The sequence below is a fragment of the Bombus vosnesenskii genome, unplaced genomic scaffold, assembly GCF_011952255.1.
Source record: "Bombus vosnesenskii isolate JDL3184/JDL3185 unplaced genomic scaffold, Bvos_JDL3184-5_v1.1 scf7180000013299, whole genome shotgun sequence".
Taxonomy (NCBI): Eukaryota; Metazoa; Arthropoda; class Insecta; order Hymenoptera; family Apidae; genus Bombus; species Bombus vosnesenskii.
This window is the reverse complement of record NW_022882949.1, coordinates 31,511-988,254: the sequence shown is the minus strand read 5'-3', so window position 1 is coordinate 988,254 and position 956,744 is coordinate 31,511. Positions and strand designations below refer to the sequence as shown.

General features: G+C 33.2%; 74 protein-coding genes, 18 long non-coding RNA genes and 2 pseudogenes across 206 annotated transcripts; 47 read left to right on the top strand and 47 right to left on the bottom strand.

Moving 5' to 3' along the window:
- Positions 1 to 5,205: 5,205 nt before the first annotated feature.
- On the bottom strand, positions 5,206 to 6,758 carry LOC117233839 (thioredoxin domain-containing protein 12-like). Its single transcript, XM_033494458.1, has 3 exons — positions 6,245 to 6,758; positions 5,362 to 5,712; positions 5,206 to 5,225 (listed from the first exon to the last, which is right to left on the bottom strand). Exons 1-2 carry the CDS (start codon positions 6,514 to 6,516, stop codon positions 5,388 to 5,390), a joined length of 597 nt encoding a protein of 198 aa, XP_033350349.1. The 5' UTR covers positions 6,517 to 6,758; the 3' UTR covers positions 5,206 to 5,225; positions 5,362 to 5,387.
- Positions 6,759 to 7,140: 382 nt separating this feature from the next.
- On the top strand, positions 7,141 to 11,011 carry LOC117233920 (GPI ethanolamine phosphate transferase 3). The gene is made up of 4 exons (XM_033494656.1): positions 7,141 to 10,022; positions 10,103 to 10,273; positions 10,337 to 10,557; positions 10,701 to 11,011. The coding sequence occupies exons 1-4, from the start codon at positions 7,442 to 7,444 to the stop codon at positions 10,893 to 10,895; spliced, it is 3,168 nt and encodes a 1,055-aa protein (XP_033350547.1). The 5' UTR covers positions 7,141 to 7,441; the 3' UTR covers positions 10,896 to 11,011.
- Positions 11,012 to 11,879: 868 nt separating this feature from the next.
- On the bottom strand, positions 11,880 to 14,428 carry LOC117233921. 2 transcript variants are annotated; one of them, XM_033494658.1, is made up of 3 exons: positions 14,283 to 14,428; positions 12,412 to 14,126; positions 11,880 to 12,229 (listed from the first exon to the last, which is right to left on the bottom strand). In XM_033494658.1, the coding sequence occupies exons 1-3, from the start codon at positions 14,392 to 14,394 to the stop codon at positions 12,164 to 12,166; spliced, it is 1,893 nt and encodes a 630-aa protein (XP_033350549.1). In that variant the 5' UTR covers positions 14,395 to 14,428; the 3' UTR covers positions 11,880 to 12,163. The 2 variants fall into 2 exon arrangements, with proteins under 2 accessions (XP_033350549.1, XP_033350548.1); XM_033494657.1 differs by having other exon boundaries at positions 11,880 to 12,111.
- Positions 14,429 to 14,843: 415 nt separating this feature from the next.
- Positions 14,844 to 18,189, top strand: LOC117233924. Its single transcript, XM_033494663.1, is given in 9 exon segments — positions 14,844 to 15,000; positions 15,161 to 15,494; positions 15,563 to 16,049; positions 16,127 to 16,447; positions 16,508 to 16,610; positions 17,300 to 17,547; positions 17,643 to 17,669; positions 17,745 to 17,774; positions 17,776 to 18,189. Coding segments are annotated over 9 exon segments (1,737 nt in total). The 5' UTR covers positions 14,844 to 14,975; the 3' UTR covers positions 17,938 to 18,189.
- LOC117233923 lies at positions 16,575 to 17,259 on the top strand. The gene has a single exon (XM_033494662.1). The coding sequence runs from the start codon at positions 16,735 to 16,737 to the stop codon at positions 17,035 to 17,037; it is 303 nt and encodes a 100-aa protein (XP_033350553.1). The 5' UTR covers positions 16,575 to 16,734; the 3' UTR covers positions 17,038 to 17,259.
- Positions 18,190 to 20,042: 1,853 nt separating the features above from the next.
- LOC117233922 lies at positions 20,043 to 25,576 on the bottom strand. 2 transcript variants are annotated; one of them, XM_033494661.1, is made up of 6 exons: positions 25,402 to 25,576; positions 23,929 to 24,267; positions 23,606 to 23,844; positions 23,333 to 23,527; positions 22,917 to 23,192; positions 20,043 to 22,837 (listed from the first exon to the last, which is right to left on the bottom strand). In XM_033494661.1, exons 2-6 carry the CDS (start codon positions 24,074 to 24,076, stop codon positions 22,148 to 22,150), a joined length of 1,548 nt encoding a protein of 515 aa, XP_033350552.1. In that variant the 5' UTR covers positions 24,077 to 24,267; positions 25,402 to 25,576; the 3' UTR covers positions 20,043 to 22,147. The 2 variants fall into 2 exon arrangements, with proteins under 2 accessions (XP_033350552.1, XP_033350551.1); XM_033494660.1 differs by having other exon boundaries at positions 23,606 to 23,847; positions 25,402 to 25,574.
- A 995-nt stretch (positions 25,577 to 26,571) lies between these two features.
- Positions 26,572 to 29,755, top strand: LOC117233776 (islet cell autoantigen 1-like protein). Of its 2 annotated transcripts, none has more exons than XM_033494345.1 (6): positions 26,572 to 26,726; positions 27,072 to 27,340; positions 27,444 to 27,786; positions 27,870 to 28,145; positions 28,212 to 28,821; positions 28,909 to 29,047. In XM_033494345.1, the coding sequence occupies exons 2-6, from the start codon at positions 27,124 to 27,126 to the stop codon at positions 29,023 to 29,025; spliced, it is 1,563 nt and encodes a 520-aa protein (XP_033350236.1). In that variant the 5' UTR covers positions 26,572 to 26,726; positions 27,072 to 27,123; the 3' UTR covers positions 29,026 to 29,047. The 2 variants fall into 2 exon arrangements, with proteins under 2 accessions (XP_033350236.1, XP_033350235.1); XM_033494344.1 differs by having other exon boundaries at positions 26,575 to 26,851; positions 28,909 to 29,755.
- LOC117233775 (armadillo repeat-containing protein 8-like) lies at positions 29,627 to 33,174 on the bottom strand. 4 transcript variants are annotated; one of them, XM_033494342.1, is made up of 8 exons: positions 32,984 to 33,173; positions 32,791 to 32,864; positions 32,127 to 32,577; positions 31,557 to 32,051; positions 31,154 to 31,445; positions 30,370 to 30,893; positions 30,006 to 30,172; positions 29,627 to 29,835 (listed from the first exon to the last, which is right to left on the bottom strand). In XM_033494342.1, the coding sequence occupies exons 1-8, from the start codon at positions 33,008 to 33,010 to the stop codon at positions 29,799 to 29,801; spliced, it is 2,067 nt and encodes a 688-aa protein (XP_033350233.1). In that variant the 5' UTR covers positions 33,011 to 33,173; the 3' UTR covers positions 29,627 to 29,798. The 4 variants fall into 4 exon arrangements, with proteins under 4 accessions (XP_033350233.1, XP_033350232.1, XP_033350231.1 ...); XM_033494341.1 differs by having other exon boundaries at positions 31,154 to 31,472; positions 32,984 to 33,172; XM_033494340.1 differs by having other exon boundaries at positions 29,627 to 30,172; positions 32,984 to 33,174.
- A 1,086-nt stretch (positions 33,175 to 34,260) lies between these two features.
- On the top strand, positions 34,261 to 36,200 carry LOC117233758 (DNA polymerase delta subunit 3-like). The gene is made up of 2 exons (XM_033494319.1): positions 34,261 to 34,479; positions 34,608 to 36,200. The coding sequence occupies exons 1-2, from the start codon at positions 34,411 to 34,413 to the stop codon at positions 35,844 to 35,846; spliced, it is 1,308 nt and encodes a 435-aa protein (XP_033350210.1). The 5' UTR covers positions 34,261 to 34,410; the 3' UTR covers positions 35,847 to 36,200.
- On the top strand, positions 35,939 to 38,484 carry LOC117233757 (toll-like receptor Tollo). Its single transcript, XM_033494318.1, has 4 exons — positions 35,939 to 36,301; positions 36,426 to 37,513; positions 37,591 to 37,778; positions 37,886 to 38,484. The coding sequence occupies exons 1-4, from the start codon at positions 36,205 to 36,207 to the stop codon at positions 38,160 to 38,162; spliced, it is 1,650 nt and encodes a 549-aa protein (XP_033350209.1). The 5' UTR covers positions 35,939 to 36,204; the 3' UTR covers positions 38,163 to 38,484.
- Positions 38,485 to 39,035: 551 nt separating this feature from the next.
- On the bottom strand, positions 39,036 to 41,189 carry LOC117233759 (protein ABHD13). 3 transcript variants are annotated; one of them, XM_033494322.1, is made up of 6 exons: positions 41,061 to 41,189; positions 40,293 to 40,604; positions 39,981 to 40,212; positions 39,712 to 39,905; positions 39,476 to 39,636; positions 39,036 to 39,403 (listed from the first exon to the last, which is right to left on the bottom strand). In XM_033494322.1, the coding sequence occupies exons 2-6, from the start codon at positions 40,456 to 40,458 to the stop codon at positions 39,131 to 39,133; spliced, it is 1,026 nt and encodes a 341-aa protein (XP_033350213.1). In that variant the 5' UTR covers positions 40,459 to 40,604; positions 41,061 to 41,189; the 3' UTR covers positions 39,036 to 39,130. The 3 variants fall into 3 exon arrangements, with proteins under 3 accessions (XP_033350213.1, XP_033350212.1, XP_033350211.1); XM_033494321.1 differs by lacking the exon at positions 41,061 to 41,189 and adding an exon at positions 40,919 to 41,020; XM_033494320.1 differs by lacking the exon at positions 41,061 to 41,189 and adding an exon at positions 40,872 to 40,965.
- On the top strand, positions 40,965 to 42,670 carry LOC117233760 (6-phosphogluconolactonase). The gene is made up of 4 exons (XM_033494323.1): positions 40,965 to 41,282; positions 41,672 to 41,872; positions 41,961 to 42,244; positions 42,335 to 42,670. The coding sequence occupies exons 1-4, from the start codon at positions 41,162 to 41,164 to the stop codon at positions 42,443 to 42,445; spliced, it is 717 nt and encodes a 238-aa protein (XP_033350214.1). The 5' UTR covers positions 40,965 to 41,161; the 3' UTR covers positions 42,446 to 42,670.
- A 1,463-nt stretch (positions 42,671 to 44,133) lies between these two features.
- On the bottom strand, positions 44,134 to 58,900 carry LOC117233843 (calcium-binding mitochondrial carrier protein SCaMC-2). Of its 5 annotated transcripts, XM_033494465.1 has the most exons (9): positions 58,251 to 58,900; positions 56,422 to 56,548; positions 55,660 to 55,747; positions 55,435 to 55,546; positions 46,847 to 47,005; positions 46,055 to 46,312; positions 45,805 to 45,972; positions 45,483 to 45,734; positions 44,134 to 45,398 (listed from the first exon to the last, which is right to left on the bottom strand). In XM_033494465.1, the coding sequence occupies exons 1-9, from the start codon at positions 58,440 to 58,442 to the stop codon at positions 45,324 to 45,326; spliced, it is 1,431 nt and encodes a 476-aa protein (XP_033350356.1). In that variant the 5' UTR covers positions 58,443 to 58,900; the 3' UTR covers positions 44,134 to 45,323. The 5 variants fall into 5 exon arrangements, with proteins under 5 accessions (XP_033350356.1, XP_033350359.1, XP_033350357.1 ...); XM_033494468.1 differs by lacking the exon at positions 56,422 to 56,548 and having other exon boundaries at positions 58,251 to 58,382; XM_033494466.1 differs by lacking the exon at positions 58,251 to 58,900 and having other exon boundaries at positions 56,412 to 56,543.
- A 5,973-nt stretch (positions 58,901 to 64,873) lies between these two features.
- On the bottom strand, positions 64,874 to 69,857 carry LOC117233841 (roquin-2). The gene is made up of 16 exons (XM_033494460.1): positions 69,681 to 69,857; positions 68,861 to 69,023; positions 68,521 to 68,728; positions 68,218 to 68,436; positions 67,964 to 68,139; positions 67,556 to 67,889; positions 67,226 to 67,466; positions 66,968 to 67,137; positions 66,637 to 66,899; positions 66,439 to 66,543; positions 66,146 to 66,357; positions 65,928 to 66,049; positions 65,717 to 65,858; positions 65,566 to 65,635; positions 65,305 to 65,496; positions 64,874 to 65,190 (listed from the first exon to the last, which is right to left on the bottom strand). The coding sequence occupies exons 2-16, from the start codon at positions 69,020 to 69,022 to the stop codon at positions 65,071 to 65,073; spliced, it is 2,736 nt and encodes a 911-aa protein (XP_033350351.1). The 5' UTR covers position 69,023; positions 69,681 to 69,857; the 3' UTR covers positions 64,874 to 65,070.
- A 325-nt stretch (positions 69,858 to 70,182) lies between these two features.
- On the top strand, positions 70,183 to 72,636 carry LOC117233844 (mitochondrial carrier homolog 2-like). The gene is made up of 8 exons (XM_033494470.1): positions 70,183 to 70,314; positions 70,510 to 70,881; positions 70,966 to 71,050; positions 71,194 to 71,359; positions 71,446 to 71,583; positions 71,684 to 71,870; positions 71,938 to 72,005; positions 72,092 to 72,636. Exons 2-8 carry the CDS (start codon positions 70,780 to 70,782, stop codon positions 72,285 to 72,287), a joined length of 942 nt encoding a protein of 313 aa, XP_033350361.1. The 5' UTR covers positions 70,183 to 70,314; positions 70,510 to 70,779; the 3' UTR covers positions 72,288 to 72,636.
- A 422-nt stretch (positions 72,637 to 73,058) lies between these two features.
- On the bottom strand, positions 73,059 to 79,936 carry LOC117233842 (USP6 N-terminal-like protein). Of its 3 annotated transcripts, none has more exons than XM_033494462.1 (8): positions 79,791 to 79,936; positions 79,193 to 79,425; positions 78,798 to 79,121; positions 78,517 to 78,704; positions 78,282 to 78,442; positions 77,671 to 77,991; positions 77,471 to 77,609; positions 76,287 to 76,714 (listed from the first exon to the last, which is right to left on the bottom strand). In XM_033494462.1, the coding sequence occupies exons 2-8, from the start codon at positions 79,345 to 79,347 to the stop codon at positions 76,287 to 76,289; spliced, it is 1,716 nt and encodes a 571-aa protein (XP_033350353.1). In that variant the 5' UTR covers positions 79,348 to 79,425; positions 79,791 to 79,936. The 3 variants fall into 3 exon arrangements, with proteins under 3 accessions (XP_033350355.1, XP_033350353.1, XP_033350354.1); XM_033494463.1 differs by having other exon boundaries at positions 79,869 to 79,936; XM_033494464.1 differs by lacking the exon at positions 79,791 to 79,936 and having other exon boundaries at positions 73,059 to 76,714; positions 79,193 to 79,347.
- A 1,196-nt stretch (positions 79,937 to 81,132) lies between these two features.
- LOC117233846 (histone H2A-like) lies at positions 81,133 to 81,987 on the bottom strand. Its single transcript, XM_033494471.1, has one exon. The coding sequence runs from the start codon at positions 81,886 to 81,888 to the stop codon at positions 81,514 to 81,516; it is 375 nt and encodes a 124-aa protein (XP_033350362.1). The 5' UTR covers positions 81,889 to 81,987; the 3' UTR covers positions 81,133 to 81,513.
- A 1,756-nt stretch (positions 81,988 to 83,743) lies between these two features.
- LOC117233847 (histone H2B-like) lies at positions 83,744 to 84,807 on the top strand. Its single transcript, XM_033494472.1, has one exon. The coding sequence runs from the start codon at positions 83,828 to 83,830 to the stop codon at positions 84,197 to 84,199; it is 372 nt and encodes a 123-aa protein (XP_033350363.1). The 5' UTR covers positions 83,744 to 83,827; the 3' UTR covers positions 84,200 to 84,807.
- Positions 84,684 to 91,301, bottom strand: LOC117233840 (nuclear pore complex protein Nup154). The gene is made up of 27 exons (XM_033494459.1): positions 91,213 to 91,301; positions 90,745 to 90,925; positions 90,529 to 90,666; positions 90,334 to 90,430; positions 90,087 to 90,250; positions 89,840 to 89,985; positions 89,489 to 89,754; positions 89,166 to 89,416; positions 88,837 to 89,090; positions 88,589 to 88,762; positions 88,386 to 88,494; positions 88,099 to 88,310; positions 87,925 to 88,022; positions 87,662 to 87,851; positions 87,472 to 87,566; positions 87,318 to 87,414; positions 87,170 to 87,247; positions 86,901 to 87,097; positions 86,669 to 86,816; positions 86,356 to 86,588; positions 86,107 to 86,254; positions 85,945 to 86,037; positions 85,742 to 85,862; positions 85,559 to 85,663; positions 85,355 to 85,472; positions 85,154 to 85,276; positions 84,684 to 85,032 (listed from the first exon to the last, which is right to left on the bottom strand). The coding sequence occupies exons 2-27, from the start codon at positions 90,878 to 90,880 to the stop codon at positions 84,906 to 84,908; spliced, it is 3,918 nt and encodes a 1,305-aa protein (XP_033350350.1). The 5' UTR covers positions 90,881 to 90,925; positions 91,213 to 91,301; the 3' UTR covers positions 84,684 to 84,905.
- A 220-nt stretch (positions 91,302 to 91,521) lies between these two features.
- On the top strand, positions 91,522 to 95,445 carry LOC117233926. Of its 2 annotated transcripts, XM_033494666.1 has the most exons (15): positions 91,522 to 91,612; positions 91,678 to 91,911; positions 91,981 to 92,147; positions 92,221 to 92,272; positions 92,347 to 92,541; positions 92,607 to 92,771; positions 92,870 to 93,300; positions 93,361 to 93,564; positions 93,635 to 93,781; positions 93,865 to 94,188; positions 94,254 to 94,404; positions 94,478 to 94,631; positions 94,698 to 94,882; positions 94,947 to 95,061; positions 95,135 to 95,445. In XM_033494666.1, the coding sequence occupies exons 1-15, from the start codon at positions 91,543 to 91,545 to the stop codon at positions 95,277 to 95,279; spliced, it is 2,739 nt and encodes a 912-aa protein (XP_033350557.1). In that variant the 5' UTR covers positions 91,522 to 91,542; the 3' UTR covers positions 95,280 to 95,445. The 2 variants fall into 2 exon arrangements, with proteins under 2 accessions (XP_033350557.1, XP_033350556.1); XM_033494665.1 differs by having other exon boundaries at positions 92,347 to 92,526; positions 94,478 to 95,239.
- A 127-nt stretch (positions 95,446 to 95,572) lies between these two features.
- Positions 95,573 to 100,509, bottom strand: LOC117233925 (eukaryotic translation initiation factor 2-alpha kinase). Of its 2 annotated transcripts, XR_004493450.1 has the most exons (14): positions 100,202 to 100,509; positions 99,529 to 99,652; positions 99,283 to 99,457; positions 99,039 to 99,195; positions 98,786 to 98,960; positions 98,453 to 98,714; positions 98,245 to 98,349; positions 97,963 to 98,146; positions 97,794 to 97,899; positions 97,493 to 97,698; positions 96,664 to 97,396; positions 96,253 to 96,597; positions 95,979 to 96,169; positions 95,573 to 95,825 (listed from the first exon to the last, which is right to left on the bottom strand). XR_004493450.1 is itself a non-coding variant. In XM_033494664.1 (13 exons), the coding sequence occupies exons 1-13, from the start codon at positions 100,324 to 100,326 to the stop codon at positions 96,062 to 96,064; spliced, it is 2,805 nt and encodes a 934-aa protein (XP_033350555.1). In that variant the 5' UTR covers positions 100,327 to 100,509; the 3' UTR covers positions 95,573 to 96,061. The 2 variants fall into 2 exon arrangements, 1 of the variants encoding a protein (XP_033350555.1); XM_033494664.1 differs by having other exon boundaries at positions 95,573 to 96,169.
- Positions 100,510 to 101,564: 1,055 nt separating this feature from the next.
- Positions 101,565 to 105,696, top strand: LOC117233928 (zinc finger and BTB domain-containing protein 24). The gene is made up of 4 exons (XM_033494670.1): positions 101,565 to 101,684; positions 102,577 to 102,769; positions 102,869 to 103,045; positions 104,918 to 105,696. The coding sequence occupies exons 2-4, from the start codon at positions 102,587 to 102,589 to the stop codon at positions 105,584 to 105,586; spliced, it is 1,029 nt and encodes a 342-aa protein (XP_033350561.1). The 5' UTR covers positions 101,565 to 101,684; positions 102,577 to 102,586; the 3' UTR covers positions 105,587 to 105,696.
- A 144-nt stretch (positions 105,697 to 105,840) lies between these two features.
- LOC117233927 (actin-interacting protein 1) lies at positions 105,841 to 110,904 on the bottom strand. 2 transcript variants are annotated; one of them, XM_033494668.1, is made up of 14 exons: positions 110,747 to 110,894; positions 109,720 to 109,841; positions 109,544 to 109,634; positions 109,305 to 109,452; positions 109,069 to 109,236; positions 108,689 to 108,857; positions 108,477 to 108,605; positions 108,277 to 108,381; positions 107,890 to 108,210; positions 107,702 to 107,821; positions 107,454 to 107,612; positions 107,176 to 107,178; positions 106,942 to 107,092; positions 106,225 to 106,824 (listed from the first exon to the last, which is right to left on the bottom strand). In XM_033494668.1, exons 1-14 carry the CDS (start codon positions 110,760 to 110,762, stop codon positions 106,715 to 106,717), a joined length of 1,812 nt encoding a protein of 603 aa, XP_033350559.1. In that variant the 5' UTR covers positions 110,763 to 110,894; the 3' UTR covers positions 106,225 to 106,714. The 2 variants fall into 2 exon arrangements, with proteins under 2 accessions (XP_033350560.1, XP_033350559.1); XM_033494669.1 differs by lacking the exon at positions 107,176 to 107,178 and having other exon boundaries at positions 105,841 to 106,824; positions 110,747 to 110,904.
- Positions 110,905 to 112,776: 1,872 nt separating this feature from the next.
- On the bottom strand, positions 112,777 to 119,315 carry LOC117233821 (rhythmically expressed gene 5 protein). 2 transcript variants are annotated; one of them, XM_033494429.1, is made up of 4 exons: positions 116,405 to 116,591; positions 115,609 to 115,780; positions 115,428 to 115,517; positions 112,777 to 113,374 (listed from the first exon to the last, which is right to left on the bottom strand). In XM_033494429.1, exons 1-4 carry the CDS (start codon positions 116,552 to 116,554, stop codon positions 112,980 to 112,982), a joined length of 807 nt encoding a protein of 268 aa, XP_033350320.1. In that variant the 5' UTR covers positions 116,555 to 116,591; the 3' UTR covers positions 112,777 to 112,979. The 2 variants fall into 2 exon arrangements, with proteins under 2 accessions (XP_033350320.1, XP_033350321.1); XM_033494430.1 differs by lacking the exon at positions 116,405 to 116,591 and adding an exon at positions 118,911 to 119,315 and having other exon boundaries at positions 112,980 to 113,374.
- Positions 119,316 to 121,734: 2,419 nt separating this feature from the next.
- Positions 121,735 to 122,488, top strand: LOC117233777. Its single transcript, XR_004493398.1, has 2 exons — positions 121,735 to 122,267; positions 122,367 to 122,488. It is a non-coding gene; the product is annotated as an uncharacterized LOC117233777 (long non-coding RNA).
- Positions 122,489 to 122,494: 6 nt separating this feature from the next.
- Positions 122,495 to 122,768, bottom strand: LOC117233848. The gene is made up of 2 exons (XR_004493424.1): positions 122,614 to 122,768; positions 122,495 to 122,547 (listed from the first exon to the last, which is right to left on the bottom strand). It is a non-coding gene; the product is annotated as an uncharacterized LOC117233848 (long non-coding RNA).
- Positions 122,769 to 126,623: 3,855 nt separating this feature from the next.
- Positions 126,624 to 128,464, bottom strand: LOC117233820 (eukaryotic translation initiation factor 4E type 3-like). Of its 3 annotated transcripts, XM_033494427.1 has the most exons (6): positions 128,289 to 128,463; positions 127,522 to 127,642; positions 127,348 to 127,455; positions 127,166 to 127,288; positions 126,982 to 127,078; positions 126,624 to 126,909 (listed from the first exon to the last, which is right to left on the bottom strand). In XM_033494427.1, the coding sequence occupies exons 1-6, from the start codon at positions 128,456 to 128,458 to the stop codon at positions 126,875 to 126,877; spliced, it is 654 nt and encodes a 217-aa protein (XP_033350318.1). In that variant the 5' UTR covers positions 128,459 to 128,463; the 3' UTR covers positions 126,624 to 126,874. The 3 variants fall into 3 exon arrangements, with proteins under 3 accessions (XP_033350318.1, XP_033350317.1, XP_033350319.1); XM_033494426.1 differs by having other exon boundaries at positions 126,624 to 127,078; positions 128,289 to 128,464; XM_033494428.1 differs by lacking the exon at positions 126,624 to 126,909 and having other exon boundaries at positions 126,962 to 127,078; positions 127,149 to 127,288.
- Positions 128,465 to 130,415: 1,951 nt separating this feature from the next.
- On the top strand, positions 130,416 to 165,971 carry LOC117233742 (ATP-binding cassette sub-family G member 1). The gene is made up of 10 exons (XM_033494303.1): positions 130,416 to 130,597; positions 146,099 to 146,515; positions 153,403 to 153,520; positions 156,473 to 156,668; positions 157,086 to 157,233; positions 160,106 to 160,345; positions 160,751 to 160,870; positions 161,354 to 161,614; positions 163,571 to 163,827; positions 164,292 to 165,971. Exons 2-10 carry the CDS (start codon positions 146,296 to 146,298, stop codon positions 164,628 to 164,630), a joined length of 1,899 nt encoding a protein of 632 aa, XP_033350194.1. The 5' UTR covers positions 130,416 to 130,597; positions 146,099 to 146,295; the 3' UTR covers positions 164,631 to 165,971.
- On the bottom strand, positions 159,023 to 159,815 carry LOC117233743 (annotated as a pseudogene).
- Positions 165,972 to 166,333: 362 nt separating the features above from the next.
- Positions 166,334 to 175,354, bottom strand: LOC117233741 (lysine-specific demethylase 4C-like). 2 transcript variants are annotated; one of them, XM_033494301.1, is made up of 11 exons: positions 175,240 to 175,354; positions 173,694 to 174,490; positions 173,394 to 173,599; positions 172,940 to 173,295; positions 170,378 to 172,764; positions 170,118 to 170,300; positions 169,467 to 169,766; positions 168,945 to 169,136; positions 168,753 to 168,866; positions 168,556 to 168,648; positions 166,334 to 168,365 (listed from the first exon to the last, which is right to left on the bottom strand). In XM_033494301.1, exons 2-11 carry the CDS (start codon positions 174,468 to 174,470, stop codon positions 168,267 to 168,269), a joined length of 4,707 nt encoding a protein of 1,568 aa, XP_033350192.1. In that variant the 5' UTR covers positions 174,471 to 174,490; positions 175,240 to 175,354; the 3' UTR covers positions 166,334 to 168,266. The 2 variants fall into 2 exon arrangements, with proteins under 2 accessions (XP_033350192.1, XP_033350193.1); XM_033494302.1 differs by having other exon boundaries at positions 173,694 to 174,487.
- Positions 175,355 to 183,123: 7,769 nt separating this feature from the next.
- On the top strand, positions 183,124 to 195,679 carry LOC117233864 (ATP-binding cassette sub-family G member 1-like). 4 transcript variants are annotated; one of them, XM_033494516.1, is made up of 11 exons: positions 183,124 to 183,277; positions 184,959 to 185,229; positions 188,613 to 188,730; positions 191,047 to 191,230; positions 191,872 to 192,017; positions 192,134 to 192,372; positions 192,809 to 193,104; positions 194,570 to 194,738; positions 194,819 to 195,075; positions 195,145 to 195,299; positions 195,383 to 195,679. In XM_033494516.1, the coding sequence occupies exons 2-11, from the start codon at positions 185,055 to 185,057 to the stop codon at positions 195,570 to 195,572; spliced, it is 1,929 nt and encodes a 642-aa protein (XP_033350407.1). In that variant the 5' UTR covers positions 183,124 to 183,277; positions 184,959 to 185,054; the 3' UTR covers positions 195,573 to 195,679. The 4 variants fall into 4 exon arrangements, with proteins under 4 accessions (XP_033350407.1, XP_033350405.1, XP_033350404.1 ...); XM_033494514.1 differs by having other exon boundaries at positions 183,126 to 183,293; XM_033494513.1 differs by having other exon boundaries at positions 183,126 to 183,392.
- A 2,138-nt stretch (positions 195,680 to 197,817) lies between these two features.
- On the top strand, positions 197,818 to 206,302 carry LOC117233865 (ATP-binding cassette sub-family G member 4-like). 3 transcript variants are annotated; one of them, XM_033494518.1, is made up of 11 exons: positions 197,820 to 198,231; positions 201,351 to 201,661; positions 202,199 to 202,372; positions 202,457 to 202,667; positions 203,884 to 203,991; positions 204,147 to 204,268; positions 204,353 to 204,521; positions 204,622 to 204,722; positions 205,037 to 205,192; positions 205,350 to 205,468; positions 205,559 to 206,302. In XM_033494518.1, exons 1-11 carry the CDS (start codon positions 198,051 to 198,053, stop codon positions 205,785 to 205,787), a joined length of 1,881 nt encoding a protein of 626 aa, XP_033350409.1. In that variant the 5' UTR covers positions 197,820 to 198,050; the 3' UTR covers positions 205,788 to 206,302. The 3 variants fall into 3 exon arrangements, with proteins under 3 accessions (XP_033350411.1, XP_033350409.1, XP_033350410.1); XM_033494519.1 differs by having other exon boundaries at positions 197,821 to 198,231; positions 204,162 to 204,268; XM_033494520.1 differs by lacking the exons at positions 204,147 to 204,268; positions 204,353 to 204,521 and having other exon boundaries at positions 197,818 to 198,231.
- A 1,061-nt stretch (positions 206,303 to 207,363) lies between these two features.
- Positions 207,364 to 233,361, bottom strand: LOC117233863 (ATP-binding cassette sub-family G member 4-like). Of its 4 annotated transcripts, none has more exons than XM_033494510.1 (12): positions 233,079 to 233,361; positions 212,173 to 212,356; positions 211,476 to 211,599; positions 210,981 to 211,126; positions 210,511 to 210,634; positions 210,217 to 210,331; positions 209,425 to 209,553; positions 209,196 to 209,317; positions 208,763 to 208,931; positions 208,413 to 208,669; positions 208,034 to 208,167; positions 207,364 to 207,797 (listed from the first exon to the last, which is right to left on the bottom strand). In XM_033494510.1, exons 2-12 carry the CDS (start codon positions 212,292 to 212,294, stop codon positions 207,578 to 207,580), a joined length of 1,662 nt encoding a protein of 553 aa, XP_033350401.1. In that variant the 5' UTR covers positions 212,295 to 212,356; positions 233,079 to 233,361; the 3' UTR covers positions 207,364 to 207,577. The 4 variants fall into 4 exon arrangements, with proteins under 4 accessions (XP_033350401.1, XP_033350400.1, XP_033350402.1 ...); XM_033494509.1 differs by lacking the exon at positions 233,079 to 233,361 and adding an exon at positions 217,348 to 217,590; XM_033494511.1 differs by lacking the exon at positions 233,079 to 233,361 and adding an exon at positions 213,090 to 213,109.
- Positions 213,243 to 216,313, top strand: LOC117233877. 3 transcript variants are annotated; one of them, XM_033494545.1, is made up of 3 exons: positions 213,388 to 213,660; positions 214,968 to 215,087; positions 215,158 to 216,313. In XM_033494545.1, the coding sequence occupies exon 3, from the start codon at positions 215,513 to 215,515 to the stop codon at positions 215,963 to 215,965; it is 453 nt and encodes a 150-aa protein (XP_033350436.1). In that variant the 5' UTR covers positions 213,388 to 213,660; positions 214,968 to 215,087; positions 215,158 to 215,512; the 3' UTR covers positions 215,966 to 216,313. The 3 variants fall into 3 exon arrangements, 1 of the variants encoding a protein (XP_033350436.1); XR_004493429.1 differs by lacking the exons at positions 214,968 to 215,087; positions 215,158 to 216,313 and adding an exon at positions 213,988 to 214,958 and having other exon boundaries at positions 213,243 to 213,660; XR_004493430.1 differs by lacking the exons at positions 214,968 to 215,087; positions 215,158 to 216,313 and adding an exon at positions 213,929 to 214,958 and having other exon boundaries at positions 213,243 to 213,660.
- Positions 216,863 to 217,833, top strand: LOC117233880. Its single transcript, XR_004493433.1, has 2 exons — positions 216,863 to 217,403; positions 217,483 to 217,833. It is a non-coding gene; the product is annotated as an uncharacterized LOC117233880 (long non-coding RNA).
- On the bottom strand, positions 220,626 to 223,393 carry LOC117233745. The gene is made up of 2 exons (XM_033494304.1): positions 223,370 to 223,393; positions 220,626 to 221,551 (listed from the first exon to the last, which is right to left on the bottom strand). The coding sequence occupies exons 1-2, from the start codon at positions 223,391 to 223,393 to the stop codon at positions 220,994 to 220,996; spliced, it is 582 nt and encodes a 193-aa protein (XP_033350195.1). The 3' UTR covers positions 220,626 to 220,993.
- A 3,311-nt stretch (positions 233,362 to 236,672) lies between the features above and the next one.
- LOC117233874 (60S ribosomal protein L9) lies at positions 236,673 to 238,297 on the bottom strand. Of its 2 annotated transcripts, XM_033494539.1 has the most exons (4): positions 238,213 to 238,297; positions 237,407 to 237,545; positions 236,885 to 237,212; positions 236,673 to 236,798 (listed from the first exon to the last, which is right to left on the bottom strand). In XM_033494539.1, exons 2-4 carry the CDS (start codon positions 237,542 to 237,544, stop codon positions 236,692 to 236,694), a joined length of 573 nt encoding a protein of 190 aa, XP_033350430.1. In that variant the 5' UTR covers position 237,545; positions 238,213 to 238,297; the 3' UTR covers positions 236,673 to 236,691. The 2 variants fall into 2 exon arrangements, with proteins under 2 accessions (XP_033350430.1, XP_033350429.1); XM_033494538.1 differs by lacking the exon at positions 238,213 to 238,297 and having other exon boundaries at positions 237,407 to 237,568.
- A 952-nt stretch (positions 238,298 to 239,249) lies between these two features.
- LOC117233879 lies at positions 239,250 to 239,873 on the top strand. Its single transcript, XR_004493432.1, has 2 exons — positions 239,250 to 239,348; positions 239,486 to 239,873. It is a non-coding gene; the product is annotated as an uncharacterized LOC117233879 (long non-coding RNA).
- A 418-nt stretch (positions 239,874 to 240,291) lies between these two features.
- LOC117233861 (inner nuclear membrane protein Man1) lies at positions 240,292 to 247,047 on the bottom strand. 2 transcript variants are annotated; one of them, XM_033494507.1, is made up of 12 exons: positions 246,492 to 247,047; positions 245,857 to 246,197; positions 245,485 to 245,817; positions 245,295 to 245,397; positions 244,809 to 245,020; positions 243,867 to 244,081; positions 243,660 to 243,788; positions 243,435 to 243,564; positions 242,812 to 243,088; positions 242,405 to 242,626; positions 242,158 to 242,342; positions 240,292 to 241,855 (listed from the first exon to the last, which is right to left on the bottom strand). In XM_033494507.1, exons 1-12 carry the CDS (start codon positions 246,656 to 246,658, stop codon positions 241,728 to 241,730), a joined length of 2,442 nt encoding a protein of 813 aa, XP_033350398.1. In that variant the 5' UTR covers positions 246,659 to 247,047; the 3' UTR covers positions 240,292 to 241,727. The 2 variants fall into 2 exon arrangements, with proteins under 2 accessions (XP_033350398.1, XP_033350396.1); XM_033494505.1 differs by having other exon boundaries at positions 245,485 to 246,197.
- Positions 247,048 to 247,405: 358 nt separating this feature from the next.
- Positions 247,406 to 250,171, bottom strand: LOC117233868 (mitochondrial-processing peptidase subunit beta-like). The gene is made up of 8 exons (XM_033494525.1): positions 249,679 to 250,171; positions 249,446 to 249,617; positions 249,218 to 249,374; positions 248,909 to 249,120; positions 248,693 to 248,836; positions 248,465 to 248,610; positions 248,192 to 248,395; positions 247,406 to 248,129 (listed from the first exon to the last, which is right to left on the bottom strand). Exons 1-8 carry the CDS (start codon positions 249,874 to 249,876, stop codon positions 247,989 to 247,991), a joined length of 1,374 nt encoding a protein of 457 aa, XP_033350416.1. The 5' UTR covers positions 249,877 to 250,171; the 3' UTR covers positions 247,406 to 247,988.
- Positions 250,172 to 250,612: 441 nt separating this feature from the next.
- On the bottom strand, positions 250,613 to 254,331 carry LOC117233867. Of its 2 annotated transcripts, none has more exons than XM_033494523.1 (8): positions 254,256 to 254,331; positions 253,107 to 253,313; positions 252,764 to 253,025; positions 252,557 to 252,679; positions 252,004 to 252,165; positions 251,731 to 251,925; positions 251,454 to 251,644; positions 250,613 to 251,382 (listed from the first exon to the last, which is right to left on the bottom strand). In XM_033494523.1, exons 2-8 carry the CDS (start codon positions 253,298 to 253,300, stop codon positions 251,205 to 251,207), a joined length of 1,305 nt encoding a protein of 434 aa, XP_033350414.1. In that variant the 5' UTR covers positions 253,301 to 253,313; positions 254,256 to 254,331; the 3' UTR covers positions 250,613 to 251,204. The 2 variants fall into 2 exon arrangements, with proteins under 2 accessions (XP_033350414.1, XP_033350413.1); XM_033494522.1 differs by lacking the exon at positions 254,256 to 254,331 and adding an exon at positions 253,553 to 253,620.
- Positions 254,332 to 255,286: 955 nt separating this feature from the next.
- Positions 255,287 to 259,896, bottom strand: LOC117233862 (zinc finger protein 853-like). Its single transcript, XM_033494508.1, has 3 exons — positions 259,565 to 259,896; positions 258,991 to 259,374; positions 255,287 to 258,915 (listed from the first exon to the last, which is right to left on the bottom strand). The coding sequence occupies exons 1-3, from the start codon at positions 259,703 to 259,705 to the stop codon at positions 257,272 to 257,274; spliced, it is 2,169 nt and encodes a 722-aa protein (XP_033350399.1). The 5' UTR covers positions 259,706 to 259,896; the 3' UTR covers positions 255,287 to 257,271.
- Positions 259,897 to 260,852: 956 nt separating this feature from the next.
- LOC117233866 (neural Wiskott-Aldrich syndrome protein-like) lies at positions 260,853 to 266,920 on the top strand. 2 transcript variants are annotated; one of them, XR_004493425.1, is made up of 8 exons: positions 260,853 to 261,209; positions 261,774 to 262,054; positions 262,146 to 262,439; positions 262,548 to 262,863; positions 262,947 to 263,378; positions 263,465 to 263,730; positions 263,812 to 264,024; positions 265,450 to 266,920. XR_004493425.1 is itself a non-coding variant. In XM_033494521.1 (7 exons), the coding sequence occupies exons 1-6, from the start codon at positions 261,114 to 261,116 to the stop codon at positions 263,723 to 263,725; spliced, it is 1,680 nt and encodes a 559-aa protein (XP_033350412.1). In that variant the 5' UTR covers positions 260,853 to 261,113; the 3' UTR covers positions 263,726 to 263,730; positions 263,812 to 266,913. The 2 variants fall into 2 exon arrangements, 1 of the variants encoding a protein (XP_033350412.1); XM_033494521.1 differs by having other exon boundaries at positions 263,812 to 266,913.
- A 294-nt stretch (positions 266,921 to 267,214) lies between these two features.
- LOC117233876 (ninjurin-1-like) lies at positions 267,215 to 268,704 on the bottom strand. 2 transcript variants are annotated; one of them, XM_033494543.1, is made up of 3 exons: positions 268,647 to 268,704; positions 267,781 to 268,187; positions 267,410 to 267,607 (listed from the first exon to the last, which is right to left on the bottom strand). In XM_033494543.1, exons 2-3 carry the CDS (start codon positions 268,048 to 268,050, stop codon positions 267,410 to 267,412), a joined length of 468 nt encoding a protein of 155 aa, XP_033350434.1. In that variant the 5' UTR covers positions 268,051 to 268,187; positions 268,647 to 268,704. The 2 variants fall into 2 exon arrangements, with proteins under 2 accessions (XP_033350435.1, XP_033350434.1); XM_033494544.1 differs by lacking the exon at positions 268,647 to 268,704 and having other exon boundaries at positions 267,215 to 267,607; positions 267,781 to 268,050.
- Positions 268,705 to 270,432: 1,728 nt separating this feature from the next.
- On the top strand, positions 270,433 to 272,041 carry LOC117233744 (annotated as a pseudogene).
- Positions 272,042 to 272,361: 320 nt separating this feature from the next.
- Positions 272,362 to 273,718, top strand: LOC117233872 (very-long-chain 3-oxoacyl-CoA reductase-like). The gene has a single exon (XM_033494535.1). The coding sequence runs from the start codon at positions 272,765 to 272,767 to the stop codon at positions 273,686 to 273,688; it is 924 nt and encodes a 307-aa protein (XP_033350426.1). The 5' UTR covers positions 272,362 to 272,764; the 3' UTR covers positions 273,689 to 273,718.
- A 506-nt stretch (positions 273,719 to 274,224) lies between these two features.
- On the top strand, positions 274,225 to 277,335 carry LOC117233869 (lanC-like protein 2). 3 transcript variants are annotated; one of them, XM_033494526.1, is made up of 10 exons: positions 274,225 to 274,422; positions 274,722 to 274,898; positions 275,027 to 275,206; positions 275,279 to 275,430; positions 275,518 to 275,665; positions 275,750 to 275,890; positions 276,570 to 276,752; positions 276,828 to 276,974; positions 277,034 to 277,136; positions 277,211 to 277,335. In XM_033494526.1, the coding sequence occupies exons 1-10, from the start codon at positions 274,381 to 274,383 to the stop codon at positions 277,285 to 277,287; spliced, it is 1,350 nt and encodes a 449-aa protein (XP_033350417.1). In that variant the 5' UTR covers positions 274,225 to 274,380; the 3' UTR covers positions 277,288 to 277,335. The 3 variants fall into 3 exon arrangements, with proteins under 3 accessions (XP_033350417.1, XP_033350419.1, XP_033350418.1); XM_033494528.1 differs by having other exon boundaries at positions 274,234 to 274,361; positions 274,726 to 274,898; XM_033494527.1 differs by having other exon boundaries at positions 274,234 to 274,361.
- An 807-nt stretch (positions 277,336 to 278,142) lies between these two features.
- LOC117233878 lies at positions 278,143 to 280,392 on the top strand. 3 transcript variants are annotated; one of them, XM_033494547.1, is made up of 2 exons: positions 278,143 to 278,353; positions 279,932 to 280,392. In XM_033494547.1, the coding sequence occupies exon 2, from the start codon at positions 279,932 to 279,934 to the stop codon at positions 280,223 to 280,225; it is 294 nt and encodes a 97-aa protein (XP_033350438.1). In that variant the 5' UTR covers positions 278,143 to 278,353; the 3' UTR covers positions 280,226 to 280,392. The 3 variants fall into 3 exon arrangements, 2 of the variants coding, with proteins under 2 accessions (XP_033350438.1, XP_033350437.1); XR_004493431.1 differs by lacking the exon at positions 278,143 to 278,353 and adding an exon at positions 278,360 to 278,516; XM_033494546.1 differs by lacking the exon at positions 278,143 to 278,353 and adding an exon at positions 278,366 to 278,721.
- An 836-nt stretch (positions 280,393 to 281,228) lies between these two features.
- Positions 281,229 to 287,428, bottom strand: LOC117233858 (FACT complex subunit spt16). Of its 2 annotated transcripts, XM_033494495.1 has the most exons (20): positions 287,171 to 287,428; positions 286,981 to 287,085; positions 286,520 to 286,684; positions 286,279 to 286,431; positions 286,055 to 286,201; positions 285,711 to 285,977; positions 285,292 to 285,627; positions 284,842 to 285,211; positions 284,568 to 284,766; positions 284,072 to 284,453; positions 283,820 to 284,002; positions 283,612 to 283,743; positions 283,362 to 283,531; positions 283,098 to 283,281; positions 282,911 to 282,989; positions 282,651 to 282,819; positions 282,467 to 282,559; positions 282,293 to 282,358; positions 282,111 to 282,230; positions 281,229 to 282,032 (listed from the first exon to the last, which is right to left on the bottom strand). In XM_033494495.1, exons 1-20 carry the CDS (start codon positions 287,237 to 287,239, stop codon positions 282,026 to 282,028), a joined length of 3,396 nt encoding a protein of 1,131 aa, XP_033350386.1. In that variant the 5' UTR covers positions 287,240 to 287,428; the 3' UTR covers positions 281,229 to 282,025. The 2 variants fall into 2 exon arrangements, with proteins under 2 accessions (XP_033350386.1, XP_033350388.1); XM_033494497.1 differs by lacking the exon at positions 282,293 to 282,358 and having other exon boundaries at positions 287,171 to 287,239.
- Positions 287,429 to 288,288: 860 nt separating this feature from the next.
- On the top strand, positions 288,289 to 294,100 carry LOC117233859 (tyrosine-protein phosphatase non-receptor type 4). 4 transcript variants are annotated; one of them, XM_033494501.1, is made up of 17 exons: positions 288,289 to 288,896; positions 289,930 to 290,141; positions 290,230 to 290,358; positions 290,443 to 290,491; positions 290,573 to 290,740; positions 290,822 to 290,942; positions 291,020 to 291,107; positions 291,182 to 291,334; positions 291,411 to 291,643; positions 291,716 to 291,886; positions 291,963 to 292,140; positions 292,203 to 292,370; positions 292,470 to 292,645; positions 292,721 to 292,920; positions 293,022 to 293,365; positions 293,447 to 293,731; positions 293,825 to 294,100. In XM_033494501.1, exons 2-17 carry the CDS (start codon positions 289,992 to 289,994, stop codon positions 293,906 to 293,908), a joined length of 2,697 nt encoding a protein of 898 aa, XP_033350392.1. In that variant the 5' UTR covers positions 288,289 to 288,896; positions 289,930 to 289,991; the 3' UTR covers positions 293,909 to 294,100. The 4 variants fall into 4 exon arrangements, with proteins under 4 accessions (XP_033350392.1, XP_033350391.1, XP_033350390.1 ...); XM_033494500.1 differs by lacking the exon at positions 288,289 to 288,896 and adding an exon at positions 289,238 to 289,378; XM_033494499.1 differs by lacking the exon at positions 288,289 to 288,896 and adding an exon at positions 289,409 to 289,563 and having other exon boundaries at positions 290,443 to 290,485.
- A 4,504-nt stretch (positions 294,101 to 298,604) lies between these two features.
- LOC117233860 (calpain-7-like) lies at positions 298,605 to 303,351 on the bottom strand. 3 transcript variants are annotated; one of them, XM_033494502.1, is made up of 13 exons: positions 303,234 to 303,351; positions 302,417 to 303,096; positions 302,193 to 302,356; positions 301,864 to 302,083; positions 301,469 to 301,791; positions 301,262 to 301,394; positions 300,949 to 301,139; positions 300,628 to 300,855; positions 300,282 to 300,526; positions 299,990 to 300,198; positions 299,682 to 299,890; positions 299,381 to 299,610; positions 299,168 to 299,312 (listed from the first exon to the last, which is right to left on the bottom strand). In XM_033494502.1, exons 2-13 carry the CDS (start codon positions 302,598 to 302,600, stop codon positions 299,168 to 299,170), a joined length of 2,481 nt encoding a protein of 826 aa, XP_033350393.1. In that variant the 5' UTR covers positions 302,601 to 303,096; positions 303,234 to 303,351. The 3 variants fall into 3 exon arrangements, with proteins under 3 accessions (XP_033350395.1, XP_033350394.1, XP_033350393.1); XM_033494504.1 differs by lacking the exon at positions 303,234 to 303,351 and having other exon boundaries at positions 298,605 to 299,312; positions 300,643 to 300,855; positions 302,417 to 303,214; XM_033494503.1 differs by lacking the exon at positions 303,234 to 303,351 and having other exon boundaries at positions 298,605 to 299,312; positions 302,417 to 302,600.
- A 303-nt stretch (positions 303,352 to 303,654) lies between these two features.
- On the top strand, positions 303,655 to 306,034 carry LOC117233870 (transcription initiation factor IIB). Of its 2 annotated transcripts, none has more exons than XM_033494529.1 (5): positions 303,655 to 303,789; positions 304,255 to 304,378; positions 304,469 to 304,655; positions 304,720 to 305,190; positions 305,270 to 306,034. In XM_033494529.1, exons 1-5 carry the CDS (start codon positions 303,702 to 303,704, stop codon positions 305,429 to 305,431), a joined length of 1,032 nt encoding a protein of 343 aa, XP_033350420.1. In that variant the 5' UTR covers positions 303,655 to 303,701; the 3' UTR covers positions 305,432 to 306,034. The 2 variants fall into 2 exon arrangements, with proteins under 2 accessions (XP_033350420.1, XP_033350421.1); XM_033494530.1 differs by having other exon boundaries at positions 303,669 to 303,789; positions 304,268 to 304,378.
- Positions 306,035 to 306,770: 736 nt separating this feature from the next.
- On the top strand, positions 306,771 to 307,893 carry LOC117233875 (exocyst complex component 4). The gene is made up of 4 exons (XM_033494540.1): positions 306,771 to 307,129; positions 307,200 to 307,361; positions 307,445 to 307,614; positions 307,696 to 307,893. The coding sequence occupies exons 1-4, from the start codon at positions 307,073 to 307,075 to the stop codon at positions 307,781 to 307,783; spliced, it is 477 nt and encodes a 158-aa protein (XP_033350431.1). The 5' UTR covers positions 306,771 to 307,072; the 3' UTR covers positions 307,784 to 307,893.
- Positions 307,894 to 308,330: 437 nt separating this feature from the next.
- LOC117233871 (probable cytosolic iron-sulfur protein assembly protein Ciao1) lies at positions 308,331 to 311,336 on the top strand. 3 transcript variants are annotated; one of them, XM_033494534.1, is made up of 5 exons: positions 308,331 to 308,512; positions 310,115 to 310,484; positions 310,560 to 310,674; positions 310,750 to 310,911; positions 310,983 to 311,336. In XM_033494534.1, the coding sequence occupies exons 2-5, from the start codon at positions 310,125 to 310,127 to the stop codon at positions 311,249 to 311,251; spliced, it is 906 nt and encodes a 301-aa protein (XP_033350425.1). In that variant the 5' UTR covers positions 308,331 to 308,512; positions 310,115 to 310,124; the 3' UTR covers positions 311,252 to 311,336. The 3 variants fall into 3 exon arrangements, with proteins under 3 accessions (XP_033350425.1, XP_033350423.1, XP_033350422.1); XM_033494532.1 differs by lacking the exons at positions 310,115 to 310,484; positions 310,560 to 310,674; positions 310,750 to 310,911; positions 310,983 to 311,336 and adding exons at positions 308,996 to 309,285; positions 309,412 to 310,013 and having other exon boundaries at positions 308,344 to 308,512; XM_033494531.1 differs by lacking the exons at positions 310,115 to 310,484; positions 310,560 to 310,674; positions 310,750 to 310,911; positions 310,983 to 311,336 and adding exons at positions 308,824 to 309,285; positions 309,412 to 310,013 and having other exon boundaries at positions 308,354 to 308,512.
- A 2,112-nt stretch (positions 311,337 to 313,448) lies between these two features.
- Positions 313,449 to 373,346, bottom strand: LOC117233873 (lachesin-like). Of its 5 annotated transcripts, none has more exons than XR_004493427.1 (8): positions 372,217 to 373,346; positions 370,831 to 371,000; positions 368,184 to 368,394; positions 367,585 to 367,712; positions 324,577 to 324,745; positions 316,749 to 316,956; positions 316,501 to 316,662; positions 315,149 to 315,634 (listed from the first exon to the last, which is right to left on the bottom strand). XR_004493427.1 is itself a non-coding variant. In XM_033494537.1 (6 exons), exons 1-6 carry the CDS (start codon positions 372,254 to 372,256, stop codon positions 314,295 to 314,297), a joined length of 723 nt encoding a protein of 240 aa, XP_033350428.1. In that variant the 5' UTR covers positions 372,257 to 373,344; the 3' UTR covers positions 313,449 to 314,294. The 5 variants fall into 5 exon arrangements, 2 of the variants coding, with proteins under 2 accessions (XP_033350428.1, XP_033350427.1); XR_004493428.1 differs by lacking the exon at positions 315,149 to 315,634 and adding an exon at positions 316,194 to 316,344; XR_004493426.1 differs by lacking the exons at positions 316,501 to 316,662; positions 316,749 to 316,956 and adding an exon at positions 313,449 to 314,299 and having other exon boundaries at positions 315,478 to 315,634; positions 372,217 to 373,341.
- LOC117233881 lies at positions 321,474 to 323,196 on the bottom strand. Its single transcript, XR_004493434.1, has 2 exons — positions 323,021 to 323,196; positions 321,474 to 322,897 (listed from the first exon to the last, which is right to left on the bottom strand). It is a non-coding gene; the product is annotated as an uncharacterized LOC117233881 (long non-coding RNA).
- A 1,828-nt stretch (positions 373,347 to 375,174) lies between the features above and the next one.
- Positions 375,175 to 376,815, top strand: LOC117233815 (CDK-activating kinase assembly factor MAT1). The gene is made up of 2 exons (XM_033494418.1): positions 375,175 to 375,590; positions 375,648 to 376,815. Exons 1-2 carry the CDS (start codon positions 375,467 to 375,469, stop codon positions 376,484 to 376,486), a joined length of 963 nt encoding a protein of 320 aa, XP_033350309.1. The 5' UTR covers positions 375,175 to 375,466; the 3' UTR covers positions 376,487 to 376,815.
- A 4,607-nt stretch (positions 376,816 to 381,422) lies between these two features.
- Positions 381,423 to 458,949, top strand: LOC117233803 (protein Wnt-1-like). Its single transcript, XM_033494406.1, has 7 exons — positions 381,423 to 382,150; positions 442,341 to 442,521; positions 448,743 to 448,866; positions 449,501 to 449,658; positions 455,548 to 455,725; positions 456,524 to 456,755; positions 457,137 to 458,949. Exons 1-7 carry the CDS (start codon positions 382,071 to 382,073, stop codon positions 457,336 to 457,338), a joined length of 1,155 nt encoding a protein of 384 aa, XP_033350297.1. The 5' UTR covers positions 381,423 to 382,070; the 3' UTR covers positions 457,339 to 458,949.
- Positions 412,608 to 413,098, top strand: LOC117233811. The gene is made up of 2 exons (XR_004493420.1): positions 412,608 to 412,913; positions 413,056 to 413,098. It is a non-coding gene; the product is annotated as an uncharacterized LOC117233811 (long non-coding RNA).
- On the bottom strand, positions 446,477 to 448,446 carry LOC117233809. Its single transcript, XR_004493418.1, has 3 exons — positions 448,105 to 448,446; positions 447,620 to 447,830; positions 446,477 to 447,533 (listed from the first exon to the last, which is right to left on the bottom strand). It is a non-coding gene; the product is annotated as an uncharacterized LOC117233809 (long non-coding RNA).
- A 994-nt stretch (positions 458,950 to 459,943) lies between the features above and the next one.
- Positions 459,944 to 465,208, bottom strand: LOC117233801 (UDP-glucuronosyltransferase 3A1-like). The gene is made up of 4 exons (XM_033494400.1): positions 464,130 to 465,208; positions 463,229 to 463,574; positions 462,460 to 462,718; positions 459,944 to 462,042 (listed from the first exon to the last, which is right to left on the bottom strand). The coding sequence occupies exons 1-4, from the start codon at positions 464,537 to 464,539 to the stop codon at positions 461,531 to 461,533; spliced, it is 1,527 nt and encodes a 508-aa protein (XP_033350291.1). The 5' UTR covers positions 464,540 to 465,208; the 3' UTR covers positions 459,944 to 461,530.
- A 10-nt stretch (positions 465,209 to 465,218) lies between these two features.
- Positions 465,219 to 468,507, top strand: LOC117233802 (nuclear pore glycoprotein p62). Of its 4 annotated transcripts, none has more exons than XM_033494405.1 (6): positions 465,219 to 465,311; positions 466,254 to 466,349; positions 466,427 to 466,966; positions 467,055 to 467,211; positions 467,290 to 467,527; positions 467,611 to 468,507. In XM_033494405.1, the coding sequence occupies exons 2-6, from the start codon at positions 466,277 to 466,279 to the stop codon at positions 467,971 to 467,973; spliced, it is 1,371 nt and encodes a 456-aa protein (XP_033350296.1). In that variant the 5' UTR covers positions 465,219 to 465,311; positions 466,254 to 466,276; the 3' UTR covers positions 467,974 to 468,507. The 4 variants fall into 4 exon arrangements, with proteins under 4 accessions (XP_033350296.1, XP_033350293.1, XP_033350294.1 ...); XM_033494402.1 differs by having other exon boundaries at positions 465,239 to 465,402; XM_033494403.1 differs by lacking the exon at positions 465,219 to 465,311 and adding an exon at positions 465,917 to 466,007.
- LOC117233806 (checkpoint protein HUS1) lies at positions 468,039 to 469,830 on the bottom strand. Of its 2 annotated transcripts, none has more exons than XM_033494411.1 (3): positions 469,630 to 469,830; positions 468,946 to 469,352; positions 468,039 to 468,458 (listed from the first exon to the last, which is right to left on the bottom strand). In XM_033494411.1, exons 1-3 carry the CDS (start codon positions 469,679 to 469,681, stop codon positions 468,093 to 468,095), a joined length of 825 nt encoding a protein of 274 aa, XP_033350302.1. In that variant the 5' UTR covers positions 469,682 to 469,830; the 3' UTR covers positions 468,039 to 468,092. The 2 variants fall into 2 exon arrangements, with proteins under 2 accessions (XP_033350302.1, XP_033350303.1); XM_033494412.1 differs by lacking the exon at positions 469,630 to 469,830 and adding an exon at positions 469,451 to 469,576.
- Positions 469,831 to 470,520: 690 nt separating this feature from the next.
- Positions 470,521 to 511,749, top strand: LOC117233799 (transcriptional activator Myb). 4 transcript variants are annotated; one of them, XM_033494389.1, is made up of 10 exons: positions 470,521 to 470,761; positions 501,162 to 501,327; positions 502,826 to 502,990; positions 504,711 to 505,032; positions 505,443 to 505,755; positions 505,840 to 506,249; positions 506,347 to 506,663; positions 506,952 to 507,041; positions 509,159 to 509,284; positions 510,446 to 511,749. In XM_033494389.1, the coding sequence occupies exons 1-10, from the start codon at positions 470,742 to 470,744 to the stop codon at positions 510,578 to 510,580; spliced, it is 2,064 nt and encodes a 687-aa protein (XP_033350280.1). In that variant the 5' UTR covers positions 470,521 to 470,741; the 3' UTR covers positions 510,581 to 511,749. The 4 variants fall into 4 exon arrangements, with proteins under 4 accessions (XP_033350280.1, XP_033350281.1, XP_033350279.1 ...); XM_033494388.1 differs by lacking the exon at positions 470,521 to 470,761 and adding an exon at positions 484,211 to 484,538; XM_033494390.1 differs by lacking the exons at positions 470,521 to 470,761; positions 509,159 to 509,284 and adding an exon at positions 484,203 to 484,538.
- LOC117233807 lies at positions 473,650 to 475,312 on the bottom strand. Its single transcript, XM_033494413.1, has 2 exons — positions 474,743 to 475,312; positions 473,650 to 473,966 (listed from the first exon to the last, which is right to left on the bottom strand). The coding sequence occupies exons 1-2, from the start codon at positions 474,850 to 474,852 to the stop codon at positions 473,714 to 473,716; spliced, it is 363 nt and encodes a 120-aa protein (XP_033350304.1). The 5' UTR covers positions 474,853 to 475,312; the 3' UTR covers positions 473,650 to 473,713.
- Positions 501,994 to 503,806, bottom strand: LOC117233808. Of its 6 annotated transcripts, none has more exons than XR_004493414.1 (5): positions 503,671 to 503,806; positions 503,524 to 503,600; positions 503,294 to 503,462; positions 502,789 to 502,895; positions 501,994 to 502,698 (listed from the first exon to the last, which is right to left on the bottom strand). It is a non-coding gene; the product is annotated as an uncharacterized LOC117233808 (long non-coding RNA). The 6 variants fall into 6 exon arrangements; XR_004493416.1 differs by having other exon boundaries at positions 503,246 to 503,448; XR_004493415.1 differs by having other exon boundaries at positions 502,789 to 502,902; positions 503,294 to 503,448.
- Positions 511,750 to 514,209: 2,460 nt separating the features above from the next.
- LOC117233804 (RING finger and CHY zinc finger domain-containing protein 1) lies at positions 514,210 to 520,741 on the bottom strand. 2 transcript variants are annotated; one of them, XM_033494408.1, is made up of 5 exons: positions 519,960 to 520,741; positions 515,506 to 515,823; positions 514,797 to 515,075; positions 514,598 to 514,688; positions 514,210 to 514,507 (listed from the first exon to the last, which is right to left on the bottom strand). In XM_033494408.1, the coding sequence occupies exons 1-5, from the start codon at positions 520,083 to 520,085 to the stop codon at positions 514,485 to 514,487; spliced, it is 837 nt and encodes a 278-aa protein (XP_033350299.1). In that variant the 5' UTR covers positions 520,086 to 520,741; the 3' UTR covers positions 514,210 to 514,484. The 2 variants fall into 2 exon arrangements, with proteins under 2 accessions (XP_033350299.1, XP_033350298.1); XM_033494407.1 differs by lacking the exon at positions 519,960 to 520,741 and adding an exon at positions 517,643 to 517,843.
- On the top strand, positions 517,882 to 520,053 carry LOC117233810. Its single transcript, XR_004493419.1, has 2 exons — positions 517,882 to 517,972; positions 518,981 to 520,053. It is a non-coding gene; the product is annotated as an uncharacterized LOC117233810 (long non-coding RNA).
- A 976-nt stretch (positions 520,742 to 521,717) lies between the features above and the next one.
- On the top strand, positions 521,718 to 526,762 carry LOC117233800 (PX domain-containing protein kinase-like protein). Of its 7 annotated transcripts, none has more exons than XM_033494397.1 (9): positions 521,719 to 522,119; positions 522,766 to 522,954; positions 523,024 to 523,120; positions 523,290 to 523,714; positions 523,795 to 523,971; positions 524,053 to 524,463; positions 524,543 to 524,699; positions 524,776 to 524,820; positions 525,100 to 525,241. In XM_033494397.1, exons 1-8 carry the CDS (start codon positions 522,018 to 522,020, stop codon positions 524,790 to 524,792), a joined length of 1,575 nt encoding a protein of 524 aa, XP_033350288.1. In that variant the 5' UTR covers positions 521,719 to 522,017; the 3' UTR covers positions 524,793 to 524,820; positions 525,100 to 525,241. The 7 variants fall into 7 exon arrangements, with proteins under 7 accessions (XP_033350284.1, XP_033350288.1, XP_033350287.1 ...); XM_033494396.1 differs by having other exon boundaries at positions 525,091 to 525,226; XM_033494393.1 differs by lacking the exon at positions 524,776 to 524,820 and having other exon boundaries at positions 521,718 to 522,119; positions 524,546 to 524,699; positions 525,091 to 526,762.
- On the bottom strand, positions 526,596 to 532,848 carry LOC117233805 (tafazzin homolog). Of its 2 annotated transcripts, XM_033494409.1 has the most exons (6): positions 532,572 to 532,686; positions 531,152 to 531,223; positions 529,442 to 529,570; positions 528,229 to 528,472; positions 527,835 to 528,089; positions 526,596 to 527,740 (listed from the first exon to the last, which is right to left on the bottom strand). In XM_033494409.1, the coding sequence occupies exons 1-6, from the start codon at positions 532,684 to 532,686 to the stop codon at positions 527,701 to 527,703; spliced, it is 855 nt and encodes a 284-aa protein (XP_033350300.1). In that variant the 3' UTR covers positions 526,596 to 527,700. The 2 variants fall into 2 exon arrangements, with proteins under 2 accessions (XP_033350300.1, XP_033350301.1); XM_033494410.1 differs by lacking the exon at positions 531,152 to 531,223 and having other exon boundaries at positions 527,701 to 527,740; positions 532,572 to 532,848.
- Positions 532,849 to 534,492: 1,644 nt separating this feature from the next.
- LOC117233761 (prickle planar cell polarity protein 3-like) lies at positions 534,493 to 650,107 on the top strand. Of its 2 annotated transcripts, XM_033494326.1 has the most exons (8): positions 534,493 to 535,775; positions 539,621 to 539,749; positions 640,755 to 641,058; positions 643,605 to 644,141; positions 646,629 to 646,945; positions 647,421 to 647,744; positions 648,241 to 648,674; positions 649,215 to 650,107. In XM_033494326.1, exons 2-8 carry the CDS (start codon positions 539,622 to 539,624, stop codon positions 649,463 to 649,465), a joined length of 2,295 nt encoding a protein of 764 aa, XP_033350217.1. In that variant the 5' UTR covers positions 534,493 to 535,775; position 539,621; the 3' UTR covers positions 649,466 to 650,107. The 2 variants fall into 2 exon arrangements, with proteins under 2 accessions (XP_033350217.1, XP_033350216.1); XM_033494325.1 differs by lacking the exons at positions 534,493 to 535,775; positions 539,621 to 539,749 and adding an exon at positions 637,103 to 637,608.
- LOC117233766 lies at positions 589,744 to 590,646 on the bottom strand. The gene is made up of 2 exons (XR_004493395.1): positions 590,585 to 590,646; positions 589,744 to 590,512 (listed from the first exon to the last, which is right to left on the bottom strand). It is a non-coding gene; the product is annotated as an uncharacterized LOC117233766 (long non-coding RNA).
- LOC117233765 lies at positions 620,673 to 622,310 on the top strand. Of its 2 annotated transcripts, XR_004493394.1 has the most exons (4): positions 620,673 to 621,204; positions 621,313 to 621,537; positions 621,632 to 621,776; positions 621,860 to 622,310. It is a non-coding gene; the product is annotated as an uncharacterized LOC117233765 (long non-coding RNA). The 2 variants fall into 2 exon arrangements; XR_004493393.1 differs by having other exon boundaries at positions 621,313 to 621,776.
- On the top strand, positions 630,899 to 632,646 carry LOC117233764. Of its 2 annotated transcripts, none has more exons than XR_004493392.1 (3): positions 630,899 to 631,460; positions 631,532 to 631,714; positions 631,853 to 632,646. It is a non-coding gene; the product is annotated as an uncharacterized LOC117233764 (long non-coding RNA). The 2 variants fall into 2 exon arrangements; XR_004493391.1 differs by having other exon boundaries at positions 630,901 to 631,460; positions 631,556 to 631,714.
- LOC117233763 lies at positions 634,434 to 638,922 on the bottom strand. Of its 4 annotated transcripts, XR_004493390.1 has the most exons (6): positions 638,516 to 638,922; positions 637,560 to 637,750; positions 637,238 to 637,469; positions 637,018 to 637,147; positions 636,318 to 636,581; positions 634,434 to 634,726 (listed from the first exon to the last, which is right to left on the bottom strand). It is a non-coding gene; the product is annotated as an uncharacterized LOC117233763 (long non-coding RNA). The 4 variants fall into 4 exon arrangements; XR_004493388.1 differs by lacking the exon at positions 638,516 to 638,922 and having other exon boundaries at positions 637,560 to 638,118; XR_004493389.1 differs by lacking the exons at positions 637,560 to 637,750; positions 638,516 to 638,922 and having other exon boundaries at positions 636,672 to 637,147; positions 637,238 to 637,353.
- On the bottom strand, positions 641,081 to 643,608 carry LOC117233762. Of its 2 annotated transcripts, XR_004493386.1 has the most exons (4): positions 643,269 to 643,608; positions 642,279 to 643,202; positions 642,010 to 642,114; positions 641,081 to 641,299 (listed from the first exon to the last, which is right to left on the bottom strand). It is a non-coding gene; the product is annotated as an uncharacterized LOC117233762 (long non-coding RNA). The 2 variants fall into 2 exon arrangements; XR_004493385.1 differs by having other exon boundaries at positions 642,279 to 643,608.
- Positions 650,108 to 654,950: 4,843 nt separating the features above from the next.
- LOC117233791 lies at positions 654,951 to 658,417 on the top strand. Its single transcript, XR_004493407.1, has 3 exons — positions 654,951 to 655,135; positions 655,223 to 656,594; positions 658,198 to 658,417. It is a non-coding gene; the product is annotated as an uncharacterized LOC117233791 (long non-coding RNA).
- A 444-nt stretch (positions 658,418 to 658,861) lies between these two features.
- LOC117233784 lies at positions 658,862 to 681,011 on the top strand. 5 transcript variants are annotated; one of them, XR_004493403.1, is made up of 18 exons: positions 658,862 to 659,380; positions 664,970 to 665,323; positions 668,310 to 668,380; positions 672,804 to 672,901; positions 672,985 to 673,108; positions 673,229 to 673,460; positions 673,674 to 674,156; positions 674,247 to 674,291; positions 674,496 to 675,167; positions 675,845 to 676,285; positions 676,411 to 676,559; positions 676,634 to 676,711; positions 676,883 to 677,225; positions 677,409 to 677,613; positions 677,688 to 677,878; positions 678,279 to 678,451; positions 679,115 to 679,362; positions 679,680 to 679,928. XR_004493403.1 is itself a non-coding variant. In XM_033494355.1 (17 exons), the coding sequence occupies exons 2-17, from the start codon at positions 665,149 to 665,151 to the stop codon at positions 679,289 to 679,291; spliced, it is 3,657 nt and encodes a 1,218-aa protein (XP_033350246.1). In that variant the 5' UTR covers positions 658,862 to 659,380; positions 664,970 to 665,148; the 3' UTR covers positions 679,292 to 679,371. The 5 variants fall into 5 exon arrangements, 4 of the variants coding, with proteins under 4 accessions (XP_033350246.1, XP_033350244.1, XP_033350247.1 ...); XM_033494355.1 differs by lacking the exon at positions 679,680 to 679,928 and having other exon boundaries at positions 679,115 to 679,371; XM_033494353.1 differs by lacking the exon at positions 679,115 to 679,362 and having other exon boundaries at positions 658,864 to 659,380; positions 679,680 to 681,011.
- Positions 668,039 to 671,156, bottom strand: LOC117233789. Of its 2 annotated transcripts, XR_004493404.1 has the most exons (5): positions 671,017 to 671,156; positions 670,701 to 670,871; positions 670,471 to 670,605; positions 668,722 to 668,920; positions 668,039 to 668,635 (listed from the first exon to the last, which is right to left on the bottom strand). It is a non-coding gene; the product is annotated as an uncharacterized LOC117233789 (long non-coding RNA). The 2 variants fall into 2 exon arrangements; XR_004493405.1 differs by lacking the exon at positions 670,471 to 670,605.
- A 326-nt stretch (positions 681,012 to 681,337) lies between the features above and the next one.
- Positions 681,338 to 698,888, bottom strand: LOC117233787 (basigin). The gene is made up of 5 exons (XM_033494360.1): positions 698,142 to 698,888; positions 688,698 to 688,961; positions 684,688 to 684,936; positions 683,968 to 684,412; positions 681,338 to 682,982 (listed from the first exon to the last, which is right to left on the bottom strand). The coding sequence occupies exons 1-5, from the start codon at positions 698,212 to 698,214 to the stop codon at positions 682,937 to 682,939; spliced, it is 1,077 nt and encodes a 358-aa protein (XP_033350251.1). The 5' UTR covers positions 698,215 to 698,888; the 3' UTR covers positions 681,338 to 682,936.
- On the top strand, positions 690,988 to 693,935 carry LOC117233790. The gene is made up of 4 exons (XR_004493406.1): positions 690,988 to 691,111; positions 691,339 to 692,623; positions 692,701 to 693,516; positions 693,626 to 693,935. It is a non-coding gene; the product is annotated as an uncharacterized LOC117233790 (long non-coding RNA).
- Positions 698,889 to 698,948: 60 nt separating the features above from the next.
- Positions 698,949 to 701,953, top strand: LOC117233786. The gene is made up of 6 exons (XM_033494359.1): positions 698,949 to 699,181; positions 700,109 to 700,220; positions 700,313 to 700,722; positions 700,781 to 701,104; positions 701,178 to 701,591; positions 701,663 to 701,953. The coding sequence occupies exons 3-6, from the start codon at positions 700,411 to 700,413 to the stop codon at positions 701,876 to 701,878; spliced, it is 1,266 nt and encodes a 421-aa protein (XP_033350250.1). The 5' UTR covers positions 698,949 to 699,181; positions 700,109 to 700,220; positions 700,313 to 700,410; the 3' UTR covers positions 701,879 to 701,953.
- On the bottom strand, positions 701,893 to 703,630 carry LOC117233788. The gene is made up of 3 exons (XM_033494361.1): positions 702,979 to 703,630; positions 702,666 to 702,781; positions 701,893 to 702,525 (listed from the first exon to the last, which is right to left on the bottom strand). Exons 1-3 carry the CDS (start codon positions 703,288 to 703,290, stop codon positions 702,360 to 702,362), a joined length of 594 nt encoding a protein of 197 aa, XP_033350252.1. The 5' UTR covers positions 703,291 to 703,630; the 3' UTR covers positions 701,893 to 702,359.
- Positions 703,631 to 705,179: 1,549 nt separating this feature from the next.
- On the top strand, positions 705,180 to 709,376 carry LOC117233785 (F-box only protein 33). Its single transcript, XM_033494358.1, has 6 exons — positions 705,180 to 705,631; positions 706,132 to 706,226; positions 706,302 to 706,877; positions 706,953 to 707,204; positions 707,282 to 707,477; positions 707,589 to 709,376. The coding sequence occupies exons 1-6, from the start codon at positions 705,362 to 705,364 to the stop codon at positions 707,718 to 707,720; spliced, it is 1,521 nt and encodes a 506-aa protein (XP_033350249.1). The 5' UTR covers positions 705,180 to 705,361; the 3' UTR covers positions 707,721 to 709,376.
- Positions 709,377 to 712,703: 3,327 nt separating this feature from the next.
- LOC117233792 lies at positions 712,704 to 713,855 on the bottom strand. The gene is made up of 2 exons (XR_004493408.1): positions 713,384 to 713,855; positions 712,704 to 712,884 (listed from the first exon to the last, which is right to left on the bottom strand). It is a non-coding gene; the product is annotated as an uncharacterized LOC117233792 (long non-coding RNA).
- Positions 713,856 to 721,704: 7,849 nt separating this feature from the next.
- On the top strand, positions 721,705 to 731,825 carry LOC117233916 (transcriptional repressor p66-beta). Of its 20 annotated transcripts, none has more exons than XM_033494630.1 (10): positions 721,706 to 722,656; positions 724,433 to 724,910; positions 725,171 to 725,239; positions 725,651 to 725,934; positions 726,042 to 726,267; positions 726,337 to 726,643; positions 726,804 to 726,869; positions 727,146 to 727,579; positions 727,661 to 727,962; positions 728,042 to 731,825. In XM_033494630.1, exons 3-10 carry the CDS (start codon positions 725,190 to 725,192, stop codon positions 728,296 to 728,298), a joined length of 1,926 nt encoding a protein of 641 aa, XP_033350521.1. In that variant the 5' UTR covers positions 721,706 to 722,656; positions 724,433 to 724,910; positions 725,171 to 725,189; the 3' UTR covers positions 728,299 to 731,825. The 20 variants fall into 20 exon arrangements, with proteins under 20 accessions (XP_033350524.1, XP_033350514.1, XP_033350532.1 ...); XM_033494628.1 differs by having other exon boundaries at positions 724,384 to 724,910; XM_033494635.1 differs by having other exon boundaries at positions 721,707 to 722,656; positions 724,384 to 724,910; positions 725,654 to 725,934.
- Positions 731,826 to 731,998: 173 nt separating this feature from the next.
- Positions 731,999 to 740,899, bottom strand: LOC117233919. The gene is made up of 3 exons (XM_033494655.1): positions 740,608 to 740,899; positions 739,734 to 739,851; positions 731,999 to 734,065 (listed from the first exon to the last, which is right to left on the bottom strand). The coding sequence occupies exons 1-3, from the start codon at positions 740,755 to 740,757 to the stop codon at positions 733,875 to 733,877; spliced, it is 459 nt and encodes a 152-aa protein (XP_033350546.1). The 5' UTR covers positions 740,758 to 740,899; the 3' UTR covers positions 731,999 to 733,874.
- A 3,148-nt stretch (positions 740,900 to 744,047) lies between these two features.
- On the top strand, positions 744,048 to 746,963 carry LOC117233917 (probable ATP-dependent RNA helicase DDX52). 3 transcript variants are annotated; one of them, XM_033494646.1, is made up of 13 exons: positions 744,048 to 744,084; positions 744,198 to 744,316; positions 744,389 to 744,625; positions 744,701 to 744,886; positions 744,981 to 745,236; positions 745,309 to 745,381; positions 745,460 to 745,663; positions 745,747 to 745,837; positions 745,915 to 746,037; positions 746,108 to 746,258; positions 746,328 to 746,403; positions 746,493 to 746,657; positions 746,751 to 746,850. In XM_033494646.1, the coding sequence occupies exons 2-13, from the start codon at positions 744,230 to 744,232 to the stop codon at positions 746,848 to 746,850; spliced, it is 1,749 nt and encodes a 582-aa protein (XP_033350537.1). In that variant the 5' UTR covers positions 744,048 to 744,084; positions 744,198 to 744,229. The 3 variants fall into 3 exon arrangements, with proteins under 3 accessions (XP_033350537.1, XP_033350536.1, XP_033350538.1); XM_033494645.1 differs by lacking the exon at positions 744,048 to 744,084 and having other exon boundaries at positions 744,113 to 744,316; positions 746,751 to 746,963; XM_033494647.1 differs by lacking the exons at positions 744,048 to 744,084; positions 746,751 to 746,850 and having other exon boundaries at positions 744,114 to 744,316; positions 746,478 to 746,606.
- Positions 746,964 to 747,553: 590 nt separating this feature from the next.
- LOC117233918 (protein halfway) lies at positions 747,554 to 751,781 on the bottom strand. 6 transcript variants are annotated; one of them, XM_033494648.1, is made up of 9 exons: positions 751,379 to 751,781; positions 751,205 to 751,241; positions 749,777 to 750,071; positions 749,335 to 749,649; positions 749,087 to 749,256; positions 748,785 to 748,967; positions 748,427 to 748,585; positions 748,232 to 748,348; positions 747,554 to 748,159 (listed from the first exon to the last, which is right to left on the bottom strand). In XM_033494648.1, exons 2-9 carry the CDS (start codon positions 751,223 to 751,225, stop codon positions 747,887 to 747,889), a joined length of 1,533 nt encoding a protein of 510 aa, XP_033350539.1. In that variant the 5' UTR covers positions 751,226 to 751,241; positions 751,379 to 751,781; the 3' UTR covers positions 747,554 to 747,886. The 6 variants fall into 6 exon arrangements, with proteins under 6 accessions (XP_033350539.1, XP_033350542.1, XP_033350540.1 ...); XM_033494651.1 differs by having other exon boundaries at positions 749,777 to 750,053; positions 751,379 to 751,780; XM_033494649.1 differs by lacking the exon at positions 751,205 to 751,241 and having other exon boundaries at positions 751,379 to 751,780.
- Positions 751,782 to 753,060: 1,279 nt separating this feature from the next.
- Positions 753,061 to 756,536, top strand: LOC117233753 (arf-GAP with dual PH domain-containing protein 1-like). Its single transcript, XM_033494312.1, has 7 exons — positions 753,061 to 753,257; positions 753,325 to 753,415; positions 754,188 to 754,413; positions 754,491 to 754,689; positions 754,772 to 755,131; positions 755,216 to 755,438; positions 755,526 to 756,536. The coding sequence occupies exons 2-7, from the start codon at positions 753,334 to 753,336 to the stop codon at positions 755,591 to 755,593; spliced, it is 1,158 nt and encodes a 385-aa protein (XP_033350203.1). The 5' UTR covers positions 753,061 to 753,257; positions 753,325 to 753,333; the 3' UTR covers positions 755,594 to 756,536.
- A 1,151-nt stretch (positions 756,537 to 757,687) lies between these two features.
- LOC117233754 lies at positions 757,688 to 762,586 on the bottom strand. Its single transcript, XM_033494313.1, has 10 exons — positions 762,453 to 762,586; positions 762,168 to 762,277; positions 762,046 to 762,102; positions 761,835 to 761,975; positions 761,654 to 761,748; positions 759,602 to 759,677; positions 759,083 to 759,269; positions 758,148 to 758,260; positions 757,946 to 758,016; positions 757,688 to 757,868 (listed from the first exon to the last, which is right to left on the bottom strand). The coding sequence occupies exons 1-10, from the start codon at positions 762,527 to 762,529 to the stop codon at positions 757,701 to 757,703; spliced, it is 1,095 nt and encodes a 364-aa protein (XP_033350204.1). The 5' UTR covers positions 762,530 to 762,586; the 3' UTR covers positions 757,688 to 757,700.
- LOC117233752 (ecto-NOX disulfide-thiol exchanger 2) lies at positions 762,412 to 768,541 on the top strand. Of its 2 annotated transcripts, none has more exons than XM_033494311.1 (10): positions 762,412 to 762,795; positions 762,946 to 763,207; positions 763,321 to 763,910; positions 763,998 to 764,215; positions 764,311 to 764,505; positions 764,644 to 764,827; positions 766,302 to 766,408; positions 767,440 to 767,634; positions 767,742 to 768,051; positions 768,133 to 768,541. In XM_033494311.1, exons 1-10 carry the CDS (start codon positions 762,747 to 762,749, stop codon positions 768,348 to 768,350), a joined length of 2,328 nt encoding a protein of 775 aa, XP_033350202.1. In that variant the 5' UTR covers positions 762,412 to 762,746; the 3' UTR covers positions 768,351 to 768,541. The 2 variants fall into 2 exon arrangements, with proteins under 2 accessions (XP_033350202.1, XP_033350201.1); XM_033494310.1 differs by having other exon boundaries at positions 764,596 to 764,827.
- Positions 768,542 to 813,414: 44,873 nt separating this feature from the next.
- On the top strand, positions 813,415 to 864,017 carry LOC117233814 (aminopeptidase N). 2 transcript variants are annotated; one of them, XM_033494416.1, is made up of 15 exons: positions 813,415 to 813,707; positions 825,158 to 825,527; positions 833,014 to 833,312; positions 837,834 to 837,992; positions 841,047 to 841,346; positions 841,898 to 842,081; positions 842,747 to 842,903; positions 842,980 to 843,061; positions 844,642 to 844,825; positions 848,205 to 848,412; positions 849,642 to 849,919; positions 850,655 to 850,854; positions 853,289 to 853,600; positions 855,654 to 855,735; positions 863,138 to 863,287. In XM_033494416.1, the coding sequence occupies exons 2-15, from the start codon at positions 825,171 to 825,173 to the stop codon at positions 863,285 to 863,287; spliced, it is 2,952 nt and encodes a 983-aa protein (XP_033350307.1). In that variant the 5' UTR covers positions 813,415 to 813,707; positions 825,158 to 825,170. The 2 variants fall into 2 exon arrangements, with proteins under 2 accessions (XP_033350307.1, XP_033350308.1); XM_033494417.1 differs by lacking the exon at positions 813,415 to 813,707 and having other exon boundaries at positions 825,171 to 825,527; positions 863,138 to 864,017.
- Positions 864,018 to 881,211: 17,194 nt separating this feature from the next.
- Positions 881,212 to 956,104, bottom strand: LOC117233796 (putative aminopeptidase-2). 2 transcript variants are annotated; one of them, XM_033494382.1, is made up of 32 exons: positions 955,792 to 956,104; positions 952,239 to 952,357; positions 951,404 to 951,812; positions 950,971 to 951,126; positions 949,359 to 949,827; positions 947,609 to 947,844; positions 945,696 to 946,069; positions 942,422 to 942,702; positions 933,590 to 933,774; positions 932,770 to 932,937; positions 932,240 to 932,392; positions 930,887 to 931,510; positions 927,915 to 928,073; positions 925,516 to 925,990; positions 924,056 to 924,297; positions 923,111 to 923,463; positions 922,072 to 922,349; positions 916,884 to 917,077; positions 915,685 to 915,852; positions 913,542 to 913,685; positions 913,379 to 913,457; positions 909,634 to 910,163; positions 908,221 to 908,379; positions 906,563 to 906,856; positions 906,181 to 906,364; positions 905,244 to 905,400; positions 895,754 to 896,013; positions 886,967 to 887,610; positions 885,111 to 885,278; positions 883,465 to 883,617; positions 883,302 to 883,380; positions 881,212 to 881,504 (listed from the first exon to the last, which is right to left on the bottom strand). In XM_033494382.1, exons 2-32 carry the CDS (start codon positions 952,321 to 952,323, stop codon positions 881,259 to 881,261), a joined length of 8,106 nt encoding a protein of 2,701 aa, XP_033350273.1. In that variant the 5' UTR covers positions 952,324 to 952,357; positions 955,792 to 956,104; the 3' UTR covers positions 881,212 to 881,258. The 2 variants fall into 2 exon arrangements, with proteins under 2 accessions (XP_033350273.1, XP_033350274.1); XM_033494383.1 differs by having other exon boundaries at positions 951,404 to 951,809.
- Between the last annotated feature and the right edge of the window lie 640 nt (positions 956,105 to 956,744).

The following is a 956,744-nucleotide window of genomic DNA, read 5'->3' as shown; positions in this document are numbered from 1 at the left end:
TATTCTAACTATACCAATTGTAAGTAAGTATACTGTTCTCATAAGGTAAGTTTTTATAATGTATACAAGTGATCCTAACCTAAAAGTAAACAATGTAACTTTCATCGTAGCGCCTTTATACGCATACGGTCCAGAAATACATAGCAAGAAAAAGAGATGCAATGCAACCTAAAATTTTACTTATTTGTGGCAGCTCGTTACAAAGATATTGTGTTATGATAATTATAAATTATTTAGAAGAAGTAGTTTACGATACGTACCTATAAACTAGTAAGCGCGATAGATATGCATATCTAGTTATTTTATAAATTAATATTTAATATCTATATTTAAGGTCTATTTGATGTATTTTTTTCTTTTTTCAATAATTATATCAACGCGTAGTACAATGTGTTGCATGTAAAACAGTGACATAATGATAAATAGCGTAAAGACATAAACATACGTTTATTTTCAAGTATACGTCATCGTTGGATTGTTGGCAGAATAGAAAATTGATAAAACGAAAGTAATGCGTTTGACCGTGCGCTCTCCAGTGAATGGCACGTTTCAGCGCGGTTACGAACCGATTAATCCATGCTCGTGCATCATTAGTGAGAACGCAATGATGGTTTGAGCAACATTAAAAGCCCGCAACGCGAAACGGTATTCGTCGATGCCGTCGATCTACACCAACACGGACCATTTTTTACTCTGGCATATCAGCCACTCAAAGCGTACGTACGCGCCGATGGATAAATCAATAAACCAATAGCTATGGTAATGCACACCTGCTTTTAAAGTATCAGCCAACCCCTCCTCGTGCACTCCCGTTTACGCGATCCATGCAATTATAAGCCGAGTACACGATTTTCTGCATCCCCGAATTATTACAAATTGCAGCCTAATAAAAACATCCTAAGTATTGATTAATTTCCCTCGCGAATATTAAATGCAGGTACTCAATATTCAACCATATTTAAATGTAGATAATTAACAAATATTTAATAATGCATAGAGATTAAGTAACTCTGAAAGTATATTTATCGAGTTTCAAGAATTTTATTTGTTCAATCGAAATTTGTTATTTAAACATTTTAACAAACTTTATCGATACCTTGAATCTTTCGATAATAGGAAGAATCTAGTATTCTAAGTGTTTTATATCATTTCATTGTCATTTACTATTTACCTGGGATATACATATTTTTTAAATCTAAGATTGCTTTCTGTACGAAGTATAAGGGAAGAAAACACGGGATCTCGCAAAAGCTTTTAAATTCTCTTTATATTTTAATGTTGAAATCGCCAACTTTTTCCCCTTACTCCCCGTATGAACAAATATATAGAATGGTTGGTAACTAGTAGTACAAGCGGAAAGGGGGTGATTCTACACGAAAAAAGAAGTCGAAAATATAAAATAAAAATTTTTCGTTTGAGGCTTTGTTCTCGAGAAAATCGACTTTGAATCTTCGCTCGGTACGCGTGCGGTACGATATAACGGATCTCACTGTAGATCGTTGTCTCGATGGAAAAATTAAAAAAAAAAATTTTTATTTTATATTTTCGACTTCTTTTTTCGCGTGGAATCACCCCCTTTCCGCTTGTACCACCAGTTACCAACCTTGAAACATATCTAAAATTATGGCAACAAAAAATGAAAAAAAATATCAAAAGATACAGTATATAAAGTATACTCTCAGGCATCTAGACCAAGAATAACAGCTCCTCGAAGGATTCTCCCACGATTCTTACCCTAGGATCTTAGAATGTTTCCAGATGTAACTGATTTATCGATGGTTGCAGGTATCACGAGTAAGAACGTATTTTGTACACTACCCACTGCTCCCTCCGGCTGTTTACACTGGGGAAAGCAGCAGATTAAGATCAAAATCGCGTCTGTATCGAGTTACAGTGTTTGCCAACATCACACAGATCAACAAGACGAAAGAAACAGCTGATCAAATCGTTTCTGATCGGATAAGAGAGATTAGACCATAGGTCGCTATGTCAAACGAGTAAAGAAGAACAGGTACAAAACCAGGTTGATCTTAATCTCCGATACTTGCGTGGGTGAATTCTCTGCGATCTGTCGACGAGGAAGCCATCAACAAACAAACAAATCGTATTATTTCAATTGCAGCACTATATCTGCGTTAGGTAAAAGAAAGGATTCTATGTTTTTATCAACATTTTTTTCACTTTTACAAATTTCAAGCAATTTAAATCGCTCAAATAATTACCGATATATGGTTTTTAGAGTCACGATCTACCTTGCAATACCTCGGATACAACTTTTCACATATGTGAACACATAGGATGAACATACATAGGAGGATTTAAAAATACGAGGAAGACAAGGTTTGAACATCTAAATGAAATCCTACCTACTGAAGAGTTAACAAACACGCGTTAGTAGACATTAGACCTGCATCATTTTGCTGGTGAGATGTGAGGACACAATTTCGATTTAAACCTTACACCAGGAAGTCTCAAATTGTAATAACGAAAGAATCTAAAATTCTGAATTCCTACTAAAAAAAAAAAACGTGGCCCTCGTGACACGAGAAATACATTAATGACCGATACGATAAAAAGTAGCCACGTTTAAACGACAAAAGCTTAACGTTAAAGACAAAGGCAAGAGAATATCTAGAGGGACGAAGAATCAATAAGAACTTATACCCTCAGCATTCATAGAACCATGGCTGGTGTTTGTATTAAAGATAGGAAAATAGTATATACATATAGAGAGAACGGTGTCAGATGGAGAGCGGCGTATGCAGAGGCATATATTTCGACAGATCCATAGGGCACGGGTGGCATTCACCGCGGCACCGTCGCCGGATGAAGCCTGCGGTCTCGCCGCGATCTACCGCGCCGGTGAAATACCGTATGACTTTTTGACGTGCTTTTAACAGATTGAATTGAAAATGGCTTCCACGGCGCCGATATATCCGCGAGGCCACATCCATACCCTGAAAACGACTGTACGAACGGACGGACGTGAGAGACGAGAGATATATAATCTTTTTCCTTCCCTCTCTCGCTCCCTCCACCACTCTTCCCCTTTTTCTCTCACTTTCACACCTCGCCGCAACTTTTTCTCCTCCCCCTCTTCTATCTCTCTCACTTTCTCCCATTTTCGTCTTTCGCGGAAACGGTTTTCCTCGTTTCCCCACCCTTCGCCAGCCTCGAATCCTCCCCTAACGCCACCTCTATTTCTCTCCCTTGAATTTTTGCACATTCGCTGATGCGGCACATTGCAAGCTGCGCCGGCGGAAACGACGACGACGAGGACTGGACCCCGGTCACTCGAATCACGGCTGAACCGGAAGGGAGGAGGAGGAGGCGGAGGCGGAGGGTCGCGTAAAAATAATGTCCTGGCTCATTTTTTAAAACCCCGACCGCAGAGAGAGCGAGAAACATGGGGCCACAGGACTGCAAACGAATCCGAGGTCTGTCGCCCGTGCCAAAGGAAGGAAGAGGATGGTGAAAGGGAAAGAGAGGAAAAAAAATAAACGTGACGGACCGTGGATATAGGCATCGTCGATATTACGGGGCGCAATAGCACACGGGGCCGACCGACGCCGGATGAAACGGTCAAAGCTAAAAAGCTCTCTCCGCCGAAACGGGCTATATATTATCTGCAACCCTTCAAACACAGAACACACCGAGATCCATACATAACCCATATGCGTGCACGTTTCTCTACGTGCCGTTTCTCTGCCCCAGGAATCGCGCTCGTGCAACCGCGAGTACATCTAACGTCTGTTTCCAATAGACGTTGGTCATGGGAATAATGGTAATGTGGATACTTTACACCCTTTACGATCCTCCACTTGCACTTAATATTGGGTCTTTGATTTTAATCCTCAACTGGTATCGTTGCAGTAAAGTAGAAACTTACTTTCTAGGTATTTTATCTTGTTTAGCATGTTATATTTAGTACAATGAAAATGATTAATCATGAAATATGCAATATTGAATAAAAGTAAAATATATGTACATTTTAATATTAGATATTTTAATGTACATTATTGTGGTCACTTATAAGCCAGATATCCTTCAGTAATTTTGATTCAAACAGAAAGACAAGATTGTTTTATTTTCAACTTTCTTGCATTTCTCAGTAATAAAATGTCTAACTAATGAAGTTACCAAACTTTATGCAAACCGTATTATAATATTAGCGCAGGCGCTCCAAAAAATTTCATAATTGTGTCAGATCTTTGCAAACTGAAATATTGCTCCAATTTGTTATAGTTTCCAAGATATACATATCTAGGTAGTACGCAATTTCTCCGGAAATCTCCTGTCGATCGATCTATTGCAAACAAAAATTATATAATGTATAAGTAATATGCTTGAAGTTATTTTTCACACTTGTTATCGACTCAAACATTTTTCAGTTAATCACCGATAATAATACATCGTTTATACCTGATGTAATTGAAATGAAAACCAGTTGTTTTTAAGAAAGTCACGTGTACGATAAACGCATGTATCAACGCGCTATGTTTCTAGAGGGTAAAATGGGCGTGGTTAGCAACCCTTAGTGAGACAGTGTCGACCAATACGGCAGCATTACACGATATGGAAACAGTTGCAAACGCAAGCGCCGTTAGGGTTGCTGGTACGAGCTGGTGATAGGTTGATGTGCATGGGTGTTTAATGTATGGGCGCAGACTCGAACATTGGGAACAGTGTTGAAAAGGTTACGCCTGCTGCAGGCTCGCATTCAGATTGGTTACATATTAAATCCATTCAGAGAAAAGTTTCACGATATCTATTTTGGTTGTTTATCTTCTTTCTTTTCATTGTTTCCTTATTTTGAAAATCTGTATAAATTCATTTATTTATTTTGTATATTTATAAAAAATTGAATTAGAATAATGATTTTTAATTTCATTTAGTCAAGTTAAATTAATTCGACTCACTTGTAATGTTCTCTAAAAGAAAATTTCTGTAGTTGGAGAAATAAATGTAGTATATAAATATATGTAGTAGTAGTAATCATATAATATATGTAGTAGTGTAATATATATGTAGTAGTATATGTAGTAGTATATGTATCGTATTTATTATCTACTTGCGTTCTTTAAAGAACATTCCTCTCGTTAGTTTAATTATACCTTTCCTTACTGTTTAATTCGTCTTTTTAAGTAATAAAAAGGAACAGTGGAAAACGTGAATGGGAAAGAAAAATTTCATTTTTCTTTCTTTCTTCCCAGTTCCAATATTATCTACAAGTACAGAATTAAATTAAGTCATATTAATTTTTTTAGTATTTTTAGTGAGAAAAAAATCATCTAATGTTTTCTATTATAAGTTAAGATTGTTATAAACCTAATAGATTACATATATAGCTCCATATCATACATGTTTCAAAGGTTAATGTTACATTATTAATGTAAGAGAGTCGGAACAATAATATCATCTTCCATATCGCAAGTTTCTAGATGCGACAATTCCTCATATTGAAATATTACTCGCAATGGCTCTTTAGAATGTTTTTTCAAAACCAATAGCATGGTATTTATAATTTCCGAGGGATTCTTGTAAAAAAATCTATATTCCTTATCCGCATTTGCATGATTGTTATATGCCTCCTCGATAAAGTCACCGTTAGATGTGAAGAATAATATTCTAGGCACATACTTCCCATCTGGTTGAAATTTTTCATCATCTAAAGCTGCATCATATCCCATTTCCGCTTTTATCATCACAAATCTGTAATTCGTTAAAAATATAATTAAATCAACTACAGGGCTGATTATTTTAAGAATATATTTGCTAAAGTATTATAAACACTTACACTATACGATACTAATATATAATAATATATAATAAATATTGTGCAATAAGTATTATTGTTAGTTTTCATATGCTAGATAAAAATAAAAAATTAGCTGTGTTAACTGACCAATGATAAATTTTCCTATTTATAATTTTTTACAATTGTTCATTTTTCCCTATTAAGTTTTCTATTTTAATTTTTTTTATAAAACTTCGATAATAATAACTTTCATTGTTCCAAACTTAACTAAAAAAGTCGCATTGCTTACGGGATGAATAAAATTCATATTAATTAATGGTCGACGAAAGATCGTGATTAGTTGTGTAAAAAATATTTGACGCCACTGTAGCGTCATCTAATGGTAGTAAAACTAATATTAACCAGTTCCAGACATGGTTGTAGCACAGGCTTCGGTAATGATGTATATTTATGTTCATACACGTATGTACATATTTCGATACATACCGATCGCTAAGATCCATCAATCGTACGGAGTTAGAAAATTTCTGTTTTAATTTTTGACAAGAAGGGCATTGCATTTTATGGATGAGTAGAAAAATCGGTTTGTTCACGACTTTAGCCTCTTGAAAGCCGTACGTAACAGACCTCCATTTAAATAATCGTTCGAAACTCTTGTCACAATTCGAATCTCCAATATTAAGAAGGTTATTTCCGACTATTTGATTTGCCAAAGCGATTAGATTTATAGTACTGAAGAATTTGATCCATTTGTTCATAACTTTAACTGAAATTTCTCATGATATCGTCAAATAATGTGAATATAACCAAGTTTGAATATCTTTAATGATAAGGTTTCGATATACATATAATGACTTGTGTGACTTATTTTAGACTGGTTAACTGTATATGTAGAACCCTCATTTAGTGTTATAAATCTAGTATAGAATAAAATTACGATAGTTGCGGTTACAATCATAAATACCAAATTTTAGTAAAACAGTAGAAAATAATGAGAAATGTAAGAAATTACTATTATTAAATAATATAATACTTCTATTGTAAATAAAAGGTATATTTAAGTGGTAATATAATATTATTAACAGATTATTAATAATAACAAATACAAAATTATATGTATAATAAAATTTAATTTGTTGTTTTCATTTGCTTCATATGTATTTTATTGTTTCGGAAATCGCACATTCAATAAAGTTTGATTCACGAATAATAAAAATCTAATAACAACTGATTAAATTTGAATGCAATATTGACTTTGAGAAATTTGTTGAAAACCGAAACAATAATTTTATCATACCACGATACAATACTGTTTTATCAGCATTGCATAAAAACAGATCTTCGAAGTAAAGTGTTTACAAATCGTGTTATAGTCGCGCCACAATAGCATACTTGAAATTTAGCGCCATATAAGCACAGAGTTACATATTTCAACTCGTTTTATCAATATGTTATAGTTTACATACTTTTTCCAAAAATATGACTCGTCGACTTACCGTTTCTTGCGTTTAATATTCTTTATCCAACATTTCTTCTAAACAAATGTTCACTAGTTATTGTGACAACAATGTGACAATGGTGAAAAACAAATTTACATTGAGAAATAGGTTAAGATTATGTTGGAATTTCTCTAGTATCAAATTTTTCTCGGAGAACGCAAGCAAATAACGGATCGACGGAAAAATGAGCAAGCTATGGAATTATTTGATATTTCAAGGATGGATGTCATATTTGATGGCAGCTGGTTTGTTGGTTTTCACGAGCGGCTTTTTGCTCAATCGCGTTGCAAGACCGGAACGAGCTGAGTGTAAAGATTGCACGGATTCTGATTGTAACGTCAAGCAACTTCTTCAGAATCCCGATGCCGCTGCAACCATATGTCTCAAAAGAAAGTCACGTGTTGTATTATTAGTCGTAGATGCTTTAAAATATGATTTTGCATATTGGTATAATGATAATAATTCTACCTCATCTTATTATCGCAATAAGTTACCTATAATTCACGAATTGTTGCAAAATCAACCTATGAATTCACGCTTGTATAAGTTCATAGCAGATCCTCCGACAACAACTATGCAACGATTAAAAGGTCTTACCACAGGATCGTTGCCAACCTTCATTGACATTGGGTCTAATTTTGCCTCTGAAAGCATCAACGAAGATAATATTGTAGATCAAAGCACTGCCGAAGGTATAGTTTTCATGGGTGATGATACCTGGACTAATTTATTTCCTGGCAAATTTAAACGTCAATTTCCATCACCATCTTTTAATGTTTGGGATCTGGACAGTGTTGATAAAGATGTTAGATACCGTATATTTTTCGAGATGAAGAAGAAAGATTGGTCTCTCCTGATAGCACACGTTCTTGGAATTGATCATTGCGGACATAAACATGGTGCTAATCATCCTGAGATGGCTAGAAAGTTAAATGATACAAATAGTCTTATAAGAGATATCATCGAGTCCTTAGAAGAGGATACAGTACTTTTTGTTGTTGGTGATCATGGAATGACAGAAAGTGGTGATCATGGTGGTGATAGCAGGAATGAAATTGAGGCTGCCATGTTTGTTTATTCTATGGTTCCTTTGATAAAATATGATTCATCTAACAATACTGTGAACCAAATCGATCTTGTTCCAACATTGGCATCTATTCTTGGTACTCCTATACCATTTTCAAACTTGGGATCTATCATACTTGATTCAATTCCAAGTTCATCAAGAAATGGGGAATTAAAAGATGAGTTATGGTATTTGTTGCATTCAGTGTGGAGAAATATTGCACAGACAAAAAGATATATAAGTGTATATTCTGAAGATACTTACTTATTTTCTAAAGAACAGCTTCAAAATTTGGAAAATATGTATAACTACCTATTTAACCAAATTAAGAGTATTAATACTATTGAAGAATTTGACTCTTTTATTGTGAATAGTCGGAACTACTTTAAATTGCTCAAAGATACATGTTCTGAAGTTTGGGTTCAATTTGATTCTAGTCTAATGTCAAAAGGCCTGCTTTTGATGTTTTGTGCTTTGTTTTTCTTTTATCTATTTATCACAGGCATTCCAGAAGATCGTATGTATAAGATATTTGAGTCTTCATTTCTACAATGTTCTATTTTAGCAAATTTAATTACTGCATTGATAATGTGCCTTTTGTTTTTCTTTAATATTTTAGAAGAATTCAAAAACACAACATTGTTTGCCACTGGTACAGTATCTATAATATTATTAATAATATTAATTACTAAGAATTGGGATGTTATTTCATTGAATTGGTATGATTATAGAAAAATAAAAAAATTGATCTATATTACAAGATTAGTATTTTTTTTAACAATATGCAGTCTCTTTTCTAACAGCTATATTGTTGAAGAAAATAATGTATTATCTTTTTTAATTGTTACTCTTCTTTGGCTTATCATGTTTAATCTAACGAAAAAAGATGCTAGTGAAAATCCAGAAAGAAAAACAAAACCATTTTTAAAACAACAAACAAAATCAAACTTGAAGATAATTATAATAGCCAGTAGCCTAATAGCATGTATTTCCATAAGATTATCTTACTACTTCTGGCGTTGTAGAGAGGAGCAACAACAAAGTGTATGTTCTATGTTTATATTTGGTAAAACAAGTTCTATAACATCGGACAATTTAGAACGTATTTTACTTGCCATCACATTAATTATACTTGCATTACACATTACGATAATAAGACTATGGTTGCAAAATTGTGGAAACCTTTCTGGTTTCTCTCCTAGTGTTTTAGTAGGACAATACTGTCCTGTTGTGATAGGTGTTTGTATGGGTTGTTATTGGGTCCTTCAAAGGTTACCAAAATTTGTAAAAGTAAAATTTGCACTATCTTGGCAAGTAAGCACATTGCCTAACATAGTATATGCATTGAGTCTGTTTGCAATCTTTATATTATACTATCGTCCGCTCAGTATATTTTTACTACCAAAGAAAAAGGAATTAATTAACATATACCAAGATGAAAATGTAGTACCTCGATTATTTGAGAAAATAAAGGAGTCAATTTATCGAAAAAATATAGACGTAGATCAAACGCCAGTTGTATATGGCTTGGGTACTGCGTATAGTGCCACATTTGTCTCATTAAGTGTATTTCTTATGTTGTTATATTCTTTATTGTTAGGGGATATATTATCACCTAGTACTTTCTTAATGTTTATATGTTGTACCTCTGTTTTGGGCTTATCAGCGATAGAAAGATACAAGAATGCTAATAGTATATGTAAGTACTTTAACCTATAGATAATATGTAAATGATTTAGATACAAAACTGCATTCTTATTGTTATAATTTTATAAACAGCTGAACTGGTAGAAGTACCTACTCCCATACTATTGTGTTGGTTCTTAATAGCAGAATATTTCTTTTATGGAACTGGGCATCAACCAACTTTCCCTACAATTCATTGGGATGCTGCTTTTGTAGGAACAGGTGGACATTTCTATGGAAATTTATTACCAGCAATCTTAATAGGTATCTATATATAATCTTGTTTGTATTAACTTTAAATCTCTTTCTACAAGTAATAATTTGTAGGAATAAACACATTCGGATCACACATTATACTAGGTGCAACATTACCACTATTAGTTATTGTACCATTTACTTTTTATCTTGTATTTCCAAAGTTAGCTAAAATAAAATTTTCGGAAGACAACATGAAAAGAGGAGAACTGCATCTGTTTGAACAAGATTCTGTGTTTCATGCTGCAATTTTCTCAGTTGCAGGAAAATATATATTACTTCATGGAATCAGAGTAAGCAACATTTTTAATATTTTAGATCTGCTAATGTTTTAACAATATAAACTAAGTATAAACTAAATAAATAATCACTGTTAAAGAAATAATTTGAAGTTTAAAAACTATTTTTATTGATGAGTTTTTATAACTTCATATAGACATTTGGTAGCATGCTTGCTACGACGATTCACTGTCGACATTTAATGGTTTGGAAGATCTTCGCGCCGAAGTTAATATTCGAAGGCTTGGGATTATTGGTAACATTAAGCAGTGTACTGGCGTCCTTTTATATGGTGTTCAGAATCGATCAGCAAATGGAACATCTTATATCCAGAGTGACAAAAGGCAGATGATAAAATTTTTCTTGATATAAGATGTAATCAACACAGTAAAATATCAAAGTTTGAAATGTAATATTAAGTGAAAAATGCGTGCAATGACTTGTTACTGCTATCATTAAAATTGGAAGTCTCTACCAAAAAGAAGTAAATTAGGTGTCCAACGTCGACACTTACCAGTACTGCCGTTTTCATAATTTTATATGACTTTATATAAGAAATAGCGAAAGCATAGTTATACAAGGTGGTTGGTAACTGGTGGTACAAGCGGAAAGGGGATGATTCTACGCGAAAAAAGAAGTAGAAAATATAGAATAAAAATTTAAGAATTAAAAAAATTAAAAAAATAATGTCAATCGAGACAACGATCTACAGTGAGATCCGTTGTAACGAGACGTGATAAAGTGCATGCGTACCAAGCGGAAATTCAAAGTCAATTTTCTCGAAAACAAAGCCTCAAACGAAAAATTTTTATTCTATATTTTCGACTTCTTTTTTCGCGTAAGATCACCCCCTTTCCGCTTGTACCACTAGTTACCAACCACCCTGTATATGAACTATTAGTCCAAATAGGAAAATTGAACTGAAACATTTAGGACATGAGAATGATATGTCTTTTCTTTTGTTTTTCCAAAGACCAAAGCATGTTATTAATTCTGGTGCTTCCTAACACACTAACGCTACCCTGCGTGCAATGCATTGCTGATTACAGAGAAACAAAGCAACGCACTTGATGCAGGATTGCGTCCATGTGCGCAGATGATTGCTTGATCAATGTACGTATTTTTTTCACCATTTTAAGTTCATCACTGTTAACCGTATATTTTTCATTTCATTTACCGCATACGAAATTGTATATATAGCGTATATTATAAACATAATAGTAAATTTAATAAAACGTTATATATCTTTAAGTTTGTAACTCTTCTTATATATTTTAAAATAGTAAAATTCTTTGAACTTGTGCCTTTCCCAGTACATGGTTTTATGTTCTCTATGTATTTTGCAAAATATACTTTATTGAAAGGTATCATCAAACGTACACGTTATATATAGTATGCGAAAAAAATGATCAGTTAAAAGATAGAGAGTTTGTAATTACAAGTGATAGAAATATTCCTGCTAGGTCGGTAATCTAATGATGATTGTGATGTCTGTATCCTCTATTGTCATTTCTCAGGTATTCCATCCAGTTGGCCCACTTATAATAGTCCTCGTAATCGCTGGGATCCTGTGACAGATGAACATGTTCACAATATTCACAGTATTCAAATTACACATACCTAGTTTTGGTAATTATTATTTTGAAAGACAGGCACCTGCATATTAGGCAATACAGGCATTTGTATCTGGAAACAAATGAAGTTATGATGTTGTATAAGATATCTTGTCAACCCATCATTTGTTTTACAATGATACAAATTGTTGTTAACTATCATATTTAGCTTTCATTATATACAATATAGAATACAAATATATAGATTCAAAAAGATATTTAATCTGAAAGTGTTATTTCGATTTAAATGCTTACATATAACTTGATTCTTCCACCTTGGTGTTCAGGTGTAGATCCCCCACCTGCCTGTACAGACTCTATAGAACCAGCTGGCAAACTCTGATATCCCTGATGCATTTGCATCTTAACTGAACGTACTTGTTGTTTTTGACTGCTTCCATCATTCAGAAAAGATTCAGCACCACTGACAATTTCGCGCTTTATACCTCCTGCATCTTCGGGATAAGAAACCCAAACTGAGCCAGGACCTTTTGGCAGTGATCGAGCCATCTGTAGCCCGAATTTACTATAACTCGGATTGTATGCAAGAGGCACTCCATAATCTAATGTATCTAATTTATGTTTAATAGCATCCAATAGACTCATGTTAATGGGCAAACCACTAGGGGAAGAAAGAATGTCATTAGTCATTGGATAATTGGCATTAAATGCTCCTCCGGGAGCAGCTGTAGATGCCATTCTTGCTTTTGTTATATTTTGGACTGCCAAAGTAATATTCTTCTGTAAATCAGTTAACATATCAAACACTTGACTCAAAACACCCATCTTTTGCTGAAAAGAAAACATTCCATCGATTGTTGGTTTTGCCCATGGACCAGGACTAAAAGGTTTAAATGGTTTCTTTGATGATAGTGATGTTGCAGACTTTTCGTAAGAAATCAAATCGTTCATTGTTGTAACCATGTTGCTTTTTAAATCACCCAATTCAGATAATATGTTGCTAACAATCAAATCTTTAGCGGCATTGATTGATGAGAGGTCTTCAATGGATCTTGCTATTTTTACTTGTGCATGACTTCCATCAGATACAATAGATCTCACCAAATCGTTTTTAAAATTTGCACTATCGTCATCGCTAGTTAGTGCAGTTTTATTCAGTTTTAAAGTGTCAAACAATTTATCCAGGAACTCTGATACTTTATCATTGTACTCTGTTGGATTAGGGATTACAGATGATGGTAACCAAAAATCAGGTGGTACAATGGTACTTTTCGTTGTTGGAACTTCGATCGGACCTGGTGCTGGAGTAGAAGTGACAATATTTTTAAACAAATTATCCAAAAAGGTAGTTTTCTTTGCTATAAACATAGATGGATCCACCACAGGTCCAAAAGGTCCAAACATTCCTGGTAAATATTGTTTTGGTGCTGTCGGACCTCCCATCTTTTTAAGCAGTACATTCACATCTTCTTCTGGTTCTTCAGAAATTGGAGCAAGAGTGGGATATGGAGGTGAAGGTCCCAAATCTTTTGTTTCTGGCTTACCAGTGCCCATAATTGAACGGAGTTTTGTTACAGTAGACTCATCTATGCTTCTTTTTCTGCGGGAAATCTCATCCTTCATACTATAGTCAGGTATGGTATTTAAGCTTGAAAATGGAGGCATGGGCCCAAACTTAGAAGCCATAGGACCAAAAGGTTTCGAACCGAAAGGTCCGAAAATTCCACGTTTGTACTGGCCAGCTTCATCATCCATGTTACTTTTACTTAATAATGGTGTTTTGTCAACAGTATTGTACAAAGATGGACTTACTATATATGGCATAAATGGTTTGAAGCTCATGGGATAAGCAGGTCCCAAGCCACCAAACAAGTTGCTCAGCATATCTGTCTTCTTCGAAATCATCATTTTAGGATCAACAAATTTTGGGAAGGAGGGAGATTTTGGTATATAAGGTACTGTTATGGTGTCCATTCCTGTTACTGGTAGTCCGAGAGCTCTTGCATAAGCTAGAAGAACATTTTTCATATAAGGAAGGATATATAAAATATATACATATATACTTTGTACATTTATGTGAAATATTAAAGCCTCTACCCCAAAATTTTAATTTTAACATTATTTTATTAAAATTATGTTTTCAAAAATTAAGTGTTTTATATTACCAGATTTTGAAGCATAGCTTGCCCATGGTGCTGCTCCTGAAGGGTCTTTAAAAGATGCTCTAGTTAATACTATCAAATAAGAGAAAAGTACCAGATCTTTTGGGAGAATCATCTTACACCAACTTATTGAACTCTGTGTTGTTACTGCTTTTATAGCAGCAGTCAAATAATAATAGTTGCAAAGCTCTTAAGCTTATTAGCATAGGACTAATATTCTCATTAAAATAATCCATGGCATACAGGAGGTGCACTTGTGTTTTATAATTAACCAATACAATTTCTTCATGCTACTTGGGAAAGTAATTTCTTTCATACTTGTGCCATTATGCTTCTGTAAATATTTTAATTACTCTGCTTAAACATTATCTTTTACAACAAATACATTTATATTTATTCATTTCATTATTTTAGTTCATTGTTATAATCTATTTTTTATCTTTTTATTTTTATTATCTATAAATCAGAAATTCAGCATGTATCATTTTTCATTTACTGAATATAAGAACAGAACACCTTCCCACTTCGAATTGTAATCCGATTTCAATCGACTTGCAAACGAACTTGCGAGAAACGCGTTGTTCATTTGTCGACAATAATATATCAAAGCAGCTGTTTTCATTATTTGGTAATTACCAATTGATTGTATTAATATCGAAGAAAGCTGTCACTTTATAGAAAGACGTTTATGTCGAAATGGAGATAAAAAGCTCTTCTAATAGTAAGTAACAACGTTATTTGATGTATAATAATAGTATTTATAATAGTAGTAATAGATATATTTTATATGTAATCCTGTAATAAAAATGGCATAAAATAAACCGAAAACCCATTGAGATTTGTAAAACAACTACCTAAAAAAGGTTCATTCTTTGTTTTAGCAATTACGGAAAATAGGAATGCCATGATAAATATTACTTCCACATTTGAAAATTTTCCATGGACTGCTTTACAGCAAAGTTCAAAAGGCACGAATATTATTAAAACAATAAATCAATTGCTAAGTATGTACCATCCTAATGATGGTATAATTGCATATGAACGTGTATTAAAAGCTTTACTTATATTATCTGAAAATTTGGATAGCGACTTACAACAACAGATAATTTCTATGGTACCGTTACCAAAAGGTGTCTCAAATGATAAAATAAGAAATCTGATATTTAAAATTACTGAATTAATTAAAGCACCCAATAACAAGTCATTGTGTCAAAAGTATGACTTTTATTAAATTAATTTTTATTATTTTTTTTATAATGTTTAATTACAAGTTTATTTTTTAGAATTACCATGACACCTGAAGAATCTAATACAGAAATATTAAATGAAGACTCAGAAATTCATCTAAACCAAAATATTTTACTTGACACATCTCAAAATCTTGAATTGCATGAAAAATTTGCATCTTCAGTACCTGAAGTGTTCAAAGGTTTTCCTCCTAATGAAATTTCAACAATTCATAATCATGTGAATTATATGTATGATACATTGAACTACAATATTCCATATATAAAACCTCACGTTAATAGCAAACAAAGTTTTTCATTAAATACTAATGAAGAAGAAGAATCATTAAAACTTCAGTCAACATTGAAATGGTTCCATACTCCTCATCTTTTGTATAAAACTAATCTTTATCGAAATTCTGCATCTGGTTACCAACAAAGATTTTTTAAATCAATGGATGATAAGTACTTCCAGTTGTCCATTGATAGATTCAATAACTGGAATCAGTGCAATATAGCTAACATGCCTTATGCACTCCATCAGGTTTGTAACAATTAATTTGTTAAAAATATTGTTAATTTAGCTATCCTGGAATAGAGATTGTAAAAATGATATTACAGGATACTACATGTTTAAAAGAATTATATAAAAATGGCATAATTTCAAATAAACAGAATAAGAATGAGATCTTCAATTTGAAAATAACATATGATGATAGATTTGTAGAATCAGAAACAAATTGTGAGATTTTACATAATAGTGATGTAAATAAAAACTTCAAAAAGTATAGTAATTTGAACAAAAATAAAATTTTTGACATGGAAATTCAAAAACATTTTAAACAAGAATTAAAGAATGAACAAGCAATTCAACAAGATATATATAAAATGGATGTTGTATATTGTGAAGAAGAAAGAAAAGATACAATAATAAACATACAGGTAAAGGAAATTTTTAGTCATAGCAATTATTTAAATAATTTATGGCAATTCTTGTAAAAGATGACACTACAAACATTAGAAGAAGAGAATTTAATGGTGCATAAGAAACTTAAAACAAGCTTGCAGAACTTTTTAAAACGTGTAGAACAGGAAACTTTAATCAGTAATAAAACTCTTTATATTCATCAATCATTAACATATTTCAATTCAATGTATACAAATATTAAAAGCATTTCTTCTTTTATAATGCAGAATTTCCAACATTGCCTAGGACCAAACCTTTGTATATGGTTCCTCCTACATCCAAACATCGCAAGTTTGTAGATCAAAGAAACCTGGAAAAGAATAATCAATTAGATATTTCGAGTAATAACACAAATAATTCTAAAAATATTAATACACTAGAGGATACAACAAAATTCATTGAAAAGAAATGCTTGGAAACATTTCATATTTGTCCAAAACCAACTCAGTTAAAAATGCTTCATAAGAGCTTAAATGCTGTAGTTAGTAAAACACAAACAATAGAATGTGAGAAAAAGGACTACATAGAAAATTTACTATACAAGTACCATATAGTTGTTGTGTAAATTTAATATCTTTCATGATCAGCAAACTTATTTAACAAAATTATTTATATACAGATCTGCAGTGAAGCAAACAAAATCAAAAAGCTTGAATACTTTACAACAAACTGCATCTATTACAGAGTTGGTTACATTTAAAAAACAGTACTATGATACTTTACTCAATATTCAGAAAGCCAAGAGTTTGTTATAATTGTTATAATCTTTTTAACATTTTTTATAAGCATATGAGATTATATGTATGTATATATTTATTATTTCTTAGTGGCAGTGGCAAATTCCTTGGGAATATCATCTGTAGAAAATTTCACAAAATATGATCCATATTATTCCAATCATTCCTATCAGGAGCAGCAATTATTACAACGTGGACCATTAATTGTTAATCCACAATTTGCAGTACATACTATGACACAATCAAAATTATCAAATATACATAACACTCCATATGCTTGGATGAAATACAACAGTTGGAAACATCCAACCATGAAACAATTAAGACTTCCACAGCAGGTAAGATACAATTAAATATTGAATACTATATATTCAAATATATAAATATTCCTAATTATTTATTTAATTGCTTTATTCATTTTATCTTCTTCTAGTTCCCATTTCAAGTTTCAAGGAATAAAGAGTAAGTTTTCTAATCATATATATCTTCTACTGCAATCTTATTTTCCGTTCCTTTTTGTATACTTTTTTTAATTAAATGCTATATTTTCTTATTTTTTCATTCTTGTGTTGGAAAGGAATTCTGTACTACATTATGTAAAGACAATGGATATTCAATGTTTTGCGCAAGATGAAAGTAAACGAATGAAGCAAAGTGTACAACGTAAAAAGTTAGAAGACATAGTTGGGAAATTGAAAGAGATAGAAAACAGCAATATGAATAATTAAAAAATTATTACTGACCTCTATAAGGTTCTTAGTTCTTGAAAATATGTTAATCTATAAACTCTTTGCATACATATCGAGACAAATAATTATAGAAAATAGTCAGAGCATAGCAGCATATATGCAGATATTCCATAAAGTTATATGTACTAAAGGAAAGTTCCTTAAAGAATACAAATAATATAATAAAATATTGATGGAGACTGTTGATTTAAGAGAATACATATCAAATAAAGTTTTTCATTCTTTCATTTATCTCGCACCAGTCTCAACAATTAATGGAACATTGATACGTTTACATGTGCACACGTGTATATATATATATATATATATATATATATATATATATATATATATATATACATGCATATACATACACATATTCTATAATTTTTTTGGCACTGGCAAAAGATAATAATTGAGTATTAGATTATTAATCGCGAATATTTTTAATAACTTCGTTTGTATTTCGGACGATTGCGTAATAGTTTTCTTTGTTTAATTATTGTTGCATGTTTGTGATGTTGACGTCAATCGAGCCTTAATACTTACAACATAGTAACTAATAAATGTACACATATTCTTTAGTATTAACATAGAACAAAATTGCTGCTAATTACTAACATTTCGTAGTATATTTTATAATTAACATATAATATACGCACTTATGACTTTTGTATAGTCTACAGTATAGACTCTATACTACACAACAGTCATTCATTTCATTATTTCTAAATGTACAAAATAACTTTTAAAAGAATAAACGGTAATAATAACTTAGGTGTTATATCGTTCATTCGATCATTAATCGTTATTGTCCAGAACAATCGCAATGAAGTATGACAAATTACCAACAGGTCAATATATAATGTAACTCTTGGTAATTTACTCAATCACATATGACAACTCACAATAATATTTTCTTGTTTCAGAAAACATTTTACCTTCACAATGAGTCTATAATAGAAACATTATTATATACCCATATTTATCATTAACAGTATTGACAGCATCATCCTAATAGAAATGGATTTTCATACAAATGATGCTTTCAATACTTAATATTAATATCTATTTATGAATCGAAATACATCCAAAGGATCTACAGCAATTGATTTTTTTGGTTGTAAGGACTCTTACATTTTATTTTTGGTAATATCCAATGAATCAAAGTTAGGCCAAAGATCTCTTGTGTCATGTAGTTCATGTATCTCTTTTGGATTGTCATTATTTAGTATTATAGGTGTTCAAAACAAAATAATGTGTATAAGCAAATCTTATTAAACTGTTCCATTCCAAATATTGTTTGAATGCAATATAACTCAATAAATCTATTCTAATTTCCTACATCACATTATAATCCTATAAATATTTAATTGAAAGTATCATTTTATAAGCGAATAAGATATATCAAATTGAAAATATATTTTAATCTTATTAAGGCTATATAGTATTTGCAAAAGAGACTAATATGAAACTTCAATAATAATTATTGTATATTTCAAGTTAAATAATAAACCATTCATGGAATTAAATCATATATGCAAAAAATAAAACAATAGCAGTTGTCTAGCTCTAGACAATCTTTTGTGCGTACAGTGTGTGCTATTGTTCAACGTAATTTAATTAAATTCAGTGGTAAAAATAACACGAATTTCAGATCAGATAATTGTCATGCTACTTTTTAATGCAAATACCTCTCTGGATTTTAAATTGATTTCATAATAAAATAAAAAAATATTTATAAATACCTAAAAGAAATATTGTATAAATATATCATAATACAAGAAATAAAAACTTGTGATACCAAGATTAGAAGGAAGAATAAGTAGTAGAAGAAAGTTTTAGACAATTTATACGAATTTTAATAACTGGTTCCATAATTAATCAAAGAATCATTTTTCAATCAATGTCATTTATAAAATGTAAAGAAAGGGTATGTTTATCAGAAAACTAACAATCTTGTTACAATGGTGAAATAGATTTGCACTTTGTTTAAACAGTAATATTTAGTTACTTCTTTACTTTCTAGAATAAATTGCGATGGATTGAAGTTCAAACCTAATGTTAATCTTTGTTATTTGTGCCATAATCTGAAGCGTTTTCGATTAAAGTTCATACAGAAATACATTAAACACTGTTATAGATTCACATACTAAATATAAGTCTAATGATTTATTTATTGAGGTATTGCAAATCGTAGCGAGGTAAAGCCTCTGATACTAAGTTATTGAAAAGTAACAAAGTTATTCGACATACATGACACTCAAAGAGCGTTATATTTCTTCTGGCAGTGTCCGTACATTTTTTTTTAATTATTTTACTTAAACTTTTAAGCTAAATATCTTGCACCATGTAACATTTCCACCCAACATTTTTATCATGAAATCTATCCATATTTTTTTTAAACACTTTATCAGTACACCAGTAATGTACCATGTATAAGAAAAATTACATTTATTTCTTCGTTGTGTTCAAGAAAACCAAATTACAACATCATCAATATTTTGACACAACGAAGCTACCATAATATATACTATTCTCTTTTTTTCTTTATGATCCTATATGAACACGCATTTTTTCCTTATGCTAATCAATTAATTAGATAACTGACGCGTTATACACGCCAACATATAATTAGATGTCTGATCCAGATGTATATATTCTAATATTGTATCAAAAGACAAAGTAGCTGTCACTTATGATTCTAGTCGAAATTAATTACTTCTTTGTGTTTATATGATTATAATAATCTTAATCAAGTGAAACAAAACAGAGGTCCCAATATAATCGATTCTATGTACCACTTGTTGTATGATAAAAAGAGATTTCAAGGACCAAACGGTCAAGAAACACAATCTTCTGATAATTTTCAAGATGAATTGTACCTCTAATACGATATGTATGTACTAAAAATTACTTTGCTCTTTAATTTGATGAATCAGTAGAGACAAGGTTGTACAAGAGTACTGGACTAGAAATGGTTTGAGATTTTCATTAAAGTAAATAAGTAATGCAATACCATTACTGATCGTTATATTCCCTTCTTGCAAATAGTGCGTATACCTTTTACAAAAATAGAGATGGACTTTTTCTAAGCTACATAATTGTATAAAACTCAACCGTTTACGTATAAAATACTAATAAAAAACTAGATTTCGTTATGGTATAATTACAGAAAATAACTTGTGTTTATCAATTCTTGTCTAAATTTGTGAAACACATTTCTACGTCCATCTCCGTGCAACAAGAATATCATTTTGAACAATAATCGAAGTAGTATAATTTAAACACTTGTTCCATGCATACTAATTCTCTGTATAATTTACTTATAACAAGAAATGCTAAACTGATATTAGTTTTTCAATCTTAATATAAATACTTGTTGCCTGTTTAAAAAACAATTTTCATAAATTTACAGTTGTAATAAAACAGAAAATTAATACATTTGCCTGATTATTAACTATTGAGTATGCATGGAAACGGAATATATTGACACTAAAGTATAACAAAATAATAAATAAATATTTTAATCTTTAATTATTAATATAAGTTATACTTACAAATAATCCCGTTAATACTTAGGTTTATTATTTGATATATAATTGGAATGAAATGACATTATCTGTATGTCAAAGACGGGCAGTCTGGTTGTATAATGCAGAATGTCAAAAATCGACAACTAAAAAGAAATTATTTTCTTGGCAGCATAATATACAAGGCAACAATAATTTTATATAGGATTCTTAAATGTTTGGACATAAGACATTATTCCATGGTCTTGATTGCAATATAGAGCTTTTCTGGAATTTATCTACACCTGCATAAGTAACTGATTAACAACTTAATTCCAAACTTAATCTCATTTTATGCACAGAGAAGAAAAATATAGACTTAAAAGATGATAACAAAGACGTTATGGTCACTGTGCACTACTTTAACATTAAAGTGACTTTTACATATGTAAGTTTAAACACATTCAATTTGGACAAATTCGTTTAGAAACGATATAAATATTTCATTGGTAAGACAATAAAATATTTTCGTTCTTTTTTATCCTTTCCTTAATACAAACAGTGAAAGAAGGTTCAATATGATATTACGAAACTATCGTTTCAAGGGAAACTTCTGTATTACATAGCTGTTCCCAAAAGTCATTCACTGCAATGAGTCCAACATTTTCTAACACATGTATACGCGTTTTTATATTCAATCAGGCAAAGCTGTAAGGATCAATAGTTTTGCTAGAACAAGGTTGGACGTCATCAGGTGGTGGATGCCATTGTCCAGTCCACATGGCAGTACGATCCATAGCTATTTCTGCTGCTTTCTCCATACTGTTGCTAGATGTACATTCCATTTCCCAGTGGAAACCATTTTGAGTCACTTGCATTGAACTAGATTCATCTATGCCACAATAGTCCTGTGCTTTATTGTTCACTGGCATTTGTAAAGTTTTATTTCTAATTTGTATAGAACCACTGCCTCTATGTTCAGCACCAGGCCAAGGTCGGGATTGTTCTACCGACTGTAGAGGTAATTTCCGCGGCACCCGTCTAGATTTATTATCCTCCAGAATATGACCACTATTGGTTTTGGTACTTATTAGATTTCCATCGCCTGAACTACTATCACCATCTCTTCTTCGCCTTCTCCTTCTCCTTTCAATATCGACATCACTTCTTTGAATATCTTCGTTAGTTTCTTGGGTATGTAAGAAGTGTTCCCTTGCAGAAGCCCAGTGATCTTTTCTATTGGCATCTTGCTTGTATTTTGCATGATTATCATTGCTGTGATGGCCATTATTTGTGTTTGTATCACTGTCTATATTTTGTTTCCTTGACTGTTGATTTTTGACAGCCCATGAAGCAGGCCTCTTAGGGCTCCGCTCTTTGAGAGTAACCTAAAAAGATAAAAATTGGAATTATTGAGAATAGTTTAAATATAGTTATAAAATAATGATAAGAAATAAAATTACTTACTCCCGAAGAGGAAGAATTGTCAACAGGCTTATAAAGTTGTGTTGGTGTATGATTGCGACTATCTGAACTCCTACAACTTGATCCACTGCGACCATGTATCCATGAAAGTAAGAAGGCTAAAATAGCACATGACAATCCAAGCGCTGCCGCTGCAGACAACTGAGACCGAGTGCGTTTTGGCACCCAGCCACCACTGTGATATTCCCATATAGAGCATGCTAATAATGCACTACTCAAGGCATAAGATAAGCCTATACCAGTGAATATCCAAGCATTCTATAAGAGGTGGATTCTATCAGATATATCAGTGTCAAAATATTAAATCATTAATAAATACACATATAAAAATTTATATTTTTAATTATGATGGTAACATTAACTAAAAATAGAATATTGATAAATCATTGACTACTTACCAATTTTGCCCAATTGAAAGGAAAAACATATATAACATGCGAAATATCAAGGAAGAGGAGCAATGCAGTGACCAAAAAACAGAAAACTGCTACAAAGATCATGAAACGCAGCCGCCCGATTAAAGGCAACATAAATAAGCTGACCTTGGCAGTGCCGGAGCTGCATAATGTTGCCAAACACGCTGCAGATGATATCTATGTAAACAATTTAAGGTAACTTATTGTTTTAGGAATAAATAAATGAAATAATAATCTAAATGTTATAGTACTTACAAGTAGTAAAAGTCTAATAACACCAATAGCAGTTTTAAGATGCCCCTGTATGTCACAATAAAGTACCAAATGACTTGCTCTTGGCCAAGCCAAAGCATTTGAGGAAGAGCCATGGTGATCACCATAGCCATAATGACCATGATAATTAGCATGTGAGTCCCATGAATGGACTGTTGAATGGACCCCTGGTGAATCCAGCTCCAAAGGTTGGGAGCTAATTTGCCCCCCTGTTCTACTGCCTGCTATTAATATAATATCAAATAATGTATATGTTGATACTCTATTTTTTCTAAATATTTGCAGTTTACAAATTATTTTCTTACCAATATCAAAGTCCTGAATGTCCTCAGGTCTAGAATATGCAGAGGCTGGTAGTTCCAGGTCACGAATCTCTTCTAAGAGAAGTACTTCTATCTCGTCGGCTGCATACAAGTCCGAAACCGAGTGAAGATGATGCCGAGTCTCGCTCATTACTTAGGCACACTCGAGTGTTTACTCCTTCCTGCCTGCCGACGATCTTTCCTATTTGATCCACTATTAACCACCATTCGTTACTCATTGAATTAAGCAACTGCTTTATACGTTTGCCAGCCATTGTCTACGCATACTGTGTGCCATCTCTTTTCTGCATGCAATACCATCCCTTGGCCTTCAGGCCACACCTACAGAAATTAATTAACATTGCACACCAACAACAACAAGATACCAAGTATTAACAGAAAATATTCATTATTTAACAATCCAATGTGGATAAGGAGACAAAACTTTGAAATAAAAGAAATAAACACAATTGTAAATAAAAATAATTTATTCTATATATAAAAACATAATAAAAGAGCAATAAATAAAAATGTATAAAGTAAGAACTAATATAATCAATACAATTTTAATACATCATTCCAATTCAATAATAGATAACAAAAGATCTATTTTAATATAGCACTAGTTTTATATTAAAACTTAAAAATATAAAAAATATAGACTAGATTATTATAAAATATTATAAATTATAAATCCAATTCAATGGTATAACAAAAGATCTATTTCAGTGCTATCAAATTAATACTTAAAAATATAAAAAATATAAATTACCAATTATAATTATATATTTAAATAACAACTTATACAATAACAACACAATATATACAGTGGTTACAAAAACTACTTGCACACCATTATATTTACTATAACATTACATACTAATTAATTAAATCCAAATATGACTACAAAAATTTCATACAATGAAAATGAAATGTAAAACCTAATTCATTGAAAAATACAATTACGTACATGAAAAAACTCTTGGTAGCGACTGTATTTTTAAACATTCGAGTCTGTTTCATAATAGGTTGGAACTTCCTATCATTTTATTATTAATATACATCATATTTCACATATTTCAATATACTTAATATTATTTACATTATTATCTTAAAACATAAATGCACACATAAATGAAAAATCAAAATTAACATATTATCTATATTATAAATAAAATACGCTTTAACTGATTGTGTGTAAATTATTATTTTTTCGATTCGTAAAGTTACAGTATAAAAACGCGGTGGACATAGGAGAAAAATTGTTTAACTTGTCTTTTATGATATTCATCGTATTTAACGTCAAATGTTTGAAATATATATAAAAATACCTGGATTTCATGGTTAGTTGTTTTTATAAAAAAGTATCTATTAATTTCAAATCCACATGTGGTTGCATGTGACATCTCATCAGAATGTACCAAGTATGATGATCATCGACATTGTAAGTTCGACGATAAAAATGTGAAAACGTACCTCGATTTTGTTCGCGATGAACCGACACGGAGATCACATTTTTCCGAAATTTTTCATAATAAATTCGGTGACTGTCTGAAGAATAGCCGCCATTGCCTTTTTGCTGTTTTTACTCATAATCTATGCTCGTCACGACGACCTAGAAATAGCAGATGGAACAACTTGACCCTTTTTAACATTCTCTGTCTAATAAAAGAAAAAAAGAAAAATAGGACAAATACATAAATTATTTGCACACGAATAAATACAAACTTTTTTCTATTATAATTATTCATTTAAATTATGAATTTAAGAAATAATATGTAAATTGTTATATTTTGCATAACTATATTATTTGTATAACATATTAGTTAACTTATTAGTTACGTGTTATTTACGTATCTTATTAGTTACATCTTACTAACTAATAAAAAGAAAAATAGGCCAAATATATAAATTATTCGCCCACAACGATACAAAACTTTTTTCTATTACATTTATTTAAATTATAGAATTAAGAAATGATATACAAGTTATGATTGTAAAATTCGAAAATTTAATTTACTTCACGCGTTTTTGTAGAATATATCAAATTTATAAAAAATATAATAATTAAAAAATTGCATTTTCTAAAAATATGTTAGTATAATAAGATAAATCAGTTATGAAAATGGTAATATATTAAAAAAATAATTCCAGCTTTGTTTTAGTACAATATACATATATGATCAATGTTAAATTATTTATTGTAATTCTTTAAATTATATTTAAAGTAATTATAATTTAATATCATAATTTGTTTGAATGAGAGGAATGTATTCATTCGATGAAATACTCATAATTATGTAAAAAATATTGTAAATCAAATCCTTTCTTGGCTGTAAAAGCGCAATAAAGAAATAATATAGTGATTTTTCTAAGAAATTAATAAAATTTCTAAAATTTGATATTTTATTAATAATATTTGTGATCGCATATATTTTGAATAAATTATTTTTGAAAAATCTGTCTCAGATTAGTTCTATAGCAAATAACTGTTTCTTTATTTAATGAAACTAATAATCTTTTCTTTTATTACAAGTTTGTAAAATAATAATGAAATTGTTTTTTGTTAATGTGTTTTTAAGAAATTTTGTTTTCATTGGTAATACGCCTTGTTATGTCGCATCCATTAAAATCTCACTTTAAGCAGTTCTTAGGTGGACAATTAACTATAGTAAACTGTATACTCAGTCTGTCAAATTGACAGGAAAGAGTGTGTTTGCTTTTTTATCAGTATTAAAGTACAAACGCCTATTTTAATTAATTGAAAAAAAGAGCACTTTTTAATCATACGTGTTAAAAAAGTATGATATTTATAAAGTAATTTGTTATTTTAAATCATACCTAGAAATCATTTGTGTCCTTTTAGTTGTAAAAGCGTTAATCATATTTCGTATTTTTAACCATCGTCTTCCATTATGAACACATAGTAAGTGTTTTGATATTAATTTCTATAGAATTATTGTCGTTTAACCAATTTTACATTAAACAAAGTATCATTTATCATATACGTAATATAGAATATCATTCACGTAACTGATAAGATAGCTAGCCACGCATTTAAAATAATATTATGTTGTTTATTTTATATTTATTTATTATCCATTGTAACGTTTTCTACAATAATATTTATCTGGTATAATTTTTAGTAACAGAAACGGACCAGGTATATCAGGAAATACTTTTGATCGTTGGGTACAGATGACCAATATGCACGACGATTCTACTATCACAAAAATGCAACATCAGTTTTGGGTTACGAAACAAACTTTATCACGAAAGTTAGGTAAAAAGGAAGATGAATGTATAGTAGCATCCGATGCAGAATTGGATGCCAAATTAGAACTGTTTCGTAGCATTCAGGAATCTTGTTCTTATTTACAAAGAATTATTGACAAATATCAGGAGCGATTGTGCAGTAAGTTATTACTATTTAAGTCTCTATAAAATAGGATTAGCTAAGGTAAAAAAAATTTTTAAATAATAAAAATGACTGTACAATGACATTAAATGTTATATAGATCTTGCACAAGAAGAAAATGCAATGGGACGGTTCCTTAAAGATGCTGGTAAACAAGATAAAACTAGAGCTGGCAAGATGATGACAGCAGTTGGAAAATCTTTATCATATTCTGGTCAACAAAGACTTGCATTAAGAGCACCATTAGGACGTTTATATCAGGAAGTAGAAACATTTAGACAAAGAGCTATTGAAGACACACTGCAAAAGGTCCAAGCAATGGAAAAAGCTCGTACAGAGTACAGAGCTGCTCTGTCATGGATGAAAAATATTTCTCAGGAATTAGATCCTGATACATCAAAACAATTAGAAAGATTTCGTAAAGTTCAAACATGTGTAAGACAGTATGTATTGTTAATTATTGTTAACATCTAAATTCTATAGACATTTAGATAGCTTTGAATTTATATTTTCTTTATTCATACAGAGGTAAAATAGCCTTTGATAATCTGGCTTTAGATTGCCTTCAAAAGGTAGATCTATTAGCAGCAGCAAGATGTAATATGTTTAGCCATGCTTTAGTTTTATATCAGAGTACACTTCTAAATTTTACTGAAAAATCTGCACAAGCATATTCTACAATAGCAAGCAGTTTTAAAGGCTATCAACGATATGATTTTATGGTAGTGAGAGAACTAGCTGAACCCTCAAGTAAATTAGCTCAAGAAACTGGAGGTGACGATGATCTCGATGAAAAAGAGAAGTAAGTTATAAATTTTAAAGTGTTAATAACAGAATTTTTAGATAAAATATATTTCTTTTATCATAGGTTATCAATTTTTGACATGGATTATCATGACAGTGTTGAAGAAGCTGAAGAAGTACAACCAGCCAAACAAAATACAGTTGAAATTGATAAACAAGATGAAAAATTATTGGATATTGATTATGAGACAAAAGACATTAAAGGGTTGGAAGAATTAGACATGAATTCCAGTTCCTCGAATAATGAAATTACTTCACAGTCTACGTCTAATATAGAACATAAGGAGAATCTCGATCAACTTTTTGAAAATTTAATTCTAGATAACGCCACTCATAGTAATATGCAAGAAGGAAATCAATCTGAACTTGATAGAAAGTTTGGTGAACAAAGTTTAACGATGGATATATTTAACAAATCTGATACAAATCTTAATCTGGCTGATTTCTCTTCCTTAGAAGAACAAAATTCAAGAGAGCAATCTTTACAGTTCCTCACATCCGAGAATATGGTACTTTTGAATGATATTCTCACTGATAAACAGAATGCTGATAACGAATGGGATGCGATATCGCATGATACATTTTTGCCACCGAATATATTGAAACAAAGTTTGGGCGATGCAGCGCTTGGCATTGGGCAAAAGAGCATGCCGACTATCAACATGGGTGACAAGGTAAGTAAAAACTAAATTTGTTTTTACTAAAATCAAATTAAAAATATCTGAAACACTATTATTGAATTTTTCCTATATTTTTCTTAGAAAAAAAATAAGACTGGCAAAAAAGGTAATTCCTGGTTGGATTTATTTGCTGAACTGGACCCTTTGGCTAACAATCCCATGGAAAATCTTTCTGATAACAGTAATGCATCTGCTTAATTTTTTAAAGTATTTAAAACTATATTATCATGACATATGATTAGTTGCAGTTTATAGCAACAGCCAGAAGAGATATTTTTATTTTCTCCAAATAGGATAATGCTACGAGTATTATCTATTTCTTACATTTGCACTGATATTTCATACTTATTAGTTGAATTTTAACATTCCAGATTCTTTAGATTTAATGAAAATAGCAAGATGATCGTAAGAATCAAAAATTCTTAAATTTTCGTAAATAACTTTTCAAGCTCCATACCAAAGATTTAAAATCGATGATAGTTTATAAGAGATACTAGTCATATACTTCTTTTAAGTACACTAAAAATATTTTTTTCGTGATAATAAATAATTATCAACTTTTCTAATCATGTTTATAGCAAAATATGTTTAATATGAAGTATATCATACGGATACCTGTATATAATTTGTTGACATTCCACAATGTAAAACTTTGCAATCAATTACTTTTGACATTATCATTGTATCAAACAATTCATATTTTAAAAATGTATGATACAATTATTACATCGTTTCTTTTTTTAATATACTGAAATATTGCATATTGTTTTCTTTTTTTAAATAAAATAAATACAACATAAACAGATTACATCGTCAGGGATATTGTTTTTGTATCTTTTCTATATAAATATAAAATGCTTATGCATCAACGAAATACAGAATCACAGTGTTAACACCAAAATATAATTGTATTTCGCATATAAAAGAACTCTAAATCAAAATCTAACTTTCATCAATAACACATCCGGAATTTAGGCATCATAAAATTGTGCCATAGCCGTTCTGACCCTGAAATGAGACAAATGTATATTAAAAATCAGAAATATTTGAGAGAAAATATTTTTATATTAATCATACTAAGATTTAATATCTTATTGAATTATTATAATTTACAAGGACATTTAAAGATCATTTTCAAACACAAATAGAAAGGAAGGTTTAAAGATTGTTTGACATACTTATCAAACAATTGGAGATCCTTGCTATGACGTAATTGTTGTAAAATACGATAAAAGCCCAGTTCTTTTAAACGTGCTTGCCGTTGTGCAGCACCAGGTTCTTCCCTCCAGACTAGGTTGCACACACAAAAAACTGCAGCAATTTGCAGTTTTACATTGCTATGCATCTAGATTTATAACATAAATGTTAGAAATTTCTGCTAGAACTTCAATAACATATTACTGAAGCATAAATTATATAAGAATCATAAAATAACACGGGGAGATATTTGTTGTATTATTCAAATAAATTAAAAGAAGGCGATAAATAAAGAATGAAATATTAAAGAAAGAAAAACAAAAAGACAAAATATTTTTTACAGACCATATAATCCATAAGTTTTTTAAGCACATCTTCGTTAGCCATAATATGATCTTTTGCTCGATTTCCATCAGCTACATTCGCTAAAATACAGAGAGCCTGCTCCTTTACGTCTGCTGGATGCCTTGGGTCTTCTAAAACTAATATAACAGCTTGCATAACGTGAGCAGCGTGTTCTCCCATTATACGATCTATGTGTGCTTTTGTAGAGAGCAAGTTTCGTAATAAACCTAATGTTTTCATCAAAACTGGTATATCTTGATCTGCCAGAAGACAAAAGATTTGATCTGTTCCCAGACATTGTAAAATTTGTAATTTTACTTGCTGTTCGGCTTGGAAAGCCACGTTCATCAATGCCCAAATTCCATTTAATCGCAATGCCGGTGTACATCGTTTTGTAAGCGAGCACAATAACTCTATTCCTCCAGATTCAAGAATTGGTTCTTTGCTTGGACTAAATTCCAACAATAAGTTACATAAAGTACTCGAGGCAACAGTTAATAAGTCAACTTCACTTTCGCCTCTACCTAGATAATACAATTGTACTAATTAATAATAATAGATACTAATAGCATGATCTAATTTTGAAAAATTTTCGTTTTAGATTTATATAACTGGTATTACAAAAAATATGCAAAAAGATCTTCAATGTTCTTCAGTAATCTTGTATGATTTCATTGAATGAGTTATGTGTAATTAAAACATTTTAAAGGAAATGTGTCGTAATTTTGTATAAATCATATTATTTCAATAATAATCCATCAAGTCTAAAAATATTATATCTTACCCTCCAATCCCTTATCTGCACCATGTAACAATTGCATAAGGGGCCTCCAAACAGCATGATCTTGAAACGTTGTTCGGAGTTGCTGAACACTTCTAGAAAGAGAATGAAGACATCTAACTGCTGCTAAACGTACGTGAGAACCTCCTGGATCCTGAAGTCCTGCCACTACTTGTTCCATAAGGCTTTCTGTCTCGATGATACGTTTCCTAATATCTTCATCATTAGCACCAAGGGATGCGAATGCCCTGAATGCAGCTTGTCGCATATCTTGTGTTAATGTTGCATCCTGTAGCTGCGCCATTGCAAGTACAATCTTGCACTTGTACAATTCATTAACATGAAATATTAACAATAGTAAACATACAAAATAGATATGTAAATCTATAATGTATAATATACTTACATGTGGATGACATCGTAATAATTCTGCAAGAGTAGGAATTAAATGATTACTAATGGAAGCTAGACGTTGCAATTCGGTATTAACTTCGGTAAGGAAAGCCAAAGTTTCAGCCGCCGCTACTCTTTCACGAGGCGGATGATCTCGATGACAAAGTCGTACCAAACAAGGTAAAGCACGGTATATAATTCTAGGATCTTTGTGTACTAGAACTCCAGTTCTATGCATATATGTAACACACCTTGCAGCTTCAAGTTGAATTAAGGAGCTTTTCTCACGGCCCATTAATTGTCCTAATGCTACAGGTACAAGCCTACCCTGTGGTGTGTTACTGGTAGTTGCCGATGCAACTGTGACACATACCCCATAATTCTTATAACACATATTTGCCAAGCATGCTAGAGCTGATGATTGAACATCAGGTAATGGAGAATCCAACTGCATTGCTAATGTTTCTACCGCACCACCTTTGGCTAAAGCACTTTGCTCTTCTGTTGTCTAACAAGAAATTATTAAAAATATAATTTTAAGGATTACATAGCAAAGTTAGATTTGATTTTATCATTTCTATACCTTGCATGCTGTTGTTAAAATTGTTGCTACACAAATTTGACAAGTGACTGATTGATTTGCTAACGATACCAATCTTGGCACTAGTGCAGGATCCTGATATATTGAATGAACCGGTGCTGATGGATGTTGAAATACTGTTCTCAAACAACGTAAACATGCCTCGTTTAATAAATCTGTTATTTTTGGCTTTCCTTCTAATGGCGTTTCTGTGATAGGTGTAGATAATATAACCTGAAAAAGCAACGGCACTACACCGAGATCTATAAGTGCTAGCACATGTTGATCAGTTCCTTTAGCTAAAGAACCCAAAGTTACTGCAGCCTCTAGCCTTATATTATCTCCAATTCTATCTGATGTATCTCCAAGAAGTTGCAATAAACGAGGTACTACACCTTGTGCTATTACAGATCCTTTTTGTCTATTACTACCAATTACAGAATTTTTTAGGCATCTAGAAACGAAAAAAAAAGAGATCAATTATAGTTAACATAAATGTTCAATTAAATAAACATTGACAAAGTAATGGTGGAAAGTAAGAAAAACTATAAGATTGTTTTAATAATATTACCTTTTTAACGCTTCTTTACACCATATGTTATAATAATTTTAATAAATAATGACCTTTAATAAACAAGTTTAGAGGTTAAGTACGATTTGTACTCACATAATAGCTTCTAAGCATTTTTGAGGATCCAACGAGTATAATTCATCGATGTAACTTCTCGAACTCTCAACATCCTGTGACACAATTGAGAAGTCATTTAATTTTCAAACTTTTCGAACGATTGTACGAAAAATGATATCTTTCAAAGCAGAAGAAAACCGGTAACTTGTTTCACCTTTACGAATTCACTCACCATGAATGGTTGCATCACCGAGACCATAATTCTTTTCTCTCGGTTTTACATAAAGATATTACAAATGTTCACTCAAAATAATTCTGCAGTATATAGTCAACTACCACGAGGAATAGTTAATTTAACAATCGACTTTGTTTGTTATGTGAACACTCACTGTTTCATTTGGTAAAACTCGCGTTCTGAAATAATTCCCAATAGAACAGTATTGGTATTATCATATAATTATCACTAGACTATAGATACTTATGCAAATTCATATTTTTATAAATATAATTTAAAAAATGAAACTTAGATATACATAATTTTTCATATTATCTGCATTTTTAAATTTCTCATAGATGTTGTTACGTTTTCATTTTGGAGTTTTAGGACGGAGATACGTAGGTTGGTATCAACCTCACATAGAGCGCTGAACCACTTTGCTCGTGGAAGTGCGCGAAGATTAAAAAAAAATTTGTTCTTTTTATAAACGATCGTTTATTTCAACTTGTACTTTTTAATTACAATAGCAAGAAGTTAGCACTCGAGAGTCAAAATTTGAATTGATTAAAAACTCACTTCTTTCACTTTTGATCTTTGATTCCTGCCTAGATCCAGGATCCCCTCCCCTAGGTTTTGTCTTCCTGAGTAAGTGGAGGTAGGAGCATTGCCTCTCACAGAAGACCATACCTACATGTGCGGCGATGGAGAAGGGAGTAGTATAAAAGAGAAACAGCAAACTTCCTAAAAAAGTTTACATAGTCGTCAAAGATAAGATATAGAGAAATCATATCGAGAAATTCGGACTCTTAATTTATGCGGCACATAATAGATAATCTAAGGTTACAGCTCAAGTTCTAGGAAAGTCTACACGAAAGTTGCCGGGATAAAATACCAAGAGATTGCATTAAAAAATTTGAACTATTAATTTGGCATCATAATAAATAATTTGAAGCCAGTTCATAGAAAACTGTTTGTCTTCTGAGCCATTTCCTCTCCTTATCTAGCTGCTTTCGGTGAATAATTAGACAATTTTCAATCTACGTATATAGTCGGTCAGTTTAAATTTCGTTCATAGTTTATGCCGAATGTTTCCAGATACAGTCATTGAAACCAACTTCACGCAATTATACTAAGAGCAAATTCAAGCGATAGCGTAACAATGCATAAAAATCAGCAATTTATTTATCGCGTTATAATATTTAACAAAATTTAATCTTTCAAATTTTTCTATATGAATAAAAATTATTAATACATTAAATATAATTATTTACAAATATTGGATTAGAAATTTAGAATTTATTATAAAAATATAGAAACTTTTGTACAATTTGTCATTTTGAAGTATGTAAGCGATTTCGCGCATTTATTAAGAAATATACGTAACATTAAATTGTCTAATTGTTATAAAAGTATTTTTTGTCAATTAAAAGCTTTTATTAAATATGTTTGCGGAATCTCTGTCCGAATATTTAGAAACTGTAACAGAATATATATTTGATAATGATAAACTGGTGAGTATTCTTTTAAATTTCTCGATTTCTCATAATACAACTTTCAAATTTACGTTACACTAATCGCTTACAATATTATTTTATAAAAATGACTTTTAAATTGTCTTAAATGCATAAAATGACTATAGGTAACCTATAAATGGTTAAGCAAAGAACTGGAAGTTCACGTCAATGTAGCAAAACAAATTCTATGGGAATTTTGGCAAAGATACAAAAAGGAGAAAGATTTTAATTGCACTTTTTTGCTAATCGGAATTTTGCATGATGGTGGTATGCGAGTTGAAATTGTCAGAGAAAAAGATCTATTAACAGCAAAAGAAAAATATAGTAAAATTATTTCCGAGCATATTTATAGCCTTCAAAAAGTTCTTCCTGAGATACAACTGCTTGGGTTAACTGAAAATGGAGATATTAAATTCAGTGCCATTAAATGTATTCAGAACAATGATCGTAATGATGAAGAGATGCATATGTTCCGTTGGGGTATCATGTCAAGAGAAGTTGAATCTGATCCTCAAGAAAAAACACAATCAATATCTGAACCAGTCAAAGAAAAAAAGGTATTGAGCCCAGAAGAGAAGCAAATTGCTAAAAAGAAAAATGCTGACAGAAAAGGTTTTGATAGTTTGTTTGGGAAAGTCAATAATAAACAAAAAAGTCCACCTGTATCATCTAATATAGAAACAATGGGAGTGGATGCTTCTAGTCATACAAAAGAAATATCTAAAAATATTGGTGCTGGAAAAAAGAAAAATGTAAAAAAGGGAGAATCAAGTGGATTTTTTCAACCAAATAAGAATCATACAAAAACTACAGATTTTTCAGATAAAGATAAAAGTTCAAATTCTTCAGATAAAGACAAAAGCACAAATTCCTTATCAGAAAAAATTGTAGAAGAGAAAGTTATTTCAAAAAGTAATTCTAAACAAAAGCAGAATGTAAGAGGGAAAAAACGTAATCGTAGCAAAGACACCAAGAATACTGTTAAAAAGAGAAAACGTATTACAATTCAGAGTGATTCTAGTGGTTCAGAATCTTCTGATAATGAACAAGGATCAGAACTAGATTTACCATCTTCGCCTGAAAATCCTCCTGCTTTTGTAAAGAAATGTTCTGTTTCTCCACCACAAGTCAAACTTGAAAATGGAAAACGTAAGGTTTTAAAAACAGTAGATAAAACATTTGAAGAAGATGGTTTTCTTGTCACAAAAAAGGTACATGTTTATGAGAGTTGTTCTGAAGAAGAACCAGAAATTGTAGAAGCAAAAAACCAAAAGAAGATAGTGGCACCTGAATCACTTTCAGAAATCAAAAGAAAGAAAAACACTAAACAAACTACATTGATGAATTTCTTTAAAAAGTCATAGCATACTTTATTATATTGCATGTTTTATAATTATTATACTTAGAATACTTACTTTAGGTTATTAGGATATTAACTAGAGTAAAATAATATTTTATGATTCTGTTATGATATACAGAATACAAATAAAATTTTATATTTTATAAATAATTAATATAAAATTTATTAAACGAAAGGAGTTTGAATTTTATCTTGAAATTATAATTATCTTCTAAGTCAGATGAAATAGATATACGTTCTCTTATTAAGCACTGCTATCAGATATGTTATCAAAGAGATGCCAAGTGCATGTTACACCCTAAGTATGAGTAATGCTATATTGGTTGTTGAAATATAAGGTCTCTAAATAACAATTTAACACAATGATTATTTATTTAAATTTAATTGGGTTGTGTTTCTCATTGATAATACAAAGTTCTATATGTGATATATGTTCAACATGTTCGTGTACAATCCTAAGTAAGCAAAATTATTTTAATTTGGTGAGATATAATTTAAAAACAAATTCTTTAAAATTATTTATTGATTACATATATTAATTATTAATAAATTTAGCTAATAATATGTACTTTATTTATTACAGTGAATAAAGAACAGGAAATTAACTGTCATGGAAAATATTTAGGAAATAATGACATGTTTAATTTTGATTTGTTAACATTAGACAATTATCAAGTATTGAACAAACTTGTTTTATCTAAAAACAATATAGTTAATTTACCTACAAATCTATTGAAGAAGTTACAATCTTTAAGAAGTTTAGATTTATCTGAAAATATTATAAAAGAAATATATACAACAATGTTTATAGACTTGAACAATCTCGAAGATCTAAACCTTTCTAAAAATGCATTAAGAATTTTCGATGATTCGTTGTTGGAAGTACTTCCTGCATTGTTATCATTAGACCTTAGTTATAATCATATAAATTCAATAGAATATTTAATGAACAAAACTACAACAAAGATTAATACACTCGATCTTTCTCATAACAATATATCCAGTTTATCTAAAACATTTCTAGAATCATTAATAAATTTACAATATTTAGATCTGTCATTTAATAGAATCCATTCTTTAGAAGATTGTAGTCTAACAGTTTTAAATTCTTTGAAAGCAATTCATATAAATAACAATTTTATTGTTACACTAAATATGCAAGCATTACCAAAGACATTGATTGAATTACATTCTGGATATAATCAAATTTCGGAAATACTATACAATTTGGATTATACTGAAGTATTAAATCTACAGCACAACAATATTTCTGAATTACATGCAAACATAATAACAGATAATTTACAACATCTGAATATTAGTGGAAATATGTTATCAAGTTTTCCAAATGTTATATCTGAAAATTTGAAAGTGTTAGACATATCTAACAATAAATTAACTTATATTCCTGAAGTAATATCTATTAAAAATTTCCCATTACTGTTCCAATTTGATGTTAGCCAAAACCCTATTGAAAATTTGACAATTAGCTCTGATTTAAAGTTAAATTCATTTATTGCAAGTAAAATGAGTATGTTGAAAGCTATTGATGAAGGTACATTAGCAAATTTGAGACCACCATCGAATGGTTGCATTCATCTTACTATATCCAATAACAAAATGTTGTCTTTTATTCATAAAGATGCTTTGAGACACATGACTCTCTGTTCAGTAAGTTTCAAGCTATTATTTTAGAATATTGTCCAAATAAGTTTAAGTTACCTAAGTAAATAATTTTTTGTTATTAGTTAGATTTGAGTAATAATCAACTTTCCTATGTCGCAAAAGAGCTGGTTGTACGTAACAATAATTCTATGATATATAGTGTTAATCTACAAAGAAATCCATTTAAATGTGATTGTACACTACAATGGATGTTAAGTGATTTGGTTCCACAACTTTATTCCATCCAGCCCCATCTTTTAGATGATTTAAGGTATATAACCCATAAAATTATTATTAGAAATCATTTTAATGCTTTGAATTAAAATGACAAAAAATAGTATACTAATTATTTTATTGTGTTTCTTTACATTACATAAGGTGTGCTTCACCTCCAGAAATATCAAACATAAGAATGGTACATTGGTACGGATGGAAAGACAAAATTTTTTGTGTTGATACATCAGTTTTTAAAGAAAATCTTGCAATGAATGTTGCCAATGTAATGTCTAATGAAGTAGTACATTTTGATTCTAGTACTGGTTTGCTAGTTGTTGTAGGAATAGCTACAACTGTATTAACACTTTTAATAGTAGGAGGCATTCTATGGACACAAAGAATAGCCATAAGAAGAAGGAGAGTCAATAGGAAATTTTAAAGTTTATCATTATTTAGTGTATAAATTTATTTGTCTTGTATATTTTTAACACATTTCTTTTTTAATTAATAAAATTTTCTTAAATTTTCAATATATTGATATTATACTCAAGATGTACTTTTATTTTCAAAGTGACTTATGTAATAACATACAAATTATATTATCTCTTAAATTGATTAAAGTTAAATAATGAATGGAAATAAATTTATTTTCTGAATTAATTTATACTTCAAGAATTATCATTCATTTGAATACTAAACATTGTATAAGACTGACAAAGTTATTAGTGAACACACAATCAAATGTTAATATTCACACAAAAATTAAATTTGTTGGTAAAATGATTTTCAATTAAATGGTTTTCAATTAAATTTAAATGTTATTGAAAAAAAAATGAATAAATAAAATGTTATCTTGAACATATAATGTGTGTATAAATACATGTATAAGAATATATATATATAATAATATATTTATCAAAACATTAAAATAAATATATATTTCTAATTCACACATATAAATACATTAGTATTCGTATAATTGTATATATTTTTTTTTATACAAAAACAGCCCATTTTCGATGAAAATAGTTAACTAAGACTATCTAAACATTTCCTAAAAATACCCTACGTATTGGAAGGATTTAAGGTCTTATTTAGTTATTCACAAATTTCAAGTGCATGACAGACACTTAACTAAATTTAAATCATGATATTTCGATGATCTCAAACATTGCATCACTTCCAATATTGCAATCTTAATATATGTTTTAATAAAATATTCTCATAGAAGATTGATCCGCATTAATTATGAGCTAAATTGTGTTTGTAATTAAATTGTTTGATCACAATAAAGATTAATAACTTATCCTGATACATTAATCTATCTTTTTTTTTTATTTGTTAAGATGGACAATTTTTAAAATGTAATCATCGCTTTGGACGTAAAGTGAGCTTTGCAATTTGTCTTTATATATCGTCTATTTGCCAGTGACTAGACGTCACTTGGACTGGAGGATTTTCCCTCAATTCATTTAAAAAATTACATATATTTTTGTAATATCGAGGTTGACACCACGTTTCATTGTGTGTACCTCCTGAAATCGAAAGTATTTTTTTACACGGACTTTTACAGTTCTTGTAAAGTTCTTGCATCATACGTGGAGGCACTAATGTATCCGCTAAACCAGAAATAAATAATGTAGGTACCGTTACTGACCGCACTTTGAGGATGGACAGATACTACAATACAAAATGACTCAACTAGAAATGATTCAACTGAAAGAAACTAACTTATAAGAGAAATTATCTTACCTTATTTTTATATAAAAAAAGGGGTAAATATTGTAAACATCTCAATCCAAAAAGTAGTGCAGCTATATCAGGAATGCTAGTAAAAGTGTTCTCAAGAATAAGACACCAAATTCTTTGTGAATTTTCTGGCTTTGTAGCTAAATTGACAGCTACAGCACCACCTATAGAAATATTAGAGCATATTAAACATACACTATAAAACTCATAAAAATGACTCATTTAAAAAATATAAGTACCTAATGATCTACCAAATACGATTATTTCATTAGTATTTATATCAGTTCTACTAGATAAATAATCAATTCCTGCACGAGCATCCATGTATAAACCTTCTTCAGATGGTGATCCTTGTGATAAACCATAGCCTCTATACTCCAACATTAAAATGTTACATTGGATAGTATGGTATAATCCAACTGCATTTTTTAGTCTGAAATATAGTTCTAGAATTATTATCTCATATTACAAAATAAAATTATATGATAAAGTGGCAAAAGTCACTGACCTATGTCCTACATTACCAGCATTTCCATGAAGAAATAACAAAGTAGGCACCTTTTTTATTCTATCCTCTGGTTGAGAAATAAAAAACATGTGTAATATGGTACCATCCCCTGATCTAGTATAAATGCTTTGATAAGGTAAATTAAATATCGAAGGTGCAGGAACATATATCCGAGAATTAGCTGGTGACTCTGGACGATAAACAAGTTGATCTTCTCTATGATACAATATACCTACAATATATATTGATTAAGATACACACCTACCATTGTTAGAAACATAAAAATTTGATAGAAGACATTAATAGATATACCTGTAGTAGCAAAACAAAGTAGAAAGAAAGCAGAAATCCCACCGTACAACCAATATAGAAGGAAACAGGCAAGTATATAAGTTCCAGAGAAAGCCCAACATTTGATAGCTATACTCCCTAATAAACGGATGGGTTTGCTTCGAGCAAGTCTCATACAAAATGACATGATTGTTACGTAGTATTTTCAAAAAAATGACTAATAATCATCTAAATCACTCTTATATTCAGTAAGTGTACAACATTGCACATCTTGACTTGATCATACTGCTTCACTGAGTCAAATATTCCAGTTATCATTGAAGACTTTATAACCTAAAATTCGTATCAAAATTTTATTTTATAAATATGATCCATTTCATAAAAACTTTGGATTTGTATTGATAAATAAATGCATTTCGCTTTTCAAAGAAATTTATTAGATCAGAGATTACATAGTATAAAATGAAATAGTTTCAATTTTTGAAGAATTATGAAACATGGATTAAAATAAATATTGCTGTTACATGCTCAAATATAAATCGATAAAATAGTATAAATACTGAAATATAAATAATAAATTTTTTATAATAAGCGATGTACTTCATAGCGTAATTTCATGTTGGACAAAGATACGTTCATACACAAACACAAAACAAATTGGCGGCGCGATCATAGTGTTACATTTAGAAGATAGCATTGCGAGTTTATCACGTGTCATCGTGAATGTCCAATGCTGTATTCTGATTTCTGATTACTGTTAACCGATTCTATATGTATATCTAATACTACCTTACGTCTTTATACTCAAGACGAGTCTCACTGTTCACGTAGAGTTCTTCGTTTATTTACGATTAGAAATTTAAGTGTTATTTTAAAATTACTTATAAATAATGGAGAAAATACTAGTCGAGCCTCGGGATGGAACCGTAGTGTCATGTTTGTCTAACCTTCTTCAAACGAGTGCTGAAGAAGCACTTACTATTGGTGATACGTTTAAAGTCGGACTATCAGGTGATATACTTCTCACATAAACACTATAAATACAAAAATGATAAAAACAGATGATTAATCATGTCCATTGAGTGTTCCATCCTTATAAGATATATTTTAAAGAAAATCTGAAAGTAATATCTGCATTTAAAATACGTACATTTATAGGTTATACATGCTGTAAAAAATTATGCAATTGACGAGATTTTATATTTATTTCTTTTTTCATTTGATTCCAATTTAAGCGAGCAGGTTATTGTTCTTACAATAATATCTTTTTTCATTTTTTTTATTTCCAATATTTAATTTATACCTCTTACATATACCATTTATATCTCTTACAAGAACAAAAGTTATTTTTTTACATTAAAATATTAAACTAATAATAAAATTTTGAAATTATTTGTCAGGGGGGTCTTTGGTACAATTATTGGTTGACAGTTTACCTAATGTTACAACTGATTGGAGTAAATGGTATTTCTTCTTCTGTGATGAAAGAGTTGTTCCTTTCGATAGCAATGATTCTACTTATGGAGTATATAAATCAAAGTTGATTGGAAAAATACCAATAACTGAAGAACAATTTATAAAAATTAATCCTGATCTGTCTGGTAAAATAATATCTTTCAATCTATAATCTCTTTCTTCTTTTTTTTCCCATAAAATAGCAGTTATATAATTACATTATTATACTTATAGCCGAAGATGTTGCAAAAGATTACATTAAGAAGATGTCTGTATTTTTCCCTCCTGACCGTGTTCCATGTTTTGATGTGCTTCTTTTGGGATTGGGTCTAGATGGACATATATGCTCTCTTTTCCCTGGTCACAAACTTTTAAACGAAGCAAGCTTGTGGGTTTGTCCTATTAATGATTCTCCTAAGCCACCTCTATCTCGTATTACTCTCACTCTTCCTGTGATAAATAATGCAAAAAGATGCATATTTGCTATTACCGGATATGGTAAAGCTGGAATTGTTAAGGTGATTATTTCATTGAAGGTTAAAGGAAACTAATTTTTAAGTTATAATTCATGTAAAGTATTTTTATTCTTAATATTTAATATCTAACAGCGAGTTTTGCAAGATAGAGAAAATTTGCCAGCTGCTCGTGTTCAACCCCACAATGGAGAATTGTATTGGGTCCTAGATGAAGATGCTGCAAAATTTCTAGAAACAGCCTAAACCACATTCCATTAAATTGACTATGACATTCCATGTTAATATCTTGTCCTAATGCTCAGCAAATTTTTTGAGCTTACTTTTATATACGTATGTGCATCTTACTTAAGATACCTAATAATAGAAAAGTAACTAAATGACATTTTTTGTAATTTATTGCTCAAAGATTGATATTTGTTTATTGTGATGTTAATATCATTTGAAATATATTAGGTTCTGTTACATATTTTAATATTAGTTTCCAATATTTTATTTTTTCATCTCAATTTGTAAACATTTAATTATAATGGGTATAAAGTATAATAAGGTAAAGCATTTTTATACCACATTACTCATTCATTATTATTATCATCAAACTGCGGTTTATGCTTATTATATCATCTTAATAAATTTAGAAAATCATATAAAACAAAAATGGCTTAAAAAATTTTTAAGTAGCAAATATCTTGGATGCTAAAATAAGACAGTATACGTTTCAAAAACGTACAAATATTTAGCAATATTTATTTTTATCTAGATATAATAAATATAAAAAATTAAAATATTATGTAATTACAAATATATTTAACATTACGTAATTCGATTTGTCATAAATTATGTTTTTCATAAAAATAAATAATTCAAGAAATCCAAGCAAAAATACAAATATTTACTAAATAAAACATTAAAATAAAATCCTTATGGTAAAAAAATATATATATAAAAATGTGAATATATTTTTATTGTTTATATCATACCATCAATAGAACAATATATAATAGTATGTAATTCTCATAGCAATTTCTATCTAATTCTGTATTGAAATATTTATCATGGGATCGAAAAACAGTAAGCAAAGTAATTATTTAAAATCTTTATTCAGTATTTTATTTGCACGAGAAAATATCATAATCATTGTCATTTTGTATACAGAAGTAAATAGATATATCTAGTATAAATATTATATCTTCGTTTAGTAGATCGTAAAAGACATTCTCTATCTTTGGTAGTTTATATAAAATTAATAAGTATTGATATATATAAATAAGTATGCAGCAAAAAGTGACTATTTTTATACGATGCATATTTTTGTATATCATAATATGGAATTAATATCATTAATGTATGTATATTGTTCGAGGCAGGAATATCGTTTGTAATATGCACTTAACAGATAACATCCGCTATCAGTCAAATTCAGTAATCAGTGCTAATTACTTAGGAACTAAAATTTTTACAATATTTAATAAATTATCTTTATTTTTTTACAAAAATTTTATGTGTACAATAGATATCAAGCCATAAAAAGAACTAAAAAACTATTAATTTACATCTTTTTCACATGACAATCGTCACTTCCGTTATAATTTGTATTAACTGCGTAATGCTGTAAAACGTTTTAATTTTAAACGACACGTCAAATTACTTTTTTACGGTTCTTCCAAATTCGTATGGATTATTTATAAAATTCTACTCCAAAGCACAACGAACATTCTATAGACTTAAAAAAGTAATCGAAAATGTTGATTCAGTTAAATGTTTCTATACAGTACGTACATCTAATATAAATGCTAGAAGTACCCAGAAAAAATGGGTTTTGTAATTTGTAGCTACTTTATTTAAATTATAGTTCGTTTATGTTAAAAACGTGATGGAAAAAATAAGAGGACATCTTTGATTTTAAAGATATACGTGAAAATAATACCTGATACTTGTCCAAAGATAAATTGTGAAACTATTATTTTTTTATCGTCATCACTCAACACTCGTGATTATTTTGAAGAAAGAAGTAAACAGGCACGAATATAATGCTATATCGTGATGTACTTCTTTGGAGTTTAAATATACATATTTATAATACATAGAATATACATAACATGCCTACAAGATTCATTTAATCAGAGAATTATGTTAAAACAATGCGTGTAATAAATGTAATATCGCGGATAGAGTACTCGTTCATGGAACAAGTTTAACACATAAATTATAGATGTGCAGTGTTTGCAATAACTCATAGCATAACACCTTGATAATAGCGGATTTGTTATTATTATTACTATTGATATTATTATTTTCGTTATTATCATTAAATACTGGAAGAAATTTACAATAAAAATAAAACGCATTTACAAAATTGATAGGATGTTATGCACTGAATTATGTTTTCAATTTAGCTTATAACCATACATATCACAGCAATAATATAACTCGATCCTCCTATTTTCAGAATTTGCAACATTATCTAATGTATTTTCTAAACAATACATTCGTTTACATTTTCATAAAATTACATTTCCATCTGTAGATTACTTGACTTGCAAATCGTACGTGGATCGTACAGGAATTCCTTTTTTCTTTAATATTACAACTATCAACCACATCCTTATTTCCTCTCCATAAAAAACGATCAAAATAAAATTATAAGACATAATACTATTTTCTTTTCTTCTACTGGTCTTTATACTATCATTTCTATTTCGAAATTATAAATTTACACTTTTGTTCTTCTTCATAGAAGCGAAATATAAGTGTAAGTCATAACAATGAATACGTTTAAACTAGTTAGCATGATGTATACACGGAGTGTATAAATGTGAACTCATTGGAAATTAATTAAAATTCTTTATGCTGGCCACTTTTGTTATACTTATCTCCTTATGTGAAATTTGTTATAAATATGTTCTATGAGTTTAATAGTGTGATATACAATTGGAAAATAGAATGGCAAATGCTTAAATAATCGTAGAAGCTTCGAGTTAACAATAAATAAGCGATATTACATATAACAAAAGGCAGAACATGCCGAATTGTTTGTTCAACCAACGACTGGCTTGCTTGTATACATTATGATGTAATTAAAGAATAATTTAGTTAAATTAATATCACCTAAAATAAATAATCATCACGTCATATTAACACCCAAGAAATCCCTGACGGTTTCATACACCATGTAACTAATCGACACAGCTGGTGCAACCTAAAAAAAAACAAATAAAAAATATATGAATAATTTATGATCTCCATTTATCAAAAATTAATCGTTATGTAAATTATTCCATACCTTTAAAAAGTTTGGGGTTAAACCTCTATACAAACCGCGAATACCTTCATTTTTAATAATTTCCTTAAAAACAGCAACCATAGTATTAGGCTTCCCTGGAGACATATCTGCTTGCAACCGCGTTCTGACTAGCGCTAGTGGATACGAGCACACTTGACCGGCTGTGCTTGAAGCTGTTCCGCATAATAACAATATCCAGAAAGGTGGTTGTTCATTTTTGTCGTGTGTTTGTAAATACCTGTTTTTCAAAGTCTATACAAAAAAAAAAGAATAATATTTCAACTAAAGATTACTAACTATCAATCATTTTTTATATACTTACCTCGTACACAGCCAAGTCAATACCAGCATATGGAATTATTCCCATTAAATTAGGAATATAGCCTCTATAAAAAGATTTCAAACCACCTTGTCTATATATCTTTTTTGTTGCATCTACTAAACCCGAATACTCTCCTGTTTTTCTAAGAGCAAATCTAGTTTTGAGCACCTGCAATATATCACGAACAATATCACTAAAAAATAATGAAAATATTACATTGGTGTTATGGTATGTTACGTGAATTTCATACCTCAAGTGGATATATGGCTGACTGACTAATCCCACCAGCTAAAGATCCAGCCATTAATCGTTCATAAAGTCCGAGCTCTCTAACGTCATCTCCTTTAATCGTTCTCTTAATTTGCTCATAAGCCATGAATTTCAGCGCACTCTCTGGTCCAATTTTAAGTACATTTATACCATTTCCTCTCCACAGACTGATAGAGCCACCTTCGCGCAGCATGTACCTGAAGCAACTCCTGATTTTGCAGTGTCGTGTTCCATGTACCTGAAAGCATTTTTCTTTAAAATAAAGTAAAGTAGAGAGCTATTCATTTAACTGTGATTTTAATTTTTAATATGTATCTAATATTTTGATTCTATATTTTATTAAACTATGCCTACAATAGCTCAATGGAAATATTTGCACATTTACCATAGAAAACTTCCATGTTATACATCATATTTGTTGTATAGAACATCTTGAAATTTCATGAGTGATATAATGAGACATGACTGTCACAATTATAAACATGATAAAATTTGAATCAAACTTGGTAGTTAATAGTTGAGTCTATTTTAGATAATACATATAATGTATCCATAAAAGTTTGCATAGGTATTCAAATACTGTTCTGAGCCATTGTATACATTTGAGCTTTAGTTTCTCTTTTCCTTATTTTTTCAATCCACTAAGATAATCAATCGTTTTCTGACTTTTCAGAAATTTTAATAAATTACATTACATGAAGTTAAATAGTTTGAATTTTTTTATTTCACTTTATAAAACAAATTTATTGGGATTTTTCTATTGCAAACCCACCTGCAAGTAAACTTTAATACGATCCAAAGGCGCCGTACATGTGCGTGATACACCACCTGCTACACCACCGGACACCAAATGTCGCCACCACATTCCAGAGACCATTTCACCAGTTGTGAAATCCTCAGGGACACCAATGTCCTCCCCAATGTCCATATACTGAAAAAAAGCAATAACCAATATAATTATTAGATCTTATCTCTACAAACAAGTACCCTAGCTAATGAACGCACCAAAAACGAACCTCCACTTTGCATTTAAAAGGAACCGTACCGCGAAAATATAGTTTTAACTTTGATAAGTCGTGCATGATTACTTCATTAACGATTAACCTTTTACCTGGCATATTTTGTGATTTTGACATTTAGCTGTTATGCATAAATACATGTGACTCTCATTATTGTCAAAATACTAAAAAAAAAATTGACAACTTGTACGACTCAAACACATATATACAGGGTGTTTTTATTGTATACAATCGTGGATTTAAAATTATAGAAGATAAACAAGAATTTCAAGAATATTACATGATACATGATATGCTCCAAAAGTGCAGGAAGAATCTCGGAAATTTTTAAGACATTTCTACACTTTTAAATATCTTTTTTATACACCAATCGATATGTTCCTTTGTTTTCACTTTAAATTATTTAATTTTTCCTAATAATATTCTTTTTTTATTTCCTATCTTCATTTCCAACTGATGATTTGACCTAATTACAAGAAATATCTTATATTAGTCATTGATTTGGATATTTAAATGGATTATTCGATAATATGAATACTTAGATAATATCAAATTTTATTAGGACGTCGTTGATTTTCACTGAAAAATTTAAAAGCAATAATTTTAACGTTCGTCTGAAAAATAAACGTTTCAACGACCGCTTATCTTCCAATACATTTTGAACCAGTGTTCACTGGTTAACACCAGTCTCATTATAATACATATTCAGCTACGCTTTGTCGGTAGTTCGCGTACCACGTGTCAGATAATTCTTGAACTCCGATCAACTATATGCTTCTCAAATTATTCAAACACAGTTTCAACTTTCTTATCAGTTCCAGACATTACATCATATTTTGCGATTAAGTTTTCTTCATTTTTCTTATAATTCAACACGATTTCTCTCATCAAATAATCGAACTTTTTAAAACGCTATTTCAAACAATTATGAAACTCCATATATATACATCGACGCTATCTACATCTAGAAAGCAGCTGGACGTTTCGAGTCAATTAAGTTTTGGATAATTTTGTAGTGAAAGTTATGCGAATTAATGACAATCCTTTATATAATTTTCAAAAATGTAATTTCTAGAAATATTTCGTTCGTCGGGTTTGCCTGAAATAAATATTCTAACACGTATGTAAACGAAACGAAGGGGAAACGTTTAGCGGTTTTGCAGACATATTAATAACTTAGGTAATTAGCTTTAAATCTATTTTATCACGAAAAAATAATTGTACGATAAGCTTAATATTAGCAGATCGCTTGAAAATGCAAATATTTGTTATTAACTTGACATCTATATATGTTTGTTTTTTTAATGTCCTAAACATCATTATTATGTCATTAACATGAGGCCATTAACATGATATGTACTAGTCGCGATCCTACAATAAAAATACACGTTATTTATTTACGCGTACTTGTATTTTAAGTTCTATAAGCGAGACTTTGGACGAGGAAGGTAAATGGTTGATCAAAAATATGCGGCAAAGTTGTTCTCCTTGATACAATGAGCGGCAAAAGTACCTGAATAACAATAAGAAAAAAAAACGGATTTTATTTCCGCTTCGGTAAATTAGGTATAAAAAAAGGATAGAAACTGCTACCAAAGAACTTTGACGCAGTTAGGTTTCACTGAATTAGATTTTGACCTTGCACGCCTTTGATTGATTATACAAGCAGCTATTATCGATATCTTTGTGTAAAAAGGCAATCGATAGCAGCATACGCCTATTAATTGTGAACATATTCGCAAGGAATCAAGTGGACGATCTTAATGTTGTAAACGTTATAGTTAATTTCCCAACTAGCACAATTCATGTGAAAAAATGTATTTCTACTGAATCTCAAGTAACACTCTAGATGTATTTATTAAGAAAGATGATATGACCTTAAAGGAAGATATGTCGATATCCGTACAAGATGTTTGAACTGAAATGTAAGTAAACTGTGAATGTTTAAAAAATCTACAGAATGCAAAAGTACATAAAATATCTAAAATAGAATACTTATTATAATATTTAGTAAATGAAACAAATTTTTATTTAGATTCCATTTCTTTAATTATGCTCATAAAAATATAAAATTGCATCAACATCCGCAGTTTAGTAATAAGACCCGATGAAAACGAATAGAGAAGCAAACTTATCTATTGCGAGAGTTTTTCTCGGAAACGTCATATCGCTTGGGAAACAAAGAACCGAGTAAAATAAATAAAAGAAATACCGATCGTAGATACTTAACTTTACGTTAAACTAAAGAATAATATCTGTATCTATATCCACGCTATCCATCATGGAACAGTTTTTTGTGCTTGTTCGAAGGATAAGGATGAAAAACTCGATTTAAAACTGAATAAATCCAAAGAACGACTGAGAGAAACGAAGTATGCAGGTTTCTGCAGTTAAGTCTGGCCAGAAGCCAACAAAGCAATTTGGTACCTTGCCCAAACCTAACTTTAAAATTTTCTTCAATTCGCGTATTATTTCTTTTACATGTGAGAACACCTTAATCACGTGACAGATCGCTAATTCTGAATCTAGCTAAATACCTAGAAGGCGCACAATTCCGGTAGCTGAAGAAGAGTAAACTATAGTTAATTAAGCGTAATGCTTTTGACTCACAACAATCATTTTTATTGCGAGAAAAACCTGACATGTAAAATGGTAGTGACTTTAGAAAACATTAATGTTAACTAGTACACCGTTTGTTTTTTCTTATAGTTAGCTTTAACTATTTAAAGCAGTGTTAAATATGTTTTTTCGGAATAGAGGTCATTTAACATACTACATAACGTGTAAGGTTTTGTGTACCAAAATTTATAATGATTGAAGTACAAATATTTTTAATACGCATGTATTTACATACAAATAGAGACCTCTACTTTCGATTAATTAAAAGTAATTTGTGACGTTTTCGTTCACGAAACAATTCACTTATTCTGTTTGCAGAGAATTCTTAAATTAAAATTATTGTACATAAGATATGAGTAACATGCGTTTCGCGTTAATCTAGACACACTGAGATGTTTTGATTAAAATGATACTCTGATAAATCTAATCAAAGACAGACGTTTATCAACCGCGATTAAATATTTAAAGTTTCCATCTTTTGACTTTCGGAACTATTCAGTTGTTCTCGTGAATAGTTCAATTGTTAGTATTTATTGGCATTATTTAAATGGTTCTATATTTACAAAATATATATTTAAAATGGTTTTTACCTTTTAATATTAACAGTAAAAGAAGAATATGTATGATACTTTTGCTAATTTATTTTTATTATGATTTATGATATAGTAAAAGAGTGATAAAATAATGCAGAATTATTGGTCAGTAGAGTTATATTATTATGTCTTAAGTCATAAAACACAAATGAAACTTAAGGGAAACCGATATCAAGACTTAAGTGTCAAATAACAATCGCCTGGTTACAAGCTACAGCACTTACTTTATATTGCATATTATACATATTTGTTTCAGAAATGTATGCCAATTATTTTGCAATATCTTTACAATTTTTATATTCCAAGGGATAAAATAATTTAAAGAATAGTAATCTTTCCTTCTACTTATATAAAAACTTTCATTCTACATATATAAAAATCTAAAATGCACAAGGGATAGTAATTCTAGAAATAGACTGTCTATTGTATACTTCTACATGCATGAACATTATGCAATTCTGTTGACATTATACAATACTCCTACCCAAGCATCCCACAAACGTCACTTCTGACAATAGTCATAAATAAATTTCCATAGATGACAATAATATAATTTCATTTTTAATTTTTTATTGTATATATTTTTTGATACTCATACAATACTCCTACCCAGGCTTCTTCCAAATGGTATTTCTGATAATAATTGGTACTCTACATGCAGTAAATAAATCTTCATAGATAGCAACAGGATAATTTCATTTTAAATTTCTGAATTTCATTCGCATATTTCCCTACTCACTAGTAAATAAATTTTTATTTTTTAAATAATTCAATGATTTATATAACAATTCAATTACCCACTTATTTTCCTATTTGTTTAAAAGCTATTATAAAATTTCAGTTTTGATGTGCTTTGCTTAACTAGAACCAATTGTAAAAGCAATTGTAAAATTTCCCGCGTAAAGTTCAGCTAGCAATGACAGACTTTTGTGCAGAACAATCTGGAACGAACTAGAGAAGAAAAAGGTTTGCATTCACGATGAATCATCGTTTGATGCTTCGCGATTGCCGGGTACACATTCCTTGTTAAAACATAACTTCATTTAATCTTGCGTACGAGTTATTCGTTTGTCCGTTCTGACAGCTGTCATCATTTATCGTAAATCCAATGTTAATTATGTTACCAAATTTCTAGATACATCATATATACATGATTAATAAAATTAATGAAATTTCTATAGTATCATAAAATAATTATATATTTTGATACTTCTAAGTTATGAATAAATTTTCATATTAAACCACGCTTATTGAAATTCAATAAATTTCTCAAGAAATTTATTCGAAAGATACGTTGAAGGAAAGTTTAGCGATATGTTTAAACCTCTGCTTTCTCCATTGTCCACCACGTGATATTTTCAGCCATAACCTCTACGCGGCCTTATAACCTCTCACAAATATCCATATCAATACAAAATATTCTTACTATCTTATTATAATCCTTAAGACTAAAATTTTATAAAAATTCATACAGAATAATAATAATTAAAACAATCTTAAACTCTTCTTTTCCCTTCCTTCCTTATGAGAGTATTATATTTAAAGTTTGAAAAAAATTAAAATCACAATGAAATTCTTAATCACATTTAAACTTGTCATCTTTTTCGGTGTCTATAGATAATTGCGTTATTACATCGGAGAAGGAATCGCTTACCCTTTGCAATAATTCATGGTAATTCTGAAGAAATTCCTCGCACACCATACAAGTGGACGAAACACAATCATGTTTCAGAAATCCTGGATTTTTTAACGTGTACATTATTTGAAGAATATAATTGAAGTCGTATTCACTAAATAATCTTTTCTTGTTGATATTAAAAAATCAAATTGAACTTCAATCGAACAATTTATACGTGTACCTAACACATTATAGAGGACACAGGGCGAAGATATGAATAATATTAAGCGAATCTTGTTGAACGAAATACAGAGGGGAACTAGATAAAACGAGCCTCGCCATTAGTCAGCGATTTGAGAGCTCGGAGTCCGATCTCAAGACTGAAGAGTGTCCAAGAACAGTACGGATATACGGATATGAGTATTGAAACAAAGATATGACATATGGCCGTCTAGACGGGGAAGCCCCCACTACTTTCTTGCCTACTACGTCACGTTACTCAAAGTACTTTGTATACCTGTCGTAAACTGATTTTAACTTTCCATATTTGCAACGTGGTTAATTTTCAGTTTGTTAAAAAATTTGCTATACCAATTGATATTTTATTAAGTCGTTAAATATGTTAAAATACAAAGACCATAGGGCAATGATAATTATAAGTAGATGTTTTCGCATTTATGAAAAATTCCAAGACCCAGAAATTTACAGAATGCACGTAATATTCAACAATACATAAAATATGTAAAATAAACTGCGCATCATAATTTTGTTCTAAACATTTTTTAACGATGTCACGTTTTTAGCTTCTCATTTGAAAGCAATTTTAAAGTTCAATATTTTGTCAGCGATATACATCTATTAGCAAAACTGTCTTTTTTAATAAACTTAGTTATGGGATTTCTTTGAAAAATATTTATATGAAAAATATTGATTCCGAAAGTATTGGTTATCGTATTTTAAATATTAAGTATGAAATTAGCTTTGCCAGAAATCATAGGTTGTTAGAATAGGTTGTTTTTCTTTTTAAGTACATTATATCAAAGTACACCCCCTTATCTATTAATAACATTAAAAATTAATTCAGAAGCTAAGATAATTTGTGGAATACTGACTACTGTTCTATAATCATTGTCAATTCAATATAATTTACATTTTCTCACATTAAGGAGAATTTATTTTTACAATAGTGATGAATAACAGATAGCATCATTGTAATAATCCAAACTCCTATTAATGTTCCAATTTAGAACGCTTGTGTATATTAACTGGCGCGTTAGTGCATTTGAGAAGGACGTGTAGCCACGTGGCCTCTTTTCACGTGAAAGTCAACTATTCCGGCACAGAAAACTGAATACCATAAGAAGCAAGCTAACTCATTGTTAGTCACACGCGGCGGTCGTACTTAATCAGTCGGTGAAAGAAATATTTTAACAATTTTCTTTATACAGTGGCTACAAAAAGTATTCACGTATAGCTTTGTTTTTTTATAAAGTGTTTTTCTTCGTCAGATTCTATACATTTGGTTTTTATACTGACAAATTTGTAGTAATCATATGAAAATATCTATTAAGTCATATGAAATTTAATATGTTTTAATCTGATTGATTAATTAAATACAATGGTGTTAAATACAATTAAATAGTAATACACTGTTTGTAACCATTGAATGTGCGGCGAAAAGGCTGCGTAGGTAAAAAGAGCATGAAAAAGTGAAATTTTGTTCACGCCATGTTGATTCCTAGGTAGAATTTGTATGCATTATGTATGTGAGTCATATATAGACTGAGACTGTTGCAGCCATAATATGCACGCACGTGAATAATTAAATGCGTCATCACGTGAGAAAACTAATAGAGACCTGAATGATAGATCTTCGATCATCAGTATTATTTCACTTCCGCCCTTAAAATATTTGAAATTTTTATATATTTAGTATATGGTAAAAATTAATTTTTGAAAAATTATATATATATACCACAACGTATTTTGCAATTATAAACAAAAAATAAAATTGTTTTATGGTATTTTAAAATTTTAGCTTTTCACATGATTCGTGTTTAATTATAAACTATGATTCAGATTTGAAATATTTTTAATTTGAATATTTCAGATTTCAAATTAAGAAATATTAGTGTTGGAATTATTCAGTTGCAAATTTGTAGTACAGCACTTTCTGTCTCCTGAATACGATGACCTCGCACAGTAAGTGAGTGCACGGCTGACGAAACATTGCGAAATATTTCACTATGCTGAAAAATTCCGCGGTATACGGTTAAATCTAAACTACAACATGATGAAAAAACAGAGATATTTTCCGTTAAATATCATCGATAGTCTTTAAATTAATTTACTGTCTATAGACAATAACAAAATATTGATTCCAATCCGTAATTGTTTTTTGTTCTTTACCCACATATTATCTAACATATATATGCACGTTTTAGTAAACAATATTTACGCTATTCTTTTAAATAATAATCATAACAGTTATGGAAAGTTAAGTTGTTATTTCAAGTTTATCACTAATAGACGTCGAAATGACCAAAAGTCTCTGATAAAAGTCTGACAATGCCAAATAATTGCAAAATAAAATTAAGAGATGTTAATATTCGAACCGAACTTAAAAGTTAAATGCTACTACATTACATTACTTTAATGGTTTCTCTTCTATTAAATGAAAGTATGAAGAAAGATAGAAAAATCGATACAAAACTCCATTTATAAGATTGTTTTGTTCGATCACCCTTGCTTCAACTAACGTCTTTTTCACTGTTGTAGGTATTCTCTGTTATACCGAAGAAAACGATCACAATTTAAAGATTTCAAATTCATCTTCACGAAACATCGTTGGTCGTTAGATTTCTTACTTTTCTCTTCTTTGCTCTAGCAATAAAATACTATACTCGTACAAAATGAAGGCGCATGTGCAAGAAAATTGTTTGTCCGAACAGCGCATGCGTGGCGAAATCAAGTCAAAGAAGGAAGGGGATGCGTTTTAGCGGGGAAAAGTGGTAGAAACAGCTGGAAGACTATCAAGGTCATTTTGAATGACAATCGCTACGTCACACCTCCGGTCAAGCCTTCTCTGTCAACGAATCAGAGGTTTAAATCGACTCGATCATTTTTCCGTATACATACACGAACTACACCCATGAGTTCATCGTACAATTAGTATATAGAGTAGTAGATGGTCCCAGATTTATTTGTTTTATGATACTACCGTCGACATTTCATCAAATATCATATAATGATAGGTAAAACACATATTAGAAATCAATAAAAACAGTCGTGATATTCTGTATAAAATAATGTGTAGCAATTATTAGACTACAGATTTTTATATAATTTTATGATGGAACGAAATAGAATCTATATAGTCTACTAAAAATTATAACGTGTATTTTATATATTTTTATGTATTCTCTGAATATTTGCACTCATAAATATATAAGAATATCGAGTGATTATTAATGTAGATCATAATGTAATGTACATCATAATAATTACTTACGTTTGTATGATGCCAGTATTCAATAAGACCTAGAAGATCGGTACTCGGTGCATACAGCAGAAAATCTCGCCATTCGTTAAAGCTTATAGTAAGACTTCCATCTTTGTCCATCCTACAAATCGATATTATAAACTGTATTTTATTTTGTTGTTTACATAAATAAAAAATCTTTATATCAGACTAAAAAATAAAATATTAAAATACGTTGTTGTGCATTGTACTAACCGCTGCAATAACTTCTTCGCTTCATTATAATCCATTTTTATTCCCAATTCTTCGAATGCTTTTATCAATTCCTCTAAATCGATTTTACCTGCGGAAATGAATTTCAATTACAATATGACGAATATTATGTTACCGTTTGTTTATTACATTAACAAGTTAAGTACTAACAGGTAAACGAAGAAAAGAACAACGATTATGAACTTATAGATTGCGGTTTATTTCCTCGACACTGAGTAAACTTAAGATTGTCATCCGTGTATAAAATGATACATAAAAAGTACTATTTATGGAAAGCGACTCTTTAACCATTTAATTTTAAATCAAATGTAGAATTCTATTTTTTGCTAAAATTTCGAAATAATTTTAACCAATTTCACTTACTTCTTTAATGAAATTTATAATTTAAAACTTTTACAACAGTTATATACAGTAAATTTCGAACTTTAGGGAAACTAGTTCTCTTTTTTCGAAAGTTTATAATAAAATTTTTAATAATAATTAAGAAATTTTATCAAAAATAGAATATTATGCAAAAAAATTTGTAATTATTTTTATGTTGTAATGTGTAAGAGAAAAATAGGTATTTAATAACAATAGAATATATTTCAGTCAATTAATGTCCATGAAATAGTGTGCATCAAAAATCAATGCATAAAAAATTACTTTAAATAAAAGTGTCTAGGGAAGTCGCTAACAGAGGTAGACATCAAGTTCTCTGTTATGTACATTGCACAATAGTCATTTTTTCGTACATCTACTGACCATCCTTGTTCTTGTCAAGATGAGAGAATTGCAGACGCAGATTTTTTTCATGTTCGCGAACGTAGTGTATAAATTCTGCTAGTGTAATATCACCGCTTTTAGTACTATCCGAACTGGCCAAAAATTGCTGAAAAAAAGCAAAACGCTCAAATTGTATAACAATTATTCAAGAAATTAACGTATACATATGTGTATTTCTGAGAGAAATAAAAATTTATCCAGATCGATCTCGATAAATTTTTGATAAATGAAAAATGTTTACTTCCAATAATTTTGATACATAAATAAATAAAAATTTGCTTTGAATTTGTATATTAGAACGCGTTTTTCCGTTGAAGCTTTAAAAAATAGTATAACACTGGGTATTAGCCTTGATGAAATTACGTAAATTGTATTAACTACAAACTGCAGCGACAACCTTCCTTAAATTAAATGAAATCTTTTGAATATCTTAAATCGGACTAGCTTACAGTATATTCAAGGTCGTTACTACATTAGTTATATAAAAATGTAAGATAAAATAAAATTTGTAATGCGAGTATCTCAGAAATATAAATAAATTGGAATGTGAGTTAGAGAAAAAATATCTACTGTTTAATAAAGCGTTAAACAACCGGATTCACGATTTTTAAATTAAACTTTATCGATATTATATAATAATTAAAATGTCCCATATAAATTATTTTATAACTAATAAATATACAGTATTTATGGCTCATATTTTTATTGTTAACTATCATTTTTTATACAATTTATTTAATTATTACTTTTTATGAATTGATAAACATTCAATTAATAAGAAATTTTTGTTGCAATTTTTCAAAGTTATTAGAAATTAAAATGGAATAGTCAAAATATGCATTCCATTATTAGAGAACAATGGAGATTTCTAATAAAGGTTAGTGTCAAGCTTTTTATGCGATATCTGCAGTCAAATTTACTGCATAGCGCGCAATGCGTGCGTACGCATTCGATGAAGTCATATATATAAAATATATTTTAAAAACATTTATAATGCATTTAAATAATGTCTGAAAAATTTAAAGAATATCGTATATGTAGAAAGTAACTTTTATTTAACATTGGACAGTTGTATGCATCCGCATTATACAATTCGACCGTACAGTATGAATATTCACTAACAATAAGTGAAGTACATATTTCATTACATATATTGCCTTGCTAATTGACCAGGAATTAGAACCGAATCTGATTTTTTAACAAAGAGTGATCTATACCAAAAATTTTAAATTAATAGAAAGTTAGAGTGAGATAAGAAATAATAATACTTCTATGGAAAAACAAATGAATATCGCAATTTCGAATGTACAAAGTGTCATGTAGATGTAGAACTGACTTCGCAAGTGTTATATTTATAAAACAAATAAATATGTGCCAGCTGACAGTATCTCACTCACATTTAACAGAGGAGAGAGATGTTTGGAATTTGCTACAAATATATATATTGCTCAATGGCTGGCCAGATAAAATTCTGACCCATGGTCAGGTAGAAAAGCATTACTATAATGCCGGAGTACCGATCTATGAAGCAATGGTAGGGATAGCGACAACCAGTTAACAAGACATTAACAAAACAACTGTCCCAGCTACTTAACAAAACAGTACTCTATCTATATGAAATATATGTATGTATTTTATAAATTCCTAATCGTTCCAAAACTATCTTAAAAAAAGTAATAAAGCGTTATACATGTAAATATTAATTTCTATTCAATACTCAAAAATTGCATGCATCTACGTTATGCACTTCGATCGTATACAGTGTGTTTACGAACATCTACCAAATAAAATATGAATTATAGAATTACCTCCGCGTAGTATTTATCGACTCCAACATTACGAAGCGCTTTAGACAGATCTTTCACATCGATTCGCCCGTTTCCATCGAGATCTAGTTTTTGAAATATCTTTTCGAACCTCTTCTCATCCTCTGCCGGCAACTCATGCAAATAATGCGGTGGCATTACGCCATGCACCGCGCTCCCTCGACCATCGGGCATTATTCTTTGTATACTTTCTATATTACGAAGTATCAAATTTCTTCCCAGTATATACCTGCGTTACTGTTGCACGATCTCCCTGTTTTCCTTATTTTTTATGCGTGCTTGTTTCCCGAACCACTTGCAGATTCTCAATACGATTACTGCACGGAATGTTTCGATCGTTATACACGCCTAGTACGATTGAACTCATAGCTGCACACACGTGGTGGTTATTAAACTGTGGACATCGATTTTCCAACCATTCGTGCACTTTCTACCATTAACAGAATGTGATCTTGCGTGTCTGTTTAACTGTCAAGCTTTTACGAATACTTTATAATGTAAAAGTGAAAACATGCGTAAACAGAAAAATCTCGGGTTTTCAAACGCTTGTCTTTCAAACGAATACGCCTAGATCGTATATTTACCATACAAGGTGGAACTATACCACTTTCCCCCACGTCCGTAACATAACTGACTAATTGTCTATGCACAACTAAGTCCAATTCCGGTGCCACTAGAACATCCTGCGTCGTGCCCTGTGTTCTGTACTCAGAGACACCATCTAATGGTAGGTTTCTGAATCATCTTTACGCGGCATCGATCGACAAAAGTGATTCTTCTAACGCGCGGATTTTCAAATTTTTCTTTGCGAGATTGCATTAATTTCATAATATTGTTGATTTTAATGGACAGGAATTAATTTTGTAGCGATAAATGAACAAAAAATTCATATTTGTGTTGAATAGATAAATATATTACACTCTCACTTACAGCACACTTTTTTTAGAAAATACATCAAACTTTTATGAATGTTTATAGACGATACAAAACGTTTGAAGAATCTTACCTCGATGCAACGATATTATATTGTCAAAATATTCGTACTTCAAATTTTTTGTATTTACATGCACCGATGAACGAAAAAATTAATAGAATTGTAATATTCTTCTAAGCATTTCTTAAAGTATTTCTCAACGAAACGGACGAATCAAATCAATAATTTATAACTATATGAATATGAGACGAGATGTATTGAACAGTGTAAATATTTTTATTTATTTCTCTAGATTCTAGAGTAGTGAACGAAATAGGGTAGTAAGTACTACTGTGAATCTATCACATGTGTATATTATAGTAAGACTTTTTCCATAGTTATTTATTTTAGAAAAATACATTAAAAATGCCAGACTAACAATTATGTTAAACGCAATAGGCAATACTAATATGTAATGTTATTTAGAAATATATATTAACAATTTCTATGTAATAAAAACATACGCTATAAGATTTTTTATTTTACATACAAAACGATTTCAAGTAATTCCTTAATGTAATAATTCAGAAATGTACATACATGCATTGCCCATTATGTTTACAGCTAATGTAACAAAAAATCTTACAATCAAGAATTAATTTAACGTAAGTGTCACAAAAGTACTATTAGTACTGCTAAGTGCCAAGTGCTCACTGACTATATGCATTATATACCGATATGTATATAATTATTATTGTTTCATTATGTTCAAACAAAGAACGTTAATATAGATTGTATGTGGTTTCATACCATTAACATAGGTACGCGTGTATTATTATACACATAGTGACATGTTTAACATGCAATTAATCTGAAGCTTGCACAAACAGTATTGTTGCGCTTATTACTTCCCAGTGTACACAGCCCTCTTCGCTTTTTATTCTCTACATTTATTAATGAGTCATACTACGAATAAAAACAAAATAAGCAAAGAAAGAAGAAACAGAAATCAAAGGGCAACATCTTTTGTGAAAAGCAGATCAGTACCTAGTCAATCATAATTTCTTTAAACAACAGAAATATTCAAGGATTTTTCAAAGCTTTTTAGTTGTCTTTATAAAGGAATTATATAAAATATTAGATAGTAATTTGAAACAAAACTTTATGAAATTAATAATCTTAGAAGCTTTTGTTTCTGAACAAACTGTGAATATGGTGTTCATTTACAGAAAGGAACATTTGATCTTTTACATTCATTCTTATTTTTATTTTACAGAATATTCAAATGACTCACTTTGATCAGAATTGTAAAATCAACAAAATTTGATATTTATAACTATATCATTTGATGTAAAACGAATGTTGAATCTTGATTTAAAATGTAAGAACTACTTTCACATAAAAAGTATTTGTTAGATTTATGTCAAGAAATTAAATAGTGATCCCTTTCTGCAATATTGTCACACATTTTCTTCAGTACAATCGCCAATTATGTGTTGTGATATCTGAATATAATATTGTGATGAATGTATAGTGATTGCAAACGAAGTTCTCATAGACATAATAAAAAATTTGTACTACATAAACTTTTCTTTAAGATCTCATAATTGTATCTGTGAAATCAGTAACAAAATAAATAATAAAGTTTCTAACATATTTTTCAAACATATATAAATATAGTTTCAAATCTAAACATAATCAATACCAATGATACCTTCAATGTAAAACAAACATATAATTTAATATTTTGTATATTATATATCTTCGAATCTGCAATGGAAATATATTTTTTTATAAAAATATAAGAAAGTATTTAATTTTTTCATGTGAAAGTTTTCAATTACTCCATCTAATTAAAAGTAAAATAGATGTAGTTTGAATGGAGAAAAATGTAATTCTATACACTGGAGTAGAACAAGTTAATTTTTTCTATAATTTTAACGATAAACGAAAGAAAGTTGCTACTATAAGTTAATAAAACAAATAAAATTGCACCATTATTCATAATTTTTTTTATAAGAAACTAGTTATGTTCTGAGATTACATTTCTTTCCATGGTTCAGAGTAATGTGCCTCTGCAGGATTCAAAAATACTGAACTCAATATGTGCAACTGTACAAAATGTTTTATATGGTCTTGTATGTGTTGCTATGTATGATTCAAAAGGCACATTTTAGTTCGAAAGAAATAATATTCTACATGAACATATCTAGTTTTGTGTAGCAAGGCAAAAGAATAGTTTTAATGAAAAAGATCAATTTTCCTTTGATCTCTACATTTCATAAAAAGTCTATGTCATTTCCACTAAAACTGGAATTATGAATATCTATACTACACATTATTTCATAAAAAAGAGAAGAACCCAAAGACTATTGTAATGCATAAATCACTATACTGTAAAGAGATTACAACTTGATCAATGCTTGATCAATACTCAGCTTGATCAAATTTTTTTATCACATGTACAAAACATTATTAATATTAAGTGAGTAAATTTTTTTTTAACAAAGAAACAAAAACTTTCCACTAACAGATGTTATATCAAATGCAGCAAATAGCTATATCAAGAATATAAATTTTCGTCCATAAAATAAAATACATATCTCACTCACATCCTGCTGTGAAAAATATTAATTTCATCTTCCTTTTTTTTTGTTTTTTCAGTACAGAAATAAGAACAGTATGCCAATAATACATACGTTAATTTGTGTCTAGCATAGGAAATTAAGATAATAGTTAAGAGGAAGCCAATGTGACTGTTTCTATTTCTCGTAAGTCCGTAAATCGAACATGTTTACAAATGTGAGAGCTGCAGCTCGCATAACAGTCTGTTTACATTATTTTGTTCACTTTCTAGTAACAAATAATTTTAAATCAGTGGCTCTCAGACTCTGTTGCACTAGATAAACATAAATTTACAAAAAAGGAAACTAAAAAATAAAAAATCATAAAAATTCCTTAAACCTTTCAAACATATTAACTGCTACAAACATACCAATAGTTTGAAAACCACTGTTTCGAACGAGTCAATTAGTCACAGCAAATAAATTAAAATGCAATGGTTCTTTTACCAGGCACAAATGGAATCTATAGTTAATTTTCCACTACATATTGTCAAATAAAGGAAAATTTTATACATTATTAAATTTTCCTCATTTTACCTTTTCTCTCTTTTTTTTTTAATTTTTCAAGTATTCAAAACTGTAACATTTTGTACTTAAAATGTGAAATAGGACTCTTAGTACTGATTTAAAAAAAGATAGAAAAATAAAATAATTTTTTTAACTTTACAAAAAAAGGGAGAAAGTTAACAGTCATGAGAAAAATAAATTTCTCAATTACTTTTGCTCATAATCTCATTAATGTATCAATTTTGTACAAATTGTATTAATTTGAGAACCAATTATAAATGATTATTCAAAAAAATAAATTTAAAAAAGGAAAAAAAAAAGAAATCCAAAACTGGAATTTGTATTTTAAGACTTGGAACCAAACTTGACATCGTATTAATATTATGATATAACAAAGTGTGATATGATGTACAAGTAACTGTGTTTTATTTAGAAACATATTTTCAAATATGAAAACATGAATCGCAAACGGAAGTACAGTAAGAAAGCTAAGTATTTAAAAAAAATTTTGTTTTATCAGCTAAAAATCAATTATTATGTATATATATATATTTATTTATATTTATAATTAAGATATATATATTTATTTTAGAAGCAATATATATCTTAATTATGCAATATTTTAACAGAATATGTTAATTTTATGTATGCATAACACCTATATGTATCCGTATATTTTCATCATGTAACCTTGTTGCAGGTTAAATAGCATTCTTTCCGAATGTATCAATAATATAATATTCTTTGCTTCATTGTGCAAACATATAAACAAAATATACTACATCCTGTCATGTTTATAAAACACTGACATTAATTTCTGTTAAATTTTAACAAATCTACTCTCGTTCGTCTAATTTGTTCTTGTCAATGAATGTCCCCATTATGATATCTATAACGGAACATCGATCAACCTTCCACTGGTTTTATAAATGTAATTTCAATGCGGCAGCTAACTCTCACTTCTTCCATTGATTTTTCTTTATGATAGACTCCCTACTGCAGCTAGTAAAAAATTAAAACGATGCGACTTCCTGCATAACTAAACATGAATTGCTACATCATTATGAAGATTTCTTTGAAATCTTACATTACCAGGTATGTAAATATGAAACCGGAATTTTTGTAAATTCGAAGTATTGCCCATCGCTAGCTATACATTTTTCCCACCTGTCTGGCAATTGGTGGATGCCACGCCAAAAAAACTGTCGCTCTTTTGAGGCAAACCAGTCATCGAGCCATTTTCGTACATTTTCGTAAGAAGTGAAGTGCTGGTCAGAAAGTGCGTGTCCCATCGATGCAAATAAATAGTAATCGGACGGAGCCAAGTCTGGTGAGTAAGCCGCGTGCGAAAGTATTTCCCAACTGAACGCTTCAATCGTTTCCTTGACCGGTTTTGCTGTATGTGATGGTGCATTATCATGAAGCAAAATTACCTTGTGTTGCCTTTTTTGATATTCTGGTCGTTTTTCACGCAAAGCTTGATTCAAATTGATCATTTGTTGTCGGTAGAGCTCAGTATTAACGGTTTCGCCAGGTTTTAACAGCTCATAATAGATCACATCCTTCTGATTCCACCAAACACAAAGCATTGTCTTCCGTCCATAGCAATTTGGTCTTGTAATCGATGTCGGTGGTTCACCTGGAGCTACCCATGATCTTCTACGCTTAGGATTCTCAAAATATATCCACTTCTCATCGCCAGTCACAATTCGGTGGAGAGATGACTTTCTTTTATATCTGGCGAGCAGCATTTCGCAAGTGGTTTTTCGGTTTTCCTGTTGTCTTTCATTCAGTTCATGTGGAACCCATTTTCTCACCTTCTGGATCCTTCCCATGGCTTTCAAATGTATGGAGACGGCTTCTTGTGTCACGTTTAATTGATCAGCGAGTTGTTGTTGCGTTTGAGCGGCATCCTCATCCAACAATGCTTGCAATTCGCTGTCTTGAAACTTTTTCGGTGGTCTTCCACGTTCTTCGTTCCTCACGTCAAAATTGCCACTTCTGAATTTTTTAAACCACTCAAAGCACTGTGATTTACCAAGAGCATGCTCACCGTAAACTTCGACAAACATTCGATGCGATTCTGTAGCAGTTTTCTTCAAATGGTAACAGAAAATCAATGCTGTCCGTAAATCGTAGTTTCCAGGCACAAAATTTGACATGTTCAACGCTATTACAAACTATGCTGTTGTATGAAACTTGTATTGTTCTGAGTCGAAAATGTTTGTGAGATGTCAACAAAGACTTTTGGCATCAATGACGCAGTTTAGTGATAACTACATTATCAGCAAATTCCGGTTTCATATTTACAGGCCTGATATTTACAACTAGTTTTTTACCTCCACGTTAATAATAATTTCAGGAAAAAATACATTCCCATAGTTAAAGAATTAATATTAAGTATGAAGACGTTTTAAAGACATAGTACATGAGGAAGTAGTAAATCCACTTTTACATTAATACCATACCAATAGGAGAATCTTTCATGTTAATTAGGGACGATAAATTTCTCAATCTATTCATTCGATAATGCATGTTGTTTTCTTTTGATTTCGTTTCGCAAGAGCGATAAAATGTTTTTTAGGCAAATAGTAGAAATTTCACGTACTTTCATTCATTTTGTTGACAAAATTTAAACATGCTGATGCATGGAAGTTCGCACGAAAAATTATTTGCACATGTTAAAAAGAACATGTTCCGACAAATAATGGTCAGATCTAAGAAGTACATAACTTAGTAAGAATCACTTATCTTACTATTATTTCTTAGAATTATCCTCTTCACTTGACCAATGTTTTTCCTGTTCTTGCAGTTCGAATTCCCATCGTAATTCTAATTCCCGCATATCATTTGCGATACCTGCTTCGTAGGTATCTTCCTAAGAACCAATTTTAAGTTTTATATAAATTTTTAATCGATTATTTTTACAATAAGCAGATTTGATATACTTAATTTCTTTCTTCCAATGCAGTACCACAACACCATAACTTACTTCTTCGGGCTTATAATCTTGACTGAAATTTTGAGAACTAAGTAAATTGTTCGACGATTGAATCCAAGGTACGGTACCGTATGGACTCCAATTTCGTACGTCTTTTTCTTTTTCTCTGATGCCAGCTTCAATCATTTGTAATTCTTGTGCTAACCTTTCCCCGGCCGTAAAAGTTGCACCTTGTGTGGCAAGCTAAAAATGTTTTTACATATTAATGTTATTAAATATTTTATTTGAAAGCAAACAGTAAATGAATAATACCTTCAAGTCATTAATCTTCTTCTCAAGATGTTTTAATTGTTGTTTTACCTTTTGCGACTCAAGAATTAAGCTGGAATAAATTTAATTATAATAAGATTAAATGTTCCAAATAATTAACAAGAAAATAATAGTGTATTAAATATTAGCTTACTCTTTAGACATACTATCTGGTCGAGGAAGTTGTGTGTGCGTTGACGTATCGGATATATTACGACCAAATGTAATGTAACTATCTTCAAAATTACTGTTATTGATAGCCTGTATTCCTCCATTTGCACCAATTGTAGCATAAGCTGTAATAGAATCTTATATTTTCTAGTGCTCTTTCTCTTGCTCCCAAAAACATTTTTCATTACACTTACGTTGATTTCCATAATACCAAGACGTAATAGAATTTGTAGTTGGCATAGATCGATAAGCAGATATTGTAGGAGATGTTCCTCCATCTGCATAGAAATTAGTAGACTGTACGCCATTAGTAGATCTAAAAGAAAATTATTTTGTTATGACTTAATATCATGTATTTATTTTTCGTAAACAATATTTCTTTACTTGATAAAGTTATAAAAAGAATTATTACCTGATTAAGTTTTTGGATAGTTTAGAAATTGGTCCATATTTACTATTCGATGATGCATCAAATGGCACAAATTCATCATCGAATAGAATGGGATCTGCACAACGGAAATTATTGTTGCAATTTATATTTGTTGAAGAAACCATTGGATTGTTTGGTGTGTTTGTCCATATAGAGAAATTCGATGATATTGTGTCTCCTTGTATGTCGTAATTCTGTAAATAGAAAAAGAGAATAATAAAATATATGTTCCAAACTTTCATTGTAATTTCAGCACTGAAATATTACAATTGTACCGTTTTCATCTGTGGCCCTTGTTTGTTGACAATCGTTCCAAGTTGGTTTAATATTTCCACCTTGCGTTGCAGTAACATCGCCAATGTTTTTGCAACAGTTCGCTGCTATAGTATACGAGAACATTTTAACATGCAATATGCAGAAATATTTCAATATATACAGTAGAAGTTACTAACATATAAGAATAATCATATTACCTTTTTAGTATTAGATATTCCATTAGTCATATTAGATGAAAGCTGCGACGAATCCCAAATATTAAGATTAGGTGCAGTGTAATCAACAGGTGTATTAGGCATAATATAATGAGAACAATGTACGTCAATATTTTTCGTTGGTACCACAGGTAACATTCCTTGAGGAGATGGTAGCATATAATTCGTTAATGATCCGATAAAATTGTTTTCATTTGTTGGGTTGTGATGTTGTATTGGATTAACTTTATTCATAGAATTAAAGCCTGAAAATGATATAATTGTAATTTTTCCAATCAATGTTTTGTATTATTTATTTTATACAAACACTTACTTTCCCTATGAGTATTATCATGCGACTTTATGGAATGATAAGATAAATCGTCATTTTGTTTAAATGTCTTATTATTTGATCCAGTAACTGATTTGTCTGTTTTTGCATCCGAATGGTTGATTCCAGGTAAACTTGATCTGAGACTCAATTTCCGACTTTTTGATCTATATCTAATAAGAGAATAGATGTACATACATAAGAGATACATTTATACAGAATTTTCTTAGAATTTTCTTGAACACGTACATGTATACTTACTTATCTAGTTCCATGTCACTATGAGCAAATGTACAATTAGTAGACCTAGGACAAGAGCCTCTAAGTGCGAGATCTCGACACATGCTCACTTTATATTTTGGTTGTCCAGGACCTACATTGTGGGTACCATCTTGTGTTTTCCGATTACCGTGTTGTTGAATGAACTCTACTAACGCTGCGACTACAGTTCTAACAGCTTCTAATGCTGCTCGACATTCTGCTAATGTAGGAGGTTCAGTTTCTATAACAAAATTAATCAGTTAAATGAATCCGAAGTTAATCCAAATATTTAATTTGTTTAATATAATGTTGCAATGTAATGGATCATACCTGGGCTAGGATCTATTGCAGCTAGCAATTCTAGTTGAGGTCTTAGACTACTTAATTGTCCAGGATCAGGAGTACGTTGAAGAGCAATAACCAATTCTTGTACACTTTGAGCAAAAGATTGTGGAGTTTGAAGTTTATCTATAATACTTTGCATATGAGATTTATGGCTTGTATCTCCATATAACAATGCAGACCATTGATCAGGTGCTATTCTTAAACCAGCTTCAGTCGCAATTTGCACTATTTGAGCATCATGCTCCCTCCTCAAAGCTTCATATGTTCTAAACTCTTCTTTTAATTGCATTAATGATGAATCTCCTTCTCGTTTAGATACCTATTCAAACATTCTATTTAAGTATTGTTCTTAATAACAAATATTCATTATTGCAATTGAAGAATAATTCTTACCTTAAAACAACTTGCTCTATACAACAATTGTACAACATGTCCTATGCTAGTTTTAGAAGCTTGAGGAAAATGTGATTCTAGACGTTGAACTACAAACATAACTAATACTTTCCTAGAAAGAGCAGATCCATCTTCCAAAGCCAATAAAACAAGTTTTAGTACTTCTTCTTGCATTGCTGCAAAGAAATGTTTATTAGTATATATTACTTTATTCATATTTTTCATTGCTATTGAGTTATTTGATAGCAACATACCTGGCCCAAGAAATTGACATCCACGAGCTCTTACAGCAGCCCATAGATTAGCATTAAGTTGTTGTGGATTTTGATGTTGTAGTATCAACTCTGTAACTGATCTTTCACCCAAACTTCTAGCTGCCCTTACTGCACGCGCTCTTCCTTCTGGTTCAACCAACTGGCAACCAACTAAAGTTACCAATTTCCTTTGCATAGGTCGAGAAACAAGTCCAACACCTGTTGTTTAGTTAAACATAGGCTCAGATTATGTAATGTTATTATAGAATTATCTACACAAATAACCATTAATATTAATATTACCTGTAGCTAAAGAAGGATTTGTCTGACATGGTTTGAGATATAGAGCAAGTTCCTCAATACAACGTTTTGCAACCAAATAATTAGCATGGTCTTCAGGTGGTAGCAATTTTTGATAAGCTGTTGCAACATTTGTGGGAACAGGATTTCCCACCAATTGTAATAAAGCTTCATTTACTGGTAATCTTTCTATTTCTGTATTAATAATACTCTAAAATATGTAATATAAATAAATTATAGTTCATAACAAGAGGTAATTTTATATTAAATATTTTAAATAACAGAAGTCAAATATATAAATATACAAGTTTATTTGTATGATAATAATAATAAAACTATTTACTTGATCAAAAGGGCATTGTTTACGATGTAAATTTGCAAGGCACGTACGACATATGGTATGACCACATCCTAACGATATTGGACCACGTATGGCCACATCAAAGTCATGACAGCAAACTGGACACGAAAGAAATTCAGTCCACTGTGGTGCCTGTATTGGCATTCTATAACAAGATCATATTAAAATATTCCTTTCATTGTTTAGTTTCACAACTTTCTGCAATACCATTACTTCTTAAGAATAATTAAAACAAATTTCACATCTATAATTAAAACATTTAATTTAATTCCTATATAATAATTCATTTACATTTATTTAAAGAAATCGTAGAAACAAGAAATTACGGAATACATCTCGCAATAAGATGAACTAATTTCGTGGAAACCTATAAATTTAGCAAATTATTAGAAGTAAATTTTATTCATTAAATTTTATTTTACAAGTTTCTAAAACCAATAATAAATCTAAAACAAAACTTGGTTTTGATTGCAAAACATTTTTCTATAGCTATAAATCTCTTCGAAACAATAACGTTTTCCTATTAATTGTTTTTTATACGATGATTATAGTTTTCCTTTGATCCCATAAAGCATGAAATCAACTTTTGTCTCTAGAAAATAATACGAAGAAATTATTTCGTATATAATTTTAATCACGCAATTAGATGAAAAATTTTTTAATCGTTGTCGCTATTACTCGTGTCCGTCGAATGTCTGCTCTACATAGAATAAGAAAAAAAGAAATGATATCCGCTTATGCCACGAGGAAATATGTCGATGTATTGTTGTTAAAATAACGAATAATTAATAGAAAAATTCACCTCGTTTTTGCCTTTACAAAACATCACATTAACTACTCCGTTACTTCGCATACAGTTCTGCCATCGAAGCAGGAACAGATGAACCAGAAATCGTAAGATGAGCTCAGCACGATATTCCTCACGTATACTTTTTTACCTCACTAGCACCCATGACGAAAACAATCTAGAAAAATAACGTCCCAACTCCTCTCGACAGAGAGCGCTATAAACAACATAATACCAAATTTTCAAAATTTTACGAATTGCAAATTTAATATAATTAAAATATAATATACATATTATATGTTTATTATAATATAACTAGTTATAGTTATACTAGTTATAACTAGTTTGCGAATTTGTATGAAAATTCAGATAGAAATTGTTTTACCTGTGCAATTCTGTGCAATTTTACACTTTTACGTTTCCTATAAATGCATAAAAATCTGCAGTCTATTCATAATTAACATCTCTTTAAAATAGTTTCAATAAACATTGATATATTTTTTAACATTGAAAGATTCGAGATTTAGTTCAATTCATTGGTATTTGTAATATATTTATAAACTGAAAATTTAAATGAATTTTCTAAATAACGATATATTAAAGATAAAAAAGTATCCAAGTCACTGACTGATTATCGTATTTGAATTAGGTTTGCGTTAAATTTTCTAAACAACGATGCACCAAAGATACAGGTCACCGAATGGTTATTGCGTTTATATTAGGTTTAGGATAAGTTCCCTAAACTACGATTTATGTAAAGTAAAAAAAGTATCCAAGTCACTGATTGGTTATTGTATTAGTATTTTTATTCATTTTATTAATGCAATATATTTATCTGTTTCAGATAATCATAATCGAGTTTCACATCTAGGAAAATTCTAAATATACGATTTGTTTCCCTTGGTTCTCTGTCTCGGAATATATTGTATTACTGACATTACCTAGTTTCTGAATGGGAAAGACGGTGAATATGCGTTCTCTTCACACAAGATTCGTATGAGCTTCAATATACTGAGCGAAGTTTGACTTCAATTTGACTGTGATTATTGATCAAAATCATCAAATAAATAGATACTTTGCCCTGACACGCTGGCAAGATAAATTCTAAATAAACATGATATCGCCAATAGATGAACCTTTATTCTCTGATATTGCACTTCGTATGCTAATGAATACCGTTTCGCATCCTATCGAATACGCTAAAGTTTTAATACAGGTAACAAATATACTTAGTGGATAATTGACGCAGAAACTAAAATTGTTCAAAGGAAACTTATAATTTTTATTTATAACAAAATAGATCGGATATGAACCGATTCCACCACGACCTACAACTACTTTATTTGGACAACCGGCTTTAGCTTTACCTAACGTTTTTCAGTACGGTAAACAATTTTATTTATAGTCATTCTTTAGTGTCATAAATAAATTAAACTATGAGATTTTGAAATTACTTTGTCATTTTGATTGATGCAAACTGCTGTTTCTTTCTCTTTCTTTCTTTTTTTTTTAAATTATTACTTTACAGTTAGATACATAAAGAATGTAGATGGATTCACTGGTTGCTACCGTGGTCTTATTCCAAAATTATGTGCCTACACTGTGAGTGCTGTAGCTTTTGAAAAAGCTTCTAAATGCATTAAATTTAATGATGAACCGAGTAAAGAAATTTATGATTGCGATTTAGAAGAAAGGTAAATGTATAGATATGTATATCTGTATGTGTAACATAAAGTTTTCAAATGATAGTTATAAAAATGCACATTACATTTTTTTATAGTCAGAATCATAAAAAATGTATATATGAATTCATACGAGACCTAATTAGTAGAATGATTGGAATTATAGTTAGCCATCCGTTAGATGTTATTGCGTTAAGGATGATGGCACAATTTGTTGGTGGAGAAACAAAATACAAGTATGTAGATACCACAATATAGATAATAGAACTCAAAATACATGTATAATATATTTTGCTATTAATCATAGATGCATTATTTCTTTGTTTACGTTAACAGCGGATTGTTTAGATCGTTTGTAGAAGTATACAAAGAGAATGGAATCATGGGATACTATGCAGGATTATTACCTCGGCTCATTGGAAATGCTGCTGTATTAATGCTAGTCAGTTCATCTACTTATGTTATTGATAAATACATTATAAGTGATAGAGAATTGAAACCATATGCAGTTTCTGTCATAAGGGTAAACAGATTAATTATTTAATTATAATATACATATCATGACAAATATTACAACTTATTCTTTACAGTTTATAGTAACAACAATTACATATCCATTTTTAGTGGTATCACACTGTATGGCAGTTAATAATTGTGGGTAAGTTGATTTGAAATAAAGATAATTTTGTATTTATTTTAGAAGAGTTAAAATACACATTAATTTAATAAATTTTATTCATCAAGATTAATTGCCGGTCTTCCTCCACAAATGCCAATTTACAATAGCTGGTTAGATTGCTGGTCTCACCTTTCAGCTACCAACCAGTTAAAAAGAGGAAACAGTCTCTTATGGCGTTATTATATGGGGCCACAAGTGATAATTAATGGAAAGCCAATACCCATTAACAAATACAATTTCCACTTGCAAAGTACAACATAGTAATAAGACATTGCATTTATTTGTATTTGAAAAACTAATAGTAAAATCACTTCTGTGCTATATACTTTTTTTTTAAATTTGCTATTACAGTACATTGTTACATTTATATATTCCTTTAAATCAATCCTACTTGTTATTACACCAAATATTGATTAAAAATATTTTTCTTTGGTATATATATTTTATCAGAAAATATAATTCATATTGAAAACTGAACCATAAGTATTTTAAACATGTACAAGTATTAAAGAGTATTAATGAGTACAGTTACTATTACTAGCTTGGTAACTGACATTCCCTTTGGCGTGCAATAATTACATTTAAATTACCATTTAAATAAAGTAATATCTTTAAAAAAAAAGAACATAATATAGAAGTAGTTACCCTAATTAATTTTTTTGTATCTGTATCGCATTCGACAATAACTGCTCGAACATTATTGAATTTTACAATATGTCTTATGTATAAAGTGTATAAATTGGTATTGTACCACTTTAAAAAGTTCTAATCTTATATGAAAAAACTATTTCCTACAAAAATTATCTTTTATAGTATCTGTATATATACTATGAAAATAGATAAATATAACAAAAAGTAAAATTAAGTTATGCAATCAAAATTCGTTTTATATACACTTTCATTTGTTTAAGATTTATAAATATACATCTGCTTGCTACAATAGCCATTCCATAATTCTTTTATGCAAAATGTGGAGATTAAAAAGAATATTTGATAAAAAGTAAAATTCTTGAAAATAAATAAGTATTCAAGTATGTACGATTTTCATTATTTATTATTTTGATAATTTCAATCAATTTACAACGTGATTATGTCATCAGGCATCAAGAAGTTTGCATATTGGATTATCGAATTGTATTTGCTTTTTTAAACATCCTACAAATACTATACTGAAGCCTACATTATTATATAGTACGCCTTTTCGACTCTTGTATAAAAAAAATATCGACTCGGAGTACAACTTTAAATACATACACATGTTTCATCAAATATCTCATTTGAACTTTAATCTATCTCTGTAATGCATTAATATGAATGTGAATATTGAACAAAGCCATGAATACATCTTTTTAATGTATATTTGTCCATTTTAAGTTCTACTTAATTAAAACAAACTTGTATTGAAACTTTGTGTTATTGAATAATAAGGGCATTGTAATTTTTACTCTAATAGTAATGTGAAATCAGTTATCCACAATTCATGTTCCAGTCTACAGATATTGTTTCAATAGTAGAAGAAACATCACTTACTGAGCTTAATACTTGATACATATTATAGTTATAATCTCTAGGCATTATAAGATTCTTGTCTCAAATTTCTACTCTAATTCCTTTATATTAAATATCATTTTTGGTTTAAACATGTTATTTATACATTTACTTGCGAATAAAATTATATAATATACTTCATTGTTTTTTGTTATACAAATCTGTTTGATTATTAAATTGATTCGTTTCTAAAATACTTTAATGAATACATCCATAAAAAAATAAATCTGAGAAAATTAATTTGGTCAATCTGAAATGATACATTGCATATCTAAAACCTTCATGAAGGTAAAATATTCAAGTTTGAACAATTTATTAATGTTACATTTCGCATTATTAACATCAAAGAATAAAAGGCATTTGTGACGTTTCTCGATCGGCGAATATATTTATTACTTATTTTCAACTTAATGTATAAGGATATTTATGTATAAGCATAGCAATTTAAGTATGAATAAGCCTAAAAATTGACGAAGAACTGTATTTCTTAATTTTAATGCAAGTTAAAGGAATGTATTTTTCCAAGGTAAATTTACGTAACTTCTTTTCTTTTTTTTTTATTTTATTTATCGCTAGATCTTTCTGCATCTATGCAATTCCATGTCTTTTAATATTTTGTATATAAGGTAATCGTTCTGTTTTACTTCAATTTTCCTGAAAATTTAATGTTATGCAACCACAAGACAGTATCACTATAGATGTACATCATTTGGTTGATCTTTTTTTACAATGCAATAAAGATTCGAACCATTAACATTTAATATTTATTTAACAAATATTACCTTATGCTAGTAAATATAACAAGTGATTGCTATCAGGTTTATATTATCACGACAATATTTAATAAGTTTCATACTCTATATACATGGTGAAATACTGTATGTCCAGGAATGTTTTACAGAACCAATTAGTATGAAGCATGTTTTTCGATTGTAGTTACTTTAATCTAAATTATGTCTTTGTACATTTAAACAATAAATATGTAGCATATCAGAAAAACTGTTCAGTATTCACATTCCTTGGCAAAAGTTCTAACAAATACCTTGCAAGTTTTTTCATTCAGGAATCTATTTCAAGTACTGCGTAATGAAAGATTCCTCTTTTTCCATCTTTAAATACTACGTATGTACAACAATACATATATCATTGATCGTTATAAAAGAACGGAACTTAAAATAAATAAAGTACTAATATTACTGTGGCAGTATAGTACTTAACTCATTAATAGAATGTATCTTCTTTGAGAAGATATGATCATTATCTTATGATAATCTATTAACTAAAATTTTGTTGTTTCTATGTTGACATTGAACAAATAATATGTTACCAACTTATAATTGTTCCCAAAATAACTAATTAACAATGATTTAAACTATACAGTTTGTCTTAGAATGATACATAATATAAAAATTCAAATTTATTAACAATACCTGACAACTTTAGTTGATTTTATGCTAAATAATATTAAATATTTTGAGATATAAAACATAAATTTCTGTTGTATGATTTCATCATCTAATAATAAACTAGAATATACAACGTTTAAAGATTTGCGTGAAAATAAAATTCTAAAACAATGTCCTTGTAATGTTAATCTATCTGTAATTACTAAAAGAATAAATATCCATCAATATCTATAATGTAAAATTATTTGCTTGTTAAATACTTCTAGAGTATGGAACTTTATGTATATTCTTTTCATACCATACCAATGTAATGTACATAATGTATCAATAGTTCTAGAAATTTTCCGAGAAATATACGCAATATTGAAAATATAATAATCGTTATTCAACGGATTTTATATGTTCATAGTAACAAAAATATCTTTTTTTCTAGTATTACATTTACTATGGAAAATTGACTCATATTTTTATACATATGTATGATGGCCAATTTTTTATTATACCCCAAAATATCTTGTATATCCTGTTCGTCAGAGGGAGGGATTTAAAAACATATACTTTAAAAATTATCTATACATTACGCTAAAAGTTTACATACCTATTCGTTATGCTGTTGTAATGTCTTACATTCATATTAATCTTCATATAATAGTTCAAAATTTTCTTTCAAATATCTACCAAATATTACAAATAATGTTAGTATATAATTCGTTATCCTTCTGCATAAAGTTCCATCATCTTATTGTTCTTTGAAGTATAACTTGAATTTATGACGAATATTATGCAGTTATCTTTAGAATTATGCGATAAGTTATATAGATATAATTTCATTATTTAAAATATCGTTGATCGTTTGATTAGGAATAATATACATGTATTGAAAATGATAATTCTCTATTATACATTTTAAATAATTCGTGTTTGACTATAAACGTAAATTAGGCCATCGCAACAGTGCAATAAGTTTCGTTCGATGCGAATGGTTACAATTATTCGTAATTAGTGCATATAACATACACAGATTTCTATCTGGATGAAGACATTTACTTTAAATCCTTTCGCCTATTTCAAGGAAATAAGATAATAGTACGTATATGCACGTTTCAACATTCATTATTCATCTCTCGTTCCTATTGTAATTAACATTTGTTTTTACTACTACTTCTTTATGTATATTACAATGTAGATATAGATAAAACAAATGATAAAACTTTTGTTTATCTAAATCCTCGTTTAATACTCATTGCAATGTCATGAATCATTTTCTGCATCATGAAATACTATAACTATCAAATGAATAGATTAATTATTTCAAGTCTAGTTCGACTTCTGGACTCTCTAATGAAAAAGGTTTTAAATTTTCCACTATTGGTGTTTGATCAGGATCGACACGTATGCGGATTCTATTTGTTTCTAAAGACCGCGGAAGTGTACGCGGAAGATCATCTTTGTATGAGCCAGACATAGGCGATGTATATGGTACATAAATTCGTACAACATCTGGACTTGGTTGATGAGGCGTTGCCCTAGGTGTGGGTAAACCACCACTGCCAGAGCTAGCATTAGAAATATTACTTTGAGTATCAAGACTATTGTCTAACGCTTGAGACCGTGTCGCCGAACTAAATACAGAAAGGTCAGCTGTCGAGGTAACAGATGTATCTGCCAATGACCGGCGTGAGCCATTGGGAGAGGCCCCATCATCAAGACTTGGATCAAATGAGAATTTGCTTCCTGCACATATATGTAATTTTTATTATACTGCAACAGGATATCCGAACAATCGTGTTTTCACAAAATACTTTCACATAGTAAGTGTAATACATTTGATTTAAAATCTGTATTAATTAAAGCTTGTCTCTAAAATCACACGCCTCACGCTTTTCTTTATGAATGAAATACTAATTAATTGACAATTAAGTTTAACGTGATTCTCATAATTTAATATTACTGTTACGTAACAAGAATATTTTAAAACGTGCACTGATATTTTAGCCTTTTTTCTTTTAATACTTTTTTGTATGAAATTTCCTGAGTATTCTAAAATAATCACAGTCTATTACTCCTTACTTTTTATTTCATAAAAAAATTATCAATGAAAATTTCTGATACAATCTTAAAGGCAAGTGTAGTTTCATTTTAAATGATGCTAAATCTATATAAAAAAATTTACTTACGATTATATAGCAATAATTATAATACTTCAAAATATGGCTTATATAATATTTCTGTAAAGTTCTATTTATATATGTATACGTTTACGAGCATATATATATATACGTAATTGAGCAATATCATACTTTTTAATCTCAGAACCTTATCTTTGAAAAGTACCTTACAGTCTAGTATTATATATAACCATTATATCAATCTCATCTGTATCTGTACTTTTATCTTTCTCCTCATCCTTAATAATACTCTCTTGTTTAGAATGTAGAAGGCAAGTATCTGTGTTACCATGTACTATGTTTTCACTATATCGTAACTCACCGCCAAGACCACAACTGGTTTGTTCAACCGGTGTTGTACTTTCTCTACCATCATCAGCGAGTACAAGATCTCTACGTTGTGTTATAGATTCTCGCATTACGTGTTGTGCTTCGCTAAATTCTTCAGTACGTCTCCCAACCTAAACATATTAAAATATGTATTAAACACGAGGTTATTTTTATTAGTTATTTCTAGATTACCTTGCTTGCAAAAGTAGGTTCCTTAAATGTGCCAAATGGGAATCGTGGTAATTCGTGTGGTAAGGGAGGGCCAGGATAATCCAACTTGGCACGTTTTAGTTCTTCCATACTACGTTCCATAGTACTTATTACTGTATCATCATCAAAGCAAAAATCTTTTTCTAATTTAATTTGCAAATAATTACAAAATTCATCTAAACTTTCCATCGGCATAAGAAAACGTTTATGCATTTTCATGACCGTGTATGCCATAGCAGGTAAAATGCGATCCCCATCTAATAAAAATATATCCCAAATTCGAAGTCCGAGGCTCACAGGTGTCTGTTATAAATAAATAATTGTATTTAGATACCGTATGGTATGTATTAGGTTGTCCTAAAAGTCTCTTTTGTTTTATAAGGAAATAATAGATGCACGACATTTTTTGTTTTATTGGAACAAACTTTTGTCCAACAGAACAAAATGGATCATACATAATTCAATAAAATAATATAAAAAAAAAAATGTTGTGTATCTATTACTTGCTTATAAAACGAAAGAGACTTTTAGGACAACCTAATAGAATAGATTTTATAACGATTTAGAAAACAAAGTATAAAATATTTTCTTACCCTCTCTTGGAAAACAACAAAAAACCATTTTAGCGCATAAAGAATAGAATCACAACCACATTTATCGAGTTTCCGTTTTAATTTTGGTAAAAATTTATTCATAATTTTATCATGATGCTCTATGAAACGATTTAATTTTGGAAATCCGTCAACATAAAATCCTATAAATATAAATATTTGTTTAATATTAAGCCAAAACATTTTTTAATATTGAATTTATGATACAAGTTCAGACCATGCATAGTATATTTTTTATCAGCAAGCAACACAGAAAGACCCCAAAATGCATCTTCTTCATCCATATACAATAAAAGTAATCCAGCTAATACAGACATCCCTTGACAATAACCCACTTCCATATTGTACATACTATAGGCAGCCAATACATAAAACATAGATCGTTGTTTTATGCTATACCTTTCTCTGTAGAAAATAATTAAAAAATTAATATAACTTTCAATAAATGTATACTAAGTTTTTATGCATTTTTAGAAATCTTTTATATAATTCACACACCTATAATTGATATGATCTCTATATTGTCTAGCTACATCAGCATCGATTTGTCTTATTTCTGTAGACCATTTACGTGCAAGTTGTAACATCTCTTCATATTTACCAGCTTGTTCTTTCTTTAAATTTTTAATACCCAATAACAATGCCCACACTTGACCACGAAATCTATTAGGAATTCCTTTATATACTCTGCGCCTTAATTTTTCCTTAGTTGAAGAACTATCCCATTGTTTTGTCATTTTCTCCCATTTCTTTAGTCTTTCCATTTCCACCCGGTGAGTCTTAATCTCATTAGGATCTGGTTTTTGTGGCAAACGTTTGTCACTAAAATATAAATGTTACATGTTAATGACAAGATAACAATAATAATTACTGTATATTATTATAATAATTACTGTATGAATCCATATCTGTCTGTGGTATGATATACTTCAAAGGTAGGATCTTCCCAAGGATCGATTTCTGCTCCATTTTCTCTACCACGGTCGTAGCAGCTAAATATTCTATCTCGCTCTGCAGCAGACCGTTTCAATAATTCTTCCTCATTCATCCCCCGTGAGAATTCGCAACCAGATTCTTACAAACATGCCGTCTTGTTAAGAGGATTCTATTCACCCTAGGCTGTTATCTACAATAAAAATTTTTATATTATAAACAATCTTGATAACCTTTAAAATTTTTATATACAGTTTCATATACCAACATAAACTCTAACAATACGTACATTTTTGAACTGTTAGTAATATATCACTGATAAATTAAATACAAAATAATCGCAATTTCGATCTTATAAAGAAAGAAGTACTAAATATATCCTAGGTTATTGTTGAAATAAATAATGCACTGTTATTTTTATACATATACGAGAAGGTGAACCGCAATTTTATTTTATAAATTTCGACGTTCTAAACTTAACGTACTACATATTGACAAGAAGCAAGGTTATATACATAGAAAATAAGTGATACTCTTAGTAATCAATCTGGATCTTACCGCTAAGAAACTGATTATATTAATATAAACACTGCATACTTAAGAATTAACTAGTTTTCTTCGTTTCATATTACATACATATAAGAAATCATTTCTTCGGAAGTCACTCGTTCAGCAAAACTACCGTACATACATACATACATACATACACACATACATACATACATACATGCAACTTCAAGTCGGATTTAGATGTTTCCATTCTCTTTTACGTATAAGTGTTGCCAACGCATTTACTCTAAACAAAGGCTTTTGCCAAGTTATCATCTGAATTATGTTGGAAATACCTTTATCACACAATATTTTTATTTATTATTATTATTATTACTATCATTATTTTAGTATCACTAAGGTGTGTCGTCGAGTATAATCTTTATGTTTGTATGGCAAAACATATAACTCAACTAATTTATGTTCTATCGACTTATAATTAACGCTGTTTACATATACATAAAGCTATTTTACAATGTCCACTTATTTTTTACTAAAATAAAAATACTGCAATTATTCTACCTATAAATGAACAGTCTTGTACACTTAAATAAAAATTCTATTTATAGTTTTGAAATGTAGACAAATTTTCTTCTTAATATCCTTATAGACACTCTGTTTATCTCTACTCCTTATCAGATTCCTTCAGAAATCACAATGTAATATTGTGAACCTCATGTATAATCAATTTATTTTTATTTATTTATAAATGCTATTTATAAATACTTAAGCCATAGATCTACTTGTGACAAAGCTTATAATATGTATTAGAAATTTATATAAGAGCAATTTTATATATATTTAATTAGATATTTAAAATGTAAGATAAGTCAGGTCGCAAATTAAAACTTTAAATTTCAGTTGTAATAAAGAAAAAGAAGTGAAGGATGACGAAAATGAATGAATTCCTCTCTTTCATTATTAACATGGTTGTAGAACTTGTTATAGACTCATAATTTATTTAATTTTAATTAAGTAATTCATCGTATTAGTAATAGGTTCATATAGCAAAAAACCAATGGCGCATAGGTTAGTGTATTATCAACATTTAAGTTATATTGTAATCTCAATTTCCCTTTGTTAAAATTGCTAGAACTAAATAATACTAGATAATATCTTTAAATATATTGTAAATTGATGTATAAGAAATTAATCCTAAAGTTCTTAGAAAACCTACTTTAAAGCAAAGAAACTTCAGTATAAAAATAAATTCTAAGTTCATAATAATATGAATGAATACAAAGGCATTAAAGTTAGAGAAGCTTTATCATTAACATTAGCTACCAAAGATTATAAGATAAAAATTATACTAAACAGGTGTATTTAAAAATGGAATATATATATGAAAAAATACAATTCAAAGAAAAGGAACCAATTCTCCTTCCCACATACATTTATTTTGCAATATTCAAAATTCCTAATGTAGCGTTACAGACGTAATTTCGATTACTCAATAGTTTTCAAAAATAAAAAATTCACGTGTTGTATAAACCTATAAAATTCTTATAGAAAATAACAAATTTGTTATTTTAACTATTCAAATACTTTTAGTATAAAAAATTCACATATCAAATCTATAGAATTCCTATACAAAATAAATATTACTTCATTTAATCAAATACTTTTAGTATCAAAAATTTACGTTAAAATACAAATTTTCAAACAGATATGTTCCCCTGTATAAAAGTATTTGTGGCCCTGAAAAGGGCCATTTATGTTATTAGTCTGAAGTCTAAGCCTTTTTTTCGGTTTTCTTTGGCAGAAGTACAGCCTGAATATTTGGAAGAACACCTCCTTGCGCAATGGTAACACCAGACAGAAGTTTATTTAATTCCTCATCGTTGCGGATGGCAAGTTGCAAATGTCTCGGAATAATTCTAGTTTTCTTGTTATCTCGTGCGGCGTTTCCCGCCAATTCGAGAACTTCAGCAGCCAGGTACTCCATAACTGCAGCCAAATAAACTGGAGCTCCAGCACCGACTCTTTCAGCGTAATTTCCTTTTCTCAAAAGTCTGTGGATACGACCAACTGGAAATTGCAGTCCAGCTCTGTTCGAACGAGACTTCGCCTTAGCTTTAGCTTTTCCTCCTTTCCCACGACCAGACATTATCGGTTAACTTTTGGATATAAACAAACAGATCACTAACGTTACAACTGTTCGCTGCAACAAGCAGGAAACTACTGTTTTCGACTTTACCATTTCAGCTATTTATAGGCGCAGCGATACCTACTCCCGGACCAATCACTAACAAGTTCTATTGTGATTGGTGACAAGAAACAGATGTTTCGTACAACCGCTTTATGTCCTCTCTCTCTCTCTCTTTTTGCGCTCTTTCTCTTTCAGCATATGTAATTATTTTATTCTATAACCTGCAAAAAATATTAGGGTAAATAGTTTAATATATCTACATAAACTATCTTTGTTCGAAATTTCTATTTAAAAATAATTTCCATAAAAATTTCGTAAATATGAAAGTACGTACATATATCTCATAACTTTCTTTTCTTTTCTTCCTTTTCACTTTTTCAACAACATTATTTCTTAGGATTTGGCATTTTTGAAAATTACAAAGCCATTTTAATTATTTTTTTATAGTAGCAAGTAATAGTTAAATAATACTGTAGTATAACTGTATTTAAATAATATTTTGTCATAGATCCTCGAGAATCATAAACTATTCATTACGAGAAATTATTAAATAGCTGATATAAGAAAGTTAAATAAACTATAATTCTTTACTTCAAACAACCTATTTCTAATCAATTTTTTGAAAAATTTACTTTTCTTGGTTGTGTTACTCTTTCAGTAAACCGGCGATAGCTTGAATGTTAGAACGCTTGTAATACGAACATCTGTGGCTCTCTAAGAAACTCACAAAATGTATAATCGTCTGACATAACAAAGAACAATTCTTTACAATGAAAAATTTATATAAGAGAAAAAGAAACTGAATATTATATTCGTATATATAATATTTTTATATATTACATATATAGTAATATATACAACGTATAGCTATAAATAAAAGTATGGCAACAATACTTATTTTGTACAGTATTGTAATAAAAGTATACGTACAATTTTGTAAAAAATACAAACTTTGATTTAATTTCGTCGTTTCTTAATAAAATTACATATGTAATACCTTTGTTCGGAATAATATCGACTCTAGAATCAAAATATTTTCATTTGGTATTATTACTATTACAAAGTTTAATATCATTACTTGTGATATGTTTTGAAAATTCATTGATAAAAGTACTTACAAAGTTCACAATGGTTATATATTTAGAATAGTTCTAAAATCGATTCCTTTATCGACTTTATGATACTGAAAACTTACGTTTTATTAAAAAGTTCATTATCTACTTTTTAATATTTATTTCTATCGTACAACTATTTAATGATAATTCATTATCATTAAATAATCCATATATTTAAACTTTGGACCTGGAGGTAATATTTTACCAAAAACGATTGCATAACAAATCCCAATTTCTACAGATTCACCCAAAATTCTATAAGAAAATCTATTTTATGCTAATTCAGCCTCTTCATTCATCATATAAGGCAAGTAAGATCACTATTTTTCAATTATTATATCATATTATAATATTCGATTAATTAATCTCATACTATAATATACATAATATTCTTTGTAAAATAGTTCAAAATTATAATCATATTCATATTATCATTTAAATATAATGAATTAATTTAGTCATATCAAATGTTTATAGAATGTAAAAAATACACTTTTATAAAAAAATGAGTATAACTCAACGTTTGAAGCACATAAAAACGCACGTAACCATGTGTGGAATACATTCTATGAAATCAATTTCCAGGTAACAACAACAGCAGCGCGCCAATCGCGTGGCGAGGAATTCCATCTAGCGAGCATGAAGTGCCCTGATTGGCGCGCTGCTGTTACGTGATTTGGCTATATAAAGGAAGGGTTGGCATTGGATGAGCAATCTACAACCGACTCTTGTAACGGTTATATCGTTAGAAGTATTGAATTTTGAAGCGTTCTGTATTCAACATGCCGCCAAAAGTAAGTGGAAAAGCTGTGAAGAAAGCCGGTAAGGCTCAGAAAAACATAAGCAAAGCCGATAAAAAGAAGAAGAGGAGAAGGAAGGAAAGTTACGCTATCTATATCTACAAAGTGCTGAAACAGGTGCATCCTGATACTGGTATTTCTAGCAAGGCAATGAGCATCATGAACAGTTTTGTTAATGATGTTTTTGAACGTATTGCTGCTGAAGCATCAAGATTGGCGCATTATAATAAACGTTCTACAATTACCTCTCGGGAGATCCAAACTGCTGTGAGGCTACTGTTACCTGGTGAATTGGCTAAGCATGCAGTAAGCGAAGGTACTAAAGCAGTCACCAAGTATACCAGCTCCAAATAAGAAGATATATCTAAATTGATACAATAAACTGGCATTGAATTTTAAGATTGATAAGCAAAAGAAATGGTCCTTTTCAGGGCCACCAAATTATATTAATGTTGGAACATTGTTCGCATATAGTTAACCTAAGTTACACATATTTGTATATCCTTTGCAAAAAGTTTTTAAAATTCATTATGACTGTTTTGTAGTATGAAATAGGATGATGTCTTGAAAATGGCTTGAGAATGTTTCCATTCATACATACCTTAATTAATACCAAAAACTTAATACTTGTTATCGATGCAATAAGAATTTTTTATTATACGATGTTAGTTTATCATTCTAAAAATGCATAACTGAAATCTTACATAAATATGTTTTTAGTAAGCATAAAATATAGGAAACTGAAAAGACAAAAGCCTCAGAGACTATTAGATGTAAAATAAGTAAAATTTTTTTATTATCACATAATGTAATAAAAAATGAGGTGATCTGCATCATAAATATCAATACACGTAACTTTTATTAATGGAAAGAGACGTTATAATATTTATGACAACATTTGAGCACTTGTGGTTTCTTCGTATTTACACTTTATATTGTGTCTTAATAAAATCCTTTTCTCACGGAACAAAGTATTTCAGTCATTTTATATTTTAATTTTCCACGATTTATACGAATTTATGAAACGTTAGTTTATTATAAAAACAGTAGAAATTCTTTCTTACATACGAATTAAAACGTTTTGAATCGATCTAAGTTTCGTTATTAATTCTTGTCCATGAGGCTTGCTATACAATGTAGTTAAACACTTTGAAATTACGTCTTGGCACTTCGTTATTATTTTTCGTCTGCAATTCAATCAATTATTTTAACATTAATCGAATAGAAATTAAGTAACTGTCACATTTTGTCATAATTATTTTTATGATTATCTATTGATTTATTTTCATGACGCAGTAATGTACTTACTTAACGAAAGTATTGGTAATGTTCGAATGAGATATAAAGTAATTAACTAAATTTGCAGTCGATTCGATAAGGTGAAAATCATTTCCCTCGTTGAACCAAGTTCGAGTATCTTTGCCAATCATTCTGAAAACAAACATTATGCATTTATTTATTAAGTAAAATATAAAGAAATGGATTTATCAATAAACATATTCTACTTACTTGTAAATATCTAAGAGATCCTCCATTGATACTCCTAACTGTAAAAACCCAGATATAATTCCATTATTTGATACATTTAACTTACATGCTTTTATTTCTAACTGTTTTACTAGGAAGTCTGAAAAAATATAATACATCTTATAGTTTCATTTCATATTATATTTTCATTATATCATAATGGTGATAAAAGAGTTTTGTTATTACCAACTGGAAAACAGTGTGGTGATCCTGAATACTCCTGTCCCAAGGATATAATTTTGCTCATTAAAATAGTCATTTTATCTTCTGCTGTTGACGCATCTTTTAATTCTGTAAATATGTATTATCAAAACGTAAATACGAGATATTTTTTCATTCATATAAATGTATAAGGTAGAATGTTAATACCATTATTTATAATATTAGTCCAAATTTCCTGGATTAACATTGCATCTTGATGACCAGAACAATGAATTATAGATAATTTGCACTCCCACAATTGTAAAGGGTCCGCATATTCTTGGTACAACTACAATGAATGATTAACAGATATGAATCCTAAAAGTTCCATACAAATATCTTAATTCATAACATACATGGTTGGATCATACCTTTGTTATATCAAGTAACGAAAACTTTAATGCTCTAGATGCTTCATCGCTGAGTCTACCGCTTAAATGTTGGTTACAAATTGTATCTAATATCTACAATATGATGACAACATACAAATCATATTCTAAATAGATTTTGCCATAATATTTATAATCGCTTACCTGTTGTTGTATTCTAGCAACTTCTACTTTGTCTTCTAATTCACGTAAAAAAATGCCAAGGTATGGAGCGTATCCAGCCTGGTCACTTCTCATACAAACCACTGCTCGAGCTAAATATTCAACTCTCTGTGATAATGTTACATTTGATCTATATTTAAAGAAAAGAAAAGAAAATGAAAATAAAAAGTAGTTTCCTGAAATCAGGAAAAGAGGTGTAAATTTAATCAAAGTTATGTGCGTTATACGTACTCTTTAGTTGCTAAAGCATCCAATATTTTAGCTGCAGCAGCATGATTTTTATTTTTTTCATAAAATTGCCACAGCAAGTCTGGCGCATTGACTCGGGTAAGATAAGCTTCTAAAGAAGGTACTGCTAGAGCAACGAGTTCTCCATGAAGCCTTCTTTCTATCATCCAAGCATACACTGAAGCGTGGAGAATTTCACACTTAGAATGTAATGCGTCAGTTATGATGTCATGCAACTAAAAGATATAAATATTTATGTAAAAGATCCAGTAAATTTATTGGAAATAATATAATTTAAAAGGAAAGTATATTTTACTATTTCTTTTGCTGGTGTAACAGGCATAGTTGAGCCATTTTGTTGTGGAGGACCAGGTTTACTGGGTATGGTAGGTGTCAATGGATTAGAAATGCTTTGATTATAAAGATGATCCAATAACGTGGTGAATTCTTTATAAATCTCCAATCTATATACAAAAAATTATCTGAATAATTAGAATATGTGATATATTAAACATACAATTATTAAAATGTTATTTTATAATCAGTACCTTTTTATGTAAGCAAATCTTCCTTCTTGATCTTCGATTGGTTCATTATTTTTATAATAATGTAAGGCAGCATTATTAGGGTCTACTCTTTCTGCACAACAGAGACATAACTCGAGTACACCCGAATAAAATTGACAAGCGATAAATTGTTGGCATACTGCACTTAAATTTAGTCTGGGAGCAACTTCTTTGCAAAGCTAAGGATGTGAATGTAAACAGAGAGCATAAAATTGTACAAATAATGTTATACATAATATTAGAATGTTTACCTTTAAAGCAGATTGTAAATAGCATTCCTTCTCTTCTGGATTTGTACAACTTTTTGCTTTCAAAATTATTTCATTAGCCTACGATTTATAAAAATGTTAGCAATATATAAAAATAAAATCATGATTCTTTTAATTTTACTTCTTGTACCTTAGAACAAACAGCATCCTCACTTCTATATAAATTTGGACAAACTTCTCGTAATCTTTGACTAACAGCATCAACAGATGCATTATCTCCAAGATAACTGTAGATTTGTAAAAATTAGTACACTGGATTTTTATTATTTATTTAGTTCACTTACCTATCTATAAGATGAATGATCAATAATGAAGAAATTTCATGTCCAATTAAAATTAAATCTCGAAATGTAGCTGTAGAAAATTGATTAATTTGGTCCTATAAATTATTATAAATATTAATATAAAATTTTCAACTTAAAGAAAATTGTAATATTTGTAATATTTGTAATTGTAAAATTGTAATTGACTAACCTTTGATAAACAATTTACAATATTATTTAAATGGTTTTCACATAAAATTTTCCAAAGTTCTAACACTTCACAAGCATGAGTAATGAAAATTTTTAATGCAGCTAAAGAATTCCTTTCTTCGACTATTGGTTCTTGGTAATGACTAGGTATAGTTGTTTCAAATCCATCAGTTATTCTAGTAGTACCGTGTCTAAAAATCGATAAGTAGTTCAAATAAAATTTAATCATTTGTAAAGCTGTTGAAATAGTATATAGATACACACTGCTTAGTAATGTGGGTATTTTTATTGAGAAACGATCTTAATGCTTGCAGAAGACTTAGAATCCAGCTAACTTGTCTTGTTGAAATTGTACTAGAGATCTGAAATTATAATATGAGTAAAGATTAATATACAGAAACAAAAACAATGAAAAAAATTTATACCAATTTAAGTCACCTGAGTTTTGTTGTTTATAATTTCTTGTTTAATACAACGCATGTTCCATATTGGTCGAAGTATTCTTCCTACATACAGATATAAACCATTATGTTTTGCAGAAAATTGTTGCAGAGAAATGTCTGTATTAAGTCCAACTGGTGCATGAGGTCGAAATCCTTGAAGCCTTAAATCATAGTTTGGAACTCTTGGTGTCGATGTGCGCATATCTCCTATGACATTCATAAACTATATACAGAAAAACTTATAAAGAAAAATAAAACTTTCATATAAAATTAATGTAATACCTGTATTTATATTAGTAAAGTTAGTACCATGTACATCAATTGCAGGTCCAATGCTTGTCGTTCGTTGACTACCATATAAAAAGAATGCTCTTGTTGCCCATTCTGCCAACTATACAAATTATAATTAAATATTACTTTCTAATTTTACAAAACTTAATTTTTATAATTAAATTTTGATCTTAATTTTTAATCTGAATCAGGACCTCAGCATTTTGAGAACTTTCAAGCGTGGCTAAAATAAGACAAGTCGCACATGCTTGTTCCAATGATTGCGACTGAAAATATGCGCGAACGGCTTCTGTATCAGGACCACGTTGTTCTAATAGAAGCTGCTTTAAGATATCCATTGGACGAACTTGAACATAAATAATGGCACCCTGTAAGTAAAGAAATAAACAACTTGTAAATAACTATATCTAATAGATTTACAGACCTTTAATTAATTATATACCTGAGAAGTCAAAAAGATAAATTTTCGTGGTGCTTCCATGTGCTGCCTTACAAGAAGAGGAGGTTCTTCTTGTGTAATACTTTGTTTTTCAATACATATAGCTGGTTCCACAAGAATTTCTGCCATTGCCCATACGGGACTATCGAGGGATAAAGGACTTTGAGTTTCAGCTAAATAATTTGTGAATGGATAAGCATCATTACTTAAACATAAAGCAGTTTCTGTATCTCCACCGCAAACAAGAATTAATGTTCCTATAACAGATATATACTGCATAGTATATAAATTTTAATATTATGTCCTTAACAAAAAAATATTGAAATGTATACCTTTCCTATAATGTGCCATTTGTACTTTCCTTGGCCTCATTACTGTAGCATTAGCAGCATAACCTGGTGGCAATCTAACATGTATTAACTGCAGACCTTGAGGTCTTATTGTCGGATTAGCAACTGCAGTGCAACTGAAGTAAAAGCGTGTTCCAGTAGCTGCAACTACAACTAAGTTTAAATGTACTGATTCTGACTCTGTAATAGCTGATATGCTCACCAATGGTCGAAAATTATTACTATCCAGTGTTCTAAAAATGATAAATGTAATATGAATTATAATTTCAATTATTTAAAAATAGGTTTTGTATAAATATACATACTTAACAACATGAACAGCGTTTTGTACTAAGGAAGCTTGTGACAAAGACGCGACTTTGGACGCACCATTATTATCAATATCCCAAACTGTAATTGTTCCCTTATCACCGAGTGTGTATAAAATATTTCGTGAATCATCAACGGAAATTTGTATTATTGCTTCTTCTTCTGATAAAGCTATAGTGACAAATGATGGAACTAAAAATGATAATGGACCTTCAGAATGATTTATTTTTTTACAACGTTTCCCAAACCAGCTACTTTCTGCCTACATAACGAACAGATATTAAAGTGATTAATTATGATTTTTATATTGATTATTTTTATATACATATTTGTGTAGCAAAGTTTACCTGATAATATATTTCATAAAGGGATCCATTTCTACCACCAAGGAAAATTCTCCCACTATTAGTGTTAGCTATTGTTGTAATGCCAATCCCATCCGTAGCAACTGTGAAAATTGGTTCAGGAACTAGTTGCATTTCTGGTGAAGTGCCTAAATTGAAAATTGAAACAGTAAATAAGGTTTAGTAAATAAGGTAACAATAAGATTTAGAAAAGATGTAATCTTCAAGTAAAACTGAAACTGTAATATACCATCACTGGTTTCTGTTAATGTAACTCCAAGAATAGTTATTTCCACTGTAGTTGTAAGAATCAACAAATATTTTACATAAGATTGAAACACCCCTGCTTTGGGTTTTACTAAACCTACACTTATAATAGTTTCATTTAACCCATCAAAATATGCAACATCAGACCTAAAAACATATCATTATAAATATTAATTACTTAATTATGATACCTTGAGAAAATATTTTATAAACTTTAAATAAATTTTTACTCATTTTCATATGACCAAACATATATATCACTATCAATTGTAAGCCAAGCTTTTGAAATTTCTGTAAAAAGACCCATCATACAATGACATTGCATATCTAATCAAATATTAAGAAATTATATTTTTTATATAAGGAAGCAAACAAAACATGCATATTACGAATATTAAAGAATGATCAATTATATAAAAGGATACGATGAAAATGTTCCATTATCTCAGATGGCAAAGAAATTTTACTATATGCTTTCATTTGATTTATATTAGGAAAACATAATGACATCCCATTTAAATTTGGATAATCATGATCATCAAGACCACTAACAGTTGGTCCACCTAAAACAAAAAAGAGTTTCTTTATAGAACATAGAATAATAAAAAAATATGCAAGAGACAAGAGAACAACAAATTTACCTTGTACGTTATATCTCATAAGATTAATTAAGGATGGAAAGTTGCTATCAGCTGTAATGTGTATATCAACCACTTTCCCTGCCATTTCTAAGGCATCTAAGTGTATTTTAAGCGGTTCCATTTCAGTGAGGGTCATGTTTGTACGGTACAGGGAAAAATTAAATATTAAATACACACAGAACTAAATTCAAACAAAAAGATAGAAATAAGATAATAGTAAGGGTATTAACAAGTTTTAACGTGAATTATTATTATATAATTATTATCAACTAATATCATTATCCTTATGTACTTATAAATAATTATCTGACTTTTTCGTCTAAACATCCTGTGATTAAAGGTTAGACTTATTTATTTATCTAAACATTGAATAATATTGAAAATAATAGGATCTACTGTATTGTTTTTTAAAAACATAATTGCATCTTAAAAATAAAAACGTATTCATTTTACTTAAGAAACACTTACTACAATTTATTAGAACTATTTTTATATTTTTAATGACATTCACGAGGCTTATGCCGCTCGCGCCACACAGGTAAATTTTAAGTTGTATTATCATACAAACTATATACGCATACGCGAAACTAATGAATCTTATTGGCTTGAATTTATCTGGTACATAGGAGATAAATATGTTTGAATTCAAATTGAATCTCTTTATGCATTAAACAATTTACGCTTAAAATAGGAATATACTAAATATAAAATATAACTTATCTTTTTTTATGATTCAGTACTTTTAGTACATAATACAATAATAATAATTATATTTTATTTTCTAAATTATTACATATAATGAAAATCTTGCCATCTACAATCTTTTTCCTAATATTTCTCATTTCACCGATTTTTCTTGGTGCCACTGGTAAAAGATTTATCAGATATGTTTCATATTAATAATTTAATATATTGTTAATACTTTTATTGCAGATAATGTAATGAATGCAATGCAAAACCTTTACTGCAATCTTGGATTAAAACTTGATAATTCATGTCCCATTGATGGTGGCTGGACATTTTGGAGTCCATGGGGTTCTTGTTCTGGGAAATGTGGATTTAAAGGAAAAAGAATGAGACGACGTACTTGTGATAATCCTGTGCCTTCAAATAATGGAGCCCCTTGTATTGGTCCTAGTTATCAAATTGAAAATTGTCAAATTACTGGTACAACCTAAAGTAATAGAATATCAATATAATTTTACATGTAATTTAATGTAATAAATATTTTTTTAGGATGCATGATGAATGATTACGAAACAGTTGTAAATGCTCATCCTATACGTAAAGGAGAATTGAAAATTGTAAAGAAATTTCATAAAAAATTACCAGCTTTAATAGAATTATGTTTTCTTGTCGATTGTACATTTTCTGTTGTAGAAAAGATTCTTGGAAAAAATGTGGTAATAAACAATAGAATTTGTAGTTATTTAAAGAACAATCTAAAAATAATATTTTTATATACCTTCTATAAAGATGCTTTACTGGAATGCTATGAATTGTGTTAAATATGATATTGGATGTCCAAGTAAATAAATAATTAAATACATATGAATATTTACATAAATGTATGAATGCATGTGAATAATAAAACATTTTCAGACTCTGGTGGTTGGAGTGTTTGGGGAGTTTGGTCGGTATGTACTGCAACTTGTGGCAAAGGACAAAAATATCGTACAAGAATTTGTAATAGTCCAACTCCTTCAAATTTTAAATTAATGTGTAGTGGTTTGGCATTTGAAATGAAAAGCTGTGTGGGGATTAACTGCAGGAAACTCTCAGGTATAAATTCCCAAGGTCTGAGTGTTAATTTATATGGAATATAATTTCTAAATTATATATTATCTCATTGTTTTCAATAGGGAGTACTTGGAGTAATTGGAATGAATGGAGCACATGTAGTGTAAAATGTGGTAGTGGAGTTCAAACCAGAAAACGCTTATGTTCAGAAACGCAAAATTTGCAAGGAACTTCATGTAAAGGTCCATCCAAAGATATAAAAGGCTGTATAATTAATAATTGTTCTAGTAAGAATGTTATTTTATATAAATACAATATTGTACATTTTCTAGAAATAACTTGTACAATCTGTAAAAATGATTTTATAATTATCAATTTTTATTAGTAAATGGAATGTGGTCAACATGGATGGTTTGGTCACCTTGTACTTCAAGTTGTGGGATTGGTACACAATTGAGAAATCGAATGTGTACCAATCCTTCTCCGAGTGGTAATGGTACATCTTGTGTTGGTTCAGCTTCTGAAGTTCGCCAGTGTTTTACTAAACCATGTATAAATAAATTACATGAAGTAGTACACTTTACTGAAAGGAGTAGTCTTCAGTATGACAAAACTGGAAGACCTTCACGGTTGCTTCATATGTATCTAAGGTTTTTACCACTGTCTCCTTTTGGTATGATTATTTATCGTTTTGAAAAGGATTGTAAAGGATCGATGTGTGACTTCGTAAAATTGTTTCTTCAAAATGGGAAGATAGTACTTTTATCTCAAATTGCTGACTGTACATTAGCTTTAATTCATGAGACCAAATTGGAAGTAAGAAATGTTCTATTTTATACATTAATTGTTTTGTATTTGATTTATGTTGTTTTTTAGATTGGACAATGGCATGTAATATTAATTGCAATATATGGGACACATGGAGTATTACGTATTGATGATGGTTTTCATAAAGTTACTTCTTTTTCATGCATTCCAATTTCATATGACTTGGATCATGCAATGGAAGTCGGAGGATTTCAAGGACAAATTCAAGAACTAACAATTAATTTTGCACTTGTTCAACTCCATATATCAAAAGTTATTCATATTTATTCAGTTCTGCAATATTAAGTGAATAAATATATTTTAAATATAAAATATCATTTAGGATAATCACAGTACAAAATATGTAAATCTTTTATCCAGTAGTAACAATGTTCGATATTTGATGGGAGATGACAATGAAGGTTTTATTAACATTGGTTTAACAGATTCAGTTGCAGTATCATGTCCAGAAAGTATAGAATATTGGCAAGTAAGAAATTAACAATTGCTATTTAATCAATAATATTTTCAAAGCTATTATTTAATAATAATTTTATAATCATTATAATTTAGATTATAATTGCTATAAAAATAGAGAGCCTGAATGGACTTATAGCAACAATACCAGGTGATTTCTTCAATAAATATATCTTATTATTGTTAGAAGAGGGAAAAGTAAAGCTGAAATTTTATCAAGGAGAAACTTCTACTGCAATTGAAAGTATGGAACATATTTTAATAGGAGAATGGTTTGAAATAGTAATAGCTCATGATGGTAAAAACATATATATGCAAATTAATGGAAATGAAAAGAGATATGTACCTTTAACTTTGTCAAAGACAATAATTACATCAAGAACTGACATATTCTTAGGAGCTATACGTGATGATATGAGAGTAAATAACTTTATTTAAAAGAAAAAATCTGTTTCATATATGAAATTCACAATTTTTTATAATAGGGGAAGATATGTTCTAACTGTGTAGACATACCACAAATAAGTTTTACTCTTGGATATCTCAACATAAATGGAAAAGAAATAGATCTTATATCATTACCAGTTCTAGAAATAAGTAGCAACCGATTTTCTAGCCGTACTATTAGTATATCTGGTAATAATTCTTAATATAGTATTATAAAGATATCTAAAACTCAATAATATAATTCCACATAATAATATTTTAGATTATTATGAAGAAATACCATTACTCTTAGGTCAAGAACTTAAATTATCATGTGTCTATAATACAATTCCTCTTGAAAAAGAACACACATTTTCTAAACAGACATATGTTCTATGGTTGATAATGGATAAATTATTAAAATCTTATGGAAACAAGTAAATATGTCAAATTCACTATTGTACTTTTTATATTCATTTTGTAATATTTAATTTTCCATCAAGCAATGATTTTTTCAATCTGAAAGATGATGGACGAGTTAGTACCGTTAGTATTGCAAGCTATATAACTCGTGATACAATAGAAAACTTTTATTCGTGTCATATTTATCATCATAGAAATAAATCAAATAAAGATTTAGGTCCAACTCTCTTTACATTTGGTATTACTGTGATGAACAAAAGTGAAGGTAATACAGTCGTTTTTAAATAAAATAATTTATTTATGTTTTGTAAAAAACTTTGATCTCTTAGAATTTGAAAGTACAATTTGGAAACAATGGAGTCTTATCTGTAAAGTTGTGATCATGTGTTTCATATTCTTGATAATTTGGTGTTTATTAGAAATATTTCAGGATGCTCGAAATGGGTAATTAATTAATGAACTATTTTACAAAACTAGAAGTTAGAACTGAAATAAAATAAAGCATATGATATTTTAGGCATGGTTTTTATAGACTTCCACAAATGCTTAACATCAATCCCACATCCACTATAAATTTCATCTTATCTAAGAATGGTGTAACATTACTTGGTAGTCAGCAAGCTGCAAATGAAGTTGTATCAAGAATTTTAGAAGATAACTGAGCTTTTTAATTAGACAAAGGACAAGAAGTAATATTAATAATATAATTAACATATTAGTACACTAATAACTTATTTTGTAATACAGAATTTATAAAAAACAGAAGTATTAATTAGTGGATTAATAAAATTCCCATATTCTTTTAATGTTATTACAAAACACATTTATATAAATCTCTAATTGTAACAGTAGACATAACTACTTTCAACAATATTGAAGGTAATATCAATATTCTCTAAGTCACAGTAGTATGAAATAATACGACTTTTGTAGGAAAATATTTAGATGCTACAAATTAATATAAAAAATATATTTATACAAGTATTGTCTTACAGTGATGGCAGCTTATATTTACAGTTTAAAGACAATATAGCAAAAAATGTTGCAAGTGTCAATTATTTAATATAAGACAAAACAGCCAATATATGAATCTTTACCAAAAAATCATAAATTTATTTCACGCTTTGTATTGTTTACGTGAATTGATGTTCGTTCAGGTAATTCCGAATAAATGCTGTTTTATAATAAAATAAGGCAAGCAAGTACCCCTGTTAACATAACGTTAAAACTTACAATAATATTAAAAAATATAAGATAATATATAAATACATTACACAGGACGTATAGCTACATCTTTTTTTATATTTCAACTAATTATGAGAATATAATTATTCAATTTGTTTCTCAGGATTCACTATTACCATTACTAATCACAGAAGAATGTTGTGTTAATTGAGACAATTCAAAATGCAATTTTGTATCTTCATCTATACTGAGTCCTCAGTTAGTTATTAGCTATTTCATAATTTAGTAATGGTGGCTTTGCTTTAATGCCTAATGTTGTAGGTCTTTTACTAGGATTTTCATCTAACATCATGTTCAACAAATTGTACTAAAAATAAGATGTTTGCAATTGATATTTTAGCCAAAACAGAAATTAAGATTATTTAAGGATACACTATATGATTTCCTTACCTCGGCCGGATAATCGTTACTGAAATCTTTTGGAAACACTGACTTTCTTAAGTTTATAAGGGCAACAATTCTTTCCATTTCAGTAACAAATGGAATGAGGAGTTCAAATAAAATAATTCCTAAAGAATAGATATCGACCTTATAATTATAGCCCTGACCATTTATTTGTTCAGGAGACATATAAAGATGAGTACCGACATATGCGGTATGTAAATTATTTCTAAATGTAACGTCTTCGTTCTCTGAAGGAGTATGAGCTTCATTGTAACCTTCTGTTATTGCAGTTACAAGGCCAAAATCTCCAACTTTTATTTTATTATCGAAAGAGAAAAATATATTTGAAGGCTGAAATTCATTTCGTTTAAGACAACAATTTTTACTTTCGCGGAATAAAATATTATTTCAGATTACCTTCAAATCACGATGAATAAGTCCTTGTAAGTGAACATATTCCACAGCATCAACTATTTGCTGAAATATGTTTAATACACGACGATAATCTCGTATTGACTGCATTTTTAGCCATTCTCTGAGACTTAACCTTTGGCACAATTGCATTTGTATGTAAAGGAACATTTTTGGAGATTTACGTGTATTCGACTTATTATTCAGATCTAAAGAAAATGATCTTTGGCGTTTTTTCTTCTCTTCTTTTCCTGGCACTCTACTGCCAGTGTCTTTGAATATAATGCTTTCAGAATATGAACGATTAGTAGCTTTTGACTTTACTTTTTCAACTCTGTTACTGGAATGAGATGAACTAGAACTCTTAGTAGTAGAGTTACTGATACTAACAAGATTTTCATCCTGACTTTCTGATTGGGATTTTACAAACACAATAAAGGAATCGTCATTCGAATCATTATTCAATTCATAGGCCTCACAAGCACTATCTATCGATGATTGATCAGTCTGATTGACATTAATGCAAACAGAATTATTCATTTTTGTTTCCATATGAATTTCTTCTGAAGTAAAATCTAAGTTTGGCGATGTAATCTTGTTTATCCACTGAGGATCATGTTTTTCTTGCCATCCTAAGGGTGGGCACTCGAGCCATGCATTAAAGTACCTTACAATATTTTGATGATCCAATTTAGCCAATGCTTTTACTTCTCGCATTACACGTTCTCTTGAATATGTACTGTTGAACAAAACAAAGGAAGAGCTTGTAAATTTGGTTGTACTTATTTTTCATGTTTGACTGTACTGTATCAAATCACACTGTAGAATTTTATACCTGTTTGGTAGAGCAATCCTTTTAATAGCATAATTGCAATCATCTATTTTATTTTTTGCCTCAAAAACAACACCATAACCACCTTTTCCCAAACAATCCACTGGTTCAAAATCTGTGAGATAACGTGATTTAAAATTATCGATTTCCTTTTCATCAGTAGGTTGGTTATTTTTATTTGTCTCTATATGTCTTTCAACTATTAAAGGCTAAAATTCCATATAAATATAAATATTTTTAATTCATGTTCAAGATTAATATTTTTAAACTTTATAATATTAAAAAGATTTATAATATTCTTTACCGGAAACGCTGCATCTTTAGCAACTGTTGTAGCATTTAATAGACGTTGTGTCAACATAAAATTTAATAAAATCGCAGTAGTAATAGATATTATTAAAACTTCCTTCCTATTGAAAAGATTTTAGGTTAAGAATTAATATTTTATACCTTTTTTATTTCATTTTACATACCACCAATACCATAATGATACAATAATAATTTGAACAGGAGTATCCTCATCCTCTCCTTGAGTATTATTTTCCTTAAACGATTTCCGTTCTTCTTTGATAACCATCAAATTTGAAGTAGTATGATTACATTGTTTGTTATTGTCCAATTCTAACTGATCTGTTGAATACAAATAAAATCCATTTCCTAAAAAAAATTTGTATCAAAGAAATTAATGCCAAATATTGAAAGTATGAGTCTGTTTTTTACTATTAACAAAATCTTAATATTTTATATGTATATACCATTTACATATTCCGAATTATATAAAACTGATAATGCAGTGATGCTTTGGGCATCAGTTATTTCAAATAATACATCATCTTCCTTATTATTGTTTATTGAATGATCTGAAAGAGCTTGTTTAATTACATTATCTGAGATATATTATGTTCTACCATAATATTATACTTGTAGACATATTTAATGAAAGATAAAACCAAGCTCTCATACCAATAGCAGGGTGAGGTTGCCATGGATATTTCGTATGCTGCATATACCTTGGTGATGCATCTAATGATTTATAGAGTTCTGTATTTTCTTGTACATATAACTGCCTGTTGTGCATGCCCAAATAAAGTGCTGGACTAGCTGAAAAATCTGTACTCCAAAACCGTTGTGTACTATCAAATAAATTAATTTCCTTTAAATTTTTATACCCATTGCCTTTTGTACTTGCATCTTCACGCCATATAGTAACAACTGGAGAATCAAACTAACAATACCAATATATGTAATCAGTACAGCTTAGCAAATATATTTTATTCCTATAATTAATTAAATTACCTTATATTGCCACAATTTCACGGTAGGGTCATTCTTATTAACAGCCCAAACCAAACCATCAGGTACAGTAACTTTAATTTCAATATCTAAACTATGAGGTGTTACTTTATTTTGGCAATACATATCAGAATAAGGAACAAGTACTAAGTCATGTTGCCCTACACTGAAGTTCCATCTATTCCAATGTAAATTCATTTAATATAATATTTTTCATTAACAACATTTGATGAATTTTATATTTTATGAAATTTACCTCTCAATACCAGTACGAGGTTCAACTGCTCTTACAGTTTGTTGAAATCTTTGAACAATGATCACTTCTTGTTTGATATATGTTTCTCCATCTGTGATGTTAATACAACCACTGATACCACATTCATATAAAATTTTCCCTGTTATGCTTGAAACACCTAGTAAGAATACATATTTCATTTTTCTCTTCTATGTTTTATATATTACTAATTATTTATTTATAGATACATATTAGCAATATTTACCATATGATTTTACTTCTCTACCACCCGAGAATATTAGATCATCAGAGTAACGGAAAGATGAATGCAACAACTGGCTTGCAGATACTGGTACTGCTTCTAAACTTTCTTCATCAAATTGATACAATCCACCGCTTAAAGATGGAATTAGACGAACCCATTTTCCATTATTATTAAGCTATAACAAAAAGAAAGTTTAATATTTCTCCATAATATTAAAAATGTAAAATATATTCAATATTTATTTACTTCTCTATGATGAATATTTGATGATAGCATAGGTTCATTAAATTCTAATGTCCATTGTTTCTCCCCAAGATTGTTAGCATCTAAGGCAGATATCTTCCCATCCAACGTACTTACAAATAACAAACTGCAAAAAAAATATAAAAAATTATATTTTATTACATTGAATACATAATATGATGCTTTATCTACAAATATAATAAAATAAAATAAAAATAAAATTATGTAATAGAATGTAGTACAATATTCAGAATATAATTCTCCTTTATATAACATAAAATTCTCTTTTTTGATTGATTGTGTTTATTTTACATGACATATTTTACAAAGTTTCAATAATTAATAAAAATAATAATTTATTCTATAAATAAAGTATTTTTAAAAGTGATACAGTAAAGTATAATAAAGCTTCTACGTCTTCTTACAAGTGTAAAAAGTAATTCGCAGTAAAATTTCATGGTACCTAATAAGCATATACATTTTTTAATCATTTCAGGTATTTGTTCATACAAACACTCCATAATATAATAAATACCTTAATGGGCTGGTGTACAACAATTAAACGGTGTTATCATTCATTTTGATTCAAGTAATGTTGGTCAAATTACAAATATGCGTAACAGGTACATTGAATTCAACATTAAATATGTGCACAAAGCAATTTGTATTTATTTACCTGCGAGATGATTTCTGCTCACAAAACGTTAACTGTTTGATATCGCCGCTATCGATGAATGGAAATCTGAATGAAATTATACATAACAAATGAAGTGTTAGTCTCCATAAGTGTGTAAAAGACATCTTTTAAGTTCGAAGCGATTGATTAACTAAACACATTTTGCTCTGACATTTACGCTAAAATATAATACGTATAATATTTTTATCGAATATTACGATAAAAATAAGCCAGATATTGCTCGTTCAACATACAACAACGAATCATGGTAAACTGATAAATCGCAAAAAACATAAGTTCTAGCGCCATCTCACCTGTGCATACGTGCAAAATAACATACAAGAGAAATAGCATATGATTAAATATTTTAAAATATTGTTTACATCTTCAATTACGTTATTTATAAGTAATAATAATGATATAAATGAAGGAATTAAAGAGTGATATGAATTCAAAGAAAAAGAGACTGGAAGAGATTTAAAGAGATTAACAGAGAAGAATATGTATATTTAGAAATACCTTACATCAATCAGCAAAACATATAATGTACAAATGCATTTGCAAAACTATTAATCAGTCAATAATATAATTTATAACGATATAAAATAATCTTTCTTATTAAACAACATGAATTTAAGGGATTTAAAAGGTACATAATATGAATTGTATTACAAATGTTCTATAAAGATTACAATTTAATAAAATTAAGAGATTAAAAAAAATTTTCTCTAAAACGCAATTATATACATGTTGCATAAAGAAAATTGTATAGTATTTTAAGATATAAAAATATAGAGTACAGAATATTTTTTTATTAATTTTTTTCTTTTTTTAAATATAACATTTTCAATTTAATAATTTAAGTTCCATTTATTTAAAAATTTTCTAGATTTCATATAATATAAGAATAGTTAGTTCTTCTTTCATAAAAAAAATTTAAAAAGGCTATGGAGATAACAAAAACGAATAGTTTTTTTAATATAATATTTTTAATTTAATAATTCAAAATCCATTTATTCCAAAATTTTCTACACTTCATATAACGTAGTATAACAATACCTTTTAATTAATTATTTACATATGTAAATAATTTTCTGTAAGTTTATCAGATATCAAATCCCGTATTTATAATTAAATAGTTTGTAATGTCCATTACTGGCAAAATTTAAAAAAGCCATATCTATAAAGGAGACTAGAAATCAATATTCATAATGAATAAAAGAAGATGATCCACTAAAGCGAATAATAAAAAGAAATAATAATTAAAAAGAAATAATCAAATAAATCATTTTCTTGCTCGTGTTTTTCAGCGATGATTTCGAATACTTCTGTAATATGTCGATAGGTGACAGTGTATGTCGACGTTGAATAAGCTACTGTACTTTTTCTACGTTACTGGTGATTATGGCGAAGTTTGCCAAATGGATGTGAAGTGTCTCGTAAAGAATATCATTGGCGATTTTATCAAATAATCTTTATCGAGGTAAGAACAAGTGACGCGTAGAATTCTAATTCTAATTCGGTGACGTTGACGAATTATTATAAGAATGATAAGTGGTAAAAATGTTTGATTGTTTCATATGAATTGCGAGTCAATATTTGTTCTTTCCTCCAGCCATACCTGAAAGTACAATAATAGACTTGGCTGGAACCTGCAGCCTGATTAAATAAATAGTATTGTCTGTCTCTTGAACTGCTCTACCAGCAGTAACCCAACTACCATCCCGTCCGGCGCAAATAGATCAAATCAGATTTACAACCAAATTTTTTTCATCTTTTATTAACAGTTTTGGACACATAACCTTCTTAAGGCGGTGCATTGTGCATTTGAAGGTTCAATTTTCTTATATTCTAATTTAATTATTTTCTTTTTCTTTCAGTAAAGATATATGTATATGATTAGAAGATGGTATAGAAAAATATAGTATTCTTGTACCTACTTTATGTAACTTTTTGTTCATAGTTATGGATGTTTATTTTATTTTAAGATAACTTTGTTTGTGTAATTTATGGTCTTATGATTATATCATAAATAGAGAGCGGATTTTTATGCATTTATGTATATTGAAATTTGAAGATGCAAAAATATACAGAATATATAATATATCTACAGTAAAATACTTGTTATAGCTTTAAATAAAGAAAATAAACCTTTATTAATTGTGTTCATAAAAATATAAATTTGCATAGAAATCCACAGTCTAATTATAAATTTCATTTTCTGCTTAATCGTTATGTTTGGAAATTTTGGAATTTTGCAAATTATGTTGAACAAATAATAATTATTAAATTTGTTTAATTCTATATGTATGATAATGTAACCATTGTAAAATATGAAATGTTATTTTAAAAGATTGTGCAATTTTGGTTTACAGTATATAAAACATGGAGGGCCAACAATTTTGTTTACGATGGCACAATTTTCAAAATACATTGTTGAGTTCTCTTCCTAAACTGCTTGATGGTGGTTATTTAACAGATGTCACATTAAGTGCTGGTGGTAGACACATACATGCACATAAAATTATCCTTTCTGCTTGTAGTTACTACTTTAAAGAATTATTTAAGGTATTAGATGCATTTTTTAAATTGCTAAACATTTTCTTTTTTTACCTTTTGTTTTTTTGTTAAACTTAATCAACAAAAATTATATGAATCAACTTTTAGGATTTAAGTTCTTTGCAACATCCTGTAATTGTATTACCAGGAATGGAATATGCAAATTTATGTGCACTTGTCACATTTATGTATAATGGTGAAGTAAATATTTATCAAGAGCAATTACCTGCACTTTTGGCTATGGCAGATACTTTACATATTCGTGGATTAGCTGATATAGCTGGGGTAAGGAAATTCATCTACGTTTTTGATTAATATAGTAAAAATACAAAGCAATGGTTACACAAAACATTTTGGATTGGTAAGTTTGTACTGTAGTTAATATTGCGCTGTAAGAATTTCTTAATGTACACATATAAATTTTTTTTCTGAATGCATATTTTGAACTTCGAAAATTTATATTCTTCTCTATTTTTCTTTCACGACTGTTCTACCAAACCTCTTATATTAATGCTTTATACATCAAGTAGCATGACTGCATTTTAAATGTAATTTTTATGCAATTAACTGTTCTTAAAGTGTAGAAAAATGTGGTAATATATGAATAGTAAAATTTGATGATTAATTTTCAGTTGGATACAAAATTCTTATCTTAAAATTTAAAACTGTGAATAGAATTTAGCTTTTGTCAAATTATTTTAGAAATGTTAATAGCACTATGTGCAGCTGGTTCTTAAACAAATGTTACTCACTAATTGTTATTAAATTTTATTAAATTAATTATTGTTTATTAATTACATAATAGGGACAGGTAATAGTATTATTTGATAAATCATTATTCCTTATCTGGTGAAGCTTGTCTCAGTGTGAATTGTAAAAAACATACATAACAAAGCATGTATCTTCTTCAGTGCCTTAAACATTAGCAATTCCTTGCTGATAATTGTAATTTCCTTGTAACCTGTTTTCCAAAAACATGTAGACTTGTTTATATATTGACAAAATTACACTTTCACTTATAATAATTATGTCAATATTAATGACTTGTTGATTGAATTTGTTCAAATATTCAGTAAGTGCAATTATTTAATACTTGTTAATTTAATATAATGCTCAACAAAATAATTTTTATGCTCATTGGTATTTTTCAAAGATCATATTATTTTATAAAGCAAAAATTTTTGTTCAAAGGATGTCTATCATTTCTATTTAATTTAATTAAAGTTGATTATTTCATCATTTACTATATAATATGGTACATTCACACATATAATAAACATAAACAACTAAACATTGCAAAAATAATACATAGACATTAATAAAATACCTCTTCCTTTATACAGAATTGCAACAGAATAATTTCTAAAGCTAGTTGCATATTCGCTTTTCCCTTCTTTAATCTTTATATTACCCTCTGATCGTGTTGTTTTGTTCAGGTCACTTAAATACATTCACTGTCGTTCCTCAAGAAGTATCACACGAAGGAATTACCTACTACACATATTATGTTCATGCGTGCATCGAAGGAACGATAATGAATATAAACGATATCCACGAGATCAAGATCGTTGTGTGTGTTGCAACTAAATGCAAGTGGATGCATCCCATGGAACCTTTCCCCATAGAATGAGTTTACAGGTATAAAATAGCTTTATCCAAAAATCTCTCTACATGACTAAAACTTTCAGTAGATATATTAGAACAGTTAAATCTCTTTTCTACATATTGTGTATCTTTTTTTGCATTAAAATAATGCTTCATATTTTAGTCAAGGGTGATTATAACAAAAATTTAGAATTAATAAATTTAGAATTAATGTATAAATACTTAACAGTCCTATTTTCTATACAAGAAAAAAAAAATACAAGCGAATAAAGGAAGCAGTGCATGAAAATTGTTCTACAGAATAACTTACTGCAAAAATAAAATTGTAAAGATGTGTTTGAAAAATTAAAAAATTAAATTTCAATTCTTTCTTATAATTAAAAGATCTTTAATCTTAGAGGCTAGGTAGAACAGGAATATTTCGGAATACTTGATAAAACGTAAAAGTGTAATTATATGAAAGATAAAGGGAATTTAAATATATTAATTCAATTTTAATATTCCAATTTTTTTACAATTACGATACATTCTTCCCCTGGCTTTTTTTTACAGAAAAATTCAAGACACGATAATGGTTTATACGTTCAACCTTCACCAACGCAACTGCAGGAGAAAACATTAGCCGAAACGCCGATAAAAAAAGAAAATAAAGACAGTGTCATAAGCGGTGGAGAACCTTTAGAAACGGTTCTAGATACAGATGTAGCTGAGAACATGGAAGAACCCTTCAATGATCAAGAAAGTATATCTTATTGTGTGAAGACTAAGCCTTACTACTCCATTAATGCGAAGTTAAATCAAAGAGAAAAAGTCAGTATTCCTTCCATTAATGCTTCTACCAACAAATATGCTGAGAAAGCATATTCGGAAGCTGGAATAGATGAGAGCACACCTGTTTTAGAAGATCAAATTACTCCTGTGGAAGATATAAAGCCTCCTCCTGTTTGGGATGCGAATTTCAAGTTTTTGACAACGTCTGTGGGCAGTAGAACTTCTCAGAATTATAATAAATCTAGTGTCACTTGTCTTATTTGTGGAAAACAATTAAGTAATCAATATAATTTGCGGGTACATATGGAGACACACAGTAACAGTTCGTACAGCTGTACAGCTTGTTCACACGTATCAAGATCACGAGACGCGCTTAGAAAACATGTTTCTTATAGACATCCAGTTGCGTCGTCACAAAAACGTTCACGATATAGTACACCGAAATCATAGAAACTAGATACCTTGGTTTATATTATACCCTTTGTTTTAGACACATCTTATTTAAAACATAAATTTTGTGCTATTTAATTTGACTTAAATACTTTATTGACTAAAAAACTAAAAAAAAAGGGGGGAGAAGAAAATGGTTATAAATCAAAAGTTGAAGATTTAGTTACACATTTCTTGATTTTTTTTGTTATTTATTGTTAGATATGTTTATATCTTTTAATAGATTTATAATTTGAAAGAAGGTTGAATCAATATGAAAGTATTGATTTTTATTGTAAAATTATTAAAATGCTTCCTTGTTTAAGTGGTACATACTCTGTACAATTATTTATTTAGTTGAAAGGAGTCCATTATAGCGTGTAATGGATTAAAATGAAGATACATAAAGACTACTTTCCAACTTATATGATCCCTTTTAACTATTTCTTTCTTTTTTTTTGGATTTAATACTTAAATGTTGCAATTGAATATAAGAATTGAATATTTTATTATATGAAAATACATTAGGAAAGGATTTAATATGAGAAACTTACGTACCTCATCTTTTTAAGAAATATTCAGTACTAGACTGATTAAGAATAAGGCAAGTAAGATCTTGATTATGTTGTTTTTAAATGTACAAATAACTTAAAGCGTGATGACGTTCCTCGAAACCCTTAGTGTTCGAATTGTTACTGTTTTCTTGTTATCGTTACACTGTTTTAATAAAGACAAAGTAGATGTTAGACAGACATTTTCTGTTTTGATGATTTTTTTTCATAATTAATACTTTTTACAAATCATCCAGTAAAAATCGATGAATCAGAAAAAAGGGCATGTTTCCTTCATTACATTGTAAATATTTAAAAAATACCTGTCGTATAAAAAACTGTTGTTTATATTTCACACTGGCGCAAAAATGTAAAGAGATATTGTTGCAATTTCGTTTGTATATAGTATGTACTTGTTTTGATTATTTCAATATACCGAATGTAAATGATTGTAATATAGACTAATCAATCTTATTCGAAAAATCGTATTCAAAAATAATATACAATATTATTCAATGACTACAAAATAAATAAAATGCATTCAAAAAATTAAGCTCTTTTAGAAAGGAAAAACAACATATCTTCAGAAAAACATTAATTAAATCTTTTCTATACGCCATATTTTAGTATTACAGTCCTGCCCAACTGAAATCAATGTTTCCTCATCTAACCAAACTAAACGTGTTATTTGACTTTGAGGATGAGCATCTGAAACAAAATTGTTTTTTACAATCGCATACATTTTCTTCCATTGAGATAAAGTATGACAAGTGTAAAAATAAAATAACATTACAAAAAAAACGGAGATTATATATGTATACTTACTTTTAATAATAGTATGTTTCGCTGGATTTGTTACGCTCCAAATGATGATCGTCGTATCAAGACTACCGCTTGCAACCATAGCTGAATTAGGACACCATGCTACAGAATTCACTCTTGCGTTATGGAAACCCCACTCCCTATTGTGCGCAAGCTGTAAAGTTATATTTCGTTAATAATTTTTTAATTAAATTACGATCAGACAACATTTATTTCCAAGCGAAAAGCTTTACTCACCCTCTAAAAATCCAACAAGCGTTTAGGAGGAGCAATTGTTATAAAAAAATTAATGTAAATACATACAATATAGCAATCACAATATTTTGCTAATGGTAAATATTAATTACAATATATGCGTTCAAAGCGTGAGATATATTAATAATCTACTAAGTGATGAAGGTTAAATGGGAAAACAGGTAACACCTTTTCTGCAACTTTGTACAAGCGACATGTATGAATTTCAAAGATATTTGAGGTTTGTATAAATTATATAAAACAAACACTTCTTTTTTTACCTTGTATTCTGGTACAGTATAAAGAACCACCTTTCGGTTTGTGTCACAAGCAACCAAGTATTTGCTATCAGGACTATAAGCAGCGTCTGTAACTGTACCTAAATGTTCTAATTCCATTTTCGGAGTTAGATTCGTACCTGATAAGGTATATATACGAATCTGAAAATTACATAAGAAATCAATGCACTATATTTTCTACTATTTTACTAACTTTTACGAAATTATATATAAATTAAAAAAAAATATACCATATTGTCTGATGTCGCTCCTATAGCTACATCACCATTTTCTTGATTAATTGACACACAAGATGGTTCGTAATCGATTGATGTATTTGATACCTTTCGTCCATCTTGTGTAACTGTTATCTAGAATATACACCTACTGTTAATTTAACTAGTTTTTAAATTAAAATAAAATGAAATGATAATCTTACCTGGCGAACGGTTGCAATTACAGCTAGATCTGTGTAAATATCTAGACCCCGCGGCTGCGAGTCCAGTTTAACTATAGCTGTATCTGTATACGTGTTTGTATCAATATCAACCGATCTTAAAGTATCGTCGATACCAGCGGTATAGAGCAAATTTTTTGTAGCTTTCATTCCATTAATTTGATTTCCATGTCCGTGACCTTGGACACGGTCATTATCTCCCGTTTTTGCATTCCAGTTGGTAATATACCCATCATGAGATCCAGTATAAATTGTACCTCTATCAGGACTCAAAGTTAATACTGTTATTGGTTTATTATGGCCCTAGAAGTGTCCAAAAATTAAAAATTTATCCTATAAAAGCATCCTTACTATGGGTACTATTGTTACCTTTATTATTCTAAGAGGTTTCGTAGGATTAGCAACATCCAGATAATTAATAAAGCCACTTAGAGATACAGATAGTAAATGTTTGTCTTGCCAAAGGCAACTGACCTAAAAGAAAATTGATCTTATTACCGATTTTACTTTTATTTTTTCAAAATCGCTATCGATTGTTTGTTGTATCGCAAAATTAAAGGATTACATACTTGTTGATCATCGACTGTCGATCCCATATTGAATTCACTAACCAATGAGCGAGTTTCTACGTCCCAAAGTTTACACGTTTTATCACCAGATGCAGTTAATAACTGCGTTCCATCTGGCTTCCAAGCCACCTGTGAGATTATGAAGAAATGTTAAAAATGAGTACATCATTATCTTTAGAATAATTTGGCATTAAATGATTTCATTTATTTACTCCGTATACTCCGCCTTGGTGAGCTGGAGATCCTACTTCTCCAACTAAATCGGAGCTTGTACCATCATAAATAAATACTTTCCCGTCAAATCCTGCAGATGCAAATAAATTACCACTAGGCGAATAACGTACAGCTTGAACGAATCGAGTATGCTCCTGCTTGGTCATTCTGCATATATCATAAATTTATTATTTAAATAAAAATTTCAAAATTTTCATATCTCAAATACATAAAGTTTTTATTTAAGATTTGCGGGTGACGAAGCTAATTGTTAATAAAATGTCTCTTTTTACAAAGACGTTGCTTATACTCGGAAATCTTACATACAAAACTTACTATTACCAATTTATATTAAACCATTTAACTTTCATATACATACTTAAATTTAAATGGCGGTCCTTCAAAAACAGCAATAGTATTGTCCTCACTTCCTGTGATTAATCTAAATGGTCTAGCAGGTCTGAAGTCACATGAATTAATAGGCTTACTCTGGCCCGAGATTTCACCTACAGATGTACCGGTTTCCGCCATAAATACATGACCAAATCTAAATTTATATATAAAAATAAAGTTGTTACTAAAATTAAAACCATACTAGAGCTATAAATTATTTACCTTTCTCTTCCTTCTCCAACAACTACCATACGCTGATTATCAGGTGACCATGCTATGTCTTTAATAGGCCCTCCAATAGGATGGAATTCATTTTTTAAAATATGTTCTTTATTGACAGTGTCCCAAATACGTACTTTGCCTGATTGATCTATTATAAAAAATCATATAAATTTTTAAGTCTATATTGGGTTCTTATATATATTATCTTTTTATAAATAGTTATCTATGATTGTACATACCACCTGATGCTATATAAAACCCACTTGGGGAATATTTTGCAACATTGACTGGACATGAATGTTCTGTATAAATATCTGCAATAGCTGGATTCTAAAAATAAAAAATGAATAAGATAACATTGCATTTTAGTATTTCATATAGGACTTGAATATATTATTTTATATATTATACTTACATCAATATTTCTAATGATTACACTGTTACCATTAGTATACAAAAAATTTTTCCCTTTAGGATCACCTCCTAATACAAGAGGCTGTCCCCTTTGTGTCCTGGGTAGTGTAGCAAATATGTATTCTGCAAACATATGAAATTAAGACTAATATTTTAATATGAGACTAATATAAAAAAGGTCTTATAGCATGTTATTTGTAATAAGATCTGAAAATTGTATAATAGAATGCATTTTCTCATGAGAACTAAAATATACTTCCTTGATTCATTGGCATAAGTCCAATATGCAATATTTCAAATTATTTTAGGTATGAAAACTGTATCTTGGCCTAAAGTTATTGCTTGCTTTCTATATTCCCAAAAAAATCTACTTTTGGTCAAAAGTTAATTAATACAACCAAACATAATTAAAAAAGTTACATTAAAAATAATATAAAAATATAATTCAAATGCTTAAAACTATCCTCAAAATATTAAAATATATTTGTAGTCTTTGTTTAAAAATTACAACTTATAGTATTTCCTTTTGGAAATTTAATTATGTGTACAATTTATAAATAAGTTTCAATGTCAACATTTATTTTCATATTATAACCATTCATTTTTTCGTTCTATTTCATACTTATACACCACAGTAAATTGAACTCGATCTTATAAGCTACAGTTATCGTAAGCATAATTACGCCAATTTAGATAGAAAAGCAAATATATTTAAAGCAAGAAATGCAAAACAATTACTTCATGATACGGTACAGTAAAACTGTACAAAATAAAAAATGAAAAATCTGATGATTTAATGAATAATCAGTTCTGTATATATGGTTGTATCTGAAAAAAATTGATAATTAATTTAATTGCAATCAATCGTGACATTACATACATATGTGAATCATTGATGCACTTCAAGTGTTATGATTTGGCTCGAGATAAGACCGGAAAATTGGATAGCTCGATATTCACACAAAATACAGGGTAATAAGTTGTCGGTGATACACGAAAAATAGGTAAAATCTGTAGGTGTCACTTACTTGTTTCATAGGACATTTTTATTCCGTTTCTTTCTTTTAAATAATACTTGAAAAAACTCAACAATGGGAATTGGTTCAATGCCTCCCTCGTATCTTTCTCTGTCTCCCCCCCCACACACTTTCCATCGAAATGCTTGTTCCGCCCTTGCCTTATTTAGCTGAAGCATTGATAATACTGAAACAAGATCGGCGAATAACTATACAGCTGACGTCGCTAAAGCCCCGTTTCCATATTGATAAAAAATTCTGTCGTCAACAAAATAGTTGTTATCAATAGGTAAAAAATCAACAGAAACAATTTAAATTTCATTTAATCATTTATTATAAGAAATAAAATGTTTTAAAATGACGATGAAGGAAATGAACTTTTCTCAAATTAAATATCACATTTTATTTTAAATCATCTGTAGCTTAAAAATATTTATAATGACAAACTATCTCTCTCACTTTAATATTAATCTTACCACATCTTACAAATATTTATGAGCAGTTTTATACAAAATCTAGACTACATATTTGTATAACATATGGGCTCATCATCCTAAAATAAATTCTAATATTGTGCTCTATGCAAATATAAATCTCGAAATTGCACATTATGTACAAAATTTTCATAAAATATAAAATACCAAAACTCAAATTATATATTTACAAATCGCCACTTTCACCGTTTTCGAAATTTATTACACGACTGCAATAAATATAATATTTTAACGAACGCAAATATTATTGTATACACAAAAATATATTTCATTATATTATGACTTTTGTACGTATATTCACTCAGCATGAAAAATAATAAATTTTCAGCGAGGTAAGTTCCCTTATGCCACAAAGATATGTACCTTAAAAGCAAACAAAACAACTGAAAATCTAATTGAGACTTGGAAATATCTCAAATAACAAAAAGAACTGGTCTATTTTCATGCTTATTTGAATAGTGTGTGAAATTATAAATGAAATCAATGTAAAAATAAATGATACTTTTATAGATGATGAAATAAATAATAAATTAATGGAAAACTGTGTGATTAACAACATTCATGGTCGACATTATTTACGTATAAAAGAGTGTGCAGAAATATAAAAAAAGAGGAGTACATATACTAATTTGAAGTACTTATTAATATACTTATTTAAGGTTGAAAACTACAAACGATTCAACCGTCGACCAATCGTCAATTAACTTAATCCTAATTAATTAATCCTAAATATTACATTCTGTAGTAAATGTTTTTAGAAGTTGGTATGATCATTAACACGAAACATATGAATACCATTATCAAAAGCAGTCTTTTCAAACTCATCGCTATTAAGCTTTACGAGATTATTATCTAAGAATGTGCACATAAACAATTAAAATTATCGAAAAGTATCACTCTCCATTCATTCTCTTACATGCAATAAATTGTTCAAAACGACTAAATGATTGAAATATTAACTCTTCATCAAGAAATAATCTTCAACTATAATCTATAACAAACAGCTATCTCTTTTATGAAAGACCAGTTTTTCACAACTACAAGAAATAACCACGACAGTTCTGAATATAGAAACTGAATAGAATATAAATTGACCCAAATTCTTGCAAATGTGTCTTCATTATACCTACCGAAGATATTATTTTCCATATAAGACTTTCAACATCTCAAAGTAAATTTCATTCTGAGACTACAGATTTTTATGCAAATTCATATTTTTGAGAATATAATTAAAAACGAAAACTTCAATGAAAATATCGTTTTATCTGCCAAGTATTAGGTCGTCCGAAAAGTTCCTTTTGTTTTATAAGGAAATAATGGATGCACAACATTTTCCGTTTTATATTATTTTATCGAATTACGTATGATCTATTTTGTTCTATCAAAATAAAGATCACAACGTTCGACAGATTAGGTTTCATGTTTGTATAAAGTTGCATCGTTGTAAAAGACGTGTCTGTAAAAGAAAGACACTTTTCTGACAATCTAATATTATAGAGAGCACTACTATACTTTGTATATTTTATATATTTTTTCATATTTTGAGTGCATTCTGTGCAATTTCCTATAAATGCATAAAAATCTGCAGTTTATTCATTACCTCTTCCTATACCTTCCAATAGTTTTAACTTTCTGAAGAACAAACATAATTTCTTATTCTGTCATTACTTCTAACAACATTCAACAAATTTTATAGCCGCCTACATGACGAGGCTCTTCGACTCTTTATCGCCAGTCCAAACTCTTCTTGTTCAATGGTGCCGTATCTTACGCTTTGCAGTTACTTCTTGAAGTAATCGTCTCTTAAATGGTGAATGACTACTTCGGAATCGAGTAGATTCCTCTTGAGACTGTCGATGACTATTGGCTTCCGCGAATGAGTTTCCTTTCAATTGTTTCTCATAGAATTCACTATCAGTTTTAATTTCCTCGACTGAAGGTACTCTGGAGCGCCTGAATTCTTCCATATCTTCATCGCGAGGTAGAGGACGCGTTGTGTCTTCCGGAACTGGTCGACCATCCGGATACACTCTAATCACCATTGGTCCAACTAGATATGGACCAGTGTGCTCAGAGGATGGTTGTATATAATCGTGTGTTGCCATTGTTTCTTCTCCTATGCCGTTTACATCGCTATCACCGACAGCTGAAAGATAAGAACAATAAATATATGATTTCTTTAAAATTAGGAACCGATTACAAATGGTTCTATGAAAAAAGTAAGAATAATGAATACGTTTAGAATAGCAAAATTATTTTAGATAATTCATTTTCGCTTGATATGAATCAGGATTCTCAAATTGCTTAAAAAGATCAGTTATGTGTCTTCTGCGATTATACTTTTAAATTTCTCTTCGTAATTTCTCTATATGATTCGATATGAAGAAAGAGATTCCCATAATGGCCTTTAGTAACCTTTCAACTTGTATATTCTAACGATTTTTATAATTGTAAGCTATTTCTTAAAAGATTCGAGAGGAACTTATTGATCTTCTAAATAGTTCTATTAACAAAATTGATTAACTATTCTGTTTGTCTAAAAACTGCGTCAAAATTTTTTTAACATAATCAATAATCTTAAAGAAGAGAACGAATCTATCAATAATTTAAATAATCGAATTAATATTATTATAATATCAAATAATTAGTTAATATTAAATAATTGCTTAATCCGAATGAACATTGTGACTGAAGTAATTCATGTTCTTGTTGGTCACGTTAATAAATGAATGTAATCACGTAATAATACGTGACTAAAAAGTCATTCCTTTTTTCGCGTGTATGACCTCCGCATTATGATAATTGAACGTCTAATATTTTTATGTCAGTATCCCATGATACTACTTCCTACTTCCGTCAGATCGTTGTCGAATGTTTCTTCTCCGCAAGGACTTTCGGAAGAGACGTGCAAGAATTTAAACGACTAAGAATTCCATCTCTCTCTGACATATTCAACTTAAACAGGCTTTAGGCGAATATTTCGTACATTCTTTTTCATAGAAAAATTATGATTTATGTTAAAACTTGTAATTTCCTACTATATTAACTATTAAATTTAATTCAATAGATATATAAAATAAGACATAATTCGCAACATAATTGAAAAGAAAAATTATTTTAATAAAAAGTACTGACACATCCCTTATTTTCCTATGAAATGTTTTTCTTATTAGGTCCCACATGATATTATCATAGCATAACATTTTTATAAACGTGTAAAATTTAATATACTTGGATTTAATTAATTAGTTTGAAAATTATAATAAATACAATGATGTGCTACTACTTCTTGTAGCCATTGTAATATTATCTTTTTTACAATTATACTATCATTTTCAAAAAATTTACATCATAAACCTATATACACAATGATCTGGGCAATAGAAATTCAATAAAATCAATTAAAATATCAGTCTGAAGTAGAAGGTCTTAAAGATCAATTAAAATAAATTTCCATCTAACATCTCTTCTAATTTCTTTTCTTTTATTCTTCTCTAAAATCTACGGGGGAAACTAGAACATCGAATGAGATTTCTCAGATCCTCGCAGTAAATAAACATTTTTCATAGCATTCAAAAAGCCTCCCCGAACTTCGGTTGACTCGTTCAGATGATCAGGTGAAAGTGCAGTTAAAAGAAGCTGGTCCAATTGAAAACAACCGTTCTGCTATCAAACGCGATCTCGTTCGGTTAAAGAAAAAAAAAACTTTCTATAGTGGAACGTGCGCGATTGAGACTTGGAACTTTCTCACAACAGTATTTGTTCTCCTTCATTTCGGATCGTGCAGATAATAATCTCTTTCAACGCTTACATTTCTTTTTAATCATTAACAAACGTCATGCGAACTTGATTTTCACGGTTAACATTTTTCTCGACTATTATGTAGTCGGTTCGAGTACAGGTTTTTTTCGTTCTTTTCTTTTTCCTTGTCAATTAGTACTTTCACCTGTATTAATGAACTTCATAAGGTAATTAGAAAATTAACAGGGGTCAAGAAAATGATTCTAGAATGTAATTGTGGAATGTTTTTCTACATGTCTTTAGACATCTTGTTATAATTGAAAATATTAGTATTAATTAACTTTATGAGGCAATAAGAAAATTACAAAGGTCAAGAAAGTGATCCTAGAATGCAATTTTAAACTATTTTTACCTTTCAATCATCTTTACAAGATTTTATTTCTATCGTAAATACATACCTAATGAATCTGTTCCGATGGAGAAATAGAATTCATCTGGCTTAGGAGCAAGTCTCGGAAAATATGCGTTTTTTATCATGGCCCGCCAAACTATAAACAAGAAATAGTAAGTTAACGTAAATAGAATTAATTTTTAATATTATGTTCGGTTTATTCCATGTAGTGAAACTGGAAATCTTACTAAGTCCTTTTGCATCACGTTGATATGGATCCAATTGATCGAGTATGTTATTGTCCATGTTAGCTAAGTTCCTCATCCCGGCAACCAATAAATTTTTGTTGCAATCCGGCATGGATGAATCCGCACAATACTTGGCTACTTGCATGCTGAATACTCTTAACAAGTAACTCGCCTGAAATTAAACATTGTATAGGTTATCTTTAAAAAGAAATTTAAATAATCTCTTTCAATATTATATATATATATTCGATGCAATATATATCGTTACTGACCAAATAAATATTATGTGACAAGAAGTAATTCTTCAGTAATGACTGCAAATATTTCTTTCAATTATTTTTAAATATTATTTCCCGCCGAGTAATATCCTTAAATCCGATCTTTAAAATTTTCCCTTTCATTTCTAAGATATTATTATTAAGATATGGTTCAAATATAAAGCACTACGCATAATATAATATATACAATGAACAAATTCAAATATTGTATTATTAAAATATATAAGTCCTTAAGAATATATCTTTGCAACATCGATTTTCAATATTCTATTCTTTAGTGCCAATAAAACCCTTTTTTCCTCCTTTTATTTCACTACGTTATCAATCAGAATATAATTCTGCGAGCTAATTTGCTTGGGTACTATCTACAGCATCATTTATGTCAAATCAAATATCAAATGAAACTATGAAGATCAATATATGAGCTGTTTATTTGCCAAAAAACAAATTATATAATATAAACATCAATCAAGTGCTTTAGTACTAAAATTTTAGGAAAGGGAGTTAATAACTTTGACCTGTGAATAGCTCATACATATCGTATACAGAAGATGGATACATTTTTCTCTGAGTAAATCATCACGACGATCATCGCGAAAGCTATTTTCCATTCCGTCGGAGCAAATGCATTCTACACGCGTCCGGTGAAACTCGGCAATGTGTAACATACAGGATATCGAACACTACAGTTATAACAAACAAATATATATGCGTGTCGCAGCCTGTACCGTACATCACGTATCGGGCTTTGATTGCGATACACACGTTTTTTTATTTTTCGTCACGAGAAATTCTGTCTGCCACGTGAAACATGCCCCCGTTCGTGGTGCGTCTACGTAAAGCACAATGATCGATGTCCACATACTTTTAGCTCTATCTATGGCTCAACGATTACGCGAATATTCAACCTTAGAATTTCTAATGACATTTCTGTAACGTCTTTTGGACAACAACAAAATATTTCGAAATTTAATAATAATGACAATCGATAAGTGTTGCCAATCAAACAGTGTTGGCAAGCTCACTTGCGTAACGATACAATTTCTTTCGTAAACATTTTTTGTAGTAATATTTTTGATGAATCAATCTTTTATAATTTTTGTCATTCATTATTTATACAATTATATTGGACGAATTATTTTATTTTTGGAATGTTATTTCTATATTTCAGAATTCGTATGTCTAGATTTTGAAATATTTAATTCTATGATTTGGAATACTTATTTCTGTTTCTTTTTTTTTCATTTTTATTTTTATTTCATATATTCATATAAAGATAAATTCTGAAAATGAGAAATTTGTCTTAAAATAAAGTAATAATTTTTAACAATAATTACTTTTTCAATGAAATGTTTAAAAATATACTAATTTTGTGTTTGAGTTTATTTATTCATGCACATAGAAAAATGATACTTATAAAGAAGAAAATATTTTTATGTACGATATAGAACGTGATAAGTTTCAATCTCGACAAGTTGTGCTCGTTCGTACATCCATGTATTCCGATGCTGACCTACATAAATTTGCTGCGTGATCGATGGTGGATCATTGTGTTATTTTTTAAAAGATCTCGAAAATAAGAGAGTCTAAATGGACAGAGAATCGTTCGATAAAAAATTCCCGTGAACAGAAAATGAATACAGATGGTAATCTTTCTATATAAACATAAAGATTAGCAAATTTTCAGATTTTAAAAATGTTACATATATTGAAATATCTTAAGTTACAAGTATGAGTTACAAGTTCAATCTCTCCATAGATAGAGAGCACGTACTTGAACTTCAACTTACGTACAATCAGTTTTACCAACATATATTACGAACATATTACAGATATTGCGCATAAGGCTATTTTCACGCCTTTTTCTTTTACCAAGATTATCGCGTGTTTGGATGATTACAGCTTTATTAAATTATTATATTAAATTACTCCAATAGGAAATTTAATATTAGTTAATATTGTTAAGTATTTCTTAAAATAAGAAATACTTAATTTGTATATACATATATGTATATATATAAAATGTACAATAATTTTTATACCGAGTTTAATGAACTGTATATATATATATATATATTAGGGTGTGCAATGCGAGAATGTTGAAGAATAATGTAACATATTTTTCTTGCTCTCTTGCTACCGTATTTGATTACCACATTCTTTCTTCACTGATAAACAGTAACCCGTTTAGCGACTGTAAGAAATATAGAAATGTACTCAGAATAATGAATTATCGTACTTATATGCTACTTGAAGATTCAAATAATCTTAAAAAGAATAAGTAAAAATAAAAAAAACATATTAACGAATAATCATGATTGACTAATTTTGCTTCCACATATTTGACATCCATAAACAGTATTGTTATGAGATTAACAATCTCCATCAGTCTTATGAATTAAAAATTCTAACTTTTATAATTAACGTTGTATTGTAAAAAGATTATTGAAAAAATTAATGAATTAAATTTTTCCAAATATTCTATGGCTATTGTTGACAGCAAAGCTACTATCAACAGATGGCAAAATCATTGATCGCAAACTGTTGCGTTTGAGACCGTTTCTATGAAAAAAAGAAGTATTACGAGAAGAAGGGCACAATGTCATGAGAAAAGTCAACGTCCGATGCGCACTCACGCAATTACACTCGACCGGTCTGCACAAGTGCACGAGCAGAGCATTTTCAGCGAATGCACTCGATCGTGTTCGGTGAAAGTCTGCTGTTGTTATCATCCACAAACTACTGTGGTGCGAAGTTTATTTTATGTAAAAGAAAAAACTTAATTTTCGTACAAAATACATCAGTCATATATTTTTTAAGATTCAAGTGAAATAGAAATAAACAATAAGTTTATCTATGAAAGATTAAATAATGCAAATCCAAGTTCCATATATATAAGTAGTGTTTGTCCCAATAAATGATTATTAAAATAACAATTAAAAATCAAATTTTATTCAAATATAATTTTTTTGAGAAAGATTTACTCTATAACGTCTTCAATTTAGAAATGAAAATAATCCTTACTTTCTCACCCCTGGAGAGGAATTCCCACATGGGAATCGCAGAAGCAGTGACACTCAAGGTATAGCATCCCAGAACAAAGGTGAACAGCATAGCAGTTCTCAGAATCTTCATATTTGCTATTTCACTTATCTTTAGTAGCTTTCACGAACACACTTTTTATACGTATTGTTAATCTAGGGAATTCGATCTATCACAAATATACTACCAACGAAAACACTTGTTTTATGATTCAGAATATATATACAAATGATATGATAACGAGTCTCAAAATTAAGAATTATTTACTAACTAACCAAATATTAGTAGTAATATTGGATAAAATTCACGTGGACTCGAATGGACGCAAATGATGAAACGACTTTATCACGTTCAATGGTCTTTGCAAACTGGCTGAATTTCCTTCAAACCCCGGTTATATGTATGTTGTGTATGCCAGTGACGTCCATGAAACACCAGGTCCCCCACTCCTACTTTCAGGAACAGAGTCCACTGCTTATTCCATAATGTTTACTTCTTTCCAGGATGTCACCTAATTAATAGATACTTCTGTGTAGCAAAAAATATATTCATTACTTTTATGTTCTCTGAATCAAAATCTTTAATTCATATTTTTTAAGATTCATTGGATTATATATGTAATACAATATCAAAAATACAATGCCTACAAAAGGTATTGGCACACTGTTGTATTTTTTACAGCATTTACATAATAATTAATTAGGTTCAAGTATATTAAATTTTGTATTATGTAATAGTAATTTCATATAACTACAAAAATTTAATATTTTAAAAATGAGGTGACAATCCTGATAGAAAAAGAGGTTTCATTGTATATCAACTTTTTTGTTTATTTGGGACATTAAATAATGAGAGTTTTACAATAGGATTAAAAATTGTAGACACAGAGAAAATCAATTGAAAACGAGTTTAAATGTAAGAGGAAGTCCGTGGTGCTCACTGTCATGAAAGGATCCACTCTTGTTTATCAGGTTCCTCCAGCTACTTTAACAATAAGCCCTTAGAATCACATTCTTCAGGATCCTAACTCTATTCGCCAAAAATTACTATTATTGAATTTCCACATATAAAAGAATGAAAGTACAATACAAATATTAAAAGATAAATATTGTTCAAAATGAAATATAATTGTAAATACGTGATTTTCTGTATCGTATTCATGGTGTGTTTTTCAAAATATTTACTATGATTTATTTCAGTGTGAATACATATACGTATATGATTTATTTTCGTATAAAAGTTTATGACTGCTTAAAGATGTACGTGACGTAGGTCAATAATCGAACTATGAATTAATATTCGCCTGGAAATGTTTCCAGTCACTCACATCGCAATTTTTTGAAATTTCCACACAAAAAGAAGTGTAATTTAAATAAAATGATTTTTCATTTACATCATAGAAATATATTCTATTACTAGAGGGCAATAATATAGAACAATAACATTTCAGCTTATGACGTTCCGTCACTTAATTAACAATTTGCGAATCTGGAAGTACAAATTGATTTTCTATGTAGGACAGATGATGTATGAAATATTAAAAATGATTATACTATTTGTATCTACTCGAGCACGTTGGGAAGACACGTGGATGGAATATTAAGAGTACCAATTATAACCTTTTAATAGCAATAAGAAAGATATATGAGTTTTTGATACTCTTTAGCTATATTTTCTTACAGGTATAGTATATATTAGTATGCTTTTTATAGTAATATTTAGATTGCGAATATACATGCATTTATAAGATCTTTAAAAGTATAAAAATGTACAAAATGCACATAATATCTAAAAACATAAGAAATATTTAAAATGAAGTACATAGCTGTTACATGTATCCCTGAATGGATAACTTATGTTAATAAAGATGTATATAAAAGTGTATAAAAATCCATAATCTAGTATATTGTTCAAGTCTGTACAATTACGCTATTAATGCTGAAAATGATTTCTATAAGCTTTCATTTAAGATGATGAGAAATTTAGATATCTTTATGAAAACTTCAAAAGAAAAATTGGCGATGAATCTTTTTTATGATAATAGCGAATGTGAGAATTGAAATATGTACCACAAACATACTTTCACGCACGTATTGTCGATGCAAGCGTACGTTGACGAATAAGGGGCCCTGTACGTATTTTGTATTATTCGTGCAGCTAAATACAGACAATGCGAATGGTCGTCTGTTTAAGTCAATTACTATAACCAGCGTCATTCCAGGTAATCTCGACTATCTCGTAGGTTTGCTGCACATTTAACAGTCAGCATGCAGTCATCCAACTATTATGTCATTCGGAACCTATAAGAATAGATCTACAACAGTGGTTCTCAAATTATTCTTTATGAATTTGGGAGATGAAAATTATAACACAAATCAGTCCACTATTAATTTTTATAAAACGACATTCTGCATTTATTGTTATAAAAATTTATATTTTTACAACTCATGAAAACTCGTCGTAACAGTAAATAAAATTATAACATAATTTAATTAAGTACAAAACTAAAGATATAATACGTTTAAAAATTAACATATATATAGAATTGTGTGAATTCAAATTCTCAAAATTTTAATCTTAATTTATATTACCATGATTTTGAGTTTGTCAATTTTATTAAGAATCGATTTCGATCATTTTCCTATATATCGAAAAACATAACCTATAATATAGATGATACTCTAAAGTTTAACAACCAAATTTTCTAATTATACTCCATGACTATGATTAATAAAAGAATATTATATAAACACAAAATATTGAATTTATTATTCTATGAAGCTCATTCTTGTTTTATTTAATAAATTTTGTTTTATTTAATAAAATTATGCACGTACAAAAGTTCAATGGTTTATTCTTTATGGTTGAAAATCACTGCTGTACAATTTCATGAATGTAATTGTAATATATTTTCGATCGATAAATCAGCGTAAAAACAATTGATTGTGAAAAACAATTTACTTGAAAATGAATGACCTTAGAAAAATCGTATATGGAGATTCGTTGACTGAATGAGTCATTCTACTTTCCAAATCTATTGATTGTGGCATTCATGACATATGATCCAAAATGATTGCACGTGCACAGTTTGTCTATGATTTTCATCCATGAAAATCTCGTGAACCTAAGAAACTTCCTTACTACGTTATATAGAGTAAGGGAGTAAAAGAAGTCCATGATAAATTCTGATTAATTTTTAATTGATCAACTGTATTCTTATCAATTACGGTCTCCTAAGGTTATGTTTCTCTTAGCTATATGAAAAATGCATTAAGATGCTAAAAACGAAAATCTAATGAAGGTAAATCTAGAACATGTACGTTGCATGATGATGAGAAGGTAAGATAAGATAAGAGAATTAGAAGTTACAAAGTTATTTTACTCAACATAACTAATATACATATATTCTTTATTTTTGTTTGCCTTTCAACTTTGCAGTGATCTCCTACTCCACATAATCAACATGTTTTGCTTATTACTATTTTACGTTAGCAAGAAAATTCATTAATTAAGTTATTATAATGTAACATTTGTAATTAAAAGGTGGTATGATGAAAACATTTTGAGCATTACTATGTAAAAAGTAGTTAATTTATATTCATTATTTGATTTATTTAAACTTATGAAACTTACATTACTATGTAAAAAGCAGTTAATTTATATTCATTGTTTGATTTATTTAAACTTATGAAACTTCATACTCGTTTATATAAATGTGTGTTTTAGTATTTTTAATATGTAAATATATGTATAGTATGTTAGATAAAAATGTTGCCCCTCCAACAATTTAACTTTTTCACAAAACTGAGCAGTGAAGCTTGACAACCGTTTTTCTTGGTTCGCGAACTATGAATTACTTGTAGTTGTTACAAGTGCATCTCGCTTTTATTTCCCATTTAGATGTTAAATTGATCGAATAAAAATGTATACTTCACTTGTTTTGTTATAGAAAAGAAGAAAACAGTGAATCCGCTTTGTACAATGAATATTTTATCTGTTATTCTAAAACAATTTTGTAAATATTAATAAATAAATTAACACAAAAAATATCATTTTATTTTTATTGTTTGTTTTTATTATTTATTGTCAGTTGTGTCAAAATGGAATGTAGGACGATTGTCAATCGTGAAATGAATATCGTAATGCAAGATTATGGAAATCGCTTCCGCTTTTCATCACAACGATCGTCATCCGAGATAGCGAGGTGCAGAATTTGTTCCGGTTGACATAATAGTTACAGGATGTTTCACTCTTTTTAAAAATTTCTGGTGTGAATTTCAAGTATTTGTATTAATGTAAAATAAAATTACGTTTTTCCAAACCGAGGTAGATGAAACATAAAATACCTAAAAAATCACGTATTTAACAAATCATTTTTATATTAAAGTTATTTTAATATTATATTAAAGTATTAAATTGAATCCTTTAAATAATCTAAAATTGTATTTATAATAATTGTAGAATTATTAAATATTAAGAGATTATTTCAACCAGGATGCAAGGAAAAATTTCCCATTTTTTTAATCCTATAAAAAATATTCCATAAACAAAAAGAACTAATAAACATTGATATTTCGACTAACGTAGCCTCATGGGTTAATAATGTGGCGCCACGAAAATATTTGCCGCGTCTTACAAATGTATAAAAACAATATTAATTCATAAGAAAAAAAGATGAGTATGCAACGATTTAATGGCGCAGTATATCGAAATGAAGCCGGAGAGAGTTAAATGAGTTACGATTTGTTGCCGGTAACGGTGTCAGCGAGTTGAAATGATTATGCGTGAATTTTTTGGCGCGCTGAGTGATGCGAGAATGTGGCGCCTCTAAGGAATGCAGAATTACTACTACTACTACTATATATGGAACAATATTAGGATTGATTAATGAGTGTAGAAGCCTTATAGCTGAAAATTCTTGAGGATTGCCACGTCTTTTCGATATGGCGATTTGTTAGAGAATGAGTTAAATTTATCATGCTAAGATCTGCAGGCTCATCATTGGGATACAATTACATTTTTTTATGAGAATTCCTTCTTCGGCCTCTAAAGGTTGTCGCAGATACCTGGCCAATAATTTATCTTGAAATAAAATTACTATTATATACACACAGAAATAATTTATCTATCGTCATTTCGTGTATGAGAAAAATCTAGTTCTCCCCAATTTGAATTGGATAATGTATTCTTTATTTACGAATAGTCTAACCTTTTTCATAATACAAAATACCTTATGCTAATGTGTAGATGCGTATGATAATCTGTTGAATAAAGTTAATTTAACTATTTGTAAATTAACTATGTACGTTATTTCTACGTCGTTTCGTGAAGGATAATTTATTACTGGCTGATTATAATGAAATATCAATTTTAATCAACTATTATAACGAAATGTAGTGTATTGTATATTGGTTTATAGCAATGAAGTTAAAGATTAAATTAGATAAAATAACGCATAAAATATATATAAATATCTTACGAAAATATTACCTTTCCAAGATAGAAAAAATGCATTAGAATAATAGACACTTTACAAAATTCCACTACATAAATCAGAGGTGCAAAAGAATTTCTATGATTAAGTAAGAAGAAAGATAGGTTATCAAAGGAATTTCTTGAAACCATCGACTAATTTTATAAAATTCTAGGACCCAGATGAAAGAAGAAATTATGACGTAAAAGGTCATAATTAAATTCTTGGAATTTCCTTTCATAATCACACTGTGTAAAAGTCAAAATTCAACAATGTAAATTGGCTGAAAAAAGATTGTAAATGAAACGAGTTAATATAATGTTAATATAATTTTTAGAGGAAAATCAACATCGATTAAGAACTTTATATGAAACAAATTTTCTTACTCTGTCATCTTTATCTATATGAGATAATTAATTCTCCCATTGTATTAACTTTTAAATAGTATTGAATTATTTATGACTATAATAATTTAGATCACTACTCTATTGAATATTTAATTTTATTTTGTATTGTACATTTCTAACGATAGAGATTAGTAATTAAAATAGATTAAATTAAAAATTAAAAATTAAGTAATCTGATTCTAAATTGTCATGATCTCCATTGGCCCAATATCAATAATGCCAATGAAGAGTTACTGATAGCGCGAAAATAAATGCCGGATCTACCTATCGAACGGTTTTGCATATGAGTGCAATAAATTTCACAAGTTTTGAATTCCAAAGACATATAACAGTACGTCTGGTCACGTGTACAAACCTACGCAAATCTTATTGACAGTGTTATTCCGAATTCAGGAAATTCCAAGTTTTCGTTTTAACCTGAGATTTTACTGACTGATGCCAAATAGCATTTTAGTCGAACGAGAGATACCGAATAAAAGTAATATAATAATTTTATTCACATTTTCAATTTCGAAAGGTGAAATGTACAAGATTGAAAGAATTTTTTGTTACGGAATTCGTATTTTGCAAATAATTGCATATGATGACTTATGTTTTTGATAACACACGTCTAAGTTCAGTGGTTTTTATTTTCGTCTTCCTGACATTAACGCAACCTTATTAATCTTGGCTATGTACATACATGCATTATACTACTTACTTGAATGTATCCGTAAAGCTATTTACAAGGACGTGTTGGTGCTGTTGCATTTTTTGTGAATAAATTACTATAAAAAGTTATTGATAAAGTTTAAACAAATATTGTATCGTAACGCATTTCTCTTAATATTTAGTTTAAAAATTGTATTAGTTTAATAATTAAATTTAAAAGCTATGTTAGTTCAAAAATCAAATTAAAAAATTTTAAACATACTAGTCTATTAATTAAATAATTAGAAATTTAAAAACTATATTAGTTTAAAAATTATGTTAAAAGTTTAAATATTTTATATAGAATATTATTTTAAATTTAAAAATTAAAACTGGTCCAATACTTAAATTCAAAAATTTAAAAATTATATTAGAGTTTAGTTTAATAGTTAAATTTAAAAATTTATAGTTTAAAAATGATAGAAAGTTTACGTAAAAAAATGGAGAAAGACTCGTATTACATAATTTTGAAAAAATACGAAGTAAAATTTTTGACAGAGAATACAGAAGCCTATAATTGATTTGCATATTTTTTGAAGATTGGGGAATACATGGGTGATGTAAACGGTGAAACATCTTCGTGTGGGACATAATTTAAATGCAATTTAAAACTAGTTTAATGGAGTTTCGTATACGAATAAACTTCTTAATTTTCGAGGTATTCGTTCACTGACGTCAATACGAGGAATATTGAAAAGCAGTAAAAAGTTAAACTGGCGCCGTTTTGCCGGGCAACGAATCGTCTTTATAGACGTATAATTAGAGATTCAAATATCTGCTTTTAAAAGTATGTGAAAGAAGTTGCTTGTCACCATCTCTTCTTTTTGTCGGTATAGCGGAATACGAAAAGGGTCGCATACCTACACCTATTTTATTGAAATACTATAAATGCGGTTGTTTTTATACTGTGTCATTATTATTAAATTAATATTTATTACTATAAATTATCTTCATATGTCAGTGATGAATATTTCAAGATGAATCAAATAAATCGTACAAAAATTTATTATAGATAATGAAATAAAGGCATTTTATACAAGGCAAATGAAAAAAGATACTTAATGGAAAATTTTTGGATAATACAAAATAATTTGCATTATTATATAAATATAAAGCAGTCAGAAATATATTTCTAAATATAAAAATATATTTGACAATTTAATGTTACAATTTCAGCGATATTTGTACGCTTATAAATGATTTACATACTTAACTAACGTTAATAAACAATTCAATATCAACAAATTAAAAATCTATATAACTTTTATAGTAAAGTAAACGTATAGAAATTTTCTTATATAATTAGAATCTGCATTCGCATTCCTATATTAACATTTATTATTACATATTAACATTTTAATAACACTAACACTTCTTCAACGACGGCCATAGGCATGATGTGATTGATGTGCTATAAAATACAAATATCACAGAACAGAATAAAAAACAAAGACATATAAAAATATAATCCTAGCAAGCTTACGTTTATAAAATTCAGAGAAGTTTACATTAGGTAAGAGAGAATGAACTTTGTTTAAAACTGTAGCTTTTGATGCTAATTTAGCATTTGCATTCCATATCTGGAAAGAAGGGAGGAAAATTTTGTAGCATAGTGTTGTAGCATATGACTTTAGTTCAACTAGTTTTTACTTTGTCTAAGTCATTACTTGGACAAGATCTTCTCTCTCCCTAATAGATACAGTTACTCCACAAACTTCATCACCTTCTGCAACGCAATCAGTAAATTGTTCTCCAATAGCTGCAAGCACTATTTCTTTCCATATTTTTTCCTGAAATTATTGTTATTAATATACATGTGTTAAATAACAATGACAATTCGAATACCTACAGTATCAGATTTATGGCACTTTAATCTCCATGTTCCACCATTTTGATTGACTGGTTCCTCCCATAATGGATATCTTTCATCTCTCATTAAATGGTAACTATATCTGACCTATTGTAGAAACAATTTATTCATGTTTATATCAATATTAACCAACATATTATAAAATATACTTACTTGTACAGCACTAGCATTTGGTATATTGTTGAAAACAGCCCAAAAACTTTGCACAGTGTTCACAGTATAAATCTTCGTTAAATTTTCTTTATATTCTTCGACAGTTGTGCCAGAAATAGCTCTGTCAATTTTACCAACTCTTTAGAACTTTCTATATACACTATGAGCAAACAATGATTCAATTTTTTCAGGATTATGTTTTATTACATTTCTTTTTGTAATATAACAAAAGACCAAAGAAAATATTATTTAAAATATACATACAATAAAGGAAGATATATAAGGAAATTATTCATTTAAATATATCATATTGTACATTACATACACTTTATACAATACAAACAATTCCATCTTCCTAACCAAATATCTACAAAACAACAAAAACTGTTTCCTGAATTAATATAATATAACACTAACATAAGATACAATTATTGTTGAATATATATTAAATCACATTAAACTGCAGTTTTATCATAAAAATCCTATATAGATTGACGTATAGTGATATAGGTTATAAATAAAGATGAAACGATACTAATACCACCTAATACTATTTCACATCGTTACATTGTTTTCTTGTACGTCTAACTAGTTTTTCCATCATCTATAATAATTTTACGATATTAAAAAAAGTAAACATTACTCCGATATATTTTCTTAATGTCTCATAAAAATGAAACCAAAAAGAAATTATATACGCACTGCAATAATATACTCTACATTGGATCAGTAAATTTACAAAATTGTAAGTAATTTAGTCTTCTTACTTGTCCAACCAAAATGTCCAAGACGATTGCAAGGGTATTCCCGACGTTTTATGTTTCTCGATCGTTTTCACCGTTTCATCCGACAATACCGATGTGTCCGACAAGTCGGTCGAAGTATTATCTTTCGTTTCGTACTCTACCGCGGCCATGTTCGAAATAATGATGCGCATACATAAGTATAGGTTGCGTTGTAACGTCAAAAATCATGTGACCAAACGAAAATGATAACAAAAACAAACGATTTTGTTGCTTGAAAAATGTTCAGCGATATAGATAATCCATCTTTAAGAGAAAATGTATGTAACGCGAATTGTATAGTTTAGGGAACTTATCAAGTAGCTTTGCGAATTTATCAACAGTTTCGAAAATTAGCAATAGTACAGATGTGGATACAAAGAGATATTAATGACATATTATTATGAGTTAACAGTAGAATTGTTTTCAATTAGTGGTTTACATGTTTTATATTAACGGTATATATTTTTTTCGATCCGCACTGTACAAAGGCCCAATTTTATTTCAGTTCGCTCCCAAGTTTAATGCTCCTTAAATACAAGGTGACATACCCTTGGCAAGGTTGTCCGATAATCAACGGTCTTTGCCGATGTTATAAAAAATGATTTTTCCATTATAACGCAATCAAATTTAATAATTTTCCAATTTTCATTGTAAATTTATGCCTGCAATTTATTATAATCATCGTTGTTATAATTTTCTATTTTTTATAAGCTAAAACAAAATTTACATTTCTGTGGTATTGGATTGTAACTTATAGCGGTAGAATTCCATTTATTTGAATTTACCGTGGGACAAATACTTATGTCCTTACTACTTACGATTTCTCATCCACATAATAGTATTTCATGCCCAGATAAATCAACTCAATGGCCAGAAGTTTATTTAATCGAGCATTAATTAAAATTTTGTTTAAATAAACAGAGTGCATTCAAAAGGACTAATTACACTCGCGCCATGTTATAAATTGTAGGGGGCGTAATAAAAACCCTGATTAATCGATATTACAGAGCATGCAGGATATTCTGTTAAATGCCAAATCCATTTTTATCGATATCAAGAATCGAATCACTCAAGTTGAATATAATTTTTACATATATTCGCCATAGCAAATCGCAGATATAATGTGAAATTCACAATCGTGGTGAGATCTATCTTACAGTGAGTTATCTAATTAATGACTTTAGAGTATAACATAGCATGGTATATCAGATTTCTGCTATGTCTTGCCTGCAATCTTAGAGGTAGAGAAATTATATCACTGAATTATATAGTGCTGCTGTAGACGGATATATTAGGAAATAAATTGAAACTTTTCTTTAATACCGAATTTAAATAATTCATAATCTTTCACATCAAAAACTATCACTTATCATTATTATCATATATCCAATATTAGTTTCTCACTAATATTCAATTGTTCTTTTTAATTTTAATTTATGTACATACCTATACAATTTAGTTAATTTTTCCAGAATTGTAAATATTTATTTACAATATATAATAATGGATAATTACGAATTTTTTCTTTAGTTTATATATGTTAGTCTAATTAATGTATATTGCTTTACTGTTAAAAATATAATTTTACGAGTAATTATATTTATTAGCAAGAATTACAAATTTTTGCCAATTTATTCACCTGTCAGAATGGTTTGAATGGTCTTTCTAGTGTTAATATTTAACATGAACAATTTTATAGTATATAATATAAAAAGATTATAAATAAAATTAACATATATATATATATATTTTTTTTTTTTCATAGAAAAGTTATCAAACTGCGGCTCATATAGAATTATGGGGGTACATTGCGGATTTTTATGCATTTATAGGAAATTTGATAGGACATAAATATAAACGCATATAATATACAAAAATATGTAAAATATCCAAAATAAAGTATTTACTACAATATTTGGTAGATTAAACAAATTTCTATTTAAATTCCATTTCTTTAATTATGTTCATAAAAATATAAAAATTCATAAAAGTTGTGGTCTAATTATAAGGCATTCAAATAACATGCGCCAATCGACGATTTGTAAGTCGTGCGGTGCTGTACGCTTGCGTGCAGAAGGGACAGAGAAAGAAATAAATTGAGAGAGCACATCGTAACATAACGGCAACGACATAGTCAGTCTTCTGCGAACGTTCGGGTGTTTTGGTTGTTTTGTTTGTTCATTGTCAGCCAAATTTCATGTTATTCGTTCTCAACATACATCATACATAGTTCATCCCAAAATCAATTTTATATTTCAATCCTACGCTTCGACGATTCCTATAACAATACGGTAAGATTAATTAATAATCAATCTTAACAATATAAATGTGTCAACATTCATTTTTGGTTGTCGTTGCTTGTTGTCGTTGCACGAAATTGTGACTTAACATTATTTCTTTAATAAAATCTAAGCTGTGAAAATAGACTGATGTGCGCATGTGAATCTGTCATTCGTTTTAAAAGCGGATCGAAGTGTTAGGGATCTGTTTTCTCTTAGCTTTTACAATAACGTTTTCTCTTCCTCCTTAATATCTTTTCTTTCAGTTTTACTGTATGTATATATATCATGTTGCTTATCTAGGAATATAGAGATGTAGTGTAATTATACCCAAATTTGATTGGTCGCGTTTTCACGCATGCGTTTATTATCTATTATGAAATTGTTTTATCACAAATTAATATAGATGTCTAATATTCTTTATCTTAGAAAAATATAATTATTTATGAATTTTATCAATTAGTAGAATTTATATTAGAAATTAGGAAAAGGATTTATACGAATCTATACGAAATATTTTATTATAAAGAGTGTGACTAAAGAGTGTGACAGATTTGAAGACGTAAATATCTAACTTCATATTGAGAAAATGATTATTTGTGGGAACTAGGAAAACGATAATTTGATAAGAAATAATTTATATAATAAACAGTATGTAACACATACATACACTTTGCAATTGCTGTTGAGATGATAGTTAATCAAATGCTTGACAAAGCAATGAATTTAAATAAAGCTTATAATTAATATTGACTGTCACTGTCTTATGACAAGTATATATACATATAACAATATATACATACTGTAACAAGTAATATATACAATTATGTATGTATTATTGTAAATTCTAAATAATCCCGAATAAAAATTAAAAACAATTTACTTCAGTTAATCGAAATGAGCGTCCAACATGGCTTCTCCTCACGTTATGTTACATCTCTATGTTTCCTACATTCCTAAGCATATAATATAGTTGATAGATCTAAAATTCTTGATAGCTTGATAGCTTGAAACATTTCTGTAAAAATTCACTAGTAATCGAAATCAGGTTAAATTGTGTAGTATATGTACACTCATACTTCGAGTTGTATATTCATACAAGTAGGTGGTTTTATTTATAGGCTTGATCGATCAATGCAACGTTGGTAATTTTTGAAGTAAATGAGCTCGCTCTTATAGTGGTTATTGTCTAGAAGCGTGTTTATGAGACGATATTCAATAAAATGTGAATAGAATATACATGCATGGCGTCGAGTATATATACATATATATGTATTCCATTAATCTTCGCAATTGAAAATCTTGAATAGTGATTGACATACAGTAGGATGCAAAAATAAGTGGACGAAGGAAATAGGAATCGATAAAGTTCTGTTAAATACCGCTTATTTATACAAAATGTAAAGGTTAATTTCAATTATTTATTAAATAATCTATGTAATATAACGGTATACATAAAACTTAAAGATGTAATGCTAGTATTGGTTAGATTAAAATTCACTGATATCTAAGTATACACATATATACTTACTTCCATTACTTGTTTAGTTATTTTTGTTTCCGACAGTATATATATTGTAAGTATATTCTTGTAGAAACGTAGTGCAGAGGCTCATATTTGTATGTGTAAACACTGATAGGTAAAGTATATATACTAAAAAGACAGTTACGAGTGCACCTTGGCAGTTTCTACGACCGCGTTTCACCAATTACGTGATAAACCGTGGCAAAGTCACGGTTTTCAGGTCTAGACCTGTTAGTATCGATTTTATTGAATCGTTAAGACAAAACTGAACTATTCAAAAACCATACTAATGAGCTCTTCTTTGTACATTATATGATTGCATTTAACAACAATATTATTCTAACGACATTAAAAATATTATTAATGACAAAATATTTTTTCATAAAATAATTATAAATTAGGATCAAGAGAATTAAGTTATGAAATACAATTTTAAATTGAAATTTTGTGACAAATATATCTTACTCTAATATATCTTACTATATTCAATTATTTGAATTATGATTTTTGTATTTAGCTTGTATTGTTGGCACTATTGGTTGTACCAACATATACCAACATATGAAATTTTTAATAATCGATATTGTTCTTCATAAGATATCTTTATTTACTTTTCCTACTAATGCAATAAAAATCTTTATCCGAGTTCAACTCTTATTAAATTCAATATTGATCTTGGACGTGACCTGAGTTAATCATCGTAATAATCATGTATGGAATATATATTTACATTATATATAGTATACATGTAGTAGTATACGTGTAGTATACATTATATAGTAGTATACATAGAGTATATTATAAAGTATAGTATAGTAGTAGTATACATAGAGTATACATTATGTACTGTATACTTAAAGCCTTCTTTGCATTTGACATAGGTATTTCTCTTGTCTTGTCTTGTTCTTCGTTACCATGATTATTGCTGATTTTATGAACAATGACAGTGTGTATATATACACATATTATATATCATCGTCTGATACAATTGCAATATAACCATCTGATACAATTTATAATTAATGAAAAATGATGGAAACAATTAACTTAGAATAATCAAGCTGAGCTTTCAGAAATAGAAATAGATTTGAAATATCACTATAGTTTCCTCTGAAACGGACATGAAATAATTTTAAAGAAAGTAATACGAAAAATGCACATATGTATGCAGTGGCTATAAAGTGTGCATATTCTTATTTTCCAAAAAAGCGTTTTTCTATTTTGTACTACATTTAATTCCCAAAATATCAAATTTTTGTAAGTATTACTAAATGATACAGAGATTATAGTTGGATCTAATTAGATAGTACATAAATATAATAAATGCAGTGGCGCAGAAATACTTTTGTAGCTACTTTATATAATATAATAGTGTACAGTGTGAAAATGATGTTACAAAATGCCGTGAAACTATCTTTACGAAATTTAAGTTACCTAATATATAAATTTTTAAGATTGGTTAATACAATTTTTCTTTTCCCCAAATGTGAAATTCGAAACGTTTCATTTTAATTTTTATTATTGAAACCATGACCATATTATTTTTGTGCGATTGAAATAAAGAAATCAGAAAAATCGTGAAAATTTTCTTGCGCCACGGTGCATGAGACGCGCATGCGCATATCATATATATGTCGGATCTTCATGAAAATTAAATTTTTCGCCACTTATGAAATTTTATGTCAAACGGTCAAACGTGTGTCCATCGCGAATTATATACATGAAAACATAAATCTTTATAAGGAAAGCTCATTACTATTTCATAAGTTAGTCGAAATGAAATCCTGCAAATTCTACGAATCTAAGGTATCCTAATTGTCTTTCCAGTAATAATAAAGTACAATGTAGATAATAAATAGATTCATATTGAGACAAAATATTTTGCAATTTCAGATATAAATTTTTCAAATTTTTAGTTTTCAAACATCTTTATCCCGAAATTATATTTTAAACTATATAGTGATCAGTTGTTTATTATAATCTTTCTGCTTGTTAATTCTAGGTTACCTACTGAATCTCATAACTCCTATGAAAAATGGTTCATTGCCCTTCCGGTGTCGTATTATTGATAGTTGATTAGGAATGAAAGGATAACATTTAACACGTTCCGTTCCGCATGGAGCGTATCCTCCCCACGCTGAACTTTCCATTTAAGCCATTTGGAATTTTGGTAGAGCAAATGTTCAACCATGTGTTTGTTAAAACAATTCCTTAAAAATTAAGTTTGTTGCTTTGATGTCTAATACATTTTAGACAATACACTTTTTTCTTGATAATTATGTTGTTTGCACTATTAAAAAAATTGTGTGGCATAAGCAAAACTATTATTCGTAGTAACGTGTAGTATATATGCCCAACGTCTGAACGGAAAATAACCAAAGATCGGTCTGGCAAGTAACGTGTTAATGAGACCGGAATCTTAGAAGGTCGAATTTAGAAGAAACTTAATTGCGTACTGGTTTATTAATTAATTAAAGAAGATGCAGAATTATGCGAAACATTGAAGTTAGTAGCCGATTTAATTTTCGCTTAATATCGTTTTAAGTAATTTTAGTTACAAATCTACGATATCTTAATGAATATACGTATAAATTACGTTTGAGCTGTTGAAAACTATAGGTATTTTATTTAATATCTTTTAATCTTGTAAATTTAGAGATTTATGTGTCTATATGAATTCTAATTACACTTCTAAAAGTGACTATTTAAACGTGAATAACTTCCTCCTCAAATATACCATTCATTTAAGGACACCATTTATAATGCACTGATAATGTGTATGGAATTGTACTAATTAATAAAATTGCTTTAAAAATCGCTCAATAACCATTTTAATGCATAAAACAATTGTTGTGATGTAATTCGCAACGTTTGTTGCGAAAAAATGCGACTAAAAAATTCAAGATAATCTTAAAATTTCGAAATATACGAGTGATAGGAAAGATCGTTGTGTCGTTAAATCATCAAATTTCCATGAGAAATATGTACCCAGATTATCTTTGTTGTTTACCAACATAACTGTTTTTTATCGCTCATACGTATAACGTAATATTTAACGATAACAGGAAGATATGTTTTGTTATTGAAATATTAACTAAAAGTGGGTGTCTAGCAGCTTTTGTAGCACATTCTAGTATAGCGTTTTCTAACCTTTTTTGAATCAGGAAACCTTCTATAATATTCACCTGATCTGGAATTCTCATAGGTTAGGAATGTGTATTCTATTACATTGCATATAGTAATAGTTTTACTGCATCCTGTTTCGCTATTTAATATTATTTATCTTATAGCAATAGTTAATAGCATATAGTAATAGTTTTACTGCATCCTATTTCACTATTTAATATTAGTTATCTTGACAACATATATTACCACAAACATTTCATAAAATCGTAAAATACTTGTCAAGGTATCATACTACCTAGGTTATGTTTACATGGTGGTGACAGACCTGGCACTGTTGCCATATCTACTCTTACTATGGCGCGTACCGTATGTATTTAAAGTAGACTATGACGAGGTTAGGGTTGTAACACAAGGCCGTGATCCAATGTGTGACAACACTGGAAGGATAGGAAAACGTAGGCGAACTTATACCCGAAGGTTATAAAGGTTATAAGGTGTGTGAGATCGATGTGCACGGTTATATGTACATGGATTTTAAATATGCTTCTGACAATTTACGAACAACGCATAACGCACGAAAAATACCAGTCGCGAACGAAATAAAAATTCACGTGAAAGTTGATGCAATGCAGTACAACAAATTAAAATAAAGCTATGCTATTTTTGAAAAAAATAAAGCTAGGAGATTGTTATATGAGCCCCTTTCTTTGTTATTAATCTCTTAGTTTGATTTCATAATTAAGTACAAGATTAATGTTTAATTTTTTAAAAACAAATTACTTCCGTAAGTTCATTTATTACCAAATAAAAAATATTAATAGCAAATTCCAAGGTAAATTTAACAAATAGCGTGTGCAACATCATCACTTTTTTCTACTTTTCAATTTATAGAGTTAATCAAGTACCTTCTGTGAGGTTTATATGTATATTTTCTTAATCCTTCTTCGATTTTCCTATTCTTTTATTTCTGGAATCTAAAGAACGTGAATATTTCGTTCCTGAAATTAGCAAGTATGTAAATAAAACTTGTGATACTTATTTTCAATTATTTTGAACAATCATATGGCATTAACAATATGAAACTAAAATGAAACGAAGATTAAACTAAACTGAATGTTTGAAACGTGAACAATAAAGGAGACGAATAATATTAAAATAATAAAAATTCATAGGACAAAATAAGAAAAAACAAATACGAGTACAATACATACTTTTATTTGTTAAATACTGTTTTTTGTTAAATAGAAGCACGACTGTCTATAATTGTAGCACATGTGTTTTTTTACGCCGACATAGTTGCCAACGTGACAACTATACTCCCACGTGAAACAGACTATCAAAATAGGGGAATCGGTTTGATAATTATAACATAAAAACACTATCAACTCGAGATTATTACTTTGCACTGTGAGATTCGTAGAATATAATAATAGGTAAATGACTCAAGGTTTTTTTTGTGACAAACATATTATTGGAATTGTAATTTAAGTTCCAATGTGAAACTATAATACGTATATTTATTTTCTAATATATAAAGTAATAACCGAAAGCTCTCAGGCGTCTTAACATAATTTGTGTTAACTTTACAGTGAAATTTTGCACGATTTTATTTCTATAAAAAGTGTCTTTTTAGGTATACGAATATTTTTGTATTTTCTACGTTATATTTCTACTAATATATATTTTATTTTTTAATCTTTCTTTAATATATACTTTATTAATTCTATATTTCTAATATTTCTACGTTAACATGTATATTGAGTGGATTTATATAGAGTACGTGGCATTAGAAACTGTTGATTCGCTACTGTTGTAGATTAGAAATCAAAATAATAAATATTTTTTAAAATAATTTTCTAGATACGAGTCTATAATCTCATATAAAGTATGTTCAATATGTAACATGATCTGAAACTTTTGCAAGATTATATTATATTACTATCGATAAAAAGATTCCATGAACTTTCCTGTGAATTAACAAAAATATTGCCATCTCACAATGTTTAGAAATGTTTGCGTAACTTCGTATTGGTCTCGCTTCCGTACGCAAAGGAGGACGGGAGAAGAAAAGCGTAATAGCGCATGTCACATAACATTGCGCAGACTAAGGAATATTAACGAAATCGCGCTCGATTATTCGATGTTGACGAAATCGCATATAGTAGGCGAATTAAAATAGCTTATTGCCACTGAATTACATTAGAATAATTAAACATGGACTATCTATCGTGGGATCGATAACGCCTGAAGTAAATATTTCACATGGCCTGTTGCTTTCACGATTTCCAATTCAATGAAGAAACGCGTGAGTGATATATAGCTTGAAACTATAATGACTCTGCAAGAATTATTACTTATGACTATAACTGGTAAATAAACAAAAGTCAAAAATTCGATTTGTTCAAAGTGCGCTTTCGACTGGCTGTTTTATGATGTTTGACTCATTTCCAGGAGAAAAAATAGAATGTTATAAAAGATACGGGATATCAATATCTTTTATAGTTGTATGATTTCACTGTAATGCTATTCGGTTAGAATGTAAGAAACTTGTCAGTAAATTTTACTAGAAGCAAGTTCGTCGATCATAAGGCGTCATTCATCTTCTTTTTGACATACAGCGACCTTAATCTAAATCGTATTCTTGATAAGCAACTTCTTAACTTTAAGATTAAAAACTGATAACTAACATTCATTATGGCATGTTCAATTATTTTCATATAGATGTGATTACAATCCACTTGAAATGGAAAGAAATTGTAATTACATTCGAATATATTAAAAATTTCACAAAAATATAAAAATTAAAGCACATTAGAAAAAGAAAAATATTACGTAAATATTAAAAAGTCTTAGAGAATGATGTTTTCTCTAATTTACTAGCATATATACAGATATCTCTTTTATCTACATATATTAAGAAACATTGAATACTAATAGGTTGATATCTTTCTCCTTTATAATTACATTCCTAATGTTCTTGTAACCAACTCATAGATACTAATTTGTATACCAAGAAAAAAAATAATAAATGTTAATAAAAAGAAGAATCCTGTTAAATTCTAGTACTTACGTAATATAATATTTTCACTATCAATTAATTGATATGACATTACTCGTTACCGTGGTACGCGACGCGTCATTCTATTTGTCATTACCAATTTACCATACGTCGAATACAACCATGATATTAATTGCACTCTTTAAAGTGAAAACACGGGGCATTCAGGGGACAACGAAGAACGTCGTCGACGTCTCAAACATTTTACCGAGAACAACCGTGCACCGCCGTAAAACTTTCTAAAAATATGATGTGAAATAGGATTTGCTTTCTTCTCCGGAAACAGAGTGAAAGCGATTCTTCTTTTTAACTCTATTCATTTCTAGTCAGAGTTCAAACAAATAGAAAATGACAAGCTTTCTATGAAAAAAGTTCATGAAACAAAATGTAAGCGCATTGTAAGTTGTATTGTTTTTATAGTAAAGATTGTAATTTTAGTTCTAGTTTTTTATTATTTACATGTTACAATCATAGCTTTTAAAGAACTTTGTTATTTTTATATTTGAAAACTAAATGAAAATTCCACAATAATTTTACCATTTGATTAAAAAACAGACTTGGCACCTATAATGGTATTTAAAAGTTTCAGGTTAGATATATTTCTCACCTTACATCTCAAAAGCTATATTGTAAAGAATCTTAACTAACATTATATAAATTTAAAACACCGTTTATTTGTCGTACTGTCTTTTTCTATTCGATATCAGTTAAAATTCTTTTAAATATCATTTTTTAGAATACAAAGAGAAAAATCCATCTTAAATTTATGTATAGTACTGTGTATGTATGTAAGTACATTTATTATTGATTTATAAATCCTCTTTTTTAGAAAGTCCCTCAACTTGTTCAATCAGTGTCTAATAGTTTGATGAGAGAAATTCAATAGTGTAACATTAGAAGCTATATAAGAAATTTATGTTTATTACGATAGTACGTGCAATAGAATGACGTTAGGACCATTATCACAACGAGTATATTTACCAGATAAGTTTTCGTAATTTTTGAAGGGGAGTTGCTAAGTTGATTGCAAAACCTCGACCAGAATGTTATTTTGCGCAAGCATCTGTTCACGGATGAGATAGATACTTTCCATCCTTTTCACGGAATATCGAAATCCTTTTCGTAATTTTCAATCGTCTCTACTTCTTAAAACAATTGCATCAATCGAATGTGCGCATTAAAGCGGCCGTTCACCGGAATGACCTCGATTTAAGCTTCAATGCTGATTCTACGTATAGTTCAGTGATGTAGCGATTTCGAAGTTCCTATTATGCTTAATCTTTACTATCACAGCACTAAAGTATTATAACATATAGACCTGGGTTAAATGTTTGTTAATTTTATTCATACATAAAGAAAAGATTTTTGTGTGAGCAGATCATTAAAAAATGTTGGACCGTAACTTTTCAGTTAACTTTTCAGAATTATAAATGTTTCAACAAGGGTATAAAGCATAGCGAACGCTCGGTGATTAAGTGATTCATAGTCAGCACAATTCAATGATTATAGTCACACGTAGTAACATATATAGTGGACGTTTACTCTTGGACGTTTATAGTCAGGTACAGCATACAGTGAATATGATACATTCAACGGTAACACAGTTCAATATCAGTACATAGTTATAGTCACGTATAGTCAACCCTCATCGTCAAGTGTTGAACAAATATAGTTGTAGTCACGCGTAATTTATAGCGAACGCTCAATATTGAACAACTGAAGTAGCTATAGTCATCCATAGAGAACAATGGACATTTAGCGATGAAGTGTTTGAGAGTACAGTTGTCGTTCAGTGACTATAACGAAGCATAGTATTCGTTAAACGCTTAACGCGGGATGTTTATACATTGCCAGGCACAGACAATATTCTATGTTAGATATTTATAGCTATGCATAGTATACTCATAACGCTCAACACTGAGAGATTATTGTCACGTATAATATTCGTTAAACGCTCAGCATTGAATAACTATAGTCACGATAAGATTCCTTGAACATTCACCATTGGATAATTATAGTCACATATAGTATACAATAAATATTCAACACTGAGTAGTTATGGTCATGCAGAGTATGCAGTGAATGTCCATCCTTGGCCTTTTATAGACAGGACAATGAAAATATTTGAATCCATTTCCTTTCAAATAATTGTTTAATAAAACAAATAATTTTTTATTATTTCGAATGACAGAATACTATCTTTGTTAGGAGAGGATTGTAATCGTAAAGGAGGAGGGTACATTGAAAGATGGAGAAGTAATTTGTTTCGGCTGTATTCATTCAGGATACGATACGAGCAAGATAAGCGTGATACGAAGTTATAGATAAATGACCTCGGCTCCGGGTGCTTTTATATGTACATATGAATCAGAGAACTTGTAGTTCAAGATCATTATGCTTCTGTGATTAATCTGTTTTCCCCAGGATACATAACCGTGAAGTCTTCTATCAATTACAGGGTTATCAATAATTGATACATCCTTGACAAATCTCTTTAGCAATATCTTCAATACTATTCGTTAATTTGTTACTTACTTATTATTCATTTCCTTTGTTCATTCTCTTACAATGTTTTTAATACTCCGATATCTTTTTTGCTCCACCTGTAGATGTATTTAACAAAATTCTGAAATTTTTACTGTCGTATCGTAACTAAGATCTTTTTTTTTCCGAATACTAAAATTTTCTAGTATTTGTTCATCGCGTGAAGATCGCTATAAAATTCATTTTTATTTCATTTTTGTTGTTGTGCACGTTTCTTATGACACATATTATGAATTCAAATTGTTCTGGACGGTTATGTTTGATATAAACTGATTGTACGGCAATTATTATATAAAAACATCATGAATCATAATTTATGAATCATAATTTATGAATCATACGTTGCTGTAAACAGAATACAAATCATATAAAGATATGTAACATATCTATTTATATATAAAACATGGAAGACATGTAACATAAAAAATAAGTACAATTTGCGTCAAATTCTGCAGTCTGTTAATATTTCAATGAATTTGTAGAATCGTTCCCTTCTCCTCGATTTCAATAATTTTTTGATATGTTATAGAAATCAAGGTTTGAATAATTTTTTTCTATACGTGTAATTGTCGGTCTCGTTTAGTTTTCGAGATATTTGCAAAAAATTGTAGGTACTATTACAGTGTGTGTGTATATATATACTGTATATAATCAGTTCCATATATATATATGTATATATAACATATATATAATAGTATATATATACTGTATATAATCAGTTTCAATAAATTAAACTTATATTATATAATAAGATATATATATATATTTTTTATTTATATAATTTTATATACAGCGAAGAACTAAAAGCTTATTGGTTTTTATATTAATCATATGATCATTTAATATAACTTGTTCTTTTAACTCTCTTTTGTTGCTAGATTAGATTATTTGATATAGATTATTAGATTATTTGAAGTTACAATTTCTTAATTTTGAAATATATAATTCTAAATAATTTCTACAATAATTATTTAATAATTTTCGAATATTGCAATTTATATATTTTCCCTAATGCAATTGATAATATTAATCGCTTAAAATACGTGTTCGGTTAAACAAACTGAGAGTAGTGTAGGATATCCGAGACGTGGTAACTTTTGCTATCTGTGAATTTTTAAGTTTCTTATCGCATGCTTTTCGTGTTTCGTGTTTCATGACTTCTTCGCTCAGGATTATCTTTCAGTCTTCGTTGCTTTTTAGTTACTCGCAATAAGGAATGTTTCGTTCGCAAAGAAATCAAAGACGCAAAATGTTAAGGCATCCATGTTAATCTGTTAAAAATAAAGTAATGAAATAATGTGTAAAAATTGCGCAAATGCAACATTATCAAACAAACTTATTATATATGTAAATATATTAAAATTATTATTAAACCAATGATAAAGTAAGCTGTAAAATGTATGCAAGAAAAGAAGTTTTACAATTTGAGAAAAAAGTAATTTGTCATAGTCATTGTCAAAATATTGCAATTTCTTCAAACTTCATAAAATTACTAAATCTAGATGAAAGAAGAAATAGTAAATACGAAACGAAGAAAACATGTTTAGTAAATTTTTGGAATTTCTTTTCGTAATCACAATGTGAATACGATAGAGTTAAATGATGTGAATTGACTATAAAAAAAATTATAAATCAAATGTCCTGAATAGATTAACAGAGTTGAGCTATGGATAGTCGATGAGGTTCAGGTTGCTGAATAAAAGTAACATTTCGCTGCGTCACTACAACGTCAACTCGTTCATTGTCAAGACAACATTAGCGGAAGTTATGTAGAAATAATTCATGAATTCTGATGCTATTCGTGTTACTTCTCGAATATTGTTTTATTTTTATATTTCATAAAAAATTCGAAAGAGGAGATTACTATGGTATAAAGGTGAAATTACTTATTGTTTATTAAATTTTCAAAATTTTATTATAAGCTTTGTATTGTTTATATAAAATTGGAAATTGGGACAAGAACTGACACTTGACTTAACACTGATGTATAATACAAATCGTTAAAAACGAAAGAAAGAAGGAAAAAGGATGAAAGTATCAGCTTTTCAATAATTGCAATACAACAAACCTTAACGCTTAATCAGCGACGTTTGTCATTTATTCTTCTCGTTACTGGACAATCAATATACGTATTCTATTCGAGACATTTATCCGCAACTACAAGTAATAAATCATCGTAATCAGTTTCTCCCATTTTCTCTCTATCTCCTTGAATTTATAATCTGAAAAAATTGCAATTAATTCACTTATTAAATCCCGCTTTTCAGCCTTGATTTGTATTATAATAAACATATATTTTAATAAATATATTATAATAAAAATTATAATACAATTACTACACAAAGATATATAATATATATCTTTAATAATAATAATAGTAATTGTTAAGATTTCATTAACCCTGTGACAATAAATTACGTTATATCTATAAAAATCATTTGGAAAATTAAAAATACAAGACCAACGGATGGTACAAAATATATATATATATATATATATATATATATATATATATATATATATATATATTATATTGTTATACTCATTTATAGATAAATCTACAAATAAACTTAAATTGTAGATTTGTATTAAGTATGTTGTCTTCGAAGGTTTCTTTTAACGACTGAGTATCCGCACTCGTTTCAGCTGCTCGCTCCCACCATAAGCACTTCTTTTGTGTGTAGGCTGGAGCGTGTATGGAAGATGAAACCGATAATGACGTGTCTCGATCGCGTATAATCTCGTGAAAAAGCTTTCTGTTGATGACTAAACTATTTCTGTAACTTCATGTTTTTATAAATAAAATTAATAAAATAGAATTTTGGATTAGATTATTTTATTCTTAGCGAGTATTATACTTTACATATTTTATATGTGAAGCATATGGCTAAAGCATAAGTTGTTTTTATCTTTTATAGAAGAACACAATTTCATATTTTCATAAATTAAAGAATAAAATTAAACAAATGATATTTTAATGGAGATTTTTTTCATACTGTAAATATCACACCAGGTATTATATTTCAGGTGTTCTATATATATTGCTGCACATTATGTACATTCTATACATTTCTTAAGTTTTCAATTTCCTATAAAACGAAGTTAAAATATTCATTTGTAAAAATAAAATTTTCGTCGAGCGAATAATCAAGAACATTTTTATGGTACTGTAGTTGGATTTTCCGTTGTATTGTGTCTAAGTTTCAACGTAATCTTAATCTTAAGTATCAACGTATCCGTTGAAGATATCTCAAGCGATTTGCATATGTATTTGATTTATTTACGCTGGTTCTATATTTTCTTCTAATGTCTTTTTTTACTTTTCTTAATGTCCAGCTTGCTAATCGTGGGGAAACCACGCAAAGATAAATATTTATTACCTTAACTATGATTGACAAGCATTTTATTGTAATTTGCTAAAAAACTTATTACATGTCAACATTGGAAATGTTAATAATCAATGTTATAAAGATTATTTCTATTATTAATTTTACCTTTACTATGTTTATATTTTATATTGTAGTTTTTATTACTATTTCTATTGTTTTATTACTTAACGAAAAAAGATGATATATATAGTTCGTTTTAGCAACATTAAGCGTGTTACAAGTTTATGGTTAGAATTTCAATTGCAAGGATACGTTGTGCACCTTACAAACATTTTCTCAACCTTCTTATGATTTCAAGTCTGCTTATTATACACATAGTATACATTTACATACGTATATACAAGTATTATGCCACCAATACCAGCGACCTCCAGTCTTACGATACTTTCATTACTACATCAGATGAAATCATATTAATCCCTTAAAGCTGAATCGGTGACGTATCTTCTATAACGTTACGTAACCTCAAAGTGTAATAATATTTTCAAGGTAATATAAGCAAATAAATTAAGTTGGGATAGAAAATTAAAATATTTGTATAGTCATATATATTAGTAATCAAAACTATCGACCTTTAGTATATATTTCACCTAAAGAGTTCCAGTAAACAGTAAATCAAGATTAAAAAGATACGACAAAAATAATTATATGCATAGAAATACGAAGGTGCGTAAACATAAGCAGTTTGATTATTATCTTTTTTATATTATTATAATAAATTAATATAGCCCAAAGGTTAAATTTTCATATTGGTTCTCTTACGTTTGTTTACGTTATTATGTACCTATATATAGAAAATCTAAGTATACGAAAATGTGCAGAATGCACATAACGTAGAAAAATACCTAAACTAAACCATTCATTATTACATTTAATAGACAAAACAAATGTTTACTTAGGTACTATGTAAAGAACGAAAGTGTCACAAAACCCTATTTACCGTATAAACCCTTTGTTATAGTACCAGGACTGCGACATATTCGACTAGAATGATACTTTTTAGTTGTTTTTTCGTTCGTTGAATTAAAAAATGAGGGTCTTTTTTCACATAAATAAGGCGCAAAAAATTTTAATCAGCCTACTGATGTATGACGTTCTTATGGATTTTACCGACTCTTTTTTTACAATTTAATATCCTTAACCTGTTTTATAGTGTACTCTGTAGTGGATTAAATTTAGATTATCCTTTATTTTCTGGAATTTTTATGGCATTGGCTGTGCCATAACTTTGCCGCTTACCGCTTACCGCTCGATATGAACATGATATTATGCAGATTTTTATAATTAATACTTAAGACCGCGGTTAACCAAATGTTTATAAAGCCGAATTTTCAAAATTGCTCATTGCCATGAAAAATGTCCTCACTTTCGGTTGTAGCATTCTAAAGTATCTCTCAGAGCATATATTCAGCATCAAAAATTTTGTAATCCGGATACTATACTTTATCAAAAATATGGATAATTTACAATGGATAATCACATGGATGGATAAACATCCGCAGTCTAATTATTATTGTCTGTATAATATAGTGACTATAAAAAATATTTGCACACTGTTGAATTTACTATATCATTTACATACTGATTAATAAGGTCAAAGTACATTATAATTGTCATATCGTTTGATAATACGTACTTTCGTATAACTACAACAATTTGATACTAAAATAAATTGTTTAAAAAATGTTACTCCGTTAGAAATCGGTAGTTGTAGTGATCAAAGAAAAAGATAAGGATTATGAATTATTAAATTTATTTGCATGTTTAGATTGGTTTTCCTATATCTGTTCACGTTATCATTTAAAAGAATGTCATTATAAGTATGATGCGAATGTATTAATTATACCTATGTATGTTTTACCTTATTGCAGAAGAGCACGTGGCTTAATAATGTGCGAACAGTAATCGGTTGGAAATCAAAACCATCGGGACTCGACCAATCGAAAGGGAGGGAAGAAGGACAGAATCATTGGTGCTGTGTTAGACATGCGATTACAGACGTGAATTGTGGTCAGAACGAACGCAGCGACACTCGTGGAAAGAAACCCCAAACGTAGTTTATCGAACGATGACCACTTCTGCCCACTGTTCTCCATCCCGATCGTCGTTAAGCTGCTGTCAGGTCGAACACAACAGCCGCGATGACGTACACGGAGTGACAGTTGCCGCGAAAGACAGTTATTTCGTAGAAGATAAATACTCTTTCCCCAGAAAGCCCGAGGTGGACCTCGCTTTTTATGACGTCCGATATAGAGTAAAAGAATGGACCTTTCGACAGTTAAGACCCAGTAAGTTCACGTTATTTTTTCTATTTTATTGTGAAAAACTTAGTAGATTAGATAAAATGTCTAATACGAATAGACGTGTTTTGGACATTTTAAAATTGATGCGAATTCATACATATATAGAAAAATGAATTAGATTTTGAAAGTATGTATAAAGGGATCATTCAGTATTTTAGAGTTGTTTGAGGCTATTTGTTTCGTTTTATTATAAGAAACTTAATGCATAAGTTATGTATAGCCATGTATTCCGAGAAGCGAAACAATATTATTGTCAAATAAAAAAGAAATCATAAAATAAAGAGATTAATTGGAATAGATAATTTGATAGATTCAATGAGATAACGTAATTTTTTCCATTTTATTATAAAAAATTTAATAGATTAGGTCAGTGGTTCTCAATCTGTACTCCTGAGGATACACCGAAACACTTTTATGGGTACACTACAGCCATTAATTACTTACTAAAATTATTATAATTTTACAAGATTTTCTAAATGTCTATGTCATTTTTTCTATGTTTATCGATATATGTAATTTATACAAAATTTAATGCGTCCTCAAATATTTTATTTTATCCCGGTTGAGAACCACTACCCTAAAGCATTATTTTTCCCGAAAGAATTCTCCCCGAAAGAATACAAAGCCATGGACGAAAGTAGGTTAGTTGAGGTACGTCAAACGCGCATAGATCTCAGCATCATGGTGATGCATGCTGCATGACTACCGAAACTCCTTGACCGGATGATTTTGTTACATTTCATTAAAATTATATCATACAAAGAGCTTCGTAATTCGAATATCGAAAGGAAATAAAATTCAGAATACGAAATATCTATATAAATCGAATCTCTTATCGTTTATTCAAGATCTAATGTTAGAATTCTAATATAATGTCTATTGTATTCAATCCGAATACAGTGATTTGTGTTGCCTTTCATATAAAGTGAGAATAAAAACTTCTGTTTTCTTCTACTGTGATGGTAACTTTATTGCAACGATGTCTTAATGTTCAGAATCATCCTTTATGAATATGGTAATATTAATAGATCTCTTTTTTCCCATTTATGCTTTTCTTTACTTCGGAGCGACAATAGCAACATAGATGAATATCATATTGCAGTATAGTATTATATTTATAAGATGTTAAACATTAAGAAATGATGTACATAAGCTTCCTCCGTTGTTCTTATGTCTAGATTCACATCTTTTGAATATCGCCCAACTTTTTTAATACCTTGTATGGTAATTATAATAATGATATTTTAATCTCTTCATGAATAAATTCGCTTTCCGATAGAATTATTATACATATATTAAAGGCGATCATATTTGTTTCTGAAAATGCAACGTACAAAAACTTTTATTTTATCGGTTATTTTTGGAATAGTTCACCTCGTAGGTTAGTGCTTGATAATAGTTTATCCGATTGGATCGCGTTTCTCCGCTTTTTAGCGTAATAAATGTCGTCGTGACTCTGAGAGAAAGCGATGTTGAAGTGGTCCTGAGAGTAGCAAAGAAAGTTTTGAGCGGAGAAAGTTAATGTTGGGCATTTTGGAAACATTTCGCCATTATTAGATGTTGGCAGAAAACGTTATAATCGATCGAAAAGGAGATTCAGGTGTCAAGAGGTCGCCACCATAGACGTCAGTACATGTGTAGGAAATTATGATTGACTACAATAATTTTTAATTAATTACAATAAACGTGTAGTTGACGTTCTATGCTTATAAACAAACATTTTTTATTGTTAAATGGGCCAAGAGTATGTATTTAGACAAGAACAGTAAATGTAAGAGTGCATATATGACATCACCTAATTCTAATTTGTTTTATTAAAAGTCGATTCAGGCTTTTGACCGCAAATATTTATCTATGTTCCAGATTTTAACTAATTTGAATCTTAATCGATTTTGACTATTTTATTATTCTATTCGATTGTGCATCTTTAAAATTATTTCAATCCTTTTTTTAATGTTATATTTATATTTTTGTGTGTTATATTTTTCTAGTTTTACCATTTACTACACGTGTTATACAAATCATATACTAGAATTGTTATTCATAAAAATTCAAAGGAATAAGGAAGACTCATAGCATGTATAGTTAAATATAACCATAAATTCGTTTTTATTGCACACTACTCGATGGCATGCAGGCATGTATATACGTACATACGTAATATATATAGTTTGCGACGCTTGGGATGATTTCTTGGATCGTCCATCGCTTGACAAAGGAAAAGATGCGTCATCACTGCTAGAGCAGAACAGTTGACGGCTTGAAGTTGCAAATTTTTATCAAGTGATTTCTATGTGCGACTAATACTTGACCTTAATATTCAATCATTGAACCAGTTCTATATAGATTTGCGTATTGAATTATTCCTACGTTGTATTGTCAGGATTAAATATTCTCTAAATATCGAAAATCACTATTGTAAAATTCGATATAACGAACTCCAGGACAACACCAACAAAAATAAAATAATAGTATTCTGCAAATCCGGCAAACTAAAGAGGAAAATGAAGCTAAAATATAATGAGAACGAATTAGAAGTGTTAAAATACTACATCTACTGCATCTAGATGTTACTTTTACGTCCTTAGGGGCATTCAATAAGGCCTGCGAACAGTTCCTAGCAAAAGTTAAACTGCTCTGTGGGAGTACTTTGGAAACCACTCATGAAGATAAAAATATACAACTGGAAAGCAAAAATGAAAATATTCAAACTAGACGGCGCTGAGAAAGGTGAAAATGTAAGAAATTGGTATACACAAATGAAAAATTTATTTAATAAAATGGGTTATAGTAAATTATACAACCCATCAGCAAAGAGGGAACTTACCAAACATCCTAAAGAAGATCAGGGAGAAATATATTCTAGAGGACAAACATAGTATCTTAAATTCCAGTTATAATCCGATGTACAAAAGTATCAAGGATTTGCAGGCATATAAATGTGAAGACTACATATATTCAATTTCAACTGCCAATAAACATAATAAGAAACATAACGCAGCTCAGACTAGCTGGAAATGAAGAAGCTCATTTAAGTAACAAAAACGACGACATATTCAATAATTATGAACTTGAAACCAAAGAACATATACTGTACAAATGTCCAAGGAATCAGCGAGCAGATTGCATATTACAATGGAATACTCTGAGACACCGTGAATAGCAAAAAAAAAAAAAGCGGAAACAGTATATTATTTTAAACAAACAATATTGAAAATAGAAGTCTTTTATTTAAACTATTAATTTTAAGGATGCTTAAAATATAAGAGTAACAAATAAGAACAATCTCTGTACCTACCGAGACAGAATCGTAATAAACGACTATTATTATTATTTATTATTATTAAATTCGATATAATATATATGCGAAATATGCGGTTGATGTGGCATTAAATAATAGAAATAAGATAGCATAATACAGAATGAATGATAATAAATATTTTAAATATTACAATTCTTTATTATACGCTTGCCCGTGCTAGGAATAATGAATTCGACTTCCGTTTGAAAATTGATAAATGCGAAACGACATAATATAGATGACAACAGCGCATGCATTTCATATGACGATGTTCCGAGAAAAACCTGTTCAATAGAGTATTGTTTTTTTCTTTTTTTTGTGTGTGCACATCTCATCAATATGAATGTTTGCGATGAACACTTTATTTACGCGTGTTTTTACTAATTTTATGATTTATGTATGCATATAAATGACAAAATATATAATGAAAAAATATTAGATTATATAATATAATATGTAGTAAAAATATATTTAGCATAGTAAACTATAGTAGTTATTATAGCAATAATTATTAGTAGACATAGCATAACTATATAGGCTTTATAATAATGTGAACTTTTTATTTATAAACAATTTATAATTTAAATCTTCAAATATTCGTTCGCTTTAATGAACTGAATTTTCGTTAATAAATGAAACTGAAGGAACGTTTATTTTGAAATTAATGTAAGCCGTTTTTCTGTAATCTGTACTCTGACCAAACAGTCGATGTACCTAATCAAAAGCGAATGATAGCGAATATAATTCTAATCTCTGTATCCAACATAATATTCCATGTACGGATGTGAACAACTTGTTTAAATGCGATTAGGCAGTATACTCGTAAATAATTATTATATTTATTAATTTATTATTATCATTAAATTAAATTGTTATAGTTAAATATATGTATTATTACGCTTAAAGCATTATTAAATTAATAATAGCTTTATATTTATATCGGGTCGTATCGAAGTGTAAATTTCAAATTCGAGAAAGTATTACGTATTCTTGTTATCTTGCTTTCTTATCTCAATGGATAAGTTCGCGTTAACGTTAGAATCTGATAATGATACAGGCATATTTACCGTAGCCCAATATAATAATATTATGTTAATTTCAATTTATTTACAGTTACATTCTATTTATCTTCAAATATCAAACATAAATTTTAAATAATCAAAATTTATTCAATTCTACAATTCTCTAATTTTGAAAATAGAGTAAGCTCACTGATGACCCTGAAAAGAGGTATTAGGCTAGGTAATTCTCAAAAAAACTATTTGTGTAATGAATTCACATCTATTTAAACATCTAGAGACATGGACGAATTAAGTAGACCTTATTAGGATTTTTCAGTTGATGGAAACGCAAACACTTTAATACTTCAAAACGAAAGAAGACAGATTTATACCACTTTCAAAATAAGCCATCGATATTATAACTATATCTATATATACGGAATGAGTCAGTAATAATGTCCACCTGAAAAAATTCGTTTATCTATTGACTTCATCAAAAAATGATTGAAATAAGATTTATTGTCTTCGAAAGACCTGATCAAGTGAATATAATTCCATTTTTTTGTTATACTATATATATTTTGATATCTTAAGGTGGTTCTGAGACTTTTAAATGGCACCGTATATTTTTTCATACACATTTATAATTTGTCAAATTTAACGCATGATAGATAAAAACAATATAAATGCAAGAATATCGCTTCGCGTCTTTTCGTGTCTTACTTTCTTGTAGAGAATATTCATTTAGATTGACTAATGTTATAAAAAATATATGGTGCTATGTAAAAAACTTAAGGTCACCTTAATATCTCAAAATTATAAGGTATGTATTAAAAGTCGAACTATATTCACTTGATCATCCCCCTCAAATGCAATAAATTTTATTTCAAATATCTTTTGATGTAGTTAATAATGAGTTATCTCAGGTGGTGATTCTTACTGTCTCACCCTGTATATACGACTATAATATACTATAATAATATATATCATAGAAATATATACTATATACTATATATATATATATATATATATATAGTATATAGTATATAGTATATATATATAGTATATAGTATATAGTATATAGTATATAGTATATATATATATACTATATATACTAGAAATATATATATAATACAGTAACTTTATACTTATACTTTAATACCATGTTGTTATTACAAGAGCTTACAATTATTTACATTACTAAAAAAGCAAATATGTGCATATTTGTCTTGGACAAAAATGCACTCTGTTATGGAAATGTACGACTTAGTGCAAAGTCATCGATTGTTTGTGTCGTTAATTTCATTTTCATTATTATCTTCTTTTGTCCTTCGTTTCGACGTGGCATTTATATTTGTTTATACGGATAAATATTCCACGTAGATAAATACAAGAACAAAATTTTTCTCATGAATTAATGCAACGCAAATTAAATGACATAGAAAGTTCCATCTTAAATGTTATGCATTAATAGAGTCTACTATAAGATCATTTTATAAATCTGATAGATTAATACAATTCATAAAAGACTAATTAATATTGCATTTCAACCAATTTTGACAAAAAATTGGTACGATGAATCAAACAGGATTAAAATATGACAAATTTGAGTATATTGATTAACGAAGAATCGTTTTCTGCATCACTGAACCATGTCGTTGATTACTATGGTTTCTCAGAATGTGCGAACCAATTTTTTTGTGAAGTTGGAGTCTCTTAAAAGAGCGAATATTTTTCAAGGAGAAATTCTACTAAAAATATTGGCACAAAAAGACCGTGTTAAATAATTTAAGTACAATTGCTTCTGTTAATAAAGCGAGGATTAATGAGACGAAATGCTTCGAATAGATATTATAGATAAATGATCTGAAGATAAATCGTAATATCAGTTCATTGGTGTCTCCGTGTTTTAGTTCGTTAATTTAACATTTGATGGAAGCCATTGAAGCTCATCCTATTTTTCCGTTCATTGACTCTTCTTCAGCAAAAATTTAAAAAATTTATTTGGTAGAACTAATTTGAATCTTTCTAAAATAAAACAATTTAAGATTTATTATTTGTTGCTAAGAATTGAACATTGCACAATTGTTATAATACAACTATTTAAATCCAAGGATAGTATAGAGATATCTGTTTTTCATGTATGTTTAAGAAAATTAATCATATTTTAAGAAACAAAGATTAAGGAATATAAAGAATAGAAACAATTTTTCCATCTTCTTATTGAAAAAATCCTATTAATCATCGTTATAATTACTAATTTGTGGTCTATCTTTAAAGCAGAATGCGACAAAATTTTACTTTGGAAATAGAGATTATAGAATGTAGGCAATATAATGCAGAGAATAAAGAAAAATGTTCTTTTTCCTCAGTATAGAATGCGAAGAAATTTTATCTTACAAATAGAGATTAGGAAATATAGAAAACATAATTATAGGGAATAAAACTAGTTTTTCCTTTCTCTTATAGCAGGAAGCAAAGAAATTCTACTTTAACAAATACAGACTACATGTACAATGTAGACAGTATAGTATAGAGAGTGAAAACAATTTTTCCTTTCCTAATTGCAGAATCCAAAGAAATTCTTCATGGTATCAGTGGGGAATTCAAAGCTGGCGAACTAGTCGCCATAATGGGGCCTTCTGGGGCCGGGAAGTCGACTTTGTTGAACGTCTTAGCCGGCTATACGTGAGTATTTATTAGCCTAAGCCAAGGACGCTAAGAACATGATTTAGCGGCTTCTAGTTATCGGTACACTTGAACGTGAACGTACTGCGTACATACTGTTCTTTACTACATTAATATTCGTATCACGAGTTTCAATATTCATGCACATTGCTTTTTATGCTTTAATGATTATTGAATTTTTGCATGCAAAAAAGATTTTTAATGTTTCAAAAAGATATTTAATTTTATTATTATTATTTATTTATCCTATTTAATTTCAGTTTCATCAGTCTAGAGATAAATTTCGCTTACAAGTTTGTTCATTCATTCTTCCATACTTATAATATCTGCCTTATTATCGTTTCTTAGTTAACTGATTACTTCCTTACTTAACCAAGAGGATGTTTCATATACGATTGAAATCATGCATACCAGTCAGAATCTTCTCACATTCTGTCCAAACTTGAAATATTTTTTAAAGCTAGAAAATTGGGTCGAAACTGACTGAAAGAACGCAGCACGATCAAAAAGATCGTTATGTCTTATACTATAAGGAATCTATTAATGAAACATATTGTATATTATATTATTATTATATTATTATTTATCTATTGATAAAATATATTATATTAAATTATCATAATATGATAATGAAGTACAATTACAATTTAACTCACATATTGCATTCGCTTTTTAGATGATTCATTCATTCGAACACGAATCCACTATATATCATAGCACACGTAGTTACTCATGGAGGTATTTAAACACCTGTTACACAAACTTATGTATTATGTGTTGCATTGAATTCTCTTTTTTTTAAGTTATGATTCAGATATTTAAACTAACTCATCTAGACGACATAAGTATATAAAAGAGAGTAAATATTTACAAAAAAGGAGGTACCTTTGTTTTCGTTGATTTTGAAATGTGTTGTAAAGCTCAATATTTCAAATAACTTTCCTATATATCTAACCTATACATATAATCGGCCGTCGGCATTAGTTTTCCAGCTATACGCAAAAATATCCCTCTGGTAGGTTTCAGTTTTCAAGCTGAATTGGGTTAGTATGGTTACTGGCTGCAACAGCAGCAATGTTTTGTTATGTCTACCCTTTCGTTTCGTTGGACAGACCATATTAACATTAACCCGGTCTGCGCGCCGTGAGGTAACCGGCCAGCATTGTTATATATTCATTATATGTTATATATTCATATTATATATTCATGTTTACATAAACAAGTCTCGACACTAATATGTTGAAAGCATAGAAGAAATCGTTCGAAAATTAAGTCGTGAAAAATCAACATGGAAGAGTAGAAAGGTCTCGTTACGCATGCGCAACATGCTATAAATGCTAAGACAAGAAACACTCTACTCATCTTTGTCTGTCTCACAGAGCGTGAACTTTGTTATCTTCCTTGTTGGTTTTTTCATGATCCAATTTTCAGATGATTTTCCATAGTGAGTATCGAGATCTCTTTATATAACTAAGTGCGGCGAGATATTTTTATGTGCAATTCAAAAATCAAGGTTGGCTGCTGGTTATATGTATAGAAAAAAGTTGTTCAAAATGTTGAACCCTACAATATATTTCAAAATCGAAATCGAAGATGACCTTTTTAGTGAATATTTATCCCCAAAAGTACAAAATATACATTAACTAATTGTAAGTAAAGCGTATGCTTTTAGAAATCATTCTGTCAGCATATTTCTCTGTATAAGTACTTACATATTTAAAGATGTCAATAATAGTGAGAATTACATTATGATTTCTGCGAGTAATTGCTAATACGTTTCTCTAGAATCTGATTCTACTAGAATAAATACTAGGAAGTTGCAATTATATGTTAAATTGTACTTTGTACAACGTCATGAACTATACGTGACGATCATTGAAATCGACGATGACTATCTTAATTAATTTCTGGAACAAGAGGAAGTATCGGCTTAGAAATTTACTTTCCAGAAAGCCGTTTGTATTAATGATTATTATATAACGCATTAAGGGTAATTCATGAGTCATGGATAATTACAAATAGATTGAGCTAATATAGAATCAAATAGAAAAGAAAATTGAAAAATTGATTTGGATGAGGAATTAGTTATGAAAGTGAAATAATAACAGATAAAAAATCAATGAACTAGCTAATCATAAAGTTAAGTAACATAATTTATATATTAATCATTGTTTTTATTATTAATTAAGATTAATGTAAAGAAAATAATCTAAACTAAAATTAATCTAAAACAAATCTTAAAATTAAAACTTATTAATTACCCATTAAGAAAATATTTATTTTAAGAATAATTAATAGTAATAGAAACAGATTTGCCGCTTCTTTATTCAGTCTATCAATTACTATAAATGTGTAAATTTACCATTCCGTTTTCTTTAGATGTTTTAAATAAACATTTATCCCGAGGAAAGTATCGATCGTTTATGCATCTCATAAACAAATGGAAAATTAAATAAAAGGTAATTTTCAACGGAAGAACGGGATTTTTCAGTATATATTTTGAAATATTAACATTTTCACATAAAAAAGAAACATGGTCTAAAGAACAGTAAATATTATCTGAATACAGTTAGATTGCGCAGCACGTGATCCGGAATGAGATTAAATGTTGGTCGATTCAATAATTTATTATACGAAGAAAATCTTGGCAATGAGCTGAAAACGATTATTGAATATTTTACACATGAATGCAATATTATGAGCTTTTTTACCAAAATTAATATTTGAATTTATAATTAAATAAATGTCAATTTTATTCAGTTTATAAATTTTTATTTATTATATATTTCAAGAATATTGATCATACTAAAATATTCAATACTATTCTAGGGTATTCTCTTAAAAATTAAATAATCATATATAATTAAATAATTATATTATCATAAAAATTAAAATCATAAAAATAATCTTAACAATGCGATTGAATTAATTAGGAACAAAACGGTGTTTCAGAGTGAAAGGCGTTCGGGGAAAGATTCTAGTGAATGGAAAAGTTAGGGTTCCGTACAGTGAGAGATGGAAGAGAACATCATGCTACATACAACAGGAATCCTTAATGAGAACAAGAATCACCGTGGGAGAAGCCATGACATTAGCTGCACACTTAAAACTTGGCTACAGTATAAATTCAGCCTATAAACACACTCAAGTTTGTAACCTGCTATACAATTCTAAACTACATATTCAAAATCAATTTCAAATGTTCTCCATTATTTAACAACAAAGTAATTTATTTGAAAATTGTATAAAAGAAAAATGTAAAAATCCTACAAAATTATGAATGATTAAAAACACATCATAATGTCTTACAATTGCTACAAGCATTTCTAGAAATTTTTTAAATTACATTTTTGAATAAAAATGTCTAATTTAACAATGTAAAAGTCTACAAAATACTGATACTGTTTCACATTATTAAAGCTTTAAAAATCTGAAAAAATTTTCAAGTAGTTGAAAGAATTAATGATATAAAAATATCTAATTTAATATTAAATTCAATTTATGCAATGTGGATTAATATGACGATAATACATTTAATAAAGGGTAATGTATTTTTTGTTATCAGGTTTTGGAACTCTTAGAAATGTTAGGATTAAGCCATTGCTATGACACCCTTTGTGGAAAGTTGTCCGGCGGACAGAAAAAGCGACTTGACGTCGCTCTGGAGCTTTTAAGTAATCCTTCAGTATTATTCCTCGACGAACCAACAACCGGTAATTACGAAATACTCCTGTACGGACACTAAGCACTAGACGTTGCGTTTAAGATGTTTTTCGAATTTTGCTTTTTACGTAATGCTATCAAGATTATGGTTATAGATATGAAAGAAGAATGGTGCTATTAAGAAATAAATTGGAACTAGACACATATAAATTTATTTTACAATTTCTTAATTCTACATCATCGTGTATTACAAGAATTTCGAAAAACTTTTAATATTAATTGCATAAAAATTTCTAATTTAAAATTACAGAAGTTTACAAAATATGATATTAAGAACAATATTGTTTAATCGAAGTTTCTTTATGTAACCAAACATCTTTATCTATCAATAGCTTTTTAATGGATCTTTAACTATAGATTCGAATTTGCGTTGTTTTAATGGATTTAATATCAGTCGCACATGGCAAATTTACGATAGAAAAAAACCGGTAACGACGAACGTGTTTGTTTGAGACAACACTGATAGTCAATTGCTACTAGTTGAATCCATTATAGGTCGTATCATAGAATGCTTGGAACGTTTCATCCTACAAGGTCTTTACTGGTGCGATACAGACGCTTTGCAATAACAAATACAATTTACTATACACGATTCTCATCCATCATTCTATTCTAATTCTACATAAATATTGATATATCAATTGTTAGTTTTAAGATAATTCTAATAAAGAAATATAGATTAAAAAGTTGAGTAACTTTAATTATAGAAAGTATAAGTAAACTAATAATTTGTATATATATATTGTGCAATAGTATGATAGATCTTTTATGTTGTGGATACAAAATATAAAAATCTCCTATCGGAGTAGGCGGTGCAGCATTTTGTAATGACTAATTTCAGTTTAGTTGCATCATTGCCGCTGATGCATGTTACAAAGCACAACAGCATTTCCGGGTATCGCCAGTTCATGTATCTTAGAAACATGTAAAAATTATTTTTATAATTTAGCGATGTCTTGACAACATATTAGTGACATACTAACTTTTATTGAACATAATTATTTAGATGTTATAATAATAATCCATAATATACATAACTAGATTTCGGATTTATGCAACTATGCATATAAATATATAAAAATACACAGAATGTGTATACGAAAATATATAAAATATACAAAATAGAATATTCGTTATAGTTATATACAATGGATGGAACAAATCTCTATGTAAATTCTATTTTTTTTAGTTATGATCATAAAAACACAAAACTGCATAAATATCCGCAGTCTATACACAACGATAATTTGAAATCTCAAATTATCTTTAAGTCCTAGTGTTTTAATACTGAATTATGAAAGAAGACAGATACGTAACATGTTTCAGGAATCATTATTCTTAATACTTATATCTTCAGCATTTCAATTAGTTTTACAATTTTTATCAGTAGACAATGCACATGTTTATGTTATATATAATATATATATTATATTTTATTTATTAATTTATGGATGTATTCAAAGTACTGTATTTCCCAAGTTGTACTCACAAAGATATATTATTTATTTATTATTGTTTAGTCCGTGCCTTTCGGCTTTGGACGAACTTTTGGTTTTACATCTCTTATATTTATTTCTCTTCTTATATGTCTACCCCCCCCCCCTCTTTTCCATTCTATTCTATTGCACTCCCTTAATTATTCTATCTCTAAAAACTAAAACTAGAAACTACAAATTAGCAACTAATGACTAAAAACTATTGCAACTTTGGTCTGTAGCCTCCTTGCCGTGCATCCTTCCTGTCGTTTCCCCTTCTCTTCTCTATTATTGCCTTCAGTTCTGTTAAACCTTCTACAGTCTCATTTAGCGTTTTTCCTATGTCCTTTGGTCCTCGCGTTATTTCACATTCTTCTATTACATGTCTCAGATCTTCTTCTTTCCTTCTACATAGTCTGCATCTTTTTTCTCCCTCTTCTTTCCAGTATTCCTTGCTTTGGTCTCGTTTCCACATCTGAATCTTGCCAGTATTCTGTCCTTCCACTTCATCCTCCCTTCTAAGTACTTTGGTAATTTTTCTTTGGCTATATTTCTGTGGCATATATTATATTTGGATTCCCTTATCCTTTTCCCCCCTCTCTTCTGCTCCTCTCTTTCTTTTTTCTTCTATAATTTGGTCTGCTGTCATCCTTTCTTGCTCCTCTCCTGCTTCTATCTGCGTCCCTCCCTTTCTCACCTCTTCTAGTTCCTTCTTTCTCTTTCTTGCTCTTTTCTCTTCATGGCCATTTCTCCAGTTTCTCTCTCTTTCCTTTATACACTTCTTTACTAATTCCATTTTTGATTCTAGGGCTTTCTCTTCATACCTTGCTGCTCTTTTTAATGCTTTTTCTTTTATTTCTATTATCTTGCATTCTTCCATCAATATATAATTTGGTGTTGTCATATCTAAGCCTAATATCCATTTCGCATATCTCCTTTGTACCTCTATCCAGTCTTTCTTGCATGTTCCAGCCCCATACCTCTGCTCCAAACAACACCACACTCTCTACCAGTGCTCCAAACTTCTTCATTCTCCTTTTGTAGTCCTATTTGAATATTCTTTCTCCCACGCTGCATGTTTTCTTCATTGCTATTGTTCTCTCTTTATCCTGTTTCTTATCCTTATTGCTCTCTTTTTCCTGTCTTGTATGTGCTTCTTATCATTGCCGTTTTTCTGTAGTATATACCCTAGGTATCTTATCTAGTCCACCTCTTCTAATTCTTGCTCTCCCCATTTCCATTTTCTCACAAAGATATAAAATTGCACAAACGTTAGCAGTCTACTTATAACATAAAAATTATTTAAAGATTTTATACAAATAATCCTTAAATTTTTAAAAATCTTGAAATCCTAAAAAAAATTCATAAGTTTTTTTTGTAATTTTAGGTTTGGATTCGTCTTCGTGCAGCCAGTGCGTCGCGTTGCTGAAGCGTCTTGCTAAAATAGAAAGGCGTACGATAATATGCACGATACACCAACCAAGTGCGTTGCTCTTAGAGATGTTTGATGCCATTTACGCGGTTGCCGGTGGATATTGCATATATAGGGGGTCGGTTAAATCTCTGTTGCCTCATATGTCCTCGATCGGTATTGATTGCCCGCCTTACCACAACCCAGCTGACTTTCGTACGTACAGCGACATTCCTTTCGGGTCATTTTCATGTTTACAGTCGAACCACGCTGTATGAAATGTGCACTCTGTTCAAGGTCATCAAAGAAAAATCTATCACTGCATTGTAAAACTACATATATCAAAAGATGGCATTATGGACCTCATTTTTATTAATTATTGATTTTATTATCGTGTTTATTTCTCTTTTTACAATTTTGATATTTTATTATTTACTTTATTTTTCACCTTTTTAAATAATATTTATCTGTTATTTCTGTAATATTTCTAATATTTTACATAATGAATTCTGATAATATATGCACTGAGAATCCTATTGGCCTTGAATAGACGTTATTCATTCACAATTTTACAATGATAATAAAATTGTAATACAACTGTGCACACGTTTATTGTTACAGTCTTAGAAGTAGCGATCGGAGATTACGGTGTTACTGTGGACAAATTAGCAGCTGCTGTGGAAACAGTGTCTAAAGATGACAATAAGGCCGTTACTTACGCGATGAAATCACAGTTAGAAGGTAGTTGTAACATCTCCTTACTCACCTATATCTTTTTATATTCTCATATTTTCCACTTACTATAACTGTACATATCTATGAAGTTTCTTCTACTATAACTGTACATATGTATGAAAGTTAACTCACTCAGAGCAAACACTGGGTTAACACAATATTGTGTTTAAGTACTTTTCAGTCAATTTACATTACATATCTAATTCTTTTTTCTTTACATTGTGGCTATGAAAGAGAATTCTAAAAATTCGTGTGATAGTTTTTCATCGATATATATTTCTTCCAAGAAACCTAGATTCTATAATAGTATGGAATTATTTAAATATTTATAACATTAGAATCACAAGAAATTGAATTATAATATTTATAATATTATGATAAACTACGTATTGTTTGGTCCTTAATCAATGTCCATTCGTAACCCCATAATTCGTTTAATTTTACAGCCCCGCCGATTTATTACGTTATTACTTCGTTTTGTTAACATAGAAAGCGCAAATGAACCACCAACACCTGCAGGATTCATCGCACAATGTTACCTACTTTATAAGAGACAATTACTTTGCCTCAAAAGAGACTACACATTATTGGTAGTACGATTGTTGTGTCACCTGTTAATTGGAATAATCTTCGGCTATCTGTACATGGGAAGCGGTTACAGAGCGAACGGTGTCCTTGCTAATTACGTTTACCTGTATGGATCGTTACTACTACTCGTTTACACGGGTAAAATGGCCGTCACACTTGCCTGTGAGTATTCACTACATTGAATTACTATCCTAAACTTTTATTATTATTAAAATCTTAAATTTGACAGAGAAGCTTTAAGTGTTTCATTCTTTTTACTGAAATAAAGCCTGGGTTTCAGTCCTAAAGTCAAATTTCTTCAGTTGTGCATAAACATATGAATTTGCATATGAACATTTTACTTATAAAATTTATACTAAGTAAGTACATGATACACTAAAATGTATACACATATATGTATAATATAATAGTGGGATTAAGAACTAGGAAACTTTCTCCCCTAAACTACTTACCAATCTCTTTCTCAAGAGCCGTTTCTCTGTATTTCTTTTTTTTTTAAATCAATGATCAATAGCTATACTAATTTGTATATATTAAGTACTTTGTTTCTTTCCTTTTTCTCAAAGTACCTGTAATTTCATTTCCATATATATAACAGGTTTTTTTTAAACTTGCCCTCTGCATATTTAACGGTTAGGCGATATACTTTATGAACGCCGACATCGTAAAAAATTTAATACTAATCGTTCTTTTCTTGGAAGATTAGTATAGTATGTATAACCGAACTTTATAAAATTGGAACTTCACCTTTCTCATTAACCAAAATATTTAGAGGAACCAAATTCTGAAATTACTCAATTTTTTCCTAATATTAACTATGACTTTTTGGAGAATTTAAAAATTATATTTAACTCAGCTACTTATTAAGAATTATCTATTAACATTTCAGTTATGAACGAGAGAGTATAATTTAATTATTGTTAAATATATTATTAGATTACTAAATAATATAATAATATTAACCCTTTGCACTTCTATGTCGAATGTGACTCTACATCAGTTTTTATCTCAGGAGTTCCTTTGTCGAGTCCCACTCGACATTCTTTCAGTCCCACCTTTTTTTGTGAAACGTGCGAAAGAAAAGTAGGATTGCATCCTGGAAATTGTTTCAAGATATATCATACACTTAAAAATTACAAAATACAACAATAGTGTAAATAAAACTGCTATTAAGTGAATTTGTTTCTTCCTTTATTTATTTAAATTGTCTTATTTTTTAGTTAAAATAAATTTCAAATAAAACACTTAAAAGCGTTGGGAGCTGCTGGTAACGAAATTGAAATAAAATTCAGAGTGCAAAGGGTTAAATAATTATTAAAAGGGAGTTACATAGTAACGAAGAAGAAGGAATAGCGCAGTTCAGTTTTCACGGTTTGATCCTTCCTTTACATTGCTATAATTTCGCGCCATTAATAGTGGAAATGTAGGTCAAGGAAGCATGGTGTATGATCATATCTTAGGCTAAGTCGCAAGTCGTAATGCACAGGAGAGTTAACAGTATCTCTAGTGGCCATTCACTCCCATCGGCTATATGTATCTTTTTTGCTTGTGAAGTTACCCGGTCGTGTCGACACTCCTGTTTTACCTACATATACTATATTCTTGCTTATTTAAATTGTAGCCATAAATGGTTGCCATTGCCCTAGTCTATTCAATTTATATGCTTCCTTCTTCTTCGCTTATTTTTTCTTTGCCTTTTTTTTAGAAAGCGTTTCAATAGATTCGATCTAAACTACTATAATCTCTATAACGATAAAAAAATATCCAAAAACGATGCAATAAAAGCATCAAAATAAATTGTTCTCTGATTTGAATTTTGAGGTTCAAAGACTATTTTGTTTCAATCTTGATTAGAGACTAATTCAATTTAGAATAATCATAACAAGTATCATACATAAAATATAACATCATAACATGTACATAATGTACAAAATTACACAAACTAGAATACTCGTTATAATATCTAGCATGTGAAACAAATCTCTGCATAGATCCAATTTTTTTAATTGCGTTTGTAAAAAATATAATCAAAGTAATTATAATTTCAATTTGTATTTAAGACTTGCATATATGTACTCAAAATATGATATGAATTTATAGTGTTTGAATTACTTTTAGTTCCACAAGAAATGCGGATACTCAGCAGGGAACACTTTAATCGGTGGTATGGGCTAGCACCGTACTATATCAGTCTACTGCTCGTCGAAATACCGTTTCAAGCAGCTTGTGCAGCGACCTATTTAACTGTGAGTTACTGGTTAACAGGACAACCCATAGAAACTCCTCGCATAATTTCTTTCATGGTTGTCAGCATAGCCGCTAGTTTAACAGCTCAAGCATGGGGTTTCTTTATTGGCGCGACCACGCCAGTGAAGGTGTGTATTATTATAGCGGCCATATGAAATATTTTAATAATATGACAATAGCCATATAAGATGTTCCAAAATATTTAATTGATTGTGCTAATGTCTTTTGTTTGGAACTACATTACACATAAATAATCCATGAGGAATAAAAATATATGGATGTTATGCGAACATAGATGCGCAAAATCTAGACTATCGATTTTTCAAAGCTTGTTAAAATATAGTTCCTAAAATTTACGATGTATTGAGTTTGATTAATTCGTTACGCAATATTAATCTTTACAATAATATCTTGAAATATTTAAGAGTGCTATTGTTGAATAAATATTAAGAGAAAGGGAAATCTTTATTGATAGCTTATGCATCGTTTTATTATGCAAATTTCTCAATATTTCTGAAAACCAAAGTAAAAGATATAAGAGGTATTCTTTTTAAAAAGAGGATTTTAATATTCAATCTTTTTCTGTTCCTAGATCGCGGTATTCGCAGGACCCATAATTGCAGTGTTATTTTCCGTATTCGGGTTCTGTATTCGATACATGGATACGCCACAGATGTTCCGATGGATGTTTCATATATCATACTTTCGCGCTAGTTTCCACAGCCTGTTACACACTGTCTACGGTTTCGATCGGATGGACTTGAAATGTGACGACTTCTATTGTCATTATAAGAAACCAACACAATTCCTTAAAGAAATGGAGATAGTCAACATAAGCGTCGCGAACAATCTCATTTTAATTATTGGTATCGGCGTCTTAATGCATTTATTAACTGCCAGTGCTCTCTGGTGCAAGCTTAACAGAAGATAAGAACTACTTATTTTCTATCTTTGATATTTCAATATCGTTATCAGCCAATTATATGCGATCTTCTTTACCATAGAAGATAGCGCTGAAAGACTTCCTTCAAGGCCTTGTAGGAACGGATCGAAAAACGTTGAATTTTTTGTATCAAGAACTATAGAAATTATCTATTAAACGTTTATGAAGTAAATTCTTTTGTACTGTACTTATGAATTGTACAAAAATTGTGTTGATATCTTAACATTTGAAAACGTGTAAAAATTATGGATTAGTTGTCGATGGCAATGTATGAACTTAATCGTACTATTAGCAAGTAGAGTTTCTGAATATAGATGTATCGCTACACGTTATTCAATAATTATCACATTACTCCGTGATTGCCGGGATTATTACCTTATTGTACGTCTTTTTTATCGGATCTCTTATATCAGAGACTTTCGTAGGAAATGAGTCACGAAAGCTTTAAAATGTACTGTAGTCTCGAATACCTTTAAGAGTTACATAAATGTAATGTAGGATGCACATAATAGCTAAGAAAAAAATTCTATTTTTTTATCACGTTTTCATATATTACAATGTTATTGATAGTCTAATGGTATTGATAATTAGATTGCAGATTTTTATGCGTTCATACAGAACTTAAAAATGCGAAATGTATACATAATATACAAAAATACATAAATATTTAAAATATAGTACTCATCGTAATCTTCAGTTGATGAAATAAATTATATTAGATTTTATTTCTTGTATTCATAAAAGTATAAATTTGCATAAAAACTCGAGATCTATTGATGATAGTATATTAAATCATTCAATATACTACTTATATGCTACGATTAAAAATAAAATCGACGGTCTATGTTAGGTGTAATTATTGCACTGTTTACGATACGATTAATTTGAAAAATTAATCGAGAATCAAGCAAGTTATCAATTTAAAACATTGAAAGTGATATTGGAACATTAACAAAAATTAAGCACTTGGTTATACTAAAAGTATATGACATTATAGAAATTATAATATTAAGATCAGGGCATTGTTTATATCATTTTCCAGTCAGTAGGCGATGGTTTCAAAAAGTTATCGTGTGCTTATTTTGCTTACAGCGGACTAGAAAAATTGTTGGATTAATTCCTCAGAAAACGTCACGTCTTTTTTTCTATTTTTATTATAACAGATGTAACTATTCTCTGTGATATATTTGTTAGACATTTCCATAACTTTACATAAATAGCAGTGTGTAAATGTAATTTTATGTAAATTAAAAATCTAGAATTAATTCGTAAGAATAAACCGTGACAATTTTAGATGTTTATTGAAAAATATATTCCTATTACAAAATATTTGATCTGTATCAATATTGAAATCGGAAGTTTCAATTATATTTTTCACTATTTCAACACTCCTATACTGTATTTATTATTTGTATAAATATCTTTACTTGCGGAAGGATAAGTTATTAATTTATATATGATATTATACAATAAGAAATAAAACTGTTTATGAATAGGTTCTGTCTACTATTCATTAACTTCTACAACAATACTTATCTTACTTATTTACAATTACATTACAATAAAAAAATGTCTGAACTTTTCCTCATAGCAAGTGGAGATAAACAGAATTAAACAAAATGTTACAATCGAAATCTGCATTTTTTTTATGTTAAAAAGAAAAACTAATAGTGATGTAGAAAGAAAAAGGGTTATTTTATATATTTAGTTTTTATTTTACGTTGTGTATCCAATCTGTTTCTATACTCGGATACATTATTAATTTTTTTTCTTGCATTAATATCATATACAGATAAAACACTAATACATTTCCCCTAATCTATCTTAATTGATATCATAAAGTGATCAGGGGAAAAGTGATGATTTCCTTTCGCATAAATTACGTAAGTTTAAGACAAAACTATAGCTCGTCTCACGCAGGCGCACGCACATATCTTTGTTTTCAGAGTTAAATGAAATCTCTACAGGAAACGAATTTCAAGAGATCATATGAATACCAACAACTCCATAACAAATTTCTTCTACAAATATACATACAGATATATCTTACGATTACTGTTGTGTGTAGTGTTCACTATATTAAGAACATGATACAATCAAACAAAACATACAAGAAAAACATAAAAAAAACATACCGTCATAAGAAACCATACTAAAACGATGCAAGAGTATCGATAGCATGCTTTTAACGTGAATAAAAAATAAGAATAGATTTTCATGGCGATAATACACTCTTCCGTGTTATAAATGTTTATTGAACAATCTTATAATGAACACACACAATCAAGTACTGTGATTTATTAATGATACTCTTCTAAAGCAAAAAAGATAATTAACATGACTTGCCACGTTAAAGGGATCAATAGTCGTCACAGAAAAATTTAAAAAATTTTTAGTTATATTTTTAATTCGCTAAACATTTCTGTAATCAACAGAAATACATTATTAATTTCTATAACGTGAATGAATCAAGGATTATGTATTTGTAAACATCTTATGTAAAAATTGTACTTTAAGGAAATACATCGCACACTGAATTTTTAGGGATAATTTGTTATATTTTTCAGTATGATAATTTATATATCATATATCATACACATTTGTTATTTATAAAAATTTTACAGAATAAATATGACATGACAAAATACAAAAGGAACCATACATTAAACATATATTCGCAAATAACTACTGAACCCTTCTAACAGTGGTTTATTATAATGAACGCCTTCACATACAGTTCTACACACGCATTTAGTGACGCATTACAATTTAACATGATCTTTACCAAGATATATGCAATGCAAATCTCTGAAATATTCAATTTTCGATTACTTCTATCCATAAAACAAAGTAAAAAATTCTTTTTCAATTACGAGATTTTATACGAGACTCGCCGCTTAAAAACTTTTCAATCCTATTCATATTCTGCAAATATATACAGAAGTATATAGCATAAAATTTATTATTTCTTCTTTAATCCTTAAGAATTCGCTGAATGACATCATCCTGTCTTTAATAATCTGTCGAATACAATAAATCATTCTAACTGCGTGTAAATACAAGAGAACAAGAAAAACACTATGCTTTCTTTTCATTTTGCGTAACAAATTCTGAATTTGTATTAGTTCGTTACTAGTTAGTTATACTAGTTACGTGATAAATAGTTAAAAACGAAGCTGCTTTAATTATAGCCATGAATGAATGAAACGTGTCGAAGGGAGGTGTAATTTGTAACACTGTGGTTTCCTTAATATCTTTCTTTTCTCGAAGAGATATTGTAACATCAATATTGAACTTCTTTTTCATTCGACAATATTGGAGTATAATTTATTAATCTTTATTACAACGAATCCAATCAATAAACTATGGCATACTTAAAAATAAGGGAGACATTAAAAAAACAGTGAAACGAAACAGAAAGAAAGAATAAAACGAAGAGAAATGAGATAACGAGACGAAAATGAAGAAAAGTAAAAATTTATCAAATTTGGTCTGTTCTTAACAACGTATACGTTTAGAAAAGACCAAATGATTAGGTACAATTGTTTCATATATGGTATGTACAATAAATTGATTATTTGTCTCTATTGATTATTTACAACGAATCGTATATAATTTTTCGTTCTAATCACAATGTTTCGACTGTTTCACCTTTCTTTGCGCCTCCGATTCATCCTCCGTGCCATACAGATGATACCGGTGCTTCATTTCGGTCGCAACAGACTTCAATAAAAATCAATCGAAACAATAAAAAGTCAACATAAGTTTGTGATAAAGGAATAAAATTATAGATAAAACATAAAACGACAGAAATAAAAAAAAGTCAGGTGAATCGTATAAAAAAAGAATCCTATTTCTAAAAATCCTACCAGAGTATTCACGGCGGAATAAATTAGTTTGTCACTAAACTCACCAAACGTGACCGAACTCTTTTTGGCATATCTTCCTGTAAGCTGTATATGTCATTTCGCTTCAATGGAAGTTGGGAACCATCCTCAAAAATTACCTAAAATTAAAAACGTTAATAATATCATATAATGATAAGATTTAAAAATGTTACTAATAAAAATTAATATTACAATACTTTTTTTAGAATTATGAATTACTTACAGTATACATGATCCGGTGATTTGTACCTTCGAAAATACCATTATACATGTTGCCATCTGTCCACTTCACAACAACTGCAGCTCCTTGTTGTGGTGGATTTCCAGGATCGTAATTCTGTTAAGAAGAATAAAATTCTACTTTAAGATAAAATTCATATAGAAAATGAAATTAGAGTGTACAATAAGAACTTACCATAATATCCGATGGATATAAATCATCGCTGAAACTGTCATCATTGAACGTCACCATATAAAATAAAGTATCGTGTATGGAATCTACTTTGGCCTTATAATATCGTGTATTTCGATGCTTTGCCCAAACAGTTTCTCCTTGTCGAAGCGGTGGTATCTTTTCTTTTCCATCGTCATGTCCGTCACACGTTACCTATACATAACCCCCGTTATAATTTCAACATAGTTTCACATATATTTGATTTTTACACATATATACTAGTAGAACTCTATTTATTGGAACGAAATTTTATGTAATGACCGATTAACTGAACTTTTGGTAGTTGAATTTACTTATGTAAACGTGAGCTTCTATTATGTAAACGAAAAATTATAGATCGTGAGGAAAATTGATGAGCTCATATTATATGAACTCTAATTATATAAATTATTTGTCCCCCAACAAATTCAAATAAATATAGTTCTACTGTATATTGTTTATATATTATATATATTATACCCTTATTCTCTGTGATGTATATACCTGAAGTTCAGGTGAATTGTATACGGGAATCGTAAACGTAGCGCCAGAGACGAGACCACAAGACGGATGAAACAGATTGCTACAGTGACTACATTTAAGACATGCGCCATCCTTCTGCCCACAATAACAACATTGTTGTTTAACATTATCTGGTTTGATAGTCAATACGTTAATGGGGTCCTTATTTATAGCATCCTTAAAAGTGACTCCAGGTAATAAAAGAGCGCATAGTATGTGTGCCCAATTACCATCGCTGGTTCGCTTAAGAGCTCCTCCCCGCATAGGACACAAACAACACATCTACGTAATGGTGAAAAGTAATTAGAAAGTTTGTTAAGAACAGAAACAAGACTATGGTTATCCCCAGCGATTTTCAACATTTTTTATCATACATAAATTAATTACTAAAATTTTGCGGTATATATTTGCAGATTGAAGACAGAGCATTCATGCCGGACAGCTATTGTTTTAGTCAGTTTTTTATTTGACAATCTAAGGGAAATGAGGTCAGTGATTCTAGCCAAATAGTAAGGCATTGCATGTTTTAAAAATTCATGGCATACCTATGGACACCGCATGGAACACTAATTAAAAATCGTTGACTGCAACCATAGTCTACCTATACAAAATGGAAATTCCACAGATACGCACCACTTGTGTTTTACCAGCCTTGCACTTATCGCAAGCCCAATTTCGTAAATCTGTAGGTAATACAGTGATTCCATAACAGGAGGCATGAACCGTGACATGACACTCTCTACAACGTAAAATCTTATCATTTTCCGGTTCAACCATTTGTTCTTTTGAGTTGGCAACGAATATATTCGCAGATACCTAAAAAAAAAAAAAAACGTTTCTATAATATTTCTTCTAGGTATTTGTATTGTCAAATGAAGAGAAACTCTACTTACCCATATCGGTGAACTCTCTGGTAAAACGGTGGGCTTACAATATTTCCAGTCTGGTGGCATTAACCTGCCGTGTCCATTACAACTTGAGGTAAACGGTGCGCAAATGGCACAGTGAGATATTTGAGCACTCCAATAATCATTGAATGCTTTTAGTAAATCATTATTTGGAACGGTAGGATACAACATGTCCGATATATGTCCTGGTACCATTGATACACGATGAGACACCAAAGGTGATTGATCCACAGAGCACGCAACTATATTTGACTCCTCCAAATTCGACGTTGCTGCAACCATTTTCATCTCAGTGGATTCTTTTTTTCTAGTGGTTGCTTTCTTCAATTTTTCTTTTAATTTCCGTCTCGAACTCGTTAACTGCTTCAATGGTAGTGAATTGGTACTCTCCAAACTCTTTTCTATATTCTGAGGTTGCAGTTGATCATCGACTACTTTTACGTTTGAAAATTGTTCCTCCTGTTGCGAGGGTGAAACAGTAATTGATTTTTGAGAATCTTGTAAGTCCGTGCTGGAATGATTTGTAGTGTACTGTGTACCAGTATCTAATGTCGTGATATTTATATTTTTGCTAATAACTTCCAATGAACTGTCCACCTGCGTTGATACGGTCTTTACATTGCTAACGATCGTACCTGTGCCCTTAAAGATCTTGTTACAGATTTCTTCCTTTTGATTAATTGGCTTTTTTATAAATAACTGATCTTGCGATTTTGGTATAATCTTCACGAAGGAACTAGCCGTACTTGGAACGGAAGTAGAGGTCTGTAAATATTTTTTGTTAAAATCGATCATCATCGAGGGCTGAGAATTTAATGCAATGTTTGTGCATTTTGAAGTTGTGGTCAAAAAGAATGTATTGTTGCCCGATAAATTTAACGGGGAAGACGAAACAGAGACTTCAGGTATTTCTGCGTTCGTAACTGTTGAAGGAACTTGCTTGTCGTCTCTTATATCCTTCAAGAAGAACACGCTGTTATTACTAGTAGACGGTTGCCAAAATTTGGTTGCTATCATCTTCGATGTATCCGTAGAAGATCTTTTTCCTAATGGTTGTGCCAAAATTGTATTTTTAGTAAAAATACCTTCCAATCGTGGTATCTGAATAGCGCATGGAGTTACAGATTTTGAAACTTTCACGCGTTTCGTTCCGTTCCCTACTTCTTGAGATGTTTCCTTCTGTAAAATCGGTGGCTTAGAGAAATTAGTGTTTAAAAACATTATGCTTGGTCCCGAGAGTTTAGGTTCTTGTGATTTGGCGATAGGCCAACTCTTTGGTGAAATTACTATGCTTTTGGGTGATACATGAGTATCGCTCTCTGCTCCAATAGATTTCTCAGTGCTAATCTTTGGAGATACTTCGGTCGCTGGTATATTATATGCTGATTTCAGCACACTCAACCTAGGAGCTTTTATGATGTCTTTTTTCGAGTAATTAAGTATCGACCTCTCACTTATAATCGTTCCTACACTTTTACAGCTGGTGTAAATGCCAGGTTTCGTTTCTTGTATAGTGATTTGAGTATCCCCACTGATGAATTCAGATTCCACAGCTTTGTCAATTTTGTTAGCAGCTTTCACTTGATCCAAAGAAATATTCTTCAATGGAATTTGCTTAGAAAATGATGGCTTTATTGTAAGTATGCTATCTTTTTTTGTACTCTTCGCATACAAATTTACTTGCTGTTCCACATCATCTTCTAAAATCTCCATTTCTTTTGTATCTCTATATGTAGAAATTGCAACTTGACTGCTATTTGTAATATTTATAACATTCTTCTCTTTGATGGGACTCATGTTAGTATCGTTATCAGCAAAAGTCGTCGTTCCTGATATATGGTTAGTGGTTTCCTTATTAATTGTTGAGGATTTGTGTAAATTAAGACTTGGCATAGCCATAAGTTTCCGTTGTACGTCGGCGTCAGACACATCCAAAGGCTCGTTGGTATCGAAAATAGACACATTCAAACTTTTACGTTTAGTTTTATTTATGTTCTTTGATTTAATCTTCTTTGGCTCTCCACACTTCGAATGTTTTTTCTTCTTTTTCACTGGTTTATCAGTGGTGTCCGAAAAGTCAGATTCTTCTTCTACTTTTATGCTTCCAACGATATCGTCACTTGTTATAATGACGTTAGAACTACCTGGAACTACGTCGCTTTCTAATTGAGCACTTTGCTCCGCAGGAGGCAAGAAGTTATAGCTTTCGTCTACTTCCTCTTTTATTTCAGTCTTTACTGTAACTTCATTAGTAATACTTTTGTTGTAATCTTTCTTGGACTTTGATTTATTTTTATCCGCATTTCTCTTCTTCCTTTTTCTACTCTTTTTACGATTGTAACCGTCATCGTATACAGAAGCCTCATCTACATCTACCAAAGAAGTTATTTATTAAATTAAGTAAAAGGATGAGATCAGAAGAAAATTAAAATAGATTAAAAGAAAATAATCAATATTTTCTATATATACATAAGAATTTAATAGACAAACATGAACATATATTGAGACCAAAAGACTCGATCATAATAAATAGGATAGGTCTTTTACCCATTTCTCCTGCTTTCAGCCATATATCTTCTAAAACTTCCAACTGTTGTTCATCTGGTTGATCATATGCTTCTTCCAATTCTAAATCTTGTAACACTTTCTTCACATCTGGTGGAATATCAGAACGGTTTACTAATTCTTCCATGTCAACATCCGGATTTGTTGCCATTATATTCTTCTTTTTATGTATAGTGTGTCGTTTATTTTTTGGAGCAGCGTTCAAGTAACTTTGTGGTAATTGACCATTGCTACTATTACTACATAGAAGATCCATTTGAGAAGGCATAGGTGCGGCTGTTTGTTTAGGATCTTCAGGATGAGGACCTATATCTTCTCCGCGTAACCATAATTCATACCTATAATATATCATACCAAATTAATTTTCTTAATCTCTCTTAAAGATGGCAAAATCTATAGATTTTACTTGACTTTTTTTGTAAAAACTTGTTCCTACCTTTCTGGTTGAAAACGTTTCACGAATGTGTCCATAGATATCTTAACCATATCTTTACTACAGGTACATTGTATAGCCCTTTTACCATATTCTACCCATCGTGGTGCAGCGAAATTCGTGGATTCAGCGCAGTTGAATCCATGATTGAAACCCGCATGGTATCCATAAGGGAAAGTGATCATAATTTCTCCAGCTTCTTGCGTTATCTAAAAGATGAAAAGAAAGATGTTAAGTCTAATTTTTATCTCTATACTAACTATTCTAAACAATTTTTAGGGTACATAAATAATTAAAACTTACTTTATTGTATGGAATAGAATGTTGCTTCAATATTTGAGGAGAAATGAGAGACATTTTATGACGTAGAAAAGCCCGACAACTTTGATAACTTGATGGGAAGTAAAAACTAGCTAGTCTCTCTAATCGTCTGCCATGTTCTGGTGGTATAGCATACCATGTTTTTGGAGCTCCAAAATGTAAATAATTTATCGAATACAAATCCATATCCTCTGTATGCCAGGCAAACGTAGTTTTCCACATCCCAAAATACAAGTATGCTGTATTAACACCATCGATAGATATACCATAATCTTTATTCACATAATCAAGTATTGTTCCCAAATGATTAATATTCCACTCTTTCACATCTGGATCGGTTAACGAGCCAGATACATCTGCCCCATATATAGGTGCAACATATGTTATATTCTTCCAGTACTTCCTCTCTAAATCTTCGTAATCAAAGTGACGAGGAGTATTATACCGTTCAGAGTTAGCCAATTTCCTATATTCTTTAACAGTCATTGATTTCTTCTGTATGTTAATTTGCTGATAAAGGCCTTGTTTGCCAGTTACTACCTGGCAAATTGGTGCAGGAATTGTGAGATCCATATCATCCAAGTTATAGCCTTTTTTTCTTGGGATCCACTCAACCGGTGGAATTACTTTCGCTAAGCCAGCCTTATGAGCTCCTTTGCTTTCCATGTATTCCACATACTTGGTAAAATCTTTGAACTCTTCGTATGTGGGTCTAAAGACCTGGATACGGGGAGTTCCCCGTGAGTTGTTGCTAACCATTTTTTCCTCAATTTATTCTACTGAAAAGGAAAAAAATGTGAATCTTTTATATTTTATGACATTTTTCGAATTAGTTGATTCAATTAAAGCTTTTATATTAGTATTAAATATTAAACTAAAACATACGAATGTATTATGGCTACTCATAAATATGTATTATTATAGACAAAATATATGATGTAATCTTCCAAATAATTCATTCAGAAATTTGCAAAAACCTGAATCATAAATGTATTGTATAAATAAAACTGTAAGAATCATGACATATAAACATAAAACCAAAACACAGTTTCGGGACGTACGTTCCGGTTATTTAACAATAAACAAACATTTACAAAACAGACTAACATAGTACTACAAGTACGGGAAAATGTTATGAATCTTTTCTGTTCATTGATGTTTTCGCAAACAACAACATTCAAAAACGGGAAGTAAAAAACGAAGTACTATATTTTTGAGACGATACGTGCCGGAGATGCATAAACAAAATGGATGGTATCTATTGTCAAGAAATTCTTCTTAAAATAACTTCTCTACGACTTTCTGTTAGTTTTCAGGAAATGGATTGATACATCATTAAACACCAAAAAGTAACTTATGTTAATGATTTGTATTATATGTTTGATTCTTAAAAAGGGATTTTCACCTAAGGATAGCTGTGTTCACGAAATCTCGTGTTGGCAGATATGTATATTGACCGACACAAATCAACGTGTTTCTAGGTTGTACGATCTTTTTACAGCGTCGTTAAACACGATGTGCTACTTACATCAAAATTGGACGTTAAAAATCATCTTTTCTGTATAAACACCATGTTCATCCAAATATTGTGGTGGATTTCACTATTTGACACATCAACCGCTATGCCCCGCGCGTCTCATGCAACTAATAAAGATGGCATTCACTGCTCTATAAGTTTGGGACGCTAGAACAACAGCGCATGCGCGCCAAGCGGGAAATTTGAATTTTTGCATTTTGTCACGTACGTAAAGCTTTATCGAAATTTTCACACAAATTTTGTATTAAATACATTCAAAACGATATATTTATTCTTTCTGTGGATGTTTTTAAATTATAGATATAAATGACAGCGTTAGAAATGTTGGAAATTAATAAATGTATTATACTTTGTAATAATGGAAACGAAATATCTCATTAAAACATATTGCTTTATTAATGTTTATAATTGTAGAAGTAGAAAAAAGGTAATTTTCAATGTTTATCACAATTTATTGAATATGTACAGTTACAAATTTTATGTACATTTACAATAAAATTATAGTTCTGTTTCATATCTTTGACATGTGTATATAGTGTTTAGATGTTTAGATACATTTATATGTTTATATTTTATGTAATTTATTTCATTAATTTCATTAATGTAACATTAATCGATACACAAAATAAACGTTCTGAATAAATTTAAATACGTTCATCTAAATAAATGTTTTGATGTTAGTAAATCGCACTCCTATTAAGAAGTTAAAAATTAAAAAAAAAGTTTTATAAGAAAATAATAAATACATAACATGTTTTGTTTTATATTCTTTTATTGATCCATTTTGTTCTACTACTACGAAATTCTATTACTATCCATTCTATTCTATTGCTCTGACAAAATAATATAAAACAAAGAATATTGTTACGTCCTGTAACTCAAACAAGACCAAGATGGTCAACAGGAACAACAATAATCCCAAGGAACCATTAATTGCTTTTTCGCCTGTCGAGGCCCTTAATTTATACAGTACATTCTTCAAGTCGAGACGTTCCTTAGGGTTATGACTCATCATTGTAAACACGGGAAAAGCAGGTTTTCCGTTACTCGAAGGCCACTTCCACCCGAGAGCGACCGTTGGTAGGTGATGGCCAGTATCCGTCATTAGTTTCCCTTCTCGACATTATCTTCGCCGATCGTCACTTGCTATCAACACACTTTAACTTGCTATTCACTCTTCGGTAAGAACATTATGAATCTCTTCGGTCGTAACACTCATAAACACGTACATCATTCAAAAGTTGTTGGAAATAAATAGTGATATTTAAACTGTGAACCCAGTGTTAAAATCATTCAAACTATCTCTATTATGTTAACCGAAATAAGGGATCGGCTGATTTATGGTGGTGACGTATCGAGACGAGAACTTACGATTCTCGTTGACGCATTATACTGCGAACGCGTCTCTCCGTGAATACGGTCGAACAGTTGTGTATCTATTATTTCCTTATAAAACGAAATAAACTTTTGGGACAATCTGATATTGTTCTATATTTACTATATTTATTACAACATTTGTGTTTTTATAGAGTGTAGTATTTTTCTACTACGTTACTACATTATGATTTATTTGTAGATTAATGATATCAAATCTTGTTTATTACTTCTACAATCAATACGTATCGTTTATTAATAGAGTAGACATGATTTTTAAATGTTATATCTAATCGTCAAATTTTTTACTATGATCATACATGTCGTTGTTTTGAAACATTTTTATCACAGTCATATAAACGGTCTGGACTTGTCTTCTGCATCTTCCTACAATTATAATATAATAAGTACAATAGGAGCATAGTGTTCTAACAAACAGAATACTTTTTAATAATATTACCTATTTTAAAACTAGTTCTTTGATTGGCTTAAAGACAATGGAATGGATTGATAGTCTTGATGGTGAATCTAATAATACGCTTTGTATTTCAATATTTCTTTTACTTTAAACATTTTGATTTTTAAGTTTACTATTTAAAACTGTATAGTCCTTCACTATTATATCCAGTAGCCATCTATATAATGTATTTATCTTTAATAAAAAATAATTTCTTACAATCTACATAGAATAAAAAGCTAACTACATACTTGCATTCATTTTTAATACCTATTGTATTATCTTTTACCTGATCTCCTTTCCAAATACATGAACATATTTCCACTCTAATAACATGTTCTATGTCTAAGTTTCCAACTAAGTTTTGCAATTCATCAATAGGCCGTTTTATATCCGGTTTGCTTGAAAGCCTATTATCAAATATAATAAAGTATATACATGAAAGTACTATTAAGTTAAATGTATTACATTATATCTACAATCGGTAATCTGTGCATGAACAACAATGCAAGCTTAAGCAATATTTAACTTTCTTACAACAACAATGGCTTTTCTGAAATATATTGATGTGAAATTAATTCACCAAATGGAACTTTATTTTTTGTTAGGTGGAAAATATTACTAGCAACCACCATGTGTTGCAACAGGTGATCGACTACTAGTGTCAGGAAATTTAAGAGGTGATTCTTGAAGTCGAACTAAGACGGAAATCAAGAATAAAAAAATTGTGTTTCCGGCTTTAGTTTTTAATTATTGACAATTAAAAATCGGTCAAAATACCCCTGCACGCGAGCAAACCTCCTTACACGAACGAAAGGAGGTCGACACATGAGCGGTAGTTTAACTTGTACAAATCGTAGACAAGAATACCATGATATTCAGAGCTTTTATTTATTTGTTGAAATTACAATCAATTCTCGCGTTGAGAATTTTCAGTAATTTTTCTGGCGTGGCGCAGTGACATGGCTGTTTATTTAGAATAAGTTAATACTTATTATAGATAGGTATAATTTATAAGTATTATAAGTAAGTGCATATGCTTAATTTGGATAATTAAATGAATCTAACGTTTAGGTCTAGCGGGTAGTGCCTCTTCAGCCTGCGAATCTGGTCCGTCGTATCGAGTAGTCCAGTGATTAGGGGGTTTCGGTGTTTGTTGATTCTTTTGCTATATCTGTCGCTATATTTTGCTATTTCCTCTTTGACGGTGGGTATCTTGAGGTCGCGGTGTATTGTTTCATTGGTTACATACCAAGGTGCGTCAATTAGGGATCGCAGCGTTTTCGATTGAAAGCGTTGGAGTATTTCAATGTTGAAGTTACTTGCTGTTCCCCATAGTTGGATTCCGTAGGTCCAGACAGCTTTTATTACGGTCTTGTAGAGGGTAATTTTATTCTGTATGTTTAGTTTGGAGCGTCGGCCCGTGAGCCAATAGAGTTTTTTTAGTTTGTCCTTTAGTTGCTTCCTTTTATTTGAGATGTGTCTCCTGTCCAGGGTCATGCCCAGGTATCGGACTGTGTCCCTGCTAGGAACTGTTGCATTGTTGATGGTGACCTGGGGGCAGGTTTGTTTTCGGAGCGTGAAGGTTACATGTGAGGATTTCTTTTCGTTGACTTTGAAGCCCCATTTGTGAAACCACTTTTCCATGGAGTCGAGACTTCGCTGGAGAGTGGATGAGGCTATTACCGGGTCTGCGTGGGTAGCTAATAGCGCTGTGTCGTCTGCAAATGTCGCTATTGTTATATCGTTTGATATAGGTAGGTCGGCAGTGTAGATGGAGTACAGTAGGGGTCCGAGGACACTACCTTGGGGTATGCCGGCTTCTATTGGGAATGTTGCGGAAGTGGCGTCTAGGCATTTAACCATGAATTGTCTATTGGTTAGGTAAGATTTTAGGATGGAGTAGTAGGGGTGAGGTAGGATCTTTTTAAGCTTGTATAGTAGCCCTTCATGCCATACTTTGTCGAATGCCTGTTGGATGTCTAGGAAAACCGCTGAGCAATATTTTTTCTTTTCGAGTGTTTGGCTGATCGTATGAGTTAAGCGGTGGATTTGCTCTACTGTAGAATGATGTTTTCGGAAGCCGAATTGGTGATCTGGGAGTGTTTTCAAGTTCTCTAGGATTGGAAGGAGTCGGTTCGTGAGCATCTTCTCGAATAGTTTGGACAAGGTAGGTAAAAGACTGATTGGGCGATAGGAGCAGGTTTCGTATATCGGTTTACCGGGTTTAGGGATGAGGGTAATCAATGAGATTTTCCAGGCCTTAGGATAGTGTTCCAGGCGAAGGATAGCATTAAAAATCGATGTGATGAGTGCTATCCCTTTTGTGGGAAGTTCCTTGATTGCTTTATTGCCTATTAGGTCGTGTCCTGCTGCTTTCTTGGGGTTTAGGCGACTGATTGTTTCTATAGTCTCTGCAGAGGAGAAGGGTTCGATAGGAGGGGACATTTGGAAGGGGGTGTGCAGGTATTCAGTAACGTCCGCAGCGGTTTGGGGGGAATGGGGTTTAAATACTTTTGACAAGTGTTTAGCAAACAGGTCGGCTTTTTCTATAGGGCTTCGCGCCCATCCACCTTGCGGACGGCGGATAGGTGGGATTATTTGTGGGGGGCGCGTGAGTTTCCTGGAGGCCTTCCATAGTGAGTAGTTGGAGTCGGCTGTGGGGGATAAGCTGGCGAGATATTTATGGAAACAGTCGTTTTTATAGTTTTTTAAGGTTCTGGATAGCTTTCTAGTTGCGTTGTTAAGTTTGCGTTTGTCCTCCGGTGTTCTATGGGTCTGCCATACTCTTCTTAGTCTACGTTTTTCTGCTATTTTTTTTAGTATGTATTGGGGATATTCTTGTTTGCTGTTAGATGGCTTTGTTGGTGTGGAGAGGCGGATTGCGTTTATTATGCTCGTGTTTAAGTATTCCGTGGCTGCTTCGATTTCTTCCTTTGTTTTTAGTGGGGTGAAGGCTGAGGTTGAGTGTGTAAAGACTTCTCTGAAGAGCTGCCAGTTGGTGTGTTGGTTGTGAATGGAGCCATTAGGTGTGTTCTCGATGATTGTTGAACTGACTGTTGCTATCACGGGAGAATGATCAGAGGAGAGATCAGCCGAGGAGTTGATCTGGACGTGTCTTGATGGGATATTTTTTGTTATGAAGAAGTCGAGAAGGTCGGGTATTTTGTTGGTGTCAGTGGGCCAGTATGTGGGTTCGTATGTGGTGAGGTTGTTGTTTATTATACTGTTTAAGAGGTTTTTGCCTCTTGCTGTAACCAGTCTGCTGCCCCATTGGATGTGCTTGGCGTTATAGTCTCCTCCAACTATGAATCTATTGCCCAGGGTGTCCAGGAAGTTATCAAAGTCTTCTTTGGCGATGGAGTGTCTGGGAGGGCAGTATACTGCTGAGGTGGTGATTGAGCCATGACAGTCTTCTATTGCTACGTTTGTTGCTTGGAGGTAGTCTTTCTGGAATGATGGAAGTTCGTAGTGCTTAATACTTGCTTTGATTATTATTCCGGTGCCACCGTGGGCCTTTCCGCTGGGGTGTTGGGTATGGTAGAATTTGTAACCATTTACTTTCAGGTAGCTCTTGTCGGTAAAGTGGGTTTCCGATACGAGCATTACGTCGATTTGCTGGTGTTTTAAGAAGAGTTCTAGTTCAAGTTTGTGTTGCGCTAGACCGTTGGCGTTCCAGAGATATTCAGAGCTGAAAACGAAACAATTTTACAAAAGAAATGGTAAATTGAACATTAAACCTGTTTACTCATGGAAATACATAAGAGCATATCGGAAACTATAATATAAATGGCCCTGTAAAATTTCCAAGTAGAGGTGATTAATGTTCCCACTAATCCTTTACATAGTTCTTTCCTAATCCTTTCATAAAAAGATTGTACACGCACCGTGATTGTCTCGACTGCGAGCGTCCACAAGAAATGGAAAATGGCACTTAGTTTAATGGAAGGGAATATATCCGCTCTTCCCGCTTGAGGGGTTAATGTACATAAGAGTCTGTTACTACAGGTACTATCTAGATACTACATTATATAAGACAGACCTTAATATGAAGCAATTTAGAACTATATATCTAAATTTTGACAGTCAAAAGATATTAACATTCCAGGTGTCAGCTGAAGGGCAACAATAGAAAGAGATAAAAACAACAACAGAAAAAACAATCTTGAGTTCTGGTTCTGAGCATAGTTTCTTTTCTTTTTATTTTTCTTTAGTATCTTTCTTTTATCATAAACATTGTCCATAGTTTTATATTCCAACTAATGTTTGCATTGTAGTATTTTGATATAATGTTTTAATGTGATTCAGGAATTTGTTGCAATAATAACCACTTATGAAGGGAATCCCTTTATATAAATATATTTCTACATACAATATGTTTGTGCGAGATAATGCACGAATTAAAAAGGTAAATGTATTTTAAAAAAAGTATATAAGTGTATGTATAATATAAATGCAAGAATATTATAGTGATAAGTCCTTGAATGACTGCGTTTAATCACGTTTTCTGACATTCAGACTGCACACCTGTTATTTATCACAGAATGGATTTTCAAACAGGTAGATATTTTAGAGACTGATAGCAAGTGATAAACAATCATTTCTCGGAAACATAAATTCTTCGTCTTGATCGGTGTCTGCTTTATATTGTATTATTGTTGTTAATTACTTAAAAATAATTAACTAGTCTGTAGCTAATCAAAGTCTTAGAAATTCTGTGTAAATGTTTCTATATTACATACACGTTTCATAACGTTTTTTAAGAAAAACAAATGAAATATGGATATTCGACTTAATATGTTTATTCTGTGTGTAGCGAGTATTTTTTAGTTATTATTTTTAAACTAGATATTTTTCCAACTTTATCTTTATTATAGTTTTTAAGTTTTTCAAGCTTTTCTGTTTTCGATCATTTAAAGATGATATCTAATGACTCAAAATACATAGTGATTCGCTTAAAGTACATATTAAGTGTCTAGAAGAAAATCTATATATGCCTTTCTTGTGTAAATTTTTATCTAATTTTTTGTTATTGTTAAAAAGGAGAAATTTAATATCAAAATACAAATCAGTTTTATATTCAAGATCGAAATCTTGTGTTAACAAAAATAATTTCTTTTGTAGATGCATGAATCATGTTTTACAACGATAATAATTAATGCAAAATGTCAATGTCCAAATCTCGTCGACAAACATTTATTCTACGATACGTATTCGGGGAAATTCGATTGGCTATAAATAATTTATATCTCTAAAATTAACTTCAGGAATAAATCTATGGCATATTTAACAACTAATAATATTAGTAATATAATCGCAAACTAAGAATAAAAGCAAGAGTCCGTTACAAATTACAATTAAGTATATTAATTGTAAATATTATACAAACATTGATTGTGATATTAATGCATGCAGTAAAATGAGATAAACCTCATGAAATTCAATAAATTGACCACTTGAAATTGAATAAATATAATACAATATAAATTACAACTTGTAATAATTAAATTGTGGATTTTTATATATTTACAGAAAATTTACAGAATGTGCATAAAATGTAAAAATATTAAAAATATCTAAAACAGGTTACTCGTTATAATATTCAATAGATAAAACAAGTGTCTGACAAGTGTCAAACAATAGATAAAACAAGTCTGCTTAAATTATTCAATTTCTTAAGTGTTTATAAGTATCCGCAGTTAGTAATAAGAAAGTTAGTAATATTGACGATAACCTACAATTTGTTTAATTTGTAATATAAATTTGTAAATATTTTTAAAGTAAATAACTTGTAATTTGTAGCTCATAAATTATAAAATTTTACCATAATGTCATTATGTACATACATATGAATATATAAACTTTAATTGAATTGACGAAAAGGTGTGCTAGGCGACGCAATCGGTAAATAGGGAAACTGTGTGACCAGTAATTGGAAGAAGAGAAGGTGAGACTTTGTCACTTAAAAATTTCATCACGTTTAAACGTGCGCGATTATTAAACGACGAGGAGGAGGGAGTAGTATGAAGTTTTATTTCGCCTTCACCGCTGAGTTGTAGCTCGTGGCCAGTCGTGGCAGTACAGCAGCGCGCCTCCTCTAACAAGGAGTTCGTTCAACACGTCTTCTACTTTTGCATTTATGGTGTTGTCCTCGTGTGGTGAACTTTGTATGCGTTTCACATGTCACCTCCGATAGCAGTACGAGAGCTGTATCGTACAGTATAAAACATCTAGATAAAACATTTCTATCAAAGAAATTTTATTTTTATTTACAATTAAATGCACAGTGTTTATTCTAGTGAATATTTCGTCGACATGTGTTTCTTCACAAATTACTAGATTGTGGATATTTATGCATTTAAGGGAAATTTAACGGTGATATACTGTATAGCATAACAAATTATCAATTATACTACGTACTTATTATAGTTATTGTATAGTATTGTACTTATTAATATTATACTACATATCATATATTATTATACTGTTATAGCTTACTTATAGTATCTAGTAAGTAAAATGAATTTCTATTTGACTTCCACTTTTTTAACATTGTAACTACCATAAATAATAACCAATTTATGACTTTTTATAGAAACCTTATAAACTGATAACAGATTTTTTAAGATTTCAATGACTCATTATGATGTATATAGATAAAGCTTTTTCTTTTGCATTATGTATTTATTCATGTACTTCATTTTACGAGTTACATGTTACGAGTTTCACACTTTAGTCATCGAGTCTGTTAATTATATTTATCAAAGATATGAATTTGTACAAACATCCGCGATCTACAAATTAAGTTACGATATAAACAAAACAAAATTTTTCGGTTAGCGAGATTAAAACATTATTAAACATAGAATATAGAAAGTTATATAAGTTTGTGTGAATTTGTTGTTTGAATACGATTTGGATGAAAGCGATTAATTTGTATTTTGCTCTCTAATCTTAGAGACATGCAGCAATAGCGCATCATAGGCTGATAATAGAACCAGTCTAGCGATACGAATGTATTGAGAGGACTTTAGATTCCAAATTTTAGCACGTGGAATTTATTTGAAACAATAATACTTCAATGTCATAAATGGTTCAAATACATATATAAAACACCAAATTTATTATATTATACCATTATTATTTACTATATTTATTATCATTATTAAAGTTAAAATTTTTGATGCATCTTATCTATATTTTTCGCTTTCTACAATGGAACTTTTTGACAGCGTTTCAACGTAGACTCATGTTACGTACATCGATATTTACAATTCAAATCGGCAAGAATACGGATAAAATAAGTGTTGCCAACAGTTTTCTTAATCGTCCGTGACTACTAGATTGTAAATCTGTATGTACTTGTAGGAAATAAAAAAGTACTAGTTTATGAATATATTATAGAATGGATGAAGTATGACAACATATATATGTACATGTAAAATACCAACAGTATAATGCTTTATGTAATGTGTGGTATTAATATTAATAATGGTATATTTAGGTAAAATTTTCTACTGAAATTTTCTTATTCAAATTATATTCTCAAAAATATAAATTCACATAAAAATCCACAATCTAATAACTACTATGTTACGTGAGGCTAAACCAATATAGATATTAGTGAATATTGAAAACATGATCTTTTTTAAATTAAATGAAGAAAATATGGAATAAAGTAAATGCATGAGAGCGTTCGAAGCTCTGGTTGCTTTGTATAAAATTCCATAAACGTCCACCCACGGTATGACGGTTACGAAATGCGACAATCAATTCCTTGAGACTTGCTATACCAACTCGGTCTTTCTTTACTTCTCTTTTAGTTCTCGTTTCGCATATTGTTTATCGCGGTCTCATGTGTGTGTTTCGTTGTGTCTAGTGTTGATAACTCACATCGGCCATTAAGAAAAGAAGGAATTAGCAGCACATAGTGAAAAGTCGGATGTGAGGAACCGACGAAGATCGAAGAAAGGAAATGAGCACGAAGGTACTCATCGAGATGCAACAGCAGCTGAGGCATATTGTGACCACCTCTGAAAATGCTCCGACCAGTACTAAGAAGCTAGAGGACTTAATGGATATCCAGAAATCGATTTTTTTAGTTTTCGAGGATATTACCTACTGCGCCAGGCCGTGGATACTTTCTGGAAGTAAGTTTTTCACTACAATCCAATTTTTACTAAGTCATTGTTATAAGCAAAATTGTTTGCTATAATAAATTCCGTAAAAAACTTGTTACATGGAAGTTATATAAATAATTTCTTGTTATGTAAAAACTTTCATAAAAAAATTTTTGCTTTTAATGTACATAAATAATTCCTTAATGTAATAAATTTTTTGTTCGTGCTTTTTTATTCGCATTCACATAAAGTTTCTTTAATATTGCAAATTTCATATAAAGCTTTTTGTATTGGAAGTAAAGTATGAAATGCATTGATTGAATATGTTTGAATAAAGTGACATATTTCACGAAACTTTATTTATAGAAATCTTTACCTGATTTTTCTTATCGTGTAACGTATAACATAATAGGTTTGGCGTCTTGTTTACTCAATCCAAAATGTGTGGTGCATGATGAATTATCTTTTTTTCTTTCAAAAGAGTCATATTAATATCTAATTAGTACACAAGTGTATTGCGACCAACAAAGTCAATATGATGTTTATTCATGAGATAAGATCTTTACGAGTTAACGGAACTGAATGTGATAGCGTCCTAACGGATAACGGTTTTCGAAGTTGGCTAATTTTGTGGCAAACGGGGACGAAAATTTTCGCGTTCCATGTGAGTCAAAGTAGTAAAATAATCGCTTTTAATTAGCATGAATAAACTATATTAACTTTTCTAAGGCACATTCAAGCTGCTAGTAATTATGGAAATTTCACTTTTTTGTATTATTATATGTAAATGTTATATGCATTGTTGTTTATTACCAATGATATTTATTAGTGTTATTATATTTACAAGCGCATATACAAGTGTAGTATTATAACGTGCATTAATTGAATTATAGTAATTATAATAAATTTTTATTTTTTTCTAGATTTCCGAAAAAAATATTTTATAAATCATATTTTATATAATTAATATTTTATTGTATGGTTAGTTTTAAAACCAAAGATAATTGTTGATATCAATTCCAACCAATTTCTATTTATTATCACTTTTAGTTATGTTACCTAACCTAACTGATAGCGATAGGAAATTTAAAAAAGAATCAACTGTGATGTAGTCTAATGTAAGTAAAGTGAAACGTTAATTTCAATTAGCTTACTTACACGGTAATTATAATACATAAAGGATCATTTCTTGTATTTTTTTAGACTTTAAAATGTGTATAATGATTATCTAGACAACCAATGACCATACTAGAAAATAATCATTTTCTTATCTATCACTTTTTTTATGATAGTTTAGTAAGTATTCGTGGTAGATAACATTCATGTTAAAACAGTGTAGAATTAAATGTACCTAAAATAAAATATTCTTACTATATTTTAGTGCAAATATATCGTGGTAAATAAATTGTTTAGATGATAATACAATAGGAGTTGTTCTTGCTCTCCGAATCGGAATGCTTGAGAATTCCCTTGAGAGAGTACAAATATAGACTGTATCGTCTGTATCTGACTGTATGCACACTCGGACCCTCCCCTACCTCATCTCTCTGTGTTGTATGCGTGCGCCAATGTGTGCCGCCATATGAGTTTATTAACCCTGAAACGGTTAATAAACAGAAACGACAGAGAAGATGACAGAATAATAAACATCGTTGATACTGTCTTTAAAAAACATAATAGAGTCAAATCGTCCTTTACAAATTCAATAAGACCTTCATTATGCTACGGTCAACGATATAAGAAGCATCTTTTATCTTCATCTTTCTCTTTCCACGTAACTTTCTATGTATATATGTGATAAAAGTCCTTTTTTTATTAAAGATATATATTATTATGTATTTCAAATATATAAATATGGTACATAACCTCAATGAGGGTTTAACATATCGCATTAATTAAAAGATGAAATAATAATATCATACTGTTGGTTAGAAAATTATTCTTCCTTTATTTTTATTAGAGATATCGAGTACTTAAGATGATACGTAAATCCAACAGGGACCTAACATAGTATTAATTAAAGAAATAATATTGTAATAAGAAAAGTATGCTTTCCCCCACCACTACTCCCACCTTTGCCATTTTCCGTTCTCTCCTTTAAGTTCTTTTCCGTTGATTTTGCTTTCTAGTTTTACCGAACAGTGAAAACGATCGGTTTTAAGCGAGTCTTGTGAGCTTGTTTACAAACATCGGGGAATGTAATATGATGCAGATCTCATGATCAGATGAAAACAGGACGAGGTAAACAGGTAAACCATAAGTAGGAATTATCACGTGTCTTTATTATCGGCAATTAATAATATACTTACGTAATTAGCAGTTTGGTGCTTTACATTTATCGACACGCAATGTAGCATGCACTGAATTGGTGTTTTTCACTTTTAGTCGATAATTGACGGGAAGAATTCAAGACGAACAATTTCGAAATTCTTGCAGCGATGCGAGAGAAATGCGTCGGTATTACAGAGTGAAAGTATGGACCGTTTAGTGTTTGCAAAAATTTCATAACATATAGCAGCTGCAGATTCTACTAATATACATATGTATATCTTTTATCGTTTATCTTTCATTAATATTTAGTCTCTCTATTACTTAGCCTCTGTCTTTTTCCTTCTCTCCTATTGAAAGTTTTTCGTTTCGCCCTTTTTCCTTCCTCTACTTTTTTTTCTTAAGACATTCTATTTACGGTATACGTTGCACGATGAGACACAAAAGTTGAAATTTCGCCCTTCGGCTGTAATTCTTTCCTTCTGAAGCCCTTCAGGTTCATCACGGATTTCCAAACATAGGGTATTAAGCCTAAAAACTTGTAACTTCAAACAAATTTGGGAATTTACTATTTTTATAATTTATCTAGAAAACATTTTAAATTCGTTTATTTTCTATCGCTACTACTTCATTACTTCATTATATAGACTGCCGATTTTTGTGCAAATTCACATTTTTATGTACACGACCAAAGAAATAGAACTTGAATTTGTTTTACCTATTAAAAAATTATAACGAGTACTCTACTTTCATTTAAATATTTTATATATTTTTGTATATTATACACATCCTATACAGTTGTGTACATCTTTAAATTTCGCATAAATATATAAAAATCTAGTTGTTATATAGACTTTGAAGTTCATGCATATCTGTAATTAAAGTTAAGTTAAGTTTGCCATATAGAATACCATTTTTATTAGTGTTATAAATCAACTCACATGCGCGAGCCTTTATAAACTTTATACAGTTTACATTGAAAAGACAGCGTGTTATCGCTATAAAAACGAAGTTCAACAATGCATAATATCTATCCAATACTCCAACTTTCGTTGATAATTCAGCGGGCGTTATTTTTTTTAAGCCAGATATCGCTTAATAATATGCATGTCTGCAGAAAATATGTACATAAATGTTTGTTTCAGAAAAGACTGAACTATTAAAAAATTTGAGCGGCGAATTCAGAGCCGGCGAACTTACGGCAATTATGGGATTGTCCGGTGCTGGAAAGTCCACATTGATGGATGTTCTAACTGGCTTTACGTTAGTAGATCTCTTATCTGTATTTTCTTCTGTCTATAATCTCTTTTTATCATTTACATGATACAGAGTAAATAATTTCGATGAAATTTTATATGAATCATCGATAACAATCTGTTGAATTTGGGACAGGAAATAGTAGATAACCACTAATGCTAAACAAGACACATTTGTATGAAGTTCCTGGATAAATCGGGCTCAATAGATTCACGTTGATAATAATTATCACTGATGATATTGTGCTACAATGTTGATTAATGATATAATATTATATAACTAGAAAATCAACCATAGAGAACTAAACTTTTTAACGTTTGATGAAGTCTTACACTCTTTCATATTAATATATCATATAATGTGTCTTATTTTTATTTAATCTCAGAAATATTATAACTATTATTGATATAAAAATTTCAGGCAAATAATAGTTTGACAAATCTTTTCTATGCACAATAATTTTGAGATGTGATTAAAGTGGAGAAACCCAGTAAAGAAATAGAAGATTTCAAATAAATACAAGAAATCAAATGATTTCGCTACAAGTATTCCTCTTTTCAATAATTTTATACCATTGATATTACATATTAGACTGAACGCTAGAAATATTTGTGGTTATAAAGTAACGTTGGCACGACTGCTATATTATAAGCAATTATTACATTACAGTAATCATAGTAGCATGTAGTGTGAAATTGTAAGTATCAAGTGCGGTCACATGTTCTGTTGCAAACGGTCAATTTCCGGTTGATCTCAAAATATGAGATATCATTGACCTACGGGGACTATGTCGCGATCTTTGTCATTTTTGACAACCATACGATTGACTTTATCAACCACTGATGACGCTATTAACGCTACATCAAATTGAAATTTTCAATGATTTGATATATCTTCGCTGACCTAAAATACATACCAAATACATACTAACTAGAAATTTTTAATCAAAACGAAATTCTCGCTCTACTTTAATAGAATAATGCTGGCAAATGAGTATATAAATGCTCACACATTTGCCACATGCCATATAAATTAGATGACAGTTTAACGGTCACAGCAGAAGGGGGAGTTGTACAAAGTTGATACGAGAAACACGTGTTTTTGAAACGAGTGTCTGGCTTGAAAGATGCTAGTATGAAAACTGAATATGTGATACACATGATATGAAGCATAATACAGTTAATATTTTTGTTGATTACTGTTGATATAATTCTATCATTTTATTACTATATTCATTTTATGTATTTTTAGCTGCCTCAAAATTTATTTTTAATAGTAATTTCTATATTGTTTGTTTTAGACAATGAACACATGAATGTTTCAAAACATTACTTCTAAACTATTAATCACAAAGTATTATTAAATGCTCAATTGTGGGAGATTGTAGTAATGAACACATAGTATCCTTTCATTGCACGATCAAACAGACACGACCTGTATTTCCATTGAGTACGCATCGAAGTATAATTCGATGTTCATTGGATGAAATAGAATTATCACCGATAAACTTGCGTGACCAAAGAAATCTTGTATTTTATAAAAGAACGATAAACTACTATTTGCAACGCGAGTAGTTTCATGCTCTCATGAACGTTTGTTATAAGAAATTCCGTTAACATATTATTTATTCATTAATTAAATTTATATTCCACAATCATTGTTTATTGTCTGTATATTTTTATACTTCATATTCTAATTTTTAACATCATATCCATTTTTTACATATAAGAAATCATTGTGCAAATTACCACTAGAAGGTTTAGAAAATGATATATTTAAAGATTCTAAATAACAAATTAGATTTATATAGGTTCATCTTTTTTTAACTAAAGATGATAACGTTGCTGAGTAATTTCTTTCTTACAATTTTATTTTTATCTCAATTATTGTTATCCAATATTTTTTTCTTTTATGGTAGTGAATTAAAAATATCAAATTGTGTCCAATGATTCATTATGAAAATTACAAACATACTAAGATCATCTGATTAGTTTATGCGATATTTTAAGTAGGTTAGCTGAAGGCATTTTAAATCGACCATTGTGTGTTATCACGATGCATTTAACTGCATCGTGTAACTGATGAAAATTGGCACATTTACATAATTTGAATATCGATCCATTGTTTTCGGCACATGGACTGTATATAACACAGTTCCTCTGTAAATTAATCTTTCTATCTTCCATAAAATAAGAAAATTAACAAAGGAAATCGAAAAAATGGAAAAGAAATCTAAAAAATGATGAAGAAAGTAAGAAAATTGGAAACGCGCTACAAATCGTAGGATTAAAAATGTATTTCATTACTTTGGGCCGTTTTCAGAACGACTGGCGTAACCGGGAATATAATGGTCAATTCAAAAGCTAGGAATCTCAATGAATTTCGAAGATTGTTAGCGTATATAATGCAAAACGACAATTTGCAGCCACTGTTGACCGTGCAGGAAGCAATGAACGTTGCTGCTGACCTAAAACTTACCACAAGTCCTCAACAAAAGAAACAAAAGGTATATTACATTTTATTCGTCAATCTGTAATATAATCGCAGAGTTGTTTGTTCTAAGCCACAACGCTCAAAGTAATTGAAAAATTACTCGTCGAAGACTTTGTTGTCTATAGCTTGTTTATAGTCATTTAGGAGCTCAAGGTCAGAGATGCAGCTCCCCATCATTAAAAATATCTCATTATTCATTCTTTAGGGTTAATTTTACTTTGTTTATTAGTAATTAATTTTTTCTTTGGTTTGAATAAGGTTGATCTAAGTTAAATTAGATATACTCAAATGAAAAATTGTATAATTTCTCTTTAACTTAAGAAAATTCATCATTCAAGAGGTCAAATACAACAGAAATTTTATGATGTTTACAGTATTGGACAAAAGCATAGATCAATGATATAATTATGTTATTATACCAATTACAATTAATGCCGTTAATATACCAATTAATACATATAAATATTATTAATATAATATAATATAATTGTTATGCGTATAATTGTTAAAGAAGTTGAATTAATTGCCCCATTAATTGCTTTATAGTTTCATAGTTTTATATTCTAGCTTATTATACAACATAACAAAAGTATCTCTTTTGGCATTTCATATTACTTAATTTAAAAGAAAACTAATTTTGAATCATGTTTTCAGATTGATCAGATTTTGGTCACAATGAGCCTGGATACATGTCGCCACACACGAACGGGAAAACTTAGCGGTGGAGAAAGGAAAAGACTGGCCATTGCATTGGAATTAATCAACAGTCCTCCGATTCTATTTCTCGATGAACCCACTAGGTATATACTTGTACTTTGATACCTGTATGCTTTATTCATATCAAACTATAAATTATTCACTATATTCCTAGAAAACTAATAATAACAATAAAGGTATAATTTGATATTAATTGCAGCGGACTAGACAGTGTGACCTCAAAATATTGTATAACGTTGCTAAAGCAGTTGGCAAAGGCGGGACAAACGGTGATTTGTTCTATTCATCAGCCCAGTGCTTCCTTGTTGAATATGATCGATCATCTTTACGTGGTGGCAGACGGAAATTGTGTGTACAGCGGTAGCACACAGAATTTAGTGCCTTATTTGAGCAGCCTCGGTTTGCAATGTCCAACTCACTATAATCCAGCTGATTATCGTAAGTAAATACTCGTAAGTAAATGGAAATCGGACATATTTCATATCATTTCCTTGATCATATTGCTAATTTACATTATATCCTATCTATAGTGATATCTCTGAATAAAGAATCACCAAAAGAGATATTGTACGAGCGTTTTGCATACACATTTAAGAAAGAAAAAGAGAGTATATGATTTATGGAAACGTTAACTATTGCTCCTTGCCTATTTTATTATGTAAAATTGTCGTGATGTACAAGACATTTGATGTACAAGACACAAAGCGCCTTTAATCATTCGTATCATAAGTATCACGCAAAACATTCGTGAATTAGCAAGAAAATTTTATTAAAATATCCACTAACATTTCTTATTTGCTTCTTCAAATCAGTTTAAAAAGTTAAGGGTAACCAAGTTTAAATGATGTTTGAGAAAAAGTCTTTCTTTTTATAGTGATGGAAATCTGCAATGGAGATTACGGCAGATATCTGCCGCAGATGGTGAATGCCATCGAGAATGGAAAAAATAATGCATGGAGGTCAATCAGTAATGTAACCAACGTCAATCACCAAGAGGAAGTGATCGCTTTGAATGTGACAGCTTCGTTCCAAGCACTTCGACAACGGTCTCCGATGGAGATACAGCACGTTTATGGTAAACATAAAGCTGGTGCTGGGTGTGCCATTGGCTTCTGGAAACAGCTGTTCATTTTACTTAAAAGAAACGCTATCAGACTCTCGAGAGATAAGGTAATGAATAATTCGATCTTGGAATGAAAAATTTATCTAAAATGTAAATACAATGTAAATAAAAAAATATTTGCACTTGTTTATATTTTCCAATAAAGTATTTTTCTATCAGGTGCTACATTTCAATTATACGGTACTTTTTGTAATTTTATGAAAGTACTACTAAATGATACGAAAATTAATATACCTGAATCTAATTAATTAGTATGTAATGTGCAAATATTTTTTGCAGCCGCTATATATTATTTACAAAATAGGTTCGTTGTAACAGACAAAGCGTAGAAGAAAGTTATAGTATAACTCAGCCGCCAATTGTAAAATTACTCGCTAGTTGTAAGAAGAGCCAACACAATAGTATTAATAGATTCATTTGGATTTGTTAGTCTTCTCTATTTGTTGTACTTGTGACACGTGTACAGACTAGTCGCGTAAGAATAAAAATAGATATGCGACTGGCCCGTATCTTTTATATATAGATGTCTTCATATTTAGAACGCGAAAATGTACAATAATAATAATGCGAGTCCCATCTGTGAGATCATTGATTACTGAATCAACGTCTATTAAATGATAAGAGCTGTGAAAGAGTTCTTTGTAATATTACCTTTCTTAAATTCGATTGTATGAGCTGAATTTAATAGTATAATTTGATTAGAATGTCTCGACTAAATTTGAAAATTGATACTAAAATGTTAAAAAAATTTTTTAGTAAATTTCACTGAATAACTCGGAGAAATAGAAATGAATATGAAGATACAAAGTTCGTAACATTTCTAGAGAAATCTGACACTTGGAAAACATGTAATAAATAACATTAGTGATATAACCGCAGAAGTAATTGACCTTGGTTAAAGTATGATATTTCAGATACTTCTACCAATTTCAATGAATATATTTATAATAAAATTATATAGAAATTTAAACATCAAAGAAATATTAACTTTTTCAAATATTTTTCATACATAATTTCGATGAACTTATCGAAGTGTGATGCCTTTTTCGATTTCGATGATTTTAAAATATATTGTAAAATTCAACATTTTGAACAATTTTTTCCTATTCGTATAACTGGCGATAAGCGTTAGTTTTAGAGTTATACGCAAAAATACCCTGCCGCTCGGCCTTAATTTTCAAGCTGGTTTGGGTTAGTAGTAATATGCGTGAATCCGACCGTCGCATGAGGCGGTTGACCAGTATTGTTTACACTTTACATTAATACCGATAAGGGGATTCGCAAATTGAGATTACTATTAACCCAACCTAGTTTGAAAAGTAATAGCGAACGGCGGGGTACTGTTGCGTCTAACTGGGAAACTAAGGACGAGTGTTGAATTTTACAACATATTTAAAAAATATCAAAATCGGAGAGAGCGTCACATTTCGATAGATTGACCAGAATTTCTTATATATATTTTTTCTTAACAAAGTAAGAAAACTTTCAAATTGCCTCCTGTCCTTTTCACAGGTATTAACATTTACACGACTTTCAATGCATTTTGTAATTGCCTTGATCGTTGGCGTGATCTATTTCAAAATAGGCCAAGATGCTGTCTACGTGTTGGATAACTTCAATCTTCTGTTTTTCAATATAATGTTTCTTATGTTCAGTGCCTTCAGCGCAACAGTAACAACATGTAAGCCGAAAACATTTTACCTTGTTTTCTTGAATAAAAATTGTTTATGTTAATCAATAAAAATTGTTATTACATCACAGTTCCCTCGGAGTTACCAATCACCATGCGGGAGCATTTCAATCGCTGGTACAAGTTACACTCTTTTTACCTTGCTAACAAGTTAGCTGACATTCCCATTCAATTCACAGCCATTTCTTTGTATATTCTCATTGTATATTATATGAGTGATCAATTATTAGAACTTCAACGATTTTGTCTCTACACGCTGATGTGTTTTGCCGTCAGTATGGTTGCTCAAACGTTTGGCCTTTTAGTTGGAACAGGAATGAAAGTACAGGTTTGTATGAACGTATATTTTTAAAAATATTTACCATATATTGCATTCTTATTTTATTATTTGTTTTAGCACGGTATGATCTTTGGACCACTCATGATTCTTCCATTTTTGATATTCAGTGGATTTTTCGTTCAATTCAGGGACGCTCATCCGTACTTACGATGGTTATTCCATTTATCGTTTCTTAAATATGGTTTCGAGGGTGTAATGATCGCCATTTATGGGTAAAGTGTACAGCATAAAATTTATTTTATAAAATTTGTTCCTTTCACATAATTGTTAACATAATATTCTTCTGTGATTTCAGGTATGATAGACCAAAGCTTTCTTGTTCAGACGTCTATTGCCATTTTGCTATACCGGAGACGTTGTTAAACGCTGTAGACATGAAGCAAGCTAACTATTGGTTCTGTTTGATTGTATTGGTCGCTCTATATATCGCACTGGATATTGGAACGTACACATTACTGAAATATAAGTTAGAGAAACGTGTATAAAAAGAAACACAAAATCGAAAATATGTGTGAGATGTCGGCGAAACATTTTTTCTACGATCGTGTTGTGTTCAGTGTAAATAGAACAATATAAATGAATTATTGTTAAAGACTGATTTTCTTTTAAAACTTCTGTATAAAAAGAAAGAAAGACAAGAATTTATAAGAAAATTTTATTGAAAAAAGAAAAAGAATATATATTTGCATTTAATTGTAGTTTTGTTATGGCAAAAAGAAACGACGAATAATTATTTGCACAATACGATGTTGTTTGTCGAAACAGAAATAGAAATTCTTATCTTGAGATAGTAAATATCACGAACCAATGTCTTTTGATACTGTGTTTCGTATCGATTGATAACAGCAAATTTTTTGTATAAATTATGTTCGTTTGGAACATATTAAGGTATAATTCTATGTATTATTCGTAGATTCTACGCCTATTTCCATAAATTTACGGTATATACGCCTACATTAAAGATACTATACAACATTGTTCTAAATTTAAAATATTAGCAGCCGATATTTTATAATTACAGTCGATTTATATTAGAAAAAACGTAACATTATAAAAAATTAAATATATTCATTTATTTTCAATTTATTTCTAGCTTCGCATTTTCATTTTCAACATTTCGCGGAGAACATTTCTTTTGATTGAAAATGTTAAAGATGCTATCCAAAAATTATTAACAATATACATAACATTTTGATCGTACTAATTTTACGGAAATATTTCAAAATGTGATATATTCATACTGTTTAGATTTTTTATAATGAATTATTTAAATATCAAACGTTAACAATAATTTTTTTATTCTGTATTCTTAAAGGTTCAGATAAATAATTAGTTGTCCCAAAAGCTTCTTTCGCTTTGTAAGTAAATAATGGATGCATAATATTTTATATTTTATATCATGTCATTGAGCTATGTACAATTCATTCTTCACATAATATCATTTTCCCAGAATTTTTGGGATTCGCTAGCAAAATATCGTTCTAGATGCTATTTTAGGTCATTTATTGAACTGAATCTTTTACCGTGAAAACAATTTTTTTAATGGAAGGAATGAATAATAATAATCACGTGGAACCACATCCGGAGATTATGGAAAATGAGGTAGAACAACCCAATCAAATGATAATAATTTGTTTCTAACGACTAAAGATATATGGGTCCTGATTAGAAACAGCTTATTAAATTTGATTGCGATGTCTTACCTCCTCCGTACTTCCCGGATATTCTACCGTGATTATTATTTATTCTTCTTATTACAAAATTCTCTCCACTGTAAAAGAATCAGTTCAATAGATGATATTAAAATAACTAAAACGATATTTTTTTAGCAAATCCTGGAAGTTTTGGAAAAATAGTATTATGTCGTTTCTGGAGAGATGGAGGAAAGTAATGGATCATAATATGTCGTACATAACTCAATAATTTGACATAAAACAAAATATTGTACATCTATTATTTATTAATAAAAAGAGAGAATCTTTTGGAACAACCTAATGTAATATTGATAGTGATAACATTTATTAATAATTAGCGGGAAGAAACTCTTTGTTAGATACAGTAATTAATAAAAACAGTAAAAAAATATAAAGAATTGTCGATTTATAAAAGTGATCGTGATAGAAATGTTTTAAATGAAAGTACGCATGTAGCACTTCAGATGCAATGAACTCCAGAATGCAAGGTCAAACGGGACTGGATACGTTTCCCGTAGCAAGAAAGTTATACGGCCCTGTAATAAAGAGTTAATCGGCAGTCGCCGTCACGAATTCGTTGGGATCGCATATCGTTTCTATTGCGTTCGCCATTAGATAAAGCGTGCTTTGGAAACATAATGCTTCTTCTGCTAAATAAAGTGAATTCAACGAACTACGTGAAAAATTCTTTTTTCATCGCGACATCTAACTATATGCAACTATTGAATCATAGTGAATGATCTTCTTTGTTAGCTTCTTGATGTATTCTCCATCAACTAGTGCAATCTCCTTGTTGCGTATAAAATTCTCATATTTGATGAATCTAAAATTGTGAAAAATTACAGTCAGCTGAACGTGTCCTAAAAATTATTTACTAATTAGTAATAATTGCTAAAAATTTTTAATTAGTATTTACTCACAATAACATTGTGTCTTAAAAATCTATTATTACAAAATATTTTGAAGTTTTAATTTTTGAAAGTGTGAACATATGTATATATATTGTGATATAACATTGCTGGAAGTATATATATATGTATATATTTAGTATTCCTCTCGGTGAAGTTTTGATTATATGAAACTAAATGATCATTTATATTTATTTTGTGGAGGAAAACATCCATTTCATAAGCAGCAAACAGCTGAAACATTTTGAGCTGTAATCATCGTTTGTGATTGTGGGTCATTTTCGTGGGTCAAATTCCAGTGGTTTATCTGGACGATTAGTTTAAATACATATTTAACAGTCGTCGGATGTAAGAAATCAAGATGGAAACGCATCATAATAATGCAATTGTTAATCCATCAGCGAGAATGATCGACGAAGAAGAATGCACCGTCCAATTGACAATAGGAGAGGATCAGAAATTTTTGAATCCAGATTCTCAGTCGGTTACCAAGATGCACATCGAGTTTGACAATCTCTCGTATTCCATCTGCTCTGGTAAAGGCAAGTATACTTAATGCCAGAGATATAGTGTGGTCGTAATGTAAAACCTAACCAGTGGTGATCATATGTATGTGTATCCAGAGGTGTATGCATTTTGTGGAAGCAGTTTAAATCTGTACAAATTGTTAAAATTACTTGTTAATTTTAATATATAAAATTTCTTTAGAATAATTGTGCATTATAGAAGTAAGAAATAATAAATTGTGTATTGCTTGGACTTGTTTTCCAACGCAATGCTGTTTATAATTTGTTGAAATATTAATAATACGGAGAAAGAAAGATTTCAAACCATGGTTTGCAAACTTACTTGTGAATTAATTATATTAAATTCCTTTAAAATATATATGTGAACTAGAAAATTAAAAATAGTAAATTGTGTATTACTTAACTCTGCTTCCAGATTCTATGCTATATATAATTTTTTAAAGTATACTTGCGAAGACAGAAGTAACTCTGAAGATCTCAAGTTCTAAAAATTACAGTTCTGAAAATATGCCAACTTTAATACTTGATCAATTTTATGATTTTATTGTACTATACCTATTCCGTCAATTATACATTCATTCTTAGTTACTTCGTGTGTATGAAGAAAATAAAACAACTGCATTACTTAAAGCATGACTACTTATCATTTTATCTATTAGTTAATTGAGGAGAATAATTTTTAAGTGGCATTTAACATTTACATAGTTGTCGATTAATCACTTCAGGTTTAAAAACAGAAATCAATTTTTTTGTTTATTTTTTGCATTATTTCTTATCATTATATTTTGCTGCTGAGCTAAGATACCTGATAGTCTTTATGTATTCTGTGACTATGTACAGTTACTTACAAAAGCCTGTATGAATCAATGTTTGAAATATAACAAATTACTTTTTATTATAAACAAAAATAATACAAATTACTACATTTATAAAAAAAAGGAGAAGTAAAAAGATACAAAATATAATTTTGCAAAATTATACATACTGCTATTGTACATAGCAATGTAGTTGGCAATTAAGTGATTGCGGATTTTGTCAATACCACCTAATGGTTATGAATATATTATTACGAATACATTAAAAGGAACAAAGGACTCTTGTGTGTCCACTCTGTAGATATCAATAACTATTTACGATCTTCTTAGAATTAATAAAATTAAAGATTTCGTTATTTCTGATGTTTAATCTTTTATGACATAGATGTTTAGATTTTTTAAACTTATTCCGAAAATAAATGAATATCAGTTAATATGAAAGTATACAAAATTTTATAACGAATTTTAGTGTCTTTCGATAAGTTGGATGCATCAAATTCGATGTACGCATGGAAACTTTTTTAATTGACTGTACCAATGATTATTAGTAGGTAAGAATGTTTTATTTATGCGACAAATATATGTTATGTATGTAATTTATGCATAAATGTATGTAATCAAATCAGTAATATGCGACCTATAATTTTAGTATTTAAACGCAGTATGTTTTTAAATCCAGCGATAACTATAAATATGAATGATCTGCAGGAACAAAAATGAGAAGACCTTATACCTTATTTGTATTTACTCCCGTAATGCTTTGTGATGATCTTTGTTTATCTTAGCCAATTATTTAAACAATTTAGTATAAGTTGCAAGTATGTATTTTGCATTAACCCGTTGCTTGTTAATGATGCGTGAATAATAGATTAACTTGTGTAATCGCAACCGCAATATTGACCACATTAAAATAGGAAATAGCATTAATGAAAACTGAAGCCAAGGTCGAAGGTCATTTACGTAAGAATTAGAGAAAGAAGATAAAGTGTATATGTGAATTTACCGTTTTAATTAAAAGACAAATTATTTTCATTCCCCTTCTATAAATGTATAAAATCATTGTAAAATTAAAAAAATGTCGTAACTAACAATAACAAAAAACATTTGTGCGTTTGCATATAGATGGTATTTCTGATAATATTTATTCAAATTTAACATAATATGAAGATAAGTATGTGCATTCATAATGTCACAAGTGGCAGACAACAAATGTAAATTATAAGTAGGTTACGGATTTTTATAATATATAATTACATTATATTATATTTCTATCACATTTGTTAGCTAAAATAATTTTCTACCGAGCTCCTGCTTTTTTAATTATATTCCCAACATTATGAATTTGTATAAAAGTCCGCAGTTTAATTATTCGATTTTACAATGATTTTTAATTTTACAATGATTTTATACATTTATAGAAAAAGAATGAAAATAATTTGTCCCTTAATTAAAACGGTAAATTCACATATACACTTTATCTTCTTTCCTTAATTCTTATGTAAATGACCTTTGACCTTGACTTCAGTTTTCATTAATGCTATTCTCTATTTCAACGTGATTGCGGATTTTGCCTATACCATCTAATGACAAAATCTGCAATCACTTAGTTGCCAACCCAATATCAGTAAACGTTTGTTCATCAAATATTTCTAACATTCTGTTTGCAAGTATTTTTCAAGCATTTAACATTATAAAACTATGGTTCTATTATAGTATCTGGACTGCAAAATATTCAGGTAGAATAGCACTTTTTAGGGATTTTGAAGATCACTGAAACCGAAAATGAGGATCGTTTTTCATGGAAATATGGTGTAAACAATTTCAGTCAATTTGTTGATGTGCGACATACTTGTAGATTTTGACGATATCTTTCTTAAAGTTTGGTACTTAACCTATTGTATGGCTTACCCTATACGCATTTGAATCATGAGTATTGGATTAGATTATTTTTTAACCCAAGAGGTATTTCTTATTTTCCCGCTTCCGTGAGACGATCGGTTACGCCATATAGATGAGTATATAGAGAGCAGTGAGCGGTAAGCGGTAACATTGGCATTTGCTGTACTATCAGTAGTTTTGCTGTTCACCGCTTACCGCTCTATAATATCACGGTCTTATGCGAATTTCTACAGTTAAAACATGGTTAGGACCTTTCTGGATCAAATGTTCATAAGGCCGAATTTTCAAAACTATATATTTTCGTGAAAAAGATTTAAAATACTCTTGAAATAACACATAAAGATAAAAATTTTTGCAGTCTGGATAGTATACTTTATGCAAATTTATCATAGAGAAAATCAAATCTTTATATTCTTACAGAAAAATCAAAAAGAATATTAGAGGATGTAACAGGATGTTTCCGTCCTGAGAGATTAACTGCGATTATCGGTCCTTCCGGTGCTGGGAAAACGACGCTACTTCGTATTATATGTAACCTGAAAAGTACAAATGTTAAAGGATCGATCACAGTTAACGGCAAAGAATGGAATGGCAAAGCTTTCCGAAAACAAACATGTTTCTTACCACAAGAATTTCCTTTACAACCTCTTCTTACTGCCAGAGAAACGCTCTACATTGCAGCACGTTTAAAGGTTCAGGGTATTCGTGAATTGCGCTCCTTCAATTTGATTGTACGTTTTACATGCACATCATTTGCTGTAGAAAGTAATATGTATTAATTTGTGGTTATTCGTTTAAGATCCATGTAGCGAAATGTCATAAAAGAACTTTTCTTTAAGAATTTCGAAATTTCAAATCACTCAAATTTGAAAATTTGAAAATTGAAAGTTTAAGAATTTAGAAGTTCGAAAATTTGAAAATTGAAAGATTTGAAAATTCGAAGGTCTGAAAAATTACAATTCTCGATGTTCAAATACTCGGAAATTCGGAATTTTTGAAATTTCAAAATTCAAAGTTTTGAAAATTTGAAAGTTCAGCAATTTGCAAGTTTGAAAGCTCGAAAATGTAAGAGCTTCGATACTGGGAAATTCAAAAGTTTCAAAACTCGTAAGTTTGAAAAATCAAAAGTTGAGAGTTTAAAAATCGACAAGTATAGAAGTTCGAAAATTTGGAAACTTTGAAATATTAAATTTCGAAAATTTTCATCAAAACACAATTATACATTTACAAGTGAAATATTCCATATACATGTATATCTAACCTTACAGGTGACGGACATAGCAAGAAATTTAAATTTGACAAGCTGCTTAGACACTTTAGTAGAGAATCTAAGTGGTGGAGAAAGGAAAAGATTATCGATTGGTGTAGAAATAATCACAAAACCATCTGTCTTATTACTCGACGAACCAACCAGTGGGCTTGATAGCACATCTTCGAATCAGGTCTATAACGCTAATTCTATAATATGTAACATTAAAAAGTGATCTAGAAAATGATATTATTTCGAATAAAAATATTTCGGATAGGTAATTGGACTGTTGCATAAAATAGCAAAAGGAGGTTGCACAGTCGTTTGTGCGATTCATCAGCCCAGTAGTCGTATGATATCGCAATTTGACGATTTACTGGTTATACATAATGGGACATCGTTTTATTGCGGAGCTTGGAACGATGTTCTCTGCACGTTCAGTGAAGCAGAATATGTGTGTCCTCAGTTTTATAACATATCCGAATTTGGTAATATACGTATATGTTACTATTTGAAGAATGCAAAGGAGAAACAGGGAATGACAATTTTAACGAATTTTTTACTTTCTTCGTACACTCCTGTGAATTTTATTTTTTTTTTTTTAATTTTTTATCACTAGCTATGTCGTATTAATTTGAATTAAAATTTTCTGCGTTTCACAGTAGTTATAACAAATTGAGGTATAGCGACAACATATTTTTCATTTTTTACAATTTAATGTACTAATTTACTCTTGCTTATATTGCTCACTTACTATATATATACATACGCACACACATATATACTATATATATGTCGGAGAAGGAAAGACAGCGGGATTTCTCGTCCGGAATGTTGGGACAAACCCAAATACACTAGTCCAAACTTTCACCATAGCCACCCTTAAGTAATAAAAATAAGAAATAGTCTTAATGTTCCAATCTGACTTTATGACGATGGGTTTGGGCTCGAAGTGACATGGCAGGTCACCGGACGTAGCCACGGTCACGGGAGGGACATGTACCTGACAGAGGTATGAAATGATTATATGGCTCTCCTTAAAACAAAGATTAACCCGAGAAACGGGGACAGGAGTTTATAAGGGTAGCCTCTTTTGGATTGACAGAGTCAGAGTGAGAGTTAGAGTTAGTCAGTTAGTTAGCGAGTCGTTGGACGATTGAGTTATCGGGAAGTTACCCGAATCGAGTAGCACGTTGATACGAGTCCTCCCGTGGACCGTGGATTCGTTGTCGAACCTGAATTCGCTGTCACCATCATCTCGACCATCCTATTACTATTACTCGTAGCCTCTGGTAGTGTCCACATTCGTACTGATAGAGATTGGCTACATTCGCGACGGTAAAGTAAGTAAAGGTTCATCGAACGCCCAAGTGCCAACCTGCCTCCGACATATATTTATGTATAATACTTACAGTATATTACTTAAAATCATGAGTGAAATTTGAGATTGATATAGAACAAAATGAAGAGTAAAATGTTTTATTTTTATATAATATCTATAAGAATATATGATGTTGCGATATTATACATGTATATTGTGTATATTACATGTGTATATTAAAAAATAAATTTTCGTTTCCTTAGATATGTTAGAATTTGACATTCCCCCTTTTTCCCGTGGAACCTTCATTTGATAATAAATGCTACTATTAATAATATGAATCTGGTAATTACTTAATATATTCATTGTTAATTTTGTTGTAGTTGTAGAAGTTGTAACTGGGGAACGAAGTGGTGATTTAAATAATCTACAGAAACTTAGTCGAGATAAGTACTTAAAATGGAAGAAACACTTCCAACATCCTATTAGGGGTAATTATATTATGTTGAAATATTTACATAGAAATTCACTATTTGTAAAGATAACATTAGAATAATTTTTTACCAGAATAGTTTACCAGAATGAATAGAGTAAATAATAGTCTAATGTTAAAATAATATTGAATAATCTAGTACAAGTATTTTAGGAACATATGTTACAGTTGCTGCAAAATTGGATAATAGTACCGAAATATCGAAGCTATCCTCTATATGGCAAGAACACAAGATTTTATTATTAAAAGCACTAATTTGTATTAAACGAGACAATGTTAGTAATTACATCAGGAGTTAATAATTTGTAGTAATTCGCTTCATTTAAAAATTTCATTTTTATACAAATTGTTTTTTGTAGACTTTGACAAAACTGAGATTCGCAGCTCACGTTGTAGTAGCTTTTCTACTAGGCATAGTATTTTACGATTCAGGAACTAATGCTAGTAGGATTCACAGCAATATAGCTTGTGTATTTTTTATTCTGCTGTTTTTATATTTCGCGAATTCCATGCCGGCTGTGCAAATGTGTAAGTTAAGTATTTGTTAGCATTATTTTTACAATATTAGAAGTCTAAGCATCAAATTAATTATTACAAAGTTTACGTTAAATTTTTGCTTTACTTACAGTTCCTACAGAAGCTGCAGTTTTTATACGAGAGTACTTAAATAATTGGTATCATTTAAGGTCTTATTTTTCTGTAAAAGTATTGTCAGATTTGCCAGTACAAGTAAGTGTAATAGTAGCATTTGTATATTACATATATGTTTGTTACTCTAATATGATAATTAGACTGCGGATGTTTATGCATTTATGGGGAATTTAGAAGCACAAAAATATTTAGAATGCTTGCAATATGAAAGAATATATAAAATATTAAAAGTAAAATACTCATTACAACGTTCAGTAGGGTAAATCTTTATTTAGATTCCATTGTTTTATTTAATTATGTTTGTAAAAGTATAAATTTGCATAAACATCCTCAATGTAGTGACAGTATATTGATTAAAAATATTATTTTTAATATAATAGTTATCTTTGTAGATTCTTACACCTTCGGTATTTATTTCAATTGCATACTATATGACTGGTCAACCGATGCAATGCGATAGATTTTTACGTACGTGGTTGATTTGTATTTTAACAACAATTCTTGGACAATCATCAGGAATGCTTGTTGGGGCTGCATTCGATACACATGTAATGTATGATTTGAGATAATTACAACGTCACTTATAACATTTGTATCATTGTAATTTTATGTAATTTCATAATTTAACACATATTAATTTGATATAAAAGCAATCCAATTATGTAAAATTAAAATAATACTAACAAAATTAATTAATATTTTCAGATGGGAATTTTCTTGATTCCTGCACTCAATATGCCAATGATATTATTTGCCGGATTTTTCCAAAAATTTAGGGAAGTGCGATCATTTCTTCAACCTTTATGTTCCATTAGTTTCTTTAGGTAATTAATACTTTTCATAATTGATAAAGATTTATTTTTTTTTTTTGTAAAATTAATTGTGGAAAGAAAATTATTTTTGATTTTCTGTAGGTATGGATTTGAAGGTATTTTGCAAGCAATTTACGATGGAGACAGAGAAAATTTACGGTGTGATGAAATCTATTGTCCATTACGTTCACCTAAAAAGATCTTAGAAGAAATAGATATGCCCGCAATTTCCTACTACATGACTGTATTAGGTTTATCTGTTTGGATAGTGTGTTTACAACTCTTGACATACTTGGTACTTAAATGGAAAGCACATAAAGCCAAAAGATGATGTGCTTAAATGTATCTATACATACTTTTCATGTGATATCGAATTAATTAATTTTTATATCACAAAATATTATTAATACTTATATTGATATTTTTGTAAACTTTATCATTGTGATATTTGTATACAACTAATAATACTATATAACTGGTTATATAATTATATTATAATTATTATGTAACTATTATATTATATAAATGGTAATACTTATTCTTTATTTAAGGCATATTTACATACGTTCCATTACAGCTCGTAAGCCAAGCAATTTATGAAAATTTTCGAATATTACACGTGCTGCGATAACATTTGTCTGATTTTATATAAATATATTATACTTTCAAGATCTAAAATACGGATTTTCTTATCAAGATAAATATTTTTCATTATCTATGTATGTTCATATTGCAAATATCGAACACTTTTATACTCGTTCAAGAAATATTCATTCGTAGAAGTACTATATCTGAGGATTATCGAAAGGTTATCATAAGTTTAATAAACGTACTCTTTTAGAAATATTTTTCAAATGTTTTACTGTTCCTTTAATCGTAATCACAAGTCCAAAGTATTTCCGCAAATACTCACATAACGTAGCTCACTGACGATGGAAACAAGAATGCTTTGAATAGGATTGTTTCAAAGTTGCAATTGATTAACTACGATTTCTTCGTCCCACCAAATATAAATATATTAATAAAATAATTGTATAAAAATACTTTACATGTACAATTGATAATTTCAAGTACAAAAAGGGCAAGAAATTTCTAACATCACATGTTACAGAATAATGAACTTAACAATATCATTTTATACAGAAGTATGAGCAGTATTCAATTGTATAACTAATTGTATAGATGTACAATTAGTTGTATCATGAACAATTTCAAGTAGGAGAAGTTAAAAGGTTTCTCACATTATAAATTATAGAAATATGAACATATAAAATATACTTATAAAATAAAAGTTTGCGTACGTACAATTGGAGAGCCAAATTTCTCATTTTTTTTCGTAAACTGATATGTAAAAAAATATACTTGCATTGATAATTGACATTCGTTGAGCAATTTTAAAATATCACGTTCAACTTCCGAAAATATCGTTTCGGAAAAATATATCAGCTTAAATATATACTTAATTTACAATATAACAGCGCGTTTCTTCTCGTCTATTAATCTTTAGTGATGGAATTATTAAGGATATTGAAAAAAATTATTCTATCGTAACGTAATTCGACCACGAAAGATTAATTTACAATTTAGACATTCAAATGTCTAAAATTCTTATCATTATTGAATATGAGAAATAAAAATAACGAATAAGTTAGAATTGATTCCAGAATAATCCTAAATTGTATTATGTTATTACGAACGAGTAGATATCGCCGACATCATTCTCGTTTAAAAAAAGAAAATCTGGTATTTACAAATTAGAGATATCACCAGATCATTAATTAAACGAGATTAATTAAACCGATAATTAAACCAGTTTAATAAAAATAATGTCTTTGGCTTAGTCAGAATTATACACATTTTTCAAGAATTCATAACCACCATATAAATGTATTTGTTTTTTAGAAACCGTATCAAAATTACTTAAGAACCAATTTTATATCTCTATAAAAATTACCCTGTATTGAGCAAAAAGTATTTGCAAAACTAGAGAAATAGTATAAATACATTCTTCGATTAACTTGCATATAACGTTCTATACAGTTAAATAGCGATCGTTTATCGCTTACGATACGAAACAAAATCGAAACAACAAGTTCGAAGATCACTTTGAACTTAATCGGTTTATCGTACAGACATGATCTTCCACTTAAGAAGAAAATACGCGGCACATCGCGTTAGTATAAGTATTATTATAAGCGCCACAATATCATTCCAAAACTGATTACCTTCCATCGCAATATCAGAAAGGAATTTTGCTGGATATCTGTAATGGCAGTACAAATTTTCGTTACTTTCGCAGAATAACACTGGTCTATCGAATCCATAAATTGCACCGATATATCTGTAAATTCACAAAGAAAATTAATTTAAACATTATGGAATAAATTAATATTTTTATAGAAAAGTTAATTTTTTCCAATTATTTCATAAAAAAACTTTTATGTTAAAAGATTTTAATAAAATATTAATATACAATAATGCAAAAGTAATGTTTTAGACCATTGGAACAAGGCTGCATTACTTTTGTTATCTTTAAAATTTGTGACATATTTAAAAATATAAAAAAAGGAATATTACCCTTCCAAACCATATCGCAAGAAACTTATATATGTACCCCACTTAAGGTAATTTGGTATATCACGTAATGTAACACCAAACCCAGCGAACATCATCAATGGCACGGTCAAAGTTGGTCCCACGAATGTTCCATTCTAAGATTTTAAGGAAATATGTTAAATATCTTCTAATTATGAAATGTCATTGGTACCATGAATGGCAAATTCATATTGTGAATTATACGACTATGAATATAACTATGAATATAATAGATAGAAAAAAGAAATAAATATTGTTTTACAGCACTTTATGCTTTGGGTATATTACATATTTTTGTATATTATTTTCTATAAATACATAAAAATCGGCAATTTAATTATAATTATTATGATATACTTACAATTACATTGCACACTGCCCCAATCATGAGACCAGCTCCCTGTGATATTAGAACGACTAACAAGCTAATCGCGAAAAACATGAAAAATCGTGACATTTCTAATGGTTGACACGTGAACAAATACGTTATCACCGTAAAAAGTAGACAACATATTATCGAAATCGGTAATTCGATGACAGTAATGGCCGTATAAAATGCTTTTAAACTGTACCATCTATTGAAATGTTCTTTTAATAGAATGCTCATTTGCACAGGAACTGAAAAAATATCAAAACCCTATTAAAAATCATATTTAAAAATTATCAAAAATTATAACAATTAATCGCTAAATTACGGACAGCTTTACGTACAAGTAACTACGGTAAGCATCATTGTGGTCATCAAATGATGTATAAGAATGGAAAACAAAAGATTATAATTATCTAACACTCTGGCACCGTCGGTTCCAGCTCCAACGAAGACCATACCAAGCATTAAACCAACGGCTATATTGACTATGATTCGTAAATATGTTAATGTCTGTAATAGAAAGATATCAATTTATTCGAAGAATAGTATTTATTCATCTATGATATTTCATTCAGTATAAGCTTATGAAAAATCATTCATCATAAAGAGAGAGATTATATGACTACATAATGAAATATTAATTACTACTACTTGTAGATTACTAAGGATAATCAGAAATAAACATCACATCCTAACAAATTATATTAATTAATGCATAATTAATAATTGTTTAAATTGATAATTTTATAGATTTTGCACTTTTATAATACTTACAGTATCTCTTTTAGACTTTATAAAACCTCTTTCAATCAGAATTTTAATCTGATGTATTAAAGAAGTCGCATGAAGACTACTTTTTCCATTTAAATTCACATGTTTCTTAATCGGATGCAACGCTGCAAAATGAAGAAATGAATGTCATTAAAAAAATCATTCTCGGCTTTGATTTAATTTATATATAATCTTATTAAAATAATGCAAATTTAACTCGTAATAGATATACCTCTCAAATTATTTGCAGTTACAAGACTATCAGCATTTTGGAACCATTGCGTACTCTTGCCGTTCTTTGAGCCCGATATTAACATCGCTATTTTGTCATCTCCATATTCACCGCAAGCCAACTCAATTACTAAAATAAAAAGCAATAAATGAAGTATATTGGTCAAAATATCTAATTTTCGAAAAATGAAACATTCTCATTTAGCGCGAAAACAATTTTCAAAAAACACCCAAAACGCAATATTTTATATCAGAAAATTAAACACTATATCTGATTAAATAAATAAAAAAATTATTTGCATAAAAAAATACAAATGTGTGTGTGTGACAGGAACTTACAGTCTAGGCAATTGCGACAGTACGAATATACATGATATTAGGTTGTCCGAAAAGTGTCTTTTACAGATACGTCTTTTACAACGACGCATCTTTATACAAACATGAAACCTAATCTGTCGAACGTTGTGATCTTTATTTTGATAGAACAAAATGAATCATACGTAATTCGATAAAATAATATAAAACGGAAAATGTTGTGCGTCCATTATTTCCTTATAAAACGAAAGAAACTTTTTGGACGATCTAATATAAATTCTAATAAAACGTAACAAGAATTGTTGGTCTATGTGAGACCATACTGGGAACCAGTGTACCGCTTTGTAACTGCCTATCTATATTAGTCTTCCATAAATATCTTAAACGAACGTTTCGACAATCTGAACATTTGTTATTTTTGGTCCAACTGATTTACAATCTCGCTATATCTCTCTATCCAACTATACGTCGTTCATACCGTAATCAGCTGGATTGTAGTATACAGGACATGGCAGTTTAACGTTTTCCAAATAGGAAACCAACTGGGTGGTTGCACCATGAAATAAACATTCTCCATTCGCCAGTACATAAACCTGCGATCATAAATACGAAAATAAAAATGAAGTCGACAGCCAGGCATACAAAACATAAAAGTCTACATCTTGAATGAAACATAAGAGATACGATCAAAATGCAGACATTCAAACTATGATTCAACACAGGCAACGAATAAATTGTACAAAAAAAACCTACGGCAAAAAGTACCTCGTACCAGATCAAACAACTGAAAAAGCGAGGCGCTAGGTTGATGTATCGTGCAGACGATCGTCCTTCCTTGCCGTGCGAGTAATTTCAACAAATTTACCACATGCATACACGATGAACTGTCCAGACCCCTGAAACGTTCACCATACTATATGACTACTGTTATCTCTATATATTATTATCATTAGATTGCATATGTTTATGCAATTATATAAGTGAAACTTAAACAGAGATTTGATTTAACTCATTAAGGACCAAATAACAATTTATCACAATGCTGTAAATATTTGAATAGCTTGTAGATGCGTTATAGTATATTATTATAAACAGAATTTAATAAAGTAAGGTTTTGATTTTGAAATTTTACAAATGACATGTTGCTGCAAGCGTTTGTTTTGAATATTTTATATATTTTTGCATATTACATGCATTCAGTACATTCGCATATTCAAATTTCCTATAAATACATATACTTACGTAGTCGGTTCATCGAGAAACATAACAGTCGGATTATTAACCAACTCCAAAGCGATGGATAGCCTCTTTCTTTGCCCGCCACTTAATTTTTCCGTTAGAGTATTCATATGCTCATATAGACCCAAGGTATTCAGGATGTCTTTAATCTAAAATATAATATATTACTTAAATACATAACTGTTATTGCATGACTTTATGAAGATGTTGACTATATTCATAACATTATAGTAAAAATTCATTAACTCATATTATATGCTTATAAGAAAACTTCTTAGATACTATAGATATAAAAACAGTTAAAGTTTAAAAAGCCAGGACTCGATATAAAAATCACCAATTTTTTCCAAATAAGTATACTACTATAATTTGAATGAATAATCGATCAAATGTATACTAGAAGCTTCTTGTTATATTTCCATAAGAAAATTTGCCAATGATACAAATATTTAAGAAATTTTAGCAATTGACCTCGAGTATAAGCATCTACATACGTACTATCGTTTCCTTCTCGTATCTAGGGGTACTAGTGGGCAGCTTGAGGTCAGCTGCGACAGTCATGTTCTCAGCGACTGTCAACAGAGCTTCTAAACGGTCATCTTGCGTGATGTATGTGCTACATCTATGGCGATCGCATGAAACATAACAAAACAGCGGTCAAAGATAAGAATACATAATACGAGCATAGAATTTAATTACAAGCCACATCGTTTGAATTCATTACCTACTGTCTATTCCATGTGTGACAAATATCTGATTAGTGACAAATGTACAAAATACTTCTGAATGATTATGAATCTTCTATTTGTAAATATAACGGAAATATAATAGAATATAATAAAAATAAGGAAAAGTAATGACAATTTATTTTATGAAATATTAGGGAACAGTAAACAAATTTTAAATAGTTAAAAAGTAATTTAAAGAAATAGGCTTCTAGATGTATAAAAGGATTTAAAAGTAAGAAGAAAGTGAGAATAATTTCAAAAGAATTATTATAATGAAAAACGTAATCTCAATTTATATACGTATACATTTTATGCATTGTTATATATTTATTATATAGTTATTATATACCAGACGATTTTTAAACGAATTCCATTAATTACCATAATGGTATTTAAGATAATCTATTCTTCGGTCACGTAGAGCGTTGTATTAGCATATTCATGATTTTGGACGACACAATGCTTACTTTCGAAAAGAATTCAAGTGTCGGACATGACCGTTGATGTAAATGTTTCCATCCATGCCAGTCGTCCTGAATCCCGACAGGATATCCAGCAAGGTCGACTTCCCTGCTCCGGATGGGCCCATTAAGGCGATTAAATGTTTCGCTGGAAGTCTTCCATTGATTCCGTGTAATATCTCCTTTTGGCCTGCAATATGTGTGTGATTAAAGTGATCACATATGTATGGATATAGATATATTGTGAATATAGGATACAATCGTTTGTTATTAATATTAAGAGATGCTGTTGTTTATAAGAGTCAAGAAATATATTTTCTTGAACTATATTTTTATTAAATTTTTTAATATTCATAATATTACAATACTAATTCTATAAAATATGATTATCAACGATTGACATTAAGCGATTATTTGCGAAGGTTATTTTTCCAATTTCGAAAAATCGATCTAATTTACATTTTCTGAAAATTTGTATTGTATTTTTTTAAGGATTTTTACAGACTTTGTAAATTTTTAAGAATCTCAATTATGCGGACTTTAAGGACTTTCCGATTAATTAATGCAATACTACTATATTGGTTATTAACTATAAACAACGAGTTACATATTTGCATACTGTACAAATAAAAAGATCTGTCAGCGCACTGATTTCCATGTGTATCTCTATAAAGATGAATGTGACAAAGTTCACATACGCGTAGTTTTTCTCTAGTTAAATATGCATGTCACTTGGCATGTGCGACCCTATATCATTAAACGTTGAATGTCTTGTTGATTATTCAATACAAACAAGTAATAAGGTCATAGCATTATCATCAAAATAGAGATTGGGAAAGACCTAAGAGGAGGTAAGATGATCGACTATTGACAGAAATGTGAGATATCAATTTACTCTCAGAATTAGAAGATGATTATCTTACTAGATGGTGGCCAGTGGCTCGATCATTGCGTGTTTATATGTAAGAACTAGAAATAGGAGTGTGAAGATAATACCGGGTATTCACCAGAAAACTAAGTTATGTTTCCACTGAAGCAAAGAGGAACCTTTTGCCATTTTACGCTGCTGCATGTTCCAAAATATTTACAAGCAATGCTTATAGATATATTTTATCCATGTTAAAACAACATAGTCTGAGGAGCCTTCGGGTCTTACTTCGATTTAAAGGTTATTTGTTGTTAACAACACTTATATATTGAATACACTTATACGTTTATTTTGTTGCTACGAAACAGGCAACAAGCGACGACTTTTTTAAGAAACATGCAACAGCAATAAAAACTTTCTTGGCGTTGCTTCAGTGGAAACAGGGCTTAAGCTATGCTATGTTATGGAAACCTTCAATAATTACCAGAATTTCAGGACCCAGGTTCTGCAATTATGGAGGAGCAGAAATGATTCTATTCCAGAAAACTGAGATCTTAGACGAGCGGAACGTAGAAAAGGACAACACGAGTGAAAGAGAAAAAGGGACTGAGAGTTTGAAGTGTTTGGTAACGTATAAAAACTTTCTTACCGTTGATTGTTGATCAAGGAAGCTTCTACCAATATGTTTGTTACATTTTGCTGATTAAAATGACACCAAACACGATATTTTCGAATTTGGAGCATATTTACTTATTTAATAAATGATAACCATATTAATTCGTAAATATAATTCATGTGTTTGGTCTCGTTTTAATCAGAAAGATGTCATAAATATGTTAGTAAAAGTTTGATTTTAAAAAAGTCAAAAATAAAACAGTTTCACTGCTGAATTAGTACCTATATACATCGCCTGAGCGATATATGATATTGGATCATATTACACTACTCGACAGGGCCGGCGCAAAGCAGGTTCAGCGCGTTCGTCGGAACACGGCCCCACGTTTTGAGAGGTCCCGCGGTCTACGAAAATTACCCAATTAAAAAACACCGATTTTGATTAACTTTTTACAGAATAATGATACCATTAAGATGCAAGACATTTTTTTAGTAGCAATGATTCAGTTTAATGGAGTGACGAAAATTATTAAAGTTCAGTGTAACTCCATAAAGTCCTCATATCCTGGAAACTACTTTAGATAAAAAAATCTAGGCGCTTTCAGAGAAATGTACTTTTTAGAGAAATTAAACTACATGAATAGTTTTTTGCAAAAGTCATACATGATTACAAATTTTGTACTTTCATTGAATCTTTTGCCCCTTAAAAGCGAATTATGGATTGGAAAAAAAAATTACTTGGATTTGTTTAAAAAACTGCTTAAAGAAATAGAGATAACGCTCCCCAATTTTTGGAAGTCTGTCGACGAGTCGCAGCTCCTACGAACTTGCATAGAAATTGGGCATAGTAACGCCTAACATTTATTAGTGGTTGTGTGTCACTCGCCGTGTTGCGGTTCATATGTTTTACACAAAAATGCATCAGGCCATTGCATTGCTTCGATACTGAGCATTGGTCAATCTCACGACACGTAGCAAGGATTGTGATCGTTACGTTTTGGTAAATTTAAGACGACGAATATTTTCAAAGTTACATTGTGGTATAATACATTTTCAAAACGTTTGATTTCTGGTAAGTACTTTTTTTCAATTATTTCCCCTCTTTTAAGTTAAAATCAACCCTAACTGAAATCGCGTCGCAAAAAAACTTATGGCAGTCATACAAATGAAATCCAATACATATAACTAGTTGAGAATTTGTATTCGTTATTATTAAATATATAGTTCATTCTATCTTGCAGTAAATGTTTTTTGGCACACGATTTTATTCACTTTTGTAGCAGACAAAATTTTATACACGGAAATATGTTCTTTTAAGAACCGCTATGGCTAGCAGGGCTAGAGATCGTGGACGGAAATACTTAAGTGGGGCTGAAAAACTGAAACGGAAGAAGCAGCGAGACGAGTATATCAAACAGCAAACAAACAACATCTTGAGGTATGTAATTGAAACCACTAGTCATTCAAGACAGCCAAATGAAGGTAAAAAACATACGGCAATGAATTAGATCCCTTTGGAAGAGGAAGATCAAGAGTTGAATACACCTGTGAAGGAAAATAAAGAATACATCAACGAAACTAAATTGGACGAAAATGAAAACAATAGAAAAACGAGCGATTGTGAAACTCATCAAGAAAAAGATATTGAAAATATGGAAATTGAAGCACAAAAAGAAGAAAACAGAAATTTCGATGCAATAAGAAGAGCAAAATATTATTCCATTTATATAGCCATGGAGAGCAATATTATCGGCTGTTCTTCGTTATGTCAATATAACAGACGAGGAGGTTGAAATCAAGGAACATTTTATCAAATTTGAAATAGTTCACGATACAAGAGGAAAAGGACTATCTGAAACTATCATGCTCATTCTGGATCAGTTGGGAATAAAAATATCCGACTGTCGCAGACAAGGATATGATAACGGTGCCGATATGAGGGGAATATATCAAGGAGTACAAGCAAATATATTACGTGTAAATCCTAAAGCGTTTTACGTACCATGCGGTAGTCACAACTTGAATTTGTTATTGGGAGATATAGCAAAATCATCAACCCAAGCACTACATTTTTTTGGTGCTTTACAAAAGATTTACACGATATTTGCAGCATTGACATCGCGTTGGGATGTTGTAAAAAGACACGTTGAAAAAGTTACGCCTAAACCATTATCAGAAACTAGGTGGGAATGTCGTTTTGATAGTGTAAAGGCTATTCGATTTCATGTTCGCCTGAACAATAAATTGACAATTGAGATTTTGTATATGGTGCGCAAGATAAATGAATTTGAATTTATTGCCAGTCTTATCACTTGATACGAAATATTATTAAACGTATTCTTTTTAACGTCTTAACGTATTCTTTGCGGAATACTGAAATGAAAGATTTAGCAAAACAAATGATCGCAGCAAATATGAAGTTGCAAAGGAAATGGACATAACACCAGATTTCAAATCATCATACAGGGGTAAAAAACAAAAATTATTCGATTATGAATCAACGACAAAGAATACTTCCGTGTACATTACTTTTTAAAAATAATAAATACGCGCTAGTATCCTTTAAAAGTAGATTCGAATTATATACAGATCACCAAAATATTTCTGGTTTTCTATACATGAATGAGATTGGAAATTTAGATAATAAATATTTATTAAAGTGTTGTCAAGACCTTTATTTATATTTGGAAGAAGATTTCGACGGAACTGAAATATTGGAAAAAATTAAGATGTTCCGGTCAATAACACAAACCAATTATTCGGCTTTAGATTCGATGAATTATATCGTAAAGAACCATCTCTCGGAAGCATACCCAAATTTATTAATCGCATTACAAATTATGTTAACGACGCCGTGGTTTCCGTGGTAACCGTGGTTTCAGCAGAACGTAGTTTCTCGCAATTGAAACTAATAAAAACCAAGTTGAAACTAATAAAAACCAAACCAAGAGAGATTTTTATCTCTGGCTATTCTATTAATAGAAAATGAAGTAGCAAATTCAATCGATGATGTTATCAAAGATTTGGCGTCGAAAAAAGCGAGAAAAATTATTTAATATTATTATTGGATTGTATTATTATTTAATATTCATCTTACAAAAAATATATAATATGTAACAGCATTTGTAAACAAAATTGTAAAATTTAAGTGTAGGATTTGAATGTGTATTCAGGCCCCGTAAAATTTTTGAACCGGCCCGGCAAAATGTCACGCCGGCCCTGCTACTCGATCGCGGCGAGCCATCGAAGCTTCACGGTGCGTCAAGAGGAACCTCCCCCCGTGGTGGAGATGACGACCATGCAATTAGAGAACAAGAAGTTTATGTCTGCGGTTATCAAAGGTTTCTTCTACTACGATTAACAATATTTTTCGAAAGATATATATATGTGAAATCGTTTCCACCACAGCTAAACTAAACTGTACTATTAGCTGTGCTATTAGTTTAGCTTTTGGTAGATACATATATACATATATTGAAACAAATATTTTTAAACATAACACATCATAGCATAATTAAACTTAGCTTTCCAATGAATCTTCGGCTTTAAAGGAACCAAAACAATCTGTGTATCCTCTTAATACTTCAATTTATGATTTCACTATATTCCACCAATCAAGAATACATGACGTCAAGGAAGTGACACAGATAAATCAAAAATGGAACAAGGAAATATCGAAACACTGAGGCTATTCTAACCTTTCTTACAACCCAGTGACACGGTATACTTGATGTTCTCGAACATAATATCGACGGTATCCACTGCGTTGCTTTCCATGAAACATCTTCCATCCTCAACATGTGCATTTTCTACCTTTTTCTCTGTCTGCTTAGGCATAGTGTAAACCTTCGTGTCGACTGCATTCGTCTCCTGGCCATTGCTCATCTCGTGCATCAGTACTTCCATCGTCGAGTATTTTGAGCGAGCTAATTGCTCGCCGATTAGTTGAACATAGACAAGCAAACACCATAAAACTGCAGTCAGAAAAATGGGATATGATCAATACAGAAAGGAACATAAACAAACAGAAAGATATTTATCATCAATTATTTCTATATCTAGCGTTCCAATTAAAAAATTTGAAATTTACCGCCATCTTAATATTATGATAACCGATGACAACATTTGTACTTAATATACATTTCTGCGCAAAATTGTTAGAATATATTGTATTTTTAATACAGTTTCGATATTTAATTTAATGTATCTTAATCATGAACTTAAAATATTATAATATATTATAATTTATATTTTATAGCATAAATTTTATAAATTTTAATATACTGCTACCTTATTTCCCCTGTCAAATAAAATATCTAATTAAATAGTAATCCTTTGCATGCTTTAATAATTACATAGTTAACCTTTATATACCGACTTTGAAAAATAAGCAAGTATCAATGTTCGACGTGTATTTTTCTTTTTTCTTTTATGTATGTTTACCAATTACTTCAGAACGATGGCTGGACCAATCGGGATAATTCTTTGTGCATCTTATAGGATATGTTAGAGGGTATGCAGTATGGGATTCAGCTATCGGAATCAAACATTTTGCATGTTCTAGAGATTGTCCAAAGAATTTGTTGTTCCAATGTACCATTGTTCCAATATTCTAGTCTACCAATTTCATTTTGAAGTTGCGTTGATAAATTTTATTGATATATTCCGTTGCAATATATTTAGTATGCTGTTTAATAAGTAAATGGATAACGTAATCGTTGTTGCATATATATCTAAATCAAATATAAATAAAATAGAAATTACTTTATACCTTTAGCGGTTTTTAAAATCGGTAATATCTTTTAACAACAAATTTTTTATTTCAGTTTACAGTTAAACAAATGTTATAACTGTATTAAGACTTTTGACCAGGACTCTATACATACATACATATATGCATATATACATGTATATATTCGTTTATCTACTTACGTATTTCTGTAATTATTTATAACTTCTATTTTTTTTATTTTTACAACACATATTCAGAATTCAGAAATTTTTCGACAAATGTAACAAAAACTAAGTAGTTTGCTAATTGACATGAAAGTTATGCTCGAAACTAATTGATCGCCATAGTTTTAATTAGGAACGAAAACATGTCTATATATCTAACTAAGATGTATACAATATTCTAATAATATCCTTCAAATTACGTGATATGACTCAATCCATGGAGTCTTTTATTCATTCCAGGAAATGTCTATTACACACATCTTGCTGTTCTGAATTTAAAAATGTAATATTTTAACATAAGAATTCCCTCCTACTTGGAATTAATTAACTGTATCCCCAATGCCTTCCTACTTCCTCATCCCCTCTCTGATCCTTGTACACACCCATATTCTTTTCTTTCTGTCTGTTCTTTATTTCTCATTTTTTAAATCTTTTTTCTATGCAAACTGCAGAAGCGATATTTTTTTGCATAAGACAAATTTAAATTGTAAAAGATTGTAATAAAATATCGTTGTACAAGACACAAAGTGAGGGTATAAAAAATGATGATTGAAACCCAAACGAACGATTATCATGAAAACAGGTTATCTTGTACAATAATCTTATATGACTTATATGACTTGTGAAATAATCATACAAGTGCCATCCAAATATATTATCTCTGCTATTTCTTAAACAATGTGTAAATTAACACGCAACAGGCACAGATATCATGAGATTTTGGGTCGCAGTTAAGATAGTTTGGATTAAATATCCGAATTCCAAGATTATAATTCATATTATGGATCTGCTCTCTGTAGCTCTCGATCTATGGAAAAAAAGCTGAAGAATACCCTAAGAATATCAAAGACCCTTATAATGATTAAAGCACCAAACAACTATCTTGCAATTAATCGAATCGTCACTTTATCTAAAATGATGAGCGTCATAGGAAAATATCGATTCCGAAACGAACTATAGTACAATTCAAAATTATATTAACTGCTTGATTAACACTATGTTTACGGGCGTTTCTTATATACCTATCCCTACGAGCACCCGTCAAATTGACGGATAAACGAAAATACGCATTTTCTTTAAAAAAATCAATTTGTTCAAATTAAGTCTTAATTGAACAATATTAGGCTCCACGTTTAAATAAATTGTTAATAAGTAAAAAGTCTTTTTTGAAAAATTATCACGGAAATGATAACAATAATATTAACGATATAGGGTAATCATATTTATTGAGTACGTTTTTTACAAACATACTGAATTTTGTTTGTGCATTTTCCGCATACGATCTTTTTGCAATATACAGGGTGGTTGGTAACTGGTGGTACGCGAAAAAACAAGTCGAAAATATAGAATAAAATTTTTTTTAATTTTTTTTAATTTTTTTAAAAATCTACAGTGAGATCCGTTATAACGAGACGTGATAAAGTGCACGCGTACCGAGCGAAAATTCAAAATCGATTTTCTTGAAAACAAAGCCTCGAACGAAAAATTTTTATTCTACATTTTCGACTTCTTTTTTCGTGTAGAATCACCCCCTTTCCGTTTGTACCACCAGTTACTAACCACCCTGTATACAACAATTATTGCTTCTATTTTTTTTTGCAATAGGCTACTTGGCAACTTTTTCGCACTTCTGACGTTAAAGGTGACAGAAATGAAGCGTCTGATCTTTGACAAAATATGAACTCCTTTCTGGATATTTTCGATCCGGTGCATTCTTCACATAATATCCACGCGTTTATCGCTGCCAAATCTAAAATATTGAAAGGAGGGACCATCGGAAACTCCCTGCTTTCACACCATATTTGCGTGCCATTTGGTCAATGACGTCCTCATCAAACTTTGTTTTATTATAAAAAGCAATGGTTTCTGGAACACGTTTATAATTGTCTTCTACTTGTATACCTGTATGTTTGGTGCTTAGAAGGACTTTTACGTTAGGTTTACTTTTATACACAGTAAGCGTGCAGTTTTCTGATTTATATAAATTCGTGGAAAACGATGTCATCTTGTCCTTTTTCCCCTTGAGCATCGAGTTTCACATTTCCCCATATAAGGGAAACCATTCGAAATATATTTTGTTTGGACGTCAACTGCTAACCAAAACTTAATGCCAAATTTATGAGGCTTATTCGGTATATATTGCGTAAACCTGCATCGGGCTTTCGTTGGAAATAATTGTTCATCTATTAAGATATTTTCATATGGCTTGTAACAAGCCTGGCTATTACTTATAAATCTGTTCCGTATTTCGGATATCAGCGCAAATTTATCTGTTTGTAATCTTTAGGAGGCTCTCAATGATCTTGCTTCATATGCGCCTCGGGCATATGGAATTCCTAGAAAATTACGCAACTCAGCAACTGTGATTGTCCAGTCTTTTTTCAAAACTCAATGCGCCTCGGTTACAGTGCAATCTTTTATGTGTTCCATTATGTGTCTGCCAGTTATCAATTCGAAAGCACTAGTTACACAACCCGACATAATACTTCTCTTAGCATAGCCAGTAGGCCCTGCGATATCCTTGAATATCATACGAACGGGCGTCCTACCCCTAGATCCGCCTGCTTTCAGTTTTATGCACTGTGTTCCGTCAATTGCAATTTCAGTTTCACCTGTTACATTTTGGGATGTGCTTGGAATGCTCGTCCTTTCATCCTCGGAGTCAGAACTAGAAAGAATGCGCATCCTTTTCTTGTTACGACACATTTTCAAGAAATGTTCCTCTTTACTATCCGAAGATCCTTCTATCTCTCCACTTTCAATGTATTTAGAACTTTCACTGTCAGCTTCGCTTTGGCCTAATTCATACTGATCTTCTTTGGAGGTATCCTCAGAACAATCTTCATTGATGTTGACAATTTTGTTCATTATCTTACTATATCTGTTGGATCTACTCGCGATTGCTAGAAAAGGGGAATTGGTGAAAATAAGAAAATACAGAAATGTCTACAATAACTGAAACTTTTGCACACTGTCTTTGAAAAACGGATCGTTTATGAAATCAGCTAACCCGTCAATTTCACGAGTTTCGTAGAGATAGGTATACTACGTATAGATTTCAAAAATAAGAAAGCCTAGGAAAAAATAATTATGCGCATAAATTCTTTAGATGAAATGATTAATTTACGACGCAAAATGGATAAAATTAATTACTTCATTTCGAAGTTCGAAATCCGTCAAATTGACGGGTCCCGTATACCTAGTGTTAAATGAATTCAATGATTTATTATAGATATAAGGTACTTAATTTGCATTTAACATGGGTCACCTGATTCTAAGAACTTCCCAAAAAGAGAAACATGCTTTCTTTAATGAAAGTAACATTAAAATATAACTAAATTAATGGATATTTATATGTATATGTATGTCATTATAATAGTTGCACAAAAAAGTTTGTATTTTAATATCATGCAGAAATAATACTTTTTAACTTGCCTTCACTAAAAAATTTTACTTTACTTAACTCACCTCTCGAAACCTGTTATATGCTTTCAAACATGATAATCAACTGCATTTGATAACAAATTTCTAATTGAATCTCAAGTGTAAACATACTTGTTTTTAGCTTCGGAAGAGATATATTATACTGCAGCCGATTAATTTCATAATATTCAACAGAAATAGAGAATGAAATAATAAAACAAACGTATTGTAATAATTTAAAAAATTAACATTTTTTAATATATAAAATATGCAACAGTTTCATATTATTTTGGATATACAGCTCTGCTTTTGAAAACGTGACTTTAAATTGAAGAATGTAACTTGCAGTTTATATAAACATATAAGTTATATATACATATGTTATACGCACATACATAGATTATTTAAACGTCAGATAGCAAATCTTCAAATAAAAAAGACATTTATATGCTGTTACGTACAGTTTGGTCTAAAACACAAAGACCAGTAATAGACGACTACTTCCGGAAGCCACAGGAAGTTACCACGGATATCTACTTGAATTTATTATTCTCACGATAAAAGATATAACCGGTTTTTATCACACAAGTATTTAATATTTATCATCGAAAGAGTGACGTTTTTTTGTATACATTACCATTCACTTTGCTTGTAATTAATTTCATTTCCAAAGATAAAATTATAAAAGTATTATAAAGATATTAAAAATTGTATTAAAAAGCAATTTAAGTATGCGTGGATCACGATAATGCTCATCGATCAGTCAGCATTTTAAATAATATTAATAAGGCGGCGAACATATATGGACATTCATATTCTTATAAAGATAAGTAAGGAAATGGAATTTATGTAGAAAAGTTTAGATACCAAATATTACAGCATGTACTATTAAACAAGTACTTTGGAAATTTTATATAATTCTGCATATTAGACGCATTCTATACGTTTTTTTATCTTCAAATATTACCTAAACGCATAAAAATCCGCAGACCATTAACTACTCTGCCTAAACACAAATTGATCTTTGTTACGAGTATAGGTTAAATCGCGCGGAACATTTGCTAGTGAAGTTTGACATGATTTAACGAAAACCAAACGGAAAGTCGACGTTGATCCCAGATTAGATTAGATTAATCGTTCTATGACTACAAAGTGATTCAGAAATAAGTGATAAAACTTAGTATTCTAATACTATCTCTAAGAATAAAATAAGTGATATGAACATGAATTACTATTGCAAATACTTCAGCATCCAGTTTTAGCTGACTCACTCAATTCTGTTCGAGTGTACAAGAAATTCCGGCATTTGCATTGCATCACATAGTCGTGATTAACATATACAGACAAAGATTCTGTCACAACCATATTTTTTAATTTCCGCGAATTATTTAATTACATTAGCAACAGTGTATTATGGTTACCTTACAATTATAAGCAACGCCTCGTCGATACATTTCATGTGAAATAAGTCTATAGTATCGTAAGTAAAGGAAATGGTTTTGAAGGAATAGACAATTTTCTTGAAAAAAAAGCAAAGTTAGAAAACCTTTAATTTCGATAAAATAACGGTTATTTATGGATTGTTAATAACACACGTTGAATGATCAAATGTCGGTCTAAAGGACAGAAAAACAGAATATTCTGCATTATGACGCGTATTCATTTAAAAAAATAATAAAAATAGACACAGCTTATTGAGAAGTGCTTATTAAAAATAATTGAAGTTTAAATTCCAATAATGACCATTACAAGTTCGATACGTGAACTTCGATTAGTCATTAAATTTATTGCAGAAAATAAGCACATTGATTAAAACAATTTATTCGTTTCTTTATATCGGTTGTATATCTTTCTAATCTTGTTTTTATCTCTTTATTAATTATTTTCAAATTGATTTATTTCTGATAATAGTATTTGTCTGATAATAGTATTAATAATAGTATTATGTCTGATAATAGTACTTCAGACTGTCCATAAACAATCATTACTTACATACATATAAATATTATACAAAATATATACATGACGAACAAGAAAGCAATTCATATGCACGTATACATATGACATCGTTAAGAAGGAATCGACGACATTGAAACATTTGATCGCTAAGCAAACTTCCTCAAAGAGAACAAAGTGGTTTATCTCTTCTGGCGATAACTCTAATCTTGTTTATAGTATTAACAACAATCATTGTTTCAGAAGTTAAAGCTGAACTCTGGTAACGTCTACTTATCTGTTTTACTTGGAGCTCTAATGATTTTAAAAGCTAACCAATCAGAATGTAAAATTACCTAACCTATATCGTTAGTAATTGATAATTGAAAACGAGAGAAAAGAGGTTTAACAAAGGTTATCTTAGGATTATAAATTTTCCTACAATTACAATGCAGATACTTTTTACTATAAGTTTAACATATTAAAAATGTAACAATAAAAGTAATAAATTAACTCCTTCTGCACAGAAAGTTTATCATTTGTATGCAAACGATGCATTTCCGAGACAATAGTCATAAATTATAATGATTGGTCGAAGTACATCGCAAATCTAATCGCACAAAATGAATCAACAATGAAAGTCCAGTGGAGAGATCGTTAAAGATCCAAGCCGGTCGTTGTTTACGTGGAATGGCATAAATTCAAGTTCACATTTATTATTCCTGAGACGATATCAATATACAGCGATCTATCTTGCATATTGATTTCTTTGTCAATCAGTTTCCTTGATAACCTGTGTACACGTTTCGAATGTTCTTAGAAATTGCTCTTAGTTAATGTCAGTGATCAACGATGATGTAAATTGCAAACAAGTCACTCTATTTACACACGTATCGATATACGTCATAAAGAGTCATACATAAAGCTATAAAACTCTAACCTCCAAATGTAAAACTTTATAGATAGTCGTATATTAACACTACATTTATCAAAAAGTTACAATTATGCAATTTTTAATATATTTTTCTTTTTTCGATTATGGCTATTTCTAATTGTAATTACATTACATCGAACAATAACCTATAAAAAAATATAATCATATATTTACAAATTTAAAACGTATATAAAGCATTTAAAAGTAACGTAAAGAAACAAATTTGTATGAACGTTTTCGTTATACAATTTGAATTGGCATCCCAGTTTCCCTTCTTACGAGAATTTATCGACCGCGCTGTGAAATGATCATTATTTATGATTGCTTTCTACAAAGATTTACACAATGTTATATTTATTACATGTATTGTACTTTCGTTGGGGTTATCAAAACGTTAAGGAAGACTCTGAAGCTATCCATCTAATAATGTACCTATCTTTGTGCTGACTTTCTTTGTAATTGCAAAACAACATTGCAGTGTTTATTAGATCATCATATTGATTATTTACATGACTCCTGCGACAAAATTTTGTGCAAACTTAATAGAAAAGATAATGATTGTAGAGCAAAGATCAATTCAACGTAAGAAAACAAAAGTTGCCTGCTCGCGTTCCTCGAAAGAAAGAAAGATGACTAACATAGAATATCTACAAACATATGTGTATAATCATGCGATGAGTAAGTTTGATAGTATTACTTCGGACTTTGTACGCGGATGTCAAATTTGCCGATAAATCGTATAATTAATCATGTAACTTTGGATAATTCAGATTTTAAATAGAAATAAATACATTAGATACTTTAATTTTACATACGTTACGTTAGAGAGTTATAATTAAATCTAACAAGAATTTATGAACTTGTTAACGCCTCTACATATATAAGTATACATATATAGCATGAACAATCAGAGCTCTTGTGCAATGATTTACTAACTATTAATATTAATAAATTAAGAAGTTACAAGTAGATCTTTTATAAACTTCGTAAAATGACTAGATAATTTATAATTTCTAAATTTACTTGTAAAATTTAATTCCATTATTCAATTAATTGATATCATGCAAGAACATTTATTGACAGTTTGGAATAAACATCTTGTAACTTCTAGGTATCTTTTACGTTTTCAGAATGGTTCAAATTTCACCAATATAATTACATATAACGTTCATCTCAGTACAGTATTAATAAAATTCAAAATATTTTATATCGTATATATTAAACAATACATATACAGTGTATGTATATGAATATATATAAAAATGTTCTATATATGTTCAAAAGCATTTTTGCGTCACTGTGCATACTTTTATCTTCCATTTATCTCTGACCTTTTTTTTAACTTATTATATAATGTGTATTATAAGAAGACCTATTTATTTACATATGGCCTATATTATAAGAAAAATTATCATAGAAATCTAAAACGAAGGGCGAACAACAAACAAACCGCGATCTCCCTCATTTTGGATGGATCATGAGTCAAGGTTCATTAAAGAATGTACAATTTAGAAATAAATGAATATTCATGTTGCTATCAATCAGTTTAGCATCAACGATGTTAACTATGATTGTTTCAAAAACAACCTTTGAAGTTTCCATTAACTATTCATTGAGAGATTGATTAATTGGCAACCAGTGATATCGTATTATGTAAGCATAAACAGGTACGTGTAATTTTTCTCACCGGTCGATAAAAAAACTGTAATTGATATTGAAAAAATATACATTGGTCATATACTTATGTAAAGTGTAAATTATTTTATAAGATAAGCATTCTCTTTCTCTTCAGTCACATGATTGGACGATATCGAAAGTTAAAGATAACGTGATATAGAGATTGGAATTTTAAGTTTAGAAATACTTCAAACCTAATCCAGACTAAAAAAAGCAGCTTCAAATATCCTTTTATGGATACTCAAATTTATTATATAAAAAAAAGCAACGAAACCAGCAATAGGGAAAATTTATTTCAAATGATTCATTTGAAATTTGTGTTTCAGTGGGAATGAAATTCCAAAATATTTTATATAACACATACAGTACACAATAATGTATAATGTTATCATCAATGTATAAGACAAGTATAAGTCAGTGTTTTTGGCTACGAAATATGCTTCTTAACTTTCTTAAGTTTTATCTATACGAGGTATCTATACTAACAAAATTGGCCTTAGTTTCTCTTTTAGAGAAGCTTCAGTCATCCTGTTTTCAAGGACACCAGATACATAAATACCAAAATGCTACAATAACTCACGAAAAATGTTCTTTCACTTTTTTTGTAGCTTAAATACATATACAATTTATTTAACCAAATTGTTTAACAGAAGATTCCTTTAGAAGATACTCACGCTTATAAATCTTTAATGATATTGTAAATAATTATACCAAACTACTAATATTTTATTCCTTCGAATAAATATCTCTCTGTTAACTTTATCAAGCAAGGAAATAAACTTCATACTTCCATTATTTTATCTCTGCAACATATTCTTGTAGGAAACGTCATCGACACGATAAAGCTTGACAATTACGAAAAATATATGATTTTCCAGAATTCATTTAGATTGTATGCCACTTATAAATGCTTCTTCACTGATAATACCGAGTGATTAATAACATCGTAACAGCATGCGTGCACTACGCACAAAGTTCAATCGGTCATTTTACGCAAATTGCTATGGCATATAAATATCAATACATATTCTTTAATTAATTTCGACTTTGATACGTGATTCAACAATCACCTGACTTGTTTGAAATGTTTTTAAAAAGAGCGCGGATTTTTATGCATTTATAATAAATTTAAAGCTTTAAAAATCCGCAAATTGTATATACGAATAAGTACACAAAAATATATAAAATATTGAAAGCAAAGTACTTTTATAATCGTTAATGGATGAAAGAAATTTTTATGTAGGTTCCATTTCTTTAATTTTATTCGCAGAAATATGAAATTGCATAAAAATACGAAATCTACTTAGAAGAAATCGACTCGAATGAAGTTACATTAGAACTTAAAGATTTGCTATTCTTTGGTACCTCCCACAGTCAAAGAAGAAACATCCAAATTCAGTAATAAGTTAACAATCACAAAAACCCTGCTAGTTACTCAATTACTTGACACGACGGATCAGATCCGCAGGGTAAACATTACCCTTTAGATTTAAGCACTAGATTCAACTAGAATGAAACACACGATAAACACTTATTAAACACGACATAGTACCACGCCATAGTAATACGCCAGAAACATTTACTTATAATTCTCAATGAGAATTGATTGTAAAATTCATGCAAATAAAAAAAAATTCTTTGGTACCTATTTCTTTATTCTTCTAAACATCAGGATAATGAAGAAAGGTTAACGTAGAAAAATTTCATTTAAGATTTATTTCTCAAGTTACGAAACAATTTTATTAAAATCACATTTTATTAATATCGCCTATATCTTTTAACATTCTGTAGATAAAAAGTGAGGTTAACTTCATTTCAAAAAATTACTAGAATAAAAATGTAAGTTAATTTACAAAGAAGTGTAGCCAATTATTTTAAAAAGTAAGCAATATTAAATATAATAAGAGGTTATAATCGTTAATGGATGAAAGAAATTTCTATGTAGATTCCATTTCTTTAATTTTATTCACAGAAATATGAAATTGCATAAAAATACGAGATCTACTTAGAAGAAGTCGACTCAAATAAAGTTACATTGTAACTTAAAGATTTGCTATTCTTTGGTACCTCCCACAGTCAAAGAAGAAACATCCAAATTCAGTAATAAGTTAACAACCACAAAAACCCTGCTAGTTACTCAATTACTTGACACGACGGATCAGATCCGCAGGGTAAACATTACCCTTTAGATTTAAGCACTAGATTCAACTAGAATGAAACACACGATAAACACTTATTAAACACGACTTAGTACCACGCCATAGTAATACGCCAGAAACATTTACTTATAATTCTCAATGAGAATTGATTGTAAAATTCATGCAAATAAAAAAAAAATTCTTTGGTACCTATTTCTTTATTCTCTTAAACATCAGGATAATGAAGAAAGGTTAACGTAGAAAAATTTCATTTAAGATTTATTTCTCAAGTTACGAAACAATTTTATTAGAATCACATTTTATTCGATAACGCCTATATCTTTTAACATCCTGTAGATAAAAAGTGAGGTTAACTTCATTTCAAAAAATTACTAAACTAAAAATGTAAGTTAATTTACAAAGAAGTTTGGCCAATTATTTTAAAAAGTAAGCAATATTAAATCGGAAAGGGAGTGATTCTATGCGAAAAAAGAAGTCGAAAATATAGAATAAAAATTTTTCGTTTGAGGCTTTGTTTTCGAGAAAATCGACTTTGAATTTTCGCTCGGTACGCGTGCACTTTATCACGTCTCGTTATAACGGATCTCACTGTAGATTTTTAAAAAAATTAAAAAAAAAAATTTTTTTTTAAATTTGTGTTCTATATTTTCGACTTCTTTTTTTTTGCGTAGAATCACCCCCTTTCCGCTTGTACCACCAGTTACCAACCACCCTGTATATTAATGAATTCTTTGATATCTCTTAGACCGGGTTAGATTTCAACTTAGGTTTAATTTAGAAACGATACCCAAACAAGTGTGTAGAACATAATTCAGGATATTATCATACTCAATCTCTAAAGGAGCGAATTTAAATTTGAACATGAATAATATAACCGTTCTTGTTAAGTTGCAATATTTCTTTTTGACACAGTTGTCCTTTAAAAATCCGTAGAAGTATTTTAACGATTTTTTGTTTAATTTTTCCCTCAAAGGGATAAAAGAGAAAAGAGATTTTTCACTCGATAGAGTATGCTTCCCCTGTGGTCCCTTAATGAAGGGCTTTTTAAAAGCCAATCCATATATTCATAAACATTAAGCTAAGAAACTCAAAAATGTTAAATATAATAAGAAAGCAGGCTTTAAAGAAACAGAAGGGAGAAGACCAACTAGGTAGAGAAGAATAATCCTTTCTAAAATATGCAAATTTCAATTTCTTGCCGTCGTTGCTAAATTTAAAGCAGACAAATTAACTTCGTACGAAGTTACGTGTTAAATGTCGATACTTAATACATACATCAACAAAGAAAATGTTTATTCTCGATGAAAGTACATGTACGTTCTTTCATGTAGTTATACAATTTTCACTAGAGAAGTTTTGACTTCTATTAACAAGTACGACTGGCTGTGCGTCCAAATGTATGGATAAATATGAGTATTCTGTGAATAATTCTTTGTTCTTAGATTCTTTCATATTTTAATTATTTTTCCATGCTTCAGAGCGAGATCTTTCAAGAACATTTAAAAATAGTCGACAACTTTTAAGAATATTACATTCCATTAAATAGATCGTCGTGTAATTGAAAATTTATATAATTTATTTACGTTGAATTTGGCGCCAACTGCAAAAGATTTAAATTCATATATATATTTAAGAAAAAATTATTTTCCATTTTTAAGTGCCTTCAGTCCCTTCTCGTTTCCTTTAGAAGTCGGTTTTATTCTTTTTTTTTTCAATTTTAAGAAATACCAGATTTGATTTGAATACTTACATTGATTTGGATTGTAATACCGTGTTTGACTTGATTTTCAATTTGGATTTTTTTTCTATTTCTTCAATAAATATTATATTTCAAATTTTACTTTGTCGTTCTTTGCATGAATACGTTTTGGTTTATTGAAGCTGTACATACAATATGTCCATTTTATTTGGCAACATATAAATATTTCGAAAACTATGGACGATACAAAAAATATTTAAAACAAATGTTCGCTTTCGAGAGGAACATGTCATGCTAATATTTATTTTACCTTGCATCTGTCTTGAAAAGTGAAGGCCACGGTTAAAATGGGAATTATATTTTTTTATTCCATATTCTTGTATTCAATGTATGTATACTCTTATATTTTATGGACTACGTAAATTAAGGAATTTTTAAATTTCAAGTAAGTATAAGTATACTAGTATAAGAAAAGTTTCTATGACGACAAAAATGAATATGTCGATCACTGCACGCGCTGGATGCAGTTTCGTCGTTCGAAATCTGAGATCGAGACGATTTCGTGCAATTTCTAACTTCCTCGAAAGGTGCGAAGAAGTAGGACAAAACCGACAAGTCAGGAAGAGTTTGACTCACTTTGCCTTCTACGAGCCTCTGATGAATAGTTTGTTTCGCTTTGAACAGTATTTAACTATATCAATATTTCTGCATATTTCTAGCAATTTAATATAGCTATAAAAACAATTTTCTTAACTGATGAAAATACTGAATTAATTTCGTAAATGAATAGTTTTCAAATTTACTAACTTGTACAATAGCTTCTTTTCTTACAATAAACAAGAATATGTATGTACTTATGAGGAAGAGAAAGAACTATCAAATTGAGTACCTACTATTATATAAGATTTTACAGTGAAAGTTCCGAATCTCAACTCATGATATACAATCGTCTTTGCCTTCAAATAAACCAAATAAGTATTTCCTTATATCTCTTATCCTATCTAATAAATATTTATAAACATTTTCTTAAACAAAATACAATATTGAAGAATATAAATGATACGAATAACATACATGTATAGCAAAAATAAAACGTCAAATGAATCAAATATATCCTTATATATATAATAAATATTTATAAATGCTCCCTTTACTTTCCAGATAATTGTCAATCTTTCTCACTTCTTCCGTTAATCAAACAAGATACAAAAAGTATATACATAACAAAGACAAAACTCCAAATGAGTCAAATGTTTCTTGATATTTCACTTTCCAAATAAATTTCAATCACACCTTCTCCTCACACTACTCGTAATTAAATGAAGTACAAAAAAATTGAAGATCTTAGAAAAAGATCTCCTTTAGTAAATATGTTTTCAAACAAATTTTTCATAATGAATCGTGAGTCATATAGACAACAGCATATTTCTAAAAAAAAAAAAAATGTTCATATTACTTTTCTAATTAACACATTGGCACTGGCACTATGAATTATATATTGTACTTTGTCCTGGGTGCTGCAATAAAAATACACTACTATCAACATACCATACATACATTGATAGATAAATAACATTTAATTTTTGCAAAATATTACATTTAACCCTCTTATAATACGGTATTCTGAAATATACATGATTCTTCTATACATACATATATATATATATACGGTATATACGGTACGTTATGCAGCATAGTATGCTATGATACTGCGTTATACGAAAGTTGACTGTATATTGTATTTGCGCACTTTTTCTCTGACAATGTTATCCAAGCCACTCATACCGTTGAACATATTTTAGTCCGTGCTACTTATCATTTTATTGTAAAAAGTTTAGTAAAACATGAAACATAATCATTATGATCGTCAACGAGTTATTAACTTTTTCAAGTTCCAGTAATATGCAAATAACACTAACTTTACATAACGCACACTCTTATAAAAGTTTCTGGTCAGATAAATTTTTCATTTTATATCTCCAACACGCTATTTTAATAATTTTAAGTAATAATTTACAATTATGTAGCACTGTTTATGTATTATACTGTTTTCTTTTACTTATCATACTTTTTTACCAATATTATTTTAATGTTACTTATATATTTACTTTTATAATATTATACTTTTATACTCATAGTATACTTTTATAATATTAATACTTTTTACTTATATTTATAATTCGCTTTTTATCTAAACTTGTAATAGGCGAAAGTCTAACATAAGAATGATAATAACAAATAATAACAATATCGATATTATTTCAAATTCATCTAGATTTCACTTTAAGAATACAAAGTTGAAAATTTATCTGGAAATTTTTGTACGCCACAAGATTATTAATTTATAGATTATGTATGACATCGGCTTAAATATGGCACGTGAACTATAAAAATTCCAAAATTATAAAAAGTATTTCATAATAATTCATATTTCACAATGTAAATACAGGTATTGTACGAACATTGCTTGTTAATATACATTATTGTAGAAAATAGAAATCAGATACGTAACAATCATGTTAACTGTGATAATCGATTAAATGAGAAAAACAATATAAGACATGCTTTATCAGGTTCAAATCATATATTGTCATCTTATAAGAAATGCTTTACAAAACTGATAATAAAATAAAGATATGCACTTACAGGAATGAGAGTATGAAAGATACACGAATTTCTTGCTTGTCAGCTTTCACTGAGTAACTTTAGTACACCAGCTTCATTTCACGTGTAATTTGGTGGTCAGCTTGAAACACGTGGGTTTAAGAAGACGGGTATAACACAAACTTATGACTATAAGAACCGAAACAAATGTGTCAGAGACAAAACCATTATAGGACATTCGTTACAACAGCGTAGAGCACATACATGAAAATGCAAGCGCGTACTGCTTGCTTACTGCTTACTACCGCCGAATGCCGCTGATCGACTCTCATGTTCTCCCTTTACTGCCTTCCCCTATCATGTTTTTATTCCCCTCTACATATTCGCCCGCCGATCAGGAGTCTATCACGCCCCCTCTCTTTTTCTATTTCACGCAACGATTCTCAAGTAGGTACTTCATGTTCGTTTACTCAATACTTGTTTTTTACCAGCGCTTTGTTTTATAGAAAACGAAGATGAATATTTGCGTTTTAATTAATTATTGATTATTTAGTATAAATTATTTATTCACTTTATTAAAAATTTTTAATAGACAAGTTTTTGTATTATTTATTTATTAATTAAAAGTAAATTTATATATATATATATAAAATAAAATATATAGTTGTAAAAAGCGGAGAGAGTATAGTTTGTATATTGTAAATGTATATAGAATAAGGTAGTTTAAGTCAACGTAAAGAAATGACAGTTGATGTAGTTTGTAAGGAAAGATATGTAATCGGATGTCTTGTAACCTCATTGAGGAATCGACAAATGTAAAGAAAACTATACTGTAGAAGACTATAAAGAAGACATATATAGATGTCTATTAAAATTAAATAATCTGTGAAACTAATACAAATTGTCTATTCACTGCCCCTAAAATTTGATCGTGAAATGCTCAACATTTTCTATGAGACAGAGAAAATTTTATTAATTTTTTATTATTGTTTCTTATTTTTTTATTTATATTATACATGCCAGAAATATATTTTCTATAAACGTATTTCACAATTAATATAAATTTTTTGTTCTTTGTATCTATGATCAAATCATGAGCTAATATCCATTCTTATATATTAATTAATAGGATTAAATGTTTTAATTTGTATAATTTTATCATAATGCCACTTTTACGAGATCATGATGTTTTAACTGTTTTCTTCTGCTTCTTTCTCACATAAATTAATACAATGACTATAGTATAAAATCTATAATATAAAACCTAGTAAACAACGGAATTTATATTATAAACTTGCATTATCATACTACAAATATATAATTACTCAATAATATTGACAATAATATAGACAATAGAATAGTTGTTTATAATAAACTTTCGTTTATTTTTTTATGATTTTCTTTGTCAATAGTGTGTATGCTATCTATAAAACACTCTAACTTTAATGTAAATAGTAATTATACAATGGATTTAATGAATTTAAGATTGTATGGATACAATAGATATATTGATAAGTCCATTGAAATTAATATTTAAAAAATAAAGTTTAATTTCACTAACTTTTTTACTGATTAGTTACTTACATTAACTATTTCTTACTAATATTGAATTATACAATTTTAAAAACATAAATTAAAATGGCGCCAAGAATAAACGCGCGCATTCATACATACACAAAAATGTGTATACATTTCTTTTGTACCACCTATTTATTATCCATAAACACTTCAAAGTTTCGACTAACGTAGACATTTGTTTCAAACAAATTCAAAATTATGTCAAACAAGAAATTATTGATTATTAAAAACATCAAGGATTTCATAAATATTTATAAATTGATCAACAATTGTATTTAACATTTTTAAATTATAATTTTTTGTTGACTATTCCTGAAAAGGAATTTAGAATACGGCATGTCTAGTATTCGCATAATAATAACTTTCTAAAAAATAATCGTATAGTTATTGTTTTGATCATTTATTCAAAAAGATTTCAGATCACACAACCATTGAGAGGCCGTGCATGATGTTTCGGTTATATTACCAATTCAGATCGTGCAAATTTTTATCTCACAACAGAAATTTTAGCATTCACCATCAAATATCAGATATACAACAAAAATTTCTATTATTTCTCACATATTTTACAATTAATTATTTATATAATTGTAATATAGTTACAATTTCTGTTATTATATCAAAAATATTAAAAGATTATAATGTATGAACATAATTTTCATGAACATAATAATATCTCTGATAATTTTTTTCGATTATCTAATTTCCCGCTATTTTCAACCTTCTCGATGGTTTCCTTGAAAAAGATATTCAATGCACGACTTTCTTTAATCTCCATATTACTAATAGCAGTATAGTACAATAGTAGTGTGAGATAATAATATTTGGTGTATAAGATTCACGTAATATCTTCACTAAATATCATTTTCATGATTCTTTTGATTTGTTCGTTAAAGGTTAAAGAGTCCTACCATATATAAATATTAAATAAATTAATTTTTGGATTTAACAATAACAGAGATATATGTATATGAATTTACTTTTTAAATATAACTCAAATCGGTTATATGTAAATGATCTAAGAACGTTAGTATCCGAGTCTTAACATATAAAGTAGGTTTATCATCAATTTCTAGATATTTAGGAGATTACATAAAAAATTGGTATGTATGAGGAAACTATTTCGTTTCATTCGAATAACTATAATTAGAAAATGGAAAAGACAAACTTTCTCTTAATTGTCAGAAAATATAATATTTACGAGTATATAATCGTTTATTAATTACTCTGACACTGTAAGAAAAAAGGGACAAAGTAATGTACCATCAGTATAAAGTTTTCTCACGTCACAAAGAATAGATTTTAAATAATCTCATCAAAGAAAAATACAAAGATAATTTCTTGATTAAAAAGTATCATTGCAATGTGCTTTTTTTTTAATTACAATGGTATTCGAAGATAGTAATAATTGAAAGACATATTTTATCATAAATTTTGATATCTTCATATTTAAGAATTGATAAATTATACTCTATTTATCAATGACTATCATTTTTAGCTTCTATCTAAAATTATTTGTTATATAGATCATTACGACAATAATATCCAAAGAGATTTATCTAATTTTTTTTATAAATGATTGCATTACTTAATCGCTATATTGTATATTAAATTGTTATATCATTCATTATGATGTCAAATTTAATATGTATGTATACAATCAAATAACCATTAATAGACCTCTATTATCAGGATGCTATACTACACTATCACAATGAGATTTGATTCAGAATGGTCATTGACTTCCTAACCTTAGAATTTTTACCAAGCTTACCTACGTGCCATTAGCTTCCCTCTCCTTAATTACTTAAAATTATTGCTTTACATATCTATCTACATACTATTTTCTCAAACATATATCTAATTACACAAAATATACACGAAATATCCTGTAAATACTTTTTGATCTTGTCTACAGTCGGTCTGCAAATATATTTTATTATGAAAAATATAACTTTATTACAGCGCATTAACAAAATTTCTATATTCCATAAAAAATAGTATGTTTATTCTATGAACAAAAGGTCATTAACAAAATACATATTAATAAAAACTGCATTCACATTGTGAATAACGTTTATTCATCATCTTGTACAACTGTTGTTTTTTCTGACACATAAAGACCATCCAAGAACTTCCTGATGTCCTTGTTCTTTACTGTCGTTGATTGCTGTATAAGAGCAGCTGAAATAAAAATAATCATTAATTATAATTTTCTCATAACAAGGATTTCTTTCTGTATAAATGTATTAATTCAAATGGCTATTTACCAGATCGGGAAACATCTTCTAAAGAATTTCCTTCTATTATTAATTCGTCTTTCTGTTTAGCTGAATTTGCAACAGTCACCCCAGGTGCCATCTTTACACGACGAATATATTTTTCACCCAGGAAGTTACGGATTTCAATGACAGTATTATTCTCTGTAATAACACAGTTAATGGGGAAATGAGCATATACAGCTCTCATTTTGTATTGGTATCCTTTAGTCACTCCCTTTAGCATGTTTTCAATGTGAGAACAGACTGTACGGACAGCAGCTAGTTCCTTTTTTGTTCCAAACCATTTTTCAACTTTCAGTAACCTTGGACTTACCATCTGCAAAAGAAATAATATACTGAATAACAGTTCTAAGTTATATTATAACTTATTTAATATACTGTGTTCATCAGATACAGATATATCATTTATTAAAGAAATGAAGGGGAATCCAAAAATATCATCAGATATAATCTAAGTTTAAATATTTTTGTATTACCAATTATTTAAACTAGTTAGGTCTCTTTACTTACACGAATGTCAAGTGCAAGGTGTTTAAAAGAACGTTTAAGAACACCCCTTGGTCCTTTTACAGTAACCAAGCGGGACTTGACTGTAACAGTCAGTCCCTCAGGTATCTTCACTGTCTGATTGGTCACAATTTGCTTCATCCTGAAATGCATAAATATATAACTACAATACATAGAACTTTCTAACATGTTTAAAAATTTTTATACAAAACTTTTATTTAACATAATTTTTAACCACAGAATAACGTTTACTACAATTTGAGTAAGCAAGTTTCATTTCCATGTAACGTGGAAATTATGTATAATGTTCACTTCAATTTAATGCGTTCCATATTTTGCTTGGTAAGATAATATAAAAGCAAAAACAGAATCAAATACATATAATACATATGCTTTATTATTGATATTTATACTTCCTAGTATTTGTTTTATAATATATACAAAATTTGTAGATTATGTATTGGAACATCAAGTCAAATTGTCAAAAGACTTAAATATTATATAGATAAAAAATAATATATGACTATCTCCATTTTTAAAATTACAATACTAAACAATTTAAATGCATAAGTATATCATAACATATTTACAGGAAAGTTTTGCTAATAAAGCAGATATGTTTAAGAAAACTGAAAAGTAGGGTTATACGCAATTGTGATCAAAACGATCATTTTCCAAAAATATTACTTAGCCTTGCACAAACATGACAAACGATATCGAATAACACGTATAATATGTCACAACATTGATTGCATTGCTAGATTGTTTCGGATTTCGTGAAAAATGTTTTCTAACTAAGATTTTATTACCTCGCACACGCTACAGTATAACCGGAAAGGACTGAAGCGTTGAGAAAGCATGTCTGTTGTGTTCTTGAATAAGTAAAATATATAGATAAACATATATATAGTGTTTTATTCTAACCATTTATCCCAATTCACCCTGCAGGTGGCGTATTTCAGATTTTTCGAAATATCCTTTATTATGCAAAATTGCAATTTTACATGCAAACTATCAAATTGAGAAATATGAAATGTTTTTTAATTTAATATAAAAATAACTATTGTGCTATGATAAAAAAATAATTTAATGCTGTCAAATATTTTTTTCACGTGTAATATATCTTTTTATAAAATAACTATTCTTGGATATGATATCGTTCGTTACTTCTTCATTTATAAATAGTAATTATTATAAATTTTTAACAAAATTCTCGAATAACATTTTAAGAGGAAACAATCTATGATCTACCTTTTTCGTGGTCAAAACTTAAAGCTAAATTTTTGACTGTGAAATAGCCGACTATGTTACTGTAGAAGATGGTCCCAGTATTAATTCATTTTGTGCGTGATTTTAGTTTCGCGTCTTATTTTGCATTATACGTAAAGCATGAAATATGTATCACATTCAAAAATTGAAAGTGAAAAAATTAGCCAAACATTGTAAAAAATATACGATACTTTTGTTTAAGAAATAAAATGTAGTTCTTTGGTTATTTCTAGGAACCAATAAATATTTTGAGTAAATCTTAACATACGTAAACATTTTAAATTCTTTTAAGTAAATTCATTATGTATGATATATATTTGTTGTATACATATATATGTATTACGCTATATTTCTCACTATTAGTTTTCACCACACATTATTTTATTACAAATCTAACAAATGAAACAATTCTTTTCATATAAAAAATTAGTGATATTAGTATCTTGTTTTTCTTCCTTAATCAAATAATATGTGATGTCATGTTTGGATGCAAAAAATACATCATGAAGTATTTTTATTTATTTATTTATTTACATTTTATTTATTTTATTTACAAGTATTTATATTTATTTAAAAGGAGTAAGTTTGAAACAATCGATGCAAAAGGGGATTACAATATATGAAAATAAATATGAAGATCTTCCCATATTCAGTACACTGAATACTGAAGTAAATGGTATATTGGTAGAAATATTCATAAATTATTTTTGTTCAAACATATAAGTAATTTTAGTTGTACAACAGTAGACTTTAATTTTTAGACTATTGAATATTTTTAATTGAAAATTTTATTGGTATAATTTCTTCCACTAGAAAACATTGAAATTTTTAACAAGATACCAAAATATGGATAATGAGCTCCAAATAAATTTTGTTATAAAGGAATGTATAACAGATATAGATATTAAACAAGAACAGCCAAACACGTATGTCTCTAGTAAAGATAACAAAACATCTGTACAATCAAATGAAACATTAGATAAGAAAGATTTGTTGATAGCAAGATTACAAGGCAAATTGCTAAACGGAAAGAATGTATATTGTATTATGAAAGTATAGTACAGCTTATGAATTGTAAACTCATGAAATTGAAGAAAGTTCGGAAAACTCATTAATTGTTGAAAGAACTTGATTTGTAACTTTGGTAAACAGAATATAGTTGTTCCTTAAAATATTAAATATAAATAAATAAAATTTATATTAAAAATATGCATATTTTTTATATTTGTACTGACAAACATATGTATATATAATAAATCCAATGTTTCAATAATAAACATTATAATATTAAGATGTAAATGTATGTAACAATCAATATATGTATCATGTAGAATTTCATGTTTATTAAAATTTTTTTAAATTCCTCTTAATACATAAAAATTTAAGGCGAGCTACGTTTTTCTTAAAGGTAAAACTTATTCAACTTGTATGTATAACTAAGAGGTAATACTATTATTACACAGTGAATATACAGAAATTAAATTATATAAAATATAAACACACATCAGATAATCTTGAAATCATTATGAATAGAAATTGTTTATTGTTACTACAATGTAACTATTATTAAATGTATTGTGTTGTATTATAGTTATCAAAAACTATTTTTCTTTTAAGAATTTTGTGCACTTTAGAATTGTAGATGTCTCATTAAAGATACTACTTCTTATGTGCTGTTTTATTTTGTTTTATCTTTAAATATTCTGTATATCTCATTTGTTAAAATCACATTAATTGAATAAAGTTGTACATATATTTTGCTCATTAGTATTATTGTGATTTGTATACATTATAAAATGTTGATATAACTAAGTTTCTTTATATATCAAACATTGTTAAATTTAACATGTCAAAATATAATGCATGATTAAAAAAAGAGATTTGTGAAATGTTTTCAATAGATAAATTATGTTGAATATTTAAAAAAAAATATTGATTTCTATTGACCTTAGTTTGTACTGTAGTACTATTTTCGACAGTATATTATTTTCATTAAATCTTTTAGTTAAAAAACTAAATAAATTTATATCTCTGTGATATTATTTATTCTGAAAAAAATGTAACGGTAAATAATTTAAAGAAGTCTGATATTGTACACAGACTTCACTTCTAAGAAACATATATAGATATCAAAAATCGTTAGAAAGTACACAAAATACAAAAATTTAATTTATTCATTATTTTAAGTAGCAATATACGTCGTCATGCGATATCGTGCGTAAAAGAAAGTACTAAAAATAATATTACAAAATTTAAAATAAACTGTATTTTACAATACTCGTCTACTAAAATAAAATAAATAAATTTATTAATAAGAGTAACAGAAAACAACTCTTTAAAAATTCAAAATCAGTTGTTTCCTGTATCATTTGTCTAAAAAGTATATGCTATTTAATTAATTCATATCTGTCAAGTTCAACTATAAACTAATGTTGTGAATGAATATAATGTATTATTGTTCTAATTCATTGAATGTTAATAAGGTGCAAGCATCGTTAATAATTTGGAGAAAAACTATTGCCATATGTGGGAGGATTAAATATTATGCGACAAATTAATGTTTCTTTAACGCACAAGGAAAGTATATCACATAGCACAGAAATTTAGATATACATATTATCAACATTGTATATTGCTACTTGAAAAACTTTTACAAAATGCAGCGCTGAAAATTACGTCTCCACACTTACTTTACAGCAGTATTATAAATAGTATAATCGTTGAGTCTCGTATTCTTTTTCGACTTTCTTACCTTAAAAAAGGTGATAGAACATAATAATATACACGTTACAAAATCAAAATGAAAATGCTTATAAAAAAGTCTTTGCTTATTCGATTCTTAGAATTCTATCACACAATTGCGAGTTCTTCACAGACTCTATATTTCTGCGCGATAGTATGAAGTTCTATACTCTTATAGAGCAAAAAATAGAAGTCTCACGAATTCTGGTCCGCAAACAATCATTTCAGCGGCGAAAATTCAAATTCTGCTTGTTATTCATATGTATACAAGCAAAGAGGTATTTTGTCATTTTACATCCACATGGCATTTCTACTAGTAATCAGCTTGCATAGATAATCGTTGATTATTACTTGGCTTCAACGGCGTTGTACAACGACGTGCGTCTGGGAATCTTTCGTAATATCTCTCCAATCTCAGGTACTTCACAGTTACTAAATGACCTGGAAGAGATAATATTTATATATATGTATAATATTCATATAAAATAATATAATATATATACACACACACAGATATAAATATATATAGGGTGTCATAAAAAATCTTAATGTCAGATGAAGAGAAAGGATTAGCTGATTCATTGATACCAATATATTTATTGTTTTTGTACATTTTTGTACAGGAACATTTTACGTCATTTTGATATCTAGAATCGACCCTATAAATATTCCTCTCATATTTTGCAATACTCTATATAGATATATTAAGAAACATTATATTAAAAAATTGTGTAAATACTTACCATCAAACCAACATCCATGTAAAGCCCTATAAGCTTTCCCTGCATCTTCTTGTGACATGCACTTCATGTATACACAACCTTCTCGACTACCACGATCTATACGGATATGAAGAATTTTCACGCCCTCTCCGCATTTCTCTAAAATAGCATCTTGTACCTTTGTTTCCCAATCATCTTCAAACTCTCTAAAAAAATATATGTTTTCATACATACGAGAAATATGAAGAAATATTATTAAAATACTTACACATCAGCATCAAACATATGCCTTATCTTCAAGCAGGGTGTCGGCGAACAAGTCAAACTATTGACAGAACCTTCCATTGTTTCAAATGCTTGACCTTGCCATACTTTAGACTTTTTATTTAGAACAAAATTCTGGCTATTTGATTTGTTAAGACTGTTGTTAGGTAACCAACGCCACACATGAAATTCTTCCCCCGAAACTTGTTGTACTTCTCTTCGAATTCTGAAATCATGTAGTTTTATTTAAAACATAGAAATGCATGTTAACTAATATAAATAATAAAAATAATAAGGAGACTACGGATTTTTACGCATTTATAGGAAATTTGATGTATTCATAGAAATATAAATTTATATGAATATCCGTAATATACTAATCAAATTTATAATGTTTCACTAGATTTGTACCTGGATTCATTTTCGTCCAAAAATTTAACTGCTTTTTCCCAAAGTCCAGCCATCTTTTTTCGATCTTTCGGGGGTATAAGATTATCACGTACATGATTTATGGCAAGAAAACTTTCTTGCGTAGTGCCGCCAGATGATGCAACTGCCGCATTTTGATGGTGCATCTCGACCATGTTAATAATGTCACTAACAAGTTTAAACACTTCTCTCTCGGTACTTTTCTTATACCTTATATACCAAACGAATAATTTCTGCATCCCTATAGCTGCTAGGACGCCTGAGAATATATTGCAATATTATTCATATATAGCACTGAATTATTATAATATATAATAATTGAATTACTATAATATATATAAAGTACAATATATTTCCAGTCTATCATTATCACACACATGCATATTAAGCTTCGTGATGTAGCATGCACAATAGAATTGCAAAACCAACATTATTAGTAATAACAAAGAGAAAATTTACTAATACGACGTAGTTACAGCATTAAAATACTAAACTTGTAACAAAATATAATACTTTAGAACATAACATTATCACGTTATTATAGAACCTTATAGAGCTATATTTTCAACAAGTTTCTTCCCATAATAAGTCGGTCAAAAATTTACCAAGTGACACAATTAGAAGGGAGGAGAATATGGTGAAAAGCTTATTCTTGATAAGACATTGCATCGGCAACTCAGGATTCATAATCACCATTCCGACTTTCCCACTTAGACGAGTAGAAAATAATTTATCCTGTAACAAAAGGGTGCCTTTTTCTTTAATTTATATACATTAGAAAACGCGGAAGTAGAAAGATAAAGAATGATCGATAAACTGTTTTACAATACCAAAGAATCCAAAATGTCACCAGAGTTTCCACTATCGTCACTTATATCTATGAGAGAAATGCCCCATTTAGGATTCTTTATGACGAGTAATTGTGCGTTTTGCAAATCTTCTTTTACCTCTAAACTCCTCTGTATAGAAAATTGTTTTATGTATATACAATATAACAATGTAATACTTGATGTTCCATTTGAATCAATTCAACATACCACTTTATTATTTGTAAACATTTGCATGATCTCTGAATCGGTCAAATAAGGAGTTTCACTGGAATTGTCGCATATCATGGACACAGCCTTTTTCGTTAAAATCGGTTGAAGTCGCTTCAACAATTGTAATACAGAATCTACATTTTCTTTCATTACACAGCTAGCTCCAGGCGCTTCACGGTCATCTCCAACAAAACATAATGGTATGTTGCTATCTACAAATTGAAATATAAGACTAAAAACAAAATTATCAAGAATTATAATATATATATTCTACAATATTCTTTTTATTTTTGTAAAAGAGATATCGTATATATCTTGTATCTATTTCATGCATATTAAAAGAGAGAAGAATTTTTTGAACAATTTAATCAAATGATAATAATATAAAAGAAATAGGATAAAATCATTATAATGGGAAAGGAAATAAAATATCAAAATTAATACATTGGTAATACTTATTATTTTATTATACATGTTAAAAAAAACAATACATATCTTAAACAGACTATTACGAAACTGATTATACATTATTCAATGTTAAAGATGAAATTTGTGTAAAACGATTAAAATCCACAAATTATTAGAATTAATTGTAATACTCATGAAATTATGAATAAATTGTATAACAAATTAATGAAATGTATTTGAATAGAATTGTATGTTCAGATCTTGTCTTTAGAACTCGCAATTGTTATACAATACAAATTTATATATAGTACTCTTTAAAATGTTAATAATTATTTTATTCACATACATTGACAAATTTTCATTTATAATAAAAACATCGCGTATATTGCAACATTCTTGTTATTAATAATAAAATTTATTTAAAAAACTTTCCCACAAGCTGTTAGTTGAAATATATAATTTGCATTGTATATTTCTTTTCAAGTATTTCTCCATATGTATTACTTAATTGTTACGATTCTGAATACCTACCCGTTGAAAGTGATGGAAAGGTCTCTGCTTTTCCACCAAGTCCCATGTATATAACAGCAAGAATCCCGAAAAATAAAGCAAGTACCACTACCAAAATTACAGACACCATATTGTGGTTATTTCGTATATCTTCCCTATTTGTAGATGATGGTTTAAACATTCTATTCACTGTATCTCGAGATCTGTCGGCGAATGATGTTGTATGCCTGGAACTGAAGAAGATACATTTATTTAGCGCTATAATATAAATATAGCTTAATACAAATTGTATTTACAATACAATTACAGTTGATGAAACCAATATAACGAGGTCGTAAATTAAAGCATTAAGTGGCAACAGTCATTAATATAATTATACTTCGGACTTTTTGATATCTCATAGAAGCATTTTAAACAACAAATCATTAATAAATTGATACATAATATTTTTGCCTACAGTTTTCTATTCTGATCTCAATATATCAATTCCATCAAGTATCTACATACCTTGAACTGGATGTTGGATATAACGATCTTAGGGAAGAAAAATGACCATTTGAATCTTTTTCTTTTAGATCTGGTAAATTTGATGTAAAACGCGATGATGGACCTAAACAATAATATGTAAAATAATGAAATAGAAACTCTCTAATATATACATATTGTATACTGATTATTTCAATTTAAAAGGACTTACTTTTTAAGCTAGATAAAGAAGAAGATGGTAAATTAGTAGACCTTGAACTAAGTCTCCTTGTAAATTCTGATAGGAATGGTGTTTCATAATTTGCCAAAATATCTCTTTGATTTGTGTCTGATTTCGTACACACATCTTCATTGATCGAGTGTATTGGAGAAATATTAGAATCAAAGAGTGGTTCACTATACTTATTATCTTTTATCGTATGAATAGATCTCGATTTTGAATCATAAGGTTTTAAACCTTGATCTTGATCAGAAACATTATGTTCATATGTTCTAGGCTCATTAAATTTTCCACTACTTGACAAATATTTAGGTGGAGAATATGATTTAGGTGGGGAGTATGACTTAATTAATGGGGAATATGGTTTAATTACTTCTTCAACAACATCTGAATCTGAACCAGTCTCCAAACCATCTGTTACACTTGATGTCTTACTAGTTTTCATATATTTTTTTGTAGTTTTTGTTATCGTACGAGTTGTGAATTGCGAAGAACTATCATAATCTGGCACTGTAGGATCCTTAAATTCAGGATGTGTTATTTTATCTTTAACTGGATTTTTTGATATGTTTACACCTGAGGATGCTGCTACTGCTGGTGGTGGCATAGGATTTGCTAAAGTTTGCCTTCTACTACTCACTGTAGTCTTCTTCTTTTTGCTAGTCGTTGTACTTGTGTCATCATCTGTATCCTCACTGCTGTACCTAAAATTTTATTATAAAACCCATAAGCTTAACCATTATCTCAAATAATGCATAACTATATAAGAATGCATGAACCTTTCATTGGAAAAATAATTGAGTAAAGGTAAACAAAAGTAATTACAAACTGAAAATATTCCATGTTTACTGACATTATTACATTACGACATTTAAATCAAAGATAATAGAAAAATTTAATGAAACAAATGATTTAAAGAAACATTGAGATATTGCAAAGATACTAAATAATAATAATAAATGGTAAATAATTGCAAGAATACAATAAACTAAAAGTACCTGGCAGCCAATGAATGTCGTGACCCTGTGCCGCCTCGAGTTTCCATGAGATTTTTTAGCTTCTTTAAGAGAATCTTTCTAGTGGTTTGTGTTACCGGGCCCACTGGATACCCGTACTCCATCAGTTTGCTACGCAATTCCGCATCGCTCAGGGCATCCACCGACATTTTGTTTACAGTCAAAAAGCGGCTTTTCTCAAATGAACCCGGTAGAAAATGTTGCCTCGTGCGCGAAGCTTTTGCTAGCTACTTCTATGAAGCGTAGTGACGAGTTTTGTCCAAGGGCAGTCGTGCAATTGGAAAATTCACACTATCACTAAACCACACGTGTCCCACTTCTCAGGATATCATGAATATTTCACCATGATACCAAAAAATGTTAGAAAATGATCTTAGTTACAACTAAAAAATGGCGCAATTTTCTAACGGTCGTGATCACGCGCATACTCGTTCAACACCATTTCACGCTACTCAACTCTGTCATCCATAGTCATAGAATAAAATTTATCAAGATAACCTTACTCGAAACTCACGGTTTGGTATAATTTTTTTCATTCAAATTTCTCTCGTTGAAAATCAATTTAACGTTAAAGCTGTTTTCTTTTTGCAATTTATTGTATAATTATTTTAAATAATAATGTAATGATTGAGTTTTCTATTCATATGATTAATGGACAAAATATTGAAAATTTATTAATTCAGGAAAATTTTTCAATGATTTACATACACATCATTGATTTGTGATTTTTGGAACAGCATATTTCGAAATGTCAATGCTCATACGCTAATTATAGAACGCACATGTAATCGCGAATTACGCATAGGCTTTATTATGACAAAAGAAAAATAATACTATAAATAAATATTAATTGATGTTTATGGAATGTCATACTTTTAGAAATGTAACCAGAGAAGTGAAACTTAAATGGAGATCTTTATTCCACCTAATAAATATGTCGTCGGCGAGCGTTAGAATATAAGTCAGAATCATTAGTTTTGTAAAAGTGTACTTATATATCTAAAGTGCGATGTAAGATCAACTGTTGGATTTTGGATATATTATTAGAACCATATTATTAACTGTATTATTAGAACCGCAAGCAAAAGAAAACAATGTAGAATATATAAGTCTACATTGACAAAAATTTGACTTCTACTTTTTTGTGAGAAATATTATAACAAGTATTTTCTTTGGATATTTCGTATACTTTTGTATCTTTAATATATTATTTTATGTAATTCGTCATCTAAGTTAGAATTCAAGTTTGGATCATCAATGATTCATGCGCACATGCATTAATTTTGTTATATTTCTTAAATAGTTACAAAATTACAAAAATTATTGAAAATATACATCGTAACTGGTATTTCGTGATTTTGGTTTTATTTCTAGCAAAAATGGAACGTCTAGCTTGGGTCACCAGAAACTCACATGATACAAAATACTTGTAGATTATAAATATTTTTTCAAAGGATAATTAGTATATTACTTTATCACTTAATATCGTAGTAAATACAAACCATTTTTTACATGAGTATAATCGGGAAAACCTTCAATACGGCCAAGAGCTATAACAATTGGGCTCTGATCATAGATGTATTTATGAGAAACTTCCCTTATTTTATCTGCTGTTACTTTCTGCAATATAAAGATATTATTCTGCAATAAAAATATAAATTATTTAGTACAATGTGTTCTACCTCGTATTCCACAACCCTATGTTCAACAGGTTCATAACATCCATGTCTATACACGTTTTCAACAATGTCAAAGAAACGATTTACTGGATCATTTAGTATTAGTAAATCTTTTGTAATGCATTGATGAACAGCTCGAGATACTTCTTTCTGGGTTATTGTTGTGCATAATTTCATCCACTCCTTTTGTAATGCACGAACCATATACTATATAAATGTTACAAATATATAAATTGTTAAAGATAAAGCTTTTTTTTCGCAATATTTAGGATATACCAAAAGAGTTGAATAGTCACAAACGAAATAACAGCCCCAAATACTAGTACTCTGTGCCCAATGATGAAAAAAGGATTTATACATATAACATAAGTCTGTATTGTATGCATAGTGGGCAATAAATGGTGCATTATGATTTGCTCCACCTAAAAATATTATTATGAATATTACAATATTATGAATATTTAATAAAACTGTACAATAGTTAAATATAGATTATTAACTTACCATCTGACTTGTCCCAAGAACCTACAATTTCTTTAGCTACAGTAAGGGCAATGCAATCTTCACGTTCTCTATAACTTGATCCTTCAAATCCTATTACTGCATATCCCATTTCATTATCATCATCTCTTAATCGCATTTCAGCAGCTAAATTACACATGAAATATTTATATAAAAATATAATGAAGTAATCAGAGAGAGTAGTAAAGTTTTTTTTACCTGTGAATCGATATTCAATTGGATCTTTACAAAATCGTTGTTTGTTAGAAACTCCAAATGATGATTTATAATCCTCAATATTACATCCAAAATGTTTACAAACAATTCTTTGTAATTCTTTTAAATAAATAGATCCAGTGCAGACCATCGTCATATAACATGTTTGAAATAAACGATTACGAAATTTAATTAAATTTTTTGTAGAAAATTTTCTGCAAATGTAACATTACGATTAATGATTAAAAATATATACGACATCTATTACATAACTTTTATAATTAAATATTGTTTTTGAATTTTCATACTTACTTTACTATGTTAGTTGCAGGGTATACACTAATACCAAGAGCAGTATCCTGATATGCAATAGTTGGTAAATAATCCATTATAATTTTTTCTCGATCTGATTCCATCTCAGAAAGTTTTTCTAAAATTACAATTTTTTCTTGTGTAACATCTTTATCACCTAAAATATCAAGATATAACATATTATTATATATTTTATAAAGTTCTTCCTCTTATATGTTACTAACTTACATATTACTCCATCCAAAATTACATTCGCAAATAACTGAATGAGTTTATCTATTTTACATGAAAGCACTGTTCCATAAAAAAGAAATATATCTCTCATAGCAAGAGCTGTAACTTTTCCACCAATTTCTTCTATCATGCATTCTATTTCTTCTTTGTTACTGCATTTTGTCCTCTGTGTTAAGTGTAGGAATTTAATATTAATTTTAATAAATTTTATAATATTTTTTACTTACTCTGAAAAATAAATGTTCTAGAAATATAGCGCTACCACGTTCTTCCAGTGTTTCATACATTGCACCAGCTGGAATGAAACATCCTATGGTGGTAGTGAAAGATTTTTTATGTTCACATATAAGACGCATGCCATTATTCAAATAACAAGATTCTGTTGAGCTTTCTATATCAAAATGTGTATTTAAAGCTTTAGACATTTTTCTAGAAATGCCTTTAAAGTCCTGTGTCTTATAACATTTACTTGAAATAGAAACAAATTCCTTAAAAATGAATTTGACATAGCATTATCTTTGTCAATATTTGTAAATGACTTAAAAAAGTTAATGTAACACATACTCTTTTTATATATTTATACATAGTATTGTCTTGAATCTGGAATAAATATTTTAAAAATGCTATTATTTTTACTTTGAATTGTCCATGCAAAACAATTCGCGTTATTATATTAAACAGAAACTGCAGTTTTACGCAGATAACAATTGAAGATATACATAAATATCTTATTTTTTTACTGTTCTTTATAATTTATAAGAAAACAAATAATTTATAAATTTGATGAAATAGAAATTTTATTACATGCAATGACATCGTTAACAATATGAAAAAGAAATGGAATGATGTTGTACGATATAAAAATCAATAACACAACAGTTTTTTGTATATGGCTCTAATGCTTACATAATTTCAAATATAAAATAATACAACATACATATATAAAATAATAACAAGAAATGTATGTTTCATAAATGATGATCAATATACAAAATTTTGATTATGTTCATAAATAATTGTTAATGAATCAATTTGTACACATGTACATACGAGAATTACTTAATCAATAATTTTTTAAAATATTACCATCACATACCTGTAGTCTATAACTTTTATTTATTTTTTTGTAATAAATAATCTTTATAATAAAAAATCGTTTTCTCAATAGTTTTTAAATATCCTAAATATATGATCTTTTTAAATTGAACAAACTCGATGTATGAATTTAAAAAGATGTATTAAAGTAAAAACTTATTTGGTTTCTACCATTTGTTCTTTTGCATTATCAGTACGGCACATAACTCTCTCTCGCTTTCTCTCTCTCTCTCTCTCTCTCTCTCTCTCTCATTGAATAATGTATTTAAAATACTTCATACATATATAGTGCCTTCATTTGATAATGAAATTTTATTACCATCAACGCAAAGCAATGTATCCGATTTGTTACATTAAAGATAGAAAATGCAATAATATTAGATTGCACACAAATATTTATATACAATATAATGGAATTGTAACACATGCGCGAATAAATATATTGAACACACATGGAAGTTGTAAAATTAAAATATAAACTTGAGATACTATTCTATGCTCCGCATCATAGAATTTATGTTTATTATTGAAATTAATGAAAAATAAAAAATTGTTTATACTCCTAATCCTTACAATTATATTCATTTTTGCGGAAAATAGATTTATACAACAATAAAAGTATCGTGTTATCAAAGCCTCCAGAATGACTCTGTACTTCTCAAATGCTTGTGTGTGTTTCATCAAAAGAGGTAACTATTTTAACGTTCGGTCTTTGTGTCTTAAAAGTTTCAACACCTTGTCTTGTAACAGATGTGCCACTTACATCCAGATGTTCAAGACTCGATGCATTTAAAGCTAAATGTACGAGACTTGAGTTTGTAACATGTGGATAATTTCTGAAATACATAAAAAATTGTCATTTATTACTGTTAAAATTTGAATCAGAAGTTTTCTAATCTAATAGTACCTAACAACCAATGTTTTTAAATGAGGATTATTAAATATTCGTTTGTCTCCTTCTACAACTATAACTTCTTCTGCCAAATTATTGATTATACGATCACAAGTATCACTTCCAAGAGCACAAATTGCTCTGTCTGTTATTAGGCATCGTCCAAACATATAATTCTCCCAACGAAATCCATCTTCGACCAGGAACTAAAAGCGGAAAAAGATGCAAATTATAACAATTGTATATATGTCATTTAATTCTATTACTTTTTGCACGTTGTCATTATACCTACTTGTGCAAGATTTCTATCTTCATATACAGGATGTTGATTCAAAGGTTCTCTCTGCAAAGGTCGAGATTCTGAATCAGGCGAATCCGTGTTTCTTAAAGTGGAAGGACATTCCAGATAAAGATGTGTCAAAGTTTTAGTACAACTAAAGCATCCAACTTCACTATCACCAAGTGCTGTATCTCGCAAATCAAGAATCTGAAATATATAATCAATTAATCATTTAATTTATTGATTTATTAAACATTAATAATAACAATACATAAGATTATTTACTTCTAATGTTTTGAATCCAAATCTTGTAGCTAAACTAGTGTAAGCAACACATTCGCCTAAGCGATGGCACGAGTTTAGCCTTAATTCCTTTAACTTTGGCATCTTACTAATGACCAACAATGAATGTGGAGTAAACCATTCGCAATTACTTAAAATTAAACACTGAAAAATATGCAAATATTATAAAATGAATAATAATAAATTGTGTACAAATTAGTAAGAGCTCAAACAATGTAAAGCAGGAAAAAATAACAAAAATAATACACAAAATTATATGTAATCCACACCTGTGTTTGTATTGTTAGAATACTGATACCTAGGATAGAAGATTAGACTGATAGTTAGAATAGAAGATTGTGAAGAGTTATTTAAAAATTAATTCATCAAATAATTAGTAAGTAAAAGAATTTCTCAATTTTCAATTAATGTAAGCAGTTATTTTGTAACTTATAGTTATTCATTTGTAATAAAAATCTATACAATAAAAGTAATTAAGTACATAAATGCTAAAAAGTTTTCGAAAATACGTGCAATTGAAAAGTGAGATTCTTACTGTTAAATTAGGCATATGGAAATTCATTTTGAAAAAATATGATTTATTACTACGCAAATGTTCCATTTTGCAGCCTTCTAATGAAAGTTTTTCTATGGTACTTGGAAAATCTGTAATTTGAATCTGTAAATAGAGAAAATATGTAATTTACAAAAGAATTTTTTAATTTCATCTGCCAAGATAAATAATAAAAATAGTTAAACTTACCTTGTCTGCATTAATACAATATTCCTCTATAATTAATTCTTTAAGTTGAGTACAAGTAGCTTTAACTGAGTTGAGAAAGTAAGGACTAAGTCCTGCATCATTTTCACAATATAAATCACCACGCATAGCAAGACTTGTTGTTATAGGCTGTAGAAATTTTATATATTCTTTTAAATCATCTAATAATATAGGTGTTGCTCGAAAATCTACCCTTCTCCATAAAGTTTTATCTTGTGCTATTTGAGCTAGTCGTTGACAAGATCTAGAAACAGTAATAACATGTAATAAAAGAAGAAATATATATACATATATATATTTCTTTATTTAGTTTAATAAAACTTACAAACTTATTGCCATGAGATCTTTAGGATTCAAATATTTAAATATGTTCAATAGAACATCATCAGAGAAGTCTAATATATGTGGATGTATTATTATATCATTTGCCTTTTCATTTTCTTCAAATTTGATGCGTTTCATATCTTCTTCACTACTTGATGCTTTAGGAGATAAAGATCTGCTGCGTTTCATTTTCATTTTCTTTTTACACCTGTATAACATAGTAAGTAGAATATTAAAATAAAATTTGAACATACCTTAACTTGAAGTAATGAAAATTTAAAATTTTTAAATATTCTATATAACTACTATTAATTTATAGTAAATCTAATCTAAAACAAATAAAGAAGATTTGTATTTTTCGCATAGTCATCATATAATCCAAATTGGTCAAGCTGTATATACGTTTTATTCAAAATAATTTATAAATATAAATAAATATATATGTACATAAAACAAATTGAACGATTATGTATCGGAAACACTTGATCTTCTAATGGTTCTAATTCTTCTTGCATCTTTTTAACAATTTTAAAAAATTGAAATTGTTTTCTGTTTTCAAATTGAAATTGACGTAAAAACACAAAGAAAGTTTTGTTCACAAAACAGTCTAATTCTGACTGCTGAATAAGCTCTGTTTCTTTGGCTGAAACCCAGAAATAGTGATAAAATTTCTGCCAACCATACGCCACTATGATCAGTGATCCTACATGACTTTTTTACATATTTTATAAATAAAAGTTAATATATTCAAAAACTTAAAACAATTTTTTATTACAAAAAAAATTATGAATAATTACAGAAATATGTTATTTTATAACAGTATATAGAATTTTATTTGTTAAAACAAAATGTTGCCAAATTGCATATTGGATATACAATATGAAAAATATTCATTTTAGATCAAAAACATTTTGTAAACATCAAATCAGAGTAAATGATGCTTAATCAAATTGAGAAATTCGTTCACCAGAATGTTATAACAAAACTTTACATATGCTACGAAATTTTACTTTCAGGACTTTAATTCGTATCAATGGAATACTTTCTTTTTATAAACAAATCACACAAATTGTTGTACTATTGTCAAAAATCAACAAGTAACAACATAACCTTACGTTTGAAATACTGTCACTATATTATTGATACTTACCAGATTATTACATGCAATTTTAAATAAAAATGATTATACTTGAAAAGATATCGTCATAAAAACTAATTGTCTTAACATAATGCACTTAATTTGTTTAATTTGTTGAAAAGTATATGTATATACAAAATGATGACTGCACACACACACTTTTCTGATCAAACTAAACAACTTCTTATAAACTTGACCTTAGTTTATTATAAAGATGTTTTTTTATGTAAGAACAAATTGAAAACAAATTTGCAAAAAAATATATGATGAAATATTAAAACGTATAATTGAAATTTTATATGCAATTCATACGGATCGGAAAAATTATAGAAAGCATTTAGTATGACTTAAAATGCTTTTTCCAAATCCTACGTTACGAATGAAAAAAAAGCGACTTTCTTAAATATCGAATTAATATTTTTTTTAACTTATTCCATATTTTTCAGTGTTACTTAACATCTTCTAATGCTCTTTTGTTTGAACTAGTTCTAGAACAGATAATATACAGCATTCTTATTATTTCCTTAAATAATGAAATCTTAAAAATAATTATTTAATAAATAGCGCTTTTTCTTTATTGTTTCTGTGTTTTATATACATAACTTAGACTATACTTTGTAGATCTATGTATTAATTTACATAACTTAAAATAGCGCGCAGGATTAAAATTACATTATGCATATTCAACGTTTTAATTTATTAACTTAAAAATCGTAATGTCCCTGTAAATAGAAATAAAAATCACGAAATTTAATTTAAATTTATATGGGAAGACTGGAGTGAATAATATACTAGTATCTTTTTAATATATTATAATATATTTAAATATAATATTAGTTTGAAAATATATACAATGTAAAATATAAAAATTAACAGTATAAATTTCAAAAATAATCATATCTGAACAAGTAATGTCATTTTGTTGCAAGTTGCACATAGAGCAGGGGGCTACTTAAAATCAAAGATTATCAATTTTATTTGTTTTTATAAATAGATCTCCAAAACAAATGATTCTCATGACTTTAATAATTAGGCACAAAGTATGCAATTAATAAAAGCACTGTATCTCTTTTTCTTTGGATTTAATATCTACTTTACAATACTTCAGTATGAATAAAGAGGTATTTTCTGCTTTGTGGAAAATACCATTTTCCTTAGGAACAGTGCACTAACAATTTTTCGTCTTACTCACTGGACCATGTTATATACAATATCATTACTATAAATCTATGTACTTTGAATGTACATCTAGCACTAGCTGATATAGAAACACAGTCTTAAATTCATTACTTCTGCTTTGATATACATATATATATATACAAGACTTTATAATAAAATAAAGTCTGACCAGTAATTAAAATAAATCTTTTGTACTGTAGAAAGTTCATTTGTATCTTAAGACGTTTATTATGCAACAACAAAATTCTGTTATTGTTATGTTCAATCACGAATTCTGTGCTCACATTTAAATGAAGATTTTTGTTTATTTTCAGTAAATAATACGCATCAATATACTCTGTAAAAAATATGGTAGAAAATTGTGCGATCAAATCTTCTTCACTAATACTTGTTACATCAAACAGAGTGAAGAAAATGGTGCAGATAAATTAAATATCACTATAAACAACGATTTGGAGCAAATTATACATTTTTGGTAACCCACTATTATTGTGCAAAAGCACAAAATTTAATAAGTATATGGATGAAATATTAATAATATATACTGGGAACTTTTATTTGAAGATATAGTTGCCCCCTGTTTGATCTTATTATGTAAGAGACAAATTATAAGAAAGAAAAAAGAAAGAAATGGAAAGGTAACATAAATTAAGTAATAATGTATGCTAATTATATAGACAGATACAATGGAAGTAATGTGGCTTAAGAAATATAAATTCTCTTCATTCTTCTTGATTTTGGTCAATATATGCTGGAAATTTAGCAAGAATTTTAGACAATTATAATTTCCAATATACTTATTTCCAAAGTTTACTGTATGGCACGCTCTCATTTGTTAGAAAACAACGACTTTAAGGTCGTTGTATGTATTATAGTGCTATACAATATATGTATATATTGTATGCATACTTAACCAAAATCTTAACTGTAACAGAGCTAATCAGGTAGATCATACCTGAATTTACCTTACATTTATTTTCCTATTATTTATCCAATTTATATGTATATAATATAAATTTCTTTGGTCTTAGATTTTGTTTTGCATTCTAAGTTTACATACAAATCATATGATCCTAAAATACTTTGCAAAATGGTCATAGATTGTTGCAATCACTGGTTAACAAAATTATTTCATTGATTCTAATAATTATGTATATAACATATATATAACTAGAAAAGATATTGCACAAAGCAAAATATAAACAATAATATTTTTATAAAATTGATTTGATTGTTTATAATAAAAAAATCTAAATATTGATTACATCATTAACTATCGATGAGAAATTATATAACAAAAATGTTATACATATTTCTATGCTAATTCTATTAGTATAAGCAACTAAAATTCTGATTAGATATTGATTTAATATCTTCATTTCAAGCTAATGGAATTGAAAATATATCTCTAATCAGGTATTGGAACAACCTCATGACTATCTACGCACACATAAATTTTTTAACACACGATTTTTTCGAACATTAAATAACAGTGTGCATTCATACAAAACATAGCATGCATTTCATACATGTAATACTTTACTGGCAAAATATATACAATGTACTTTAAGTTAAGCTCATAAGCCACTGAAGATTCTACTTTCTGACCGACTGATTATTAGTATAATATAAATGATAAGTTATTTAACTTTTAATATGTTTAAAATAATAGTATTTAAATCCATCTTCTTGCCTTATTAAAGTACAAAAAATTTTCTTCTCGAGTAACAGCAGGTATAGTTTAAGAAAATATTTTAGCGCGTCATAAAAGTTCTCTTGCTCACATAACAACAATCTTGTGATTGTTACCATTTGGCAAGAGAACATAATAGACACGCTTCCCCTTATCTCATTGAAACTCTTGTACATTATTATGATACTGGTTATTGAATGAACCATTTGGTTGCTCATTTCTTTCAATGACACTCTGCATTTCAACTGTTGATCCATTATTAGACTGACCATTGCTATTATTTAGATTCCCAGAGTTAGTAACATTACTTGTTACCATATTTATATTACTGGTAGCATTTGACTGTTGTGTTTGTTGCTGTTGTTGCTGTTGCTGCTGTTGATGACCATTTGCAGTATTCTGAGAAGAATTATTATTATACTTTGATCTATGCCTAAGTTTGTGAGTTGTAAGATATTGTTTTACAGAGAATGCTTTGTGACAAATATCACATTTGTATGGTAAAGGATCCTGACAATTTACACCATCTCCAATAGTTGAAGCATGAGTTGTTAAATGCATTAAATAATAATGCTTCACCACAAATGACTTCCCACAGGTTTCACAAATATATGGACCCGATACACCATGCGTTTTACGATGTTTGTGAAGATTGTCTTTTCTAGAAAAGCTTTTACCACACATTTCACATTCGTGCATTTTTTCACCTGTGTGAGATACAGAGTGTCTAACTAAATGTTCTTTGCGACTAAATGCCTTTGAACACGTAGTGCACACATAAGGACGTTCACCGGTATGTAGTTTCCTGTGTTGATAAAGATGTTCTTTTCGTTTGAATGGCTTACCACAAACATCACAACTAAATGAATTACTATTACTTTGTAAAGGATCTTCTTTGTTACTACTATTATCAGAAGTTTCATTCAAAAGGCTCTGAACAGAGCAACTATGAGTGTTCAATTGATTTATGGTAGTGAAAATTTTGCCACACTCTTTGCAAATGGCATTCCTATGAGTTTGTGAAATAACTTGAGGATTTACAGTAATTAAAGATGTTGGTTCAGGCCCTGATTTGATTCTTAAGAATTCAGAAATTTGTCCGATCGAGTTGCGAGATATTGTATCTTCTGACTTTGTATAATCTTTAAATTCTTTTGGCTCATCCCGTACAGTTTGTGCAACCAAAGGTGTTTCTTTAAATCCCAAATTTAAAAATACTTCTGGTGTAGCTTGTACAGTATAACCCTGTACATTTTGTGTTCCACTTTCATCTTTTTGAGTTTCAGACTGTACTTTCTGAATGATTTGTTGATTTTGCTTAGATTCAGGTTCTGCCTTCAAAATGATATTATTATTTTGATGTACTACCTGTCCTTGAGGTTCCTGCTTAATTGGAAACTCCTGTTGTGTAGCAATTTGCACCTGTTTTTCAATTTGTTGAAGCTGTCTATGTTGTTTTTCAAACTCTCTTTGTTGTCTTTGTAACTGCTGAATCTGTTGTGTTATTTGTGTCTGATTTTGTTGTTGTTGTTGCTGCTGCTGCTGCTGACCAACTTGTGGTTGATTTTGTGACTGAGAAATTTGTCTTTGAGATTGTATTTGTTGATTTATTTGACCATGATTTTGAATTTGATTTTGCACTTGTTGAATTTGTGAGGTTGTAGTTTGTTGATCGTTAATTTGATTGTGTGCTTCATTTGATTGTTGAGGAGATACTTGCTGCGAAGTTTGTTGCTGATAGCTATAATGGGTTTCTGCTGTTGCTTCTACAACAGCAGCTGCCATACCTCCTGCTTGCATCTAAGATAAATATTAATATAAATTAGTAATAGTATCACATAAAAATAATTTTTAATATTTTCTCTGTTAACAAACCTGCATGGCACATTTGTATTGTTGAACTCTTGCTTGGACTCCACTGATAATTTGAATATTCGAGGCATTTATATTACTAACAACAACAGGTTGTTGATGCTGCATTTGCTGCTCATTATTAACTATTTGATTTCCAGTTGTTGTTGTTACTTTCTCTATTCCCTTTAACACTTCATTCTCAGGGGTTGTAGGTCTGTCCTTTTCTGTGCTTTTCACATAAACCTTACCCTCCTTTAGAAAATCTTCTGAGAACCGCAGTGAAGTAAAATAAGATTCTAACATACCCTCTGCGCTCACAACTGTTTCTCTGAATTCAATAAAATTTTCTAATTTCTTTACACATTCGTGGCAAACAATTTTTGGCAAGGAATCTTCCTCCAAAACCTTAAAGTTCAAATTAAATACTAATTATATAAACCATCCATATCCTTTCATACCTAATCAGATTATATTATTAAATAAAGAAAGAATTACAATGACCATATAGATATATCAATAAGAAATTATCTGTTTTATCAATTGAAATTTTTCAAAACCATGTCTGGGTCAAAATGAAAGTGTACAAAAATCTCACTTGTATAGGCAAGTACGTCTGAATCTTTGTTTGAAGTTGCAATCTACGTCCTTCTTCCCGGAAAATATTCATTTTGGTTCCTTCGCTGCTAGTACACAATCTGCACAGTTCGTAATAATTCACTCTTCGATATCCAGACATTGTTTTCCCGCGGAAAACTAAATAACGCGACCTTAAAAAAATCGCGGACAGCTTTATTTCCGAAGGAATACACACGTAACAATGATCACTGTTCCCCTATCATCATTGACGATCCTATTTTGCATATAAAATACGATTCTATTTGATATCGCATTTCTGAGACTACGTGAATTGTACCCGTGGCCATTTGCAGCTTGTGTGATTATAGCGACAACGAAGTATAATAAAACGCGCTAAAAATTTAAATTCCTAACTAAAACGTGTATAAACATACACAAATTTAAAAACATATGATAATTTTTAATTATAATGTATATCATTACAAATTGTCTTGCGTGTGATTTTATGATGGCTGTACAATAAAATACAATAAATGTTCATTTTAGAGTGCTCGTATTTATATTTATCATAGACTCGTAGTCTTAAATTGTTTGAAATTTGAGTGTTAATATAATACATGAAATGATAAAGAAAAGTTAAGAATATAAATACAACACAAATATGATATGGATATGTATTATTTATATAAAAAATATAACATAAATACGATATGTAAGAAATAAAATGAAACAATAAGTAAAGAGTATTTTTTTATATTTTAGCAATAAAATATTATGACTATATATCCATATATATTTTTACTTACAATTTGACACATGATTTGACACAATAATTCATCTGAAATACAAAATAAGTAGAAAATAAAGGATATTGTGTATAAAATAATAAGTAAAGAATGTTTACCATCTCGTATGAAGTAGAATATTATAACTATATACCTATATGTTTGTGCTTTGTTTACTTGATGCAATAGTTCATCTAAAATACAAAATAATAAATATTGAAAAAAGCTTGTTTGTTAAAATATAATATTTTAAAATCTTTTTATCGTTATATATAGTTAAAAAGATAATGATTTCCCTAAATGCTCGCACGAAATATAATCTTCTGTTAAAAAATATAATCTTTATTATAAAAAGTATAATCTTTATAATCCTTTTGATTGCCATATGTGATTAAAAAATGTTATGATTTCGCCAAATATTCGTACCAAATACACATATAACGATGCGTGTAACAATAGTTGGTGATTTGCGAGGTCCAATCTGATTTAAGAGCGAGAATATATCGAATGAGGAAACGTGGAACATTGAACCGGATAGATAAAAATGTCATCACCAACTGGTGGAGTTTCCTGTGTAGGATAGTATCAGGAATAGCTTTTGGAAGGTGATGATTGATCAATTATAATTCCACGGATTTCACGTCATTGTGTGCATTCAATTTGTAAAAAGAATGTTTGAAAGTGAGATACATTGAAGGTAAATTATGAAAGAGAAACTATCGATCGAGAAAGAACGTGGTAAGAAATTAGTACGATAGTACGAGGATCCTAACCTTGTTGAAAATGAAGTCTGGCACTGTGAACAAACATAGAGGTTCTACGCTTTTAAAAACGGAAGAAAACGAACAAGTCTATCAATTGATAGGAAATCGGTGTCAGGTAAAAACTACTTTAACGAAAATTTGCACCTGCGAACATCATAACTGTCATTATAGTACTATGATTATGACCTAAATTTTATCTGTCGATCGACAGATATAGATAAACGCGTTCTGTCAACTTCATTTTTATGGTATTTGTAAATAATCTCGTCATCGCTGATATTCGAATTAAACATTACTTCCGTTTGTGATATATTTAACAGTGCAGAAAAGAATGTTCAATGTTAAAGATATTTTATTAATTGTTTTGTGTGAAAGCAGCACTGGTTTTATATATTTTTTGCTTAAACTTGCTGTGAGAATAAACTCATATGCTTAAAATTACGTATTAGTCATGAATGAGTCAAATGATGCATCGAAAGAATAGTAATTATGCAAAAATTTTCCACAATATAATTATATACTTGTTTTCCGGTTGTTGTTGCAATCTTTGTGCTTTCTCATATTGTTTATGAATATTTTATGTTATTTATATTTAATTAATATAATGTTAACATAAGAATTAATTGTTCAATGAGTAATATAATACTAGAAGAAATAAATAATTTTTTATGCCTTGCAGTGTTTAGCAGCTGGAGTTATTCAATTATATTTGACTGAACCACCTTTACACAAAGAATGGATAAAGAAAACTACAGGTATTATAACATTGATAAGGGATAATCCTAGACGTAGTTTTTTCCTTCGTTTATATTGCTTACAAAGGAAAGCAATGTTATGGGAGCATGAAGTATATAATGCAATGGACTATAAAGCACCAATGAGTTACTTCCATACATTTGAAGCAGAGGATTGTATGACTGCTTTTAATTTTGCAAGTGAAACAGATGCTGTTACATTAAGGTAAGTTGTATTAGGATATGAAATAAAAATATCAAATAAAGTGTTATATATTCTTTTCTGAATTTAATTTTGAAAAATTACTTGGTTTTAGAAACATTCTTCTTGATAAGTTGAATGCCAAACGTCAGAAAAGGCAACAAAGACGCTCTAAGGTAGAAGGAGAAACTCAGCATGGTGCAACATTGCCATGGAGAAATCAAAGCAACGCATCACCTGTTGCATTTAGTACAGGATCAACTTCTAATTTATTAAATGGAACCCCAACTACAATTGGTGTCAATAGGAGTGCTTCTAGTAGTTCTATGTACAAAAGTAAAAAGAAAAAACGAGAAAAAACCAAGAAAAGATTAACGAAAGATGACATTGGTCCTCCATCCAATTTTAGGTTGGGAGTTTACTAATTTGTCCCATTTATGCTTGTGCCTATTGTGCCCACTTATAATTTTGGTTACATTTTACAAATATATGTTTATATTTATTTTAATATTTTTAGACACGTTACACACTTGTCATGGAATACTAGTAGCAAAGAATTGGAATTAGACAAAGTCGATCCACATTTAAAAATATTTCTTGATATAGTTGGTGTGTCGGAACATCAATTCAGAAATCAAGACACGCGTGATTTTATTTACGATTTTATTGAAAAAAATGGTGGGATGAATGCCATTAGGGAAGATATATCTTCATCTGCCCCGAAAACTAATGCACTACAACAATTGCAACAACAACAACAACATCAGCAACAATCTCCAGCTGCGCCTCAAAGACAGGAATATCCCCCTCCAGTTCCAGCAAGAACAATAACAGTTTGTTTATTTTTCTCTATAATATTACATGTCTATATAAAATAAGCAGTCTTTATGAAGTACGTTTTCGAACATTTTTGCAGCATCAAACACGAAGTGCTCCACCACTACCTCCAAATCGAATTAATGCACCTTCAACACCGCCAAGTGTACCACCTAGTGCACCACCTAGTGCACCACCTAGTGCACCACCAGTTCATAGAACATTACCATCTCGACCGCCACCACCTTCTTTAACTTTCGCACCATCACTACCACCACCTCCACCTCCGCCTCCTCCTCCTCCACCACCTCCACCAGCTCCAACTCCTGCTCCAGCTCCAGCTCCGCGTTCTAGAAGTAATTTAACTACACCTGTTCCACCTCCTCCACCATTACCAAGTACTGATGATGGAACAGTCAACGCAAGTGCTATCAATAATAATAATACTACTAGTAATGACAATAATAATGGGGATATCGCTGATCTAAGGTCAACGCTTATGGAATCCATAAGGAGTGGTACTAGACTTCGAGTTAGTATTAAAATGAAAAATTTATAATCACGAAGTCGAAATTGTATAACTGATTTTGATGATTATATATTATCTTTCTGTTACAGAAAATTGATAAATCTGAAGTAAAACAAAGTCCCCCTCCTCCGGATTCAAGGAATGCTTTGTTAGAAGAAATTCGTCGTCAAGAATTTGTGTTAAGGCCCGTTTCGAACGAAGTAAAAAATGAACGAAGTAAACCAGCATTTCAAGGAGGATTAGCTAGTGCTTTATCAAGAGCTCTTGCCGAGCGATCAAGTGCAATCCATAGTGAAAGTGATGATTCGACTAGTGAAACCAGTGATGATGATGATGACTGGGATGATTAACTCAGGTCAGAAAGAATTAACACATAGGATTATGAGATGTAATCTGAATGATACCTTGTTAATAAAGATATGAAATATTGTTTCAGATGAAGCATATGACTCGAGGAATAAAATAATGTATCACTGTGATAAATCTGCTATCAATAAACATGTAAACAGATTAGCTACTTTAAATGTATAATATAATGATTTTGAATTTGATATCCAAAGAAGAATGAAAATCACATGTAAATGTTCCGAAAAAGGAAATCACATAATGTGTTATCAGGAAGTAAGGCATATTTACATGGATAGGGCAGGTAAGGGCAGAATAAAGGTTCTGGTATAATTTCAAAAGAATTGTGACATGCAATTATCTGGTCTGAAGGAGAAAAGAAGATATTATATAAAGCAAATACGATGTTATATAACACAACAGGCATAAAAATATCAATTTTTCGTTTACTAGTATTTATTCGTTTAACTGAGGATCAGCATTTGCCAAATAAAATGAATACCATGGAAACGATTACACCTATTCAAGCTGTTTCAATAAATATTATAAGAAATATAATAATAATACAGTTAAGTAAAAACTAGCGTAATTCTGTAGTGCAGTTAACAATATTACAAATTCCATGTAAATTTGTACTATTACTTCAAAAGTTAGTACACTTCCTGTATGATGATTACGAAATTTGCCTTAGTTTGTCCTGCCCAATTCGTGTAACTCAAAATACATATAATTTTAAGTTAGCGACCGATAGTCCAAGATGCACATTTACGGTGGAACAAAACTGTAAACGTAAAATAGATTTTCAAATTAATTGGAGTTGATCTATCAATCAGAATAGAACAAGGAAATAAAAGTATTAAACACATTACAATTTTTCTAACTTAATACTCGAAGAGATTGCAATAATTTCGATACTAAACTGTATACAAAAGATACATCGAAACTATGTTAATTCATAGGAACTTCACCTAAAATCTAAAAAAAAAAAAAAAAAGAAAGAAAAAAAAGAAACGTATAGTTAATGTATCTATATGTATTATTGTACAGATCGACTTTTAAGAATTTAAGCTTTTATCTATTATAAAATTAATCGTATTACGCATGTCAAGGTCGACTTATATACCTGACGTTTCAAAACTGGAAATCGAGCCTTGTAAAAGTATACATAAGTTACATTTAAATTCATCAGTATGCTAAATCTTTGTTAAAGAAACGATCTTCTCTTTTTTTACTGTTTTGTTTATAGACTTGGAAACTCGTTTGAGGTATTTAAATAACGGCCTTGTATCTAGTCGCCTACGATGCTAAAACAGGTGCCCTGAACTGATGTAAATTATAATATCTTAATGGAGTTTCTAGAGTCTTTAAATATCCCGATAGATTAAGGGATGATAATTTTTTTAATACTTTATTACACTAATTTTTTTAACGTTTTTTTTTATCCATTAACTTATTATGTCAGTTCTAATATCTGTCGGCCTCTGTATTAAGAGAGGAAGTCATGAGAATGGTGTTTTACAATATACAAACGAATTAAATGAACTTCCTTACTTCATCATGAAGTATGAGCAGTCCTGTATTGTTGGACAATATAATTCATTCGTTCAATTAAAAAAAGAAAGCAGCGCATCAAACGACTCTTCTTAGATTTATCCTATTAAAGTACGTAGACGTAAGGTTACGATTAACGATGTAGTAAGAATTGTATATTTTCACGTGTGTGATATAGGTGTCGAGACCACAGGATTGAAGCGGAAACAGAGAAATTGTCTATGGGAGTGTATGAAGCACAAGATAAAAAGTTTTATGCCACTATGGAGAAATCCTAGTCACACAGAAATGAGAAAAAAGGAATATGTTAATTATTAGTTATTGTATTTTATTATATTCTATGCAATATTATTGTAACGTAAACGCTGTTCGACGTCCGAACTTCTCTTTCGATTGACTAGAAAAATCATAGTTGCAGGATTTTTTGCTTCGATTACTGTCGAATATATGAAAATACCGACACGAGAGCGTAATTAAGAGAAAGAGGGGATCTACGCTATATTTGTTAACTAGGATAAAGGGAAAGTAGCGAGAGATGTTAAAACAAAAGACTTGTTACATATGATAAGCTAATAAGATTGTATGAAGAATGGGAGAATTACAAAATTTTACTTTGAACGCATTATATAGAAGTATTGTTGCATTTAAGAAGAAAAAGAAAAGAGAAAAAGAGCTATTAATGGGCATGTATCTTTGTCCAGTTTTAAGAAGTAAATTGTTCTTCTATTGAATGTACATATAACATAGTACATGTTACAAATCGTATTCGGTTTGTGTTGTGACTACCAAATATCAAAAACTATAAAAAAACGAACATATAACAAATATTAATTTACTTTAACATGCAACTTCCTCTTCTACTGTATTATTTTTTGTATTAACTAAAGAAGAAATAGACTCATATAATTTATAGCGCAAATTTTATGAACTAATGCAGAATGAATGTTTCTTCTTTGTTATTGTGGAAGAACAAAAAAGAAAAAAGATTCATCTACAGAGATGATAGGGTTCGTGATAGCAGAAACCTAAATCTGTTATGTGTACATAGTTTTAAAAGGAACGTTGAATATACGTTAAAATAATGTTTATACTATTTATTTAACAGTCAGCTTTTATATATACTGGAAATTAGGTTTAAGTAGATCAGATATGTATATCGGTCTAACTAAATATTTTTGCTATGAATATGATGAGATAAATAAAATATGCGTGTGGAATTTGCGATTAAAAAAGAACAGGAAGTAAATATTCAAATTTTTTCGTTAAATTTGTAACGATAATTACCCATTATTAATTACTTCGTTTGTGAGATTCGAATGTTATAACTGTATTCAAATATACAAGAAAACATATCAAAATTTTGAAAAATATTAAATGATGATTTTGTATAGAAGCAAATATTTTGTAAAAAAAGAAAGAAAGAAATACCTTTGATATGGGACTAAAATTATATCCGAATTGATTGCATTAAACTAATAAAAGACCAACTTTCCAAATCTTAGAAGAAAGTAGCTTCTTCGTAAAATTGTAATTTCTAAAAAAAAGATATGTATCATGCCATTTATGTAACTGAAATTGTTGACTTTATCGATAAATGTTTAAATACAAATATATCAATAGACACGAAAGAGAAAGGAATAGACGTAGAATGTTGTAACTTATTCGTTAATAACTTAGTCGTTTACGAAAGATGTTGAAGCAAAAGACTGTTAGATAAAGTAATTTCCTGAAAATTTGCACGTTGCATCACTTGTTAACTAGATACTTTTAACATAAACGTTAACGCAATCCACAGCTCTTACCTACTAAAATAGACAATCATGCATCATGAAGTAAAAGATAACATCTTATTCTTTCTTTTTAAAAAAATATCAAATTATTTATTTATCAATTACTTATTTATAACATGATTACACAATATATTTAAATAGAAACAAAAAGTATATTTTAATAGAGGATAGAACATTCGAATATAGAAGAAATTTATCTCTAACAATAATATTATAAATTAATACATTTGATACATCAATTTCAGATATCTTATTATCAGTTATTCATATACAAAGATAAAAGAATAAGAGAGAGCTATCTGTTTTCACAAAGATCAATATAAAATACTTCTTTACATTACATTACTGTTAATTATCATTTCTTAACAGCGGTAATGTGGTAGGAACAGGAACAGATATACTAAACGCGGCAATAAATACGTTGATGATAGTTATTAGAAAAACTCCAACTACCACGTAATTATTAATTTTTCGTGCCTGTCGTGATTTCGATTGTCCTTTTATGTCAAATCGACCTTTGAAAATCAAACTGACGCCTACGGCCACCTAAAATTTGATAGCATCTTTCTCATCAAACATACTCTTCTATAAAACAGAAAAAATAATATTCTATACTCGTTCGTATCTGTATCATATTAGTTTGTTGCAATTCGTTATCCATTAAAATTTAGAGAAGGTAGTAGAAAGAAACATTGCGTTAATCTGATGGAGTATTATACCTGGAGAAGGAGACTGATAATGATTAAACTCAGAATCAGAAAAAAAGTGGGGCTCTCTCGCTGATATTCAATCAGGTATCTTAATTGATTTGCATTGGCGGTGATTAGGGCAACATCCATCATACCTTGTGCTACAGTCTTTTTCGCGGCATATGTATTTGATTGTTTGTATGCTTGAGACTTTTTGTCCGTCGTGTCGATGGAGATAACATCTTTCACTACCACTTCTTCCACCACCTCCAATTTATTTTCTTTCTCTTTTTCATCCATACCTTCTCTTTTACATTAATTCCACCTTTCTCTTCTTTCTTCGCTCGAACACACAATGCCTTTGTTATTTTCAATCTTTGGTCCGAGATAACTCATCGATACATAAATAACGTTTATTTCTTAAATCCAATAGATATCTGAGGATCAATTACACATTTATCACTATATCTTGTCTTTTATTCTTAATATTATCAGTTATTGAACCAAATTAGTGTTATTTCGTTACTGGGTCAAAATTGGACACTTTATCAAGGAGAATATAAACGTGACAAAGTGTTCTATTACAGTACTGGAACTAAAATTCTGTTCTTCTATGATTCAAATAGTCGTCAACAAATGATTGTCATCCGGAGCTAGCAACGTCGCATGTACATTGTGATCGCTTAATCATCAATGCCGAGAATGAAGAATGCTTTGTTCAAACAGGCTCTTGTGAGAAATATCTTACAATGTAAGTTTCTCCTTATACGAATTTCTTTTCTACATTTTAATGAAATTTTGACAGAATTATAGGATTATCGATCCTATCGGTATACAACAATATCAACATACATCAACAACGGTAATAAAGAAAACTTGGAGATTTGTGTACTTACCCGGAAAGGTGATCAAAAAGTTGCTGATAGCATTGAATAGGTTCTAATTTATCGGAGGTGTCGTTGGGAGTGAAGCCAGTGCAAGAATAACGATAACCATTATCGTGTTGTATATTAAACTCGACGTGAAGCTCGACGCGGTTTTAATGAAACCACATGTGACGCTTGTCAGAAGAGAAATGTTTAAGGACAATGGTTGTATATACTCAATGGGTTTATCAATCGAGGCATCGTAATTATGTTAGCTGTTCTATCACGAGCTTATCATCGAAGACTTATTCGAAGGAGAAAAAAAGATAGGTAGGAATAATCACAAAGAATTTCTGTTATTATTTCCATGTTGATTGTTGTGTGACTGATTAATTTATATTCAAGAGATTTTATAATTACGAAAACATTTCATCAAATGCTATAAATAGAGGAGTTGTAGTAAGTTCATTTAACTAGGTATTTAGGTGTAATTAGCAGGAAGTTTCTTTTCGACTTTCAATTGCATTGTTTGGCCGATTGCAACTCCTTTAATTGATTGCATTTTAACTCTAATAGAGAATGAGTCATCAATTACGATTAAGTTTTTTTTATGTGAAGCGAAAAGAAAATATAGAAATTAGAGATAATACTGATTAACTTTAATAATAAACACAAGAACTACAAGGCGAAATATCGTTGCCATTACTAATGACAGAAACATATCATGCCTTTGCTATTGTTTTATTCAATATTTACTTCATGCAATCTATTTCTGTGCATATATATATATTATTTAAGAACGATTATGTGAGTGATCTTCCTCGTAAGTATAATCGATAAACTTTCAGACATTTCTCGACGAGGATTTCGAAGTTTCACATTTTTTTCGAGACAACAATTTGTACAAGGGGAACGTGTTGTAATTGTTTGAATAAGCCACTATGCAGCTGACTCCCGCGTTATTTGTAACGTGTACACAATTGATTAGCACGAAGATTAAATAAATCTTGATTTTATCGATGACACAGTGACTGCAGTATTTCATTTATATTTAATATACAAAAAGTGAAGATTGACAATTGACAGTGACGATCATTAGCTGTATTTATATGGACAAGATTGTGTATCGATCCAGGGTTTCATGATTTAGGTGTATCGATACAATCGGTCAGTATTGATAAATGAATGTATGCAAAGAACATAGAAGTTTGTAACTAAAAAAAAGGAAGAATGTTTATTATATGTTAAATATTTAATTGATAAATGTTGATTTTTTAATAAAATATTTGTTATACCAAATAGATATGTTACATAGACGCAGTCTATGTAAAACCATTACAATCAGCCGAACTCTTCTTGGGTAAAGGATCGCAATCTATAGCAAATAGCCTTGAATAAGTATTGAAAAAAAATTATTATAAAAAAACAAAGAACAATATGTCGATTTCGTGAGAAAAAGTAATAATCAAACTTATATAATGTAAGAGCACTTGGTGCAGGTGAAAGCTGGATGGGAAAAGAGTAAATTCGCCATGTACGCCGGAGATGAGGACATCCACACTGCGAACGAGCGTCGACTTTCGGTACATGCACAGTGTCGGTGCATGTTTTTTTCAAACATTTTTATCAAACGGAAGTGGTTATGTACAACTATGCACCTATCTATATAATAATCGTGGAATTAATTCTGACATACTTATCTGTTCTACTTATTAAAAATTCGTCAAGGATATTTATAACAACAGAATTTTTCCTTCTTACTCTTTATAACGACAATTTTGGTGAAATATCAATTTCATCATAATGACAGTCCTAAAATAAAATTATAATTAGAAATGTTGCGAAGAAATTACATACTGGAAAGGGCCGAAATGATCAGACGGTAACGGACACGAAATTATAGCTTCGGAAGTCCATAGACATACTTATAAAGACAGTGACGAAACTCGTTCAGGTATGAAAGTTCAAATTACGTCGTCAGAAGGGAAACTGTAATTCGAGCTTATGACGTGTACAGTTTCTCGTCGATCGAATCGAGAATGTCACGGAGATTATTATTCCCGCACTCACTTGTAACGTGCCCAGCCAGTAAAATGGAGTCAGTGGTAAATGTAGTGGTTGCAAAAAGCACACACCATTGTATTTATTATAGCATTTATACTAATTAAGACCAAATATATTAAATTTCCTAGTACTAATATCTAGTAGTAGTTTCATATGACTTGAAAATGTGATACTATGAAAATGAAATATGTATAGAACTTAATAAAAAAACTTTATGGGAAAAAAAGAGTATTATATAGCCACTATATGTTATGCTTAACTTGAAAACTGATATTAAATTTGCAATTAGAAATAAATTGAAATTAATTTGAAATAAACATAAATATAGGAATGAAATAAAAATATATCTTTGTTAATAGAAGTTGATGGAAGCATGGTACGCGAAAGCGGGACATGGAGAGGTTGCAAGAAATACGAAGTCAAGCGTGCCTTAGGGCAATGATGCAATAACGGCGAATCCCTTCCAAATTGATCGACGTTCTTTGACCAACAAACTGGATTTTCCTGAAATAATAGAGAACGGCATGTACGCGACAGAGACCTTGTCGGTGAGCTGTAAACATATTTTCAACACTATTGTTTTAATGCTTGTCGAAGTGAATAACATGCAAATATAAAAAACAAATTTAGTTGAAATATCAGAAAAATGTCAGAAGAGAAAAGAATTTTTCTCTCAATTTACATATTCGATACTTGCATGTTGTAATTCTTCATTTCAAGCTAAGTTTCTCTTTTGGTCTTCATTAACAGCGATTCAATTGAGTCGCCTTTGCGATGATTTGACCATTTATAGCAGCGAGGAATTCGGTTTCGTGAATATGTTTGGTGCCTCGGTAACACAATCATGATTGTATTTATTTTCACGAATGAAAAATTGGTATTCTACTTGGAAATATTTGTAATTCTACTAATTTTGCTGGTTAAGTTACTCGGTTATACGGTGACGTCCAAAAGTTTTAGATCAGATAGATTTCCCACGGTATCTTAACGAATTTTAAAGAATATTATGCAACTATGTAATAGTTTTGTATATGTATTATACTACATATTTTCTTTTACTTATCATACTATTATACTCAATACTGCTTAAAATTCTTTTATTTTTCGTTTCTCGAATATAAAGTAACAAATTTTCCTGGCTGGAAATTTTGGCACACTACCATATATCCATGATATTCCATATTTAATGAGTTTCATGACTACTTTTTGAGAGGAATTCCGTGTACCTATAACAAGGACCTCCAGGAAGATAAAAAAAGCTTGTTTTCCTCGGACAATGTTTTAAATACTAACTTTGTTGAGTGCTAAACATGCTTGAGATGAATAACAGGAAATATGCAAACGCTTTAACATCTGTTGGCAGCGGATATGGTTTACTATCTCGTACGGAAAAGACTTGATAGTCAAAATATAAAAAACAAATTATTAGATAATATTCTCGATTTTCCATTTATATAATCAATTTTTACTAAATTTCATTTAGAGAAACTTATCGCTTTACCGTAAAAGTCGTTGCTCTGTCATAATCATTGTGAGTGTCTCTTTACGAATTGATATTTAGACAATTACAAATCGTAAAATAGGAAATTTCATTCACTGAAGTATTCAATTTCTCATTCTATATATATTTTTCAGTGAAAAGTTTGAGGAAGACATGGTACAAGTTTAGAATTTCAGCAGCAGCGCTGAATAGTACAAAGTAAGAGATGTGACCAGTACATCGGCACTGACAGAACAAATTAGCGATCTTCGAACTTAGTTACAACAAACTAATTCTATCGAAAAAATGAAAGTGAAGGGAAGACTATACACCATTTAATAGATAAAAAATAATTCAAAAATAGAACACGGGAAATATTGAAAAGCTGTCTGCTTTTTTCAAATTCTGCTAATTTCCGTTCGACTGTTTCAGGACCTCACAATATGTCACCGCTACGCCAGCATTGAGTATTGCGCAAAGAACTCCTTTTCCAATCCATTAGTGACGAATTACTCGAGACGATAAATGAAGTCAGCCAACTTATCGGTTGTCCTGTGACACTGATCAGAAACTAGACCGGAAGCACGTGTTACAATCGCAAATAATGTTGGTCGAGAAGATAGGTTATGCGGCGATTATATATTGGGGCTACAGACTTTCCCGTGATGTAATATACCGAATATACAAGAACTTTTTCTCAGTATCTGTAGTTGATTTATGTTCAATGGGTAAGTGGGCAGTAGTCACAGGATGTTCTCATGGAATTGGAAGAGCGTACGCGGAGGCATTAGCGAGGATGGGTTTGAACGTGATCCTGGTCAGTCCTGATACGGAGAATTTAAAATCTATCGCGAGTAATATCGAGGCGATGTACAATGTGAAGACAAAAGTAATTAAGCTGGATCTGTCGGAAGGTCTGGAGACGTACAACGTGATAGAAAAAGAAATGTTCGGCTTGGAGATCGGCGTGTTGATAAATAATCTCGGCATGTCATATCCGCATCCGGAATATTTCCTGGATCTTCCTCACAAAGAGAAGATCTACATGAGTATCGTTCATTGTAACATAGTCGTTGTAACGAATATGTGTCGAATCCTATTACCACAAATGGTTGTTAGAGGAAAAGGAGTCATAGTGAACGTAGCCTCAATGGTGGCTGTGTTGCCGAGTCCTTTATTGACAGTGTTCGCTGCAACAAAGGCATACATTGTCAAATTTAGCAGAGACTTACAGATAGAATATGGAAAACAAGGTGTAATCGTGCAGTGCTTGTTACCAGGCACGGTGACAAATCATACGACAGAGTCACCGCGATCAGGATGGCTAGTTCCTACACCTGAAAAATACGTTCAGAGTGCGATCAGGACTATAGGCAAAGAAAATGTAACCACCGGATTCCTGCAACATTCTATTTTGATTGGAATAATCAAATTTATTTACCGAATATCGCCGAGTTCCATCATCGTTTGGATGATCAATATTATGGAAGGAAATCGGAATAACGCGCTTCGACGATATGTCGGATGACTTTGTAGAAATATACGGAGTTTTATTTAAGGGAAATGTTTCCTTATTTTCCTTTCTTTTATATTATAGAATAATGGTAAATTCTAGATATTATTAAACCTTACAGTTAGTGTGGAAGAAGATATTGTTCCTTTCAAAACTTTTTAAGATAACTTGAATTTAAATTTAAATAAGAAACCGGAAATGGACAGTGCGCTTCGGTACATGATCGAGACCAAAATTGGATTCTTAGCATGATTATATATTTATGTGTGGCATATAAAATGTTAGAAACTAGTAGTTATTCACCTGAAAAATAACGAAAAATTGTAAAAGTGCGTTTAAATTTAAAAATATGAGTGTGGTTATGACTCACTTGTTGATATGCTTTGATTTTATGACTTGGAGAAAAAATGGATAAAACGTATATTGTAATTATTTTAAAAATTTCTTTGAACCATATTATACATTATGCATATTATGGAACTATTCACCCTGAATATTTTTAATCTATACTCAGTCGGTAACGTTGACACGAAAGTAAATAGTTTTATTTTCATGTTTCGATATCTCGAATGCTACATTACGATTATAGTTGTAAACATAATTGTGTCCTAAACTTTTCTCTTTCTTTGTGCATTACAAATAATATTTTACTGGAAAATCTAATTCTTAAAAACAATTTGAGAGGCAGGTTTGTTGATAAGTGATATATGTATATTTTTAGAATGATGCATCAAATACTTACGTTTTCAGTATGTTTCTAAAAAATCTTTCTCCATTATGATTATATAGAATGTAGTATTTATAAAAGATATTTATTTGGATTTTTTTATGTAATAAACATATTAATCTGTATTTAAGAAGTATTACTCTCATTTAACAAAAAATATATTTTTTAACCTTGTTACTAGGTACACCGGTAATTTTTTTAATATGATATTCAATAAACAATATTTATTTTATACATGTAAAAAATCTTCTTTCTCGCGAGCTAACTTAAAAAATTAAAATTATTGATTGGTAAAATATTGGACTACAAAATTTTTCCTAGGCAGGTGTCACATATAAAATAAGCAGAGAAAAATCGCTTGGCACAACATATATTAATATAATTAATCGATTTAAGCACTTAATTTGTGCCAAAATGGATAATCGACATTATGATAATCCATTTGATGATTATCCTAATGTACTTTCAGCAAATGTTGTGAACGCAACTACTAATGAGGTAATTATTGTTCAATATATATATACATTATTCAATAATTAGATAGTAAATTATTATAAGCATATAAATATAAATTATTTACAAGCATATGTGTATGTATGGAACTTAAAGAGATTGATGCTTGTTAGATCAATGAAGACTATAAAGAAACAGTAAAAATATATATAAAAAGATTAATAGATCGATTGAAAGAAAAGAAAAACCATTGGACTTATAACGATGATTATTCCATATATACTGGATCAGCAGGGATTGCGTACATGTTTTACAAATATGGAAAGTGCTTTAATGAACCAGCTTACATTGATGTATGAATCCTTCAATATTCTTATTCCTTTAAAAGATGAATTATTTCTTAAATGCACATTTTTTCTGAGCAGGAAGCAATGGAATTATTAAGGATATGTATAGACAAATTCAGGGGTAAAAGAGAAATTACATTTTTGACTGGTATTGTAGGTCCACTAGCCTTAGGTGCAGTTGTTTTTCATTCCAAAGGCTATTCTGATGTAGCACAAAATATGATTTCAAAGTATATAGTTTAATAATATTTCACACTTATACATGTACAGAATTTGAAATAATATTTTTAAGTTTTATAATTTGGATTATCTTTCAGAGTAAAATCACTGCAATCAGTTGTTTTAAATGAAAGTAGTGATTTGCCTGATGAGTTACTTTATGGAAGAGCTGGTTATCTGTTTTCCCTCCTCTTCTTAAATTCAAATATATCTCCTGCTCCCATAGAAAATGATCTTATTAAACAGGTACTATCAGAGCAATGAAAGTTAAATTTAAAGTAAAGGTAATCAGTGCTTTAATACACAATAATTAAAAAAATATCATATCAGGTCATAGCACTCATAATTAAATCTGGAAATCTGTATTCTGCTTCAAGAAAGTACAAAACACCTTTAATGTATGTTTGGCATGGGTCAGAGTATATTGGTGGTGCACATGGACTGGGTGGAATACTTTATATACTATTACAGGTATGGTATAAATGAAAGATGCATTATGTTTTTGGTCGACTAACCGACTAACTGATTAATCGGCTTCCAAGAAGCCAACTAGCCATCTCTGGGGATCATTTTTAGACATTGCTACAAAATGTGTTGAATTTAGGATTGTTTAATATTACGAATCCAAAGAAAAAATTTGTTGACATTGTTTGTTATTTATATATTTATTTTATTATGTCTTGTTTCTTCGTTTTAACAAGCTTTTGATTATGATAAAATTAAGAAATAGTGGCCAAAATTCCTAGTCAATTGGTACTTATTTAGGATATTTCAATAAGTACTAACTATTATTTTAAAATTTTTATGTAATAATCATGTTGCACATAAATACATTCCTACAAGTAATAATATGTACATATTAAAAAATATTAAAATTATACTAATGACAGTCAAGAAAGAACATTGAATTTTTATTTCTATATCAAGTTATCGATAATACTAAAAATTTAAGGTCGGTCAATTGGCTTTTTTTGCCGACCAGTTGTCGATTTATCACCGATTACAAAAATGGGCCGATAATCGGCTGAACCAGCTAGGCTATTAATCGATACATCTGTAGTATAAATACAAATTTTTGTTATGCTATTTTAATAGCAATACTTGTATGAAAAATTTTTTGTAATCTTCAAATATTTAAATCTATTTATAGGCACAGCAGTATTTGACACAAACTCAATTACAAAAGGATATAAAGCCTGCATTAGACTTCCTTCAGAATATACGATATCCTTCTGGAAACTTTCCATCCTCTATTGGAAGTCACACTGATAAATTGATCCATTGGTGCCATGGAGCACCTGGAATGACTATGTTATTTTGTTTAGCTTATGAGGTTGTTATTGTTTAAATCATATAACCTTTAGTAATTTTAAATTTCTAATACATAATGAAATGTATGTGTATATAGATATACAAAGATAAAAATTATTTAACAACTGCTGTACAATGTGGAGAAGTGATTTGGTCAAGAGGATTACTTAAAAAAGGATATGGAATATGTCATGGTGTAGCTGGAAATGCATACACGTTTTTAAGTCTTTTCCAGCAAACAAAGGTTGTATTGAATTTACAATAAAGATATAAATCAGAATAAAATATTGATTTTTTTTGCAGGATATAAAATATCTTTACAGAGCTTGCAAGTTTGCAGAGTGGTGCATGGATTATGGAACACATCAAAGCAGGTCACCTGACAGACCATTTTCATTATTTGAAGGTATTTTCTTATAAATAATAATCATCTTTTCTTATCTTTTATGGAACTAATAATATCTATATATATTATTTTAGGTCTTGCTGGTACAATCTATTTCTTGATTGATCTTCAACATCCACTTTCAGCAAAATTCCCAGCATACTCCACTTAAGTTCGATATACTTCAATTCTAATTATTTATTCCTCATAAAATTTCGTTTAAAAATGACACTTTAAAATCAATTATCGCAATTTAATTCACACTATCCATACTATTTGGGTTTGAATTATATATACTTATATTTCGAATATGTAAATCTATGTGTACTTTACTGATACATAATAAATCTTATACACTACAAAATAAAATAATTCTACAAGTGTTAATCCTAATTTTCTGATTTATCTTACTTTCATAGGGATGAAAATTTTTTCTAAATTCATTTCGAAATTTTTACTTAAAGCTGAATACATTAAAAAAAGTCACGGATTATGCGAGAAATCTATTGACCATTTTGTATTGAAATATCGTGCCATAATCGATATATTTTTATATTATTTTATAAAAAAATTCGGTAAATAAATATCTAAGTTTTATATAAAGTTTTATAATAACAACGGCAGTATTGCTTCTTCGATAGTTCGAGAAAAACAATGGTAAAAGTGAAACGTGGATAAGGTGCAGCGGTAGACTCAACGGCTCGCTACATATTGGTTAACAGGCCACTAATATTCATGGCGGGTCGTGCAATGGTATTTGTAAAAGCGTAAAGAGAAAAGCTTTAAAAGAGTTGCTTCGTTGAATTCAAATGTATGTGCTACTACATACTTGTATATATCTAACTATAATACTTACTAACAATCTAAATCAATTAATGCAACATTACACGTATCTTACGTTTACAATAAATTAATAGTACTCATAATTCCTCAATTAATTCCTTAGCAGCACTCATATTCATTCTCTGTATTATGCACATCTATTTAACTATTTACCAAAACCATTTACCGAGATTCTAAATTACCTGTTCATACATGCAACATTTGTCCTATATTTACTGCAAATTAATAATACTCATAATACTTTCCTTACTTGTTAATCAATAAGCAAACATTGTATGAAGTAACAAGTGAGCTGTGACATCACAATAACACCGATGTTAGTAGGGACCCGCTTGAATCTTCCACCTGGGAAGTCACATCAGGAGAGAGAACGATGATCGCATCCGTTTCTTCCTGTAAGTATTAACTAATTGGAAGATGGATCTTCTCCTGGATACAAGAGTGGTGTGGTACCGCCGCGCCGCTCGTAAGCATCTCGAGTGTATAAAAGCCGCTTCCGCCGATCGCGCGCTTAGTTTCGCTCGACGGTGACCGATTGTGAAACGACGCACTCTCAACGTGAGTACCATTCACGAGATCGTTGTTACGATTGCTGCCAAGCCTCAACTTCCTTTTACCGTTAACCCTGCGGCGCTTACGACTTGCACGGACATCAGAGAGTTATACTTTTTACTTAACTATCGTTGATCAGTTTCAAACGTTCCTACTGGACTCTCGTAGTAATATCGGTGTGTTTGTTTCTGTGGTTTAACGTTCTGTCAATGTAAGTCGAAGTTTTTCGTTCGAAAATTTAGTTATTAGGCTTTTTCTCTCATTTAGGATGAAACAAGTGAGAAAGTTGATCCACCTGGCAGAAAGTTCTATTTCGCGCTGATTTATCGCTGACGAGAGTGAAAGTGTGAACCCATCTCTAGGGAAACTAATGAGCATCTGATAAATCTGATAAAACATAAAGTTGTTTGATTTATGGATTAATGTACATAAAAGTGTAGAATAGATTTACGTAATTTGCAATTAGGAAACTGTTAGAGTATTTTGTTTCATAATTATGGAACGTGAAATGTAATAAAAGATCATTGTTAACGAAGACGTTTTGTACAAGTTATATTTATTCTATTCTTTATTAAGTTTCATAAAAGGAAGTACATGTATAAATTATCCTTGCCTATATCATAATTATTAAAATAATATTGCAGGATCATCCTAAAAAAGTGATGATTTTCACCTAATCTTTCCATAATGTTTTCATTCATCAACATTTTTTTTCAAGATTAGTATCATTACTTTCGTAAATATAAATATCAATTTCACCAGAATATATTGCAATTCCATATGCACCAATTCATACGCTAAAATACTATAAATCTCTCGTTCTTTCATTTATTTTGTAACAGTATAATGATTTAAAATTTTGTAATATAGTTTATTATAACATAGTTTCATGAATATATATATATATATATATCATATCATTAATTACGTTTTTATATTATTATTTGTTCATTTTTGCGATTTAGGTTTACAGCGTATGCAATACAATGTTTTTAGTAATTGAACAAATTGGTGCTACGAATTTTTATATTACGAATATTTGTCGTTAATAATTAACCGTCTTGCTTTTGATGTTCATTTTCTTACGCGCGTTCTTCGTTGCATCAGAAGAGCGATTGCAAAAATCGGCTCAACCATTCTTCTCACAGCATGACAAAATACAAGATAAATATCTTTTCAAATCCCAATCTTCTTCATTAAAGGGAAAAGCAGGGCATTCTTTATTTTAATGCATCTTTTTTAGTAAAACAGAGTTATAATATTTAATCCAATAATTTCTTTAATCTAATAAATCTCCAATAATAATACTATTATATAATTTATAATAGAATGAAAAATTGTTATTTAAAAATACATAAAATCAAAAATATAGAATATAAAATATAGAATAAATACTAAAACTTTGTCTTTTTTTATTTTAGATGAAAGTCCATTTTACGTTATTAGCAACAATATTGATTGTGGGAGTAACTATGGCATTTCCACAAAAGGATGGTCAAATTTTCAGTAATGAGGCTATAAAACAGGCACAGAATACCTATCTTATTCCGAAAGATGCGACAATACAAAAGGTTCAAGAAGGCATCGAATTGGCAGCGTACGAATCGATTCCTGGCGATCAGAAGATTAATCTTTTCGAAATTCTGGGAGCGCACGTTCCATCGGAAGTGGTGAACAATCTCCAAGCTCAAATCGATCAGATAGGACGGAATTAGACTCGCTTGCTTTTCTTCTCCATCATCATCGTCATCGTTCTCTTGTAAAAAATGTTTTGAATCTAAGTTTTATAACAATTATTTATAGAATGTAATAAGTCTTTTTTTATAATGATGTACTTAGGCTTCTTCATTTTTTCGTAAATAAATGTCTGAAAATGAGGCAATTCGCTTGTACGATTTTTTTCGTTTAGAAACTGTAATATAAATTCATCTCAACAATAAGGGTACATATATCTAAATGTTTAATTAAAAAAGTAATCATTTGAAAAAGGATGATGATTTATTTTACTTGACTTTATAAAATTTGGTACATACTTAAAATACTTTAAACTGGCCGTCCGCCAACATCATTCGTAGAAAGAGTATTACAACACACATTCCAAGTAACATCATTCATTGTAAAAAAAAAGGAATCATTCGCAACTTGTGAAATGTCGAACTAAGTCACCTGCCAGAATTATATATATATATATATATATATATATATATATATATATCGTAGTGATGTTATGGAGAAAGCTGCAGAACCACTAACCAGAGGTACACTTTCACTTCACCTACATTTATGTTACTATTGAAACGGTTCTTCTTTGGCATCTATTATATGGCATTGCCAAGGAATTCAAAACATAATAAGTCAGTAAACGTTCCTCCATGTCTATTATCAAACACAATATTGAAAGGAAAAAAGAAGTCAAGGATACAATAAAATTTAGTGGAGCTGTTTACTTTCATTCTACTTTCACCTTTGTACAAATCTATGAATTCAATATCCCGTTCTTTCTCGCGAAGTTAAGAAAGTAATTATGTAAGATCTGAAGGACGAATGAATTTTCATTTGATTTTTATGCTACTGTAAAATGAAACAAAAATTTTAACTCAAACAAAAGCAAGAAATGTTAAGTAATTGTGCCATCTTTAAAAATGTACCATGAGCGTGATATATTACAGTAGCAACGATTCTATTTCTGTGGACACTCTGTCAATAAGTGACAATATCTCGTACATTAATGATAAATAACTTAAAAAGTATTTATTTTGTTTACCAAGGTACAAATTTCAGAGCCGTGCGAACAAAATTATCAACGATTTTGATCCATTTCAGCTTTCTTTGCTTAGTAAATTAATATCTATTTTCTGGGTGTCTTACGTACGACAGTTAACACTAGTGCATTGTCTTGCATTGAGAGTGTGTTACAATTATATACCTGTAAGTTTTCCTATTGTTTATTATAATTAAGAATTAATTTTTGTATTCATTTAATAAAAAAACAATATTCATAACAGACAAGACGTTGTTTTCTTTTTATATATACTATCTGTACAATGGATACCGTTTCAATACTTCAATACATTTTTAATTCACAAACTTAATAAGTTATTACAAATACATTTGAATACTACCAGCAAACGAACAATGGAATGAAATGATACGTGTTAGTAGTTATATTATATAATTAAGATCGACATTTTTTTTTACTTAAAAAAGAGTTTTATGTACAAGTGATAAAAAATGTGTTCATTCGTAAATTTATGTTAAATTACCCGTACAAGTTCATACACATTACATCGCTATCACCAAGCAGATACTGATAAGTATCCAAGCCTTAGCAGCACACTATCGAACTTTTAAATAATATCAATAACAAATCGTTTGCTAAGAGTTTAAATGAATCAATGCAAGAAAATGTACTATCCTTCTAACTTAATCGACGTACCATAAGAAAGTTTAATATAGAACCAACATTCGGTGTTTGTGTTTTCATATGTGATTCCTCCAATGTGTAGATATCTCCCTTATTTCCTATAATATATATAAGTAATTTATAAAAAAAATATTACAAATCGTTACAAATTAATATTATAGAATATTTATACATACTTAGATTTCTTCGATCCCCTATCATTTCTTTCTGCACTATCTTCACGAGTTCGTTTCTTACTGCTAGACGAAGAGTGATTTGACGACTTGTGTTTATCATGTTTATCGCTCTTCTTGGGACTAAACAAAAACAGAACATGAAATGTAACATCGCCAAGCACACACGTACTTGTGCTAATCACCTGTGTTTGGATGATTTGGAAGGAGACACTTTCTTGTGTGATCCCCCACTCCGCGATCGATCCGATCTTTAATTATTGAAATATATACTTAACACAATTTTATCACAAAATCACGTCTTTCTATGTCTAAAATAGTTAAAATCCTACGTCCTAGAGAAACGTGTAATTTCTTACCTATGTTTATCCGACGACGATGATTTTTTATCTTTACTACTGGACGAACTTTTACTTTTTGAACTTGAAGAACTCTTGTGCTTCGAATTATGCCTATGAGTTATATATTTGAGTTAGTGACAAATTTAGAAATATGTAAGATTAAGTAATATACCTTAGAAATATGTAAAATCAAGTAATATACCTGTCTTTTGATGGTGATGGTGAATGTTTTCGACTTCCTTTTTTCTTTTTACTTGAATTATAATCATCATGGAATCTATCTTCTCCTCTTTCTTTGTCTTCTTCAGCTGCTTCCCGTTCTAAGTCAGACCAGTCTTTACCAGATTCTTCAGAGCTACCCAACTCCTCTTCTAAAATGTAAATTTAAAGAAAAAGAATGCTAAATAATAAACAAGATACATTTTTTTAGTATTTAAATAAAATGAAGTTTGCAAATATTACCTTCGCTATCTGAATCTTCTGAAGCTTCAGAGTATTCAGAATCATCATCAGATTCCTCTTCAGTGTCAAAGTCAGATGGCTACAAATAAAGAATAAAAATTGTTAATATCTATATAATTGTTAATATTAAATCTTATAATATGCAAATTTATCTTATTGTTTATAATTATTTCACTAAATTCCATACCTCATAAGCATCGTCTTCTTCTTCCTCCTCGTCTTCTACTTCATCATTTTCTGCATCACTCTCTGGGTCCAAGAAACTCCAACCACCACTGTCAAAGAATCCTACAGGATCATCTGTGATAGTTTTCATAATCTTTGTCCAATTCAAAGATTGTACACCTTCTGTATATCTGATGTCACACGAGCTAAAAAGAAAAGTAGCATGTTTATATTTTATTCTCAAGAAATTAAATCCATAGAAAATAGAGAAACGCAAAGAACTTACTTTAGCCACTCCTTTACATGATCTAACATGTTCATGGGAATGGCATTTAACATAGCGACTTTTCTATGATAGTCTTTGAAAACGAAAATCATATCAAAATTCTTAAGGTGAAATTGTACTCTTTCAAAGTGAACAAGTTCAACATCTTCTAAAGTTATAACAAATGGAGGCTAAAATACGAAAGAAATATGATTAACGAATTGGTACTTATAGTTCATATGAAAGTAATTATATATACAGTAAAATTTACCCATTCTGTGAGATTTACTAAACAACCACTAGTGGGTTGCAGAAGAACAGTACTCCTGAATGGTGCTCCAGGGAATCCCAGATCTCGGAACGGTGTATCAAATTCAATTTCTTGTTTCGTCATGCTTTCGACCTGAATAATATTTATTATTTCTTAGAATTTATTTATTAGTCTTGTAAAATAAAATGTTTCAATCATTAAACATTACTTTTTCACAAAAACTCTTAAAGGCAGTTTTCAATTTGTGCCTAAGTTCTCGTTCTGATTGTTCAGCAGCAAGATCGTCACGATCGTGCATGTGTTGATGTTTCCCTAAATCTGTCGTGATTTCACCAACTTCTGTATAAAACTGCACGTCCACGTGCTTCTTTTTACCAAACATTATTGCATGCTGAAAATAGTCTGTATTTAGTAAATGATCGCTAGTAAAAGTAATTAAAACTAAAATAAAGATATATACTTTTAAATGAAAATGAAGTAATATGATCATTTCGCCGTCACATGGTTGGAAAAAGGCATTTTTAATATTATTGTAAAGAATATCAACTTTATCTCCTCTAACCGAAGTGTAACGGAATCCATTCACATGTGCTTCTAAACCTCCTGTCATTCTCTTCGAAACGATATTTGGTCGAATGTACAAGTCTTTTAGTTTTGGATTACCCTTATTTTGAGAGAGTATTAGAGTGTCCTGTTTTACAAGATCCTCCTTCTCCCTTTCTTCTGCTTCTCTATTTTTGAATTTCTTTTGAACTTCTTTAATTAATCTAAAGGCTGTGTTTAAATTAGAAGATGGTGCTGAAATTTCACCAGGCTCTTTGGTGTTTGTACTTCGATATGTTCTAGATGATAAAAATAAAAATTTTATTAACATATATTTACACAATTCATCTTAACATTGATACAACTTGTAATTATCATAAGGAATAAGAAATGAAATAAAATTGTACACTAACACTTCTTTGACGAATGTAGCATCGGGTTGTGGATATGATCCACCTTCGTTCCGACCCATTGTGGCACCAGGATGAAAAAAATTTATTCGGAGGTACGTGTAATCTCCTTCTACTGACTGAGAAATATTTTTAATTGTGGATATATGGAAGGGTACAGGAATCCCAAAAATGGGCAAAATTACAGTTTCATATTTTTTGTCTGAAATATAGATATATAACGTATAATAAATAACATATCAAATTTATTTTATAAACAAAATACAAATACACTTACCAACGTATAACTTCAATTCCTTTACTTCTGGTTCTCGTGGCATATGACTCAGACTTTTGTACGATATTGTTGACTTCCGTATCTTTTCTTGTTCCTTCCCACCAGATTGTTGAGCTAACCGAGCTTTTGCAACTTCATTTAGCTGTTGTGCCAGTTCTTTTTGATGTTGTTTTCTCTTTTCCTCAGAACTATGTTCTGTTCTCAATTTAGATTCTATTACAGCTGTTCTCTTTCCACGACCAAGGATCTCAGGTTTAGGTTCATTTTCCTTTCCACTTCCTTCTTCTTCTTCTTCCTCTTCATCCTTAACAAATATTCCAATATTTTTTACCTTTTTTTTCGAAGGTGTTAAATTCGTAGCAGGTTGTGCCTGAAATAAATAATTTTATTCTAATTTCTATTTTTCGATATATTAAAAAAATTACATGTTTTTAAAGCAAAGATTAGTACCTCATTAATCATAACTGTGTCACCAATGAAAAGTGCATAGATTTTTCCTTCTTTATCAGTAGCTTCTGAGTTTGTAAGATTCGCCAATCCAACATTTACATTGAATACCATGCCTTTCTTTAGTACTGCATGAGTTTTTGGACCAATAAGTAAAGAACTTTCTCTAAATTCAATACCCATCGCAAATCCAAAGTGTTTGGTTAAATGATCAATCATCTCCGGTTTTTCATCCTTTACATACTTTACCCCTGTTTCATATACTTCGCTTATTTTCACTCCAGCTACTAATTTCTTTAGAATCTCCTCTTCTAATTGTAAAAGGAAGTTATAATTATCCTACAATAAACGTACATAATTATTAAACATATTTAATTTGTTATTAAAGCATGTTATTACTTAATATTTTGTTTAAAACTTACCTCAATGGTTTTAGTAGGATTTACCAACAATGTTCGAACTATATTGGAACAATAAGATTTGTAACGAGCTCCAAGAGAGCAAACAATGACACCGAAATGTAAAGTGTTTTTATCACTAACAACACTAAACTTCAAAGAGTAATTTCCACCACTTTGTATTATCGCAGGATAACACATATCTACTTGAGTAACATCAACACTAGTTACATACTTCTTATTTGTTATAGCAGCATCTACACCTTCTGCAAGCTTTGAATGCTTAACTTTCTAAAATAAAGATGTATAGATATTAGAACTAGAGTGCTTAGATATTAAATATTTTTAAATGAATAAAAACCAAATACCTTATCAGAATCTATAATTTCCATAATTTGATCCTTAAGATACTTTGTGAAGACATCCACAGATACTAAACACGCCTTTTTTATGGTATGAATTTCAGCATCTTCTTTTGGACACATTACATATGCAGCTGCAGCACTTACATCAATCTAACACATTAATGTATATCATGAAATAACCAAAATGTTTGGTATTATATATTATATGATAAGAAAAAATTGCACACCGTATCAAAAGATTCTGGCTTTAATGCAGCTCTCCACGCGTCCATAAAGGCACCTGGATAATTTTCTTTAGAAAAAACACCCAATGTTTTACCCTTTTTACTTTGTTTTATGATCTCAATAAGTTTAGCAAAATTGGCTTTATCTTCATCATTCTTTAAAAAATAAAAGAGTTTAATACCAACATTAGAAACAAAATTCAATGATTATTAAATCAAAATATAAATTATAGAAAATACATACTCTATCCCTCACAAGTAATTTTACAGAAGGTACACCAGTGTCTTCCTTTTTCTGATTTTCAAGTTTTCTGACAAATTCAATTTTTTTCTTACTAGCCAAGAAACAGATACACTCTTCTGCTAAGATCATTATAGTATCTGTAAGTTCATAACTGAGAAACCATGTCTGAAACAATATGTTTATAATAATTTTATCTTTTACATTTAACAAAATGATAAAAGAAACTACAACACTTTAGTTACATAATTGAAATTTATTCTGATAATATTAACTCTACAAATTGTTCTTTTTTCATCGTGACAAACTAAGAATATGTATAATATACATGAAAAACTTGTAACATTCTATGAAAACCATATTTTTCAGAATTACAGGGATAAGGTTATGCTATTGTTTACAAGTGCACACGCAAAATATAAGATGCAAAAACGCATTAGAGCAATACAAAAAGTATAACTTACCTGCAACGCTGTCGATTTGCTGTACACGATATCCTCGTCCGTGCCCACGGCGGAAACGAGACAATCCATTTTACTAAAACTATCGTCTGTACCAACTTCTCCATCCTATTTAATAAAAATGATCATACGTTGTTTGTCAAACGATTACATTTATTTTTAACAGCGGAACGAAACATTTCAAATATCTTACCTTCCATGCGGTATAAAGCCGCTTCATACGCCGAAAAAACGTCTCTTTATCAACGGATACGTTTGCCATAACTTCTTGTTTTTCACCTCGTGGTTCTGTGAAATCAACTCGGCATAATTATAATACACCAAAAATCGTCGCTCGTGTTGCGGAGATGGCGGGATTTATAACCAAACCGCAACCGTAATCCGCAAACTATATCCCACGCGGCGGGAATGGTTTCATGCAGCGTAATTTGAGAAATTAACGACACCTCAAGCGGCCGCTTGTTTAACTAACGTTCACACCACAATGTGTATTGATGATTAATTTTTTTTCATATGCAAAGTATTGAAAGAGAATTAGTCACTAAATACTGATAAACAAATGTTGCAATATTTATACCGTTGCGTACTTGTCTTGATATGTCATGAATACGGTTGCGAATCTGTGCTAATATATCTGGCGCGACTTTGTGTGAAATCTTACTGTGTAAATCTTAAACCATGGTTTGTCAAATAATTTCATATTTTTTACATTTTGGAATATTAACCAATTATTACCCTTGTTAAGGGTTTAGAAAAATTTTTTGTTTAAAATTGATCTTTGTCTTAAAAAAATGTCAGCATAAAAAATTTTTAATAACAGACAGATATCGTTGAATCGAAAATGAATAAAAAAAATGGGTTATGATTAAGATTAAAGTATGTATTAAATACGGACTGAGAAAGAGGAAAAAAGTATAGACTAATAAAACAATATAAAAATACTTTAATATTGATTATTCCTATGTCCTGTAAAAGTATTAAAACATCTTTTCGTTAATTTTATCATACGCCATTTATGATCCATATTATGTATATAATAAATATACAAGGTGTCCCAGTACTAATGATATCACGTTGGTAATTAAGCAAATTTATATATACCAAACTAATTTTTTAATTCAATTTTCTCGAAAACAAATTCTTAAATGTACAGAATTTATTCTATATTTTCATTTCAAATATATTTTTGACCTATTTTTTGTTTAGGTACAATCACTTCCACCTCATCTATACTATCAATATTGGGATACCTTATATATACCGATCATACTTGGAAAAACAACATTGAATAACGAATCGTAAGACTATTCACTCTATGGTTAATGTTAATGCATGCACACATGTGTGCATTAAATACATATACATACACTGTTAAGTTTTGTATCAGGGCGTCAAACAATTTTACTGTAAATAAAACTTTCAATCTTTATGGTAAATCATTATAAAAAATAATTATCTTGAAACAATGATATAATTATTTATGATCATATATACATTATATTCTGGTAATTTCTAAAAGAATTATGAGCATAATTCATTGACATTATTGCTCGCTCATGCCGATTTATTAGTGTTATCTTATATGTTGTTGAGTGAGTGAAAGACACACAGTTTTTATACTATTTAACATGTTTTTTACCATATACTATGGCAAAACGATCCCGTGAATAATGTCAACTGGTTTGTAGATTAGAATTACATTTGCGCGTTAATATGTCGCTATAAAAAATAATGAAAAGAGTTGCAAGAAAGAAAAAGTTTTTTAAAAAATTTCGTCTCGACTGGGGCGAATTATATTTTTCTTAATGGTTCGTCGAATCTAATCTGCAAAAATATTAACGATCGTGGACCATTTTCCGTTTTGTTAAAAAAAAACACCTGTGAAAGCCTTATCAAAGGTAGTGCAACGGATCATGAATGTAAGTGGAGATTTTACATTGTTCGTTTAGTGTAATTATGAGACTGTCACTTCGATGCATATAAATATCTATTTCATTCACTATATTCATGATACATATGTATTAATTAATGTATCAAACTTGCTGAGTAAATTTCTGTATCTTTTTAGAGAACAATTTTTACTTTAAATACTTTGAATTTTTATATTTTATTTATAATATATAATATAATATTTATTTTGTATTTTAATATAATATATTAATATAATGTATTATAAATTAATCTCTTAATATTTTATTTATAATATATAGAAAATAGTATTTTTATGAACTAACTTTTGCGAATATAAATCTATGCTTTATTGTCACAATGCAAATTGTTTAGAAATATATTTGAATATTTTTTCCAGTTTTAGTTAATAGTGATGAATTGAATGTATTTTTATATGTTTTACTTGATTTAAAGAAAAAGAAATAATGCTTTAGTGACTACTTAATGAGAGGTTAATGCTAGAAGGCACTTAGATGTATTTGTATTTAAAGAGTTTTACTTTGCTTCTTTTATGTAAACTATTTTCAGAATGCCTTGTTCTACATTATTTTGGCACCTAGTACATATGAACTTGCTTATGTAACTGACGTTAGATTACTGACTCTATGAATTTATTTTCAATGACATCTTCTGAATGTAATTATTTTCAATAGTGATATATGATTGATCAGTCTGTGACAATGCATAGAACTGGTTCATTCAATATGCTTATTTATTACAATTGACAACATAATTGTTGCCTTAACCTTACAGTTGCAGTACTCAAAGCAATGTTTTCTAAGCTCTTTTAATGATATGTACTAATGCTTAAAAACATGAATAAACTTTTGCATAAACAAAAACATACTTATTGCTTTTTATAATTGACAATTGGCTCATTGAATTATTAGACAGTTAGAATTAGATTTATGTTTGTTTGATTTACCTATATATAACAATTTTCTTTAGCTATTTATATTTGCAGTTAATATATTTTGAATAATTTTCTAACTCTTCATTTAGGTGGTCAGCATAGCAGAGAGGTGGTGTCGGGAAGGTGGTTGACACGCCTTCGTATCTTTGAAATGATTGAAAGTGTATCACGTAGAGCGTTGAGTGGCTCCAGTGGGAGCTACCACGTTCGTGGTGCTGAACTAGCAAGAAATCGTAGATTGAAATCTCTTTCTGCTGCTGTTGTCTTCCTTGATGACACGCAACACACATTTCAACTAGATGTGAGTTTATATAGTGATTCTAAATAGTATTTCTTGTGTTGCATTTATGATATGATAGATATGATATGAATATTTCAAAATGTTTTAGAAAAGAGCAAAAGGTCAAACATTATTAGATTTAGTATTCCAACATTTAGAACTTGTTGAAAAAGATTATTTTGGTTTGCAATATGCTGAAAATGGAGCCACAACGTGTACATATTCACCAGATGAAATGGTAAACTTGTCTATTCAATTTATTAAAATCTATTTACAAAATTTATATTAATTGAATAGCGTTATAATTGAATTTGTGTTTTAGAGATGGTTAGATCCTAGTAAACCAGTGAAGAAGCAGATAAGAAGTAAGGGTAAAGATCGTATTCAGATGCTTGTTCACACTACTAAATACAAAAAGATGAAAGATAATTTAATATAATGTATTGTTTCAGGTGGACAATTCTATTTCAAAGTGAAATTTTATGTATCTGATCCTAGTAAACTACAAGAAGAATATACTAGATATCAGTTTTATTTACAAGTTAGAAGAGATATTCTTCATGGAAAACTTCAATTATCGCCAAGTACAGCATGCCTTATTGCTAGTTATACTGTTCAATGTATGTATTAGATACATTGTAACATCTGTTTCATTGTAAAATTTATTCATAATACATCATTATATTTTTATGTAATTATAGCTGAGTTGGGTGACTATCATCCTGAAGAACATGGACCAGGATATCTTTCTAGATTGCAATTAATACCAGGTCAAACTGAAGAAATGGAAAAGAAAATAGCTGAGCTGCATAAACTTCATAAGTATGTTGAAGTTATATATATAATATTAATAACCCAAAGTTTATAAAACTTTATAGAATATTTATACTATTTTACAGGGGTCAATTACCAGCAGATGCAGAATTCAATTTTCTAGACCATGCAAAAAGGTTAGATATGTATGGAGTAGAATTACATAAAGCTAGGGTATGTATTTATCCTATAACCTCCGTTGCAGATTTTCAAAACACGCATTCTTTTAATTTAAATATTTTTTTTAGGATTCAACAAATAAAGAAATACAATTAGGTGTAACATCTATAGGTTTAGTAGTGTTTCAAAATGGAATAAAAATTAACGTGTTCTCATGGTCAAAAATAGTTAAAATATCATTTAAGCGGAAACAATTTTTCATTCAACTGAGAAGGGAACAGGTTCGTTAAACATTCAGTTCACAATTTAGAAGTCAATTTACATATTGTTATATTATACAAATTAATTTTATTATAGTCAGAGAACTATGATACTCTCCTTGGCTTCAACATGCAAACATATCGGAGTTCGAAAAATTTATGGAAAGCGTGTGTAGAGCACCATACATTTTTCCGACTTCACAGTCCTAAAACGAGGCCAAGGCGGTTTCCACTTACTTTAAGCAGTAGGTTTACATATTCAGGACGTACAGAATTTCAAACAGTTGAGGATGGGAAGCATAGAGCAAGAGTAGAAAGAACGTTTATACGGTAACATTAATTTATTCAATATTAATAACATAATATTAGTTCAATATTAACTTAATGATTTAAATTATTTAGATCTCCAAGTAAAAGATTAGTACATGGAGTAACATCAGCTCCAATTATCGAAGAGAAAGGAAAATTATCTATGCCCCCTGGAAGACCGCCTAGACCATATGATAATAAAGTTCAGTCTCTTGGTGCTCGTGAACCTCGTCGAGCGTGGGGTGAAGGAAATCCTAGCGATGAGTTCGTTGAAACTTATATTTAATATTTGTAACTTTTTTATATTTATATTAATTTTTGTTCCTTTTATGTACCATAGTGAAGGTGGCTTTTTGTCCCTTCGTGAAGAAATAACGAGCTCGCATACACAAGGCAATGCATTTTCGCCTGTATTAGGTTCTAGAGTTTTAAGTTATGCTGATGATGATACAACTGCTGAAAGGAACATTTATGATCTTCCTGATTATAGTGAACCTACAAGTTCGCCTGCTCCTCAGGTATTTATTAATATTTTAATAAACAGTTTCTATGTGCACAAAATAAAATTGAGTATTTGTAGATAGTAGAAGATGGATTAGTTACAATATCTCTGACTCCAGATGAACAAGGTCGATTTGGATTTAATGTGAAAGGTGGTTTAGATCTTGATATGCCTATTTTAGTATCAAGAGTAGCTCCAAATACTCCTGCTGATCGCTGTTATCCGAAATTAAACGAAGGGGATCAGGTTAGTTGTTATATCTTAATGAAATTAAATTGAACTTATTTTCAAGTTATCTAGATTAACTTTTGCAAACTATTTATTACGAATATATTGGATAAATAGGTAGTGTATATAAATGGAATTGATGTCAGTGGATTGTTACATGAACATGTAGTAAATCTAATTCGTCAATCTCGTGATTCGGGCTCTGGTGAACTGACCTTAACTGTTCGACCGAATGCTTTATATAATGCACTAGCTGGTACTGATGAAACATCTGAAGAAGAACCTCCATATAGGTATTACAGATAATAAAACTAAATTTGTTATACTAAAGCAATGATTAATGTTTATTTTTATGTTGAAATAATCAGGTACGTTCCGGATGCACCTCATGCAGCTATTGGATCAGACGCATTAGCACAGTCGATGTTGCTTCTTGCTGATGGTCTTGCGAGCGGTGCTTTAATCGCGCAGTATGAACAGCTATATAGAAAGAATCCTGAACTTACATCTCTTGAATCAAAAAAACCTGAAAATCAGAGTAAAAATCGTTATCGAGATATTTCACCTTGTAAGCATAAAGAAAAATACAAGAATTTATATCAGTATCTTAGTACTATATTAATACGATTCGAAACATGTGCTTCACAAAATAAATTATAATTTGTGTAGATGATGTTACTCGAGTGATACTTATGGGCTCTGCAAGTGGAGATTATATCAATGCTAACTATGTAAATATGGAAATACCAGGATCTGGTATTATCAACAGATATATAGCTACTCAAGGACCTTTGTCTTCGACTGTCGCTGATTTTTGGCAGATGGTTCTCGAAGCGGGTAGTACCCTTGTTGTAATGCTCACAACTTTGGTCGAACGTGGCCGAGCAAAATGCCATCAATACTGGCCTGCGCTCAATGAAACTCTAACGTTACGAAATCTCACTCTCACGTCTACAGCTGAAAATGTTGAAGATACTTTTATATTTAGAGAATTCATACTCCGTGATATTAATGTAAGAAAATAAAGTAATATTTATAATTTATATTATTATAAATATATTAGAAAAATTCTAAGTCATTTCTGTGCATTTTAGACTGGAGAAGAAAGAGATATAACACACATGCAATATTGTAGTTGGCCAGATCATGGAGTTCCTAGCGATTGGAGACAATTCACAACGTTTACTGAAAGGGTACGGGCAGCTCGAACGGGAATAGTGGAACCCGCAGTTGTTCATTGTTCTGCAGGAATTGGTAGAACAGGTGTCTTAGTCTTAATGGAAACAGCACTGTGTCTTATCGAAGCGAATCAACCGGTGTATCCATTAGACATCGTACGATCTATGAGAGATCAAAGAGCAATGATGATACAAAATGCTGTAAGTTAAAATTTACAAGTTAAGTTATTAAATTGAAATTTATATATAAAAAGATTATCTTTTATATGTAATGAAAAAAAATGATTTTTCTAGAGTCAATATAGATTCGTATGTGAGGCAGTCCATAAAGCTTACAGTGAAGGAATAGCTAAGCCGCTTCCTGAATTCAGTAGGTGAAAACAACACAAATTTGGAATGCATTGTAATTATCATTCTTCTTACATTTTATCGAAATATCACATCACTAGAAGATAATTTTATACTCTGACAATAATATACACATATATTATTCATTAATAGGAGAGATATACACTGTTTCAAATAAGTATTTTCTATCCGTTACGAATATATTTTTATCTAGAAATTTAATTACTCGAAAGATATAACTTTTCACGCCTTAGAGCTTACCCCCCCCCCCTTTTTAATTTATGTACCAATATTTTGTAAATAATGAAATTTCGATAAAATTAAGTTCACTAAATTATGTTTAAGCTAAAGTATAAATCTCGAAGCATTATTTGGAATAATTGTCCGTTATGGCTTACCTCTGTCATCATTATTACTACTACCAATCTTTATTTCTATATGTTAACACTAAACCTACCGACACTTTGTGTATACCTATTCCTACCGTGTGCGGTCAAAATGACCGATGATTAAAGAAGTAATAATTTTCATGATTTAACTTGGATAATGGTTAATTTATAACTAAATGTATATAAAATGATGAACTTTCATAAAATTTCATCCAAATTTACTTTTGTTTAATTTCAATTATTTATATAGAGATATATCTTATTCAACTTCGCTGCATCTTTTACAAATTATCTTATTATCAAATGTACATTTGCCGCATACATATTTCCCGCATCTTAAACAAATTTTCATAATTTTGTAACCTTTACAATTTTTTATTTGACAAGTTTTTTGTAGTAATGAATCTGAACTTGTTGATAGTTTTATTGCATGGTTTTTTCCCGCGATTCTTTATATAAAAGTAATGTATGCACTAGGTTTATAACAATTTTGTGAATTCTCGGTAAATTGGCCCCATACTGTAGATACCATTGCAAATTTATTGGTTCGTAAACGTTGGCTTTTTTCGCTCTTCTTATCAAATCATATAAACTTCATAATTTCAGCAAAGTAATTTCTGCTCATTATTTTGAAAAAAATGCAGATCTCCAAATTTTATTCCACAAATATGAGACATCTAAATTTTTTGCCTGATGTGCACCTAGTTTTGTTGCATCTAGCTCCCTCTTAGTCCCCAATACTCTAAATGCTTCTTCTTCCATACATTTTATTATATGATTCCTTATACAGTGATCAATGATAAGATAAAATGCCGTTTTTACTTGTCCTTTCATTATATGTCGTTTAGCATATCCCTAAAAATATCATGAACTGATGTCCTGCCAGGTTTGGGACTTGCATCTATTTCTTTCCAAACTGTTCCATCGGGCCCAGTTTCACTCTCTGCTGTCAACGATAATCTCTTTCCTTTTTGCCATTACGTAAACATTTATTTATAATATTCAACTCTGATTCGGTTGTAAATAGCTTTTCATGTGTTTCCATGCCGTTTTCAGTTGCTGCAGTTTCTTGTTCATCGCACACTGAACAGTCTTTTTCTATGTCCGTTATTCTTTTTATAATTTTTTTTTTTTTTTTTTTTGAAGTCTTGACATTTCTAGGGTAAATATTTATCACAGAATAATACCATGTACGGAATACAAAATTATTGTCAAATTTGATATGCTTTACCTTTCCTTTTATAACAACTTTACACAAAATGCTCTGAAATGCTTTCTGTCTGAGTTTTAGAGATAACAAGTTTAGATGTCGACTAATTGGCTAACAAACTGAGATGTATTCTAGTCGAAAGGACAATAGCAAGTAAGAATATGGTTTGTGACGGTGATATTTATACGAAAATATTGATGAGTATTGACCGTTCTCCATCAACGGTTATTCGAGGGTGGAGTTGGGAAAGTTTTTCCCGTGTTTTATCGCAATGAGCAATAATCCTAAGAAACTTCTCGACTTTTAAAATGTTTGTAACAATGGACTGTAAAAAATGCTCAATTTTGTGGCGGTTTCTTAGGATTATTATGGGCCTAAGTTGATATGTCTTGACAGCTGGTGGCTATCTTGATCGAGGGGTGGATTATGTTTTATGACAAGATTATGGGTATAACAGCTGTTATTATTTGTTATTATTGATTTTGTTTGTCATTTGACGTTGAGATAACCTTTTCTTTATACTGATTGCATTTATTTTAAGAATAACTAAAATACTTTGTCGGTCAAAATGACCGCTCACGGTAGGCGAGGCAGAGTACAAATTTTTCTCAGAAAATAAAAGAGCAAACTAGAAGTAAATACCGAAAAATATATTGTATGCATGTTTTAGAAAAGTTCGGAAATTATGAAGCGATATGATAAAGTTTAAATATGGTTAAATTTGTGTAGAAGTTCGAGAGCGGTCAATTTAATCGCCGCTGGTAGATTTAGTGTTAAATAAAAGCGAAGGTATGGAAAGTTAAATTTCAATCAATACTGCTAATATACTACGAAAACTGCGAAAATGAACTTTCGTTACACACAATTAATATCTTGTTTAATTTTATAGATTAAAATTTTTTTAATTATTGCTCATATAGTAAACTAATAGCAGAGATATCTTTATAAAATAAAATTAACATAACGAATTAAAGTCTATAAATGTTATCGGTATATTAGCAGAAAATTTAGAAATACATGGGGTGCCAATATAAAAAAATTGCCTTGAAGAAAAACCATAAACCATTAAAAATATTGAGAAATATCGAATGTGTAATCAATCCCAGTGAGCTGCAGAATGTGATTGCATAAAGTAAAGCTGCAAAGCAATTTACAAATCATTGAATATTTTGAACGATTTTCTGATGAGAAATTTACTACTATACTATTTATTTATTTTATTATACTGAAAATAATAACATATTTAAATTGACAAAAAAATGTTGTCTTCTGGCAATTTATCATTATTTTAATCATTAATTAAAAATATTTATTTTATAACGACTAACGTCTAATGCCATTTATATCATGTATAGTCTAATTTGTATTTAAAAGAATAGTGCATGCTACTTGAAGCATAAAAATCCATTTACTCGTCCAACGAGTATGAAAAATATGTAAATTCAAATTTGCACGATAAAAAAATACAATAATATCCTAATGTTAAGTAAGCTTATTTTAAAATACAATTGAGAACTGCAGAGAGTTTAATGTTCTTGCTTTAGCAGCTAATTTAATATAATTCGATATGAAACAAAAGATAAATCAAACAAAGTAATATATAATATACTGAAAAATATTTCGTCCCAAATATAATCTCATCCAGAACTTTCAATACTCTTTAAATTTTCTAATAATACTAACAAAAATGTACTATTTTTTATAACCGTATCATGTGTTCTACTTTCCGCCCATTTTTATAATGTTAAAATACTTTTATGTTTTATATATATATATAACGTACATTAACGAAATTATTTTTTATGCACAAAAGCATGACCTTTAACTGACCTAAGTAAAATCATGTAATAAACTATAAGTTAATAATTAATTGTATGTACAATCATAAAGCAGTATATGCATAAAAAAAACAAGGTCATAAAAATTAAGTAAAAGGTCCTATTTACATTATATATTATATAATGTTGTATATTCGGTATAAAATATTTGTACAGATACAAAATAGATTGAACTTAATGATGCAAAGCATTCATTGTTTATGTGTACAGCAAAACATTATACATATTAAGAACAGATTACCATAATATGTACATTATAATCATTTGCTGTATTTTTTTTTGTTCATTTTGTTGATGTAACTTTCTCCAAAATTACCTATGATTAGGATTGAGTACTGGCTGTAATTGAAATGTATGTTCTCATATTTTTAATTTATACAGTAGGCTAATTAAATGAGGCTATTAATTAGCATAAAACATAATATTGTTTTATAAGCAAAGCTGGCTTGCAAAGGATCATACTTTGATTAAGAATTGGGTGAATCTGTTATGAATATGATAATAGTAAACACAGCATTGAAAACATAATATCATTTTAATATTTTCGAATTAATAATAATGATTATCTGTATTATTGACAATAGTGCCTTGTATATGTGTATCCACATCATACTTATAAAGCAGGAATGGATATTATTAATGATTATTATATTACAACAGCTTCACTCGATAAATTTTCATATTAATTCCATTTTAAATTAGTAATATTACTATTTCTTTGTAACGTGTATATTTCTTTGTATAATTGTCCATAATTCTTTTTATAATTTATCTGTCGTTAATTATGTAAATCAACTTCTGTTTCATAAATCATGACTTTATATAAATTGTTAATTATTTATTTTGTAGTTATCATTATGTTAATAAAATAATACTACAATTAATGGTAATTATAAGCTGTTCATACAGATGTTAGAGTGCTATATGATTTTGACTGCAATTTAAGTCAGTATAAAAAATAAAATACAAACATTAATCGTAAATTAATTGAACAGCATTTTTGTTATTAAGTTACAGTATCCTTATACTATCAAATATTACTGTATTTGGAAAAATAGAGAAACATGTAAGATAATATAGAAAAATTATAGTAAACTGTAAGCTATATTGAAAAAGTTAAAAAATAATATTTTAGAATTAATTTTTACTAGATAGATAAAAAATACGAATACAAAAAATTCTGATGCGTTTCTTTGTGTTACTTGATATGTAGATGAAACATCAACATACTTTGTATAAAAATAATTATTGTATGTATAAATGCATTTTTAGTGAATACTTTACATAAATGCTGTTTAGTATTCACTTGACTTATTGATTAAAAAGTAATACTTCCTAGTATTTATATAAGAACAGTACAAAGAATATTAAGTAGCTAATTAAAGTGTTTGGGAGCTATATGCGTCGAAATTTATCTACGTATGTGCCAAATCATAACACATCAAACAAATATTAATTATGGATAAAGTGCCACAAATTTTCATAATTCAGTCAGCAGTTGTCTAGTCTGATTACTAATTTGTATTTTCAAAATATAAAATAAAAACATTTTGTAATTCATCATCTAATGATTGACTCACTATCCTCGACGCAATTTCTTTATCTTATATTTTGTCGACAGCATTTTGTTTTGTTAACATTAATTTTAGCATTAATGATCTTTGTACAATATGCAATAATCATAAGAATATTCATCAACGATTTTATAACAGCAAATATAAATATTTTATATTCCTCTTTCATATGTTACAATTAGAGCATATAAATTAATACCTATGTATTATGTTTCATAATTGTACAATATATTATTAAAATCCTCCTTTATATAGAGCTTATATAGACGATAATTTCGTTACTGAATATATTGAAGTTGTAATTTACAAAACGATTTACAAATTAAAAAGAAATGTCCTTCTTGTCCAGGGATATATGTCGATGGAATAATGTGATATGTACCTGCTGGTACATCCTCTAATTCCAGGTAAACAAATCCTGATCTACATTAAATTAAATTATTAATAAATACTCTATACAATTATATAAAATGTATTACTTTATATAATACCTGAATGGGCCAGAGTTTTTCACTTTGAATGCGGTAGGTGCGTCCGAATCATTTAATACAACTGTTAAAATATCAAATCCTATTTGATATTGTTTAGGTCCCTTCAGTATAATCAGCAAATAGTTATTATTACTTGAACTTTCCAAGATTAACTGGTATCGCGGATTATTCTGATATGTTGGATGATTGCTACATCCACCAGCTGTAATATCTTTCCATTGACCAGTAAGCTGTAAACAAATTATTATTATTATAGTATTAACTTTTAAGTGTATTTATACAAAAAATAAGAAAGATATACCTCTTTTTCATATTTATAAAAATTTGGTATTTTCCTTAATGAGAATTCGCAAGATCCGTAGGCGCGTAAAGTGTAATATATTGTATTTGTTTTTTCATACTGCGATATGACTAGAGTATATCGAGTATCACTTTGAGGATCTAGTTTTATTTTACAAAGATAGTGTGGGCTGTTTATTCTTACCCCATCGATATATGGTGGTGGTTCATCTATATAATTTTTACAAAAATTTATGATTAATACATAGTTACAACATTTATAATTAAATTTGATACAAACGGAATAAAACCATAAATTATTTTGCTCACGAGGATAATATACTCTTTTTCCATCATTTCGATAAACTAATACTGTGATATATTCTTGATTTTGCCTAAAATCTGCTATGTCTGTAATGTGTCTGGTAAGAAGAATCCATATAGCTCCATTAACGTGGTTTTTCACTTCTAGTAAAAATTGAGGATTATCGCCGATATTATATGCATCTTTCGCTGGTCCTATTCCTGAGTTCCACATTCTACAACATATTTTCATAAAAAATTTCTGCAATCATTTTTAATTATTTAAACAATATTATTTATAAAACCACTAATAACTTACTGATGAATGCAATAAGTATAATTAAATAAACCTGGATTCCAGTTTAAATAAAAGACATCGAAAAATCGGCATATGCTAAAATAATCAATCCAGAAAACTCCGTTATCAAATTGGGACGCAGAATCTGGATCATAATTTAGTGCTTTCTTTAATTCATTTGTCCAATGTACTCTATCAAGTTCAGAATAATTTCCTTTCCATCGTAAATGTGACCAAGGGTTTTTAAGTTGTAATAATCTTTCATCCTATACAAATATATCTATGGTTATAGACTATACTAATCATAAACTTATTTTTAAAATATGCTTTAATAATAAAAAATAATAAAAAGAGTAATCAATTATACATTTATTCTTCTAACATCGAGAACAGCATAAGCGTGGGTTGGTACAAGACCCGTTCTATCAGCTTCCAAATCAGATAATTCTCCAGTAGCAACTGTTACTAATACATCTCCTTTGTGCAAACGTGTTAATAATACATTAAATAGATTGTCTTCATTAAAATCTGGTTCGCCAGGCCTTATAGCCCATCTCTCTGGTATCCAGCCAGTTAAAGCATGTAAATCTATATTCTGAACAATAATATTTCATTGTTAAAAAAATAATTTATATTCTATGATTGTTATCTTTGTAGCAGAATTACATATATATTGAAATAAACTTACACTATTTGATCCAGGAAAATCATAACCACCCATTACTTTCATATATGCCTTCTCGAGCAACGAGATCCACAGCTCACCATGATTGCTAGAGTAGGAACAAAGTAATTGGTTGTATCGGCTTACAGGCAATAAGTCATCTATTATAACTTTGCGTGACACACCGTTAATGTGTAGTTTCACCATGTATTTTCCTAATACAAAATACTCCCAATTTAATTTTCATTGAAATAATATTCTAGGAGAATTACAGACCACTGACCCTTGATGTTAAAAAAAAATTTCATGATTTGTACAGTAATACATAAGTTCTTACCAAATGGATTATATATTGGTTCTTTGTTTCTATTTTTTGGATAAATAATGGAGGTGATAAGTCTGCGTCCAAATCTTTTTTCATACTGAGCACTAACTGCAAGAGAAGCAACAAAGGAACAATCAGAAACAACCTACAATTAAAATTTAATTACACTTTAGTATGAAAAAATCATTAATTTAGAAATTAGCTTTATTTTTTACTAACTGTCTGTTTTATACTGTAGTAATCAACATGAGATGTTTTAAGCATTTTTGGGTCAGAGAATAATTCTTCTGGTCGGCACCATTTTGCAAAATCAGACTTCTGTTTTGGTGCTAATGTTAATAAACCATCTTCATCAGTAAATGGAATAGCATACTGAAATTTCTCTGTAAGATCAGTAATCATGAAAGGTACAAACTTATGATCATTGATATGAGAACTATGAAGCAAAACACTTTTCTCTTCTTCTGTGTAATTAGTACTACCACCACTCACTTTCAAATGTGCACTACTTTCTCGAAGAAGTGGCGGTCGAGATGGTTTCCCTAAACATTAATAAAAAATGAAATTGAACAGAAAGCATTTCTCATTACAATAACGTGACAAGAGAAAAGTACCAGTGTTATTAGAGCTTGTAGTAGTTGTTGTTGTAGTTGTACATGATGTTTTGTCTATATCCTCATCCAGACTTGTTTCGGGTACAGGAGGTAATTTAGAAAGGGTTTTAAGAATATCATTACTATTTACTGTTTTTAAACCTTTTAAAGATTCTGCCCTATCAAGTGCAAGCTTTATAAGAGCAGTTAATTTAGCCTTTGCCTCTATATCGGTAATTTTCTATAATTATAATAATATTATTAATATTATTCATAAGTTTAGGATTCAACAGAATTATTAAAATATTTTTAATAGAATTGGAAAATTTGACAATTAGAATTTTATGTACCATGCTAAGCCCCAATTCAGCAGCGTCTGTATATAATTTCACAGCGATATCTTTCAAACCAGCTTCATCAGCATCTTGTGCTTGGTTCATAAGAAACTTACATTTTTGTAACTTAGATTGATCGGTAGTTTGTGCCTTATGATGTTTCTGTTCTTCTTCACTAACTGTAATGTATTATTTTTTATTTATGAAAACATATATCATGAATTAATTTGAATACTCACTAAGATTATGTATAATTGATACCCTCTCCTGATATTCAGAAACTTTTTGATCATATACAGGATTTTGCAATTCTACAAGAAACTTTATAGCTACATTATAATAATATAAAGCTTGTCTGTATTGACACTGACTATCAAATTGTACTGCTTTCCTCGCTGCATTTTGTGCATCTTCCAATGTCATTTTTTATAATTTTTTTATGGTTATTATGTCAATTACTATATAATTCCTTTATACAATAAATTTGTAATAAATTTGTTTGTATGTAATATTCATTTCTTCATACAGTTTTTAATTATTATTAAATATCATTTTAATTGTACTTTATTTACTTAATACGTTAAATATATTTCTTCCCTGTGCATATTAACAATTGTGTATATAGATTTCTTTAAATTAAGTAGAATTAAGAAACAATTTCAAATTTGTCAAAATGATTTCACAACCATTATTTTCATTCTTAAGTCCAACATTATGGGTTAGAAGTTACTACATTAAAGTAAGTTTTTTAATTAGTCATTCATTAGCACTAGTACACGGTCGTACACAGGTATGAAAACCCCAATGGAAGGGGGTAAGACCGTGGATAAGATTACGGTAATAAGATCCTTACGGATCAAAAAATGTTTCTCAAGTAAAGCATTTCAATCAATTTCTGCAATATGCAACACGACCGTATCTGCAATTGAAATTTACTTCATTATATAAATTTATATTTATTTAAACAACATTCTTCTGTACTACATGAAATACTATATGCCTATCTTAAATAAATTGAAAAAGGTTATGAAAAGCAGTTTAAGTTATATCGTTTACCTTCAGTGGTAAGGATGGCACAGATGGCGTTAAATGTAAAAGTCTAACATATCAATCGCAGCACTATAACTGACGGCAAATTTATAAAGCACACCTCTGGAAATTAAAAACCTTATCCCCTCCATTGGAATTTTCAACCCTGCAACCGTAGTTTAGTGTCAAGTACATCGACTACAAGTTAGTATAGATAACGATTTGATATCTTTGTTCATGTTTATGACATATAGATAGGAGTAATATTATTAATATCATAAATAATGATAAACATTTTGTCTCAACTTTCTTTTATTTGATATGTGAATTTATATTTTATTTATTTATATATAATACTCTAAATTTTCTTAATTTATTATTAATATATTTATGTCATCAATCCCAGATATAATTGATTTAATATAATTAATTGTTACAATAGTTTGTATTGAATACTGAGCTTCATATCTAATTCATATAGCTTGATACGCATGTATGAATACCGCAGGTGCATTAAGTATCTGCATTAACTTAGGCGGCATAGTGGAAAAACACGAATCCAAAATATGGCAAGTTCGTCAAGGTAAATTTTGAGAAAATTTTGTCTTTACGATTGATATCGGTAGCAATTATTACAGAATTTTGTTTTATCAATTATTATTATTTACGATCAAACTTAGTCACTTTAGAAATAACATAATGTTATAGACTATGGTTATGTGATCTGACAGAAACATCGTTTGTTTATTCTTGACGTGTTTTTGATAATAGATCATTCTATCAACTTTATATTTTCATTTTAGTTTCTTTTTTAAATAAGTATCTTAACCTTCAATTGTTTATTAGCAATTGTACATAAGTATATATCAAATGAAAATGAAATACATTTATTTTTTAAAAACTTTTTTTAACATAAGCAACTGTAAATGAACATTAAATTGCTGACGTATTATTAACATGATAACTAATCTTTGTTAGCATAATACTAATTGATATATTTGCATGTAAGCGCGTGTATACATTAATATGTGGTACACATTTTCTTAGTTTTTTTTTTGCAGACATGAAACAAACAAAGTTTGTTGTTATGCACATCCAGATGCTTCTCTTATCGAAGATTACAGAGCTGGAGATCAAATTTGCTCAGAATGTGGACTAGTTGTAGGAGATAGGTAAATATATCTATGTAATTTGAGAATGATATATATATAAATTGAAATTAAGCTTATTTTCCTTTTCTCTTACTCTTTTTTCTCAAATAGGGTAATAGATGTTGGTTCAGAATGGAGAACATTCAGCAATGAAAAAGCTGGAGTCGATCCGTCACGTGTTGGCGGCCCAGAAAATCCACTCCTTAATGGTTCAGATCTATCCACCATGATTGGCCCTGGAACTGGTGCTGCATCGTTTGATGCTTTTGGTGCTTCAAAATATCAAAACAGGCGTACAGTAAGTATCATTTTATTATTCTACTATGAGTTTCCTTGTTAATTAATAAATTATGTCATTTCAGATGAGCAGTTCTGACAGAGCATTGATTAATGCATTTCGTGAAATTAATGGCATGGCTGATCGTATTAATTTGCCTAAGACTATTGTCGATAGAGCAAATAATTTATTTAAACAAGTACATGATGGTAAAAACTTGAAAGGTCGTGCAAATGATGCTATTGCTTCAGCTTGTTTATACATTGCCTGCAGACAGGAAGGTGTACCACGTACTTTCAAAGAAATTTGTGCAGTTAGCAAGATCAGCAAAAAGGAAATAGGAAGATGTTTCAAATTGATATTGAAAGCGCTTGAAACTAGTGTTGATCTCATCACGACAGGAGATTTTATGTCTAGGTTTTGTTCTAATCTTGGACTTCCTAATATGGTACAAAGGGCTGCCACACATATTGCGAGAAAAGCAGTGGAGATTGATATAGTACCTGGAAGATCGCCGATTTCGGTGGCAGCAGCTGCAATCTATATGGCTTCACAAGTATGTATTTATTGGGATCAAGAGAAATATTCTTTTATGTTATATTCTTATAACTTTTACACATTCTTTGATTATTCAGGCATCAGAAGATAAACGATCACAAAAAGAAATTGGTGACATTGCTGGTGTAGCCGATGTCACAATCAGACAGTCTTATAAGCTAATGTATCCTCATGCAGGGAAACTATTTCCAGAAGATTTCAGATTCGCAACTCCTATTGATCAGTTACCACAAATGTAAATTTAACGCGAAGCTTTATATTTCTATACATATTTTATCATGTTGAAACAATAGTTATGTATTTTAAATAACCATTTCTAAATAATTTAACCTTTATTTACAGTATACATTCCTTGATAATCTATAAATTTTGGTATTACATTGGTATTATCTAATTTGTTACATTTCTTGTTTTCTCTGTTGTACTTGGTTCTTACTGTGTTGTGTAAATTTGCAACAATAGTATTTTAATAATTTGTCTGGTGTGAATAAAATAAAATGTTTATGCTTTAATTGGTGCGTTTCAACATGTTAAAATTGAAAAGGTCGATAAATTTTGTTGTAAATTTTATGTTTGATACCAAAAAATATATTGAGTTTTGAAGCTTTGTACAAGCAGACTTACAAATTAAGTTTACATTAAACATCTTTACATTGATATTTTGTTTAAAACGCTGTAGCACAATCTTTTTTTTTTATTTTTATGTTTGCAATAAGAAAATAACGGAAACCAATTATAAAATACAATAAATCACTTGAAAGTACCATGCTATATAATTATACGATAAATTCTGTGATACTTTTACTAAATAATGTAAGTCAAAAATTTGCAACTAGCGAAGCCGACTAAAGTCGAAAGACAATAGCCTTTTCTCACTACAAACGTGTATATACATATTTTATTTTTGACTCAAAATTTATATAAAATATATAAGAACATTCACACAGAAAATTTCACTGTTCAAATTAAAACATCACAATTTTATAATATTTGTTTCCTAACGTTTCACTAATATTTTGTAATCTACATATTACATATTTATCAAAGTAGTAATCTATATAATTCAATATTGATATTATATATATTATATGTATTTTTTAGAAAATGATATCAAAACACTTTTAATGTTGACTATATTTGTTCATCTTTATATTTGATAATCAAAAATCAATTATGTTCTATTTTTTAAGATATTTAGAGAGATATGCGATATCACAAAAATTTGTATTGTATTACATAGTAAATGTAAAATGTATGTTGGATATCTTAATTTGTATGTTAAGTTATGTAATAAAGAGAATTGTTATCATTAGGCTGCTGATTTTTATGTAATTTTCATTTTTACATTCATTACACAGAAATTTGTTTCATCTACTAAAAATTATAGGAAGTACTCTGCTTTCAATATTTTATATATTTTTGTGTACTATATGCAATCTATGGATTTTTACACTCTTAAATTTATTATAAATGCTTAAAAATCCGCAGTCTAACTATCATTATTAAAACGAATTGTTTTATTGATACCTATATATATATAATCCAAATATGACTTAAAAATATGTGAGTATATATCTGTGTGTTGTCAGAAATGGTTTGTCAGCCATCATGTGACCTACTGTCACTCTCAAAACTTCAATTTTTACTATATAATACAATACGTAATAATTAATTTTTTAATTTTGTTATACATAACCTTGGTAAACATCTTAGCAAAAATGATATTTAAAGTATTGTAAATTTACATAACGCAGTGTAAAATAACATAACCTATATAGTGTTTAAATTTGTTATAAATTTCAGTTCTATGATAGAAGAAGATTTAATTAGAAGATTTGACATTACATTTTTCATCCTTGTTAGTAAAAAAATAACAAAATATGAATTCAATGCCTCCCACTAAACCTCCGAGAGGTATTAAACCAACCAAAGAAACGGTAAAAATATCAGCTTTCTTTCATTCTTTACTTAATAGTTCTTTAACTTATAATCGTACATCTTTTGCAGAGTGGTTTATTGATCTCTGTAATTCGAGCTTTGTCAGCAAGTGAAACTAACGAACAACGAGAGATAGAAAAAGCCAAGCTTGAAAAAGAATACAAGAAGAGTGATCAGAGGCTTGATGAATTGGTATCATTACATGATCAGGACCTTACAGAAGTTATGCAAGTAAATATAATTTAATATATAATTTAATAATAATGATTATACATATATGTTGTTAATAACATTTTCATTATTTCTTACTGTAGATATTCAGTGCTTTATCAGAGAAGGTAACAGTATCTCGAGAAAAGATTCATGCAGTTAAAGAAAATTTGAATGCTTGCAAACAATTATTAAGGTGTAAACGAGAGGAACTGTTAAACCTATGGCTTGAAGGAATTGAACACAAACATGTACTGCATCTCTTAAAGGATGTGTAAGTTATTCAGATTTCTATAAAGAATAGAAGAGAGAATATAGTTTCTGAGCTTGATTCATCTTTTTTTCAAATTTTTAGGACTCCTGATTCTTGCACCAGAATGTTACCTTTACCAGAATTAGATACGTTATCGGCATCTACATCGTATAATACAGCATCGGACTGATAGTCACTAGATTTATTTGTAATTAGTTGTAATTTAATCACTTTCTGTTTATAAGAATGAACAAAATATGAGATTTAGTAAATGAATACATGGATTTGCACTATTGAAAATTGTAGTATCCATTCATTTGTTATAATATTTCTATTCTTCATAATAATATAAATAATAAAGATAGTCACTAGATTTATTTATAATTAGTTGTAATTTAATCACTTTCTGTTTATAAGAATGAATAAAATATGAGATTTAGTAAATGAATACATGGATTTGCACTATTGAAAATTGTAGTATTCATTCATTTGTTATAATATTTCTATTCTTCATAATAATATAAATAATAAAGAACGAGTACATTGTAAAGTATAATTTTATATTTTCCCGCCAAAACGTTTGTTCTATACACAATTATTCAATTCTTGGCTGATAAATAATACTACTCTATTTATTCGATAAGTGGCAAATAAAGATTTTAATCTTAAGTGTTTTTTTAAATAATTTGATTTAAATATACATCAGTAGTATTTAAAATAATTCATCATCTTATCAGCCAATGATTTATGGCGATTCATGGTTACACGTAATATTTCCATTACTGTGTGCTACGATCATTTAAGCTTATCTAATCGTGTTGTGTACATATTCTACATCATAATTTCATGCCAGCGATAGCGTTTGGTGATATTTTTTGCTTTTATACTGCAAAATTAACAAACCGTCAAAACGTACATCGTAAGTATTCGAACATAATACATCGTATTGTATTGAACATTCTTTTTTCACTCGCATAATTTCTCAAACCTTTAATATAATTCTCAAATCTTCATCTAGAAGAAACTTCTTTTAAAAACTTGAATAATTGTTTTATTCTTCAACATTTTTATATACTTAACACTTATAAAAACTAAAAAATTTGTCTATTTAAATACGATGCGCAAACATTTCTCACCCATATTCCCCAGACAGTAATATTTTGTAATATTATTTACGAATATACATGCTCGGTTGAACTAAGTTTAAAAAGAAAGCATTTATTGTTGCAGGTAGAGATGGGAACATTGGAATTAAAACAAACTTTGACTGGTCATAGGGGAAGGGTGTGGAATGTTTGCTGGCATCCAAATGGTACTTGTCTTGCATCTTGCGGTGAAGACAAAACAATTATAATATGGGGACAACAAGATTCAAAATGGGTTGTGAAAACCATCCTTACAGAAGGTCACACTAGAACTATTAGGGAGATAGCATGGTCCCCTTGTGGAAATTACATAGCTTCTGCTAGTTTTGATTCAACCACTGCTGTGTGGGACAATAAGTCGGGTCAGTTTGAATGTAATGCAACATTAGAGGGACATGAGAACGAAGTGAAGAGTGTTAGTTGGTCTTGTAGTGGTCATTTATTAGCTACTTGTAGTCGTGATAAATCTGTTTGGATATGGGAGATAAATGATGATGAATATGAATGTGCTGCTGTTATTAATGCTCATACTCAAGATGTGAAGAAGGTACGTAATTATTTTATGTTATTAATTATATTACTATTTTATGTTAAATATAAATGTATATTATTATTATTATATTATCAAAATGCATTATGTAAGTACCATAAATATATGTTTAAATCATTCTAGATAAGGTGGCATCCTAATGAAGAAGTTGTCGCATCTGCTAGTTATGACAATACGGTAAGGATATTCAAAGAAGATGCAGGGGATAATGACTGGTCGTGCATAGATATATTATCATCCCATACATCAACAGTTTGGAGTCTTGCATGGAACAAGGAGGGCAATCGAATTGCAACCTGTAGTGATGATCAAACAGTGAAAATATGGCAAGAGTACAAACCTGATAATGAACCAGGAATTGTTACACACAACAATGAATCAGTTTGGAAATGTGTGTGTACTATAACTGGTTATCATACAAGGACAATTTATGACATTGATTGGTGCAAAACAACTGGCTTGTTAGTGACTGCATGTGGTGATGACATTATTAGAATATTTAAAGAGGATAGTGACTCTGATCCTCATCAGCCAAGTTTTACTATGGTTTGTTCTATGGACACTGCTCATATCCAAGATGTAAATTGTGTGCAGTGGCATCCTACTGTTTCTGGACAACTTGCATCAGCAAGCGATGATGGTTTAGTGAAAATTTGGTTTTATAACGAATAATTGTTGCTTTATGTAATGTTATCTTTTCGTAATAAATAATAATGAATTATTTATTTATTTTATTCATTATTTATTCCTTCCTTTATTGTTAACTAAATATCCTTACTATATTTTGTGATAATCTGATTGTGATTTGTTTCTGTTTCTGTTTTAGGTTATTGGGAATGTCAAGGCATTTTAGTGGGCTGAGGAAAACCTATGAAGTTCTAATCTCTGATATAACGCTCAACTATAATACATTCTGTACAATGAGTGACATAAAATCGAATGTTACTGGGGTGCCTTTAAATCAAGTTATAGATACTTTGAAGCAGTTTGCAGATCTATCACTTGCAGGTTCCTGGGATAACGTAGGCTTACTTGTTGAACCTACGGAAACCAAACTGGTTTCACACATTCTTCTAACAAATGACCTGACTGAAACTGTGATGCAAGAAGCTTTACACTTGAAAACAGACATGATTATTACTTATCATCCTTTAATATTTGACCCCATAAAGTCTATAACAACTTGTTCATGGAAGGTAGTGAAAACATTACTGCTTTTTTACACTAAATTGAGATTTTATATAAATTATCATTTAAATGAGAATTTTTAGGGGAAGATTATTGCAAAATGTTTAGAAAATAGAATAGCTGTGTACTCTCCACATACTAGTCTTGATTCAATAAGAGGAGGAGTAAATGATTGGTTGGCGTCAGCATTTGAAAAGGGTATAAATTTAAAATATAATATTTTTTAAATATTCTATAATTACCTTGTACTTGAACGTATTTTATATGTTTAAGTGCTTGAAAGTAGCATACCAATTCAACCAAATGACAAAAATAATAATGGCTATGGAAGAATGTGCACTTTAAAAAATGAAATTTCTATTGAAAAAGCTGTGCAATTAGTGAAACAACGTACTGGTTTGAAATACGTTAGATTAGCTCGCACACATTTAAAAGGTATCAATTTTTTGTTCATTTCCTAATTAATTTGTAAATTTGATATACTGCAATTCCATTTTATCTCTCAGATGGTTCGATTAAAACTGTCGCACTTTGTGCTGGGGCTGGAATATCCGTTTTAAAAAACGTATCTGCAGATCTATATCTTACAGGGGAAATGTTGCACCATGACGTTCTTGACGCAACGCACAAAGGAATTAATGTGATTCTAACAAATCATTCTGATTCCGAACGTGGTTTTCTAAAAACATTTGCGCCTATTTTAAATAAACTATTGAACAAGTCTGTGTATGTACAAGTATCAAAAAATGATGCTGATCCTCTAAAAACTGTATAATTTGAGAAAAACGAAGAGAATAAAAGACAATTAATATGACATGAACATTGGGATGGAAATATACGTTACATATGATAAAATTTTATTATTAATATTATAAATTACCTGTCCTATTTTGGGATTGACAATTTTTTATTTCAATCTGGTAAAGTTAGTCAGAGTGATATCAGAGAAGATAAGTACATAAACGAATCATAGTATATTGCGGATTCAACAGAAACCATTTACAGCTATAACAGAAACTGCGTTTAAATTTTCGCGTGTAACGCGCTTAAACTACTTTTGCAATTAATCTTTGAACATGTGTAACCGTTATAGAATCAATTTTCCCTTAATCTGATTACTGAAATATTTCTTTTGCACATAATATATCATTCGTTCGTTTATCATTTTCATAATGTCATTCACGCTCATTCAAATACACGCACATGATGGTTATGAGAAAAAACTTTATTTTAACAATGTACGTACGTAACCGACGTTTATTGAAAACTTATAACTAAATAAAATATTAACAGTCGTTATTCTGGTCCAATTAGAACGATTTTAATTTTGGGCCCACGCATCCAATTCTTTTTCTCCTTTTTTTATCGATATTGTGCCATTTCTGGCTTCATAGGTCGATAGATGAAAAGTATTTAGTTACTTCATAACGGAGAGTTCCTTAAGTACAACTTGACCCTCGTGACTCAACGAACTTACGATCCTAACAACTGATTTCTTACTTTTGTTCACTATTACGATGCTGTTTTTTCTTTTTGTATGTATATGTGTGTATACACCAACGACGAGATGCGTTAATACACAATGAACACATTATAAATTGCAATTTTTCTACGTCACCGAAAACGGTGTGGAAGTATACCCTGAGCTCGGATGCCCAAAAAATATGGATCGTGTGTAACATTTATCGAGAGTATTTGCAGGACAGACAACGTGAAACTGAAAACTGAATAGGTGTATGATTTTTTTATTAGATTAATAGTATCCGTCGTTCCTAGTCGGTTATCTTTTTTCAGTTTTACGTTTTGAGTTTAACGTTTTCTATACTGCGATAACGGATTATGGTTTGCCGCTAATATCACGATTCAACCACCTAAATCAGAACTATATTCTTATTAGAAATCCCGTTCGGTTCCCATAGGAGACTTTCTACAATCGATACAATTGTTTATTAGTTTATTCCAAAAAATATTAATTTAAGTTCAAGCGATCTCTACTATTATATTTTAGCATATTAATTTTCAAACCGATCAATATTTTCGATTGAATTTCGGTTTTCGATATACATAGCGACAATTTCCTAAGTATACTCTTGTTAGCCACGACTAACCTTTTACAGTGATTCTAATATGAACATAGTCTGATGTTTGTTTTGAATCTTCATCGAAAAACCGCTTATTTATTTTTTTATTCAGACACTCGTGTAATTATCAACAAAATAATAAAATACAATAAACAAAACGAAAAAAATGATTGCGCTGTTTTTTTGTTTCGTAACAAACATCATTGTCAGTTTGTTATCACTGTCTTTTCTAGCGTGAAACGCTTATTTTCTTCTCTGATCGAAACGAATCGAATCGAATCAAATTCGAAGATAATCCAGATTTATTTCGTGTCTCTAATCCGGACTCTCAATTTACACGGTCAAAAACGATTTTCACGATTCCTCCTCTCCCGTTTTGTCATCTCACAGAACAAACAAATTTTCTCCAGTATTTCCTCGTGCTTTAGAAATTGTAACATAGTCTATATTCCATATATACAGTGAGACAAATAAAGCGTTACAAGTTATTTTCTCAGAAATCATTGTACATATTGACATTTTTTAAAAATTAAATAACACATATCGACAATCATTGTAAATAAGTTTTTGTAGGACAATATCCAAGAATATAGAGTGATACTTTCTCATTTATTTTAGATGGAGTTAGATATTAGATTCTTTATTTATAATAATTCTTACCAAACTGTATAATATGTATTTGAAATATTTTTTAAAATTCCTTAGTCATTTAAAACAAATTATTGTAAGTGATTAGCCTATTTGATCTATTTAATTAAAAATATGGTCAATATGTTTAGTGATTTATGAAAAATCAACTTACAACTTTTATACTTAACCCACTCTGTATAATAAATCGTTTATGACGAAACGGTTAAAAATCTTAATTGCATTTCAACAGTAATTCTTACATTTCCTTTGGCAAGTACAATGTATTGTCTCATAACTGTAACACAGCAAATAAAATCGTAGTTTGTTCAGCAGTAAACGGTTCGTCTTCAACGAACTATTATTACCATCGACAGTTTACTTTTTATTCATTTTTTATCTTACTTTTTTAAATATAGGATGTCTCAAGATTGAAAAATTATATTGAAGGAATAGAAATTTATTTTATTACTAATAGTTATTAATGGTCCAAATACATATACTATAGTATCTTTTCAAATGAAAGCGAAATTGAGATAAAAAAGAGGAAAGACTGTACATAAATTATAGTATCCATATTTTAAATCAATATTCTTTCACGTCAAATTTCAGATATGGATATAGTGATCTAAATCAATTGAAACTTGATCTAACTTCCATTACCTAAAATGGTGGTCGTTCTAAAAAAAGATTCCTCTCATATTTTATAAGTTTATCTTATAACTTATTTTATCAACTTCTTTCGTAACGTTCATTTATAAAATAAAAAAGCATCATTTTATTATTCAATTCTGAAACACCCTATAATAGATTAAGTCTTATATTATTTCGTTACAACAGACTACTTTTCTTATAATACATTCAGCATCCGTTGTGCCGCAATATGGTCCGATTCCACCTTCACCTTTTTCTATTCTTCCTTCACAGATCTTTCTCCTCGTGTTCTTGATCCAATAATATCACTTTACGGTTTCCATTTCTCATCGATATCTTTTTAACGTGGTTCGTATACTTTCAAGATGGTTGTCACTTCCTTCTCGTAGCAGCCATTTTTCTGCGTGGCCAGAAGTTCTCCAATTTTCAGAAAGCGACTACTAGTGACGTATTAATTTAATCTAAAAATGATAGAAAATTACATTAATAAAATATGATATTTGTCTTTGTCTATTAAAGTCAGTTATCCAAGACTTAATATATAATAATAATATCTTTTAAGCTAGATTACTTAATTGTTTATGTGAACAGTTCATAGAGGGATCTTACAAGAATAGGTGACAAAGTATGAATATCACCTTTTAATGAACTTTCGTTCGCTCGTAATGGCGCTTTAAATATGAATAATCTATGAAGCCAACAGGTTAATGGTTTAGAGGGTATTTAATGTTACAAAGTTTTCAAGAGATTTCGTTAGACCAACCCTGTCCGGGTTAAGTTCCGCCGTTTAGGGACTTCCTTCTTCACTGTCTACGTTATTATAAATGAGGGTGGGACGTTATCCGAAGTACGTGCTCGTAAATTATTTCTTCGAAAATTCATCAACGTAAATGTCTAAATAAAGCTTTATTGCTCTTAAATCTCTCACTACAAATCAGATTAATTAACTAAAAATTATTTTGATATTTTCTTTATTACTGTTTTTAAAGGTACTCTAGTTAATTATGTTTTTTACATTACATTATGTTATTTACATTAAAAAGAAAAAATTAAGAATTAGAAAAAATTTAAAAGATCAAACAAATAAAGCTATCAAAAAGAGCTACCACTTGTTCAATTTTGTACAGCTTTGTATCTATTATAAAATTTACATATTAATCTATTAGATTCAATTATATTAAACTTCATATCATTTAATAGTACTATAGTATGACTACAAGAATTTGATACTATGAAAATGAGGCTAATTAGAATTTAATAAAGGAATGTTTCATTAAAAAATACAGGTATGTAAAAATACATTTTGTAGCTACTGCATGATAAAAGAAGTACTATAATTTTACAATGAATATATCACAGCTGAACACAGAAATGAATATTTACAAATAATATTAACAGAAATAAATGTATTCCACTTTGATGAAAATTTCCTTTAGATATTACGTTGTTGCAATCAGGAATTCCCTGTTCGCTCGTACTTCCCGATTAAATTACGAACAACTCGACTCGAAGATTTGATTCAAAAGCGCAGCTGCTCAGCACGTATTCATGCAAAAATCAAATTTCCAGCGTAACACCGTGACAGTCTCTCCTTTAAATGTTTCCACGACGAGCCGTTAGAGGGAGGAGAGAGATTTACCGATGAATATCTGAAATGAGTATTTCGTGATCCCACGACGGTAGCTGGGTTCAATAACGATGATTCAGGAAGGCCAGCAGAGTCGTTGAGATCATTACGAATGGCAGATTTGCCAGCCTCAGTTGGCCACCGTGTTGCATCGCTGCTGGATGTTCCCCTGTCGAACAATGATTAAAATTCAAATTGAATTCCGTTCTACCATCCGTCGTCTTATTGGAATTGTTTCTCCTCTACGCCACGCTATGTGTGTGTGTGCCACGCGCGCGCACATACACACATAGAGGATGCTCTAGTAAATATTTGCAATGTTAATTCCATCAAACAAATGTTACAAAGAGCACTAGAAATTCTTTCACTGTGATGACGTTATATTCTTTTAAATTCAAAAATTAAATTTTTGTATTTTCCGTGAATTTCTCTTCAAATTGGATTTTAATAACTTTTGAAGATGAAATAATTTGGCGTTTGTTCAGTTTCGGTTTTAGGTTTATAACCTTTTAGTAAATATGTTATATTATATTTAATCTTAGGAGAAATGATATATATTGTATTTATTTGAAGATATTTGAAATTATGAATACTTGAGAATTAGGTTAGATAAGATACTAATTTGCGTTACAATCCTGATAATTTTAAGTAATACGATAATTCTCCTCTAAAGTTTACAGAAAATTTCCTGAATTCAGATATTTGTACATTTAGATTTTTCCTTCTACTTTGTATTTTCTACGGACACAACGGCCATCTTGAATATAAGATTCTGCAAGATGAAAGCGCCTGTAGTAAACAGGAGACTCGAATTCAAAATTCGGTTCGGTCGGTCGATTCTGCTTCCTTCTTACGTTTCTCTCTTTGTTGGTACACCCACTAGACGAAAATAGGGAAATGTGCGTTACAAAATTTTAATCAAAACTCGATAATCCCAAAATGGATTTTACTACAGCGATTACGTGTTAACCGTGAAAGCACGAAAGATTGTAATTTGCTCCTGAATATTCACGAGATTATCAAAAAGGAAAGTACCCTTTGAAAGAAAACTTGAGTTTTTTCCCTTTCTAACACCCTGCATATGGATAATTTCCGCCATCAGTATGTATATTGTTGCCGGAATTTTTAACGGTCTTCAACAGTCTTCTTCCACACCCATGGATCCTTGTGCTTGTCTGAAGAATCTTCCAACCACACCTTTAAAAAAAAAGCATATCATCCCTTTGCAAGGGGAGTGATCTTCATACCTTGAAAGCTTTTTCTGTTTAGATAGACATTTTTACTACCATACGATGGCCTCTTCTGTATCCTGTGACTCTAACATCAAGTGTTTCTCTGATTTCTCCGAGTGTAGACGCATTAACGCGGCACAATAGCTATTATAGTCTGTGACGAGGAGTCGCTTGCTTAAGGAAGCCAGTCTGCATTCTATCACGGGGTATTTCCTCACTGTACATATTTCTCATCAATGTTCTTGTGCGTCGTTAAGGTCTGAGGAATGATGAATTAAAGGAATAAAATGATAATGAAATATAAGAAAAATTATTAAATAAGAAAATTGGAAAATTAGAAGATAAAAGAGGTTATGTAAATAATATAAGGTGTCCCAGTATTAATGTTACAAATGAGGAGGCGAAAATAAGCTGAAATTATAGAATAAATTTTTTTGCTGATTGTACCCAGCTCGTGCTCAGTTGGTAATTAACCAAATTCACATTTGTTAGGCAAATTTCCAAATTTGATTTTCTCGAAAACGAAACCTCACCGTGAAACAAATTTATTCTATATTTTCGATTTGCTCTTTTCATGTAGAATCTCCTCTATTTCGTTTATACCATTAATATTGGAACACCTTGTATTTCAAATAGAATGTCTGTAAATGAAAAAGAAGTACAACAAATGAAACATGATAAATAACGATAAACGATAGAAAAATTTATAGGATGTCATATACAAATGGATTCTCTCCCGAAGGAGAACTTCGAAGCTCCCGGAGATTAGGTTAGAAAACGATCTATATGGAGAGCCATGTATGATGTATGCGACATTTACGTGACAAAAAGCCACGTGACAAGATTGTAAAAGTAAGACAGGAAGTGAGGAGGAAGGGAGGGGAGAGCATTACTAATACGATCCTTAGAGAGATGGTCTTGCCAGTCTTGTCTTGAACGAGCAAAATCTTTGCTAGAGACTATAGACAATGGTCTGTATATCGATTTTATGATAAACCGGCGTGGGCTGGTCGTCGATAGACGTTTATCTTTCTCTGTCAGACATATCCTGCCCGACTCCCTAATCCGGAATTCCAGTTCCTGAAGGCTATCTCTACGGCAGTATGGTTTTGCTAGGAAAAGGGGTGGTGGTGACTACAACAATAGCTGAGCTCAGCTCGACGCGCCCCGTGCACTCTGAGAAATCTCTTTAATTACTCTTCTCACTCAACCGAATGCTTTTTGCTAAGACCGTTATCTTCTGGCGAGAACGATCGGATTCATTCGTTTTGTAAACGTGGTCAAAGCCCAGTGAGAAACGACGAACCTTCTCCTATATAGTATACCGTGTTATGAAATACTGCACCGTTTCTTTTTCTCTTTTTCCTTCCACCATCTCTGCCGCTCTTCCTCCGCCACACGCCATCCTTTTCCTCTTTTTCTGTTTTAAAGGGAGAGGAAGAGGAGAGGGAGAGTTCAGAGTTTTGCAACAGAAACGCGATTACGACAACGGAGTAGTTTTTAACGAGAATTCATTAACGGACCAGTTAATGGAAAGTCGTGTTAATGGAAATATCTCTTTCACTGTTCCTTCGTTTTTAGCTAAAAATTTTTCCCTTTGCTTTCGTCGTGTCGCTACTGTCGGCTGGTGTGTTTGGTAATCCGATCTTTACTGCCTCGAAATATCCTGCAAATATTGGTAAAGATCGCCTCTACCATTGAAAGCCATATTTTCGAAGATACGTATAATTATGTATGAAAATTACGGGGAAAAATACGTATAGATAAGCACATTTTCGATAATTTTCTTCTTTTCTTGTTTTATAATTAAACAGGAGGATTTTAACCATTAAATGACGCACTCAATATCTTCCATGATCTAGGCAGAATATTGATTTTCATTTTGCAAAATAATCACAAGGAAGGAAAGATTTTTAACTGTTTTAACTGTTGTAACTTTAAACTACATACCTAGAAGTATTTTAGTAACTTCTTATAGAATTTTTTACATATTTAAAATATACAAGAATCGCGCAAAACCTGGAAGACCCTACTGAAAAGAAAGTTTATAAAATGACTAATATAAAAAGGCACCATATTTTTACAAAATGGATTTATATTTAAATACGAGCAATTAACAAATATTATATACACCACAGAACAGATAGCTATTATCAATATGGTAAACAATTAGTACAATGTTACTAAAATTCATAGCGTAGGTAACAATTTTAGTCTTTCTTTTACCCGCCACAATGGTGGGTCGATAGATGTAAATTTTTAAAAAATAGTTGATAAATTGGTACAGTTTTATAAAAGCCACAGCACAATTATTAAGATAAGTAATATTTTAAAGAATATGAAAAAACAAATTTTTAGCTGTAAATTCAAATAAAAAGACAATTTTTGTGGTATAAGATTAATTAGTGACGTATTAAATTTTAAAACTGCTTCTCCTTAAAAAGACAAGGAATTTGATTTATCGTGTATCGTGTTTTGTAGTCTTCATATAGTAAATTGATGGGTCGTGGTTAGTAGCTAGAACGAGAAATCGAGAAACTGAACATACAGAAAAATCGAATATCCAGGCGAGTTATCAATTACGATGTAAAACTGTGTCGAGTGTATTCAAGCAATCACACGGGGGGAAAGAGCTGCAATCTATCGGGCAGCTCAGATAAAATCTTCCAACAGATAGGGTGATTCAGGATGGCGATTTATATTTCTTATCCCTTTTATGGTAAGACGAAGATGAACGCAATATAACAGGTAACATTCAACACGGTCAAAAAAGATTGCATGTGACTAACATTAGATTTAGGAGAGTCTCTAATTAAAACAGTTTTAACTTCATTAATTTTGAACTAATTTATGCAAATGTAGAAGAGTTGGTGGAAAACATAAAAATGGATATAACATACATTAATAACACATTTTGAATAATACATTTTAAAAACTGCCAAAATTCTTCTGTATGTATATTATTCTGCATTTTAATTCGCCAAATAACTACAATACGCAAACTTCTAGGTAATTGTAATAATTAATAAAATATCACATTATTATACGAGATATGGTAAAAGGTTGTTTTACATTCAACAATATATTAAAAAATGTAGTGATAAAATTTGTTCATTTTCATGAGAATCGGATTTGACTAATTAATGTACCCCAGGAAATTTCAAATGCGATCTTTTGCAAAATACTGGCTTTAAATGAAACAATTTTATTCTACATTTTCGCATGTAAAATACCCACTTTACCATCGTCCACTTTCATTTAATAAGAAATCGGTCAAGTTGACGCGTACTTATAAAATTTTCAAATTCTATTTTCTTGAAAACCTTCCCACCTATTTTTGCATGTAGAATAACCTATCTGATTATGTGTTTCTAAAAAATCAGACAAGTCAGCGTGTATCTGACAATTTTTCATATATTTTTAATTTATCTTCGCATGTAGTACAATGCTCCGTTCAATTGTACTGTGTATTCTATCACTTTGCAAAACAAATGCTACGTTTCTAGAAGATTTTCAAATCATCGTACATTGTGGGTTAATGAAAAGGCGAGGAGGTAAGGAGGGACGTTTTAGATGGTAAACTTAGTAGCGTCTCCTCGACATTATATTATATTATATAAAGTGGAAGCATCTAAATAACTCCGTTGTTTTTATGGCCATAGGAGGAGAGTCTTCGGGGCGAAATTGCATTGTCCGAAAGTATAGCTCATTTTTATACTTGTTTCTCCTCATCATGAAAAATGAAGGGAAAGAGAAGGAATGAGCAAAAAGAACCACTGTTTTTCAATGGCAGGTTTAAGAACCTGCTGCTGTGTCTCTTCACCTTCAATTGTCCCTTCTATTCTTGGTCATACGACTCAAAATGATCAAGCAGTCTAGAATGGCAAGTAAATCAATTTCATCTCATCTTGTGAAATTCATACTTAAAGCTTGCTATTCAATTTCAGTGGAACAGCAGCGTCGAGCTAACTCGATTTTCCGACTCTTTTGACTTGACCCTCTCTCGTCCTAGACGGCTCAATTAAGGGGCCAGCCATACTTGGAGAAATTTTCTTCGTTTCTTGAGATATGAAATATCCCCCAAGTTTCACTGTATTAGGTAAGTTGAAGGTTAATTCGTAATACTCGAATTTCATTTTCTATCCTCGTGCTCAACTTCAAATGGCTCGCAGAATTATTTGTTCAGCAAAATTCACCTTTTCTTCGAGCGTCAAATACCATACATGTGTACTCTGATCGCAATATATGTATTGTTTGAAGAGTTTCGATCATATCATAGCAGTTTTTACGATATGACACGATCGTAAAATCGACAAGTGGCAAAGTTTACACGACGAGGTGTTTCCACGAACAAATTGACTGAATCCTAAAACGATAAGAAACCAAAACTTGTACAGCAATCATGTTGCGTAGCAAACATAACCCCAGTTTTCATTCAGTCCCCAATATGTATGTATTGCTTTTATTACTGATGTATATACCTTTAACTGCTACAATTTTTCTTGAATGTTCTTTCCATGGTGTCTTTATTCTGCCATTTTTATTTCTCGTTTCATCGTACTTTTTATTGTTGAAATTCTGTTCTGCAATTCAGCACTATCTATTAGATTGGCAACTAAGTGATTGCGGATTTTGTCCATACCACCTAATGGCAAAATTTGCAATCACTTAGTTGCCAACCCAATTGCACACTACTGCTACTACCTTTTTTATTTATTACTCTTCAATTCTTTCTATTCTTGTAATTTCTTTATGCATATTTCTGCGCTTCTTTTTCTTCTTCTTCTTCTTTTTTTTTTTTTTGTTAAAATTCCTGCTTCGTTGGAAGATTGGATCCTCCCGTAAAGAACGCTGTAAGAAATGCTGCACCAAATGTGGAAACTTTTTCAAAGTTCCAATTTCATCATGGAGGATTGTGCCGTGTGAAAGTATTGCCGAAGGGAAGCCAGCCGAGTAATAGATTATTTTGCACAAAGTGATTTGAGTTGGACGCTGTTCACGGAATTAGTCGGACGAGCAGAAGTCTTCAGGAGCGTTCACGGTGGTTAGGTAGATGGCGGGAATGGTTTTGAGAAAATGACCGTTGGTGACCTTTGATTGACCACAAGATGGACGTCGTCCATTACAGCTAGGTTCTTGACCAAGGATTAGATTTTGGTGTAAATGTAGCTTTGGATAAAGCGCTTGATTCAAATATTCTCGTAGAAATTGAAGAAGTAGGAATTAATTAAAAATTCTGTGAAAAATGCATTGTACTTCGCTTCTTCCCCGTAACCTTTTAACCGATCGATGCTTAACCTGGAATAGCACCTTGCTTCCAGCAAATGGTTGCCATTAGTGTAGCACATAAGTACGTGCAATCCTTATTGATTTCAAATCCTTAACTGTATTCGCATGTACTAATCGTCGTGAATGTTGCATCACGCAACCTCACTGATAACATGAAGATAGTTAATAAATGAGTTATTATACTTAGTCAAGCATATAAAATAATCTTCTTGCAGGATAATTAATGAACTAATAATACACAGTTAATTGGCCAGTGACAGCTTCTAAGATTATAAGTTTCTGTTAAAAAGCTTTTTACGTGGCTTATACTTTATAAAATTGTTTCGTGGAACTCTGTCTGTTGTATTACCAAGCTTGTTACTGTTCTGCAAAACAATTAATTATCATTCGTAATTTGTAACTTGGGACTTGGAGAATTAACTAATAATGTTACGTTCAATTATATACAGCAGGGTTCTGATAATAAATCAATCAGATACGAAGAGCTTATACATTAATAAGCTGTTCATAAAAGCAAACGTAAGAAATTTGTGAAATCACAATCATGAAATTATTTCCGATCTCGCATTTACTTTAATTATGTTTCAATTAGAGAAGCATCCATTTAAACAGCTTTGTGATCTCACCGGATATATGAAATGTTTTAAACGTTTCTGCATATTATACAAATTAAATGTTAATTTATAATGAATTTCAGATACTTGATATCTAGAACATTTGCAATTTCAATTTCAACTTGTGGAGAGCCATTTTATACTGGAAACTTCATGGTTCTAAAAGTTTCGACACATTATACAATTAAAACGTTAATTGTGTTGGTTTCAGGTACCTCGGCCATTTTACAGTTTCCACAAAACGTAATTCTCCGATTGTTTCGAATAAATATACAACGTATTTCGTTCATCGTGTACCTACAAAGAACAGAAACCTATGTACAATGTACATTCATGCGTAACAAATGAGCAACAACTGAAACATCAAAAGCCACTTTCCGAAGAATACAGACAATTACTATAATTCAGCTAGTTAATTACCGTCAAACGTCAAGCCATTCATTTCTTCTCTCTTCTTTATACTAATTATCCCTCTAATTTTAGCTTAACTAAATCACAACAGTATCAATCTCGTGTAAAACTTTGGCCTCTAAACGCTTGATTAACACAATAACTACCACATAGGATGAGCCATCCAAAACAAAACTCTGAAATTTTATAACTTTTTTAATGACACAAAAATGTAAAAAAAGGAAAAGAAGTTACGAGGAAAAGAAGTATCAAAGAGATAAATATTATGATTAATGCCTGTATACAGAACACTGTAGTTTTGTAAGTTATTTAATAACTAAGAGATCAATATATTTGCATCTGGTAAAATTGTCTTTATAATTTATAGTACATACGTTATATCGTCATCACAAAATCATCGAAAAAGATGTTTTCAATAAAGGATCATTTTTCTTACGAGTTAAAAAAGAAACTCCTGGAAGGGTCAAATGGAACGATGAATTTTTATTGCTGTAACATATTGTATAAAAAGGAATATTGTTATCCGTATACAGTATACATCGATTTTCAGATGATCTTTGGTGAAGTAATTTTTGTCAAAGAAAATAACATAATCTATAAAAACGAATGTTTACCAGTTACTTTATTTACAGCCTTTGCCTGTTTTAAGTCCCAACATGAACCCAATGAATATTCATTCTTCTTATAATTGACGCTGCCATAATAACTGATAATATAAGCAAACAACTAGAATTTATGAATACCGGTATGTTATTTATTGTCGCTAAAATATTAATAAAGCTCCGACACGTACCAGTATGTCATCCGTTGCAAATAGATTAAGCAAGCCACTGAACTGCAAATATACCGTCGATATCTCTTTTTTGAACGTAGAATCAAAATTCAAGCTATTTCAATGTCAAAGGAAAACAAAAAGGAAAACTTGAACGCTACAGATTCCAAACTTTTTCCAAGCCATTAAACATGCGCGTTAAAATAATTATTACTTTTGAATTATTCGTTTATTAAGCATGGAAAGCAATTAAGCCGGATGGTTGATTAATTTCTTCCCTTCTAAATGGAAAAGTAAGAAGGGAAAAAGAGGAATGTTCATTTTTAGCGATTTTCCATTTCATAATACATTTTGCTGATGAGAAGTAGAATTGCAGAAATATCAAATCACAATGACATGAAATAATGTTCAAAATGTTTCCATAAGATAGCGTTAAAGATTCGGTGAACTGGTTAAAAACAAGAAATGCTAATTCTATAGTGGGGTATAAATTTCATTTGACAAACAATACAGTCAAAGTCTTTTGAATATCGCTGCCCCTCTAGTGGCCTAAGATATTAAAACTTAATTTTCTCAACAAAGCTATTTTCCTCAGTATCTTCCCTTTCTACTTTTTAATTATAAATCAAATTACATTTTCTTCTAGACACAGTCGCAAAGCCAAGAATTCCACGTGAAGTATCATTTCTTTAAAGCACCACAAAACCGAAAAGTAGAGAGAAACGAGCAACTTTAACGAAGAACCCGAAAAACCGCGGAACTTCCAACTTCTTCTGTAAATGTATGTACATACCATTAAGTACGTGCACGAGGATTGTCTTTGTATTAGCGTTACTGGGATGGCAGGTATACTGGCCGCTATCTGCACGCTGGGCACGCTGCACCAAAAGATACGACGTTGTAACTTCTCCCTTCTCGGTGATCACCGATACGCCTCCCCTAGGACTATCGTAGTTGATCACCTATATTGGGCACAGATAAAGAAAAAACCGAATGAAAGATGAAAAAGAGGAACAAAGGAAAGAGAAGAGAAAGAAGTTGGACGAAAAGTTATATCGTAATTTCTGTCGGACGAAATTTTACCGATGGATCTCGTTAGGCGAAAAAAAAAACAGGCGCAGAGAGAGGCCACACTTTCTATCTGTTTTTAGTATCTTCCTTTATTTCGTTCCTTTGTCATCGTCTTTCCTTCTTTTTTTTTTTTTTTTTTTTTTTTTACAGTCTTCTCCAACGAACGAATTTATTTCGGCCAGAAACCGAATTGTCCGGAATTTGCTTATCCGTGGTTAATGGAATCTCCGGTTTTTCTCAAGCTAGAAAAGCCGGAAAAAGAATTAGGAGAGAAATGGGAGGACACACGGACGAAGAACATGAAATTCGTCGAGGGAGCCACAGTAAATAGTCGTAGAAAAGAGAAAATGAAGAAGGAAAGCGAAGAGAAGATGTGTGTATGCACATGGTGGTCCGTAATTCATGGTACAAAAGCGGTCAGCGAGATTCCATTGCTTAAAATAAAATGAAAATTAAGAAAAACAAAATTATTGTGTTCAAGGCTTTCGTCCTTGAGACGATCGAGTTTGAAAATTTGCTTATATTCAAATTCTATTTTCCCCGAACCAGGCTATAAACAGCAAAATTTTATTCTTCATTTCCAACCTACTTTCACATGTAGAGTAACGTTCTGGCAATTGTCCATTGCTGTCCAAATTAGAATTGGTTAAATTCACGTATATCTCACAAATTTTCAAACTCGATTTCCTTGAAAACGAAACCTCCAACGCAATTTTATTATTCTTCATTTTTGTCTTATTTTGAGCCATACAGTTTCCTTAATCCGGTTTGTACCATGAATCGCGCAACACCCTGTATACTTTATGTATATATGGGCGTCCGTATTAAGATCCAGTGGAATTGCATTTTAGACGACGAAAACGAACGATTACGTTTCGTAGCGGTTCTACTCGCTAGTTTTCCCCGCCTGTCCCTTTGAGAGTAGATATTTATTTTCTCTATCTCTATCTTCCTCGTTTTTGGCACGTCACAATGGCGCGAAAATAAAATTAAAGGTCCGCGTCGAATTCGAGGCGGTTTAATGAAATCGTTGCCCACATGCACACGTATGCATATACACAGGCGCACACCAGGCCATCTCTGGAATTTAAATGGAATTGTTAACAAGCCGGCGGTCTCATTAGCATAAACTTTCCGCAACTATCATACAAACGTTTCGGTCGCGATTTATGATCCTACAATATCGAAACATTTATTGGCACGTTTATGGTTACCTTTTGTCGCTACGTTCACTCATATGCACGTTCTATGGTTAATTATGTAAGTATTCATGTTGCTTCGTTGCGTACGTCTTCATCATGTCAATATTTTCCAAACACGAATTCAAATATTCTTTGTTTCAAAATTCATATTGGTTTATTTAAATTTAAATAATTGGAATTTGTATTCCACTGATGTAAGTATAAAAAAGGAGTTCAAAATATATTTAACGATTCAAATTCAAAAGGACAACTTCAAGTTTTATTTATTAACTTATAGTAATGGTGGGAACTAGAGCGGAGTGAGGTTATAAATTAAAACATTAGGTGGCGACATTGAATGATGTAGCCACACCCACAGCTGGACATGTCTAAAAGCATCTTGAATCTCATTGTCTGGCTACAAAAGTGACACGTGTGAATAGTTATTGATGCAATTTCCGTGTTATGTGGCTACGTTGTGTTATTGAAAAATAACATTTTCTAAGTTACGTGTTGTAGAAAACTTGTTTTAATTATGCTACAAAGGAAGAAAGAATTCTGAACTGAGCTCAACTAATTGTATAACATTTCTACATTTCTACAATCAACTACATATACATATGTATAATTATTTAATGTATTTTGAAGAGATACTACATATCTCCAATTTTATGTTTTTTCTATCAATTTGAAAAATCAACATTAAAAATCGAAGTCATATAAAACATTCTCATTATACTATGTATGTAGTACGTTTTTATTTTGCTATGTTATATTAACCTTAAAAATCACGTTTATTTTGTTCGATGTAATTAAAAAATTAAACGTTGAGAACAAGTATTTTAATTATCTTAACAAACAAGTTACTTAGTTAACTTAGTTAACAAGTATAATATAAGCCTGACAAATAGGAGCATACTTTTCTGCATGTAAAATGTATCCCCCCCATAGGAATGTAAATTTTCAACCTCAGTTCTCCCGTTCCGCGCAATTTATCCGATTATGGAACAATGAAAAGTGGACTTATTATCAATTTATTAAACAAATTAGCGTTACAAAAGGGGCGTATCCAGTAGTTTCATTAGTTTCAAGTAGACTTCTCGAGAGCGTTTTGCTCTGAATATTTTTCGGTGAATTTACGCGTCTCGATAACGAACGATGTAGCCACGTCCTTTCGAAAACAACAAAACCGACATAAAACGCGATTCTCGCACGATTCGTAACGTTTCCAGATCAAATATGGCGCGGGGTTGACCTCCATTTTCATATACGTATCGCTTATAAATCGTCACGGAAACGAACCGTGTCTTTCATGAAAATTCACAAAATGTTCTCGGTTGAATTTTTGTTAGAACGTTCCCCGTTTCGCTCATAAATTGACGAGTGCACGCGTGTGTTTTGTCTCGAAATTCGTCGAATTCGTGTTTTAATCTCGTGGTTGAAATCAGATAAATGAATAGATAGACGTGATTGAGTTGTCATGAAGAAGTGATCTAGTCTTTGATGACAAGATTTACTTTGGAATTTCATTTAAATGAGAAAAAGTGGTAAAAAGAAAGTTAGAAGGGTTTGAACGTAAATAGGATAGGTTAAGCCAGCTTTGAAGTTGGATTACAAACTTTCATGAAGGTTTAAAGTTGAAGGTGATGACTTGAAGTTTAATGCATGCTTCGAAGTTATTATTTTCACTTTTTCATTGTATACACAATTTGTTCTGTAAATTTGAATTATGTACTTCGTTTCATTTTAAAACATTGGTTAGGCGAATATTCTAATTGTAAGATTCGGAATAATATTTCGTGAGAGAAACTTTTTCTGTGAATTTTAGTTATTTTGTTTTGTAACATAATAATAAAATGATTATTAATAAGAATTATATTTCTTAAATTCTGTTAAGTTCTTAAGAAGGATAGTCTTAACAAATTCTTTACATGAATGTTTTAATTTTATGTTAAGAGTAATATTTTGTAGGAGATATGACTGAACGTACTACCAACAATAGGCATCGATGACTTACGGCGATGGTACGTTGACTCGTGCCATTTTTCCCGTTTCTAACTATCCGACTGCGGAAGTTTGTCCATTAAAACCGGAAGTGGTCGTTATAAACAAGCGATTTTAAATGGTGCCGCGAGTTCGGTGAGCAGGTCAAGCAACACAGACCATTCATGACCTCTATCCATTTACGTGGAAACTCGTCGTTTAAGGATGATTTAGCTGCACCGTTAAAACAAGCCACGTAAGTGGCTGAACTAAAGATGGTAAAGTTTAAGGTTAAGATAATGAACTTTAATTGTAGTTGGTCGAAACAATGTGGATAAAAATGATATTGTTCAGAATTTTAAATAGCATAAGTTATATTAAATCAGAATAATTTTAAATTAATATAAAAAAACATTTGTAATAAGGAAAGACAATTTTTACATCAAATACTTCATGTTTGTGTTCATATTCATGTTTCATGTTCATGTTCTAACTATATTGTTATTTATAACTAGACTGCAGACTTTTATGTATTTAGAGAAAATTTCAAAGTAGAAAGATGTACAAAACACACGTAATATGCAAAGATGTAAAAAATATTCAAAGTAAAATAGTTGTTATAATCTTCAATGGATAAAATAAATCCTTATGCAGGTTCCACTTCCTTAGTTATGTTAATAAAAATATGAAATTGTGTAAAGGTCCGCAGTCTATTCATATATAAATTTCAATTTTTAATCCCAAATTCCAAATAAATAATTTTTACCGATTTTTAAGGCAAAATATTTCTACAAAAAGACCTAACCTAAAAAAGGTACTATGCAAAACCACAAACTTCTATTCCACTCAATATATTCATCCTTTTTCTCTTTCTTCGTTCTCATCAATGGAAAATCTCCTTATTTTCCGTTCTAATCACGTTTAAGCTTTTGCCAATAAAATCTGCTCATCTTGTCACGCAACAACGGCAGCATTATCATAACAGTTGCCACGTTCAGTAGGGGCACTCATATACCGGACGGCAAGTCAGAAACTCAAAAGGTATGTATGTACATAGTTGTCGTCAAGTGTTCGGAGGATGATCCAGATTTTGCGTATAAAGCAGCCAACACAGAAATGGAGGGGTATCGGGTATCCATTATCATTGCTATTGCTACACAGCTTAGAGAAGTTGGTTCAGGTTTCATGGTTTCGTATGATTACTGCTGCAGAATGCAGGCTCTCCTTCCCCTCTCTTCACCTGTTCTCTCTCAATTTCCTAAACTGGTATGTACTATTCGGCTGCCTCAGCACACACACCACGCAAACATTACGCAAATGTTATTATTCAACTATGTTCCACGGGTTCCAGTTTGCCGATTAACGCCGCCCTAGTGACGTCGATGGTACTTCCCATCCCCCCTACCGATCCACTAGCTAATTCGCGAGGAAGTCGTAAGAGGCCCTAGCAGGCCACTTCCTTACGTATGCCAGTAATTTTCGAGGCAAGTTCCTTGCTAGAAAATATTAAAATTCGAGGAGCAGATCGAGTAACCTGCAGACTAGTTTTCATGAACTGAATGGAACGGCGAGGCGTATGGTCGATGTTATTCAGCAATTAGCTACGTTTCATGCAAATGAGCTCGGCTCACAGCGAACATTTTCCTTGTGTCTTTTGCGAATTATTTTCTTATCGAAGAATTTTTGGATTGGAAAACTCGATAATGTTTTCATTGGAATTCTACGTTTCTCTTTTTTTGAGGAGTTAGAACGGATCGTTTGGTAGCTGATTTTGTTTCTTCTGCTCGAAGGATGATTCTCGCGCATTTGGTCTGTTCGTAATACGCGGGAAATTTGCAGAGGAAATTTATGAGAGAGTTATTGCCGCTTTTTGCAATGTGCCGCTATTCCTTGTTGGAAATCGCCTTTTGTTTTATGCTTCGGTCTGCTTTGTTTCTGTGTCGAGCTTCTTTGTGCGATTACAGGGAATGGAGGGTGGGTACAGTATTGGAAAAAAGTTTGGCCGATTGTAGCAGTTTTGAATCCTCTGATTTCACTATTGACCCGGAAGTCATTTTTTCCACGGATAAATTCGTTTAATATGAAAAGAAATTAATTTTAATTTTTCGTATTTGCAATAACTTAATTTAATCATATTTTATGTGGAATTTATTCTGCTTTATGATCATCGTGATGAAAAGTTCAATTCGTATTAAATTGCTTTCCGCATTTCAATTTATTCCATCCTCTTCTACCTTTACTTTTTAAGTACATGCATATAAAAGCCATATAAAACGCTCGCAACGTTGCAAAATCATCATCATTAATAAAACTAATTCATATATGATATATAAATCACTAACAATCACTAAAAAAAAACATCAAATATGCTACTATGAAATAAACCTACAATTTCAAAGGAACACTAATTCCTTTTAAAAGCCCCTATCTTTAAAACTAGGTTCACGCGACGCTTCATTTTGACGTATTTCGAATTTCATGAGGAAAATTACACGAGCCGTTTACATTTTTCTTCTACGATTTGTACTGATTTTTATCCATTTAACGAGACAAATATATATCGAAATTTATTTATTCTCTTCAAAGCTTTTAGTTATAATAATATTTGTAGTTATAAAAACATTTATAGTTTTGAAGTTCTCTACATGTTATACCTATTTCTACGGATACGCGTCAATTTGACGCAATCGAAGTGTCCATGAACCTAATATCAAAACAAAACAAACCTAACCTTAAACTCTTGGCAGATAGTGTATCTCGTTGCCCGTCAAATAAACGTGACTGGAACGATTGATGATTCAATATGCCTGCAAGCAGCTTCGAATAAAAGGATCAGGGATAGTTTCAATGTATGGGAAGAATTATTTACGCAAGAGACTCTTAGATAGGATTTTCATCGAATTCGAAAGAAATCACCAACACATACGCATATATTCTGTTTCAAAAAAGAAAGATTTCATTGGCCATAAATTATGCATAGAGATGCCTAGGACATTCCTCATCCACATGGTGGAGGTGGGAGGAGAAGAGGACGGGAGAGGCAAAGCATGAAAATCAGAGAAATGATACTTCCAACGGATAAGAAGTTATGATATATATATATACATATATATGTAACCGAACAGCATTTAAACCAGGTGAACCCGATTCCGCGAGAAATTCTGTATTTGAAACCCATAAGTAAATGTTATCAAGGCAACTATAAATTTTATCCAGAATCGATACAATCCCATACCCTCATCTCACCCGCTCTTCCTTCCTCTCTGTATCATCTTTCCGGCCATGTCCTATATTCCATCCATGCGCATCTACAGTGACTCACTATAGGCTTTAACTACTTGACTTCGATGCTTTTTAACACTAGGTTTACGGGACACATCATTTGGACGCATTTCGAATTTCTCGAGGAAAATTACACGAGCCGTTTACAGTTTTTTACTGACTTTTATCCATTTAACGAGACGAATATATGTCGAAATTCATTTTCTTCAAAACTGTCTATGCGATAGACGTATCTCTACCGTAAAGTAAGCATTAATGCTAGTAAATTGACTTCACTCATCTAAGTATTACTGCAGTAATAAATATAAACGCGCAAAAAGAGTTAATTCTTCAAAAAAGTGAACGTTAAAAGTAAACATAAATAATTCAGCAACGATACTTCCCGTTTTCTCAAGTAAGTGAGACTGCGCCACACGTTGCGTTTTAAAAAGTGATTTGATAATTTCAATTACTAAGTTACTTGGCTTTTATTGCAATTTTGTATGCTCGGGGAGCATATGAAGTAAAAGCTTTTTATTTATGGCCCAACATGACCCTGGACAGGAGACTAACGTGGAAGACACACATCTCAGATAAAAGGAAGCAACTAAAGGACAAACTAAAAAAACTCTATTGGCTCACGGGCCGACGCTCCAAACTAAATATACAGAATAAAATTACCCTCTACAAGACCGTAATAAAACCTGTCTGGACCTACGGAATCCAACTATGGGGAACAGCAAGTAACTCCAACATTGAAATACTCCAACGCTTTCAATCGAAAACGCTAAGATCCCTAATTGACGCACCTTGGTATGTAACCAATGAAACAATACACCGCGACCTCAAGATACCCACCGTCAAAGAGGAAATAGCAAAATATAGCAACAGATACAGCAAAAGAATCAACAAACACCGAAACCCCCTAATCACTGGACTACTCGATACGACGGACCAGACTCGCAGGCTGAAGAGGCACTACCCGCTAGATCTAAACGTCAGATTCATTTAATTATCCAAACTAAGCATATGCACTTACTTATAATACTTTAAATTATACCTATCTATAATAGTATTAACTTATTGTAAATAAACAGCCATGTCACTGCGCCACGCCAGAAAAATTACTGAAAATTCTCAACGCGAGAATTGATTGTAATTTCAACAAATAAATAAATAAAAATTTATGGCCCAAGAAATGGGGACCCACTTTCTTCTAGACCACGATGCCTACAGATCAATTTATGCAAATTCTTCGATTCATACGATTTAATAAAAGAACAAAACGATCCGAACGTTTACGTACAGACAAAATTGAGTATACGTGTAAAAATGCATGGAATATGTGTAATGTTATATAACGTTGAATATTATAAATTTTATATAAATATATTTCTCATAGTTTGATTTATAAATTAATAGTGTACAATTGTTGGTTTCTAAGTTGCTTTATTTAAAGGAAATGCATGATATTGTTCATGTGTCAAATTGACACGTGCCTTAGAGATACGTATAAGACATGTCTGTAAGTCGAGTGTTAAAAGCTTTATTTCATCACTCAAATAATAAATTAAATGGGGGAACATGAGAAATGAAGTAAAAGTATAAAAATTCATTCCATTTAATTGATTTAATACTCAAAATTTATCTGAAAAGATTAAAGATTCAGATCAGGTTTTAATAAATTTATTTGAATATATTTGAATCGATGAAAGTATTTCCATTGGTTAGAAGGCTGTTTGTCCAAACATAACCTTATCTTTTTGGTAATTTTTCGATCGATCTGGGTGGATTAGATTAAAAAGATAAAGTTAAATAGTCAAAATTTGAAAAAATTATTGAACTGCATAATTACCCACACAGCAATATAATTATAATAGTGTTTTATTACAGAGCTAATGAACTTTTAAAAAGTTACGTATAATATGTGCATATATCTACAAAAATTTTCTACGATACGTATTGAAATATTCTGGTGAGGCACTGTATATTTCCAGAGATTGCCTGTTCAGCGTTTCGAAGCGATTAGTCCGTGTAATTTTTGCAAACCAGAAAGCTTACAGAGATGATAGCCCGGGGCAACATTTTACCGACTGGTACCATGAATGCGCATAAATTTTCCGGGGAGAATAACATTACTACGCTGTGAGGGGACGTCGTAGAAGGAAATTTCTTGAGAGGTAAGCAAGAAGCTGGAGACGATACGTTCCAGAGCGTCACCGAGAGTTGGAACCGACACAAGTAAGTTATGTTTTCTGTTCATGCCTGTGTCCAGGTATAGTGGCTGGTGATGGGTGTTTGCGTTTTAAGATGAATTGCTTAGGTGATCTGAATTCTAAAATTATGTTTGATATATTTATATATTATTAATCGTAAGTTACTAGATGTAAGATAATTACTAGACTATGAGCATTTATTCGAATTCATCCTTTTACGAATATAATTAACGTGATCTAGATAGAAAACTTGTTTCATCTAATAATATATTTGAATGGACTCTGTAATTGTGGTTGATCGTATTTTATGAGAATTTGTAGAGATCTAATTGTAGGAACAGATTTGTAGTAGTACAGTGTACTTTATTAGACTCATTATGTTATTAATACTAAATAGTAATTAATAATGCAGAATTATTGTATAGTATGTATAAAATCTTACAAATGATTTATTTTTGACACTCACGTTATTTGTTGATTAATCGATATGTATCGCTTTACGATAATTTATAATCGGCTATTGTAACTTACTGTGTTTCGAGTTATTTTACGATAATTGTTCATCGCATGACATACATAATTTACATTGTTCAATAATATATTCTAAATAATACCACAATAGTATGTTGTTAATAATGAATAGCAGTGAATAAAAGAGAGGAGGTAAATAACAATATATACGATGAATAATTAAGGTCGACATGATTACAATACTAGATATTGTTAAACATATTCACTTTGCAACCAAAGGTATTAACTGTAATCTGCTAGAATTCACTAGCTCATCATGTCGCGTAATATCCTATGACAGCTGACATCTACAATTCACCAATGACTCGATTAATTTTACACAAATTCACACTTAAACCCGTGTAATAAATTCCACTTGGAAATTCTGCAAACCTAACCTAATAACTCAGTATCGGAGTTCAAATTCAGCTGACTCGTTCGAAATCGAACGACCTATCCATCGATAACCTCAAATTGCCTAGAAGTTGCTGAAAAATTTTTTTCACTGAGTAAAAACCACACGTTGAATCATAAAAGAAAGAGCAGATTTAAGAAGAAAAAGGAGATGATGCCATAATGAAAAGCACGTAACGGAATTTCTTTTCGTCACGAAGCTAACCTATCCGAAAAGCTGGTGTTAATTCACAAGAAGTGACGAACCCTTTCCGCTTAACGTGCCGCCATTACATCAAGACACTTCTAATGAACCGGATTGAAGATCTACAACGAGCCATAAACTCCTCCGTGAGATTTGTCGCCGACGTAAAAAGAGCCTTGAGCTTTCCTCTGACACTGTAATTACGATCTGTACGAACATCATTCTGTCCCTTTTCGTTTCTTTGTCCCTCTACGACTCTACAATAGGATTCTCGAGTTTCTGGCGTGTCATTACCGTCGACAATTCGTTTTCGATATCTACCGGATGTTTTAAAGATATTGATTAAAATAGATTTGCTTTTGTATTTTTATAACAAAATAGTTTTTGTTTAGACATTTATTATTAGAAAATTACGTAGTATTTAATTCTACATTTTATTTAACCTCTTAAACAGTCATCTATTGACCATATCCATGATATTGTAATTAAAAATTACTAAACAACAAACCAAATTAACTTTTTCAAATATAAATGTTGTAGAACATTATCTTCAGTAGAAATGAATCGATGCATCAAGATATAGAGGACTTAAATAACAAAATTATTACATCAAAAAAATTAAGTATCCGAATGAGACAAGTTAACAGGTTAGGTTAAAATCCTTAAAACGTCAAAATAAGAGCAGTCATGGTCACAACTCTATATTAAATCACTGTTTAAAGCACTATTTTATCGTAAAAATGAAAGATCAATCTTTCTTTCGCTTCATAAAAATGTAGTATAATTATGGTACGATGAAATAATATTTCGTTACAAAAATTCGTACACCAACTTAACCTATGCAATTAGTTATTAAATTCAGCGCAACGTTTTCAAACACGCTGTACTAGATAACTCGGCCACATATCTTCATTCACTGACTGGGAACATTTTCCGAGAGTTCCCCACATGGTATTGTTGTTCACGCTTTTAAACGAATGTTTTCTATTCACCGACCTTTTCGCTACGGTCATAATCGTTTCCAGTCCGGTTGTCCGGTCTGGTTTTTCACATGCCACGCCAATTGAACGTTTAAACGTGAAACACCACCCCCACCATTTGTCATTAACATCTGCCATTCGTGGTAATTTATGTACAGCCATGTTGGCAGTATGGCACAGCTTGATTTATTTTTCGAAAATATGACGGACAGTCGAATATCACCGAGGGGACCGTGTCGATTCCCTTATCATTCATAATTTGCCCTGGTTCAAACACATCATGTCATATATTAGGGTTCTTCTTAAGTCTCTTATCAGATTTATGCAAAAGATTGCTAAAGCAAATTTTGGTTTTAAATAACGACGAATATAATATACAAGTTAAATGATAGCCGCCTTATATTGAAATAGTTAGTACATTTATAAATTCTTTGGCTTTTGGCAGTTTTCATTAAAACTAATTTTTAGGTTAATTACAGAAAGAAGAAATAGCTAAAATTAATGATACTCTGTACTGAAATAATTGTTACATTTATACATTTTTCTCATGATATTAGACAGTTTTCATTAAAACTGAGTTTTAGATTAATTACAGAGAAAAAAATTGTTAAAACTACTGATACCCTGAACTGAAATAATTTTTACATTTACAAATTTATCTTATGACTTTTGATACGTTTCATTGAAACTGATTCTTATATTCTTATGATTAATTATAGAGATAAGCAGAAAGTTCTTATATTTTCTCGGAAAAATGTAATTATTGGATCATTGTTATTTCATTATTAATTAGTTATATCTGTATTTACTAATGCAAATTAAATAATGAAATAACGTATTCAATTTATACTTCATATTATTTAACACGAATAATAATCAATAAGAAAGTAGCAAGATTGTAGTGATGATATTGGATATAAATACATATTAAGTAGAAAGTAGTCGGGATCTAGCATAAGTCAGTCATAGAATCCACAGTATAGTATAACATGCATTCTTATTCTACATTGACATACATATATTAAATTGTAATTTCATAGTTATATTTTTTCAGAACCAAATAATCAAAAAAATAGCTTAATGGTTGTTAAAGGCAAATTTGCCTGATACTATTTTGCTTTCACACGATTTACGGCAGATACATACCTGTGAATAGGCAAATCAGTATTTATCAGAATTAGCAATCCAAATGTTCAAGGATGATTAGCGGTTCACAAGTATTAGAATACTTGTAATCACTTTTTACGAATATGTATACCACTTCTTTTACCTATATATTATTATGATTAAAATGATTGTTTATACCGTATACTAATTTTTTACCGAATATATGTTTCCAAATATATTGTATATTATTGTATATACAGGATGGTTAGTAACTGGTGGTACAAGCGGAAAGGGGGTGATTCTACGCGAAAAAAGAAGTCGAAAATATAGAATAAAAATTTTTTCAAAATTTTTTTTTTTTAATTTTTCCATCGAGACAACGATCTACAGTGAGATCCGTTATAACGTACCACACGCGTACCGAGCGAAAATTCAAAGTCGATTTTCTCGAAAACAAAGCCTCGAACGAAAAATTTGTATTCTATATTTTCGACTTCTTTTTTCGCGTAGAATCACCTCCTTCCCGCTTGTACCACCAGTTACCAATCACCCTGTATATTGTAACTTATTTTTAGATTTGTTCCAAATATGACTAATATAGTCATGACAATCTCTCTCATTATAGAGCTAATAAAATCTAAAAACGTTTTATACAATACAAATAATACATAGATAAAAATTTTCTATACTAACTTTTTAAATACTTTCCTCAGCTACTGTATATAATAAAGCAAACAATTAAAGTATATGATTTAACAATAAAGAAATGAAGTAATTCAACAATACATTGATCTAAAGAAATTAAGATTTAAAATGTCAAAAGTGCTCCCTGGTAAGGAGAGTATGAAGTACGTGACACTTATTCCAGAAATTAAATACACCTTGAATAATTTTAGTCATTTTTTACTATAAAAGACCTTTATCTAGATCTGTATATACTTTATGATGTACATCCTAGATGAAAAACCGTTGAAGAGGAGAAGGAAATGTTTTCGATGCGCGTTGAATTTTCTATTCAATCCACTAAAATTTTCAGCGCGTCTAAAACGAATCTGGCGCGCACCATCAACTGACATACGTGACTTGAACGAAACGCCGCGCGAAAATAATGTGGTATGGAACGAGTTAAGCAGTACAGTTAAACCTGCCTTTCTCGATTTCTTTCCTTTCCGTATGATTGTTTTTATTTTGTTCCTATAGAGGCATCTCCGTCTCATTTGTACCATCAATATTGAGACATTCTATATGTATCAATGGAGTTTTCGTTAAAGTCCTATCGCGTGGAAATTCGTGTTTTTCTTGTTGCTGAAATCCTTTTTTCCTCGATGCTTGGTTAAGCCGTTATTATTTCGTAAGCCGGAAACGCGCACGCTGACAATCGAAGGATGGCTCAAAAGTCAAAGAAAAGGTAAGTTTCAGGAGCAAAGCAAACAGCGCGGTTCGTCAAACCTAACCCCAAAGTTTGAGGTCTGAAAACAGCGCGATAGCTGGTACAGAGAGTCTCGTTTTACGATGGCGAAAAATGTTTAATACCACACAGGATTGAGGAGCGTTTCGTGGTACTGTCGGTAAAGCGACAAAAAAACATGCCCGCGGTTTTCATGAAACAAAAATGACCGTCGCTTGCCTCAGTAAAAAAGAAATATCGAGGGGAGGGATTTTTGGGCACCCTGTTCTTTTGTATGCTTCGATGAGACCAATCGTCTATGTAATTGTTGTACATTTCATGTCGATAATTCTGAGTGTTTTCCGAAACCCTTTTCCCTACAGCAAACATAACCTACAAAGTATTATGTACTACTTAACTACAACCGCACACTTTCTTCCTGTATCTTTTTCTATTTTGTATTATTTTGTATTATTTTTGGCAATGTTCAAAAAATACAGAAAAAAGAAACGGAAGAATCTTCTCTGAATCTTTTGACTGAAATGAGTCTAAACCTATGAAAATATTATACCACCTAAATATTAACGTGTACTTTCTACCTGTATTTTTCTCTATTTTGTATTATTTTGTTTTATTACTGGTAACATAAATAAAAATTTTAAAGAATCTTCTTTAAACCTTTACTTTACAGGAATTTTAACCTATGAGAATACTATATTACTTAAATGCACTCGTATGTTTACTACTCGTATTTTGTACTGTTTTTTTATCGTCTCTAGTTAGATCAATAAAAATTGTATAACATGAAAAATTTTATCGTTTACTTAAAATATTACGAGAAGCCATTCATAACCTTACTACTAAAGTTTATCTACAAGCTATATATGAGAGCAATAAAACATTTTAATACTGAATTGACTGTTCGTGCGAGTTTTACTTTAGTGGCCATTTGTATAAAGGAATAGCCCAACCCACAATAATGGTCTTTCGTAACAAAAAATTTAATCAGATAAAACTGGTTATTTCTGATTCTGTCAAATTGTGAATCATCGTATCATCGTATATATTGACGTTGACATTTTCAATCAAAAGGCTTGTCGACGATTGATTTGTCTCATATATGTACTTTCTATATAAATAGTAAACGGTAAAAGAGGACCCTACTTCTGATTGATATCACGCGAGCAGGTGAATTACAAAATACAGTGTAGTAATACTCTTACCCTTATTGCTAGATGAATATACATCTTCCAGAATTCTTTCAAATTCTTGATTATTTCATTCATCATATAAATGAGTCCTCTGACATAACCTCTGCCTACTGGGAAGTCTTCTTCTTGACGAGACTTAGAAATACATACTATTTTTCTCCTGTCCTCTTTCTATCTCTCTCTCTCTGCCCCCTCTCTTTCTCCCTGTCCCTTATTACAGCGCCACACTATAACTTTCTAACCAATGTCTATCGAACCAGACCTTTGTAAGGAAAAATTTGTATTCTTGTTTACATAATATTCAATATTACAATGTTTTTAATTTTTTCTTAAATAATCACTATACGAAATTTTTTGCAAGATGCAATAAAGGTCGCAATTATGTTTGAATTTCATAAATACTATATATAGTTCTATTCTATGCTATTTCATAAATACTAGCCAAAACATACTCTAGTTATTTTCATTATACACCATCGGAACTTATTGTTTTACGATTTACTTGATAATACTTGATGTTAGTTAATAATATCGAAACCCTATATTTCGAACTTATATCAGCTATTATAAATTCGTGAAATTTAATTAGGTTAGGCATCTCCGATAAAGAATAGTTTTATTGAAATCACACCAGTGGATCCTAATCCTCTAACCTAGAAATTGATTCCAGATACCTCTGTCCACATCAATCCTGTGAACTCGCAGCCAGGACGCTGTACTAGTTTAATATATAGGTCAATCAAGCTCGGAATAGCAGAAAATATGAAAAAATCCTTTTTTTTTGTTCAACGAACGTATATCCAATTTCTCTTTATTTTTTTAGTTTTTAAAGTTGCAGATATTTGGTTTCGCGACGAACAACCCACCCACCCTCCAATTCTCGTAGGATTTCAGTGAAGCATTGAATACTAAACTGTATATCATAGTTGTTTTTAAAACAATTTTTTATAACGACCCGTTACTTTTACTCGTTCGAAAGATGAGAAATGGCGCTTTTAAAATGTTTCTGATAATTACGAAAAACCCTGTATAATTATTAACTGAATTTAACGATAAAAACTTGAATTATGAATTATGAATTTATACACTATGAATTTAACGTAAGAATGAAATAACATTTATTGTAAACGATGCAGTGGTTATCAATATTTATAAAAATATATATAAGAATATATTCTACAAAACTAATATGTACTGAGAAATATTTGAAAATAAAATACACGCATGCAATAGCATTGTTGAGGAAGATTTTCTAATTAAATACCATAAAATATTATTCATCACAGTCAAGGTAAGAAATAATAAATCTTGTAAAATCATTGACAATCTGTTAATACAGAACTCTTTGCGAGTTGTAGGCGTATATACTTGGAAGAAACTTGGGGGAACATGAAGTGGTACCTGAAAAGTTTCTTCTATTTACTGAAACGACCCTCGAAGCGTCATATACATTGGAGAACGAAGAAGCAGCTGAAGAACCGTGGTAAAAGAAAAAAGAAGGAAGAATAACTAAAAATGGAGCTTTCAGAGGTGTCAAATAAGACGCTCGTTTTACAAAGGTTAAGAAAAAAAAAGAAAATGAAAAACTTAAGGGAAACAGAATGGAAAGAAAAAAAAAGCAAGAAGTTTCAGTGGGATCAATATGCCTACATACATATGTATGTATACAGAATGCTTTAAAACATGTCGGGCATGATAGTGAACAAAGAAAAGCATAAACACTGGATATAGTTTATACAAACATGGAGTTTGTTTGATTTTCCTCGACCGTTTTAGTCATTTTTTTCATTCTAGTAATTATTATTGTGTTAAACTGAGACACAATCATAGTAAACAAGGTATAACGAAAACGTAGATTAACAGCATTTTTTCAGTCATTTTACGACCCAACCGATTTTTTGAAACTTAAAAAAGTATCTCTAGAGGTTGATTAAAATACGAAAGAACTCTTACTGGCGTGCTTATTTCTTATTTCAATTTTATGCTAAAGATTTTCTTACAATATCGAAAACACATTATGACACAACATTACCATATATACAACAGCCTTTTCTGTTTGCTAAGGTGAAAGCAAAATTAAAATATAAAAATTCGAGTAATCCAGCGACATTAGTCGATGTTTAAAATTGTGTTACATTTTTGATAAAAGATAGATAAAAGGAAAAGAATAGATAGAAAATGAGATGTATGATTAAAGATGTTTGATTTAAAAGTAAAGAAACTGTAAATGTATGATTAATATTTTAATAATTTGAAGGAGAAGTTGAACGAGCGGATTGTAATGCGAATGTAAATTTTTGTTTCCATATATTGTGTGAAGTTTCCATTTGTATGGAATATTTCTTTTCATATTTCAGCTCCATATCTATTTATATTTCTACTAATTTAACTGTGTCAACATACAAATACGGTCGCCTTCGCGCGCCAGTGATTTTACGACTTCGTTACACTGTTGCAGCTACTATTGTTCCACTGGATTATTTGTCTACAAAATTACATATACAATATATTTGGAATATTTGCAAAACAGAAAAGCTTTTGATATACATACTGTACAGTATTATCAAATATATATTGATACGAGCATCAATTAGGATATAATAATATAGAATGTGAAACATCAGAATATATTTAAAGAAAATGAAAGTTAATTTGAGGAAAATATTTATATATACAGGGTGGTTGGTAACTGGTGGTACAAGCGGAAAGGGAGTGATTCTACGCGAAAAAAGAAGTCGAAAATATAGAATAAAAATTTTTCGTTCGAGGCTTTGTTTCCGAGAAAATCGACTTTGAATTTTCGTTCGGTACGCGTGCACTTTATCGCGTCTCGTTATAAGGGATCTCACTGTAGATCGTTGTCTCGATGGAAAAATTAAAAAAAAAAAATTTTTATTCTATATTTTCGACTTCTTTTTTCGCGTAGAATCACCCCCTTTCGGCTTGTACCACCAGTTACTAACCACCCTGTATATTTATATTTATTTAATAGGAATTATTATGCTTTACAAAAGCTCCATATAGCCAGACAACGGAATATAAAGCTAAGCTAAAACTATAACACAAATTTAACAACGAACTTCAATTTAATGCGAATAAGCTTATATCAAATAAATAGTTATATTTATATTATTTTACTAAAACGAATAGGTATACGCGTAGAACAAGGTCAAACAAGACACATGCCTTTCATTGTTTTTGTGTCCTTTGTTCAGAGATGAAATGGGTCCGACGTGTTATGAAACACCCTATATAGTTCTAGTTGGTCGACGTCAACAGAATCTCTGATATGTGAAAGGACCAACGTTCGAGCATGTCGAGAGCTCTCAGATTTCGCGAGTGGCTGAGAGTTCCGCGTATTGACAGTTACATTTCCTCCAGGCCGTTCCTTTAACGTGTTCCACGCTATATAACAATTGTTTCCCCTGGCTCGACTATCAACGTCCATTGAAATCAGCATTTAAGTCCTGCTTTGTGTGCGTATCTTGGATGGAAGATGGTTTTGGCAGATTGATCGTAGTGAGAAAATGACATATAGGTTAGACTTACGTCTAGATATCGGTTCTTAATCTTCCATCACAAATGGAGTTGAAAATTTCCACTCGGAATTATTAGGAATTATGAATTTTAATCTTATTACTTTTTGTCTTCTTATCTTCCTACTTTAAGCCGTCAATCTTGAATAAAAGATGTTAATTCAAGATAATATTAGTATGGAAATAGAGTCTAAATTGGATTTAGGAGATTATGATACCGTTTAGATTATGATTCTTATCTATTTGTTATACGCAGAATTAAAAATTTCGACTCAAAATCTTTTAGGAAGATTTCATTTTAGATAAAAGGTGATAGGCGGTTTGAACGGAAATATGATACCTAGATTAGATTTCTAATAACACAGATTTCAATTTTTACTTATGTACGTATTATGTTTGCGCAATGTATAAAACATTCTGATTCAGAATTTCTAACTTTTTTTCTTTAATACTACTTCTATAATAGTCTTATACGTAATCTAAATATAAATTTATGCAATTCTATTTATCCAACTTCCATAAAAGACAATAGAAGAGAAACGGAGGAAGCAAATTAATAAATTCCGTCAATAATGGTAAAAATTAATTAACGACCAAATAAGCAATATTGTAATTAAATTAACAAACAGATAAATTGTTGCAAACAATTTAATCTATGATCAGCATTGCACAAACGCTGAAAAGCGAGTTTAAAAAGGCGCCAGGAAAAGAACGGCATAGCATAGGGAAGTACTCGATAATGGAAGTATCAACAGAGTTGGGTTCCATCTTGTTACACATTCCGGTGACTGCTCAAGGAGTACGGTAGAACTGGCTTTTCACACCAGGGAACTCGCATCTCCTGCAATCTTTATTGAAACTTCCATAAAAGACGAACTAAGCAGGGTCTGAACTATAGCGATATAAATAACAGGCTGTCCAAGTTCTAGATGCGCCTTTCTTAACCGTCCAACTCGCTATCAGCAAGTCTGCTACAAGGAAACAACGAACAAAACGCTTAAATCTTTGTTTCATGAACGATTAAGGGGAATGGAAGCGCGCGTAATTCAAATCCTTTTGCATGAACGTAGAAAGAATATGTAAATAGAATTTTATATTATCGAAATTCAAACAACTCTACTGTAAAATATTTAAATGATTTCACTGTACAATATTAAAATCTAAAAATGTCATATTGTCAGAAGTTAAAATATTGAAAGCAATCTATAGGAAAAATTTACACACTTTCTGTACGATAAAATATGAAAGTTTAAAAGATTTCTGATCAATAAATAACTGTATCGAATATTTGTATAGCTTGATGAAATATAGGAAAGTATTCAGGAAGAAATTTAGCAAATAGCAATAAATTTGTTTTAGAAGTATTTCCCTTTCATCGTAAAATATACTAACAACTCTATTCACAGCAGGATAAAACTGTTGTAAACAATAAAAAAATGTCCAATACTAATGATTTACATTAATCACATTACTGTAAATTAAAAACATAAAAATATTTAAAATGTATCTTCTTTATCGGGCAATTTATAATGCAAATTATTCAAAAACTAAAAAATTCCAAACAATGAAGGCACACATCAAGGTAAACACCATTATCAAGCGTAACAATAAGAAGAACACAGAAGAGAATATCTAACAAATTACACTCAATTTACCTCTAAAATGTTTTGTCTTCGTCGTGAAATTTATACGGCGGAATTATTCATAACAAAGTAAAAAATTCTCAATAATAAAAATTCCCATTAAAATCAGACCTTCTAGAATCGCAAATAAAAAGGAAATACACTAGTAAGAACATCAAACAAATCATACGAAATTTATTATGCAAGTAATTCATGATAATAAACATTCACACTGAAACTTGATCTAATAAATGGTGCTGGATTCACTCTGTAACAAGTTCACGTCACACCGTTAAGCCTTCGAAATTCTCGACAAGGGACCAGGCCCATAGATCGTAAGTCTGTGTTCTCTTCCAACCTCTTTAGAAAAGTCCGTAAAACTGCCATTTAACAAAACGTAACATAAAACTCAGCCCCAACCGACATCCTTCTCGATATCAGAAACGTTTAGACCGCACCGCCCTCTCGCTGTCTTGCAGAATCAACTTGTAATCCCCCAACTCGATCCCCGTAGGACAGAGAGTAGCTACGGTAACTTTGATAACCCGCATCAATCTTGATAAACTTATCGATACCAACGATACCTCGTGTTGATGGCGGAAGGCGCGAAAAGGCGCGTACCAACGGCTGAAACGGGCCACGACAAAAGCCCTTTCCTACTTCCCAACATCCCCACTCCTTTGGTCGTGTCTCTATGTGACGCGCGACGCGCCGGTTGTTCATGACTATTCAGATATCCGCGTGCATTGTGCCTCGTTCGCTCGAGAGTCCCTGGATTTTCCTCTTTTCTTGTTTGTAAGTTAATTGACCGACGGTTGCTCGTCGTCATTTTCTATACGATGAACCAGTGGAGTAATTAGAAAAGCATGAAAAGGATCGGTGAGGGAAAACGAAGGGAGGAGTGGAGGGGGCGAGTAGAGAAATAGGACCGCACAAAGAACCGGAAACGCACAAAGCTGCCAAGATAGAAAGAGGAGATAGTCGGAGGGAAAAACAGATGAAAATTTCATTTTCTTGGAGCTAGCAACGCCATTCGCTCCGTTTATATAGGGGATACCAATCGTTCCAAGTGTTACCAGGGAATTTGGACGTTAGGAAAGTAGGATAGGGACGCCTTTGAAAATTTGTACTATAACTGGAGAGAGAGAGAGAGAGAGAAAGAGAGAGCGCGAGAGAAAGAGAGAGAGAGAGGCGTGGGAAGATCGTGGGTTGTGAGAGTAGGGATATCGTGAATCGTGAGTCAAGTGCGAAACAGGATACCTCGGCTAATGCCTTTCCGCTGGTTCCAGGGAATTCCCCGTGCCGGGATGCGCGAATTTATGGAATATTTATTTTGAATATAAGATAAAGCGAAGAGAAAGGGGGCTCAGAGTGGAAACGGAGTGGAATTGTTTGAATTGCTGGAACTCGTACCTTTGTAAATTTTATTATTGTATACGGGAATACGAAGCTATAATCTCGAGCTAATTCTTTTATAACGTTAATTAAACTTTATACTTCGGTAATAGCGAATGTTGCGATTTTAATAGAGTAAAGTGGCTTTAACAAGAGCTACTAGAAAATTAATAAGAATTATTACTACACGTGGAAATTAATATGTATATATAAATAGAAAAATGATTAGTAGAACGAAATTTCTACGATTAATTCAAAATAATTTAACAACACCAATGATCTAATAATCTAAAAACACAATATATAAAAAAGAACTATCAATTAAAAACGAACATGTTGTCTGTAAATGGATTACAGAAAGAGGTGGAATAGAATTACAAAGTATCGCAACCGAGATTTTAAAAAGTCATTCTTAACTTAATCATTTTAAAAAAAAAAAAATATAACAGTTCCTCGGTTAAATGAAAAAATGAAAAAAAGAGAAAAAAGGAAAATAAATCAACGTTGAATGACGTGCCTGGGAGTTACTCATAAAAGAGCCCCGTAATTACACTTTGAGCCCGCACGGTGTGTGAGAACATAGCGCCACAGACAGCATTAAAACCGCCTAAATCTCTCTGATTTAACCTCACACCCACGCTCAATATCCAAAGTCCGTTAGAAACAAAAAAGAAAAAAAGAATTTTAGAGAAGCAACAAAAAGCATAAAAAAGAATTAAAAAAGATAAAAAGCGTGGGGTGTTAGTAAATCGCTCTGAACGTATCAACTTCTTCTTTTGGACCGTAGAGATTCGTTATTTAACTTCCACCCGCGTATAAGCGATTGGGATCTTTCCAAATTTACCTTGGTCAATTAATTATTTGCCATGCTCTCTCGATCGCTCAATTAACGAATTCTGGACCTACATTGGAAAAACTCGAGGCTCTTGGAAATTTCATTTTAAATATAGTGGTGAACAAAAGTATTGGTACAGATTACCTTCGTACTTTAATACTGCGTAAATTTATAAAAAATACGATTGTTTATTTAACTGTTGCATAAAGCGTAGCTTTCAAGGGTTGAAAAATTGTTATGATGTCGATTCCAGTTCTTAAAAATAGAGGTTATGATGTAAAGCAAATATACGAACAACAAGTATACGTTAGCTTTCTCTGTAAAATATACAGATTTGTAAAACATTTATAAAAAATATGATTCTTTATTTTTGAGAGTTGATAGTAGCTATGGTTCAATTTCAGTTCTTAAGAATGCAGGTTATATAAAGCACGTATAATACTGTGTACGTTTGGAAAAGAATATATTTTATTTAATTCCTTTGTAAAATGTTACCTTCAAAGGAGAACAGTTATTTTATTGATTTCTGTTCTATTGTGAATACCTTCTTTCTGATTATTTTTTCTACATCGATTCTTACATTGTTCTTAATTTATTTTCTGGACTTATATCGGTTCTAAAACGGTACTAAAATCAATTTTTATCAAAAGGGTAGAAACAGAAATAAAACTGCGGAGATGAGGATACCTGAAATAGGAAATGGATAAATGGAAAATGTACAAAAGTATGCCGTAGCCGGTGGACAATTAAATATTGATTACGCTTTTTAAACTCTAGTTTTCCGATCGCATAAAAATTTTTCTTCCCTTGCTTTTTCCTATAATATTTTTCCTATATGAAAAGTTTGTTGAAATTTTTATCAGTGCGGTTTTTGTGGTAGAGAAAGAAAGCAAAGAGGAAAAAAGAAAATTGGTTTGCAATCATAAAGAATATTTTCCCTTTGGTAAAAGTGCTTCCAAAAGTTCGTTATTTCTGTTATTAAAGGAATACAAAAATTTGAATTTCAATCTCTGAAGATTTCTTTTTTTTTTTTTCATAAAAATTGTAAAAAATATTTTGAGGATTTATATATATATATATATAATAGAAGTGAAAACAATCTGTTTTTTAATATTTTTGAAGGAGAGTAAGCAGTCACGTTTCAAACTAATAAAAGAATTTTTTTCCTTTTCATAAACACTCAAGAAAAGCAAATAGTAACAGTTTCCCGGTTTTTCTTAACGTTTAATATCAAATATTTGAGAATTTATCTTTTTTCTGAAATTTCACAAAATTTTTTCTAAAATAAAAAATATCTCATATTCGCAAACAAGAGGAAAGTAACTAGACAAATTGTTAACAGAATTTTTCCTTTAAAATTACAAAAATTTAAGAAATTATTCTTGAAAAAGGGGACAAAACCAGACATACTCCGAATAGCTAACAGTTTCTTTTTTTAAAGAATTTCCAAAAAGAATTTACTTTTATGTAATGTAGAAACTTCACATTTTCAACTGAGATCTCTAAAGAACTCACATCAGAGAGATTTGAACAAATTTTACTTCTCGAAACAGAGGAAACAAGTAACTAGAACACATTTCAAACAGCCAATAGAATCTCTTTCCTCAAGATTCCAAAAAACGCTTATAGAAAATTCTTGCTTTCAACTAAAATCCCAAAAAGTCTCTCGTTAAAAGAATTCAAAGAAATTCTAATTCCCAAAACAGAAGAAAGTAAAGTAACTAGACCACACTTTAAACAGCTAACAAAATTTTTGTTCAAAAAGATCGCAAAATAGGGCTATCGAAAACGTCTATGCTCTTAGTTGACAATAATTTCTCTGGTTTTCCTAACGCAGCATTGAAAAGCTTTTTGAAAAGTTAGGTTAGGATACACGGTGCTTAAGGTGGAAAAGAAGAAATAAACGCGCGAGGTGTTGAGCTAGGTAAAGGGAAAGAGAGAAGCAGGGAGGGAAAGGGGAGGAAAAAACGGAACAGAGGGACGCAGCAGTGTGTCTTCGGCTTAAATATTCACGGGAAACGGGAATGGTGAAACGCGACGGTGAGTAGATAAATCAAAAAGAGAGCACACGGAAAGTCGTAGTAAATAACGGGGCGACGAAGCGCGGGATGCCGCCGAGGAAAAGAAAAATGCGCGCTGTGTGGAATGAGGCCGTGGCCGTTGAAAGAAACAGACACACACGCTATGAAAATACCGGGAGAAAGCTGCTGGCTGCACACGGCATATAATTACGTTTCGAGAGAAGCCTTACCCTTTACCGACCGAGGGTTCTGGCCTGGCTTCATCCTCGGTCAATTCGAACCTATACTTCCGTTCAAAAGTCTGAGGACACTCGGCTGCTTTTAATGAAATTCCACTATTCGACGTGCACTATGATCTTTGAACCATGCATTTGTTTTTTCTTCAATAGCATGAACATAGGAGTAAAGAATTTGTAATTGAAAATTTATTATTAATAATATATTTCATCAATTATCATTTTAATATTAACCTTAAAATATATAGCACAAAGATAAGAAGACGATCTTTGAACCACACATTTGTTTTTCCAATAGAATTGTGTATTTCGAATTTTGTATGACTGTAAGACAGGGAGAATCTATAATTGAAAATTTACTATTAATAATAAATTTTATTTAAATCATTGCTTTAATATTAATTTGAAAATGTATAATATAAGGAAAACAAGATGAACTTTGAACCATACATTTGCTATTCCGGTAGAAGTGCGCATTCAGAATTTACAATTTTGTATGACTGTACAGGCGAACAGTAGAAAAATATAATATACATTTGTATTGAACAAGCTTGTATAACTACATAATCTATGTGTATAGTTAGACTTGTGTAAAGAACAATAACCTGAAAAGGCATTTTTTTCTTTATATTATTCATCTTTTCCCTCTAATATGGTTTTTAATTGCAAAAATTCTAATTGGTGAAATGCGTGGTTTGTTCTGATTACATGAATCATCCTGTATAGTATACGCGTATATTTGTGCAATTAACGCTAAATTCCACAACAATTTCTTTGTTGTATTTTCCAATTAACGTCCTATGATACAAAGTGACTTAAAAGTTACTGACATACCCATCTATTTAACTATTTTTTATTTACTGCATGGCTGCTGTACCGCTTCATCATTGTACCATTGCATTTACGTCAAACAGTCCATTTATAGTAGTATATTTAGTTTCTAGACTTTCCATCATAATGACAAACTATAATCAATCAAAATAATTTTTTCTCCCATCAGTGAAAATCGTAAAATATAAATAATATTTAATGTCAAACGGTTTTTGTTTATTATTATGTTGCTGAGTTTTCAGTCACTAATTTAAATTCTAAAACGTTAACTTACACACACACAAAATATATAATCAAAAATTTGAAAATCGCGTGAGTGTAATTTTTGATTAATTACTCGCGTAGATGGGACATTACAAAATGTAAAACTTTTAATATAATTTTCTCGGGGAAATTTCAAGTAACGTAACCTATGTATACCGGAAATCATTGCCCACGACTGCGCGCTAATTACACGCAAAATTCCACTTCCACTCTCGTTAAAGCCAAATTGTTTATACACTTGCGTTTATTCCAATTTGCAGTAAATTATGCAATTATACGTCCTAGAATTAATATAACTGCAACGGCAAATATACTATAATAAACTTTAATAAACAAAACATAAATAAAACAAAAATAAAAGTCTATAAAACTTGAAACTTCTACGTATAGTACAGAAAAAAGAAATTTAATTTTAATTAACAATTAAATTGATGTCACATTATCAAACTAATATAATTAATTTTACGCTATCGAAATGAATATTATTTCTCTATAAGAAAAATTAGGAAAATTACGTTTTATATTAAACCAATTTTTATTAATAATTATATTAACTTTTTATAGTACTACATCGTTATCATGCATTTTACGCGATTAAAATATACATTATTTCCTCATATAGTTTTTCTTAATTCCTTTGTGCATACTGAGATATAACGTCTGAAATGAAAATGGCGCTCCGTCTAATTGACCTAACCTCAGATAATAACAGCTTGAAATAATAGCTTGAGTATACACGGTATAATTAATTGATATATCGTTCATACGGAGATTTTTAGTCTACTGTATCTAGATTTAATTTTTCCTTATGTATTTATTTTTACTTTTCTAGCAGTTAATACATAACGTGTATATATATATATATATATGCACATACAATATAGTGTGTAACACGATATAAAAAGATCGTAAAATCGGTCAGGCTAGGCAAGCGAATGGTCAGTAACCTGAAGATAAGAATCAGCAACCTCAGTTGCAGCTATATGAAGCAATCGTCTTCAATGCTGCTATTTCTTTAGTGTTTTTGTGTTGTTTCTTTTTTTAATTGTTGGAATTTAATGTTAATTTTAATGTTGTTACACAGATTTTTTCCTGTTATTGGAAACGCTTTTTCATATCTTTGTAATATTTGGTTTTTTAATTACTACAACTCTACTTTCCCTTGAGATTATCGTAACAAAAATGTTTACTCTTGTTATAACTAACTAACTATTATAATCGTTTCAGGTATGCCTATTAGTGTTCCAAAAGAATAATGGCAGGATAATTTTGTTGTTTTTTGAAATATTTTTTGAAATAAGCACCATTCTCTGAAAAGTATATATATTTAACACAATTATCAATACATCTATTTTTGACTGCAAAATAATGAAAAAGTGATATTATTACAGCTGAAAGATTAACGTAGCATTGACTTTATTATTACTGTCATTATATTTATCCTTCCAAAAAAAAAAAAACGATTTCCCTACACAATTTTATTATATTTTGCAATTCCTATAGCATTACTCACACTATCCAATATCTTTTCGAATGAACAACCGATTTTAAAAACCATATGTATATCTAATGTAGCAATATTACTTATACCCGTTTTTTCCAATGTTTCCCAGAACAATATCAGTTTATTTAGGATTTAATGAAATTTAAATTAATCAAATTCCTTAATGTATCTCGTTTCAATTTGCTTAGCTAAAATCATACGATTATAACCTGGATGCTAAATTCGAAGGCGTGGATAATTGCGGACTCGTCGACACGCAACTTCGTTTCTCGTTGCCTTTGCAAACAGCGCTCTTTGACGGTCGTTAATAAGCTGTTTATATTTAAAGACGCGCGACTGACTGTTTACCTTCGTTGAAAGGGACGACGTATCTCATTCGAATTCGAGGAAATTGCTCATGACATGTATGTATCTATATCGGGTGCAGTTTCCTATTTCTTCACCCGGGGGAAAAATAGCTAGCCTGGACGTTAATATGCCAGTGGCATAGATTTTTTTAATTATTAGCAGTGTGAAGGGAACTGATTCCGCGGTAGGATAAATTTGCGCTCATCGCCACCATTGCCTTTTCGACTCGGTCGGTAAACAAAAGCGCAAATTAAAAAGTGACTAGCATCGCGGAACGCGAGAGCATAAAGAAATTTTTATTCGCCCGCAGAGATTTTTCCTCAAATATTAATCGAATTCTCGATTGCTGTTTGCATTAACCTCGAGTAAAATGTATGGGAATTGAAAAAAAGAGGAAAGAAATATACGTGCTGGCACGTTTAAGAGAGAAAGAGGAAGAGGAATTAATATTTTCAATGAGAATAGCAATGGTTTCTGGTGAGATCCTCCATGAGAGCTGCCATGATAATACTAAAGTGTTATTTCGACGTCGTTTCACAACGTATGATTGTAATGAACATTTATGAAGCTGTATGACGCATTTGATTAACCTTGTCTGATTACTAAGACTTGGAATTTATACAGTTACTCGTAAAAGTATTTGAAATTTAGATACCATTGAAAAGTTATATGTATATATTATATGTATTACATAAACGTTTTTTAATTTCATGATTGATTTTTTTTTTTTTTTTTTTTTTTTTTGATGTCATAATTATATTGGTAAAACTTGAAATCGGGCTGAAAATGTATATATGTATTTGAAAGTTAAAAGATATTTATTACAAACATTTAACTAATAAAAAATTGTTATTAATATGAACAGTGGTCTTAAACATATATTATATAGTTCTAAAGATGGATCTCTTAAATATTATGGCTCATTAATACAACAAATAACTGGCTTTTCGAATACTTCGTAAAATGTATGTTTGCAATAAATATCTTGTGATTTCTATATTTTCAGATTAGTAAGGTATTCATAAAAAGTTTCTATGAGCTCTCGCAAGAGTTGCTATATGAGATAAAATAAATAAAGATAAAAGAATAGTATAGTAACGTTGACTATGCAAGAGCCACCATATTAGATACATTATGCATAAATTATCATCATTATGCATCAAGCATAAATTATGTCTGTATAAGTTATCAAGTCTAAATTATACACATAGTTAACTTCACGCTTTAGTTCTATAAATTATTTAATTATCCATTTTCTGCTTATCTGACGAAACTTTTTGAAAAAAAGTTGTTCTCTGTTATTCTAGCTAATTTTCATTGCTACAAGATAACGAATTATGAAATGACATAAATCCAACAACGTTGAAAATGTCAACAGCAACTGTCGGTGCATCGTTCTGGTAAATATAAAGTAGCATGACTCGGTGATGGGTCAGACCAATGGTCGGTATGAAGCCATTGTTAAACAGCGACGATCTATATCGTACTATGTCAATACCCATTTGCGATATACGTGATACTGTAGTCTACTAGTATCAAGACTCACGATGGGACATGTCTCTCTGTGCCAATTCACTATTGCGATCCATTAGAGGAAATCTGCAGTATTTTGTCGCACGAATGATATGGTGATTCACGCAAATCTTGTTCAATAATAATATACATGCTATCATTTATGGACGATTAGTATAATTTCGGAAAAATTGTCATTCCATGAAAGATTGATATCAGGTAGTAAAAAGTTCATTTTTCTAAATCTTTGTATAATATCATTCTCCCCGTTACTACGTATAGGTTATGTTATCATCATGTCACTATGTCCAGATTATTTATTTTATTCTACATTATGCCTGTATATCTTTTATCCAATATTCATATAACTCTTTAAATATTCTTTTAAACTATTTTTTATCCCTTTTGATATTTTAGGATCACAACTCATAATGATGCGTAGAAGGAACATTTTCAAACACAGATTAAAATCAAGATTGCGTTCTCAAGATAAAAGACACGTACGAAAATTTGATACCATACACGATAGCTAACACTGAAACTCACATATCAATCTACTTTTCCAACTTAATACTATGCAAACTAAATAATACATCATTTAGGAAACTGATAATAATCTGCAGAAAACCTATCGTCGACTACAAAATATCCAACAGCAATTTTTTTTTTTTTTTTTTTTTTTTTGAAAATTCAGCAGAACAATTTACAATAGTTTCATACAGAACAATCCATCTTCTGTAGACTTAAAAATTCCATCACGATAATCCTGGTTACTACTCTCTGCCTCACATCACATGACCTGTTTTAAACTATCATTAGAATCCAGCGATATCTACACAACTTTAAACTACTCACCAATTCCAACCACCCCTTGCACGTTCATCATGCTCGAACATTCCACACCCCACCCATCATCCTACTTCGCACTGAAACTCAATCACCCTAACCGCGCTCTTTTACCGTATCTCCCTACAAAAAATTGCCATTCATCAACGGTCCACGTTTTTCCAGCCGTCCTGGCACGCGCGACGTAATACATCGATGAACCGAACCGTTTTGTGGCTCTCGCCACTTCATCTTACCGTCGCTTGTATTGCGATTTAAGGCTTCGACGCTATCCTGAAAGCACCTAACCTCAAACCCTGATAATTCCGTGACACTTAAGGCGGTATTATATGCGCACGCACGCACGCACGCACGCACGCACACCTTTTACTTAACCTCTTTTATTGTTAAAATGATCAAAAATGAAATATACATTTCAATACATAAAATAGAAATATTGTTGTTCAGTTTTAGTACTCGATATATTTGAATTTCACTTTCTTTAAAATAGCAGAAACTTTTAGATCAATATATTTTGATTAAAAAGAAATAAATAAACATTTTTATAAGTAAAGTGTAAATAGTTCTTAAATATTTGGTTTTAGTGTATTTTCTTGTTTAATTTTTAGTATTAGTAATTACATATGAATTCATTTGATCCATTTTTATATATTCTGGTGAAATGAGATTCTGAAAATTTAAAACTACTTCTTGGATTTATATTTTGGATTTTCAAGAAGTTATTCAACGTACCTTATAGTAATGAAAGCAAAGCCGAAAAAACACCTCCTTCAAAAGATAAAACCTTTCAAAAATCTTTCACAACTGAATAGTAAAAACACGGCCGAAAAGACTATTCTTATAATAATACATATATAATAAGCAATCAAAACAAGGCGAATGTATTAAAAGAAAATTCTTCCGAAATTCTCAGCACTTCAGAAAATGTCTCGAACGTCAAGTATGTGAATCAACATCGACCTACTGCTCTCTACATTCTACGTAGTATCTTATCTGGCTTGCACCACTTTATAGGTGCTCGCGATCGTGAGCATCCCTGGCGTCTCGTCGGTGACCTCGGCTCTGGATCGAACGTGTTAATCTCTCTTCAGAAAGAGGTTTTCGGCAGAAGAGGGATTTGGGGAGGGGATGGTCGGAGGGTGGGCAGAATAGAGATGGTGGAGATGAAGAGTGAAATTTTGAACGCGGGGCGTGCACACGTATGCGCGCGGGCCACTTTTGATCGTAATCGTGGCACATTGATCAGATTCCCCGCAGGCCTACGCGCGTTCGTACCGCGCGATCCACGGATTCTCTGGATGTTTATAAACGCCAATAACACCGGAGAATTTAATGGAACCGCTTGAACAATTTCGACCGTGGACTCGATTCGTTTGCATCGGTTTGAGTCAAGTAAAAGGGTGTGGTTAAGAGAATATATCAAGCGTAGAGAAATTGCATGCGCTGCGGGGAGAAAGTTTCGGAGCTCTGTCGGTAATACAATAGGATACTATTGAGTGCTGTGAAATAGGTCCATACGAAGGATCAAACTTCATAGGAATGATTAGGATGATTTTCGATAAGAGTACAGTATTGTAATGTATTATAATGTTACGAATATATTAGAGTTATAGTGTATTGTACGTAGAAGTTTTTGGAACTTCGAGAACAATATAATATTACAACTTTGCTAACTCTGTAAAGAGAGGAGACTGTAAGTGTGTATACTGTTAACATAATAAGCTTTGTTGATAATATAACGGGGCGTTATTGAATGCTACGAAATGAATCCATATGCAAAAACGATAATGGTTAGAGTAATTATAACAATGCTAGAGATATAAAAATATATCGTTTATGTTGTGCAAAATTTTTTGAAACTTCAATAACACTGCAGCAAGACACGACTATAACGATCATATTGTTAATGGTTTCTATTGCCAATACAATAGGATTCTACTAAATCTTATGTAATCGCGATGAAATAATTGCAACAATTATAAAAATGTTTTAGAAATACACATATTTGCATGCTGTACAAAAGTTTGTGAAACTTCGTTAAGACTGTAATAGACATATTATTAATACACTTTGTACTGTTAATATAACAATAAAATGTTATTGAATATATGGAATGAACATTAAGCTGTGCTGAATTGCTTATCGCGACTACGAAAACATCGTATGAATAAAATTATACATTATGCTAACTATCTGAGACTTCATTAGCACGGTAATGAAACACAACTGTAATGGTTATTGTTAAAGCTTGAAACAAGTTGGAAAATGTATACAAAAGTTGCAAGACATTTGTATTAACTGTACGCTTCGAAAACGTCACAAAAGTACTATAAAGTCTGCTATCTGTTATATCAACAAGCCTCGATAAATTTAATAAGACAACTTTTCGTAATAATTATATATTTAAAACAGTCATTCATACTGTATTAAATACTTTTGTGGTCCCGACAAAATTTATACATATTTACAGTAAACATATAACCTCCATACATTTATTGCATTTTTCAATTCATTTTATACGTTATCGACATAACCTCAAATATTACAACGCAAATGAAGCTTCAAAACTTTTCATATAACACATAATGTATCTATTGTTATTCCAAATGTTTCTTTCGTTTTATAAGAGAAATATGTTTTACATTATTTTATTGAATTACGTATGATTCGTTTCATGCAATTCCAATTCTCCATTCGATCCAATAAAATAATATAAAACAAAGAATGTTGTGCATCTATTACTTCTTTATAAAAGGAAAGAAACTTTTGGGACAATCGAACATAAATGTTTTCTAATGTTTCACACACTTTCATAAGTCACTATATTAACTATACATATTACATTGATAGATATTATTAAATTTTATTTTATCGTCAGTATTATTCTTATCAATAATGTCGACCTTTCATAACGCCGTGTTCATAACTTTGGGATTACATAACCTACATATCTACGTATTGCATATTTGATTTTATGGTTCATCATTATGTTATCGTATTTCATTAGTACTACTATGTATACTGAAGCCAAATAATTGCTTTATTATAACTATTATTTTATTATCAGTTACTAACTTTCGTATTAAGGTAAAAGGTCTCTCAGAGATAAACAGAATTTTACTTATCAAGAGTTAAGAGAAGAAATTCACGTATAAAATAAAAGATTTTATTTTTTGAGTGATGAATATATTAAAGACAGAGAAAAATGATTCTTTTGTATCTTTCGCTATTTTTTATGTATTAAAAATATCTACTTATGAATATTAAACAACAGGAAAATATTATGCGTTTACTAGGAAGTATGTCGAAATATCTAAGAAAAGTTACCACATAATATGATTCTCTGAAATCATGCTTCGATTGAAAGAGAAAGAATAATCTAAAAAGAAGCAAAAACATGTAATATCAGTGAAGTATAAACAAGAATAATAAAAATATTAAAAAATAGTCATATTCGTGTGGTATTTGCATTGAAACATAAACTTGATGAAGAAGAAATAAAAGTTTGTGGAAACAGAAATTTAGCATTTGTCAAAAAGTTGTGTAAACGTCAGTCGAATATTTGGACTGAGATTCGAGATTGGTGATTTTTCATTAGGAAATGAAACGAGAGGAAAGGTTGGGAAATACCAGCAACGATAACATTTTAAGAGATATTACTGAAAATAATCTACGACAAACAACAAGAGAAATAGGATTTTGAGCGAGAGGAAGTCATTCTACCATTATTCGTCGCTTGGCACGAATAGGAAAAGTAAAGAAAATGGGTGAAATGAGTTGCGCGTGAGTTAACCGATATATCCAAGCTTAGACCAACAGATATAACCATCTGGTTATTTCACAGAAATAAATAGAATTCATTCTTCGAAACGTTTCTCGCATTTTCGACGAGAAGTTGATTTTACACGAAAAGTGGAGAATTTTGTAGATACGTTGATATTATGTGTGGCGGATCGGTATCAATAGGACGCCGACAGGTCGAGGCATCAACGCGGCGCAACACTTCCCGCGTCCGCGGGATCCATTGGATCCGCGGGTACCAACCGTCAACATCAGAGGGCTACGACGACAACGAGTCTATCTCGCTAGCGGTCGAATATACAAGCGAATGATACAAATACCGCACCTAGCGAGACCCCCTCTACGTCTACGGCAGGGACTACCGAACATAACCTTACTGACGACTCCACCGGTAGTCCCGGGACGAAACGCAAAACTCTCTTTTCATCCGCCACAGATGTAAAACGGGGATGCTATATCGTAGGAAGATTACTTTCACGTTTGAAGAAACAAATGAAGAGATCACTTGTGCCGCTGATTATATAGAAATCAATCAATCCTGTTACACAACCATTAACATGTGACACGAGCAAAAATTTATCAAAGTCATACAACGATTTGAGGAATAAAATATAAAGTTTTAATAAATAAACTGTAAGCTTTGGAACTTTTGCAAAGGATGTAAAAAAATGGCCATTTTACGACCTTCTTGCGAACGATAAATTTGGGAAGGAAGGGAAACCGTTATAGCATTTATGTGAAATGTGAAAGTGAAACGTAAACTAACTGGGAAAGTTGAAAAAGATGAGCGCAAAGATGAAAAAATGGCAGTCAAACTTACCTACGCGTTATACTTAATCTTCATCTTCTTCGGATTCTGATCCACCTAATAATTCTTTAGAAATTCTGCTGGTAAGTGAATTGAAGTTTGGAATCTAACAAATCATAACAGTATCATAAAATCGTTGGCTATTGTTCTCACGTAACAACAATCTGGTACTACATTTGAAAAAAATGAAGATTAAGTGTGTATGTAACGCACGGGTAAATTTGACCCACTACCACTTTTTCATCTGTACGTTCATCTTTTTTCAACTCGCCCATCACGTTTCGGATAAACGCTAATAACAATTTTCGTTCTTCGAGGGAGATGCTCTTAAATGAACCGCGGTGCAAAAAAATAGCCATTTTTTAACATTCTCCTTTGATTTTTAAATTAGAATATGAAACATTGAACACTTATCGATGGATAAATTGTGAATTTGAAAATGTTTGAAATATGAACTTTTTGATAATTCCTTAACGAATAAATTACTTGGAAATTTGCAAAGCCGTCTGGCAGAAAAAATAAATTAATATGTTATACCATATAACAATACAATATTTATATAAAATTGGTTTTATATCTCTTATAAGACCATTAGTTGGAGGAATTACATTTTCGAGTAACGGAGATGCAACTTGATACTTGCTGTTGAAACAGAATCCGACAAATAATTCATTATTTGCTTCATTAAACTAGGGCAAAAAGTAACAGACGAACAATTTTATACCTTCCATAATTAACAGGACAGTTGGATGTTGTAAACTTGAATTAGCGAATAGCTACTGTAGAAACGAAGTTACAAGGATATCAGTACAATGTAATAATACCGATTCACGAAAATGCAGCGACTACTTCATTTACAGCTGTCAAGTATGAAGATTCCTGTTTTATTAAACGTACTACGTTTCATTATAATCTTTCGTTTGTTTGGAAAACAAACGTACTGTAACAAATATCTGCATTTATATGTTTCAATAATCCTCTAATCCACTTTAAATATAATATTCTTCCAATTAAAATTCGCCAATATAATTAACTTAACACTAACCTTACCAGACCTGGTCAAATGACCAGTTTCAAAATTTCATTTTAAGTTGTACATTCATTGTTATTTCTTTGTGTTATTCATTGTGTTAACAAAAATTGAGAAATTGATTGTTCAAATAATATAAGGGTTTACATAAAGTCAGATGAACAAAAGGGATAATAATGAATGTACAATTTTAAATTAAAGTTTGAAACCGAGCCTGGTAAGGTTAGAGTTAAAGAAGAAAAAAGTAAAATAAACGATGAAATAAAAGGCAAATAAAATATAAAAGCGTAGGAAGTGAAATTTAGTGTGAGTATTTATCGCGGAAAGCAATGAATAAATACGATGTAAATATATAGGTATATACGTATAACACGGCGTGAAATACGAAAATTACTGGAAATTCATACGTATATAGATATGGGCATCAATTTTAAATTTCCTTTTGTCTGCTACTGCATATCTATTTTTAAATGTCCAATACTATCGAACTGTAGTTTTGTATCGGATGGCAGAGTTTCGAATTATTTAGCACAGCGATTCTCAAACCAACGCTCTACGTCGCACGTGCACGATGTACATTATGAAATATTTATCGTCGATGTCAGATTAAATGATTTTGTTAAATAATTTTATTAAAACCGAAATAAAGACATATTTCATTTGTTTTTAGTATCGTAAATAACCAATCAAGGACCAAGCAGTAAAATAGCGCATAGAATTTGAGTAAACATGATACCATTGCACGATGAATTTTAGAAGTATGAGAATTTGAAATTTTGAAAATGTTGAAGAATTAAAATTTGAAAATTTCGTACAATCAAAAATGCGAATGGTGGTACTGAAATTGTTCAATCTCGATATCGATATCTATCTATTTTTACATTTTACTCTACTTAACCTCACTTTTCGCATCGTTCCATAAATATTATTTTGAAAAATTACTAAAAAAGTAACGAAGCCTAAAGTGTATCAAACCAATCCCAACCTCAAATCTCTCTCTCTTTCTCTCTCTCTCTTAAAGAACAAACAAACAGTGACCCAACAAAAGAAGAAGAACACAACTCCAACAATGAAGGAAACGACAACCTAACCCTCACAACTCACAGCAAAGTTATGTTTAACTAACGAAAGATGTTCTTACTTAGACAGGCGAATGTAGTGAAGCTGTGTGCGTGAATGAGAGAAAGATCGTGTTAGATGGAGTAGTTGGCGTGGAAGTTTAACGAAGTATTCGAAAAAGGTAATCGTAATAAGCAGCGAAAGGAGAAAAAGAACCTGTCTTTACCGGAAACGGAACTGGCAACTGATGTAATCGGGCGATTAAATAATTAATTCATAATCCTCATAGATTTTAATGACGAAAAAAAAAAAAGAAGAAGAAATCAAACAAAAAATAGAAAAAGAGAAAGAGGTAGAGGGAGAAGAAAAAGAGCAACCATGTCTGTATCGGGGACGAAACTGATGGCTGATGTAATCGAATGATTAAGATATTGATTCATAAGCTTCATAGATTTCAACGACGGAAAAAAAAACGAGAGAAATCAAGCAAAAAATAGAGAAAGAAAAAGAAATAAAATGCAGCAGTACCTGTATTGGAAACTAAACTGATGGCTGATGTAATCGAGTGATTAAAATATTGATACAGAGGCCTCGTGGATTATAACGACAAAGAAAAGGAAGAAGTCAAAGAAAAAATAGAGAAAGAAAAAGAAAAAGGAAAAGCAGCTATGTCTATATCGGAAACGGAACTGATGGTTGATGTAATCGAGTGATTAAAAAATTGATTCATAAGCCTCATGGATTTCAACGACAAAAAAGAGAAAAGAAAGAAGAAGAAGAAGAAAGGGGAAGAAGAAGAAGGAAAATGGGAAGAAAAAAAAAATTAATCCGATCGTTCTGCACGGTCACCTCGTCCACGGTGGGCGTCGAGTGAATCGTGAAAGAGAAACTCCCCGGTGGAAACCCGCCTAAAAGGTGGTCGGAGGAAAAATAACAAAAGGAAGAGTTTGAGCAAGAAGTAAAAATGGACGCTGCTGAAGTTGGAACAGACGAAAAAAGAATAGGTGGAGCACTTTGGTCGAAGGAGGAAAGGAGGGGAAAGAGAGGAAAGAGTAGTGGTGGGGGAAGTTGGAGATCGAAAAAGTTTTTTTTATCGACTAATTGGTTCATTGCCTTATTGAATATAGTAGAAATGGTATTGGGCAGGAAAATAATAACGGAAAAGAAATCGGTCTCGTTGGAATTAGGAGAATCGGAAGGGTAGCAATAGGATGAATGTGAAACATGAAATATACAATACATATATCTAATTCATAAATCGATGGATACTCACATCAGTTGCATGTGTTAATTTAAATGATCTTTAAATGTGCATACAAGTCGCTAATAGGATTGACTAATTATAGAAGCAAAGCGGTAGTCTAATTGCAATAACAAGATAGGTTAGGTTCAATCATACAAACTTGATAAAATGAAAGTACGCAGTGAAGATGGCGAATGTTTCTCAAGATTAACGGTAGTCGTGACGTAAGAAAAATATACTATCATTCAGAAATCAGATATATCACTACCATGCGTTAATTTGTATATTTTTAAAACACGGTAACATAAGTTGTTGTTATTATTAGTAGGATTAGCTAATTATGAGAGTAACGGAATTAACTCGTCCTGTAGACCCTACATATAGAAAGCACGATATACAGTAACACAGTGGATATTTATAATAGTTCGTCAAATTATTCAACAATTATTATTTGTCTTTTCGAAATAGATTCGTTTTTTAGCAATAAATACTATAACAATACGAACTATAATGCACTTAGATCTAGGAAAAGAATAGAGGATTATATAACTTTTTTTAATGAGATATGTAGTCCATTAATCTTTTTCTTGGGTCCGCCGATTAATACCTTAATTTACGACCTCGCTATATCTCTTCCACCAACTATACATTCAGGCTAGGGATAAATGACCGTTATAATTACAAGATGAAGCTGACACTTATTAACCGGGTGTAATAGAAGGAAAACTAAATTATATTATATCTCAAAAATCTTATCATAGACCTGTTTTAAGAAAAATTATATAACTTGTAATAAAAAATTATATACTTGTTCAAGAAAAAATTCATATACATCAAAAATAGATAATTATTTTTTATCTTTCTTAGATATGCAATATACACTTTAAGGTTAAGTTTAACTATTCATTCGAAAATTGTGTACATTCAATCATATTTATTTACAATAAAATTCACTATATCTTTTGAAATCATGCTTGAATTAACGAAAAAAGGTAACGAATGGAAAATTATATATCCTTCATATTTTATTTCGCTTCTACCATGAAAATTAAATAGGAGTTCTTTTACTATTGCTAACACTCCTCTATTCAAGCAAAGGTCACTATCATATTATGTCGTGTATTGTGTCTTCTTACAATGCTAATAAAATTTTAAAATGTTTTATACAGTAAATACAATATGGACATAAAAGTTTTTATGATAAACATCCAAATACTTTTATAAGCCAGTCCATGTCAATAGATATGTCTTAAAAGATTAAACCTGGTAAATGTTTGGCGACTTATGAAAAGCGTTGTACTTCTGTGACCTTCGATAAAGGATATAATTAGAGAAATCGTTTTGAAGGGATTTTCCTCCCAAGGGATATACTTATACTTCCGGTGAAGAGTTTGGAAGGAATGTAATAACTCTAGGAACATTAAATCTTCCGCTAACTTTCTCATCGATCGGAAATTAATTACGCCGGAAGTCTGGTTAACGCCCGCGGGACTGATTCTTCGTGACTTCCCGTTTTCGCCACACAGCTCCACGTTTTTTCCTATTTTCATGCTACTTTTAAATGCTTCAAAGAGAAAACATCTCCTACAAATTCGTATACACATATTTTACGATTCGATCAAAATATCTTTGCAACTGTGAAAATAGTAAATAAAAAATAACTGTTTTAATGAAAATTTAGTGATTCTTGTGGCACATAAATCTGTACAGCGAAATTATTAAAAAATTTGACCGTTTAAATAAAGAAATATCTCACCTGTTACGTTTATTTTTAAAAATTGGATACTGCCTTCTCGCCAGGTCGAAAAATATGCGATATCTCATTGTAAATATAGATGTATATGTCACAAAATATTACTATTGCAGTTAAAAGTATAAAAAATATGAAAACTCAAGATATTAAAACATTAACCAAAAATAATATCGTAATATTTGAAAGTCTTTAATTTTCGTGACCTTTGTATATTTAACTGCTATAGTAATAATATTTTCACATGTATAGATACGATATACAAAAGTTAATTATTATAATTGTTGAAGAATAGAATTTTATTTGCGTGTGTTTGACTGCTACATTGAACGCTACTTTTTAATAATTATAACTGATTTTTTTACATTTCTACCAAACGATACAATACAATGACGTGAATAGTATCTGTTTCATTGTTGCTAACGATAAATTTATGTCCACCAGAATCTTAGTATAGAATAACCTTTATGAATAAGAGAAAGATACCTAATCGCCAAGTCCCTATATAAATCAACAATTCTTAATATCTCTATAGCAATGCGCCATTTTGCAAAAGATTTTAAATCCAGATATCCATCCACGCTCTGCCGTGGTGCATGTACGACTGGTACGGCCCACGCGACAGAAACAGCGTCGACACAATCATGCAGTTAATCCCATCGCAAACTTCTCCAAACCGAACTTGCAAAACTCACAATCCCTCCTCAAACAATGCTACCTCCCTTGAAACACCTACAACGACCACGAATATTCATCACTAGTGTACTCTATTGACAATTCAAGAAGTAACAACGTAAAATACTAAAACAAATATACAATCAAAAGAGTCGCAAGATAGATGAAAAAAACCTTTATTTATTTGAAGGAAATTTTAATAATTAACCTATTAATCAGAGAAGATAATTTAATTCGTGAAACGGATTCCTAACCTCTCATACGTAATAACTGCCTTACATACGATATAGTATATTTGTATACTATACTGCGTTGAGATTCCAGCTGAAAATTTGAAAAATAGATTTACAAAGATGAAACTCGATCCATTTGATTCATTCTTAATGTTTTGATTACAGCCATTTCTCATTGAACTCAGCTAATAGGTTAAGCTAACTGCTGGCAGTTGAACTCGTGCACACTAACGTGAACGTCTGTTATACGAACTTCAATTATGTTGGTTAATAACATAAATTCGTCTCGTTTCTATATTTACAACAATACATGTAATAACAACAGGGCTAATTTGCCACACAATATAATCTAAGTTCACATATGTTACAATACATCACATATGTACAAATTATTTACCCACCAACAGAGTCACGTGAATAGAAATCTACTCTAACGAAATAAATAAAACAAATAAAACATCAAATTACAAGGGAGGGATAAACCTAATCCAAATCGAAGAGTTAAAAGAAGAAGGAAATTGAAAAAAAAAAAAGCGAAGAAGAAAGCAAGGGGAAGAAAAAAGGGAAGAAAGGCAACACGAAGACCATAGTGTGTGTAGTGCAGGTGTTGACACACTGTCTGGCGTTGAACGAGAGGGATATGCGTGGAAGAGGGACGAGAACTGATACACCAGAAGCAGCCTGTTTGAAGGGGGAATAGGCGAGATAAATAACGGTGAAGAGGAGTGGTGGCGTGTAGGGGAGGGACGAGTTGGTAGAATGACGAAGAAAGGACAGCATATGAGAGAAAAAGGGAGACATCGAGCACTGTAAAGTCGATAGGGTAGGTAGAGAACGCTAGAGTAGTAATGGTGGGGATAAAGAGTGAGAACACGGATGAAGAGCGTGGACGCGAATGAACAGAGGAGAAGGGGAGGAGAACGATGGGATAGAAAAGATGAAAACGAGAGGACAGGAGGTAAGTGGGGTAGGGGGTAGGGGACAGCAGTTGGAGGGACGATGGAAAATTGCGTATACCGGGCCGAAGGATAGAGCGGGAAAGTGGGCGTGCTCTGTTGCATGGAAGGTGACAGAGATAATGGGCATGAGGAAGAGGAACGAGAGTAAAAATGAGTGAAAGACAGTGGAAAAGCCTGCGAATTGTAAAGACAGACGCGGTGGTACACAAAGAGCCAGCTGCCAGAGAGAACTGACACTCTTAAGAAGGATGGACGGAAAAGACAATGCTTGGTTGGGTGGGAAAAGGATGGACGAGGCAGATGTGTATAGGAGGGGAAACAGGAGGAAGTTCAAGAGATAGAGGAAGAGAGGAAGAGAAGAAGAAAAGAGAGGAACGAGGTGGAATTGTAAAAAGGAATGTAGAAAAGGTTGGAAACAAAGAGGGCTGTATGTGCAAAAGGATTTGAGGGAAAAAGAAGAAAAAAGTGAAAATGAAGAGAAAGAGAGAAACGAACGAAAAGTATTGAGACGGAGGAATTAGGTAGACGAATTGGTGAGATAGTTTTATTCATTGCCTTCAAGCGAAGAATCCACTCTAAGATACCGGAGTTGTTAGAGATAAGGGTGTAGAAGTTGATTAAGAGGCTAGACCTGGTAATGAAATGAATAATAAAACGGGCTACCGCTAATTGAATATCAATGATACATACAAGATACCGGGGGACTGCAAAAGAGAAAGAATCGTTTCGTAATTGAATACTATTTGATTCGGAATACAGTTCCAGAACAGGGTGAGGAAACTTTCCCGTAAAAATGAACGAGGACGACGATAGTAGCGAGGAAAAGGAGTTTTCGGGAATTCCAACGCGATCAAAATTCAGTGAGAGCGTAAATTTGTAAAGACACGGACGAAAGCCGCGGTTCTCGTTCCGTATGCCGTGGAGCGTGGCGACCGCTTCTTCGGGAAATAATTGAATAATTCATTTCGTAAACTACAATTTGAATAATTTCGAGTCTATTCGCGGGAATTCGCTCGCCTCGTTGGTAATACGTGTATAAAAGGATACTCGTTAGCAGGGAGGAAATTAAAAAAACGAGAACAGAGAGAGAAACGAGTATGAAAGAAAGTGGGGGGGAGGGGGGGGGAGAGGAAAAAGAAAGGAAAAGAAAAAAATGGAAACGTGGCGGTTGGGAAAATTAACCTTGCTTCTGGAGGCAGGTGGTTCCCTCAAATATTCCTTTAACCTAGTTAGAAAAAATTACATAATTAAGTGGCCGATATGACCACTTCTGACTCCGATCTTGCGTCGTGCGAACAATGTTTCGTAATTCACTGTACCTAGCGTAGAAAATTCTGTTTTCGTCCTCTTCTCCCGTCATCGCACCCTATATTTTATCCCGTTATCGTTTCGTAGTTTCTATATAACTTGGGAATTTTTCTGCTAATATGAAATTGAATTTATTAAAATTACACGTTGAACGTCGTTCCCATTAATTGATCTGATTTTAACAGGATTCCCCTGTTATTGTTATCGGATACTACTATACCGGTATAGGTAACAGAAAATATGAAAAAAGACACGACTCCGTGTTCTTGCGATCGGGATTAAAGTTATATACGTTTATCCGTGTCTCACGTTAATGGTGATCAATAACGTTCTGCTCGCCCTACTTTCGGTTCTTTCTTTTTCTGCGATAATTTATACGAACGGGCATAAAATGATTTGCGCAACACACACACGCGCGCGCGCACACACACACACAATGTATACACACGTATATACAGTCATATATCAAAAATGCAATACCTCGTGGTCATGGGTCCAATAAATGGCGGTCGGTGGTTCGGGGCTGTGACGTACCACGCAAGTGAGATTCATGGTGCTGTCCTTGTTTATGAACATCTCTGGTTCTCCAACGATCGACGTGACAGGTTCTGGACAATAGAAAATAAAGGAAAATATGACTCACCATACGTAATAATTTCTCTTCGAATCGAACAAAAATAAAGAAGAAAAGAACGATGTGAAACTAAACCGGCCAATGAGGAAGGGAATATATAAAACATACACCATGTTCCTCTTTCATAAGGTGAAATTCACGCGGCGATGCTGTGCACACAAATTGGCTGCACGTACAATTGACGAGGAAAAAGACAACTGTTTAATTGAAATTCACAGTAAAGTCAAAATTGCGAAAAAATTCTCTATAGCTACGCTTGATTGCACGCGGCAAATTGTACAATTGCTTATGGACACGTTGGTCGTCCATTCGATAGCCGTTCGACTGAAATGAAATTAACGAGTATCCGGTGACGAAACAAGAGAGACAGGCTGATGCGACGGGAAGATTGCGAAACACAAAACACACGAATGAAGAGTAAAGAACAGCATAGATGTGAACTTACCGACGACGGAGAGATGCATCGAATGGCCGATTGGTGGTGTCGTTGACACTTGACACTCGTAGATCCCGGAATCACGACGCTGAGGATATTTCACTTGAAGCGTCCAGTCTTCGGTTCTGGGAAAGTGTGATGCCACGAATCTTTGGTCGGATGTATACGTTTCAACGCCAACAGTTAAAAGATGGATATCCCTGTGCCTTACCCAGGAAACCTACATACAGGATATATACAGGTATATGCCATATATATATATATATATATATATACACGTATACACGTGTTGTAGCATAGAAGGGATCAAAACACGTAGTAAGCACAAATCTCATAAGGTGAACATAAAGCAGACTTGAAAGCGGATCAATGGTGGCCAGCGGTGCTATCACGTGTAAGTAGATGCCGTTGAATAATAAAACGACCATCGACGTGTAATTTTGCGTGTGAAACTATTTAAAGTTGAAATCGAACACTTGCGTTTAACTATCAATTCGCATGAATAACTGCTGGAAATTGATTCCATCTCTGATATCCGATAAGCGGCGGTCCGTTTAAATAATATTCTCTATCGGCTACCGAGAGATAGTCGTATATACCGATTATTTGTTGACTTTTCCATCGAATAACCGAGGAATGTTTTTTTAAGCCGTGACTAATACGCGTATCGATGTTAATTCGAACAATAGAGTTTTCCTCCAACCAGGGGTGAGGAAAGAGAAAAAAAAGGAAACGCGGACAATCATAGAGATTTACTGTACCGTATTTTTCAGGGAATGTTCAAAAAACTGTGTAACGTATCCCTCTGATTCTCATATTATCTGACGCGTAAAAACCGCTCGATGGGAATCCCGCGCCGATGACACGTATCACAGGTGTGTGTACACGTGCGCACCGTAAGAAATGTGATGTTGCCAGGACAACAACGACAGCGTAGATAACTGTAATTAATGCTCCTGTAACGCGTCCTGATATATTCACAAACATCAATTTGCATCAGTTGGACACACCGATTGTTGTCGACTAAATAATTATTAACGTTATCCGCTACATGACAAACTTTTTGTCTGTGTGGGTCTCACGTATACGACGCACATACCGGAACAAAATGCGATCCGATATGCATGTGTATATATATGTACATGAAAATCGTTGAATATGCATCATTCGATGTATAGACTCTCTGTCTGTCTGTCTCTCCCTGTCTCTCTCTGTCCCTCTCTCCCTCTTTCTCTCTCTCCCTCTCTCTCTCTCTCCCTCTCTCTCACACTCATAGAGTCAGAGTAAAACGTTCGTACTTCACGCCTTCAGCGATCGTCATTGATTGCACGCTGATGGTTTAATGCCATTTGTTGTTCTGGCTCGTTAAACCACGTTTCCCTGGCATGCGCGCGCGCTCTTGTGTGCTTCTAAATAGACTACAAATTAGTATTTAGGACATACCGATAATCGGTACATCGCGTCGTCATCGCACAAAAGAATATTAACGAAAAAGTGGTGACGGATAACCGTGGGTCCTGGCTATATATACGGAGACGGATGAAACGCCATCTTGTTAGGCTTTTATAAAACGCACTTACTCAAGACCTTGCCCATAGTATTCTGACCGATTGTGATTAACCAGTAGCTATTTAAAATTCAAGTAGAGCTTAAAACGTTACTTGCAATTAAAGCTGACTGAAGATGGGCTGGCTGGGTTTGCATGAGAATTATAGCGTTCGCTTGAAACGGCAGACTGAGCAGTAGACTTTCGAAAAGGACACGCGCGTGTACCGCGATGAATTATGCACCGGATCCCATAAGTAGCTTGATGGAACCCTGATATGTGCATTTACCGCACGACACGTGATCTCTTCGCGTGCTCTCGCTATGCCTGTTAAGTCGACAGTGCTTTTTTCGGTATACCATAATATCCTTTCTTCTCTAATGAGAGATTTCTGACTTGCGTGACCCCAGCAACAGCATAGAAAGAAGAAAAGGTAGAACGAAAAAAAAAAAAGAGACGAAGAGAGAGAGAAAAAAAAACTTTTTTGAAAACAAAGTGCACTTTGTACAGCGTTATCGGTGCTTCGCGAAAGAAAGGTTGAAGAGCAAGCACGGACAGGGATTAAAGGAGACGGGATAGGTGGAAGGAGTGGAGGGTGCGCGAAATAAAAACTGCTCGGCCGTGCATATTATGAAAAAGCAAAAGCTTTCTGTTTTACTTAAATTTCTCCGGTAAATAGGGGAATTATAGGTAACAGAAAAACGAACGATAGAAAAGAAATAGGAAACTTCGTTCTTGTACCTATCTGTATCGCGATAGCTAACTTCGACTCCGTTATGCCGTAACCGTCTAATGGCCGAACTTAAATTGTACATATTTCGCCACATTATGCAGTATATACCAGACCGATTCTTTCGCTTTTTTCTCTCTTTCAGAAACACAACCGCATTATACTCTCTTTGAAAATCGTCATTAACTCCATCGAACACATATACCTGAGCTTGAAAGGCGCTGCTGTTGCCATCCCATTAACGTTTCCAAGCGAAAGTAATTACGAAGAGAAAAATCTCCGCGAATTATCGAATTTCTATCCGTTGCTGACAGCCGATAATCTCGTTCGCGGACAGAGACCACGTGACTCGCATCTTTAATAGAGGAGAGATTACCTACCGTACGATCGCCCAGATTCCGTACTCGACAGGTGAGGGTGGCCGTTTTGCCAACCAACGCGGTGACATTCCGTGACGCTGAGATGTCAAAGTAAGGTCCACGGTCGAGTGGTTCCAGTGCCCGATTCTCGTGCATCTCGGAATCGGATGTGCTCCGGGCAAGTCTTTGCACTTTAAGAAGAAACATACACGGAACAAAACCAAAACAACCTCGCGCGCGTACATGTAAAGATTATATATATAGACACACACACACACACACAAACACACAAACACACACACACACACACACACACACACACACACACACAAACACACACACACACACACACACACACACACACACACACACACACACACACACACACACACACACACACACACACACACACACACACACACACAAACACATACATAGAAACAAACACATATAAATGCAGAGAAAAGCAGCTTTCAATGGGCTCGCTTCAATCTCCAGATTGCGGTGGATTGTTCTTTGACCCGAAAGATTATTTCCCGTGCTTCGCTGCACCGCGAACCGCTATAAGGCCGGAAATCGCGAGTAGAATAGAGAAAAGAGGGAATGTTCGCCACGTTTCGTCATTCGTTATCGGAATTTTGTTAACTCCTCGTGTTTACCGCGGAACTCTCGTACGCGCCAGAGGAGGCGTGTACGATATACGGGCCAGAAGTGGCAAGAAATCATTTTAACGTGTCCCGAAGTGGTACGCGGTAAAAGGCCACGTATATAATACATACGTACATATGTATATCTGCACGTACACATATACGTGCATCTCCTATTTTCGGTTTCGGACATAGACCTTGCCTACGTTTCGTCATAAAGTATTAAAGTAACTCGGTAAAGTTTCAACGCAGCAGTTTCAGAAACTACTTTATCTCATAATACGTGGCAGTGAACTATCGCTGGCAACCCGTTCTGTCACTTTTCTCTCTTTTGTGCGTATCCCCGTGGAAAAATATATCGCACCCCGAGTAGCAGCAGCAGCCGTCGCGTTATTATAACGAATGTTCCCAATATTTTCATCGCGGTACCCGTCGTTGCTCGTGTAACCGCGATTATATTCGTATTCGTTGTACTTGAAACGGCGTGCTTTATCCGCCCCGTTTCATACCGCTTGCAATCAGCAGGGTATACACACGAGAAATTACCTCTTTTTCTCATTACCCATTATTTTCAATCTAAACAATTTTTCAAAGAGAAATTCTTTTCAAAGCACGGCGGCGAGGTTGAGTGGCGGGGTGAAAATTCAGTTAAATCGTTTTAAAAAGCATCATTGTTCGGGCAAACTACGATTACGCAAACCGATTCAAAAAACAATCCGCCTTGAACAGTTAAACACGTGGCTGATGAATTTCCACTTACCCGAAAACAATAGACCCAGAGTAAAAAATAAACTCTTCATTTTTTGTTTCTCTCTCTCATATTCGATCCACGATGTCGCTTGATAGAACCGTCGCGTTTTTCAAAAAAATCCACCACAATCTTTGTTTCAACCGGCGAGATGTATGGGAAAAAGGAAAAGGAATGGAATAGTAATACGAGATTTATACGAGACGAGATAGTGGGAGATAAAGGAGTTTTCGCGTTCTCCGCGATCACTCTTCCTCGAGACCAGACTTTCACTTATCAATTATTTCCATCGAACCGATCCATCCCATCCGCGATGCTTTAATCTTCTCCCTGGTATGGTGCAATAATCCAAAGTAGAGCGTTCGATACAGCATTTCGCGATACAAAGACTAGCGTAGAGATCAAACTCGTGAAAAGAGATACGAATCGATAAGCATCCGATTTTCCTTTAGTTTTTCACTGAATGTCGCCATTATGTCTCCGCTATTCGAGATCTACGCGTTGGCATGCATAGAAATCGCCCCCGATACTTCTTCCCCATAATAGTCCGTCTCACTCCCACTTACGTGACACTAGTGCTTCTCTCTTCCCGCTGGAACGTGTCTTTATCCGTGAACTACTTAATTGACCAACGGTACATAGATGAACAAAACCTCTCTTTTTTACTTCTTCGCGTTCTTTGAAATTGACGAACAAAAACAACTAAAAGAAAGGGATATTCATTCGACGACTTGTACACCGTGTTCTTATAATATATATTCTACTATGCAAATCGAACGATCTCAACTGATTTTCATTCTTCTGTACGTAGCAACGGGCGGTGGAAAAAACAGAGAAGTCTAGGTGTAATCTCACGTTCTACTCGTATTTCGTTATTAAACGAAGCGAACGATTAACGTAAAGTAGATGATCTAATTCTTCTGATTCATGGACCGTGTTGTCGAACGAATTGGAAAAAGAGGAGTATGCGTCTGAAGCGTGTGCGCGGATGGATCTTCTCTCCTTAGTGAGTTTGGTACGTTGAACGAGGAGCGCGGCGAGCGTAGACAGAGCACGATAAAACTCGTGTACGAGTATCCGAGCGAAACTGACAGTGCATGCGACACGGCCCGGGAGAGACGCCCTGCCATCTGTCCTTGCACACGCCCCGCTTTCCCTCACCCGAAGTCAACGGGAAGATGGGGTAGACATCGTCCGGCGCAAGCGTATCCCTTTAGTTCTATTACAGGCACGCACACAACGATGCATAACGGGGTGAGCGTGCAGCATCCCTAGTCAAGAATCGAATTCCATACTGGACCGATCGTCGTCCTCGTCGTCGTCATTGTCGTACACGTGTCACACGCACCAACACACGTTATGCACCGTAACAAATTTCATGCAGCGCAACGCAAAGTAAGAGTAAAAGAGAGAAAGGTAAAAGAGAGAGAGAGAGAGAGAGAGAGAGAGAAGAGTCAGTCTTTTGCATCGTTTTCCACGTAAACGGGCTGGATCGAGCTTATCGCTTCGATCGCGGTCCGTATGAAAGACAGTAAACAAAACGAGGCTGTTTCCTCGAATGTTTTTGACCGTTGAAATTGCTCGGACCTGGCTATCGAATATCGTACTATACTCATCGTAATGCTCGCTTTAAAAATGCCAAAATATTTGTCGTTTATGCGGTGTTTGCGACTATCAATGTATTACCATGACCTCCTCTTTGAACGTACGTTTGATAAATAAATTTTCAAAAGAAATCGAAATCACTTTTCGTCATTTTCGGATTTTTGAATTTTGTCATTTATTACATTTAATAAACAATTAATGAAAACCTATGAATTATATTTCTGTTGTATTTATTCAAATTTAATAATTGAAACGTCAATCCTTTAAATATGTAAATATCATATAGCGTGTTATAGATACAACTATGTTGGATACAATTATGTTAGATACATGATATACAGATATATATACGTATAGATACAAACGATACGCGTAAATCTCGAGAAAATTTGCCGTTCAAAAAAGACATTATGTGAATCTGCTTGGGACGAGAAAAGACTGAGATAGGGTGCTCACTTTAGGAAATCTTCCATGGAACAAGATTCTGGCTAATCTCGGATATTTCGTGTTAGCGGGACAGATGTTGGGTATATCTACGTTTACTTAAGGAACGTCGTTGCACATTTTTCACTGAACGTCAAGATGGTTTTACAAGAAGAGGTTGAATAATGGGCGTTTGTAGTATCAGTCGTTGGAAAGAAGAAACAAGGAGAAGCTTTAGGAAGTACCAAAGCACACCACCCCCTTTTGTTCTGTCGAGTATAATGGACATGCATCGCGTCCCTTTTCTGCTGCTTTTTAATGTATAATTTACACGATGGAATTGAAAGAGAAATCGATGCCCTAAATCGTTAGAAGTGAAACGCACAAAAGACGTACAGCTTTGGTATCAAGGGATTCGACTTGAGTTTTCTCTCTTCGTGAGAGATTTCTTTCCCTCTTTTCTTTCTTCTTTTTGCCTCGGTAATCACGTAACAGTACGCGATGATCGAAAGTAGTGGAAAAAGCGCAGATTCAGTCGATGATAAAACATGCAGTGCACGTTTTTCCGATAAGTTTATCTTCTAATTTATTTACGGTTTAGGCGCTTAAGAGCAAAGAATAAAAACGGAGAAATACAGCTATAATTCCTCGAATTACATTGAAATTATTCTTCGATCTGATACAAACATTTCTTTAAAAATGATGATATAAACAATTATTTAGCGCTATAATAGAATTTGTATTTTACATTTGTAACATTATAGACTCGTTACTAAATCGTAACGTTGCATTGTAATCAGTTAATTGATGAATTATATATGACAATTAATTTATGGAAATACTATATATTATGCTTAATAAGCATTTAGTTTGTGTGGTTATGAACATTTTCGATATCAATGATTTCGATAGTAGAAGCTTCATTATTCGATGTTACAATATCGATTGTGGTTCGAGTTTCAAATTTCAAGATGGTAGTAATGTGAAATTTCAAGTTTTATAGGTTAAGTCACGGAATGACAATATTACGAATCCTTTGCCAGGACATCCAAATATAAAAATGTTATCGTATTTTGGATGTTTAGCTATACGGAGTGATTCAATTGATTAGAATTTAAAAATTATGTCATACGTCGGAATGTGAATTTTTTTACTCTTTAACCGATCGATCAGTCTGCGAAAGCAAACTGTGGTTCCTATAAGTTTACGTACTTGTTTTTCGTACCTCGTAAGAATGGATGATCAAGCTTGCCCAAGATGCAAAACTACCAAATATCGAAATCCATCATTAAAAATGATGGTGAACGTTTGCGGTCACACGTTGTGTGAAAGCTGCGTGGATTTGTTATTTCTGAAAGGTTAGTATCTTTGAGGTTAGTAATCGTTAAGAGAATCTTATCATATAATCTTTGTAGGTTCTGGCTCATGTCCTGAATGTAAAATTCCTCTGAGAAGAGCGAATTTCCGTGTCCAATTATTCGAGGACCCTATGGTAGAAAAGGAAGTAAACATCAGGAAAAGAATTCTTAGAGACTTTAACAAGAAGGAGGAGGACTTTGCAACGTTAAGAGAATACAATGATTACTTAGAAGAAATTGAGACATTAATATATAACTTGGCTAATAATATTGACGTAGTAGAAACAAATAAGAAAATAGAACAGTACAAAAGAGACAACAAAGATCAAATAACAAAAAGTAAATCTAAGATTGGTAGAAACGAATATGAACTGGAAGAGATGATCGAGTTAGAGAAGCAGAAAGAGGAAGAAAGAAGGTTGGAAATAGCTAAAGAAGAAATTGAAGCTAAAAAGAAAAAGATCCGTGAGAAGGAAGCATTAATAGATGAGCTTACATTTTCGGAAGGAAATGCAAAGAGCATTGTAGAGACATTTGCCTCTGTCATACAAGCATCTAAGAAGGAACAGAAAGCAGCACCTGCTAAAGTCACTCAATTTAGTACAGGAATTAAATTTACTAATCAGGGAGGTCAGAGTTACATGCCCATACCAAAGATCGAAGAAGGTCCTCTGTATTGTTATACTCCTATTAGACAAGGGACAGATGGCCCAACACCTCCTAGTTGGAGAGAATTGCAAGCTCGTGGATACGTCTCTCATGTACGCGTTGAATCCTCAGCAGAAAGGGCAGGTGGATTTAAAGCACATGTTGCATGCTTAAGAGCCTTGCAAGAATCCATGGCTGGTTTATATCACAATCCTTCGCAGAGCCAAACAGAATTCACAACTGTATAATTGTACAAACTGTTTTAATACCAAGAAAATCATATCTCTAGTTTTATATATAGGATACCATTAATGATCGTCTAATTGTCGCATACAATCCAAAATCTCTGATAAATCGTTACTCAATAAGTAATACATGTCAAGTTAATTAAGTACATGTGATATAATCAGAAGTTGCAGGTATATGTGCCTTGTATATTTATGTAATTTTAGTATTATATATTGTATATTACAATTATAACATGAACACTACATGACTGTAGTACCTGTGCGTAGATTAAGAAACAATCATTTTTTGTTTCCGTGCAAAATAAAATTCATTTTGTTAAAAATAATAATACATGTTAATAATTTTCTCTTTTTCCTTACCATCGTCGAAAGATAAATTTTTGTTTGTGTTGCAACATTAATAGCGGTGTTGGTTAAGATTAAATATGTACATATTATAACTATTGCTAACTGTGTAATGTGTAATCATCAATCACAAACACATGGCATTCAATGCTCTTTTGAGTTTCACATCTTGATAGTCGCTTGATTCCATACGCATTTTTATGTCGCATGCGACGTTATCGGTTTAGTACAGTACTAGTTTGAATTAGAATTAAAGTCTTGTATGAAATTATAAATAAAATATAGAACAGGATATGCTGTAATCGCAACAAAAGTTATTATTAATTATAAGTTAATATCTAATTTGTTAAAGGGTATAGGATATAGCCCTTAGAAAATTGTTAAGAATATTTAACCGTATTATATTTGTTTCTCCAGTAATTTTACGAATAATTGTTTTCGAAACCAGAGAATGCTATAAGTCATGACAATAAATTTAGATTCATTAAAACAAAAATAAAATCCTAAAATAGATCTCGGAAAAAATATTTTGAAATAATTTTGAAATATTATTGAAATGTGCACGAATGTGATAGAACTCCAGGGAGTTAACTCGTATGTGGACTCAAATAATCATATTTGAACATTGAGCTCGACTTACCAAATGTAATACGCATGAATGGATGACAAAATCTCATTGCATTACATTCGATTTGATTGCATTTGCTTCCTCAAACCTATGAATATGGTTTGATTCCTTGGTTTTGTGCGGGCATGGAGAGTTACATTCCATTCATAGACACTTAATAGTTACATTTTGTATTGGCTCTGACTTTATATGAATTAATTAAATGAAAAATTAAGTATTGTATTGAAAATTAAAAAATGAATTTAAAAATAAAGGGTTATTTAAAAGGTTTCAAAGGTTTGGTTCATGTTAAATAAAATAAAATAAATCATTAATTCATTTGTTACAAATCGATGGTAAATTAATAGTGGGATTCTTAACAATGAATGGGCAATTGTTGTAAATTAATATTAAATTATCATAATGTAATTAAATAATTGTTATAAATTGATAGTTAACATGTTATAAATTAACGACTTTAATGTTATAAATTAATAGCTTAATTTTTATAAATTATCAATTTAATGTCATATATTAATAGTTTAGTTGTTATAAATTAATAAGTTTAATGTTATGAATTAATAGCTTAAGTATGATAAAATAATAGTGTAAATATTAGAAATTAATAATTAAACCATTAATAAGTAAGCAAAAGCTCTGTTTCGAACTTCACAATGCGAAAGTTCAAGGAAAAATGAGTTCGCGCGCAAATCGAATATGCCGTATATACTCGATAACATACCGTTAACGGTGTTCCGAAAGGTTAGTCGCCTCTTGACTATGCGCGGTGTTTACTAATGTCATGAAGAGAGGTTTTTTCATTATAACACAATGAAATTAAATAACTTGTTAGTTTTTATTCTAACTTACTACCTTTAACAATTTGTTACAATAACCACGTTTATTACTTTTATATTTTTTACGAGCTAGAACTAAATTTACACTTCTTTGGTACTTAGGATTGTGTTAACCTATTGTTGACTTATTAAATGCTATTTTGTGACACAAATAGTTGTATTGCAATATATAAACATTAAATTGACCACTTGTAAAGAATGTACACCCATCCCGAAGAGAACAGAATTTACTTATACATATATATATATATATATAATGTTTGAATTTATAATGGTTACAGATTTCTCGAAATTTTTTTACTAGATCTGTGATTTTTGCCACCCGTGGTAATATATTTTAACAAATTATAAGTCTGTTTAATTTAATTTTAAATATATACTATTGCTCAACAATTAATTATTAAAACATGTTTTCTAATGCACAACTCTGTTTTACTTTCTAGTATAAGAATAATATAATATAAGAATATAAGAATCTAATATAATAGATTTCACGGTCAGATAAATGAGTTTAATGATCATAAGTTTATTTAATCCAGTGCTGAACTGAAGTTTTGTGTGAATAAACGGAGCGTGTTCAAGCATATAGTTCAAACGGACTTATAATTACAAGTATCGCGGCGTGAAGTTACTCTGATTTTTTTTTTAAGGTCTGTATATCAGAATGTGAATTATGGAGTCCCATTTAACGTCAGGTCTATCTTGTCCTTAGTTAATGAATGGAACTTCGTATCTCACGTTCTTAAATGCCAACCTCAGAAGAAATAAGAGTGTTTCTTACACCCTCTAAGATTTATTATGGCGAACTTTTCAACAATATCTGGTATTAGTACTGATGATAACAGAACTATTGATCGACTGTAGGTATTTTCCAACATCGATGATAAATGGAACAAAAATCGAGATAATCGAAGCGTATATAATTTAATTCCATATTGTAACATTCTTTGTAAACGATATTTTGTATTAAAACATACCACAGTAACATTATTAAAAATAAAAATTTTAATGAAAGATTGACAGTGATCGACAGAGCAAGCAAAAGGTACATGAGCAATTATCTAGACAGTGGAGACCTATCTAGAAGAAAACACTGCCCCTTCCAATGTTCTTTTTGCATTTAAATTAATCATAAAGGATCCATTAAAAGGAAAACATTATAAAAGCATATTTTAAATTTTATATAACTTTACATTTAACATCTTAAAAAGTACTGATATTAATCAACACGTTTTACGTATAATATGCTGTTATCGCGATAGTTATAGTTATTTTATATATGTAGTTGTAAAATGTCGTTCAAGAGAAACACACGAGAAAGGTTAACTAAAATGCATAGTTCTCAAAAATTCTTTTTCTTGAAAAAATTATAATAAGTTACCATTATGTTGAAATCCGAAACTTCCACTTAATTAGTTCACTTCATTTCATTCAACTATAATTAGATAATTGTGTAATAATAGTGTACAACTGTCCATTTTATTTTACAAATGACAGTAATAAAACGTACATCAAATTAATAGCAAATATATTTCGTGATAATGTATTACAGTACTTGACTTATTCCAAATAGAATTCACAGATTTCCAATATAAATACGATCCTCGAATAAAAACAAGTTTCAATAGTAGTTATTTAGATTCTAAATAGAAACAAATACGACGTTTATTTCATCGATCAATATTTACGTATCGAATTGGCAGCCGATTCAAATAAATCAATAGTTGAAAAGTAGATAAAAGGATACGTGTAGCCCAAACAATAAAGAAGTGACAAGTGACACCATTTTACTTTAGTTGACTTTTCGTGAATGTGAGGTTAATAGAATGTTTTCGTTAAGACATCTGTTTGATGACTGAAATATTTATTTTCACATGAAGTTTACGTTTATTATAAACAAGTGAATGATACAGAATGTAAAATAAAGTTCTAAAAACATAAACCAAACAGTATATTAATAACATGCATTAACTTCGACACGTAATTTTTTAAGCCTGCAATATTATAGGTCACGGTATAGATGTACATATTTTCATTACACATAACTGTATAACATGATAGTATATATATATATATACATATACACATATTGGATACATTCTAAGAATTCCACGGATCGTAAATGTCTAACAACTCTAACATAACAAACATAACACGGCACGACACGAAACGATGTAAAATACACGCAACATATGTAGGTAAGCATGTGTAGTATTTGCTTGAAAATTCTCGATTTCAGTTATTTGTTTTATACATATGTATATCTTATGTTAGAAGAAGTGATTTCTTTTGAAAGCTATTTAACAATTATTCAGCAATTAACAATATTAATGAATCTACAAATATCAAGTTGTAGGTTATAAATTCTTTTTTGGAATTTTACATTGGACAGGATAACCAAATGAATTGTAATTTATATTCTACTACATTCTATCTACTTTGGAAATTACATTTAATTGCTATACAAAAGAGTTTATAAATATTAATGACTATATTGCAGGTTTATCGTATACATATTTACAACGGAGCAGTCATTCGAGGCTGCAAAAATGTATATTTTACTTAAAGAATAAGACAAAGTTTTATATATTTAAGTTATAATTTTTTAATTCCGATTATCAAAATATGAATTTGTATAAATATTCCAACAATTTATAATTTATGACTCGTAAGATTTCACAATAACATTAACTAACTTACGTGTGTAAGTTAACTTTCCTTATTACTATATATACATACAAAATACAGTTCGATTATCGCAACGAAATCAAATCGATTTTCATCGATCAATTCGTACCGCAGTTTACACTCTGAGATCTAGAAGAATCGCGATAACATAAAATTACTCACGCCGCTGTCCCAACGTTTCATTTTTCTATTATGAAAATATTTTAGTGGCTGTGTTTCCGGAGTTTCCGAGTAAAGTCACGGAAACAGACGGGGTTGGCGAACGAATCGCGAGCGAGCGAGCTTACGCGCGAACCTCGGAGTCGGGACGGAGTGCCGAAATGCTTAATTAACGCGAGTGGAGCCTCGGTGGGGGGACTTCCGCGATACAGCCAATCGCGCGGCAGCAAGTGACCGGAGGTTCCGCCCATCGAGAGAGCCCCGTTGCCCTTTTCCTCGTGACTAGCAGCCACAGTACGTACGCGAACGTGCATGGAGTGTCATCGCGTTCGTCTTCGCTTCGCATTTCCAAGAGGAGCCTCTTATATTCTTCGCGCAGCACGATTCGCGAATTTTTAACTTTTACTTCAGTTACATTAACATTTATATACGACATAATACAAATTCTCGCATTATTCGTGCTCTCTTACCATCTGTAAAATATTTCGCGCGCTGCGAAACTCAACTTAATTCAAAATTCGCGGTTCGTCTCGCGGTATTGTGTGGTCAAAGAGTGCTTGTCGGGACATAAAAAGTAGTATATTTTTTGATCATTTATCGTATTTGTCACGAGATCAGTGATATATACGAGCCGGGAAACATGTAAGAAACACAGTTAAAAGGAAGAGAAAAGAAAGAAATAAAGAGAAAGCCGTCGCGTTCTCGAACTACGTCTGGAACAACGATCGAATCGGATCACGGACGACGTTCGATCTCGATCTGTCAGCCTCGGGATCGACTGCCGATGCGAATCCTCGATCGATATCGACGCTCGTAAGAATGCGTGGCTGAAACGACGGACGACCTTGTCTTTTCTTTTTTTTACCATTGAACCAACGAACGAACCAGCCAGTGTCCACCACGCTTTAACTTCGAATCGAAATTGAAGATGCGGCCCGTCGTCACGACCTTCTTACTCGTACCATTGCTGTTCATCGCGTGGCAAAACGGCGCGCAGGCCAACTGGTGGTGAGTTTGTACAACACGATTGTTTATGTCCACTGTGCAGATAACATCTAGTCCGTGTCATTAAGAGGCTGGATCTTCCCTCCAATACACACTCGTATTATTCCCTTCGAGGGGCACGCCTTGTGTCGCGAATAATTTAAATACATCTCCATACGACTCACTGCTGACTGTATAAAGATTACGTCTTTTTGTTTTTCTTTTTTTTTTTTCGTTCTTTAACGTGTTGACTGCCACACGAATTACATATATTTTGTCTTGGAAGCCACAATAAATTGAAATACCATATACTGTAAGATTTAATTTCTGCAAAACATTGTATTATATTTGCCCACTTTTTATCTTTCATTTATGTAACTCATAAAAATTTTTTAGTCACTGCATGACTATCGTGGAAGTCAACATGACAAAGATTTGACGTTACGTCGAACACCTTTTCAGTTGATAAAAATACTTCGTGGAAAACGCGAACGTGTTTTGTCATACAATATCTCAACTTAACCTATAACACTGGTTTTTGACTTGATAAGCAACTTGTGCGATCTGATCTGTTTAAAATGCAACGAGTATAGCGAGTCACGGAATTATTCATAGCTATATGTATGTGTATACGAAGATAACGTAATTGTGAAGAGAAGAAACAACTAGATCTTGCTAAAAAATAAGTATGTATTGAAACTTATTGGATTTTGGCATAATGGTATCCTCTGTGATGAAAAGAAATTTAATATGCAGTACTAGGATCGGATGATTCTTAAGAAGTATGGAAAAAACCAAATAGGTATAATCATACTACTAGACTAAATATTTATGCTGTATAGCCGTTACTAAGGTAACAGCAAAAGGTTTGCAAACATACATCAACTACTTAAACATGGCGCTAGTCCCACAAAAAATAATACAATTTTCCATACTATCACTCAATTCTTTATTTATTATTTGTTTATTTTATATAACATTCTTGTATTTTTTTTCTAAATTACTATAACTGGAAAAATACTTAACACCAGCAGTAAAAAGATATAGATACTTTTATACTATTTGGCGATTAAGGAACAACCTGAGAAAGCCGCATTTTAATGCGAACGACATGACAGGTGTAAATTAAGAAATATTATCAGATATTAGATCAAATCTTATACATGTTGCAGTGTTCGATTTTTACTCATTGGCAATGTAGAAATACCATTATTAAGAAAAAAAAGTAGAAACAAGTTTATCAGCGATATGTTCCATAAAACCCAACGTCAAACATAATAAACGATCAATCTGCTGCGCGAAAAGTGTGCGACAGTAATTCGTGATAGTCAGCGTAAACGAGACGGCCGGCGGCCGGTCGCGCGCCGCCCGGTTATCTACGATCTACATTTATCCGATCGGTATATCCGTTCGCATAGAACTCTCTACTTTCCGATCATGATAGTTTTCTTTGGGAGACGCATGGCCAGTCAATCGCTAGTTCCCTGAAACTTACTATTTATGAACTGAGTGAAGTTGGCACCTCCAAGTGCCCAGTTCTACACAAACCAAATAGTGATCGTTTGTCTACGGTTTGTCCACATTTGTCCAATTATATTTTTCGTTTTTCTACCCATGAAAAAAAGGTTACTATTAAATGAAAATTAAAAAATACAGTGGACAATTACATCCCAATTTAAAAATCAACGAAAATGTTCGAGGAGCGCCGATGTAAAATATTTTAAAATCTTCATTTGATGATAACCTTCTTATGAAAGGTGGACAAACGAAAATTTTGGACAATGTGGAAACATTGTGGGTAAACGAATACTGTTCGTTTTTTTGTAAAAATTCTTGTAAAAATTGTATGGGGAATATCAACTAACTATATTTATGAATTATTCTATTTGCGAATCGTCGAAATTGCGATCGCGGTGCCGATATATACGGTGATCTAGCATTAAATTTAGCAATGTACAGTTGGTAAATATTATTGATTTGTTTTCATTCGATTACTTTTGATAGAACTCATTAGGTTTAGGTTAGATTTGCATATGAAGAGTTAGATTTGTCAAATCTTATTTATGTATGTGGGTTAACGAATGCAATTCCTCCGTGAATTAGTGCACTTTTTGAACTAGTAATAATTTTCATTATAATAGTTTTACAGAGATTACAAATTTCTAAGGTTCGATAATCTTTTGCTTAACTTATGCGCAGTGAGACAATGCGCAATGACAAAATGTTTCACAGAAAATGTTTTATATATCGTATAAATGTTTTTATACAGTTCCCTTAAACACACTGTAAACAAAAAACAAATTTGATGTGACAATAGAAAATAAAAACTCTGAAATAGATTACGTGAACTACTTAACAGATATAATAATCGAATTATGTTCTTTCTACCTTCCTTCTATACAATTTCTCCCATACGAAGAGATATAGTAAAAAGCACAAATCTAAATTGGCTACCATTTCCTACGTGCATATCCTAACCTAATCCTTTCTCAGCGATATCTCTACATAACCTAAGAAAAATATTCCAATGATTACATCACAGACTTTGATTTACTCGATTAAAGTTCCTCACATATAGGTATTCCACGGTTTTACTTCTAATTTCATTTGATGCAATTGCCAATTAATTATCGTCGCTGTAGCGTGACTATCGCGACTATTCTTATGAAACTTATTACCGTAATGAAAAATTTTTTTCATCTCCAATAGAGGTCCAATGTTTCGTATGATTAACGATCCGGTATATGTATGTACTTCTATACAAGTTAGTTAGCACGATTATTTATCTCGTGAGACTGTTTTCGCAAGATCCTTCGAGAGAGTACAGTCGAAAGAATGAGCTACTGCGAAAGTCGTGCGTGTAACCGATCGAGTTTAGCGTGAGACGCATGTTCGATAGGAGGCCGGACTCTCGCGAGATTATGGTGGCATTTTTATAGGAGCAACGATATGTTTCCGCGGCGTAAGCGTTTATTTTAGCGTTTGAAATACACCAACGACAAAGCGCACCCAGATATGTATATTCGCGAACGTAAAGGTACGCGTTTCACGTTTCCGTACATAGAAAGGCACGTACATATGAAGGAGACGATGACGAAACGTCTGCTTCGAAGGACAATTTTCTACAGATCGTTTCACCTATTGTTTGTAGATATCGCCCGATTGCTGTTTACCTATATGTATTTGTCTCGCTGTAATCTCAAACGTGTCTCACCAATCGTCAGTATCCGCGTTTTCCTTCGTTTTAGTAACATGATTTGAAATCACTTTTTAGTAATATTTATATATCAATTCCATTATCTTTATTGGTTGTGTTGAAAAATTGCAAAATAACCTACAATAGTACTCAGTGTCTCTATTTTTCACAGTTTTACCGCTAACAATAGAGATTACTGAGGACAAATAGCGTGAATACTACGTATATAGAAGATACAAATTATTTCTATAAAAATATACAATTTTGCAATAATATGCATTATTACTTTCATAAAAACATACGCAAAAATAAAAAGTTTAGTTGATATTTTAAAATGGAAATCAAATATTCTTTTTGCAAATTGCCAAAAAAAGATATAAGAGAAATAAAAAGAACACAGTTTGACGTGCCTATTTATCAGTTACGAAAGTGAGCAAGTCACGAGAGTAGCGAATAGTTGAACGTAAAATTGGCCGGTCTAAAGTGCCTTATAGACGACGAATCCCTTTCGATCGGACACGCGAGTGGCATGCACGATCGGGGGAAGCCCCGATGATAGCGATGATACGCCAGCATAGTGGATGCACCGGGCGAAGCGCGTCGATGGTGTCGACGCGCCCCTGCAGGGCACACTTTTAAAACAAGAAGGCCGGCACGTTGACGTCTTATGGTCAAGCAACGATTCCACCGGGCAGATTTTATTTCCGACAAACTGGTTCCTCGAGGCGATTAATCGGCTTCGCTGGCGGCACCAAGCCTTCCGGTATATACTTACATATACATAATACATATACTGATTCGCGTCTCTTCGCCTGTCGCTTTATCTTGCTCAGTCAGTCTGGGCGAACACGCGACGCGTGAACTGCAAACGCTTAATAATTCACGTTAAGTCGCGCCTGTTAGCCTTGCTTTAACGGACAAATAGTCGTTGGCTTTTCTTGCTTCACCGCCTCCTCCCCCTCCCCTCGACCACTTTGTCGTTCGCACGGTCGTACCATCTTTAGGAGATTTCTCGAAGCGAATCCTCCTTAACACTCGCGCGATAGTGAATTTTTAGATCCAGAAACCAATTTTGTTTCACTCATCTTTTTAATGAATTTTTTACAAGACTAATATTTCTTGTCTTACCTATCCATATACTTTATGATTGGTCATTAGATTACGTACTTGTGTACGTATTGTATTTGCTGTACATTTATACATACAGTAGTAATAAATCTATGTACGTAACGTAAATAGAGATTTATTTTATTTCTATATATTATAATGAGTATTTAATTTAGATAGTTTATTTATTTTGCATTTTGTGTATAAGGAATACATAATCTATTAAACATATAGATACCATTGATATCTCTAAAAAATTGAGATAATTCTGTTTTCTAAATTTTCATTCAAAATTATTATATGATATACATATGTCCAATACATAGTTGTATGAACGTTATATGTAGTTATAAGATTTGTGTCTAAAGAAACGTAATGGCGGCTCTCTATGTATGTATTATTTCGGCTTCAGTGTTAATGTATTTTGTTAACCGCTCGATTATTTCAATAAACTTCGTCTAACTGTCGGTTACCATCGTCGCGAATGCTGCGTTGGAGTAGTGTACTTGTTATTGAAAGATGCTCCTCATAGTGGAATATCATTAGTATTGTTCGAAAGTTCATCGCTGTCAGTTATCCTAACCTCTCCCTTTGTGGAGCGTATTGTGTTTGGTGATTCTGAATATGAAATATAAGAGGAGGACAAACGTCGAGTGATTATCATTAGCCGAAGCTCTCTAAAATAGGGTAAGTGAATTTAATTTTATTGATCGAAGTCCAAGTCGTTTTCGAGTGAAGAGTATCAACCTTTTTGTATCTGTATAGTTCCAAGCAATATATGATAGGTTACAGTCATTGAAACACGAAGATTACACAAATAACAGCACGAAAGCCAAAAATTATCATAAGCAAAGAATATGTAGGTAACTATATCTAATAAGATTCTTGCGAACATGTGATCCGTCGATAACTGTCACGTTAGCACGACACGTACAAGGGAACCAGCCAGTAAGACAAGATTTTCATTGAAACGCTTGTCAAGTTGAAATAATATTTCCGCGGTGAAACGAGTGACACCTCGCCTTGCCGTCGTTTTACAATACTATGTACTGTTACGATCGCGTCGGTGCCGCATAACGGTATGGTAAAAAAGAAGTAAGTACAGGGTCATTAAACAAACCAGTTTGATATTAAAGAACGTCCGTTCACGTCTAAATCCGCCGGCGGGTGAGTACGCGTCATACGACGGAAACGATTTCACCGGGCATAGGATACATTGGCACTGTCCTTTCAGTCGTCACGAATAGTCACGATCACCATAAAGGGACAGAGGACGAACAGTATGTCGTAAAGTAAACCATCGAGGTTTTTAGTGCGGCGTAGGAACAAAAGCGGGGGAGGCAGATAAGACGGGACGGAGTATCGACCATGAACAGAGAACAAGATTTAATAAAAGCATCTTTATTGCCCGAACGCGCGAATGTCCCCTTCTACCTTTGAAAACGTTCGAACGCGTTATAGTTGCACGCGCGATCTCTTTACGACGAGCGATTAAAATTCGTATTAACGACCGAGCGAGAGTGGCGACCTTCCTTTCCACGACCATGTTTCGCCGTTAAATTGCTCGGTCATCTCTGGAACGTCGATTTGCCCTTCTTTTTCTCTTTCAATCTTCTTCCCTCTCAGAGGTCGTTGCTTTATTTCGCGAGCTTTAATCCGGCCATATTCCGGCCGCCTTGACCGTCGTATAAGTCCTTCGCCTATGGAAAAGAAGAGCTTCCATCAGTTTAACGCACGCTCGTAACTCGAGCAAATGGGCTACCTTTCTATAGATCCGATTGACGTTTGCAGCGTGTGCGAGGCAGAGAGGGAGTAGGTTTACGAACAGGGCGCGCTCTTACGTCGACGAATTGCCTCGCAACGCGTCGGTAGGAGCCCGTCGAACCCCAAATTGCGCCTACTTGCGAGATTCAATGGCAGGATAAAGTCAAGACGACCCCTATAGTCGTTGTTTTTCGCGGCGGTAGCGTCGCTTTATTGAAAGCCCAAGCACTCATTCTGTAAGTAACAGGAAGTTATGGTTACAGTGGATATGTGTTCTGACAAATACTTCAAAGCAATTAAATATACAGGGTATTTTGCAGTATGAGGGAATCATTTCAAGAATTGATTGTATAGCTGAAAATAGTGAAAAAGTTCATATAAATGTATATTCTATTTGGTCTTATTTATGAAATACAACGAGTTTCTGTCATTTTTTATTCACTTTATAGAAGATACACACATTTCTATGAACATTTTTTTATTGTTTTCTGGTGTACCAGCAATTCCTAAAGTGAATCCCGTATTTTGTGGACCACCCTATATAAATTCTTACGAGTATATGCATTTGTTCAGATGTTACATTCGCCAGAACACGTATCCAGTGTAACCATAACCTAATAGTTCCAATATGAGATATGGTTAAAACGGTGTCTTCGTGTGTCATACTACTTCCTCTCATTTATCGTAATACTTTTTATAAGACTAGTATAAAAAGTTACAAAAACATATATACGTACCAGTTTCGTGTCTCATAAAAGCGGACAACATTGCCGATAACAGGTTCCCGCGAGGGCACCGTTCTCCTCAGCCCTTACCGGAAAAGTAATGGAATTAGACGCAATGGTCGTCTGGCGAATATGGCTGACCATTTGCTTCCACACGATCCGATAAGGAGTGTTTGGATTCGTTGTTTTTGATTAATAAGTTCTAAGAGAACCGAAAATAAGCTTCCATAGACAAAATTACAGTCGTTGATTCGTTTATTTGACGTCAAATAGGTTTTCAGCCATACCACTAATGGTTAGCCGCCATATTGGATTATTTAAATTGTCGGTTTTTATGACGCCATTTTGGTTATCTGTTTCCATTAAACACTTATCTTTAGATTTTTTCAATACAGAAGAATCTGTCTTTCAGTATTCTGAACTTTCTTGTCAACTTAATTTATGTATAAATTGTTTTAAATTATTCATCCATAAATTATTTTACATAAGAATGAAAAATTTGGGGATAAAATACACGAAACTGTCTTTAGTCAGATTGTCTTGCGTAGTATAAAATTGTAAAGTTAAAAGCAGGACAACACACAAGTTTACAGCCTACAATTTTCAACTTTTCGATTCATTAACATCATTAATTAGTAGTTTATTGCGCGAAAGAAGCTAATAATAACGCCATTAGCAACAAAGCGGAATCACAGTACAAACAAGCAATAAATCACGGTCTCATGAAGTCGCTTATTTTGAATTACAGCTGACACTTTGACCGACCTAAGATCCACTCCTTACTATGTCCTCCTAGTCCTAATTAAACCTGGCGTTGGGCGAGTCCGTTGATAGAAAACAAATACTATCGGCAGTCACAAGGAAAAAGTTGTACTGCTCCCTCCGTAGCTTTCTTTTCGCGACCGTAAATCACCGCAAAAATCACATATACCAGTTAAGGTAATGCTCAGAGGGAATAATATATGTGAGACCTTTAACATCACTTCGCAAAAAGTGGCGGAGAGCCTCAAAAGGCTCTGGGTGTCTTCATTTTCTACGGATCGCGTGATCGAGATAACGGTCTTCTGTTTTTTTATCTGGCCACCTATAATCGTTCGATCGAATATACCAGTGGTAGAATTCTCGTTCGAAACAGTTTGCCCGGTGAGGGCAATTAAGATCGCGACGTCGATTCGTGTTGTCTTATCATCTAGATAAGTCGTTTGAAGACCGTGGCGTATTCCAGCATCCTTATATCGCCGTCGATATCGAATCGAACCAATCGAAACGAATTAAAGATACAGGGCGGATTTTCAAGTTGCATCCTGGTACGTAGATAGGTCAGTTTATATATATTATTTATTTAAAAACAAATAATGAGGCGATTCATCTTATATCGTTGTATCGTTAACTTAAAAGTTTGAACGATTCATTAACAATTCCTTTTATTATTTTCCACTAATTATTTCTATTTAAGATTAGTTTATTTGCCGACTTCAAGTAATTGAAGGTAAGAAATTCCGAACTTTTTTTTTCAGCCTGTATAATTAAAACAACGAAAACATATAATAAAATTAAAATCAGAAACAATGAAATGTGGATCTTTGTATAGAAATAATATAGAAATTCCTACAAATTCGGAATTGATATGCAGTGATGAAAAATTGAATTTTATAATCTATCGAAAGATATAAACATAATTTTATCTGAACAGAACCGTTCTGTTACTGTTTCGTGTCTGACCGGATAATATAAATTATAAACCAACCAGAACGCAGCAAAAACCTAATAGCGTCCTGTTTTGTTTAGCGTGTCTATACTTCTCGTTTTACGTGGCGCAGCTCGGTGATGTTGATGGGTGTGGGGGTAGGCTGTGATCTCTTCTACGCGCGGCTTCCTCCTCTCGCTCGAAGAATCTCCGACAAAGGATGCCGCCGCAAGCTTTCGGAGCATACCTTCAGGACTTCTCGGCCAATGTTTCCTTCGGGGCCCAGATATATTGTCATAACGAAGAGGCTATCTCTGGGGGATGGCTACGACATACTCTGTCTCTCCTGTTTTCTTTCCTTCTCCCATCTTCTATCTTTCTTTTCTTTTTACTTCCCTCTCGTTCTTTTTTTTAGTGGAATATCGCCGCCACGATTCGTTTCTTCATAGTCTTCTTCTTCTTCTTCTTCTTCAAGTTTTCGTTCGATGACCTGTCCTTTCCTTAGTTTACTTCACTTCTTTACGTTTACTTTCCCTTGTCATCAGCGCCACTCTTCTTAAGTACTGAAACTTGGTACTATTCTCATTATATATAAACCATTGTTTTTAAAGTTTCGTTTTTCCTCTTTGGGACACAGGTTTTGGTGGATATTTGTATAGGTTAAGTAGTTACATGTTAGCTAATGATTTTATAAAAAATTAAAGTTTCCTATATAGAAAACCAGGATTCTTTGATTATGAAAGATTCAATATTTCATGATTAAAGTTGAAATTAGGTTAAAATCTTTCATTTAGAAAATGTATGATTTTGTCGCCATCGAATGATCGCCTAGAATTCGTCCTATTTACATATTTGCGACAGAATTTTTCTGCTTGATATAAAATATAATAAAATAATATTTTAGAATGTATAGTTTGTGTTTAAAATTCAAATTAGAATTTAAATATTTAAATCTGAAAGGATAGCAATTTCTTCAACTGATTACACTTTGCTTTAATAGTGCTGCAAGGAACATTTACACATATTAAATATTTAAGACCAAAGATTAAGCGTTGAAAATCAACCATAACCAAGAAATGAAAAATTCTCAAGAAATTGAAAGGAATTAAAGGAAAGAAATTATGGAAAAATCGACGTTCTACGACCATAACGATTATGACGAGAACGTTAACTGTCGGATTTCAATGAAGCCTCTAGGAAACACGTTCCGCATCAAAGCCGTTTGCGTTTGCACACCGTCGAACGGCTGAGAAAAGGGAGTCCATTAGGCGTGCGTATATACGCGACGGCACGTCGCCGTCACACGCGACGCCATACGTCGTTTCAGCGATTCGTAATTTCCTTTGGCACGCCGCGGTTACCGCCATGGGATCCATTCTCTTAACGACACCGCAGGACTCGTTCGCCAGCGCAAAAAATCCGCGAAAATTACGGTACTACCCGATCACCTTTGCGGTTTCTTGCGAATTTTTTATAAGTTTTGTACAGTGTCGACAAAAAATATTTATGTAAAAGACTTCTACATAATTTAACTAATTTGCTCTAAGTATATTAAATTTAGTAGTTTCATATATGACTATAAAAATTGGATACTATGAGAATGAAATGTAGATCTTAATAAAAAAAAAAAAACATCATTGGAAAATAAGAGTTTATACGAATACTTTTTGTGAACACTGTACATACAGGGTGGTTGGTAACTGATGGTACAAGCGGAAAGGGGGTGATTCTACGCGAAAAAGAAAGTCGAAAATATAAAATAAAAATTTTTTTTAAATTTTTTCTTTTAATTTTTCCATCGAGACAACGATCTACAGTGAGATCCGTTATAACGAGACGCGATAAAGTGCACGCGTACCGAGCGAACATTCAAAGTCGATTTTCTCGAAAACAAAGCCTCGAACGAAAAATTTTTATTCTATATTTTCGACTTCTTTTTTCGCGTAGAATCGCCCCCTTTCCGCTTGTACCACCAGTTACCAACCACCCTGTATATACGCATAACCTCTTACGAAGTTGGCCTTTTATGATATAAGCAGATTTCTCTTCGTTTCATTCATTACAGTGTTGAATTACAATAGAGTAGCTAACAATTTTTAATTGCGATACTATAGCTAAGAATTAGTGATTGATGTGAATAAACTATTTACGTTATAATCATTATCCGAAAAGTGTCTTTCTTTTACAGACACGTCTTTATACAAACATGAAACCTAATCTTTCGAACGTTGTAATCTTTATCTTGATAAAACAAAATGGATCATAGGTAATTCGATAAAATAATATAACACGGAAAATGTTGTTTCCTTATAAAACGAAAAAGACTTTTCGAACGACCTAATAATTAACGTTTTAAGATGCGAATAATGTCTAAACAAATAGGAGGAAAATAAATGGATGTGTCGTTTTCCGTAAGTTTGTGGTGACAGGGTGACATACAATATTTTAGGTTAAGACGCTATCCTTTGATACTCTTTGATGGCCTAATTGGTTGAGATTGCAGAGGTCTCACTTTACCGATATAGTAACAGTTGAAAATTTTTTACAACTGCTTTATCTTATACTTTTTTAATTTTAACTTCTATTAGGAATTTTGCTTTTGCTCAGTAATAACTCAATAGTTATCCTGACATTATGATACATACAAAATAATATTTAAGAAATGTAAAAGGGTAGATAAGTAACTTTTAAGTCACGTGATACTTCAGAGAAACAAATAATTATTTTGCTGTAATGGCATTTTAGCTTCTTACTTTTCAAATCCAGTTGAGAAAAGGCAATTAATTGCAATTTCTATTCGCATAGGTAAACAAAAGAATAGCAACAAAATATTAAATTATTCAAAAACAGCTTTTACCTGTTTCTCCATAATAAATGATGCTTCTTATACTTCATTGAAAATCTACATTGTAGCTAATGACTCAATATCTGCTAGTAAGTAATATTATAATATTTTAAAAATGTAAATGGATGGGTATCCAATTTTTAGGTTATATGCTATTTCTTAAATAATAATTTTGCTGTAATGGCATCTTAGCTTCTTATTTTTCAAATCCAGTTGAGAAAAGGCAATTAATTGCAATTTCTATTCGCATAGGTAAACAAAAGAATAGCAACAAAATATTAAATTATTCAAAAACAGCTTTTACCTGTTTCTCCATAATAAATGATGCTTCTTATACTTCATTGAAAATCTACATTGTAGCTAATGACTCAATATCTGCTAGTAAGTAATATTATAATATTTTAAAAATGTAAATGGATGGGTATCCAATTTTTAGGTTATATGCTATTTCTTAAATAATAATTTTGCTGTAATGGCATCTTAGCTTCTTATTTTTCAAATCCAGTTGAGAAAAGGCAATTAATTGCAATTTCTATTCGCATAGGTAAACAAAAGAATAGCAACAAAATATTAAATTATTCAAAAACAGCTTTTACCTGTTTCTCCATAATAAATGATGCTTCTTATACTTCATTGAAAATCTACATTGTAGCTAATGACTCAATATCTGCTAGTAAGTAATATTATAATATTTTAAAAATGTAAATGGATGGGTATCCAATTTTTAGGTTATATGCTATTTCTTAAATAATAATTTTGCTGTAATGGCATCTTAGCTTCTTATTTTTCAAATCCAGTTGAGAAAAGGCAATTAATTGCAATTTCTATTCGCATAGGTAAACAAAAGAATAGCAACAAAATATTAAATTATTCAAAAACAGCTTTTACCTGTTTCTCCATAATAAATGATGCTTCTTATACTTCATTGAAAATCTACATTGTAGCTAATAACTCAATATCTGCTAGTAAGTAATATTATAATATTTTAAAAATGTAAATGGATGGGTATCCAATTTTTAGGTTATATGCTATTTCTTAAATAATAATTTTGCTGTAATGGCATCTTAGCTTCTTATTTTTCAAATCCAGTTGAGAAAAGGCAATTAATTGCAATTTCTATTCGCATAGGTAAACAAAAGAATAGCAACAAAATATTAAATTATTCAAAAACAGCTTTTACCTGTTTCTCCATAATAAATGATGCTTCTTATACTTCATTGAAAATCTACATTGTAGCTAATAACTCAATATCTGCTAGTAAGTAATATTATAATATTTTAAAAATGTAAATGGATGGGTATCCAATTTTTAGGTTATGTGTTATTTCTTAAGTAATCATTTTGCTATGATGGCACCTTAGATGTTATCAGTTCAAAGTTCCAAAATCCAAAACTTCAAAATTTTAGTTCTGAATTTCAAATTGCAAAATCCAAATGTTTCGAAATTGCTTATGATACTTCATACTTATACTTCGTACTTTATAACACTTTTCAAGTTGGTCTGAGAAAATATAATAAATTATAATATGCACTTACTTATTCGTACAAAGAAATGGAAAGTTAACAACAAAATATATCTACACCATCCGCTTTCATTAAAAATTTTCAAAAACAGGTTCTGCATGTTCATTTATAATGAACAATGGTTTTTATATTTCATTCGAAATCTCACGTTTCAGTCATGAAGTAAGCAATTTCGACGGAAGCGTATAAAGCGAACGCATTAATTTCTAACGGCTTCAATTTTGCCGGTTGGGTTCGGTAGAGTCATCGCAGCGGGAAATATCGGGTCCGCGGAGAGCTGAAGCCAGCACGCGTCCAAACAACGTAATTAAAAGTTTCGTGTGCCACTAGCCTCGATAAACCACGACCGTTCCAAAGTAAATAGACGCAGCCCCTGGCTGGTTAATTACGCGCCGAAATGCGTCCTTATAGAAATAATTAGCCGTAGCGTGTGCGCGTGCAAACAATCAAGGGAATGGGGAAAACATCGCGTTGAACCTGCGGCCATTGTTGCGTTATAATAACTCGCAGGAAAAATTCGAGCGAATAATAGGTCGACGACCACAGCCGGCTCGTTTCTTCGATAATTTTCATCCCCTCGTTGCAAACTCAATCGATACATCGATGTTTCATGTATTTTTTATATGTGCTATTAGATTCTACTTAAAGTCAGACTCGTTTTATTCGTGTTATTCTATTTGTAGGTTAGGATACTGTTTCGCGCAGTTATACTTGAAAATATATAATTGAAAAATCAACGATTTTAGCGGCAATTAAATAATATCCTTTAGGGAATTTATTCGGTGAAAAATTCAACTTTAGGAATTTCTAATTTTCGAGATTCCAGACTTTTGGAATTTGAATTTCAATATTTCACACACATGATGTACAAATTTTGATGCAAAAATTTCGTAATTCTAAATTTCAAAATTTTAGAGTTCCGCAATTCCAAATTTCGAAATCTTAAAGTTTCTAGATATCAAGTTTCAAAATTCAAATTTCTAAATTTCAAAGCATCGAAGTTGCAAAATTCAAATTTAATAATTTCCGGAAACGGCCACTTGCACTTCGCGTATATCATTTTATTTGCGTTGTATATTTTTATTTTATATATTTGTCATTAAATATTATCTACTATATTTCATAAAATACAAGGGAATTGATGAAACATACAAACAAGTTAATATTTATTTTTAATTAAACGTTTTTCCTGTAGTACAGTTTCCGAAGAAAAGAAAGAAAAATTGGTGCAGTCAGTGCGAATAGCGGAAGCAACAGCAAAAGACTATCGACGAGACATACTTGTTGAACGTGTGGTTTATCTTGGGCCATAGATCACTCAGAGTCTAACGTATATGCGCTTTCCTTTTCTCAGCTATCTCCCGTTCTGCTACGACTAACCTGTCCTATAGCTTGCGAAGGCACGCCTTCGGAAGACACACGTGCCAATATCCGTTGTTTACGATGAGGAACACAACTCGAGAATATTCTTCAAATGGAATTTATCCAGTTATCCTTTTATCCACTTGCGCTTGTTCAGCTAGCTATGCAATTATTCATGTCTCGTTCGGTTTTCGTGTTTTTATTATTTAGTTGAATTTCAGTGAAATGAAAAATATAGTAATTCAATGGAGGAAACTATCGTAATTGTCATTCGTGATAATACAAATAGCTGGAATGAAAAGTTAAGTAATAAATAAGAATAAAACAAGTAAGAGGCAAAGATTCAGCATTAAGAAAATGTTTTAATTATTGAATGGACTTGAAGAAGATGCATTCAGTTTTAATACTGAGAAATAATCTATAAATGCTACAAAGGTATTGCAATTATGAAAGAATACAATATTTTCTTATATAATGCACTCAAATATTGCAATTACAGGAGTTTCTACTTCAAGATGCAATTATACTTAATGATAAAAAATTGAGCGCAACAAAGGTATTACAATAACGTGGATAACTCTTCAAAGAGATAGAATTACATTTCCAATACTAAAAAAACTAACAATTGAATGCAACAAAAGTATTTCAATCGCAGACCAATCGAAGCAGTAAAATTACATCTGCTTCTAGAAAATAATAACACAGTGCAATAAAGTCATTACAATTATGAGAATTGGTTTTCAAAGAGATATAATTATTTTTTAAACTAAAAAATAATAGCTGCACAATTATTACGATCACAAAAATCACTCTTTAGAAGCAGAAGATTATCTTTAATAATGAAAAAATAACAATTGTGCATGACAAAAACATTGCCATCACAAGATACGCTCTTCAAAGGGATATCATTATTTTTCACGCTAGAAAGTAGTAATTTAGCACAATAAAAGTACATTCTAAACATAGATTGCAGAAAATAATGCAACAAGACTATTACAATCGTAAGTAGTAATCTTCGAAGAGATATGATTACCTTTAATATTAAAAAATAGCAATCACAAGAATTGTTCTGTAGAGGGTGTAATTATTTTTAGTACCTACAAAAAGTAACACCAACTGACCGTTACAAAAACATTGTATTTCCAAAAATTCCCTATTTCAGGAAACATTTATATTATTTATATTATGTCGTATATTATTTCCTAACCTAAACAAATAACAATTGAGAAACTTAGAATAATAGGACGTAGGGTGAGCTCCAATATTTAAATTTTATTTATTGGAAGAGCAAGAAAGAAATAGATTTCATATTGAAAAATGCGAAGGATTATTCCTGCGAATATTAATTTATAACGCTTTTAAAACAACGACTTGATTTTGTTCGACTTTACTTAAACCAGATCCCTGGAAAGTGGAGCTGTTTCTTTCTGGCAGCTTCAATTGGCAGTACAAGAAAAAGTAAAACACATCGCAATCGCAATAGTCACGATCGACTACTTCGGTCTACTTCCGTGGCCCCACTTCTTCCCCTTGCCCTCACCACGGCACACCGCTTTCCTTCTTCTTCCCTTAGCAGAGCATCTCATTTTTATTCCGTCTTCTCCTGTGCTTTCTCACCCTCTTGGACGTTATCCACGCTGGCCATAAATTACACGCTCTCTCCTTTTATCCGCGGCGAACTTAAGTAACTAGATCCGTAGCGGGGCTTGCGAGGGTTTAAACGGCCGATCCGTGTTCCTCCTTCCTTATACGGGTCTCTGTGTGCCCGTGTGGCCAGCCACCAACTCCCCTCCACTTCAACCACTACGTTCTGTTTCGCTCGCTCAGTCGCTATATCTCTGTCTGTACGGCTACTCTCATTCCGAGCAGATGCAATTGCGTTGTCCCGCGGGGGCGAGAGCGTGTCGCGCAGCCGGACCAAGGGGTCCAATAATGGCAGCCTGAATAATACAAGGGACGCACAGGGCGGGGAAGGGTGCAGAGTCAAGTCGTTGTCGCCGCCATGCTCCTTCTCTATTCATGTTAAATTTCATACCCGATCCGGACGGTCCGTGGAAAGGCCAGACGGACCTAGCAAGGAAGAAACGCGGTTCCGTTTGGACCACAGAAACAGGTTGCTGGCGGGATTACGAAAACCGGATTTTGCGATGGTTAAACTACTATTAGCCTAACTATTAATGGCGAGTTTTTCCTTTATTTAATTTTCACAGCTGTTCAAATGTAATTAATGAAAAATGATTTTTCAGTGTACAATATATAGGGTGAGATTAGTATCTGGGTCAGGTTATATTTGTTGGAGAGGGTTAACCTATTAAATGACAAGTATTAAGTATCCTTTTATTGGTATTATTATTTTGATTTGTGCATGTTATTATTATATTGGTTATTATATTTGATTTTATTGATTTTTATTAATCTTCGAGTAGATTTAATGGCAATTTATCTTGATTTTATTAAATACACAGGCTGTTTGGATTCATAGTTAGATGTGAGTAACTGAGTTAGGTTATGTCCTTTCTTCTATTGAGAAAACTGTTTTAATACTATTGTTCGATAACTGACGGACAACGTACTGAATTTTCAATTTGCTGTCCTGTGAAAAGCAAGGTACGTGATTTACTGTATTCTCATCCTTCTTTCAGTTATTAATCTTAAAATATTAGTCCATTCAAATAACTTCGTATAATTTAACATATTTTTGCATAATTTAAATGATGACCAGAAAAGCACATTTCTATAGAAATAATATCAACTCGTCTATAACATAACCTAATCTAGTAAAAGTCACAGGTTTAAAAGTAAATCTGTTATAAAACTATTTTATTCCCTGTTTAATTTCGAAGATTTGGCTGCGTTTGAGGTTAGAACAGCTCGGTCGGCTTACCGGTCGGTTTAGATACTTCACGGTGGTGAGTTTATACACTCTCATTCGTTCCCGGTGGATAGTGTGATGGGAGGCAGAGGGGAGAGAAGATCGTCGAGAGTCGACAATCCCGTGGCCTGACATAAATTAGTCGTGGCTTAAATCCTGGCCTAATCCATCATAAATAACTCCGTGCAGATGCGTGTATATACGGGGAGATTCCGTCCCCTAAATTATTTCGAAAAGATCGCGGCCCACGTGCTGCATCATCCGTTTCAGTCTATCTGTGTGTAAGCGTATAAGTGTGTATTCTCGCGTGTTTGTATGAGTATGTCCGGGTCTGTATTCGCTAGTGTATATGGTCGCCGGTAATACGCGGCCGTATATGCCTCGTCGAGTGCTTAACCACCTGCCAAATGCACGAGGATTCTTTAATCCCCCATTGACAATTTGTCTGTCTCTTTGTCGCTTAAACGGCCACGCTTACACACGTTGAAAAATTCTTACCTTCGTTGGTGGTACTTACGTTTCATATCGTTCTCGTTATCTTTTTTATTCAGGTAGAATTCTTGACTTTTAAGGAGAGACAGCCATTTGTTTATGTTGTTAGGTTAGGTTTTTGGAGAATGGGTGCTAGGTCGTTTAGAGGATGTAATAAATTTTTATTGAGTTTCATAATGGAATAAAGATTCACGAGATTGTCCTTGGCTTTTGAAAAAAGGGTTCACAGACTGTTTAAAGAAAATGACGTATTTTTATTATATTTAATATTTGAACAAACTCTTGAACGAAGAGTTATATGCCTTTGATCATTAACTGTATTCATTATCTATATGATCGTTATTACTTATGTAACTAACATCTCCTTTATAGACCAAGACACAGATAATCATTAATACGTATATGCAAAAAGACTTCGACAACAATCAACTCATAATTAACGAATAAAATATGAAACAGTCAACAAAATGGATAAAATGCATCAAAAAGCAAGACATACAAGCTTCACTCCCATCACAAAAATTCATCTAACAGATCACCACGCGCGTATGTATACATATACTTAGATATTTACTAGGCATGTACAACTATTCTTTTAATAATTCAGTCGTCGATAAACTATCCTCACTACAGCCCCATTATTGTCATCATATTTCCTTCACAAGCGGACTCATATATACGGTAATCCTTACTATTAACGTGGTGAAAACCTGATCGTATTCTCGGAGGGATACGATTCATAAAACGCGTGCGTGCGTCGCGTCAAAATCAACCCCCGTTGACTAGTAACTTTCGGAAAACGCCGCTCCTTTATTTACGATTTAAACGGGGACACGGCCGCGTTTACGTTGGATGGTTATTATACGTGTAGGCGAACGTGTGCTTAACACGCGTTTCGCGATGCTAAATCTATCCTCGTGCATTCTGGCCGCGTTCTGTAACCCCTCGCGTGGCTGCACCTCGCTTCTTTAATATTAATGGACAAGTTAGTGGACATTCTCCTTCGTCGGGTGTAGTGATGCCGCTCGTGATTCCGCGTACGCATTTATTTGGCCACGCGGAACCCTCTTCTGATGGTTTTTTCTTCTCCTGATTTCTTCTTTTTTCTTTTTTTCTTTTTCTTTTTCTTTTTTCTTTCCTTTTTTTTTTTTTGTTTTTGCTCAAAGGAGCATTATAGTAGACAGAGTAGACTTATTCTTGCGGCTCTTTTGTTTATTTTGGATTATGTGAATTCTATTTCTTCTTAACAGATAACATTAAGATAATCTTTAATTCTATATTTTTCTCTCCCAGGGTGAGTAGGTTTCTACCTATAGATTTGGATGCGTTCCGTAACTTTTGTGAAGGGAATGATTTGTTTTATTTTTTATTCCTGCGAATGCCGAATTTGATGAATTCTACTTTTAATGAACATTCGATGAACCCTCGCCTGCAAATTACGTAAATAGATTTAACCCAATATGTTTCATTTTATTTTGCACTTTTGTAAAAAAGTGAATTTATTTAATTCTTGCTTTTATGAAGCATGACTGTTATAAATTCTATTTTTAGCGGATATTTGCCGAATATTTACCTGTAATTTGTGCGTTTTTTTTTTCTTCTGCCTGTTTTCAAGGGGTGGGCAGATTTCCTCGCCAGACTATCGTTACTTTTTGTATTTTTATAAGAGAGCGCTGGTGATTAATTAGATTCTCTAAAATATTGCTTTAAGAATGTTAAGATTTGTTTTTTGTAATTTTATTTTTTCTCTATTTTTTAACGAAGCGCAGGTGGATTTCTTATGATAAACTTGTTTTATTTCCGTCGAGGAATGATAGATTTTTCTCCCATGAGCAAGCAAAATTCTGATTATCGATGGTTAAAGCCTAAAGCAACATCGTCAAAAGCAGAGTGTGCGTCGAACGCAATTTGTAGCCCAGAAACATCAATTTGTATTCATCCATAGCGAGCAGTAGTTGGCTAATACACACTTATAAGTATAATTGCGTTATACATCAACGGGGAAAGGAATCACGTGAAAGGCTCGCACGTCCAACGCGGAATGGCGCGCATTAATTATTACCAATGCGATACACCTTTCGTCGAAATAAAACAAAGGGACGAAAAAGAAGAAAGTGAAACAAGATAAGAGAAAAAAAGGAACAATAAAAATAAGAATATATTTTAGCATTACTGAAATACTTTTTTCAATACTGATGATTACCCACCGTCAAAGAGGAAATAGCAAAATATAGCAACAGATACAGCAAAAGAATCAACAAACACCGAAACCCCCTAATCACTGGACTACTCGATACGACGGACTAGACTCGCAGGCTGAAGAGGCACTACCCGCTAGACCTAAACGTCAGATTCATTTAATTATCCAAATTAAGTATATGCACTTACTTATAATACTTATAAATTATACCTATCTATAATAAGTATTAACTTATTGTAAATAAACAGCCATGTCACTGCGCCACGCCAGAAAAATTACTGAAAATTCTCAACGCGAGAATTGATTGTAATTTCAACAAATAAATAAAAAAAAAAAAGAAAATACTGATGATAATCTTTTTTACGTCTCTCATTCGTATAATGAGCAGCTTTTATTTTAATAGAATTTTTTTAATAGAATTTTATAACGTTACTTTATCTATGACACTTTCCAATATTGTTACGTTTCAATACAACTTTTACATACCTCACCACTGAATCCTCGATGGATTAAAACCATCCTCTTGTTCCGATCTAAATCCTCTATCTCTTATTACATCCACGTCTCAACCTGTCTGCCTTATTCAAAACCATTTTTCCACTTCGGTCTCCATAAGTTTAAGGATGATTTTCTTAGACAAGCTTAACGATTCCCACTTCATTGTTCGAGAGTTTGATGAATCAGATTCTTATAGACGAACGACTCAAAGGTATTTTGTTGGAAGCTTCTTCAACTACTCGAGGGTTTTTCCACCCTCCGTTTGACCTAACTCGATTGCGATAGAGGAAAACCAAGATCAAACTGGTTGTTCGGTCTTTCTGTTGAAGCATTGTGAGAAGGCTGCCAGCCAGGTAGAAGTTAGGCTCTCTTTTTTCCCTGACCTCCCACCCTTTTCGGGTATTGCTTGCTCACGCCGTAAGTAAATATGGATTTTGGTCTTGGACGATAGGCGGTTATGGTTTTTTTAGCTTTCTTCTCAAAAGTGTTCATGAGATTGGCTCATGATTTTTGCTTAGTAGCTGGATTTGTTGAAGTGTTTCAAAGTTTGGTTATTGGGAACTGAAAAGAAAATTGGAAGTTTTCTCATTTAGATTAGGGAATGAGATATTGGTTGGAAAATCTAGCTGAATTTTTATTTTGTTATCGTTGGAAGATTATTTAACTTGATAGATAAATAGATTTCAATAGTGAGCTTGAGTTAATTTGAATCAAGCGTAACTTAAATCCTAATTTATCTATTTTATTAAAATCTTTAAGTTTAATAACAGAGATCGTTTATCTCGAAATGCTGAAAAATGTTAATCTGACGTAAGTAAACAAAAGATTGTTCAATTACATTGTTCGGTAGTAATTCTTCCAGAAAATTCATTCCAATTATCCAGACTAATTTCATGTAAAAAGAAGAAAAAGCTATGGAATAAAATTTGTCCACTTTCGGCTGAATCTTCGAGAAAATCGAATTTGGAAATTTATCAGTATACTTGAACATGGTTAAATAATCGATAAGAGGTAATTCTACGTGTGAAAATAAGACGAAAATGTAGAATGAAATTTGTTTACAAGATGCTTTGTTTGCGAGAAAAAAAAATTGAAAATTTATCGTACGCGTCTATTAGATCAATTAACGTAACTAAACATGTTCAAAGTCTATGTTCTGGAAAATGAAAGCTTGAACAGAAAGATATTTTCGATTTATTTTCACACGTAGAATGGCCTTCTGCCGATTATTAAGTTCCATGTTCAAATATACTTGATAAATTTTCAAATTCGATCTTCTCGAAAACTAAGTCGAGAATGACAAAATTTTCTTCTATACTTCTTTCTTATTTCCGCATAAACAATCACATCGTTCTCTCTTTTATACGTCACCCGATTGGACTCTACAGATCACCAGTCCAATTTAATATACACTTAGCTATCCACCTTAATTTAATCTAAATCTTCCCATCTAATCCAAGTTAAGTTACTAGTCTAATCCAAGTTAAGTAGCCTACACTTAAATCTGAACATTCTCCCCTGAAAATTCTGAAACATAACCAGAACTCATTCGGTAAAATTCATCACCTAAATCTAGTTACCCATCCTAGTTTAATCTAAATCCACCAATCGAGTCTAATCTAATTTAAATCTAAGCAAACTAAACCGCCATTTTTCTCCCAAAAAATTCTTAAAGCTCGTTCCCTAAAATTCACCATAAATTCCCCCAGCGCAAAGATCCTCAAACTATACCAATTACGCGAAACCCTATCTAACCCCTCTCATAAAACCCCCTAAACCTACAATAAAAGTCATTCACCCGCATGCACCACCAACTCCTGCACGATCCTGCAATAAAAAAAAAATCCCTAGACAACTCAAACAATTTTTCCATCCACCCATCTGCTGTTCACGGTGATCGACTGACATATTACTCGAAGAGCATGCACAAAGGCCTCGGCGGAAGAATAGCGTGGCAGAAGAAGCGGGGCACATTCGTCAGACAAATTGACCATTTCCATGTCAGACTGACCCTATATAACATATGTATGTATATAGATAGATATGCGGCTGGCCGAGTATGTATGTAGGTATATAGGTAGTTTGAGGCCCGAGGCGCTGTCGGAGGAGGTCATTACTCGGTTGCGTATACGCGGCCCTCCGTGGGGTAGCCTTCTTTTTTTCTTCTTCTCTTTTTCATGGCAAGGTGATTTCCGTTCGGTTGGTGACTCACGGTCCAACAACAGCGAACGAGCTTGGAAAAGAAGAAAAATACGACGAACGAAGGAACGTTCAATCAGTGGTTGCTCCGCGTTCCTCTTTGTTTGGTCCACCTATACCACTTGGCTGGAGTACGAGAAAACCGCGAAAGGAGCGGCGGAGAGAGGAAAAAAAAGAAGAAAGAACCTAGAATCTAGAGTCCTAGCGTGTTCCTCCAGTTCCCCATTTTTTTCCTACTTCTTCTTCCCTCTTTTTCTTGCTTACTCTCCCTCGATGAACTTTCTAACCCTCTCGCGTTCCATTTCTGGCTGCTTTTTCGCTGGGTCGTCGCGTCGCTCCTTTCTCCGGAATATTATTCGAATGGTTGGAGAACTCGAGCCTGCAAGCAGAAGAAGAGTATAAGGACGGGGGAAATCGCGGTAACTGGGGCGTAATGCGTAGGGATGAAATCGAGTGGGCAGCATATATACATAGGGGTGGAAGGTACCTTGGTGGAGATGCCAGGGTGAAGTACCGAAAAAAATCATACGTAAGAAGGAGATGAAAGATGAGGAGAAGCAAGAAGAGGAGAGAAAAAAAAATAGCTGATAGGGAGGGTACTCTTGATTTGCCCGGTAGCTCGATTTTTCGTGGTCGACCTTTTGTCGAGGCAGAGGCCGATCTTTTCTGTTCTCCTCTGGTTTATAGCAAGAGAGAGAAAAAAGGGGGCCATGACATGGAGGCGGTGTACAAGAGGTGTACGTGCCCATGGAGAAGTAGGGGCGAAGGAGGGTGCCTGTATGCTCGAGGGAGGAGTGAAGGGGTGGTGGGAGGGGTTGGGAAAAATGGCGAATCTCACTAACAAGCTTTCGAGCTCGAAGCTTGTGGGAAACAAGCTTCAGGCTTGTACGTTCGTCGTTGGGTCTCGTCTCCTCTCCTAGTCGAGAGTAGAGGAGGAGAAGGGGAGAAAAGAGCAGAGGAAAGGAAGAGAAAAGAAGAGGAGAAAGAAGTACACTCGAGCGGAAAAAAGCCGAGCGTGCGGTGCTAGTCGTGTGCTTACACCGCTTCATCCCTTGGCTTCCTCCACTCTCTTCCGTTCTATTTTTCTATTCTTCCCTCTCTTTCTCTCGTTTGCTCTTCTTACCCCTTCTTCGTAGCCCCTCCTCGCACCCTCAATGGTTTGGTCCCAGGAACGCGTACATCGCGTACCACATACGCTGTTACACCGCTTCTCCAGCAGTCTCGAGCGTCCTCGAGCGCTCCACCCTTTACGCCGCGCTGCCCTCTCGAAAATCCAACCCTTTTTGGGTCGTTCGACCAATCGTCGCCAGCTAACTAAGGCTAGTTACGTATCGGTCTCTTCTACCACTCGATGCAGTCCACCTTTTTTCTGTGTCGCCTCGCGTGTGCGTGGCCTCTTCTTTATTTCTTCCTCCTCTTTCCTTCCTTCTTTTTAATTTTTCATCAGCCCCGTCTCTTATTAGGTGGAAAGTGCGTGACTGTACTGATTGTCGTTACAGTATACCGTATATGTTTACACGATTGCCATTTTCATCCCGAAATTCTATTTCGTTTACAAGTGTGTGCAGTGTACCGGAGTGCCTTCTTCGTTTTCTTCCTGCCTCGCTATATGGCCGCTCTATTGCTCGTACACGCTGGTTGGTGTGTTCCACTCGGTCGAGAGGCTTTCCACGTTCGTATGCTTGTCCGTTCTCTCTCGCTTTTGGTGCACACGATTGCTCTTCTCTCAACCCGCTACACTTCCGCCTCCTCTTTGCACCCTCCACTTCGACAGCTTCCTCGTGGAGGATCCAGCCAAGTGCTGCCAACTCCCCACCCCACACGCACGAGCTTTTGTCTCTCCGTTTCACTTAGGATCTGTACCGATCGTTGTTCACGTGTCTCTTCGTCGGACACTCTTCGCTCCCCCTGGCTTTTGCCCCTTCGAGAGCATTCTACTTGGTTTCTTACTCGGTTTTTCGAGTTCCTCCGAGTTTAATAGCCTCTTTAGCCTCTTTTCTACTCTAGAACCCGACTCTCCGTGGCCCTATCTGTTGCGTTTCCTTGAGGGTTTGCTTGATTTCTTAGTCGGTACTTTAACGTAAGAGTCTCGTGTCTCTTGCTGTCTCCTGTTCTTGATGGAATATGTGAGCTTGTAATCTTTTACACTTCATAATTTTATAGAAATTTTGTATCAATTAATCTTTCCTAACCGTTGGTTGTTCGTAGCACTGTTCCTTGTATTCTTTTAATAGCTTGTTTCATTTCTTCATTGAACCCTAAATAACATATTTTGTGTCTTTTATTTTATTCTAATTCTTTACCGATTTTTCTTTTGATGATTGCTATCGCTTGCTTAAGTTCTTATTCAGACTATAGATACAAGACTATGTCCACTACAACTGTGTCCTACTTTATCCATTTTATAATTTCATGGTCCCATAGTCACCTTTCTTCTTAAGAGAAATCTACAACGTTTCTTTATAACCTAACTTATTTACCGTCCTTTTTGTGGAATTCATATAAACATCGCGTCGCCGATACTTCGAATCGCCGATACGTGAAATCATTTCTAACATGTGTTAACGACCCGAACAAAGGATGCACGCAATAATATTTTATAGTATTCGTGAAACGCATTCCAACGAATAAAAGCAACAATGTCCGAGGAATTCGAGAAAGGGCAAAACAACCAGGCAACCAGGTCGGCCGTTTCGCACGGGTTTGTCGAGTCAGTGACGGAAAAACTGTACCACTGTTGAACAAAAAGAGAAGAAACTGATCAAGAGTCGACCTGTTCCACGATTTTCCACCAGTCGAACGAATCGGGGAACCAGTAACGCGACAAAAAGAGAACAGCATGGTCGGTGTGTTTCCAGCATTCTACTTGTGGATGTCAATGGCGAGACCAAAGGGGAAGAGGCTGCAGGCGGATGAAAGTAAAGAAACAAATCGCAGGAAAGAATTCGTTAGGGGAGAAGGTTGGAGTTCCTCCCGCGGGAACGTGGCATCTCCACGCCTGGTCGCGTGCTTTCTCGTCCGCGAATCCATCTTCTGCGTTTTCTCTTTTTCGTCTGGATTATTATGTGACGTTGCATCTGGCGAAGATGATTTTATTAATGGCGCTTTAAAATTCGTTGGTGTGCGAACTGTAATGTTATTGTAGTACTGTATAGCAGAAAATGGTATTAAATATTTAGATTCTGAATTAATTTCTAAAATCTTTTTAGGTTGGGGTTAGGTTCGGAATTAATTTCAAAAATCTTTTTAGGTTGAGTTTAGGTTCGGAATTAGTTTCTAAAATCTTTTCAGGTTGTTAATTTATAACGCAGATTAACTGGCGTAGGAAATATAACGTTATTATTATAATACTTTACGGAAGAAAATATCGTTCAATATTTAGATTCCGAATCAACTTCTAAAATTCTCCTTTTAGGTTAGAAATTTTATAAAGAACATTTAAGGTTTAATATTGTGGCGATTAGATTGGGGTTAGGTTATAAATAGGTTATATTTATATTAATTGCAGCATACCAGCATTAGAGAGATTAGAGATAATAAAGTTGACAAAGAAACCGGCAGTATTTAATATGACCTTTTCCACTTTCTATCTTTCCTACAAAACAACACAACACATAAGCGTAGAGTAAACCTATACCTAACCTCTAACTCTCGACTTTGCCTCCAACCTACCAAATCTTCCATTCTAACCAATCAACTACCTTTTCCTTCACACGGTCGGAATCTCCATATATGAAGATCCTTAGACCGAAACGTGATCCAGTCACATTCGTCGAGTGGCCAAACGCTATGTGTTCATTGGCCACGCTGGACAGCAATGTGCGTGCATATAGATGAGAGCGGAAATAGGCGCGCAAACAAACAGACAAACAAGTCGCATTCAGCGACCCGCGGATTGTTCCGTGAATTTTGCAGAAGTCATATTCATTTCTGAGATTGGCTTCTTCCAACTTCTCTCGTTGCTTCCTCTCTTTTGCCGCTGTTTTTCCGCCTCTTGGACCCGGTCCTCTTGTTCAGCATCAGCGGCCAGAGTGAACGAAACGAAACGATTCCATCTATCGGAGATGCTGGAGATAGCGGAACTCGGAATAAAGCGGCGCAAGATAAAAGGAGGAGCACAGATCCTCTCTGTTAAGAGAAACAGGGAATTCAGATTGAGGAGGGAGAGAACGAAGGAGGATGGGGAGAAGGAAAGAAAGAAAGTGAGCGACCGGACGGAGCCGATCGATCGATTCTTCTTGCCAGAAAAGTTGCGGGCTCGCTTCGACTACGTCCTCCTCTTAGGCTTTGCCTACCTACTCCACAATTTTTCGTGCAGCCGTTTACCGATAAAGCAGCGCGCCGCGACGCGTGTCCGCGGAATCTTATCTAGCGGGTGTACACTGTGAAATTGACTTTTCCGTGGTTGGAAATGAGGTTAGTTTCTTTGCATCGAAAGTTACGTTATCCTTCTGTGGAGTGGCAATGATACTTTCGCGATACCGGAAAGTTTCTTATAAATGAAATCTTGTTGGCACTTGATTCTCATGACCTTTTATTTTATATGGGGTTTTCTTTCTAATTGTTGAAATTCGTTTCACAGTTATGTGGTACAGAAGAGGAATTCTGTTATATTTTTGTGAAATAATAACGAAATAGCGACGAAGCGAAAATTAGATGCATGTATACCACATAGTACTTTAAGGTTAGAATCAGGATCATAAACAATCTTATAGTCGCTCCTGACTTGTATAACCTTCAAAATAAATTGCGCAGGTATTTTTCAATAAGTTTGAAGGCTCAATTAATGACACACAGATTGCAGTGTTTAAGGTTACGCAATCACGCTACAAGCCTAATCTAAACTTATCATGAACTTTCCAGTTCAACAACCATCCAATTTCAAGTCCAAACATCGGCTACCATACACAAATCAATCCCTAACCTCATCAGCTCAAGATTATACCCAAGGGCAAGATCAATTTGGTATACACATGGTCATAATCCGGGTAACACGGTTTCCATCGAAAAGCCGATCACCGGAGGTAATATTCGGCGTAATAAGATAAAAGAAAAGGCGGTCTGGTTCTCTCTGAGGAGAAGAGTTCCGGCGTAGATTGCACCGAAGTGGTCTTCCTTGGAATCCTAGCCGTTCGCGTGGCCGTGCATCCTTGACTCCTCCCCACCCTCTTATCCCCACTCCACTTTCGTCGCGGAACGCAACAATCGAGGCCAGATCGCAAGAGGAGACGCGGAATCGTCCACTTCCTCCGTGCATGCACCAAATATTTCCACGAGAAAGAAATTCTATGAATGGGAACTCGTGAGATTGTTTGTCGACCAAATTCGATATTCTTACAAGACACGGAATGCAAATCTGAATAATATTTATGGGACGAGAATCGAGAGCTAGAGTCAACGGTGGATAGCTCTTGAACAGAGAATCGTGTGGACAGTATTGCAGGAGTAAAGGTAGGCTCCTCAACTGTACGCAGATAAGCGATTTTACGAGCAGTCTTGGAATTTCAACTCGCTAAAAGTGACACAGCCTTCCCGGGCGCTTTTACGCGGCCTTTGAGTTTCATTTCTCTAACCTTTCTTTCGTCGTTTATTTTTGCCATAGGGTGGTCTGAGATTTCGATGGTATTGGTAGTAGGATCTTTTGTAAAACATTCTGTAATTCAGTTTCACATTGAATGTTTAAATAATTCACGTGTTCAAATTCGACTATAATACGAAGTAATTTTTTTTTTTTTTTTTTATTTATTTGTTGAAATTACAATCAATTCTCGCGTTGAGAATTTTCAGTAATTTTTCTGGCGTGGCGCAGTGACATGGCTGTTTATTTACAATAAGTTAATACTATTATAGATAGGTATAATTTAAAGTATTATAAGTAAGTGCATATGCTTAGTTTGGATAATTAAATGAATCTGACGTTTAGATCTAGCGGGTAGTGCCTCTTCAGCCTGCGAGTCTGGTCCGTCGTATCGAGTAGTCCAGTGATTAGGGGGATAATACAAAGTAATGGCAATACAGTATTCTTCCTATTGTAGTTCCCATCGAAGCAACAGTCTTTCGCCGCCTCTTGTCATCTTTTGTTACTGTATGTTGCAAAACATTTCCAACAATCAGAAGTTCCTTAATGTTGCTTTACTCGAAATCACTGAATCGATCTTTGTTCTTTTCGCTTCCACGTATCGTCTACTATAATGGAAACCATATTTTTACCAAGCCCAGAACCCCATCAACATATTATCTCCATAAAACCATACTGATCCCTATTTGTGGTTAGTTCGACAATTTCCCGTAAATTTGTCAAGCCAAAACTACTACTACCTATCCAAAGAAACATCAAATTGCCATCGACGAAGCTTCTACCCGAAACCGATACATCGTTTGGATCACCGCTTACTACCTGGCCAAGCAACACCTCCCTGTAAAACACTTAAGGGCCGCTCTCGCGAGTCGAAATTAGAAGTCGATAAAATCCTCATTGGCGTGTGTATCGGTTGCACGGAGGTCGATGTTTGCGATATACTGGTGGCGAATGGTCGTCGGGATACCGGGCCAGTAGAGAAGTGGATTTAAATATCCTTCTTCCGAGCTGTCCAGCATCTCGATAATTCTCGTGATCCGACGGCCTGCTGGACAACCTAACGAACGTAGCTCGATCGAGAATCGTTAATGGCGGATGGAGTTAGGTTAGGGTGGGGATCAAGCAGTCGCCAAATTCACAACGCTAATGCCTGCCGGCCGGTTCTCTGAGCCTATTTCCGATATCGGACAGGGCCGGTTTATAAAGTTCACCCGGCAAAACGACGCACTTGAGTGACGTGCGGTCGGATCGTACTCGTTAATAAGTACCGCGGGAATGCTCCTGAAGCAGAAAGCCGCTTCCATGATCCTTCTCTCTCTCTCTCTCTTTCTAACCTATGGATAATATTCTTGAAAGCCTTTTCTCCAGTAAAGATCTCTCTTTACGTAGAGATTTATGGTTTTAATATATCTTTAATATATGGTGCTTGTTTTGTTCTTTATTTGATGGTTTAAAATTGTGAATTCGTGTTGGTGGTTTTTAAGCTCTCTTTCTCTGCCCAATCCGTGGATAATATTTCAGAAGGTATTTTGCATGAATTTATGATTTCAATGCTACTTTTTCTTTTTTCTTGGTTTTTTTATCTTGATGATTTAAAAAGTGTAGTTTTATATTTGTGGTCTTTTTGATAGATTTTTTGCTGAGATGTACTTGTATAGGTATTTTTAGAAAAGATGTTGCAGTCTTGTTTAAATTTAATCAACCTTAAAGGTTTCTTTGACCTGATAACTGGGTCATCTCTGAACCATAAACTGTTTTGATGCATGGGGTTAAAGATTAGGCATATATACTCACAATATAATATATGTATATTATAAAAGGTGATACTGATACTATCGCTGTTTAGTCAACTCAAAGGCAATGCCGCCAGCGATAACGCCCTGTCGGTATATTCTTTGCTGTGATTGGCGGCACTGTTTCGTGTTAACTACATACACATATATATTGGAAGGAAACACCGTGTGTATTTTTAATTATTTTATTAGCACAAATTTCATGATATGACATAACCCAAAAATGATGCATAAATAAATTTCTAAATCCAAAATATGAATAAATAGTTTGATTCACGCTTATATCTATAACATATATTTTATTGTGAATGTCTTAACACGTCTTTTTATATTATGTCCTTTCTGCAAATTCTTGCACCTTAACATTTTCCATATATGTACATACCTGTACATAAACATCCACGATCTATTTATTAAAACTTAGAAATTTATTTATGCCTAGACTTTCATATCTTGTTATGTCATTAAGTTTATCTAAAGAGGATTCTCGATAAGAAATTCCTCATTTTTTCTCAATTACGTTTGCATCACGTCGAGACCACTCTGTAAATCCTTGAGGCTATTTCTCGCGTTCCTGAATGCATCGAGAGTCGCGGTTAAATCGCGTCTATTCTCGGAAGGTGGAAGTCCGCCACGGGCGACGAAACGGAGGCGGCGGATCGTGCCAAGGTATCCGCGACATTTCATAAACACGAAATCAATTTTAATCCTCGCCGAGTGAGGCTGTCCTCTTCGCCTGGTCTGAACGGTGCTTATTTATAAGCACAACCGGGCCACTTCCTGCACGGGATCATGCCGCGAATCTCGCATCCTTGTGATCGCTTTGTAACCGGGGAACATTGCACGTTAATAGACTCTGTGTTGTATATTTGTCTTTCTGTACATTCATCGCAAGATTATCACGGGAAATGGCAAACTTTGTGACGATACTGGAGTGCAATTCAAGGTCAGTTGGTGAGGATAAATCTTTATAGGTTATGACGTTCAGGTTAGATAACTTTTATATTATCTCTGTTTTATAATTATATTATATAGTGAAATGCCAATGTAAATATTATAAATATGAGTATTTGAAACCTCTTAACCAGGTCATCTATTAACCAGAAATTTCTATAATCATGAAATTGGAGGTTAGTATTGATACAGCAATTTCAAATAGGTTAAATATAATTCTTGAAAATGTAAGTATTGTATAATAAAGAAATTTTTCAAATAACTTTAAAAAATAAAAAATCCATAAGTAAAAAAATTATTATTAAGTAATTGTAGCAGTAAATCCGTTTTTTGTCTTAATCGTTAAAAGTGTAAAATACAAGATTTGAGAAAGACAATTTTAGTACTATTAGTATTAAAAAATTTCTTAGCTTCCATATTTGAAAGAGGTAAGGGTAAAGGGGGATAAACTGTATTAATTAATATAGAATTATGGCATTCTTTGTTTTTCTTGTGTGATACTTTTGTCGTCGGTGTTACCGTTTCCTTGTTTTTTAATATAGCTTATGTTACACAGAGGGAGGTGTAATCTTATAGGTTATGTTTGATAATTAAAGGAGAATTGACGAGTAAGTATTGAGTAGTGGAATCTAATGTTATAATTATTAAGCACTGAAAAGTTAAAATTATTAAGTTCTTGAAGAATCGGATTACCTTCCTACAGATGCGTGTGAGTATACTGAATAACGAATCTTTTATTCTTTCTATTGATATTTCCATATTTTCTCTAATAAAGTTTAAACTTCTATTAGCTAATAATAAAAAATTATGTATTTAAAAACTAGTTTTGCATAAACATTAAAGTGGTAAATTAATACAAAGCGATCAGTGGATGTTGTAAGATCGTTGAACTTGAACTTGCTGGCGGGTAAAAGCAGATGGCAGATAAAAGGTGTGATTTTGATTAGAAAAATTAAGTTCACCAAGGTATCAATCTTTATGAGAAGCAAAAATGACTTCGAAATTAGGTTTAATGCTAGTGTTTCTCTCTATATTATTAACGTTAATTCTCTGTTCATAAAACGTGTAATACGCCTTTCTGAAGTCCATGACTTTATTGCTCCCTTACGTTCACTTTACCATAATCTCACTAATCCATCATCAATCTTTTCACTGCAAAAATGCATAGTTATTTTTTATATACGTTCAAAAGATTTTTAATATTTACAAAAAATGTTTATAAATCATGGATATGTTAAAAATAAAAAATTAGTGAAATAGTTATGAGAACTTTATCAAATTTGTATACAAAATTGTCAATATAAAAGAAAGAATTTATTTTACTAATAAATATAAATCTTTTTTGAAAATTCGCTATCACGTTTCGAACGACAATAGAACACCTCAATTTCGCCCAACAATTTATTTCCACCAATCCACTGAATGGCTCTCGCATACGTCTTCGTTCCGGTACTTCCGTTGCCGCATTCGTCGAAGACCAGTGCCACTGTCACTCACCTGCCGAGCTCGGTGTAGCTAGAAAATTTAATTAAAGCCGCACGTGGCCGTAAATTATCCTGCTATCGACAGGGATACCGGATCGTGGTGGCGGCTGTAACTTCCACAACAAGAAAAAGAAAAGAACGGAGAATAAGTGTGGAAAAGAAACAAACGAAATGTGCCTATACGTTTGCTGTGTTTGTGTATGGGCACATTGTGCCTGTCGTGTACATTGTATGGTTGTATATACTTGCATATGTTATAAATGCTTGTGTATATTTGTGTATGCTGTGTGTGGCTTCCTGTACGCGTGTATTTGTCCTATATATGTACAGATGTCATAGATGCTTATGTATAGTAACCATACTACATACATGATACTATCGTTATTGTATATGCTTGTAATACTTGTGTTACATGTATTTGTATATTCTTCTTTGTAATATCAAAAATTATCCACGATGTCATGTGTTTGTGCATATTTCTATACATCACAAATATTTGTATTTTGTTATCAATGTTTATGTACACATGTTCATATGTTTCATATTTGTATGTTTATATTTGTCTCACATATTTTTCTCCTACTTATATTTGTACATACTAGTTTAGTTTAGATTTGTTCTTACGTACATATTATATCGGTATATAGTTCGATGTGTTGAATATTTGTCTATATCTTCGTACGTATTTTATACGTATTATGTGGAATATGGACGCGTATGGGTGTACGCGTGAAACGAATGGACTGAAGAAAAGTAGTGGGCTCAAGAGGTATAGTAATATTAGTAATACATTCGGCGTGTTGCGGCCGCTGTTAGCACCGTTAAACTAGCTTTTACTGTTCCGGTCGGTCCTTTGAACCTCACCGCCTATGCGGCAGCCACGGGCAATAAAATGCGTTCACCATAAAATACCGAGTCTCTCTAGCCTCGCCACGGCCTCGACCATGCTCTCGTCAATGCTCACGCAACCTACCTAGCCCATTGCACATCCGGTTGCGCCCGTTTTCCCCGACCCGCAGATTTTTCACGGGAACCTTTAATTATTCCACGAACGGGATACTCCTTAATGTCGTACGTTTTTTGGGATTCTAATCTAATTCATACTAATCGTATAAGAAAATTAGACTGTAGTTGAAAATATTCAGGAAAAAAATCTAAATCATATTTATCGTTAATACAGATTTGCTGAGTAAGAGCGCGGATCTTATAAATAATTAGTCAATGGTAAAAGTAAAATTCCTGAAAGGAAAGAAAACAACATTTTGGCAGATAAAGAAATTTGTAGATACCGTCAATTATTTATTTTTAATCCTATTAATCGATCAAACTTAAATTAAAACATACGTTTAAAGTGTTTTAAGGTAGTATGAGATAGACTAGATTAGTAGATGTTTGAAATTGTAGATTAGTGGTGATCGACGCATGCGTCCTCTGTTTCCTGTTTGTTTGGACATGCGTGTTAGAAGCTTCGCGATATGTTTTCAGTGCAATTAAGTAGTCTTGTCAAGTGCTATCCTTCTTAAGTCTTAGTTCTTTTTTTAAGAACTTTTAAAGTGCGTTTTAGTTATTTTGGTTGATAAAAGAGAAATGGTCTTTGGTTTGATGAATGGAGATCTGTCAATGGATACTTTCGTTGAAACATTAAAATATGAGTATCTACAATCAGTTATGTGTATCAAGGAGCTTCTGTTTTCCTGATTCTACCTTTATGGAATCTTTCACACTGATCATGTTACTGTTAGAGAAGCATTCGTATGTGAAGTAAGAAAATACTAATACTTTAATTTGTATTAAAGCAATTTATCTGCGTAAATTATCTTGTTCTTACATCATCTCTTTCATTTTCACTTATGTCTACTACATACAAGTGATGACGGATTCCACTGGTTAACAGGTTAACACATTTACTGTCACGACAATCACCGATAGCTGGCGCAGAACTTGACATTTACACCTCGTCAGTCACCAATGACCGTTATGTGGTGGATGTGTCAACATCGTACCATACATAATCACCTTACGTTTTTAAGGTTATGGTAAGATTTAGTCATAACTTAAAATGCATAAAATTCATTATATTATACATTACATTTTGTGTAGCATAGCATCATGCATTCTATAATGTATTTTAGTACTTATGTTTTACTGATGTACTTATGTTTTATGACGTTTTTACTGTATATCACAATACAGTACGATTAATATGGAATAAGCTGTAATCTTTCAATTGCAGAATAGTATTTCTTATTGTATACATTTTCAAGTAATTGAAAAATATCCCCCTTAACCTTTCAGCCCAAAGTCCTTATACTTTCTTCGATGACAATTTACTTAGATAAATCACCTTAAGCGGCCTAAATCAACAGATACCGAGTCACCAGAAAAATCCCAATACGAAGAGAGATAACCAAAAAGTATCAGACAGACGGAGAGCGAGTTTAGCGGGTAAACATCTGGGGTAATTGGTAGGAAGTATAAGGAATTTTCTGGTAAATTGAGCCGGTCACGGAACGAGATGGAATTTTCTCCCTTCTTGTTGTGGCGCAATGAAAGTTTTCCAATAAGAAACGAAAGAGCTAATCAGAGTTTCCAAGGACTCAATGGCCCGTGAACCAACGTGTCTACGCCTCCCTGCTTGGCCGCTTCTCTGTGTCGGTTACCTTTCCTCTGCCTTCTCCTTTTTCCAAAAAGTCGGCAAGCATGTCGAGAACAGTCTGATCTTGCCAGTTTTCTGTATATTCGACTCTGTTCGTGGAGAAAAGGGCCTGCGTAAAGAAGAAGAAACGACTATAGAACCGTGTCGCCTAGAGATTTTAAGTTTCTCCCTAGTCGAAGGCGGAGAGTCGAGACTTGTTTGTTGTGGTAAATTGGGCAAAGTTTGGTCTGACTTAAATTTGGAAATATAGGAATTATGAAGTTTTTGATTATGTACATTTTAGAAAATTGGATTTTATTGTAAAAATTTAGTTTATGTATCTGTTGTGAATATTAGATTAAAGTAGTTTATAGATATAAAATACAGAAAGTTAAATCTCTAAGAAAATGTAGAAAATGTAAGAAAATGTCTCTAAGAAAATGATTTTACAGTTCGGAATGCTGTGAACTTTAGAAAATTATCTTCAAAAGTATTTGTTAAGGTTAATTTAAGTTAAACAAAAAGTATGCTATATTTAATTTTTTGACACTGTAGCCCATCAAGTATAGTATCAGGTTGTCCGAAAAGTGTCTTTCTTTTACAGACACGTCTTTTACAACTACGCATCTTTATACAAACATAAAACCTAATCTGTCGATCGTTGTGATCTTTATTTTGATAGAACAAAATGGATCACACGTAATTCGATAAAATAATATAAAACAGAAAATGTTGTGCGTCCATTATTTCCTTATAAAACGAAAGAAATTTTTCGGACCACCTAATATTTTAAATTTCTACATTCGATAATAGAAATGCAAAATAATAACAAAGACACGATTATTTTCTCAATTGTCCATCCTGAATTCCCCATTTTATTATGTTGAAAAAGGATTAAATGTCAATAACAAACATACGTAACATCACGATACACCGCTGTCAAAGAGCACCGGTAATACGATAAGAAGGCATAGAGAGAAATATCTCGGTGTATAAACGAAAAACGATACCCGTATCACCGTAACAAAACAACTACGTACAGTATCATTTGATCATGACATTAAAATTCGTCATCTCAATTTTCGTTCCATCTAAAAAAAAAAAAAATTATTAAAAAAACAAAAGAGTCACTAGTTACACCATTAGTGAAAAGTACATCATGCGATCCATGAAACATTTTCTATCAGATCACAGACGTGGTCGGTGCTTAATGGACAGAATTATTACTCTCTCGTGCAGTCCAAATCGAATGGTTTCGCCCAAAGGGGTTAGCGGAGGGAGGGAAACAGCATACTGTGAGGATAATTTGCGGAAATATCGTCCGTGTAAAATGATCCGCGGCAAGTAAAGCTCTCCGCGTCGAGATACATCTGTTTGTATATTACGCCGAGGTAAACATCGTTGTTGATGCAGCGCGCTATTATGCACCGCGGTGCATGATGCAGCATCGTGTGCCACGCACACAAACACGAATTAACTCCACGCGATTGGTGAGGCTTCGATAGCCACCCCATCTCGTATCGCTTCACGATAGATATCCAATTAGCTATTCAATATTGAAAAGTGTTATTCGATTCGCAATTGTTTACAATTATTTCGCAGACCCGTTTTTGTTTTGTTCTAGCGGAACTTAATACTTTTGTTAGGATTGATACCAAGATATGTTTTACAGTGGCGAACGTTCGAATAGGGGAAATCTTTATACTAAACTTAAATTAATTTCATTTGTATTTAATACTCATAATAATATTTTAGGGAGTGTAATGTAAAAAATTAAGATATAGATTTATAAGCAAAATATAAAAAAGGAAGAATTTTTAAGTCTCATATTACGGAAAAGAAAATACACATTTTTGTTATGTTCTATATTATTATGAAAAAATTGAAACTAAAATATTTCACAATGTAATTAGCTAAATTTTTATAAATTCGTATAAATTGTTGTCTGTTTGTACAGTCATCTCCATTGTATGTTTGGATCAATATTTACGTTAGATCCTTTTAATATTGTTGATTTAAAATTAATAGAAAATTCTCTTTAGGAAGAGGAAAGTTGTGTACCTGGACGTTGTACACTCGACCACTTAGTACTTTGAGCACTTAAACATGTTGAGTGCTTCGATCGAAGTAGTTTGGAGTATTGGCACAATATTGATACATATTTGCAGTCTGTGGTACTTGTATACCTAATTAGTTAAATAATATGAGTACTCGAATATATTAAATAGGGTAATTTAGTAATTAGGACAAGGTTCGGATTCTGAAATGTGTTGAAGAATTAGATGTGTAATTCTAGCAAACATCGTCTTGTTTTAGAAACTGCCGTTATTTAAAAACACACATAACAGAACGTTTAGCGAACTCGTACGGAAATAGTGAAGTTAATGTGAGTATAGGCGCATGTACACAACTAGAAAACCGTACTTTCAATTTTCGTTCGCACCACGCAAAAATCACAAGCCTGTCAGACTTGAATCTCAAGGATAACAAGTCCGTCTGATAAATTAGGGACAGATAACATTCTTCTTCCTAGTTTTTGTACCCCAGTTGGTTAATTCGCTTTTTCAAAGTTTTAAACTCAACTATTTAATCAAGATTATATGATTGTCGATCTCGAATTAAAAGAAGATGCTGGTACTATAAAGCGTTTCAGAATAAGAATTTATTGTAATTAATGATAATTAATTAAAAAACGTACGGAAAGAATTTACGTATAGAAGAAGAAATAAAATAAATAAATTTCAATAATAAAATTATATTTCATCTTTCCGATCTACTGAAAAAAAAAACAAATCAATACGTACAGACTATCTGCTTTTTAAAACTCAGGTTTTATTAGGGTAAGTCTTCTTTAAGTTAAAAAAGAATTGCTCGTTCGAATATCATAAATATTCGGCGGTGTGTGTTCTTTCCGATTTATATGTCACGAAGGATCAAAGAGAGATGTGGCACGTTATGCTGAGAATAATCATGAAAAGAAGTTGTACAGCCGCGCTCGATAAATTTTCGACGGGTTCTACGGTCTGTGCTGGGGATCGAAGAGAAAAATAGACACGTGCCGCTTCGAACAAACTTTCTAACCTCAACAATCATCTTTATATAATGTTCTGTTTATTACTTACATTGCAATTTTTTTTATATCTGTATAGTAGGTTATATAATTTTCTCTAAATCTCTATGATATTTCATGTCATCTTTAAGTACTTAAAATAGTATGTTTTACTTATAATGACTCAAAAGTTTCTCTTTATTATTAGTAGTAATTTTATCCATAGAGAGGAGCTATAAACATTCTTTCCGTCCACCATAACCTATAATTCCTATATCGAGGATCGATGATCGCGATCGAGAGAAATGTTCCAGCAGACCGTATCCAGGAAACGAAAAGTCGGTAACAGACCGGGCCATGGTATTTATTCTCCGTCCCGTGAGAACGCTATACGTAAGCCAGCCTCTCGGTGTGTATTTACTCGCGGAATACGTGCGCTCTCGTGCGGCCAAGAAGACAATTACCTCCGCGGGGCAAACGGGCCCGGTCGTGTCGGCACGCTTTGTGCCGCGGCCACTTCTTTCCAGCCGTTCCTCGAATTTACGAAACGTTTCTGCAAGCGGCGCGTGCACCGCTGCTCTCACCGGCCGCTTGGAAAACCACAGGTATACTTTGTTTCCTTGTTGAGAATCGCTTTGGTATATTACCTGTTTTCATAGAAACTGCAATACAAAATGGAAGGTTTTTGTGGGAAAGAATTGTATTCGAAAGTGTAGATTGTGTAACTATCACATATACTATTGAATTTTGTGTACTTTTTCTACAAGTTTTTCTACAAGTCGTGTTTCTATGAAATTAGATATATCAGGATTTGTGAGTTTCGGGGATAAAACACGGTTTTGGGAATTGGATTATTTTATGATATTTGATCAAGTTCGGTTTCCGGTAATCGAATCTCATTTCTCTGAAACGTTTCTATCGAAAGTTTACAATTTGCTTTCGAATAAAGTCTCTGCAGGTGTGACTCTAACACGATATTTGTAATCTGTCTTATCTACTGTAATTTACTCTTCAAACTTAAACAGCGTTTTCGATAATGGAATCTGTTATCCCTTCCAGCATTTAATTCCCAAACATACATGTACATGTAAAACTCAATTCTTTCTTTATCTTAAATTTCTTTATGAAAACAATCTTAATATACCAACTAATCACATTAACAAGTACATCGACCTCGAATTGCTTTAAAATAAGCTCATTTTTCTATACATACTCTACACTTACAATAGCATGACGAATTAGGATTTATTTACCATAACTCTTTTTCTAATCTCAAACTATATCGAACTTGCTGCAGCAACGTAAAATGTAATATTCCTCCCATTTATTATGCCAAACCCTGCTCTCCATTCAAGCCTTCATTCTAATCACCTCTATAAAAATCCATCTTTATACTGGAACCAGCCATCAAAGCGATTCAGCGTATTCATTCGGTGCCCCCTCCCTGAAACGAATCTACGTGTCGAAGAGGATCTGCGACAAGAAGTCAAGACAACCCGATTATCCCATGCACGCTTCTCGGCGTGTAGTCTCGGTGTCTGGAGACCGGAGCTCGCGCATGTGCCAACAGAGTGTACATGCCGGTGGAGAGCGGCAAACCCATCCACTCGACCAAGTCAAAGTCTCTTCTCTTCCTCTAATTTTTCTTCTTCCTTTTCCTCTTTGCAGTACCTCGATCTTCTTTTCCGCCCTTCATCCTCTTCTTCTTCCTCTTCTTCCTGTTGGTTCTCTGCAATGTCCCATGCCTTGGCGGCGAGTGGGCGTCGGACGGCAATTAGCATACTCGCGTGATCAAAGCAGTGGGACACGTGCGACAAGAATTAACGACCACCAGCAGAACGACTCTTTCTTCACGGAGTGCGCGCGCGATAAATCGCGCTTCCGATGCCTTCGTCGACACCCGCCATGCCGCCCACACGCGTGGCCCCTCCCGTCGTGGTTTGTCCACGAGCACGCGGCGCCCTCTGCCCACTGTTTTCTCATCCATTTCGCCAACGGACCCAACGATCCGCCTTTGGCTTTCGGTGATCGTTTCGCACAGGTTATATATAGGCGGGCGCATTCTTTATCAGGCCATTGCCGGATGAATTTATACGGGATAATCCAGTGCTCGTTTCCGCTTCAACCACTTATGAATTATGTCTTCTCAGAAAGTAATACGTATTTGGCTCTTTTTGGAGGTGTATAGGTAGATTAGAAGTGAAGGATGTGTTTGGTGAGTAGAACTTGCGAACGACTGGTTTCGATTGCTCAATATAGTCTTATAGATTGTTGAATATGTATTATAGACACTTGTTTTAGGATAAATCCAAATATTATTAATTACGTATCGTATAATTTGGAAATTGGATACGTTTTTTTATTAGTACTAATACTGTAAATTAATAGTGTGATTCGTAGAAGGTAAGATTAGGATCAGATCTAGAATCTGTTATTATATCAGGACTGTAGCAATAAATTAATATAACGTAAAACTCATTATTATTACTTAATATTGCTTACAAGCAAGAATTTCTGCTATCTAATAATTCCAAGATGTAAAATGTAATCGGACTTAAACATTATAACCTCAAAATTAAAAGAGACAAAACTACATATATTTCAGATAGCAGTAGATATAAGACAAGCATGCCACTTCACACGAAGGTTCTAAGTGCCATACAAAGAGAAAGAAACCATCGTAGAAAGTAATTCCCCTCGAGGAAATTCGACTATTGACCCCGAAACACTCGAGTGGCCTTTAGCCGGCAGGAAGTCTAACGGAATCGCGATCCCTAAAGCGAATCGAACGGAAGGTACACAGGCGCAAGATGGATTCGCAGCACGATTTTAATATTGCCACTTATCTCGAATTCCCTGTTACACGGGAGTAGCATTTTCTGGTATCTCTAATACATACTTGTTTCGTTGGTACGGGATTCACGGTAATTCTTATGGCCTCTTCTGTAACCACCTACTCACGGAAAAGAATGCCATTGACAGAGTGTATAGAGAGTGTAGAAGCGTGATTTGCTGTGCAGACACGCGTGGTTGCTCGTAATCAGCTGCAACATTGTATGATGATCAGCCAACGGGTGTTTGTATTACGATAGTTTCCGGATCCTCCTTTCATGAGTTCTATTCTTTCACGATTGAGGGCGCGACAGTTTTACTGTTCGTTTTTATTGACAAAATTTTCTTGCTTGCTGATATGGTCTAATAATTAATAAATTACGATTTGATTATTGAATTGTAAGAAGTGAAGTGAGAGTGAAGAAAGTGAAATTTTCAATTTCATTGTAAACTATTAATTAAGAAATTAGAAGTCGATTAGTAAATATGTATAGGGTCTAACGTGACGAAAGAATAAGTGAAGTAGAATTTCAAAGTCTAATAAGAAATCAATGATGAGTGTTATTTCCAATTTCATCAATTCAGTTAAATCATTTATCAAACTCATTGGCACAGACTCCTACCTTATATACTGTCAATTTTGTGGAATATAACTTCTAATTTGTAAAATTTGCATATATTATTTCATTTGTTTTATTGCCAAACTTGCTATTATTATGCATTGTCAGTACCTCATTAGTACTCTTACCTTGTAAAGTTTCATTGATAATATTAGCTCAGTTCTGCAAGTTGCGGCTCAGTTGAGCGACAACGAATAAAAGGAAAGCAAATAAAATCTTAACACCATATCAATAATCTCAATTTTCTTCAATTTTCCAAACACTGACTTCTCCTGATTTCTCCATCGATAACTCTTCAAATGGTTCTCTCCGTAATATTCAGCCTTTCCCCTGGCCATAGATTAACCATAAATCGATTCAGTTAAATTGAATCAGGTTATGGATAGACGGTCATAGACATTCGGTATCGTTTGCGTCGCATGCCTCTTCTTCCATCAACTCGGTGTTATACCAAGATCATAACGTCCTTTATTTCACGCAATTCGTCTATTCTTATTTGCTTTAGGCGAAATACACGAAATTCAAAGCAGGAGAGAAAGGGGGGGCAGAGTGAAACGGATAGATACAGAGGCTGAACAAAACAACGTGAATGGTTAGGGGTCGATAATACAGGGAAATGTAAATCGCAATATGCTAATGCAAGCAACGAGAACGTTTGTCAAACCGAGCGTTAAGATCCCAGGCCAGGACTCCTTGTTTCACGCGTGAACGAGCCTTAACCCACCGCAAAACCAACGCCTGAACCAACACTGACTGTTTTCGCGTACCACCGTGCTGTCTATACCGATGAGTGGGTCCTAGCGAGGAGAGGGTGGACATGATGGTACATGAGGAAATATGGAATCTCCAATTTACACGAGTTATTAGTATTATTATTACTGTTTTGGTTACCAGTGATATCAGTGAGATTTTTGAATTGGATTAAGAAATAGAAGTAAAGATTAGTAATATTATTTACCTGTAACATATATTTAGAATTACTGATGGGAAATTGACGTATAAAATGGTAGTCCTTGAATTTATGAATTGTTATCGTTATTTTTATTTTTTTTCAAGTAATATTAGTTACCAGAGATTTTGAAAGGGAGCTTAGTGTTTAGAATGCAAAATAGTAGTAGATTAATAGCAATAGTAGTAGAAGTAGTAGATTTTTGATATTATCTATGTTTACAAGATTACTAATATAAAATAGTAATCATTTTAGGTTTGTGCAACCGTGAACAAGATTGTTTTTGTAGTCTCAAACAGCAAATAATTTTCCAATATCTAAATATAAAATAACTATATTTTTGTTAATGATAAAATTTATTTTATTTTTATTTTAGAAATTGGTTATAGAATATAAATTTAAATAAGCTAAGGGAAAGTTGTACAAAATTTAAAAAGGAAATATGAAATACTTCATATTGTTGCCTTCATCACTGAATTTGTGAGTTAGTAGAGTATAATTTCCCATTGCTGTTTATTACGATTCATTGGCGCCATTTAACTGGTGGAATTGTTTGACTGAGTTGAGAGAGGGGCGGGGGCGGGTGGAAGGTGGAGAAAATGGTATTGATATGTAGTTATATTGGCAGGTTTTCGTGCTGTTGTCCCAGATAGTTTTAATTTGGATTGTACGATGAGGGATAGAGATAGGCAGGCTTTTAAGAAATGAAAAATCCGGCCAGGGGCGGGACAGTAGGAAGGTACGGTGAAGAAAATGAAGCGTGTAGTGAATGCTTTTGTTCTTTGGCCGCCTTTGAAATGAAATCACTGATTTAAAATGTTGCTGACTACGAATCTTTTTGTTTCATCGAGCATTTAGATATTCTTGCTTTCTTGCACAGATCTATTTATTTTGTTATTTAAAAGCAAACATTTAGTACAACAGATTAAACAATCTACTAACGTTCCTACATATTAAAAATAAATCCATGAAGAAATTTTAAAGAATCCTACCTTCTAATAAATTAATGGAAAGTCTAGTGATTTTATTTGTTACCTCGAGATTTACTATAATTATTTTCGCTATAATATATATTTCCCTATTGTAGTTACAGCATTATAATAATAATTACTTAAAACTTCGTCGAAAAATATTACAGTAAAAATACCTTTTTATTGAACGCACCATACTTAATTTTTACTATCAATAACCTCCTGGAACTCAATTAAATAGTCTCCATCATAAAACAAAGTCCTACAATAACAAGCATCAGAATTACTTCAACTTCGATGGAACAATATTCACAATATTTATATAGTTCCACAAACAAGCCCATATGAATGCCGAAAAAGAGTGAAGTTCATTGTTTCAACTGGTCATCATCGTTCCACCGTGTTGAATATCACGTTACACAACGTGTTTGCCAATCACGCACGCGGATATATTTAATCTGGCCGGGTTTCATGTTTGCGTAGCCACTCCATGATCGCTAGGAACATGTAATTAAATTATCCATCGTTGTTTATTTCCACTGTTTTCTGAGAAAACAAGCACGCGCTGATTTCGCCGGTGTTGACGACAAACGAATCATCAGTGGTGTTACAACAGGTCTGTGCATTCATTTGATGCGCGTATTGGGGCTTTCCCCACTCAATCTCCGTTGCTATAACATGTTAGCTATATGCATCATGTCTTGATGCATCAAAATACTACATAACCTATGAAGAATACGACCCTTCTATATCGGCATTGATATCTTAGCTCGTTTTCAATTTTAAGTCAATCTGTTCGGTCGGTAAGGTTTGGTCAGCGCTGCTAGAACTGATGGAGTATAGCAATCAGATAAAAACACAGTGAGTTGTTGGTTCAGGTTATCGGGCTGTTAAGCAGCGCTCACGCGTGAAACGCGTAGTCGTCAAATTAATACTATATCACTTGGAAATTATAGGCGTTATTTATCATGCTAGATTGTAATTTATTTTAATTGCTAGTTAATATATAACGAATAATAAGTATGTATCACTTGGAAATTGTAGCATTTATTTTTATTTATCAAAAAACGTATGAGTTATCAAGCTAGATTGTAATCTATGTTATTTACAAGTCCATACACAATGAATAATGAGTATCTTTTCACTGTGACACTCAATGTAATGCTAGAACTGCCGGTGACAAGTTAGGTATCAATCCTTTCATTAACATTTCCTCTGGATTGATTCGTAATCAATAACTTACTTTCAAAAACTTTCGGGATTCAAATTCAGTTAAAACTTCAGACTACATTGTCATATTTCTATGAAATTAAGATATAACGTTAAAGTATATTAATCCAAAAAATGAAATACAATGGAGTGTTAGATTCATTTCTAAGCCTGCAAAGAATTAAGGCTAACTAAATGTGATTATGTCAAACTTTACCATAATAGTAAACAGGATAACTTTCATTATCACGTGAAAACATATTAATGTCACTCGCCCACGCGCATGCGCGTTGCGCACATACGGGATCCACCGTCGATTCAAGGAATTCTGTTCCATGGTAAACGCCGGAGGAGACCGGTAGTACTCTACTTGATATCCCAGGGGCACGGGGGCGTGCACCTTTAGACGCACCACATCCGCGTAGACGGTGTTCTCTCTCTGGCGTGCACCGTACCGCAGAACGGTGCAAAAAGGGAGGGAACAATGGGGATCCCATGGGAATGTATCCGCCGGTGCATCCCCTAATTAAGATTGGCCTTGTTTTAAGCAGCCCGGTAAATGATTCGCCGATCCCCTCGAGAAGAGTCGATACATCGGTTCGCGTACCAACTACGTACGATCGACGAGTATACAGAAGAGTTCGTGACGTAATCCACCATTCTCTTTCTTCTTGCACTTCTCCCCACTCTTTCACCATCAACCCCTACTCCCTCCCCCTAACCTATCCGTTTTGTTGCGTAATCTTTCTGGAACGTTAAATTCTTGAAAGCACCGGTTGAAAGCCGGATTATTCCCTTCTCCGCTTCACCATCGTCTCTCTTATATTCTGGCTCTTTCTCCACAGTTTTCTTCTTCCTCCTCTTTCTTTTTTCACTCTATCGACCTCTGGTCTCGTTACGCGGGAAACGTTTTTAACCGTTCGACCGCGACAATAGGAACGACGGAGGATCACGTGTCGTTATGGTTTATGGCAGTGGTTCTTAACCTGTCATCCGCGAAGCATCTCCGGGGCGCTGCGAGTTCCTCACTCGCGGAACTAGTTATTTTTCGAATAAGGAATAATTATTTGCGTTTTTATTTATTTATAATTAGACTGTGCATTTTTATGCATTTATGAGATGCTTGACGGTACAAAAATGCGCACAGCGCATATAATATGCAAAAGTATATAAAATATTTAAGGTAGAATATTTATTATGATATTTAAACATGAAACATTTGCATTTACGTTCCATTCCTTTAGTTATGCTCATAAAGATATAAAAATGCATAAAATCTGCAGTCTATTTATAATAAATCACTTCTCTCCAAATTTGAAGTTTGTTGATCAGCAGTCGATAAATGTTTTAGATATAAACGTTTGAGGCGCATTACGGATCTAAGCGTTGATTTTAGTCATGGGGATTCGCGAAAACGAAAAATTAGTTAAAGATCCGTGGTACACAAAAGATTAAGAACCGCTGGTTTATGCCGTAGAAAAGACGTGTAGGAAGTTGAAAGATGAGAGACAGGGGAAACGTCCGTGGAATGAGGGAATGTAATGAGTAACGCTGGTGAGAGGTTATCGATTATCGAGCGCAACTTACGATTCGTTAGGCTCGCGTGTGCTGTCTTGAGGAGGAGTGGGGAGGATTTAGCGAAGACGCACCGTGCTTGTGAAGTGGGAGGAGATGTGTTGCGTTCCGTGTGGATCTAATAAACGCGAGCAAATTGGTAGCTGATGGGGCATAGCAAAGAGGGATGGCCAAGTGTTTCATTTTTGAAGCAATGGAATTCTTTGCGCTGCTATTTCTTTTTGGGGTTTTCAACGCGTTGATTCCTCAAATACGTATTGTGCATCACGTTGCACTTTTCACAGCAGGCAACGTACTAAAGGCTATTTGTAGAAATTAGAACACAGTATAATGCGTAGATTATGTATGAACGTATTAACGTATTTATCGTGCAATTTTGTATACAGGGTGGTTGGTAACTGGTGGTACAAGCGGAAAGGGGGTGATTCTAGGCGAAAAAAGAAGTCGAAAATATAGAATAAAAATTTTTCGTTCGAGGCTTTGTTTTCGAGAAAATTGACTTTGAATTTTCGCTCGGTACGCGTGCACTTTATCGCGTCTCGTTATAACGGATCTCACTGTAGATCGTTGTCTCGATGGAAAAATTAAAAAAAAAAAAAAGAAAATTAAAAAAAAATTTTTATTCTATATTTTCGACTTCTTTTTCAACCACCCTGTATATAGATTTACTTAAAAAAATTTTCACATAACCTACATAAAGGGAATATTAGTCTGTTCCAAGATGAATGAACTTCGATGATCGTGACATCTAGCATGACCTTGAGGAAACATTTTTTCATCATCAATCAATGTTTTGAACACATCTTGAAACTATATAAACTTCTAGTCATTCTTTTTTATCTTCAACAGCAATAAAGATAATTTAGATATTCGATTTGAGCGAGACGTGTTTTATATTTAATGCAAGATTTTATCTAACGTAAAAAGGTAGTCGTTTAAAAAGACAAATATTATGGCAAAGATAGGAGAGGGTACCGAATGCAATATCTATAACTCTCGGCCTACTCTTTCGCGGTTAATCTTGTGCGGAGCTACGGCGCGCGTTCCGTTTAAAAGCTTTAATCTTGTTAGAGCTAATTCCTCCGCCTATATCTTGTTAGATTCCGCGTGCTCAAACTATCAAGCTGACTTGTTTTCCTTCTGAAAGAAAATTAGCTGACCGGAAATCGAATGACGAGCCCGCGATATCCGGAATGTTTTACCCGCTGAAACACGTTGAAGTCACTCGCTGAATTCCTCGTAACTCACCTTCTCTTCCTTATACATACACATGTACATGCGTAGAACGATTTTTGAATGTTACCTTTGCAAATTTGAATTTCATGGACCGATACTGTACGTTCGATTTTGTTCAATCATTTTGCAATTGCAAATTTCCTGTAGCAGTTTACTTTTTTAATTTCCAGCACAAGAATTGAAATTAAAAAGACAGAAAAGTAGAAATTAAAATTAAGAATTCAATACAATTAAAATTCAATACAATTAAGAATTCTCTGTTCGACAGATTTGTTCAATCATTTTGCAATTGCAAATTTCCTGCAGCAGTTTACTTTTTTAATTTCCAGCACAAGAATTGAAATTAAAAAGACAGAAAAGTAGAAATTAAAATTAAGAATTCAATACATTCTCTGTTCGATAGATTTGTTCAATCATTTTGCAATTGCAAATTTCCTGCAGCAGTTTACTTTTTTAATTTCCAGCACAAGAATTGAAATTAAAAAGACAGAAAACTAAAAATTAAAATTAAGAATTCGATACAATTAAGAATTCTCTGTTCGACAGATTTGTTCAATTATTTTGCAATTGCAAATTTCCTGCAGCAGTTTACTTTTTTAATTTCCAGCACAAGAATTGAAATTAAAAAGACAGAAAAGTAGAAATTAAAATTAAGAATTCAATACATTCTCTGTTCGATAGATTTGTTCAATTATTTTGCAATTGCAAATTTCCTGCAGCAGTTTACTTTTTTAATTTCCAGCACAAGAATTGAAATTAAAAAGACAGAAAAGTAGAAATTAAAATTAAGAATTCAATACATTCTCTGTTCGATAGATTTGTTCAATTATTTTGCAATTGCAAATTTCCTGTAGCAGTTTACTTTTTTAATTTCCAGCACAAGAATTGAAATTAAAAAGACAGAAAAGAAAAAATTAAAATTAAGAATTCGATACAATTAAGAATTCTCTGTTCGACAGATTTGTTCAATCATTTTGCAATTGCAAATTTCCTGCAGCAGTTTACTTTTTTAATTTCCAGCACAAGAATTGAAATTAAAAAGACAGAAAAGTAGAAATTAAAATTAAGAATTCGATACAATTAAGAATTCTCTGTTCGACAGATTTGTTCAATCATTTTGCAATTGCAAATTTCCTGCAGCAGTTTACTTTTTTAATTTCCAGCACAAGAATTGAAATTAAAAAGACAGAAAAGTAGAAATTAAAATTAAGAATTCAATACATTCTCTGTTCGATAGATTTGTTCAATTATTTTGCAATTGCAAATTTCCTGTAGCAGTTTACTTTTTTAATTTCCAGCACAAGAATTGAAATTAAAAAGACAGAAAAGAAAAAATTAAAATTAAGAATTCGATACAATTAAGAATTCTCTGTTCGACAGATTTGTTCAATCATTTTGCAATTGCAAATTTCCTGCACCAGTTTACTTTTTTAATTTCCAGCACAAGAATTGAAATTAAAAAGACAGAAAAGTAGAAATTAAAATTAAGAATTCGATACAATTAAGAATTCTCTGTTCGATAGACAGATTATAATTAATTTTCCTTTTCAAGGAAATAATCTAAATCATTCTAGAATTTCAAGGTAATATATTTTTTTACTAAAGGTTATCGCGACGAAAGGTGAAAAATTATGAAATGGAATTTTCATGGAAAAGGTACGAGGGAAGGAGGACAAGAGTTAAACGATAAGCTGTTCATATCCATGGTTAGGTGAGATAAGTTTTATGACGTCCCCATTATTTCGAGAACCCTTTTCGTCGAAACATTGTAAGCAGACCCTCGGGACACCTATTCGGTGATAATTTTTATTGTCTCGAATGATTTATGTGCAACCCATTAGAGTACACGCTCTAGAAGCTTAACCTATCGATACCTCTAGATATGGTTAAAGAGAATAGAAGAATTCTTGTTCTATTCTTTTTTTTCTTCCCCCCCCCCCCCCTTATTCTTCTTCTCCTTTTCCTTTTTTTATTAAGTTGTCCGAAAAGTGTCTTTGTTTTACAGACACGTCCTTTACAGCGACGTATCTTTATACAAACATGAAACCTAATCTGTCGAGCGTTGTGATCTTTATTTTGATAGAGCAAAATGAATGATAATTAATTCGATAAAATAATATAAAACGGAAAATGTTGTGTATCCATTATTTCCTTATAAAACGAAAGAAACTTTTCGGACGTGCTAATTAATATTTTGGCTATCAGGAATGTATCATCTTTCTTGTAATTTCTTGTAGGTACCATTCTACTCTTTGTAGAGTGAAATATTAATACATACTAGAGATAGATTATAAATGTTCCTACAATTTTATACTTCTCTGGATACAATTAAAGAAGTGAAACTTAAATAGGAATTTCTTTTACCCTTTATATATTATAATAAATACTCAATTTTACATATATTCTGTACTTTTACATATTGCATATATCTTGTGGATTTTTACATATTTAATTTGCATATTTAAATACATAAACCTCAGTTATTTAATACTTAAGTATACAAGTCCTCAGTTTAACAATGAATATGTCTTTCAATCTTTAAGAATTCAAACAATAATTCTAGAAATAATATTGATGAACTCTTAAGGGATGAAAATTATTATCACAAATTATTGTTACACATTATATTACATATATTATACAGGGTGGTTGGTAACTGGTGGTAAAAGCGGAAAAGGGGGTGATTCTACGCGAAAAAAGAAGTCGAAAATATAGAACAAAAATTTTCTTTTTTAATTCTTTTTTCATTTTTCCATCGAGACAACGATCTACAGTGAGACCCGTTATAACGAGACGTGATAAAGTGCACGCGTACCGAGCGAAAATTCAAAGTCGATTTTCTCGAAAACAAAGTTTCGAACGAAAAAATTTTATTCTATATTTTCGACTTCTTTTTACGCGTAGAATCACCCCCTTTCCGCTTGTACCACCAAATTCCTAAAATAATATTCTTTAAGGACCGTTATCTCACGTACTAATGAACAACATATTAATAGAAAATCAAGAGAATCTTTTCAGTGGATAATAATTAGCCACTGTGTATAATTATGCGTACATATATGCGTGTATATGTGCTCTAACAAATACTATAGGAGAGCCGCTGTTCCTCTCACAACCGAAACTTTACCTCGTCCTAATTAGTATCGATTACCGAACATCCCCCTTTTCTCTGCCAGCATTATACTTATGCAACGTTCCTCGTTCGTATCTCATTCTGTCCAAAGTGGCCCCCTCGTGACTTTCACGGCGAAAAAAGGGGATGACCCCCGGGCCAAAACTCTGCCCGAAGGGTGACCATTAGATCGCGGCGGGAACATCGAGGTGAAGTTTCCTCTCGTTGAATGTGCACGAGCACCGTGCTCTATGTTCATAGAGGAATCACGATCCGTGTCTTTCCTTCCGGCTAATTAATCCTGATCGACGATGACACGTACAGTAGGAGATGGGATGAAATGATTGGGGGACGAAGCATTTAGAAAGTCGCAAAAGTTCCTGGATCTGTTACGTCTAGACGTTTTATAGGAGAATTAAATATGAAAGTAGAAGTTGTGCAGGAATTTTTCAGTTTGTCTTGATGGAAAAGTCGTTTAAAAATATCTATTGATTAAAAAATTCTATGTTGCTTTCAATTCTGTCCAGAAGTTTCATTTAAAATAAAAAGTTCCCCGGAAGTCTTTTTGAAAAATAATATTTAAAATTTCCTTTGACAATCTTGAAAATACAACTCAAGATATCGATAAGGAAAGATTCTATATTTTAATTCTATTCAAAGCTTTCAGTGAACGCTTCTAAAGCATGGCTTAATAAAAATGTCTCATTTGTTACGCTCAGAAATGTCCATTTGTCTGGATTGTTTTAAACAGCCCACCCACAAAATTTCACCCGTCTAGTTTACATAGTTTAAGAAATCAACAAGGAGAAAATAACAAAAAGTAAAGAAAAACCATATTTCTCCTAATTCTTCCACAAGTTTTTTTTTCAAAATTCTTTAAATACTTAAGCTTAAAACATTAATTAAAAATCTCCTGTATTCGAATTCTAAAATTTTATTCGAATATTCCTAAAACATACGATCCAAGACATTGAAAAACAAGGGATTCTGTATTCTAATTTCACCGAACAATTTTCTTTGGAGATTCCTGCAACACTGCATCGCGTACTAAAACTAACATATCCGAATTTCTATAAATACAAAATTGCGTAATCCTGTGTAGTACTTGTTGTACACCATCAATAAAACGGCCAAAAGACACGCGGAAGCGTTGCCAAGCGCATTCCACGCGCGATTCACCAGATGCCACGAGAAATCTCAGAGGGCGATAAGGATAGTTTCGGTTTGAGAAAATGCAGATCAGAATTGTCGTTAGCCAAATAGAGCGAGCAAACGTAGAACCGTGGCACGGTCGTAAAACTGTAAGAGCCGCCCATGAGTATTTATCTACGTTCCTTTCTGTGGGTTCGTAAACGGAACCACGGCAGCGAATCTTAGCCAGACAACCTGACGAACGGTCGACTTTTCGTCTGGTATCGTCGGTTTACGACCGCGTCGACGATAGATGTTGTCTGATCATCGTCGGTAGCGGTTCTAGTTCTCTTTGCGACGTCTTTTCGAAACTCTTCTCGGTGTTTCCTGCTCCTTCTGCTTGAAACGGATCCGATTACAGTTTTTCCGTCTAGCAGTAGCAGCCTATCGAAGAGTGAGGTTGTTGTCTCTTTGAAGATGAAGTAGACGAGGTTGTTCGTCAGCGTCGAGTGAAGGAGAGGGTTGTATAGGTATGGCGAGAGGAGCTGGGTTAGGTTATCGAACTGGTTCGAGTGGTGTAGAGTGTTTCTTCATGTAGGAATGGTTTCTAGAAGGCTGATTTTCTCGGAATTTTTAGAATAGGATTTTTAACCCCTCTATACACTCACGCTTGGTAGTTTGGTGCGTCCTTCGCCTTTTAGACGAAACAGAGATTTTTGTAGGATTTTGCTGGAAAATAAGAATATTATAATTGTAGCTTCTATCTTTGATGAGATACGAATTTGGAATAGATGTTATTAGTTTCATTATTTTTTAAGCAGTATCTGGATTTTCTAGAAATTTTCTAGAAAGAGTCTTGAACAAAGCTAGTTGAAGTTTGAATTTCTTGCGAATGCACCGATGTCTTAAGAATCTTCAACAGAATTAAATATTTCTTTGGTAAAAAGGAATCGATTAATACTTTAAGAATTTGAAAGAAGGAATTCCCAACTAGGATGTCTAAAAAATACAGTAAAAATGACGTGTAAACACAAAACAAAAGTTGTCAATGAAAATATTAAAGGCGTAAAATAAAAATGAAAATACCAAGTAGAACAGCTAACCTAAAACTTTTCTTCCATCACGCCATGCTAAAAATATTACATTCCCTATACTATACAATTTACGTTATATACATACACATCCAAACGTACGTACAGAAATATATAAAACCATCCACATAGAACCGATAATATCCGGTAGCTTACCGGTTAATGCTACGACAGAACGATGTATGTATTGTGGTCTTTTCGGCTGGATTTATCCTCCATTATAACGTCGGCGTGGAGTGTGTGTTCTCGACATAAATGGGCCCTATCGCTGTCACGTGGACAAAGCATGGGTCGACGTGCCCGTGACGGCAACGCGATACCTCCACCTAACAATAATCATAATAATCATAATCATAATCATAATCATAATAATCGGAATCATAATCGTGGCGCGGCTAAGGGTTTGCCGCCGCCGCCGATGATAAAGGCAAAACGCGGCATATACTCTCTGTACGAACAGAGAAAGATAGAAAAAGAGAAGAAAGATGTGAAAAGGGTGAGGTGAGTATAGTAGTGGTGGGACCTAGTACACGTTCACGCGGCTTCCTCCTTCCTTTCCTCTTCCACAGGCTTGCTTCCCTTTACCTCCTCCCCTTTGAATGGGGAGCAGCCCTCTCGCGGCCCCGGATACATCATCGGATCTGAATATGGATTTCTTTCTTTCCGACCGCCGCTTTGTCGAATTATTATTCTCCTTCCTCCTATATGTACTTACCTTAACCCCACCTCCACCCTTTCTTTGTACTCTGGGTGAATCACCTAATCTTGTGCACCTGAACAATTGATAATTTAGATTAGATTGAGATTGGTTACTTTATTTAGAATTAGACTGCAAATTTTTATACAGTTTTATGCTTTTATGAACAGGATTAAAGAAATGAAACTTACATAGAAATTTGTTTCATCCAATAAAAATTATAAAGAATACTTTGGACAGAGCATTGGATATCTTATTATTTTTCTAGATCATATACGGTCTGTAGATTTTTGTGCCTCTAAATTTAGTCTAAAAATCCGTAGTTTATCTGTAATGTACCTATTATGGTATGAAATGGTATTGTAATTAATTGTGTTATAAGATTTGTTGTGTGACTTTTTGAAGAGGTTAGGATGTAAAATATTATTGATGGGCGGTAGATGTTATTGTATTTACAGGAAAATTAAATGCGTAAAGATGTACAAAAGATATTCAATGTAAAGTATTTGGTGTAATATTCAGAGAGTGAAACAGATCTCCAATTAGCGTTCACTTCTCTTATTGAGATCAGAAAAACTTGAGTTTGCCTGAACGTTCATAATTTATTCCTAGATAACCACCATACAACAAATTTATGTTATGATTTAGTATATAATATGTGTACTGTACATCTACATATCATCAAAATTGCCATGTTAATCTCCTTCCTAAAAGATATTCAATGTAAAGTATTTAGTATAATATTCAGAGAGTGAAACAAATCTCCAATTAGCGTTCAACATATTTAGTTAGCATACAACAAATTTATGTTGTGATATAGTATATAATATGTGTGCTGTACATCTATATATCATCAAAATTGCCATGTTAATCCTCTTCCTAAAATATGGACTGTAGACAATGTAGACAAAACTAATAGAGAATGAAAAATGAATGTCAGTATGTATGTATGTGGTTCCAATTCAAACAAATTGCAAGTGCAGATTGCAGTCCATATATATGTTGCATTATAAGTTATAATATAATATAACCAAACTTGCTTATTTTGTCCCATGTACCTCTTTTTCACATTTTAGTTTCATCTTTTCCAACATATCCTTACATGATTTCAATTCAATTGATTCACTTCGTTGATGGCAAAATCAGATTGCACCTTGATTGCAGCTCATACATGTTGCATCTAACCTATCTGTTATTCATACATGTTAATCTGTTTGCCTTGCCCTGTTCATTTTTCAATTATAGTTTCATTCTTTTCCATTACTTTTTTCCTTTGGTCGGTTCTTTATTCTCTAACCATCTCGAATATCCGTAGCTCACCGCGAGACCTTATCCCGAACAGAGTGTGCACTCGACTGTTGCATCCTTTTCTCCATTCGTTCACTTTGCCTCCTTCCCCACCGCTCGACGCTGGTTATCTAGCGCGACGGGGACATCCTGCGCGGTATCGTTTGCCCATGATTCCATTTCGAACGATTTGTCTGGGTAAACGGTGTCCTCTCGCGGGATCAAGTTTTTGCGGTTTTTTGATCGTCTTCAGCGGCCAACTGCGATTGGTTGTGCGGAAAGGGATCCTTTTTAAACTTGTGGCTTTGTTTCTGTGGAATTCGATTAAACGGAATACGTGTTCAGCTTTGTTATTGGTTTTCGATATTATTGTTTGTGACAACAATTGAGTTTTCTGTGAAATTTTAAAATGAGAATAATTAATAAAACTGTATCAAACTGTTCTGCCAAATAATATATAACGAAAATTATTTAATGTTTTATAAAGTAATGACAATTTTTTCTGAATCTGAGAATTCGAAAAAAAAAATTCCCTAGACCCTAAACTGATAACTTTTCAAATCTTTTATCTAATATATTGTAAATTCCATGCATGTACTTATACATTATAATCATAGTTGCACTAGAATTTCTTCTTTAAAATATTCCTTAAATTTTAGATCTTTGTTTCAGTATATTGTAAATTCCATGTATCACGCTATGTAAATTACATCGTAATGTACACACTGCATCGTAAATTCGTTCCACGAATTCATTCTAAGAATTCTTTAGATCGAGGATTCTTGCAAAATCTCTATCTACATTCCTACAACCATTTATGTATATATATATATGTGTGTATTTATCTTCCTCCGTCTCTCGTCTATCTAACCTTGACCGCGTTAGTCGATGAACCGTCGATACCTTTTCCCCATAAGAGCCGGCCACCCGAACCATATCGCCAACCGCCTATTGATTGCAATATTGCGCGACTAACACGTATTTAAGGGTAGCCGACCAACAAAATCTTCTATTTAACCATCGGCTTAGCCTTTTCATAAACATCGATACTCCAAATGACTGGGATGATCTTCTCGTCGATGATGCCAGTACACTATACGTACATGTAGGACACTTCCTTCGTCCCTATAATTTCGTGTTTTATGATCTTTCGTAACATTGTATAACATACAATAGTACTTGGACTTTGGCTCACTCTATTTCAGATCTTGTTAAATAAAAATATTTATATCGATGACAATTATCGATAATTATGGCTACAGATATTTTTCCATTTCCATAAACTTTAAATATTAAATAGCGTGATTTCGTTGTGGGGGTGGAAGGGTGGTGGGAAGAGGTCAGTGAAAGAGAGCCGTAAACCGTGGTCAAACAAATCCGAAATAGGTATGGAAGCTAGTCGAGGAGTTTGGCGCGCAAACAAATAATAAACGCTCCTACGCCGTTGCAGCGGTCAGCCTCGTTAGATGACTCATGTGATTTCCGCGCTAGAGATTGAAATTGCTGGCGGAGGATACGGTGGTGATTAGAAAGAGGTTTCGTGGTGATGGAACGTGGTACTGGTTTTTTTGAGAGCATAAATTCTTATAAGGAATTAATATCAGTGGTAGGAAGAGATTCGAGAAATGCTGTGATTGTTTCATTCGAAATGGTAGTAGTAGGAAATTCGAGGAAGTCAAAGGAAGAAATTTTGTTTATGATTAATCGACTTAGTATAATTTTTGGTGACTTAAAAGAGAAGGTGAACATTGCTAGCGGATCAAAAAATGTGTATTTAGGAAATGTGGTTGCTTAATTTGAAACGAGTTTTTAAACATTCTACGAAGTTAAAACAGGGAAGTAGAATCGGGAAAAGTAAAATTTAAATATTGACTGAATTTCTCAATAAATATTTCTTTTTATCTGCAGTGAAAAATATCATTTTACATATTTGTAGCGGCACATGAGTCAGAAGACGATGCGAATCGAGAGCGACTCATGTTGTTTTGCCTCGGGACATTGACACCGTCTTGACGTACGAAACGTAACGATAAACAAACTCCGGACAAAACAATATCGCCGCTACGTGCAACCGTCAACCGAAGTCGAATTTAAACTTCCCGGTACTCCCCAGACCAATATAAATAAACGAACACGATCTTTAGGACAATTAGTATCGAGCGAACGTAAGCGTTACCTAGCGTACGAATATTGAACATTCTTCTACCGAGTGACTTTGAGCGAACGACAATTGACTCTGTATTCTGTACTATACAGGGTGGTTGGTAACTGGTGGTACAAGCGGAAACGGGGTGATTCTACGCGAAAAAGGAAGTATCGAAAATATAGAATAAAAATTCTTTTTTAATTTTTTTTTTTTTAATTTTTCCATGGAGACAACGATGTACAGTGAGATCCGTTATAACGTACCGCACGCGTACCGAGCGAAAATTCAAAGTCGATTTTCTCGAAAACAAAGCCTCAAACGAAAAAATTTTACTTTATATTTTCGACTTCTTTTTTCGCGTAGAATCACCTCCTTCCGCTTGTACCACCAGTTACCAACCACCCTGTATATTTAAAAATACATTTAACGGCACAAGTATCAACTCGTCTCGTTATTGTATAAACCAGCTCGTAAAGTCCACCACGTATTCCACTTAGCCCAAGAAGCAAAAGAGGGAAAGATACGCAGCATTGCAAAAATATCAAAGACATGAATGTAAATATCAGTATGAAAAGTATGAGAGAAAGAGGTTAACTTAAATAAGAGATAAATTATCCCAAAGGATTAATAGCAACACTGACTTATCTTCCCTTTAGACCGCATCTGTAATTCCGAGTAGCCAGGCGCTTCGGGAGTAATCGAGTTCGTGGGCAGATTAAAATCTTCTCAAACTCGCATTAAGGAAGCTCGAAGGCGCGTCCGCACGAGAATTGGTCACTCCCTCGGCGTGTGTCGTACGTGTAGAAGTTGACGCGACGACCCGTTCCCTTAAACGTTGCCCACGGGGTTGCAATCATCGTTCCCGGGCCCGGCCAAGGCCACACCCTCGATTCTCATTAAGATTTACCGCCTAAACGACCGCTACCTATGCTCCGAAGGGGGGCAACCTTTGAAAAATAATAGAAAATGACAGGACCACTTCTATTCTTTCTTTTTTTTCCTATATTTCCTGTTTTTTTCTTCTTACAACGCCGCGATTAACGAGAGGCAGGGAACGTTTCCGAACTTCTAGACTCTTTTTTATTTACTTTTATTTACTTTTTTTTTGTAACTAATCCTTCCTCTGCTGTTATTTAGGATTATACTGGATTAGTATATATAAAGTCTAAAATTTATCTGTATTTTTTAAATTTACTTAAATTCGATACTGAAGTAAGTACGAAGCTTTCTTGTATAATATTTTATTAACTCATACTATTACATTATAATAATTTATCAACTAATAATATTACATCATAGGTATATTGACAAGTTACAAGCAAAATAGGTTAGGAATCTCTTTTCTACAGTCTCTTACAATTTTCAAATAATTTGTGATTTTTACAATTCCCTTGAAAAATTTCACTTGTTTATCATCAAACCTGTTACTATTATGCAAAGATATTGCATTGTTCGTGAATATGTTTGCTGGTAGGTACGCTCCTTAAAACGTCGAACTGATCTTTCTCAGTAAAGTTAATTGCAAGCGAGAAGTCAACCAATCGTTCTCCCTACATGTGGTATATATTGAGTATAGGGATAGGGAAGACAGGATATTTTCGCGCGTCTGCACCAGAATATAGGTCTTTGCACGCAGGTACTCATTACGAGTGGCCGGCATTAAATAAATTCGATAATTGAGCCGGATGATCGGACATGTTGGATCTCTTTGCGGCCACCCGTAAATTAATGGAGCTTTACGAGGAATTAAATTCGACACGCTTTCTCTGAGATATACCGTGTACACGCCTCTTTGATTCCTTGTACGCTTTCACCCAGGTGCCGTGAACTTTTCGGGAGATGAACGCCGCAGAAAAAAATGCCGCCGGTTCATGTAGCATTTTATCCCTAACCAAACCCTTTGTAGCAAGTAAATATATCGCCGTTCGTAAGTATAATAGTTAAATAGTTAATAGGACATTTATGGAGAAATATAAACTTGGAAAATCATATTGGAGAATTATTAAAATACTTCTTTCGATATAAATTCGGATCAAAAGATCGAAAGCTTTAGGTCATTATAGCGAATATGTATACATGATTACTGATATAAATTTGTATCGAAGTATTCTTTCAATAATGAACTGAGGTAATATATTTTTTAACGAAATGTAATGTTTAAAGTCGCTACTATGAATTTGAGGTTATGAAACATATTATATCGAAATGTTTTCCTCGCAATGAACCGAAATACATGCATTCAATTTATTTTGACAAAAAAATATTTAATACTAATATGGAAATATAATGTTCAATAAAATTCTATATTTTACGTCGCTACTTCAAATTTGTAATTACCAATATAAATATTATATAATATTAATATTAAAAAATTTCATTTACATTGAAAACAATTAATAACTTTTACTAGCAAGATTCTTGAACATTCATGTGATTCACGTGATAGGAAAGTTAAGTCTTCTTGTCTCATGTTACGACGTAGACAATCCCTGTTGTCGGTTCTTGCGGATCCTCTTATATCGTCGGGCATCGGTTACCCTTAGCTGTTGCCCTTCGTCCTTTTCCCCTCTATAATTTTCACTCGAATACCTGCTCTAATTATAGGTGGTTCGTCACGGCGAGAGTTCCTTTGTGGGTAGCCTCGGTACGAGCGAGGCTACCGAGTAGCTGTCCTCTATGCTTCGTGAAAATACAGGGTGGGCAAGTAATATATGACATGAGAGTGGGGAGAAGGAAATTCCGTGATTCGAGAATGATAGAGGAACAATATTAATCTATATAGATATACTGGATTTTTTAAATGATAATTTTCAAAATAATATTTTCCTTTTACTCGAAGCTTGCATTGACTGCCTGAATTAATTTTTTGTAAATGCAAAAAGTATATAAAACCCGTTACATTAACATACGTTGATAATTCTAACGTTAACTTCATTAAATCTGTAACTCATCCTCACATCTCATCTTCCATTCCAACTAATATAAATATTTTCGTGAAGCTGCGACTAATACGATAATTTTGATTAAGATTTTATGACAATTATCATCTATTTGATAGTCCTAATATTAAACTTACTAAATCTGTACCTAACCCCAACCTAACCCTATTCTAACCTCACATTCCATCTTCTCTTTCAACTTACATAAATATCTTCATAAACCTATACGTATAATAAATTAGTTAGTATTTTATTCGACTTTTATATCAAGCAATTTGGTAATTTTAATATTACGTTTATGAAACTTCAACCTAACCTCACTTCTGATCAATTCCAACTTACATAAGTATTTCCGTAAATCTATCACTATAAGTTGATTGAGATTTCGTAAGAAGGTTCGCGTAAGAAATCGAAGGATAATAACAATAATGGTTGCTGCTTCCGGGATTGTTTCAGGTATCTGGGTGTTGAGCCACGGCTGAATAGCGGATCAAGTTCTGGAAGCGGTGGCGATGGTCAAGCGCAGATCGTTGGCGCGGGTGTGATCGGGCCGGCAAGTGCCGAAAAGAACTGCAAGAGTGTGCACCTGACCGCGAAGCAGCAGGCGATATGCTCCCGCTCGCCTCCAGTCCTGCAGGTATTTACCTCACGGCAGGGGCAACCTCTCTCCTTCACCGTTCGGATTAATGGCCGGGGAAGCACGCGGCTAATTCGATTCGCCGGCCCTCCGTGCGGCCTGTTGGCCGAACGTTTACGACATTGTCCGCACGATCTTTACACTTTGTCGATTTTTCAAAGGAGGACCGATGAGAAATCAATATTCCATTTTTTCCCCATACTTATCTTATTTTTATTTTTTTTAAACGTTCTTTTTTTTAGGTTAGTTTCTTAATTGATCAAACACTTTTGATATTGTTCGTACAATCTTTACACATCTTTTTACCAATTTTCCAGTGGAGAATCAACGAGAAATCAGGCTTTTGATCGTTTTTCGTTCTTTTTTTTCAATTTCATTTTTTTGCGTAGATCAGAATTTTATTGGCCAAGCATTTGTGATATTGACCGTATGATCTTTACGCTCTGCGAATTTTTCAACAGAGAACTAGTGAGAAATCAATTTTAGATTCTTTTTTTGTCACTTTTATGTTTTCTAAGGGGGTATTCTGGTCTAGAAATTTAAAAAAATCGAAAATTCTTTTTCATATTTACAAAGTTTAGACATTCAAGAATATGCCCTTAAAAGGATTTTTCAAAATTTCAACTATTTTATGAGTTACAGCCATTTTTGTGACGCAGCATCTGCTTCGGTCCGACCGGAACAAATGAACAGTAGACGGTAGACGTTGTCCGAGTAAACTTGTCTCAAAACTTTAAACGCGTTTTTCTCGAAACTACTTTTTTCGAGTTGGCGTGCACGATATCTCAAGTTCTAACGAACCGATTTATTTAAAATTTGGTCTGAATATTCCTTATATACTCCTCTATCGTCCGGACCACGCTCAGCTCAAAATCTTTAATATTACTATTTTTTTAAACGTTCGGAATTGTCAAAGAAACGTGCGAAATAAGAAATTTTTTTTCAAACGGCCGTCATTTTGTGAAAAAATGTTGCATTGACTTTTCCAAGATTCAGACGATAGCGGCATCCATACTAATTAAGAATCTGTTCGCTTTCTTTGTTTCAAATGACCAGAAGGGTTGATATCATGCACGCCACGACACCCCATTTTCTTGGCAGCACCCACTTTGCCAGCTCGTAACTTTTTAAATATTGAGCTTTTTTTTCAGTGAATTTTTTACGTAATCTCGAAATATCAATAAACAAACGCTAAAAAGAAGGATAGCAAAAATATTTTTTGTTTCGCTTGTACAGAGCTTCAAAAATCGCCCGAGATTCATGCCTCTAGACCAGAATACCCCCTTAATTCTCTTTTTTTTAATTTAATACGCTGTTGGTTAATCGTTTGTGATATTGTCTATACGATTTTTACACTCTGCTCCTTTGTTTAACAGGATACTAGTGGAAAATCAATTTTAGATTCTTTTCCTCTTTTTTCCTTAAAAGTCGAACTATTGGCAGCTATAGCGTAAAACTTATACCGAAGACACTAAAATGGAGGGGATTTGCATGAAGAAGTTAAAGTTTAGATAATATTGCCATAAGTGAATCAGTGGCAGAGTGAGCATTTTGCTGCACATATTTTTCGTTCCAGCAAATTTTTCTTTACGTTATCTAACGCTAATTAGGTGATGAATTAAACATTCTCGATATAATAGCGTATAAGGATGAATTTTTCAAGGATTTCTTTACTTTCCAAAATTGATTCCCGAGAGACATAAAAACCATAAGATTTTAGTAATAATAACAGTTTCTCTGTGTTACCGCCATCGAATTTTGTCGTTAAGGTGAACCGAAAGTATAATTTTGTGTGAAACCTAAATACACGTGCGAAGCATTTAATTTTCGAAGATGGAAAAATCAAAAACGAAAAAATGTACAGCATCGTTAAGGGGCGAATAGCATAATTTCGCATTGAACCGTGTCATTAAATATGCATACGTAAAAGGGAGGTCATGGACAATTAAATGTTACAGGGACGTTCGACCTTTTCCTCGGACGCTTTCTTTTTCAATTTCTATGATGATAGCTATTCCATACATTTATTTTCTCGAATTCTTTTGGTATTCTGTTATTATATTATGTTTTTCTATTAATTCTTCATCTTCTAACACATTCAAATTAAACTTTCTTCAGATGAAGAAATAATAAATAAATATGGTAATAAATAATAATAATTCTAGTATCGTAACTACTATAGTTAGTTTGTTAATGATAAGTGGATTGAACGGGTGTTAATTGAACAGAAAATAATGTTCGTTAAACATGAACTAATCGCAGCAAACGTATAATAATCAACACAACTAAATAATTAATCAACGACTCTTATCAACGCAATCCACACTCTTTGACATCTCAACTCGTACTGCTGTTAATTCGTTTATTGTCCTCTTCCCCTCATCCCCTTTAGCCCCCTCATCCATGATACTACATAATAATAATACAATAATTTATTGTATATCAGATCTTACGTTTATTGGAAAAAGCTTCCTTAGCGTACCGGATTAGTTTCCTTAATATACATTTTCTTATTTTAAAAATAATTATTCTAGCATTTCTTCGCGACTGTTTCTTATAGCTTACATTAGACACAAATGTAGTATACGTAATAATAATAATACAACATAATATAATAACGTTTAATTGCGTTTGAAAACAAATATAATATATATAACGTAACATAACATATAACACAATAATATACAGGGTGGTTGGTAACTGGTGGTACAAGCGGAAAGGGGGTGATTCTACGCGAAAAAAGAAGTCGAAAATATAGAATACAAATTTTTCGTTCGAGGCTTTGTTTTCGAGAAAATCGACTTTGAATTTTCGCTCGGTACGCGTGCACTTTATCGCGTCTCGTTACAACGGATCTCACTGTAGATCGTTGTCTCGATGGAAAAATTTAAAAGAAAAAAATAAAAAAAATTTTTATTCTATATTTTCGACTTCTTTTTTCGCCTAGAATCACCCCCTTTCCGTTTGTACCAACCACCAGTTACCAACCACCCTGTATAACACAATACTCGCTTAAAACAAAATATGGAAAGATATAAACACACGCATCAAAAGAAATGAAAACAAAATGTAAAGAGATATAGATTAGAAGAATATAGATAGAAGAAATAAATTGAAATAAAATTTAGAAAGGTGTAAACACACATGTGGATACATGTGTTTCAAGTTCTACGGTGATGTAGAGGGATAAAAAAATGATCCGGGATCGCGAAGGGGAAAATTGAGCGTCGGTGGAAAATGGCGCGAGCGCACCGGTGAATTCGCACGATTCTAAAGAACTCCCGGAATGCAGCGGTCGAGTTGTAGCTTTCGTTTGCCGCGCCTGCAATATTTAATACTCGAGCTCTGGAACAGTCAGGGTCTTCAGTGAACCCTACACGACCTCCTTTCGAGACGCCTCGCAGTCGGTAAATGAAGTCGCGAATTCTCTGATCTTGGATCGAGCCTTGGATCTCCGTGAAACTCTGTTTCTGCCGTTGTAAATTAGTTTGAAACAGCCGAATATTCCAAATGTTTGCGAAAGTTACGTCTACGAGATGGTATTTCAGTTATTTCAAACAAATTTAGTGGAAGATTTGTTTGAGATACCGAGTAGAAACATTATTCAGAGCGTTTAGGCCAAGAATAATTCGTACATTATGTTTTAGTTCAAGAATTATTGCCTGGAAATGTAGCATGATTTTAAGAGAAGTGTAACGTGATGCATGGTAATGCTTTTAGAAATGAAGATGTTTTGGAAGATTTAGTTTTTCAAATAAATATATTTCTTATGAGAAAATATTAAACACCGTGAAATTTTGAGCAAATATTTAGCTGAAATTTTGAAACGAGCACGTTTAAATTTCTACTATGTGAAGATATTCTACAATTTTAACGAATACTCAGATTTTTAATAATCACGAAATACGTCCATTTTAATAAATGACCAAATTATTTAAATTATTTCATTGTTCCTCCAAAAAGAAAAATTCCCTTTAACAGGAATCAGAAATTTGCGTGTCCTAAAAAATTGAAATTGTACAATTACAAACTCCTTAATTGCTACTAAAAGTACTTAATTATACATATATTACTTCAAATGCTATAAAGTGAAACACACTCATTTAAAAATTCCAACCAACAACGTCAAACCTTATCCGACCATTTGCTTCGACTTTCTCCTTGTACCATTTAATTCTACGTTCATTAAAAACCAACACCGAGCACAAGAATTCACTAAAAACAAGAAAAGTAACATTTTATTAGGGATACTTTAACATAACCACATCAACATGAAAAAAATATCAATACACGAGTATTAAAGCGCTCACAGCATTCAACGGTACAGAATTTACGCTATAATCTCAAAAAGTAATAAAATTCTAAATAATACCTGCATACTAAAATTAACTCCCCATACCAAGGGTCTTTAACCTTTATTCCAAGAAGAGCACCTGCACCGGTACATTTATGACAAAAAGCATCTTGCGTGTTAGGTTTACAGAACTGAGAGATGTGAGTTTAGTTGTTATGCTATGTACCCAATTTAATTTTTAAGTGACGTATTTTTGAGTAGTTTCTATTTTATAAGTTGAAAGCATTTGCAAGCTAAACTTTACACTGTGTAATTAATTTAATGTGCAAGTAATTTGCTTTTGTATAGTTTAGATTTTAAGAGAAAAGGTTTTTCATTTGCATTTTCTACTTTACTATACTGTAGTGAAAGAAAATAAATTTTGAACAAGTGGATTAAAACTGTATGCTTTAGAACTGGTCTAATTTATAGATTAATGTATCAACATCAATGTGATATAATCTAAGAAATTAAGATCAAATACAAAAAATCAAATCCATGTTATTATGCTACTATAAATAAATTCCAATTACATAAAGTCTTTGGCAATCTGTCGCAGCCTGCGACGGTTGGATGGCATGGCCGGTAAAAAAGCGGTCAAATGTTGCCCAAAATCGCGTTTACCTCTGCCTAATGCACAAATCTTGTCGTGGTGGGGCAGGGCAGAAGCAGTGTTCGTCTAGAAACCGGTGTCTAGGTAAACTCGTGCCTCGATATATCTCTTTGAACGACGCCGACTACCTTGCTTTTCCAAATCTTGCTTACCGACAAAAGACCACTCTATGAATATTCATAACGACACCGCGACGGACGTTTAATCCTCGGACGATTAACCAGATACACGTCGAACGATCCTCGATTTGTTTCGTGTCGAAATTTCGGCCATCAAGCTGTACGTGTTTTCTTTTTATCTTTCTCCATCTCTATGGTCTTTATTCTGACCATGAGTTGACTTGGTTTCAGGTTACGAGTTTCGCTGGAAGTATATATGAGGATACTGTTTGTTGATTCAATCATTGTCCAAAAGAATTGTTTAAAATTTCTGTGTAATAAATGAAATTGAAAATGAAGTTGATATTGATTTATATTCGTCGTGACTGTTTGAAATGTGATTGGTGTTATGAGTGGAATTTGGTACTTTGAGGTTAGAAATTGATGAAGCTTATTAAACTCCGTTTTCAAGTTTTATTATAAAACAACTATTTGTAATTGTTTTAATTATAAGCCTCTTTTTCAAATTTTACACTTACCACTTACAAAGCGTTCTCTAATTCTCCCAAACACGTAACCTAAATTAACATCGTCCAACGACGACAACAATTTCCGCAAACAACTTCTAATCAGCATTAATCCCAGTGATCGAAGCCGTATTAATTTCAACCACTTGCTATTACAGATAGTGATTACTAATTGCACGTCAACAGATTCTCAATAGATCCTAATATAGAACATGTCCACCCACTGACACCAGTTCAATTACATTCTAATATTAGAATCAACATTAAACGAATCTAATTACAAGCTTACTATACTAGTTACGTAACATATTTGTACATCCTCAACCAATTAATGAGAAACGATATATTGTACTTTCAGAAATCAAACTGATCTCTATTTTTTAAGAGTTCTCAATTTCACCAAAACAAACATATAATTAGAGTTTAACACATTTTCATAAATCTATTTATTACAGAGATATATAAAATATCACAAGCTCCAAGATAAATTTTCGAAAATTTATTTATCTTTGTAATTTGTAATTATCATTTTTCTCTGCATTTTAATTTATCAAGTTGATCAGCATGGTTTTTGGGAGACTCGTATGTATGCATATTCATGTGAAATTGTTTTCTTTTCCATTCGTGGTTTTCACAGTTTTTACTTTCAGGCAGTCAGCGCGGGCGCGAGGTTGGCCATTGAGGAATGTCAGCACCAGTTTCGGTCGGCCAGATGGAATTGCTCCATCAGCCCGGAAAATCCGGACAACATTTTCGGCGGTGTGATGCTAGTCAGTAAGTAAAATCTTCGTCTTGAAGGGAATAGAGCTTAAGACGCATGCGCAGTAAGAGGAGATCCTCGCAAAGTGGTAGCTTAAGATGAAGAGAAGTTTTAGTTCGACGTGAAAATGGATGTATTCAGAGGTTATGGTTGGCGTATTTGAAGCAGGATGGAAATTTGATTTGACAGTAGGTTTTTGGTAACTGAGGATAAAAGTAGTAACTATAATAACACTATATATTCAATTTATATTTATATAAGCATATACTGTAATACACATAAATTCGTATGTAGATACAGACACAGACGTAAACATAGATATAGCCATGATTATAAAGGTAATTAAAGTATTTCTCCGAGAAAATGAGATTCTTAGGAATTTTGTTTAAACTTTAACTACGTGTTAAGAAGCGTACAATACGGAACACGTAGCCCCAAAGCTATTTCATATTTAACACATAATGCAATCCAAAACAATTAAAAGATATCTTTTCCCCGTGAGCGAGAAATAATTTTTTTTAATTAAACCTCCCACGGTGCAGGTGTAGCGGTATAATTTTGTTTTTTATTAGAGTAAAATACGCTAGCAGCTTGCAGAAAATGGAAAAACTTGTGCTACAACGGAGAAATTCCGGTGCATCTTTGCAGACAGTCGCGAGGCAGCGTTCGTGTACGCAATATCGGCGGCGGGAGTTGCTTACAGTGTCACCAGAGCCTGTTCCAGGGGCGAACTCACCGATTGCTCGTGCGACAACCGAGTCAGAACACGCCACCCGAATAATTGGCAATGGGGCGGCTGCAGCGAGGTAATTTCCCCTCTATTTGTATTCCCTTTTCCTTTGAAAAATAACGTGCGGGCAAATGATACCATAAATTCGACTCGTCTTATCCTTTAACCTTCCTTAGGCTTGTTCCTTATAAAGAAATCTTTAATAATATTACTTGCTGTTAAACTAACCTTACCAGGGCCGGTCAAACGACCGGTTTTAAAATTTAATTTAAGATTGTACATCCATTGTTATTTCTTTTGCTCATCTAACTTTATGTTATATTAATTCTTATATTATCTGATTAATCAATTTGTCGATTTTTGTTAATATAAGAGTTTACATAAAGTTAGATGAACAATAGAGGTAACAATGAATGCACAATTTTAAATTAAATTTTGAAACCAGTCATTTAACCAAGCCTGATAAAATTAGTATTAAAGTACATGATGATATATATATGAAGTGGAAATATTTTACATGTAAGCTTTGATGAGTTGGTAATTAAATTTTTAATTTAAAAATTGGAGATGATACAATGTTCTTTTTATTCTTGTAGGTTATTGGTTGATTTATTGAGACTTCATTTATATGATACAGGATAGAGAATGGTTTAGTTTGAATAAGTCATGATATTTAAAAAGATAAGAGACAAATAGTATAGAAGAGAATTCAGTGATTATATGATAGCAATTCTGTACTGCTTGAGAATATAGTATATAAACGATACAATATCTTTTTAGAGAATTGAAGTCTTTAATACTACGTGTATTTTGTGTCGTGAAAACTACCATTTTGTTTATTAAATTTTTTGTATTACAAACGATACAACCACTCTTTCTTACAAAAATTACAAGGTACTTAAAACTATATGAAAATACATTTATTACATTGCATTTACTGTATGTATAAAAACATACTATTATATCTTGCAAAAAACAATTGCATCCTAATAATATATCAGAATATTATTCTAGGGTTTAATTTCATAACTTGAAGCAACATTTATTCGGGAGTATTTCCACCCTTCTAAAAACCTTGGCAACTTAATTAATTTCGATTCACTTTAACGAATTCCTCTCTTGGTTCTTACGCAACAACGTCCGTTAATTAAGCGAGGCAACGCGCGCAGACGGTCGAATTACATCGCGAGCGGCGAGCTTAAGGCGGCGTTTTCAATTTCGTGGAAACACGAAACCGGAGTCGCTCGCGAGTTCTTGATCAATTTTCTTCTTTTCACTTTATCGTGTATCGATCGTAAATCAATCTAAACGGCTGCCGTGGAACTTAATGAAATTCCGTTCCGCCGACAAACGACGATTATTTTCCACCCTTTTCAGGACTGAGGAGAACAGACCGGTGTATACGTAACAGTATCCTTTTCTTCGTGTTCCGCGTGCAGGGGGCAAGGGACAAACCCCTCACCGATACAGAGAACAACAGTGGTTAGCTTTTTCTCGGGAACTGCTGATACACTAGAGTCGACAACGCTTTCAACGCTTTTTTTATGCTTTCTTCTCGAGACAAATAGATTTCAAATATATAGCTTAATTACTTAATGGAAATTTTAATAATGTTGGAAATAGAACTTTGAAAAATATTTTACAATTTCTTTGTACGTTGAAATTAGTTTGAGGTTATGAATCTTTTTCCTCCTTAAGAAGAATTTTGGAAACTTATTAAAATTGAAATATTGACACTTTCTGTTGAGATTTAGTGAGATTTTTCTTTTAATGAAATCTTTAGATATTTTTCATTAAATTTTAGGAAATATCTTAGAATTCTTTTATCGACTGGAATTTTATTTGAATGCATAGACTATTTTTTAATAGAGATGTTAAATGGAATAATTTTGTAAATTAGAAATTTATGTAGAAAGTTAAATATATTTCTATTATATACTGAAAAAAATATTCCATCTCTGAAGCATAATATGAATTATTTGATAAAGTGGTCGGCCGAAATCAGTGGAAATTAGTTAATTTGGTGAAAGAGGCTTGACTAGGGTAGGAAAACGCTGTTTCATTCTGAAGTATATTAACTTCGAATCAGTGTTGTTAGTAGTTTATGGGCGGGAAACGTGGGAATGATGTACAGGGTGAATCTCCGTTATCTTGAGCGTTTTCGTCGTTAATGAGCCGATCAAAATGCGTTTTATCCAGAATAAATTGGACTACGGGTTGTATTATATATTCATGATTTCACTACGTTTTTTATTTTGTTTTCTAGAGACCTTAAGACTGCTATCATTTTTTACGCTAGATATTCTTTCTAAGATATTCTTTCATGTGAAGCAAATTAAAAAATTATTATTTCATAAGAAAACATGTAGAGGGTGCTACAAAGATATGGATCTGAAACTGAAAAGAATTTTTGTAAGCTATCAGAAGTGAAATAGAAAAAAGTTGTCCAACTTTGTAAAAAAATACATAAATTTCTAAACTTTTATAGCCATACATAATATATATTTTAATATTTAAAAGTATATAGATTTCTCTACAATAAACATTGATAAAATAATCTTTCTTAAAATTCACCTTCACCCACAATTTTATCAAATTATAATAAAATAACCTTTAATAAAATGATTTTTAGTGATTTCTTCTGAAGTAACTTTTAACGCGGTTGAACATTCTCTGAACTAACGTCTGTATAATTTTCATCTATCAAAATGAAAATTAAATTGATTAAAAATTAAATGTAAATTTTCATTTATCAAAATAACTCTAGCTTTCTAACTAAAATAATCTTTTCCAAAATTTACCTTTATCAACAGTATCCTCAGATTAAACACTTGTGTCATTTGTATTATTTTATCTTTAAATGCTTTGTATAATAGTTATAAATAGACACCCTAAAAAGAAAAAATAGAAATGACAAATAAAAAAGGAGTAATCTAAGAATCTAGTTATTTTGTTGACCCTGTAGAACGGAGAGGCCACCCCTGAAGCGCACGGGCGAAGCACTGCCCCGCACAGGCATCCCCAATTTGTCGTCTCGATCTCAGCACGGTCGGTCGACGTAAACCTTAACCCTGGAACGAAGACAAAGCTCGTCCTGTAAACGGATGCATTTCATGCGTACGGCTGACCCCTTGTAGACATTGCTAGCTTACAAGGGGATTAAGGGGGCTAAGCTTGTTAAGTTGCAACAACCCGCCACCTCCTGCCCCCGCACACAGCCCGGACATATCGGCCACGTAACTCGGAACGTGAGCGATGCACATGAGAACGTAAATACGTGCAGAGAGAAAAAGAGAAAGAGAGAGGGTAAGATAGAGGATAAATAGAGAGATGGGTGGAGAAAGGGGTGGAAGAAGTGGAGGGCAATTGGAGACACGATGCTCGAGGACAAATCGTGGACGAAAAAAATTGATGGGAGCGGGGTGGAGGAGCTAGAAAAAGGAAATAAATGGCGATAGAGAAAAAGAAGAGGTAAGAAAGTAAGTGAGGATAGAATTGTACCAAAGGGTGTAAAGTATGAAAATGAGAAGAAGTAAAGGTTGTAATTTAACAAGATTACAAAGATTATAAAGAAGCAAGAGTGGGGAAGAGGAAAAACGGATAAGAGAAGAAAACATTATATTAGAGGTGCAAGGTATGATAGCGGAAATTGAGAAGAAATGGAAAGGGAAAAGAATTGAAAATTAGAATGATTACAGAGATTATAAAGAAAAAGACGACAAAGAGATGGAGGAATTGGGAAAGGGGAATAAATAGAGCGTGAAATGGGGATAAGAGAAACATAAAATTGTTTAGATATTTAAGAGAAAACAGAATGATATCAGAAAACGTAGAGTATTTAGTAGAAGAATATAAAAAAAAGAATTTATGAAAGATAAGAATGAAGCAGAAAGAACAAAACAACAAAGAAAATAGGCACAGAAAGTAAGCAGAATTTTGCAAAAAGAAATCTTCTTCAGAAATTCCTATCCAAGAGAGCAGAAAATCTCCAATTCTAAAAGAAAGGAACAAAGAGAGGAAAGCGTGAGAAAAGACAACAGAGAAAAGGCGAGCGTATAGCGAGAAAAAAAGGCGGGCTAGACAGATGACCGAGGGAAAAAAAGAAGAGAAGAAGCAGCAAGAGACGGAAGGAGGGAGACACGTGCTCTCGAGGAACTCACGTGGCAGGAAGAAGAGCGGGAAGTGTCGGGAAAGTGGCGCTGCTTTTACCTTCGGGATTACCCACTCGCCCACTTCTGCGGCCTCTGGCCTTTCCCAAGTTCCGGGCACGGATTCCTTAACAAGCCCCGCTGTTCTATCCCATGGGATACCACATTTCGTCTACGGCTTCAGCCCGTTGACAGATTTCCGAGATAATGATGTTTGCCGACACTGTCGTGCCTCGAGCTTGGCTAACGAATATCGCTACCACCGTTATACCTCTCGTCGATAAGTCGTCCGTCTGTTAGTTGGCGCTTTCAGTTGGAATTTCTTACCCTCCAAACGAACAATGCCTGTTTAAGGAAAAGCGGTTTAATGCTAAATCTTAACTGGGGAAGGATTAAATGCATAAAAGCTGTCCGTTAGCAAGTTTGCAAAAGACATATCAGTGTGTAAAAGTTTCTGGTGAAATAGATTTTTTCGTCTTATATTCTAAAAGCGATGCTTTTCATCTTATATTCTAAAAGCCATGTCTTTTCATCTTATATTCTAAAAGCCATGTCTAAACAATTTTAAACAATATTGGTTATGAAGAGATGACAATAAAAGGAAAAGTTATATGCAGACTGTGGATGTTTATGTAAATTTATATTTTTACCAAAATATTTAAACGAAATTTGCTTCATCTAGTATAAATTATAGTATGCTTTGAACATTTAATGTAATTTTCCATGTCCCACTGTGCAAAATGTTGCATCGTCGAGTTTTCCATATATGCATAAAAATCTATGCTATCTATCTATATAATTATATACTATTAGTTTTAAAATTGTTTGAAATACCGCTTTTGAAATATAAAGTGAAAAACTTACCCGACTCTATTATGCTCTCTATGCTATCCTTTGCACTCTATCACATTTACAAGTTTGTTTTAAAGAAAAATGTTATTTATGATTTTTCTAAATCGAGGGAATTTTAATGGGTTCCTTTCTTCTTTAAATTCCCAATAGAAGCTCTCGTTGCTAATTGTGGCCCTTTTTGTTGATCAAGACAATTAAAAGGTTTTGAGATCATAAATGGAAAAAATTGAAATTTTCAAGTGGATGAGAAGATTACATGGAATCTTGCATTTGATAGTATACTGGTTGAGATTATTGTTTCCTTTTTCCTGTGGGTTTATCGTTGGCATCGAGAGGCAGATACATTACTAGGTCAATAGTGGTTCGAGTGGTGCTCGAACCGTCGAGTATTGCGAGTTAGTTAGATAAAAGTAGCGCTTAACGAACGAATATATATATATATATATGCATATATGTATAGGGAATCGGTGATCCAAGTACTGCTCGATACTGTAACGAGTGTATTGTTTCAGTTAGATGCATGAAGGGCTAGCAATCAGTTTAAAAATTGTATTTAACAAACAGATACATTTTCGATCACAGATAAATCGACTTTTTATCTTTTCTCTTTAAATAACTATTCTTTTTTAAAGAAATATTTCTTTTTTCCTTGTTAAGATATTCATGAAACATTTATCCCCTTAACATACTTACTAAATATGTAAATATCAAATTTCCCTAGCATTCCAATATTTTTGCATTCTATTGATTTTTTAATACTCATCACGAAAAATTCCTAAAACAAAGTAGAAAGTACCACTGCTTTATCCAAAATTTAATTACAAAATATTGCGTTACTTTCTCAAAGCTACACCTTTTGAAAGTTTACTCCAAAAATCGTGTCGACTTTTACTAAAACAATTCCTCTGCCCTAATGTCATATTAGACCTAACCTCATAACAAAACCAATTTTGTTCCTCATTCAGGACATCCACTTCGGAGAGAAATTCTCGCGAGAATGGTCTGATAGTAGCGAGGAACCCGTGAAGGAGGGTGTGCTGCACGGACCAAAAGGGCTGGCTGGCCAGCTGATGAGGAAGCATGATAGCGAATCTGGCAGGCGCGCGGTTCGCTCGAGAATGCAACGCGTGTGCAAATGCCATGGTGAGCTATTAACGTGTTATACAGATAAGGTCCTCTATCTACGCTCTTATTTTTCATTCCTCACGCTTTAACGACTTAGGATTTCACCAATCCCTTGCCTTCCCCCACTCCACATCTCGTCGTTGGTTCGCTGCGTTCATGCGTGTACAGATTCATGGGTAGAAGAATCTCTCCTGAGACCTGTTTCAGCCTCAAAGCATGCCGTGAAAAGAAGGAATGTGACGTTCGTTTTATCAATCTCGTGAAACCAGCGGCTATTCTTCCTTGTCCGTTTTTTAGAAGTTTTCATATTGATAATTAGGTTTGAAAAATAAGGAAATACCAGGATCAATAAAAATACATGTGTAGTATGATAAAGAATACTTGAGGTAGATATCAAATGTTTGCTTTAGATACTAAAACAATTAATGCGTTCTTATATAGGAAACAATGAATAGCAGGAAGTGTTGAGTCACAAATTTATGATTTACTTGTATTTCAATGTACTTTTTAAGAATAAAGGAGGTTTTCAATTGTAAGGTTAGAGAATCTTATTAGACTTGTATTAAAATATTGCTTATTGAATTTTATATGTCATAAAATACTCTGTAAAAGAATTCCACAAATTCAAAACATTACTGTAGTTCTTTATGCCTTTCTGTACTCTTCAGAATCTTAATACAGAAGATGTTCCAAGTCCCTAGTAAGTTTTACCACTTTAAGTTTCTTAAAGTTCTCCATATTACATATACATACTTATAATCTTTTCTTTTTATTTTTCTAAATGTCTATTGAAACATAATTGTTTTATTGTCTTAGGAATGTCTGGGTCATGCAGCGTACGCGTCTGTTGGAGAAGACTGCCGGCATTCAGGGTGGCTGGAGCAGCGTTAGCCGCGTTGCACGAAGGAGCAGCGTTGGTACGACTGGCACAACGTGGAGGTAGAAGACCAGCGAGATTGAGGCCTGCTCGCCCAGACCTCAAACGACCTAATAAAACGGACCTAGTGTACCTTGAAGATAGTCCTGACTATTGTGAAAAAAATATCACGTGAGAAGTTGAACATTACTATTTTTCATATTATTTCTTTTATACATTTATTTTGTATATTACATTTAAAACTAAAGCACTTATTAAGTTAAAATCGTACTATAACATTTATTTTAGTTACTATTCCACTTTAGTTTACAGTAGTCACTCAGTTCTTACTACTGTAGTTCTCGTTTGAAATGCAGATGGCAGTAATATTCACGAAAGTTCAAAACCACAATATTAAAAGAAATAGCCTGATTTCATACAACCCATAACTCAATTTTTGGGTCCTCAATAACAAGAACATTTACACTCAATAAAATCAATTTTAAAATACAATTTTTCATAATTGAAACCTTTTTTATTTAGAACATCTTTTCTAAATATCTCTATTTTTAGGCTCGGTATTCCCGGGACTAGAGGAAGGATATGCAATCGAACATCCCTTGGTTTGGACGGATGTCGATTACTATGCTGCGGTCGGGGATACCAGACGAGAGTCCGGGACGTGACCGAGAAATGCAATTGTCGATTCGTCTGGTGTTGTCACGTGAAGTGCGAGCTGTGTCGGCACAAACGGGAAGAGCACGTGTGCAATTAGGCGGTAAACAAAAGAAAAGATAAGAAAAGGAAAAAAGAAGAAGAAGAAGCAAAAAAAATTGCATTCCGGTCGGCCTACCTACCGAAAGGTGCTTAACGACCCTCTGCGTCGAGGCAGTTTCTCCACGATCCCTCGATACACGATGGCCCGTTCTCATGGTCGCAATGGAATCAGGGTAGAGATCGCGCATCTACCATCCCCGTGTTTTTTCTTTTTCTGATATTTGTTTCTTTTAGTTTGTATTTTTTTCTTTTTTTTTTTTTTGTTTGTTTGTTTAAGTTAATTCAATCGAGGCCGATTTGGCTCCAGATATGGAAGTCAGTCGCGTGCCGAGTAGAGAAAAGCGCCGCGAGAGGCTACGAAGAGTAACACGTTACGTTTATAGTGCATTCTGTACCTGACAGTCAGAGTGTCGTAAGTCCACCGCGCTTCGGCAACTATCGACCTTGAGCGTATATAATGTAGTTTCCGGATGGTTAGAATGTTAAGATGTCAGGATGTATCTAAACGTGTTTACGATGTACAAAATGATACACGTGATACCTTAATATCTCTGTTGTTTTTGGTAATAGAAACGGATTAATTACACCCATCGAAAAGTCATATTGCTTTCAATTGAAAGAATTGTTATTGAGTTACTTGTGGAAGTGTTAACATATAAAAAAATCTGAACTTTGAGTAATCCTGAATTATTGAATAATTGAAAACAATTCTGAACAATCGCCGAAATATCTCTTAAGATAAACAAAATTTAGTTATTTTAGAAAGCATCATTTTTCATATTATCAAACACCATAGAGATATTTAAAATAATCCAAGCAAAATAGAACATCCTGTAGAAAGAACTTTGGAGTAAAAAAGATGCCTGTCATAAAACTGGAGTCGTCTCAGTATTAACGTTGCGACAATGAGTCCAAGGTGTCTATGCGGTTGCACAGTTACGTGGCTTATTATATTAGTCTGGCTCTCAGGTGCACCATTATTTATGTAAATGTTAACATGTTGAGGATCGACGATGAAAAATTACCAATTCACCAATTTCCACGGATATCTAAAAATGTAACGGGAATTGGGCTCGACTATAAGAGCATATATCATGCGCGCAATAGTTCTCGTCTTATACTACAATTTACGTGATCGTAGGAAGAGCGAAATTGAACCTTTCGAAAAGGATCTTGTTTTAATCGATGAAATTACTGTGTAGCGATGAATATTTTATTCGACATTGAGAGCAGCTAAACGTATTCGCAGCGTACTGATCCTTGGCTGAAACTCAATATGTTAATAATTTACGATTTTTGCTGACGCGAGAGGGAGAGAGAGTGAGAACATGACGATAATAGAGAAGCGTGCGAGTGTTTCCGCGTGAACGAGATCGAGTGTCCGGATAAGCGAGAATCTGAACACGAGGATGAAATAGAGTAATATAGGCGAGATATTAGGCCACTCGACGACCATTCTTCCCTCTATTCCTTTCTTTCCATTTTTCAACTGTTACCTTTCTTTCCATATTTTTGTTTTCCTCTTCTTTTCTAATTTTCTGTTCGTGCTCGCACATTTGCGTATGGCGCGAGAGTCTTATTTATATTCGAAGTAAAAACCTCCACGATGTGTAGGTATCTCATTGTATACCAATGCTCTCTAGCGCCTAGAACCACCTTGTCTTCACCTAAATACGAAGCGAATTACAGTGAGCTGCAAAAATACGCTTATGCGCTTTGCAGCCGGAAATGAAACGCTATATAGGTTATACCGAAACTTTTAAAATACTGTTCTGGCTATAACGCATCCAATAACTTTTGAACATAATTTTCATATTTAACGTAACATTTTATAATTATCAATAATAAAATATGTCAAAGCCCGAATTATAAAAAAATGTTAAAGATATAATGATATAGTGACCAAACATTGAGTGGTGAGGATGGCGAAGCGACGATCTTGAGCGGCTCCCCCGAATTTGTCCAAGCTATATAGCCTCTTGGAACCATATTTTAAAAGTTCCAGCGTAACTTATGCAAGCCATACGCGTTATGCTTTACGTCTGCAGGCGTCTAAATATGTACTTTCACGACTCACTGTACACTACTCGCAGTATGTCGGCCGCGTATCGGCGAACAATGCGAGTTACGAGGAGCGAGGCGGACTACGAAAGCGAGAGTCTACATCAGAGAAAAGAGTACAGAGAGCGGGAGAGGAGTGTAGGGAACAAATAAAGGAAAAGGAGGCCGCGATAGCAACACATATCCGCTCTCGACAGTTCGCCTCGAGTCACTCGATTCGGGAACAATTCTGCCAATGACTGTACATACTGTCTCCTTACCGTTTTGTAGATTTTACGTCCACGACTGCCGCGCTGTATATAGATAAGCATATATACATACAGAACATGTATTGTTGGTGGAAGCAACATAGTGAGGTTATATAAATTGAAACATTAAACGGCGACATTGTCGCATCTAGAATCATAGGTGTCTCATAGCGGCATCTTGAACTTCAAGTTATAAACGTGAACTGATACTTAAATGTGTGAATGTATATTCACAATTTTAGTATAATGTGCACTGTGTGAAAAGATAGTAAATTATGAAATTCTAAAATTTGCTTCTCAAATTGTATAATGTACAAAATTTTGTTTAAATGTGCTACAAACGAAGAAGCAATTCTGAGTTGACATAATATATCTATGTTTTAGATTGCCGTTAGGGCTATGAAATAGACTTGTAATTACGCTATATCGCTTCTGCCAGCTATGCATGAAAACACGATCGATGTTAATTAGATTCATTGAATGCTGCATTGAGAGAGAAACTGGAGCATTTTGAAAAGAGTGATCGCTCCTGCGTTTTCCGCAGCCTCCCTCCTCTCATCTTTTATTTTTCCTTTCTTTGTTCTTTCATTTCGTTTCTTTGCTTTTTATTCATCCTCATGAAACAACTTCCATCAGTATATTTTATTGTATTTCTTCATAGGGAGTAACGTTCTATAATATCTCATTGCGCGAAGTGGAAGCTACCGTTTCGTCGCATTTCAGCCACGCTGATCTAGATGGATCACAGTCTAGTCAATTACGAAGTCCGAATTGATCATGTGTCGCGATCTCTTAATTACGATTGCTCGATGATTTTTCGCTTTTACGAGACAATTTTTTAATCTTCTTTTTTATACTAAAAACAATTTTTTATACTGAATATATGTACAGCTTTTTACTCTGTATTTTTTTCTTCTTTTTACAATGACCAATATTTTATACGAAGATCGGTTTTTTTTACACCCGTCTTACGTGACGATGATCTTTTTTTCTTAAATCTATATGAGGTAACGAATTGTTTGATGACATGTGTCGATAGCAACGATATGCGAATGTACAGGGTGTTATATTTAGATTATATCTTTGAACGATTCCGAAAATTATTCGTTGCAAGTGAAAAATGTTTCACTATTACTCTACAAAAATTATGAAGAAAACCTATTTTCATATTTTTCATTTGTTTACAAGATTTCAAATATACAGATTAATCCAATGTACATCTTTCATGGATTACAAAAACAGAATAAAATGAAGACGTGAAAATAAACAATGATAACATTGAAATCTCATGTAAATCTCGACATTGAAATAATTTGAATGATATGAAATATCAATGCTTAGAATGGAACACACTGTATATTCGTTGCATGAATAAATCAATCTCTGTTTGAACGGCATAAACAAAGGCAGCTGATCTAATTAGAGGAACATGGCCTTAAAAGAGAGAGAGAGAGAGAGAGCGAACGAGCTAGAGAGAAAGAGAATCGAATGAACTATAAGTACTGATTCGTCCGTACGTTTCTAAGGATTTAGGCGATAACGCACACGAGCGAGCACTCGTGCAACGAGACGACATACAGAGCGCAGTATTGACAAATTGTAATTTATTTTTCTCTCCTCGTCGTTGATAATATGCTACATCATACTTTCTAGCTTTTTCCAAGCAAGCAATCAATCATCAATCAATCTTATCGATCAAGTATTCTCGTAATAGTTACATCTCTTCATTAGCAATGAGATAAACCCTAGCTCGTAACATTTGTATTTGTATGTACCTGTACTCTACGTGCATTTATATAAATACATATGCGAAACGTGTCCGTAATTATCCATCCTATCGAATCCATGTTTTTTTTCTCCTCTTTTAGATCAATCACATTTTTATCGTGTATATCTTCCCTTTGATCTTTGTGTTCTTTTAGATATGACTAAATATCTTGCTAACATACAACCTATTGTCGAAAATATTCCAACTATAATACCTACAAAGAGACCAAGGAAGAATTGGAGATCTTCATTCAAGGTCCTCGCTGGACTGATTGGAGTTAGGAAGTCTAAATTCCAATCCTTTGTCCTTGCCATGTAACGCAACCAATAGATTAACCTATCCACAGCAGGATTTATTCTATCACGAATGGTTAAAGATACTTTTCTAGCATTCTCGCGATAGTCCATGGTTTCATGAATCTGAGTCACAGTATTAGCTAGTTCTTCACCAGATGAAATATGAATCTCTTCAGCGGAACGTGCAAAGCCTAACTGAACCGCTCGTGCAGCATTTTTAAATTCGTTGGGATTTCTGGGGAAACATATGACTGGAGTTCCATGGAAAGCAGCTTCGAGGAGTTCTGTGTCTGCACAGTGACTTAATACCACTCTTGTACGTCCATAACCTGCAATAATATGATAATAATATTATCAAAATTATTTTAAAATATATTTCCTAATTAATTTACACGTGATAAAAAAAGTTAGAAAAGAAAAGATAATATCTCTCATAGGCAGGCAGAAGAGTATAAGTCATTTTGGTCACTAACAACAAATTTTGCTTTGTTTATGGTTCTAATAATACAAGTCAATTTCATTTCTTTCCTGCTCTTTTATCTATGATTCTAATAGTATATCCAAAATTTAACACCTGATCTTAAGCACTTTAAATATTGTAAGTGCTTTTCTGTCAAATTAATAATCCTGGTGTATACTCTTTTAAATGATATTGTTCTTTAAAATGAAAGAGTTAAAGTAATTAGTTTTAATCAGGAACCTACTAGGATTCTATGAGGAGACTATAATTCAATGTAATCTTTTACCTATTAAATCTTGCCGATCAATTCTCGAGTGAACGAAAAGATTTTCTGGTAGAGCATTATTTGAATTTTGCCATTTCATGTTCTTCCAAACTACTGCTTGGCCCTCCCTGCCTTGAGGTAATTTCTGTGCAAGCTCCCTAATTAACGTCTCATAATTCTCATCCAGAAGAGCCACAATTGTACCCACTCGATACTCGATCAGAGCCTTGTGTAGATCGCTTTGTAATGGATGTGCCCCTCTACAGTGATGACAGCCGATCTACAATAAAGATTGTTAACGGAACGTTCTTCTTCGATAATTTTTAATTATACACCAAAGACAGAGATGGATATTGCGTGGTATTATTAGGGAATTACAGCGTACGTTACGTGGTAAGAAGAAAAAGAGGAAAGGTATCAAGTTACTGAACTGGGATTCGAACCTAAACCGTTCATTTTCCAAATGAGTGCACTAATCAATTAAGCCTCGCATAAGTTCAATATCATAGTGTAAGTTAAGGGAGAAGGTTATTTTAGAATCGGCGATTGCTGAATTATTAATGGCTTTTATATGTGAAATGTTCTACTTTTTAAATTCTCTAACTTTCTAATTTTCTAATTTTCTAATTTTTTAATTTGCAAATTTATTCATTTTCAAATATCTAAAACTGTTCCAAGTCCAGTTTTAGCCATCAACAACGAAACGCGCGATTAAATGTACTGGACATTGAAAAATATCTTATTAGGAGAACAGGAAACAGAATCGGAGTAAACATTTTTGATATCTCACTTCCACTATCAGCTGGGTGAGTAATGCATAATCCGAGCGTAGGATAACGTCAGCGTCCCAAAGTATAAGGCGAACATCAGCGTATAGATTATCTAAATTGAGACTGATGTCTGGCAAGTATTTTCCCACTATCCGGAGAGCATACACCGCGTACTCATCCCGAGCCGTGGAGAATATTGACCTCCTTGTAGTACTCATCCACAACCTGGTCCAAACTCCTGTATTCTGGACCGATAAGGCGGCACCAGTATATTCGAAAACATACAGTTCTTCTTCTCGATTGCGCGTCCATATCACTGGAATAGACTCAATAGCTCTTGCCCATGGAAGCAAACATCCATCGTGCCTACAAATTTATTATATACGATATTATAATTTTCTATATTATTATTTATATAATTTTTAATTATTAAAACTAGAAAGTAATTCATAGTCTTTCTTAGAGAAATCTATAATTTAATTATCAGTTTTATTTTTAATCATTAATACTTCTTTTACTTTTAATCGAAAAATGAAAAATATTAACTTTTTTCAATTGCAATTCCTAATCGCAAAAATTAAAATTAAAGACAAGGATAACTAGAGAATACTTAAAACTTCTTGAGTCAAAAATAATTGTTTCTATGATTCTTGACTTAGAAAGCAACTACCGAAAGTAAATTATGTCTAGAATGATTAGAAAATGATATCAAAATGCAAGTAATTGGAATATACTAAAATTACAAAAATTCGATATATTTAGTACTTTTAAGCTACTACGAAATCGAAGCTACTAAATATTTAAAATGATTTTAATGTAATTTTAAAAATTCTTTCGGAAACTACACGACAATGATACAAAGTACCATCATTAATGAAATTCACTTCAATTGTAAATATATATAACAATATTGAACTATACCAAAGTGCAGGAAATACAGTGAAGGTAGGTTGAATTTCCTGTATCTTCTTCGCGATTTGTTCATCTTTTAACAAAGCTTCACAGGCTTGAATCGTTTTCTTTGTAGAATATGCAGATTTGTCAACTTCTATTTTCACTGTAAGCACTTCAACATCGATCAAAGTTTCGTAAACTTCGTCTTCATTGGACTCCGGTATAATTAACGTTGTATCGATCCCTTGATCCGACAAAGTGTTGGCTAGTAGAGATATGTCATAGATATCTTCGAAAGCGACAACCACTGCCGATTGCGGGGGTGCAGTTAATGTGGAACCGTGAATTATATTCGCCAAATACATAAGTACGTATAACGTAATAGTTACCGACATTTTGATCGAACAATAGTAACGATCGATAAAGATTAAATCCATAAACGTTTACTTGAAAATATAATATTTTTAGTACATTAAGAAGAAAAATTGCGAAGATAGCCGTATCACATATGTAAAACCGCGTTCTTTTTAATTTCGAGCAATCTTCAGTCAGTTATCGCTATATTAACCACGATTTCGAAACTGGGCCAATCATTCGCTAAAAAAAGAAAACTAAAGAACCGTCCCGGAAGTTCTTAATAAAACAATACATCCGTTAATCTATATATGGAAACAATTAATCTTTAATAAGTCGTTAATTTCTCCAGTTTTCAAATCACTAATTCCACACCAATTTCATCTTTCGAAAACGCTTATATAAATACGATATATTCATTTATTCCTCGAGTTTACAAATCACCAATTCGACGTATTTTCTTTAGAAAACACTTCTGTTATATATACGTGTATGTTCTATATAGGCACCTTATATGTGTACAATTGATGTAATAGTTAATACAAGACACAATATAAGTTTCGATGGTTGTGTTTAATTTATTCTACAACATACACGAATCTGTACAATTTAGGTTTTGGACACCTGTTTGAAATATGTGATGTACACAAGGTACAATTTTCGCGCCTTAGATATATACTCTCACAAATTACATAAATAAACAACACTGCTTTTTTTACACGGAGTATGTAAACTTTGCGTAAAGAACGCTGGATAGTTTAGCCCGAGAAAAGATGAATATTAGGTCCACCAGTGACTGATTCTATAACACACAGAATCGCCATGAAGCGTAAACTATCGCGTGGGTCGTAAGTCGTAAGTCGTAACACGCGGCTTTCGTAAGCAAACTTTGCCTCTGAACAAGAAGAATGTTTCACACACGAAGCGGCTAAAAGTTCCTGGAAACGTACGCTCTAGCTCTAGATATGAATGCGTGCACTCTATTTAGGCATGATGTGTGATATTATCATATGATGCTAATGTAGCAATTTAATTAAATCCTTTAAACACAGAATAAATATATAGCAATTATGTATTAACGTAATAAAAATTGAGATGTTGATGTAGCGAGTTGAGGTTAAGCTCACTAGTAATACCGATTAAATTCTTGATGAATATAGAAGGGTTGTGCAGTAGTTTTCACACACACTCTGTTCTATTTATTCACATTTTTGTACACTATAATAAATGTATCAATCTCTTATGATCAAAAAAGATTTTCTAATCTACAAATTGTATTGACTGATAATACTGTATATAGAATATTAATAATTTTTTATGGTTAATGTAATAATTTTTAAATTAATTTTTGAATGTTTTTTATTACTAACGTCCGTTGGGAAGAATATTCACAATAAATGTCTCATCACTACAATGCCATCTATTAACCTAGAATATGATAGAGTGCACTGTATCTGATTAATTTCGCTTGAATTTGCTTTATATTGGTTAGAAACTGCGAAGTGTAATTTTAAAGAGAGTTCTGTGACAAAGGATCTAAAATAGATAATTGTAAAGTATAAACCGCAGTGTATAAGTATCTTATAATAATTTATTATTTTTAGTTTAAGCATTGACTGTTTATTCCTCAAATGCTCGTATTAAAAGTCAATGACGTTTAAAACGAATAAGGTTAGCTGTAAAACTGTTTATAAAGTTTTTAAATAAAATACATAATGAATAATGCTTAACTTTCTTACAAATTTCAGCATTTTTATACGATAATTAGTAAAGTTTTAAATATGTATTATTTTATAGGTATAATAATATAAAAAATAAAAATGAGTTTCACATACAGTACTCCAAAGTCTCAACCCAGTACTACTACTCCTGCAAGCACTGTACCAACTACAAGTATATTTAATATTTTGTAGTAATCAAAAAATATAATTACACCTTATTGTTCTACAATATTTTAATTCTTTTTGTAGCTTTTACGTTTGGAGTCGGTGGTGCTGGAGATGCAGCAAAACCAACGGGATTCTCGCTTACGTCTACACCAGTGCAAACTAAATCTAGTGGAGTATTTGGTACTGGATTAAGTGGTACTCCTGTTCAAAGTCCTGGCTTTACTTTTGGAACACCAACTGCTGCTCCTACAACCACTGTACCTTCACAAACACCTGGTTTAACATTTAGTACTGGTACAACTGCAAGTACTGGCATAACTCCTGCAGCAACTACTGCGACAGTTCCCACAGGATTCTCTACACCAGCATCAGCTGGAAATACTTTAAGCTTTAATTTAGGAGGTACTACCACAGTGACAACAACAACAGCAGCGACCTCAGCTTTTGCATCTAAACTACTTACTGCTGGATTTGCCTTGGGTGGTGGTGAAACTATTGTATCCACTGCTAGAACTGGCTTAACGTTTGGTACACCAAATACAATAACAACAGGAACTGGGTTTACTCTTTCTGCAACACCTGTTGTAACTACTGCTATAGCTACAACCACAACAGCAACAGGTATTAGTTATTAATTTTCATAGTACATATGTATTATAATAATCCAAGTCTGTTTTATGAAAATAACCATTGTTCATTGTCCTTACAGGTTTCTCTTTAGGTGCAAGTGGCACAACATCTGCAGCCACAGGATTTACTTTCGGTACAGGGACAACTTCAACTAGCACAGCAGGATTTTCTTTAAATCAGACTGCAGCCACAGCAAGCCTCACATCTACTCAAGCATCATTGGGTACAACTACAACGTATGTCTAGTTTTTACTGTTATTTTGTAATATGAGGTTAATATAATATTTTGTTATTTACTAAATGAAACATAACAGTGTCAGTTCATCTGCGGGTACACTTCAACCTGCTTCTATAAATTCGTTTGAAGAATCCATAAATAAATGGACCTTAGAACTAGAAGAGCAAGAGAAGGTATTTGTAAATCAAGCTGAACAAGTTAACACTTGGGATAAATTGCTTATAAGTAACGGAGAGAAAATAGTAGCACTGAATCAAGAAGTTGAAAGAGTCAAAATTGAGCAGCAGCAGTTGGAGCATGAATTGGATTATGTTGTAAGATAATTATTATGATATATTAAATAACATATAAAATATAAACACTACAATTTTACAAATATATATAATTACAAATACAGGTTGGTCAGCAGAAAGAGTTGCAAGACTGTTTAGTACCACTAGAAAAGGAATTAGCATCTCTTTCAGTATCTGATCCAGAAAGAGAATACACATATCGTTTAGCGGAAGATCTTGATACTCAATTAAAACGAATGTCAGAAGATTTGAAGGAAATCATCGAACATTTAAATCAGGCCAATCGCACGCAAGATTCCAGCGACCCTATTGTCCAAATTGGCAAAATATTGAATGCTCATATGAACAGTTTACAGTGGTTAGATCAGCAAACAACTTTGCTGAATCAAAAGATTCAGCAGATCGATCAGATGCATCAAAATTTCAGACAAGAGAACGAACGAAACTTCAATTTAGCATATAATTAATGTTAATAGTTGAAAGTTCATTTTGTATCAATTGCCTTTATGCGTAAAAAAAACTCAAGGGTGTATAAAAAATAAAGAATTTATATTGTATGAAAACAGTTTGTTAAAATTAATGCGATTCAAATAGATACCGAGGGTAAGAAATACTGTATTTTAACATAATCTGCTACATGCAGAAATAAGTTAACCATCTTGTCTTGCAGTATGTTACATTTCACGCCATCGGGATGTGTTATGTCCCAAGCTAGGAACATGAAAAACTTCTTAATATCTATAGTAGCCGATATTTTGTCTTCTTGACTTTGTTGACTACAATTCCAAACTTGCAACTTTTGGAAATGTGTAGACACTGTGGCGCTGTCCGTGTCGATTTTCAATACAAACACGCCGGTTTTGTCGGCGCTTAACGTTAATTGTGGACTCATGTTTTTCATCCTTTCTACAATATGTTTTACGTGTTTAAGTTGAGGCATATCGACCGAAATCTGGAAAAAATTAAAAATAGAAAAATAAAAGTACAATGGTTACAAGAAGATTCTATTTATTATAGTAATTAAACATTAATTAACTAGATATGTTCACTTTCGTACCACTTAGTAATACTTGAACTGCTACAGAGATATGATACTATGAAAATGAAATATCAAATCTGATAAAAAACCACTTCATTGGAAAAGAAGATATTAAGTTATAAATAAGTGCAAATACTCCCTGTACTATGAAAAACTAATAACAATTAAGAAAGAACTAGACTGCGAATTTTTATGAAAATTCATATTTTTGAGAAAATAAAAAATGTTGACCTTGGCAGAGCTTTATTCCACCTATCAAGTAGTATAACGGGTACTGTATTCTGAATATTTTGTAATATTTTATGAATTTTTGCACATTCAAATTTTTCGTAAATACATAAAAATTTGTAGTATAGAAGTAAGTATCATAAATAAAATAGGCAGAAAAAACTGTTTATACATGAAATTCAGGAATATTTGGTGCTTGATGCTCGGTCCATTCGCGTCGTGGTATAACTCTGACAGGTACATCGTGCAAGCATTGTCTTGATTCCATGCTTAATGAAGGTAACTCAATTTCTATAGTGAGACACGGTTGTCGCTTATTCGTTAATTTGATTTTAACGCTTTTTGCGGTCATTCGTAAAGATCCTAGGGATCTGGCAAGCAATGTGGGATCAAATTCTAAATAAATCTCATTCTGTTCTTCAGAGACGCCATTCATAATGTATTCAGTAAAAAAATGAGTCTGACTTAGTTCAGCCCAAACCATCGATGCTCGGTCATCAGTGACACTGAAGCATAATTCATCCAACGTTAACCGCAAGGTACACTGTTTTGTTATTCGAGCGATAACATTAACGATATCTGAAATAAAATTCTATATTTTAATATTATTGTATTTCTATGAAACTAATTGATAATAAGAGGGGTTAACATTGCAATTCGATATAAATTTTTATTACGTTGCATTCGGTATAAAAATTTGTATTGGTATTGCTATTTAATCGTAGACGTTGAAATACTTCCGGTATACAAAAAATTGCATAAGAATAAGGGTAACGTAAATATACTAATATTTATTGATATTTAATTATACACAACAATTGGAAGGTTAGAAATAGTTTCCATGATTTAAACTCACTGGTGAAATCTCTCATTGCAATTACGTCCATCATTCTACACCTGAATTTCATCCTTGATAGTATAATGTATAGTTTTTATAAGACTTAAGTATTGGATCTCTTGTCGTGCAAATAAATTTTACGCGGGAACTTGTGGTACAATAATTACGTACCGATGACCATTTGACAGGCCATAATTCGACATTTTTAGTGATTACAATGTACTTATAATAATTCATTATTTACACTATATTTTGATCACAAGAAAACAATGCTCCAGATTCTACAGCATTAAATATATAATTTATATTTTGTGAACAAAAATTTATATGTAAAGATCTGTATTTAATATAAAACAAAAAATTATACATATGACACGTAAACACACATAAAAAATATGACAACAGGGCAAAAATAGAATATAAAAAATCTAATTTCGTATATGTCCTATTATTTTATTTATTTCTTATATTACAGAAACAAATAAAATAACTTACTTACTGTGATTACAAAAAATATAACGTCGTATTTGACCTCAAGAGCTCCAAGATTTGTGTATTAAAATTTGTACGTTATTATTAACTCCTATTTCTTCTATTACAGATACAAATAAAATAATCTAATTATATTACATATTACAATCTCAAGAAAGATAACATCGCATTCTTCTTTATCAACAAACTCCAAAATATATGTTGCTAAAATTTGTAACGTAATTTGCATGTCTCTCAACAGATGTCACTAACATACATATTTTCCGTTAATTTTCGCGCGAGAAATTACCCTAGTCGGTTCGAATGTCGAATGACCCATAATCTAGCAACGTGAGATCTAAGTTTCTCCTGTCAAGTTTTGTGTGTAAACAAAAGCAGCATATCAAACCTTACGTCCGATAGGTCGTGTCCTTTCGTTTGACGGTTCAGTTCACGAAAATTGTTCACATTTTGACATACAGTAGTCCTCGTTACGTTTTCTCCCTTGGAAGTTGCGAATCTTAGTTGTTTGGTTAGGGGTGAGTTCGGCCATGTTGTCAAGTTCGACGGCTAACAGAAGTTTATCGTAATAAATCGTGTCTCGTTAACTGTGTTTCTGGAGCGGGCAGCAAGCAGCGAATCATGCAACACTGATCGACATGCGGTTTGCCAGAAAGAGGTGAGTCTCTATCTCTTTCTCGTAAAACGTGTGAACATATTTCTTATCTTTTTCTATTTCTTTCCCTTTTCAACATTTACATTTTCTATATAGAAAAATGGGTATTTAACTCGTTTAATAAATTAAATTAAATTAAATTATTATATTACTTGTATCTAGGTCCTGTCATATTTGCTGACATCAAGCTCCTGAGTGATTATCAATCGATTAGAAATACATCCCTATTTAAGTATGTGTTATTAACTTTGTTTTCTTCCGAGGTAGTTAACCCCGAGAGCGAAGAAACAAATTCTTGACCGCTAGAGTTACGAATTCTTGCAAAAAAGTTATTTTCGTAACAACATAGGTTCAGTGACATTTTTGTTTTGTTACAATATTCTTTATATTCAAATAATATTCGATTGCAAGAGGAGTACGAAATATTATATTTTGAAATAAATATTAAGGAATTATATAATTTAATCAATTTATCACTTATTAGCCGACCGCGGATTTTTATACAATTATACGAAGTTTAAAAATATAGAAATCTATAGAATTTATATGATATGTAGAAACATAGAAAATATCAAATATATAGCACTCTTTATAATATTAGATAAAATATAGATAAAACGAATTTCTGCTTAAGTCGTACTCTTTTAATTGTATCCATAAAAATATGAATTTGTATAAAAATCAATCGCTTGTTCATTACTAATAGAGGACGTCGTAAATTGTTCGAACAAGTACTTTACGACATTCGATACGTGTGTAGTTCGTATTACAGCGAGACTTTATTGTTCTCAGGAAACATGCTCCCAGTAGCCGAGTATTTAAATGATCCGCGTGTATATTTTTTCCATTATCGAACGTCTAGTCGAGGCAGGTGGTAAAACACGTGGCATGCGTAGAGAACATGCACCGGTCCCATGTTTTTTTTTTCCTTGTCTTCTTTCATCTTTTAGTTACTTTTGCCATTGCTCTCTTTCTAGCTTCTACTTTTCATCTCTTTTCGTCTCTCTTGTTCACACTAGCGCGTTGTACACATTCTGTCTTCGTATTGCACGACACATCAGTACGAAGAAAACGCGTAGTACCCAAGGTTCTCACCCTAGGTCATAAGATATGTACATACGTCGAAACACAAAGACTAAGCACATTCTTTCGTCGGTTTCATCATATATGTACCTATATAAAAATCACTATTATTATTATACTATTATCAAATAATATTTAACATTTAATTATTCTAAATTCAATTTATGTATAGTGTCTGCTCTTATCAATGTATCTTAATGTATAATTAAGTCTGAAGTTATACATATTACGTAGTTAGATATCGTATATTATATTGAATTGCTCGAGAAATTCGTAGTCTTTTCAAAATTGGAAAATTTCAATAAAAATCATCAATACTGTATTATTTAAGAATATGTCAAAAATGTTGAAATGATCTTATTGCCAGCTTAAATATTCACCTTCAAAAGTCTCATTGCAAAAGCCATTTGAAAGAGATACAAGTCGCCGTAAAACAGAGTACAGATTAATTAATAAATTTCTAATTTTGTTCTATGAGCTTTCCAAACAACCTAGTATATTGTTATAAATTAATTTTTGTTTTCAAACCATTGATTTTGTTTTAATTCTTAAATCTTCTCGCAATATCGATCGATTATCAAAAAGTTGTTGGATTTTGTGAACGACAATTTCGAGGTTAGCCACTATCTTGCGTTGTCGAAGTTTTTGCATCGATATCGTCTTTCTCATTCACGGATCCGGTAACCCAGAAAGGTATAAGGTAACGACGGGAGTTGAGAACTCTTTTCGAAAGGGTCAGCTTTCTCTTTTCGAAAGAAAATATTCGAGAGAAACAATCGAGTGTAGATACTTGTGTACCCACATTGGCGCCACAATATTCTATGGAAAACGCGTAAAAGAATACACATCGCGTTAAGACACACTTGAGTATACGTAGAGTACACTTTGAGGTGAGCTATAGGGCTATAGGTTATTCAAATAGCGGCCATATTGCTTTTTCATGAGGAAATGTAGATACATTGTGTATACAAAATTCCCTACACCGTGTTTTCAAAAACTAACGACATATATAATGACAATATTATTATTACTAATATGTGTGATAAATAATAATGTTTAATGGTATTGATACTATAGATTAATCATTTATTAATCGTATATACTATTATCGTGATGGAGATGGGTCGTTTAAATTTGAATTTGTGTGATATCTACTTCGTTTACTTATCAAAGAAGCACTTAAGCAACAGAAAATAAAATCGTATCATTTATTTAATGTTTAACAGGCGTTGCGTATCTGACCTGGAAAGCTCTGATTAACCACAGACACGTTTCGCGCAAACTGGATCCTCCCTTCCGACATATCATCAGCTCTGGTCCCATTTCTCTATATGCATTTGCTTTGCAATAAAGGCAAAGCAACGACGAAGAGAACCGTAAAACCTACCGATAAATTCCTTCTTTAACAAGTCATTCCTGGAAAAGTCGGCCTCGAATGGGACTTCACGCTTGTTCAAACGTTCACGTTTAACCCTTTAGCGCTCGATACCTTCGCCATCTACGCCTTAGGTACGGTTCTTGGATTATAACACGATATAATCTTTTCGTTTCCCATATTTTCTAGACCGAATAAAAAATACCTTAATAGGTATATAAAATCATTAAATTTTTTTTATACTTGTTTATATATATGCATATAGTTATATATTTATTTTTATATTTACATTTTCTTTCCTTTTTAATAAGGTCAAGGATATATGTGGTTACAGTTTATATTTTTCATTGCTTTCTTTCTGAATTTTTAAAAAAATTAATATACAATAAATCAAGTAAATAACACTTGATCGCGATTTTTGAGTTGTGACGAATTCAAATAAACATTTAAGATGTATAAGATATATTCTGGTAAAACAAAGATTATTACATGTTTATTCAAGATAGTCGAATATGTAATAATATATTCCTTGACCTATTCGAAAATGACACTTGTGCTTCATGGACGGTGGCGCTGGGTTTTGTTTCTATCTCGCTATGTAATCTAGCCACAGCTATGAAAATGCTTACTCGTCCTGTAAGCTTGTGGATGATCAATCGTATACAAACAGTAGAGGCCAGTGAAGCATAATAACGAAGTGACTTCCGTTCATTAATATTTCTTTCGTATCGTGGTCTGGGACTACGTCCCCTGAAATTAAAGGTCCAGATGGTACGAATCCACCCCTGATCTATTTTGAGCTTTCGAGCGATCTACACGACCCTCGCTAACTCCCCCTTGGCAAACTCATTTCACCCATATTGCATTTCATCAATTTGCAGCACTACTCTTATTAATGGCGCAGTTATAGCCACGCCACCGACGCGTCTCTGTAGTTTGATTTTCGATTAGACTGCGGATGTTTGTGCATTTATAGGAAATATTAAAATTCAAAATGCACAGAAAGCATAAAAGATGTAATATTCAAAATGCAGTACTTCTGATATTTAGTGAGTGAAACAAATCTCTGTGTAAGTTTTACTTTTGGTTTAGTAGGTTTTCATAAAAAGGTGCCACATTTCCCATTTTTTACAGGAGGACAATTTTGCCAATTAATCTTACATTACCAAAATTGGTCTATTACTTAATTTTGGAGCTAAACATATATATTTTTCCACCCTCTTTACAGTTGAAGAAACATTACTTTGTATGATATTAAAATATTCCGGATATTAAAATGTTATTTGTCTTAACAATTATGTAAAGCTTCAGCTAGAGCTAACGCATTTTTTTTATCTTTAGCTATTTTGTATTGAAATATTCCCTTTTACTCACCCAATGACATTATAATCAACAATTCAACAAAAATGTACTTATCATGTTTTTCTCTTATAATCATCAACATAAATTTACATAAACATCCATAAATCTGACTGATAATTTTAAAATAATATATTTCTAGATTAGCGATATCACGTGCCACATACCCTTTCAGTATCTTAAACATTATTTGGCTAACGAAAAAGATCACATTATGGTACTGGTTTGCGAAACGCGCGTCGATTATTCGACTTGGTTTGAGCTGATGTCCCTTCATCCCAACATCCAGGGCATGTAACGCTTCTACTTATCAATATTAACTCGTCTGTTGGGAGATAGAGTGACGTCAACTCACGAACCCGGTGTCCCGCATGGCAACTGCCAAGGCGTGTTGAGCCAGGACGCAAGGACAGACGCAGCGCATAGCGCACGCGGTGCGTTCACACACATTAATGCGCATACGTATGTTTCCCCAAGCTCGTGTGCACAGCCCTCGTGCTGCGTTTCTTGCTTCGTACTCTCGTGCTCCTTCCACACCTCCCTCCTACTCCCTGTCTTCGACGCCCCCTTTCCTCTCCTGTTCTTTTCTTTACACCTTTTGTAAACTCTTCCTCCTTTTTTCGAACGCGTTTTCTTTCAATTTCATTTCCGCCCGTCTAGTATTTTCTCTTTCCTTTCTTTCGTACAATTTGCATCTTTTTCGTACACGACTATGTAATTTTCCTATAAAAGCTATAACTACAAGTTATATTAATTAATTATAGGTATTTTAATATAGCTATTTTAATTTGGTATATAGTATAATTTGTTAAAAGAATTTTATATTATTTGTTATTTTCCAACTGAAAATGATTGGTAAAATAGGAAAACTTTATCTTTATTGGTTTAATTAAGAAAATAAAATACAATGCGTTACACAAAACATTTTGAAATTGTGTCACTATAATGAGACATGACTATCATAGCTGTATTGGTAAAATTTGAAACTAATCTGAAAATGTATATTAAAGTTACAAGATATTTACTACAAATACATGTACAATTCATAGAGATTAGTATGGCCTTTAAACGGCATACGAATTTTATGGTTCCAAATTTTACCAATATAGTTATAACAGTCGTATCTCATTACAGTGCTAATGAGATTTCAAAAAGTTTCATATAAAAGTCTCTTATACCAAGCGTTCTAGTAGTTATTAGTAACTGTATAGATATATTTAGAAATTTTAGTCCTTCACTATTTTGTCCCCATACCTTTTTTCTCTAGCTTGATCGTGACATTCCTTTCCTACATTTACTTGTATCGAAATGAAGTATCATTTTCCCTCGTCCAATTCCTCTCTCCTTTTCTCGTGTATGTACAAACATGTGCACGTGTATACCCTTTCTCTGTTTCCCTCGATGTCGCGTAAGGCCCTGTATTCCGGAATACGTCACTGAACGGTACGCATTATTGGATAAAAGAAACGAAGAAGGTTCATTTTGTCTCGTCTTATTTCTGTGAACGCAGCAGCTGTCTTTTATTTGTCTTCTCTCATACTGACGCGAATCATGATTGCGATTGGGCCACCACTATGGAATGCGTGCAAGCATGTGACAGGAAGCTTTTTAATCTCGTTGGTTGACTGATAAAAATGTCTGCCAGCGACCGATTTATGGATGTCATTGCTAGGTTATGTCACTATAGTGTATTTGATGCTTGGCTTATGACTTTACTTGGTTGACTTCAGTGGGTGAATTTGATAGCTCGATTTCTTGTACTGTTGCTGATAAAAATATTTAAAGTATGATTTCGGAAATAAGAATGAAATATCGTTAATTTTAAATTGTGAACACTTCGGTTTAGGGCCACATTTAGTCCTACTCTCTATGGGGCCATATTCTAAAACTTAACTTAACTGTACAATTTAATTAGGCATAATAATGATGTTGCGCCTAGAGTCTCTGAAAATATAAATGTGGCCCTAAATAGGTCATATAGATAATAATTAGTTTGTTTCCGATTTAAGGAAATATTAAGTATCTTAGTGTTCAGGGTAAACATTTTGATTTAATCAAACACTATAATGGGTGAACTTATAGTAGATTATAGGTTTCGCAAGAAATATCAATATTCTAACGTTATCTCCAGGTTTTCTTCAATCTTCAACTGTAGTCTCCCTAAAAATATTGAGCAGTATATAATACACGACCTCCTTTAAAGCCATATTTTTTGCCATTAACAACTTTCGATAACGTCAATATTTATGGAGTTACGAGTTATGTTTCCAATTACATGGGGATCATCCTCTATATACATAGTACATACCTTATTCCTAAACTTTTTCTGGGGCTTGTATAGTTTACTCTGAACCACTAAGCGAGACATCAAACATTTATGCGGACATGAACGTAGTATATACACGTGTTTCTTAATTCGATAATTAACACGCATAAGTAGAGTTTGGAAAGGAGAAGAGAGGCCTCAAGGGAGGCAGTGCTAGCAGACTTAATTACTCGGTCGTTAGTACGCTTAAAACAACACACGATAAAATGCCGTGGCACGACCGATGTTATCTCGCTGCTCTAACTATCACCGTGGGCCCCTGTAATTTTCAATCGTTTCATTACGCGCGCAGAGGCCGACGAAGTTCGAAGAGCAGTCGAAAAATCCGATACAGGAAGAGTCAGCCATAATTTATGCTCGCGTTTTTTGGCCAGTTACCGACCCACGGACACGAATCGGGCAGCAAGTACCGCAATGCGGTCGGTAACTCGCAGTTTCTGAGGTACACCGCGTTAATACAAGCGAAATTACAGGGTGCCCGCGAGTTCCTTGTACCGAATACCAACAGCGCCACGCTCGATGGTTCTCAGTCGCCTCCAGGCGAGTTATCTATGGGAGTATATAGGACGAGTGGACGTGGAACGAATGAGAACCCGGAAGGCGGATTCCCCGTGCACTTCAAAGGGAAAAACCTGTCTGCGTTGTCGAAACGACCTGCATCCATTCTCAGGCATACCGCTCTTGCCTTCCATCCGACGTATATGGCGTCTGTTTCGTAGCTGGTCCCGTTCGAGGAATTTCATGCCACATAGACGATTAATTTGTCTTATCCAACTATACGTCTAGTGCGTGATATTATTTGACGACAGCTTATCATTTATTTTCCCGACATTCCTCACAGACGTTTTTTCAGAATGGATAGCTCTTAATCCTATTCGGAGCGGCCCCCTTTTCTTCTTCTTGATTCCGCAAGAATACTGAATGGACAGGGGGTATGTCGGGTATCTGTAGAAACATTATTGAATTTTTAATAAAATACGTTATTATGCAAGTATACTTTTAAAGAATAATGTTTATAATAGTAGGACCCTCTTGCATAAAGTAATATCTGTAGTCAGATTTTTCAAATCACAAACCAAGTTACCAATTTTCAAGTTACCAATGTTAATATATCATCTGGTATAATAGTGACAAATTTTATAATAGTAAAATAATCATACTAAACGAATAAATGTCATCAATCAGCTAATTGTCATATTCGACGTAAAATTGCAAAATTATGAAACTTAACCCTATGTCTATCAATTTTCTAATATTACTAGTTACTAAGTAATAATCGTACTAGGAAACTCAATTCTCCAAGTTTTCATTAGAGGTTCAAGAGAGCAATGTGGATCGTAATTCTTGCATCTCGTGCATCTTCATTCGTGCATGTTTTACGGCATCGAAGAAGAATAATGAGATAGTAGGTTACCTTTGGATGGATCACGCGAACAAAAATTTGTCTGTATAGAAAGGTATCATCGTTCGACGCATCACACGCTTTACTTTTGCATTCACTTATTATAATACGAAGTCAAAGGATATTACGCCATCTGGTATGGTTTCGGCAGTCCGAGCAAGGAACTGTGTAATCTGTGCCGGACAATATCGCCGATTCAGACGAAAAGGGGGGAAAAAGATTCCGGCATAATTTTTCGCGCTTCCCAAGCTACGCGCATGAATGGTAAATTTTTTTTTTTCTATCGGGGCAAAAATCTTTATTCTGCGCCTGGGTCTCAGGACCGGCCCAAAAAGAATTTCGTGACCTGTTCCACGAGCATTGCATTCATTTCCATATTCTATGTATTTAGTGTTTACGTCTACTTCGTATCCGGTCGTTGTTCTGAATAGCTGACAAAGCCTGGCAGAGGCTGGCAGAGGCTGGCAAACTGGTAAATGAACTAGACGTTTGATATTGAACTCGCCGTTAACTCTTTTTCATTTGATGCTGCACAATACGCCGTTACGGCAGCGAATAATTGAACAAAGAAAAAATAATATCTCGTTGAAGTTACCGACATGGTAAAACGAGAGGCATATCGAGGTCTATGCTAAAGCTATACACGGAGACGCGAACAAAGTGAGCCATTAGAACTCGTTCTTACAAAATGAGCTAAATTCTATCAACTTAACCATATCAACATAACAAATGTAGCTTTTTATTTAACAAACAGGTTAAACTAAAGAGAAGTAAAAAGTCAGACACTTTTCTAAATCTCTACTTTATTTTAAATACGAGTATAAATCTAGTTATCTATAGCTATGACTAGGCATAGTATAACCTCATTGTTGTGTGCTTGTTATTGTTAAGTTTTGGAATTACGATAATTATTTTAGTCACAACTCAACAACGCCCTCTATTAGTATAGATTAAGCAATATTGATTATTAACGAGGTTCGGTTTGATTGCCTAGTAAACAGCTTTATTTATCGATAAAGTGGCAAAGGAACCGAAATGATTTGGATCGACTTTGTTGCATTTAAATTCGGGGTGTAAAGAAATGGGTATCAACTTTAAGCGATCTGGTTTTTGTTGTTCCCTCGCGTTTCGAGAGTCGATCGGTTCTGAGAAGGCAACGGCGAAACCGCGAGGCCTTGCAGAGACTTATATTCCGGATCCCTTCCTCTCGTTTCTTCGTCTTTCTCGCGTCTTCTCTTCTCTTCCGTGTCCCCGGCCACCTCTTCGATTCCTTCGTACTTCTCCTCATCACTCTCCTCCCGGTTCATTTGTTTCTCTTGGTGCGCCTCCTTCTCTCTCTTAATTTCGCTCTTTGAGAACACAACGAGTCCTGGTTAAGGCCGATTCACACTGAATTAAGTCAAAACAATGCGGGGAATTCGAATAATCATTATGGACTCTGCGTTTCAATGACTCGTTTAGTATGATATTTCTTCGTCGAGTGAGTTCTTTAAGAGTCGTGTTTATGGTTGTTTCTTCTTATATTCTTTATCTGGAATTTGCGTTGAACTCGTCTTAAGACGACCTCGCCCCCTGTCATGGTTATGTTCAGGAAATTATTAGCGTCCTTTTTGTCAATATTAAAAGTAATTTTACACATATTAGATTGTTTGTGAGAAATGAAATTGCAAATTTGAAGCGATTCTCGTTAAAATTGCACGAAATTATAGGTGAAACCGTGCCACCACTTCGATCAAATCTGACGTAATATAATGCGTTAGCTCTGAGTGACAGTGGTATTAAATTGTTCGCAGCTGCCTATGAATCGTAGCTTAAGGTATTCTTCACGAGAAGGTGGGACAATTTGTAAATATTTTCCTCAAGCTATTGCATTTTTAGTGGCTCAAGAATTTTTAGGGATGATTCTGTTGATACTACTGCATCCTAACCTTGATGTATCATGTACAGGATATTCTGTTAACATTTTAACAAAACAATATTTTAGAAATGGTTGAAAATATTACTAATTAATTATGCACTTAAGAAGTATGATTTTTATATTCATATTATGTCGCTTCAAATTTTGATTTTATCGCTGCAACACTATGTACCTGGTCCTAAAGAGAAATCAAGTAAGTTCGAACTTGATCGTGGGCGAAGGTATGCTACAGAGGACTGTACACTCTGTTCAACGGCCTGAAAAATTTTCTACCGGCCCATCTCTTGCATAATACGTGGGACACCCATGAAGACGGCTCCACGTTATTACGTGTTTATGGTGTACAGCGTCGATGAACGCGATTACTTTCTGGCACCTCTGAAAATTATAAAATTCTTAAATAGATGAAAACACTAGGTATTTACATCAATTTTACCATAACCGTTATTTATTATCCATAAACTAACTTCTTCCATGAAGACATCCATGAAGACAGACATTAACTCTACTACGGTTTGTTTTCATAGCAACCATCCAGATAGATCTTTATTCATCAAAAAACTTAATAACAAGAACATAACCTGAAACGAAGTGTAGGTCATAAACTCGTACTCTATATAAAAGTACAGCATATTTACAAAAAGAAAAAGAAAAATGTATATGTATATACACACATATATATATATACATGTACGTATTGGTAGACGTTGTTCCAGCCAAACTCCACGGTGGGAAAGTATTCGCGAACAACGATGCAGACGCACCCTGAGGCGTGCACAGAGCGAGAGGTATTCACCAGAATTAAAGTACGTTCTCACAAGCAATGCGTCTCTCTTTTGTTTTGAAAACATTGCCTTGCACTTTCCTCATTTACCGTAACATCTCATAACGAAATCACAGCGACCTCAAGGTCGTCGTAAATGTCATAAAATTTTGCTTTATTAGAAGTCAGCTTTGAGCCATTGACTAACTTTTTATTAATTTTCACTTTCTAGATCCTAAACTCGTCGTTCCTATGGTAACATGTCACGTCCAATCCTCACACTTTACACCGTGTTCTTACACGTGTGTTCGACTGTCCAACAGTGTTCTTTATGTCTGACCACTTCCTCCGAGTCACAATGGTAGACGCAGTTTTATGAGTATTAAAAGATGCACGAGCTGTTTCTTGCGAGTAACACCTGTATTTGTACTGCACCAATGGGCTGAAGAGTAAAAGAACAGTAGTTAAATTGTACATTTCCTTATGGGCCAGTAATTATCGTTCAAAATGTTATCGTTTGATACATTTCATTTGATACATGGAAACAAACTTTAACATACATAAGTCAGTTGACCACAGTTGACTACGAATGTACGAATTATAGATGACAATGTTTATATTATCAAACATTATGTTAGAAAATTTGTATTTCAAATATAATAGCGCGCATGATTTTTAAACGGATACCCGGTACGCACAAGGGATATTCTTCCGCAAAACGGTTACATAACTATAATACATCTAGACGGTAGCCCTGGTAATTCTCTCGGGGACTGGAAAACGATCAGTAGTCGGCGTAAAACAAGGACATCCTTGTTCCGAACGTGACTTCGAGATTACTTGGTAGTGATTCTCCATGCTTTCCTTCGTTTTGCATGACAACTGTCTTTGCATAACAGGGAGTTTTCCATCCATGAAGAAGGAATTAAGGAAGTGTCTACTGCATTGAAATTCGAAATATATCATTTAAAATTCAAATTTTTGGGATTTAATTAAATAACCGTTAAATTTATTTGAAGAAAGATATATATATATATATATATATCCTCTGTTCCAAGGTCGATATGGCACCTTTTTTTATCCTTTTTATCATATTCAAGCAATTTTTTTTACTACACATGTATGCTATCCTTATAGAAGAAATCGTTCATTAAGTATCATTCATAAGTGTATGACGTAGTATGTGGTGCGTCAAATCACAAATTCCATCTATCCTCAGTGTGTATGACGTCAAATTATAACTAACTCATTTTCATGTGCATACTCATGTCATAGACACCATTTGTTCTAGCGCGAATTTAAGAACTGTCATCTCTTATCGTCATGAATATCAATACATGTCTACTCGATGTAGTATACTTTCTCGTTTAACACGTTCACGCTGGCGCTGCTATTTGTGTTTCTCGCCGTGGGGCGGCGCTCGTATTCATGTTCACAATAAATTTATAATATTGAATTGTTATGTTTTTAAATAAATCCTACTTTCTTCAATTAATATACGTTAAATTTCTATTATTTAAATTTTCAACTATATGGCAATTTTTTCTAGTTACTAAACGAACTACATTTTTGGTGGTACGTACCGTCTGATGGAACATTCAAGTGTGAGCCACCGGTGGTGCACGCCGCCTGATAGGGAACTTAAGCGTGAACCACCGGTGGTACGCCCGGCGTAACGTGTTAATGTCTCGTGTTTGACAAACTCAAATTTGAGCGTATGTATGTATATACACCCAATCTGGTATATATGTACTTGGTGAATTTTCAAACTTAATTTTTTTCGAAATAAAAGTCGAATAAATAAAAGTTATTTTAGGTTTCCGACATATTTTAATACATAGAATATGCTTCTGTCGATTATTCAGTCCTGCTCAGGCCGGAATTAGCCAAATTCAAATATACATACATGACAAATTAGTAAACTTATCTTTTTGAAGTATATTATCGTGTTATTCTACATATTTCACTTATTTTTGTGTGTAAAATAACCTTCTGCCCTATTGTACCACATATTGCTTCGTACCTTGTATATCTATATTCCAATCTTTTATCCTTCGGCCTCTACATACATCTATACATTAATGCCAAAATAAGGAAGGGTTTAACGAGAGAGCTTTCATCACAGCATCCACCATTCGATTATTTTTTTCCATAGGCCTGAATGAGTGTACGGGCGATGGAGGGCATATGTAGCTAAGAACGCACACAAGGTGATATAAGCGCACACATACTGGGACACATATAGGGACGGTCGTCATTTGATTGCGCCCTCAGTGTACCATCTCCTCGTCCCGTGGCTCTCCTGTCCTTCCCTACCCTCGTCGAGCAACTGCGACCGTATCTTTCCCCACTACGTTGCCAACAGCCCAGCACGAGAGCACGTTAGGGAGTAGGGAGTAGGGATCGTCCTCATGCGCAGGCCGCCGACAATCCAGCCGGTACCTTTAGTTCAAATCTAAACGGTGACAGGTCGAGACGCCCGCGTGACTGTGCTCGATTTTGGGCGCGCGTCGCGACAAGACAAAAACCCGTAACGAATCTCGCTAAGTTTTGCATAATGGATAACCAGGCTGAAGGAGACTCGAGAATCGACCGATGAGAAAGAAACGCGCGTTCGATCGACAAGGACCGTATGTGCAAGGCTTCTGGAATCGTTTTTGTTTTTCGGCTCCAACGATCGCTTCCGTTCTCTCCGTGTCGTGCTTTTTTCCTCTCCTGGACCTAGCTGCCTTGGCGACAACGCTTTTTTCCCCTCGCTGCATTCGAGTAAACGCTCATTGCATTGTCGCGACGCGTGCGCCCAAACATTCTCTTCTCTATTTAACTAAAGACTCTGTGAGGAATTACGTTCTTTTTCACCGTCGTTCGTCGATAGTTCTCACGTGTCGATAAATCTGGTTTAACAAGATATCCATTATACAATAAGTACGTCACATCGCTGGTGAATAAATACGGAACTAAAAGAAAGAAGTGTATTGTTACTTTATGAAAATTAGACAAAAGGAAAGAGAGAAAGATAGTGCGTGTAATCAAGACGAAGCGAGATAGAGAGGCATACGAAGTTCTTATGTTTTCGCAGGTCTCGTGGGAATTGCTCGCGCTGATCTTTATGTATTGTAAATAGCAACGAGTCGTGAACGACTGGTAGACAAAGTTCTATCAGATATTGAAAAAGCGATCGAACATGCCTTTCGCGTTAAAAATCGAACTGATTTAGTGGGGGGCCAGGGGTTCAATATTTATCAGAGGTACACAAAATATTAACGATTTATTAACGGAGAGTTTTGACGATGGTTTGTGTTGTCGGTACTGTGGGTAGTACGTAAAGTACTGAAGGAAAGATAGAAAGGGAGATAGTATCGTCGAGAGGCTGTGGAGTTCGAGTTTTCGGGACTGGATCCGTCGAAAACCATTCAGAACCCTCTGACCGCGAGTTTTCTTGGAAGACTTTCCGTGAGGATGGATGTAGTGTCGAGTAGACTGCTATTGCCAGCGAAGGCCGTGGATATTGCTACCTACCACTCATCTTTTTACTCTCCGCCACCCACCGAAGCGTAAGTAACATATCATGTGCACATCAGTCTTTCTTCAGTGATTTACACGAACACATCATCCATCTTGATCGCATGGTTGATTATCGTTATACTTTAATATAACATTTCCTGGGATAATTCTGTAATTTTTAGTTGGACATTGTATTCAATTTCTTTAGCGATTATCTTTGATGATTATCATCCCTCCCGAATAAATTAATGAAAACGTAAGGCGTTTTGACATACAAACTATATACTTTTTTGATATATTACAAAAAGCCTTTGATCAAATACAATTAATATTAGATTAATTAAGAATGAATACTTTATAATGCTCAAATATTCCAAAATGACATTATATTATTTGACAAATTTTAGTATTTTTGTTAATTTGGTATTATTACGCGTGGCTGGACATTTTTTACTAAGAGTTGAGGTAGGTAAACAGAAAATGTGATTCTTCGACAACGTGCTGTCTTGAGTTTAATAGCTATCCAGATTTTACTGCAATGTTATCTGCTTATTTAAATTCTCACCGGTCCTCGACTTTATCTCGTGCAAACTGTCAGCGCAACTAGACTCGATATTCAGGCGTTTTATCAAAACAAACGCATACAGCCAGTCTCTGGCTGGAAACGTGGAACATGTAATAAACATTCGAAAAATCTCGCTGCGGAACAACGGAAGTCTCCATGTTAGCGTCGGTATCAAAGGATGCGGCCTTATCTCAGAATAGATTACAATGTCGCTGTACATGTGTGTTCACTCCCTCGGCTGTGCTTCAAATAATGTTTATATTTACGTTTATAAGATCAATAATCAAAGAAAAATTACTAGAAATTAATAATTGAAAACAAAATAAGTGAATAATTCTGGAAATAATAAATTAAGGTTAGAACATAATGATTAAATCGAGAATGTTTATGTATTTATGAGAAATAAAAGACAAAATGTATGCAAAAATGTATAAGATATTCAAAGTAATATTTTTGTTATAATATTTAGGTTATAAATACAAGCCACTACTCAGGGTCCATTTTTTAATTTATTTTTATAAAAATATGTATCTGCATAAACATTCACACTCTAATGATCACAGTCTGAGATATTCGTTATTTCTCTTTACTGAAAAAGTGAAACTTTGTACAGTTTAAACTTTGGCACGAATCTACCTAACCTCAAACTATTTTCGAAATTAAAAAGTCAAATCTATTACCTTGAATATGACAAAGAATAAAAATCGTTTAAAATGAAGTTTTTGGGAAATCTTTTTGAAGAATAATAGAGCGTCTTTAAAAAATTTTTTCGTGGATTCACATCAACAGTTGTTCCATCCATGATTACGAATGCGTTAGAGAAGACAGACGGACGGCATTTTCGAAAAGTCACCCAGTAGGTTGAGAATGCCGAATAGCTAGGACGGGGGGAAGGGGGGAAGGGGGGAAGAGACAAACAGAGAGAGGCAGACCGAAAGGAAAAGCATCAGGCATGCTGGAAGGAACCTCCAGCTATCCCTCGTGTTGTTACCTAGCAGATATCCCACTTTAGGCTGGTTTATCGCTCGAAGCCAGAGGGAAAAAGACCAGGGTTCTGTATTGGGGCCCAGGGTCTGCTTTCGTGAAAACGCGCGAGCGCGCATACAGGTCTACAGCCGGAGCGACTTGTTCTCGGCTAAAGGAGATTTAAACCCGGTTTCAGATCGAACCCGTTGAGAATTCTCCAGTCGTTTATTTCGTTTGTTGACGGACGGGTTTGAGTCTTCGTCCTTTAACCGATGGTCCAGCGTATTATCCATTTTCTGAACTGGCATAATAGCCAACCCTGACCGCCTTTCGATACGTGTTCCTCATTGTTCCCATGTTAAATAAGCTGATGATTTGCTAATTTTTCCACTAAATACTTTTTTTAACTAAAAATCTTCTAACAATAACATTTTGGCACTAAGATTACACTTCATGCCATAATAAAATGGTAAAGAAAAAAGAAGAAAGAACAGTTTGCTTGATGCAAAGAATTCAATATCTGGGCTCCGATGCACGGCACGAAATGTGGGCTGAGAAAAGAAAAGTAAAAAAAGCCACGAAATTGAAGAAGTATATCTGGTAAATCAAGATTCCAGACCCGTTGAAAACGCGAAATCACGTTTGGCAAAAGGAAGAAGGAAAGAATAGAAAGAAAGAGCCGAGGTGATCGAAGGATGAGAGACAAGGCACAAAGGTTCGTTGAATTTTGAAAGGTTCGCACTTGGGCGCCATCCTGGGAAGGGAAGGATCACGTCAAAAACGTGAAACGCGGAAATTATGAGTTACAACGAGGAGAACATCATACTAGACCCAAGACACACGTGATTACTTCGTGAATGATCCGCTGTGCGCGCTGCTTGGTGATGGAGTGGGGACGAAACAGAGAGATAGGTACACAGATATATCTGTTCAGAGAGAAGGACATGCGGTTTGGGTCAACGGGAGATTGCCAAAGTTGAGACGAATCCACGTGTAGGTTGTACGAGATAAACGGAACGTGTTTCAGCTGTAACTTTTGTCCGGAAACCGACTCAAGGCGTTTCATGGAAATCCGTCGTCTGATCTTAGACACTGTTTTATTCTCTTTCTGGAGGCAGCAGGATGCTACTTGCACAAGCAGAATAGGACAGGAAACGCGTGATTGGGTTTCTTAGCAATGTCTTGAATTTATGGATTGCTAAGAAACTACAATGCTAGAGGAAAGCTTGCGAAAGCGTTTAAATTAGGAAAAGATACCATGTTTCATGATATATATTGATTGATAAGCAATATAGTCATAATAGTACAACAAACTAATGGTATGTAATTGTATTAATGATATAGATCGAATATTGTTATCGAGAATTATAACGAATTTGAACAGATAAAGATAGATTTGTTTTTATCGCGCCGCTTTCGTCGCGTGTGGTACTTCCTAAAAAAACGAATCTACCGACGCGTGAGGTTACCTCGGTGCAACCAGGGTGCATAGTAAACTTAGAATACGATCCTCGCAGATCGATCTAATTTTAGATGAGATTCAAGCGGGTTTTACGACAACGAATTCCTAGAATTCGTGACAGCGTCTCGGGTACCTCGTATCTGTGCATAAAATCTCCGCTAGATCGCGCCGGTGGTCATTTAAATTCGTAACGGAGGAGTGTTCTTTTAGATGACAATTAAATAACCGTTTAAGCAGCTGTGCTTCTTTTTAAAGCTTCTGGCGGACAATATTGTAAGGCAACGACATAAGAAATATGTATAACAAGAAAAAGATAGAGGAAGACAATGAAAAAAAGGAAAGAGGGAGATGGAAAGAGATCTGAAAAGATGTCAAGTAACAAATTTCTCGAAGGGATTCCAGTTCTGCTGACGAGATTCGCGACTGGGCCTCTTGAGGAAGTCCCCCCAGAAGAAAGAACAATTTTTTCTCCGTCTCTCTCTCTCTCTCTCTCTCGCACTCTCTCGCTCTTTCTCTCTCTCTCTCTCTTTTCTGCCTACAGCCCGTTCTCTTCTCCTCATTCGTATCATTATTTTCGATGTTGGGTTTGGTACACTCGTTCAAGGGTCGACGTCGTCGTCGATCGTCAGGAGGGCATACACACAAGAGCGAGCCTGATTTCCAGCATCTGCTCCAGTCAAGAAAGACCGCAGTCTGGAACGACTTTGGCCTAGCAAAGGCTTTTGCATGCGCGCCTTCTCGTCTGTGACGCGACGCCTTCTTATATTCTATTGAGTCTTCCAAAAGCACCGGAGCATATGTTTTCGAATTGTTCTCAACCGAGGGACGGCCAAATGATAGACTGACGCCGCTTTCGTTCACCCGGTGACATGATGAATTCTAATGATCTCCTCTTGCCCTCGAATATTCCCTTCAATCATTGTGCCGCCGTTTTATTTTAATTTTTCCTTTATTAATGCCTGTCTGTCTATATCACATCATATGCATTTCTCATTCGATTCGATGATCCACTCGACTACGCGTTAGGTTATGCGTTTAGGCTTTTGATTGAATTGGAATCGTGACTCGGTTGGTTAGATTAGTTTATACAGATATAAAAGCGTAGGAATCATTTCTTAAAATATTACTTTAAAATCATATAACAGATTTGATATTTAAATAAATGTAAAAATCTATAATTTTGAGTTATGTTTGTATTATGTCACAAACTTCCTACGTCATAAAGGGAAAGAATTTCACTCAAATATTAATAAATCATAAATTACTCGATGTTCATTCCGAGCTAGCACTATCGGTCGATAATCAAGTCTAGACTCGAAAGTTTACCGCGTACCGCGTGGTCAGTTCCACGCGCGTCAGGGTCGATCTTTCGACTCGATACAGTGGCGTAGAGTCGGCTCGGGGTAGATAAAATCGAGATTCGTGCTCCGGCTCTCTAATACTCTAATCAGTCGGCATTAGCAAGGTGCGCATGGATCAACCATGAGGTTGATTCTTCGCGATGTGCAGCCTCGATTCCCACGGTGGAATTAAAGATTCACGAGGAGAAAATACCCATCGCACTTGTCATGGGAACGAGCACCGGGTGGCTCGTTGCTCGATTTACAATTGGTTGTTGTACACGGGGTAAGGCGTGTGGTGGTGCACGACGCGCACCTCCCGAGCCGAGGGGGATGAAGCTCGCTACTGAGGGGATTTCCCCCTTTTTTCTTTTCTCTCTCTTTCATTTTTTCTTCTTTTTTCTCTCCTTTTTTTTTTAATACAAATACACCTCTAGGGGCACGAGAATTTCTCTCGCCTATCTTGCTATAGCGCATGCTTTTGAACTAAAAGTGACATATGCGCGTTTCGGGGTTAGCTTAGTCGGTCATATCCCGAGAAGGATGTTAATGAAATGATATATTGTTAATTATGGGTGCATTTGTGTCATTGAATTACTATTTTGTATTATGCATCTTCACAATTTTTAAACTAAGAATTTTGTAAATTGAGAATCTAAATTTTGAATACTGAACATTTTTAATTCTAGAAACTAAAAATTTTTTAATTTTTGGAACTGAAAATTTAATTTAGAATGTAATCAATCAACGTGGAATCAGCTACTAACCTAACCTGGATACATCGGCCTCAAATGCAAAAAAGCATCGACATTATTCGAGGAATAAGACAGGAAACAGAGGGAAAACTAAAAATCCGTGTGTTCGATTGACGATTTAGTTACAGTGAAGCTCTTTGACGCGTTCGAACACGTGCATTCACATGTATGTATGTCATAGGAGCGGGTGCGCATGCTCGGGGAGAGTTCTATTGGGGGGAAGTTTGGCAATGCGAGGGCATCAAGGCAGGTGGTAGCCAGATGTCTCTCATAAGGACTTCTACCCTGATGTCGTTGCCTGCCTCGTTTGATCTTATATACATACGTACATACATGTACACGAATATTTACGTGAGTATGTGTTAGGTATATACCTATCCATGCACCCTATGCGCGGGGAACGTGTTCGAACCCGAACAAATTCGAATATACATATATATATCTGGCTCTCTTTCACGGAATGAATCGTACAAGTATGTATGTACTAGCTTTCTGACTTGTTTCGAGATTCATTTATATAAGAGCGTGTGTGGTCCGTCGGTAAAGTTCAAATACAAAGTTTAGGAGAAAATTTGACAACATTCTGCCGCGTCTAATTGGAACGGAAGTTTTATCTCTTTACGATGGAATTTTTATTATAAGCTTAGGAACCAAATACATAACAGGCTGTTTCGTTGAAACAGCTATCTTTGTTACTCCTTTTGGCGAACACAAGGTGGCGGGTCGAGCGCCGTGTACGGGTCGAGCTGTCATTAATCCATACTTTCAAAACGTGTTGCCAAGTAGTACAAGCTATCATTGGGCTCGCCATCAGTGGAACAATCGCAGGTGTATTCGTACGATTTCTTATTCGCTTTCTAATTCGTCAGCTATCACAAAATTTGATATTTCTAAATAGTCTAACCTGACATTAGGAATCAAGTTTCTCGATCGTCGTCTATATGGTTTATCTTGATAAAGGATTGGAACTTCGTTAGTTTCCTTTTTCTATCAATTATTCTGTTGGAATTTCTCCGACCGGTTCGCGAAGGAACGAAGATTCCGAAACGCGTTGACCTTGATCTTGACTCGTCTTCCTCATCCTCCTCGCTTATGGTCGTCCTCATTCAATCTTTTTTCGTCTTATCACCTTGTCGTGCTCGAGACAGATTCCCTTAATGCCATTCATGAATCAAGCAACCACAAGTCGTGCCTAGATGCCGATTGAACGTGTACTGTACATGGTTCATTGAATAACTCGCCACAGCGCCGACGTAACAGCTTCGTGGCATCGAATTCTTGATTATCCACGGATTACACAGTATTTTCTACCGTTTGAGAATTCTTCATGAATCATCGTAGTACTACGTTTTATAGATAGTTACTTAGCAACTAATATTTCTCATGACACATGGTATTAAATTCTTCGTCCTTTAATATCAAAATTGAATTAATTCGACCAAACAAACCAAATAAAGAACTCTGTAATGCGGGGCAGGGGTAGTCTCAAATCTCTCTATCAAAAAAATTATTATTAACAAAAATTATCTAATTTTTACTATACGTTCCGAAGCAAAAAATAAATATACTATCGCATAAAGTCATGCAAAACCAACGATGACCAATACTAGGATTAAAATAATATATTTCATAATATAAGTAATATAAGAATGTGTACAAGGAAGAGGAACAGTGAAAATCGTAAGGTGGCGGTAAAAGTAGAGTACGGTCCCGACAGGCAATTTGTCATGATCACCTGTCCCGCTGATGATAGAACAGCGCGCTCATAGGATCCCGTAAGACGGCGCACCGGTCTACTTGGAAATTCCGCATATTTTACCAGGGCGTTCCCTTTCATCGGTGGCTCCGCGGCACGAGAGGCTTTTTAAACGCACAAATTGAGGAACGCGCGAGTACATCATGTGTTGGTCGGCCTGTGTGGCGAGGGGGTGGGTCGTGGGGGTAGCAGCTGACGGCCAGGGACCAATGGATCCCTTGCACCTGGTCTGTAACTTTGGAAAATCGACGACAGAATCAATTGTGCCGGCAACCACGTCGCACGCGACCAAATGGGGCCCCGGATGATAACGGTTGCATTGACCCTTACTCTTGACCCGTTACCCACGGAGGAGCGGTGCGCTCTCCAGATAACACTTTTCGAATTTGTCCGCTTGAGGGATAGCATCCGGTGCATCAATTTACTAAGGATCAAGCAGTTTAATAGATAATACATAAAAGTTTATATTAGCTGCAATTTATAATATAAACATTTTGATTGTAGATCACTTTATGCTATAAAGTGTATATATAATATTATTGAAATATGTAAGGAGGTATACATTACATACTGCTTTTGGCAAGGGATTTAAAGTTTGCATATTATAATGACAGGTACATTATGGAAATCTAAAATAATTTCCATAATTTAAAAGACAAGAGATTTGAGATACAGAAGAGATTTATATTATAATGCTATAAATATTTTAATTTCTTCAAATTTCATTGTAGAATGTATAGAGGTATAGTACCGAAACAGATATTCAATTTTTTAAGTTTCTTTCCATAATCAAATATTAAGAAGTAGAATCTAATAATATAAGATAAAGTGGCTGAACATTTTGAATGAAATGTTGCCTTAACACATAGTTGGCCCTTAATTGGTTAACGAGTCACGCAGCGTCTAAGTTGAGTTTATATAATGCCGTGCGGAGGGAAGAGATATGTAATCTTGCGTAAAAGAGAAAAATTATCTGAGATTAACCACTTTTACTACAGCACTGTGGGTGCTATATAATGTACTGCTGTCATAAAGAATATGTGAACTGCGTAAAATATTGTAAAGAAACAATATGTTGAGTGGCTATAATTACTTTTAGTATTTATATAGTGAGCGCTTCTGATTGGTTACAGTCAATCACAATAATCACAATAATAGTTAAATATAGCCATCTGTATTATCAAAAAGGTTAAAAGGATTATTACGATAAAAAATTCTATTCGTAAATATCTCCTAGAATGTAAATGAGGTAGAATTGACTATTAGACTATTAAAAGAACTTTTTTCTAAAGAATTTCGAAATGAAACGTGTAGCTCTTTGGAAGAACAATAATCCGAACGTTGACCTCTCCAGTTTGGTACACAATCCTCCATTATCGCTGCAGTAGGTCCGCCATCTACAAACGTATATCTGTCACGATATTTTCAGAACGTTACATTATGCATACCTTTTTTTTCATATCTCTCCAAGCTTTGATACGTTTCTCGACCAGGCGATATGATCTCGGAAGGATACGTACAAAACGAGGCAAAGAGGCGTTATAGGTCTGCTGTCTGGCTTTTTCCGACGAACCATGACCATGGGACACACAAATAGTGGACATTACTTGGGAAGGGACATCGGCTGGTTCGCGCAATAACCTTATTGTTGCGTGACGAGCAACAGGCGGACGGAAGGAAGGAAGGAAGGAAGGTGAAAGAAAGAAAAAGGAAGATTGCTAGCCTTAGGGCTGCTCGTTGCAAACGATGGGGTAAAAGAGGGGGGACGAGAATACGGCAGACAACTCGCAAGGAAGTGGTCAAAAAGAGGGGAAAGTTCGGAACTTCGGCAGATGTCCATAGTCGCGGTGTGCGTAGCCACGATGGGTTTCTTTTTTCTCTCGCTTTCTCACGAGACGCTCGATTTTCGTCGTGAAACTCGAAAATTCGAAGAGGGGGAAATGAACGTGTAATCGCGTATCCACGATGCAATATCGTTCAGTGAATAGCTTCGTTAACCCTCTTCTTACCGCGTTCTGTTGGGCCAATAGGTATTTATTATCTGAAATTCACCAAGATTTACCTCGTTGCCTTGGTAACACCTTGTTTCTTTGATGAACCGATCGATGTAATGAAAAATACACTAAGTTGGGACGATATTTACCGTTAGTCGGTATCTGTCACAAACATGATTTGTGGACAATAAAATATTGTTGGGTGTAAATGATTTAATATTTGTTAAATTCTTAAGTACTGAATAGTTTTTTTTGCCCTCTATACCTAACAAGTAATTTCATAAATCTTATATGGTTAGAATAGCTTAGAATAGTCTTCTGTAGTTGGAAGTAAATATTGAAATTAAAAGTATTCTCTATCTTAAGATTCAATATCCGCTAACAAAAACGATAATTTTCCATAATATTCTTGTTAGATATTATTGATGCTAATAATTAACCAAATGAGTAAAACTTTTAAATCTACATATTTTAAGATTAGGAAACAACACATGTGAAAGTATAAATCTTAATGGAGATTAATACCAGATAATAGTTATCGAATTTCATTGGAATAATTGTCATTGAGATCATACAGACCACTTTAGTCATATAGCGTCCGAAGTCCTAGACAAAGGGGACAGCTGTGGCACAGCACCTGCTTGTGTCGCCACCTTTCAAGTAAACGCTAAGTGTGAGAGCTTGTTCATTCATTTCGCCTCGCAACTACGGCATGGCGCTTTCTTGTCGCCGAGGTTAAACCAGCCGATTGGAAATTTTGACCGGACGTCCTCGACCTCCGACAGTAGTTTCGCATGCTGATTTGGGGAGAGAAGGGAGCTTAGCAACCGATACGTTCAATTCGCTTGACAGCTAAACTTGAAAGAAACGGGGGGAGGAGAGGTGGGTTTGACTCTTGTATTCTCAATTCGTGCGAATTTCTAAAACAAAACATTTCTACATAAAAATGTATCATTACAAATGTATTGAGGTAGAATTATTCATTAGAGTTTACCGAAGTTAAAATATTGCCAGTCTTCTATTTAATTTGTTTCATCAAAATAATCTGAGGTTTCTTGAAGAATTGAACCAATATTATTAGTAAAATCTTACAAATTACAAGTTATAAATTATGAGTGCTAATATTATTGTGCATACCAGTAACAAATTTGACAATAAAACAAGTGTTGTTTTACACAGATCAATTCTACAAATTATAAGACAGTTGATAGTACTACTCGATGTGAGATTTTGACGCTATATAGTAGATGTCTATAACCTACAATTTGGCACTTGCTAATATTACTAATGATATTATTAGTTGGTAAATTATCATACAATGAAACCCACTTAATTTTCCTTCTTTGTTTTTTAATTTTTCTTTGCATCATAATTTGAGTGTCCTGTAGAAGTTTTAGCGGTTAGGTCAGGAAATTACAATTACCCTTTTGACCAAACAGGAAGTGAGAAGCACCGAGGTAAGAGGATAGGAAGATATAAAATCCGACGTGATCCGCTAGCGTATTACCCTTCTCTTTCCTGTGTCACCACTACTTATTCCTATCTTCCTTTTGCGTTCTCATTCGCACCCTATCCTCTCGCGTGTTCCCTTCGAATTTTGCTCTCTCTTTCTCTCTCTTTCTCTGTGTTCCCTCTCTATCACCCCATTTACTCCACGTATGGAGTTAGTGTCCTAAATTGATTAATGAGTGTCTCGGTTGAGTCGTTTCGCTTGTCCCTTGTTTCCACCGCGAGTGTCACGTGTTAGGTAAAATCGTGATGATTTTATCAGTTATTCTTCGCCAGTCCACGTGCCCTTTCTTCGACTTATCGCTCCCGCATCTTTTTTCAGCATTCCGTCTGCTTCCGTTTCCTTTTTTTTCCACTATTTTTGACCATTTTATCTACCAATCTTTTTACCAAAATTCCACATTTGGATTACATAAATAAAATAAAGATAGAAATGGAAAGAAACAGATTCTACAATTAATTAGGATCGACTACAAAAATTAAAATAGTATAGTTATCAGTGCCATTAAATTTTAAGTACTCAGTTTCGTCACTATATTACATATGCTTCGTGCTTGATTGCTTTACAAGTTAAATCAATTTGATGGTATCTCGAACGATGACCGATCTCATCCTACATCGTTTTTCGCAATCGTCATCAATAAAAAAAACGTTAGATGTCTGTTCCGTATAAATATTCATGACAGCGGTCATTTTTGTAATTTATTCGCGATACTTTCGACGTGGTGAGGCGTGAAGGGAATCACACCACCACCATTCAGGGTTAACAAACATCGTACGTTCGCACAGTGCTGATTCTTTCTATCTATATAACCTCTCTCGGCTATCGCACCGTGGTGTACATATACATACATATGTATATACGATGTGCGCACATATTTTCGCGGATCGTGAGAATGCCGGAGGAAGTCCTGCGTCTAGCCACGTGTCTCGGGATTTAAACTCAAGGATATCCGCGACCGTTAGAACTTCCACGAAGGCGAAAGCCTTTACATAACGCGAGTGAAAAAAAAGGAGGAGGAACGGATACCGATCGTCTCCGTGTATTTGCGACTGTGTATTTGCGATTCCCAGCGATATTTCTGTCCTTTTTTTTCGCGCGTCACGACTAAGTAGGTAGTAAAGAGTTGGTCGCGAAAGCTGGACCAAGAGACATCGGAACGTGGCAAAATATAGTGTGTTCTCTTTTTTAGCAGTCTTCTTGTCTCCTTCTTCTGTTTATTCTATCTCATTCGCTAATTTATTCTTTCTTCCCCATTCTGAACATTTTTTCACTGATGGTATGAATTTTTTGATAAATTGAATAATGATAGTTATTCACATTTTTGTTCTTTTGGCATATTTTGTTTATCAAAGTATTTTAATAATTGTGTGTTGTGGAAAAATAATCCATGTGTTTCGTACATTTATGACGTGTTGGTTCACACGTGACGAGGTGTATCAAGTGCACGTGGTTCGCACCGTCTCCTCCATTCTTACTTTCAAATTTGAATGAAGCCCAGTCGAATACCGGACAGACGTTCCACCATTCTGCGCACGTTCTGCCTCCGCTCCAGACTCTCGTTTAGTCATACAAAGTAGAAAGTGAAAAGGAGGATGCACAAAAATGCGATTTGTGCATTCCATTCTTGTATTCTGAGGATTTGTTTTCATGGAAATTCTACTGCACCCGAAAAAAGGGTTGTTCAATTGTTCTATGTGATTGTTATTGTAACTGCGCATGCGCACAAGGAATATTATTCTATTATAATATATAAACATTTTACCCATGTATACATTTAAATATATTTTATGTCTAATATTAGTTGTGTTTTTTAACATTGTTAATAGCTATTTTTCGTAGAAATGACATTTAGGAGTCTGTCAACTTACGAATTCAAATATGGCTGGTATCAGCTTGACTGTGTATCTAGCAAATTCTCATGGAAGACACGTTGTGAAGAGATATACCGCGATTAGACACCTCGACATGTCATGGAAGTCTATGACATTCTAGACATTGAAATTCATCGCCTGTAAGTCGGTTTTTTTCTATAACAAATATTATTATCTATAGTCCATTTATTACTATGACAATATTATTCAAATTTTGGAAAACCATTTTTGTGTGTGCAACTATATATAAATATTACTAATCTTACACAAATCACAATTATGAACAAATATATTCTTTTACAATTTACAATACTATAATCTTGACAGAAATGGCGTCTAACCTCCAAAATCCTGTCTATAAATTTGAATGACGAGGCTTTAAATTTTAAAAGCTCTGTTAAAAGAAGGTATATAAAAGTCAATATGGTTGCTCAATCAACCCTGTCACGTGCAAGTGGAGCGACAAATCACCGGCAAGTATTTGTTTGCATAGTTTCACGAATTTTGCAGTGTTCACTTTTTTTAAGCGACACGTCCTGTATGCAGAAGACATTCCACCTGAACGGCGGCACTCCCCTTTCAGTTCCTAGCATTCCCTCGTGAGTGAACGCTTCATAACGTATTCCCGACTTGTCTACAGCCGGGAACGTAAACATATGTGCACCTGCAGAAAGTCATCGTATTCGGGCAGCGAAGATTGCATTGCTAGCCTCCGCCAATTAAAAGCTCAATTACAGAGTGCATCGATTGCGTTTTATACGAATTTCTCTCACCGACGTGAAAACAGCTGCGAAGATGAAAACGCGCGTTTCCTGTAGTAGCACGGTTGCCACGTGCTTGCCTGAGTAAATATGCGCATGCGTGTTCTATGGTATCGGTCTTTTAAGGCCAGGAAACAACTGGAAGGGATAAAAAGAGGAATTTCTATTGGTTATATTCAAGATTTTATTGGTTGTTGAATAGACGCTTAATCGAGACGAGAAAGAATTGTGAGATTTTTTGTCTCAATAAGGATTAATATTGCGCTAAGGTAACATTTTATTTTCAGATTTTCAAATTTTCAAACTTTCGAACTTTTAAATTTTGAGATCTTCAGATTTTCGGATTTTCAGATCTTCAAATTCGGTGCGTATTGTGAGTTTACGTGGAATAATTTTTCGTTTACATATTTTGTACGCATTATTTCACCGCCCTTAATGGCTTAATGAAATGTAAACTAGTGACGCCTGATTTGCCGCTGACTTTCATGGGACTTACATACATAAGTACTTTCGTTTTCTTATCTCGATACCTACTTCGGTGATGGATGAAGGATTCCAAGAAGTTTCACTGGGATAGTGATCGCTGCTTTCGTTGTTGGACATCGATACGACACGAAAAGAAAACATGGTTTAATAACAAAATGATCGCTTTCAAAACACACTTGTGTACACATACTAGTACAAATAACAAATGTAAAGATAAAAGAGGCATATCGTAAACCTTCCATTGGCGAAACATTTTTGAATTCATGATAAGTGAAGCCTAATAGAGTATAAGCAAATTTAGTGATTCTCTTTTCATGCTCTTCGGTACTTTTTCACCCTAGTGCACTCGCCCCTTTCTTTCTGTCTCACCAACAAGCAGCTGCGCGTACCGAGAGAAGAAGGTGGCTTATGTGATGTGTGTATGCATGTATGTATGTATCTGGCAATGAAGTACTTACAATGGAAGGTTATGGAACGATAACGCTTGTAGGATGCCACAAGTATACGCGTCATATAAACATATGCGAAACGCAGATGGTTGGTGAACCTTATCGTTGTCATTATTTTCCGCCCTGAGCCTACAGAGATACCCCTCGGCTCTATATTGCTTCTTAGTTGATCGAAATGAAGATTACCAAATAATAGTAAAATATGTATCAATTATTAAATAGTAATAAATAATAATAAAAAAAATGGTAGCATCCATTATTAGTAAAGATTATAATCAATCACGATGAGTCCATCAAAATTTGTTAATTAAGGATTCAAGGGTAACTGGTAATTTCCGGCGCTGGAATCCTACTTTTACCATATCGCAGTAATAGGCAGCAATTATTTCTTGCCGTTGCGCTTCCATCAATTAGTGAGTTTGTTATATTATAATTAAATTTCGAAAGACGGGTCTAATTTGCAAATTTAACGCTAGGATTATAAAAAAAAAAACTTCAGCTGTCAGCTTATCGGTTGGATTAATGGCTTTTTGATTTGTTTCGGTAGTATAAAGGTTATGATATTTTAGTACTAATAAGGATGATGGCACATCTTTTGATACATGGGAACGCAGTATGAATTCGTCACGTATAATTGACGTGAAAATGAAAATTAGGAATAGTTATAGTTATTAATATTTATTATATTTATCATTATATAACTTTAGTTGCACTTTCTTTATTTTAATAAATCTTTGATAAAGATATTTTCTAAACTAATAGAATTCCAATTAAAACTTGTTTTAAATTCTTGATTCCCATAAAATATATAACGATTTCAAATTTTGTATTATTATGTATCCAGCAATGTCAAGTGTAATAGATCTGTTTAAAATATTGGAGATCATATTACATCATTTTCTGCACGTTGATTCGAAATAATTGTGTCAGAACAATGACCAACGGTTCGGTATAGTGAACTTTTGTGCTCGGTTTCGCTCGGGCGCCGCTGCGGTGTCTTTGCAGCGTACTCTGACGGAACAAAGGGGTTAAACGAGCGCCGTTTGGTGAAGGCTCGCACGATATAGCTGCGTGCAGCGGAAATGCCGGTCGTGGCCTGCCTGAAACAGTAAACATAACAAGCATTCGGACCGTTGCGTTTGATTTCTCTATGTGGAGGAGTACATAACGTTATATACATACGTGTGTGTTTCATCTCGAGCTGACCAGTTATCGTCGTCAAATTACGTCATCCGGCAAACATAGACTCCACAGTGGCTGGAATGTAAATACGTTGGTATAACGTGCAGCCAACTGTTGGCTAATTGCACTTGACGATGGATTATTGTGTAATATCAGCTCTGTTGCCTTTCCACGAATGTGAAACTTTCTACACATTAGTCAAAGAGGCTCCTTTTGAAGTCATTTTACTACACTTATATGGCACTATTATTTTTTTTAGAAAAATGAGCAAGGAATTAAACGAATACAACGGAGATTCTTAGATGAGTAATTAAATATTAGACAAAATCTTTGAGATAGAATCTTTCTCTCAGTAATCGTTTTTTAAGAGTTTCAAGTAATAAAAATTAATAATCAAAAGTGTTTTCTTAAAGTACTTCTGATTGACTGGAACGAATACCATTAAATTCAAAATAAGGAACATCCTGTAAAAAATTGAGGTTAACAGAGTTTTGATTGATGAAATTATAGCAGATGACCTTGACAGATACAGTGAACTCTTTCATCTGTAATGAGGTTATATATATCTACTGTATGTGTAAGTTACTTCCGGGTAGAGTGGGACGCTCTTTCAGCTTCCTATCATGAAAAATATATAAAAGAGAAACATTTATGTAAATAATAAATACAAACTGAATAAGAAGAAATGAATAAGAAGAACGACAAATTGAGTAAAAAAGTGGGTGATTCTATCTTTCTTTTTAAATTTTGCCAAGAGCCTTTCGTAAAGAGAAGAAATTAAGGAATAGTGTGAGAGGGGGGGGGCGGGAATGAATAACGATCATTTGCGGAAGAAGTAGACAGGAAATCCTTGAAGATGATGAAGGAACAAACCATTTGTAACCGCAAAAACTGACACTGGCCAGACTGTGGTCAAGATTGCCTCTTGGTTGGCGGTTTTAGGAAAGGGTGAAGAACAAAGGGGTGGTGAGTGCGCGATAGTTCCTTCGACAAAGAAGAGGAAGAAGCGCGCGCAGGATGGATGGTCAGCCATCCATGATTTCCCGTCTTCGCCTTTGTACGGACAAAAAAAAATAGCTATATCCGTTACACGTTCGCACGTTCGATTTTTTCGCGAATTTTTACATCCCTCTTGAACCACACTCGTCTTCAAATTGGATTGTATTGTAAAAAAAAAAAAAAAAAAAAGGTTTCGTAACGTCAGTGTGAGAATTTTTGTTGAAGAAAGATTTCTTATGTATCACTTTCTAGTTTCAATATTGTTATAAAATATTAATCAAAAATAGATTTTGGCTTTAACATATTGTTACACTTTCTTCACTTTTATTTCTCTAAGAAATGAAATAAATGAAATGACAATTATTAGGAAGGCATTTGTGGCCATTCCAGATTAAAATCAATACATTTGTAAATTTTAATTTTAAGTTTAATAAATACATATTTGGAAAAATATTTTTCTTGAGGTGTAAACGTTATTGTAAATCAAACTTCAATTGTGATATACCTTTAATCACGAATTTCACGTTTATGATTTTCAAGTTACTGAAAAACAATGTTCTTTCTGTTTCTCTAGATCGCGCTCTGGTTACGATTCTAGTAGCGGGGGAGAGTCTGACAACGAGTACAATATCATTGCTTGTCGTGGAGCCAGCAATCAGTCGCAGAATCCAAACACGACAAATGCGAGCAGTAATGGTCAAGGAAAACACATAAACAAAGGAAGATGGACCAAAGAGGAGGTAATCAATCGGAAATCCCATGTTACATATTCTGAAACATTTAAATTTGAATTTTTTATTTACTTTTATAATTATGTATACACAATACACGCATCTATAACTCAAATGTTGCAAATTTTTTCATTGTTGTAAACACTGTCAAAAAAAAAAGTAGCAAAAAGAATTAGTGATTTTGTTTACTTTTAAAATTATAAATATAACTGCTAATTTAAACGTTGCGAATTTGTTCAGTCTAGAGAAGATTAAAAAATAATAAAAATTTGATTCCCCCTAAAAGAATTTTCGTGAAACTATTTAGAGAAATTGAACTGGACCAAAGTTCATTGGTCACCGTGATAAGAAAAATGTTCCACGCTATTTTCCTTTCCCCTGTTTCTCTGTGACGCACCTTGATAGCTGAGAGAATGCACACGTGATCGCGTCATTATACCGTGACTTTGATCGGATGTAACGCGAAAGGGGAGGATACAATGAGCATAGGCCTCGAAAAAAGGTCCACCCTTCGTACCTTCTACAACGAGTTACGTTCGCGGGCAGATGCCCTCGACCACCCCATAGTCATATGCGCGGCTATAAAGAACGGGCAGCGCCGTATGGTTTCCCGTGGGAAACATCACATAGGCCTATCGATCCCATTTGTTACATGACTTTTTTCATTCTCTCTCTTCTTATTCTCTTCTTTAATCTGATGCAATTGCCAAGTGAAAATTCTCATACATCCATCTTAAAATTTGGAATATTTTATTCCCTATTTCTTCTTCTATTCTCTTCTTGAATCTACAGTATCTCTATGGTATCGTGTAATCCTCGGTATTTGAAATTTGAAATATCTGCATCATTTTATAATTTCGTACGATAGAGTCATTTCTACATTACTTTTTAATTACAACCACATCCATATAGTAAATGTTATAGTACTAAAGTATTAAGCTTCATCTCCATATGAGTTTCGTTTTTTTCTTCGTATTTCTAGTTTAATTTCTTCCATAAAAACGTGCCAAACAAACCTGCAAAAAAGACTGCAACTTTTATACTTCTCCATATTCGTTTCTAATTATAATTCCATCCATATCATAAAAGGTTAATGTTGCAATTAAGCTTCATCTTCATATGTACATCATTTTTTTTTTTTACTTTTAGCATAATATTTTTCACAAGAATGTATCTGATTAATTTGCAAAAAAATTGGAACTTTCAATTAAAAAAAAATAAAATTATACTGCAGGTATTAAATTAAAAGATATCATCCAAAAATTAACATAACTAAAAATGATGCCTTTCTCGAATGTTTAAATCGGAAGTATACATTGCACGAGTAAAATTATTAACATGAATTTAGCACAGCAAGTCAATGGTCTTCTTCACACGCACCTGTTTTAAGACAGGGTAATGTTTGTTAAAATATCTTGCATTGCATGTGACGTTTTAAGTTACCACCTTACAGCGTTACATTGCTCCTACCTATGTGTAATATATGTTCCATTTAAATGGGTTTCAGGACGGTCTGTTGAAGCAGCTAGTAAGCAACGCCGAGCAACTTGGGACCGGACTTCGATGGGATGTCATAGCTGGCCACTTCCCAGACAGAAGTGACGTTCAGTGTCAGCAAAGATGGGCGAAGGTTGTGAATCCGGAATTGGTCAAGGGACCATGGACAAAAGAGGTAAATTAATGAAATTAAATTCTTATTTAGTATTTATAAGTAAAGACGAATTTACACATTTTTTATTTTGTATTCCTTTGTATAAAGTGAGGAATCTTTGATTCTTTTACTATTCTATATATGTAGATCCTAATTTAGAAGTTAAGATTACTCTAATTTAGGACTCTAGTTCAGTATTGCAAATTCTAAATAGAAATTAAGAAAATATTATGTTATCGTTAGTAACTAGTATTTGGGTTATATATATATGTATACCTTTGTTTGATATAGTCACATTGTAATAAAAGGTTAAGTTATATCAACCTGCTTTTCACCGGATGGCCAACCAGTCCAGATTTCGCGAAAGTTCGGGAAGATCCGTTACACCCCTTCACCCATCATGGGCAGGTCTGTCCACGTATTTGGCAGAGGAGACGTTTGAATTGACGATCGCGTAACGGTTCCTTGCAACTTTCCCTCTGGAACAAGGAAACTGTCTTAAGTTTTTCATATCTGCTTTAAGAATGTATCTGTATCAGGTAGTCTATAAATACCGAGTAAATACACATCAAGCGTTTCCTCTATTGACCACCAGATGTCACCATGAGCCTGTGCTATGAGACCTATTGACCTATTATTGCCATCAATAATAACAATGTCCTAAACCTATGCAATTTAATTTTGTCCAACGAAAACCTAACCTAAATACCAATTTCGACTTAAAACGCTCCAAGGTCATCACTTCCGCACCAGTAACGATCAAGATGGTTCTTCTTGGGTGCATCTAAAGCTTGAAGGTTTGAATTCATAACGGCACGGCCCTGCACAACACGTACGCCTACACGTAGCGGAGGCAGCGCTCTCTTTCTCTCCCTCTGTCCGCCGACGGTCGCCACGGTGGGGTATGCAACAAGAAAAAGAGCCACGAGAGGTCCGCGGAGATGCTGCGTCGTCGTCGTGCCAATGCACTTGGCAACAGCCAAGGGCAAGTAAAGCCTCTGAAAGTCGCGTACACTCCGTCATGAAGAGGCCCTATATTGGTGTGCACCTGATTCTTCATGGTGTAGGAGCGTCCTCGTTGCATCCTCTTTCCCCTCTGTCCTTTCTTCACTGTTTTCGTTGCTTCTTTCCCTCGGTGCACTCGAGGATCATCTCCGCGTGTGTCCTCTTCTCCTTTCCTTTCCGCCGCCTTCTCTGGACCTACCGCCTTGTTCTCTTACCTTCCTTCGACTCTTCTCCTCGCCTTCGAGAAATTACTCGCGTGTTGGACCTGCCTTCCGGTGAGAACTCGTCCGATCAGAACTTTCACGGCGCTTTGGTTGCTTTTCAGGGAGCAGGATGTCGCATCTGGTGAAAAGTCGACATTCTTTAATCGAGATTTTTCAGTCGACAAGTAAAGTTCTGGTTTAATACTAAAATTTTTGCACTCTGGTTTTTAACTAATTTCTCCCAAAAATTCTCTCCTAATTTATCTTTGTACTAAAAATGATTATTGTCAGTTTACATCAAAACTTCACCAAACTTACAGTCAAGATTCTGAATCCTATATCAGTCGCGACATCTAGTTTTCAAACGGCAATACCAATTATAAAAACAAATATTAAAGTAGTCATATATTGAAAATGGAAAAGTCAGCATATAAAATACATGAGTATCAATTTTAATGTCCTATCAGTAGTTTCATCCATCAATCATAAGTACTCGAATCATTCCGTGTACTGATGATCGGTGACATTCGCAGGAGGACGAAAAAGTAGTAGAATTAGTGGAACGATACGGACCGAAGAAGTGGACATTAATTGCCCGACATCTAAAGGGCCGTATCGGTAAGCAGTGTCGGGAAAGATGGCACAACCATTTGAATCCGGGCATCAAGAAAACTGCGTGGACAGAGGCGGAGGACAGGATTATTGTGGAAGCTCACCGCAGGGTGGGAAACCAATGGGCGAAAATAGCAAAACTACTGCCGGGCAGGACGGATAATGCTATAAAAAATCATTGGAATAGCACTATGAGGAGAAAATATGAAACTGAAGATGGTGGTAGACCCACCAGCACAAGAGGTTCTTATCAATCCATTGATTATGTTATTATTAGAATGCCAATATTTATGCAAATTTATAGTTTTATGAAACCTTTATTTTATTTTCATATTTTATAACTAAAATAGGGCTATATTTTGGATATTTGGATAATTTATGTGATTTTACATATTATGTGCATTATATGCATTTTTGCATCTTTACATTTTCTACGAATGTAATAAATAAAATCCACGTGAATATAGTTTGAAAAATAATCTGTATTAATTCCTATTTTCAATCTTTATCTTCAATTTTTAAATTTTAATTGAAATATAAGCTAATAGTGATAAAGAAGAATATTAATTTAGCTAACTGAAATTGATATATTTTTGTAAAAAGTTAGATCATCAAAAAATGGAACATTTGATAAAAGTGAATTCCTCTTACAGGAAGAGGTAGGAGAAAAGCTACAGAATCGTCGGTGCTCTCTAAAGAAGCAGAGGAGGAAATCTCAGGTCGTCTGAAGGTAGATTCGGCGAACAACGAAAACTGCACAACTGTGTCCACTATGCAGCAGCAAACTCTGGGTATCGACCAGCTGGACTGGAGTAGGGCTTGGGATAATCAACAAAATAACCAAACTTTCCAAGGTCTTCTGAATCTGAATGAACGGCCGCACAATAACGAATCTCGAGTAGATACTCCTTCAAAAAGAGGAAGTTCTTCTCGAGTCAAGACTGAACAAATTTCACCTTTTACAAAGTATGTTATTAAACAAGTTTAAAAAATAAGAATTTTCAAGTATTTAATGAAGTTACCCATTTACTAACAAGTCTATTTATATAGGTATTTTGATATGCAAATACAAGGTGAAGCGACAAGTTCAAAGAATTCAGAAATTAGACTAATGCCCATGCCAGACCTGGAGGAAATGCCAGAAGCCATAGCGGAGAAAGAAAGGAGCAGTCCACCCCCTATTCTCCGTCGACGTAGAAATACTCAGGTCCTTCAGCAGAGGACGGAAATACCTGAGAATATGAACCAGTCTGATTACTTGTTAATAAACCAACAACAGCAACAATCTGGCGTTACCACTCCATCCACGCCCATCAAACAATTGCCATTCAGTCCGTCACAGTTCTTGAACAGCCTGAGTCCTGAAACCTCCCCCTGGCCACGGGCAAGTACTCCTAAAGGTAGCAGCCCTGGTCCACTCACTACACCACAACCCACTGGTCTGCGACGAAGTCAGAATGGTAAGGTTTTTGATAGAATCCTTCGTTCCTAGCTTTCTAATTTTATCTGGAACTTGATAGACTGTATATTGTTACTATTATTATATTTTTGTTATAGATGGGAACACACCGAGAACGCCAACACCGTTCAAAAACGCCTTAGCAGAATTAGAACGGCGCAGCGGCGCGACTACTCAGTTACCTGCCACCCCAAGTCGTCTGGATGCTCTAACGGAGATCATCAAACAAGAAACCGACCGTGAATGTCTAGCAGGGACTAGCACCATCCTTCAAGACTCTGGTTACAGCACGATTAGACGGCGGGGTAAAGAAAATAGCGCTCCTGGTGGAAAGAGAGCGCGTAAAGCTCTCTGTCAAGCCTGGGCGAACGCTTCCCAGGATAATTCCGAAATAAGTTTCGTTGTAGAAACGCCGGTAAGTTGTATGTCGATATTTAGAGTGTAACATTAGCGAATATTTATGCAAAATTCATATTTTTATAAATATACTTTAAAAAACGGGATTTAAGTAAAGAATTGTTTTATCTGTTACATATTAAAACGAATATCCTATTTCGAATATTTTATGTACTTTTACAGATTATATACATCTTATGTATTTTTGCACTTTTAAATTTGCCATTAATGCATAAAAATCCGCAGTCTAAACATTAGTATATAAAATTGTTATTTAATTCACTAATTTATTTTCTTTACATTACAGAGTAAAAGTTTGGACACATCGGTATTATTTTCACCAGCATCCATGGCATTGGAGGATAGTTTCTTAACAGCAGGAACTAGCCCCATAAAGGTAGAGAACCATGTCCATACTCAATCACAGATGCAAACTCAACCCGCCCTATCCTGGTATTATTCCCGTACCAATCGCCTCTAGACACGCTAGCCGGCCTTTTCTTAACTCTCTTATTTTAACACTGTCTTTCTCTCTCCTTTGTTTAGTATATTTTACTCAATCATGCCTGCCTGTCGATTAACGTTAAATATGTCTCGCCCCTTCTCTATCTTTCTCTTCGATTTTTCTTTCCTTTTAATTTATGACTAAATGTTATAAAACCAAGGCGCTCGAGGAATTAACCTTGTATTTGTCCTTCGTAATTGTAATGATTATTGATTCCCTTTTGTCGCCCTAGTATCATCCAATCCAAAGATTATTAGCGATCTTTTTTTTCTTAAGTCGTAAGTATTATAATAATAAAGTAACACGACTAACAATTAATAACGACGTAAAATATCGGTTTGATTTATTTATATGATTAATTTATTTTTTCTTTTTGACAACGCGTATGCTTACCTTGTTAAATTATTATTTATGCATATAAAACAATGTTATGTGCTTGAAGCGAAACTTATGATCATGAACTAAGGAAACAATGGGCTCAAAGGAGCCGTATTATGAAGTACTTAATTTATATTTTTGCGTGTATTACAATGTTTATTTTTTGGCCGATGTTCATCATATTATATTCTACATACATTGCAAATATCCAGACTCTTTGGTTTCGATGCACGTAGATATGTATGGTCGATCTTGTTTTGTTTTTGTTTGCTTCAGTTTTTTCCTTCTACGATTAATTTTACGAAGAATAAAATTATACCTTAGACTCGTGTCATTAATTTCTTTTTATTTCATTTTGTTGACGTTTATTCGTGTAAATTATTTGTGTATATTTAGTATTTTGGGAGCGAAGTAAACTGAAAACACTTAACCCAGTGAAACTTAATTTATTATTTATTGTTATATAAAAAGATAAGGAATAGTCAATTATATAAAAGCTTTTTTAAAATGCTATTAGTAAGTCCTACCTTCAAAAGTGGCTAAGTTATTATAAGAACAAATCCTGTGCACAACAGGTTAAACATGTGTGTATGTAAATTTATAATATAGTATTAGTATCTAAATACTACGATTATTTAATATTTAATTACAAGAGACTATCGATTATACCGAAGTGTTTCCAGTTTTAGTTTCGTCTCCCTAGTCATTAATAAAGTTCAATATTAAACGGGAGGATGGATCACCGGTGATCCACGCGGCATGGAGCGCGTTAACCATTTTTGTACACATTCCAAATTGTATATCCTCGCGACTCCTTCGTCCTTCGATCGTTTCCCGGATCATGTCTCGTATAATTATATATAATATATATATATAGATACATATATATATATTAGAAATAAAAGATAACGTTTATTTATTATCATATTAATATATATACATATTATATATATATATTTTTTTTATTCCTTTGGTAATAACGTTGAGTTGCCGCATGTTCATAACTAACTCAAACGTAAAAACGCCCTTGTACAGGCCTGGCCTAGCGTACCAAAGTATTTCTTCATCCTGCATCCCTCATCCTTTGTGTCCTGAAAGTCGACAAAGTCCAAAGAACAATTTTTTCAAGCGGTGACTCCGTCGGTCGCGAGATGCCGCTCTCTTCGATACCAATTCGCAACCGTGCGAAGAAAATGAGAAAAAAAAAAGGGAAAGCAAAATACCTAAAAGGCCTAGTCATTCTACGATGAAACGTGGTAGAAATCTTAGCATGAGTGTGAAATATGCCCCAGTGAAAAAAACATGAACATATAAAATGATCGAACTGACATATAGTCCTCTAATTCTTCGAAAAAGCTCCCCATAACCTCTCTGTTTCTATCTAAGTATGTCCTTTCTCCCTCTTTTTCTTTATATTTTTATTCCCTCCCCGTTTCTCTTTCTTCGTAAGACTTTTGACTGTCTTAAAGACTTTTGAAGTCTATATTGACGTTGAAAATTTTTAGATCTTGTCAGTCGAATATTTTTTCTCAAAAAAGAAAAGAATAGGAATAATTTTCGAATAGTTAGACATTTTCTATAAATGCGTTCTTTTAATCGCCGGCTGTAGCTAGTGTGTCTATCCTTTCTAGACTTCCCACGACTTTGTGTCCATACAACGGAAGCCTAACGCCAAGAGAGCAATCACGTTCGACGCGTTCGACAGTCCCTGTTGTATTCTCAGCCCTCTACCGCTTAGGCCAGTCAAACGTGCCAAGGTGAGTGGTTTCTTTTTCTTTCTAAAATCTGTTCAACCCTCGATAGGGTTAATCGTGTTAGAGATTTGATATTTTCGTGTCAGATTTCTGCTCGCATCACTGTGGCATTTAATTTTTGGATACTGAAAGACATCTGTCGCGAGAGATCGGATTTCCTTACAGTCTAGACCCTTGTAGTATTACATAGCTTCTGTCAGTCGATATTAACTACCAAAATTGGTTGATTAATAGATAATCTTAAATATTTAAAAGTTAGTAACGTTTATTCTGCAATTTTTTAAATATAAGAAGCATATTTACGTATGTAGTAATTCCAGCATTAATTTAGATATAAATATCTTAGATGTCGCTAATATATCTACTATCTCGTATATGAAGATCTCAAGAGAAAGGTATGAAGTGCATTTTTGTTGATTTTCTGATTTTAATATTACTTTGTCTGTTGAGTATTGTAACTCGAACCGTAAAGGGTAATGTTAGGCCAAATTTATACCACGGTCAAGAATAATTGCTATTTTTAAAAAATAAAATTCATGCTTCGATTACCTGATAGCCAGTATGCAGGTACTACGCAGGAGCAATTTAACATATATTTAATGGCATGTGCTTGTAGCTTCTTCACATTGTATTTTCCACAGCCCAATAGCAAAGATCCTATCATAAGTATCAGATGATCACATGACGACCAATTTAACGTTTCGCTATCAGAGTACGTGTTTTGGAATATTTCACAAAGGTGTCCATAGCATTGCCTTGCTGTCCATCCCCATGCATACAGTACTGGGCCTTTATCCCCCAATAGAAATACAACACGCTGAGAACGTAATGGTAAAGCAACAGTATTAACGATCGCTTTCAATTCAAAACAATGCAAGAGCGAAAATAACCGGTTAAATCCATGACTGAACAGCCCTCCTGCCCTCAAAATATCATGATTAAACGGGAGAATTATGTGAATCTTAAGTCCACTCCTCTGTAAAAAATAGGAAATGTGATTTCTCCCGTTCTTTCCGTATGCTCTTAGTATATGATAAATAGACCGCAGATTCTCTTATTTTAATTATGTCCACAAAAATATGAATTTTATAAAAATCCGCAATTTAATGATAAATTTATGTGATTAATACCGAAAGATACATAATTTGATTTCTTTGATCACAGCTACAATTGGAGGCACAATGGACAACAGTGGCATGTGGACGCACGCGTGATCAGCTGGAAATGACGCGAGCCGCCCGACGATTCCTCAGCAGCCATGGATACCTGCCATTACGTCCTCGTTCTCTGAACTTTTAACAGCCTTTCTGCAGCCGGTCGCAGGGGTTCGGTCGCACTTCGTGGTACAAAAAATGCGACATTTAACTAGTCGTAATTAAAAATACACGGCGCTTCCGTTTAAGGAATATGGCCTTTTTCTATCAAAACTGTCGAACGAGATGAGAAAAATAAAAAAACATGGCGAAGAAAAAATAAATCTATTAGACAATTTTCTTACAGACTAAATACGAATGCTTTGCGTATTGGAATCACGTTTTGTAATCATCTTTTGTAATGTAACCGCGGATGTAATATTGAAGTATTCCGATACATAGCGTATATATACAAGCAGTCGAATTCTGTTTTAACAAAGAAAACCATGTTTCATCTGAAATTGCATCTTGAAAGGAGAGGAAATGTCACGCTTTACCAACACTTTTGTTTATAGTTTGTTCTTAAACTCAAGAATAAACAGCAGAAACAAAAGCAAAACAAAAGACACTTCTGCCTTTTTTTGTAGATGATAAAATGTTGCTACTGTAGTGGCTTATAATTAATAAACGTGAAAAGAAATAATATAGTAAAAAAATAACAATAATATAATCTTTGTAACAGTTTCTTACTTTCGTAAACATTGCTTGTTCCTGGTGGGATATGTACAAATTACATACATATGTTGATATATATATGCAATTTTTTTAAGGGGCATCAGAGATAGCAATGTTCACGTAAAGAAACTCTCGCATGGATTACATACAATTTATTTTGTACTTGCAAACGTCGAAGAATTTCTGACACTTAACGTAGCGACTTCTTATCACGTTCGTACAAAAAGATAAAAGAATAAAATAATAGTCGGTTTATTTGATACAATAGTATATATTATATAATATAAAACAAAAGCATTATTGCGGCCATTATGTACAAAGAGCCTTTGTAACTGATATTTAATTTACAACTGAATAATAAAGACGTGATGATAATCACACCAAAAAATAAACGGTTGGTACTATTTTCCTGTTTTTAACCAGCACGACACATGTTGTCTGAAAGCCTTACAAATTGAGAGAGGTATGTCACGATTTCGTTTTATCGTGCTACGTTGTTAATACAATAATGTATTCAATACAATACAATAGTAACAATAATTCAATTTTCGGCGTACATTGGTGTGCTACTCTTATGAAAACTTGGAATGCCATGGAATGGACAAAAGAAGACATAAGTGCTTAGACAATGATCAGCCCGTACACATCGACAAACAATCAAAAAAAGTTCGACAAAAGTTTCACAATTATAGTGAGTTATATCGAGTGTGCCTAACCAACTCAATTTTCTTTTCATTTGAGCTTCAAACATGGTATGTTACCCTAAAGGTGTCTTCTCAGACTTTGCCGCACGAAGACACGCGCTTTACCTCATATTGGGAGTAGAATTACAGAGTATCTAAACGCAAACGGTACAAGATTATCCAACAGTACATTCAAACTAGAGACGATATGACCATAATGTTCATTAGTGATGCAGTGAGCGTCAAACGTAACTCTAAGGCTCCTTCGATACACGCGTTTTCTCTACACGTTCCAACGCCATACAGAATTTACGGTTCCTTATAGAACCTCGAAGACAAATTAGTAAACTACAGTACAATATTAAATACGAAATTACCTCCTTTCTTTATTATCCTTCATTATCAATTGTACATTCTTTATGATCTGATTTTATGATCTTTTTAACACTAAAAATGAATAAAGTATGTTTACTTTCTTATTAACCCTTTGCGGACGAGTGTTGGCAAATAGCCGCCCAAATCTATTCACAGTTCCGGACACTTATTTTGAAGTGGCTGGCGTACGTCTACTTTTCTGAACAATAATCTAATGCGTATTTACATATGCGTGTAGTAAACTAAACAGTATTATGTTTTTGATGAAAGAAAATTATAGATCTTTAGAAATTTTATCTTCCGTATAACGTAAACTCGCGATGTAGAATGATGGTCGAGTCAAAACGAATTTCAGTCTTTCATTTCCAGATGAATCAGCAAGCTTTTTGTGTCTTATACATTTTTTTTAATACCTTATACACGATGCCTAAAATATCCAGAAAGAACATGTTCGATAGCGATAGTAGTGATGACGAGCATTATTTTGAACCTGACAAGATAGAAAACGACGATAGTGTTTCAGGCAGTGGAAACGAACTCCGTTCAACAAGGAATCGGCTCAGACGTTTCAATATTTCTAGTAATAGTAACAATGATGATGAACTAAATATTGATGAAAATAATACAAGCCTCGACAATGAATAACGCAAACGTTCAACGTGTATATTTTCTCAACTGCGCGTGCCAATACCTCTCGTCTACCGCGATGCTCGCTTGTCAAGCGGACCCGTCCGCAAAGGGTTAAATATTTAACTAATTATTTAATTTCAAAAGAAAATACTGTCTTCAGTTTATTTATTGGATATATTTTTCTCAATAGCAGTTGGAATGAATAAAAATTAATACCATCGATTGCCTTTGTACATAAATATTGTTCTAGCAAGCAATGTGAATCATCAACTAATTGTACAGAACCAGTTAGACGTGTTAGTCCTGTTTAAAATTTATAGTCAATTTTATGCATGTTTTCTTGGAAGAAAATGAATCAAAAGCGTTCATCTTCTTTACTACGATAAATATATAATATTTACTTCCACTATTACGTATGAATTATGTTAAATGTCAATTATTTATAAAGTCGACGAATCTGTAATATAGTGTATCGAATTAAATTAAAATCAAAATATTTCCGTTACCAAAAAAATGCGCAGTTGCAAACGCGTGCACTAAAAGATGCCTAAGCATACGTACAACATTACGAAGTATATATCCACGAGTTGTTTTTAGTTCACAATAACATGATGGTAATGCCCGATAAAATTCGATAGATGAATGTCGAAGCCTGAAATTACACAGATCGAATTTCACAGTTTCGAAAGGCTTATGATACGATTATTTCGTAAAGTTTCAAAGAATTATCGTGTCAGGTATTAGCTTACGTCACCCAACTATCTGAGATTCCCCCGCGCATTCTTTTTTATTTTACATGTAGGACGATCGTATCAAGAAGTGACTCAAGTAATCTTTGACTAGATGGCGATCTTTTCGAAAATTGCGCGTACGATAATTCATTAAGGAATAAAATGTGTCTTATTAATAATAATCTCATCAATTTCTATCTCTACATATAGCTGCGTAATATAACATCAGGGAACTATGTGTAATAGATAATATAGAGGAACTCTTAGCTGTCGATTATAACAATAGCTAAAAGAGAGGGGGATTTTTTCTTTCTTTGACTAGTACTACCGGTATATGTTGATTGATTTTAGCATTTACGAAAAGATTGCATCGAAAGAAAGTCACACATCATGAAATGTTTATAAAGATCTATTTGAAAACAGCGCGAGAAGAATTTTAGGAAATGGGTGACACTGTGCATACCGCGCCACCAATTAGTAACAAAATAAAAACTGCCGAGAATGTGTCATACTGTTTCATTTAGGATCGCTATAGTTACGAAAAAATTGTATCTTTGCGGAAAAAGAATTTACTATTCTTTTTGAACGATTTGAATTTACGATTCAAACTGCGATTATTCCATAATTTTCGGTTTTCCATGATTATAGATATAAGCATTGATCATTATACATATCATACATTCAGCCTCCTAATAAAATAACGTCTATAAAAAGTCTGAAAACAATCAACAAAGATGTATAAATTCACTAAAAACAAGTAGAGGTATAATGCCAAAGAGGCCATTTCCTAATGTCTTTCTGTTAGAAACGCTTAAAAGCGACACTTTCTCGGGAACGTTCCGCATCTTTTTCTCGTTTTAATACTAAAAGTTCTAGCGTTGTAAATTCTCTTCATCGCCAATGTCATTGACATTATTTAGTCCAATGTATCTGGATCTGCTAAAAAGTTTAAAACACATAGAGATTTATTTGCAAAAATAGAAATTATTAGAGAAAGAACAAAAATAAAATTTATTAAATAATATTTACCTGGAGACGGAGATCCTTTGACTCTGCAAGTGTTATAACTTCCACAATTCAAACATTTCAAACCTACAATATGGAATTTTACTGTTGATTCCTGGAAGATTAAACAATTTGTTCATTGATCCCATCCAATTTATCATTGTTTCTTGATTAAGTAAAGCACAGTATAGTTCAAATGTGTAAGATAAGATTCTATTTTTACCTCGTGACAGTCTTTGCACAGAATATCAACCTTGTAATCCTTGTACTCTTCTGGCATTGGTGTTGACGATACTTCCATATCCAAAAATTTCCATAGATCAGTCATATCTAGAAGAGACACTTGGCAAGTTGGACAAGCATAATGTCCTGAGTGTAACAACTCCTCAAAACACGTACGATGAAGCAAATGACCACAATTTGGAATGTGACAAGGTATACGACTTGTGTGAATATCCTCCAAGCAGACTGGACAATTTGCATGAGAAACATTTTCTACACACTGAAAATAATAAACAAGCAATTATCTTACAGAATCAACTATATCTAATAATATAACTATGTTATATAAACAAGCTACATTCAATTAAAATTGCAATTCAATAATGAAAGTTAAATAAAAAAATTCTTCAGAACATAATTCTATTAGAGTAAGCTTACTTAAGCACACTCTGACAGAGTAAATATAAAAGTTTATATATAGATTGGCTATTAAATTTGCTTCCTCTTCTTTAGCGTTATTTATATCTTCATACTCAAAGCTGAAACTTCTTTCAATTTATCATTCCAAATGTTAATCAAGCGTATTCAATGTATTACATATACTAAATGCATGAGCAATTTTTTTTAGCTTAGGCAAGCAATTATACACTACATAAGTAACAGAACATTTTCGTTAACATTTAACCAAAATTTAATGGTGCATTACATACCGTGTGCCCGTTCTGTAACTGAACCGGTAAACACATGTTGCACTTGGCACAGTGGAAAAATCGATCCCGACCGCCGACCCTGCATATCCCGCAACCGTCACAATGATACTGATTCTTGTCTTCGTCATCGAACAAATTGCACTCGAGGCATGTATATTTGCCAAAGCGACAGTGACAATTTTTGCAAGTGGCTTGTACAGGCTGACGAGTGTCACATAGAACACATATAAGTTCTGTGACTTCTTTTCTATTTACCACGTGGGTCTCCTCCTTGTCGTGACAAAATCGACATATGTATACTTTGTTACAACATGGTGTCTAGAAAGAAAAAAAAGATAGAAAATATAGTAAACTATCAGCTTTAAATATAACGTACTTTTTGAGACATAAGAATATATTTTGATCATGTATATTTTTACTCTGTCTTTCTTCCAAGTGGATGTTATGTTTCAATACATAGGGTGTCTTAGCAATTGTGATACAATTGTCAATAGGGTAATTCTGCGCGAAAGAAACAAGTCGAAAATGTAGAATAAAATTTTTCTATAAAATGCTGTTTTCAAACATGTTCAAATTCCTTTTTCTTGAAAATGAGGCCTCAAACGAAAATTTTTTTTACATTTTTGACTTACTTTCGCACGCAGATTACTTTCCTGCTGATTGTTTGCTCATATATTATTATATGTTCCATGCTTTGTATGTATAAAGTACTTTAAAAAAAAAAAGATATCTAAAGAGGTAGAAACGTGAGGTGAGAAGAACAGCAGGATTAAATTCAAATTTTTCGTTAAAACATTATAAAAATGTGGCTTCGACGATCCTTGAGCACTTCAGAAAACGAAGGCCTTAGATAATAATCCAATTAGCCCCATATGAATCCGTCCTTGATCCCTAACCCTTTCGATGCAGCCAGGCGCTTATAAGCGTTCGGCAAATCCGTTCGACAGCGCACAGCATACGGTGAAACAGATCAGCGTGCGGAGGATATGGTAACATATGTAATATGTACCAGCATAGAACTCATTCTGCACGTGGTGTCTACGTTCAGCGACATCGAAAGAATCAATTATATGAATCAGTTAGAAGAACATTTGAAATTGTCGACAATCCTTTTATTTTCAGAAAGACCGAAATGATTCATTTCTCAAACTTTTCCATGTAACAATGGTTCGTTAAGCCTCGAATTAACCTAACTTTTAGTCTTGGTATATTCTTTGAATTAATTTCGGTCTTGTTTATTTATTATTAAAAACTTTCTTCTGTTTAAAGAAAAGGTAAGTAATAAAAATTAAAATATTAAGTTCTTTTTATCTGTTGAAATAAGAATGAGATTGGGACATGAAGACTGTCTTGTTTATTTATTATTAAAAACTTTCTTCTGTTTAAAGAAAAGGTAAGTAATAAAAATTAAAATGTTAAGTTCTTTTTATCTGCTGAAATAAAAATGAGATTGGGACATGAAGATTTGATGATTATAGTAGGATTAAGTTTATCATTATAACGATCGCCGCAAGTGTGGTATGTAGTATATAATCGACTTCGATTGTGATTATTCAGTTTCTATTAGATGGCGCACATGGTAGTCGTTCAAATCCTCCATGTGCTATTGAAACACGAGTTATAGATATTTCAATATGTCTCTGCAAAAATTATTCATTTTTATCGATAAATAGCTTGTTAGTACAATTTTGTCCACTGCTACTAGTTCGAAAATATCTTACAATAGGACCATAAAATATAAATAATGAAGATCCTGTCCTCGGTATAATATTTTAATAAATAAACTAGTCTTCAAATTTAATTGAATTTTTACTATTGCCTTTATTATTAATTACAAAAAAAAAAAAAAATATTAAAAAAGAAACTACTGACTAAAATACCGTACACTTCTTCAAGTGCAATGTACACAACGTTTTCTCGGTAGAAGGCCTATCTGGATTATTCACGGTGCTACTCTCTTGGACAATATTTGAGCAACAAAAATTTCAGTGCCTTATCTTTATGCGTTCAGGTAAATAAGGTGAACGTAATCAGAAAACGAAATCGAGAGCTCAGTGCGTATTTCGCAAGAGGATAAAAAGATGAAATAAAAATTCAAATTGTAGAAATTTCGAAAAAGAAAAAAATTTATAATTACAGTTTCTTTTTCTTCGAGACGACGCAAAAGCACTGGTCGTTCGTAGCAGCAGCACAAGACATTTGGCTTATCGCGGCAATTGGTAAGCAGCACTTTGAAAGAGGGCGTCTCGTTACACAACACATGGCTGAACTTCATCGATTTGTTTGCTGCGTACACACACGCACATATGGGACGCACGTTCATGTTTACACACGGCGAATAGAAAAAGCTCGTGTACGAGCGATTTTGGTGTCAGTCGTTAATTGTAAGACCGCTACCCGTGTCGTTTATTTTAGAAACAAGTTTATACTATCGATTACCCGAGCAAGTTCAAGGGTAGTCACAAAGGTATATCGAATCTTTCTGATTTTCAAATTTTTTGCATTTCTTCTTTCTTTTCAGTGTGCATTTTGATGGGAAATTTAAATAAACCGCTTTATGGATGCTTTTCGAATTTTATTTATCGTGTTAGGTGGCGCTTGAAGCGCTTCTAGAATTGTAAGTTCGGTTTATTAGTCGAGTGAAGATTCGTTGAAAAAACCGGTTATAAATCGATAAATTGTCAACTGTTTATTTACCATGCAGGATTCTTAAAACAATCAGACAGTTTAATTTATCGTTCGAGTGATTTCGAGCATACGATGCGACAATGTATTTACAATCCGATGCGATAATGTATAAACGACCAAGTAACGAATAAGTCATTATAGATACAGTGACGGATAAAAAAACTTTTGCACTGAACATTTGACACGTTGATAACAATCACCTATTCTGTGATATATTATATTTATCCGTTGCTTTTATTAAGTATGAATCCATTTTGTAAAATTACGGAGTCTTATATTTCTTATTTTATAAACATTCTTTTGTCCGTCACTGTAAGTAACTTAAGCCTGATTTCCACTGAAGTAACAAGGAGGAGCTTTTTGTCGCCTCTTATCCCTGCATATTCCAAAATATTTTAGCAAATAGCAACTTATAAAAACATTTTATCCATACTGGCGACTTTTTCAAGAAATATAGGACAGTAACAAAAAGCTGCTTGTTGTAGCTTCAGTGAAGATCCGACTTTATACTATTCATCATATAAAAAATGCAACAAATTTGTTTTGAGAAAAATCTCAATTCCGCCTCTTTCTTTGAATAACTCAAAATATATACCGTAGGAGCGCTGTTACGCGAATTAATATATGTAATTAACTGTCAACGGGTGATGTACGTTATTTGCGATCACTTGAAGAGATCAATTAATGATATACATAAAAAGAAAACTCTATTAGCGCTTCTTACATTGTTATTTAAAGTTGTCAAGAATCAAATTGTAAATTTCAATAAATATGTATGAACTTATAGATAATATATTCGCGAGGAAGAATAAAATCGAGAGTGAAGTAGATAAAGTCATCGTATACCGTGACCAAGTTCGAAAAATGCTTGACACGAGACGAAGCCGTAGAGACACGCCGGAAGGATTAAAAACGGTACCCGAGAAGAACATGTTGCCTCGCAGCTGAATCGCGCAAACTGATCACTGAACATCTGCGTGATCGAAACTGAAAACAGAGCGCCTCGCATATGTACTTATACATATGTATAGAAGAAGGTTTTGCTAGAAGAGTAGCACAGTAAACTGTCGCCAATTTTGAGATATCAGGAAAATTAGCTTTGGAAGTGAAGTATTTGTTAGAATGGGAGTGTCATAATTACTATTTAACAAACACAATGTCGCAATTCAAAGTACATACATAGATCTTAATCTCTGTCTTAATAATAAGTAATACACTTTAACAATACTTTATTGGAGACTCTTGAAAGATAAGAAATATTACACTAATTGTAAGAGAAAAGAAAATTCTTTCGTTGTTTTATAAGTTTCTAGGAAAATTACCTAAACTATATACAGTAGCTATTAAAAAGTATTTGCGGGCAATAATTGTATTTATTATAGCATTTACATGTCAATTAATTACGTCCAAATATATTAAACTTTTTTATATTTAGTAGTACTTTCATATTACTACAAAGATTTAATATTATTAAAATGAAATGTAGAATTTGATGAAGGAGACATTGGAAAACACGAATACTCGGTCACTGTATATTATAAAATTCAGAGGGTGAATCTACATTTAAATTTCACTTTAATTACATTCAGTAAAATATGAGTTTACATAAGCTAGATTCATCAAGTAATTAATGATCATTTACTCGAAACTTTCTATTTCACACTTGCTAAAAGACAGATTTTTATTAACCATGTTACTGTTCTAGCAAACATGACAAAATATACATGGAATGAAGCTGAAAGGAAAACAATTGACCAAAGACTCACCACAAATTTGGCCTTTCGCTTGTAGTGTTCGCAACCGTAATCATCGCCAGTAGTTGCCTCCAAGGGTTTCTCCTTCGACGTCGACGCATGTTCGGCCACGGCGCGCGCTTCGTCGTTATTCTCCATATCTCACGATGATCCTAAGTTCCTACCTCTTTCTCCTCCGCCGTCTCCTTCTTCTCATCGACTCGCACGTCCTTTCCAGATTTTCTTGCGGCGTGTCCGATTAACACCCGCCTCGGCCACAGTTTGTTTGTTTAATTAACACGCTGGCGGCGATTCAAAAACGACGAAGGAAAAAAAGAGGAAACACCGACGTCGAACGTTCGGATCACGCGGCGAAATAAAGCAAAACGCAGGGGCTGTTTATCCCGTGTTAACAGGAGGAATAGAACCGTCAACCAGAGGCGACGGGAAACGTATCGAGCCTCGTGTGTCCGATCGACAGAAGAAAACTCATCCGTGCCATCGTCAATATACCGAACACAATTCTCTGCGTCGCGGAACAAAGTTTCGAAAAAGGAGACTTTTCTACGATCTTGTTCCAAAGATCGTCAGATTTTTGTTCCGCGTTTGAATTATGCTACGCGAGAACGTTCGTTTACCTGTTACGGAACGACGTATGAAGAAACGGCCATAATTTCTCGGCACCTTCGGAGAAAAACGGCTCGACACTTGCCACTTCTGACACTACTCCACTTCGTTGTACTATCACCACGGTGTAATGATTACAACGGCAGACGACGTTCGGAAAAAAGGATGCAAAACTATGGCCGGAAGTTGTGACGACTCGGCGAGGTACTACGTCGCATTCGTATATACATATCCGGCCCGCGAAGATTTAAATACGCTTCGAGTTTATCCCATTAAGTGATCGCTAGACTGTGTTTGTTTATGCATTTTGAGAAAATTTTAACCGTTAACTGCCACGCGAACTTTATATACAATGACTCAAAGAAATATTTGTCCGTATAATCTTTTTTATCATATTATTCATATAATATTATCATATATTATATCATATCATATCATATTATTTTTTAATGAAGTTTTATCAGATCCTAAATTTCACTTTCATAGTACTACATTTTTATGGTCATGTGAAAGTGCTATTAAATGTACTTGGACTTAAGGAATTGGTATGTAAATACTACAATACATACAGTGGTATACAAATAAATTTTTATTCTTTCTTATTTTAATCATTCTAGAAATGCAATTGATATTGATATTGATATCTAAAATGGATCACCGAGTACTATCGTAGCAGTCAACGTGTTAGGAATGCAAAAATCTATAGAATGCATATAGTACTATAGTACATAAAAATATGCGAACTAAAGTTATTATATTATTTAGTAGATGAAACAAATTTCTATTTAAGTTTCATTTCTCTAGTTGCGTATTCATGCAATTTATATTATTAAAAAAGTGTAATCATTTGTTCTTTATGCGGCTTTATTATCTTTTTTGCAATGCTATTATGAAAAATAATTTTGTTCGATCATTATTTATTATGCGAACAAATTGCACTCTGAATGAACCAATCGGATATTCTCTTTTTATTGTATAATATCATACAATATGTAACATACAATAAATTATCATTATTATAAGGAATGTAACATTTTATAGCCATTAGAAATCAATTAAACATAATATGATATATGTTTATTTTCAAATAAACTTAACAACTTTTCCGTGCAATTTAATTAGAATAAGCGGAGGATATAGAAACTTTGAGTCTATCATAGTGGTCATCTGATCGCGTGGTATCACTGTGAAAACGTACATAATAAAATGGTGAAAGATTATGGGTGTTAAACACTGAAAAAGAAGGGAGCTAGTTAAATTTGATCTGCAATCGATCGTCAATGGAATATTAATTACTGGTGTCTTTCTCGGTAGCAATGACCCATTTACAATAACTGTGAAAATACGTTCGCCAATGTGGAAATGAATCAAAATCGCGTCATGTATGGCGACTCGCGGAAACTATACGATAGACACACGCAGTTTGCCCCGCACGGGCTCTGCATTCTGTCGGACTAATGATCAATGGCTTTATTTGAGAAGCGATATACAAATAAAGTGCTACTAGATGATACAGAGAAGTTGACGAGCGTCATTGAAAATGCAAGAACAATCGACGGACACACGGTACGGCGCACGCTTAATGCGTATATTTTGACATTTACTCGATAAAAGGTGAAGTTTATACACATCGGCCTGTTCACTCCAATCTTGTGTCGCTAAATTAACGACGGTCATTATTGTTTGTTACGTAGGCATTCTCGATGGTTCTTTTGCTTTGAACATCAAATATTTCTTTTGATGTATTTATTTTTCTATAAATTAAATTAATGTGATAAAACAAATATTTTTTATTTATAACGTGTTGAGGAGAATAATATATTTTATGGTGTACGATAATGTATATAGATATTAGTGTTCATTACATATAAAAAGCATATCTGAAATATTATGATAAATTATTTTTTTGACATATATATATAAAAAGCAATTTTAAAAATTAAAATACTATTGATCAATCCTGAGTAAATAAAGTTGTCTTCTTATTTGACCTTAGGATTAAATGTAAGTTTTTCACATTCTTCTAAATATTTTTGAATTATTGATTATCATAATATTAATTAGACCCCATGGTTGTGTACTTATTTTAAGAGACTTATAATCTTAAATGTACAAACTTGTTGTCATCTTCAATTATTGTTTATTGGTCGCATATATACAATGGCTTGCAAAATTAGTTGTACATTTACATTATAGTGTTATGTTTATTTAGGAATATGTGATTAGAATACAAAGAGGTCCACTTCCAGAGAAATCTTGGAGAGTTAGTAGACGCTACAATGATTTCGTACAACTTAATGCAACTTTATCAATATCAGGCATTGACCTGGCACTTCCTCCAAAGAAAATTATTGGTAATATGGAACCAGACTTCATAGCTCAACGTCAAGTAGCCCTACAGGTTAGTCTTGTTATAAAAGAATTATTATTATTAAATCTTTTTATTATTATTTTTTTTATCTGTTTTTAGAATTACCTAAACAATATACTAATGAATCCTATATTGGCATCGTCACTCCCCATGAAAAAATTCTTAGATCCAGATAATTACACAGCGCCATTACATGGTATGATTTAATTATAATAATAAATACAGTTAAAAATAAGTTGTACATATATACAAATAAAGGACAGATATAGGGAATATTTTATTTAAGTATTAAAATAAGTCCAATAGTATTATAAATTATGAATTTATTGTGTATAGTGTATTTCATAAGTAATTTCCAAATTCAGAAATAGCTCTGCAACAGGTGTCACTAGCTTTACGCAGTGATGCAAATTTCGAAGTTTGTAAGGCCATTCCTGATATGGGATGGCGGTTAAGGAAGCATTATTATACTGTAAAAAATCGTCAAAATCCCAAGCAAGAGTTACTGCTTGCATGGGTAGAATTTGGTCCAGACAAACACCTGCAAGATAAAGATATGCAAGGAGTTTTCAAAAGTTTAGGGACGTTGAAGCATAATTATATAGAACCAATCGTTTATCAACATGTAACGGAAAATGGAGCGTTAATGATAAGAAATTTTTATCCAGCGGGTACATTACGCGACATTTTGTGTGTAACTAAACCCAAACAACCGTTTATAAAGAAATATGGAAACCCAAAACAAACCAAATCGTTAACAGTGCCTGAAATTGCTATGTATGGTTACCAGGTTAGAAAATGAATACTTTATATCAAGATCATGGAAGAATAAGTTTTATACCTAAATATATTTTATTTTTTCTGTTCTAGATTTTGGAAGCTTTAGGATTTCTTCACGAAAAGGGCCTACCATACGGACATTTACATACAGGAAATATTCTTTTGACTCAGAGATGTGCGAAATTGCTAGATCTAGAAAATGGTCTGTTAGGCTTACCAGCATTTTATCGGCCTTATGTTGTGCAAAGGCGTAAACTTCACGCTACGGTATATTATATCCTACATTTCGAAAAATGTCATATAAATATATTAATATAATAAATATTTATGTATCTTTTCTTTTAATAGACTCAAGTAGATGTTTATTCGTTTGGACATGTATTATATGAAATGGCATTTGGACGACCACTGTTAGAAGCAACGTGTTCTGAGTTACCTTATTGTGAAGCAACTTTAAAAAGTCTGCTGGAAGTGATACTCGCACCAGAAGCTCTAAAACAAGATCTACCAACGGTATCGCATTTATTAGAACATCCATTCTTCGAGTCAGCAAGGCATGCTGTATTAGCTGTTGGCTCCATGGAACGACCACACTTCAAATTAAGTAGTCATTTGAAGGAGGCTCTGCAGCAAGCAGTGAACAAAGCAGAACAAAGATTAAAAGACGAGCAGAAAGTAGCAAGACATCAAAAGAGGCTTGTCAAAGTTCAGGAAATGATGAGCTCGGAAGAAGAGATGAAAAAGCGAAAACAAAAACTAGTAAATATTTTAATATATCTAAATACCACATTAAGCTATTGCTCTAAAGTAAAAAAAATTCATGTGTTTGATTTTCTAGAAAAAAGAACAGAAATTGGCCCAAGAACAACGTTCTGCAAATCAATTAAGTGCGAATGGGATGAAACATGTAAACGGCAAGAGTCCAGAGCGCTCGGATAGTCCTACAAGTACTTCTACAGCGACCAGCGTTGGAACTTTAACACCCCCATCGCTGCGTAAGTTACAGATCATTTTTTTCAATAACATTCATTAACAATTAACATTAATCGATCTTCCTCATTTTTACGTTAGCTGGGCACAAAAGTTGATGGCGCATACTACGCTTATTTCTCTCACGTAGGTCATACGATCATACAAACACTAATTGCTCACATTCATGCATTTTTTCTTTTAATTATCGCTTGAATACATCTTGAATGAAATGTATGTACTTCTTTTTTGAATTTATGCATCGTAGGTTGTATTTGATTCTGATAACTGGTATTGGGTGTAGTACATATATTTGAATGTTAATGGTATAGTTGATAAAAATGAAATGTAGTGTAATGATATGTATTCAAGTGATGTTGTAACCTTTATATAAAGTTACAATTTATTTAACTAAAGGTTCTATAGATGTGCCGCAAAGTGATGGAGTTCCTGCTAAGAGTACTGTACCACCACCTCCGATGCCACCACCTGTTGATGCAAGTAATGTTTCAAGGTTGACCAATGAACGAGCTGCTCTGCTAGGAAGTATTTGTAATTTCAATAAAACTAGTCTTCGTAAAGTTGCCAATGAATATCATTGAGGTGATAGAGTTAGATAATTGAAAGAAGATAGTGCTGAGTGATCGTACTGATTCAGAAATAAAGAAGAAATTGTATGACAGTAATCTATACCAAAAGGATGCTATTTTTTTCATCAAATTGCGAAGATATTTATAATTTTATTTCGATCGCGATACTTGTGAGATCTGTATACGTACATATATATATTTCAATTCTGTAGAATCTTAATATGTATATTTCATAGGAATAGATAGTTGTAAATCGTATATTTACAAATAATCATGTATAAAATAATTCTATTCATGTATTTTAGCAGCATGAATTATTGTTAGAATTGAGCAATATTTAAATATTATGTGTTATTACTTTTTATTCTTTAAACACCGTCCAAAAATGAATTCGAAATTGTAAAAGATTAATTAAAATAACAAATATTCTTTAAAAAAGAATATTTCTTTATATGCTATATTTGTATCTATAAATGGAAATTAATCTTCCCTTTAATCATATTTAAAACTATTAAAGGAAAGCTTATTAATATTATTTATAAAATAATCTATATTTTAACTAGAAATGAAGTTCATTTGCTTTGATCTAAGTCTCGCGATCGAATCACATCTAATATCGTACTTGTTCGATTCTAAGGAAATTAAAATGATAATTGATAAGACGAGAGTGATAGTATCTACATGTACCACATAAACTTTATCTCGTTAGTGTTATATACCGTTCTGTCTATTTCAAGTTTATGATATGTGTAACGTAATTAATGTACAGATACCATTCGTCTTGTAAAAGTGAGTATTGTGTGTTGCTTTACTTGTATCGCTCGTAGAATCGAAATCACGTTTGTTTCTACGGAGAGAGAAAATGTGCCAAGACCCGATCTTTCCATTGAACAAATAGTAATGTCGTAATGGTGAATGTCGGCGTAATATATATTTCTATATGTCGCGGAAGAATAAGTATATATGTACAAGATCTATCTGTGAATATCATAACAAAGCGATGTAATATAGGTAGTCACAATTTTTCATATGTAATATCAATCTTAAATGGAATTTGTTGAATTATCTTAAATGTATATGTTGAATTATAAATACTATTCTTCATAGAATAATATAAATATTCGTTCTATCGATAATTATAGAAAACAAATTGAAACAGATACTATATTTATTAAAGAAGATAATGTAAGTTATATCATTTGGAGATCTTCAGGCGTACTAATAAATATATTAGTAAATCGAATTATACTTTGTTTGCGAGGAATATTTACTTAATAACTATCGTATAATAGTTGTCACGATATTCTGCATAATTCTTCTTAAACAATATAGTCTAGTGCGAAAAATAATTTATTAAAACGAAACAATGGCGTAAAAAATTATCACACTACATTTTGAATAATACTTGCATTTAATATAACAAATTGCAGAAAATAGCTTTCCTCTTGAAGATATTTTACTACTTACAGTGAAAATTTAATAAATACAAAATATGCATATCTCCGCAGTATTTTTATCATTCGAAGTGTCTTGAATATAAATACTGTAAATTCTTACTATATCAAAAATATACGTGTGTACATATAGCTATCTAAATATACGATAGATCGTAAGGATTGCAATTTCATTTTGTTTGTATTCAAGGGTCAAGTGTTTCAAAGTTCAACAAGTTCAACAAAAGTTGGGTTTCAATCAAATCTATCTTAACTTCTGTTGTTTCATCAAAATTATTTTTCTTTTTCTATTTTATCAATATCATTGTATTCAAATTATGTGGAATTATACAAAAGTTTCCCGATATATGCAAAATAAGTTCGGTGAACCATACAAAGATTGTGTCACGCTTATGTTATCATATCATAAATTATGAGGCTCAGTGATATTAAAAAAGTCGATGTATGAAGGGAAAACCGATAATATGTAGTACAGTGACACAGTTTCAATGTTATGTTTCACAAGCTGTCGTAATTTGCGATTATGTTAAAGTTTTTTCTATAAACAGCGGCTGCGAGTTTTTACGTAATATATTACGACAATTGCTTCCTACCGTGTACGTACGTACATATATACATTGTTATGCATGCGATGATGTAACCGCGATACGTATATGGCATTCTTAAGTCAACACGACTCGTATTTAAATTAAAATCTCCCGAAAGGTATAAATGGCATAATGTTCTCTTTTTCCACTTTTTTCTTTGTCACAAAAAATAGAAAAAAAGAAAGAAGAACAAAAAATAAATCACTACTGCCCCAATATATGCATTACATTACATGATTGCATATATGTTACTAATATGTCGTCCACAGGTGAACATCTTTAGTTAAATATCGAGCACGAGTATGACCTATTGTCACGTTAAAATTAAAGTATTATTTTTTTTTTGGTAAATTAAAGCTAATCGGGGTGACAATAAGAATGCCCCCCGTTTAAACATCATGACCTTTTATGAAGCTCTTCTGTAATTGTTTTTAGTCTGAAAAAGAAAGAAGATTAGTTATTAAAGATATAAAGATTATTATTACCACCATAAATATAAAATATTACTATGATTTAAAATGACACTTTACTTTATTAGTTCTTCCTGAATACGATCCGTAATCGCTTTCCTCGCTTCCACTTCACTTGCTTTCGATGCACGCAATTTTTCTAGTAACTCGGTAAAATCTATTGGCTCACCGTAATTCAAGGTGACCTTTTTACGAATTTTCAATCTGTATGGTGGTTCGTTTGGAAGAACTTCGTCCATACCAAGGTGATAGATTGGTATCACCAGTGGCGTAACTGGCGATTCCAATATTAACCTTCCAACACCCCACTTTAATCTATAACACGTCAGTGGAACATTAAATTTTGTAAAATCATATTTTTGTCATTCTGTGATAATTAAGTAAGAAAAAAGAAGACGACGAAGCAGAATAAAATAAGATATGGAATAAAGAGTAGAAAAAGATAATCGCAAACCTCATGTTGTCTTTAAACATGTTTACTTTTCCCTCGGGAAAGACATGAACCCAATCACCGGCTGCCAATTTTTCGATGCAGAAATCTATAGCTTCTTGATACACGCCGCCACCTCTGATCACAGGAATGCATTTGCCCAACATAAAGAAGTACGAATGCCAGGTCTTTGTGAAACAAATGTCGTGGGCCGCGAGCGACCACCTCATCTTACGTCGATTCATCAGACTCTTCAGGCCCAGGGTCGCTAAATGAGTTCAGAGATTTTTCTGTCTTAAATTTTTTCATTCGATCGCTTATCGATGGTCATTCTGAGGAAGAAAAGATTATATATGTTTCAGGAAGAGGGGAATGCGCGTAATGTGTGAGGTATACATGCATATGTGGTATGTATGTGGATCTAAATAATTGGTGTTTAACAAAATAACAGAGGAGGACATAGATAGAATGCACATGTTTATGCAAATTTATATTTTTTCGAATACCACAAAAAAAAAAAAAAAAAATAAAACTTAAGCAAAGACTCATCTGATCCACCCAATATCATAATCAATACTATACCTTGAACATTTTCTATGATTTACTGTAGTATTTGTATTCTGTGTACTTTACACTTAAATTTTCTATAAATACATAAACATCCGCACTCTAGAAACAAATAAAATTTAGATGTGAAATTTTTCATAGATATAGCGTATTGTTATTATCGTTATCTAAATTATTCAGCCAAACTGGAAATCTATTTTATCAATAGTATGAATAAATAAAACGATTTACAACTCACAAGCTGTGCATAATGCTTGAATGCTATTATTTATGTAAAATCGAAGTTCAAGGTTATTAGAAAAAGGCTGCATGTGCATATTCCGCTATATTGTTTTTCTTTAAATACTTTTGTTATAAAAAAAAGTAACTGTCATTTAATTCACATGAAAAATGTAAGAAAGTAAATCATCCATTTCATTTTATTTACTGTTTCACCAGTAAAGTATACTTTGAATAGATAACAAAAGGAAAAATACATGTCGTTCAACTATTGTTTGGTTGTCTCGATAACGATTTGTCAATCGATATTTGGAGTAAAATATTTGCTAATAAAGCACAAACATGGAGATAGGAAATAATATCGATAAAATATTGTTGTATGTTTAATACAGATAACGGTCGGTACGATGCGAAGGGATGCAATTGTTGAATCATCATTCGAGAGACTTACCCCATATGCCAGGGTCATCGAAACAACTGTGATGATTCGACACCGTAATGAGCGGCACATTTTTCGGCCTTTTGTTTAACGCACGATTGATGATGTATTTGTTGTATACCGTCGTTCTGTTCAGCCATTCTTAAACAGCAAAAACGAAAAAGAAAAGACTGATAAATTCATTTGATAAATTCATTTGTATATCAGGTGGAGAGATTATAGGGGTGTATTTAACTTAGAATTTGTACATTTCCCGTGTATAACTGATGAGTAAGGGGAAAAGACGAGGACTGTCCATTTTTCGTGATTTTGCATTTTATAGCACATTTTGTTTGGAAATTGAAATTGAAAGACAAGAACTGTCTAATCACAATGATTATACTTAAATATGCTCATAAGATGATGTTAACAATTTGGTGTACTGCTTAAAAACAGGGAATAGCCACTCTGCATTGGAACTAAACATAGACAAAAATAATTAATATCTTATTAATCATTATTTTTTACGAGGTCTAAGTAAGATTTAAGCTTGATTTTATGAGTAATGCAGGTAAATTGCTTGAACGTTGTTCCTTTTTTAGTGGACTAAAATATTAAAACTTAATTTTCTTAATAAAGCCATTTTGTGATATTCCTCGTTTCCCCCCTAATCGTCAACTACATACATATACATAGGAGTTGGGAGACACACTTCATCTGGATTTTGCATAGAATTGGTTTTATTTAAGCGTATGCACAACGAACCAGTGATCTTTCGCTCGCGAATCATTGCTAGTGCTAAAGCTTTTAAGTAAAGCCGCTACTCGTGCTTCGCTGACACGTAAATAATTATTCTTTTCATCGAAACCTTAGAACCATATCGCAACTGCAATCCTTATGCAAACTGATGACACAATGAAATTGGATGAGATGATCTCTGTGAAGTAATTGATACGATTGCCCTGAAAATTTAAAAATGAGCGATAAAAAATTTGTTCACAGCAAAAAATGAGAAAGGTTATCTCAAAGACAGTTTAATATTTCGAAAATATTTTATATGGTAACTGTCACTTTTCAAAGAAGTTCAATTACCTCCATACAAGGTCATTCAAGGTTATAATCATGTACTAGATCGATCTCTGGTTTTATACTTCGATAACAGCGTGAAAGTGAAAAATTTGCATATGTATTATGAAAAATGAAGATGGAAAATATATATAGTCTAATTCATATTCTCGGTGTTTTTCTGAGTTAATGAACATTATAGTAATAGTTCTTGAACACACCGACAGATGGCCTCTGTACAAAACTCCATGTTCAAAAATTAATCATGCACTATTATGTTTAAATTCTACATACTAGTGATTTTCCATACGCATTTAGCGTTTAAAAGCAATCATTTCAACTACCTAACAAGAATCACTTAGCATTTGAGAAGCATATAAATTTTAGCATTACGGGCGTCATAATGAATGAAAGAGCTCTGACTATGTAAAATTATTATGTAAAATTATGACTATCACACGCGGATAAATTGATAAAACGAATAAAAACAGAGGAGTGGAAAAGAAAGGGGAGGATTAAACAGAGAGGGAGAGAGAAAGAGAAAGAGAGGTGGGAGGATGGCCGTATATGGTGCGCTACGCGTCCAACCAATTGAGTAATCCGCTTAATTTCCGAAGTTTATTGTAACGTAGCTAAGTCAACATCAAGCCGAGTTCGTTGTAAATCAGTGGTACTCACTGAAAGGCCAGCGAGAGCCAATGACTGATTTCCTGTGCCCTTTGTCGGGCGGTAACGCGTATCTGACCCTCCCTGAAATTAGAAACGCCAAATCTTCGCAAAACAAATAAAAGTGGCACGTTATATACAACTTCGTCATTTCCGGAACTACATACAACAATCCAAAATCCAAGTAGTTCTTAAAATCCAGTTACGGTTAAATGAATACGATCTTTGATTAAATGCATGCGTAATCGCATGTATGTGAGTTATTAATTTAGTATTAATGTACTATTTATTTAGAATTAATGTTAGTGGCATATTAGACAACAGTAGAAAAAAGAAAGATTTTGTAAGTATGTTCAAGGTTAAACAACGGTTATCATTTCTGTGTAATAGTAATAATAATAGTTAAATGTAAAGTTTTGGCGATTTCATGAAAATTAAACATGCGTGTCCAATTCTATAACAATGAAGTGTGTACAAGTTAATTAAAAATACCTGTTGTACGCAAGATTTTGTACCTGTATTTTTTTATACTGTTTTTTTTTGCATGACCTTCTTGCAAATCTATTCATGTATATGTACGAATATTAGTCTTTTTATATACATATTTGTATTTATAATATGTGCTCCAAATTAAAACATTAAAGAAGACAGTTTTAAATTAAATGTCAAATTTAATTACAATCATTGATGCAAAATTTATTTCAATTGTAAGTATGCGTGTAAGGTGAACTCTAAGGCAAACAAGTTTGAAACTCTCTTACATTTACATCACGATCGTTTTTGTTGTAATATCGTGTTACGAAATTTAACGATATGTTATGTTCGAAGTGGACCGATAACGATTATTTAATAAAATGACAATTTATGTATCAATCGTTTAAATTAATAAATTGTATTAGTGTATTCTATAAAGAAGCTTTAACTGTAATATATGTCACGTATAAAAACTATACATAAAATTTGTTATTCAACAATTGAAAATTAAAAATAGTTTTTAAAAATTTTACTACAATTGCGAAAATAGATTATACACGCAACCTATGTTTGATAAAGTTCTCATACTGGTTCTATGATTATCATAGTGATTAAATAAAATGAATCTAATTATTCACTTATTATATAAATCAATAACGTTTCTTAATATCACGTTGAAACATCTCGGGCATTTTTTATAAACGCTTTTAACCTTTTATCAATAAATATACTTATCTAAATATTTTTTATATTTTTACATAAATTATAAGAATAAACTGTAGATCACACAACTTATACTACGAGTCAATATAATAAAATAGTCAAATTTGTGATACATCGAGAATTATATCGATATATAAATGTAAATTAAGACAGTTGCTAACGAATAAATATATCCATATGCAGAAATAAATAGTACTAACTTGTAGTTAACAAACCGGCTTGCATAGTCACTCACCTATTATGATTTTAGAAAAAATTCCTACTGCTACAAAGGTTATACTACTCGCGATGTTCCAGAGGCTACCCGTATTTCGAAGTTTCGGTATGATCCATTTAATATCGTATACCATTGCACTATTTCTCAGTTGCTAGATTGAAAGAAAAATTAGGAATGTGGCACTTCTCCGGACGACTGGGAAGCGCCTTCCCCGCGAGAAATCGTCTACTCTTTCGTAACTCACGACAACCATCTTCGTGCCAACTTCACGCCATATTTCTTGATGACCATCACGTGGTTGGCCGAACGTGGCCGTACATGCCCGAATGTTGCCGATTATTTCAGCATTTAATTTAAAATTAAACGCGCCTCAAACACTTGTTCTCACCTCGGGTAACAACGTGTAAATGTGTCCCGTTATTGAGTCGGTTGTAATTAAATATTCTTTTAGTTGTTCTTACAGGATATTGAGTTATTGAGATATTGAGTTACCACAGAAAATACCCTTACAGTTGCGTGCATAGCTATTTTTATTTCCATTGAAGATACTTCTTTTATTTTAAACTATCTACAGGCAATGCGAAGTAGATCCACGAGATTGCTCTGCATTATCTATATGTACATAGCAGAAGCTACGAGGCACCTTTGATTTCACCAAAAAAACGACAATTATTGTCGGCTCATTCCGAGATAGCCTTGCGGATCTGCCTCGTATTGTCTGTACACAGCTTGAATGCAAACGTACAGCCGGGGACATAAATAAATGGACAGGTAGTGAAGATAGGTATCGATTAAATTTTATTAAATACGGCTTGTTAACATAAACCTGAAAATATTAATTTCTATTGTTTGCTAAATAATCTATATGGGTATAATCATAATAAATAATCATAAGGGTATATGTATAATAAATACGACTTAAATTTACAACACTACTACTGGTTCAATTAACTTCATTGATATTTGTATCCACTACCTACTCTCTTACAGTTATTCCCTACTTTAGGTAATATTTAAAATACGTTATAAATCATTATAATGTATATATTTTAATATGATAAATGTAAACAAATATTGATGCAATATTAAAAATCATATAAGGTGTAAAAATGAAAAAATATAATTACGAAATGGTCAAGGTCAATGATAAATAATTTCACTTATACATATAACTGTCGCTGAAGATATTTTTAATTGTGTATATTGTACTTTTAAGAATTAAAATAAAAATTTTGGAATATATTTGAAGTATTGTAGGTTTAGAGTATATTTGAATTAGATTTGTGTTATGTTTGGGAAAACAAGATTGGCAAATAATCAAATTATAATACAAATTCATTTGATACTTACAGGAAATAATAGACCATGAAGAGCTTCGTTTCATCTCTCAACTAACCTCAACTAATCGAAAATTTTCATGGAGATGATAACAAAAAGATCAGTTATCGTCTCTTACTCCTCCAATAGTGGCAAATAAATTTATAGTTGCATTATCTTAAACGGTGGTAACGCGGTCTCGTTAGCGCGACTTGGAAACTGCGAAGGATACATTATAATAATCATGGCACGCTCGTACGCGGCGTAATAGTAAAATGCCTGGTGAGATCTTAGATAACCATTCACTGGACGAACGGATGTACAATAAGACACAGCTGTCTACGAAGTTGTGCCTCTGGCGGTGACGCTGCACTTGCAATGTCAGTTGAACACCTATCAGAAGCTGCTGCGAGGAAAGAAACGTGCTGGACGGTTATGAAGGGGGCAAGGTGGCGGAGGAGGTGGCGTACACACGACGATCGAGTACATACATTAGGAGCTTCGGGTTAAGTTCATGCGCGGAGGAAGAAAGGACGTAGCACACGGGAGCATCGAAAGAGGTGAAAAAGAAGGGAAAAGATACAATGATGCGAAGCAAAGTCGTAGACCGCGGGGAGGGATGAGAGGAGAATGTCCGGTGGCATGTGGGAAGTGGGGGTCTAACGCGAGCGGAGAAGCAACCAGTCGAAGGGGGCTCACGAGTGGGGGAAAAGGGCCTCATCTCAACAGCCAGTACGATTCGAGTCTCTCAACTGCGTGTTGCCGTGCCATCGTACATACGAGGTACCTTTGCCAGTTTACAACTGTGGAGAGGATATCTTGAAGCACCATACTGAGGCGAGTCGTGTACCATTCGAGAATTGACCGCAAAGTGTCCTCTTCGTGACGTATATATTTTCCTTCTTATTCACTCGGCCTCGAAGAAAACGACATTGTATGTAAGTTTCCCGGGGTGGAATAGTACAAAGCTATGTATACGAATCATTTGATCGATGTAAGAATGCGATCAACACCAAAGATAAATTAGGACCGAAGCGTTTTTATTTATCTTTATTTACCTCTGTAACCTTGAGATGACAGTTCCGGTGGTGGTGCTGGCGCTACAATGCACAGGCTTCTCGATCGTTGAACCGCGAAACGGTTACCAAATACGTCCGCGAAGTAATGATGTCCACCCTCTGTGAAACACGAGAGACTCGATAGTGATGTGATACTAGTAGAGTAGAGAAAGAAGGGGGAGGGACAAAAAACAAAATAAAACGATATCGAAAGAAAAGGCTGAGAGTATCGGCGGAAGGTACAGAGTGAAAGACAGAGGTAGAAAGAGTGGAACAGAGCGAGAGGGAAGAGAGCGAGCCGAGCGTTCGGCTTGACTCGAGTGCAGTGTACGGTGATGCCGCGAGGATGCCACCTTCGTCGGTCCTCTCGACACGATATAGGAAGGCGCGACGGTACCCCGTGATCTGCCGGGGCCCCACGATTCGACTGTGCCACGACATTGCGCTATTACTCGCGCAGTGCGGTGCAAGTGCAAGTGCAGGTGCAACTGTGAAGTGGTGCCAGTTCAACGACGACGAGAACGTACAAGCGGGATACTACGCGACGCGAGAAGTCCGGCGATGCGGCAAGTCAGGAATCCTCCTTGTATCCGGTGATTCGCGAGTGACGCTCTCGAAGACAGATCGGTTAGCGTTCGCGTGTTCGCGCATGTGTGTCGCTAGGTGTTACGCAGAAAAGATCGTTCTTTGTTCGAAAACGAGCAACAAAACCGGCGTACGAATAACATCTATAGGAGGAACAGTGAATTCGTATTACGACTGCGAATTCCCATCAGGATCGAATAGTTCGAGTTATCCCGAGCATCGTAGTTTCAGCATATTGGCTGCAGCAGAGAGAAAGCAACAGGTATGTGTATATAGATATGTGTATACGTTCTGTATTCTCGGTGGTTGCACGTTATACGGTCGCGTTGCCTGTTCGTTCGCGCACGAACGTGCGCATGCTCTTGATCGAAGATCTCGCTGTGCACAAGCCAATATACAGACTGGGCACCGGTGACTCTGTGTGTATGTGTCTTTCATCGCGGAAGAACTCCAGTTCAGCCGAGTGAGGCGAGGTCGTCTTCTTGCATCTGTACTCCCTTGCATACGAGTTTTGCTACTTCTGTATTTCCATACCTATGAATAAGATGACCGTGCGAAACAGACGCGCATACGACCGTGCAGATTCGCATAAAACTTCCTTTCAGTTTCCTGTGTGTAAAGGATCCATACGATGTTGTATACGGTTAAATTATTTTGTCCAAAATATAACGATAGAAGTTTGGTTCGTTGACAAGACGATGCTGACGATAATTGATCCTCATACTCCTTTGTCGAATGAATTTCACGAAACTGAGTCACTTTGATCGTTCCGCGACTCTTCGAAAACCCCTCGTTAACCAATATTTATGTCCTCGTTCGTCTGTCCCCTTTTTGCGTTTCGGGAACTAACTGAATTCCCCCTTGATATTTCAACATCGAGTTAATGGTAAGTAAGCTCGTAAAATCCACCAATGGAGTGGCGCATCGATTTCGATTACGATTTTTACCAAAGATTCAATTAAAATTATCGACACTTTTATTAGGTGATGTCAAACGTTTTCATGCGGAAACTGTAACGCTGTTTAAGATCACGGGGACCACCTACTCCTTTTAGAGCACGTTAATTGGTCGTTTCACGAAGTATAAAGCAACAACGAGGGGAAGAGACACCCACCCAGAGACAACCACTTGCTATCGTATCCATTAACATACCTGAGTTCACCCTATCGTCGCCGTTACACACTAGCGACGTTTAACATTAACGATGCAAAAAGAAACTAATTATAGCAGCCTGCAAGCACTTGTTCTGTATATACTTGGTGCGCTATACCGTAGTCCACTTTCCTTATTTTCCTATGTTTTCATTTGGGCAAGCTCTGGGTACCAATTATAACAACTTAGGCTAATTATTATCGCTTATTCAGTCGATGGAAATTGCGAATGTTCTGTCTGCGAGTGAATATCTCGAGATGATACTACGCGGGATGGCACGTAATATTATATACAACAGGACGATCATAATTGTAGGAACGAAATAAGCGAGCACGACGTAAATTGGATTTGAGAGTGGTTCCGGTTCGTGAGAGCAGCAAGACAACGATGGTAGTCTTTAGTAGTAAGAAAATGTATACACAGACCAGACACGTGGATATCCGTGTATAGGATATGTTTGTTAAAAACCATAACGCCGGTTTAATTTTATCGAAGGGCTCTCCGGGTAAACCTTGAAACGTGCATCGAACGAAATTATACACTGCGTATACGATTTCCCCGCATATAGCTTTATTAAAAATGTACATAGGTAATCTCGCGGTTACGATGATCGGATACGCATGTGCGTGACTATTTCATCAAAATTTGATTTGCTAACGTTTCTATAGCTATGGTATTTCACATTTGAGATGGTAAATCGCGTGAACTACAGTCGCACAAGAAGGAATCTGTGCTATTCTGTGCGCATTCCGGATTACGCGATAAGATTCAGACAGGAAATACAATATGGGCCGAGATATAGCAACGTCGTAAACTATCGAAGTGCGGCATTGATTAACGTCTTGAGTTCCAAGATTAGTTATTACAAAACCATATATTGCATTCTATTTTAAGATACAATATACATTGATAAAAGTAACAACTTATGATTTAGTATTTCATATATGAACATTTATTTATTTCAATAAATTGAGAAAACTTGTATAACAAATAAGTTAGTATAAAATATATTGACCCTGCATTAAAAATTTTAATTCTTTAATTTCTTTTCTGATTAATTTTACGATCTTGCTATATTATGATTCAGAATATACAAAGATAGAGACGTGTCGATGCGCGATGGAATGTCGGTCAACAAAGCGTAATAAGGTTATTGTGCACGCCACCAGAGCGCTAATTTCTTCTGGACACCATCAGAACGTTGACGATGCGCCATTTAAATGTCATAGATATGGCGTCAGATATGACGAGAGACTCATAAGGAAAATGATTCGCGAGATCGTACGTAGCGACTACTAGCGATATAAAGAGAGCTAAGAAACTATTTGAAATAAAAGGACAGGCATGATGTTCGTGTATCGTGTTACGTTGAACGTACAATTGTATCGGTTAGCGAAGTATCACGTACTGTATGCTTGGTTTAATATGTAGTTCTCCTGTCCTTCATGATTTTACAGTCAGTGGCACGTGACAGTCGTAAGTAAGACCATGAGCGACCTTGTAGTTCCTGTCACGGTCCTTCATAAAACTCCGCGTGGTTCAGCTAGCCTTATTGCACGTTGGGGGTCGTGTAATAACGCTGTGGTTAAATTCCTGATACTTTTATTTTTCCCGGACGGTACCAATTTTTATATACCTACCGTATGCGGCTATGATCGACCTTCGACGTTACCCTCGTACAAACATGATCGACCCTATCCTCCCCCTCTGTCGATTTACCTTTCTTTTGCTCTAGAAATTTTGTTTTCGGTTAATTTCATAATCCCGTGGCCCGTTTCCCCTACAATTTTCAATTTCACTTTATCGGCTGTGACCAAACGCCTGAAAAAAAGAAAAGGAAAGGAAAAAAAAAAAGAAAAGGTAATCGACAATCACGCTAAACGGTGGGATAACTTATCGACTCTGCCTTCACGGTGGTTTTGTTTTGTTTCCACGCACGCACAGCTGCGCCATTATTTTTGATCGCATCTCTGAAGGGGAAATATTTATAATATCGTCGACGAAGAAAAACGGAACAACAAGGAGAAGAGGCGACCAGGCGTTTAAGAATATGAGGGTAAGAAAAAAGGGAAACAGGATGATGAAACAGTCGGTGCTTCTCGCGCGGTACACAAAGATTTTCGTTATATCCTGTATATGTAAAATTTCTAGAAGGTGTAATTATCTGGTGTCGGTTAATCGACGCTCGGATCGAAGCGTACGAGACATCGGTTACTCGTTAATTACCGGTTTCCATTATTAATTCGAGCAGGGCGTAATCGTTCGTGTTTCAATCCTATTAGATGGCGCCTTTAATTAATTATTTTCGCGGCATACCTTGTTGCGGGATCCGGGAGAAAATGGCGCGTTAGCGAGATGTCAGACTTAAAAAAGTGTGTAAGTACAACGCGCGCGAAAGAGGGTTACAGGAAACGAGTATGACAAGACAAGATGGAGGAGACTATTCTTAAATTTGACCAAGATTGATGATCGGCGAGGTATAACCCCGTAAAAGTTTCCCCATGATGGTTTTCAACAGCGTTGTCTACGATGGAATAACGCGGAGGTACGCGCACGCGTATTTATGGGATATATGTTAATTTCATAGATCGTGGTATTAAAGGAATCATCTGTCTGATTTAATAATGCGCTGGTGGGTTTGGTCACGGTAGAATGTTAATTTACGATAATTATTGTAATTTATGGTAATGGACGTTATTAACTTCTTACGTTGGGCTTGGTACACTTTAGATTGGAGATCGCGACACAGATGCACCGATTTGCATAGAGACGAATAAAACAACAAGAATTACTTTTCATCGAGAATTATATTTTCGGTAAAGTGAGAAGATATGCTGTAGAAAATTCACGATCAGCAAGACTGCATCATGATAGTACATAAATTGAATTGATATGTAACGCCATATATGCACACGGATACAAATGAAATAAGGTGAATCCTTTTCTTTGTTACAGAATGCTGTCACCCGGTCAAGACGGCCAATCCAACAACAGTTACTCGCACGGTAATGTCGTTCTTCAAGGTGCACCCTGCGGTCAGTGTCGAGATTTATGCCCGGCTGGATATGTGCCCCACTTTTGGCGGTGAGTAATCAGACGTATTTTGCATGTATTATCCACTAAAAATCACAGTTGCCCGGTGAGAACTGGTGTACGATATTCTGATTAAAACACAGGCAGTTTCGTTTCGGTTGGTGCGTTTTCAACGAAAGTGCAAGCACATACCATAAATGTATATTATCCACTACTTGTTGCGTGTTCTTTTCTCTCGTTTTTCCTTTATTCTCCAAAGTATCGCAAGAAAGTGTTCGATATGCGTGATGCGTTTTCAATGAAAGCGAAATGAATGACATGTTCCACGGGAGGTGCTATCCCGACGTTTTTACCGTCCGAGCAGAGGTTATCATTATGCGGCAATACTAACCGAAACGATTACAAGAGAAATTGCTGATCGCGCGATCAATGACCATGCGTAAATACTTCTGTAATACCGGCTATGGCGAGAAGTAGAGGCACAGCGACGCACGCGATGCCTCTTTGATTTTCTCCGACCGGCGGTACTAGTCGGAAAGGAAAAGTAAAAAAATGCTATGAACGAAACCGGTGAAACCTGGTGTGCTTTGTTGCAATAAAAAAATATAGAAAGAGAGATGGACAGCGTCGAAACAGAAAATTATCTCGAGTCTAGAGGGAAGACCGGAGATGCAGGATTCGCGTCGACTTATCCTTGATCGCAGGATCGCAGGATCGATAAAACGAAGAAGCACGTCGTTCCGCCAGGGTGACCAATCTTCGTATAACCGATGCGTGTTACGTGAACTGGTCCCGTGACAGCTCCGTTCCTGGTGTTGATAATGTATAATGTTGCTCGACCCTCGTATACCTCCTCCTTCTTCTCTTATATTTAGACTCTGTGAATAAGAAACTTCTTAATGCAAATTGCGCTAGGAATGTAAGTAGTAGGTATTCGTAATGAATGTCGTTCATAGCTCGGTTCATAAAGTAAGTCTACTGATATTTTGTAATTCTCCTGCTATGTTTGTTTATATCGCTGATAGGTTAGAAATTAAGTCGTACAGATATTTGCCTCTTTTTTTTTTTATTCGTTTATCTGAACATATAGGGTGACGTGATAATTATAATCGTATGTGACTAGGGGTATATCTGTATTAGCTATAAATCCGGACAAATTAACTTCTATAAAGACTTCTAAGTTTCTGCTTGCTTTTGTATTTTTCTTTCTTTATTTTATGCTTTTGGATAATGTTATAATCTGCTTTCTGTCTCAGTCTTTACAGACGTATGTGTTTGGTTAAGTTTTACAGATTCTTTAAGTCGTTTCTTTAAAAAACAAGTCTCCATATACAATGATTTCATTTTGTTATAAACAACCACCTCCTTGTCGTTTATGGGATCGGCGCCGAAATAGAAATATATATATGGTCCATAAATTGACGAAAATTTTCGATATATACTCTTCTATAAAGATCCTCTCTATATCCAATCAAAAAAACCCTTTCAAGCTACAACAATCTCCAATCACTGCGAAATATCTAAAATTTCTCACAATTCCATCCAATTACCTCTCCCCTTTTTCTAGACCCGCGTCAATCGTTTCGTTCGAAGAATCGGCAGCGTAAGACGCGCGAAACGCGTTCAAATTGGTAGAACGTGTTGTGCAAATAACGGAGGGTCGATTTCCCGTGGGCAACTAGAGTCACGTGGGGTAGCGCCGCGGATAGTGGTGGTAAGTAGAAGGCGGTCGAGGCGCAGAAACGTCGTGGAAGCGTGTCCGTTGGTTCCGTGGAGGCAGAGCAAAGGGAAGATCGAAAGAGGGCAAAAGGAAGGTTTCTTCTCTGCTTCGGGTCGTAGGGTCGACTCGTCGGTCTCACGCGAGGCCTGCGTGCAACGAGACCGGCGCGGCGATGGGCTGTTCCAAGACGAATCGACTGGCAACCGAGCTAACCGATGAGAAAGAACGAGAGAGTATGCACCACCAGTTCGCCAAACGATCGGGATGGTGAATGAGGGGAGCAGAGGAGAGAAACAGGGATGTATGTTGGTCTGTAATTAACATACCGAGCCCCTTTACCCCCTCCTCTCACGTAAAGTTGGTTCGTCGGTTCGCAGGTTCACCAAGCGCCTCGTTGTTCTCTTCCAAAGCTTTGTTCCACACTCCGAATATCGGGCTTTCGATTTTTCGATAGGTTACGACTAATTTGGATCACTTGGTATTGGTAGTTTAGTCGTGGATAATTTTTCTTTTAAATTATTCGATTTCTTTAAATTATAGGTTATGTAGGAGATTTTTGGCAAAGAAGATTGGTAGCACTGTAAGAATAGTTTAGTGTAAGATAAAAAGATTCTCCGTTGATGTTAAGTTGATGTTAGTACTTGATTGGATTCAAGAAATGTATTAGAATTTATATATTATTTGTTAATATTTTATATTTTTTAAGATTTGAACTGTACATTAATTTGGAATCTATAGATCCATATTGGTCTTCGATAGAATGACATTAAACATGAAACTAACCTCTAAGACAACTACCAAACATATAAATCGTACATATTCTTCATCTTGTTCTAAGAATCACGCATACGGGATCCCATGATACAACGAACAACTAAGAAAAAGTATCTTCGTCTCCAACTGGTCACAATGAATTCTAGAAGGTTGAAAAATACGAGATCGAGGTCGACCGGCTCCGAATAGTCGGACATCGATCAAAGTCCGACGGAACCGAGGAATTAAAGCTTTCCTCGCGCTCCAGTTCACTAGGCTGATAGCTGTCAACGTGATTTTCCAATGGCGTTTTTCATCGTGATACGATATCTTTCAACTTTTTCCGTCACTTTCGTTCCTTATACCGTCCTCATTCCACGATATACGATCGACAGGCCAGGGTCGAGGTAGCATTCCCTCTCTGTACTCTAAGAGGATGTTAAAGTCGCTTTTCTTTCGCTTTGGTTACTCGTCCCGCGAGTTTCGAGGTTAGGGCTCGCGGTTAGTCATTAGCTGTGGATCATTAATCCACTATCGAATTTATCTGTTAACTCGAGGCGCGCAGTGGTAAATCATGACGTGGCGTTTTATGGCGAACCTGGACTAACGAGCAGTCTCGTCCTGTCGATGACTGTTTACGGAAAACGCGGTCGACGTTTCCGTGAAGCATAATAAAGGAATCGTTGGATGGATACCGTCTGTACTTAAGCATCGTTTCATCCCTAGTAATAGTTTCACGGATAATTTGATGGACCATTTGCGTCTGCTATAAAATTAGGCAAGAGGCCTTCGATCGACTCTAACCTATAGTTAACAAGCTAGGATTAGGATGTTAAGAAATTATAACTTCATACCTTTGCAATTTCTCAGCGAAATTAATTATCTCTCTCTCTCTCTCTAGAGAGCTATAATAAATAAACTTGTCCTCTAACTTCGCTTGAAGATGGATATTTACAATGGAACGTACCCTTGTATTTGCAATAATGGATGATGCTGTTGTATGGAGACGCTATCTCAATTTTTCAAATCGGAATTATATCTTGACGTACTACTGATAAACGATGGATAAAGGCAAGAGAGTTTGATCGAACATTTCTAGATACATATATATATGTAGATAAATTCAAACATGTATTTTCTCGCTAAAGAAATAGAGAGAGTTTATTGTGCTTCGATTGGCTTATCCGTGCAAAAACAGCAACAGAATAACTTGCATCGCGAACACGTGTTTTCTTGTTGGTACCGGCGAAGATCTTGGTATAATCAAAAACCGTGTAACCAATTTAACAGCTGAGCCGAACCTAACCTTTCAGTCGGTGAACGTGGTATGTTCATGATCTACGAAGAGCGTACATGAACGCGCACAATGAAGATCTACAGACACGATAGCGAGGCTGACTTTCTATTCCCATTTCAATGTTCAATCGATACATCCCGTGTATCCAGTGTTTCTACTTTATTAAAACATCGCTTTAATTAACGTCCAATTGATGTGGGTTTGTAATTCACAAAGGGGTAGGAGAGGCTCCTTGTTAACTGTTCCTGTAAATCGTTTATGGTTATTCTGGTTGCAATCTTAAAAACAAGTGATCACCTTTACTTTGGATCGATCTGTTTATTTAGTTGGAATCGTAGACGATATATTTACTAGTGGGGTGAACTAAATTATTTCATTCAAATTCCATAGGTTATAGATTAAATCGTACAAAGAAATGGTTGCCAGCATCATTTTATTGAAAACGAAATTTATATCATAAATATCATACTACATGCATATTACACGTGTAATATAACCTTCTCAATCTACATAACCTCTGAAAACACTTCCCCTATCATCTAGTATACCAGTTCTCTAAAATACCTTTACATAAGAACTTCTTTCATAAGAATCTTTTTCATAGTAATTTTTATTTCTGAAATACACAGTTTTCTTGTAAAATCACTAAATGTACTTATATACACTTCCTCTCCTTAACTCTCGACTAACCTCCATTTAGCAAACTCCCCAAAACATTTTCTCAAGTCTAATCTTGTATCTAGCATTCTTCTGTTAACATGTACATACTTATCAACTTTCTCTATCCCTAATTCAGTTTCCACAATAACATACTGCTCTGATTACCTTAATGCTTACACTTTCCTCAAATATGTATTTCCTAATCTCATTAGTTCAGATCTTCATCACATGTGACTTTCCACACCCTTATAACACCATTATTCTCACAATGTACATACAACGTTTCTCTTTAAATCTCTCATCGTGTTTAGTTATTTCTCGACCGACTTCACACGAATTACCGGTTCCGCCTCTAAACAGCCATCGAGAACGGTATAGCCCGTGTAACGTTACGGAAATCACGGCTGTCCTATTGTTCGTACCGCGAAGATGCTCTTCACCGTTCGTTGGCTATGTCGTGGCTGTGATTAACATCATTTGCAGGATCCCCCGGGAGGGGAACTCGTTAGGATCATTAAGGTTCTTACGCTCGGTACGAGCCATCGCGTCAACGCGTTTGACAGAACGTGTAATCAACAACGAGCACGACGATGAGGTTATGGGTCCCCTCGTCAACGCGTTCCAATAGGTAGTACATATGTATGTTATACGTGGTATAATGTGTCCATTCTTGAGGACAGACGTCATACTAAAATCCAATGAAATACGATTCATTCGGCTTGGCCGAAAGAAACGAAAAAAAAAAAAGAAGAAGAAGAAAAAAACGATAACGTCTCTGGTGCACGGCCATTCTCGGTCGTTTCGGAATCGTCAAACTCGATCGCGGTTTTATCTGTCGTTCTCAGTTTTAATTTCGCCTCTTTGCTTATCGGCGCCGGTTCTTGGAAGCTTGAAATTATCTTCGATGGGAAAAGGTGGTGTGTTGCTCGTTACGCGGAGATTTATTCTAAAAAAAAAAAGCACCGTCTCTTCCCAACGTACAGCGCCGACTTGTAACAAGGAGATAAAAGGGAATAAGACAGAGAAAGAAAACGTTCCGCCGCGTTCGTCAAAATGAAGGCTTTCTATCTCGCGTTCTTGTTTCGCTGTTTTTCGTGTCCCCTTGTGTGCGAGTATCGGCCGATAGGGGGAGACTCGGTGGAAGTCGCAGCGCTTATCTGTGGGCAATCTGGCTGGGCATTTTTATCGGGGTCTTGAACGTTTTACTTTAGGAGATTATAGTCTTCCGATGTTGTTCTCCATGTTATGTTTATTGGACGGAAGATTACGAAGGGAAATATAATAAATATTGAATATCTTCGTGTTTTGTTTTTTTTTCCTTTTGTTCTTTCGCTTTAATTGTAACGGAGAAAGAAAGATGGCGACTGCTGTGATGTTTGAGAAGATTAAAAGATATAAAAACAGATTGATGTTAAAAAACTCATTAGAAATACTTTTTCTTAATTTTCTTAAATACCAAGAAGACATTAAATTACCGTTAAAAGATAAAAATTCCATCAAAAGAATTCTTTCGGGTATATAAAAGGTTGAAATAAAGGTTACAAAATTGTCCCAACATTTAGAGATATAATTTCGATTTCGTGTATACGCTCGTTAAATTCGGCTTGCCGAAAGGAATTCAAATAATTGTTCGACGTTGACTGCTCTTAGAAATCGTTGACGAAGACAAACGCTTTTATCCAGCCCCGAAAAAGTATGCCCCTAAAAGTTCAGCCTCTGGACGCCGATTTCTTCACGTTCATCGAACCAAGAACAGAAAGGGTTAGTAGAGAAGAAGAATGTCGCTCTGCGTCGCAGGTTTCGTATGTGTTCCGCAAAAACTTGAAGACCTTTGGTTCCTCCTGTCCTGGCTACGTCTTCGGAACTCGTTCCCTCGCTCGGCAAACTCGTTGTTCTTCTTTCGACGCATCCCCGAATGCAGGCCGTTTCACTTGTCGTTGCACCGCTCTTCTCGCGGTTTCTTCTTCAAGATATATCCATATGCAACTGTTGTTGTTTCTTTTTCGACCGTGTTTGCTTTTTCCCATTGTTAGTTTCTTCTCGCAATTACGTCTTTCGAACTTAAAAGGGGAGCTAAGAATTTCTTCATTGGAACATTTTTTTTTTTTTTTCTTAAAAATTTATGAGGTCCTAAAAAGTAAAATGGTTTCATAGAATTTGTTTAACAGCATAATAGATCAGATATTGTTTGTTTGCGGTTTGGTGTGGTTTCAGTCAGTTTGCCCTATTTCTGTTCGATTCAGTTCGACACAATTTTATTCCATTTGCTTCAATATGGTTTAACGGTGCCATTGACTTTGATCCATTCCCATTTGACTCAATTCAGTTTGATTTGTTTTGATACAGTATGGTCCGACCCAGATCGGTCCCGACTTTTCCTTGTTTCAACTGATTGTCAATTTAGTTTTTTTCTGTATGATATCCTTTACTTCGATATTACCTTAATCTCGTTTAACTTACACTATATATTTAAATATATTTCAATTCAGCGAAATTCTATTAACCGTTTTATTCCTGGCATAGTTCAACGTATTAGAAACAAGCCGAAATAAAATACAAGTTTCACAGAATTCGAGGCGAAGTTATGCGATACTCGCCAGAACGACGCCGCTTTTGCGCAGAATCATTTTTATGGCAAAGAATCCGGCCACTTTTTCTGATTCTTTCGGCCCACCTTTCTATACCGCGTTCAGAGGCCGCGTCGTGTCCTGCCTTTTACGGTGCACGTTGCCCGCCTCGGAAGCCGCTAATTAGCTTTGCTCGCGTTCATCTTTGAACGTTTAATCGAACCGGCTATATTCAGAATCCCTCGAACACTGCGCTGATTCACTTTAAACCAGGTTACTTCGATTCCGGACTAGCAACAGAAATTCATAAAAAGGAGGATTACGTCGTAACACGAGTATTTCAGACGAGAAGGTAACCATAACCTCACTTTCACTAATTCTTTCCACTAATCGTACTTATTTTTACTTATACTAAATTACACGAGATCAAATCCGATAACAACTGGATATTAATGAATATTTTTCTCTACGAACGTAGAGAGACGTGAAAAACACTTCATAATATAGACGAATCCGAAACGACCGATAAAACTAGGTATTTTTATACATCGAACGTCATACGAACGATAATAAACAGACTCATAAAATCGAGTTATGGCCACGGTTATGAAATAATCTCCGTTTGTATGTACAACACCGAAATATTTCACGATCTTTCGACATCGTCGTGTGCTGAGAACTTTCTCGATCACGACCGACTTACCGCGTTGCGTCGTCGAAAAAGGAGAAGAGAGTCGAGGAATCGGTCGAAGTGTGAACGAGCGATCTATCGACGCTGCAACGAGGGGAATGTGCTGGTATAGTGGAGATTAACGGCGCGTGTTGTTCGACGCTTTCCTTTCGTCCCTTTGCTATGCGAGTTCTCGATAGACAGGCTGACGAAATTAACCCTTCGAACTGCTGTTGTTTACGGTTTGGATATGAAGATAGACTATTTTATAAAAATTTCTTTGTAACACCATTCGTATAATTATTATTTACTATGATGATTATAAAATATTTTCCAAGTATAATTCCAAGTAGTGATAAGCAAAAATAATAGATTAACCAATTCTAAATACAGAGATAAATCTAAATTCGATTACCAAATGCAAGAGATTCCAAATCTATTTTGTTAATAAAATAGATTTTGTCTAAGCGCAATACAAAATATTAAAAAATCGAAAGTGACAAATTGATCAATCCCGTTTCGGACGCAAGAAATATCAAAGTAAGATATTGTCCAAGTGCAGCTCAAAAGTATTGGGAAATTAAAGCGGCGAACTAACCAACCCTATTCCAAGTAAAAGAATTCTCTAAGTGATATATTATCCAAATATTCAAAAACAATCCAAAACATTGATCCAAAGTGGCTCAGCACGCTTTTCGAATTACATATCAGTGTAATCGTATCAGCGTAGCCAATATAGCCACGCAGCATATTCTACCGTGCATTTCCATTCCGCTGACCAACAAACCCATTCCACTTTCTCATCTTCTCCCATTTACCGAATATCCCTATCAAACGACACTGATAGCCCTGCATCGTTACCATATACGATACTCTAGGGATCTTATTAACCGTCAGCGATTAAGACGAGGCTAAATAGAAGGAATAAGTGGCGCGTGCGTGTTTCTACGGAAATCGACGGAGGCGATGCAGATGGTAAAGAAGCCAAGTGGATTCACGGAAAGATCATTAGACCAAAGGCAAGAAGGACAGATATAATACGGTTAGACAGAGAGAAGCATGGCTTTTTACGCGCGTTCGTTAGTGCAACGCGAAGCACGGTTGAAATGCTATGAAAACGCAGTCCCTGAGAAAAATCGCGCTGCCCCCGCGTACTGACCAAGCTCGAGCACGCGTGGAATGCGACAAAACCCGATTTCGCGTCCTTTTTTTCGGTTCGTTACACTACTGATAATCGGGGAGGACGATTTTACTGGAATCGCGAGCTCGTTGGCGGTCGGTCACGTATCCACGACCACAACCCCATAGCCCTTCCCCCATCCCATGCCCCTCCCCCCTCGATTAGACGGTTTATTAAATATTTCAACCGCCATTACTTTGGACGTGGCTAACTCCAAGGGGTAGAAAGTCATTTTCCAGTTCATTTCGTGGCTAGTTTTTTTTTAAATGACGTGTGACGACTTCGAAGGGTGAATTCAGAATTGGAGAAAAATATGTATCACATTATGTGGACATCTGTAACAAGAGAATTCTATTGACTTTTTTCTCGTATATGGAATTATGGTTGATTAATGGAATTAACCATATATCCAATACACGATACACCGTTTTCTACAATGTATTTTTCTATACTATAGAATATATCTCAAATTTTTAAAACAGCAGATTGTGACAAGCCAAAGCCACTTTCAAATTCCCTAGAAATCCCCCAATGCTCAAGTTCTTCCCGCAATACTTTTGCATACGTTTACCTCTTCTTCAGACGTAATCATTTATCATCAATTATGATTCATCTCCCATCAATCTACTCATCTGTCATTTTAACATTCAAGCTCTACTTCCTCTTCTCCCCTCCCCCACCCTTTACTCAATATTTTACACGGCCGTTGCATCATCAGAACCACGAAGAGAGTTTCCGCAGGTGCGCTTGACCACGTGGCTATCAGGATGGCGTTCGTGCCTTTCCAAAATCGTTAATCGCGTTTAATAGGCAGATTTACGGGTTTTTGCGTGGCCGTGGCCCGCGCCTGTTTCGCGCTCTACACGTTGTTTACGCGACCGCGTACCTACACTGCCGTTTGTCAACTGTTAAACACTGGTCACCCTCGCTCCTCTCCCATTTTCCACCCCTATAGGCCGCGGGCGATAGCGAGGTTCTCTTGATTAACGAGACACCCCATACATATCCGGCACGCCCTCTCTCCCCGTTACCTCCGCGCCCATTGCTTGGGGGGAGATCGCATTGTTGCATTCGTGCTTTACTGCATATTGCACTGCTGCCACGATCGCTATGTTGCCCTCTGACGTTTCCCTGATACCAGTTGCTGTGCCTTGAAACAGACGGTTCACCTGTTCTGTTTATTAAGGGTGGTAGAGAACGTGGCATTAGAGTGCCTTTTGTTGTTTGGAGGTTATGTTGTTATTGATGTTTGATATTCGCGGAATATTTTGAAGGTGGTTAAGATTTGCTTTGATTCAGTCAAATCGGTTATAATATGCTTTAAAATGCTTTATCTCTACATCCGCTTCGATTCACCTTAAATCGCGTCAATCCGCTTTCATTTGCTCCGTTCCGTTCCGATCGTCTTCGATCCGCTTTGATTCGCTTCGATTCGCTTTGATCTGCTCCAAATAACTCCAATCCGTATCATCTCCCGTCAATCTTTTTCGATACGATTCCACTACTTCGCCTATATTAATCTTTTATTATATATTAAACATTAGAGTGGATTGATCATTGAAATACAGCTTTGATCGTAACATATTGCAATATTTCAATGGTCTACGCTGCCATTGTGGATTCGACCTTAAAACTTTACCTACCATCAGCGATCCTTTGAGTAATGCGTCTGGTTGGGCTTTAACTTGAATCACCTCCTATATGTCGTACGCGGTCTCGTTGTTTTAATGCAGCGTTAACCATCGATTGCTGATCGAATCAATATACGATAAGCATGTTAAATGTTCGTCCCAGAGAGAGTTTCGAAATTCCAATATTTGTTTTCTCTTTATTAGGGTTCGGTTCACACGTATGAACACACAAGATATATATTGATGACTATGTTCTGTACTGTTGTTCGGGATAATCTTGCATTAGATCCACTTCGATGAAAATAAACGTCACCTCTTTTGATCATAACTCAATTCGAAGTTTATTGGTTCCACTTAATTCGATTCGGTTCATTTCGTCACAGTTTGGTACAAGTTAACGCACCGTAATTCTGTTTCTTTTAGTCGAACGCAATTCTCTCTACTTCCGTTCAATTAATTTCATTCGTCTCGAATCTGGTCACTTCGTATCGCACTGTACTCCATCCCGCGTAATTTCATCGTAAGAACATCCAACATGGCGGACAGTCAGAATTCTACGAGAACCATTCATTACCAGGCATTATAGTTCCATGTAACCATTTCGTAAAAATGATTCCACGATAATTCTCGACCTCCTAATAACCTCCCTTACAAACCTACCAACCATCGTAGCTATGAACTATCTCCCTACAATCATCATCACTCCTGCGCACCATACGTACCCAATACACGATCCGAGCACGATGATTGCAGCAGAAAAAGAAGCCTGTGCACGTCCTAACGAAAAGAAGTCGAATTCACGCGGTGTATACGTGCACGCGGTCAAACTGGCATAAGTGGTGGGGTTAGGATTGATGGTGGGGGAAGAGGTAATAAGAAGGACCAGAGCTACGAGAGTCTACTCTTGGCCGTAGAGCAGTAACGACGTACGGTTAAGAGCAGGACAGTGAGGGTGGGAATTAAATAGGGTGGACTCTTGATTAGTTTTCTCGTCCACCCTGCTTCGAGCACCCCAGATCACTTCCACGCTTAATCCAGCATTATGAATATTTTCTCCTCGTCCCACAGACGGACTTACCAAATGAGGAAAAAGCATAGTGTGGTTCTGACCAGTGAATATACAGGTTCTACCGTATACTCATGTTACATATCGTATCTTGCGACGAATTTTATTATGGCGCTAGTGCACCTTCTGAATCGGCGATTATGTTGGTCCATCGCATCGCTGATTGAAATTGTAACTTGAAGAAGATGGGAAGTTAAAATGAGTTGGGATTCTGAAATCTGTTCTGTGTCGAGATAACGAAGCTAGGGGTTTTTGCAAAAATGTTTAATCGTATGGATTGATTATTTTGTGGGCATTAAGGTTCATGAACTTTACAAATTCACCGGTGATCGGTTCTTTATGTTCTTATATTTTTCCACATGGACCATCTTTGATAACTCTCAGGCGATCTCCAGCCACCCGAATAAAAAAATTCTTACTGCCCTAATATCTGTAAATCTTAACCCCTACTCACGTAGCCCGACACTTCAGATTCCGTGTTATTTCGAATTCCGTCGGTTCTAAGAATTACGAAGCAAGATCTCGAAAGTCCCGAGCGAGATTCGCGTGTCGCCAAAAAGGTTTCCACTTCAAAGCGGAGGAAGCCGCGGATGTTAAATAAGTTTGCTCGACTGACGTCTCCGAGGGTGGGGAAGATCCGGTCGTCTTGGTCCTGTGAAGCGTCGGGACGCATTTCGAATGCCGTCGCGTCGCGAGAAAATCGCGCAGAGAAAGACAGGGTCTCTTCTCCGGTCGTTTTACGAGACTAACCTCTCCTCTCAGATGCCTAACCTCCCTCTGTACCCTGAGAATGAATCTCTTGCTGGGTAATTAGGCAGATTACTTTCCGGAGTCGTTCTGCTGCCGGTTTCTTACTCGACTCTAGGCTACGGTATATATTTCGACCACTGGGGCGGAGGGACAATTAAAGGAAGAAATTCTTTGGTCCCCTTCGACAATCGGGGACCAGGAGAGTAGAAGGGTAGCTATACTGTTCGGTGTCGTGTGCCCTGTGCGTTCGTGGCGATTCGAGCGGGGCTTAAATTTACCGCAAAGCTAATCGAGCAAAAGGCGCGTTTCTAGCGGAAGTAATGCCGCACTTAAAGAGCTCCGTGGCGGGTCTCCACTTCGAGAGACGGTGCCATGATTACCGAAAATATCTCGCCCCGGTGGGAAGAGAGCACAGTTTACGCAGAGGTGGAACAGAAGAACGCGACCATAACCGATGACTATGCGTACACTGTAGACAAGCGGTGAGGGGATATAGTGGAACGGTGGCGGGGATAAGACAGTTGGAAGAAGATAGGACGTTGAGAGGCTCGGTGAATAGAGGGAGACACTACACTACAGAGTCGATACGGCCAGGCAAGAATGTACCGTTTTTATTTACGAGCCATGGAAGATCCAGGTCTCGACCGCGGCGGTCTCCTCCCGTTAATTAAATAATATTTCTCGAGAGAGAAGCCCACGGGAGCAGCAGCGTAAAGCTACGATAAGAGCCCAGAGGGGGGAAACACCTCGCGTCGACGAAAAAAACATGGCCCTGCTAAGAGCACTTATTGCAGTATTGAGATCGTAATTCAGAGCCAAGGCCTCGTCATAAACGTTCCCTCCGGCCGGACCTTTGGCCACTTCAACCTTTTCTTTCCGTTCCTCCTTCCTTATCCACTGTTATTCTTTTACTTCCTGTTTCCCCTTGCGCCTTGTATCTTTCATCGGACCAACTTGTGCTGAAGCAGAATGGTGGGAGGACAACTCCTCGTTTCTAGGTCGTCATCGTTAACGACTTTGGGTTGTGACCCCCCGGTCATCCTGATGGATCACGCGAAAATTGAGACCGCCTGGTCGCGTTCGAATCGACCAAGGGTGAGTCAGAGGTGGGCTGGTTCGTTTAAACTGAACAGGTTTATTATGCCGGGTCGTTGGGTTTGGTTACTTGCAACTTTGGTTTCATTTGAGGTTAGCGTCCCTATCTATGGTCCACTGAATGAAGGGTTCTTTTTGTTTCTTTTGGTTAATCTTCAGTTATTCAATTCCAAAAGTGAAGTAGAAATAAGATTCCATTATAGCATAGATTTATTAAAAATAAACAAACTGCTGGAGGTAAAATATTGCTTTAATCACGCTAACTAAACAATCTTATTAGTAATAGATTACAATGTCAAAACTTACATATTAATTAAAAATACAATAGCGTAACGATAATATAATCTGTACTTAAATAATCTTGAAAGAATTTTGTCCAATTTGTTCAGTCGCTAGGATCGTGATATACATATATAAAGTCATGGAATTTCATAGAAATTGCGATCGTACGTTCGCCATTAACGCTGAGAGAACTCGATCCGTTCGTTAGGTTATCTCGAGTCTTTCTTTAGGAGTGCGTACAAGAACAACATCGAGTGCCGTGAGTAATCGAGAGCACCACAAATGCACCTGATATCACGAACTCTGAAACAACCATTATTACTTGCGATTTTCGATAATTTTCTTTTTCCTTCAATATCTTTATGTGTTTGAGTCTCATGAAGCTATAAACTACTTTGCCATAAACAACGATAAATTTTTCTGAAAGCGATTAAATTTTATCTATATTAATGGAGTTCTTACAGGCGAGATAACTGGTTCCATGAAACGTTATCTTTCGAGTTTACCAGCAGCCAAAAAATTACGAACCACCTGTCTTAATGAATCTAAGTTTTATTTGGTTCTTTGAGGCTGGTTTCTAAATTGAAATTTTATCTCCCAATAAAAGATCCATCAAGCATCGTTTAATGCATGCTCGGCATTATTCAGTATTATCACGATATCGTACGCCATTTTGTCTGCTCAAGTTTCTTTCTGGGTCGAGATAAATTTTTAATAATCTTTATATTTATGCAGAAATATTTAACTTAATAGAAATTATATATCATAAGAAAAAAATACGTCTAATTGCTTGATTATTATTTATCCCGAACTGTTTAAGGAAGTTGATAATTTCTTTTTTATTACTTTTTTGAAAGTATACCTATATATGGTTTAATAAAACCCGTAAGTACGAAATATGTACAGTGAGGTTATAATTTGTTCACATTAACGCGTTAGATACCAAGTGCGAATAATCTATGTACATAAATAAAGATAAGCTTTCTATCTGGTCTATAACACGCTTAAGGTATCTCAAATAGCCCATTGGATACCACAGCCTCGTCCTAAGAAACACATCATCTGTCCAACTTCACTGTACTCCTAGGAATACTGTTACTTTCGCTTTTACTACATGCTTGCATCTATTTTCATTGCACGAATTGCGCTTAAAACGTCTTCCAAACCTGGGAAACAATTAAAAGATCTAATTAAATGTCATAATGTTGGATCTTTAAAAAAAATTACTTAAATCATTATTATGAATTTCCATTTGGTATCCTTAATTGAAGCATCTTTTAATCGAAAATTTCTATATACGTAGAGCTAGAAGTTAATGAAGACAAATTAATTTCAGCTACGTTTGAATTTCAATTCTTTCAAATATGAAATGAAACAACGCATTTGAAATTAGGAGAGTCTCAAATGTTAGGGATCTGGGTATGTGCAAAAGACGATCAAAAGATGCAAAAGATGATATCCAAGTGACAAATTAGTTTAATATAGTAATATTTACTATAAATTCTCCTGTACGTTGAGCTTGTGTTATCACTTTCCTCCATTCATCCTTGCACACTACGCCATCTGCACTCTCGAATTTAAATAAAAGTGGCGCATTAATCTCGCTTATGGCCGACCGTTTCTTTCTTCCCCTTTTTCCCTCTTTCACGCTTTTCCGTCTGATTCTTCTCAACTACGCATTACTTACCGCCGCTATTTCCCCCCCGCCCGCCTCTTTCACCGACTCGTCCTCGTTTTTTGAGCAGTTTCGTTGAGACACGACTCGTCGTCGCGTTCCTTTTTCTCGCATTTCACTCGGCAAACATCGCGGTCGTTGTCCCGTCGCGAGTCTAGGACACGCGGCGCCCGGCATCCGCCGGCGTCTGGCGTCTCGGCGCCCGCTTCCCTCTCCCCTATCGCCCTGTGCTCTGACCGGTCAACAATCTTTCTATATCTCTCTCTTTCCATGGACCAATCGATGGAATAGACGAATTGGCAACGTTTCTGCGACTCGCGCAACTGCACCACTTCGTGATTGTTCATCTAGGTAATTCCTAGGTGTCACTACCTGGGGATTAATATGGCGTTGGATGGCGTGATCGTCTGGCCTGCTGGATGAGGGCAGGTATTTTTTTGGTTGCTCTGAAACGATTGATACCTCGAGGATGTAAAAGTAGCGGAGAGTTGTTTGTTGATTGGGTAAATTGGTAGTAGTTTTCAGTTTCTTGCACAGTTTGCTTGAGTCATCACGAGGAAGAAATTGCTTGATCAGTTTTTATAAGGTTAAATGGTTCGTTGATTTGTTGTGAAGAATTAAGTAGGTAGTAGAGCGAGTGTTGAGATGTGATTTGGATTAAGTGAGTATTAACATTTTTATTTTGCACTCATTTCCTAATTTTATTACATCGTTAATTTGACTATTTACTGTTCTCTGTTTATTTACTATTGAACCTGTTTTGTTTACATTTTCGATTTTATTTGTTTACTTTTTGTTTGTACATACATTTTGTTTATGGTCCATTCATTTATATTCTGATCTTGTATGTTCAGAGTTTTGATGTATTTTCCTACAATGTGAATATTTAAAGTTTCGGTTACGTTCTGGATATATTTGTTTACATTCTTTATTTGCTTCCATATACATTGTATATATATCATAATTTCATTGTCAATGGTCCAAACTCTCATGCTATATACATTGCTCCCTTATGACGTATCACCCATTTACCTTAACCTCAACGCCAAAACAAAACTAAGCTTCTAACCAGCAAAAATCCAGTCTCTATCAATCACCCATGTATAATCTGTTCATATATAGCTCACGGATTATACTCTCGACTGTTCAAATTACTGGCGATAACGGCGGAGCAGCGCCGCCGGTGGCTGGCAGTGATGCACGCGATGCAAACTCACCGAGTCCCGTGAGAAAAGCCGCGTTTGCCTGGATCAGAAAAAGGCTCGCGGCTAACCTTCACGCCCACACTCTCTCTCGAATACCTGTCGAAACTGATCGCTATTTAGATATTAACCGCGCAAGCAGCGATTTCTCAGACAGAGTAAAAGAGATAGCGATACGATGATCATCGTGCGGCGATATGTTTCGTGCTTCATTCAGCTCATATGTTCACAAATCGATACATCGAAGATGAAGAGTAAAAGAGAGATAGAGAACGCGTTTGGTTGTGGTTACGCCGACCATCGGAATTTAAGGGTACACCGGCTGGTACCCGTAGGTAAGGGGTCGGTCAGTAAATTAATTACGGCTTAAAACATCGTTAGGATCTGCCACAGCCGGCCCGGTGGGTTCGGTTATTAGCGCAGTACATCATACTCGCCGCTGAGAGCCACCCCTCTCAATCCTCCCTCTTCGATTTTTCGCTCGAGATTCGGCATCTACATTATTGTTGTTTGAAGGAATTACCCAGAGGTTATGGAAGCTTTTGGCTTCGAAAAAGTGGTAGGGGAAATTGAAGTAGGAAAGGAGAATGAGAAAATTGGAGGGGGAATGGGTGGGGTTAGGCAATGATTCTGAAGGGAAAGAATAGATGTTTGGGACATGTTTGGGAAATTCAAGTAATTCAGGGCTCCTGGTATATTGGCAGTAATGTGTATTGTAGGTTAGAATGCTGGCGGAACATTCCGTTAATTGTCCATTGAAATCTGAAATTGGATATATTTTACTATAATTACGAAGAGTTGTTATAATTGATATATATATATTTTATAAGATTAGAAGAGCTATACGTTCCTTTTGTGGAATCTGTGAATAATGGTGAAGTAGTCTGATCACTACTTTCCCAGGATATAGCAGGATTTTTTCCTGCGTCAAATGTGCCATTGCCAACTGTGTCTCGTCGTATAACCACGGATTACCTCTCTTTATCTCTTCCTCCCCTTTTCTGTGTCCCTCCATTCCTTCATCTCATACATCTCTTAGAGTACCCTATGAGTGCTTTGTAGCCATACTGTGTCTTTCCTGTTTGACATTTTTGTACAGTCCATACAAAAGTATTTTCAAAATCCTCATCACTCTTAATTCGTTCGTTCATTGATGAAGAACATCGTCCAAACTTTGTAAAAGAAACAATTTTAATTAGAATATTTTTTTAGTCATTAAAAATTTTTATTCGAATATAAAGCATTCGATAAGTTCAATTAAGTATTTATTATCTATAATACTCCCTGAATCGATGATATATAATCTTTTCGATGCATCGATATACGTATTCAAACCTCCATATTTGTTATTTATACCATAATAACCAATTATTTATGGCCAACCGTGGAACCATTAGAACGATATAAAGTTTAGAAATATGTTGGCTGGAGCGCGGTGATTAAGGCGAACGCAACTGAGGATTAATGCTACCCAAACGATTTTCGATAGTCGAATCCCCCATACAGTTTTACACTGCCTCCGCCGCTGAAATCCCACGAGTTTAAGCCGCCACGGAATGGAAAAGATGAAATTCGAAACGCTCGGCAAGCTTATCCAATTATATCGACACGCACTATAGGTTAGGGTTCCCTTGTCGATGGATCGAATTGACGTTTCTTGCATAGCTTCGATATATCTTGAGATTGAATTTAGATTGATCACACAGTCTCAGGTGTCGCTGTAGCTTAACCGTTATGTTAAATAAGGATTCCAGTTCATATCGATTTATCGATTTATGTAAGTGTTGATGTAAGGTGTCACTAGAGCCTTTTATTTTAGGTTTAAAATTTCAAAATGATTGATATTTAATTTCTCGTTCAATATGTGTACCTCCGGTCTTTTTAAAAATATGAAATTTAGATTTACACGAGTACCTGCCTATCAAACGATTTTATAAAAATTTATATCGATCAATTTTATTTCCCAACATTTCCGATTATCGTTACTTTGGTGTTGTAATTTAGATTATAGAGTTTAAATACTTTAGGTCTTTATTTTAGAAATTACTGTCGTAATTCCAAGATTAATATCTTGCTGTTTATTATAATATTCTGATATGGATACAGCCGCGACGAGCAAATAGAAAGCAAGAGTTGTTCGATCGATTTTACATTAAGATTCTCGGGCCGCGCTTTTTGCTCCTTTCGTGGCTCGCGTTTCGGAATCCTTAATCGGGAAACGATGTCGTGGGTATGTAAAATCGGGACGTACATCGGGGAACAGGTCGTACGAGTAATCGCTGGCAGAATGCATCGGTGTACTCACGGCAAGCAGGCCGGCTTTCACTTTAAGGACGGTTCACATTAAACTGCACGCGCTGCATGAGAGCGCTGAGTCTTTGCCTCGATAGCTTACATTTCATGAGAAAGGCGAGTCTCCGACGATTAATATCTTAAGAATTGCCTCGAAGATTTGCAGATTTGAAATGCCTGATAAATAAATCTTTATCCTTGTATCTCGTTCGTTATCGATCGTGTATTGATTTTCGATAATGTTCAAGCGATTTATTCACATGCAATGGCATGTGAAAAATAATTTAATTAATATAGAACGGAGATGCCAGAAGATTTTGGAAAAATACGCAACATAATACTGTGGTTATGATGCAAATATGATACACGTGAAAAATTCTGCCCAAGAACACAAAATACTGCTTTTCCCACTACGCTATGTCTCGTTCATTTCTGTAGTTATTAATGGAACAGAAAAGGAAATTAGTTCATTAATAATTGCTAGCATCTAATTCACATTCATTTCTGGCCATCTGTGATATACTAAAAATAGAAAGAAGGAAAAGAAAGGAATTACAATGATAAAAGAACAATACAAATATTATATAAACAATTGAAAATCGATTGTAAATTCTAACCTTTAAATATTTCGCTCACTAACCGTAGTCTTAAACATTATCCAATATAATCTAAAAATAAAACAAGACAAGTTATCGAAAGGCAATTAGATTAATGAGTGCAACTAATGGTCACGATTGATTGGCTCTGGTCCTCGACATGGCTGCTTATTCCTCCACACGTTCTATGGTGTGCGAAAGTTATCGAATTTCATGTATACGCTTTCCTAGGAATGCAAGCCGCGTAACTCTATACGTTGGTCACGCACGAAGGATTCGCGGGAGCGACGTATATGCTCGGTATTATGTATATGCGTCAGCTAACTCCATCGAAGGATCTTCGTATCGATCGTTTGTTCCATTCGCTTCTTGTACAATGTGCAATATACGCTATCGGATTCTCAAAAAGCCAATTTTAATTCCTGCAGCATGTGCGAGGCAAGTGAGAGATAAATCTCGACGAAATGACGAAACTGTTGAGTAAATTAATGTCTTCTGTGAATAATATAATTATTGTGTTGTGATACATTTAAAAGTGAGGTATATAATAGTTGAAAGAGAATGATTATGATAGAGTAAAGAATAGAATAGGTTAGGTATGACTTTATCAGGTTATTCAGCTTGTCTGGGATGGTTTGTGATGGAAATTGGGTGATGTTTTAACTGAAAGCAATTAATTAATATTTATGATGAAATTTAAGTATTGCTGGTATAGTACATTCTATAAAGACGTGAAGAATAAAAGAGGTTAAATATTGAGACCTAATTGATTAAATCAACTATTTTATTGCTAGAGTGATTATTATTGTAAGCTAAACGATGTTAACAATGATGGGAAGGAAATATAATTATACTTAGATAGTTTATTTTTATAATATTACAATAAAATGTTTTAGAATAAATATTCAAATGTAGTCAAACAATTTCCAAAAATTGGTAAGTAAGATATATAACTTAGAAATATTATATGAACTATTACGAAATGTTTATCATATTCTATAATTCCGTTTACGTTTCCTCCTAGAAGAGACAACAACTCCATGCTTCTTATGTCGTCCTCGTCACGTTATTTCTGATTTGTCCTCTCGCCATTCATTCTCCGATTTCTTGCATCTTTCTCTCTGTTCTCTAATCACCTTGCATATTAACGGAGAAGTGCTCGGTGTGGTCTGTACACGGAGTTCCCTTCCGTCGAATGACTACCCACAGCCTACATTATCCTTCATCATCATTAAGGGGATGACTATAGTTTCGCATAAATGATCGTATCAATAGAAAATAGCCATCTTTGCACGAAATTCGATTAAGCACAACTTATATATATATATATATATAAAGTTATATTAAGTGAATATATCTAGTATATATATATAGTATATATATATAATATAACTTCACTAAAACATAAACTATCACATACAGGGCATATTAATTTTTACTTACAATTTTCTCTTTTCTCTAATGAGGTTAGGATATGTATCTATGTATTTATTAGAACATAACCTATATTCATAAATATCGTACATTTATTAGTTAATTTTTATTATCTATGTCTCTTTCTAGGACAACTATGCGATGAAAAATAATAACCCTGTCCTCGATAACAATAATGAGATGAGAAAAAGGAGTTCTTAAGTGTCCTAATTTATTGCGTAACATGGTAGTCAAAGTACAGTGTAGTGACGCAAGATTATCGGGTGGCGTTATGGTGTTTATGGCGGCGGTCGTAACCCTATACGCTGTTCTAAATAAAATTATCAGGCTGTGTTGGAGAACAGGAATCCGTAGTACCGGCGGAGATACCATTGTACAAAACTACTAGTATTACAAGTTTTATAATTTTATGAAACGAGTCTACGTGTGTAGCATCGGCGATCAAGCACATCCCTAAGTATAATGTAACACAGGAACGCGTAAGGTACATAGATTGTGCATAGCATATAGAATAGATACCATGTAGCTGGAGCTTGAGATTCAGTTCAGAAATAGATTTTTCTGATCGTATCTGGAATGAGTTTCGATCTTTACTTTTTGCTTACTTGATACAGTCTTAACCTTTTGAATAGTAAAGAATGTTAAGAAATTTAAAATATTGAAGTGAAAAGAATAGTAGAAATGTTGAGTATAGGACAAAATATTACGTTAAATATTAGGATTTATTAATATTATACAATATAGAAAAAGCAATCAACTTAGAATTCAGATATCAGAAATTTAATGTACTAAATCAAAAATTTCTTTTTTTAAGGTATATACTATTCTAAATACGTTCGCTCTAAATTCGTTAAACGAAAGCTTTTCCCTTTAAATTCCCATTCGCCACTCACCACTTTCCCTTCAGAATTCTAGCCCTACAACGTATACACACATACATTTGCAATTGCTATTTAGTCTCACCGGCGCATAAACGCATTCCTACGATCCTTACTTCTAAACAACACGGTCACATTTCGCCCCCGAAAAACTCGTTTTCATAGTAGCGTTATATTGCATAGGGTGGGTCTGAATGGATGTCACGAAACTTATATACAAGCCTATTCAACATCCCAGAAATGAGGAAAATGTTGCAATACATATGGTCCACGAGTCATTTGTTTCTTGGATATATGGGTTTTTTATGAGAACATAATTTTCTAAGAAATTTGTTGGGTTAGTTATTTATTATTGATAATGAATTACAATATATTTATTATATTAGCATTAAAATATGAACAGTATACTAAAATAAATAAATTAGTAATAATAATTTGAAATAATAGTACATTCTACACACATCTACATTCAATTAATTTATAAATTGAATTCTTTTTAACCGTATTAATATAGATTATATTCACGATTTTTCATCCTTTTATAAGCAAATTTTTTGAAATCTTATAGTTTACAGATTAACAACGATCAGGGCGCCTCTGAGAAAATTATGGTGCCAGATTCAAATCAATTTGATAAGATCTACACTTTCATCCAACCTTTGCAAACTAAAGTAGCAAAAAGGGGGAAAGAAAGGAAAGAAAACTGCTCGATAGTATAAAATAGCCGAATCACAATGGACGTCCGTCACAGTGGTGAATTTTTACGATCACTCGTCCGTTTGAAGTCTCTCAAGGAACGAACCGTGCCCCCTCCAATCGTCGTAAGGTCCTCAAAGTCGAACGCGTTTCGATAGTCCAAGGAGAACCCTCGCAGCTGCCTCTGTCCCGTTCGAAGCTCGTTTTTTACATGAAGCAATTTTTAGGGTGCCGACCGAACTGTGACCATCGAGAGGAAGGGTGAGGGGAGGGGAGGTGTAAGAAGTTTTCTTAAAGAAAGATCGGGGTACCATTCGAGTGTCGAGGCTCTTTCGCGCCCCAACTCCACTCCTCGCGGCTACGACCACCTTTCTCTTCTTTTCCAACCCCTCGAGATGAGAAACTCCGACGGAATACCCTATTAGGAACGGTGCACGATTTTTGGAGATAATGATCCTCGAACTTTTCCAATGGCTTCCCTACAAACGTATAGCCTTTTAACTCGCCGCGGATTACAGAAACTTTCTTCGTCAAATATTTGGAGTGGAGCTGCTATAACGTGCTAATAAGAGAGGTTAGGTTTGATTCTTGATGGTTTGATCTCCAGATTTGGTCTTTCGACGAGGTTAGGATTTGGAGCCCTATGGAAAGAGAAATTATTATTTAAATTAAAAGGCGGATGTTACGAAGGTAGTCAGTAAATTGTTACTTTTAAAGTAATACTGTAGTGGAATAGTATAAGTAATATAAAGTAAAAGTGAAATAGTATGTATATAGAGTAGTAGTACGTATAAAAGAGAGTTTACAAAGTTGTAGAAATTAACGATTTCTATACCGAAGACTAGAATTTTTTCATTTTGGAACATCAGGACTCTAGAAATTTAAGAATTTAAGGATCTAGACACCTAAAATCTAAATTAAAGACATCTAAAATTAAAATTGCTTGAGATGTTTTTGAAATATCCGTTTAACAATTTTTTGTTAATTTAAGTCCTCAAAATTTGTTAGCCATTTTCTCGTATCTGAGATTCCTAAGAATATCTCAGTTCTTTCTTTCTAATATTTTATATTGTTTATTTTATGTATGCATGTTTTTTATATTCTTGAAACACATTGCAGATATAACAAATAACTATGATTAACGAAACTAAACTAAATAACTGAAATATTAAGAAATAGATGAAAGGTACTGATAAATACAAATGATACAGATCATGTGGCTATGATAGCTATGAAGTAGAAACGGCTGAAACGGAAAGTCGTTTGCTGGGAAGGAACGCGTCGACCGCAATTATGCCGTCGTCGACACATGCATCTTGCTGTATTAATCCTAGTTGCGTGATGGATACGTCGTTTCTTGTGGGCAGAGAGCGATTCACAACCGCAGAAGACATACCTTAATCCGTCCTGAAAGGTTGTTATCATTTCTTCACCCCTCGTGTCTGTTTACTATACCGACTGGTTCCCTATGAATTTTCTTGCATGAAAGAAAAATCACTGGCTACCATTTCTTCTCACAGCTTCAAATTATAATGTAACGTGACATCTATTCTTGTTTGATAAATCTATTATAGTTTCTTGAATTGAAATTTTACTGTGAAATATTACAACTCTTCAGTTCTAATCATTTTTCTATATAACGTATAATTTGTATAATTTGTAAATAAAGTATATTTTATATAAGACTTTATATTCTATTTCTCTTATTATTATATACTCTTTTATTGGAAAAAAATTTGATTAAAAATTTCGATCATTGAAATCCAGAAGCGGAAAATTTTGAGCCGTCAAAATTCTAGAAGATTCCTTGATTCCTTCGAAAATTTTTATAGCTTTACCTAATGTTATAAATAAAAAATTTTGCAATATTGTTATTTTAAAACATTTTAAATAAATTTCAATCATATCAATAATATGACAATACGCAGAAACGATTGAAATTTGAAATCTTCCGAAATAATGATATTGTAAAAATTTTCTATTCTAATCACTATTAATCATTAGGTAAAATTATAAAAAATGTTATAGTATTAAGAAACCACAAATTCATTATTTTCGTTTCGGAAATAATACATAAATCGAATAACAGAAATGACAGATACATGTATACCACCCACATTATTCGCAGCCATCATCGATCCTCAGAAATTCACCTTGCTTCCCGTATTCTTCCGACGTCACTCTTGGGACCCGGTTTTTGTTTCGTTTCCCATGCTTTGGTAACTTTCGAGCCAAAGGGGAGACAGAGACACACGTGGCCGAAGGGTTGCACGGACCGACCCGTAGCGGAAAGTGAGTTTTCCGTCACCCTTCCACTTTTTCTTTGTTTTCCACGCGCTACGACAGCGCCCACGCTTCTTTTGCTCGTAAGAACGTTATACAGGGTAACACTACAAATTTACTTCTTTTAGCATTTCCATTTTTATCTTACATTAAAAAAATACAAATAAAAGATATTATAAAAATGAAAAGCAGAACATAACCTCTAAAGTTTGCGTAATGTCCTGTTATTATTATGGAAATGAAGTATCTCTCCACATACATGTAATTTACCTAAATATTTTTTTGTGCAGTACTATTACTATGTATAATACTGTATTCTGCTTGCAATGATTATGTTTTTAAGTACTTTTACTTGAGAAATTCCCCTAAATGATATAATAACAATATTTATAATAATAATGATCATAACAATAATGATAACATCAACGACAACAGTAAATCATCTTTATTATATGATATAAATATTCTTTGTAAATGTGAATTAAATAAATATATTGGAAAGGAGAATTTAAAAAAAGACAATGTTTTTCTTCTGTCGTACAAAGGACACTGTTCAGCTGACTATTTCTTTATGTTAATATGTTTTATTTTATACAAAAGAAAAACTGGACTATAGAAAAAGGTATAGATACATACATGTAAACGAGTTACGCAGTTTATAAATATGCAAATGATAAGGAAGTCGTTGAATGTCTATCTTATGTGGTCGTAAGGAATTGGAGTGTCGTCTTATCTATCGATAATTATTATTTTATTCAGGATAGTTGGCTTGTACGCGTAGACGAGGAAAAGTATTCTCCGTTTTTAGATATATCTCGTGTAATTTAATATGGATCTTATTATAGGGAGCAACGTGTCATCAGAAGTTCTTTGACGAGTTTGTGTCTCTCCACCGTGGTAGACTACACTATATAACTATATACATACCATACATAATAACCTTTACGATATGGCGTGATTATAAAATCGACTAACCGTCAAAGTTTATGTGCAAATCGACATAAATCTCAGGAGATACAAATCTGACACCTGAGTCACAAGTAGACTGAGTAGACTGAAGTATCTTTCAGCCTTAGTTTAGTTTCTACTGAAAAATGTAGTGTTACGTACTTGAACCTTAAATGGCAGTTTCTATTAAAAAATATTAAATGTTTCCCTGTTTGGAACCTTTAAAAAAGTTCACGGCTGCATTTCTACTATAATATCCAATAGGTTTCGAAGTGAAATATTTAAGAATTTGTTTTAAAAAGATTGGAGTTTAAAGAAAATTATTGAGGGCCTCAATTGCGAAGATCTCACATTGTACACGGAGGATTAAGACTTCGCTATATCATCGTACAGGTTACGATGCAGTCCGATGGGGCGATCGTGATAGAGTGCTAATGCGCATCTCGTGCGCGCAGGGTATAGGCGGCTGGATGAGTTATCCCCACCACTTGGCCTTTGTTTCTTGTTGCAAGTGCACTTGCAAGTCTCTGGGCATAGTGCGTAAGAGGGCAGCTGTAACTGCTTTAACGAAATAATAGCAAATCTAATTGGCTGATTATTAACCGAAGAACTCTGTGACCTTTTTATTCTTCAATATAGTAATTGTCACGATATAACAAGATCTTCATCGATGCATCATCTAGCTGTCGCATTGTAACATTCTATTTCATCTTTCATAACATTCTACGTAGTGTTCAAAAATTAGATTACCACGTAAAGATTTTAAGATATATCGTCAATAATGGTATAATAATACAAAACTATTTCGTTCTATTATATTATATTTTTTCTAACTGTCAAACAAGCTATTTTATGAGACAATAATTATTGCCTCACCCTGTATAGGCATTGGTGAAGCAGAGAGAAATTCTCGTATATCTTCAGCCCGCCGTAGGCAGCACTCAGCCTTCGGGATAAGTTCGTTAGAGTGCTCCGCTGTCTTCTGCTCCAAGATACTCCCGAAGGACGAGGAGGGTCGTTTGGTATTACCTTCACCTTGCTCCTCAGAGGCTTCCCTCCTCCTCAGCCGTCTTCTAATTTCCAGTGTTTCGACGACCGTTCAATTTTCGCAATTTACGAGGCCGTTTAACCCCAGTAGGTCCTTTTTCTTTTTTCTTCTTCTTTTTTTTTTTGGCCGGGAAATGATTTAACGCCGACAATGAACGAACTCGCTAATTTTGGAGTATTTATTGGTCTATTAATGATTTCAATTTTGACGCAGGTATCACGCTATGTTCGAATTTGAGCGTCTTCATAATTTTTTTTTATTGGAAGTGTTGCTGAATGTTCATCATTTTCTTTATACTAAATAATTAATTTCTCCATTTATTCTGGAGTAAGTTTAATCTTAAAAGAAAAGAAAGTATATCATTGTCAATTGCTATAGTAAAACAGAACACATTTTGACAGAAATGGATTACAATTGAATTTTTCAGTAAATTAATACTTGATAACGTTTAAGTAAATGTTAAAGTCTTTCTTCAGTTGATACATTTCAACTTCAAAGTTGATACATTTTAGGATACGATACAGACTTATGTTTTTGGCATAAATGTCATCTAAATATCGAAAACATTGAATTCCTCAAAATGATTCTTTTGGTTGTGTTATGCGTGTATGAAAGTCGATAGCGGGAAGTTCGCCTACATTAGAGTCGATATCAGGATGTTCCTGAGTTTGTAGAGTAAGATACAGATCAGTCTGACTTGCGAGACTCAATGTTGGTAATTCAGGACTCGAGAAATTCGATACTCACGTCTTCAAAGTCGTGAAACTCGATACTAGTAATACAGGACTCATGAAATCGGATGCCGCGGATACCGGACGTTCAGAACATGATAGAAGAGGAGACATGAGAGTCGTAGAATTAGATATAGGCCACTCTTAGGACAATTGGACTACATATTATTGACATCTAGACTCCTAGAATATGATATAATTTTATATTTGTGAAATTATTGAATCTATTAGCAAGATTTACCGTAAGAGTCTCAAAGTATATATTTTGCCATATATTATTATATACTAAGATTACGTACTATTACCGTAGTACGTAAGATAGTGATAACTAAATATAATATAAACTGGAAGCCATCTTAAACCGAAAGGCAAAAATCACAATAAATAAATAAATAAAAAATATTAAGAAGTTCCAAAGCTTTAGAAATGACCGAAAGAATATAAATGATTCTAGAAGATGCCAAATATTTCAGCAATTTCTAAAGGTTTTAAAAATTGTAATAACATATAAAACCTCGGACAATCTTAAAGATTCTAATTGTATTGGAGCTCCAAAAGAATACCTGGAACCTCTTCTAGGACTGTGAAACTAACTAAGCAATTTACTAACTTCTCCAATCCCTCTTTCGAGCCTAAAATCCTCCAGAAATCTATTCCATAGTTACATAATCTCTAAACAATCAAACATTTTAATCAAGCTTCCAAGAAATCTCTCTGACATTATTGCTACTAAAACAAAATGACGCAAAAACATTGCAATTTTCACCATATTTTCTCCCCATAATATAATCTAATTCTCCAAGTTATCTCTCAATTACCGTACCAATCCAGTTATCATCAAATCCACACTTATTTCGCCAATCTATTTAAATCAGCTCTCATTAAAGCAATCTTCTATTTGTCCCCTTCCCTAGGCAACTTAGAAATTCTCCTTTCTAGAACCAAGAGGAGGAAAAAGAAACCTCGATCAACTCACTCGAAAAATACCGTTCCGCCTAAATTGACTCAACGACAAATTGGTATTGCACGGTTGCCGCCGCAGGAAGGTACGGGCATTATTCGAGCGTGATGATGATGATCGATGCGGCGCGGCGCGCTGGATCCGCGCTTGAATCACTCGCGTTTCTGGCCGCGCGCTGCTGCCCGTCGCTTCGCGTCCTGGCCGGGTGTGCAGGGACGACGGGTAGCTGGGCAAAAAACGCGCTCGCCCGGCGAAGACCGGACCTTGATGCGAAGAAACTCGCTCCTGGCGGAGTGGCCTCGAGAATCCTGCTTCCCGGGAAATCTCTCTCTGGGAAATTGTTTTCCCTGAATTCTTCAACAATTGAGAATTATATGGTCAAGGGGCATGAGTTGAGGTGGAAATTTTCTTGGGAATCTTTTGTTGATGCTTTTTTTTCTTTTTTCTCCTTTGATTTCAAACGACAAGGTATATATTTTTTAGAGAGTTAAATAGATCTTTTGTTGTTTTTGAAAGAATTGCCTGTTCTTTTTTCTTGATAATTACCGTACAATACCAGTTTGTTTACTAATTTGAGGCGATAAGATATGCACTTTGTGGAGGGTTGAGTATGTTTTTTTTTTATTTTTGGAATAGTTTCTTTCCCGTTTCTTTTGATAATTTTTATCGCTAATTGTTGGAATAGTGATTTTTTCTTATTAATTTAAGGAAATAAGGTAAATACGATTGTGTAAGATATTTATAAGAATATTTAAAATAAACGTACAAAAGATTAATCGATTTCTTGAAACGAGAATTATAATCTAGTTTACATAAAAACCAAAGATCTTCCATTTACGTGTTATCGTGGTTAATATATTATTCGCGAGGAGCAAAACGCTTGGAGTTTGCTCAGACCTGATGAATCATTAAGAATGCAAATACGTTTCACGTTGAAAGATGTCGTCCACGGTTTTCTGATATTCGTGTTTCACAATCGTAAGTTCTGGTACACAGGTATATTAAGTCGTTCAAGTGAGAATTATCGAATTCTTGGAAGAAACCCAGATTGTGCCTATACAGATAATGCCTGTAAGTCTTTATTACACAGATTACTCTTAAGAATCCATTAACTAGCAAGTTTACGACTCGAATTACTTGGAGCTTCATTCTATCTCTTAAATATAGCTTTCCTCGAAAGAAACAAAATACTCTTCTCACAAAAAAATGCAGTTTAATGAACCTGAATAAATTTTGTATATATATTTCCCTTATAACTTTTGTTATTAATTTCTTAAACTGATTTGTTATATTTATATCAATGAATTTTAAATACAAAACGAATATACAGAGTGGTTGGTAACTGGTGGTACAAGCGGAAAGGGGGTGATTCTACGCGAAAAAAGAAGTCGAAAATATAGAATAAAAATTTTTCGTTTGAGGCTTTGTTTTCGAGAAAATCGAAAAATTAAAAAAAAAATTTTTATTCTATATTTTCGACTTCTTTTTTCGCGTAGAATCACCCCCTTTCCGCTTGTATTACCAACCACCCTGTATAATAAAAATCTACAAATATAAAATTTTCTTTATTTTATAGAACTCCATAGTGCTACGATATTAAGTAAGACATTTCGAATACATAATAAAAAAACTACAAATATAAAATTTTCTTTATTTTATAGAATTCCATAGTGCTACGATATTGAGTAAGACATTTACAATACATAATTAAAAGCTACAAATATAAAATTTTCTTTATTTTATAGAATTCTGCACTACTATGATATTAAATAAGACATTTTCCGAATACATACCATTACTTATAGTAGCAACGCTTGGTATTATAAGATTTTGGCATATAAGATTTTGTAGTAGTAACGCTGCTAACCTTGCCACCTTGATTCTTCATCGTACGTGTGAACTGGGCATAATAATAGTGAAATTAATTAACACACTCGAGCGTTTCCCCCTTCGTTTTACTGAATATAAACAATTATACTTTCCGTTCCTACGTTCGTAAATACAAACCATATACAGTCATATCTTTCCATTTATTCTCAACTTTGATTAAACTACATTCATTTTACATTGTAACTACTTTCCTTCTGAACCTCTGGAAAGATTTAGATAATTTTAATCTTTAAACATTGAAAAAGCGTAGGTGAATATAATGATACTTTGATATCTTAAATTTAAAATTCGTTAGAAGATTTAAAATTAAAATTAGAAGTTTGAAATTAGAAACTGGAAAAATGCGATGTTAAAAATTATTAACTTTGAAATGTGCATGTTTAAATTTCAATATTCTAATCTTGAGGAATATAAAATTGAAAAATCAGAAATTTGATAAATTTTAAATTTCGCAGTCGAAACTAAAAAATGTGAGAATGTGGAACTCTGGAAATTGAATTGAAGTAAATTTCCAAAGCAAGGAACCAGGGTGAACCCCCTCTACCGTACTGAAGCAAGCCGTTTGCCCGGCAGCGATAGCGATACGCGTCTCTGCTATATTTATCCTAATCGCCCCCTTCCTTTTAACTTCCTCTGCGCGTTTCCAACGTTCATCCGATGTTTCTCTCTCGAGGAACCTTCTGCAGAAAGCTTTCCCCGTTTTCGGATCGATCGCGCGAGCCAATCGTCGAGGCACGGACGAGTGCGATTTACGAGCAGTCGGCTTAAACCCTGCGATCCTCCTCTTTCGGGTTGCTGCTTACTTACGCAGCCACCCAGACCGCCTCTCTTTTACTTTTCTCTTCTCTCTTTGTCTTTGAATCTCAGCTAGTGACTGTCGTCGACGACGACAGGGCCCCCTCTGACGATAAACCCTCTCATCGACGACGGGCTTATCGCCTCGAATTATCCGTGCTGTGAAAGAAGAGAAGGACGGTAACTCTGAGATTCTGAAAGTGAGGTTAGGAACAGGAAGATCGTCGTTTCTTTGAAAATTCGACTATCGATTTAAAAGAATCTAACGAAAGTTGATCGAGAAAAATCTAATGGGAAGTCGATTCTTAAAGATTAATTGAAGATCAATTGTCATAATTCCGGTCATTTGGAATGGAAATATTAGATTGTCCCAGAAGTCCCTTTCGTTTTATAAGGAAATAATAGATGCACAACATTTTTTGTCTTTTATTATTTTATTGAATTACGTATTTTGCTGCAATAGAACAAAATAGATCATACATAATTCAATAAATTAATAATAAATTGTACATCTATTGTTTCTTTATAAAACTTCTTTATAATATGTTTTTGGGGATCAATAAAGATTTATAGGTTAGTTCATGTCTTAAACAGTAATTGAAGATTAATTGTTACAATTTTTTAAGATTTGGTAATAGGACCTTTTTAGGAATGACGCTTGTGATGAAGCTAGTCGATTTCTGAATTGAGGAATAGGTTATGTTTCGCAAATCAAAATGGATCTATGTGGGCGTATTTGACCTTGTACGTATATCTACATTTATATAATTTCATAATAAATCGAATCAAATATATCAATGAAGATTGTGAGAGTGGGTTTTTGAAAAATAACTTAATCATATTGGTTATACAATTAGTTCCTTTTTAATTCTTCGTTGTTTATTTTCTTGTACTCCACACTCGATTAGAAAAGTGTATAATTCGTATCATACGATGAAAAAAGATGCCATAAACCGTACCATTAATTTTCCCATGATTATCTTAGAATAATCGTCCGGGGAATTTTTCAGTCGATAATGGTAGTGGGAGAAATGATCGAAGCGGCACATAACTCGTAAATCGACCGGATCGGTGTAATTCGAAGCAACTCGCGTGCGCATGCGCGCGAGCGAACTTTACACCCCGATCAGTGTTGGCCCCCGGTAACTGCAGAGTCAGGATAATTTATCGGCAATAATAACGCAGCCGGCAGTCGGTCGCTCGTCAAAACTTTCTTGCCCGATGGCCGCACATATATCACATTCTCTGCGTTTCTCTTATGGCCAACTTTTCCGTTTAATAAGTCTCAGCGATTTTTCACTCTTCCAACAGCCCGCGTCCGGAGAGACAGAGTGTGGAAAAGGGAAAGATCGTCAATTTTTCGGAGGGTGAAAACGACTTTCGCTTTCAAACTCGCGTTAAAAGCGTCTGTGACGTTTAAAAGGAACTTGGACTTACGCGATGAATTTCTTGGGAAAAGAGGTTATGCGGTGGTGCTGTAAAAGTTAGTGTATGGTGTTGAATATTGTTGCAATTGCAATTAGAGTATGTTTTGGTCTATAGATACAGTAGTTAAGCGATGAATTTCGTTTAGAATTCTTTTTAGGTTCGAGATAGGACTTTTTGAAATGTTAAATATTGTGAGAAATATTTGTCATATAATTTTAGTTTTATAAAGGAGGATCCACATTGCAATTCATATCTAATCTAGTCCTTAAATTTTTCTAATTCTAATCGTTAATTTTCAATATGTAAATTTATAAATATATAAATTTTGTATTGTCCATATATTTTCTTATATAAGCTTTATTATTTTAAAGAATTTTTGTTTGTTTAGAGATTATTAATTTTTTGTTTTATTTTTCAAAATGTGTAAATATATATCAATGAAGGATTATATTTCCGACAATCGTAATCAATATAAATAAGTTTTTCTTCTTGAGTTTTAATATTGTCAGAAAAATCTAGAAAAATTAAAAATGATAAAATTCCCAAACATCATTCCCGTTCAAATTAAAAATGCCTGCAACAAATGAGTCTCCCGAAACCGTCTTCAATCTTTCCTAACCTGTCGAAGGAAGACTGATGACGGAAAGGAAATTCGCATTTCTCACCCACGTCGCATTTAAACCGACTGAAATGAGCATTTCGACGAAACATTCAAATTGGTAGTTCAGGTGAAGGTAACGGAAGTTAACCTCTAAGCACATGAATGTACTTATCGGCTTGCGTGGGCTTATTTTATGCGTAGTTTATCCGGATTTATATCGTAATAATGATATCAAATTCCTTTAGAGGGGAGACTAAGTAGAGACTACGCCCTCCTTAAGTTTCATTAGAATCGTGTTCAGAAATGTATAGGTTTTCTATATTGGATTATGGTGAATCAAAGATTGTTTATCGAGAATCAAACAGCTTGGTGAAAACGTCATATAAGAAAAGATTGAGGTTAAGTGGTACATAAATAATCAAATGGAAGTTCATTATATTCCATTCTAAAATTAGAGAGTGCTTTTGTACGGGAGGAAGTTAAACAATGAGGAAAGTGTAGCATGCTGTTGTTCTCGTCTTAATTGTGTGATTATTAGAGGAGCGAATTATGGACTTGAAGTGAGCATAACTATGGTTCTCCGTTTAATTGTTCAGTCGGTCTACTTGCTCAAATATGGAGCACGTTTCAACACATGGTATATTATATTCAACTGTTTTTAGATTCATATCAATCTAAATATAACTCTAATTTTAACTAAATTTTACAAATTGAAAGATTTTTAGTTAAGATACAGGGAAAATTGTTTTTAAAAAATATTTACAGTACACATTCAGTTACTAGGTAACATAACAAAATTATGATTATCAAAACACTTTAGTTATTTTGAAGCTATTAACCTAACTAGTTAAAATTGCCCAGACACAAATGACCAAAAATCACATAAAGGAACAGCGGATAACATGAATCATAATGTAGAAAATATACTAGTTTACAAAAAAAAGAAGAGAAAAAGTGAAAACCACAAACGATGACCGTTACAGGAGGAAACCACATAGAAATTAGACAGTGAGCAGATAGGAAACGCACGAAAGGGAAAGCAGATGAGCAAAAGCATTCCAGGGTGGCAAGATAAAGGATGCAGAGGGGAGATCTGCGGAAAAATACGGGAAGAAAGAGAGTGAGCTAAATTAAAGGGCGTCGTGAACAAAGGCGGATGTGCTTCGAGAGCAAAACAGGCTGCGTGTAGTATAGGTGTACGCTATATAGGTGGCATTGGGGGTGTGTCTACGTTTGCCTCTTCGCGTTGGATCAAAGCGCGTGGCTGCCGCGCCGTTGTTGGCTGACGGGAATAGAGATGGAAAGCGAAGATTCGCAGTGAATTTCAATGTGTTCCGCGATTCGTGCCTGGAAAACCATTTTCCGGTACGTAGTTGAACGGAAAAGAAAAGGTATGCAGGTAATACACAAAACGGGTGGGGGTTGAAAGGTGTAAGTAGAGGAGAGCTGTACAATTTGAAAAAAGAACGAGTCATGGATCAGGAAAATTACGAACACGGGAGTGGAATGAAGGAAAATCGGGTCCAACATCGATTTTAGAGGTTATGTTTGGTTCAGAAATAGGATAATCGAAATACCTCAAGCTGGGAACCAGGTGTACGTACAAAACATAGCTGCACTCGTGCATGCTGATGAGGAAATGTGACTTATGCAAATGCCAAAGGGATATGCGAGCAAAATCTTCATCTCCGTTACCATTTCCTGCCACGATCTGCGCTACCTCCGTATTCCTTCCCCCGATTATCCTTGAATACAGGAAGTACGTATATGTATATACCTAAAAGCATGGTTGCGTTTAATCTGTGGGATGGAAAAAATTGTTAAATACCGAGGGAAATGGCGATAAGTGGTAGCATATGAAGAAAGGGCATGAAAAAGTTTAACTACCGATTTCATACTTCATGGATGCACATGGATTCTTGGATTCGCAGTAATTTACCTCGTTCAGACTAATAACAAAAATAATAATCGTTTAATACCACGTAAAGTTGGATCGGTTTCGTGAGCTTCGATATCCTCTCGTTAGGTAGTGCTGTAGTCTCATTTCTCTTACACAGCTACTTACATAGACTTGGATCGAATTCCCTTTTGTTTTCCATGAAATTTCTCTGCACGAGATCGCGATCGATCACGCGAACTTGTTCCTTCCAACTCTTGTGTCACGCGAAACCATACAAGGTAGCTATTGCGCGTTCTTTATCCTCTCTCTGCGCTTCGAAAAGTTTCTTTTTCCGCTCGTGAGGCGTTTCGCGGATGATCGAAACTATACCAATGCGCGCGTACACGCACAGAAAGCTTAAGGAACGACGTCTGAAACGATTCGCGTACGAAGACACGTAGAAAGTGGTGTAGCTTTACCGGGAGAAGGCGAAGACCGAATCACAGGCAGACACCCCCCTGATTTACCATAAGAATGGTCCCCATTATCCCGTAGATCCGCGCCGGAAGATATTCCAAGTCGAGAATGGTCGAAGCTGGCTAAGGGGCTGGTGACAGATGCTCTGTATGCAAATTCTCGAGCACCCGTGAAAACCCCATAACACGCCATCCTCTCGCTGATTCTCTTCTATACCCCTCCCCTTTCCACCTGCTCCCTCTTTACCACTCCTTCAACATTGCCGTTCTCGAAGCCAAGACGTTCACCGTGATAAAGACTTTCCTCAATCTCCGTCTCTCTCATTTCATCATCTTCGCTAACTTCTCTTTTCCGCTCTTTCCTTCTCCCTCGATTGCACAGTATACGATGATGTTCTTTCTCCCTTTGATTTTCTGTCCTTCTCAGACGGTAATGTAGGTAGGTTAGCCTGTCTCGTTTTTACCATTACGAAGACGTTCTTTGTCGTGGAAGCTCACCCGGAACAAAGAGAACGGGGGGGCGTATCTCAAAGACGGGAAAGGCGTTAATTGAAAGGAGGCAAGGTTCGGCCCAATAAGATTTCGTTATTCCTGCGCGAGAGGAACGTCCAGCACCAATTTCCCGATCTTTGCGCCGAAGAGGATGGTTTCTTAAGCTCTCGCTTGCGCTGACCCCTCCAGGTACACTCCAGAGAGAAATTCGTTCCGATGTGGAATTCCTTCAGTGGTTTGGATGAACTCCAAATTTTGTTTGAACAGTAATAGAATATGAAAGAAACATAACATTTTTTTAATATTATTGTCATTATTATCAGTAGTAGCTTTTGATACATTTCTTCCTTAAGATCTTTTTTTTAGGTGATTGACGATTTAATAAGCTATTTTTGATGGTTGTTTATATCATTGTATTATTATCATTTAAGAAAATGTTTTATCGTAAAACAATAGGATGAGCTACCAATAACGCCCACTCAATCGATCACAATCTCGTACCCTGCAATTATCTTCTTGGTACCCTCAAACAATTAATTAAATAATCGTATTAATGCCGCTGTTCGAGGTCGAATTCCCCTAGTCATTCTTCGACCGTCTTTTCTCCCCCACCTACCAATCGTTACTGGATTCGTGACTGGCAGTTTAGATGTAGGCGACAGCAGCAGGACGGTGCCTATCTTGAAATTAATTTAATTAGTGGTCGGCGTAGACCCAAGCTTCAGTCAAATGCTCGTTAATCGCACCTGTCGTTCCAATCATCCAGCATTGCCTTTACTATGTGAGTACTTATCGTATAAACCTGTTCCAAATGGCTTCTGTCTCCATGAGGGATCTCAAGGGAAATCCTGATTTAAATATTATCAAACGTTATAGTTTTACCTGTGTGTACTTAGAAATGTATATTGCGTAAACAGATTTATAATTTCGGAAAGTAGTTTTCAGGTACATTTTCTTTTCATTATAAATACATTAATCAACTATCAACCCTTACTGATGAATGTCATTTAACAGTTGTGTGCGGCACGTGCAAATAACAGATGGCGTTCTAGAGTTATGCGATTGGAACTAGAGGATGTAGAGGAAATAATCTCTAGAGAGTCGGAATGGGTTAGAGTTGATATGTGAATCTAATAAACTATATTTCCAAGGACATTGTAAGATTTTTTGGCAAATTTTAACATTTGATCATCTTACTTAATCTAACATTGTAAAAGGAAATTCCATAACCTATAATTAAGTTTTAAAGTAAATTTGATCAATTAAAGAACATTTGATCACTCTAAAATTGTAAAAGAGAATTCTGTAACTTATGAATAACAAGTTACAAGTAAATTTTAACAATTATATATATAGAGATCATTTGATTACTTTACTTAACATAAAATTGTAAACTTACAAAAAGAGAGTCTATAACCTACAACTTGTAACTTGTCACTTCAATGACACAATTGGGACGACTATACATTACACATACTTAACTACCTTTTAAACGAAATATCGTGACGCTGAATGAAGTGGTCGCAGTTCAAGTTATCGAGATTCGGAACTCTTCCCTTTTCATAACGACTGACTCGTGCCATTTCGACGCACCTTGAAAACTCTCGCTTTAGTACGTCTAAAATGCCTCGAAAATCAAGCATACAAAAGAGAAAATGAATCGCGGGGAATGAGATTGGTAGTGGGACGTCGAGAGCGAAGAACGAGAAAGAAAGGGTCTCGAGGATCCGAGAAATGGTCTCTTGACTTAATACAAGGAAAGAAGAAGAGAAATAGAGTGACGAGATGCCCGTCGGATGAAATTTCATCACGGGAATTCAATTAAAAGTAACATAGAGAAGGGTCGAATTCCGAGAGAAAAAACAGTTGTTTACTGATGGATAGATAAGTAAATACGTGAATAGATAGACAGATTTATCATCGGCCAGTGTTGTTTACTATGTTAACACGTTCATACGTATTAGCTCATATGGTGTGTCTTAATTATCTCAAACTTTTGCGGTTAGGTTCTCAACGATAACTTCTGACGCATTTATTGAACTTTTTAGGTTATGTATTTTATCAAGGAGATATAGGGGGACAAATTTTCTGCAGACGCAAATAAAGTGTAGAGATTGAAACAAACGTTATTAGTTAAAAAAAATAAAGACGATTATGATGAAAAAGGCATACAATCTCTGTGAAGGAATAATCATATTTATGGATTAATGTATTCAAAGAGATAAATATATAACATAAAAATTTATTTCAGTGAATTATACGATTCCTACGTTGCGCTCCTTATTTACAACTTTAATCGAGTTCTTTTAAATATCTCATCTGTCTGCAATAATGTGATTAGATTATGTCATAAATTGTACATGAATGAGAAAAAATCATGAATATTACATAAGTGGTGGGCTTATTATTTAAAACTCTCAAATCGTATGCAGGAAGATAGTTGTAAAACATCAAATTGCAACATGTTCAAGCGCATAAAAGTTGAATGGTAACCAAGGTATTAATTCCAGATGTAAACTCGGGCACACAGAACCATAATCGTACCGAATTTAACCTACCGCATACACCACCACAAATGCAAGTATATGGGCATTAAAAGACATCCAACGGATGATTAACATCATCAACTTGGATCTGTAGAAACTGATCGCGTTTATGTAAACCTTTAAAATGTAAATTCAGCTGAATTATCATCTATCTCTGCAAAAGCGGCGTAAAGTTAAAACTTTGTAGTTAGTAATACATATGTATGTTTTTCTATATCCAAGAAAGTACGTATGAAACAAAAGGCTTAATCAAATTTATAAAATCAGGCCAGTGTAAGTATACTCTGGAATCGAAGACATGGCCTGGCTTTTGATGAGCCATAAAGAACTCGTTCCAGATTTTACGAGACGCAACTGCTACAGGCTTTAATTAACCATACTTTCATATTGCATTTTTTGTAGTCATAAATAAAGGGGAGCCGGTAATTAATTTAAACGAACCAATTAAACGCAATGTAGCGGCGTAAAAAATTATTGAAAATCAAATTTAAATGGAGTTGTCGTTTATGAAGCTTGTTAAGCTGTCGCAGCGCCACCTGGACCTACAAATTTTTCACTTCGCAAGTTTCTTCTGACAATGTAATTATTGCTTGCCACTTTCACAGGTTCGGGTTAACCCATTAAGGACCAAACGCCGAAATAATTCGCAAAGGTTGCGCAAACGCGACATTATTAGGAGATGCTAATAAAGTAACCTATTATTTTGTCAATGTAAAAAGTAATATAAAGGAAAAATATTAAACTTAATTTAAACTGGGTAAAAGAGGAAACAGTGATGAAAGAAGATATTTTATTCAAATCCTTGGGACTCCTTTCACAATTACTAACCTGCGGACTTTTCATACGAAATTTGAAGGTGCAAAATTTTGCAGCACGCACATAACATGAGAAGATATACGAAATGTTCAAGATATAGTGCTTTTTATAATACTTGTAGATAAAACAATTTTCTGTCGAAGTTCTATTTGTTTAATTATATTCTGAAAAATGTGAGTTTGGATGAAAAATAATCGCAATGCTAAAATACAGAATTCGATAATATAAATTAATTGGAAAAAATTGCAAATGAAATGTTGGTCCTTAACGGATTATTAAGGAAAAGTGAAGCGGCTCTGTGAAAGGGATGGTTTCGAATTAAGAATGAAAATATCTCTCTTTTAATCTAAAGAGAGAGAAGGAAAAAGAAAGAACAACGTCCACCATCAGCAGAAAATTGGAGATGGACCAGAAAGTTTTCACGGCTCCTTATTGTTTCAACGACAATTAGTAGGTTAGGGATGTAGAGGGAGCGTCTGCTTCAGGAAAAAGGCGACTATTGGAAGACGAGGGAGCCACGGTAAACTTTTTCGCCGTGTACTGCCAGAAAATTCGTTCAAAATGGTTTGAATTCTTGTCTCGGAAGACGGACGGTCGACGCGATTTCGGAATACTGATGCGTCACACCGAATATCGAAGGGGATCGGTTGTTTCTCTATTCCTAACCTCTCCCTGTCTCATTCTTATCTTTGTGTTTCACTAGTGGGGCGAAAAAGCGAACGCAGTTCAAACGACATCGTATAACCCACGTAAGAAATATCGCAGAAGATAATAATAGCATGCCAGTTTCGTATGCGTAATACATTTTTATGGCCGTTAATGGTATAGAGCGTAGACTGTCCGCTTAAGATATATGACACTCTAGAACATGGCTTATCTATAGGTTAGGTTTCGATATATATAAGTAAATAGATCGTTCGTATACGGCGTAGAATAACATGTAACGTACACCCACGAAGAAATAGATTAGTTGATGAACATTTTTTACTGTTTGCTAAATAAAAAGCTGATCGGAATGCAGCAGTTTATAAGCCTGTAACAGATAAAATAATCTTAATAACAAATTTTGATTCAAGTCTAACATAACGTTTGAGAAAATAGAGAATATTTCTATGTATACTATGTAGGATAGTAAACACGACGGAATGCACCCGGTGACACTTATTTTTTGACTGTTTGAGAAATGGAAAATTTTTTTTTTATTTATTTATTTAAATTTTACAATTTGTCCAGTGGGACATTTGGTAAAATATTATAGCTTAGTGGTATAATAATATAACATGTGGGTGGCTACCTCTAGCGGGGTACCATCTTCGTGTTTGTTAGGTTATGTCCTTTGTGAGATCTGTTGGGTGCTTCCTTTTTAGTCTTCTTTCTATGCTTGATGTGTTGACCGTTTTCGCTGCCAACCGATTCGGGTGCGTTGCTATTCGAATGGAAAATTAATCGAAATATAGCAGTCTGTAATGGTTTCTTATGGAGGTTAGAATAATCTCAATAAAAAAATGTTGATTTAAGTCTAATATAAAGTTTGAAAAAGTGTATAACTACAGAATATTTCTACGCATGCTATGTATAGTATGTTAGATAGTAAATTCCTTTAATGTCCATCAAGGTAACTAGTAATAATTGCATCGAGAACTCAGTTTATGTACATTCCTGCTGGTTGCAGGCATGCGTGCATTCCTCATTTACAATGTTCATTTGTCATTAACATTTATTACATACACCGTACAATGTGACCGCTGCAATTCAAGTAACTAAATAAATCTTTTATGATTAAAATACAAATTCTAAAACACAATTATACAATTTTCAAAATACATGGCACTCCAACACTAACAAAATACTTATATTACATTGACAATAAATACCAACTCTACCATTTCTATTACTGACTGCAAATTGCACCTAGAATCTTTTTCTATGTGAAACCATGAATGATAAAATTCCTACGGGTAACATACCATAGATGCTATACCTTTTCTGGATCGATCCTACATTCATGGTGTTATATCAGCGTGAAGTTAGGGGGATCATCCTTTATGCAGATTCTTCTATGACATTCGATTCTTCACGATGGAATTCGTTAAAATTCGTTGGATAGAACATCAGAGTGAACGAAAGAGAAAGTCGGTCGGATCTGTGCCAGAAAAATAAAAAATAACGAGGAAGGTTAAGAGGGTGGCCGATAAACGGCGGGAAATGAAACGTCCTCTTTTTCCCTCCGGTTTAACGTCCGCGGAAATGCGCCCTTGAAAGTTTAACTCTCCTCGTTCACCCGTTTATCACGACGACAAACACTCTCCAGCCGCCAAGATTCTTGCCAGCCATTCGATTTTTAGCGGATAAACGGTCCCTTTGGACGCTACACCCCACGACTCATATCTTTTAAGTAGAAGAAGCTTAAGACATTAATTTATTATTTTCTATTCCATTTCTATATCAATAAATAAATATAAAATTATTTTTTTCGAATATTTTGTTTTTTAGTAATAATAAATTGTTATAGCTATATATATATGTAATTTTATAGTTTATAGTTACATATAGTCTTCGACTGTGAGGTTAAGGGAAATTGGAGCAAATGTACTGTATTGGACCAGTGCAATATAAATTAGCAGTTAGATGGACACTGAAGCTAGGGCATAGAATGGGCATAATAGGGCATATTGGATTACGAGGCTAGAAGTCACGTGTCAACTACAGATCGTTTTCCCTAGATAGTAATTTCTTTCTGTAGATAATGTAGCTACAAATAATATTGCAGCATCCCAAGCTTCATTCGACGATATTAACCTCGATGCAATGATCATAGAAATTCCACTTTTCTATGCGATGTATTTTCATAACTATCTGAAATCGAAATTTTGTTTACAAACTAGTGAAAAATAAATAATACCTCGTTTGGAAAATATTACAAATATACAATAAACCAAATTCTACTTTTCCTGTATTCAAGTTATACAGGGTGGTTGGTAAAAAGAAGTCGAAAATATAGAATAAAAATTTTTTAATTTTTTTTTTTAATTTTTCCATCGAGACAACGATCTACAGTGAGATCCGTTATAACGTACCGCACGCGTACCGAGCGAAAATTCAAAGTCGATTTTCTCGAAAACAAAGCCTCAAACGAAAAATTTTTATTCTATATTTTCGACTTCTTTTTTCGCGTAGAATCACCCCCTTTCCGCTCGTACCACCAGTTACCAACCACCCTGTAGATCTGTCCAAAATTTCCAAATTCGCTATTCCTTCTATTATCTCTGTACTATTAAAATCAGTATTCTCCAATACTTGCTACTTCTTAAAAGTATTCTATTTCCTTTAATCCCGTCACAATTCCATTACATTTCATTGCAGACACTCTGAATATTTATTGGATTGAAATTCAAATCCAATATAGCCAATATTCAAAAGGCAAATATAATTCTCCCTGGAATCCAATCAGGATGCTAGGAAAGACTTGGCCAGCACGTTTCCATTGCTCTGTTTACCGTCAACTTGGCAATAGCAGTTATTTTCAAAAGTATCTTCGATGGTAATCGATGCTACGGCGGGGGTAACTTCCTGGGGGTAGAATTTACGGGCAGGGGATCCATTAGAATCCAGTGACTCGCGCGCAACCAAGGAAATACGGAAGGTTGCAGGGTGGAAGCGGCGAATTGCAACCCCTCGCGGCATACGGCGCGCGTTTTCCATCGGGCCAAATAGAATTTGCGGTCACCGTCGTCGTTCCACCCTGCGGAACCTCTACAAATGCTCAGTCTATCTCTTTTCCACTTTCTATTTCGTAGAAATTTCGTCTCTTGTTCCTAGGAAGCCTCTTTCTGCGAATATTCTACCCTCCTTACGGTATTTCTTATTTCTCACAGGTGTTCTGTTTTCTTTGTGCAGGTTTTATGATCCTCTTAAATTGTTTCTTACGTAGATTTTGGTTTTTGTTCGGGTTATTAGATTTTGCCACGTGTAATCACTTATCTATACGCTTTCAGATTAAAGATAATAATACTGAAGGATTTCTTCACACCGTTTTAAACAGAATATACAGGGTGGTTGGTAAATGGTGGTACGAGCGGAAAGGGGGTGGTTCTACGCGAAAAAAGAAGTCGAAAATATAGAATAAAAATTGTTTTTAATTTTTTTTTTTTTAATTTTTTCCATCGAGACAACGATCTACAGTGAAATTCGTTATAACGAGACGTGATAAAGTGCACGCGTACCGAGCGAAAATTCAAAGTCGATTTTCTCGAAAACAAAGCCTCAGACGTAAACTTTTTATTCTATATTTTCGACTTCTTTTTACGCGTAGAATCACCCCCTTTCCGCTTGTACCACCAGTTACCAACCACCCTGTATATACATCTCGTATTATCTGTTACATATTGCATTTATTGTATATATCATATTATATTATTATTATTTATTATATACATATTATATGTACGCATTATGTGTGTGTTTTTTACTTTATTTTAATTATTTTATTCTATATTTTTTATTAAAAAGAATTTATTCTATGTATTTGATTTATTGCTTCTTGATATATCTTGTGAGTTTGATAATAAGGTGAAGTGCAGTTTGGATTGGAATTTGGAAACTTAAACTTTAAGTTGAACGTGTATATCTGGATCTAAGCTTCGTTCAGGTCAATTGAATTTGATGTAGCATGCGCAGGCTTGAACTTAAATTTAAATAGAAGATTTTGAATGTAAATTGACATTTTCGAATTTGAATTTTAAACTGGAAACTTCATTGTATATTTGAAACTAGAAAGTTACATTTGAATGCGAATACATTAAAATATAAATTTGAATATTTTTCTTAAATACGAGTATCATTTTCCAGGTGTTTTTCTCGATATAACGATGACCGTATACTATAAATTAACCAACATATTGCTACCATAATGAAATTCAATCTTCAAGTCTACAGCCCATATTCCAGCACCATTTTCTGGCCGAAATTCCGGCAACTTCTATTTCACTCATAGAAATTCTAAGAGCAGCATCCTGCGGAAATCTCGTCTATTTCTGCAAAATCCTGTCCACGTACCGGTGAATTCTAGGCAATGATCCTGGATTTCGTATATACTTAGATAGAAGTTCCGTGTGTACGGGTTGTGTGCAGAGATTGTCGCAGTATTCGGATGGAAGAAAGAGGAGGCAGCAGGTGGTCCTCGGTTTTACGAGCGGTCGCCAAAGGGCAGTATACCGGATGTCGTTTACATGCGAATCGCTCATCGGGGAGAAACTCTGCCGCGGATAAACTCTGGATTTGCGCGTGCCCGCAATTTATGCTAACTCACTGATTCGACGTCGTTCGTTGAACGCCGATCATGACAAACAAATGGAGGCCGGGCCGCTATCTCCAATTTCATTTCTCTCTTTCACGTTTCATTTCGTTTTTTGTTTTCTTTGTTCAAAGGAGATTGGAATTTTGTTCTATACGCTGATTGGTAAACTGTATTGGTCAAGTTTTTTTTTTCTGATTGAAACAATAGTCTTAATATGTTCAAAATTACATCAATTTTGATACTAAAGTGTTGTATTTTGAATATATATTATAGCTTGGTTATAAGAAGAGTTCTAATAAAATTTTATTCAAACTTAGATTCAAATAGCCAGACTCACATTTAAATATAGATATTATATTATTTCTGATTGAAATTGTAATGGTCGATCCTTTCCCCAAATTGCTTAAGGCTATATCAAATTTTAAATATTATAGTTTGTTTCAAATTTGGAGAGAGAGTTTTAAACAAAGTATCATTCATATTTACATATTCAAGTTCAGATTTAAATTTAAAGATTATATAGACATATTGTTTCTTTAAAATTCAGATAAAAAATCATATGAATTTAGAGTGACTGGGGACAACTTATAAACCTATAAGTTCAATGTATTATAATATACATATATATACCTGAATGTATATATTCAATCTGAAGTTCAAGTTTCCAAATTCTAATTTAAATTCCACCTCATGCTGTCATCCATTCCACAAGCCACGCCCACAGGACCACTTCTCATTGTCAGTCTCCCTAATAAACAAATTTCCACATCTTGGACAGCGCCTTAGTCTTTGCTCTAGACAAACGTCCTTAAATTCCCCTAGGAATCTGCAGAACATTCACTATCCATCATACAGCCACTTTCCACGTAAGAAAAATCATCAATTCTATCATCTCAATCGACAAGCGTCCCGATCTCGTTATGGACATCTACCCACTTTTTTATGGAAGATGAACTTTTTTATGGGGCTTTTGAATTTCAAAAGCTTTACATAACCAAGGAATCGCCCCGACGTCGCGACGCCTCTTCAGGAGTCAGGGGTTGATACGTTAGACGCGAGCTCATCAAGAAAACGAGTACCCATCGTGAATACTGATGTGCCACGATCGCGGGGGTAGCTTCTACCCGCCCCCATAATTCCCAGTCTGTCCACCGGTAGCTAGGTTCAGTGAAGTCGGCTACGATTCTTCCTATTTTCCACGGAAGATGAGTTCGTTTCCCTCGTACGATCACTCGTATTGTATTCCAATATTCAAACCGCCTTTGCGATCGTTATCTGAAAATGGAAGACACGAATAATGTTGGAAAGTGGGGAGACAGGTTTTCTTCAGGGAGTTTGCATGATCCGACAGGGATTATCGGAATATAAGATAGGGAATATGAAATGGGGGTATATTTTCGTGTATGGAATTTGATTGGAATGATTGATTTTGTTCTAGATATTTTGTTGTTGGGCATTTGTAACGCAAAAATTTGGATTTGGGGTTCCCAGTATCATGTGGTAGAATTTTGTGATATAATTGTAAAATAATAAAATTGGAATTGCGTTGAAGTTTAGTTTCGTGTAGCTTTATTTTTTAAGATTTTATTTCTTATTTATTTAGTTACCAGTTATTCTAGTTTATTGGTTATTTTATTTTATTACTACATATATTACTGTATTATTTAAATACGAGTAATATTTTAGTATTGTATTCTTTTACCATATCATATGGGTAACAAACATAAGACACATATAATAGAATACTTACAAATAAGAGGAACCTAGACGAAAAGCTTTAATTTAATGTATATTCTTTATTCTGCTCTTTAGAGAAGTGAAAATGTTACTAGCTAAAATACTAAAAAGTTACTAACTAAAATAACATCTTTAAAGTACTATATACAATTATAACCTTCTACGACATGTGAGAATTAAATGAAAAAGATTTCACAAATATTAAATTACACAATGTAAAAATATATAAAGAATGACTACATATTTAAATGAATTGTATGGAAGTGTTCAAATGAGAGCGGCAGACGCATTCATGTAACAGGTATAAAGGCTAAAAACCGACAATATATTATGGTAGAGGAAGGTGGACCGGAAAGAGGCAGCGTGGTCGCGCGGCAGCCGCCACGTGCTTCGAGTCGAGTAGTGGCGAACAGCACCGAACATGGCCGAACGCGAGATTTCATGTCAGAACCCAGTGTCGGAATGCTTTGCTCTCAGTCGTAGGCGCGTGCCACGTACCGCCGTGTCACCAAGTGTGGGTGTTTATTCGTTTTCCTCGTTTTGACATATCTCTTCGTGCCGCTACTCGCGTGTTACTCTATTTAACAAATCGTCGACAAATATCGATATAATTTACCACCAACTGTATATTCATCGATTTATCCAATTAATTTATATAATTTAAGTTTAGCTCAAATACAAACTTTTTCGTAATCTATAAGCCGGCATGAGTTTATGACATCATCATTGGTGAAATAGTGATTAAGTGGTTAAATAATATCGAACTAGCGACTCGAAAATTTATCGAATGACGAATTTCAAAGATTGAGTGACGTGCAGTGTCACGTGAAGCGAAATGAAGAATCGCTTAAGAATGTACCGGTGGCAACAACAACGACACATCAGATAAGAGGTAAGCTGAGAAAGAACTGGTAAAGTAATGTTTCGCAAACTGGCCATGGTTTAAGACTTGTTTGGCCAGTTATTCGAAGCGGTATATTTTTAGGAACCTTTTTAGGAACTGCTTAAGAATCTTTTTATGAATTTTCTTCCAGCACATATTGAGATATGGATAGATGAGATATTTCTTTATTTTACATACACAACACTAGGCTTTTCTACTACGAAATTTTACAAGTCAGTTTTACCAATTACCAATGACACCCTATTGCATTACAATAACAATTTCAGTCACAAATCAAAAGCAACCATACAACTAAGATTTTAAAGTTATAAAATTTTATAACGTACAATCCTCAATTTATTATTTGTCAATTATTACTTATTATTATTACGTACTAAATTATTGTTTTAGAGGAGAACTCGAAGGTTCATTCTTAGAAATATGCTTTAAGAATTGTGGTGGGGATAGCGACGGTTGGTTAATAAAGTAAAATCCAATTCACTTAAGGCGACATAGTTGTATAATATTACTTTTTCTGAGGAGTCATTTTTGTGTATCACTTCGAGATCTCACTCTGTTCGTCGAAAGGAATACTCCGTGATTCTCATTTGATTTATTGCGACGACGGCCGACTTCGCTGTGACAAGAAACGCGGAACGGAAATTGAAACGGAACGATGACAGAGAGAACGACAGTCTTTGAAGATGCGCCAATTAGGGGGCAAGTTTTCGAGTTTGTCCGCACGAAATGCCAAGGACCGTTACTTAGTGGTGCAGCTCTTTTCAACGCATTTCGCGTTGCGATTTTTAATTAGCTCCCGGTCGACACTAGAGATTAAAGTACCGCGGCATGCATATTCACTGTTGCGGTTAAGTCGTTGGTGTTTCGTCCGTTGGAAAATACTGTGATTCGCGCGGCACGGTGTTTTGAGGTTATGAGTGGAAGAAATAATTTTTCTCATGCGGAACGAGTGAAAAGTTCAAAGTTAAAAAACTAAATTACGAAGGACAAAAGGAGAAAATTCTGTTAAGTAACAATATTTCATTTCTTTATGGTCATATTCGGCTTGCATGTGTAATTATTAATATAACTGATATGTATCTGATTTTGGGATGGTGAAAATGTTTTGTACAATGATTTGCAACTACATTCGTGAACTGTAACCAATTAGTACACTACCGAGACTGTTTGCATTTTTCTAAAAGTTGATTCTTTATTTTATTTGTCTTTGCTCATAAATTTGTAGTAGATACTACTATGTTACGTTTAATTCTTTTATATCATTTTATTTTTAGACTTATCTTTCAGCTAGAATTAACTGTTATACTCCTCAGGCTATTTACATTTTTCTTGAAATTAATCCATTGTTACTCATTTCTATTTAACCATAAATTCATAATATATATTCATAGTAATCTCTAATAACTATGTTATTCTCATAATTTCCGTAAACTTCGCTTTAAAACATATATATGTCAATATATACAATAGTTCCTGATTTTAGGTTATCTTTGCTTGTCTTAATCCTGGTGAAACTACCCTGGCAGGTTCGAAAAATGTTCCAACGGTTGAACCACGTCGGTTGAAGACAAATTCCGGGCGAGCTTTACGAAAAGAGGGATCCTTATCAGGGACCTGATCACGACGAACCTCATCCAAGTTGCCGTGAGCATGCAATACGAATCTCCTTAGATCTCTTGCGCTTCAGCCTATCTCTCCCGGCGTTTACCCGAAAGGGATTACTTTCCCATTAGGATCTTGTCTTTCGAGGACAAATAGTCGAAACTCGAGCCGGTGCTACTGTCCAAGCCGCCACGGTGATTTTTCCCCGAGGTGGATCCTCTTATCAGGGACCCGGCAGAGGCCCTCTTTTTTTCTTCAATTTTTACCTCTACCAGCAGGGTTACCTAATACTTCAAAGTGCGCTTACTTCTCTGCCATTACTACTTTACAAGCCCTTTTTTATCTTCTGTTTTTATTTGTTTTTATAACAAAGAATAAATTAAAAGTAGGTTAGAAATTCAATAGAGAATAAATTAAAAATTAGAAATACAATAAGAGATACTTAGGGGGCCAAAAGATGTATACACATTTCAACAAAAGAAATTCCATCATTCAATCCAACCTCTGTTAACCCTTTGCAGTCGAGGACTTTTTCGGTCTGGCGAAGCTACTACTTTGGATGATTTAGCGTATACGTGACGCGTGTCCTCCAGCTAGCGTAAAATTAATTTTGTAATATTAATTTCTGTATTTTTTTTTTTGTATGATAATTTATAAAGCATTCACTAAGGTGCATTCTTGAATATCATTGATCTCATTTTTCAACAGTTCAAAATAAAGTCCATCTTTATTTGAGTTAATTTTACTTCCGAAAACCAGTTTTTAGGGTTTCTAAGCTATAATACTCTTGCCATGACCGTCGAATCCGAACTAACATTGGAGACGTTGTCGGAACCATAGTTTCGGAGAGATATGGGATTAAATATTTTATCTCTCTTTTAAAGTCTAACACTTTACACTTTCTAACAAAGAACATAAAGAGCTAAGAAACCAATTTACGAAATAATATTGCACTTTCAACAATTGGAGATGTCGCCTCTCGCTCGCCACTGGAGTTGTAGCACGGAACGCCGTGTTGACTGAGAGTCGCCCCTCAAATCCAAAGGGTTAAAGTGTGTATGTATTTTCTTGGCTCCTTCATAAATTAAAAATTAGGAATTTGATTAAACGTAAAATAAAAGCTATGTTCAGTATTGGAAATAGATCATAAATAAAGTGACAGTTCAGATAAATAAATGACAAAGTTAATTGGGTTATTTTCTCTTCAATTTATCCAAATAATTTTCTTCTTTTTTATCAACTTGTATTTTTCATTCAAAAAGTACCCATAACAGACGTCATTTTTCCGTTTCGTACTACATATTCGATGTCAAACTGCATCTCTCCTCTCTTTTCTTTCACACCATGTACTCCCCACTCTCTACGGCTACAACGTCGGAAATAATAGGCGTCTCATCAGTCGGAAATGAATGCTTTAGATTACCGCGATAAGCTAGTAAGCGTGAAGCGTGCCTTTAGCTGCAATGCCAACCTCTGACGGTAGGGCCCTCTGTGCGGTTGACGACTTCGTAACCTGAAGATTCGTCAATGTCAGACCCCATTAGCAGCAGCCCTTCGTCTACTGTCGACTCGTTAATTCCTTCGTACGGTAAATACGGTGTAAACGTATATATACGCGATACGTATGTCCTTACAATTATACATAGAACACTGGAAATATCGGTTTAATGGGTTTAACCTAAAATTGTAGTTCAAATTCCATAAATTCAACTATGAATATTTTTTCTCTGCATAAATTATAGATATATTTATTCAGTAATATATAGTCTTGTAAGTTGGAAGCAAACCCAGAATTGAATTTGGATTCTGATGCAAATAGATGTAATCTATCTTTGTTATATTTCATCTATAATCTATACTACGAACAAAATTTGAAAAATGTATTCTTCTGTAGAATATTTCAAAGCAGGCGACGAATGTCTACACATGACAGCACACTGTAAGACAGAATGAAATAAAACAAAACCATAACGAAACATACAATGGCTACAAAAAGTATTTGTACATACCCTTATTTTTGAATGAAGCATTCTTTTGTCAGGTTCTATATCTCATTCCATTTTCATTCAGTTATTACATTTCTGTAGTCACGTAAAAGTACATAGTACCAACTGATATGAAACTTATTATATTTGGACTTGATTAATTAATATATAAATGCTATAATAAATACAACGATCTATACATATTTTTTATAGCCACTGCAGGTCATCATATAACAACAATGCCATCTATCGGCTATCCGCCACATTTTCATGCAATTATACCCTAGCTTAACATCAAAACATCAGTAATGGACAACAAACCACCGACGAATAAGAATTTATGTAAATACGGTCCATGTTTTTGGTTAACGCGCAGAGTGGGAAATAACAGCGTGGAGGTTGGCGTCCATCGCTTGTCGCTCGCTCGCGAGATAAAGGTTAATTTAACACCGCGTCGTGCTAATGCTGCAATGTACAACGATGCTAACGTTAAACACGCATCGTAAGTCCGTTTCCACGCGAAATCGTAAAGTCAGTGGGGGAAGCACCGTCTACGTTGCATTTTCGACCGTTTTTCAACAGTGCTTACAATGTATTACGAAGATAAGAGCCTCCTCGATTAAACCTGAATTCTGAGGTATCATGCTTCGACGATTCCCGCGCTACTCGAAGATTTACGCGGTACGGAGAATATCCGGCTTGCTTATCGCGTTAAGTAAATCGTTTTGTGGTTACCTTTCGATTTACGTTTACGTTTGCGTACTGCGGAACACCGTTGATACGCTTGGCGAATCGAAAAACTGGAATTAACGTGGAATCTTAATCTTAATCATCTTAATGGAATATAGTAATAATCCCTTTTTGTAGAGTGAATTAAGTGTGAAGTGAAACTTGATATCATTTATAGGTTATAGTAACTAAATAAATCAATAGAAAAAATATTTGATGCATATTTGACAGGTTTGGTCTGAATATTAATCGTGCATTCCGATTGGTTGATATTTCTTTTTCCTGTTAATGATTGGTTCAAAAGATTCTAATTATTACGGAGACTTGTAATGATGGAATGTATTTATGATTAACATATGTATGATCCTATTATTGTTCTTACATAAATTACATAAAATTTAAGAAGGTTAAATGGTGTCCAGGTCATTAGGAATAACGAGAGGAGAATATACTTTCAAGAATTAATGTACATAAAAATCAGTGTATACGCATAAAATTTAGAACAGTTGGTAAGAACATTCGCTGGCGAAGTAGTTTTATACCTGCGTGTTCTCAACGCAATGCAATTTATAGCTCGCTATGACACGCGTTGATTTATCATAAATGTAAACCGTTTCTTGCCCGTTCGCTTTGTCATACGCTTTTAATTGCTGCTTTTAATGATCGTCATGGTTGTACCTTAAAACCGGCGTTCTGGTAATAAACCTTTTTCTGTATCCGGTGCAATGTTTGGTCGAGATCTAGAATCGAGATCTAGAAACTTCTTGAGGTTATAAAATTATGTTAATAAATCTTCTGGTTCTTTTTCTCTTCTTTTAAATGTATTTACAACTTCTATTTCCGTATTATTATGAATTGATTTTATGTTGGGATTATGGTTACAAAAGTTCCATTGAAAATACTGATCCAACTTTTGATGACTTTTGAATTCGATACATTCACAACTTAAGCGATCTAATCATGTGTTATAAATTTTGTTGAACTATTTTCACCGCTAATTTTCAGTATTTGCAACTCTAGACTATGACCGTCTACAACCTTCAGTAACCTTTGTCTCACCTTTCAGAACTTAGTAAATGTTATCTCCCTAAAGATAAACTAGTACGATAAGCATAACACGATACTAAATATTACAACCTAACCTTACCAACACTAACCTATAAATATCGTAGAAATGTAAACCTTTAAGGTTAGAAACTTCACATCGATCTTTACCAAATATTTCACTATCACTATCGCTCACACTATCACTAAACACTAATTTATTCCTTCGAAAGTACCATATAAATCTTCCAAATTTACATTTTCCTCGAATTTCGATAGACGAGCATCGAACACCACTTACGCGTAACGAATGGGAAAAGTTTTTTCGATTCCATTGTGAAAGAGAAAGCGATAAGGCCGAGGAAAAAAGAACGTGAAATTAACAACGGACTCGTTATTTGAGAGGAAAAGGTGCAAGGGACACGTCTGAAACCCTCGAGACCAGATTAGACACGGCTCAGTGGAAATGAAGAAGGAAAAGAAATATATGGCGTCAAATATTTAACTTAGTGTGTTGTACCATCGAAATTGGGACAAAGAGAGGGGAGGTTGAATTGTGGAGGGTGTTAAGATTTGCAGGAAAAGAGATTCGTTAAAGATCGTTTACGATCGACAAATACAAGGGATCCAATTACTAATGACCAAGTGCTTAAACCAAGATGGCTGTTTGAAGCATTGACTATATGTATGTATACAATGACTCATACTATTTCCTGTCTTCAGTATTGCTTGCATAGGATTAGAAACATATGGTTATGTCGATATCTAATTTGTTGCGTAGATCAGCTTTCTAAATATTAAAGAAGAATAGAAACCACTTGATCCATATTTGACAGATATTGGATCAAATATCGTTCGAGCGATCTGATTGGTCGATGCTTGCTCATTGGTGACTAATTTAAAGAATTCTAATTCTTATGAAGTATATATAAAATCTTTACTATGTTGGAATTTATTTGCAATTAATACATACGATGTCGAGGTTGGTGAAATTACTCTTCGTTGATTTGGGACAACCATTTAAAAATCAACGAAGAACTTAATGGTGCGCCGATGTCACATTTTTTTTCATCTTCATTTGATGATAACTTTTTCTCACAGGGTAGACAAATGAAAATTTTGTTCGGACGAACTTGGACAGATTGTGCCCTCGGACAAACGAATACTTTTTGCTGTTTTTTTTAAATTTGCATTTGATAGTGCTTCATCGTCCTACGGTCTTGTTAAACCAAAATTTTTCTTTCCAAAAGACAAAACTCCCTAAGGGCAAGGCAAGTAACATCTATGCGCATGGCACATACGTAGTAAGTTTCGAGTATCGACCTTCGATGCAACGACAACCCTTCCTTACGGTGCATCAATTCGCCTCGATGTTCTCCACCCAAGCACGAACGACGTTTCATGAACCGTGAGTTACGAGGATAAGAGAAAGTTGCGCGCGAGGCGCGACGCTTGAAAATATGGCGGGACCGCGTTTATATGCCGCACAAGGAGATTCCATGCGAGAAAGGGGTCTGCCATGCCGGCGAGTCTGAAACCTTTTAAAAATATCCAACGGCCGAAACGAATGGCACAGCACGGCGAGACGACCGAAATAGAAAGTCGAACTGGGCGATCTCGCCATCTGGCTAGTTCTTTTTTAAGTTAGTACTTGAAGTCTGTGTCTGGTGTTCTCTCTCTCTCTCTTTCTTTCTCTTTCTTTCTCTTTCTATCTCTCTCTATATATATATGTATATATTTTATTTTATTTATTAAAAACAATATGAAATATATATACAAGGTGTCACATAATATTTGAGGGATATTAATACTAATTTATAGAATCGATTTCAGACATCAAGACAATGAGAAAACTTGAGAAATATTTTTTTTTTTTTTATTTATTTGTTGAAATTACAATCAATTCTCGCGTTGAGAATTTTCAGTAATTTTTCTGGCGTGGCGCAGTGACATGGCTGTTTATTTACAATAAGTTAATACTATTATAGATAGGTATAATTTAAAGTATTATAAGTAAGTGCATATGCTTAGTTTGGATAATTAAATGAATCTGACGTTTAGATCTAGCGGGTAGTGCCTCTTCAGCCTGCGAGTCTGGTCCGTCGTATCGTTTTGAGAAATATGAATTATAAATGAGATAGAGAGAAATGTCCATCAGCTAATTAATACTCATTTCTGGTGTAAAGTACTATTTTTTATAACATGAAAAATAATCCGTAAATAACATTTCTATTGTTTTAATGTCTGAGATCGATTTTATATAAAAATATTCACCACATATTTCACGAAACTCTGCAAAATATTCAAATTATTTGGAACAGTGTAACTAAACGGTGAAGTTGTATAGTCGAATGTAGATAATAAATAAAATTACATAATTTGTAACAAATCACATAATCTTATAAAGACTTAATAATAAACGTTAGGAGATTGTTAAAATTATTGAAAGAATATTTTTATTATATATTTTTTTCACGACTTAAGAAAAGAATGATCCTAGATAAAAGTGACAACCTCACAATAAATCCATGCTACTTGTACGAAAATGTGCCTTCTTCCCTACGTCAGAGGAATGTGCCACGAGGCATAAAGAAAAACGAGCAGGGCGTGTATTCGAAGGATTTCGATTCCCCGCCAGATTTCGTTGTCACTGGCCAAGCTTCTCTTGATTTCTCGATTTCCCTCCACGACACCTTCGCGCACCAGGGTAAATATTTGATGTGATTTTTCTTCTTTCTAACCCATCCCCTCTCCAATCTTGACGCGTTCATCCACAACCATCAGATTCGTACCCTTGTTACTTAGTTCCTTCCTTTTCTCCTATCTTTCTCTTATTTTTCCCTTCGAGTTGGCACGTTTTCAATGATAATCCCTTACTACCCCCCGTTTGTTAAACTTTTAGGACCATTGTTCTCCGTACCCTGCATTTCTTTCTTTCTTTTAGGATTCAGAGGGAATTCTTTTTGATCGTTAATAATTTATCTTTTTAAGTATGATTTTATACTTTTAAGGGGGTATTCTGGTCTAGAAATTTGAAAAAAATCGAAAATTTTTTTCTTCACATTTCCAAAGTTTAGACATTTAAGAATATGCCCCTAAAAGGATTTTTCGAAATTTCAATTATTTTATGGTTACAGCCATTTTTGTGACGCAGCATCTGCTTCGGTCCGACCGGAACAAATGAACAGTAGACGGTAGACGTTGTCCGAGTAAACTTGTCTCAAAACTTTAAACGCGTTTTTCTCGAAACTACTTTTTTTCGAGTTGGCGTTCACGATATCTCAAGTTCTAACGAACCGATTTATTTAAAATTTGGTCTGAATATTCCTTATATACTCCTCTATCGTCCGGACCACGCTCAGCTCAAAATCTTTAATATTACTATTTTTTTAAACGTTCGGAATTGTCAAAGAAACGTGCGAAATAAGAAATTTTTTTTCAAACGGCCGTCATTTTGTGAAAAAATGTTGCATTGACTTTTCCAAGATTCAGACGATAGCGGCATCCATACTAATTAAGAATCTGTTCGCTTTCTTTGTTTCAAATGACCAGAAGGGTTGATATCATGCACGCCACGACACTCCATTTTTTTGGCAGCACCCACTTTGCCAGCTCGTAACTTTTTAAATATTGAGTTTTTTTTCAGTGAATTTTTTACGTAATCTCGAAATATCAATAAACAAACGCTAAAAAGGAGGATAGCAAAAATATTTTTTGTTTCGCTTGTACAGAGCTTCAAAAATCGCCCGAAATTCATGCCTCTAGACCAGAATACCCCCTTAAATAAGTTTCGCTACATTCAACAAATGCAAGTTTATGTTCTATGAGCATAACTAAGGAAGTGAATATAAAACCCAGGCTGAGAAGGAAAACAATCCGCTAATTGTTCAGAGCAATATATTCATATATTTTGGTTATTCACAATCATTAGTGTCGATTAAAGTCTAAAACCTATACCAAAGGTATGCAAATGAGAAGTATATGAAAAATTATATATATAGTCAAGGACAAATATAAGTTTTTAGAGAAATACTAAAACTTCCAAAAATCTATAAAATTTGTATTTGAAATTTCCATCTGAAACGACCAAAGTAATCCTCCTCGAAATTCTCACAATTTATAATATTTTTCTTCCAAATTGTCAAAGTTCGTAGAATTTTCATCTGTAATTACCAAAGCCTATAGCATTGCCATTTAAAGCTCTCAAAGTCTTTCAAACTTCCCCTAAAATTTCCCAATTTTTTAATATTTCCAATCTAAAAAACTACTAAAAACTACAAATTCTGCATCCCAGCGAGAATTCACCGCCTCCCATTTACTCGTTTCCTCTCTTGTACATTTTCTCGCACATCCATCTATTCAGACACGCATTCCGCCCCTTTTTGTCATTGCCTTTTTTGCGAAGACTTGGATAGTTTCAAATCACGATGGGGGGCGTGTTTGCATCGCACTCGATGAAAATACCGCCTTAACCGTTTCGAGGGTTGTAAAAATGTGTGGGGGTGTCGCGTGCGCACATGGTACACGCATCATCGCGGTAGGAAAGGGTTTCTTCTGTATGTTTATCTACCCTCCTGCCTACTATACAACTGCACGATAAGAGCTACGATTCTCGCTTCAACCGCACAGATAACACAACTAAAAGAAAAAGAGAAGAGAAGAAAAGACAAAGAGCTTTATGATCTCCGTGGAATTCTCGTCGATGGAAGAAAAAAAATAGAGGGTAGTTCTGGAGGCAGTTTTTCTTGTAATCCTAGAATCTTTCTTGAATTAGTCAGTCAGCTTTTAGCATAAAATTGTTGATTAGACTTTTGTAGTCTTCAGAGCGATTTGCATGATGCGGAGCAATTTGAATAGATATGTACGTAAGGCAAAGGGGTTTTACCAAAGTGTTTTATGTACTTTGTGTGTTTATAAACGTGTATAGGGTGTAAAAAGTAGCAGGAGTAATAAAATGAAAAAAGAGAATCTCGTTTAAGAAATTCCAGATACCCTTAATCTTAATTTGAATCTTAATGGAATTTTGATTGATATGACTGTTATAATTGCTATATAATTCTTTGTACCATTTACGTACACAGTAAAATATTATTTCACGAATTTTAGTCGACTTTTTCAATTACCCTTTTTTTACCATTATAAGAATTAATTGTTTAAATTAGTCGTCTATATCTTTTCGGTTACCTCTCGTCCCGTCTTCTATCGTTAAAACATTTCTTAAGTTTGATAAAAATATTTTTGAAAGAAGCTTCAATTATTGATTGAAACTTAACTATTTATCATTATTTTAAATAGTTCAAGAATTTTGCTTGACACGTGTGATTTCTCATTTTAATTGTATAGCAAAGTTCTTTTTTAAATATTTGGATCTTCAGGATTTTTTCTTTTTTTTTTTTTTTTTTTTTTGGAGCGATCAGTAGTGAAAATTAGAAAAGAGGCAAAGAAAGACGGGAAATTTGGTTGACTAAGCAAACGTTTAGATAAATCAATAAAGCAGCTTTCTTCCGGGGCGTTCGAACCCACAAAAATCGCCCCTGTACAACCCTTCCCTTGGAACATCGTACTGCACGCGATCCTATCGGCGAGAACCGACAAACGCTTTATTTGTGGTGATCGGATAACACTTGTGAACAGACGAAGAAAAAAGATCGTATTGCTAAATCAGCGACTTCCTGTTTTCGTTCTTCACCTGGAAGCTTTCATGCGTTTCGAAGAACATGCGATTCACGCTAATATACAAAATCGATAGCCTTAATGAGAGGTTATGTTTCCACCATATTGGAATGTAAAATGAAATTAAAGAGCATTTAGGGAAGAAAGTTTTACTTACTTTTTTTTTTTTTTTATGAAATTCTTAGTACTATCGAATAATGTAATTAATATCGAAGGATTCATTTTGTTCATTCTTGCTACGGTTTTTAAGCTATTGTGTTATTTCAGCCGTTTATTATGAGAATGGGGTTAGGTAACTACATGGGGGGGGGGGTAACTACATTTTCTTTAACACTTTGCAGACTGGAGACGCGAATTCGCGTCTTTTATTTCCCAACTTTTGGCGACGGGAGATGCAAAGTCACGTCTTATATATTTCATGCGGTATCCTATGAAAATGTTAACTACTGTTAAATAAAACAGTAAAAAAGAAACAGTGGATGCTATAAGTGAAATGTTATGAATGTATTTTTACATTATATGCTGAATATATTGAATATATTTTTAATTGTTTTTAAGTATATTTCTTTTATATTTAAATAGAATTTAGTAGAATAATAAATTTTGCTCGGTACCTCTCCATCGGGGAAATTGTTTTCTAACATATTGCACTAAGAAGCTTTACTAGAAGTATCGTTGATTTTAAATAAAATATTACGCTTGTTAAAAGCTGCGCGGAAAGTTCGTTTCGATTTTTAGGGAATTTGATCAACATGAAAAATCATATTGAAAAGCTTTACGCGAAAAAACTTGAGACCTTCTGGAAGGATGGAATATTCAAATTGCGTGAAAGATGGAGAAAGCTTGGGAACAAACTTTTTTTTTTTTATTTATTTATTTTACAATTTTATAATTTGTCCAGTAGGACATTTGGTAAAATATTATAGTGCTAATATAACATGTGGGTGGCTACCCCCAGCGGCGTACCATCATTGTGTTGGGGAACAAACTGGCACCTATACAGAGTGGTTGGTAACTGGTATTACAAGCGGAAAGGAGGTGATTCTACGCGAAAAAAGAAGTCGAAAATATAGAATAAAAATTTTTCGTTTGAGGCTTTGTTTTCGAGAAAATCGACTTTGAATTTTCGCTCGGTACGCGTGCGGTACGTTATAACGGGTCTCACTGTAGATCGTTGTCTCGATGGAAAAATTAAAAAAAAATTTTTATTCTATATTTTCGACTTCTTTTTTCGCGTAGAATCACCCCCTTTCTGCTTGTACCATCAGTTACCAACCACCCTGTATAATTCAATAAATGTATATCGAATCTTTCTGATTACTCAAAAAATACGCGGAAATTCAGGCTATGGCTTGTCAGAGCACATACAGTCCTCAAAGTGCTAACAATGAGATATCTAAGAATTCGCATCTCATACAATTAAAAAATACATATAAACAAAAAGTTGTATGAATATGTATATGCTAGAAGTTTTAATCGTGTTTTGTAGATTTTTAAAACATCTAAGCTTATTATACAACGATTCTTGTAAGAATACAGTACAGAAGAAGAACGTGAGGAGTTGCCTGACTTTCGTAATTAATGGATTATGAAAATCGTAAACAACAATTTCTTTATTTTTGAGATATTGTTCTTACTATTATTTTGTATCTGTTCGGGATTTTGAGTGACCGTCCGTTTATGGCTCGGACGGGCCCTATCCTTTCTTTGAGAAGTTCCGAAGTACCTGTCCTGCCCGAGCTGTAAACCTAATGACTCAGAGATCAGGGAAAACTCCTGGAAAAAATCCCAGAGGAAAAATCCTGGAAAAAATCCCAGGGGCAAACCCGATCGGGGAGGCACGATGGACGGACAAGACCCAACGGCTGGTGGGGAGAATCGACAACATACTAGGAGAGTCATCGTCAGAACATCGTACCGTGCGGGTGAAATACTAGAGTCATCAACTGAGCGAGTGAAATACTTCAGTCTCAACAAGACCTTACCACCGTCGTGTTCATAACAGCAAACTTTACCTTTATACAACAAGGGCAAATAAAGTGCTAAATTACGCTAACACTCAATCTACTAAACCTCCTCCGCCTTGAGTGTTAAGTCATTCAAAGTACGCGATATCGACCGATCGGTTTGACCTGTCTGGTCTTTAGTTGATAAATCGCAACATTATCATAAACGTCAATTTAATGTCAACTTGAAACGTCGCCCTCGTCTATAATTCCGTTTCTTTCGATTCGATTAAAACACCTATTTTCTTTACCTAACTCGCTATCCTCTTCCGATTTTAAGATTCTTCACTTATTTATATTAATGTGTTTTATTTCTAAAATATAAAATAATACTAATCTTAAAATTTAAATTAAGAAATAAAATTAGAATTAAAATTCGAAATATAAAAGTGTTACCTGTACTAATAACCTATATCAGTATATGGTGTTAACACAATTTAAAACAATAAATCATTCAAAATGACTAAAATTTACATATCAACCGAGAGAACATAACATATGGAGCTGTTCCACTTTCACAGCAAATAACCACATTTTCCATTTACCAACCGAATTTATAATGACCTACTTTATGTAGCATATACTTAAAATCTGGATGTTAATTTGGTAGTAAACTATAATTTCGTGTTTAATAAAACGAGGTGAAATCAAATTTTTTTTCAGAGATGGAATTGCTTGCCCTACTTTCATAATAAACGACAATGCAATTTTGCAAAGTTATTTTCTTGTATTTATATCTATTGTAGAGCGTATATTTAAACCTTATATTTCGTTTTAATCCTTTCAAATTTCTTCATCCTAATCGTGCACGTAGTACAGTTTCTTCTGGTTCCCTTCTAGTCATTTAAATTAAAAATTTTGATCTGTGTCATAAATGAAAAGAACCTTAGGAAGTAGTTTGAGTGTTTCTTAACTTGATATAAGCATTCACATAACACAACTAACATAATATTTTTTATGTGCAATAATTTACTTGCTATGAATTGTTGCAAAGTCTACAATATTATATACAGGGTGGCTGGTAACTGGCGGTACAAGCGGAAAGGGGGTGATTCTACGCGAAAAAAGAAGTCGAAAATATAGAATAAAAATTTTTTTTTTTAATTTTTCCATCGAGACAACGATCTACAGTGAGACCCGTTATAACGAGACGCGATAAAGTGCACGCGTACCGAGCGAAAATTCAAAGTCGATCTTCTCGAAAACAAAGCCTCAAACGAAAAATGTTTATTCTATATTTCCGACTTCTTTTTTCGCGTAGAATCACCCCCTTTCCGCTTGTACCGCCAGTTATCAACCACCCTGTACTTTCAATAGTTTTCATAAATAAGAAGACATAAGTTTCCATAATTATTATTTTAATTTAATTATTTCAATTATTTATTTATTAAAAAATATGTATTTTATTTTTTTCAAAACCACCGAGATTCAATCGCTAGCCTCAGTTATTTTTCCCATAATTTTTTCATCACAACGAAGATATTTAAAAAGATGCTTATCGAAAATGGACGATAAAAAATGGTTTACCACCGATAAGCAGATTTTCCAATCAGTAACATATAATATGGATACGTTTTGATCGAAATCGTGCACCAGATGCGAAACGCGTCGCATCTCCGCCCGCAACCCTACAACAAGGTGGTAGAGGGTTGGAACGCGGTTCTCTACATCAAATTTTCTCCTCCCGAGGAGGGCCCCATGTGTCGCGATCTGCGTATGCAAAACGGTAATCGAAATTCGCGTTGCGTACTCACGTGGGTAACGACACTCTGGAGAGAACGATGTCGAACGACAGGCTCGCGGTTCGATTCGAGGCGAGAGATTGTCTCCCGCGCCTGAAACGACAGGGGTGAACGCTATGGATGAAGGTTATGGACTGAGATTCAACGTCGATGAGGACTGAGCGAGGGCGAATATCGTGAATTGGAGACAAAATTCGAATATAAATTTTTTTTGCTGAAAAAACTGGTACATCTTCTCTTTCCTTCCTCTTTCATTTTTTCTTCTTTTTCCATTAGCTTTCTTTGCTATTCTATCTTTATATACGTGTACGGGTTGCCAGAGAAAATGAGTCCTCAGAGCTGGAGGATGCTAAAGAAATACGCTTCTCGTTTAGTTCGAGATCTTTTCTTCTGTTCATCCTTTCGTCGTGTAGAAAATTTTGTACATTTTCTTCTTCGTTCTATTCCTTTATATCAGTCCCTTTTGAATTCTTTAAAAGATGATACAGATGGCATGGCAATCTAACAAGAGTAGCAGCGCACTTTATTGTATCCTAGCATCCCGTATTAGTTGTTCTAAAATTAGATTTAAAATTAAAAAGAAAATTTTCATACCAATGACAAACAAATTTTAGATATTTACATTCTCACCACATCCGCATAAATACGATAAATAAATTCCTACCAATTTAAGCAACATTTATTTTGTGTATTTTTTTTTTTATTTATATCTCCCCTTAAATCCGTCTTCTTCTCGATCAGAAGATAGTTCCTTGTTAATTCTCATTCGCATCTCCTCTGTTCTTCTTAAGGATGGCTATAACTTATGTATTATCTCGCCCTCGCAGCAATACAATGCGTCGATCGACCTCGCGAAGCCACGAAGGTTCGCATCGTTTAACTCGGACCGTTTGGACTCGTGTGACAGCGTCTGTCGGGCTTCTTATTAGTCATAGGCCGTGATGGGTAGTCGGGGGAACCCCTCGTGGACAACGTATCGAATGTACTTCGATGCACGCCGCGCGAGGGGGCCCTGTGCGTGAAGGGGCGCGCCCCCATCACCATCATGCACCCCGCTATACCATGTCCTTAGCTAGTGTTTCGCACGACGCTCGCCCGGTCGCCTGATCCTAGCGTTCGTCCTAACGAAATAACGCGAGTATCATCCACTGTTTACCATTTTCCTGCTAGTGGTTATGGTTTTCGCGTTCGAGGGTGGTGCAAGTGTTGCGGAGGTGAATACAGTGGATGGCGATAGTGTGGAAGTGCTGTTGGAAGAGTCATCTGGTGGATTTCTGAATGGAGGAGCCACCAGAATGCCAGGAAAATGTTGTAATGGAGGGGGTTACAATGTTGACAAAGCTTGTATGGTGAAGAACGAGTTTCTCTTTTGAATTTTATTCTTTGGGAAGTGTTATGGCCGAATGAAAGAATTTTATTTAGTAGGTTGTCCCGGAAGATTCTTTCGTTTTCTAAGGAAATAATTAAATACATTTTTTGTTTTATAATTTTATTGAATTATGTATGATCCATTTTGTAGTAATAAAACAAATGTATAATCCATTTTGTTGTAATAGAACAAAATGGATCATACGTAATTCAATAAAATAATGTAAAACAAAAAATGTGCATCTATTATATTTCCTTATAAAGCAAAAGAAACTCTTGGGACAACAATAATAGATGTAGGGATCAAAATTCCGTGATTTTATAAACATAATTCAATTTGCATCTCCATTTTGAACGATTGATTGAATTATATTAATTTGATAATGATGGTAATAACAATAATAATTTCATTAGCGATCTTATTTGTGATTTTGTATCTTTGTATTTTCACAAGGTTGAAATAATTTCCGTAATTTAAATATTCTTCCATAAAACTAAAGGCACAGAATTTTCCTACGTCTGTCTCTTATCTTACTCATGTAGGAAACTTCTTGTGCTGTATTTCTGTAACAAAATTTTGTCCACAGTTCTCTCTATCAAACTAAGTTCCTCTATGGAATAACCAAATAAATATGTGAATATTGAAATTCTATTAAATATACAAAGTATTTTTATACCAAAATATGAATAATTTATAACAATATACCAAACTACCTGATACTCTTACAAACTATAATGCAAGGATAAACATCTCCAAAGAGAATATTATTTAAATGTGATACGAAACACTGTCGTTGAATTTCGAGCACAGAAGAGTCGAGGATAAACAAAGAGAAATGGCAAGCAGCTTAGCTCGGCTCGATATTGGGATTTATGCGTCGAGGGGAGTACGTGGACGATGATTCGCCGCGTAGCGGCGATCATGGAGGCGTTTACTCGTACAGTGTTTCCTTCTATACTATTGTACGCCGTGGACTTGCAATTTTTTCAACGTTTCGAATATCGTGGATCGTGGAAGGATGAGGCGTTTGTCTCACACGCGGTTTTACACTGGCGAACGCGTCAGGTGGCATATGATCAACGTGCAGCACTCTCGAATAGGATTCGCGAACATCAGGTAATTTTTCTTCCACTCTGGATGGGTAGATTTCCATGATGTTAGAGTTTGATATCATCAGCTCCCTCGAGAGTTTGGTTAGAGTGCCTTGGAAGGGAGTTTAATGCATGGTTGGTATGTGCTTGCTCTAAGTATAGCGATGAAAATTATTTTGCGGTTTTTTTTCAATTTTATTTTAAGTGTGACTTAAACAATTTTAAGTATAATTTGAACAATAGTCTATAAGTTAGAAAGTAATTGAGTAATGAAAAAAGAATAGAATTTGTAATAAAATTTATGTTCTCTTTTAAATATTTCTTTATTATTGTTTGTAAATTCTTTTGTTATTATTTTATTGTATCTTGTCGTTGTTTTGTTCTATTGGTATTAATCTGAAGGATTTGATTGTATTTTGAGCTGAAGATATTTAATGCATTAATGAATTGAATAGTGTACAATATTTTTTAAAAATATTGATAATGATTCCCTAAATAGTCCTAATGAACGTGTTCTCCAAAGTCTCGTTAAATATGTTCGCTCTAAATGCTTTGTTCACTCTTAAGAATTCACCCTTCAGTTCGTGTGCAAACGGTACTATTCAGCCGGCATTTACACTTGTTAGACACAGTCACACCCTTCTGCATTCTACGAAATTATTACACTTATGTTTCCACTATAGTTTCCGTGAAAATCTTCAATTACTACAATTCTAGAAAAAGGTCTTCTAAAGATATTTATTTAGTTAATTTAACATATTCAGCTCGTTAACCTGATTAATTGCGACCTTATTGATTATATGCTAAAATATTCTTAATAAGATATGTAATTAGTATAATTAACAAATAGTAGAATAATCATTTATCTCTTTCAATAAGTGACTAAATTAAAATTGGCATTCTTATTGATCAATGGATTGATAATAAGACAGTCAATCCAACTCAAAAACAAAAAATCAGCTGACTTATTAATTTGCCCGAGGAATCTGTAATTCGAATTTTAATTTGAGTTTAATTTGTTCATGCTCTTATAGCACTATTCAAAGATCCCCAAAGTTTCTAATAAGAGAATTTATTTTTGGCACACCGAAGAAGCATAGTAAGTGCAAATGGCGGCCAGGATCCGGTGAAAGAGCGTATTAATATAATCCTATAATTCCGCCGGATGTTCCGCTTGTACTGGCTCCTCGGTCAGCCGTTCCGGCGTCAGTATCAATTACTTTACCCTTGTCAACCCGGTTAACCCTCCGCGGGTCTGGTGAATCGGCCTTTCGACCGTCTCGTGTCAACATCTTCGCCGGGTGAGACGCATCCCCGTGAAAACCTGAAAATTCGCTCTAGGTTTCTATGGAAGGGAGAATTAAGAAAGTTGAGGAATTGAATTTGAAATGAGGCGAAGTGAATTAGACAGGTTTGTTATTCATAAATGGCTTTGAGGTTAGGTAGAGTTAGGTAGAGTTTAGTGGCAAATTTTGATGACAGTTTAGAGATTTGTGATTTTGATGAGGATGAGGATAAAATTCTGAGTTCTTTGAAGAAATTCTAGAACTTTGAACAGCTTAAGAATTTAGTCCCCGGATTGATTGATTACTTTCTAGAACTTATTTGTAAGCAACATTTCAGTCGAACCTTGTATAGGTTATATTATTCGAAATTTAATCTTCTTTAAAATTTGATCACCCTAGAAACCTTTGTACGAAGTACGCACAAAGTAATCTTCCTAATCTTAAATATAGAAAAATGTACGTCAATTTAATAAGCTCATCCTTCTTTTATTATATAACATTCGTCTTTGCTATTATTGTATTGATATTCATATCTGTTTTACCCATAGAGTTATCAATTTTCACTCTTAAACCTAACCCAACAAAAGACCCTTCGTTACATATGTAACCATCCTAACCTCTCCCAACAGGAATCTCAATAATACCATACGATCTTTTCTCATTTTGAGTTCAATTTATCCATTCTAGAAAAACACGCATTATGTTATATTCATCGCACATATATGATACATTTTACGTGATTTTCTTACTAACCAGCTGTCAGTTGATGAAAAGCACAGAAAGTAGATGTCAGAAGCTAATCCCTAAGTTTGACATAAGCTGTGTCTGAACAGAGAACGACTGCGCCTCTGGTATCTTAATTCGCGACGAATAGTTTAGGTGGCGCACACGCCGGAACCCCTAAATCAGGATTAACGGGGAGATACAGCGTTGGCGGTAATCCTTCGCGTGGCGAACTAATGTCTCGTTCGCGCACGTCGGACGTGTTTTGCCCCGGTCTGATATAATACGTTTTACCCGAGTTCTACGAGCGTGTTTAGTCATCCCACTCTCGCAATTACGCTTAATATTAATTTTGTCTTAAACTAACAGCCTGTTTCCGGAGGAAACAGAAACGAAGGGAATACCGTGGCGAGAATTCTCATTGACACAGCGACTTTCAGTATGTGTAACATCTTAGAAATGTTATGATGATCTGTTGCAATGGGTGGATTAGGTTAAGTTATATGTTTACACGACTTGATCGTAAAGGAAAGTGAGGTTAATAGAACTTTTTCTTCATAGTCGGATTATATTTCACCATTTAAGTCTTGTTGGTACTTATTAGGGTAAAATGTGAGAAGGGAAATTATTAGTAAAGAACAAATTATTAATCTACTGAATTTGTATTGATTGAGATATTTGATATCGGTTTTATTCAAAATGATTTGTGTATTGATCGAAATCCAAAATTGAAAGAAACAATAAAATCTTGTAACATATTCTCCATCTCACTATACAAGAATAATTGCTCAGAAAACTAACCTTCAATTTGCGTGAAATTCTTCGAACACCAAAAATTTCAAATGCGAAGAAATATGTCTATCACCGGCTTCAAAAGAAAAAGGGAGGGAGAGGAAGAAAATTCATGAAGAGAGAAAGAGAGAGAGAGGGAGGAGGGGGGGGGGTGAGAGTACCAACACAATACAAGAATCGATTTTCGCCGTTACCGCACACTTCCATTCTCTTCCCTTTCATTTATCCTTTTCTTCGGATGGACATAAAGAGAATGAGAAATACGAAGTGAAAGAGACCGTGGACCAAACAAGACGAACAGTTTTCTCGAGGTTATGTCGAAGATTTGCTCTCGCAGAGGCCGCTCGAGTTTCGATAGTACGTCGTCGGCTGAATACCAAGTACCCGGCCAATGGGACAAGGGGATGATCGTGGACGTTGCTTCCAAGGGACGTCTACTTGAGAAAAATGATCGGAGGAGACGATCCAGGCTGGAGACTCGTCCTGGCAATAAAACGATTCTATAGGGACGAGTTGGTCCGTCGTTTTGGCTCTAGTGACTTTTCGTGGTCTTTAGTGGTATCGGGTTTTATGGACGGATGATGGAATTTTGATGGAAAAGTTTGGATCGTTTAGGAGAAAAATGGTATCCAAGAAATCTCTGTCGTATCATGATTTATTTATTTTTAAACCACGATATAAGACATTTTTAAAGAAATGTTATGGATTTTCGAGTGTATGGAATGATTTGAAAATGGAAGTATCTTATTTTACAATTGTTAATTTTATCATATTTTACTAATTTAGAAATAAAAAACTTAATTTTATAACGGACCAATTATGACTTCTCAGTTTGTTATTGTTATGTTTCCGGAAATATAAGAGTATACAATAAGTATGTATAATAAAGATTTCTAAAAATATCTAGACAAAGTGATCTACAAAGAATAATAATTAAGTCAAATAGTTATAAATATTCGAAACAAAATTCTTCAAATGTACGCAGCTTTTGAATCGCTCGGTATATCGTGACGTTTAAATACTGGCTCATCGCATGCATACATATGTACTTGGTCCCATTCCTACTCGGCAAGGCTTAATGTCAGCAACCAATCCTGCCAGCCGACAGCCATGTACGCCGGGTTGCCGGGCTACAGGTGCAGATTGCACCGCGGGTGGTTGGCTTTCTAGGCTTCCGAGAACAAAGATCCGCTTTCTATTTGTCTGAGGTATTTGTCTGATGTAGACGACGTCTACCGCGATGAAGCTCGATTCAGGGAAGAAAGCTTGATTCCAAGACGATATAGACGCAATGGAGCTTCGTTGTGGAACAAGGAAAGAGAGAACTTGTATCGCGATCAAGAGATGAGGTGTATTTAACGAGGCTCAACAGTAGTTCTCGTTGGAGCTTCTAACTTTTGACGAATTAGTAGACTATCAAAAGTAACGATATTTGGTGAAATTACTTAAAGAGGATACAATTTATTTATCTCTCTTTTAATCTTTTCTGAGTATTTTAGAAATTCTACATGTCAATTTATTGAAGTCAAACACCACATTGTACTTTTCTCTAATTCATACTTCAATATGGTTCTAATATTTTCTGTTTTAATCATTCCAAACAATCGATTTTATTTCATTTTCTAAACTTATTTACTGACAACTTAATTTAGGCATTCTCAACATCGCTGTAATTCCATTAAACAAGACCATCGCATTTCAAAAAAGTCACGGTCCAAACCTCAGAGAACCTACGTATTAAGTGCATACAGTAATAAATTTAAAAAATGATAAATAACATGTTATTTAAAATATTCTATGTCTATGCGTGTAACTAATTTAAGGAGTCCTTCAAATAGCACTGTTACAAATCTTTATGTATGAAAACCAAATAAAAATGATTATGTGAATATTAAGAAACGTATTAAACATTAAAAAATCATTTCTAAAAGAAAAAAATCTCTGCTAGAGTGTAGAAGGGAGCAGTAACAAAGTAACAAAGCACTCAATACTTTAGAATCCCCTTTACCTCTTTCATCATTAATGTCTTCTCGCGGCTCCAGTTCGTCGAAACCCCATATGGCTCCCTCTGTCGCCATGGCGGGAGATCAAAGAGCGGGTCGAAACCGCGGGAACAAAGTTCCGGGTAAACAATCCTAAAATACAGTCGAATAGAGAGACCACGGTGAAATCGTTAATCCTCGATGTTCGGCCGTAACTTAATTTTACGTCCTGAATAAACCTTCTCTCTCTGACCGTCTCTTTACGGTCGCCTTATCGTTTCTCTTGATGTTCGTAATGGCGTCCCTCATCGTGGTAACTTCGTCTTCGTCGAAACTTTTTTATCCTCATTCCTCTCATCACTTTAGTAGACAGCACGGTGATCGCTTAAATTTTAATAAAATCCCACAAACCTGCGTTTAAAAAGGAATAGATATTTGTTGTTCATTTTGACTATATCTATTTACTGTCTTTGTCATTAATGGACTATGCATGTTTATGGGAAATTAAAACACATTATATAAAGCACATTAAGTGTAAGCTAAGATCTCCTTCTCTATGGGGTCACGTTAATTTCTGAAGTTTAATTAGGCCTCATGATGATTTTGCGTCTAGGCTCTCCAAAGGTATAGACGCGGCCCTGAATATACAGGGTGGTTGGTAATTGGTGGTACACGCGGAAAGGGGGTGATTCTACGCGAAAAAGAAGTCGAAAATATAGAATAAAAATTTTTTTTTTAATTTTTCCATCGAGACAACGATCTACAGTGTGATCCGTTATAACGAGACGTGATAAAGTGCACGCGTACCGAGCGAAAATTCAAAGTCGATTTTCTCGAAAACGAAGCCTCAAACGAAAAATTTTTATTCTATATTTTCGATTTCTTTTTTCGCGTAGAATCACCGCTTGTACCACCAGTTACCAACCACCCTGTTTAATTAATATTTATGGTTATAAGAATATATCAAGGGTATAATAAATCTCCGCGTAAGAGATCCATTTCTTTAAATGCATTTGTCAAAATATTGATTTACATAAATATGTACCGTCTATTTACATTTAGATCACATTGAACTTGAGACACTGAATAACGCACAAATGATTGAGCTGAAACGAACTGTGCTGGAATGTTCGTATTATGTAGGTACTATTGTATAGCTTACAGACAATTTTCTTACCAGTACGTTCAGGTTGTAGAAGCGAGAGAAGGTGAAATTTTGGCGAGGATTCATGTCACGATCAAAGACGTCGGGACGTTCTAATACCGTGGACGAAAGATCTGTTTGGTATTCGAACCGCGAGGTCACTCGGTATAGGAAGGGTCGTGATTGAATCTACGTAGCCGGCCACGATCCAAAGAAACACCCTGCCGGCATTTATATCCCACGGGATCTGCCCCCTTCTCCATCCCTTCTAGTAGGCTCGTCTCTGCTGCATACGTACCGTGAGCTGCGACAGGAATAGTTTTATTATAGCGAACGTGTTGACCATAACGCGAATACCCCCTGTGAACTCATATCCCTTGGTCTCTTGTATCTCTGAGACAGGGGAAACGCATGTCTTTGTGGAATGAACACTTTGGGTAATGATCGAGACGTGGAAAAGCTCTGTTCTTGGTTTCTTGTTGTTGAGGGCTGCAGACTTTCTTGGTGGGAGAAAAATAGGGCGCATCGGGGGATATTGTTTGGGGCCTGATTTGTGGAGGCTGGTGGTGCAAAATGGAAAAACATTTTTATATGAATACTCGGTATATTAGCAATTTTTTCAAACTCATTTTTCAATCACCGTGTATATATTTGGTGATCCTTTAGAATTTTTATTTTGAAAACTCTGGGTACGACAAGAATGTTTCTATTATTGAAATGATCCTCTTAAAAAGGATATAATTATTGTTACAACTATGCGTCTTTAATCTGTGCCATTTCTAATGTTCTAATATTTTTGATACTGAAGAATAATTATATTTTTATATATATATATATATATATATGTTGTAAATGAATCTTCTCGAATTAGCATTTACGGTACACACAGGCGTTCAGAATGTAACGTAGTTTTAAGATTTAGGATATCATTACCTGAGGAGGTTGAAATTCCAGATATCGTTCGTATTGCTTAGTTAAATGGTCACAGGGATATTGTCTCCCCTATCTTCCCGTATACAAAGGTTTGTCTGTTTGAAGGACTTTGTTAACCAGTGACGGAAGGGGGCAATCATCTTACTCGAAGAATAGGGTCTGCGTGTGATAATGTTTACTGTATATTTCTTTTAAGGGAGCTATAGAATAAAGAGCGATCCCGTGACCGCGGCTAGTTCGGTGACTGTCGCCTCGAAGGTCTCGGAATAACTACATTGTTCAATTACAGCTATGTAGACTCTAGTTTTTGCGGGATTATCCAAAATTCCAAAGGGATTCCGACATATATATATATGTTTAAGAGAAACGTTTCAGAATGTAACGTAGTTTTAAGATTTAGGATATCACAGGGAAATTCCTATCGTTCGTATTGCTTAGTTATACAGGGATATGTTAATAGGCGTGCGTCCAGTGACGGATTTGCGTTTTGGGTAATAAAGAGCGATGCGGAGGGTTGAGGTGGACTAGATGGGTTTTCAAATTTTAACGCTTTAACGGTATTTAGGGTCACTGAATGGATGTAATAATTTCGGAATAATTACATACATTTGCCATTGGATTTTTTTAAATCCACTTACTCTCTTCATAACAATTTTCATTCATCTAGTTGACTTATGGTGTTTCGCCAAACTTGCAAAATAAATTGGATAATGAAGTCTTACTTATATGATTCTATAATCTAATTATTTTATCTGAGTAATTATCGAGCAAGCATAACTTATATTTATTGCAGATTTAGTCGAAACATGGTTTTACATATGCGAAGAATTGGGATTTTTTAAATCTTTTTCCGTATTAATTTTTATAAGATAACGAGATTTCAACTTGCACGATTTACTTCAGTAGATTTCAAGTTTTGTTTCGTAACATTCAAGTTCCACAACATTACAAATACGATAGTATTTAATGTGTTTCCCTTTTCAAATCATTCCTTGCATATCTTCCTCTTTTCATATTTCGCGCCATCTTCTATAATACACGACTGTAGGCCGTCCCTACCGGACTATCCTTATTTTTGAAATATGCTTTTCGCGCGATCCCTCTGGCCTCTGTGTCGACCTCTGCAGTATCATATTCAATATGGGTTCCCATAAGTCGAGCGATAATGCAATATGCCGACGTCAGGTCCTGGGGTTACCAGACTACGAACAATATGGAAGAAAGTTCACACGAGAATTCTCTATTAAATCTGGATTTACCGTCGCCTTTTTTTCTACTCTCTTCTCCGCTTTCATCTCGTGGATCTTCTTTTTCGTCCTGCATCGGCAGATTTTAATAACGACCGCGATGAAACACATCGATGAGTCAACTAATAAAAATTCTATATCTGCGCTTTTTACGTGAAAAACATACGGATTTTCTGGTTGAAATACGTGCTTAGTGAATTGTATAAAATGGAAACTACAGAGGACAAATATCATGAGTCACTAAATATCTTAAGTAGTTTTTATAGAGGCACAGTTTTAAATTGCTGTATATTGTCTACCAATCCCGTATTATCAAAATTGTCGACTTATTTAGTTCCTGTCATCCCCTTCAAAATGTTAAAAACACTGTTCATAATATTAAAGATATTAGAATATCTAAGAAGAAGAAATCATTATCTAATCCACTTTTTCTGACTTGTCTCGTTCAAACGCTTATATTTGAGGGATGCCCACATGTAGAATCACTGTATCAATTAGAAGAAGATTACAGATTCGTGAACGGGCCGGCTGTATCGAGCACGAAATGATTTACGATCCGCTTCGGTTATGCCCCCTTTTCTCATCGTAAATCCGAGCTGGCCGTCGCGTCGTCTTTATGGTTCGCAGATTCCAAGGCTCCATCTGCACGCCACGCCATAAAACTAGCTATACATATACCTATCCCTTTCTCCCTTTCCTTTTTTCCTGCATTGATCGATCGAGTCGTCGAACCACTTCCGTTATATATAGAGTATATAGCTCGTATTTTAGGCAACCGCTCGTAAGCAGCTGCTTTTCAATAGCCGAAAAGGGAGAAACAACACGAAAGGAGACAAGCTCTAGCCGCACCTTTTCAGGGGCGAATTTTACGTGTTACCATACAGTTTCCAGGGAAAAGGTCAATTAATCGTGAGTAGGCTTGACGACCGATCGTAAACCTTTCCAATCTATTGATTATACGTGGTTTCTTCTGTGAGATGCTTTAATTAATGCAGTGTGCTCTTTGACATGTGTTCTAACGCTCAGAAGCATTTGTAGGTTAGATAACGGGACTTTAAGTTAAAAAATGAAATTATGGTAATCTCAATTTGCTATATGAAATAAAGGTTATGTTTCTAATGATTTTAGATTTAAACATTTTTTAATTTAAAAAATATAATAATACCGGTCGGAGAATTTGTTTGAAGTTAAGTTAGAATTTTAGATTGGAAAATATTTTTTATTTTTATTCAATTACTGTGATTATTATGCGATATTGTCATCACAGAATTATTCATTACTACATTGCTTAAATATAGTCCATAAGCTTTTCCTACTTAAGTATATGCTGGTGCTAACCGTTTCATTATAAGCTTACCCAGAGTATGATGAACATTATCTTAGGAATAATTAAAGAGCTGCCTTGTTCCTCCTTTTACCGACAATTTCGCGTTACGTTGCCCTCTTCATCAAAAGCGACCCCTTTTCCAAAAAGGTACTTAATCTCAAAGTACTACTCTATTCACTTCACAATTTCGAACTCATTAACGCAATCTCTTGTTCAAAAAGAAATTCCCTCCGTTACTACCTATTCTATAGCAATTTTAAAAGAAGGGTGAGTTCATAAAATAACCGATATAGTTCACATCTCTCATATCCTCTGAATACCATCAAACCAGCACCACGATATCCTCCAAAACCTCAGCTTCTCTCAACTCTGCAAGAATCCTTAAGTTCCTCTCAACATTCCTTCCTCTTCTCTCTCTCTCTCTCTCTCTCTCGCTTTTTCTCTCTCCCTATTCCTCTCCTACCGTTTCCCCTACCATCTTTCCCACTTCACCAATGATCCACGCATCGGACAAACGGTTTCCCCACTCCGTTACGCTGTTAATTCGTAGCGTACAAGGTTTATCTCCGGTCCAGTCTCACCTCCAGCCCCCTGATAACGCTTTAGCTTAAATTCAGCCGCCGGAGGCAAACCAGCGACTGATTTAAGAGCCTCCGCCATCTCTGTGCGTCTCGCGTGCACACGTATACCTAGCGTAGGCTCGCGTCTGGAGGGGCGAAAAGCCCTAAACGGAGGCGTATGCCACCGGTAGATAGTCGACCGTGATAAGCTAAATGCTCAACGTCCCCTCTATTATAGGTTAGGTAGGCTGGAAGCTGCCTCGAGCGTAAACCGAACTATAACACCACCGGTGAGACAGATCGCGGAGAACATCGGGATATACCGGGGTTTTGGCTCCCACTTCCGTCCAACTTCCGCCAGATAAATGCTCTGCATCGACCGCGTCGATATGGAGGAGGCTGGAGGTGTGGCGAAGTTTCTTAACCTCTTCTTATAACTTAGCTTTTGATGAATTCTTCAATTCACATTATTATAATTTCCTTCGTAGTTAGTAGAAACATAATCTAGATTTATCAAATCCATCGATTGCAGAATAATTCTATTTTATGTATCAAATATGTGATTGTGTGTGTCACGTGGTCACAGGGTCTCGTTTACATCTTAAAAAAGATATTAATGGCAAAAAAAAATATGGAAAAAATACATCTGTATTACAAAGATTGAAATATTAGAGATTAGATATTAAATATATCACATATTAAGATTACATTTCGAGACACTCTGACGTTTTCTATTTCAATACGGTGCACTTTCCGTTTCGTTTTCAAAGAGATAATAGATCCTAAAAATGGATTGTATTTATTTTTTTGAAAATCGGGGGTAAAAATAAGTAAATAAATAATAGAAATGGGTGTCAATAAAGTTAGTTATTATAATTATATTATTCAATCATACATTTGACGCTTGATCGATTCGGAAATTTAATTGGCAAACGTGGAGGTTTGACGGAGTTAATTCGCTTTGAGGTTAGGTTCGGTACTTTTCAGAGAAAAAAATTCGGTGGACTCTGTCGTAGACAGGATACGCGGGGGACAAGTTGCGGTGTTATCTGAAATTTAGGGTGCAGCTTCGGCGGAAATTGAGCCAAGGCCGTGACGGAAATTCCCCTCGCCCCGTGGGAGACGACAACGCGCCATAAATTGAAGGTGGTTGCGTTTGAATCGAAGCGTGCCCCTTCGACGCGAAAATTGAGTTAAACACGCCCCTTTGCGCGGAATCTAGCGCGTGTATACGCTCTCCGTATGGGAAGCTCTAAATTGATGTACTTATAGCTACGCTACGCTACAATACACGCCAATTCTTCGCGGATTTGATGTTTTGTGGAGTAATCAAGAAATTTTTTTGCTTTATCGATGAATAGAAATATTTCTGTTAACTAGAACTGTATTTGCTTTCTAAAGAAAGATATTGTGATTAATCATAGTTATTTAATTCAGTATGAAGTTTGATAATCGATAATTATTAGAATAATATGCAAAGGAATGTAATCTTCTTACATCTACTAAAGATTATTAATGTAATTTATATAATTCCTAAATTTTCAGATTTAAATCATAAAAATACTATAAATTGTACAGAATATTCAAAGTATTTTCAAAATTGGTATACATGTAATATAAAGTTCTATATGATATTAGGTTTATAACCCCCTCTGTGATTGGATTACTGAAAAGCTGATCGGTTGATAAGTAACTCCTTTAAGGATGCAACCCGTCCGACTGTGGAATTGAACCATGTCGTTTCTTCAGAAGATCGAAATGACCATATCTTCTCTACTGGAATATTTACGCTGTAAAAGAAAGACTATTTTCTGCTTAATATAATATACATTACATATTCCAACATCTTTATAGTTATTCAATGTATAGCAATTATATATTCAATACTATTTGCGTAGTTTTTAACAATTTCAGACCATTTGGCTTTTAAATATGAAATACGCTTTTTCAGACTTCACTTTTGTCCTATTTAGCAAGCTCTTCTTCACTGTGTTTCATGTTGTATGCATAAGTAACGATGCGAATAAAGCTTGATGTTCGCTTTTATGAATAAAGTTAGGCGAATTACGCGTAAGTTTCAGTAACGACTTGCAATAAGAATTTTCACTTCTATCAGCATATTCATCTCATCTTCATGATAAAGTTCTTCTAGTGTCATTGGATAAGAACTTATCTCATGTAGACTTTTCTCATAGACTTTATGATTTATCGAATTCCAAGTGCGCAACATTATCGACCGAGTCTTGATTCTCTTCTTCGCACACTTATCGATCGAAATATCGAATTTTCTCGGAATACTCTTAACTTCAGATAATACTAAGTATTAAATGTAATTGAATTTGGAATTTTTATAGCCATTGTATATTTAATTTCATTGATAATCTATAAAATTGTGATACTTTAACTTTACGCGTTATTTAATTTCCAGTAAAATTCTCAGCTATGTTGAGCACGTAGAGGAGGTTAAACATGACCAGATGGGAAGCGTTAACGCGGCGTGACCTGTCGAAACTCTTAATTAAATTCAGGAAGTCTGGTACTAGGAAGTCGGCGATATTTGTGAGCACGAAAACGCGAACTCAGCAGCGAAGAAGAAGCACATTCTATTCGTGCATGAATTCTCGAGAGCTGCACACAAGTGCATTTCAAGTACTCGGTCAACAGTAGAGTCTTCCTTAAACACTCTGTACGCGTTTTAACGAGTCCCATTCAGTGTATCCCTCTTTCCACGTTTGCATCCTCCGTGTTCTTCTTTCCTTTCCCTTTACTCCCTTCCCTCTGTCAGTTTCTTATCTCTGCCATTTCTTTTACATTTTTCACTTGTCTTACTTTTTCAATTCGTTTCCACCATTTTCCTTATTTCACTCTACCATCCATTTCCTTTCATCCATTTCTTTTTCGTTTTATATTTCTGGTGTATTGTATGGTTTTTCTTTCACGTACTATCAAATTGTTCTTTTTTATAGTTTCATCTATGTTCCATTTCCATGTACGGTAGCTGATGAAATTCGCAATTTCTGCATACATTTTCACATTGGTTTCAAATTTTATAAATATTATAATGTAATATATATATATAATATATAATACTTATATAAACTTTATTCCAACATCTTTCAGTAATACAATTAAATCAAATATGTATCATTTAGTTCAATAATCCTATATCATTTATTAGGTAGTGTTATTATTTTATCCGTGTAGCATTTGTGTTGCTTTTGAGTGGTCTCAGAAAGGTTTCAGATTTATCCGACAATGTAATAAAATCATGGCAATCCAGTCTTATTATGCCCTATCAATGAAATTTCAAAATTTTTTATATGATACACAATATATACAAAACTTTTTCATGGTAAATATCGAAATACTTGCGTCAGCTACTGTTTTCTCATAAATATACCTTTTATCAGCGTTTCTTTCGTTTCCCCCACCATCTTGCTCGTCACTCGCAGGGTGGTTCCTCTTCAACGACCACCATTTATATCGGCACGGAATCGAGGGTGCGAACTCGTTGTATAACGCTCCTTTGTATGCAAACAAGGTGCTTGTTTCTAAATTGGGTTGCAAGTCGAGCCATCGTTAATTAATATATCTCGCGGTACTACCGAATTAAGCTCGCTAAGCGAGACGGCTGGGAGGCACAGCCTTTGCTACCGTCCGGATCCCGTATATACCCAAGTGGTGAGGATTTGCCCGTTAGTCCGTTCGTTAAACGACCACCCTGGGAGTCGTACCAATCATAAACGAAACGTCGCTCGAACGCCACGTTTTGGGATACATACCAGGTTTTCATGATTCATTCGTGACCGGCTTATCAATGCTTCCTAAATTTGTTGAAAATGAATTTTTATGGTATCTCGCGCTTATTTACCGTTGGTAAAGCCTCATAGAATGATAGCTATATAAAATGATGGACAATATATTTATCATTGTAGTAAAATATAATAATATGTGTAAATAAAAATTGTCAAAAGTGTGAAAATGTGTACAAACCAATATTTTTGCCTAGGTATAAAATAATGGTAAAAAATATTTTTATTAGCTGCATATTCTCTATTCTATCATATTTGTCCTGTTTTTGAATGCAGGCAAATAAGACATAAATAAACATCCATATAAAGCATAAGTAGTATAGATAATGTTTTTAATAATAATGTTTGTATGAGGGGTTGCGTACTGTGCCAATATCCATCACTGTGTATATAGATACTTATACATGATGATCAGTTTCTATGAAAGTTCCTATGAATAGCGATAAGATATTTTATTACAATTCCAAGAATTCAAACGTACATAGCCTTTAATCGGCGATTCAATTAAACCAATGACAGGCACGATGCCGCGTGCAATGCAGTACTTAACCTATCTGTGTTTATTGCCAGAATAATATATAGCCATTGAAAGCGTGGCTTCCTTCGGTAACTTAATAAATCTTCCGCTCACCTCTATGGAACAGCTATAATTACACCTGTTTAGAGCGAATAAGAATTAAGCACACCGTTCATAGCCTCCTTCTACGTTATCTGAAACTGATTCACGAGACTTGATTTGACCTCTTCTCAACTCCCAAGTTTCTTCTTCCTTGGTCATCATCCCTACGGGCTTTCGCGTTCAATTAAATCCCCAGGTTGGCGAATTTTATTTACCTTCGTCACGATTGCGCAGAGAGGGCGCCACCTCCAATTACCCAGCGTAAAAATGTAACTCGATACGAGCGCCTGTTATTCGAGATACGCGTAGGGAATTAAAAAATGCAATTTCTGTCTAACGAAAAATATACGCATGGTCGTGCAAAGGCACGCGTTTCGAATGGTGGAAGACTCTCGTTATATGGGAGATGGAGACGAGTGTTTTGAAATTCCATCACGAAACCAGATGAGGTTTGTGCACGAGGCGATTCATTAAAAGGTATATTTTCCGTCGGCGTTTTAACCTACGTCCGTTCGAAAGGGGAAGTTTTCTAGCGTATCATATTTTTCTCTCAAGCTGCATTCTCACTCGTTTTGCTGCCCGTTGATGTTGCACGTTTCAAATAATACCCAACATCTATCAACCTGTAGAAACATTTTGTCCACACTGGAGCAAAGTAATCAGTGGAACATTTTGTTTTCGTTGTTCACATACTAATGCGTTGTGAATCAACAACAGTAGGCAATAAACACTAACTTATATCAGTGCCAATAGAATCGGAAAAAACATGGAAGAACATTGCGCAACAACCAGTAACCTTTTCGAAAAATACAGGACATTAACAAAAAGTCCTTTGTCGTTGTTTCAGTGAGGACGCACCTTTAGCGTTACTTTGAATAGGAAAGGGGCCAAGAAGACGCGTGACGCGGGGAATTTTGATTAATCTCCATTATTTTTCAAACGTATCTCCGTAGTCGCCACTAGATGTCACGGTTTAGTTGGAAAAGGGACCGATCAGAGAAGAATGAGCATTATGAAAGCGGGAAGAAAGAAAATGAAACGTGCCCGTTAGGTTAGGTTGTTCTTATTTAATCTCGACGTATAATGAAGCTTAGGGTACTTCGAGATTCTGCCCCCGGGGCATCGATGGGCGTAACTATAAAAGTGGATTTGAATTTTAATCGTGGCAGGTTATGAAATATGTAATTTTCGTTTCGTTTCAATGTAAAGTAAGCTGATCGGATGCAACAGTAGGAATATTGTTTTTCTCTATTTATTTTTTATTTATTTGCTACCATTTAACTAGTTTTTTATTTGATTATGTTAATAATATTGGATCTAATAATTAATTGACGTTCACAGGTATATTGTAATCTACTTTTTCTTATTTACTGGTTTAATTTCAATCGTCTATCGAAGATTATTCAAAAATATCAGCCTGGTCATTAGAGTGCAGGGACATTCATTTTCTTGGAGAACCACTTCTAACAGAGTCATTCATTAATTCATACTGGGGATTATTTAAACGACTTATTTATCCATCCCAGCTTGAAGCTCTTGATTCATTTCTATTACCAAAAACGAAAAACAGACCTATTGTGGCAGACACATGGAACTTGAATATTCTTTTTTCTTCGTATTCCAACAGTACAACCTTTAATGAACGTGGCAGAAGATAAATTGGTTTGATTAATCGGTTCTTCATCAGCCTGATTAAATTTCAAACCTCTTTTTCACATAACTTGTATACAAAAAGCTGAGTCTTTTAAAATAACGTTAGTGTCCAAGTATTTCATTTACTGTGGCTTTCTCTATTCAATTCTACTTTTTGCATCTCGAAAACAATAAACAAGAATTAACCAATTCTTTTTCTTTTCAGATTTAACTTCCTTACTACAGTGCCCTAAACCTAACCTCTTTACCATTGAACTTCTATACAAGAACTGAATCTTTCAAAGTAAGGTTAATACTTTAATATTTCGCTATTATAGCGATTGTTTTTCACAATCCAATTCTAATCTCATCCATCTGCAAATGTTCGACAAAAATGAACAGATTCTACTTCTGCCAGACTTAACCTTCTTACTTCGGTGTTCGGTCTCAACAACCTCACTTGAATTCCATCCCAAGAAAGGACAAACTCGAGCAGCGAAGCGTAGACGTGCTGAAATATGAATATTTTCGATTTCTTCCCGCGCCCCCGGGGGAGAATCCTTTCAGCCGCAGATGCTACCAGAGTTCACAGCGGCAACCAGTTCCTTCGAGTCATAAATACCTGGCGCGATCTTCGGGGAAGGGTTTCTGCGACCCTAAATCAAGGTCAGCAACGATGTACGTCGTCGTAGTCGCAGCTACTCTTCACTTTCGCATCCTCTAACTTCCTCGCCCCTCTTTCCCTAGACAGTCAGTGTGTGCAACAGCAGGGAATATGATTTAGTACTTTTGACAGGATTAATAATTTTCAGCGGCAGGGAGGTAGCAGATGTCTCGACATTTTCGCACCCCATTCTCGCGTCTTCTACGAGTGCCATCGTCGACTGCTAACGTCTCCTTCTTCCCTCTATTTTACTCTGTCTGCAGAGCAAGGTGAATCTGTCACAGTCTATCTATGACGAATTTTAGCTCCTTACGGGGATCTGTCCCTACGTGCTGTCTCTCTTCGTCATATTTTTCACCTGCGACATCTCTTTGTAGGGCGCTGAACCGACCCAGGTAACTTCGGCGAGAAATGTGCGTGTTGAGCAGGATACACGCATTTTGAGGTTATGATGGAATTGGATTTTTTACTCGGAGTGGTTTGAAGATACAGGGGTTGATTTAAGGCATGATGGAACAGATTTGATTGGGGAAATAATTCGTGCTGTTTCTTTTATAAATGGAGAAGCGAAAAGAATGAATCTGATGGAGGAATTCGACGATGTAGGTTAATTTTGAAATACATCCTACTCAGTTTTTTCCTTCATTATATCTTATTATAGATTTCTCACAAAACTTTTATTTTCTGTTGAGGAAGCACTTATAATTTATTTCTCATCGTTGCAACGACATGAAGAGCGAGAAAGGTAGTTAAGCAAAAATGAAAAATTGTTAACGTTTACTTGATCAAGTTTTTGTAAGGCAGTTCCTAATGACCTGTAGAAAGCGGCAGGAACTTCTAGGTAACGATTACAGAGATGAAGAATCGAGAAGTAAAAAGTATCTCCTTTGTCGGCTTATGATTCATTCGTTCCTTTTTTGCTAGTTTGTTTCGTGGAAATAATCATTCGGATAATGCGGCTGGTTAACATTACCGGTAGCGTTCCAAACTTGGAACCATCCACACTGTTGACAATAACGCCCCGATAGTGATCTCTAAAGGAGGTGTGGGTGACAATACGGATGACAAGCGTGTTACGCCAGTGCGAACAGGATTTAACATCGCCGTCTCATTTAGTTGTATCTTTTCTTTTTTCCTTTGGAACAGATTTATGTCTGTCCAATTGGATAGATTTACATCTGCGTACACCTGCTCAATATATTATGTTTTAACACGTCGTTGCTTTGCTTAATACCATCGTAATTTATAATAATTTCATATGCCAATGTTGCTTGAAATATTTCCTCTTGTAAATTACATTAAGACATTTTTTAAATGGAAAAGTGCATAATTTATATTGGAGGTTATTTAACTAATTAAATTTCTCTAAAATCAATGTACTCTGTTTCAGTAATGTTTCTTCAGTCATTCGTTATTTAGTATATTTTTTAAATATTTGTCATCCCTTAGATTTTAAGTTTCATTTAAATATTACTGTTGATTCTTAAAAATTTCATTCGTTTCATTTACATTTAAACTAAATGTTTTGCAAGAAATTTTTTAAAAATTTCCAATTTGATCATAGTGAGTGACATTGTTTAAGTAGCACCCCATATACATACTATCAAATTTATTTACATAATCACATTTGATCTTCAGCATGATCAATGTTTGGAACTATGTAGGAATCTTTTTGAGAAAAGTTCCTAAACTGAAGGATCGATGTATCTGGGGAAGGTAACTGCGTGAAATGCCGAGGGATACGATTACCAGAGTAACCATAATTTCTATCATGTGATGAAGAATCATTTATTAATTTTCCATCCGGAGAGACAATTTCTGAAATCGATCATCCCGATCAGCCCGCCCTCTGTAATTTCAACTATACGCATGCAATCACTGTCCGTGAATAAGTCTGCTGTTTTTTTCCCGTCTTGGGAAAAAACAAAACGAGAAGAGAGTATACCCTCAAGGACAGGCGTAAACACGTCTCGAGGTTATCGCCTCGATCCATTCGTTCGACTTAGCGCGGTATATTGGTGAAACGTAATCGCAGTAGGCCCTGAAAGTCTCGTCGTAAATCATTATTCTACGAGAAAAAAGTAACTATACATTCGTGATCACATTTTTTATTCATGAAGCGGATACTAAATCAATGCCTATTAAAAAATTTGCAAATTAATACGGTACCATGATTTTCATCATAATCATTTAAATTGGTTATTATTGGTTGTATGCATTCATCAATGACCTTGAAAATTCTGTTCGCTACAAAATATCCAGATACAAGTACAATAATATTCTCTGAAATTAGTAACCTTATTCTCAGTAATAAAATTTTTTTTTTAAATTTTCCAAATATAAATACAGTATTCATTCTTTTAAATTAGTAATTAACCTCAATGAAGTTTTAGATTGTCTTGTATAGTTTATGTGGAACATATAACAGAACCTATATTATAAACAGAGAGCTAACAACAAAGTAAAAAAATCGAAAGATCGAATTCACAAATCTTGGCCCTCCGCCTTTGGTTATACGTCCCAAAAAACAATTCCTCGAAGTCACGCCAACTGATTGCCCGTAATTCCAACGTAGTGGCTGTAATCGTGTTCCCGAATAAAGACCTTTCTAAGAAGAAAGTCCCAAGGACAGTCACAAGCGTGATCCGAGGCTACCGCGGCGATGATTTTGTGCAAAAGATGATTCGAGCACAAGCCTTTAAGTACGTACCCGAAGAAATAACGTGCGTTAGAGGGGTACAGGGAGGAAGACCTCTGTTCAGGAGAGGGCAAGAAACGTAAGTAGTTCCACTGATACAGTACAGGTTTTTCGCGATTTAGCCATGCACTTTTGATTTCTCGTATATTCTCGATTTGATAATGCCAGAGTATTTGAATTGCAATTATATTTTTATGAATAAGAAATGTTACTAGATAGTTACTAGATAGTAATATATCAAAATCTTAATACAAGGTTGACTATTATAGCATAGTCACAATTCAAGAAAATTAGATATGCATTTTTTATCTTTTTCTATCTTAAATTTTGGACCTTAATTATGCTTGTATTTTCATGGGTAAGAAATACTACTAGATACTTGCTAAATAGTAATATATCAAAATCTTAATACGGGGTTGGCCGTTATAACGTAGCTACAATACGAGCAAACTAGAATACATTTTAAAAACTAGAATACATTTTTTACCATTTTTATTTAAAAAACAAGAATTTAATATTTTTAACACTATTAAAAATGACTATTACAGTGAGTTGAATCTTTCCTGTTACACCAAAAATAATTCGAATTCGTGTTAAGCCCATCGCTATCCGAAGTGAGCGCGGTAATAGAGGCCAGGTAGGCGGGTCGCTGCGCACGAAAAGTAGGGCCCCGCGGCTCCGGGGAACGTTTTTCTCTAAATTACAGCTTCGCTCGACTCGTTCGTTCCCCGTCGAGCCTTTCCCGCGAGCGACCAAGCCACACTCGCTTCTTCTCGTTCAACCACTACCTGAATTCCCGATTTCTCTGACGCGCATGCTCACGCTCGCGATTTCTCGAACACGTCAAAGGACAAGCGACGATCAGGTTGGCGCCGTCATTGTTGTTTTGTCGAGCTTCTTATTGCATGTGACCCGGTCCCCTCAATTCACCGACAGGACTACCAGTGTCAAGTGGACGACGTATTTTACGATTCAGCGAAATTCCCTAAATCATTTCTTTTAATCGTAATTTGTGATTATCTGTTTAATTATTATTTACAAACCTAGTGGAAGATTTCTATGTTATTACTGTTTAACTATTAATTTTGGTCTCTCTGTGCAATTAACGCTTTTGAAGTACGAATATCAAAACAAAAATTCGCATACATATGTAGGTTAGGTTCCAGTTAATTAGCAGTGGCAAGTGAACAACATATATCTTCCGATTCAATGGGAATCCTTAGATAATTTTTTTAATCATGATTCGTGATTATCTTAAAAACAGTTTCAAGTTAGAAACTTCTTAGTCATTATTTAAACACTTGACGAAAGATTTCTATTTTACGCTACTACGTTTGGTATCTGTGTGTGGTTAACTGTTTTAGAGAAATAGGAATTTAATAGGAGTAATAGAAGAAGAATTTGCATACATATGTAGGTTAGGTTCCAGTTAATCCATGAAGAAACCATTTATTAAGATATGCATATGTGTGTCTTGTCATCAGTACTTGTCAGTAAAAGTAACAGTCTTCCCAACATAGAGCACTTAACGGTTCGATGACAACGGTTCATTATAATACAGCATAGAAAACATTGATTATTAGAGAAATCTGTTTGTGTACGCGATTTCAGCGTGTTTAAACAGAAGTTTTCACGAGATGTCCCGATATTTATTGGACGAGATAGGTAAACCGGATCACGAGCAGACCAGAGTTATCTTAGAAGAATGAAAATAGAGAAATAACCCAACGCTCCGGGACAAGGTTCACTGGGCGCAAATTTCCATCATCCTGTCGCTCTGGAGAACTTTTCCCTTCTTATCCTTTCTCTTCTATCCTCGTCTATCGTCCCTTCTCCTCTTGCCTTTACATCGTTTCGTCAGTTGAACATTACGATACCATCGATCTCCTCCGATCTGTATCCAGATAATTTAATTGAGAACACAGGAATTTAACACTTTCAGAGAGAGTTATAATCCACATTGTACAATGCCTGAATAATGTAGAGATATTTATATAATAAATTGCGTTGTGTAATTGACAGTTTGCCAAAAACAATGTAGAAACCATTTGTTGCATTTGTAGCATTTTTTAAAGAATTATATTCTTATGAAGGTGTAACTAAGTATTATAGGAAATTTAATTATACATTTCGCAATATATTACTATAAATTTGATTGATGAGAGTATCGACAAATTTCCGTAAAGCTTTCTCAAGTATTTATTCAGAAAGCATTCTACAATTTTCCCTAGTAGTATAACCAACCGTAAGCCCCACAGGGAATTTTTATAAGGACATTGAACTTCCTCTCTAACGATACAGACCGTGCTACACGCAAACAATTCTACTACAGATTCCAAAACTTGTTTCTCCAATCACACAGCCAACCGTGCCATTCCAATTCCCTAGGGAATTTTATCGAACATTCTTCGCATAGTTACTCGTGTAATCACCAAAGAACTCGACCAAATCCTCGCTGCCAGAACTTTACAGGGATATCGTCTTTTCTAACGCAAAAGATAGGTTCAAAGTTCAATCATAAAACCTCGACCGTAAGCCAGGAACAATTTGAACATTCCAGGCTAATAGCTGCGCGTCGTGGCTTGCGCGTCGCGATTTCATTAATTTAACTCTTCCCCCTTTCTCCCTAGGTAACTTTGTACCGTTCACAGCCCCGTAATTCCACGGAAATGATCAAGCTTCTTCCACCAACCTCCTGCTTCCCTCGTACCGTTTCGTATACTGTAGAAGGAAAGGATGGAGAGGCCAAAAGTACAGATAGAAGAAAGAGGAACGTCCTGCTAGTGGAGGCAACGAAACCGACAGGCAGAACTGATGGGTAGTTGGTCCTGTGCCGTGGATGAACTCACGTAGGTTCGAGTATGCCCTGTCCGAGCCATCAGCAGATGGATTCCAACCTACAATCTGCATAATTCCCCGACTGGATTTCCTTATATACTTGGCCAGCTCGCTCGCGCCCGATGGAACTCCACTTCCATTAACAACTCCTTTTTGCGTTCCTACCGATCGCGTTTGGACCTTGAGGCTCGTGCAGTGCTTCTCTCACAGGCGGAACGTATTGTTTACACCACGCGCTTCGAGTGTCTACGATTACACGGCGCGATTCGACCTTCGATTTGAGGTTAGGATGCGGTGTGCTTTTATTTGGAACGACTGAGATTAAGGAATTGTAGTACATTCAGTCAATTAATGGCATTTATTTTTTACGTTCTTTGTAATTTTCGAAGTTTTTGGTGGGATTAAATGTGAAACCTATTGAGTTGGAAGTATTGATTTCTAGTGATTTTTTAAACTGGTAGAATGCTAAATGTAAATAATAAATTTGGGACGAATGTTGGGAAGAATTTGAGTACATAATATAATTTATAGTATTTAGAGCTTCTGAGTGAAAGTATTCCTTTTTTCAAATAGTCTTAGAAAGGTTCTATCTTAATTAAAATTCTGATCATAGGCTCATGTAATATGCATTAAATTAGACACTTTATACATTATCATCTTTGAAGATCTGAAATCTAGAATATGGACAGCTTTTTACAATCAATTATGTATCACTTTGAATTCAATAAATAAAAGCGAAATATCAATGTATTTTACGATACTATAAATGCATGACAAGGAAATATTAGAAATATTTGATGAATAAAATTGAAAACGTGTTCCGTTTATGTAAGGTGAGTCGACAACAAGAAGTTAATAAATTCACGAACGCTCAACGTTCATGGGGATTTATTGCATATATCTAATACGGAGTTTCGTGGCAATTACGGATAGGAGTGGTTTGATGTAATTATGGTGATCATGATAAATATCCGCTGTATCCTTTCTCTCATGAAACCTTTGGATAACTGAAACGTCGCGTTAGTTGACTATTGCCGTACATGAAATGTTTGTATCCTTGACAATTTTTTAATATTATTTTAATTTTTATTCCTAATAACTTTATAATTTCAATTATAATTGCTTATATGACAAAAGATAGCTAGTTTTAGTTTAATTTAGAGGATATAATTGTTTTATTTTGTTTAATTTATTTCGTTAAATATTTTGTTTAATTTATAGCACATAATAGCTTTGACTTTTTATATATGTACTTATTTCTTTCTATATCTTCAATGTTCAATATTACCAGATATTACTTTAGCTGAAATTTAAAAGAAGGACATTTAAGCCAGATTTATTATTTATATAAGCTAATTCGAGAATCTATAACAAATGCAAAAAGAAAGATATAAAAAATTCTTGTTAACCATAAAGAGTTCTCCAGTGTCCAACTATAGAAGTACAAAAAGAAAATGTTTAATAAAGACCAGATTAACCTTCTCCATCCTTTCTGAACAAGTTTCCCCGGTTAAGAAGTCGAATCGCCTTGTTTGTATCCTGACGAGCAGAGAACTGTCGAGTGTCGACGTAACAGGGGCAGGGGGGGAATGGCAGGATTTACAAATATTGAAACAGGCCGCATTCGAGCAGCTACTATTGACGGAGCAGTCGAGGGTCGAGTTGTTACCGGTGTTCCTTTCGAGAAACCGACTTGGTTCCGTGTGCACCTCTGCCTCGGGAAGTCGTAATGAGCAGGAGAATGCTCGTGGGAACCGGGGGAGGGCTGATCGCATAAGCGCGGGAAAGAAAGTGCGCGCACACATCACCGTGGATTCACAATCTTCATGAATTAAAACAGAGGAATTATACTATAATTGCACTATTATGGAACTGCCTTAACGATAATATGTAAATGGAAATTAAATAAGATTCGATAAGATTGTAGTTTAAAAAATGTAAGATGGTAAATAAAATTTGAGAGTTTGACGAATGATGAACTTAGATTGAAATCTGTTTTAGGCTAGAAAATTGTTTCGGGTACGACATTGGTGATTGGATACGTAATTTGGGACAGAATATAGGCGGAATGGAATATTTAGTAGCTCAAGGCGGTTCACAACTCCACCTACTTGAGGCGGCAAATACTAGTTCCATTTTTATGATATTAAGGTTAGAATAAGTCCTTTTGTGAGTTTTGAGTCTTCCAAAATTTTTCTAATGAAGGTAATAATTTTTCTAATCATTCTAATTAAGAACTACTCTGTTTGATATTTCCATTAGGTATGATAAGTATTACTGGATCATTCAAAATATCGTGAAAAGAAAAGTGATTTAACACATGACTTAGAATCTGAAGTTCAAGTGATGCATTTATGAGTTCTGCAGATGCAATTGCGAAACAAAACTTACAATAATAATGCTGTTACATGTACAGGTTAGAAACGCAAACTCGCATGTTGAAGAACCGTAGCCGTTAACAAGTAGAAAAATCATAATTTCAAGAGAGATTAATCCTCGACTGTTCTATACCGTCAATTTGCCCGAGCTCAATACTGCACGGTACTAAAAACCGGACGTTCGAACAGAAAATGATCTCGGAGTAGTGTAAAAACCATCATCCATTGACTTCTCCTTTCCGTAAACAGACTCGAACGATTTGTTGATGACGCATTTCCGGTGTACGAGGACTACAATGATTCTTCGGAAAGATTTTGCCCTCTTCTATAATAGTAGACTATTATCTCAGGTCTGTCTAGGACAAGAAATAGCTGCATCGAACAATTGTTCGTCACCGTAATAAATCTCCAACAACTAGACGTTTGAACAAAAGGAATCGACGATTTTTACAATTTTTTAAGCTCCAAATTTAGATAGGAAAGAAATCATGTTGCACTACTAAATATTTTTTCAGTATCTATGCAGCTGTAAACCTAATCTTAAACATACAGTTCAATACTTTAATTTCTGTTTAGAGCTCACCTGTATCAAATCACACACACAAATAAACATAGAGCGAGAGAGAGAGAGAGAGAGAGAGAATAGTTGAATCACATATACACATATGTATAATGGTGTGACTGATCAAAAGCAAAGAATACATTTCAAATTAAACACCATTGTGACCTATTCTGAACCTGGCTACTTATGGCTCACATTATTAATCAAAGTATAATCAACAAATGAAATTAAAGAATCATTTCAGATCGAATGCACAACGCTTGTTAGATACAAGGAAAGAAACCAGTTCCCCAGGACGAAAAATTCCTCGCGTGTCGTAAACTGGTGGCGACCGTGCTAAATATAAACGCGGGAAACGGAGGAAAACGTAAGCCGGTCACCTCATAGCGAAGTTCGGTGATACACCACTGGATATTCGGCTTGCACCAGCTGTTTCACTAGACGACAGGTGTAGAGGTGGAGAGGAGTCGTTGAACAGTTGGAATCGGTGAATCAAAGGTCAACGTTGAGTTAGATTTTATTTCCTGGAATAATACTAACGTATTTCTCACTTCGTTCCAGATGTTTAGCTAAAAATAATAAAGAATGACTATGGAACAAAATTGTAGAATCAATGGACTGTTTTGTTTTTACTGTATTTGTTGGAATGAAGTTGAAATTGGAAAGTATATGTGTATATATGTATACACATATAATTGTCACTTACCCTGTTATTCTGAGAATCCAGGAAGTGTGCTTCAAATACGATACGTTATGTATTCTACACGTAGTGTTTAGTGTAGACTATTGATTCATTCGTTGAACAATGATCATTAGATTATTACAACATGGTTCTAACGTATGTAAATAAACTTGTACAAATCTCACAGAATGAAATTTGTGAATATATAAGGTAGAATTGGGAATAACAATGAGTAGTCGTCGTGAAGATAACGTTTAAGTATTTGTGTGATTTATGTTTAATGAAGTCTAGACGATTAAAGCGTTGTCCATTAATGCCTATCTCAATAGTTCAACACTGGAATCCAGTATAAAACCAGTAAAACCGAAAGTAAAAGCCCATGAGAAATGTAGTATGTTTAAATAAAACTGAAAGTAGCTGGAAAAGTCGAGAAATTGTGGGAAAGTCTCGCTGTCACGATAACCTAGAAATTCAAAAACCATCATTAACTCTACCTTCTTAATGTAAAGGTATAAAGTATCTAGATCTAAATTAGAATTTAAGTTCTAATCATTTGAAACCAAAAAAAAGTTTCTATATACTCCTGAAAATTTTGTCAATCCACTAATGAAATGTTAAAATCCTCTCAATAAAAATAATTTATAATATTATAAAAAATCAGGAGAACTTTCCTTTGATTCTTCAAATGTCAGAAAATCCGGGATAAGGAAGTAAATACTCCCTCAATCTTAAACTTCTATATAAAAAGGTAACCCATATTTTATAGTTATGAGAGATCTTTCGTTGATATATAGAATCACGGAAAATCCAAGATAAAAAAACCAGAAGAATTGCAAATTGCTCTCCTCCCAGCTCGTGACACGCACGCATTCGCAGCTCGTTAACGCGGAGAGCAGTCGCGGCTACCGTATAAAGCTAGAACGGCAGCGGTACTCAGATCAACGTTGTCGATGATGGAGGATCTCGGTCGGATAGAGTGAACGCCTTCGGCGCGGAGGTTGAAAAGTTCGAGCACTCGGTGTTATGCGTGGAAGAAGCATAAGAGATTCATCTGCATAACAGTTAATAATTCCGGTACATGGTGTGCCTTGTACCGGTTACTACACGGTGTTCTCGCGCGCGTATGCGCATGCGCATGCGCATAACCAACCAGGCTTCTCTCAGACAATCATGTGCCACCTGTTTTAGTAGAGTGTCAGAAGCGATCCTGTTACTTTAGGCGTTAGAAATATTTCCTGCTGTTAAAGTAATGATACAGTCACCATTTTGTTTGATGGGATATAGAGATGAACGCTTTTTGAATAGTAGATCATTGAAATGAAATTAATGAATTAGGAATGAAAGAGCTAGACCACTAAATTTGTGCTGTAGGTTATCTATTCGAGTCTTCGAGTAAAAAGATTCAATTACAGAGATGCGCGTTTCAATTGTCTAACAGAATTTTCAATCTACCTTGAACTAGCGGACCATTGACGTCTGAACCTCTGGACCGATAGAAAAAGGGTAATTCATAACGGCAAAAAATTGATTGAGGAAACCTTCATCCTTTTCAAATGAAGGAAATGCTTGGAATGATTGAAGGAAGACGAAGTACAGCTTTGATTGAAACCCTGGTGGTGAGGTAGCTGTTTTTGCTGAATCCCTTGAAATAGAATAAGCCATACTACTTCACTAATACAAACAAACGTTATAGATATTGGATCAGAAATTTTATTTCTCAATTACCGAACATGGTGATTAATTAAAACCATGATTTTAGATCGAATCATCGTCTCGTTTAGAATCGTACTGTGAACCAGAAATGTTCGTCAATTCCATGAACGATAAAAAGCTTGAAAGGGAACAGCAGCAAAAACTGTGATGTGGCAGTTGCCACTAAGCAGCTCGATGAAGACATTTCTCCATGGCATTCTCGGAAGCGAATGTCCTGGCTGAACCAAAAAGAGATGTTGCAACGTTGTATGCCTGCCCTCTGAATTAAATTAAGTCGTCAATTTCGATCCACCCTTTTAATCGGCTCTTCGACGAACGAGAATCGAGTCAGTATCTCGGCAGCAACTTATCATGTACTGAATCGTTTGCAAACCACCATCGATATTTCTGCTAAAATATCTTTGATCTTTGATACAATAAAAATCATTAGTGGCATGTACCCTTATGGTAAGTTCTGTGGAGGAAAGAATCTCGCTGAATCGCAGTCGACCTCTACAGTAAAGTAAAAAGTAACGAGGAAATGAAATTTGCACGCTATGGTTGCGGTTATGTTGAGCGAGTGAGGTTATGGAGACGTTAAAAGCGCTAACTTCAAATTCTCGAATATAAGGTCGACTGTAGTTACTAGTACTAGCGAAATATCTGTAATTATGAACAGACAGATATATAATAATATTTAATGGCTATATGAGCTTTTTTGAATTGTACGAGATAATTACGTATTAAATATATTTTTTTTGTAATTTGTAAAACATTATTTTTAGCGAGGGAAAGATATCAAATAAAGATTGACGAGAATACATGTTAATGAAGAAAATTGATTTATGGACATTTGCAAATGAAAGGTTTTTGTCTCGGTTCGCTCGTTCTTCTAGGCATTAGAATGCACAAGTTGTTCGTGTTATATGCTAAAAACCACTGCCGAAGATTAGTCGTGTTACTCAGTCGTTATCCAGACATCGTTGCGACTTCTTACGTATGCATGATGTGAAATCAAAGAGAAGCAGCGTGAGCAAATGCTACTGGGTATTAACAGTTCGTTCCAGATGCAGCTTTATGTTTATGCATCTATTTTAACCTCAAGTCAAACGGAACGGACAGCGTGCCATCATAAATAAGGAACTCCAACTGTAAGTTGCGAATCTGTCTAATTGATGACCAGTAAACAGAAATTTCTCCTCCCAGTTCATTTTACCAGAAACAAAAAATCAATTAATAACAAAATACAAAGATTGCTTTTGAAGAAGAGGTAAATTATTTAAAAACGTATTATATAGTTCCCGCTTTATAGCCAGTAAGAATAAATATTAAGTCAGGCGTACACCTTGGATATTACCACTTCTATAGGATATTAGCTGTAAAGTAGAGGGGACAAAAACTCTATGCTTATTGGCTGAGCATAAAATCGCACTGTGATCCTTTCATGATAACGCAGAAGGTGGGGATAACCGAGTAGTCGCGAATACTCACGATTACACCTTTCTCTAATCTTTGGACAATTTTCTTACAGAATAGATGTTACTCTTTCACATCCTCCGTAATTTTAAATTCCTTTTCTACATTTCTCCATGTATCAGCAAACAGCATGTTAAACAGATATTTGTCAGAGAAATAAACGGAGAAGTTGTGACTTAATTGAGCCGAGCATGATTCATAGCCAGTATTATTATCACAAACCTATACTCATGGAATCGTCCTGAAAAATCATTCATGTGTATCGCGGTAAAATAAGCAGAAAGGAGACTAGAGGTTTCTGCTAATCCATGCTTACGATTGAGTGAAACGAGAAACGGTGGAATGTTGGAGAGTACGGTAACGATGATTAAGCGATTTATGTCTCATTGGCGGCGGATAGTCCGTATCATTAGGGACGATCCGAGAATCGAGTCCGGAAAAGGACTCGTTCCACTTGGATTACGTAAGAATGCCTATTGCAGGTCTCCTTGCCCAATGTAACGTTCAGAAATGGATCAGGATTCGTTCCAATGTATTCAATGTTTTCTGATACAGAGAATCGTTTTCTACTAATTGATTAATTAACTTTTAATTAGGAACACCGTTTTGAATAATTAGTTTGGACATATAAGATACGCACTGCATCGTGATTAACGTTTCTTGCTAAATTAAAAATTTGCTGAAACTGATTACTCTTTACCAATTTGGTTAATGAAGTGTTAATTAAAACCGCGCTTTTTGGCTACTTTACTTGGGAATTTGGAGTATGTGTTCGGGTAACGAATTCCCATTAAGTTTAAGACTTTCCTGTAAAAAGACTCCTGGGACCTAATTGAATATCAATTAATTTGGTAGCAGTCTGATACTCGAATGCGAACGAGTTTGAACTCAAGATTCACGATGATGATATGTAAATCTGAAATCCATCACGTGTTGTTGGATGATTAATTAGCCTCTGATAAAAGTCAGTAAATAATTTAGATAAATATGTAAAATATGAATTTAAATATAGATTCGAGAGAAACGTAGGAACAAAAGGACTGCTGTATCCTGTTTTCGGTATTTCTTATCGATTAATGACCAATTTATAATTAACCAGTAATTTTACACCATCTCACGTTAATGAATTCGTGCGTATGCGTCTGTTCGATGCAATAAAAGATCCAATAGAATAGTTTGCCGATATACGAAGCAAAATGTTCCGGTTTTATCGAGGCCATCTGGTTAATGGTCGATTAATAACCAATTAACATCGCATTTCCAAGTGAACCAGTCGGTTAACGATCAGCCAAGAACCATTACCGTGTTTCTTGGGCAAGGCGAGGGCATCAAGTGGATATACTCCAGAAAAACGGCAGCGTCATTACGACGAACATTTGCAACCACTTGCAGTGAGCCTGCGGGACATCGCCAACGACGAGGCTATGTTTGCTTCTGCAGTCCAGTTTACGTGTCACTGAGAGTGCTGAAATCGTTGTAGATAAATTTAGTCTTCTTTCCGTCGTAAAATAGTAAAATAGTACAACATGGTAGGATACCTAACATGCCTAGATTAGAAGGGGCAATTAGAATTAGAATTATGGCAATTGGAAGAGTACATTGATGTTTGATATTATTTTCCATGTAGACAAGATTCTAGAGAAACTTTATGAACCTAACCTCCATTTCAGCGTAAATTAATCTAAGACGACAGAGCTCAAGATTTTGATCTAATTTATACAAGTGAGCCGTGCCAGTTTGAAATAAGCATTAGAATCGTAATACACTAATCTAATCTAAAGCTGAAATAAAAAAAGGATTTAAAACGGATTCTCATAGACCAAAGAATATCAGAAATTCTATAAAATCCATTTGAAACTCTTCAACTACACCCTCTAACTAATTTCTGCAATATCAAATAAAAAGAACAATCCTCAACTTCAAACCCAGAGAATACTAATCTAACCCAGAGCAACAAAAATCACCCCTGTATTGTCCCCAAAGAAACGTTCCTGCATTCTCCAAGGATATCCACAAGAGAGAATCGATTCGGGCGATAGCGTCGTAGCAGATTATAGCCTCGGGGTGCGGTTGTGGTCACGGCACGCACAGTCCCTCGTGGAACGATGCTGGACCGACATGACTGGAGCGCGCGCGCGTACTCGAACGGGGCCCTTCGGCGAGGCGTCGGGCCCCGACACGCCACACATATTAGAAACGAATATAAATATATCGGGAAGCTCAGCAGGGCCCGCGGCGTGGTGGTGGGGACAAGCGAGCGCGTATTGGCGGCGTGGAAGTTACACGCAGCGGCGTAGCAGCTAGAGTTCGAGAACGGGCCCTCGTTCCCCCTTCCCTGAAGCGGCTTTCCAGCCGAGTAGCCGCCTTTACCCCGCGCTTCTCCGGCTGCCAAGCGGTCCCAGAGCACGCTCAGTGTCCGCTCGGCCTCAGCACGCCCGAGTAGGAAGGACGGAAACGCCGCTTCTAGAAGCTTTTTAACGCGTTCACGGACCGGTCACGATACTGCCGCCAATTAACCCCGTGAACCTTCTTCTCACTGTTTATTCCCTAATGTCCTCGAGAGTTTTGTCATTGTTTTACCAAACATCAATTAAGTTAAGTGAAGTTAGGGAAGGTTCTAGTGGTGGTGTTTGACAGTTCATCGTTGATATCCATTTTTGTGATTCCGTGATAAATTATCACGGTCAATATGAGCTGCTTTGAAAGTTTGTCGGTGGTTCTACTGCATCGGTGATTGACAGGATGAAGGTATTCGTGACTTCGCTCTGTCAGACTGGTCCCGGAATAGACTGACACGTCGCGTGTCAAGGCTTCGACGTGAATCGAATCTGATCCGTAGGAGAGGACGACTGAAGTGAACGGCGATCGGAAACTGACGCTTAAGAGAGTTAGGTTGTGTGAATCCTAGGCGAAGAGAGAAGCAGACCGATCGATACAGAGATCGGGTTGGAGAATCCGCGTGAAACGTTATCGTTCGCCTGATTCCCTTTGTACGTTCGACCACGGTGCCGCGTATTAAAACGTTAATCTCTGGCTGTACTACCGGTTATACGTACAGATTGCCTCTCCCTCTCCCTTCTCTTGCTCTCTTCCCATTCTGCACATTGTACGCTCTTTCCCTCTCCCCCTTGGTTTAGCTCTCTCTGTTCCTCCTTCCTAGCTGCATCTTTGTCTCTTCTTTTCCTTTTCATTGCCTACTATCTTTCCTCCTTCCTTCCTTACGACGCTCGCTTTCTCCGTTGTCCCTGTCCCTTCGACGCGTCCTTGTCGTATCCTGGAGAATCTCTTGGTGTTCCAACAGCGCGTGCCAACCCGAGGAACTGAAAAAAACATGGTACACCGTCAGCCAAATGCCAATACCACTTTTTTGGCTCTTTCAAAATGGTTAAAGTATTGAGTAAATGGCAGACTTGGAGGAGCCACCGAGATTTTTAGTCCTTATGAAGCATTGGGTCGATGATGACATGCATAGAATCGTGGACTTTCGACGCCTGGCTCTTCCAATCTTAGGATTCCAGACACGATTCTGTAAGACTGTAAGAGAAGTCATGAGGAAGAGACGATATACTGTTGACTAGGATCAGGCAGAAATTAATTTCAATACATTAGCATTCATCAACGATAATAAAGTTACTCCTATACTGATAGTATACAACAACAAAACATAAGAACGAAGGTTTTGCTACTAAAAGAGATAATGCTTCATAATGACTGACATCAGCCCCCTCTAAACGAGAACAAAAGATGTTAACTTACATACATCAATTATAGAAGAACAGTTATTCCAATGCTACTTTCAAATTGCCAAGCGAATATTCCTTGGAAACCAGCAACAATTCAGATGGCATATTTACATGGGTCAACTCCTTAAGAAGTCATGTCAAGTCTAGCAAGAAGACGGAAGACCTCAGTGCTAGGCTCAAAAAGATGGTGGCAGGGTGGCTGCTGGGCCACCAGGAGCCACCAGGAAGCTTACCTCCGTAAACTATACGCCAGGAAAAACGATCAAGTTAACAAAATTGACGATGAATCTGCCAATCGACGGGATCTACCCAGTAATTGGACACCTGGCACCGTCTACGAGTTACCTTCCACCGATGAACATTATTTGGATGCTTTTCTGAGGAATCGTGAAGATGGAAACGAGGAAGATGATGTGGTTGGTGTTATGGTCGGGTGTCCAGCTTTGGCTACAACGAGAGCTAGCCCTACGGAGAAGTGCGTGGAATATCTGAACGGTGCTCACGACGTTGCTGTGTTTGAAACCGAACGCAGGATCACAGGGGAGCCAGTGATACCTGATTGTGGCTCCTTGCATTCGGGTTATGATGTCGCCGCCTCTGCAGAGTGAGTTGATCTCGTTTTGCCGATTGGCCTGTTCGAGGGAAAGTTTTTTGGCCGGTAGCCTGCTTGTGATACGGGTGTCGTTTTAGTGATCTTGTTTTTTGGCGAGCTGGTTATATTCTTCAGAAGAGTGCGTGGAGAGTGGCTGAGAGGTGTTCCGTGTTATGTTGATTGGTGTGAAAGGTTTGGTGTTTACATTTCGTTGTTTTACTAGGGAAGGATATACATACGAATTCAAGTTGGATAACAAATTTTTTAACAGTTTTGGTAATAAGCGAGTATTTTTTAATACTTATTGGTGGTCCATTGGTTTAAGATTCTTTTGGTTGAAATTATATCTCTGCTCGTAACTATCTGCATACTGCGTTATAATCTTGCTAAAATATATGAATCAATGTTAATTGAATTAATCGTGATAGTCTTTGTATTAACCTAAAGATAAAGAGATTTCATTTTCAAATACTACAAAGTAAACTATTACAATTGAAATGAAGATTGACATTTGGCTCATAATATTTAAGGTTAGGATTACGTAGGATGGTTCAAAAAAACATTAGAACATCAGAAAATCATCTATTAACTTGAGTCCACTATAGAAAGTTATCAAGTTAAAGTACCAACTAATCAACCAATAAGAACGAAACAAATCAAAGCATCATTAAACGTTCATAATATTAGACATGGGAAATACTAGTAGAAAAAAGTGAAATTAGCACGTTCCGCGTTTCATTGACCACACCAGCAAAGTGTATACTGTTTTCCTTGAACGTAGTCAGATCAATCTCCTACGGAATAATGTTCGCACTTTCTCGGTGAAAATGAAATTCCTCCCTTTCTATCTCACACAGTGTTTTGATCATAAGTCGAATGGATCAGTTTTTAAATTACGATAGACTAGTTGATGTCTTACGTCTTACAGTCTGGAAGCAGTATGAAGTTGCGATGAGAACAGATGCTTCTCCGCTGGTTACCGTGTAATCAGGCCTACCACTCGCTGCCAATTCATCGTCTTTCATGCAAATAGGGTTTCTTGTCGTGCCACGAGACTTTCTCTCTCTCACTTGCAGGACATCTTAATGATATACTGCCCTCTAAATTGCAACATGCATACTTTTCGTTTTGAAAGTGAATCAATGCTATATTCTCGTTTTTCTCCTCCGTTTCTCCTAATGGGAAAAATGAACTAAATTGTGTGTAGGTCTGGTTTTTTTTAAGTTGAGAGGTTATTAATTGATATTGAACGGAAATTACTAGATGTCGGTCTTATAGTATTTCTGGTTGTGAAAGTTAAGAGATATTAATTTTATTCTTAATTGCACACGTATATTTCTTCTTCTCTTTCTTTTTTTTTTTTAATGAAAATTAAAGGGTTTCTTTATGTTCGTTGATTTTATTTTTCACTGCATTTAGTTTCCTTTTTTTTTTTTTGGAGTTGAAATTAAAGGGTATACTAATTTTCTTTTTGATTATGTACTTTTTTTTTTAAATTGATAGGTTTGCGAAGCGATCGAGGTCCTTCCGTTTCTTCGAATTGATGGGAAGCGAATTTATCGCTTCCTGTGGGAAAAGAATGTCTTCTTGGAACGCTACTGCGTTTATATGCAACATGTGTAGTGCTACTATGAATTCTTGGTTGCAATGTACTCGCGTAGAAACATATTTAACACACTAATTAGTTCTAAATCAAACATGTTTCTATTAATTGCACTGATTATATTTAAAACTATTCGTTTTAAAAAATCATGTATACATCATTTGTTAACATATTTCAATGTTAATAGATATCTATTTATAATTTCTTGTGGATTGAAGCGTTCATCACATTATAGCTTCGTGCAGAAATGTCTCGGAATTTAGGGCATATTACTAGAAGTATTTCAATACTCTGCTTTTAGAAGACTTAGATAGTATTTAATTTCTTCAATGAATGTCAATGATTTTGAATTTACGATCAGCGATAGTGTTTCTGCACCAAATTAGAATGTTTCTGCATAATCAAATTAGAATGACCGGAATTTTTTCTAGCAATTACATGTAATGAATCCGATTTGTATGGTTTTATTGCGAATTGTAAAATTGAATTAATATGTCGCCTTTATGAGCGAACTTTCCATCCAAGGAACCATATAATTTATACTTTCTGTTTAGGTATGCGGAATCGTAACCTAACTTATATTTAGCATTATGTTAATTTGCCAATTAGAGCATTACTTCATTAATTGGAATAATCATTCCACTAGAAATTCTTAAATACTTCGAAATCAGTTAGAGTGTTCTATCTTCAATGCTTTATTATTAATCTCTGTAAAAAAGTATCAATAATACACTATTCTGTAATTTATACATAACCTATATTAAATTACCTATGTTGGTCAAATTTATAAATTTTCATAAATATCGAATAAGTGAATCTGCAACAAAATCAGGAAATTTCTAAAATTCATGAATCTAAAATATGACCTCATAGAATGAAAATAAAGTTTATTTAAAATAAATTTACTATATAAACTACATAAATTTGCTAGGTTAGAAACCTTACACAGAATAAAGCTATAAAAGTATACAGGGTAGGACTAATGGTAGTGCAGCCGGGCAGAGAGTGATTTTAAATAAAAAAATAAGAAAACAATTTGGTATAACATTTTTTCATCTGAAGCATCGTTTTCGAGATAATCGTCTTCGAAGATTTGACAAGTATACTTAAAATAATCAACAGGGATATAAACTACATTTGAAAGTATGTCTAAAATGTAGAACAATATTTTTCAGATGATGCTTCATTTTTGATAAAAATAAATTTGAAAATATATTTTATAAAAATTTATTTTACATTTTTGATTTGTTTCCATGTGTTATAATAACATCCTGCTGATTGTTTACTCGTACCTAGTCTGTACTTAGCCAAGTTAAAGTATATTTGACAAATTTTCGAACTTGATTTTCTCAGGAACGACGCGTCATATGAAAAAATTTTATTCTATATTTCCAACTTATTTTTTCATGTAATATCAGCCCCTGCCCGGTTGTACTACGATTACCGCCCAACCCTATGTAAGATTAAAGCACATAACAAAACGCAGAGAAGACCAATGACCTCGTTTTCGCTGCCCTGAGCCTCTCTAACCCAGAGCACTCGATTCTGATTTCAGAAAGGTGTGCAGAAGCTGCAGGTGTCCCAGGGAGGAGCATCAACGGACCTCGACGGAGGCGGGCGGTCCCTCGGGACTCGGCCTCGGTCCTGGTCCGCCGATGGCCATGGCCATGGCTTTTCAGAGCGGGGCCGCTGGTTCTTCTCACCAGGAACCTTTCAAGAGTCCCGTGCAACCGGCTCCGCCAGGCCTCGCCCTTCAAGAGGCTCTGATGCATCATCAGAGGCACTCGCAGAGCGACGATGACAGCGGATGCGCGCTCGAAGAGTACACGTGGGTCCCGCCAGGCCTCAGGCCAGATCAAGTAAGAAAATAACTTATTCGACATGCTTAGAATACTGACATAACTATGGTCCCTCGATTTTATCTTTGTACTCTGGCCGTTAGAGCTTATTTTTAACTCAAGATATATCTAATGATATTTATCGATTATATATTCTTGTATGTGGTGGTTGAAATGAATTTTTTTTTTAGGTTAAGTTGCAGAAATTAGATTTACGGTGATGTGACCATGATGTTCATGATGTGATCTGTGTTTCCACTACCTATAAAGATAATTATTGTGTACAATCTTTTACATACAATGTCTGAGTTATTTGCGGCCAAACATTGTCAGTACGTCCTATATGTCAAGATAAGAACAAAATATCATGCAAACATATGTCATTGAAAGCACTGTCAAAGAATTGTAACAAAAGAAAAAAAAATGATATACGAAATTCTTCGTTTTTCAACTTCAACCAGTAATAAGCAAGAACTTGGAAAAGTAATTTTTTGCCGAAATGATGAATATTTTGAAATAGAATTGTAGTTGGAGTTGTAGAAGTATTATGATACCTTCTGACCATTGCTAGATGTGTGTATTTATATGACACATTTTTCTTACTTTGACCTATAGAATGTACTGACATTTCGCCGCAAAACGTTGGGACACCCTGTATGTCGCATAATTTACACATTGCAATACTTTACATACACATACATATGTGTTCCAAGCGATTAGATTTTGTTTAGAATTTCTTAATTTTTAATTTTCACTCTCTTTAAGTTTTGTAATTTTTAATTTCTAAAAGCCTAGGTAATTGAAATATTCTTGAAAATAATTAAAATACAAATCTCAAGTGGAATATCAATTCCAAATAACGAACATCATGACAAGAGAATTTTATGCTCACGAAACAAAAGAATTTTAAAAAGGTCACCCAAAGATTTGAACGTTACAAAACTCATACAGAACTTAGCTATATGGGCGCACCTTGATACTCCATGCGCCATACGTGGTGACTTTAGATTTACATAAAGGTTGACTTTCTCTCCGTAGGATTTATCGAGACAGTTACAAAGAGGATACCCGCGACGCCTAGAATTTTGAGAAACTTTAACAGTTTTACATATTATTCAAGAGTATTAAGGTTATCTGAAACATACAACGTTTCGTTTGGAAAATGTTGAATTCGCGAGGTTAGGATATCGAGAACTTTTAGAATTCAATTCTTCTCCAAACGCAAATACGCAAATACTTACTGCTATATTATTCTTCTTCTTTTCTCCTACTTACAATTAGTTATTTACATAATAAAAACATTAGAAGTAGAAACGAAATATAAATGAGAAAAGATTCGGGTCAAACGTCGATCCCGTAAGCGAAATAAAACACTGCAGACCCATTCCAGTGTTTTGTCCAAGGGAGGAGTCCGTCACGTGTCCCGTGTAACTGTAAGCATTTCATTTCTGAATTATTCATGAATGATGAATATCGACCATCGTGATCGCCGATACATAAAACGTTTAAGGTCTTCGATTCATCTCGTAAAACTTGCTAACCCTTCCATTAAAAATTTACTTGTGTAATTCGAACTTTTATTTTTATTTTCCTCACAATCGATATAGGAAATTTCATAATCATGTTGTATTCGTTTATCTTTCTTTTTATTGTGGGACACGGCGAATTCTTGAAGCAATCATTCTCAAGCATCGAAATTATTTATGCGCGTGCATCTTTATCAGATTCACCGTCACAGAAATCAAAGAGATATTCGATATTGCATATCGAATAAATCGAAGCATATCAAGTTCTGTTTGATCAAAAATCGTTTCCAGGAGGCGTCGATCGATTGACACTCCTTGATCACGTTATCGATATGGAAGCTAACTTGATTGATCAATCCCACAGGTGCATTAATCAATTGAATTCCAGTTCTTTTCCTAAAGAAGGATCATTATTAATTTAAATTATGTCACGTTGGTTAAACACATAAAATTCATACAACAATTACAAGAAACAAATATTATAGGACATAATGTTTCATCTTTCATAAAAAGAACATACCTCTTATTAACCTTTCAAAACGATGTTCTTCCATTTCTTTACAACTTGCAACATTCTCCTCATTTTCTAACAAATATACGAAAAAGCCGAGCACTTAAACCGATTGCATCAATAAACAACTAAAAGAAACTAAATTAATCACTAAATCTACCGAAAGAAATTCTCCATCCAGCTTTCCAATTCACCTTATTCCTTTTGCACAAGACTCTATATTCTAACCTCTTCATTTCTTAACCTCTTTACCAACCGAACCATATATCTACATATCAAGATATTATAACATCGACAAACAATCAAGACAAGCTAAATTAATCACTAAATCTACTGAAAGAAGTTTTCCATTCAAAGATTTTTCATTCTCAGTTCATCGTGTCTCCTTTGCCCTATACACTATATTCTAACCTATTTGCTCCTTTAAACCAATCAAACCATTTATCAAGATACGCGTAAAATCTCAATATCTCACAACACGTCTGCCCCAATCGCTCTTAATTACCATTCCCTCGCGCCATGTGTCGCAGGTACACCTGTACTTCAGCGCGCTACCGGAAGACAAGATCCCGTACGCGGGCAGCGCCGGCGAGCGGGAGCGAGTTAAGCAGCTGCTACAGCAGCTCCCACCGCACGACAACGAAGCGCGGTACTGCAGCGGCCTGAGCGAGGAGGAGAAGCGGGAGCTTAGGGTATTTGCCGCGCAACGGAAACGCGAGGCGCTTGGACGGGGACACGCGAGCCAGCTGGACAGGCCCCACGGCGCCGGATGCCGCGAATGTACCAGGCCGATCGCGGCCGGCGAGATGGCGGTGGCTGCGAGCCGCGCCGGTCCGTCCGCCCTCTGGCATCCGGCCTGCTTCGTCTGCTGCGTGTGCAGGCAGCTGCTCGTCGACCTGATATACTTCTGGAGGGACGGCAGGTTATACTGCGGCCGGCATCACGCGGAAACGCTGAAACCAAGGTGCTGCGCCTGCGACGAGATCATACTTGCCGACGAATGCACCGAGGCGGAGGGGAGGGCGTGGCATATGAGGCACTTCGCGTGCCTCGAGTGCGATCGCCAGGTAAAGGTCGAACGAGTAGGAAGATAGTTTAATATATGGTGGGTGAATGTTGGTTTTAATGGCTGACCCCTTTTTGGATGGTACGGGAAGACGTGGGTAGAAGGAATCGATTAACATTTCCCTTTCACTGAAAGATTTAGAATAGCTAAGAGAGTTTTAACGATACAAGGTCATGTTTAGGATCTGGAGTAGGTTTACCGAAATTCGTTTCTTTTCGTAGTTTTATGTTGTGTTTAGATACTTGATGATAGATGTGTTTATATTGCAAGTTAGATTCGGACGAGTTAAGATCTAATCAGATCTTCAGTTCTAACCAGCTTAGTACGACTCATAATGTGACATCTATTAATATACGCAGTTAGATATATATAGATTTATGCTCAAGTATGTTCGAGATCATTGTTGTATTTGGAATATAATACAGGTAGGAATTTTTTATAATTGGTGATGAGTATTTATTAGTGGATTATTTATGCGAATAGTTACTCAGATTACAATAATAGGATAAGAGTATGGAAATAGATTGAGACCTATTGGACGTTTCTTGCTATTTAAGGTCAGTTATGTGATTTTCTTTCGGTTCAGAAGCTTCAAGTACAGAGTCATTGATGTTACTGACTCTTCATGAACACTAAGCGAAAGTCATGAATTATGTATATATATGTATAAAAACGAACATCTGCATTTCAACGTCACTGTTCAAACACCGGTCACTTCATGTACAAACTACGAGATGATCAACTTCATTTCTACTTTTCTGTATCATTTATCAATTAGCATTTCTTATTTTTATTTGATTTTTTATTAGAATCATAACTTTGGCTCACACCAAAAAGGAATATCTAAAAATAGCTTCTTATTGAAAATAAATCGAAAAGGTTAGCACGGAACGCTAACGTAATCAAAAAAGACAAACTTGGGTTCACAATTTATCATCGTTCCTTTGATCTGCATCCGACGCGGATCAACTTCTCTCACTTATCGTGACGATTAATCGAGATTCCCTGTCGACCAATACACACGCGCCTACTTAATTCCTCACCGTCAGATCAAATCGCACTTAATACCCGTACATAATGTAACCTTATCATCGAGAATGTATTAATTATAAAGAAACTAGTATTTTACCGAATACACTAGCAATGCACAAATACAATGGCTACAGAAAGTATTCGCACATTGTTGTATTTATTATAGGAGTTACATACTAATTAATTAGATATCTTTAATAAAATACAATAAAAATTGGAGACTATGAAAATGAAGTATAGAATTTGACAAATTGACATATTATATTAATTTGGTAAATTGACAAGTTAAAAATTCTATGTTATAAAGTTCTCGCTTACAATTACATAAGTTTTTGTTAAATAAGGTAATCAGAATGGAGAAAATTAATTTTGAATTTGTAAAAATTGCTTATGAAGGTTTATTGCTAAACTATTGTGATAAAATATTTATTACCATAATATTATATATTATAATTTATTAGTTTAATTATGCAAGAGGGTGCTGATCAAAAACGCTTTACTGAAAAATAAGAGAGTATGCAAATACTTTCCGTAGTCACTGTACATTTAGTAAAAGCATTGGAAAAGAAACACAGATGGTGTACCCTAGAGTAATTCGACAAAAAAAGTCTAGTAGCAGTATTCGTAGTTGTATCGGGCGATACAGAGGGCAGCAGGTTTGTTTGTTGGTGCTTTTTGCGGCGTGACAATTATTTACGCCAGACGAGCACGTCCGTCGAGAGTCATTTAGTCCGGAGCGTTGGGACGATTTAACTGTCAGCCTCAGTCCTGTCCCCTTTATATTCCCGTGACGACTGTCCACGGCATGCAACGCGATAATTCATTGAATCTAGGTGTCGATAAATGTCACGAACAGTCGGCTATATGCTGGACAAAGCTTCTTATCGGCCGAACCAGCTCGATAATAAACGATGGAATCTGGATTACGATCGGGAGCCGTATGTCGGCGTTTCCGCTCTCTGGGGATCTTCCGATAATCCGAGACAAAGTGCACGTTTGTAACAATGCATTGGCCCATGGAGTGGATTAATGGGATGAACAGAATCTGCGTGATGATAAAAGTGACCTTTGCAGGCGATCCGATCGATGAATGGGATGATGGATGACATTGAATGCTCCTGATTCAGAAAATCGATTTATTCTACTATTGATGAGTCCTTATGACAGTAATAGATTTGATTTTTTGTTTTATTGGAATTTTAGGTTATATTGGATGAACGTAAGATATGATTGAATAGACATACATAGAAATACAGATATACATAGACATTATAGACTGAACTGAATTCCGTTGATTATTAATCAAGGTGATTGTAAAGAAGATCGCCATTATTCATCTATTTTTCCCCTACTAACTATTCTAAAAATTATATAAATTCTATCATATGAAGTGTTCAAATAAAGTCACAAATCAAACTTTCCTTACACAATGATCTTTATAAAATTTTGATTTTAGCTTGGTGGTCAGAGGTACGTGATGAGGGAAGGTAGACCTTACTGTCTCCGATGTTTCGATGCTTCGTTCGCCGAGTACTGTGACAGCTGTGGTGAACCGATCGGCGTGGATCAAGGGCAAATGTCACATGAGGGTCAACACTGGCACGCGACTGAAGCTTGCTTCTGTTGCGCAACTTGCCGTACGTCCCTTCTCGGACGGCCGTTTCTTCCGCGAAGAGGTGCTATTTATTGCAGCATAGCCTGTAGCAAGGGAGAACCCCCGACAACACCGAGCGATTCTTCTGCTGGACCGCCACCACCACCTTCCTTTCTTAGGTAGACATTGTTCTGACTCTCATGTAGTTAAGAAAGGAATGAAGAATTTTTAAGAAGGAAGTGTAATTATAAAAGCTTACATTGAGTTTAATTTAGTCGCTATACTTATTTGTTGGTTAAAGGTCAATAATTCTGAATATGTATTTATATATGATTTATGTTTTAATAACGTAGAACTCAACTTTAGTATATATGTTATTAAGTTTATATTATTTACGGTATTCCGGTAAGATAAAACAGTCAAACAAAACTTGAAGATTCAAGAGTTTTTCTTTCTATTAAAATTGTCATTTTAAATAATAATTGAAGAACATTATTAATAATAATATTATTAATAATAATATAATTATTAATAGTAATATTTTCTACGTTGGCAATTTTTCATTTCGTTCGTATATTATCTCTTTAGAAACAACATTCTAACAAGATAAAATTTAATTACTTAAATTCACTTTGAAATTGACCTGATTTACAGAACTGGTCGGAGACCACCGCCACCAAGCGAAGGTTCCTCTAGCCCACCACCACCTCCGCCGCCTCCACCACCGCCTGGATCCAGACACACCCTCTGTTCACCTCGTAACTCACCTCGAATGAATAGGAAGCATCATCAAACGTCTGCTTCCCTAGCGACAACACCTACGCAAAGCACTTTGAGTCCTGAATTCCCTACTGAAGGATTCCCTTCAAGCGGTTCCAAGCCGAGTGGCCTTGACCGAGTGTTGCTCGAGAGGAATCTTGAGAGACTCCTCCAGGAACGTAGTTCACATCCAGAGGAAAACCGCAACGAATTGGGAAGGTAAATTAATTTTCACAACCTAATTTCTCTATGAATCAACATGCAATTCTGACATTACTATTAACTTTGAAACACAAATATTTCTATCTGCATATTATTTACCATATTTCAAGCAATTGTACAACTAAATAATGAAATTCCAATTTATTGTATTCAATTGGTTTATAATTTATCTAAATGTTTCTAAAAAGTTGAAAAGAAAACAGACATTTAGATATGCATGATGGGTTGCCAATCGGTAGGCGGTGCTTTGCCTTATCTTCCATCATCTATCATTGCATCCATTCTTTTCCTAACGAATCCACCTGTCTCTCAAATTACGCACCCTGCATAAAATGACCCATCATATGCATATTATTTTAAAATACAAATTTCTCCACGAAAGTAATTATCTAATCATGCAATCTCCAGCTGTAATTGCATTGCAACATGACTAATGAGACAATCTAAGCAACCATATCAGTCCAATTAGCTATCATAAATCTTCTGTTCGTAGGTTAATGCAGGCAAGAGACCGCGAGCCGTTGAGATGCATTCAAAATTGTGCTCCTTCCCACGCGTCGAGCATGCCAGAGCTGCCTCCACCTCCCCGGCCTCCGTCCGGAGCGTCGGCGTCGGCGTCAACGTCCACATCGACCGGAGTCGTCGCAACCGCGATTCCCGGGATCGTGTTGGAAACGGCGACGTCGCCGACGACCCTCGTCGTCAACCAAACGGACCCTCCGACGCCGACGTCGCGGCGCGTGCGGTTCCAAGGCGACTTGGACGTGAACGACCATGCTGCAGGATCGTCGCGCGTCACCCTATCGCCCAACAACGATAGGAATTCATCCTCATCACCCTCTCCTCCCCCAGCGTCGCTGCCGAGAACGAATGTGTCTCGATCGAGAAGCCTGCAGCCGGAGGAAGTCGCTAGCACGTCCGCCTGGGGTGCGTAAACTTTCCCGCTTTGCATAAGATAACACGGTTCTTTCGGAGAATCGCCCATCTTCCTGAAAAAAGGGATCTTCAAAGCTATAAAAATATGGGTGTGGTGTTGAGTCTTTTGGGGTTGGATTTGAGTCTAGTGAGCACTGAAATTTAAAAAAAAATGTATATATATGCTTTTTACTAGATCTCTTTATATTTTGAGGTTGATGTCTGTTGTACTGTAGTGAACATACTCACTATTTCTGCTATATTTGCTATTTATAGAGGATAGGAAGTATAAATTCTCTATTGTGTTTACGTTCTCTGTTATATTTTTTATATTTAACATATTTGATATGTTTGCTGCATAGAATGTACTGAATACTTCCACTGTGTATATTGCCTTTATAGCACCAATTATTATACCAACTATTTTTCCCTTGTAAAGAATATGTGCTATATCTATTGTATTAAAAATGCCCATTATAGTCTCTGTATTCGCAACAACTGTTACCCTTTTCCTGACTAATATATTTACTATAACTCCAAAACATATTTCAGGTGTCGCTGGGAGCTCAAAATCAAGGATAGAGGGCGACGACGACGACGTGGAGTCTTGCTGTTCTACCTGCAGCTCCTCAAGCAGTTCCGATGAAGCTGCTGCCTACGCCTTGCCACCGAGAAGAGCATACGGCGGTGTCAGGATTTCTTACGTGCCCAACGACGCAGTGGCATGTGCGAGGAAACGTACACCGACGTCTTCAATGTCGAATCAAGCGCATAGGGATGCAGACAAGTGTATTGTGTCCTGATGATCCCCTGAAGAGTTTCAATGATCTTTACGTCGATATCAATGTATTGTCCATTGAGGGAAACACTTTTACTTCACTGCCAGTTGATGTGAAGAAGAAATTCGTGCGAGTCTCGAACCGATGAACAACGCGAAAAATAATATGGACTAACGCGATAAAATACAAGAGTTCCTAAAACCGACGTAAGATTCGCTATGTTTCCAGCACTCGAGACTCAGATAAACGATTTAATATACTCGTGTACATAATGAACGTACTTCCGAAATGATCGCTCGTGAAGACCGAACAATCGCGACGATCGCGCTTCTCCTTCTATTTTTAATACCCCGGTGTATTTGATAATAATAACGATGATGATAACGTTATATTTTATTACCATTGCCATTCCCGCTGCGTAAACGACAGTTCACACGGGCGCTGTGTTCTTGTTCGAGATTCGATCGTCTTGTCTTGACCAACTTTTTTTAGATAATAGTTCGAAAGAAAAAGGTTGGTCAACTCTACAAAGTAAATAGTATTTAACCGTGATGCGACTGCATGGCGTTACGCTGTAAGTACAAATGAAGAGCGTTCGGGCCGAGATGTAGACAATCTGAAAAGTATTTGGAAAATAAATTGAGACGAAGACTAATTAAGCAATTATATTGTTGTACGATTTGATTTTACCCGATATTTCCTTCATTTTTTACATTTCTTTATGCTAAATCTATTTGTCATTTTCTGTCATTTTGATCTTTCTATTAACATTGAATCACAAATAAATAATAAATGAATAAGAATAGAGCATAAATAGTAAGGTTATAAATAATAAATAACATTAAAAATAATGTTCTCAACTTTCTAATTAAAATTTATAAGTTCAGTTCAAAATGTATATGTTTAAGCATTAGATCATGGCAAATACTCGTCTTTAAAAATATGCACTGCTAAACAGGGAGAAAACAGGGAGAATATATGTTACAACCAAATACATCTTTCTCTACCACTTAAACGATAATTAGCCGAATTAATTCAACCATCTTTAACGCATGAAAACTCGCTTTCTACTCCTCCAACCTAAAGGTAAGATCGACCATAAGCGAAGCAATATTCGGAAAAATCGTAAATGTCTCGTTCGAAGATCGTTGCACCGGAGCAAAATGCGGGATAACCTACAATCGAAGCAGCCGATAGAAATCAGTATGATGAACTATTTTATCAACGGCAAAATCTAAAGCTGTATCATTATTGAAACAACAATGACAAATTTTGTGTTGATATTATATTGATGTCTGTTGAAAAAATTAATTGTTGTTGTCCAGTATTTCTCCATGTTTCTCACGTTCCCACTTCTAAGAACAGAAATGGCTTTGAAACCAAAATAAAAAACGTGTTCTTCTAATTATGTCGCATCAATGTGAAGAAAATTTTTCTACAAATTGATACTTTGATACATATTTCTTAGGTACTGTTTGGAACATGGAACAACAAGTAACAATATCGATGAATATTTCTTTATAATTCTGTCTCTAAAAACAAATGTCATTTTAAAACCAAAACAGAACCTAACCCCAAATATTTCCCTAATTAGGATGATTGTCAGTATGGACAAAATGCTTGCACAACTATTAACTTGTGGTATATTGTTGTATATATATATATGTTATATATATTTGTATAGCAAATAGTTACTCGTTATTGTTTCATTGAGCATGAAGTTTGAGTAGACAAAACTGCGCTGTGCTTGTCATCCGACTAGAAGGGGAAAAATGAAAACGCACGGTTGAGCAGTGAAAAGAGCGAAAGTGGTTTCTCTCGGCTGCACCAAACGTCTGTTGTTATGCCACTATCTCGTCTACTTGTTACACTCATAAAACGTTTCTCTCTCTATCTTTCTTTCTTTAGCTTTCTCTTATTTCACGCGAGAGAGATCTCTGGTTTATGAGGAATCGTCGGAAGAACGAGCCACGCCAATTTATTATCTACTAACGTACACGTTTCCGATCAAGGATCCTCATGTTGCGAAACATTAGCATATGGCGTACGTCTATTATCCATGTCCCGCATATCGACGTAATCGAAGGTTTCAAACAGGTGCGTGCCCAAATGAAACTATACGATTATGTCATGGTAATCCCGAGGAACAACAAGTACACGGAATTATGAAACTGCTTGGGAGATTTCGTGACCTGCTGGAGATCTATAGAGAATTGTATGATAAATTGTTTTAGTTGGGTTTTGTAACGCTGACTTAATTTGCTCTAGTGTTGAAACAGGTGTAATTTTATGTTATTTGATATTTGGGTATTAGCAAATAATGGAAAAATCTTCAATTTAATTTAAAGAGTGATAAGAGAGTTTTAATATTCAGATAGGCTAAGGTGTTTATTAAGGGTATCTATGTGTTTTTGGATTATTACTTTTTTATTTTTAACAGTTTGTTTTTTTGGCGAAGACTGAAACGCAGGTCCATAATAATTTTAAAAAGTATTTTTTCTTTCGTTTTATGTGATTCTACTATCCATGCTTTAAAACGCTTGAAGTGAAATCCTCGTTGTAAGTCGCGTGTTTGGAACAGTTTTACTGGACAATTACGCAAATTGACGTACGGACGTTTCTCGAGAAGCATTTTTCTTGCATTCATTGTACACTCCGCTGGTTGCTAATATTGGTAAAAAATATACATGTATAATTAATTATTTACAATAAAAAACATTTCAAAACAAATGACAAATATTTCAATTAAATTTATAAACAATAAAACTCCTAACAAACTATCAAAAATATTAATCGAATTTTAAATATCCTTTATAATTTTTAAACAATATAAAACAAAATAGTAAAAAATAATGTTTAGTTATTTCACATAAAAATGATTAAGAAATTGCAATTGATTGAATTCGTATAGTGGGACAAATTAGAATTAATCTACATTCTCATTAAACTACATATTTCCACAAACACAAACTCTATTTTTAAGATTATAGAGTTATATAGTGTATAAACTAGGCCGAGATTGCGCAACTATAACACATAAGTGACTCGTAGCAACTGTATGTGTTTGAAGGAGAACGCATTCTCGTGTAGATGCTTCTTTTTACGGAATCCTCCTCGGACGCGTAACACGGGCCATAATGCCATGTTATGGAACTTTGCCATTGTATTGTTTCCGTGGATCTATTTGCGATACACGAGTGTTTCTTTCAGCACATTCACCTATGACCCCAGTCGTCGAGTTTGGTATGAAAGCTAACCTTAAATCTTTACATCAGTCCTATTTTCAGTAGTATATAAAATTTGTTCGAACTTTCAATGATTTTGAGTTTTCAAGTTGATTTGTTTCATTACAGATAACATTCTTTAGCAGTAATAATAAAAAGATGTCTATGTTTTAAAATAATAGGCATACAATAATTTTGTCTATATGAATAGACTTTATGAAAATAGAAGCTATTAATTATTGTTTACACGTTTCTGACGGCCTATTAACTGTTTAAAATAAAAATAACATTGTTTAATAATAAAAAGATAAGAATGTAATAGGTACATACGAACATAATAATTTTTTTCTATTCATAGATAGAAATTATGATATTATTGTTGTTTTTCAAACATATATTTATTATTAATTAAGATTCTTTACTATCTTTTGATAAATTCCACTAAATCTAAAACTCTCTACTAATGTTTTATTTATACCCTTCACCTAGGTAAACCTAAACGACCACCTGTACATACAAGATTTCCATTTTGCTTATCTCCTAACTTAAACCCACCAAAAAAGGCACCTCGAGTACATGCGAGGTGTGCAAGGTGTTCGTGCGCCGTGGAATGTAGGAAAGAATGGCCATGGAAGGAATGGCAGACCCACTGGCCATAATATTGAGCTACGCACACGCAACTGCTTGCCATTCCATATATACTTAGCGCCTTCGTCGATGTTTTAATGACGACACTGTCATGGAAACGTATTCTGCAGACAGAATCATGGAGTCCTTCTGCCCTTTCTTCGTGGTGGACCGCGGAGGCATTCCTTACAGCCCCCCCGTAACATGTTATCACGTCAACTTATGTAATGTTAAAAATTTGACTATGTTTGATAGTAAAAGATTCTTAACTTCGAATATGTTGAACTCATTGAAATAAGCTGAAACCAATTTACTTTTAACAGATGAATAACTTCTCTATTTTGCAAAAAAAAAAAGATGGAAGCTTTAATATTCTTAGCACGGTTTAAATTGTCACACTTTGTTACTGTTACATTGTTACACTGTGTAGTATTATACTTAATACTGCTTAAACACTGTTCGATGCGTTTCCTGACCCCTTGAAGTTAACTATGTATGTATATAGAATGTTGGTGAGACGACGGGAATCTTTTCACCCGGCTCTCACCCGGAAACCTCAACAGCGTTAAACGTGGCAGTATTAAATATTGGATTGCCAGATAAGTCTTAAACCTTTCAGAGGTCACATTTTTGCTCAGAAAGAAGAAAAATTCTGTATGAATGGCATAATGGAATTATTCAATAGGTGGCAGAATATTATTGAATAAAGTGGTGCATATTTGATTTAATTATATTATTACAAAGTGTTCAAATAAAGTATAATTCATACTAGAAAAGCTTCAAGACTTATCTGATAATCCAATATAATATTGCACAGTGTAACAATGTTAAGTGTAAAAAAGATGAAGATTATATTGAGGATTGGATACATTATTTCAGGTAAAACTCGGCAAAGTTTCTGCTATCCAGAACGAATCTTGACCTCTCCTTGTGCGTTTCGTCTCATTTAAATCACGGGACTGAATGAAATCTCGTTTTCCCGTTACATGGAATCTGATTCATGCGCGAATCACGCCGATCGGCGTGGAAAGAGAACGCATTCTTCTCTAGCCGCTTCTATCCACCGTATCTTCGGCCATTCTGGATGCTGGACACTTTGTAGATACGTCCAAATAACGTTCCAAATAGAGAGAATCAACGAGCAAACATTGGTGTCACGAAACAAAGGAACCCTCTTATCCGGCTACGAGGAACGCGAATGCAAAGAATTCATTATTCAATCGCGCCTCCGGTACTCGTGTTGTGCCTATTATTGAATACACGGGCTTTTGTAAGAAAATTCTTACGAGATCCCGATGAGTGATCGTTGGATATGCGAAGTTATATAGCGTCACGCGTATCGGACTTTTTGCGGTGAGGTGGTGACAGTCTGAGCTGGAATTAATAACAAAAAAATGCATCTATAAGATTAGTTTACTAGGCTTATAAAATTGGAGGAATTTTATAGCGTTGATCCTTGATGACCTTGATTTATTAATTGAATTCACAGATGGTGAAACCATTAGCAAGAAATTGCTAGACTATGGAACATTAAAACATTTTATATTAATAAGTGATTATTGAACTGAAAAACATAAAAATATTTTATATAGATTAATTTTTAAGCTAGAATAATATGAAATTAGTTTATGCTATATAGATTTAGTAGTTAATGAGACCATAGATTTAACAGTATGAAAGAAAGAGAAAATATTGAAGAATGCAGTGTGGCTTATAATGCGCCAACAGTAGAGAGAACTAAAAAGGGTGGTTAAAAGAACATAAAGAGTGTGGAAAGTCACTAAAATGACAGTAGAATCCTGCAAGATCACAAATAAAAAGAAGCCCAACTGTACATAATAAGGTAATGAAAAATATAATATCAATATCTAATAACAAAATGTTACAATTATAACCTTAAAAGAAAGAAGCTAACTTATTTCTGTGCCAGGAACAGAAACCAAGACAGACCAAAAGAGCGAAGAAGAGAAATGACGGTAGTGTTCGTTGCGCGAGGATGCATCGAAAATTTCACCTGACCAGCAATGGTCAATTTCACGGATAGCAAGAGCGTACCAGAGACTGAATCGCGCGAGTTAATCATACGCGACGCAAGTAGGCCGACCTGGGCAAAAACAAACGATATGCGCACGCGGCCGTGCCGCGTGCGATACATATAATTGGCCAACGTATTGCTAGCGGCTCGTGAAGTATTCCAGCAAATCCGACATACATTCCAGCGCGGATCCCGGCTACTTACGTTCCGCCTCGCTGTGGAATGCAGTCACCTTGTGGCAGGTGTACGGTGTACCGAACGTCCTCAAACATTTCAACCTCCTACTTTCCCCGATTTGAATTCAAATGCGTCTTCGTTGCGGCAAGTGGGAGCAACGGGATCTGGCTGAACCAGTCGTTTCGGGATTGGTCTTCCCTTGTTGTACCATTGAAGCACTGAAACATTGATTATTATTTGATATCTGATTTTTAGAGGTTTTTGATATTAAAAGAAATAAGATTGATTGGATATTCATCCTTAATTAATGAACTGTGCATAGTTACGCAAGTTCGTATTTTTATGAATGCACCCATATGAAAGAATACGGCATAAACAGAGAGAGATTGACACGTTATATAGCTTTCAATAAGAGAACTACTACGACGAATAGTGGGGTTAGTGGCCTTGAACGGTCAAATATTTTTCACTGCCTATTCACACTTGACTCCACACTTCTCCTGCATAACACAATACAATGCCCTACATCGTAACAACATAAACTAAATTACAATAATGGACTACAATATAACAACAACAAAACTACATTATAATACTAATAATAAACCTATAAGAATACATATATCTAATTTCACGGTTCATCTTCTTTTATTTCATCAGTCAGAATCAGCTTGCTTTTTCATAATCTTATATGATAACACCTTTTGCATCCTGGTGACGAATGGTTATCTGTATACTATTACTATAAATTATAATCGTCCTATGTAGCACAAAAGTATTACAGTAATCGTCCTAAATGTACCTCAGGTGAATACTTCAACTTGCATAGAAGCAATTTGGATAGGCAACCAATGATCTATCGAAGAAAATAAATGAAAAAACCAATGGAATGGAATAATTTTAGGTTAGATATACACGAATACGAATCGAACTAACGGGTCCATGGAGCTCGTTTACGCGACCTCTGGGCGGTCATCTCGTGGTTAAATGCGCGAGAGGCTTTCTCCGTGGATCGGAATGCGGCCTCTCCCTCTGACCGGCTCTCTGACTTGCTTCGAGGATAGCCATGGAGCTGTACGTCGGCTTCCAGGTTCGCTCTTTACTGATTCTAGTTTCCCCATGGCTACATGCCGGAAAATCGGATACCGGTTACTTCTTTCTCGAAATATAGTTGGTAAAGTTCATATTTCTAACCTATAAACAGTTCAATGTAAACAGATCTTACGCCGCACGTGTGTTGGATTTTGTACAATTTTCTGGATAACAAGTGTCTGACTAAAGGACTGAAAGTCTGAGAAAGTGTTTGATGATGAAGTTTTTTTCTATTGATTAAAAATTTCTTAATTCGTGTACTCATTCTATCTATTATTCTTAATTCTATACCGAAATGATAAGTGTTTGGAAATTTTGAAATTGAAATTCCGAAGAAGCTTCTGATTAAATTTAACGTTCAATAGATTAAAAATTATCTACTTCCAACTTTCATGTTTGTTTGGAGATGACGAAATATTAGAAAATCTGAAAAGAAATGAATTTTATAATTCACTAAGCATTTGTTATGAGCTGCGGTCTATCAGAAGTAAAGTAGTTTTTTATAATTGAAATCAGAGACTGTGTAGAAATATGTGCAACTAATACTCCAATAATCTTAGATTGCAAAATGTTGCCTCGCTGGTGACTCAGTAATTAAGCATTTCCAGAGCGATAACTAGCGAAAAATTATCCACGCGTAGAGCATTTCGATTAGAGATCAACTACATACTGCGACATGATACCGTACACACTTGCGGACAGATAATTTGGTCGGTAATTTAATTAGATACTGAACAAAAAGGGTTGTATGTATCTCTAGATTATTTGACTCCTGCATTCTTGAATCCTGATATCTTCGAAATATTTCACTCTAGGATTACGTACTTTGACTTTCTTCGATTTTGGATTTTTTGAGCTTTTGGATCTTTAGACTATTTATTCCTATTTTCCCTTTAAAACTGGAATTATGGTGCCTACACTTTCAAATATTTCGAATTTTAGACTATTTATTTTGGTTCTTAGAATTTTCTCAAATTCCAATTTCCTAGAAAGAATTTATAACTTCTCAAAACGTCGATACCATTTGGTAACAAACTTTTACCAGACATAGAGCGCAAGACCTGTTTGCCAGTCTGTACGCAGCCTAAGGCGCGAATGAACACCACTCGATCAAGCTGTAGACCGCCGCGTGCCTGAACAGCTCGCTTTCCATTCCGATAGAGAGGTTTTGCTCATGCTGTTACAAGTTAAAATGTACAGGCTCTGGTATAAACAGCAGATCTAATTTGCGCTTGACGGGCACGTTTACTACGCGAGTAATCGAAGTTGAATGAAATTTAGTTTTCGTTCGAAGGATACCTCTCCCGATGGATCGACGATATCAGAATACTGATTTGCCTCGAAGGCTGAATTGCATAAATTTTTCGCGATCAGAAACGCAAACTCGTTGAGCAAGTAGAGTTTCGCGGCTGATCGTTGCCTTCTTTTACTTCATCGGCCGAACTCACGTCGCTTTTCCATAATCGTCGTAAGCATCTTGTGCCTTCTGCATCCTAATGGCGAATGGTTATATTATTTTTAATAATACAATCTTGTTATCAAAGATAGATGATAGTTTTGAAAAATATTTTAATATCATTTTTGTTAACATCACGTTGTAGAATCGGATAAAAGGATTTGGACAGTCTGTGAGATGAGTTGGTAACCTTGGTGACAACAAGTACGACTTCCAAATTTGAACATGCGACATATAGGTCAAGGTCATTATAGAGATTATATTCATACAGATGTGAACTAGAAGATTTTTTTAGATATTCCAATTTGTACGCGAGATTATAGACCATGTTATCATTTAGATAATAATCAATTAATAAAAACGTTGAGTAGCCAAATATTAATCAGGCATAACAGCAGAGAAAAATATTCATAACTGTACAAATATGTTCTATTCTCTTCTATCTAAGATTATTTACAAATATGTAATGTAAACACAATAATACTACCAAAATATTCCCAATATAATGCTATACTGCGATATCTGTCCATTTGCTTAGTCCTTCCCTAGATCCATTCTTACATAAAATGAGCGATTAAAAGCTCGAACTCATTTTTAGTTATCTCAATCATGTTCACAGAATTCGAGACAAATTGGTGACCTGAATGTCATGCAGTCTCCCTGTCAGAGGGAGCCAGAGAGCGCAGGAAGAAACATCAGGCCGCGGCGCCGCGCGCGCCTGAGGTACAGTGCCGCGATGCACCAGGAGAAGGGGCATAGAAGCAGGTATTCAGGCGAACTCGCAGGCAGCCTTAAGAAAGCAGGCAGTCGGTAATATGGCGGGGGGTAAACGTAAGGGGCCGTGCGAGAGCGTAAAGTGAGTTTTCGCTCGCGGCTGCTTTGCAATGCCAGGCAGTTGAGGTGAGTCGAGTCGAACAGAGCCTAGCCGAGCTTCTTGGAGTCAGTCTGGGACGTGGCCCCGTCGCATCCTTCTCGACCGCTGTGGTATCTTTGTGTGTATAGCTACCACCTGTCGAAACTGTACGATCTTATCGTGCATCGTCGCAATTGACCGCCCAATATCGAAATGGCTACGTCCTAAAGTCACGTCTTCCAACTATCCAGTGAATCATCGTGGTTCACCGATCGCGCGGACAGACGTTTACTTTTCTTGCGTCTCGGCAATAGCTGGAGTGGAATCACTCGTACGATCTTGTTGTTTCTTTCTTTGAACGACGATGACGCCGCCTCAGAGATGCGTCGTCTGAGATTTACGGACTTCTTGGTGCAGTGATTTTGTGTGTGCGTGACCGAAGCATCAGCTGGAAATTTCCCGGACAATTCAACAGGTAGGGAGATTGTATTGTCGGATCTTTTTTGATGGTTCAGTGAAGCGATTGCACGGTTCGTATACGGATCTTTTCAATTTTGTCCCTGAAATATTATTTCGTTAACTATTACGATATACATATAAAGTTATATTAATAGTTTACAAACCTGAGATTAGACAGAAAGTTATTAATGTGATCGTTAAAAGAAATCGAAAGTGTGTGCATGCTTGTCGAGAATTAGATGAAAATTAAATCCGAAGGTAAATTAGGTCCGAAGAGAATAAGTCAATATAATGTTTAGGATAATTTCGAGGGAATTTGATCCAGTAATAACATTCAGCTTGAAGAGCTATCGATAATCGTTCAATCGATCCACCACGAAGGACATTTTGTTTTTTCCCTTTTTTATCGTCGCGCTCTTCCTGCACCATCCACCACATTGTATTTGTATTCCTCCCTGCGTATTCTACGGTAATATCGTGTGTATGGCGTAACAGCTCATTATACATAGAATGCTAGTGAGAGGAAGTTTAATGGCAGCAACGTCATCGGCGTACCTCGCCTCTTCGTTTTTCTTAATTATGCCTGAAGAAATTGCGCCTCTCTCATCTGCATAATTCTGCATTGTAAGCTCGTTCATTTATCCTCCTACATCCTGATTATGCGCATTCGTTTCGTTCTAACCTGTTTTCGAGGCAGCATTGTCGACATAACCCATTATTATTATCTGTCGTGTTTACGTATTTCTTCACGGATTCTTGATACTCGATGAAAGTCTTTTCCTTGGTCATTGCATTCCTTTCTCGAAATTCGTCATTCCACCTCATCATATCGCCTCTATCATGCGACATAATACTGTCGGATCGCGTAATATCTTCCCAGGTGAAAACGCGACTAGACAGTGAGAACGAAACAAAAACTGAATGAGTGTCCGCTGGAACCGTAGCTTGTTTTCTAAGACACGTCAAGGAGAATGGCGCGATGGTGTACTCTTTATAACTCCGTAGTTTCGCTTACTCCCGCGATCGCGCCACAAATTTTCTTTTCTTGCTCTCTCTCGAGAGATCTCGCATCAATGAGAACGATCAGTCACTGCGACGTATATACTTAGAAACGCTACCATTTTCTCTGGAGTAATCCGAGAAATATTTCTTCTCCTGCTATTGTTTTTTTTGTTTCGCTTCGCCTGTTTTGGCATTCCACGGTTTATCAAAATTTTGTACATATAAGTTTCACAACCATCCATATTTCATTCTTCTTTCAACTATTTCTTTTTTTTTCTTACTTATGTATAGTTTTGTACGATTGTAAACAGAATTGTGAGTAATTTCTTGGAGGAGACTAGCGAAACAATATGCAGCCGTGAGATCATGTAGGAACGCAGAATGTAAACACAGGAATTCGAGAAAGTTTAGCTGCGCAAATTGTTGACTGCGCAGTTACCTCGCTAGAAAAATATAGTGTTTACAGTTCTTGTTAGCAAAAAATCTACTGTATATGTTTTAGAATTCCGAAACGTTCCAGCTAGCCTCGATAAAAATTCCTCTTTCAATTGTCATATTAATTATCATCCATAATTTATAAGATCTTTAGTTTATGTTTTCGTTTACTTAGGAATTTGAAACAAAATTTGTTTTAATCTCCTTTATCATGATTACACACCAATTAATATTCAATATCTTCTCATCAATTCGTAAATTTTTCCAAAGAGGGTTGGCATGAGAGCACGAAAGAAGCTAAAAAAAATGTCTCAAGAGCACATGAAATCGATCGACGGCATTTAGACCGCAAACCAGTAAAAGAGAGACTACATCGCAGTTAAGGACAACGTCATCGGTGTTCACTGGAATGTCAACTCGTTTTCCACGAGCCGTCCAAGGATCGTTTTCCCTACGTACCTGCCTCCTTTCCCTTCATGAGTCTTCTGGCTTCATGATTCTGTTCTTACCTCACCTTCCTGCATTCGATGGCTACACGAGTCAAAACTCCACGCACAAGTGAGCTGTTCATCGGCACCGATTGAGATCACCGTACCATCAACTGAAATGTTAATCAATCCTTCCTTTTTGTACCTAAAAAGATTACATAAGATCAATAACTCGATGTATCAATAATCAGTTTCATCTTCCAACATAAACATTTAAGTATAATAAGTTGTAATATTTATTTATATTACATTAATATTATAAAATGGTTGGTTATAGAGGAACATAGTGGTGTAAGTCAGTTCATTGCTTTTTTTATAAAATTCTGTTCTGCTTTTATCAATACAATGATTCATGTTATATTTGTTCATATTATGAAAACGTATTGCGACAAAGAATAAAATTGTACCTTCATTAATTCTAGAACTAAATATGGTAGGATAATACTTTATAGAGTCAAGATGTGTGACTAAATACAAATTCTTTTGAAACATCACCATGATCCTCAGCTCGCCAAATAGCATCCATGTTTACGAAAACACGAATGGAATGCCGAGTCATACAAGTCACCATTAGCATGTCCCAAAGATCCCAAGAACCGTTGGTTTCTCGGAATTAATGACCAACAAATTTCGAAAGCAACCTGTGAGCTCTACCTGTGATGAGATAATTTCTATTTTTGCCAATGTCAGAATTCGTAGACTCCGGATCTGAAACAGAAAATAAAAGTGTGTTCCATTGAACAACGAGACGCGTATACCTTACGCTATTCGCGATAACGGCCGCGAATCGTTTAAAAACAAGTGAAAAAGCATGTCGCGCTGGAGATCGAGATTCCGCAGAATGTCAGGTTTCCACGAGGCGAGAAAAAAGTACCCCATACGCGAGTTTTGCAAGTCGGTTTCCTCCCATTCCTTTTGAACCCTCCTTCCTCTTCCCTTCTCCAATGTCGTATCCTCCCACTAGCAGCGCTCATCTCTGCGAGTGAATTGCACCTTCAAAGTAGGAGCTGCGTACTTCGTCGGTGAGGCCATCCTGAGGCCATTCTGAGGCCACGCTGAGGCTACATTGAGATTCCTCAGAAGGAGATCCGCTCCCGAGTGTCGCAATGTGCGTAGAAACGGTTGTCGTAATCTTTAACGAATATATTGATTTTCATTAGCTTACAGGTGCTCGATAGTTTATCTTTTTATGCTGTTTTTCGTAATACATGCTTCTTAGTAGATGTTTCAACTATACTTTTTTTATCATAATTTATGAACTCCGATTTAAGGCGTACCGAATTTGCGATTTTTTATATGAGTTTTTGACAAGTAGAATTAAAAAACAGTATTTTTAAAGTGCAAAGATTATTAATGTCAAAGTTACACATATAAAGTTTGTCCATATTTTATAATTTATTAGTTTTTTTATCGTATAATAAAAAAATGGGTTATATATTTGAGACATTCTAAATCGAAGTTCAATTAAATACTAAATATACTTTGATCTTTCATCAATCGACAATGCTTTTGTTAATGACGATTCATTGATGTCTAGTTTGTTTCACTAGAATAATTTACATACTCACATTCAAACCTAAAAATGGCAGGAAACACATTAAACAAAATGTTATTACCCAACATATAGCTGCGATTACCATTTATTGCGTCGTTGCTAGAAATTTTCATCACCTGCATACAAATATTTTTATCTTCATTTTATTGTCTTGTTATTATCTTGTTACAAAATTAGTCTAGGGAAATGATATCTCTTTGCAGTTCAATTTTTCCAGAAGGTTATGTCCTCGGCTCGTTAAGTTTCGTACACCTCGCTCGACGGCTCCTTATAATTATTTCTTCCATTTATCTCGATGCGCAATGTGCACGTGTCCTTCGTCTTTGTCCCTTCGTTTCTCACAACTGGCTATTCGAGTTCACGCTTCCTCCTTTGTTCCTCGAGATTCCTTATATTCCTTATATAAATATAGAAGTATCTCGAGATTCCTTCGAACTATTCCAGAAACTATCGCTGTTGTAACTTGAATTAAAAAGATTATGTCATAGGATTTCATATTTTATTTTAAATAATTTCAATTATAAAAGCCATTATAGTTAATTACCATACAAAAGTTTTAGTCATATATAATGGTTACGTACTCGTAACCAGGCATTTAGAGATTAATACCTTTTGATCACCTAATTTCTTGACAAATCTCTTTAAAATATATTGATCACTGTCCTCAATGCAAATAACACTAATTTAAACAATAGTCTAATTCTATTTCATTGGAATTTTTCGTAAAAAATTTAAAAACTGTTATTTTTTGTCCCTGATTTGTTCTGCTTGCAGGAACTTGTGCCGCCATTTTTTATCGTCTGAGCACGCTCATATCTTCTGTCCTTGTCTATCTTACACGCTTATGTCCTTTCCCATTAGAGTGAAAGAGAAAGAAAGAGAGAAATATTTTGCGTGCGAATTCACGATTCGTTCTTCCAATCGGGAACCGTTATTCTTTTCTGTAACAATCATGGGTTATTTGCGGTTTTCCACTTAATCACGATGTTTTCGAAAAAGGGAAGCACAAACAGAGAAAATGACACGTTCCATTTGACACGTTGCAATTCGATCTACCGGTTCCTCGTTGATTCTTGTTATTATATCATTTGAGATAGAAGCAAAGGTTAACACATTCCTGCGTGATGATGAATGCGCAAAAGATAAATATTCTACCACGGTACCGATCATCAGATCGTCGGAATTTATGTTCCTGGTTTATGATCGTGTAATTTACGACAATAAATTAACTCTCTCGTGGGCTTAGCTTTTTTCTGAAGAAGCAATAGTTTTAATATAAAGCATACTAAATATAATAATATAAAGCATAGTAAATATAATAATTTAATATAAAGCATAGTAAACAAATCATTTCTATCTTTATTTTAGAAAAATAACACTCTCTACTATTCATATTAGAGAAAAAAGATTAATATAATAACCGAGTTAAAAAATTATAATTTACTAGTTTTTATTTAGGAAACGAAAGATTAATAAAATTTAATCTTCTAAAGTTATATTAATTATAAGATTAACTCGATAAAATTTAACCTTTCGGTTCCTACGATTACCTGCACGTGATTACACGCTTCAGAAAGCTCACATGTGTGTTTTTAATAAGTGGGAATATAATTACTATTTCTTTTAAAAGAAATTACTGATTTTTAATTTAAATTTCCAAAAACCGCTTGTCTCGATATTCCACTTACCTTTCAAATGAAGTAATTACGTAAATCTTGTTATCTACAAGTATCTTCTTAAAAACTATTAACTGAAACCATTAATTAATATCAAATTACCACTTTTAAAAATACACTTTTGGGCAAGAAAAATTTTGATATTGGTACTTTCTGTGATAGTAGTTAATTTACATGGAATGCGGTATCGCGTAGTAATTTATTCGATATTGGCCTATCAAGTTGTCGAGGAACAAGTTTGCACGAGCTTCAAAAACTGGCCTTGACTTCGCATATACTCATATACCCATAAGGGGCTCTAACTTTTAACGTAGCCTAGCGCGTTATAAAGCAAAAAAACCCATGAAAAAAATTACGTTGTTGAAACTTCCGTACTCGTATTTGTTGGTAAAAGTGAAATGTTTAACAAAATCGACAAACGAACCAAGAAATTCCTCTTTTTTTTTCAGATTATTGGCCTCACCGAGGCGGAAGGAGTTAATCAACGAGGGGTGCCCATGCCGAGCGTCAGGAAAAATCAGCTGGAGGGTCTTAGGAGTGCGAGAGGAAAATTCTCAGAGGGACCAGCCGCGTGGAATTCAAGGAAAACGTCGAGGTTGTGAGCGCACCGGCACGTTTAATCTTGAAAATGTCATCGAATACGTGTTCCGTGATTATGTCAGGACTGATTCTACTGGTATTAGCAGTGGTATCATTCAGAGAAGTGCAAGGACACGTCGCCTTGACTTTTCCACAGGCGAGGAAATATGACTTGGATTTTCTGGACAATGCCAGGACACCTGGTCCATGTGGAATGCCTCGTGGTGAGCATTTCCTTTCGTTGCACAATTATCATATAGTGATAGCCTAGAAATGAAAAACTGAATTTGTGAAGTATGTACATACCTGCAATTTATGGCCATACTAACATGAAGAGAATAACGTGAAGGTGTATTTTTGTGGTATGAAATATGATATGACAGATTGGTTTGCCTTCTTGGAGCATTAGTTATAGTGGAGATATTAGTTTGTTATGAAGTTAAATTGGTGTATCATTAGAATGGTGTAACAGTTGGTAGACTGATAGTAGTTTATTAAGACTCTGAAATTAATTAGCCAATTAGAGTTACTTAAAAGTATCTTCACGATTGAGTTTAAATACAGTCGTGTAATCTTTGTTTTATATAATTATGCAATAAAATAAAACAGTATCATATTTTATGTCATACCTAAGGAAGTGATCTCAGTATTTATAAGAGAATTACCTATTACGCGAAGAGTACAATTATCAATTTATGACACAAATTACTGAATGGCTTAATAATATATCATTCTGCAATATAACATTCTAAAAAAAGTCAATCTTGTCTAGCCAGGAAACATGTAAAACCCGTCCAAAGATTCTGATTTCCTGACAAAGGCTCGAAACGGCAGACAACTGCAAAAAAGAGAATCGTAGGGTATCATTGGAAACACCCAGTGTCCCTTTCTTTGAAACTTTGACCTGTCCGCTGTAACAAACAAACTGAGGAGAAACAAATCGCACCCCAACGCATAGAGAAAGCAAGTTCGTGAAATCTGAAACGGTGCAGAGCATCGTGTCGCGCTGCATAGAAAAATAAGAACGACGAATGTAGTAATTCGATAGTATTACTGACGAAGCGAGTTGTCCGGATGCTGTGGCCCGGCTGTGCGTCACACGATCCACGGACCAAAAAAAGGCACGCGTGAAATTTTCGCGGTCAATTCAAGGACGATGACGTCGTCGGTTGACAATATGGAATATGACGATATAGTTACGAGGGATGGGTAGAAGTGATAAGAGGATTCTATGGGAAAACGACATTAACACGATGATACGTCCCGGTGGGGATAGCCCGCTAGTCTGATTCGAAGCGACTTTCACCGACTCGCAACGAAGGGAACTCGAACCTCGGCCATTACCTTCCACGTCTTGCCTCTACGCTGCAGTCGCACGTACACGTACCTTTTTTTCTTCTTGCGAGCTCTCGCGTAGTCGCGGGGAATACGTGAACTTTAAATGCACGCGTCGTATCGGATAGAAGGACTGCTCGAAAAGGGGCATACCTAGGCTTGAGAAAATTATCGGTAGTCTTTCTATCGAATTCTAAATGTAGAAAGATCCTTAATATCTGGTTTGATCTATTGATTACGGTATTGTAGATGGTAGATATGTATAGTACTCAATCTTCCGGTTCATGTCAAATTACGTGTTGTATCTGAAAAATGAAGCAGGTCTTATTATTCAACTTTCTACCATCGATCATCCTATTCGACATTCAAATTATGTAATTGCTTCGGTTGTAAAAAAGTAGAAAGTGCTGATCATAAGGATTTCGGTTTATTATTCCTACTGAGAACACTATTCTATCAACTATCTACTATCAGCAATACTTTATTAATTGGTTGGAATTTTACTTCGTTAACTGACAGTTACCACTTTCATCAGTTTTTGGAGCTGATTTCCTAGAATGAATCTTTAAAAGGAAGAAATGTGTTAGATATACATGTATATTTAACAGAGAAAAGAGATATGTACTTAAGATTTCTCAGAAATATACCTCATTGATATGTAGTCAGATAGCAAAGCACTATTGTTTGTAATTATGTTATTTCATAATTTTCTCATCCATCGTAGTCTAAACAAATATCACGGATTCGTTACATGCCAACAATACTTTTACATCACCCGACATATAAATTATTCCTATATAAATTTGAACATTTCGTTCTTCTCTAAACAGTTAGCTGTGCTAATTCGGATCGACAGTATTTCCAAACTCCTACATGAATGCATATAAACGCATAACAGTGTCGTGAACGCTGTCATGGGTATTAATTTTTGTATATCCCACCAAATCGGACATAGCTGCGTCGATGTCGTTCCACAATTTAATCGCTCGACTGTTAGTTCTCAACAAGAGGAACGCGAGCTTTCTTTTCGGAGGCAGGTAGGGAAAAAAGGTAGTACTCCATAAAAGGAAGGATCGGTGGCGGAACGCGAACTGCTGCCCGTCCGCTTCCGGAAATTAATTGTACATCGTGCCACTCTCGATTATTTCCGGAAACCCAGTCTCGATACGATACGATACGATACTACCGTAGATTACCATCTTAGCTTCAAGCGAATTGAAAATGTGAAATCGCTGGTTGAGTTGAAATTCATTTTCATAACAACCGATACGATTACTGATATAAACGGATATTCGCCTTCATGTTAGTTTCCTTTCCCACCTTATAATTGATTTTTTGCAATCTTTTGATGATAAAAATGATTTATGAAAACAAATTGCTTGCGTGGAATACGTACTGTAATTAAATAAAACGAATCCCTAAAATATTGACCATACTTTAATTATATGAATAAATTTGTATTATATGTTGAAAAGGAGAAACAATATGAGAATATACCTGAATGTATTATAAAGTTCTTCATCTATACTTATTACACCATAAAATAATAAGAAATGGAAAATGCTTATAAGGATGTGATTTTTCTCTTTCTTTTTTTTTATTTCCTATCTGGGCGTGGATAAGGATATTCGCACGCAAGATTTCGCTGAACTTGTATCCATGCATGTTTCCGGTGATTGTGATGAATTATCGTGTCTCGTTACTCTAATGAATATTAACTTTTCATTGTTCGTAAGGTCTCTCGTCTAAATCGATGAGCCTGAGAAATTGCAAGTTTCCGTATCTCGACGTAATTTAACGCGCGGCGAGCGATCGTGAAAATTTGTATAGAATAGCGCGCGCAATGTTGCATAATGCGTTCATTTTATGTTGCAGGCGATATTAAAACTACTTTACTGTCTGGGAGTAACTTTAACGTCACGTGGCATCTGGCTTATCCTCATCGAGTAAGTAGAAAAATTTATTATAACTTAACTTGGTTAATTATATATAGCAAGAAGAAAAAGATTATAATAGCAACAATATTTCCTATATAATGAGCTCTTCGTTCGTTGCGTTTTAAAACAACTTTTGCCCCGATAATAATTGAATCTTATTAGCCCGCGATAAAAACTGTTGCCGCGAGACCAGTCGGTAATTTCTGCATGTGTGGTTTTTACGCGCTTAGTATCTCATACTATGCGTGGCCGCACAGCAAAAGCCTAAGAAACACATAAGCACTAACAGCTGTTCAAAGAAAAAAAGGAAGATGTATGAACAGTTACGCGAGAGCTGAATAAAATCATACCATAGTTTATTATAATTCATATTACATGAACTTTCTCCAATATGGAAACTTTCTGCATCCATCTTTCAATTGGCCTGGTTACGGTCTTGATTGTTCACGTGCCGTGATTGGGAGGAATTTGCACGTATTTGATCAATCCGATTGCCTGTTATTTAACTGATTATAGCCCTTCACCACCAATGAGTCATTGGCGATATTGCTGCAATTAGAGCACTCAATAAACTTTATAATTACTTAACTAGCATATTTTCAATGTGAAGACGCGATTATGATTCAGTCCTATGGAAAGCACATGAGAAAAATTATATAACGTTTCGTATCGTGATTCCTTTAATACTGTTGGGTAGAGATATACTGAAAGATTGCAGGATTAATAATGCTTCATAAACTACTTGAGAAGAGTTCCGTAAATCCTGCATGACCAAAAATGTTCATCCTTGTGCGATTGACGTCGCTTGAGGCGTTACTAATCAACCAATCAGCCACATTTTTATTCTACTGTCGCTCTTCATATGAAACTCTTATTTCCCGTCTATATACAGTCGGATACAAAAATAAGCAGACATGTAGCGAAAGCAGGTATCAATGAAGTTTTGTTAAATACGATTTGTTTACACAAGAATGTAAATATTAACTTTAGTTATTTGTTAAATAATCTATATATTAAAAGAAATACGCAAATAAAACTTAAGTACATAGAACTGATATTATTAGGTTGGCAACTAAGTAATTGCGGATTTTGTCATTAGGTAGTAATGATACCCACCTATCATCATGGATATCATCGTGGGTATCATTACCACCTAATGAAAAAATCCGCAATCAGTTAGTTGCCAACCCAATAGTTCCATTAAACTGTATTGATACCTACTTCCGCTATCTCTCCACTTATTTTTGTCCCCAACTGTATATTGACATAAGTCTTCGATCAACGACAAATCAAAGTTTCCTGAACTCCGGGTAAGAGAAGTCACAGTAACAGACGAAACTTAAGGCACGTTCATAAACCAGGCACAATGGCCGACTGACGCAGTTGGAAATTCATATTCTTCACGACGCGTCGCACTACCTAAGTCATCGTAAAAGACATCACGAATTTGTCCGCACGTGGTCTATACGAAAGGGAAAGAAAAGACAGAGGCAGAGGGCAGCCTACGCTTGCACGTCGTCGCTCAAGGTGACGCTCGTTGAATAATTCACAAGCGAAGCTTCGTATACGTTCGACGTGGTTCGTGTATACCTTACGTAGATAGATAGGTCGGAAAGAAGGTGGTAAGGGATATAAATCGCTTTGCATGTGAACATGTACGCGAGAGAGTAGCTTGTGCTCGGTGGAACACATCGGTATGTCGGGTACCGTAACTCGACTGTTGCCAATGACTCGGATCGAAGCCAAAGCTCTCAGATCCGTTGCTGGAAAAGCAGTTGAACCGTGGACCATCGCATTGGCTTTTACATAAATCAAACGCTGCATTATGACTGGGAAATGTATAATAGAGAGCTGAAAAGATGACAAGCAAAGGAATGTGGGTCTGATTGGTTATTTCTTTGTAGACTCAGCACAAAACAGCAACGTAAAGATAAACACGTGTATTGACCGAAAGTGTCACATAAAACAATATGGCAAGACGTAACTGACGGTGAGCAATAAGGAGTAGTAGTACCTCCTTTGCCCCTATGCCGTCCCGTTAGGCTTCTTTCAAGTTCAAAATAATGAATTATTTACGCATAAAGTCCTTTCATACTGACCTTAATATTTTCGCTCTATTATACTATACTGTATGTACGTATACGTATACTATGTATGTGGATTAGTAGATTTACTTCATTATATGTATTAAGTTGTATACGAAATGATTGAATTTGGCGGACAAATATCAGAAACTAAAAAAGGAAATGATTTGTTATAAATCACGTGTATTTCTATAAATTTAGGATAATGAAACTACATAACTAATCATCAGAAATACAGACATTACCTTAATTACTTTAGTACTACCTGCGATTAAAATTTGATTTGGAAAGATATTCAATATGTACCACCCGAATACATATTAATTGTTTTCTTGTAGAAACTTCAAGGTTAGGTACACCACATTTTTTAAGTTTACGTCTATATGATATATCTGTTAAAATATTTTTACGAATATCTGAAAGGAATATCTGGATTTCATATTTAAATAATTTCGAAGTAACGTAATTGCAAACTTATCTCGAAAATTATGTATTTTAAAATTGCCTTTCGCATCGTATATCAGATCTCGTAATCAACTTCATACCAATATAAATACGTACGCATAATTCCTATACAATCATCGTTGTGATTTCTTTTTCTGAACAACTGGTTTTAGATGGGGCAGCCATAAACTTAAATGCCTCGCAAATTCTATCCGTGAAAATATCCGTGGTACGAGAAAAATTCGACAATAACGTTGCAACCGCTGCAGGTGTGTACCGTGCGAAGCAGTACCACTTCGCAAAGCTGTCTCTTCCCTTTCTACTTCTCCTTTCGAGTGCTGGCATAATCGCGCGCTGTTGGAAAACATTTCAAACTCTTCAGTGTAGATATTCGAAGAAACTTTCATCAAAAATGACAAGCATCTCTTGTGAACGGATATTCTATCCGCCGGCAAAACATTGTAAACTTTATAATATTTAAAATAACATATTACAATATGTGAAGAAATTTGTAAAAACAGGGAGAAACATAAATGAGTCATATGAAAGCCACACTAATAAATAGACTGCGGATTTCTATGCATTTTTATACTTCTATGAACGTAGTTGAAGAAATGGAATCTAAATAGAAATCTGCTTTTTATTAAATGTATTTGTCATCTACTAAATGTTATAACAAATATTCTACTTTGGATTTTTTCTATATTTTTATACATGCATACCATTTCCAAATTTCCTATACATACATAAAAATCCGCAATCTACTAATCGACTTCATTAATGTATTTTCCTAGGTTTTAAAAAATTAAATATCTTATTCCAAATACTTTATCATCGTATCGTGAAATTATTACATTATTCAAATCCTAGACTTCATCGTTAGGAAACAACATTAATCGATATTTGAATTTAGAATAGAGGAAAAAATAACAAGTTTTACAAGACATTTACAGAAATTAAGAAGAATACTAAAAAAAAATAAAAGAATACTGATCATATACTTATATGGGTAGCAAACTTAAGAAATTTTTAAAGATTAGAGTCGACCAATTTGTCTTTGTATTAAATTTCATGAAAACGCGTTTATGAGATTACCGACCGATATTGGTGAAAAATTAACGACTGAATTTTCATGCTATGACGATGCAAAGAATGCGGTTAATAATTAGAAAACGTGGCACGTAGAAGAAAACGCAATGTTGTTCTTGGGTAAGAGTTGACTAATAACGGTTCTTTGCCTCCTCGTATCTTTATACAGGTGTCAGATTGACATCGGCAATCATTAAATTAATGCTCGTGTCATTACGTCGTTACCCACTGCGAAACGATGATCTCCTGCGGCGACATCTCTCTCTCTCTCTTCCTACTTCCAATTCGGTGGCCGTTTTCATGAAACGGCCGGTTTTATAACGGTGACGTTGCCAGCTACGCTAAGAAAGCGTTAACTAAAGCTGTTAATAATATTTTTTACTTTTTATTTTTTGGACATGAGCAATGGAATAGAAGGCCGGTTTCTATGTCACGGATCTGTGATAAGCTCGTTCGATACCGCTATCCGCGCGTGCGATCGATGTCTCAACGTCCTCTTGACCGTTTCTCGCTTCCGACACGGTCATAGCGAAAGAAACTGTCCGGAAGTTCACGCATTGGAACTGAAATAATATTGTTTATTATATACCTACGTTACCAAACGTAAATTAAACGAGATTAACCTAATTATTTAAAATTTTTGTTACTTACCTCTGTATTTAAGTCTGTTATTATAATGTTTTGTTATTTATTATTTACCGAACTCTATATTATACATTTTTATTATTTACTATCTTAAGATCGTTATTTTTAAGATTTCCATATCTTGAATATCTACCATCACACATTTGAAATATTATAATTATTGATTTTAGGGTGGATTTCGACTGCAAATACTGGATGCCCTTGACAGACCATTGATTGATCTAACTCCTGTGACAAAAAATAGCGAGTTCGTAGAAGACGATGCCACGTAAGTGAAAATTGTTATCCGATCCTTTCTTTTCTGCTTTGATAATACTTTCGGTACTTAAGAAATAAATTATTGTTTTTTAGGGCACAGAGTTATGCCGTACAATTACCTCAGAATTTCACGTGTACAGACTGCACGATTCGGCTTCTCCGAGAAGCTGAAGAATGGGGCACGAGTTATAGATTTTGGTCTTGCGCCGATATCAATGTAAGAATAATAACAATAAGTATTAAGTAATAACAGAAAATGGTAGAACGTAATTTGTAAAACAATTTTTCCGGTTACCTGCATCGCGATCGCTGATACCTTATAATTTATACCCGTTAGATCATCGACAGAAAGTCTTACAGAGAGGATTGCAGCGGTCACGGTCGATATCTGGTAGGTCGATGCAGGTGTGATCGACTGTATCACGGTACAAGGTGTGAATTTAAGGAGGAATGCCTGGATGACTCGGATTGCGGTATTCAGGGCACGTGCATTGACAATGGCGGCACGACCGCACCCACCAAGCACTGCTATTGCAATATTGGTTGGTTTGGACCGGGTTGCGCGAAGAGTAAGTTTAATTAAATCACAATTTGGTACCTTCTCCAGAAGTCATTCAGATTGGAGTAACTTTCTATACTATAGTTTCCAAATTATTATATTTGTATCATTTGTGACTTACCTGTTAAAAAATAAAAATAGAACACAATATACAATATTAATTCTTGAGATATAAAACATAAATAAATTTCAAGTAAGAAGTAAATATAATGATACTTTCTAGAATCTCCGATCAAAACCATCGACGTAGAATTGGACGCATATACAGTGAAAAAGTTCTCTGACAATTTTACCTTCTATTGGCGGATATTGAAGGAAAGCAAAGAACTCGAGGGCATTATGGTGGTAAATGGTACTAGCTGGGTTGCTGTTGGATGGCGACCAAATGACCTGACACCGATGTGTCGTGCCTTTCCTGAAATTCAGGAACGTCCAAAGGATGAACTGCTTCCACAACCAGAACCAAAATCAGAGCCGGAACCAGAGCCAGAACCGAAAGCCGTACCCAAACCGGAACCTGAACCGGAACCTGAACCGGAACCTGAACCGGAACCTGAACCGGAACCTGAGTCTGGAACTGAAAGGTCAGGTACCAAGAGACGATCGGCTAAAGCTCATGATGTGACTTCACTGGCTTCAACTCCTCGATCTGACGTCGATGTGACGGTGCAAACTAGTGTGACATATCGCGTCAGCACGAAGCAAGGTGAGATTCGAGTTAATTTATACTTGTATACTTCAGTTTCTTGAATTTATATACAAATAATGTTAAATGATATACTTTATCTTCATATAGGACGCAAAAAGAGATCACCGGAGTCTACAGGAATTTCTGTGAATGGTATGTATCAATACTTAACTCAGATATAGAACAAAAGACCCCTGCTTTCCGTATTTATATAGTAACAACATGTAGTATGCTTCCCAATGAGTAGTAGAGCATTTGGCGTCCCTTTTTTATATTTGAGACACTACGCACGAGGTGGTGGTCTGTAAACAATAAGCAGTAGGTAGTTGGCACGACGATCGATGCTTTCTTGCACAGGGGAGCCCGTCGCCGAGCCGAGCACTGTCGACAGCACCAACACCACGCCCGAACCCGTATCAGAACCAAAATCCGAACCAGAACCTATATCCGAGCCTGAACCAAGTTCAGAACCAGAAACCAAATCCAAACCTGAACCTAGCTCAGAACCAGAACCCAGCTCAGAACCAGAACCCAGCTCAGAACCAGAGCCAAAATCTGAACCAGAACCAAGCTCAAGACCAAAATCAAAATCTCAATCAAACTTAACGAACGCTGAACCAAGAACAAAAGCAGAGGCTATTCTAACTTCTGAGACACAATATGAACACAAGTCAATATCTTATCCAGAGCCTATTTCTCAAGTTAAATCGAGATCCCGAATGGAATTAAAACCAGAACCAGAGTCCAATTCTGAACCTGAACCCAAGTCTGAACCAGAACCCAAGTCTGAGCCAGAGTCAAACTCTGAACCAGAACCGAAATCCGAGCCAGAACCCAGCTCTGAACCCGAACCCAAATCCGAACCAGAACCGGAGCCGAAATCTGAACCAGAACCAAAGTCCGAACCGGAACCCAGTTCCGAAACAGAGCCAAAGTCTGAACCGGAACCCAAGTCAGAGCCGGAGCCAAAGTCAGAACCAACCTCAGAGCCGGAACCGATCTTAGGTCTTAAGTCGAGTGCAACGAAAGGTAAAACAAGCTGATAAAGCATTACAACCGCTTGTCTCTCCTCGTACATACTGCACGGGCTTTATATTGTAATTAGTTAACGTTGATTCATATCTAGGAATACCTTTTGATTTTGTGTTTTTTATTGTCTGAACTAATCTTCAAAATTTGCCTCTTAATTTAATTTTAGATACTTCTAAATGGGTGTAAAATTTCATCAACTTAATTGGCAAAAATTAGAATTGCTGGTTAAACATAATAGAACAGAAAAATATAATATAAAAAATATTTAACAAAATAGTAGATTTGGTAACACATAAAAAGATAATTTAGATTAAGTTAATGTAACGTATTCATATAATCAGTAGCGTTGATACTAACATATACATATCTAAATAACACATATAGTATAGATAATATTCATACTTTTAATTTGTACTTATTTTTTAGTACAAGCTTTCCTTGTTGCTTTCGCATAATACCCCAATAACTCCTATGTAAGTGCATTTGCACTTGAGAAAATACTGTAAAATGAATTTTTTACTAATAGCTGTACATTTTGTGATAAATATTTCAATGTTGCAACAGGGAACCCTTCGCATCACAATCATGAATTATTAATCATTATTTCAAGTTGATCATATAATCAATGAAGTTTATAGATCATTTTAATCTAATATAATATTTTATGATCAAAGCTATCCTACCTGCAGTGCACAAATACACGCCGAAACACGATTTCAACCCTATGGACTGCACAGACATTATAATAGGATCAGCACGAGGCAACAGTCACAGGATTGGCGACTATTACACTAGAGACAGGTCTACGCCAAAGAAAGACGAATATTGGGGCGGAAGAGACACTTTGACTGCTGCTATGGGCTTTGAACGTGATGGGGTTACGACCATACTTTTCAGAAGAAAATTGGTAGCTAATGAACTAACCGACCACGAAATTATTGATGGTAATATGCAAGTGATATGGGCTAAAGGACAAGAACCTGGAAAATATGTTCATCACCCACCCAGTGGCATTGAAAAAGCCAAGGTCAGTGTGAAGGACTTTTATAAGGCTGATGAACTTAAGTATCATGGTCATGGAGCACAGAGAGGAACAGTAACTGTTAATTTCTTTGGTAGGTTAAAGAAAATATATCCTTTACATGCATTAGTGACGTTGTATTACAACATTGTTGATGACATTATATAGTTAATTTCGAATTAAATATAGTATTGATTAGTGATTTATAAATATCCTTAGATGAAAAAAAGAAACAAGAAATGGCTGGTGAGGGTGATGCATTAGCGCCAACTTCAAATTGCAGCGGTGAGTGGCATTATCCAAGACATTGCTCTCCTGCAAATGGTACCTGTGAATACTCTATTCAGTGGACTTACAAAGGACGAAAGGTATGTTTCTATAATAAAGATAAATCCTCTTAGTTATGATTCTATCGTATAGTTCATTAATGATTTTCTTGTAGGATCAATTATCATTTGTTATTTCCACTACTAACACGAATACTTGGACCGGCGTTGGATTCTCTGATGACGAAAAAATGGTATGCATTGAGACCATAAGTTCCTTGCACTATGCTCTAATAAAAATTATTCACCCCCTTAATATCATCAAACTTTTCATTACTAAATTATAATACTCCTTCCATTCTACAACAATGAATTTTATCCGCAAATTCTAAGTTTAAAATCGATACTTCTCTCTTCGTTATTAGTCGCAAACAGATGCGGTGTTGGGCTGGGTCGACGAGAAATCAGGTCGAGCTTTTCTCATGGATACTTGGATCAGCGGATATAATGCTCCGTTGCTTGATCCATCTCAAGATATCTATAACACAGGTGGCAGTAAAGTGGATGGTGTAACGACACTCAAGTTCTCGAGAAAACGGATAACAAAGGACAATAGAGATCTTTCTTTCACGGACGATCATTGCTTGTATATGATGTATCCAGTCAAGGGTGGTATTTTTAATGCTGTCAACAAGAAAATACGTAAACACGATGCCGTGCCTGTTGTATCCGCTGAAAGGATATGCATAAAATCTTGTGGTCTCGAAGGTTGTTGTTTTTGATTATATACATGCTATAATCACTAATTAGTAGTATTAGTATTATATTCTTTATGACATCATTGAGAAGTTCTTGTTTGTTGTATACAAATAAATTCTAAATGATTGAATAACTCAAATTCCAGAAAGCTTCCTCAACAGCATTATTTAAATACTTGTCTCACTTTTGTAGAACTCGAGGATCTTACAACGCCTGCTCCACCAAGGCTGCATTACACCGTGGAAGTGAAGCTCATAAATTTGGGAGACGGTTTTATGGCACCTACTCCCGGTAGTCCAGATTTCGAACTTATTTCAAACAGGATATCTGACAGCTTTACTCCACTTCTTGACAAACTACCAGGCTATTATCAAATTCGTCTCAGTGAATTACAAAAGTCAGTATCCTTACAATATGTGTTATTTTACTTCCGAATTTATTATATAATATTGAATATATTATTACATTTAGGAATGATGAGCAAAACGGTGTTATTGCCCGCATGGATCTGATCTTAGACAAAAACGAAGTAAAAGGCAGATCACTGAAACCTATAGATACCGGTGCAGCTGCGGAAAAGGCATTAAAAGAAGCTCTTGTCACAGGAAAAGTCGGTGCATTAAGTGTGGATCCACAGTATTTGATCATTAGAGCTCCTCGAGGTAATGTGAAATTTTTTGCTATCATTAACCTTCAGAATAAAAACATATAGTCTCTTCTCTTTAATAAGATTTTCAAGAATCACCGTTAATTGTCGGTCAAAAAAATTCAATTAAGCCAGTCATTAAACATTTAAATTCTAAAAATACTCGGCTTAAAACAATAATTTACAACCGATTAAGTTTTTCTGCAATATAGTATTTAATTCTATATCATATCTTTTTCCTCGATCGAGGAAAGCGTTATCATTACAACAAACTTAACAAAGCGTGTTTATTATTCGTAACAAGCTAGCCTGTTCATATTTCTAGCTTCATATAGTATAATCATATTGTTAAACGTATTAAGTAATATATAAGGCATCCATTCAACTTGGACATTTTATTCTGTTTTGGTCGCCAGTAAATGATTTAGATGGAGGAGATGCGGATGAAGAGACGTCATTTACGTCGGATCTGTTCCTCGACGCAACGAAGCTATATATTGTTGTCGGATGCGTTGCTGCCTTACTTGCTCTTGCTCTACTACAAGCAAGCTGTACTCTTTACAGATCATCGAGGAGACGAGCGACGAAGGTACGACATTACCTACCATTTTATATATTCATACGTTTTCTCCACCTGTTTTTTTAAGTAATTTCCTCGTTTCTCTGTTTTCTGTTCGCAACCTAATTACCTTTCCTTTTGTATTGTGTGTGCATCTAACTCTTGTTATAAACATCTTAGCGCTGTGGTATGGTCTAGAGCAATGCTGATTCTCAACTTATGTGTGTCTATTAGAAGTAACCCGCTTCAATCTTGGACCTATTGGTAGAGTCTTACAGAATTTCACTTGCAATAAAGATCACTTGTGCCTTAGAATTCTGCTAAGTACATAGTTGGGAAATAGATATGCTCTTCGAATATGTTATGTACCCATTGAAATTAACCAATGCAAAATGATGCTTTTACTTGAGATAGCAACAAGGTCTCTCTGTAACCTCCTCCTTAAATGTAGACACACTCCGTGAAAGTAATATGGAAGCTCCATGTTTGAGTGACTAGAAACGCATGAATACTTCAATAAGAAAAGAAGTGTCCTTTTTTCTCTCATTGTAATTGAGACATACAGAAATAGACACTAGTGTCACTTCAGACTCAACTTTCACTACTATTGCTCCACTCTTATGAACTCGAATCGATCTTCTGCTTCGCTTGTGTTGCATGATCCGCGCTCTTCGCGACCATCACGGTGTAAAGAGGGTGTACTCGCTGCCTCTGGCTTCTTGTGACGCGCCCAACCCAATTCATCGCACGAACGCGACGCGGTGTCATCGACAAAACTGCGATCACCATCATCATCACCACCACCACCATCTCCGGCATCATCACCAACACGCTCAGTACGATATGCATCGTCCTAATCCCAGCTGGTAGAACTTCACCCTCTGTATACAATCAGCGCGCTAATTATTATTCGTCCTACGCTCGTTTGCTCACTAATCCAGGTATTTCTACAGTGGTACTTTTCTCTTGCTTTCTCTCTTTTCTTTCTCTTCTTCCATTTATGTAATCTCTTTTATTATGTATATATCCAAAGAAAGCTCATAAATAGTAGCAAGTCTAAAAAAGACTCTAGGAAGTCTAAAAAAAATTCTATTGAATATGAACATATAATATTCAAATGATCTTCGCTAGATAGCTTCATAGGCAAAATTAAACAAAATTATATGAAGTTACGATGTTCGATGTTATTTTATATAATCTTTCTATTAGATATAACTTTCACTGCAATAACAATAAGGCTAATGATACCTTGTTTCAGGATCGTCTGATCGCCAGTAACGCTTGGAAGGACTACGCCTCAGGTGCAAACACAAATTTTGCTTTCGAGGCTTTCGAGACAGAGGAGAAAGCTCCGCCACCACCAGTTTCCAGTCTACCTCGTCACAGAGAGATGACTGCAAACGGACTCGGTACTGATACTGTAGAGGGTCCAAATAGGATAGTAGGACCACGAGCAACGTACAGTTTGCCGCGTGCACCGGGTTCGAGGCACACAGCCGCCATCCAACCTGGTTACTATACCCAAGATCGCAGGGAACATTATCAGCGATCAAAGAACAATATACATAATCCGGCAGGCGGTGGCGTATCCACACAACCGAATCAACCTGACTTTTATTTCATGCCCAGTCAGCGTAAATACAGTGGTGAGGTCGTGCGCGTGTATGTGGATTACGGAAGTCAGGCGCCAAAGTAAGGAAGCATCTTGGGAATTGGGATTCCAACGAACGATAAGAAAAATCAGCGTCAATGACTGTGCTGCCCTCTTCTCAGCTTTCCCTCGATCATGAACCCAAAGCGGACAATTAAATATACTTCGCTTCAGTGAAGCGATACTGTACATAAAACACGTTTAGTGGACCTGGAGGAAACGAGACTTCGAAACGAGCCCTTCCTCCGGTGCTTTTCTCATTATCTCCTTCTTCTGTCCTTTTTTTATTTGACGGTTCTTTCTACTATCTTTTTCTTTCCCGTTTTTGCTCGATCGCTTGCGAGCGTCGATCGGGGGCAACACGCGCGGTTTCGTCTAACTGAATTACGCAGAAGTAGCGCTTACGACCAAAGAGTTATCGATAAGGCGCGCTCAATGCGCGGTTCTGTACAAAAGCGCGTGGAGAAATACACAGCACAAATATCACTGTAACTCTCGATGCGTGACAAGATACGCTTGGATCGTGTCCGGTGTTCGGAGTCCGGACCCCGTAACCCGTGCGTTATTACAGCAACATTTTACATGTACTTACGAGCAAGCATGGATGTTTGAGCAATAAAATGTTTGTACATTCTTTTTTAATCGAATACACGCTTCTCTTCTCAAGGATAAAATTTCGTCGAAGTACCTCATTTTGAAAGAACAAACAGGAACAGAATTTTGTTTGTCACGTTCAGCTGTGAAATTCACAATGTTTTTTTCATTATCTCTGTTGTTTAGTTATTTTATGAAATAGAGTTGTGATTGAAGTTTGGACTTTCTTCTTAAAGATAAAATTCCTTCTGTAAAATGCAATCGCATGTGTTCTAAAACAAAAGCGGGGCAGATGTGATACAGATGTATATATCATCATCCATAAAACGTCAAAGTGAAAACGTTCTACGAATGACTTTTAATTTATGACTCGCATAATGAAATATTAAAAATATTAGGTAAACGAAAAGAGCGAATTCATGGCTGTAGTAATTCTCCTATTAATATCAACAATAGTGCTGATAATAATAATGGCAACATTAGAGACAATGATAGAAGTACATAAAAGACATAACAAGTAGCACCCGCAAATAGAAATTTCTCACCGAGTATCTAAATTGCACTTTTGCTAGTTCTTAAATGGATCATTATAGAAACAGTAATACTTACAATGACGATACTGTCGATAAGACAATCGTATTGGTACGGATCATAAATTATTACAATAGTGATAAAATTAACGATAATACTTGTAATAATCATAATAACGATAGTAGCAGCAGTAGTAACGATGGCAATAATATTACAGAATTAATATTACATTAACGTCGTTAACAACGGCGTTGCGCGCAAAACTATGACTTCCGACGTGTTCTCCATGAACGATGGAATATTTAAGATCAATATAATTAATAATAATAATATAATAATATTAATCATAATAATAATAATAACAATAATAATAATAATAATAATTATAATTATAAGGCGACACCACCAGGTAAGCTGTTTTTTTTATTGTACCTTCGAAAGTCTGATGTATTCGGAAGCTAATTATAGCACGCATTGCCTTCCTCGATACTATTTATTATGTAACTAGCATCGAGTACATATTTTCGGTCCTGCCATAAAATTATTCTTTCGTTTCTTCCATCACATAGTACGAAGTATGAGAAACAAGTGCCTACACGCTCTGAATCACGTACCAGACATACCCGCCAAAAAGCATGAACAGAACAGTGAATTTATACTTTTATCCTTAAAGAGTACGGGAAACAAGTACTCTTTACAGAAAATACCTTAACGAATAAATGCGCCTTGAATGTGGTATATATATGTATGTATATATGTATGTATGTATGTATGTATGTATGTATGTATGTATGTATGTATGTATGTATGTATGTATGTATGTATGTATGTATGTATTTATTTATTTATTTATTTATTCGTACAAGCAGGAAATATAATAAAAACGAATTTCTTATTTCATTCTTGTGCACGTTTGCATTTGGCGAGTATGCACCGTTTCGACTAGTTCGTTCTTTTTTCTTTTTTTCTTTTTTTTTTGTTTTTTTTACTTCTGTTCGTCGCTATTGCATTCTTTCATTCAAGCGTATGCAAGCACACACAGACACACACATACTTAAAACATTTCTTTCACGCCCTCTCGATCTTTTTCTCTCGTTCCCTCTTCTTCCTAACCTTACTCTCGTTTCTCTTCTTTTTCATCTTCTCTACGCTCTCGCGCACTCCCATCTTTTTATAGATACATACGACGCGTAAGATCAGCAGCACATTGTTTTTTCTTCAATATATTTTTTTATCGTTTTTCTTTTTTTTTTATTTCTTCTCGATCGTCGATCAAAGCAGTGTAGTAAGAGAGTACGGACAGGCGAACATTTGATAAATGGAGTGAACACGATAATAAGGCTTAATTTAAATCTGTTAGTAAATTGTAATTCCGCGCGCGCTAACATTCTCTGTGTACAGGCAAGCCTGTTTCCACGCAGGTATGCATTCGAACGCCCGGGGTCGGGGCTTCACTTCCTGAGCTTAACCAGTCCACTGAAAACGTTATTATCGTTTCTTTTCTTTATTATTTCGTTTTTTATTCTCTATACTTGTGTATGCTCTTCTAGGTGATGTCTTTCTCTTGTTACAGAATTGTTTGCTTGCTTATTTGGTTTCTCTTGTCCTACCCCGCTGTCCCTCATCCTTGTAACAGTTATCTATATTGTCACTTCGGCATATGCCACACGATCATTCCCTCACATCCATTCCACTATCCTGCATCGCTCTCGTTCGTCCGCCGCTTTTTATTTCTTCCTTCATTTTCTTTGCCTAACGTCAGAATCCTTGTTGGGTGTTGGCTTGCTACGGGACGAGATAAAACCAATTATTAAACAGTTAATACTATCCGAAGGTGAAACTGGTCACGAGAATGAGTCATACACAATGAGACGGGACACGGATACGCTAATCGATATGTGGTAACGTATTATTTTGTACAAGATTTTTTAAGAACTGGTAACACTATAAGAAAATTTAGATATTTAACTTATTTGCTTTAAAAAATATGAAAATAGTTATAAGAATATTTCTGAGATAATTCCATATTGATATAATCTAAATGTTTGACTACCTACTTATGAAATAATCTATATAAAAAAGTTTCAAGCATAGTTTAAAGGATATTTAACTGTACGCTTCGTACCCTTTAAATAAAAATTTTTGCGTTCATATATCTTTACTTTCAATTTTCTGAGTAAGCGCCAGTAAAGCTGAAAGCGATGGCACGACGTCAGAGGGAAAGATTTAAAGTAATAGCGGGAGAGATACAACCGCGCCGGTGCAGACAAACGGCGTGGTTTTTTGGGGAAGGAATTCAACTGGATCGTCCTGTGACCTGGGATTTTCTGCGTCGATGGCGTGTCAGGGGAATCGACAGGAAGTTTAGAGGGTGGAAGAGGTCCGCGCAGTGGTATATAGTATTCTAGTCTATCGTCTCCTGTGCTTGTACCCGGATCCCTGTATATATTAATAAATAAATTTCAAACAGATTTTCAAGTTTGAATCTTAGTAACTCTGCGATATATCAACTTTTTCCAAGTTTGACTATTTGACTCCAGCTTTTTTTTAAAAAGAAGTTTTTAAATTTAATGGTTTCCTAACGAAATAATAGAAAGTACATTAGATTTTGTTATTAAGATTATTAAGATTGCTTGTTTTAGTGATGAAATAAAGAAGGCTTCTTTTACAAGATGCGCTAGAATGAAATAATCAAAATTGAGAAAACACTATACTGCCATAATTATCTGAGACTGAATAAGAAACAAGTAAAAGTGAAGAATATACATACGTGTCAGGACTCTGATCAGTATCAGATTCCTCAAGTTCAGCCTTGTTTCGTTTCTTCTCGTAGACTAGGATAATAGCGCACAGAACAATAACCTCTGCGCAAATGCCTAAGAAGGGCCAGAGTGCGGCGAGCTTGTCTTTGACCCTGAGGAATGTTTGGGCCTCTGCCACATGAGATTCAGCAGTATCGGACCAGTTATAGGATACCCTACAGGAAACGTTACCACGATCGTCCATCTCGATATTTTCAACCATTAAGACGGCTCCGTAGATATTTCTTTCATGGTCCCATCCGAGCTTAACGCGACCAGCGCTGCGCGTGTAATTCTGGTTTCCAAATGTCCATGATACCTTAATACCAGGACTCTGTTTACCGGCACATGTTAAATGCAACTTCTCTCCTTCCACCACACTTGTTGAATCAGGAAGGTATGCAGTAGGTTTTGCTGCAAATAAACAAGATTTTTAATATTGTAAACAAATTAATAGAAAAATTAAATATAGTAAAATATATATCAGAATTCTGGAGTCTTTGTAAAAGATTATTTTTCAAAGATGATATAATATTTAACAATATTGTTATAAAAAAACAAAATAAAATGAAAATAATAAATATTCGACTAAAATTAAATTTAAAAACTAAAAAGAAGAAGGAAGGCAGGTTTTGTATTGTAGAAAGAATTGAAACCCTTAAGAATAAAGATTTTAAGGTTATACTTACGTACGATCCCGTACTTTGTGGTATAGTTGGTTCCTTTACAAGTATAATTTCCATACACAGCTTCTGAGATCTTCAAAACTTCCAAGGTGCCTGTTTCGTTATCCAGTTTAATTAAATCTTCGTTACCAGCTAATGCTTTATAGATGGGAATATCTTGCTTAAACCATTGCAGCTTTTCCCCTGCACTTTTGTTTGCGCATTCTAATGTCATTGGAACATCCGTGGCTGTAAGTATTCTGATCTTCTTATCTGTCTCATAAAGAAACCAAATTGTTACTTCATATCAAAAGTTATTTATTCTTCTTCACATAAGATGCTGTTAAATAACAAACTTGCTATGCTATTTGCATAGCACAAACCAACATCAGTTCATACGCTTGTTAATTTCACAATTTTTGTTTAGTAAAACAAAAATAACTTTAGTCGTTTCTCCGAGTTTATAAATTCAATTTGTATTCCTAATGCGAATTATATAACGTATTTTTCAAAATTTCTCAAGGTATTCAAGATCCTACGTTTCTTATCTTTAATAGTATTTCTTATCAGAACAGTCCAGGCCATCGTTATCTTTCAAATTTTTAACAAAAGCAACATGAGAATCGATTTACTCCCGGATAAAACAATCTGTTACATCTTCTTTAATACAGTTCTTTAATATACTAGCAGTTTCAAAATAGATATATTATATTATTATATTATTATATATTATATTATTATATATTATATTATTATATATTATAATATTATTATATACCAAAAAGTACAAAATCTTTGCTTCGCTCAAATACCTTATGAGTTCACTAATTAAACAAATAAAAATAAAGAGATTCTTAATGTATTGTTTATTCCATGCAAGATACGCATTTTAAAGATTTTCTTTACACAACAATTTCCTTAACACAGTCAGCTAATGTTTTATTAGCAAAACAGTTTTACACAGAGATAAATCTAATTGCATCTTTGTTCTTCTATTAATCTTCAAGTTCTAAGAATCTTCAAGCGTCATTAAATTCGGAATTGGCACAAATATTTATCATATTAAGAAATAATTCGAAATACAAGTACAGTTAGATACTGGCAGCTGCAAGAATGAAATAATGTACTCAAGGCTTTTCAAAGCTTCTTCACTCGCGGGACAATAAACGCCTAGCGAAGATAAGAATTGCAAACAAACAGTAGCAGTGATATAAATGGACAGCAAAACACTGTAACGTTTGAATTACATCATGGAACTGGTATATAGAACAGGTATCTGAAGATTATATATATATATATCAATTCATGAAAGTACTTGAACATTTACCATAAAAAATTATATTTATCTACATAGTGTATGTGTTATATGAAATATTTTGGAATATCATTAACACTATAGTTGGTATGAATGACATGATTATATTGGTTAAATTTGAAACCAATCTAACAATGTATATTGAAGGTCTAAGACGTTTACTGCAAATATATATTTAGCAAAAAAATTAGTATATACAATGCTAAACATATAGTAAGCGTTAAAAATAGTCCCACTGAATATTGTGGCTTATTAATATAACGAATAATTGACTGTTCAAATATTTTTGTGCTCTCTGGGAAATATATATGTAGTTTGACCAAATATTTTGTAGTTTCTATGTACATTTTTACATTTGTTTCAACCTTTACCAATACACCCACAATAATTGTATTTGCTTACAGTGTTAATGAAATTTCAAAATGTTTTATATAACACATAATACAGTGGCTAGGAAAAGTATTTGTACATAGTGTACATGTATCTGTGCACACCCTTATTTTCCCATGACACGTTTTTTATTAGGTTCTACATTTTATTTCAGTAATATCAAATTTTGAATTATATGAAAGCATTACTAAATGATATGAAATTTTTTACAGTTGGAATTAATTAACTAGTAGGTATATAAATACAAAAATAAATATAGTAGTGTACAAATACATTTTACATATATATATATTCCACTATATATTCATACAAGCCTTCTAAATGTGTTTTAATACTTCGTAGTTTGAATACTACTGTATCCTCGAAATAGATAGGCTGCACATTCGATCATAAGAAACGCATTCTGTTTAGTCACAGCAATGTCCACCAGCAGTTGTACTCTCTGGGCCATTGTTCCATCTCACATGATACAGTCAATAAAAGCAGTAACAAGCATTAACAAGCCAAGGATGGTTATTAGTCGCGATTAATTATCATTTACGTTTGTACCACTACGTAGTCATAAAACCATGCGTCATCAGAAGAGAAAGAGTACAATAGTATAGAGCTCCACGTTAATTGTACAAGTCATAAAATACGTTTCATCATGTGGTAACGTGTGAAAAAGACTGAGTATCTCAAATAATTGTATAATTATTATTATTACTATTACTAATTATCAATCACATAAACAAATATACTTAGAAGCTCGAACAACGGGCAAACATCATAAGATTCATAATCCTAATCCCAGAGTGAACTCTGAACTTTCGTATGGGTTAATGAATGAAGGATTGATCGATGACAGTCGATGGATAGTCATTAGCAATATGTCTCTTCATCGATTCGAGAAATTTACAGGTATAGCAATTTCAACAAATTCGAATCTAGGACAGCGATGACACCTGAAACTCGGACAAGTACCTATTTAGAAACAACCGCCTGCGGTATATTGCTCTATAAAGCTGTCTTAAAATACTGAGATTTGAAAAAAGAGTATGCTTGATACTTAAACAAAAATAAGAAGATCCTTCAAAATAACACTTTTGCTATAGCGTTATTTTGAAACTTGATCAATGAAAATAGCTCTATATAATAATTGTATAAGTTATGTCAATACATTCATTAATATGAATCTTTCTGCTTTGTGCAAATTAACGCAATATTTGTGTTGTATCCCATAATACAGTTGAAGAATGGTGAAAGCTTTACAAGTTATACAAATGTTGCGGGCATACAATGTTGGAGCGACTTCCAGTTGATTTCAAACAGACTATACTCTTCTGTTACACCTTTAATTACTCTTAAAATTAACATTCCAGAACCTGGTGTGCAACAAGAATTATATAAGCATCTGTTACGTTACATTTACATGCAGAAGAGACAAACAAGTATTATTCAAAATGCATACATACAAAATGCACAATCAGGGTACGTAGATATTTAAAAAATAGTTACATGAAATACTGCCCGAATAAACATTTGCAGATCGTGTCTGGATACGTAATTATGATAGCGCTTCACTAAGTTGGCCAGTTATCGAAAAGCATTTTTTAAAAATCCCTAGTATCTCTCTTCATCGTGTTTGACACGCGTATTTATTTCATATAGATAGACTACGGATTTTTATGCATTATTGTATTTTTATAAACATAACGGAAGAAATGAAACGTAAATAGAAATTTATTTCATCTACCAGATATTATAATAAATACTCTACTCTGGATATTTTATATATTTTTTTATATTATATGCATTGAGTGAATTTTTGCACCTTCAGATTTCCCATAAATGCATAAGAAAAGAGACAATTCCAAGAGCTAGTTATATATTCTGAGAATTACAATGCACGAAAATAAATGTAAATTAAGCAACCTATACACACTGAAGTATGCTGCAACGTGTGCAACTGATGCAGAAATTGTGGAGCGGGCCTCTAATGAAGATAGAGACTCAAGACGAACAAACATTTAGACGCTTATACGGGCAGTATCGCATGTAAATAAATATACAACATTATAGCAGAATATAAGTATAAATAGCGTGATATTATAGCAAAATATAAATAGACTGCCGATTTTTATACAAATTCATATTTTCAAAAATATAATTAAAAAAATAGAAATTGTTTTGCCTGCCAAATATTATAGAAACGCTATACACCTTGGATATTTTATACATTATTCATATTATGCGCATTCTGTGAATTCTACACTTCTAAATTTCCTAAAAACGCATTGGAATCCGCAGTCTAAAATTTATAAGCGAAGGGAGCTCGACATATACGAACCAAAATTTATCCACAGATGAAATAACTCGTCGCTGTCTTGCGTGCATTTATAATCCCCATGGTGGCTATCCGTAGCATGCATTGCCCGCAGAGTGCTGCTTCCTGTTCCCACCGGCGATTGAACCGTCAGCTGACCACTAGCCAGCTCTGGTTCCAACGATTGTCCGTTTCTGGTCCATCTGATCATATCGTCCGGCTTCAAGTCGCTACACTCGATCGACCAAGGTTGATTCTCGTGCACGACCGATGCTCCCTTGTAGGTTACTTTATCGGGAAGAACATACGAGCACACATCAAGGGGTGTACGACAACAACCATCCGGAGATAATGACTTGTACGAGCATCTGGTTTCTACGAGGAACAGATCACGAGTGTGCTGTTCCTGAAGAGATATAGTCATTCTTTTGCTAAGTCTACGGCAGGCTTTTTCAATATAAGGTCTGATCACGTCTGACACGTGATCAATTGGGATTTAATTTTAAAGTTTCCTAGTTATTAATCGCATCATGGTGCTGCATAATGTATTATACCATGTGATAAATTTTCCTTGTAGAGCTTTGAAATCTGTTTATAGCAGTGTTATTCTAACGTTGTATTTTTTTATAAATATTTCCTTCTTTAAGAAAACAATTTATATTATCTACAGTGGCTCATGATAGTACTCAGACACTTACCATAGAAAATTTTGTGAATTATTCAAAATATGTTTCAGACTGGTTTCGAATTTTCCTAATAACAGTCTTGTCTCATTACAGTGCTAATAAAATTTAAAAATATTTTCCGTACCACACATAATAAATTCATTAAAAGTTTCATTCATAGTAAGTGTTTAAGTACTTTAAGTATACGGGGTATTTTTGCATAGTATACGGAATCCAGAAAGGAAGTAAACTAAATATAATAATAAATAAAAGAGGCTAAAGAAGGAATTTTCCTGCTATGCATCGAACATGGCTTTCTTCACTTCTGATTCGGTAGAAAATAGCACTCTAGTGGATGGACTCGCAACGGTGAGTCGGAACCGGCCGGCGCCAAAAAGTCAATCACGACGGTGCAGCGACAAGAATGCAGGAACATCGGTAACGAACACGTTGATCCGGTTCCACGGGGCAGAGGACATACACGCTCGGCAATTCCTATTTATTTTTAGCGATTTATTCTTTTACAACACCCCGTCGTCCTCGTAGACACCAACTCGACCAGATGAAATTATAATGCATGCAGGCTCAGGGAAAAGAGACTGATAATTACGAACACATCGGGCTGACCTATAAAGTGGCTTTACTGGCTTCTGCCTTCCTTGTTAACCGATTTAAGAATATACCGCGACCAAGAGACACCTATAAGAATCGATGATTGTTTGCAACTTAAACATTTACTTAACGCAATTATATTAGGAATATAATCTAATGACCTTTATTTCAACAGTTATTTCTAGATCGAAGATCATCGCCAGTCGTTTAACGAATTTATAATTTAAGTTTTTAATTACGAAATTTTATAAGACGGATAGAAAGAACAAAGAGAAAGATACGAAGCGTCAGAAGTTTATAGAGAAAACGATAAGATAAAGAACAAGTCGAGCCACTCTGTTTACAAAGTCGGAGGTGTACTAGAACGTAGAGTAGGATGGAAAAGGGATCGATAGCACGAAGAACACGTGCCGTATGACCCTCAGCATCAGAAGTGACTATATTGCAGAATTATGTGGCTCTACCTAGGCGTGGTTATAAAAGGGAGTTGGAAGCCTGGCGTTCATTCGTAATTCAAACTGTTACCGCGTGACCGACCATGCGACTTCTAATGGCACCACTGACGCAGAATCGATCTTTGACGGTTTTAATAACGTTAGGAAACTCGATCTTTGGAATTCTACCAAAAATGACCAAATGACTTCGAAATTGAATAACCCTTTAGATTACATTTCCTTAATTTTATTAACATTATAGTTGATTTCATTTATTTTTCCCTAGAAATGATTGTTGGAAAACCTAACCTAAATATTATCACAAAAATATCAAACGTTTATAATTTATAATTTTAAACAAACGAATTGTAGTGGTAGCTAATGCTTTCGCATAACTTGTTTGTTTTAGAAATAAACTTAAATGTACATTTAATTCGAAGTAAAAATATTCCGGCAGAAGAGGACTTATTGTATTCGAACAACGAACTGACTCCAACTGGACCGAACTGGAACTACGCAGTATCATTTTTTGTTTGGACTGGAGATACCGAGTTCCATGTGGAACGCTCACAGGAACTCATGCGAGAGGAGTCGGAAGATCTTCGAACGTCTCTTTATGCAAAAATATAAAGAAAACGATGAAGGACGCAGGAATTGGGACGCTCCGTGATCTAGGACGCAATTTGGCAAGTTGGACTTGCACATACTCGCGAGATGAAGCACAAACGTAAGATAGCCAATGCACATAAACACGTTCTACTATCCTGACAATGTCCATTCTATTCTAACCATTATAAAGTTGAAACCACTGAACTCGTTCAAAGAAAAGATAAGCATATGGTTCGTGCAATCAAAGAGTTAAAGCAGTGATTTTAGTTTCAAGTTTCAAAAATGAGTTATTCATCTTATTTATTATATTTTATTCAACTTATATATTATTATTTTTCATTTCAGATTCTAAATAAGAATGAAGTTAGCAGGCTGAATGAACGACCAAATTTTTCACATAGTGACCAAACATATTTATCACGAACTCAATTCGCACATGATGTTTCTAAGTCCATCCAATTTCGTCACATTATTAATTCACTCGCACGTTAACCAACAAGCTTAGAAGATAAATGAATTTCAAATATGGGTCGCTTAAAAGACAGTCGTTGCATCTCCTGATAAACTCACCAGCCTGATGTAAGAGAGTAGAGCTAGAGAGTTTTTCCAATAGGAATACATTACAATTTTTCTGCTCTAATAAGCCCAGCAGATAAGTGAAACTACTGCTGAGGAATTGAACAACTTCGTACATGTTTTATAATTCTTGGAAAAAGTACGTATACACGAATATACAAAAGCACGTAATATACAAATTGTTCGGTTTTAGTGATATAATCAGTATTTATATAAATTAATCACTGACGTACAAAAATGCAAAAGAGAAAAACAATTTTTATAAAATGTTTACAAGAGATTATTCTGAATGATTAAATCAAACATTATTCAGATTAAAAGGTTTGACCTATAAAATGAACAATATCGATGGGTAACGCATTGTCCCTAAGCATTGGAAAGAAGTTATCAATCTATATTGACTTAGAATTAACAGAAAGTTAGTCATTTAACAAGACCAACAAATATCTCTAAACTCAAACTAAAGATTATGTTCTCAGGCAAACTTATGCTTCATTTATCACGCAAACCAATTCCGTACAAGAGTTACTTAAATGATTTTTCCTCTAGCATAACCTTCTGTCTTGTCCTCGAGTTTCGATATTATCTCGAGCTAAACGAGACATGTAGCGCTTGAAATCCGATATCGGAAAAGCCAGTAGCTAAACAAACATAAACGTTCAGAAGATACCAATATTTGTAAAGGTGAACAAGATTTGTAGTTTATAGTAGAAGATAAAAATGCCTTTTTCAACAAAGTTGTCAATTTAATCTTCTCTAAATGACTTTCACCAGATAGACGTGAAAAACATAATGAAACTTCCCAACCTATACAAGACGCCTCTTTTATCGCTTTATAACTTCAACGAATAAGAAAAACTTTGATAAAAAAAAAAAAGCTTTTTTAAAGTCTCTGGTTACTTTTTTACAAAGACCGTAATTTTCATACTTTATTCGACTAATTCAATGACGTGACAAAATTCAGGTTGCCTCCTGAAATAGTATCTAACTTGATCGCGTGCAATTCAGATGGGAATACACCTTCCGACCTAATATATACAAAGAAAATGAGCGGGTAATTAAGTTTGAAATGCGATGAAGTATCCTCAAATTGCCTTTTTGTTTAATTTGCCCCATTTTGTGTTTAAATAGAGCAAACACGGGCCAATCTACGTGTGTTTACGTATGTTTACGTCAACCAGTCAATAAGAGATCCTGCTTCTCTTACGTCATCCTCAGGGAGGGATAGTAGGTACGTAGCCACAAGATACGCGTTTGCCAACGATGTATCTGAAAAAGACATACGAAGGAAGAACGTTGGAATTGTAAACATGGTTAAGTGCCAAATATATTCGATCTTCGAAGATGGAGCAAATTCATTGATTGGATGACAAGTACAGAACAAGAGAAATTCTTCCGCCATTTTTTTTCGTGTTCGAGTTTCCATAGTAACCACATCAGATGAGCCCATTAATAATTTTCTTGGAAAATCACTAGGGTTATCCCTACCTATGTTGGAACAAACTTAACACAGTCATAATAACAAAACAATTTAATCCTACAAGTTAAAATTCGAAGAGGATGAGTTTTTTGAGTTATTTGAAAAGGTTAGTTAAACCAAAATAAAGTAGGTTACACAGTGCTTCATCTCGATTCGAGCAATTATTTCGGGCCAGGTGTTTTCATGGAATTCTGTAACAACTTCGTACAACACTGTTTTGCATCGTGATGTTAAATAATATCAAATGATCCAACTACGTGCTCCCTACGTGTACATTAAAATGCATTCTTTTTGCCACCTAATTACAGTCCAAAAATTACACATAATTACACACCATTGGAATTCGTAAGGATGTCTGTTGCGAACAAATTTCGCCTTACACGAATAATATTGTATAGAAAGTCAACATGCATGAGAATTCTATGATGATTAAACGTAACTCAAAAGAAATGTTATTTGAATTATCGGTAAGTAATATCGATAAAAAAATACTCACTCTTCCTACTTTTCAGCCAATACTTTTCATATCAATAACTGACCATAACCTATATTAATTTTATACGTAATCCGTTTTAGGTTAATAATTTGATAGTAATATAATGTAACTCCCCAGAACGATTACGGGTATTTTAAATTAATTGAATAAACCTACCTAATTCTCGACAGAAGTAAGCTGCAAAGCAGCAATGAGTACGCGAGGTCACACGACCTACCATTTCGATGACGAATCGGTAAAATTATAAATAAGCTACAACACTGTATACGAGTCCATGTACATCATAGTGGTATTTGCCAGCAGCTGTAACAAAGGTCGGGCATCGGCTAAGCATTATGATTCACCATAACGACTCGTTACACTTCACACTATCATTAAGAAATAATATATTCTTAAGTCGTCGATAATTAGATTATTAGCTTATCGTTCCACGAACGGATGATACATTAATAACAATTCATAACTTTTCCTTTTCAGCCGAAACTGATGAAGAATAAAACGTCAATAGGATTGTAATTATTTGAAAAGACAATCTTTTAAAATCATACAAGTCAAATGGAAAAACAAAAAAACAATTTATTCAACATTCTTAGAATAAAGATTAGTAATAAGCCTGATGAAATCAATAAGTTCAGATAAAACTTTTAATGAATTCTTTTAATCAATCGCCATGGATTATCTATATACAGGTAGTGACTAGCATTTGAGATCAGTTCTAACCTAGACCTAACCCAGACCTAGAATACAGAAAGACAAAAGTTTTCAGTCAGTTCGATCGAGTAACAGTTATGTAATAAACTAAAGATACTCTAATGAATTTATTTTGGTGATGCATAAAGCGATCCTTGATGTGGGAATATATGGCGGAACAAGTAAACCAAAAACGTCGCCCTAGTTAGTTAAACGAGGGTCGCTAGTCACTCTAGTTGCCTGGTAGCACTGCCTGCTTACTTATCGATAGAATAACACGTAAGAAAGCGATCGATTGAAGCGCACGAAATTGTTCGTGCCTTCGCGTTCTATGGACAGGGTATAGAATAGTGAACTCGGCAAAAAACGTTTACATTCGGAATCGATCGGCGCACTCATGCCCACTACCATGAATAATGGACAGATATCGAGATATTTTCTCTAATCCTTTTGATGAAAAATTAGAAACACTTTTTAAGTCATTTATAAACTGTGAATATTTATGTAAATTTAGATTTTTATCAAAATGATTAAAAAAATGAAACCTAAATAGGAATTTCTCTCACCTAGTAAATCTGAGAACACTTTTGGATATCTTAAACTTCCTCATATTACGTGCATTCTGCAAATTTTGTATTTTTTCTTTTCTTAGTTTTCTATAAATGTACGAACATCCACAAACTCATATATTTTTATAACTTATATAAAATACTATTTAGAATCGATGTTGTTACTTCTTAAATTTTATTTATCATACGAATGATATATAACATGTTCGACTATATAAAATACAAGCAACCAAGTCAATATCTGTATTATCTGTTCTTTTTCATTTAAAGCAGTAGATATTGATCTCGCGATAAAGAAAATTTTGTGAATAAAGAGAATCGATTCTGGTATAAGATAAATTTGAATTTCATATAAATTCTTGTTCTCTTTTTTCTAGCAATAAAATGATTCACGGACCACAGAAAATTATTTTAGAAATATGTTCGATGGAGTTTGAAGTTTGCATGCCGTTGTTACCGTTGCATTATCCTATGGTACATCTTAAAGGGTCAAAAATAGACAGGCGCTCCCAGGGTTAGACGTAAGCATTCTTCTCGTCTGGTTTGCAAGCAATGGCAAAACAGAGCGGATGAAAACATTCACCGTGCTAGAGAGAATGGAGGTTAAGTTTACATTTCAATAAACAAGACACGCGGACTAAGAATATAAACGGCCAATCTATGATAATCTGAATATCAATTTTACAAAATTGCAAATATAACCATGTAAGAATTCGAACTTACATTAAAACGAAAACGTTCGACTTGCCCATCCCATAACACGACGCAGACAAAATGGAAATTATATTCGTAGACTCTGGTCTAAATATAAGTATTCTGACGAACGCTTGAAAACTTTTCACGCGACACATTTTCACAGCTCTGTGAACGTTTTCTTCCAGTTTAATAAATGAATATTTCATAGAAAAAACCTGATAACCATCTTTTTATCTTCTGCATTCCATATTACTTGGTAGGAACATTCTAATATGACCTTGAAAGGAACAAGATATATAAATTCATCAAGTTTTATAAAAAAAAAAGAAGAAAGATATTCATCTCCAAAATCGACTGAAAAAAAGTATAGTCTTGATAAAATGAAAAACCTCACTCATCCTGTTTTTTTCCTGTAGTTTTTAAATAAGATTTAAAATTTTGGTGTTCTTTTCTTGTGATATAGATGATAAATGTATGATAAATGAATGAAACTATTGATTTTGAATATAAAGAACGGTTATACATGTACTTCTTGTACACATCGCAGTAAAAGTAGTTATAAAAGTTAGCAAATAATAGCTGAAAACGTGTTCTCACGCATCATAGCGTATTTATCAACGAAACTTAATTGGCCGTACTATCATGATGGAAAATCTCGCGATTTACGTAATTACCAACCAAACATTAACTTCCATGTAACGATCACTAAAAGTAAGTAAGTAAAGTTTTCTGGGTGGATTAGTAAAATAGGGTCAATTGTTACGCAACAAAAGTTGCTTGGCGTGGGTACTTTGCGTACGTCTCTCGGAATGTAGCTGCATCGAATGCGACCGAATCCCGGTGTCTTGCGTCGGTATAACCAGAGGTGCGCAACTCGAATGACCGCAAAGGTCAAAATTTAGTCGATACATTGCTTTACCCGATTACCGGATTATATTTCAAACTTACATGCTTAAATTTTTGCCTACGCACTTTTATGTGACATATTGAACAACATAAAAATACATTATATTATTGCACTGTAAAAGAGAAACATATATACTTTAGTACTTAAATTAAAAGATATATATATATACACATTTCACTGTTTAAATTAAATATATAGATCGCACTATTTAACTTAAAAAAATATGTATATATTATATTATTAAAAAATATATGTATATACATTTACATGTATCTTTATACATATGTAATAGCATCAAGAAATTATGTACCATTGCCAATAAACTTCGATACAGTTAGAATTAATTTCTGCACGAACACTACCAAACATCACCACATCGACATGTATCATATTCGAACAAAATTTCAAATATCGATATGGAAACGATTCCAAAAGTAATTTTACCTATACGTGGAAGACAGTTGATTAGGACACACGTGAGTACTACTGAGAGAGAATAGAGAACTATGAAATATTGTTATCCCATATCTAAATTCTGTTTTAAAGTCACCATATAATTTGGTGATGAAAGTCGTTCAAATATTCATACAATTCATAGAAAGAGTCGTGGTTGAGGATGAGTTGATGGCATCACATATTCAATGCCGCGTTGAGATACTCGCATTTCTAACGCAATGCGGTATAATCAAAACTAAAAATAGAATTTCATAATCTAACAAGACATGTCGCTTGCATTAACGCGAAATATTCGCGGAAATTATATTTCAAACAAATATTTTTAATTTAAAACGGTAATTTTTATATATGGAGTATGTAAATGTATGTGTAACTATTCAATTTAATAAAAACTTTGCTTGCAATTAGCACATACGATAAGGATGTGTTTTATACACCATGTGACATGTACGTCGTAGTACCAATGAATTTTTTAAACTCGTCAGATTATAATCAAGATACATGTCAATAATTGTAATGATTATGTTGAAACGAGAAGAGAAAAATTTGTTGTTACAGAAAATTTTAAAGAAACGAGAGAAAAACTGAGAAATGTCTGTTACAAGGAACATTTTTCCCAGAAACAAGATTCGATTGACATTCTTTATTCTTCGCTAGTAATATCACCCTCTGTACGTCAATGTCATTTTATAGTCACACATATAATCTATGGATACAGTAAATACGTTTTCTAAGGAACTAATCCAACAAATACATTAGGGTGCCCTCAGACTATCAATATATATTATCAACATTTCAAGATTCTCAACTAAAAAAATCATTATATATTGCCGATACAATATTGTCAATATTATACAATGATGTTAAGAACCTTGAAATATTGACAATGTTATTGATTGTCTGAAGGCACCTTTAGAATAATCAAATATATACATAGATTCTTACTAGCAGTCTTACATTGTGTCTCGGATGTTTTATTCGTCAGAACGACACTTCGTCAGACCACGCACCCACTACAACCGAAGACTATAAAACGCGTAAAATTTTCCAACTCGACAAATATCTCATTCCGTTCAAATACTTCTGGAAGAAGGTACTATCTTCTTAAAACAGAAGGAAGTTGGAAGAATAGTTTCCGAATACGACTTGACAATGTGACGGGAGTGTACAACAAACGCTAGAAGACAACGGTGGAAAGGAATAAGAGACAATAAATGGTAAAATGGACTAAATGAATGGCAGAATGGTAGGCAATCCGAAAGAGAGGATAAATCTCACCTGCCTGGACCATGACGAGGGTGCCCGCTAAATATAGCATTCCCAGCAGCACAAAAGCAGCTCGCCTCTCCATCTCGTGGCGCTAATGTACGCGGTGGCGCGTGACTGTGTGCACTTTGCGATACTTAACGATTCGATACGAGGCGAGTTTCTAGGGATCCCTAGACGAATCACAGAATAATGACACCTATGTAGGGCTGCCGTATCTTCGTTTTCGTGATCGCTGCCGTGATTGTCGTATCTTAGCCGTCGTCGTCGTTGTCTTGGTCGTCACCGTCGCCGTCACTGTCGCCTTCCTACAACACCCTTCCCGTTGTAGACAGCTTCTCCTTTTCGGCTGTCCACTCTCAGCCAACTACGATGAAGCCCCACTACTCTCTGCCGATCATTTACACACGCACTCGTCACTTCGAGCCACGCCGTATCATTGACGTCTCAACTCCTCTTATCGTTATCTCTTCGCACGGTTATTATTTTTTTATCTCGGTGTGTGCACAAAACAACACCGAAATTCTCTCAGTCTTACAGCACCTGTTTCCTCCTTTTATTCTTACCGGATCTCGAGTCTCGAACTCGAAATCGTTAAGAAATTCGACAATTAGCACCACAGAGCCGCAGAAACAGCAGTGTCAGGGAAAAATGGCTGCCCACTGTCTTCTGCTTTAATTTTCTGCGCGGACTTCGCTCTTACTTTCTCGATCGTTGTTCCCTCCTTTTCGCTCTCCGACGTACACTGCTCACGCACGTCCTCTACGGCTGTCCAATAAGACTCGCGCGCGCATGCGTGCTACATCTCCATCTAAAATATATAGATACTTCCAGAATTTTAGGCGCAGTTTATATTACGATTTTATGTGCTAATGACAAAGAATAAAATTCAGTTTTTGAATTATATAGATATTTTTGTTGATACAGTATATAGTGAGATTGTCGTTATATGTCCAATTTTAGGAAATCGGATGGTTTACTGAAAGGAATTTAAATTATAAGTGTACAAACCCGTATTGACAAAATACTAATACGCTATTGATATTGGTATTGTAAGTATAATATTTCCTCTCTAGTATGACGTAATAAATTAAGATATTAAAAGATTTCTATAGCATGATGATCAAAATTATGGCATTTTAGTAATAAACTAGTCGATTAGTGGATTGAATTAACATGTTAATGCGTTTAAGCTCGTTCATTATTCAATAATAGTGAGCTATCCATAAAAACAGCCCAAAAGTATTTAATTTATTACGTGTAAAGTTTTATAATTCAATTGTTTATATTCACTCGTGTAGAAAGGTATTGAAGTATAGTTAAGGAAATAAATATAATAATAGAAGAGTTTTCATGAACTTACAAATTTTATAGAGTAAAAGATGTACCTATGTATATAGTAAATTTGTAACAACACTTCTTCTTTAATATACTAAATGTTATCTATAAGTTATATCTATAGTCAACTCATACAAAATGAAAAGGAGCTAAAATTCCTCATCGATTTTTTTTAATTTATCATAATTGCATAAATTACTTTTTTATTGTAATTCATAAATTAGTATTTTATAAAAAATATTACATAATAAATAAATTATACATACGCTTATAAATGTATACACAATATAAATTTTTGTTTCAAGAAAAGTCATTAATTTATTTGAGAAATATGTAATCTGTTTTTAATATCTATTTACAATAAGGAATTTTTAAAATATCTTTTCAAATTAATTTTGATCAATGCACTAGATTTTTATAGACAGGGTCATATAAATTAGTGTATACATATATAGAAATCTTTCTAAATTCGAAGAATGTAAGATATATTTTTAAGTTATTAACTTTTAATACAAAAGTAAAATTGACTTCTGTATTATATATTGGTTATATATTAAAAGAATTGAATATATCTTGTCTATCATAATTTTCAATTATTCTAGTAATCCTTTTATTGACCTTATATTCTATTCATATTACAGAAAAAGATATTAAAAGAGCATATTTTTTTCTATCCAATGAAGTAACAATTTAAATAAATTTATAACATCATACAAAAAGGAATAATACAACTAAATCAGAAGTAATAGATCTGTAAGTACTCTTGTGATAAGATAAATAGATTTTGTTAAATTGCTTATCATTATGTGTAAGGAAAGTAATGGAAAAATTATTGATACCACCAGATAGATAGAACTGCTTCTTCTTGAATGGACTTCGATATCAACTCAGATTTCTACGAGAAGATTTCAAAAGAATATTCTTTCCAACAATTTCAAAAATTATGAGTACCAATAAAGATCACGCAAAATTAAAGGAAGTAAGTGCTTGTTTTACTGAGAAAACATTACAAGATATATTATATACCGTGCATAATGGAAAAGAAGTGAATGTATTGAGTTGGGAATTCGGTGGATCAAGTACCATTGGGGACAATTATTTATCAACAATTTATAAGATTAAAGTCACTGGTACGGTAGATGGAAAAAAAGTGCAAGTTGGTTTGGTGGTTAAAGCTCTACCAAAGAATAAAGGCAGAAGAAAGACATACAGAAGTACAGAATTTTTTAGCAATGAGATTCTATTTTATACAAAGGTAAAAAGATGATTAGTTCATTCATTCATAAAATTCATTCATTTAAGATATTTTTTAGATAATTCCAAAATTCGAGATGTTTGTAAAAGAAAAAAATCAACCTCAAGCATTATGCATTCCACGTCATTTTGCTTCTGTTATGGATGGTGAAAATGATTTTATAGCATTGGAGGATGTCACTTTTTTGGGTTATGAAGTAATAGGTAGACAAAATTCTCTAGATGAAGAGCAATTCAAGATGATTTTAAAAAGTATAGCAAGATTTCATGCAGTTTCTCTTGCATTCAAAGATCAAAATCCACATGAATTTAGGGAAATTGTAGAGTATTTGCATGAAACATACTATAGTAATGAACATTGGAATTGGTACAAGAGATTCCATGTAAGGTTATTAATCTTATAATTTCCCATGTTTAACTTTGCAGGATATTATGATGTTAATTAATTATTTTCAGGAGAAGATATTAGACATTACTAAAAATGCCTTAGCTATAGAATATCCTGATAGTGAAGCGGAAAAAAGATTGAAGTCTTATAAAGTTCAGGATTTATATCAAAAAGCAACTGAATTATGCAATCGTAAATATCATTCAACATCTGTTGTCAGTCAAGGTGATTCATGGATCCCAAATTATATGATCCGGAAAATAACTGAACATGAAGCTTTAATACTTGATTTCCAACTGGCAAGATGTGCCAGCCCAGTCTTAGATCTCTCAACTACTTTTTATTCTTGCACTGATAAAGCACTTTGGGATGAAAAATTTGACATATTATTACAATTTTATTACAACGAACTATTCAATACCATCGCTTTACTTGGATCTGATCCTCGAAACATATATTCATGGGACATGTTTATGAATGAGGTAAATTGTGTTCATATTTCTCAGTAAATGTGACAGTTTTCAGTAATAACACATAAATCAATTAATTATAGGTAAAAGAACAATTTGTATTTGGTATGATATTTGCAATGGAAATAATTCAAATGGCTTTACTGGATGAGTCTGAGGCATTTGACTTAGATCTTATAAAAGATGACAATGGAATAGATATAGCTGATATATGGACATTATCATACATTAAAACAAAAGAGGGCAGGCTTAAACTAGCAAATATTATTGTACATGCTGTTGAAAAAGGATTTTTCTAAATCATACAAACAAGTATATTTTATACATAACATTTATTAAATGTGTAGCATTAAATAAAATATAGACAATCTGTATTTGTATAATTTCAATTATAACAACACAGTTTAAGTAAAATATAGTTTGTATAAGAGTAGATATAGATATTCATTATTCATTCTTTTATGAATAATGAGTGTTTTAAAATTCTTTTCTTATCATTTATTTAGGTTAAGAAATTAAGAAAGTTTTATAAGGTCGTTTCATTTTCATTTATAAAAGAACATCTATTGCCAGAAAATATAATTCACAACTATGAGTATATCTATGAATGAATATTTCATGTTACAATTTCACAAAAGCAGGCAATTTTATATGAAAGAATACTAGAAATTCGTGATGTATATTTTGATTGTTAAATAGCATCACATTTAGGAAAAGTATTTTTACATAAACTGTAAATTTGTGTGACAAAATAATCAGCGTACCTCCTGCCGATTATTCTTATAAATTTTGATGCTGAACATTATTTGTTAAAACATTACTGGCATCAAAAACAGTAGTATCCTCATCATCTTCCTCATCTAACGGCAAAGGTCGCATCTCAACATCTTGTCTATGTGCAAGAATACCATATTTTCTGACCATTTGGGCACGTGTTTTATTTAACCTATGAAATAACATACGAAGAAAATATTTAATAAAAAATTAAGTCATCAACTTAGGCTGAAAACAGTAACTACTGATTCCAAAGCATCTAAAATTTAATGATCAAAGGAGAAATTCAATCTCATAATAAATGCTATATACCTAAAGCTACGGAACACGATATAGGCCAAGACAAGAACACTTAGCCCCACAAACACAAAGAAACCACGCTTCAGAGCTCCAGCATTTAAAGAAGTTGCATGTCCTTCACCCACATGCTGTTGAAAATTCACATTATTAATGATTTAGTAGTAGAACTTTTGTAATTATTTTTTAAAATGTCTAGGTACATGAAATCAAACCCATTTTGGTTAGATATACTGCAAAATTCAAAAGACAGTGATAGAAACTAAAAGAAACATCACTCCAAGGAAATGTTTATATTTTTGTTGTTCGATAAACTTCAAGCACTAACCTCTTTCCTTGTTTCTGTAATATGTGCAGTTTTATTACCATCTGACTGTTTTGAGGTTATATTATTCACAGTTTTGTTAACCTCGAGAATCGGTGTGCTACCAGGTAAGACTGCATTTTGTTGATGTTTTTCTTCATTTACGGAAGTCTGTGCGTTATTTTTTTTCGGAATTACAAAATCTTTATCTAGCGACGTTGATTCAGGTACAGCCCTGTTTATCCTAAAACTTCCATCACATACTGCGCTCCGTTCTAATAGAAAGATCAACAGAAATATAAAAACTTTTATCATCTGGATCTTTGAGCGTGTCATTGTTCCGTGTCATTTGTAAAAACAAAATTCTAAGAAGAAAAACAGCGCAGCACTATACGTTGACGTTTAATCACGGGTTCCATGTTGACCCGGCTTATAGTACTAACGTTTCAACTCTCGTTTTAACTTCAATCGCTGTTTCGCGGTACACTCGTATATATGCCGGTGATTATGAAAGTGGCCTAAGTCATATATTTTTTTCGATACATTTCGAGATACATATTTAAAGTTTTGCGCTTGACGCATGAATTGAATTTTGTTTAACGACACAACGATCGACTCAATTCAACGGTACTTCGCAAAGATGGTTTCAAATTATTGTTACGCAAATAAACGCATCGCAAAATAAGTGATAAACTCATTTTTTTTTAGATTCTTGTCTTAGGTCACTTTCATAATCATCGGCACATATGCCAAACATACATACATATATTACTATAGACAGTATTCCAGCGAGATGATTTAAATATAGATTACAGAGCATCACGACACGTATTTATATGGACATATACAGAGGTTCACGAAAGTATTCGAACACTTATAGAATTTTTTTCTGAATATTTTTTGAAATTTCGTCAGCACTGTAATGAAACACAACTATTATTATTATTATAGTAATAAAATTTGAAACCGATTCGAACATGTATGTATAAATTACAAAAAATTTATTGAAAATATACACTTAATAAACAATTGTAGTATATAGCATGAATAATAATCTTAAATGTACAGTTAGTACAGAAATGGTCTCACTAAATATTGTGGCTTATTGATATAATAAATAATTGACTATTCAAATATTTTAATAATATTTGCGAAATGTATGCTTCAAATAAATGTCTTGTAATTTCTATATTACATTTTTAGATCTACTTCATATTTTACCAACACAATCACGATATTCGTGTCACGTTACAGTACTTATGAAATTCCAAAATATTTTGTATAATATATGCATGAAAATTTCTTAGAAGTATCCGAATACTTTTGTGAATTATTGTATGTTTATTTAAGTTTATTTTCCGTTCTATGCGAAAGAAGTTTCTTAATATTTTCAATATTCACTCGAAATCGAATTATTCGAATCGACATAAAAAAAGACCAGAAGAAATAGATTTATTATACTAGAAAGAAAATTTCCTCCCTGATTATACCTGTTTATATAAAATACACTTTTAGTACAAGTAAAGATATGTTAAAGTCTACTAACTAATATTGTAAGTTCTACTTCTGTTACCAAAATTATTTTTCTAAAATAATAATTTTCTAAAATTATAATTTTTAAATTGCATTATATTCTATACAGTTATATTTATTTATAATATTATTATTTTGTTTGTAATGCTACAGTTTACGTTCTTAATATGATATAGTATCGTTAATGTAATCGATAAGAACTGTCATCAAATATCAAAACGGTAATATAAGGCAGCGTGCAATTTTAACGTTAGTTATCTCTATCTAACTTATACAAATTACATATTTTTCATTTCATTGATAACTGGTAGTTAATCTAAAATTTGTATAATTTTTCTTTAAAAATGTATATGAAAACGTAAGTTTTATTCACATAAACTGTACAAAAAAATCATTACAAAATAATTTGTACTTTTCATTCGAATCCCCAAAAATGTAAATCTATAAAATTTAATTTTCAATTATTTATATAGAACTTCTCTGAAAACTTAAAAATTATTTATGTGGACCACTCTGGTCTAGTAAAAGATGTTAAATAAAAAGTTATCTGTAACATGGAACCAGGCTTTATGTACAATGTCAAATGACTGTGTGTCAAACACAAACATTACATATCACGAAAAGAGTACACAGTTGACATGCGTAGTCGTTGGCCAATCAGAAGAAAGAATTTGACGCGTACCATGCGTACAAGCATACGTACGCGAACGGCAGTTGGAGTGGTTGGAAGTTAACGAGTAGAGCGCAATACACGTCAGGGCTCTTATTTTGATTCGTGGTGGGGGCTCACCTCGAAGAAACGGGTGGCTGAGTCCGAAGGATTTGCCAGGAAAAGAAGTGAAGGATTATAGGTTTGATAATAATAAGATTAAACATGATACATGCTGAAAATGGGGATGTTATATATTTGGAACAGTTAAAAAATCCAATGGAGAGCGACGCGACAGAGAAGGCAGTGTCAAAAAAGTGCGAGGAGCAGCTGTCTTCGATAAATGCAAACAGCTGTTCGTCCTACAATGATGCAAATCGTTCGATAGAAATGGCGCAAGAGGACAATAATCTGTGCTGGAATAACCTTCCCAGCATCATTCTACAGGAAATATTCTCATATTTACCATACAACTGCCGGTTACGAGCCTCCCAGGTAATCTTCAATTTTTTTCCCCCTCAAGGCCGTTTAAATTCTGACCAACACAGTGGGTAATTAAACCACTCTCTGTGTTGAGGTTTATTTTCTCTCTCTTTCTTTCTCTCCCCCCTCTCTCACTCTGTTCTGTTTATTATATACTCTGAATATTAATTTTAAGCATTCATTTTATTTGATAGTTCTATTGTTTTATACAGCCAAATAAAGAAAAAAGACAAGTGAGAAACTATTTAAAAACTTACAAAAAATTAGTTATCAAACAGTAGTTGAATATTAATTTCATATGTTTCCATTCTTAGCCTTTGAAATCATTCTTTAAAGGTTTTTATGTTTTAATATAAGACCTGAATTGTTTTGAACTGTGGTACTCTTAAAATATATGTGCTACATATTTATCATTTGTTTATCATATCATATATCATATCATATGTGTTTGGATATCACAGATTTTATAGATTTGTTTAATAGAAATGATTTATTCAAATTAATTTGAATAGGTGTGCAAAAATTGGAGATGCGCTCTATTTCATCCTCATTTTTGGAAAAAGATCACATTTGTCTTGAAAGATGAAGACAGTGTATCATGGACTAAGTATGTAAAGTTTTCTATACATGTGTAAAATTTTTAAACATTTAAGATTCTACTTCTTACTTTATTTTTTTTTAGATGCCTGGCAAGCAATTTCGAACTTAGTGTGCAAGAAGTTACAATCATCTGTGATATATCAAATTATTGTGCAAAAGAAACGTTAGCCCTCTTGAAAAAGCTAAGATATAATAGGCAACTTCGTAAATTGTTTTTGGAACCTGTCAATAGTACATTCGAATATGAAGATGGTACAAAATGCACTAAAGCATTGGTTTCTTCTCTTATAAGCATTATAAAGAAATCCAATCGTTTAGAAGCTCTTAGTCTGGGATGCATAGAAGATTTAATAGGAAGTGCCAGACAAATTGTGATACATTTGCGTAACTACCAGGCAAAGCACTTGACAACTCTTGCTTTGGCATCTGTTAAGGATGATCCTGATGATTTTAACGTTTTCAATGCTGGTTATGGACATCTGTTTGATTCATTTGCTAGATTGTCTATTTTAACATTGGATTATGAGTTCCTAACCAATTCTTTGCTAAAGGCATTGGACAGTGGTACGATGGAAAGGCTTGTAATTCATGTGCATGGTTGGCATTATCAGTTTTCGGAAACAACTGATGGTAGTTGGCAAAGTTTTGTTCAAAAGAAGTAAGTATTAGTATAGTTAATTTATCATTATTTTAATGCAATGAAAAATTACTTATTACGTTGCTTCAATTTCAGTCCGAAATGCGAGCTGCGACTAAATCTTCTACATTCTTATGTTGGTATTGAAAAATTAGATACAAATATACTTCGTCCTTCCATGCCACTTACACATTTAAAAGTACTATTTTGTGAGAAGTTTAATATTAGAGTATTGCATCGATTATCCAGGTGGTATTCGCTTACTTTAAAATCTTTAATATGGATCGATTCAGTACAACCTTCAGCAAAAAACATACCAGCAACATATGACCCAAATGATCCTCATAGGTAAGATGCATTATTTTATGTTATAATTTTACTCTTTAACTTTTTTATTAATGTATAAATTTAATACTCTGCTGCAGCCCTGATCCACTAGTATTAGTTGCATGGAAGTGTACCAAACTTGTGGAAATTGTATTCATAGGCCACAGATATCATCAAGAAAATTTGTTGGCTATTGCACGCCTACGCGGAAATACGCTTAAGTCGTTAGTATTTGCACAGAGATTCATTGCAACTGATGTTGAATCTTGGCATAAGTCTGAAACTATTACACATGTAAGTCTGTATCTTCAATATTGATATTTCTAAATATAGATTTTGATTTAACAAAACTATTACTAAATTATTTTACAAATTATTTTTCTTAACTGGTTTTTAATTATATAGGAAATAAAAGAAATAATGGGGAACCAGTGGAAACCATTGAGCGATGAAGATTTACCTGCAGTTGTTAAAAATCCTTTCGAAGGTGATAGCAGGGAAGTTATCATGCCTTTGGTCCTCCAAGACCAAAAGTAAATTTTTATTTGCACCAAGGAAATATTACTCCCCGATACCATACATTACTAATCGACATCATCAACAATTTCTGGGCGGGCTACACTCTCAGAAGTAAAGTTATAAAGTTATATCCTTTATTTTTCTATAAGAATTGTTTTTACGAGAACTATGGATGTAACATCAAACGGTGGACATGTGTAAATTTGTAGTTTAAAATCAGTAGTTGATGGATATGTTGCCTATCAGGTAAGGATCACACAGTTCCAGTGTGTAAACAGCGAGGGTAAAAACGCACACAAGTTCTCCTTTATAATGATTTTATTAGTTCTTATGAGGATATGATAAGCTATAGTTAAAATATGTCTTTCTTGAGTCCGCGATGAGGTACCTAAATTAAGTACGTATCACCCCCTATTTTTGTTTATCGAAACGAATATCAAAGTATTTCGTTGGTTTTTCCTACGAAAAATCATTTGTGGTGCAATAACGTTTTATTGCTAACAGTGGTGATCCCAAAACGATCAAAATAAGAGAGATAATAACAATTAGTGATCGTTCCTCTCATCGATGAATATTAGTGAGAAAAAAAGCATATGTAATATACGAGTGTAATAATATCCTTGATAGATATTAAGAATGAAAGCATTACAAGACGATCAAGGTCTCACCTAAACGGACCTTCGATGTGACGTATACCTGTTGATATCACGGGAAAATAATTTCGAATGTGTGTGAAAGGGAATACTACCAATTAAAATCAACGCGAAACAAGAAGAACAAGACTAGATGAGAGAAAGAACCGATCTCACGATGTTCCACTGGAAAGCGTAACGAAATTCCAAATGTATGTAAGTAGAAATATGTTAACAAATATTTTTCCAATTCTATGGGAAATTTAGATCGAAGCGAGCGCCAAGAGCATGCAGTGTAAGAAAAAGTAACTAAACGAAAAAAAAATAAAATATGTTGGACTTCGTAAAAAGAGAGTTTGCGATTGAGTTGCGATAAAACAAAAGATGCACTCAGAAGTATAAGAAGTCGAACAGCGATCCGAGGTTATTTTTAATACCAAAACCAATCGGACGCTCTTGTACAAATATTAAATGAATGTGTGCCGAGAAGAGTGCGGTTGATTTGGTGGTACAGACAGTTAGACACACAGCAAACACACAACTTTTGCGTGTCGCTTTAGTAAAAAAAAAGAAAGAAAGAGAATATCGATGATATTAATGAAGAACTGTGCGACCTCCAAGTACCGTCTTTTCACCGTGCTCTTAGCGACCGCTGAAAACGAACACAATTATAGGTTTATCTATAAAAAACAAATCAGAGGAATTAGCTGCTAATTGTGTATGTGTATATGTATGTATATCTGTATTATCTATCGAACTTTAAACGTTAATATTCAGATGCCACATGCATCTATTTCTGTCGTGCGATTAATAATGACGATTTCGAAGATTTAAAAGAAACATGAAAATGAAAGAAAACGATTTACAAACACAAAGAACAATACCAAAACAGCACTCTTATACAGTTTATTATTCTGAAAGGTTATTTACTTTTTTCGAGTCCTTGTATAATTATTATATCGTCGTGTACTTGTAGTCACGTGTACTATTGCTTTTTATATGTGGTTCTGTACATATACATCCATGCGTTTAAAATATTGGACACGCGCAGAAATCGCGGAGTTGCGCCCGAATTTAATGCAAGGAAAAAAAAGGAAAGAAAGAAAGGAGAGTGAGATAAAGGGAAAAGCAATATATAGCGGATTATCTGAGAGAAAGAAAAAAGGACAAAAATGAATCGATTGAGAGCTAGGCACAAATAATGAAAAAAACTATTACTTTAAACAATTTAAAACTGTTATACAAAATGAATGGGCCTTAACCCTCGAACTCGCGAACGGCGGTAGCTAGATAAATTCTGATCCATGCAATTCAGTTTCATTATTATTATTGTTATTGTTGTTGTTCTTGTTCTTGTTATTGTTATTATTATTATTATTTTCTATACAAACAAAACAGTTAGACCTTACCATTTGTGTTTTCAAATTAAAAGAAAACTCAAGAAATGATCGACTATAATAATAAAGATAATAATTATGATAGAATTATAGTAAATTATAACTAAAGAAAATAGATTATAAAAGTATCTTATAGCACGCCATCTCACAACGAAGCAAATGGAGTTAACGTAAAGTCAAGTTAACGAGTATATGTATGTTTGTTTACTCTTTTCACCATTTTGTTTTGTCATTATAAAGTAAATATTTGATGCTCGAGTCAGAAATGATCCAGCAACCGCCAAGCGAGGGTTAACATGTATCGCATGTACCTGAGTCGCGGTAAGGATAAATCTGCCGAAAAAAATTTGATACGCGACAGCCACCACTGAAGAATACTAATCATAGTCACCTTAATGGACATTTTTCGGCGATTTGCTGCAACACCTGCTTGTTTCTCGCCAAAAAATGACTGACAAGTTAAGGTATAACTCATGCCCTTTCATTTCGTATTCCGTGTGCGTGTATTTTTTGAGATCAGCAAATTTTTACAAAACGGTGAATCGACGGTTATTCATTATTTATATATAGAAAAAACATTCTCGCGAACTCATTATTGTTCGCCGACCATTGACGTTGTGCGGACGGGCCAGATGTTATTTACGAAGTCTTTTTTCTCTTTTCTTTTTTTATTCCTCGTATATATTTTTGTCGTTTTTATTACTATTACTATTATTATTATTATTAATATTATTTTCTTTTTGTTTTTTAATCAAACGAAGTCCCGCATAAACAGTATACTCGCGGGCGCGATGCCCGACGTGTGAGTCGAGAGAGAGAGAGAGAGAGAGAGAGCGAGAGAGAGAGAGAGAGAGAGAACAGTGTGAAAGAACATATGACGTTGCGAAAATAATGATAACGTATGAAAGGGAATGAAATTTAAATGAGAGAAGATGAGATATGCGTTCGGATGTAAGAACGAAAGTTATCCAAATGAGTAAAAATAGCAAGCAAACAAACAAATGTCAGGTGACACGTAGTACCATCTCTGCGAATCCTGTGTACAAAGTCATATAGAAGAAGAAGACAATTCGGTATTCGTGCGGTCGCTTAACCAAATGGACACAACCCAACTATACGCATATATATCGATATAAACGCGAATGACAAACCAAGCATAAGACTGAACCTACTGGGAAAGGTATAACCACAGTTAGGCGGTCCGCACGTCTAGCCAACGTCCGACCTCATATTCATAAAACAAGGACGATCCCGACTAAACGGAAAGCATCGTTCGCGAATCGCGTCGGAACGAATTTGTTCACATCGATTTTACCTATTGTCGATAACGCTTGTCTCGATGATTGTTGCTCGTCTTTCCTTTCTTAGGTCTCTTAGCTTTCCGTCTTAGCTCGTGGCCCTCGTCGATTCGCCCCCTGATTGACCCACGCGGACATCAATTTATGAATATGCGAGTCGTTAAAAAAAATAATTAAAATGTAAAAAAAAAAAAGAAACAAAGGGGTGGTGCATCAGCTAGTGTTTAGATCGGATAAGCGTCTCATTGAAGAGAAAGAGAGAGGAAGAAATAACGAAAGCTCACTCGAGGATGGTTCTCGTAGCCGATAAATACTAACCTATAAGACAGCCTGCCAAGAATCAAAATACTGTAAAATATCAAACGAACGCTAGCCAGTACAGAATGCTAAGATCTATTTTTTAAGAAGCGAATGTATATTTTTGTACTAAGGCAGGCCTTAGTGTGAATCGTGTATTCTTGCGCGTAATGGCAAGACGAGAGCTGTGATCATAATATCATTTCGGCTTAGCGAGAGAACATATAAAGACAAAAAAATTGAAGGGGAAAATAAAAGAGGAATACGAGAAGAAAATAATAGAAGTAACGCGGCGATTACGCGTTCACGGAAAAGCATAAAGAGAGAGATAACGAGGCGAATGTTCTCCTGCTAGCGTTATTACCGAGTGGGCTATAGATACAAAAGGGGTGGCGATAAATCGAGAACAAAACATCTGTGATAAAACATAAAATCTTAGAAAGGGTGCTCGAGAGAAAGAAAGAGAGAGAGAGAGAGAGAGAGAGAGAAAAGGTGGCGAAAGAGAGGAAGTAAGAAAAAACAAGCGCGCGTTAAATGATATAATAAGAAAACCTAAAGTAGGAAAAAAACGTTAAAACAAGAAGCAACACAATAGGGAGGAATAATATAGGTAAAAGACGGAACCCTACGTGTATTAGGGAAATGATACGCAAGACATGCAATTCCTACAAAAGAAAAACAAAATGTGTATAGAAGTGCTTTTAGAAGATCTATTGTGCGAAAATAATAATATTCGTCGTGCGTATGACTAATCGACAGATGGAGACTGTCTTTCGACGAGATAGCCCGGTCTAACTATTGTAGTGGTTACCGTCTTGTCGTATCCTTGTTTAAGGAGCGAGCGCATTCGATCGTCATGTGGGCTTCGATGAACGCTCGCGTTATTATCTAAACGAGAAACATTCGACCGATGGGGATAACTAACGAAGGGTTCTTGATGTTTGCGATTCTTCGAGTAATAAGGAAAGCCATACCATACTAAACTATATAGAACGTTACTTAAGCGAACCAGACATTCCACGCTACTGTCGGTTATATAGTATCGCAACGCTGTAGTATATATACATATATATACATATGTATAGTTAATTTAGTACTATGATTAATTTCAAGCAAAGAATAGTCGTTGTTGCGTTGATTCTGTAAAAAGATCTAATGATCTATCCGCAATCGACGTACACATATATATGTGTATTTCCATCAATTGTATTCGAAGCTACGCAAAGATCATGGAACTATACTAAGAACTAAAAAAACCCGCCTTCATCATGCCCACATGATAACTCGGCATAAAGTCAGGACGTCGTACACCACGAGTAGTATTATAAGTTCCTAAAGAAAAGAAAAAAAAATATTTTACACTGCTTAAGTACGATAGAACGAAGCCGGCATTACGAATAACTCATCTCACACGAACAAGGTGTTCAAGGCATTCGGTTCGATGTATGTAGTTTGTTAGATGATTCGTTCTGTTTTATGGGATTGTAAAACGCTTTTCAAACACAGCACCAGTAACGTTTTTCTTTTCTTGTCTTTTTTTACATATACATATATATATCTATCTCTCTATCTATCTATATAATATATATACATACACAGATATTTATATAATATATATATAGTTATATAGATACATAGATATGTATTATATATAATTTACAAGTACGTGTATAATCCATTCCAATCGAACGAGGCGGGCGTTATGGAACGTAACGGTAAAAATGTAAAAATTGGAAAGGATGGTTCTGCATTGAATGAAGAAACTAAACAGGATAAAACTTTCGCGAAAGGCAAGGAAATATTATAGTATGTGTGTAAATGGTATCGTTCAAACGTCGTGTGTGTGTGTGTATATATATATATATATATTATATATTATATATATTATATATTATATATTATATATATTATATATTATATATTATATATTATATGTATATACATATTATATATATACATATATATATATATAATACATATATATATATATATATATATATATATATAATACATATATAATATATATATATATACACACATATATATAGTGTATATACATATATATATACACACACACATTTATATATAGATAAACAATGAACGACACATGTAGATCGATAAACTCGATAGATAACATGAAAAACGCGGGTTAATAATTTTACGTAACGTTACTATATATATATATTCTCGGTTATTTTATTACCGCCGTCTATTTCACTATAAAAGTTGAATCGTCTTGAGGTTTGTTCGAGAATCCGCACTGTGCAACAACCGACATAGACGACAAGGAGAGAGAAACGATATTCCGTAACTCCTCACTCGATACGTAACAAGTGCTTAGAAGGATATTTACCAAAACGCAGCGTTATATTTGTATATAAGTTAATAAGGGCTGAAGTAACAAAACGCGAGCAAGCTATTTTTTATCGTTGGATCGCGAGATAAGGCGGAACGAACTCCGCCGATAAAGTATCTTCCATGAGAATAAAAGAAGAGAGAAACATTTGCGAAGTAAAAAAATGAAGAAATTAAAAAGAAAACAAACATGACCGGGCCCAAAATAAACGTCGCCGTGTTATATTTGTTCGTGAATTAATTGAAGTCCTAGCTCTATAGACGCATGCATATATACCAAAAAGAAAAGAAAAAATTTGTACGAAAGAAGGAAAGAGGAGAAGAAAAACACATACGATGTGATTAAGGATTTTTAATCACGGTCATCGTGTTTGCTAAATTGGGATTTCTAAACTGAATAACGTTAAGCTCTGTCTGCACTGAGGCAAGAAAGAGGAACTGTTTTTCGCCCTTTGTTACTGCATGTTCCAAAATATTTTCAACGAACAGCAACATTACAAAAATATTTTGTTCACGCTGAAGCAATATTTGACAACAAGCAGCGACTTTCTCAAAAGACAGGAACAGCAATGCAAAGTTCACTGTTGTCGCTTCAGTGGAGATAGGGCTTTAAATGACGCGTCTCACGCCGAACAACGATCACCCTGATGCCGGATCGTTCAAATTTGATTTAGTTTTTACGTTTTACGATATGTCGGATCATTCTCCCCGTCGATAATAGTCGAGAAAGTACGAAACTCAAAACCGTTGTAGCATTTTCTCAGTTACAATTAACAATAATACCCCATGCACTAAAATACTTACAAGAATGCACATAAAAGATCGTTCGCCGGTGGGATAACGTTATCTTGACACGTTTGACACGTTATTAACCGCGTAACGCTCGAAAAATTTTTCAGCGGAGTATAGAATTATCGCTTCGCGTCATATGAACGTATTTCCCTGGCTCTCGATGCCATAGCGCCTCCGGAATTCATCGTTCGCTGATGTTTTATTCCGAGAAAAAAAAAGAAACGCTCGAGATCGTTTCGTATTGATGATCCAAATATACTTTTCAACGTAAAACAGTGCTCAATCGGTTTCGTTCTCATCGAAGCGAGCTTGCATCGGTGTCGCGTCAGCGTTCCATATTTAACGAGACAAAATAATGTATAGTTTAGTAGTGCGTTACGAGATAGCGTTTAGTTTAATCTCTCTGTTGAGATATAGATCGATTCTCTCGTGCAATATCGCGTCGATATAAAAATTTGCATTTTCTATTATATTCAGGGATTTGATCTATTTTTCGTCCAGTTAATACTTAACCTGTTAAGGACCAAAGTTGGGTTAACGTAATGTCTTATATTTGTAACTTCTATTTAGACAACTTACATTATTAAATTTCATCCAATGCACATTACAACTATAAAAAGAAGTTTCACTTAGAGAAAAAGAAGATATTGTTTTCGTTGCCATTTTTTCTTCCATATATACACGTAAATCCTATAATTTTCTAAGATTTAAGGAAAGTAAAGTGTTTTATATTACTATATGATAAATTATTTTGTTCAAATTGTAGAAATTCTCTCGATGGGGAGAATAATTTACCTTATTTGTGCTTTATAATAATGTTGGTTTACGCAATTTCAACACATTATTTTTCTGCTTGGTTCTTAATCGGTTAATTTCATCACGTTCCGCGGGGGGGCATGTCCATAGGAATATCGCTTCTATTGCGTACTTCGGGTGTAAGTCTATCTAATTCTTCCTTATAAGGACGCGTTTAACGGCGTATATTGTACGATTCCATTGCGGTTAATAGTTTAATCGGTTTCGCCGCGGTTTTTTTACAGTGCAATGTACGCGTGCTACACGTCCACCGCGTGCGAGTTAAAGTGTTAAATCGGACATTCTCTTCGCGTGATTTCAGACAAAGGGAGAAATAGACCGAAAAAACACGATGGTTACCATGTTGAATGCCACGGATAAAATCGTGGCCTCTGTCACACTTTTTTTAGTCGTCGTAGGCACAACGTGTTTCGAACCCATTTAGTGCACTTGGAAGTTTCTCACGTAGAATTCGATACACTATTGTAAAAGAAAAAAAAACTACGTATAACTTTGTAAATGTTCTCTCCAAATATGTTCAACAAAAGGAGAAAGAAAAATGAAGTTGAATATATACATATACCTCGAGCGAAGAATTCGTTCTCCGGTCGAGCATTGATTTTTTCGTAATCTCGGTGTTTCAGAGGTTAATGTTTATACATATAATAGTACGACATATATGTGTGTAGTTGAATAACGTTTCGATCGAGTTAAATGCGTAAAAACAGTGACTCGATGTTGTATCGCGTTAGAAAGATGAATGCAACGGTGTTTGGACTTGCTGTTTTCGAGACTGAACGTGCGATATCTAAACGCGTCAAGCGAGCCCTGTCTAGTGCACCTGTTCCATTATTTTCTTCCGCGTTGTTGATGCCATTCTCCAATCTCAAGTCATTGATTTCTAATTCGTATTTCGACGGTTTTTACGTCTTCAAGATATCTCGGAAGAAAGAACATGACACGCGTAATACAATACGATACGCTTATTTCTTCTTTGATATTTCAACTTTATATTCGAATTATTCGTTTCCCTTTTATTTTCCAAGTACAGTAGGACCCGCTATAACACGGAAGATACGTTCTGTATTAGAGACTGAAAGCGTAAAAAGTTAAAGTTAAATAAAAAGTTTTTTATTTAATATAATAGAAGGTAATAGTTAGTTTATTTTGAAACAGTAAAGTTTTCTTTACTATATGTATGGAACGTAACTTAAAATAAAAGTGTAAGTGAAGTTAAAATTTTATCACTCTCAGAATCACTTAAAATCAATTTCGACGTCACTTTTTGAATATTAGTTGCTTTTTCGTCGGTTAAATTTTCTTTAGTGTCAAGATTTGTATTTTCTTTATTGTAAACGTTTTTTCTGGTACTCTTTCCTTAAAAAGTATTTCATTTCGCTTTCATTGTTATTTTCTAAGTTATGTTATACAAGGGCAGTAGCAATTTTTTTATCACTTTATATGGTGTCCTACTGTTTTTGGTTCTCCCAACGAATCTTTCTTTCATGATATCAATTCAAAATCGAATTTAGATAACATTTAAAGAATTCGTAGAGTGTATCAACGTGTGATTCGCGGGAATAAATCAAATGTAACGCGAACAACTTTATTTTTTGCTGACGCGGTAAAAATCCAATGAAGGTTTAAACAGGGGCAAGGGTGGGAGGAAGAAAATCAAAGAAAGTCTCCTTTTACTGTTACTTGCGATTCGTCGCGAAATATTGTCTAAAAAGGAACCAATCTCCATGTAATATGTATCTCTACGTATTAATATATATATATATATATACTTATAATCGCTATTGTTTTTCTTTTTCCAAGCTATTTTATTTGATGATACGAAGCTAACAAAGAAAATGTGTATGTGTGCGTGCGTGTGTGAACGATGCTTACGAGACGTTTCTTTCGAGTCCTCAAGGTCGTTGCTTGAATTTAACTCGGCAAATCGATTACAAAACCGACTTTGCATTTACGCTCGTGTTTTCCGTGTGTAATCGAAACTCATAGCGCCGCGAACTAGTGGTATCGTAAACATCGGTGTGTCTCTATTATTAAAGTCGTCTATTATTTATTAAACGACGTTTTTAAAATCCGGAGAAGAAGAAAAGGAAACTTGTTGTATATCGGATTAAAAATGAAAATGAAGCGGAGTTCCATTACGTTTTTCTAAATACGTTTTTCTATGCACTGAACAACAGATGTTATTTACTCTTCGTACAGTTAAACTCTCGCTGCCGAACGTCTAGTGTTCAAACTAAGCTCATGTCACGAATTCGACTTCTATAGTAAACCATGAAGAGGTTATTCAGTTTCCAACATCTTCTCAATAGAATGCGGATTTTCATGGAAGTTTATGAAAAATTAAAATAATAGATGTTTGACAGAAATTTGTTTCGCTCACTAAATATTAGATATGACGATTAACTATACTTTGGATGCCTTATGTATTTTTACATATTACATGAATTGTATGCATTTTGACATCTTCAAACTTTCTATGAGTGCACAAACATCCGCAATCTACTTGTCAGTATGTAATTATTTTTTGTAATCGAGAAAATATTACGAAACATGTCAAACGATACTCAGGGAGCTGTATCGTAGCGAGAGATTCAATTCTTTTGGCGTTATAATATGTAAGGTACAAAACGATTGGACGTGTCTTGATGCAAGAGACATTATTGTATTCGTTGTCCATATCTACCAAACGCCAATGGGCGTTTACTGCACGCGCCGATCGGCTCGAAATTCTTGCCTCCCGCGAACCGTTACGAGAACGCGCGTTTCGGCACCGGGAGAGTCTATGAACCTAATGGAACGCCGTGGAAAGTGAATCGATACGAATCGTGGAAGATGCAAAAGAGCTATGTAACCCGAAGTCGATCTTAACACGTTAACTGCCACGGTGGTCATCGGTGACCCACGTTTTACTAAACTTCTTAGAATGATTAAGATAAGATAAGTTTCATGGGTTAGCAAATTTTCAACAATGTTGTGAATGATTTAGATAACATTATCAGAAAAAGGTACACAATTACAATGTATGTAACATTTTTCAAAAATTGAATGTTATGATTAGACCGGATTTTTATGCAAATTTATATTTTTGGGAATAGAATTAAAAAAGTAAAACCTCGGTAGAAAATTGTTTTACCTACAAAATATTATAGAAAACATTATACGTTGAACATTTTATATATTTTTTCATGTTATGTGCATTTTGTGCAGTTTTGAACTTTCAAATTTCTTATAGGTAAACGCATAAAAATTCACAATTATGTTGTGTATATATAGATGTAATTATGGTGTGTTGCAGCTCCCAACGTAAAATACAATATAAAATTCGCACGGTAGTCAACGTGTTAATCCAGTCAACAAAGCATTTTTAACGGGTAGTGCATTGAACTTGTTCGATGCCCCATTATTCGTCATGACACGAGTCACATAGATAGGGAGAGAATTTTTCGTTGCAACATTTTGATGTTGATATCGTATAAACGTTGCAAAATGAAGTTCGCTGTCCTCGACCTTTCGCGGTCCTACTTCTCTGTTTTTTGCACGTGAAAAACTCGTTTCCGCTGTAGTTCACATGGCAATGTGGGAAACAGAAAAAGGAAAACGAGACGAAAACCCATCGTGCCTCACGGTTACCTTACGAACGTAATATAGAAGGAAAGTGTATAGGATAGGCACGCTTGTTTGGAGCAATTAATACCCAGGTACATGTATTCCGACTATCGATGTGTATATAAATATATATATGTAACCGCGGGACGTTCGCGAAGCCGACTATACATTCGTCGGTATTCAACGTGGTACCTGATTTTGTAACATTCTCTTCTTCGTGCGATCAACTTAGTGGCAAAGTAGGCGGGATTATTATTGGACAACGGAAAAGTCGACACACATCTCGACATGTATACAGTAGCTTACCATATTTGAACATTTAGTATAGAAAACTTTTATGTACATGCTATATCTGTTACATAAAACATTTTCAAATTTCATTATTACCCAGTAATGAGACACAATTGTCGTGATTGTATTGGTAAAATTATTGAAATTAATTTGAAAATGTATATAGAAGTTACAAAATATCCATTAATTTAGATTAATTTAAATAATACATTAAATAATACCAAAATAATACTGAAATTGATTGTTTAAACACCATGTGACCTTTACGAAATATGTATATACTTGTAGGTTTTGTGCACATTTTCAAGTTTGTTTTATGCTTTACCAATGTAGTCATGATAATCGGACTTCATTACAGTAATGAAATTTCAGAATACTTCATACATACAAAACGTATTCATAAAAGGTTTCTACAAGTGAACTATTATAAGCATATACATATTATATTATATGTAGAGATACCCGCGCACGAACTACATATATGTAGATATCACACACACACACACACACACACACACACACACACGTACGCGCATGTGTGTTCACCGTATTATCTGTTTTTCCATTTACGTATTCCGGTAAAACCACTTCAAAGATGCATACGAATTAGGGAAGCCGGGCAATAAACAAATATCGAAATATCAACTATATAAATATAAATTTATATGTATATCTTTACTTGAGAAATATTTTCTTTTTGAAGAAAACTTTTTTTTTTTAGATATTTAACATTTTTTACAATATCATTAAAATGGCGAAAGATTCCGATTTTTGTCGAATTCTCCGCTTGCCTGTATGTCTATCCCACTCCTGTTGAGCGACATAGAATGATGATAAAGTAATTCGCATACAGTACGTTCCTTTTTGAAAATACGTACTTTTATTCCTCGATCCGTTTTGTAATCTGTTGCAGCGAAGTATGTGTATTTGTAAATACTCGTGTATTGCGCCTGTTGTCCTTCCGATCAAGCTACAACGCCAGCTTTTCCTATCATTCGTGACAGAAGAGTTCCCATCTTCGTGTTCCTGAAAGTGTACCTTTTTGCACTGAAAAGGTATATTTCGAGGAGAAGAACTGGAATTGGTCGTTGGAACATTTGTCACGAACGATTTGAGAATCGATTATTTGTAACGCAACTGTAATTGTCCACGATCATTAACGACTGCCCATTTGTGTTGTTCCTCATCTTTTTCTTTCGTACGTGGACTACATAACCTCCGAACAAGCATTTGTAACATACAAAACCGTTAATATCGTCGCGAAAAAGAAAAGAAAAACAAATATCAGTATTCTTTCAACTTCAACATCCCGTAGAATTGTACGCCGGTCTATGATTTATACACTACTTCTTTGATTATAGAAATCAAGTGTTTTCGCAAATATCAATCAATTTTTAAAAATGTATCGATCGATTAATAAATTGTGCATGGCATAAAGCGACTTGTGTTGTGTCTGCCTCTGTACCTATTGATATCTATCGATAATTGATAAGGAAAAGTAAAGTTAGAATTAAAAATTTGTATTTGAATAGCTTTTTACTTGTGATTAATATCATTTTTTTATAATAATCTGTTGTGAAATTTATTTTTTCTGGAAGGTTTCTCCCAATGAGAATGTAAGCTTTACAGCGTTACTTTTAATTTCTTATGATAGTTAATCCGATTATCATTTATCTGCTATTAGATGTTCCAATGTCAAATTCCAAGTAAACAGAAACATTTTCGTCAACCCTTTTTTCTCAAGTTCAAAGTATATAATTATGAGAATTTAAGTAAATATATATGGCGAAACTTATTCTTGATAATAGTATCGAAAAATAAATTTGCATTGTGCATTATCATGAATCATTAATTAATCATATTATTGTAAAGGTCAGAATCAAATTGGAAGTTTTTAAGAAATATTATATTTATAGTAACAATGGTTATAGTCATTTTATAATTAAATTTATTCATAAATTTGTTCCAATTCTTCTTGGTAATAAAAAAATATCTTTATAGTAGGCATAAACTATCCATTGTTAACAAAAAGGAAGGATACATTCTATATATTTATTTTTACAATTTTTGTTTTGTCAAATCATCGTTTTTGTTTTGAATATTATCACACATTTATTTCATACGTCTTGTACAATTACAAAAAATACAAGATAAGAATTATCTTATTATTAGAAACTGCCTATACTTCATAACTGCCTAGATTTAACAAGAATACAATCACACATCGTTCATAAAAAAAAAACAAGCGTGATCATCATCATACATAACGAGGCTTAATTCACACGGTCGGCGGCGTATTAAGTTGAATTCAGTTCGATTTGAAATGCCCTCCAATACTTGGTAGCTGTGGCTCGATTGGCGGTTACCGGTGTAAGTTCGAAAGAGAAGGGAATGCGCAGAAGCACGTGGATTTGTTTAGACGACTGTCAAGCCCCTTTCGTAGCGCATTTACAAAGTCCGTGGGGTGCTTCCGGTAAGCCCCGTAGCTGGCGGCGCTTTCCCGATAAACGATACCGGGGGCCAACGGGGGCGACAAGATCCACTGTCTACCTCCCTTCTCTCTCCCATTCTTCCCGCCCAACCGTACCACCGTCTCTCTACCCCTGGGTCCCCTCTTTACCCACGACGGCATTACACCTCCGATGCAGAAACAGAGACAGCGACAGGGGCAGGGGAGTGACGACGGCGACGATGCCCGGCGAAACGAGCGATGGAGGAGGGGAAGACATCAACGGCGGACAAGGCCGCCATATTGAATCACTCTCGTTAATTTTTGCGCAGAGGCGGTGTGAATTTTTTCTCCTTGCGCGGAAGGTAGCAGCTCAAGGTTGGTGTCTGGGATTCGCGTATCGTCACGAACGTTTTCGCGGTTACTGCTGACACGCGTCATCCCCTGTCCATTTAATCAGACTCTCTTCCTCTCTTTCTCTGTGTATACGTACATATTTTGTTTTCGTGTTTGTTACAACACGGAGCTGGTTCAGCCACAGTTTAGAGGAAGCCGCGAGGGACATGGTTAAAACAATGCGCGGGTACGCCAGACGAAAAAGATTCACGAAAACATGCGGAAATCGCGCGTGTATGATCGCGAGGCGGTGAAGTGTGCTCGTGATAGGGAGGGACACTCAAGAGAAGTGAAGTGTATGCGTACACTGACTGCGGTATGTCGTGTGCGCCATGTCATTGTACGTAAGCGATAGTATAGAGTAATATATCGTAGTGGAGTGGAGTGAAGTGGAGTGGAAAGCGACCAGACCGCCTTGCCTGCCTAACTGTCTACCTAACAGCGTGCCTCTGTACCTGCTGCTTCTCTTGGTTGTCATCTTTGCCTGCTGCCTATCTACACTAGCCTCTACCTGTCTGATTGTGCCCCATTTGTACGTCCGTTTTATGTCCAAGAGTCGACTGACTTTGCATGTCAAGTCGATTTACACAAATTCGGATCAACCTTTTCATTGACCTCCTCTCAGGTACGTTGGTGCCTTCCTGAACGCGAGAGGCGTAGGCGTATGTGTGGGGGTCAAAATACTCCGTGCATTCGTTCCTTCGGAGAAGGTGCGATTATCAATGTAGTAGCAAATATGTTGTGCACGCGGAAATATAAAGAGTCGCGTGTCGCCGTTGTCGTGCGAGCTGGCGTCACACGTCGCCAGTCAGCGTTCGTGTATGCCTCGTTCGACACTCAGCCACCGATATTTTCAACTGCACGCCTGATTAACGCTAGAACTACCGACGATTAAAATACGAAATTTCTACCAAATAAAATTAAAGCGAAATTATACAATCAAGATAAAGACGGAATAACGGTATATATATAAATAAAAAAATGCATCCCCATATACTTTATTAAAAATTACAAAAAGTTTCTAAAAATGCATCACTGTAAATTTATAAAATTTACAAAGAATTACAAATTTTGACAACTGTGGTACTTCTAGCGTTAACTATCATTGAATGATTCAAACTTTTTTCCTTGGAATAATGAATTCCAATATTTTTATTGATAACGTAATGTTAGAATAATATATTCAGAATAGAAACATGGGACATCGAAGTACTGTTACATGATCATGTAGCTTTTTCTATTTTTACGGTTACTTTTCTAATCGTTTGCACGTGAGCTTGGTTAGATACAAGCGATAAAATATAGTTCCTGTTGTAATTAGTTCGTTTTTAAGTAATTTACACGAAGACAAAATTAGAGTGCCGATTTATTATGACGGTGGAATACATTTATTAGGTTAAGTCAAAGAAAGTCAAAGATTGTCGTAGGTCGCTTTAAAATTCACACATTGCACTTGTTTCATAGTTTTCAATTACAACATATGAAAACAAAATACAATTGAAAAGAATATGGACAATTTTTATAACGATTCATAACTGGAAATTAAAAAAAATATAATTATATTACATTTGTCGACAAAAATCAAATATCAATGCAATTATATATTACTTATTCTTCATTTATTATTTCCCCATTAGTAAAACAGTAATGTCATAAAACATGAATGAAAAATGTTGACATAAATTCTCGAGTTTAGAGATCCTTACACCGTCACGTGATCTGGAAAGTGTGCAAGGCGGGAGATCCGAGAGAAACTCCGTGAACTAGTTAATTCTTTGGCCATTAAGACAATCTAAAATCACATTCGCATAAGATACCACCATTTAAAAAAGACCTTCTTATTTATAGAAGCAATCATCAAATATCTCTCCGTTTAGAATCACATCAAAAACTGTGGAATAAAACATATAGATAATAGATCGTATTACCTAGAGGTCGCGCTTGGTTTCTTGATACAATAGTAATTACGAGATGCGTGGACGATATGAAATACGTTGCAAAAACATTGCAACTCCTTCGTCCCTCTGGTCGGCAAGGCCGGCAGTGGGGACTCCGTCGAAAAATCGATTTCCCGTAGGGCATAAGGGTGCGAGGGAGGAGTGAGGGAAAGGGAGAGAAGTACGGAGACGAAATTCGGGAAAATCCGCAGAGAGAGAGAGAAACGAGTGAGAGAGAGAGATTTGTAGGGAAGGGAGTACGGAGGAAAAGAGAAAGAGAGATTGGTTTCTAGCCCGTTCCCGATGCCGTTCGTGTGGGTGAGTGGCTGACTCGTGTGGTAGGGGGTAGAGAGACCCGGGACAGGGGAGTGAGGGGAGAAATAATTAATGTGCGACCGTACCTCTCCCCTCGCAGTACTGGGCACCCTTCTCCCCCTTCCACAGTCTTGTACCGCTACGCTTAGCTGCCATTGTGCCGAGACGCCACTTCCGAAGCATCAAATTCAATTCTTCGATTTTCGTCACCGCCATCAAATTCTTCCTTCCGAGATACAAGTTTTCGGTAAAGAAAGATTGAAAGGAAAGGGCACGCAGTGTATAGTGCTGCCGGCAGCCTCAGCAAAGCGCGCCAATATCCTCGTGCACGATCTCGAACCACCGATATATTCCCTTTGAACGTCTTTGAATACCACGAGAGGTTAGGTTAGAACATTTGCTTCCGTGGATATCGGCCGATCGCCTTGCAAACCGAACACGATCTTTTTATCAACCGTTTTAAGTACCGCGAAATTAATCGCGTTACCGGTGGTGCTCTACTGTGGTGTTGTGATTGCGTCCTTTGCAAGCGGAGACGCAACTTGCCTTTGAAATAAAAAGAGGGAAGAGCAGAGAACCACGATGCTCTGGTGCATATGAAACGGAATGGTCGAACGGAAATTTTTGGTAACCCAGTTATTTTTATTCCGCGCTGTGAATCTTTTTCTATGAGCTTTGAAATCATTTCGGTATCATGAAACGCTCTGTCTTGTTACTTTCGTAGTCTCATCTTGTCCTTTGTAATGTTTTTTTTTTTTATTCTTTTTTTCTAGTCCTTTGTAAGTGTATACGCATTCGTCGTGTGTGTCGTTATTGTTACAGAATCGATCGAATCGAAACGAACCACATAAATCGTGTTATAAATAAGCACTTGTGTGTTTTTGTAGAGTTGCTGAATTTGAAAGAATGGAAGCCATGGATTTGGACGGGGATGCGGTTGTTGACTTGAGTGTTAGGTAAATTGAAAGAAACTTCGACTTTTTCCCTCTCTTTTTTTTAAATTTTGTGTTGGTTGATTATAATGTTGTATATTGATACAGGGTTGAGAACTATGTCAGTATTAAGTTGCTGTTGTTTACGTCATTCTGATTACGGAATAAGGCTACTGTTTTACATTATAGTTATGAAAACTGGATGTTAATAATGCATTGTAATATTTTATGATAACATACCTTTTAAAGAAAACAAGTTCTTATCACTAATGTAAAATAGAAGTTCTTACATAAAAGTAGATTATTCTTTTTTCAAATGAAATTCTTTACAGTCCTCATTCTTTATTTGATATATATAGTTTTATTTTTTTTTTTTATTACATTATAAAATTTATCATAATATCAGTTTTGTCACTAAGTAATGTGTGTTTTCAGCAGCAGTAGCAGGAGAAATTCTCCATCGATAACTGTTAACTCTGGTGACGTAGGAGTTCCATTAGATTTAGGTGTCCACTTTTCTTCAAGTCCTAATGTGGACAACAACATGCCAGAAGCACGTAATATTCAGAATGCAGCAAGAGGCATTTTGGCTCCCAAGTCTGGCGATGATAGGAAAACTCGTCGTAATCTTAGACCTAGAATTGAAATAAGTTATGCAGAAACTCCTGATGAACGTAGAATAAATGGTTATGTGAATGGAAATGCAGACAGCGATGAAGGTTAATTAGAAAAATAGTATAATTATTTATAATTTCAGTACTATGCCTAAATATATTCCTTTCTTACATAAGTATACCTAATAACATTAAAAACTTCTATCTATTAGGTGATATGCCTCCTTTGCCTCCAATAAAAGAATTATCATCGGATGAGTTGGCTGAACGTGAGAGAACACTTAGAAAGTTAAGAGAGGAACTTAGATCTGAGGAAATGAAATTGGTATTACTGAAGAAATTAAGGCAATCTCAGCAACTGAAAGAGAACATTGCTGCTGTCCCTAAAGTACCAAGTAAATTACCTCCACCAGTTACAGTACAACCAGCTCCTCATAGGTAATATTCTACTTGAATTTTGTTGCATACATGTATAATAAAACGTATGTTTACGTCCGATTATCGAAGTAACGTACCTGTTTCCAGTCATAGGACAGGCAAGGCACCACCACCTTTGCTTAGGGGACAACCTGCACCCAGTAGAAGCAGTAGTTTACATGCACCACCACCTGGAATGTTATTACCTCCCACAGTTGGACGAAGTTCTACTTCTAGTACTGGAATGCCACCTAACATGGTCATACCACAACCACCTCATCCCAGAGGCAGGCCACCTAGTGCGACACCAAATGTGTCAAATTATCATGCACCTGCAGACAGAACTGAGAGGTCCACGAAAGATCCAACACCCACTCCAGCACATCAAGTAAGTAAGGTACAAAATATCATTTATTATTTTATATATATATAGAATTTTTATGAATAAATATTCAAAGTATTATACTTTATATGTATATATTATATTTTACAAATACTTGTTTACATTATTTGTGAACTATGTAAATAACCATAATTGTGTTTTTGTAAACACAAAGCTGCTTGTTGGACCTCAAGAAAATAAAACCACCGCATCCTTAAGCACACCTGTGATTTCAGAGCAGGTATATCCACTAGTCAAAGTATATGTTTAGTCTCTTGTCAATCTAACTTTTTATTAAATATTGTGTCGACTTTCTGTTGTCTTCCTAACAGTCACAGCATTTTGTGTTTCTATATTTAATCCACTTACACTTCCATTTTCCTTCCTGTCTCTTCTTTTCTTTTTGTTTCTGTATTTCTTGTAACATTAATATTTTATTTTATAGAGAATTTACAATCGAATTTATTAAAGACCTTGTCTTTTTCTATAAATCTAATGTTTATTTTTAAAACCACAGGAAAGACCAAGGGATGATAATCAGACACCTGCACAACGTCAGGCTGCTGCTAAATTGGCTTTAAGAAAACAACTCGAAAAGACCTTGTTACAAATACCGCCTCCGAAACCTCCGCCACCGGAGATGCACTTCGTGCCAAATCCGTCTAATACGGAATTTATATACTTGGTGGGTTTGGAGCATGTAGTTGATTTTATCACTAAAGAACCAGCTATTCCGCCACCTCCAGAACCGTTTGAGTGTACTCAATGTAAAACGGATTTCACACCAGTGTGGAAATGGGAAAAGCCTGTGACTGGTGGTAAAAAGGAAGGTCCAAGAGGGCAACATGCAACTTTCCAAAGACCTCCAGCAGGTCGTGATCCTCGAGTTATATGCGAACATTGTGTAACGACCAATGTTAAAAAGGCTCTTAAAGCAGAGCATACTAATCGGTTGGTAAACTTTAAATTTACAAAATAGAAATTTAATGATATATCTTATTAAGATGATTAACATGATGTATGTATTTAAAGGTTAAAAACAGCATTTGTAAAAGCACTGCAGCAGGAACAAGAAATAGAGCAAAGGTTGGCGCAAGCAGCGTGCCCTAGCCCAGACCCACCAGCTCCTAAACCAGTTCCTAAAGCAGCTACTCCTACGAGAAGAGTAGCAACACCGCCAGCCCCTCCACCGCAAGTTCCACCGGCACCGACACTAGCACCAACTCCACCAGCACCCAAGTTACAAGAGCATCCTCTTGTTAAATTGGCAGAAAGCGGAAAATTCAGCCCACATCACGCTGCTGCGGCTGCCTTACAACAACAGTTGCTCAGAGGTAATTTCCAAATACTTTCGTGTTGAAAAATTTACATGTCGCGTGTTAAAAATAAAAATGTGGTCGATCCCATTTTCAGAACTGGCAAAAAATCCTGTACCAGGCCTGCCACCTCATCAACCTCTTCCTGCTCACATGATGCCACCATTTACCTCGATATTATATCCCTACCAAATAGCAATGGCGCAAGCTGGCGGGAAAGGTCTCGCAGAATTACAACGACAAGCGGCAGACTTGCAACGCCAATATTTGCTTGATATGATTCCATCACAAGCATCTCAAGCACAGGGCAACCAGGCACCACCTCGAGCCCATCCACATAATTGGAAAACGTAACCGGACGCATTTAAAGATCGACCATTAAACACAAATAAATAAAACTGTGCAGAACTGTGTTAGAAAATATTGAGAAATAAGGATACTCGTATTCTTTTTCCATGATAATGTACTAAATGGAAATTTTTCAATGGAGTGTGATTGTTACACTTTCATGACAGTTTTAGAATAATGTACCGATCTGTGTACGATTGGTATCTTTATTTACAATATGAAGCTCAAACTTGGAACAATGGAACAAGACACTTCCTGTATTATTGTGAAAATGGAAGAATTTTAACCATCATTTTGTGGATATGCATTGACGTGTGAGTGTGAGTTTTGATTGTTGCCCGGAAGGTTCGATGTTTTGTCGTCTCGAACAAATCTAAACTTTCAGTTAATAATACACAAATGATAATTAGCGTAATTCCCTCGGTGATTTTCAAAGGGAGAGAGAGAATTAAATGTTCACGTTTAACTCAAAGGTCAACAATTAAAAAATTCTCTAATTGGTTTCTTCTAAGAGCAATATCTGTTATTTTGTTTTTCGTGCTACATTATGTTGGTACTAACAATATTGCAAAAGAATAATAGGTGAATGTCAATCAAAGTAAGTGCATAATAACTTGGACGCACATAAATGAATATAATTGCTTCAATTATTACATTATATATATTGTATCTACATAAAGAACCAAGTGGACATTTATAAGGCACTAAAGACAGTACTAAGTGTTACATGATCATAAAAAAAATTGGTTGATCCACAATAGTAGACATAATCGGAGAGGAAGAGAGCGAACGAACGAGCGAGAGAGGGAAAGAAAGAAAGTGAGAATGAGAAAGTGAACACGTATAAGTACGTGAGGTAAAGTAAAATTGAGAAGAAAATGGGATCTTTTTTAGACCCTTGATATATTATAGTTAAGCCAACCTTTGTCGCTGGTTTGAATAATTTTTTTAACCATCAGCGGTACCTGTGCTATGTGTATATCTCTTTATTTTCTTCAAACTGTGAGTATTTTTAAGACAATTATAATAATTACGAAAGAAAAAAGTGCGAGAGCAAGAGCGAATGAGAGAGAAAGTTGTAGATTACTGATGAGAGAAAACGAAAAAGAAACAAACAATCTTTATAAAAAAAATGTGTGTCACTGATATTGCGAAAAAAACGAATGTGGGTGTGATAGCGATGTTTTCCGTTTTTTTCTTTTTTTATTTTTCTTTTTTTGTCGTTATTACGGAAGAACAGAGAATGAGTATTCAACATGTTTAAAAGAATAGATAGAGTGACACGAATGTCATTCGCGCACAAATCGTAGGAATTTCGTGATAAGACTTTTTCAGGCTCATTTTGATGCAGGATGTATTTAAAAAAGGAAAAGTAAAAAAGTAAAAAAAAAAAAAAGACGTGGAACGAAGAAGAATATATAAAAAAAATGGAGAAAAGAAAGAAAGAAAATCTATCGATTAAGATGTAAATTACTAATGATAGCGCGATTGATTTCATGTGTCACGTTGATGTAAAAGTATTTAATGAATTTAAACAGATCGTATGTATCCGAAGTTTTTCCTGAAGGAAGAAACAAAAGAAAAACGATTTATGTGGCAGATCGCCGAATTTTTATGAAATCCTCTCTTCTGAAAAAAAGAACAAAACGAAAAAAAAAGTTTATCTGCACATTAAAAAGAGAAAAAGAAAAAAGAAAGAAAGAACGAGTTTAACAAAGCAAAATCTCTCCGGCACACATCCCAAGCAATACTTATTACCACTTCCACTTTTAAATAATCTGATTTTTCATTGATTACCGGCTAATTAACCGATCTTGGTCACAATTTCCGAATCACTAAATATATAGTTAACTGTAGTCTTGATATTTCTCGGTATATGATACAAGTTAATAAACTAAAAATAGCATAATCAATCTCTCTTTGTACTACGTGATAGATTTTGAACTCATACTTGATATACATGTACACCGTAATAAGTCTATCGATCGCATAATAGATCAAGATCTGTGTTTTTTGTGTAAGAAGAATCGAAGTAATGTCATTGTTGTCAATTGTCATTTTTGCCAGGACGCTACCGCTGTCATTCTCTTGATCGTAAACAAAAGAAAAAATAGACAAAAAAAAATGAAAAAGAAATGTAGAAACGAAAAAAAGCGGAGTATTTCATCGTTACGATCACACATATGAAGCGAGGGAGTGCATGGTATCTTAACGCACAAGAATCATATACAATCGATATATCTTAATTTAATTATTGTATCTTATTAATTATTTGTAACATACATCTATGTCTTCACCTTCTTAATTTCATAAATTTTACATTAAGTTAAAAATACATTAAGTTAAAAATAGTGAGAATATTTTAACCCTAAATTGGCATCGTTGGGCCTTACTTTGGGTAACCTATGACGGAAAGGTTTTGAGTTAAGTTATTTAATTTCAAAATACATCATTATAGTATTTGTAAGACACTTTATTGTAAAGTATGTTTGCTTTAGTTCATATTCCGTATATTGTGTGATAAATATAATCAGTTTATCGCACAAGATGCAAAATATCAAAGAAAATTGATTACATTAGCATTTAATAATTTACCTTAAATTTTTGGACCAAACGATATTTGTATATAAAGGATTATTTCTAAATTTATTGCTATTATCATATTATGTATATACCAGATATCTGCGTTTTGTTACCAACCTCCCTTTCTTCAACAAATGTATAATTGTTCCATTAAGAAAAAAGAAACAGAATAAAAGAAAAAGTGAAGATGCATGCAGCATCGTCAATCTCATGACTGCCGAAATCGCGTAAGACGTTTCGCGTGATCGACGATTTATCAGATTGATCGTCGATTACGATTGCTTTGAATTTTACGCGATAGTGGGAGAACGTTCAAAATAATTACATTGCATTTTTTCACATGGTAACGCGAAACGAGTGTTCGAAAAGAAAAGAACGAATAACGCAAACAACAAAAGAAAAATGAAAATGAAAAAGCAACTAATACGTTTCTTCCTATCTTCCTTTCTAGTCTTGTCTTTCACCTCTGTGTGGTGCTGATTTAAGAATTGAAAGTACTCTATAGTACGAAAGTATAATTTTATATTCTAAACAGGAAAGAAGAAAATGGAAAAAATGAGGAAAAAATGGAAACAAATTTTTTTCGCTTCGAGAAGAATACGAAAAAACAAATGAAGGAAAAAAACACATATACTGCATTTGCAGGGCGGTAGTGTAAAATATATGGAATAAGAAACAACAAAGAAAACGAAACGAATCCAAGTTTCGATCTGATATATAGGTAAAGCAATATAGAACTTCGAACATCGCGGAATAGTATTCTATATAAGGTATTTGGAACAGAAAATAAAATGTGTAAACGAAAACGAGGTCCGATATTTCGTGGGGACACAGAAAACACGCTGAAATGATTCGAAAAAGAACATGTGAAAACGGAAAATACAAATTAAGAATGTACAAAATGGTTTGTTAGGCACATTATTAAATTTATTACGTCTAAAGATAGAAAAGAAGAGAAATGAAACTGAATTCAAATGATTGTATCTTTTAAGTCTGACTACCTGATGAGAATCTCTGCCCCCACAATTTATAGGATTAGTAGTTTTAACAAAAAAAAAAAAAAAAAAAAAAAGTACAGATTACCGAATACTCTGGAGACTACACGAATAAAGCTTATCAATGATTGTATCTCGAGTGATGATTTATTATTTGTACTCTCGAAAAACGTTGTCAGCTTTTAATGTTACATGTAAAAGAAAAAAATGAATGAAAAAAAAACAAAGTGAAAACAAATCCGTCGAAGAGAAGAATTTTCTCGAAGCAAGTGTTTGTGTCATTTTCGTGCGTTTCGAATCTCGACGAGACACTTTTGTAAATGTGTAACTTATCGAACCGTCTGTGTTACTTCTTGTCTATCGCTTGGACAGTAACTCGCGTAACTCGAACACGTTTTCGATAATCGTTAAGATACCTATAAAGCGGCGGATTAAATGGCCTGCGATCGTTTAGTCTTTAGGAGGTACCATTAATTTTTTACTATGTTTGTACATTGATCTATGAACGCTCAAGAATTTCGTCATTACAAACTCTAATACTCCTTTTGTTCTTATTATCTTTTTTTTTATTGATTCTTTTTTCTCTGTACACGGACACGTTTTCTCATCGTTGAGCCTTAGTACAAAGATATCGGACGATGTAATGGTTCCCTTTCCGTTGTTACACTCTCCTCTGCAATGAATCCGCTATGTTGCTTTTCCTCTTCATACGCCGTCCCGCAAATGAAAACGAAGCATGCGTTTTTTAGCCATGTTCTAGCACGAGTTCAGGTACGATTTTATCGCTGCGTCTCGTTTCTCGCGCTGCCCTGGCCGGTACGAAATGTAACGTGGCAAAAAATTGAAACTGGGGACCAGTTTAGCAAGTCGAAAGATAAGCGCTATATTTAGAAACTCGACGTAAAACTTTCAACTTATGCAAGAATACGATACCGATTTAGTTAGCCTACGCGAACTTGCCTTCTTTCCTGTTGCGTTACTATTTTCTACGAATTCCTTTTCCTGCTTTGTATCCTAGTGTGATTATAGTATATATTTAGTCACGATATATAGTACATATCGCTGCAGAGAGATGTATCTTCGTTTGTCACAATCTCTCTCTTTCTCTCTTATTTCTGGTTCAAAGTTTAGAAAGTATTACCATTTACGTACAGTGGTTGGCAAAAGTATTAAATAGTTGTCATGAAAAATTTTTATGGATATATTAGGTGCGTTATACGAAATTTGTCAAAACTGGTAGCACTGTAATGAGATATGATTATTGCGAATCTATTGGTAAAATTTGGAACCAATTTGAAAATTTATATAGAACTTACAAGATACACCAAAATAATTAAATAATTAGTTATTTATTATATTATTAAGCTACAATATTTTGTGGGATTATGTTCATAACATTTGAGGAAAGGAAAAATATGATCCCTATTTTTGCTGATTTTCTGACTAATATTATGAATAATAGATTGTTTAATTACTTTGGTATATTTTTAACTTGTATATACATTTTTAAATTCCAAATTTTATTAATATAATCATAATTGTCGTATCATCTGATTATTAGACTACGGATTTTTATACAGATCCGTATTTTTACAAATCTAATTAAAGAAATGATATTTAAGTAGGAATTTTCATCTTTCAATTATTGTATATTATAATAAGTATACTTTGTTTTATAACAACTATACTAACTAAATGATAGTTTTATAATAACTATACTTTGAATATGTTGCATGTCATATGCATCTCGTGCGTTTTTGCAATTTTAAATTTTCTATAAATGAATAAAAATTCGCATCCTACTCATTACAGTGCTAATGAAATTTCAAATTCTTTTGTATTGCGCGCATAATGTATTCATGAAAAGTCTCTATAAGTGTTCAATTATCTTCACGAGCCACTGTATAATGATTTATCCTGTTTTCTTATATTTCGTAGAATCATTATTTTGTTTCAATTGAAACGCGGGAAACTAGGATTCATCAAGATATAGAGAAACAAATATTAATTTTGCTTCTCTTCATTGAACTCGACCAGACATTTCTTAAAGTGTTTTGAGCAAAACGGATACAACGTCGGATGGTCGCAGGTTCGACAGGCCGCCGCGAGATGTGAACAGCATCGCAAGCTTTCACGACAACAGGATGCCCATAACTCAGGACCAGCTGCGGCGCAATTGTAGCAGTAACAGTCACCTGGAAAACGCAAAAAGAATTAATTGACCCATAGATGAAATTTGCGAATCGTTTATTTATAATCGGTACTCTTATCGATCTAATAAATTATATGAAAATAAGGTATAAACTATTAAACAAATTAGTAATTGCATGAAGCCAATTACGTGAATTACCGATAATGGCAATGAACTCCAGATCACGATGCTTTAGATTCAAACTCCATGGATAGCGTAAAATGGTAACTTTGATTATGTTTACTTTTTGACAATCTGATCCAATTGAATCATTGGAAAATTTAATTATTCGACATCCTTTATCTAGATTTCTTAATACGATGGGAAAATCATAGTAGAGTAAGTCGACATTTTGAAAATTTAAATACAATCACGTATTTCAACCTATCATTACTGCAATTCATCTACACTTTCATAATTAAGTGAGTTATAACCTTTTTCTCTGCTACAACATATTTTCATGACCTTAAAATTAATAACGAGTTGACTAATACCACTATGATTTATTACATTCATTTATTACACGTTACTTAATCTTACATTTATTGATTTTACATATTACTATCAAAAATGATACTACATAGTGTTTTAATATTTTGAAATAGGCCCTCTTTGATAGTTATTCGACTTTTCTATCTGCCTCTTCATCTCGATTGCAATTCCATTACCTACGCAACGCACTTGCATCACGAGACACTTGACTCTTTACGTTAAATAAGCGTAACGCGAAAGGGGGAACAGAGGAACAGAAGCAAAGCGTATCGCGTATCATATATGCCGCACGTGTGTATTTTTCATGTAGTAACTGGTTCAGAATTGAGACAAATCGTTGTTCTTTTAGATACGACTAGTTCGATAATAGAACATTGCTTTTTATTCTGTCATAATAGTATCAGTTTATGATTCAACTTCTACATTTTTTACAATCTGCATTGCCTATTTTCTAAAATAAAATAATTTCTAATCATTATTTATAGTAAAAAGTAATTCAAATGAATTAAAAAATTAATATAGATATATATGCGGAAAAATTAAAGAGGTTTGATCCATTTATATATGAATGCAAATTTTAGTGAGGAAATTCAAGGTATACTGTCATCAGTAGTAATTCTATCTTCGATTAATTTTCCATTTTTAGGTTAGTAAAAATTCTATATTAGACTAATTTTTAACTAAAGGACTTCTACTTTTATCTGCACTAGGTAATTAAAATTAAAACTAATTTTATTAAGGTAAGTTTTTTTTAATATCTGCATATATACAATTTACCATTCAATGGTAATGAACGTGATTATGACGGCTTAGGTTGACTTAAATGTAAATGCACACAATGGTATACTACAATAACATTGTTTAGCTGTTATGCAGAAAATGAAATTTCTTCAGTCTTTCACGTACTTCGTAGGAATCCAGCAGATTTGTGGCCAGGTTGTTGGAGTGGTTTTTCAGTCGTTGTTGATACGATTTGCTGCGTCGTAACATAAGCTAACAGCTTAAATTATAGTTATATAATATCAGAGAAAAAATTCCCTCTTTGATAATACCAAGATTCTGGATCAGTTCTAGATACAGAGACGAACAAAAGTGTAAACACGCTCCGCTGATTTTATGTAGAAGACGATAATACGACTAATTTTTCAAGTAATCGGTAAAGATTAGGTAACAGTAACTACAAGCTGCATCTGATTAACAAAATGTAATAGTTCATTTTCATTAACATTAATAATGTACAGAACATTTTACAAAAATGGATATCTCAAACCATGTTTACATTTCTGCACTTTAATTACACTCGTCGAATTAAGGTTTCAACCTAGTATTTCGTCCACTTTCCTTTACTTTTTTTTAATGTTTTTAATTTACGAGGCATACTGTCAATTAAATTTTTAATTATTTGTGGTTCAATATTGTACCATTCCTGTTGTGTTCTTTCCCATAATTCATGAACACCTGAAGCTGGATTATTATATTTTGCCAGCCTTCTTTTCAAAATGGACCACAAATTTTCGATCGGATTCATATCCGGACTTTGTGCTGGCCACTTCATCACAGAAAAATTTTGATTTTCTAGCCAAGTTTTAACTATTTTTGCAGTATGCTTAGAATCCCCGTCTTGTTGAAATACTACTTCGCGTTCATTATATCCAATAGAATTAACTACAGAAGGTAAATTACTGTAGAATGGTCAAATAATGCTCTTTTCGTATTATACCATCGATTCGAACCAAGGGACCAACACCTCTGTGAGTAAAGCAACCCCAACACATAATTGAGCCACCTCCAAACTTCATAGTTTGTTTTATACCACCTGGTTGATCATTATTCTCGGACATAGTCCAATACCAGGACCTTCTGTCGGATTCGAATCTGTTAATTCTTATTTCGTCACTCCATATAACTCTTTTCCAATCTTCGATCGTTCATTCTTTGTAGGTGTCAACAAATTGTTTTCGTAATTTAATATTTTTGTTTGAAAGAGCTGGTTTACTTTCTTTTTCCCGAAATAAGTCGCGGTCTACCGTTTTGTGAAGAATTTGGTGCATTAACATACTTTTTTCTTATTCTTGCAACTGTCGTATGACTGACACCACATTTCTCTGCAATTTGCCACAACGACAAATCTTTATCACACAAACAAATAATACTGTTCTTTTTATCTTCACTAAGTGGCTTCATCTTGGATCAAGCATATCAAACTAAAAAGTAATCTAACAATGGTGTGGTACAGTTGACTGTGAAACAATGGACAATCAGTGCTTATTGACAGTTTCGTTTCCCTGACATTTACATTCTATCATAAATGTTTCTGACGAAACGTGCAAAACTTTAAACATTGTTTCAAAACACAATTATTATAAAATATTCTGTACATTATTAATGTTAATGAAAATGAACTATTACATTTCGTTAATCAGATGTAGCTTGTAGAAGGTTAAATCATTGTTGCTCTGATTGTCGAAAGGTGAAAGGAGTGACGCGAGATGGCACAAATGCTCGGCCGATACAAATTATTGCGGACGTTAGACGAGGTTTCCTCTTGGAAAAGAATCGCAAGGACACGTGTGGTAAAAGTAAACGTTCCTCTTGATTTTCTATTTTTGCACTGTCAGCTAGTTCTATGAAATTGGAATTTCCTTGGTCTAGAGATAATTCTAAGTATAACTAACGAACAAATTGAAATTTATTAAAATTGATCCCACATTCTCACATTGATTGCAGAATGTTATTCATCATCGATAAATTAGACACGTGTTTTTATTCAGTAGAATACGATTAAAGGCATTGATTCTTTGTTGTACAAGCAATTCTGATTTTTATGCATTTATGAGAAATTTTGAAGATGCAAAAATATACAGAGTGCATATCATATGCAAAAATATATTAAGTATCTAAGGTATAGATATACTCTTTACAACATCTATTAAGTACAATTTTTCTACATAAATCCTATTTTTTAAATTACACGTATAAAATATGAATTTACATAAATTCTGTAGTCTACAAATATTTCTTTCAGATGAAGTCCTACATTCTTCAGAAAAGAATTTACTTTTTGCAGACTATTTTGTTAATATTTCCTAGAGTCAATTTCACGTTAGACTGTAATAATCATAATTTCTACAAAATTGCAAATAATTTTAAGCAGAAAAATTCATAATATATAAGTAAAGTATTTTTATGGTGATGAGAGATTAGTGAAAGTACATCTTCAAACTTTCAAACGACTGTCCTCCTTCGTCATGAGGGTTAATATTATGCCCGCATCTTCAAAGCAAAAGTAGAAACGTTTCCAAAGTAGTTAAACATCACTCCGCGGAAAGTGATTTATCGCGTCTCGGTGAATCACCATCGTTATAGGAACTGAATTTCATCGAATTTCAATCGCTTTCTATTCGATTCACTGCAATCCAATGCTGTCCATTTGATTCACGAAAGAATGTTCCCGAGCAATAATAATATGCAAACAATGTGCGTCTAGGAGTGGCGGTAATATATGTTTCGATTACGTTTAATAAAACCTTGCTAAGTAAATTATACAAGTGGTGTTAAAGTTGTTGTTAGTGAAAGTGTGCTGCCAGGCCGGTATCCAAGCCTTCAACCGCGAAGGGTTAATGTTACATTGCTTAAAATAATTAGAGCATCAGTTAGGGGAATGCTTTTATAAAGAAAATTAGGAACAATGATATACTATATAGAACATTTTTTATAAACTGGTTAGTTAAAAAAAAACAAAGGATATTGTTTGATAAAATTTTTGTAGGTATTATTTTCTGTTATTATTATTTTGTTATTATTATACATTATGTCTTTTTACATTGGCGTACATATGCAACAGTGTAATTGTACTATTTACACAAAACAACTAGCCTATTAAAAACAATGAATAGAGAATAAAAAGAGATTTCATTTAGTCAGAATCGCATCAAAATGATGCACCTGCATTTTTCAATTACAAGAATGTACACGATTGCACAATAAAAGATTAGTTTATGCCTCAAACACATTCTTCGTCATTTCCGTCAGTCATTAAACTTTCCTTAAGGCAGAAATTTACTACAAATATTATTTTACTTTTTTCGTTATGCCCCCCCCCCCCCCAAATGACCATAAACCTATATACGCTCACGTTCTCAAAGTAAAAGCAGAAATGTTTCCTAACCGGTGCGAGCATCATTCCTGGGAAAGTGATTTATTGCGCCACGATGAATACGGTTGAATGCGAAAAAAATCGAGAGACAACGTTCGATCCAACGCTCGATCCAACGCTCGATCCAACGCTCGATCCAACGCTGCGCCGGATCTAATTCGTAGATTAACGCTCTCGCGCGTTTGTGTGCATTTAACGTGGGCAAACAATGTCTGGGAGTGGCTATGTCAAGGTCAGAATCTCTATTATACATCGCGCATAGTGGTATATGTTTTTCCATAACAGTGATTACGCCGGCTTTGTTGGAATGCAAAGATGTATGCATGTATTGATTTTACATGCGTGTGTGTACAGTGGCCCAAGAAAGTATTCAGACATTTGTAGAAAGCATTTATGAATATATCATATATTGAAATTTCATTACCACTGAAATGAGATTCGATTACAGATTACAGATTATGATTACATCGGTAAAATTTGAAACAAATCTGAAAATGTACATACATAGAAGCTACAAGATATTCAGTACCAGTGAACATTTCGCGAAGATCATAAATGTATTTAAACAGTCAGTCATCCACTATTAATCAGTAAATTGCAGATATTTATACAAGTTCATATCTTTGTGAACCTAATTAAACAGACGTAAAATAGGTACAGTTTGTCTTCACCGACTAAATATTATGTTGTTTATTTTGGATATTTTATATATTTTTGACTATCATATACATTCTACAAATATACAATCTTCAAATTTTCTATAAATACTTAAACATTCGCAATCTACTAATATGTTACAAAATTTTGTGGGGCCATCTTTAACAATTATTATTTATTTAAGATGGCTATACATGCTTTATATATACGTATTCATTTTTTATTGAAAATATACTTGCAATAAATGCCTTGTAACTTTTATATACATTTCAAATTGGTAAGTTCAAATACTTTCATGAGCAACTGTATACTGTATGTGTGTTTACGAGTGTACGTGCATAAAATTTTGGAATCCTTGGTCGATTACCTTCAGGACAGTCAACGGATCGTCTGGCCTCGGCTCTTCTGCATTCGAGACCCTCCTCGCCTTTCGGGCAAGACGTGTACAGCTCCTCGATCGAATTTTCACCGAATATTGCGTTAATCTGAAAGTTAATCGGATAGCTTTATCGCATCCGCAAAACTAGCAATGCGCGTTTTCTTTTTTAATTCTGAATTCTAGGAAATATCGAGAAAGATTTAACGTGTAATTATTTATGCTATTTGAAATATGTAATGTAATGATCTAATTCTATATAATTATTATTCAATTTAAAATAATAGAATAGTGATACAATTTCTTGTTTTGACTTTTAAATGTTTACAGTTTTGTGTTGAAAAAAGAGTTAGATAAAATATTTGTTAGAACAATGTCTATTGATTTCTGCGTGGCATCCTTGTGGTTATTGCAATTCGGAAACATGTAATCGTGAGTACATAAATATTCTTCGATTACAATTTTCGTTACGCAACGAGAAGTGTCGAGAAGTGCCGGCACTTTTATCAGCCTCGTCCTTAGCGTGTTTATTCAATGCGCATGCGTATTTTTGTTAATTAGAGTGCAAAAGTCAAGATTCAAAAACATTTCTAAATCTGAATTTTTAATTTTACTTTCTCTAAAAAAAAAAAAAAAAAGGGAGAGAAAAATAATCACTCGACAAACAACATCACCGCGCCTGTCACTTGAGATTATACAATTTTTAAAAAATTACCTATCAAGAAAAAAAGAAAATAATGAAGAAGTTAATTATTATGATATGAAATAATGTAATCTGCTATACATCGCTTCTATTATTATTATTACATTATTTTATGAAGACAGATAAAATTAAACTATTAAAGTTTTAATGTTTAAATCTTACTCGTTTAAACGCTCCAGGCTTGGAGAACATTTTAACCAATTTTGCTAGCGCGTTCTCCTCCGTGACGGTGCTGACATTTTCCTCGTGACAGTGGCCAGCCAGTATCAAGAACAAGCAACAAAGTAGCAGCAACGCACCGCGAGAATACATCACGTTGTCATGGAAACACGCGCGACGAAAAAAAAGCTCACACCTCGTCCTGGATAATTTAAAATCACAACTGGTGGTCAGGTGGCAGAGAAACGCACCGACAGTTTGACTTCTCCAGCGTATTTGCCTCCTGGAGGGGATATCCTACATTGCGGTACGAATACAAGATAGAGCCGAATCATAGCTAGTGATTAATAGCTAAAGCTCATATTCAAATTTGCTTCTGCAAATTAAAATAAATAGATTAATTATTTTATTAATTTTTATCGGTATTTATTTCCTTAACAAAGGATTGATACAGTTTACTTTTTACAATTTAATCTAATAAATAGACTGCAGTTTTTTTTGCATTTATGAAAAATGTGTAAGTGCAAAAATACAAAAAATGCATTAATATATAGAAATATAAAAAATATTCAAGGTGAAGTTGTCTTTTTTCTATTTATTTTTCACATACTGTGACATGCTTAGATGGCGCTTTTAATATTTGAATGTTTTTGTAATTTTTTTAAATTATAATTGGACATTATAGTTATACCTGCTACAGTATTTAATTTATCGATGTTAAAATTTTTTTGATGGTCCTATGCATCTTGATTTTTTGTTTGTCTGAACCTTTTTGCACAATAATTTGATTCTTTATAATTTTATAATTTTTCATCAAGTGGGATAATTAGATAACTGCTACTTGTAAAATTTCATTAATATTACCTCAGTTATAAAGCATCAAAGAATATTTACACATACATACGTAAAATGCAAATTTCATGCACAAAAGTTGTTCGGTAATTAAGTGCAATTTGTGCGTATATCATACAAATATAAAATTTTTCTTTATGCTACTATAATCAAATATTCAAGCAAAATATATATTTGGAAATTTATTGTATTCTATATTCGTATATAAAAAGAAAATGAAGACAATTTATGTAACACGCATGATAAAATATATTCGTATTAAATGAAAGAAAAGAAAACCGCGTTATATTGTGTGTCACATGGTATGATTCATGCGTACCATTCTCATAATGTTTTTATTCCCTAGGAACTAGGGGATATATTTGAATTAAAAAAAATTTTGAATTAAAAGTGAAAAAAAAAATAAAGAAGAATATTCGTATTATAATTTCTATCATACATTCTACATATTTATGTATCTTTTATATATCATATATATTTATATTATAGGAATATATTTCTATTTGCTACGTCCACGAGAAAGTCGTGTATACATCAGCGGTCTGGTAACTTCCATGGTAGGGATAAGGCTTTAATGCAATAGTAGAGGAGAAATGAGAGAGTTCACACGCACAATACAGATATTGCACCACGCGGTCAAGTGCTGAAGGTATTCCATGCTAATCTATACAAGAATTTACAAAGTTAGACATCTACCTTGTTTGGTTCCACGTTACAAGAACCTATTTCATTGTACAATTCTGCGGAATACTTTTCTATTCAATATAAACAAGTATGAGAATAACAAAATCGCGCAATAATTAAACTTAGTTGTTAATTTTTCAGTATGTGGCGGAGGAAGGGGCATGAGTTTGAACAATTTTTTTCTATACACGTGTGTAACCGGCGGTTTCTCTTACTTTCCGAGATACGAAAATATGCAATAATTGCAAGGATTTTGAATTCAAAGTTTTGTAATTATGCAGATGTAGAAACAATTCTATTTCTGGAAACTGAGATCTTAGACGTGCCGAATTTAGAAAAGGACAATGAAAATGAAAGAGATAGAGAGACTGAGAGTCGAAGCGTTCGGCAACATGTAAATACTTACAAGCTAAGACCTTTAATTCAAAATTCAAACTTTCTTTTCTTTTGATTTGTGATTACTAGAAAATGCAATGGGATGATGGTTTTATGATACAGAGAAGCATCGTGTATTTCTAGTTCACTATTCAGCAAATTTCCTTAGCAAACCAGCCTGCAGCTCATATACGGCACTTAGCGAACATTTGTTTGTTAATAAAATTATTAAAATAGTAGATAGTAAAATTATTAAAACTATTCATTTCGGGCATTTTGTAATGCTAGCTCTTGACTTGCGGGAGTCACCCTGTTACCAACCCGCCGTTTACCAGCGATTAACTCCCTTACCCTAGTTCAAGAGTATACAGCGCTACGGACGCGATTTATAATTAGATTTATTAGTCAGCACACCATGTGCAAACGCCAACCAACCCCAAACGATCACAACATTTGATCAACCACGGGGAATAAACAGTGATGACCAAGTGACCAGAGTGACCAAATACGATATAATTTGGAACATATTTGCTTATTTAATAAATGATAATTAAATACATATCAATAAGTAACTGTAATTCAAAATATATCGTATTTGATCTCATTTTATTCAGAAAGCTCTCACAAATATGTTAGTAAAAATTTAATTTAGAAAGAGTTAAAAATAAAAAAATTTCATTTTTGAATGAGTACCTACATACATTGTCTCAGCAATATTTGACATTGAATTATGTTATATTACTCAACTACGACGGGTCGTCGAACTTCACGAAGCATAGAGAGGCATCTCTCCCCTGTGAAGGGGATGTCGACCATGCAATTAGCGAGAGATTCTTTTTCTGCAGATATATCACGTCAGAAATATTATTTGCAGTCTATCTATATTGCAGTAAACTATTGAAATTACTAATAAAATGAAATTTAGATTTTATTATAACAAAAACATTATCGCGAGGAAAGTAAATTTTGTGTTAAATCTAAAAAGTTATCGTGTATAAAGAATATATTAAAATTATTGTATCATTTCATTAATCCATTACCGTTTGATGGAAACGATTCTCTTTTCTTCTCTAAAAAAGATATAATGATTTCTTTCTAAAGCAACTAATTTTAATTATTGTGCGACTTTGTTATTCTCATACTTGTCTGTTTCAAATAGAAAAGTAGCTTTTTCATAGAATCATACAATGAAATGAAATCTTGTATATAGGTTCTTGTATTTACTAACATAGAACACCTTCAGAATTTGGCCGCCGAAAGCAGCAATAGTCCGGAAACAACTGGAATCACAAATGTGAGCATTCTCATTTCCTCTCTGATAATAAGGTGTGCTTTACAAATCAGCTGCTAGCAATAGAGAGCTGTGTTCTAGTAGGTTAGTGAAAACAAACTATACAAATGTATAGTATCAAATTGATAATGTATAATATAGTATAGTATAAACAGGGAGGAAATTTCCTCTTTGAAAGTACATATATATGTAACCATAGGTGAGCTATTTCGTTAATGATTTAACAGGTGGAGCCACTATTTTGTCGACAACCTACAAAACGCTACTATATCTAATGATGTATCTACTGTATGAATTTAGTAAATATAAATTTAGTGAATGAATTTAGTAGCATTTCCAATATTGTTTAATTTACTTCTGATTTTACCTAATAACGAAGGTTGTGTGTGATTATAGAAATCTTATTAAATACGATTAGAAACAATGGATGCATATGAACTATTTCGAAAACTTTCTACTGGTGCAAAATTTGATAAGAAGCGTTTTCAAGTTGATGCAGAAAGATTTCAGGTATTCTTTGAAAATAAAACATTACATTTGAAGATGCAAATATATTTTAAATAAATTTCTTATTTGATACAGCTTGTCAACAAACAATCTGGAAATGGAGTTAATGATGATAAAATAAACATTAAAGCCTTTGATAACATAAATCATTCAATATTATGTGAGAAAAGAAAATATGATGAGATCGAGAAAGAAACTGAAAATATTAATGACTTGACGTTGCTTGATGGAATGTCTATTCCTCAAAATAAAAATAAAAAGTGTAAAGTAGCCTTAACTGAAGAGAAACGGTTAAAGTTAGAAAAAGAAAAGGTTTACAATATTTTATTAATATAAGTTAATGTAAGAGACAATAATTGTTTTAAAATACTATATTTCTTCATTTAGATTAATCAGTTTCGCAATCATCATCACATAAGTGTCACAGGCAATTGTATACCTAAACCTATCTCAGAATTTATTGAACTATCAACAACTTACAATATATCTCAAAAATTAATATATAATATTACAAATTGTGGTTATAAATGTCCTACTCCAATTCAAATGCAGGCTATACCCGCCATGCTGCAAGTAAGATTACTATAGTTATTACTGAGATTTTGTTTATACCAATGATTTAGCTAAAAATAAAACATCGATGTTTTTATAATTATGATTAAAATAGGGTAGAAATGTACTAGCTTGCGCCCCAACTGGATCTGGAAAAACAGCTGCATTTCTGTTACCTATAATTCATTATTTAGGTGGACCAGAGAAGAAAGGATTTAGAGCTGTTATATTAAGCCCAACAAGAGAATTAGCAAAACAAACATATAGAGAATGTTTGCGTCTTAGCGAAGGATGTAATTTTAGAGTTCATATTATAAGTAAAGTGAATCAAGCATTAAACAAATATGGACTTAAAAGTTCACAGAAATTTGGTTAGTATAAATTGTATGAAAAATTATACATCAAAGTAATATGATATACAATTGTATTTTTATTTATTGTAGATATATTAATCACTACACCAAAAAGAATAATATACCTGTTGAATCAGGATCCACCAGCTATTTCTTTTAGCAAGTAATTATATATATATATTGTTATATCTTAATCTTATCAAAGTTATGTATAATGCACGAAACATTAAAAATTTTATAGTGTTGAATGGTTAATTGTGGATGAAGTAGATAAACTCTTTGAGGATGGGACAAGGTGCTTCAGAGACCAGTTAGAAACAATTTCAAAGTCATGTACAAATGAAAACTTACATAAAGCAATGTTTAGTGCAACCAATACTCCTATAGTGACCAAATGGTGTAGACGTAATCTGAAAGGTCTTATAACAGTTACTGTTGGACACAGGTTTAATTTTCTTTTTTTATATGTGTAACAAATTATATACTGTTTCTTTAAACAAGTGATTATTGGTATTACATCTATCATAGGAATGCTGCAACAGACTTAGTAGAACAAGAATTGTTATTTGTTGGCGCAGAGAGAGGAAAACTTGTGGCACTTAGAAATATTATTCAAAAGGTATCATCTTTATTTATCAATACATTTGTGAAATCTATTTTAATAAATTGTCACGTAAATAATTGCATTTGATAAAGGGAGTATTACCACCTGTACTAGTATTTGTGCAAAGCAAGGAAAGAGCACAAGAATTATTTAACGAACTTATATATGATGGAGTCAATGTTGATGTTATTCACGCTGATAGAACACAAACGCAGGTATATTTTACATAGATGATAACTTATTAACCAAATAATATTAAATATAATGCACTTCTTTTCTTTTCAGCGAGACAATGTCGTTCGTTGTTTTAGAGAGGGAAAAATATGGGTATTAATATGTACAGAATTAATGGCAAGAGGTATTGATTTCAAAGGTGTAAATCTTGTTATTAATTACGATTTCCCACCATCTGCTATTTCTTATGTTCATAGAATTGGTATGTATTTCCAAATTTGATGAAAAAATTAAATATCTCAAAACTCTCAATATGTATTGTTTTAAATAGGTCGCACTGGTAGAGCTGGACATAAAGGAAAAGCAATTACTTTTTTTACTGTACAAGACACTACAAATTTGAGGAGGTAAATGTTGTTGAAGCATTATATTAAAACATGTAAATATGATAAAATTATTTTATGTAAATATCTACAAATAGTTTTTAACATTTTAGTATAGCTACTATCATGCGTGAATCTGGTTGTAATGTTCCCGATTATATGTTAGCCATGAAAAAACATAGTAAAAGGGAAAGACGGAAACATGAATGCAAGGCTCCTATTAGAGAAAGTATATCAACTCTACCTACATTCAAACGCGTACAAACATTTAAAAAAAGGTATGATGTATGTAGTTATACTTGCTTCTAGTAAATATCTAGTAATTAGGATATTATTTCTTAAAATTACTATTCTTTATTTGCATGTTACAGAAAAGTTGCTGTAAACGATTCCAAAAAGAAATCTGAGCTAAAAAGTGAAGAGAATAAAGATAAAAAAATAAATACAAAACATTTAAAAAAAGAGAAATAGATAACGTACAATTTAAAAAAGAAAGAATGACTTAAAAAATTTCTGAATAAAATGTGAGTAAAAGAAATAGTCTTATATATACTTAATATCGTGTATATTAACCGATACATATTGTAAACTAGTAAAAAATTTATAATCATATTACATGTGAAGTAAATATATTGTAAGAATGATAAAATATTTTAAATACATATGTATAAACGCTTACGTATATATAAATATATGTTATATATATCCATCAATCATCATCAAAGGATAAACTATTAAGTAAGTATGTTAAATATATTTGTATGGCCTGATATGGTTTATTACAATACTATATTATATTGTCTGTATAACAGGATAATTATTGATTTTATATGTACACTTACACACTCATACATATATAAAAATATTATATATTTAAAAATATATTATCAACAATATTATATTCTTAATTAGCATATTTTCATTATGAAATAGTAATTGAGATATTGAATACAATATTTAATACAAAATATCACATCTTTATTACACATGGCAATATATTAAATTTGTGTATCTAATATGTATTAGCCTATACGGATCAATTTATATGAACACACATTATAAGATAGTTGTATTAGATGAATATTGATTATTATGGTATTCATTAAAATAAATTGCTTTTGATAAGAAAAAGTTATCATTACTTTTTAAGAATTATGTTACAATTATGATGTTATAAACTTGAGTATACATGAATTTTATTTTGTACTTTTGAATATTAATCACAAAAAGATACTTAAAAATCATGGCACTAGCTCATTTCTTTTATTTAAAATGTTAAAATCTGAGTAATTGTATTTGACTACTATGTATTTACCGTTTAAGTAATTATATATTTTTGTACAATATACACATAAGTTAATATACACATCAGTTAAAACATTTCATACCCTATTTGTGTATATTTTACATATCCATAAGAACATGTTTTTTTAATTTTATAGAAATATTAAAATTCATTTTCTTTCAGTAAAACATATGGTACAAATGAAATATAAACAATATATTATTACGTTTCACATAGCCAATCACAAGGTAGTTTCGGCATTTTATTTGCTGGCCATGGAAGGTAGCCTGCCGTTTTAAAAATCCAATAATCATAAGATACTTTAGCTATCAAGCTTATCAATAGCACAACTTCTGTAGCAATAATATAATAAATATAATCTGTCCAATCACCAGGATAAACGCACATTTTTGAAGGTTCTAAGTCAACAACTTTTTCCTTTACATTTTCGCACAATACTTCATCGGAATCTAATATGCGAGTTTGTAACCATACCTGAGTTATAATATATAACATTAAACATTAGAAAAAATGCAGATCAATATTAAATTATAGTCAAAATATTACCTTTAGGTACTTGGCCGTGTTACAATCACAATGTAATTCATTTCCTCCAAGCTTCACTAATCGCGAACTGATAAAACTTTTGTCATGAGTATTAGGGCTTAAAATGTATGTTGGAAGCTGTGCATTTAAAATATCATGCATAATATTGAAATATTCTTATTTACTACTTACCAAACTTCTTTGAATTCTACTTACAGATTTAATTTTATTGTATCGTAAACTAAGGAAAGCATAATTATCTAAAAATTTGGACCCTTCTAATTTATTTATAGACGATATATGATTATAGTCTGCATAAAACTCTCTTATATCTTCATAACATGGATTGGTACTCAGATCATCTAATGCAGTGATCTATAACAATTAATGATAATAATAATAACATATCACTTAATGATATAATAAAAATGATAAAAATATTATTTTCGTATTATATTTTTATATAATTAATCTTTAATTTTTATCGATGAGATAAGCATCAACAAATAGCAATCAAGTAAATTAACATACTTTATTGATTTAGACAACGTAAAAAAATATAATATTTACGTACATTATTATATGATACATTCAGGGATATAGTATTGCGTGGTAATTTTTCAGGTAATTCGGTAATTTGAATTCCGCTACAATCTACATTTACCGCTAAAGTCGGTGGTTTACCTTCGACAATATCCAATCTTTTGAAGTTGCATTGACATTGCCATGTATCACCTTTTGGACATTCTGTTTGCAACTATCGACCCATGAAATAAAATTAGATAATAAATATCATGTTAGAATGTTAATTGAATTGCTACTTATATCGCATGATACTGGACTCTAAAAATATAATTTTTGTCTTTAAACTATTACCAAACTAAGATATCGAACTTGTTTCAATGGAACTTGTTCTGTAGTGTTGAACCAATGCCAAGTCTTACTAGCTGAACATACAGTTTCATTTTCATGATTGAAATTAATTTGCTTTTCTCCTGTTTTATTAATATATTGGTAAATGTCATGACACCAAAGTGTATTTGTTCCTAAACATAAAAGCTATGTTATATCTTAAACAATCTGTACAATGTTGATATTGAAATCTATCACCAGTTCCTACTTACCTGAAATATCAAGCCAAAATTCTCGGCCATTCATTGTATTTAAGGCTGGTAAATGTGTGAGATTATTATAAGACAAATCCAAAGTAGTGAGTTGAGCTAATCGAGTAAGTGAATTATTCTCTACTTCAATGAGAGCATTGTTTGAAAGATTCAAGCAAACTGTTGGTGTCATCATTCGAAATTGTCCCTTCACTCTATTAATTTTACCATCGGTAATTGCAAGTGACTTTAGCCTTCTCCACCGAATTTCACTTACATTGAATACATCCAATGTTGCATTTCTTATATGTATGTATGATATGTTTGATGGAAATCCTGTAATGATCAAAATATTATTAGAATACTTGCAATAAACCTTGAAACATATGTCAAATACTTGTACATGTAATGTATCAATAAAATAATCGTATTTCACTTGTCATTAATATAATTTTATAATAACCTGCACAGGAAAGTTCCAATTCAAAGTTCTGAACATCCAAGTTGCAACAAAGTACAGCATTGCCCTCGGGATTATTATGGGCCAAAACAATTTTCTTACAAGAACATCGAGTTGTTTTAACATCAGGACATTCACTAGATAGCCGGTAAAAGCATTGTTCTAAAAGACCATCAGATATCCCAATAATCGAAGTTGAAGAGGATGTTTGTTGATCTTCTTCTGTCCTTGCACTTGCTACACCAGCATATAAACACACCATTATGGCAAACCACTGCATCTGCAAATCCAATTGATCCTTTTAAAAAAAATATTAATTAATTAATAACTTTATACCTTACACAGTTATTTTAATACGCAAATAAAATGCAAATTTTTCATTATAAAATTAGCACAAATATTTCCACTGTGACAATATATTAAATTAAACTTAAAACAAAATTTTTTATCATACAAAATCATTAACATTTCATAATACATATATTGTTAAAATTAGTAATTCAATTGTCATAATACTTTGTTGTCTAATAATATTAATATTAACAACATTTCTCAAGTCATAAACAGAGATTGAACGCCCAAATATTACTTAGCTTATAAATAAAAAGAGAAAGTTTTCATAAAAATTTCATATAAAAGTTACTATTATTATTTTACTTATAATTGAACTTAATGCTAACAATTACTTATCTAATTATAAAAATAGTTTGTATTATTTTGCTGCTGCTTCTGATTTCTTATTTTAATAAAAACTAATCATAATAAGGGTATTGAAACAGTACAAAATTTAACACAATAATTTAATTAATGTAATGTCGTTTTAATTGGATTCTATGTAAAATATTACATATCTTCGTAAGAAGATATAAAATTAATTTTCTTTTCGCAAAATATACGTTTACTATATTTATTCACATATGGGCTTATGAATTTGTATAATTAAAAATAAAAATTGTAAGTAAGACAGAAAACGTATAACTTAAAAATCTATACGTTGTAAAATAAAAATCTATCCTTTGGAAATCTATCTCTAGTTTTCGCAAAAATTAACTGGAAACGATATTGTAATTGTATTTTAAAAAAGGATTATATTCATAATAATTAATTGATAAAATAGTGTATTCCTATAATTTTACATTAACTAAAAATATTAGTGCTGTAACGTCATACAGATTTAGAAATAAATACGAAATAAACTGTAAGCATTTCAAGTTTTCGTAAGTAAAAACTTCATTTTCATGGTTTAACCATGTTTATAAGCAAAGATAAAGTATACATATATACACATACGGTCATACAACATATTGAAAAGAAAACTTTTTGAAAAATATGTATATCATATAATTTATTCGTTATTATAATAAATTTTGGATACAGTTAAGGCTGCAGCAATAATTTTAACAAAGAATGAAAACTAATATCGAAACTTACTCTCGAACATAACTCGAACATACATTGCCGTGTTTCACTGAGAAAGAATTGAAAAAGTTACTTATTATGTACATATATATATATACATATGGATAAGGCATGGGATTTATACTTAAATTACTAATATCGAGTAAAAATTTGAAAAAATGTATTTTTTATTCAAATTTCAGTTACCTTCATCTTGCACAGTTTTATAATAAAACTGGCAAAAAATTCTTCTACATTGCGAAGTAATTTTTAAGTTGTATTGTTTTCCATTCGATGTAGAACAACGTTATGTATGCAACTGATAGAGATAACTCACGGATAAAAATAATCACAATTGAGAATAAACAAAATTTTGTTCCTGTGTAAGAAAGGCACACATATTGCGTATTCGCACTAAAAGAATGTGGGTAAATTAATTCGTTTAGCAGTCTCCGACACTTTAGGTCATACAGGTCGACCTATTAATGAATCAAAATTGGTTAGCTAGTGGCAGAACGCGTCGCTTATTACACTCGGTGGCCCTGTACAAACGATAAATTACTCCATCACTAGAATCACTGTTATCCTCCTTTCCTAACTTTGCTTTCATCTTTTGTTTTTTTATGTTTCTGATATTTAATTATTTACATATCTACATATCATGTAATATACCCAGTAGAATAATAAATATTACAAAAATGTTCGTAATCTAACATTCCATTAAATACATATGCATGTATGCTTCATCTTAATTAGTTCTTATAAAAGTTAAGTATTAATCCTGTGTACATACATATATATATATACATAAGTACATATATATATATATATATACACATAAGTACATATGTATATATGTATTATGATGTTACTACTGACTATTAATGTAGTTATATAGATTTGTAATATTTTTCATTTCTGTGACATTCATTATTTACAATTAATCGAATTAATAACATATAAACAAGGTTCGGTCTACACGCGCTTTAACATATCTAAATAATTCGAGAAATTTATTACATTTCGATTAATCAATTTAACGTTGTTTAAACATATTTTACGCTTATATTAGGTAACTTTATGAACTATAAAAGAAATATAATGTATAATTAAATGTTAATTTTCAAAATTGAAAATTCCTAACGATAATGGTATTTACGTATATATATGAATATACGATACCAAGTTATTGTATTGTGATGCTTAAACAAATAATGTCCTAACAGTTCCTAATAACTATGAAATAAGATGATAATGATTCAATATTCAATACAATACCATTAAATCAATCGCATAAAAATGTTCAATATGTAATCAATAATACAAATATGTTACTGATATTTATTTCTTACTGCACAAAGTACGGATTATAGATCTGATCTTTCTTACTGCATTGATGGTAAAAAATGATTGAATCTGTTGGATAATTGTAAAAACAAGTTGGTGAAACTATTTACATTATTATTAAATTCTTATTTCTTCAAAATATAATATAACTAATGATATCATTTTATAATTATTTAGCTTTGTAATTAGAAATATATGTATGTATATAAAACATAATATTTAAATAAAGTTAAGAAATTAAATTTAACACACTTCTATTTTCTTCTAAAATGTTATTTTCTTTTAATATTACTCAGGTTCTTTTAACAGAAGAATATAATGATTTTAAATAACTTAACAAATAGTAATAAAATTAATATATATAATATATATATATTAATATATATATATGTTGACATATCTTTTTAACAAAGTAATTTTCTTGTGGAAAAATATCACTTTGGGAATAGTATAACTCTAAATTTGATTTCCTCTTTAATTTAACATATTAAAGTTTGAAAATTAATAGCTTGGTTTCTACAAATTTGTATGTTTACTGTCCTAAATGACAAGTGACAAAGAAGAATAGCAGGAGTAATTGGTCATGATTAAGCACATATTAAAGACAAAACGTTATCCGAAAGTAAAATTAAAATTAAAGATAAAAATTTCTATTCCATTAGACGACAAATTAATATAATATATAATATAATATTTTAGGTGATATATTTTTATGTGTTAATCGTAGAGAGTCTTTTAAGTGAGTTAACCTTCTTCGTATCGAATAATCTTTGCATTTTGCATATACACTTATTGCTGTTTGTCAGTGTTTTAAGATGGCGGACTTAAACGAGAAGTTGTTAGCAGAACTCCTCAAAAAACCTGGAAATAATGTATGTGCGGATTGTGGGGCAAAGAGTGAGTGGGTTTTCTAAGAAGCATTACCGTATCGTAATGTAGAAGACATTAACGGGGATTTATTTTATTCTATTATATTACAAACTATTCACTAGTTGAATACGAAATCTTGTTTTCCTAACTTTATTCAGGATAAATCCCAAAATAATTTAATTATAACTCTAGTATTAGAAATGATAATGTTGAAACTGTTATTTTTATTTGCCTTTACTTTGTTACAACTAACTGAAAAAATTTGCTTTGTACAACATCGTTGTTCTAAAGTGATATTATTAATTCAGCAATTAGTTTACGTTTATGCATATAGTATAAGGCTTATGATGTTGTGTGATTACAAATTTTTGTATGAATTATATTTAAAATAGGCAATATTGTATTTGTTTTAAAGAATCTTGAAATTGTTTCATTTGGAATGCTTTTTATGTAAGGAATTTAAAGGTGTCGCTATAATATCTGGTACCAGTTCAGTTTATAATTGTATATAGTAATAAAGAGATTTCATGCATCTAGATTGTGTTACTTCTTACGTTTATTTACCTCTCTTGCTAAAATCTTTTTGGAATGATATATAGCATTATGTGTTATTCTTTTAAAATGAGTAGCTAGCTTGTTTTGTCATTTTAAAAGTAATGCATATCATATTTCTTTATTTATTGAAATCTTTTTCACAGTCACATGTGTTTATGTTTATCTATATTTGAATAAATTATAGCTACGTCAGAAAATCAGAAAATAAAATATTTTCATAAGGTTAATCGGAATTAAATTCCAGATCCAGAATGGGCTTCTTATAACATAGGAATATTTGTATGCACAAGGTGTGCAGGTATACATAGATCAATGGGTGCACATATTTCTAAAGTTAAGCATTTAAAACTGGACAGGTGGGAAGATTCTCAAGTAAATAGAATTAGAGAAGTTGGTAATATCGCAGCTAGGCTTCATTATGAAGAACGTGTACCTCCATGTTATCGCAGACCAAATCCGGATGCACCACAGTACGTTGTTATATATGTATTTGTAACAATAAGTTAGAAACAAATATATTCTAAAAATCATCCTTTTCGATTAACAGAGTATTGATAGAGCAATGGATAAGAGCAAAATATGAAAGAGAAGAATTTTGTCATCCAGAGAGGCAAAATCATTATGTGTCAGGATTTATGGAAGGATTTTTAATGAAACGTGGTAAAGAAGATTCGCGATATCATCCTCGAAAATTTGTTCTTTGTGAGGCAGATGATACTCTCAAGTATCATGTTAAAGAAAATAAGGTTTATGAACATTAATTATAAATATTTATTTAATATTTGGTATGTACTATTTCTATTCTTACCAGTTTTATTATGTTTTAAGGAACCCAAAGCTGTCCTTAGAATATCGGAGTTAAACGTGGCTTTTGCTCCTCCTAAAACTTGTAATCAAAACAGTCTACAAATATCATTTATGAAAGATGGAACCACAAGACATATCTATGTATATCATGAAGATCCAGAAGTAATTACAAATTGGTATTTGGCAATACGATGCGCTAAGTTACATCGTCTGCAAGTTGCATATCCAGGAGCAACCGAGGCTGAATTACTTTCACAACTTACTAGAGACTTCCCACGTGAAGGGTTTTTATGGAAAACTGGACCTAGGTATACGGATGCTTACAAGAAAAGATGGTTCACATTAGATGGACGAAAACTAATGTATCATGACGATCCCATGGTCTGCACATACTTATTTACTAGATACAAGTATATTATTACTATTGAAAGATAATTAATAAGTTTATTTTGTGTCAATTTGAAGGATGCACATCCAAAAGGTGAAATCTTCTTGGGACACAGTTCAGATGGTTTTGCAGTAAAAATAGGAGTACCTCCGGGTGCAAGGGATCAAGGGTTTTCATTTACTCTTGAAACACCAGATAGAACCTATCTCCTTTCTGCTCAAAGCGATGATGATAGATCACAATGGATAAGTGTAATTCAAAAAGTGATAGATAAACCACTTACTCCACAAGATGCAACTGGTAAGTCTTACCAAAATAAAGAGAAAAATTCAAAAAAGGGAAAGTTAAAAACGTTGCATAATGTTGTTTTTAATTAAACGTTTACAGTGGCAGCACGTCTTATAAGAAAACGCACAGCCAGTGGAACAATGAATATATTTTCATCTACAAGGTAGGGCTGGATCCCTCTTAGGTGCCTTTCCTAATTGTTAAAAGTGAATATTAGATGAACCAATTAAGTCGTTTTATTAAGACTGTTGAGGAAGTAGATCAATCGATCCGATAGCAAATAGATAATGTTTTGTAATCGCACAATGCTATCGAATGCCGTACGCATATTTATTCATAAAAATACACGTTATATCTTATACATACATATAACGTTATAAAAAATACTTTTTAAGTAAACACGATGTAATTTTTAATATTCTCGTATGATCATTATCAACAAATTTAGAAAGTTTAATATGGTCAAGTAGTAAATTCAATTGATCTAAATACATATATCGAATAAGTGGTTCTTTCTGATAACATAATATGAAAATGAAATAAATATAACAAAGTTGATATACTCTTTGAAGATACTTTTATCTTGAAATGCTTTTTGCTTACTGTCAAATCAAGGTGACAGTATTATATATTACATTATGAACAATTTTTACTTAATAATATTACTATGTAATATTTATTTGCGGATTAATGGAAACGTATAAAATTCTAACAAAATACATAATATCCTTCTTGGAAATTTAAACTAAGTATTGTATAGTAATGTAATGTGTGGAAAAAAGAAGTAACGAAAGTAGAGCATACTGAATGAATGTCTAAATGTTTAAATTTTGTTCAATACTTGAATTCAATATTATTTGCAGTATTTTTGTTCTGTGATGATTATCAATCACTTAGATTTCCAAAATAAGTGTAAAACTATAAATAGTGCGATATTCTATATGGAAGTAGTAAACTTCCATGGCCTATCCTTTTATGCATTCTTTTATACAATCACAGTAGGTATAATGTAAGCTAAATCAGTGAGATTCTACATACATAATGGTACATACATACATATTGTGTTGCTACAAATATATGTATTATATAATTAATATATTATAACATTTATATGAACAATATTTATTATAGAAACGTGAAATGCATATAATCTTTCATTGCCTTGAACATGAAATAAGCTTTTTCTTATAAAATACATGTTTGTACAATGATCAAATCTTTTTCATAAAACTGTGTCAAATGAAGAGACTAGTTCATTTTACATACATATATGTGTCATGAACATACATGCAAATTAAGAGTAATAAAAATATTTTACTTGTTTCAAAAATGGAAGGTAATATTTTCATACTAGTGCATTGTATTATTGAAAACACATTTCAATGATAATAATAGTATGAAATTTTTCTTTAACGTGATATATCTCTTTTTGTATTCCAAATTTAATTCTATTTAAAAGTTAAAAGCAATATTGGAATATTATTTGTTTACTGATAGAAATCGTATTGTTATATCGAAATAATGTGATTTCCTCCCTTCCTTGTTTCAGAATATTTTCTTTGCAATACTAATCAGAGTATTACTTATCTATTAGATTAAATATCAGTTTGAGGGTGTACATTTTCTGTGAAAAAATGAAAATATTTTCCTAGATATAGCAATATCCTATATATAGCAATTCCACTATGCATATGTATAACTTATATACATCATATATTTAATGTTGATTACTGTATATACACTAAATTCACTATATACATATAGGTGACTTATTTATTTCACAATTTTATCAAGTTTTTGATTGGTTTATATAAATTAAAGTTGGAAATTTTTATTTTTAATGGTTTGGAATATAATAATTATATCATAAGGTAATCTTTAATTTCTCCTCGTAAAAATTGATAACATTGCAACAGAATATTCCATTAAATTACTTGTCATAGTGCAATTGATTGTAGCTTTCCATTTTCGAATGTAACATTATATTTACTACAATACATATTAAAAATATAAACGCGTTATACTTTTACATTTCAAATTATTCTGGCACTTTCTAATATTAAGCTAATGAGTTTTTTTACGGAACCTACATGAAAGAAATTAAAAATATTTCAATTATTAATGCCCTTAATGCTCTTTGACAAATACTTAAGTTTACGTATTATATATATTAAACTAAACTAAATTACAATTATTTAAATATGTCATGCTCATTGTTATACTAAGTTTTTAGTGAACTTTAACATGCAGAAACAAAGATATTAACGCAGGAAATCAATATTTTATTTGATTATTATTACATTCGGATATAGGTATACTTTTCAAATAACAGAGTATGTTTACCCAACAAAAGGCTGCGATACTAACGAAGGAGACTCGTAGTGCTGATGGTACTAGTAGAAAATTTAAAAATTGAACTGGTAACCAGTACATGCAGGAAGTCTAAAAATAAAAAAGAAATCCAACTAGATTGAAAACTAGAATCAATTGACTGTTAAGAATAAAATAATTTAAATTACCTTGAACGTTTGCAAAAATTTTGCTTTACATTCATCCAATGGATTCGATTTACCCTCCATCAAACTCATACCTAAAACATTAAGGAATATGATAACGAGATGTGTAATGTTATTTAAAACGATTGAAAAAATATGAATACTATATATAAAATTAATATATATATGCATATATATATGTGATACAGAGAAATTGAATACAAACTGATGAAAAACAGCGTAATTAATGGCGGTGTAAGAATAAATTGGTCGACCAAAAGTTTTGTGAGGACAATTTTTATAGTTTGGCCCTTATAAAATATATCCAACCATTTGTACCTGATGAAAACACAACATTGAATAATTTAATTGATTTTTAGTCGATTCTTAAACGTTAGCTTAAATGTTAATTTAAAATTAATAAATATTATGGAAAGATATTTTTTATGGAAAGAGATTATTTTATCATGATAGTTCATGATAACATTGGCATTAACAAATACAATACAAGCAAGTTTTGCAAATCACAAAATAGAATAAGCTCACCGAAGGTGACAAGTCGACAGAAGACCAGCGTGCCGATGAATGCAATCGTGCGATCGTCATCCAGTGGACAGACAATTTATTTCATGTTGATATTTATAATAACAAGCGTCTACGAAAGATCAACGTTATCAAAATCAAATAAAACCAACCAATTACTTGACAACTTTTTTATATATCGATATAGGATTTATATATATATATATATATATACATAATTCCTTTTTTAACTTTCTAATATCAATATCAAGTGCTTTAATTTTTAATATCGTTGTCGTTATTGTTGTTATTGTTATTATTTATATTTTAATTTATTTTAAATGTTCAATTTCTATTTAAAGAAAAAATATATTTGTATGATCAAAAAAAATTTAGTCGTTTAACGATATTGTAATTATTAAATTAGACATTTTCAATAACTTTCGTGTTCCATTTGTTACAAACACAATTGCATATATATGTATAGACACATATATAAGCACATATGCATATGCATGCGCTTAATACATAAAGTGCCTTACTATGTAACCAGAAAAGCATAATGTGATAGATGATAAGTGATAAAAACGGATAAATAGCATAAAGCATTGTATAAAAAGATAAAGTGATACGCGGTACCATCCATGTAGTATAGGTCCTGCAATGAAACAACCATAAATAGCATATCGTTTAAGTTGAGCCCAATTGTAACTTCTCGATTGCGCTGAGTTATTCTCATCCAATAAACCCAACTTTTGATTAAAGTTTCTTATCCAAAGAGATAGTGGTTTCTTAATTTCAAGTGTGTTTGTCTCTTCAATGTTTGCTGATACCGGTGATAATGAAAACTACAATCGCAACAATTAATCAATTAAAAACGTTAACAAATATTATACAATAACATATTTTTGTGATATAGTAGTATATATTATACTACTATACCTTTCGTAGTTGCTTTGTCTTTCATTTTTATTGAAGAAATTTGTTTGTTATTCTGTTAACTTTCTTTATATATGTATTCATTATATGCTTCTTCTGTATATATTGTTTATTTTTTACGTAATATTATTTTTAGTTAAAATATTTTCCCTGAAATTTTCATCCTTTCAATCGTATACCTTGATCGTACAAAAAGAGATATTACCTTGAATATTTTACTATAAGTTTGTTGTGCGAATTCAGCACCGGTATAAAAAGAACCGTATATCATTGAATTGAAGAGTAATGGTCTTTTCTGCGCGGAACTTTTCAACTTTTGGAATACTTTTAATAGAGACATAATTGTGAAAAGTTTTCCACAGGTTTCCAATTTCAATTTCACTTCTGCTTTATTATCTGAAATTTGATGCGTTATGTTACATATATAAAAATGATAAGATTTTTTAATATAGATATTCAAAGAATTTGAAGCAACGAATATTATTAAGAATTCTAAAAATTCTAAAATTTGATTATAACGAACATGGTACAATTAATTGGAACTAGAAATATGTATCTACTATACATTGCAATATTATCAGAATTATTTTCTTCTTTGTAAACTCACCGTGCTCATTGTGTAACGAAATTTATTATCATCGATCACTGAAATTTCGGTTTTTTACAAAAAAGTAAACCAGCAAGTGATTAATACGTAGTTAAATTATTATTTAGGCTCTGCACTATCTAAATATAATTGCAGGAGATACATTGATAGATGTAGATAGAATAAGGCGAAGAAGGCAAAACGGTGCCGCAATGCGGTATATTCTTACAGGTAATAAAGTAGGAAAAATTTTTCCGAATTTTCATAAACGCAATACTAATGTAGAAATCTGGCGAATAATTCTTAGATATCTTGTAAGAGGAATGCAAAAGTTAATTGTTTTAAATTTAGAGTTTTTTTGGGTCAAACAGTTTCTTATCTTATACAACGTTTGTTTTTTATACTTATACCTTCTTCCAAATCTGTATACGCGTTGAAATATAATACATATCTCCGCGTACGTGTTGAATAATAGTAGATAGCTGTCGTCCTTCGGTACACATTTTCTAATCCGTTTCTGTTTCAAATTATCGCTTAACCTACCTACGATCTTTTTCGAATATTATACACTTTTTTATTCTACAATGATTAGAAAGAACATATTCCGAAATAATTACATAAATGCACTTATCAGGGAAAAAAACTTATAAACTTGAAAGAATATCTTTAACTTCTATCACTTTCATTGTTGTTGCCAATATTTATTTGCATATTGAGTAACATTTGCAGATTTTTGTAATAGTTTTCGAATAACAATAATTATATATATATAAATAACATAAATTAAATATATTATATAACAACACTATTATTTTTCTATATTTGTATAGAGTTATAAGACGAAGATGTACAAAGATAGATGCATGTAAATTTCAATTTGTATTATAATTTAGATAACATAAACATTCGTGCTGTAAAAAATCTTTCATCTTAAATAATCAATAAAGTTTTCGAGCCATTCCATAATGACAAATCGACATGACAACAAGATTCATTCAGTTTAAGTCTATTTTTCCGTTATTTTTAGGCAAACTTTTTCTACGTTATCAATAAAATCAAACTTAATGTAAGCGAACGAAAAAAGAATAAAGTGTAAATAAAGTTAATTACTTACGTATATTTTGGATTACATCAAATATATTATTAGATATATTTTCAATTAATTGAACACGTAAAAAAGTTTTACGTTCAAAACAGCTTTTCGTCGAAGTTGCATACACCACACACGTGTAGTCAACTATGATCACTTAGAGACAATCAAAAGCAATCACGGCTTAGTTATGTCAATTGTAACTAACTACGCTATTGAGAATTATTTAATATCATAAAATGATATAACATATTAGTTACAAATGTTTGAACGTTTTTAGAATTCCATGATTTAATAATTCGTGATATAAGAAAATTATGAAAAAACATTTAATACTACTGATTCTGTTATAAATATATTACAAATCATGGACAGGGTTATTCTCTCTCTCTCTCTTTATCATACTCTTCATAAGTAATTACATCCATATTAGTGTCAGAATATAACCAGTCTATCCAATCTCGATTTACTATTTTTTCAAAAGTATATTCTTGGAAAACTTGGCTTCTTTCTATCTATTTTACAATATAAATTATATATATTTTGACAATAAAGTATTATTCCTATTAAATGAATACTTTAAGAAACAGGTTACCTTGTGAAATCCCAATTTTTCGAACATTTTTATACTCTTTTCATTGTCAAATTTAATTTTTGCAATGTATTTAGTGACATTTAATACGCTGATTCCTAATTTGAGAAAAGTATTTTAATTTTTATTAAAATAAAAAAAGACGCATAAATGACAGAAAAAAGAGACATCATAAAACATATACCATAAAGAAGCATTAGAATCATAGCTTCCCAACCTCTTTTTTTTCTCCTATAAGTAACATTTGCTATCATAATTTCAACTTCTGCAGTATTTGGCTGATCTGATTCGTTAAAAAATAAATTTGTATCTCCAATCATAGCTTCTAAAAAATTCATTGATATTGATACATAATGAAAAGAATAGTGTTAAACATAGAATAATGTTTTATGTACCTATCTCGTTTCCAGATGTAGTAAAAACAGTTTTTTCCAAAATGATAAAAGTACATTCTAAAACAAATAAAAATATATCAGCAGTAGAACTGAACATGTAGTTTAAAAATAAAGTTACTTACTGTCTTGATCCTGATGCCATCGCTGTTGCATTTGAAATTCTTCTTCCAATGTTAACATCTCTGAACCAGTAAAATATCGTAATTCTGCGGACTTCATCCATTCATGATACCTGAAAATAAACTAATATAATACAAAATGTCAGTGATATTAAATAATTATTGAAGAACAAATTATATTAATTTGCCAACTATTTCAAAGAAACATAAGGAACGATTTAAAAATGGCGGATATTTTTGCTAACGTAAATTGATGTCGACAATCGATAACAGGTAAACGATACCAGCCTTTCAACGTGCTTCTTCTTATACGGTACTAAAATTACATTCGATCCGATAATTTTAGTACACTCGTTGTCTCTCATGGCACAAGATTAATTAACATCAAAATTATCGAAGAAATGAGCCGATTGAGAAATTTAAAACTAAAGAGGTTACATTCGCTTTCCTGCCATATTGGATGCAGAGCTTGCAACGATATGATCTAGAATCCCGAAAGAGTAAACTTATTTTCTTCAATCTCTTTTACTATTTGTAATTTGTCAAAGAATAATTGCAGCACTGTGAAAAGTTTAATAGAAAATGGCTTACAATTTTCCGGGTGTACCAGCGGCCGCTATGCCACCAATGGGTATGCTTGAAAGTCATAACCATATACTTTACATTATAATACATTTACATCTGTCGAAACACGTATTCCTTATTACTGTATTTAAAGTTTCATTTATCTTATTATAATTAGAAAAATCCTCGTACTTAAGGATATCATGTATGTCTTTAGGTATAGGACCGATGGGACCTCTTGCTCCAATCGCAGGTCCACAAAGTTTTATGGAGTTGGCAGGCCAAGGATTTCCTCCTTTACCTCCACCGATACCACTGCCAGGAATGAATGATTCTCCATTAGAATTTAGTACAAATAAAAACCAACCACCGGTAGTTAGAGAAGCTTCTGAAGATAATAGTGATAAAAGAAATGAAAAAAGTGACATTCGACGTGAAAGAGAAAACCGAGACAATAGAGATAATCGAGACAATAGAAGGTTGTTTTCTCGCTTACTGTTTCACGTAATTAAGTTATAGAATTGTGTTAACATCATAATCATATTATGCATTTTTTCTGCATTTATTATATTATACAATATTTTTGAAGTAGATCTAGAAGTGATCGAAGCGATCGAAGGGAACGTGATAGAGAAAGAAGGGAAGAAAGAAGTGAAAGAGATAGAAGAGAAGAACGAAGACCAGATGATCGAAACAGTATAAATTCTACCAGTAACAATAACAGTCATACTAGTAATTCGAATAGTAATGAAATTCCATCATCATCAAATACTGGTAATACTCCGAATTTGGGAACACAAATGGAACAAGCAACAGGAGTTTGGGGAATGGGAGTAGGATATCCAGTGATGGGAATGGGTCCAATGGGTCCAATGGGACCTATGATGAGTGAAATGACACTTGGGCCACATATGGGTCATACTCATAGTTATGGGCCTATGAGTATGGGAATGATGTCACACGATGGTAGTATGATAGGTGCACAAATATTAGGACCAGAACAAATAATGAACGATGCTGCCCAAATTATGAGTGGTGCCTTACCTCCTCCACCTACAACGCCACAAGGTACCAAAGAAATTATACATTGTAAAAGTTGTACACTGTTTCCACCAAATCCAAATGCTCCACCTCCAACAACCCGTGAAAGGCCTCCAGGATGCAGAACAATTTTTGTCGGAGGTATTTTCAATTTATTCTGTCTGTATATTGTACACAAACTCAAAATTAATATAAAACTAATAACTTCTTGTAAATATTATCACGTAGGTTTGCCGGAAAACATCACGGAAACGATTATTCAAGAAATATTTGAGCGATGCGGAGAAATAACTACTTTACGACTTTCTAAAAAAAATTTTTGTCATATACGTTTCGTACTGGAGAGTAGTGTTGATGCTGCAATTTATTTATCTGGATATAGAGTTAGAATAGGATCCAGTGGTGACCCTGCAAACACAGGCAGGCTTCATGTAGATTTTGCTCAGGTTTGTACATAGTGCTCAGTATCTTTTAATATATAAAAAATTAAGTAAATACGTAAATACTAGTTTATTTACTTATACCGTGATAAAAAATATAGGCTAGGGATGACCAATATGAATGGGAATGTAGACAACGTCAACTACAGAGAGAACAACGCCACAGAGAAAGAGTTGAAAAAGAAAGACAGAGGGCACCGTCCAGTCCTCCTCCAGTAGTACATTATACAGATCATGAAGCATCAAATATTTGCGAGAAAATTAAGCAGGACGATACTTTTATGAAAGCGGTGCAAGTAAGTAATTATCATTGTGAACGTATTTATTATGTAAAATATTTTAAGCGTTGTTAAGCGTTTCTGCAGACTAAAACTTTTGAATTCCAGAAAACGCGTTCTGTCACGTTACAAAACAAGCGCATTAAATCATTCCAGGTTGTCGTAACATGGCTCGAGCGTGGAGACTGCACCAAACGCAACGCTAACACTTTTTATTCGATGATTCAGTCAACGAATTCTCACGTTCGAAGGTTACTCACAGAAAAAGTCGCATACGAAGAGGAACTTCAGAAGGCAAAGGAACTTATGAAAGGAAGGATGCAAGGACTCTTAATACAATGTACGTTTTTATAAACTATATACATGTTTATATATATATTTTTTTCTATAACATGGCTCTGTACCACTGTACATTATTTATGTACACAAGAGCAAATCTACATACATATTGCTTTACCTGGTAAGTTTTTTTACCATAAAGTAAGGGTCCTAAAATTCTTTAAGTATTCGATACGAGAAATGATAAAATGCGGTTGCATCAGAATTTCGCTTATCTTGTAATAACAGAAGTGCGTACTTTCTGTTGTTGTATATCTAGTAAATTCTTAGCTACTACCTATTAGCTAAATTAGACTACACATATATATATATAATAAATGCAGAATTTATTGTTATAATAATTGTAAAAGTACGTCACTTTTGATATTAAAGATTCTGACATTTCCAATGGCAAATACATGAAATTAAATAAAATTTTTAACATTGAAAGTTACATCGTCGATCGTTTTGTATCGAATCTCAGTTGTGGAAAAATTTCATTCTTATTAAGATCAGAACATCAGATGTATTGTAAGAAATTTATTATGTAACGAGTGTATTGTGGTCAATGCACGATCGGGACAACTCGATAGAAGGATCAAAGACAGTAGGAGAAAATAAGGTGGGTGAAGATATCCTGTCTTCTGATTCTAGGCTCTGATGATTGAACAAAAGAGCACAAATACTACAAAAATTCATTTTATAGAAACATAGTGTACCTAAAAATTGCATGCTTGCAATGCTAAGGATTAAGGGTGATGGGCTAAATATTCGTTGCGGAGATGACATTATGCTATGATTCTCAATATAGTATATTAATCTATCAGTTAACCTGATGTAGCAATTTTATATGAATACGATTATAATACAAGTAGTCGACAAATAGCTTAGTGTATTATTTAGTGCAAAATAAGACATGTGGAATCGTAGCGTAAGATCATCGTTTTAACGTCGGAAGCCTCTACATGTTGTAAGTTGTTAGGAAAATAGTGCAGATTTTCTTAAAGAAAACAAGCACTAATCGTGACCCATTGAAAAGACTGATTGACAGCCGAATTGCAACACCTCCGATAAGGATCCCTGATCGACGGTGAAAGCAGTTTTTGAAAATATTATTTGGATAAGTAATTTCATGATTATTTTCTATTGCTTTATTTGCTATATAGAAGATTTTCCTAAAGACAAAAAAAGTGAGAGATAATAAATATTCAAGTAACATTAAAATCACAAATGTATTTTGAAAAGAAACGTTCGAATTTGAAAGATATAGAAAAATTGTTGAAGGGGGTACAGATAACACTTGCGATACTGTGACTGAATATTGCAAAGAATATGTCAAAAATGTGTATAAATTACATGACATACGCGTGATATACACTAGATGATTTTAACGAGAGTTACGTATTAGATCAACACGAATGTAGAGTTTAAAGCAGGGTATACAACAGAAGATTTGTTGTGTTTTTGTATGCAACATGCGACCATGTCATCAACAGTCAGTCAGATTGAACGCGTCTTTACTGCGGCCAGCCACAAGAAGGTCTGGGATCACTTCACAAAGGCTCAACGGAAGAACATCGAAATGTGGAAGAAACAATCCTCGGTATGTATTTGCATTCCCATGTTAGTAGCCCGTGTCCAGTATGTTACTTTTTTTACAATTAGACAACAGTAATCATCGACAAAGTCTTACGAGTCACAAAGCGCTTCTTTATGCGAATGCACGTTCATCCATGCGCCAGGCACACGCGTTTTGCAAACACATTTTTTCAAAAAGGAAGGTAAGTAGTGATCAAAGAGTATGAATGACTTTGTTGCGTCTTGTCAGACATACTCTATACAAACAATGTATAATTGATGTTTAAACTTTTTGGGAATTATGGAACGTGAAAGGTAAAGAATAGACTTTTTCATTTGAATTGGCCAGGTACCATTGACTGGAGTTTAAACAGGTAACAATCGAACCAACAACAATTTCTAATCTAAAATATAATTTTCACTTTTATTAAGCGGATTTCTCATCTTACGCTAATACAAATGAAATTGTGAGAACAAGGACATAGATATATAGTTAAGAAATAAACCTATTCATTTTTGTATTTTAAAGATAGGTATGCTTGATCGAGACACATACAACCCCTACACACGTATACACAAAGGCATATCATATATGCCTTACTATACTTGTTTTCTTATTAGTTTGTTCTTTAGTTTGTTTACTTCTTTATTTATGTAAACTATTCTATGAAATTTTACTCAGGTAAGCATCTTTTGGGTGATTTCTGAAAACATCAATTTTTATTTAAGAAGTGAACTGTCGTCATCCATTATAAGGATTATCTTATGTGCATAATATTTAAACTGACTTTTACATTATAGAAATGCATTTTTTGAAATACATTAGATTATGAGAAATGGTTGAAGTTAAAACTATGTTCTATCAACTTTTTACCTATAGTGATATTAAAAAAAAAAACAGATATATACATACATATGTATGTGTACATATATATAAATATATATATATACACACACACACACATACATATGTATATATAGGCATGTTTTTTGATGTTGTCTTTATTGATAAATTTGAATAGGGATGAACTCAGTGATGATTTTTCATTGCAATAGGAAATTAAAGCAGTACAGCTGGAAGAATCTCTAATGGAAGGTGAAGGAGAAATGGAAGTTTCTGACTCAGAAGAGGAACCACAACGCAAAAAAACACGCAATCAATCGGATGCACACAATGATATTGAAAGATTACAAGTATTAAAGGAGGAAAATGATAGTCTTCGGTGTCAATTAGAGGCATATAAAAATGAAGTATGTGATGACTTTGATTTAATGTTTAAGTTGTAATGCGAGAAAATTATTATAAAGAAAAAGAAATAGTAAAACAAACAAGAATACATTTTTATTTTATTTTGTAGGTAGATTTGCTAAAATCCGAAACAAAAAGTGAAATAGATGCGAAGGATAAACAAATGAAGATGTTGCAACAAACTTTAAAAGGCATGCAGGAACAATTGATGCAATCAAGGAAACAACAAGCACAAGATGACCAGAAAATTAAAGATTTAACTGTCAAACTGAATGCCACGAAAAAAGAAGAACCTCGTGAGAGCGAGATTATAACGTTAGATAAAGATGATGACGTCAGTGAGGAGCCCCGAACTCCGAAGCAATTAGTCTTAACGTCTAACTTCGTACAAATTACCCAGAAGGATGCCAAGCTGATAGGTAGTTTCCATGAATCATTCTATGAATTTCCAACTATTTCAAATATTATTTATTTGATAAATACATTTTTTATGATTATAGGATTAATAGCAACCTTTTTACATATTCATCCATTTGGTGCAAGTGTAGATTATTTATGGTCCTATTTACAAAAAATGGAACCAGGTATCAAACCCAATGAAGTAGAAGCACTGATGCAACGATTTCCTCAAGTCTTTAAACAGGACTTATTCGGAATCGGAGCGAACATGGAAAGGCGTTGGCAATTTTCAGGTTTTAATGTTTACCGTAATCACTGATTCATATGTATCGATGATTATCTTTGAGAAAATTAATAAGATATCTATTAAAGGATTTTGTAATACCATCATGTTATGGTGTCTTGTCATGTTAATTTTCATTGTGATACTTATAATTCTTGTAGCGAGACTTTACTTCGCAATGTCGTCCTTGAGCAAAACACTTGTAAATAAAATTAAGCAATTTCAAATAATCTAAAAGAAAATGACTGTATTTTTGTTTGAAAGCTTAAAAGCAACATATTACTTAATAATATAAAAATTGATTTCGGATTTCTTATAAAAAAATTCATAAAAATGAATATATCATTGACGTAAAATGAAATTCGAATTAATCTTACCTTAAGTGATGTCTTAATTTAAAATAACTATAAAAATATAAAAATTCAGGAAACTAAAGTTTTATATTGAGCTTTCAAGTATAATTTTTACAATTAACGCAAATAAGATGAAAAATGATTAGTTTCCTATTAAATATTAATTTTATTAAATTTATCCTTAAGTGAAATAAGGCTTTACTTATTACCAAACAAATTATTTTTATACTATTTTTTATCTCTTGATTTTCAAGTTATTTAAAAATCAATTATTTATGTACATATTTTCAAATACTTTCGATGTACACATAGAAGCAGTAATCATACTTTCAATTTAGTTACTTAATTTCTATTTAATTAAAAGATTAATTGTAAAGCATTTTACCGAAAATAGTATTTTATTAAAACAAGTAAACTACATTTATATAACTTATAAAAATCAAGGTATCTATATTTAAAAAATTATAAAGTGTAATATTGGCGTCAAGTAAATGTATAAAAATATTATAACTTCAGCGAAATTGCTTATATATATACAAAGCTAAAAATTGAATTTAAATAATAATTACACGATTTATCTAAGTTTTCATTTCAATTCGGTCTTATTGGTAAAATCTCTCCAATTCTCTTTAGCGTGCACTAAACCGTATGTATATAAGTGCATACATGTATATGTGCATAAGTGCATATGTATGTACAGTATCATCAACATAACTTGGAACCTTCAAAAATGACAACATGGTCACATGTACGCTTATTACACAATCAAATACGTTGTTGTTAAAACTATAATTAATTATAGAAGAGAACACAGGGGGAGTTTGGTATCACTGACCACTATAACGCATGATTTTTACTTGAAAAATGATGGTATAACGTTATAACGTAATACGTTATATGGTATAACGTTATGACGTATTACGTTATATGGTATAACGTTATAACGTATTACGTTATATAACAAAACGTTATATGATATAGCGTTATAACGTATTACGTTATATGGTATAACGTTATAACGTATTACGCTACATGGTATAACGTTATAACGTAATACGTTATATGGTATAACGTTATAACGTATTACGTTATATGGTATAACGTTATAACGTATTACGTTATATGGTATAACGTTATGACGTATTACGTTATATAACATAACGTTATAACGTATTACGTTATATAATATAACGTTATAGCGTATTACGTTATATAACATAACGTTATATGGTATAACGTTATAACGTATTACGTTATGTAACATAACGTTATAACGTATTACGTTATATAATATAACGTTATATGGTATAACTGTAGTAACGTATGGATTCTTAGAGTAAGGACAAGTAATGATGTTATATTTAGGGTTTAGTGTAGTTTAATAAGCGATACTCAATAACAGCAGGACCGACTACAATATCGTCGTACGTCGAGTCACACTCTGTGATCTCTCAACTCACACTCCGCTTCTCAACTAACTCTGGCCGTTGTAGCATCTCTTTTGTCTTTTGCTAGGCCCACCGCACAGGTGTTCCGCAGTCGCTCGTAGCCAGAGTCAGGTAGGTCTTTTCTAACGAAACTAGGCACTTGAAAAGACTGAGGACACATTAATAGACCCGACAGCGCCTCGGCTCTCGCGACATTGTCTATAGTTAACTCGATGTTTCTTAGGCCATTTTCCCCGATACTACACTCGGCCATCCTGCAGTAACATCTGCCCTCAGATGTTGTGTTCATTCTCGCTGTCGTCGGGTGCGTCATCTTCGGCGTTCAGGACCCAAGGCTTCATGAAATCGGCAGACGTCGATGTGTGCGCTGGTCCCTTATGCTCCCCTACTTTCTCCATGGTGTAGCGGTCATTCCGCATGGCTCGCAATACCCGGTACGGACCCAAAAATCTGCCTCCGAGTTTTAACTCTGAGCCGAACTGGGTTCTCTTTATGGCCACTAGGTCCCCCCTTTGGTACTGCTTCGCACTCTTTCGTCTTTTGTTGTAACTTCTCCGATTCTCTTCTTGAGTTGCGGCGATCTTCCTCTTTGCGTCCTCACGTAGCTTGCGAGAATCGACACAGACCCTGATGGAGCTATCTTTCTTTCGGACTACAATTATAGGACTTGCATACTCCGAGTCTGATGGTTTAACGACGCCTTCGTTTGTCCACAGCTCCATCAAATCGTCCACTTCCCCTTTTTCAGGCGGCGCCAGTCTTCGCGGTCTTCGTGCTACGGGTTTGTCGCTTTTCGATACGCTTTTTGAAGTTACTCCGGCGTCCCGCGTCTTCTTCGGCTTATATCCCCTAATGATATCGCGAATCGCTTCACGGTAATGCGGTTCCTGTGCGTGTGATACATCTGTCTCGTCGGTCTGTTCTACTGTATTGACTTTCAACATATTCGGCGCCTCTTCGTAACCGTCAGTCTGATCGTTAAGTCGTAAAGAGGTCACCTCGCCCCAGGTCTCATTATCAGTCGAACCCAAACCTTTAAACTTAAGCTTAGAATTACCTAGAGGTGGTGATCCTAATTTCGCATACCCGTTTGATCGTATAAGTGTGAGATCGCTACCCGTATCCACTACCGATATAAATTTACAGTCATCTATCGACACCTCTTTCACGTATTCCTTCTCCTCGGGTCTTGAAATGAAGTCAGTCTTTTTTGGTCGCACTGTACATTTCGCCACCATATGTCCAACTTCGTTGCATTTAAAGCATTTAGCACCTTTTTCTTTCTCCGGACACTTAGCACTCAAATAATCCGCACTGACACAATTTAAACAGCTTTTGTCATTAACTCTTTGCCCCGACTGATCTCGCACTTCCGATTGTCTTCCCATATCGTCCTTGCATTCCCGAAATTTTGTTTCCGCCTTCGTATCCCTCTTCATCTCCTTATATTGCTTCAAGCGTTCTTTCAGCTGTTGCATGTTCTTAGCTCTATACAATACAGCCTTATTTGCGACCTCGTCGGGAATGCCTTGAATAATATAGTCGATTTGCGACTGTATATCGACTCTTTCTTGTCCCGCAATCTCACGCATACTATTCATGTATCGCTGCAGACTCTCATCTGGTCTCTTCGTTCTATTCGCCAACTCCTGGTGTATCTGTTGGTCACTTACTACATCTTCAAACTCGTCTTTTAGTGCCTTTCTTAGCTTTACCCAGGATTTCATGCCTCGTTCATATCGTACGAAAGATTTAGCGGAGCCTGTGAGCAGTTTGTTCGCGAAAACTACCATGTGGATGTCTGAGCAACCGAACACTTTTGCCATTTCTTCGAAGTCTTCGATCCACCGACTTACACTCGGCAGATCGTCCCCGCTGAATTTCTCTAGCGAGTCCTTTACATCTCTGAACGTTAACACCGTGCAACTAGGCTCGTCTTGTCTCGATCGTCATATCACTGGAGTTACCCGAACTCCGTCGTCTTGACTATTGAGATTGCGATTTCCTGGGCTGTTAACGTCCAAACGATCCCCAACCATGCCAATCCCATCGTCGTCGACGTCTTCTTCTGGATCGTCGTCCTTGTAATCCTCTGGATCGTCTTCTCGTGCACCGTGTTCCCGTTCTACGCGTAACGCAGCAAGCAATCGTTCTCCCAGCTCGCTTTTTCTGCCCGCTAGTCTCAGCCGTCGTCTTCTCAGTTTGCCTTTTAGCTCAGACATTAGCATCAGGGCCACCTGCTCGTCGGTCAAACCTGCTTCTCCTGTATTGTAGTCAGCCATTGTTTTAAGATATCACTATTACGAATACAGTCACTTAAACCCTTCACTGGTCACTTGGCACTCTAAACCCCGGCTCGAACCCCAAAAATATGTAGTAACGTATGGATTCTTAGAGTAAGGACAAGTAATGATGTTATATTTACGGTTTAGTGTGGTTCAATAAGCGATACTCAATAACAATACGACCGACTACAATATCGTCGTACGTCGAGTCACACTCTGTGATCTCTCAACTCACACTCCGCTTCACAACTAACTCTCTGGCCGCTGTAGCATATATTTTATCTTTTGCTAGGCCCACCGCACACGTGTTCCGCAGTCGCTCGTAGCCAGGGTCAGGTAAGTCTTTTTTAACGAAAATAGGCACTTGAAAAGACCGAGGACAGATTAATAGACCCGACAGCGCCTCGGCTCTCGTGACATTGTCTATAGTTAACTCGATGTTTCTTAGGCCCTTTTCCCCGATACTAAATAACGTTATAACGTATTACGTTATATGGTATATCGTTATAACGTATTACGATATATAACATAACGTTATATGGTATAGCGTTATAACGTATTACGTTATATGGTATAACGTTATAACGTAATACGTTATATGGCCTAGCGTTGTAACGTAATACGTTATATGGCCTAGCGTTACAACGTACGAGGTTATGTGGAATAACGTTATAACGTATTACTTTATAAGGTATAACGTTATAAAGTATTACGTTACATGGTATAACGTGAAAACGTATTTCATTATGTGGTATAACCTTATAACGTATTACGTTATATGGTATAACGTTATAAGGTATTACGTTAAATGGTATAACTTTATAACGTAAAATGTTATACGGTTATACCATATAACGTAATACGTTATAACGTTATACCAGATAACGTAATACGTTATAAGGTTATACCATATAACGTAATATGTTATAACGTTATACCATATAACGTAAAACGTTATACGGTTATACCATGTAACGTAATACGTTATAACGTTATACCTTATAACGTAATACGTCATAACGTTATACCATATGCCGTTATACCATATGACGTAATACGTTATAACGTTATACCATATAACGTAATACGTTATAACGATATACCATATAGCGTAAAACGTAATACGGTTATACCATATAACGTAATACGTTATAACGATATAACATATAACGTAATACGTTATAACGTTATACTAAATAACGTAATACGTTATAACGTTATAACATATAACGTAATACTTTATAAGGTTATACTATATTATGTAATACGTTATAACGTTATACCATATAACGTAATACGTTATGACGTTATACCACATAACGTAATACGTTATACGGTTATACCATATAACGTAATACGTTATAACGTTATACCAGATAACGTAATACGTTATAAGGTTATACCATATAACGTAATATGTTATAACGTTATACCATATAACGTAAAACGTTATACGGTTATACCATGTAACGTAATACGTTATAACGTTATACCTTATAACGTAATACGTCATAACGTTATACCATATGCCGTTATACCATATGACGTAATACGTTATAACGTTATACCACATAACGTAATACGTTATAACGATATACCATATAGCGTAAAACGTAATACGGTTATACCATATAACGTAATACGTTATAACGATATAACATATAACGTAATACGTTATAACGTTATACTAAATAACGTAATACGTTATAACGTTATACCATATAACGTAATACGTTATAACGTTATAACATATAACGTAATACTTTATAAGGTTATACTATATTATGTAATACGTTATAACGTTATACCATATAACGTAATACGTTATGACGTTATACCACATAACGTAATACGTTATACGGTTATACCATATAACGTAATACGTTATAACGTTATACCATATAACGTAATACGTTATAACATATAACGTAATACGTTATAACGTTATACCATATAACGTAATATGTTATAACGTTATACCATATGACGTAATACTTTATAACGTTATACCATATGACGTTATACCATATAGCGTAATACGTTATAAGGTTATGCTATATTATGTAATACGTTATAACGTTATAGCATATAACGTAATACGTTATGACGTTATACCGCATAACGTAATACGTGATAATGTTATACCATATGACGTTATACCATATAACGTAATACGTTATAACGTTATACCACATAACGTTATACCACATAACGTAATACGTTATAACGTTATACCATATAACGTAAAACGTTATACGGTTATACCATATAACGTAATACGTTATACGGATATACCATATAACGTAAAACGTTATACGGTTATACCATATAACGTAAAACGTTATACGGTTATACCATATAACGTAATACGTTATACGGATATACCATATAACGTAATACGTTATACGGATATACCATATAACGTAATACGTTATACGGATATACCATATAACGTAATACGTTATAACGTTATACCATATAACGTAATACGTTATAACGTTATACCATATAACGTAATACGTTATAACGTTATACCATATAACGTAATACGTTATAACGTTATACCATGTAACGTAATACGTTATAACGTTATACCATATAGCGTAATACGTTATAAGGTTATACTATATTATGTAATACGTTATAACGTTATACCATATAACGTAATACGTTATGACGTTATACCACATAACGTAATACGTCATAACGTTATACCATATAACGTAATACGTTATAACGTTATACCATATAACGTAAAACGTTATAACGTTATACCATATAACGTAGTACGTTATAACGTTATACCATATAACGTAATACGTTTTAACGTTATACTATATGACGTTATACCATATAACGTAAAACGTTATAACGTTATACCATATAACGTAATACGTTATATCGTTATACCATTTGACGTTATACCATATATCGTAATACGTTATAACGATATACCATATAACGTAATACGTTATAACGTAATACCATATAACGCAATACGTTATAACGTTATACCATATAACGTAATACGTTATAATGTTATACCATATAACGTAATACGTTATAACGTTATACATTATGGCGTTATACCATACAACGTAATACGTTATAACGTTATACCATATGACGTTATACCATATAACGTAATACGTTATAACGTAATACCATATAACGTTATACCATATAACATAATACGTTATAACGTTATACCATATAACGTAATACGTTATGACGTTATACCATATGACGTTATACCATATAACGTAATACGTTAGAACGTTACACCATATAACGTAATACGTTATAACGTTATACCATATAACGTAATACGTTATAACGTAATACCATATAACGTTATACCATAAAACATAATACGTTATAACTTTATACCATACAACGTAATACGTTATAACGTTATACCATATAACGTAATACGTTATAACGTTATACCATATAAAGTAATACGTTATAGCGTTATACCATATGACGTTATACCATATAACGTAATACGTTATAACGTTATACCATATAACGTAATACGTTGTAACGTTATACCATATAACGCAATACGTTATAACGTTATACCATATAACGTAATACGTTATAACGTTATACCATATGACGTTATACCATATATCGTAATACGTTATAACGTTATCACGTTATACCATATGACGCTATACCATATAACGTAATACGTTATAGCGTAATAGCATATAACGCAATACGTTAAAACGTTATACCATATAACGTAATACGTTATAATGTTATACCATATAACGTTATACCATATAACGTAATACGTTATAACGTTACACCATTTAACGTAATACGTTATAACGTAGTTCCATATAACGTAATACGTCATAACGTTATGCCTTATGACGTTATACCATATAACGCAATACGTTATAACGTTATACCATATAACGTAATACGTTATAATGTTATACCATATAACGTTATACCATATAACGTAATACGTTATAATGTTATACCATATGACGTTATAGCATATAACGTAATACGTTATAACGTTATACCATATAACGTAATACGATATCACGTAATACGTTATAACGTCATACCATATGACGTTATACCACATAACGTAATACGTTCTAACGTTATACCATATAACGTAATACGATATAACGTTGTACCATATGATGTTATACCATATGACGTTATACCATATAACGTAATACGTTATAATGTTATACCATATAACGTTAAACCATATGACGTAATACGTTATAAGGTTATACCATATAACGTAACACGTTCTAACGTTATACCATCTAACGTATTACGTTATAACGTTATACCATATAACGTAATACGTTATAGCGTTATACCTTATGACGTTATACCATATAACGTAATACGTTATAACGTAATACCATATAACGTAATACGTTATAACGTTATACCATATAACGTAATACGTTATATCGTTATACCATATGACGTTGTACCATATAACGTAATTCGTTATAACGTTATACCATATAACGCAATTCGTTATAACGTTAAACTATATAACGTATTACGTTATAACGTTGTATCATACAACGAAATACGTTATAACGTAATACGTCATTACGTTATACCATATAGCGAAATACGTTATATCGTTATACCAGATAGCGTAATACGTTATACTGTTATACCATATAACGTAATATGTTATAACGTTATACCATATAACGATATGTTATATAACGTAATACGTTATAACGTTCAGTATGGCCCGAGCAGCCGAGCTATCTGGAGGTGGGAAGTAGTACTCCAGAAAAGTGCGTCAAGTGGGGAAGAGAAAGTTAAAAACGGTTATGCCCATAGCCAAACGGTGGAAACCCGTGTCTTCTATTAATATGACTAGCAAAGCTACCATGAAAAATATTGCACCAATAAAAATTATAAGCTAGAATGATCAATACTACATATTCAAAACAACAGTTACATCAAAAACAAGTCAACAAACAAATCAAGGGCAGGACTGCTCAGCCAGAATTGAGGTTGACATGGAAATCAACATCGTAACAACTCAACAGGACGAAAGCTGGAAGGTAGCCAGCTATAACAAAAAAAGAAATATAACAGGTAATCTAGATACGGAAAAGTAGCGATGGCTGCAAGAATTACCGCTACGAAACTCCTTCAGCTCGCTAATAGAAGAATTAGACGACAACCCAACAAGCAATCCCACAACTCAATCAACACACATTACAAAACCTCTGCCAATATTTGTTGAGGCGCAAATAATAGACCCGCTTACTGATCAACTAAACAATATAGTTGGAAAGGATAATTACACAATAAAACAAACTAAATTAGAACAGGTAAAAATCCAAACAAACACACCAGAAAATTAGAGAAAAGTTATAAAAGAGTTAAGGGAAAATATGCTATATACCACACGTACCAGCTCAAAACGGAAAGGAGCTACAAAGTAGTTATAAGAGGACTGCATCCAAAAATTAACACAAAAAAACTAAGTGACGAATTAGCAAATATTGGCCACCAAACAAGAACTATAAACAATATTACAAGGTACGATAAGAAGCAACCACTACCGCTATTCTTAATAGAGCTAGAACCTAAAAGTAACAACAAGGAAATTTTCGATATTAATAAAGTTTTAAACAAATTAATTACAGTCGAGCCACCCAGGCACAAAAAAGACATACCACAATGCATGAGGTGTCAACTATGGACACACTAAAAATTACTGCAACAGGAACCCGGCTTGTGTCAAATGCGCAGGAAAGCATCTTACAGTGAACTGCCCACACACGGGAAAAATAAATGATGTAAAATGTTACAATTGCGGTGGAAATCACCCAGCTAGTTACAAAGGCTGCTTAGTAAGAAAACAACTTCAAGGTAAACTTTTTCCGCCGCTTCGTAACAGGATATACACTAACTCTCACACACATCAGGATAGCACAGTAACTGAAACATCAACAAACATACAGCATGTAATGAACATCAACAATAATAATACCAACACTTTTGGTAGTCGAAGCTACGCGCAAATAGCCAAACAGTCAACACCCTTAGATAATCAAATTCAGAACAATAACATCGACGACGCTACAGAAATCAAAGAACTGATAAAGCTATCCATTAAAAACACGGAAATGTTAGCAAAAATGATAAGTGAACAAAACGCAATCCTTAAACAGCAAACGCAACAAATCACACTCATGCTACAACTATTCACAAACACGCTAAGCAAAAGATAAAAATGGACACGCTTAAAATAGCAGCCTGGAACTCTAACGGCCTACAACAAAGGGCCCTAGAAACTAAAACATTCCTGTACAACAATAATATCGATATACTACTTGTTTCAGAAACACACTTCACTATAAAAAACTATTTAAAAATACTGTACTACACCATATATGATACCAAGCATCCCCCAGGAAAAGCACACGGAGGGACCGCAGTAATAATAAGAAACGACATTAAATACCACTTACACAGCCAAGTTAGTAAGGAATATATCCAAGCAATCACCGTTACAGTACAAACTAGCTGCAATTATTTACAGTTGTCAGCAGTATATGTACCACCGCGACACAAAATTACATCACAAATGTGGGAAGAGTACTTTTAACATTTAGGTGACAAGTATATTGCAGCGAGAGACTATAATTCACAACACACACTATGGGGATCAAGAATCACTACACCTCGATGTAGTACCTTGGAAAAATACAGTAGAAACAATAACCTCAATATATGATCTACTTGATTTTGCAGTTACAAAGGAACTAAATGCAAATAAACTGTATATAGCACTCAGTCTTGAGCTTAGCTCCGATCATACACCCATAATTATTACATACAGAAACAAACCAATACTTTATAACAATTCAGAGACACTATGCAATAATACCACCAAATGGCAAACATTTAAAGAAATAATTGAGAACAAAATCAATTGTAACATCCCATTGAAAACACCTGAACATATCGAACAAGTAGTAACAACACTTACTGAAACTATCCAAGAAGCAGCATGGGCAACCACTATATCTGAACCAACCAATAGACAAACAAAAATAATTCCGCCAAACATCCTCGAAATAATTAGAGAAAAAAGAAAAGCGAAAGCAAAATGGCAAAAACATAGATCAAAAGAAAACAAAAAACATCTAAATAAACTTGCGAAGGAAATTAAAAATAAAATAAAAGAACACAATAACAATGAGTTCACAAAATTCATAGAGTCATTATCTGCGCACGAGAACTCCAACTACTCCCTATGGAAAGCCACAAAAAAAAAAGAAGCCAATAAAACTAGTCCCAGCAATCAGAAAAGCAGATAATACATGGGCAAGAAGCAACGAAGAACAAGCTGAAGTATTTTCCAACCACCTATGCAACATATTTACACCACATAACATCAATAATAGCAACCACAATTGTCATACCGATGAGGATGCGTTAACCACTAGTACCTCAACTGACAAACACTATATCATACCTAAAACAACAGCACAAGAAATTAGAAACATAATCGAGAAAACAAAAAACAATAAAGCACCAGGGATCGACCTAATCAATGGTAAAATTTTGAAAAACCTTCCTCCAAAAGCGATACGACTAATCACAATAATTTACAACGCAATATTAAGAATCCAATACTATCCTAAACTATGGAAACTAGCACAGATCATAATGTTACCTAAACCAGGCAAAGACCCACACCAAACAACATCTTATAGACCAATATCACTACTTCCCGTGTTTTCTGGTAATTTAAAAGGTAAAATACTGGAAATACTGGAAAAGGTAATTTACGCCCGCTTAAAACCAATAATAGAGAAGGAAAAATGAATACCAGATCACCAATTTGGATTCAGAAACAAACACTCCACGATAGAGCAAATGCACAGACTTACAAATGAAATAATTCTAGCATTAGAAAACAAACTATACTGCACAGCCCTCTTTATGGACATCGAGAAAGCATTTGACAAAATAAACCACGAAAGTCTACTTCAATTAATCGGAAAACAATTCCCGGAGCAGATATACCATTTAATTAAATCCTACTTAAGCAGCAGAACCTTCGTAGTAAAAATGAAAGACACATACTCTGAAGTTAAAGACATCAAGGCAGGGGTTCCGCAAGGTAGCGTCTTAGGACCAATTCTATACACACTTTACACGGCCAACATACCAACAACTTCTAATAGCAAGATACTGACATTCGCGGACGACACAGCGATACGTCAGGCACACTGACCCTGCAACAGGAGTCACATCACTACAAGAACATATCAGAAAAATAGAAAAGTGGCTTCAAGTTAAACAAATTAAAGCAAACTCCGATAAATGCAACCACATTACATTCACACTCCGAAAACAGATACGTCTAAACAGTATATTGAACGGCACGCACATAATACAAACAAGGCAAGTCAAATACCTAGGACTCCACTTAGATACACGATTCACATGGAAACAGCATATTAAATCTATAATAGACAAAATACAATTAGCAAGGAGACAAATGTATTGGTTAACGGGTCGAAAATCCAAACTAAACATAGAAAACAAACTAAAACTGTACAAAACGATCATAAAACCAATTTGGACGTACGGAATACCACTTTGGGGAACGGCAGCAATGAGCCATATAAGCAAAATAGAGACAAATACAAGCTAAAATTCTTAGAACAATAGTAAACGCCCTATGGTACGTTAGAAACGAGGACATACGGAAGGACGAACGGTCGAAAATACAAACAAAGAATAGAAACACACACAAAGTAGCTGCTAGCTGCGGAAACGATCAACACTTCAATCACGGAAAGAAGACTGAAAAGGAAACAGCCAACAGACCTCACAAAGGACACAACCTAACAAACACTAAGATGGTATCCCACTGGGGGTAGCCACCCACATGATAATCAAACAGTTAAAAAATTCTACCAAATGTCCAAATTGGACAAATTGTGAATGAAAAGAATTAAATAGAAAAAAAAACCGATATTTCTTAGGCAATCTGTCCACGATACAACATATCTGACTTTAAAATATGAACAAAATCAGTTTAAAAATTCAGGACACTTTAAATACCTGTTTCTAAGAGAACAGATTTTTGCAACAGCAAAAAATTTGGCCTTGTTAATCATGTTAAGTGTTGAGGTTATAAGGTATGTAAACAGAGAAAACACGTAAATAAATTGTAAGGCAGAAAATATATTTACATACAAGTGTAATTATAAGTAAGAATACAATTTGAGCTGGTCCAGATCCGCACGCTAGCTGTGTTACCCAATAACTGAAAACCCCGAAGCCAATATCGCCTGTCTACTGTTTATGGCCTGACTTTGTCGCAGTCTTTTGTCTACGCGCTGTCAATGGCTTCGGTGCTTGAGAAAACTAAAAAGACCAGATGTAGAGTTTTCTTAGAAGTTTTTTTTTTTTTTTTTATTTATTTGTTGAAATTACAATCAATTCTCGCGTTGAGAATTTTCAGTAATTTTTCTGGCGTGGCGCAGTGACATGGCTGTTTATTTACAATAAGTTAATACTTATTGTAGATAGGTATAATTTATAAGTATTATAAGTAAGTGCATATGCTTAATTTGGATAATTAAATGAATCTGACGTTTAGGTCTAGCGGGTAGTACCTCTTCAGCCTGCGAGTCTGGTCCGTCGTATCGAGTAGTCCAGTGATTAGGGGGTTTCGGTGTTTGTTGATTCTTTTGCTGTATCTGTCGCTATATTTTGCTATTTCCTCTTTGACGGTGGGTATCTTGAGGTCGCGGTGTATTGTTTCATTGGTTACATACCAAGGTGCGTCAATTAGGGATCTTAGCGTTTTCGATTGAAAGCGTTGGAGTATTTCAATGTTGGAGTTACTTGCTGTTCCCCATAGTTGGATTCCGTAGGTCCAGACAGGTTTTATTACGGTTTTGTAGAGGGTAATTTTATTCTGTATATTTAGTTTGGCCCCCTCAACCAACCAAACGCAAAGTTCTACCAAATTCATCTCCACCTCAACCTCCTATGCCCAAGCAGTACAAGGCATCCAAAATAACCCGAACAGCCAAAGGAACCTTCCCCAAAACAGTGACCCCAACCCACCAAACACAGACAACTCCTCAAGGCTTGAAAAGCTAATAGAGAAACAATCGGAGCAAATAAATCACTTGCTATCGCTACTAACACTCATCGTGGAAAAATTAGCACGCCCCGACTCAAAATAAAACCAAGGCGCATAGCACTCTGGAACGCCAACGGTCTAGCGCAACACAAACTTGAACTAGAACTCTTCTTAAAACACCAGCAAATCGACGTAATGCTCGTACGGAAACCCACTTCACCGACAAGAGCTACCTGAAAATAAATGGTTACAAATTCTACCATACCCAACACCCCAGCGGAAAGGCCCACGGTGGCACCGGAATAATAATCAAAGCAAGTATTAAGCACTACGAACTCCCATCATTCCAGAAAGACTACCTCCAAGCAACAAACGTAGCAATAGAAGACTGTCATGGCTCAATCACCACCTCAGCAGTATACTGCCCTCCCAGACACTCCATCGCCAAAGAAGACTTTGATAACTTCCTGGACACCCTGGGCAACAGATTCATAGTTGGAGGAGACTATAACGCCAAGCACATCCAATGGGGCAGCAGACTGGTTACAGCAAGGGCAAAAACCTCTTAAACAGCATAACAAACAACAACCTCAACTACCTCACCACATACGAACCCACATACTGGCCCACTGACACCAACAAAATACCCGACCTTCTCGACTTCTTCATAACTAAAAATATCCCATCAAGACACGTCCAGATCAACTCCTCGGCTGATCTCTCCTCTGATCATTCTCCCGTGATAGCAACAGTCAGTTCAACAATCATCGAGAGTACACCTAATGGCTCCATTCACAACCAACACACCAACTGGCAGCTCTTCAGAGAAGTCTTTACACACTCAACCTCAGCCTTCACCCCACTAAAAACAAAGGAAGATATCGAAGCAGCCACGGAATACTTAAACACGAGCATAATAAACGCAATCCGCCTCTCCACACCGACAAAGCCATCTAACAGCAAACAAGAATATCCCCATTACATACTAAAAAAAATAGCAGAAAAACGAAGACTAAGAAGAGTATGGCAGACCCATAGAACACCGGAGGACAAACGCAAACTTAACAACGCAACTAGAAAGCTATCCAGAACCCTAAGAAACTATAAAAACGACTGTTTCCATAAATACCTCGCCAGCTTATCCCCCACAGCCGACGCCAACTACTCACTATGGAAGGCCTCCAGGAAACTCACACGCCCCCCACAAATAATCCCACCTATCCGCCGTCCGCAAGGTGGATGGGCGCGAAGCCCCATAGAAAAAGCCGACCTGTTTGCAAAACACTTGTCAAAAGTATTCAAACCCCATTCCCCCCAAACCGCCGCGGACGTTACTGAATACCTGCACACCCCCTTCCAAATGTCCCCTCCTATCGAACCCTTCTCCTCTGCTGAGACTATAGAAACAATCAGTCGCCTAAACCCCAAGAAAGCAGCAGGACACGACCTAATAGGCAATAGAGCAATCAAGGAACTTCCCACAAAGGGATAGCACTCATCACATCGATTTTTAATGCTATCCTTCGCCTGGAACACTATCCTAAGGCTTGGAAAATCTCATTGATTACCCTCATCCCTAAACCCGGTAAACCGATATACGAAACCTGCTCCTATCGCCCAATCAGTCTTTTACCTACCCTGTCCAAACTATTCGAGAAGATGCTCACGAACCGACTCCTTCCAATCCTAGAGAACTTGAAAACACTCCCAGATCACCAATTCGGCTTCCGAAAACATCATTCTACAGTAGAGCAAATCCACCGCCTAACTCATACGATCAGCCAAACACTCGAAAAGAAAAAATATTGCTCAGCGGTCTTCCTAGACATCCAACAGGCATTCGATAAAGTATGGCATGAAGGGCTACTATACAAACTTAAAAAGATCCTACCCCACCCCTACTACTCCATCCTAAAATCTTACCTAACCAATAGGCAATTCATGGTTAAATACCTAGACGCCACTTCCGCAACATTCCCAATAGAAGCCGGCATACCCCAAGGTAGTGTCCTCGGACCCCTACTGTACTCCATCTACACTGCCGACCTATCTATATCAAATGATATAACAATAGCGACATTTGCAGACGACACAGCGCTATTAGCTTCCCACGCTGACCTGGTAATAGCCTCATCCACTCTCCAGCGAAGTCTCGACTCCATGGAAAAGTGGTTTCACAAATGGGGCTTCAAAGTCAACGAAAAGAAATCCACACATGTAACCTTCACGCTCCGAAAACAAACCTGCCCCCAGGTCACCATCAACAATGCAACAGTTCCTAGCAGGGACACAGTCCGATACCTGGGCATGACCCTGGACAGGAGACTAACGTGGAAGACACACATCTCAGATAAAAGGAAGCAACTAAAGGACAAACTAAAAAAACTCTATTGGCTCACGGGCCGACGCTCCAAACTAAATATACAGAATAAAATTACCCTCTACAAGACCGTAATAAAACCTGTCTGGACCTACGGAATCCAACTATGGGGAACAGCAAGTAACTCCAACATTGAAATACTCCAACGCTTTCAATCGAAAACGCCAAGATCCCTAATTGACGCACCTTGGTATGTAACCAATGAAACAATACACCGCGACCTCAAGATACCCACCGTCAAAGAGGAAATAGCAAAATATAGCAACAGATACAGCAAAAGAATCAACAAACACCGAAACCCCCTAATCACTGGACTACTCGATACGACGGACCAGACTCGCAGGCTGAAGAGGCACTACCCGCTAGACCTAAATCTAGATTCAATTAGTTATCGAAATTAAGTAATATTTACTTATTTATAATACTTACTTATAAATTATACTTATCTATAATAAGTATTAACTTATTATAAATAATCAGCCATGTCACTGCGCCACGTCAGAAAAATTAGTGAAAATTCTCAACGCGAGAATTGATTGTAATTTTAATAAATGAATAAAAAAAAAAGAAAGCCAGGTTAGTAGGGAACATATACAAGCAACCATCGTAACTGTACAAACTAGCAGCAACCAACTGCAGTTGTCAGCAGTATACGTACCGCCGCGACACAAAATTATATCGCAAATGTGGGAAGAGTACTTTCGACACTTAGGTGACAAGTGTATTGCAGCTGGAGACCATAACTCAAAGCACACACTATGGGGATCAAGAATCACCACACCTCGAGGTAGAACCGTGGAAAAGTACATTAGAAATAATAACCTCAATATATTATCCACAGGAAGACCGACATACTGGCCGACAGACCTGAACAAAATACCTGACCTACAAGATTTTGCGGTGTTAGTGTTACTGTGGTTATTGTTCATTACATGCTGTGTATTTGGTGTTGACATAGATTCTGTGTTGTCCTGTTGCGTGTGGAAATTGTTGTGTGTCCTGTTTCGAATCGGCGGGAAAAGTTTGCTTTGTAGTTGTTTTCTGACTACGCAGCTTTTGTAGCTGGATGGATGATTTCCACCGCAATTATAACATTTTACGTCATTTATTTTTCCCGTGTGTGGGCAGTTCACTGTTAGGTGCTTTCCTGTGCATTTGACACACGCCGGGTTTCTGTTGCAGTAGTTTTTTATGTGTCCATATTGTTGACACCCCATGCATTGTGGTATGTCTTTTTTATGTCTGGGTGGCTCGACTGTAATTATTGTGTTTAAGATTTTTTTTAATTTCGAATATTTCTTTTTTGTTACTTTTAGGTTCAAGCTCTATTAAAAATAGCGGTAGTAGTTGTTTAGTATCAAATGTGGTTATATTGTTGATCGTTCTTACCTGGTGTCCGATCTTGGCTAATTCCTCGCATATGTTGTTTGTATTTGTTTTAGGGTGTAAACCTCTGATTACTGCTTTGTAGCTCTTATCAGATTTAGGTTGGTAAGTATGATACCCAGCGTTTTTGTCCTTTAGCGCTTTTGTCACTTTCCTATAGAATTCTGGGGTATTAGTTTGTACTTTTACCTGATCCAGTTTAAGTTGTTTAATGGTGTAGTTTTCTTTTCCTACCGTGCTGTTTAGCAAATCAATGAGGGGGTCTATTATTTTAGCGTCTATGTAGATTGGTGGAGGCGTGGGAGTGTGTGTTCTTGGTTTTTCTGTTGGGTCTGTGTCCATCTCTTCTGTCAGTGAGCTGAAGGAGTTTTGTATAGGAATTTCTTGTAGCCATTGTTGTCTTTCTGATTCTATAGTCCTCCTAGCATTTGTGTTTGTATTTATTTTTCTTTTTTTGTTGGAAGTTACAGTCTTCCAGCTTTTGTTATGTTGTGGTAGATCATTGTTGATATTATTCTTTTCGTCGTCCTTTTTTATAATTTCCATCATTATTTCGTTTGTAGTTGAGCAATCCTGTACTTCACTTGTTGGTTTATTTGGACTCTGTTTGTCTGCGGCCCTGTTTATGGCGTATGTTTCTTCTTTGTTTAGTATTTTTATTGTTGGTGTTTTTTGGATGTTTTCCATAATCGATTGGTTCTGTTGCACGTCCCTTTTCTTTCACTCTTGTCGCACTTACGGAGGCACTAGTTTTCACGTCCGCATAGCTCGACTGCTCGGGCAGAACTGGGATGACCCTGTATGTATGCATGGTTGCAACGATGTATGCAACGTGATAACACATGATCTCACGTAACATGTAGTAATGTGTTTTGAACTTGTCACAATTCCCACAATGTGATTCAATACATCTGTAACAATTGAGATATGTTAAAAGTTTACCGTAAAATTGACCCTAACTTTGAAATACAATATCAACATTTTTTATTGTATTTAATTGTAATTATTCCTCAGCACGTAAGATAGCCTTTCCTAAGTAGAATGAGGCACTTCATGATTTCAAATTATTACAAAATCACTTACTATGTAAAAAAATCTTTCCACTCCAAGAGTTGAACGACCTTAAAGAGGACATGATTTGCTGTTGTAGATGGACATTTCCAAATTTTATTTTCTATATTTAATAACACAGAAAATATTCCTATTGTTGTATTGTTTCTATCAGTGTTAAATTAATTTTACGAATGTTTTTGTCTCTCTCTGTATAATTTATGCACCTTCAAAGTAAAAAATTCACCGTTTTATGAAATGAGCAAAGCCATATCAACAATGGAGCAAGTTATTTTAAAATGTAATATTCTATCTATAAACATCAATGCAAAATTAATACAATACTCACTATAAAGGACAACCTAAAGAATCATAAAATACAAGAACTACTAAGTTTTCTTAAATGCTGTAATTAAATATAGTAATCTATAATCCATTTTGTTTTATTACTGCAAAATTTATATTATTTTATTGAATTATGTATAATCCATTTTGTTCTATTATTGCAAAATGGTTCATATATAATTCAATAAAATAATATAAAACAAAAAATGTTGTACGTCTATTATTTCTTTATAAAACGAAAGAATCTTTTTGGGCAATCTAATAAATGGAAAGAATGATGATTCTTTTCGCTTAAAGAACCTCTAAGATTGCGACGCTGAGTGAAAATAATTTATAATGTGGAATTTCCATTAATTAGCGGTATTTCAGCAGTCTGCATTCACGATTGAAGATTCTAGCTAATAACATGCATTGAAGCAGTTTGAATTGCTTGAAATACACATGACATCTCAACGAAAAACGCAGATCAGTGTTTATGATTTCCTTATAATCATATGTAATTATAAAATATTTTTTAAACGAATCTTTTTGGACAGTACTATCTTAATACCTTTTTATAGAATTTTTAAAGAATAAAAAGGTGCATCATTTGCTATATAAAACTATCTAGTCCCAGTTAAAGGAATATAAATGACTGAAAAGTTGAAAGAAATGAGAAAGTTAAAAGAAAATATAAAATATTTCAATAATTTTATAGTCAATGTTGAATAAATTATAAAACCAATATATGTGCTTGAAACAGTAAAATTGAAATTTTTAATGAACTAATGCAAGAAGAATAAAAAATTTATTTGTATTATATAAATCCATTTTAATTATTAAATGAAATTATCTTAATTTATCTCAAATTATTTTTAGCCAACTACAAATATCGAAAGATGTTTTATACAAATATTAGATACTGGTATATTTTTCTTAGCTAAATGTGCAACTTATTTGAATTTATTTTAATTTATTGACTTCTATGTGGGTCTTGATATCAATCAATCTTATCTGAAATCCTTTAAAGCCTTGCTTTGTTAGCTATTAGAAATATTAAATGTTATTTAAAACATTTCCTCGAATAAAGAATAATCTGAGAAGTAATCTCAAGAACAAATTACAATGGGATGTATGAAAAACACAAAAAATTAAGTATATACAACAAAAGGATTACATGGTTAGCAGTGTAACACAGACTTACACTGGTAAAAATATAAATAAATACAGTCCATATATCAAGTCAATTTAGTATAGTTTTTAATTAATACTCGACATGCAAATTAGAAAGTTCTACTTCAAAGCACAAATATTTTATTTTTGATTCTTATAAATTATTTTACAACAATTAATTTACAAAACAATAAGAATAGAAAGTTTTATAATACAATTACAATTGACTTTATCAGTATTTATACGCTCGTTACTGTACATGCATTCAGTATTATAATAATTATAATTAATCTGCTGTGATTATGAATTATAATATAGTCACTAATAACTGGAATGTAGATGTATTTTTAGATAAATCAATAGGTAATAAAAATATGAAAGCTATTATATTCATTCATAGCGCTCAAAAGCACAAGCAATATATTTTTATATTATAAAAAAAAGTGTAGAAATTAAACTTTTCATAATACAGTTAGTTGAATTTATAGTTATAAGTATTTCCTCATTTATATGTTCGACATCGTATTACTATGTATAATACTAAAATATTTTATATAATTACAGATTTTTGTCATCCATAATACTTCCTTCATTCTCACTTTACATTATTTGAACTGAAAAAGAAAATCACAGACATACTGATTTCATTTCGATTTCGAATATAACGATTTTTCTGGATCAATGAGAATCGCATAAAAAATAATTTATAAGACGATTTCGTCGTCACGAAAGGCTTCGATTTTCTTACTAAGCAGTTCACGTGCGGACGGAAGAAGCCTCCCAAAATTTCAAGAGTGTGGCTGTAGGATGAATCTCCTTTTTTGTACTGACAATGAGTATGAGTATATTACTATACTAGATCATGGTGCTCGTGTTTTGTAAGAGTACACCACAATGAAGCGTAACTGAACTTGGTCCTGTAAGCGGATCTGCACGTCCTGCATAAGAGCTCGAATTACGCAGGATTTTTAATTTGCTCTTATCCACACTTCGAGAACTTCCGTGCAGATGTTCCGCTCTTTTAGAAGATTATCTACATACGTCAAAGTGACGAAATATTTTGTGTTACAATATTTTTTAATGTAGGGAAACTTTTTAAATTCAATATTTTTTGTTTTATAATTTATAATTTATTTTTTACATTTTACACTTTACATTTTTTGCACCATATCTTATATTTCAAATTTTATATTTTGTATTCTATACAGAAAGGGGTGATACTCATAGTACAATCGGGGACAATTTTACGTGAAAGTCTAGAATAAATTTTTCTTATATAATGCTTTATTTTCGAGAAAATCGGGTTTGAAAATTTGTCAAGTATACTTTGAGTTCTGCCCGAGCAGCCGAGCTAAACGGACGTTCAAAACAGTGCTTCAGAAAAAGTGCGGCAAGTGGGGAAGAGAAAGTTACGAACGGCAATGCCCATAGATAAATGGTAGAAACCCGTGTTTTCTACTAAGAAGACTATAAACAAAACCAAAATGCAAAAGCACATCTCACCAATAAAAATAATTAACAAAGACGAACAATACTACATAAATAAAATAACAAACATATCAAAACCAAGCCAACCAATAAACCAAGAACAGGAATGCTCGGTTACAAACGAAGTTGATATGGAAACCAATGAAGAAATAACCCAACAGGATGAAAGCTGGCGAGCAGGAAGGTGGCGAGTTATAACAAAGAACGAAAAATAACAGGAAATTCAGATACAGAAAAGCAGCGATGGCTGCAAGAATTCCCACTAAGAAACTCCTTCAGCTCACTTACGGAAAAAATAGACGACGACCCAGCAACCAAAAACACAACTAAATCAACGGACACTACAAAACCACCACCAATATTTGTCGAGGCCTAGATAATAGACCCGCTTATAGATCGACTAAACGATATAGATGGGAAGGAAAACTACACAATAAAACAAACAAAACTAGAACAAGTAAAAATACAAACAAACACCCCAGAAAGTTATAGGAAAGTGATAAAAGAATTAAGAGAAAAAAATGCTATATACCACATGTACCAGCTCAAAACGGAAAGGAGCTACAAAGTAGTTATAAGAGGACTGCATCCAAAAACTAACACAAAAAAACTAAGTGACGAATTAGCAACAATTGGCCACCAAACAAGAGCAATAAACAACATGACGAGATACTATGCGAAGCAACCACTACCTTTATTCATAATAGAGCTGGAACCTAGCACTAACAACAAGGAAATCGACGAAATTAAACGAATTCTAAATACGATAGTAACAGTGGAACCACCACGCCACAAAAAAGATATACCGCAATGCATACGGTGTCAACAATACGGACACACTAAAAATAATTGTAACAGAAGCCCGGCATGTGTTAAATGTGTTAAAAACCACTTAACAACACACTGTCCCTACATAGGGAAAATAGACGAAGTAAAATGTTACAACTGTAATAGAAATCACCCAGCCAGCTATAAAGGATGTGAAATCAGGAAACAACTACAACGTAAACTGTTTCCACCACTTCGCAATAGATCAGACGATACCTACCAACCACAACAAAGTATAACGGAAAATGAAGTAACATCGAAAGCACAAAATGAACAAAAAGCTATAAACAGTAATACAGATCCCCAAGGAAACCGAAGTTACGAGCAAGTAACCCAAAATATTAGACAAGCAACGCCCACAAACAACCAGAATCAAAGCAACAACGCCGAAGGCGCTACAGAAATCAAAGAACTACTAAAACAATCCATCAAAAACACCGAAATGTTAACAAAAATGATAAGCGAACAAAACGCAGTCCTCAGACAGCAAACACAAGAAATCACAGTCATGCTACAACTACTTACAAACATGCTGAGCACAAAATAAAAAAAAATAAAAATGGACATGCTTAAAATAGCAACCTGGGACTTTAACAGCCTACAACAAAGGGCCCTAGAAAATAAAACATTCCTGTACAACAATAATATCGACATACTACTCATATCAGAAACACACTTCATTACAAAAAGTTACATAAAAATACCGTACTACACCATATACGAAACAAAGCATCCCTCGGGAAAAGCACACGGAGGGACCGCAGTAGTAATAAAAAACGACATTAAACATCACCTACAAAGCCAGATCAGTAAGGAACATATACAAGCAACCACCGTTACCGTACAGACTAACAGCACCACCTGCAGTTGTCAGCAGTATACGTACCGCCGCGACACAAAATCACAACACAAATGTGGGAAGACTACTTCCGACACTTAGGTGACAAGTATATTGCAGCGGGAGACTATAACTCAAAGCACACACTATGGGGATCAAGAATCACCACACCTCGAGGCAGAACCTTGGAAAAATACATTAGAAATAATAACCTCAATATATTATCCACAGGAAAACCGACATACTGGCCGACAGACCTGAGCAAAATACCTGACCTGCTAGATTTTGCAGTTACAAAGGGACTGAACGCAAATAAACTAAACATGGCACCCAGCCTCGAGCTTACCTCCGACGATAATAATTACATACAGAAACAGACCAATACTTTACAGCAACACAGAGACGCTGTGCAACAAAACCACCCAATGGCAAACATTTAAAGAAATAATTGAGAGCAAAATCAGCTGCAACATCCCACTGAAAACACCTGAACACATCGATCAAGCAGTAACAACATTCACAGAAACTATCCAAGAAGCAGCAAGGGCAACCACTATACCTGAAACAACCAACCGACAAACAAAAACAGTTCCACTAGACATCCTCGAAAAAATTAGAGAAAAAAGAAAAGCGAAAGCAAAATGGCAAAAACATAAAACAAAAGAAAACAAAAAGCACCTAAACAAACTTGCGAAGGAAATAAAAAACAAAATAAAAGAGCACAACAACAACGAGTTCATAAAGTTCATTGAGTCACTATCTGCACACGAGAACTACAACTACTCACTAGGGAAAGCCACAAAAAAAAAAAAAAAAAAAAAAGAAGACAATAAAAATGGTCCCAGCAATCAGAAGAGCAGATAACACATGGGCAAGAAGCAACGAAGAGCAAGCTGAAGAATTTTTCAACCACCTATGCAACACATTTACACCACATAATATCAACAACAGCAACCATAATAATCATACGGACGAGGATGCGCTAACCATTAGTACATCAACTGACAAACACTACACCATACCTAAAACAACAGCACAAGAAATTAGAAACATAATCGAGAAAACAAAAAATAATAAAACACCAGGTATCGACCTAATCAATGGCAAAATCTTGAAAAAACCCCCGCCAAAAGCGATAAGACAAATCACAGTAATATTTAACGCAATACTAAGAATTCAATACTTTCCTAAACCTTGGAAACTGGCACAGATCATAATGTTACCTAAACCAGGCAAAGACCCACATCAAACTACATCATACAGACCAATATCATTATTTCCTGTGTTCTCTAAAATACTAGAGAAAGTAATTTACGACCGCATAAAACCAATAATAGAGAAGGAAAAATTAATACCGGATCACCAATTCGGATTCAGAAACAAACACTCCACTATAGAGCCAATGCACAGACTGGTCAGCGAAATAATACTAGCACTAGAAAACAAGCAATACTGTACAGCCCTCTTTAGGGACATAGAGAAAGCATCCGACAAAATAAACCACGAAAGTCTTCTACAAACAATCAGGAAACAATTCCCGGAGCAAATATACCAATTGATAAAATTCTACATAAGCAGCAGAAACTTCGTAATAAAAATCAAGGACACATACTCCGAAGTCAAAGACATCAAGGCAGAGGTTCCGCAAGGAAGCGTCGTGGGACCAATATTATACACAGTATACACGGCCAACATACCAATAACTACCAATAGCAAAATACTGACATTCGCGAACGACACAGCGGTACTAGTCAGGCATACTAACCCTGTAACAGCAGTCACATTACTATAAGAACATATCACAAAAATAGAAAAGTGGCTACAAGCTAAACAAATTAAAGCAAACCCTAGTAAATGCAACCATATTACATTCACACTGCGAAAACAGACATCACCAAATATCTTTCTTAACGGCAGGCACATATTACAAACAAAGCAAGCCAAATACATAGGACTTCATATAGATACACAACTCACATGGAAGCAGCATATCAAATCAATAACAGACAAAATACAAATGGCAAGGAGACCAATGTATTGGCTAACAAGTCGGAAATCCAAACTAAGTATAGAAAATAAACTAAAAATATACAAAATGATCATAAAGTAGAGTGTTACGTCGCGTAACACTCTACCTAGCCGAGGCCACACACCGCGGGCAATATGGCAACCAGATGTCTTCGGATACTCGCAGCGTATCTTCCATGATTTCAAGGATCTTCCATAAATCACATAGATTTCCTAGAAAAGGTCCTTCAAACGAAACAAGCATCTGGTTCGGAGGAATTTCTAGAGACTATTGTCTACCACGGCTTAACAAGGGAAAGTCAGTTTTTGTCGCGTCCGCTGCAACTTTCCTCCCACTAACCACTTTCTCTCGAGGGCGGTTAAGACCCTTCGTTTAACCAATTAAAAACGAAGCCTATTCCCTCACTCTCCTAAATAACATCGGCACCAACAAATCCGATGGTCCCGTGCGCTAGACACACTCATCCTTAGCTCTCCTCCGAGACAGCATCGTCTCCCAAGAGTACTGTTTTTGCATCCTTCGAACGGTCAACATCCTTCGAGCGGGTATACACACCCGCAGATCACTCAGTCACTCACTCATCTCGTACATACGCACCAGTGTAACTATCCTCGTTATAAGTTGTGGAATAAACGGTGAAATATAACTTACTACTGTGTCATATTCATATCAACCACCTTTGTTATCCTACCCGAAACAGGGGAACGACTACTTCGCGGCGTCGATTCACCGAATCGTAGCGAGAATTTACGCCTCTCGCTGACGCGTTTTCCTCGCGACCGCGTCTCTCCGCGAACGGTCGTAACATAGAGTAACCCGTAGGCGTTAGATTTTGTACTTAGTTGTTGACTTTTCTAGCGGTGTAGAAGAAGTAAGGTACAGTGCCGATGCTGTGTCGGAGGAAAGCTAGCGATGGGTGTGTCTAGCGCATGGGACCATCGGATTTATTCATGACATTTTTGCTCAGGAAAGTGAGGGCAGTATACATTGCTTCCGATTGGATAAACGAAGGTTGGTGGACTAGGAAGGGTCTTAGCCGCCCTCGATAGAAAGTTGCTAGTGAGCAGCATCGTTCGTTGAAAAAGTAGGTCTCCCCTATCTTTCCGTAGTTGGGACAAAGACTGTCTGTTTGAAGGACTTTAGTTAATTAAATCTTAAGATTTATAACGGGCCCTCAGGCTAGCTGAACATGTACTGCGGAGAGGCATCGACATCTGGCAATCATCCTATTCGAAGAATAGCGTCTGCGTATGGCGAGCCACGGGACAGAAACCGTTGGAATGTTTACTGTCGCGTGCCGCCACAAATATTTCTTTTAAGGAGAGCTATAGAATTACTCCATACCTTTGTTAGACAAAGCGTTCATCCCTTGACCGCGGGTACGTTCGGCGACTGGTTGTCACCTCGAGCCCAAGCTCATTATCACAAGTCTCGAACAATTACAATCGGATTGAATGACGACAATTGTTTAATTACGGCTATGGTAGAATCTAGATTACGGTGTTAAGGGATTTTCCCAAAGTTCCAAAGGGAAGGCTCCGGTGTCCTTTCAACTCCGTCATATATATCTCAAAAGTAGATTGATACACTTGCAAAATGTAATTACGTTCTTTCCTTTTCATGTAATTTTTGGATAAATTCAATTTTGGAGTCATATAACTAGATGTAAGGTAAAATCAGAAAAACTTAATAGTTTATGAAATTAAATATTTCATTTTTTTAAAACTTGTAATAAGTATTTAAATGTTTCACTGTTATATTATGAATATTTTTTATACTATTTTTCACATTTTCCATTACATCGCTTTATTATCAAGCACTCGCGTTGAATCAATTATTATTTTTATGTTGGATCACTTTGTCATTGTATTTTCTAACATCGCTCTTAGACTTCATCATAACACTCATGTTGCCTCACATTATTTTACATTTGAACATACATATTATTCAATTCATAACCATACAGTGACAACTAAATTAATGTATGTATGTATGGTAAATGTTAAAAACTTGTATAAAATGTGTAAAATGTACTTCTGCAATGTTTTATTGCTCAAACCACAATAACTTTGTCGAACAATGAAATATGTTGTAATATACAATATTGAGCTTTCCATCATTTTACTTTATAGCGCTGTTCATACGAATTGATGTAGATATATTTGTTACTTGAAAAATGATTGGATTTCAATTTGCCGGTGTATCAATTTATGTACTTGCCTAGTTAATTAACTTTGCCATAAACTATGTGCAGTTAAAAATAGCAAAAGTCGCAGTTTGTCACAACTTTTGGACTATAACTGTAATAAATCCATTTCACATCTTCTGGTGCCTGTCACTTGTTTCTGCAACAAGCGATTTCGATAAAATTTTTTAGCATGATTGGCATAAATCTACATATTTTTCGAACACAATATCAAAGCATATTTTTTTTATTTCTTCGCGATTTCAATTAATTGCAATTTTTTCGAAATTTTCTACATCATCTAATAAACTAAATCTTTCTAACTTCTAAAAAAAATCAAGTCGCTGAGCCGTATCTGTTTTAAAATGTATTTGAATATTAAAGTGAGTAACTGTATACAATTGTACAGTCTATCGAATGTTCAAGAAATAATTCTTTACTTGATCTTTTGAAAAATTTCATAGATGTATAACCTACTTGAGAAAGTTTATATTCATCAACTGAATAGGTCATACGAAATTAAGAAATTAAATAGACTTGTCACATTCTTATTGTATCTGTGTTCTTCAAATGTAAGTCTTCTATTACTTATTTATCCACGTTATAGCCATTTAGGAAAAATGTCAAAATGATTGAAATCACAAACGTTCATATCAAAATTTCTTAGAATATGTTTAACTTTATATACATTTGTTAATAGATTGTTTAACTGTTTGATTCTTCATCTAAATGTGAGATTCGTTACATGTACAGCTTTTATATAACGATTCGTATATCACGAACACCTGCAGGTTGCAGGGAAGATTTTAATCAAATAGGAACACGGGTCTGAATCAATTACCCACCTCCTGCTGATCGGGAGTATTGAATGTTTGCTAACTATACTACAGCTCTTGTTATTGCTTTTCCAATGATTGTCTAATGAATTCTTTTATTCTTACTTAACAGTATATAATTCTTAATAAATAAAAAGCTTAAAATATGCCGATATAAAAAATAGATAATCTTCAAATAGCATGAAAATATAAAAGTAAGTGTTTATATTAAAATTATAAATTTATATTATATTAAGATAAATATGTATATATAATAATCTTATATTACAACAAAAAATATTTTATTTTATTTATTCCTTTTTTGTTTAAATGAAGGCAAATTAAAGCTTTCTTATTGAGAATTTTTTGTGTGAATCGTTACGAAAACTACTATTAAATTATTTATAGGTTCAATAAAATACATTCCATAAAAAATAGTTAATACGGAAAGTCAGAAACATATGCATAAAGTTTTTTTCGTACACAGACTTCGACGTAGATATGTCATCAGGGAAGATTGCGATGATGTTTCAAGACTTGTAAAACTTCCCACTGAGAATGATTCGTCTTATACCCTTTAGTAGATCTTACAGATTGTCTGAAAGTAAATGACATTTCAAGAAAATGTTGATAATACTTGTTTTCGTGATCAGGATATCTTTATTTAATTTTTAATGGATTGAAATAACCAAGCAATGAAATAATACATAAAAGTTGTGTAAACGCAACATGTTCAAAAAATATAAACAAAGTAACTTACGCATTGTTTTGCCAAGATACAGATACGTATACGGATATAGATTGTCGGTACTTTAGAATCATACTTATAACACGTACATAATACTATTATGTATACTATTATGTATATATTATGTATATATATAAATATGTAAAATTACATTTAGGTGGAAAAGGTAGGCTTGATGAAAAAAATATTAAATACATAATTCTTTAAAACTGTATACATGTAACCATGATATAAAAATACTTTTAAAAATCCATATACTAGATACAATAAATTTTTTTTAAAAAGAGATAATTTTGAATATTTTTTGCGTCCTTAATGAAAAAGTCTGATTAAATATTGCGTGACGAAGTAAAATTGTCTATTTTATGATGTTCACCTGAAATTTAAAAAAATAGAAAAATATGCATTTATCTAAAATAAATCAATTCATATATCTTAAATAAATTGAGAGTTACATAATAGAAATGAAATGAAATTATGTTAGTTTTCATCAAACAATTTCCTTTAACGAATATGCCAAACATTTATCCTATATTTGTTTATATTTGTGTGTACATATTCATATCGTATTGCCAATAAATTACGAAAACAGTATTTGATTCAGTTCGAATAAAATTGTAACGGTTGTCAGATTCAAAATTTTTATTAATTTAATTCTGCTTAACACTAAAGAAACAGTTTTGATACTAGTCTATTATTAAAATGAAATAAATTAACTCGAATATCGTACATTTTACAACGATATTATCCACGGAAAGAGTTTGTTTCTAATTTTTATAACAGAAGATCTTTATTCCATACATAAAAAGAAATAAAGGAATTAATTATAAAGAATGGGACAATCCTGAAAGCTGAAGTGTAAAAATGTGATTTAAATAATAATCACAAATATGAAAAAATGCTCCATAATTCCGGATACTAAAATATCAAAGAATTCACGAAACTATATAGTAAAAATAAATTTTATCTTTTTTGTATATAGGGCGTGCCAAGTTAAAAAAAAAACCTTCATCAATATGTTCTATGGTTAGGAATGAGAAGAAACCTTATATAAACATAGGTCCATAAACACTTTATAAAAAAACTATAATAAAGATATGATACCTAAGATATGAAACCTAAAGTCAATAAACGAACACTATCATGTAAGATAGATTGATTGAAGAACATACATTGTTTGGTCTGCGAAATCGCTATATTTTACACTCCATTTTCATCTGTAGGGAACAGTAAAAGTAATTGTATCGTGTTTGTATTATAGTAGAGCAATTTTAAAATTCAGGATACTGTCCAATTCCATATTATTCCATCTTATCTAATCAATTCCATTTAATTGAAGCTCGCTTTTTATTTAATTTGAGATTAAATACATGTTTATTACTCTCTTGAATATTTTAAAAATATTGATTGTCACAATATTACTTACGATTCTGTTTTTTCAAGATTTCATAGATACATTATTTGTTTTTAAGATGTTTAGATCTTTCAATCTAGTTTAATATTAAAGCTCTAGAAATTTTCTCTCAGAAACCTACAGTGGTCACAAAAAATATTAGCACGCCATTATATTTAGTATAGCATTTAGATACCATTTAGTTAAATTCAAGTATATTACATTTCGTATCATTTAATAGCACTTTCATACAACTGCAAAAATTTGATACTATGAAATAAAATATAGAATCTGATAAAGAAAAAGCCGTTTCGTTGAAAAATGAGAGTATATGACAATATATTTTGCAGTCACTGTATAGAATTTGGTTTTAGAAAACTCCAGTTTTCACTGATTCTTTTTACCATCTATGACCTTTCATTCAAACAAAAGAAATTCACGTTCAGACAAGTAAATTCAATCTTAGCAGGAGTTCATTTGATTGGTCACTAACTAAAATTTCGTTGGAGTAAGTGGAGTTCCACTATATGGTGAATGTATATACTGAATTTACAAGGATTGGTATTTTCTAAACTCAGTGGAACAACCGGTATGGAAGCGTATTTGTCTCGATCGATCAAAGCGATATCATCTCAAGCATGATGCCATTTATTTGACGAACGTGTGCATATTGCCATGATCTGTTTACACTTTCAGTAATGTCCGGTGAAATATGCACGATCTATTAACCCTGCATAAACACCGTGGACAACTGTTATGTGTATAGAAAAAAATAAATATGCGGATTATTGTTGTGCTCTAATTCCTCTGGATTTATCTCGTAAATCATGCTTTATGACCAATGAGCGCGTTTCGTTCTTCCCTATTTAGTCTGATCAAATTAGCTTTTTACGCAACATTAAACGGAATCTGAAATTTTCTTGCCTGAACTCATAGAAATCACGTTTTGAAACAAATCCTTCATGTTTGCCATTCAAGATTTCCTTCGCGGATGTTATAAACAATCTTCCAAGTTACTTCAAACAGACTTTTTCATATAACAACGAACCTAATAATCGAGTCGCAAAAAATTTAGAATAAAAATTGTAGGTGTTAAAAATATTTATAAAATGTAGCATCATACAATAAAATTGGTTAATTCACTGGGCTGGAAATGATAAAAAAGCATCCAAAATCGCACTATTTTCAGTTCTCAATTATTTATGTAAAATTTAGTATATAAAGTTGAAACTTTGTGAAAATGTAGTTTTTGTCATTCTTAAAAAGTGTGGAAAACTTCATCTCCGAATATTTATTAGTTTTTGCAAAAAAAGCTATTTAACAACTAAAAACACGTCTTCGTAAAACATAATTTCTGCAATTTTCAGTAGTCGCATAGCATTGATGTCGGGTATTTCTTCTATTTTTATTATTATTTTATTATTTGCGTACAACACAAAACTAATTGATTTTGTAATTGTAAAGTTTTAAAAAATGACGCCAAAAACTATACATAATTTAATCTTTTATAGGTCCATTAGCACTGATAAAACATGTTTATAGTAGAAAAAATATAAGTATATAGATAGATAAGATCATGAATAAAATAGATACAAGTGCATAAGAATATAACATTTATCATTAATATATATGTTAAAAATGTAAAAATTATTGGAATTGAATAATACAGGCAGGAATAAGTGCATAATTATAATAACAATTCTTAAAACTCTTTAGTTATTTAATAATACTATAACAATTACGTTTTTCATAATGTGCTTTATAAGAACATATAGAGTCAATGGTTATGATTAATAATAAATTAATGACAAAAGTAAAAGAATTCATCAAATGTTTGAGACTCTAGGCTCAAAAGGATGTAGCAGGTAAAATTATTTGTCTTAAGAAGGGAAAACTGACCAAAATTATTTTCCATTATGTCTCAATAAACAGTAATGAATCGTCCGAGAAAAAGATTTGATGACATTTCGGACGAGACGTGTTGACGGGAGTAAGAAACGCGGGCTGGTTATCCAAATATTTCCGAGGGCTATATAATATGAGTAGTAATTCTCCTTCTGCAAGTGACCACTTCTACATTACAGGTGTAGGGGTGTACAATGCGACCCGTGAGTGGACTGCACGAGAATTCCATGGGCGTTACCCATCGATCGTTGTAAGCAATAAACCATTATGAAGTGCTGTGACTCGACGAATACATACTGGAACAGAAAGCTAAAAACAAGAGAAGTCCTATGTCCTTGACAGGCAACTGTTAATTTCTTAAGCGATAGAATAAGTGTTCAATGACTTCATAAAGTTATTGTTGTTAAGAGAGTCAGAATTTCGTGAACTTCTAGATATAAACGTATAAAAGTATAAAAATATAAATGTATAATAATAATAATATAAACATGTAAAGATATAAGTGGATAAGGAGATGAAAACATCTAGAACATAAAAAAATCTAGAACATGAACGTAAGAAAAAGTTCTGTCTTAGTGTATAAAATTTCGGTGTATATTAAGTTGTCCGGAAAGTTTCTTTCGTTTTAGAAGGAAACAATAAATGCATTTTATATTATATTTTATTGCACGTATTAATATACTGCACGTAATGCAAAAGGGATCATACGATATAGATTGTAGGATAAGAAAAGTAATGGATCAAAATAATATAAAACAAAAAATGTTGTGCATTTATTGTTTCCTTGTGAAACGAAAGAAACTTTTCGGACAACCTAATACAATATAACGCGAAGAATATTAGATCAGGGGGCTTCCAGGATGAAGTCGCTTGCGGATTCATAAAAGACGCATGGTTGGTTTGCCAATCGCAGTCAACATTTACAACATTTCCCCTCGAATAAGCCACTTGTTCACGTTTCGGCCTACCTGTTAAACCCAGAAGATTAAGGCAGCGCTCGTATTTCGTCCCTGTAGGATTTGGTCATTACGTCGGCTGGCATGTCGTTGGACGAGACGTGTTTCAAAACCGTTTCATCTGATCTGATGACTCCAATACAAAATAGAGACAAATATCGATGTGTTTCGTCCGTGCATGGAACACGGGCTTGCACCCTTGCACGTTGGAGTTATCGTTGCACAATTTGACAGATTGCCGTTCAAGTCACGCCGCAATTCACCTCGGATCAGTCTTACCTCGATCTTCAGGGATGTCAATACCAGATTTCAATACTGTATTCCAAACCGTTGGAAAACATCCTACATATATGTTCTCCCATGTCCGTTCATGAAAATTCCCTCATCATTTCTAGTGAAGTTTATTTCGAGACATCGCTTTGTCTCCTCAAGGTCACTTATTTCGAAGAAACTTACCAACCTCTGCCAAACAGCTGCATTAGATTCGCGACACATAATCAAGATGTCATTGATATAGTTGACGATGATTATGAGCTGCTTCACTTGGCCTTTCTGATAGACGCAGTGTATACGCGACCACCATATTTCAGAACGTAGAAGGCCTTTTTCATGCGGCAGACTACGTTGTCGCTGTCATCTCGTCCAACATGGTCCCTAGCAATAATTGTACTTTGCCCTTCGTTATGTTCGACGATGTATTGGAGGACTTCCTTCATTCGATCTGGTATCTCTATGTAGACCTCCTCATCGAGCTTACCATTGAAATACTCTGTCGCTAGTTCACATAGCCGGATTCACAGCGAATGCGACAGTTCATCTTATAGAGCTCAGACGCGCAACACGAGCGTAAGTCTTGTGGAAGTCCTTTCTGCGCTGGGATTTCTGCAATGCTGCGAATATCCCTTAGCAACGACTTGTGCCACATTTGTTATAGAACACGAAGCGACTCCTAATGACTGTCCTCTTTATGGTCCTAGCGACCATATCGTATGTTTCTTTAAGGAGAGTGGATCTTTTGAAACTTTACGGCACTCAACGTTTGACAGTTCCCAAAGAATTGTGTTAGAGAAAAAAGATTATTCCCTCACGTCGCGGTAAGCACAACATTTCCATTTCGGTTAATGACCTCAGACCTTTCCCGGATAGAAGGGCACTGCGTTTTTTGTTGGTAATCCTACATATCGAAATAAGATTCAGTCGAAAGCCGGAAAATATTGATTGTCCGGGAGATGAAACTCTTATCTATTTTCATCAACATTCGTGATGGCCGACATGATGCCTCTTCCCATTATGTTTGCATGGCCACTGTTAGAAAGATTCAATACTCTCAGGATGTAATCCATGTTCAGCCCTTGAAATAATTTGACGTTCTTGCACATGTGCAATGTACACCCACCGTCATAACATGTTTCGCATTATCATTGTATACGAAACATTGTTTACCAATACGTCCGAAAATGCAAGTAAACTTAAATTATCGGTGTCACTGGCGAACAGTCATTTCTGGTTTCTTACTCCTTGACAATTCTTCACAAAATGTCCTCACCTGAAACATTTCACATTAAAATCATTTTTCGCGATATGAGCTTTTCCATGTCCGATCCACCTTTTCCGTGACGATTCTTGCGATGATGCGCTTTTCTACGTTTTTATTTTGCTATCATCATCATATTTTATTTCACATTTAATTTCATTTCGTTTTACGTATCGAATTCTTCCACAATTTTAATTTGCAACGTCTCAAGGGATGACAATGCGTCATGGGCAGACATGGCGCAATAAAAGCTTTCAAAGCTGCAGGGTAAGCTACGCAACCACATGATCACCACGATCATACACATACATCTGTTTTTAAGGTTGGGAGTTCTACTTTACAAATTAGCCACTACAAAACCTTGTGATCGCGAAGTTAAGATTTCGTATTTAACGTTATCCTTGGGTAAAAGCATTGAAAAAAAAGAATAGAAATTAAACACTGAGCTTACTCAATGACAAAACTACTTTTTATAATTTTTCACCATATATTTAAAGTAGGTACATATGCAGTATTTTGTTTGGTACAGCAAAATGCTGTTTAGATGAATATTAATTTTGAATCATTATTAAACATATATTTCTATTTTCAACGGAAAAGTTTAATAATATTACAATTTCCAAATCAAATATGTACACATGTATTTAATACTTTTATATTTCACGCGTATATTGGAAAGCAAGTTAGTTTTTAGTTTTTCTAATTTATTAGAAAATTGTTTAATTATTAATACTTTCTATGATATGTGTAAATAATATCATGTCCAAAATATTATTCACGACTAAAACTTTTCAATGTTATTAAATTTTTTATTGAAAAATCAAAGTTATAATATAATTTTAAAGTTTACAAAGGTTTCTAATAAAAATGAAAAAAGTATTTATATTATATGATATTTATTAGACATTAGTTAGACACAAAATAATAATAATATAATCATAATAATCATATATCTAAGATGAAATTTTGTCTCTATTATTATTATTGTGGTACTGCTTTTTGCTTTCATCTCTTTAGCTGCTCGGCCCGTGAATCGAATACGCGACCGCATTAAGGAGAGAGAGAGAAAAAGACAGAGACAACCGAGTCCGGGCTATTTTTACACGATGACGTCACACAATGAATTCTGACTTTTCGACTAAAGCGGCTTACTGGGGACATATCGAGCAACAGTTTCCGATCATTAAAAGCCTTACCATCACCGCGGGAATTTCCAGACTTGTATATACGACAGTGCCACCAATAGAATCTTGATTGATCTTGATTTTCAGTTCCGCTAACTTATCCATCACGTCGAAGAAACGCCGAAAACGTTCGCCATACACCATAACCATTTTGCATTTTCAGCAACTCCAAGTGATTCAAGAGCACGACCTTTTACGCTGGCCCTTTTTACTGATGTTGATGTTCTTTAATTTTAGTCAAATCTCTCTTATATTCTCATATCTCTTTATCTGCTTAATTTCCGATGGACTAATAATGAGCACAAAATTCGAATATGCTCTCAAATCGTTCTCGATTTATCTTGCCGCTCCTTGCACCGATGTTGTGCCGTCCTGCATAAATTCCGGCTTGGGAATCCTGCCGCTCCATTCATCCGTCTTTGTTAAAACCGCACGCATTTAAAATTCCACGTGTTATACTTCTCTTTATCAAGCACTTCGAATCTCATTCCCATCCATTTTTGCGATGCAACGAAGAACTTCCTGACTCAAGGATTGCATTTATAATCTAAAAAATTATAACTTGCATTAGATAACACGCGTTCTAAGAATTTTTTATTTTTTAAGATTACCATGTGCCTCGGTCAATAACCTGTTCGACACGACTTACGTGCCCGCAATAAACAGACTGAAGAAGCTCATGCCCATTAACAAAAAACCAACGGTTTAGTCGCTAATCACAGAGATTTCTAACATTTATTCCTCTAGTAGTCGAATTTATCATTCTTCCTTAGTGTTTATTATTTTTTTACTAATTCTGTAATCCAGTCTTCTCTATTCTCTAGTCCGGACCTTCTATAAGAAGTTCGTTATTTTAATTTGATAACTTAAATTTGTAATATATTGAAGTATTCTCGCAAATTTTAAATTCATTTTTCTTCGATTTTTTCTAATACACAGGTAATAAATCAGTATAGATTTCTTTTTTGGTTACTTATATACAATATTGTAAAAATATATAACATAACATATTTATAATACGGTTGATAGATAACAAAAATAAAAGATCCAGTGATTTGAAATTTATTAAACATACAAAATTTGTTAACTAATTATGTACTGTTATGTAACTAATTATGTTACCTGAGCATTATAAGATAAACCGAAGAAGAATATATATTTTCAAGTTGCAAGAATATTGGGACATATCAATTTACATTATCAAACTAAGGTAACGAGTTCTTTTACAGAAGTATGATCATTCCTGGAATGAACTGCATCGTACAATTAATAAAAAATTACCTCGCAGTAACAAACAAAATATCTCCTGTCTTCCACTGTCAATAATACATTGACCTTTAGCCTACACATAACAAATTTTTAACAGTTTTTCCTGTCTTATACATGTAAAACCAAAAAATCGATACAAACCAAAAATATAAACTCTATTTTCATAGGTCTCAAGTGGATTAAGGGGCACTGTTTAAGAACAAGAAAAGTTAAACCGTTCTATCCTTAGAAGGTTTCGGTAGTAAAAACCTTATCACAGTTTTTGCCTCGTTTCTTATGGCCCGATCGTTTCGCTCGTCGCATTTGTTTTTCTAACATCTAGAAATCGACAGCTTCGTTCAGCAGTTTCCGACATTGTTGGCACCGGTACCGTGGCCCGATCGGCAAACTCCGGCCATAGCTCTTCGACTATCACCTTATCATAGCGAACATCGGCGAGCGGCCATTGTTTACGCTTCACGTCTGCCGTTGACTTTTTTTGTATTTAATCATTCAAACTGTTTAGACCTGTAGTGGCACGTAAGTAGAGGACAATTCAAATCATGTTGTTGTATTGCCTCGGACTATCAAGATCGTTAGGATACACGTAATGTAATAATAAATAAACTCCGGGCAAAACAATGTCGCCGCTATGTGCAACTGTTGAACAAAGACGAATTTGAATTTTTCGACTCTCCCCCAACCATTATAAATAAACGGACGCAATCGAAAAGAGTTCAGTTATCCAGGAATTATCATGCAGTTATCAACCAGTTATCTAACAGTTATCGATCAGCATCTACGAGTATCTATCGAGTATTTATCAGCGATCTTATTTTGCGACTTATACACTGTACGAACGTCTCAGCGAATATTGTCTGTATACTAATTTATTCACTTATTTTAAATATATTTGACGGTTTCAACAACGAGCAATCTTGTTCAATAAATCTCACGATCAAACATCCTCTACACAAGTCCTCTACAGACCCCTGCGTGTTCCGAAAGATTCAAAGGAACCAACGGAAGAAGAGCACGCAGGCATATGAACTGGCGAGCCACGCTCGGCTTGTGTCAATTAATCACTTAATCATCGAAGGCTCGGAAAATTCAGAAGAATACCAAGTACGTGCGTCGCCTTTGCTACGTTTTGTCAACTCCAATTTAACAATCGGCATGGTGAGTCGCGCTCGCCTCACCACTGCTTTTCGTATCACATTCCGCGCTCGGTTCATGTGCGGTCCCCATCGCGATTTCGCGTCACGGTTTAATCCGTTTCAAGTACGTGCTCGTGCTTGACCCGACTCATGGCCGCGCCCTGCTTATCGTAATCATAAGTCTAAACCAAGTTTCGTACCGTGTATCATACCTTTGTTAAGTTTTTGTTTAAATAAAATTTAATATTGCTACAGCATATGTCGTGATTATTCTTCGTTTAGTCTAAATTCTTTTCTTAGCATATCGTTGATGCCCTAGTGATATCTAACGGGCAACATAACTAGCGCTCAGAAAAAAGCCTTATAAATAAAGAAAGGAAAACAAGTATACAGTAACTATACTGCACCATTTACAAAAGGCTACAAATGTTCGTAGGCGCATCACGCTACATTTATTTAAAATTTAAGCTAAACATATTAATTATTTATATTGTATGTTTGTGTTGCAGTGCGAGATATCGTTTATGCCTTGAAAAGCAACTTAATGCAATCAAGTCTCTTTAAAGCTTAAATGTGTTATGTGATTCGTCATGTGCTCTAGCTGTTCCTTTAATGACAGTCTAATAATGTATCGGGCAGTTCTGGTCTTCCTACGTGTGTTTAAGCGGTAATGTTCTTCGTAAGCGCATTCTTCAGTGGAATGTATTGCATGCGAAGTTCTCTCTTCGATATCTCAAAACTTAATTGTAATTGTAAGTCGCCTAGCGTCACGTGACAGAGTGGTTGTAGGAGGAGTTCATGAAAACAGTTCTCCACCCAGAATCTAATCTAACAGCGGTTTGGTGCACGGGTTGGTTATTTGAATCTAATCCGCACATGCTAAATGTCAAAATATTTGTGCGTCGAATATTCCGTCAACTGTTACAAGTTTATGACATTTCGTTTCAACTAGTTGCACGTCCCGAAGAATGTTTAAAGCACTATAACTCATGGATACCATCAGCACACAGAATGCGATATCGGAAACTGGTGAGAATGTCACGTATTGTGTGAAATTGGTTATTCGCGATCGTATACGTGTTTAGGTAAAATGATTCCCAATAAAGAACATATTCAATTATGCATATGTAAAGTAAAAAATTCACTAAAAACCATTAATCGATTTGAAATAGTGGACTAGTGAATTAATTACTCAGTTATGTATTTAGTTATAAATTTAAGTTTAAATTCAAGGTCTTTTATAATACAGGATGTTTGGTAAATATAAGGTGTAGGTATACAATTTAAGGGGTAATTCTTGAAGCTAAAATGAGATGAAACTTAAAACTTAAGAATAAAAATATTTACCCTATTACGTTTTTGTTTGGCTCGTTTTGGTTGTGTTGCCGTTAATTTTTGAATTCAGATTAAATTGTAGTGTTGTCTGTTGTTTAATGCGATTGGCAATTATACTCCACGTTTCGGTTAACCTGCTACGCGCAGGACTACTGGCACGGGAGAGAATTAAAGTTGGTGAAAATAAATGTTCGCTTAATCCTATTATATTATTAGACAAATATTCTTCACAAAAAATGTTTATTCGTATTCTAATTGGATATTGACAGAATTGTCGTTGAGATTTCGAATACTCGAAGTTACAATCGTTCGCAATACGTTTTCACTCTTATTAATTACAAGATTTTAATTTGATCGATTTTCAATAATTTACAAATTGACAAATACAAACACGTCGATTAACAAGACTAACGGGAACTGGGAACTAACGAAACAAAGAACTAAAAGCTAAAGAACTAAAGGATTAAAGAACTTAAAAACTGAGAGCAAAAAACTAAGAGCTAAAGGAACTAAGAGCTGAAAAGCTAAGGAACTAAAGAATTGAAAGGGAAAGGAACTGAGAAATTAAGAGCTATAGGAATTGAGAATTAATCGCTATGAACAAAGAAATTACTTGCCAAGAATTGGGGAACTCATCGCCAGGAACCAAGGAATTAATCACCAAGAACTGAGGAACTAATCACACAGAACTGAGGAATTAACTACTCTGAACTAAGGAAGTTACGTATTCGGCTTTATCTTTTAGTTTTTGACAATTAAAAATTAGCCGAAATATCCCTGTACGCCAATAAACCTCCTTACATGAATGAAAGGAGGCCAGCCTAAGCAGCGGAGTGCACAGGGATCCTCAAATCGAACGATATAAGTTGTGGAGAAGAAGATTATGATGTTCGAAAATGTAACTTGTTAGGTTTAGTCATTATAATTCATAACAGTATATCGAAAACTGCCTCTATTTTCGAGAGGAATTAATTAAATTTTAGAGAAGATTAACTTATTAGAGAAGTTTCCTCTAATCCTTTGTTTCCATAAATAAGTAATAAATAATAGCACATATAAACAATATTTATACAAATTTCATACATGCACCGCGATCGTTCCGTCTGGGGTTATTCACAGAAAAGTCGCATAGCATCAAGTATTCTTGAGATGCTACTAAATGTGGTCGAGCACTGTCTTCTGTGAACCACATACATTTTTCACACAATTTACAAAGGTGTCGTTTTATAGAGTAATGTGTAATAGTACAAATTAATGTACAACCAAATGCAAAATTATATTTACTGCGTTGAACAGCTCCTTTAAGATTTCGCTTTCATTGCTAAAATGCTGTTATCCTTGCAAGGCAGTTCTTAGCATTTTTAAACACATTTGGTGAATAGCCTGTTCGTTTTCGCAATAGGCATACCTAACTATGCCTTAAAAAGGAACCACTCAGGTATCATGACTGGCTAATTTCGAGAAAATTATACAAAGAAAACGGAAGCGTTAGCAAACATCATCGTAATTTTTTTTCTGTATGAACTCTTCATTACTACCTTGTTACGTAATATGTTTTAGTGATTTTAGAAACTTAGTAAGAAGATGAAACAGTTATGGAAGGACAGAATCATTTCAGCGGCCAAACAGAAACATTGCGAGAATTGTATAAATATAAACTTGGAGTTAATTGTAGATTTAGTATAGCTTTAAGTTATTCAGTTTTAGACTCTTTTGGGCTTTTTTTATTTTTAGTTCTTTTAACTTTTTTATTTCCTTCATTTTGTTATTTTTTAAATCGCTTTTTATTTAGTTTCAACGCGAGTGTGTACTAGAGTGTGTACTGATTGGGTGTGTAGTACGTACAATGCGTGTTCTATGCACACTTTTTCTAAGAACAGTCTGAACCTTCGCGGTGCGTGTGTGATCTTTGTTCTTGTTGTGCGTATATGAAATTTGTACAAACATTGTTTATATGTGCTGTTATTTATTACTTATTTATGGAGACAAATGGAGAGGAAATGTTAATCCTCTTTAAAATTTAATTAATCCTCTCGAAAATAGAGGCGGATTTCGATATATTGTTATGGATTGTAATGAGTAAGCATAACGAGTTACATTTTCGAACGTCATAATTTTGTTCCCTACGACTTATACGAGGTAAGCTGCTGCCTATGTATCTTTCGATTTGAGGACCCTTGTGCCTAGATTCACCTACTTTCGTTCTTGTAAGGATGTTTGCTCGCGCACAGGGGTATTTCCGCTAATTTTTAATTGTATATAACTGGGAAAAATAAAACCAAAAACACAATTATTTTATTCTTAATTTTCATCTTATTTTAGCTTCAAGAATCACCCCTTAAATTTTTTTACACCTGTAGCCGAACACCCTGTATAATAATGACACAGTTAGCAAGAATAATTAACTTCTTAAAACTTCTGCACATTGGCAACTTTATGTTATTTTGTACTCCTTTTATCCAAAGTTACAAACTTACCAAATATTAAATATATTTTATAGTACATCATCTTTAATTTGGTATAACATTTTAAGCATATTACAGACAAGCCGATAAAATAAAGTCTACAAGTTCTTTCCTTAAAAATATTTACATCTCTTACATCTTCAATGTGATTTTATTCATATATGCATAAATATTATGGTTGTTCATTTTTACTATGTGTTCGCAAACAATGTATATTATAAATCCAAAAAGATTCTTTTACCGTTTTGAACCAGAACTACATTAATTTTGTTTCTATGTTTATTAAACAATTCCTTCAAAATAAGATGTATGTGATTTTCAGGATAATCTTTTAATATACATAAACATCAATTGATTAAGGATGTTCCTGATCAGTGTTATATACTTTTATATAATAATATTTAATCGTATAATTTCAGACACTTTTATTCTTAGATATAACATAAACGAAAAGGTCATAATGGATAAGTTAAGATGATCAAAATTTCCAGGAAATCTCAATTTTTTGCATTCATAACTACTTATGACTCAACCCAATATAATTGTGTCCTCAACTCATGAATACCGAATCTTGTAACACCATCTGATTCATCAAATATTTTCAATGTATGAAACAAACTATATGTACAGTAAAATTCTATTTATTTGGATTTATCTATTGCAGCGAAATTTTAGTTAGTGCTTAATTATCCAATTTCTTGTCAATTGAATACATATATTTAAATGTGAGTTCCTATTAGTTGAATAAAATATCGTATACGAAAATTAGAGAGATACAAATTAGAGAATTAGAAAAATTATACAAATTAAAGATTAGAGAAATAGAAGAATATTAAATTAATATACATTTCAGTTATATGATGAATTTGAGTATTTTGGAGTTGATGTACCTTGTTGGATTTCATTCTTATACTAAATTTTTAGTTAAGACATTGGTCAGATTATTTAAAAAATGGATCATTGGCCTTTGCAAATAATTCAACGATATTATACAAATACTTCCGTTCATGTAGCAGCCAAAACTAAACAGAATGGTTTTCATGTAATTAAAGCTTCTAAAAAATGTCTCTGTATGTAAAACACATCACGAACAAAGAAATACATACAACTGCTCTATTTTCTGTAATTGGAACCATTTACAGTAGCTTATGAAAGGATTTGAATACCTATAAATTATTACCTGAAATTAATGCGAAAATGTACATAGAAGGTACAAGATATTTATTGCAAACAAATACTTCGTAGAAATGACAAATGTATTTAATAGTTAATCATCCAGTATAGGTCTTAGTGTAATAAGCTTTAATATTTCATTCTAATAATTCACGGGATCATCTTTAGTAGAGAAAGTACAATATATTTAGAATATAACTTTGTTTAAGACGTATAAAAAACTATAGCAGAAGATGGTAACAAATAAAATTGCGTAATTTTAATAAACTTTTATATTTCAAACTCTTACTAATAGTGAAAAACAAAAAGTATCTGAAACTTTGGTCTAATTGAAAAATGACATAAAGTAATGATCTTGTTACGACGTAAGTAATTTGGACTAGAGGTATTCCAATTTACTTTCACTACATAAAATTCAAAAACAAGTAGATAAATAAAATTATTTTCTTTTACGATCTAATCACATAATATAATCATAGCATAGAAACTATCATCTTATTATAAATATAAATTGCATGTCTTAAAACTTACTAGCAGTAGTTACAGGTGTGATATAATTCCACAGTCGTAACAAACATATTCACAATCTATCCACATTTCCCATATGCTTTTTTTATTTTATCAATTTTTTATTAAATTCATAAAATAAATTACATTAATTTACGTTCAAAAAATCAAAGAAGATTTTAGATAACACACGTGATATTTTTGTAAATCTTTCGTGTAATAAGAGTTCAAATATCTTTGTGCATACCTACTATATCCGAACAAGAACTCCTATTATTATATATTTGTACATAACGAATAAATATATATATTTATTCACATATAATAGTATATTTATACATATTTTAATACATATTGTAATACATATTTGTATGTATCATGCCACTATATATTTCTATAAATTTTATGTGATAAATATTTAAATCTCTTCGTGTCATTATATTTGAACACAAACTATTCCATGGTATTATTATGGTATTATTTGACTGTAGATAATTTCAAAGAGTCAGCGAATTCTCGGTATACAAACTGTTCAATCCCAATCAGTTCAGATAAATAGAATTTTATTGTTTCGTAGATGAATCATAAAACGCGCGACATCTCGTTCATGTATCCGACGGACAACGACTGTACGGTTTCGTGTGATCCGAAGGACCGTATGCAGGTGGAAGGATGTGAGGTTAAGGTGATTCAGCGATCGACGAGTAATCGATCGGGCCAAGCAGGAAGCGTGGATGGCAAGGAGAGAGGACCGAGGAAGTTACGAAGCTGGAATGCGCACCAGTCCGCGACAGTCTCGCGCAAACCATCGAGTTGAGCGGCAGGTTCTCGACGCGTCGTCGGTTTCTCCTGGTCTACCTTTATGATCGTCGTTAATTGGCATGCCTCGTCGGAAACTAATGTTCAAAGTTTTGTCGCGCTGAACGCTGTTTCGTGTGATATAAGGTCGTGTGTATTCGTTTCTCTCGTGTATCCATTTTAACTTTCAATTAGTTTCGATCACTGCGGAGTAATTTCACGTGATTTACAGGCTCTTCAGTAATCTAGGCATCGTTCTGTTTACTGTTCATGGTAGGTAAATTTTGAAATGAAACATTATGTGTCAGTTATTGTAAATCTATAATCTAGAATGTGAGATAACAGTGATTTGTGGATTTAATATAAGGCAGATATATAATAGTATACAGAGGCAATATAAAGTATATTTTTAGTTGTGTGAAGCTTTTGTCGTGCATTGTGAACTATCTGGTTTAGTTTAAGTAAAAAATTCTTCTTGTTACTGAAGCGAGTTGAAGTAAATTAAGTTGTAAAAGTTAAAAATCCTTTCACGAACAAACATTATTTGAGGAATTTATCATGTATTGTATCATGAGACAAAATTTTTTTGTTTGAATTATATCGATTTATGTGTTGGAAATAAGTGAAAATTATATGAATCGTTTTGTGTTTAGGCGATAGTACTTGAATGTAATTTTATTTGGGAAGAAGTGTTCTTTGACACCTTTCCTAAATGAAATTCTACATTACAATTTATAAATATAATTTGGAATAGAAACGTTGTGCATAAGCATTATAGACAAAAATAGAAAAAATATAATTTTGAAAAGTAATTTAAAATTTTAATCATGTTTTCTACTTGATAGACCCCCAATCTATATGGGTAAATGTCTGGTCATTATTTTATAATTATTTAGGACATTTTTAAGCAGCATAAAATGTTATATTAGTAACATTACAAGTGAACATTTTGAATTAATGGTATAATCGTTGTTGCGACATTTGACACGGTATAGAATTCTTGCTAAGATTTCGTACATAGTAATTGACATATAGGCATTTGCTGGTGTGTTTGGTATGAGAAAACATTACGGCAGTCTATGTTTGTATCTGCGTGAATAAGCTCAATTGTTACTATCATAGTTGTGATATAACTTTTATTAATATTGTAAGAAAAATGAAAGCAACGAAATAATTGCATTATTAAGATTGGGCTCTTTTTACTATATACGGTGTATTATGTGTATTTGTATATTCACTATACATATAAACGTGATGTTTTGTGTACCTTGGATTCTTTAATATTTCAGTTACTTTTGCTGATAGCACACCCTAAAAATTTAATGTTCTTACTATCTGTGCAGATTAAATATATTTATTTTCGATATTCAAAGATTTTTATTATATGCTGCAATCTATTACTATAACAAGTAGGAATGTAGAAGAGATCTTGTAACTTAAATATATTTCAAAGAGACTGAAAATCAATGCAATAAAATGCATGCTTTGTAAATTTCTTTCTGCTAAATTAAATTATCAATGTGATTAAGTCAAGCATTATTGCACATCTTCTATTTGTTATTCCCATTTATCGTGTGCATTTATCATGTTCTTTTCATTTTATCAAATTCTCAGCACACTGTGTGGAAACCCCTTAATCATGGGTGAAATAGGAAGAATTCTAACATTACAAAAATAAGATATTCTGCTTTAAACATTTTATGTATTTTACGAAGGAAATGACAAATAATTTAAAATTTACTCCAATATTCAGAAGGAAATAATACAAAATAAAGTATAAATTGACTGGGAGCAATAAACTGGCATTATAAACGTGCCAATTTAAGAAAAGTATCAAATTCTGTTCCAACAATAAGATAAACTGTCATACACGAGACTATATATATATAGTAGCGTAACGTGTTACACATTATATACATACATATATATACATATATTACTATAAATGTATGTATGTAATGTGCAACATATTGTCACAACTTTTCAGATATATGCCTATCTTTTTCTTTACTTTATATATGCCTATATAGTTAAATGAGACTTTATTGTTCAACTTTTGTAGTAATAGACTGTATTATACATCGAAAATTATTGAGCATCAAAATTGGATGCATTTATTACGTAAAATTTGCAGAAGCTTGTGCTACTTTTTTGTCACGGTGTGTACAAACTACAAATCAGGACAAAGCTGTTTGGTTTAAAATGATGAACATCGAGATTCGTGAGTTTTTCCACAAAATCATTATTTTTCAAGTTTTCAACGGTTTTCCTTTAGACAGAAATACATATTCCTTTTATACACCAATCGATCCGCTTTTTATTTTCAAAAGTATTACGGTACTTCTTTGCATCCTAAAATACATTGTTTAGAAGATATTTTAACTTTAATCTTTACAAATCTGATGTATAAAAAAAAGGACAATATAAATCAAGAATATTGTCTTGCGCCTTCCCTTGTCTTTCATACGATAAGTTTTACAAAATTAAAGTTGAAATACCTTTGAACTACTCGTTTTCAGGTACAGGTATCTCAATACTAATGAACTTCATCTTGACATAATCTTTTAATCAATAAAAGTAACTAATATTTTTGTAATATCTTCGAAAAAGGTTCCTGAAAACTATTTATTTCTGTTACTTTTTCGGAATTTTTCATATATTTAGTTATAATAGAAGCAAACTATACTTTTCGTCTATACTGCATAATTTATTAAGTAAAAGTAATACCTACAGAGTTTTTCTTTAATTTTTATCAAATTTATTGAAAAAGAAAATAATGTAGCTTGTTAGACTGATTCTGTTTTTTTTTATTTTTAAAAATACAATAATTTTATACAATATTCATTATGCTTTTATAATCATTATATGAAATATTTTCGCGTATAATTTAAAAGTATAATTTTTGTAATGTGTCCTAATAAATATTCTTTATTAATAACATTCTATTTTACTTTTACTAAATTGCTTAATTTCTCTTTGTATTGAAATATGTATGTAATTTGAAGGTTACCCTATTTATACCCCAAACATAACAAAGGAAACCCAAAGTATATTATGTTTATCATTATATCATTTAGTGACACTGTAATCTATGTTAGATGTTAAGAAAATCCAAAAATATTAACAAGAAACTGTAAACATTAGAAACAGTAAACCAAAATTAGGATAGAATTTTTGCCCTTATTATTAATTTTAAACATTTCAGAAAAGCACATATAATAATATACATATAATAAAATATAATAAAATATATATAATAAAATAATTCATGAAGAACATTTTTTTAACTAATTTCCTCGTACATACTATCATTCAATTTTTTATTCATTTATTTCGTTACCTTATATTGCTTGATGCCCATGTATTGAAATCCATTTATTATAATATACTATACTTAACTGCACTATAATATATTTTTAATAATTAAATGAAACAATTAAGTGAAACATTTATGAACAATTTTTGTATATCATATCTTTCTTTTAGTTGTCAAAGCATTTAACCGTACTGCCTGTAGTCGATTTATTATTAGTTAAAATTAATTTTAATCAAATATTAGTTATTGTAATTAACAATGTATTAACCTCATTCTTTATTTTGATTGTGCATTATGATGTTATATTTCTGCATTGTTTTCTACTAATATACTACAATAAGATAACTTTTAAGTCTTCTAATTCTATAATATTTATATTCATTATATGTATATTATATATAGTTACTACCATTAATATTCGCACACACTTTAAAACAGAATAACTTTTTTGTGATAGATCCAAACGACAACATTTTTTTAGAAACTAGATGGATCAATTTATTCCATGACGTATAAAAAAATTTTGAAAAAATTGCAATCGATCGAAATCGCGAAGAAGAAAGTAGAGGGCGCTTTTTACAACTTTTTATCTAGGCCTGTAATAAAAAGTTAAGCAACACATTTTGAAGATTTATGGCAGTTATAAACATATATATGTTTGATGCGGAAACAAGCGACATGTATTCAAAAATGTAGAAATCTTTACAGCTTAGATCTTTACATTCTTTATTTTATTACAGTTATAAACTGATAGTCGTGAACAAATGCAGTTTTCATTATTCTGAATCGTTTATAATCTATAACAGCTATACATTAACTAATTTCGATAAAATTTTCAGCATATATATAACTGGCATGAATCTCCACAATATATTCTTTAAGCTTTTGTTATAAACTGAAATAAAAAAATTGTAGAAAGTGACTTTCTTTTTCTCTTCACAATTTCAACCAGTTACATTTTTTTCAACATTTTTGTACGTCATCTGGTAACTAACTTCTCAAAAAGAAAAAGAGTAGAGAGAAATTAAGTCGCTTGATCCAATTTTAAAAAGATAATTTTGTTCTAAAAGATTTCCGAATATTAATAGGAGTAACTATACATATATTGTGATACTTTTTTACGATTAATGTTAGTTTATCGGTATCACATGGCGTGAAAGTTACAATCTGTCGCAAAAATGTTCAGAAACCTATATAATTTAAGCCATTTTAAATAAATATACATATAAGTGAAGAGAAGAGAAATATATTATGTTATGCAGGGATATATTTACAACGAAGATAACAAGAATGCAAAAATTCTTTATTTATTACATATACTTGTTTAAATAATAATAGAGTAATGGAAAAATAACTCTTTATTATGTCACCAAAATATTTTGATGAAAATATTCGAACATAATAATAATATATTTACATACGTATGTATACATGTATTGCAACTTAAGTCCAAGCATTTACGCTTTTAAAGTAGCAATATTATAACGCAATTATCCATATATATTTTTAAGTCACACGATTGAATAATGCAACCCCGGTCAACAAAATCCAAATAGCAGACTGTTCAGTAGTAATGGTAGAATAAGTAGTTCACACAACAGAATTTTATCATAACAGTGATAGTATGAAGTCGTAATTGCTTACATTGACCGAATCAATCGATATTCCCATAAATCGATCTCACAGAAGTTGCAGTTGCTATTAACTGATCCGTTAGCAATAAGAGGCGACGGCGACGGCCAATTAGAAAGACTTTTCCGTCCGTTTAAAGGCAACTCGCGTTTCCTTGACGTGTTTATTCTGAACGTGAAATTACTTTTAATGATCGCTTGCCTTCACCCTGTTTACGCCGGAGAGGAAGTTTCTCCGGGACAATGCTCCAATGACAGCCTTCGTGTATTTCGTCACAGATGCTAATTACAGTGTGTACATATAGGTAGGTCTGAAGGATGAAACGCCGCGTCGTGCCGGTGAGGATGAAAAAACGTGTGACTGAATTCTTGAATAAACAGGTTGAAATCAATATTATTTACGAACAAATGACACGTTTCTTCGATGACAAACAATGAGTGTTTAAACGTTCTAAATTTTTAAAAATTTAGTTCAAAAGTTTATATACAATACTATGCAGAAGTTTTAGCCACTTATTAACTGGAAGTGCATCTGTGGTTTGTTTCTATTAATAAGTATTAAGTATTACTTTATGTTACTTTATATCGGATAGTCCTAAAAAGTATTTAATTAAAAAATTATTAGTAATTCACTTAATAAGTATTAATTACCTAGAAATAATTAATATTCCATGTCAAAAGTTTCAGGTCATCTATCAAATGGAAATGTTCTGTTTTTATAAATGAATATTAAGATAGATGATAGTTATTTATATTTGTTGTTGCTTTTTAAATACTTAATTCAAACATTATGCATAGTTTGCCAAAAAAATTATTATAAAAAGTTAGTTTAATTAAAACAGTTATGATACCGGTTTCGGTTCTTGAAACAGTTAAAAGAACCGAAAAGGTGTTATAACTGTTCTGAATATAACGGTTCTCGCGCACATCAGTTTCAGTTCTTGAAGATCGATATTATATCGGTTCCATATCGACTCTGTAACTATTATTTTTCGGCTCTGTACTGGTTACGATGCAGTATTGTATAATCTATAATACGTACATACATGATATATGTATTCTTACATGTATCAATTTGATTTCGATTCTTACTGACCTTCACTCTTATTCATTTTGGGAAAATGTTAATACATATGTATTAAATATTACAAGTATGAGCATTAAATACTTTAAGATTTACATTCAAAATTAAATTGTAATATAATGATAACCATCTACTATTTATTATTTTAGAATTAGTGATAGGATAGTATTAAAATTCTAAATTCCAGCTATGTTTTCTATGAAGAGTCAAATAAAACGGATGTTGGTAATTATTTAGTAGTCATGTTGAAGAAAGCAACATTTTGAACAACTACTTCCCCACTAGGAGAGGAATACACTATTTCCCCAGGTTTTTACCTTACGGCGGTCGGACAAAAAACATCTAACCTCTTTTCTCTTTAAGCCTCTTTTCAATTTACAATCGCACGCGACTCACAGTTGTGCGATTAGAAAATCCATTATCGTATATAGCATAATTCCCATTCGCACTACCGCGACTACAAAAGTCAAGGCGCGATTCACCGCGACAGTGGTCGCGCACAACTACAAAGTATATGGAGTATATCGTGCTGTACCCGCGTGCACAACAGTCGCGCGCGGCTGAATGTCGTTTTGCTGCTAGAATGTGAGGAGTCCTCATTGAGGACATTTTAATATGAAGTTAATAAAAAAATGAAGCTGACCTTTGTTCGGTGTCGCGCGCGACACCAAAGTTTCTAACATGCCTCGTAAATCTCGTGTCACTTGAATCTCTGTGAATGTGTTGTGAGAATTGTTCAAGAATTGTATAAAGGTCAACCTTATCCTTTTTAATAGAACCGCACATTTTTTAACGCGTCAATCAATCTGTCATGGAATTCCTTACAAAAGAAATTATTATCCTATTTATGACAAAAAACTATTAATATTGAAAACAAATGTTTGATATTAAAGTATTCGGATGGAATTTGTAGGACTAGTCGCAAGGGACCTAACCCCATTCTTTTGTTTGTATTTATATAAATGAAGATTGAGCGAGGCGACTATGCTTGTCGCTGTATCAAAAATAGACATAAATAGGTATGAGCAGGATTAACTGTAGTAGTACCGACGATTATTTGCGGATATCTCGGAACCTAAGAGAGTCTCGGGGTAACATATGTAGGAAGAAGATCTTCAAAATGTTGATTTCTGCAACATATTTGAAAAGCATCGAAATCGAGAACGGGATGACCTTAAATTCCGATACCTCTAAGCTTGTGCATTACGCTATTACGGTGACAAATCTATACCGAAATAGATGAGTACCGAAACCGAAATCGATATATGTACAGGGTATAAAAGATAAAGATTTATAAAAAAGCTAGTGGAGAAATGACCTTAACCTTGAAGTTCAGGATCAAAATTTTATATTATTGCAACGTATTCTACGCATCATAAGAAACAAAATTCTGAAAGAAACCATGAGGCGTAAATGACACTTCCTTTAAAAAAAAAAAAAAAAATGTTAAAGTTTCAGCTGGCTTAAATTCTTTAAACTGGATTTATTGCCAGTGACGTGTAAAAAAAGTAGCATCTATTAATACAGGTTAATATTCCAAATCTCTCATTATGTATTGCACATATTCCTTTTTTTGTCCTTTTCTTTTTCTTTTTCTCGCTCAAGCTTATCCCCAAAATTATGTGTAATTCTTCACTTTCAATAATAAAAACGACGTTTAATTCGATGTATTCCACTCCGGTTTCTTTTCCGCCAATGATGATTCTGATAGGTATTCGGAATCGTAGTTAAGTAAAACACAATAAAATATCAAAAATTTGTTTGATTTTGCAAATATTTATTTTGTATCGTAAGCAATAGAAAGTATACTCGACTTGGCATTACTATCGAACAGATAGAACCGAATCATGAAGGATGTATCTTATTCCACAAAGAAGGAAGTTCAGTGATCTAAAGAATGATGTGACCCATGAGTAGCGAATCACTTTATTTCACTTAGTAAGAGTAAATGTAAATATAAGTACAAATATACAGGGTCATTGGTAACTGGTGATACAAGCGGAAAGGGGGTGATTCTACGTGAAAAAAGAAATTGAAAATATAGAATAAAAATTTTTTTTTTAATTTTTCCATCGAGATAACGATCTACAGTGAGATCCGTTATAACGAGACGTGATAAAGTGCAGGCGTACAGAGCGAAAATTCAAAGTCGATTTTCTCGAAAACAAAGCCTCAGACGAAAAATTTTTATTCTATATTTTCGACCTCTTTTTTCGCGTAGAATCGCCCCCTTTCCGCTTGTACCACCAGTTACCAATGACCCTGTATATATTTGTTCCGAATAAAGTTAATTTGAGAATCATTAAAATTTTACCATGTTTTTCCGAGAGAAGGGGTAATTTCCGACATTCTAAATTTCTATTCCTCGTAATGAGTAGAATGCGTTGCAATAATCAAGGTTAATGTCGTTTCCACAGTAACTTCTTTTTCAAATTTCCTCCAATCCGAAAGTGTACAATGTAGAATAACGCTACGATTCCTTTATACTTACTTTCTTTACACTTCGTACGTAGTACCGAAAGCCGAAATAAATTTTTGGAATGGGAATTTATTTTATCTGCATATCGTTCGAAAATAATTGCAAAAATAATGAACGATATATTAATTATGAGACCCCACTACAATGAAATTACAAGTAATTAAAATTCCTAATTTATAGAAATAAATTTTTTAATTTCAATCTTAAGATACGTAATACCATACTTGTAATATGTATTTAATACATATCAATATTTTCGCAAAATCAATAAATGAATCAATAAGAACCGAAATCGAACCGGCATTAGAATGCTGATATCTACTATATGACCTTATAGAACTGGGCCGTAACTGATGCAGAACCGAAAAATGACAGTTACATAACCGATATGAAATTTACGCAATATCGGTACCAAAGAACCGAAAACAAATCGATATGAGCGAGAACCCTTATATCCATAAAAGTTATAATATTTGTTCGGTTCTCATAATTATTTCAATCAGAACTGATATATCTACATATATATATAATGGTTTAAGACAGTCATTTTTATAATCATTGAAATGATTAATATTTTGTGCAATCTGCTTTTATTCGCTAGACATCAAATCCTTTTGAAGGATCCTGTTAAGTAATGTTTCAATAAACTTATTATATCTGTGTCATCCCTTTATTAGTGATTCAAGTAATTTATTCATAATGTGAACTTCCTTTCTTCTCATAGCACATTCTATAATAAATCTTATGTTTAATTAGGAGTTTATTTACTATCTAACAAAATTTTGAACCAGATAAAACTACAGACACATAATACCATAAAGGGAATATCTAAATATTCATATCTACTGTCTACATGTATAACATCATATGAAAATATTTCTTAAAGATATAGATTAGTTGCCATTATAAGGTTATTATCGTAAATGCCTTAAGACTTTTGGATAATACTGTCAAATAGTTTTTAAATATTTTGAAGGAAGAAAAATTAGTTATATCATAAAAATATTCAACTACTAATAATACTCGAGAATATTCCGATTATTAGCATAACTTTAACTCTGTGTTCTATATCTAAAATAAATACAGATAAAACAACAAAGATATAGTATATTGAAATATACTATATAGATGTCAGAAAACAAAAAGCTTTTGCCTTAAAATAAATCGTTATTCAAATATTAAAAGAAATGTTGAAAGAAGAAGCGAATTTTCGTGTCTCGAAAATATTCGAGCATTTTATAAATTAATGTTAAAAAACTAAACTGGCAATTTTATATAAAGGTTTAATAATTTATTCGATGCCCCTTTTGCTTATCCTCAAAAAGAGATGTTTTAACTAGTTTAATATGTAGAAGATTATTTTTTGTTAGTAATCAATGCTGTATGTTATTCTTCTGTTAAACGAATTTGTCATTCTTCTTTATTGTTTATTATTGTTTCTTACTAATCCTGTAGTTCTGTCCATTCCGTAGAGGCGGTCATATTGTAAAAACTTCTTATCTTAATTTAATATCTTTGATTTGTAATGTATTGTGGTATTCTCGCAAATTTAAAATTCATTTTTTTCCATTTACGTTCTAGTACTTCGACAATAAATCAGTATAGTTTTCCTTTTTTGACTACTGACATAAAATATTCTAAAAAATTATAACATAACATATTATAATACGGTCTATAGATGTCAGAAATAAAAAATTCGCTAATTTAAAATGTATCAAACATAAAAAATCTGTTAATTAATTATGTAATGTTACCCGAGTATTACAAGATAAACCGATGAAGAATATGCATTTTCAAGTTGCAAGGATATTGGGAGATATTAGAAAATTTATGTTATCAAATTAAGATAACAAGTTTCTTTACATAATTATGATCATTCCTATGGAATGAACTGCATTGGGGAATTAGTAAAAGACAATAATAAACAGTAAAGGAAAATGATAAACTCGAGTAATTGAGGAATAAAATATAGCGTCAATTACTAACAAAAAATAATCTTCATCACATTAAACTGCTTAAAAGATGTTACTGAACAAAAGGAGTATCAGGTAAAATTTTTAGCAAAAATTGTCATTTTAGTGTTTTTAACTGGTTTTAGTGTTTTTCAATTTATAAAGTGTCTGAACATTTTTGGGATATGAAAATTCACTTTATTTCAATAATTTTTTAAATATTTAATTAATGGTTTATTTTAAATTAAAAGCTTTTTACTTTCTGACATTCATGTAATGCTGACATTCAATGTGTTGCTAAACATTTCTGTTGTCTTGTCTATATTTGTTTCAGATATAGAACATAGAAGTTAAAATTATACTAGAGTCTGAATATTTTCGAGACACCGAATATTCATTGTATAATACAATACATATTTCGAAAATCTTTCTTAATATTCTTTATACATGCATTCAAAATATTCTTTACAGAATACAGCTTGTATGAACGAATGTAGAATTTAGCTTCAATATTGCTTTAGAGAACAAGGAATACTAATCAATAATAAATTAATTATGTATAAATTAATATAGTTTGATACAGTTTAAAATTATCAAGTGTTGTGTACATTACTAATTGGCGATTCTGCTTTCTTAGCTTATAATCACATGTCGTAATGTACATATGTCGAAAGAGGTGTTGTTCAGAATGTTGAGCTTGATAACATATTTCAAAGTCATGAAGTCGGTGAGGTCGCCCTTATTTCCAATAATAAATATAATTGCTGTAAATTTCTATTCTAATGCAATAAAGTAAATCTTTAATTCATTATTTGTCTGGTATATTATATGTATACAAAATAAAAAATATTTTTACGTCTATGTCAATTGTTAGTTACAAAAAAAAAATTGAAAGTTTACATATAGTAGCTTAACCCCAATCAAGAATGACACATTTAAAATTTTAAATATATCTTTTATGATTGTCAATAAATTAGTTCACAATAATAACTTTAACATAAAGTTAAAGATACTGCTTTTAAATTATTATTTAATATTTTCTAAATATTTCTCAATATCCGTATTCATTTATTACTAATTATTTATTAATATTTATTAATAATGAATTATTGAATAATCTTTCACCTTCAAATTTTATTTTAATTCTAGATTTCTTCTCTAACATTAACCTTAATTTTGCCAAAAATAGTACCACTATATACGACAGTATTATCGGATGCTTATCAAGACCAAAATTCTCACTTTCTTTTTGTCGTTTCAGGTTTACACGTGATATGACCCAGTCCCGCGAGGTTTTGGCGATGATGGACGCACACACAACAACGTTTGGACGTAAAAGAGGTTGCACAGTCTCTCCTTGCGGCGCTTTCCTTTTTGGTGCTGCTGTCTTTATATCTTTGGTCGTGACCGGGCTTCTTGTCTATCATCTTGCGCCATGTCTTGAGGAAAAGCTCGTTAAACCATGCGGTGACTTCTGTAATTCAGAATTCGAGGGTCGTGGTCTGTTTAATAAGGACACGTATAACAAGAAAAAATTGGACGTCCGATTACCAAGATCTGTGGTGCCAGATTCGTACGAGTTGAAGCTAATACCGTTCATACAAGTGGGAAATTTTACTTTCCATGGCGAGGTACGAATCGTTTTCTTCTTTCTTTCTTTTCTAGTCTTCAACTGTATCCTTGAACGAGAACTTTCTATTAACACATCTCGATTAACATATACATACGTATTACCGATTGGACGAAGATTGATTGTTCGTCTGAATTAATTGCGTTGCAGTATAGAAAGTATACTGTTTATTGACGTTTCTTCGAAATACGTTGTTTTTAGAAAGATTTGATTGATTACCTCTTAAATGAAGGAAAAATGTTTGTTAAACGTTCAAAGAAAGTTGAATCGTTTAAAGCAGCGTTTCTCAATTTTTTTTAAATCATAACACCCATTTATTAAGTTTATATTCTTTACTTACATTATATGAAGAATTGCACTATCCAGAATAGTAAGATGATCGTTTTTCACGTGTCTTTAATTTTTATAACCAATCCATGTATACAGTTGTTTTTTAATAATCGTTTTAAGGTCGGTCTTTATCTCCAGTAGATGTTTATGCATTTATGGAAAATTTGAAAATGCAAAAATATATATAATGCATATAATATACAAAAATATATAAAATTACATCCGAGGTAATTTATTCGTTAGATTATTTAATGAGCGAAAGAATTTTCTACTTAGATTCCACTACTTTAATTGCATCCACAAAAATATAAATTTTCATTTACATTTATATTATTATTCTTTATATATTATTATTTTTTATTCTTTTATATATTATTATTCTTTATATATTATATATCTTTATATATTATTATTATTATCCTTCATAGTAGTAATTCTTTAATAATTCTGAGCAATGTACACATATTATTCGTTTGCATACATGATTTATATGCATAAAATTTAACATTCATCCATTCTCTTTGCGTGCTGTGTATTTTTTATTTTTATTTTTTTTTATTTTATTTTTTAGTTCAAAACGTGATGGAATTTTTTTTAGTATTTTCTTTGTAATGGTGATGAATACGCATGAATTTGAGTAATTTTTTTTAAATTTACATTGAGTTCTTCTGCGGTTAAATCGAATGTTATGATATTAATATTACCTTTGAAAAGGGTCGTTGATGGACGTAGTGCATATATTATGTGTCGTTGGTTTTCTAAATTTTCTTGCAATGGTATGTGATACAGATATTAGTTCTGAAAATAAAGAATGGACAAAAAACAATTTTTATCCCACTATGCTAGGAGGAGGGTATTGCGTCTAGCCTGAATGTTTGTGTTTATTAGATATATGTTTATAACATGTATAATTTTACTGATTTTTACTTAGGTTTCAATCGATTCGTGTACGTTACGAGAATGCTGTAAGCTCTGTAGTATATAGGATTTTATTTAACAAGAAATCAAGGTCATCTTCATTTTTTTTAAATGACATTATATGTTGTGAACTTGATAGAGTTGTAGCTAAGTTGTAGCTAACGAATTTAGCGATTGCCTACTATGCTATGGCCTTGAGATGACCTTGAATTCAGAAATTTAAGTGCAGTCACGAGAAACAACTTTACTTCAGTCAAATTACATGCAGAATTCAGAAAATATGTAATTTAATTAAGACTGTCAAACTAATAAGTTTATTTCCAAAATCCAGCAATAACGATATTATTCTTTTGCAGCACGCGTTATAATGAACTATCTCGTTCAAAGTCATCATAATAATAATGAGTTCACAGTATAGTAAGTCGTTGATTTCATCTTGACGTTAGCTACAACTCTGTAAAATCCAAAATAAATCATTTAGAGAAATCACGGCAACTGATTTTTTTATCGATAACGGAGTTTTGAAAATGTTTAATATCAAAATGTCTACTGAGCTGAAAACTAACTAATTTTTGTTCGAAACATTTGTAACTTTTGTTTGAAACAATGGTAGTTGATCTTAGAGGATACATCCTATTATTTATCATTTGCTATTTGCGGCAGATGTTTCATACATATGTCGGGTTATCATTGGACTTAGGGGCATATAACGAATCTTCAGGTGTATTGGACATCGTTGTAATGTATTATAGATGATATCTTACTGATACAAATGTAATTACTACAGAGTTTAACAAGTAATGGCGGTGATGAGATAATCGAGATGTTGATAACAATGAATTTAGGTTTGATAACGAATCCACGGTCAACGGGATGACAAATGCGATTTGATCCACGATTCTTGCGTGACTCAACGTACTTGTCCACTGTACAAGTAGAACTTATCGGACTGAACCTCAATCCAAGGGAACTGCCCTTATATACTCCTATCTGTACCTCTCTGTACCTCACAGGTCAATCTTTGTTTTTAAGGAGAGCTATATAATTACTCCATACCTCTGTTAGGTACACGTCCCTCCTGTACCCGTGACTACGTTCAGCGATCTGTTATGTAACTTTGAGTCCAAGTCCACTGTCATAAATTTCGGGCACCCATACTCGGATTAGAACATAAACAACTATGTCTCAATTTTATTATTTGAGTGCAGCTATAATAAAAGGTCTGGACTAAAGCATTGGCGACCTTCTCAAACATTCCAAAAGAAAGGCCCCGATATCCTTTCATATCCGACATATATATTTAATAAATAATGCTATTTCGAGTACAAAAACAACAAATAGAACTATACTTAGCCAAAAATGATATTGGAAACAATTATTATTCATTATCACATTGCAAATCATTTATTTATAGACATTTACAGGAAAGTTATCATATATAGATAATACATGTGCAAATAGACAAATTGAAGATGAATAATTTATAATTATAAAACAGTAAAAAAGGGATTAAGCTAAGAAAGATTAAATAAAGTAAATATTTTTAAAAATGATATCCGACTACCGCAAACTAAAAAAATGAAAAAGACAAAATGGTACGTGTTTTACTCAGAAATATAAGATATTCGTTCAGATATTTCTAAATAATTAAATGTAGAATGATAATATTAAATTACCGAATTTACAGATAGAGTTTAAAACTGCCGTAGTCGGACACTCGCACTGATTAAATATTTATAACTAATAGTTCTGTTTGAAAATTTGATGATATTACACTCGACGTAACATTAACTGCTATATTTTAAGGTATCGTGAAAGTATCTCAAACACTTATTCCAATTGTATGATTACTATTTCGCTTAAACTCTGTAAATACTGTGCGCAGCGGCATTTTTAACTTCTCTGTAAATTCTTAAAAATATTTGAATCTGTACCTTACATTTCTGAGTAAAACACAATTGTACACCTTGTTTTATTAATTTTTCCCATTTTGTGTAGTAGGGTATCATTTTTTTAAATATTTATTTTGTTATATATTTTGTAAAGATTTAATATAACTTAAGACAACATTGCTTTCAAAAATAATATTAAATATAATTTTTACAATGAGATCCTACATGAATGCGACAATGCATTTCTTTAACAATATTATGGCAGATAGCCCACCGCTACTTAGCCATACCGAAATTTATGAGTGAGTGGTCAGGTTCAGTAAGAACTCGGTTTGAGCGAACGTATGTAAAGTAGGTAGCCAGCGACTCGAAGTGATCGAGCTATGAGATGTCGATAATAAAACTACGGTATCCCATCTCTTATTTCGTGTAATGTGTTCGTTCGTCATCAAAGAAACCGCACGATGCTAAAAAGGTGCATATCCATTTGTTGCATATCATCGTTACGTATGATCGTTGCATATCATCGTTACGTATGATCGTTGCGTATTACCATTGCGTATCACCATTGCGTATCATCGTTGCGTACCACCATTGCGTATCACCGTTGCATACGTATCCGTACTTTATTTTGTCATGTAAAAGACAAGGAAAGACATGAAGCGGTATTTTTTGTCTTTGTATTTCATACGTTGCAATCTATTGTAACGTATCAACCTATCTAGAAAATAGTTTGTAATTCCTTAATCACCTAACACTCTAATTTTTAAAAGGAAAAGTTTAATGAGTACACGCATAATGAATAATAGATAACAAATTTTAATCGTAAATAACGAACAATTTACATATTTATGACCCATGATCTACCAATTGGAAAACTCCAAATCTATTTGTTTTTTTCACTATAATGTACTATGTTCGGCACATCTCATGACTCAGATGCGCCGGGCGCTTCATAAATTCGCAGCAGCCCTTCAAGGAGCTTTCCCGAACCGCATGTGCACTGCTGTACATTGTAAAACCGGAGACGAACCTTTTGATACAGATATGTACAAAGGGTCTGTGTCAAGAACCATGGTAATTTAACGTGGTGCAGCTTGGACGGGCTGAGCTTGGATTGGCTTAAATTAACCTTAGTGAATCTTCAGCTTAATTTAGCATACTTCATTGAAACATTTATTAATTCAGTAGCATAATTTAAAAATAAATTGATTTCAGAATACATAAATTTTTAGTTGCTTACGCTTAATTTATTACTTCTGCCATTAATTTATTGTTGGTTATAATCATTAGCATTGCCTCCATATGCTTTTATAACGAACATTAAAAAAATGGAATTGTTACTTTGTTATTAAATATTATTATTATGTATTATATATACTACATATATTTACCACAAATGTTATCCTCTAAATGAATCTTCTATGTTATCTAAACGTGTTCTATCAGTGTTAATAGACTTGTAAAAAAAGTAAAATGATGTATAATTTTTGGTGCTATTTTTAAATAGTTTAAAGTTAAAAAATCGATTAGTTTCTAGTTGTATATGATAGCACAGCTTTTCGATAATAAACAAAGCCCCCGCCAGTTGCTGTACGAATTCCGAACATTGTATTTTTGGTTGTTAAATAGCTTTTTGCAAAATATTAAATATTAAATATTTGAAGATGAAACTTTGCACACTTTTTAACAAATTTTATATTCACAAATTTTATGCAAGAAATCTTGAGTGCTAAACACATAGGTTTTGTCCCTGAACACGATTTCTATAAGATCGCATAAGAAAATTTAATTGAATTTGGCCTTCTTTGAGGCTGACTTGAGTGGACTATATCTCGTCATCCTTCCCTTTGGCCGCGGATATACGGAAGGATAATTCACTTGTTTTGTCTATCAGTCGTAACTGCTTTACCACATTACTTTTCTGTATGTCCACGGACTTTGATATAAAGACGAAAAACCGGCAAATAATTCTGTATCTTTGGACTACATTTCGATACACAATAATACAATATTTGCCCATCCACATTAATATGCAGCAATGGTAAGCAACAAATGGATATGCAGCCTAAGAAGTCAAACATGAACCTCGAATCCTAATGAATAAAAAGCGCGAGGTATTCATTTAAAGTGTTGATGAGGACGATATTTGTCTCTCGGGAGGTAATTTTGGACGGCGCTGGTTTAAAAGATGCATTACGTGGGTTGGGATTTAATCGCATTGCCAAAAAATAGACACTTTCTCTGGAGAATTTGACCATGGAGTGAGAAAAGCATTGACACAGTTTAGTAAGTGAACTGTGAGGGGTCGTATAGCACTTACCTCAGAATCTCGAAAGAGTAATCACTCTTGATAAAGAGATTTAACATACATTCCAACAAACTTAATATTAGAAAAATCAATTTTTCTATATAATACTTCTTAATGCTTATATTATTAAATGCGTTATAATACAAAACAAAAATTATTCCTTTTCTAAGCGAAGACAGGCAACAAATATTTCATACGTTACGCCCTAGTATAATAAAGACTAAGTAATCTGCATTTCGTCTGTTACATTTACATAAAAAAACACTTTCAATAGCGTAAAGAAAATACGTTAAAAATACATTTCTTAGAATATAATTCTAATCCAATATTCACATTTTCCATAAAAGTAATTACAATTGCAAATAACTACGTCGAGATTTCGAAGGAAATAGGTGTTTTAGTAAACAGATATAACCGATTAGTTTTTTAGTTTGTAAAAAAGATCAAATCCATTGACGTCTTATTTGATAAAGGAGATGGTAGGAAATTTTCATTTTAAATTCAATTCTTTCAATTTAGGGTAAGGGATTATCATAATCCTAGTAATACGTTGGAGCCTTTGAGTCATTTTATAATTGTAATGCGGTTTATGACAGGAAGTAGTGTGGCTTGGAACGTACTACGTGCTAGGAACATGCATTTGAGAGTTTATTTCTGTGTTTTTAAATGAAGCAGTTGCACTTTTTATGAATCTAAGTATTTCTTCTGCGATATTCTCACAAACAAACAGTGAACTCGTTAACGAATCGGAAAACAAGTAAGAATTGCATTCAGTGAAAGTTATTTTCTGTACAAAAGCTTAATTCTCAAGAATGCTTCTGTATATTAATTTTTTGAAATATTAGTGAAACGATCATGAAACTATCAAACAGGAACTGTTTCTTCTTTGCCTAACAGATCAAAAGAGCGACGAATCCTGATGCTCTGAAAATATTTTAATTCAGAAGATGTAGAACAAATATTAAAAACTAGAACGATGATCACAAGTTCACGTAGGAGTGAAATAGCCTGTAAAAACAGAAAGTTTGGGATTTTTTCTAGCCATATTTTCCCTTCTTCAATATAATCATATTTACCAGATGTCAGAGATAACACTATAATAGTAATTCCAATAATTTTATATAAATAAAAAGGATTAAACGTATGAATATAAAGAGGAAAATAGATATTAATAATTATATATTTTACAAAAATACTAATAAAGGGGAGTCTATACAAGTTCGCAAACAAAACTATTATGAGTGTAGTTCATAAAATTCTGCAAGTTTTCACTGTAGTTTTGTAAACTATACTCATAGTAGATGGCGCTCCAAACTTTCTACTTACAGTGGCTCGTTCACCCCTTGGTGAACTGGTGTTGTTTCTTTATAATAATTATACAAAAATAAAAATTAACGAATGAACTTTACAAGATATATGTATAATGCATAAATATCGGGAACTTTTGGAATTAATTTCTTAATTTCATCATCTTAATAATAAATGAAAAAGATAGGAAACAGTCTACTATCTTTATATCATTAGATCATTATTAATGATTATATACATAAGTGCAATATTAATGGATCCATATTAACAATGAAATTAGATGTATGTATATGCGTGTGCTCTATTGTCAATTAGTGGAGGTCTTATACCATATAATTGAACCATTATGTAACATATAATCAACACTATAGATGATTTCTCTAAATATTTTGACTTATAACTATATTAATGACTATATCTATGATTAATGAATAATTTAATGACTTGGATGATTTTTGTAGTATTAGAATATGATTGTATGATTAGAATAAATGTCTTGTAACTTGTATATATATTTTCAGATTCGTTTCAAATTTTATCAGTATGTTAATCACGATAGTCGCACTTCGATACAATGTCATGAATATAATGAAATGTCAAAATGTCCTTTATAAATAATACATTCACGAAGACTTTCTACAAGTGTTGAAACACTTTCATGATTCATGACTCACTGCGTTACTTTTGAGGAAACACTGCAGAAATTAAAATAATTTTTATATTTTCAGGTAAAAATTCTAGTGAACGTTACGGAAGACACGAAAAATGTGACACTGCACGCGGTGGATATGCATATCAATGAAAGTTTCACAAATATCAAGGAGTATTCAGAAATCAAGAAAGTGGAGAAGATAATCAAAATCATGGAACAGAGAAACGACACTGAACGGCAGTTTTACGTGATTAGAACGTTGGACACGTTGAAGAGTGGCAAGCAATACGTGGTGCATCTAAAGTTTGTTGGTTATCTGAATGACTACTTGCAAGGCTTTTATAGAAGCTCGTATACTGTTGGCAGTCAGACGAGGTAAACGCTTCGGCAATTTAATTCTGTTCTGTAGAGTGTAGGTGACAGCTATTTGTAGCCAGTAAATTTAAACTGCTTTATCAAGCAATATCTGTAGTTGCCAGTTGACTAATCTATTTGGAACGGTTCATTGAGACGTCAGTTATTTCAAAAACGTATGCAATCAAACCATGACAGTTTAATTTGCGTTAAATTTAATCGTGTAATTAGTATTCGATAATTAATTTTAATTAAATAATAGGCAATTTTTAAATAATTTATAAATAATTCGTACTTCAAAAATATTTTAAAAACAATTTATGGATCACTTAGATATAATTGGAAACTTGGTCCCGTAATTATTATTCAAAAGGTAATCTCGATTAAATTATCGAAAATTTTTAAACAATCTAGTCTATATATATATGTCGGAGGCAGGGTGGCACTTGGGCGTTCGACGAACCTTTACTTACTTTACCGTCGCGAATGTAGCCAATCTCTATCAGTACGAATGTGGACACTACCAGAGGCTATGAGTAATGGTAATAGGATGATCGGGATGATGGTGACAGCGAATTCAGGTTCGACAACGAATCCACGATCCACGGGAGGACTCGTATCAACGCGCTACTCGATTCGGGTAACTTCCCGATAACTCAATCGTCCAACGACTCACTAACTAACTGACTAGCGCTAACTCTCACTCTGACTCCGTTAATCCAAAAGAGGCTGCCCTTATATACTCCTGTCCCCGCTTCTCGGGTTAATCTTTGTTTTAAGGAGAGCCATATAATCATTTCATACTTCTGTCAGGTACATGTCCCTCCCGTGACCGTGGCTACGTCCGGTGACCTGCCATGTCACTTCGAGCCCAAACCCATCGTCATAAAGTCAGATTGGAACATTAAGACTATTTCTTATTTTTATTACTTAAGGACGGCTATAGTAAAAGTCTGGACTAGTGTATTGGGGTTTGTCCCAACATTCCGGACGGGAAATCCCGCTGTCTTTCCTTCTCCGACATATATATATATATGTCGGGTTTACATTAGAATTAGGGTTAGGGGCGTGAAACGAATCTTCGTTTGGATTACACGTTGTCGTTATGCAATAGAGAAGACATTGACTAGAGCAAATACGATTATCATAGAACCGGACAAATAACCATGGTAATTAGATACTCGAGAAACTAATGACAATGATCCTAGGTTCAATAACGAATCCGCGGTCGACGGGATGATAGATGAACGTGCTCACAAAATCTAAGTCGGACGCGTAATATTCACTGGTAGTAAGGGGTTACTCTTTTCGTCGATGAGATCGCGAGCGGGAATGACTTTCCCGTCCCGATGATGCCACAGAGGAAAACTATATTGGGGTGTGTCCAAGGACACGAGATCATCGGATTCGTCGAGAAAAGCCTTCGTTCAGAAAGTAAGGGAAATTGGCGTTGCTGCTAATTGGTCAATCTCCATACCGGTGGTTAGAAAAAGATGCTAGCCGCCCTCGTGGGAATGTTGCTAGTGGGAGACGCCGCTCGTTGAAAAATAGATTTCCCCTATTTTCCCGTAGTTGGACAAAGACTGTTCGTCTGTTTGAAGGACTTTAGTTAGCTAAATCTTAAGATTTATAACGGGCCCTCGGGCTAGCTGAACATGTAATGCGGAGACGCATCGACATCTGGCAATTATCTTACTCGAAGTATAGGGTCTGCGTGTGGCGAGCTACGGAACAGAGACCGTTGGAATGTTTACTGTCGAGTGTTACAACTATTTCCTTTTTAAGGAAGAATTGCTCCATGCCTTTGTTAGACAAAGCGTTCATCCCTTGACCGCGGCTACGTTGGGCGACAGACGGTCGCCTCGAGCCCAACCTCACTATCACAACTCTCGAACAATTACAATCGGATTGAATAACTACAATTGTTTAATTACAGCTATAATAGACTCTAGGTTACAATGTTGCGGGATTATCCAAAATTCCAAAGGCTCCGGTGTTCTTTCATCTCCGACATATATATATCAGGACATCGGAGCCTTCCCTTTGGAACTTCGGGAGAGTCCCTTAACATCGTAATCTGGATTCTGTAGCGGCATGTGAGCAGGACAATTCAAATCCTGTTGTTATTTTGCTTCGGAGTATCAAGACCGTTAGGTCACAAGTATTGTAAGGAGTAATGAACTCTGAGCAAAACAATGTCGCCGCTACTTACAACCGTCAAACGCAGTCGAGTTCAACTTTTCCGACTGTCCCCTGACCAGTATAAATAAACAGACGCAATCACGAGCGAGAGAGTTCATCGAACAGAGTCAAAGCATTTTGACGTTTAAACAAGCATCGCACTGATCTACGAACTTTCTCTGAGTGTTTAACGGGTATTTATTCCGTAACTCAAAATTATACGAGCGGACTCGTAATTTGTCTGTAATTAACTATTTGATTGACAATATATTTAACGGATTGCGGCGGCAATAATTCGTCTACGTTATTTCGCTACATCAGAACAGATCTATCCTCCACAATTCTATCATAGGCGTAATTAAACAATTGTCGTCATTCGATCCGATTGTATTTGTTCGAGATTTGTGATAATGAGCTTGGGCTTGAGGCGACAATCAGTCGCCGAACGCAGCCGCGGTCACGGGATGAACGCTTTGTCTAACAAAGGTATGGAGTAATTCTATAGCTCTCCTTAAAAGAAATGTTTGTAGCGGCACGCGACAGTAAACATTCCAACGGTTTCTGTCCCGTGGCTCGCCATACGTAGAGCCTATTCTTCGGGTATGATGATTACCAGATGTCGATGCATCTCCACAGTACATGTTCAGCTAACCCGAGGACTCGTTACAAACCTTAAGATTTAGTTAACTAAAGTCCTTCAAACAGACAAACAGTCTTTGTCCCAAATACGGGAAGATAGGGGAAATCTATTTTTCTCACGAAAGATGCTTTCCTCTAGCAACTTTCCCTCAAGGGCGGCTAGCATCTTTTTCTAACCACTGATATGGAGATTGACCAATTAGCAGCAACGCCAATTTCCCTCACTTTATGAACGAAGGCTATCCTCGACGAATCCGATGATCTCGTGTCCTTAGACACACCCCATCATAGTTTTCCTCTGCAGCATCATCGCGACGGAAAGTCATTCTCTGGTGAGGTCGTATTACTTAGCGTCTTTACGTTCGGTGGATATTCCACGTTTTAATAATGAGTTAGTTTAGTAATACTTCTACCGTAGACAAGCAAGTTGAGTACAACTTGGGCTTTGGAAGAAAGCACATTCTGTTGTCCCGTTGACCGCGAATTCGATATTGAACCTAGGATCATTGTCATTAGCTTCTCAGGTATCTAATTACCACGGTTACTTGTCAAATTCTGTAATAATCATACTTGCACTAGTCAATACATTCTCTATTGCATAACAACAATGTGTAATCCAAATGAAGATTCTTTTCACGTCCCTAACCCTAATCATAATGCGAACCCGAGATATATATGCCGGGTGTATATATATGTAATCTATACGACTCATCCTTGAGTTCGGATATCTAGATCGGATTTATAGGAACATTAACGTATGAAAGGTTTATCAAGACGTTAAATCACAGGTGTGTGGCTCAACAAATTGGGATAGTAGATGTTACCAAAAGGTTTTTCACTCTATAAAATGTCAACGTAACATTTTTTTGGACGAGTCCATATAGGTTTATTTAGCCATTATTTGAATCGGTATCAGGACAATATACAATTACTTTTCTACAATAACTTATTAGGGAACTCAATCTGAAATTTTTTCGGTAGCACTTAAGGCAAACACCAACGAAATGCATTGAAATAATTTTGATGCTTATTCAAAACTTACTGACTTTTGTTAGTAATACCTTTTTGTAGATTATCGGAAGTGCTTGAAAAATCGTGCATAGCGTTATTGAACAATTATATATGCATATGTATATATGCATATGTATGTAAAATGTATGTACTAACTAGTTTTAATCTCACTGGAAACCCAAATATTTAGGTTTCTTCCATTATTTAAGCATTTCAAATATGTATATATGTGTAGGTATTTAGTTATACAAATATATACATAAATGAAAACAAAAATATAAAATAACAAAACTAACAAATATTTGTACATTATCTTTTTTATTCGTAGAAAGAAAGTGTATTATATGAAGAGACATATTTTATGTACGCAATCTATATCCTTAAAATAGAAGAAATAAAGAACACAGAGATATGCCTTAATGTTTGACTTTGCGATGAACATACGTATATATCTATATTGGCAATAATTAGAGTTATTTTCTGAATCATATTTATTGATATTAATCTTTATAATATACTACTCACATTATCATAATTATTTATATTTTCCTTTTCGAAGTTGCGTTTCCATTTACTATTCTTGCCTGTTTAAATCATGATATTCTCTTATCAATTAATTTCTAATTGTAAAGGGAACTTTGTATGTATTGATATATCGAACATGATCATTTATCACTTTATTGTGAACATTTTCTGTATCTTGCGTTACAGATGGATCGCCACGTCACAATTCCAGCCAACAGATGCGCGACGTGCTTTTCCATGCTTCGATGAACCCGCTATGAAAGCCACGTTCAAGATCAGCATTGCACGACCAAAGAACATGTCATCCATCTCGAACATGCCTAGGATGGGGGAGCCTATGCCAGTGTAAGTGACTAAACTACTTAACACGTCTATGGAGGAAACGGTTTCGCAAGACACGCGATACATTTGGACCGTTTAGTTGATTGACATTACCTCGATTACTTGGATATTATGAGATATTTTCGCAATCGAATCAAATGTATAGGATTATTCGAGAAGTTCATAATTTTGTCAAATTATTTGCATGTAGACTGTCCAATTCCGTAGACGAGATGTGTCGTAATTAGACTTTCAAAAATGAATCATAAGTTCTTGTTATCCCCAATGTTGTGTTTCAAGGTATAATCTTTGATATATAAATTATTATAGATCAACAGGACGTTTTATGTGTAGGAACGTGCATGTGTGTGTGTGTGCGCGTGTGCGCGATTGTGGTATGTATATAAATTGGATCTAAAAGATTATGATTTAGGTATCTGAATAGATTATAATAATCTTTTTTCATTGGGTACTACGTTGAATTGAATGAATTTTATAATTGAATTACCTAAATTTCAAATAAAAATTTTTTGAGTAACAATTATACGAATCTTCTGATAGTGACTGATAGAACACACAAAGCATGCGCATGACTGGCAATTTAACATGACATGGATGTAACATTCTTACTACTTGCGGCATTTCAACGTAGACATAATTTGTAGAACCAATAAAGGCTCTGTCTATTAACTGTGTAATCAATTTGCTTGCGCAAAACGTGTTGTCTAAGTTAATTGTTCTGTACTGTTCTTTGTCCATTAGATTCCATAATACAATTGACAATGAAAAAATTCCTTCACGATCAAGAAGTAAGGGAATAACAGAATAACTTAACATTTCGATATAGCGGAAACTTTATAATAAAATTTGTATTGGTGGGAAATAAATTTTGGTCAATCTTATGGTCGTTACTTACGTATTATTTTATTTCATTTTCATATATCAAATATATTTTTCATGAATCTTTTTTATAGATTCTAATATTCTTGATTTGAAAAATTTTAGAAAGCTTCGATTATTATGAATTTGGTAGCAATTGCGAATTTTCTACCGTATTAAATTATTTAAATATTAAAAAATGAAATGAATATTGAAAAAACGTAATACTACTCGTTTTTTTTCTAAAACATTCTGATGTGCTTGATTTTATTACAAGCTGGATTCGAACAACGCAAAAGACAGACTGGGGTATTTTAGGGAATACGATTACAATATTAGTATGGGCCTTGTAATTTTAATTAGTGGAAGTCGACACGAAGTCATATCTAATACATTTGTCCAACTATAGTGTAAAGGATTGCTGGGTAGAATGTTAGATTTTAAATAATCATATTCGAATTTACGCGACAATACAGTTATCTATATATGTATATGTGTTGAAATCAGAAAGGTTGTTACAAGTATGTATATGTCGTGGATAAAGGAGTATAATTACGCGTTACATGACTATTTAGATGGTATTTTACGCACTAACAATGCGAGAACTAAGAGCAATTCCAAAATAATGTCGAACAGAATTTATACTGACATGCGTATTCTGTAGAATTAACGATTGATTAAGAAAACAGAACTTTAGTCCGATTTCACTGCACTGACTCTTAACAGTCTTAGGGGGCTCTCGGGCGTTTAATATATATTGTCAATACTTCAAGGTTCCTAATTAAAAGAATCAATATCTATTGTCAATATTTATTGATAAACCACATTTTCGTAGAGAACCTTGAAATATTGATAATATTGTTGGTCGTCTAAGGGCACCCTTAACAAACGTGACGCAATGTCACACAGTTGATGTTCAACCCGTTCTGTCTGAGAATCATGACTTTTTGGCTCCTTATACATGTATTATAAGAATTTTAAATTCACAGTAAGGATGGATCAAGAATTTATCGTATGCATATGGAAAAAGTCATTCTGCAAGATTTTTAAGAATGGAACTCTCCGAATATATATAATGAATAATCGCGACTGTGCCTTCTTATTGCTTACAATTAGATAAATGTTTAGGATACAACCGTTTCTATTTTCTGCGTCCTTTTCACGAAACGTGCAGAGTGCGTAACCCCAACAATTTAATAAATTTTATAAAAATTTAGATTATTACGACTCCTGTAGTAAAGTTTTTCTGCGTTAAAAATTGTCTTCTTAAAAAATGTAATAATTCGTAGATACAAGCCCACAACAATATGTGATAGAAGAGTATCTACATTTTCACTACTTTAATAGAAGTATCTCCTGTATGATAATTATAATAACTATATATCTATACGATAATTTCTTTCTCCAATAAGATATAATTTTTCTCTAATATTATTGTGACATAATTGATACTTATTATCACAATTACTCAGTAAATTTTGAATTTGAAGTAGTCAGTTATTTCCCAACAATCTAAAAATGTTGTGAGATGCTTGCTTAGAATCAAGTTGTATGATTGTTTAAATATAACAAGAAAAATAAAAAATGTTATATTAAAATAGTACTAAATTTCAAATATTATCAACAGATAATATTTGAACCCGTAAAACATTGCGGAATGGCAAATTTAACATTACAGTTGCTAAACTTTTTAAAACAGGGCTCAGCGATATAATTATAATAAAAATGACATGGTATAAATATAAAATCACACGATTAAACTGATATAAATATAGAATACATGGGGAAGTTAAATATAGGTATAGTTTTATTCATATATGTACCTATAAATGTAAATTGATCTTATATGAAACAAATACAAAAGATATATAAAATATAATATTAACTATATGATCCAAATTTTCGTGTATGATGTTAATTGGAAAATGTTCGTTGCTAAATTTTAGATGGAAGAAGCAAAAAGTATTTAACTGATAGAAGGGCTAGAAAAAGATGTTGAATACTATACATTTATAACGAAATGAATAATTATTTACTTATATATTTTTTACGTGCATTTTCGCATCCATTTCTCCCCATGACAATCTTATTGTGCCTCGCAATTCATTTCTATTGTCTCACATGTTTATTTTTAATTTTTTCATATTTTCCATAAATTTTGTATCGTATAATACATCTTTCTTCTTTAATTGTAATCAGGCCTGGCTTACCAACATACGTGTGGGACCATTATGAACGTTCGGTGCCGATGTCCACATACCTGGTTGCTTTTATTGTTTCGGATTTCGAGGTACTGAAATCCGAATCTGAACACTTTAGAGTTTGGGCACGGATCGACGCTATCGAGCAAGCACGCTACACTTTAGACATTGGCCCGAGAATACTCGAATATTACGAAGACTATTTCAAGATTAAGTTTCCCTTGCCCAAGATAGATACTGTTGCTCTACCTGATTTTTCAGCAGGAGCTATGGAAAACTGGGGTTTAATCACTTGCAGGTAAGTTTTATCAACAATCATTTTTATCATTAAATTGTGTATTTTTATAGGGTATTTTAAAGCATATCGATTTTAATCCTATATACTCTGAATGACAGTTGGAGAATTCATAACAAAAGTGACCTTCGTTCATGTTTATCTTTTTTTAGAAACACGAAACAATCTACTTACTCTATCTACTTAAAACGTCTACTAACTATCTACTTCATCTTATTTATTAATATATTCCGATTTCTTTATAAGAGAATATTCATTATATTACACAATTACTGCATGGATATAGTTATTTTTAGTGATATCGAAGAATTGTATTTAAAACCGATTAATTAATATTCGATAATATTTTTAAATTCTTCCCAAGTATTTTTGATTAAACTCTTATAATCTAAACAATCTGTTAAGGAGATTATTAATTATTTAATTGGTTCGTTATTTCTTATAGAAATTAATTTTCTGTGTACACCAAAACAATTTCTTCACATTCTAGATGTAACATGTTATGGAATAAAATTCGTTACGATATTTGGTAAGTGATATGATTGGATTTTTAGAGAAACTGCTATGCTATATCAAGAAGGCGTCTCGACCAGCAGTGATCAGGAACGTGTAGCAATTGTAATATCTCACGAACTTGCTCATCAATGGTTTGGTAACTTGGTCACTCCAAGTTGGTGGTCGGATCTTTGGTTGAACGAAGGCTTTGCCACTTATGTAGAATATATCGGTGTGAATGCAGTAAGTTGATAAACCGGAAAAAAATATATAATACCATAAGATTATTTCGAATAAAAAATACAATACTTTGTCGTCTTCGACAGGTAATCTCATAACGGCAACTAATCTCTAATTTTAGGAAATATTTTCATATAATGTTTTCTAGGTATAAATCTTTATTCTTAGATATTCTTTCCGGGGTGCTGCTTGTTTGCAGATTTTCTGAATTTACAATTTTGTTTAAAATATTTCAATAGATAAAGTACCACATTAAATATAAAACACATATAGAACTATTTCTAAAAAGAAATCAGAAACATAAATAAATTATTGCGTATAATAATAGTATGAAATACATTTATTGAAAAATTATTTGTTAAGATTCTTGAAAAACTCTTACTATATAGAAAACAAGAAAAGGTCACGTAATAGTCATTATGAAAATAATTTCAAATTAATTAATATTTTTTATATTAATAATTTTTAAATTAAATACTTTTTAGGTAATAACAATGGATTTAAAATAATATGAAGTTTCTCTATTTTGATAAAAGTAAAATATTTCCATTTGATAGATGGTAATAGATTGTACTATATGAAGTATACGTATTTTCAACTTTCTTCTTATTTCCTTTTGGATTAAATAATTAGGATTCTTCATAGATTTTATCGGTTTAATCTTCTAGGTGGAACCAACTTGGAAGGTTTTGGAACAATTCGTTGTACATGATCTGCAAAATGTTTTTGCTTTAGACGCGTTAGAATCTTCACATCAGATATCGATCGAAGTCGAACATCCCGATGAGATTAGTGAAATTTTCGACAGAATTTCTTACGAAAAAGGTATAAATAAAAGACGTGTTGTTTGTAATATAATATGATACAATATGGTAATATAATCATATTAATATTTGAACAGGTGCTTCTATAATAAGAATGATGGATCATTTTCTTACTAACAAAGTATTCAAGCAAGGTCTAACGAATTATTTGAATGGAAAGTAAGTATAAGGATAATAATTTAATTTTCACGTTCATTATTCAGATTTCGGACCAAATTAGGATGCATTAGAAAAGGCAATGACTTTTGTACAAAAGGTTAGTTAACGTACTTTAGATTAGAAGGTATTTAGTATAACCACTTCCTTTTTGATTAAGATTTATTTTATGTGTCTTCAATCTAGATCTTGTATTAGCTTATAATGTTTTCGATAATGTTTTTCTTGATTTCCTCAATATTTCTGAATTCAAGGTCATGTCAAGATCATAGTATAGAAGATTGTTGAATTTGTTCTGACATCAGCTATTTCACTTTGATGTCAGAAATACATAGTATTATCTAAAACAGTAAAAGTATCCTTGGCTTTTTGTCGAGAAAATATGTTTTGGAAATTTGTCCATTGCAATGTGTTGTCGACTTAAAGCTGTATAATTTTTGTTTCCAATAGTTTTTTTGACAGATTATTGGAAGTGCCTGAACACGGGTGCACGTTATATGGCATATCTTATATATATATAATCAATTATATATTATTAATGCCTTTTTAAATATCTTAAATTACTTTTACTCCATATTATATATCTTAAAGTTAAGAAATAATAGATATATCAAAAACGATTTCAATTTATTGAATTTGAAGTGAAGAATAGGTTCTATGGGCGTCTGAGAGTGAATAAGGCAGAAATAGTTAATTAACCCAGCGATAAAATGATCTGACAAATGGATAATGAGAAAACAAAACAAAACAAAGTGTTTAACCCTTTCGCTTCGAGCGCCGCTTATAGGCGGCATCCACGAGATGACCTATGGGTACGAGCGTCGCATATAGGCTGCGACCACGTGATGACTCCTGGGTCTGGCACCCCATATATCCGGCATCCAAATGATGCATATACAAGTGCTATCTGTAGTCAATAATATACTTTTCCGCTATCGGCAGAACATCTTCTGTTGATTTTATTGACATATTGGATTAATCACTTCTTAAAGTTACTCATTGTTGAAACGACATCAGAACGTTTCACGTAATATATTTCAAACATCCAAACGATCGTTTACTGTTTCATGCTAAAAAATTTATTACATCCATTGACAGTGAAACGATATTTCATATATGGTTCTTGCAAGAATTATTGTTATTAAAGACTTAGAGAAACATATATACAGCAAACAGGCACACTGTGCGTATTTCTGGCGCGCGTTTTCGTTCAGTGACAGTACTTCGGCGAACTGGATTGTCGAAGCGAAAGGGTTAAACAATTCACTTCGAAACTGAGATTTCGTGTCTTATACACAATGCGCTACTGCAGTCGCGTCTTCCTTAAAACTGATTGTAATATCGGTCATAATTTTGAGGTATATGGGATGAGTGTAATGTGCGTGTATGTGTGTATGCGTGTTTGCTGTATATTTAAAATGTCTTGGTCTCGCTATTTAAATCTGAAACAGAATACATAACGTAACAGTTAATGATAATAATGTCTAATTAAATGTTAGATATACTTTATACTTGTAAAATATTGTTGTGGAGCGAAGGATTAATATATTAAACTAAAATCATGGTTCATACTTTTGTAACAGAGCGTACCGAAGTGCCGAGCAAAATGATTTATGGGATGCTTTGACAAAACAGGCGCACAAAGACAACGTTCTCGATCCAACGATAACGATAAAGCAAATTATGGATACCTGGACTCTCCAGACTGGTTTTCCAGTGGTGACAGTTATTCGAGATTATAACACTGGTTCAGCGACATTAACGCAGGTTTGTTACAAATAAAAAGATTGGAAACCACACAGGAAAGAAAGAAGCCCAATTTCTTGATTTTAACTTAATTAGTATTAGTCTAATGTTCAGTAGTCATAGCTAATATTTTTGATATTTCTTTAAGTATTCGGTTGAGTAACAAAACATATACATAATTCCAAAATTAAATGAGGAGATAGTTTAGTGGAAAATTGATGACAATATGTTAAATGAGAAAATTCTTCCTCTTCATTTTCTACACTTTATGTCACATAGATTACAAGATCATTAGCCACGATGTTGCACCTGGATGGGTAATATTTTGAAGTATATATTTGTTTCTTTAAGGTAGTTTACTGTATTCTTTATGTAATGTTATAGTGTTAGAACTGTATCTGATACTATGTTGTAAGTTTATCTTTATGCCGTGGTTCTATTCCTCTGCGCTCATATAATGTTTGGTTTTGGCGTATATTGTACCGAGCAGGCGCTGATCTTGTGACTAGGCATTCATGCGTTAATTTAGTATATCCAGTCCTCATCCAGGAAATTACAGTTCTTTCTTTTCTGTTCTCACTCTTACATGGTACTTGTTGACCAAAATGCTGAATTACATTGTGAACTTTTGTTCCTTTGATTTTGTACCATCCTTCTTTTATGCTTATTTTTATATTGTTTATTTGATCTTGACGTGGAATTAGGATCGTTGGTTCAGTCTGTGAGAGGGTTATAACATTTTTAGCTGCATCATCGGCTTTTTTGTTGTCGAAGACTTTGATCACACTTATGGACTCCGGTTAAATGGCAAAGTTTTGTAGGTTATTGATGAGTACAAATTTCCGAGCTTTCAATATGGCAACATATGGCAATTTATGTATGACGAAGATCGATGTCAATTTCGGGAGGTTTTGTTTTATTATTTTATCGCCTGTGATAACGGTATATCCTACTCCTGATTTTGATCTCGATGGATCGATTTATTATTCGATTAGCATTTAATTATAGGAATGTGATATTGTATTCTGTTCTGCCTGTTTGATTTTTCGGGAGATCAATAAGGTTGGTCTTTGTCAGTGTAATCTTAATAATCCAGGGGGCTATTTTTGTTTGTTTTCGTCCAATGGTAGAAAACGTTTCGATTATGGGTGATTATAGAATTTTATTAAGTCTAGTATAGGATGGGGTTGGTAATTTAGGTTTATTGTTGTGCAGTTCTCTGTATCTTTTGAAGAAGGTGTATGATATTCAAAGCGCATTTTGGGCTTAGTAACTTTCTCCTTAAGGTTGATATATAACTGATGTCTAAAACTTAATACGTGTTACGACAAACCAATATCAACCAGGCCAACAAGAAGGAAGCTTATTATTACTATAAGATTTTATACAATTTGTTATGTTTGTTTGAAGTTGTCAAATCTTGCGAGCGATTTTTGACACACTTTTACTTAATCAATTTTCTTCAAACCTTGCGCCCAGATATTTCGATTAAGATAATAGGTGTGGTCAAATGGGTATAACGCTGATATTAACAGGTTATAATATATATATTTTCAACAATCTAATAACTTCAATATTTAATACAGTGGTGCGTATGTTGACTGCCAAACTACGAATGAGTACGACCTGAGACTCTTTTCGTATTGGCGACTGTGATGATATGACCTCTGTCGATTGACTGTCTTCGACTTGGGGACTGTGATGATTGATTGTTACTTCTGAGCTTTAACTGTTACTGTTACTCGAACTGTTTGTGAAACAAGTTTAGAAATGTGGTGACTGTTCTGTAGTGTAGCTCAAGTCCAGAGAACAAGTCCAGAGAACAAGTCTAGAGATCAAATGAAGTTCGTTCTCGTATTATCACTGAGGAAAGCTCGGTGTGGGTGTGCGTTTTGAACTAAGTACGCGGATTCGTTGTTCACACTTTTCGTTAGGAAAGTGAGAGTAACGATCCGCGATGCCCATTGGTTATAGCCAACGTTAATGAATAAAGATAGGAGGAGGAAGTTTCCTTCCAACGTGGCTCATGGGTGACATTGATCATGAAAAACCGGCTTTTCCCGTTAGGTAAATATCCGCTTACTCCGTGATTTTTAAGAGCGAATGATGAACCTAAGGACTGTTCTAAAGACCAGCCATAAACCGAAAATACTTGCAGGATTAAAGATTCAGTTAAAAAGATTTTGTTTATGGTAATTCCTTAGGTTTATTGAGGGTCTGTATAACCGTGTATGGGCCTTTGACGGTCAGACAATGAAGTACGTGGCACGGACCATCTCACGCGATGTAACATATGATAACACAATATTCTATCAGAAACCCTAGGAAACTAGGTCAAATTAATAATACTTATTTGTTCGTTACGAGGTTTTTTGTTCATTCGTTACAAGGATTTTCCCGTGGTTTGAACAATAATAATGAAATCAATTAGTATAATTTAAAAATTGTTTTATCTGGGAATTTACTAAAAAGTAAAAAGTAAAAACATAAATTTTAAAAATTTCACATGGAAATTTTATTCGTGAACGCATTAAAATGTTAAATATAATCTCTGTTTGCCATATATGACATATACGTAATATATGTAGGGCACTCATTTTTTTTCAGATGATTTATGTGCCTCATAAAAGTCACAAAAATAGAGATTATTTTCAAATTTTTAGTGCCTTTATGAATAAAACCTTGTTAAAAAACTTTTTTAATTTATATTTTTTTATTGTACTTGAGTACCTTTTACCTAATTTTTTTTTTACCAATTTTACCTAATGATTCCACAATTACATTGTGTGGTACATTTGATATTATTATTTGTTTTCATTTTAATATCAAGGATCTTAATTGAAGGGCATGCCTCTGTATCATATGTGAATGTCCTTGTGGTTCTCCGTTAATCCGCCCGTAATATTTCTGTTGGATAGGAATATGCATATAATGGTAGAGTTACAACTTTGTGGTTTTTGTTCGTAGTCTTTAATCGTTTATCCATTTTCTTCTATGATTGGGGTTAGATTGGGGTTTGGGGAAATATATCGGAAATAACTGCAGAGTATGAAGTACGATTTGTTAAATTGGAAAGTCATTGTTGAAGGATTTTGAAGGCAGTTGTTCTGCCCTTTTATTGGTTTAACCAACGTAATCACTATCGCACTCTCACTCATTAGAAAGTACTAGTAAATCGGTTGTCACACTTCATTTCTCACTCGAACTATCGCAGAATATTAATAACGCAACCAGTTATACCAAAGACTGCGAATTTAAAAATTTTATAAAAGACAGGTAATGTAAATTATCATATAATATTTTTCATCCGTGGCTTTCAATACAATATTACAATGAATCGACGCGATGTATCGTTCACGAATAACGTTTGTTATGTTTTCATTCGCTTCTTTCATTTTAGGACCGTTTTATGCTTCGTAATGGTACTATGGTGACCACATCTAGTGTTGAACCACTATGGTGGATACCAATCACATATACGACTGAAAGTCAATTAAATTTCAATACAACTCAACCTTCTCAATGGATGAAAGCAGAAAAATCGATTACGCTATCGAATTTGAACTGGAATTTCTCGGAGTGGGTGATCTTGAATATTCAAGAAACTGGTAAGGAACATGTTCTGAAATAATTTTGAAACAAATATCAGTCTACGTATATAAACATGTATATTACCTTTCTCTCTCTCTCTCTATCGCTCTCTCTCTCTCTCTCTCCTAACATAAAATTAAATATCGATTTATGCTTTCTTGGTTCTTACATCTTTTGTTTCAAATAGAGATGGAAATTCTTAGGATTCTGTTTGCAACATTATCAAGTATGAATTATTTTCTCTTACATTAACAATATGTAAATTCTAATGGCATAGTATATAGAATAATACATATATTATTTGATAAAAACACGTCCAAAAATGACGTAATACCTCACGATCTAATAAAATTGGAATTAAATATATTAAAAATAATTTTGAAACGTGAAGATTATATATTTAATAGCACGACGCGAAATAACGAAAAACTCTCATGTGTTCTTTTATCGCTACTATTCAATACCTAATTTTGTTATACAACATACATTTTCAATGCAATATGATATTGATCAACTTCATAAATTAAAAAGCAGAAAAAAATAATAAATCTTCAAAAACAGAATTTTTTAAAATTCATATTAGAATTTTCAATTACTTATACAATTGTTTTGCAATAAATAGGCATGAAGAAATAAATCATTTGCTTAATTATAACCATGTATTGTGCGGAGCTAGAAAGAATACTAGCATATGCAATACGACTGTGATTGGTTATTCGTATACGAAATGAAACAATATAGCGACGCGTGAGATTGAACGATAAAGAGCAGTACCTCCCTTCACCCAGTGCTGTCTTATTGCTCATTTTCCAACTCCGCACAGTATCTATGCAATAAAATTGAAGAAAGGTAGAGTCGATCAATTTGTTTTTTGAGAGACAATTATTTCGATTGAGAGAGATATTCTATTACACCTATCCCAAAACATGGGTTATCACATATTCTTCTGATAGCCTAATCTTAAGTACACACACACAGACATGCGCACAACCCTTCCACTCATCTTTGACACTCGAAATTCATTGTCTCTCACAATAAAGATTCACATCAAGTTCGCTTTTTATATGTATATTATACTGGTCTAAATTTAATATATTTAATATATAATTAATTTATGTACATGCAATTCATAAATATATATAATATATATAATATATTTAATACATTACACATATCTAATATATTATATGAATTATTGAGCACATACATTGATTAATCCTTTGTTTCGAAATTTTTCTCTATTTAGGATACTACAGAGTGAATTACGACAGGAAAAATTGGCAATTGATAATCAAACAACTGAACAAGGATTCCTTTAGAAATATTTCAACGATCAATCGTGCTCAGTTAATAGATGATGCGCTTAATTTGGCCAGAGCCGGAAGGCTAGATTACGCCATTGCTTTGGATGTCACATCGTATTTAGCTCACGAAACTGAGTACTTACCTTGGAAGTCTGCTTTCACTGCCATGGAATATTTGGATAGCATGCTAGTCAAAACGCCGAGTTACGACAAATTTCGGGTAAATACAAAAATTTATTAACTTTTCTATACCAGTTTCCCAAAACAACACTATATGCCATGTTTTTTTGGCTATTCATAGCAGAATCCTCCATATTTGAACATAAACATAATTTACGTAAGTTAGAAAATGATATACGATGCTATTTAAAGATTTGATTATTATTTTGTCATATATCCTATTTCAAATATTATAATAAATTAATTTTTATAATTTCATGAACGGGAATTTGATGTGTATCTTACTATGACTGAATTTTAAATGTTACAAACACATGGGATGACCGATTATTTGAAAGTAAACTGCACGAAAAATGCACGATTACAGAAAGTTTTAGACAGATATAACTAAATGTGCCTCGGGAAAATGTCTAAGATAGAATGAAAGTCTGAACACAAGAATATGAAAAGATATTAGAAAAAGGATAGAATTTTTAATCCCAGTAGGACCATATTTATGATTATGTTTTAACATACATTAACTCATTTATAATAAGATCGGAGACAGTTAAATAAAATTTCTACACAATCTTTTCCTTATATATAATTCATAATCCAAAAGGATAAATTTTCATTATTTCAAATGGATGTAAGAGTTGTTTATTTATACCTATAACATACAGAAACTAGTACACTGAATGTTGTGTGACTAAATTTTTGGATAATAAATGGAATGTTCTATTTGTGCTAGAACAAATACATATATTTCTTTATGTTACATTAAATAATGTTTTAGGTATACATTTTGAAGCTACTCGACAACGTGTACAAACAAGTTGGTTTTAAGGATAGTTCTCGGGATCCTCAGTTGACAGTTCTCACCCGGATCGAAGTGCTAACATGGGCATGTAACTTCGGCCATGATGATTGTGTGCAAAATGCAGTCAGACAGTTCTATAATTGGCGTAATACGCCTAGCCCGGATAAAAATAATCCGTAAGTACCTCTTATATTATGTATTAAGCAATTTGTCAAATTATGAAAACTAGTACTGTAACAAATTCTCTATACCTTTATAAAACAAATAATAAAAAATATTTGTAATTCATTAACATTCTAACTTTGTTTGAAAATAATTTCCTTTTTACAATTGATATTTGAATGCATACGGCATCGCGAATATTATACATAATATTAATTGTGTTTAATATATTCTGATTATTTCATAAACAATAACTTCATCATTCGGTATAAAGGATGCCTTGACAAACGCAGTACTAGTAACATATGTAATTTGGAAAATAAAACTTTTCTAAATACATACGTAAGTCACTGTTTTCGAGAAAGTCGGAAATCAATTATCAGTACAATTATTATATATTAGATTGTCCCAAAAGTTCCTTTCGTGTTGTAAGGAAATAATAGATGCACAACACTGTTTGTTTTATGTTATTTTATTAAATTATGTATGATCCATTTTGCTCTATTACTGCAATAAATGTGGACATACATCATCAGATTATTATTTTGGAATTAATATACTGAATAATATTAGATTGTCCCAAAAATTTATTTCGTTTTATATGCACATAGTAGATGCACCACATTTTTTGTTTTATATTATTTTATTGAATTAAGTATGATTCATTTTGTAATAATAGAAGAAATTTTATAATAATAGAACAAAATCGATCATACATAATTCAATAGAATAATATAAAACAAAAAATGTTGTGCATCTAGTATTTCCTTATTAAATGAAATAAACTTTTGGGACAACCTAATACTATTTAGTATATTCAGTATAATACTATTCTAAAATAATGATCAGGTGATGTATGTCCATATTTACTTTTACTTTACTATTTATCATCTTAGTTTATTATTGATATGAGCTGAAAGTATACCACTTAATATACCCACTTAACTCGGAACCCGCATGTATTTACTAGTGCAATCGTATGATCGACATCTGCTATCTATGAGTTGTTGCTAGAATTAGAACTAGAATTATCTGGAGTTATACAGGTTATAAACAAGAATTGCCAAGAATACAGAACGATTAGGCACCGTGGTCACCACCTCCTGCCACACAAGATGATTATTTGAAAAGTAATTTGAAAAGTAAAGTATGTATATACAATATTACTATTCGCATTCGTACAAACATCATGGCGCTTTCTCTGCTTCCACCAACATTTTCCATTTTTTACATATTCTTTTTTTTATTATTTAATTTGTACTTTACAATTTGTCCACCTGGAAATTCTGTAAATTTTTCTAACTTAATTGCTAAATAATATGTGGATGACTACCTCCAGCAGGATACCATCTTCGAGTTTGATTATTTTATTCCTTTAGTGAGGTCAGTGGGGTGTTTTCTTCTTGGTCTTCTTTTTATGTAGGTTTTGCTCATTTCAGCAGCCAGCAGGTTTTGATGTTTTGCCGTTCTTTCCTTGTATTTTTCTGCGTACCTGCCGATTTCTTCTTTGACCGTTGGTATTTTTAAGTCTTTGTGTATATTCTCGTCTCTGACATACCATGGGGCGTTGACTATTGTTCTCAGTATCTTCGACTGTAGCGACTCTAGTTTATTTATGTGGCTCATTGCTGCTGTCCCTCATAGCGGTATTCCGTACGTCCAAATTGGTCTTATTATCGTTTTGTAGATTTTTAGTTTATTGTCTATGCTGAGTTTAGAATTTCGATTAGTTAGCCAGTACATCTGTCTTCTTTTTATCCGTACTTTGTCTATAATTGATTTAGTATGTACATCTTCTTCTATGCTATAATTTAAAATTTATTAACGATCACTTTCTACAAATTCAACGATTGACAATTGTTAACATTGATCAATGTTGCCACTTTCCACGGTCTCGCGCGGGTTACGAGTTAAATGGATAACCCTCTATATATTTTAAAAAATATATTGGTCATATATAATAAATATATCAGTCATATATTTAAAACATTTTTTCTATATTTTCAACCTACCTTTTCCTGAAGACTATTATACTGCTCAATAGTATTACATTTTCCAGGACACTCAACATATTTAAAGTTCTTTTTATTTATATTTATATTTCTTTATGTTACTATTTTTAAGTTACTCTAACGTTTAACCAAGATTGTGAAATCTTATGTATCGTATTTTTTGATATTCAAAATTAAAAGTGTGTGGTCCTTTATTATAAAGTTATTTACACAAAAGAATGTATTTTTCTCTAAAGTTATATTTTAACTAGGAATTAATTTTTTTTAAAAATAGAAATAATACATTATATTACTTTATTTAAAAGATAACTCCATCTGAAATGACATTTCAAAGAAAAATTATCTATTTGCCCGATCCAATATGATAATACATATTGCAAAATTTGATAATATTAGAGAAGTAATATCTCTTAATAAAACTTTTAAATATTGTTAGGATCTCGCCAAATCTGAAATTGGTCGTCTACTGTACGGCTATTCGATTCGGAGGACAAATTGAATGGGACTTTGCTTGGCAAAGGTACTTAGAAACTAATGTCGGTTCTGAGAAGGATTTACTTTTGCATTCTCTTGGTTGTACGAGAGAAACTTGGCTTTTAAGTCGTTATTTGGACTGGATGGTTACGGAAAATTCGGGTATCAGGAAGCAAGATGCAGGACATGTTCTAAATTCTATTGCTAGCAACCCTATTGGACAGCCACTAGCATTTAATTTCCTCAGAAATAAATGGGCTCGTCTTCGAGAATAGTAAGTCTTTTATTATATCTTATTCCATCATTTAAGTCACTGTTATCTACAGTAGTACATGAAAATATTTGAACATTTATCACAGATTACTAATATCACATATTACCTATATAAATCGCATGTACATATTATATATGTTATATAAATCATTTTGAATTTCATTAGCAATGAAACATTATACTATTATAACGATATTGGTAAAAGTTGAAGACCCGTCGAATTAGTCTTCAAGACAGCCAAAATCGTGAAAAATTGTAAACAGTAATTTTCTTGCACAAAATGGTTTGTAAGATCATTTGAAATGAAATATATGTGTTTGAAACTCGTTTTGTGTTGAAACTCGGAACAGTTAGGCGTCATTGTTAAAAACACGCAAGAAATATAATAATCTTGCAGAAAGAAGTTTAAATTGAAAAGTGTAAATATTGAAAAAATGTATATGATAATACTTGTACAGCCTTTTTTTCAGTCGTTTGTTATATTGATAGCGATAAGTAAGTACGTAAATTCAAATTTTGGTAAAATATGGTGTCTGTCATAATAAAAAATTGCAAACTGCCATTGCACCTTTTTTTAAATTTAAACTTACAAACTTTTGTATTAATTGATTGCTCGTGACATTCGGAATAAAAAAGGCCGAAACTATAGAGAAACTATGTCCTTTCTGATTTCGATGATTTTTAAATATGTTGAATAGTATGAGAAGCTCAACATTTTGAACAATTTTTTCCTGTACATGTAACTGAGAGTTGAGTTTCCGAGATATTCATAATAATCCATCGCTACCATTACAGTGTTCTATCATTGTGGATCCGTGGCAGCGTGCGCGTTAGTATTGATTGCCAAAAGTCTGGCGGCGGGCGGGTATAACGGCCAAGCGATACCTAGCTCTTATCTTCTGTTTATACATATTATGTATAAACGAGACAAGCTTGGATAAAGCTCTGTGCATAGCTGCATATGCAAAGCTGTAAGAAATATTTGCTATAATCAAATTAAAAATAAATATCATCAATGTATTGGGTTTGGATTTAGGTTAGCTACCTTAATCTGGCAGTTAGGGCGCTCAATTCTCGACAGAATTCACTATAATGATGCCGATAGCTTTTTGTGAATATCTCGGAAACTATGGCCGACCGGAAGTTACATGTACAGAAAAGAGTTGTCCGAAATATTGATTTCTACGGCATATTAAAAAATCATCAAAATTGGAAAGAACTGTAGCTTTTCTACAGTTTCAACCAGGAAAGTACAGAGTGAAGTCATGAAAAACTCAATGCTTGTCGAAATATGTAACATTTCTTGAACGGTTACAACAAATACTCAATCTCTCTATTATCGGATTCTAAACATTTTGCGCTTCTTTTTTTACATTTTCCATTATAATGTTCATTTGTTCAGCACTCATACTTAAAGAATTCTCTTTAATTTGTTCCTTTAAGTCATCTATTGAAATAAAAGATTCTGTATACACAACATATACCCTGCTTAAAAAAAAACCCTACAAGAAAAAATCCTATCTGCAATAGAGATAGGGGTATAGTCCGGCCTAGGTACTAAACATATTCTAAATAGCTATCTTAAACGTGTAATAAGTAAAACGTATAATAAAGTCTATGATAGGTATTAAAGATAGTCTCACTGAACATTATCATAATGAAAAATTACCTTGCTTAAATATTTGTATAACCTCTATGAAATATATATTGTACTTTAATTAAATATCTTGTAGTTCCTATATGTAGACTTTTAATTTTGTTTCAAACTTTTTCATTGTGCCTAATATTATATACATCTTTTTATATGTAACAGGTAATTTATAAATAATTTACATTGTTCGAGTTCGGTGAATCAACCTATAAAACAAAATTAATAATGACCATTCATTTCATTTCTTCCTAAATCATACGAAATTTTTAATTACAATATATATTTTAAACACATATTTTATCAATTTCTTTTGATATCTGTTAACCGTTACTTTACAAATAATTCATTTTATTAAGTAAGTTTACAAGTATAATTGCAATAAAATCTTTATTCTCTGTTTTAGCTTCGGAACATCATTAATGACGATGAACAATATAGTAAAATCAGCAACCAGCGGTATTAACACCAAATATGACCTTAAAGATGTAAGTCCAAAAATATAACACAATATAATAAAAATAGAATAATGTAAATAAATTTAAAAAATGTGATAAAATCCTGCTTTTGCCTGCAATGTGACATTTCAGAGATCTGAACGAATTTCAATTTTGTTAGTGATCCAGGTTTATAAAAATTCATTGCAAATCAGTTCACTAGAAAATATAATTATTATCGTAAAAAGTGGCCCGTAATGATTTGTTAATATGATTCTAAAGAGTAACTTTCTTCATTTATTTCATTTCTTTTGGCAGATATATTAAATCGAGATCTTCTCGTGAAATTGTTGTGTATGTATTGTTATTTGTTATCATTTTGACACTACTTTAATTATTGGGAGAACGAGTAGCTTATGCCACAAGAATTATAATGGCAGTGATTCGACATGTAGCCAACTCATAATTTTTGAGATATGTATTAAGAAAAATATATTAGTGCATACTACTACGTTACATTCTGCCTATACATACATATACATATATGACTGCGTACAAAACAGCGAAGTGACTATTGCGTCACTTTACAGTTATATATGTATGTAATATCGTGATGGAATATATTTACAATGAATGGATGATACAGGTGTTAATCAGACAGAAAAACGATATTTGTTCAACATGAACTAATCGCAGCAAACGTATAATAAACAGCACAACTAAATAATTAATCAACGACTCGACTTTCATAAACGCAATCAACACTCTCTCGGCAACGCAACTCGCAATCATTTTTTATTCGTTTCTCGTCCCTTGGCAACCGCTCGTGGTCAAGATCACGTAGGCCTCCTCTTTCCAAAACTACACGATCGAAACGAACGCCTCGGCTTTCGCGACATTCTACGCGGTTCACCCGCCAACTTCCAGGCCCCTCGCTCGCGATACTACATGTATATGTATGTATAGAGAGAGTGCAATGTAATAGTACTAATATATTTTTTATGATATGTACATATTTCGAAAACTATGAGTTTACTATACTTCTGTCCACATTCATCGTAATTTTTGACATTGAAGCTTTCGATCAAGGTATCATAGGGCATACTAGTCGTTGTCCCAATAATTAAAGCGGAACCTAGAAGTAGGATCATACACAACTATATGCAATTTTAATATCTTCTACTTTAAAGATAGAAGTATAAGTAACGTAATAAACAAATATGGTAACAATTTAGAAATTTGCTCTTATTATCGACTTCGATGATTTTTGAATATGTTGTCGAGGGTATGATTCTGGCTAACTTTTTACTATATATGTTACCACCACTTAGTTCTAGTTTCCGAGATATTCGCGAAAAACTGTCGTTACTAGCCCATTCAATCCTCTATTGTGTATAATTACCTGTGTGTATCTGCGACACAAAACAAGTTTAGCCTGCATGTTTGCCGCTTTATAATCTGCCTACATTCATCAGCTAACGATCTCTTTACCTTTATATTATACTTTACTAATGAGAACAAACAGCTTCTACCAAAATTTCGTTTATAACTACATATGCGTGATTCTATGAAATGTCGCCGAAAATTTTATTTCAGTACAGATCTCCGTTATTATTTTTTATTCAATGCGCTATTATTTTCGTAATCAACATATTATTTTACGCAAGCGTTGCCTTTCTCTTCGTGGCGGCCGAATTGAAAAAAGTTACTCAAACCCAATACAAGGTGATCATAGTTTAATTGTAGAAGAAACTGTAGAATGGGTACGCTTACATATAACTGTCAATCTACTATGGTTTCTAAAATATTCGCAAAAATCTATCGATGCCACTACGGTGAGTTCTGCTTGCAATTGTGCATCCATGACATTCGTATTAGTTGCCAGTGATGAAGTAGAATGATCCGATCGAAACCTAACACCTAACTTCAGTTTATGTAGACAAACGAGAGTGAGGCGATCTGGGATGAAGCTTTGTGCATAACTGCATGTGTGAGATTGTAAAAAATATCAGTTATGGTTCAATTAAAAATGAATAATCATCAATGTATTGGGTTTGAGTTTAGGATACATTTTCCAGTCGGGCCGTCCTGTGACAGTCGACAATACTTAAAATGGATAAAATAATAGAAATTAATTTGTAGAAATAATAGGTGAATGAATAATTTTTTTTATTATTTAATTTGTACTTTACTATTTGTTTAGCTGGACATTTGATAAATTTTTCTAACTTAATTACTAAATAACATGTGGATGGCTACCCCCAGCGGGATACCCATCTTCGAGTTTGACTATTTTATTCCTTCAGTAAGATCAGTGGGGCGTTTTCTTCTTAGTCTTCTTTTTATATAGGTTTTGGTCATTTCAGCACCCAGCAGGTTTGAATGTGTTGCCGATCTTTCAATATATTTTTCTGCGTACTTGCCAATTTCTTTTTTGACCTTTGGTATTTTGAAGTCTTTGCGTATATCCTCGTTTCTGACAAATCATGGGGTGTTGACTATTGTTCTCAGTATCTTCGATTGTAGCGACTCTAGTTAATTTATATGGCTCATTGCTGCTGTCCCCCATAGTAGTATTCCGTACGTCCAAATTGGTTTTATTATCGTTTTGTAAATTTTTAATTCATTTTCTATGTTGAGTTTAGAATTTCGGCTGGTCAATCGGTACATGTGTCTTCTTTTTATCCGTATTTTGTCTATAACTGATTTAATATGTTGCTTCCACGTAAGTTATGAGTCTAAGTGGAGTCCTAGATATTTAACTTGCTTTGTTTGTGTTACATGCCTGCCATTCAATTGAATATTTAGCGGTTTCCATTTTTATAGTTTAAATGTAATATGTTTGCATTTACTACGGTTTGCTTTTATTTGTTTATCTTGCAGCCATTTTTCTATTTTTGCGATATGCTCTTGTAGTCACGTGACTGCTGTTTCTGGATTAATGTGCCTGACTAGTATAGTCACATCGTCCACCAATGTCAGTATCTTGCTATTGGTAGTTGTTGATATGTTGGCTGTGTATAGTGCGTATAATATTAGCCCTACGACACTTCCTTGCGGTACCCCTGCATTGTTGTCTTTAACTTCAGAATATGTGTCCCTTATTTTTAATACAAAGGTTCTATTGCTGAGGTATGATTTGAGTAAGTGGTAGATTTGTTCCGGGAAATGTTCTTTGATTGTTTGTAAGTGGCTTTCATGGTTCACTTTATCAAATGCTTTCTCAATGTCCATGAAGAGGGCTGTACAGTATTGTTTCTTTTCTATTGCTAGTAAAATTTCGTTGACGAGCCTGTACATTTGCTCTATCGTAGAGTGTTTGTTTGAGTGAATAATTGATATTATTTTATGAAACAGAATAATTGTTACTATTGTATGCAAACGTTGCCGGTCACCTCGCAGTGGCCGGGTTAAAAAAGTTTTCCCAGACCCTTACCCGATGCATTGATAACATTCAATCCAATTCTCGCTGTTACTAACCAATACTAAATTACATGTACGCTGTTACGGACGCACAATCGTAAGAAGAATACACTGTGGTAGTACCAGCAGCCTTCTACATATATCTTGGAAACTAGGGCCTAACAGTGCAGGTGTAATAGATACAGTTATGTATATATATATGTCGGGTTTACATTAGAATTAGGGTTAGGGGCGTGAAACGAATCTTCGTTTGGGTTACACGTTGTCGTTATGCAATAGAGAAGACATTGACTAGTGCAAATACGATTATTATAGAACCGGACAAGTAACCGTGGTAATTAGATACTCGAGAAACTAATGACAATGATCCTAGGTTCAATAACGAATCCGCGGTCGACGGGATGATAGATGAACGTACTCACAAAATCTAAGTCGGACGCGTAATATTCACTGGTCGTAAGGGGTTACTCTTTTTCATCGATGAGATCGCGAGCGGGAATGACTTTCCCGTCCCGACGATGCCACAGAGGAAAACTATATTGGGGTGTGTCCAAGAACACGAGATCATCGGATTCGTCGAGAAAAGCCTTCGTTCAGAAAGTAAGGGAAATTGGCGTTGCTGCTAATTGGTCAATCTCCATACCGGTGGTTAGAAAAAGATGCTAGCCGCCCTCGAGGGAAAGTTGCTAGTGGGAGACGCCGCTCGTTGAAAAATAGGTCTCCCCTATTTTCTCGTAGTTGGGACAAAGACTGTTTGTCTGTTTGAAGGACTTTAGTTGACTAAATCTTAAGATTTATAACGGGCCCTCGAGCTAGCTGAACATGTACTGCGGAGACGCGTCGACATTTGGCAATCATCTTACTCGAGGAATAGGGACTGCGTGTGGCGAGCTACAGGACAGAGACCGTTGGAATGTTTACTGTCGAGTGTTACAACTATTTCCTTTTTAAGGAGAGCTATAGAATTATTCCATGCCTTTGTTAGACAAAGCGTTCATCCCGTGACCGCAGCTACGTTCAGCGACTGTCGCCTCGAGCCCAAGCTCATTATCACAACTCTCGAACAATTACAATCGGATTGAATAACTACACAACTCCGACATATATATATATATATATATGTGTATCGGAGAAGGAAAGACAGCGGGATTTCCCGTCCGGAATGTTGGAACAAACCCCAATACACTAGTCCAGACTTTTACTATAGCCGCCCTTAAGTAATAAAAATAAGAAATAATCTTAATGTTCCAATCTGACTTTATGACGATGGGTTTGGGCTCGAAGTGACATGGCAGGTCACTGGACGAATCCACGGTCCATGGGAGGACTCGTATCAACGTGCTACTCAATTCGGGTAACTTCCCGATAACTCAATCGTCCAACGACTCACTAACTAACTGACTAACTCTAACTCTCACTCTGACTCCGTCAGTCCAAAAGAGGCTGACCTTATATACTCCTGTCCCCGCTTCTCGGGTTAATCTTTGTTTTAAGGAGAGCCATATAATCATTTCATACCTCTGTCAGGTAAAGTTGTTCAGAATCGTGCTCCTAATGACATATTTAAAAATGTGGTCAAACCTCTAAATAATTACCCAAAAAGTGGAATTATCCATCAGACAAATGATAACATGTATTGCCTTTCATTAATATTTAATACTTATTAATATTTGTGCTATTGCATGCCACATTGGTCACGCTTTGGCATCAATATGTTTCGTGTGCGAGTTACGTGCGCGAGTTATATGCTCACGCGTCCGATAATCGATGTCATTGCACTGTAACTTGTTACCCGCCGAATTAATCTTGGGTAACTGATTCACGAGGAAGAGTATTGGTTGCATGGTAGTTACAGCGACCAACGACGCCAAAGGTTATTCTTCGAACGATGAGCAGGTTTTGAATTGTCCCCGACTGCTGAGACGAGATTCATGAAAGCGGGTAATTATGTGATATGAAGTGCCTGTTGTGACGCGATGTACAGCTGAACGTTACGAATGGTTAATGATATACTCGTCCGTGAATGCGTGTCGATGCCGCTTGCAATCGAAAGACCCGCACGCAGCCATTCATTGATTGTTCTCCGATTACTTCATTCCACGAGTGCTTGGAGATATTGTTTGCGGTTGAAAATCTCGCACTGGACTGTCAACTAATCATTTCGACTGATGGAACTCTATGAATGATTGGAGGCATTGACGAGTGAGGAAAGGCAGCTGGGAAGACTACCAAGTGATCGTTACGATTGCTGGAATGATTTTGTCTCCACGAACGCTTGAAGTCGAGTCCATAAACATTTGGAGATGATGATGAGTCAGCAAATACAGATAGAACTGTCCTTTCCAAATGCTGAGAGATTGAAACGATTCTTTGTTCCATATCCGGAGGGGAAGATATTATCATATAAGGGAGATTGTGTGAGACTCTCCTCTTTGAAACTTGAGAGAATAATCTATTCTTATTCCACATCTGTTGGGAAAAACGTTAACAATTAAAAGACACTGACGAGACAGAACTAATCGTTTTGAACGATTACACGAGACTGATTCTTTGATATTTATGATGTTGAACTCGTCCGAGCATCCAACAAGACTCGAAACAGAGATCCCGAAAAACGCACGTTGATTGGTTTTCACCGAATGCAAAAAATTGCCAATCAGCATTCTTGCTCGCAAGGCATTTTCTGCCTTTCGTGCGCTCGATGCGCTCGAAATCCTCAGCGGGAAATGCCGCGTTTATGACGCACTCGGCCATCGAAGCTACAATAGACATAGAAAATTAAAAATACTGCGACGAATATTGAAAGAGACCGTTTTAACTGTTAAAATCCCGTTCTCTAAAGTAGTCTCATGATTGCAAAAGTGAGTGTCTTAAATTATTCACGATGATCCTCATACTTTTGTTTCTTCGAACACTTCCTCACAGTCCGCTTATCAAAAGGCATCACTGTATTCCCGACTCGAAATCCTTTGCACAAAGTCTCTATTTCTTAGGAATGCAATGTCAATTCGCTTGCCATTTTGCTGGCATACTATTTCATAAATCTTTTAAAACTCTAAACGTCATCAACACCTCATAACTCCGCGATTTCGTGTCATTGGCTATCGTCATTCCAGACATTCACTCAAACACCCTTCCATAATCGTTATTGAATCCTGAGCCCAATCATTAATTACGATAACGCTAAATAGCAGTGGGCTATCGTCACGAAAATGCTTTACCGCTAACAAATATTTATTAGGATTAAGTTCTCCTTCAGCCTTGATTTAATACAAAGGGTTTGATACATTACGATAATATTTATTTTAATTAATGAATTCGTTTTGTAAAATTTACAATTATAAATAAACGCTTAATTCGAAAATTTCCCCTTGAATTACCATTAAACTAAACGAAGATAATTCGTGAATACCAGCTATAAAAACCGAAAACTAAGAATTGCATTATTTACTCTGATCTTCCCTACTTTTATTTTGCTATTTCATTTTGTCGTAAATGTTTCTTTTTTGCCTTATTTAATAGTTTATTTGATATTTAATGGCTTTTTTAAAATAAAAATTAAGTACTTCAAGCTCATAAAAATATTATCATGTTCAGCTGAATATTGTGTTCTATATATACTAATAGAAAATCTCATAAAACTAACAAATATTAGTACGCGAACTCGCGTAGCTTTATTTCGACGTTCGTGCACGTCGACGATTGTAGAAAGAATATACTAGGCATCGCAGTCACAAAATGTTTTTGCGACCCACCAGCGCACGACGCCGCACGGGGAAGGACCGAATTTATGGCACCCTAAGTGTTGACGCTTTCTGTTTCCACAGCTGAGAGTGACGAAGGCCAAGCGGCCCTTCAAGGCGTTCAAACTTCACATTTTCCTTCACAATAGTTTTGTCTCGTTAGTTTGTTGGAATGTTACATTGCATTGTGTATTGCAGAAAGATTTAATAATGAAGTATTCGTATGTTCATCAATTTAATTTCTTAAAAATAAGCATATTCTAATAAATATATTTTTTGATATTTAGCTGCTGGAATTTACTAATGAACACAAGGGGGAGTTTGGAAGTGCAACGAGGTCAATACAACAATCGATAGAACAAGCTGAAGCGAACATACGATGGGTGGAAGCCAATCACAATACGATTCAAGATTGGTTAAAAAGGAATACCGCATAACAATAAAACGAAGCGGATTAGTGTTACATAAATAATTGTAATATCTGCGCGTTATCCAATGGAGCAATTAAAATTGTCGAAGCGAGGACTCCATCCTCACGCGTGCAAATATTTCAAAACATTGTTCGATTATTCGAAAACATTTTACTCATACGAAAATAATCGCTTTGTCGCTATGGTTAAACGTAGACCACGAAAAACGACCTATATCTGAAATTTATGAAACAAATATTAAGTGTTTTTTCATGATTTTGTAAATACGTGTTAAATATTAATGTATGTATGTATAATGAAACATTTAGGTATTTGGATAGAAGAGGTTGAATTCTGTCGATGTTATAGTATTTTACGCAAATTCGTGTATATTAATAATTTAAATAATCTCTTCAAATTATTTAACGGATAAGTTGAATTATTTTTCTTTATAAGACTTCAATGTATCTTTAGTAATAGTTTGTTTCATTAAATTAATCTGAACCTCTATATGTGATTTAAAAGTAACATCATTTATGCATACATACATATCTACAGTATTCGACGATATTAGCATCACGGAAATATTTAAACACTTAACATAAAAATTTTTTATAAATGTACTGTGTATTTTATACGATACTTTTCGAAATTTCTTTATATTACACTAAGATAGGATTATTGTAATGATATTGGTAAGATGTGAAACCAATCTGAAAATGTATATAGAGATTGCAATACTTTTATCCCAAACAAACATTTAATAAAAAATTAGCATAAAGCAATAATGGCCTTAAACATATAATTAATGTTCATGGCGATTTTACTAATTTCATTCATTATAACTAACAAGTAATTAATTGTTCAAATACTTTTATGATTTTTGCGATATGTATGATATTATAAATATTTTGTAACTTCTGTATACACATGATTTCAGGTACCTTCTGCATTTTATCAATATAATTATGATTGTGCAGTGTCTTATTGCATTGTTAATAAAATGTTAAATTATTTTGTATTACACACACAATAGACTCCTTCTATGATAAATATTTAATATTCTATGCTAAATACTTTCGTGAACTGTATGTTTGTTAAACCTAACTGCATATAAAATATTAGTATCGGAAGCCTACAGTAACGTATTAAATCATAATTTTTTGTTCTCATTAGCCATCATAATTCTGGTTATACAGTGTTAAAATACAATCTTAGCTCAACTTAAATTTCTTCACGAAGGTTTAACGAAGATTCTTGCAATTAATTTTGTATCGTAAATATGCTTCTTGTTATTATTCATTTAAAATCATAGCTGTTATGACCCTTACATGTTATTATAAGTAGACTGTAACATTTCTTTTCGAATTAAAAAAATTAATAAAGGTAAGCAAGAAGAATTAAATGAAGAATCGAAAAATTATTGCTTGCAGTAATTATGAATGATAACATTGTGATGGTATTATTACAGGACAATAATATTAAAGCAAAAGTTATATGGAATGAAATTTCAATCGTGGTAGCTTCAAAACATTACTGTTTCTTAACAATTATAATTTCTGTATGATTGACTTTAACGCAACAATTTCCAGGAAAATAATTATTCATTTATGCTTAATTTGATAATATCAATGAGTTATTTGCTGCAAGCACGAGTCACTCGAAATTTTGAAATTTTGAAATCACAACTGAAATTGTTTGTTACAATAATTATCGCCAAAGTTGTGGTATGTAACACAAAATTATAGAGACAAATTATGCACAAAATATTTATTACACACTTTCTGTTTCAGCGTTTGTTTTTTATTATGCACAATACTTAAAAGAACTTCCTTTTCCTGAGTCTATAAAATGCCGTGTACATTCCATCGGCCATGTAAGTTTTAGAAGATCCGACATGAAATTGTCACGACCGGCATACTTCAAATCCGACGGACTGACGATAGAGATAAAGATGTGGCGGCACTCGGCGACAATGTATATCGCTGAAGAGCCTAATGAACCATCAACATCCCAACGGTCCTTCCACCGAAGGTTCTAGAAGAAAGAGCACGTGGCAACGATCGCGGACGCCTAGCAAATGCATGGACGGTGGGGATGTTGAGGGATGACAAAAGAAAGTAATCGGATCCGATCGAAAGTAAAATCATAAGAGTCAGTCTTAGAAAGTCACGCCTAGAGTTCGGAAGTAGATTGTAAAGTGTATTGATGTTAGAAAAAAAATAAAGTTTTCTTTTTTTATTTTTTTACCTCAAATTCCTTTTTTATTTTGTTATTTTACGTGACAAAATCATGAATCGATGGCTCTTTTTTGTAATTTTTTTTGTTTGTAAAATAAGACCGCTATGTGAATATTACACACTGAAAGATTGCTTCTTAAATATTGTACAATAACACTATATTTTGGTTTCAATATAATAAAATTATATCGGTTTTTGTTCTTGAGTGTGTTATGTATCGTAGATATAATATAGACAATTTTATACAATGTCGTCGTTTTTAATTTCTTTGGTAGTGGTCCATATCTTGGTACGGGATTGGTTCTTTAGTTTCGTTCGTTTAATTAGTTATTGCTTTTTTGGCCACAGTGTCGGCTTTTTTATTTCCAGTTATGTCTTAATGTGAAGGATCCAGATAAGTATCCTTGTGCAGTGTGTTGGTTTTTTGAATGATTTGTACAACTTCGTGTTTCTTTAAATCTTATTTTATTTTTACTACAAATAACGATAGAAACGATGTTTAAAGTTAGACAAGTTGCTAGGGGTAGATACTCGAATTTCCTAATTTCGCATTTTCTTGAGATGGAGCAGGTGGAAAGAAGAAGTAATTGGTGTGTATATGTTTCAAAGAAGAAGAATGTCCAACCCCTACATAAACCTTACATAACCATGTGCGACGTTGGAATATCCGACTAACGGTTCACAAACAATAAAATAATAAAGCGCGTAGAGCTTTAGGAAAGGAAAAGAGTATACTAGTTCCAACAAATTGCATGTCGTTCGATTGTCCTTGGTAATAAATAGCCGTCGTCCCCTTAAATTACTTTTAAAAACTCGAAAGTATCGATACGCGATGGTACGACGTAGCCATACTGTTATGTATCGGCGATTTACATTTTTGTGTTTTAATATATTCATTGGATTTCAGCCGCTAGGGAGCGGAGCTTTTATGTGATTTTGTTTTTAATTGTTTTTTCTGTCCTGAAAACTTGGTCGTAAAACAGGACGCTTCGGTAGTCTACTTTTTGGGTGCTGTGTAACTTTGGGGAGGGGCGGGATGAGAGGGAGCGGGAGGGGGGATGTTAAATAGATTTATTTACAAAATGTACAATATTTACAATGTTTACACCTGTGTTATACGGGGGCAGAATTGAGTTCTGTCGGTTTAATGGTTTTCTCTCTTATTTTATTATGGATTCAGTATCCACCAATACTTTTTTGTATTTTTTTTATGTTTGTCTTTAGTGTCTTTCGGAGGGAGGGCCATGTTGTATCTCCACCTAGTGTCTGCGGTCTGTCCATTTAGATTTTCTTCGTAAAGTATAGTTTTGATCTGTTACGCCACGAGGCTTACCACGGGCTGTATTTTCTAACCGTCGCTCGCGGTCCTACAACGTCGCAGACGGATCGTCGCGGCTGCCCGGCAAACAAACATTGTAGTGGCAAGCGCACTGTTCATTAAGCAGGACGACCTCCAGAAACGTCGACTCGTGGCCGTTATTTTACCTCGCGTAAAAGAATGTGGCGTGATCCGAACGTAGTGGGGGTCGCCTTCCAGAAAAGACGAAAATAATCGAAGGGCGGGCAGTTCCTTCTGACGAGTCAAACGCGACACACCGAACATATCAGACCAATAGCAAACGAATTTATCTAGAGATCAAAGTCGAGTCAAATTTCTGTAACAGTTCGCTGTGGAGTGCCGAAGCGTGCAGACGTGTCTCTAGTGCCCAGCGTAGTTCGAAAACAACACGTGTCGCCCAACCGTCGAAAGATAATACAGCTAAGTGCCCCTTACCCCCTAGGGAGAAGAAAATCCCACGCACCTAACCCCAACACGAATACTAGCCTCACAGCCTCACGACTAGTTGTTCATTCCGAATTAACTAGCTCGATGATGGCACAGCAACCGCGACCAGGCTCTCCGGAGCAGACGCGCAGCAACCCCGAGCTACCCCCCCCCCCGTGGCAGAAGTGTAGCAGAACTCTCCGCACTAACGACGCTAACACTACAAAGAAGAGGAAAATAGAACCAGCAACGCAAATAAACACACACAACAGGTTCGCCGTATTGGAATCCTCAAACGACGCCATGGAAATCGTAGAACCGCCATCAAACCAACACTCACAGAGAATCCCCCCTCCCCCACCAATTTTTGTGGACGACGTCATTGACATACAGACAATGACCAAGTCCCTAGAGAGAGAGATATCAGCAAGGAGGAATATAACCTTAAGATAAGCAACAACAAGGTGAAAATACTACCGACGAACCCAGAAGCTTACAGAAAACTCACCAAGACACTCAGGACTCTGAACGCCAACTTCCACACCTACCAACTTAAACAGGAAAGGCCTTTCCGGGTGGTCCTACGAAACATACACCACTCAGCAGACATAGACGAACTAAAATATGAACTCTCAAAACTCGGCCACGAAGTCGTCAACGTAAGTAATATAAGGCATAGAGTCTCGAAAGACCCGTTATCCTTATTCTTCCTAGACATTAAACAAAAGCCGAACAATAAGGAAATATATAACATCAGTCGCCTAATGAACGCGATAGTAAAGATCGAACCACCGCTCGTGAAAAAAGAAATAGTGCAGTGCAAAAGGTGCCAAAGGTACGGTCATACGCAGAAATACTGCAACCATACTTTCCGCTGCGTTAAATGGCAGGCACTCACTCCACTGACCAGTGCGCCAAATCACCGGAAACCCCAGCGAAATGCATCCACTGCCAAGGGGACCACCCTGCCAACTACAAAGGCTGCCCAGCATATAAAACACTATACACGAACAGGTACCCTAAGCTCAGAGCAAAAGAGGTATCCAACCAAACACCCAGCCCGCCGAAATTCACGACTACCCCAACCCCCTCAACCAACCAAACGCACAGTCCTACCAAATTCATCTCCACCTCAACCTCCTATGCCCAAGCAGTACAAGGCATCCAAAATAACCCGAACAGCCAAAGGAACCTTCCCCAAAACAGTGACCCCAACCCACCAAACACAGACAACTCCTCAAGGCTTGAAAAGCTAATAGAGAAACAATCGGAGCAAATAAATCACTTGCTATCGCTACTAACACTCATCGTGGAAAAATTAGCACGCACCGACTCAAAATAAAACCAAGGCGCATAGCACTCTGGAACGCCAACGGTCTAGCGCAACACAAACTTGAACTAGAACTCTTCTTAAAACACCAGCAAATCGACGTAATGCTCGTGTCGGAAACCCACTTCACCGACAAGAGCTACCTGAAAATAAATGGTTACAAATTCTACCATACCCAACACCCCAGCGGAAAGGCCCACGGTGGCACCGGAATAATAATCAAAGCAAGTATTAAGCACTACGAACTCCCATCATTCCAGAAAGACTACCTCCAAGCAACAAACGTAGCAATAGAAGACTGTCATGGCTCAATCACCACCTCAGCAGTATACTGCCCTCCCAGACACTCCATCGCCAAAGAAGACTTTGATAACTTCCTGGACACCCTGGGCAACAGTTTCATAGTTGGAGGAGACTATAACGCCAAGCACATCCAATGGGGCAGCAGACTGGTTACAGCAAGGGGCAAAAACCTCTTAAACAGCATAACAAACAACAACCTCAACTACCTCACCACATACGAACCCACATACTGGCCCACTGACACCAACAAAATACCCGACCTTCTCGACTTCTTCATAACTAAAAATATCCCATCAAGACACGTCCAGATCAACTCCTCGGCTGATCTCTCCTCTGATCATTCTCCCGTGATAGCAACAGTCAGTTCAACAATCATCGAGAATACACCTAATGGCTCCATTCACAACCAACACACCAACTGGCAGCTCTTCAGAGAAGTCTTTACACACTCAACCTCAGCCTTCACCCCACTAAAAACAAAGGAAGATATCGAAGCAGCCACGGAATACTTAAACACGAGCATAATAAACGCAATCCGCCTCTCCACACCGACAAAGCCATCTAACAGCAAACAAGAATATCCCCATTACATACTAAAAAAAAATAGCAGAAAAACGAAGACTAAGAAGAGTATGGCAGACCCATAGAACACCGGAGGACAAACGCAAACTTAACAACGCAACTAGAAAGCTATCCAGAACCCTAAGAAACTATAAAAACGACTGTTTCCATAAATACCTCGCCAGCTTATCCCCCACAGCCGACGCCAACTACTCACTATGGAAGGCCTCCAGGAAACTCACACGCCCCCCACAAATAATCCCACCTATCCGCCGTCCGCAAGGTGGATGGGCGCGAAGCCCTATAGAAAAAGCCGACCTGTTTGCAAAACACTTGTCAAAAGTATTCAAACCCCATTCCCCCCAAGCCGCCGCGGACGTTACTGAATACCTGCACACCCCCTTCCAAATGTCCCCTCCTATCGAACCCTTCTCCTCTGCTGAGACTATAGAAACAATCAGTCGCCTAAACCCCAAGAAAGCAGCAGGACACGACCTAATAGGCAATAGAGCAATCAAGGAACTTCCCACAAAAGGGATAGCACTCATCACATCGATTTTTAATGCTATCCTTCGCCTGGAACACTATCCTAAGGCTTGGAAAATCTCATTGATTACCCTCATCCCTAAACCCGGTAAACCGATATACGAAACCTGCTCCTATCGCCCAATCAGTCTTTTACCTACCCTGTCCAAACTATTCGAGAAGATGCTCACGAACCGACTCCTTCCAATCCTAGAGAACTTGAAAACACTCCCAGATCACCAATTCGGCTTCCGAAAACATCATTCTACAGTAGAGCAAATCCACCGCCTAACTCATACGATCAGCCAAACACTCGAAAAGAAAAAATATTGCTCAGCGGTCTTCCTAGACATCCAACAGGCATTCGATAAAGTATGGCATGAAGGGCTACTATACAAACTTAAAAAGATCCTACCCCACCCCTACTACTCCATCCTAAAATCTTACCTAACCAATAGGCAATTCATGGTTAAATACCTAGACGCCACTTCCGCAACATTCCCAATAGAAGCCGGCATACCCCAAGGTAGTGTCCTCGGACCCCTACTGTACTCCATCTACACTGCCGACCTACCTATATCAAATGATATAACAATAGCGACATTTGCAGACGACACAGCGCTATTAGCTTCCCACGCTGACCTGGTAATAGCCTCATCCACTCTCCAGCGAAGTCTCGACTCCATGGAAAAGTGGTTTCACAAATGGGGCTTCAAAGTCAACGAAAAGAAATCCACACATGTAACCTTCACGCTCCGAAAACAAACCTGCCCCCAGGTCACCATCAACAATGCAACAGTTCCTAGCAGGGACACAGTCCGATACCTGGGCATGACCCTGGACAGGAGACTAACGTGGAAGACACACATCTCAGATAAAAGGAAGCAACTAAAGGACAAACTAAAAAAACTCTATTGGCTCACGGGCCGACGCTCCAAACTAAATATACAGAATAAAATTACCCTCTACAAGACCGTAATAAAACCTGTCTGGACCTACGGAATCCAACTATGGGGAACAGCAAGTAACTCCAACATTGAAATACTCCAACGCTTTCAATCGAAAACGCTAAGATCCCTAATTGACGCACCTTGGTATGTAACCAATGAAACAATACACTGCGACCTCAAGATACCCACCGTCAAAGAGGAAATAGCAAAATATAACAACAGATACAGCAAAAGAATCAACAAACACCGAAACCCCCTAATCACTGGACTACTCGATACGACGGACCAGACTCGCAGGCTGAAGAGGCACTACCCGCTAGATCTAAACGTCAGATTCATTTAATTATCCAAACTAAGCATATGCACTTACTTATAATACTTATAAATTATACCTATCTATAATAGTATTAACTTATTGTAAATAAACAGCCATGTCACTGCGCCACGCCAGAAAAATTACTGAAAATTCTCAACGCGAGAATTGATTGTAATTTCAACAAATAAATAAAAAAAAAAAAAAAAAAAATAGTCGTAGAATATCGAGACTCTGTGATATACAGGGTGGTTGGTAACTGGTGGTACAGGCGGAAAGGGGGTGATTTTACGCGAAAAAAGAAGTCGAAAAATATAGAATAGACATTTTTTTTAATTTTTTTTTTAATTTTTCCATCGAAACAACGATCTACAGTGAGATCCGCTATAACGAGACGTGATAAAGTACACACGTACCGAGCGAAAATTCAAAGTCGATTTTCTCGAAAACAAAGCCTCAAACGAAAAATTTTTATTCTATATTTTCGACTTCTTTTTTCGCGTAGAATCGCCCCTATCCGCTTGTACCACCAGTTATCAACCACCCTGTATAAATAGTCATATCAAAATAGTGTAACATATTTTGAATCGATCTGTTTGTTAGTTTTAAAACAATCGACTTGTCAACTTACGAAACGGGAAATTTTTACTTTGCAATGAAAATATACGATCCCTGTTTATCTTTCCTACGCTTTCTGAAAGACCTATATTTTGATATTCAAATGAAACAAAAATTTTTTCATTCAATCTGTGGCGGATCGGTACCAACAGGACGCCGACAGGTCGAGGCATCAACGCGGTCGTAACACCTCCCGGGCGATCCGGGTACCAACCGCCAACACCAGAGGGCCACTACGACGACAACGAGTCTGTCTATCTCGCTAGCGGTCGAGTATACGGGCGCATGATACAAATGTCGCAACTAGCGAGACTCCCTCTACGTCTAAGGCAGGGACTACCGGGTATAGCCTTACTGACAAGTCCACCGATAGTCCCGCGACGAAACGCTCATTCCCTTTTCACACGGCAGGGCCATCGACGGCCAAAAATCGCTTAGTTAAACCACAGCGATAATCATTTCTACATCACTGTAAAATGCGACAACGTTCATCCTACTACAGTGAAATACGTTTCAATAAAAAAAGACGTTTCTCTAGGACCAATTGTATCCAAGATAGGTTTTCTTTTAAAAATCGTCAACGCCAAACTATTAAACGCTAAAAGATGTAACAGACATCGTTTTACAGTTTATTATTTGTATTATACGCGGATTCTTTTTGTATTGATGTTTCATATTCATGTCCATAAAAGTTGGAAAACATACAAAGTTGTTCCATTTTTGCAATAGGCGATCAGAGGGCTCTAGCGCAACGCGATAGGATGGAAAAAACACGCTGTCCCGACAACTATAGTATCTAGAAACATAATTTTGTTTTAATTTAGGGCTACTAAAAAAAAGAAGACAATTCTTTACAATACTGGTTCGCCAGAATACGGAAATACGTCGTTAACGCTAAACCTACCAGCGGTTGTCAAATTGACCGCTCTCGAACTTCTACACAAAGTTAATCATATTTAAACTTTATCATATCGCTTCATAATTTCTGACTTTTCCTAAAACATACATATATTTTTCGGTGTTTACTTTTAGTTTGTTCTCTTATTTTCTGAGAAAAATTTGTACTCTGCCTTGCGTACCGTGAGCGGTCACTTTGACCATCCGACAAAATATTTTCGTTATTCTTAAAATAAATACAATCAGTACAAAGAAAAGGCCATCTCATGGTCAAATGACAAACAAAATCAGTAATAACAAATAATAACAGCTGTTACGTCCGTAATCTTGTCATAAAACAAGATCCATCCCTCGATCAAGATAGCCATCAAGACATATCAACTGAGGCCCATAATAATCCTAAGGAACCGCCATAAAATTTAGCATTTTCTACAGTCTATTGTTACAAACATTTTAAAAGTCGAGGAGTTTCTTAGGGTTATTGCTCATTGCGATAAAATACGGGAAAAGCTTTTTCCCCTGGAGTAACCGTTAATGGAGAACGGCCAATACTCACCAATATTTTTGTATATATATCGCCGTCACAGGCCATATTCTTATTTGCTATTGTTCTTTCGACTAGAATACATCTCAGTTTGTTAGTCAATTAGTCGACATCTAAACTTGTTATCTCTAAAACTCAGACAGAAAGCATCGCAGAGCGTTTTACATAAAGTATATCAAATTGCACAATAATTTTGTATTCCGTACATGGTATTATTCTATGACAAATATTTACCCTAGAAATGTCAAGACTTTAAAAAAAAATTATAAAAAAAATTACGGACATGGAAGAAGACTGTTCGGTATGCGATGAAGAAGAAACTTCAGCAACTGAAAACGGCATGGAAACACATGAAAAGATATTTACAGCCGAATCAGAATTGAATATTATAAATAAGTCCAGGGCAAAAAGGAAAGAAATTATTGTTGACAACAAAGGGTGAGATTGCCGCAATCGAACGCAAGATGAAGGAGCTAGGACCTTCGCTACTCCGGTTGATGGAAGAACGCCTTCAAGACATAGAAAGAAGGAAAGAAAAGGAGGTCGTTCCCGACGAGAACACGAGAAGGATAGAGTCTGGAGTTCCAAACACTCCAGCGATCAAGGGAGGTCAAGTGGCTGCCATGGAATGCAGACCGTAGAAAGAAAAAATAGAAGGAAAAAGGAGGCAGAGAAGAAACAACCGGCGAAGCTAACTCCCGGGACAGGAGCGAAGATCCTGAGAAAAGCCCCAGAGGGAAGATCAGAGAACGCGCGAAAATGAGGAGACAAGCTGCCCCCCCCCCACATACACCACGAACATCGGCGGTAACGATCACACTGAGGGATAAATCGGGCCAATCCTACGGGGAGGTGTTGGCCGCGGACAGTGACAGCGTCTCCATGGACGAGGTCGGCATCAACGCGGTGAAGATGCGCAAAACCATTACGTTCTAGAGGTCCCCGGAGACCAGAAGAGGGAGAAGGCCGCTGCGCTCGCAGCACGGCTGACCCGGGTCTTGGATCCGAACAAGATCCGCGTGGCGACACCCTTCCGAGCTGCGGAAGCAAGGGTGACTAAGAGCCACCCAACAGCGGATGAGCAGCGTTCGAGGAGTTCCTGGGCGGGGTTGGCAACTGCGTTAGGCGACGACTTCCTCGGCAAGTGCTCGTCCTGGGAGACTTCAACGCGCACTCCACGTAATGGGGGAACCCCAGGACAACAGAGGCTCGACCAGTACCTGCGTGGCGCGGAGAGGGAGTTCCATCGTCGACATTACATGGCATTCAGGCGGATTTCGGGCTGGAGAGTGGTCGAGACACTTTCGGACCACCTCTACATATTCATGGAGGTGGACACATCTGGACCTGGATGGTCGCGGTCCGCCGAGAAGAGGACGTGCGCGCCCACCGCCAAGATGGAAGGTAAAGGAGAGGAACGAAGATCTACTCCGGTCGACCGCTATAGCAACAGCTTGGAGCTGGGAGGCCTCGACGACGACGACCGAAACTGATCGAGTATCTTCGCCGAGCCATGACAGCAATTTGCGACGCATCCATGCCACGAGTCCCACCGGGCACGCTGCGAAGCAGAGCAGTCTATTGGTGGAATCCCGACATTGCGGAACTGAGGGCGAGATGTGTCCGGGCCCGAAGACGGTACCTAAGGGCCCGCCGCTGGCGACGACGCGACGAGGAAGAAGTCCCCTTGCGCTACAGGGCGCACCGCGTGCTACGGGGCTCGCTACAAAAGGAGATGAAGAACGCGAAGGACCGTGCCTGATCCGAACTAGTTGCAGCAGTCGAGTCTGACCCATGGAGAAGGCCATACAGGATGACGTGAGAACTTCGAGGGAAGGGCCCCCTGGCAACGATGGAGATGGAACCTGCGCTGCTGCTGCAGATCATCGGAACGCTTTTCCGCCCGCAAGAAGGCAGTGCGGAAGAACACTCGCGAGAAACGATACGGCCGATAGAATGGTGAGACGACTGGGAAGTCACGGAGGAAGAGATGTGGGAGGCGACTAGAAGAATGGCCTCCCGCGATGTGGCGCCCGGCCCGGACGGAATCTCGGACCGGATCTGGAGGGAAGTGATGGGGGTTATGGCCCCCAGACTTCGGCACGTCTACACAAGATGCCTGAGAGAGGGAGTTTACCCCCGGGCATGGCGGACGGCGAGGCTGGTCTGGCTCCGTAAAGAGGGCCGACCGACTTCGCCGTCGGCGTACCGGCCGATATGCCTGCTAGACGAGGCCGGCAAACTGTTCGAGAGAGTGGTCGCCACCCGCTTGATGCGACACATGGCGGGACAGGTGCCAGTACGGCTTCCAGAAGGAACGCTCGACGATTGACGCGGTCAGACGCGTGCGGGCACTCTCAGAGGACATGGTTTCCCGGAACGGCGTGGCGCTGGCTGTCTCTTTGGACATCGTCAACGCGTTCAACTCCATGGGACAGGATAGTGGCGGCCCTGGAGCACTTCGAGGTTCCCAGGTATCTCGTTCGGCTTCCCACGCGGAAGACTTGCTTATGTAAATCTATGGGGGCTGGCAAAGCCCGCATAGTTCCCGCAGCCAGGGAGGACCGTCGGGACAAGCGACCCGCTTACATGAGTCCTCTATGTACACCACAAGGAAGGTCGCCGGGAGTGTAAGGAGTTTAAGTACGGTTACACTCTCTCTATGTGGCCTTGGGTAGTAGCGCACCTACGATCCTGATGCCAAGGATGGGACCGTCGGGATAAGTTCCCGGGTACATTGTACCTTGAGGACCCCGCTTACGTGAGTCCCATCTGGAACTGACGAGCACGGTTAGCAGGTAGCCGGCCAGCAGTGACGTGGCCGTATATCCACACAATAGTCCCACCAATGATTTAGGATGGTACCACGGGGGTCGAGTGTAAGCCCGGAGGGAGTAGCGACCCCTCTGCTCGGCCAATTATGGGTTTGGACTCGTGGTGATAGTGATTGATGGCCAAGATGCCGGCAAGAGGGCCGATTTAAGGGATAATGGCTTGCGCCGCATGGCCTTCGGCGGGTGAGCAGCGTCCCACCTGCTCCAGAACCGCCCTGGAGAGACGGAAGGACTTAGAATGTGCTCCGTTCGACCTGAGACGAGCGACAGCCCCTGCAGGCTTAGCTAATCGAGGTAGCAAGGCACTGGGTGCCTTGCGCGATGGTTAGGCGTAATCCCAACCCCTATGGCCCTAGGGGTACTGTGTGGCAATAAATAGACGCCGAGGAAAGCACCCGTAACCAAAGACTGACAATACTTACTTACCTCGTTCGGCTTCTCGCAGGAAAGTTAGTTCTGAAGTTAGTTCATAAGAGGTTCCTGGAGCACTCCTGTCATACGCGTAGGATGGTCATCGTGGAGTTTTAGTCGGTAGGAGTCCGACACTACTCCGATGTTACGCGATTATTAGAACGACGGAGTGTCCATGAGGATTTCTCCACGTACAAAAAAAAAAAACAACGAAATTGCAACAAAAGTAGATGAATTTATTGCTCTGCTATATACTATAAGCTATATAAGAAATTTAGATGTCTCATATTTGTGGAATAAAATTTAGAAACCTGTATTTTTTTCAAAAACAATAAGCAGAAATGACTCTGCTGGAATTACTGAAAATTCTCAACGCGAGAATTGATTGTAATTTAGTAAATTAAAAAAAAAACAAATTTTGAAGCCCCTCTTTTCCATGGAGTCGAGACATCGCTGGAGAATGGATAAGGCAATTACCGGGTCTGCGTGGGTAGCTAGTAGCGCTGTGTCGTTAGCAAATGTTGCTATTGTTATCTCGTTTGATATAGGTAAGTCGGCAGTGTAGATGGAGTACAGTAGGGGTCCGGGGACACTACCTTGGGATAGGCTTCTATTGGGAATGTTGCGGAAGTGGCGTCTAGGTATTTAACCATGAATTGTGTATTGGTTAGGTAAGATTTTAGGATGGAGTAGTAGGGGTGGGGTAGGATCTTTTTAAGTTTGTATAGTAGCCCTTCATGCCATACGTTATCGAATGCCTGTTGGATGTCTAGGAAAACCGCTGAGCAATATTTTTTTTTTCGAGTGTTTGGCTGATCGTATGAGTTAGGCGGTGGATTTGCTCTACTGTAGAATGATGTTTTCGGAAGCCGAATTGGTGATCTGGGAGTGTTTTCAAGTTCTCTAGGATTGGAAGGAGTTGGTTCGTGAGCATCTTCTCGAATAGTTTGGACAGGGTAGGTAAAAGACTGATTGGGCGATAGGAGCAGGTTTCGTATATCGGTTTACCGGGTTTAGGGATGAGGGTAATCAATGAGATTTTCCAAGCCTTAGGATAGTGTTCCAGGCGAAGGATAGCATTAAAAATCGATGTGATGAGTGCTATCCCTTTTGTGGGAAGTTCCTTGATTGCTCTATTGCCTATTAGGTCGTGTCCTGCTGCTTTCTTGGGGTTTAGGCGACTGATTGTTTCTATAGTCTCAGCAGAGGAGAAGGGTTCGATAGGAGGGGACATTTGGAAGGGGGTGTGCAGGTATTCAGTAACGTCCGCGGCGGCTTGGGGGGAATAGGGTTTGAATACTTTTGACAAGTGTTTTGCAAACAGGTCGGCTTTTTCTATAGGGCTTCGCGCCCATCCACCTTGCGGACGGCGGATAGGTGGGATTATTTGTGGGGGGCGTGTGAGTTTCCTGGAGGCCTTCCATAGTGAGTAGTTGGCGTCGGCTGTGGGGGATAAGCTGGCGAGGTATTTATGGAAACAGTCGTTTTTATAGTTTCTTAGGGTTCTGGATAGCTTTCTAGTTGCGTTGTTAAGTTTGCGTTTGTCCTCCGGTGTTCTATGGGTCTGCCATACTCTTCTTAGTCTTCGTTTTTCTGCTATTTTTTTTAGTATGTAATGGGGATATTCTTGTTTGCTGTTAGATGGCTTTGTCGGTGTGGAGAGGCGGATTGCGTTTATTATGCTCGTGTTTAAGTATTCCGTGGCTGCTTCGATATCTTCCTTTGTTTTTAGTGGGGTGAAGGCTGAGGTTGAGTGTGTAAAGACTTCTCTGAAGAGCTGCCAGTTGGTGTGTTGGTTGTGAATGGAGCCATTAGGTGTATTCTCGATGATTGTTGAACTGACTGTTGCTATCACGGGAGAATGATCAGAGGAGAGATCAGCCGAGGAGTTGATCTGGACGTGTCTTGATGGGATATTTTTAGTTATGAAGAAGTCGAGAAGGTCGGGTATTTTGTTGGTGTCAGTGGGCCAGTATGTGGGTTCGTATGTGGTGAGGTAGTTGAGGTTGTTGTTTGTTATGCTGTTTAAGAGGTTTTTGCCCCTTGCTGTAACCAGTCTGCTGCCCCATTGGATGTGCTTGGCGTTATAGTCTCCTCCAACTATGAAACTGTTGCCCAGGGTGTCCAGGAAGTTATCAAAGTCTTCTTTGGCGATGGAGTGTCTGGGAGGGCAGTATACTGCTGAGGTGGTGATTGAGCCATGACAGTCTTCTATTGCTACGTTTGTTGCTTGGAGGTAGTCTTTCTGGAATGATGGGAGTTCGTAGTGCTTAATACTTGCTTTGATTATTATTCCGGTGCCACCGTGGGCCTTTCCGCTGGGGTGTTGGGTATGGTAGAATTTGTAACCATTTATTTTCAGGTAGCTCTTGTCGGTGAAGTGGGTTTCCGACACGAGCATTACGTCGATTTGCTGGTGTTTTAAGAAGAGTTCTAGTTCAAGTTTGTGTTGCGCTAGACCGTTGGCGTTCCAGAGTGCTATGCGCCTTGGTTTTATTTTGAGTCGGTGCGTGCTAATTTTTCCACGATGAGTGTTAGTAGCGATAGCAAGTGATTTATTTGCTCCGATTGTTTCTCTATTAGCTTTTCAAGCCTTGAGGAGTTGTCTGTGTTTGGTGGGTTGGGGTCACTGTTTTGGGGAAGGTTCCTTTGGCTGTTCGGGTTATTTTGGATGCCTTGTACTGCTTGGGCATAGGAGGTTGAGGTGGAGATGAATTTGGTAGGACTGTGCGTTTGGTTGGTTGAGGGGGTTGGGGTAGTCGTGAATTTCGGCGGGCTGGGTGTTTGGTTGGATACCTCTTTTGCTCTGAGCTTAGGGTACCTGTTCGTGTATAGTGTTTTATATGCTGGGCAGCCTTTGTAGTTGGCAGGGTGGTCCCCTTGGCAGTGGATGCATTTCGCTGGGGTTTCCGGTGATTTGGCGCACTGGTCAGTGGAGTGAGAGCCTGCGCATTTAACGCAGCGGAAAGTATGGTTGCAGTATTTCTGCGTATGACCGTACCTTTGGCACCTTTTGCACTGCACTATTTCTTTTTTCACGAGCGGTGGTTCGATCTTTACTATCGCGTTCATTAGGCGACTGATGTTATATATTTCCTTATTGTTCGGCTTTTGTTTAATGTCTAGGAAGAATAAGGATAACGGGTCTTTCGAGACTCTATGCCTTATATTACTTACGTTGACGACTTCGTGGCCGAGTTTTGAGAGTTCATATTTTAGTTCGTCTATGTCTGCTGAGTGGTGTATGTTTCGTAGGACCACCCGGAAAGGCCTTTCCTGTTTAAGTTGGTAGGTGTGGAAGTTGGCGTTCAGAGTCCTGAGTGTCTTGGTGAGTTTTCTGTAAGCTTCTGGGTTCGTCGGTAGTATTTTCACCTTGTTGTTGCTTATCTTAAGGTTATATTCCTCCTTGCTGATATCTCTCTCTCTAGGGACTTGGTCATTGTCTGTATGTCAATGACGTCGTCCACAAAAATTGGTGGGGGAGGGGGGATTCTCTGTGAGTGTTGGTTTGATGGCGGTTCTACGATTTCCATGGCGTCGTTTGAGGATTCCAATACGGCGAACCTGTTGTGTGTGTTTATTTGCGTTGCTGGTTCTATTTTCCTCTTCTTTGTAGTGTTAGCGTCGTTAGTGCGGAGAGTTCTGCTACACTTCTGCCACGGGGGGGGGGGGTAGCTCGGGGTAGCTGCGAGTCTGCTCCGGAGAGCCTGGTCGCGGTTGCTGTGCCATCATCGAGCTAGTTAATTCGGAATGAACAACTAGTCGTGAGGCTGTGAGGCTAGTATTCGTGTTGGGGTTAGGTGCGTGGGATTTTCTTCTCCCTAGGGGGTAAGGGGCACTTAGCTGTGTTCTCTTTCGACGGTTGGGCGACACGTGTTGTTTTCGAACTACGCTGGGCACTAGAGACACGTCTGCACGCTTCGGCACTCCACAGCGAACTGTACGACTATTTTAATTAAAGTTATAAGCGATTTAAGAAAACGAACTTCTTCGCACTTTTTATGAATTTGCGGCCTAAAGATAGGCTTATCGTAATATAATAGGACTTATTTTAAAGATAATTTTATTAGATACAACTGTCTCTGAAACTCTTTTATTCACGACAAACAATTTCTAACGTATACAGCGAGGTGCAAAAAAAAGTCATGTTTTTTACGTTTAACCGATATTTGTTTAAGAAGTACCGGTGGAAAATTTTTCCAAAGTTGCTTATTTTGTTCTAAATATCGCTCGGAATCAGATTCTGCAAAAACATTTCTACTATCAATTTGTTCCTGAAAAAATGTTAATTCGATTCAACTATCGGTAATTAATGCTATCAAAGACGCAGCTACGTGCTACGTACGGTCGAGAAAATTTCACCACGTATTTGTTTAAAAGTTATATCTTATGTTCCTGTTCGAGTTATACGTTAATATAGTTCATAATCGTCTTTGTTTGTTTAAACTGTGGTTATTTACTTTATCCTGCGTTCTGCAATATGAAGAGTGAAAATTAGAATTCAGGTGAAAATAAAAAATCATTGTTATATTTATAAAATAATGTACATAACTTTATTTTAAAATAGTACCGTTAATACTAATTGTTTAAATTTCACAATATATTTAAAACATAGTTTACAAATTGTTTAATATACATATATATTAATGTGCATTCGAAGAACGTATGATATATACCTTTATTAATATACACGTATGTATATAATATCTATTGACTCATTATGTAAGCGATTAACGAAAATACTGTCATAGAAATTATACTTAAGTTATTCGCAACAACTGTAGGAGCTGGATTTGCATCTCGCATAACAGGAATTATTTCGCTCAACCAATCATTAATCACACTGGAATGATTTCGATACCATTGTAGGTTGCTCGAAGCAGATGTATTCGCAGCTTTGATGCTTACTACTATGTTTGTGATGTTGCCCACTTTGATACTTAACTCGTTCAGCTGCAATATTTGTTAAAACAATAATTATATTCATATATTGTTGAAATTTTGTTAGTAAATCAAATAAAAATGAATAAATAAAGACATTAATATATACTGTTTCTTCTTTGATCCAATTTTATTACTATGTCGTGAGTTGAAAATTATAATGTTGTAAGCCAAGATTTTGAAAATTTGCATTTAGTCGCGTATTTCAATCCTTACAAGCATTATTCCTTTAGTTTTATAGCTATATGTACAAATTTTGTATAAATATATGTCGGAGATGAAAGGACACCGGAGCCTTCCCTTTGGAACTTCAAGTAGATCCCTTAACAGCGTAATCTAGATTCTATCATAGGCGTAATTAAACAATTGTCGTCTTTTGATCCGATTGTATTTGTTCGAGATATATGATAATGAGCTTGGGCTCGAGGCGACAGCCAGTTGCCGAACGTAGCCGCGGTCACGGGATGAACGCTTTGTCTAACAAAGGTATGGAGTAATTCTATAGCTCTCCTTAAAAGAAATATTTGTGGTGGCACGCGACAATAAACATTCCAACGGTTTCTGTCCCGTGGCTCGCCACACGCAGACCCTATTCTTCGAGTAAGATGATTGCCAGATGTCGATGCATCTTCGCCGTACATGTTCAGTTAGCCTGAGGGCCCGTTATAAATCTTAAGATTTAGCTAAGTCCTTCAAACAAACAGTCTTTGTCCAACTACGGGAAAATAGGGGAAATCTATTTTTCAACGAGCGGCGTCTCCCACTAGCAACATTCCCACGAGGGCGGCTAGCATCTTTTTCTAACCACTGATATGGAGATTGACCAATTAGCAGCAAGGCCAATTTCCCTTACTTTCTGAATGAAGGCTTTTCTCGACGAATCCGATGATCTCGTGTCCTTAGACACACCCCAATATAGGTTTCCTCTGTGGCATCATCGGGACGGGAAAGTCATTCCCGCTCGCGATCTCATCGAAGAAAAGAGTAACCCCTTACGACCAGTGGATATTACGCGTTCGACTTAGATTTTGTGAGCACGTTCATCTATCATCCCGTCGACCGCGGATTCGTTATTGAACCTAGGATCATTGTCATTAGTTTCTCGAGTATTTAATTACCACGGTTACTTGTCCGGTTCTATGATAATCGTATTTGCACTAGTCAGTGTCTTCTCCATTGCATAACGACAACGTGTAATCCCAACGAAGATTCGTTTCACGCCTCTAACCTTAATCATAATGTGAACCCGACATATATAGTATTTATGTATATTTTTCTGAAAGTATGTTTTATCTTCCTTATAATTTTTTAATTCCTGTTTTAAAAAGAAGTTAACATTTTCATGCTAAATATCAGTTATCACTTTAAGATTCGCTATTCTATAGCATCTTGTAGTGATCGAAATAAACGAAAATTTATCGGTACTACCAATAACTTAGAAGAATAGAGTGAATAACAATAATTTCCAATTATACTACATGTCTTACATTTTTATCTAATGTTTTCGATGTACACAATTCATTATGATAAATCAAGTCATGATAAAAAATTCTTTAGGATTCATTAATATTCATCATTTCAATGTTAATATTATTTGCAATCTTCCTAACTGTTAAAGTTTCAATAGTCACCATTGCAGTATATCGTAGAAATTCAAAGTGTAAAAATAAAAATGACATTATTTGTGGAATCAAAGAATAGCTTCATGTGCATTCTATGAATTTTTGCACTTTTACATGCATAAACGTCTGCTGTATGTTCATAATAATCAATATACCTGTTATGTTATATATATGTTAATCAATATACCTTTGTAATTTGATCTTTCACTGAAATATGAGATGCCAGTTTAGAAATTAATTCTTCTACGCCATCCCAGTCCTCGTAACTGAAAATAAAACAAGTATATAATATTCTCTTTTTCTACATTAATTAAATGCGTATTGTTTCGTGTAATTATTTATCAGCTTACAAATTATATATTTTTTCATAATTATTAACTAGGTAGTCTAACATCACATCCACTCCAAATTTTCCAGAATTGTAGACAGAAGCAAGTACGGTGCTAACATCTTGCTTTCGAATATTAGAGGTATAGTTATATGTCAATGCATGTTCAATATACCTGGAGCAAAATAAAAAGATTGTTAATTGTAATAAAAATTTCTAATGTTTTAACAATTTTTACTTATTGATAGCTGATGTGAGTAAACAGTTCGGAAGATTGCAGAACAATCTAAATATCATTATCATTAATAGGTATAATATTCTTAATGTTAAGATAATAATAAATTATTCTATATAATATATAATAATATAATGTTCTTAATGTCAACAGTGACTCATTAATTCGAACAATGAACAAATTATATTAACTTTAATTATTAATTTTGTAAAATATGTATATAACATGAATTTTTAATCACACAAAAGCGTTTATTAAATGATTTACTAAATAGCACAAATCTAGTTGTTTTACAATTCGTATATTCATAAATTATATACATATTTATATTTTGAGTACAAATTGTAAATCATAAATTATTTGATGAATAATAAAAATTAGATCAAGTACTTTGTTACTATACTACCAAAAATTATAAACCTTTTATACTCAAATCATATAATCGTATAATCATATACACTCAGATCATATATTGAAATCTGGCTTGTTGCACCAGTTCAGAATTGTGTCTAAACTTTTCATTTGAGCCCTGGTACAGCCTTGTGTTCGATGACGTAGATGAACAACCTTGATTTAATCATTTTATAAATACAGCATAAATAAAAAAAGCTAATAGTTCCTTACCTCATGTATCACTATTAACATTCACGTGTATGATGACGTAAAGAAATAGCCTCAAAACTCAACTGGAATTTAGCTATTTATTTCATATTTGTATGTTATATAAGACATTTCGAAATTGTATGTTATATCTAACATTTTACACCATCTTAACCCTTTGATAGTGTGATAAAGTGTGGAAATTTGAAAATGTGCGATTTAGAATATAATTTCGTTAAGATATCCTACAATTCTGGTGTCAGCAACAAAAAATACTTTCAGCTTTTTGTAGGTAATAAATATTAATAATCACGTTACATATAATGATATCTATCATAACAAATTTAACATATTATATACAATTGCAAATTCGTTCCAAATTCCATCAATACGATCATGACAGCAATCATGTTCACAGTAGTAATGCTTCGAATAATATGGATAATATATTCATAAAAATTTTCCATAATATTTAAACTTTTATGAGTTGCTGTATGAGCAATATTTGTGCATACTAGTTGTCATATGTTTGTATACTGCCACTAACATAGACAATATGTTTACAATACTCTTCCAAATGCAAATAATATGGAAAGGCAAATAGACTTGTCACATTTTCTAATATATTCAGATAGCATAAGTTATATCATTCCTTTCGTTAACTTACGATTTGTTTAAGAATCGTCAGATAAATTATTTTATAATTTTGATATGAGAGGCTTGTAGCTACTTTCCTATTGAATTATATGTATATGTATTATGATCTTTGCTGAATTAAGCGTTATGTAGTTTTCTTGTGTAATAATTGTTTATATAATATTCTTTAAACTTACGAGTTCAATACTTCTTTGTCCATGGAGCAGCCTAGTGCCTCTAATATGACTTTCTTCTCCGAAGCAAAGTCTGTCTTCAAATATTGATCCCATAGGAATTCCCACTCTGCTAGAGATCCACTTCTTATGGCAGTACAATAAACAGCTGTCCTGGCATTTGGTGAAATTCTGAAAGTTATATCCCGAATGAAATAGGTTTCCCTATTTTTCTACCGATGTAATTAAATAGTTTCTATATATTAATTTATTTTATAATGTATGCATATCATAATGTATACTTTATAATCTATAACCTAGCTTATTTCACAATCTAGATTTATCATGATGATATTTTATATCATTTTAGCACGTCCAGAGGTTGATAAACGAATTTCATCAACACGAAGTATTGTATAATCGCATATATAAAACAATACTTATCAAACAATGTACTCTGTGAAATGTCTAGAAATTTTCTAGAAAGGGATTCAAATAAACATTAAAAAATAGCAGAAATAACTGCAGAATTTTACGACTTTTAAAATATTTCTTATAAAAGTAATAAATAATTGTAGAGTCTATATTTAGTAAAGCTTCTCTTCAGTATTATACATTGTTAATACATTGCTTTAATTTCCTATATATATATATATATATATATATATATATATATATATATATATATATATATATTTAATGTAATTTTATAATGTTATTGAAATATTAAAATCTATTTGTTGCAATTTTTTATCAAACTTTATTAAATCTATTATTAAATCTATATAATCTATTTAATTATTTGTATAAAAATTTAAAAGTAAATTGTCTTTTTAATTAGAAGTATAGGCTTTTGATTTGAACGCGTGTGATCAATACATGATCCTATTTTGTATTTCTATTATAATTTTCCAATGAAGCATTACATGGCCTACGCTTAGATAAATACTTTTATTTGATTATATTCATTTATACATGTACAAAGCTTGGCTGCTGAATCGTGGGACACAGTGTCTAATTATTTATCGACTAAGGCGGTCTTTAATATAATGATATCATTCAGTCGTCATTCAGATATCGTATTAGCCTATTAATTGAATAAATTGAAAGACAAAAACATTATTAATTCATATATTTAAGATGTAGAAATAAAAAGAACAAAATTTTGAAAACAGAATGAGAAAATATAAGATTTGGTTAAGAACTTGGTATTATCTATGTGTACTAGATTGTAGATAGTTGTGTATTCGCCGAAAACGAGAAAAATAAAGGAGAGAAACAAAATAACTATAATGCAAACATTATGTTTTACAAATTAATAATTAGTTTCGTCGCATAATAATAAATATCAGATATTATCCACATTGTTACTCTTAGCGCTGAATACGATTAACATTCCTACCTCTAACACTATTTCAACCTACCATCTTTTCTTTCTGAACATGGCTTTTTTCCGGAAGCTTTAAACAGTGTTAGAGAAAGCAGTGTCAAATGTATCACTGCTAACTGTAATGGTATGAATAGTAACAATCAAAGCCGTGGAAACCTCAAGATTCTCAAACGTTAGATAATAGATAACTTTTTCATCTAATGATAAAAAAAGAATTTATCACCTCGCGATCAGATTTTTAAAAATATGAGCATAAATAAATAAATATATATATATTTATATAATGTTTGTATAATAAATATATATATATTTTTATTTATATTTATTACATTTATTATAAAAAATATACTTATTTATTTATTTATTTATTATATATATAGTAATAAAATAATATTTCTTCTTTTATTTCTACATTTCGGTTGTACGGATATTGTTGTCTCTCCCTATATGATAAAAATAAAAATAATCTGTCAATAAGAATAAATCTTACGTATATGTATCATTTCCGCGCCACTTGGCGAACAGGTGGATAGACTTATCCACACACTCTGTATGATTCAGTTTGCACATCCAGGATAGGATCAAATCTTTGTTCAATTGATCCATGCGGAATTCTTCTTCATTATTGTCTTCGAAGTCGAGCTTTTCAAATCTGTCAGCTGCCAATAGCCTAATGTACTCTTTCAGCATACTTTCTCCATGATTTCCTTGATATCGTTGCAGAAGAAAATTCATTCCACTGAAAAATGCCTTCCAAGGTATGTAATCTTGTTCTTTTAGCAGGTAGGTTGTCCCATTCAACGCGAGGCCATAGGTGATCCAATCAGCTCGTGCCAGATTCAAGAGATCATCGATAACTTGAGCTCGATTGGTCACATGTATCAGTGTATGATTAGCGCTCTTTAAGGCATTGATTAGACGATTCCATGATTTAGTATCATAATTCACTCGATAGTAACCACTCTGCTGAATATTCAAAATAAACCATTCTTCCTGAGAATTGTATGGAATGGTTATTGGAAATCCTTGTAACCAAATATCGGCCGTAGTAACCGAAAAATTCAGTTTAGAAGCGGTTGTCATCGTAATGGGTATCCAGAATTCCTCGAAAATTTCTGGCGTAAAGAAATTTTTCTGCAAAAATTATTTCCAAAAGGTGTTTGATCTTTGGTATCTACTAGTTACCCAGAATTCATATGTAGAATATGAAAAAGATCATAACAAAAACGACCTTTGTCCACGTTTGTCTTTCTCCAGGAAAGCAAATAAGATACTCCAGTATCTTTTATTTTTGTGCGATGTACGCCAATTATTTTTAACAAAAAATATTTATCACATCGTGAATTACTATATGTGGCATTATCGCTCAAAAGTATGCGAATATTTTCATAATTCTAACAGAATATAATTTAATTGGAATATCATAAGTATAATTATTTTATTGATTTCAAATAGCTAATAGGTATGGAATGAAATAATTTCACGTGCAAAAGTGAAGCAGATTATGGAATAATTTTTCAACAAAATCTGTAAGAAAATATTCCAGCGAAACTATTTAACCTCAAACTGTCTATATATCATATACTTTATGCTCAGCAAGAAAATATCAAAAATGAAAAAATGATTCAAATAACTTTATGATAGGATCATTTGAGTCAGCGAAGAGATATTAACAACAAAATAATTTCCAAAAATTAGGTAATTTTCACGTGTTACTGAATTATGTTAATTACAATTAAGAATATTAACAGTATTTGAACAAACTTCTTACTTTTTGATGAGTACCTAGAAGTTATAACCTCGTAGAAAACTTGGCTACTTATCACGGCCCTAATAACAATAATATGTATAACAATATACAATACAATACTATACTAATAACGATATGTAGTATCATGGAAAGATTGTGTAAGAAATACCCGACGAAATATAAACAGTGTTGCGAGAAAGCGTAAGTGCCGACAGGCCGAAAGGGTCGGGAAACTTCAATAGATTAAGCGGCCCATCAATATGTCCTCAGTCCTTCAGTCAAATAGTTACGCGGAAGAAGGCGTACGTGACCGTGATCGCGGATGGTTATGGAATACGTACGTGGTGGGGATATGAGAAGACGGGGGGATGTTAAAGGAATGCTTAAGAGAGAAAGACGATTAATCGTCAGTCGTTAATGGAGAGTCTAGTTGCGAGGAGTTAGTTTTGAGTCGAGAGAAAGGTATGAGTTGTGAATTATCAATTTAGATGTCTTAGTTATATCACATTACTGCATTAAGTTCGCGTCAAATAACCATTGTTGCCTGTTTAATCCACTGTAAATAAATCCATCTATTAATAAATTTATCATATACAGTAGAAATCACTGGAAATCCTAATTTCTAATATTTCTGATAATGATCCTATAAATGTAGCAGTACTAATAATAATATATAGTTTGTTTTCAAATATAAATCGCTCAAAAATTATTCATGACTGAATTTGTTCAATTACAAGGTAAGTTACTTAGTGTTAGTATGTCTTAAATAACTTTACCTTATACTGATCGGAATGTGCGACAAACGTAGATAAGACAAGGATTAATTGTATTATACAAACAATTAATGAAATTATAGTGTTATATTCTATTATCACCTCAAAGTGGGAAGTGAGCGTCAATTCAAGTGCGAACATATGAAGTGTATTTAAGGTATTATTAAATAAATTAAAGTAAAGGACGTGAAAGTGAGAATAGAGTTAAAGAGATAGAAATAAGAGATAGAAATGGCAGAAAAGGAAAAAGTTTAGGAGGAAGGTGAGTTCGCTGTGGAGTGCCGAAGCGTGCAGACGTGTCTCTAGTGCTCAGCGTAGTCCGAAAACAACACGTGTCGCCCAACCGTCGAAAGTGAACACAGCCAAGTGTTTCCTACCCTTTAGGGAGAAGAAAATCCCACGCACCTAACCCCAATCCGAATACTAGCCTCACAGCCTCACGACTAGTTGTTCATTCCGAATTAACTAGCTCGATGATGGCCCAGCAACCGCGACCAGGCTCTCCGGAGCAGACTCGCAGCTACCCCGTGCTACCCCCCCCCCGTGGCAGAAGTATAGCAGAACTCTCCGCACTAACGACACTAACACTACAAAGAAAAGGAAAATAAAAACAGCAACGCAAATAAACACACACAACAGGTTCGCCGTATTGGAATCCTCAAACGACGCCATGGAAATCGTAGAACCGCCATCAAACCAACACTCACAGAGAATCCCCCCTCCCCCACCAATTTTTGTGGACGACGTCATTGACATACAGACAATGACCAAGTCCCTAGAGAGAGAGATATCAGCAAGGAGGAATATAACCTTAAGATAAGCAACAATAAAGTAAAAATACTGCCGACGAACCCAGAAGCATACAGAAAACTCACCAAGACACTCAGGACCCTGAACGCCAACTTCCACACCTACCAACTCAAACAGGAAAGGCCTTTCCGGGTGGTCCTACGAAACATACACCACTCAGCAGACATAGACGAACTCAAAACTCGGCCACGAAGTCATCAACGTAAGTAATATAAGGCATAGAGTCTCGAAAGATCCGTTATCCTTATTCTTCCTAGACATTAAACAAAAGCCGAACAATAAGGAAATATATAACATCAGTCGCCTAATGAACGCGATAGTAAAGATCGAACCACCGCTCGTGAAAAAAGAAATAGTGCAGTGCAAAAGGTGCCAAAGGTACGGTCATACGCAGAAATACTGCAACCATACTTTCCGCTGCGTTAAATGCGCAGGCTCTCACTCCACTGACCAGTGCGCCAAATCACCGGAAACCCCAGCGAAATGCATCCACTGCCAAGGGGACCACCCTGCCAACTACAAAGGCTGCCCAGCATATAAAACACTATACACGAACAGGTACCCTAAGCTCAGAGCAAAAGAGGTATCCAACCAAACACCCAGCCCGCCGAAATTCACGACTACCCCAACCCCCTCAACCAACCAAACACCCAGTCCTACCAAATTCATCTCCACCTCAACCTCCTATGCCCAAGCAGTACAAGGCATCCAAAATAACCCGAACAGCCAAAGGAACCTTCCCCAAAACAGTGACCCCAACCCACCAAACACAGACAACTCCTCAAGGCTTGAAAAGCTAATAGAGAAACAATCGGAGCAAATAAATCACTTGCTATCGCTATTAACACTCATCGTGGAAAAATTAGCACGCACCGACTCAAAATAAAACCAAGGCGCATAGCACTCTGGAACGCCAACGGTCTAGCGCAACACAAACTTGAACTAGAACTCTTCTTAAAACACCAGCAAATCGACGTAATGCTCGTGTCGGAAACCCACTTCACCGACAAGAGCTACCTGAAAATAAATGGTTACAAATTCTACCATACCCAACACCCCAGCGGAAAGGCCCACGGTGGCACCGGAATAATAATCAAAGCAAGTATTAAGCACTACGAACTCCCATCATTCCAGAAAGACTACCTCCAAGCAACAAACGTAGCAATAGAAGACTGTCATGGCTCAATCACCACCTCAGCAGTATACTGCCCTCCCAGACACTCCATCGCCAAAGAAGACTTTGATAACTTCCTGGACACCCTGGGCAACAGATTCATAGTTGGAGGAGACTATAACGCCAAGCACATCCAATGGGGCAGCAGACTGGTTACAGCAAGAGGCAAAAACCTCTTAAACAGCATAACAAACAACAACCTCAACTACCTCACCACATACGAACCCACATACTGGCCCACTGACACCAACAAAATACCCGACCTTCTCGACTTCTTCATAACTAAAAATATCCCATCAAGACACGTCCAGATCAACTCCTCGGCTGATCTCTCCTCTGATCATTCTCCCGTGATAGCAACAGTCAGTTCAACAATCATCGAGAATACACCTAATGGCTCCATTCACAACCAACACACCAACTGGCAGCTCTTCAGAGAAGTCTTTACACACTCAACCTCAGCCTTCACCCCACTAAAAACAAAGGAAGATATCGAAGCAGCCACGGAATACTTAAACACGAGCGTCATAAACGCAATCCGCCTCTCCACACCGACAAAGCCATCTAGCAGCAAACAAGAATATCCCCAATACATACTAAAAAAAATAGGAGAAAAACGTAGACTAAGAAGAGTATGGCAGACTCATAGATCACCGGAAGACAAACGCAAACTTAACAGCGCAACTAGAAAGCTATCCAGAACCTTAAGAAACTATAAAAACGACTGTTTCCATAAATACCTCGCCAGCTTATCCCCCACAGCCGACGCCAACTACTCACTATGGAAGGCCTCCAGGAAACTCACACGCCCCCCACAAAAACGACACAGCGCTATTAGCTTCCCACGCAGACCCGGTAATAGCCTCATCCACTCTCCAGCGAAGTCTCGACTCCATGGAAAAGTGGTTTCACAAATGGGGCTTCAAAGTCAACGAAAAGAAATCCTCACATGTAACCTTCACGCTCCGAAAACAAACCTGCCCCCAGGTCACCATCAACAATGCAACAGTTCCTAGCAGGGACACAGTCCGATACCTGGGCATGACCCTGGACAGGAGACTAACGTGGAAGACACACATCTCATATAAAAGGAAGCTACTAAAGGATAAACTAAAAAAACTCTATTGGCTCACGGGCCGACGCTCCATACTAAATATACAGAATAAAATTACCCTCTACAAGACCGTAATAAAACCTGTCTGGACCTACGGAATCCAACTATGGGGAACAGCAAGTAACTCCAACATTGAAATACTCCAACGCTTTCAATCGAAAACGCTAAGATCCCTAATTGACGCACCTTGGTATGTAACCAATGAAACAATACACCGCGACCTCAAGATACCCACCGTCAAAGAGGAAATAGCAAAGTATAGCGACAGATACAGCAAAAGAATCAACAAACACCGAAACCCCCTAATCACTGGACTACTCGATACGACGGACCAGATTCGCAGGCTGAAGAGGCACTACCCGCTTGACCTAAACGTTAGATTCATTTAATTATCCAAATTAATCATACGCACTTACTTATAATACTTATAAATTATACCTATCTATAATAAGTATTAACTTATTGTAAATAAACAGCCATGTCACTGCGCCACGCCAGAAAAATTACTGAAAATTCTCAACGCGAGAATTGATTGTAATTTCAACAAATAAATAAAAAAAAAAAAAGGAGGAAGGTTAGGTGTGAAAAAAGGTGAAGATATAGAGAAATGGCAGGAAGAGAAGGGACACAAGGTTGGTAAAAAGGGATCAGATGGCCGTAGGAAGAGAACAGGAGGTTGATAAGGAGGGAACGGTAAAGAGAAAAATCTGGTCAGAATAGAACAGAAAATAACGGTAGAAAAGAGGGGAATTGAGGAATATTTAACGAAGATAGACGGGATGAAGGCAGAGAGGAGAGGATATATTAGGAGATCAAGGAGAAAAAAGTGTGGGAGCAAAAGGAAAGGAATGTGAGAGGGGTGAAGGAACAAAAGAAAAAGAGATCACGTTAGTATTAGTGGAAATGAGAAAAGAGATGAGAAAGATGAGAGAAATGGAGAGAAAGTAGAGAGAGGAAATAGAAAGGTAACTGAAATAAAAAGAAGATACCTGGGAAAAGGACAATTACATGGAAGAATTGGTTCCTTGGAAAAGGCAGTAGAAATAATGCTAAGAATATTAAAAGAAGAAAAGGAAGATGTAGATTCTAAGATAATAAAAAATATAGGAAAAAGAATACAGGGAGAAGCAAGAAATAGAGCAGAATGAGTAAAAATAAAAGATATGGGGAGAGTGATAGAAATACAAAACAGTAGGGAAAGAGAGAGCAACATAATAAAAAAAATAAATATAGATGAAAGAGATGACAAAGAAATAAAAGAAGAAATAGGGAAATTTGTAGATAAGGATCTAAAGGTAGCTTGTAAATTAGAGGGGGCGAAAGCGATAGAAAAAGAGAAGGAGATGATAATTGCGAGAGTAGAAAAAGAAGAGGAGCAGAAAAAGATGTTAACGAATAAGAAGTACCAGTAGCGGAAATTTACTTAAGATTTGAAATGCCTTGATATTTATGAAAAGTTTTCTGATAAAGTACAACTCCGTTTGTATAACTTGCTGAGGGACAAATTGATTTATATAACCAGGTCGTTCATATAACAAAAGCCCGCCTATGTTTCTCTGCCATTATTAGAATAGGAGTTCATGTTTATATAAGAAGATTCCAAGAAACACTTGGTCTTAAATACATAATAATGTTGCAAACTTCAATAATTATTTACAGGTGAATACTCCCCACCGATTTTGATGTCCTTGAGATACGGGGATAATTCTAAACAAGTCTCCTTATAATATACAGGATGTTCGGCTACAGGTGTAAAAATTTTAAGGGCTGATTCTTGAAGCTAAAATAAAAATCAAGAATACAAAAATTGCGTATCCGGCTTTTAGTTACTGGCAATTAAAAATCAATCGAAATATCCCTGTGCGCTGGCAAATTTTCTTACGCGAATGAAAGTAGGTCAACCTGATCAGTGGGGTGCGCAGATATCCTTAAATCGAACGATAAATGGGCAGTAGCATATCTCGTACAAATTGTAGGAAAGTAAATTGTTTTTGAATTCATACATCATCCGGTCCTCGAGTGTCATTGAAAAATGGCATTTAAGTGTCAGTTTAGAGTAGCATTTTAAGTGTCGAGACTGTTCACAGAAAAGTCGTAACGAAAATGGCATTCTAGGCATTTTATATTACAGTAAATGTTCAATGTAGTTAAAATCCGATGGACTGATGATGGAGATAAAGATGTGGCGGCACTCGGCGACAATGTATATCGCCGAAGTGCCTAATGAGCCATGGGTATCCCAACAGTCCTTCCGCCGAATGTTATAGAAGAAGGCATGCGTGGCAACGGTCGTAGACGCCTAACAAACGCGTGGATAATGGGGATATTGAGGAGTGACAAAGAGAAAAGAAACAGATCCGATCGAAAGTCAAATTGTAAGAGCTTCAGTCTTGGAAAGTCACGGCTGGAGTTCAGAAGCAAATCGTAATTAGTATAAACCAAATGTTCAAAAATAAATTCTCTTCTTATTTTTCTATATTTTATTTTTCTTTTCATCGGAGATTTCCTTTTTTTTTATTTTACGTGACACACTACACGCTCAAATCACTTGCGTTGAAATTAAATAAAAAAGATTAAAACGATAATAAAGAATACAAAAATAAAGGAAATAAAAGAGTTCAAGGACCTAAAAATGGAAAGGATTAAAAAAATGTACAGCAGAATAACTTAAACCTATACTAAATCTAGAACTAACTCTAACTTTATGTTTATACAATTGTCATAACGTTTCTCTTTGGCTCTCGGAAAGATTCTATCCTTCTACGACTATTTTACTCTCTTATCAAATTTCTAAAATCGCTAAAACATGTTACGTAACAAGGTAGTAGTGAAGAGTTCCTACAGAAAAAAAATTTACGATATTCTACGTTGATGTCACACGCTCAGCCATCGAAACAATAACCAGATAGTAACAGAATAGCCACATCTGATAGACACCCGACGATAACCCACCCCCCCCCCTCCCCTCCCCTAGAGAGACTAAACCTTAGTATAAGAACCTTCGCAAATCAGCATCCAACACCTTTTTGTTATAACACTCTGAATCGTTACTCTGTTGAATTCGTACAATAAAATTTTACTATCATATCTAAAGTCCAAATTTTTTACCTTACTTGTGAAACGTTCGAACTATAACGCAAGATCACCGGTGATATGTCAATTTCGTGATTTCTTGTGTCTCCTACGTGACTGATGCTGTCATTTCCTTGTATAATTTTTTTGATATTAGTTAGGGACAGCCACAATATCTGAAGTGTAACTTTTAAAAACATTATCAGTAACTAAAAAACAAAGCTAAAAGCACAATCTTTTTATTCTTGATTTTCGTCTTAATTCGGCTGCCTTAAATTTCTTCACCCTGTTTAGAATCATGTTCCTAACAACATATTTTAAGATCATCGAAATCGGCAGGCAGTACTCTTCTGTAAATAATTACCCAACTTGTATCGACTGCGAAGTATAGAAGTGTGTAACATAATGCGTGCTCCTACCGTTTACATTTTCGTTCATAGAAGCGGATTGACGCTCAGCAATAGTTCAGATAATATACTTATAGGAGCTTCACTAAAGTTCAGTTAATCAGGCATTACTAAAATTTCGTTATGCAAATGGAGTTTATATTATGAAGTTCCATTGTACTGGACCTTAATGTATACCTGAGACAATATTATAGCATGTTCTTCTGACTTCGCAGAGACAACCGGATATCCTCTTGTATTAGTCCAACCAGACATGAAATTTGACATATTCAACCAGGGGTTTAAATCGTTTGTTTTCATCATCGCATCATCGAAAGCTTTCCAAAGATCGTTTGGAGTTGCAGTACGGTATTTATGTCGGTCCAAATACAGGTACATAGCTTCTTTGAAGGTTTCTGGTTTCAGTGACTTTTGTATCATTCGTATGACACTAGCCGCTATAAAAATATTTACTTTTAATAGTAAAATGTTAATTCTTAGGAACACGGTTAAAGTAAATATAATTGAATTTTATTGTAATAAAAGATAATTAGTAATGGTTGCAGACAATGTTCGGCAGATATTATATTAAGCAATGAATACATTTTTATTTACAGAAGGAGATTCAACGATAAAATATTTATTTTCTGGACAAAGCAAAATTAATGAATTGTTATCAATGTAGTATCGTATTTGCTGTGCGCAAGGTGGATGGGTGCGTAGCCCTATACAAAAAGCCAACTTGTTTGCAAATCACCTAACTAATGTCTTCAAACCGTTTTCCTCCACTACTACCGCCGAAATAATGGAATACTTGCACTCTCCCTACCAGATGTCTCCTCCTAATGAACCTTTCTCAACTCTGGAAGTTATAGAATTAATCCGTCATCTAAATCTCAGGAAAGCATCGGGACATGATGAAATAAGTATCGAAGCTATTAAGGAGCTTCCCATAAAAGGGATTGCTCTCGTTACCTCCATTTTTAATGCAATTCTTCGCCTTGAATACTAAGTCTTGGAAAATATCATTAATTACTCTTATTCCTAAACCTGGGAAACCAATACACGAAACTAGCTCTTATCGTCCAATTAGTCTTCTATCCACTTTGTAGAAACTATTCGAGAAAATGCTAACGAAACGACTCCTTCCACTCTTAGAGGATTTGAAAACAATGCCAGATCATCAATTCGGTTTTCGGAAGCAATATTCGACGATTGAGCAAATTCATCGTCTAACTCATAAAATCAGTGAAGATTTAGAAAAGAAAAAATATAGCTCTTCAATCAAATATTGCTCTGAACTAAAGAAAATACTACCACACACCTACTACTCTATCTTAAAATCATATCTAACCAATAAGCTGTTCATGATTAAATACTTAGACGCTATAACCGCAACATCCCCAATAGAAGCTGGCATACCCCAAGCCAGTGTCCTCGGACCTTGGCTGTTCACCATCTACACTGCCGATTTACCAAAATTTAACAGAGATAACCACAGCGACATTTGTTGATGATACAGCTTTATTAGCATCCTACTCAGGCCCGAAAGTTGCCTCCTCAACTCTCCAGCGAGGTTTTGACTCTATGGAAAAGTGGTCCCACAAATGGCGTTTCAAAATAAATGAAAATAAATCCAGTCATATAACTTTCATGCTGCGAAAACAATCCTGCCCACAGGTGACCATAAATAATATTCCACTTCCAAACAGTCCAGTTCCAGATACAGTCAGATATCTGGGCACGACTGTAGATAGAAGAATGACATGGAAACGGCACATCGTAGATAAATATAAAGAACTGAACACAAAACTAAAAAAATTCTACTGGCTCATTGACAGACGCTCCAACTTAAACATGCAGAGTAAAATAATGCTATATAAAGCCATATTAAAACCTATTTGGACCTATGGGATCCAACTATGGGGAACAGCGAGTATTTTTAACATAGAAATTCTCCAACGATTCCAAACAAAAACTCTAAGATCCTTAATAGATGCACCTTGGTATGTTACCAAAGAAACAACACATCGCGACCTTAAGATGCTAACCGTGCTCGGCAGTTCCAGATGGGACTCACGTAAGCGGGGTCTTCAAGGTACAAAGTACCCGGAATCTTATCTCGACAGTATCATCCTTGGCATCGGGATCGTGACTGCGCTACTACTCAAGGCCACGTAGAGAGAGTGTAACCGTACTTAAACACCTTACATTCCGACGACCTTCCCTGCTGTGTACATAGAGGACTCACGTAAGCGGGACGCTTGTCCCGACGGTCCTCCCTGGTTGCGGGAACGTGGGTTTGCCAACCCCCGTAGACTTACATAAACAAGTCCTCCCTGCGGGGCCGGACCCAGGACAGGTTGTCGCGGTCAGCACAGATCGCGTTGTGCATGGATAAGCGTCGACAACCGCAACCACGAGCACGTTCTCGTACGAGATACCGCCGTCGTTCGAGATCTCGAGACCCGCCGCGGTAAGATGGGTTATGTTCTTACCACGCCACGTTTCGAGAACGCGCGATAAGATGTAATTTACCATGCAATTGGAATTCGGGACACGGGGCCAGCCGTCCTTAAACGCGGCGAACAACGAACGCATGATATCCCGCCGCAATTTCGTATTCGATAAAAACGCGCGCATTTCGTATCTGGTAGACACCATCACCGACATTTGTGTCTACCCGCGCAGCAAAATCCGCGGACCTTCAAAAAAAAGCGAGTACGAGTTACTTGCGGCTAACGGGACACGAATCGCAACTTACGGGACCGTCGCGATCCATCTTAACTTGTCCCTACGGCGTGTCTTTAAGTGGCATTTTACTGTGGCCGACGTCCAAACACCTATTATTGGTATGGATTTTCTAAGTCACTACGCGTTGCTCATGAACCTATGTAATAAAAGACTTCTCGATACGACGACCCAGTTATCTTCGAAGGGTTACGCGGCCACGGACAACGTTCCATCTATAAAAACCATCTGCGGTGATTCAGCGTATTACCAACTACTGGCGGAATTTCCCGGCCTCACTCGTCCGCCGGTTTACGGGAAAGAAAAGACTCGACACTGTGTAGTACATCACATCGAAACCACGTCAGGCCCGCCAGTTTACAACAAACCCCGCCGCCTCGCACCGGATCGGCTCAAGCAGGTGAAAGCGGAATTTGAACTCATGATTGAGCAAGGCGCGATGCGATCATCGAAAAGTCCATGGACATCATCTCTGCACGTTGTACCGAAAAAGGACAGACACCTGCGACCATGCGACTATCGTGTGCTAAACGCTCGCACGATACTTGATAGGTACACACCACACACATAGAGGATTTCGCCCACCATCTACATGGTGAGTGCATATTCTCAAAAATTGATCTCGTTCGCTTACCACCAAATTCCAATTGCGCCAGAAAACGTGGAAAAACGGCAATTACAACACCGTTCTCGCAACATTGCGACAACACGCGTACATTGACGATTTCCTCATCTGCGAACATTATTCAACCGCCTCAATAATTGCGGAGTAGTCATTAATTGAATTCGACGCCCGCGAAATCACATTCCTCGGATACACCGTGAACGCCGATGGAATCAAACCGCGGACTGAACGTATCGAAGCGATCATCAATATCCCGAAGCTCGCGAACGTAAGACAATTACGCAGGTACCTTGGTATGATTAACTTCTACCGACGTTTCATATCGTGGGCCGCAAAAGTTTTGCAACCTCTTAACGACCTGTTAAAAGACGCGAAAAAGGGCAACGCGCCCATTGAATGGTCCAAACACGCGGAAAACAACTTCGAAGAATCTAAACGTGCCCTCACGGACGCCACGATGCTAGCGCATCCAACACCAGGTGCGCCCGTCAGCCTTACGGTAGACACGCTCGACTACATAGTAGGAGTCTTTTCACAACAACGCGCGAATGACAAATGGCAGCCGCTAGGGCCTGCTACAAAATCCCTAACATCCGCGCAACAAAAGTATAGTGCCCACGATCGCGAACTGCTCGCGATGTACAACGCTGTAAAACGCTTTCGACACGCTGTTGAGGGTAGAGACTTCATAATCTATACCAGCCACAAACCCTTCATTTACGCGTTTCGTCAAAAACTGGAAAAATGTTCGCCGCGACAATTTCGCTACCTAGACTATATAGCACAGTTTAGAACCGGCATCCGGTACGTAAAAGGCGTAGAAAACGAGGTAGCTGACATGCTATCCCGTATCGAGACATGTAGTGTGGTTTCTGGTATCGGATGCTTTCCTCAGATATAGAATCCATACAGCACCCAGGCAACCCTAGAAGCCATCGGAGTTGGGATACGCCCAACCAGCGCACACGGTACCGAGTACCGGGTTACCTCAAATAGTTAGGCCCGCAGGAGGCTCACTCGTCTTAGGTCGAACGGGGCGCTTTCCAAGCCCTTCCGTCTTCTCGGGACGGTATCCGGAGCAGGTGGGACGCTGCTCACCCGCCGAAGGCCATTCGGAGGAACCATGTCCCCCTTAAATCGGCCCTCTTGCCAGCATTTGGCCACAACCACTGCCACCACGAGTCCATACCCATAATTGGCCGAGCCGAGGGTTCGCTACGCCCTCTAGGCTAACACTCGACCGCCCGTGGTACCGTTCATTGTCAACGGTGGGACCGCGCCTGTGGATGTACCGCCACGTCTCTGCTGCACGGCTTACCTGCTAACCGTGCAGTCAGACCCAGATGAGACTCACGTAAGCGGGAGTTGAGGAAATGTACCTCGGCGGCTCTCCCGACGGTCTCACCCTTGGCTTCAGGATCGTGGGTGCGCTACTACCCAAGGCTCCGTGGGGAAGACTTAGTCTTACACCACAGCAACCTTCCTTGCGGTGTACATAGAGGACTCACGTAAGCGGGACGCTTGTCCCGACGGTCCTCCCTGGCTGCGGGAACATGGGTTTGCCAGCCCCCATAGACTCGCAAAAGCGAATCCTCCCTGCGGAACCCGTATCGAGACAGTCGAAAACTCGGTAGGTCACCGAACGTTAGCAGCAACGTAAGAAAGCGACAATGAACTATGCCAAATCCTCAACTCCGACTCTCGCGCGCTGCGGCTTGAGAAAATTCGATTTTCCGACGTGGAAATATTTTGCGACATTTCGATCGGAACCTTGCGGCCGTTCGTACCGTCGTACGTGTTTCGACGTACCGTTACGACGCAACATATTTCAGTCGTTATACGAACTTTTCCATCCGGGTATACGAGCCACGCAAAAACTGGTGACGACACGCTTTGTCTGGCCGTCTATAAACAAAGATTGCCCCGCCGTTCCCGTAAAAATAACAACCAACCAGGGACGCCGATTCGAATCACGTCTGTTCAAAGAGTTATGCCGGTTGCTTGGCGTCACCCATCTACGCACGTCGGTCTATCATCCCGCGTCTAATGGGATGGTAGAGCGCTTACATAGACAGCTTAAAGCAGCAATCAAGTGCCACGACACGAGCAACTGGGTCGAAATTCTACCAATCGTACTATTAGGCATTAGAAGCGCGATAAAGGAGGCCCTAAACGCAACGGCAGCCGAAATGATCTACGGCACCGGCATACGATTGCCGGCGGAGTTCTTTTTACCAATCAATCAGCGGGCCAACTCTGAATTTGTGAACCTGCTAAAAGAACGGATGGAGAAAGTCAGGCCATAGCCTGTTACACGACACGGCGAAAAGAAAATATTCATTTTCCGCGAGTTGGAATCTTTGCCGTACGTATTCTTACGATATGGCGCGATTAGAGACCCTCTACAGCCGCCTTACGACGGGCCGTTTAAAGTAACGCGAAGAGGCGCAAAAACATATACAATTACAGTGAACAATCGCGGCGTAACGGTTTACGTAGACCGGTTAAGGGGATATTCTAGTCTAGAAATTTGAAAAAATCGAAAAATTTTTTTTTCATATTTCCAAAGTTTAGACATTCAAGAATATGTCCTTAAAAGGATTTTTCAAAATTTCAATCATTTATGAGTTACAGCCATTTTTGTGACGCAGCATCTGCTCCGGTCCGACCAGAACAAATGAACAGTAGACGGTAGACGTTGTCCGAGTAAACTTGTCTCAAAACTTTAAACGCGTTTTTCTCGAAACTACGTTTTCGAGTTGGCGTGCACGATAGCTTACGTTCTAATGAACTGATTTATTTGAAATTTGGTATGAATATTTTTTATACATTCCTCTATCGCCGGAACCACGCTCAAATCAAAATTTTTAATTTTGCTATTTTGTAAACATTCGGAATTGTTAAGAAAACATGCGAAACAAGAAACTTTCCTTCAAACGGCCGCCATTTTGTGAAAAAATATTGTTTTGACTTTTCCAAGATTCGTGCTATAGCCGCATCTATACTAATTAAGAATCCGTTCGGCGTTATTGTTTCAGATGACCAAAAGGGTTGAAATTATACACGCCAGGACACCATTTTTTTTAGCACCACTTACTTTGCCAGCTTATAACTTTGTGAATTTTGAGTTTTGAATTTTTTACGTAATCTTAAAATATCAATAAACAAATGCTAAAAAGAAGGATAGAAAAAATATTTTTTGTTTCGTTTGTACAGAGCTTCAAAAACCGCCCGAAATTCGTGCCTCTATACTAGAATACCCCCTTAAAGCCAGCCTTTGTAGTACCAGAGGACCTCGAAGCGAAAACCGTCGAAACCCGTGACGTGCTTATTCCGGTAGAACAGACGAACGCCCGCAACGAAAGCGACACAATTATCAATAATCAAAACAATGAAGGAAACACCAGCAATAGGAACGTTACGCGGTCAGGGCGAAGAGTCCATTTTCCTGATTGGCTACAGGCAGGCTTCGGTTAGGCATCGTAATTATCGGACACGGGATATATCATGAAAATTAAAAAAAAAACAGCGACGCTCAAGTAAATATAATAAAAACGTTATCACTGGTAGAGGGGTAATGTAGCGGCACAGGAGTCAAAGGACGACGCGAGTCAAGAGCGACTCGTGCTGTTGTTTTGCCTCAGGACATTGACTTAGCCTTGACGCATGAAACATAACGACAAATAAACTCCGGGCAATACAATGTCGCCGCTACATGCAACCGTCGAATGAAGACGAATTTGAATTTTCTGACTCTCCCCCGACCAGTATAAATAAATGGACACGATCGCGAGCAAGTACATATCGAGTATCTAACAGCGTCAAGAGTATCACTGAGTATCTTACGGGCGTCTATCAAGTTACGCGACGAGCATTTACGAGTATTTTTTCCGCGATTTTATTTTGCGATTTATACTTCGTACTCACGACTTACGTTTACGGCTGTATATTAATTTATTGTTATAAATATATTCGACGGTTACAACAACGAGTAAACTCGTCATTAATCCTCACGTACCTATGTCCTCTTTACATAAACATCTACAAATACATCGAGACGTTAAGATACCCACAGTTAAAGAAGAAATATACAGGTTCAGAAACAGATATAATATAAGAGTTAACAACCACCAAAACCCATTAGTTACCCAACTACTTGATACGACGGATCAGATCCAGAGACTAAAAAGACAATACCCTCTAGATTGAAGCATTAGATTCAACTAGAATCAAACATACTATAAACTATTATAATCCAAGTTACAGTACCACGCCAAAAGAATTTACTTATAATGCTCAATGAGAATTGATTGCAAATAGTCTAGTCAAATAAAAAAAAAAAAGAAAAAAATGTAGTATCGTGGATGAAAGGCCTAAGAGATATCGGGTGAACTATAAACAATGTCGCGAGAAAGCCTAAGTGCCGGCAGGCCCATCAATGTATCGTCGGTCCTTCAATTGAATAGTTACGCGGAAAAAAGGCCTACGTGACTGTAACATCAACCAAATCTCAATCCACATCAGAGACCAGACCACACACCGAGGGGCAAGATAGCAGCCAGATGTCTACACATCCTTACTGGAGACCCTCAATAGTCTTAGGGACCCACCATAAATCTTGGCATTTTCATAGCTAAGGTCCTTTAGATCAAACAACCATCTTTTATTTCAAATGTCCTTTACATTTATTGTTTACCACGGGAGGATACGGGAAACATGGTTTTTCTCACGTTCGGTATCTTCCGTTAGCAACTTTCTCTCGAGGATGGCTACGACCCTTCCTAGTCCACCAACCTTTTTATGATCCAATCGAAAGCAATGTCTATCGCCCTCACTTTCCTAGCCAAAATTGTTCTTAACGAATCAGCTCATCTCGTGTCCTTAAACACGCCCATAACTAACTTTCCTCCGGTACAACATCGTCACTAAACCTTACTTATTCTCTATCTCTAGAATAGTCAACATCTTTTACCAAGTTTTTACCCTTAGACCAGTCGCGTACTTAGTTTATACATACGCGTCAGTGTAACTAGGTTCTATATAAAGTTGTTGGACTGTGCTTTATACATGTCATATATTCAATTGTGATTATTGAATTCATAATAAACATTGATAAAAAAGAAAGTTAATAGTTGTGTTACGGCTCAACCTTCTTGTTTTTATCATCTAAGCCTCAAGTTTACGTGACATGATCCTGGCCACGAACGGTTGCGGAATATGTGTGTGGTGGGATTATGAGAAAAGACAAAGGGATGCTAAAGGAGAAGGACAAATTAACAGTCAGTGCGAGTTGAGAAGTCGAAGAGTGTGAATTGCGTTGTCGAGAGAGTGTGGTCCGCGTGAGAGAGAGCGTTGGAACCAGGGTGACGAGGATTGTAAATTAACTATTTAGTTGTCTTAATTATAGAGCACATTATTGTATTTAATTTACGTTAAATAACCATCGTTTCTTGTTTAACCAACACCCGTTTAATCCATTTTAAATAAACTAATAAATAAAGATCCTACCTCAATAACTATTTAACAAATTATTTTTCATCCTAATGTACATAAATATAGAAACAATTATATTTTATTTTAGTATGAGAATTTTTATGTTGTATCTTTAGTTGATAATGTATTAATTATTTGCATATTTAATTATTAATTATTAGAAGTAATTAAATTCAATTTATATACGATGCTGGAGCTAACAGAAGTTAATACAATTGCAAGTATATAACAATGAAAAAAGTAAACAGTATAATTTGAAAGTATCAGTGACGACAATGAGTAATTAAATTTTAGGTGTTGCAATTTAGAATACTTTAATCCTACTGAGATAAAACTATTTTCACAGACATTTTACTATAATTAATATAACACGGATTTGGATTATTTGTTCAAATGTTTGAGATTTAAACAAGTGAACTGCAAAAATCTACTTAAAGAATCATAATTCATCTTTATATGTCCTTTCCTCACTCGCGTGCAAAAAAGCTAATGACATCGAATTGTGCTCTTTTTGAGGCTATTCAATTCTTCTTGTTTAAAAGCTTACTTTAAAAGTACAGTTTACATGACTTTTGCGTAGTACTGTTAGAGGGATCTATACAAAACTGCGTACCAAAGTAAAACTCTATGTCATGCTTATCTTCATTAGTAAGTAATTCAACTTACCTATTTTTATCATATTCAGGCGTTAGTTAATTAAAACAAAATAATAAAAACAGATGAGCCTGGTCAATATGCATCGATTAAGAATTCCTTGGGGTTATTTGAAAAATATCAATTCATCGTGTTCTAAACTATAAAAATCTCACAATTACTTACATTTTCCATAAGTAATAGCGTCAAAAATTTTTTCAATTTCGTCAGGTGTAGTAACTGCATTATTCATGGGATGCGTTGACAACAAGGCATCTTCTTCCATCGCTGGCTGTAGTTCATCAACCACAAATAAGTCGTTGTAACCAAAGTCTGATTCGAACTGTAATGAATTTTGTAACTGTTATATTTTTTAGTAGAGCATGCCATATCTTTGGTTTAAAAAATATATCTTAATTAAATTATTTATTTTATCTACGGGTTTATTGTACAAAAAAAAATGTAGAACAGATCGCCTCCGAAATTAGTATAGAAATATTGGTTGCTTGTTCCATTATAAAGGCTATTGAAAAAAGAGTGCAATTAAATCGCTAATAGCAGCTAAAGTTATATTGTCGTTTGTTTCGATTTGATAATCTCAAACTGAGACATGAAGTGTGAGTGATATAGAGACAAAGATTTCCAAAAACGCACAGATACTTTCGTGTACAATAAAATGAATAAAGAACATAATATAATAGTTAAAAAAATAGTTGCTTCATATTATAAACTGAAAGACTACCTTTTTAACAAAAAATTTTACCGTCGTGGTCCTACAAATGCAAGTATAAATAAGACAGTTTAACACGTTGATATGTTGAATATTGGCATAACTATCAAAGAAAAATGGCAGTTTAGCTATATACAGGATGCGGTATAAATGTATGTCCATACGTCAGGGAGTGAATTGTCATCTATAACTCGAAAACTACATATGTCGTTTTTTATTTATTTTAATGTATAGATTCATCCCCTGAAACATTTATAACTCACTTTGTATAAAAAAATAACACACCCCCAAACCACATAATATTCAACAGACCAGAAACATTCATAGCAACGTGTATGAATGTCCAATGTTTATTACCGTCAAAGGGATCTAACATGTTCAGTAAAGGCTTACCATTTCGGCAAGACGCCATTGCATATATTCGGCGAAACCCTCGTTTAACCATAAGTGTTCCCACCAATCGCAGGTGACCAGATTTCCATACATCATGTGCGCGATCTCGTGAGCAATTATAGTAATTATATAGACCCTCTGTTTAACTGATGTTACTTTCTTGTCATAAAAGAGTCCGTACTCTCTGTGAAAGTAATTTACACATTTCTATAAATGTATCTAGTCTAATGATAATAAGATCAAGTTGATACCCACTAAACCAAAGAATTGAATGAATTCCTTTATATTCATTTATGAATCAATTAGAAATTAAACAAAATGAACCCTTCATAAATGATTAATTTAGATATAGATTCTCTTAAAATAACTCAATACAATTTACCTGAACGTAGCAAGGCCCCAATTTTCCATAGCACCCATTGAGAAATCTGGAATTCCGACTAAATCCAATTTTGGCAATGTATATTCATGGTTTGTTTCCATCTGAAGGTAATCAAGGATTCTCCTTGCTGCGATTTGCGCTAAATAGTCTTTCTGAACAATATTGGGTCTACCCCATATGTTTACGCTTAAATATGCATTTACCATAGGATCAAAGTCGCTGACTACAAATGCCACCAGGTATGTTGACATACTGACTGTTTCTTTAAAAGTTTCTACAACACGATCTGATGTACTGAAAGTACAAGTTAGAATGTATATATTACATTTTCGTGAAATGTTCCTGTTATAACAAATATAAATCTATTAACCCATTAACCCAAAGACCAAATACAAGAATAATGTGTTGCTTAAACGAATATTATTTAGAAACGTGAAGTAATATACAGGTTGTTTCATCTAAATATAAAAAATGTATTGGAATAGCAGATACTTTACAGGAGCTAATTTACAAATCAGAGATATACAGTGGGTCACGCAAGTAAAGGACACGTGTAAACACCTTTTATGCGTTTTATATGGGTCATTCTTATTAATATTGTGATGTAACCCGACTATGATAATTATATTGGGAAAGTTTGAAACGAATCTGTTATTATAAATTACAAGATATTTGGTATAAGTATATATGTATTTCGCAAAAACCACAAAAATATCTAAACTATCACTTATTCATTATTATAATACTTATCATATATTAAGGCTATTCATGATGGATTGTAATTTTTTATTAAATATATGTTTACAGCAAATATCTCATAACGTCTATATACATTTTTAGATTGGTTTAAATTTCATCCATATATTTAGGATAGCCGTATAAATGCTAATAAAATTTTATGTACTTCTATGAGCTGTTGTATATAAACAACATTTGTATGACTTAGAAAAATCATAACGTGCAATTACAAATGCACCGATTTCTACAAAACTTCATATGATTGTAAGCGGTAAGTGAAAGAAGAAAACGATGAAAAAGATATGGAAAAATCCTTGGAACTCCTTGTTATAATTACATTGTTAAAGAAATACTCGGTAATGTAAATTGACTGAAAAAGATTGGAAATTAAATGTTGTGTTAAGACAACGTTAGTTTTTAATGTAGATCTTAATAATATTAACGTATAATGTTTAATCAAAACGTACAAAAGAGAACGTGATATTTTATTACATCATATCTCCTGTTATTTTACAGGAAAATAGCTTTAAGATTCACTACACTTTCATTCAATCTCACACTACCAAAACTGTTTTTATGTTAGTATTACAAAAAAAAACATAATGCGTATTAAGAGATTGCACTGTTTGGTGCTATGTAATTCATAGTTAGCGACGTAGTATATGCATATTTACATAAAAAATATAGGAGAGTATAGATTTACAGAAATGTACAACAATGTAGATGCATGAAAATGAAACTAATTTATAACTTTTCATTGTCGAAAATATTAGAATTTTATAACTTTTTGTATTAATAAATCATAATGGTATTATTCTATATAAATGACTTTGACTTAATATTTGCTTTTCTTAAAGTACATTATTGCTTCTATTTTTTTTTAACAATCATGATGTTTATATTTTTCTGTGCATACTTACGTCAGTGGAATTAGCGAATTTCTAGGCATATTACTCAGCACCTTATAATCCTTAGGTCTTTCCATGTTTATTACAAACTTTGCTTTGAAAGCTGGTTCATCGAAACAAGGGAAAGCCTGTCTCGCATAAGTTGCTTCAAACTGAGTCGCAGCCAACCAACTAAAATCAAGAAAGGATATTAGGAAACTAGAGAAATTAATTACAAATAACAACTGATTCTTCATGAAAATATAAATAGAAGTAATTGAATAAATTCTTCATGTGCATTACATCGTTTCGATTTTAGGGAAAATAAATAAATATAATTCATTGGGTATAAAATACGTAAATTATCAATTGTTAATCTTATTGAAATAATTGATCATTTTGTTTTTTTAAACAAATAATTACTAAAAATAAACGTTGCGTTGACTGTAATGTTTTATTTCTTTTAGTAACTCCACAACAGTTTAAATTCCGTTATATGAGTTGTTTGTTTACACATCAGAATCTTTTAAATTAGAGATTAGAATAAAAATAGGAAACTACAATATAAAACCAAGAAGTAAATAATTATATGAAATAAATAAAAAGTTAATTTCATGTGTAATGTGGCTATAAGATGTATTGGCACATAACCTTATTTTCCAGTGAAGTGTTTCTTTACATGACTCTACACATTTCATTTTTATAATAATATATAAAACTTTTGTGATTTTTGTAATCTGAAAGTACTACTAAATAATACATAATTTAATATACTTGGATTTAATTAATTAATATGTATATAAATATTTTAATATACAGGGTGGTTGGTAACTGGCGGTACAAGCGGAAAGGAGATGATTCTACGCGAAAAAAGAAGTCGAAAATATACAATAGAAATTTTTCGTTTGAGGCTTTGTTTTCGAGAAAATCGACTTTGAATTTTCGCTCGACACGCGTGCACTTTATCACGTCTCGTTATAACGGATCTCACTGTAGATCGTTGTCTCGATGGAAAAATTAAAAAAAAAAATTTAAAAAAAATCTGTATTCTATATTTTCGACTTCGTTTTTCGCGTAGAATCACCCCCTTTCCGCTTGTACCGCCAGTTACCAACCACCCTGTATATACATATATTATATTGTAATAGACTGTGGACTTATTTGTGAAACAGAAACTCTTATTCCATTTTTGTTCATTTTCTGACGTCTGAGTGACTAAAAAGAAATAATTTAACATGAAATAATTGAAGTATTGTTTACAGTATAAAATTATTGTATAAAATTTCAATAGTTACAAATATATCCAGCAGAGATAATATTAAAAATTATTCGATTTAGAATATTTAGATTTTATTTCTTTATTTGTATTTGTAAAAATATGAATTTGCATAAATATCCAGAATCTAATTGTTTGTCTTAAAATCTTACTTTGAAGTCCTTACTCACCGAATGTTTCCTTCATCGGTGATATAGTAACTTCGATAAAATCCTTCCATATTATCGTTCAATTTACCAGTAAATGTGATATCAAGAACAAGTTCGTTAGGTTGAATGAATCTCTTCATGAATATTGTGAGCGTCTCAGTATCATAATTTTGTCGTAGACCGCATACGCTGTTTTCATTATTTGAAGTTGAGTTTTTCGGTTGCAATGAGAGCCCTGTGATTTCAAGTTTGCTGGAATGAAGGACTATATGGGATATATAATCTACGTTACGTTCCATTTCTATTTGTACTCTGCCAGTAAATATAAAATTGTTTTCGGCAAAATATGGAGACAATGTAATATTGTATCTTAATGGAGAAAATGATATTGGCAAACGATAATTCATCGATGGATATTGTTCCTCGATCCACTGGAATATCCCTGGGATATTTTCTTGGCCCCATTTTAATTCGTGTTTTGCGTAATCCGAGAAAGCCTTGAAGTTTTCCATTGGTTGTTTCTTGTCTAGGAAATTGAGTAACTCGACATACTGCGAAAAGATTGATTAGTTAAAATTTAGGGACTTTCGGTTTGGTTCGGGGCGAGGGTAACACGCGAACGGAGAGCTCTGTGGAAAAAGTGAAGTGTGAAAGGAAAAAGGAGAAGGAAACACAAAGTAACACGAAAGTAAAGGATCCGGGATGGAAAAATCGAACAAGGAACAAGAGACATCGATCGAGGTCGAAAAAAGTCAGGTAGGAAGGGACAATGGAAAGACAGAATAAAGGATCAGACAATTCCCTGGATATGGATTAAAGTTCGTCACGCAAAAAAGACATGGCATCGGAAAGAGAGATCCAAAATCCGGTCAAAATCCATCAAATTTCGAGATCGGATCCGACAGCAGAAAGGAAAGGAAAGATCGGAAAGGAAAAGGCGTTCGTCGAACTCCGGAATCATCATCAAAATGCTTTTCGGAAAGTTCGGAAAGAAAGAAATGGATATAAAGCTGTCAAGCATCGGATCCATCATCGAGGAAATCAATCTCATCATAAATCGGGAAAAATTAGGCAGGAAAGAAAGGAGGAGAAATAAATAAGGAAATAAAGGAAGGACAGGTTAGAAATATGGAAGTATGAAGGTGAGTTAAAAACGGAGGAGCATAGAGCGGAAGTGAAAATAATGGAGGAGAGAGAAGATAATATAAAGAAGGAAGAGGTAATCTACCAGCTAAGAAACTTGAAGGAAAAGGAAGCAATGGGGAAAGACGGGTTAGAAAATGAGGTATGGAAGTATGCACCGAAGGAAGTGGGGGAGGCGTTATGGGAGTTGTTAAGGAAAATATGGAATGGGGAGGGGATACCAGAAAATCGGAAGAAAGGTATATAAAGATATATGTCCGATATACAAGAAGGGGGACAAGAGAGTAGCTAAGAGTTACAAAGGAGTAACATTAATGGACACAGCATACAAGATCTATTCGGGGCTTCTGGACGAACGGCTGCAGGCAGAGATTGAAACCAAACTGGAAGAGAGCCAATTCGGATTTACAAAAAGAAAGAGGAGTAACCAACGCGGTATTTGTGATAAACCATATCATAGATAAACAGTTGAGTAGAGAAAAAGGGAAACTATATGCCTGCTTTGCGGACTTAAGAGCGGCGTTCGACAGACTAGACAGAAAGAAATTGGAGGAGAAAATGTGAAAAATGGGGATTAGCAAAAAACTAACCCGAAGGATTAAAGAGATATACACAGAAACAAAGAATGTGGTGAGAATCAAGAACCATAACACAAAAGAGTTTTGGACAGTGAATGGAGTCAGACAAGGGTGCCCGTTGAGCCCGACGTTATTCAACATCTACGTGGCAGGACTGGAAGAAGAACTAAGGAAAGGACAAGCCGGGGGCATAGTGGTAGGAGAAAGAAAAGTATGGTCAGTGACATATGCAGACGATATTGTGCTGATGACGGATAGAGAAGAGGAGCTAAAGGAAGTGCTAAAGAGATTCAAAAAATTTTTAAAGGAAGCCGAATTGGAACTGAGCACGGGAAAGACCAAGATAGTAGTTTTCAAAAAAAGAAGGAACAAAAGGAGACAAAGAAAATGGAAATGGAGAGAGCAAGAATTAGAAGAAGTGGACGAGATAAGATACCTAGGGCACATACTACAGAAAAACGGCAGTGATGAGAAACACATACAAGACAGGAAAAAGAGAGCAACAATAGCAATGAAGAAAACATGCAGCGTGGGAGAAAGAATATTCAAACAGGACTACAAGACGAGAGTGAAGATGTTTGGAGCACTGGTAGGGAGCGTGGCGCTGTTTGGATCAGAGGTATGGGCCTGGAACATGGAAGAAAGACTGGATAGAATAGAAAGAAGATATGTGAAATGGATCTTAGGTTTAGATATGATAACACCAAATTATATATTGATAGAAGAATGCAAGCTAAAAGGAATCAAAGAAAAAGTATTAAAAAGACCAGCAAGGTATGAAGGAAAGAGAGAGAGAAACTGGGGAAATGGCCAAGAGGGGAAAAGAGCAAGAAGGAGAAAGAAGGGACTAGAGGAGAAATGGAGGGACACAGATGGAAGCAAGAAAAGAGCAAAAAAGGATGACAGCAGACCAAATTGTAGAAGAAAGAAGAAAGAGAGAAGCAGAAGAGAGGGGAAAAAGGATAAGGGAATCCAAATATAACATACATTACAGAAAAATCGCTAAAGAAGAGTCACTAAAGTACTTAGAAGGGAGGATGAAGTGGAAGGACAGAAAAATATTAGCATAATTCAGATGTGGAAATGAGACCAAAACAAGGGAATACTGGAAAGAAGAGGGAGAAAAAGATGCAGACTATGTAAAAGGAAAGAAGAAGATCAGAGACATGTAATAGAAGAATGTGAAATAACGGGAGGACCAAAGGACATAGAAGAAACACTAAAGGAGACTGGAGAAGGACTAACAGAATTAAAAGCAATAATAGAGAAGAGAAGGACAATACAAGACGGGGAAGAACGACAAGAAGGAAGCACAACAAGGAGGCAAAAGCCCAAAGTTGTAATAGTTTTTTAGTCATTAGTTTATAGTTTTTTTAGTTTTTAGTTTTTTGAGATAGAATAATTAAGGGAGTGCGATATAATAGAGTGGATAAGAGGAGAGGTAAATATATAAGAAACGAAATAGGTATAAGAGATGTAAAACCGAAAGTTCATCCAAAGTCGAAAGGCACGGACTAAGTAATAATAAATAAAAATAGTTAAAATTTAATCGATAACATTCGGAGAATGTGAAATAACGATGTTAAATTTGTTGAGAAATTACAATATATATAGAATTAGGCATACTTATAGAAAGCGACATTAATCTCAGAAATAATTATAAAAAATTACTGTCTGAGCATTCTTGCATAACCAATTTAACTAATTATTAATATTATGTAATTAATAATACGTAATTAATAATATTAATAAATTAACAAATTACAATTCTTGACAAGTTACAAATCTTTACAAGTTTATAATTTTTTCTTAAATAAAATAATCAGGTAATTTGTAATTTGTAGAATGGCACTAATAATATTACCTCAATTATGCAAGACAGCTCTAGTTTAAACTTTATGCTACAGATTGCAGAATCTTAAGATAAATAAAAGATTCGCATATCCAATATTATAATAAAAATCTTGTATTTATGTATAATAATCTTTTGAAAAGAATGCTTCGTTTGGAACGAATATAATGATTATACAAAAAGAATAAATTACCTTTGCATAAATTTTGTTCGTGAATACTCTTTTTCCAATCGCGTTTACGATACTGTTGACGCTGGAAATTTGCTGGAAGCTGCAGGGAAAATATTGCAAAATGATTTTAATTATTACTGCGAAAGCCCAATAATTTTTGTATAGTTTACAATACTTTACTTACTAGCTGATCATTTTTTCGTAATTTTTTACAATGAAATTTATTACGAATTCGACTCCCTTCGGGCCCGAATTGATAACGGAAGTGAAAACGCTCGAACTATCTTCAAATCGTACCTGCTTATCTGAGAGTACTGTGTGAAGTAACCTTAGAAAGAAAAAGATAAACAAGTAAACGTAATACACTCTACATATAAGCATTAACAATAAGATATGTATATGGTGTTCAAAAATTATTTCACACTTGAAAAGAGTTACTACAAAATTGACCTGCTTCTTGAAGTGTAAGGACAAATCATTTTATTGCATTGAGTATTCCTCGTTACGAGGAATAAAAGTCTGACAGCCATGGCAAATAATTTTTTAACATCCTGTACAAGCTTTTACAACAAAATATCTAAAATGTTATATGTACTACGTATTTATCTTCGATTGACTACGATCTATTTGTATTTTTAACTGAAATGTTTAGCATTTGCTCATTTTTTAAAATATATAGAAATATTGCCCCGTGGTTTTACATATCAAATATATTATACATGTTTTTACAAAATAATGACGTAAGTATTGCAAACTGAAAGAAGAAAAACGAAAAGAAAGAAGAAAAAAATTTTTTATTTCTAAAGAAATAAAAAATATCCAATGAACGTATCCTAAATTTCAATCCTTTCGATGTTATACTAGAAAGAAGAAAACAGAAAGTGAAAGAAACATCGTTCAATGTATAATAAAATCGCGTAGGCACATTATTATGTATTGAAAATCAAATCATTTACAATACATTTTGTATTGTAAATGAAAATATACTACAAAACTCATTTCTTAAAAAATTCATATACTTAAACAATTATTGAAATACAAAAGATGCGAAATAAAGAACACAGCTTTATAATCATCTGATATAAATTTTTATCGAGGTTTCATTACTCTACTCGCATTCTCCGAAATTATGCATTTGCATGATTCATGGTTCAGCAACAGATAATAACTGTGAACATACGATAATGAAACAAAAAACATACTACTACAATATTCTCATATATGTCGAGTAATGTAAAACATGAAAAATATGTTTTCTTTTGAAAAAGTACATAGAGTAGAGTACAAATTTATAACACTGTTATATTGAAATGGGATTAAAATGGGATATTATATGTTGAGATATCGAGAATATCTTTTACAAACGTGAAAATAAATTTTTGTGTTTTTCATTGATTATAGAACTTACGAACTCATTATTGATTATAAGACTTACTAATAATGACTTACGAAAATATTTGTATACGTATGAGAACTTTGTTTATTAGATGACATATTTGTGGTTCTCTAGATTTCGAACGTGTTTTTGATAGTATGCTGGCCTTTGTTCCGATGTTTCGTGAACATTGAAAATTCTTGAAACTTTTTCAGGAAATTCAGGTCTGGCCTGAAAAAGTGAACCAGAATCTTCTTGATATGTCGCGTTAGAACATAACGCAATGTACTATTGAAAATACACTCGAATGCCGAAGAACCACACGTATGTTAACTTATGGAAACTCTTCTTATACATATATTGTGTATTGTATAAAAGATTTTGTATAACATGGTACAATTATCGTGGTCACATTTGTATAGTTTGACACAATCCTGAAAATGTATGCAGGAGTTGCAAAATATTCATTGGAAACATACACTTCACAAAAATCACAAAATTATTTAAACAGCCAATTACCTATTACATTATTTAGTATTAATTATATCTTTAAACCAACTATTCGTATTATATATTAATTTTTTTATTGAGTCAAATGAGAATATGATCATAATGTCTTAAACGTTACTTCTTGTAATACTCTACATATTACATGAGGACAAAAATGAAACTGAGTAATTGATTGATTAAAATAAACGCGAGATCAAAATATTGAGTAATATTAAATTGAATGATTCCGTTATATTATCGTTATATTATTACTATTATTTAATATGCTTATTATTTAATATGCTATTATTTGATTTGTGAAACATAAATTACTCCATTTTTGCATGATTAATATAGCTTAGTAAAGTCAATTGATACTATAAACTTAAAGTCGAAAAAACTGGGTTCAATCCATATTCGTTCTCAATGCTTTATATATAGAAATTAATAAATAAAAACTTACTGGTCAAGAAATTCGTCTTTAGTAGCGCAGGCTAAAGATTGGAGAATTATTAACTTTTGTGCAGAAAATGTCGTATCTGAATAAAGTGCCCACAAACGATTCCAGGATTCAGGATCGTTCTGTTCAGCAACCGTGCAATATGATACACTACGAATATTGGGTGGAAAGCTGAAAAATAATATCCATGAAACATCTATTTTAGCATAGTTTGTAAATACAGTAGTACCTCCCGCAAACCTCCTTATATGTATTTGTAAAAAAGGAACTTAATAAGATAAGAGATAGGAAAATTTATTATAGTACTGTATTGATTTTATTATAGAACTATGTATTGTACTGTACCGAACACATCTAAGAAATTATATTTGGCTCTGCGATAAATTAACACTTTGCTTAATAGTAGTGAGAATGTTACAGATATAACTTTTACACAAATTGAAATAATAAATGCAAATAATCAAAATGAGACTCCTTATGTCAAAGTATTTGAGATATTTGAAAAAGAGCTTCATTTGGTTAAGGCGTGAAACAATGTAACTCTGCATAGTTATTTATGATAAAAAAATTTATGTAATTCAGAAATCCAAAGAATATAACATCCTTAATACATATAACCTTGTTTATCAACGTTTCATAACTTCTAGATAATTTGATTTAAGATATATTTTATATATTTAAGATAATTTCATTATATTTTACAATTTATGTGATACTGTCCACTCTATTCCTTTTTAATTATCAAATGATATACGTAACACAGAATTTTAATTGATTTAGTTTAAATCTCAAATAAAAATAATAGCTTTAATTTGCAAAATTCTAGAAAGCAATTGTGGCACATTTAGGTTGAATATTGAAATATTAATATTTTGTTAATCTATACTTAAGTAGGTGCCATAAAAAATCCTATTGTGCGAGCATTTTATGAAAACTATATACAATAAAATTGAGCTATATAAAAATAAAAATAATCTTGCATTAAATATATGATTCTATTAATGACTTATATGATATAAAACTTAATAAGTATAAAATAAAGTAAACTTTTATTCGTTAATGTAACATTTTCATTAATATATGGTAATATATAGTAATATATATTGTATAGATATGTAGGATTTCTAAATACTAAGGAATCCTATTGCAAACTTGAAAACTTTCTTTGAAAATTACGTTATTTAATTAGAAATAATATTGACCTTGCCATTGTTATTTCATTGTTGGTCCAAGAGTTAAAATAAGATAAAGCTCGAGATTTGCAGTTTGCTATGTTTACTTGGCATGCCCACTTGCGAATGTGTGATCTGAACAACAAGGTGATGTGGTCATCATTTTCCTTATCCTCAAATCCAAGTTTATTGTATACCGGTGTTAAGAGCGAGCTTAGATATCGCTGGAATGTAATAGCAATAAAAGTAATATATACAATATGATAATTATAATAATATATTAATTATAATTTATATACTTTGAACGTGGCATAACTTTATTTTATATAAATTTATATTAAATAAAGTATTTACATTTTTACATTTTTACTGATTTTAAGGTGTATAGAGTATTTTACAACTGATAGTTGAGATTACAGAAATGTCGAATCGTAAAGATTAATAAAGCATAAGTATTAGTATTCCATAAGAAACATTCTTATACGTAATGTTTATATACATATGTATGTAATTTCAAAATGAAAAAATTTTATCATATTTGTTCATATCTTTTGTATATATTATCTTTTTTTCCAGAACTATGTTGGTTAGTGTCAATGATTTTTGTATTGATGCTATGTGTAATACTCCTTTTGTATACTCATACGTAGATTTCGGCCATTTGATTTCAACTTATAAATTTAAAATAAAAAGTAAGAGACGATGTTACGCCGGGCGACTCTCTGCCTGGCCCAGGTCACACACCGCGGGCCAGACGGACACCAGATGTCCGCTCTTCCGTACGGCGTACCCTCAATAACCTTAAGCACCCGTTATAAACCCGAGTAACTTGCCTGCTAAGGTCCTTCAGACCCAACAAATGTCTTTTTCTAAATCACTTTCTAAGGACTATTGTCTACCACGGCTGGACAACGGAGAGTTGGGTTTTCTCACGTGCGATGCTTCCTAATAGCAACTTTTTATCGAGGGCAGCTAAGACCTTTCCTAGTCCACCAACCTTCGTTTGTCCAATCCGAGGCAATGTATACTGTCCTCACTTCCTGCCCTAAAATGGCATGGACAAATCCGATGGTCCCGTGCGCTAGACACACCCTTCACTAGCTTTCCTCCAACACAGCATCGTCACTCAACTTCACTTCTTCTACATCGTTGGAAAAGTCAACTACTAAGTCTAATGCTAACGCCTATCGTGGCAGTCTAAGCATAACGCGAGAGTCGGTTCTCGGTATTGTCGCGCATACATCTCCTCTATTAAATATGTTATAGTGCTACGTCCACTAATACACTAAATCCAATTATAAGAGCCCTGCTCTAGCGTACATATCTATCTTATCTTCGTGCGATAAGTCATTATCTATTTATCTATACTCATCAGTGTAATCTAAGTGTTGGAAATATATAATTTATAATTCTGTGAATCACAGTGTTATACAAACTCAATCACCCCTATTATCTCAACGGAAATCAGGGGATCGATCAATTCGTGGTGTCGATTGTTATAATCGTAACGGGAATTTATGACTCCCGTTGACGTCTCTCCTCGCGATTACGTCTCCCCGCGATTGGTCGAAATAACAGACGATATATATTATTTATGGTATGATCTGATGTCTACATCAGATAACCGCATAAAGACAGAAAATATTCTGAATTTTCCTACTTGTACGTTAGAAAAACAATAAGGTCCATAATAAATAAGCAAAAAGAAGTCTCGAGGAGAGCGTGTTGAATCGAAATGTACTAACAAACCGTTCCGCGAGTTCTATACATTCAGTTAATTGTCGAAGTGATTTTATAATAATAGATGGTTCTCCAACTAAAATGTTAGTGATTAATGATCAGCGAATGGTTAAAAGTAATACATTGTACAAGATAAATTGCACCTCAGTATTGGAAAATTATGAAATGGTTTCTGACTACGGAAGTCATTTACCTATAGTCACTGTTCCCATTCAATGTCCAACAGTCAATCTCTCCAGTTGCAAAAGTCATGTTCTAAGTGACTGCTTTTCAAGAAAAGATCAAGCTATTGTTATCGAGGCCAAACATGGAATTCAAATCAAAGACTATGCATTTGTAATTGACAAAATTACAAACCCAAGAAATATGCGTTTTATTTGAAGAATTTCTAGCGGTGGAATTTGCGTTTTTCTTGCTACTGGAGATCTAGCCAAATAAATTACCAACAACTACAATGCGATATAAATAAATGGTTCCAATCTTTAAGCTTGATTTCGGTACACAGATACAAGAGGATCATATTGTTCAATGTCTATTCAACGATTTCACATGCATTGCTAGAAAACATGAGTGACATTCTTAAGAGCAGGTGTGATTGAGGCAGATTTTCCACACATAAGCAGTAATTACATTTTACATATAACTAGAAGTAATCAAAATTGAATACGAAAATATCACCTACTGGATTTATCCAATCTCCAAAGCACTTATATTTTTTATGCAAACAAATGTGGCATTTAGCCAAAGCCACACTCAAACCAAATTAAATTACCAATCAAACCAGAATACAGAAAACACAGTTAATGAAGTCCTCGAAACTGATATTAGTTGAAATAAATCAAAATCCATCAAACGAACAAAATTTGATAAGGCTGAAGGCTCCAATAGCTTCTCTGGCATCGACATCAACAGTACAAACATGAATCAGGATACATTGAGCAAATCAAAAACATAAAAACAATCAAACAAACTAAGAAGAAAGCAACTAGAAAAAATCCAGAAAGGAGTATGTTACTATAGTAAGTATTGTGTGCAGTGTAGCAGTACTATTTGTCGTTTATTATTTATAGCGCCATTTTTATTACAAAATGTCATATACATTTGGAAAACTTTTGGATATGCACTTTTGTTACGGTGCAGCAGACGGCAATAGTTCAAAAGCGCAACGGGGATTATACGGGGAAGATAGGACTATACCGTGTAAAGATATTTTGAAAAATAACCCAACGATTGCGGCATACAAGTACATTGAAACCTGCAAAATCTGGCGGTCGAATTCAACACGACGATCCGGATCTGGGAGATAGAATACTGCATCGTATTCAAGAAAATCTCAGGTTAAGTATAAGCAGTCAACGCCGTTAGCCGCGCTGGAAACACTCGTTCTCGGCCGATCACGAAAGTTAAGCAGCAGCGGTCACGGAGCGGTCTAGAATGGGTGTCGCTCCGTGAGGCGTTGACGAAGAGGAGACGCGCCGAAGCCATTTTTCGCCCTTGGAGTTTTGGGCCCCTCTGGGGCGCTGGATGGTCGAAGCACACAAGGCAAGCCTCCGGTGAATATCAATAAGGAGAGACAGCGCTAGGGGTAATGCCCCCCCCCCCTAACGCCAATTCAATAGTCAGGAAATATTAGGACTGGCTTAGAACAAGAGAACGCGCGTGAAGGGGGTGCAACTGAAGTTAATTCTCCACGTACAAAAAGAAAAAAAAAAGGTTCAGTATAAGCATTAGTGCTGTTGAAGAAGATATCAGCAACAACACCGCATGGTCTGTATTGAAGGGGGAAAATCCACACCTGCATAGCTTTCAGAAAGTTCAGGTGTTAAAAATAGAAAATTTTCTTTGAAGAAAAGAATTTCGCAAATGAATGAGTCGGAAAATCCAACACAACTTCAATTTCTCCGCCAGGATATTATTTACCGATGTGGAAACATTTTATAAATATGGAATAACAAATATACGTAACGAACGTTTCTGGGAACGTGAAAATCCACACCCATTAAGAGATAATTCATGTAGAATGGTGCACCACCATATTTTACCAACGCAGTGTACGAGCACTTGACTAGCTGTTTTAGAAATAGATGGATCAGTCGAAGAGAAGCTATATACTTTGGCCTGTTCGGTTCCCTGATTTAAATCCTCTTGACCTTTATTTCTGAAGATATGTGAAGAAAAACGATTTTTAGAGAAATGCATCTCCATTCAATACAGGTAGAAATATATTTGATAAAAGTCCAGCACTTTTTTTTTAGTAGGAAAACTTAAAATTGGATACACTAAACTAATACACTCTTATAACTAAAAATAAGCCGGATAAGTGCAAACACTGTAACTGTGTTCTGTCCGTAGATCTTAATTATAATAACGTTTCCCAATACAAAATTAAATTAGCTCTTTCAAATGAGATTTAGACATATCTAAATCATAAAAAAACATTATGAAAATCTTCTTTATTTTCTCAAAGATATTAATTTATATCGTAAATTATAATATCGTAAGCTACAACTTAAGCCGCGTTCAGCTTAAAATTAAAATAATATAAATACATAATTATTTTTCTTGTAGATTTATCTTTGATACTCAATTAGAGTAATATATAGCAAAACTCCATTTATTTAAACCTTACTTATTGGAATGGAAATTTAGTTAGTGAACAATTTATTAAATGTTCAAGATTTCTTTGCATCGAATCTACTTTTCTGAACGTGAATTCATATTATATGAATTCCAGCTATAGAAACTATTTGTTCTTCCATGAATCCAAATAACTGGAATTTTAGCGTAAACTTTGATATAAACGATCCAATTTTAAATTCAATGGACCTTGTTTTCTCTACTACAAGACTAACGTTTACAAATTTGATTTTCTCAACGAAAACTAAAGATCATGCAAGACAGTGATAATTTTTTAGCTCTATTGCTAAATTTTTAACTTTCATTTCACAGATGGCGGATAAGAATTTAGATTATTACTTTTCAGAATTTCAGAATTTGCTTCGTTTTAATTTGTATTCTGTACTGTACGTGCAAAAATTACAGATGTTATTTATAACGTAAAACATAAAATCTACAAATTAAAATTAAACATCCTATAATTAAATAATATGGCACAAATTTTATTTAAACTGTTACGATCTCCTATATATAGATGCCTGCATAAAATTGAAAAGTGAACAACCTTTTAAGCCTTGAAAAATCAAATTATAGATCTACAAAGTTTTGTAAAAAGAATCAAATGCATATTATGCAACATTATGTGCAATATTATAAGACTAGGATAAGTATATAAACATTTCATCATAAAATCATACAAAAGAACAATTTTAATAATATGCAATTAATTAATAGCGTATTAAATAGCACTCTGCCATAAAAAAAATTGAATATGTGCCTTATCATGTTTATCTCTTGTACCTTCAATTATTTTATGACATCTCTTGCTTTTTTCCTTCACTTTTTACTTTGTAATACATACCACAAACGCTTTGTAACCTTCCTTTCCTTCAAATTGTTTATGCAAATAAGTCAAGCCGTTGAAAAATGCACGCCATGGAATGTAGTTGGTTTCCTTGCTTAAATATTGTGTTGCACTTAAAACAGTAGGGTAGTCAACATATCCTGCTCTGCCAAGATTTAACAAATCATCGATGAGAGCTGCACGATTAATTTCGTGTATTATATTAAATCGATCACTTTTCAAAAACTTAATTATGTCTTTCCAATTATCAGGTGCATAGTTTACCCGATAATACCCTGAAAACAATTTACTTTATATTTTTATTAAGTAAAAATGAAATATGTGTTAGTAGATAAGAAATACGTGTCTTTGTAAATAGATATAAATAAAGAAATTAAATTTAAAATGGGGATTTGTTTTATCTATTATAATATTTTTTAATATTTTTTATTTTATATTATAATATGTTGTATACTGAGTAACAAGTACCTTAGTCTACCTTAGATATTTTTTACATTTTTGCAATTCACATGCATTCTAGCGATCTTTTTTTTATAAATGTATAAAGATCCACAGTTCACAGTCTACATAATCTACATAGTGTAATAGTTAAGTAATGTATAATGTTGTACATAGTGGTAAAACTAAAATAGTATAATACTTATACTATTTTATTATAATATTATATTATATTAGGTTTTATAAGCAAGATAAGTATTCAATTTTATTACTTGTAATGGTGTAGATTTTTAGTATGATTTTCAGCATTTTTTACATTATTAAATTCTTTACACTCTAAGGTTTTGAACGAGATAATAATTATTTCACAATTCATTTTAATAATTGTCCAAAAATTTTTCAGAGTTGTTTTATTCTTCTGTAAGTGGTGTGATACTTATAACTGAAGATTCTGAGTCATACTTTATGAAATAAAACTTTTTCTATGTAACAGGGTTTTAAAATTGCTTATTATTAAGCATAAATTTTGTTCAGAGTAAGTTCCAAAACAATCCTTTAAAAATTGTTCTGAAAATAGGATATTTGTACAACTATTTACCTGATTGTTGAATGTTTAGCAAGTAGAAATCACTACTTGGTAATATAATGCTTTCTTGAACACTCTTGAACCAGTATTTTGGTTTTGTGTCTTGAAAGTCTGAATCGTTAAGATTCGTCCAACTGATAGGAATATACCAAATATGATCAGTTGACGATTCTTCTGGATTCAAGAAGAATCTCTGTTGTCTCAGCGTTAAACGATTATTATCTATGTTAGCATGAACTACAGGATAACCAGGCTGAGTAGTCCAGCTGTTTATAATGTCGGGAATTGAATCTTTTATTTTCTGATCTTTGACTTCTTCTCTGATTGCATCAATAAGGTCATCTGGCGTAGCTACATCATATTGTCTAAAAGAATAATTATATTATCAAAATTCTGCTTTATAGAAACTTTCGATAATGTTAATGTCCTTTTTTTTATTGAAAATGAAACGCGATTACACCTGTACTTGCTTATTTTTATTATATTATTTTAATTATATTTTCATTTAATTCATGATTAGCAATCGGCGAAGGTAGATTCCCAGCCCCAAAATTATGAAGCTTTGGCTATATGTATATATGTGATTGATTGTATTCATTGATATTCCTTTCTTGAGAACAATTATCAGTCCATTCATATATACATATGTAATTGAATTACGGGTAATTTAGGATTTAATTGAGGCACTTCGCGCCAAAGGAACGCAAGTGATATTTTCGACATATTTCAGCAAAAGGAAAAATTTATTAGCTCGATCATTAACAAGTATCGTTTAGTACGAATATTAGTGTTAAGGTTTCTTGCACCTCTGGTGTTAAATATAAAAAATCGATTTGCTCGAATCTCCCTCAAGCTAGACTAATAACGGGTTAAGAGATTCAGTTGTATGTGAGAAAGAAATGTCTTTGAAACTACTATATTACTTTATCTTTTATTTATTGTTAGTCCAAATCTTACCGTTTCTTTAAGTAATTCGCAAGAGCTGCGTAAAATGGACGACGACCCAATACTTTTTCTATCATTCTTATCACGCTAGCAGCTTTTGCGTAAGATATCGAATCGAATATTCCTCTAATTTGTGTTGGACTCCAGACATCATGGGTCATAGCATGAGTGGATATTGAACAATCTGTTTCAAAAGCTGAATGAAGCTGTTCCACGACAAACTGAGCCTCCAAAGACCATTTATTAAGTTTCACCTAATAAATTTTATTGTTAATCAATAATGTTGTATCTCTTTTATGACTAAAATAAAAATATGGAATGCAGTAATAAGTTAATCAGTTAGATAACAAAAAAGAATTTGTTAAAGAAACATTTATATGTTTAGCTTTTGGGAAATGTACAACATACACATATTGAAGACAAGATATTTGTGCAGTTTAAATATTGACAATTAAGAAAATACGATTAATGTTATCTAATAAAAGAGATATATTTTATATTTAATTCTGAATCATTCCTTTCATTGTGTGATTTGTCAAAAGTACCATTGTGAAAGTATCAAATTTGATAAATTAAGAAGAAGTTTTAAGAAATGTCAGAATTCGATTTTAAAAGCTTACTATTATGACGAATATTTTAAGAGAACTTTTTGATATTGTACGAATTCATAGAAGTACATTTGGAATTATAATTGGGACATTGCTATAATTAGTAATTATACCAATATACTGCAATTCATATTTTTAAAGCAATGAAGTAATGATCTTTTGAAACTTAAATTGCCTAACTAATTAAATTATACAAAAAGATAAAAAGAACTGAGTAGAGTTAAATATTAACATAATACTTTCAAAACATTGTTTAAAATATATGTGAAAAATTTAAGTATAATATCATATATAATTTAGAACAAATTTTTATCGAATTTCAAGACTTTTTTTCCTCAGGAGAATGTTACATACATATGTATATATGTAACGGAAAAACTTTCCTTATAACATGAAACACATTCACAATATTTAGAACAATTTTCAAATAATGACTAAAATTTGTTTCAATGTTTTATGAGATACTTTGTTTGTCAGACGTAGAAATAGAAAGAAACTTTAGATTTAAAAGAATTATAATAGATTTAACTGTCTGATATCTATCTATAAAATGAAGTCTGTCCAAGATATTACATGTATAAACATTTTTTAAAATATTAGATTGTTGTATAATAAATGTCGCTTCAAGATAAATAACAGCAAAAAATATAGTTTACTTTAATATGAAAATTTCTGATCTTAAATTATCTGAATCGATATATTTTATATTATTTAAAAAAGTTGAAACAAACAAATAGTTGACCTCGTCAAAAACAGTGCATCAACTTAGTATATGATACATATATTCCAAGAACTAAAAGTGTAGCATAAACATCAATATTGTCGAAAGTTTACAACATAATTCCTACATATAAGTATACTTACATGTTCAGTTCCAAAATACTGGAAATACCTTGCAAAGCCTTCATTCAACCATATATATTTCCACCATTTTGGACTGACAAGGTTTCCAAACCACTGATGAGCGATTTCGTGTGATATCACGTTTACTATACTCTGTTTTGACGCTGTGGTCGATAAATCATGGTCATATAGTATGTTTCTTTCTTTATATGTCAATAGACCCCAATTTTCCATTGCACCTGACACAAAATCGGGTAACGCAACCATGTCGAGTTTAGGCAACTGGTATGAGATATTCACTGCTATTTCGTAAAAATTAACGAGAGGAGTCATAACAGATAGAGCATATTTTCCATCTTCGATTGCGTTTCGTCTTGCCCATACTCCATGAATTTCCCCGGCGTCTTTCACCGAAACAAAGTCGGAAATTATCAGAGCCACTAAGTACGTCGACATTTTGGGAGTTTCTTTAAAAATAATTGTCTTCGTTGTGTTCCTGCAAAAGTTTGATCAAGTGACTCGTTTTATCGTTGACGATTATGAACTAGTCAACTATTAACTGATTGGTTTTGCACTTTGAATGACGAGAACAATTTCTTTCATATCGAGTTCCGATAATACTTGACGATATTGGTTATATTAATATTTTTATGTACCTATTTGATTTCGTGAAATTAATAATATTCCATCAGGTGGTTCACAAATCGGTCGCCATTATCTGAGTTACTTTTTATTGTTAGTTTAATAAATATATATTTGTCGAGCAAAAATCCATTAGTATCAATCGAAGGATTTGCTGATGTAAAAAGTAACTTTCAAAAGCATCATCTTTTCATAAAAAGATAAATGACATTTTATATCTTTCAAACAGCACCATGTGCCTTTCTTAACATATTTTTATGTAATTTATATAATATGTGATATGGTAAATATCATTTTAGTTATCTGATAGTCGTAGACGGTAATACAAAAACAAATTATAAATTATTATAGCATCAGACGATTGAAATAATATTCAGGCTGTCTCATTTGAAGTTTTTTCCGCAATTATTTCCCAAACTATAGCTCGTTTAAAAAGATGTTTCAAATGAAATTTACTCTGTTTCGAAAAGGTGGTCACAAATCTTCTCTAGGTGGACATGCTTCCGAGATTTCAAAGTGACGATTTTGGGTGAGCGCAAAGAATTTGGGAGAATTAGTTCTATCGCTTCTGAGAGGATAGATTTATCATTTAGGGATAGAGTAAATAATTATATTAATGTCCAGGGTCATTCTTTTGAATACAGAAGATAAAAGACAATTTCCGGACATCCGACGAAGGTAGGCGTTAAACAACAATAAATGACTTTGTATGATCTTGGAACATAAACATATATTATAGGTCGATAAATTCCTCACGAAACGGACGAAAACGGTCAGCTTGAAATATCGAAGGCACGTCCACCTAAAGGAGATTTGTGACCACCATAAGATACTCCCCTCCCGAAAGAGGATAAGTTTCATTTGAAACTTTTTTCTAAATGAGCTATAACTTCAAATGGGACATTCTGTATGTTACCACATAACTGAATTCATTTTATAGTATAATATAAAAATATAACAAGAGGCATGTACATGTATATACTGCTATTTACAAAATACCCTTTTTTTGGTTCCGTTTTTTCACGAAGAAATGTCACTTTTAACTACTTTATTTACATCAGTAAATTCTTTGTTTGATACTAATCATCTTCTGATGTAAACATTTTTTATTAAATTGTCAGCACAAAGTTAAATATATCGTGGCAACCGTTTCGTGGATCACCCCAACATATTGCAATATCAAAATTATAATATCAAATATATATTTAATATATATATATATTTATAAATATATATATTTAATATCTTGGTCCTAAATTTAGGATACGACTCAAATCAAAGAGATTCGGTGGTTGAGAGTAGAACCAAGGTCATATAAAAATCTTTGCACTGGAAGTTTCTTTTTGAAGAAACGCAAATTTGAAAATTTATCGATTACACATGCACCGAACTAATTTTCAATTAAACATGTTCAAACTTCATTTCCTTCAAAACGGGGCCTATAAAAGAACGAATTTTATTTTACATTTTCAATTCAAATTGGTAAGAGGAATCCTCAAGCGATTAAGTGATAGCAGATGAATTATTTATGAAATTTACAGTGATTGCACTTTTATTACGCATAATCTCTAATATAGTATATTTATCAAGATTTAGAAGATCAGTACCGTAATATTTATGTCACATATTATTTCTTGGAAAGTAAATAGATTAAAATTAAAGTATGGTATATTTATAGTTTATGTGAAACAATTGAAGAGCATAAACGAATATTATACGAGTTTATATAAAATAAAATATTTCTATCTTTTTAGTATTAAAGAAAAAGTGTTACATACTGATTTTGATACACATATTCCACTGGCATATTGCTAATGGCGGTGTAGTTCTGTGGTAACAGGACATTCATTGTGAAGTTTGCCTTCATTGCTGGTTCATCGAAACAAGGGAACATCTTTCGAGCTCCAACTGGTTCCATGTGTGTGGCAGCTAACCACCTGTTAAACAAACAAAATTGTTTTCATTACACAAAACTCTAACAAAATCGGGGATATTACTAAAGATCTTACATATATCGAGTGGCTTAAAGCCAACAACTTTACACAAAATATTGTAATATTTTTCAAAATCCGTAACGTCGCGCATAAACAGAAAAATACGAGGTACATAAGTTCTCGTCCATAAGTGTTTCGGCACGTCCATATTATTGCAAATGTATGTAAAAGATCTTTTGAGAAAAAAATATTACCGATTTCGACGTGTGCTAAGAAGTATGAAATAATTTATATTTTATTTGTATTTGTAACAACGGTTGGGATCACTTGTTTTCATCATCACTTACTAAACAGCATATTAAATATATTGCAAGCTTTTCGAAGGCGACGCAATACGCCTTAAAATGCTTCTAATACAACAATACATGAGCGCCATACTGGAAAAGTTTAACTCGTTTATATTTATATTATTCGAACTTTAACTCGTTTGTATTTGCATTATTCAAATTTCAACAAGTTCATGTTTAATTGCATTAAATTACACTGCATTATAACGCAATGTCACAAAGAACATGTTTTAATACTGGGCAAATTGAAAACCGCCGCTTGTAATATATGTACGGATACAAATTATGCTTGATGTATTAATAGTGCACAAGTTAGTGGAATTATATATACAGCAGCTTTGCCAATAGTTCAAAATACAATCGTTACAATGACTGAGTTGCATTTTTAATTTTGCGCCGTCTTCAACAAGGTTGTAATATGTTTAAAATGCCGTTGACTAATTAAATGAGTAATCTTAATCGTTGCTGCGTATGTGCCTAAATAAAATACAAATAAAGTATAAATTATTTCATGATTTTTAGCGCATGTCCAACTTGGTAACATTCTTTTCGAAAAAATTGTTATTTCATATTTCTTAATGGAGCGATCAATACTAACACAGGACAACCGTAAAACGATTTCCATGTCATTAAGAAGAGGGTAATTTATTTCTATCTATTTATTATTTATTTCAATTCTTAATTCTTATTGATGAATAAAAAACTGTTCAGTCCCGCATGTGAATAAGGAATAAAGCAACTGTACTCCGTCAGCGATATACTTTGAACAATGATAGAAAAGGATATTTCTATAATTCTATAATTCGCCCAAAAACGAATCCGCAGAATAATAGTTCTTGCGACGGAAACACGAATCGAAGCCTATTGAAAAACGCAATTTGAAATGCTTGCCCAGATTGCTTCTTTGGACTCATCTTGGTATTAGTCCAACAATTGTAGAGCCATCTCTGAATATACGAAGATGAAATTGGTGAACACCAAATTCTTTGCAATGACAATAGTTCACTATGAACAAATTGGAAAAATTTTGTAAACGGGCTGATTATCCCTAGGCGATGCGGAAGGTTTCATTTCGATAGCGCAATTCAATCCTGAGTAATCAATGAATATATACAAAAATTGGATTTTTGCAAAAAAAATAGTTTAACAAATGCAAAAAAGAATGTTGTCGCTGGATCAGTGGAAGAACATGCCCTACGAGATGTAAAAAGACACATCCCCATTGGTCATACAGTTTCGGAGAAATAAACATACATAAAAAGAAAATAAATGTCGAATCGAGATACCTTCCTTTTTTACAAAGTTGGTATAAAAATATATTTCAAGTAAAACTCTTTAATCTAAGATTGAGCACTGATTTTATGCTAAATGACTAGTAGAGGCTGAAAAAAATATACTAGTATAATAGTATATATCAACTAGTATAAATAAAACAACACTTAGGTTGGATGAAAATTGGTCCTACGTAGATAGCTGAGTTGAATGACTTCGAATATGCAAAAATTACGTCTATTCAACATTAGGAGTAGCTTCAATATATAATTTTAATGTATAATAATAATATATAATAATATTATAAAACATAACTATTTGCAGTATTTGATAAAGACACTTAATTGTTTATTAAAATAGGACTATATTCCAATACTTTTTATAAATAGAATAGAGGTGTGTTCCTTGTTTTAGAATTATTTCATTATAACCTTCACAATATAACAAAAATATAAATTTTTCGATCAAATTGCACCAAGTGTCTAAATATTTATCGATAGCAGTATGCTACGCTACGAGGCTTACTATAGGCCGTATTCCTAACCGTCGCTCGTGGCACTACAATGTCGCAGACAGTCTTATCTGACTGACGAAAGATACACAATGTAGCGGCAAGCGCATAATTCATTAAGCAGCGAGTTCCAGAAATGTCGATTCGTTTAACGTGATCGTTATTTCATATACACAAAGAAGATGGCATACGTGATCATAGGCGCGAACGGTGGCGTGACCCGAGCGTAGTGGGGGTCGTCTCTGAGAAAAGACAGAAAGAGATCGAAGGGCAATCAGTGTCATTTGAGGATTCAAACATGGAGAAGTTCTGACGAATAAAATTAAAGTCGCTTAGTCTAACAAATGCATCAAGAAATATTATAAAGTCGGGTCAAATTACTAACAAACTAATTGTATAATCGATAAATAATTTGTGGCGTGTTCATTATTATTCATTTTTATTCATTATTATTCATATATTATTCATTATTTTTAAATATTGTCAAATATACAAGTTTATGTTAACCATATTAATTCAGTGTTAAACTCATTGAACCACCTTTGTTATCTTAATCGAAACAGGGGAACGACTAATTCGCGGCGTCGATTATTCGAATCGTAGCGAGAATTTACGCCTCTCGCTGACGCGTTTTCCTCGCGACCGCGTCTCTCCACGATCGGACACAGTGTGAGTAAATTATTTACCTTGTTTGACCATCTTCATCAATGTACGAACTTCTATAAAATCCACGCATGTCTTTCTCATTTAAATATCCCCTATATTCTATCGTAGTAAGTAATTTTTGTCCAACTTGCAATTCTTTTCCTAGCTCGATGACTAGGAAATCATACTTTTCGTAAATATCAATTTTTACAATAACAACATTCTGACCGTCTACGACTATGGATATATTTTCATGGATTAAGCCTGCTGAATGTAAAGTGATATTCTTCGTTTTGTTCGTAACGGTTGCTTTAATCTTCACTGATCCTTTGAATGTAAAATTGTCGAGTTCGCTTAAATCAGTGGTTATCCAGATGGAATAAGAGTTAGGAGTAATGCTCGTGGGTAGACGATAATAATCTGTATCTGGGCGGTGCTTGTCATTGAAATCAATTACCCATGACATAATTGGTCTAGTGTACTTCTTCAACCACGACAATTCGTATTTTGCTAGTTCTAACGAATTGTTCAACGAATTTAAGATATTCTTGAATTCAGCTTGGCGTTGCTTGATCAAATTTTCGAATTTATCCACTAATTTTTGAGTGGAGAAACGTTTCGAGGCTGATGACAGGATACTTGAAATTGTCTCTGTTCCATTATAACTGAAACAGGTGTTTTATTATATTAATATTAATATTTATTGGACTGCTAAAAAAGTCATGGTGAAATTTAAGAAAAATTATTTTAAAAAGTACTTGTTTGGAGAATTCGCAGTGCAATTTAAGATAAATTTAAAGATAAGATATTAATTTGAATAATTCATAGACAAATGAATAAAGACTTAAATGTAGTAGAATTAGAATTTTTTGTTTTTAAAATTTTGTATTTAAAAAAAATTCATAAAATCGTAATACTGTTACTTAAATTTTATATTGCTAAAGAACTTTTCATTCGTTTTGGTAATTGATTAATTCAAATGGTTTTGCAGTACTCCTCATTATTTTATTTCTTGACATTAAAAAAATGTGGAAAGAGTAAATGATAAATTTGATAAAGTTGAACAACTGTTGAAGTTGAACATTTTAGCTAGAGATGAGATCCAATATTTTTAGGATATTGTCCAATTATAGTTTAATGATGTCTTATTAAGAAACGCCTTTTCTACTAATTAGTTTTAAATTTGTCTCACTAATTGCTACATTTATTGTAGTATCCTAGAAATATTTCTCCCAAGTTAGCATATTTTAACAATTCTGGAGACGCTACGACTTTTCCAAACGTGTAAAATGTAGAAATAAATTATATTATATCAATATTTACTATAACAACAAGTAAGTAGCATTAATAGAAGATACGAAACGATACATTTTTTTGTTAAGTTTAGAACATACAATTTGATCATTTCAGTGGAATGTTTCGCGACGAAATTTAACACAAACTCTGCGCCAAAAGCACTGGAACTGTGAACTGCGGAGAACACGGCGGAATTGTCTTGCATTCGAATTCTGCCTTCTTCGAAATTCTTTAGCGCGTATAACAGGTATCTGTAAAAGTAATATAACAAAATCGTGAACCCTGAACGATACATCTCTATGTGTAATAAAAAAACTACGAATGTTTATGCATTTCTGATGTTTAAAGATGTCAAAATGCTATATATGCGGATTATGTATATATATACAATGATATTATACATGTATATATTTTTGTATGGGCATATATATACATGTAGAATATCATTATATGTAAATGCATGTACATATGTATAATATCCGAACTAAAACATACGTTGCAATATTTAGGGGACAAAACAAGTTTCTATTTAGGTTCTTATTTAATATCACTTATTTAATGATATCCATAATATCAATTTGCATAAACATCGGCTGTCTAATAATATAAGCAAGAATAGGATTCTGACTTCTCTAAGAGAACAACATCCTCGGTACAACCGAGTGCCTCTAGTATAACCACTTGTTCAGTTGCGGAGTTTGAATTATTATATTTATCCCATAAAAATTCCCAGTCTTCTTTCGTTCCATATTTCACGCCCATGCAATATGCGACAGGTCGCTGGTTGGGTTTAATCCTAAAAGGTATAGTAATAGGCGAAATTAATTATTAATTTACCACTACAATCATATACATTTTTGTTATTTCTACTGCCACAAGTAAAATATTGTAATCTCGAGTTAGTTAATAATTCTATTTCCTAATTAGTAATTTAGTATAACTATTCCATTTAAGAATATATATGACTGTTAATATGTTTTGGAATTGAAATGGAGGTTTTACAATTTTCTATTAGATTGCAACCATAAGATAAGAATTCAGATTCAGATATGAACGATCTATAGTTAAAAATGAGTGTATTAAGCTGTATTTATCTTAGTATTATTATAGAAACAATTATATATAATATCATTATACATTGATTTATTTATACATTTAATTATCGATTATTAAAAATAAGTGACTGAGTGCAAGTTGATGTATTGATGATCCATTTAGTTACAAAAAAGACGAAGAAAATAATTTGAAAGTACAAAACCGATATATTTTTCTCATAATAATACAATACTACATTTTATATCAGTAATTCCGTCTATATAACACAAATTCATATAGTATGACATTTTTTAAGAACTTAATGACTGTGTTATACGAAAATACCTGTTTTGAGATTGCTTATTAAATTTGTACCAGGCTTAAATAATATCGACAAACTTTAATTCCCTTACGTTATGTTATATTTTGCCCATTGCTGGAACATTCTAGTGAATGTCTGCACGCAGGTTTCGTGACCATAGTTGCAAGCCCACTTGTTCAATTCACCTCTCAATAATACTGTTAATCTATCGTCACTTGGACGGTCCACATACCCAATATCTTTGTATACATCTTTGATGAGGATGAGAACAAATTCCTATAAGATTTAATTGCGGGGATCATTGAAAAATCCATTCCATTATTAAAAATCCACGATTAAAAATTTTTTTCAATCTAATTGTAAATAGAACTTTATTTCACCTATTAAGTTGTTCGAAAAGTTCCTGTTGTTTCTGACGAACTTTATTTTATATTTTTCTAAAATGGGAGGGAATTATTTATTATGAATATCTATCATATAGCAAAACATAAAATTTGAACAAATAGGAACTATAAATAAGTACAGTAATCTAGGAAAGACATCTAGAAATTACAATGCAAATTGTTGAAATAAAAAGTAGTGGTTAAATGGGATGTTCTGCCACTTCTATCCCATTTATAATATCCACCGAATAAAACATGGTCCGCATGTTATTTATTTTGATTTTTACAAAATTGTATAATGCCACAAAACTGCCATTAAAAACCTATAACAACTACTTAGATTGATTCATCACTAGTAAGGGAAGAAGAAGTTTTGAAAACTCGATTATGATATATAGTAAACTCATTGGCAAAAAGCAGGAAAATAATATTAATTCTATATATAAACGTACATTATTTTTTAACTTTTTTAAAATTTAACTACGAATTTTCCAAACAATCGAATATTATAACACATATCGGGTTGAAACATAAACTACCCTCCGATTTCAATGATTTTTGGACATGTTGTAGAAGTCGATATTTTGAATAACTTTTCTATATAAATTTTTTTCTTACGTATGCATGGTGTTCGGCTACAAGTGTCAAAAAGTTTAAAGGATAATTCTTGATGTTAAAACAAGATAAAAATCAGGAATAAAAAAATTGTGTTTCCGGCTTTGTTCTTTAATTATCGGCAATTAAATATTAGCCGAGATATCCCTGTGCGCGAGCAAACCTCCTTACATGAACTCAATTAGATAGGTCAGCCTATGCAGTGGGGTGCACAGGGATGCTCAAATCGAACGATGCATAAGCAGCAGCTTACCTCGCACAAGTCGCAGAAAAGAAGATTATGACATTTGAAAACGTTAAACCATTTTAAGTATGAAAAATCGTTGATTAAACGTTATTCCTGCCTACTCATTAAAATTCATAACAGCATATCGAAAACCGTCTCATGAGATTTTCGAATAGAGAGGATTAATGTTTATTCTAATCCTTTGCCTCCATAGTTAATTAACAAATAACAGCATATCTAAACAATTTTTATACAAATTTCACACACGCACTACAATTGTCCCACCCGCGGGTGTCCACAAAAAAATCACACAGGGCTAAATTTTAAATGTCAGCAACTAAGAAGCAAAGCCGAAAAGTAATTTTTTTATTTTTTATTTTTATTTCATTTTATCTTCAAGGATTAGCCATTAAGTTTTTTAAGTCTCTAGTCGAAGACCCTGTGTAACAGTAATAGTATAATAATGTGGGATAGTGTGATGTCAAGGAATGACGAGGCGTGAGGGGTAATTGTTTATTAGCGTTGTCAAGATATGTTAATGTTGTCAAGGAGTGTTGTGAGCATTACCAAGGTATGTTAAAGGAAAAATGAGCATGGAAAATGCTGTCAGAGTTGAATTTATCGTGGTCGTGTTAAGTTCGTTGTGTTGTTGTGTCGTAGAATTAGTGAGAAACGAATACGCGAAACGCTGTATTATATTCGATTTCGTGAGAGTACAACGATATTGTATTTATCATACTGTTTTCTATAAACTTATAATATAGCATTCCTACAAATTGGAGGCTCGCCCGGGATTTATTTTTAAAACCGTGCCAATCTAAAATTTCGGGAAGCGGTGTGATAAGAGATCGTTAGCTGTTGCTAATAATATCGTGTGTATTCAAAGACATTATTGTAAAGTCTAAGATGGCAAATTGTGAAGTGGAACAATTTTCTAGTGAGGAGAATCTAACGATGGAGGAATTAAGAAACAAGCTTGCTCAGATGAATCTACCGATATCTGGTGCAAGGTCAATGAAAATCTCGAGAGGCTTAGGACAAAGGAATTAAGAGAACGTCTAGCTAGTATGGGACTAGAGACGAAAGGAAGAAAAGCTGAATTACGTGAGCGACTACAGGCGGCCTTGGTAGAAGATGCGTCGTCGGAGGAAGAAACTGACTACAAGAGTGAAACGGAAGACGATGAAGAAGGTGAAAGTGAACGCAGAAGGAGCGCGCGAGATATACATCAGAATTGTGACAAATGCTGTAGAAAGACACGTAGGCGTACAACATTAAGTTTTCAGGATGTCCAAGACGCCTTAGAAGTTTCTACGGGCGAAAACAATGAAAATATCAGTCAATGATTCAAGATGTTTGAAGAAACGGCAAGCATGTGTATGTGGACAGAAGAACAGAAAGTAATTTATACAAAAAAGCTGATGAGAGGATCTGCAAAAATATTTGTGAATCGTGAGTGCCATGCTAGAACTTGGCTTGAATTAAAAAGAGGACTAATAAAGGAATTTTCAAAAAAATGTAATACTTGGCAAATACACCTTGGCAAATAATCTTTAATCTTTCTTTAATCTTGGCAAATAAAAGAGATGACGAAGGATGTACGGCCTACATGTACCGAATGCTTGGAATAGCTAGTCACGTGGATATGAAGAAGCAGCGAAAATGCGGTACATCGTAGAAGGAATAAGAGACAAAGAAGTCAATAAAGACTTTATACTTTATACTTTATGGAGCTAAATCAATGAAAGAACTAAAGGAAAATCTAATCATCTATGAGGAACAAAAATCCCGCATAGCAGAGTCGTCTGTGAGATCGGTCAGAGCAGAGGACAGCAGAAAAAACAGGCAATCTAGAAGAGTAGTGAAGTATAGAAGGTGTCATAATTGCGGCGATAGGGAACATGTGAGTGCTGATTGTCCGAACATATCGAGAGGTCCTAAATATTTTAAATCTAGAGAATTCGGATACATTTCATCAAACTGTGCAAATATACTAAAGGATAAAACGCGTTATGATGGGTGGAGAAATGAAAATAAAAGAGGGGTGTTACGTCGCGTAACACTCTACCTAGCCGATGCCACACACCGCAGGCAATATGGCAACCAGATGTCTTCGTATACTCGCAGCGTATCCTCCATAGTTTCAAGGACCTTCCATAAATTTCATAGATTTCCTAGAAAAGGTCCTTCAAACAAAACAAACATCTGGTTCGGAAGAATTTCTAAAGACTATTGTCTACCACGGCGAAAAAGGGAAAGTTAGTTTTTATCACGTACGCTGCAACTTTCCTCCCACTAACCACTTTCTCTCGAGGGCGGTTAAGACCCTTCGTCTAACCAATTAAAAACGAAGCCTATTCCGTCATTCTCCTAAATAACATCGGCACCAACAAATCCGATGGTCCCGTGCGCTAGACACACCCATCCTTAGCTTTCCTCCGACACAGCATCGTCACTCGACTTCACTTCTTCTACATCGTTGGAAAAGTCAACTACTAAGTATACCGCTAATGCCCATCGGGCAGTCTAAGCATAACGCGAGAGTCGGTCTCGGTATTGTCGAGCCTACATTTCCTCTCCTAAATATCTTATAGTGCTACGTCCACTAATACACTAAAGCTAATTATAAGAGCCCTGCTCTAACGTACATACGTATCTTATCTTCGTGCGATAAGTGATTATCTATCTATCTATGCTCATCAGTGTAATCTAAGTGTTGGAAATATATAATTTATAATTCTGTGAATCACAGTGTTATACAAACTCAATCACCCCTATTATCTCAACGGAAATCAGGGGATCGATCAATTCGTGGTGTCGATTGTTATAATCGTAACGGGGATTTACGACCCCCGTTGACGTCTTTCCTCGCGATTACGTCTCCCCGCGATTGGCCGAATTTACAAGGGGTCAAGCAAATAAAGATTATGAACATGAATGTAGTGGCAAAGATAGACACAGGAAGTGATCTTAATTTAATAAGAATCAGTATGTATTTGCGTTTAGGAGCACCTCAACTTGAGAAAAGAATTATTAGATTCGATAGTATAGGCGCCGTTGACGTACACACCATGGGACGATTCAAAACGGATATAATGATTGACGGTTTAAAGGCAATGCTAGATTTTGATGTAGTTCCCGATAACTTCTTGGGACACGATGTACTATTAAGTATTGAATTAACTGAACAAATGCAAGTAAGAGAGAAAAAAAGTAAAGTTTAAACAAATTAAAAAAGAACTACGTGAGAACCAGTGTGCTGCCGAAGATAGTGAATAGAATGAAGTGTTAAATATAGACGTATGTAGTAAACAAAACGACCGAGATCTGGTCGAGTTGGACCATATTGAAGATAAAAAAAACCAGAGACGATATTAAAAATTTGATTAGTGAATATACAGTGACGAAGAAAAAGGACACAGGTGTACGCATGAAAATCATACTTGAAGATGATGCACCAGTATACCAAAACCCACGGAGATTGTCAGCAGAACAAAGGAAACAGGTTAATAAAATCATCGATCGGTGGTTAAGTGAAAAAATTATACGTCATAGTGTACTCCGTGTAGTACACTATTGTACAAATATACTGATGTACTTTCCTGACGCAAAGTGTGAACAAGGAATCCGCATTCTTCGTTCAAGGGCACACCTACACCGAACTTTCCTCCGTACCAACATAAGAGTGACTAGTGGGTCTACATCAACTCGAGTCAGAGGACAGTGCAAGGAACAGCAAGAATCTACAAGTTGAAAATAGTCAATCGACATGAGATATATCACCACTATCGTCAACATGAAAGGAGTCTCAGGTCGTACTCATTCGAAGTTGCCATTTCAAATACTTAAGCTTGTATCACACTGATGAAGTTGTTGGATCATTCAAAATATATAGTAACCTGTTAATAGCAGCGTTATATTCAATCAACTACCCTTATTATCTCATAAGAAATAAGGTATCGAACGATTCGTGGCGTCGATTAATCAAATCGTAACGGGAATTTACGACTTCCGTTGGCGCGCTTCTTCGAAATCGCGTCTCCCCGCGAACGTCCGAAAATACAATACTGTTACCAAACCTACTAGCACTATACCATTTCCTACAAATTGGGGGCTCAGCCGGGATCAACTCGTGGTAGTATTAAATTTTCCGGTGCGCGGTCTGATATCGGTGACGATATCGTAGACAGTTAAAATTAGTGTAGTTTATCATTTGAAGAATAGTGTTGAAAAAAATAAAAAATGGCAAATGTTGAAGACGGACAATTGTCAAGTGAAGAAAGTTTGACGCTGGAAGAATTGAGGAGTAAGCTCTCAAAGATGAATTTACCAATATCTAGTGCGAGGTCAGTGTTGATTGCCAGATTGAGTCGAGCGTGTAGTGTTGAACAATCGAATCTTAAGGGATCAACAAGCGGTGAAGGGTCGACGGACCAGCGAGGCTCAGGAACCGTGCTAAGAGCTAAGTGCGATCGAGTCGAAGACGAAAATCTCGAGAAGCTGAAGGCGAAAGAGTTGAGAGTGCGTCTCGCTAGTTTGGGATTAGAAACGACGGGAAAACCCGCACTACGTGCACGGCTGCAGGCGGTCATGGAAGAAAACAATACAAACATGGATGAAAAAGTGAGGTTGAAGACGATGAAGAAGACGTAAGAGAACGCAGGAGAAGCACACGAGATGTGCGCCAAGATTGTGACAAATACTGTCTTAAAGCACAGGTTGGATCAACATTGAGTTTTAAAGACGTCGAGGACGCATTAGAAACATTCAGTGACGACAAAAGTGAAAATGTCGATGGATGATTCGAATCGCTCGAAGAAATTGTAAACATGTGCATGTGGTCAGAAGCACAAAAGGCAATTTATGCGAGGATTGTTTAGTTGAGGAGTTTAGTTGTTTAGTTTAGGAGTGATTATGTTGAGAGGATCAACAAGGATACTTGCGAGTATCGAATGCAATGCTAGGACTTGGCATGAGTTGAAGCGAGGACCAATTAAAGAATTCTAAAAAAAAATTAATAGTTTGCAAGTACACAAGAGAATTGAGAAAACGAAAAGAAGAAGCGATGAAGCATGCTTGGCTTATATGTACTGCATGTTCGAAATAGCTAGTCATGTGGATATGGAAGTGGAAGCAAAGGTAGAAAAGGGCTAAGATTAGTTATCTACTGTGGCGAATCGTAACACCTCCCGGGCGATCCGCGGATACCAACCGTCAACACCAGAGGGCTACTACGACGACAACGAGTCTGCCTGTCTCGCTAGGGATCGAATATACGGGCGCATGATACAAATACCGCACTTAGCGATACTCCCTCTACGTCTAAGGCAGGGACTACCGGGCATAGCCTTACTGACGAGTCTACCGGTAGTCCCGGGACGAAACGCGAATTCTCTTTTCACCTAGCTCCAACTACACTTCCTACACTACGAAGAACAAAAGTGTCGCAAAATAAAGTCGACTGCGAAGCCGGTCAAAACCGAAAACAACAAGGAGCATAGTCAATCTGGAAATGTAGTGAAGGATAAAAGATGTTATAATTGCGGTGATAAAGAACATGTCAGTGCAGATTGACCGAGCAACTCGGAAGGTCCTAGGTGTTTTAAATGTTGTTGGCATGGACATATCGCAGAGAAGTGCAGCAACCTGAGTGAGTCCCTTAAAGAGGTTTGTAGTGCGTGGAGATTGTTACAGACGAAGCGTGGTAAAGACGTCAAGATCGGAGCTTTCGAATTGCCTGCGCTAATAGACACCGGTAGCGAATTAGATCAGAAAATTGTTAAATTTCACTGTATCGGGTCCGAAAGAAATTGTACACCCGGAGAATTTTCGATGAATGTTCTGATAGTCGATGAGCCGTATGTTATGACGGTACATGTAGTTTCAGATACCCTAATGCAACATTCGTTTATTATTGGCGCAGACTTCCTCAATACTGTCGAAGTAAACATAAAGAAAGGAAACGTTTCTATTTGTAAAGTGGAGAAAAAAGATTGTAATAGACTGTCGGATGGAGACGACACAGACGGTTGAGATGAGGTTTTCGTAGGATTCACAGAGTGTTGTGCGAATTATACAGTCGAACAAACAAGACCTAGCACGAGCACGTCAGAAAAATGTGACGGTGGAATGTCAAAGATTCCTTAATATTTTTGAGCGTGATTTCGAAGATAGATGCAAATGAAGTAGCAGCCAAGTCGAAGCAATTTCGAATCGGTGACGAGATCATTCAAGTTTATAGACATAAACTGCGCGATGAAGAGCTAGGTAACACGTGGGGTGATATTCTTGTGCGCAATTGAAGCGACTCAGAAATGTCGACGCTGAAACAAGGGAAAACGGTTGATGTCTGCGATTCCATAAATGTCGTGCAACAGCAAACCCCTTTCAGGTGTAAGATAGTTGATACACTGATGAAGAATGGCGAGAACAAGAGTTTTAAGGAGCGAGATCAGTCGTGCATAGAAGGAAAGAGAAGAATCTGGGAGATTCGGGCTGAAAACAGATGGGTGTTTAACAAGAGACGCAAGAAGGTAACAACATACAAGACGGGGGTTCTGGTGGCGATTAAGAGGACGCAGGACGGTCCTGGGCGAAAGCTCCACTCGAAGTTCCTTGGGCAGTACCGCGCGGTGAAAGTTTTAGGAAATAGGCGTTATATAGTGCAGCGAGAAGGCGAATACGAGGGGCCGCAAACGACCTCCACGGCGGATCATCATATGAAGTGTGACTATGATAGATGCGGAGGCAGTGACAGGTGGAACTTCTCAGTTACCATGCAACGTGCAACCGCCGGTTCCTGGGGATAACCTCCTTCTAGTTATTTGGTACAAAGAGGAGGCAGACACGCCGATATACAGGCTATCAGGATCGCTAACATTCCAAGAAGTGTTGTTAGTGTAGGAAGGCCGAAGCGGTTTGATCGATCGAGTGCACAAGGCCCAAGAAGAGGATCAGGAGGATCCCGTGACGCGACTGTCACCCGAGGCAGCCATAGAAAGACTGGGGCGCGAGCGAAATCAGTGATGATGAGTACATCTGATGTTAGATGTATTTGTCAGAATGGTCTATTGTAGAAATGTAGTATAGTGCAGTATCGTGGACGGATTGCCTGGGAGATATCGGGTGTGTTGTCAGCGTTGTCAAGGAGTGCTGTCAGCGTTGTCAAAAAGTGTGGTCAATGTATTTAAAAGAGAACCATTGTAACGAGAGTAATTAGTAACGAATAGTGACTGCGTAAATATAGATTGATGGAGCATCGATCATACTGTTAGCAAACCTACTAGCGCTATACGTTTCCTACATGTATGGTTATATTAAAAAGAATTAAATTGAGTTTTGTTCGGCTCTGCTTGTGTACTGTGTCACAGATACACATACATGAGTAGAATTCACTGTAGTGATCCTGACAGTTTTTTGCAAATATTTCGAAAATTAGAAGAATTTGGCGGTAATACGCAAAGGAAAAGTTGTTTTCTACAACATATTTAAAAATCATCGAAGTCGAAGATACCAGCAGCTTTCTAAATAATTACCATACTACATATTTACTATGGAGACTTAGATAGGAGATTTAGATTATTTTAAAGATTATTATCCACTTAAGAACGCATCAGGCATGAAACATTGCTATTTATATTTTAAGTATGCCGTGAATACGTTTAAAAATATAGAATAACTATACGGTACGTTGACAAACCTTAAAATGTTTATAATACTCATTATCTCCAGATAATCGTTGATCAAGATACGTGATCCCAGAGAATGCAGCCTTGAATGGCAAGTAATTCCTTTCTCGTGTAATATATTGCAAACCATCCAAAGTAGTTCGGTAATTAAGCAAACCAGCTCTTGCTAAATTCAACAAATCGTCAACTAGAGCGGCTCTGTTAAGGACATGTATGTTCTGATAGTTTTTACTATTTAAAACATTGATAATGCGATACCAGGAAGCGTTGTCATAATTTACTCGATAGAAACCTGAAAAAATAATTTTGATTTGTGAAATAATGGTTCTATAAGTTTTGTATGTACCATATCAATGATCTTATCGATCTTAACAATGTTCGTATACTCATACTTAATACATACTTTTTCATTTAATTATCTTACAAGCACTATGAAAGTATTTGAACACTTATAGATACTATTAATGAATTATGTACGTTATACGAACTTTTGAAATTTCATGAATATTGTTTTCAGACTCGAGTATCATGATTGTATTAGTAAAGTTTGAAACGAATTTAAAACTATGTATAAAAATTACAGGATATTAAATTGTATTAAATATAATAGAAGTATATATTACAGAAATATCGCAAAGGTATTAAAATAGCCAATCATTTACTGTATTAGTAAACCCCAATATTTAGCGGTACCATCTACAATAAATATCTCGTAATTTTTATGTATTTCTATTTATTTTTATGTGTTTTATAAGTGTTCAAATACTTCCATGAAGTACAGTTTTTAAAGTATAGTTTACGATGTAGTTTCTGATACTGAATGTAAACGATAAATAAATATAAAATATGTTCATGATATATAAAATAAAATAAAATATATACTATAGAGTTATATGAGATACGCAATGCAAATGAAACTATAGAAAAACTATGTCCTCTCCGAATTCGATAATTTTTAAATATATTATCAGGGACATAATTTTGAACAACTGTTTCTTGTACATATAACTGTTGGTCAGCCATAGTTCTCGAGAAATTTGCAAAAAACTATCGGTAGAATACAGTGAATACAGTGAAGTCTGTCTTACAGTTGCGCTTCCATGCCAGTGTACTTAAAGTATTGGTTGGCGGCAGCCTAGAGGCGGACGGATATAATGATCCAACCGAAATCTAGTTTTTATTTTTTGCATATGGGCGAGCTTGGGTAAAGCTCCGTTCACAACTATATGTGCGGGACTGTAAGAAATGTCTGCTCGTAATTCAATTAAAATGGATATTACCAATGTATTTGGTTTCGGTTGAGTTATTTTAACTCGACCGCCTCGAGGCGGCTGCAACGCTTGCATAAAATAGTAACGGTTATTACTTTCATAAGATAATATCAATTATTCAATCTCCTACTATATTTCCAAGTTAATTTGTAATCCTAAGCCCAATACGTTGATGATATTCGTTCCTAATTGGATTATAATAGACATTTTTTATGCTTCGGATATGATTCGCATATGCAATTGTGCACGGAGCTTTATTCAAACCCACCCCTCCCTCGTTTGTCTATATAAATCGAAAATAAATGATAGGTTTCGACTAAGTCATTCTATCCGACTATTGACAATTAAACAGAGCCATACGTTGCCACCTATTCACAAATATCTGCAGAATTCACTGTAGTGATACCGATAGTTTTTTGTGAAGTAGCTAGAGAAAGGTGTATAAAATGTTAAGTTCTACGACATATTCAAAATATTATAGAAATCAGAGATAACGGAACGTCTCTACAATTTCACTATTCTTTTCTACAACAGTATTGAAATTGTTGATAAAAGAAACTAATTTTTACAAATAAATATTTCAATTTGTAATTCGATTATTCCATTTGATAAAAAATTGCAACATTGTGAAATAAAAGCATATAATATGATTAGCTAATAAATTATATTGTACAAGGGAACACAGATTGGCTAATTATCAATATCTTTAAGCACAGAAATATTTCTTTATATATATATTTTTATGTATTTATATCTACGTTAATAATAATAAACAGCACAAAGAATAATATTTATAAATAATCTCCTCGAACCCTTATTTTTGCAAATTAATTGCAGAAATTTATAGTTTTCTATTTTATGATTTTCATAACATCACTATATAAATAAAACACGATATATTTTACCTAGCAAAAACAAATCTCTGAGGATTTCTATTTTTATAAAATTTGAGATATATTTCACTAATTTCGCTAAAACAAATTTCTTTATCACTATCTTTTGAACCATATCTTACGTATACATGTGTGAAAATAAGGTATCATGATAACAGTCTCACGTCAAATATTCCTATAAAATTAAGTTTAATTTTATCAACGCGTCGTAATAATCCTATAATACTTTCTATTTGAATGATGTTATTACAATACGCCAGATGGACGAAACAAAGAAGGAAACAATCACAGAAAGTGCAAAATAAATGAAGTGGAAAAGTAATCTTTACAAAATAGTTTGCTGAATACTATCTCAAAATGTTAGTATTGTTCGTTCCTTTTGTATCGTTTAAGTCTTTGCAAACGAAATATTATTTCAATAAAGGAAGTAAATATAATTTGTACTATATATTATCGAACTAATTATATATTATCAGTTTTATACTTTGAATTTCTTCAGTCATATTATTTAAGTTACGTAGATTATCGAAGTAAGATTATCGAAGTATTATCGTAGTTTTATCGAAAGTAAGTGCATTTGTGACTTTTTAATGAATTATAATTTTAGATATGTTATTAGAAATATATGTATATAACATCCTGTTATATTTTATATTTATTTAATAATGAACACGTTTATTATAAAGAGATAGATCTATACATGAGTGCATATTGAAGACATTTTAAACGCAAATCCTGGAAAGTATCTATTTTGTTTTTTTTTTTTGCTATAATATCTCTAACATGTAAACGTTAGAACTGTTTACATTAAAATATAACTAATTATGTAAAATAAAATATGATATATTACCCATTTTATAAGGAAGTAATAATTAGAAGTTGTGCACAAATTTTTTAGTTTCTATTCTATTCTATTCTAATTTTTTTGTATCTATACACAAATTTTTTAGTTTAGTTTATAGTCTACGTAAGCAGAGTTACATAATATTTTACGAAAAACTAATGAAAAAGTACAAGTTGTTAATATATTTTTTAATTAAAGAAGTATCTTGACTAGAACAAAGAACTCGGAAGCAGGATTAGTAAAACATAAAATATAAATTTAAATAAGCAATACTCACCAGCTGATTGAACATTGAATATCACCCATCCTGAAGATTTGTTAAGTTTAATTGTTCTTTCGCCTTCATGTTTCAACCAATATGCCACATTTACTTGATTGAAATTCATATTTTCTTGAGTAGTCCACGTAATGGGTATCCACCATTTCACGTTGATAGGTGTGGATTTCATATTCCTCAACAAGAAACGTTCTTGCTGCAAAGTAGCCTGACCATTTTCAATGAAGACCTTTACCACCGGAAATCCGGCTTGTTCTGTCCACGTGGACATAATTTGTTCGACAGAAGTACCAAGTTGTATGTTATTACGATTGATTTCAGCTTGAAGTTCCGACCAGAGATTTTGTGGTCGCGCCACTTTTTTTTCTGCATTACTGGAATGAATGCAAATCATTGTACTTAGATTACACGTTCGTATTTATAGAAAAACTAGTAATAATATTTTAATGTGAGATTTCTGAAACTATATTTTCGAATTTATCGTTTTGAACATATAGGATGTTCTATTTAAAATACGCTACATATTTACAGCAGTGTACAAAAGTTACTAACAAAGCAGATTTTTCACTTTAAATCGAAAAAAATTTTAACTAATAATAGATATGAGAGCATGACGAGTAAAAGAAATTTAATTAATTAACTATAAATTATTTAAATGACATTTCATATTTCTATTTAATTGCACTTGCAAGTGTTAAATTTTATTAGTTGATCTTATATATGTTATTACAACTGTAAATTGTTTGAAATATGTTGAAATATACGTTATGAATGTATCTTAATATCTACTATAACTGTAATTGCTTGACATTCGTTAAAAAAAAAAGACGAAGGAAGAATCGATGAACATTTTTGAAAAAATGTTATGTTATAAAAACGAATATATCTTAAAGTTTCTTCGCTGAAATTGTATAATTAATTTCGGAAATAATAAAAGATGCAGCCTTGAACTTAATGACATAATGAAACATTATTACTTGTGATTATCTCTTATCGTTTTGTGGTGGCACTCAACAGAAAATGCCACCACTCGACACTAACTAGTGTCGGACGACGGCAGCGCCTTAGGTCACGAACGTTCGGGACCCTGGTTCGGATCCCGTCGACCGGAGTCCGATTTTTCTTTTACGCATCAAAAATAGAAGAAAAACAGCAGTAGCCCATCAAGCGACATCTACAGCTAGCAGCTACAATTATCACGGATAACGCCAAAACCCCTCAAATTGGTGACCCCGACGTGATCGGCAGCGAAAAGAGGTGTGACCACGATAGCGCTACCGGGACTTCGATCATCGCGAATCTAAGATTGTGAAAATCTGGAGCGAAACCATCTTCAGCAAAACCTCGACACCTCACTTCCGATCGGCGATGCAGGTGACTGGAGATGAGACGATGGCCAAGCCAGGAGTGATGTGGCTATTGCAAAGTTCAATGGGCATCACCACCAGCACGTCATACTAAAAAAGAGGAACAGAGGCCTATGACCGCACGCCCCATCATAGTTTTCCTATGCAGCATCATCGTAATGGAAAGTCAGTCGTTTGACGCAAGTAGATGGCAACTATCACTGATTCGAGTTGCTCGACATCTTAGGCAACCATCGTCCGAACTTGTATCGCATTGAAACGCATCGATCAGAGTTCGATCTTGCAATCGCGAACCACGAACCGAAATTAGTAACCGCGAGCTTTACACCACGTGTACACACAGAATATATTGTTAATAAATATTTGTCGTTAAATATATTCGAGTGTTTCTTCAGTACCTATCACGCCCATCACCTCAGTTTAAAAACTTCGTGTTTCATTGATAACAAAGTTATAATTATTTAATAGTTTTATGCAACTATTTATAATTTTAATATAGTCTCTTTTATAGTTTACCATACTTGTTATAATTAAATTGCTCATTACTTGTTCAGGTAATTTTGTAGCGTAGCATCAAATACATCGGATCCAAAAACGAGATTCATCATTCGTAGGATACTGGCTCCTTTGTTATAAGTAATAGTATCTCCCACTCCGCTAATTTGCGATGAATTTGTGACGTTCCGCGTCATTGGTTGAGAAGACTCGATAGCATCAGCTGCAAGAGCTGTTTGATGTTGCTCCACGAGGAACTGATCTTCCATGTTCCATGATTTCTCGATCTACAAAATGGATTATTTCTAATATCACGAATAGTATAGGATAGTCAACAGGTTATTGAATAATGAAAGGATTTAACAACTAGGAAATGAAAAAAAAGTTTCATCTATATTTTTCATAATACAAGTTAAATATGAGATATAATGATATAATGGTTTAAAGATACCACGACCGTTAGACCCCTAAAACTTTTTGATTATACTGCTCACTATTATCTATTTATGAACATTCTCATTTGAGCAAATCTTAAACAAATTCTTATTTTTATTAGATATTGTAGCATGATCAAAATCGAAAATATGGAAGAGAATTGAGTGGCACAAAACATTTTTAAAACTTATTCTGACAAACACGCAAAACTGAAACCTTTATTTAATTTCAATACAAAATTTTAGAGAATTGAAGGTTTCGCGAGAAGTGGATGATAATGTACGGCTTGTTGCTTCTCTAATATTGATATTAAGAAGAAGCATATACTTTCACATGACATAGTTAGAACAGGGAACAAGCTGTTAGCTTTATAGATTCAGTTTTTTGAAAAATAGTTTTGTGAAAAATCAAAGAGTTACTTAATGTTGTGACCTTTCTGGTCATTAATTGATATTTTTGAAATGTTTAATTCAAAGATCAAGTAGAAATGAGAGATGTCTGTTTAAATGGGATTCATTGATAGTCTATTTTAAATTTCAAAATTGCTTTCTTTTAGTTGGCTGAAAATATGATTTAGCATATATATACTCTATGTTGTTCAATTGAAATCAGTCAATACTCTGTTGATCATCATGTACGTATATTTACATTGTTTGTAAATAAAACTATTACATTTTACTATAACCGAAATTTTTATTGCATATACATTGTTACTTTACGACTAATAACATATCGATTAAAGATAGTGATAAGTCTAGTAAATAGATATATTTTCTATTCCAATTTAAATTAAATTTTGAAAAAATTTCTTCGATCTTTGGATTACACGTATGTTTAATTAAATCTCAGTATAATAAAATTTGTTCATTTGACTATTTGATATTTATCGTAAGGAAGTTGTATTACTAAAAGATGTAGAAAATTCTATTAAGAACATAGTTATTTTTCACACTAAAGCTTTACTCGAATTTCGGGTCAGGTTGGGATTCCGAAAGATTGTCGACTTATAAACTTATTGGGGTACCCGTTATTTCACGACCCGATTTGGGGTCTTGATTCAAAATGTAATTTTTTGTCACCTTGTGCTTGAAGTTAGTTGAAGCACACTAAAGTAGTACACACTCGGTATGAGTGAGAAAATGAAGAAACCCTTGCTTATTTATGATTAGTGTCGTAGAAAACTAAGACTGCAATTTATAGAAGAAAGTACGAAAATTTCACAGAGACTAACCTCCTTTATTTGTTACAAGAACCTTATAGTAATTATTATAAGAACAGTCATATTGGGAACGTATTTGATCAATTTTGGAGTCATTGTATTTAATTAACTGCAAGACTAATTTAACTAATGGAAAATTGCAATTACCTGTGCTGTGCCAAAGTATTGAAAGTATCTTGCAAACGCTTCGCTCAACCACAAGTAGCTCCACCATTCTGGTGTAACCATATTTCCAAACCACATGTGCGTTAATTCGTGTATAATCACAGAGGCGATGCTTTGTTTCGCGACATCAGATGTCGAGTGTTCATCATATAACAATCTGGATTCACGATAGGTAATAAGACCCCAATTTTCCATTGCACCGGCTGAAAAATCGGGTACAGCCACCATGTCCATTTTTGAAATTTGATAATTTTGCTTGAATCGCTTCGAGAGATAATCAAGACCCTGCATGCCAATGTTCAAAGCATATTTAGCTTGATCAATGGCGTTTGGTTTAGCCCACACTTTAAAATTGTCTACTTTTACGGGGCTGAAGTCCGAGATAATGAAAGCTACCAAATAGGTCGACATAGGGATGCTTTGCTTGAATTCGTCCCAAAATGTTTCATTTCTGGAATCATCAATTGTATTATGTGAATAAATTGCACTAACTCCTCAGTATTCACCTTTATAAATACATTTACTGTCACATATTCTCTTGGAATTGAAGGAATTGCTGCAGTAAGGAGGAAACTTCACCTTAATCAAAATCAAATCACTTTTTAAAATGTGCTATTTTATAATTAACTAATATTTACAGTAAAGCACCTCTTCACGTTTGGATATAATAACTTTAAATATGAAACTTATTCATCTATTTCTTTTCGAATAAATACAATTTAATTATTGGAGCAGTTTCCTTATTGTTACCAATTCTTCAATTTTAGATTATTAATATCACGTTACATTTAATATACGTTTAATCCCTTAATAGTACTTAATAGTTTATCTTCACTGAGATTCTAGTAAAGTGAACGGTTTATCCCAAGCATAATTCGAGCGGAGCGATCAGGAAGGTACTTGTGAATTTCAACATGTTTTTTTAAACATTTTTTACCATGCATAGAAGTATTTTAGAACATAAAATGTTATACATTTTTGTGATCGGATTTCGTAATTTCATTACACTGTTTTATTAAATATTAGGTTATTTTCTTAAATTGTTAAGGAGTTAATCCTCTAAAATCAGAATTTACTTTCGCTTTTCAGTAGAAAAGATTATGATTTATTAGAATTGACAATTTTTAGGAAAACTATAACGGTATTCTAATAAAATATACCATGTTATATAACGTTAGGAAGTAAGAAAAATAGAAAATTTTATTCAAATGACTAATTGTAAGTTAATAATGTTACAATATTATGTATTAGATATATATGTAATGTGATCAGCAATAAATAAAGCCAAACAAACTTATTTTTAAACTCAAACTTCAAAACCTAACAAAATTATTACTCTTTTACACTTTTTTGCTTAGAAAAATTCAGTCGAATCACAATCATTTACAGGTGACGAAATATTTAATACAGTGGATGAATTGATATTATAATTATTAATTATGAATTACAAGGAAAAGTGAATTAAGTGAATATTGAATATGTTCTTTCTAAAGATTATCTTTAGCATGTATCTCATGACTTATAGATGGTAGTGTAAATGAACAACATCTTATGGCATTTAATACTTTTTTGTAACATTGCAAATGTTACTTACGCTTCTATGCTTCTGTTTAGCGGCATATTGCTCAAGCAAGAATATTCTGCAGGCCTCAAAATTCTGACTATATATGTTGCCTTGAAGCTTGGTTCGTCGAAACAGGGAAAAGCATGTCTTGCATGCGTTGTTTGGAATTGTGTGGAAGCGAGCCACCTAAAACCATTTAATGTCAACTTCGATGTATGTCTAGTTCTCTTTATTTTTCTTTTCGGAAAGCTAAATTTTTAAAACAGAAAGTAATATCGCACAGAAAATAGCTTTTGTAGAATCTAAACTAAATTCTGTATTATTATAACTTTAAGTTACTTTTTTCTAATTTGTAAATGGAGAGATATATTTGAAATCTACATAATAGATTACGTTCAACCTATTTATATAATAATTTTTTAATGTGATAATTAATATATTTTGAAGCGCAATAAAACTTTACCTAATTTTTCCATTAGCATCGACATAGGAGCTTTTGTAAAATCCAGTCATGTCGTCCCTAAGTGCACTGACATATTCAAAATTGATCGTAATGTTTGTTCCTGCACTAAGGACTTTGCTTAGTTTAATTTCGTATTTTTCCGTTTTATTATCATACGCGATCTGCGTAATTTCTTCCTTCTCAGAATCAATCGTAACGGTCACCAAATTTATCTGCATTCGTCCATGGTGAAGTGTTATAGTGTCCGTAGACTTTTGTAAATATGCACTAATATGTACAATTCCCTTGAATTCAAAATTATCTTTTAATTTCGGAATAAGTATAATTTCATAGTTCGTAGGTATGATCGTTTTTGGCAGTCGATAGTCAAGAATGGTAGGTTCCTTTGTATCATCTTGTGCATATTCTGCTACACAATAAAAAATATTTTTATTACTATTAGCATTAATAGTTAATTGAGAAGAAATATTACAGATAGAAAAAATAGTGAAAATGTTAAGTATTTAGTCAGGAAATCATGTAAATGATTTATTCATGTATTACAAAATAATTTTAAAATTAAATTAGTAATTACAGTGTAGTAATGGTAATACATAATATAATATATATAAATCTTGATGTTTAATTATAAGTTAGAATAGACTTGCAATAGTCGGAATGTAAAATATAAATGTAATATAATAACAATCAAATTATTACAATGAGAAAATGGATTTTTGTATAATTTAATATAAAAGCTTACTTTTATCAGTAACACATACAATAATATTAGAAATCTATAACAAATTGTATAAAGTGCAAATTTTGCAAAATTATTTATTTAAATTTCAATTACCTTTATCAACGGTGTTTGTTGCTTGATATCTAGCATAAAGTAGAAAAAAGACAACGATCGAAAATTGGTCTCGGAATAAATTCATGATGACGTGACAATATCCTCTCTTGTTATTAAACCTATGTCAAATATCAGAACATGTCGATATACATGTGTATTTTATCATCGATTTAAAGCAATTTATCATAATAAATAAGAATAAACAAATGACACATTTCATAATTAGTTGAAAGTTATACATACATATTTAAATATCAACGTGACAAGTACAAAATAATAAAACATAGCACATAAATAATATATTGCAAAAATTAATTCTACTTTGTTTGGATATTATTATTGTAATAAATGAAGAAGTAACGTCAATTCATAAACTTGTGGAGGAAGATAAACTACGTAAATTCTACATATTCTGCATTCATTTTTAAAATTCATAGTTAACTCAGTTATCTTTTAAACATACAAATTGCAGTTTTTCATAATTATATCTGTGTGATTTGAAAAGAAAGATATAAACTTTTCTGTGAATTTATCTAAGAGTCGCTAATAAAGGAAACTTGAAAACTTTGGCTAAGAATGAGAAACTTTTTGTATTAGATAAGAAACACTTTGTCGAAATAAAATGTAATATAGGTACTTATCATTATTATCCAATTATTGCATATTTTCTTTGACGAATTACTTACAAAGACTCTAATTCATTTTACTCTGTTGTTTTAAGATATTTATTATGTAGGTATAAATATCTTAACATTTTAGTGATTAGACATTAGGAATTTCTATGGAATTTTTGTTCACGAAATAAAAAAGGTATTTTGATAATAATTAATTTTATGTATATGATGAAACATATTACAACAAATAGATCGAAAAGATTTACTGCTTTATTGTGAACGTTTATATTGTCTGTTAAAGCCTGTTAAAATTTTAACTTTTAACGTAAATTTAAATATTCTATAAATATATTTATTATGGAACTAGAAATATAATATCTAAGTTTCTGGAAATGTCAGGTTATTCATTAACATTAAAACTATCCTGAAATTGTGTTCTCAGTAAAAAAAAATGATTAGTGTACGGTAGACAATGGTAGGCTTTATTAGTTAGATTAAGGAAATTAAAAATCAATCAAGCAAATTAAAAAAAAATCTTTGATTAATTAAACTAGAGTTTACTCATGGTAAATATTCAAATTTTTCTAGGTTAAATATATTTCAATTAATTTAGGTAATAAATGAAGTTAAACGCAATTATTTTGACCAACACAACATGTTATGAATTAATATTATTAAAATTATGTATGTACAATTTGAAGCAACAACTATGATATATAACAAAATATTGATATTTTGTCATTTCAAAATATTATTTCTCATTTTCAGGACAAATTACATTTATTCGCGCTTATCTATATAAAAAAAAATAAGTGTAGCATTATCATGTATAATAAAGATAAAGAGAATAGATACGCACAATGATGACAAATAATCTGGTAGATTTTATTACCTTAACACCTTTGTATTCATAATAGAGATATCTCGAACTCACGAGTTCATTTTTACATATTTACAGAACTTGGTATCATACGACTCTTTTAATATGACGTTTTGCACGAAATATTTCACATCTTTTTAAACCCTTTATATTGTTAAGCAATTATTTACCTTTCTTCAGTTTCAAGCAAATATAACTGTTCCAAGATTTTTGAGTAGGAGTACATGTTGTCATTCTATCATGGAATATTTTACGTAAAATAGGAATAAAATAATAAATTTATTTAAAACAGAAGTATTTTCTGCTTTTTATCGTATTGATAGTACATATTACCATGGCTAAGTATTTGGACACTTAGACAGTCCAATCAAACCATTGATATTTTTATTACATGTATTTTCAACATCAAGTTCCATATTTATGTATGTTATTGTAATAAATAGCTGACACTTCATAGAATCTATATGAACCCCTAGAATGTGGTTGGGAACACATATTCGACTCTAAGATTTCAATCTAATAATCTATCTAATGCTTTTTCTGAATAAATTCCACATCAACTGGGGCTAATTAAAAAAAGAGTATCAATATCGAACAAATACACTTAAAAGTCACTTAACTTAAGTGATACCATAGAAGCGATTTTCATTCATCTTCAATTACTGCTTTTTTATTTATACTAATTTATATTAACCAATATTTTTATTGATACTCATTAACTGTAATGCAAAACTTAGATTAAGGCGATTTGTTTGAACAAAATTTTATATCCAAATACACTTATTCATAGTTGGGTACTTGCGAAATATTCTATCTTAATCGTCAATTATTGCAACGAGAAAACGATACATATTTCCTCTAAGTCAAATTAACAAGTTCAAGTTCCTAGATACATAGTACTTCGTCTAAAGTATCACGTAATTTTTTTATCAAAACTGTAACGCCGAGATTCCTAAATAAATAAAAACGACTTTACAGAATTCGTAGATTAAATTTTTATAGTGAATCTTTTTTTCATCATGGAATTTTTCTTACGAATACAAAAAACTTCTTGTACAGTATAAATTTATTAATCGAACTAATTAGTAATTGTGTATACGTTATATTGCAATTTTAAGTAGATGTTAAGTAGATGTAGATTAAGGACATTTTCTTTTTCCTTTTTGGGAATTATTTTCTTCATCTTGTTCGGCAGTTTTGACAATATTGATTGTACCACTCACAAAATTAATAACAATTAGGTGGCGTAGATGGAAGTAAATTCATAACTGACCACCTCAATAAAATATAGTTGATAAAATTCAGTATATTTTCTTCACAAATACACAAATAATTACAAAATATACTCAACTTGCAATGAAAATAAGAGAAATATTTTATGGAATGTATATCTATCTTATGGAAACAAGAGAACGTGATAATAGGTTTTAAGTTCAAATAAAATATTATTTTGGATAGGAAGCTAAATTTCGGCAAATAAAATATGTTTATTTTTTCAAAATAAAGTATAAAACAAAATATTTCAAATCTGTACTATAGATGTATTTATTTAAAATATTTTCTAATAATGAATATAGATTATGGAGTGATAATATTAAAATGAGAAGAATCCCCAATACCTTCAAATTGAATTTATTTATTTTTTTTTGAGCATGGCTAATCGCATGTAACAAAGTGCGTCATTCAATGTTTTCATCATTAGACTACTCCGTCGCGGACAAAGAATCAATCCAGCGAAATTAAATAATCTTTCAACTGGAGTAGACGACGGAATCGGCGTATTATATTTTAAAGAAAACTGTTTCATGTATTTGTATTTTGCGATAGATTTTAATTTGCAGATCTCTATCATTTATATATTGCAATAGTTATAATTCTACAATATTACTATTATTGACTTATTGCTTATCAACAATACCACCAATGGGTTTTTCCATGACCGAAAAAATCATATGTGTCCACATCTTCATATATTCATAAAATATTTCTGTAATTGTTCGTATACGTATTGTTCGTTGGTGAGCCACTGTGAATTAAGAAAAAGAAATTGTTAACTTACGTTTCCCGACGAATTTGGATGTTTTACTTTTGTCTAACGTTTACACCGGTAAATCTTCATAGTCACATTCGTCCCGTGGAGAGACTATCAACGACAATAGCAGAAGTGGTCGTTTCGAAAAGTGAAAATCACTTGGTGCTATAACGATGTTTATCGCAACTTCTCTACGGATACAGATCACACAGTTTACGACCAGACGCGATGCGCGACACGTTACTTCTATCAATATACGATATTCGAGAAGAAGTGTGATATTTCTACAAATCTTTCGGCTCTATGCGATTTTGCATTCTATTCTCTCTTGCGTTATCAACTTGTTTTGTTTGACCAATCGTGTACTCATTTGTTATGTAGCACCATCGCTTATCTTATCGACGACCTGACCAATGGTCGGTATTGCTATTTTATTTTACGATAATATCCTCGTCTTGATATCATCTTATAGACTTTACCTAACAGAGATATAAATATTTTGAGGATTTTTCAAACGTTCTATTCTTTTTTCTATTACACAATCTACCATTAGGATGTTTTAAATTAATAATTAAAGAAAATAAGTTAACTTGTCGATAATTGTACGTAGAACAGTATGTCTCAAAGTCAATAATTTTGCATCCCCTAAAGTGTGGTTTAACCAAATGACGTAGCTGTGACAAGAGTACTATCGGTGAAAGAAAAATTCTACTGCACTTTTGGTATGATGATATTCTTTACAAGACCATTAAAATCGGTGAGGTGTGCTCCATTCAATGTAACTTATATATACATGTAATTAACAACTCGTCAATTTTTCGGACATAATAATTCCATTATATAATCCTCAACACTACTACTCCTACAACAACTCTCGAATTTTTATATTTCAATCCTATTATCGCTTTAACAAACAAGAAGGATTTAAAGTGGTTTTAAGAAGGTGTTTAACATAAAAATTGAAACTAGAAATTATGTGT

What these genes read in the sequence shown, in the direction of transcription:
- LOC117233927 (XM_033494668.1), bottom strand. An exon ending in GGACCGCCATTTAAATTTAA is followed by an intron (nt 108,858 to 109,068) that starts GTATGTATATGA and finishes TGATATATGCAG; the next exon opens with AATGACCAAGCAGGAGCATA. An exon ending in GAGCGACATCAGACAATATG is followed by an intron (nt 107,613 to 107,701) that starts GTATATTTTTTT and finishes TGTAATTTTCAG; the next exon opens with ATTCGTATATATACCTTATC.
- LOC117233807 (XM_033494413.1), bottom strand. Translation starts at nt 474,852, where the DNA reads ATGAAGGGACATCAGCTCAAACCAAGTCGAATAATCGACGCGCGTTTC. An exon ending in ATGTTTAAGATACTGAAAGG is followed by an intron (nt 473,967 to 474,742) that starts GTATGTGGCACG and finishes CTTTAATTTCAG; the next exon opens with GGGACGTAGTCCCAGACCAC.
- LOC117233858 (XM_033494495.1), bottom strand. Translation starts at nt 287,239, where the DNA reads ATGGCAAACGTATCCGTTGATAAAGAGACGTTTTTTCGGCGTATGAAG. An exon ending in ACACAGTTATGATTAATGAG is followed by an intron (nt 285,212 to 285,291) that starts GTACTAATCTTT and finishes TATTTATTTCAG; the next exon opens with GCACAACCTGCTACGAATTT. An exon ending in CATGTAAAGGAGTGGCTAAA is followed by an intron (nt 283,282 to 283,361) that starts GTAAGTTCTTTG and finishes TTTTCTTTTTAG; the next exon opens with CTCGTGTGACATCAGATATA.
- LOC117233784 (XM_033494353.1), top strand. Translation starts at nt 665,149, where the DNA reads ATGTCATCGAATACGTGTTCCGTGATTATGTCAGGACTGATTCTACTG. An exon ending in TACAGGAATTTCTGTGAATG is followed by an intron (nt 674,292 to 674,495) that starts GTATGTATCAAT and finishes TTTCTTGCACAG; the next exon opens with GGGAGCCCGTCGCCGAGCCG. An exon ending in GATCATTAGAGCTCCTCGAG is followed by an intron (nt 677,879 to 678,278) that starts GTAATGTGAAAT and finishes TTTGGTCGCCAG; the next exon opens with TAAATGATTTAGATGGAGGA.
- LOC117233922 (XM_033494660.1), bottom strand. Translation starts at nt 24,076, where the DNA reads ATGAGCGAGACTCGGCATCATCTTCACTCGGTTTCGGACTTGTATGCA. An exon ending in CATTCAGGACTTTGATATTG is followed by an intron (nt 23,848 to 23,928) that starts GTAAGAAAATAA and finishes TTATATTAATAG; the next exon opens with CAGGCAGTAGAACAGGGGGG. An exon ending in TTATTAGACTTTTACTACTT is followed by an intron (nt 23,528 to 23,605) that starts GTAAGTACTATA and finishes TTGTTTACATAG; the next exon opens with ATATCATCTGCAGCGTGTTT.
- LOC117233839 (XM_033494458.1), bottom strand. Translation starts at nt 6,516, where the DNA reads ATGAACAAATGGATCAAATTCTTCAGTACTATAAATCTAATCGCTTTG. An exon ending in TTGATGGATCTTAGCGATCG is followed by an intron (nt 5,713 to 6,244) that starts GTATGTATCGAA and finishes AACGAATTACAG; the next exon opens with ATTTGTGATGATAAAAGCGG.
- LOC117233874 (XM_033494538.1), bottom strand. Translation starts at nt 237,556, where the DNA reads ATGCATTTCAGGATGAAGCAAATTGTGACCAATCAGACAGTGAAGATA. An exon ending in ACCTTGCACTTGACATTCGT is followed by an intron (nt 237,213 to 237,406) that starts GTAAGTAAAGAG and finishes TTTCTTTTGCAG; the next exon opens with ATGGTAAGTCCAAGGTTACT. An exon ending in AGAAGATGTTTCCCGATCTG is followed by an intron (nt 236,799 to 236,884) that starts GTAAATAGCCAT and finishes TTTTTATTTCAG; the next exon opens with CTGCTCTTATACAGCAATCA.
- LOC117233867 (XM_033494522.1), bottom strand. Translation starts at nt 253,620, where the DNA reads ATGCAAGAAGAATTAGAACCATTAGAAGATCAAGTGTTTCCGATACAT. An exon ending in GATCTCATGGCAATAAGTTT is followed by an intron (nt 253,026 to 253,106) that starts GTAAGTTTTATT and finishes TACTGTTTCTAG; the next exon opens with ATCTTGTCAACGACTAGCTC. An exon ending in AAGATAGAAATCTTGCACAA is followed by an intron (nt 251,645 to 251,730) that starts GTAGGTATAATG and finishes TTCCGCTTTTAG; the next exon opens with TTCCTGGTCGAAGATGGATT.
- LOC117233741 (XM_033494301.1), bottom strand. Translation starts at nt 174,470, where the DNA reads ATGGTTAGCAACAACTCACGGGGAACTCCCCGTATCCAGGTCTTTAGA. An exon ending in AAACGTTTTCAACCAGAAAG is followed by an intron (nt 173,296 to 173,393) that starts GTAGGAACAAGT and finishes GATATATTATAG; the next exon opens with GTATGAATTATGGTTACGCG. An exon ending in AGGCTGGTAAAACACAAGTG is followed by an intron (nt 169,767 to 170,117) that starts GTGCGTATCTGT and finishes ACCATTACGTAG; the next exon opens with ATGTGTTGTTTGTGTCCTAT.
- LOC117233801 (XM_033494400.1), bottom strand. Translation starts at nt 464,539, where the DNA reads ATGGATTTAATCTTTATCGATCGTTACTATTGTTCGATCAAAATGTCG. An exon ending in ACTGTATTTCCTGCACTTTG is followed by an intron (nt 463,575 to 464,129) that starts GTATAGTTCAAT and finishes ATAAATTTGTAG; the next exon opens with GCACGATGGATGTTTGCTTC. An exon ending in TCACCCAGCTGATAGTGGAA is followed by an intron (nt 462,719 to 463,228) that starts GTGAGATATCAA and finishes TCTTTATTGTAG; the next exon opens with ATCGGCTGTCATCACTGTAG.
- LOC117233796 (XM_033494382.1), bottom strand. Translation starts at nt 952,323, where the DNA reads ATGAATTTATTCCGAGACCAATTTTCGATCGTTGTCTTTTTTCTACTT. An exon ending in TACGAAAAAATGATCAGCTA is followed by an intron (nt 913,458 to 913,541) that starts GTAAGTAAAGTA and finishes TTTTCCCTGCAG; the next exon opens with CTTCCAGCAAATTTCCAGCG. An exon ending in TGGGGCCTTGCTACGTTCAG is followed by an intron (nt 906,365 to 906,562) that starts GTAAATTGTATT and finishes TTACTTTCACAG; the next exon opens with AGAGTACGGACTCTTTTATG.
- LOC117233805 (XM_033494409.1), bottom strand. Translation starts at nt 532,686, where the DNA reads ATGGTATACGATATTAAATGGATCATACCGAAACTTCGAAATACGGGT. An exon ending in TTTTTCTAAAATCATAATAG is followed by an intron (nt 531,224 to 532,571) that starts GTGAGTGACTAT and finishes TTCTAATTTCAG; the next exon opens with GGAGGGTCAGATACGCGTTA. An exon ending in ATGTTTAAAGACAACATGAG is followed by an intron (nt 528,090 to 528,228) that starts GTTTGCGATTAT and finishes GACGTGTTATAG; the next exon opens with ATTAAAGTGGGGTGTTGGAA.
- LOC117233859 (XM_033494498.1), top strand. Translation starts at nt 289,533, where the DNA reads ATGAATTTATTTTCAATGACATCTTCTGAAT. An exon ending in CATATTCACCAGATGAAATG is followed by an intron (nt 290,359 to 290,442) that starts GTAAACTTGTCT and finishes TTTGTGTTTTAG; the next exon opens with AGATGGTTAGATCCTAGTAA. An exon ending in CAATGATGATACAAAATGCT is followed by an intron (nt 293,732 to 293,824) that starts GTAAGTTAAAAT and finishes TGATTTTTCTAG; the next exon opens with AGTCAATATAGATTCGTATG.
- LOC117233758 (XM_033494319.1), top strand. Translation starts at nt 34,411, where the DNA reads ATGTTTGCGGAATCTCTGTCCGAATATTTAGAAACTGTAACAGAATAT. An exon ending in TATTTGATAATGATAAACTG is followed by an intron (nt 34,480 to 34,607) that starts GTGAGTATTCTT and finishes AAATGACTATAG; the next exon opens with GTAACCTATAAATGGTTAAG.
- LOC117233864 (XM_033494516.1), top strand. Translation starts at nt 185,055, where the DNA reads ATGAGCACGAAGGTACTCATCGAGATGCAACAGCAGCTGAGGCATATT. An exon ending in GCCGTGGATACTTTCTGGAA is followed by an intron (nt 185,230 to 188,612) that starts GTAAGTTTTTCA and finishes TGTTTGTTTCAG; the next exon opens with AAAAGACTGAACTATTAAAA. An exon ending in GAACAGGAATGAAAGTACAG is followed by an intron (nt 195,076 to 195,144) that starts GTTTGTATGAAC and finishes TATTTGTTTTAG; the next exon opens with CACGGTATGATCTTTGGACC.
- LOC117233919 (XM_033494655.1), bottom strand. Translation starts at nt 740,757, where the DNA reads ATGTATTCTCGCGGTGCGTTGCTGCTACTTTGTTGCTTGTTCTTGATA. An exon ending in AGCCTGGAGCGTTTAAACGA is followed by an intron (nt 739,852 to 740,607) that starts GTAAGATTTAAA and finishes ATTAACTTTCAG; the next exon opens with ATTAACGCAATATTCGGTGA. An exon ending in ATCCGTTGACTGTCCTGAAG is followed by an intron (nt 734,066 to 739,733) that starts GTAATCGACCAA and finishes TGCGTTTTCCAG; the next exon opens with GTGACTGTTACTGCTACAAT.
- LOC117233787 (XM_033494360.1), bottom strand. Translation starts at nt 698,214, where the DNA reads ATGGAGAGGCGAGCTGCTTTTGTGCTGCTGGGAATGCTATATTTAGCG. An exon ending in CCTCGTCATGGTCCAGGCAG is followed by an intron (nt 688,962 to 698,141) that starts GTGAGATTTATC and finishes TTCCCGATAAAG; the next exon opens with TAACCTACAAGGGAGCATCG. An exon ending in TCATCTGTGGATAAATTTTG is followed by an intron (nt 684,937 to 688,697) that starts GTTCGTATATGT and finishes TTTATGAGACAG; the next exon opens with ATAAGAAGATCAGAATACTT.
- LOC117233916 (XM_033494623.1), top strand. An exon ending in GTTGTTGACTTGAGTGTTAG is followed by an intron (nt 725,240 to 725,650) that starts GTAAATTGAAAG and finishes GTGTGTTTTCAG; the next exon opens with CAGCAGTAGCAGGAGAAATT. An exon ending in AAATGCAGACAGCGATGAAG is followed by an intron (nt 725,935 to 726,041) that starts GTTAATTAGAAA and finishes TCTATCTATTAG; the next exon opens with GTGATATGCCTCCTTTGCCT.
- LOC117233847 (XM_033494472.1), top strand. Translation starts at nt 83,828, where the DNA reads ATGCCGCCAAAAGTAAGTGGAAAAGCTGTGAAGAAAGCCGGTAAGGCT.
- LOC117233866 (XM_033494521.1), top strand. Translation starts at nt 261,114, where the DNA reads ATGAAGTCTGGCACTGTGAACAAACATAGAGGTTCTACGCTTTTAAAA. An exon ending in GGTCCTCCATCCAATTTTAG is followed by an intron (nt 262,440 to 262,547) that starts GTTGGGAGTTTA and finishes TAATATTTTTAG; the next exon opens with ACACGTTACACACTTGTCAT. An exon ending in GGAGTGGTACTAGACTTCGA is followed by an intron (nt 263,379 to 263,464) that starts GTTAGTATTAAA and finishes TTTCTGTTACAG; the next exon opens with AAAATTGATAAATCTGAAGT.
- LOC117233788 (XM_033494361.1), bottom strand. Translation starts at nt 703,290, where the DNA reads ATGACACGCTCAAAGATCCAGATGATAAAAGTTTTTATATTTCTGTTG. An exon ending in TTACAGAAACAAGGAAAGAG is followed by an intron (nt 702,782 to 702,978) that starts GTTAGTGCTTGA and finishes AATTTTCAACAG; the next exon opens with CATGTGGGTGAAGGACATGC. An exon ending in ATCGTGTTCCGTAGCTTTAG is followed by an intron (nt 702,526 to 702,665) that starts GTATATAGCATT and finishes GTTATTTCATAG; the next exon opens with GTTAAATAAAACACGTGCCC.
- LOC117233863 (XM_033494509.1), bottom strand. Translation starts at nt 217,555, where the DNA reads ATGGAAGTACTGATGCACGAGATGAGCAATGGCCAGGAGACGAATGCA. An exon ending in CACTTGAATTCTTTTCGAAA is followed by an intron (nt 211,600 to 212,172) that starts GTAAGCATTGTG and finishes CGATCGCCATAG; the next exon opens with ATGTAGCACATACATCACGC. An exon ending in TTTCTCGATGAACCGACTAC is followed by an intron (nt 210,635 to 210,980) that starts GTAAGTATATGT and finishes TGAACGTTTCAG; the next exon opens with GGGTCTGGACAGTTCATCGT.
- LOC117233869 (XM_033494526.1), top strand. Translation starts at nt 274,381, where the DNA reads ATGTATATTTTTAGAATGATGCATCAAATACTTACGTTTTCA. An exon ending in TGAACGCAACTACTAATGAG is followed by an intron (nt 274,899 to 275,026) that starts GTAATTATTGTT and finishes GATGCTTGTTAG; the next exon opens with ATCAATGAAGACTATAAAGA. An exon ending in TACTTTATATACTATTACAG is followed by an intron (nt 275,891 to 276,569) that starts GTATGGTATAAA and finishes ATCTATTTATAG; the next exon opens with GCACAGCAGTATTTGACACA.
- LOC117233806 (XM_033494411.1), bottom strand. Translation starts at nt 469,681, where the DNA reads ATGAAATTCAGGTGTAGAATGATGGACGTAATTGCAATGAGAGATTTC. An exon ending in TGCAATGAGAGATTTCACCA is followed by an intron (nt 469,353 to 469,629) that starts GTGAGTTTAAAT and finishes ATTTTATTTCAG; the next exon opens with ATATCGTTAATGTTATCGCT. An exon ending in CAAATATTCCTGAATTTCAT is followed by an intron (nt 468,459 to 468,945) that starts GTATAAACAGTT and finishes AATTTTTTCCAG; the next exon opens with ATTTCGGTCGATATGCCTCA.
- LOC117233923 (XM_033494662.1), top strand. Translation starts at nt 16,735, where the DNA reads ATGGTTCCTCCTACATCCAAACATCGCAAGTTTGTAGATCAAAGAAAC.
- LOC117233873 (XM_033494536.1), bottom strand. Translation starts at nt 372,256, where the DNA reads ATGAAGAGTTTATTTTTTACTCTGGGTCTATTGTTTTCGG. An exon ending in TCTGGGTCTATTGTTTTCGG is followed by an intron (nt 371,001 to 372,216) that starts GTAAGTGGAAAT and finishes TTCTTCTTAAAG; the next exon opens with TGCAAAGACTTGCCCGGAGC. An exon ending in CCTCGTGCACGTACTTAATG is followed by an intron (nt 315,635 to 324,576) that starts GTATGTACATAC and finishes ATTGTTCGACAG; the next exon opens with GGGAACATCCAGCAGCGATG.
- LOC117233878 (XM_033494547.1), top strand. Translation starts at nt 279,932, where the DNA reads ATGAAAGTCCATTTTACGTTATTAGCAACAATATTGATTGTGGGAGTA.
- LOC117233846 (XM_033494471.1), bottom strand. Translation starts at nt 81,888, where the DNA reads ATGTCTGGTCGTGGGAAAGGAGGAAAAGCTAAAGCTAAGGCGAAGTCT.
- LOC117233745 (XM_033494304.1), bottom strand. Translation starts at nt 223,393, where the DNA reads ATGGTTGTGACAGAATCTTTGTCT. An exon ending in TTGTGACAGAATCTTTGTCT is followed by an intron (nt 221,552 to 223,369) that starts GTATATGTTAAT and finishes CAGTTATTGTAG; the next exon opens with ACATTTCTGTATTTTCTTAT.
- LOC117233877 (XM_033494545.1), top strand. Translation starts at nt 215,513, where the DNA reads ATGCTCATTCTGGATCAGTTGGGAATAAAAATATCCGACTGTCGCAGA.
- LOC117233802 (XM_033494405.1), top strand. Translation starts at nt 466,277, where the DNA reads ATGAGTTTCACATACAGTACTCCAAAGTCTCAACCCAGTACTACTACT. An exon ending in TACAACCACAACAGCAACAG is followed by an intron (nt 466,967 to 467,054) that starts GTATTAGTTATT and finishes TTGTCCTTACAG; the next exon opens with GTTTCTCTTTAGGTGCAAGT. An exon ending in TCATTGGGTACAACTACAAC is followed by an intron (nt 467,212 to 467,289) that starts GTATGTCTAGTT and finishes GAAACATAACAG; the next exon opens with TGTCAGTTCATCTGCGGGTA.
- LOC117233804 (XM_033494407.1), bottom strand. Translation starts at nt 517,828, where the DNA reads ATGAACGTGCGTCCCATATGTGCGTGTGTGTACGCAGCAAACAAATCG. An exon ending in GTCTCGAAGAAAAAGAAACT is followed by an intron (nt 515,824 to 517,642) that starts GTAATTATAAAT and finishes TTTTCTTTCTAG; the next exon opens with ACACCATGTTGTAACAAAGT. An exon ending in TGTGCAAAGACTGTCACGAG is followed by an intron (nt 514,689 to 514,796) that starts GTAAAAATAGAA and finishes TTAATCTTCCAG; the next exon opens with GAATCAACAGTAAAATTCCA.
- LOC117233815 (XM_033494418.1), top strand. Translation starts at nt 375,467, where the DNA reads ATGGATGATCAAGCTTGCCCAAGATGCAAAACTACCAAATATCGAAAT. An exon ending in GGATTTGTTATTTCTGAAAG is followed by an intron (nt 375,591 to 375,647) that starts GTTAGTATCTTT and finishes TAATCTTTGTAG; the next exon opens with GTTCTGGCTCATGTCCTGAA.
- LOC117233926 (XM_033494666.1), top strand. Translation starts at nt 91,543, where the DNA reads ATGAAAATCTTGCCATCTACAATCTTTTTCCTAATATTTCTCATTTCA. An exon ending in GATTTTTCTTGGTGCCACTG is followed by an intron (nt 91,613 to 91,677) that starts GTAAAAGATTTA and finishes CTTTTATTGCAG; the next exon opens with ATAATGTAATGAATGCAATG. An exon ending in AGATTCTTGGAAAAAATGTG is followed by an intron (nt 92,148 to 92,220) that starts GTAATAAACAAT and finishes CCTTCTATAAAG; the next exon opens with ATGCTTTACTGGAATGCTAT.
- LOC117233860 (XM_033494502.1), bottom strand. Translation starts at nt 302,600, where the DNA reads ATGACATTGGAAGATGCACAAAATGCAGCGAGGAAAGCAGTACAATTT. An exon ending in ACTACAGTATAAAACAGACA is followed by an intron (nt 301,395 to 301,468) that starts GTTAGTAAAAAA and finishes TTTTAATTGTAG; the next exon opens with GTTGTTTCTGATTGTTCCTT. An exon ending in AAAAACTCTGGCCCATTCAG is followed by an intron (nt 299,313 to 299,380) that starts GTATTATATAAA and finishes AATTTAATGTAG; the next exon opens with ATCAGGATTTGTTTACCTGG.
- LOC117233776 (XM_033494344.1), top strand. An exon ending in GATCTCGATGAAAAAGAGAA is followed by an intron (nt 28,146 to 28,211) that starts GTAAGTTATAAA and finishes CTTTTATCATAG; the next exon opens with GTTATCAATTTTTGACATGG. An exon ending in CTATCAACATGGGTGACAAG is followed by an intron (nt 28,822 to 28,908) that starts GTAAGTAAAAAC and finishes TATTTTTCTTAG; the next exon opens with AAAAAAAATAAGACTGGCAA.
- LOC117233925 (XM_033494664.1), bottom strand. Translation starts at nt 100,326, where the DNA reads ATGTCTTTTACACACTTATGGAGACTAACACTTCATTTGTTATGTATA. An exon ending in TAGAGAAGTAAAATCATATG is followed by an intron (nt 99,196 to 99,282) that starts GTAAATATTGCT and finishes TATTCTTACTAG; the next exon opens with GTGTTTCAAGCATAACAGGG. An exon ending in CTAAAGATGCAGCGTTTCCG is followed by an intron (nt 97,699 to 97,793) that starts GTAAAGAATATT and finishes ATGGAATTTTAG; the next exon opens with CCTTTAATAGTTGAAAGACA.
- LOC117233875 (XM_033494540.1), top strand. Translation starts at nt 307,073, where the DNA reads ATGAATTCAATGCCTCCCACTAAACCTCCGAGAGGTATTAAACCAACC. An exon ending in ACCTTACAGAAGTTATGCAA is followed by an intron (nt 307,362 to 307,444) that starts GTAAATATAATT and finishes TTCTTACTGTAG; the next exon opens with ATATTCAGTGCTTTATCAGA. An exon ending in CTGCATCTCTTAAAGGATGT is followed by an intron (nt 307,615 to 307,695) that starts GTAAGTTATTCA and finishes TCAAATTTTTAG; the next exon opens with GACTCCTGATTCTTGCACCA.
- LOC117233928 (XM_033494670.1), top strand. Translation starts at nt 102,587, where the DNA reads ATGGAGGGCCAACAATTTTGTTTACGATGGCACAATTTTCAAAATACA. An exon ending in ACTTTAAAGAATTATTTAAG is followed by an intron (nt 102,770 to 102,868) that starts GTATTAGATGCA and finishes ATCAACTTTTAG; the next exon opens with GATTTAAGTTCTTTGCAACA. An exon ending in GATTAGCTGATATAGCTGGG is followed by an intron (nt 103,046 to 104,917) that starts GTAAGGAAATTC and finishes TTTTTTTTACAG; the next exon opens with AAAAATTCAAGACACGATAA.
- LOC117233871 (XM_033494531.1), top strand. Translation starts at nt 308,830, where the DNA reads ATGGGAACATTGGAATTAAAACAAACTTTGACTGGTCATAGGGGAAGG. An exon ending in ATACTCAAGATGTGAAGAAG is followed by an intron (nt 309,286 to 309,411) that starts GTACGTAATTAT and finishes AAATCATTCTAG; the next exon opens with ATAAGGTGGCATCCTAATGA.
- LOC117233785 (XM_033494358.1), top strand. Translation starts at nt 705,362, where the DNA reads ATGATACATGCTGAAAATGGGGATGTTATATATTTGGAACAGTTAAAA. An exon ending in CAAAGTTTTGTTCAAAAGAA is followed by an intron (nt 706,878 to 706,952) that starts GTAAGTATTAGT and finishes CTTCAATTTCAG; the next exon opens with TCCGAAATGCGAGCTGCGAC. An exon ending in GACCCAAATGATCCTCATAG is followed by an intron (nt 707,205 to 707,281) that starts GTAAGATGCATT and finishes ACTCTGCTGCAG; the next exon opens with CCCTGATCCACTAGTATTAG.
- LOC117233870 (XM_033494529.1), top strand. Translation starts at nt 303,702, where the DNA reads ATGAATACCGCAGGTGCATTAAGTATCTGCATTAACTTAGGCGGCATA. An exon ending in AATATGGCAAGTTCGTCAAG is followed by an intron (nt 303,790 to 304,254) that starts GTAAATTTTGAG and finishes CATTTTCTTAGT; the next exon opens with TTTTTTTTTGCAGACATGAA. An exon ending in CAATCTATATGGCTTCACAA is followed by an intron (nt 305,191 to 305,269) that starts GTATGTATTTAT and finishes TTGATTATTCAG; the next exon opens with GCATCAGAAGATAAACGATC.
- LOC117233840 (XM_033494459.1), bottom strand. Translation starts at nt 90,880, where the DNA reads ATGACCCTCACTGAAATGGAACCGCTTAAAATACACTTAGATGCCTTA. An exon ending in ATTTACAATCTGCTTTAAAG is followed by an intron (nt 87,098 to 87,169) that starts GTAAACATTCTA and finishes TCACATCCTTAG; the next exon opens with CTTTGCAAAGAAGTTGCTCC. An exon ending in AGATTTGCTTACATAAAAAG is followed by an intron (nt 86,817 to 86,900) that starts GTACTGATTATA and finishes TTTTGTATATAG; the next exon opens with ATTGGAGATTTATAAAGAAT.
- LOC117233800 (XM_033494392.1), top strand. Translation starts at nt 522,018, where the DNA reads ATGGCTTTATTTGAGAAGCGATATACAAATAAAGTGCTACTAGATGAT. An exon ending in GAACAATCGACGGACACACG is followed by an intron (nt 522,120 to 522,765) that starts GTACGGCGCACG and finishes ATGTTTATTTAG; the next exon opens with GAATATGTGATTAGAATACA. An exon ending in TTACACAGCGCCATTACATG is followed by an intron (nt 523,121 to 523,289) that starts GTATGATTTAAT and finishes TTCCAAATTCAG; the next exon opens with AAATAGCTCTGCAACAGGTG.
- LOC117233803 (XM_033494406.1), top strand. Translation starts at nt 382,071, where the DNA reads ATGCGGCCCGTCGTCACGACCTTCTTACTCGTACCATTGCTGTTCATC. An exon ending in GGCGCGCAGGCCAACTGGTG is followed by an intron (nt 382,151 to 442,340) that starts GTGAGTTTGTAC and finishes GGATTGTTTCAG; the next exon opens with GTATCTGGGTGTTGAGCCAC. An exon ending in GCTCGCCTCCAGTCCTGCAG is followed by an intron (nt 442,522 to 448,742) that starts GTATTTACCTCA and finishes TTTTACTTTCAG; the next exon opens with GCAGTCAGCGCGGGCGCGAG.
- LOC117233799 (XM_033494388.1), top strand. Translation starts at nt 484,444, where the DNA reads ATGGATGTAGTGTCGAGTAGACTGCTATTGCCAGCGAAGGCCGTGGAT. An exon ending in GAAGATGGACCAAAGAGGAG is followed by an intron (nt 501,328 to 502,825) that starts GTAATCAATCGG and finishes AATGGGTTTCAG; the next exon opens with GACGGTCTGTTGAAGCAGCT. An exon ending in TAGACCCACCAGCACAAGAG is followed by an intron (nt 505,033 to 505,442) that starts GTTCTTATCAAT and finishes TTCCTCTTACAG; the next exon opens with GAAGAGGTAGGAGAAAAGCT.
- LOC117233759 (XM_033494322.1), bottom strand. Translation starts at nt 40,458, where the DNA reads ATGTCATTTTGTATGAGACTTGCTCGAAGCAAACCCATCCGTTTATTA. An exon ending in ACTTTGTTTTGCTACTACAG is followed by an intron (nt 40,213 to 40,292) that starts GTATATCTATTA and finishes TATATATTGTAG; the next exon opens with GTATATTGTATCATAGAGAA. An exon ending in GCTGGTAATGTAGGACATAG is followed by an intron (nt 39,906 to 39,980) that starts GTCAGTGACTTT and finishes ACTATATTTCAG; the next exon opens with ACTAAAAAATGCAGTTGGAT.
- LOC117233861 (XM_033494505.1), bottom strand. Translation starts at nt 246,658, where the DNA reads ATGTCGGTGGATGCCCTGAGCGATGCGGAATTGCGTAGCAAACTGATG. An exon ending in CGACATTCATTGGCTGCCAG is followed by an intron (nt 246,198 to 246,491) that starts GTACTTTTAGTT and finishes ATAAAATTTTAG; the next exon opens with GTACAGCAGTGAGGATACAG. An exon ending in TTCTTTATCTAGCTTAAAAA is followed by an intron (nt 245,398 to 245,484) that starts GTAAGTCCTTTT and finishes ATTATTGTTTAG; the next exon opens with GTCCATCATCGCGTTTTACA.
- LOC117233868 (XM_033494525.1), bottom strand. Translation starts at nt 249,876, where the DNA reads ATGTCTAAAGCTTTAAATACACATTTTGATATAGAAAGCTCAACAGAA. An exon ending in AATTTTGGATGGAGTAATAT is followed by an intron (nt 249,375 to 249,445) that starts GTAAGTTAGTAA and finishes TTGATATTTTAG; the next exon opens with GTGATAAAGATGTTACACAA. An exon ending in CCTGCAACTAACATAGTAAA is followed by an intron (nt 249,121 to 249,217) that starts GTAAGTATGAAA and finishes TTACATTTGCAG; the next exon opens with AAAATTTTCTACAAAAAATT.
- LOC117233844 (XM_033494470.1), top strand. Translation starts at nt 70,780, where the DNA reads ATGATATCGCCAATAGATGAACCTTTATTCTCTGATATTGCACTTCGT. An exon ending in ACGCTAAAGTTTTAATACAG is followed by an intron (nt 70,882 to 70,965) that starts GTAACAAATATA and finishes ATAACAAAATAG; the next exon opens with ATCGGATATGAACCGATTCC. An exon ending in GGTGGAGAAACAAAATACAA is followed by an intron (nt 71,584 to 71,683) that starts GTATGTAGATAC and finishes TTACGTTAACAG; the next exon opens with CGGATTGTTTAGATCGTTTG.
- LOC117233821 (XM_033494429.1), bottom strand. Translation starts at nt 116,554, where the DNA reads ATGTTACACATTGCCGAGTTTCACCGGACGCGTGTAGAATGCATTTGC. An exon ending in TATGTATGAGCTATTCACAG is followed by an intron (nt 115,781 to 116,404) that starts GTCAAAGTTATT and finishes GTTTAATTTCAG; the next exon opens with GCGAGTTACTTGTTAAGAGT. An exon ending in ACGTGATGCAAAAGGACTTA is followed by an intron (nt 115,518 to 115,608) that starts GTAAGATTTCCA and finishes TCTTGTTTATAG; the next exon opens with TTTGGCGGGCCATGATAAAA.
- LOC117233761 (XM_033494325.1), top strand. Translation starts at nt 637,139, where the DNA reads ATGTCAAGTCTAGCAAGAAGACGGAAGACCTCAGTGCTAGGCTCAAAA. An exon ending in GATGTCGCCGCCTCTGCAGA is followed by an intron (nt 637,609 to 640,754) that starts GTGAGTTGATCT and finishes TTCTGATTTCAG; the next exon opens with AAAGGTGTGCAGAAGCTGCA. An exon ending in CAGGCCTCAGGCCAGATCAA is followed by an intron (nt 641,059 to 643,604) that starts GTAAGAAAATAA and finishes CATGTGTCGCAG; the next exon opens with GTACACCTGTACTTCAGCGC.
- LOC117233775 (XM_033494339.1), bottom strand. Translation starts at nt 33,010, where the DNA reads ATGGTCTCGGTGATGCAACCATTCATG. An exon ending in CGGTGATGCAACCATTCATG is followed by an intron (nt 32,865 to 32,983) that starts GTGAGTGAATTC and finishes ATTGTGTCACAG; the next exon opens with GATGTTGAGAGTTCGAGAAG. An exon ending in TGCAGATAAGGGATTGGAGG is followed by an intron (nt 30,894 to 31,153) that starts GTAAGATATAAT and finishes TGTATTATCTAG; the next exon opens with GTAGAGGCGAAAGTGAAGTT.
- LOC117233786 (XM_033494359.1), top strand. Translation starts at nt 700,411, where the DNA reads ATGAGTACCAATAAAGATCACGCAAAATTAAAGGAAGTAAGTGCTTGT. An exon ending in ATTGGTACAAGAGATTCCAT is followed by an intron (nt 701,105 to 701,177) that starts GTAAGGTTATTA and finishes AATTATTTTCAG; the next exon opens with GAGAAGATATTAGACATTAC. An exon ending in GGGACATGTTTATGAATGAG is followed by an intron (nt 701,592 to 701,662) that starts GTAAATTGTGTT and finishes AATTAATTATAG; the next exon opens with GTAAAAGAACAATTTGTATT.
- LOC117233865 (XM_033494518.1), top strand. Translation starts at nt 198,051, where the DNA reads ATGGAAACGCATCATAATAATGCAATTGTTAATCCATCAGCGAGAATG. An exon ending in TTCCATCTGCTCTGGTAAAG is followed by an intron (nt 198,232 to 201,350) that starts GCAAGTATACTT and finishes ATATTCTTACAG; the next exon opens with AAAAATCAAAAAGAATATTA. An exon ending in TGCGCTCCTTCAATTTGATT is followed by an intron (nt 201,662 to 202,198) that starts GTACGTTTTACA and finishes CTAACCTTACAG; the next exon opens with GTGACGGACATAGCAAGAAA.
- LOC117233841 (XM_033494460.1), bottom strand. Translation starts at nt 69,022, where the DNA reads ATGCCAATACAGGCACCACAGTGGACTGAATTTCTTTCGTGTCCAGTT. An exon ending in ATGTCAATTTCTTGGGCCAG is followed by an intron (nt 68,140 to 68,217) that starts GTATGTTGCTAT and finishes ATTTCTTTGCAG; the next exon opens with CAATGCAAGAAGAAGTACTA. An exon ending in CCAGATAGTATGTCTAAAGA is followed by an intron (nt 65,636 to 65,716) that starts GTAAGCTAATAT and finishes AATTTATTCCAG; the next exon opens with CTTAATTCTTGAGTCGCAAA.
- LOC117233814 (XM_033494417.1), top strand. Translation starts at nt 825,171, where the DNA reads ATGACCCAGTCCCGCGAGGTTTTGGCGATGATGGACGCACACACAACA. An exon ending in ATGGGGGAGCCTATGCCAGT is followed by an intron (nt 837,993 to 841,046) that starts GTAAGTGACTAA and finishes AATTGTAATCAG; the next exon opens with GCCTGGCTTACCAACATACG. An exon ending in CAGAATTTCTTACGAAAAAG is followed by an intron (nt 842,904 to 842,979) that starts GTATAAATAAAA and finishes ATATTTGAACAG; the next exon opens with GTGCTTCTATAATAAGAATG.
- LOC117233921 (XM_033494657.1), bottom strand. Translation starts at nt 14,394, where the DNA reads ATGATTCTCCCAAAAGATCTGGTACTTTTCTCTTATTTGATAGTATTA. An exon ending in AAGCTATGCTTCAAAATCTG is followed by an intron (nt 14,127 to 14,282) that starts GTAATATAAAAC and finishes ATGTTCTTCTAG; the next exon opens with CTTATGCAAGAGCTCTCGGA. An exon ending in GTGGAAGAATCAAGTTATAT is followed by an intron (nt 12,112 to 12,411) that starts GTAAGCATTTAA and finishes CATCTGTCACAG; the next exon opens with GATCCCAGCGATTACGAGGA.
- LOC117233842 (XM_033494462.1), bottom strand. Translation starts at nt 79,347, where the DNA reads ATGAATGAGGAAGAATTATTGAAACGGTCTGCTGCAGAGCGAGATAGA. An exon ending in AGAGATCATATCAATTATAG is followed by an intron (nt 78,705 to 78,797) that starts GTGTGTGAATTA and finishes TATTTTCTACAG; the next exon opens with AGAAAGGTATAGCATAAAAC. An exon ending in AACCTACTTTTGCAAGCAAG is followed by an intron (nt 77,610 to 77,670) that starts GTAATCTAGAAA and finishes TAATATGTTTAG; the next exon opens with GTTGGGAGACGTACTGAAGA.
- LOC117233820 (XM_033494426.1), bottom strand. Translation starts at nt 128,458, where the DNA reads ATGCGCATCATTATTTCGAACATGGCCGCGGTAGAGTACGAAACGAAA. An exon ending in TGGACATTTTGGTTGGACAA is followed by an intron (nt 127,643 to 128,288) that starts GTAAGAAGACTA and finishes TAAAATTGACAG; the next exon opens with AGCTATTTCTGGCACAACTG. An exon ending in AGAGAGAAGATCTTGTCCAA is followed by an intron (nt 127,079 to 127,165) that starts GTAATGACTTAG and finishes CCTTCTTTCCAG; the next exon opens with ATATGGAATGCAAATGCTAA.
- LOC117233920 (XM_033494656.1), top strand. Translation starts at nt 7,442, where the DNA reads ATGAGCAAGCTATGGAATTATTTGATATTTCAAGGATGGATGTCATAT. An exon ending in CAAGAATGCTAATAGTATAT is followed by an intron (nt 10,023 to 10,102) that starts GTAAGTACTTTA and finishes TTTTATAAACAG; the next exon opens with CTGAACTGGTAGAAGTACCT. An exon ending in TATTACTTCATGGAATCAGA is followed by an intron (nt 10,558 to 10,700) that starts GTAAGCAACATT and finishes AACTTCATATAG; the next exon opens with ACATTTGGTAGCATGCTTGC.
- LOC117233760 (XM_033494323.1), top strand. Translation starts at nt 41,162, where the DNA reads ATGGAGAAAATACTAGTCGAGCCTCGGGATGGAACCGTAGTGTCATGT. An exon ending in AATTAATCCTGATCTGTCTG is followed by an intron (nt 41,873 to 41,960) that starts GTAAAATAATAT and finishes TTATACTTATAG; the next exon opens with CCGAAGATGTTGCAAAAGAT. An exon ending in GTAAAGCTGGAATTGTTAAG is followed by an intron (nt 42,245 to 42,334) that starts GTGATTATTTCA and finishes AATATCTAACAG; the next exon opens with CGAGTTTTGCAAGATAGAGA.
- LOC117233757 (XM_033494318.1), top strand. Translation starts at nt 36,205, where the DNA reads ATGATTATTTATTTAAATTTAATTGGGTTGTGTTTCTCATTGATAATA. An exon ending in GACACATGACTCTCTGTTCA is followed by an intron (nt 37,514 to 37,590) that starts GTAAGTTTCAAG and finishes TTTTGTTATTAG; the next exon opens with TTAGATTTGAGTAATAATCA. An exon ending in CATCTTTTAGATGATTTAAG is followed by an intron (nt 37,779 to 37,885) that starts GTATATAACCCA and finishes ACATTACATAAG; the next exon opens with GTGTGCTTCACCTCCAGAAA.
- LOC117233918 (XM_033494648.1), bottom strand. Translation starts at nt 751,225, where the DNA reads ATGTTCGAGTTATGTTCGAGA. An exon ending in ATTTTGGCTTGATATTTCAG is followed by an intron (nt 749,257 to 749,334) that starts GTAAGTAGGAAC and finishes TTTTATGTTTAG; the next exon opens with GAACAAATACACTTTGGTGT. An exon ending in ACACGGCCAAGTACCTAAAG is followed by an intron (nt 748,160 to 748,231) that starts GTAATATTTTGA and finishes ATTATAACTCAG; the next exon opens with GTATGGTTACAAACTCGCAT.
- LOC117233753 (XM_033494312.1), top strand. Translation starts at nt 753,334, where the DNA reads ATGGCGGACTTAAACGAGAAGTTGTTAGCAGAACTCCTCAAAAAACCT. An exon ending in TGCGGATTGTGGGGCAAAGA is followed by an intron (nt 753,416 to 754,187) that starts GTGAGTGGGTTT and finishes ATTAAATTCCAG; the next exon opens with ATCCAGAATGGGCTTCTTAT. An exon ending in TGTATCATGACGATCCCATG is followed by an intron (nt 755,132 to 755,215) that starts GTCTGCACATAC and finishes GTCAATTTGAAG; the next exon opens with GATGCACATCCAAAAGGTGA.
- LOC117233876 (XM_033494543.1), bottom strand. Translation starts at nt 268,050, where the DNA reads ATGGATGAAAAAGAGAAAGAAAATAAATTGGAGGTGGTGGAAGAAGTG. An exon ending in TTATCAGTCTCCTTCTCCAG is followed by an intron (nt 267,608 to 267,780) that starts GTATAATACTCC and finishes ATCAAATTTTAG; the next exon opens with GTGGCCGTAGGCGTCAGTTT.
- LOC117233872 (XM_033494535.1), top strand. Translation starts at nt 272,765, where the DNA reads ATGTTGGTCGAGAAGATAGGTTATGCGGCGATTATATATTGGGGCTAC.
- LOC117233843 (XM_033494465.1), bottom strand. Translation starts at nt 58,442, where the DNA reads ATGCCCGATGGTCGAGGGAGCGCGGTGCATGGCGTAATGCCACCGCAT. An exon ending in TCTTGACAAGAACAAGGATG is followed by an intron (nt 55,748 to 56,421) that starts GTCAGTAGATGT and finishes TCATTTCCGCAG; the next exon opens with GTAAAATCGATTTAGAGGAA. An exon ending in TAACCCCAAACTTTTTAAAG is followed by an intron (nt 45,399 to 45,482) that starts GTATGGAATAAT and finishes GTTTTTTTTTAG; the next exon opens with GTTGCACCAGCTGTGTCGAT.
- LOC117233754 (XM_033494313.1), bottom strand. Translation starts at nt 762,529, where the DNA reads ATGAGAGACAACGAGTGTACTAAAATTATCGGATCGAATGTAATTTTA. An exon ending in GGACCTATACTACATGGATG is followed by an intron (nt 758,261 to 759,082) that starts GTACCGCGTATC and finishes TGTTTTCATCAG; the next exon opens with GTACAAATGGTTGGATATAT. An exon ending in AATTTTTGCAAACGTTCAAG is followed by an intron (nt 757,869 to 757,945) that starts GTAATTTAAATT and finishes TTTTATTTTTAG; the next exon opens with ACTTCCTGCATGTACTGGTT.
- LOC117233862 (XM_033494508.1), bottom strand. Translation starts at nt 259,705, where the DNA reads ATGTCTGGATATCGAAGAGTGAATTATTACGAACTGTGCAGATTGTGT. An exon ending in AGACGTACTTGCCTATACAA is followed by an intron (nt 259,375 to 259,564) that starts GTGAGATTTTTG and finishes TTGAACTTTAAG; the next exon opens with GTTTTGGAGGAAGATTCCTT. An exon ending in AATACAAATGTGCCATGCAG is followed by an intron (nt 258,916 to 258,990) that starts GTTTGTTAACAG and finishes TATTTATCTTAG; the next exon opens with ATGCAAGCAGGAGGTATGGC.
- LOC117233742 (XM_033494303.1), top strand. Translation starts at nt 146,296, where the DNA reads ATGACCACTTCTGCCCACTGTTCTCCATCCCGATCGTCGTTAAGCTGC. An exon ending in AACGTCTTAGCCGGCTATAC is followed by an intron (nt 153,521 to 156,472) that starts GTGAGTATTTAT and finishes ACGGTGTTTCAG; the next exon opens with AGTGAAAGGCGTTCGGGGAA. An exon ending in CAGCCTATAAACACACTCAA is followed by an intron (nt 156,669 to 157,085) that starts GTTTGTAACCTG and finishes TTTTGTTATCAG; the next exon opens with GTTTTGGAACTCTTAGAAAT.
- LOC117233917 (XM_033494645.1), top strand. Translation starts at nt 744,230, where the DNA reads ATGGATGCATATGAACTATTTCGAAAACTTTCTACTGGTGCAAAATTT. An exon ending in TTGATGCAGAAAGATTTCAG is followed by an intron (nt 744,317 to 744,388) that starts GTATTCTTTGAA and finishes TATTTGATACAG; the next exon opens with CTTGTCAACAAACAATCTGG. An exon ending in TTCTTATGTTCATAGAATTG is followed by an intron (nt 746,259 to 746,327) that starts GTATGTATTTCC and finishes TGTTTTAAATAG; the next exon opens with GTCGCACTGGTAGAGCTGGA.
- LOC117233752 (XM_033494310.1), top strand. Translation starts at nt 762,747, where the DNA reads ATGGCTTACAATTTTCCGGGTGTACCAGCGGCCGCTATGCCACCAATG. An exon ending in GGCCGCTATGCCACCAATGG is followed by an intron (nt 762,796 to 762,945) that starts GTATGCTTGAAA and finishes GTATGTCTTTAG; the next exon opens with GTATAGGACCGATGGGACCT. An exon ending in CTTTTATGAAAGCGGTGCAA is followed by an intron (nt 764,506 to 764,595) that starts GTAAGTAATTAT and finishes TTTGAATTCCAG; the next exon opens with AAAACGCGTTCTGTCACGTT.